Here is a 975175-nt window from a genome sequence, read left to right as displayed (position 1 = left end):
GGAACTGCGGAGATTTGTTTGTTATCTCCACATTCCAGAGGTTGCAGAAATGGAGGCGGAAGAAGGACACTGTACATGCTATGAAAGGAAATAGAAAGAGGTCAGGGGTATGAAAGAATTGTCACTAACCTATGTGATCTTTGGATTTTGATGCAGACTGGACTGCAAAAAGGAAAGTTCTATGTTCGCCTTTGATGCTGAGAAGGTGGTGGGGCACAGTATTTTGCATGGCGAAGTATGCAAGATGGAGAATAAAATCAATGAGAAACTGTGTTCTAAATTAATCCACCAGTTTGCGGCTGCTCAGGTGTGGGTGGGTAGAAGGAAAAGGGAGCATAGCAAAGTGGTCCTTGGCCACTCAGATAATCTTTCATGTGTGAATTCAGCCACCACAGACTGAGTCAGTATCAATGAGAGTAAGGGCTCAAAGGGGCAGACAGTTGCACCATATGTGGGTGACTTATACAATAATAATAGATTGGCATCACCAGTCACAAGTATGGCATCAAGTGTACTGTTCAGTATTCTGCACCTGGTTCGATTATAGAGGTCTGTTTATGGGTGACACCTTCGAATTTGCACATTTATCAAAGGCTGACAAAGCTATTACGGGTGCCAAAATGAGATTTCCTCAGGCTAGAGTTGTCAAACATTTTTGTCAAGCGTTTTGGTTTTTTGCTGTGGCCTGTTGTACATATTCCTTTGTAGTCAATGTGCTAAGTATTCATGTCATTAGACTATTCTGTTCAAAGTGTTGATAGGTATTTTACTTCATCCGAATAAAGAATAGCATTTATGGTTATCATATGACTATGTACAACTTCCATCTGTCCATGGGCTGATAGAGATAACAAACCGAGGCAGTGTTATTTCTGGGTTGCCCAATATTCCTAGCAGGTTGGAGACATAGGGGCAGATTTACAAGCCCCAATGCGCCACTTGTTCCTCACTTTTAACATGGGAAAAATTACGCAAAAGTGGTACAAGGGGCTTGTAAATAAGCTCCATAGGGTGTAACATCAGGCACTACTAAACCCAAGCACTGTTACCGAATCTATACCACTGAAGCTGTCCTGTTCCTCTGTACCTGCACACCCTATAAGAAGGGCAATTAGAAAGGTATACACCTGAGACAAGTCTCACCATTCAAAAATCCCTTTTACAATGATCTTCGAGTGACCACAAGAGAGTATTCCGCGGCATAGATTTCTATCTTCAACAAAGAAACTCATTCATATTGTTCTACTTTAGGGTACTCTCAAATGAGTTAGATGCATGGGACCAAATGTGCAACACTGCAACTAAATTAGCATGAAAAGGACCTACTGCACGATCATGCCCTGACATCTTTTTCACGGAAACATCGCTGAAGCAAGCCTCGGCACGGACATCGCCGCCGCCATCCATGCCTTCTACAAAATTGTTAGACAAGACCATCAATATAAGCCAGGAGGAGGAGTTGCCATTATATTCAAGGACACCATCAGTTGCACCACCTCCGCAGACTCTGGGACCAGCTACATGGAGAACCTCAACTTCAAGCAACAAATCACAGCCAGCTTCACCCTATGTGGAGCCCTCATATAGAGACCACCAGGACCCCACAGCAACTTTGTCAGCAACATCATGGACTTTTACACACCCTTCATCATTGACTCCAGCACCTTCATCCTCCTTGGAAACCTGAATTTTCACTTAGAAGAATGCATCAACCCCATCTCGACCGCCCTCCTCGAAAGCCTCATGGAAACTAGGGCACACCCAGTACATCACCAGACCCATGCACCATATAGAACACCTCTCACGCCCAATCTTCTTGGGTCAGCGGTCGAAGTGCATTAAAAAAAAGTATGGGAACTGTGATGTTGTGCACAAATGTGGGTGGGGTGAGTGAACCTGGAGGCGGGGTCAAAGGGGTGGCTAAAAAACTTAATATTGTGTAACTTTTTTCGGTCTTTCAACTTCAGGTAAATACATATTATATAACGCACAGCCTAAATGAAAATTAAAATCACATACACATCAATAGTCTTAAGTTTGTCTACACTACAAGGCTCCATTGGATTGAAAAGGAGTGTATGTGCGGAGAAGGAGAAAAAAGCTTTGGATTGAAATATTGGTGCTAAATGTGCAAGGATTATAGAGACTGAACTAGATGTGCGCTGGTGTCTTGTTATTTTTGAAAATTAAAAGGTAAGTATGTAATCAGTGGGAAATGCACTATTGAACATTATGAAACCTCTATTAGTTAATGCACTGCGTCGGACAGCCACAGAAATGAATACTGGTTGTTGCAGTGGAGAATAGTGACTTGTGTGTTTAGTGCTACAAGGTCCCCAGCCTGTGACAGAAAGTCATTATTTTAAACTTGTATTACACACAGTATAGGATAGGTTGCTACAAAATGCGTAAAAAGATTTAAGATAAAAAAAATTCTTCCAAAATACATAGTATAGCAATATCCAAACTGTACGTAGTGGAATTTTTTTTATAACCGTCTTTTAAAAGCACACACTTGTGCTGGTAGCTCCCTTGCAATACCTCACAAAAAGAATAAATGTGTGTTATCAGGAAGCTTCAAGGGATCCCATCAAACAAAGCAAATATTACCTTCCAAGTACCTTTTACATTTCAGATTAAATAGTTGTGCACATTTACATTTCTTTTGGGGAAGCAGGCACCTTGACAAGAAGGCTTGTTTATCTGGCTATCCCTCCCTTGGTTTCACAGCACAGGAGACTCTCTGCCTGAAACTTCAACTGAAGAATTAACCGTCCCGGGGCGGTTGTCTTTTCACTAAAGCAGGGTAACTGTTTTTCTAAAAGTAAAAAAAGTATGGGCAATTTTTGTGCCCTTCTAATTTTGCCCACTTCGACCACTGTCTTCAGCAACATCACAGTCAACAAATCATCACCTATCACCTGCAGAGACCACATCCTTGTCTGCTTCAACATCACCATCCCGTACCATATAACACCTACCACCTTGGTGCCTAACTGCCATGGCTGGAAGAACATCTCAGACAAGGATTGGGCTCCCTCCCTCTCCCCACACCACCCCAAGCAAACCAGGAACCTCACTGAAGGCATCAAGAATGGCTCGATCACCTCCTGAGCCAATACCCTCGCCCTCCCTCAAGTGTGGTAAACTAGCAAGAGCACGAACATAGGCCAGTGGGTAACTGAAGAACTCAGGATGACGAAACGGAACTGAAAGCATTTGGAACGTAAGTGGAGTCTAAGCCAAGACTTAGCGGACAACTACACCCTTAGACACTACAACCAACAAATCCTGAACACCAAGCGATTAGCCCTCGCAGACTGTATCAACACCGGCATTAACAGCAGCAAAGAAATCTTCTCCATGATCAGCGATTTCACCCCACCCACAGCCACATCACACCCTCTCAAAACCTATGCAATGATCTCTCTGACTTTTTCTGCAACAATATCACATACATCTATGGCAACTTCGAACCTTAACCTGATCCAATCAACCTCACATCAAGTCTCCCAGTCTCCACCGAAGACAGACCTTGACCACGTGGACTGCCATCACCACGAACGTGACCTCTGCAACCATGTAGTCCCTCTACTCTGGGGCCCCTTCATATCCCTGCCCCTCCACGCCTTCAACAAAGGACTCCCCCCCATCAGAGTAAATTGGTCCAAAACGTGATGGTACAGCATGACGAACGCACACAGGAGGGGGAGGATGACGTTGATGAACGGATGGTTGAGCAGGACCTTTTGGGCTTCTCCATGTTCGATTATGATTAAGAGAGCTTGGAGGAGGGTGAATTGAGTGATGAGGATGAGGTACAGATTGTGGAGGCAAGATGGTGGCAACAAGGCTCCTGGTTGGGGGTAACATTAATCAATCTGCCCATAGTATTTTGCAGGATGTATGTTCTAGGCACCCTCAAGGTGCAAGTGGTGGAACCTTGCAGCAGAAAGGCATGGCTAGGTGGCTGTCCCTGGAGTGGGCACCATCTTTTGCGCCAGGTAAGCTAACCCAGGGCGAATTCTGCCAAAATGGTATCTGTGGGAGTAGAGGCGAAGGAGCTTCTGGTGAATGGGGAAGCCCACTTAGGGAAAGGTCTGTATGTGAAAGACAGTGTTGTTGGTAAGGAAGTGCACAGTGCCAGTGCCAGTGCCAAGTGCTATGGTGCTGGGGTACAGGGACAGCAGGCAAGGGGTGCAGGAAGATGCAGGAAAAGGAGAACTGGGTAGGCAACGCACCGGGTGTACACTTAAAGTGTTAGACAAGAGTGCAAGTGCAGGAGGTGAGATGCAGGATGACAAAGTAGACAGGACAGGGAAGATGGATAAACTGGAGAGCAAAGAGTTAAAGATCAAAAACGGACTTGTATGAGGACATCAAAGCATTCAGGAGCTCACCTCATGTTATCTACTAAAGAAAAGATATAGAAGGGGCTACATAGAGAATTAAGATCTAAGGAAGCTTCAAAGGATGAGAAATTTGGGCGGCCCTAGGGTTTACAAAATGGAGGGTCAGCCTGGGGAAGGGAGTCAAGGCAGTCAAAGCCAGCTTACAAAGTGTTATGTTGTTGGGCCCTAGTCACACATACTGAATTATAAGACACAGCAACACAGTAGTTATGTTACTGGTAATTGGCCTAGGGCACCTGCACCCGGCCCCTTTTATTAGCAGGGTCACCTGATTGGTGACACCTGTGATGGGTGGATGTTCAGAGTTGGTAAACTAGAACGCGTCCAGCAGGACACTACCCAAAGCAGTCTTGAACGGCTTGTAATCTCCTGTTCTCATCCCATCCCGTGAACTGAGCCAACCTGCTGAGTCTTGGACGGGCTAATGTGCAAAAATGTCTCCCAGCAGGGACGACTCACTTCGCTGTCAACGCTGGTCCACGTCCAACCTGCAGCAGTTGTGAAGCACTCACTCCCCAGGCAGGACTCCCAGCGTGCTCTGGGTGAATGCGACCTGTGGGTTTAGTTCTTCTTCTACCCTGTTTATTTACGTATGCTATGCTAGAGAGAGAGAGTTGTTAACCTAAAGTGAAGTTGTTAAAATGTGGCCATACCGACTCAGCCTTTCAGCCTTCCTAGGTCTTTTCCGTGAGAGCCACTATATCTGGTAAGAGTAGGATCTGACACTTACAGATATAAAAGGCAGGGAACAGTTACAGCTGTGCTAATGCCTGTAGAAAAGCAAGTTGTTGCGAGTTTCAGTTCTTGCTCCGGAAGAGGGCAAAGAGCGAAGCAAACAGGGCACGGCGCAGGGCAACCACCAGTGCACGGCGCGGGGCAACCAGGGCACGAGGGCACGGCGCGAGTCACCCAGGGGACGAGGGCAAGGAACCAGCGACCCCGCAGGCCACTTTAACAGTTGCGTGCCACGTCAGAGGGGCACTTATGCGCTTGTCAGATGCCGCTGCCAGACGCCTCTAGCAGGAATGCGGGCCATTCATCCCTGCGGTCAGCCAGCTGCCAGGCTCCATCTGATGTCACTTTCATATATGGGCAAGTCAGCATGGCAACCCGTGACGCCCCGGGGCTAAAAAAAGACGCCGCAGGCCCCTCGACCCGGCCTCTGCACAATACCCTCAGCCGAAGGAGCTCAAAGGACACTTGATCGCGCGAGCCCTGGAATTATTTTAAGGAAGCCAACCCGGAACTGGTGAGCCTCACGCATTTTCTGAGGTTCCAGACCCTGGAAACTTCAAGGAGATGAGCACCTCTCTGAATTACAATTCCCTGACCAAAGAGCAGCAAACCATGGATAACTTGGAGAAGCAGCTGATCTGCCCCATCTGCCTGGAGATGTTCAGCAAACCGGTGGTGATCCTCCCGTGCCAGCACAACTTGTGCAGGAAGTGTGCCAGCGACATATTTCAGGTAGGCCCAGTAGACACCAACAATGCCAACACCCTCACCCGCGCGGCTTCTTGACATTATTATGTGTTAAACCGTTTGCTCCCAGTCATGTGTCTCAGTAAGGTGGGCACTCGCTGTTGTGATTTACGCGTGATTTTCAGGCTCGAAATTGATGCAAATCAATCCAGGTTAGGTTATCATAATTGTATATACTAATTGTGTACTAAAACACGTTGGGTAAAAAAACTGTGTGTAAATTATAGCTTATTATTTCCAAAAACACACACCACCAGTTCTTGTGCCTGCAGGGTGCTTTTTAAGACGTTGAGAACAATTTAAAGAGTAAAGTTGTTAACAAGCGTTTTATTGTAAAACAGAAAAAGCATTAGGCATGCAGACCTGTAAAGAGAATTACACAGTAAATCAATCTGCATTCATACAATTTCAGTCTTAGTCTAATAAACATACAACCTCCCCCCCCCACCCCCCGCCCCCCCCCACACACACACTTCTTTTCCTGCCCTAAATCTCTGCCTCTCTCTGGTCCTTCTTTTTTTGAAGTGGAGGATAGTGGAGGCTGTCTGCCCAGTGTAGAGTGGGTTTCTTTTATTTAACTAAATATGCGAATCTTGTCTCCTATAAAATGCTCAGGCGCGATATGTGCATTTCTCTAAATATAATGAATTGATGAATTCACAAAACAGAATTTCATGGGTTACTTTGTTCACTGCATGTTAACGTGACCTTTTTCAGGAATCCTGTTACTATATTCTGTGCTAGTTTGAAGAAACATGCATACATTTGACCCAGATTTATGAAAGTGATGTTTTTCTGCAATTTAATTTATCACGAACTCCACCGAAGGTATTTGAGCGCTTTAGGTGAGCACCAGGTCACTTTCATTGTTGGTAGGCACGGGAGATCGGATTATGTGATTTGCTCAGAATCACAGGATGTTGGGCCGACGCTGTAAGGCCACATCCTCTTCCCTGTCAGAAATATGTCTGCCGGTATTTGGGGATTGGGCCCTACGAATGAGCCACTCACAGAAGATAGTAAAAGCACACTGTTCCAGGGAGAAACACAAAGAAGTAAAATATCCTTCTTCCAGTCATGTTTTATTCCTACGAACCTCTACTTAAAGTAGAAGTAGTGTTTTCAAAATAGAGAACATTGTTCATGTATTTACTGTTTTTTATGGCGATAGTACCCCTATAGGCCAGGGTAAGGGCAGGTACTTCCTAAAATAATTGCCAGCTATGTGGTAGAGGAAGCGAGCTCTACCACTCAAGCCTTGAACAGTCAATGATTTGCCACCAAAACATTTGCCCAATGTATGCGGGCTCTGGTTTGGGTGGCTGACCGCAAGCATCTAGCTGGACATATGGTGACAGTAATTTGGCAACTTAGAACCTGATTTGGAGTTCGGTGGATGAGTTACTCCATTACAAACGTGATCAGTATCCCGTCCACTGTATTGCAAGTGCATTATATCCAATGGCACTAGTAGTATGGCGGACTGAATACAGTGCATAGTGCTAAATGGTGTTGAAAGTGATGAGGGGGCCCCTGATTCTCACATATCTCACAGATATTGATTGACCTTGGCTTGAAGGGGGCTTCCTGAAGGGTTTGGGGACCCCTGAGTGAGGGTGTGGGGAACCCTGTGCGGCAGGGGCTGCAGGGGCTTGTGTTATGCCCCTGACTGGATATCTGTCACGTTTGTGACAGATTAACGAGTCCGCCAAACTCTAAATCAGGCCCTTAGTATGGCGCTCGACTGTGAATGGCCTTGTAAAAGGGGTTTAATGTCTTAATCTAATTCCTTTGTTTAGACGAGGCCAAAACAGCCACAGCAATGTAGGGGTGGAATCATTTGTAGACGTGAGGTCAATGATGTGGCAAGCAACATGATATTCCACTCTTTGCAGTTTGTATATAGACCTGACAGGACGAGTGCCATACGTTGTGCTGCAGCAATCACTGCTGGAAATCACCATGTCAGAGAACCACAGCAAAACAATCATTCGGGGCAGGTGTAGCTTGAACAACATAAGCGGTAAATAAAAATTGTGGCACTACTCGCATGTGGCATCATTGACATGTTAGCATCTGCAACACTTAGGTTGCAGAGATGTTGAGAATATGTTGGTGGTGGAGCCATGAGTTGATGCCAGTCTAATGGGAAATCAGATTTCCAGGTCCAAACAGTAAGATCACAGTCTTATGACTGTTAGGATAGAGACAGTTTGTGGTGCATCCAGGTATGACCACTTTCAAGTGATCCACTAACTTAGGGGTTGATTACGAGTTTAGCAGTGCGGGAGCTGACCGAAACACACCGATGGCCCGCTCGGGCATCGCCAAACCTGTGTGCGTGCCGCCCACCAGATTATGAGTTTCCTCATGGCTGGCGGGCTTTTTTTGGTGGTCCCACGGTTGTGCCTCTGAAAATGGGCACCACAATGGGAACACCAAAAACAGTTGCTGCACGGCAAGCACTGTAAAGTCCATGCCGTGCAGGAAGTAGGTTGCATGCGCACAGGGGGCTCATGTTTTGCCCCCTCTATGCATCTCTATGGGTAATAGAGGGCGCATAGGGCCTTTATTTCAGGACCACCAGCCTTTTCATGGAGTTAAGACGTCCATGACACAGTTGGCAGTCCTAAAACTCATAATAAGCATGCCGGTGCCACAGTGGCACCACCAGCATATTGTTGAGTCCCTGACCGCTTTGCCACGGTCAGAAAATGGCAGTCCCTGGCAGTTGCGATGGTGCAATGGTGGTCCGACCGCCAAAGGTGTAATTGGGAGGTCAGACCATAGGTGCAGCAGTGGTTGGACTGCCACTGCCATGCCTGCAGGTCTGGTGGATCTTGGACTGCCAGACTTGTAAATAGACCCTTAGTGATAATCCCCCAGTTTAATGGAGAGTATGATGGGAATTCGAGTGTCCCTAGCATTCATGCAGCAAGCCATGCTTAGGGCCTTATTATGAGTTTAGCAATCTTCCTGTGGGCTGTCACACCAGCGCCTCGCTCCAAGACTGCAAAACCAATAATGAGATAGCCTGGCAGATTCCAACCGGAATCCAGGTCGCACGGTCCTGGCGTGGCTGGCCCACAGCAGTGCAGTGTTCCGGTCATGTATGAGCCTTAGCACAGCACAGCAATGGGAACACCATTGCACGTTCCTGCAGGGCATGGACTGTTAAGTCTTTGCCCTGCAGGGACTGGAGGTGCATGCATACAGGGGGTCACACCATGTGCCACCCTGCATGCATTCTCTGGCGCAGAGGCAACAAGGGGCCCTGTAGTGTCCCCTTAGTTTCCTCACTACCACACTTTTCATGGTAGTCACACCGCCATGAAAACTGTGGCAGTGAGGAAACTAGCAATATGCTTGCCGGTGCCACAGAGGCACCACCAGCATATTTCCATATTACACTGCTGAAAGACCACCAGGGATGCAGATCCCTGGCGGTAGCAGTGGTTCTGTGGAGGTTCAACTGCCACAGTCAGAAGATGGCGGGTGGACCACCAGTCCGATCGACCGCCGTAATCGTCATAAAGCCCTTAAGCTCTATATGATGTTTGCAAACAGTGCAATGCAATTGTTGAAGAGGGGTGGAGAAAGAGTTGATCTCTCTAGGGTAATAGAGTTGATGTTTTTTACAATGCATTCATCAACCTCAACCTGGCACCATCTCCTCTTACACTTTAATTGTTTGCTTGTTTTTCCCAATGACAGTACTCTGCTGCTGTTTGCCTAGGTTCACACTATTTCAAAACCATAGGTAGACAAACATAAATACATACAATGGACAAGTAGGAGTCAAGCCACACCTGATGAGACCTATTTTTCGAAAAGGCAAATCTATAGGAAGGCTTTTTTTTTTACCAATACTGCAGTTGTGTACAATACAGTTCAGCAGAATGCTGCGCTCAATGCTGCTGAGAAGCCAAGAAGTATCAGAGTGCATGTCTGTCCCTGAGGTGGAAAAATTAGCAGATTTTTTTATGGATGCCTATGATGAAAGGGAAACGTAGGAGTTTGCTCTATCCCAATTTGGCTGAAAATTAGAAATTTACCCCTGAATCATCCTTTAGCGAGGCATGTGAGTTCAGAGAGGCAACTGTAGTTGGCAACTGCATGATTGTCCGCATTATGCTCTTAAGAAGTGAAGGTATCATTCTGAGAATGCTTGAACGGTTGTGTGACCTGTAGAGTCTCAGAGGGACATCATCAAATGCGGTGATAATAGGTTGAGGGCTTTTTGACACAGTTCAATGACCTTCAAGAGAGTTGTATGTGGGTTGTTTTCTTTAGCTATCTCAGCCTCCTTAATGGTTACAACTTCACACATTGTGTTGGTACATGAAATCCTCAGGAGTCCAAGCTGTGGACTATACCTAGATGTCTATGTTGCTTTATAATTGTACCATGCATTCATCAATCTTGTTCTCATGCACCATGTCTCCCTTGTTTACCTGACTATGTCTCCTGGGCTCTAGGGTGTTCTGTCCCACTGAGAGTTGTATGCCAGAGTATTGTACACAGAAATAACATCCGACATGAATATTGTGTCCTAAATGTTGTTTTAAAAAATATTGTACTGTTTGGTGAGGATTTTCTATTATTAACTCCAATGAGGAGAGATTTTTTACAAACAACATTTATGTTAGACAATATCCTGAATTCAGGGCAATACCTCTTCAGCCTTTGTTCTGATCCCAGTTATTACTAATGAGGAATATCACAGGCAGACCGGGATTTGGCTTTAATCAGAAAATGCATATTAGACTGTGAGCTCCATGCAACACTGTGTGATCTGATGAATATTTTTGGTCTTCATGACAAAATAGAATGCAGTAATTCTGCACTAAAGTTCTTTTCATGATTGCCAAAGCCTTGAAGCTGTAATGATGCACACAGGTATTTGAACATGCTCCGTGAATTTCTACCAATGGAGCACCCCTAAACTCTTCCCAAGAATCTGCCTATTCCTTGGATGCCATCTGACAAGGGGTATGTCACAAATAAAATATGCCAACGCTATTGTAGATTCACTCTGTCTATTGATTACCACAGTTTCAGCTTTCTTTCTTTGGCCTACTGTGCCAAAAGTAACAAGTAGGTGGCAGTTTCACTGGAAGAGTGGGTTCTGTCAAAACACATCCGAAGAGATCTCCTATCATTCATTAGATGTCAACGTTATTCCTCAAAATAAGGAGAGGAATAGAAAGCTGTCAAATATAGGGTTCTGTACATGATTCAATGGAGTAAGAATTTTTAGGATGAAAAATTGGATTTGGTCTAAGGATCCGCTCATCATAAAAATAAATTAAAAGGAGCCCTACATAACAACGCTCCCAGCTCTCATTTTCTTTGTGCCAAAGTCACCACCAATAACAAGGTTCTTCTTTGTGAAGAATTCAAAATCAACAGATTCCAGAGTCTTAAATGGATGCTTCTGTAAAGCCTGTAGAATGAAAGCTAAAGCTAATGGAGTGGTAAAAGATTAAACACAGGATGAGCTGAGAAAATTGTTTTAGAAGATAGGCTGTCAAAGCGTTGATATCTTCTAGATTGTCCTGCGGGTACCTTAAGGCTCAAATTGCTGCACACTGTTCCCCAATAGATGGTAATGGAGAGATTTGTTGAAAAATCATCCTATAGAAATTTCTAGATAGATGGAAATCCACACTTTAATGTAGAAATTGAATGTGACATGGACATCACTGAAAGACCCGCCCCCAATGCTGAGTATAGCATTCTAATGAGAGAGGTGTACAAGACGTTTGAACAGTCTCTGATAAGGGGTAAGGGAACCCTGTTTTGCAAACCTTTCATCTCAACCTCTAAATCAACAGAGATAGGTGCTTTAGAGGAGGGTGGAATAAGAGACATAGAGGAGAGGGATCCAGGGAAAATACAGTAACAGAAGAAATCACTAGGGGTTGCAACAGTGAGAACCAAGACCTCAAAGGACAAAAAGGAGCGACCCCAATCGTCTCTTGAATCTCACTCCTGCTCTTTTTCAACAAACTATGACTTCATGGGAATTGAAAGAAGGCATGCAATAGGACATTTTATCACTCAGTTGTCAGAGTACTAATTCCCCATGTACTCTTCACTGGATAGCGAGCGCAAACCCCAAGACTTTGGACATTGGTCTAGAATTAAAAAAAATCCAGAAATGGGGTCCCAAAATCTGGAAATCATAAAGGTCCATAAATAGAGTTCCAAACATCTTGATGCTTATCTCAAAATTGGAAGGGTATGTAAATAAATAGGGGAACAGCATTTACAACGCAACTTTTACAACGCAGTACCTTTACCACGCTACTTTTACAACGCAAGTCGTTACCATGGCTTGCGCTGGGGGGCGCTCTAGGATAGGGAATAGTTCATTTACTATCCAAAACCTTCGCTACTATCCACGGGGACTGGAGTTGGAATAGTAAATTAAACTATTCACTATCCAGCGCCCCCCAACGCAAGTCATTGTAACGACTTGCGTTGTGAAAGTTGCGTAGTAAAGGCATGCGTTGTAAAAGCATGCGTGGTAATGACATACATCCAAATAAATATGTAAGTAAATAATGTGTAAGTTGTCATCAGTGACAATAACCATAGTTAAAGAACTGTTTTCATTTCCTTCCTTGACCATGTACATAACAGATGGTTACCATACTGTCCAGCCTTACTAGGACATGCTTCCTTTGAACTTGAGTATGGAAATAATTTCAGGCACTGTATCAACTCCCTCAATTGGACGAATGGGCTCCTTCTACCACAGACCAATACCACAGCTCCTTTAATGTTCCTCGTCATCTGGGGGAACATACATCTGTTACCTCTACAGTGTTGCCTGGAGAAGAGGAAGAATGAATGAATGAATGAATGAAACAGCATTTATTGAGCGCGTAGCTACCCAAGGGCATCCCAGCGCTATGGCAGTAGCAAAGAGGGACAATGCAGCATATTTATGGAAAGAGCCAGGTCTTCAAAGACTTCCTAAAGGCTGGATGGCTATGTTCCCTTCGTAAGGGGAGAGGGAGGGTGTACTACAGCTAAGCAGCGTTGAAAGCAAAAAGGCGTCCGTCACTTCTGGCTCTCTTAATCCTATGAACAGCGGCAAGATGTAATTCATCCGAGCGCAACCGTCTATTCACCACATAAGGCTGGACCATAACGTGGTTAATTGTGGGACCATTCCCGGTTAGGATTTTGTGGGCAATGCACATGGCCTTGAAGTTCACTCTCTCCTGGACAGGGAGCGAGTGGAGGGACTTCAATGCGGGCTTGCGGATTGCCAGTTCCAAATCCCCACCAGCACCCTTGCTGTGCAGTTTTGCATCATTTGGAGCTTTGTGAAGGTCGAAACCGGAACTCTAAGGTAAAGGGCATTCCCGTAGCACAGGCGGGAAACAATATGTGCCTGTATCATGAGCTTTCTAGCCCCAAAGGGGAAAAGAGGGAGCACTTTACGTAGCATCCTGAGGATGCCACAGCAGAAAGCGGCAACCTTCCGTGCTTGAGCCATTAAACCGAGATCCCTATCCAGCCAAATGTCTAGACTCTTCATCAGGGTATCAGGGACAGGGACGGGGCCCATACAGGCTGGCCAAAGAGTGTTGACATGTTAATTGGATTCAACCTTCTTTGCACAGCTTGTTTCACTTGAGCCCAAACAAACACCAGAGCCCCGAACACTGGAGTGGAGGGTGCCCAATGCATGTGAAGATGCAAAAGTAATGTGCAAAGATGGTGCTGAGCGACCATAAATATGCATTGCACTATAGGTCCCAGCAGTCTTTGGCAAATATGTATCAGTGCATGAAGCATTTTTAAAAGGGATAGAACCAATTGATGAATAGTTAATAATAATAATAATAATAATAATAATAATCCACATTTGTATAGCACACAATCACCCGTTAGGGTCTCTTGGCGCTGGGGGCCATCGGGAAGATTAAGCAAGCTATTGCCCAGAGTCACATGGTGCTGGGCTAACCTGCCGCCGGCGCTGGGGATCGAACCGCTGGGGATCGAACCGTGATCCCCAGATTCCAGCGTCAGTCGCCCTGGCCGCGGCGCCACACCTCTCCCTCCGTAGATGTTTAGGAAGAAACACTATATCCAGATCTGTTCTGAACCTTGTTTGCATGAAGATCAAATCTTGGAATGAAGTTTGAAATTTCTACCAATTAAGAAGGAAACTTAGCTTAAACAGCTCTGAACTGTTTTCAGTTCCCGAAATATCTGAACATTTGAGGGAGCATGAATGAACCATTTGTCTGGGTATGGGTAAAGATGCCAGTCTTGTAGATGAAGAAAGGCAAGCAAGGAAGCCATCATCAATGTGAAGACTTGTGGTGCTGATTTTAGGTAGAAGGTAGTACACAAAACTGAAAATATCAGTTCTGAATGCAAAACCTTAGACACGCCTGAAGTGTCGGAGCATTATAAGTTGAAAATATACCTCCATCAAGTGCACAGTTAGCTTGAAGCTACCTATAGATAGCGGAATGATCTTTTAAAGAACTCAATCTTAAATGAAACTGACTTCACGCAGTGATTCAAAATGTTCCAATCCATCGCCTGCCGAAATTTTCAAAAAGCAAAATGATGGAATAAATTCACATTTCTCTCTTTCTCTAGCATTGGAAACAATACTCTCTTGTTTTGAAGATCTTGGAGAGATAACTACAAATAAGTTCTCTTTTCTAGACATTTCGCGCAAGATGCCGTTCTGATTTCTATTTCTGGATGAAGAGTTGTAAAGTTTATTTAATATCCCTCTGGAATTATTTGAAGTACCCAGCTGTTTGAAATAGATTGTTCCCAAGCTTCCAGCAAGTGGCAGATTTGACCTCTAGCCCGAAAGCTCGGCTTATTCTTAACTTAGTCAGACAAGTGTTTGCTTCCCTATGGAAATTTGCTTCTATTTTTGCTGACTCCAACTGGAGAAACCTTTGCTTGCAGGACTGAGAACATTGTTGTTTTCTTGAAGATGATATTTCTGTTGAAAACTGATGATGTTTGTTGTTGCTGGTGGCTGAAGGAGGAGAAATGTTTATTTTCTTTGAACACACAATGCTTTCTTTCCTCCAACCCCAGACCTCAAGCAGGAACTCTTGTAAAGGCATATGAAGAAATGCTGATTTCTGTAATGCATCTGTACGACAGTCCTTCAACATAAGATTCATACGAGCTGGAGCTACTTCTCCTCTGCCAAGGCTGATGCTCTGACAACACGAAACAAAGCACAATATAGACCCTGTGTCTGTCTTCAGCCTCTCCAGAAGAGCAGAGCATTCCATTCTTTAGCTGCTTCGAAAAGACTCTTGAAATCTGATATTAATGCTTCAGCACTATAGGCCCCTTAGATACAAATCCTAAGAGCCAAATGCGATTCAAAATAAGCTTTCTTCAGTGAAGGGTCTTATCTGTAGAATCCTAAATGATGACCTCATCTTACAGTGAGGATCTCCGCACCAGACTTGCAACGAGAGAGTCAACAACATGACAATCTGGTAATTTTTAATGCATGTTATTTCAGAATCTTGTGTAGAGGGGGCCAACCCAAATCTAGACACTATAAAGTAAATCGCAAATGTACAGGCCCTGGTTGATGGGCTAATCACTTGGAAGAGAAATATAAAATCTGCCTTAAGACCTACCACTCGCTTATTAGAAAGGCGAAGACAGCCTATTTCAAGGAAAGAATCTAAACAGCTGAGAATTCTACCAAAGAGTTATTTAAGGTTTTCAAAGAAATTTCCTCTCTGGCATCTATTGCAGCGCCTATTGCTGGATCTGAGGAATCCTGCAATCGGGTTGCTGAGTACTTTGCGGCGAAGATGGAAAAGATTTATTCCTCCTTCCCTGACTCTGCTCGTGGTAGTAAGAGAGTGGAGGGGGGTAACCTGTGGATGCTCTGACAATACAGTGTCTCCACGAATGTATTGTGCCCCCCCATCCCCGGACACTCTTAAACAGATAGCCACCGGTATAAAATCAGATTCACCAAGGCATCCAACTACCCCTAGGGTGCTTAGAGGGAGCATGGACACACTAGAGCCTTTCATAAGATATCTTATAGAGATGTCTTTTAGCTCAGGAGTGGTACCTAACATAAGGAAGGAGGCAGTGGTGTTCCCTTTACAAAAGAAACCCCATATCAGTGCTGATCAACTTGACAACCTGCGCCCCATCTCCCTGCTCCCTTACTTTGCTAAGGTAGCAGAGAAGATTGTGAATATACAGCTTACAACACATATCTGCAAAAACAACCTTCTCCACTCCTCTCAGTCTGGCTTTCGTGCCCTTCATTCCAAAAAATCGGCTCTGCTGTACTCCTCCGAGGCCATTCGGAAGTATGTGGATGAAGGGCAAACAGCGGCCTTCATTCTTTTAGACCTAAGTGCCGCTTTCAACACTGTTGCTCATCATACCGTGCTGCAGGACTTAGAGAGAGGTGGTGTAACCGGAGGGGCCTTGAAGTGGATGGAGTCTTTTTTATCCAAGCGCAGCTTCCAAGTGATGCAGGGTACTCATTACTCCAGGAACATCAAGTTGACTCAGGAGGTGCCTCCGAGCTCTACCCTGAGCCCGACATTGTTCAATCTTTTATGTCGCCCCCCACCCCTGGCAAAAATCTCGGATACATTTGAGATTAATGCCCCGTCCTATGCTGATGACACCCAGCTGGTTGTCTCTTTGACTCAAGCTCGGGCTGACGCTGCCTCCAACTTCGTGTCCTGCCTTCAAGAACTGGCTGGGTGGATGGTAAACAATTGCCTGAAGTTGAACGGTAGCAAGACCGAGGTGCTGGTGATAGGGAAGGCTCCGTCAGTATGGTCATCGGCATGGTGGCCCTAGACTTTGAGCTCTACCCCCACACCGTATGAACAAGTGAAGAATCGTGGGTTATGGGTGGACAACAAGTTGTCTATTGATTACCATACCAGGCGGGTGGCAGGTGTCTGCTTCGGTATCCTACGAGGTTTATGGAAAACCCTTGACACCCTTCCCATGGCATCTAGGAAGATCATGGTGCATGCTTTGGTGACTTCTCGCCTGGATTACGGCAAGCTCCTGTATTTGGGTGCCACTGCTAAATGCATACGGAGATTGCAGTGTATCCAGAACGCAGCTGCGAGATTGGTTGCTACCAAAGAGAGCCTCAGCCAAAGGAGCGTTGGCCTCCCTGCACTGGCTTCCCATCAGGGAGAGAGTAAAGTTTAAGGCCATGTGTGTGAGTCTTCGGATTTTACAGAAGAAAGGGGCCTTCGTATCTGCATGACCTTCTCACTCCCTATGTACCTACCAGACTGCTAAGATCTAGTAGGAAAGGAAAGGTGCACGTCCCCAAAATCATGAGATCCAGGATGGGTGGCCGCTCTTTTCGGCATCTGGCGGCCCAGATGTGGAATACTCTTCCTCAGAGTCTCCAGCTGGAGTGCTCTGAATCCATCTTTCGGAAAGGTTTGAAGACCTATTTGTTTCCTGTGGTATAATTTGATCTGGTACCAGGCCCCCGTGGATGCTGCTCTCTTTTTAGCTGTTACCTTAGCGCGGGGACACACTGGTTCAGTGTAACCAGGCGCTTTATAAGAGCAAATATTATTATTATTATTATTATTATTAATAATGAATTTGGCGGCAAGGACAATTTCAATATCACCGTCCAATATCCAGTTTAAGATGAGGATACCAACTCTAAGAAGAGTGAGATCCACCGTGGGAGCATCTGAGAAAGACGTCACAATAGTGAAGGAACCTTTCATCACCCTAACACTTGTTCTGCAGTACTCTCTGGGGAAGCCAGGCTCACCCATAATACTAACACTGGAGATGGAAACATCTTTCTACCAACCATTACACTAGCCCCTGTTTTCTACCCCGACCTCGTATCTGAACTGCCAATTTTATCTTGGAATATTACAGGGCAGAGGGGCAAATTGGAAGCTCCAGGGTGGATTGAATATATTAACTGTTTTGATATCATCATCTTGCAGGAGATTAGGTCCTTTTCCCCAGTGGTAATAAATGGGTGCACTAATTATAGTGTCGAAGCAATTCCCTAGAGGGTGGGAAAGAACGAATGGTGGAATTTTAATTTGGGTTCAGGTTGCTCGAAGTCCGTCTGTGAAGCACATTTTCCATATCTATGGACTGTGCTGAGATAATTGGGTTGATTGTTAAGGGTCCTAAAGGTTTCTGTATAAAATTATATAATATTTATACTTGACCGGGAAATTTGCATAATGAATCGCCTACCTAGTCTAAACTAGATTGTATTGTTTATAGTGGTTCCCCCAATGTCTCATTTATCATAGCAGGGGATTTTAGTGTTTCATTTGAACCTACTGCTCATATTGACTACATTAGAGATGTTTAGAGATTAGATGCTGAACCTTTAAAAAAACGGTCAGCTATGGCTTTACAGCTTAGTGTGATGTCACTTAAACACAGCTTTAGGACCTGTAATACCAGATCTAAATCCGATCCTTGTACAGATTTTACTTTTACAAGGGGCAGATCCAAAAGTAGGAGTCGTTATATCTGGAGATCTGGCAATCCTATGTCTGACTTTAGGATGTGTAAGAGGGGCGACACTATCCATTGCATCTGTCTATAAACACAACACTCCCCCATTGTGATAGTAAAACAGACGATCTTTCTAACACTGCATTAATTCTGCCCAATTACAGGATCGCTGTCAGACGGGGGAAAACCCTTAATAATTCTGAGGCTACAACAGCAATTTTATAACTCTGAATATGCAAGCAAGCCAAACTTGCACTTTTAGCAGCATTGAAATTAGGGGATATATCTCTGATTAGAATAAAAAGAGCCACGTTCAAAGCTATTATAGCTAAGTCCTAACAAGAGTGGATAAAAAATAGTTGTGATGATTTGTTTAACACGTCTAGGTCTGTTGACTCTGGGGACCTCATTTATGAGAAATGACGCATAGCTGCGTGAAAGCAGCGATGCGTCACTTCTCAGTGCGCACTCCTTGCGACATACCTGATGCGTTGTATTTAATGTATGACGCGTCATGTCGCAAGGAGTTACAGATACGTCAGTATTTCTGACGTATCTGTAAGCGCAAAAGTGACGCATTGCTGGAGTGTGTCACAAAAGTGACGCAACTCCAGCAATGCTTCCTTTCACATGGGGCAAGCTCCATGTGAAAGGGCTTGCGTCATTCTTACGCCTGCTGTGAGGCAGGTGCAAGATTTTGACGTAACAGTGTCCTAGAAGTGACGCAGTGAAATCTCATAGATTTCACGGCGTCACTTCTACGAAGCTTTTTGTGGGGAAACGCCCCCTCTGCATACATTATACCTGACGCAGGTATAATGTAGCGCAAGGGTTTACAAAGTGAAGCATCTGCTTAGATGCGTCACTTGGTAAATAGAGCGCAACAGGAGGCATGTTTTACGCCGCCAATGCGTCACAAAAAGTGATGCATCGGAAGAGCAAAACTGACGCAAGGCCTCATAAATGGTATAGAGTAGCAAATGGCAACATAAGAGCAAGCAGTCATCTAGAACATCATAAACTCGCCCACAATATGGAAAAACACTTTAGCACCCTGTGTAAGAATGACTCCAAACACACAGATAAATGAGTGTCCAGTGACACCAGGTACTAAGGGGGATAGTAATGATTTACCACTGAGAGTCACCCTAGAAGAGAAAAGAAGGGCTGTAAATCGACTCAAGTTAAAGAAGGCACCAGAGCCTAATAAAATCCCAGGTGACCTTTATATCTCAGAAGAAGAAGTATGGGTCCGACATAAATAAGCTTCCTAATCTTTTTCTGGAAGGTGCAAGTATCTCCGAAACATGGACGGGTGTGGAAGTCATCTCAATATTTAAGAAAGGTGACAGGAATAATCCTGGGAATTATTGTACCATAAGTCTCATTGATAATTTACAAAATACATTTTGTCTCAAGGTTTTAGAAAAGCTTAAGAATTGGATAAATTATGCACAAATCAAATTACCACAGAGGAGATTGGGCCCCAAAGAGGATTTAACCAAGCACATTGCTATCGGCCCCAGAGTCTATCAGGGCTGTGTGTTGACCCGACTCTGTTTTCGCTATGTATTAACAATGTACTCAAGTACCTACTCGATTGCACTCACGCCCCCCCTTCCAGATTATGTGGCAAGCCTATAACAATGCTTTTATTTGCTGATGATACAGTATTGATTTCGCTCACTCCTATGGCTTAAAAAATCTTCTGAATCAATTCACACTTTTCTGTGAAGAGAGGGGTCTTGAGGTTAACACGTCTATAACAAAATATATGTGATTAAACCCCTATAGATCCTAGAGAGGTGGTTTCAATACGGAAGGAATTCCCTTACGGAGTGAGGACAAAATTGATTATTTGGGAATTTCAGTTAACAAAACCAGCTCATCGGTGTTACACATGGGCAAAGCAAGTGCTTCTTTTTTGCACGGAGCACATACTGTTTTGAAAAGATATAAAAGATATGTCTCACCAGCTATTGAAATATATTGCAAAAAGATCCAGAGTGCGGCCCTGTACGGGGCAGAGATCTGGGTACATGTAGGGAAAAAAAGAGGTGACCATCAAGGAAAATTCTTTCCTCAGATCACTGTTTAATTTTCCGCAGAGTGTCCCTATTATTCCCTAGTTTTTTAAACTGGTCTGAAGCAGACCTGTGATATAGCAGATCTTCGACCTCAGCTATTTTGGGTGCGTCTGTGGGGTACCCTGGAGTTGAAACCATACTGTAAAGAACTAATCGAGATCATAAGTATCCCTAATTCCCAATCTGCCAAGTGGTTTTTGCATATAAAAAAATACCTTTTTAGCCATAGGCATGAGCTGACTTTGGACCTCTCCGTCTGTCATTACCACTAATGTGAAATCAGCTCTTAAATCATATGTGATGGAGAAGTACCACTGCAATGGCAACCTGGGTGAGTTGATGCCAGATTTTCTTTAGTTCAAACCCACTCACGCATTTGAATCCTAGCAGGATGTTATATGACCTGATCAAGCAAGGACCCTATTTTTTAAATTTCTATTGGGTATCCTCCAGATTCACCAAAAACTGAAACAATCATCTCGAAGATTGTTCCCTGTGCGGCATGTGTAGAGTACTCCGTGAAGATGTTAAACATCTATTGCTTTTTTGCCCTCAGTATAAAAACCCTTGTAGGAAATGGCATAAGCCCCTTTGTAACAACCTAGGGCTTTGAATATATTGAATAACCTCAAGGATATTAAGACCAAATAAAGATGGGCCTATTTTTTTTGCCTTGTGTAGGTTTCTCCATGTGGTCTGGTCTATAAGAAAACATTTTGGTAGCCCACTCTATTTGTTTATTAATTGGCATTGTCTTGGTAATTTTTTCATCCCAAGGATCTATGAATGCTGGGAGTTGGATACTCATCCATTTGTAATTGCTTTATGATTTTTGAAGATTTTTTAGTCGAGTTTTTCATTGCAAATGTTTTTAATGTCGGATTTTAAGGTAATTGTGACTCCCATGAATAGTCTTCTACAAATGTACTGATGGCACTTTGGCAGCACTATCACTTTATTAAAAAAAATGTTTTATCTGTATGCCTATAATGTTTTATGTATGTTGTTGTTTGTGGATATGCATGTTTTATGGGTTCAGTGAAACCTGAAATATACTATTTTTAATTGAAAATTGAATCAAATCCATGTTTTCCAAGGGATTGAATTTGCTATAAATCTGGGAAGTTTAATTTTATCAGCATCTTTCCATCCTCTTAGAATAATGTCCATAACACAAGGAGAAACTGGACGTCTTTTTTTGTGAATTGCAGACACTGGTGTAAAAAAGTTTCTGTAGAAGGACCAGGAAGTTCTGACACCGGTAACAAGTGTTTTGGTGACTGAGACAACATTCCTGGCAATATATGTATTGCCCTTTCTATTCCTCTTACAGTTCACGCTCTTCATCCGAACAGCGGTGGCCGACACGGATCGGAGGCAGGGGGGGGAGGAGGATAAAAAATAAAAGTAAAAACACTTACCTTATCTCTGTCTCTTGCGTCTCTGCTCCGCCTCACCTCCGCGTCCGAGCAGGACCCAGGAAGCACACCCAGGCTCCCTTGACCAATCACAGCACTGCAATGTGATTGGTCTGAGTGCTGTGGTTCAGCACTCAGACAGGGACTGGCGGCCTGGGCATTTTCTCCAGCCAGGCTGTTTTGCAGCCAAGATGGAAAAACATGGATCGTGTGCTTGACTGTTTTGCCGGCCCCAGAGGGCTGGCCAAAGCATCATGCACACTTCAGTGTACCCACCACTACCCCCTTGCCCTCCTCTGAGAGCACAGCAGCCCCGCCTGCCCACTCGCAAAGCAGCTGGAAAAAAATTTATAATAACATTCAGTTATCATTTTATTTTTCCTTTAGTCACACTGCTTAAAAGCCGTGGGGCGACTCTTCTCCACCTTAGTGAAGGAGCCACCACTGTATCCAAACTAGACCAGTCAGAAAATAGATGCCTGTCAGGTCTCCAGAAAACCTCATACTCCGGCTCTGTTTAATGTTTTTTCTTCAGTGTAGCAATGATCTTGATTACTTTGAAAAAACAGTCACCTCTCACACAACCAAACCAAAATGTCATGTATGCTCATAAACCAAATCTCTATCTGCGCAAGCACAAAAAATGACTGCTACTGCCTACCTTCTTTTATGATGTAGCTTTCCTCTGACCTGCCGTCTACAAAAATACGAACCCTTTGGCTATTGAAAGATCACAGAAGTACTAGAGGTAAAAAAGTTTCACTTGCTCTCACTGAGGTTGATTTGCTCCTCCTACTAGCACCTCGAACACCACAAGCCAGAAGAAGGGGTCCCATATAAATAATACAGGGTCCCACTCCACACACTATGCAAAACAAGAAAATGTAAACTATCCACCCTTATAAAAAAAGATCTGAGGAGAAGCAGTGGTGGAATTATGTGGGAGACTCTAGAATGGTAAATAGAAGCCTCAGCATTCTCCTGGTCTATTTGTCTGAGTAAGGGAGTAAAAAGTACTGTTAAGGTACCCCTGGGGATCAACTAGATTTGCATTAACAGCATTTCCTGGCTGTTTTCCTCTCTTTGGTGGCTATACCACATATATAGTGACTCTGATGACCACAAAGGGTGTAGAGGTAATAAGAGCTTTGAACAGGGAACTGAGAACCAGAAGGAGGAGTTGGTAAATTACAGTATCATAAGTAGCTACACTCCAGGGAATGCACATGTAGGCAGGAGCTGTCGCTCTCTACCCCTGGAGCATGTGCTTGAGGTATGTGAGGGTTCGTGGAAAGTACTGCGGGGTGGTGGTCTGTTTCACCTTAGGTCTTATAGACGAGCAAGGCTACTAAGCCTCTTGGAGTTTAAATGACAAGATCAAGCACTGCGCGAGGTGATAAAGTGGACCAAAAAACGTGATAAACTAAGACAGTTGTCAGTAAATCAATAATGATCAAACTAGAATATTTTTTTAAACAAATGGATGTTTAAATACTGGTCCCCAAAAGACCTAGTAGCAACTGAGACCCGGTAATAGGCGAGGGATCCAATAGGTAAAAAAGAGCACATTGAGCAATAGGGAACAAAGCTATTGATGGGGCCGGATTCCATGTCCTAGATTTACTTAGGAACCCTCGGACGATGGTCTTTAATGCCTACTATAAAAGTGTAGAGGGGAGTAAAGGAGTTACCAATTATACATTTTCCCTTCCCATCTGGCTAAAGGACCACAGGCTCTGGATTCAGGTTTTGTTAATTTATGTAAAAGCCAAAAATAACAGAATATAGACACACCTAAAAATCAGAGTATAAAGATACATGAATACTAATACAGAGCCCAATCTACGAATATAGTTCATCCGGCACAATAGGCACAGAACAATGAATTCCAGGATCAGAACACAACTGAGTATAGACACTGCACCCACATCCCTTTTCATTTGTATTTTCGATAATAAAGACTAATCTGCCCCTACTCTACTTCTAAAGTGACATCCCTCCTAATTTCCTAGAAGAATTTCCCTCAAATCTGTCAGCATGTGTTGACTTCCTAAAAAGTGCACTCATGTTAAATGGGTCAAGTAGTGTGAAGCTACAGAGCCTGTTCTAAGAAGCTCCATTTCCTCAGTCAATAGCAGAAGTCCTACCAAACTGTCCCAGTGCCTAATACAAAAAAACAAAGTTACACCCCTAACAGGTCACATGGTAAGTTGTTCCGTTAACACCTTCCTTGAGTAACTTTCCACAGACTCCAATTAATTTTAAGTCTTCTTCGACAACCTTGGTTCCCAGGTTTCACCAGGCACAGAAGGTGTCCTCCCTTCTGTCTGTTCAAGTTCTTCAAAGACATTCCTTTACTCGCATAAATCTTCTTAAATCCCAAAAAATTAGGTCAAATTGCTACACCTGCAGTAGGGGCAAAAGGAAACTTTCTATACACACATACATTTTAATTAACTCCCATCTTGAGAGCAAACGAGGAGAAACGAAACTTAAGTAAATCTTAAGTTAGGCCTACAAATGGCTAACCTAAAAACGTTATTTAATGTGCACTCGTTACACAAGCCTCTACAGGAATCATTGATAAACAGTGCATACATTTATTTGACCTAATATTCACAATGCACATGCAGGATTACATGATTTCTCAAAATATGTGCGAAATCCTGATCAGTGCTGTAAATAATGTCATAATTTCATTCTACTGATTTTAGTATGAAGAGATAAACCTCATTCTAATAACACGAATTTCAGTCAAACAATAGAATATATGCGAGTGCAGTGTGTACGTGAATATAATGCACCCTTACAAATTTAAGAGCGTTAAGCACTCTATCACTATTCTATGTGGGTATTCTGTATTAGTTATTGTCAGCACCAGAACCTCACATTTTTGTCCATAGTAAGGAAAGAAGGTTTTTGATAAGATTCTTATGGTCAAAGCACATGATAATAAACATTTGTTCCAGTAAAATGGTGTCTGTGCTATTAGGTTAGGTCTATTTTATATAACTTCTGTTCAGTTTATAAAGTGAAGTGGTCACATTAGAGGTATTTTCATGTGTACCAGCGGACACCAAGCTAATTTCAATCTGAATAGCCTGGTCTTGAATAATGGTGATCAGATAGGCTCTGATGTTTTCTGCTTGTTTTGTTCCAAAGAATGCAGGACTGGACAGAGAAAACACAGTTTCCATGCAGCCGCAGTCCATCCAAGTAACAGCTGTGGGGCCGGGTTGGGGGGGGGAGAGGGGATTTTGAGGGACGATGATGAGGGAAAATGAAATAATTAATAAATGTTCCCTCGTTATCGTGTGTCAGAATCCTACCCAACCCGGCCCCACCGCCCCACTGCGGTTACCTGCTCTGACCACAGTTGTTTCCATGTGGATCCTATATTTGGACATTTTGAGCCAGCACCCAAAGAGGAGTGTTAGAGAGCTGCAGCAAAGTGATATTTGAGTTTTTTGCTAAATGAAAGGGTGTTCTAACTGGTGGTAAGATATGTGGGCTCTGCATAAGAAGTTTAGTTGGATGAGTTAGCCAAGTAGGAAGCAGTGCAACATGGTCAAAGTGAAGCCTGATCGGCAGAAACATGACATTCCTGCATGCATGGCTTACAAGGGACGGTGACTTTCAGGCCACATAAGGTAATAGAGGACAGTAGCCTAGGGGAGGTGCATGATTGCAACAGGCTGCAGGTCCAGTAGTTGCTCAGCTAGGAGGTGCTTACCTGCAACCTAACATCCTGGTCAGCACAACATTTAGCTTGGCAAAAGGCAGCATCTCACACACATGTATGCTGACAGCTATCCAGATGTCCTCCAAAGTAAAGGCTTGCAGCTGGCTGGAGTCACCCCACACCTGATCCCTCTTCTGTTTCTCCCTTCAACTCCAGCACCATGATACGGCATAGTCCTTGCTGCTCCGCCCTGGAGCAACATCTATGGCTTCATTCCATGCCGATGTCCACCATGCCTTTATTGATATCACTACTGCCAGAACTCCTTTACTAGAAAGTCAGTGACAGTCTGATGGCAGGAGATCAAACAATCAGTGCCAGGTGGGTGCTAACCTGAAACCCCTGGCATGTCATCCTTCATTCATTCATTCCCCATGTCATTGCCATTTGCTCACTCGCTTGAATTACTTCCAAACAAAACCACTGTGGACCAGGCCACATACTGACGTGAAGGCTGTTTTAGCTGTTGTTCCAGGCCTACATACCTACTTTATCGTAATTAGCTGGTGGACCCATTATGTTGGCATGAAATTCAAATATTACAACATTTCCTCTGATTTACTGCGGCCTTCTTTATCAATAGAAATACTGGTGGTGTCTGTACTGCTGCCCCTTGCAAACTAGTTACCCGTGTCACCTGTACCCCAGCCAGCACTTCATGATGTGATTCTTCCTTTGCCATGACCACAGACGTATGCTGGAATCCAATGCTGGACCTGAACTTTATATCACCATCATCATAAAGCAGCCTGTGTAGTAGCACCTGTAGCGTCACAGTGCAAACAAGGGTTAGTGTCCATGCCTTTTTCACTGCAAACATAATCATGCGCTGTCTGGCCACAATCAATACAGCCTTCAAAACAAAAGTTTATGAAGCATTACACACAGCCGCCACAGCATATTAAGAATAACTAATACCATGCTCCTCAAGGTGCCTCATTTTGGGAAATCTGCCCTGGATTTATTTTTACCTTTTTGCCAAGCCATAGTTTACTGGCTATAGAATTCTGTGCATTTTACCCCTGCTAACTAGTAATAAAGTGCATGTACTCCCTCTTTCAACATGATGAAACTGTTATACACCTGATTGGATTATTAAATTTGCCTATAAATCCCTAGTATATGGTACCAAGTGTACCCATGGCCAGTAAGTGAACTGCAGCACTCCTTGTGCCACCCAATGTAGTGACAATGTAAACATGACTGGAGGCCTGCTACCAGTAGTCGAACTGTGCAAGTTTTGAACTGCAATTTCAACTTGCCAAAATAACCCCTTTTGGCCTAAAACCCTGAGATTATTAAAATAAAAGATATTGTTACCAGACCTAGCTATAATGTCACCTTTACCTTTGTTTTTTTATGTGTATTTCTACAATTGTTTTTTCAACCTAATGTGATATTTTATTACCATACATACCTCTTGCGACCAGGCCCTTGACTAACCACTCGGAAACAGCGAACTCCATGTCTCCAATGGCCAACATGTGCTTGGCCACAGGGCCTGGCCTCCGTCCAACTCCCTACTGGCAGCCATTTTCATTTGTCCATGTGCGATTTGGGATTGGCAGCAGTTTGTGCTAAGCGAGAGGTTAAGCGCAGTGCCTGGCACCCAAACTCCCTCATGCACACATGGCTGAATATAATGGTTGCCATTTTAAGTAAGGAACAGCTACTGACTTTGTCAAAGGCTTAAAACACCGAAATATAAAAATATAAAAAGTAGGCCTATTGCTTTATGAAGGGGTCAGAATACCAACATATATTAAACATGTGCATTGTCTTTGACACAAAATGACCACTAAGAATAATGAAATGTATATTGCCATTAAAAAATATTAAAGCTTTATTAACAAAATAACATACACATATCTTTGAGACTGTCTCATACATTTTTCAAGCTGCAAAATGTAGCTTTGGAACTGACCACAAGGGGGCTCTGCACTCCAGCTGAAGGGCATAGAGCAGCAGATAGGAGTACTTTAAAAATTTGGTAAGTTCTCCTGTGGCCATGGGTTTAATGACCAAGGATGCTTACTTTTTGTTTCTTTAATATTGCTGGGGGGCTGTTGCACTCCCTGCGGCAGGCCCTCAACATTAAAAAAGTGTTTGGTGACACCCCTGCCCCTTCTAGGGACATCACCAAGCTTAAAAAAAACAAAGTCTAAAGAGCCCTTGCAGGGCAATATGGTGTGCTCCTTCAAGAAGCAGTGACTAATAAATGAGCAGGTCTTGCCACTCATTTCCCCTTGCCCCTAATCATTTGGGGTGTTGTGGGAGCCCATAGTGGCCCTCATGGCTGGACGTTATTTGGTGAGCAGTCAGAACTTATTACCGCTGGGTGGAGCCAACAACCAGAGTAAAGTGCTAGACTGCCGAGTCAAAAAGAGCAGGTTCAGGGAATCAACAACCCACTTAAGTAAGGCAAATATAGCAGTTTCAAAGGGAATTATGCCAGGGGAAGCTCTATGGGTGGGCACTCCTAGCCAATATAGTTGCTAGATACTCTGTGAGGATTCCAAGTTGCCACAAGGCAACTTGTTTGTGAAGAATGTAGCTTCTTCTCTACCTAGAGCAGAGCTTTAAGGAGTGTTTGAGACCAGGCAGCCAGTGGCGGGCGGGGGACTTGATTTCCGTTTTATGAAAAGCCATGTATTTTAATAATGCAATAGCAGATACATAAATATATGAAATTAATATTAAAAACATGTGAACATGTGTACTACAATTAATGCCATTTTCATTGCTTGACAATAACAGGCCTCAAATTCGTACCTGCCAACAAGAGGAGGCACCACAGTGGCATCTGGCGGCCGATTCAGGTGTCCCTCCTGCAGACATGAAGTGATTCTGGACAGACATGGAGTGTATGGACTCCAAAGAAATCTTCTGGTGGAAAACATAATTGATATCTACAAGCAAGAATCTACCAGGTACAGACTACTGAAATGTTGATGGTTCATGTGTATACCTGTACCTTGGTGGTCAGTGGTGCCAGTGTCAGATACTAAGGTGTGTCTTTGAAATGTAAACAATGTACTATTTGTACCGCCATCATAGAACAGGGGAAGGGCGGGACACTAGGGGCTGGGCTATGGGCAATACTACTAGGCCATGGTGACTGGCAGCTAATAGGCCATCAGATCTTCACTACATTTCTACTGACAGCAGCACACAGTCTGACAAACCTTTAATTTGGTATTACCTACACTTCAAAAGCAGGCTTAACTACTCTTAATGACACAGCTCTAGCTCCTCTGGCCAGAGCTCGCTGTTCATTTAATTAACTCTACCATCACTTTTTAGCAGTGCTTCTGTACCAATAATGGACAGTATAAATATTTCTCGTTAGAACAGAAATCGATTTATTTGATTGCCATAGCGCTTCCTTGTAGGGCTGCCTGCCTTACCTTTAATGGGACAATAACAGCCCTTCTCCACCAGGCTGGTCTACATTTCATGGAGAGTACATGCATTTCTCAGCATGATCAAGCAAACACAGATAATGCAATTCTTTAAATGCATGTTACAATTCAATGTAGGAGAGGAGAAGAGATACAGCTGGCAGTCCAGGAACCTCGAAGCATGAAGCAGATATTGTATGACTGCGTAACTGGTCCTGTCGCCATTTCCCCCATTTCGACCACTTGCAGTGATCAGGCATGTTCATTTAAAATAAACCTTTAATCATTTACTTGCTAATCACTACTCCACATGTTGAGGAGCTGGCCAACCTATTCCTGGAAAAGGCTGTGTAATTCAATCCCTTCATAACTAAGGACTTATTCCAAGTCACACAGTATTTCCTGCGGCTCTGGCAAACTAAGGCTAAATAAAATCACCATGAACGGGCATGTCTTGGCGACCGTCCATAATTTTCATTACCTGGGACAACATTTTTGTTCCTCAGGGACCTGGAATTCCCTTTGCGCACAGGCCTGTACTAAGTTAAGCAAAACTGTGGGCACAGTAATTAACCTCATCAGACCGTAAATCAGGGTGACATTGTCTCCACTTCTGAAAGTGTTTAGCTCTCAATGTATTAGTGTGGTCACTTATGGAGCTGGAGTTTGGGGTTTTAGTAAGTGCGACTCCATTCAGGCAGAGGAAAACCAATTTCTGTGAAGGATTTTAAGTACACCACCATCCACCCCTACCCTCATTACCCACTTTGAGTTAACCCAGGGTTTTATGGAGGATATGATCCAGATGGCGCCGCTTTTACTATGGGTTAGCATCTGGTCGAACTCAGCTGCCAAGCTCTGTAAGGATATTATATCCACCTGCATGACGCTGGACAAGGCTTCCTCCATACCATGGCTGAGTTATTTACGAGATACTTTTGGCTCCATCGGCATACCTTGGTGGTAGTTTGATCCTAACCGCATCCCCAACAATGCCAAATTGGAGGTAAAAACATTATTTAAAGCCCACCGAGAAAACATTAGGTTGAAATCTGATTTATCAAAACCCTCGGTGATGCAATATTATAGCCTTCTTTACACTGACGATTCTCCTCTGTATCTAGCTTCTGGAGTTGACCAGACGGGAGCGGTACCTACTTTTTCACTTCTGAGCTGGGACAATCTACTGGTCTCTCTTTTTAAAAACATTTTTAGATTCAGAAGGGAACACGGTCTCCTGTTGTCCATGTGATAATTACTCTGCTCAATCATTACTGCATTTTATGTTCTTTTGCAATTTGCACAGTTTAGCACAACAGCACTTTCTGATACCTTTATTAAGGAGGCTAGGCCTTCATCGCTGCTTATCTGCTCTCTTCTATTTACAATCTTTGTGCTCCCCTGAAATTGTCGTTTTTGTCTCTGCCTTCCTGAAGGCAGCATTCAGGGCTAGACGCACTATGTCAGGCTAGTCCCATAGAATATTACGCGCAGCACGGCATAATACACTGAACATGATAGATGCATCAGGTCCATTAGCGGGGGGACAGTAGGAGCGCATGGCGTACCTTATTGGAGGTTTTTGTTCTCGCGCTATCTCCCCTTCCTGCATTTTAATTGTAGCGTTTAACTCCCGTTCGGTAACAGCACACTACAATTTGATCCCATTTTGCATCTTGGGTTCCCCTTTTAATTCCAGGATGTTTTATGTATTTCCTGACATATTTTGCCGAACAGCTATTGTGCTATATTTCTATGAAATCTTATAGTCATGTTGCTCATTTAAGCATGGATATCTGATGTGTTATCTGACATGTTTGTTTCCTACCTCAAAAAGGAATGTCCCCCTTTCTATCACTCACAGTCAGGTAAAACCTAGCAGTGAGGCACAGAAAAAAGCAATTGGCCCCTACACTCAGGGAAAAAAAACTCCCAGGGATTGGGGGCTCATTATTTTTTTGTTTTTCGGACACAACCTTCTGCTGTGGGAGTTTGTGTCTGAAAAACAAAAATGTTTATCAATTTTGTGGACAGCTGACAAAACCGACAGCAGGCATCCATCAAATATTTTGTACCTGGAAATGAACCACTATGAAGACAGTTATTTTCATGGTACAGAGATTACCACTGAGCCGCCTTTCATCTCTAAATGTGTCAGTCTGAGTACCAATAGCATGTCAGATGTTATGACACTACTCCGTACGTCAAATTAAAAATTAAGCCCTTAGGAGTTTTACAAGTCCCGCATTTTTATGCACTGGAAGTGATCATACATGTAGGTATCGCATATCTTTGAGCATTAACTGCCCTCATGTCCAAAATCAAGTTTTTTATGGAATAATGTTTCTGGGTTAATTTCCACTACTATTTACAAGTCTGCTACTTAAATAGCAGGGATTATGCACTATTTGACCGAGTGCTGTGTAAATAGGTAGCACATTTTATTATTGACCGAGCCAACTCCTAAATGATAGAGACCATGTGCTATTTGGCAAGCGGCGTGCAAGCAGTAAAGAAACTTCACTATTTCCCCAGCCCAAGACTAGCTAGCAGAGAGCATGTACTATTTGGCCGGTAGGTGTGTAAACAGCAATGAAGCTTAACTATTTACTCAGCTACCAACTAGATATCAGAGATCATGTACTCTGATATGTGGCTGGCGCCCATGAAAATAGGAAAGAAGCTTCACTATTTAACCTGCCAACTAGATAGCTGATATCATGTACTATTTGGCTGGCAGACGTGCAGAAACCAAAGAAGCTTCACTTTGTACCCAGCCATTGACTAAATAGCAGAGACCATGTACAATTTGGCTGGCAGCAAAGCAAACAGCAAATACTATTCACTATTTACCCAGCTGCCGACTTAAAGGCAGAAATCATGTACTATTTGGCCAGTGGCATGTAAACAGCAAAGAAGCTTGATTATTTACCCAGTCACCGATTAGAAAGCAGAGCTCATGTACTATTTATCCAGTGGGTGTGCAAACAGCTAAGAAGCTTCACTGCTTACCTTGCCACCAACTAGATATCAGAGATCATGTACTGTTTGGCTCGTAGATCCGCAGACAGCAAAGAAGCTTCACTACTTACCCAGATGTGACTAAATAGCAGAGACCATGTACTATTTGGCTGGCAGCCATGCAGACAGCAACGAAGCTTCACTATTTACCCAGCCACCGACTAGAGAGCAAAAATTATGTAATATTTGTCCGTCAGCCATGCAAGTAGCAAATACTATTCATTATTTCCCCGCTGTCAACTAAATGGCAGAGCACAAGCTATTTGGCCGACGGCAATGCAAATAGCAACAAAGCTTCGGTAGCAACTGTTTACGCAGCCATCTGGTAAATGGAGAATTTTCTTCACTATTTACTTGGTTGCTGGCTAAAAAGTAGATATTAGTTAACATTTGGCCGGTGGCCTTGAAAATAGTGCAGAAAGGTTGCTATTTACTGGGCTGCTGCTAAATAGTATAGATTCCGCCCTGGTTGGCCAGCAGCTGTGCAAATAGCAGAATAAACTTTACTGTTTACCTGGTGACTGACTATATAGCAGTAGTCAGAAGTCGAGCAAACAGCAGAAAAAAACTTCCCTCCTTATCTGGCTGCTGGCAAAACTGCAGTCATTATTTACAATTTGGCGAGCGGTTATGCAAATAACACATACATGTGATTATTTTCCTGGCTGATAGTTAAATAGCAGATATTATACACTATTTCACCGGTGGATAGAATTGCAAATAACAGAGGAATGTCACTATTTACCTATCTGCTATCTAAACAGCTTATAGTTTGAATTATTATGCCTTATGCAGATTTGAGCAGATGCTGACCACCAGTTAGAATTACAAACAAGGAGTGGATATAATTGCCACCCATCTCCCTATTAAAGTTAGGATCCTGATGTATTAATACTTAATTTGAAAAACATGGTTGCACATTGCATCACACGTTTTGCAAATAGAATAGTATTTTACAAATCTGTCTATGAACTATTAGGTCGGCTCACAAAATACTTAACCCCAATGGCCTCCAGTACGATCTGCTTAATTAAAATAGTTTTTTGGCAGGTGCCCATTTTTGACACAGTGTAAACACAGGGAGGGTGGCCTGCAAGGGACATCACATCACCATTCCTATGACTGCATTCCAAAATGGAAAACTATTTTTTTCAAAGTACCCTATGTTCCTTAAAAAAACATTGTTGCTTTTTTATTTAATGGCATTTTTTTTGTTTAGAAAACATCTCCCCCTTGAGGCTGCCACCATGATTCCCACATGGAAAAAGATGCTATACGGACCACTTTCCCTTTGTATGTTAGTTATCAACCCAACTCGGGGAAGTTGTTAGCTCATCAGTCGTTTGTGGCCACAATTGCAGTTGTAATCTATCAATAAATTCCTTTCTGAATTGGATAGGGAAACAATCATAAAAGTCCTTTTATGAGTCAAAATATTTTTCCGACTTATAAACTTTTTTTTACATAATGATAAGCACTTTTGTGGTTGTAAACCCTGTGATTTTTCAACATGAGGTTTTAGTGGTAAAACTAATTTAGATGCAAACACTAACTTATAGGTGGGATTGGATGAACTTTTAAGTAAGCCGGAGTAATCGGATAAAAAAGTTCCAAAAATTACACCCACTTGCATAATCTGAGGCAAAAATCCTATTGCAGGACCACAGGAATAACAAATTTAGCAGGCGTGACTGGCTGCTATGGTTCCTGTTCTGTTGCATTTAGTGCTATTTTCTAACTGTAAAATGCATTCTTGGGTCTATTTTGAATAGGAGGGTGCCTTTTGCACTAAGAAAATAGTGCTAAATGCTGGGTTACACTCTTCATGCAATTCTGTAAATAGTTTGGACAATATAAATTCCATCCTCCAATGACCTCTACCCTGTCAGGCTACTAGAAGAAGTATAGACCAAGGGAATATGCAGGTCCTTTTAAGAAGAAAAGGGAAGATTTCTACTCAAGGTCAGACATGTCCTAATTGGTCAGCAGGGAGTGCGACTCCTTAGGAACAATTGCCCTCACACACCTAGGTAGGAGTCGCTTGACTGGAGGAGTCGTTATTGACACCAGAATAGTGTGAGTTAACCCACAATCAACAGAGTGTTTGAAACTCCTGAGCTTTATGTTGTGTGTCTTGCGTGTATTGTGTGGTGTTTTTCTGTTCTGCTTTGTATTAATGGTAGTCACCTCAGATTTGGCATGCTTTGCAGTGCAATGCATGCATTTCATTACAGGTTACATGCATATACAGTTAATATGTGCCTGATTATTTTTAACGTCGATTTCTACACTACTTGTTGTTTTTAAGAACAATTATAGAATTACTAGTATAAAACCCAGAGAGGTAACATGATTGGGAGCTTACGGATAATTTATTTAGCTATACTCAAAACACTGTGTAGATTAGGTTACACAGGTCCTGATGAATAGCTGCCAGATCACTTATATGATTATTTAAGGCTTGAAACATGTTGACCTAGTACCTATCTTAGAAGATTATTTCTAGTAGATAGCGTCACTAATATTTAATATAGGCAGGAAGACTCAGTTATTAAAAAGTCTTTTTGGGGAGTACCTCTTGTCCTATTTTTATATTTGCACTTACACTTATACACTATTCACTCCAATCTACACCAATACCCACACATGCATCTTTACAGATGGCTTAAAAACGATCTCTGGTAAAGTGCCCCTTTGAGGGTGTCCGTTAGACATTGCAGCGCTGGGTCAATGTGGAGCAAAAGGATGATGATGAAGCATAGCACCTACCTAGGTGTGTGAGGGTAATTGTTCCTAAGGAGTTGCGCTCCCTGCTGACCCTTTAGTATATGTCTGACCTTGAGTAGAAATCCTACCTTTTCTTCTTAAAAGGAACTGCATACTCCCTTTGTCAGTACGAATTATTTGGAGCATATATGATGGACCCTAATGCACTCTTAGGCCCCCCTTCTTTTTATGAAATACCAGAGGAAGTACTCTGTCGAGGAACCAAGAGCAAAAGAATGGAACTATAATTCATTGAACTAAATGTAATTGGAATGTGCATGAATATTCACACTACATCAGATTAAGGCATATAGGCATCAAAAACACAGAAGAAAAGAAACTCACAGAGATATTCTGTTTATTGACTTTATTACAAATATCATAAGAAATAAGACACAGAACTGGATCCACAAATAGCTACCGCAGTCATGACGGAGGCTCCTCACTCATGATAGAATCTCTGCACTCATGGAGAAATCTCCGCAATGAGAAGCTGCAGTGTGAAGATTCTACCATGAGTGAGGAGACTCCATCACACCCGTTTTCTGGTGCAAATCAGTGGTTTATTCCTTCATAACGAATAACACCCAGCAAGCCCACATGACGCGTTTCGCCTCTAGCCAGAGGCTTGATCACATGATACGTTGCTCAAAAGTGATGAGGATACTTATGGAGCTCACAGAAAAGGGGGTGGCTCTAAACATCCATGGTCTACCCACGTTAACTCTTTAGTGTTCAAACTTTTCATTTCAAAAAGCGGTGTCTGTTTGTAATAAATAATTGGCACAGTGCCATATTTCCACATGACATGATTATTTTTGACTGTGCAATATAAATGCCGTGCAAATCTGTGCAATCATTAATTAACATTCTATATACATTGTTTTATACCGTATATAAAATACGGGGGAATTAGAGGAAAATGCATATAAAGAAAATATACTCATTTTGTTATAAATTTCATTATATATACATTATTTACAATAAAAGACTTAAAGGTCGATTAGGATGGCGGACGGAAATGGGTACTGTCCGCCATGGTGGGGGAAATTTTACTCCCGGCAGCGCCGCGGAGAAACCGCGGTTGGGATTAGGATATTCATGTCACGAAACTCCGACCGCGGCGGACGGAACACAACCAACACCGTCCGCGGTGGACGGAACACAACCAAGTCCGTCCGCGGCGGACGGAGTCCAATGAACAACCACTGCCGCGGACGGAAATGACCGCGGAAAATAAAACATGTACCGCCATCCCTGAGAATACTCCGTGGCCGCAATTAGGATAAATCCGCCCGTACAACGGAACTCACAGCCATCCACGTCCGCGGCGGAAACAATGCAACGAGAACCACAGCATCAGGGCGGAAGGCCAACACGCACAACATCCCTAGCGCCTAACAAATGTATGAAAGTGCACCGCAAGTCCTAAGCAAACATACGAACATTGACAAGGCCCCCCCCCCCAGCACAAGCCACCATGACACGTCCCAATTATCCAATAATGCACACAAGTCAACACGCCCACCTACCACCTGACTGCCAACAACCATCGAGACACGACTATAAAAAGACACCCCCACACAACCACAATCCCTTGCACCACAGCATTGCTGCCAGCAAGAGGGCCATTCGAGACACTGCTAACTCACATAAAATCACATAGAAGACACCCACCCACCACCCTACCACACAAACACCCACCACACAAATCCTACACATCACACACCACACACCTGCACCTCCCAACTCACTCAACTCACACACTGAGCACCACACACCATGGCACCCAAAAAAAACCCCAAATTCACGGAGACAGAGTTGCGGGTAATGGTAGATGAAATTATCCGTGTGGAGCCCAACATCTTCGGGGCCCAAGTCCAGCAGACGACCGTGGCGCAAAAGAACCACATGTGGGACAGGATCGTCACTCGTGTGAATGCGTCGGGGACTGTGCCGAGGACCAAGCACGACATTCAGAGGCGGTGGCATGACCTTAAGACCAGGGTCAAGGGCATCCGAGCGAAAAACCACGCCAGAGCCAATCTTACTGGCGGTGGCACACCCCCGGAGCCCATACCCTACACCGATTGGGAGGAGAAGGTGCTGGTGATACTACACCCAGAGAGCCTAGACGGCCTTGACGAAGGAGAAGAGACTGGTGAGTACAAACCAAGCACCACGATCAGCACGACATGGTCAGGCTCACACAACTGAGAAGAAACATCCCCCACGCCCCAACCCATGCACGTCGGACACCAACACACTGACATGTCCATGGCTCCCAACAGGCCCCCATGTTCACGGGGAGGGTGGTGGTGGTGGTGGCGGTGGTGGAGGGTGGGGTGTGTGAGAGGCCCAAACTACAACTCCCAACAGGCCCCCATGTGCACGGGGAGGGTGGCGGTGGTGGAGGGTGGGGTGTGTGAGAGGCCCAAACTACAACTCCCAACAGGCCCCCATGTGCACGGGGAGGGTGGCGGTGGTGGAGGGTGGGGTGTGTGAGAGGCCCAAACTACAACTCCCAACAGGCCCCCATGTGCACGGGGAGGGTGGCGGTGGTGGAGGGTGGGGTGTGTGAGAGGCCCAAACTACAACTCCCAACAGGCCCCCATGTGCACGGGGAGGGTGGCGGTGGTGGAGGGTGGGGTGTGTGAGAGGCCCAAACTACAACTCCCAACAGGCCCCCATGTGCACGGGGAGGGTGGCGGTGGTGGTGGAGGGTGGGGTGTGTGAGAGGCCCAAACTACAACTCCCAACAGGCCCCCATGTGCACGGGGAGGGTGGCGGTGGTGGAGGGTGGGGTGTGTGAGAGGCCCAAACTACAACTCCCAACAGGCCCCCATGTGCACGGGGAGGGTGGCGGTGGTGGTGGAGGGTGGGGTGTGTGAGAGGCCCAAACTACAACTCCCAACAGGCCCCCATGTGCACGGGGAGGGTGGCGGTGGTGGAGGGTGGGGTGTGTGAGAGGCCCAAACTACAACTCCCAACAGGCCCCCATGTGCACGGGGAGGGTGGCGGTGGTGGTGGAGGGTGGGGTGTGTGCGACAGGAAACAGAAATGTCTACAAATCAATGTAACCATGTACTGTCCACATTACTGACCTGCTCGATCTTGTCCCTCAGGTGATCGTCAACTGACTGGGGAAAGCAGTACCCGGCCGCCAGCCTCGCCTCCCACACCTACAGGACTCTCTGCCGACGACGACACAGGCAGCTCCGGGGCGGAGGATGGAGCGGGACCAAGCACGCAGCCAGGGCCATCTGGCTCACAGGGACTCCCGGGACCGACCAACGTCGCATGTGTGACTCCCGCGGCACCCGTCTCTGTGATCTGCACAGTCCCCACCACCACCAGTACCACCAGTACCACCAGTACCACCACTACCACCACTACCACGAGCACCACGACTCCTGCCGGTGCCACCCAGCATGACCCAGCGCGCAACGCTGGTCCAACGGCCCCACACACAAGCAGGGTGAGTGGGCCACAAACACAGGCAACGGGACAACTGCCAATCAGGCGACCCACACACCGCCGGTCAGAGGAGGGACAGCTACCCGAGCCAGTGGCACAGTCCCTACAAGCTCTTGCCAGGTGCCAGGCCTCATACGACCGGTCCCAGGCAAACGCTGATCGTGTTCACGAGGACTCAGTGGACAACACCAACAGCCTGCGCGAGATCTCTGGCATCCTTGGCCAGATGTTGGTGATCATGGGCCAGCAGGCAACGATGTGGAGGGAATGGGTTGCCCGGAACAACCCCCCCCCTCCTCCACCATGTGTGTCAGCGCCACCGCCACCGTCACCTCCGCCTCCCCCGTCGCCTCCGCCTCCGCCTCCACCGCCGCCACCACCACCTGAGCCCCTGGCGACGGATGTGGCCCATCACCAACCTGCCCTCCCAGCTGCCTCTGTACCACCTCCGAGACGGAGGGGGCGGCCGAGGCAGGAAGTTGCTGAGAGCAGTGTTGGAGCGCCAGGCACACGCTCCAAGAGGGGACGACCTTGACAATGCCACTGCCTGTGCCAGACATTCACCCTGCAAACCATCCTGTCCCACATAGACAATCATTGCCACTGGTCTGCTGGACTAGCCTGACACCCCCCAATGTGGTGTCAGCACGGACATTTCATCTGCCATTACCTACAACTCCAACTCCCTCCCTCCCACTTACTTGTATATATTCACCAGCACAAAAGCACAACCTGTCAATAAATTGCATTTACTCACACAATGATGTTTTGCCTCCATGTTTATTCACATGATTGCCATCAGATACAGACGTAAACAGGTACAGGGATCATAGTCGCACATGATCATGGCGCTGCGGGAGTGACCTAGAGAAAACCAGAGACAGCAAACACACGTCAGTAAAGAGATTCACACACATCACAACACAATGCACAGCAACATTACACAAACGACAACCATCACACAAGCATGGGATGGGAGCACACACATCATGGACACTCCTATGTCCAAAGACATGAAGACACACATGTGCAACCATCACAAACCACACCCAGCTGAATAACCCCATATCCACACAACACCAGAAAACATACATGAGGCATTGTCAACCGCCACTAGAGGTAGATACTCACATTCAAGGGAAGTAGCGATCAATGAGCTGGCGCCTCTGGTCCACACCTTCCTCCTCACCACTATCCTCATCAGTCGACATGGGTGGGATGGGAGGCCGAGGAACTCCTTCGTCTTCAGGGTCCAACAGCAGTTCAATGTCATTGCGTACTGCCAGGTTGTGGAGCATGCAGCAGGCAATCACGATCTTGCATACTTTTCCTGGTGAGTAAGGCAGTGCCCCTCCGGTCTTATCGAGGCACCGAAACCTAGACTTCAGCAGTCCAAAGGTACGTTCGATGACTCTCCGTGTCCTTCCATGTGCCTCATTGTACCGCATTTCACCCGCCGTCCTCGGATTACGTAGGGGACTGAGGAGCCAGGGCCGGTTTGGGTAAGCCGAGTCGCCTATGTAGGGGGATGACAGAGACAAACATCAGAACAAGATATGGTGGGTACCCCATGCAACACAGAGATCACAAGAGTCCCCACTGCACACTCACCAACAAGCCACGCTTGACCGGGTGGCAGATTTGCCATGAGTCGTGGGACATTGCTGGTTCGCATGATGTGGGCGTCATGTGCGGATCCAGGAAATCTTGCACACACATGGGAGATGATGTTGCTCGCCAGGCACACCACCTGCACGTTCAGCGAATGAAAGTGTTTCCGATTCCTGAACACTTGTTCGCGTGCCCGTGGTGGAATGAGCGCGATGTGCGTGCCATCAATTGAGCCCACAACGTGAGGTATGTGGCCCAGTGCATAGAAACCAGCTTTGACAGCTGGCAACTCTTCCGGACGTGGGAAATGTATGTACTCATCCTTGTACAGCATCATAGCTGTTAACACATCCCGAAGAACCGTGCTGAACATTGCCTGTGACATACCCCCGGCACCTCCAACTGTATACTGAAATGTGCCAGTAGCGAAGAAATGTAGTACCGCCATGACCTTTGCAGTGGGTGTAAACGAGCCAGGATACGTTCTACGTGGCTGCAGATGAGGAGCCAATTGAGCCACAAGCTCCAGCAACCGACGTCGATCCAGCCTGAATTTCCGAATCACCTCCTCGTCTACCATATCCTCCAGCTGAGTGTATGGGCGATGCACATTTGGAGCCCTCCTGTGTGGGAGAGAGATGTAACTTAGGTCAACGTACAAACGACGCATACGTGTACAACTCCATCACATGTGTACCTTACTGACATAACTCCAGTCGTCACCCTAATGTATCGTAGACACATCACAGACACTCATGCAACTGCATGCACACAAACGATAAGTTTACACACGCCATGTCATCAAGCACAAATGCCACCACCAATGATGATGTGCATACGGTAATGACATGCATGGTGACAGAACGTATAAATCACATACACGGAATGCATGTGTACCACCACCACTGTAGTCACCTCGACACAACAATAAACCGACAACAGATGCATGAATTGGCCACACAGCCGTGATGTACTGTGTAGTTGTGAAGATGTAACAACGTCTGTAGGGTCAAACCCGACGTCAACACGTACGAATGCACATCTGTTGGCCATTGTGTGCCGACCGATGTCCATTGTATGGACACACATGCTATATTGTATGACATATGACCTTTCACAATCACGCTCACATCCCTCATGACGCAACTGCACACAACACATCACGGTGCAGCGTCTGACAAGATCACATATTTGGCGCCGCCATGGCGGTGCTCAACTTCCGCTACTTCCCAAAGGCAGAATGCGGCCTGCGTCCCTCTTCCCATTGGCTGCATGTGCAGGGACCGTGACGGGCACACATCGGCAACCGCACGTGCAAGCTTCAGGCACGGATGCTTCAGTTGCAACAATGTACTATCACTGGCGCCTCCATGGCGGGGCACGTACACAGCGGGGGAGGTGCAGGCCTATACACCCTGCAGATGTACTCAATGGACATGCCAGTTCATGACCCCCCTTACAGTCACCTTGCATCATCCACCGTACACCGGCCGGAGCGGCCGGCCCATGAACAACCGCCGTGCACGGCCATGAACACAACCGCCATGGCCGTGCCCGGCCATGAACAACCGCCGTGCCCGGCCATGAACACAACCGCCATGGCCGTGCCCGGCCATGAACAACCGCCGTGCCCGGCCATGAACACAACCGCCATGGCCGTGCCCGGCCATGAACAACCGCCGGTCCCGGCCATGGCGGTTGTGTTCATGGCCGGGCACGGCGGATGTTCATGGGCCGGCCGCTCCGGCCGGTGTACGGTGGATGATGCAAGGTGACTGTAAGGGGGGTCATGAACTGGCATGTCCATTGAGTACATCTGCAGGGTGTATAGGCCTGCACCTCCCCCGCTGTGTACGTGCCCCGCCATGGAGGCGCCAGTGATAGTACATTGTTGCAACTGAAGCATCCGTGCCTGAAGCTTGCACGTGCGGTTGCCGATGTGTGCCCGTCACGGTCCCTGCACATGCAGCCAATGGGAAGAGGGACGCTGGCCGCATACGGCCAATCGCAAGTAGCGGAAGCTGTGCACCGCAACAACAGGGCCAGTCATTGGCCCATTTCACGATCACGCTCCCAGGGCTGACCAATTGCTGGCGACGTATGCCACTGACACGTGCTGAGGGCCCTATATATGTGTCTTGGCCAACATGAAACTTCCTACCCTGGGGACCAGTGCTGCCTGTGACCATCACCTCGACCTGCTGCTGCTGCTGAGCTGACCACCGACTGCTGCCTGTGACCATCACCTCGACCTGCTGCTGCTGCTGAGCTGACCACCGACTGCTGCCTGTGACCATCACCTCGACCTGCTGCTGCTGCTGAGCTGACCACCGACTGCTGCCTGTGACCATCACCTCGACCTGCTGCTGCTGCTGAGCTGACCACCGACTGCTGCCTGTGACCATCACCTCGACCTGCTGCTGCTGCTGAGCTGACCACCGACTGCTGCTCTAGTGCCATACTCCGTGATCTTGCCATGTCGAGAGGCAAAGAGATCCGGTCTCGACCCTTCACCGCCGCGGAGCTTGATGTCCTCGTGGACGGTGTACTCCGCAACTATGGACGCCTCTACGGCGCACCGGGACGGGTGGTAAGTGCAGTGTGGGACATGTTGGTGTGCATGAGGGGGCCAAATGATCAGGCCTATTTATATCTTAGCTGTGTAGTGTGGGCTAGACATATGTTCCTGATTGTGCATGGCTGCTGACAGTAACGTCTTGCCCCTATGTGTGTGACAGGCCACCTGTCCACTGACTTAAACCCTTTTGTCTCCCATCATGGTAGGTCAAGCTGCACCTTCGCAAGGACCTGTGGAGGACCATAGCACGGGAAGTACGGGCATTGGGGGTGTGCAACAGACGACATACACACTGCCACAAACGCTGGGACGACTTTTCCAGGCTGAGCAAGAATGTAGCGGAAGTAACACTGGGCCTGATTCCAAGGACGCCCCGTCTGGCCCGACGCTCCATGACCCCTCTCATGCACCGTATCATTGCAGTGACGCATCCTGAACTGGCCGAACGTCTGAGTGCCGATCAACAGCAAACTAGCGGTGAGCATACTGTCTGTGTAGGAAACTTGTGAGTGCTATGCATGTATTGGTGCACAGACACACCATTGAGTTCCGTGTTGCGTATGTATGCCTGTGATGGCATTTTGGTCCCATTGGGTGGTACTCATTTGACATCCAGGTCCGCCATGTTGACACGCCACTTGCTTAGTAGTTGAGTGTTAAAGCACATCCCCTAGTGGTCCATGTCCCCATGGCAGAAAATGTGAGGATGACTGGTAGGGGTGGGCCATGTGCAGGCTGAGGGCTCATGAACCTTTGTCTGCTATGTGATTTGGCTATCCTGTTCCTTCTGTACGTGAGTGTGCCCATGACTCACACATCTTTTCTGTGCATTTCAGCTTTGACAGAGGACACTCAGCCACAGACGGTGGAGAGTAGCCGAGGAAATGAGTCCGGCTCAGACTTCGCACACACGCAGACTGACACGGAGGAGGCCAGCGCCGGAGAGGGGGACAGGACCGTCCCTGAGGACTCGCATGTGGAGACACCATCGTCCTCCTCGTCGGACACTCTTGGTGAGCCTGCACTGTTGTCACAGACTGGGAGTGGGCACTCATCACCTTCTGTCGGAAGACAGCACACAGGGCCCACACTTCCGCCAACTGCACCATGTATTGTTCGTGGCCGAAGGAGTAGGGGGAGCAGAGTGGCGTTCGGTGCAGGCACCGCTGCCCCTGCCACGGTGAGCCAAAATGCACTGTGTGCTGAGGCTGTTGATCTGCTGCGACAGCTGTGTGTGGGTCAGACCAATATGACAAATGCTTTCCAGGATCATGATAGGAAGTTGGGGCAGGTGGTGGCATTCATGGAAGGGATGCATGGCGATCTTGCAGGTCTACACAGGACAGTGCAGTCATTGGCAAGCAGTGTGTCGTCTGCAATAGTACAGTCGAATGAACAGGGTGCTACTTCTGTTTCCCCATCTACACCGCTGGATGTCTCAGGGGGTAGTGATTATTCAGAGCAGGACTCAAATACAGGTTATTGCACTAGAAGCAGCGTCAGACAGCACGTCAGGGCACGCAGGGCACAGACCCCATCCCCTAGATCAGCTAAATCTGTTCACGTAGACGACGTCAGATGCACTGGAGTACACACACAGGATCCACAAGTGTTGTTGGGGGACATGCCTTCCGGAGCTACACAGGCATTCAACACGAAAGGTACTCCGAAGGCAAGGGATACTCACATGTCCATGGACTGTTCCTTGGACAAGGCCAGTCAGAAGACAAAGGCACCTACTGAGAGCAGGGAGACTCCCAAGAGCAGGCCCACAGCAGAGGTAAGGGACACTCCCAAGGACAGTGAGAAGACTAAGGCACCTACTAAGAGCAGGGAGACTCCCAAGAGCAGGCCCACAGCAGAGGTAAGGGACACTCCCAAGGACAGTGAGAAGACTAAGGCACCTACTAAGAGCAGGGAGACTCCCAAGAGCAGGCCCACATCAGTGGATAGGAACACTCCCAAGGACAGTGAGAAGACTAAGGCACCTACTGAGAGCAGGGAGACCCCCAAGAGCAGGCCCACAGCAGTGGATAGGAACACTCCCAAGGACAGTGAGAAGACTAAGGCACCTACTAAGAGCAGGGAGACTCCCAAGAGCAGGCCCACAGCAGTGGATAGGAACACTCCCAAGGACAGTGAGAAGACTAAGGCACCTACTAAGAGCAGGGAGACTCCCAAGAGCAGGCCCACAGCAGTGGATAGGAACACTCCCAAGGGCAGCGACACACACAGGGAGCAGGTGTCTGCTGGAGGCAGGTGCACCACAGACGACAAGTCTGCTGGCAGGAACAGGGCGGCGAGCAGGGCACAGGCTACATCCAGAGACAACACTCCACCTAAGGATAAGGCACATCCTACGGACAAGGCATCTAGCATGGACAATGGCGCAATCAAGGACAGGCATACTTCACCCCTGGCTGCACTGAGGCTGATGTTTTCTACTAAACGCCAAACTGATGTCTCCGCGGCGGAGTCCCCCCATACCTCCACTCCCATCCAGGCCAGTCAGAAGCAGAGGAGGGTGTCCCCTGTTGTTGCATCCCCCATTACACATCATTCCGAGTCCAGGCGGCAGGCACAGAGCAAACGACAAGCAGGCTCCAGCACGTCCCCCGAAACCAGATCCCCGGCAGCAGTTGCTCCACCTATACTGGGTGGTGATTCTTTGGAGTCCCCACCACTTGGCAGTCCTGTCCTGTCCAGGGTGCACTCACACCTCCCTAAGAAACGCAGACACACACCATTGACACCTGCAAACCCCGATTTGGCTCTAGGTGAGCTATCCCCAGCTCCCAGGCCCACCCTGCCTCCTGGCCCATACAGCCCTGTGGCTCATCATTTCAGTTGTCCCAGTGGCGCCGGTGCAGTTGACTCTCATGTATCAGATGGTGGCACAGTGTCAGTTGTGCCCTCTCCTGTTGCAGGTCCTGGCAGTGTATCTGGGTCTATGGCTCACGTGTCAGTTAGAAGATCTGTGGCTGTGTTGCACACTCCTGTTTCTGGTGCTGGCAGTCTGTCTGGGTCAGTGGCTCACGTGTCAGTGACTACATCTGTGGCTGTGTCTCACACTCCTGTTGCTGGTGCTGCCAGTGTGTCTGGGTCCGTGGCCCATGTGTGTGTCACTCGGGCTGTGGCTGTGTCTCACACTCCTGTTGCTGGTGCTGCCAGTGTGTCTGGGTCCGTGGCCCATGTGTGTGTCACTCGGGCTGTGGCTGTGTCTCACACTCCTGTTGCTGGTGCTGCCAGTGTGTCTGGGTCCGTGGCCCATGTGTGTGTCACTCGGGCTGTGGCTGTGTCTCACACTCCTGTTGCTGGTGCTGCCAGTGTGTCCGAGGCAGGTAGTTCACGCAGTCCCCCCTGATTCTGTGATGTGACGTGCTGTACACTTCACTCAAATGTTAATTCACATGGTGTGTCCATTGAGAACTGCGTGGCACTCTTGTGGTCCCTGTGACGGGTTGGTAGGGACACGTAGTTGTGCTGCCTCTGATGTACCTGCTCTGTAATGCACAATGCCCTGTTGATGCTCTGATACTGCATACTGGCCTCTCGTTACCTGCCTCTGATGTACCTGCTCTGTAATGCACAATGCCCTGTTGATGCTCTGATACTGGCCTCTCGTTACCTGCCTCTGATGTACCTGCTCTGTAATGCACAATGCCCTGTTGATGCTCTGATACTGCATGCTGCCCTCTCGTTACCTGCCTCTGATGTACCTGCTCTGTTGGCCACACTGCCCTGTTGCTGTTCTGATACTGCATTCTGCCCTCTCATGTGCTGCCAGTGATGTGACTGTTCTGTGCAATGGACTGTTGATGCACTTGGCCCCTCTCACGTGCTGCCTCTGATGGAGCTGTTCTGTGCAATGGACTGTTGATGCACTTGGCCCCTCTCACGTGCTGCCTCTGATGGAGCTGTTCTGTGCAATGGACTGTTGATGCACTTGGCCCCTCTCACGTGCTGCCTCTGATGGAGCTGTTCTGTGCAATGGACTGTTGATGCACTTGGCCCCTCTCACGTGCTGCCTCTGATGGAGCTGTTCTGTGCAATGGACTGTTGATGCACTTGGCCCCTCTCACGTGCTGCCTCTGATGGAGCTGTTCTGTGCAATGGACTGTTGATGCACTTAGCCCCTCTCACGTGCTGCCTCTGATGTACCTGCTCTGTTGGCCACACTGCCCTGTTGCTGTTCTGATACTGCATTCTGCCCTCTCATGTGCTGCCAGTGATGTGACTGTTCTGTGCAATGGACTGTTGATGCACTTGGCCCCTCTCACGTGCTGCCTCTGATGGAGCTGTTCTGTGCAATGGACTGTTGATGCACTTAGCCCCTCTCACGTGCTGCCTCTGATGTACCTGCTCTGTACTCTACAATGCCCTGTTGATGCTCTGATACTGCATACTGCCCTCTCGTTACCTGCCTATGATGTACCTGCTCTGTACTCTACAATGCCCTGTTGATGCTCTGATACTGCATACTGCCCTCTCGTTACCTGCCTATGATGTACCTGCTCTGTACTCTACAATGCCCTGTTGATGCTCTGATACTGCATACTGGCCTCTCGTTACCTGCCTATGATGTACCTGCTCTGTAATGCACAATGCCCTGTTGATGCTCTGATACTGCATGCTGCCCTCTCGTTACCTGCCTCTGATGTACCTGCTCTGTAATGCACAATGCCCTGTTGATGCTCTGATACTGCATACTGCCCTCTCGTTACCTGCCTATGATGTACCTGCTCTGTACTCTACAATGCCCTGTTGATGCTCTGATACTGCATACTGGCCTCTCGTTACCTGCCTATGATGTACCTGCTCTGTAATGCACAATGCCCTGTTGATGCTCTGATACTGCATGCTGCCCTCTCGTTACCTGCCTCTGATGTACCTGCTCTGTAATGCACAATGCCCTGTTGATGCTCTGATACTGCATGCTGCCCTCTCGTTACCTGCCTCTGATGTACCTGCTCTGTAATGCACAATGCCCTGTTGATGCTCTGATACTGCATGCTGCCCTCTCGTTACCTGCTATGTTGTACCTGCTCTGGTGCCCACTTTGCCCATGTTCACGCATACACTGTGATTTGACCCCTATTATTTGACAATAAAGGTAGTCTATCAAGTCTCGTGGTCTGTCGTTGTCATTCCTGCTTGCGTCCTGCTAATGTGTATTCGTATATGCTTCTCATCAGTGGTTTCGGTAACATGACACTCCCCCTCCCTACGTCACGTCCCTTGCTGGTATTCCCCTCCAGACAGCCAATGGTTTGTACCTTACCTGCGTCGTCGTCCATAGTAGGCCATGACTAGGACGTGGTGGATCGCGAAGAGCATCGGGAAAGCGTGTAGCGCCGGGTCCATGGTGGTGGTCAGCTTGCGGTGGGTATCTCGGCTGTGTCACCTATGTTCGCTGTGGGGATTCCGCCGTGTTAAGACAGGTTGTTTTTCCGCAGCGGTTTTATGTGTGTTTTCCGCCATCTTGATTTGGGGGACGGTCTTCGACGTCAGTGCGTACGGCGGAGCGTTTGGATGTGTTCCGTCCGCCGCGTGGTCGTGTGTAGTTGGCCGGCGGAGCGTGTTTTTCCGTCGCGGACGGAAATTTGACACGTTTTCCTATCCTGATATGGCGGACGGAGTATCCGCGGCAGGCGGACACGGAAAAGGCTTTTTCCGCCTACTCCAGGGCCGCGGTGGCTCTTCCGTCCGCCATCCTGATCGACCCCAAAGTGTCTATTTTTAGTAAAAAGATTCTTCCTCCAATTTCAAATTGCAACCTAGCAGCAAATGTAATGTGCAAATGTCAGCAATATAAATAAAGTTTCTATCAAAAAACCTCAATACATATTGTGTTTTAAAACCTGTCTTAGAAACATGTAAATGTCCATTTAATAGACACCAATTCTTGTTAAAAGGAAGAAATAAAATATATATGAGAATTCTTATCCCTCATAATTCATCTGGGCTCTAATTGTATACTAAAATTTCTCATTGTGAACCCTAACCATTAGTGCAAAAAAGTGCAATACTTAACATAATGAATCTAGATTTCATTTTATAAAGATCTTTGAAGGGTATGAAAGGAGGTTATTGATCATTTCTGTTTAGTCATCACCCCACCATAAATGTAAAACTTGCTAACATCATGACATTAAACATTATATAAGACGTTGATATAAGGATAATGCTTAAAATAACAGAAGTATATCTGGTATAAAATACACCGTTTAAGAATCATATTGACCAAGAATCCTCAGGTATAATTCATCTATAGAACTAGAGACATGTATATAAGTCTTCACTCGCATTAAGACCTCGTGGGGCCTTACTATCTAGTTCTATTATATATCTTGTTTCTAACAGTCGGAGCTTTTCATCTCTGTCGCCTCCTCTCTTAAGTGGCATTACACAATCAATTGCATAGTATTGTAGAACTGATGGGTCACTTTTGTGAAAACTCTCAAAATGGTGGGCCACCGGGTATGACTGGTCTTTACCCACGATGGCCCTAATGTGCTGCAATACCCGTTTGTGTACCGTCAGACGATTGCTGCCCACATATCGTAATTCACATGGGCACTGCAGCACAAACTGCAAATTCAGTCCTACATGACATGCGTTTTTTTGATTAGTACAGGTTTACTTTTGAATGGCACCGTATATTGGGTTTTGTTACACCCATTTTTACAGGCTTTACAAACAGCACACCTCTTAAAACCACCGCCGAGAGCGCCCCAAGTGTCAGAGATCGGCTTCTCAAGGAAATTACTGACCAATTTGTCAGCCATGGATATGGATTTTCTGAATGTTATATTGGGTTTACTCATAATATGTTCACCAATAACAGGGTCCCCTGTTATTAAATTCCAATTTTTATAGAAAATCCACCGAATTTCCTTGTGCTGTTTACTGTATGTAGTAACAACTCTGGGCTTAATTGTTGTCTCTTTAGTTGAACATACACTGGGTTTATCCTTGACTGCTAGTGCTTCTTCCCTTGTGATAGCTAATGATCTGTTAATTGTCCGCTGGATGGTTTTTGCAGAATAGCCTCGGAACAAAAAACGAACCTTGCTTTCTTCCTGAGCTTTCTGGCAGTCTATGTCTGTACTACTTATCCGCCTAATCCGCAGCATTTCCCCAAAAGGAATGCTGCTAACTAGGTGGTGGGGATGCTGACTGGAAGCATGCAATACGGTGTTCCCGGCCGTGGGTTTTCTATGCATCCTAGTTGCTACTCCAGTGTCTGTTATGTATACTTCCGTGTCAAGAAACACTACTGACCTGGCATCTATATGTGAAGTGAACTGTAGATTTAGGTTGTTTTTATTCAGTTCCTTCACAAAATCATGGGCTTCTGTCAGAGACCCTCGCCATAACATAAACAGATCGTCTATGTACCTTAAATATAGGAGTACATGTTCCTGCATCTCTGCCATTAGGGTGCCACCCAAGACCTGCTCCTCCCAGAGTCCCATGTGAAGACATGCCAGCCTCGGGGAGAAGCAGGCCCCCATAGAGACACCTCTTACCTGCTGGTACATTTGGTTATTGAATAAAAAATAGTTCTGTTCAAGGCAGATTTGGATCATTGATAATAGCATCCTATTGTGTGCAGAAAAATTCATCGGTCTCTTGTTTAAATAGAATTCTACAGCCCGCATTCCGTCAGAGTGTTTGATTGATGTATACAAAGAAGTTACATCAAGTGTTATCAGTAAACAATTTGAGCTCCAGACAACATTGTTCAATTTTCTGATGAAATCAGAGGTGTCTTGTACATATGATTTTAAGCATTTCACCCATTCCTGAAGAAAGAAGTCTATGTAGCGTGATATATTCTCAGTGGAGCTATTTATGGCCTATATAATTGGACGACCAGGTGGTGCTGTTATATCTTTGTGCACCTTCGGTATTAAATAGAAGGTCGGGATTACCGGATGGTCTTTCTTCATAAATTTGTACTCATCATCCGATAACAATTTAGCGCTCCTCCATGCCATTAGTTTTAAGTTTTGTTCTTGCCAAGAGGCTTTTAGAGCTAGCAAATTACTTTTCCTATAACATGAGGTTTCCAATAGTTGACTTTCTGCTTCAGCCACATACATGTCTCTTGGCCAAAGGACTATGTTACCGCCCTTGTCTGCTTGGTGGACAATCACATTTTTGTCTGATTCCAGTTCAGGTTATGGTAGCATTGATTCTTTTAGTTGGCAACATCACTTTTCTTATTAGTGATTATATGCAACTGCTTAAGCTCTTTGATAACTATATATATATATACACCACGAAATGCTCCTACTGGAAGCCGGAGTCCCGTGAGAGGTGACGCGAGGGTCTGCGGTGCTGCTGATAATCCACTCGCACTCTCAAAGACTACCAGAAAGGATTCAGGAAAATACGTTGATTTATTCCATCATAACTCAATCGGGACACGTTTCGCCTTGTGGCTTGATCACACCAAGTGCACGATATGGAAAGCCTCATTAAATGCTTGACAAAGGAAACTGACGACGGACATGAATAAATTACATGCTGCAGTGAGCGCTAACTACCCCTCCTGATACATCCTGTAAGTCCCACAAAGGAGGATTGTTGAGAGGTGGTCGGAGGCCCAGCCCCCTTTCTCCACCACTTTGTAAACGCGACTATTACTTAAAAAACCTCAGACATTCACTGAAAAAAACAGGTTACAGGGACTTTATAGTTAGAAAATAGAATCGAAAAAACTTTGGAAATTCACTGAAAAAAACTAAGGTTACAGGAACGTTATAGTCAGAGTTACATTTCACTCGTGCAAAACCAGATAAATTCTGCAGTTATAGTTAGCCGGGCCAACTATAACTTACATCCCTGCAATGCACTGCTGATGACCTCACATATTAAATCACTCCGGTCAATGACATCACTCATGACATCACTGATGATCACTGATCACATCTCAAATTACATCCCTAATGATATCACTGATGACATCATCCACACACACACACCTACTCACTGATTCATATAGCCACTCACTCATTAACTCACCCAGACAGTCACTAACACAACCACTAACTCACATATACAGCCACTCATGCACCTACTCACTGACTAATACAGTAACTCACACATTCAGTCATACAGATATACTGACACTTACACACCCACTCATACATAGAGCCATTCTCATACTCAGTCACCTATACAAATAATAACATACCTACTCACTCACATATACTGTCACTCACTTACCCATACAGTTAGTCACACATACACTCACTTACTCATAGATATACTAACACATTTACTCACTTATCTATACAGTCACTGAAACAGCTACTTACTTTCCCATACATCCTCTCTCACACTCACTCATTGATACAGCCACTCACACCCATTCACTCACCCATATAACTACTTGCACACCCACTCACTCACTCATATCCCCATTTACACACCCATTCATGCACCCATAAAGTCACTTATGTACTCTGTCACTCACCCATACAGCCATTTATGTACCTGCTCGGTCACCTATTCAGCCACTAATGTACTCTCTCATTCACTGTTTACAGCCATTAGCACACCTGCACCCTCACCCATGCAGCCACTCATTCACCATTACACCCACTTAAACACCAACTCACACACCCATACAGATACTTATACAGCAACACACTTACTCATACACCCACTGACTGACACACCCAGTCTCTCACATACCCACTCACTCTTGTATACACCACTTACGCACCCACTCACTCACCCTTATGGAAACTCCCACAGTCATGTACCTCAGTATATATGTTTAACACTTAAGTAAGTTTAAGAAAACACTCACAATTTCTGGATGATATCATCAGTGATGCCAGTTGATATGTCATCAGTTATATCATCAGTGATACCATTTGAGACGTCATCAGTGAAGTCATGAGGGATGTCACTGATCATGTCATGAGTAATGTAATATGTGAGGTCATAAGCAGTGCATTGTGGGGGCGTAAGTTATAGTTAGCTCAGCTAACTATAACTGCTGAATTTCTCTGGTTTTGTACAAGTGAAATGTCAGTCTAACAATAACATTCCTGTAACCTTTGTTTCTTTTCAGTGAATTTCTAAGGCTTTTTTAATTCTATTTCCTACCTATAAGGTCTCTGTAACATTTGTTGTTTTTCAATGAATATCTATAGATAGATAGAAAGATAGATAGATAGATAGATAGATAGATAGATAGATAGATAGATAGATAGATAGATAGACAGACAGATAGATAGATACTAACTTTGTAAAAATGTGTCATTTTTTTATTTAACAGAGGTGGAGATGTAGTGGCTTGCGAGTTTTATGACAGTACCCTTTTGGCTCCAAACGGACTCTGTAGAGCTGTGACATAGGTGTCAGATTAGAAAGTAATGAAAGTTTGTTTTAGAATGTTGAGCTCACAGTTACACGCACATGAATAAAGACTTGTAATACTAAACTTTGTGTGTGGACAGTAATTGATGGGTACTCAAGATGGGGGTAGACGTCACACATAGTATTCTTCCTGTAATATTTTAACCATCTTTCGCAACATCCACAGAAATCTGGAGTATTCTAAATACTGTACCCATGCAATATTGGGTCCGCAAGAGGCTCGCCAGACTCTTGCAGGAGTGCCAATTTAAAAATAGATCATTCTGATTGGCACAGAGAGCTTTTTTTCCCTTAGGCCAACTCGCCCCCTGTGGGCGTCAACCTCCAGCTAGAACAAGTGCTCAGATTGGCTGCCAGCAACATGAGAAAAATTTTGCTGACAGCCATTACAGGACTCATGGACCTAGTCCCCTGTCGTGAACTTTAAAAACAAAAATAATATAAAGGAGCAGGTTAGGGATACTCTCACCCCATAGGTGTGACCCAGAGGGATTTCCCTGGGTCAAAATCAAATCAACTGTTTTTGCTGCAATCCCACAGAACTCCCACAAGATCGAGGCAAAAACAAAACAAAAAAGGCACCCACCATTTTTTATAAGTATATTGGGAGGAGCATGAGTAGCGCCTCCACACCTTGCCCATTTGGGGACCCGGGGACCCCATCCCTGGGGTTGGTTATGTTGGTTAAAGGCAGGAGGGCCCCATCCCTGAGCCATTTTCGGCCCCAGGGTCCCCACCCCCTGGCTCAAATTATTTAATAAGGAGAGGGGAGCGTTCAAAACCTTCCCCAAGCTGTTTTCTGTCCCCGGGACCCCATCCCACAGGGCACCATATCTTGATTAAGTGGAGGGGGCCGTGAGGCCCACCCTCTGAGCCTTTAATGGCCCTGGGGGCCCCATTCCAAGGGCCAGGCTCCCTTACTGTGTCCCCGGGAGCCTGCCCCGGAACACAGTAGCTTACCTGCCCACTGGAGCATTTTCAAATCTCCCGCCAAACGGGAGCAAACACAATGTGTGCTCCCAACCAGCGGGAGCTTTAAAAATGCTCCTGCCATCTAGTAGCAGACTTGTGTTCTGTTTCCCTGGCCGCACTATTGCATAAATAGCAGCTACCTCCAGACAGGAGCGATGCTGGCTCTTGCACCATGCGAAGAGCCGGCTGGAGCTGTGGGGGCTCAGGGGCTCCCCACGCGCCCGCCATCGTATTTTATGTGGGTGCCCAGAGTGGGCAATGGAGAATCCATCACTTGACCCCCCCTTCTCCTTCAAAATAAATACAACTCTAGGCAATAGGGTCCCCAGGGCCCAATGAGCCTCAGGGAAGGGGGCAAGGCAGCCTGCCCTTCAAAATAAATAGGGCCTTGGGTGATGGGATCACCAAGGCCTAATTAGGGGGCCTATTATGATTGCGGATTTCCCACATCCTCCGGGCCGGCGGAAGCCACCGCCGGCCCGGAGGATGCGGGAAAACCGCCGCGGAGCCTAGAAAGACCCACCGCCAAATTAGGATGGCTGGTGGGTCTTGCATTCAGTCCGCAGCTTTTCCGCCGCGGTCGCCTTCCGACCGCGGCGCAAAAGCTATAACATGGCTGGCGGTGTCTATCAGACACCGCCAGCCATATTATGATGGTGTAAAATGTATGCTTTTCCGCGGCGGCTTTTCCGCCGTGGAAAAGCATACGAACCTTCACTTCGGGGGCCCGTTGCGGGCCCCCTGGGTGAAGGGGGGTGGGGGGTACCTATGGTACCCTCCTGCATTTGCGTGAGCAAAGCAGCAGGCACCGCGCGGGGCCTGCCGCTTTGTGCACGCAAATGCGGTGCATGCATTTTTAACATTGCGGCGGGTGCAGCTTGAAGCTGCACCCGCCGCAATGTTAAAGATAGAGGATGTGACCGCCACCCTGGCGGTCACATCCTAATCTGCAAGGAGGGAACGCCGCAGCCCATGTGGATGTTCCCTCCTACTCTGGGGCCGCGCAGGGACTCAAGTCCGTCCGCGATCCTAATCGACCCCTTAGTTTGGGTAGCAGGGCCACAGAGCCTCCTCCCCTGTTTTATTATATTTGGCCTCAGAGGATAGGGTTCCAGGGGCATAATAAGGTTTGGGGAAGGGGGCTACTTGCCCTCTCCCCCATTTTATTATATTTGGCACCAGAGTATGGGGACCCCCCCAGCCGAAAACGGCTCAGAAAGGTGGGCCGTACACTTCCCTCGCTTTAAATACAATAGGCAAGAGGAGGAGGCACTACTTCCGCCCTACTCCCTATATACTTTATAGAAAAATTAGGCTGTATATCTCTTTCCCTTAATCAAGATATTGGCCCACGGGGAATAGAGTCCCTGGTGCTTAAGAAGGCTCAAGAAGGGGTGTCTGCATGGCCCCCTAGCCTTTTTCTATATTGGATTTGGCCCCAGGGGATGGGGTCCCTGAAGTCTACTAAGGCTCAGTGAGGGGGGCTTCATGCCCCCCTTTCCTGATTAATTGTATTTGGCCCCTGGGGGGTGCCCACCCATGTATTTAAAGACCAAAATGTGAATGATAGAATCCAAGTAAATATGAAGACGACTATTTCAAATCAGGAAAAAACTGGCAATGTTGCCGAATACTTTGGAGATATTAATGTCTTATGAATGTGTGGTCTGTACACCAAGTTCCAACGCTCCTATATTTGAAAAGACAGTGGCCTTTTTTCAATAACCTCTGATTTTGATCAGGATATGAATTACACTCTCAAAGACTTGTTTTTTAATGCTTCATTTGTCTAACTGTATTGAAAAAATTTTATTGCACTGTTTTGATTTTTTTATATTACATTGACACAGCCAGGAATAAAAAACTAGGATCAATTCAACACTGTGCATTAGACAGTCAGGGCCCCATTAGAATGGCGGGCGGATAGCCCCTGCCAGGCCGGTGCCGGGCCGATCCATCCGCCATCCTTGCTGCAAAGACCCCCGCCATATTACCATGGCTGGGGGGTCCGTGGCGGACGGAAAGACCGTCCGCCGCTTTTCCGCCCGGTCGACAAGTCGACCAGGCGGAAAAGGGATCAATATGGTGGCGGTGTCTGTGAGACACCGCCAGCCATATTAAGATGTGGGCAGTAACATGCCTTTCCGTGGCGGCATTGCCGCTATGGAAAAGCATGCAGGATTTCTTGCGGGGGCCCGTTGCGGGCCCCAGGTACCGTGGGGGGCAGTGGGTGCACATGAAGGGTACCTATGGTACCCCCTTCACTTCAATGTACAACGTGGCAGGCACTGCTCTGTGCCTTTCACATTGTGCATTGAAAAGCACAACATGCATTTTTGGCATTGCGGCGGGCGGGGCTATATAATATTGAATTCATTTAATACATAATATAAGTGTTTTGTTTAGTTTCAGTTAATTAGCAACTAAGAAGGCTACCCTCACAAGGTTGATTTATCTCAAGAGAGAATGCTCTTTAGCGTCTGATGCCCGGGTGGGCCACACCACCACTACTATATTTTATTATATCGTTGGTGGCCGAGAGGGCTTTTGGTTTGCTTCCTAGAGTAGTAATTACTCTCCCTAGGGCAGAAAGACTGATTTAAAATTTTTGTTGGGGGGAGCACTTGCCCTTGGCTGGGGGAGCTCACTCCCACTAACAATTTTCTTGGGGCCATATTATCAAGAACGGCACAAACATTATCGCTGCTTTAGTGGCAGGAAACTGCTGCTAAAGCGGCGATAAGAGGCTTGATAATATGCCCTAGAGAATTTCAATAGAAGCCCAGGTTTGAAGTCCTTGACACCTGAACCTGGGCTTATATTGGAATTCTCTAGGGCATATTATCAAGCCCCTTATCGCCGCTTTAGCGGCGGTTTCCTGCCCCTAAAGCGACGATAATGTTTGCACCGTTCTTGATATTATGGCCCCTGGTCTCTAATAGGCGAATCCTAGTCCTACAGCCATTCCCAAGTATGGATCCACTTCGGGCAATGCCTTTTTCCAGGGGCATCTCTCCAATCTTGATTAGCGCTCAGGGGACAAAGTTATATCCAACAAGCATTGATCAAAGTGAAATTGGTTTAACTTTCGTTAGTGTGAAGTCAGCATGCTCTGGGCGATTCTAATGAAACAAACCCTCTGGATGTGAGGCTTTTATCTCCCGCCTTGTCTTTGTTTAAAAAAAATAAAAGACCAAAAGCATTTTCTGCTTTATTGTGGTGGATACAACATTTATTTCCATTTTGCTAGCGAGATAATGTGTGGACAAGAATAATTGATCAACATGCATGAAAGCAGTTAAACACATCAAAAGTAAACTCATACCTCACCTTCCTCTGTTGACTAAATGCACTGTACCTTAGACGAGGCCCAACTGGTCCTAGTGGCTCCTGATCTCACCCATTCTTTGTTTAAGGTCTGATCACCTTGGCTTTACAGAAAATAGTGGCAGCTTGTAAAAATCATTAAAATAAACATTTAATTCTCCAGGTTTCCCTGGTGGATTTTAACAAGTACATTCAGTAACCGGTCAGGCTTCAATATTTCTCCTTGTTTAGATGTTGATCTCAGTTTTGCTCCTGAGCAATACCACATTAGCAAATCCATTGACAATTTTAACCCAATAATTAGTGCAGCTCTGTATCTAGTTCAATTGCTCATTTGGGGTTTTGTTGACCTTGTTATTTTCTGTTGTTTGTTTGTGCCATTTAACCACAAGGATGCTGCAAATATTTCTCTGCTGTGCTGCAGATCCTGCTTTCCCATTGTCCATGACGAGCTCAGCTCGTCATGAGTGTACAAGAGGTGTACTGCATGACGAGCTGAGCTCGTCATGAGCATGGAAGGGGTTAATGTTTGTGGGACGTTTGATAAAAACACTCACCCTAATTGAAGATTTTTAATCAATTATTTAGGGCCTGATTCACAAAGGTAACAAACTTTTGAGTTTTTTTACTCTTTGGAAGAAGTTTACTATATGTAAAACTTACGACAAGAGTGTAAGTTACATATCTTCTATCCCAGAGTAATGCAATTGGCTTATTCTTCTGTGGGTGGGTGACGCCCCTAAACCCTCCCTGACTTCCATAAATCGCTTTTACTCCTCCCTAATCCCATCACCTTTTGTAGTAAGTCTGCCCCTTTTCCCACCCATTCCCTCCAGTCCCACCAACATTTTCTAGTAAAACATATACTTAAGTATGCGGACACTCCGCAGTTGGAATTTTTGTTTTGTTGATATACCCTTTCAGACTTCAATGGGCGTGTGTGCAGACTTCCTACACATTCAACAAGGCTTTTAAAAAATGAGATGGTCTTAAAACTGTCTTTATTTCTGATGTTTCTTTGTGGTTTGATAAAGACCCGATTGTTCAGATTTGCAGACATGTAGTCCTGCAGGTAGCGCTTGGTACTATGAAAATACACAAACACAGTAGATTTTCTGCAGTACAAAGATTTGGAATGTGGACACCAAGGGGAGGGAAGTACACACCAACAAACCTGTAATGTTTTGGATATTCAAAAGCCTTTGTTATAGCTTTTTCCTAGGAAAGAAGATTAAAAAATATCAAAATAAGCTAACAAGCATTTCTGCCACACTAGCTCTTGCAGATTCTTTGCTGTGGGGAGATCTCATAGGAGCAAATGGATAGCAAGAAGTGGTTTCCTGGAAAGTTTAAATGTCAAAATATCGACAGCAATTATACTGTGGTACCAGAATATCTCTGAGAAATATATTGAGAAGGTAAAAACATATAGGTAAGTATAATTACTGTTCCTAACTCCACATCTATGTACATTGAAGATATATATATTGTAGAGTTACATGTATGTGGAGTTAAGAAAGTAAATCTATACTTGCATATATAAACTCACCATCTTGGAATTTTTAACCTCAATATTTGTGACACAATATTCTGGTATCACAATATTGTCAGTCTATATTAAGGTCAAATACCTCCTGGAAATCATTATCTTCATTAGTTTCCATCTATGATTTATCCTAGTCTTTTTTTATGTGTGACTGAAGCATTGTTAAAAAAGTGAACTATGAATACGCACCTATTCCCAGTCGATAAGTGACTTGTAACAGAGATTGCAGGTACCTGCCTACTGGACTTTTAGGAACCCCCTGACGTTAGCCCCCTCCCTTCAACCTCCAAACCATCAGGTATAGCTGCCTAAAGGTTTCTTGCCTCAATAATGGAAATTCAAGAGTAGAAGGAACAATTGAAAAAACCCATTCTGGAGAAGCTCTTATGGCATTCAATAGGGAAAACCAATTGGACCAGGATCAGCGGGGAACAATCAACACCACCTGAGGCCATTCCCTCCTTATCCTCACTAGAAATTATCTAAAAAGGACAAACAAAGTGAAGGCATACAACAGACTCCTTGGCAACTGGCATAAAAGAGTGTATATTGCCCAGGCTTGAGTGTCGCTGTCTGTTGAACAAAACATCTACATCTTGGCATCGGTTGCTGATGCAAACTGATCCAACACCGGGACCCCCTCCCATCGCTGGATCAACAGAGCGAACACTTAAGGGTGAAGAGAAAAATCCAGAGATGACAGAATTCCCATGCTGAGAACAGCTGTTGTCAAATTGGGGGCCTTTTGAATATGAACCGCTGTCACAATTATGAGGAAGTCCTACTCCCAGGATATTGTACCCCTTGCTTGTTTATATATGCTTTGTCCGTGATATTGTGTGTCCAAATCAACACTGCTTTCCTATTTATCAGAGGGTGGAAAAACCAAGGCGCTCAGAACACTGCCTCAAGCTCCTTCCAATTCCATGTTCCCTTGGCCTCTGCTAGAGACAAGTAGAAGTGCACCTGTTGAAGCTCCTACCATGCACCCCGCCCAGACTGGCTGCTATTCATTGTGATTATCATTTGAGCAGGAGGATCTAGAGGAACCCCAATCCCCAGATTGTGTAAATCCATCTACCATGACAGTTCGCCTTCCATTGGTTGAGGCAGGAAAATCAGGAGTGAGAGATCCTAAGAACTTGGATCCCAGTACTCAAGAATCAAAGATGCCAACTTGTGTAAGTGGAACCTTGCCCAGGGAACAGGAAATATTGTTACAGCCAGATCTCCTTGAACTTTCAGCCATACAGACAGTCTTGGCGCCTGCTGATTCCACAAATCCAAAATGTGACTTTGGAGTTTGAGAATCTGACAGGATGGCAACCAAATTCTTCCCTCTCATGTTTGGAAACATGCCCTTATAAAGACCAAATCTTGAGCCGGCTTTAAATTTGACTTTTTTTCAATTTGTGAGAAACACTTGTGTTTGGAGCACTTCAGAACTCTGTTTGCATGTGACATCAAGAGCCCTTCCAGTGGAGCTTTCGCCAACCAGTCATCCTAGTAAGAATGTACAAAAATACAATCTGTTTGAAGGACGGTGGCCAGAGGTGCTAGGACCTTGGTGAGCACCCTTAGCGAGGACTTGAGCCCAACAGGAAGTACTCGGAACAGATTCTGCCTGTTTTCCTCTGTGAACTACGGGTACTTTTGATGTGCCTTTCTGATGAGAATAGGCATCTTCCAAATCTAATGATGACAACCAATCTCCTGTATTTAGCAAATGGATTATAGACTGTAATGTTACCATCCAAAAATAGATGGATTTTATATAGAAATTGACCCCATTTTAATCTAGAACGGGTCTCGGTGCTGCTGATACCATCTGAACCAGAAACAGGATAGACTACTCCCCCCATGCCCCTCTCTGCTTGAGGTACTCTAAAAATTGCTATTTTCCTGAGCAAAGAATCTACACCCTCTAGAACACTTTTGGTACCCACTTAGATGCGTGATCTTTAGTCATGTAGGAGGAGGGCATTGTAGAAATTCTATTGCATACCCCTTATTGACTATGTACAGAACCCAAGTGTCTGATACATCATTTTGACAGTTTATCAAAGCAGTAATGAATCCCTGTACCAACTGGGCTTTGTGTGGTTGAACCTTAATTGTCAGGATCTCTCTTTGGGTTGAGTCTTCTTACCCACATCCTTTTTAGGAGAAAAGGACCTTGGCTGGTATTTCCTTCTATGAAGTGTAGATGACTTATACTCCTTTCAAGTTTCACCTGTCCAAAAACCGTTTAGATTCAAAACTCCCTTTACATAAGACAGCATGCTTGTGGTCCTTTAAAAGCCATTTAAATAATGTAATCCAGCTAATTTCCAAACAGTAGTGTTCGGCTTGGCACCTTTGCCATGATTTCCAATGACTTTTTGCCTTCTGACCTCCTGTTTTGCTGACTTCATTTTTACTGCCTTTAGGATTTTGGGCACTTTACCACTGCTAACCAGTGCTAAAGTGCCTATGCTCTGTACTTTAAACATTGTAACATTGGCTTATCCACAATTGGCATATTCAATTTACTTATAAGTCCCTAGTAAAGTGCACTATATGTGCCAAAGCCCTGTAAATGAAATACTACTATTGGGCCTGCAACACTCCTTGTGCCAATCGCTTCAGTAGCCCTTTAAACATGGCTCAGGGCTGCCACTGCAGAGCCTGTGCAGTTTCAACTGTTATTTCGACTTGGCAAGTTGACCTACTTGCCAGTAACAAACCTTCCCGCTTTATTACATATAAGTCACCCCTAAGATATGCCTTAGGCGGCCCAATGGACAGGGTGCAGTGTATTTTAAAGGTAGGACATGCACTGTTGGTTTTTACATGTCCTGGTACTGAAAAAACGCTAAACTTGTTTTTCACTATTGTAAGGCCTATCTCTCCCATAGAATAACATTGGGATTGTCTTGAAACATTTTTTAAGTGTAATTTCCAATTTGGAAAAGATAGACATTTGGAGTTTGGTGTCTCTGGACTCACAATTTAAAATCACAGCTCATGATGAAGTCGGATTTTAAATTGTAAGTCTGAAAATGCCTTTTTTAGAAAGTTTGCATTTTCTTACTTAACTATTCTGTGCCGCTGCCTGTCTCTGAATACATGTCTGGGTTGGGTGACAGCTGGGGTTTGTGCATTCCCTCTAAACAGTCACACAAAGGGATCTGGGATGTGACATTTGCATCCTGATTGCCCATCACCAGGCTGATGGTTCATCCTGTGGATTGGAAGGGAAGAGCAGAGACTTGCTCCTGAATAGGGCTGTGACTGTCCCCCTCAAAGGGCTTCATACCACCCTGAAGTGAGTCTGGAGCCAGGGCGGGAAAGGCAGGGACCTTGAAAGGCCTCTTTGCAGTCTCACCCCTTCAAAGGCAACTACTGGATTTAGGTACTGGGCCCCTGACACCAACAAATCAGAACTTTGCTGGACCCAAGGACATTCTGCCTAGAAGAAGAGCTGCTAGGCTGTAGGAGGGAATTCCACTATGCTAACTGCATTGCTGTGTTGGCCTGCTGCCTGATGATTGCTGTAAGAGGGACTTCTACTTTGCTGCCTGCTTTACTGTGTTGGTGTGCTGCTTGCTGCTTCTTGCCTGGGAGTGAGGAGGATGTTACTTCCTTGAACCCATGTTTCACCAAGTGCTTGCTGGCTTGCCTCCTGCTCTCTGTAGTCTCTGGGCCATAAAGACTTCTTGTAATTCTACTAGTGCTGCTGGACTCTGCCATCTGTGAGTCCTACCTTTGCCTGAAGTGCCCCCCTCCAGTCCTGGGCCTCAGATGTGGGTTCTGCAGCTGCTTCTGCAAAAATTAATACCTTGTCACCACAGCACCAATAAGAACCGACGCAGTGCCGTCCAACGCAGTGCCGATCCAAGGACATCCCTTGCCCCGGTCGACGATGAAGCATTGACCTGACTGGAAGGTTTGACAATGATGCAGCGCCGATCTGAGGTCCGGACTGAGAGGCTCAACGACGACTCAGCGCCAATCCGAAGACACTGCTGTGAAACCCAACTTCGACGCACCACCCGACTGCGTGAATTGGAACTGACATATCGAGCCTTCGACACCGATGTTTGCCCCATCCAAATATACTTGTTTAGTGGGTCCTGCGTGGGTCCTGTGGCCGGCCTGCCCTTCATCGCGGTTGGCCTAGAACTTTGGATTTACCCAATTCTCAAGTAACCTTTTGCGCTATTGACTTCTAAGCATTGTTTTGGGATTTAATCTTTAAAAATGCATATCTCAAGTTCTTCTTATTGGATTTCTCTCTTTTTTGGTCTTGCTTTACTCAGATAAATATTCTCTAGTTTTCTAAACTAATGTGGAGTCTTTTTGGAGTGTTTTCACTGTATTACTGTAATTCAAGTGTTCCACAAATTCTTTACACATTGCCTCTTAAGTTAGGCCTGACTGCTCTGTGCCAAGTACCACAGGCTAAATTAGGTTGTGTATCTGACTTAACCTGACTGGGATTTTGGTCCCTAGATGGACAGGCGGGCAAACCTCTGCCAACAAGAGTTTTTTTTTTAAGAAAAGACTTTTCACCTGTCTCTGCCTTTCATTCTTTCATCCACAAGCTCCTTTCGGATGCAATCATTGCTCCAGCTGACATCGCTGTCATCTTGACCACATTCAAATAAATGTCAGAGAGCAACTGTGCTTGCTCTTCCATACTAGTTAGCAGCTGCAAACATTCGAGCCCCTTCTGAATGCCTCCCTCCAGCTTGTCAAAGTCCTTAATTAACGACTGGGCAGGGAGGACTGCACATATGCTTGCTTTTAGGGGCAGATATTCTACAGTAAGCACTCTCTTTAAACCTGAATCAACCTTTTTATCAGGGGTCAGAAAGGGAACAGTCAACATGATTCATTGTGCTTCTACCAATCAATCTGGCTTATATGGCATTCATTTTAATATTATGAGGTGAAACATCATCACCCTCCAGCATATATAATTTTTTTGTAGATGATGGGGAATCATCATTTTGTCCAAGTTCTTCCACTCTCTCACGATCATGTCCTTAAATGGGCCCTGCATAGGCATGGCCATAGTGCATGGCTTAACAAATTGTTGAAAGAGGGCATCCCTTCCTTCATCCATTCGAAAGGGAGAGAACCCCAAATTATCACGAACAGGTGACCAGATATCCCACATCTCCTCTCTTCAAAGGTATTTGCCTGATGAGTGTTTATCAATATCAGAATCAGAGGATTCCATGATGTCCTGGAATCCTCCTGGAATTGTCCATGTCCTGGATAATCCTGAAATTGTCCATGTCTCGGATTATCCTGGAATTGTCCATGTCCTGGAATACTCTTGGAATTGTCCATGTCCTGGATTCTCCTGGAAGACCTGGCCCACCGACAGTGCTTAGTTTTGGCTAAGGTTGTTGAGAATGCAGTCTCAATCATGGCTTGCACCCCTGTTTGTGATATGAAGCGGAACACCAGCAGCCAAATCCTCCTTCTTAGCTGCAGACCTACGTGCCGGGACAGGACCCTCCTCATTTGAGAAAGAAGGATAAATGACAGGCTTCCTATTGGCAGCTATCTTACCCAACATCTTCTTGTGTGTTTTGCTGTTCACCCTATGTAAATGTAAATGTAAATGTAAATGTGGGTGTACTTGTAAAGCGCACTGCGACTCCATGGAGTATCCTGGCGCTGAAGACCGCTGGGGAACCCGTCCTGGTTTTCCCTGTGAGATGGTCCCTTTCTGGGTATCTCCAAGGTGAAACCAGGCATCCCCGGCGTCTGTGGGGGGCCGTTGTAGAGATGAGGCAAGCTTAATGCCCAGAGTTGCCGAGTGTGTTCCCTGGTTAGAGTAGGCACCGAGGCGAGAATTATCGAGTCAGTTTTTGACCCTGGTCCACGACCCTGCCGCGTCGGGAATTGAACCCTGGTCCCGGGCCGTTCTCTGCTTACGGGTCTGCCGCCTCTCAGTGAGCCACACCACTACACTATGTGGGAAGGGTATACCCAGACGTGGGTCCCGTGCTCACTACGCCACTGGAGTCAAGCTATCCTGGCTGATGAAGGCTGATAGCCAGAAACCGGTCCTAGGATGCTTGATTCCGGTACAGGGAAGACATGGCTTGGCAGTTCGGTCTGGACTGTTCCCATGAGGCACAGGGTCAAGACTGATTTGCATATGGCCATGTCTGTACTGGGGTGGCTTGGTGAGCAAAATAACGATGGATTAAACCCAGATCTGTGACTGGGGGTGAATGTTTTGCCATTGTGCAACATTCCGTCCATCATCTTGTGTGTTTTGCTGTTCACCCTATGTGGGAAGGGTATGCCCAGACGTGGGTCCCGTGCTTACTATGCCACTGGAGTCAAGCTATACTGGCTGATGAAGGCTGATAGCCAGAAACCGGTCCTAGGATGCTTGATTTCGGTCCAGGGTAGACATGGCTTTGCAGTTCCATCTGGACTGTTCCCATGAGGCAGAGGGTCAAGACTGATTTGCATATGGCCATGTCTGAACTGGGGTGGCTTGGTGAGCAAAATAACAATGGATTAAACCCAGATCTGCGACTGGGGGTGAATGTTTTGCCATTGTGCAACATTCCGTCCATCATCTTGTGTGTTTTGCTGTTTTCCCCAACATCTTGACAGGTATTGGATGGAAAAACTTACTGTGTCTTAAAAATGGCGACATACGCTGAAAAAACTCCGACAGCACGCTAAAATGTCAACGCAGTTCTCTGGTCCAAGCACAAGTTATGTAAAAACACTAGTAGGTTGTCCCAACAGGACCTTGCAATCCTTTTTCTCGTGTGCAAAGGACAGTTCCACTCTCCCACAATGGTTACCAACAAGCGCACACCAATCACAGAGTGCCGAGTCCTCCGACCTGGTAAACACCATCCCAGCCGCAGAGGACCAGTGCAACCCCCTGAGCATCCACCGCCAAGCCGCAGCTTTCAGCCCCGCTGTCAACCTACGGTTCATCGCAGCTCTGTTTCTCCTCAGAAGGCACCGCAAACCAAAGACAACACTCCAATACATTCCGTTAGTCAACGAGGTACTGTCAACGTCTATAGACTGGGTCCAACTGGGAGGTGTGGTGGGAGAGGAACTTTTACTGTGTGATTTTTCTTGGCATTGGTGACTAGGGGCACCGAAAGGCATCATCTGTAACGAATTCAAGAGAGGGAGGGCCAGAAAGGTAATGTCTTCATGGTATTTTTACCAACTGACTACTGACAGTTAATATTTCTGACTAATCTCAGATGCTGGCTCTTGAGTGGGAATGGAAAATCCTTAGATTGAGCATAAACAGGTAAATCGTGCAAATCAAATCCTCAATTAAAAAACAATTGGTTTAACCATCCTTCGAGCACAGAGCACTGCAGTTCTTTTAATTTCTTTTCCTTCAGAATATGGGGCAGCTTTTGTGCGAAACCGCCAGATGCTCCACAAGTCACAATTTCTCTTCCTCTGAAGTGCCAGTTTTTTAAATATTGAGAACCAGGGGGTATATTATCAAGGGGTTTTATCTCCGCTTTTTTGGCTTTAAAAGCCAAGAAAGCGGAGATAAAATTATCTCCCTATTACCAAGCTGTCGCTAACACCAGTTAGTGACAGCTAATAGGAGATAGCGACCATCATGGGCCCCACTTTGCATGTCAGTGATATTTATCACTAATGATATGCAAAGTGGGCGTGCCAAGATGTTAGCGACTGGAAACAGTCGCTAACATCGCTATCTCCTATTACCAACTTTTGGAGATATTTGCGCTAAGGGCGAATATCTCCAAAAGCTAACACCTGCCCTGAGCAGTTCTTAGCCATGTTATCCAATGGGAGGTGGATAACATGGCTAAGAGCATTTGCTCGATAATGCATGAATATCGCTGACTTTTCAGCGATATTCATGCATTGCGGGCGTTTTTTATCGCATTTGCGATAAACCTTGCTAATAGCAAGGTTTATCTGCGATAAAAATCGCCGATGTGCGGCGATAATTTTTGTCTCTAAACAAGTTAGAGACAAAAATTATCGCTAGTTGTTGATAATATACCCCCAGGTTCTGCCTATCACCCCTTGCTAAACCAGGAAAAGCATCCAGCGGCCTCGCGTTAAGTTTTGATCAAAGCATCGCACTTACTTCTGACACGCCTGCAGTCCCATTGGATTTAACACCCTTGATGTGCTGGGTCCCTTGCATACCTGTGATCTAAACAGGACGTCATTTCATCATTTGTCTTTTTTACTATGGCTGGCTTATGCAAGAAAAGTTACATTGTCTATATTATTTGCTCATCGTGTTTCAGCAGTGAAGGGCAGTGCTGCAAACGAATATACATTCAACATTACATAATGGTGGATTACTTTCTGAAGGAAGAGTGTGCTCTGTCATCGGATTTCGGGGCAAGGCGCAGTCATCGCATTCCGCTCCATATCATGTTTGTTTCCCTACTCCTCCTGCATAGTGACCGGTATACACCATGCTCCGCTGTAGCCCATCTCAAAAACTCAAGCCTCCGTGTGAGAATTCTTTGTGCACTGGGTGAGCGCCAAATCTTCACTCGATCACTTGGCCAGCAACAGTGCTGGGTCTACAAAGCTACACTTGGATTTGTCGGATTTGTGATGGGACGTTAGGCCAGCAGGTGTTTCTCAGAGGCATGCAGTCATTTCCTGTCAGTCCAGATAGTTCCTAATAACATTCCCTGCTACAATGTCCTCTTCACTGTGTTCCACTTACAGTCCCAGGTATTTAAAAATCCAAGGATCCTGCTTCTGAGTATTGACAGGTACATTGTGTGTTCCGTGAGTGTTCTCCCAGTGAAGCGGAAAGAGACATGGGGGCATATTTACAAGGAAATGTCGGAGTGCGGAGTTGGGCAAAATTTGGCAGTGCCACGCTCTGACATTTCCAAAACTCAGGGATGCTCGAATTTACAACAATATGGCACCCCCTGTGTTTTCCCTAGCACTGGCGCTACAATTAGCTGCCTAGCGCCAATGCAGGCACCCTTGCGTGGTGCAAGGGTGCCTGCATTGCAGGGAATGATTGTTTATGTGCAGGACAGTGTCCCTTCCTGCACATAAACAATCAATAATGGTGATTTGTTGATTCTTCAGCACATATAGAAGTAGCAAATCATAATTATTTATTGATTGTTCCTTCCTGCACATCATTATTGGTGTTTTGCTCTTTCTATGTGTGCTGCAGAACGTGACACATAGAAAAACCAAAAATGAGGAGAAATGGAAGTATTTCTACTCCTTGCGCCATTACAATGCCTTCTATTGCAAGGCATTAGTTTTTGGGGCTGCTTCAGATTTATACATCATTGTTAATATGGGTCAGCTTCATAATGCAAAGAGTGTTGCAATTGAACACTCACAGCAACACCCATTGCATGCCCCTTTTACGCAAAGTGATGTGTGTCAAGGAGGCGTATTTACAAGGCAGTGTTAAGCCACTCAAAGTGGCTTAGCGCCTCTTTTGAAAATATGGAGAAGGGCATAGTGCCACCAGAACATCGCTAAAAGTGACATTCTTGTGACAATATCCCCTTGTAAATATTACTTATGATTTACTCTTTTTGACCTTGAGACCTGATATCTCTGAAGAAAGCCAGAGTAGGTCAATCATAGGTAGTAGCAATTGCCTCACAAATCATGCACCCAAAAAGGCGTGTGAGAAGAGGCATCAGTTTTTTGCTCCTACAGAGTCACACAGAGAGTTCCAAGTGTGAACACTAAACACAGTGGAGGCCATATTTCCCTTTAGTGTTCTGTTTGATCGTGAGAACTGTTGGATGTTTTTGGGACTGTAAACAGTGGTAGAATAGCCATTTCAGAGAGCTGTTTACAGGCTTTAGCGGAAAAGATGTGTTGAGTCTACAGACCAGTGATACCCAAAGTACGACCTGGGGCCGCATGCGGCCCACCTGACCTTCACATGTGGCCCCATTCTGAACAACCACACTGGGCTGCATTTTACTTGAGAGAGAACTAACATCAGCAATATTAAATGAACGGGAAATCGTTTATTTTCAAGCTAACCGAAGTAAAAGAAAAGAAGCAAATAAGTATGCTGCAACACATAACTTTAGAAACATCTTGCAACAAACGTTTAAAAAATGATAAATTCTCTGCAAAATGCCAAAAAGTGTATTTCGTTAAAATGCAGACGTGTTTTACCTTAGTACATCAGATTATATCAGTGCATTGAAAGTTATTTTTTTTAAAGTGATAGTTTTTAAAAATGACCAAAGAAACATTCATGCCTACAACAATGACAGTATTGAACTTCAAGTCAAGGCAGTTGTCATGTTGAATCCTCTGGGTGTGGCCTGGGTTATTATTATACGTGACCACCATAATAGTTTCTTAAATCAAATACAAGAGAGGTTTTTGTACAGTGCATATCATGAATGAATGTGTTTTGAGGTACTCTTACATGTGATAACGAGGAAAAAGGAGGCAACGCAAAATAAAACAATTGCCAAGGATCACACAATTTGGGCAGGTGGGGAAGCCAGGATTGACTCAAGGTTCTCTTGTTTCACATTGTGCAATTCTATTTCATTAAAATCAATAATGTAGCTACTTCTTTTTTACATTTGACTCTCTCATGGTAGTGCTAGGAAGTAGATAAGACCTACCCTAAGGTGCCTTAGATGGATAGCAATTCAAATATAGCATAACACAGTACTGTCAAATCTATGACTCTTCTAGAGACTAGGGGCTTAATTTAGAGGGCAGAATGGATTGAAATACTCAAAATAGCTCCATGACTCACTGACTACACCATGTACATTCTTCGGTTCCCTAATGCCAACCTTGCGTCTCCCCCTGACACCACCTCCAGGAAAGCCCCACTCCCACCCTGCTGGCATCAATGCTGCTTTCGGGCACACCAGAGACCATGCTTTGTGGCCCCTGGGAACATGTTTGAGAGTACTTATGCTATAGATAATCGTTAGCCTTGCTGTGTCCATGGGACGGTAGAGGCCGATTCCTCCCATTGAACAGCTGACTGACTGTTGCATACCCACCTTTTTGTATGGATTGAGGAACAGAACACATTTTGCTGCAAAGAGGCCTCCATCAAAGGTGAACCTCACATCTGAGCCCTTAAATATGTTACTGTGTGAGTTCTTGCTAGCCCTTTGTGGTGCCCGTCTGCTACGCTTGTGCGCTCCCTTCAACTCGCATTCCAAGATAACTATGCATGTCTGCTCTGTAATTAACTTCCCTCTGTCTTCCTGCCAGACATCTCCTCACATACCAACTTCCTTTGATATTCACTGAGAGGTATTTTACATCTAATCAGCAGAGTTGACGGAGTTAATTCCTGTCGCTCTGAAAAGTGGAGCCTAATATAACTGGTATTATTTTATCACTCTCCAGTCTTCCTCCAGGCCCAGGATTTATAAATAGTATCTGTGGACCATGCTTAATCAAAACCCTGAAGTCATCGATTAATTAGACTTTACAACTGTACATGGAACACTTTCCTACGCCTTCCCTGGGCCAACATATGTAATGTGTCTTTTATTTCTAAGTAGGTTCTTAGAGTAGGGAAAGCTCCTGTAGCCTATGCAGTTCATTGGAGATTTTGTATCCTGGCATTGCAGAGGAATTCTAATTCCACATTTAGCATGCCCCCTTGTCACATAGTGTGTACACACAACTTGTAGGCTCCATGGCCTATGGGTGACTTATTAATTCATGTGAAATGTAGGCATTTTTCCACAAGAATAGCTTACTTTGACATGAGCTGGCTGTAGCTTTGCATATAGCTGTTCATGCCTGCAATGGCAGTCCAGGAACGCCACTTTTAAAGTCACACGTGTGGGTAATATAAAGGTGCACTCGGCCTAATGTGACATCTGACTTTTACTTCACTGGTGAAGTTTCTGTCATATTACGGTGGTATTCCTAAGGAGACAGACATGACAGTTACAATTAGCCACTTTTACCAGTGTGCAGAGTCAAATGTGCCTGTATATCCACTCAGAAAAAAACGGATGCCTGCACAAAAGTGTGCACTGTCCTGTGTCTTCCATGGCAGGGATTCCTGCATATGTAGGTGAAAATACACAAATCTGCAATTTTGTGCGTTCTCACAAACCTTTGGCAACTAGATTTGCCACTATAAATACGGTAAACAACTGTACTCCTTTAAAGGGCACTACTAACAAGTTACTATCTAAGTTAGGGATGACAAGCAAAGACCCATAATCTTGATGTGGATGTAGAGGAAGAAATTTGTCAATGGAGTAATCTTTTACCATGAAGAAAAAAAGGAGATTTTTTAATTGAAAATTAATGTTTTCATTACATTTAGAGATGCGTAAATGCACAGCTATTATATTTTCGTAAGTGTATCTACCCACCATGTGAAAAGCTGCAATAGTCACCGATTTCCAGGAAAACTCTTAGAATGCTCAGTGTATTTAAAACAATTCTGATGTTTACTCCACACATAGCCATAGGCTTATGATAGTACATTTCCAATCTTTTTTCTTAATTAACCATTAGCCAGGGTCCCCAGTAGGACATGATATTTTCTTTCAATTATTGTGGAGAGTGTTACATATTCTGAGCAAACTAACAATATTGTAGTGGGGATGAAGTCTCTTTTCCCGAAGTCTCTAGAAAATGTTGAGAAATACTGATATTCAGAACTGGTATTCCGTTTGTCCAAATAAGAGTATGATACCAAAATATTGTTGCCTGATTATTGTCCAACATAAATATTGCGTCCTAAATATTGTCTAGAAAAGTATTATCCCACTGGAGTGAAAAGAAAGTCTACACTCAATTTGGTGATATTTTTGTGAATGACATTTAGCACCCAATATCTATCTGAGACAATGTATTTTGTTACCATATTCTGTCATACAACCTCAAATAAATGCACGGCATGGAAAACATTTCAAATTGTAGGAAAGGCGAGTATTGAAGGAAAAGTCCAAAAGCTTGGTTCTCTATTGCTTTTTTAAATTCCTTTCATAAATCAGCCATGGCAATGAAATAAAAATTATATGCCAAAACAATACCATTTATTTGGGGCATGGAATGAATATCACCCAAGATATTTGAAAAAAAGCATAGTTACTTTTTGTTTTCTCGCATTAACGTATTTACCTTTATATATATTGGAATTAATCCTAGTTTTCCTTTGCAAAAACACTTCCTGGGAATCCTACACCTATACTTGAAGACCACTGACCTACCCTCTTTACAAAGCCTTCTTCTCTCTTCAATTTATCTTTTATTTCAGTTGTATTTCTTTTCATCAATTTGGAATGCATCTTAAGATTTTTTTCTGTTGGAGAAAAAGCTTGATAAGTAAATAAAAAAGTGACCATTATCTAAAGATACAAACCCAGATTTTGTTTGTGAACTGGCAAGCCTTGCAGGTGGGTGTCACTAGCATGGGAATTATATTTAACTCAAAAGTCTAATATGAAAGTGAAAAGCAAGCACATATCAGAGAAGAGGGGAATGTCCAGACACAAGTGGAGTTTTGAGGTAAAGGCAGGGGGTTTCCTCAAATCAAATGTCATATCTTAAACTCATTTAAACTTTTATTGTACAACCAGAATACTCCATCATTGAATCTGTGTGTTTCTTTTGGATACTGGACATGTGTAAAGTTGGCCAACCCCGTGTTTCATTACTTTTTGTGACATTGTTCTCATGTACAGAAGGATGCTTACAAATGGTAAATGCCAAAACATGGCAATAATGTGAATAACTCATGCAGCTTAAGCAAATCATGCAACAATTATATTCATGAAAACATTTTGAGGAGAAGAAACTAAAACAAAATCTGAAGAATGAAAAGACCCAAACAAGAGAACAAGAGAAAAAGATAAGAAAATAATTTTGAAAAAAAACTGTAGAACAAAATAAAGAAAATGAGATGAATAAATAAAAAAGGAAAAATGGTAAAAGAAAAAAATACAATATGTAGGAAAGAAAGGCTGTGTAATCAATAATTGATCACCACACAAATATCTCGTTAGAATTCCAGGGGATGAGTTTTTATAATTTGCATATTGAAGAAAGCATAAGATTGAATTAAAATGTTTGGAGGCACGGTATTCAGACAATTTCAACATATTGTGAGACAAGCAATAACTATAAAAATGAAAATCATTAATTGCTTTTCTTAGAAAAAACTGTTATTGAGTTTGTTTACTTCTTAAAACATTACTATGATTTTAAGAGAAATGCCTTCTTAAAATTTTTTAGAGATTTGATGAAAAAATTGCAAAGATAAAATTATTAAAGTGCTTGACATGTGGCCACGAGCCAATGCTTGATATTTGATGAAAATGTGTTAAGGTGTTTTATAATAAAGTATCCGTGTAAAACAAGAATCGCATTTTTGCTTATTCAGATTGGTGGTGTGAAAGTGCCCATTTCAAAGTAATCTCTTTTAAAGTATAATTTTCTTTTACACATGATTTAACAGGAAGGAATTGCACAGCCAGTTGTTTAGAGGTAGGACGTTTATAAATGTCAGATCTGCCTATGATCCAGCGCAAACCCAATAAAATTGATCAGGGATAAATATTAAAGAATCACATACTTAGGCCCATACTCATTCACCCAAATCCCTGATGCGCTGGGGTCAAGTTTGTTAACTTTGCCTCAATTTTACTTTTGCTATTTAGGTTGAAATTTTAAACATTCTGTATATTTGCATTTTATGAACAAATAATCATTGACTCTTCATCTACTTGATTGATGGATTAATTAGTTGAAGAGTTGATGGCAATGTTAATTCTAAAGAAAAACATCTAATCAATAAAGCTGACTAAAATACCCACAGACTCTCGGTGGGATTTAATAATTTTATCTAGTAATAATAAATCCTCATATTGATTATTTCATAAATTCAAATACTGGAAACCTCATGAGAGAGAGCAACATCTAATCATAACAATAACAGAACTATCATTTCAAATATACGTTGCAAAGAGTGGACAGATGGAGACACATCCGATGCAAGTAAAATATATAGATTTAAACTTTCGAACCGGAGGGATAGATGAAGAGACAGAAGGTACCGAGGCAAGAAATTTGACTGCAAAAATAACTTCTGCAATGCTAAATTAGATCAAATGCAAACCCAAAAGATCTGTAAGGGGAATACTACAACCAAGGCTTGGGGAGCAGTGGAGGACCCCTGGACCAAGAGTCAGGCATCAAAGACTCAGGAATCAAGACAGGGACAGGACAGGAACTGCCAGGCCTCTCTGCAACCCGACGATAAGCGGCGCACCTCTCACTCAGAAACCGTCAGCCTATGCAACCTGCAGCATCTCTAACCACACCCCTAGAGCACCTATTCTTATACCCTAAAATTACATGGCCATCCCACAGCAGTTGCTAAATTCATATTTTCTAGCTGAGGAATTGGTTGTGTTCCAGGGGTGGAATGTCACCCCACCATGAGATCATTTACTTTTGCCTACCTCAAATAATTTTTTATACAGTCATCAATACAGCTTCTCTCTCACGGGTACATATGTAACAATTTATTGTACATTTAATAAATTCAACAACTTTGGGTTACGTTCCCATGAAAACACTGGCGTTGGCCGCTTGTCAAATGTTGTGTCCTTCACCAGGGCACACTTTCTCACCCTTGCACAGTAGTTCAGTCATGTGGTCACATGGTTCCCTCGCGCTCCCAGCCTCACCCGCCCATTAGGAGGACAGCTTAACAAAATGGAGGATTCGTCCATTACTAAAAGAACGGAAAACAAACATTTATTAATTATGTGATAGAGTATTTTCACTGTTTACCACCCACCTTAACTCTCCTTCATGTTACTGGTTATCCTAGCATAACATAAGCAAGAAAGCGGCATTATTTTATCAATCAATCAATCAAGCATAGCAGTTGTAAAGCGCACTACATACCCGTGAGGGTCTCAAGGTGCTGGGGGGGGGAGCGCTGCTACTGATCGAAGAGCCAGGTCTTGAGGAGTCTCCTGAAGGTTAGGAGTTCTTCGGTCTGCCGTAGGTGGAAGGGGAGGGTGTTCCACGTCTTGGCGGCGAGGTGGGAGACTGATCTGCCACCGGCGGTCACTCTTCAGATGCGGGGGATGGTGGCGAGGGCGTGGTCTGCGGAGCGGAGCTGGCGGGTGGGGGTGTAGAGGCTGAGTCAGCTGTTGAGGTATGCTGATCCAGTGTCGTGGAGTGCCTTGTGTGAGTGGGTGAGGAGCTTGAAGGTTATCCTCTTGCTGATGGGGAGCCAGTGCAGGTTTCTTAGGTGGAGTGTATGTGGCTGCGGCTAGGGATGTCAAGGATCAGGCATGCGGAGGCGTTCTGGATGCGTTGGAGCCGTTTTAGGAGCTTGGCCGGGGCTCCTGCTTAGAGTGCGCTGCCGTAGTCCAGTCTACTGCTGACGGAGGCCTGGGTGACCGTCCTTCCAGTTTCCGTGGGGATCCACTTGAAGATCCTGCGAAGCATGCAGAGGGTGTTGAAGCAGGAGGAGGAGACGGCATTGACCTGCTTCGTCATGGAGAGGGTGGAGTCGAGGTTGACCCCTAGGCTGCGTGCATGGTTGGTGGGTGTAGGGATTGCTCCTAGTGCAGTCGGCCACCAGGAGCCATCCCAGGCTGAGGGGGTGGATCCGAGGATGAGGACCTCCGTCTTGTCCGAGTTCAGCTTCAGTCGGCTGTTTCTCATCCAGTCGGCGACGGCCTTCATTCCTTCGTGGAGGCAGGTTTTGGCGGTGTGGGGGTCATTGGTGAGGGAGAGGATCAGCTGGGTGTCGTCAGCGTAGGAGATGATGTTAAGGTCATACCGTTGGGCAACGTGGGCGAGCGGTGCCATGTAGACGTTGAACAACGTTGGGCTGAGGGATGAGCCCTGGGGTACGCCACAGATGATCTCAGTGGCTTTGGAGCGGAAGGGGAGGATGCGGACGCTCTGAGTTCGGCCAGAGAGGAAGGAGGTGGTCTAGTCCAGGGCTTTCTCTTGGATTCCGGCATTGTGGAGGTGTGTTCTTAGTGTGAGGTGGCATACCGTGTCGAGGGCGGCTGACAGGTCCAGAAGGATGAGGGCTGCGGTTTCTCCGTAGTCGAGCAGGGTCCTGATGTCGTCGGTGGCAGCGATACAGGCATTTTCGGTGCAGTGGTTGCTGCGGAACCCCGACTGGGATGTTGTTCTCTTCGAGGAAGCTGGTCAGTTGTTTGTTGATGGCTTTTTCGATGACCTTTGCCGGGAACGGGAGCAGGGAGATGGGTTGGAAGTTCTTGAGGTCCTTGGGGTCCGCCTTGGGTTTCTTGAGTAAGGAGTTGATCTCCGCGTGCTTCCAGCTCTCATGGAAGGTTGCTGTCTTAAAGGAGATGGTTTTCCGGAGGTGAGGTGCGATGGTGCTGCTGGCTTTGTTGAAGATGTGGTGTGGGTAGGGGTCTTCCAGGGAACCAGAGTGGGCAGTGTTCATGATCTTGATGGTGTCGTCGTCGTTGATGTTTGTCCAGGCGAGCAGGCGGTTGGTGCGGGTGGTGGACGGGGGGGCGGGGGTATCGGCAGTTGTTGGGGTGGTGATGGCATTGAAGCTGTCGTGGATGTCTGCAATCTTGCGATGGAAGACGTGGCCAATGAGTCGCAAAAGTCTTGTGACGGTGGGATGTCGTTGGTGTTGGAAAGTTTCTTCACGATGCTGAAGAGCTCTTTGCTGTTGTGTGTGTTGTTGTCTAGGCGGTCTTTGAAGGAGGTCCTTTTGGCGTATCTGATGAGGTGGTGGTGTCGGCAGGTGGCGTTCCGGTGGGCTGTGTAGCTTTCCGGTGTTCGTTCGCGGATCCAGTTTTTTTCTAGTTTTCGGCAGGTTCGCTTGGAGGCTTGGAGGTCTTCGGTGAACCAGCTGGCTCTCTTGCTGGTGTGCGTGTTGGGGGGCTTCTTCAGCGGGGAGAGGGTGTTGGCGCAGTCGTTGATCCATTGTCTGAGGCTGCGTGCTGCAGCATCGGGGTCAGTCGGGTCTACGGGTGTGTTCTGGGCGAGGGTGGTGGTTAGCTGGTCCTCGGTGACCTTGCTCCAGCTGCAGCGAGGCATCTGCTGGGTGCGGTGGTGTGTGGGGGGTTTCCGGAAGGTGAAGTGGATGCAGCGGTGGTCGGTCCAGTGGAGTTCGGTGGTGCGGTTGAAGAAGACGTGGTTGCTTGCTGTGAAGATGGGGTCAAGCGTGTGGCCGGCAGAGTGGGTGGGAATTGTGACGAGTTTTCTGAGTCCGAGGTTGGTGAGGTTGTCGATCAGGGTGGACGAGTTGGATTCGTTGTTCTCGAGGTGGAAGTTCAGGTCCCCGAGGACGATGTAGTCCGTGGAGGCGAGGGCTTGTGTGCTGATGAAGTCGGCGATGGAGTCGCTGAACTGCGGTCGGGGTTCAGGGAGTTTGTAGATGAGGGTGCCTCTGAGAGTGGTGTTGGGGTCGGTATGGATCTTTAAGTGCAGGTGTTCGGCATTGCTGAGGGTGTCGTTGGCGTTTGTCGAGATTTTGAGAGTGTTTCTGTGGACGAAGGCAATTCCTCCTCCTACTCCATTGGTGCGGTACTTGAGGGTGATCTTGTAGCCTATCGGGATGGCTATGGAAATGTGGGGTGCCGAGGAGGGGGGTCAGCTAGGTCTCTTTCAGGAAGGTGACGTCTGGGGCATTGGTGCTGAGGAGGTCCCAGAGTTCGACGGCGTGCTTGCGGGAGGAGTGGGTGTTGAGCAGGGGTCATCTGAGGGAGTTTGGTTTTTCGGTGGGTGGGTTGGCTGGTCAGATGATGATGAAGCTGCATACCCGGCAGGAGAAGGGTCCTTGGGTGCGCTTCGGGGCGGCCAGGTAGCAGGTGCGTGATCGTCCGCCGTTGAGTGCGTGGAGGGTGCTGGAGTTGTAGCGGAGATGGGTGTCGTGTGGTGAGTGCAGGGGCTAGGGGTCCTGGCGCTGGGCGCACTCCAGGTGCAGCCGGGGTCAGGGTGGCTTGCCTTAGGCACGCCTTCGCGTGCCAGTGGCACGGCTGCTGCGCGGCCTCCATATGAGGGGATGTGGGAGGGAGGAGCAGCTGGGAGGCAGGAGTGGGGTGGCTAATGGGAATGCAGAGGGGCGTGGACGCAGGGGACGCAGCGGCGGGAACACGGAGAGGAGAGAGGGCAGGGGTCACAAAAGGCAAAAGGCGGCAGCAACAGCGGGCTGAGGTCACACAGGGGGACTGCGTGGCGGTGAGGGGAGCGACCTGCCTGGTGACAGTGTCTAGGGTCGCTCTCTCTACCGCTGTGCGGCCTCCATATGAGGGGATATGGGAGGGAGGAGCATCTGGGAGGCGGGAGCGGGGCGGCAAATGGGAATGCAGGGAGGCAGGGTTGCAGGGGACGCAGCCGCGGGAACACGGAGGGGGGAGCGGGCAGGGGTCACAAAAGGCAAAAGGGGGCATAAGAAAAATGGGGGCACAAGAGAAAATGGGGGCACAAGGGTGTAAACAGAGAAAACAGAAGGGGCACAGTAAATACAATAGAGCAAAATGCAGGCAGTAGTAGCAGGACACAGACCAGTCACGAGCGGCAGCAACAGCGGGCTGAGGTCACACAAGGGGGCTGCATGGCGGTGAGGGGAGCGACCTGCCTGGAGAACGTTTCTCCCCACATGTGTTTCCTTTCATTTTATTAGGATAAAGCAATACACAATATGCTTTTTACTACATATATATGCAGCCTTGCCATGCAAACCTTCTAAATTCATTCTATACACAAGATTATTACATTTACGGTTATTTACGCATTAATTTTTGGTTAGTTCATGCATTTTGCAAAGCAAGCTTCCCACATGTAGTGTATTTGTGTGTATTAGTCTTCCTACCACTACTGACTGTTAGTACATGTGATAGCGGCATTCAATTGAAAAGGTTTCTTTTGCAAAATCCTACTCCATCACCTACAAAGCTTAAAAACCTTGAAACAATAGCGGAGGCAGTCAGAACATTCTATGCCACCCTGTTCAGCGCGGACTCTGTCTCGTCGATCGGGGTTAGGGAATATCTCGAGACCGCGAACATTACGGAACTGTCGCAAACCAATGCAGACTCTTTGGATGCCCCCATCTGCCTAGATGAAGTTCTAGCCTCTATCTCTCGCCTCCGTCTTCTTAAATCCCCGGGACCGGATGGGTTCTCTTCCGGGTTTTACAAAACGTTCAGTCAATTGCTGGCCCCAATTCTCACCCGACTCTTCAATTCTTTCGAAGGACCGAGCTCTATTCCCCCAGACATGCTAGCGGCCGAAATCGTGGTGTTGCCCAAGCCAGGCAAAAAGCCTACGAGCTGCTCAGCGTTTCGGCCCATATCTCTACTTAACCTAGACCTGAAGATTTTTACAGGGATCCTAGCCGCGCACCTAGGCCCGTGCCTGCCGGGCATTCTGGAGCCAGACCAGTCAGGCTTTGTCCCCAATCGCCAATGCAGCGATAACACTAAACGCATTCTACACTTAATAGATAAAGCCCACTATCAGCAATCGGACTCTTTGTTACTGGCTATCGACGCGGAGAAAGCGTTTGATCGCGTAGACTGGTCCTACCTACAACAAGTCTTACGTCGCTATCGGATGTGGGACCGCTTTCAGGCATGGATCGCGAGTTGTTATCACCACCCGCAGGCCCATGTCTGCATTGGTGGCCTACGATCTGACCCCTTTGAAATTCAACGGGGCACGAGGCAGGGGTCCCCCCTTTCACCTCTCTTATTTGCCATTTACGTAGAACCCCTGGCGCAAAAAGTCCGTAATAACCCCGACATACTCGGAATGACCTTCAGGTGGGAACCCCACTCTATAGGGTTATACGCAGATGACATCATCGCAGCCCTGGACAACCTGGCCCGCTCCGTCCCGGCCTTCTTGGGCGAACTGGAGACCTTCGGAGCCATCTCTTGCTTCAAAATCAATAGAGGGAAATCCCTTATCTTGCCTCTCGGCGGGAACGCTCGGGGGCATGATACCCCGCCCACATACAGTGGCGGACTTTAATCAACGGCACAGCTTCCATACCTAGGCATCACCCTTACTGCTTCCACAGCCTCAATGCTGACCCTCAATTACACGACTTTGTCCTCCCGGATTCGCTCCGAACTCGCACGTTGGACTAAACAACCCCTTTCCTTATTGGGCCGCGTTGCGGCTATTAAGATGACGACCCTACCTAAAATCCTATACCTTTTTCAGACACTCCCGGTATCCCCCCCGGCAGGCACCATTCAGACTCTACAATCTGATATCCAACATTTCATATGGGGCGGCAAACGAGCGCGTATACACAAACAACTAGCATATAGGAACCCAGACGAGGGAGGACTGAGCATCCCCAATCTTATGCAATATTTCCAGGCAGCGCAACTCCGCTATCTGGTGGAGTGGTTCAGGCCAGAATCTGAAAAAATGCTGGCTATTCCAAGACAGAGCCATGGCGGGTACCCCCTTTGGAAAATCCCGTTCCTCCTTCGACAACACCGGCCACGTTATCTCTTGAGGTCTCCCATTACCCGTACTGTCCTGCAGGTTTGGAACAAGGTAGCGACCGAGAGAGGACTCACCACCTTCCCATCCCCTCTGACACCCGTTCTGGACAACCCGGAATTCCCGTCGGGTAATGCTCCCGGGGCCTTCCCGCAGTGGCGCACCATCAGTAACTTTTCAGCGGGTCACCTCTTCGACCTAAAAGGCTTCCTCACCCTTGCAGACATTACCCAGGGCTATGATGTCGTCTCCCCGCACCTATTTCAATACTTCCAGCTTCGACACTGGCTCACCCACACAGACATCGTGTCTCTGGTTGGCAGACCCATGACTGCCTTTGAGAAATGGCTGGTGACGAAAGACTCTGACAAACACCTCATCACTGACCTCTACAAAATGCTCACTCCACTTTCTCCCCAGGGTAAATCAGCGGGCCAAAGGAGATGGGAGGCAGAACTGGGGAGGGCCTTCTCGCCACAGGAATGGAAATCAATATACTATAGGGCGGCCCATACCACACGCAACACGGCCTCTAGAGAAGCAGCAACAAAAATTGCTATATATTGGCATCTCCCACCAGTCCGGCTCCACAGGGGTAATCCCGCGCGAAGCGCGCTGTGCTGGAGAGGGTGTGGAGAACAGGGTACCTGACACACCTCCTCTGGGAGTGCCGCGAGGTCCAGGACTACTGGCAGTCCGTTTTGGACGAGATCGACTCCACATTCGATACAGAAATCCCCAGGTTCCCTGCATACGCACTTTTAGGCTTACCCAACGCACTCACCTTTCCCCTAAAATCCCAGAGAGGTCGCCAGATGGGGATCGCCATGCAAGCCGCTACACAACACATCCTGTCCCTGTGGGGCTCCACCACCAAACCCTCACACACAGGTTGGCTACACAAAATCTGGTTTGTCCTCGGCATGGAGGGCATCCATGCCACGCTCACAGACTCCACTGCTGCTTTTCTGAAACTGTGGCTTCCATTGCTCTCCCTTCTTTCCAAAGAATTTAATGAGATCACGTGCCCCAAATACCTACGCATTCTCCGCCTCACTGAGCCCGCGAAGGATCCTGCAACTTCACCTGGCTAACGATACCGACCAACGCAAACCTATGACTATATATGTCCCTTTTGTTCGGCACACTGGGTGGGGTGGGGGCGGGAACGGGAGTTGGGGGGTGGGATCGGGGCTAACATTGGGAGTTTTTCTAACAATGATTTCCTCCTTACGCCTTTTGGAGTGCTTCAACTCCCTGCTCTGCACTATGAACTCATTATCTGCGGACACTCGTGCACGACATAACTGTACATCGCAGAACTTCTCGCCAGATGGATGTTTTTTCCTGACATGTACTCCATGCAATGTTGTATATCTTACTGCTATTGAAATCAATAAAACAAATTTTAAATTAAAAACCTTGAAACACTGACTCTAGTGCCCCTATTATAGCCACAATCTAAACTTAGACACCAGCGTAACTGGAAAAAATATATGTACAGAGTTAAAAGTTTCTCACTTATGAAAAAGATGTTCTAGGGAATTGAGCTTGATATTTTCAACTCTGAGATATTCATAAAAAAAACCTCCAGGTACATTTGGGTATTCCATATTGGAGGCTGGTGGGCAATTATTGTTGTTTTATGAGCATTTCGTATTTCTTGACATGTTTTAACTAACTGTACAAATGTTTTGTAAGAAAAGTCTGTGTGTTTTTTCTTGTGAAGGTGGCATAAGAAAAGGCAGTTCACCTCATTCTCTTAGAGGTGTTCCTTGCTCTATCTCAATCAACCAATCAGTGTATTCTGCAGCATGATATGTGCAAAAAGTCTATAGCCCACCTTCTTTGGTTTAATGTGCCCTACCATTTCAGATGGAAAAACAACAGTTGATGGACAGAATGCAGAACAGTGTCATACATTCACCCCAGTACAGAGATCTGGGCCTAAATCCATCGTTTTTTGCTCACCATGCCATTCCAGTTTGAACCCACCCATATGCAAATCAGTCTTGACCCTGTGCCTCATGGGAACAGTCCAGCCCGAACTGCCAGGCCAGGTTCTCCCTGGACTTGAAACAAGCATCCTAGGACCAGTTTCAGGGTTTCACCCCTCCTCAGCCAGAATAGCTTGACCTTGACCCCGATGTACTCTTCCTTACGGACACCTGGCTTACTCCCAGTTCAGAGCCAGATATCGCGCAAGCGCTCCCCGAGTCGAAGCCACGATACGGGATTAACCCTGGACCGCGCCCTGTTGACTTTATGAAATAAATAAACATCTGTGCAAGAAATGCTGAAAGCTGATGTGATACGCCTCGCTTGAGACTATATATTTTCTTATGTTGCACAACTACACTACAATAGAAGCCTTGAAAAAGCCCTAATCGACTTGACCCAACGGGCGAAACACGTGTCGGTTGACATCCTTTGTCCAATAGGAGTCTGAACTAATTGGATTTTTTTTCAAGAAGATTTATTGAAAATAAACACATTAAGCTGTTTCTAAAAATGAGGACTTGAACTCTTTCTTTTTGCTTACTTTTCTCAAATACAATGGAGGAGTACCAACTCAAAAAACAGCTTGCAAGCTCCCTCACGGTTTTGTGTTACAAAGAAGTGACCGACTTACGGGCAGAGGGGGTGGGATTGCCATTGTTTATAAGGAACAGCTCACCTGCCGCCTCCTGGGCAACCCTCTCGAAGACTGCAAGAATGTCCATTTATTCATCGAATTCTCCCCACTTCCCGCATTTACAGGCATCCTGGTCTATCGTCCCCCGTGGTCAATAGGGGCGCCTAATAAATCACTACTGAAGGCTACAATAAACCTGGCCAATGGGGCAAGTAACTTCATGATTCTTTGAGACTTCAATCTCCATTTTGAGGTTCCACAAGTTTTTAATGCTTGAGAGCTGCCCAGAGATCTCTTCTCTCTTTAACTTTCCCTAAGCATTTGCCAAACTACACACACCAAAGGTCACCTCCTTGACCAGGTATTCTCCAGTCTAGTTGACCTTAAGGGAATTGACCCAACTCCACTACCGTGGACGGATCATTTCCTTATAAACCTTCTTTGGTCGCCTCAGACTACTAGACCCTGGACGCAATCCTCCTGGGTCTTCAGTCATCCATGGAACAAGCTCCCCCCTAGCCAAATGGTCCCAGGAGCTGGAAAGGACTAAACCCAGCTCAAATCCATTCCTGGTCAAAGCTAATGAGGATTTTCTTGATCGGATAGAGGAGTTACTCAATGCTGTCCTCCACAAAATTAAGACAAACAAAACTACGGGGATTGATAATGCCCAATGGTTTTCCCCGGAACTGCTCATCTTAAAGCAGCAATGTAAAGTGAAGGAAAGACATTGGAGGAAAGATTTTCTTCCTTCAAAAAAATAGGACTATAGGCTAGCCATTCTTGCATACAAAGTTAAATTAAGAAAAGCCCAAGCCTCTTACTATGAGAATAGAATGTTAGCAGTGTCCAACTCACCCAAAGAAACTTTTAACATCATTAAAAAACTACTCAAAGCGTCCTCCCCTAGAACTGCCTCCAACACCTCGGATGAACGGTGCAACAAATTGGCCGAGTTTTTTAACACCAAAGTTCAACGTATTCTGGAATGCCTCTCATCCAAGGGGGAAGAGGACAAATTCCGACACCCTCGGATGGATTCCCATTCAGACCCCCCCGAATATATCCTTGAGGCCTTCCCTCCCGTGTCCCAGGAAAGTTTCATCTCCCTGCTGGCTACGGTAAAGAGTGGCTCTCCCACTGACCCAGCGCCACTAAACATTCTGAAACAGGATACCCCAAATAATAGCCCCCAACTTGATAAACCTGATCATTGCCTCGCTGTCCTCTGGAATAGTTCCCACCAAATGGAAAGGCGCGAGAGTTAAAGCTTTACTTATAAGCCCAATCTAGCTCCACTAGAATTGGGCAACGTTCGCCCAATATCCCTTCTACCTGCCATAAGCAAGGTACCAGAGGAACATGTCAACCTAACTCTCTCTGGGTTTTTTGAAAGCCACAGCCTGCTCCACTCCTCCCAAACTGGCTTCCGCCCGCGCCAAAGTACCGAAACTGCTCTACTGGCAGTAGTAGAGGAGAGTAGGAAAATCCTGGACTAAGGAGGTTCAGCGGCCATTCTACTCCTGGACCTGAGCGCCGCATTTGATACGGTGAATCACACGATTCTGATTCGGTGACTCAGGAGTATAGGAGTGGACAGAATGACGCTTCTTTGGCTTTCCTCCTTTCTGGAGGGGAGAACCTTTCAGGTCTTTGAAAAAAACATTGTATCCAAATCCACCCTTCTGTCGAGTGGTGTGCCACAGGGCTCTTCACTCAGCCCGACTCATTTAATGTTTATATGTCCCCTCTAGCAGCCATAGTTGCCCCCCATGGAATCCGGATGTTTAACTACGCCGATGACACATAATTGGTGGTCTGGCTTAACCAAGCAGATCTAAAAACCCATGCCCTCTACTCCTGCCTAAATGACACCTCAAGCTGGATGGGCGCCTTCCAGCTTAAGTTCAATGGAGAAAAAACTGAGATTATGATTTTGGGCAATACTCTCAGTTTTAATCCCAGCTTGATGTGGCCCCCCCAGCATGGGCCCAGCCCCAGTACTGAAAGCAGAAATTAAGAGCCTTGGTGTATGGCTGGACCAGGACCTGACCCGTAGGACCCAGGCCAGGAAAACTTCAGCCCTCTGCTATGGTTTACTTAAAATGCCCGATAGGTCTTGCCCCTCCTTCCTTTTGAGGCCAGAAAGTACTGGTCCAATCTCTAATACTCTTGAGATTGGACTATGGAAATGCTCTGTATCTGGGCACTCCCATCTCCGCAGTCACAAGACTCCAATCAGTACAAAACAGTGCCGTGAGACTCCTGATGGGAACCACCAATAGACACTCAGCAAAACCGGTCCTCCGTTCACTTCATTGGCTCCCGGTTCAGGAACAGGTCAGGTTCAAGGCCCTGTGCTAGTACATAAGTCAATGCAGGGACTTGGTCCACCTATTATGTCCACCATGATTCGTCCATATAAAGCCAACCGGAATCTTCGATCAGATGACCTGTACCTGGCAGAGATCCATAGGATCAAGAGGTCTAGGAGTGGCGGTAGGCTTTTTTCCTATAATGCCTCCAAACTCTGGAACTCCTTGCCTCTCCACCTTTGCACAATCCCTAACCATCTGGCTGGAAGCAATTAAAGACCATGCTCTTCCTTAGCCCTGTGTCTCCCCTGTGTCAGTTACTAGCGCTGGAATGCTTCCGGGTAGCCATGCGCTCTACAAATGTCTTTCCATTCCATTAGAGTTAGTTGCATCTATTACCTTCATATTTCCTTCAGTTTATCTGCATTAGCAAAATTAATTGGGCCATGGTTGCAGGGATGGGGTGGAGGGGTGTGGGGGGTTGAAGAGCCCCACTCAGGCAACAACCACAATCCTTGTCAGGGTAAAGCACAGAAGTTATTAAATTTACCAGTGCTTAACCATCTTGTAGTTTGTGACAAAAGCAGTCAAGCTTAACATGGAGGTAGCTTGTAAAGTATTTATACAGAACACAAACAGTAATATAGTGAAACCACAACACAGGAAAAATCCCAAACCAATTTAGAAAAATAGAATACATTTTAGAGAATAAAAGGATACCAAAATGATGAAAATATAATCAGTAGAACCAGAGATATGCAATTTAAACATTTTTTGGGGGTAAAAATAGAGCCTAAAAGAAAAAGCACCACTGGCGGCCATCTGGTTGCACTAAACCAGGGAAAAGTAACAAGTTCAGGCCGACTGTCATGGAGCAGGGATTGTATACAGAGACCAAGAGAATCCCGTTGAAGGGTTACCTTCTATCTCTGGTGCGAAGAGTTCCATTCATGAGGGAGAAGGCCGCATGGAGGTACAGCATCACAGATGGTTGTCTCTGTTGGGCAAAGAGCAAGCTGGGTGTCACAGGCTGTTGTCACTGTAATGCAAAGAGCCAGTTGGGCATCATGGATGGTCATTGCTGTAGGTTCGCACTGGCGGTCACCATGGGCTGTTGTTATTGTAGTGCAAAGTACAGCTCTCACACTGCCAGTCTTCCTTGGAGGGTGCCGTAGCACGAGCAGCAGGTCTCACCAGAGCTCACGGTCATCATGGGCAGCACAGTCTTGGCATAAACAGGCCCATTAGCAGTCGCAAAGAGCTCACACTTCATGATTTTTCCCTTTTCTTGGGAAGGAGTACAATCTGATGCCGGCCAAGGGTCCAGGATCCGGCGAGTGACCTCTTGGGAATTAGGGGCTCACTCCAGCGGCGGCAAGCAGGGCTCATGCAGTTCCAGTTGCAGGTCCAGGAAGGTTCAGTTGCAGCAGGTCAGCTGTGCAGTTTCAGGGAGCTTGTTCTGTCCATGTTGCTCAAACAGGAGTTCAGCCAACTGACCCAGACAACAAGGAGATCCTCATCAGCTGGGCAGTCCTTCTACTGTAACTTCAACAGGTCCAGGAGGGTTCTTATGAGTGGCTCCGGAGGTCCAATATTTATACCTGGTGTCAGTCTTTGTGTGGGAGGATTTGCTTTCAACCCCAATATCTGGTTTTGGAAAGTTATTTCCCTGTCAAGTCTCCAAACTCTTTGTGGTGACAGAAGACAGGGCAGGCCTGGTGTCAGATTATTTTGTGTGTGTATAAGGCAAAACTGTTTGCCATGTAAGTGTGGCTGGCTGCAGCCCCACCACAGTCATGCTGACAGATAGCCCATCCTATCCATACCTAAGCCCCATTTGTGTTACTGTCTGCAAGCAATACACAAACTTCAACAGCAGAGCCATTCACAGCCATGCGACCCAGGACACTGACAAAAGGCACAAATGGTTGATATAACAAAATGCCAACTTTCTAAGTGGCATTTTCAGAATTGTGGTGTAAAATATAACTTTACCATTAAAGAGGATTTTAAATGACGATTCTTTGAAGTTCAAACAACATATCTATCAGCTCCCAATGCAATGTTATCAACTATCACATGTTATCAGGTAACCCAGTGTTACTCAATGAGAGAGAGAAGCCTTAAAACAGTGAAAAACAATGTTACGTTTTTTCACTATCAGGACCTGAAAAACTGAAATACACACGTCCTATGCTTAACATACAATGCACCCTGCCCTATGAAACTTTAGGGCATACCTTAGGGGCGACTTACAAGTATTAAAAACGGGAGGTTTAGCCCTGGCAAAAGGTTTATTTTGGCAGGTGGAAAAGTCAGTTTAAAACTGCACGACAGGCTGTAGTGGCATCCCTGAGACATGTTTTAAAAGGTTACTCTAGTGGGTGGCACAATGACTGCTGCAGGCTCACTGGTAGCATTTAATTTACAGGCCCTGGGTACAAGTAGTACATTTTACTGGGGACTTGAGAGTAAATTAAATGTGACAATTAGGTGTAAGCCAATTTTACCATGTTTGGAGGAGAAAGCACAAGCACTTAAACACTCGGTAGCAGTGGTAAAGTGCAATGGGTCCTAAAGCCAACTAAATAGACTAGTGTTTGTGGGCCTATGTTTCTCCCTTTTTTTGTTCAGCGGAACGTTTTAATTATATTTTGTGCCGTATTTTAATGTGTCACTACACGATGATGTTAATGTAGTCTTCTTCAATTATATCCAATTTGTGTGAAATTGAAGATGTAATCTATGCATGGTGTTTATGAAATATTTCATTAAAGTTTAAGGTTATCGTACGTTTGTGGTACTAGTTTGACTATTGGATTGTGCTCCTGCCTTAGGTGTGTAAAGTTAGTGGGTTGTGTGCATAGACTGAGTGGTATGATGACAATAATATCATTTTCCGAAGGGGAAATTCGCTTTTACTGGCCCTTGTACTGCAGCACAGACATGTATGTGCTCTAAGGTGAGAGTTGTGAACAATATCAAATGTGTGCCTGCCATCTTTCATTTAACTTATATGTCACTTCAACTCCAACGTCAACTTTTCCTATTCATTATCCACCCTGGCATAAGACGCAGCAATCAATTCATCAAAAATTGATGACACTGATCCCCTTCTTCCAATTACAAAAAATAAATGCAGCCCAGCAATTGCTCTCACAAAACATGTTAAGGGTTCAAATATCATCAGCTTATGCGGTTAACGGAATAATGAACTGTTATGAGAAATTCTTAATTGTGAACTGAGATAATTCCTGTTCATTGTTGGCCTTTATTAATATTTCAGTGCCTTTTTGTGCATACACATATTCCGACTTCACCCTATATCTGTATGTATATCTGTGTGATTACAGGCGTACTAGGCATCCTGGCTACATTTAAGCATTATTTTGAGGTGCTTTAGAAGGTTTTTTGTAAGATATTTTGGTGAAGATTTTGCTTGTTACTTTCTATTGTTATTGATACAATTTGGCAATAGCTTTTTGAATCTAAAAAATGAATCCACTTTGGGCCTAAGCCCTCTGGTTAGCTTCTGTCTGGTTTAACAGACATCTCCTTATTATGGCACATCACAGACAGGTAGGGGGAAGTTGAAGTTTGAAAACCCACAGGCCAGACCTCACTCCTGAGGAGGGCCTTGAGCAATTAATACATCACCAAATCTACACCAGACCATGGCACAGCATCAAACCTGAGCTCGTCACAAACTATAGCAAGTTTATATCATGGGAATCATGTAAAATATTGGATGCCCTGAAAATATTCTCACGGTAGGAAATAAAATGGGTTGCTGCTTTACCACACATTGACATGACAACCATGTTCAGCATACTAAAAATGCTCATGACAAGTTTGAGGTGGTGACAAATGTTTCTGTTCTTTAGCATTTAGTTCTGATACCCCTAAACATTTGGCGGTATCATAACTGTAGCAAATCTGTCTTTTCTGCATGGTCACCAAATATTTTCATCATTTCCTGTACTCTGTTTTTCCTGGCTTTAGACTCTTTGCACTACACCACTGCTAAACAGCAGTAAAGTGCCTGTGCTTCTCCTCTAAGAATGTACTATACAATTGAACTCTCTCCTAGCCCTACTAAACTTGCCTTTAAATCCATTGTAAATAGTACCTAAAATGCATCTATGCCATAGAAAGTTAAATGGAATATATTTTGTCTGCAGTGTATATGTATACTGCCCACAAATGTGACCAAAATATATTTCTTCTAAAAGCACTGCTGTCTTATGGCTAGGTTACCGTTTAAATGCACTGCAGTAACATATGCCATGGCAAACATTTTTTTACAAAGAAAAACCAAAGGAAATGATGGACGGAGCGTTGACAATAAAAGCACTCACCCCCAGTCAACTGATCTGGGTTTAATCCATCACCATTCTTTAGCCCACTCTGCCACCCCAGTTCAGACATGGCCATATGCAAATCAGTCTGACCCTGTGCCTCATGGGAACAGTCCAGCCCGAACTGCCATGCCATGCCTTTCCTGGACCGGAAACAAGCTACCGAGGACCGGTTTCTGGCATTTCAGCCTTCTTCAGCCCGGCTTTTTTCTTTGTTCGCCATAAGTTGGCAGGGTATGCTCAGACGTGAGTCCCTTGCTCACTTTGCCACTGGATTCAAGCAAGCCGGGCTGAAGAAGGCTGAAATGCCAGAAACCGGTCCTTGGTAGCTTGTTTCCAGTCCAGGGAAGGCATGGCTTGGCAGTTCGGGCTGGATTGTTCCCATGAGGCACAGGGTCAGACTGATTTGCATATGGCCATGTCTGAAATGGGGTGGCAGAGTGGGCTAAAGAACGGTGATGGATTCAACCCAGATCAGTTGACTGGGGGTGAGTGCTTGTATTGTCAACGCTCCGTCCATCATTTCCTTTGGTTAAACATTTTTTTACATGCAGGAAATGCCTGATTGAATATATTCCCAGGTCATGCATAAAGTGTCCCTTATTAACCAACTACATATTTGGATTAGATTGTCCTCACACTGAAATAAAAGCAAAAGCTATTTCACAAAGTAGGCCTAGCTAGTTGTTCCCCTAATAGACCTGAGTGGGAATAAAATCTTTATTTCCACCTCTGTTTGAAAAAAGGCTATAAAAATGTATCAAAGTTATTTTCAGAAGGGTTTTTAAAACCTGCGTAGGTAGTGAAATAATATTTGTAATAATGTAAGCAGAAAAGTCACTTTATAAAACTTTACTGTATGCTGCCTGAGCCAGGACTGGATTAAAACATGTTCAGCTACTCATCACACCTACAGAGCTGAAATATAATCCTTGGCTGGGAGAGTTAATGACTCTGGCTTGGAGAACAGTGGCTTTCCTGTGAGTCACAGGAAAGGGCCATGGATAGTAACTAACCACTTAATAGGAATTAACTGTCCGGGAGAGGACAGGCACAGTTGACAGGACAAAGGGCAGCTTTAGAGCTACCTCTTTAAACTTGGAGATGCAAGGGAGGGTCTCCCTATGTTCATTCCCAGGACCATCCTAAATAGCCACTGTCCGGTTACTGTAGGGGATGAGAACCAGTTAAGCTATCCATTGCACATCCAGAGGTGGAATCCACTTCCCTTCTTGATGGTTATCAACTCTGTCTCAGATGATAATAACCTGCCTCTTGATCCAGGAAAGTCCAAAGGCTGTTACCCCCTGACCACCTAGCAGAGATTATCTATCTAGGAATGGACAGGAACAGCAGACAGAACAAAGAGCAGCTTCAGCACTTCTTCCTTTGACTTGGAGATGTCAGTGTGGGATTCTCCTATACATCTAGAGGAACCTCTTACATAGTCAGGCTCCAGTCACAGTAGAAGAAAAAACCCGGTTTTGACCCTGTCATGGAGGGTAGTGGCTCAAAGCTGAATATAGGCCTTTCTGATGACACCTAGGTTCTGATTTGTTGAAAAAGGAGTTGCTATGTAACTTTACAATAAGGCAGAGAGTAAGGCAAAAAGGAAGTGCCACCAAAGACGGTGGGGGGCTATGGCAAAATAATTAGGGTTAGGTTTTTTTCTGGACACTGGCTAGTGCAAATGAACATTCCTTGAATAGCAACAGTTCATTCGAAGAAGAAGGCCCAATAGAGGAAGAATCCTTACTCCTGACTCCCACTGGAAGTGGTTGGCCTACTGCTTACTTGCTTCAGGATCACAAAAAGAAGAAGGATTCTTGACTTCAAGAGGGCCTAGCTGGTGAAAGAGGATAGATTGGGCCGCGAATCTAGCTGAAGAGAGGTGTGGTGCTTAGAAGCCTGCCCTAAGAAGTAATGGGGACTGACCACAAGAGGCCTAACCAACAGTTAAATAATATGTCTGAGGATAAAACCTTGGACCAGGGCAGACTCCTTTGTGTATCGACCTTCCCTCCATTACAGTCAGCCTGAAATTGCACCAAGGTCCCAGTCTACTATGAACAGATGCTTTTCTATTTATTTTGGTTATCTTGGTATCTTAGCATGCACTTCTCTGAGGACTGCCTTCTCCTTGTGCCATAGTTTCCAGGGGTTCAGAAGAAATTCTGTCAGAGCTGTGTTTTGACCTAACTAGAATGGGTTTATTTTGTTGTTAAGGATGCCCCCTTCCAAATGAATACCCATATTTCTGGCATTAATACTTTCTTTATGTTTCAATCCACTATACTAAGATTAATATAAATGGCTCAATGTACAAAGTGCTTTTCAAACTCAAAACCTGTAATTTATACCATCACAGGCCTTTTGGTCACAAATACACAAGTCACACTGTGCTAACCCCTGTCACCGAAAGGCAAAACTGACACCCTTAACACACTCATAGACAAAACCTATGAAGATGATATCCTACACTAATACTTCATTAAAGCCCTCTCTGGAGAAGCTCTGTTACTCAAGGCTTCTATTCTTGGGCTCTCAAGACAGGCCAGATTCTCACACTCATGAAGAAACCCACATTGGACGCAGATGAACTTGCAAACTACAGACCGATCACTCATTTACCCTTCTTTTGATAGATCATTAAAAAAACAGTTTGTGCACATCTTCAAGATCACATCAATTCCAATCATGCATTACTATCAATCTGGCTTCAGGTCACGCTGCATCATGGATGCCTATCTTATAAACAGTATATGATGACCACCTCCGCTTCATATTACTTGACCACTTAGCTACCTTCAAAACCATCACAACCCACATTGAAGTATTTAATTAGATTCACTGAAATATCCTTCACTGGTACTCCTCCTTCCTTGATAACCATCAACAGTTCATCTGCATGGGATCCTCCCAATCCCAGAAGATTCCAATCACCTGTGTATTTCCCTAGGGTTCCATCTAATCCCATGTCCCCTGCCAGGTCAACTCTACATGGAACCCCTTGAGACTTTCACTAGCACATGGATGGCACACAAGTATATTTTTAAGCTTTCTTTGCTCCAAATATCCAATGCCACATACACTGCTTACATCTCATGCATAGCTGGATGTCTACCACATACTTGAACCTTTACACCACCAAATGGAATGAATTTCTGCTATTTGTCAAGAACTACAAGCAACAACTAGCCCAAATCTATTTCTACAGCATTAACCTGGGCAGCGTCAAACCCCCACGTAACACCCTATGCAGTTTTACTTGTATTCACCCTGGACGGCGATCTCACCCTCCAGGAACACATTGCTAAGAAAGCCAAGATAGCCTGGTACCAGCTCCTAATGCTGAAGTAAGTACAAGTATTTCTCCTAGAAAGGTACCTAGGACAACTTTTCAAGCTATCGTACACTCACATTTAGATAATAGCAATACCCTCATCTAAAGCATCCTGGACTCCAAACTGGACCTCTGATTAGCATCCTACATGGTACAGCATGCTTCATCATAGGCCTGATGAATGTCTTTAGCTCCCCTTGCTGGCCCACACATCTTAAAAACCAGCTGCTTCTTCCACAAAGCCATCACAACCAGCACCCATGCCTTTCTGTCTGATGAGCTCACTATTACTGATGGCTCTGGCACACCAGCAGCCAGGACACCATGAGGACAAAAATGAAGAAGTGCAAAAGAGGAACAATAAGGGAACATGCCTTCCCCATATACTCACCCGGTGACTGGAACGAGATCCCCGTATCTAAAACAACTACTCAGTCCTGCTCCGATTTAGGAAAGAATTGAAGGCACATCTCTTCATGTAAAACTACATCATGGTGCAGTAACTGTCCACTTTTGCCCTTAGACACCACCTATCCCACCAATCACACACTGACTTTGTCTTTGCTTTTAACCTGGCAGAGTACACCAAATCTTTTGGCTAGGTTTGTGCTATATAAATACTACATGAGCACTTACATAATAAACATACTCTGCAGCTCGCAAAGTGTCCTTTGTAACTTATTTTTATTCACAAATCAATATTGCTGTGACATGTATCAAGGATGTACTAATGCAATTGGGTTCTAAAACCATTAACATGTTACTAACAACTGAAATGGGGCCCGATGCAAAATACTGGTCACAAGTTGCACTCATTATTTTTGCTACCGGTGTGGAATTTTTTTAACCTACCTTTGCACTAATAGGCCAGTTCACAGTTTTCGAACATTTATGAAGTAAGTCCAAAATTGTGTCTCACTTCAAATGTCTGCATTTACAGGGATGGTGGCCTTCTGAGGTCAGTAGACCAACCACCATGTCTGAGATCGCATTTTAATTAAATAAACATTTGTAGCCAATCTCTTTTAAAGGACATGGGGCTGTATAAAAGATCAAGGTTGTATTCTGCACACTCCTAAGCCAACCTTTTTTTTATTCACAGATGGAAAAGGTTCCCACGGGGACACATTACCCTTTTCAAATGGGTTACAACCTCCTTTGAACAGTCGGTAACATATCAATGATTTGCGACCTCAATTGAGGTGTCAAACCATTGATACAAAGCATTATAAATTGGAATTTGGAGGGAAAGCCATAGTCATGCCCCATGATGCAGGAGATTTTAAAACCTCTTGTAAATCTGGCTTTTTCAGTGCAATGCAAACAATTAATACACCAGTCACATGACCAAAGAGATGCCAGGATGTAAACCAATTGGTGCGCAAAAAACACCCACTACTTTGTGACCGCCATTTGTAAATGGGCTGTTCAGTTCCTGTATGGCTGTATGCAATATTTATTTCCTTATTAAACCAATTAAAATTACTTTTCATGGTTGAAAATTATTCCATCTTTTACTGAAATGTTTTGAAAAATAAAATCTTAAAAACTTTTAATTTAGATTTTTGTCATTCTTAGATGACTGTGACTAGGTAAAACATAAGCAGAGGGAGGTTAGGGTGTAAATGCAATCTTTGCTGCTACGACCAAAATGTTTTGGCTTGATCAAGAAAGAACACATATGTAAAGTTTTATTGAATCAGGCTCCAGATATGTTTACAATTAATGGTTAGCCCAACTGCAGCTTGATCCAGGCTTTCATGCATACACAGTGAGTGCACCTGTGTGTTACATAATGCTGTGTTAGAAGCATTTGCAAAGCTCATATTTTGCCATTGGTATCAGTGGCTGCTCCTCTGCTCAGGAGCATCACCCCACTGCTTAAAAGGAAAAATAAAATAATAAAGTATCATTATCATCATTTTATTTTTTTGTTATTGGAGTCAGTGGTGAGGCCGCGCTGGCAAGAGCAGGCGAAGAAGTAGTTTTCACTCCCTAAGTGCACATTGGCTGGCCAAATAGTCCTGTACACGTTGCATCTTCCCCACCAGGCTGCATTACACAGCCTGATGAGGAACATGCAAAGCATCACAGTCCCTGACTGAGTGCCGAACCACAGACCTCAGACCAATCACAGCACTTCATTGCAGCGTTGTGATCTGCTCAGGGAATCCTAGGAGCCTGGGTGCTTCCTGCTAGCAGCCGGGACTGGAGACCGGAAGAAGTAAAAGGACAGAGGAGAGGCAGCGGCCAGCCGGCTGCACAGGTCAGTCTTTTTTTTCTTTTTTTCCTTCTCGACCTCCCGTCGTCCACCCTCCCACTCCCGACCGCTAGCAGCCGCCACTGATTGGTATATTTTGATGTCGCCTGCGTTTCCCTTAAACCGCTTAAAGAAGGCTAGACTACCTGAAAAAGCGCCATATGAAAAAGCTGGCTCTTTCAATACCCACAAAGGTAGACTTATAATTTGAGCTGTTATCAAAATTTGTCGTCAGCACAAGAAAATTAAATATAGACGAAAGTACATGTCATTGAAGATGTGTGAGCCATTTAGCTGCCAGCTGGGCAATGGTGAATTATTATTTATAATTCTGCATTAATCACAGGACCAGTACTTTGCATGATTACGAGAGCGCTGGCGTTTTTAAATATACTTTGAAGAGCAAAAAAGAGTCTATGACAGAGACCAATCAGGTTATCATCGTACTTAAATAATATCATTTAAAGACAGAAATTTCTAAAATCGTCAAGACGACCTCTTACAAATATGAGAAACAGCTTCCATGTGAAGAGTATACGTGTTGGATTGGCCTACTGGTCCCTGTTTCACGTCTTTTCAGCACCAATCAACACAATTTACAATATGACTGATTGCAAAAATTGTTAGAAGCAGAGACATAATGATGTTACAAGTGCATGGCAGGTGCAATGTTCATACACCAGTAGTAGGCTTGGTTAGTTGGGAAAGAACTCAATCTGTTGCTGGATGTTTGGAAGAACGCAAATTGGATGGTAGACAGACTTGGAGACAGTATTAGGGGTGTTAGGGAGGTTATTGTAGAAGCATGTTCAGTCAGAAGCTTCTGCGGAGTCTTGGGCAAAATATACTGCAGGCCTGGGCCCATGTTGTTCTTTGCCACTACCTTAAACACTTAGGAGCAGGAGTGGGACTCCTGGACCCAGAAGGGTAAAGAGGTCTGTTCGTATATGAAAGGTAAGGGGGATGCATACTCGCTATTAAATATGCAATGACCTTTGTGGTGTCCTCCTCTAAGGTGTCAGTGTCATGAGGAGATTACGCTACACCTGACTCCACAGGACTCAGTTGTGGAAAAACAGAAAAACTTTTTTATACATCCCTCACCCACTCTAGTACTGGCATGCTTCATCATCGGGTTCACCCTGACTTCTAAAGATCAGGGTGGGTTCGACCGTATTCCGTGGAGCTCTGAAGAACTTTTTGCTTTTTAGGGGGTTATATGCTAATTCCTCATCTAAGCCAAAGTTATTCCTTTATCGTGGGGGGGTGGGAAGATTAAAACTGTAAATACAGGTGGCAAGCAAAATGTTGTAGTCCTATGACCCTAGCGTTTAAAACGCCGACACATTTCTGCCCTACACTATTGGCCTAACTTAGGGCCTGGGCATTCGACAGGGTGAAGAAAGTGAAACTAGTTCCCCATTGGCTTACCTCCTTAACGATTTTACAGGAAATGCGTGCCATGCCAAGGTAAGCTTATGCATGCAGGTAAAAAGTCATGTACTTGCCATATTTTGGAAGTAGCTGTGGACATTATCTGAATAACTGTGTAGACGTTATCTGCATAACTGTATTGACTCCGTAGGTTTGTTTTTACCTCCTTATATCTGACCGTTAATGTAGAATACCAACATAAACATATTATGCGATCCTAAATTCCAGGTGCCGCTAACAGCATTAACATGGTTTTTACTGTGTGGGCATTAATCATATGTATATAGTAATACCATAGTTTGGTGTTTCTAAAAGTGTGCCAAAATTTCAAATTAATCTCTATTTCCGGTACATCTAGTGCACCGTGAAAGCATTGAGACCCACAATCATTCCTATGTTATAAAACCTAACATGTTGAGTAAGGCAAGATGCCCATGTGGAAGGGCGAGATTTTGATCGATACCTTATCACTATTGATCTAAACCCCGATCTGGTCGACTGAACCTTTGTTGCCTGTCATTGAAGGAAGAAAGTGCCTCCTCTACCAAGTTAGTACACCCAATAAAGGACCCCGCTCCAAAAGATCACAAACAACTTCTAGCTTTCAAAAGTTTATTGTAAGGATAGGATAAGCTGCAAATACAGACATCTCAGAATGAGATTCACGAGATACACAGGTCCAACTACATACATGTGCTCTCTGAAAGCCCTCAGACGAGCAACGGAAATTACCAGCACAAGTTCTAAGAATAATAAAGCTATCAGCATTGACGCATATTGAGATCTCTCCTTCATTTAAGTTGGAGGAAAACACACAGGTTAGGCTGTCCCTACCCTGCTCTAGATGGTATCCCTACTTAACCAAGTCTCAACCTAACAAAGGTGTCAGCAGTGAATGACCCCCAAGGGAAGTCACTCACTCTTAGTCTCTTGGTGAAAACCTATAGTTCTCCAGTCATGACCCCTCTCTGCCTACCCATCCGCTCTCTAAAGGGTCCTCAGGCATCTGCTCTAACTCCACCCAGGGGTGCTGTCCCTAATACAAAACAGTCAACAACATTTGAGACGCCCCTCGTGAGACGCCCCTCACGTGGTGTAGCTTCTGGCTTTTTCCATGCTGCTTTGTATTGGGCCTCATACGTTGGAGTTGACCTTGCTTCTCAGACTCTTCTTCGGCCCGCTGATACCCCTTAAACATTCCAGAACCCTCCTCCATGTCTGGGCCGTCTACTGAACAGACCTCTATTCATATTATTTATAATCAGATCCTCCCTTCTCTCTTGCAGACAGACATCTGCAGCCAAGAACCCAACTCTCATAGACTTCCAAAAAGGTTCGCAACATTTCTCGGCCCAGACATGTACGTGTAAATCAATGTTAAAACATTTCAGGCCTACAGCATTTCTCATAATAATTATAGCATTCAACTTCTTCATTAATTAAAGCATGTTAATACTCTTATTCTATTATTCAGTAAACACATCTATAAATCATGGCCCATTAATGCAATGACCAAAACATTAGTTCAATCTATGTCGTGAAAAAGAAACACCTTCTAGCTCTGGCCCTGAGGCCTACCACATTCTGCGTTTAACCACATGCCATCTTACATTTTAACAGCTACACGACATGGATTCAGGAATAATCACATCTAATAACATCATATAGTGTCACACATTTCTGTATTAGTTCCACTTCTACTTAAATCTCTACATTAGCTATACATTCAGAATATAATTGCAGATACTACTAGCACTCATGGCATTTCTCCTCATGATTTGTGCTTACTACAGGTAAGTGTGATGCACTCATACATTTAGGTCAGTTTGCGCTCTCTCAGTTCCCCCCTTTGATGACCTCTCGGGGTCATCACTAACATTTAAACTGCAGTTATTGCTAGCATAACTTGTCTCTGCGCTTCCAGAGCCCTCAGACTCCTGTACTGATTATCTTGTATGGCAGCCAATCTCTGCAGCTGCTCTCTTTGGGCCCTTTCTGACCTTTTTGCTCTGTACCATTTGAATACCCTTACCAATCCCCACAATATGATCCCACAGATCAATATTATGATGATAGGTTTTAGTATATACCACACAAAGCTTTTGCCTAAGGTGGAGATCCACCCTCCAACTTCACTCATTCCGTGGCCCACCTTTTCCCAGACATTTTCTCTACTCAAGTCTTCGATCTCCTTGTGAATATCAGTTATGTTCCTAATAACTTTCTCAAGGGGCTTCGAATTGTCTGGAATGTAAGTACAACATTCCTGGACCTTCAAAGCCTTACAGACTCCGCCCTCTTTTGCTAGTAGGACGTCTAACGCAAGACGGTTCTGAAGAACCATAGCCCTTATCGATTGCATCTCTCCCTCTACCAGCATTAAGGACTGAGCAGTGCTGGCAGACAACCTGTCGACGACTGTTGCCAGTCGTCTAATTTTAACATCATTAAGGATTAGTCCCAAAAGAGGGAACATAGCTCCAAAGACATCTCCAACCATTTCTGCATCTCCTATATCTCTCCTTCCCCTCGATGATGTCTTGCCCTCGATGATCTCTAAGTCTTGTGCATGATATATTTTGGGGAAGACAATTGCTAGGTAACATGATCCATACCAGTTGTCAGGTAGTCTCACGTAGGCATTTCTTCCACATACAAAATACACATTTGGAATCACTTGCATTCCCTTCAGGAAATCCTTAGTATAGTACTCTATATTGAAAGCATGTTCACAGCTGACTTCTCCCACGTATACATTTTCATAATACGTTTTGGCTCGGTGAAGACATAGCTTTCCTCTCTGCGTCTTATCTAAAGCTATTGGACCACTACTACCCTTTCTCTTGTGTGCCTTCTCTTCCTCGGTCCAATCTGTTTTCCATTGTCCTGATTTTTTCAAAATCTTTTGTCTCCTGTAACGATCATCCACCTGCCCTATGAACTTCTTCTCGACTTCTGACACTTTGCATGTCAGGTTATTTCTACGGGCATGTGAAGTATCTAAGGTAATCCAAGGAATGAAGAACTTAGCCAGTCTGTCTTCACTCTTCCAGTAGTCCCATTTGTTCATCTGCTTATAATTTGGGACTTCTGGCAACACTGAATCATAATTGGAGAAATAGTATTCAAAACTATCTCTCTCATAAAATATACTAAGCAATAAGCTACATGTAATGCCATATGTCAGCGGGAGGTGATGATATCTAATGCCTTCATCTACAGACGCCGGCAACTGCATGCAGACGTAACAGTCCTTAACCTCCATGGCATCCACGTATTCATATAAAAGTTTAGCATAAGCATTTGACCTAAAGTCTCCTTGGGACTCATCTACGTGTAACCTGCGGGCTTCTGCAGCTAATAACGCTTTCTCTTGAGTGTTTTCCCTTTTCTCACCAGTAACAGTGGGTGTAAGCGTTTCTACAGATTTCACATCAGTTACCTTCGCCTCTTCCTCATGTCCCTTTACATAAGAAATTGTTACCACTAAAGCTATTAATATTATCACTCCTACTATTAGTGTACCTATTATACATTTAGCTCTGCGGTTCTGGGTGCCGGCTTCCATTTCGTCAGACAATATAGCTCTCTCTTATTTTGGCACAAAGTTCCTTTCTTCACGTTCCTTTACAGTCTCTTTTTACTCCTTTTGTCTTTAGAATCCACACAACTGGAAGCTGACAACCTTCTTCGCAAAAGTCCTTTAACAGTTCAATAAAGACAACCCTAGCCCTTCTCCATCAACTCAAGGGAAGTTCCCTGATATTCTCTGCTTCCTGGGCGCTAGGTAATCTTCTTTTTTCTGCTCGCTTTATTTACAAAGTCCATTAAGCATCTACTATCAAGTTTGTGCCTGCAGCTTCGATAGCAAAGTTCAATATTTCCAAACGAAGATTGTGCTCTTCATGGGCTGTTATCGTTGTACCAAAGTCGGGGAATTGCAATTCTGAAAGAAACATGTGTTTTAACTTGCTGAGGCGGGGAGGTCTGGGAAGCATGAATGTTAGTGACCCTTCTTGTTCGACTCCGGGTACCAACAGTCGTATTTCCACGGTGACGATGGGCTCAGAACTGGACACCACCACCGCTCGAATCCTCCCTGTCTCCTGTTTCAAAGACATTTGTCGCCAGATATGTCCACTCAGGTGTGGAGTATCTTCTGCTAGGCACACGCACTCTTCTTGACCTTCTTCGGTCCGGTGCTTCAGCGCCCTGAGCACCTTCTTCCGGGTCTGAGTCTTCTGATATCGGAGGAAGGGTTATCTCTGGAGTTGACCTCAGGCTAGAGCTCCTTCTTTGCGGCCAATTAGCTTCTCCACGTGCCCTTCTACTCCGTCTCCTTCTTGTCTGTTCTCGCTCTCTGTCAGACCTGTCAGTGTCTGACTCGTACTCCCAGCTACTTTCTCCTTCTGTAGCGTCGTCTGTTTCGCTGTTGTACTGACCGTCCTCAGCTTGGTCAGACTCGTTCCCTGCTTCCGCTGGCACCTCTACAGCTTGGCTAGCCCCCTCTATGGCTTCTCGGTCCTCTGCTGGACGTCTATCCGAGAGAGGAGCTGTTTCTTCCCGAGGTGCTGGAACCCTTCGCGTATGTGACGCGTGGATCCAATTGGGCAGGCCTCCCACCTTCACAGCCGTATTCGCGATCAGGATGATCTGGAAAGGCCCACGCCAACGAACATCCAAGCAGCTTCTTCTCACATGTTTTTTCACCAGGACCCAGTCCCCAGGATACAGGTCATGGCACGGGCCCTGGCACGATGGAACCTCGGCAGCCTGCACCTGAAGGGACACAGAATGAATGGCGTCAGACAGCCCCTTACAATAGTCCAGGATCATATCATCTGTGATATTTAACAGTGCAGTAGTTGGGACAGATGGCAGCCTCATTGCTCTCCCCATTAACACCTCATGTGGTGACAACCCAGTTCTTCTGTCTGGGGTACTACGAAGGCTCATGAGGACCAATGGCAGGGCGTCAGGCCAACTCAGGGTCGTTGAGGAACACACTTTTGCAATTCTGGCTTTGATCGTGCCATTGATCTGCTCCACAATTCCTGAGGCTTCTGGTCGGTAACTGCAATGCAATTTCTGATCTATGTTCAGAGCCGCACAAATCATCTTCACAAGCTCGCTGTTGAAATGCGTTCCCCTATCTGATTCCAAAGAGGCCGGCACCCCGAAGCGCGGAATGAGTTCCCTAAGCAGTAACTTGGCCACTGTGAGGGTGTCGCACCTACGTGTAGGGTATGCCTCAACCCATCTGGAGAATACACAAACAACCACCAGGACATAGCGGAGGCGGTTGCACCTCGGCATTTCAATGAAATCTATCTGCATTCGATTGAATGGACCTCCAGACCTTCCTATGTGACTCAGTGCAACTGGTGTTCTTTTCCCTACGTTCAGCTGCTGACAGGTCACACAACGCTGGCACACTGCTTCTGCTGCTATTCTAAACTTAGGATTGTACCAAGTCTGTCTAAACACTCTCAGCATAGCGTCTCTCCCTAGGTGTACGGGACCATGTATGTGTCTGGCCATTGGGCTCACCATCTCATTGGGCAACACTGCTCTGCCATCTGCTGAGACCCAAAAATGGGACTCACCCACTACACATCCTGCCTTTTCCCATGTTTCTTTTTCAAAATCAGGAGCATTTTCTTGCATGTTTGCCAGTTCGTCCCAAGTATCAACAGTTTCCAATATCATGGCTAATTCGGTCCTTACATTTATTCCACCCACTTCCACCTCTGTGAAAGAGTACCCTTGTTCCGCGCAATACCGCGCGACTTCGTCGGCATATCTATTGCCTTTCGAGACGAAGTCCTCATTTCTGGTATGTGCGGTGCACTTTACAACTGCGATACCTGCTGGACATTGCAACGCCTCTAACAACAGGCGCACAAACTCTCCATTGCGAATGGGAGAGCCTGAAGAGGTCATGAACCCTCTTTGAGACCATAACTGCCCGTAATCATGAACCACCCCATAACCATATTGGCTGTCGGTGTATATGGTGACTCGAATTTGATTGCTTGCCAAGCAAGCACGTGTCAAGGCAATAATCTCGGCTACCTGAGCGGAGTGTACTCCTTCCAGGCACCCAGCTTCTACAACTCCAGTGATTGTACAAACAGCGTAAGCTGCTCTCAACTGCCCAACTTCGTCTCTTACACATGAGCCATCGACAAAGAAAATTTCATCTGGGTCGGTCAGTGGCTCATCTACGATGTCGGGTCTGGGTTTGGTGCATAGTTCAGTCACATCGAGGCAGTCATGGTCTGTACATTCATCATCATCCTCGATATCATTTGGGAGTGGCATCAAGGTGGCAGGGTTCAAAACAGAGCATCTCCTGAGGGTCACATTCTCTGCAGCAAGAATAACTTGCTCATAGCGCGTGAGCCTGCTGTTGGTCAGATGCTGTGTTTTGGTCCTGGTCATCAACAGTTCAACAGAATGGGGCACGCACACCTCTAACGGGTGCCCCATGACGATATTTTCACATCTCTCAATGCTGACACCCGTTGCAGCAACGGATTTGAGACATCCGGGCAACGCTGCGGCTACTGGGTCTAAAGTAGCCGAGAAATAAGCAACTGGTCTACGGGCATTCCCATGGATTTGGACTAACACAGACAACGCGCAACCTTCTCTCTCACAACAGTAAAGCAAAAATGGTTTATTGTAATCAGGCATTCCCAATGCCGGAGCACGACACAGGTCCTCTCGCAGCTGTAGGAATGCCATCAAACAGTCTTTGTCCCATGGTACCGGATCGCTCACCTCCTTATACGTCAGTTTTTGCAAGGGCTTTGCTTTCAGTGAAAAGTTCGCGATCCACTGTCGGCAATAACCCACCATCCCTAAGAACATCCTGACCTCTCTCTGTGTCTTAGGCGCATTCATTTTCATGATCGCCTCTATCCTGTCTGGTGACACCTTTCGTTTGCCTTTCTCTATTCTGTGTCCCAAGTACTGCACTTCTGTCAGGCAGTACTGCAACTTTCCCGGGGACACCTTGTGCCCATTGGCAGCTAGGTGGTTTAACAAAGCAATGGAGTCCTCCCTGCAAGCTTCTTCTGTTTCTGACGCCACGAGGAGGTCGTCTATGTACTGGACCAGAACTGACTTCTGGGGCAGCACTAGACTTTCAAGATTTTTCTTCAAAAGCTGGTTAAAGATCGATGGGCTCTCTGTATACCCCTGAGGAATACGACACCATGTTAGGACGCGACCTTCCAGCTTAAATGCGAAAAGAAAATGGCTTTCTTCGTCCAGAGGGATCGAAAAGAAAGCCTGACAAAGATCAATCACAGTGAACCACTCAGCTTGGAATGGAATCTGAAACAGTATCACTGATGGATTCGGTACCACTGGACAACACGAAACGACTATGTTATTAATCTTTCGAAGGTCCTGTACTATCCGGAATTTCCCATTTGGTTTCTGCAGACCCATAATCGGGGAGTTGCATGGACTACCCACGATTTCTTTCAGTATTCCCTGTTTAATCATGGACTCGATCACGGGCTTTATGCCTGCAATCGTTTCTGGAGTCAATTTATATTGGGGTGTTCTTGGGAACTCAGCATGCGGTTTCACTACAATTTTCACTGGGTCCACCCCTTTGACCAATCCAATCTCTTCCCCAGTGAAGTCCCATACTTCTGGTGCTACTGTCTCTCTCAAGTCCCAGGGGAGCTCATCTACTGTCAAAGTAGGGTACAGCTCCACGCATATTCTTGAGTTTGCAACTTTGAAGTCTGCGTCATCATCATTGGTCAATACCTCCACTCCCTGAGGTGTACAGTATATTGTACAATTCAATTTACACAGCAGGTCTCTGCCTAGCAGACACACAGGACTTGAATCGCAAACCACAAACTGGTGCTCATCGCTGTACTTCCCTATTTTCACCTGTACCGGTTCTGTCAATTGGCTGGTTATTCTCCTGTTTGCGACCCCCACCACTTGTATGGTCTCTCCAGACATGGGCAGGTCTGGAACTGCAGCTGATCTGATCGTGGATCTAGTGGCTCCTGTGTCCACCAGAAATGTCGTGGGGCACCCTGCTACTTCTGCTTCGACATAGGGTCCCCTCTGGTCCACCTCCAAGGCTGCCCCGAGGGTGCAGTCTTCTCTTTCCACTCTCTGTCCGGTTAATGGGTCCACATAATAGCACTCTTCTCCTTCTACAAACAGGGGCATCTGTCTATAGGTCTTACCCATATTCCCTACTCGGGGAGGTTGCGGGAACTGGGCTCGGGGAGGAGCCCCCCCCCCTTTGAGCACCTTTCCCTGGTATGGCGTCACCCCTCTCGTAGGCGCTCTCTGGACCTCTTCCTCCTCTTCCTCTTGTTCTCCTATCTCTACATTGTAGGGACACTCGCGTTTCCAATGCCCCACCTCGTTACACTGGTGGCACCTAGTCGTTTTCTTCAGGGCAGCTATGTCTATTCTGGGTCTAAAGGTGGAACTCTCCTCATTGCCCTTGTTCTGACTGTACTGCTTCTTTCCTCCTGTACCTGTTCCTTGCTGCTGTTGCTGCTGTCCCCCCTTCCCTGCTGCCTGCATCTGTACCACCATCAATTTTTCTTTTAGTTTCTTAGCCTTGGAGTCTATCTCATCACAGCAGTACCTAGCATATCTCAGTATTTCGTCTAGGGGTCTATTTTGCCAACAAATCAAGTGTTGCTGAATCATTAAACTAATATCCGGTCTCAGTCCCAGGACGAACTTGGACACAAATTGCCCTATGTCTTTTGGATCCATTACATCCAAGCCGCTATACTGTTTAAACGCCTTCAGCAATCTCTCATAATATTCGTGGACTGTCTCTTTGGGTTCCTGTCTGGTTCGGTCTATTTTGACCCAATCTATGTCTTGCTTTGGCACTTTCTCTTTCAGCCAAGTCATCACTCTCTCGAATTTTGCCATCACAATCTCGGACGGCCCATTAGTCTTAGCATCTCTCTCCGGCTCCGTTGTGGGCCACTCAGCGCTAACCTTGCATGCTGTCCACAGATCTCCTGGTACTACAATGTCAAACAGCGTGTTCAAATCTATCCATAGGACCTTTGAGATTTTTACAAATCTCTCAACTTGCTTGTACCACTCCACTGGGCTTTCCCGCAATTTGGGGAAGGAGGTGGTAAAAGCAGCTAAATCTCCCCTACTCCAAGGGACATGTACATAATTCCCATTTGCGACTTCACGCAAAGGGTATGCTTCTATTCCCTGCAGCCCTCCTGGTGTCGTACCAAGCGTGCTTCTCCTGACGGTCCCTTTCTTGGACCACCTCTCTTCCCACTTATCTAGTGCCCTCCATGTCCTTATTCCAGTGATCAGTTCCCTTATGTGCGTTTTCAGCCCGATCGTTCTCCTCTCATCTAGGTCTCGATCTGTATAATGTAGCCTGTGGTTACCCTGTAATGCTTTGGTTCTTGACAGGTCCACCATATATTTGCCTGCTAGTTCGACTAACTTCTCATGGATTGCTCTCGCTTTTCGAGTGATGTCCTTTGCCATATACAGTATTTCATCCTGCTCATACATTTCCATTCTTTCTAAAGGCAGGGTACCATCTATCATGTCATCCAGGTCTGACCTTAAGCTGGCGACATCGAGTCTCTTAGCTTTTATCTCAGCTCGCAATACGTCTTTCGAAGGGGGCTCACTGGTCTCCCTACCATCCCAACTCCGAGCTCTACGTTTGGGCTCGGGAGAGTTAATGAGTGCTCTTCCTTGCTCCCATCTCTCCAGGTCCCATGCTCGGCCATCCGATCTTGGAAGGTGATGGAACACGGGCCTGTTACCCCCACTCTCTCCTGCTTCTCTCCTTTCACCGTACGCCTCTCTGTTAGTTTCCCTCTGGTCGCTACTCTCCCTTTGCCTGGTATCGCTCAGTATCCGATACGATCCTTCCTGGTTCCCCATATTCCCTGGGCTGCGCTCGTTTCCGTCATCACAGGGACTATGGTGCGACCTCTCACAACTCCCATTCAGTTCTCTGGTGCCGGGCACACAGTGGGTACACTTAAAGCTGTTTCTGTACTCTTGCGTTCTCCTCTCCCCTTCACTGAGTATTGGGCGCGCCACCCCTCCACTCCCGGGGCCCCCGTTTTCCAGGTCCGTTCTATCTCCACTCCGGGCCCAATGGGTGACTCCCCTACTATCTCTCTCTCTCCAGTCCCACTCCGGGCTGCTCTCCCCAGCCCCGCAGTGAGTCCGAGCTCTGCTGTCCTGACTTTCCCTTTCAGCTTCTGCAGCTATGATGCTCTTGTGAGCCTCCACTGCCTCATCCCACTTCTTCATGTACTCATTTAGCTCTTGAAAGGATTTTCGTCCAGATCCCCTCAGATCCACTGGCCATCTAGGGCCCCCGGGGTCCCCTCCTGGATCCCCTGCTGTGTGCATCGGGGTGCTCCACTCTCTGGGTATCGGCATCTGACTTGGGGAATTGATCGTATCGTTCCTCCTTGCCGTCTCTGCTCTTTCTCCGTCCTTCCGTACCCGTTCTTCCCCTCTTGCTCTCTCTGGGTCATATATCGATACTATAGGACCTATGGTAACAGGTACCTGTAGTGCAGCTGGTAATCCGTAGGATGTGGCACACTCCGTTTCCGGCGCTCTTTGTACCACAAACCTCCCGACTACCTGTTGCACCTGACTAGGCTGGGACAGCTCTTTCTTTGCCTCAGGATCCCACTCTGAACTGGGAAGCGGTCCATGCTCTCCTGCATTGCCCCCCTTTTCTCTTTCACTATGCTCGACCTCTCCCCCTGCTCTATTATACGGGGGTGGCCTGTCTGTCAATAATCTGTTTATCAGGCTGTCCTCTGTTTCGCTCTCATCATCCTCTTCTAGGGGGCTTTTATTTCCGGGCACCTCTAACACCGGGTACAGTTTATTTACTTCCATGTTATGCACTCTCCATCTTTTAGCATCCGCATCCCACCTGGCATCCTGCACTGCCCTTACCGATCGTTTCACCCTTTCTTGTCGTCTGTTCATATTTTTTTCATGCGCTGCCCTAATCCATGCATCAAGGGCTTCAAACTGGGTCGGTCTAGGCAAGGGTCTCATTGAGGTCATGACTGATTTTAATCGATGTAACACCTCTAATCTGAACGTCCCGTACTTCGGGAACGTCAGTTCCTCATTTCCTTCTGTAATCTTACTCCACTCTGATATCCAAAGGATCGTATGCAGCCCAACATTCACTGCCATGTAACGAGCCGGCGTACCCTCCGGCGGGGCTTCTTCCCCTTCATCCGATCCCCGCTTCTCTTTTTTAAACGCCGCTCTCAACCATTTAAAACACTTCATAATTATGCGCACAATATCCAGCCTCGCTACTCTGTTTACTTCCTGATGACAATCCACCAATCCTGTCGCGGCTTTGCTAACTTGGCCTATCGCAGCGCGGTCTTTCTCCGGTCGGCCAATCCCAGCTCGCCACTTTCTGACGTCTTTGCTAGCTGGCCTATCACAGCGCGGTCTTTCTCCGGTCAGCCTATCACTGCGCGACACTTCCTGACGTCACTTTTCTCCGCTTCGCAGCAGCACCCCTCCTTTCTCAACTCGTCTCCCGGTCATGCATGCGTCCCATTCATACACCGAAAAATGACTACTTCCGACCAAGCGGTCACTTCCCTCGACTGTACGTCCACAGTCTATATGTAATTGTCAACACAACTGACGAAATGTCTATCGTCTCTCTGATAGGTTGCTTACACACACAGTAACCTCCGACCAGCGTCCGTTACTCACGCACTCACTCTTACGTTCCCCCTATCTCGGTCTTTCGGGTGATCAATGGTACCTCATGACCCCCTTCACACTATTTGACAATTACTCTGGGTGTCCGATACACCCGAACCACTTAAGCTCTCACTTAAGATTTCCACCGGTTGCGCGCGCTCACAACCTGTTCCACAGTCACTCTACAGACATTCAACTCCGCCAGACATTACAACATAGATACAATACAAAAACACCGCAATCTAACACGCATGACCCTTTATACTCACTCTCGACCGATACTGCTGCTTTTTCTGTCTCACGTCATCCGGATCTTCTTCGGCGGGCGGTTCTTCCGATCATCGATCTCTAGGGGCCTTGGGGTAAGCTAACCTGGCCTAGGTCACCGTCCTCAAGAAGGCAACCATCCTCTATAGCTACCAACTGGAAGGGCGAGATTTTGATCGATACCTTATCACTATTGATCTAAACCCCGATCTGGTCGACTGAACCTTTGTTGCCTGTCATTGAAGGAAGAAAGTGCCTCCTCTACCAAGTTAGTACACCCAATAAAGGACCCCGCTCCAAAAGATCACAAACAACTTCTAGCTTTCAAAAGTTTATTGTAAGGATAGGATAAGCTGCAAATACAGACATCTCAGAATGAGATTCACGAGATACACAGGTCCAACTACATACATGTGCTCTCTGAAAGCCCTCAGACGAGCAACGGAAATTACCAGCACAAGTTCTAAGAATAATAAAGCTATCAGCATTGACGCATATTGAGATCTCTCCTTCATTTAAGTTGGAGGAAAACACACAGGTTAGGCTGTCCCTACCCTGCTCTAGATGGTATCCCTACTTAACCAAGTCTCAACCTAACAAAGGTGTCAGCAGTGAATGACCCCCAAGGGAAGTCACTCACTCTTAGTCTCTTGGTGAAAACCTATAGTTCTCCAGTCATGACCCCTCTCTGCCTACCCATCCGCTCTCTAAAGGGTCCTCAGGCATCTGCTCTAACTCCACCCAGGGGTGCTGTCCCTAATACAAAACAGTCAACAACATTTGAGACGCCCCTCGTGAGACGCCCCTCACGTGGTGTAGCTTCTGGCTTTTTCCATGCTGCTTTGTATTGGGCCTCATACGTTGGAGTTGACCTTGCTTCTCAGACTCTTCTCCGGCCCGCTGATACCCCTTAAACATTCCAGAACCCTCCTCCATGTCTGGGCCGTCTACTGAACAGACCTCTATTCATATTATTTATAATCAGATCCTCCCTTCTCTCTTGCAGACAGACATCTGCAGCCAAGAACCCAACTCTCATAGACTTCCAAAAAGGTTCGCAACATTTCTCGGCCCAGACATGTACGTGTAAATCAATGTTAAAACATTTCAGGCCTACAGCATTTCTCATAATAATTATAGCATTCAACTTCTTCATTAATTAAAGCATGTTAATACTCTTATTCTATTATTCAGTAAACACATCTATAAATCATGGCCCATTAATGCAATGACCAAAACATTAGTTCAATCTATGTCGTGAAAAAGAAACACCTTCTAGCTCTGGCCCTGAGGCCTACCACATTCTGCGTTTAACCACATGCCATCTTACATTTTAACAGCTACACGACATGGATTCAGGAATAATCACATCTAATAACATCATATAGTGTCACACATTTCTGTATTAGTTCCACTTCTACTTAAATCTCTACATTAGCTATACATTCAGAATATAATTGCAGATACTACTAGCACTCATGGCATTTCTCCTCATGATTTGTGCTTACTACAGGTAAGTGTGATGCACTCATACATTTAGGTCAGTTTGCGCTCTCTCACATGACATTCAAAATATTTCGACATCGAAGTACTGAGTGCGTGTTATATTATCAAAAAGGTATCAGCAACTTACCACAGACTTAGTGTGTTTGAAATGGGTCTCGCATAATGGGGCGGTCGGGGTGAAGAGACGCCCGTAAGCCAATTGCTCACAACATCAGGGGTCCCTCCATTCAGCGAACCTGTTCTGCACACCGCCCTCCCTGACTGGTGAGTTGTGACTGGTCTGAGAGCCTGTTATATCCCTAGGGCTGGGCCAGGTAAGATGATTATAACTTACTTGAGTCTGTGGTAAGGTGCTGATACTCTTTTGATAATATAACATGCACTCAATACTGTGCCACTGACATCTCTGCAAAATCATTTATCCGACGTGGAGCCCTATAATAATTACACTACAGAATTAAGCAGGCCAGTGTTGTGCTGCAATCAACTTGCTGTTTTTTAATGGTTACCTCTAGCTGCCCTTGTCTGTAAAATAATTTCAGACCCTTGGGTGGGCCAGAATGGGAACCCGAAGCCGCCAGGTAATTTTGTTAGAACAGCTCCCGAGGAAGGAAGGGGGGGCGGTGCAAGTGTGAAGCACCTCTGCTTTTGTTACTGGGGGCCGATATTGAAGCACGTCTGCACAATAGGCCCCTAGTAACAAAACTGACCCTCATCATTGCGACTCTGGCCCCCACCCTTCCAGTCTCATGGGGATACACCCGATGCCTGCTTCGGCCAGTCCGACCCGGGGAACATCGTTTACAACAAAACGTTTACCATGCACTACCATTACAACGCAGGAATTACAACGAAAGTTGTTACAACGACTTTCGCTGGAGGGCGCTGTTGGATAGGTAATAGTTTCATTTTCTATCTAACACCTTCCCTACTATCCACGGGGACTGGAGTTGAAATAGAAAATTAAACTATTCCACTATCCAGCGCCCCCCAAAGCAAGTCGTTGTAACAACTTGCGTTGTAATAGCTGCATTGTAAAGGCATGCGTGGTAAAAGCATGCGTTGAAACGTCATACATCCGTCCAACCCTGCCTGTGGGGCCCTTACAAGCAGCAAGGGTCATAGGGAAAATGCCACAGATGCCACTCCCTTAACAAAGTGCTGCATAAAAGCTCTTGATTGAGGGTGGACCACCTCCATATGTGTTTTTGTCGGCCAAAGAGTGTTCTCACCTTTCGTTTTTCCCAGGTATGAAGCTGCTCCATAAGTGGGTGAATGGGACCAGTTTTGCATGAAGAGGGGCTCTAATTCATACAGCCATTTGGTTATCTGAACCTGCTCTTTAAGCATGCCTGCTGGAGGTGACCCTGGCCCACTTTGTAAATCCTTTATTTATCCTAGGTGTGTAATTATGGAAGATTTACTGATGCCTAAAGTGCCACTTGGGAGGCCAGAGAGTGGATCATGAGTGCATTAACAGCTTGAGGTCTGTGCTACGGTCTGGAAATTAGAGACCGATAGTCAGTGGCAGATTCACATTGGGGCTTTTAGCAGGATACCAACTGCAAGTGATCTGGTTGCCTGTGGCAGCCAAATGAAACATATAATTTTACTGAGCCATTTGTGTGGTGATTGTCACCTCCAAAATAAAAAGATAATTAGAGAAGATTGTTTGTTTTTTATGAGATACAACAATTCCCTTGTTTTTTCAGTGTTTCGTTTGAAGCAGAACCTAGCAATCGACTTTTTAACCAAGGAAATTCATATCATCAGGCACATTGTCTGTTTGGTAAAGTGTTGAAGGCAGATTTTGGAATCACCATCATATCATTGTAGTTAGAATCCAATCCAACCACACAAAATAGGTATATCCAATGGCGACTATTGCAAAGATGTTTACATGAACAAATGTACAACAGAAACGGTGGCAATGCAAAACCCTTGGAGAGACCATTTTCTGATGGGGGTCCTCTATGCACGTGTGTTGCTGTAGTGAATGCTCATGTCATTAACGGTTATTTGTACTTTAAGACTTGCAACTGCTTGGAAACACTCAGACACAATTATCTACACTAATTTTTGCTTACTGGTTCAAATGAATTAAAGTTTACAAAAATAAGGATGCTGTTTTACATTTCATTAAAAATTGACAGAAAATGATATCAATAAATCTGGGGATTGCAAATATAAATGATTCACAGGGTGATATTAAGTTGGTGTCCTGTTTCATGTGCCGGTCCGTTGAACGTTGCTATCAATATTGGGGCAGGATTCCACAACTTACTTTAAAGTAAGCATCCATGAAGACTTCTTGTTAGATTCTCCAATTAGGAGAAACGACAGGCAGGGGTGTAACACAAGCCCCTGCAGCCCCTGGGGTGGGGTAGGGGAGCCTTCAGTGGTTCCCTAAATCCGACAAGGTTGCTCCATTCTGGCTCAAAGCCAATGAATATCTATCAGATATGGGAGACTCAAGTGCCCCTCTTCCCATTCTGCAGTGGCGGCTCCTCCCCACTTGCAGCCTGCTTTTACAATAAAACTATGCCCAAATCCGACTAGAAAATTAAAAGTACTTCCAAAGTCCAAAACTATATTTTTTGACTTATAGGTCATCCCTAAGGTCTGCACTAGATGCCCCAAGGGTTTTGTAGATGCCTGGTGGGTTTGTCGGCTACATGCTCAGGGCAGAGGTCGGAGCGAGGGTGGAAATTGGGTGGAAATTGTTGGCGTCTCCCAGAGGAGGGGAGTAGGGGTGGAGGACTCACCCCCTCACGGGCACAGTGGACTTAGGGAGAGCTTGATCCCTCTCAGCCATGCTATCCCTCTGAGGACCTTCGTCAACCCCAGCTACTGCAGTCGTTGTTGAGACAGGACCCAGATTGCAAGGCTCTGCTGCAATTCCCAGTCCTGTGGTGGGCTCACTTTGGAAACACCCTCCATCCGATACCTTCACTCCCAAGCTTCTGCAAACTTGGGCAGAGGCATGGCAGCAGGGAATCCCAAGGACCCCCGCCAGAAGCGATCCCCTGCCCTGGGAACGTCCCTTGCCACGGGAGCGCCCCTTGCACCGGGAGATACCAGAGGCTGGTTCTTTTCCGTTGGCTATCGCAATGTTACACCAAGTCACATTCATTTTTTGTAGGCATGAGAGGATTACTTAGTTATCTGTGGAACCTGAGGACTCATCATCAAGTGAAATCTCCAAGAAAAAAAAGTCCTAAGGTAAATGTTTGGCCAGGACTTAGCCCTGAGCCTATTCAATCCAGCTTTTCACCTTGTCGTTGTCCAGCATGGCCAGGTAGCAGCGAGTGGCGCTTTATGCTTTTTGGCGCTAGAACGCACATTTTTTTTATCTTTAAAAAAACATATCTCCTGTTCCCTACATTTTGTTTTTTGTTTTGGTGGCATTTTAAAGATAAAAAATTCTTTATTTTTATAAACTGGTGTTGAATTTCTATTGTGTTCTGTGTTTTACATATTTACTGTTTTGGTGGTATTACATGCTTTACACTTGCCTGTCTCCTAAGTTAAGCCTGAGTGCTCGTGTGCTAGGCTACCAAGACTTGAGCAATGATTAATTTACTGGGACCTGAATGGACCTATTGGTGACTGTGGTAGTAGTACTAGCTGAGGGTAAATACCCCCAGCTACTAATAACCAACGTTCCTACATTTCTTTTCTAACTCTATAATATAAACCTGCAGAGCTGGCCTCCATAAAGTCATTTTACCTTTAACTCTATCTGTATACAGCCCTCAGGGACAGATAATGGTGAAGCTTGAAGCCACAAATCCCTTTTCAAAATCCATCGCCCCTGAGCAATGAAAAAAAAACCTTGCCATGTTAGCTTTGCTCAACCGCCCCTTACTTCACGCACGTTAGTTCACAAAGCCCTACAGAAAATATGATTTTTCACTTTGAGCTTTCGTTGTCGTTCTTTTGCTGTATGAGTACAAGGGCTTCGCACAGGGCTATGGAGAGGCAGAATGAGAGAGATCAGCTTGTGACGTGTTCCGATAGAGTCTGCGTCATCTTCAGTGCGCATTAACCTCGGCAACAATCTCATAAATACAGTTTATATAATGAAATTGAGAGGCTGACTGTAAGAGAATTCCACTTGGTTTACTGGGTTTAAAGGTGAGATATTTGCACGCAGAGAGCGCCTTTATGCCATTACCATATAGATGTCATTATAAACAATGCACTGCGGCATCAGTCATGCTCTGTCATCTCTAACCTTCCCCGTTAACAACCCCCTCCCAAAGCTCTCAGGTTTTCAGCAGTTAATTCGTCGCTGTCAATATTGAGGCTGGGTTTTTATCTGTAGGGTATTGATTATTTGTGCCCTGGTTAAGTCAATCTGATGTACCCCATCCTCAACATCAAAAAATGATAAGTTACTGTTAGATTTCATGCTCAAAATCACGTATTTTTCCATTTATGTCGGAAACAGCTTTTCACGGGACAGTTCTAAAAATGTAAGCTTTTCTTTAGAGTAATGTAATATTCATATTCTCCCTCAAAAATGTGATCCATGACAGTACTTCATGAGGGTTATATGTCAGATTATCACCCGACATAAATTTCCTGTCCCAAATATCGGTTCCAAACATATTATTTCACTGGCTGTATATTTTCTTTTGTTAATGGCAATGGGAAATATTTAGGACACAATCCTCTGACTAGAACATTCTGGTGCCTCTCTTTTTGCAAGCATATTGTGTCTACTTCGACTGTCAGTTGATTTGCAACACTCTGCATGGATGAACCAGATCAACAGTATGATAACTGAAAGGAAGGCAGTAGTCTCAGGAGAAAGTTATATTTAATACAAGGACACACATATGTGATTTATACACTGATCGGGGAATTACACTATGCCAGTTACTCTCTCGTTATACTAGAACTGCCTTTAATTTTAAACTTGAGTACATCACTGCTAATAGCGAAACCTTCTTTGAAAATGTGAATTGAGTCATTTATGGGACTACTGGATTTGTTAAATAGGCCCTGTTGAAGCGATGTTTTACTGGGAAACACATGTTGGCCGATTTGTTCTTGGACAATACATTTATTAAGAATACATTTTTCTTTTTGCCCCTTGCAATTCTTTCCGTGCCTGAATTTTTTATTTTTGATAACATATTTTTATTAAATTTTTATACATGAACATCTTGGCGGTTCTGTTACAGGGTTAGCATAGTTGTTTCAAGTACAGCTTATACTTCGATATGTTGGGACGTTTATGTTCCGTATGTTTAACTGACCCCATCTTACGGTAGTTAGAGAAGGAGAAGAGAAAGAGACAGGAAAAGAAAGGGGGTAGAAACAAGGGTGGAAGAGGAGACCGGAGACAGGCACGGAGAGATACATTACTTAACAATTACATATGGCATTCTATTACATTTGACATTGACATTTTTATCCTGTGTTATTGCGGCAACATTCAGCCACATCCTGAGGGAGCATTTGCTGCCGGTCTACATGAATCTATCCCAGTTGTGAACATATTTTAAAATCACTTGTGTGTCATCGGCAGTCAATAGTAGAATTTACAATTGTTCCTGCCCAAGGAGGTTGCTTCAAACGAACCTTCATCAGAATGAAGATATATAATTTTTAAGCTTATGTGGTTGTCAAAGAAGACATCAATGGAAATGTGAATTACTCTCACCCTAATTGGCTTCAAAGAAAGAACTCAGTGTCCTAAATTGAAACAAAAATAGAGTAATACTGTTACATCTGTATAAAGAATGCAACAGTATTAAGTGTTTCTCAGAGGTTAAATGACTGCAGTCTATGCACTGGCATTTCCACACTTGCGTTCTCTGGGAGAGGTATTCCTTGAATTGTATGGATCGCTGGGATGCGGAGTACCACACAGAACAAAAGAGGCCAAGCTTGGGCTTCTTCTATGTGTGCCTAACCTACACCATAAGTTTCTGTATTGAGACATGGGCAAGCCATAGAATGTACCCTTTGCACGGTGGTGGTGTAGGCAGGGAAACCTATCAGAGACACTTGATCCAGTATGGAATAAATGATTTTCCGGTGATGTCAGTACTTGTTGAAATCATATGTAAGGACGTATCTAAAAGTGATGGATGCAGCACAACGCATTCCTTCACCTATTTTTTGCTTGTGTTCGTCACTATTTGTACTATTTTTTATCACTGATTTTTGATCCTTTAAAGATGGAGATTTTGGTGAATCTCTTTGGGATTCTTCTTGCTTGACCCTTCATCCTTCCTGCTGTCAGTGGGGTCTTGGTGTCTTGCTATTCATCGCTACATTATTCTTCACCTATATTCAAGAGCTACAAGTTTACCAAAGAGATTTTTTTACTGTGTGTTTTTTTCCTCTAATTTGGGACTCTCAGAAGTATACACTTGACACCTTTGACGTGCACAGTTAAGCGCAGGGTGCCACTGTGGCTCGTAGGAGGATTCACCCTTTCCTCGGGTAATCAAGAAGGCGATTCATTAGAACTTCTCAGCATTCAGTCCTTGACAAATATAATGAAAGACAAATATTAATTCATTTTAGGTTTCATTCTTTCCCAAAAGGAGATGCAGAAACTTTATGACAGCTTCTGTCCGTCTTGGCGTTTTGAAACCTCACAATTTCACTTAAAGGATGATGAATGAGATTGATAAATACCTGGTTCCAGATGCAGTCTATAGCACTACATATACTTCTATGAAATATTGTCTGAAGATTTTCCTGATAAACAATTAATTCTGCAAAAGGGTTTGAATTGTAATTTTTACCTTATTTTCACAATTAAATGCATGATCCTTAAATGAGAATGTTAGCAATTTTCGGTGAATGTAAACATTGTCAACTAATTATGGACTAAAGGGTAAAGCCAACCATATAAATTGTGGCGTTTATTTATGTTGGTACTATTGTTTTTTTACAGACCTGAAAGGAAATCATCGGAACAGCCTATGTGTGAAGAGCATGAGGATGAAAAAATCAATATTTATTGTTTAAACTGTGAAGTGCCAACGTGTTCCATGTGCAAAGTATTTGGTGTGCACAAGGATTGTCAGGTTGCACCACTTTCACAAGTTTTCCAAGGACAAAAGGTGAGCATTATTGGCTTTGCTTGTGGTTTTCCTGTAGGAGTTAAGTAGTTCAATAACATTTACCCCGTTTCCAGGTAAAGGCTAGTGAACAGCCAAGGGTTAGAGGCCATTAAGATCAGGGCTAGAGAGCGTAAGCAGAGGGTGTTGTAGTGGGAGTCCAATGCACTTACAAACATAACCTTAACACTCCTACTGGGCCCATACAGGTAGGATTTCTACTCAGATTCAATACTTCACCTCGGTTCTGGTCCTCTGAAGAACCGTTCTCTGTCGTATGGACGAGTGAGTAAACAGTTTGTCCAACTGTCAGCTACTCAATGAGGACCATTATAAAGTTCATATTTGTTATTATGACATTGATTATCAATCCTCAATGGTCTAATGGTCATCCTTCCATCTTTCCAGGTACAAATTGTTACTCTAGCATATTTTCTCACAAATATCATGAGAAACTAATGTCTTCCATCCTCACAGGTTAGTTGACATAGAGCTTGTTCATCTTGCTACTTTCAATGAATATAGGGGAAAAGTCACTTTCCCACCATTCACACACAAAGGGTAAAAAAACAGTCTTTGTTGTCTAAAATGAATGTTGCATGAACAAAGAACAAATAAAGCAACATTTGAGAAATGCGCCAAAGTCCATTGCACAAGGCTCATGAAATAATGCAGTTTGAGTAGAAAAAGACATCTCAGTGTTTTTAAATTCAACATTTCAAACTGTAGTCTAATAAACTAATTACGTTTAAGCATGACATAATACACACATATCATATATAAGCATTTTGTAATGTCAGTAATGATTACATGGAAATGTTCAACTTCAAGTCTGGCCAACTCCCACTATTTCAAAAAGTAGCAACATGTACATTAATTCTAAAAGTCATGATAATAAAATTGTTCTTGAACACAAACGTTCTTTGTCATATTAAACATTTATCCTGAAAATTTCAAACATATAATACATTAAGTTTAAGAATTGCACCATAGTTGAGTTTATTAGGACACTCTGCAATGAAGTCAATAGCAATGCTAAGTTATCACCACATTTTATGACATCTCTGTTAACCACTACAGCGCTAGCGGGTTTTCCCGCTGTGCGCTGGATGTTCATAAATCACACTTTACATGACATAGCCAGCTCGTCATGCGCGCAGCGCAGGTAACGCCCATGACGAGCTGGCTTTGTCATTTGTCATGGTGACTTAAACGTTTAAAATGCACTAGCTGATTAATCCTACTGTTTCTAGCTAGTCAAGGACGCTTTTACAGTGCTGGTTTATCAACTTTTTTCAGTTTCTGTGTCATTTTTATGGACTTGTGCAAAGTGCACATTTATGCTTCTTTGTCGAGGTAGGTTTTAAGTGTCATGTAAGGCAAGATCAGCTTTTATGCTGCATCAAGGGTAAGAGAGTATTCAGTACAGGGTCTGAGAGCAGATGTCAAAGGTTTGGCAGACTTGGCCAGGCAGCTAAAGTGCATAAGGGGAAGGGCAGTGAGAACTGGATACGGTTTTAGCGAACATTGAATTAAGGCTTCGAGGTCACTGGAGAAGGTACAGCATACATTGGGCAAGCTTAAAGTAATTCATTCAGTCTTCTGCTAGCCAGTCAATTAGATATTGTTGATGGTGCTGGGGTTATGGCAACTTTAACTGCAGTGAAAAGAATAGAGCGAAGCCACCCTTCCAAACTCCACATGCTGTCTTCCAAGATATTACCTTAATGCTTCAAAAATATATATTTAAAAATGTATTTAATCTTTCCAGTTTCCATCAATCCTTCAGTTATAAATAATTACTTGAAAGTCCACAGTTTCTGTACTTCTATGGTGTTAAGTGTTAGATTCAAACTGGACAAGAGACTATCTATTTTTTGTCTTATGTTTTGCAGCATTTGACTGTATTCGCCCCTTCAGCGGTGTTTCACACCATTTCCCCAGTCTGCATGTTTCAGTGACTGCAGGATGTTGGTGTCACTGGGAAGACCTTACAGCTTCTCCACTCTTTCATGCACGACACAACCAATGTCGTCAATTACGGCGGGTTCAAAGCCAAGTCCTTCAGTCTTCCTTGTGGGGTCCCCCAGGGTTCCTCACTTAGCCACACTCTTTTCAATCTTTATGTGACCCCCTTGGCTTCATTGGTGAGATCTTAGGGTCTCCTCAGGACCAAGGGATATGGGGACATCTGATGGGGGTTGCGCAGCCAAGTGAAACAGTGAGATATGTGCGACACCGGTAAAGTGAGAGAAAGGAGAAGGAATACTCACACGGGGACCCAATCGGGTGCCCCGTATGAGAGACGGACAGATAGGCTGACAACTTGTATGTTCATATGTTGCTCAATCGCGGTGTTTGCATCGGTCGAAGGCAGATGCGCAGGACAACCACAGTATGTAATTTTGGTGGAACAGATGCTTCAACTTAGTCGGGACAAGCCGAGGGACCAATCCTTCCACGGTAAATGTATTACTCTTTCGAATGAAACACTGTTTCACGTGGCTGCTCAACCTGTAGTGTAGTTCCTATTATCCCAATAGGCTCTGCGCATTGGAATAATACCTTCAATAGTATAGGCCTAGACCAGACGTTAACTAGGTCTACTACTGTCGATATTAGACTTAAAGTTTTGGGTTTTGCCAGCTAGCTCAGAGTTCACTAGAAACTTTCTCGAATAGGCAAGGAGGAGTTGAACCTCCCTGGATAGACAAGAAGGGATTTAGTTTCTGACAACCATAGAACATGACAACTTTGCTCTCCCCTAATCAAGAGTGTATCTCTAGAGTCGTGTGAAAACAAAAGACGACTTATTTTACTCAGTCAGTACGTGCATTCTTAGTCTCACCAGATTGTAGAGAAAAGGAAGAGACGGGCGTGTTCAATAAAAGATGTTATTTATTGATCAGTCTCTTTTCTCATACAAGAGAAATGGATCGATATTATTGCAATACTTATGGTTAAGTAAAGTGCATACAATAAAAGCAGAAGTATAAAATAATACTGTAAAAACATTGATATGGTTTCTAAGCCATATGAAGGTTTAAAATGAATAAAATGAATACATACACATTTACATTTGACTAATCGTACTCAACTGGTGTTTCTAACTACGCCTACCCCGTGTACCTGACCTAAGCCTAATACGTGGGCGGGAATCGAAAGTAGCAGTTTAAGTTAAGTTTGTTTTGCCAAGTGACTGACTAAAGAATTCTCTGCAAGGGGTTATTCAGTTCTGTACCTGGAATCTAGGATGAATGAGGGATGGTATCTCTCGTCTCTGGTCTCGATATTCCAGGCTGCCTGCGAGGGCTACCCGGAAGCGCCGGAGCTGGATTTCTGGGCAGGAGAAAGCAGCGTCTCGTTCTCAGCGCGTCAGGAAGGCGGGGCTGCGCCAGCGGGGTCTGCTCTGCTCTGGGCTTCGGCAAGTCTGGCTGCTCCGATCTCGTCACCACCGCGTGTGTTTGCATAGGGCAATATCGGTAATATTTATACCTTTAAGGTGCCGAGATTGACGTAAGGATGGACATAGATACGTCAATAAGGATGTCATACGACCTGGTCGTTAGCACATTCTTTTGCTGAAGTTCTCGGTGAAATCAAAACAATGGCCGCAGGGTTTTTCCCAGGTCTGTCATAGGTTTGATTTGTTTTGAGAACTCCGTATGCCTTATCAGGGGCTGGAGGAATATCGCTTGTCTAATTAGATGGCAAGCGTTATGACTTAATCAGATAACACGTTCCTGTGCCGTAGTGTGGCTTTATCAGATAACGGTTCCTGCGTCATGGGGGTTTTCTGCCTCATGGGATGGCTGCTAGTTAACTTGTTAACCAGAATAGGGTCAGGAATAGGGGGATCGATACAGAACCTATAGGAATACATCACAGCCACTCCACGCTAACTATGGACATATTTACGAATCTATGCATAGTAAAACATACTGTAGAGTATTGTGTATACCTTACCACCCCAAAATACATAAATGCATTTTGAAATTATCAAATATACGGAAAAAACAGTCACATGTACTATATGCACTCAAGCTGTACAATAATGCTAAAGTAATCACGCATATCTATACATTATCACTAATTTGTATATGAGAATTTACACATGAAATGGCTCTTAATACAGAAAAAAGTTTCGAGACCATTCCATCACAGAATAAAATAATTATGAACATACCAGCGGGCAGCTAATGTCTATAAACTATCTAAAATTAGAAGTTTTAGTTCTCTAAGAATAGTTCTTACTTTAAGCAGAAGATAAGTGTCCCGAAAAATATGTAAAAATATTTTGGGGCTGCTGAAAAAATCGCTGTCCGTGAACTGGAAGGAAAATTGTTCATGGTATTTTGCTATTCTAGTTGAAGGCCAAATTCAGGGAACGCCGTGTGCGAGCTTGCTCAAAAGTCTCTATTTCTGCTCTGGTGAGAACATCATATCATTTAGACTGTCGAAAAAGCTGTCAACAGCTTCCTGGGAGAGTTCCACTAACTCGGAAAAAGGTGTAACCATGCATTCGTGCGCATGATTGTCTCCATTGACGTTTTGATTAGTATTGCTGACAGAAGGTCGTACCTGATCAATGCTGCTTTCATCATGAACTTCACTACCCCTTAATCGTAGTGGTGAAGTTTCCACGAATGCCGTCATCAGGATTGGTAGCCGTTGAGGGCAGCACAAAGCATGAGCCTTTATTGGACTCAACAATGTTTCTGCATCCATTGGCGCATCTGATTGTAGAGTCAGACAGGTGTCTAACACGCATTCTTCTCCGCATAGCAAGCACCTTAATACAGGTAAAACACATCGATGCCACATTGGTCGAAATGAAAGAAACCAAGTCATGTTCAGGTCTCTAAGCCGGGATAGTCCCAGGATTTTTGATATCCGGTCCCGGTATCCAATGGCTAGGATTGTTTCTTTCCTTGTCGCAGGTGTTTTGTCTGTGACATGGTTTGCCATAACGAAATATAAGGACTAAGAATAGGATTCCTGCAATTAGTCCCAAAATGAGGGGAAGTCCGCCAAAAATCGAATGGACGAAATCTGGAAAAATACCCAGTATGGCTTTGAATGGTGTTAATGCCATCGAAAATACTGTCTTAAATACTTTTGAGACTCCACTGGTATCAGAAATATTTAAGATTTCATTCAGGATTTCTGCGAAATGTATGGGGGAATTAGTTGATAATAAGGAGTGAATCTCTGCAGTCGTCCTTGCGACTAGGAGATCATACGTTTCTTTTGATGACGTGAGTCTGGTCGGCGTCTGAAGAAGCACTGTTTTCATTCTGCTTAAAGTATCTATTCGAATAGAAGTAATTTTCAAGTTGGGCCATGCCCTTGCCTCCCTGTCTGGAAGGGAGCTGGGGAACAATAAGCGTCCACAGCACTTGACCTTCGCAGTCGTAGTTACGAGATAAGGAGTCCCGGGCATAAGACTACAGCATCTGCGATCTACAATTAGAATGTAACTCCCATTATAGAGTCTTTGAAAGAATGGTTCTATCTCTGTTGCAGGTGCGCCTAGCTGGTGACATGAAAGGTTATTTGAGTTCCCTTCACAGGCTCCATGCAAACTAATTCCATTACACAGAAGTGTACCGCTCAGTGACATTGCACAATTATTGCCACTAAGAAACACTTTCTGTCCTTTATTACTGACACATGCATGTGAATAGGGCAAGTTCCATGTTGTTTTAATGTACCCCTTTCCCAATTTTTCGTACATGCCAGCCTGTATATATTTTTGGCAGTATTGAAACCTGAAGGTTGATATTGGAATATTAATTATCCCATGTATTATCCATTCACTGACAGGTCGTTCTGACATTGTCACTGGTAATCTCTCGAGTTTCTCAATGCTCAGGATTGTATAATCAGCACCCTTCTGGGCCATACTGATTTGTTTATCAGTAAGGTTAAAGATATTGAATAGTGACGTTGTGTTGATTAAACGCCAAGGCACATAGCCTGAACGCAGATTTTGTAACGTCCAGCCAAGCTGTACAATAGAACGCAATTGAGACTGACCGTGTTGTAACAACAGTAAGTCTTGCGATATTATGTCGATTGCTGAAGACACAATGCTGTCCAGAGAAAAAATTCTGGAGGACAGAGTCATTAACCCATTGTCCACTACAGAGAGTGATTTTTCCAAATTAATACGGTCAATTTCCCGTATTCTTTCTGCTGTCTCAATTTGAGTCACCTTCCAGGCCTCGTTGTATGCTGCATATACAGAGGCTGCTATGAAACGTTTCTGACGCTGTTTGCGCGGTCCCATAATGAAATCACGCAAGTCAGCACCATCAGTAAGTAAAGTTAGGTGTTGCTTAATTTCTGCCAGTGTGGAAGTCTGTAGCCATTGAAGGCATAATTTGCCCACACTGTAGGTGGTTATTATTCCTGGGTGTTGTCTTTGGGAATATCTAGGGTCTGGCCTGGTCATTTTGAACCCCTGTGTTTTGTTCAGGAATCTGTCTTGACAGTTATTAGTATCTGTGGGCCAGATCAACCACTGTTTCCAATCAGGATGTGTTCTGTTTTGGTTTAATACATAATTTACGTCTATCTCTTTATCTGTGGAGCTATTGCTGTTCATTGTTGGTTTTGGAATAGACGGTTTATTTAAGTCTTTGATTTTGGCTAAGCCAAGACAGGTAGTTTGTTGAACAGTGTCATTCAAAAATATAATTTGTTCTGGGATCATGCAGGCTCTAAACAAAGATTCTATACCCTGTACTTGCCATTCTTTTGTACCCCAAACACTTTTTACTTCAACATTTTTGTCCCAATAATCAAAACCAAAAGTATTCATTTGTTCAAAGAATGAGTCTGAATATATCAATTTTGTGTTTGTTATCATGGTCTTTGTCCCTGTCTTATTTGACAATTTGAAATAAAATGTTTCAGCATTACTTGTGTTAAAACCTGAAAAGTATGAATATTTGTCATAAACGGTTCTTGAGCTTCCTTTTGGAGGGGTTGCACAATGTTCCCATTGATTATAATTTAAAACATTTCTAGGTTGTGCAGATCTATGTAGAAAATGGTTACCATAGTGGTTATAACAGTACATGCTATCATAATTTGTCGAACCCTGCAAATAATCATGTTTGGTAAATTTAGCAGACATCACTAAGTCAGACATCATATTATTTATACTTTCAAAGTCCCAATCATCAGCAAATGAGCTTGGTTTTACAAAGTCACTCAATGAGATCTTAATTTGGTGTGGATATTTCAGGATTTCAACCGGACCATAAATTTCGTAGTCAGTTTTGTCCCATGCTACCCCACCCGGTATAGGATTGGCTGTGAAGTTGACTGAAGAAAGTTCTCTTTTCTCGACGTGTGAAGATGTGTGTGGTTTGAGGATCAAGTTGATTTTCTGACTTGCTGTGTCCATTTTAGCATATTTTCCCTCAATGAAGCGTCCCAAAGTTAGTACCATGATGAGCCAAAGTATGAGGATAAATGCACCAAAACCCACCCAAAATTCAATCCATGGAGAAATCAGATATGTTTCTTTCAGTTGTTTCAAAAGTACTTTAACTTTATCTTTAAAGGTTTTTGTTGATGGCTGTGTTTTTGATTCAGTGAAGCCTTCAGAGGAATCATCGAAGTTTATGAAGTAGCCGGATGCAGTTCTGTCAATTGTTCCAATTGCTTCAGGATTACTGTTTCTTGCATAGTCGTTTGTTACTTCATTATAGATTGGTGTGTCTCTGCTAAATGTTTTTATTTGGGTTTTCAGAGGTCTAAGTTCCATTGCATTGTTGCATAGTCCTTGTTGTAGTTCTGTAGGCGTTTCGAATGTGATTAGCCTCTTAGATTGAACCTCTGTGTTAGTAGCAAATCTTGGTGTTCTACTACTTCTCGGGAGTCCACTTGGCCTACTATTTGTTATCGGCCACATGTTGTGGTTTTACCAGGTCGATGGATACAACTCGGTTCTCCTTTTTACCAGCAAGCGGCGGTAGTACAACTGATCTTGTCCCGTTGACAGACAAGACAGGAACTGCTTTCCTGTAAGAAGGCCCAAATTCCTTCTTTACCGCGATCTTTTCTCTGACTAGATCCCCGACTTTTGGAATCCAGACAGGTCTTGCTGGGACAGGTGGTGGTTCTTCAGTGGTTGTTGGCTGCTGTTTCAACTTTATGTTGCTCAGGTCTTTTCTTGTTTCGTTTAAGTCCTGCAAAATAGCCAAACGATCTTTGATATCAAAGCATTTTTCCTTCACCACTGAAGTCTGACTGTCGAGATCTAAGACTAACATCCTAGTTCCAAATAATAATTCGTACGGACTGAATCCCTTCAGAGAATTTCTTGGCAAGTTATTTAGACTACGTTGGACACTTATTAGATGTTTGACCCATCCAGCTCCCGAACCTAATATCCTTTCTGTTATAGATAGCTTTATGCCTTGGTTTTTTCTTTACACCATCCTGTATCCCTCAGGAAGGAAGTGAGAAGAGTCCCGCTGTGCTATGCTCACTTGGCCATGTTTCCCCTCAGGCTGGAGGGCCAGATTGAAAACAATGGTCAAACGTAGCATGCTTCTAGCGTATATGCCATTTAGACTCGCAAATCTTTGTATAACAGTCCAGACGTCAGCCGAGTGCTGATGATCTACATTATAAGTGGAAACTAGCCTGTATATGTTAATCGGACGCTTTGCTTTTTACTGTTGTTTTTTTCTGCAGTGAAACGACACAGTATTACACCGTTTCTCTCACCACTGCGATTTCTGTTACAGTTTGGGTAGTTCTTTACAAAAATGGTATGATGCAGGCTCATGCCTGGCCACCAGTACCTTGATTGTAATTCTTCCAGAGAATCTTTTAGTTTGAGGTGTCTGAGACCCTCGCCCATATGTGCGTCTGCTATTAACAAGTCTCTCCTGTCCGTGTTTGGAATCACTCTATCCCCCACTCCAGGGATTCGAGCAAAAGGGACGGAGTTTGCATCGATTATGTATGTATAATTGAGTGGATAGTTGATCGGTAGCGCTGAGCAGTCGCCTTTTGATGACGTTTTCACCGCCAGCACTGTTTCACCGTCAATATACTTCACTGTACGCTTTTTTCGAGCTACGGAAGCCGATTTAGTTGCTACCGCTGTGGCTGTCTCAGCCAATGAATTCCCTGCAACGTGAACGCCATCACGCTGATGACTCAGTGAGTGTGTCACGTGAGTCTTTGGTAGTTCTTTTTGTAAAAGAGCTATTTGTTCCCAAAGCAGTTTTTGCTTTATTGTTGCACCTGTGTCATCTTTGTAACCGTTTTGAATCCATGTCTGCAAATCGTTGTTATATGATTTGACGCAGTAATATGAATCGGACACTATAAGTGTCGGGAATTCGCGATCCGCATTATCTAGCGCCATTTTCAATGCTATTATTTCAGTCTGTTGTTCTGAATTAGTTTCTACTGAGTGTGTTTTTGTTAATAGAGGTCTTAGTTTACCTCCGCGCCACACTTCTTTTGTAATCTCACATGTGGGGTTGTATGCTTGTTCTCCCCAAACGGAGGGTTGAGCATGTCCGTCTGTATAGATTACACAAGCGTATTGTCGTAAGGGCAGAATGTCGATAGGCAGAGGGAATGTTCTTTCATATTCTAGATTTTTCAATTCCTTTAGTTCTGGATCAAAGTAGTAGTATACTTTGTCCGTTGTAATTGAATTCACCCATTGTATCCATTCCGGATTCAATGTTGTTGTTGGTAAATTACAAGGTGTTGTTAATGCCTCAAAGGCTGATTCTGCTGTTCTGACTGTGATACGTCTACCGTCCGCTTGATCTTTTTCTCTAGCTATTGCGGTTTGAACTGCATGAACAATGTTTTCTTTAATGCTGAATTTCTTTTCAGCTTCTGTGTACAAGTGTGATTTGAATGCAATTGGTACCTTTTCTCCCTCATTAGAGGTCAGGTATGTGAATCCGCATCATCCTGGGATGACTCGAATCACAAGATTGCGTGTGTTATCACGTGTTTCTAATTTTGTTTTAATTAACATGTCTATTTGTAAGGATCTCAAAATTTCTGTGTGTATTTGAGTCCAATTGGTTCTTTTAAAATCTGGTTTTATTAGATCATAAAGGGGTTTGACCCTTTCTGCGTAATTTGCGATGTATGTTCTTCCGAAATTTAGGAAGCCTAGAATTGACTGTAGGTTTTTTAGTGTTCTAGGTGCTTGGAGTACGGCACATTTCTCTAGGAAATTGTCAGCCAGGCTTTTGCCTTCACTTGATAATTCGTATCCTAAGAACAGGACTGTTAGATGGGCAATTCTGGATTTTTTAAAGTTGAATTTGTAACCCTCTGCTGCGAACCCAAGTATTATGGTGTTCACTCTCTTCAAGTGAGTATCCAAGTCATCATCTGTTAAGTATATGTCGTCGACATAAGATAATGCTTCGTCATCATATGTTTGTAGTAATTCTGTTACTCTCGCTGAGAATACCCCTGGGCTATTCTTGTACCCCTGGGCTAACCGACAGAATTGTTTTTGAGTGCCATTTATTGAGAATGCAGACAAATATCTGCTCTATGGTGCTATGTTTTGACAAAAGAATCCATTAGAGATGTCTAATGTTGTTTTGTATTTTTTGCGCACTATGTTATTCATTAGTGCAGTACTATGCGAGTTTTGCACTGCAAAAGTTTTGCAACATGAGTTAAGGTGTCGGTAATCCAAAACTAGACGATATGAATTGTCTGGTTTGGAGACCGGAAACAAAGGGTTGTTCATTTGTGAGGTGCAAGTTTCAATCACCCCCTGGTATTCTAATTGATCTAGGATTTCTTTTACCTGTTTTTTAGCTTCTTGCTTAATTGGGTACTGTCTTTGTGCAGTAGGTTGTGATTTTAACTGGATTTTGTGAGGAGGAGAGTCCTCATCCCATCCTACATGATTTTTATATAAAGCAGGAGCTTGAGCTACTGCCCACTTTCTGGCAAGTGTGTATTTTTTATGAATTGGGATATGATTTGAGAAGGCAGGCATAATTATTTCTTCGCCATGAGGGCACTCCCTGACAAACTCTGGTGGCCAGTCTTTTTCAGCTAGAAGGATGTCATAGCCCTTGGAGAGATTATCCCAAAATAGTCCCCTTATTTTTCTAGTCTTATCCCCTTCTATACGTAAAGTTATTTCATATATTTTGTGAGGTTTGCTAACTCTGGTGTCTGCAGTTTCCACTTGAAGATATTCATTCGTGTCCACTGTCTCCAGATGATTCATAAGGACTTTGCGAGCTATGCTCACTTCTGCTGCGCTGTCTAGCATTGTCTGAGCCCATTCTCCGTTTTTCAGTTGTGTCCTCAGTATTCTCGGCATTGTTAACTACCTTGATACTGGCTACCTTCTTTTTTGGAAATTGTAATTTCTTTTTTAGATGAGCAGGTTCCTTGTCTTTGGACTTGGCGTGCTCTTCTCTTTGTTCTGATCGTCCTCTTCTTTCCGATTTCTGCGAGGAAGTCTGAAAAGATTGAGAGGGACGTGTATCAATGTCTTGATATCTATCAGGCTTCTTTATATTATCCCTATTTCTAAGGTTATATCTTTTCCCAGAGGGGTCACTTTGGGGTGACCTGTGTCTCTGGTTCGGAGATTTTTCTCTCCGCCGAGGAGACCTTCCTCTGGACTGGAATTTCTTTTCTTTAGGATTGGATTGTTTGTTTCCATCCCAGCTCTTTTTTTGTGATGTTGAATTATTATTAAAAAATATTTTTTCAGGACTTTCAATCAGTTGTGGTTTTACTGGTATTCCACCTAAACTATCTCTACCTAGTTCCTCATAGGATTTTTCTATAATTCTGGCAATTTCAGCTGGTTGGTCTGCTATATCTGTCTCCTTTAACCTCTGGCGGATCGCCACGTTTGCTGCTTCTCCCTTTATGTTGGCTAATAATATAGCCGAGACCTGCTTGAAGTCTTTTAGTAATTTCATACCAAGAGTTAAAGGGGGTTCTGGACCGTATTCGTCTTGAATTTGTTTTAGCACATCTGGTATTACCGAAATGGATGGAACACCGTGCGTTTTTGTGTAGATGGAAGCAAAGACTGTACCCCAAGTGTCACAGTCCTCCACGTGTGGTGCGATTCCCATTGGAAGACAGATAGTCAGAATCCTGTGTTTTTCTAACGGGGTGGTGTCTGGAAACACCGCCTCTATTTGGGTGATTTTTTGTGCTAACCAGAATGGTATTTGTTCCCGTTTAGCTGGTACTTTACCTAGGCAGGATTGTATGTTCTGTGGTGTAATTTTATTTGTGTTCCCCTGGTGAGGGGTCAGCTGTGGAATTTTAATTGCTGGTTGAATTGTTGAAGTCCGCATCACATATTGGACTAATTGTCTATGTAATTTTATTAATTGTTTTAGCTGTGTTAAAAGCTCTGCTTGAGACATCCCATTGATGTCTGGATGTGGTGTGTATCCGGCTAGGACCGGCCACGTTGCTCCTGGTCTACCTAATGGACCGAGCCTGGTGATGTGATTATTATGTTTTAGGGCGCCATTAAATAAGAGCAGATGCTCTTGAAATTTAAGTGGTACTTCCACCTCCTCGAAAGGAGTGTACTCATTAGGAGGGTCCTCTGTTTTGTAATAGTGGAAGTACTTTGTTACAGCATTTGCTGCTGGAAAATGTATCCATGAATAATATACCTCTGTCTGCCGATATTCGTGTGCCTCAATTACGAATATGACTGTGCCACCTCTAGGTGTCAGTCCATTTTCTATAAGTTTTAAAGTTATAGATTTCCTCTTGATGACCGGGATGAGTATTATATCCGGGTCTGTGTCTAGCAGTGCATTATCAGCTGCTGCGAGTTCAGTTGCTATCCTAACTGTCTCTCTTTCTTCATCACTGTCTACCATTTTACCGACAGGAAGGTTATTTAGTTTGTTTGCAGATCAGGTTTCTTATGGAAACAGAGATTAGATGCACAATATTTTGGAACAGTGTATCCTTCAACGTTGACTAAACCAAGGACCATACATAGGAGTTTCCTCCTGCGAGGTCTGGCGGATATTACCTTTTACCCACTCCAGACGTCTTTGGCGTATTATGGGAAAAGGGGTCTGAGTGAAAAAGCACGACTGAGTTACTCTAAATGTCTTACGTTAGTTTTATCGCCCTTCCAAACGCGTTGGGCGCCATGTAGTGTAGTTCCTATTATCCCAATAGGCTCTGCGCATTGGAATAATACCTTCAATAGTATAGGCCTAGACCAGACGTTAACTAGGTCTACTACTGTCGATATTAGACTTAAAGTTTTGGGTTTTGCCAGCTAGCTCAGAGTTCACTAGAAACTTTCTCGAATAGGCAAGGAGGAGTTGAACCTCCCTGGATAGACAAGAAGGGATTTAGTTTCTGACAACCATAGAACATGACAACTTTGCTCTCCCCTAATCAAGAGTGTATCTCTAGAGTCGTGTGAAAACAAAAGACGACTTATTTTACTCAGTCAGTACGTGCATTCTTAGTCTCACCAGATTGTAGAGAAAAGGAAGAGACGGGCGTGTTCAATAAAAGATGTTATTTATTGATCAGTCTCTTTTCTCATACAAGAGAAATGGATCGATATTATTGCAATACTTATGGTTAAGTAAAGTGCATACAATAAAAGCAGAAGTATAAAATAATACTGTAAAAACATTGATATGGTTTCTAAGCCATATGAAGGTTTAAAATGAATAAAATGAATACATACACATTTACATTTGACTAATCGTACTCAACTGGTGTTTCTAACTACGCCTACCCCGTGTACCTGACCTAAGCCTAATACGTGGGCGGGAATAGAAAGTAGCAGTTTAAGTTAAGTTTGTTTTGCCAAGTGACTGACTAAAGAATTCTCTGCAAGGGGTTATTCAGTTCTGTACCTGGAATCTAGGATGAATGAGGGATGGTATCTCTCGTCTCTGGTCTCGATATTCCAGGCTGCCTGCGAGGGCTACCCGGAAGCGCCGGAGCTGGATTTCTCGGCAGGAGAAAGCAGCGTCTCGTTCTCAGCGCGTCAGGAAGGCGGGGCTGCGACAGCGGGGTCTGCTCTGCTCTGGGCTTTGGCAAGTCTGGCTGCTCCGATCTCGTCACCACCGCGTGTGTTTGCATAGGGCAATATCGGTAATATTTATACCTTTAAGGTGCCGAGATTGACATAAGGATGGACATAGATACGTCAATAAGGATGTCATACGACCTGGTCGTTAGCACATTCTTTTGCTGAAGTTCTCGGTGAAATCAAAACAATGGCCGCAGGGTTTTTCCCAGGTCTGTCATAGGTTTGATTTGTTTTGAGAACTCCGTATGCCTTATCAGGGGCTGGAGGAATATCGCTTGTCTAATTAGATGGCAAGCGTTATGACTTAATCAGATAACACGTTCCTGTGCCGTAGTGTGGCTTTATCAGATAACGGTTCCAGCATCATGGGGGTTTTCTGCCTCATGGGATGGTTGCTAGTTAACTTGTTAACCAGAATAGGGTCAGGAATAGGGGGATCGATACAGAACCTATAGGAATACATCACAAACCCCCATCAGATGTCCCCCTATTCCTTGGTCCTGAGGAGACCTATAACGCAAAAAGGGTCGAAACGTTGTCAACTGTAATTTAAAGCGAACCATTTCAACAGCTCTGATTATTGTATGCAGCAGCTGGAATTATTACTAAGTCACTTTTGATAGTCTTTGAAAATTGTGGAAACCAAGTAGTACACATCATATTTTTTTCACTTTCTGTTTTATGGTTCCATATCACCTGGGGACACAAAAGCACCATAGTTTTCAGGTTTAGGTATATATCAATCTGAACTTTTCAATTTTTATAAAAATAATTATTGTTAGTACAAGCAAAAGTCTGCGAGGTCCTCTTTCTTTCTGATATCACCATAACCGATCTTGTGATTGTGCATACTATTATCATTATAGATTAGCTTAACTTTTCGCTGGAACCGTTGTTTCTGTTACATATGAATTACCCTGGTTCTTAGTGAGTAGGTTCCCCCTTGTCCTTGACAAAATGGTTGTGTAGCTAACAGTTCTCAAACCGTATTTAATTGTGACATTTTCAGGCAGCCACTGAAATAACATTGATGTTACGGATTATCAAAATACTATCCAAAGTATATAAACTGACTAAAAATCGAACATTAAAAAAATTCTTGCTTAACCATCCTATGTCACTGCCTATCCATAGAATACATGTCTGGGTTGGTTGACAGTTGGGCTTTGTGAATTCCATCTAGATAATCCCACATAAATGGAGCTGAGGTGTGCATAGCATCTCCTGATGGCCCATCACCAGGCTGATGGGTCTTCCTGTGCTAGAGTGGTGGGAGGAGTTGGCACTTGCACTTGAATATGACTGTGCCTGTCTCTGTTTCTCCAAGGGCTTGAGTTGAGCTTACCTCCTTTTGTAAGTCTCAAGGTCATCAAATACTTCATCTGCCAGCACCTGAGAGCCCTACTTTGCCAAGCTTTGCCATGTGGTGCCATTCCAGTTCTGGGCCCATGGAAGTGAGTTCTGGTGCTGAGGGAAGAAAACCACGTATTGACTTAAAGTATCACTTTGGAATCCGCACACCTGCAAGAATTGTATTTATTTTATTTTATTTAATGCGATCTTATATAGCGCGAATTTTACCCTAAGGTGTCAGAGCGCTTTACATAACAACCAGTTGCAAAACATAAGGACTAAAGATTAGTCCTTACGCCGCTACCTGCACCGAAGCTGTGGCCCCCACTCTACGAGTGCACAATGTACTGACCACTGCTTACAACACAAACTCTGACTTTGCTACAGAGCCCCGAAGAATCACCACTGAGCGAGTCTCGAGCACCTCATCACCGAAGTCTGTATAGTACGTTTGTCACCATTTCCCTAGTCTGCATGTTTCAGTGACTGCAGGATGTTGGTGTCACTGGGAAGGCCATACAGCTTCTAAACTCTTTCATGCATGGTAGAACCAATGTCGTCAGTTAAGGCGGTTTCAAAGCCAAGTCCTTCAGTCTTTCTTGTGGGGTCCCCCAGGGCTCCTCATTTAGCCCCACTCTTTTCAATCTTTATGTGACCCTTTTGGCTTCATTGGTGAGATCTTAGGGTCTCCTCAGGATCAAGGGATATGAGGAGATCTGATAGGGGTTGCGCCTGTCTCTGTTTCTCCAAGGGCTTGAGTTGAGCTTGCCTCATGTTGGAAGTCTCAGGATCATCAAAGACTTTATCTGCCAGCACCTGAGAGCCCTACTTTGCCAAGCTTTGCCAAGTGGTTCCCATTCCAGTTCTGGGCCCCTGGAAGTGAGTTCTGGTGCTGAGGGAAGAAAACCACGTACTGACTCCAAGTGTCACTTTGGAATCTGCGCACCCCTGCAAGAATCGCTGCATCGCCGCTGCCTGCACCGAAGCTGTGGCCCCAACTCGACGAGTGCACAATGTACTGACCACTGTTTACAACACAAACTCTGACTTTGTCGCAGGGCCCCGAAGAATCACCACTGAGCGAGTCTCGAGCACCTCATCACCGAAGTCGGTAAAGTCCCATTTCGACTCCAATGCAGCGCCTGTGTTATGACATCGACCTCACAGAATCGACTCCTCGTGCTGTGACATCGACGCACCATTGACACTGAGTGGCCTCCAGAAACTGAGGTATCACACTCGCAATCAACACATCACCTCCCCTGCCCCTCACATCGTCACCAGACATTAGCGGCTCAACGACCTTGCACTGCCCCCAGAAACCGACACATCCCTTACTACAAGCTATGCAGCACCTCCTTTGAGCAACACACCGTCACCAAGCGCCATTGTGCCAACGACCTGCATAGCAGTAAGTAACTGACGCATCACCTGCTTTAAAGATGCCTCACCTTCCCTGCACCATGCATCACCTTTGATTTTTGACCCATAAAAGGTACTTTGTCCTGGTCAAGCGCAACCATTGATTTCTAAGAACTATAACTTTATTTAACCTTGACATTTTGTATCTTTACTTGTATATGTTGGCTTTTTTTTATTTTGGTCTTGTTGTGGAGTGCCTTTGCAGTGTTTTCACTGTGTTACTTTGTGTGTGTACAAATACTTTACACATTTCCTTTGAGGATAAGCCTGACTACTCTGCCCAAGCTACTAAGTGTGTGAGCACGAGTTATTCTGAGGGTGTAACTTTCTTACCCTGACTAGAGTGAAGGTCACTATTTGGACAGGGTACAAACCACTGCCAACCAGAGACCTCATTTGTAACAATGGCAGGGAAATCTCTGGTTAGAGGGCTAGAGGACATTTGACACGGGATTACAGAGCATCGGATACCGAATTGAAGATCATTCATTCGATAGCTTAGGTAACATGGCTAGAGAGAATTGGGTGTAAGTACAAAATTTGTGTTGGTAAGCAATATCAGAAATAATTGGGACAAAAGCCGGAGACAATTGGCCCCAAGTTAGAGTGCATTGATGACAGGGGTAGAGAGCATGATCACATATTCTAAGAACATTGACAGAGAGTTAGAAGACTAGCACTGGATTAGAGAGCATGGAGCACACATTTAGAGAGCATTGACAGAGTTAGAAGACTAGCACTAGATTAGAGAGTATGGAGCATATATTTAGAGAGCATTGACAGAGTTAGAGTACTAGCACTGGATTAGAGAGCATGGAGCACATATTTAGAGAGCATTGACAGAGATGGAGTACTAGCACTGGATTAGAGCGCATGGAGCACACATTTAGAGAGCATTGACAGAGTTAGAAGACTAGCACTGGATTAGAGAGCATGGAGCACATATTTAGAGAGAATTGACAGAGATGGAGTACTAGCATTGGATTAGAGAGCATGGAGCACATATGTAGAGAGCATTGACAGAGATGGAGTACTAGCACTGGATCAGAAAGCATGGATCACATATTATGGGAACATTGGCACATAGTTAGTGAACTATCACTGGATTAGAGAGCATGGAGCACAGGCTATGGTTGAAACACAGGAGCATCTGGACAAAGGCTGGGAGGATTCAGCTAAATATCATTAGACAAAGAGTAACTGAGTTCCTTTTCTCTCTTTGCTGAAAGAGAGGCTGTGGCTCCCAAAATACCATGGCTCACAAATGGATGAGAGCCTTATCTGCGGAGTGTAAAAGAGAGACCAGACTTTATAGAGCACCAAGACTCAGCGATCATCCAAAATGAATGCGAATCTATGGCTCAGAGAGGATGTAGAACCTTGTCCTGGTGGTCCAAAGAGTGTGTAGGGATCAAGGGATACTGCGGCTGAAAGAGTGCTAACAGTGTGACTAGCATTCCTATCACCCCGTTGTTGAAAGCATTGTCAGGGTGACTAAGATCCCATGGCTGAAACAAATGTGTTAGTTCCTTAGTCTACTTGGCTTTGAGAGTGCTGCATTTTGTAAGATTCCCTGGCTCAACCAGTGACTGGGTTTCTTAAGATCCTACAGATGAAAAGTGAATATTCACGTCCTTACCTCCAAGGAACCAAGATGTGTTGGGCTACATGAAGGTTGTGACTCCAAAAGCCCTCTAGTCAGGGAGGCCCTGGGGCCCCTAGAGTGCCATTGCTCAAGGAGCAGTAGGGGGTCCTATGATGCTGTGACCCAGAGAAGGCTGGGGTACTGACGATATCATGGCTCAAAGTAGGCTACGGTTCAAGGTATTGTGACTCAAACAGTGAGTTTGCATTTGTGTCTTATGTACAAACAGACAAGAATGGCCTCCTAAATCTTCAAACGCTCCCTAATTTCATCAATTTTTTTTTTAAATAAGTCTGTTTGCATGTGTTTGAAATATACCTAGAAACAAGTATTCATTAACCAAAATTAGATAGAGAAATAATGGAGCATCGCCCACAGTTCATTTATTTTCAAAGTGTACAGCATCAGAAGTAGATTATCGCGTTTTCCCTGCTGCTGAAAAATACAGCATTTTGCTGCCGAGGTACTTGAAGGTCAACAGGGACCAGTAGACTTTCTGACGCTGTTCACCGGGTGGAAGGGGGGGGGCATCTCTGGGGTGATGTCTTTCTTGGTTCTGAGCCCTCTCCTGTTGTTTTTCAGTCTGAGCTCACGGAGGGCATTGCCGTGTTAGTGGGAAGCAACGACAGAATCCAAGCCATCATCAGCCAGTTGGAGGAAACCTGCAAGTCTGTAGAGGTGAGTGGAGCCATCTGTGTTAACCTTGAAAAGTGAAAGTGATACAGCTTCCTGACGAAATGAAACATGCACACGTTCGATTCAACTCGTTTCTCCCATTATAATCACTAACATGTTGTACTAGCATATTGAGTGCACTGTTTGCTGCTATGGCTTGAGGGGTAGATATTTTTGTGAAATGCGAAATGCATGTTTTGAGTTCAGTGGCTGAGGCATCGTTCTGTGAGCAAGTGAAACAATTTTGAACGTCCTTTTCGCTGATACAAGCCCGACATACACTCTGCTCCCCACATTGTCTTAAGTACCAAAAAAAGCAACAGCAAAGCAAATGGGTCTGCCTTGCAATCGGAGTTGTACTAAATTATATTTAAAAAAAGCCCTCCACACGAAAAATGTATTTACACAATGCATCTGTTAGATAAATAAATTAATGCGTAGTGATTCCATTTACTTTTATAAAGTAAAATAGTCGGTAATGCCGTACAATGATGCCCTAGAAGGTGTAATGATACACCGAACAGCCAATAGTATGAGGTGAGAAACCAGCACTTCCACAGGCAGAGTCACAGCACACCCAACCCACACTAAGCTCGTTCTGTCCTTTACTGCAGCAACATCAGGTGTATTTGTAAAATGCACGTTCACCCAGCAGGGCATCTTGGTGCTGAATAACCGATGTTTATTGTTACCCAACTAAATGGTAGTCATTTTATCGACCTCAGAAGGATTAAAGGCTGAGCGGACCAACTGGGATTTGCAACTGTGACCATGAGGTCAAACACAGGTCCCTTTAGTGGACGCATTAGTCCACTAACAGGTAGATTCATCAAAGACCCGTTTTGCGAGTCTTTAATAGCGATTCATAAGGAATCGCTATTAAGGACTTGCAAAACGGGATTCATGTAGGAATCGCTAAATAAATTACGATTCCTACACATTCCTTATTTGCGATTAGCAAATTGCTAATCGCAAATAAGGAATAACTTCCCATTCATTCCTATGGGCCTACAGGCCCATAGGAATGAATAGGGAGTTATTCCTTATTTGCGATTAGCAATTTGCTAATCGCAAATAAGGATGCCATTTCAAGGGTGCCAGGGGTGTCCAAAGGACACCCTGTAGCACCCCTGAAATGCAAATTTACACAGGTGTTGCGCACACACATGTCCAAAGGACATGTGTGTGTGTAACATGCAACTGAGAAAAATGCACTAAAGTGCTTTTTTCTTTTTTTTCGCTATTTACCACGAAGTCAGATAGCGACCAAATATTACGAATTCGCAATTTAAAATTGGTTAATGAATTGCATTTAAGGAATCTCAAATAGAGATTCCTTAAATGCAATTCCTCGCTAAAATGCGAATTCTGTAATAGCGAATTTTGCATTTGGGATGATGAATCCCAAATGCAAAAATTGCGCTCGCAAAGGGCCAGATTCTGAGAATCTGGCCCTTTGCGAGCCGATTTTTGTTTCATGAATCTAGCTGCAGGTATCCAGACTCGGCTTACTGTGGTAAAACACATCTAAAATCATGTATTATGGGAAGCCACTATCTTTCAAAAGATGGTTGCCAACTGTTTAGAACTTTGTCTTGTGTCTGTTCTCTATCTTCAATAATGATCATACACTATTTATCTGCATCACTCATCGAATATTCAATCCTCTTGTAGCCCTCTGTTATTGCTTCAGTGTGTTAGCTTTAATTATTTCACAGTCTGTCCTTGCCATACTATCTATGTTGTTCTCTTCTTCATATTCCTCCTAATACATGTCTATTACTCGTTCAGCTTCCTGCTTTGTATTGTACTCATAGTGGCAACGCCTCATATAGGCTGAGAATGAGTTCCTTTTACAAGAAGGCCCTGTGGCTTTGCTAAACAGCATCTGAAGACCTCCCCACTTACAGTGGACTTTCTGACTGATTTATGTGACTGTGAGCAGGAAAAAGGCTAACGTATCCCCAATATACAGCAAATAAACTCCACAATGTCATGAACACTGCTTTTGTTTCTCAGCAACAAACTATTGTTTTGATGGTTTGTGCATGTTATGTTATGTTATGTTATGTTATAGGTTTTTATTATGCGCACAGCTACTCCAGCTAAGGAGCGTCCTGGCGCATTGACAAGAGAGTGCCTAAAAAACATAACACAACTCTAGGTGCATAGCACAGACTAAGGAAAAGACTAAAACAAGAATGTTTTCAAGGCTTTCCTAAAAGCCATGAGATCCTCTAACAGGCGCAATTCCACCGGGAGGGAGTTCCAAGCTGATGCCGCCTTTACACCAAAGGAACGGCCGCCCATGCGGCAGAGCCTGTATCTGGGAACTACGACCAGGGCCTGGCCCTAGGAGCGGAGAGTGCGGGTAGGAACATAAAAGGAAAGCGAACCAGACAAAATTTCAGGGCCCATGCCTCTCAGGATCTTAAAAGCGAGGCAGAGTACCTTAAAAAGAATACGCTTCCTTATTGGGAGCCAGTGAAGGGAGCGGAGGACATTCGCGACCGAACAGAATTTAGGGAGGCCGACAATCGCCCTGGCTGCGGCATTTTGTACCCGTTGTAGTCGAGTAAGCTCGGCCTGATTGGCCCCTGCGAGAAGAGAACTCGCGTAGTCCAGGCGAGAGGTGACAGTGGCCTGGATTACAAGCTGTCTGGTGGGGGCATCAAAGTACTTAAGAACAGGTCTTAAGCCTTTCAACCTTTCATGTAATACGAAAATAGTGCTGAGTAGTCTGTCATGATATGGCGGCTCATCCAGTACCATGTGTTTTTGCCAAGAGTGCCCATGTCAAGTAAGTGGGAGCAATTGTTTCAAAAAACATCTCTCCCTCAATGGCTTAAATTTCTCAGTGTGGCATCTGGCTCACAGCCCGGCTGCTGTCACATTAGTGATTTGGTGGACTGTCTGCCATGTATGTCTTGAGGCTCTGAGAGTCCGATAGTTGGGCAGGGGCAGACTAGCATAGAGGGCGATTTGGCAGTGCTAGAAAGACTGCTCTGACAGGTCAGTGTGTGGGCCATTGCTTTGGTTGTGGCCCTGCTTTATGGTCTGGTGGGCCAGATTTTACAGTTGATTTGAATTATAATATCACACTGCCTGCAGCAAGTACAAATGTATCCAGTCTCCTATACCTTTACAAACACCTATACAGCATGTCTTTACAAGCGCAAAACTGCTCTAATTTGTAAAAGCTGGCAATATTTTAGCTATCTAATTCACTAACGGGGGCCACTTTTATTTAGGTGCCTAGGTTTATTTTTTGTCCCAGTCCAACTGGCAATATTTTAGCTATCTAATTCACTAACGGGGGCCACTTTTATTTAGGTGCCTAGGTTTATTTTTTGTCCCAGTCCAACCCTGGAGCTGGATGCAAGATTACCATATAAGTAGCAAATGATGCCTAAATTGTCAAAGGCAAGAGAAGTATTTGTTACCTTGGCTAGAGTAGCGAAGGTCCTTGCATTAATCTTAAATGCCGCAAAAGAACTGGCGAAACAGAAGGGGATGATGGACGGAGCGTTTGAACAAATCAAACACTCACCCCCAGTCAACTGATCTGGGTTTAATCCATCACCATTCTTTAGTTCACTCAGCCACCCCAGTTCAGACATGGCTATATGCAAATCTGTCTGACCCTGTGCCTTATGGGAACAGTCCAGCCCGAACTGCCAAGCCATGTCTTCCCTGGACCGGAAACACGCATCCTGGGACCGGTTTCGGATTCATAATCCTCATCAGCCAGGCTATCTTGAATTCAGTGGCCAAGTGAACAAGGGACTCACGTCTGAGTATACCCTGCCACACTTAGGGCGAACAAAGCGATACAAAAGGGGATGATGGACGGAGCGTTTGAACAAATCAAACACTCACCCCCAGTCAACTGATCTGGGTTTAATCCATCACCATTCTTTAGTTCACTCAGCCACCCCAGTTCAGACATGGCTATATGCAAATCAGTCTGACCCTGTGCCATATGGGAACAGTCCAGCCCGAACTGCCAAGCCATGTCTTCCCTGGACCGGAAACAAGCATCCTGGGACCGGTTTCGGATTCATAATCCTCATCAGCCAGGCTATCTTGAATTCAGTGGCCAAGTGAACAAGGGACTCACGTCTGAGTATACCCTGCCACACTTAGGGCGAACAAAGCGATACAAAAGGGGATGATGGACGGAGCGTTTGAACAAATCAAACACTCACCCCCAGTCAACTGATCTGGGTTTAATCCATCACCATTCTTTAGTTCACTCAGCCACCCCAGTTCAGGCATGGCTATATGCAAATCAGTCTGACCCTGTGCCTTATGGGAACAGTCCAGCCCGAACTGCCAAGCCATGTCTTCCCTGGACCGGAAACAAGCATCCTGGGACCGGTTTCGGATTCATAATCCTCATCAGCCAGGCTATCTTGAATTCAGTGGCCAAGTGAACAAGGGACTCACGTCTGAGTATACCCTGCCACACTTAGGGCGAACAAAGCGATACAAAAGGGGATGATGGACGGAGCGTTTGAACAAATCAAACACTCACCCCCAGTCAACTGATCTGGGTTTAATCCATCACCATTCTTTAGTTCACTCAGCCACCCCAGTTCAGACATGGCTATATGCAAATCAGTCTGACCCTGTGCCTTATGGGAACAGTCCAGCCCGAACTGCCAAGCCATGTCTTCCCTGGACCGGAAACAAGCATCCTGGGACCGGTTTCGGATTCATAATCCTCATCAGCCAGGCTATCTTGAATTCAGTGGCCAAGTGAACAAGGGACTCACGTCTGAGTATACCCTGCCACACTTAGGGCGAACAAAGCGATACAAAAGGGGATGATGGACGGAGCGTTTGAACAAATCAAACACTCACCCCCAGTCAACTGATCTGGGTTTAATCCATCACCATTCTTTAGTTCACTCAGCCACCCCAGTTCAGACATGGCTATATGCAAATCAGTCTGACCCTGTGCCTTATGGGAACAGTCCAGCCCGAACTGCCAAGCCATGTCTTCCCTGGACCGGAAACAAGCATCCTGGGACCGGTTTCGGATTCATAATCCTCATCAGCCAGGCTATCTTGAATTCAGTGGCCAAGTGAACAAGGGACTCACGTCTGAGTATACCCTGCCACACTTAGGGCGAACAAAGCGATACAAAAGGGGATGATGGACGGAGCGTTTGAACAAATCAAACACTCACCCCCAGTCAACTGATCTGGGTTTAATCCATCACCATTCTTTAGTTCACTCAGCCACCCCAGTTCAGACATGGCTATATGCAAATCAGTCTGACCCTGTGCCTTATGGGAACAGTCCAGCCCGAACTGCCAAGCCATGTCTTCCCTGGACCGGAAACAAGCATCCTGGGACCGGTTTCGGATTCATAATCCTCATCAGCCAGGCTATCTTGAATTCAGTGGCCAAGTGAACAAGGGACTCACGTCTGAGTATACCCTGCCACACTTAGGGCGAACAAAGCGATACAAAAGGGGATGATGGACGGAGCGTTTAAACAAATCAAACACTCACCCCCAGTCAACTGATCTGGGTTTAATCCATCACCATTCTTTAGTTCACTCAGCCACCCCAGTTCAGACATGGCTATATGCAAATCAGTCTGACCCTGTGCCTTATGGGAACAGTCCAGCCCGAACTGCCAAGCCATGTCTTCCCTGGACCGGAAACAAGCATCCTGGGACCGGTTTCGGATTCATAATCCTCATCAGCCAGGCTATCTTGAATTCAGTGGCCAAGTGAACAAGGGACTCACGTCTGAGTATACCCTGCCACACTTAGGGCGAACAAAGCGATACAAAAGGGGATGATGGACGGAGCGTTTGAACAAATCAAACACTCACCCCCAGTCAACTGATCTGGGTTTAATCCATCACCATTCTTTAGTTCACTCAGCCACCCCAGTTCAGGCATGGCTATATGCAAATCAGTCTGACCCTGTGCCTTATGGGAACAGTCCAGCCCGAACTGCCAAGCCATGTCTTCCCTGGACCGGAAACAAGCATCCTGGGACCGGTTTCGGATTCATAATCCTCATCAGCCAGGCTATCTTGAATTCAGTGGCCAAGTGAACAAGGGACTCACGTCTGAGTATACCCTGCCACACTTAGGGCGAACAAAGCGATACAAAAGGGGATGATGGACGGAGCGTTTGAACAAATCAAACACTCACCCCCAGTCAACTGATCTGGGTTTAATCCATCACCATTCTTTAGTTCACTCAGCCACCCCAGTTCAGACATGGCTATATGCAAATCAGTCTGACCCTGTGCCTTATGGGAACAGTCCAGCCCGAACTGCCAAGCCATGTCTTCCCTGGACCGGAAACAAGCATCCTGGGACCGGTTTCGGATTCATAATCCTCATCAGCCAGGCTATCTTGAATTCAGTGGCCAAGTGAACAAGGGACTCACGTCTGAGTATACCCTGCCACACTTAGGGCGAACAAAGCGATACAAAAGGGGATGATGGACGGAGCGTTTGAACAAATCAAACACTCACCCCCAGTCAACTGATCTGGGTTTAATCCATCACCATTCTTTAGTTCACTCAGCCACCCCAGTTCAGACATGGCTATATGCAAATCAGTCTGACCCTGTGCCTTATGGGAACAGTCCAGCCCGAACTGCCAAGCCTGGACCGGAAACAAGCATCCTGGGACCGGTTTCGGATTCATAATCCTCATCAGCCAGGCTATCTTGAATTCAGTGGCCAAGTGAACAAGGGACTCACGTCTGAGTATACCCTGCCACACTTAGGGCGAACAAAGCGATACAAAAGGGGATGATGGACGGAGCGTTTGAACAAATCAAACACTCACCCCCAGTCAACTGATCTGGGTTTAATCCATCACCATTCTTTAGTTCACTCAGCCACCCCAGTTCAGACATGGCTATATGCAAATCAGTCTGACCCTGTGCCTTATGGGAACAGTCCAGCCCGAACTGCCAAGCCATGTCTTCCCTGGACCGGAAACAAGCATCCTGGGACCGGTTTCGGATTCATAATCCTCATCAGACAGGCTATCTTGAATTCAGTGGCCAAGTGAACAAGGGACTCACGTCTGAGTATACCCTGCCACACTTAGGGCGAACAAAGCGATACAAAAGGGGATGATGGACGGAGCGTTTGAACAAATCAAACACTCACCCCCAGTCAACTGATCTGGGTTTAATCCATCACCATTCTTTAGTTCACTCAGCCACCCCAGTTCAGACATGGCTATATGCAAATCAGTCTGACCCTGTGCCTTATGGGAACAGTCCGGCCCGAACTGCCAAGCCATGTCTTCCCTGGACCGGAAACAAGCATCCTGGGACCGGTTTCGGATTCATAATCCTCATCAGCCAGGCTATCTTGAATTCAGTGGCCAAGTGAACAAGGGACTCACGTCTGAGTATACCCTGCCACACTTAGGGCGAACAAAGCGATACAAAAGGGGATGATGGACGGAGCGTTTGAACAAATCAAACACTCACCCCCAGTCAACTGATCTGGGTTTAATCCATCACCATTCTTTAGTTCACTCAGCCACCCCAGTTCAGACATGGCTATATGCAAATCAGTCGGACCCTGTGCCTTATGGGAACAGTCCAGCCCGAACTGCCAAGCCATGTCTTCCCTGGACCGGAAACAAGCATCCTGGGACCGGTTTCGGATTCATAATCCTCATCAGCCAGGCTATCTTGAATTCAGTGGCCAAGTGAACAAGGGACTCACGTCTGAGTATACCCTGCCACACTTAGGGCGAACAAAGCGATACAAAAGGGGATGATGGACGGAGCGTTTGAACAAATCAAACACTCACCCCCAGTCAACTGATCTGGGTTTAATCCATCACCATTCTTTAGTTCACTCAGCCACCCCAGTTCAGACATGGCTATATGCAAATCAGTCTGACCCTGTGCCTTATGGGAACAGTCCAGCCCGAACTGCCAAGCCATGTCTTCCCTGGACCGGAAACAAGCATCCTGGGACCGGTTTCGGATTCATAATCCTCATCAGCCAGGCTATCTTGAATTCAGTGGCCAAGTGAACAAGGGACTCACGTCTGAGTATACCCTGCCACACTTAGGGCGAACAAAGCGATACAAAAGGGGATGATGGACGGAGCGTTTGAACAAATCAAACACTCACCCCCAGTCAACTGATCTGGGTTTAATCCATCACCATTCTTTAGTTCACTCAGCCACCCCAGTTCAGACATGGCTATATGCAAATCAGTCTGACCCTGTGCCTTATGGGAACAGTCCAGCCCGAACTGCCAAGCCATGTCTTCCCTGGACCGGAAACAAGCATCCTGGGACCGGTTTCGGATTCATAATCCTCATCAGCCAGGCTATCTTGAATTCAGTGGCCAAGTGAACAAGGGACTCACGTCTGAGTATACCCTGCCACACTTAGGGCGAACAAAGCGATACAAAAGGGGATGACGGACGGAGCGTTTGAACAAATCAAACACTCACCCCCAGTCAACTGATCTGGGTTTAATCCATCACCATTCTTTAGTTCACTCAGCCACCCCAGTTCAGACATGGCTATATGCAAATCAGTCTGACCCTGTGCCTTATGGGAACAGTCCAGCCCGAACTGCCAAGCCATGTCTTCCCTGGACCGGAAACAAGCATCCTGGGACCGGTTTCGGATTCATAATCCTCATCAGCCAGGCTATCTTGAATTCAGTGGCCAAGTGAACAAGGGACTCACGTCTGAGTATACCCTGCCACACTTAGGGCGAACAAAGCGATACAAAAGGGGATGATGGACGGAGCGTTTGAACAAATCAAACACTCACCCCCAGTCAACTGATCTGGGTTTAATCCATCACCATTCTTTAGTTCACTCAGCCACCCCAGTTCAGACATGGCTATATGCAAATCAGTCTGACCCTGTGCCTTATGGGAACAGTCCAGCCCGAACTGCCAAGCCATGTCTTCCCTGGACCGGAAACAAGCATCCTGGGACCGGTTTCGGATTCATAATCCTCATCAGCCAGGCTATCTTGAATTCAGTGGCCAAGTGAACAAGGGACTCACGTCTGAGTATACCCTGCCACACTTAGGGCGAACAAAGCGATACAAAAGGGGATGATGGACGGAGCGTTTGAACAAATCAAACACTCACCCCCAGTCAACTGATCTGGGTTTAATCCATCACCATTCTTTAGTTCACTCAGCCACCCCAGTTCAGACATGGCTATATGCAAATCAGTCTGACCCTGTGCCTTATGGGAACAGTCCAGCCCGAACTGCCAAGCCATGTCTTCCCTGGACCGGAAACAAGCATCCTGGGACCGGTTTCGGATTCATAATCCTCATCAGCCAGGCTATCTTGAATTCAGTGGCCAAGTGAACAAGGGACTCACGTCTGAGTATACCCTGCCACACTTAGGGCGAACAAAGCGATACAAAAGGGGATGATGGACGGAGCGTTTGAACAAATCAAACACTCACCCCCAGTCAACTGATCTGGGTTTAATCCATCACCATTCTTTAGTTCACTCAGCCACCCCAGTTCAGACATGGCTATATGCAAATCAGTCTGACCCTGTGCCTTATGGGAACAGTCCAGCCCGAACTGCCAAGCCATGTCTTCCCTGGACCGGAAACAAGCATCCTGGGACCGGTTTCGGATTCATAATCCTCATCAGCCAGGCTATCTTGAATTCAGTGGCCAAGTGAACAAGGGACTCACGTCTGAGTATACCCTGCCACACTTAGGGCGAACAAAGCGATACAAAAGGGGATGATGGACGGAGCGTTTGAACAAATCAAACACTCACCCCCAGTCAACTGATCTGGGTTTAATCCATCACCATTCTTTAGTTCACTCAGCCACCCCAGTTCAGACATGGCTATATGCAAATCAGTCTGACCCTGTGCCTTATGGGAACAGTCCAGCCCGAACTGCCAAGCCATGTCTTCCCTGGACCGGAAACAAGCATCCTGGGACCGGTTTCGGATTCATAATCCTCATCAGCCAGGCTATCTTGAATTCAGTGGCCAAGTGAACAAGGGACTCACGTCTGAGTATACCCTGCCACACTTAGGGCGAACAAAGCGATAAAAAAGGGGATGATGGACGGAGCGTTTGAACAAATCAAACACTCACCCCCAGTCAACTGATCTGGGTTTAATCCATCACCATTCTTTAGTTCACTCAGCCACCCCAGTTCAGACATGGCTATATGCAAATCAGTCTGACCCTGTGCCTTATGGGAACAGTCCAGCCCGAACTGCCAAGCCATGTCTTCCCTGGACCGGAAACAAGCATCCTGGGACCGGTTTCGGATTCATAATCCTCATCAGCCAGGCTATCTTGAATTCAGTGGCCAAGTGAACAAGGGACTCACGTCTGAGTATACCCTGCCACACTTAGGGCGAACAAAGCGATACAAAAGGGGATGATGGACGGAGCGTTTGAACAAATCAAACACTCACCCCCAGTCAACTGATCTGGGTTTAATCCATCACCATTCTTTAGTTCACTCAGCCACCCCAGTTCAGACATGGCTATATGCAAATCAGTCTGACCCTGTGCCTTATGGGAACAGTCCAGCCCGAACTGCCAAGCCATGTCTTCCCTGGACCGGAAACAAGCATCCTGGGACCGGTTTCGGATTCATAATCCTCATCAGACAGGCTATCTTGAATTCAGTGGCCAAGTGAACAAGGGACTCACGTCTGAGTATACCCTGCCACACTTAGGGCGAACAAAGCGATACAAAAGGGGATGACGGACGGAGCGTTTGAACAAATCAAACACTCACCCCCAGTCAACTGATCTGGGTTTAATCCATCACCATTCTTTAGTTCACTCAGCCACCCCAGTTCAGACATGGCTATATGCAAATCAGTCTGACCCTGTGCCTTATGGGAACAGTCCAGCCCGAACTGCCAAGCCATGTCTTCCCTGGACCGGAAACAAGCATCCTGGGACCGGTTTCGGATTCATAATCCTCATCAGCCAGGCTATCTTGAATTCAGTGGCCAAGTGAACAAGGGACTCACGTCTGAGTATACCCTGCCACACTTAGGGCGAACAAAGCGATACAAAAGGGGATGATGGACGGAGCGTTTGAACAAATCAAACACTCACCCCCAGTCAACTGATCTGGGTTTAATCCATCACCATTCTTTAGTTCACTCAGCCACCCCAGTTCAGACATGGCTATATGCAAATCAGTCTGACCCTGTGCCTTATGGGAACAGTCCAGCCCGAACTGCCAAGCCATGTCTTCCCTGGACCGGAAACAAGCATCCTGGGACCGGTTTCGGATTCATAATCCTCATCAGCCAGGCTATCTTGAATTCAGTGGCCAAGTGAACAAGGGACTCACGTCTGAGTATACCCTGCCACACTTAGGGCGAACAAAGCGATACAAAAGGGGATGATGGACGGAGCGTTTGAACAAATCAAACACTCACCCCCAGTCAACTGATCTGGGTTTAATCCATCACCATTCTTTAGTTCACTCAGCCACCCCAGTTCAGACATGGCTATATGCAAATCAGTCTGACCCTGTGCCTTATGGGAACAGTCCAGCCCGAACTGCCAAGCCATGTCTTCCCTGGACCGGAAACAAGCATCCTGGGACCGGTTTCGGATTCATAATCCTCATCAGCCAGGCTATCTTGAATTCAGTGGCCAAGTGAACAAGGGACTCACGTCTGAGTATACCCTGCCACACTTAGGGCGAACAAAGCGATACAAAAGGGGATGATGGACGGAGCGTTTGAACAAATCAAACACTCACCCCCAGTCAACTGATCTGGGTTTAATCCATCACCATTCTTTAGTTCACTCAGCCACCCCAGTTCAGACATGGTTATATGCAAATCAGTCTGACCCTGTGCCTTATGGGAACAGTCCAGCCCGAACTGCCAAGCCATGTCTTCCCTGGACCGGAAACAAGCATCCTGGGACCGGTTTCGGATTCATAATCCTCATCAGTCAGGCTATCTTGAATTCAGTGGCCAAGTGAACAAGAGACTCACGTCTGAGTATACCCTGCCACACTTAGGGCGAACAAAGCGATACAAAAGGGGATGATGGACGGAGCGTTTGAACAAATCAAACACTCACCCCCAGTCAACTGATTTGGGTTTAATCCATCACCATTCTTTAGTTCACTCAGCCACCCCAGTTCAGACATGGCTATATGCAAATCAGTCTGACCCTGTGCCTTATGGGGCCAGTCCAGCCCGAACTGCCAAGCCATGTCTTCCCTGGACCGGAAACAAGCATCCTGGGACCGGTTTCGGATTCATAATCCTCATCAGCCAGGCTATCTTGAATTCAGTGGCCAAGTGAACAAGGGACTCACGTCTGAGTATACCCTGCCACACTTAGGGCGAACAAAGCGATACAAAAGGGGATGATGGACGGAGCGTTTGAACAAATCAAACACTCACCCCCAGTCAACTGATCTGGGTTTAATCCATCACCATTCTTTAGTTCACTCAGCCACCCCAGTTCAGACATGGCTATATGCAAATCAGTCTGACCCTGTGCCTTATGGGAACAGTCCAGCCCGAACTGCCAAGCCATGTCTTCCCTGGACCGGAAACAAGCATCCTGGGACCGGTTTCGGATTCATAATCCTCATCAGCCAGGCTATCTTGAATTCAGTGGCCAAGTGAACAAGGGACTCACGTCTGAGTATACCCTGCCACACTTAGGGCGAACAAAGCGATACAAAAGGGGATGATGGACGGAGCGTTTGAACAAATCAAACACTCACCCCCAGTCAACTGATCTGGGTTTAATCCATCACCATTCTTTAGTTCACTCAGCCACCCCAGTTCAGACATGGCTATATGCAAATCAGTCTGACCCTGTGCCTTATGGGAACAGTCCAGCCCGAACTGCCAAGCCATGTCTTCCCTGGACCGGAAACAAGCATCCTGGGACCGGTTTCGGATTCATAATCCTCATCAGCCAGGCTATCTTGAATTCAGTGGCCAAGTGAACAAGGGACTCACGTCTAAGTATACCCTGCCACACTTAGGGCGAACAAAGCGATACAAAAGGGGATGATGGACGGAGCGTTTGAACAAATCAAACACTCACCCCCAGTCAACTGATCTGGGTTTAATCCATCACCATTCTTTAGTTCACTCAGCCACCCCAGTTCAGACATGGCTATATGCAAATCAGTCTGACCCTGTGCCTTATGGGAACAGTCCAGCCCGAACTGCCAAGCCATGTCTTCCCTGGACCGGAAACAAGCATCCTGGGACCGGTTTTGGATTCATAATCCTCATCAGCCAGGCTATCTTGAATTCAGTGGCCAAGTGAACAAGGGACTCACGTCTGAGTATACCCTGCCACACTTAGGGCGAACAAAGCGATACAAAAGGGGATGATGGACGGAGCGTTTGAACAAATCAAACACTCACCCCCAGTCAACTGATCTGGGTTTAATCCATCACCATTCTTTAGTTCACTCAGCCACCCCAGTTCAGACATGGCTATATGCAAATCAGTCTGACCCTGTGCCTTATGGGAACAGTCCAGCCCGAACTGCCAGGCCATGTCTTCCCTGGACCGGAAACAAGCATCCTGGGACCGGTTTCGGATTCATAATCCTCATCAGCCAGGCTATCTTGAATTCAGTGGCCAAGTGAACAAGGGACTCACGTCTGAGTATACCCTGCCACACTTAGGGCGAACAACGCGATACAAAAGGGGATGATGGACGGAGCGTTTGAACAAATCAAACACTCACCCCCAGTCAACTGATCTGGGTTTAATCCATCACCATTCTTTAGTTCACTCAGCCACCCCAGTTCAGACATGGCTATATGCAAATCAGTCTGACCCTGTGCCTTATGGGAACAGTCCAGCCCGAACTGCCAAGCCATGTCTTCCCTGGACCGGAAACAAGCATCCTGGGACCGGTTTCGGATTCATAATCCTCATCAGCCAGGCTATCTTGAATTCAGTGGCCAAGTGAACAAGGGACTCACGTCTGAGTATACCCTGCCACACTTAGGGCGAACAAAGCGATACAAAAGGGGATGATGGACGGAGCGTTTGAACAAATCAAACACTCACCCCCAGTCAACTGATCTGGGTTTAATCCATCACCATTCTTTAGTTCACTCAGCCACCCCAGTTCAGACATGGCTATATGCAAATCAGTCTGACCCTGTGCCTTATGGGAACAGTCCAGCCCGAACTGCCAAGCCATGTCTTCCCTGGACCGGAAACAAGCATCCTGGGACCGGTTTCGGATTCATAATCCTCATCAGCCAGGCTATCTTGAATTCAGTGGCCAAGTGAACAAGGGACTCACGTCTGAGTATACCCTGTCACACTTAGGGCGAACAAAGCGATACAAAAGGGGATGATGGACGGAGCGTTTGAACAAATCAAACACTCACCCCCAGTCAACTGATCTGGGTTTAATCCATCACCATTCTTTAGTTCACTCAGCCACCCCAGTTCAGACATGGCTATATGCAAATCAGTCTGACCCTGTGCCTTATGGGAACAGTCCAGCCCGAACTGCCAAGCCATGTCTTCCCTGGACCGGAAACAAGCATCCTGGGACCGGTTTCGGATTCATAATCCTCATCAGCCAGGCTATCTTGAATTCAGTGGCCAAGTGAACAAGGGACTCACGTCTGAGTATACCCTGCCACACTTAGGGCGAACAAAGCGATACAAAAGGGGATGATGGACGGAGCGTTTGAACAAATCAAACACTCACCCCCAGTCAACTGATCTGGGTTTAATCCATCACCATTCTTTAGTTCACTCAGCCACCCCAGTTCAGACATGGCTATATGCAAATCAGTCTGACCCTGTGCCTTATGGGAACAGTCCAGCCCGAACTGCCAAGCCATGTCTTCCCTGGACCGGAAACAAGCATCCTGGGACCGGTTTCGGATTCATAATCCTCATCAGCCAGGCTATCTTGAATTCAGTGGCCAAGTGAACAAGGGACTCACGTCTGAGTATACCCTGCCACACTTAGGGCGAACAAAGCGATACAAAAGGGGATGATGGACGGAGCGTTTGAACAAATCAAACACTCACCCCCAGTCAACTGATCTGGGTTTAATCCATCACCATTCTTTAGTTCACTCAGCCACCCCAGTTCAGACATGGCTATATGCAAATCAGTCTGACCCTGTGCCTTATGGGAACAGTCCAGCCCGAACTGCCAAGCCATGTCTTCCCTGGACCGGAAACAAGCATCCTGGGACCGGTTTCGGATTCATAATCCTCATCAGCCAGGCTATCTTGAATTCAGTGGCCAAGTGAACAAGGGACTCACGTCTGAGTATACCCTGCCACACTTAGGGCGAACAAAGCGATACAAAAGGGGATGATGGACGGAGCGTTTGAACAAATCAAACACTCACCCCCAGTCAACTGATCTGGGTTTAATCCATCACCATTCTTTAGTTCACTCAGCCACCCCAGTTCAGACATGGCTATATGCAAATCAGTCTGACCCTGTGCCTTATGGGAACAGTCCAGCCCGAACTGCCAAGCCATGTCTTCCCTGGACCGGAAACAAGCATCCTGGGACCGGTTTCGGATTCATAATCCTCATCAGCCAGGCTATCTTGAATTCAGTGGCCAAGTGAACAAGGGACTCACGTCTGAGTATACCCTGCCACACTTAGGGCGAACAAAGCGATACAAAAGGGGATGATGGACGGAGCGTTTGAACAAATCAAACACTCACTCCCAGTCAACTGATCTGGGTTTAATCCATCACCATTCTTTAGTTCACTCAGCCACCCCAGTTCAGACATGGTTATATGCAAATCAGTCTGACCCTGTGCCTTATGGGAACAGTCCAGCCCGAACTGCCAAGCCATGTCTTCCCTGGACCGGAAACAAGCATCCTGGGACCGGTTTCGGATTCATAATCCTCATCAGTCAGGCTATCTTGAATTCAGTGGCCAAGTGAACAAGAGACTCACGTCTGAGTATACCCTGCCACACTTAGGGCGAACAAAGCGATACAAAAGGGGATGATGGACGGAACGTTTGAACAAATCAAACACTCACCCCCAGTCAACTGATCTGGGTTTAATCCATCACCATTCTTTAGTTCACTCAGCCACCCCAGTTCAGACATGGCTATATGCAAATCAGTCTGACCCTGTGCCTTATGGGAACAGTCCAGCCCGAACTGCCAAGCCATGTCTTCCCTGGACCGGAAACAAGCATCCTGGGACCGGTTTCGGATTCATAATCCTCATCAGCCAGGCTATCTTGAATTCAGTGGCCAAGTGAACAAGGGACTCACGTCTGAGTATACCCTGCCACACTTAGGGCGAACAAAGCGATACAAAAGGGGATGATGGACGGAGCGTTTGAACAAATCAAACACTCACCCCCAGTCAACTGATCTGGGTTTAATCCATCACCATTCTTTAGTTCACTCAGCCACCCCAGTTCAGACATGGCTATATGCAAATCAGTCTGACCCTGTGCCTTATGGGAACAGTCCAGCCCGAACTGCCAAGCCATGTCTTCCCTGGACCGGAAACAAGCATCCTGGGACCGGTTTCGGATTCATAATCCTCATCAGCCAGGCTATCTTGAATTCAGTGGCCAAGTGAACAAGGGACTCACGTCTGAGTATACCCTGCCACACTTAGGGCTAACAAAGCGATACAAAAGGGGATGATGGACGGAGCGTTTGAACAAATCAAACACTCACCCCCAGTCAACTGATCTGGGTTTAATCCATCACCATTCTTTAGTTCACTCAGCCACCCCAGTTCAGACATGGCTATATGCAAATCAGTCTGACCCTGTGCCTTATGGGAACAGTCCAGCCCGAACTGCCAAGCCATGTCTTCCCTGGACCGGAAACAAGCATCCTGGGACCGGTTTCGGATTCATAATCCTCATCAGCCAGGCTATCTTGAATTCAGTGGCCAAGTGAACAAGGGACTCACGTCTGAGTATACCCTGCCACACTTAGGGCGAACAAAGCGATACAAAAGGGGATGATGGACGGAGCGTTTGAACAAATCAAACACTCACCCCCAGTCAACTGATCTGGGTTTAATCCATCACCATTCTTTAGTTCACTCAGCCACCCCAGTTCAGACATGGCTATATGCAAATCAGTCTGACCCTGTGCCTTATGGGAACAGTCCAGCCCGAACTGCCAAGCCATGTCTTCCCTGGACCGGAAACAAGCATCCTGGGACCGGTTTCGGATTCATAATCCTCATCAGCCAGGCTATCTTGAATTCAGTGGCCAAGTGAACAAGGGACTCACGTCTGAGTATACCCTGCCACACTTAGGGCGAACAAAGCGATACAAAAGGGGATGATGGACGGAGCGTTTGAACAAATCAAACACTCACCCCCAGTCAACTGATCTGGGTTTAATCCATCACCATTCTTTAGTTCACTCAGCCACCCCAGTTCAGACATGGCTATATGCAAATCAGTCTGACCCTGTGCCTTATGGGAACAGTCCAGCCCGAACTGCCAAGCCATGTCTTCCCTGGACCGGAAACAAGCATCCTGGGACCGGTTTCGGATTCATAATCCTCATCAGCCAGGCTATCTTGAATTCAGTGGCCAAGTGAACAAGGGACTCACGTCTGAGTATACCCTGCCACACTTAGGGCGAACAAAGCGATACAAAAGGGGATGATGGACGGAGCGTTTGAACAAATCAAACACTCACCCCCAGTCAACTGATCTGGGTTTAATCCATCACCATTCTTTAGTTCACTCAGCCACCCCAGTTCAGACATGGCTATATGCAAATCAGTCTGACCCTGTGCCTTATGGGAACAGTCCAGCCCGAACTGCCAAGCCATGTCGTCCCTGGACCGGAAACAAGCATCCTGGGACCGGTTTCGGATTCATAATCCTCATCAGCCAGGCTATCTTGAATTCAGTGGCCAAGTGAACAAGGGACTCACGTCTGAGTATACCCTGCCACACTTAGGGCGAACAAAGCGATACAAAAGGGGATGATGGACGGAGCGTTTGAACAAATCAAACACTCACCCCCAGTCAACTGATCTGGGTTTAATCCATCACCATTCTTTAGTTCACTCAGCCACCCCAGTTCAGACATGGCTATATGCAAATCAGTCTGACCCTGTGCCTTATGGGAACAGTCCAGCCCGAACTGCCAAGCCATGTCTTCCCTGGACCGGAAACAAGCATCCTGGGACCGGTTTCGGATTCATAATCCTCATCAGCCAGGCTATCTTGAATTCAGTGGCCAAGTGAACAAGGGACTCACGTCTGAGTATACCCTGCCACACTTAGGGCGAACAAAGCGATACAAAAGGGGATGATGGACGGAGCGTTTGAACAAATCAAACACTCACCCCCAGTCAACTGATCTGGGTTTAATCCATCACCATTCTTTAGTTCACTCAGCCACCCCAGTTCAGACATGGCTATATGCAAATCAGTCTGACCCTGTGCCTTATGGGAACAGTCCAGCCCGAACTGCCAAGCCATGTCTTCCCTGGACCGGAAACAAGCATCCTGGGACCGGTTTCGGATTCATAATCCTCATCAGCCAGGCTATCTTGAATTCAGTGGCCAAGTGAACAAGGGACTCACGTCTGAGTATACCCTGCCACACTTAGGGCGAACAAAGCGATACAAAAGGGGATGATGGACGGAGCGTTTGAACAAATCAAACACTCACCCCCAGTCAACTGATCTGGGTTTAATCCATCACCATTCTTTAGTTCACTCAGCCACCCCAGTTCAGACATGGCTATATGCAAATCAGTCTGACCCTGTGCCTTATGGGAACAGTCCAGCCCGAACTGCCAGGCCATGTCTTCCCTGGACCGGAAACAAGCATCCTGGGACCGGTTTCGGATTCATAATCCTCATCAGCCAGGCTATCTTGAATTCAGTGGCCAAGTGAACAAGGGACTCACGTCTGAGTATACCCTGCCACACTTAGGGCGAACAAAGCGATACAAAAGGGGATGATGGACGGAGCGTTTGAACAAATCAAACACTCACCCCCAGTCAACTGATCTGGGTTTAATCCATCACCATTCTTTAGTTCACTCAGCCACCCCAGTTCAGACATGGCTATATGCAAATCAGTCTGACCCTGTGCCTTATGGGAACAGTCCAGCCCGAACTGCCAAGCCATGTCTTCCCTGGACCGGAAACAAGCATCCTGGGACCGGTTTCGGATTCATAATCCTCATCAGCCAGGCTATCTTAAATTCAGTGGCCAAGTGAACAAGGGACTCACGTCTGAGTATACCCTGCCACACTTAGGGCGAACAAAGCGATACAAAAGGGGATGATGGACGGAGCGTTTGAACAAATCAAACACTCACCCCCAGTCAACTGATCTGGGTTTAATCCATCACCATTCTTTAGTTCACTCAGCCACCCCAGTTCAGACATGGCTATATGCAAATCAGTCTGACCCTGTGCCTTATGGGAACAGTCCAGCCCGAACTGCCAAGCCATGTCTTCCCTGGACCGGAAACAAGCATCCTGGGACCGGTTTCGGATTCATAATCCTCATCAGCCAGGCTATCTTGAATTCAGTGGCCAAGTGAACAAGGGACTCACGTCTGAGTATACCCTGCCACACTTAGGGCGAACAAAGCGATACAAAAGGGGATGATGGACGGAGCGTTTGAACAAATCAAACACTCACCCCCAGTCAACTGATCTGGGTTTAATCCATCACCATTCTTTAGTTCACTCAGCCACCCCAGTTCAGACATGGCTATATGCAAATCAGTCTGACCCTGTGCCTTATGGGAACAGTCCAGCCCGAACTGCCAAGCCATGTCTTCCCTGGACCGGAAACAAGCATCCTGGGACTGGTTTCGGATTCATAATCCTCATCAGCCAGGCTATCTTGAATTCAGTGGCCAAGTGAACAAGGGACTCACGTCTGAGTATACCCTGCCACACTTAGGGCGAACAAAGCGATATAAAAGGGGATGATGGACGGAGCGTTTGAACAAATCAAACACTCGCCCCCAGTCAACTGATCTGGGTTTAATCCATCACCATTCTTTAGTTCACTCAGCCACCCCAGTTCAGACATGGCTATATGCAAATCAGTCTGACCCTGTGCCTTATGGGAACAGTCCAGCCCGAACTGCCAAGCCATGTCTTCCCTGGACTGGAAACAAGCATCCTGGGACCGGTTTCGGATTCATAATCCTCATCAGCCAGGCTATCTTGAATTCAGTGGCCAAGTGAACAAGGGACTCACGTCTGAGTATACCCTGCCACACTTAGGGCGAACAAAGCGATACAAAAGGGGATGATGGACGGAGCGTTTGAACAAATCAAACACTCACCCCCAGTCAACTGATCTGGGTTTAATCCATCACCATTCTTTAGTTCACTCAGCCACCCCAGTTCAGACATGGCTATATGCAAATCAGTCTGACCCTGTGCCTTATGGGAACAGTCCAGCCCGAACTGCCAAGCCATGTCTTCCCTGGACCGGAAACAAGCATCCTGGGACCGGTTTCGGATTCATAATCCTCATCAGCCAGGCTATCTTGAATTCAGTGGCCAAGTGAACAAGGGACTCACGTCTGAGTATACCCTGCCACACTTAGGGCGAACAAAGCGATACAAAAGGGGATGATGGACGGAGCGTTTGAACAAATCAAACACTCACCCCCAGTCAACTGATCTGGGTTTAATCCATCACCATTCTTTAGTTCACTCAGCCACCCCAGTTCAGACATGGCTATATGCAAATCAGTCTGACCCTGTGCCTTATGGGAACAGTCCAGCCCGAACTGCCAAGCCATGTCTTCCCTGGACCGGAAACAAGCATCCTGGGACCGGTTTCGGATTCATAATCCTCATCAGCCAGGCTATCTTGAATTCAGTGGCCAAGTGAACAAGGGACTCACGTCTGAGTATACCCTGCCACACTTAGGGCGAACAAAGCGATACAAAAGGGGATGATGGGCGGAGCGTTTGAACAAATCAAACACTCACCCCCAGTCAACTGATCTGGGTTTAATCCATCACCATTCTTTAGTTCACTCAGCCACCCCAGTTCAGACATGGCTATATGCAAATCAGTCTGACCCTGTGCCTTATGGGAACAGTCCAGCCCGAACTGCCAAGCCATGTCTTCCCTGGACCGGAAACAAGCATCCTGGGACCGGTTTCGGATTCATAATCCTCATCAGCCAGGCTATCTTGAATTCAGTGGCCAAGTGAACAAGGGACTCACGTCTGAGTATACCCTGCCACACTTAGGGCGAACAAAGCGATACAAAAGGGGATGATGGACGGAGCGTTTGAACAAATCAAACACTCACCCCCAGTCAACTGATCTGGGTTTAATCCATCACCATTCTTTAGTTCACTCAGCCACCCCAGTTCAGACATGGCTATATGCAAATCAGTCTGACCCTGTGCCTTATGGGAACAGTCCAGCCCGAACTGCCAAGCCATGTCTTCCCTGGACCGGAAACAAGCATCCTGGGACCGGTTTCGGATTCATAATCCTCATCAGCCAGGCTATCTTGAATTCAGTGGCCAAGTGAACAAGGGACTCACGTCTGAGTATACCCTGCCACACTTAGGGCGAACAAAGCGATACAAAAGGGGATGATGGACGGAGCGTTTGAACAAATCAAACACTCACCCCCAGTCAACTGATCTGGGTTTAATCCATCACCATTCTTTAGTTCACTCAGCCACCCCAGTTCAGACATGGCTATATGCAAATCAGTCTGACCCTGTGCCTTATGGGAACAGTCCAGCCCGAACTGCCAAGCCATGTCTTCCCTGGACCGGAAACAAGCATCCTGGGACCGGTTTCGGATTCATAATCCTCATCAGCCAGGCTATCTTGAATACAGGGGCCAAGTGAACAAGGGACTCACGTCTGAGTATACCCTGCCACACTTAGGGCGAACAAAGCGATACAAAAGGGGATGATGGACGGAGCGTTTGAACAAATCAAACACTCACCCTCAGTCAACTGATCTGGGTTTAATCCATCACCATTCTTTAGTTCACTCAGCCACCCCAGTTCAGACATGGCTATATGCAAATCAGTCTGACCCTGTGCCTTATGGGAACAGTCCAGCCCGAACTGCCAAGCCATGTCTTCCCTGGACCGGAAACACTCATCCTGGGACCGGTTTCGGATTCATAATCCTCATCAGCCAGGCTATCTTGAATTCAGTGGCCAAGTGAACAAGGGACTCACGTCTGAGTATACCCTGCCACACTTAGGGCGAACAAAGCGATACAAAAGGGGATGATGGACGGAGCGTTTGAACAAATCAAACACTCACCCCCAGTCAACTGATCTGGGTTTAATCCATCACCATTCTTTAGTTCACTCAGCCACCCCAGTACAGACATGGCTATATGCAAATCAGTCTGACCCTGTGCCTTATGGGAACAGTCCAGCCCGAACTGCCAAGCCATGTCTTCCCTGGACCGGAAACAAGCATCCTGGGACCGGTTTCGGATTCATAATCCTCATCAGCCAGGCTATCTTGAATTCAGTGGCCAAGTGAACAAGGGACTCACGTCTGAGTATACCCTGCCACACTTAGGGCGAACAAAGCGATACAAAAGGGGATGATGGACGGAGCGTTTGAACAAATCAAACACTCACCCCCAGTCAACTGATCTGGGTTTAATCCATCACCATTCTTTAGTTCACTCAGCCACCCCAGTTCAGACATGGCTATATGCAAATCAGTCTGACCCTGTGCCTTATGGGAACAGTCCAGCCCGAACTGCCAAGCCATGTCTTCCCTGGACCGGAAACAAGCATCCTGGGACCGGTTTCGGATTCATAATCCTCATCAGCCAGGCTATCTTGAATTCAGTGGCCAAGTGAACAAGGGACTCACGTCTGAGTATACCCTGCCACACTTAGGGCGAACAAAGCGATACAAAAGGGGATGATGGACGGAGCGTTTGAACAAATCAAACACTCACCCCCAGTCAACTGATCTGGGTTTAATCCATCACCATTCTTTAGTTCACTCAGCCACCCCAGTTCAGACATGGCTATATGCAAATCAGTCTGACCCTGTGCCTTATGGGAACAGTCCAGCCCGAACTGCCAAGCCATGTCTTCCCTGGACCGGAAACAAGCATCCTGGGACCGGTTTCGGATTCATAATCCTCATCAGCCAGGCTATCTTGAATTCAGTGGCCAAGTGAACAAGGGACTCACGTCTGAGTATACCCTGCCACACTTAGGGCGAACAAAGCGATACAAAAGGGGATGATGGGCGGAGCGTTTGAACAAATCAAACACTCACCCCCAGTCAACTGATCTGGGTTTAATCCATCACCATTCTTTAGTTCACTCAGCCACCCCAGTTCAGACATGGCTATATGCAAATCAGTCTGACCCTGTGCCTTATGGGAACAGTCCAGCCCGAACTGCCAAGCCATGTCTTCCCTGGACCGGAAACAAGCATCCTGGGACCGGTTTCGGATTCATAATCCTCATCAGCCAGGCTATCTTGAATTCAGTGGCCAAGTGAACAAGGGACTCACGTCTGAGTATACCCTGCCACACTTAGGGCGAACAAAGCGATACAAAAGGGGATGATGGACGGAGCGTTTGAACAAATCAAACACTCACCCCCAGTCAACTGATCTGGGTTTAATCCATCACCATTCTTTAGTTCACTCAGCCACCCCAGTTCAGACATGGCTATATGCAAATCAGTCTGACCCTGTGCCTTATGGGAACAGTCCAGCCCGAACTGCCAAGCCATGTCTTCCCTGGACCGGAAACAAGCATCCTGGGACCGGTTTCGGATTCATAATCCTCATCAGCCAGGCTATCTTGAATTCAGTGGCCAAGTGAACAAGGGACTCACGTCTGAGTATACCCTGCCACACTTAGGGCGAACAAAGCGATACAAAAGGGGATGATGGACGGAGCGTTTGAACAAATCAAACACTCACCCCCAGTCAACTGATCTGGGTTTAATCCATCACCATTCTTTAGTTCACTCAGCCACCCCAGTTCAGACATGGCTATATGCAAATCAGTCTGACCCTGTGCCTTATGGGAACAGTCCAGCCCGAACTGCCAAGCCATGTCTTCCCTGGACCGGAAACAAGCATCCTGGGACCGGTTTCGGATTCATAATCCTCATCAGCCAGGCTATCTTGAATACAGGGGCCAAGTGAACAAGGGACTCACGTCTGAGTATACCCTGCCACACTTAGGGCGAACAAAGCGATACAAAAGGGGATGATGGACGGAGCGTTTGAACAAATCAAACACTCACCCTCAGTCAACTGATCTGGGTTTAATCCATCACCATTCTTTAGTTCACTCAGCCACCCCAGTTCAGACATGGCTATATGCAAATCAGTCTGACCCTGTGCCTTATGGGAACAGTCCAGCCCGAACTGCCAAGCCATGTCTTCCCTGGACCGGAAACACTCATCCTGGGACCGGTTTCGGATTCATAATCCTCATCAGCCAGGCTATCTTGAATTCAGTGGCCAAGTGAACAAGGGACTCACGTCTGAGTATACCCTGCCACACTTAGGGCGAACAAAGCGATACAAAAGGGGATGATGGACGGAGCGTTTGAACAAATCAAACACTCACCCCCAGTCAACTGATCTGGGTTTAATCCATCACCATTCTTTAGTTCACTCAGCCACCCCAGTTCAGACATGGCTATATGCAAATCAGTCTGACCCTGTGCCTTATGGGAACAGTCCAGCCCGAACTGCCAAGCCATGTCTTCCCTGGACCGGAAACACGCATCCTGGGACCGGTTTCGGATTCATAATCCTCATCAGCCAGGCTATCTTGAATTCAGTGGCCAAGTGAACAAGGGACTCACGTCTGAGTATACCCTGCCACACTTAGGGCGAACAAAGCGATACAAAAGGGGATGATGGACGGAGCGTTTGAACAAATCAAACACTCACCCCCAGTCAACTGATCTGGGTTTAATCCATCACCATTCTTTAGTTCACTCAGCCACCCCAGTTCAGACATGGCTATATGCAAATCAGTCTGACCCTGTGCCTTATGGGAACAGTCCAGCCCGAACTGCCAAGTCATGTCTTCCCTGGACCGGAAACAAGCATCCTGGGACTGGTTTCGGATTCATAATCCTCATCAGCCAGGCTATCTTGAATTCAGTGGCCAAGTGAACAAGGGACTCACGTCTGAGTATACCCTGCCACACTTAGGGCGAACAAAGCGATATAAAAGGGGATGATGGACGGAGCGTTTGAACAAATCAAACACTCGCCCCCAGTCAACTGATCTGGGTTTAATCCATCACCATTCTTTAGTTCACTCAGCCACCCCAGTTCAGACATGGCTATATGCAAATCAGTCTGACCCTGTGCCTTATGGGAACAGTCCAGCCCGAACTGCCAAGCCATGTCTTCCCTGGACCGGAAACAAGCATCCTGGGACCGGTTTCGGATTCATAATCCTCATCAGCCAGGCTATCTTGAATTCAGTGGCCAAGTGAACAAGGGACTCACGTCTGAGTATACCCTGCCACACTTAGGGCGAACAAAGCGATACAAAAGGGGATGATGGACGGAGCGTTTGAACAAATCAAACACTCACCCCCAGTCAACTGATCTGGGTTTAATCCATCACCATTCTTTAGTTCACTCAGCCACCCCAGTTCAGACATGGCTATATGCAAATCAGTCTGACCCTGTGCCTTATGGGAACAGTCCAGCCCGAACTGCCAAGCCATGTCTTCCCTGGACCGGAAACAAGCATCCTGGGACCGGTTTCGGATTCATAATCCTCATCAGCCAGGCTATCTTGAATTCAGTGGCCAAGTGAACAAGGGACTCACGTCTGAGTATACCCTGCCACACTTAGGGCGAACAAAGCGATACAAAAGGGGATGATGGACGGAGCGTTTGAACAAATCAAACACTCACCCCCAGTCAACTGATCTGGGTTTAATCCATCACCATTCTTTAGTTCACTCAGCCACCCCAGTTCAGACATGGCTATATGCAAATCAGTCTGACCCTGTGCCTTATGGGAACAGTCCAGCCCGAACTGCCAAGCCATGTCTTCCCTGGACCGGAAACAAGCATCCTGGGACCGGTTTCGGATTCATAATCCTCATCAGCCAGGCTATCTTGAATTCAGTGGCCAAGTGAACAAGGGACTCACGTCTGAGTATACCCTGCCACACTTAGGGCGAACAAAGCGATACAAAAGGGGATGATGGACGGAGCGTTTGAACAAATCAAACACTCACCCCCAGTCAACTGATCTGGGTTTAATCCATCACCATTCTTTAGTTCACTCAGCCACCCCAGTTCAGACATGGCTATATGCAAATCAGTCTGACCCTGTGCCTTATGGGAACAGTCCAGCCCGAACTGCCAAGCCATGTCTTCCCTGGACCGGAAACAAGCATCCTGGGACCGGTTTCGGATTCATAATCCTCATCAGCCAGGCTATCTTGAATTCAGTGGCCAAGTGAACAAGGGACTCACGTCTGAGTATACCCTGCCACACTTAGGGCGAACAAAGCGATACAAAAGGGGATGATGGACGGAGCGTTTGAACAAATCAAACACTCACCCCCAGTCAACTGATCTGGGTTTAATCCATCACCATTCTTTAGTTCACTCAGCCACCCCAGTTCAGACATGGCTATATGCAAATCAGTCTGACCCTGTGCCTTATGGGAACAGTCCAGCCCGAACTGCCAAGCCATGTCTTCCCTGGACCGGAAACAAGCATCCTGGGACCGGTTTCGGATTCATAATCCTCATCAGCCAGGCTATCTTGAATTCAGTGGCCAAGTGAACAAGGGACTCACGTCTGAGTATACCCTGCCACACTTAGGGCGAACAAAGCGATACAAAAGGGGATGATGGACGGAGCGTTTGAACAAATCAAACACTCACCCCCAGTCAACTGATCTGGGTTTAATCCATCACCATTCTTTAGTTCACTCAGCCACCCCAGTTCAGACATGGCTATATGCAAATCAGTCTGACCCTGTGCCTTATGGGAACAGTCCAGCCCGAACTGCCAAGCCATGTCTTCCCTGGACCGGAAACAAGCATCCTGGGACCGGTTTCGGATTCATAATCCTCATCAGCCAGGCTATCTTGAATTCAGGGGCCAAGTGAACAAGGGACTCACGTCTGAGTATACCCTGCCACACTTAGGGCGAACAAAGCGATACAAAAGGGGATGATGGACGGAGCGTTTGAACAAATCAAACACTCACCCCCAGTCAACTGATCTGGGTTTAATCCATCACCATTCTTTAGTTCACTCAGCCACCCCAGTTCAGACATGGCTATATGCAAATCAGTCTGACCCTGTGCCTTATGGGAACAGTCCAGCCCGAACTGCCAAGCCATGTCTTCCCTGGACCGGAAACACGCATCCTGGGACCGGTTTCGGATTCATAATCCTCATCAGCCAGGCTATCTTGAATTCAGTGGCCAAGTGAACAAGGGACTCACGTCTGAGTATACCCTGCCACACTTAGGGCGAACAAAGCGATACAAAAGGGGATGATGGACGGAGCGTTTGAACAAATCAAACACTCACCCCCAGTCAACTGATCTGGGTTTAATCCATCACCATTCTTTAGTTCACTCAGCCACCCCAGTTCAGACATGGCTATATGCAAATCAGTCTGACCCTGTGCCTTATGGGAACAGTCCAGCCCGAACTGCCAAGCCATGTCTTCCCTGGACCGGAAACACGCATCCTAGGACCGGTTTCGGATTCATAATCCTCATCAGCCAGGCTATCTTGAATTCAGTGGCCAAGTGAACAAGGGACTCACGTCTGAGTATACCCTGCCACACTTAGGGCGAACAAAGCGATACAAAAGGGGATGATGGACGGAGCGTTTGAACAAATCAAACACTCACCCCCAGTCAACTGATCTGGGTTTAATCCATCACCATTCTTTAGTTCACTCAGCCACCCCAGTTCAGACATGGCTATATGCAAATCAGTCTGACCCTGTGCCTTATGGGAACAGTCCAGCCCGAACTGCCAAGCCATGTCTTCCCTGGACCGGAAACAAGCATCCTGGGACCGGTTTCGGATTCATAATCCTCATCAGCCAGGCTATCTTGAATTCAGTGGCCAAGTGAACAAGGGACTCACGTCTGAGTATACCCTGCCACACTTAGGGCGAACAAAGCGATACAAAAGGGGATGATGGACGGAGCGTTTGAACAAATCAAACACTCACCCCCAGTCAACTGATCTGGGTTTAATCCATCACCATTCTTTAGTTCACTCAGCCACCCCAGTTCAGACATGGCTATATGCAAATCAGTCTGACCCTGTGCCTTATGGGAACAGTCCAGCCCGAACTGCCAAGCCATGTCTTCCCTGGACCGGAAACAAGCATCCTGGGACCGGTTTCGGATTCATAATCCTCATCAGCCAGGCTATCTTGAATTCAGTGGCCAAGTGAACAAGGGACTCACGTCTGAGTATACCCTGCCACACTTAGGGCGAACAAAGCGATACAAAAGGGGATGATGGACGGAGCGTTTGAACAAATCAAACACTCACCCCCAGTCAACTGATCTGGGTTTAATCCATCACCATTCTTTAGTTCACTCAGCCACCCCAGTTCAGACATGGCTATATGCAAATCAGTCTGACCCTGTGCCTTATGGGAACAGTCCAGCCCGAACTGCCAAGCCATGTCTTCCCTGGACCGGAAACAAGCATCCTGGGACCGGTTTCGGATTCATAATCCTCATCAGCCAGGCTATCTTGAATTCAGTGGCCAAGTGAACAAGGGACTCACGTCTGAGTATACCCTGCCACACTTAGGGCGAACAAAGCGATACAAAAGGGGATGATGGACGGAGCGTTTGAACAAATCAAACACTCACCCCCAGTCAACTGATCTGGGTTTAATCCATCACCATTCTTTAGTTCACTCAGCCACCCCAGTTCAGACATGGCTATATGCAAATCAGTCTGACCCTGTGCCTTATGGGAACAGTCCAGCCCGAACTGCCAAGCCATGTCTTCCCTGGACCGGAAACAAGCATCCTGGGACCGGTTTCGGATTCATAATCCTCATCAGCCAGGCTATCTTGAATTCAGTGGCCAAGTGAACAAGGGACTCACGTCTGAGTATACCCTGCCACACTTAGGGCGAACAAAGCGATACAAAAGGGGATGATGGACGGAGCGTTTGAACAAATCAAACACTCACCCCCAGTCAACTGATCTGGGTTTACTCCATCACCATTCTTTAGTTCACTCAGCCACCCCAGTTCAGACATGGCTATATGCAAATCAGTCTGACCCTGTGCCTTATGGGAACAGTCCAGCCCGAACTGCCAAGCCATGTCTTCCCTGGACCGGAAACAAGCATCCTGGGACCGGTTTCGGATTCATAATCCTCATCAGCCAGGCTATCTTGAATTCAGTGGCCAAGTGAACAAGGGACTCATGTCTGAGTATACCCTGCCACACTTAGGGCGAACAAAGCGATACAAAAGGGGATGATGGACGGAGCGTTTGAACAAATCAAACACTCACCCCCAGTCAACTGATCTGGGTTTAATCCATCACCATTCTTTAGTTCACTCAGCCACCCCAGTTCAGACATGGCTATATGCAAATCAGTCTGACCCTGTGCCTTATGGGAACAGTCCAGCCCGAACTGCCAAGCCATGTCTTCCCTGGACCGGAAACAAGCATCCTGGGACCGGTTTCGGATTCATAATCCTCATCAGCCAGGCTATCTTGAATTCAGTGGCCAAGTGAACAAGGGACTCACGTCTGAGTATACCCTGTCACACTTAGGGCGAACAAAGCGATACAAAAGGGGATGATGGACGGAGCGTTTGAACAAATCAAACACTCACCCCCAGTCAACTGATCTGGGTTTAATCCATCACCATTCTTTAGTTCACTCAGCCACCCCAGTTCAGACATGGCTATATGCAAATCAGTCTGACCCTGTGCCTTATGGGAACAGTCCAGCCCGAACTGCCAAGCCATGTCTTCCCTGGACCGGAAACAAGCATCCTGGGACCGGTTTCGGATTCATAATCCTCATCAGCCAGGCTATCTTGAATTCAGTGGCCAAGTGAACAAGGGACTCACGTCTGAGTATATCCTGCCACACTTAGGGCGAACAAAGCGATACAAAAGGGGATGATGGACGGAGCGTTTGAACAAATCAAACACTCACCCCCAGTCAACTGATCTGGGTTTAATCCATCACCATTCTTTAGTTCACTCAGCCACCCCAGTTCAGACATGGCTATATGCAAATCAGTCTGACCCTGTGCCTTATGGGAACAGTCCAGCCCGAACTGCCAAGCCATGTCTTCCCTGGACCGGAAACAAGCATCCTGGGACCGGTTTCGGATTCATAATCCTCATCAGCCAGGCTATCTTGAATTCAGTGGCCAAGTGAACAAGGGACTCACGTCTGAGTATACCCTGCCACACTTAGGGCGAACAAAGCGATACAAAAGGGGATGATGGACGGAGCGTTTGAACAAATCAAACACTCACCCCCAGTCAACTGATCTGGGTTTAATCCATCACCATTCTTTAGTTCACTCAGCCACCCCAGTTCAGACATGGCTATATGCAAATCAGTCTGACCCTGTGCCTTATGGGAACAGTCCAGCCCGAACTGCCAAGCCATGTCTTCCCTGGACCGGAAACAAGCATCCTGGGACCGGTTTCGGATTCATAATCCTCATCAGCCAGGCTATCTTGAATTCAGTGGCCAAGTGAACAAGGGACTCACGTCTGAGTATACCCTGCCACACTTAGGGCGAACAAAGCGATACAAAAGGGGATGATGGACGAAGCGTTTGAACAAATCAAACACTCACCCCCAGTCAACTGATCTGGGTTTAATCCATCACCATTCTTTAGTTCACTCAGCCACCCCAGTTCAGACATGGCTATATGCAAATCAGTCTGACCCTGTGCCTTATGGGAACAGTCCAGCCCGAACTGCCAAGCCATGTCTTCCCTGGACCGGAAACAAGCATCCTGGGACCGGTTTCGGATTCATAATCCTCATCAGCCAGGCTATCTTGAATTCAGTGGCCAAGTGAACAAGGGACTCACGTCTGAGTATACCCTGCCACACTTAGGGCGAACAAAGCGATACAAAAGGGGATGATGGACGGAGCGTTTGAACAAATCAAACACTCACCCCCAGTCAACTGATCTGGGTTTAATCCATCACCATTCTTTAGTTCACTCAGCCACCCCAGTTCAGACATGGTTATATGCAAATCAGTCTGACCCTGTGCCTTATGGGAACAGTCCAGCCCGAACTGCCAAGCCATGTCTTCCCTGGACCGGAAACAAGCATCCTGGGACCGGTTTCGGATTCATAATCCTCATCAGCCAGGCTATCTTGAATTCAGTGGCCAAGTGAACAAGGGACTCACGTCTGAGTATACCCTGCCACACTTAGGGCGAACAAAGCGATACAAAAGGGGATGATGGACGGAGCGTTTGAACAAATCAAACACTCACCCCCAGTCAACTGATCTGGGTTTAATCCATCACCATTCTTTAGTTCACTCAGCCACCCCAGTTCAGACATGGCTATATGCAAATCAGTCTGACCCTGTGCCTTATGGGAACAGTCCAGCCCGAACTGCCAAGCCATGTCTTCCCTGGACCGGAAACAAGCATCCTGGGACCGGTTTCGGATTCATAATCCTCATCAGCCAGGCTATCTTGAATTCAGTGGCCAAGTGAACAAGGGACTCACGTCTGAGTATACCCTGCCACACTTAGGGCGAACAAAGCGATACAAAAGGGGATGATGGACGGAGCGTTTGAACAAATCAAACACTCACCCCCAGTCAACTGATCTGGGTTTAATCCATCACCATTCTTTAGTTCACTCAGCCACCCCAGTTCAGACATGGCTATATGCAAATCAGTCTGACCCTGTGCCTTATGGGAACAGTCCAGCCCGAACTGCCAAGCCATGTCTTCCCTGGACCGGAAACAAGCATCCTGGGACCGGTTTCGGATTCATAATCCTCATCAGCCAGGCTATCTTGAATTCAGTGGCCAAGTGAACAAGGGACTCACGTCTGAGTATACCCTGCCACACTTAGGGAGAACAAAGCGATACAAAAGGGGATGATGGACGGAGCGTTTGAACAAATCAAACACTCACCCCCAGTCAACTGATCTGGGTTTAATCCATCACCATTCTTTAGTTCACTCAGCCACCCCAGTTCAGACATGGCTATATGCAAATCAGTCTGACCCTGTGCCTTATGGGAACAGTCCAGCCCGAACTGCCAAGCCATGTCTTCCCTGGACCGGAAACAAGCATCCTGGGACCGGTTTCGGATTCATAATCCTCATCAGCCAGGCTATCTTGAATTCAGTGGCCAAGTGAACAAGGGACTCACGTCTGAGTATACCCTGCCACACTTAGGGCGAACAAAGCGATACAAAAGGGGATGATGGACGGAGCGTTTGAACAAATCAAACACTCACCCCCAGTCAACTGATCTGGGTTTAATCCATCACCATTCTTTAGTTCACTCAGCCACCCCAGTTCAGACATGGCTATATGCAAATCAGTCTGACCCTGTGCCTTATGGGAACAGTCCAGCCCGAACTGCCAAGCCATGTCTTCCCTGGACCGGAAACAAGCATCCTGGGACCGGTTTCGGATTCATAATCCTCATCAGCCAGGCTATCTTGAATTCACTGGCCAAGTGAACAAGGGACTCATGTCTGAGTATACCCTGCCACACTTAGGGCGAACAAAGCGATACAAAAGGGGATGATGGACGGAGCGTTTGAACAAATCAAACACTCACCCCCAGTCAACTGATCTGGGTTTAATCCATCACCATTCTTTAGTTCACTCAGCCACCCCAGTTCAGACATGGCTATATGCAAATCAGTCTGACCCTGTGCCTTATGGGAACAGTCCAGCCCGAACTGCCAAGCCATGTCTTCCCTGGACCGGAAACAAGCATCCTGGGACCGGTTTCGGATTCATAATCCTCATCAGCCAGGCTATCTTGAATTCAGTGGCCAAGTGAACAAGGGACTCACGTCTGAGTATACCCTGCCACACTTAGGGCGAACAAAGCGATACAAAAGGGGATGATGGACGGAGCGTTTGAACAAATCAAACACTCACCCCCAGTCAACTGATCTGGGTTTAATCCATCACCATTCTTTAGTTCACTCAGCCACCCCAGTTCAGACATGGCTATATGCAAATCAGTCTGACCCTGTGCCTTATGGGAACAGTCCAGCCCGAACTGCCAAGCCATGTCTTCCCTGGACCGGAAACAAGCATCCTGGGACCGGTTTCGGATTCATAATCCTCATCAGCCAGGCTATCTTGAATTCAGTGGCCAAGTGAACAAGGGACTCACGTCTGAGTATACCCTGCCACACTTAGGGCGAACAAAGCGATACAAAAGGGGATGATGGACGGAGCGTTTGAACAAATCAAACACTCACCCCCAGTCAACTGATCTGGGTTTAATCCATCACCATTCTTTAGTTCACTCAGCCACCCCAGTACAGACATGGCTATATGCAAATCAGTCTGACCCTGTGCCTTATGGGAACAGTCCAGCCCGAACTGCCAAGCCATGTCTTCCCTGGACCGGAAACAAGCATCCTGGGACCGGTTTCGGATTCATAATCCTCATCCGCCAGGCTATCTTGAATTCAGTGGCCAAGTGAACAAGGGACTCACGTCTGAGTATACCCTGCCACACTTAGGGCGAACAAAGCGATACAAAAGGGGATGATGGACGGAGCGTTTGAACAAATCAAACACTCACCCCCAGTCAACTGATCTGGGTTTAATCCATCACCATTCTTTAGTTCACTCAGCCACCCCAGTTCAGACATGGCTATATGCAAATCAGTCTGACCCTGTGCCTTATGGGAACAGTCCAGCCCGAACTGCCAAGCCATGTCTTCCCTGGACCGGAAACAAGCATCCTGGGACCGGTTTCGGATTCATAATCCTCATCAGCCAGGCTATCTTGAATTCAGTGGCCAAGTGAACAAGGGACTCACGTCTGAGTATACCCTGCCACACTTAGGGCGAACAAAGCGATACAAAAGGGGATGATGGACGGAGCGTTTGAACAAATCAAACACTCACCCCCAGTCAACTGATCTGGGTTTAATCCATCACCATTCTTTAGTTCACTCAGCCACCCCAGTTCAGACATGGCTATATGCAAATCAGTCTGACCCTGTGCCTTATGGGAACAGTCCAGCCCGAACTGCCAAGCCATGTCGTCCCTGGACCGGAAACAAGCATCCTGGGACCGGTTTCGGATTCATAATCCTCATCAGCCAGGCTATCTTGAATTCAGTGGCCAAGTGAACAAGGGACTCACGTCTGAGTATACCCTGCCACACTTAGGGCGAACAAAGCGATACAAAAGGGGATGATGGACGGAGCGTTTGAACAAATCAAACACTCACCCCCAGTCAACTGATCTGGGTTTAATCCATCACCATTCTTTGGTTCACTCAGCCACCCCAGTTCAGACATGGCTATATGCAAATCAGTCTGACCCTGTGCCTTATGGGAACAGTCCAGCCCGAACTGCCAAGCCATGTCTTCCCTGGACCGGAAACAAGCATCCTGGGACCGGTTTCGGATTCATAATCCTCATCAGCCAGGCTATCTTGAATTCAGTGGCCAAGTGAACAAGGGACTCACGTCTGAGTATACCCTGCCACACTTAGGGCGAACAAAGCGATACAAAAGGGGATGATGGACGGAGCGTTTGAACAAATCAAACACTCACCCCCAGTCAACTGATCTGGGTTTAATCCATCACCATTCTTTAGTTCACTCAGCCACCCCAGTTCAGACATGGCTATATGCAAATCAGTCTGACCCTGTGCCTTATGGGAACAGTCCAGCCCGAACTGCCAAGCCATGTCTTCCCTGGACCGGAAACAAGCATCCTGGGACCGGTTTCGGATTCATAATCCTCATCAGCCAGGCTATCTTGAATTCAGTGGCCAAGTGAACAAGGGACTCACGTCTGAGTATACCCTGCCACACTTAGGGCGAACAAAGCGATACAAAAGGGGATGATGGACGGAGCGTTTGAACAAATCAAACACTCACCCCCAGTCAACTGATCTGGGTTTAATCCATCACCATTCTTTAGTTCACTCAGCCACCCCAGTTCAGACATGGCTATATGCAAATCAGTCTGACCCTGTGCCTTATGGGAACAGTCCAGCCCGAACTGCCAAGCCATGTCTTCCCTGGACCGGAAACAAGCATCCTGGGACCGGTTTCGGATTCATAATCCTCATCAGCCAGGCTATCTTGAATTCAGTGGCCAAGTGAACAAGGGACTCACGTCTGAGTATACCCTGCCACACTTAGGGCGAACAAAGCGATACAAAAGGGGATGATGGACGGAGCGTTTGAACAAATCAAACACTCACCCCCAGTCAACTGATCTGGGTTTAATCCATCACCATTCTTTAGTTCACTCAGCCACCCCAGTTCAGACATGGCTATATGCAAATCAGTCTGACCCTGTGCCTTATGGGAACAGTCCAGCCCGAACTGCCAAGCCATGTCTTCCCTGGACCGGAAACAAGCATCCTGGGACCGGTTTCGGATTCATAATCCTCATCAGCCAGGCTATCTTGAATTCAGTGGCCAAGTGAACAAGGGACTCACGTCTGAGTATACCCTGCCACACTTAGGGCGAACAAAGCGATACAAAAGGGGATGATGGACGGAGCGTTTGAACAAATCAAACACTCACCCCCAGTCAACTGATCTGGGTTTACTCCATCACCATTCTTTAGTTCACTCAGCCACCCCAGTTCAGACATGGCTATATGCAAATCAGTCTGACCCTGTGCCTTATGGGAACAGTCCAGCCCGAACTGCCAAGCCATGTCTTCCCTGGACCGGAAACAAGCATCCTGGGACCGGTTTCGGATTCATAATCCTCATCAGCCAGGCTATCTTGAATTCAGTGGCCAAGTGAACAAGGGACTCATGTCTGAGTATACCCTGCCACACTTAGGGCGAACAAAGCGATACAAAAGGGGATGATGGACGGAGCGTTTGAACAAATCAAACACTCACCCCCAGTCAACTGATCTGGGTTTAATCCATCACCATTCTTTAGTTCACTCAGCCACCCCAGTTCAGACATGGCTATATGCAAATCAGTCTGACCCTGTGCCTTATGGGAACAGTCCAGCCCGAACTGCCAAGCCATGTCTTCCCTGGACCGGAAACAAGCATCCTGGGACCGGTTTCGGATTCATAATCCTCATCAGCCAGGCTATCTTGAATTCAGTGGCCAAGTGAACAAGGGACTCACGTCTGAGTATACCCTGTCACACTTAGGGCGAACAAAGCGATACAAAAGGGGATGATGGACGGAGCGTTTGAACAAATCAAACACTCACCCCCAGTCAACTGATCTGGGTTTAATCCATCACCATTCTTTAGTTCACTCAGCCACCCCAGTTCAGACATGGCTATATGCAAATCAGTCTGACCCTGTGCCTTATGGGAACAGTCCAGCCCGAACTGCCAAGCCATGTCTTCCCTGGACCGGAAACAAGCATCCTGGGACCGGTTTCGGATTCATAATCCTCATCAGCCAGGCTATCTTGAATTCAGTGGCCAAGTGAACAAGGGACTCACGTCTGAGTATACCCTGCCACACTTAGGGCGAACAAAGCGATACAAAAGGGGATGATGGACGGAGCGTTTGAACAAATCAAACACTCACCCCCAGTCAACTGATCTGGGTTTAATCCATCACCATTCTTTAGTTCACTCAGCCACCCCAGTTCAGACATGGCTATATGCAAATCAGTCTGACCCTGTGCCTTATGGGAACAGTCCAGCCCGAACTGCCAAGCCATGTCTTCCCTGGACCGGAAACAAGCATCCTGGGACCGGTTTCGGATTCATAATCCTCATCAGCCAGGCTATCTTGAATTCAGTGGCCAAGTGAACAAGGGACTCACGTCTGAGTATACCCTGCCACACTTAGGGCGAACAAAGCGATACAAAAGGGGATGATGGACGGAGCGTTTGAACAAATCAAACACTCACCCCCAGTCAACTGATCTGGGTTTAATCCATCACCATTCTTTAGTTCACTCAGCCACCCCAGTTCAGACATGGCTATATGCAAATCAGTCTGACCCTGTGCCTTATGGGAACAGTCCAGCCCGAACTGCCAAGCCATGTCTTCCCTGGACCGGAAACAAGCATCCTGGGACCGGTTTCGGATTCATAATCCTCATCAGCCAGGCTATCTTGAATTCAGTGGCCAAGTGAACAAGGGACTCACGTCTGAGTATACCCTGCCACACTTAGGGCGAACAAAGCGATACAAAAGGGGATGATGGACGAAGCGTTTGAACAAATCAAACACTCACCCCCAGTCAACTGATCTGGGTTTAATCCATCACCATTCTTTAGTTCACTCAGCCACCCCAGTTCAGACATGGCTATATGCAAATCAGTCTGACCCTGTGCCTTATGGGAACAGTCCAGCCCGAACTGCCAAGCCATGTCTTCCCTGGACCGGAAACAAGCATCCTGGGACCGGTTTCGGATTCATAATCCTCATCAGCCAGGCTATCTTGAATTCAGTGGCCAAGTGAACAAGGGACTCACGTCTGAGTATACCCTGCCACACTTAGGGCGAACAAAGCGATACAAAAGGGGATGATGGACGGAGCGTTTGAACAAATCAAACACTCACCCCCAGTCAACTGATCTGGGTTTAATCCATCACCATTCTTTAGTTCACTCAGCCACCCCAGTTCAGACATGGTTATATGCAAATCAGTCTGACCCTGTGCCTTATGGGAACAGTCCAGCCCGAACTGCCAAGCCATGTCTTCCCTGGACCGGAAACAAGCATCCTGGGACCGGTTTCGGATTCATAATCCTCATCAGCCAGGCTATCTTGAATTCAGTGGCCAAGTGAACAAGGGACTCACGTCTGAGTATACCCTGCCACACTTAGGGCGAACAAAGCGATACAAAAGGGGATGATGGACGGAGCGTTTGAACAAATCAAACACTCACCCCCAGTCAACTGATCTGGGTTTAATCCATCACCATTCTTTAGTTCACTCAGCCACCCCAGTTCAGACATGGCTATATGCAAATCAGTCTGACCCTGTGCCTTATGGGAACAGTCCAGCCCGAACTGCCAAGCCATGTCTTCCCTGGACCGGAAACAAGCATCCTGGGACCGGTTTCGGATTCATAATCCTCATCAGCCAGGCTATCTTGAATTCAGTGGCCAAGTGAACAAGGGACTCACGTCTGAGTATACCCTGCCACACTTAGGGCGAACAAAGCGATACAAAAGGGGATGATGGACGGAGCGTTTGAACAAATCAAACACTCACCCCCAGTCAACTGATCTGGGTTTAATCCATCACCATTCTTTAGTTCACTCAGCCACCCCAGTTCAGACATGGCTATATGCAAATCAGTCTGACCCTGTGCCTTATGGGAACAGTCCAGCCCGAACTGCCAAGCCATGTCTTCCCTGGACCGGAAACAAGCATCCTGGGACCGGTTTCGGATTCATAATCCTCATCAGCCAGGCTATCTTGAATTCAGTGGCCAAGTGAACAAGGGACTCACGTCTGAGTATACCCTGCCACACTTAGGGAGAACAAAGCGATACAAAAGGGGATGATGGACGGAGCGTTTGAACAAATCAAACACTCACCCCCAGTCAACTGATCTGGGTTTAATCCATCACCATTCTTTAGTTCACTCAGCCACCCCAGTTCAGACATGGCTATATGCAAATCAGTCTGACCCTGTGCCTTATGGGAACAGTCCAGCCCGAACTGCCAAGCCATGTCTTCCCTGGACCGGAAACAAGCATCCTGGGACCGGTTTCGGATTCATAATCCTCATCAGCCAGGCTATCTTGAATTCAGTGGCCAAGTGAACAAGGGACTCACGTCTGAGTATACCCTGCCACACTTAGGGCGAACAAAGCGATACAAAAGGGGATGATGGACGGAGCGTTTGAACAAATCAAACACTCACCCCCAGTCAACTGATCTGGGTTTAATCCATCACCATTCTTTAGTTCACTCAGCCACCCCAGTTCAGACATGGCTATATGCAAATCAGTCTGACCCTGTGCCTTATGGGAACAGTCCAGCCCGAACTGCCAAGCCATGTCTTCCCTGGACCAGAAACAAGCATCCTGGGACCGGTTTCGGATTCATAATCCTCATCAGCCAGGCTATCTTGAATTCAGTGGCCAAGTGAACAAGGGACTCATGTCTGAGTATACCCTGCCACACTTAGGGCGAACAAAGCGATACAAAAGGGGATGATGGACGGAGCGTTTGAACAAATCAAACACTCACCCCCAGTCAACTGATCTGGGTTTAATCCATCACCATTCTTTAGTTCACTCAGCCACCCCAGTTCAGACATGGCTATATGCAAATCAGTCTGACCCTGTGCCTTATGGGAACAGTCCAGCCCGAACTGCCAAGCCATGTCTTCCCTGGACCGGAAACAAGCATCCTGGGACCGGTTTCGGATTCATAATCCTCATCAGCCAGGCTATCTTGAATTCAGTGGCCAAGTGAACAAGGGACTCACGTCTGAGTATACCCTGCCACACTTAGGGCGAACAAAGCGATACAAAAGGGGATGATGGACGGAGCGTTTGAACAAATCAAACACTCACCCCCAGTCAACTGATCTGGGTTTAATCCATCACCATTCTTTAGTTCACTCAGCCACCCCAGTTCAGACATGGCTATATGCAAATCAGTCTGACCCTGTGCCTTATGGGAACAGTCCAGCCCGAACTGCCAATCCATGTCTTCCCTGGACCGGAAACAAGCATCCTGGGACCGGTTTCGGATTCATAATCCTCATCAGCCAGGCTATCTTGAATTCAGTGGCCAAGTGAACAAGGGACTCACGTCTGAGTATACCCTGCCACACTTAGGGCGAACAAAGCGATACAAAAGGGGATGATGGACGGAGCGTTTGAACAAATCAAACACTCACCCCCAGTCAACTGATCTGGGTTTAATCCATCACCATTCTTTAGTTCACTCAGCCACCCCAGTACAGACATGGCTATATGCAAATCAGTCTGACCCTGTGCCTTATGGGAACAGTCCAGCCCGAACTGCCAAGCCATGTCTTCCCTGGACCGGAAACAAGCATCCTGGGACCGGTTTCGGATTCATAATCCTCATCAGCCAGGCTATCTTGAATTCAGTGGCCAAGTGAACAAGGGACTCACGTCTGAGTATACCCTGCCACACTTAGGGCGAACAAAGCGATACAAAAGGGGATGATGGACGGAGCGTTTGAACAAATCAAACACTCACCCCCAGTCAACTGATCTGGGTTTAATCCATCACCATTCTTTAGTTCACTCAGCCACCCCAGTTCAGACATGGCTATATGCAAATCAGTCTGACCCTGTGCCTTATGGGAACAGTCCAGCCCGAACTGCCAAGCCATGTCTTCCCTGGACCGGAAACAAGCATCCTGGGACCGGTTTCGGATTCATAATCCTCATCAGCCAGGCTATCTTGAATTCAGTGGCCAAGTGAACAAGGGACTCACGTCTGAGTATACCCTGCCACACTTAGGGCGAACAAAGCGATACAAAAGGGGATGATGGACGGAGCGTTTGAACAAATCAAACACTCACCCCCAGTCAACTGATCTGGGTTTAATCCATCACCATTCTTTAGTTCACTCAGCCACCCCAGTTCAGACATGGCTATATGCAAATCAGTCTGACCCTGTGCCTTATGGGAACAGTCCAGCCCGAACTGCCAAGCCATGTCGTCCCTGGACCGGAAACAAGCATCCTGGGACCGGTTTCGGATTCATAATCCTCATCAGCCAGGCTATCTTGAATTCAGTGGCCAAGTGAACAAGGGACTCACGTCTGAGTATACCCTGCCACACTTAGGGCGAACAAAGCGATACAAAAGGGGATGATGGACGGAGCGTTTGAACAAATCAAACACTCACCCCCAGTCAACTGATCTGGGTTTAATCCATCACCATTCTTTGGTTCACTCAGCCACCCCAGTTCAGACATGGCTATATGCAAATCAGTCTGACCCTGTGCCTTATGGGAACAGTCCAGCCCGAACTGCCAAGCCATGTCTTCCCTGGACCGGAAACAAGCATCCTGGGACCGGTTTCGGATTCATAATCCTCATCAGCCAGGCTATCTTGAATTCAGTGGCCAAGTGAACAAGGGACTCACGTCTGAGTATACCCTGCCACACTTAGGGCGAACAAAGCGATACAAAAGGGGATGATGGACGGAGCGTTTGAACAAATCAAACACTCACCCCCAGTCAACTGATCTGGGTTTAATCCATCACCATTCTTTAGTTCACTCAGCCACCCCAGTTCAGACATGGCTATATGCAAATCAGTCTGACCCTGTGCCTTATGGGAACAGTCCAGCCCGAACTGCCAAGCCATGTCTTCCCTGGACCGGAAACAAGCATCCTGGGACCGGTTTCGGATTCATAATCCTCATCAGCCAGGCTATCTTGAATTCAGTGGCCAAGTGAACAAGGGACTCACGTCTGAGTATACCCTGCCACACTTAGGGCGAACAAAGCGATACAAAAGGGGATGATGGACGGAGCGTTTGAACAAATCAAACACTCACCCCCAGTCAACTGATCTGGGTTTAATCCATCACCATTCTTTAGTTCACTCAGCCACCCCAGTTCAGACATGGCTATATGCAAATCAGTCTGACCCTGTGCCTTATGGGAACAGTCCAGCCCGAACTGCCAGGCCATGTCTTCCCTGGACCGGAAACAAGCATCCTGGGACCGGTTTCGGATTCATAATCCTCATCAGCCAGGCTATCTTGAATTCAGTGGCCAAGTGAACAAGGGACTCACGTCTGAGTATACCCTGCCACACTTAGGGCGAACAAAGCGATACAAAAGGGGATGATGGACGGAGCGTTTGAACAAATCAAACACTCACCCCCAGTCAACTGATCTGGGTTTAATCCATCACCATTCTTTAGTTCACTCAGCCACCCCAGTTCAGACATGGCTATATGCAAATCAGTCTGACCCTGTGCCTTATGGGAACAGTCCAGCCCGAACTGCCAAGCCATGTCTTCCCTGGACCGGAAACAAGCATCCTGGGACCGGTTTCGGATTCATAATCCTCATCAGCCAGGCTATCTTGAATTCAGTGGCCAAGTGAACAAGGGACTCACGTCTGAGTATACCCTGCCACACTTAGGGCGAACAAAGCGATACAAAAGGGGATGATGGACGGAGCGTTTGAACAAATCAAACACTCACCCCCAGTCAACTGATCTGGGTTTAATCCATCACCATTCTTTAGTTCACTCAGCCACCCCAGTTCAGACATGGCTATATGTAAATCAGTCTGACCCTGTGCCTTATGGGAACAGTCCAGCCCGAACTGCCAAGCCATGTCTTCCCTGGACCGGAAACAAGCATCCTGGGACCGGTTTCGGATTAATAATCCTCATCAGCCAGGCTATCTTGAATTCAGTGGCCAAGTGAACAAGGGACTCACGTCTGAGTATACCCTGCCACACTTAGGGCGAACAAAGCGATACAAAAGGGGATGATGGACGGAGCGTTTGAACAAATCAAACACTCACCCCCAGTCAACTGATCTGGGTTTAATCCATCACCATTCTTTAGTTCACTCAGCCACCCCAGTTCAGACATGGCTATATGCAAATCAGTCTGACCCTGTGCCTTATGGGAACAGTCCAGCCCGAACTGCCAAGCCATGTCTTCCCTGGACCGGAAACAAGCATCCTGGGACTGGTTTCGGATTCATAATCCTCATCAGCCAGGCTATCTTGAATTCAGTGGCCAAGTGAACAAGGGACTCACGTCTGAGTATACCCTGCCACACTTAGGGCGAACAAAGCGATATAAAAGGGGATGATGGACGGAGCGTTTGAACAAATCAAACACTCACCCCCAGTCAACTGATCTGGGTTTAATCCATCACCATTCTTTAGTTCACTCAGCCACCCCAGTTCAGACATGGCTATATGCAAATCAGTCTGACCCTGTGCCTTATGGGAACAGTCCAGCCCGAACTGCCAAGCCATGTCTTCCCTGGACTGGAAACAAGCATCCTGGGACCGGTTTCGGATTCATAATCCTCATCAGCCAGGCTATCTTGAATTCAGTGGCCAAGTGAACAAGGGACTCACGTCTGAGTATACCCTGCCACACTTAGGGCGAACAAAGCGATACAAAAGGGGATGATGGACGGAGCGTTTGAACAAATCAAACACTCACCCCCAGTCAACTGATCTGGGTTTAATCCATCACCATTCTTTAGTTCACTCAGCCACCCCAGTTCAGACATGGCTATATGCAAATCAGTCTGACCCTGTGCCTTATGGGAACAGTCCAGCCCGAACTGCCAAGCCATGTCTTCCCTGGACCGGAAACAAGCATCCTGGGACCGGTTTCGGATTCATAATCCTCATCAGCCAGGCTATCTTGAATTCAGTGGCCAAGTGAACAAGGGACTCACGTCTGAGTATACCCTGCCACACTTAGGGTGAACAAAGCGATACAAAAGGGGATGATGGACGGAGCGTTTGAACAAATCAAACACTCACCCCCAGTCAACTGATCTGGGTTTAATCCATCACCATTCTTTAGTTCACTCAGCCACCCCAGTTCAGACATGGCTATATGCAAATCAGTCTGACCCTGTGCCTTATGGGAACAGTCCAGCCCGAACTGCCAAGCCATGTCTTCCCTGGACCGGAAACAAGCATCCTGGGACCGGTTTCGGATTCATAATCCTCATCAGCCAGGCTATCTTGAATTCAGTGGCCAAGTGAACAAGGGACTCACGTCTGAGTATACCCTGCAAAAGAACTGGAGCATGTTATGTTGGTATTCAAACTATGAGAAGTGTTGGGGTGGAAAAGTCCTCTGCATGGTAATGGACGTGCACCCCTGCCTCAGTGCCCCAAATACACTGATGTCTCAATCCCTAATGCGGATTTTTGTTGTCACAGGCAAACATGGATCATGCGTATGTGCCATGACATGTCCCTGTCTCACTGATCATATCTCTGTTGGACTGGGTGGCACCCAAGTGCAACCCTCATAGTAGTGAAAAGGATAGTGCCTTTATCAGGAGTTAAGCAGCATGATCACAGTGGTGGCAGCCAACATACCGTGTAGTGAACAGTAGCAGTGCACAGGTCCTTTTTAACTTTTTTCACTGGAATTAAGCCTACACGCCCACTCATTCATGGGCCCTCTGCTGCGTGCTTAACTCACCCCTTGGACTAAATGAATTTGGCATGGAGTGCTGTGCAGCGCATGAATGGTGTACCTGAGCTGGGTGTATGTGTTCCTATGAGTGATACAGTGCATGAAGAACATTGTGCTGTGCAGTGTGTGCATGCTAAATGTATGTGCAGGGTGTATGTGTGCCTGTGAGTGGTATAGTTGTTAAGGATACAGTGCTGTGCAGTGTGTGTATGTTAAATGCATGTGCTGGGTGTATGTTTGCCTGTGAATGATACAATACATGGCTGACTGTGGGTTCCATTCTGTGTGACCCATGGCTGCATGATGAAACTTGAGCAAAGGAGGTAGAGAAGTCTCCCTTAGACAGACTTGAGTATTGCTACATTCTTGTAAGCTGGGTGGGACATATTGGAAAATGTAGCCAGGATTCACCAGCACACTTCAAAGGGTGCTGTCTGATTCAGAGGTCACAAGAAGGGGGCTTGGGCACATCCCAGGAGGATGATGGGTCTGATAGAAGAAAGGGCAGAGGAGTGGACATTTGAAAAGGAAGTAGACATCCAACATAAACTTCAAAGACTCTGACTCTAAATCACATTTGGTGTCTGGAAATGGACTATAAGAAGGGGAGCTTAAGACCCCAAAAATGGTCAAGTTTCAAGCAACTGGTTAGGCCGTGTGAGGAAGTGAATCTCTACAAGCCTTCTGCCTGTGACCAGGCCAAGGCCTGTCAGACAACCTTTTTAGGGAGCAGACATCATCCATGGAAAATACCAGAGCATCTTCCTTGCAAATTGGAGCATTAGTGCCTGCTGGCTTGCCAAGACCAGTGTGCCCTTTTGGGAACAGGAGAGTGTTGGAGGCAGGGCCGAACTGGGAACTGAAACAGGCCCTGGCACATTGCTTTGCCACCCCCTCCCCAGGGAAGAGGGGGTGGGGCCGAGCTGTTTGCTAGGGCGTGTTTCAGCTGATTTTGTTACAGTGGGCCGATCATGCCGGCACTGATTAGGTCAATGTCTGTGAACAAGAAAATAGTGCCATCCCCATTATGCATTAGGAGGGCTGCTGTGAAGTGAGGTACGGATATCACTGTGCAAACACGCTAAGGCCCATGAGAAGTGAGGAATTGGTGACCCCCTATGCCAGGAGTGGCCGACAAAGATGGATTGGCATGCAGGTGGGCCTTCCGCGATGAAGAGTTGGCAATCCCATATGCCAGAAGGGGCCGCTGTGAATGCATCTGCTGTGCCAATTGCGTCAAAGCTTGTGTGCAGTAGAACTACAGTTACCCAATAAGCCAGAAGGGGGCCACTGGGACTAGCAAAAAGTGTGACCTAACCAGGATCCTCATCCGAGGAGTAGGGCCACCATTGAATCCCCTACTCACCTACACCTTAATGAGGGATCAGCATCAGGACCTTTGTACTACTTCTCCCTATGTGGAACAGACCAAAGACTTACCCTGTCACAATGAGCTACGAGGAACCTCCGGTCACTTTGGTTGTCTGACAGTGTGTGAGGAACTGGGGTTGTTGAGTGCAGGTCATCTGAGCTGCGTGCAGTGAAGTCACCTGAACCTACTACGGCAGCTCCCAAACCCACAGATGGGGTGTGCTCAAGTACTCCAGATGCTCCGACCTGGCAGGTGCAGAGAAGACTGATTTTTGGCATGTCCGCCTGGGGGAACTTGATTGCTAGATAGTGCTTCAGCGCTGGAACACTTTTGACTTAAATGCAGAGTCAGGGTGGAATCTTGATTCTTGGACTACTTGTAGCACAGACCCTGGATTTTGCCTATAGTGAATGGGGAATACCCGCTATCGCTAGAGCGGAGAGGAAGTGGGACTCAGGGAACTGCCTATGAAACACTAGAGAACAACGCTCAAAGGGGACTGACTGATTTGTTGTTTTTGAATGTTGTATTTCCCTTTGAGTTCATAGCGGAAAAATAAAATGCTTCTCTTTTTTTCATAAACGATAGTATTTGTCTGGACAATGTTTTATTGCTTCTGCTGCATGCATTTTGAGCCTATGCTCATTCCCCTGTATCCATCTCTGCCCTGAGGGAGCCTTGGACTGCTCAAACTACGCTGTTCCTGAGAGTTAGTTGCTGAAGGCGTACTTGACCCAGTTTCTCAGTATCCATTGCAGGCCAGGCCTTGGGACATCAGGAGTAAAAGTCCACAACCATGGTTCAGCCTAGTAGCTGCTGCTAGCCTTGTGGCCCTCTAAGTAGGGTTCTGCCAAGGAGAAACTAGGAGAATAGCAAGCATCAATGGAGTCATGTGTCCCCTCAGTTGTGCTGTGCTATTTCATGACTATGCAGGGCTGACATTTAGTTCCTTCCAAGCATAATTTCTCTTCTGCATTCTTTCATGACCTGACTATTCAACAACAAGTATGACCTAGAAATATTATGTTAACACTAATAATTATAACTATTATTATCATTATTATAAGAATTAATATTCTTATTCTTATTGTTGTTCTTATTTATGCTGTGGAAGTGTTGCAGAAGCCAGGAACATCACCTTTGCGAAAGAGGACCAGTGACGGTGGTCAGTCACCAAGAGATGAGACTCCTAAAGGGTTTATGACATACTATAAAAATGTATCCTGTCTCCTCTCCGATTTCCGTTTACGCTCTTTCCATCCTTGCCTCTCCATTGCTTTCACTGTGGTGTGGAGGGGTGGCCTCCTTCACTACTGGCTGCTTGCAGCCACATTCCAGGATTCTGGAGTGCGTCCATGGCATAACAGACCCACTGGAATGAAGCTGCACTTCCTCCCATACGCTATGTTGTAAGCACACTGTATTTATTTATGTAACACACAAACAGTTAGCACTCCAGCTCACACTCGCATGCATGCTTCAAGCAAGCACTTGACTCCCGGGCTTTTCCAATGCATGAGTGGAATTCTCAAACTGCGTGTCCCAGTGTCTGATGTTTCATGGCACAGCATGCCAAGTGTCTCCTCTTCAAATTCAAACCCTGCTGTGAACTCACAGCTGTATCTGCTCTCCAACACCACACAAGCCCATCCAGGGTGGGGAGCACAGGACTGGACATTTTTTGTCTCTCATTAAATGTACTGAGAAAGGATCAAAGTCAGAATAGGGCTGTGTGATGCACATTTATAAACACACATGTTATTCTGTGAATGAAAATTCATTGATCTACATATCTTAAAGGAGGAGCGCCTGGCCAAGCGGTTGGAGAGCTGGAGTTGTGTGGTGGCCTACATGTGGGTGCAATAGTTGTCTTTCAGCTACTTTTTTTGTTGACTTCAGAGTAGGTAGTCTGATGAATTCAGATAAAATCTGTTTGCATTTTCAAATTGCTATCAAACTAGGTAGAAGGTGGCCCTTATACGGGAAACCTAAATGTGGGGAAATGCTGGGAGGCTTGGCATGTTTAGGGAAGATGATTCTGATAATATTTTTCACTTCAAGGATGACTGATATATACAATTCCAGGATTACTCTAAAATGTATTTTTTTTTAACCGCATCAACGCGGTGCAGATTTCCGCGGTGCGCTGAAGTTTTCAAAAACCCGCGGTTCATGACGAGCTCAGCTCGTCATGAGCGTATGAGAGGTGTACCTCATGACGAGCTGAGCTCGTCATGAGCGTCGAAGGGGATAAATATCTTTATTTGTCATTTTCTACATAACACAAACAGCCAAAGAAAACATTACATTTCAACACACTCAGTTCACTTGCTCCCTCTTGAAAGGAAGGTTTATTAACAATGTTGGTATTGTTTACCTTGCCTGTTACAAATGGATCTGTTCCCTTGCTACACAATCTTTATTTGGTGGTGTTAGAAATGGGATTTCTAGTTGGTTAGGGCTTGCCCCTAAGCCAGGCAGAAACCACCACTCTACTCAGGGCACAGGAGTTACACGCTGAAGATAACCCCAGCTCATCCCCTTGGTAGCTTGGCACGAGCAGTCAGGCTTATCCCAGAGGCAATGTGTAAAGCGTTTGCGCAACACACACACACAACAGCAACCCACTAGGCACACCACGAAAGGAACTCCACTCAAGATTATTTTAAAAATAGCCTTTGTATTACCATAAACACATTAGAAACATAATCATACATTTCCACTGTACCAACTGGCATTAGGCAATATTCAGAGGGGATTATATACAAGACAGGGCCAATCGGGCAACTGTCAGAACCATCACAATGCACGTAGTAAATATAAAACACAACCAGTAACTACTGGTACCATAATCAATCAATCAATCACTACATTCTTAAAGCGCGCTACCTACCCGTTAGGGTCTCAAGGCGTTGGGGGGAGTTAGGGGGTGCTGCTACTGATCGAAAAGCCAGGTCTTGAGAAGTCTTCTGAAGACCAGCAGTTCCTGGGTCTGTCGTACGCTGGTGGGGAGAGTGTTCCAGGTCTTGGCGGCAAGGTGGGAGAAGGATCTGCCGCCGGTGGTGGTTTTCCAGATGCGTGGAACTGTGAAGAGGGCGAAGTTGGCAGAGCGGAGGCTGCGGGTGGGGGTGTAGAAGCTGAGTCGGTTGTTGAGGTATGCTGATCCGGCGTTGTGTAGGGCTTTGTGTGCGTGGATGAGAAGTTTGAAGGTGATCCTGTTGTTCACAGGGAGCCAGTGCAGGCCTCTCAGGTGGGGTGTGATGTGGCTGCGTCAGGGGACGTCGAGGATCAGTTGTGCCGAGGCGTTCTGGATGCGTTGCAACCGTCTCAGGAGCTTGGTTGTTGTTCCTGCATAGAGGGCATTCCCGTAGTCCAGTCTGTTGGTGACGAGGGCCTGGGTGACGGTCTTCCTCGTGTCGGAGGGGATCTATTTGAAGATCCTATGGAGCATTCGGAGGGTGTTGAAACAGGAAGTGGAGACGGCGTTGACCTGCTTGGTCATGGAGAGGGCGGAGTCGAGGATGATCCCTAGTTTGCGTGCGTGGTCGGTAGGTTCTGGGGCTGATCCCAGTGATGTTGGCCACTAGGAGTCGTCCCAGGCTGAGGAGGTGGGGCAGAGGATGAGGACCTCCGTCTTGTCTGAATTCAGCTTCAGTCTGCTGTCTTTCATCCATTCGGCGACGGCCTTCATTCGTCTGTGGAGGTTGGCTTTGGCGGTGTGGGGGTCTTCGGTGAGGGATATGATCAGCTGGGTGTCGTCGGCGTAGAAGATGATGTTGAGGCTGTGTTGTCGTGCGACGTGGGCGAGTGGTGACATGTAGATATTGAACAGTGTTGGGCTGAGGGATGATCTCTGTGGTTTTGGAGCAGAAGGGTGGGAGGCGGATGCTCTGGGTTCTGCCGGAGAGGAAGGATGCGGTCCAGGCCAGGGCCTTCTCTTGGATTCCGGCGTCGTTGAGGCGTGCTGTTAGGGTGCGGTGTCGAAGGCTGCTGATAGGTCCTGAAGTATGAGGACGGCTGTTTCTCCTTTGTTCATAAGGATCCTGATGTCGTCGGTGGCGGCGATGAGTGCGGTCTCGGTGCTGTAGTTGCTGCGGAGGCCGGACCGGGATGGGTCCAGGATGTTGTTGTCTTCGAGGTAGCGGGTTAGCTGTCTGTTGACGATCTTCTCCGTGACTTTCGCCGGGAAAGGGAGCAGGGAGATGGGCTGGAAGTTCTTGAGGTCGTTGGGGTCCGCCTTGGGTTTCTTCAGTAGGGCATTGATCTCGGCGTGCTTCCAGCTTTCTGGGAAGGTTGCTGTCTCGAAGGAGATGTTGATTGTTTTCCGGAGATGGGGTGCAATGGTTGTGCTGGCTTTGTTGAAAACGTGGCGAGGGCATGGGTCAGATGGGGAACTGGAGTGGATGGAGTTCATGGTCTTGATGGTGTCTTCGTTGCTGACGTTGGAACAGGCGGTCAGGCGGTTGGTGCGGGCGGTGGTTGCAGGGGTGGTGGTCTCGGCGGTGGGTGTGGCGGTGTTAAAGCTGTTGTGGATGTCGTGATCTTGCAGTGAAAGAAGGTGGCCAGTAAGTTGCACAAGTCTTGTGATGGTGGAATGTCGTTGACGTTGGAGCTGGGGTTGGAGAGTTCTTTCACAATGTTGAAGAGCTCTTTGCTGTTGTGTGCGTTGCTGTCTAGGCGGTCCTTGAAGGCGGTCCTCTTGGCGGTCCTGATGAGTTGGTGGTGTCTGTGGGTGGCGTTCTTGTGGGCTCTGTAGCTGTCTGGTGATCGGTCGTGGGAGCCAGTTCTTCTCCAGCTTCCGACCTAAGCATTATCATATTAGCATTAGATTCCATCCTAAAATATCATAACATGACACTAGGCATAAACACATTAGGCCCACACCTCATTAGCATAAATACATTACTCATTAGGCCTCACCAGCATAAACACATTAAGCAATAACCTCATAAGCATAAACACATTATGCACTAGGTATTACCAACATAAACACATTATGCTTAAATCACTGTGCATAATATTAAACATCAACACGGTGCATAAAGAATCAGCATAGACCCATTGCGAAAGGGGCATCACATTAGGGCCTTGCGCCCCGTTTACCATCACCTATCTGACCCCAGGCCAACTGGCCATACACTGGGGCTCAAAGGCCCTTTTTCCAGACTTCGGAACGTTTTAAGTCTTTATCTAAATTATTTGCATGTGAACCACTTCAAAGTACAGCACATTCACCAATACTCATAGGAGAGAAGATTCAATTAATCATATCATCAGCACATACTTCATACTTGCAATGACTTATTCTCAGAAAGGAGAGGACAGAGAGAAAAGAGCACCTGCACATTCACAAAATGTATATTTACCTAGGATGGTGTGAAGATCAACCCCCTGGCCAAAGGGCTGGTAGTGGTCCCCCGGGATAGATCAGGAGACAAAGACTTCAATTATACCTTTTTGTTCCTCATGTACCACCCATTAATGTTTCAACATTGTAGAAATACTAACTGATTGGTCAGAGAAGGGAGGGAAGATCATCATACCATGCTTACATATCATTCTTTTTAGTTAGCCCCTTAATTTTTATTCATGTTTTATTTTCCCACCCGCATTCACATTACATCTGATACAAATGTTTAACTTTAATATGTGGTCTTATTCATTCGGGTCTTGTATTGCCAGTTCTCAGGCTTCAGGCAGGTTGTGGCCTTGCACTCTTCTTGAACCACACGTCATTTTTACAGGCTGACTTCCACTTGCCATGCTCAAGACTCATGTGATACGGCTCACTCCAGACATAGCCAAAAGGCCCAAATGCGCACTAGTGATAAAGTCAGAAAGACAGATGTTACTTTCAAGAATAAATGGTTTCACTGTATACCACCCATCTCTACTCTAATTCCCTTTACTCATTAATACTTTCCCTGCATTAGCAAATTCCCTCCATTTAGTTTCAAGCAAGCAGATGCAAAGCATGTTAATCTTCAAGACTCCATATTAGTATCTACTGCCCATGTGCAAGAATTTCCCTCCAAGCGACAGCTCGTCATACTGCGTAGATGCAATTGACGCATGCGCAATAAAGATTTCACGTTTGCAGTCATTTTAGAAAGTCACTTGAGTTATTCATGTTAGCAAACACATATGCAAGCTTCTCTAACCCTCGTTTTTTATATGGTGCGTATTAGTTTTACACAATACATAATAACATGTTAGGGAGTTAAATGAGAGGATTGCTTCCGAGCAAGTCTCTTTTCTACGAGTCCTTGCTCCATCAGACTCATACAGAGTTTGGAGGTAGTGTGATCTTGATAGTGGTGTAGCCCATGATGTGAACTTCTAAGTTGAGCCTGCAAAGTTACTTCTAGTGGAATTCTGCTTTGGAGTTCCAATGGGTGTCATGGTCTTTCTGTCGTTTTTATTGGCTAATTATACATCCTTGTGTGATGCTGGAAGGGAATCTGATCAGTGCAGTCATTTCACGCTCTTCAATTGAAATCCCAAGGTTCTGTTTTCTGTCTTCAACATCTTTACTCTTGTGTTGAGCCATAGTTTTTTGGTCCCTATTTCTGGTAAAGGAGGTCTTGAGTAATATAAATCTATTGGAGTTTCTGAAACACCTTTTCTTCTTTTATACATATGGACGAAATAACAAGGTTGTGTTGGGGTGAGAGTTGAGTAAGATGGAGGTGAGCTTATTTTACTGTGTGTAGAAGATATACTGTTATGTCAAAATACTGTGGAGGGCTTTAGGAAAAAGGCAAAGAAGAACTCAAGACAGAGGTAATGACCCAAAGACATTATTATATCATTGACAGGGCACCTCTGCTTTGCATACTTCTGCTTATACACAACAAGCCACAAGGAAATGAGCAAAGGAAAATTAAAAAACAATGAAGGTAGGAAAAATCAAGAGGTTAAATGGTAGAGCTTAAGGATAATGGCATGAACAGATGCCAAAAATTTAATAATAGTGAGAGTCCCTAGGAGGCAGGGACTGCCAGCCCACTTTGTAGTATCTGAAGACAGACATACCTGTTATGAGCCTCCTTGTAATAGTTACATTCAGCTGAAAAGGGGGCAGGAAGGTAAGTAGGAGGGAGAGACAGGCTTCTTTGAGTACCAAGGCCATCAGGGTTTGAGATGTCTTGTCTTTAGTAATCGTTTAAGGGAGTGGGAGTGAGAAGGCAAGGATAGCAGGTGGGGTAGTGCTTAATAGTGATGAGGTTTAGGTAGTTTCTATCTTGGCTTAATCATTGCTTTCTGCTCAGATGAAACAGTACTCTGTCTCTGAAACGTAAATGAGGTTAAGATTTGGTTTGCAGGACATGTTGAGCATAACTAATTTCATGGCTACCACAATAAATTAGATACTAGTTTATCTACATTCCAGTCTTTTTCCCACACTCTGATTATTTCTTTTTGTGTAAAATCTTTAATTATTTTGATTTAGCCCAATCACTCCTGTTAGAAGCCACTCCCATGCATTCACTGTTATTTCTGAAAGTACTTTGTCATGCAGCTACTGAGCATTCCCACTGAAGAACTCTTATTTCATGCTGCCTTTCCTTCTCGAAAGAATTCAACAGACCATGCTATCTGTAAATACATTCCATCATTTCTTCATCCACTGTCGGCAACTATTTTCATGAAGCATTGTAATGTATATAGTGTATGAACTATTCTGCTTCTATTATTGTTAATGAGTATGTAGCAAGTATGGGTATCAGTATTGTGCTACAACAAGCGTTCATTCACTAAAATGCTAAAAGTAGTCGAAATGACAGCAAATGCCTTAAACCACCAGTAGCATCATATAGCCAACTCTTGATCCATGTGTAGCCCTTCAAAAGCTATGTAATGTCTGTCAAATGGCTATATGAAGGGAAAGGACTGTAAACTAAAACAAAAACAAAAGAACCCAGAAATTTTACAGCATGGTTTCCTTGCTGTTCCTGCCACTGTTGTCATGACACGTGAGGCAAGGGGTGACAAGGAAATTGCCATGAATATGAAGAGACAAGCCAAGGTCAGCAACTGCTGCCACTCCTAGCACCCAATTTATGTCCATGTGTAATGCAGGCATTTTCACACCCTTGACAGCGTTTAAAGGCCTACCACCCAGGGCTTCACTCACCAGCATGGCCCAAGCTTAAGGCAGCCAATCAAGGACATCACCTAATTGAACCTGTTTAGACCTGAACGATCTATGACCAGAGTGCCTTCTGCCAAGGTAAAACACCCACCATCATGTGTCTCCCAAACAACACTACAAATTATTCCCACTCTCACGCTGCAAACGTATCACCATACCTGCACAATTATATCCAACAACCCCACCACATACCACAGAAACCTGGTTTGCAACCTCCATCACACACATGCGTGAACCTTCATCCGCTCTGGGTATAGCATCCAACAAAGAGACCTCACATGCAAAACCAGAGTGGGATTCTCAGTCATACTCAAGTCAGTGTGACCCTTCACCATAGTCAAATGATCACACCTAAGTCTTTTAAGCTCCTCTCCCAACACTTTGCTCTTTTTGCCTGCAAACAGCCTACTTTCATTTCATCCGCAAACCACCCGAAACCCACACCACCATATTCAAATTATTACACCAAAGTCTTTTAAGCTCCTCTCTCAACACTTTGCTCTTTTTGCCCGCAAACAGCCTACTTTCATTTCATCCGCAAACCACCCAAAACCCACAAGGACTTCATAGAAGAAATTTCAGACCTCGTACTCTCTGTGTCCCCAACATCCACTGCCAGGACCCAATACTTAACTGGACTGATCATTTTGCTGGTCCCTTCATCTTCACACATGCAGCTCCCCCATATGAAGCTCGGTAGTAAAAAGTTACCTTCTTTTCTTTCAAGGACACCCATGTAGAAGAGCTCCACGAAAAACTAATCAACCTATCCCAGACGCTTCCAGCTCTTAACAGATGTAAAAATCTACTAGACCACTTTGAAGAATCATGTAAGATGCTATACTCCTCTGAAAACCTGTTCCCCTAAGCCACCAGCCCTCTGTTAAACCCCAAGAACCTATGGAAAACAAGAATGCCCTCCAAAGACAGGAGAAGAAATGGAGATCGAAATGCCAGGAGGACCTTATCCTTCTGAAATAATTCTGCTCCAGCCAGCATAACCACTGCTAAAGCCACTGACGACAGACCGCCATCACTGGTGCAATTAGCAGATGCAAAGCCATATTTAAGGCAGTCAATCAGTGTGGCATCATAGAACCAACTATCACACCATCATCCAAAAGATGCACTGTTATCAACCCCTTCTTCAATAAGAAAATCAGAAAAATCACATAAAACTTCACAAGTTCCCCATCATCATTAATGCTACCACCTATACCCAGTTGTCACACCACTAACAGACCGAACACTATATCCCACACAAACATCTCTAACAATCTGAACATACTCAAACCACCTCTTAAAAAATAATGTGCTCCACTCCTCCATCATTAGGTCTCTGCAAGTAAAAGCTTTCACACACCTTCTCCACATGGTCAATGCCTAGCTCACCTAGGGCATCTTCCCAAAAGCCTCAAGACTGCTCATACCCTTCTGTTGCTAAAAAAGTCCAGACTAGATCAATTGACCTTGGCAGCTTCTGTTCTATAACCTAGCTCCCATTTGTTGGAAAAATTGAGAAGGCCGTTGCCATCCAGCAGCAGGGGCACATCAGCAAGAATAATATATTTCAAGACTATCAACTGGGGTTCAGATCATGCTGCAGTATTGACACAGACATGCTCCAGCTGGTTAAAAACGCCCTCTTCCTTAATGACAATAATTTTATTACAATGCATCTTTCCAAACATGGGCTGTGTTTCAGGCTTCATGAATACCCAATCATTTCAATACCAAGAATATTTAATGAAAGTTGCATCATGAAATACCAAGAAATTCATATTCAGCATTCTGTGTGTTGTAGACCTGATACATGAGTGAGCAATCTTCACGAAGATCAATAGGGCTGTGAACTAAACTAACACCCTATTCTGCAAATAATAAACAAAGTAATATGTGCAGGTATATCCATTATTAAAGTACAATGTTAAAAGAAATGAGCTTAAACTTTCCTGCACACTACCAATTTCCCCAAACTTCTTTTGGGGGAATAATGCTCAAATATCTTGTTAAAGTAGCTGTTTCTGTCCTTTTAAGTTGCTGCAACTGACCTGGTGTTTTTGGAATTTGTTGCTTGTCATAGACTGTTCCAACAAGTAGAATCTGATATTTCACATCATACTAGGTTGATTGGCCCAATTAAAGATTAAACAAATGTGTTATTCATTCTCTTAAAATTTTTTAAGCGAGATCCCCCAAATCCCTGAAAATTATAAGAAATACTTACATGGTGAATAATATTGCTGACATAGTTTACTTTCAAATGCACCTATTCACCACATGCAGTTCAGAAGAACTAATATGCATTGCACCTGAACAACAAACGCAGACACTCCCATAAGTAATTGTAAAATGTCTGCAATGATCTCTGTCCACTTATTTGACTTGTTAGCCACCCCCACCCCCAAATCCCCCAACATTGCGTCTAGTTGTTCCCTTATTATAGGCAGGGTAGCCAAGCTCTTCAATGAGGCGACTCTTGCAAAAGCCTTACAATAGTGGGATGGGGCACGAGCAGCTGCAACGACAACCAAGGCCACTGTTTATCTATTTATGGACTTGGCTGCGCGTCTTGCTCCTAGCACAGTTCTGTTTTCTGACTGAAAGCAGTGGCATAATGCAAAATGATGGCGGGCTTTTCTTGAACGGCATAGACCAGTAACTAAGGAGCGGTGCAGTAGGCGCCACCACTCTCCACACAGGTCACTCAGGTGCATGGGCGTCCGCAGTGGAGGGCAAGGGGGTGCGCTTGCCCCCCCTGGATCGCCAGTCCCATTCCTTTTGGTCCGTAATGTTCAAGATTACATCAGGCTGTTCCCCTGCGAGAAGCCCCAGGAGTTTAAATGTTCTCTCACTTGGGGCCTCTCGCACTTCTCTTTGAACTCTGGAGGCTGCAGCAGCCCCTCCCCGACCTCGAGCAGACTGTGGACAGGCCCATTGTCATGCTCTCTGCTGCTAATCATCACATAAAGAATGACAATGGGCCATCTGCATTAAACGTGCCTTGAAGGTGAGTGAGGAAGTTAAAAGGTTGCCCCCCCCTGGAAGGCGAGTGATGAAGTTAACATTTTGCCCCCCCCCGGAAACATTTCTGCGGACGCCCATGCTCAGGTGGCCTCAGCTATGAGCGGCACCACCATGGAGAGACCATGGCCCTTTCTAGAGGCTCAGCCTGCTAGTGCACTCTCCCCTCCTCCCACATGCAGCACAATAGTAACACAGTGGGACGAGGCCACAGCTGTCTCCCGGACAACTACACAATTGACAACGTCGAAGCGGCTTCCCATGGCTGCTCTTTGCACTGGTACACACGGTCCTTCTATTCAAAAGCCTCCTGTCCATCATCTCTCCGCTTCCCTTTTCTCCTCTGCTCAGGTGCTTAGGCCTAAATTGCCTTCAGAACTCTAATTAAGGCGCTGTCTACAGATTGGACAACAGGTTATCTTACTGACGGAAAGCAATTCCGAACACAACTGTTCCCCCAGCAGCATCAATATCCCTCCATCTCTATACTGCTTCATCCGTAAACTTTAAAAAAAAACAGTGATTTTGTTTTCTGATCTAGTTTCTCAATTTGTTGATCAAATGGAAGGTACAAATTTGGGTGTTGCCATTCACTTCTTCTGTACTTTTCTAAGGAATTATTTTCCTAATATGAATATTCCAACTAACATCGATTTTAATGTAACTATATTTCAGTTCGCGTCTTTTTGATCCGTTATTGTTTCATTATTTTTTACTGCTGCTGGCGGCCGTATTTTAACTAAAAGCTTTAGAGACACTTTAGGAATTTCCAATATTTTTTCTTTAGCGAATGCACCTTTTTAGTATATCTGATTTTTGTTTTGGCGCCAAATCACATACACTGCGTTGCTACAAAAATGTTGTAGATTCGCTTGTGTTGTTTGCCTGTTGTGGATACTATAAATGTAGCAAGTTATTTTCGTTCCTGTCATTAATAAATAGATGTGTGCACAAGCTCAAGAACAGAGCAAACTGACTTTGCTCTGTTTTCATTGTTAGCATAATTAGTACTTGAGCAAATATACTTGGCTCGTTAATAAAATGTGTAAGATAAAGCTACGTTTGGTCTTTCTGGCTTATAACAAAAATAACATGTATAGTGCAAAATCAATTTATGTTCTTTTTGGAACAACATTTTTTTGATTGACTTTTAGTTGAGCAAGACTGCATCAAAAAGTATAAAATGATGAATAAGCAGTAGATGCACTGAGAGACGTAATTAATGCATATGTAGCCGCATGGTGTCTTTAATTGTGTTGCCTGTTCCACGATTTTACTATGGATGAAACAGTAATCCCCAATATGTATTTATTTTAGATTGTTGTAAAGCCCTGCATGGAACTGACAGCTGCCTCAAAGCTTTCTGGGATGAGGGTGTCGCAGGGGAAGACCGGAGCCTCCAGGACAGTGTAGGGGTGTTATTCTAGCTGAGATTTTTTTCTGAGGAGCAGGTTGTCACTCCAGGTCAGACCAGGATAGCATCAAGCATCATGTCGAGTCCTTTCTGAGTCTTCCAGGAGACACTAATGATAAATCTGGAAGGTCCATTAATACCTTGTAGTGCAGGTCAACTGGTTATCAGACTTCAGGATCTGATCAGTCGGCTCTGATGACGTGCTAGGAGCTTGAGGGAGCCAATCAGAACATAATGGAGTGGGGGTTTCTCCATATCTTGTGGGGGTTGCTTTCCATTATTATCAAGCCTCTCTCTGTTACATTGTTCCTCTATTTGTTCCGTAGCTTGTCCCAAGACTCCTAGACAGGGGCGACTCAGGAGCGTAACACAGGCCCCCGCTGCCCCTGCGGTGCGGGGGGGCCTCAAGCTCCAGGGGGCCCCATCAGCACAGCACTCTGGCTGCAGGGCTCCTGATTGAGCCCGAAGGGGGGCCCCCGAGCTGCCTTGCAGGGAGGCCCCCTCAAGGTTCGTTAAGCCAGTGGAGCGACTTCTCTGTAATGGTGGAAGAGCGCTGCCCTCCCCTGCTAAAAGATATAAAATGATAATAAAGGCATTTTATTATCATTTTATTTTTGCCTCGCGTTGTGAGCTGTCAGCGCAGGTCTTCAGTAGGGCAGGGTCAGGCAATCCTCTTGTGACAGGCATGGCAAGAGGATGAGTGGTGGGCACTTTTAAGAGCGCATGTCAGTTTGGCCATATACACTTAGGTTTCTTGAACAGGTGGGTTGGAGAAATGCCACAGGTTCCCAGGCACTGTCTGAAAAGTAAACAAGGCTGCTCAGACCCATCCCCAATGCTTCTCTCATTCTGGGAATAGTATTCCCAGCATGAGACAAGCGCCTGGATTGGCTTCTGGGAGCCTGCGCATTGTGCAGCCAAAGTCGAGGATCGGGAGAGAGGAGCAAGGAGGCAGCTGTCGGAGCTGCCAGTAAGTGCAACTTTGATGATTTTCTTTGTATTCCGTTTTTATTGTGTTCCCTCAATCCCTGCCCCCACACCAAGCAATGCGAGCAGTCGACACTGCTCCTAGAACACATGCACTTACGTTATACACATGCTACCATATTAATGTGTAACCATACATCTGTCTCTGAATTAATCAGTTACTACAGAAAAGACAAAAAATAATACATTGTTCTATAAAAATAAATATTTTTCAAACCTTAAATCCTCTCAACCGTAGGTGTTTAAATATAAATGCCCACAACATCTCAGTATCACAAACAATATTAATCGTTCCAGTTATACAACTAACCCGATACTAGATACCAATGTTTCAACGATTTACATATAAATATCAATAACAAACATCATAAGCATGCTATTTGAAATGACAAAAATCGTATATGAAAAATTATTATCACACACTATTCTACTTCTAAAGTCAACCTGTTTCAAGCATGTATCGTTGATTTGAGACCTTTCCATCAGTACAGTACATCATTTGTTTTTCATGCAGATGGCGAGAGTATAAAGGGACATTTCAAATCCTTAAATGGGAACACCCTATCATAGGCAAAGTCAAAAAGTCTGGCATGCATTTTGATTTAGAATTACAATATTTTTGAAAGGCCTGTTGAACTGAAAAAAGCAAACCAAAAATGATTACTTTCTGTGTACAATGCAACTGTAAGATAAGTAGTATAATGTGTTTTAATCCCTTCTACTTTTGAGATGTGAAATAGTTCTGCAAGCATCGCAGTGCGAGAGGTGAGTGAGTAATATTCCTTTGGGTGGAAAGCTCACTCTGAGTATATTTGAATGAATTGCTAACACTAGGTCACACAGACAGCTGTGCTGTCAAGTTAGCTCTTCAAACTGAGAGCAGAGTCATTAGCCAAATTCCGATACCTATGTATTGATTCAGACATCTCCTCAAAGTGCATCAGTTTAATAGTGATCAATATTCTTAAGGGACACAATTTTGAATCAATGGCAATATCTGTGCCTTTCAGTTGCAATCCAGCATGCTGTCATTTAATTTTTTTTTACAGCCAAACATTTCATGCACTCAAAGAAAACTTGCAACCTCTGGGTTCTGAGAGACATCATAGCCAACTTGAACTGCACTCTCTTTGTCTAGTTAATGTCCTTCATAACCCCTTGGTGGAAAACATCCTCATAATTTAATGTTACAAATCTATAATTGTACATGTTAATTTATGAACCATGGTGTAGGAATGTGTGTTATTAGTAGGTGGGGTATTCACCCTCAGCTAGTAATAATACCACAATCCCTAATAGCTCCAGTCAAGTCTCAGTAAATGAATCCTTGCAGAACCCTTGTTAGCTTGGCAAACGAGTGGTCAGGCTTAATTTAGAAGATTGTATGTGTAAAGCATTTAATAACCATTAGAACAGTAAATAAGTAAGCAACAACACAAAAAGAATTCAACACCAATTTATAAAAATAGAACATATTTTTAAAATGACACCAAAATGACAAAACTCCAATGTAGGCAATCTAAGATATGAATTGTTAAAGATGAAATCCAAAATAGTACTTTATAGCTCCAAAAAGCCTAAAGTGTCACTCTTTACCACTAGGGAAAGCGCTACCGGGACAAAGTCAAAGTTTTAGCCTGACTATGATGAGCGCGGCCGGCTAAATTGCGGGCTAGGTCCTGGTCAAAGTTTTACCTTCTGATTTGGTCTTTTTCTTGGTTCATTTATCGCGTCGAAGGGCTCGTCGTAGGGTCCTCGGGCTTGCTGGATCCGGAGATCTAGTCGATGACAGTGGCCTGCTGCAGCTCGGTGACTCAGTGAAAAGACGAGCATCGAATCCTCTGCATTGACGGCAAGAAGGGTCTCAAAGTGGTAGTCGACAACTTCTCTCTCGACGTCAAGTTGAGCTTTGTCTGGAGCTTTTCAGGAGGACAAACCAGCAAGGTCAGGTCTGACTGGCAAATCAATGTTGAAGGCTTGACTCTCAACGTTGAGCCGATCTCCTCCTGGAGCTTTTCTGAAAAACTTTGCAGAAAGTTGACAAACTTTGAAATCTTGTAGTGTCTAGTTCCTTTGGGGGAAATGCAAGGGTCCTGTAGCATCAGGCAATGGTTCAGAGACTTTGGATTGACTCTTGGGATCTAGGACGCAATTTCCCACAATGCACCTGCGCAGTCCAGGAAACATCCAGTTACAACTGGTCAACTATGGTGATCTTTTCTTTGACTTGACAGTTGACTTTTTCCGGCTCTGTTGAACCTGTTGCTGATCAGGGAGTCCACCACTTTTCCTTTGAATCAGGCAAATTCCTTACTTGGTAGAGACTTATGAGTGTAGCAGGCACAGTCTTTCTGAGTGCAAGCCTTCTGTTTTGCAGTCAAAGGGTCCAGCAGAGCCATCCTTCTTCTTCTTTTGTTGCAGGCAGTGTTTTAGTGAGCAGTGACAACTGGCATGGATCGGGGTGGCGGGCGCTCGGGAGGAAAAAAATACACTTATCTTTTCACCACATCCCTTCCGTCGTCGCTCTCCATCTGTTCCGCCCGGAACGGAAGGAGGAAGCACACAAGCTCCCCATAGCCAATCCCAACACTGCTGGCAGCAGCATCGTGATTGGTTTGAGCGCAGTGGTTCAGCGCTCAGACAGGCAGTGTGGGAGCCTGTGCATGTTCTCCACCTAGATTGTGCATTACGGCCGGTGGAGAACATGCAAAGTGCGCATGACTGTATGGCCAGTACAAGTCGGCCCGCTAAACGATCATGGCCACTGCAGTGTGCACTCTTCATTCCTCTCCGTGCTCTGTGAGCAGAGCAGCCTAGCACCGCCCCGCCAAACTGCTTCACCAGGAAAAAATTAAATGATATCATCGTGTTATTATCATTTTATTTTATGTTTTTTACACTGCTGAAAAGCAGTGGGGTAAAAATCTTCTTCCTTAGCAGAGGAGCCACCACTGCTGGTGAGCTCCTCAGCTGACTTATTTATTCCTCTTTTCCAGGCTTGAGGGAGGAGGGCACCCTAGCCCATAGGGAATAAGCTAACTTCCTACAGTATAACCACTTCCTGTGAAGTGTTTGAAACTTATAGCCCAGAATGCACAATTCTCCAAAAAACCAAGATGAAGGAAATCTCTCCTTGGTGTGTGTGTCTTTGTAACCCAACCCACAGGTGTAGCTAACTACTGAATACACTCGACTTCCAGGCCCTCGCCCAATCTAATTTGGGAGGCTTCCATCTGACTGGGGATCAAGGAAGTGGGGGCTGGCCTGGGTCCTATGACATTTCTTCTCCTGCCTTTGAAGTTCACCTTATCTCCTCAGACCCCTTTCTTTCTCTGGCTTCTCCAGGAAGCAAATCTCCTCCCACCAATGGTTGTATTTTTACAGCCTCGGGCCTCTTCACATCTACTGAGGGAGCAGCTTGGCTCAAACTGTCATTGTTATTGTTATTGTTAATATAATTTTATATCGCGCCTAATCACCTGCAGGTCTCTAAGCGCTAGGAAAGATGGCAACAGACAATAACATGACAAGGTGAAAGCAGAGACCGAAGCTGGATTATACTATGCTCAAACTTCTGCTAAACAGTAGCGTTTTTAAGCTCTTTCTGAATCGTAACAGATTTCCTTCCCCACGTAGCATCCCAGGCAGGCTGTTCCATAGCTGGGAAACTAACACTGAAAAGGCTCTCCCTCCCTTCGTCGCTAGCCTGTAGCGAGGACAGGTCAATAGCTGGGAGTCTGAGGACCGGAGTGTTCTCATAGGACAATACAGCTGCAGGCGATCTTTAATGTAGGCTGGGGCCTTGCCATAAATTGCCTTATGGGCTGTACACAAGCTCTTGAATTCCACTCTTTCTTTAATTGGAAGCCAGTGCAGGCTTTGTAATAGGGGGGTAGCTTTAGACCTCCTCGGGAGTCTAAAGATCAACCGGGCAGCGTCATTCATTAAGACCTGAAGCCTACTGGTAAGAGTTTTGGGTAAGCCGAGGTAAAGGGCATTACCATAATCAATTCTGGAGATGATAGTGGCAGCCACTATTGATCGCATCATAGGCTGTGAGAGGATAGGAGATAACTTCCGCAGTTGCCGAATGATGTTTGTACAACTGCCCACAACCGACGAGATCTGAGGGGCCATCGACAGATCACCATCCAGCTTGATCCCCAGGCTTTTTACAGACGGGCTTGGTTTTGGAGCAGGGCCTAACTCCATGGGCCAGTAGAGGTCACACCAAGGTGAAGTAGTGGATGGGATAACTAAGACCTCAGTCTTGTCTGGGTTAACTTTTAACAGGTTATCCGTCATCCATTGCACTGTGAACCTCAAGATGTTCTGGGCTTGGAGTTGTGCGGCCGTAGTGTCGTTGACACTTAACAGCAATTGCGTGTCGTCCGCATAGTTAAAGATTTTACAGCCCATAGTGGCCAACGAAGCGATCAGCGGTTGCAGATAGAGGTTGAATAGAAGCGGGGACAGGGCAGACCCCTGCGGTACCCCACACTCTAAAATCCCCGTCTCAGATGTTTCATCCCCCAGTTGTATCTTTTGGGTCCTTCCTGTAAGGAAGGATTGCAACCATTGAAAGGCCAATCCCTTAATCCCAAAGTCCTTTAGTCTTTCCAAGAGCAAGGCATGGCTGACAGTATCGAACGCCGCTGATAGGTCTAACAAAATCAGGGCGCTCGGTTTCTTACAGTCAGCCATGCCTCTTAATTCGTCCAGCACCGAGAGCATCACCAGCTCGGTGCTGTGATGCGCTCGGAAACCTGCCTGTCGATCATGGACTAGATGGTAGGATTCCAGATAGAGGGACAGGGATTTTAAGACATGCTGCTCAAGGATTTTTGAGAGAAAGGGCAGCTGGGAAATAGGTCTGTAATTCTTTAACACCGCAGGATCCGACCCCGGTTTTTTCAATAAGGGTCTTACCCGCGCCTCCTTAAGTTCAACCGGTAGATATCCCGTATCTAGCGATCTATTGAGGAGAGAGATGATACATTCCTCTAATAGAGGGCGCGCAACACGGAAGATCTCAGGTGGGCATGGATCAGCTGGGGAGCCAGATTTGATTTTACCCATCAGTTGTTCCAAAATCAGTGCATCCATCTCCGGAAACACTTCAAGGGAGCAGTCAATTACGTTTTTAGATGCTGAAGCAGTAGAAGTCCCCATTACCACCCCGTTCTCTATCTCCTGGATAATGATCTTCACCTTCTCCAGGAAATAGGCCTGAAAGGTGTTGCAGTCAAATGGAGCCTTGGAGTTATCAGGTTTTTTACTCAACTCAGCCAGTATTTTAAAGGTCTCTTTCTGAATATTCGCTGCCTTGCTTAGGCGGGACTCAAGATATTCCGCTTTAGCTTGAGTCATAAGATTTTTATATTGGTGAAGGGAGGCCTTATAGGTTTTCCTGTCCGTGTCCTGCTTGGTTTTCCTCCACAATCTTTCTAACTTTCTAAGCTTTGTTTTAGTTTCCCTTAAAAGTGGCGTAAACCAGGGAGCCCCTTTCCCAGAGCCCTTTATTCGCTGTATTCTCACCGGCGCTATTTGGTCGATAGCCCGAATCATACTCCTCATTAAATCAGAGTATTCACGGTCCAGGCTGCGGTCCAGCTCTATGACCTGGAGTGTTACCGGAAGCGCCTTGGTCAAAGACACTAAATCGACTTCAGCCCATTTCCGGGTTTTTCTGAAGCCAAGCGAGTTACGAACAGCACCGCTTTTAAGGGGGGCCTCACAGGAAACCAAATGGTGATCAGACCAATTGCAAGGCACTACCTCTTTAAGGGTTAAACTGGCATCTGTGGTCCACACGAGATCAAGAGTGTGGCCTTTTTCGTGTGTTGGGACATCCACAATCTGTTTAAAACCCAGCGCAGACATTAAGGTGTCTAGCTGGCGCATGGGTAAGTCCCAATTGGGCATATCCCAGTGTAAGTTAAAATCACCTGTTACCAGGATTTTCGTATATCTGGAGCTTAGGTCAGATATAATAGGACAAAATAAATCATGGAAGAGTGGAGTTGACTTAGGCGGGCGGTAGACTGACAAAATCACCCAACACACATTGTGTACGGTGACCTTTACCCCAAGCAAATCAGTCAGGTCAATTGTCTCTGATAGTACCTTTTCAACTATCATAGTCTTCCTATAGAAGATAGCTACCCACCCCCCGTGTGCCCCCTGGGTGGTTGTGCCACATTACATCATATCCGCTTGGAAGGGCGGCAATGATATCAGGCGTCGAATTCTCACCCGTCCAGGTCTCCGAAAGAGTCAGGACATCAATATCGCTGTCCTGAAGCATACTATATACCTCCAAATGGTGGCAGTGGAGCGAACGAGTATTAAGGCTAGCTATTTTTAATACCGGGTGTTTACCCGGGGGGGATATAACCTTATCGGGGTGCAATATGCCGTAGTTTTTAAGCATCAATGAGACCGCCTGATCGACCATAGGCTCACCTCTATTCAGGGATTTTAACTCCTCCGTGGAGTACATGCGCTGCTGACCAGTAGTCCCAGCCCCTGCGCCCGTTGGTGCGCGGACGGGCGCAGATGGGCTGGACTCTGGCGTGACTCCGGCGCTGCTCCGGCGAGCCTGCAGCGCGTGTCCGCTGCGCGTCAGCATGGCCAGTTCAAATAGATACCGGTCTAGCGTCCTTATGACAACTAGACCGTGCAAGCTACTCGGCGCTTCACCCCCAACCCAAGATGTCCGCCGTAATGCTGCCTAGAGGGAAAGGGACCCGCGCTAACACGGTGAAATAACTATTTTTGTGCAGGTGAGTGGGCGTTTTAAAAACAAGGTAGAATAAGCAAATAATTTCTAACAGAAATGCCAAAAACGGGAATCTTTAAAATCGCGTGTAAATTTCTCCTGTGAGCGCAGTACGCTCTGCCTTACTCCTTGTAGTGTTAGGTTTCCATAGACGGACCCATCAGAAGAGGCTGCTATGGGGCTTCTTTAGGTAACTTCAAGATAGTAAGTTCTAAAACGACGTTCCTGTAATAGTTATATTAAATTCAACTTTGGTAAATTGTTGGATTTAATGTGACCATTAATTTGTTACTTTGAATGGTATTGCTAGCTACCTCCAATGCAAAGATAGACTTTATTAAATTTAGTAAAGCCTTCCCTATTTTGACATATGGAGTTGGCAGCACTACATAGGGAAGAACGACTTTGGCTGTTTTTCCTTACCAGCGCATATAAAAACATATTTTATATTGTCCCTGCCTTTTATAACTATGCAGAATACTATTGGGGCACCTCGGCCAGACCTTATGGGTGACCTATAAGTAATAAAGAGGTAGTTTTGGACTTTGGAATTTGAACTTAGTTTTATTTTAAAACCAGCCTGCAAGGCAGGACTGGCTATAAAATGACTCCAAACACTACAGCAATGCACACTTGAGTACATTAAGTCCACTGGGGCTCTAAACCTACATGCACTACCGTATACTAGGCACCTACAGGTAGGTGGTCTTTGCCAATCAGAAGTGCACCAATTACCATATACCTTTAGAGGGCAGAGCACTAGCCCTGGACCTAGTTAGCAGAGCCCAGTGCAATTTCATAGTCCGTAACGACAAGCATCAGTCAAAAAATGGGAGTGATTGAAGCAAAAAGGATGACTTTCCTACACATAGCATTGGAAAGTTTAACTTTATCTAGGCACTCTTGCCTTCAGAATGTCAACTCACAGTGTGTATATGCCGCTAATGGACGAAGTAGTTTTAAAGTGTTTACAAAACCTGTGGCAAGCCATTTATTCTGACAGATAACTAAGGAGGCAGTGAACAAGGCAGGGCTCTGTAAAGGGTAACAGTGTGTTGCTCAGTAACACAACACCTCATCCGAGAGTGGGACTTTGCAATATGACCATCTAGTTGTTTCAAAACACTGCTTGGATTTGTAAGCAAACCCATGATGCTGTCTCTTTCCTCTATTTCTTTGAGACTTTCTCCATGATTGCACTATGTTTGTTAATAAAATCACATTTAAAAAAAAATGTGCATACTGCTGAGAAATACTAATCTCCTGGGTGATAAAATGTGAAATTATTAGAATCCAAAATTCATCTACAGGGTGACTGCCTTGTTTCTGTTTGTTCTCTCTTAGCGTCAGGGCCTCTGTCAGTGGAAAGAATGTCCGCGAGCTGCTCTGTGCTAAATCCCAATGCTGGCACTGTCGGGCTCATCTTTCAGTACACCACATGTGCCTCAGCATGTGGGAAAACAAAAGCAAGAGCAGTGCTTTTCGGCCTTGTTTTGTGTGTTCAAGCGGTGGCTTGACGCACTGAATGTACCTATTGAATGGTAGACGTGTTCTCATTCTGTATAATTTTTCCAATCCCAGGTCTACTTTCTTTCCCTTCAATTTCACGTTCTGAATACCAAGCTGTGACTGTTTTATGAACTGCACACTGAAAAAGATGAAATTCAGCAACACAATTAACTTAAAGTGTGATGTTGGTGCTTTTTGGTGACACTAGTTGTATCATCTTGTTCCTATGGCACCTAGCACCATGATTTTTACCATTTCCGGGCACTGCAAAATATGAAGTATTACCTTTACATTGTATAATTGCCTCTCAGTTTATCAACCTCTGAAATGTTAAAGTCTGGGTTGGCCTTGATGGGCTTCAAAGCACACCAGATGTCTGCAGCAAGGAATGCTGCAGGAAGCCTACAAGCAGATGTCTGGGTCTAAACTTGGGTAGCATAGTGAACAAAAGAATGATTGATTTAACCCAGATCTCTTGACTGGGGGGGGGGGGGGATTTTATGATTTATTTAGCATTCCGTCCATCATTTGCTTGCATAGCAGGAAACCTGCAAGCAGATGTCTGCAGCAAGGAAGCCTGAAGCAACAAAGCAAGCAGATGTCTGCAGCAAGGAAGGCTGCAGCAAGCCCGCAAGCAGATGTCTGCGGCAAGAAAGCCTCCAGCAAGCCCGCAAGCAGTTGTATGCAGAAAGGAAGCTTGCAAGCAGATGTCTGCAGCAAGGAAGTCTGCAGTAAGCCTGCAAGCAGATGTCTGCAGCAAGAAAGTCCACAGAAACCCTGCAAGCAGATGTCGGCAGCAAGTAAGCTGGCAGAAAGATGTCTGCTGAAAGGTAGTCTGTAGCAAGTCTGCAACTAGATGTCTGCAGCAAGGAAGCCTGCAGCAAGTCTGCACGTAGATGTCTGCTGAAAGGTAGTCTGCAGCAAGCCCACAAGCAGATGTCTGCAGTAAAGAAACCTGCAGCAAGCCTGCAGATAGATGCCTGCAGCAAGCCAGACTGCAGCAAGCCTGCAACCAGATGTCTGCAACAAGGAAGTCTGCAGTAAGCCTGCAAGCAGATGTCTGCAGCAAGGAAGTCCACAGAAACCCTGCAAGCAGATGTCGGCAACAAGTAAGCTGGCAGAAAGATGTCTGCTGAAAGGTAGTCTGCAGCAAGCCTGCAACTAGATATCTGCAGCAAGGAAGCCTGCAGCAAGTCTGCACTTAGGTGTCTGCTGAAAGGTAGTCTGCAGCAAGCCCACAAGCAGATGTCTGCAGTAAAGAAGCCTGCAGCAAGCCTGCAGATAGATGCCTGCAGCAAGCCAGTCTGCAGCAAGCCTGCAACCAGATATCTGCAACAAGGAAGTCTGCAGCAACCCTGCAAGCAGATGTCGGCAGCAAGGAAGCCTACAGATAGATGTCAACTGAAAGGTAGTCTGCAGCAAGCCTTCAACCAGATGTCTGCAGCAAGGAAGACTGCAGCAAGCATGTACATAGATGTCTGCTGAAAGGTAGGCTGCAGCAAGTCTACAACAGATGTCTGCAGCAAAGAAGCTTGCAGCAAGTCTGGAAGCAGATGTCTGCAACATGAGTGGGCCTCCTTGCCAGCAGCAATGGTCCACTCAGTATCATTCTTTTCATGTCTGAAGTATTTAAATGTTTGTTTGGTGCCTATTCACAAATAGCAGATACCTTTCCCTGAGCAGGGTATCAATCGCAGTATTTATTGCATGAAATAGGATACTCTAAACCAGTCATCTCGTTTGATCAATTTCCAACCAAAGAAAAACACCCCAAGTTTAAGTGATCTAATAATACACCACAATCATGTGTCTCGAAAGAGCTCACATAAACTAAGCGGATTGGTTTATATTTTCTTTCCATTACCCGATTGTCCTGAAACACGGGGGAGAATAATTTGTTAATATAATCTGCATGCTTGTTGTGTTTGTGGCTGCAAGAAGTAAAATACAAAAGTTTTTGTACTGCCTACCCTTGTTAATCTAGAAAATACAGTCGAGGGCATGCACCTTGGCTGCGTTTCACGTAAAATGTGTTTTGTAGATATAAATCTTTGAACGAAATTACCACGAACGCTTCTAAGCATCCATGTGGGCGGTAATGCTTAGTAAAACGGGTGCTCTGGGTGAAACGCCAAACCACCAGCAACCAAGAAAAGCTGTTGGACTCCAATCACTTCTAAATGAAAGTGTCCTAACTGAGTGAAAGCATCAGCAGGTATAACAAGCAGGACGGATCATAGCTATCTGTTGTTTATGATATTGCACTAATTGAATACTCTTTTCACGAACTGTACAACCCATAATGCCCTGCCTCCTATTTATACAGTGTAATTATCAGCCACAATGTATGAAGTTGTACCTCCTTATTGTACATACAGGTGCTCGACCACCATAGGATACCTGAATGCAGTGTGCACAGCTCATGATACCATTGAGTTGCGTCTCTCAGAAGCTGTCGCCTTCTGTATGATCTTGTGGTCAGAGCTCCCCAACCTGTGGTCCACATGGGCACCTATAATCAGGCAGCCAATGACTACAGGCATCCGTGGTCAATGGCATTGCCAGTGGCTACTGACCCACAGCACACCCTTGTCAGCACATGTGTAAGTGACATAGGCTGGCCATGGCTTGGCCTCGGGGTGGCATCTCACGATGCCATCTGCTGGTCTCTGTCTCTGCAGAGATGGCCGTACTCAGCCATGTAACCATTCTAATAGTTTAAAATGTGTTAACAATATGTGATCTTTGAAACCTCCAGATTCTCCTACTCTTTCTGCTCTTGTGGGGTACCCCAAGGTTCAATCCTATCTCCAATGCTCTTTAGCATTCACATGGGGCACGCAGGGTTCCGCCAACCATTGTTATTCATCACCTTCATTTGTGGATGTCACCCAGCTGTACCCGAAGGACTCGTCTTGTGAATGCATTTTTTCAATGATATCATTCCTAAACATCCTGAAATAAAGCCCTCTAAAGACCGAATTTCTCTTCTTGCATTCCGGCTCATGAGGCCTCTTGGCATCACTCCCAACTGTGCCCCTGTTGACAGTGTTTCGAAACAACTAGGTGGTCAGATTGCAAAGAACCACTCACGGATGAGGTGTTGTGTTACTGAGCAACACACTGCTACCCTTTACAGAGCCCTGCCTTGTTCACTGCCTCCTTAGTTATCTGTCAGAATAAATGGCTTCCCACATGTTTTGTAAACACTTTAAAACGACTTCGTCCATTGGCAGCATACACACTGTGAGTTGACATTCTGAAGGCAAGAGTGCCTAAATAAGGTTCAGTTTTCCAATGCTATGTGTAGGGATTCTTTCTGCACTGATGGGGAAGGCAGTGAAGAGGAGGCTAGGAACATAGTGGAGGAAGGGGTAGGTCCTGGACTCCTCAGCAACTGCTGAGTCGACGCTAATAAATACAGCATGTTTCCTCCACCAATGATTTGAAGGAGCCAAGCATTCGCCCTAATTGGGTTGGTCTACATAAACAAGGTACCTCATTGTTAGGTTTTAGTTTTTGGGTTCGCAATACAACACTATAAGTGAACTAACCATTGTGTAGATAGTTTATAGAGATTGGCCCTGAAGAATTGCCACGTGATCGGATTGACGCACCAGGCAAGAAATATGTCGACCTCAAATTTATAGCCACTATTGGACATTACTCCTTAAATGGCCTGCACTATCTGTTTTTTACTGGGACCAGCCTGATTAAATTTTGGAGCATCATTGGAATCCACTTTTTAATACTCTCCCCCACACCTCCACTGTACATCTGCTCACACACATCTACACCTAAAGGCCCTCTATCTGCACCCCACCTAATGGCTTGGGATACAAAGATATCAGAAAAAGAGCCCCTCATAGTGAGGCTATCAGGCATTGGAGCATGCCCTATGATAAAGCATGATTCCCAGCTGGGTGTGTGCGGGCCCTACTTCCCAAATTGTGAAACACCCTGTCTCCACCTTAGGGCCAGGGAACATACCTTCCTAGCCTCCTCTTTGCTGCCTTCCCCATCCGGAACTCCATAATCTGTTAAATTCACTTGTCTTGTCGGGGGCACATATGCTGGACCTTAACCCCTTGGGTGCTCATGACGAGCTGAGCTCGTCATTGCACACAGAACTTGTGTGCTCATGATGAGCCCAGCTCGTCATGACACCCAGCACCGGAAATCCCTCTGGTGCGGGCACCAGAGGGATTCCCTTTTCTCCCCAAAGCCTCGGAAGCTGGGAAAGAGCTTCCCCAGCTCCCGAGGCCCCCCTCCCTGGTTTCCCTGAAATGACGATCAGCGGGCACGTCACGCTGACGTCATTTCAGTGAAAACGAAACTGGAATGAGCCAAAAAGCTCATTTCAGTTTCAGTTTCTAGGTGTTCAGGGGGCTATCTCAGCCCCCTGAGCACGTAGAAACTCAGGAGAGGTATCGTTGGAAAGGAATATATGACGTTTTTCTGCATACAAATACCCCGCATACCATCACTCCGCAAAAAAGATCCCGCAAATACTAACACTCCGCAAATTAACACAACGCAAACTTTTACAACGAAAATGCCTTTACCACGCATGCCTTTACAACGCAAAGGCATGCATGTTAAAGGTATACTCATTGTAAACGTTTAAAAGGTAAGTAAGAGTACCCTGCAAAAAACACTAACCTACACTACACCTACACTACCCTAGACTACACAAACACGACCCTAAAACCTAAAACACTACCCTACACTACACATACACTACCCGACACTACACAAACACGACCCTAACCCCTAAAACACTAACCTACACTACACATACACTACCCTACACTACACAAACACGACCCTAACCCCTAAAACACTGCCCTACACCACACATACACTACCCTACACTACACAAACACGACCCTAAAACCTAAAACACTACCCTACACTACACATACACTACCCTACACTACACCCACACCACAACACTACCCTAACCCCTAAAACACTACCCTACACTACACATACACTACCCTACACTACACAAACACGACCCTAAAACCTAAAACACTAACCTACACTACACATACACTAACCTACACTACACAAACACTACCCTACACTACACCCACACCTCAACACTACCCTAACCCCTAAAACACTAGCCTACACTACACATACACTACACTACTAAAACACTAATAAAACCCTAACCCCTAAAACACTACCCTACACTACACAAACACTACCCTAATCCCTTAAAAATTAACGCCCACCCCAGGCCCATTCCCCCTTACCTCTCTCTCCTCGGGGTTTCTCTCTTTTTCTTCTCGTATTTTCTCTCTGCTTCTGCTTCCTAAATCACGTCCTCTCTCTGTCAGGGGTGGTGCACCTCAATGTGAGGAAACGAAAAAGCCTGAATCCTCACAACGACGTGGATCACCCAAATTCATTTTTTTACATCGTATGTGCATTTACCATACATACCTTTACAACGATTTTCGTTGTAAAGGCATGCATGCTAAATGCACATGCGATGTAAAAAAAATGTGGAGTAATGGTATCCGGGGTAGGGGACAATACGGAGAAAAGGTATGCGGAGTCAAAGTCCGCGTGAGAAAAAAATTGTTATAAAGGATATTTACCGTTGGAAAGGGGAGAATCTCCCCTTTCCAATGGTACCCCTCCCTAGGAGGGCGATCCCAAGCAGGGATCCACCCACTAGGCACCAGGGAGGGGGGAGCGGCCCCTTGGGCAAGGGCATTTGCTCCCCCCATTAAAAATATTGGCATCATTAGTCTTTCTGCCCCCCCCGGGGGGTAGATGGGGGCAGTAGCTCCCAATCTGCCCCCGGGGAGGTAAAAAGCCCACTGGACACCAGGGATTTTGTATGGGATATTTATTAGGTGAGGGGGCTGCCCAAAACAGGCATGCGAATCCCCCACCAGGCCACAATAATTACAGTCTTTCTGCTCCCCTGAGGCAGTAGCCGCCAATCTACCCCCGGGGCAGAAAGCCCACTAAATGCCAGGGATATTGTTTTTGCACCATTTTTTTTAGGGTGGGGGCTGCCCGAAAGAGGAACGCCAATGCCCCCACCCCCGCCACTATGACAGCCTTTTTGCCACCCCTGGGGGGCAGATGGGGCAGTAGCTCCCAATCTGCCCCCTTGGGGGGTAGAAAGCCCACTAGACACCAGGGATTTTTAATGGGATATCTATTAGGGGTGGGAGCTGCCCAAAACGGGCATGCCGATGCACCCACTCCCCGGCCACAAAATTACAGTCTTTCCGCCCCTCCCCCCCGCGGGCAGATGGGGCAGTAGCCCCCAATGTGCCCCAGGGGACAGAAAGCCCATTAAACGCCAGGGATTTTGTTTTTGCACCATCTTTTTTTAGAGTGGGGGCTGCCCAAATGGGCACATCAATGCCCCCACCCCGCCACCATAACAGCCTTTCTGCCCCCCCAGGGGGCAGATGGGGCAGTAGCCCCAAATCTTCCCCCGGGGGGATAAAACGCCCACTAGACACTCCAGGGTTATTTTGGGGCAAATCTGAATTAGGGTGGGGGCTGCCCAAAATGGGCATGACCATGCCCCACCCCCTCCCCCACAAAAATTACAGCCTTCCTGCCCCCCCTGGGGGCAGATGGGGCAGAAGCCCCCAATCTGACCCCCAAGGGGCAAAAAAGCCCTCTAGACGGCAAGGATTTTTTTTGGGCACATTTTTATTAGAGTGGGGGCATTGGCATGCTTGTTTTTGGCAACCCCCACCCTAATTAGAATTAGCTCAAAAAAATCCATGGCATCTAGTAGGCTTTCTGTTCCCCCTGGTGGGCAGATGGGGGCATTAGCCCCCAATCTGCACCCCGGGGGCGCGGGGGCAAAAAGCCCACTAGACGCCAGGGATTTTTTTTAGGCAAAATTAAATAAGGGTGGGGGCTGCCCAAAACAGACATGCCCATGCCCCCACCCCCTCCCCCGCAAAAATTACAGCCTTTTTGCCCCCTAATAAATATCCCATACAAAATCCCTAGTGTCCAGTGAGCATTTTACACCCCCGGGGGGGGCATATTGAGGGCATTAGCCCCCAATATGCCATCAGGGGGGTGGGGGGCAAAAAGCACAGTAGACGCCAGGGATTTTTTGGGCAAATTTTATTTAGAGGGTGAGGGCATTGAAATGCCCGTTTTGGGCAGCCCCACCCTTATTAAAATTTGCCCAAAAAACTGCCAGGTCTCTAGTGGACTTTCAGACCCCCTGTTGGGCAGATGGGGGCATTAGCCCCCAATCTGCCCCGCCGGGGGCAAACAACCCTCTAGATCCCAGGTTTTTTGGGGGGGCACATTTGAACTAGAGTGGGGCAGCCCAAAACGGGCATGCCCCCATCCCCTCCTCCGCAAAAATTACACCCTTCCTGCCCCCCCGGGAGGCATATGGATCAGTAGCCCCCAATCTGCCCCCCGGGGTACAAAAAGCCCACTAGATGCCAGGGATTTTTTTGGGGCAAATTTTTATTAGGGTGGGGGCACTGGCATGCCCGTTTTTGGCAACCCCACCCTAAGTAAAATTGCTCCAAAAAAACCTTGGTGTCTAGTAGGTTTTCTGCCCCCCCCTGGGGGTCAGAGGGGGGCATAAGCCCCAATCTGCACCCCTGGGGGGGGGGGCAAAAATCCCACTAGTCACCAGGGATTTTTTTGGGTAAAATTTGAATTAGGGTGGGGGCTGCCCAAAACAGGCATGTCCATGCCCCCACCCCAATAAAAATTTGCCCCCAAAAAATCCCTGGCATCTAGTGGGCTTTTTGTACCCCGGGGGGGGCAGATTGGGGGCTACTGATCCATATGCCTCCCGGGGGGGCAGGAGGGGTGTAATTTTTGCGGAGGAGGGCATGGGGGCATGCCCGTTTTGGGCTGCCCCACTCTAGTTCAAATGTGCCCCCCCAAGAAACCTGGGATCTAGAGGGCTGTTTGCCCCCGGCGGGGCAGATTGGGGGCTAATGCCCCCATCTGGAGCCGATGGGGCAGTAGCCCCCAATTTGCCCCCCCCCGAGGCAAAAAAAACACTACACCCCAGGAATTGTTTGGGGAATTTTTTTATTAGGGTGGGGGTATTGGCATGCATGATTTGGGCAGCCCCCACCCTAATTAAAATTTGCCCAAAAAACTCCCTGGTGTCTAGTGGACTTTCAGCCCCCCGGAGGGCAGATTGGGGGCATTAACCCCCAATCTTCCCCACCGGGGGACAAAAAGCCCTGTAGATGCCACATTTTTTGGGGGGGCAAATTTGAATTAGAGTGGGGCAGCCCAAAACGGGCATGCCCATGCCTCATCCCCTGCAAAAATACAGTCTTCCTGCCCCCCCAGGGGGCAGATGGGGCAGTATCCCCCAAACTACCCCCCCAGGAGGGGGCAAAAAGCCCACTAGACAGCAGGGATTTTTTTGGGCAAATTATTAGGGTGGGGCATTATCATGCCTGTTATTGACAATTAAACTTTGCTCAAATAAATCCCTGAAGTCTAGTAGGCTTTCTGCCCCCCCTGGAGGGCAGAGGGGGGAATTAGCCCCAATCTGCACCCCTGGCGGGCAAAAAGCCCACTAGTCACCAGGGATTTTTTGGGGCAAATTTGAATTAGGGTGGGGGCTGCCCAAAATAGGAATGCCCATGCCCCCACCACCTCCCCCGCAAAAAATTGCAGCCTTCCTATCCCCCATGGGGAGCAGATGGGGCAGTAGACCCCAATCTGCCCCCAAGGGGGGGGGGGGCAACAAGCCCACTAGACGCCAGGGTTTTTTTGGGGAACATTTTTATTAGGGTGGGGGCATTGGCATACCCGTTTTTAGCAACCCCCACCCTAATTAAAATTTGCCCCAAAAACTCCCTGACGTCTAGTGGACTTTCAGCCCCCCTAGGGCGCTGATGGGGGAATTAGCCCCCAATGTGCCCCGCCGGGTTGGCAAAAAGCCCACTAGACGCCAGGGTTTTTTTGGTGGCAAATTTGAATTAGAGTGTGGCTGCCCAAAACGTGCATGCCCATGCCCCCAACCCCTCTCCCCAAAAATTACAGCCTTCCTACCCCTCCTGGGGGGCAGATGGGGCAGTAGCCCCCAATCTGCCCCCCAAGGAGGCTAAAGGCCCAATAGACGCCAGGGATTTTTTGGGGAACATTTTAATTAGGGTGGGGGCTGCCCAAAACGAGCATGCCAATGCCCCCACCACCAGCTGCAACAATTACAGCCTTTATGCCCCCCTGGGGGAAGATGGGAGCAGTTGCTCCCAATCTGCCCCCCAGGGGGGCAAATAGCCCACTAGACGCCAATGATTACGCTGTCTTTTTTATGTGTGGGGGCTGCCCAGAATGGACATACCAATGCCCCCACTGCCCAAACAAATAGCCACAGTGTTTATGACCCCCTTGGGGGCATATTAGGGCAACCCCATCCCCCAATATCCACCCCAGGGCGGCAGAAAGCTGACTAGGCACTGATTTGTTTTTAGCAATATGCCTACCTGTCAATTTTGGGCTCTAGCGCAGCTGGCACATAGGGAACCCTAGCAAACCTGTACATTTTTACAATTGAGACCCCCAGGGGAATCCAGCATGGGGTAACCTGACTGTCTCTCACCAGGTTCTGTTACCCAGAATCCCTTGCAAACCAAAAAATATATTTTAAAAAACACATTTTCCTCACATTTCTGTGGTGAAAAGTTCTGGAATCTCCGTGGATCCACAAAATTCCACCCACTCCGCGTTCTCCAAAGTCTTCCAAGAAAAATGATACATCACTTGCATGGGTAGGCCTAGTGCCCGCGACAGGAAATGGCCCAAAACGCAATGCGGACACACCACATTTTAACAGTGAAAACTGACCCTTTTTTTGCAAAGTACCTAGCTGTAGATTTTGAATCCTAGCTCTGCCGGCACCTAGGGAAACCTTGCAAACCTATACTTTTTTAAAAACTAGATACAGGGAAATCCAGGATGGGGTGACTTGACTGGCTCTCATCAGGTTCTGTTACCCAGAATCCCTTGCAAACCTAAAGATTTGTAAAAAAAAAAAAAACATTTTCCTCACATTTCTGTAGTGGAAAGTTCTAGAATCTGTGAGGATCCACAAAATTCTACCAACCCCACATTCCCTAAAGCCTTCTGATAAAAACTGTGCCTCATTCATGTGGGAGGCCCAAGTACCCGCCACAGGCAGGGGCCCAAAAAGTATTGAGCAAGGGACTCACGTCTGAGCATACCCTGCCACACTTATGGCGGCCAAAAGCGGTACAAAAGGGGGTGGTAATGGACGGAGCATCTGAACCAATCAAACACTCACACCCAGTCAAAAGATCTGGGTTTAATCCATCACCGTTCTTTAGCCCACTCTGCCACCCCAGTTCAGACATGGCTATATGCAAATCAGTCTGACCCTGTGCCTCATGGGAACAGTCCAGCCCGAACTGCCAAGCCATGCCTTCCCTGGACCGGAAACAAGCTTCCGAGGACTTGGAATAGCAGCTTGCCCTTAGGGCAAACAATGCACAGGAGCAAGTTTGGTGTTTTGGTACCTCTACACAACACATTTTTTTAATTTTTCCACAAATAACATATTTTCCATGGGGAGAAACCCCTGACCTTACAGCCCCCATTAAATATATATATGTCCTTTTTAGGTTTCACCTGCACATCGCTTGTGCTGTGCTTGTGAAATCTATTGTATGTAATATAAACCTTAAAAGGAGCTTAATTCTCACCCTTGCTTTTCATTGGTTTGTGTGCTTGCCACTTACTGTTCCTCAATTTCTATTGGCTGTAGAATACTATTTCCTTTTGATCCAAGTGTGTTTCTCCTATCAGTATCCCATGGCTCAAGTACTGTTTTCATCCCCTTTGAAGGAACTTCTTTTAAGCACCTCTGCATGCTTCGTGGGGAGCCAAAAGGTCAGATTGCAACGTGCACCCACCAACCTACCCAGGGGTAAAGCAGGGATCCACTCTTGTGCTCCTTTTTGAGCAGCACACTCACCAGTATCTCTGGGGCTGTAGCAGGGACCAACTCTAGTGCCCCCTGTGAGCAGCACATTCATCAGTAGCCCCAGGCCCGAAGTAGCGACCCACTCTAATTAACTTGTGCTTTGTGATTGGGTTGACATTTCAGAGTGTAGTTCATGTGAAGCTGCCCTAAAGCTGATTGGCTTGTCTCACTTCCTGTCAGTATGTATTAATAACAGCTTGATGTTTTGTTGCATGTTTGATTTGTTCTTTAGCACTCCCTGAGCTCGGGATAGCCAAGCAAGATTCGCAAACATTACACCAACATCCTGATTGCGCCCACTGCCAGCTGGAAAACTTGTGGTTGACATTGTGGGAACCTACTCCTGAGAGTGACCTAATTCATGTTTATCTGTGTGACCATCCTTTCCAAAGGCCACCAGTCGGGCCCTTAATCCTTTCCTTGGCACCACTCCCATCAGCTGCTTCCGGTCCCTGCCCAAGGCCCCAAGGTTCTGTTAGGAGCAATATTTGTTTGTAGCTGCTCTTTTTGGTGAGTGCAGCAATTCAAGAAGAATCTAATGGATAAATTGAGGTACGGTCATGGTCAGCGCAGACCTCCGGCACATGTTGACTGCCATTCATGAGTGCTAGAACAGCAATCATAGATCTCGTGCCATTTTGAATCGGTAAGGTAGCTCCGTGGACAGAGTGTCTACTGCAGAGATTATGTAGCAGGATTTCCTAAATTATGAAACATGAAAAGAAAAATATTGTAGCACATTATGTGGTTGTAATTGCTATTTTCAAATTTTATAACACTAAAATACAGTTTTGGCAAAATGGTCACCTCTTTAGTACCAGCTTAATATCTGAAGGCAGCATTTTTAACGCAACCAGTTAGCTCTCAATAAAGGCCTGCTATGGCATGGAGTTATGTAACGCTCTTTTAGGTAACTTTTGATCCATTTGTACACAAAATATTTTTGTTAAAATCTGAAAGTTATGCAGCAGTTGATGGACTACATGGCAGCTGCCATAAATCCGAAATTATGCAGAGAAGGCAGCGGTTACAGAATGGCAGAGTTCCAGTAGCCTGGTCTAAAGGTCATAGGTTGGCTCCAGAGTTCATGTTGGTAAAGCAGAGATTTATGTCTAAACTTCTGCCCACAATTGGGAAACCCAATGAGATCACTTAAGCAGTCTGCTAGATGAGGGTTGTTACAGCCAAATGGGCTCAATGCCAATAGCCGAGATCTACAATTAACTTCCTGGTGACAGGTTTCAGTCCTTGGAAGATAGTTCAGGTAGTCGGTAAATCTGTGGCTTCCCTGCAGGTTCCAATCACTGGTGACTTGAGTGCCCATAGCGAAGACCTGTTTATGATCTACAGGGTCCTGTTTCCAATTTTTGGAAGACCTTCTGTGGGTTAAAACAACTGCTGCATAGATCTGTGTGGTACTTGCAGGTCAAAAGTTCCTGTCTTAGAAAAATATCTCAGTTGGTAAGCATCTGAACGCGACTGTAAGCGGAAGACAGTTCAATAAAATTCAGATAAGTTTAATCGCTGTAACTTTCTGTGATTTTTATCCATCCTTTAAAGAAAGGAGTTGACTGGATTGAAACTGAGTTAGGGAATTCATATCTGCACAAAATGACATAATTGTTCACATATCTAACCCATTTCCTAACTACCAATCAGTGCAAGTATGCCTGATTGTTAATCCTTTCCTTTAACTCTGCAGTATATCAAGTAGTTTTATTTTGAGCTACTTGCTGCTTTTTTAAATTTTTATTTATTAGATGAGCACCTTTCCACTCTTCATCTCCAGGTCAAAGCTGGCTGGTGGTTTAATGACTGCGTACTGGTCGTCATGACTTCTGTTTGGTGATACTCTTTAGGTTTCAAATACACAGTGATTGCAAAACCTCTTGTAACAGGAAAGAAAATCTTAAAAGGGGCTTAGAGCCCGCCCATTACTTACCTTTGGTTGGCTCCAACATCACTCTCATTCCGTTTCTTTCTGTTGGTCAGCGCCTCCTCCTGCCTCCTACTCGGCTTCACATCTTTGCCCTTACTGTGGAGCATGGACCAAGTACTGCTTCCGGTGGCCAGTGTCCTTCCACTTAAAGTGCACTTGTAACATACTTTTTCACTTTCCAGCATCCACATTCTGCTCATTGCTTGCCCGTCTCTACCACCACCTCACTTACGTCACTGCATGCCCCTTTACCATTCATTGTTCACCTGTTCCTCCCTCCCTCCCACCACCTCCCTCCCGTCACTAGCTGCCTCCCTCCATCATAGCTTGTTTTATGTAGCATGAAGTTCACTTAAATGACCTAGAGCGCTTTACATGAGCTCCAGATTTATATTACACAAGAATGCATTTATTTTTCCAGGCACATGGAAATTAAGTGATTTGCCCAGAATCAAAGGATGTTCAGATGGCACCTGTTAGAAATGGTGGTCTCTAGTTGGAATTGGTTTGCACCTTTGTCCATGTAGGGACCCTGTTTCCTAGTCAGGGTAATGGGGATACACTTCTAAAATAACCCCTGCTCACCCACTTGGTAGCTTGGCATGAGCAGACAGGCTTATCTCAGAGGCAGTGTATAAAGCATTTGTGTACACATACAGTAATACAGTTAAAACACTACAATGGACACCATACCAGTTCAGAAAAATACATAATCTTTATCTAAACCAAACAGGACAAAAACCACAGAAATCCACACTACAGTAATCAATTTATGACTTTTAAAAAGGTAGAAACAGTTCTGTCCATAGCAAATTATAGTTGCAAAACTTTCAACACAAAGTACCTTGGATGTGTCATAATGACAAAGAAAAACAGCCACAGGTAAGTTGATGCGTTGGTTCCTTACTCCCAGTGAAGGGGATGCATCTGTTCCTTACTTCAGGGTAGGTGATGCGTCTGCTCCTTACTGCCACGCAGGGGAGGTGATGCGTTAGTTCCTTACTGAAAGGAAGGTGATGTTTCGGTTTCTTACTGTGCCAGGAGGTGATGCATGGGTTTCTTACTGCGACCCCAGCATTCTTGTAGACTTTTAGCCCCGGTGCGATGCGCGAGGATCGGGAGTGCCTCGGTTCTCAATGGGGCTACGGCAACTGCGCTGCTTTGGTTTCTCCTGCGGTGGTCCCACGATGCATTGGTTTTTGCAGCCGCACAGCATTTTTTTCCAGCTCCCAACAGCAGGAACAGTATCCAGAGAATCAATGCATTCCGAGGCATCTCTTGGCAGGTCAGGACTCCCAACAAGGACGGTCAGGGGAGCTTGTGGTGAAGTATTTGTATGCCGAAGACTTCAAAACAGGAGGCAAGCTCTACTTCAAGCCCTTGGAGATCTTCCTCAAGCAGGAGACAAAGCACACAGCAAAGTCTTTATCCTCTCCTTTGCAGAAACATCCACTGCAGGCCAACCCCAGACAGCACAGCAAAGGGGCAGTACTTGTCCTTCAGTTTTCCAAAATCTTCTCCGTGGCAGAGGTTCCTCGTGAATTCCAGAAGTAATCTAAACATCTGGGGTCTGGGCCCCAGTTTTTATAGCACACATTCCTTTGTTCTCTGATGGCAAAGAAGCTCTTTGCCCAGCCAAAACCAATTCTGTCCTTTCTGGTGCAGCTTCCCGGGAGGAGGTGGAGACAGCAATTTCCAAGGCAGACCAGGCCCATTCAGGTGTGAATTAAATCTCCTCCCCTACTCTGAATGCAGCCCAGGTCTATTCAGCCCTGCCCTGACTCACCCTGGAAAGGCAGGATGCACTTCACCCCCCCAAGTCACTCCAAAGCTAGACAGTCAATACACAAACCTAGAAGAGGCACACTGGATGACTAAGCACAAAAATATCCACTTTCTGAAAGTGGTATTGTCAAACCCAGCATATAAAAACCATACTTACTAAAAGATGCATCTTTATATTTTGAGACCAGGCATACCAAAATCCACTTTCCCATTGTGGTCCCAAAAGCAGTAATACTTATAAGATGTTATAAGTAAACTCCCCATTCTATCCTATGGGACAGATGGCCTTTCAGTAGTGAAAAACGAAATTGGCAGTATTTCACTATAAGGACATGCCACACACATCAGGGCATGTCATAGCTTTCACATACACTGCACCCTGCCCACAGGGGCATCATGGGTCTACGTTAGAGTTGACTCATATGTAAGAAAAGGGAAGGTTAGGGCCTGACAATTGGGTGCACTTGCCAGGTCGACATAGTAGTAGTAGACTGCACACAGACACTGCAATGGCAGGACTGAGACCCTTTTGCAAGGCTGCTTGTGCGGGTGGCACAACCAGTGCTGCAAGCCCACTAGCAGCATTTGGTTTACAGGCACGGACACACACAGTGCACTTTACTAGGGACATAACAGTAAACTAAAAAAGCCAATTATGGAAACACCATCCATGACAACAATTTACAAAGGGAGCACTTGCACTTTGCACTGAACAGCAGTAGCAAAGAGCTGAAAGCATCTAGGCCTGCACAAATGAAGTCCAGCACACAGTAAAAACACAGGAGGCAAAGGCAAAAATACAGGGGAAACCCACGCCAAGTCTGCCAGGTCTAACACTTGTCCCCTCCAACTGAAAGGTAGAGAGAACTACCTACCCTCTTGGGAGTTCTTGTCACTAAGGCGTAAAAACCTGAACAGACCATCAGCATATACGTGTTCTGTACCAGGGCGGTGTTCCACCGTAAAGTCCAACCCCTGTAGGGAAACGGACCACCTCAACAACTTTGGGTTCTCACCCCTCATCTGCATCAGCCATTTGAGGGCCCTGTGGTCGTTCTGAACCCATAAGTGAGTCCCAAACAAGTAGGGCCTCAGCTTCTTCAGTGCCTAGACCACAGCAAAACCCTCAGGCTCAATTGCACTTCACCTCTGTTCCTGTGTAAGTAACCTCCTACTAAGAAAGGCTACAGGTTTGTCTAGGCCCTCCTCATTTAGTTCAACCGTGGGCAATGAACTCCGCTCACCTAGCGGAGGTTGAGGAGATTTGTTAACTACGAATTACATTAAAAACATGGTATTCATGCAAAAACTCCACCGCGTAGTGGAATAAGCTACTGCAACCACAACCATTAGATAAAACAACTTTACCGTTACATACTAAAAAGCATATAACCAATTCACAAAAATGAGCTTTGAAAACTATCACCTAATGAGAGAGGTGATGATTTTGGGGTCCCCCCTAACCTAGGGGGAGGACCAAGCAGATGCCTTGAACACAAAGAACATATCATGCTGGACGATTCGGTGGTGGTCCCATCCTCCTAGGACCAACCCATGCAAAGTTATGGGCAAAAATGCAATGCCAACCAAAGGCCCAGCAAAGCATTATGGGGCAAGATTCTAGAGTACAGTGAATATTGTAGTATTAGCTCTCAGCTTAGCTGGGAGAGCCCTGCCACTTGAGGAATGTTTTGATATTGGATACTATAATATTCACTGCACTCTAGAATCTCGTCCCATAATGCTTTGCAGAGCCTTTGGCTGGGATTCAACTTTTGCTCATAACTGTGCTTGGGGTTGTCCTAGGAGGATGGGACCCCCACCGAATCATTCAGCATGATGAGTTCTTTGTGTTCAAGGCATCTGCTTGGTTCTCTCCCTAGGTTAGGGAGGACCCCAAATCATCACCTCTCTCACTGCTTGCTATATTTTCATGTTCCCTTTTGTGAGATGACTATATGCATTTTAGCATGTAAAGATAGAGTTACTTGTTGTTTTACCAAAGGTATGTGAGGTTTATGTTTTATTAATTGGGATGAGAGGAAAGTCGGAGTGGAGTTTCATGGACATTTTGTTCAATTCCGCAGAATTCCATGTAGTGGTACTCCGCCAACTTCGCCCACCCATAATTTAATTGTGAGAGCACCGATTTCACACCATGCTCTGAAGCATCTGTCTGCACCCCAAATTCCTGTTAGAAGATGGGTGCCTTGAGCACGGGCGCCATGCATATAGCAGATTTCAGGGCATCAAAATCTTTCTGACAGGCATCAGTCCATTTCACCTTCCTGGGCTGCTTCCTGAAAGTTAGCTCAGACAAGGGGGAAAAAATGGTGCCATAACCCTTTACAAACCTTTGGTAATACCCGGTGAGGCCTAAGAAGGCTCTCACCTCTGTTTGGGTCTTTGGGGGTTCATAAGCCAGAATGGTAATAATATTTGGCTGTAGGAGTGCCCCCTGGCAGCTCCCTACCTGGTGTCCCAAGTACACCACTGATCCCTGCCCAAACTGGCATTTGCTGGTCTTGATCATGAGCCCTGCCCTCTGCAGAGCCTTCAACATTTCCCAGAGGTGATGTAGATGTTCCCCCAAGTGGCACTGAACACTGCGATGTTATCCAGGTAGGCGGCACTGAAATCCTCCAGTCCGGGCAACAACTGATTTGCCAATCTCTGCAAGGTGGCAGGGGCATTCTTCAACCCAAAGGGCATCACCAGGACCTAGTAGTGCCCCACTGGTGTTGAAAATGCAGACTTCTCCTGTGCCCCATCTTTTAAGGCATTCTGCCAGCACCCAGATGTTAAGTCAAACGTACTGAGGTACTCGGCAGCTCCCAACCGATCTATGAGTTCATCAGCTCTCGAGATGGGGTGCGCGTCAGTCCTCATGACTGAATTGAGCCCTCGGTAGTCCACATAGAGCCAGAGTTCTGACATAGCATCGGGTGTGGCAACCTAAGGTATCAAGACCACTGGGCTGGACCAAGGGCTGATGGAGGGCTCTATCACCCCTAGAGCCAAAATCTTGGAGACTTCTTCCTCGATGCTTGCGTTGACCCTGTTGGTCAATCTGTAAATGTTGTGTTTTACAGGAGGACTTTCCCCAGTGTCAACATCATGGACACACCACTGAGTGACATCAGGGGTCAGGGAGAACAGAGCAGCAAACTGTGCCAACAGTTAGTGGCAGTCACTCTGCTGGTCAAGAGTCAGGGTGGGGGAAAGGTGCATACTGTCCACTGACCCATCGGGCTCCTTGGCAGACAGGAGGTCAGGGAGAGGCCTAGTCTCCTCTTCCATTCCATCATCTGTCACTAGGAGCATGCCCACTTCGTACCTCTCCAAGGGGGGTTTAAAGCGGTTCACATGTAGGACCCGCAAAAGGTTCCTGGGAGACTGCAAGTACACCATATAGGTGACTTTACTCTTGCGCTCCACCACCTCAAATGGCCTGGCCCACTTGTCCTGGAGCACACAATTCTCCACTGGGACCATGACCCACACTTTCTGGCCAGTTGAAACTCGATCGGAGTGGCATTCTGATCATGCCACAGCTTCATCTCTTCCTGGCTGGCTTCCAAATTCACCTGAGTGAGATGTCTGAAGCGCTTAGTCTGGTTCCTGAAGGCCAGCATGTAGCTATATACATCCTGGGGAGGTTTAGTAGGATCTTTCTCACAGCCTTCTTTGACCAGACTCAGGGTCTTCTTACAGGATGCCCATACTGGAGCTCAAAGAGACTGAACCCTCAGGACTTCTGTGGTACCTCACTGTAAGCAAACAACAGGCATGGTAACTGGATGTCCCACTTATGCCTCATGGGTTCTCTAAGACCCATAATCATGCCCTTAAGGGTCTGGTTGAATCTCTCAACCAGCCCATTTCATTAGTGGTGGTAAGGAGTGGTGAACTTATAGGTAACACAGCAATCCTTCCACAGGAATTTCATATACCTAGATATGAAATTGGTCACCGGGTCAGACACCACCTCTCTGGGGATCCCCACACGGAAGCTCGACTTACCGTGAGGGTCGTCACAGTCCGGAGAGGGATGGCTTCGGGATACTGGGTGGCATGGTCCACCAAGGGCAGGATGAACCTGTTGCCCCTGGCTGTCTTAGGGCCCAGAGCCCCCACAATGTGAATGCCCACCCTCTCAAAGGAGGTGCTGATGACAGGGAGGAGCCTTGCACTTCCTCCCACTCTTACCACTTGCCAGCCTGGAAAGTCTGGCAAGTCCTACAGAGGTTGTCAGAGTCTATGCGCCTCCGGGCCCAGTAAAAGTGAGTGACAAGCCTTTCAAAGGTCTTGTCTTGCCCCAGATACCCTGCTAAAGGCACATCATGTGCCTTATCCAGTAGAAAGGCTCTGAAGTGCTGGGGTACCACCAGCACATGGGCTGACACAGGATCAGCAATCTTAGGCTCACTATACAGAAGACCATTCTCCCAGTAAATCCATTGTGATCAAGACTGATCACCTGCTGCCTGGTTTGCACCTGCTGCTGCAAACTATCAAGAGAAGGGCATTCCTGCTGATCCTTGCAAAATTCCTCCCTGGAGGGGCCCCTTTCCTGCTGCCAATGGGTAATCTCAGGCAGGTACCCTAGTTCGGCCACTTGCTTCCCGTAAGCTCCAGGGCATCCCCTTCAAGGTTTGCCTCCTCCTGAACTGTGGGAACTTCAGGGGCCAGTTTCCCGGGCACCCTGCCTCTTCCCTTTTTGGCAGGCACCGGGGCATTCTTCCAGGCTCCAGGTCCTTGATTGCCCTTTCTGGCTACCATAGACCGAGTGGTCACACACGCCCACTCAGGCAGACCCAACATTTCCAAATGAGATCTACGTTCCACCTTCTCTTAGGGGGGAACTCTCCAGATCGTTAACTAGCAGACAGTTAAACAGGCATGGCTGGCCTTACAACTACTTTCAAGGTACCTGAGACAACCCCCACTCAAAGGGAACCTGTGCCACTTTGCAGAGACACTCTGAGAGGTCAGCTGCAGCTACTGGTAAGAGTACTTTGGGGACCACCTGCTCTTCAGACACCAGCTGACAACTCTCAGCTGTCACACAGGCTCCAGTGTCTCTTAGAGCCTGCACCCTATGACCATTTATGGTCACCCACTGCCCGTTTTTATAGCTAGCGGGCAGGTGGGTCCTTGGGACCATCTCACTGTCTCCTATTGAGACCGGGGTTAACTTTGATTGCTCCCACCCCTCCTGGGAACCCCATTCCCTCGCCCCCCCAAGGCCACACTAGTCAACCCGCTGGGCTGTGCACCTGTGGTTGCAGTGGTGGTATTTTTGGGACACTTAGGATCCCCTAAGAAGTGACCCACCTGATGAAAATCATAACACTTGCGGGAACCCTTCTCTGCAGGCTTACCTCAAGAGACCCATGGCTTTTTACCACCGGGGGGCTGGGAACCTTTCCCTTGGGAATTACATTGGGGCTATTTTTGGAACGCCTTTGTTTACCCTTGTCCCCCCCCCGCTCTTCTGCTGGGGACCCTGCCCACCCTTGGTGGAGTCTATCACACAACCTGTGTTCACTCTGGTTCTCACCCAGCGGTCCGCCTCCACAGCAAGCTTCCTGGCGTCAGTCAGCCTACTGTCAATCAAATGCTGTCGTAGCTCTGGAAAACAGCTACCACACAAGTGCTCCCATGCCATCAAATCATAGAGCCCCTGAAAATCATTTATCTGGCTACCCTTCACCCAACCATCCAGTGCCCTGCAAAAATGGGAAACATACTCCAAGTGATTGACTCGAATGTCTTACATGTCATAAATCTCTGCCTGTACAGTTCTGGTGTTAAGCCATATCTCCTTACTAAAGCTTCCTTCATAGTAGCATAACACATTAGCTCCTCGCTAGGTAAGGCCAGCAAGGTATCCCTCCCTTTTGTGACAAAGCGGCTACACAACCCCACTCCCCATTCCCTCTCAGGGATTCTATGGGACCTCATTGCTACCTGATACCTCCTGAACTACTGACCAATGTCCTCGCTCTTCACATTATCTTTGATGACTTTCTTGAGGATGTATACTTTTCCTTCTCCAGGCACTGATGACAAGCTACCACCATTGGAACTGGTCTCCACACCTTTTACTGTTATGGCCAGCTTCTTCAAACCTGTCTCATGCTCTAAAAGCATCTTCTTTTCTTCAGGACCAATGTCTGCCTATGTAACTCCAATTACTTATCCTCCTTCCCCAGCCTGAGCTTTGTAAGCTCCAACTCATGCACACTGCTTCTCTCTCTGTTCTCCAGCCCCTTTAAAGGCAAACTGCTGCCCTCTCTGGAAGGTACTCGCCCCACTGGCAGACCCCACAGCCCATCCTGCTGCCCTTCCAAATTCTCTCTATCCACTATAGGATCCTTATCATGTCCACTGGAATTTCTCGATTTCAACCAGGCCCTCAGTGCCTTCTGGTATTCCTCTTTTCTGGTGAGGCCTCTCACAGAGATCTTACATTTCTTGCAGATGACTTTTAGTTGAGGTACAGTGTAGGTTTCTACCCTATCTTCTTCAAACTCAATATCAACAGATGCAATTGATGCTGGCTTGGTCATGGTGAAAACTGCCAGTTCTCAAGTTGCAGAAAAATCCCAAAAGAAAAGGTTCCACCAATTGTTTGTGGTTGTTTGATGGTCTGCACTGTACTAATAGTGTACACCAATCACTATATGTAGGGCACAAATGCATGTCCAGATCCCACCACTGCCACCAATGTTAGAAATGTGGGTCTCTAGTTGCCATTTGTTTGCACCTTTGTCCAAGTAGGGACCCTTCTTCCTAGTCAGGGTAAGGGGTACACACTTCTAAATTAAACCCTACTCACCTCCTTGGTAGCTTGGCATGAACAGACAGGCTTATCTCAAAGGCAGTGTGTAAAGCATTTGTGTACACATACAGTAATACAGTGAAAACACTACAAATGGACACCATAACAGTTTAGAAAAAAACGTAATCTTTATCTAAACCAAAGAAGACTAAAGAGACAAAAATCAACAATACAGTAATCAAAATATGAATTTTAAAAGGTACAAACAGTTTTTTCCATAGCAAACTATAGTTGCAACACTTTCAACACAAAATACCTTGGATGCATCACGATCACAAACAAAAAAAGCAGCAGGGAATGTATTCCCTTGGTTCCTTACGTCCAGGGAAGGTGATGCGTCGATTCCTTACTTCAGGGGAGGTTATGCGTCAGTTCCTTACTGCCAATCAGAGGAGATGATGCATCAATTCCTTACTGAAGGGGAGGGATACTACCATTTCTTACTGTGCGGGGAGGTGATGCGTCGGTTTCTTACTGTGGCCCAGTCATTCTTGTAGACTTGCCAGCCCGGTGCAATGCCTGAGGATCGGGGATGCAGCATTTCTCAGTGGGGCGGCGGCAATGACGCTGCATTGGCTTCTCCAGCTGCAGTTCCACAATGCATTGTTTCTTGCAGCCGATGAGCAGGGCCTGTGTTGGAATTGGTGTGGTGACTACAGACTTCAGAGATCGGAGCACAGGATTTGGCGTGCTGCAATTTATTGAGCCATGGGCAGGTGCTCTTTATTGGGCTGAAACTCTTGGTTCCCCAGCTCCAAAGTCAGCATATATGGCTATAACACCACAGCCTCTCCATGCTCATTGTTCCAGCAAGCTACAGTTTGACATGCTGGTAACTGCAAGGTATTTAGACAAAATATTTAGTTAGAAATGTCGACTTACACAAATATCGAGTTGCAAATATCTTGACACAGAAATATCGACAGACACACAATTGATGGATGGAATGCAGAACAAATCAAATAATTCACTCCCAGTCAAGAGATCTGGGTTAAATGATTTCCATCATTCTTTTGCTCACCATGCCACCCCAGTTTAGACCTGGCCATATGCAAGACAGTCTTGACCCTGTGCCTCATGGGAACAGTCCAGCCCAAACTGCCAAGCCAGGTTCTCCCTGGACCGGAAACAAGCATCCTATGATCGGTTTCGGGGTTTCACCCCTCTTCAGCCAAGACAGCTTGATTCCATTGGCACAGCGAGCCCAGGACCCACGTCTGGGCACACCTGGTGCACTTAGGGTGAGAAAGCAAAAGACACACAATTGATGGATGGGAGCAGGGTCAAGACTGATTTGCATATAGCTGGGTCCAAACTGGAATGGCATGGTGAGCAAAAAAACAATGGATTTAGGCCCAGTTCTCTGTACTGGTGTGAATTTATGACATTGTTCTGCATTCTGTCCATCAATTGTTCTTTATACAGAAATATCGACAGCTAGAATATTGTGGTCAATAATAACAATTTTAAAGTGAGAAATATTATTTCTAAAAATATAGGCGTCAATAATATAGTTGTTTAAAATATCGATTTTTAAATTAGTGTTACGTATTTTAGTATATATTTAAATGCATGTGATGTATTTTTTTCTATAAGTATTGTTTATGTGTTGTAATATATGTGTTACATTTTTAGTAGTTATCAATTTTATTTCAATACAATTTGGCGTTTTTAAGTTCTGTAGCAGGTTGTTGCTTTGTAGGGGAATAGGATGGAAAGTAATTTAATTATAATAAATATATGAATATTTTTTTTTATTAATATTTATCTAAATGAGATTTTATAGTGTTAATTCTGGAAAGTAATTTATTTTTAATTTATTATTAATTGGTTGATAATTAAAAAGAATTGGTTAATTATGGTGATTGCGTAACCTTTTTTAGGTGCGGGTTGTGGGGTTTATAGGGGTAAAGGGTGGGAAGTATTTTTTTTATTATTTAATAATGAGTTCTTGATTAATATTAATTATTTATTTGAAAATTAAATATTGAAATTGTGTAATTAATTTTAGGTGCAGGTTGTGGGTTTATAGAGGGTAAAGGATGGGAAGTAATTTATTTTTATTTTAATCAAGATTTAGTTGCTAATTAATATTAATTAATTAATTGAAAATGAAATATGGAAACTGTGTAATTAATTTTATGTGCGGCTGTGGGGTTAAGAGGGGTAAAGGGTTGGAAGGTTTTGGTTTTATAGGGTGGGGAGTAAATTAATTTGACTTACTTTATAATTAGTTGTTAAACACTATTAACTTTTAATTGACAATACATTTTAATAGTGTAATACATTTTTTACAGTTTAATTGTAGTTGTGTGTTGTCGGGATTACAGGGGTAAAGGGTGGGAAGGTAATTCATTTTTATGTGCTAAATTTGATTTTTAATATTTCTTTACTTGATAATTAATTATGTTTATTATGGAAGTACATTTTTTGTAAATTTAGATGTGGGTTGTGATTTGTGTGGTGTTATAGGGTAGAAAGTAAATTAACTAAAAGTAATAACATTTATGTTTCTGAATAATTTCTAACTAAAAATATGTATTTGTTTGAAAAATATTTTTTATTTATTTAATGTAATATTTGTAGGAATGTGTGATATGTATTTAACATTATACTATGTTTTAATTTTTTTTAATGTTTATTATTAAATATAGTGGTACTTTTATTTTTTAACATATTTATATGTTTTATTCATTTAGTTTTTTAAATATTTTGTTGTTGATATTTTGTGTGTATTTGTTATATGTGTTAAAATATATATTAAATCTAATTTTTTTATTAATTTTATTATTTAATGTTTATTATTTGATTCTGTATAAATATAAAAATTAATATTTTGTCCAGCTTTTTTTATATCAATATTTTGTTTTCGATATTTTTGTACTTACCATTATAAATATAGAATGTCAATATTTTGACATCGATTTTTAAAACTTGATATTGTGCTATGTGAATATATTAGGTATCTATATTTTGCCAGTGAACCTAACTTCAATGGGCATTTGTTCCCCAATATAAACTGCATATTAAGTATAGGTAAATTAACAATTTTTTATGTGTTTGTACGTGCAAAGCTTCAAGTTAAAAAAGTGCTATGATGTAGTCTGGCCACGTCATATTGCTTTGTGTTTTTTTACTTTAGGCTATGCAGCACAGGAGCTCGCATTGCTGTGGAAGATTTTAAAAAATAACACATCGACAAAGCCAATGGATCTTGCATGGGCGACACCAATTGGCTTTGCCAATTCTTGTTGACCTTGGAAAACTTCTTACTCCTGTCTTTTGCTATGGTAGTTTTACTTGCAATTAGAGGGTGAGAAAAGACATGGAAATTGTTTGTGGGCCCTCACTAATCTCCCAACCTACAACTTTGTCACTGTTTGATACATTTGTGTATGGTGGCTTCTTTCATACCCTCTTTTCTGCTCATAACCCTAACTACAGTTACTGAAGTTAATTATATACATTGACTGATCAACCTTAAACTAAATGCAATCTGCAGGCAGAAATGTCTGACATCCAACTTTTTTGCTCATCTAAACTTCATAGAGCACCAAAATGTGTGTAGGAGTCTTTATGACTCTTCCAGGCGAATGCTTAAAGCTACCAAAACAAAACTTAATTTTAGAGCAATGTGTATACAGAAATGCGAACAAACGTCAACCTACAAAAGTACCCTAAAATCGTATATAATTTTGGCCTTGACTAGCTTTTGGTAGGTAGAGAATAACATATTATACTCGAACTCCGAAAAACGTACTTTTCGGATGAGAAGGGCGTTGCTTCAACCAGCCTGAGTGCAACTTGCTGTTACACAGGGTCCCTTTTGTGGAACATCGTCAATTTCCATTATCAGTGCCTGTAATGGAAATATAAAGGTGCAGGTGCTCTCGACCCCAAAGCAAGTATTTGCTACTGAGAAGCCCTTGGACTATCCCCTTAAAATGATGTATCACCGCTGAGAAGTGAAGGCCCTCTCCCTTGCACATCAAAGAAGTGAAGGTCACACAATGATCCAAATCTTTAGAGGGATGACACTATTTATTTGAATCTTTCATCTTAAGGATTGGTTAAAATTGTTTGCCTCTCAGGAATAAACCGTGCGAGGTCGAAGAAAATGCTCCCACCATTACCTATAATGTCCTGCAAATGAGGCTCCTTTCTTTTCACACAGCTGCAGCAGCAGCCTCTGCCTCCTTTCATGCTAAGAGATTGCTGGAAGATCGAATTGTCAGAAGAAGGTAGACGAGAGAATAAGATGCTCTGATTCCTCGGTACCTCTTCTGCAGAGATTGGAAAGGTAAAGCTTGCAGCAGCTGTGGCTTGCACAGCTGACCTTAACACATGGGGAACCAGGTTCTAATCTTTTCCTCGGCTCAGCATCCTGTGATCTTACCTAACTTCCTTGTGTCAAAATGGTAACATGAAAGGAATCACACACGAGAAGATGTCATTTTAGAATGAGATCTGAGGCGGCCCAACCGCTCCTAGACATGCTCACACATGACTCTTCAAACAGATTTCCCCTTTCTCTTGTATTCAAAAGAAAGCTGTCTCTACCCTCTCCTAGCCACCCTTTTTCGTTTCACTGACTCCAGAAGGCCTAGAGCTGTAATGCAAATGTGCAGGCAGCCCCCCCCCCACCACTGCCCGCTGGACATTTTAGTTCACTGAAGGAGTGTTTTGCTCCCAAGCATTAATTTCTGCTTTTTCACTTGCCTCAACTCCTGGTGCCTGAATTGTGTTGCTTGGAAAATAGGAATTTGGTTGACTTTGAATTTGGTTGATTGTGACAAGGTGCTGTTGCAGGTGACAGCATGAATCACCAGTTTCATCTGTTGCAGATTCCTATAGAAGGCAAGGGGAGGGGGCAGTATTACCCTAATATATCTGATGGATGAAGGCATTGAAAGTTCATCTTTCATGTCTTGCCCTTCCAAGAGAGATGCAATCACAATAACCTGCTTTCAGATGCTTGCGACATGGTCTGCAGGTGCTTAAGCTTTGTTTCAACCTGCAGCATTGAAGAAACAACGGAAGCATTACACTATTAGGACATGATAATGGAGCCGGGCACTGGTGCTTGTCTAGCCCTCTGCGTCACGCTATGAATGTTCTATCCCAGCTTGCATTAATCCTGTGGCAAACGCATTTCTCAGTAGTAACCTAGCAATCCATATTCTGGTTGTTGTTCTCGAATATATGATTATACCACCCTTTCAATTATCACGCATGGCTTTACCATGCGAATTTTACATCGCAAGTGGCTTTACCACGCTGGAATTTACAACGAAGGATTATACCACGCAAAGAAACGTCTTACCTGACAACTGCACGTCTTTCACCAGCAGCCCATACTTCCATCCACCATGGAAACAAGCGTCAAAACACGTCTACCAAAATTAAAAAAGGACTGCTATTTTTACGTACACGGCATGTCTTTGGGGGAGGCTCTTTCCTTTTACTTCAAAAATTATAAAGAGCTTTTTTTTTTTATTTAAGGAACCCGCTCCATATTTTTTGTTATTTTTTGGGGGGGAGACCCCCCCAGCCCCCCCAAGCCCACGCAGAACGACTGGAAGGAATACCACATCTCCCCCCCAACCCACGCAGAACTTACTTGCGTGGTAAAAACGGTCGTGGAAGGCACCCGCGTTGAAAAAACGTTTGCGTGGTAAGTGTACCGTGGTAAACGTTATGCGTGGTGATGCCTTCGTAGTAAATTATGTTTCCCGTTTTTCTGTAGATCTCATTAAATCTCCAATAGTGCTCAGTCGCCTCTATTAACAAGTGGGATTGCGCAGATTATCCATTTTTGCCTCTGTTCTTTGATCCCCTGCGGGAACGGAATCAGAGGCAAAATAATTTTTTTCTTAACCTAGGATCTTGTTTCTACTATTCTGTTGAAATATCTGTTGGTGTCTTGTATCTCAACCATAGGTCTATGTGTGTAGCTCATTAAAAACTACTCGTAGATAAACTCCAAGCACCCACTTTAGTTCAAGAGTGGCTGAGACCCACATACTCCATGCACCTCAAGGTCCAAACTCATTCCTGTCTTGATGGAGTGGTGAACCGATCTAGATTCAATCAGTGACAGCATGAGGTCGTGGTAGGAATCTCTGTACTTAATCATCAACTGTTACTCGCATTCTACCCTGATCGGTGCACTCACCAGCCAAAGCTTTGGACAAAGTCTCACTTCGCCAGTGCTGTGTTTTATTTTAATGAAATTGTGGATGCACACTTTCTGTAGAACGATGAGAGGGGGAGGTGAACAAGCACTGACAATGCTTCACATTCTTGTTTCCTCTAAATACTACCTTTGCTAATTATTTTCCTCCCAAACAATACTGTATACTGTATGGTATGTTAAATAGTTAGCAAAAAGTCTACCAACCGACAGATAAAGGTGTCTGCAGGCTCGACCTGTAAAACCTTAAAGCATGCATGTGTTCAATTTTTTTGTGCCTGTTGGCCTAATTTGTAATTTGAACTTGTAGGCAGGTGGCAAGTAATGCATATTTTTTTCTGAACCACCATTTTTCTTAAAGAATAGTGACCCACTCTTAGAACAGATCAAATAGTAGAAGGACATTTCATTGAACCGCGTGGGGTGTTTTCAAAGCTCTGTGGTTGCCTGAATCTCTGACCACTTTCAAAAGTCACAGGCAGCTTACAGTTGATCCTAATTCTCATTACAGGTGCTGACTCCAGGTCAACTCAATTTCCCTCTCTGATTATAAGGGTATTTTTCTTCTCAGGTTTTCTGTCACATGTGCTGGAATTGAACTAAACTACGCTTGGTGATCCTAAAGTATATACCTTTTGAACAGAGGCCGACTTATGACTTTTTGGCTGAATTATATTTTTGTTACACTAAGCTGGTGATGTTTGTCAATTCATCAAGCACTTGTTTCCACTCATGAATTCTGAATGAGTCTCCCCCTTTCCCCCTGATGATTCAATCTGTGTAGCATTTTTGTTTGTTTGATTTTACTTTCGGCCATGCTGCATAGCAGCCGTGCTGCTGTACAACATGGCTAATAAACGATTGACTAAGCCAATAGCTCTCATTTAGGTGAGTGTTATGACTGTTCCAGTGCTATCTTCTTGTTGCAGAGGGATCTCATACATTTTTGGTGTTGGACCTGACATCCTTGGTGTGGTTTTCACCCAACCTTTTGCCTTCTAGCCTCCCTCCTGTTTTGGTGACTTTATTTTTGCTGGGTTTAGGACTCTACACACTTCACCACTACTAAATAGTGTTAAATTTCATGTGGTCTGTCTGTTTAAACTTGGAAACATTGGCTTATACCTGATTGGCACATTTAATTTACGTGTAACTACCTAGTATAGTGATACTACATGTACTCAGGACCTGTAAGTTAAATGATAGTGGCGGGCCTGCAGCACTCATTGTGCCACCTTCTTAAGTAGCTGTTTAAACATGGCTCAGACCTGCCACTGCAGTCTGTGTGTGCAGTTTAAAACTGTCATTTCTTCCTGGCAAAATAAACATTTTGCCAGGTTTAAACCTTCCTTTTTATTACATGTAAGTTACCCATAATGTAGGTCCTACACAGCCCAGAGGGCAGGGTGCAGTGAATTTAAATGTTGGACATGTACTTTTGAGTTTTACATGTCCGAGTAGCTGCAAGGCCTACCTCTCGCCTAGGATAACTTTGGGTTTCCTTAGTACATTTAATAGATGATAACTTTCAATTGGGAGCAGGTAGACAGTTCAAGTTTGGTGTCTACAGAATTGTATTTAAAAGCTGTATTTAATGCTAAATTCGTATTTGTAGTCACAATTCTGAAAATGCAACTTTTAGAAAGTTGGCATTTTCTTTTCCTAATAATTTGGTGCCTTCTGCCTGTTCCTGTGCCAAATTACTAGGTGTAGCTGGCAGTTGACCTTTGTGTAAGACTCCTAAACTGTGGGACAAAGGGAAGCTAGGTTTTGACAAGATGGGCCACTCTGACTCTACGAGGGTGAGTAGCTGTCACCTTCCACACTTGCACATCACAAAGGCTCTGTCTGAGCACTCTCACAAAGGGTTTATCTAGACCTGGGCAGAACTCGCAGAGTTCTGCTATGCAGAATTCCATGGAGTGCCCCAAAAACGTTGCAAGACTGCACAGACTTCCAGGAGCATGCAGGGCTGCTCAACACGCCCAGTTTTCCTATGTTTATGACAGTCGGCAACATAACACGTGTTCTCGCATTTTAAATTGCACGTGAATGGCACTGCACAGTTTGCATGGGTGTGGCAATTTTGTTTTCTGATATTTTGAGCTTCTTGATAAGAAAATCTGCTTGAGGAAGCAGCCGCAGTTAGGTGGCACTCTCTCACACTCGCCGTTTGCTGCCGGTGCATCCTAAAGCTGAGCTAGCGGAGGGCAAGTCTCGTGAGCGCTCACGGGCAGTCTGCAACTCTCGCTGGCATTCGCTGGTGGCTGGTAATCTCACCTGTGCGCGCGAGTACTTGGCAAGACTCATCACACTCACCAGTGCACGCTGAAGCCTGGCTTGAGCGCACCAACAAAAAATGTATTCCACTATGAGGTGGTATGTGGAATTTATTGTGAACTCTGCGTTCCCTGCGGAGTTCCTGAATTCGGCAAGTAGAGTGGAATTTTACACTCAGGCCTAGCTTTGTCACTAGTCTTTTGTGTCCTCAGACAAGCTAGGTCCAGAGAAAGGGAGGAAGGGACTGACTGACACCTCGAGGGGGGGTAGGTGGAAGCTTTAAGAACTTTCTCCTACTTCAAACTGGGCACCAGATGTAAAAATTGGACTTTAGCCCCCAACTCTTCAATACACATCTGGACCTATGGAACACTCCAAAGGACTGCTGTACTGCTTTGCTGCAAGAAGGACTGCCACTCTGCATCCCTGCTGTGATGCCATGCTGCCTTCCTGCCTGGTTGAGAAGGATTGGACCTGCATCTTGAACCCAGGACCACCAGAGTGACTCCAAGGTCTAGTTCGCTGGCCTCCTGATCAGAAGTCTCAGGGACAGAACAGGCCTCTCCATCTTCTGGACTCTGCCAGCTGTGGGTCATGCCCTTCCAAGTGGTGCTACTGCAATCCTGGACCTTTCGAAGTGGGCCTGAAAGTGGTCTGCCAGCCCAAATGTGATCCCAGGAACTCCACAATTGGAGCCACTGCATGATGCATTTCCTCACCAAACTCTGCAATGGGATTGCAGCGTGAGTCATCCTGGGTGCAGGACTTCGCATCACCTCCTGTAGCTCTCAGGAACCGCCACTTCGCAAAGCATCCTCGATGCAGGCCTTCACATTGCCAGCTCTCAACGATGTAATGATGCAGGCACACACTAATGATGACTCTGGAGCCAGGCTATGTTGGTTACTTATTTATTATTATCTCTCCCAAAGAGCGCCGAGCCTCTGCCCCTGCGCCGGCTCACTCTCTCCTCTTTCGCGCCCTTCGTGCTCCTCGCACGCCTCCTGCGCGCGCAGCCAATCCTGGCCACCCACACGTCACGTCCGCCGACGTGCCGTGCATAAACTAGACCGTCTCTACATATCTCCCTTTTTTCCACACAAACATTTACAACTTACAGTCCGTCGCTCAAATCATAGTCTCTGAACCTCGTGGGCCTCACCACCGCTCTGCCACTCCGTGTCTGTCTTACCGGGGTGGTGTTGTTCTCTTCCTCGCCGTGTCTGTTCCTGTCATCACCATTCTCATCAGCTCTTAGTTCCTGCTCGATGTTCCTTGCTTCTCCTTGTCGTTGCTCTCCTTCTCTCAGTGCGATTTCGTTCTCCTGATGTTCCTGTCTTTCATTCTCACTCTCTTCTGCTTCTCCGCCTGCTCTTCCGTAGTCCCAAGCGAGGATCTTATTGCATCTGGCCATGCGGTCTTGTGACCATATATTACCGTCACTCAGTCTGGCCGCTCTGCCCTTAATTTCCTTCACCTGCATGGGCTTGCTGTATTTGCTCTCTCCTTTCCTTTGTAGAGTGGGTAACTTTACTCTCACCCATTCTCTTTCCTTAAGTTCTGTGTCTCGCACGTTCCTCCGTGCATCGTAATGTCTTGTGTATACTGCCTTAGCTTTCTCTATGTTGGCACGCACCACTGCAGGGGACCATTCACTTACTATAGTCTTCTCCTTCCATACCCGGTTGTCCTGGGTGAAAGGTTCCCGGCCACGCAACAGCTGGAAGGGGCTATATCCCATGCTTGTGGGAGTGATCCTGTATGCCCATAACATGTGCCATATGTCCTTCTCCCAGTCTTTGTTGTCCGAGATGGCTGCTTGGATCGACCCCATCACCACCCTGTTGAAGCGTTCTACTTGGCCGTTTCCTGCTGGGTGGTAAATGGATGTGTGCTTCGCCAGGATGCCGTTTCTTTTCATGAAGTTGTCCCACTTTTCCGATCGGAACTGGGGCCCATTATCACTGAGGATGGACTTGGGTATGCCCTCCCTCACAAAAGTGTCTGCCAGAAACTTCACTATTGTTTCCGTGTCCATGGCTTCCTTTATCTTAACTTCTGGCCATTTCGAGAATTTGTCGACGAGGACACACACGTACTTCTGGACCCCTTGGGTGTCTAGGATAGGGCCTAAGATGTCAACTGACAGCTCTTCCCATGGGTTCCTTGGTGTTTCGAATGTACCCAATGCTGGGCGCAGGGGTTTGAGTGTCTTGTCTGCGCCTTGGCACCTCACACATTCCCTTACGTGCCGTTCTGCTCTTATGTCCATCCCTGGCCACCAATAGTCTTGCTTGGACAGCAGTTTAAGCTTTCCAATGCCCAAGTGCCCTTCATGTAGCATGTCCAGCAGTCTGGGTATGATGCTCGTTGGAGGGATGACTTTCTCACCTCTATATACAAATGTTCCTTGATTGTCCAGGGAGAGTTCCTCCCTCACTTCAAAGTATGGATTAAGTTCTCTCCGGACATGTCTCTTTTCCGGCCACCCTTGGGTAATGTATATTTTCACCTCTTCCAACGTCTGGTCCTCCTCATACGCCTGTGTCCATTCTTGAAGGCTGATGACCTTTTCATGGTCCTCCATTAGTGCCACCCATTCCTCTGTGCCGGTCTTGTCTTCCTCACCGGGTTCCATGGCTGCCGCTCGGCTCAGGTAGTCTGCGACCTTGTTTTTGCTGCCTGGTATGTGTTCCACGTCATACCTAAATTCTAAAAGCTTTAGCGACATTTTTGATATCCGGGGCGTTGCGTCTGCATGGCCACTCGATGTCAGCACTCTCAGTAGCGGTTTGTGGTCGGTTCGCAATTGAAATCTGGTGCCCCACAGGAATTGTCGGAAGCGCGTGGTGGCACACACCACCGCCAGCATCTCCTTCTCTATCACACTGTATTTCTTTTCTGTTTCACTTAGTGTTTCCAGCTGTCCTTGCCCTCGGTCTTGCATGAGGACAGCACCCAATCCTTTGTCGCTGGCGTCGGTGGTTAGGACAGTTTTGCATTGAGGGTCGAAACCTTGTAGTGGTATAGCCCCAGCCACTTCCTTCTTGATGATCTCAAATTCCCTCTGTGTGTCCTCTGACCACTTGAATTCCGTGTTTTCTTTTGTGAGCTGCCTCATGTGATGGGTCTTTGAGGCGAAGTGCTGCACGAATTTTCCGTAATACTCTGCCATTCCCAGGAATGACCTGACCTCTTCCTTGGTGGCGGGGGACGGTGCTTCACAGATCGCCCTGACATTTTCTGCTTTAGGAGTTACACCTTGCACTCCTATCTCGTGCCCCAGGTAGGTTACCGAGTTCATCCCTATTCGGCATTTGGACCATTCAGCCGTGAGCCCTTTGTCTTCTAGGATCTTCAACACTTTTCCCAACTTCATATCGTGGTCTGGGATGTCTCTTCCCATCACCAAGATGTCATCCTGGAAGTATTGTACGTCAGTGAGGTCTTTGAATAGCTGGTGCATCATCTTCTGGAACACCGCCGCTGCTGAAGCTAAGCGGAATGGCATCCGGCGGAACTGATAGCACCCAAATGGGGTGATAAAGGATGTTAGTCTGCGGCTGTCTGGGTGGAGAGCAATTTGGTGGTACGCGGAGGTCAAGTCTATGGTTGAGTACCACTTAATCCCCCCTGATGCTGGCCAGCATCTCCTCTATTCTGGGCAAGGGGAACCTTTCCACCACAATGTTTTTATTCAACTCTCTCAGGTCGACGCACAACCGGACCTTTCCATTGGGCTTCTTAACCACTACCAAGGGCGCCAGCCACTCTGCGCACGTGATGGGTTCTATAATCCCCTTCTTTTCCAAGTCTTGGAGTTCTTCCCTTACAGCTTCTCTCACCGCCAACGGGATATTCCTTGCTTTGTGGGCCACAGGGACGGCGTCCTCCTTAAGAATGATTTTGTGGGCGAATTTCTCCAGCTTCCCTACAGAGCCTCCAAACACTTTGGGGTATTCGCTCCTCCATTTGTCCAGACTTGGCTCTGTTTCCTGGTCCGTCAGGAGTATTTGCTCCTTGCCTCCTGGATCTAGCTTGATGCCCAGGTCGCCTTGATCTAGCCATCCTAGGACCGACGGGCCCCTCTCCGACACATAAAGCTTGCATCGTGCCAACCGGCCTCGAAATTCGAAGGTCAGGGGTCTGAACCCCGCCATAGGAATACGGTCTCCGTTGTACGTGACTGGGCGGATGTCCAGTCTCTCCAACTCCGGGCCGAGGCGTGGTGCAAATTTCTCCTCCCACACTGCTCTCTGGATGATGGTGAAGGGTGATCCTGTGTCTGCCACCACGTTGATCTTGACACCACCTATAGCCATTTCCAAGACTGGTTTCATTGTGCGTTTTCCTTCTCTGTCCAGGACTTTACCCTCTGTACTCAGAACCTGGTCCTCAATGTAGATCACTGTGACTTCTTCTGCTTCATTATCGTCGTCCGGATCGTCATTGCTTTGATCTACACACCTCACCATGCTCTTGGAGGCCTTCTTCCTGCAGACCTTCTCGTAGTGGCCAATTATTCCGCAGTACGCACATTTGGCGCGGAAAGCGGGGAACTTCCGATCATGTGCTTCGTGCGACCAGTTCCCGCACCTGTAGCATGGCTTTCTGTTGCTCCCTGCTTGTTTCCCTGACGTGCTTGCATTGCTTTGCCACTTGTTGGGCCCTCTTTCCGTTGGTTTCCTGTTCTGATACTCTCTGCGAGGCCCTTCATTATCCACCTTGTTCACCATGGTGCTGGACGCCATGTCTTTCTTCGTCACTTCTGCACACCGACGAGCTAGCTCCGCTCTTTTCACGATTACTAACACTCCTTTCAGCGTGGTGTCTCCACTCGCCCATAGCTTGTCCTGCACCGTCGTGCACGTGGTGTGCATCACCACCTGGTCCTTGATGAACTCATCTTCCCAGTTGGCGTATTTGCACGTGGCTGCCAGTCGTTTCAGTGCTGCCACGTACTCCTCCACTGTTTCTCCTTGCTTCTGCTTCCTCTGTTGGAAATTAAACCTGTCCACCGACACGCACACTGCTGGTCTGAAATGTTCATTGAGGTCATCGAGCACCTGCGCATACACATCATCGTCTGTGGTTGTTCTCTGTTTCGGAACTAAGCTCTTGTATATCCGGAGTCCTTCCGGGCCTAGGTTCAGGAGCAAGATTCGCTTCTTCCTCTGGGGTTTGAACTCTTCTTCGTTCTCATCTTCCAGGACACCTATGAAATTATCTATGTACTCTCTCCAGTCCTCCCATTTCATGAGGGGTTCCCCTGGCCGGGGTAAGAACTGTACCGGCGCCGTCGCGTAACCTGCTTGCGCGCTCATCTTTTCTCTCTTTATGGCGGTTAGTGTTCCTCCTCGGCTACGGGGACTCCCTGGTGTGTCGTCTTGTTCTTCTTCACTTGCTGGGGCTCGGGGACTATCCGTGTCGGCCCCCTCAGATCCCTGTGAGTTCTCCAGCGCGCGTTCCCGGGGTCTGCTGTTCGCTGCGTGGGTCGGTGCCCTTTATCCTGCCTTATTTCTTGGTTCCTGGGGTCTGTCCCCCCTTTTTTCGTTCCTTTGCGCCACACCCTCCGGTGTGCCGGGCTCTGCCACGCTCTTTGGGGTACCTGTTATCCTGCACCAAGGTGATCCTGCTCGTCTGTCCCTTGTGTGGTGGTCCTGGAGCCTCTGGTGCTTTACTTGTCGCCTTGGGGTCGGGTCAGTGGTCCTGCCTTGCTGGGGGGTCTTCATCCCACCCTCGTTGCCATTGTAATGATGCAGGCACACACTAATGATGACTCTGGAGCCAGGCTATGTTGATTACTTATTTATTATCTCTCCCAAAGAGCGCCAAGCCTCTGCCCCTGCGCCGGCTCACTCTCTCCTCTTTCGCCCCCTTCGCGCTCCTCGCACGCCTCCTGCGCGCGCAGCCAATCCTGGCGACCCACACGTCACGTCCGCCGACGTGCCGTGCATAAACTAGACCGTCTCTACAAACGATGGCGCAGGACTCTTCAGCGCAACCCCCACAGCTCCTTTTGAAACCCCGCTGCCTAACACATCCTCAACACAAACTGAACAAAAGTACTATAAATCCTAGTTGCAGCATCTGCAACTAGGATCTAAAGTACTTTTGTTCAGCTGGCCTAACTGTGTCCCTGTAGCCGGCCCACACTCCATCGCAGTCTGCCTGAACTTGTGACTTTATCTCGTTCTGGGGCGAACAAATAACAAATAACCACAGTTAGCACGTTATGCCTTTTGGCGCTATTTTCACTTACATTTTTAACATTATACATCTCCGGTTCTACTGATCGGGTTTTTGTTGTTTTGGTATCAAATAATTTATGACATTTTACTTGTGTTGTGTTTTGACTTTATTACTATTTGAAGTGCTGCATAAAGACTTTACACATTGACTCTAAGGTAAACATGATATGCTTTTATGCCAGGATACCAGAGGGTTAAGCACAAGTTAATTTGGGGTTTGCTTGTGTTTTATTGTGGTTGCTACTTGAGTAGGGTTTCAACCTCCTCAACCAGTAACCTAATTTCCAATAGTTGGCTGAACTGCATTCACCTCTAGATAATTTGAAACATTTATGGTTGCTTTGACAGGAAATATGACCTCCCTCAAATCACCCAAGTCACAACTTAGCAATTAATAGTGTATTCACTTTACAAAGCACTTGTTGGTATTTTTTCAAAAAAAGGTTTAAACAGTTAGCTAATAAATCAAACGTGCAATATTTGATTTTGCACTTTTTTTCTCCTAAAAATACATTGCACCCCCTGCAGCCAAGGGCTTAAAGTAAGCAGCATTCCGCTGCTCCCCTATGTTTGTTGTACCCAAACCCTTGTACTTGCACCCTTAGAAAATGCGAACAGCTACATTGAATGTAATGCTTGACTCCCCATAGCGCCCTTTTGAAACGCCGGGAAGGCGTCCAGAAAATGAAGCCCAGTGTTGTCCAAACATCGGCGGGATCAGTGCTTTAAATGGGAAATTAAAAATGCCGGTACTCACTAATTAGACTGGGTAGACCATAAATAAGCTTCAATGGACATTTCCTGATTGTCACGTAAAGAGCGTAAACAATGGGCCAAATACGCAATATCAAACTGCTTTCTTACATAGGAGACATGGCAAGCATCAACTTCTATGTCATACGTGCAGGGTCATTTTTTTGCAGTTTGATATTGCGCGAATTTGGCCAATGGGCATTTAAGTGCTTTACATGATAATCAGAACATTTGCATTAAATATTACTTTTTTAAAGCACCATTAGTTAAATGAGGCGCCCAGAATCACAGGATAATGAGCCGACGTTGGGATTCGAACCTGGTTCTCCAGGTCCCCTGTCGACAGCTCTGGTCACATTCTCATTCTAGTTGTGAAGACCAATTAGAACCTAACACTGCAGGAGCAACCCAGCACAGGAATATACTTGCTGTTGCCTGCCAGAGCGACACACAAAAATGCTCCATCGGAAAGGGTAATTTTCATTAGTTTTTGCATTGCATGTACCGTACTTCAGGGCCTGAGCGCTGCTGCTTCTGGGAGCACTCTGGCGGTACTCTTCTTGCCCGAAAAAAAGTTCTGGTACTCATGGAAGAAAACTGAGAAGTGCCGTTACTCAGTACGTACCCATTTAAAGTACGTAAGGAACTTTCAAATTTCCCAAATTCTGCAATTGTCAAAGCAAAGAAGAGTTGAGCACCAGTAAATGAAAATAGAAACGAGGTTTACATTTTAATTATGTTAGGATTTTAAAGTATACCTAGGCAGCAGAGCAGCAGTAAAGCAAAGAGTCTGTAGTGCGACGGGCCTTTGGCAGCCCTTCTGGCCATCTCCTCTTCAAGCCACACACTCAGCTGGCTGTGTGGAGAGACTCCTGAGGAGACCACGCCGCTAATGCTGGCATTCTCCTTGCAGAGCAGATGTTTCCTCACACCACCTTGTGATGCTTTCGCTGTACCCACTCCCAGAGTTCAGAATTATGACCAATGCATGTGATCATTGATGTTACTTGCACAGTTAATACCTACATATGTGTGCATACCTACATAATGCTGATATAGGCACCCCTCCCCACGCATGATGAACATCACATGCACTGCAATAAATGATCACACAGAACCAGTTTTGTTGGAAAACAGCTTGCTGAAGGTTTCTTGCTGAAGGTTTATTGCATACAAGAAGTATGCCAATGTGTTGGGTTAACTTACGGGTGATCCAAGGGCAGGTAGTGGTGAACGGCCCACCTGATGAGCCAAACTGCACCTTGGCCAGTCCAATAGGTGCTACCATCTGCCTGGGGGATTTAACCCTTTTAATTACCATGGACCCCCAGTCCATGACTTTACGCCTTTCTAGGGGTGGAGTGTTACAAGGCAAGCCCCGGCTACTCAGGCTAACAACGGCCCAAAGGACTAGCGAGGCGCCGACGTTTTCATCCAGGGTCCTGCCATAAAGACTCCTGGGGTTTAGCATGGGGCACCCCTGTTGTGCTCCTGAAGAGGGGACCATCATGTACCAATCAGCCTCCGGATTGCCTTGTAACTCTGCCAACTCCCTGGATGTGGCCACTGTCATATTCGGGGTCCCCCACCATGCAGGCACCATAACCTTTTGCAACCTGCAGTTACCAGTCCTTCTGACCGGACCAATTCCCTAGCTACCTCTGGCAGATGTGCCCAGTCCCTATCAGGGTACCATATTGTGTTTGAACTAATGAGGCCACACCTAAATTACCAAGCTATTTTAATTTTATTGATTTAGAATTTGAGTTGAACCAAGGCCACCTGCCTGGTGGGCTTGTACTTGGCTTTATTTACTTTTCTGTAGGAAAGTTCAATGGCCTCCCCTGAAATTGGGAACTACTGCTCTCCTCTTAAACTACAGTACCATGATATGTCCCTCAGGTGCCCACTGTGCTAATTTGGGCCTTCTCATTAGGGGTTGGCTGGGCCATGTCTTTAACCCTCACTGCCCAGGCCCCGAATTCAGGATTCACTGGTAAGCACAGAGGTGTCCGCCTTCAAGGCCACGAGTATATTTGTTTAAATAAGTTATTGTTGGTGGCCAACAGAATACCCTTATATTTATCCTCTGACCTCCATGTATGGAAGTACAGCACAGGCAAGAAATTGGACCCCTTGAGGATTTAAAACAACAGTTCTCTTCATAACCAGAGTTCTGTGGGATACAATTGCCCACTGTGTGCAAATTTGTGCATTTTCATTTGGGGGCTGACGAAGCCCTTGTTTACCCCCTTACTTGGAGATTCCCAAATATGAGGGTTCAGACTGATGACCATGTCCCGCACCAGCAAGTGAAAATGTAGACATGTATCGAATTTAAACCATGTCATGTCCTTTCGAGGATGATTGGTGATATTCTCCCACCTAAAACAAGACAAAAGTGGATCTAAAAATATGGAGTGAGGCCTGAGGTCCCCCAAATGTACTCAAAATATTCTGCTACACATCATAGCCTTATTACTTGCATAACTTATCAGCCTGACAGCGATCTGCAGATGCTGCATCACCATGCTGGTGTCACCACCCTAGCGAATGTAGCCTATAGCCAGACTTTTGCTATAGGTATACCAGTGTACAGAAAATATGCCAATGCTTTTGGATAGTGAGAACCAGGAGTAAAACATCTGAACAAATTTACCTGCACCTTCTTAACTAAGAATGCAAGATTTGGTGTGGGATAGTCAGCATATCTGCTCCAAACCCAATTTCTCAACACACAGCAACCAGGAAAGATAAAGAGGGAGGCCTTCTGGGCAGGTATAAATACCTTGCCCCAACCCTCTGCGTGCCTGAAGTGATGCAGCCTCAGTGCCAGATTTAGGGGAACTCCCGGGATCCTAACAACTAGTGCTTGGTGATGATGGCCGCTCTTTTAGGTGCGCACACTGCGTGCGCTGCGGGCAGCCTCATTTCAGGGACAGCCCATCCAGCCAATGCCTAATAGGAGCTTGACCAAACAAGCCAATGGCTGATAAGGGCTGAACCGAAGCCCCTTTCTATAGTTGTTTGTTTTATGCTGCAGTGCTTGAGTGTTGTGTGGTGTGGGTGTTGCGTTTACCGTGAGTGGTGACAATAGGTCTTAACAGGCAGCTAAAGCTGTCTTTAGTAAAACCTAACAATAATCTTTTTCCAGGTCTAGTTCCTGCTTGTTACCCTCTAAAGTGGAATATGTTTTTCGGAAGCAGAAGTTGAACACTGAAGCTTCTGAAATGCGGATCCAGTTTTCAACTGTTGTTTTGGGTAAACCGTGAGGGAAAGGAGCGATTCAACAGCTGACACTAAGGATTGGCTCCTCGCAGCCCGCATTCCTGTCACAAACTTCCAAATATTTCCTCTCTGTCAAACCACAGTAAAAAGTCTGGGTCCCAGCAATGTTCTTAAACAGTAATCAAAGTGACAGTCAGGGCAGTGCGACTGGTACGGCTGCGGTAGGCGCTGCCCTGGGGAGGGGGTCACTGACATGAGGTGGAGCGCTGTGTTTAACAATAGCGTAGGATTTAAAAACAACTGCAGCTGAGTTCCTTGTGCATCCAGTTTTCAGGCAGCATTAAAAATGTCAAAATTACTCGTGATCAATGTCCCTGCTAGAGAGAGAGATTAGAGTTTTGTCTAGTGGCACTTTTGACTCGCCATAAAGTAGTGCAGAGGGTTAATATGCCTGCTGCAAAGAACCCATACTGTACAGATCACAGATCTGTATTTTTTGTGGATAGCTGAGTGGATTACTGCTTTTGTCACAGAGATCCTTTTGTTACTGCAGTTCATAAGATACAACCCTAATATAGAACAGTGCCAGTTACAAACTGTCATCAAAGAGCTGCATGTAAACTGCATCAAATAGGTTAGGAGGTTATGTTTTTTCGCCCACTTCTTTATTATCTATTCCTAATGTTGCAGAAACGGGTTTATTTGGGTCGATATACATTCTTATTAGTAAAGCCAGCCTTTACCAGTGCTTTAAAACAAATTAAATGTATGTGAGAGAGGTTTTCTAGTGTCAGAGGGTCCAAGTGGACCTTCCATAATGTCTAGTGTATCGACTATAGAGACTCTATTGTGACACATGGAATTGATTGTTGAAACCGGGACCTGAATCATGAACATAGTTGGTGGAGTCTAGTTTGCTGCTTACCTGGAGAAAAGTCCCATTTTGATACTGTTTGCCTGATCAAGCCGAGGATCAGTAGAGGTATGTGTAAATCTTGGTAGCTGAAGATAAGTGACATTTGTATGAGGCTCAGAGAGATGCACCTGTTCGTGAAGGAAATTCATTGCTTGCCTGTGCACAAGCCATGTGCTTGCTGTCCAACAGGTAATCAGTGATGTCTATTCAGACAGACTGTCGTATCTGCTGTTCCTTTGTGCTTGTCATTTTGAAGATCTTGTGCACATTGGTGCCCCCCACAGCGCCTTGAGACCCTAACAGGTGAGTAGTCGCGCTTTACAAGAAACCTAATTGGTTAGTGGGTATTTTAGTTAGCCAACGGTGTTTTATGCTCTTGAGTTGCTTTTGTGGACATGTGATCAGTACCACAATAGCACTGATACTGCTGTATCCCTAGGAGACCCCCTAGAGTACAGGGTTCTGTTGAAACAAAACACAGCACGTCGGGAGGCCTATAAGTCTAACATGCATCTATTGCAAAATAGCAGCCCAGCAAATGAAAAGGCGACAATTGTCATTTCAACCCACCTGAGAGTTTGCTCAAGATGCCAGTAGGAGCATCTAATGCTAAAATGTAGGCGAGTTTGAATGGATCTTATGCATTTTTATCCTAATACCAGTCTATGCTGAATAAACGAGTGACAGAAACTGTTACTTCAACAAAACTATCTAATGAGCAGGAGGTAGGATCTTCTCATGGAGACAATGAGAAACTTCACTGAAATGAAGATAAAGCTACGTAAACATGCTGCTGAATTCACTACATTCCTAGAATCACACTTCTGTTTGCTAACATTGAAAGTGAGGATTAAGGGCCCGATGTAGGTAAATGGCATTTACCGATTCGTAAATACCGAATTTTACCGATTGGTATTTACAAATCGGTAAATGCAATGTAGGTATATTTACCAAATATTTTACCGAATCTGTAGCATTCGGTAATTACCGAATCGGTATTTACCGATTCGGTAATTGCCATTGATTCCTATGGGCCATGAGGCCCATAGGAACCAATGTCAATTACCGAATCGGTAAATACCGATTCGGTAAAATTACCGAATTTACAAGGGGGACAGGGTGTCACTTTGACACCCTGTTGCACCCCTGATTCAGGCTTGTGTGCCATGTGACACACATACATGCCCTCAGGGCATGTATGTGTGCCACATGGCACGGGTGTACATGCACAGATGTGCATGTACACAGAAATTCGTTATTTACCATGCAATAGTATTACATGGTAATTAACAAATTCTTAGAGGCCTGTGGCACTGTTTCCAGTGCCACCTACATATAGATTGCCCCATTCAGTAAATATACTGAATCAGTATTTTACAGAATCGGTAAATTTACCGAATCGGTAAATTTACAGATTCTGTAAAATATAGGCCCCCTACATCTCAATCACCAAATGCCGGTCGGTACCGACCGGTATTTGGTGACCTACATCTGGCCCATAGTTTACTACGAGGAGCAGGAAATGTGCAACTGTACTACCTCAAGTAAAATGTATTTTCGGTCGTTGGAAATCAACTTAGCATGCATGATCAGGCTGACAAACACTTTAAGTGAGTATAAAAAGGATATCCAAATTCCATTCTGTAATACATCAGTGTGGGTTGTGATATACATGTGCAAGGAAGCTGGAATGTTTAAGGCAGCAGGAATACATTGTTAAGTATACTCAGCCCTCCTTTTTTGCGGAGTGGAAAAACACTTTACAATAATTCCGCCTCAGATAGCTTGAACACCTCTGCATTTGTATCTTGGTTATCACTGTTCTCCTCATCTTTAAAGGTAGCCAGCAGAAATGTGTTGGCAGTGTCTATTTGCACAAGTACTTTGTGATATACATGTGCACGAAAGCATTAATTGTTAAGGCATTAGGAAAACATGGTTATGTTTTCTCACTTACTTTGCCTTCCTGCATTGTTAGATTTTGCACTGGTCCCAGCTAGTGGTGATGTGTTGTTTACTAACCTCTATGTCATATGACAAAGTTGCACAACACTTTCGTAATGCACATTTGTTTAAATATGTCCCACTTGGTCACATTGCTTGACCTTTTCTGCCTCTTGCTGTTGATGTGTTTGCATTTCATAGGCGGGCTTGTTGTGCAACAGGTGGTCAGTGGCGTAACCTGTATGTCAGAGGCCCTAATGCAAACAAACACTCAAAATAATATCTTAATACAATGTCCAGTTACCCAGAAATTAGAATAATAAGGTGGAAAGAGCACTCACAATCCCAAATCTAGTTAGGATTTAGAGTAAAACTTCGGTCTTGTGAGCGAGCACTCTACTTAAGATGCTAAAATTCATTCAGCTACCACAAACCTGAAAGCATAAAGGCTATGCAGATTAAAGCATACAGTTGATTAATTTAAGGTCCAAAACATATTTAGAGCTGGCTATAGAGATAACAGTGTCTGCGATATGTAGAGCTAAGAAAGGGTACTCCCAAATTTAATTTTAGGTCTAGAGGAGGGAGAAACAAATAAGAAAAAAACATAACCGCATCGCCGCTAGCGGTTTTCCCGCTGTGCGCGGTAATTTTCAAATTACCGCGTTACATGACGAGCTGAGCTCGTCATCAGCATGGAAGCGGTTAAAGGACCTCTGAACTGACCCATACTGTTTTTTGGATGAATAAATCTATAATATATAGTGGATGCTGCACATATACAGAATTTTAAACAATCATATTATTTCTCATTGTGTTTATTTTTCTTTTTTCAACATATATATTTTCATTTCAAGATTATTTTCCAAAAGGAGAATGAAATTACATGACATACAAAATTGCATAGATTACATAGATAAACAGACTTTGAGCTGTTTGTTTGAACTTTTGTACAAAATAAGTCTGTTTATCTATGTAATTTTGTATGTCATGTAATTTCATTCTCCTTTTGGAAAATAATCTTGAAATGAAAATATATATGTTGAAAAAAGAAAAATAAACACAATGAGAAATAATATGATTGTTTGAAATTCTGTATATGTGCAGCATCCACTATATATTATAGATTTATTCATCCAAAAAACAGCATAGGTCAGTTCAGAGGTCCTTTATGGGTTTTTTCTTAAGTGTCTGCGATATGTTACAGTTCTTGCCAATTCCTTAGCAGTGAGAGAGCACAAGTTTGAAAAAATGTATAAGTACGCCATATTTACAAGCACGTAGTTAGTTTAAACATGTTTTGCACACGAGTGTTTTATATCCAGGAGTGAAATATACAGAGTGGTTTATAATCAGTAGTGAAATGTATAGAATGTTAAGTAGAGTAACTATAATTATAACGGTGTGAGATTAATGTAGAAATGTTGGAATATATGTGAAAACCTCATGTTCTCATGTTAAAAGAATCATGTCCGAATTAAATGTAACTTTGAAAATCCAGTATTATGTGTAGGCCTTAGGGCAATTCACAGCAAACCTGAACGTGCTGCTAAATTAATGTGAGATAAGGTTGACATGGTTCTTCCAAATGTACTATTGAACTTAGGGTTAAAAGTATATGCTTTATAGATGTGTTATTTTAGAAACGTATGCTAGTTAAGAATGTTTGCTGTTTAAATCAAGTTAACGTTTTAAGAGTGCAGGGACCTGCTGCATGTAAATCAAGTAGGCCAGAGGAGATAATGTCATGTCGTGTAAATCGTCATGTGCTCGTTAGAGAAGAGGTCGCGAGGTGTCCAGCACCGAGCTTTGAGAGTGTTTTATGACTAAAGATATGGTGGAGTCTGGAATTTGAGGCCCACTGCAGGACGAGCTGTATGCAGGTGCGAGGGTCCTAATCAGCTCGAATGAAAGGGACTTTGTTCAGTGGCGCCTTGCGCAGGCCTGTAGGAGTTTCCAGGAATTTCAGGGGGTATCAGCGCACTGAAGAAGAAGCCTGGGAACCAAGGTCAACTATAACGAGGGTCTTCAAGAGTACCATCATGGAGTTTGCCGCGCAAAGATGTACCACGTGAGGGGCGTCCCAAGGGGCGTTTCTATTGAAAATGTGATTTGGTATTAGGGAAAGAGACCCGGGAGGAGAGCAGAGCAGATGATTTTGGGAGCCTAAGGAAGCGGATGGGTAGGCAGATAGGCTGATCAGGAGAGACCCATTATTAGAGAAGAGACAAAGAGAAGTGCGTGATCTTCTTAGGAAGTCACCACGGCTGACACCTAGAGGGTTAAGATCTTGCTAAGTAGGGATGTCATTTAAAATAGTGTAGGGACAGACTAACCTTAATTTTCTTTTCTGTAATGACTTTGAGATTGCAACTTGTATCCATTTTGGCAACCCTGATGGTTTTCGAGCTTGTACTTATTATTCTGTTTTTCAGACTCAGACTATTCAAAAAGTTCATGTTCATAGTGATACCGATTTATCTTCTTAATCTCATTTTGAGAAGTTTGTATCTTCAGTTATCTTTGACTTTATATTAAATCTTTAAAACTTAAATTTGGTCAGTGGTCATTTAGAGTGGTGTAAGTTCTTAAATTGATTGACTTATTGCGAGATTACCTTTTACTCCAAGACAGGTACCAACGATTCAGTCGACATAGTTTGGGATTTGGTAAGATAATTAGTAACCAGTAATCCCGCGTTAGCAGTTGGTAGCAGAGTGAGGATGGTTATCTTCTTGAGGAAGGTAATCTAGAGAGGTTAGTTTACCCCAAGGCCCGAGACGCCGAGAGACGAGCAGCGGAAGAATCGTGTGCCGAAAGGTGCAGACGGTGCGAGAAAAGCAGCAGTATCGGAGAGTGAGTATAAAAAGGGTCATGCGTGAACAGATTGCGGTGTTTTGTGTTGTATTTGTATTGTAATGTCTTGCGGAGTTGAATGCCTGTAGTGTGAATGAGAGAAGGTTGTGAGCGCGCGCAACCTGGTAAGCTGGTAACCTGGTAAACGGGTGAACTGGTGAAATCTTAAGTTCAGGCCAGAGCTTAAGTGGTTTTGGGTGTATCGAACATCCAGGGTAGTTGTCGACCATAGTACGGAGGTCACGAGGTACCATTGACCGCCGTGGATCCAAGATAGGGGGAGTGTAAGAGTGAGTGTATGAGTAACGGACGCTGGTCGAAAGTTACTGCGTGTGAGTAACCTATCGGAGAAGGCGATTGTCTGGAAGTAAACGGAAAGACATCTTGCCAAGTTAAGGTGACAACTACAGAAAGACTGTGGGCGTACAGTCAAGAAAGGTGATCGCTTGGACGGAAGTAATCATTTTTCAGAGTATGAATGGGATGCGTGCATGACCGAAGAGACGAGCTGAGGAAGGAGGGGAACTGCTGCGAAGGGGGACGGGTGACGTCGGCTGGAGCCGCGCTCTGATTGAGCGGTTGGTGTGACGTTAGCTAGAGCCGCGCTCTGGTTGGGTGGCTAGAGTGACGTCGGAGGAAAGTCGCGTACGGATAGGCCAGTTAGTGAGAACGGGGCTGAGATTGGTGGAATATCATCAGGAAGTAAACAAACGCGGAGAAAAGAGAAATCATGAAGTGTTTTAAGTGTTTGAAAGGGATTTTTAAACGTAAACGAAGTGAACATTATTACGGGGAAGAGGCTCCCCCAGAGGGTACACCAGCTCATTATATGGCAACGAATGTGGGGCTGCATACGATATTGTGGATTGGGGCTTGGAATAAGCTTACGGAAGGGAATGAGGAAATGCAGTTCCCGAGGTACGGGACGTTTAAATTAGAGGTGTTACATCGGCTAAAAGCAACCATGTCCTCATTGAAACCCTCGCCCAGACCAACACAGTTTGAGGCTCTTAATGCATGGATTAAGGCTGCACACGACCGAAATTTGAACAGGCGTCAACAAAGGCTGACGCGATCGGTAAGGGCAGTGCGAGATTCCAAATGGGATGAGGAGGAAAAGCGTTGGAGGGTACAGACTATTGAGGTGGAGAAAATGTATCCGATGAGGGAGGTGTCAGGAGGAGGAAACCTCATGGAAGAAGACGAGGAAAGCGAGTCGGAGGACAATCTGATAAACAGATTGTTAATGGATAGACCACCTCCGAGAGTGGAGTTGATAGAAGATAGAGGGCTCGCAAGGGAGGATGGGAATGACATAGAGGGATATACACCACTCCCTACATCGGAATGGACACCTATCAAAGGCGGAGAAACACCTCCAAACAACACTGTACAGAGTGTAGTGGGAAGGTTTGTGGTGCAGAAAACGCCAACCACAGAAAGGGTTGAGTCTGTGGGATTGCCAGACGCTCTTCAAGTGCCTGTTACCATAGGACCCATAGTTTCGATCTATAATTCTGAGAGAGATAGAGGGGAACAACAAAGGCAATTGGATAGGGAAAGGATTGAGATGGAAAGGAGGAATAATGTGACAAATGCATGGAAACAATTGCCAGGTTCGGTAACATGGAACACCCCATTAGACACAACTGTCGGTCCCAATTCAGAACAGGGAGGTCCGAGAGGACCAATGGATCTAAGGGGACCACGGCCAAGATCTTTTTCAGAGTTAAGAGCTGATTTGAGGGAATGGGACGGGTCCATAGTATCTCCAAGTAACAGGACAAGAACAGAACCAGAGTGGGAAAGCAGGGGTAACGGGACTGTATCTCATTGTGGGGCCAGCGAAAGCAGTCAGGGCCGGGAAGGCCAAAGTCAAGAGAATAGAGGGGATGCATGTCCTACAAATCAGAGAGAACAGCCGGAACAAAATACTAGGATTGTAGAATGTGAGGAAATGTCCCGTCTCTGGGGGAAAGGAGGAGATGAGGCGGTACGGGCTTTTCAGAATAGGTTTAGGTGCCTTCATCATACACTTGGGGAAGACGTTCAACATTGGAGAAAGGAGAACAGCGATAGGTCCCGCCACGCCTCGAATAATCAGGAATCACAGGGAAGTAGGGAGGAAAGAGGGAGTAATGGAACATCTTACCCTGCATCCCGTGAAACTAGCCAGGATGGGGAGAGAGAGGCTAGGAGGCATGAAGGAGTGTTTCACCACCCACCCCGAGAAGATGGAAAGGCATGGGACTTAGAGAGATGGGAACAGGGGAGGACTCCCTATAATTCACCAATACCTAAACGTAGATCTCGGAGCTGGGATGGGAGAGATGCGGATGGAGGAGCTAAATTGAGTGTCTTGAAAGCTGAAATTAAGGCAAAAAGGCTTGATGTTACCAGTTTAAAATCAGATGTTGATGAGATAATAGATGGAACATTGCCTTTGGAAAGGATAGAATTGTATGAACAGGATGAGTTATTGTTCATGGCAAAGGATATTACTAGGAAAGCTAGAGCGTTTCATGAGAAATTGACTGATTTGGCAGACAGGTATGCCGTGGATTTGTCTAGGACAAGGGCATTGCAGAGTAACCACAGATTACAGTACGCAGACCAAGATCTAGATGAGAAGAGAACTACTGGATTAAAAACACACATAAGAGAGCTGGTAACAGGGATAAGAGTGTGGAGGGAACTGGATAAATGGGAAGAAAGGTGGTCGAAAAAGGGCACAGTTAGGCGAAGTACAAATGTGATGACCCCTGAGGGAAGGGTAATGCAGATGGAGGCATTCCCTTTGCGAGAAATATCAAACGGAAATTATGTACATGTGCCCTGGAGTAGAGGAGATTTAGCTGCATTTACCAACTCATTTCCGAAGTTGCGGGACAATCCAGTAGAGTGGTATAAACAGGTAGAGAGGTTTGTCAAAATCTCGAAAGTACTGTGGATAGATTTGAACACGTTGTTTGACATCGTGGTCCCATCTGATTTGTGGACCCCGTGCAAGACTAGTGTTGAATGGCCAAATACTGAACCAGTGAGGGATGCTCGGACTAATGGACCGTCCGAGATTGTCATGCAAAAGTACGAAAGGGTAATAGCATGGCTGAAAGATAAGGTACCACCACAGGACATAGATTGGGTAAAGATAGATCGAACGAGGCAAGAACCGAAGGAGACCGTGCATGAGTTTTATGAGAGGTTGCTGAAAACATTCAAGCAATACAGTGGACTAGATGTAATGGATCCCAAAGATATAGGGCAGTTTGTGTCAAAGTTTGTCTTGGGGTTGAGACCTGATATTTGTTTGATGATACAGCAACATTTAATCTGTTGGCAGAACAAACCACTAGATGAGATTTTACGTTATGCGAGGTACTGCAGTGACGAGATAGATTCTAAAGCCAAGAATCTAAAGGAGAAATTGATGGTGGTGCAAATGCAGTCCGCTGGGAAGGGTGGCCAGCAGAAGCAGGGGATGGGACGAAAACCAAATGGTCAGAGCAAAGATAATGAAGAAGGGCAGAGACCTAGGATAGACTTTGCCACTTTAAAGAAAACGACAAAGTGTCATCAGTGTCACCAGGTGGGGCATTGGCGACGCGAGTGTCCCTTTAACCCTGAAAATGGAGAGCTAGAAGTAGAAGAACAGGTCCAAGAAGATCCAGTGCAAAAGGTGACAGTTCCGAGCAGTAGGGTGGCCAAAGGGGGGACTTCGGCTCCACGGGCCCAATTCCCACAGCCACCGAAGATAGCAGCTGGGGGAAAGGTCTTTAAACAAATGCCTCTGTTTATCGAGGAAGAAAAGTGTTATTACATTGACCCATTGACAGGACAACGGGTGAGCAGTGAAGAGGATTGTACCCTCGGGGCAGTCCTAGAAGTGGATCAAAGAGGGCCATTTGTTGAGGCAGAAGTGGCAGGGTGTCCCACTACGTTCTTAGTGGATACTGGGGCTACTCGTTCGACTCTGAGATCAGCGGTGGTTCCAGACTTGCCAATGTCAGGGGAAACAATTCAGGTGGTAGGAGTCGCAAATAAAAGAATGACTAGTCCGTTGACAGAACCAGTATCTGTGAAAATAGGAAATCATATGAACGAACATCAGTTTGTGGTTTGTGACTCGAGTCCGGTATGTCTGTTAGGAAGGGATTTGTTGTGCAAATTGAATTGCACCATATACTGCACCCCACAAGGAGTGGAGGTACAGACTACCGACGATGATGCTACCTTTAAGGTGGCCAATTCAAAATTCTGTGTAGAACTATATCCTACTCTGACTGTAGAAGATCTTCCCCAAGATTTAAGAGATGCAGTGGCGTCAGAGGTATGGGATTTCACAGGAGAAGAAATAGGATTGATTAAGGGGGTAGAGCCGGTAAAAATATTGGTAAAACCAAATGTTGAGTTTCCGAGAACGCCTCAGTACAAATTGTCCCAGGAAACGATTGCGGGAATAAAACCTGTGATCGAGTCAATGATACAGCAGGGAATACTGAAAGAAATCGTGGGTAGTCCTTGTAACTCCCCGATTATGGGTTTGCAGAAACCTAGCGGGAAGTTTAGGATAGTTCAGGATTTACGAAAAATTAACAACATAGTCGTTTCATGTTGTCCCGTGGTACCGAATCCATCAGTGATATTGTTTCAAATACCATGTCAAGCAGAATGGTTCACAGTGATAGATCTTTGTCAGGCTTTCTTTTCAATCCCATTGGATGAAGAGAGCAGGTATCTTTTTGCTTTTAAAATGGAAGATCGCGTTTTAACATGGTGTCGAATCCCACAAGGATTCACAGACAGCCCATCCATCTTTAATCAGTTGTTGAAGAAGAATCTTGAGAATCTAGTACTGCCACAGAACTCGGTTCTGGTACAGTACATAGATGACCTACTTGTTGCGTCAGAGACAGAGGAAGCTTGTAAAGCAGATTCAATTGCCTTATTGAATCATTTAGCTGAAAATGGACATAAGGTATCTCCGAGCAAGTTGCAGTATTGTCTGACAGAAGTACAGTATCTAGGGCACAGGTTAGAAAAAGGGAAACGTAAGGTGTCCCCAGAGAGGATTGAGGCGATAATGAAAATGAATGCGCCTACAACTCAGAGAGAGGTTAGAATGTTCTTAGGAAAGGTGGGTTACTGCCGACAGTGGATAGTTAACTTTTCACTGAAAGCAAAGCCCTTACAGAAACTGACGCACAAGGAGGTGAGTGATCCGGTACCATGGGATGAAGAATGTCTGGTGGCGTTTTTACAGCTGAGAGACGATTTATGTCGTGCTCCGGCTCTGGGAATGCCAGATTACGAAAAGTCATTTTCACTCTATTGCTGTGAGAGAGAGGGATGTGCTTTGTCAGTCTTGGCACAGACCCACGGAAATGCCCGTAGACCAGTTGCATATTTTTCGGCTACATTAGATCCAGTAGCCGCAGCGTTGCCCGGATGTCTCAAATCCGTTGCTGCAACGGGTGTCAGCATTGAAAGGAGCGAGAGTATTGTGATGGGACATCCAGTAGTGGTATATGTACCACATTCAGTTGAATTGCTAATGACCAGGACGAAGACGCAGCATCTGACCAATAGTAGGCTCACGCGCTACGAGCAAGTTATACTTGCCGCAGAGAACGTGACTCTCAGGAGATGCTCTGTCTTGAATCCTGCTACTTTGATGCCATTACCTACTGTAATAGAAGGCGAAGGATGTGAAGACCACGATTGCCTTGATGTGACTGAACTATGCACGAAACCCAGACCAGATATTGTGGATGAGCCATTGTCAGACCCCGATGAAATTTACTTTGTTGATGGCTCATGTTTAAGAGACGATACTGGTCGGTTGAGAGCAGCTTATGCTGTTTGTACCATTACTGGAGTGGTGGAAGCCGCTTGCCTGGAAGGAGTACATTCCGCACAGGTAGCAGAAATTATTGCCCTAACTCGTGCCTGCATAGCAGGAAATGGAAAGAGAGTCACCATCTACACGGACAGCCAATATGGTTTCGGTGTGGTTCATGATTTCGGGCAGTTGTGGTCTCAGAGGGGTTACATGACCTCCTCTGGTTCGCCCATTCGAAATGGAGAATTTGTGCGATTGCTGATAGAAGCATTACAAGGTCCTGTTGACATCGCAGTAGTGAAGTGTGTAGCTCATACTAAGAATACAGATTTTGTGTCACAAGGTAATAGATATGCTGATGAAGTCGCACGCTATTGTGCGGAACAAAGTTATTCTTTCTCAAAGGTGGAAATAGAAGGTGCAGAAGAAAAGACTGAATTAAGTATGATGTTAGAAACTGTAGACACTTGGGAGGATTTAAGAATAATGCAGGAGAACGCACCTGAAACAGAGAAAAAGGCATGGGAAATAGCAGGTTGTGTGCGAAGTGAAATGGATTTTTGGGTTTCAGCAGATGGGAGAGCTGTGTTACCTGAAGAATTAGCTAATCCCATGGCGAGAGAAATACATGGTCCAGTACATCTAGGAAGGGATGCTATGATGAGAGTTTTTAGGCAGACTTGGTATTGCCCGAAATTCAGAATAGCAGCAGAATCAGTATGTAAGCGATGTGTTACTTGCCAACAGCTGAACGTAGGCAAACGAACACCAGTCACACTGAGTCACATTGGGAGGTCGGGGGGGCCTTTCAATAGAATGCAACTAGATTTCATCGAAATGCCAAGAGTCAATCGCCTTCGGTATGTGTTGGTGATTGTATGCGTATTTTCCAGATGGGTTGAAGCGTACCCTACACGTAGGTGCGATACACTCACAGTGGCTAAATTGTTGCTCAGGGAGTTGATACCGCGCTTCGGGGTGCCTGCCTCTTTGGAATCTGACAGAGGAAAACATTTTAACAGCGAAATAGTGAAGATGTTGTGCTCCACACTGAATATCGATCAAAAGCTGCATTGTAGTTATCGACCAGAAGCTTCAGGAATTGTGGAACAAGTGAACGGCACGTTGAAGAATAGATTGGCTAAAGTAGTGGCATCCACATCTTTGAGTTGGCCAGATGCTCTTCCTCTAGTGCTCATGAGCATGCGCAGCACACCTGATAGGAGGACAGGTCTTTCTCCCCACGAGATCCTGATGGGGAGGGCCATGAGACTTCCTACAGTTCCAACTACTGCTCTATTGAATATTACAGATGATCTGATCTTGGATTATTGTAAAGGACTGTCTGACGCCATCCATTCTGTGTCCCTTCAGGTGCATGCAGTTGAAGTTCCAGCAGCGAGGAACCTGTGTCATGACCTGAACCCAGGGGACTGGGTCTTAGTTAAAAAACACGTCCGGAAGAACTGCCTAGATGTTCGCTGGCGTGGGCCCTTTCAGGTAATCCTGATAACGAACACCGCGGTGAAGTGCGGGGGGCTGCCAAATTGGATCCATGCATCCCATACTCGAAGAGTTCCAGCACCTCTAGAAGGAACAGCTCCCATCCCAGACGAAAGCCCGGAAGTGGAAGAAGAGTCGCAAGAAGGGATTGAGGCAGCTGAGGAGGTGTCGGAAGAAGTTGGGAACGCATCGGATTCAGAAGAAGAGCGAAGGCAGGACGGCAGTGAGACAGAAGACGCAACTGAAGGAGAGAGCAGAAGTGAATACGACTCAGACTCAGATCCGTATCGGAGCGACCAAGAACCAAGTGGGAGGACAAGGAATAGGAGAATAAGGCTTGGAGCTGCCACTTGGCCAACTAGGAGAAGAAGGCTAAGTTTGAGGTCGGCCCAGGAAGAAACGCTTACTCCTATATCCGAAGACTCAGATCCAGAAGAAGATATCCAGGATCAAGCCGAGGAGGGTCTTAGAAGATCAAGGAGAGTGCGAGTGCCTAGTAGAAGATACTCTACTCCCGACTGGACCTACCTCGTTGCAGATGTCTGGGAGACACAGAACAGGGAGGATCAGGGAAGTGGAACTGATCAGAACTGACCCGATCATCACAGTGCAAATAAGGTTTCTACTGCCAGGAGCGGAGACCGAAAGGTTGCTGACACTCAACATCGTTCATCCTGCTCTCCTGAGTGGAATAAGAAAATTGATTTTAGAGACAGTTGAGTTTCCAGTTTGCTGTTCACGATATCCAATATTGGAGGGAACTCTTCTTCGTTTGGAAATGCTTGAGCGAATAGTAGAAATGCTAGGAGCGCTTATTGTTGTGGATTAATACCATATTGTGAATGTCTTCAAAGGGGCGCAGAACTGGAAAGGTGAAGAAAGTGATCTTGATTAGAACGGACCCCTTTGTAATTGTGGATGTAGAACTGATAGTACCAGGAGTGGAAATTGAAAAAACGCTAACTCTCAATTTTGTCCGTCCACTTGTCTTGAGCGAAATAAGGAGAATAATCCTAGAAAAAGTTGACTTTCCATGTTGTGGGACGAACTGCCCAGAACCTGAGGGAATGATACTTCGGATGGACATTTATGAAGACGTAGTGTCACTCCTTGAGTCATACATAACTTCAGACGAAAATAAGACTGTTGAAAAGAAATTGTAAAAACTTGTTGCAAGATAACCTAGCGCCGAGTGGAAGAAGAAAAGTGATAGGGGTTTCATTTTAGTGGATGGAGAAGGGCTAGGGTTGTCTATTTTCTACTGGACTTTGAACTGTTTTGCGGAAACAAATTGTCAAGCTTCCAAGTGTTCAAAAGAGAGACATTGCAAGAGAGAAAGACTTTGTTTGAAAATGGGGAAGAAGTGAATGCTAGAAGAAAGTAAAAAAAAAACTACACTGTTTGAGAACATGGAGGCTGGCAACCCGAACCGCAGGGCAAAATGTATAGCTGTTACACTTTTAGGAGTAGTGGTTTCTCTTATAATTTTAGTGGTAACTGTTTCATTCCTAGCGGGACACGAGGGGGATGAAACCGCAGTTAAGGAGGATAAGAGAGTATCAACACCGAAAACTACCATTATTAAAGAGAAGGGAAACATCAATGAGGAAGACAAAGCATTGTTAGATGCAGAAATAAAAAGGCTTCACACCGACGAGTCACAGGGAAATTACAAGTCAAATGCTTATGCTAAATTGCTTTATGAATATGTTGATGCCATGGAAGTAAAGGATTGTTACGTTTGTATGCAATTACCAGCTTCAGTGGAGGAGGGTATCAGATACCATCATCTTCCGTTGACATATGGAATAACGTGCAGTTTATTGTTGAGCATGTTTTATGGACGAGAAGGATTCGAGTATTATTTCTCGAATTTCGACTCGACATTGCCAGAGGTTCCGAATTTCAAGCATTTGAACAAATGGGACTACTACAAAAGCGAAGACAGATTACACAAATGGTTTATTCCATGGAAAACGTTAGATACTTCACATGCTCGAAGGAACAATCTGACTTGTCAAATATCAGAAGTTGAGAAAAAGTTTATAGCACAGGTAGATACTAGATACAGGAGGCAGAAGATTTTGAAAGCATCAGGACAATGGGAAACAGATTGGACCAAGGAGGAAAGGGCACACCAAAGGAAGGGTAGTATTGGTCCAATTGCTTTGGATAAGGATAAACGGGGAAAACTGTGCATTCACAGGAGTTACTCATATTATGAAAACTTTTATGTAGGTCAAGTCCATTGTGAACATGCCTTTCAATTGGAGTATTACTCTAAGAACTTTATGAAAGGGATGCAAGCAATACCAAATGTATATTTTGTATGTGGAAGATATGCCTATGTGAAGTTACCAGATAATTGGTACGGATCATGCTATCTGGCTGTTGTCTTCCCTAAAATATATCATGTTGAGAATTTAGACACGCCTAAGAAAGAAATATCAACTAGATGGAAACGAGGGCTGGGTGCAGCAGAAGTAGTTGGAGATGTACTCGGTGCTGCATTCCCTTTCTTAGGATTGATAATGAATGACATCAAAATTAGGAGGTTAGCTACAGTCGTAGATAGGCTATCTGCTAGTACTGCAAGATCATTGATGCTGATAGAAGGTGAGATGCAATCGATTAGGGCAATGGTTCTTCAGAACCGACTTGCTTTAGATGTTCTGTTAGCAAAAGAGGGAGGAGTCTGTAAGGCCTTGAAGGTCCAGGAATGCTGTACTTACATTCCAGACAATTCAAAGCCTCTAGAGAAGTATATACAAAACATCACTGCCATACACTACGAAATTGAGGACCTGGCAAAGGTAAATGTGTGGGAAAAAGTAGGCCATGGAATGGGTAAAGTTGGAAGTTGGTTTGCCAACTTAGGAAAGGGTATCGTTTGGTACATATTGAAACCCATCATCATAATTGTGATTTGTGTAATCACGTTGTGGGGATTGGTGCGTTTGTATCAATGTTATAGAGCAAATAGGTTACAGAGAGCTATGAAGAAACAGGAAGAAGAGTTGACAGCGATGCAGGACACTCAATATAAGAGTCTGAAAGCATTAGAGAGTATGAAAAGAGGTGGAACTGCCCTGTCTTCACTTTAAAAGGTTCTACATTTTTAGTGTCATGGTGATGATGACCCCTGAAGGTCATCAAAGGGGGGACTGAGAGAGCACAAGTTTGAAAAAATGTATAAGTACGCCATATTTACAAGCACGTAGTTAGTTTAAACATGTTTTGCACACGAGTGTTTTATATCCAGGAGTGAAATATACAGAGTGGTTTATAATCAGTAGTGAAATGTATAGAATGTTAAGTAGAGTAACTATAATTATAACGGTGTGAGATTAATGTAGAAATGTTGGAATATATGTGAAAACCTCATGTTCTCATGTTAAAAGAATCATGTCCGAATTAAATGTAACTTTGAAAATCCAGTATTATGTGTAGGCCTTAGGGCAATTCACAGCAAACCTGAACGTGCTGCTAAATTAATGTGAGATAAGGTTGACATGGTTCTTCCAAATGTACTATTGAACTTAGGGTTAAAAGTATATGCTTTATAGATGTGTTATTTTAGAAACGTATGCTAGTTAAGAATGTTTGCTGTTTAAATCAAGTTAACGTTTTAAGAGTGCAGGGACCTGCTGCATGTAAATCAAGTAGGCCAGAGGAGATAATGTCATGTCGTGTAAATCGTCATGTGCTCTTTAGAGAAGAGGTCGCGAGGTGTCCAGCACCGAGCTTTGAGAGTGTTTTATGACTAAAGATATGGTGGAGTCTGGAATTTGAGGCCCACTGCAGGACGAGCTGTATGCAGGTGCGAGGGTCCTAATCAGCTCGAATGAAAGGGACTTTGTTCAGTGGCGCCTTGCGCAGGCCTGTAGGAGTTTCCAGGAATTTCAGGGGGTATCAGCGCACTGAAGAAGAAGCCTGGGAACCAAGGTCAACTATAACGAGGGTCTTCAAGAGTACCATCATGGAGTTTGCCGCGCAAAGATGTACCACGTGAGGGGCGTCCCAAGGGGCGTTTCTATTGAAAATGTGATTTGGTATTAGGGAAAGAGACCCGGGAGGAGAGCAGAGCAGATGATTTTGGGAGCCTAAGGAAGCGGATGGGTAGGCAGATAGGCTGATCAGGAGAGACCCATTATTAGAGAAGAGACAAAGAGAAGTGCGTGATCTTCTTAGGAAGTCACCACGGCTGACACCTAGAGGGTTAAGATCTTGCTAAGTAGGGATGTCATTTAAAATAGTGTAGGGATAGACTAACCTTAATTTTCTTTTCTGTAATGACTTTAAGATTGCAACTTGTATCCATTTTGGCAACCCTGATGGTTTTCGAGCTTGTACTTATTATTCTGTTTTTCAGACTCAGACTATTCAAAAAGTTCATGTTCATAGTGATACCGATTTATCTTCTTAATCTCATTTTGAGAAGTTTGTATCTTCAGTTATCTTTGACTTTATATTAAATCTTTAAAACTTAAATTTGGTCAGTGGTCATTTAGAGTGGTGTAAGTTCTTAAATTGATTGACTTATTGCGAGATTACCTTTTACTCCAAGACAGGTACCAACGATTCAGTCGACATAGTTTGGGATTTGGTAAGATAATTAGTAACCAGTAATCCCGCGTTAGCAGTAGCATAGCAAGCAAATTGGGGCTGAATCAAAAAAGGTAATTTCAGTCGAGTTCCAAAACAAATTCTTGGCAGGTGTGAACGAATTGACGAGGACAGATTTATTCCCAGTGAGTACAGAGAAATCCTAACTCGTGAATCCCACTCAAAGGGTGGAAAATGGTCATTCCAAGGCATCGTTTGCCTTGGAAGTCTTGGAATGCCTACAAAAGTATATGTTTCTACACATTCCCAAACTCCTTTGTGACCTCTTTCCATCCTTGAGATGGTTGGAGATTTAGTCCATCCAAGGGCCGGCATAGGAGTGGGAATGGTTCATCCCTAATTTGGTATAGGTTACGGGAAAGGGCTCTCTCCAGGGAAGGTTGCCACATCTAATTCATAGAAGTACACCTAGAAACCTGTGCTTGACACTGTTTTCCAGACATACTACTTGGAACGCTTATGATTCCCAAAATGTAGTAACTCTGCACCTGCATGTAGAAATGAATCTTCGGTTGGAAATGTACTATTTTTTGGGAAAGTGAGCCCTTATTTTTGGGGATAAGCTACTGACAACTGCCTGCCTAACATAATATTATTAAGAAAGATATTCTGACACGCAGCCAGCCATTATTCCATTCTGACTTATCCTTCGTCTTCTAATTTCTTTTGAGCAGCTGTCACGTAGGATTAATACCTCAAATGCCACCCAGCCCTCTGTCATAAAGTGCTCGCTCGCAGTCTGCCAAGGCTAAGAGCCCATCCAACGTTTATGAAACCATCATTCAGGCCCTGATAAGCAAGAGTGCAATTGAGGGTTCAGGGTTGCAGGCGGCAGCGTCCTATGTCATCAGGAGAGGTAGCAGAGGCCAACCTTGATGTTTATTGTTATTTCCTTTATTTGTGATGTCAGCAGTGGAGAAATTCCCAAATTGTGGATCTTTGTTTCCAGGCTTCTCTAAGAACGTACTTTGAATGCTACTGGGCATTTATGGAAGGCAGAATGGTTCCAGTGGAATGCATTTGAGTTGGTAAGGGTTGGCTCCCTGAAGGGACTTGTCTTCAGATTTATTTTAAATTATAATGGATCTGCTTGGCTTCGGCATCCTTAGGTCTGGGACTGAAGAGTTCCAGAGCTGCACTTACATAGGACGGAACATCTACCTTTGTGGACCTTGTTGTTCGATCTCAAGTTTCTGTTTAGGTAGTGAATATGTGCGACCCTCTCATATTAAATGCAACCTACTATAGTCACAGAAAGTTGTTATTCATTTGTAAAACGTACAAGTTCCTGGAAATTCCTTATGAACCGCGGGATTTCAAGCAGAAGTTGTTACCAGTGCAGAGACATAAACATCTTTTCAGCTACAAGTATAAGAGCCTTCCCAAGCTTCAGAATGTTAATTTATGCAAATCATTTGAAAGCTTCAGAATGTTAACTTATGCAAATAATAGATGCGTTATTATTCCATCTTATTAATGTTGCGCATACCGACGATTGACTCCTCGTGTACGGTGACGCCATCGAATAGGTTCTAAATATGTACGTCTTGATTGATGGCACCAACAGTAAAGGTTGGTGAATTGGAAAATTGCAACCTCAATTAAAATGAAGCATCGTAATAAGCAGCCCAGACATGGCAGGCCACTAATGACACATCGCATGCATAGGTGTATTGATTTCTCTTGAAATGGCCTTTAAAAAGAGCATTGTTCTTCTGTTTATGGCTGACATTGCCACTTAAGATGCTAGGAATGTGAGGTGGCGGTGTTCCAGACCCACACTTCAGCAACTTATTAATGCTCTGCTTGCCTTTTCTCACAAGCACCAGCCTCAACCACACCAACAAAATGCAGGCTTGGAATCTACTCTGGTGCCTGACTTTCGGGGCCGTGCAGAATAGTATTGTTCAGGACCAGAGTACAATAACGTAACCAAAAGCATTAGTGGTAGTTCCAGTGCTTAATTTGTAACATATGGAGGATTGGTGTGGCTCACTGGTTAGAGGCGGCAGACCCGTAAGCAGAGAACGGCCCGGGACCAGGGTTCAATTCCCGACGCGGCAGGGTCGTGGACCAGGGTCAAAACGGACTCGATAATTCTCACCTCGGTGCCTACTCTAACCAGGGATCACACTCGGCAACTCTGGGCATTAAGCTTGCCTCATCTCTACAACGGCCCCCCACAGACGCCGGGGATGCCTGGTTTCACCTTGGAGATACCCAGAAAGTCACCATCTCACAGGGAAAACCAGGACCGGTTCACCAGCGGTCTTCAGCGCCAGGATACTCCATGGAGTCGCAGTGCGCTTTACAAGTACACCCACATTTACATTTACATTTACATATGAAGTGCAGGTGCTCACAAGGCAACACCCACTTCCCTGGCTTCGCCCACTTCCTCCATTTTCAAGCAGAGATTGGGAGTGCAAGATTGGAGTTTAACATGATTGGAATGAAAAGTGGAAATGGGAGAAAGGCAAGGGAAGAAGAGCGGACAGTGTGGAGCGTGTGAAAGTAGAAGGGAAAGGTGGAAAGGTGAACAATGAAAAGCATTTAATGAGGGGAGGCGGCGGTTTAGAGGAAACGTGGACGTAGGGCTGAAAGTTAAAGAAGAATGGAGAGAAGGGAAGGAGTGAGGTGTGAAAGGGAGGACGAAAAGCAGCTACTGAGGGGCAGCAAGAAAATAATACATCTCTGCTTTATTACATATACTGCTAATAATTATGTAAAGTTGAGGAGTGACAGGGCAGTATCATTCATGGCATGTCTCACCAATGCTTTAGCTGTGCTGTCCAAGACACAGAATAGGGATTCTTTAACTGTGTTAAGGTTTTATGCCATCAAACGATGTTTTGTGGCATCACAATAAGTATTCCTAATAAAAGATAATAAAGTGTCAGTTATACCTTTGGGATTAAGCTTTGATGGAGAATCAGGCTCTCATGCTTCAAACAAATAGTTCTATTACATGATCATGCTGTAAGTCATGAAATCCCACATCCACCTATTTTAAATGAAGTCAAACATTCAACTCCATTCAGTGAGGATTCCACAAGCACTTTTGAACTAATTCAACTGAGTCTGTGCTATATTAGATTTGTACTTTATGAAGAGCGAGTAGCAAAAGGATCTCTATGACAAAAACAGAAACCCACTGAGCTATCCACATAAATACAGTTCTGTCATCTGCATGGTACATGTTCTTTGCAGAAGGCACATTAACTCTCTGTGCTACAGTCAAAACTACTACTAGACAAAACACTGATATCTCTCCAGCAGGGACATAACATGTGATCACCAGCATGCAGCTTTATCTTCACATTTTTATTATAGCCTGAATCTTGCTGGAACACACAAGGAACTCTGTGGCAGGCGCATTCAATCCAAGTTATTTCCTAACACAGTGCACATCAACTCCGCGGCCCCAAACTCAATACCAGCTGCTGGTCACCCAAAACAACATGATCAAGTTTTAGAATCCAAATCCACATTTCCAGAATCATGTAAGAATTACCTTTTTATTGTCTGACTTTCTTACACTGCTGCTGATAAGCACAGGACAACACATACATACATTAAACTTGTACATCAGAGTTTCCAAAAAAGTTGAGTACATAAACTTGGCAGGTGCACATGGGGCCTGTGGTAGACAAAAATTTAAAAAATGCAGGCATGAAGAGCGTTAGGCTCCCCCATCTACCAAGCCCCCATGCCTTCTCACCAGCAAGCACAGCACTCAGTGGTGTAAAAAAAACTTGAGGGGGCCCCCTGCAAAGTACATGGAGGCGCCCCATTTGCCCTTGGGCTCGGTCAGGAGATCTCAGGCCAGAGGCCTACCGCACAGTGCTGGGCAGTGGGCGGTGTGTGATTGTGTGCGCTGAGGGGCCCCCTGGAGCTTTCTCATATACAGTCATTTTAGCATCATCTTCTCTGATGAAGTGAAGTTTAGATGAATTCTGCACAGAGGCAGCCATACCGCCATACAATTTAGCCCAGTCTCTAATTACCAATCCATATTGAAATGGAACCTCAACCCAGGGATCTCAACCCAGGGATTTAAAGTGTGACTTTGACTTAAAGTCCTTCTCGGGATGTGACGCATGTTTATTCATTTTTTTTTCTTCAGAAATGAAAATCCACATAGTTTTAATTTTCTGGTTGCTTTAAATTGAATTCTAATCAGGCCTTGCAGAACACAGAGGATTCTGACGGATGCAAAGAAATTTAAATGCCTTTCACAAAGATGCAGAATGTCCTAACCAAGCATATAATGGTGCAAAAGACGGGATCCACACACCCTTCCCTCAACTAAGATCAGAAGCATGGATTATCCCCAGTGGGGTAGCAGGGTCCGCTGTGATATTCAAAATAAAAGAGCCGGTCGGACACAGAAATTGGGGCCAAGACTCCCACTGACAAATCGGATAGTTTTATAAGTGGCTCACATTTGGAAGTTGGGGCTGTTTGAATTTGTATAGACACTGTATATATGTTCTGGGGGACTGCATGCACTTATGTTTGCTCCAGTCACTCTATGTTGTGATATCAGGTAAATTAACAGTGAAAACTGGCTCACCACACCATAAAACAGGGCCACAAACAGCCAAAAATTACCTCACAACCTAACCTATCATTCCAGCTTTTCTGGCAACTGTGAAGTTGCCCTATAGGCCAGACTGACCTTGCGCACAATTAGACACTCACTGCTGACTTTTATGCACTGCACCTCTCAGAATTGAAAGAGGTAGGCAGGAAGTCGAACAATGCACATGAAAACAAACTGCACTGTTCTAAAACATACGCATTGGTGAGGGGAAAGCCCTCTGGTTCGAGTGGTTAAGATTGAGAAGGCCTTCGTCTCAAGTTCGATTTCTTAATGTATCGGTACTAAGGACCCAGTGCAGGCTTCAATACCAAGCTATGGTCGGGAGGGGTGCTGTGAGAGAGCAGGGATCCCAGGGGCACTGTAACAATAATGGGTGAGTGCTGTGTCAGGGAGGGAGGGGCATTATGATATGGAGGGGAAGGGGACTGTGGACAGAGGGGCACTGAGATACAGGTGAGAAAGGCTCTGTGCAGAGAGGGGCACTGTCGGAGGTAGCGATGGGGCACAGTCACAGTGGCAGGGATGGGAGGTGTTCTTTAAGATGCTTGTGGCTGCAACGGTGGCCATTGCGGAAAGGAAAGGACGGATGTGATAGGGACGAGAGAGTACTGGGACAAGTACAAGTGAGGTACTAATACGCTGAATGGCAGGAGTAAATTATTTCTCTTTCGGTTTCGGACCACCCTAAGCTGCTTCCCGTCTTTTGCTATAATTCTGCAAGGCCTTGCCTGGGCTCCTGAGGCGTGCAGTTATTGGGCAGTTCCCTTCGGGAGCCGCCGCACCGGAATTTATCTACCGTGTCTCACAGCAAAGGACTATTTTTTCACTCTGTTGCCTGTCGCCACATAAATTAAGTTCCCAGTTCATCGTACGTGCAGTTTAAACTGCGCATTACAACACATCTGCCCTTCCCCACCCTGAAGACCACGCATCAGCGATCGCCAAAGCAAGCACACTAGTATGCACAAAATATGAACATTCATCCGCACAAGCCTCGCTCAGAGAGGCGTATTAATGGCCCGTGCACAGTGCAGGCCAGTGCACCAAATATGTGCATGAGAGAAAAATTCAGTAGACCCGGCCCTGAGAAAGAAGTGCTGGTGCTTAGCACCTGAAAGCACCTGCAAAAATTAAGCACTGATTCTTAGATACGACATTCTACCCGATGTCTAACAGACGTCTGCTTGCTTGTCTTCACAAACACGCTTGCTTGTTGCTTACACGAATTGTTTGTTGTTGCCACTCTCATGGGACCGGGTTTGTTGACTGTACTGACCTCGCAATTGTTCAATGAAAACTGCAAATAAATTAGATAAATCAAACTGTGTCTGGGGCGAATTATATTTTAAAGGGATATTATGAAATACATATTTCCTGTCTTTTACAAAAATATCGATGCTTTTGAAGCTGTCGACCTGTGTTTTGACAACTGACTCAATTGACTTGCAGGAAAGCTGCCGGAAACAGAAAGAGAACCTGTGTGAGAAGTTTGATTTCTTGTACGCAGTGCTCGAAGAGAGAAGAAGCGAGATGACGCAGATGATTACGAGAGAGCAGGAGCAGAAGCTGGAGCACGTCCGCTCCCTCATCAAGAAGCACGGCGACCATTTGGAGACCGTGTCCAAACTGGTAGAGTCAGGCATCCAGTTCATGGAGGAGCCAGAAATGGCGCTCTTCTTACAGGTACCATTTGACAAGATAAGGTGACGTATGGGAGATAAAGCAATGGGTGACAGTTGTCCATATTATGTAGTAATGCACCAGTGGAACTCCAGACATGAGCAAAGTTTGGCTGAAGCTGGAGCAATGCCCGCTTTCCATTGTATTATGTATGCTTTGCCGAGGATGGAAGCACAGACTGACAGTGTTCACTTGTGCTCCCATGTGTGCACTAGAGATTCTTTGAGGTCTGCCTGAGAGATTAGTGTAGAGCCTTATCATGCCTTCCCTCAGGTTCTCACAGAAAAGGGGAGTGAAAGGTTTCCCTGAACACAGTTTTTTTGCCTGCAGGAGGTGAGTAAAAGGGGGCAGTCCGAAGAATAGCTTTCTTCACCGCCTTTTGGAACTCTTACTTCTTGGTGATGCCTTTCACAGGGATTTTAAAGCACTGTACTAGGGGCTGACAAGTAAATCAAATAAGCCAATCATGGAGTCACTAATCCATTACAACAATGTACAAAAGGGAGCACTTGCACTTTGGCACTGAATAGGAGTGGCAAATTGCCCAAAGCATCTAGACCAGCAAAACATACCAAAACACTGGAGGTAACAGCAAAAAAAGGAAGAGAGACCCCCGCCAATGGTGCCAGGTCTAACAACAGTTTTATCGCCTGCAGGTGGTGAGTAAAAGGGGGCAGTCCAAAGAACCATCATAGCATCCTTCAAAAGCCCGCTAAACATGACTTCTAACAAAAGGAAAAAATCCTTCTGGATGACATGAATTGGACTTATCACCAGACAGGGGTGTTGGCTGGGTCATGTTCTATAATGGGAGAGTATACCCATTATTTGTCTTTTGAACACCTCTATGCAAATGATTGAAGCCCCATGTTTGACTGCAATAATGGAAAAAAATCATTTAAATACTTAGATATTACAGAAGGGGCACGAAAACCCCAATAAATACCTAACTACATGGACCACATAGAAAGAGTTGGGATTATCATGCCTTTGTCTCACCACTTGCATGGCCCGACCAGATTCTCTGATATATAATATGGGCCCATTGGTGACACCATAACTCGAGCTCAGCGCTCATAGTTCTGCTAGATCCAGCCATTAGACCGCGTCTCAGTCCTGTAGTGGGACACCTGACCTTGCAGAACATGCATGTTGCTGGATTTGTTTGTATGCTGATGATCTTTGTCTGTGTTAAGGAATCACATACAACAAAGGACTAAGGGTTGCAATGAACCCAGCAATTATTCCACGTCTCAGGCCTGTAGTGGTACGTCTGACCTTGTTTGGATTTGTTTTTATCCTGGCGAGCTATGCCTGTGCTGAGGATTCACATACAACAAACACTGAGTACTGTTTCAGGCACAGGTCAAGGCATTTCACTGTTTCCAATTATTTTCTATGTTATCCAACAGTCTCTAAATTATTGGTCATGTGCCTCTCTGTACACCAGACAGGTGGGGGAAGAGTAAAAAATAATGTGTGTGTGAATTCAAATGTTTCACCTTTTTTTGAGTTGACTTCTAACAATTTTTCCTTTCTCATTTTTGCAGAATGCAAAAGCTTTATTGCAAAAGTAAGTATTGTTGCATTTCTATAGTGATTGATGACCCTGACAAAGGGCATTGAGAGTTGGTTGCAAATACCATATGGGAGTGCAACGGCTTGAAGAGTGTATTTATCATGCATCCTATAAGTATAATACTGTGGTGTTGTGCGTGGGGACCAGAGATATGTCCCTTCTGTGTTTTGTTACTACAACTATGAGTGTCATGGAAGCGAGGGAGTGAAAGATGGCTGACGTAAGCAGAATATGCTAGTGTATGGCTGCAGAGAAAGTATGTGAGTGCGCAGGTAGTGTTTTGTATCATGTGCGGCAGCAACTACTCAAACTCTGTTGTGCATGTATGTGCACCTACTAGGTGAATGAGCCTGCCCTTGGGGAGTACCGTCTGGCATATTGTATATTAAATTATCTGTAGTATGCACAGAAGCACTAGTGAAGCCCACCCAAATGCATAAGGGATCAACCCTTAGGATTAGGCATTATACAAACAGTCCGAGTGCATGCTCCAACGGGTCTTCTGGGAAGCGATAAAAATGAGGAACCAAGGCTTATGACTGAGGAGGCAACCCAATTGTGGCAGAGAGAAACCCTCTGAATGGGGATTATAAGGCCAACCATAAATTATCCTCTGAGGGTTATATTCAGGAGCAATAAGGAATAGCTATTATGCAACTTCACATAGTAAATATCTGAGGCCTCCCTTCTGGAGTGGCTTAGCAGCAACACAGCGGATTATGCATTAAAGGACCGGCCATAGTATATTCTCTGACAGGTCCCTGTGGACCAAGTGAGGATTGACCATCATTGGAACAATCGTAGTTCATTAGCAGCGGGATCCACTCAAGTTTGGCAAGGAGACACCCATATAAAATGGCATTATTCAGCTAGGCAGAGTATTCACTCCAATGGATCACCGTGGAATTACAAACCATTATGAGATCAAGCGGAGTACATGACTAAAAAAAACGGACCCAGGAGGAGCAACCACTGTAATTGGCAAGATGAAACCACCCATGGTACTTGCTCTGAAGGTTCATCCATAAGTAACAAGGAGCACCCCCTAGTAATGGACAGAGTAGAACCAGTCACATTAGGTGTTCTGAGAGATCTTTACAGGAGTGGAAGAGGAAAACCCCACGAGAATAGGCATAATACAGTTTACAACAGCATATGCTCTAATGGATACTGTGGAGTGGTGGAGGAGCAACAATTTTACGAGCAGCCATAGTATATGTTCTGAGGAGGCCAATCAGGTATGTAATGGGGCAACCTATAGGAATAGATATTGCAAAACCAGCTATCATCTACATTCTGTTGAAGGGCAAAAAGGAGTGATTTAATCCAAATTAAAAAAAATCTGTGGGAGAACTGAAAATAGGTAGGGCATCAGATGTTCTTTGGTGATACAGTTTAGTGGGCTAATATATTTATTGAGGAGCCATTACGCACCCAGCAATCATCCAAGTAGCCATTGTACAACCAGCTACAATAACTGCCCTTTGAAGTCCACAGAGGTGCAACAGCATTATGCAGCAGGCTTTGCTATATGGGCTGTGAAGCCTCCAAATGAAGTAGTTGCGGAGCAACCCAAAGAATTAAGTGACATGATCCATGCATGTGTTTCAGGGGGCTACTCGAGAGAAGTGTTAGGACACTATGGCCTTGATTCCAAGATCCATTGTACAGGGGTAATATTAAAATTGCATGCGGTAATTTCACAGCAGTACCATACAGTTACAAATAAAGTTGAGGCAGGTGGTTTTGGGATAGTATGGGAGGAAAGGGGAAATGTGTGCCCTCTGTCCAAAAAAATGGACATGGCCATTATAAGCCGAAACTGGGAAGATGCCATAGGAAGACACCCTTAACCTCTTTGCCCTTTACCTGAGAGTTTGAGCTGAATACCCGACAAAGGAAGTTTACGTATGAGGCGGGGCAAGCATGAAGGGGTCGATGGCAAGGGTTTGTGTCAAGCAACTAGGGTACAATGTGGTCACTGCCCTCACTGTGATGCAAGAGTGTAAGGGTGGAAGATTTAGTTGTCTAAGCTAGGAGGCTGATAGACATATAAACATCTTTTTTTACCCTAAACTGCATTATTTTTATGTATTTCAACTTAATCAGCTCTATCTCTTTACAGGATCACAGAAGCCACCAAAGTATTACAGTTGGAAAAAATTGAGCCTGGGTATGATAACATGAACAATTTTATAGTCAACCTCAGTAGAGAGGAACGGATAATCCGAGAAATTGACTTTTACAGAGGTATGTTTGCCTCCTTATCTGAAAAAGTTTTCAAAACTACAGTTGTGCACAATTTTGATGTTGATATGATGTGAGAGAATGCACAAATAAATCCACAGTGCTGATTTAGTAACAGTAGTCATCCGACGTTAACATCCATTGCAAATTTAAATTTAAGTTCATATTTTCTGTTTCTGTTAACCATGATTTTTATATACTAAAAGTGCTTAGGCAAACCTACCTGTTTTTTATTTGGTGATACCCAGGTACAAGCAGTTAGAATGCATTGGTGCTGAATTTCCATCTTTACCGCCATTTACTGATTATTAATACATTAATACATTGTTTTAAACCATTTTCCTTAGTTTTCAAGGAACACCTAGTAAATATATACAGAAGTATCAGTACTTTCATTCTGATTATGTGGGTCTGGCATCCTTATCACTTAAGTTTTAAGATTGATGGAGTGTGATATCACTCAACCTTGCGTGAAGACATACTTCTATTGGATGTAGAAGCGGCAGAGTTCTAAGATCCAACATAAACACACTAGGATTGATTTGCAATTAACAAATTCAAGAACAGTGGGATCACCTGTAGAAATTATTTAAAAGCAATGCCGGGCATGGTGGTCTGTTGACCCCAGCAGGCCATCAACCCTGTGATTTTAGCGGTTCCTAGAGGGTATCAAATTGCGACCTACCTCATTACCATTCATGAGGTAGGTCATTTGCCAACACCCAGGAATCGCAGAAAGTGTTCGACACACTTTCATAAATGTCATTGTTTGATTTCCTATTTGTGAATCGCAAGGATTTATATATATATGTATATTCACTGAAAAAACCATAGGTTTTACACCAGTTATAGTTAGCTGGAAATTTTACTTGCATAAAACCATTGAAATTCCCACGTTATAGTTAGTTGGACTCACTATAACTTGCGCGTGCAATGCACTGCTGATGACGTCACATATTACATCACTCATGACATGGTCAGTGACATCACTCATGACATCACTGATGACACCATCCAGTGAATGTGTGTCTTTCTGAAAAATAAATATGTGTTATATATGTATATGTAAAAGTTGATGGAAGAATACATGTTTAAATAAGTGTTTATATGGATGTTTTTTTTTAATTGATTGGTTAACTGGTTTATTAAGTGTATCTTAGTGAATACATATATTAGGGAGTAATGTTTAAATATTTAAATATATGTATTAGTGTTTCACTTTGTGTATAAGTGGCTGCATGGGTTGGTGAGTAGGTACATGTGTATGTATATAGGTTATTAGATGTTTTTCTTAGTATCAGTATGAGTGTTTGTATGGTTTGGTGGAGGTATTACTTAGCACATAGATGCATGAATGACTGACTCTCTCTTTGTATGTGTTTTGAAGACAGCATATGTGCAGGACTGAATGGGTGGATGACTGTGTATATGTGTGTGTTACTGATTGAATGAGTGTCTCTAGTTTCTTTATCAGTAACTACATATGTTTTAATCTAGTGTATGTGAATATTGATGTATATAAGTGAGTATATCTGAGAGTAAGAGATTGTAAGAGTTCCTATTTAAATTAGTATGTGTTTCTATAAGTGATTGTTTAAGAGAGTAAGTATGTGTAAGTTTCCTTAGAAGTAAAGTGGTAGTGTGTGTATAGCTGTATATGCAAATAAATGGATGTTGAATAGTTAATTTGCATGTGTGAGTATGTGTGTGAGTAACTTTTGGATGACTGTCGGTGTGTAACAGGATGTATAGGTGTATCACTACATATGATGAGTCAGTATATGTATGAGTGACTATATTGAACTGTTGGTGAATGAGTGCATGTGTATATAGATGGTGGAATTATTGAATTGGTTGTTGTAAGTGGTATGGCTATCTCCATTTTTTTGTAAATTTTAGTTTCTATTTTTGAATATTTGTTTCAAGGGTTACATTTCAAGGGTTACATTACAGTTCTCAATAAATGTGGCTTCCCTGTGGAACTCATTGCCCTTACATCTGCGCTCGGAGGCTAGTCTTCTTCGCTTCCGTAAGCTTTTAAAAACCTTTCTGTTTTCCGTTTAATCTTTGCATCTTTTTAGTAGTGTTATGTTCTGGTAAGCGCTGGGATGCCTATTGGTAACCAGGCGCTATACAAAACTCAGAATAATAATAATAAAGGAGGTCTGTCACTCTGTCACAAGGATGGTGTCATCAGTGATGTCATGAGTGATGTCACTGACCATGTTATGAGTGATGTAATATGTGACGTCATCAGCAGTGCATTGCACGCACAAGTTATAGTGAGTCCAACTAACTATAACGTGGGAATTTCAATGGTTTTATGCGAGTAAAATTTCCAGCTAACTATAACTGGTGTAAAACCTATGTTTTTTTCAGTGAATTTTATAGGTTTTTTAAATGCTAATTCCTAACTGTAACTGGTGTGAAACCTATGGGTTTTTCAGTGAATTTCAATGGTTTTTTAATAGCAAATCTTTATAGGTATAGAAAGTGAAACATTTTAAAACAAATTTTATACTGTATAAATATGTAATTTTTTTTATTTTTAACCCGGGGGCGCGTACCGGTGAACGCACGGGTAAGCGCAATATTACAGCGCGTCCCTGGGCGCGGACTGGGGAGCGTCCCGGGAGCGCTATTGCCGCGAACAAAAACAACATCGTGACGTATCGCGTACACGCGTGATGCGTCATATGACGCCCAGCGTAATCGCAACCGAAAGCACGCGATCGCATACGATCGTGAAACGTCCTGACGTGCTTACGCTACGCACCCGCGGGCGCGCCCCAGAGCGCGACTACGGGCGCGGCCGGGGGCGCGTAGCGTAAGCGCGTTGGGTCATGTGACTTGAAAATAACACTTTCTATTGGTGCAGAACAGTTTTGGTTTCTAAATGAGTAATGCCTGGGTCTTGTGACCAGCCTGGGTCTTGTGACCTGAAAATAACACTTTCTATTGGTGCAGAACAGTTTTGGTTTCCAAATGAGTAAAGCCTTGGTCTTGTGACCTGAAAATAACACTTCTGATTGGTTCAGCTCAGTTTTTTTTTCCAAATGATAAAAAAACCCACCTTTCCTCCTTACTCTGACTTTGTCCTTTGACTGAGGAAGACCTGTTTCATCTACAGAGACAATTCTTTTGTACTTTGAAATGGCTACTGTAGCAGCAACAGCTGGAGCATCTGCACCACCACCACCACCACAACCAACAAGAGGACCACCACAACAATACATTGGTGGTGAAGAAGAGGAGGAGGAGGAAGAGGAAGAGGAGGAGGGGAGCAGATGGCTGCCTGAACAAAATACCCCATACAAGCCAAAAGAACACATTGTATGGGAGTTTTTTCCCCTTCCAGAGGGCACGAAAAAAGTTAATGCGGCCAAGGTAACATGTCGAATCTGTGGTGCAGAACTCTCTAGGGGCAATCCAGATAAAAAATATTCATTTGGTAATAATACCATGATTCGGCATATGACCTGGAAGCATCCTGCTAACTATTCTCGTGCAGAGATCAGGGAACTGGCCAGTCACCTCCCCCAGTGTTCAAGGACCAGCTCCAAAAGAAAGCAACCCACTCAATCGGGACCAGAAACATCAGAGGTGATGCCTTGTATCCAGGAACGATTTGGTGATTTTAGAATCACCTGTATTGCATGTGGCAAGCTCATCGCCTATGGTGAAAAGAGCATGAAGCTCGTCGTTCTTGCTGGTGACAATCACAAATGCCCCAAAAAACAGTAATGTTTTCCGTTTTTTGTTTTTTGCTCCTGTTGAGCCATTTACAATTCCCTGTTTTTTGTTTCGCCCCATAAAAAATACAAAAAAAATATAAAACTGTTTTGAAAAGCCAAAAAAAGTACAAAATGTTCAAAAAAACATTAACAAAAATATAAAACAACAAAAAGAAGAAAAAAAACAGTTCTTTTTAGAACTACCTTTCATTTATAAAAATAAACCTATATTTTTAATGAATCTCTGTCAAAAAAAAATTCTAAGGGTACGCGTACCGGGACGCGCCCCCCAAAAAAAAAGAAAAACATTTTTAATGATGGAGTTAGCATGAGGGAAGAACACAAAGAGAGTAATGTTAAGAGAAAGAGAGCTACAGGATGAACACAGAGGGATTGTTTATTACATAGTAAAAAACAGAGAAGGTGTAATAGGGTGAAAGTGAGAAAAGTAAAATGACTAAAGGAGCGAAAGAAGGGAAGAGAGAGGAAGAAGACTAAAGTAGAGATAATGGGAGAATGTGAGTGGGTGTTGAAAGAAAAAGAAAGGACAGTAAAAAATTGAGAATGAAGGGTAGTGGCGGAACCGGGATAAATGAAGAACGATAAGGGAAAGTGAGAAAAGACCAGGTAGTATAGGTAAAGAGGGGTGAAAGAGGGGGAAAAATTGAATTAGGATAAGACATGGGGAGTGAGAAAGAGAAAGGACAAAGAGAGTAAAGGGAACAGTACCTGAATGGGCTTGAGTGAAACAGCAAAGAAAGATAAGTAATACAGTGTGTGTGACTTATAGGGAGTCAGTGGGTGTAGGTCGGGGTGTGGGTGTGTAAGGTGTGTCTGTGGGTGTGGCTCTGTGGGGTGTTTTGGTGTGGGTGGAGTTGAGGATCTGTGAAGTATGTGTGAGGACTGTATGGGTGTGGGGTGTATATGTGTGCGATGTATGTGTGTGTATGGAATGTGTGTGTGTATGTGAAGAGTGTGTGTGGGGGGATTTTTTGTGTGTATGAGGTGTGTGCATGGTGTGTGTGGGGGGTGTATGTTAGAGGTGTGTGTATGTGTTGAGAGGGGGATGAGGTGTGTGTGTAGGAGTAAGATAAATAAAGTTATGTTAAATTTGGAAAAAGAATCTGAAAAATAAATGTATATTTAATAATTCTAAACTTGTTTCAGACATTATTCATTTTTATATGTAATTCATAAACTAGTACCAAATTGATTATAATGTAAAGTCAGATTTATGGCATATTGTGCAACTTTTTTATGTTACATAGTAATTTTGCTCATAGTTACTTCCTTTCTCCCACTATATTATCTCCAATGTGTATTTGACATCTCTTTTTCATCTCCTGCCTCCATGTTCTTTCTGCTTTCCTGATAGACTATGATATGGATTCCATATACCACAATAACTTCTTTAACAACATGCAAGATATCTACAGAGGAAATGGTGTACATTAAATTTAAGACTCAGCATTGGTACCTACATGTTGGTACTTAAAACACCCAAACAACACAACAACTCTATTCAGAGCTACCCTACCTCTAAGCACTTTAAATTATTATTTTAGTGTTTCACTGAGTTTTCCCCATGTGTGGGGTGGGGAGGTGTGTGTGGGGGATGTGTGGGGTGTGTCTGTGAGGTGTGTGTGAGTGTGTGTGTCTGAGGGGGGATGAGGTGTATAGGTGTGTGTAGGTGTGTGGGGTATGTGGGTGTGGGTGGGGATGTGGGTGTGTAAGGTGTGTGTGTGGGTGTGGGTGTGTGGGGTGTTTGGGTGTAGGTGGGGGTGTGGGGTGTGAGGTGTGTGTGGGGTGTGTGTGGGTGTGGGGGGTATGTGTGTAGGATGTGTGTGTATGTGTGGGATGTGTGGGTGTGTCTGTGAGGTATGCGCGTGTGTGTGTGTGTGTGATGTGTGAGGTGTGTCTGTGAGGTATCTTTGTGTGCGTGTGTGTGTGTTGGGGGGTGAGGTGTGTGTGTGAGTGTGTGTGTGTGTGGGATGTGTGGGTGTGGGTGTGGATGTGTAAGGTGTCAGTGTAGGGGTGTGGGGTGTTTAGGTGTGGGTGGAGGTGTGCGTGTGTGAGGTGTGTGGGGAGTGTGTGGGTGTGGGGGGGTGGGGTTGTGTGCGTGTGGGTGTGTGTGGGACATACTTGTAGGTACCTAAAACAGCCACAGAACCAAAAGCTCTTTTCAGAGCTACCCTACCTGTAATCACTCAAAATGATTATTATACACTATTATTTTCACTATTTTTAACCAAAGTACGCTCCCTGGTACGCTCCCCGGTGCGCGTACCGGGCGATCCCCCGCAAAAATCGAAAAAAAATTACAACATTTTTTTGTCCCGCGGGACCCTTTTATGGCCCCCACATCAAACCTAGGGGGTCAGGGGGGTGTACCCTGCCCCCTTTTGGTCATTTCCCCCTTTGTTTTTTGCCACCTCTTGTGTCTCGATCCTACCGAGACACAAGATGGCGGCCGCTGCGGACTGTTTCGAATGTTTACAGACACCCGAGAGCCAATCAGCTTTCCGTGCGCAAGTCAAGTGGCGCGCCCGGAGCGCTCCCCGGTGCGCGTACCGGGGCGCTGCCATAGATATATAAATTTTTTTGAACCTAAATTACTCAAAATCCTCTGGAGCACATATCTTGAGACATAGCAAAGGCACATCGGGCTACTAGTCCCTACAATTTTGCCAAGTTTGGTGAAAATCCATTCAGCTGTTCGAGCTAAAAGTGCGACCGACCGCCCTATGGAAATTAACATGGGGAAAACACGTTTTGGGACCCCCCTTTTATCTTGGCCCCCACTTGACGAATCCCCCCCAAACTTTCAGAGAAGGAGCGGAGCGCCGCGAAACAAAGTTGCTGAAAAATTCAGGCAGATTCCTCAACCGGCGCCAACGTTATTCCCAATAGAATGTTGCGATTTCCCTATGGAAATCAATCCTAACTATAACTACCTACTGGCGACCGCCAGTAGGTAAAATATATTTATATATATATATATATATATATATATATATATATATATATATATATATATATATATATATATATATATATATTATGACTTCAGGTCATCCAGAGAAAGCCCGGGAAATAAGAGAGTCAGACCAAGCACATTTTATTAGGGAAAGAAGACCAATAGCTCCAAACTAAACTAGCCCTGGGCTTCCTCCCCTCTTTCCCTTTCATATGTTTATTTATCCTCCTAACCTTCTCTGAATAGACCAAGCAAGATGGCAAGAATGCCTCAAACAGATAGTGGACCAAAGGCAGTGAAAATGGGCAGTCAAGACACTTAAAATTAAGGAATTATTGGCTCATAGGAAGCAGACACTAGTGGAAACAAAGTAATCTTCTCTCTCCCTTTAAACTCATCTCCATAATCTAACCCCTAACCAACTACCTATTAGAAGAAATTTGCCACACAGCCACAAGCATTAAAAATGACTTTCAGCAGCCACATCATACGTCAGGGACAGTAGAGCACTTTGAAGTCTCAAGAGTCCAGTTTGATAAAGAAAGCCAGGTCACATATTTAGCACCAATTACATAGCTTAAATTACATTTTATATTTGGTACTTAAATGGAGACGGTTGGAATTCAACATATAAATCATATGAAGTAAATCACCGTTTATCTCTACCTATTGTTGTAAAGCTAGCTTTATAGATGAAAAAAGAGACAGTAGAAAATTTACATAATTTCTAAAAGGCTTGAAAACTGTCTTCTATTCAATAGTGCTTTTAATTAAGAACTATGATGTGGCTTCTTAAATGTTAAAATTATTTGAATGTAATGCTCCAAGATATAAAGACGAATCATTTATTATTTCATAATTATTTAAACTTAATTAAAAAAGTGTAGGAAAACATAAAAAGACAGGGTTTTTTATATTCCCCGATTAGTGGGATAATGTGGCGGAGGTGAAGAACTCAGGGCCTGATTACAACTTTGACAGTCTTGGGACCGCCGCTGTGGCGGCATAGGCTTCATCACTCAGCACCAAAATTAGGATTTTGGCGGTGCCACAGATGAAAGACTGCGCCTCCGACAGGATTTCTCTTTCTGCCTTGATGGCGGTCCCAGTCGACAGCGGCTAATGGAATGAGTCCAGCCCCTGCTCCCACCATTGAGATTACAATGCACCTTACTACCAAGCCGACTGAGGTTGGGAAGACCTCCACACTCGACCTGGCGGAAACGCAAGATTTAAGGTAAAAAAGTACCTTGTCTCTTGTTTCCACTCTTCTTTCCGTCATGAGCCTCTCGTCCAGGTCCCCCATTTCCTGCAGACACTTGTCCATGGGGGAAATCCGCCAAGTGTGGTTGGACTTGATTCCCTGTCCCGCAAAGAAAAAATTGAACAGAAAGTTTTTTCTCCTAGACCTGGTGATGGCAAAGTGGTGCATAGCAATTATGCGGCTTAGCCCAATGCTGCCCACATATGCAGCATGGTTGAGGGATGTATCCAAATGGGCAGGTGCGGAAGAGGTGCAAATGAGGCATGTTCGTCTAGATGATAAACTGGAAGACGACTTGCGAGCTTGGTCGGCCATATCATCGCCAGAATCACAGGTAAGTTCCTTGTCCATTTGTTGACTGTTGCAATGGCTGATGGCTTAGTTTTCCATAGGTGTAATACATATGTGTATATTTACAGACTTGTTTCATGAAAATACACACATATGTATTTGCACTGCGGCAAAAAACTTAAAATTAAGTGAGATTCCTAGCATGAAAGCCCCCTCAGTCGGAAGACTGCCGCAGCGCGACCGCCAGCAGAACAGTAACATCATAATACAGCAGGCGGAAGACTGCTGGCTCAGCGTACCACTTGGGACCGCCGCAGTGATGGTCTGGCAGTAAGACTTCCAAAGTCGGAATCAGTCATTCTGTTTGGCGTTCATCTACTAGGAAAAAAAACAGGAAAGGTTGTCTAATGCATTTATCTCCCCATGGTTGATGAACACGAGTGCAGTAATGGCAACACCTACTATCATGACGGTAGTTGAGCCTGTTGTGTTAGTTGACATTATACCGGAATTATGCATCCTAACACTAATGGAGCAACGTGTCCTCCGATGCCGTGGGAAGTGTCTAGACATACACTGACAGCTAAATGTACCGTGTGCTTGTGTGTTAAAAGCCTAGATCTGCTCTCACATACTTTCACAACTGCCAACATAGAAAAAGCTCCTTGTTGCACGTGATCTAAAAAAGTAGAAGTACAAGATTTCAAACACATTTATTTAGCCATTCGTAAATAGAATTCTGTTATTTAAACACTACGCGAAATACTTGTCATTAATTAAATGCCAGTGACAAGTGTTTGAAGCAAAGCACAACACAACAACAACAATAAGTTAACACCCCGTCTTCTTTTCTTGTTGAAGAGCTGACTTTTCTGCAGACAATGCCACGCCCATGTATGTACAGAATTTGCTGCTGGTTTCTATGCCTCTTATTCTCCATTGGTTGTGGCAGAATTCACACTCATGCTTCAGTTCTTATCTATTAATCTGACAGTTACCTTTTTTCAACAGCATACTCGAGCCTTAATTTTGTGAGGGATTGCAATTACAAGCTGTGCCATGTTTAATGCACCTGCTAAATAGGGAGCAGGCCACTCCTGCTGAAATTTAATGAGAGGAAAGGGCTATTAAAGGCCGGAACATTTGGAATTTGGCCCGAAAAGCACCAAAATCCACGTTATGCCCCTTTTGAGGGTTCAGCCTGTAATCTGTGCTATTTTTCACACTCTTTCAATTTTGATCGCGCTGGTACTATGTTTGATCAATTGAATATTGAACTTTTGGATTTCGAGGGAGAACTAATTATTTTGGGGGATTTTAAGTGCATTAAGAACTAACAACTGGATACTACTAGACATGGTGCTTTCCAACGTATGCGCAGGTCTCGTGCTGCCATACTAGAATTGGGACGTATTCATAATATTAAAGATGTTTGGCGTGGCATCCGTCTTAATATTACTCCGCCCCTCATAAACTCTGTTCCCGCATTGACATGGTCTGGGCATCTGATAATGTATTGAATACTAGCTCTATTACGCTATGTCCCCGAGTCACCTCAGACCATAACCCTATTTTGTTTTTGTTTAATATTACACAAATTCATACATGCCCCAGGATCTTTTCTTTTCCCAGACCCATATTACAGATTTTATCCAAAATAATCTCATTCCACTTCCTGTATTATTGTGTGGGATGCCTGTAAAGCCAGTATTCGGGGGTTCACCCAACAATTTCTCTTTAGACAAAATTCTGAGCACCGTAAAACCAATACAACTCTAACTAATAATATCCTTTCAGCTGAACTTTTATTGGCCGACACTCTATGCACAGGTTCTCCTAACGTGCTGGAACTTGGACTTAAATTATGACATTTAAAGGCGGCTCTAAAATCAATACTTTGGGAAAAAAGTAGTATAAAATTACATAAATCCCGTATTGCTCAATACGAAAGCGGAGACAAAGTAGTAAAACTTCTAGCTTAGCTTATAAAGCAGCCGATGAGAGAGCTAACACTCTGATCAAAAGTTTAAAAGGCCCCAATAATGTTAAACTTGATCAACCCTCACAGATATTAGAACAATTTGTGGAATTTTATAAGAAATTATATACGCCAGAAAACTTCCCTACACTGGCTAGTATTCAGGCCTACCTGGATCGCCATATTTCAGGTAAATTTGATCATCTAGGGCTTGCTCAACTATCCGAACACGTTAGCCTATTAGAGATACGGCAAGCTATTCTGTCTCTACCATCCGGAAAAGCTGCTGGGGAAGATACTTTACCCTTAGAGGTATATAAGATCTGTATTGATGAGCTAACACCTCTCTTCCATCAAGTTATTAGCTATATCGGTGAGAATGGGAAAGCCCCGAATTCTTGGAACACTGCCAAATTGATTTTCTTTTTGAGAAAGGATAAACCGGCTAATGAATGTGGTTCATATCGCCCCATTTCGCTTATAAATACAGATGCTAAGGTATTTGCAAAAGTGCTGGCCATGTGGCTGGCTCCACTGATACCTAAAATAGTTAATCCTCAACAACACGGGTTTGTAATAGGTAGAGATACTACAGCTCATATTAACATGGCCATTACTGCCTTCGATAGAGCATGGACGTACCCCTCCCCACTCGGTATGATCCTTCTGGACGCGGAGAAGTCCTTCAATGGAGTGGGGTGGGATTATCTCTGGTCAGTAATAACAACTATGGGCTTTAGCGGTCACTTCGTAACATGGATTCAATCCCTTTATGACAACCCTACCGCGAGAATCAGCTACGCAGGTTTGACTTCAGCCACCTTTTCCATATCTAGGAGCACCCGTCCCATGTCGCCTCTACTATTCGCTCTTTCTATGGAGCCATTTCTCCATGCTCTACAATTACAATCTTGTATAATACCTTTTAGCTCTGGCCCTCATTTACTGGAAATCACGGCGTACGCCGATGATATTGCTGTTTACTCCACTGATATCGCAAAGGCTCTACATGGAATAACTTTGGAGGCCAGCAGATTCGGCGATGTCTCGGGTTACAAATTAAACCTAAATATAACCCAGGTCATTGCTAACTACAAACCAACAACTATAGTACCTGGTCTATGTCATACGGCCACTTACTTAGGTGTTAAATTATCAGCCAAAATTACCGAAATAGTTACTATCAATTACGATACTTTAGTTAAATCTACTATCGTACAATTAAAAAAATTGCATAAACTTCCCTTAAATATTATTGGTCGGATTAATTTAATTAGAATGAAAATACTCCCCAAATTTCTTTATCTATTTCGGTTGATCCCTCTTTCTCTTAGTAACCTTTTTTTTTTTTTAAACTTGACGGAACATTTAGTAGTTTTATGTGGGGATATCACAAAGCCCGTCCATCCATGTCACTACTTAAATGCTCTCTAGACAACTGGGGACTTTATTTCCCAGATTTTAAGTTATATTTTTGGTCAACGTTCATTGGTCGCCTACGATGCTTACTTAACGCTGATAATCAATTCTATTTTCACATTTTTATGTTAAATTCAGACTCTAATATGTTTTTATTAAGAGTCAACGACCCCAACTATTTCAAAAGAGTTACATTTAAGACCGCTAGGGATACGGTCAAGATATGGTTCAATATATTGGCCTTCTGTAAAAACTATTTTTTTCATCCCAGATTGGTACTGTGGGGCAACTCCGGACTTCCCGGGATATTTAGTGATAATATGACGAATATCTGGCGTGCCCATGGCATACACACAGTTGGGGACCTATATGACAGTCATGGTTTTCTGAGCTATGAGACACTCCAATTTTTATATAAAATTACAGAAACAATGTAATTTAAATATATGCAAATTTATGATTTTATTTGCTGTAAAATGAGATTACGGGAAATATTTGACGACAACATTTGGGATTGCTTTTATTCATTAAAGAATGAATCCCTAATCAGTAGAGATTATAGATGTCTCATTACTCATAGAGCCAATGATTGCCTCAAACTAGCAGAAAAATGGAGTGCTAAGTTAGGGCTTAACATCACCCCCACCATGATTACCTCATCTTTCCATAATATTAATCATTTAGTTCAGTCATCAAGTTTAAGGCTACAGCAATTTAAAACCCCCTGTATGTTTTATCACACACCTGATAGGATAGCCAAATGGGGTAACAACACCCTGTTTACTGACCAAACTAAATGCCCGAAATTTGGCCTTGTTGCCGCGGATTTGGAACATATGCTGCTCTCCTGTCCTGTTTTATTCAAGTTTTGGTCTGCTTTGGACAAGATTCTGAAACTAAAATTGAGCTGCTCTCCCTCTCTTACAGCATCCTCTGTATTACTTGATATCCACATAATATCTACCTCGCAGCAAACTATTGTCACTATTGCATTATCATGTGCCAAATTAGTGGTTGCACGCGCTTGGATCTCTCCTAAACCCCCACATATTATGGAATGGTGGACATTGATCAATGATATTTACTCCATGGAATTGGCCTTGGCTAAACTAAGAGGCACTCGCTCTTTATTGAAATGCGATAAAATTTGGGGCACATTTATCATTTGAAAGGTTTTGGCATTTATCTTGATGAACGTACCTGCAACGCTATTTGTTTTTTCTTTTTTTTTAGTATTGCCTTGTTTTGAAGTTGTTCTTACTGTTTCATTCTGCTATGTTGTTATTTTTTTCCCTGTTTGCTATATACTATGTATCATTTAATCTGTATTTTATCTTTATTTTTTCTACGTACCGAGTTGTGAATAAAATATTTTAAAATGAAAAATTTGAGAAGGATAAAAAGAATTTTGCCTTGGACACTGTTTAGCCTTATTTGCAGGTAGACTTTTACACAAGAGTGGAATCACGTAGATATCTACCGGAATTTCAGACACTTCATCATTGTCGGGGGTTGAAACAGACAGCAGTGAAGGACGTCCTAATACAAATAGAAGATGGAATGCCCAACAACAACCGGGACCGTCTTTTTGAGGGAGAGGCCAGCAAAAACCAAGAGGACGGACCAGATTCAACAAGCAGCCCTGGGAAATGACCACCAGGAGACAGCATTACAAACATTGATTCCATCACCAATTTATAATTTATCTGGATGTGTGCTCACCAATGCAGAAGAAAGCATTCTTAAGATGGGCCTCACGTTTGTCCCTACAAAAAAACACCGACTTTATAAAAATGAAAACTGAAACAATTGAATTTTGTCGGAAGATCCGTCTTAAAATGTTCTTCACTTGTGATAAGGTGGCCATCCCGGATGAAGTCACAGGGCTTTGTAAAAAATCTATTTTTTGCCCACCCGCAAACAAGATTCCGAAGGAAATCATCACTTTTAAATAAATCAACCTCTCTGTGATTTCGAATATAGAGAAAAAGACCAAATACGTCAAACATAACATCACAAAGGCACAGCGAGACGCCATAGTCTCACTTAAAAATGATTCTTCAGTTACCATCAAACAGGCGGACAAAGGGGGCTCAATTGAGGTGTGGGGCACCCAAGAATAAACATTGGAAGCGCTCAAACAACTAAACGATCCAGTCTGCTATAAGCGATTTTCAAAAGATCGCACAATCGAACTCCAAGGTTATCTGTTTTCCATTTGAAAAACTGGCTTTGAGCGAGGGTTTCTAGGTCCAAATGAATACAACTTTTTGCAAAACAAACATCCCAGAATTGCAGTTTTTTATGTTTTGCCTAAAGTTCACAAGAATGAGACTTGTCCCCCGGGAAGACCAATCGTGTCTGGGTGTGATTCCTTGATCAAACCGATCTCAAAATATGTTGACCATTTTCTGAAACTGTTCATGGCTGAAGTCCGATCATACCTTCAAGACACCACCGACTTTATCAATAAACTGGACAACGTGTCCTTTCAAGTCAACAGGGATATAATGGTGACACTCAATGTCACTTCATTATATACTCAGATCCCACAAGATGAAGGACTGGCTGTTTTTTCATATTTTTGGGAAAAAAGGATAAAACCTTTAAGGGTTCCTACAGAATTCATTCTTGAACTGGCTGCCTTTGCACTAACAAAAACTATTTTGTCTTTGGAAATGAGTTCTATTATCAGACAAAAGGAGTAGCGATGGGATGTCCCTTCGCTCCAGAATTAGCTGTACTGTTCATGTCAATGTACGAAGATAAGTTGATGTACAATAACAATCCTTTCAGTCAGTTTTTAACATCTTGGATGAGTTTTATTGACGACATCTTTCTGATGTGGTCCGGAAGTACTGAACAATTACAACAGTTCTATGATTGGCTCAATCAAAGGTCACCTGACATTAAGTTCAGTATACACCAGTCATCTCACAGAATGCCTTTTCTGGATGTTGAAGTATACCCATCAGAAGGTGGATTAGTTACAACATTATATAAAAAGTCTACAGATAGGAATAGAGCTTTACTGTTTTTCAGCAATCATCTGAGAAGTCTGAAAGAGAACTTACCGTATGGACAGTTTCTTAAGATCCGTCGTAACTTTTTTATAAAGATGAATACATTCTGCATGCCAACAGCCTTGTTGAAAGATTACTTGACCGGGGATACCCAAAAAAACTGGTAAAATCTGCTATGAAGAGAGCATGGTGGACTCCCAGGGAAACACTGCTAAGGAAAAAAGAAAAATCGCCCTTGCAAAGACAAGTGTTTGTCGCTACCTTTTGTCCGAACTCAAATCTTCTGAAAAAAGCCATCAATCAGAACTGGCATTTGATCCAGAATCTTGACTCATCTTTTGCAAATGCACCATTATTTGCATTGAAAAAAGAAAAATGTTTATACAATCACATTGTCAGGGCAGCCTTAAAAAGATCTCCAAAACCAACAATAAGAGAACTAATGGGTCTAAAACCTGTGACAGGACATCAAAAGTGGAGCACATGTATGTGCTGCGAACAAACCATTGAAGGATCACTATTTACCCATAAAGGAATTCATTGGTAGCATGACACTTTTACGAATTGTAAGACCAAATATGTAATTTAGGGGGTTTTATGTCCATGTTCTATGTTATACATAGGAAAAACCAACCAAAAGGTTCGGCAACGAATTACACAACACAAATCCCGGATCAGAAAAAATGTCGAGACTGCCCCATTGGTCAACCATTGGAACAGAAAAACTACATTCAGAAAGAGATTTACGTTGGTCGATCATTTCAAAAGTTGAAAGAGACCCCAGAGGAGGTAATCTAGACCTAAAATTATCGCAACGTGAAGCATTGCTCATTGTAAAATTTGACACTGCTTGTTCAGGTTTGAATTAATTCTCTGAAATTTTCAAATTGTTGCGAGTTTTTTCAGGTCTGATAGTTTCAACAAAAGCCTTCCAGATTTTCAACATTGCTCAACTGTTGAATAGCACAGAGGAGCAAGTTTTGTACTTGAACTCCCAGAATCCCTAGCGGGGAACTCCCAGTTGCCGGTGTGCTCACCACGGTTGTTTAAGGTAATGGCCGCAAGACGAATGAACTTGCAACCGGCATTCATGGCGCGCGTTCAAGAGCACAATTAATAGCGAAGAGACAGTGACATCGGAGCAGATAGGCATCATTTAGCGAGATCTGTATTTGCAGTGTGCCCCCAAAAAGCCAAATACTTATTAGACGTATTTGTCTCTTTCAGAAATAGTTTTCAGTACAAGACAAAAAACACGCCGAGCGGGCGTTGTTTAAAACGCATCATACAAATGATGCAATTTGAAGGTTTTTCGACAACCAGTTCCTTTCACCATCCGTGTTATCTGGATTTATTGTACAATATATTAATTTGTGCTTTGTTTCAGTCCCGGACTCTCCCTGTCATATGAGCTCGAAGTAAATAAAAAGTTTAACTAATTATAAAACCACAAAACTTGATGACCTCTATCTAGTAAGTGCTGCTGCAAAATGTCGCAATTAAATCAGAACGGCCTCTATAAACTTTTCTTATGACAGATCTCTGTCTTTGATTTCTTTCACTGTAGAGTCTTCGTTCTTGTGAAAATTCAAACGCCATCCAGTGGTCACGTTTTGAATTGGTAAGAGTCCTTGGACTGAGCCACATGGTAGGAGCGCTCATGAGTTAGGCTCTCATGTTTTTAAACAAGAATTTTTCTTTTTTTCACAGTTGCTTTGGTCCTGAAGAGAACCCCAGAGAGAAGTGGGTTCGAAACGCGTACACCTTCTGTTGTGTACCAAACAATTGTACTTCTAAACAATGCTAGTCGAGTTGTGCATTTCTAAATAGCATTTGACTGAATAAACATATTGTGAATTTTTGGTATGCACAACCAAGTTGGATTTAAAGCTTCTCTTTGTTTGGTTTCGGTCCTTGATTCATCAATTTGAAGAATAGATATTTATTGACAAACAACCAAGGAGGTGGAATGTGATGGTGTGTATGATGAAAGTTGCTGGTGAATGGGGAATGTTGCATGAATTATTAGGTATGAATGTGAGTGGTTAGACATGCCAAATTGTGGGCTGGTCATTGTGTGATTTGTTTATTATTCTATTCTAAATTATTTTTTTCTGTAAAGATTTTTGTGGTGTTTTATACAAAAAGAATTGTATTGTAAAAAGAAAAATGTTAACTAAAATGTGGTTCTAAGAACAAATACTATTTAATAGTGATGGTGTACATCGACTTGTAGCATTTGCGCCATTTTGAATTCTATTAGGAATTGACCATCAGTATTGGCATCTGTTGTTCTTTCCACTTTTGGAAAGTGGACATTTCTCTACACTTACTACTCTTTATGCCTGACAGTCTCTCTCCAATACATGTCTGGGCTGGGTGGCAGCTACACTTTGTGCATTCCCTCTAGACAGCCACAAACACAGGAAGGGATGAGTGTGACAGTACTCATCTGCATTCATCTGTATTCTGATAGCGTTCCTGGGCAGCAAGGGGGAGAGGTGGCTCATACTGAATATGGTGTCCTGCTTTCACACAAATCAGTGATTTGCCCCCCCCCCAGGGTTTGCCTGGCAGACAGGACTGGGTTGAAAGGGTTGAAAGGAATCCTTTTGCACTTCTGAGAATTCCTTTTAAGTCATCCCCTATATAAAAAGCACATTGGAGTAAAGCTACTGGGTCTCTGACCCCCTAAAAAGAGGGCTGGACTCTGCCTTCCCTCCAAGTGATCTCCAAGGGCTTGTTGGCTTGTTCTCTGTTTTCTCAAGTCTCAGGGACACAAAACACTACCAATAATTTTTCTGGTTCTGATGGACTCTGCCTTCTGTGAGTCCTACCCTTACCTGATATTCCCCCTCCATGCTCAGTGCCTCAGAAGTTGGTTCTGAAGCTGCTTTCATCACATACAGCTTCGGGACCCCTGAAATCAAGCGTTTGGGCTCTTCGCAATCTCGAACTGGCCTGTTTGCAATGGAACTGTGCCACACGCTCGAAGGATCAGCGCGAACAGAAGCAGCATCATGTTCTCACAAAGCAAGCATCTCCGCCCACGACTGCGAGATCTTGTCTGCTGTCTGCAAAGCCCACTGACTCTCTGCGCCCACAGGATCTCTGCCCTAATTGCTACCTGTGACCATCTCCCCCACAAACAAGGCACTTAGCTCATATTCAGAAGGTAAAACTTCAGCGGGACCTGTTTGCAACTGTATCTTACCAGCACTCCATCGCGGTCGGCCCTGAACTTTGGATTTACCCTGGTCTAGCGAGGCCTAAAGTACATTTGTAGTGCTATTGACTTCTAATCACTGTTTTTGGTTATTCTTAAATCCATAACTCCGGTTCTACGTATTGTATTTTTGTCATTTTGGTCTTGTTTTATTCAGAAAAATTAAATCTATATTGGGAACCCTGTGTGAAGTCTTTTTGTGGTGTATTCATTGTGTTATTGTGTGTTTGTGTGTGTGTGTGTGTGTTGCACAATTACTTTACACATTGCCTTTGTAGATAAGCCTGATTGCTCTGTGCCAAGTTACCAGAAGGTGAGCACAGGTTATCTTATTGTGTATCTAGCTTACCCTGACTGGAGTGGTGGTTCCTGCCTCCCCTGGGTGCATACCTCAGTCAACCAGGAATCCTATTTCTAAGAGGAGAAGAACTGCTTCATGCTCATTACCAAATTGTTAGTCTCTGCCCTTGTCCTAAATGATAGGTTGGCTCAGACAGGGATTGTTCCTAAGAGATTTGGGATTGAAGATGGGTCAAATACATGGATCAAATAGATTAGAAGCCACAGAGTACGTCCCACCAGGACCTATGATGCTTCTTGGAACACAACCATAAAAGATATGACCAGCTCACACAGATATAACAGGATAGATATGGTCTACAATGATACAACAGTCACAGAGAAGGAAACAGACAAGCCCCATACTCTGTATATATAGTAAACATGGGACATTATAAGATATAACAAGTCCAGTGTTATGTCATTTCCAACATGTGACAGAAATTAAAGTCCTTTGAAAGTTGTGCAGCGGACGGGCGCAGCGGGCGCGCCGATGGCGCGCCAAAGGCGCGCCTAAGGCAAGCCCGTCTGCGCCCGTCCGCGCCTGGCCCGTGCCTAGTGCCGGTCCCCCTGCCCGTCGTGTAGGGGCTTCTAACATTATTTGGTCCAAAACAGCATTATTACAACTGCGCCCGAGGGTGTGTTCTCTGACTCCCTTATGCTGCCCTAGCCAACTAGAGGATTCCTCGTTTAACTGCCCGCTTTGTGCATTTAGACTGCTACCAGCTAGAAAACGTGTTTCTCAACATGGTAATATAAGTAAGCGGCATACTCATGCGCCAACGCTTAAAATTGCGTTGCTTAACTGTCGCTCCCTGCCACGCCATGCTGGTGAGATCTGGTCATCCCTTACTGCGGACGCTTGGGATGTACTGTTTCTCACTGAGACGTGGCTGAAGGATTCCTCGAACCCTGATATTCTTTTGGCCACGCCTCCTGACTACCTTTTTAAAGGTTGTCATCGTGAAGGTGGCCAAATGGGTGGGGGTATTGCTATTATAGCCAAGGCCCATCTCAAATTGACGACTACTAAACTCGGAAATATTGGAAAAATTGAAGCCATGCACTTTACTTTGGCAGATTCCGCGGCCGTCATTCTAACCGGGATTCTGGTATATAATCCACCTACTGCCTCGTCTGGTTCTCTTATGTCGCTTGTACATCTGATTGCTGATCAGTCTCTTAAACACTCGAACTTTATTGTGCTTGGTGATTTTAATTTACACGTGGATGATCCATTATGTTCGCCGGCCACCCAGTTTTTGGATACCTTGAAGGGTCTAAATCTATCTCAACTAGTACAGGGCCCAACGCATAAAGCAGGCCATACCTTGGATTTAATCTTCTCAAGACACCTGGACATCATGCTTCACCCACCTCTCCCGCTTACCTGGTCGGATCACTATCTTGTGCCTTTTGATCTCACCCTTACCTTGGCGCCCTTACCTATCGCACTCAATAAGGAGTACGGGAGAAAATGGCACAAAGTTACCTGCGCCACTCTGAGTCCTCTTTTGCTCTATGGCAATGAACCCTCGTCCTGTAAAACTGTTGATGAAAGGGTGTCCGAGTTTAACGCAACCTTGCTGAGCGCCATTGATGCTATCGCGCCCCTCCAATCTATCACGTCTGCTAGATCTCGCCCTTCATCACCCTGGTTCTCATCGACGCTTAGGGAGGAGAAGAGCCGCTGTAAAAAACTTGAACGTCTATGGCGAAAAAACTACGATCCAGAGGCCAAAGCTATTTATAAAACCGCTTTGAGAAAATTTCTTTCCTTAAAACGGTCGACAATGAGAGACTTCTTCTCTCTCCAAATTGAGAAATCTAGGAATTCCTCCAAATCCCTGTTTAAAATCGTAAAGGATTTTTCGCATCCTGCTGCCTTATCTTCCCGGATCCCGGCTAGCCAGGTACGATGTAATGGTCTCTCTGAATACTTTCAGGAGAAGATCGTGACTATCAGGTCTTCCTTCCCCGCAGAGGGAATTTCATCAGCCCCTAGTGGGATAGACGGGGACATTCCTCTCCTCGAATCTTTCAAGGAGATGACTATTGAGTCTTCCCAGAGACTAATTACCCAATGCAAATCGGGTTCCCCTCTTGACCTGATTCCGGCTACAATGATGGGTATTCTAGCCCCTATATTGATTGAGCCCCTCCTTGATATCTGGAATTGCTCTCTAGGTTCAGGCCAGTTCCCCTCTATTTGGAAGGAGGCCATGCTGGTCCCGATTCTTAAAAAGGCGAATTCAGATCCTGGCCTTTTTTCTAACTACCGGCCCATTTCCCTCCTTCCTCAGTCAGCTAAGATCTTGGAGAAAGCAGTCCAACTGCAATTGGCTGAATTTCTGGAGACTAATATGCTCCTCCACGATTCTCAGTCAGGATTCAGAGCAGGCTTCAGTACGGAGACGGCTCTCCTTGAAGTCTCCGAAACGGTCAGAGAGTGTGTGGATAGGGGCGAGGGGGCCATGTTGGTCCTCCTCGACCTATCCGCCGCCTTTGATACGGTTTCCCATACAATCTTACTGGATCGCCTGAGCCAGGTGGGCATAGGAGGTACTGTGTTGACCTGGATCAGCTCCTTCTTGAAGGATCGTTCTCAGAGGGTCTTTTTGAGGCCTTTTACTTCGGCTGAGAAACCCCTTCTTTGTGGTGTCCCCCAGGGCTCGGCCTTGAGCCCTTTATTATTTAATGTGTATCTTGCCCCTCTGGCCAAGGTGGTAGAATCTTGGGGAGTCAGAGTGATCTCCTATGCTGATGATACCCAGCTGGTGTTTTCTTTTAGGGATCACTCTGACACCTCTTTTGCCAACTTTCGTCAGTGTCTAAATAACATCTGCAATTGGATGACCACCAACCATCTCAGGCTCAATACTGATAAAACGGAGGTAATGTTTTTTAATCAGAAAACAACTATTCCCTCTAGCCTGTGGTGGCCAATGGTCCTTGATCCCCCTCCGATACCAGCTATCACAGTTCGCAATCTGGGCTTCCAGTTTGATAATACCCTCTCCTGTGCTCCTCACATTAACAAAACTACATCTGCCTGTTTTGCGAAATTGGGTATGATTAAAAAGATTTTGCCTTACCTCCCATTGAATGCTCGTAGAACTGTGGTTTAGTCATTAATTACGTCTCACTTAGACTATGCCAACAGTCTCTACGCAGGTGCCCCTTTGTACCAGATTGAACGTCTACAAATCGTGCAGAATGCCGCTGCTAGATTGATTGGCAATATTCCTTATCGACAATCCGTAGCATCCTATCGTAAACAACTGCATTGGCTCCCTATCACAAAACGTATCCACTTTAAGATACTGATACTTGCTTTTCGAGCGTTGAACAACCTTGGCCCAGGCTATCTGAAAAAACGTCTTGTTCTTTCACATTCTGTGAGATCCTTACGTTCTAATAGTCTACGTCTCCTGGTTGTCCCACGCTTCCGCCTTTCTAGAGTGGGCGGTAGAGCTTTTGGAGTAGCAGCAGCCAGACTGTGGAACAATCTCCCCTTGGAGCTAAGATTTGTCTCCACCGAATCCATCTTTCGCCGCAAACTAAAGACTTGGTTGTTCTCCTCTTGATTCTTTTCTTTTTCTCTGGGCTCATTAGTTGTTTAGCGCCGGGACACCCCCTCGGGGGTAGCCGTGCGCTCTATAAAATTCAAAAATAAATAATAAATAAATAAAGGTGTACTGTAAGTCCACTTTCTCAGTCAAGGCAGGAGACCATTTTGTGTATGTTTTAAAGATGCAGATATGGTTACAATGTGATCTGAATTGCAGGTAACTTGATTCGAAATTTGATAGTTTGATTACTCCTAGTTGGACAGTAGGAAAGTTCTGGGTGTGAGTGTTTGATTGGTTCTGATGCTCCGTCCATCACCACCCCCTTCTGTACCGCTTTGGCCGCCATAAGTGTGGCAGGGTATGCTCAGACGTGAGTCCCTTGCTCACTTTGCCACTGGATTCAAGCAAGCCGGGCTGAAGACGGCTGGAATGCCAGAAACCGGTCCTCGGAAGCTTGTTTCCGGTCCAAGGAAGACATGGCTTGGCAGTTCGGGCTGGGCTGTTCCCATGAGGCACAGGGTCAGACTGATTTGCATATTGCCATATCTGAACTGGGGTGGCAGAGTGGCTAAAGAACGGTGATGGATCAAACCCAGATCTTTTGACTGGGTGTGAGTGTTTGATTGGTTCTGATGCTCCGTCCATCACCACCCCCTTTTGTAACACCACCCCCTTTTGTACCGTGTTGAGATACAGGCATCATTTTGCTGTATTTGCACATTTCAGAAAATGTGTTATTTTAAAAAAAATCACGAGCTTGCAAAAATTCTCAGATTTTATTTAAAAACAAGTATAAAACCCCCAGGGCAGGCTCTGGTAGGATGCGAAAGTGGCTGGCTGAAGGGCCTGGCCACCACACTCATGTATAGCATGGGATGGTTACATCACAGCTGAATTAAATGTATCATAAAACCTCCCATAAATTCCTAAATAGCATAGTTAAAGGTTAGTTGTGCTTTAGTAAACAGAAATCCTAAAATCCATTGATAATCGTCAGTTATGGTTTGCAATACACAATACACATCATAATTCATACCCTCGCCTTGCTCAATACATCCCTTTGCCAAAGCCATGTGAATACACAGGCTGTCTACTGAGAGCAAAACATGTCATGTATGCATACCAGGGCTGGGCTTGCTATCATAACTTTCTAAAGTCATTGGTATTTCGATTTGCTGTTCATGTAACTGTTATTTCAGGTTTTCAGTCATTTTAAATAATCATATATAGCGTCAGCCACCCTAAAATCAAATGGTTGTCCCACACTAAGAGCTATCACAGTTAGCTATCACGGGGGCCGCGGAACAACCAAGTCTGCAACATTTGAGATAAATAATGTCTTGCCATAGATGGATGGGTAGTGAATTTAATTAATTAAGGACCAAAAAAGAGACAGCCCTGCTTCCCAAATGAGACTGTAAAATACGGGGGAACTGCTGCTAAAGAGGACTCCGTAGAGCAGTTCTTACGCCGGAAAGAATAGTGAGTAATTCTACAACCGTTGAAGACTGCGATCTTGCAGGACAAAGGCTCTTTTACCTTAAAAATTGGGCAGTGTTCTAAGGCTGCCAGCGCCGGGCTCTGAAATGATTGGAGCGATTGCAACGAGGACGGAGACTCTGGCTGCAAACTTGTGTGTAAGCTGTACGTCTATATGAGCCCCCCCGTATCATGTTGCTTTGCTTTGTTAGTGTATTCTGTTTTGCATTCTTGAGATGTGCTGAGTTGTTTGTGTTGTTCTCTTGTTCTGTTTTTTGTTGTGTGGTGTCGTGCTGTTTTTGTAGTGTTATGATGATGTGCTGTACCCTGCTGCTGTGGTGATTTTATTTTGTGGTGTTGTGGTGTTGACTGTGATACGTTGTGGCGTGTTATTTAATGTTGTTGTATAATGCTCTGTTGTGTTTTGTGTGGTGCTACGCAGGCATGTTATGTGAAGTGTGTATTATTCATGCGTTATTGTGGTATACTGCTGTCTTGTCGTCTTTGTATTTATAGTGTTGTCACCTGGGTCGCATCCCTAACCTATGCAGCTGTAATCTATTATCCCAGGTAAATATTTAATCAAAGAGTGAAAGAATCTGTCCGTCCATTATTATGGGATGGGGTCTGCTGGCTCATGAGCTGCACAAAAACAATATAGTGTTTTTATTTCTGCGCAATTCATGAAAAGGGTTTCTATTTATATTTACAGTGCATGGGGAACAATATATTAATCACGCTTGGCTGACAGTGTTGAGAGAGAGAGAGAAACTTTGTTTATTTAGACCACAGCCTTTTAAACAATACAAAACAGAATCAAGATCATACAGTGTAAACAATCTAATTTCTATTACATAATAAATATTTAAAATACAATGCATGTTAAAAGAAGGTAGCACCCTCAGGACCTAAGATTCATTAAACACAATTTACAGAGCACTCTAAGTTTCAAAAGAAGGTGAATTCGCATTTTATAGTTGATCTATAAATAATTAAAAACATTGCCTCCTCTGTAGTTTTTCCCCGTACAAATTCTTTTATAGCCTTTTGGAATTTTCCCAATCCTATTGCAATTTCCAGCGAGGACATATCTGTAAGTAGGCAGGCCGCTTGGGCACGTGAATGTATCTTATGCGATAAAAATATTGGACGTAAAAACTGTTTCCGTATGGCAAGGACAAATGTGCAATTGAGCAATATGTGCAACATATCATTTTTAAAACCTAGCCCAAAACAATCCAAAAACTGGTTTCCTTTAGCCTCCATTCCTAATGATTTTGGCCCCCTTTGTGGCTGTTGTATATTAGCCCCAACCTCTGATATGTTGCCCAAATGATGCCGCTCTTTAAAGGCAACAGTTGTAGCAGGTTTCCTGATTATGTTGCCAGGGGCATATTTTGTGCATGTAGTCAATTTCTCCTTATAATTTTGTTCATCGCCACAGATACCTTTTTTAACTTGGCTCTTTGTTAGTTTCTCTGTGTTTCCTATGTTTATTCTACTCACATTCTTTCTCATAACTTTTGGGGTCATTAATTTCGGCGCTTGTTCCACTGGCAATTCTTCCATCTCTTTTCCTTTGCCAACCACTCTACTTATTCCCTTTCTTTGTACTCCTTTTCTAACATATCTAGTATAGCCACCCCTTCTTTTAACCAGCATTGGCCATTTTGAGATGTATCAAAGTTTATTATTATGTTTTTGGCTCTCAAAAGAGGGCCACATATATCAATCACAAAACTGTACACCAAAATATACAATAAAATTCTACAATAATACACAAAAAGGAGAACCAATTGAGGGATCACAACATGAACACTGACAGAAGAATCAACAAATAACATCTACAGGATTCATTAATAAATGTTTAAAAAACTCTTAAAAAAATTAAAAATTTTGAAGCAAAACATTTCATTGGGTGGACAATAAAGGGCATAAAGAAAAGAATTTGCATTTAAAATTCCCAACTGAAGACAAATAGATCTCAACCATTTAGAACGTAATGGACGTAATGTAGGACAAGTAAACAGAACATGATTTCGGTCTTGCACTGCCTTATTACAAAAATTACATATGGGAGACGTTCCATACCACTTTGCTAAAAGAGAATTTAAAGGAAGCAGATCGTGTCGTAAAAGGTACCATAGCCTTCGCACTCGATGAGGAATATTCCATGAGACATACTGCTGGGCCTGCTTTATGGAATACGAGCTTAGGAGTAACTCACCACCCTTCTTTTCATGTAAAACAATCATATCCAATTTAAAGCAGAGTTCCCAAGATGCATGTTTCAGCTGAGACTTTAGTTGAGAGGGAGAAAGTAAGAACAAAGTATTTTCATCCAGCTCTAACAATGCTACAGCTTTTCTAATTTTTTTTACTATTAATGAGAACTCATTTAGATTGCCTAGCAGTTCCTTTTTAATGTATGCCCGTAAGGAACCCAATTCACCTCTAGCCAAACATGCCACCCATCTTACCAGGGCAATCAACCCCTGTACCCAGCAGCTCCGAAGGCCAAATTCCAGCCTGCATGCGGACACTGAGCAAGCTGTATTAAAGGAGGAAATTCTTCTTAGAACCTTTCCCTCCATTAACTACAAAAAACCCCAATGTCTTAACTCCACCAGTTCTATTCCATAAAGCAGAGTTGCAGGGATTTTTGCTCTATACACTTCCAAAAATCGGGCAAAGTGTCTTTTCCCTGTTGCAGAATACAGCGAACATAACCCCATACCATGAGCCAATGCCTTACGCGAATTGTGTTCAATATGGGGTTTTTCGCTTAGGTTTGCCGAGATTATTTTACCTAAAAAGGTGTAAGTTTTAACTACCTCTAATCTCTGGCCTCCTATAGCCCATCCGAAGTTTACAGATCTACATTTTTTTCTTCCAGTGATGCACATAGTTTTGCTTTTAGAGATATTAATCTTCATAAAATGTGCTTCTGCAAATAAATGTAAAGCTTGCAGGCGATTAGACAGGCCCTTAGGAGTTAAGTCTAAAATGAGGATATCATCCGCATACGTTAAAACAGAGATGGATGAACCTCCAACTACCGGAGCTAAACCACCGTCTGCAGCAATAAAAGTAGGTAGGTCCGCAGTATTTAAAGAAAACAACATGGGGGCCAATAAACACCCCTGTTTTAACCCATTTAAGGATGGGATGCTCTGAGAGAGGCCCCTTTCACCGCCTTGCAACACCTTGCACCAGGTATTCGAGTGAAGAGATCTTACAAGTTCCAGTAGAAGGGGCGGCATACCCATTTTAGCAAGCTTTCTCCACAGCGTTGGACGATCCACCTTGTCAAACGCTGTGGAGAAATCTATGAATGCTGCGTATACTCCACCTCCCCGGACTCGTACATATTTGTCCGTAATCACTTGAAGAGCAGTCAAGTTATCAAGTGTACCATGCTTTTTACGGAACCCAGTCTGTTCCAAAGGTAAGATATTATTTGCGTCCACCCAATCCGAGATTAATATTAAAAGACATTTAGCAAACACTTTTCCGACAGCATCCAGTAGAGCTATCAAACGATAGTTCATGGGTTTGTCCCGCTCTCCCTTCTTGAATAAGGGTATTAATATACTTCCCTTCCAGGATGTAGGAACTGATCTAAGTAAAAAACATGCTTTAAACAAAGGGAAAAGAATCCTGCTCCAAGTAGAAACATCCTGCTTCAGTACTGAAATGGGCAACTCATCTGGTCCCATTGCTCCGGAAGAGCGCATACTCTTAATCGCCGAAGCAATGGATTTCTCAGAAGGAGGATTCATAGCAAACCTACAGTCCCATACGGAATCCCTATCCTCACCCTCTACGCCATTTGATGCATACAGATTCGATATAAATGAGCACCAAACATCTTCAGGAATAGAAATGGGAATAGGTGAGGTTCTTGTACCACATCCCTTGCCAATTATGGACTAGAATTCTCTAGATTTACCATAAACAGAAGCCTCCCTTAAGCTAATCCAGAGAGAGTCTTCTTTTTCTTTTTTTAATTTTGCTCTCACTCTGGTCCTCCTTCTCTTTAGTAAGGATAACTTATTAGAATTTTCAGTGGATCTAAACAGAAATTGTTGCCTCACTAATTTATTTATTTCTTTATTTAGTGGTACTAATAAACTAGGAACAAAAGTCACTTTCCCGGAATGTCTAGGCTTCTTTGCAGTCGCAATAAGCTTTTTCTTAAGGTTTTCAAAGTGGAAAAATTCCATACCCTGCCATTCTTGTAATTCAAGTAAGGTTTGAGCAAGAATAGTTTGCAAACCCTTCATAATCGTCAGATTCCAAAAACATCTACCGGACTTACAAAGAAAAGAAACTCCTCCAGTGCTTAAAGACCAGGAATTCGTGACTTGGGGTTGTAATAAAAGAGTTATACTGGTCACATTATGATCGCTGATAGGAGTTTGAGAGACCATTATATCCTGAATAAGGGAAAAAGAGTCATAGTCCGTAATTACATAGTCCAGGATGGATTCACCCTTAGGGGACTTATGAGTAAATTTAGCAGGGGTATCAGATGGCATCCTACCATTTACAATTAACCCCTCTAGATAACTAAGTTCTTGTAACATTATCTTTCCTCTTTTGCTAGTTTTTAATTTAATTGGAAAGATAGATTGGGGTATATTAAATGCCTCTTCTTTAAACTTATTTCTAAACAAATCTATACTTGAGTTAGACACTTTGCTATTCAGATCGCCCACAAGTAAAATGTAAGGAGGCTGGTCAAGTTCTAATAGATGCTTAACATACGAAAACATTTGCTTCAATACAGTATTAAAACCATCTTCAGGCGGAATGTATGCATTAATGATTACTAGAGAATGCTGGCTGCCTAGACTGGATAGATTATTAATAGTTATAGCTTGAAAAAGGTTACTTGTGTCAACATAATGGGAATATTGCCATTGGAATGCATTAGACAGGAGGCAGGCGATTCCCCCCTTTGCGTGACCTTTTTTAGCTGGCGCAGCCGCTGCCTCAAGCACAAAGTAATTTTTTCCACCATACAAAATATTTTTACACCAGGATTCTTGAATGCATATCACATCCGCATGTAAAGAAAATAAAAAATCAAGTTTCTCCGGTCTATTATACAACCCTGCTGCATTCCAGGATATAACTTTTAATTGGCTGCTAAAGATGTTGAAACAGTCTTGGATTATCCGAAATATTATTAGACAAGACTCCTGGAAGCCAGTTCCACTGATGATTATCCTCCGTTATAGAAGCAATCATGTTCAAGGGGGTAGGTAAAATCTGGGAAACCATACGTTTACCTCTTGAGACCCTGATTTGTAAATCTTTATTGGATTTGGACATATTCTCCTGCCTAATACCCAACTTTGTGGCCCCTTCTCTCAGGGGAATATCCTTTCCCGTATACGAAAATGGTAACACATCAATCCCTCTACATTGAAACGATTCTGCCTGTTGTAATACCAGATTAGCTATTATTTTAGAGTAGAATTTCGCCCGTATGCGTAGCCCATTTTCATCCCTTACTAAAGAAACCAAGTCAATGTCATTCGACTGAATAAGTTTTAAGCTTTCTATATCCTTAAAACAATTAAGCAACCATGACCTGTTTAGGTATAAATCAGAGTCAAATAAGGGCAAAAAGTCCAAAGTCAGGGTATCCACATAAGAATTAGAAACTTTAAACTCTAAAAAAGAAGGATTTGTAGCAACGTCAACCGGCAAATGAAAGATAGGCGCTGAGGGGTTAAGGACCCCTGGCACTGAGGGGTTAAGGACCCCTGGTACAATAGGCATAATTCTTGTCATTTCTTCAATTGGAATACTGGGCAATACTGGATAGTCCTCTTGATGAGGGACTTCCCCAGCATTAGCACAGATATTAGGTGAACACTTGGCTACAGAACCATTAGTACAATCAACCGCCTTATTAGAAAAAATGTCCAATAAAGATTTATCTTCAATATCTGCAACATCAAGGTCTTCATTGTTTGTATGTTTTCGAAAAATTATTTGCCTCTGTTTTTTCTTCTTGTACTTACGAACAGGTTTCCTATTTTTCCCTTTCTTCTTTCTACTTTTATTATCCTTTCCATTTACATCAGAATTCACTTCAGTCTCCTTTTTTACGAGGGTGAAAATTGGGAATAACTCATTTCCCGCATTTAGGTCCACATCCAACAAACTTTCTTCCTGTAAGGTAGGGACTGATACCTTCGACTACTGGCATACCTGCAGGAGCATTTTTTCCCAATAAGTTATTACTATCCAAAGTATTCTGTAAGACAATCTCCGGAGCAGGCATAGAACCATTTTCTGTACTTTTTGCCAGTAATACTTTCAATATCTGTGTAACTGAGTCCAAGGTGCAGTCTGAATTCCCAACAAATTTGCTCAGTAAAGACAATATGGAAGCCAATAAATGTTCTAATACTATCAAACAGTCAGAAATAGGTCTATCATCCTTCGGCATCTCAGAAGCAGCAATAGGGCAGATACCGGATAGATTAAGTAGAGAATTCCTAGAGTCATTCTGCAGTGAAGGAATGTCATTAGATGTTATAGAGGGAGTACTACTATATAGCAATAATCCTGACGGCGTAGCTCCCATTGTCGTCTTACTGGGATTCAAATGAATCAGATTTCCATCCTCCATATAGCGCCCACATAATTCAAGGTCGATACTGGACAAGAACGACTCTCCTTTTATAGCCACATCGGGACATTCTGCACCAGTAGGAATGTTAAATATAGGAGCATTCATATCATTTGTCTTATTATCCGACTGCTCTCCCCCTGAAGTGCATACTGGAAGGTTAGCCACAATAGATTTTGGCTGGGGGAACAAAAGATGCATAGAGGCTGACTCAGAGATGGAAACTTTTTCCACAACAGGCGGTGCACCCACCAAAGGCACCATCTCAGAACCAGCGATTTCCGGGATTGCCAAAGACTTATCAACGGGTTTTTCCCATAATTTCAATATCTGCATCTGTCCTTTCATTAGTACACCATTGTCATATTTATTCCTGAGGGGGTTAGATCTAGTTTTTATACATGACCTCCCCCCTAAAACTCTTCCGGAGCGTAATTTCTTTGCAGTCATCATGAACGGAGAAGTAACCAGGCAACAAAATATAGTTCAGATGATATATATATTACAATAACTTTTTATTATGACGAATCCTTAGTGATGCAAATGATGATTGTTCGTCAGTATTCAAAGATATCTCCTTTAGAGCATCATATGTTGGCACTCCCAATTAGCTAACGTAAAATGTAAAATGACGGGGCCCAGCCCAGCCTACCTCAGCCACTGAGGGCCATAGAGGGCCCGCTCTTTGTCCGCTCTTCGTTCGCGCTTCTGTCCGCGCGCGTCCTGCGTTCGCGTCAGATGATGAAACTAAGTAGGAGGAGGAGGGGGCGGGAAGAGGCACTAGGTGCGCGCGATGATCAAGCACTAGCACCTCTGGGCCTCGCAGTCCCGCTCCCGCTGGAGTAGTTCAACACCTCTCTCCCTCAGCAACCACGGAGATTCACAAATAGAGCACACGGGCTCGGGAATCCACACAAGCGCCTAGAGGCAGCAGTCCTCGCCGTCTCCACGAATAGCACAATTCCTCGGCGCAGATTCACTCAAGGGAAGTCAAGCACTGCGAGCGGCTCCCGCGAAGCGGGGGCCGCGAGGAGTAATGAAGCTTTCAGGGAGGAGGGGGCGGGAAGAGGCACCAGGTGCGCGCGATGATCAAGCGCTAGCACCTCTGGGCCTCGCAGTCCCGCTCCCGCTGGAGTAGTTCAACACCTCTCTCCCTCAGCAACCACGGAGATTCACAAATAGAGCACACGGGCTCGGGAATCCACACAAGCGCCTAGAGGCAGCAGTCCTCGCCGTCTCCACGAATAGCACAATTCCTCGGCGCAGATTCACTCAAGGGAAGGCAAGCACTGCGATGAGATGTATACATTATGGTTAGTCGATGGGGGTTCTATGGTCCCAGTCCCCTCCCCCCCCCGCTGCTGGGGTTATATGTTCGGGGTCTGGAACTGGTCTTAACATTAAAGGCATTTGGCCCCTTATTCCTTGTAATTCCCCCTGGATTTTAGAAAGGTACAAATTCTGTGTTTTTAAGATATCATGATTTAACATTGTAACTTCCAGAATCCCCTGGAGTCCTTTTTGCAGCAATGACATTAATTCCAACATCGAAGAGGCCGGAATTACGGAGGATTCTAAGTCGTTTATACCATTGGACCCTGTACTATGTTCCTCATGTACTTCGTGTCCCTTCAGACTTCCATCCAAGGCAGAACCATCTTCCTCCTGTTGCCCTAGGTCTTTGCTGTTTATTTCCACTGGGTCGTAAATTAAGGACAACCTTGGTGACGAGGATAATCGAGGTGTCATTGCAGGGCCATTAGAGGCAATTAAAGACTGTATTCTTTGGTTAATTAAGTTTGCAGAATCCATCATATGTTCATCAAAGATAAGGGAGGAACCTTCCTTCCATAGATCTTCCCCGGCTATCTCAAGGTCAGGTGCTGGGGGCTTGACTGGTGAAAAGACCCTTTTGAAGTGCTTTCCCGCAAAGTTTTTCAGGGCGTTTGATGCTAAGACCCCCTTTTCACCCACTTGCAGTGGCTCCTTTGATATTTTCTCTTTTTTCTTCTGTATGCGTTTAGATTTTGTTGTTGTCCCTGGGCACACAGGGCTTCCTCCCGATGTATTTTGGTCCATTGGGGGGTCTTTTAGTGCCTTTGTCTGTCCTAGTGTACTTTTATTCTTCCTTGGAGCCATCAATTATGCTCTTAATGCTTAAGATTTCACAGCCTCTCTATTCCCCAGCTCAACCAACCCCTTATTTCCAAACACAGTCCTCAGGACAGGAGTGGCCAGTTAGGGTATTTCAGATAAAAACAAAGGAGATAAAAGAAAAAGGGAACAAATGGGATAGCCTCCCTTACTCCCACTTACCTCTGTTGTGCTTTATGCGTGCGAGTGTATGTATCTGCGCCGTGATCTTCATTAGTTTATACCTTGAGGAACCTTCTGGAGGACAGAATTCATCTTTGCGGCACAATTTGGGGTTCTGCACCTTTTGTCAACAGTGCTACAGTCTCCTGCATGCCCTTCAACCTTTGGGCGTCTCTCCACTAGTTGCTGGTGCAATGAGTCACAGACCCGGGGGGGAGGCGGGGGTTCACGGTGCTGGGTGACGGGCCAATTCATCCGTCTTTCTCCAGTTTGCAAAGTTCTGCTCCCGGGTGCCAGCTGTCACGGCCAGGGGGGCCGGAGGTCGCAACAGGATGGCAGATCTTTTTCCTTTTAATTCCCGAGTTCTTTTGTTTTCTCAGGCAGCCAGGTTTCGTGGGGTTAATGAGCCAGCAGCTGAGGCTTTAAGTGGGTCTCGGGACTCGCGTTTCGCGTTACGCGTCTCTCTCGTCTCTGAGCTGCTCCTTCGATCACAAGGGGTCACGGGAGCACGCAGTAGCACGCAACACGCTCATGAAGTACACACAACAGTGTTGTATAGCTCCTATATATCCTTATATCGTGTTAAGTTAGCATAGGTACATTTGAGATTTAAACGCCATTTTTCCTTTCTTGCAACTTCTGCACACGACCCTTAATTGTTGACTTAGCTTTCAACCTAGTGGTTTGCCGTGGTGTATGTGAGAATAATATGTTATTGCTCTGATATCAGTTTTGTTTAATAAACCATGTCTGCACGGAGAGTGCTGAAGTTTCAGGAGCAACACGATATGGTATTGTTATGAGGTCTGATCTCCACGCCTTCATAGTCATAACACAAGTGCAGCCTTTGCCAACTTGGGCTTGAGGCGGGATTGATATTGCTTTGCACGAGAATTGTTAACACACTTGATGCGGTGCACATGCAGAGAGAGCTGGTGTATGCTGATGTGATTCCTTCATGCTAGGACACTAAGGTATGGGCCCGCCCTAAAACAACCCAAAGAGACCTTCTTAGCTAATAATATAATATATGTGTTAGGGAGGGTGAGATATAAGTGTTGTTAACTCTTATTCATTACAGCATGTTAACATGCTGTCACCATTCGCTTTTTATGTCTTAGTAACTATGCTGATAATTTTGATACTGATAATAAGTATACTTGTATTATCTAAGATACTGCGCCTGAGAAGACAGCATTAGTAAATAAACATTTCAAATGCACATGTGTCTTCTTTACTCCATGTTCTGGTTTGTAATGATAATATAACGAAAGAGTGTTCATGAGTCCCACGTACCCTGAGGTACTGTAAGTTCATGTTCTGGTTTGTCTAAACATTGGGAGTTTGATATGTCCAATGAGACACTGTAGCTAGCTCGGTAAGGGGTGAGTTGGTTGCTAAGGTAAGTTTTGGGACACCCTAATTTGCCGAGGTTCCACTCCTCTGTGCACAGTTCTGTGTGAGTACAGAAACCCTGCGACATGGCGCCCAACGGTTTCGGTGGTCTTATATCATGACACTCGAGTAGTTTATCGTTCATGCCTTAACCCCTTCACATCCGTTTCCGGAAAACGGGGTGTCGGTGAAACCTACCTATTTTTTGAAATAGGTCTTTATTCAAGCTTGATTCTTTCTCAAACGGTTTCTTTGAATTACTACCCAGTTGTGCTACAAAGTATTCTTTGTGTGTTCTTGTTTCCAGTGTTGACATGGCGGCGGTGGCTATTGCGCAGCATAGTCGCGTAGCGGTACGCAATCATCTTCAGACGTACCAAGTCCCAGTAGATGGGATGGCTGTGATTTTCGTGGTATGTGCAGATCCGGCGTTTCCTTACGAGTTGTTTTACTCTTGGGTTACGTTTCCGGCTGTGGACGCTAATTCTGGTTTGTTCCACTCCTACACCGCCTCGGATGTCCCGGCTGAATATACGCCGTACAGGGCATTGGAAATACCTATTGATCATTGGCAGCATCGAGTTTGGTTTGATGGCGCCCTCCCCCACTCTTTGTCCGCTGCGAGGTTAGGTCCACTCTCAATTCCAGGTACAAATTGGCCTGCGTTGGGTGGCTTTACCCCGCACCCGAATCACGGGGCTTGTACCCTGGCAGAAATTCGCAGGCTACATGTTGTTTCCATTTCCGTGATTCGTGCTTTAGTGCAATACATCGGTCGACATCTTCCTGGTGGTCCCCAGGGGGGTGCGGCCGCTCCCATGGAATGAGGCGGAATGCGTCTCAATCCAGTGATGGTTAATTCGGTTTTTGGTGCGCGTCCTGTTGACAACGATGACTTCCCATTCTGGCTAGCAGAGAAGTTTGATCAACTGGAGGCGGTTTTTCCGAATTCTACTCCTGCTGATAAACATAGAATGTTAACGATTACTCTACCGAAGGATATAACTCCTGAACTTGCTGACTGTGAAAGCTGGGGAAAAACGTTTGCGGCAGTTTATACGAGGTGCTTCGGCACCCCGTCTATGAATGCTCTGCCTGAAATCATTAGACGTGTTCAGAATGATCACGGTCCAGAGGCAGCGGTTGAATTGGGTATGCGCCTGTGTGGTTCTTTTGAGATTGTAAGTGATCTCATTCTCTCCAATGTTAAAGGAGATGCAGTTAACTTTCAGGTGTCGAATGCTTTGGCTGCTCTGCCCGATGCCGACAAACCCCGCCAGTTAGCAAAGATTGTGGTGGCCGCTTATAAGACAATTGGCCGCACAAGTAGAGGTCTGAAATATTTTCCAGTGAAGGATAAAAAACAACCTCAGGGACAATCTGCAGTGACAGATGTCCAGCCCAAGTCCAAAAAACAGAATTGGCCTAAAAAACAGACACAGGGGAAGCAGACTAGGCAAACTCAGGATTCTGTTCCTGCAATACAAGCTCCTGCGCCGGCAGACAGAGTTTATGATTTGCGCGATCGCGCGATGATTAAATCACCTGATCGTTTTCAGGGTTCTGATCAACGCTCTCCTCGTTCCTTTCAGGAAACATCGGCCCAGAAGACCGGTGGTGGAGGAGGGGGTGGACGTGGACGTGGTGGCCAGCAAGGACGTGGTCAGTCCCGCCAGACAGACGGCGCAGTGAAGCTGGAGGATTCTACGCCTAAGCGTCCGCAGTTTGCGAAGAAGAAAGTCGCAGCCTTAACAGCGCATAGATATGCCACAGATAGTGAGAACGCGGCTTCGGAATCTGACGTGGGCTCTGACCTTGCTGGACAGCGCGGCGGAGATTACCATAGTCAGAGAGGCGCTCCGTCCACTACTGAGGGTGACAGCGACTGAAGTGTTTGTTGTAATAGAAACAGCTGATACGAGATTAGCTCCCCCTGAAAGACTTTTTGAAATTGTCCTGTTAATTGAAGGTAACATACAGCGTACTGTCAGAGGGGTATTTTGGGAGAACCTTTCGTCTACGTACGACATTTTGCTTTCCGAGGCTGACTGGCCCCCACCTTTTGTGCTCGCAGCGCCGCGAGGGGAGGAGGTAATCCTTCCCAGTTTCGCGCACACTGTCTCGACTGAGCATGCGCAGCATTTTGCAGAAGAGTGGGCTCGGGCTCTTGCACCGGCTCTCTACCGCAACCAATGTGGTTGGGACAAATTGTCCCCATGCCACGAAATTCCTTTGCGGTCTGAGCCGCAGCCTCAGCCTCAATATCCCATACGGCGTGAAGCTAAAGCGGCCGTCGCAGAAATCCTTGAACAATTGGAATATCAGGGAGTTATTGAAACGTGTGTGTCACCAATGAATAATCCCCTTTTTACTGTGACCAAACCTGACGGATCATATCGTTTGGTATTGGATTACCGGCATTTGAACTCGCATTGCCGTAACTGTGCAGTACAGAATACTCACGGCTCTGCCCTAGTGGATAGTCTATTGCGTAAGCGTTTCAAGACAACGCTTGACATTTCCAATGGTTTTTATGCCCACAGACTGGATGGCTTTAGCTCCCAATGGACAAGTTTTACGTCCGCTGGTGTGCAAAAATGCTTCCGGCGACTCCCAATGGGCTACAAAAATAGTCCTGGGGTCTTCACCTCCAGAATAGTCACACTATTGGAGGGAATCGATCCGGATGCATGTTCTTATGTGGATGATATTTATCTCACAGACGACGAAATTTGGATGCATCTGTGTCGAGTGAATTCCATAATTTGTACCTTTGCAGACATGGGTTACAAATTTAATTTTGCAAAATCGCACATTGCAGAACACACAGTGTTGTTTTTGGGCTATGAGCTCAACAATGAAGGTAGAGGTTTGGCTCCTCACTTCTTAGAGAAGTGCGCACAATTGCGCGCTCCAACAACACTGAAAAAATTACAATCTTTACTGGGCTTTTTGAATTTCGGCAGAACTTACATTCCGGATTATGCCCAGCGTATCAAGCCTTTGTATGCTTTGATACAACCAACTTTCTCAAAATCATGCTGGCTGCCTGAGCATTCAGCCATTTTGCAATCCTTGCAGGCTGATCTGCTCGCTTCTAAATATTTACTGACTCGTGATAACCACACCAACCTGGTAATAAGAATAATTCCTGGGACGGTGGGTTTCACATACCTCACTTTTAATGAAGGTGACACAGTACCTATTGCTTACAAGTCACACTTGTACACTTCGGCTGAGATGCGGTTTCCCACAGTGGAAAAGGTTTTAACTGCTGTACAGATGGCAATTCTAAAAGAACGAGCACTGTCTCAGGGGAAACGCATGCTAGTGGTAACACCCTGTCCTCACTTGGAGGCGGTCACGAAAGCCAGTGTACCAAATTCGAAGGCTTTGCACCCTCGGTGGATTCAGTGGGCTGCGTCATTGTCATCCACGGATGTCATGTTTATTTTTGACGCTTCCTTACGGTCGCAGGAGTACTTGCAGTATGAATTCGTTCATCCTGCTCCTCTGGCTATGCGACCTTTGGAGGACTTCCATTGCATCATTTACACTGATGGGTCGGCGCAGGCTGCGCATGGCTCTAAACATGCCTACGTTTCCGCATGCGCCATTGTGGTCGGTGCTATGTTGAATGATGAGTTCGTTTCCAGGGAAGTGCACACGTTGCCACTGGGCGATTGCACCGCACAATTGGCAGAGCTTCGTGCTCTCTTACTAGCTTTGGAGTACGCAGATCCAAGTGTTACTACTCTAATTGTAAGTGATTCTTACTACTGTGTCCAATCTTACAATGAAAACTTGTTCTTTTGGATTCAAAATGATTTTCATGATTCCAAGGGTAGCACAATAAAACATAAAATGATCTGGGTTCGAGTGGCAGAGCTTAAGGCTATGTTGCCACTCGTTTATGTGATTCATACTCTCGGTCATCAGCGTGTAGGAGTTCACGCTGTTGGCAACTCGCTTGCTGATGAAGCGGCGAAATCTGCAGTATCTACATACTTAGTTGCAGCAGTTACTAGGTCTAAAACCAAGATTGATAGCGACATCTTGGCAGCGATTGCTGCCTCTGAGAAGGGAAGTAAACATCCTGCGGGATTCCCTTCGAAGTATAAATACCACTTAAGTCCCGAAAAGGTTCCTTTTGTGACAATTCCTGAGGTTGGGGAACGGCTGATTCCCAACTCGGATCGCAGAGCAGACTTGATTACAGCGGCTCATGAAGGTGTGGCGTCTGCGCATGCGGGCGTCTCGGCCACTGTAACTCAATTACAACTACGTTTCTGGTGGCGGGGACTGTACAAACAGACGCGTGATTATGTCCTTCTTTGTGACATATGCCAGCAGATTAAACCTTCAACTGCTACGCGTCCGCCACAGACTCAGTTGTACATATCTAATAAACCACTAGGCTGTGTTTATTTAGATCACTGCGGTCCTTTTTCATCTGATACTGCGTATAAGTACATCTTAGTAGCAGTTGACTCATGCACACGCTTTGTGTGGGTATGGCCACATCGCAGCGCTGATTCACGGACTGTCATTAGAGATTTGCGTATCTTTATAGGGATTTTTGCCTGTGGTACCTTCCATTCGGATCAGGGTCCGGCTTTCGCCTCTAAGGCGTATAAGGATGCCATGACTTCGATGGGGGTCCAAGTCAAGTTTTCGTCACCCTACAGACCTGAGGGTAATAGTGTAGTTGAACGAATGAACCGTGATTTAAAGCAATCTTTGACAGCCCGAGTTATAGGCACTGGCAGAAACTGGCTGGCTCACCTCTATGGCGTGCAGCGTGCTCTTAATAATCTCCCTAGAAGGTCTCTGGGTGGGCGGACCCCATACGAAATGCTCTTTGGCATCAAGATGTACGTCCCTGACCTTGACGGTCTAGACTCTGTGGTTCGCGCCACTTCCTTTGACGCAGATGAACATTGCAATGTTTTACAGAATCTACAAAAGACCAGAGACAGTCTTGCAAAGGAACATTTGCCCTCCACATCGGATGATGCGTTGCAGATCCCGGTAGTTGGCTGGCTACCCCAAGTTGGAGAACTGGTTCGAGAGAAGATCGACAACAAGAAAGAGTTTGGTCCCTCCTATCGAGCTCCGGTCCCAGTGCTTGGAGTGAAGGGCACGAGAACAGTCATTTTACCACCACTTCCAGGTCGTAAGGAAAACAGGTTTATTTCTATTGACAATGTCAAGATACACAGAGTGGCCGATTCTTCTTAGCATGACACCAGCTGTTTCCTGTCCTTCCATTGTGAGAAATTCAATTATGCCCACTGCTTCTAATAATGAACCTGAGGTGGCCATCGAATTACCTGCTGTTTCCAGTCCATTATTAAATAATTTACCCGGAACTAACATTGATGAGACAGACTATACATACCCCACTGATTTGTCCATGCCTGACCTGCAAGCTCGTTTAGCCACGGAATCCAGATTTTCATTTGACTCTGCTTCCCTTGCCTCGAAAAAACCCTCTCAAATTGCGGTATATGCTAGCCTGTTTAAAAAACATTTTTTGATTCCTCCTTGGATATACATTTGGCTGGTCCTTTTTTCGGTTTACCTTTTTATGTCAATTGGTTTTGTGTTTTATTTTTTTCGGATTATGAATGGACACTATGTCGAGGAGAGAACTTGCATTACTCATTTAAATGGAACATTGGCCCCACTTTCCTCTTCACATTCTACACACAGATTAAAAAGAGACTTGACTTTGGTTAACATCACAGCATGGCCTGTTCTGGATGGAATCGCGTGGGATGCAGTTCGTTTTCAGATTCATGGCCCAACGGAAGTCGTTAATGTTCCTAATGTACTAAGAGTTAATATGGGGGATGTGGTGAAACAAAACATTCGTTCTGATGATTGGGATGTTAATGCTGTGGAAAGTTTGTTTTCTGATTTGAAATACTATGCTGCTTTTGATGCTGAGGATTTATATTTAGAATCTGCTAATTATGGTGAATTGTTCTGTTACCAACATTATGGCAATCACTTCTTACACAAAACATCTTCCCGAAGGGATGCTGTTAATTTTACTCAGTGGGAACATTGCCCAGCTCCTACACAAGGGAGTTCAGAAACGTTTCTTAAAAAGTATACTTATTTCACTGACTTTAACCAGTCCAATCCCGAGTCCTTTTATTTTAAATTTCACAAACAGCCACTGTCCAAGGTTAGACTTACCGATACAAAATTGTTGTATTCGAAGGCCTTCCTAGATCAATTAGTTACTGGGGGCTATGAGTTATGGAAGGAAACAATAGACCTTAAATCGGTTTGGGGTTCAAGGGCCTGGCAGGTACGAGGCACTGAGGCTTTGCACCGTGCATGTCTCATCCCGAATCATATGTTGTTTTTAAATGAAACCATTTCCCAGACCACATGCTTTGGATTGGCTACATCTAAAAGGTTAAACACCCCGTCTTTCCCGGAGTTGGAGGAATATGAGGATTGGAGTAATTTTACTCGATTGTCCATTAAAGATATACAGGCTCTGCTTCTTAATTCCTCCTTTAACATTTCCAGTATGAATCCCAAGGGTTGGCTGCTTTGGCACCGTAGTGCTGATTCTTGCCAAAAAAGATTTTTAAATATAACTGACGGTTTTAAGACTGTTAGATCTGATCCCCGGTTTGATTTGAGTCATACTGTCACCTCTTACTCTGTGGGCAAGTTGTGTCAAGCTTGGCTGAAACATTCAACTTTACCTGCGGTTAAGTATCACCTTTCCAAACTGAATGCAGACGTGGATTTGAATGATTTCATTAAGGGCCCAGCTAGTGGCAGGTCGAAACGGTGGTTATATGGGGTTTACAATGAAATTTGGAAACTCTCACAGATTGAGGCTGCTTCACGCCTTAGGGCTATTGATCAGGCGAATCTTGAGAAAGTGCTTGCAGTTGTTGACAATAGCATTAACGTGCTTTCCTCTAGAATTTACACATTAGATAATATTGTGTCGTCTGTTGTTGATATTGTGCATGATGAAGTGTCAGTATTATACCATGGTCAAAATCAATTACGGTCAATCATGCAGTTTGCATGGACACTTCAGACTCTGAAAATGGGTAAAGTTCCCTGGGGATACATGAACGTTTCCTCTTTATTTTCACCGTTTAATTTGACAGATAAACAACGCTTGCTTTCAATGCGTGATGCTTCCTTTTCTATGCTCCATATTGAAAGGTTGGAATCTTTACCTTTTTCTGTGGCAGAAGCCACTACTGCTACGTGGCTTATCCACGGTTTAATAACACTGCCTTTTGCTTTATATAAGTTTTCAAATTGTATGAAATATGTGCCAATAGGTCGTTTTGAACCCTTAGGTAGCGGTTTTCTTCATGAGGTCTGGTCACTCCCATACACATACAGATGTTTCAAGGATGAACAAGAAGTTTATCTAACGGGGGATGAGTGTACTGAGACGCCAGATCATTCTTTAATGTGCAGACACATACAGTTACACGGTTCATGTAACAAGGACCGACCGAATATGGCTTGCGTTTTACAGGGCACGCCAGTTCCTGCTATCATCCCCACGTTTAAATTGTTAGAGAATGGTAGTTATTTAATGCTCAATAATGAAAACTGTTGTGGTTTAATTAAAGGTATAGCTTTCATAGTAACAGTTAGTGAGCGAGTTATTTGCTGCAGAAATGTTCTTTATCCTCCCACACGTGAACATAGGGAGTCTTCCATTTGGCCACAGATACCGACCTTGGGAGCAGAATTCAGCGGCATGGCTAGAATAAGAGCTCTATTGTCCCAGAAAGAGGTGGCCTTGAGCTCGGCCCGTGAAACTTTCGTGCTTCACATTGCTAACACCCGTACGGAGGTTCAGGCTCTTTTAAACACTGATTTGCCTTTGCATTTCGGAGCCATGGTCCGTTCTATCTTTAACGCATCCTCCACAACGGGCCTAGCGCATTTTTTTAAAGTTGTTAGCGGTGGTCTCGTGACTTCCTTTGAGAAGATTTTTGGAGTCATCCCTGCCTTCTTCCATTCTATTTTTTCATCCTTATTTGGAGGGTTCCCGTTTTTACTTGCATTAGCGGCTGGCGCATTGGTGGTTTTCTGCCTTTTTAAATATGGATGCCCTTCCTGTGCAAGACCACGCTCAGCTGCTACTGACGCGGTTTCGCAACCGCATGCTTGATTATTATGGCACACTGCCGTTGGCGACTCTAAGCACGGCGTTTGGATTATCTTTTCGGTTCTCCTATTTCACCTGTGTCCAGCCTGTATTTCGCTGCCTGACCTGTGATTTCCTTTGGGCCATTGATTTGTGTCTCTGCGGACCAATATCTTCTGACGTCGATTTTGATCAACTGATGAGTCCTATCATTGCTCACGAGTTGGTTTGTTCTGACGAAAGGATTATGGCCTTGGCGGTGGCACATGGACTAATGGGTCCCTGGGATGTGTTGTCGGCAGCGCAAAATTTCTTGGAACAAAGTTTTCTTGAAAACCCACCGAGCTGTCCTCTGATGGTTATAGAGGATCCGGTGCTGGAAGATCACGTATGTTCCTTTCATCTTTTAAATTGGATGGCTGAACTGTTTTCGGATGAGGACAGTGACTTCCTCCTGGAGGCTGTTGCAGCTTACTTTTCATATACAGTCTTATCATAGACACTGCCTCAAATGGACATGCTGATTGATAGCATTTTCTTGATTTTATTGACTTTTGGTCAAGAAATTTTATTTTTGCTTGCCTATTGGCTTGAGCCACATTATACTTGTGGGCTATTTTTTAGCATTAATTTTTTTAATTGAATTTTTATTCATGCTCGTTTATTGTTGGGTTCTGCTCTCATGTGATGGCACTTCTGTTATCTTATTTAGTCCGTTCTCGGATCATGGGGGGTGTTGTATAGCTCCTATATATCCTTATATCGTGTTAAGTTAGCATAGGTACATTTGAGATTTAAACGCCATTTTTCCTTTCTTGCAACTTCTGCACACGACCCTTAATTGTTGACTTAGCTTTCAACCTAGTGGTTTGCCGTGGTGTATGTGAGAATAATATGTTATTGCTCTGATATCAGTTTTGTTTAATAAACCATGTCTGCACGGAGAGTGCTGAAGTTTCAGGAGCAACACGATATGGTATTGTTATGAGGTCTGATCTCCACGCCTTCATAGTCATAACACAAGTGCAGCCTTTGCCAACTTGGGCTTGAGGCGGGATTGATATTGCTTTGCACGAGAATTGTTAACACACTTGATGCGGTGCACATGCAGAGAGAGCTGGTGTATGCTGATGTGATTCCTTCATGCTAGGACACTAAGGTATGGGCCCGCCCTAAAACAACCCAAAGAGACCTTCTTAGCTAATAATATAATATATGTGTTAGGGAGGGTGAGATATAAGTGTTGTTAACTCTTATTCATTACAGCATGTTAACATGCTGTCACCATTCGCTTTTTATGTCTTAGTAACTATGCTGATAATTTTGATACTGATAATAAGTATACTTGTATTATCTAAGATACTGCGCCTGAGAAGACGGCATTAGTAAATAAACATTTCAAATGCACATGTGTCTTCTTTACTCCATGTTCTGGTTTGTAATGATAATATAACGAAAGAGTGTTCATGAGTCCCACGTACCCTGAGGTACTGTAAGTTCATGTTCTGGTTTGTCTAAACATTGGGAGTTTGATATGTCCAATGAGACACTGTAGCTAGCTCGGTAAGGGGTGAGTTGGTTGCTAAGGTAAGTTTTGGGACACCCTAATTTGCCGAGGTTCCACTCCTCTGTGCACAGTTCTGTGTGAGTACAGAAACCCTGCGACAACAGAAGCTGACTGTGTTGGATTTCCAAGTAAACATTAAAAGCATGTGGTATACATCAAGGTAGTGCACAATTGCTGTCTACTATATAAAATAAAATTTCAAGTCACTTTCCTAAAGGATTTAGGGGCAGATTTACAAGCCCCTTGCGCCACTTTTGCATCACTTTTGCATCACTTTTAACATGGGAAAAGTGATGCTAAAGTGGCGCAAGGGGCTTGTAAAGCTGTCCCTTAGTGTGTACCATACTTCCTGCGCCACGCCACAACTGCTCACCTAAAACAGATTGATTATTTCAGAATTTTACAAAGTCTCATTTATGGCGCAGTGTGTGCACCACACCATGCCCCAACCCCAGTCAAAAACACACATGGTAATAAGTATATGCTCGCTTTGTAGTTGACTTAACAAGTGTGTAAGAAATGGAGTTGCTGGTTGAGGGGGTAAACTCCTACTCAAGCAGGTGCTACAATCCGTGCAAGGGTGAAGCCACATTCAAACCCTAAATTAACCTGTCCTCAACCCTCGCTTAGGAATAACTCAGAGGCAATGTGTGTAGCAGTGCAAACAGTAACACAGTGAAAACACACCACAAAAGGATCCTCCCCAAGTTTAGATAAACAGAGTAATTTTAAATCAATAAAAAAACACAAAGTGCTAACTGTAAAAATGTGGATGCACTGAGCCGAGACAAAGTCACAAGTTAAGTCTGACCATGATGGAGCAGAGGCTGGCTACAAGGACACAGTTTGGCCTGTTGAACAAAGCACCTTAAATCCTGGTTTGCAAAGCATTGCAAGGGTCTGCGTCAAAGATGTGTCACACAGCCAAAGCAGTGCATTTGTTCCAAGATGCGGCGAGGCTGAGGTGAGGGATCCTGTAATGCTGTCAAGGATCCAGTTGATGAGAGCTCACAATGCAAAGTCTGTTGTTACGCAGTCTGTGCAATGTGTTGGTTCTAAGGAGCTGTGAGGCAGCCGTCAACTAGGGCTGCAAGGCCTATATTGAGGATGCAGTTGCAGTGGCCTGTACTGAGGATGAAGTAGCGGGTTCAGATGAAGTGATAGGCCGTGACGTGATGTGGGTCTTTGCAATAGAACCGATTCACCCAAGCAGCGCCGATTTATCAGTTCTGCTTGGGGTTGCGCGACGCAGCAGAGAGGATTCTTCAGCTCTGCTAGATTCACAGAGGCTGCCAGAGCACCTTAGGCCCACTTCTAAGGGCCCGTGGACTGGGGTTGTACCACTTGGCAGAGCAGACTCACAGATGACAGAGTCCAAGTGTTGGGTTCAAGGTTGTTGGAGCCTTTTGTCCCTGAGGCTCTCGTCTGGAAGCCAGTCAACTACCCTTGGAATCAATTTGGGGTCCTGAGTTTAACAGATGCATGCCCAACCATCTCACCCAGGCTTTGAAAAGGTTTCTCTTACTTTTTCTAATTGCAACATTTGCAGTTTTGCTACATGTGCTCCATGGTAAATATGTCAATGCAAAATTTCTGTGATGCCCCCTTTCCCTTGACCCTACACACATGCTTATTTTGCTTAACGGTTAATCCAGCCCTGCTCAGCCACAATCATGGGATGTGGAAATGAGTGGTGCCAAGATATGCTGGCATGCAGAGGACAAACGTACTTGGCACACCTTAAAGCTACCATAGTTTCAGTGAATTAAAAATAAACAATTAAGTGAATGAAGATGGTCATAGGATATGCTACTTACTATCCTCTGCCACTCAATTTACTAATTTAATTACATTTTTGTTTTACCCGGAAAAAAACGTTTTTCTTCGAAAGTTTATTTCTGTCATCGATGATGTAATTGGTGATGCTGTCCAGGATGTTAAGTTAAGCCACTACCAATATTGATGTGACTGTAGGCATAGACTGTGCTGCTATGTCAGAGAGTGATTGCTGAATTGGGAGTTTTATTTCAATGTTAATTTTAAGCTTTTCCAATTTTTGTAACTTTTGTGCGGGAGAGCAAAATTTCCAAGACTATAAATACATAGCTAATAAATATGTGTGTATCTTTGTATATATATATTGAGAAAGTCCAAATGGCCGAAACACGTTTGTTGTTTCCTTTGTGTTTGCAAGATTAGTAAATTTATTTTGATGCAGCTTTTGGAATGTGCAGCAAGTTTGTGAATTGAATTGTTCGGAAACTACACCACCCTCGGCAGCCGCTGCACCCATTATGCAAGAGTGGGGGCTTAGGCGGAAAAGTGATATATATATATTCAAATTTTTTCTCACAACTCCTCACAACTAGGAATAATCGAGGATATTAACCTCATGCAAATTGTTCTCACAGATCAGGAAAAGAGAACTTTACAATTGGGATTATCATTTTGCGCAGATGTAGATTTGGATAATGTCCAAACGAGAACAGATTTTTTAAAGTTTATACAGATGCTAATATTGAAGAAAGATTTCCTCCTGAATCCATCCCCAAGGCAAAAAGAGATGCCAAACATGCTGACAGTACATCAGGGGGAATTAATGGTTGATGACATGAATTTAGTGTTGAAATTAAGAGAACTTGAAACTGAGAATACTGCAGATGGGACTACTGGAGATGCTATGGAAATGGCACAAGAACAAGGTATCAACATAAGGTAAGAAGCACCAAGAAGTTTTAGACCTAACTCGAGGTTCATTCCGGTTACAGCAAGAGATGTAACTGATGTCTACAATGATCTAGTGACCAATGAACTGAAAAATCTATGCACTCACATCAATAAGAATAAGAATAAAAACAAAAGATGTATCATGCTTTGATTAAAAAATTTAATTACAATGATGATTGAATAGTGGGTAATGCTGATAAAGGGGGCAATATTGTCCTTTACGACAAACAAAGGTATTTGGTAGAGGCATATAAACAATTGAACAACAAATCATGCTATGTTAAGATCGAAGAGAAGGAAATGGTATTGAGCCATGATGAATATTTCTTTTTGAAAATCGAGAAACCTGTTATACCTGTGTTTTATTTAATCCCCAAAATCCACAAGGATTCTGTCAACCCACCAGGGCGCCCAATCATTTCATCTATAGCGAGCTATCTAGAACATACGTCAAAATATGTAGATTCCTTCCTGAGATAACTTAGTCAAGACAATTCCCTCTTATATTCAAGATACAGGAGATTTTCTCAGAAGGATTTATGATCTCCCCTGGGAGGATGATTACTTGTTGGTGACCATCGATGTGTCCACATTATACACCAGCATTAGGCATACTGATGGTCTAAGAGCTATAAAATATTTCATAGGAGCGAGACCAATACAATTGTGGGCACACACTGAGATGATTTTGAGGATGGTTGAAACATTTTTTAAAAAGCAATTTCTTTCTTTTTACTGGAGATTTCCACCGCCAAGTGTGCGGTACTGCTATGGGCACCTGCTTCGCCCCCTGCTATGTGAATCTGCATATGGGCTGAATGGTGGAGCAGGTGATCTGGAAGCAGTAGCAGAGAGAATGGGAAGACCACATCATGCACTGGATTTGATTTATCAATGATTTATTCTTGGTATGGAAGGATACTGAGGAACAAGTGAAGAATTTTTTCAGTTGGATCCAAAAGAATGATCTAAATTTAAGTTTCATGAGTGATGTCAGCACATTCAGTGTACATTTTCTTGCCCTTAGAGTGTACATCAACAAAGACAAGATAGAGACAAAGTTATACAGGAAGCCATTTTCAGGAAACAAGCTGCTTCATGCACCTAGCTTTCATCCAACCAACTTTAAAAGGAGTATACCATTTGGTGAATGGTTGAGAACCAGACGGAACTGTAGTGAGAAGGCAGAAACAAGGGTAGATTGTAATCATCTGAAGAAAAGGTTTATAAACCGGGGATATCCTGATGAATGGATCAATGCTGTAGTCTGTAGGGCATCTAAAAGGAAGAGAGAGGAAATTTTATTAGACAAGGAGACGGAACAACTAAAGACACAAAAAATCAGTGTAGGTTAGTAACAACATTTAATATACAACAAAACAAGCTTAAAAACATTCTAAATCAACACTGGCATGTGATCAGGAATGATCCTGTTTTGGAAAAAGTGATGCCATGCAGACAACATGTAACCTTTAGACGGGCTAGATCTTTTAAGCAGGCATAAGTAAGGAACACTTTGAGGAAATCTCAACCAAAAACAACTTGGCTAAGCAGAAGACAGTGATTCCTCAAGTGTTCTAAATGCAAGGCATGCCTACACGGAATCAATACTGATCAATATAGACCAGGACTTTCCAATTTGATAATGAAAATAAAGGGCAAATTTAGCTACACAACAGAGTTTGCTGTGTACGTGCTGCAGTGCCCTTGTGGCCTGCGGTATGTGGGCAGCACAATTCTGGAAGTCCATAAAAGAATCTTCCAGCACCTGAGGGCCATCAAAAATGGCAATCGAACTTACCCGGTCGCTCACCATTTTGAGAGGTTCCATGAAAAAGATGTCAAAGGTCACACATATTTTGTGATTGATGCGGTGGCACCAGATGTACTGGGAGGTAATAGAGAAAAGAAACTTAGAAAACTTGAATCTCGGTATATCATTGAATTGAATTCCAAATAGCCAGAAGGTCTTAATGTAGAGGAAGATTTATTCACGCACCTGTAAGAGGAGGAAGCAAAGTAGAATTGTGTGGCTGTAAGATTGCGAATAGAGGGAACAATGATTTTAATTGTAATATAATGTGATTTTAAGAAATGTTTTTTCACGATTATGGACTGATGAATAAGTAGCATGTAAACCCTGAATTACATTTTGTGACAGTGTAAGAGGCCCACTTGGGCAGTAATTGGTCAAATCATGGACTACAAAAGATTACATAGTATATTCAATAATGATGTGTGCCCACTTGGGCTTGATTTAATGCTTAAAAAGTTTTTTAATTAACTTTGATAAAAAAATCATTATACGAAAGCTCACATGGGCTTAATTTAGTAAAATGAATGTACCATGTTTTATGATTTATGTAGGAATAACGGTGTATAGAACAGAAAGTCATTTTAAGATGGGTATTCAAAATGCCACGTTATGAGTCGAAAATGTTGCTAGAACTACAAGTCTGTTTTCACTATCTATGGTGGTAGTTTTGCATGTGACACAGAACGAACATGAATCAAACTTTAAAAAATGGTTGTTCTCACTACATCGGTATCGGTGAGCAAGGCAGCTGCGCTGCTGAACCGCGTTCAATGAAGGCAGAAAAAAATGTATATTCAACTGCACAAAGCTTCGTCATCCTCGATTATTCCTGGTCGTGAGAAGTTGTGAGGAAAATTGTGAAATTGTACGGACCCGCTCTTGTGTGGTCCTGTAAGGTGACGTGACTATCAGTTTGGTTGCAGCGGTGTAAGTGCAAGATAGAGTGTGAAGGATATATGTATCTATATATTATATATATATATATATATATGTATATATATATATATATATATAGTTATATTTATCAATCAAACACCTTGGTTGCGCAGAAAGCTGAGCCAGTTGCAATGGCGGGCCGTTGCAGGGTCGCAAAATCTTAATATTCCAAAAAACGCATCGTCCCAAAGATTCCAAAAGGACAACACACCTTGGCAACAAAGTTTTTTCTGCGTGATTTAATTTAGCAAAGTCACCCTACACGTTTCGGAGGGTCCGCTCCTTGCTCACGAGTAATGTGCATGCAAATCAATAAAGTATTTAAATAAATCATGCGACATTCATCGTCATAAAAAAGTGAAAACAAACTTCTCAGAATTTTTCAACAGTGATTGTGGAAATAATACAATATATTACACTCTGCACAATTTTTCAAAGAAACAAAGCAATTATCAGCATCAACATACATTGCTTCATTGTATTCGGTTCATTTGATTATTTGATTTTACAAACGAGATCTTGCAAGTGTGATAACGGTGCTGGGGAAACCCTACCTCTCATTCGACTTACTGCGCCCCGTGTGGACCTCATTTTCTTTGTTTCTCGGGATTAATGTGTCAGAAATAATAACTTTATTCAGAGTCCCAAAAATAAATACTTGGTTCCTCCTGCCACCAGAGGCCATGTTTTATGATGCGTCTATGGCAAACATTCAATCTATGCATCATCCCAGTGGATAACAGAGATAAAAATAACCACTGCTGCCACCGGTATATTCTAAATGTAGTATTGTGCCAGACTGCATTAATAATGAAGATTTATCATAGTACTGCCCCAGTGGGCTAATTAATTCACGACTATGCGGCAGTGAACTACCCCAAATGGGTAAACGTATGACTCCCCATACCATAGTTCTTAGTCCATACTGACTATTACTCAAGTATAGAGCAGTCGACACTATGACCTTCATTTCTTACCCCTGTGAGTTACAATAAGCAACTCAATCACACAAATGTATTGTCCAAGTGGATATACAAACTTCCATTTTCCTTTAATAGATGGTACACCAACTGTAAAATCTTAGCTTACTGATGGAAAATAACTCTAACTAAATTCCGGCAGATACAACGCTCAAATTAGCCTTCCACTTGCTTTGAGACATATCCAAGATCTGAAAAATAAAATAAAATTAACAAAAAGGTGATTACCATACACAACATATCATCATAGATTTACATTAACAGATCCATTCCAATAGACAAGAGAAAGTGAGAATAAAAACATATGTAAAAATAAAACCAAATGTTTAAAAAAACCTTTGATTATTTACTGTTTGACATTAAAAAAACTCCTATTGGACAGTGAACGTCTCATCCTAAATGTAAGGATAATGCCTCATCACTGTTGTGCCCTGTTGGCTGCATTGTGTGATATTTACTGATCATACTAGACTCAAGGTGTCTCAATTCTTTTATCCTATCACCTCCTCTCTCCCTTCTAGGAATACTGTCTAGCACAATGAATGATAACAAATTGTTGTTCGGATTGTGGTGGGTGAAAAAATGTCTCTCTGTTGGGTATTGTTTGTCATTGTGTGTTATTGCCCTCAGATGCTCCAAAACATGCTTTTTGGCTTTGTGTATAGTACGTCCGATATAATATTTGTTACAGGGACATCTGAGGGCATATACCACGTATTCGGTATTGCATGACACATGTTTTTGTATTTTAAACAGTTTACATTCAGAGGAAAGCTTGACCTCCTAGCAGTTTGTACTGTATTTACAGGCCTTGCATATGCCACATACATATAACCCTTTTACAGTACTCTGTTGTTTGTCAGTGGGGAGCAGAGCTGGACACATCCTGTCCTTAAATGATTTAGCCTTTCTATAAGTTATCTGTGGATAATCTTCCAAATGTTTATTAAGGTCTAAATCAGTTTTGAGGATACTCCGGAACTTCCCAAGTGATTTTTGCACTTCCCTTGACTTATTGTTGTAGGTCGTAATACACCTAATGCTAGTAGTGCCACTTGACTCATTGTTATCAGTTGTTTTTAACAGTTCTTGTCTATCCCTTTTATCAACGTCACTACAGGCAAGGAAACGGTCAATCATTTTCTCTGCATTAAATCCTTCCATAGTACTACAATTCCTTTTGGCTCTGAGCAATTCACCAAGAGGGATACTCTTGATAAGATTTACTGGGTGGCAACCCTGGGCATGTAATAGACTGTTACCTGCCATCTTCTTTCTATACAGGAAGGTGTCAAGTTTATCATTGATCACCAGTATTTTTACATCTAGAAATGTGATTGTTTCTTCACCCAACTGACTGGTGAATGAAAGATTAAATGCATTGTCATTTAACATGTCTACAAACTTGTATGCTTCATCTTTACTGCCCTCCCAGACACAGAAAATGTTGTCTATATATTGAGCCCAGACTCTTACATGTTCTTTAAATTGGTCATGAATGTTGACCACCTGCTCCTCCCACCAGCCTAGGTTAAGACACGCAAAGCTGGGGCGAAGCAGGTGCCCATCGCAGTTCCAAGGGTCTGATGGTAAATTTGACTATCAAAAATGAAAAAATTCTTCATCAGACAGGTATACATATATGTATATATTTGGTTTGCTGGTAACATTGATGCCATTTGCTGAATTTTGCCAAAAATAAAGTCTCATTCATCTCAGCTTCTTCCCCAAAAGTTTCAGAGTGATCCATCAAGCAGTAGCCATGAAAAAGGGTGGTTTCAGCACTCCAACCATGAAGTTTTCCATGGGAACATTGAACAGCAATACCACAAAAACAGCTAAACAGAATTACACAAAATTTAACAGAAAGCTGTATTTTGAGAAACAGAAAGCTTGCTTTTAGTGATTTTGTGTAAGTCCATGCAGTAGTTATTGAGAAATTAAGTTTCAAAATGTATGTATATTTCATGTCTTGGAGGATCCATGGAGCCTTCACATCAAACAATAAGATCGATTAGGCTGCCACAACATCAACAATGATGGTGAGACTGCCGTTTTAGGATTTGGGGCCTCAGTCCCATGGCCTGAAAGAAAGAGAAGGAAAACATATATGGGGCAGGGTAGGGATCCCGACCCATTTGGCCTGGTGAGGTTGGTGTCTGAGATGATTTCTCTTTCATGGCCACAGAAGCATTTTCCAACTGCATCTCTACACTCCCAGTCACCACGGCCAACAAGTTATGCAGTCTTTTTGTGGCCACGGACACGTTCCCACAGACCATGTGAGACAGGCAGCCAGAAGTCGGGAAAAGTCCACCATCTTCCCAGCTTCTGCAGCCTCCAAACCACTTTAGTTTGCCTTCCTGCCATCATGCACATCCAATGGGGGGAAGGATACACCATCACCTTCACCACTGGAGGTCAATTACATCTGTTTTCAGATTGTACAAACTGGACTACTCCCTCCCCTTTGTGAATACCCCTCCTCCTATGCCACCCATTTACAACAGGCTAGCGGGAGACACCTCTCCTTGCTCTGTCAGAAAGTGTTAGCTCTCTAGAAAAGGGAGATATTGAGAGGTTCCCCACATCAGAAGTAGGTCATGGTTGCTATTCACATTGCTTTCTTGTACCCAAGATGGACAGAGGCCTTCATCTTATCTTAGACCTGCGCCTTCTCAGCCTCCTTCCGAAAAAAGAAGAAATTTAAGATGCTCATGCTCACACAAGCCTTGTCTGTCCTAGACCCAGGAGGCTGGATGATAGTTTTGGACTTGCAGGACAACTCGTTTCACATCCCAATTCTGCCTGCCCACAGACGTAATCTGTTGTACATTGGGAGTAAAGAGACTTTTCCGGTTACCATGCTCCCCTTTGGCCTTACCAGTGCCCCTCGGGTGTTCATGAGAGTGATGGCAGTGGTTGCATATCATCTGCAGAGGTTAGAGGTTGCAGTCTTTCCTTACCTCGACGATTGTCTGGTGAAGGCAGGCTCGCCCCAGCCAGTCATTCCCACATTCAGACCAAGGCAATTCTTCTGCATTTCCTGGGTTTCACTATCAACATGCCAAAGTCACACCTGACTCCCTCTCAGACGCAGCCTTTCAGCAGAGCTGTTCTGGACACAGTGCAGTTTCAGGCTTATATCCCTGAGTGGCGAGTCCAGGATATTCAGGCTATGATACTGATGTTTCAGCCTCTATCCTATATTTCGATGAGAATGACCCTGAGGTAGTTGGGCTTCATGGCCTCCTGCATCCTTCTTGCAACACATGCCCGCTTGCATATACAGGCTCTGCAGGTGGACCTGAAGTTCCAGTGGGCGCAACATCATGGGAATCTCTATGATATTGTCCAGATCTTGGAGGGAACTGCAAAAGAGCTACAGTGGTAGCTAACCAACTGGTGGGCTATCCAAACACCAGAACAGATTAACTCAGCCAATGGTGCCTGGATGTGAGGCAAGGTCTCTTTCAAGAGTGGGGATACCCTTGGTTAGATCTGTTTGCCTCTTCTGAGAACACGCAATGTCTGCAGTTTTGCAAACTGGAGTTTCCAATGCTGCTCTCGCTCTGAGATGCTTTTCGTCTCAAGTAGAGCTCCTGCCTCCTGCATGCCTTTTAGCCAATACCACTCCTGAGTTCTCAAGGAGATCAGGAACGACTAGACCCTAGTCATTCTTGTGGCTTCAAATTTGCCTTGCCGGGAGAATCTTCTGTCAAAGCAACTGTGCAGGGTCTTGCACCCGTACCTGAAAACACTTCGCCTTCATGTGTGGAGATTGAGTGGCAGCTATTATCCTGGCAGGCAGGCATCCCTTTACCAAGACAGTATATGCCTGTCATTAAAGTATGTTCATGACACGGTGTGCAGATAAGCATGTTAACCTTCCATCCACACCCCTTTCTCAATTTCTCAAAGATACATTTCGGCAAATTGTGCATTGCTGCAGTTGCCAGATCAGCCGTCCCTTTTCAAATCCCCCATTGTACATAGGATCCTAAAAGGTCTCCAAAACATGTTCCCACCAATGCCTTTTATTATGCCCCAATGGGACCTAAATTTGGTTCTTACTTTTTTGATGAACGCTCCCTTTGAGCCACTCCACAAAGGCCCACTCAGACTTCTCACCATGGAAACAGCCTTCCTAGTGGGGATAACATCTGACCAGAGGGTCAGTTAGCTAGAGGCGCTCTCTGCACATCCTCAATACCTCACTTTCTTTCCTGACAAACTGGTTCTTTGGACTAGGGTATCTTTCTTACCAAAAGTGATTACCGCTTTCCTTGTAGGCCAATCCATCCCTCTGCCTACAGTTTGCACTTTGCCTCACAATTTTAAAGAAGAGGAGAGATTCCACCAACTGGACCCAAAAAGAGCATTTTCATTCTGCCTTGATTGCATTCATGAGTTCCGGGTGGATGATCAACTCTTCATTGGATATGTCGAAGCTAAGAAAAGGAAGGTAGTGCAGAAGCAGACCATCTCTCAATGGATATTTCTCTGCATCAAAATCTGCTACACACTCACCAAAAAGCAGCTCCAAGAGGGTTTGTGTGCTCATTCTGCCAGAGGCAGAGCTCTGACTGATGAATTAACTCACAGAGTTTCTATCCTGGATATCTGACTAGCAGCAGTGTGGGCTTCTTTGCACATGTTTAATCCATATTGCAGCCAAGCCTCCGGGGAGGTATTTCTTGGGTATTTTCTCTAAGGTAAGTAATTTGAGACTAGAAGTCTCTATCATATGAACAAGTTACTTGCCTTCAGGAATGACTTATCTGATAGAAACTCTATCTAGCTGCAGATTCCTTACCTTGTAGATATATTCCCCAAGTTATCACTGTTTATGTTGACCTAGAGGAGACTGCACTATATATAGTGGAACAAAATGGCGCCTCATCACTGTGAACAAGGCTATGTATTAGCTGAAGCACATCAGCTTAGCACAAATGTGAGCATTGTATAGAATAAATGCTAAGTGGCTTCTCGAAGAAGCGTAATGTCCTTGTGTATACAAGACGAGGAGTACGGAAACAAGAAGTATGCAGTGACGCTGAATCTGTGTGTATGACGTGCCCTTCGATCGATCAGGAGCATGACAGCGGCCAGCGCAATAAAGATGTATGTATATATATATATCTGTATATATCAACCAACAAAAGTGCCTGCTGAGGATGAGGCCCGCAACAGGCGAGTTATATCCAAAAGATTCTTCATTGGAGGCAGCACTGTACGCAACAGCAGTTATGCCCTCAAAATGCACAAGTCCAACCCAACGTGTTTCGTGTTAGCCACTTCATCAGGGGTACTGGGCTTCAAAGTAAAAGACCTGGTGATTTTTAGAGGCAACTTAAGTATCAAACTCCCTGTCGAAGTGGGCGTGGCCACAACGGGGCCCTCTGGTAGTATATATATATATTTCCTACTGGTGGTCGCCTTGGGAAAGGGACGTGCATGCCCGCCATGATTGCCTCAGGGGAACCTGTTCCCCAGAGCTCAATTGCAGTGTCCTGGGTACCCCATCCACCAGGACACCGCGGTTCCCTGCTGGGGGAGTACCGGCAGGGAATAGTAATCTATCATCTGCCCACACTCTTCGGGACATGGACCACAACTTTGCTCCTGCCTGCAGGGCACTGAAACATGGCCGGTGCAGAGTATGGTGCTGGCCAGGCTCCTTTGGGCTCCCCTAATGGCCTTCAGTGATGGGCTGATGTGGGGACCCCAGGTGAGCACCCATCAATTAATTAAGTTGCCGGCTCCTCCACTATCCCCAGCATTAAGACATTGTGGGTGTCCTGGGTGGTCCTCGAGTCACCCACCAATAATTGAAGTTGTCCTCTCCCACCAGGGGAGCTGGCTGAGATCATGTGGGCCCTGGAACTCCCGCAGCACTCTCATGAAAAAGATAGAGTTTTATGGACACTGAGGGGGCCACTGATCAAAAAATTGCCGGCTCCCACTGGCACTGGGATGGTTCCTGAAGGAGAGCTGGCAGGGGAAGTGGCGGCCTTGTGTCTCCCCCTCTAGCCCCCAGCATTTGCAGATAGGGGATTGAACTCTCAAAGCTCCAGACATTGAAATATCCATATTTTTTCCTACTGCAGGCCCCAGCCAAACAAGCACAAGCATACTGAGGGGCACAATAGGGAGCAACCGCGGTTTGGCTTTGGTAGTAGACAAGAAAGTAATCCCCTTAATAATATCATGCTCACACAACCAGAGGAAGGTGATAGGCGACATAACATTTAGTGGCAGCCACGAGTGGGGGTGACTAGTATAAACCTTGGACGACAGATCTGATTGGTATTCTTAGCACTGCAACAGTTTACCAACAGAAATGCTTGAAGACAAACTCCATTCACCCATACCTTACTATAACATCATGGAGGGTGGCCAGCCTCAAAAGCATTTAGGCAAGCAAGCAATAGCCTACCTGGAGAAGAGCAAAATGTTGTATCTCCAAGAGACCTGTGCTCTTTCGTTATCAACGTTGCATGGATACTATGAAATCTTTAAATCGGCTTCATGACTTAACCTCTTTGGCCACCCATTAGGAGGCCTACCTATTTTCATCAAACATACATGTAAGTTAGAGGCCAACTGAACTAACCTTAGCTCCAAGCAGCCTCCATTGGAGGTATAAAATTCAATAACAGATCGATAGCTCTGCTGCACCTAAAATGCTACCTTAGTGCACTAAAAACTCTAAGGTGACCATTGTCAAAGATCTATGCGACAGCCTTTAAGGTCTCTTTATCGACTTTCCAAGCCATGAAATCTTGCTAGTGGGAGACTTCAATGTTCGTGGTGTGGGGAACTCAAGTGAAACTCTTGCCCGATACAAAGAGGGTGAAAGCTGCAAGATTTTCTGACCACTTACAAACTGACTTTGGCACGGGCAAAACAGCTTGAGGCACAAGGAATTTACCAATAATTCCCCACCACCTTCTGTCACGTGGAGGTATTAGGCCTGGTTAAAAAACACCATCTTTACATGCTTAAGTTCTTAAGTTGCCTTATCTCCCCTTAAACACAATTACATTTGACACACATTCAGTTGCTTGCACACACAGGATAACATTCTTCGAATTCATTTTGCTTACACTACCACTTCATAGACACTCTTCAGGACACTTTGAACACTCAAGGTGTTCTGATAGAGTGCCTATGAAGGACTAAATTAAGCATGCAAGATGTTGTTGTTTGTTTTTAGCCACTCTGCAACAAAGCTATCACAATAGAATAACCAATAACGGCCTTACTGGGGCTTTGGCATCGTAACATGGATGCTCTCATATATATGTCATCAAAGATTTGTTTATTCAGAGGAGCATTTTGCTAGCACTGGGAGGTGGGTCCATGCCGGTATTCCAGCTCAGCTGATTCCTGTCACCTCATGCAAGGGATGCTGTCTAACTGTACACCAAGACGGGCTGCTTGCTGATACTTATCTACAGGTAAAGGAGAGTTAGACCACCCGGATAGAGATTTGGCAGATCCATTCACCTTAAACGTGATAGGGTACAATGTACAAGGTAGCAGTATACTTTTTGACAGTACTTGTATGCAAACATATAGTCTTCTGTAATCTACAACATGGTAGAATTGTTTCTCTTCATCACCATCCTCATAATGTTAATCACATTATTTTTTTTGCTTCTATTAATCATTTTAGCACATGTATTTTACTCAAGAATCACAATGCTTCAATAAGTATTGAAACTGCATGTTGTGTATTTCTTGTGTATCTCTTTGGGTATGCATAAGTAACTCAGCAAAAGGGTTCTAGATCTGTTACCACAATTTCCTTAGGGTGTCAGGGTTGTCATGCTCTGAGGTTGCACATCCATTTGTTAACCTGTAAGGTTAGGGTGCAGATGGTGCACTGTGAACTAGCAGGACTACAGGCCAACATATCTTGAGGGGTGCTCAGAATAAGTTTTGCACTGGTCCAACATTTTAGTTGTCCAACAAATTCACAGTTTTACTTGGGAAATTATAAGCCATAGAACACTTCAAAGGTATCTCAACATCTTTATGACAGGGCTCTTAGCTGGACAACTTGTAAATTTCGAGATCACAAAGAGGCTATAACCCACTGATGTCTATCTTGTAATTAAAATCATAGACAGTGGAAAGAATCAGTAATATGGTCTGTTTAACCAAGGCTGAATCAGTGAACCTCATGTGGAGAAGAAAGTGGAGACCGTATCACAACTAAACGGCCACTAACTGGTTAGGAAGGCAAGACATAGAGGACATTTATAAACACTCACTGTCTGTGCAACAGGCATAAGCTGGTCTCATAGAAGATCTAAGACCCTACTTGCTGGGCCACAACATCCTGGCTCCTTACCCAAGTATTGGCAAGCAAAGGAGGACGCAAATACATCATAACAAAACCATTGTTTCCACCAAAATATCTTTACATAAGGCTCAGTGAGCACACAAACAAAACCCCACAGCAAGGTGCACTGAGGCGTTTAAGCATATAAGAATACTGCACAAAAAACCAGTATGGGAGCAAAAGAATGCTATGGATCAAAAGGAATGGTCTAACACCTGCATAATACTTAAGGGAAAAAACAGGCCTGTTTTTGGTAGCATATTAACAAACTAAAAAAAACAGAAAAATCACTGGGGAATACGGAGTCTTGGAGGGGGCCTGAGTAAGGCACCTGAAGGAGCTATATACATACCAGACCCTCACACCCTACCATACTATATTGTCAGCAGCAGCAGATCGAAATCAGGCTTCAATCCCAGAACTAAAAACTGCTGACATTGTCATTAAAATGACCACACATATGAAAAAAGATGAAGCGCCTGGCCCAAATGGCCTTCCAGCTGGTATATTTGAATGCGCCCAGGACGCGTGGTCTAGTTTGTTAACCCCTCTCTTTAATCACTCCTTTGTAACATCAATGGTACTGGATACATGGAGAGGGTGTTTCCTGTGCCCTATATACAAGAAAAGCAACCAGTCCAAAGCTTCAAACTGCTGCCTAATTGCGCTTTTGGATCTGGAGCATAAAGCCTATGCTCGCACCTTACTTCAACATCTGGAGGCATGGGTCTTAGAGCATGAAATCCTGCCTTTTCCCATTCAGGCTTCTGGGTGGCTGCATCTACAGCAGGTAACATTACAGTACTATCTTTTTGAGACACCGAGTGATAAAAAGAAATCAGCTTCACATTTTAGCTGTTTTATTGACTGTAGTGGAGCCCTCAACAGGTTCAGCCGAGTTACCTTATAGAGGAAACTCAAAGCTTGGGGTGCCCCTTTAATCTGTTAAAGGCTATAATGTCATTGCATAGGGGAACATGGGGTCACGTGAAAACGGGAGCCATCACCATCACACCCAAAATAAACACCACCTGCGGCTTAAAGCAGGAGTGCGTTCTCGCACCTCTCCTTCTCAATCTATATACTTCAGATTTGGGGAAGTGTATGGAGGTCAGTTGCTTAGTAGCCCTCAAGCTCAGGACTACTAATCTCCACATCATCCAATTTGAAGATGACATTGTGATAATGGACCACATCAGGGCAGGAGTCCAGCGAGCATTCAATGCCCTAAACACTTATAATGGGAAAAATCAGCTCAAGGCAAACCAAGACATGACAAATGTCATAATTTTCTGAAGATACCAAAATAAAAAGCATGGTACCTGCCACTTGGATAGTATGTCTATTAATATAATTATCTGGGAGTTTAGTTTGCTGAAAACACTAAATCCACCACACGTGAAAATTTTGAAAAAGAAAGGAGAAGCAATCACTTATGTGATCATCCAACTCAATTCAATCCTTAGTAGTCTGTCAGCTGCTCTTATACTCAGGGTAACCAATTCAACACTCCTCCCAGCCCTGCCGTAGGGGCACCAAGATTACCCAGGAGCCTTTGCCCAGGTTTTGGAACAAATTCATTGCATTGCCCACAGGAAAATATTTCAGTTGCCACGCTATATTTGACAGTCAAGATTAAGACTGGCATATGGGTTGGATAATCAGTCTCTACACCGTAAAGCTTCTGTATTAAAAAAATATATATCAGGAATACCCCAGCCAACTCACTAAAGGCATATTTGATTGTCATCTTTGAGGCCCGGGTTAACCCATGACACCATTATCTGCAGGGTGCCATTGTGTCTCTCCAAACAAAGGAAATGGCTCTAAGGAAAGTGGACTACCCTACACAGCCTGGAAAGGAGTAATACACAGACAACTGAGGGAAATCTCAATGGGCTAGGATTTGAGTCTGTTAAATAACTTGCCATCTGTACATCCTTTCAATAGCTTTTATTTGATGTGGAAGCCGCAACCATACCTTCTGGAAGCTGTAAACGGGCAGGCCCATAGAAAGATCATGCACATGCGTCTTCTAGGATTACCAGTGAAAGACGTTAACCCCACCTGGGCCGGCCAAGGAGGGCCCGGGGAATGTAAGTTGTTACAGGCACGATTTGTGGTTGCACCTACTGTGCTGCTGCCCCAAACTAGATACACCTAGGATGCTATTGTTTAAGCTGATCTTTCTTGACCATAGAAAACGCCTGTGTCAGGAAGCCTCCACGATATTCTTTACAGAATCTGCTCCATCAGTCCTGTTGAGTTATGGGAAATTTGTAGAGGAGTTCAGGGCCAAACTTCGCCAGCAAACAGATGGCCCACTTAGTCAAAAGAAAGCCCAAAAGTTGATTACTCATTATTTCACCTAAATAAGACTGCTCAGGCACAGGTCCCGATATAAGCAAGCACAGGTGCGGCTGCTAGCGGCAAAGCAAATAGTGGTTATAGCACCAGCGCTATCCCACCGAGCTTAAGGCCTGAGGCTGATTGGAAGTCATTTTAGCATGGTAAAACATTAAGTTTTAGATAAGTTTACTGAATTATGTCTCATGGCTTCTATAAGGGCATAATTCTTATTCATATCTCAATACTTTAGGTATGGCTTTTATTGATGCACCGTATTTTCATAATGCGTTTTGTTAATATATTTTATTAGTACGTTTTAGAGGTAACTTAAATTTTGCTCTGAGTAAGGTTTTCTATCACCACCATTGCACTTTATTATTGAGAAATCTATTTGTGTTATATGTTACAAAGTTATGTTATTTTCTATTTGAATATTAGGGAAATGGAGGCCCAGCATTGCAATGCATTTATCAATATACCCTAAAAACATATTCTATTAATGCTCTTTAAATGTATAAAGTTGTTTGTGGTTGACATTGTGCAATTTTTGGTGCTATTTGTAGCTAAAACTTGAAAATTCATATATCCTAGTCCCTGTATTGAACTTTTGTCATTGAGGGGTCATTTTTTTCATTAAAATATTCTATATTTTTCTAAATTAGAGTGAAAGATTTATTGTATGGTGTTTTTGTCTTTTAGTCTGCTTTGGTACTTCTTTTTCTTACACAGTTTAGCCTGTCTACTGTGTGCCATAGCTATCAGGAGTTGTGGTCAGGTTTCAATTACTGTCGCCTTTACTAGACCTTACAGGAATGGTGACATTATTACTAATGTGGATTTTTATTTGGGGAGGATAGTAGCCCACCACAAGTAATAATGTCACTATTCCTGTGAGGTCTAGTAGGCGACAGAAATTGAATCCTGAGCTCAACCCCTGGTAGTAATGGCAAACATGTAGACAGGCTAAACAGTGTACGAATATATAGATATTTATACTAGCACCAATTATGGGAAAGGCATTTTTTATTTAATTACTCTGGTGCCATTTGACAAATCTACAGAAAACATTCCAAAGAAAATTTCTCTCACTTTGCCTCCTTCATGGAAAGTTTCACACCGATCCATCAAGCTGGGGCCAAGAAAAGGGAAGCACCACAACATCTATTTTCTATTTTAATTCCCCTAGAAAAATGTGTTCTTTTATCAGAATAAATGGCTGAACAGAATTACACCAACACTGATAGAAGGTTAGAACTTAACTCAAAGTGTGTTTTTCGTTATTTGGTGTAAATCTGTCCATATAAGTATATTTTTATGCCATGCCAGTGAAAAAATGTGGCACAAAACTATGTTATTTGGAGCAAATGTAGTAAGTCTATGACAAACATCTTGTGCTATGTGATAATTAGCACACAACAAATAAATATAATTTTGACTTAATATGTAAACGTTTATTATGATAATACACTGTCCCAACTAGTATAAGAACAATTAATAAGCCAGTGTACTGTTCTTAAATAGTGTTGGTTTAGAGAATTGTCTTAAAAGGGAGCATAGGGACATTTTTAGATGATTCGGTGTAATGGATTTATGGTCTCTATCTTTAGGGCCACCCTTTCAGCATTAGTTAGCAATAACAAGGCGATTCTAATTTTGCACACATTTTGGTTTGTAGTAAGATTCTCCTTTGTGGTTACTATTCTATCCTATTTTCTCGACTGTTGATGTGTGTTAGATGATGATGACTATGAGGAAGGAGCAGAAGGTGAAGAGTTTGAAGATGTCCATACGGAATCTTCGGGAGAAGAGGAAGAGGGTGCAGAGAGGGTATCACAGGAACAACCTCTGACCAGTGCAACACTCAACACAGTGTCCGCTTCACCTCTAGTTGAGGAGGCAACATCACCATCCCCTGTAGTTGCTGCTGCTCAGGTAAGGTGACCAAGTAATTTTTCTTCCAATAAAATCTGTAAAACTCTGCTTAATACCGTCTTTGTGCAATTTGTGAGCTGCACATTAAACAAATATAATCCAGTCTTGTGTGAATAAGCATAATCTTTGGGCAGCATTCTGCATTTGAGCAAATAATGCTTTTGAGCTTAACTGATGCAGCATAGGGCACATAAAATAAACATTTTCAGTCACACATCGATCCCCCTCACTTGGAGTGATCTCATTTAGAACAGACACGGCTCATGATGTGCTAGTGCTTCAAACAGGCTCATAATGAGATAGTGGCTTTATCCAGGGGTGTAGTTCCCACTGGTGCCGTAGCACTGGGGCCGGAGCTCTGATGGCCCCATTGAACCCTGTTAATTGCTGTATTTGACTACTCCAACAGCAGTCAATGAGATATTTTGCTTGCCTGCACCAGCACCCGCAACATCCTTGCTATGCTGCTGACTTTAGCTGATCAGCATAGATGAGCCCACATGAAGCAGAGGACAAGGAAATATTTACCTGCAGAGTTACCATCACATTAATGCTTCCGGACCTAAGGGCTCAATGTATCTTTTCAGACTGACCTAGAAGGGGCAGGAGCAAATGGCCCCAGGGCCTTTAAGAAGATGTGGGGCTCGGATTCAGACTGGGCACGTAGCATAAGTATATAGCTAAGGAACCTTTACAATTGGTTTGTGGATTGAATACCCAATTATACATTAGTACCTGATAAGTAGATGGTATACTGATCAGCTTGTAATAGGATATTTTGATTTTTAACAGACTTGGGACAGATGTACTATAACTAGTCACAAACACTGGTTGCTATTTGCAACCAGTGTTGTTGTGACAAGTGCTGAATTTTGCAAACTGATGCATGTACCAATAGGTCTGTTCTCAAAATTCAAACCTGAAGTGGGCCACAATCTGACTTATCTAATTTCTATTCAGGAGGCAGGTCATAAATTACGACTCACTCTAAAGTGAAACAATCATAGGGAAGGTAGCCTGAAAGGCGTGCAGACCACCATTGTGTTTAAATAAAGAAACCGTTTTTTATGCAGCCTAGTTTCCTTACAGGAGAAAGAACTGCCTTTAAAAGAAAAAAGTGTTCTTTTTTTAAAGTTTCACTGGGAGTTGGCACACTGCAGTACACCAATTTCAAATAGTAAGTCAGTATCCAGTCATAATCCCATTTTAGAGGTGGGTAAAACTTTACACACTCCTAAAATGGGATTCATACATTGCAATATACATTTTTGCTGTCACTGATTTGGAGTATTTGCAGCCTAAAAAAATGCTTGTATATCTGGTCCTTAATACCCTATCCAGAAGTGAAGAGAGGAGCTCACTTTGGTCTTGAAGCAAGCACAACAGTGAGAAAAGGTGTGGCATTGCAAGAGTGTGATATCCAATTGTTTTTATTTAAATAATAGGTGCATTTGTAGAGTGTAAGTTCCCCCTTGGAGATATTTTGGCTGTATTTTACTGAGACTTCTGATTATGGTTACCTGTCTCAGTGGTACTCATTCTTTAAACCCGCAATACAGAAAGACTAACTGGATCCACCAGAATTCGAACTTCTGGCCATCAACTGAGAAAATCGCCACTCTCTCTAGAGAAATAATGGACCTTGAAAACAGAAACTGGAGAGGCAACCTGAGAATATTTGGCTTTCCAGAACAATCAGAGAAAAACTTGGAATCTCATGTTTCTCTTCTTGTACAGTGGATACCACAAGCTTTGGGAATTACCTTTAACCGACCTCATGAAATAAAATGACACATAGGATTCCTTCAAGGACCATCTCAACATCTAGATCACTGAGACCAATGATATTCTGCCCAGTGAAATACCAACACTCAGAAAAAATTCTTGGTTGTGTGAAGAAAGTCAAATCTATTTTCTGGGTTTTTGCAAAATAGGAATTTTTCAAGACTATGCAAAAGAGATGGTCTCTAGAAAAAGGGATTCCTTGCCCTCAGGAATGATCGCTAAGCCCTGAATATTTTATTCTCATTTGCTGGTCCAGAAAAAACTGAAGCTTCTTCATTTCCCAAAAACAATAAATGAACAAGTCAACTTGAGCCTAGCACAGAATTCTCATCAACAACATTTGTCTTACGTAAAGATGGTAAAGGGTGCGGAGTTTGCTGAAGGACAAACCCAGGGCCACTGGAATTATGCAGCAGGAGAGGGCCAATATATGCGACAGGGTTAACTGATTTATAATCATGCTGCATATTTTCTGATATTATTACTTTGTTATTTTGTCATTTGTACACTGGATAACACTGCTTGGGCATAGGTTGGTTGCACCTCATTAATACCAGTTTAACATCAAAACATAGCAATAAGCAACAAAATGTTGATCAGTCAACCTTTGCAAAGGGCCTTTCACTCTGTGGCAATTTCATGTCTTTGCTTTTTTAATAACTTTTGAACCTTTTGAGGTAGAAACAATTTTTTAAAAATGAAATCTGCAGTTTACGCAGCTGATGATGGATTATATAACTATGCGAAAAATGCTGTGTTGTCACAATCAAATAATTTCCGTGGCCCTGGCCATACCTTTTGCGTTGATTACCTTCATCATTGTTCACCACATATGTCACTTTATGCTCAGTGGTGATACCCATTAGTCATGTTTATATGTTGTTAACAGGATGATTTATATTTCAGCTGGTATGCTTACCTAATCCAAGCTATACTAAGTACAACATATCTTTACCAATCACTAAGTTCTACAAACATTGGCAGACATTTTTATCTACACTTCTTTTAGCTTTTGCATGTCCATCTATGGTCTCTTTCAGCCTCCAGCATGCATAGTATCATTCTTTCAAAGTGATATATATACTTTATGACTAACTCTTTAGCCAGTTTGCTTGTTGGCAGTCACAGAACACAGAGCTGATCACTCTAATACCTACCCACTTCTCACGACTTTATTGCTGGCTAGGTGCACTACACATACACTGGAAATACACCATTATATAGTGCTCCCCTATTATATGTTTAAATTGCTCTTTGAATAATAAATCTAACAAAATCTTTCTGCTGAATACTTAAGGATTAAATCATCCTGTTAAAAGAAGTAAAATTTTTAATTATTGTCATAAAAAGCATGGAGATATAACACTACTATAAGAAACAAAATTGGACGACACTATTGCACGGAATATGCTAGGTCATTGGTATTCTAATCTCGCATGTTTGCCAGACTTAAAAAAAAAAGAAGAAGAATGGTGTCCTCATCCTCTTTTCAAAACAGGTGGGTTTCAAAATAATTAGCAAAACACATGATAGAGAAGGTAGATGGTTGATTACCATGACAATTGAGGATGGTATGTGGTGAATGTATACACCCCTACTGTGGATTGCCGACTATTCTGGCTAGAGCTTAAAAAATGAATTAGTGAGATCCCACCAAATTTCAAGAGCATATTAGGAGGTGATTCCTCGATAGAATGTCCACTTGCAAATGTAGACCAGGCGAGGCTCATACACAACTAAAAAGCTTATGTCCACTCTATAAACTTTAAGACTGTTGGAGATTACATAATCCCGCTGAAAGTGTATTTACTTTTTACACCCATCCACATAATTCACATTCAAGAATAGACTATATCCTAACTAACAACTTTTGGACTTCACGGTGCTCTAACCATAAAATAGAATGAATATTGATTTCAGACCATTTCCCTCAATATAACTCATACAAACTCAACTTAAAAAGAGAGCATGTGTAGAATGGAAGAGGAAATAATGAATGACCCTGATTCCAAAGACAAGCCCACACATTCTTCCTCTCTCCTTTCCCTGGAAACAATATGGGAAGCTATGAAAGCTAGTAGTGTAGTTAGTGCACACCCTATTCATACAATGTAAGCCACGAAAGTATATCAAAGTTAAACCAAAAGTCGCGTGCTGCCTGGTGGGTGGGCGGCCAGCCCGAAAAAGTGAGCAACAGCTAGTGGAAATCCACTGGTATACCAAATGCACAGCTGTGATTAAAGTATAATACTTTAGTGCAAAGTAATTATAGAATTTGTAATATGATTAAAACAACCAATTTGTCAGAGAAATCAAATCACTAGATGAATCAATTTGTAATCATTTCATTATTGAAAAACATCATGAATGTTGCATAAAGGTAATTATACAAAGAAACCATATAAACATTATGCAATTTACACTTTAATAAGTCAAGTAAAAACAAAAAGATTTTTTTTTGTATTGTATACTTCATAAACAATGATATTAAATCTTCTTGGTTAAGCCCAATGCATTTCGGGATTATATCCCTTCTTCAGGGGCACTGGTAATGAAAAGAAAGACATACTATAAGAACAACATTACTATGAGATAATCATGATAATATGGACAAAGTATTGCACATGTACAATGACCAAGGATTAGCGATGTACAGAGCATCCTAATGTACCTACTGGTGGTCAAAATCAAGTGGTGTTCAAAGAAATATATTCACCGTGTATCTCCTTAATAAAGTTAATAAGGATTGCCAACATTTTCTGGTGTTGTTAGTAGGAAACGTAAAAAACGAAAACATGTTACAAATGGTGAACAAAAATAATACAGAGACCTCTAAGATGTGTAGCAAGTTAAACACAAATTACCTAAAGTACACTTACTGAAATTCCAATGATGGAAACACAACCTGCTGATAAAAGCTCAACAGTTGTCGATACCAAATCTGCATAAATAAAACACAAGCCAAGCGTCATTATCCATGACGATAACCCAATATCTAACCCGAATATATATGAGAATAGTGTACTCACTTTTTCAACTATATCGATGCTGCCACAAATTAAAAGGGAAGTGAAGAGAATCTGTAATGTCAAAAGAATGCCTAGTGACTCACATGTACATTATGTGTAAAATGTATCAAAACATCTTAGACAAAAGCTGCTAAGTACCTCAAGGACGGCGGTCCTGAGGGTTCAATCTGAAAAGATGTGCAATGATGCCAAAAGCAGGGAACCCTTCGCGATAAATGGCAGAAAAGATCTGAAAAACATAAAGACATGCGTATTCCCATAAGAAATGAATGAACTGTTCTAAATGTAACCAAGCCACCTAACGCCGGACCATACCGGCGTCTCTCTACACAACACTTACCGAGTTACTGAGCTTTCTCCTGGCGTTCTCACATAGAGGAAAGATCAATGGTGTTGTGAAAAATACTGCGGCGTGTGAAAGTTGATAAAGCGTGCATTACGCCGTAATGAAAATAAAAATGGGACTAACTGCGGCAGACATCTTAAAGTGGTGTGAACCCCAGAGGGCGCTATTAATATTGCACCATGATGAACAACAACTCGCGTGAAACGTGATGTTAGAAATAAAGTAACTGAACACTCTCAGTCTATATTTGCTAACATGAACCCACAAATACTGGGTAACAAAGCACGCTGGGTGACTGTTGCAGTAAGCAAAGTTAGATGCCTTGCGCTAAATACAAATCAATCAATTAGGTTAGGAAAAAAAGTACCAAACAAAACCAAGTATGAGAACGAAGAGACCAAGATAGTGAAAAACCGTATTTAAATTGTGAACCTATGTAATGCTTGTGTAAATCGCTGGAATGAAAACTAGAGGAGCTGATGTAAATACTATATAATAGGTGACATGTCCACTGACATACTCGGTAGTGTGAAAAAAGGGTGACAAGTGTAGTATAAAAACATCGAAGTTGAGTGTGACCGAGAATTAAGTGATGAAGACAACCACCATAAAAAATAGATAAAGTGTGAATAATAGATGCTTAGACGGGAAGAAACAAATTTGTTATGCATAGGAAGGAAAAGACAACCAGACAAATGAGTGTTAATAAGAAAATAAAATAAAAACCAAACGTAAAAGTAAAATCCATTACCAAAAGGGCACAAAACTATACTGCAAAGTTTGACCTAAAAGAAGGCACATGTACAAAACTGCAGAGAACTGCCTCAGGCACACCAGACAATAAATGTGATGTTTTGCACTATAGAAAACATTGTAATTCAATTCTGTCCTTAAGACCCCCTGGAACAAGGGTCTGAAGATACTTTATCCACCATGCTTACCTTTGAGCTAATAGTGTGTTCGGATTCTGACCTACTGTGAATGACAAAGATTCTAGAATCGTGAACTGCAATTGCGCATTTGGGTGCCGATGTTCTAACCAATGGGAAGCAAAATACGACTTGATGGACTTAATGCGGATGGTGCTTTTGTGCTCTGTTATTCTAACTTTTAATTTGCGTGATGTTTTGCCCACATATGAAAGTCCACACGGACATTTGATCGTATAAATGACATTAGATGAGTTACAATCCCCAAATATGTTTTAAAGAAATGGATTTGCCTGAATGTGGATGATGGATAATATTGCCAGTCATGACATTGTGGCAATGGACACAGTTATAGCATTTGCGCATTCCATGAAAAAACAGTTCTTCTGTCATCTTTGTTGAAAGAATTTCTTTAATATTTTTGCTCCGAGGGTAGGCTAAAAGAGGTTCTTCATCAAATAGTCCATTGAAATCAGGTTCCTGTTTTAGGAGATCCCACCTAGATTTGATAATTTTCTTGATAGAATGGGATCGTGTTGAGAACTTAGACACAAATACTAAACGACTGGATTCACTCTTAGCCTCCGGAATAAGCAGACTGTCTCGGTCTTTGAGAGATGTTTTATTAACAGCTTCAGTCAGAATAGAATTAGGGTAGCCACGGTCAAGAAATTTGTCTTGTTGTCTTTGAAGAGTATCCTGTAATATGTTAACGTCAGAAGTTATGTGGATGTGCTCATCAAGAAACAAAATGATGCTTTTGAAACATCAGTTTTTATAAAAAACAACTGATAGGAACAACTTATTGTTATATTCCAGCTTTCATCCACCATCGCTAATTAAGAATCTTCCATTCTCACAAATGTTGAGAGTGAAACGTACAACTTCTGACGATAACATATTACAGGAACCTGATTTCAATGGACTATTTGATGAAGAACCTCTTTTTGCCTACACTCGGAGCAAAAATATTAAAGAAATTCTTTCAACAAAGATGACAGAAGAACAGGTTTTTCGTGGAATGCGCAAATGCTACAAATGTGTCCATTGCAACAATGTCATGACTGGCAATATTATCCATCATCCACATTCAGGCAAATCCATTTCTTTTAAAACATTATGGGGATTGTAACCCATCTAATGTCATTTATACGATCAAATGTCCGTGTGGACTTTTATATGTGGGCAAAACATCACGCAAATTAATAGTTAGAATACCAGAGCACAAAAGCACCATCGGCACTAAGTCCATCAAGTCGTATTTTGCCTCCCATTGGTTAGAACATCGGCACACAAATGCGCAATTGCAGTTCACGATAAACATAATGTCAAATAAACATAAAACGAATAACAAAAGACTAAACGATTGAGAAAGGGAAATAAAAAAACATGAACACTGATTAATTAGAGGCTCCTCATCCGAAATGCTAAATACTCTAAAAACTTTTAAATATTAATACAATAAACTGATCAGTAGCGGAGCCCATCGATGTGTGGGCAAACTAAAGGCTAAACACACACTGTGAATGCAATAAGGCAGAGAAAGCACTTGCCAAATACCTTAAACATAGAAATACAATCTCTTCTATTAGGGCTATAAAATCTGAACAGGGGGAAACTACAACAGATATCAATCAAGTTACGCAAATTCTCCATAATCCAGATTGTGAGTCATTTGGAAATACTATTAACACACTATGCGCCTACTGGTTCGACGAGTACTAATTTCTCGGAAACCACAATAGTAGTGATCTATAAAGACAATAAGGATCCACTAGACACTAGAAACTATAGACTTAATGTCCTTATTGAACTGAGGTTGTAAAACATTCACTAAAATCTTAGCATTCAGACAAAAGGAACATCTTAAATAGCTATTTCACCCTTCACAGACAGGTTTCCTTTAAGGAAGAATGGTCAGGGATAATATTCGACTATTCTCACATGTAATTGAAAAGTCAAAGCTATTGCCTTCACCTTCGTGCGATGGAAGCTGAACGGGGGCTCAAGAGCGGTGTTGGTGCTGCTTGATCTTTCGGCAGCATTCGACACCGTCTCTCACCCCGTCCTGCTTGATCGCCTTCTGTCTAAAGGCATTCAAGGTAAGGCCTTGGACTGGTTGTCCTCTTTTTTTATCCAACCGAACACAGGCGGTGTTCACCCCACCTTACACCTCTGAGAGCTGTCCGTTAAAGTGGGGTGTCCCTCAGGGCTCCTCACTAAGCCCCCTGTTGTTTAATGTTTATTTTTCCCCCCTGGCCGAGCTCATTGCTCAGTCAGGAATTAAGGCCACCTCATATGCTGATGACATTCAGCTTTTGTTTTCTTATGACACTCCCACTCAGACCACCTTTGATCCATTGAAACTCTGTCTTCGTAACATCGCCCGTTGGATGGACAATAATTTTCTTTGGCTGAATGCAGGAAAAACCGAGGTTCTCTTTTTCCATCAACCCTCTCCTTTGGACTCGAACCTCTGGTGGCCACTTGATTTGAGTGTAGCCCCCTCCCCCAAGGAATCAGTAAAAAACCTGGGGGTAAGATGGGATTCCAACCTATCCTTCCATAACCAAGTCCAAAGAGTGTCTGCTGCCTGTTTTTCAAAAATTAGGATGATCAGAAAATTCATCAATTTTCTTCCCAGCAGCACCAGGAAAATCATTGTCCAGGCACTGATAACATCCCATTTAGACTATGCCAACGGTCTGTATCTTGGACTGACTTCTGGCCTCTGTCATCGGTTACAGACAGTCCAGAATGCAGCTATTCGGCTGGTCAGTGGCATTTCCCTACATGAGCATATCTCGCCACATCGACGCAGGTTACATTGGTTACCTGTTAGTAAAAGAGCGGAATTTAAAGCCCTCACCTTAGCCCATCGCGCTATCAAAGGAAAAGGCTCTGCCTATCTCTCCTCCTGTCTTCGCCCTTATAGCAATGAGAGACACCTTTGTTCCAACTCAAAAAGTCTGTTGTTTTCCCCCAGATTCAAAAAAGCACACTCTGGGGGAAAAACCTTCCAGGTATGCGCCTCCTCTTTATGGAATAAACTCCCCATCTCCATTCGGATGATACAGGAGGAGCTGCCTTTTCGCAAAGCAGTGAAAACCTTCCTTTTCTGCTAAACTCACTCGTGTAAGACTCAGCAAATGTGCAGAAGCGCCGGGACACCCCGTTGGGGTAGCTGCACGCTATATAAAACACACTAAATAAAATAAATAAATAAATTCAATGGCTATGGCCTGCAAAGTGGAGTAAGCCTTTGATAACATCTCTTGGATGTTTCTCAGATCCGTGATTAGAAAATTCAATCTTGGCCCAGTGTTCAAAACGATGGTATTTGCCTTATATTCTAACCTGACGGCACAAATTATAATCAATGGCTCCCTATCTGAAAAATTCAAATTGACACAAAGTACCCGACAAGGATGCCTTCTTTCACCACTACTATATATTATTGACAAACAAACCCTTACTTATAAACGCATGTAAAAATACAAAAGTTAAGGGCATCCAATTTGACTCCTATATCCATAAGTTTGCAGTCTATGCGGATGACGACCTGATATTTTTGAGTCAAGCTCAAAATGCGATTCAGAAGATCCTAGAAATAATTGCAGAGTACGCGAAGGTTTCCGGCTATACATTAAACGTGGGCAAAACAAAGGTTTTTCTTTTACATACACACTGCAGATCAGACGTCACTCCACATACTAATCTGAAATTGCAACCTACCAAACTGCATTATCTATGGCTATAGTTTCACAAAACTCTTCAAGCTACCCACAAAAATATTGAATAAGATACCTTAAATAAATTCCTAGCTGTAACTGAAACCTGTTCCCCTAAATACATTACCTGGTGGGGTAGATTAGAATGCGCAAAGATGATGATTGCCCCTCAAATTAATGTTGTCACAAGTATGTTAATATTTTATCATACTATTAACTAGACAAAAGTATCTCAAGTCCATGATATCCCATCTCCCTGCCCAACCAACACCACTCCATTCCATTACCTGATATTATCAGATCTAGAAGCTACTTCCAATCATTCAAGCAGTTGCCAGGCTCTATATGTATCTCTTTACTTCTCTGTTTCTCCCTCCGTTTCTTTACTTATGTCACTTCTATTCTTCTTGCGAACAAAGGGTGTATACAACCACCGGGCACTGGGTACATGAGAAGCATGTGCATGATATGCCCATCAGTACTGGGTATGTGTTGCCCAGTATGAGGTGCGGTACACCTTACTGGCCCCTGAGAATCTTCCTTTAAATCAAAATTGCAATTTCTTGCACGGGATAAATGGTAATACCTGGGCATATGCCAAGTACTGGGCAAGCCCGCTGTTTCGCAACACACCCGCCTGTTGTGAGCTGTCCATCATCCTTGCCACCTGCTGCTAGAGAGGCCTAATATTTCATACCGGCACTCAGATAGGGTGTGCCACCGTGGCAGAGTTCCCATGTTACGTCTATATTAATGTCCTTATAAATAGCTTTGCTGTGTAACGTACATCACAAAAATGGGTGGCCTGCAAAATGGTTCACAAACTTTCATGAAAAGCAGTACAAAGTTGATGTATGAACTCCAAAACTGATTTTCTTTCGGTGTTCCACGACCCTTTGGTTCACTGGCTTCATTGCCTCCTCGATGTGATGGTCAGAGGAGGAATGGGCCTCAAATAATCATTATAGCGAAGGTGCCTACAAACTAACTGGCAGATGCATCAACGTAGCCTTTTGCTATTCCTAAATAGCGATTTTTAAGGAATCGCTATTTAGGAATAGCAAAAGCCTATGCATGTAGGAATCGCTATTAAAATAGCGATTCCTAAACATTCATTAATTGCTACTCGCAAATTGCTAGTCGCAATTAAGGAATGCTGTACCATTCATTCCTATGGGCCTAGAGGTTCATAGGAATGAATTGGAGATTGCATGAGCAATTTTCGAGTACCAGTAGGTACTCGCAAATTGCTCATGCAATTTCAAGGGTGTCAAAATGACACCCTGCTGCACCCCTGAAATTGATCTCTGCACATATGTTGCACACACACATGCCCTAATGTGTGTGCGCAACATGAAACTTTGAAAAATGCACAAAAGTGCTTTTTTCAAAGTTTTAGCAAATTACCATGAAGTTCAACTTCATGGTAATTTGCTACTCCTATTAGCGAATTCGCTATTGTTTTGACTTTCATGCATTGCATTTAAGGAATCTCAATTTGGGATTCTTTAAATGCGATTTTTGCATTTGGGATGATGCATCCCAAATGCAAAAATACCGGTCGCAAAGGGGCAGATTGTGAGAATCTGCCCATTTGCGACCAGTATTTACTTTGATGCATATGCCTGTAAGGCTTTTAATATAAAACTGAGTCACAATCCAAGTTAATTTTTAATTGCGTTTTGAGCATATGCCATAGCTATAGATATCGCCAATAATAGCACAACCTAGCATTTGCGGTGTGTACTCTATTCGCACGTATTACCATTAATGAGCATTAATGCGCTCTCTTTCAGGGTGTCAGACTGACATATAATCACCAAATTGACGAAGTTTCTTTCACATGCATGGTTAGTGCGAGCGTGCTGTGGCTGACAGAGCAAAGGCTGTCTGGCTAGCTTCAATCAGAAAGGAGGCCATTGTCAGGTGACGTGATGACGGACACATATCCCTACAACAGTTGGAATTTCAGGGATTCTTGGTAAACAAAGGGCTACCACATCACAAATGTCTTCAGAATATTGTGCCAGTCGTAATTTGAATGGCACAATGAAACTGGTAAATTTACCTAAATTTAAAGGACATTTGCAGTTAAAGAAATATTAGGTATATAGCCTGAACCACAAACTCCCCGCCTCTTGTATCATAGGTGCCATTAATACATTTAGTGATGCTCAGGGAGAGAAATACATGGATTCTGAGCAGAATACCTCGTGAAATGGAGACGAGTCCCCCTTTCTTTAACAAGACGCCCTTGTAGAGAGGGTGCCACCCCTTCTGGAAATGTCTTCCAAGCCCCAACACGCAGTGCACACGTGGAAGTCAAATGTCTCTATAGACTTCCAGGGCGCCAGCCTCCTAGCAGACCTGCATCCCTATGCCAGCAGTAGTTCAACTTTGCTGATGGTGCTTCTAACACCTCCCCATCTACGCCTCACCTTGACTGACATCCCAATAAGCTTTCGCTTCCATTGACTTCAGGGGCAGAGCACCCAATTGTTCAGCATGGTCTTCATAGCAATGGGTCACCACCAGAAGCATAAAGAGATAAACCCTATGCATCACACTTCTAAAAACACATGCTTGCCTCTGCTGCCTTCAGTAGCGCCATCTTCCACACTCCTACATTACACCCCCAGAAAGGGTTCGCCCACTCCCTGGAGGCATCTCCCAACGATAATTCACCACCATTGACGTTAATGGTATCAAAGTGCAGCATATCACTCTACCAACAATCCTTTACCTCAATTGACGTAATTGCATTAAACTACACTGTTATCCCAGCACCGGGTACACTTCCATTGACTTCAAGAGCGTCATCTTCTCACAAAACCTTCATTAATGCTTGTTACTGAGTGGGCCCATTAAAGCTTGCAAATGAGTGGGGGGCATTAATGATAGTTTTTAAACTCAATTTTGTTGGCATTTTACAGATGTTACACTTTCACACAGCATGTCCTGGAGCAATTTTACATCACTCTTAATCAGATTATGGGATTCAGCTTAGCTCCTTGCATTCCCCTTTTGGAGAATCATGTTGACTGTTGTTGCCTTTCCAAGTTTACTGTGCTTCACATTTATCTGTCGGTCCCATTATGCTTTAGCTCTTTTGTACGTTATTTTAGGATCGATAGTGATACAAATGTAGTCAGCGCTTTAAACTAAAAAAGGTATCTAATTTATTATAGGACCTAGAACTGTTTGATCTCTTACTCAGATGGTTGCATGTATGATCTGGCAGGTGTGTCAGAAGAATCTCGTTTCTATACTTTTTGGTGGTGTTTGTGTTTTGAGAGGGAAGATCATCTCTGGAAGGAGGGAAGTTATCCAAGAGATGTTAATTCCTGTCATTAGTTTCAAGGAGCACTATTTCCATTGTCATGGGGAAGAAGCCCAGATTCCGCTTATGTTCTTGTCTCATGCCCATTAATTTGTATGTCAGGGTGCTGATAGCTAGTAGGTTCATTTTTATGTTTATTTCTAATAGTCTAGGTCTTCTTCCCTGTTTGACTTATTCTGTGTCAGGTTGCACAGTCGGGATACTTAGTTCTGCTTGAGAGCTCAAAAGTATTTCTTACCATTGTTGCGCCATGGGTTTTTTCGAGAAGAAGCCGACGAGTAAACGTTGGCTTCTTCTTGATGCAATGTTGTGAGCTCACCGTGTGCCATGGGTTTTTTCTTTAACACTTGGGCTTCTCAATGCAATGTTGTGCGCTCACGGTCTGCCCATTTTTGTTTCCCACATCTCCTTTATGTCAGAGAAGGGTCAGAGGAGGACAGTGAGGACATGGCCAGAGATATTTTGGCCTATATAAGAGCCAGATCTGTGAATCTTGGTCTGTCTTTCTGGCTGTTTGCGTATGAAGTAGCCCAATAAGCATCCGTCAAGGGTTCCCAAGTTATCCCTTTAGGCTTTGGCTTCTAGATGCCTTGCTACACGCTCACAGTAGTTGTAGGGCAGCTCCATACCATATGATACGTCCCAGAATCGTCATGTAATCATCCTAGGGGGATCACTGGCAGAATATCAGAAACAAAAATATCATGTGGCTAGAATATGAGTCAAAAAGATTGAGGACCAAAATATCAAGAAGGTAAGTGCAAATAGGTAAGTATAGATTTACTATTCTTAAATCCACATCTACGTATTATGAAGATATATATATCGTCAAGGTACATATATGTCGAGATATATATAGTAAAACTTTGCTTGTCTATAGAAAGTTACCTCCACAATATTTTTTCCTCGATATTCTTGGCATGATATTTTATCCACACAATATTTTTTCTCTGATATTTTGTCTAAACAACTCCTAGGGGCAACTCCCCACCATATGATAAAGCCCAAAACGATCTTGTAAGCATCTTTGGCATGTTGAGTAATTGTCAAATAAATGTGATGTAGACAGTTAAGTTGCGCATTCTTGAGCCAGGCATTCCTCGATACTTTGCGTGCTTATTACAATATGTGTACCCTTTTTGCGTCTTCTATGTTTTTATAAAGGTCAGTTTTCCATTTTGTTTTAAGGTCTTCTAAGTTACTTTTATCCACATTTATGATGCTCTGTAGAACCGGATCACATCTTTTTCTGTGTGTCATTGTGTATATAGTTTGGAGGGCCTAATGTGTTTCAGGTTCACTCTCTGCTACATTCTGTCCCATTTGAAATGCATCTCACAATAACTCATATGGGAGAAATCGTCTGCCCGTAAGCCTTCATTCTGTGTGAAGTCTTGTAGGGTTTTGAATGAATGAATGAATGAATACGCATTTATATAGCGCATGGCTACCCAAGGGCATCCCAGCGCATTGGTGACACCTAATCATTATTCACTGATCACGAAAAAAGAAAGGTCTTCAACAGTTTCCTGAAACTGAGATAATTAGGTTCAAGACGAATAGAGTCTGGGAGTTGGTTCCAAAATTTTGCGGCATGAAAAGAAAAACGTCGGCCACCCATCCGAGCCCGTTTAATCCTAGGGACTGTCAGAAGCTATTTATGGTTATATCTGAGAGTCCGGGAGACCTGATATAGTTGCAGCATAGGCTGAATCAAAGCGGGTCCATTGTCAGTGATGGACTTATGAACAGTGCACATGGCCTTAAACCAGATCCTTTGCTGCACTGGCAGCCAGTGTAACTGACAAAGTGCTGACTTAGCAGAATTCCGCTTTGGTACGTTCATTAGAAATCGGTTCTGAACAATCTGCAGAGTTTTAATGGTTCCATGAGGTGCGCCCAGGTAGACCGCATTAGCATAATCTAGCCTCGATAAAATAAGGGCTTGAACCAACAGACTTCTAGCTTCAAAAGGAAGGAGAGGAAGAATCTTCCTTGTTGATCTAATCAAACCGTAACAGGTGGCAGCAACTTTACGTGATTGTACTGAGAAACTAAGATTAGGGTCCATCCATACGCCTAGAATCTTAATTTGTTTCTTAGGTGCAGGGGGAGGGCCAAGGCAGCTAGGCCACCAGGGATCTAGATTCATGGGGGCCATGTGTCCAAGCATCATCATTTCCGTCTTAGAGCCATTACATTTAAGGAAAGAGGAATTCATCCACTCGGATACTTTGCTCAGACAGGATGTAAGATTCTTGTCGCAGTTAACATGTCGGCTAAGGGACACCACCAGCTGAGTGTCATCAGCGTAGGTGACCAACTGGACCCCCCCAGTGAAGCACCACGTCTGCCAGGGGCCTCATATAGATGTTAAACATGGTCGGACTTAATGAGGATCCCTGGGGTACACCATACATCAGAGGAATTTGTTTCGAAAGAACATCCTCTTCAAACACCGCGAAAGATCTGTCAGAGAGAAAGGACTGCAACCACTTAAGGGCAGTCCCTGCTACACCCATCTCCCTCAGTCTTTGAATCATGATAGAATGGTTTACCGTGCCGAAGGCTGCGCTGAGATCTAATAAAATAATAGCAGCAAAGCCTCTGGTATCCACAATTTTTCTGGCTTCTTCAGCTACGGCAAGAAGGGCGGTCTTCGTGCCCTGCTTGCTTCTGAAGCCCGTCTGGGTGGGGTGCAGGCCTTTGTTACTCTCCACAAACGTAACTAGTATGGAGTTAACTTAATTTTCAGCAAGTTTGCTAATACCAGGCAGTAAAGAGATGGGATGATAATTCGCCCAATCCTCAGGGTCTAAATTGTTTTTTTTAGCAAAGTTTTAACTCTTGCTTGTTTCCATAGAGGCAGGACCAGTCCGGTTACAAGGGAGGAATTAATTACATCTTGAATAACTGGGGAGACAGTCTCCGAGACCAACTTAAGAATGGGAGGGGGCGCGACATCAGCCAGGGATCCTGACTTGAGATTCCCCAGGAGTCGCTGCAGATTGGATAGGGCAAGCGGACCAAATTCCTCCAGCCTAACTTGTTGAACAGGTGGAGAGAGTCTTACTTCAGGCTCAGTTTGCTGAAACAGCGAGTAAATGTTGGAAACCTTAGTAGCGAAAAAATTTGCTAATTCATCACAGCGTTTTTGAGCATTCACCAGTTCAGTCAGAGGAGCAGGAGGAGTGATCAGGGATTAAAAAACTTTAAAAATTTCCCTGGTAGAATTTGAGGCAGAGACAATCTTTTCCTGATAGTAGCTGGCTTATGCAGCTTTTATTTTACTTTTATAGAGCCTAAGTGCAGTTCTATAGTTGCACTTACTGGCCTCCGAAAAATCCTTCCTCCATTTCCGTTCGGACTGCTTATATGATTGTTTAAGCAGTCTGAGTTCAAAGGAGTACCACGCGTTTTTATTAACGCCAACTCGATTTCAGAATTCTTTCTTAGGGAGGGTAAGGTCCAAAGAAGACTCCAGCCAGCTATTAAAATACTCATTCGCCCTAATAGGATAAGTGCAGAATGCAGGGGTAGCATTGTTAAGGTTAGTAGCCCATTTTTCTGCTGAAAGTTTAGACCATGTGCGACCCAATTTTTTAGTCCTTATAAAAAGTTGTGACCGATCTACGGGGGTCCAAGCAAAAGATAACAAAAAATGGTCCGACCAAGGTACAATAATGGTCTCAGCCAAAATAATGTTATCCAGATTAGTGAAAAAATGGTCGAGCAAATGGCCTAATTTATGGGTAGGGCCAGTAACAATTTGTTTCAACTGAAAAGCTTCAAGGCCTGCCAATGGATCGAGCGAAGGGGAGGTGTCAGGTTCGTCGAGGTGAATATTAAAATCACCCAGAACAGAGAAATTGGAGGTGAGACTGGCACAGTTTATAGCAATGTCTGGCAGATCGTTGCAGAAATCGGCGTGTGCTCCTGGAGGGCGATAAAGCAGAATTCCTGAGAAAGTACAAGTAGGAGAGAAGCCAATAGCAAAGGAGACACTCTCACAGTCCGATAAAAGACACCTACTTGATCTACAACTATAAGTATTTTTGTATATAATGGCAATCCCCCCATCCCGTCCACTGTCTTGATCCTGTCTAATGATAGCATAGTTGGGTGCGAGGGCCCGGACCACATCGGCATCCGAGGCCGTATTTGTCCATGTTTCAGTATGAAAGAGAGCTTCAGGACTCCTTTCTTCTAAAAGCAGGAATATTTCACTCGCGTGCTTGGGAAGGGAACGACAATTAAGAAGTAACAAAGAAAATAGTTATGTTCCTTCTCAAAAGACAAAATATGTGTACACATATTCGTCCTCTCACCTCTAATCCTCAAAGCTGCTCCCTGTTATAGCAGGAATTACCGGGGGAGATTGAGCAGGGGTACCGTCCTGGCAGGGACGGGAGCAGACGGGCTTGCCTTTGGCGTGCCTTCGGCGCGCGGCGGCGCACCGGCTGCTCGGGGGACAGGGCATACTGTTTAAATAGGCTGGGGTGACCTGAGCGCTAACCTCCCTGTCCCCGCCCTCACTAGCCATCAGAGGAGCAATGGAGCTGCCTGGACCCTCAACACAATCGGTACAAACCGCGGTGGAACGGGGTGCGCGGTGGAACAGGAGAAGATTAGGCAGGTAAAAGAAAGTGCAAATAGCGATAATAAAAGCACAACAATAAAAGTATTTTTTAAATGAGCACCAACCAAGCTAATTCCGAGCCCAAGAAGCCTGCGTGTAGTGTGTCAATAACGTTGTGACTGAGAGACTGCCTTAAATAAGTTAGGCTCACTAGAGCGCTAACCTCCCTGTCCCCGCCCCTCACCAGCCGTCATAGGAGCAATGGAGCCGTCTGGACCCTCCACACAATCGGTACAAACCGCGGTGGAACGGGGTGCGCTGCGGAACAGGAGAAGATTAGGCCGGTAAGAGAAATTGCAAATAGTGATAATAAAAGCACAACAATAAAAGTATTTTTTAAAATGAGCCCCAACCAAGCTGATTCCGAGCCAAAGAAGCCTGCGTGTAGTGTGTCAATAACGCGGCGACTCAGCGACTGCCTTAAATAAGTTAGGCTCACTAGAGCGCTAACCTCCCTATCCCTGCCCCTCACCAGCCGTCAGAGGAGCAATGGAGCCGCCTGCACCCTCCACACAATCGGTACAAACCGTGGTGGAACGGGGTGCGCGGCGGAACAGGAGAAGATTAGGCAGGAAAGAGAAAGTGCAAATAGTGATAATAAAAGCACAACAATAAAAGTATTTTTTAAAATGAACCCCAACCAAGCTGATTCCGAGTCCGTGTCCCTGCTTCATGGAAGTCTCCTCTTACAGTCAAACCTGATTTTGACATGTGTTCAATTGCATGAACGTGAAGGAGCCTCTTCCGCCGGTAGGACAATGGAGCATGCAAATTAAGTGCTTGGGCCATTAATGCTAGTTACTGTGAGGAGGCCACGTAATGCACATGTACCGACTGGGGCCATTAATGCATATACTGCTGTAGGTCACTGAGCTATATCTTTGAAATAAATTATGAATATACTGCATAGGACACGAATGTGTAACGTGAGTTCAAGACCCATGCCAGATTTCCAGGATTTGCACGAGACAGATTTGCATGGAATGAAACTCAACAGTGTCAATTGTCAGAGGCCATCTTGAGAATATGGTTGAATCTGGCCCTCCTGGACCTATGTTGGACATGCCTGGCCAAGGGCCATTGATGCGTGTAATAGCCTTGCCTATTGATAATAATAATAATAATAATAATAATCCACATTTGTAAAGCGCACAATCACCCGTAAGGGTCTCTAGGCGCTGGGGGCCGTCGGGAAGATTAAGCAAGCTATTGCCCAGAGTCACATGGTGCTGGGCTAACCTGCCGCCGGAGCCGGGGATCGAACCCTGATCCCCAGATTCCAGCGTCAGTCGCCCTGTTGATGCATGCTGCTATCAGGTGGCACTGACACATTACTGTCTGGGAAAATCGGTGCTGCTTATTGAGGAGGCGTAGGACATTGTTGATGGTGTCCTGTTGAGTCTGTACCTCTGTGAGCATTTCCAGTGGGTGTACACACGTCAAGTTGTCTTTTCCTGAATCTCATTTTCGTATGGAAGCCAGCCTCCCCTGTACTTCTTTGAGGTTGAGGCTTTGACAGAGTCCCTCTGCATTGCAATAGACCAAGGCCTACAGCTTTGCTTATGCTTTGAGTGTATTTGGGGCTGATGGTAAGAGCTGAGCGTTTTTAGAATCTTCCCAGGTGCTTATTATTCTGTGGACTGTTGTGCACAGTTTTTGATGTGTTTTTCGGGCCTGTAATTGAGGTCTTGTTTTTCCTTTAATGTGTGTTCTGCTTTTGTACTGACATTATGTACCTTGTTGTAGCATTATTTGTTATCTTTTCTCGCTCAGAATCAAATAAACCTGTTATAACGTTCGTTTGTGTGTTCTGAATGTCCCATTAAAAATTGCGTTCTGATTGTTTGTTTTTGCAGGGGTGGATGCGTAAAAGTAGTTTTTTGTGTATTTTAGATTTTGCAGCTATTTATATATGTGTGTGTTTCAGTTATTCTGGTGTGAGCGTATAGAGTACTTTTATTTGGATTGCTCAACGCGCAGTTCTCCTTTCTGCGGGGGTATGATTATGGAAATGGGCTGGTAAACATGGCATTATTTGGCAGCATCTAAAGGAGGAGGGGAGATCGCAAGCGTGGCAGGATGTGGTATCTGGATACCCCGTTACTACCAGTTTCAAAATTACCCCCTCGTCCGCAGCTACTTTAAAGTAAGATGTTGCAATCCCCGGCTCTGGCTGTCTGTCTGATGACACACTTTTAACTTTCCTCTGGTGAAAGAAGAGAACTTTATTTTTATGACTCAAATAATGGTCTAAACCTGCCATTTTTCTGTGCTCTGCTCATTACTTCATAAAAAATCAATAAACCGGGGATGTGCCAGTATAAGGAGTTTGCCTTCGACTGTGTGAAGTTGTTCTAGAGTTACTTGGTTGGAACCAGTGCAATATTGCAACGAACCCTTTTGCATGAAAACCATTTTCTAATTAGTACGCCATTTTATGTATTTTGTGCATTGCCTGGTGGGAAGTCCTGTTGCTCAGCTATGAATGGTTTGCACTGGATCCATTACTGGAGCAGGTAAAAGCCATTTGTAACTTTTCAATTGAAATGACACCAGAGTTTGTAGCGATGTAACTCAGACTCAAATCATTTGAAGGTACAGTCATGTTTTGAAGAAATAAAGACGGTATGTGCAAAATGTATGTACACTAATTTGGGAAGAAAGCTTAAATCGTTGCTCTACCTGCACATTTTTAATTGTGTAAGCAAATACGGAACCTGGTTCTTGGTTGCATGTACGATATGGAGGCCCAATTTTTGGTTGCAGGTTGGATGGTAATTGTAATTGTAAATATATTTATATAGTACCCCTTACGAGGTGTCAAAGTGTTTTTCGTCGAGTAGAACGCTACTCTGGAACCCACAAAGGATTAGTGGTAGATCAGTGTAGGGAAATATGCGTTAATTTGAGCGGTGGACATACAAGCCTGTTAGTTGGATTGAAAAGGATAATGGAGGGATGGAAGAAGGAAGGGTCTAGAAAGTGTTATTTGGGTGATCAGAGTAGTAAGATGAGGCTTGGGATGAGTAAAAGGAGAGATTTTTGGAGGGAAGAGTTTCTAGAAAGGAATTAGGGAAATCATAGTAGAAAAATTACGTTTGGGTTCAAAGGTGGAATACATGAGGGAAGAATTTAGAAAGGGTTGCTTGGGTGTTAGAGTAGGGTGTAGATGAATCACAAGCTCCGTTTGTAGGCAAGATGTTTAGAAAAACATATTTTGATCCCATTGTTCCAAGCCCTCCAGAGCAGGCCTTTAATGACCATGGAGGCTAATAAAATGGTGCATTGGGGTGTGTCAGAGAGTCAGCTGCAAGATGGCCGCCCTTTAAGGAGTTCCCGCTGCCTGGGACGAAGATCCACTCATAATTCTACTGCAGGGCCTGAGAGCGGTGGCCCTGAGGGGGTCAAAGAGGCTGCAGATTGAGCGAGGGACTGGCCCGTTGCTTGATTATGGCTTCCGAGGGGAGCAGAACTTCCCTGAGTTCGGCCGAGCGCCATCAGTGCAGTGAGGGAGGAGGTGGGCATCGTTGACCATATGAGCAGAAGGACATGGATCCACCACAAATCCTACTGTGGAGCCCGGGATCTGTGGGCCCGGAGAGTCACAAAGACTGCTGAGGAAGTGGGAGACCAGCCTGCTGTCTGAATGTTGCTGCCAGGGGAGGCTGGCCGTCCTGCTCGGTTGTGGCCATTGGACTCGGCCATTCACTGCCATTACAGTGAGGAGCTGAGCTCCCCGCATTGAGAGAGGAGAAGGGAATGCTAATCAAATGAGCTGCGGCCATGTAAAGCACCCCGTTCGGTGTGCTGTAGGCTTGTTGTCGGCCTGGGGGCTGTGCTCATGAGGTATTGTGGCCTCTGAAGACTGAGAAGCTGTGGGGGATGGCGGTCCTGGATGGACAGCTGAGTGGGGTCATGGTGCAGGGCGGCTCCCTTCCAGGCCTCGTGGCCTTCATCCCTGACTGGGGGAGTATTGAACACTGCAGGGCCCGCTTGCTGGCATTGGAGCAGCTCTCCGCTTGCCTGGCCTAAGCCTATGGTTGGCGCCACAGGGGTTGGCATGGGAGAATTCGGGCTGGGGGTACCCCAATGCACACATAAAAAGCGGAGACCACAAGCAGTATTGGGACAGTGTAGCTTCTGAGTTATGGCAGTGTTGCTAGAAATAATACCCTGATTCTGCACATACTTTGCACCCTCGTTGAACTGCAACAGCCCTGCAACTATCGGATCCGGGACGACAATGACACTGCTATTCCAGGCCTACAATGGACACTGGTCTGCTCATGGCCCCCGGTCAGCCGGGGTGAGTTGAGACCGACTGGAGCTGCTGTTGGCCACCCTCCCCACTATGTTATAGCTTGCTGGGACTGTGTTTTGTCTGGCGGTGGAGACTGGCGCACTGGACTGGCTTGGCCATAGGTCAGGACCCTGCTCGTGGACATGAGACAGGGTGTACACACCATCTACTCTAAAACTGGCACACTCACTGGCAGGTTGGATCAAATGAGGAAAAAGCAGGACAATGATGAGACGCACCTGAACCACCTTGAGTAGAGGGAGCAGTGCTATACAGAAAGTACTGGATGTTTTCAAGGTCAAAAAATGAGGACTTGGAGGCTCACTCCAGGAGAAATTACATCAGGGTCCTGGGCCTACTGGAGTCCACCAACATGAGAAAAACCGGACAGTTCATGGAGCACCTACTTCACTCCCTTTTTGGTGATCTCCTTTCTACCTTGTTTTCGGTTAAGCGAGCCCACTGCTTGCTGGGCCTGTGGCCGCCTCCTGGGACCTACCCGTGACCCATCATAGTGAGCTCCTGCATTACAGGGACTGGGATTCTATTTTACATGTCTCCAGGGAGGAGCCTAACATTCAGCATCAGGGAAACAAGCGCTTGTTCTACCCTGGAGGTCCAGAGCGCCTACTGCAGCTTTCTCCCTGCCAAGTGATTGCTTCTCAAGGCGGGGCTACCTCACGCCCTTTTAGAACTGGTGAAATTGAGAGTCCACAGCCAAGGAAAGATTCACTTCTTCACAGCTCCTACATTAGCACTCAAATTTAGGTGCAAGTGTCTCCAAAAATCTACACCTGAAAACGACTTGAAAAACGAGACCCTGGAAAACCAGTTTGAAGACAATGATTAAGGCTGGAGCGGGGCGCCTTGACTGAATCTCATTGACTGATGAGACTGTACCCCCGCTGCATAGTTGAGATGCGGGCAGCTGATTGTTGCTTGGATGGGGACGCATCACTTGCGTGAGCACCTATTTCACTGATATTTGCTCCACTAGAACAGAGATATGGCTTTATCTGCTTTCTCCCATTGGGCCTGGGCCTCAGTGGATGTGGCTGGCCCTCCTGGACTTCTGTCTTGGTCCAGCTGACCCCACTTGACACACTGCCCTGGATGTCACCACACATCAAGACTGTTCTATACTGTCCCATTGGCCCTTAGCTACGGGAGTACCTCCTGGTTCCATGAACACCCCATGCCTGGTTCTCATATGGGGCCCAATGCTTTGCTTGCGTACCTGATTGAATGTTCCTAGGTAGACACAGCTGACTTTCCCTCAAGAGATGGCCTGGCTTCCTGCACTGGACGTCCTACTGACCGTAAACTCCACAAAGGAACTCTTCACTAGGCTCTACACTACAATGCAGGTGATGCTTCCTATCACCATGCCTAAGGCACCAGCGGAATGCAGCGGGATGTGGGGACATACGTTTTGGACTGACAGTGTCACTAATGCTGCTCCCAAATAGGTGCATTATATCTGAACTATAGGTTACACCTTATTCATGTTAAATACGCGCACAGGCTATATTGTGTGCCCCTCCAGCTTCTTAGAGACATAAAATGCATGAGGTGTGGCAAGGCTGATACCGGTTTCCTCTGCCTGTCATGGTAATTTTCCCATACAGAAACCATTTGAAAAATGTCTGTCAGATAATTGAATTCTATTCGATTGTAGTATACCCTCCACCCTTCTTTAGTATGGACACATGTGCAGCTGCTGCCTATATGCGTATAGCATGACAGTCCCATACTTGAAGTCTTGTTATCCTTTGTGTGCTGCATTTTAGCAACAAATTAATGTGCAATCACTAATTTAGAGCTGGACTGTGACCAGAGCTTTAAGTGAGATTGTTGGACCTGACATCCATGACATGGTATCCCAAAAATGTTTTGCCTTCCCTCCTCCTGTTTTGCTGAATTTGTTTCTGTTGGCTTTTAGGACTCTGTACACTTTACCAATGCTAACCAGTGCTAAACTGCATGTGCGCCTTCCTTCAAATATGGTAAAATTGGACTACACCTAAATGGCACCTTAAATTTATATTTGAGTTCCTATCAAATGGTACTGCCTGTACCCAGGACCTATAATGTAAATGCTACTAGTGGGCAGTAGCACTCACTGTGCTACACACTAAAGTTGCCTTTTTAAACGTGGCTCAGGCCAGCCACTGCAGCCTGTAGTATAGTTTTATATTCCAATTTCATCCTTGCAAAATTAAACGTTTGCCAAGCCTAAACCTTCCATTTTAGGACATATTGGTCACTCATAAGCTAGGCCCTAAAGGCTCATAAGCCATTGCACTGTTTTTAAACGGTACTAGATCTGTGTTTACATTTTACAAGTCACTTTTCAAGGATGCAAGGCATATCTCTCCCATTGACTAACACTGGGTAACATTATTACATTTAATAAGTGCTGCTAACTTTAAATTGGGCAGCAAAACACACAAGATGATGGACGGAATGTTGCACAATGGCAAAACATTCACCCCAGTCACAGATCTGGGTATAATCCATCGTTATTTTGCTCACCAAGCCACCCCAGTTCAGACATGGCCATATGCAAATCAGTCTTGACCCTGTGCCTCATGGGAACAGTCCAGCCCGAACTTTAAGGGAGCAGATAGAGATATACTGTTTACACTCACACACATTTTAATTTAACGTTCTCTTTAATGGTATCCGGATTTTAAGTTAGAATTCTGAAAATTCCACTTTTAGAAAGTTTAACAACAAGGGGTGGTGATGGACAGAGTTTCTGAATTAAGCAGAATACTCTCACCCAGTCAAGAGATCAGGGCTAGATCCAACACCGTTTTTTAGCTCACTGCACCATCCCAGTTCAGAACCTGGCTATATGCAAATTAGTCTGTTCCTGTCCCAGTGCATGATGGGAACAGGGCAAACCAAACTACCAAGCCAATTCTTACACTGGGAAGGAAACAAGCTTCCGGGGACCGGTTTCTGGCATTTTCATTCAGTCTCGCTCTGCACTCAAATAACTTTCACCGCACTATTTTATCACTCATCTTCTGTTGTAGAAATAGGGGCTATTCGCAAATGGGAAATCGGCCTGTTTGCGACCGCCAAAAAAGGGTCCTGGCATGTAAAAACCCTATTTTGCGAGTTGGTGAATCGCAAAATAGCATTTGCGACTCTTGCTATTTGGAAGGGGCATCCCTTCCTGATAGCGAGTCACAATAGAATGTACCATTGTTTTGCGACTACATTAGTGGCTGAAAATCACTCGCAGTTTACCCCCTACTTCAAGTAGGTGGTAAGCCACTTGCAAATGGGAAGGGTTCCCCTTCCCCTTTGTGAATGGATGCGACCAATGCCTGCCCTTAAAAAATGAAACAGAAACGTTTACTTTTTCTTTTTTGAATGCATCCTGTTTTCCTGTAAGGAAAACGGTCTGCATTTGAAAAAAAAACTGCTCTATTTAAAAAACAGTCACAGACATGGTGGCCTGCTGACCCCAGCAGGCCACCATCCCTGGGAGTCCTAGCAATTCCTAATCGGGTCGCAAATTGCACCTGCCTGTTGAATATTAATGAGGCATGCAATTTGCGACCCCAATAGGAATCACAAACAGTGTCTGAGACACTGTTGTACATTCCAATTTGGGAGTCGCAAATAGCGAGTGGCAAAACAAGGCAATTTGTGGCTCGCAAATTGGTAGGGTCATACATCTGGCCCATAGCTGTATGATATATCAATCAATCAATCAATCATACCATTTGTATAGCGCACTACTCACCCGGGAGGGTCTCAAGGCGCTTGGGGGAGGGGGTATGCTACTGCTCGAACAGCCAGGTCTTGAGTTGTTTCCTGAAGGCGAGATGGTCCTGGGTCAGCCGCAGGTGGATGGGGAGGGAGTTCCACGTCTTGGCAGCCAGGTAAGAGAAGGATCTTCCTCCGGCGGTTGCTCTTCGGATGCGTGGAACGGCTGCGAGGGCGAGGCTGGTGGACCGTAGCTGGCGGGTGGGCGTGTAGAAGGTCAGGCGGTCGTTGAGGTACTTGGGGCCCAGGTCGTGGAGAGACTTGTGTGCATGGGTGAGGAGCCGGAACGTGATCCTCTTGTCGACGGGGAGCCAGTGCAGGTTCCTCAGGTGGCTGGAGATGTGGCTGCGTCGGGGGACATCCAGGATGAGTCGGGCGGAGGCGTTCTGGATGCGCTGGAGTCTTTTCTGTAGCTTGGCTGTGGTTCCGGCGTAGAGGGCGTTTCCGTAGTCCAGTCGGCTGGTGACGAGTGCCTGGGTGACAGTCTTCCTGGTCTCGGTCGGGATCCAGCGGAAGATCTTGCGAAGCATACGCAGGGTGTTGAAGCACGATGAGGAGACGGCGTTGGCTTGTCTGGTCATCGAGAGCGAGGAGTCCAGGATGAAGCCCAGGTTGCGTGCGTGGTCGGTTGGCTTGGGTGCGGTGCCCAGGGCTGGGGGCCACCAGGAGTAGTCCCAGGCGGAGGGCGAAGATCCCAGGATGAGGACTTCCATCTTGTCCGAGTTCAGTTTCAGGCAGCTGTCCTTCATCCACTCGGCGACGTCTTTAATCCCTTCGTGTAGGCAGGTTCTGGCGGTGTCGGGGTCTCTGGTGAGGGAGAGGATCAGCTGAGTGTCGTCGGCGTAAGAGATGACGTTGAGGTTGTGCTAGCGTGCGATGGCTGCAAGCGGTCTCATGTAGACGTTGAAGAGAGTGGGGCTGAGTGAAGATCCTTGCGGGACATCCTTCAGACTTTTTTACCATATTTTGCAATTTTTTAGAGTTAGTCAGGACCTATTTTTAGGCCAATTTTACCTTCATGTTCCTTCACAAATATTCATTTGGTTAAAAATTGGTGCCTTCAATTTACCCTGAAGGGCCACTGCTCTTTATCGATAGGTGAAATTTGGGCTCACTGCTGTCACTTCCAGACTGTGGATTCGGGCTGCACGAGGGCAGGGTCAGCCTATCGAATTCGGAGATTGATGGATTGCGAAACCTTCCATTGAAAAGCTGTTTATTGGCAGTTTAAAAATGAGCAAGTTCGTTTTATCTGAACCCTCAGATATACTGAGATGGGGTTTCTGTTGTTTACATCTCAGTGACAATATTCTGTTGTAATGTATGTTGCACAATGCAGACATTTCATTGCAGACCCAATGGCCTGGAACTTTTGTATCAGATTGCTTGTAAGTTTGCTGGTGCTCCTCGTGCCATATTCAAGCTACATTGAATTTTAGGATGCCCGCATCCTCTTCTCATTTTCATGCCAGTTCGAGCCCTTATGTCTTTGCGGGACATCCATTTTTTATAAGTCTCCTCAAGAATAGCGTTCTATTTGTGGTCCCCTCATTACCACATTTGTTCTACTGCTGCAAGTCCAGCTTTCTGGAAACAGGAGTGTTTATGGGTAAGGATCACATGCTCCCATATAGCTGGGGTACAAGTCTCTGTTGTGGGATCGTCAGCAGATATACTCTTCATACCTTGGACAGATGGTCTCCTTAATGACCCTTCTCAGGCCTACTGCGCTGTTATTTCTTTTGTCAGATCCAAGAATAGAGGGATTCATGAAGGTCTTCTGTCATTTCTCCATCTTGAGAGCTGTCAATCACAATTTAGACCTGGAGATAATATTTGTTGAGTGTTCTATTCGCAACTCAACTGGACTGCCTTATCGTTTTCAGGTCTTTAATTTGGGCAACAACACTTTAAGATTCTCTGTAAGAGATAGCACTGTTTGGTGATATATATGGCTTTGGTAGTGTGTGGCTTATCTCTTTTTCCTGAGGCATGATTCAATTCCTTCAGGGATCTGCCTCTGGGTATATGCAATCAGCAAGGATATGCTAGGAGCAGTTCATCTGTAAAAGTTGTGGCTCTGTCTTTTGTGAACTTTGCTTGAGATTTTCTCCAGTAATACTCCTTCTTCAGTGGCTGAACAAGTTAATGTGTGTCTCTGTCCATGAATGTAGTGGCTGTTCTTTGCATCAGCCCTATAGTTCTTATTTTCTTGAGCCTGGCAAGTGTCAAGCAGATCAGTCAAATGTATGTATATTGTGCCCTTTTCACTCTGCATGCGCTAATTGCTGTTCTCCTGTAGCTGGTGAACAATCTTCTGTGTGTCTATTGATTGTCTCCATTGCTTGCATCTGTGTCCTGCTAATGCAAGTTTCACTTAGCTGAATGTTTGTATAATCTCGGCCTGGTTGGGAGCTCGGAGGGTGTGTCAGTCTCTGATTTTCTGGTGGTGCATTCTTGTTGTCTCCTCTGGGCTCTTTTTTGCTTCATCAGAGAGACTTTGGTTTAGACATTATTGGTCAAATAATCAGCAGGGTCTTTCTCATATTCTTTTCTTTTTGACCAGTTTAGGGACTTCTACCTGGGCTCCTGTCTATGTTTTTCCTGTCTTTCATGGAGATCAGAGTATTAATTCACTTAGTATTCTCCAAGCCCTGTTACTTTTTTGGTATCTATGCAGTTTTTCGGTGTGTCTCCCTCTTCCTTCTTACCTGTTGAAGTTTCATGTATGGGCACTGTTTATAGTTGTGGGTCTCTCCTAATTTCTTTTTTCACATGATTGACTTTTCCTTGAGGAATACTTCTGCTGCTTCACCACTGTTATCCAATATATTCTTGTCTGCCTTACAGATCAATATTGAAGCACTGACAAGTATGTTAGAGACTGGGGTCCATGTAAAATTAGTGTCGAGGAAGATGGAAAAAGTGGTAATTCATGTCATATTTCTAATCTTTATTACATTTGCTCCAAATCTTCTCATCATAGTTGTAGAGCTGCCTCTGCAATGGGCACTAGGTGGAGTCATCTTTGGAGTTTTTAGTGAAACAGAGTAGTGTGAGAGAGCAGCTTTGATAGGTCAAAAGGGTGAAATTCAAAAGCATAGTAAGGACCGCAACATGGAAAATTAGGATTAAGTATTGTTGGTCTTGGCCCTTTTTGCAGGGTCATCCCTAAACATTTTGTCTTTCTCCTAGCGTTTTCTCTGACATGATTTGGTGGTTTTAGGCCTCTGGGCACTTCAGCACTGCTATCCAGTGTAAAGTGCTTGTGCTCTCTGTGTTACATATGGTAAGATTAGTCTACACCTGTTTGGCCTATTTAATTTACCTGTCAGTACCTTGTAAAGTGGTATCTCATATACCAAGGGCTAGTAGAACAAATGCTACTGGTGAGCTTGCAGTACTGATTGCGCCACCCACCAAAGTAGCCTTGCAAACCTATCTCAGGCCTCTGCCATTGTAGGGCCTGTGCATGCAGTGTTACTGCCGCTGTGATGTGGCACCTTACGTGTGTGCTATGTCTGTGAACCCCCCTTTTACTACATGTCAGTAACCTCTAAGGTAGTCACTAGCTAGCCCTATGGGCAGGATGTATTTTAGGTAAAATATAGGACATGTACCTTAAGTGTGTGACATGACCTGGTAGTGACAAACAGTTATTTTGGTTTCTCACTACTGTGGGTCTGCCCATAGAAATGCATTGGGGATTCAAGTTTAGCATATTTGGAATGGTAATGAATGAATGAATGAATATGGCTTGTCTATAGCGTATGGCTACCAAAAGGCCTCGCAGCGCTGGAGGAAGAAAACATCATCGTGCTACAGTCCGAAATCATGGAAATAAAAGAGTTTTCAACCGTTTACGAAAGAAAGACCAAATCGTTTTTTCCAGGCAGATATGGGTAGGAAGTTGGTTCCAGCACTTTGCTGCGGCGTAAGCAAACATACGTCGGCCACTCCGCGCTCTATGGATTCTGGGAACCACTGCTAATTATTTCTTTCCAAAGCAAAGAGATCTATTGGGGTGATAGGGGGATATAATAGAATGAAGGATCAGAGGACCCTTGGCTGAAAGAGTTTTATGGACAGTGCTTTGAATTTAATTATTTCCGCCACTGGCAGCCAGTGCAGAGAGGCAATGTGTGGTTTTGCAGATACCCTACTTGGGACCTGCATAAGAAGACGTGGTGCGCAGTTTTGTACAGTTGGAAGGATTTTAATGTTTGAACAAGGAGAACCCAGATAAAGCACATTAGCATAATCCAGTATAGAGAGGATTATGGCTTGTATCAACAGTCTCCTTGCCATAAAAAGCAGTAAAGGAAGAATTTTCCTGATCATCTTCAGGATCCCGTAACAAGTACCTGCCACTCTGCAGGCCTGTTCCTTAAAGATTAAATTATAGTCCAGCCATACCCCAAGGCTTTTAATCTGATCCTTGGAGGGGAGGCATTGGGCCTAGGCAGCTTGGCCAAAATAAGTTGCCATCTTTGGGGAGATGTTACCCAAAAACATGCACTCCGATTTTTCCCATTAAGTTTTAAAAATGAGCCATTCATCCAAGCAGACACCTTATCCAGACAGTTGGCCATGTTAATCCCTACGTTGCCTGATTTATTCAGCGATACAATCAACTGTGTATCGTCTGCGTAGGTAATGATCTGGAGTCTAAATGGTTCCACAATCTTAGCGAGGGGGCTCATATAAATATTAAAAAGCGCAGGGCTCAAAAAAGAGCACTGCGGCACTCCACATCGCAGTGGCATATTTTTGGAAACAGAATCATCTTCAAAAACTTGAAATGATTTATTATCCAGAAAGGACTCAATCCATATAAATGAGGATCCAGTAACTCCAACCTCTCTTAGTCTTGCCAACAATAGATGGTGATTCATCGTGTCGAAAGCTGTACTGAGGTTGAGCAAAATAATTGCCACGGCACACCAACATCCCAAAATTTTCTGGTTTCTTCAACAATGGCCAAAAGGGCAGTTTCCATGCCTTGTAGGGGTCTGAAGCCTGTTTCTGAGGTATGAAAGCGTTCAATCTTCTCCAAAAACATGGAGAGGACACAGTTAACATATTTTTACTTATTTTTGAGATCCCTGGCAAAAGTGAGATCGGCCGATAATTTGCAAAATTATCTGGGTCCATGTTGTTTTTTTTAACAGGGCTTTGACCATGGCCCGTTTCCAGGAATGAGGGAAGCAGCCAGAGAAAAAGGAAGTGTTGATGAGATCCAATATGGTTGTGGCAACCGTATCGATGACCAACTTTAAGGTGGTGAGCGTGACCACATCACTAGGAGAACTGGATTTCAATTGAGTAAAATAGTCTTTAAAAGATTTTAAATCCAAGGGGGGATAGTTTCCAGGCAGGGCAAGGGCAACATTTGTAATTGATCCTCTAAAATAGAGGAATTTGAAGCTAAAATGGGGGGAAAGTGGAATAAACGTCTGCAATTTTGGGGGATAAATACTTTGCCAAACTGTTACACCGACCTGGGATATCATCAGAGGGCAAAGCGGGCACGGGGTTTTCTGGAGAGACTTCACAATCTGAAAGATTTCACGGGGAGAGTTAGATGACCAGTGATCTTATTTTCGTAGTACAGTGATTGGGTATTTTTAATTTCTAATTTGTATGCTTTAGTAGCCTCCCTATATTTGATGTTCTTGGCTTGCGAGAAATCCTTCCTCCAGCTTCATTTCAATTGTTTGCATTTTTGTTTCAATTCTCTGAGCTAAGGGGAGTACCATGCGATACTCTTTGGACCCTTTTTTAAGGTAGTCCACTTTTTGGGAATCAGCCGGTCTAAAGAGGAATCCAGCCAGTGAATAAGCCTGTAATTGGCGGTTTCTGGATCGCACTCCAACATGCGTCTGGTAATATCCAGAATAGATTCCCATGAAGCAGACGAAAGTCTAGACCAATCCTGACTCCATTTTTTTAAGATTTCGGAGGCTGACTGCAGACTGGAGGGATCCATGCAAAGGGAATTAAATAGTGATCTGACCATGGTAAAGGACAGGTTTTTCCAAGCACGAGGTTATCAATATTTGAGAAAAACGGGTCGAGGAGATGCCCTTTCTGGTGGGTGGGGCCGGTCGCTTTCAATCTAAGTGATAGCGCACCTAGGCTATCAATTACTTCTTCTGTGACGGGTGCAAGTAATTCATCAAAATGAATGTTAAAATCCCCTAGTACAGAAAAGTTGGGGAGGGAGCTCACTGACTTGGCAATAACTTCTGATCAGTTACCGCTAAATTGGCCAACAGTAAGAATAAGTGCTGCACAAAGGTGTGTGCAGATTTATTATTACTATTTTAGAAATTATACTTTTAGAAATTGGAATTTTCGTGTGCTATGTGTCTGCCTGCCTGATGTGAATTGCATGTCTGGCTTTTGAGTGACAGAGGCTGGTGAGGTGTGTGTGGCTCCAGGAGGGGCAGGGTGAGTCGGCACTAGGCTGAATGGGACATCTACATTTGGAGCAGTGGGAGGAGTAGTCCCCTGTCCCTGAATAGGATTGTGCCTGCCCTGTACAATGCTGACTCCAACCCCTGTGATGTGTCTGATCGCCCATCTGACAAAGGGGGAGTGAAGCCTGGTAAACAGAGTACTCCAATTAGCCCCTGAAACAGTTTTTGCTGGTTCCCCCAAGCCCTGTGCAAGGGCAGACAAAGGAATGTGCAATATAAATATAGGGCTGTGACCCCATGAGTGTTGTGCTGTTCCTGGACTTGCTGGGGGCTTGCTGCTGCTGGGGGCCCAGGAGGAACTGCCAGGAGGGCTTGCCTTCCTGCTGGAGGTCTCTGTGTGCTGGCCTCCCTGGGCCCAGCTATGCCCCATGGACCCTGAAGGACTTTTGCTTCTAGCGCCTCGTGAGCGCTATATTTTAATTTGACCAAAAGAGGAGCATGGGCTTCCTCAGCGCGGAACTGCATCCCTTTTAGAGGGAATCTCGACGTGGGTATACCCCCGCATTTGCTACATTTGAATTTATTGCCGCCGAACTGGAGCCTACCCCATTTTATGAATATTTAAGATGCCCGTGCCCAGCCCGCATTGTGGTGCGTTTGGAGCAGGTGCCCTGCTTTTTTGCTTTTGTTTTAAGGCAGGTGCTCGCCCTGCAATTGCAGTCTTCAAGGCGGGTGCCCACCACCGCAATTGCTGTGTTCTACATGGGTGCCCACCCCGCACTTAACTTGAGGAAGACGGCGCCACACCAGGAACGCGACCCGGAAGTCAGGCAAAGGTTGCCTGGTCCGGGGCAGAGCTTGTCCCATAAAGAGGGCGGGAACCTACCCCGCCTCCGACAAACTGTTGCAGTGCCCCAGGAGACCCGTCTGGAGCCTTGCAGGCTCCACATTGAAGTCCCGCTCCCAGCAAGGGGGACTGGGCGAAGTGAAGAGACTACCCGAGTGTGGGACACGCCAGGAGATGAGACGGAGCCTCCAAGCCTGTCCCTTTGAGTGGGGTTGGCTGGGGAGCGAGACCGAGGCACCAAGCCAGTGCCTGTTTTCCCGAGCGGACCCGCAGGAGAGTGGGCCGCTCCAACGTTGGTGGTCAATTGTTGTTAGGAGCTCCGGAGTGCGCAGGTGCTAGCGCCTACAAGTGATTTTCTCAGTTGCTCTGCCGTAGCGGGTGTTGGACCTGGCCCTTTTTGGCAGGTTCACCCCGAAACTTTTTGCTTTTTCCTAGCCTGTTTCTGTGATCTGGTGTTGGTGATTTTAGGCCTTTGCGCACTTTTTCACAGTGGTACAGTGTAAAGTGCGTGAGCTCTCTGTGTATGTGTGGTGAGTGACCTGCCTCCCATAGGAATGCATGGGGAATATGTGTGACCATGGTAGTTCCTGATGTGTGGGGAGTGCAGGGTCGAGTTTGGTATGTGTGAACTCGTGAGATTAAATGCTGCGTAATGATGTATGCTGCATGAATGTGTCTAGTGTGGAAGTGCCACTTCTAGACATGGGTGTGCGTGTGTAGTGAGTCTGCTGGCACGTGATTGGCTGGAGCATGGCTCCAGGAGTGTGCCTGGGCCTGCTTGTGGATTGACTGTCTGGTTTGAGGGTGACAGGGGCTGGGGAGCCCCCAGGAGGTTGTCTGAGTCAACCCTTGGTTGAATGACTACATCTGCAACTAGAGTGGTGGGCGGAGATAGCACTTGGGAGTGAATAGGGCTGGGTTTTCCCCACACAATGCTGGCTCCGCCCCATGTGGTGCGTCTGATGTCCCTAGCCTGGCCAGTGAAAGGAGTTCCCCATAACCAGTTGTAGCTGGTTCTCACACTGCCTGCACCCTTTAGACAAAGGATTTTGGGTATAAAAAGGGTGCTGTGACACTCTGAAAATGTTCTTGTTTCTGACTTGAATCCTGCCAGGGGTGTGCTGCTGCTTGGGCCCAGGGGAAGGCTTGCCTCCCTGGCCCCTGCCCAGCCCCTGGATACCTGCTGGACTGCATGACTGGGAGTCCTCCCTTGGGGGCTTGATGGACTCTGCCCCCCTAGCACCTGGGAGGCGCTTTATTTTGGAATTGCCTTGTTGCTGGGGCCGTGATTGCTTGTGGGGCCATTCCTGAGGGGCCTGGCGCTGCCTGTGCCCCAGCGCCTTGAGGGCACTTTGTTTTTGATTGCTGGGCAGAGCGCTGTCGTTTCTCCCCTTAGGGAAGCGCTCCTGCCCTCTGTGTGCCCCTAGTGCCGGTGCCCACCCGGCGTCTTTATTTGCACTTTTTTTATGTAGTTTTACGGGTGTCACCCCGTTTTTAATTACCAGGGTGCCTACCCCTCTATACCCCTGAAAGAAATCACCGCCGCGGCCCGACCCGTTTTTATTAATGGCCGCCACCGCGGCCCACCTGGTTGTGGGCGGGGCCAAAGACAGAAGAGGAAGCTGTGTGAGGAGGAGGACGGGAGCCCACCCCGCCTCCTCACGTGCCGGGTAGCGAGTCCCAGGAGCCCCGTGGTGTCCAGAGGCCTGGGGGAAGCCTTTGCCGTCGTTGCCGGTCTCCCGGAAGAAGAGGGAGACCGGATATAAGCCCCGCGAGAGAGGAAGCCGGCAGGAGGAGAAGTGCGGCAGAATTGGCGCGGGGCTCCCGTGACGATGGGAGAGCCCCGCACCGAAGGAAGAAGCCGTCCTGTGCGGGCCGCACCTGGCTGGTCTCCCGTGAGGAGAGAGAGACCAGCGCCAATCCCCGCAACCCCGACTGGAGTCAGCCTCCAACGGCGGAGGCGTCACAGAGAAGAGGAGCCCCACCGAAGGTCAGCCCGGTGAGTAGGAAGGGCTGGGGGGGCTCCGTGACGCTGCTGTTGGTGCCAGTTTGAGGCACTGAGTCAGGGCGGCCCCGGATGGCAGTGGGCGGCCCCACCATGTTTACAGAGCCCGAGAGGCTTCCGGGGTCCAGTATTGTTAGAGGGGGGCGTCGGGGCACATTGCCGGTGCCCGCCCCCTCCTGCTAAGTAGTGCTCCTGATTTGGGGCCATTGTCCTGAGTCCCCCGAGCGGGACTCCACCGTTATTAAGGGCATTTGTTCTTCATAGCCCCGAGAGGCTCAAGGACGCATTTCAGTTTATTTAGAGCCCAAGAGGCTCAGGGCACCAGTTGTTGAGGAGCCCACGAGGGGCTCTTGAGTGCCCACATTGTTGTCTATGAGCCCAGTGAGGCTCCAAGGGGCCAGTCATTTGTTTAGAGCCACGAGGCTCTTGGGGGACACGAGTGCTTTGGCCAGAGCCTGCGAGGCTCCAGCGTTGGCCCACCAGTGTTGCTACAGCTGCCCAGCACTTAGTGGGCAGCTGCTCCATTTAGGCCCTGACATTTGGGACAGTGCTGGTGTTGTGCCTATGTGCACCTTGCGCAACTGTGATTTACTTGCCAATGTGATTTTGCGCTATTGAGTTGTGTCCTGGCACCTCTGAATGTTTTTATGCATCATGTGTCTTCCTTGTTCTTACACCTCTGAATGTGAATGTTTTAGGCATCATGTGTTTTCCTTCCCTGCACCTCTGAATGTGTTTTTGATGCATCATGTGCCTTGTTCTTACACCGCTGAATGTATGTTTATGCATCATGTGTTTTCCTTCCCTACAACTCAGAATGTTGTGATGCATCATGAGTAATGTGTTTTTGCTTATGCCCCTAATTGTATTGTGATACTTAGGTGGTTGTTCTTTCCAGTACAGGTGGTCCTAGTGAGGTCCTGGTGCCCTGCGGGACATTCTCCTAAGGTGGTTAGGGTTGGGTAGGTGGTACTTACCTGTTACCAGTAGTTACTGGTGGTGTGCTATACTTGCTAATTTGTGCTACAGTGATTTTATATCCTATATTCTATGATCTACAAAGTGCTATTTCTAACAGTATTCTAAGTTCTAGAAGTGCTATTTCTGCTAAGTGCTGATTCCTGACAGTGGTCTAGGTGGCCCTGTCTTGTAAATAATCCCTTGTGAATATTGCCCGTGCCAGTTGGCACAATGTACATGTGTGATTTCTATCTAATGTGTTTTGACAATACAGAAGTTATTTTTATATAACCTTGTGTGGAGTTCTTTTTGTGGTGTACCTAGGATGTTGTTGCTGTTGTGTGCGTGCGCAAATGCTTTACACATTGCCTCCGGGATAAGCCTGTCTGCTCGTGCCAAGCTATCAAGGGGGTGAGCAGGGGTTATATTGGCGTGTGACTCCCTTGCCCTGACTAGAATGGTGGTTTCTGCCTGGCTTTGGCGTCAGCCTTAGCCTTCCAGAAATCCCAGTTCTAACAGTGGGCAACTGCAACGTCTTGTGCAAGTTGTATTTGTGTTCCAGAAGAACGGCTCAGGTGGCACAGTGGTGCCAGTTCTGGTTTATTTACCTCAGTTGTGCCGCCAAAGCGGGCAACTGCAATTGTGGGCATGTTTGTTGAGAGAGCCCGAGTGGGGGTCCAGAGGGCGCAGTGAGTGCCAGTGCCTACATTTTTCTTCACAGCTGCACCGCAATTAGCGGCAGCTGCAACGTTTAGGCCAGAGCATCTTGAGAGTCCCAGTGGGGATATAGGAGGTACTTTGGTGCCAGCGCAATTGTGCACTTTGGATTCTGCTGCAGTGGCAGCCAGCCCTGACATGTGGGACATAGGGCATTTGAGCCCCAGTGTATGGCCAGGGGGTCAGTTGAGTCGGTAGGGCGCCAGGCTTTAATGTGATTTATGTGGTGCCTAGGATAAATGTGATTTATGCTCCATGATTTATGCCTCTGATGTATATGTTTAGGAGGTTATTCCCTAATCTGAGGTTTATGCTTATGAGGCTATTGCCCAATGTGATTTCTGATTATGAGGTTATTGCATAATGTATTTATACTTGTGAGGTTACTGCATAATGTGTTTATGCTTATGAGGTTGACGCATAATGTGTTTTATGCCTGATGTGATGCTGATTGCATAATATGATTTATGTTGCAAGATATAATGCTGAGTACAGTGTTTTGCCAGTAGTTATATTTGTGCTTAATGATGGTTCTGACAGTGGCCCAATTGGCCCTGTCATGTGTATATAAACCCCTGTAAATATTGCCTAGTGCCAGTTGGCATAGTGTATATTGTGTGATTGCTATTCGAATGTGTTTTGGATAATACAAAGGCTATTGTTATATATAACCTTGTGTGGAGTTCCTTTTGTGGTGTGCCTAGTGTGTTGCTGCTGTGTGTGTGTTGGCCACACGCTTTACACATTGCCTCTGGAAGAAGCCTGATGACTGCTCATGAACAAGCTACCAAGGTAATGAGCAGGGGTTATCTTCAGCGTGTAACTCCCTTGCCCTGACTAGGTTGGTGGTTTCTGCCTGGCTTTGGCGCAAGCCTTCGCCAACCAGAAATCCCATTTCTAACAAGTATAAAGAAGAATATTATAATAATCTAAAAATTGTGTACGTTGCCATTGGCATACACCCTATCAATAGTGGATGGCCAGTGAAGAGGGAACTATTGATCATGAAAAGTTTGTGATGATGCAATAGTTTGAAAAGTGAAAGCCTGAGTGGGCCTAGCCATCTACTGTGATTATATGTTTAAAATGCTTTGTATTGGACTATGTAGATAAACTTTTTTTTAATTTTGGTGAGTCCATTTCCTTCCTTGTTCTCTGCTAAGAGCATGTTGCCTTAACCTCATTTGAGAATAGGATCAGAGTTCTGCTTTCTTACGCTGGTCACATGACAGTTTTTGCCATGACATCTTTTGCCTCTCAAGCCTGTGCATGGCTTGAGTCATTTTGTCAAACTAACCTCATTTTTACAGAAAGTCATTCAATATAGCAATTTTTCAAAGTATGTATCATTCAATTCGATCAAACTACTATGAATGAAAATTGTTATTCTCAGAGACTCTGATGGTCAGCATAACATTTGTCAGTCTTATTTTTTTTTCAAATTTGTTATCTTGCTATCACAAGTTAATGAATCTGTGCTCTCTGCATTCCCTTTGGTATTTCGTATTGATATCGATTATATCCAGTTCCAGGCATTTATAAATATAATATTATGCTTTAACATGCATAGAGTAAAATAACTTCTGTGTTTCACAGCCCATTCCCATCAAATATCCGAGTTCTACGAATCAGCTGGGAGCCTTCAATAAATGGGATTTTTAACGTTAGGACTGTGATGTAGAAAGTGATGGAAATGAGACACGGGGATTGAAAATGTCGCTTCATCATGTTGTACAGTTAACTCAGTACTCCGCTGCAATTAATAAGTAACAGTAATTAGCAGAAACGTTCAGTCATGCCACTGCCTATTACTTCTTCCTGAAAAGTGTTAGTAAAAGATATGTAAATTACTGTCAATATCCTCGATAGCTCAGCTTTTGTCCAAATTCTTTAACTAAAACAATGTTGTTATTTGCCCATATGAGCAATACTGGCTGCTGTATTTAGGGGCTATAAAAAAACTATTTTGTATTGAATATTTTCTATTGAATACCAGCTATAACAACTGTCTGTGATATTATATAGCGCTTAATACCCCTGACAAGCATTGAAGTGATATGCGGCAAGTAGCCCACTACTCCGGGGCTAAAGATAAGAGGTTAATGGTTAGCAGGTTAGTACATATTTTGTTTGTTTAATAGTTGTGTCAAGTTTGTGTTCTTGATTTTCTTGTGTGTTTAGTAGAGTTTAGAGTAGGGATAGAAGGATGGGAATGGATTTGAAAGGGAAAGTGGTAGTTTTTGTTTGTAAGTAGAGGTGGTGTGTGCCTGTTAGTTGGGTGACATGGATAAAAAAACTGTTGGGAGAGTTTGGGAAGGATGTTTAGGGGTTCCTAGAAGGGTGAAAGGCTTGGGTGAATCGGTGTGAGGAGGGATGGGACAAAGATTGAATGGAAGAAACATTTTTTTAATCAAAAGCTGAAATTAACTTAAAGACATACATGTATACACATGACATTTGGCTGTAGAAAATAAAATATCCATCTCAGCGCCAAGAAACCGCATGGTGAACGTTGCGCTATATAAATATTTTAAATTCAAATTCAAATTCAATTCAAATTCAATTCAATTCAAATTCAATTCAAATTCAATTCAATTCATAGTGCCCAAAAATAAGTTATATTTAATATGGTCTGATGTGCACAGTTATCTAGGTGATATGTATGCAAATTATTGACTATTATGACTTATCTTACAGTTTTAATAGCAGGCATAAACTTCTCTGAACATGTACCTAAGTACATAGAAGCAGCAATTATGACATTGTCTGATATGCACATCTCTCTTGTGGTGTAATATACCTGTTTTCTCCTTAAATTAATGAATCTGCTTATAACAGAAAACATAGTTCAATATGCAATGACACATGTATCACAACAACTTCATCTCTGTACCACGATAAGCATGGTTATCTATACTATAGTAGTACACTGTTGTGTTGTGAGCATAGTTCTCATGTGGGGAAGAGTCAGCTCTTGAATAACCTTCTGAAGCTAAGATAGTTGTCAGCGGGTCATATGTGTGTGAGTAGTGAATTCCATAGTTTGGCTGCTTGTACAGAGAAAGATGGTCCATCCATGTTTATTTTCTTGTGTGTTAGTATGATGATGTGGGGTGCCATTCTCGAGCATAGGTTCCTTTGTTGTACATATCCTTTGATTTACTTACTGATGAAGAATGGTTCTTTGCCATGTATTGCTTAGTGTGTGATATAAAGCAGCTTGAAGGTGGATCTTCTGGCAACTGGTAGAAAGTGTATGGCCCTCAAGACAGAGGAGTTATGTTCTTGTGATTTTAAATGTAGGAGTAGTCTAGCTGTATCATTCTGAATTCTCTGTGATCTTCTTGTAGTTGACACAGATGATTTGTGATACAGCCCATTAGCATAATCCACTTTAGATAGGACAAGCAAGATGGTAAACTTGAACTGGGGAACATCCTTTACAACGCAACTTTTACAACGCACTACCATTGCGACGCAACTTTTACATATCAAGTTATTACAATGCATTGCGCTGGGGGGCGCTCTAGGATAGGGAATAGTTTAATTACTATCCAACACCTTCCCTACTATCCACGGGGACTGGAGTTGGAATAGTAAATTAAACTATTCACTATCCAGTGCCCCCCAACGCAAGTCGTTGTAACGACTTGCGTTGTAAAACCTGCGTCGTAATGGCATGCGTTGTAAAAGCATGCGTTGAAACGTCATACATCCCTTGAACTTTGTGACAGAATCCAAGGTGCGGGAAGATGCGTTGCAGTGTTTTTAAAGTGAAAAAGCTTGATTTGGCTATCTTGTTCACTTGTGCATTGATTGACAGCTTGGCATCCATGGTAATTCTGAGGTTTCCTATGTCCTTGGATATTTTTGTTGAGAGAACCATAGTTTTTCCATTCACCACAAGTAAGTATTTCGGTTTTGGAGACATTCAATTTGAGATGGCTTCATGCCATCCATTGGCCAATGGCCTATAGGCAATTTGAGATTTTTGACGGTCCAAGGTCCTTTGGGTTTTTCAATTTCGGATGTATCTGGTTAGTTATAGTAGTTGAAGTCAAAGTCATTGATCTAATCTGGTAATGATTTTATATAGATGTTTAAAAGCATGGGTGAGATGATTAAGCCTCGAGGGACTCCTACTTTAATGCTGTATGGTTTAGAAGAGAAAGGAGAAGAATGTATTATGTTTGTCCTATTTTGTTGGTAAGATGTGTTCCAAGCGAGAGCTGTGCCCTCTATTCTGACTACCTCAAGTCTGTGAATTAGAGTGTCATGATCCACTGTATCAAAGGCTGCAAAAAAGATCCAAGAGAAGAAGGGCAGTAACTCCGTTCTGGTCTACTGTGTTTTGAAGGTCATCCCAGATAGAGATAAGGGCCAATTTAGTGCCTTTTCCTGTATCAAATCCAGTTTGGAAGTCAGAAATTATGGATTTCTCTTCAATAAAGTATGACATCTGGGCAAAAACTGCTCTTTCTATACGTTTTTCCAGGCATGGTCTGTTTGTGTTGGGTCTGAAGCTGTTGGGGTCTTGATTGTCTAGGGTAGTATATATTTTTTTAATAAAGAGCGTATGTATGCTTTTAAAAATGGTTTATTTAAGGGTATATACACCTATATTTACAATAAGGTTCCGTTTACAACTTGACCTGAGCTGTATCCACAGGGGGATATCAGGGCAACTACAAGAATATCTGTGTCTATTGCCAAGAATTATTGGGGTCTCTAACTCCAGACCTGATAATTCCAGACATGAAGACTGTAACCCAGAGATTTGTGAGAAGCTGCACAGGATGCAGGGGGCTGCTTTTCTGGCACCTAACCATCCTCATAATTCAGCATGAGGAGACCGAAAAGGCTACCCCCAGCTGAAGTAAAAGAAGCACTGCCCTCCTGCCATCCCGCCTCCCCTCTTCCATCCCCAGGCAAAGATTCTCCGCAACATTTGCCACCTACTGCAACCAGGTGGTAAATGTGACCGAATGTGGTCTTCTTGTCACCCAAAGGAGGAAAACTTGTGGAATTGGATTAGTTGAGCTTGGTCTGTGTCTTATTCCCCATTCTTATGAGGAATAATGTGTAATCTTTTTAATTCATGGGGATCTACCAGCTGAAATCATTGATTCCAGCTCCAGTTGCTTGCTACCAAGTTAGTGGGGAACTCATAAGAATAGCTTTATTGGTCCTTCAGTAAAGAAGGCTGTGTATGCCAGTTGCTCTAAAAAAAAGGAAAGTTGCAATCAAATAATAAAATAATGGATGTTATATTATTGATGACAAATATGTGAATGTTTTTTTATTGAATGATCTGCTGAAATGTCATATCTCTACTAACATTGTTAATGGTGGCAATATGGTTCTGCAGACTTGAAAGGGGTAACATCTTTTGATTGGGCCACTCAGACCACAGGGAAAGGGGACTGCTGCAGGGTGGATTGCAAAAATGTGCCTTTTTTAAACTAAATTGCAGTGCAGTTTGTTAAACCCACTTTTCTCACATGATTGCCCACACTCTGCGACTATGTCAATCTTATAATAATGGTTGTGTCCAAGCCTTCAAGAACTGTAGGACCTGCTTGACTCAACGAAGTTACAAGAGTCATTTTGCTGCTCTTGGTCTGTCTCAACTGAAGTTGTCTACAAGGGGATCTCTCAAAAACTCACAATTTGATACAATCCAACATTCTTGAGAAACCTTTAAGAGGAGAGCATGGCATTCACATCTCTGGTGAGGCTCAATGATGTTTAAGACAAGCATATTATTCCAAGCACTGAGAAGTTAGAGAATCTAGTGTCTGCTTGTTGCAATATTAGGCTTTCTTCCTTGTATCACAAAGTTGCTAAAAGTCATTTTGACCTACCTAATTAACACAGAATGAAACAGTATCTCTGCTAATTCATATACCTGAAGAGCCCTTTGTCGCAGGTTTACTAGGCAGCAGATTGTCCTGATATTGTAGAGGCTACCAGTACCAATACAGTTATCTTTGATGTTATTTATACCACTCTATGCTCAATTGTTGCTTGCCCTGTTTCCGTATCGCTTCACTGATACTTGTCCAATATATACCCTTCCTTCTTCCTCTCTGAAACCTAAATGCAATTCCTCTATGACCCATCACATTTACTCCTCTTCTTGATTTCACTTGTCTGTTGTTAACATACTATCAAATAATCACGTGCCTCTTTGTGTCATAACACAACCCTTATTCTATTAATCTTCCATATTACAGATCTAATATTTTGTCCAGCCCTCAATTTTTCCCTGTAGTTTTGTTACTTTGTCTTTTTCTTTTTTTACTCTTTTTACTTTTGGGTGATTGATTGCTTTGATGTTATAACAAGGATTTAGGAAAATGGGCTTTAAACAAATAAATCCATGTGTGAAATTCACATTAGCTAAAACACCAAAGCTTTAAAATGTTCCACTCCTCAAAAATGTAATAGAACTATACAGGTTTAAGAGGAACATTGCTACGTGACCTCAATGAATAAACATGCAAATAAAATAGCTAAGCATAAGGTTTAAAACATAGATATATCATTTCTTTTCATTTCAAAATTGGAGAATTTAATGCATTTTCCTATGTATACTTTCAGCACTTTCCATTCTGTCAGACCTCAACCACCTTTATGCTCGAATTCTAAAATTAACCTGAGTTTCAAAGAATCCCAGCTCGGATCCAGGAGGTAACAGAGTCTGCTCTGCTTTCTCTCCAACTTATCTTTCCTGATAAAGGGTGAAGCCGCAGCTAGTGGTGTTCAGCTAAGTGCAAAGTCTGACGTGCCAGAACTGTCAACAGCAGAAGCTGCCACCAATCCCCTGGTTCTCTCTAGTTCGCTTAAAACCCAAACAAGGCAAACAAGCAGCCCTACCCCAGCCCAACCGACTGACCGTCCAGCAGAGGGAGGACCTCCTGTCGCCACGAAGGTGAAGGTGGAGGTCGAGAAGTCAGATGTCACAGAAGCGACAAAGCAACCTTCTCCAGCAACAGGAAACAGCATGAACACCAACACAGCACCAGCCAACAATCAGGTCAGTTCTCATGATACTTCAAAGATGCGTTTAAAGGCAATTCATCTCCAACTGAGATAAAAACTAACACGTTAAACCAAGAACCTTTTTTGTTTCAAGTTATTCACAATCGCACATTCTGCTTCACAAGCCCCGCTAGTGTGTTCGCCATAATATATTGGTCAAGCCTACATTATGGTTACAGGTGGAGTGCATATAACCTGTGGGAAGCCTGTTTGAAGTCAAACCAGGTCATACCTGTGACAACCCCTAAAATGTCAACAGTTATGCCATGCCCTATGGAAAAAGACAGTGATCAGAATATTCAGATCTGGTCCCAGCTAAACGTCCACATAACTCTAGTGCCTTCATCCAACTAGTTTAGGAGTCTAGGGTGCATATTTAATAGCCCCATTGGCCACTGAAGCGTCACTTTTTTTTTAACTCTCAGGAGGTGTAGCTCCATTTTCCATATTTACAAGGTGGCTCTAAGCCACTAAACGTGGCTTAGAGCCACCTTCTAAATATGCCCCTTTCCAACACAGTCTTCTGTGACCAAAAGGTGTGCAGTGGGTGTTGCTGTGGGCGTTCCAACGCAACACCCACTGCTTTTTGATGCTGCCCCAGATTTACAAGGCTGGGGCAGCGCCAAAAACAGCACCATTCTAGCACCATGGATTACCAGGCATTAGAATGGTGATATGAGGAGAAATTATTTTCTCCTCGTTTTTTCTCTACCCCTGTGTGCTGCATTCTGTACCACACAAGGAAAGAGCAAATCGCTGTGAATGATTGTCTATGTGCAGGAAAGTGCCCCTTCCTACACATAAACATTCGCTCCTGCAGCGCAGGCACCCTTGCAACATGGTAGCAGGGGGTCTGCGCTGGCGCTAGGCAGCTTTTTTTGCAACAGCAGAAACAAAGGGGTGTGCCGTATTCTTGTGAATATGGTGCCTCCCTGTGTTTGAAAGAAGTCAGTGTGGTGCTGCTGAATGGCGCAGCTCCGTGCTCCGACATTTTTTTGTAAATATGCCCCTCAGTGTCTGAGGGATTTAAGGAACTTTATCTTTCCCCACAAATGTAGAAATCATTCCCACAAAAGCTGCATTACAATTATTGTTAATTGTTGCACCTGATAAAACCAGACACTGAGATGTTCGAAATTTATCAGCTCTAATGTTTATTACCTATTTGAATTTTGCCCTCAAAATTAATCATATCGTGCATATTTTGGCATCTATAGTATCCACATTTGCAGCTCCCGATATCTATCACCTGTTAAATTCCACAAGGTTGACTTGCCGAAAGTTAGCAGGGAGGGCACTACTTACTCTCTGTTATAAACGTCGCTCCATTGCAATCCATTAGCAAACAGACATTTTTGAAGGTACATCTGCAATTTACCGGCCACTCGTAATCGGCTCCTATGTGGAAAAGTAGTAAGGTACAATATTAAAAGTGAAATTGTGAAGCTAATTCTTTATTGTATGCGGTTAATGAAATCATCAGAAACACGTAAAAAAAATAACATGTAAGACTAAACATAAAAAATACTCCACCACAATAAAAAAAAATAATACTTTCCTATCTGGACTAAAATGGAATGGTTGTTGGCCACGGTTGTACTCTCCAATTGAAATTTGCAATATACCGTATACATTCCATTTATTCAGTATATTGTATTGTTTTTCCACTGCTTTTTCCACATATTTGATTAGAAGGCCTTCGAAGCAGAGGTGCTAATACCTTCCATAAGAAATATTGAACTAAATAACACACTAAGTTCATGGGTTAGGCCTGGACAAGTACACGAAAAGCCTGCCATATTTAGAGCCACAAATCTGACAGCATGTATTGGTAGAATTCCAGGTGTATGATTGTATATTCGCTCGCAGTTCATATAATAGCGAAAGTAAAAAGCACAGGTTAAGTGTTACCGACAGTGACGTGATTAAACAGCTCTGAGGGACAAACCTCTCCTGGTATACTTAATGAGTGCTGAAGGTTCATGGGAGCCATGCTGCATCTCTAGACTCTGCTCTGTGAAAATCGTTTTGATATTGCACTGTCAATAAGGGGAAACGGCCTTTACAACGAAGCCGTTTCCCCGAAATCTATAACCACGCATGCAGTACAACGCATGCGTGGTTACCACTAATGCCTTTACCACACATACCTTTACTACGATGTTTGTAGTAAAGGCATATGTGGTAAAGGTAAAAAGAAAAAAAGGGGGGCTTGGGGGGGTCTCCCCCCCAAATAAAACAACTCACCATAAGTCACGTCGGCGTCAGCGTCGTTTAAGAGAAATCGGAAAAAAATACCGTTTTCTCTTAACGACGTATGACGTCACCACGCAATTATTCGAGGAAAAGTTTATCCGTGGTAAACGAATTCCGTTGTAACGCATGCGTGGTAAAGGCATGCGTTGCAACGGAATTCGTTGTATCATCATATATTCGCTTATGCCCATGTAGGGTGCATACCAGACAATCCGTTAACGATACACACTACCATAATTGATAGAACGTCTTTTTATGCCAGTAAAATTACTTAATTTCATTTATGGCCATCTAGCAATGTAAGATGGTTGAGGACAGAGAGAAAGTGGCTAATAAGAAGCACAGAGATCTGTCGGATTTACAATGTTCTTTCACTTCATAACACCTCTCTACACACACACACACACTCAACAATTCACAGCATTCTTTGGAAAGATAGAATTCTAGATGGGTGACACTTAATAACTGGGATGTTTTGCATCACGTGGTTCTGAGCGACATCAAATAGGCAATGAGAGTGAAACCCGTGTTGTTTATGATGTCACTCAGAACCCTGAGGCAAAATACATCCCCATTATTCACCTTTTACCCTTCTATAATTTTATGTTATGTATGGCCTCTAAAATCATCTTTCCCTGCTTTCAACTGCTGCCCAGTGACATAGGAGTAATGTATTAGCCTTACAGAACATGGCATCTCCTACCGGTCTAAATTTGTAAAAAAAAAAAGAAAAAAAAAGAAATAGCTGACTACCTGCAAGCCACCCCCATCACCACTGTTCGCTACCCTTCCCGCAAGCAGTGGTCTCTGTTCTCCGTTGGAATAGAGAGCCAGCACTTCACTGATAAGCTCTCAAAGAGCCCTGTCACAGCACCCTGGAATTTGTTTATCACGTAGCAACATTGGGAAGCAACTTTTGTTTTCTAGTGTTTCTGTGTGACAGCACTGAATATCCCGTTTTAGAATCTGCTGTTCATGCGAGGGTCACTCAGTGAGAGCCATACATAACAAATGTCATAATATACCCCACACCATAACATATATGTTGCATGCCATGTAGACCAACAACTTAGCTTAAAGCTTGATAAACACCAAACCAAAACAGGGCCGTCTTAACAGCATTATAGGCCCTCGGGCAGGGCAGAGCACTGGGCCCTGCCTACACAACCACTCACTGGAATAAAAATGTTTAACAGGAAATTAGTGTCAAATTCCGGTCTGCCTGGGGCCCCTATGCACCTGGGGCCCCCAGCCAACTGCCTAGCATGCCCATGCGTTAAGACAGCATTGAGCCAAAACTCACCCTAAAAGTTTGCACAATGAGGCTTGTGGAGTGGACTTGATCATATGAACGCACCCATTTCCTATCTCACTCCTGTAGGTGAGGCCCTCACAATTTTAAGACTTTGGTGATTTCTTATATTTCCCTCAATATATTTTATTTAGGAGCTAAAACATATTTGTGTTTCAGGGTCCAAGTGTTCGGCATTTAAAAGTTCTAATGTTGGGATACAAGCAACTTTTTATAGATGGAAGTCGTAGAGGAAACAACTTCATATTGCATACTTTGAATATGAAACATGCAGGTCATACCTCTGTTGTTATTTGAAGATAACCATCCGTGTAGCTGGCTTCCTGTCATGATGCTTGCTTAACATCTGAATCCACCTGAAAGGAACAAATTATCAAATTACACAATTTACTCACTGAAGATTTTAATGGCTGCAGTCAGGTGGAGGGCTCAGTCATTTCAACAAAATGAAGGAAAATGGTGCAAAGAAAAGATAATTCTTGATGAGCCTTCTGCCCCCTCAACCTGCAGCATCAGTGGGGTGTTATCTTCAACTGTAGCTTTATAACCCGTCATAACAAGCTATGCCAGAAATTAAAGGCATGCTCCCGCTTTTGGCTCAGGCCTTTAACAAGGGAGTGGGAGTTTAATGCTGATATAGCTCAGCTATGGAGAGCTATAAGGCTAAGAACATTCCCCCACTAGTGGGCAGAATGTTCTAACAAAAAAGACAAAGGCCTCACGGAGCCCCAGGGGGCTGAAATCCCCTCTGGCTCCATGAGGCCTTTGTTCACAGCGACAGCTATAAACGCCAGCACTGGAATGTTGGAGCTCCAGGCTTCTACATGCCATTAGAATCCTGGAGCAGTCCATTGCTTTAAATGGACCTCCCAACATTCCATTGTTCTAATGTGTGTTCACTGATTCACAGATATGCTCCAAGCAAATGCATGGATGTATACTACATCTTTACATCTACTTTCCCTGCATTAAAAATAGCATAACATTCCACAAACAAGTGAATAACAAACTAAGTTGACGATCTATTAAAACAATAGTAAACACAAAATGGAGGACAGAGGCTGGAAATCTGGTGATCAGGGAGTGTGGTAGTCACACTTGATATTTATCATCCCACGCACAAAGACCCCTCTATAGGCACTGCAGGTAAAACCTGGAATCGTATGGAAGGGAGATTAATTGACCTTGGTGTCCATGGTAGGAAAGTATTTCTGAAAGATGAGTGACAGAACAGATTGACACCAATGGATTGCAATAATTAGGAATGACACCCATGAGAGCATGTAAATAAAATACTAAAACAAGTTGAGTCTCTAGTATACAATATTTTTTCTGGATTTCCGAAACCCACTGCTCTAGGCACCTGTTTAGTGCATACACACAGCAAATAACACTGAGCTCTGAAAGTGACTTAAGAAAGACCTCACCCTTGCTCTAATGAGAACATGGAATACCAAATATATGGCCTGCTAGTTCATATATTGTGTATTACATAAAGGTCATTTAGAATAGTGTCCGAGATCTACATTTTCATTAATCCTTTTTTCTTTAATGTTGACCAGATTACAGGATTGTGAAACCTTTTGAGTTTTGTCTTCCTTTAAGCATCATTTTCCTCAATTGTCTTGGGAAAGATAAGTTACAGAGTGCTTCTTTGGTTTTAAAAATGCTACCATCACATCAGCTGTTATGGTGAAATTAGAGCCCCTCATCCTAAATTCAAAACACTGTTCTGTCACTGGGTGAGACTGTGCAAGCATGACAGATGCTCCTGTAGCATTTAATAGACTGTTCTAATGACAACAGTTAGTAAAGTCTAACTATACCTGCAATATTGCCTTACATATAACAAAACCCCACCTAACTAATACAATCACCATCTCTAAATCCCCCCACCCTTAAACTGCTCTTTACCCAGGATCATGATCCCATCAGAACATGTAACTGTTCCCTTCATCTCTGCTTGTCTTTACTTTTCACAGCCTCACGACTCACAGGAGATTCCCTCCACCTCTCTATCATAACTGGCCCATCGGTCCAGGAACCTAGCCATACCCGCTAATCACTAATCTATCTACCCCTAAAAGCACCACTCTGGATCACTCGAACAGAGGTGTTTATAACTCCAGAACCTAGACCCTACCGCCCCCAAGCACTGCCTCTATACCTGGAATTTTTCACGCAACAACTGCTCCATCCTATATCCTATAACTTGCCTGTTTCCATATAAAACGTGGGGGGGGGGGCTGTATTCCGCGGCTGCCCCCCTGTTCTCAACTCAATGAGGGCAGACTACCAACATGGCATCACCCTATCCACCCTTAGTTTCACTGACTGCTGATTGTTCCTCAAAGGTCTCCTACCCTCCTACATCACCACCAGTTGCCTCATTCCTGATTCCGTCTATTCCCTCAGCTTCACCTAATGCCCTAAAACCTCATGACCTCTTATACCCTCATGTACCTGCCGGTCAAAGTTGCCTTCTTCCACTCTGCATCCACTACTACTCCCACTTCACTATCACCCACTAAGCCTTTCCTTTTAACAAAATATCGCCACCTACCTGCCGTTAACTGTCTGCCTACCTACACTGCTCCAAGGCCTCCCTACAAGAGGCACAAGGGCATGATACATTTGGGTGCATCGGGGAAAGCAAGAACGATTAGGCAGTCCCCTGCGCATCCACTCAAAAGACCCCAAACACCACAGTTTTCCACCCACCCAACCAATCAACTATATCTCTCCCATGCACCACCCACCCAAGAAGCTCACACGGAGAAAGGCAAGCCCATCAACCAGCTCCTGCCCTCTATTCTGAATGGTAGGATGACTCCCGCAAACATTCCAAAGAAAAAAATGACATTTATATTTATAATAGAAATGTAGCTTATGAGCATACCTTCCTTTAGTAGATGTAAAAATCGATGCCTGGTGCCCGGCTGTGATCCTCTGTCATTGCACTGTTGAGCATAACATGGTCTACTGGAATTTACAGCCATTCTTTTTCTTTTACAAGAAATATTGGCTTCAGTATTAGAATTGATGCTTCTTCTGATAGGGGAATACTTGTATTGCTTTAAACTGTATACTATTGGTCAATGTCCATGTGACTATCATCTTGCATAGGACATTCTTATTTGTTATAATGCAGAATCCACATTTTAAAGGGCCGTTAAAGTGTTCATGGTCTCAAAAATATAGAGCATAGGTCTTATGTTTTTATCTTTACATGCAAAATGGTGATTGGGCCAGTATCAGGCCCTTTCAAATATTGGCTATTCTGTCAGTAGGGAAAGAGCACAGGCACATTTGAAGGCATAGCTGCAGAACTCACAATAAAAAAAGATACACATGGTCTGTAGGTATAATAGCCAATCTTGCCAAATGGTTCATCGATCTCTCTTTCTCTGTTCCTATTGCTATTCCTCTGTTCATGCACCCTTAGGTGACATACTTCATCATAGGGTCCCTCCTAACACCACTCGCAAAAGCATGTGATGTAGGCAACAACCGCCCTGTTGAGGTCCCTCTGTGAGCTTGAGATGTGGGCGAGTGGTATGGAGTACGTATATGTAAGAGCTAAAAGTAAAACTACCCCTTGGTGGACAATAGATCAACTTTATTCTTTGTCCCCAAGGGATAGGATTAAAACTATGAGGGTATGGAGACCTTCAACTGAATCGTTGCACAGGGGTCCACATGTTTCTGCATAATTGTAACCCTTTAAAGAAGGCGTAAGGCATTACTTAGTACCATACATTGGAACTGACAGTATTTGAGAAAAAGTTGTCTAATGCAAAAGCATTAGATAAAACAAGTACAGCCAATGTTGTTTTGCAAGTGGTGTGAAGAGGAATACAATGATGAAGCATGCGTCCTAAGGGTTGGTGAAGGTTTCTGTTAAATCTGAAATTCTTGGTGTGGTATTCCTACAAACATTTTGCCTTCTCCCCTCCTGATTTAAGCAGGATTAATTTTTGTTGGCATTTGGACTCTGCACTTTACCACTGCTAACCTGTGCTAAAGTGATTGTGCTCTATCTTTCAAAAATTGTTAAATTGGCTTCCACCTAATTGGCCCAATTCATTTACTTTTAACTCCCTAGTATATGGTACTACATGTACTCTAGATCTGTAAATTGCTACTAGTGGGCTTGCGGCTCTCATTGTGCCACTCACTTGAGTAGTCTTTTAAGTGGTCTCTCAAGCCTGCCACGGCAGCTTGTAATGCAGTTTTTAAACTGTTATTTCAAAGAGGCAAAATAAACCTTTTGCGAGACCTAAACTTTCTTTTTATTACTAATAGGTCACCCCTAGGGTAGGCCCTGACCACTGAGAGGGCAGGGTGCATTGTATTTAAAATGTAGGACAAATGTAATAAGTTTTACATGTCCTGCAGTGAAAAACTCCTAATGTCGTTTTTCACTGTTGTAAGTCTATCACTTCCATTGACTAACACAGGTTGCCTTATTACAATTAATAGGTGATAACTTTGGATTGGTAGCAGGTAGAAATATACTGTTTACACTTAAATGAATTGTAATTTATATTTGTCTTTAATGGTCAAGTTGGAGTTTCAGTCACAAGCGAGGGCAGTTCTTAATAGACTATTGATCTGGGTAGACTAGAACTATATCTTCTGAGACCTGCAGTATGGTTTTATGTCAGGTCTGAGCACAATTGATCAATGCTTGAACTTGCAACTCCAAACACAACAATGATGGACAGAATGTGGATCAATGTCACACATTCACCCCAGTCCAAAGATCTGGGCCCAAATTCATCGTTTTTCCACTCCACACCACCCTGGGTTAGACAATGGCGATATGCAAATCAGCGCTGACCCTGTGCCCCATGGGAACAGTCCAGTCCGAACTACAAAAGCCATGTCCTTCCCAGAACGGAAACAAGCATCCGAGGACCGGCCCGGTTTCGAGGTAACACCTCTCTTCAGCCCGGCTAGCTTGATTCCAGTGGTGTGGAGTGCCTGGGACTCACGTCTGAGCATCCCCAGTACACTTAGAGCGGTAACTGCAAACACAACAATGATGGACAGAATGTGGATCAATGTCATACATTCACCCCAGTCCAAAGATCTGGGCCCAAATCCATCGTTTTTCCACTCCACACCACCCTGGGTGGTCAGACGTGAGTCCCAGGCACTCCACACCACTGGAAGCAAGCTAGCCGGGCTGATGAGAGGTGTTACCTCGAAACCGGGCCGGTCCTCGGATGCTTGTTTCCGTTCTGGGAAGGACATGGCTTTTGTAGTTCGGACTGGACTGTTCCCATGGGGCACAGGGTCAGCGCTGATTTGCATATCGCCATTGTCTAACCCAGGGTGGTGTGGTGTGGAGTGGAAAAACGATAGATTTGGGCCCAGATCTTTTGACTGGGGTGAATGTGTGACATTGATCCACATTCTGTCCATCATTGTTGTGTTTGCAGTAACTGAACTTGCAACTCAGCATTTCTAAATACACAATTGCTAAACAAGGCACCGTTTATATGCCCTTTATAGACTAAACACAAGCCTTTGAGAGAGTTAATGTGATAAACTATGGGCCATGCTTTTAACTATGGGGGTCGACCCTAACATTGTTATCTTTCTCAGAGACTTGCACAAAATTATGTCAGCAGCAGTTAGATGTAATACTGGCGGATCCTGCACTGACCCCTGTAAGGGGTACTATGGGGTAAAGCTGGGGTGTATTCAGTCACCTTTCCTTTTTACATTAAATGTCAATGACTTAGAGAGCCAGTTATTAAAAGATGGTCAGGATCTTCCGCTAGTGGGTGCACAACCTCATCCAGCTCTACTGTACGTAGATGACGCCGTCATGTTAGCCAGAACAGGTGTGGGCCTTCTAAAGTTAACTGCCTTTTTTGTCTTTTTTATGAGTTCTTTGGATTTATCGACAAATTTTTGAAAGTCCTTTGTGATGGTTACTGGAGTTGGGAAATCAAGAGTCAAAACCTTTTACACCCAGGGCTGTTTGTTGACTGAGGTTTATTCTTTCCTTTATCTAGGGGTCCGGGTTGATGAGCCACATTCTTGACTTCCTCTAGTCGCTTCCAAGGGAAACTCTTTGACAAGAACTATTATAGCCTATGTCTAATTTTGTCACTAGACTGGGGAAGAAACCAACACAGTCCCTTCTCAAGATATATCAGGCTAAATGTGCTTCTGCAGTGGTATACGGTAGCGACATATGGGACTACTTTGATGTTTCGGTGCTTCAGACAGCCGAAAACAAATATTAGAGGAGGCTTCTGGGTGTATCTCAAAACAGATCACATTTGTTGTTCACCAAGAGTTAGATGCCCAGTACTTAGCGGACACACTAGCCTTCTGTCCCTTAATGAGATGCATTGCAGATTGGTTGCGCCCGGAGACCAATCTAAACCAGGACATCATAAGGAACTGTTTATCCCTAGATTATGCCTTGAAAATTCCCTAGTTTAAGTATGTTAAATTCTCTTTTATGTCCCTGGGTGGCTGAGAATTGTTTGAAAACCCATAGATGATAGTGAAGGAGGACCATACCTGGGTATGGGAAACATTTGCTTTCAGTGCAGCATCAAAACGGAGAGGCAGTGGAACTTTTGAAACCGTTGGTTCGAGTTTAATATATATTAAAAACCGTCCGCAGATGGAACCCTATCTTGCTTGGGTCATTAGAACAAACCACTACTTCTTGCTGTCAAGTTTTAGGTTGAACCAATTACATCGGCTGTTAGCCTCCCCAAGGTGTTTGCAATCTGGATTGCACTTTAGTCCCTGTGGTTGCAATTAAGCATGGGTGGATTTTGCGGATCCACGATTCACGAATTTGCGAATTCACGGATCGTGGATCCGCAAAATCCGCGGATTTTGCGGATCGGCGGATTTGGGGGTGGGGCTTCCTCGAGTGTGTGGGCGGGGACAAACGGACGGGGCTTCCATGCGAGCGCACATGCCTCTTGTGTGTATAAAAGGTCAGAGACCGATCAGAGCGGCAGATTAAGAGACAGAAGCTCCTGGTCACAGGAACAGCACGGGGATTGCGCTCGTGAAAGTCAAAGATGCAAATGCCTCTGGCCTGCATCACAGCGGATTTTCGATGGTATATTTGGGAAGAAGGCACACCTGCCCAGCCTCCACAACGCTCACGATTGATTTTGGGCTGATGAATGAGTCACTAAATTTAAGCTTCAACTAGGGCACATGCTTTATTGATATCTGCAAGTGTTTCCTGTTGAGGTTTATTTTTTGTGCCAGGACCGTCGTGCCAGAATGAACCCTGCCCTTCATATTTATTCAAGAAGACACCATCGTAAATAATTTACGATGGCGCCGGCAAGCTGCCAGCGCCATCCTGAAAAAGTTACTTAATTAGCTTCAACAGGAAGCTCCAACTGATAAAATAAAGCAGGCGCTCGAGCCCCTGCTGTATCTTATCTATTAGAGCTTCCTGTTGAAGCTAATTAAGTAACTATTTGAGGATGGCGCTGGCAGCTTGCCGGCGCCATCGTAAATTAGGCTTTGAACTTTTGACCGCGGAATCCGCCGCTCGCGGATTGCGGATTTTCGGTAAATTCGCGAGAGTTCGCGGACCGCGAATTTACCGAAAATCCGCAAAATCCGCGATCGGAGCGGATTTTGCGCTCATGCTTAGTTGCAATTTAATGTCTGGCCAAGACACATGACACTGTGTTAAGATGAATTCTATGTGCTCTCACATAGAGCTTTTATTCTAGCACTATCTAAAATATATGGTTCTTTTAATCAAGTTCGCCTAACCCTAATGTTTTTACAGTTAATGCAAGACAATTTTATATGATTATCCATCTCAAGTTTTTTTGCAGAGGTAGTCAAAAACAATGACGGTCAAAATAAAATGTTTGCTCCGTGATTTGATTGCTTATTACGCAGGAGGCTTCGACCTTTCTATTTTTTTACTTTGTGGAAAGAAACTCTAATACAGGCAAGGAGCTTTGTATTTCTCTGTGAGTCCTTCTATTTATGGGTGACTTGCATTAATCCAATAATTGCTTTTATTGTGAATTTTTAATGTAAATCTGATATTTTTTATCCTCTATTTAACTGTATTGTGTTACTGACATATGACATTTTATGGAGTTTGATAAATTCTGAAATAAAGAATTTATAAAGAATAAAGAAGAGTCACAAATATGAAATTACCACTTTTAGAAAGTTTGCATTTTATTGTCCCGACCATTTCTCCCTTCTGCCAGTAACCTGGGTCGCATAACCGTGAATGGCTCTGCTGTTGGGATTTTTATATTGCTTCCAGACAGCAACATAAAGGGAACTTATGTGTGGATGGGACATCTTAGCAAGATGACTGGGGAGGGGTTGTACCCTGCTACATTTCATGGGGCTTTGCCTCCTGCACTCACAAAGGAACCTGACACCAGGCCCACACTGCCCTTTGTCATCCCCAGATAGTTTGGAGCCTTGACAGGGGAAGGGATACACTTTCCAGGTGGGGGGGGGGGGGTTAGGATAGGGACTACCCCCACACAAAGGCTGGTACCAAGAATACATATTGGACCTCTAAGGCCACACATCAGAATACTCTGGACCTGTGGAAGATACAGAACAATGATTGCCTTCCTGCTTGAGGGACTGCCTTACGGTCTAGGATGAAAGACACCCTGGTTGCAGTCATCCCAGGCTAACCAGAGTGACTCCAAGGTTTAGTTGGCTGACCTGTGTGGGGTACATGGACACAACTAGATTCACAGGCCTTCCTGCAACTGCCCAGCTGGCCTGCTGTAACTGGACCTGCCCTAGACCTGCAACTGGACCTGCCTTAGCCCTGCTAGCCTCTGCTAGAGTAAGTCCCTGGTACCCATTGGGTGCCTCCTCAGTTCATGAACCCTTTGCTGGTATCAGAGTGTACTGCTCCTAAAGAAAAGGTGAAAATCTCGAAGATTGAGCTCCTCACTGCCACAAACAAGCCCGCTCACTCCACGGCCCTGCCACTCGCAACAACACGCAAGCAAGTGACCACCAGCAACACGAGATCTGCACTTTGTTCTACAGCAACAATAGTCTGCAAATGCCACCAACGTGACTCTACAGCAACAACTGTCCATTAACTCCGGCCGGCTCTTCTCTCTACAGTGATTGTAGCATCCTCCCCAGCCTAGTTACCCGCCAATTACTATGCCACACATGGAGCTTAGTATTGCACGTCTTTATTCTTCTGCGTGTAACTGAGTCCTCAACATTCTAAACCAGACTTCATTGCATTCCGCTCTAACACTTACGTCACAACTCTACGAAGTCCATCAGGAGCCAAAAAGGATCGGTCATTGCTAACTCGCATGACACTACGGCCCAGATTCTCATTAGTTTAGCATCGGGATAGCATTACTTTTTTAATGCAAACCTGATGATAAACCTATTTTGGGATTAACAAACCAAAGCAAATTGCCATTTGCATTGGTTTGTGTGGAAAAGAAACCCAAAGCAGTGCAAAATGCTGCTTTACATTACTTTGCATAATAGGGGCCTTAGATGGGTGGTACGTGGGCATTTCCAAGCAACAACCCACGCTTTTTAATGCTAAACCCTATCAATTAACATTGGCAGACAGGGTTCAGCGCCAAAAATTAACGTCGCTGTAAAGCAGTAGTTAAAAGGAGTATTTTGTTCATTTCTCCTTGCTTTTCCGACTTTCAATACGTACTGCAGTGTACAGCACATATACAAAGTAGGAAAAGCTTTGAAGTGTGTCTACACATAGTATTTTGTACCGGAACATTTCCCTTCCAGTACAAAACCTAAGGTAGACCCAGTCATGCACCCTAGCACATAGGTGTGTGCCTGGTGCACAGCAGCTGAAATAAACGCCGGCGCTAGGGAGAGGGGAGGAGAGTGCCACATGTATGTGAGAACAGGGTTCTCCTGCTCTCTCCTTGTCATGTAGTGCAGCACAGCATCTTTGAGTGCTGTGTTGCATTGCCTGACAGCTACCAGAATCTGGGCCTACATCTCCCCCTCTGTAAAATGAAAAATTACAATCTTCAAATAATCTTTTGGCACTTTGATTGCTCGAACTGATCTTATGATTGGAAACTGGGAACTGTCACCATCAATTTCAAGGATCTGCATTAGGGTTGACGGTGGAGAGGCAATAGTAGTCACTGGTGCATCAGAACTAGTCTCTCCTTTAACAGGTAGATCTGTTGAACAAGGAATTAAACGCTGGTAGTGAAAAATGTTCTGGTAATAGACTTCCCAAGGCACTGGGCAATCACCATGTGTTCCTTGGTAGACACCACAAGAAAAGATTCTGCATCAAATGGAGCATCAGATTTTCTTTTTCGCATCTAGCGTATGTTTTCATCTTTTGGTTATGATGTTATGTTATGTTAATTATTTTATTAAGCGCGTCTGTTACCCTTGGGTGTCCTGGCGCTAACTGCTTTCCTGAAGACACCATCAAAATCATGAACACCATCCACCATCCACTCCGGCTCAATTCAAGTTTCGTTCTCGTCTTTCTCTCTGTGATTGGTCCACTGAGGGATCGTGGTTGTCACTGCTCTGCCAAACATCAATGTCACCTGTGGTCGAGTGAGGTGTTGAACGATAAGCTCTTAATGTAGATTTAACAAAGTTTTTAAATCAAGCTTTTCAAGAGAAGCATGCTGCACTGCTTTCTTTAGCATACTCACTAAAAGTGCTCAACAAGTCACTTGGCCTGTGGCCACAGAGGTGTGACCTTCTGATTTTTTGTATTCAGATGCTCTAAGAAATCTTTGAACTCATGACTGTTAAATGGCGGGCAATTGTCAGATTTCAATATGGCTGGAACACCCCATGTCACAAAGTTGCCATCTAGTCTCTCAATAACTCAGTTGTGAGTCGAAGATAAGAAATCCTCAATGAATGGAAATCGTGAGTATTAGTCCACAATCATCATAAGGTGATGTCTATTGTCAAGTGGACTGAAAAAGTCAATGGCTAATCTCCCCCTGGCATTCCTATGGAGTATTGAAATGTTGAAGGTGTAGTGAGTAACTAGTAGAAAGGCAGTTGCACAGATGTCAGGCTTCTATTCCTTTTCAACCCACTCATCGCGAAATGGAAACCAGCCTTGGTCTCGGAAAGCTCGTTGTGTGGCAACAATTCCACAATGACCTTCGTGGGCCACTTCAATCACTCTCCAGAATCAAGATTCTCGACCCTTACAATATAGCTCCTTCATGAGTTATGGACAGTTCATCTATGAAATTTTTGTATTTTTTGATATTCACCCTCACTGGTGAGAGGTCGAGATTGTTGGTTCCATGACTAATGTGTTATTATATCTTTTAACTTTAGCATGTCACCATCATGGCTCATGGCAGTGATAACTATAACAAATTAGCAGCTGATGTGTTTGATGGAGTATCTGTACCTTGTTCAGGCACTCTGGAAAAGTAGTCAGCAGGGTTTTGTGCTTCCCTGGACGATGCACAATGTTATAATTGTACTCCTGTATTCGTCGCCCCATCGTTCAATGCCAGGAGGCATCTTGGCCTTTGGATTGCCAAATATAGTTTGGAAAGCTTGATGATCAATTACCAGTGTAAAATGCTTTCTGTATAAGAATACATGGAAATATCCACAAGCCCAAACCACGGCTAAACTTTTTTTAGGTTGTGAATAAGCACTTTTTGTTTGAGACAAACTCCTACTTGCATATGGCACATTATGCCTTCCGGTCCAGGGAAAACATTATTTGGCAGTTCAGGCTGGACTTTTCCCATGAGGCACTGGGTCAGACCGATTTGCATATGGCCATGTCTGAACTGGAGTGGCGGAGTGAGTTGACTGGAGGTGAGTGCTTGCTCAACACTCTGTCCATCATTCCCTTTGGTTTTGCTTTGTTCGCCCTAAGTTGGCAGGGTATGCCCAGACGTGGGTCCCTTGCCCACTGGATTCAAGCTAGCCTGGCTGATGACGGCTGATTAGTCAGAAACCGGTCCCAGGATGCCTTTTTCTGGTCCAGACATGGCTTGGCAGGTCGGGCTGGACTGTTCCCATGAGGCACAGGGTCAGACTGATTTGCATATGGCCATGTCTGAACTGGGTGGCGAAGTGAGCTAAAGAATGATGATGGATTAAACCCAGATCAGTTGACTGGGGGTGAGTTCTTGCAATGTTCAACCCTCCATCCATCATCCCCTTTAGTTTTACAATATGCCTTCGAGCATTCAGGTGTCCGCTGTGCTGTGGGGCACTCTTTAATGTTGTTCTAGTTAAGCTCAATAGTGGCACATCTGTTTGCAGAACTGCAATGTTATGGTATTAGAACTGCGTGTATTCTGTTGTAATAAGTGTAGCACCTGTCTGGTCTGCCATAACAGTGGCAAATGGCCTTTTCTTTGTAGTGGACTGATCTTGCAGTTCAGATTAAATGTGTTGTCTTTTTGTTTTTATGCCTCTCTCTGCGTTTTAGTAGTGTAATAGAGTTGATGGAGATCTGTATCTCCAAGTGGTTTTGCAGGGCCGTTTTATCTAGCAGGTTCCATAATTGGAAAAGTGGCTGCAGATATTGGAACTGCCACGCTGTTATTTGGCCCTGTTGGAAGTCTCTAAAGGAAACTACAAGAACCTCTTCTTTGCTTTGCTTTGGGCATTCTCAGCAACTCTATAACATTGCTTGAAAAAATATATTGGTATGATGTCACGGTTTTCTTTCAGTAGTTTAGAGAACTTTAAGTGGTACTTGTCCTGTTAAAGATTCTATGTCCTTCAACCAAATTTCTGAGGCTGGTATGGGTAATTTAGTTAGTACACTGGTCAGCACATGATGGCTGCATCTCAGCCTAACAGTTGGTCTACATGTGTTCCTGTGTGGTAACTTGGTCTTAATCCTCTCTTCTCAGGTTCCCTCCCAATTTCATTGTTATTGGAAATCTTTTCATTTGATTATTCTCATAAGGTCCATCTATTTTCCCAAGAGGCAAAGCGAGGAGGGCCTGGCCATTGCTTCATTCCATATATTTTCAAGTTTTATTTCTTTGTATACAATATATTTGCTAGGTCTGGCGGGTCAAGATTCCATTTAAATTGACATATATTTGATTTTATGTCATTATTTTTGGTGGATTTTATGGTTGGTGGCCCCAGGTGGACATCTTTCTCATTCTGAGTACTAGACGTGTTTCATGTTTTTAAAAAAACTGTTTTATTTGTTCCCCTTCTTTATTCACGGAGCCTGGCTTTTATGGTATAAGAACTGTGGATGCAAATTTCTCCACAAGTAGTGGAAGATTAAAGAGCCTCTGTTTTCTGGGGTCAGTGGTATTTCTCTTTTGGAAATGGAAGGTTTTTATCAGAACGCCATTGTCTTTTCAGGTCCAGGATGCAACAGTTTGGTTTATCATCTTCCATGTCACAGGATACTTTTTTTTTTAAATTAATCTTCAGTCTAGAAGAGTTTATTTCATTTACCCTTCACCTTTGTATTCTCTCTCTTCCAACTGAGACATTACCTCTTCTTGTGAGAGGAGGTATTATAACTGGCATTCATGGCCTGACTTCTTTCCAAGCAGCACTGCCCAGATCTTATGATGTTGGATATGGTGACTTTTCAGGTAGGGGTGTGATCTCTTCCTATGTTGGATCTGTTGGATTATTCATGGAGAACTACTGTGTATCAGTAGGATCATCTTGTTTGGGGCTTCGTTGATAAAAAAAAAAAGAAATTACATTTTATTTTGCAAATATCATAGTCAGCTGAGAAAGTATAGGATTTATAGAGACTGAATCTAGCTACGAAGTAACACAGTGCTGTTGAAAATAGGAGGTAAAACAAAATGGGTGGCCATAACATGTGAGAGGTAAGAGCATTCTGTGATTGAAAGTGAAAAGTGGTGGTCGGGGGAAATGGTATGGGGCACAAAGATGCTCGTGAAGGGAAGTATCTTCATCTGCTGCCAGAAGAAGAGAAGGAATCCTGCTTGCCTGTGATCTTGCTTCAGATTTTTGGACAGAGCCGAAAGAAAGCTTCCATCTCTTGGTTATCAGTCTTACAGCGTTAGCACTCCAGGAGCTGTGGGTGTCTCTTGGAGATCCTGATCTTGGAGGCCTGAAAAAGATAGAACTTTGTATGTATTTGTATATGGGTTATACTGATTATGGCATATTCACAAACTGCATTTTGTAGTACATTAGGTTACAATACAATAGAACTACTAACACACTATAAAATGATAGTCACAAATCCACATGGAGAGGTTCCACCTTCACATCTTCTGTGTTCTTCTGTGCAGAGATCTCTGCCCCTTTTGCAGAGTCTCCGCACATGTAAGTATTTTTTTGTAGTAAAAGGAATGCTTATGAATAAAGGGGAGTGGGTAAGAGAGGAGCAAAGCTGGAGTTTAGGGAGAGTTAAGGAGGCCACTTTCCCACCCACAAATGAATCAGCCCATTGCTATTCACAAACTGCAAACCTAAAGTTAACATAGCCAAAAGGACTAAAAACATCAGTAAATGTATTCCAGCTCACTACCAAATTTACATTATTTTGAGATTTTCAACATTCAATTAAGTTTAAATATATTTTTTTAAAGTCAAAATAAACTAATTTATTTTAATATTATATCCTATGTGGTTCTAGTTAAAGCCTCTACCTCTATTTTATCCTCCATTTTATCCTGTGTGAGGGTATTGAAACATTAGTGGTTGATCATTTGTGGTGCTGGACTTACTATGGCTCGTTTTTGGATGTAGTAACTTAGGTTTCACCCTGGTTGTAGGAGGTGGAAATGTGTAAGTCTACACTTTTGAGTAAGTTTACACTCTTAAATGGTGATTAGCTAAAAGTAATGAAGTCACTCAAAAGTATAAGAGTGAACTTACACATGAAAATTACTCACAAGTGTATGTTAACTTTGTGAATATTTGCGTATGTCTTGAAGGTAAGGCAGGCTGACTGATGGAGTCAATGAAGCTCTCTCTGAGTTGGTGTGATGGTGCAATCTCTTCCAGTGGTACACGGTGCAATGCTGTGTGTATTTTGTGAGCAGTCTGGTTCTTGAAGCTGAGGGATGAGTCAATGGGGAAACCAAGTTGCTTGGCAATGTTGATCAGTAGTATTATGAAGACCTGTTTATTTAGTGATATGCCAATTTTAAGTTTGCTGTTGATTAGTTTTAGGTAGGAGGAGGAAACATTTTGTTTTCACTGGGTTCAGTGTGAGGTAAGTGAGGTACACATTGAATGTCCGAGCTTAGATGAAGACAAGGCAGTTATTTAGACAGGATAGCCATCATAAAAAAGAATATACATTTTAGGTAGTGTGTGTCATGACTTTTTGAGAGGGTTGTGTAAAGTTTTGACTTTTCATATTTTTTTACAACTTCAACAAGTTTAAAAAAATGCAAAGCTCAGGAAGGTAAAACTAAGGGTGCATAATTTTCATGCTGTGAAGGGCATTGGATGAACAGGCACCACAGGACAGATGACCATCATAAGGACCCCCATCACATCTTTCCTTCCAAATTTAGCATCTCTTCACATTACTCCTGAAAAGTCCCTGTGAAAGAGCCATTCTTTTGCACTGTCCCCAAAGCTTTAGCCCCAGGCAAATCTGTTGCCCGATATGTTATCCCATCCTCCGCCAAGTCTCTATTCTACTTTCAAATCATAACATATTAAGACCATCACAGACAGAACATAATGCATCTGGAGAACAACTTAATGGTGCAGGCTGCCGGTCAGGGATCTCTACAAGCCAAAAAACACTACCTGGTTCAAACTCCCCTGACTTTGTGGGTGAAGGCTTTTTCTTTGCCTAATCCTAATATTAATCTATGATGGTATCCTTGCTGTACAGAAAAGCTCTGCCTGGCTCTCTCTATGGTGCATTGTGGACTCCTTTCAAATTGGTAGTCTTGTAGATTTTCATATGTAGCTGTATGGTGACTGTTATTGAAATGGTTTCCCAAAAATTGGAAGGTGACAGATTAGGCAGCACTTAGCTAAGTCATCTGGGTCCAATTGAGTTTCTTCTTTGGAGCATGGTTTTTGCAGTCTTGTGACAGTCAGAAGAGACTCCTTAGGTGAGAGAGACAATGATGATTTTGAAAAGAAAGGTCTGAGCATTTCCACTGATCTCTTTATTATGGAACATAGCTTAACGTTGTCTCTATAGGAAATAGCTTTCAGGGAACAGAGGAGGGTGGCTAGGCCGTCAGAGAAGATGACCGTGAGGATACCCAATTCAGGTGTGCAGTGAGGTTAGAATCTGGTGATGTATATGCGTCTGTCATAGTTGATTATCGTCTAAATATATCCCTTTTAGCTCTACTGCATGTTCATTTACTTCCTGACATAGTCCTTGAGATCCTTCCTTTTTACCTCTCTTCTGAAACTGACCTCAACCACTGGCACAAAGTCTGCTTTGGTAGAGATCCCAGGAGGCCTGAGTTGAATGAGGGTTCTATGTTAACATATGTGAGTGAGGTTGGACAGAGAATCAGTGTTTTTGTATCCTCGAAGCAGTTACAACTCATTGAGTAAAAACGTGATTAAGAAGAGTAGGAATTGGAGCAATATAGGTTACCACACTGTGTTAATTTATTCACAGATACACTGCTACACCAAAGTGACCAAGCAAACTCTAAAGTGAAGGACCATGTTTTCAGTAATATAACAGGAAATAAATAAATGTGAAACCCATCAATAAAATGTGTTTTTGTGTCCAATCTTCAGTGTGAGCTCTCGTTTCATGAACCTGAATCAATGTACTGTCTCTAGCCTGGATAACGTCAGTGAAGCCTTTTTTTCTTCCCTCACAGGAGTTAGCCCTCTGCTTATCACTTTTGGCTTTTCTTATCATACTTCACCACCTGTGGCGCCAGATTCAATACATGATTTTTACTTTACTGGGTAGGCACTATTTACTTTTTACCCATCCACTAACCGCGTTTGTAGTTTCTCCTCGTCCTTCTGGGTCCCTGGAAAGCGCCCACACTCCTTTACTGGAGGTTGAGCTAATGTATTAGATCCAGTGCATGTGTGTCTAGTAACAACAGCCCCCTAAAGCTACTCCCCTTGCCTCTCTCCTGGCTGTCACACATACTACTTGTACCTTTATTCAAGTTAATACCTCCTAAAATCCATCTTCATTAAATGTTTACACAGTTTCAGCAAATGATTAGATACTACTGTATGAAATCAGAGGCCACATTTATAATCGCTTTTAACAAAATTCATAATTTGATTAAGTAGATTACATGGCATATTGTAAAACAGCACAACCTTAAGTACATGAGTGGGATTTCCTACTTCGTTAATGTATTGTGTTACTTCTTTCTTTTTCCAAGTTTATAATCAACCTGTCTCAAAATAATAAAAGAGCAAAACGGGAAAATGCAAAATACAAAAAAATAAACATAAATCTTATAACTATTTCTTTCTAATAAAATGCAGCAGCGGTTGGCCATGGCGTACCTATGGTACACATGCAAAGTTTCGGTTGTGGGTCATGTCAGATTCCTAAAATTGTCACTCTCTTCATATTGCTATTTTACAGGGGCAGTTTACTCCACAGTGAACTGCAGAAGGCAAACACTGGGTGACAAGGTGGGAACCGCAGTCAGAACCTGGGCTTTTAAGAGCAAGAATAGAGGGTATAGTGATGCGGATGGCGTGCTGGGTTTCACTTTCCCTGCTCACCTTAGGGATAAAGCCTTCTACTCGCCCTAGTGCAAAGCAATAGGGAATAGGTTGGGCGCTGCTTGCGTAAAGGTGGTTGTTGCAGTGTCGCGAGCAGAGGTGAAACAAAGGGTCTGAGGAAGTAGGGAAAGAAAGAGGGAGCAAGGAATCAATGAAGTTGGTGTAGTCCAGGGTCAGGAAGGCCAGTCAATCAAGAAACAGTAATGGGAATGGTAGGATAATAAAGTTGTAAGGCTGGGGTTATGTTGATGTTCAAAAGGAAAGAGGGTGGGGAATCTTGCAGTGGGATGTGTTTAGGGATGGCGGGAAGGTTTTTGGAATTAAATGTTAATTAATATATAGGGCTTATTTGCTTGTGCGACTCAGTTGAAGAAGGGGCAATTGTTGCCCAACTTGCTCCCCAATATAGTGCCCTTTTTCACATCCAAAGAATGGTGTGGTTTAGTGATTTCCATCCCAACAGACCCACACGCAGTCACTCTCTTCCCCTCACACCCACTGACTCCCCCCCAGGCGGGTCCAAGATGAACCCTGTAAACTGTGCTCTATAGTGTGATAAAACCAACAGCTGGGAAAGGTGTGACTCGATTATAGGAGGGGAAAGAAACCTCCACGGTCATATGGACATATTATGCTATTATTTTTGAATGCTCAATTTCTCCACAATTATTCACCCTATGATGTTGGTTATGGCATGGAGCTGTGCAAAAATATATCTGTCCCCTGTTTGTCTGTCTATCCAGTAGCCTGCTAGTGTGTGAATTTGTTCTAAATTTCAAAGTGTGTGTTACATATATTTAGCGCATTTGTTGCCCAACAAGCATTGCGAGTTTCACTTGAGTAATGTTAAATATAATCAAAAACATTACAGTAAAAGAAATTACCAAAGACTATAACTCGCAATTAAAAATATTAAATGGCTTGATTCAAAAGAAATGTCTTTAGAAATGCAAATTATGATAAATCTCATTTGTATGGAAGATTTCTGTTGGGTATTAAGAGTAAAAGTTTCAGAGAACAAAACAAGTTCCATAAGCTTTACTGGAATGACAATCCAAACACTGGAATTGGAGGCTAGGTCACCTGGGTGGAAAATGCTCTGGACCCGATTCACAAAGGTAAAGTGAGACGAAAGTCTAACTTTATGACATACGGTATTCACAAAGAGCATTTACTACTCATAAATGCCCTTTGTGAGTACCAAAAGTCAGAGGGCCCTATTCACAAAGTTAAAATGAGATGAAAGTCTATCTTTACGATTTTCGGTATTCACAAAGGGCATTTACTACTCATGAATGCCCTTTGTGAATAACGAAAGTCATAAAGTTCAACATTTGATATTCACAAAGGGCATTTATGAGTAGTAAATGTGAGTACCAAAAGTTGTAAAGTTAGACTTTCATCTCAGTTTACCTTTGTGAATCGGGCCCGTAAAGTTAAACTTTTGTTATTCATAAAGGGCATTTACGAGTAGTAAATACCCTTTGTGAATACCAAAAGTCGTAAAGTTAGACTTTCATCTCACTTTACCTTTGTGAATCAAGCCCAATGTGTTTCAAGTGTGTCTTCTTTGAAAAAGTGTTGGCAAGACAATCTGATATCAGCAACAACATGGCAACAGGATTCTGCAGTTTCTACACCTACGTTAGTATGCCTTTGGCAATCATCTCCTCAAAAACATGCATGGGGCATGATATACAAAGGCCTTCACACACTTAAGTTGGTCTTAGATGCAGAAATGGTGAGTATTATGAGTGTAAATCCACGTTTCATGCTTACAAAGCAAGATTTTTTTAACATTTGCATCAGCACACCATGCTACATCATAATTAAGGCTCCCAGATTTCCGTTTTTACTGATTTTTACAGATAAATACAGACAAAAAACAATGTCTTTCCTCTCTGTATTTACTTTTAAAAGTGAAAATATACAGAAAATGTAGCTTTTGTGAAGGACTCAACATGCTGTCTTTCATTTATTCAAAGTCAACAGCTAGGTAGATAGACAGCATCGAGAGTTAAAAATGAGATAAGATTTCCTTAAATACAGGCATATGTTAACATATATTTGTAGTGTAATGCTAATATTTACCTGTAGAGGTAGGGTTTTGTTATATTTGGCTTCTTAATTTGCTAAAACATGACAGGCATTAAAATATAAGTGCATGTTTATTAGTTACATAAATGTGGATATATGCCATTTTACGCATTCATTTCTTCTCAAAATACAAAATAAATATGGACAAATACCAATAGGATGGGCAAATATTAAATATGGATAAATACAGACAGAAATGTAAAAATAAAAATACCAGGAGCCCTAATCATAATGGTGTATTGTATGAGCAACATGTACAGTGGCAGGGAGTTGACATTCAACCACTGGGGATGCCTTGGAATGTTAGTGAAGACCTGCAATCTTGTGAGTTTGTGGGTATTCATGACAGCTTGATAGCCACATTCCCACTTGCCTTCTGGTGAGATGTTCACATCTGTAAAGGGTAGGGGTAAATTTGTATTGAGGATGGTAATGGGGAGGGAACACTCCCAACACTGTAGAATTGTAGGAGGAGTTTATCCATAAGGAAAAAATGTTTCCCCATAAATGAAAAAAAATCCATTTGCACTTCTTGAGAATTACGCAAGTGTAAATTTACTCCATATTCGTTCACAAATGTGTAAGTAAGTTCTCATGAAGTGTTCATGGAATCCTTCGTAAATTCACGGGTAGTCAGAGAGAAAATTTACTTAAATTGTATGGCTGTTTTACAGTAGATTGATCACTCACTAGATGTAACACATCCAGTCTGTTTTGTTTTTCCAGTTAGTACAGCAGTATGTCCAGCTGCTGGTTATCATGTGTAGGATGTATTTGTTTAAATTTGCATAAAATGAGCAGAACAACTCATTGGAAATACATTAGTTCTATTTCCTGAGTATATAGTTTAGTTTCAACAGTTTAAAATTGGGCTGGATAACATTTATTATATATGTCTAAGTGCTAGTTAGTGTGTTGTCTTTCTCGTATATATTTATAATTATATCGTTTGTTAGTTAACATAATATAAACTATTACATTGATAAATTAACAGATGATTATGTTATGGTGGGGTATTTATCCCCACTGCCTTAACTCCAAACTTTAGTGTAAACAAGAAAGGCTTGAGTCCTGTACTTCCCAGACTGGAACACCCAAATATTGACAACAAACCCATTGGTTTGTTGTATATATATTTGTCTCAAATAACGTTTGGTAATATGTATGTGTTGTATAAATTGTCTCACAAAAGAAATAGTTTTAAATCACGCATACAAATGTGTTGCAATTGTGTGATTCACTAATGTAGTGTTTCCTTTTACAAGACATATCCAATTGATTTATGCATGTCTTTTTGATTTATCAAAACTAAGCAGAATGAATGCCAAAAAAAAATCGGAATTAGTGGTCTCAGGTTTATCGCAAATATTTGACAAAAACCTCCCTTGACACCGTTCTGTGATTTCAATTAACTCCAAACTTTAGCAGCATTCATTGTCAGACTAATACCACACTTTCACGTATTCTATGTCTGGTGATCTCAAGGGGATGTGCCCTCATTTGCTTGGGTACCGTGGCCCCAGCACATGATAGAGCACCTTTTTGTTTTGTCCTTGCCACTTTTCTGATGCAGATACCAGAGCAAAGAGGCTATTTGAAAATATGTAAACTGTGCACCACACCGGAAGTGGTACATTATTATTGAACAAATGGAATCCACTGGTGGGTGTGGGTGGTCCCTACAATGGTGGGGAGCACGTAGTGTTCTTTAAATACCCTCACACACCAAAAGGACCCTTGGTGTCATGCTTCATCATTGGGGTCTTCGCACCCCCCTACGGGATGCGGCGTGCTGCTACCTACGTCTACGTGGGAGCACTTTTTACACAGACTATGTGAGGTGTGTGTGAGGTTGTTTGTGATAGTAAGTGAGTGGTGGGGTTTGAAGTGTTTTTTAGTGATGGTTAAAAAGTACCTGGCTCGTGGGGTGTACTAAAAAAATGTAATTGGCCCCCGGGCTGGCACTGTTAAAATCGTGTGTTTAGAGGTTCCTATGTAATACAATGTACATCACCTCATGTGTGCGTCAACATGTTTCGGAGTGGAACTCCTTCAGGACGGGGTGCACAAATCCCCACCTTACTCACGTTTTCTTACACAAAATCTGTATTCTACAGAAGGGTGAAAAATATAAATAAAGGCTAATTTGTACCTAAATCAATTATCAAGGAGGTATCTGCAATTAGCGAACCTAGGAAAAAGGAAAATCATGGAAAGAAACAATATATTCCATTCACATTGCCAATAGTTGATTTGTATTGCTCCAGGTTCAGTGACCTAAGAAAAAGTGTGTGGGCAGCAGCTACTAGAAAAATATTGTCATCCTAATAGTGAAGGCGCGCCCTGTAAAAAATGGGGGACAAGGACATGACATACATAACACAAAACATAAATCACATGCTCTATTTGCTTTAACCAATGTGGTTCAGGTGATCAGGTAATATAAGGAGGGTAATGAAGTTGCCTTGAAGTTGTTGTTAAATGCATACTTATTGTCATAGTACGATGTGCCTCATGAGCCTCTTAACGTTTATGTTTTGTGTTATGCATTTAAAGAACACTACGTGCTCCCCACCATTGTAGGGACCACCCACACCCACCAGTGGATTCCATTTGTTTATAAAATTCTGGCTAGGGAGAATGAATCCAAACCTTTTCTCTCTCTCCCTTTTTGTTATTTTCAACATTATTATTGAAACCACCCAAGGACCTCTTGGGAGACACCGTAGGGTCCCAGGGATCCAACCAGACATTTCTCTGCATGCGGGTACAGTCACTCACTGCAGTTACACATTGGTGTAACAGCAACTTTTACATAAAATGTGTTGCTCAATTTTCTCTGATCTTTTGTGAATTTACCTGTTTGCATTTTATAAAGTACAAAATGTTAATGTTCGGAAACTAGGGTGTGATAAAGCCAAATAAGGGGCCAAACTTAGAGTTTGATGCAGTGATAGTAAGTTAAATGTATCTGTGACTCCAGTTTTATGTGTCAGCAGTTTTTATTTACAGTGCAGAGGAGTGAGATAAGGCGTTGTCTTTAAAGCTCCTCATTCCTGGTAATGAAAGACAGCTGACAGTCGTATTTATAGCGTCTGAACTTTCATGACCGCTGAGGCTAAACTATTTATTTATGTTGTACAGGATTAAAAAAAATCTTGGTCAGTCAGTTAATTTCGTATGAAATGTCGGTTACAATATTTTTAATAGTCCTCTACTATTTAAATTTGTTAATATGTGTGCCCTCGTTTATGTTTTTGGAGCACGAAAAAGAGCTGCACTTTTTGGATTGCCGTAAAAAAATAGTATCAAAAGGTTGAGGTTAAAATAAGTGAAAAGAACCAGCAGAAAGCTGAAAAAGTATGGAACAAAAAGTATATAAAAAGTATTAAAGAATTATGATATCATTAAAGAAAATGAAATTAATTACTTTATAAGACGGCTGCCTTGATAGAGAAGGGAATGAGGGGCACTAATGTAGAGGGTGCTTTAGTCCAAAAGTGGAAGTCAGCGGCAGACAACACACAGCCATCAGAAGTGGTAGGAAGAACTGCTTGGGGGAAAGGAGTGAATGAGAAGGGTACACAATTTGATGAAGCTACACTTTATGGAAGAGAAAGGAGAGAATGGAAAATACACTGACAATAAATAAAAGAGCAACAACAAGCAATGGCAAAGCCAATAGTTCTAGTTTTGCCAGCCAGCTTACTGGCAATTCAATCTTTAAAAAAAAACAAAAAACATTTGCTACAGGCAAAAATGTTTTGTGCTCTATAAAACACACATTGCCTGGCACTACAGGGAACTACTTAAAAAGTCAATCAGTCTGGCATTGGCTGCAAGCCTCTTGCCTTTGAGAAAGAAAGGAAGAAAAAAGAAAGAAAGAAGGTAGGCAAGAATGAAGGCAAGAAAGAAAGAAGGATAGAAAAAAAGAACAAAAGCAAGTTAAAGAAAGATACAAGGCGGTAAAGAGAGATAGAAGGAGAAACAAAGTAAGGAGGAAAGAAAGAAGAAAAGAGAAAAGAAAGTGAGAAGCAAAGAGAAGTAAAGGAAAGGGAAAGGGAAGAAAAGAGAAGGAAAGAACAAGAACAAAAAGGAAAGAAAGAGAGATGGAATGAAGGAAAGAAACAGAAGGAAAGAGTAAAGGAAAGAAGAAAGAGAAGGAAAGAAGGAATGAAAAAAGGCAAAAGAAAGAAAGAAATAGAATGAGAGATAGTGGGAAAGAAAGAGAGAAGAAAATAGAGATTGAAAAGTAGAAAGGAAAAACTGTAAAAGACAGCACAATTGAAAGGATTGAATAAAAGAAGGATAGTGAAAGGAAGTAAAAGGAAAAAAACAAGCAAAGAAAGAAATAAGGAAAGAAAGAAGAAATGAAAGATGGGGAGATAGAAAAAAAGTAAAAAGAGGATAACGTAATAACGAACACTTTCAAATGGACAGAATCTGGTATGCTGTGAAATAGCAGCAGTCAGAAAAACACAGCACTCAAAAGCGAGTTTACAACCGTATTGGCAGGAAATTAGATCTGATAAAGATGGAAAGGGCATCAGAAGTCCTGCTATCACATCAGGTTGTAAATACAAAGGCAACACTAAAGTAATTATAAAGTTAAAACAAAAACACTGGAACTGAAGGGAACTAGCTTGATTGCACATATGCTCCTTGTTTGAGAGCAAAATTCATCCACTCAAAGAGAAGTTAAACAGTGGCTTAAGTAAGCTGACCCACTGTCCCATGCTATATGCTGCAGTTGGTGGAAGAAAAATGTGAATGCACAATAAAAGAACCATTGATAAAGAGAGATGGCTGAAAGCCTGTATATGTAAGTATATTATTGATAGTTTAGTCAAATCAAAAAGTCTTGGCTGACCTGAAAAAGAAAGAAAGAAATTATGGCTTATGAGAAAAAGGGATAGCTATAAGAAGAGATTGTATGGCAGAATAACGCATGCTAAAACAACTCATGCTTTTTTGACGCTGTCATTACAACACATGCATCTTTTGTATGCATGCCTTTACTAAGCCAACTTTTACCATGCATGCTTTTAGAACAAAAGTTTTGTAGTAAAGGTATTACATAAGGTGCCCCGGGGGCGCAACATGCGTTTGCGCCCGCTTTACGCACCCCCAGGTCACTTTTGTATTATAGAAGGGGGCGCAGACTCTTGTGCGTCCCCTTCTATTATACCGATCGCGCTGGTGCACTTAAAGCGCCAGCACTATCAACAGAAGGTGTTCCCTCAAATTCATAGGGGCTTGCCCTATGCAAATGAGGGAATTCCTTTGACTCTGCCCCCGCGTCATATTACAGACACAGGCGCAGAGTCAAAGAAGCTCTTAGGAGGCGCACTGACAGTGTGTCATTTAAAAGGTGGCACACTGTCAGTGCGCCTCCTGGCAGCAGCCCTATGACTGCACCCGCCTGCAAGGGGATCTCTAAACCCCTGTGAAAGTGCAGGCGGGTGCCGCCTGTACTGTGAAAACAATGATTGGCTGTTCCGTGTTTTTACATGAATGCACTGCCCCCAGGGCTGTGCGAGCTTGTGGCTGCCCTGAGGGCAGCGCATTCACCATAATGGGGCGCATTGGCATTGTTTGAAAAGGTGCGCCGAGCTCAAACAATGCCAATACGTAATATGGCCCATGGTTTGTGAACATTTAATGGTAAGAGCAATTACAGTGACTGCACTCATGGTCTGTTCAGTGACTGCATGCATGGTTCTGCCCAGAGACTGTGCACTTGGTAAAGTGAAGAAATACGTTCAGAGATGACATCGATAGCAGGATCACCATCTCAGTAATATTGAGCCTTTGACCCATCCAACGTCAACAATCAGGTATACACTTTCTCTAATGCTTACAACTGACCAGTGTAGTCTGACAGCAGGGTAGCTCAGTTTATTTACATCACACTCTTGTCATTTTTTGTTTCTAGTTTTCATGATCCAGTCCCAGTCCTGAGGAGAACGCCCTAGCCACCTGGGTTTCGAAACGCGTTGGCTCTAGAGTATGGGTGAAACAACACAGGGCGTGCCTCGAGGAAATTAGTTTGAATTGTTTTTTCCCCCTTCAGACAACACCCAAAGTTATTGTGTACCCCCATTACTCATGTCACACGCAGGACAGTAGGTGTATACCTGAGTACCACACTTAGGGCTAGATGTAGGTAATCTGATTTTACCGATTCTTAAATACCGAATTTTACCGATTCGGTATTCACAAATCGGAAAACGAGATGTAGGGGAAAAATCGGTATTTTTTACCGAATCGGTAAAATTCGGTATCAGAAAATCGGAAATTACCGAATCGGTATTTACCGAATCGGTATTCCCAATGCATTCCTATGGGCCAAAAGGCCCATAGGAATGCATTGGGAATACCGAACCGAATCGGTAAATACCGATTTGGTAAATACCGATTCGGTAAATACCGAATCGGACTGCAAGCAAAAGTGAAACTCAACACAACAGCCAATCAGGTGCAACCACCCTCCCCCTTCCTAGCAGGAAGTGGCTACACAGGCAGCTGCAAGCAATTAGAAGGTTCTGGAGAGGCAGTTGGAGCAGAGAGACTGGGAGCAGCAGCAGACAGAGTTTGTGCACTTTCAAATTAAAACATGGCACGCAGCAAGGACACAGAGCAGGCTGAAAGGAAAAGAAAGCTCAAATTCAGCAGCATGGAACTACAGGTCCTTGTTGAGGAGGTGGTTAAGGTTCACCACAGACTTTTTGGGAAGCAGTCCTTACCAGTTCCAGAATCAGCAAAAGGGAAGATTTGGCTGGAAATCCTGGAGAAAGTTAATGCAGTGGGAGTGACCACCAGAGTCACTGAAGATTTAAAAAAGCAGTTATATGACCTAAGGAGCCTCACAAAAAAGAAATTGGCTGACTACCACAAACAGGCCTCCCAAACAGGTGGTGGAAAGAACACTGCACCCCCCTCACCGACCTGGAGGAGATGGTAGCCACAACCCTGGAGCATGAAAGTGTCCATGGACTAGGAGAAGTGGACAGTTCGGCGAAAGCTGCATCAAAAAAAGGTAAGATGCATGCACAGCAATCCCCCCTCACACCCTCATCCATCCCTCACCCCTTGCAGCTAAGTTACCCCAGTCCCAGGGTGTCTGTGCAAAACTATAGCAATGCATCATGGTACACGTAGTCAGTTAATGAAAGAGCATGTCACACAGCAGTGTAACCACCAAGGTATTCAACAGAATGCATACATAATGAAGGGCAGGCAGCATGTACTAAGTGCAATTACATATGTTTAATTGTAGTGGCAGTGAGACATTTGCACCCAGCTGATAAGTGCTCATATGTCCACAGGTCACACATCCAGAAGGCAGTCTGAGGAGGCAGAAGGCACGGCACCCGAGAGGGATGACAGTCGTGAGCCAGGTCCCAGTGCTTCACAGGACACAGGTGTTCCGAGTGGGCAGGCACCTTCCCAAGAACCTGACGTCAGTGAGGAAATGCCGGCCTCCCCAATACCAACACAGTCCCCACTATTGCTATCATCACCTGAAATGCCAGCATCCCTGGAGGTAGAAACACCTGCTGCACACACTAGCAGGAGGCATGTTGTTTCCCCACTGCTGGAAATGGAGACAGCTGCTGGTGAAATGGTGGGTGAAGACTCACACAACTTGGCTGGAGCTGCCATCTCTGTCACACTGCAGCCTAGCACAGAGCCTGTACCAGGTACCACTAGAAGGCGCACAGTACAAGGAAGGAGTGTAGGTGCACGTGGGGAGGGGTCCAGTGTCTTCCAAGGCCTGGAGGGATCCATGGTCAGGATTCAGAGGATGCAGGGCAAGGGCATCATGGCCTGTCAAAGACAAATGAGAAACCTCAACATCAACATGCAGGAAATTGGCAAGGGCATAAAAGAGCTGGTGGAAGTGAACAGGAGCATGGCAACAGGCATATAGCAACTGTGCACAAAACTGGACTCTGAAATTACTTCCAGGCGCAGGGACAAGCAGCGTGCAGAGAGAACTGAGAAATCCTTACACCGCCTGGCAACAGCCACATCCCTGCTATGCAGACGTAGCATGAATAGTCAGGAAGTCCTGACTAATAACAGCAATCAGCTCACTAGGGGCATAGCCGGAATGACCGGTGCGCTGGAGGCACTACTCAATGCCCAGAGTGCACAAACTGCTGCCATTGATGTGCTGGACACTGAAGGTAGCACCAGTAGGAGCAGCACGCCAAGCGCCCATGTCGTAGAGACAAGGAGGAGCAGCAGGCGACAGGGAGAGGCTACAGGCCAAACGCCCAGTGAACATGTTGAGCCACAAACACCTGCTAGTGCAAAGCGTGGCCGTAAATGAACAGTTGATAATATGGCCTACTGCCATTGGACATTATAATCATGGTTCAAAAAGTTTAAGTTGCACATTTGTGCCATTTCAACCTGCCTAGTGACAATATACAACTATGGTGGGTGGATTGAACACCTGTGTGTGTGTGTTTGCTCACTGTGAGCATTGCTGTGTAATGCTTACTGTTGCACTTTTGTTCTTTGACATACCTGGAAATATACAAAATTAAACAACAGCTTGTGCTTTCAATATAGGTTTCAGTGTCATCACTCACTCAGAAATAGTTGCGTGTTATTTCTTCACGTCTGTATCTGCCATCACTTGGTGTTGACACTCCAGCAGGTTGTGTTTCAGGCACAGCACTGTCGTCGTCATGATCCTCATAGTCTGACAACTCCACCTCAGTACCCCTCTTTACAGCGAGATTGTGCAACATAGCACAGGCAGCTATGATCTTACAGCAGGTGATGGGGGTATACTGCCTTGCACCTCCACTCTTGTGCAAGCATCTGAACCTGCTTTTCAAGATGCCAAATGTTCTCTCAGCAACATTGCGTGTGCTCTTGTGTGCCCCGTTATATCTCCTTTGGCTGGGTGTTGAGGGGTTGAGGTAGGGGGTGAGTATGAAGGAGCGGAGGGCATATGCACTGTCTCCTAAAAGAAAATGTGTATGAATTATTCACATGCATACTTGTACTGCTTACTGCAATAGGTCTTATAGGGGTCGCACAACTGTGTCTTACCTAGGAGGTATCCTTCACCAAATTCCCCTGCAGTCAGCCGTGCATAGATGCCACTGTTCTGAAATATATAGGAGTCATGGGTACTCCCAGGGAATTTTGCCACAAGGTCAGTAATGGCGAACTTTGCATTGCAGATCACCTGCACATTGATGGTGTGGGTGGACTTCCTATTCCTGTAGATGTATTCTGTGGCAGCTGGGGGACAAAGAGGAATGTGCGTGCCATCAATGCAGCCAATGATATTGGGGAAACGTGCCATCTGGTAGAAGTCCGATTTTGTTTGGACCAGTTCAGCATGGGTTGCAGGAAATGATAGGTAATGCTCCATCCTCTGTAACATTGCGTCAAGGAATTTGTGGAAAAACCTTGACAGGCTGCTCTGGGTCACCCCACCTACCGCAGCAACCACACTCTGATAGCTCCCAGAGGCAAGCAGGTGTAGGCTGCACAACACCTGCACATGGGGAGGAATAGCGTGTGCCCTTGGGGTAGTGTGATCCAACAGTGGGTGGAGGTCCCTGATGAGGTCAGTGATGGTGTCTGGGGCCAACCTGTACCTCTGGAGTATCTCTGCCTCTGTGAGCATGAGCAGGGTTATCCTCTGTCTGCAGACCTGCTCCTCTCTCTGCCATTCCCTCTCATCTTCCTCCTGTAGCCTTAGCCGTCTTGCAATCACATAAAATGCCGCCATTGTGCAAGAAGAATTGCATTTTGTGTCCATTTTTATAGGTTGCACCTGTTTACCACCTGATTCCAATCCATGGTAAATACCGACTCTTAAATACCGAATTTCAAGCAAATTCGGTATTTCAGAGCTTCCCTACATCTCAATATCCATTTTTACCACTTCTTATTTACCGATTCGGTAACTTTACCGATTCAGTAAATATTACCGAATCGGTAAATATACCGATTCGCAAACCTTTGCGATTCGGTAAATTTACCGATTCTGTAATATTTCCGATTCGGTATTTTACTGATTCGGTAACTTTACCGATTCGGTAAATTTACCGATTCGGATGATTTTCGATCCCCTACATGCCGAAAGCTAAATACCGGTCGGTAACGGCCGAAAATACCGATTTTCGGCCGTTACCGACCGGTAAAGGCCTTCCTACATCTGGCCCTTGGTGTTGTCTGCCTAGTGCTAGTGTGCAAATAAGGACTGGCTATTTGTACTGTTCATGAATGTCTCTTTTGTTTATTTTTGGTTTTGACTTGTTTACACAGTGTCTAATTACAAATGTGGTGTTTTGATGTGTTCATGTTTGATGTACATTTTTTTTTTATAATGTGTATCCAAATGATGTGTTGCCCATCTCATTACATTTAATGACTGGGCTAATTTTGCTAAAAAAAAGTCTCAAGCTAAAGTGAAATAAAGCACATAGACTTTAGAACTGATAGTCTAAGGTTCTATTCAATTTAATAGAAACAACCTACCTGGTCACCGTGTTTGTTTGATGATATTGTAGTGGTCCAGGCCAGGTAGGGACAGGACCAGAGCCTTGCGTGTTTATACAGATCATATACATTGCAGCATCTTCTTAGGCTGTAGACAATAAAGGAGCATCCCTAACATTAACGCTTCGCTTGCTCACAGTTGTCCTCGCTTAAAAATAAGAAGTTCAAATGAAAGAGGAAACCAGGAACTATGTTGCCTCCCTATGGGCGTGAACACCCTGGGGAATCTTGACTGGAATATTGGAGAAGAAGCGATTGGAAAGGAAGGCCACACCCCTAGAACGGATGAATGCTTTGAGACTCCGCACTGGAAAACAAGACAGCGACCGGAGCTCGAGGGAAAGGCTGCCTGAACTTGGGAGCAATAAATAAAAATGCTCGCAGATGGGTACAAATCGTAATAGAGCACATCAGCTCCTGAGAGGCAGCAACGCAACAGGAAACATAAATGAGGCATAGTTAGTCCGCACTACACACAGTACATGAGGGATTCAACAGTAACAATACAGCGAGCGTGAAGGAAACAGTGACCAAAGTAATCAATAATAACTTTTTTTTAGTTTTAAAAAGTACGTTTATTTAAAACATAATGAGGCATAGAGGTAAGAGACAATACATTACAATAAAATATCCATAAATTATACAGTACCAAATAATACAATCATCTTATAATGAAACGCAAGAATAAAGTCAAATAAGAAGCAAAGGAGTTTGGTAATACAAGTATGTAAAGGGAAACATTGCATGTATAAGTAATATACAAAATGGATCATCAATCATTAAAATTAGTTATGCTAAGTAAGACTTTGAGGGAAAAATCAGGGGGGGTTAAGAACTTCCTGTTGGGCAGGTGTGCATGCCAGGGAGCTATGTGCACTGTTATCTAAAAAAATGAGTAATGGGGGTCCAAACGATCTGATGTTTCATAGCTAGAGATATAGGAGAGACATAGTTAGTGTCCAGCCTGTGAATATAGCAAGCTGCATTCCACCAGGCTTGAAATGACAATTTAGTGAAGTACTTCCAATTTTTTATGATTTGTTGTAAAGCTGCTGCTAACAATAAGTCCAGAATATGAATTTCAGAAGATAATGGAGTCCAAGCTTCAGATATACTACCCAAAAAGAGATTGAGAATAGATAGATTTAATTAATTTGAGCCCATATTTGCAACCAAAAAAGCGTCACAAGAGGGCATGTAAAGAGTAACCTATAGATTCATCAAGCATCCATTTTGCGATTCCTTATTGGAAAAAAATAAGGATTCGCTAATAAGGAATAGCAAAAGGCTATGCATGAAGAACTTGCTAAAAAAATAGCGATTTCTTAAAATTCCTTAATTGCGAGTCGCAATTAAAGAATACCTCCCCATTCATTCATATGGGCCTAGAGGCCCATAGGATGAATGGGAAGACTTTCTCAATTTGCGATTCTCAATTAGAGAATTGCAAATTGAGATTGCAATTTCAAGGGTGCCAGGGTGTCAAAAGGACACCCTGTTGCACCCCTGAAATCTGCATATGGGTACATCTTGCACACACACATGCCCTAAGGGCATGTTTGTGTGTAAAATGGAACTTTTTCAAAGTTTTTGCAAATTACCATGAAGTTCAACTTCATGGTAACTTGCTCCCCCTATTAGCGAAATCACGAATATTTTTACTTTAATGAATTGCATTTAAGGAATCTCAATTTGAGATTCCTTAAATGCAATCGCAATTTAAGTAATCGCAATTTTGCGATTTCTTAAATTGCGATTTTTGCATTTGAGATGATACATCCCTAATGCAAAAATACCGGTCGCAAAGGGGCAGATTCTGAGAATCTGCCCGTTTGCGACCGGTTTTTAGCTTGATGCATCTATGCCTAAATGCTTTAAACCAGCTTGTGGTAAAGAACAAGTCCAACAAGTGTCTGGTGTTTCTGGACGTATTGCATGCAGAAGAGTAGGATTCAAAAATAGTCTGTTATATATGAAAAAAAGAGATTGCGTGGTATTAGCTACCCTAGAAGAGTTTCTGATTTTAGTCAAGATTTTAGCCCAGAGATTAATTGGCCACTCAACCTCAAAGTCAGATTCCAAGGCCTGCTTGTTGTTAACAAGTGTAAATATGTTGTGCCAAATGGCAGGATTAAGAAGTGTACCAATATCTGAAGGATTGATATATAAAGTAGAACCCAACAATCTACATGAGTGCTTAAGAATGGGGTAGAAAGAGATTGTGGCTTGCGAGTAAAGGATGGATATTCCTTGAAACAGAAGTGAAAGAGACAGGATTTCTCCACATTCATCCATAATGGACCATGTAGTAAGGGACCAAAGAGTCATCTGCATGACTAACGTAAAAGAAATGCTTTATGGTAATTAGGAAAATCCAGGAATTTAACACCACCCTCTGATTTTGGTCGAGTTAATTTGAGTAAGGACATACGCGCTTTTTTCTGATTCCAAAGGAATGAGATGAGAATAGAATTAATCTTCTTGAAATATTTAAGAGGTATGGATACCGAAAGATTAGATATAAAGAACAATATAATGGGACTTAACATCATTTTTATGGTGTCCAAGCGGCCCTACCAAGAAAGAAGAAGAGGGTGCCATCTAGTAGTGGTTAACTTGTGTATCCATTTCTCTAGATTTAGCTTAACTAAAGAGGAAATCAAAGGAGTAAACCACAAACCAAGATATGTAATGTGTCGAGGGCTCCACTTGAAATTAGACGTGGAGAACTCTTCTTTAAAGGTAAACTTAGTCAAGGGCAATATTTTTCATTTTTCATTATTCAACCTATAACCTGAGACCTTGCTATAAGAAGTAACCTTCTGCAAAAATGAGGGGAGAGACGAGGCAGGTTTGGAGAGGAACAAAAGGACATCCTCCGCAAATGCAGCAAATTTAATCTGTAGACCATTAAAGGGAAAACCCTTAATATCTTGGTTCTGACGCATACGGGAAAGAAAAGGTTCTAGTGCCAAGTTAAAAAGAAACTGTGAAAGCGGACAGCCTTGGCGTACTCCCCTCGCCAAAGGAAAATAGGAGGAAATAAGACCATTAGAACAAAAAGCAGCTTTTGGGGCAGAATAAAGAAGAGAAATAAGGGAAATACTTTTTGGACCAAAGCTGAACCATCGAAGGGTATGAAAGAGAAACGGGCAATAAAAGCGGTCAAATGCTTTCTCAGCATCTAGGACAATTGTTGTGACTGACTTTTTAAAGAGGGGATTTGGAGAGTATTTCAATGAAAACACGTGTGTTGTCTGAGAGATATCTACCTTTGACAAAACCAGACTGCTCCTTGCCAATTAAATCAGGGAGTTAGGAATGAAGTCTTAGGGCTACAGCCATAGAGAAAATTTTATAATCAACATTGACCAATGATATTGGCCTATAATTTTTGCAGAAATGAGGGTCTCTTCTTTCCTTGGTAATAAGACAGATTAAGGTATCTACAAAGGAACCAGAAGAAGAACCAGAGGAAAAAAAAGAGTGAACAATTTGGGAAGAAGCAGTTTAGCAAAGTGTAAGTAAAATTCAATGGTGAAGCCATCAGGACCTGGGACCTTATCCTTTTTTAATGTATTTAGTACAGTGTGTAATTCTGACTGCGAATTATCATTATCCAATAATGAGAGGTCGATACATTTATCAGCAGGTCTATGAATAGAGAAGACAAATCGAGAAATATTCACATCGGTGGCCTCATTTTCAGGTGTATACAAGGACTTATAATATAAAGAAAATTCATTCAGAATTTCAGAGTCTAAATATTTCGGTACTTGGTCTAAATCAATAATGGAGTCGATATTAAATTTCTTAATTTTAACTTTAAGGTAATTCGCCAATAACTTACCCATCTTTTTTTCACCACCATAAAACTTTGCATTGGATTTTAACAGGAATAGTGAAGCATTTTCTGTGGACACGCAATTAAACGGTAATTTAGCACAAATACGTTCAGATAACAGTCTTTTGAGTTGGAGGTATAAAAGGAGTGTTCCAGCCTCTTTATCTGGGTTAAAAGATCGGATGTATGAGCGTGCAAAACTCTTAGTTTCTTAGCAACATATGAAATGATAAAGTCACGTGCTGTTGTTTTAAAAGCATCCCGAATAACATAGGAAGGCATGCCCTCTGTTTGGTAAAGATGGAAATAATCTTGAAAAAATACTTCAAATGAGGAAGTAAAATTAGGGTCCAGGAGGAGTGAGTTATTAAAGCACCATCTACCAGGAGTGCATGAATGCAGAGAAAGATCCAATTGAACGGAAACAGGAGGATGATCAAAAGTTAAAATTGACTCAATGTCTGCAGATCGAAGCGATTGTGAAATATTATGGGAAAGAAACAAATTATCAATACGGGATTGGGTTTGATGAACAGGGGAAAAATAAGAATATTCTCTTAAAGTAGGGTTGCAAAGACGCCACATGTCTATAAGCTTCCATTGTTTAATAGTTTGGACGAAGAGCTTATGGGCACTATTTGGTATAGAGATTACTTTGGAGATACTGTCAACAAACTGATCAAACACCTGATTGCGGTCACCAGCTAGGATAACATTTTCATCAGAATGATTAGCAAACGTCTGATTCAGGTCAGGCCAAAAATGGGAATCGCTAATTGCGTACATTTAACAAAGAGACTGGAATTTCTCAGATCGACAATTTAGTATACAATCATCTTCCCACCTCATCAGAAACTTGAGAAATCAACTTAGCACACAACCATTTATGACACAGCTTGACAACCCCATTTCTTTTACCATCCCCAGGGGAAAAGAAGACATCACCTACACACCCTCTTTTAAGTCTTAAGGCTTCATGTTCTGTAAGGTGAGATTCCTGAATCAGAGCAATGTTAGCACCAAGGTGTGTCAAATGGGATAAAACACGCTGCCTTTTAATAGGAGAGTTTAAACTCCTGACGTTCCATGAAACGATTTTCAAAGACATGGATAACTATCAAAAAATAAAAATAAAAATACAACAATTCATACCAAACAAGATAGAAAAGTATTATATACCTTATCATGAAATATGTGTACCAAAAAACAATGAAAGAAAAAACAGCAAGAATTAGATATGAGAGAAGAAGAGAAAGAAGAAAGAAAAAACAAAAGGTCAAAAGATGAAAGTAACAAGAAAAAGAGAAAGATCCATAAAGTAGAAAACAGTACAATAATGACAAAAGGGAAAACAAATAGAACATACCTATGAGAAGTAGTATCCAAGGGAAGATTGGAGGGGAATGAGACGACATGGAAGGGATGGTGCGTCGGGGATCAACGGGAAGAGCACGAAAGGAGCACAAAACAACTACTACAGAATATGGGGAAGACCACAACACGAATGATGAATCTGCAAGGAAGCAAAAGAGGATTAATAAACAGCATTAAGCTACGATGATAACAATGAAAAGCGATGGAGATAAAGTCCTTATATGGAGGTAACAAAAAGTTTGAACATATTATCTTCAACAATTAAGTAACACTCAACTTTTTAAAGTTAGAGATTAATGACAGTGAAAAGATAACATAAAAAGAATTCCACTCAAGGAGCAGAAGAATGTCCTGAAGTGTCCATGTTTTCAATTTTGCAGGCATTAATAAAGCTCTTCAGTTTAATCAGATCCTCATATGTAGTAGTTTTATTCTTATAGGTGACCTTAAATAGGCACAGATGTAGCAAGCCGCAATGAGCACCAAGTAGACAAAGTTCAGGCCTTAGGTTGAGGAATTCTTTGTGCCTGTCAGAAGTAGATTTAGCATAGTCCTGGGAGAAAAAAAGAGGATAGCCTGACCAAGAAATACGCTTCAGAGATTTAACAGCTGCTAGAACTTCGAGCAGGTCAGTGTATTCGAGAAAATACATATTAACTCCTCGTGGCTCGCCTGCATGCTAAACATATGCTGGCTGATGTCCCAGTCTGTGAGCCCTTTGAATGTTAAGATGGATGTCCTCAGACAGATGTAAAAGCTTGGGAAGAAAGGACTTAAAAAGGATACAGGATCCAAGCCTTCTGACCCCTCGGGCAAACCATAAAGGCTCAAATTGTTCCTTCTGCTTCTATTTTCCAATTTTTAAACTTGTTGGTGGAGGGAGGAGACCTAGGTTTGTAGAGATTGAATCTTGCCAACAGCTAAGCCAAGAGATGTAATGCTCTGTTGTGCTGTATTCAGCCACTCCTCCATTTGAGACCACTTATCAGTAACAACTCGTAGTTTAGAATTGGTTTCTTCCATAAAAGACCTTAACGCTCATATTTCCTCCAGCAAAAGCTCCATTGAGACAGGCGAAGCAGATTTTGTCGGAGAAGGACAGCCTTTTATAAGCGTTTAATGGTAGCTTTTCCAGCAATAGATAAGGCAGGAGCCCTTTTAGACCCAGAGGAGTGGCTACCCTTATGCAGAGCGACCAAAGAGTCCTCCATATTAGATAACTTTGAGAACAGAGTACAATTCTTGACAAACATATGAGTAAGTGTTGACTATGGGTTATTTGCCCTTCTTAGACGTCTCATAAATATACAGAGACAGAAATATAGGGTAAATAACTTGTAAAGCCAAAATGTCAACAGAAAACAGCACTCCAGCACCAGAAGGATAAACCACACTTCAAAAGTATAATAAAGACGAGTCATAAAGAGGGGGAAAAAATCACCTCTGCAGCAAAAAAGTGAGGAAAATCTAATATTTAGCAAGCAAACAGCAGTATAAAATAGAAAATAGCCCATACAACAAAAAACTCACGCATGAAAACTGTTATAGGCAAGGGCACTGAAGAAAAAATTATAAAAGGGCTGCTGCTGATGAAAAGAATCATGCCGTCATGACAGGTACCGTTGGTTGCACATGACCACTAAATATGCAAATGGCAGACAGCTCTCTGAGGGGAACGGAGCCGCCAGCTAAAGAAGAGCTCTGCTTGTGAAGAGAAGGTCGACGATCATCCAGTTTCTTTGTCAGGACTTCACCGCAACATTAGTTGTAAAGTCATGCGTGGTAAAGGCATATTTGTTTAAAAATCCTGCATGATAAAGGCTTGCATCGTAAAGACTCATTCGTGGTTAACCCTTCGTTGTACAGGCATACATGAGTCAGCCATTGTTCTAAAGGCTGCTTCTCATAGGAAGAATATGACTAGAGGCAAGGCATACTGAAAAAAAATTGTGACTAGAGGGTGGTGGTGTATATCTCCCCTGCCTGTATTGGGCAATTGTAATGTCAAAAAGGACCCCTACCAATTTCAGACTACAATAATAATCATTGCATTTTACCTCTTCATGTTTTTAATTTTTAAAATTACATGTAATTTGTGATTTTTTTTTAGGCTGTTGTAATTTACTTCTTTGCATGGGTTATTTTTATGTATGCTCAAAGTAATAGTGAAAGAGCTTGGGCGATGATTCAGGATCAATTGCAGAAAGGGATAGGAGTTTTCTTTTGCTGTTAGTGTTACAGTCGCAGAGCAGTAGTAGTTCATTATTAAAGACGAGGCCTGGACAGGCCTGTTATTCCACCAGACATTTCCTCTGTGGGCTGGAGCTCTTGGAGGCCGGTATTGAAAACCCCAAAAATGCATCTCTGTCACTTTCCCGAGCTCCCTAAAGGCAGGTTGAAGCTTCAAAAGAGAGAGAAAGGAAGAGGGGAGGGAGAAGGTAGAGAGAAAGCCATCAAAGAGGGAGGAGACAGAAAGTAGAGAAATAGAGGGAAAGAATGGATGGATGGAATTTGATAAACATTTTAATCATTTTATATGTTTTTATTGTTATTTATTTAAATATTTGTTTTTTAACTGGGCATTAACTTTTATTTTGGATTTGTTGGGTGTATTGAAGGACTGAATGATATAGATATATATTGATTAATAATTATGCACATTTTTACATGAAAATGCATTAATTGTATGTTTCAGTTTATTATTTATTCATATATTTTCAAAAATATATTTTAGTCATTTTTAATGGGTCGTGGGGTATATTGAGAGCATCGCAGGTACTTTATTTAAACAATATATATTATTATTAGTAATAATTTTTTGTGTTTGTGTGTTTTGTGTTTAAGGGGTCTTTTATATTTTAATAATGTTTAGTTGTGGTACTTTATTAAACAAGTCTATTCATTGTTAACATTGATTAAAAATATTTAAGTTTTTCCAATTTTAACATATTGTAATAATTGCTAGATTTTTCAATTTTTTTTGTTTATATCTTGAATCATTTTATTGGATACCTATATTAAGTGAAACTGACCCCCTGAATATATGTACTTGCTGAAATATTTGTTACATAGGAGTTAGAATAGTAAATTGACCACCCCCCAGTGAATGTACTTACAACTTTTACTATTCTTTTGATATATAGTCCATTCAACCACTAGCCTCACAGTCTTTGAGCTTGGCAAATTTTTTTAGGCTGGAGTGCAAATAGTAAATGTGATTCCCTAATGAATGCCTTTTCCCCATCATTTGTTAGATTGGAAGTAGCATAGTGTTGGAAACTGCAGTGTCTGATTACACTCGCTGTATACTCCATGCTCATCCTTGGGTAGGTTGGCTCTTAGTAGTCAGGCCCACTACAAAGGCAATGTGTAAATCAAAGGCACAGCAGCCACTTGTGATAAATACACTGAGCTTCACAAATGAGACTTCCCACAGGTTGTATTTAAAAACATTTATATTTAGCGCATAAATTCAATCATTATAACATGACCATCATATACTTTTGGGCATAAAACACATTCAGAAATGTCACTATTAGTACCAGCCCCTCTAGTATTGTTATGGTATCGCTATTATGCACACTGTAAACAATTCCTAATCTACCCCCCCCCAATTGAGAGAGAGTACCCACACAATCACTCCCACTCACCCACACTCACTCCGCACAACCACGTGGTGCAACAGGTATCAGTCAGTCTGAATGGCATCCTCTTACACACACATACGTACTCAGCACACTAATGCGGTGTCACTTGCTACCCAAAAGGTCAATGGTTCATCCTCTGCAGACTCCATGGCTCAAGCCTCCCCCAATCCCTAGTTCACACCAATTGTCCAATACTGCCAGTTGAAAGATCACCAATCCCACCTCTCGGACACTGGGTCACACGTGGCCGAAGACACGCTGTCTTGGTTCTCGGGAAGCAGGTGGGAATATGGAACAGTTTTAATTAGGAGGTAGATGTAAACTAGGGAGAAGTTAGCAGTCACTCAGGAAGTTATCCCCCAGGTCACAAAACACAAAGGAGTCATTCAGTCTCTTTGTACACTTCTGAACTGTCTCAAAAGTGTTTCTTCAATCCAGCCAATTTCTCACTACTACCTGGCACCAAGACGTTTTTGGGAGGGTCCAGGTGTGGAGAGAGCAGTTGGTCAGCAGTGATGAGGGTCTGCAAAGGAAAAACTGATGAATGGGGAGTAACACAGGGGAGCCTTCCAATAGTAGGATGCGCCCCGGTTGGTACACAATGATCCAGGTCATGCCCAGGCAATCCGGGCATAGCACTTGGTGCGTGATGTGTGAGTTGCACCAAGCAATTCGTATTTCAAACACAGTGATTTCCAAATTCCAAACCTCTTGGAAAAGAGGCACAATGACTGGTGCACGTTGAGATGGATTACAACAGGCAATTCCTGCCAGACGCAGCAAAGAGATGCGATTCTGCACCTCCATGAAAAAGAGGCACCACGTCAAGTTAAAATAATACATCTGCACCAGAGAAGTCCGGTCACACACACAGGTGCAAAGTCAGCAGAGCTGCATGAGTTAGAATGAGGCTCTATTCCAGGTATAACCCCATCTAGAAGGGTCACACCCCATGAACCAGACACTGCATGCATTGAACATGCAGTCAGTGTGTTGCACGAAAGAGAAGCAGCACAATTGACGAACTGGGCCAAACAGGGCCCCACAACAGGTGAATCCGCTCACCACCTACTAGACACTTATGAGTATTGGGGGGCCCGCAGTACAAGAATGACCTGTCTTAGATGTGGGCATGATTTCTGGAACTTCGCACCAGGCAATCTGGTCTCCAGACACAAGTCTTAGTTCCACGCAAGCCCCACGCTACCAGTTGAGATTCAGCAGCCGAGGTAGGCACTTGAGAGGGCACCGCTCTCTAGGTGTCACAGGTAGATTGTGTAGGTCCCTCACAGAAGATCTTGTATGTCCGTGAGATCTCTGAAAGAACAGGAGGCCTGCGGTTGGGCCCTTGAGGAGCACACTTAAGGGCGGCACACTTTAAGAGGTCCTCAGCCCAGGCCAGCCTCTATTTAGACAGTTATCCTCCATGTGCACAACAGAGTCCTCTAACAATATGGACCGAGAATTCTGGGTTATCTGTCCAACATCCCCACAAGCGTATCTCTCCCTTTTCTGAATGAAGGCACCCGAAGTCATACTATTGTGTGTCTTTGAAGTTCGGTGTGGTTTAGGGGAATTTCCATTTGTACCACAGATGTCTCCCCTAAATTGTAGTCCTGTCTGCCATGGGTCCTTGGAATACAGATCTTAATCTTTAGTGAGACCATGATCCGACCCTTAGAGGCAGAGTGTCACAACCTCTATGTTCAATGTATCCCATTCGGCCCTCAAACGACAGAGGTCTGCCATTCCCAGGGGATGCCCATCGTTTATGCCTGTCGAATGCACAGATGTGCTCCCTCTTACCCCTGGTGTCAACTGGGGCCAGACATCAGGGTCCCCAAGACTCTTGGAGCATAGGAATGTCCATATTCTATATGTGGCATTTCTAAGCAAGTCATGCCAAAGCCTCCTTTATCAATGGAAACGGTTTGGCACTACAAGTCTTTTGATATGAAACATCATGAGTCTGCTCCACTGCAATCCACTTTTGCAGTCCGAAGTAATGTCAACCACTTCTACAGGCTAACCTATGGGAAAATCAGGCCTCATAGGTAGTGAAAACATGCATAGGTTATCCTCACTACCTTGGCACATGTGCGCTATTGCACACACCGACCTGCGATGGCAGGAGGGACACATAGTTCCCGGCACCAGTGGTGCAAGTGCGCCCGCCAGAGTCTGCACAGCAGACTGGTCACATGTTTAACTAATATATGTGTCTGTGTGCACGCACAAGCCTCCGTGGGCAGGAAGCACACCCAATCACAGGCACCTTAGGTGGGGGTGCATACTCACAGCAGCCTCCATTGGAATGCGGCCCATGAGTTTACTCGCCATAGATACCGGTGAGCACCAACCGGACTGCAATGACAAATCAGTCCGTGTTTCAGAACATGGAATCATCGCCACGTCCCAACAAGGATAGAAAGGGTGCGTGTGCTTGCACATGGCAAGAACACAGTGACACATGGCTTACCAAGGCCCTGCACCTTTGGTGCAAGTGCGCACACTCCACCCTGCTTGGACGAGTCGGACATGGGTGGATCCCCTTACAGGTGCGATTGCACACATCCAGCCAGCAACAGTGGGCCTGGCACATTGCCACCAGCACCATGGATGCAAGCGCACAGACCTGCACCAGCAGGCCCTGGAGGTTAGAACACCTGGGATACAGGTATATGCTCATAAGTCCACGATGGCAGGCCGGGCACCTATCCAAAATGCCATAGGTGCCATGGCACATTGTTCAGCCTGCCACTGCAGGTGGAATATTTACCCGAAACAGCATCAGGGCCGGTGCGCACACCCTCGTCTGTGTTGGCAGACCAGCCCATGTTCTGAAACAACGCATCAGTGCCTCTTCCTATTCTGTGTAGGAAGGTGCATGCACTTTTTTACAAGGCCTTAACAGTGGGGACGTGCGCAGGGCCCGGAGACCACTCCAGAGAATCGGCAACACCCCAGGAGTATCCCTCGTTAGACCTGTACTCAAAGGGAGGGCAAGCCCCATTTGGGGATTTCCTCACTAACTGGGCAAGGCACATCCATATATGTCTGCCTGGCCTTCAGCCTACCACACCCCAGGACTTCCATAGGGGGGTTTCCTCATGGTATCGGATGACCCACTCAGAGTTGGCTGTGGCGCAGGCAATGCCAACCTAGACAGGGCTGTAATGTCACCCCACAGACATGGCAGACCCGATATAGGGGCCGATTAGGATGGCGGTTTTTCCGCATCCTCCGGGCCGGCGGAAGTGTCCGCCGGCCTGGAGGATGCGGAAAAACCACGGCGGAGACTCCAAAGACCCACCGCCAAATCAGGATGGCTGGTGGGTCTGGAATTCCGTCCGCCGCTTTTCCGCCGCGGTCGGCTTCCGACCGCGGCGGAAAAGCTATAACATGGCAGGCGGTGTCTATGAGACACCGTCCGCCATATTATGATGTTGGTGTAAATATGCTTTTCCACGGCGGCTTTTCCGCCATGGAAAAGCATACGGACATTCAATTTGGGGGCCCGTTGCGGGCCCCCTGGGTGAATGGGGGGTGGGGGGTGCACATGGGGGGTACCTATGGTACCCCCCTGCATTTGCGTACACAAAGCAGCAGGCACCGTGCGGTGCCTGCCGCTTTGTGCATGTAAATGCAACACATGCATTTTTAACATTGCGGCGGGTGCAGCTTGAAGCTGCACCCGCCGCAATGTTAAAAATAGAGGATGTGACCGCCACCCTGGCGGTCACATCCTAATTGCCATGGAGGGACCGCCGCTGCCCATGCGGACGGTCCCTCCTACTCAGGGGTGGCGGACGGACGCAAGTCCGTCCGCCATCCTAATCGGCCCCATAGTGTTGAGTTCTATCCAGTGGGTAGCACACTCAGTGTTACGTCCCACTCCTAGCCAGTGCTGTACCCGCCCCAGGTATGTTGCGTACCTGTTTAAAGGGCATATGGAGGTACATCACCTAAACTTCATCATACACGCACCCCAGCCCAATGCAAGCAAGGTGGGCACAAGCACCTTCCCTCTGCCGTACAGGGGGTAGGTGTACAGTTTACGTAGGTTATGATGAGAGAGTCAGCAAAGATTATGAGAAAAAAGGGAAATGTTTCGGGGGAATTTTTACTAGGGAGGCTATGACCAACAAATAGCGAATCTGATCTACCCCTCCTCCCCACAATGTATGTATTTTCCTTAATATTTGAAGCTTTAGTAGGCATACTGTATTTAAATAGAACTTCTGATGGCAGTGTCTGCAGGTCAGTGGTTAATGATTTTTCCAATCTTTCGTACTTGGTCCACAATCCATATGGTGATAAACCTAATAGGCTCTTAAAGACCCAAAATCTTATCCTTCATATTGATTTAGTGACAGGTAAAATTTCACAGGAAGTAACATTTACAGGGAGAGGTTGTGGTTCTACAATTGATGTTGTTGCACTGTCCAAGACTTGGGCCAGGAAGGTCTTACATTTCCAGATTCTGAATTGCGTAATTAGTGACTACAATCCGCTGGTCCTTAGTTTAAGTGTAGGGTTACTCTTTACACATGTGGATAGGATGGACTGCCTGATCAAATACACCAGGAACAGGGGATACAATGAAGCTGGAGGGATGTTGACCTAAAGGATTTTCTTGCTTGGGTTGAGACTAATCACAGGGCCTAGTTTGAGCTTTGCCTTAGTGACAAACCTGACCCGGGGCTAGTCCTGGGTGCATTTTCTGAAATCTGCCTTAAGGTTAGGGAGCAACTAATGGCACACAAGTGTTGCTGCTCCTCGGGACCTAATAAGTGGTTTGACAAAACCTGCTCGCGAGCTCACACTAACTTTCTACATGCCCTCAAAAATATCCACAAGGGTTCCATCAGACATAAGGCAATGCAGGACGCTCTACAAAGAAGCCATTAGGTGAAGAAAATAGGAATTCAGAGGAAGACTTGGGAGCAGTTGGTTAGCCCTTCTGCCAGGAATGATGGGACACAAGTTTGGAAGATAGTCAACACACACTTCTTTTCCAACAACCCTTGCACTGGTATAGAGGTAACTATCCCTGAGCATGATTGGGTCAACTACTTCACCTTGGCCTCAATGAGCAAGCAGGCATTGAACATAACACTGTGCTAAATCTATCTGGTCCAGCTTGTACAGAGGTGCACATAATCACACTCAAGGATGTCACCTCTGCAGTGAACAAATGCCCAATTCATAAAGCTCCAGGACCAAATGGGGTCTGTGTTGATCTTTCTAAAGACAATCTGACTTTTTGAGCCCCAATCTTGGTGAATGTACTAAGGAGCACAATTAATGCAGCCCCATCTATTTCCTGGTCATAAGCAATGATTGTGCCAATCTTTAAAAAGGGAGATAGAAGAGACCCGCATTCTTATCAGCCAATATCTCTCATTAATGCCTTTTGTACCACAGCTAAGATACTCGGCAGTTCTGTTAGACCAACTAGAATCCTGGGCTAATGGAAAGGGCATTTTAACACTGACTCAGTATGGGTTTCGGAGGGAATAGGGATGGCAGATAGATGCTTGAATTGACACCTAATAACGAGCAAGTATGTGGTTGCCGAAGAGGGCTGATTATATTTTTTTATTTTGAAGGTTTTATTTAGCGCGAACAAGACCCTTGCGGGTATCAGAGTGCTTTATAGGGCAAGTAAAAGTGGCAGAAATACACATAAAAATAGTGTAGGATAGACTAATACAAAAGTAGTAGCTATTACAGAATGGCAAATATATACACAGTTGTGTAAATAGTTCAAGTGAATTTGGCGAGGAGCATTGATTTCACTTCTTTTTTAGAAAATGCCGTGGACAGGTTCTGTCCCGTTTCTAAGGGCAAGGCATTCCAAATCCTGGGAGCCATTCCTGAGAAGGTCCGGTTGTATGTTTTTTCTTGGTAAATTATGGTTTCAGCAGGAGAGTATAGGAGCTCCTGGTGGTTCTGTTAACACCTGATTGTACCAATTTCTCAGCTAGGTATCTCGGGGTTTTGTGATGTAATGCCTTGTGCGTCATACAGGCTATTTTCAAATGAATTCTGGCCTCAAAAGGTAGCCAGTTGAGGGCACGAAGGTCAGGGGAGATGTGACTGTTTCTTTTGGAGCCTGTAATGAGTCTAGCAGCTGCGTTGATTGAGGCTCTTAGAGGGCCCGTCGTCGATCTGGGAAGTCCACTCCCATACTCCACTCTGGGGATTACTAGAGCTTGAACCGCCTGTTTGAAGTCATTTGTGGGCAGGAAGAGTTTCAATCTCCTCAGGGTGTTCATTTGAAAAGTTGCTCCTTTGGTCGCAGTGCTGATGTGTGTCTTCATATTTAGCTTATTGTCAAAAGTTATTTCCAGCGATTTTAGCAGAGATGATGATGAGAGGTTGACCGTTGAGTGCTGTTAGGTCTTGCATACACTCGAGGATGTTTGTTGATTGATTGGAGGGAGCGATAAGAGAAATTCAGTTTTTAGGGTGTTTAGTTTTAAGTGGTTATTGGCCTACAAGGTCTGCGTTTCTTGGAGAGTTGAGTTGAGAGATTTGATGTCCTCAAGTGAGTAGATCTTTATGTAAAGTTGCGTGTTGTCTGCGTACATGGGATAGTGGACATTCAAGGAGCTCAGAAGATTGGTGAGTGGTTCCATAAACAGGTTAAAAAGTGTAGGGGCGAGAGATGATCCCTGTGGTACTCCAAAAGTGACTGGGGTGGGCTTGGATAAGGATTGGTTGACCTTGAAGCTTTGAGTTCTATTTTGAAGGAAGGAGGTGAACCAGTTTATGACCGAACCGGATAGTCCCATTCTGTGTTTCAAGAAGTCTAGTAAGTTGTCATGTTTGATGGGTCAAAGGCCGATGAAAGGTCAAGGAGGATTTGTAAACAGGCTTTGCTTTGGTCCAGGATTTTTAATGCGTCATCTATTATGTGGGTAGTTATTCAGGTCTGATGGGTCCGTCGATGCCTTCTTTAAGATGGGGGATACCTGACCTGCTTTAAGGATGTCTGGGATGGTTCCTTGCAGGAATCCTTCTCCATAGAAACACAAGCATTGAGATGAAGTCTTTTAGGTGGTTTGCTGGGAGAGGGTCTGAGTAGTGATGGGAGGGATTCAGGGCCGTGAGTATTTTTAGGATAGTTTCTTCGCTGTAGGTGTTGAAGGAGGCCCATGATGCATTGTTTTTTAGGTCAAACTTTGCAGAACTACTATGAGGGCTCATGAATCTAGTGCGGCATTCGGTAACGTAATAAGGGGGTAGCTATGGTCTAAGCTGCTAAACAAGAGTACAAATCTCAAAATTATTCACCTACTTACCCAGTTACATACTGACGTAGAAGGTAGGAATAGGTTTGGACCAAACAGGGAAGAAACTTTTTTCATTAAGATTAGGAAGGGTTCATAACGCTGCTGCTGCCGGACACAGGCCATCTCTTCACTTCACGGAGGATTACTCAAGTATTGATACAGATTACCCTGGAGGCTTACCAATTGCCCCATACTACGTATCTCTTCGCCACCCCAGTCAACGTATGCCTTTATCTGGACTTAGGACTTGATGGCACTGGCCCTAGACCATAGGAACTCCTTGTGACTTTATTCATTGCTGGTACCCACATACAGATACGTGAATGTGGCTACCATATATTGCCCTGAAAAAGCCCTTGTGAAGGGTGAAATGTGTTGGCTGTTCTCCACAAGTACAAAAGGACTTTTGAAAAATAAAAGACTTGCAATCAACATATGAAGACTATACTTTGTGTTGATTTTGTGTGTTGCCTCTCATCACCTTTTTCTACTTATGTACACGGATGACTATGTCCTTATGGCTCAGGCAGGAAGGGGTCTCCAGAAACTTTAAAAAAGCTCAGTGACCTTTATGTCAGATCTAGGTCTTTCTTAGAATAATACGAAAGAATACACAATGGTTTGTGGGCAACCTTGAAGACGATTAACCCCTTTTCACATCAGTGGAACAAGCCTGAAATGTGTTCCTACATTTTCTTACGTGGGGGTACCATTGGATAGCAGAAACAGCTGGAGGTACCTCAAGAAAGTAAGGACTAGGCAATTTGAATAAACAATAGCATCCCTAGGTAAATGTGCTTCCAAGTTGGTGTCTATGCCCCTAGATACAGCAATTACTATGTATGAAGCCATCCCACATCAATCGCTACCTTTGGGGTTGGGGTATGGGGGCATACTGAACCTTCACCCCTGCAGTGTAGGAAAAACACATTTTTGCGCAGACTTATATCTCTGCCTTATAGTATACCTGCCGTTATAGTCCATGAGGAGTTAGGACTACCCCATCTGGGAGATACTGTAAGGATGGCACCTATTCTATTGTGGCTGTCAATCTGGTCCAGACCCAAAGCAGTTTAGACACAAATGGTGATTACTTACTGTGTAAATTTAGCAAGGGCCAATAAGAGAAAGTGGCTTACATTTGTAAAGAACAGACTCCATGCCATCAATAGATCTTACCTGTTTCTTAAACCGATGTCTATAGACACTCAGATCAGACCTTTGGTGAGAAGAGAATTGCTAAATCGGCTAGAGGAAATGAAGTGGGAGGGCAATTTAAAGGAGGTGATGGTGGCGGCTTACCTTCCACTATGTGTAACACCCCCACAATCAGCCATATCTGCTAAAGGTCCCACACCCTCTGAGGTATATTCTATTAAGATTTAGATTGAGCCTTGCTTACTTTTGGAGCTTTACCCCTTTAATGTGTTTGCTGCTGAAGACTTGGTTTCCTGTCCATGTAATTCAATTATGTCCCAAATGCAACTACATCTGCTTTTTTTTACGGAAGCTCCACAGAGAACAGAGAACTCAGATACTATTACCTCTTCTGAAAATCATATAAATTTGGAAGGATTGTTTTTAACCATCTTATCTATGTAATAAGACATTTTATACCCGGTTGCTTGTTAAATCCTTTGCACAATTTCCTCAACTGCATGTTCTGTATATTGACAATGCATTTTATGATTTTTTTGTATATTTATGTACACTTCATGGTTTTCTTATAAGCTTAATAAAGTCTTTGAACTGAAATAGAACCAATATGTACTTGCTTTTAGTTCTGTCTACTGTGTGTCAGGGGTTGGGTATTTATGCACATGTGGTAATGAATAATGATCACATGTGCTGGATTACTAATATCTTAAACAAATTGACATTCTAGAAGTTTTTCTGGATGACTGTGTGGCAGTGATATGGCCATGTGTGTATTTCTCCTAGGTGTGAATATGAGACACAACTGATAAAATGTTTGAGTTGTTTTTAGTACGCCATATGACCATGTAGGAATATGACTTGAGTGTAGGGAAATAGTGAATGACCTATAAATAGGAACCTTCATCCTGATAAATGCCTTGGATCTGTAGAGGCTTTAAAAGTAGGGGCAGAAACATGTAGATAATTTCCTTCTAATAGGAATGTTATTGCACTACACATGACCCTTGCATATTTTCTCCTGGTTTTATTGATGTGACTGGGAAACACAAATACAATTCTAGCTTGCCTAGATGCATTTTTAAATCTCCTTTTTTAAGGGTCCCAGTGCTTTTAACAACTAAAGAGCAACAAATCAAAAACAAATAAACAACCCTACCACAGTGGTGTAGCTGGGAGGGACGAGGTTGGGAGGACTGGGTGGCATGAGTATTGGGTGCAGCAGCCATCTCGGGGCTGCAACAGCCCCCCTGCTCCTCAATGAGGTTGCCGCGAGGGGGTGGCAAATGGACTAAATTCTCACCAGCACCCACCCACGCTCTTCACTGCGGCCGTCACAGGGTGGAAAACGCAGAGACCGACACTGCCCTACCAAAATCACCAGGTGTTGCCTTTTGGTGAGGAGAGAGCCTATGATGAAGAATGCCACTTTGGTGATCTTTTCGGAGAAGCCCCACAAAAATAATTTAACAGTAGTTATAAAGGCTTGTGGTGAATGAAAGGAGTTCAAAGCGTATTTTATACCCTAATGAGGCACAATTTTAGATGCAATTTATGTACTGGGCAATGGGAAAAGGGATAGTTTGATATGTTTTTGGCAGTGTTATGTCGTATAGATTTTATATGCAATCTTGGGACATATGTGGAAAATAGAACATTAGTTGAGGAGTGTATGTACCCACCTCAATTAATAATAACAACCCCTGTTAGGGTGAATCACTTAAGTCACTAAATTAGCCTGAGCTTGCACCCCTGCTAGCTATGGCTTGATGTCATCAGATATCCTCTAGACAAGCTCTTGGTGAAGCCGTTGACTTTGGCGGGAAAGCTCAGTGTGGGAGAAATTTGACTTTTGCACCCAAGGAAAGTTCCTCCCTGGCCGGATACTTTTAACACCTTCAGCTTTTGAATATATCTACCTTTGGACCTAGTCACTTTTTAGAAGCACAGCGTCTTCCAGTGGAACTAGGCTTAGGCAAAGAGGGCTCCACAAGGCCAGACCCTTTCTCCGTGAGGTCCCACTGAATCTGATTTGCTGCTGCAGAAATGCTCTGAGAGGGAGCAACCTGATTTTTTAGCCCAGCAGCAGTGCACCATCATTGGACTGGCTTGGCAGTTTGGTCCCAGTTTTTCAGAGTTCTTTGGTTTAAGAAAAAGTTAGAAGGGGTATAGTTTGACACAAACCAAGGGTCCAGAACCTTTGTGACAACACTTAGGTGTCAGGACTCACTCCAGAAGAGGCCGACAAGAAAGTGTAGGATAGGTCAAGTAGGAACTAGTCAGCTGGAAAGTAGCAGGAAAGGTCTTGTGTAGCTTGTTGTATTCCTGTAACTTGGACAGAAGGTGAGCCTTATGACTCTTGGAGTCCATGTGTTTGTCCTGGGCACAAGAGGGAGAGCAGGCCCAGTCTTCTAGGCTCTTCTTAGGACACAGACAGCTGTTCAGCCCTCTTCTGTTCTTCCAAAGTTCCGGGTCATGCTCTGAGGAAGGTACTGTGGATGTCACATTTATGCCTTGTACCAGACTGTGGGTGTGGGAAACTCCTGGTCACTCCCTAGCCAATAGGGTAAATGTGTCCAGGGGCAACCCTACCCACTTTTGCCGCAACTGTGTGCCCTACTGCAAACAATTCCACAGTGCCCCTCTCTGCCTAATTCCAAGATGGTGAAACCCTGCTCCGCATGTGCAGAGCCAGTGTGGCCACTCCAGAGCTGTAGCCAGCAACATGAGCAACCTCTCCTCTGTTTTCACTCTAAACCAGTTCTGGGGGCAGCTCCTCTCCCACTGTGATTGGTGTCTACCTGACTGGGGGAACAAAGACAAACCCTGCCCAGCTGTCAGCTAACATTTGCGTGTGACAGGTTAGGCGTTTATCAAATTAATAAAGTTCCTGGGCGCGACCACTCGCAATGAGAAACCTGACCTCCCCGCATTGAGAATCTCACTGGGAGGTTTATTTTCCACGCTCGCAATCTGCAACTTGATGTTGCTGATCGGGAACGAGGAAAAAGTCTCACCGGGATGTCATTTTGCTCGCTCGCGGTCGCCAACTTGGCGTTGAGGACCGCGAGGAAAAAAAAAATTACCGATACGCGTGTTTGCACTGTGCTACGTGCATTTTGCGTAGTGTGAAGTAGCGCAAACTTCGCAAACTACGCGAGAGTACGTAGTACTTCGCCCAGGGTTACTTTTAAATACCACACATCCTGCCTTATGGGCAGTAAGGCCTACTTATGGGGTGACATCAACAAATGAAATGAAGCCTTAGGCCTGTTAAAATGGGCTATTTATACAGGCCAAATTTGCAGTTTTACAACTGCACATCCAGACCACAATGGTAGGCCTGCAGTATTGATTGCACTGTCCCTGCAGTGAATGGCACAAGGGGTTCTGCAGCCCACTAGTGACATTTAACTCACAGACCCTGTGCACCCTTTTACCATATACTAGGGGCTTATGGTTATGTTAACTATACCAATCAGGAGTATGCCAATTTCACCATGTTGTAAGGGAGAACACAGGCACTTTACCATGAATTAGCAGGGGTAGAGTGTACAGAGTTCTACAGCCAGCAAAATTAGGGTTCATCAAAAAGACAGAAATCCAGGGTGACCCTGCAGAAAGGGCAGTATTTCTACATGGATGACAGCATCAAAGACCAGTTCATGGTATATATTAATGGATGAAGAAACTACTCTGTAGCTTATGGAAGATTCTTCATTAAATGATATGAGTTCCACGTTAAACCAAAGGTGCCCAGACGTGGGTCCCTTGCTCACTTTGCCACTGGACTCAAGCTAGCCTGGCTGATGATGGCTTATTAGCCAGAAACCAGTCCCAGGATGCTTGTTTCTGGTCCAGGGAAGACATGGCTTGGAAGTTCGGGAAGGACTGTTCCCATGGGGCACAGGGTCAGACTGATTTGCATATGCCATGTCTGAACTGGGGCGGCGGAGTGAGCTAAAGAATTATGATGGATTAAACCCAGATCAGTTGACTGGGGGTGAGTGCTTGCAATGTTCAACACTCCGTCCATCATCCCCTTTGGTTTTGCTTTGTTCGCCCTAAGTTGGCAGGGTATGCCCAGACGTGGGTCCCTTGCTCACTTTGCCACTGGATTCAAGCTAGCCTGGCTGATGACGGCTGATTAGCCAGAAACCAGTCCCAGGATGCTTGTTTCCGGTCCAGGGAAGACATGCCTTGGCAGTTCGGGCTGGACTGTTCCCATGAGACACAGGGTCAGTCTGATTTGCATATGCATGTCTGAACTGGGGTGGCGGAGTGAGCTAAAGAATGATGATGGATTAAACCCAGATCAGTTGACTGGGGGTGAGTGCTGGCAATGTTCAACACTCCGTCCATCACCCCTTTGGTTTTGATGAGTTCCACGTTGACAGCTGGATGGCATTCCATATGCTGGGTCAAAATTGTTAATGAGCAGAAATAGAATAAAATGGGTCTAATGTATGTAGCAATATTAGTAAATATCAGTAAGGAGGACAAGCAGGAATCAGTGAAACAATAGCAAAACTTTGGCATTAAGAAATGTTATTGGTATGGAAGTATATTCTATATTTCATCTTTTAAGCCGTACTCTGATGGGCAGTAATCATAAGGAGGATATTTCCAGAGTTCATTGTTATGGCAAGAAGGGAAACATGAGAAATGTTGTTCATACAAAGAAATGCCGTGTCCAGGAAAAGCAATAAATGACTGTAACCTGATGTTGGTGGTGAAGGGGTCACTTTACAGGTGACTTGATTGATTATGTTCTACCTGTAATTGCACCTCCAGAGTACATCATAAAAAGTATGCTTTTGATATAACTTTCAAGCATGGAGTTGGTCAATTGGATCTGCTTGATATGTCCTCTAAAGTATTTGTTCTGCATTCTGTCCAGCAATTGTTCTTCTTGCATTTTTCACCCCGAGTGGGACGGGTATGCCCAGACATGGGTCCTGTGCTCTCCACGCCACTGGATTTTAAGCTATCCTGACTGATATGGGGTGAAACCCCGAAACTGGTCCTAGGATACTTGTTTCCAGTCCAGGGAGGACCTGACCTGGCAGTTTGGGCTTGACTGTTCCCATTTGGCACAGGGTCAAGACTGATTTGGTTATGGCTAGGTTCGAACTGGAATGGCATGTGGAGCAAAAACAAAACGATGGAATTAGGCCCAGATCTCTGTACTGGGGTGAATGTATGACATTGTTCTGCATTCTGTCCATCAACTGTTTTTTTGCTAAAGCTTTTAAGGGCAGAAATTAAATGTGTGTAGATTCTTCCAGCCCAAATAACAATTTAGGGTTGGATAAGCACTTAGAGCACTTAGAGATGTGCATGGAGATTGCAAGTGAGTAGGTGTGCTGGGACACGGGGATCAAAGATAGCTTAAAAAAAATTAAATCCATGTGCTAAATTTAATCTTTTAGTGGATTATAGAGAACTGAGGCAGCGCATAATTTCCCATCTATGTTTGATGATGCTTTAAGTAAATTAAAAGTCACCAGGTCCCCTAAATAGCAATATAGGATGCTATTCCACAGGGTAACCATTATGTATTTTTAATTTACATATTTCTTTTAGGGTAGTTAGCTTGAAAAAGCTTTTTCTTCAAAGTGCAGCTAATAATTGGCACTGATTGTTGTTAGAATGCTATGGTTTTGTTTAACTTTCTTGAATAAATTGCTAATAAAATAATGGTTAAAAAAGAGGGACAGTGGATTCAGGCAATTCTTTGGACGCTGCAGTTACTGCTTAATTAAAGATTTAACAGTGACCACAATATTTGTCAGGTAATCTGCAAAAATTGCAGATTTCGCCAATTATGATGGTTCTAGCTCAAATGGATACCAAAGAATACTGCCAGATAATGTGCTGGTTAAGTTGTATTTTTTGCTGCATAATTTAGATAAACATGCTGATCTGGTAACTTCATTCTGACCCACATCCCTCACTCCCCTCCAAATCTTTCATACACCGTTTCACATCATATTGCACATTGCTATCACCTTGAACTTTGCTAGCATTAGCTTTATGAAACTAGAAAACATATATGGCAAGCATGATTGTTGATGCCCACTCGCGTCAATTCAGTCACAAAATCTGCCCAGCACCTATGACCTCTCAAAGGTGTAGCATGGATGGTGGAATGTGGAGTTTGGTGATTTGTCATCATCATTTCTCTTTGGTACTCTTTTACATTCAGTATGTTGCTTAGAGATAACCTTATGCAACCGCCTATCAATCCATTGGCTTCCCCAGCCAAAGTATTACCATATGGATGGTTCAAGCCACATCTATAATGCACAATTCCATACTTGCTAAGAAATTGCAACATACCACCTTAAATGAACAGCACCCCATTGTCTGAGACTAAGACTTTCGGCAGCCCCTTTTTGACCACCACTTTCTCCAAAAACATGACCACACTCTCCGTGGAGGATTCCGCAGTCAACTCCACTTCAGCCCATCCAGAAAAATATTCAATAACAACTATTACAAAATGTAGGTCTATCCAATCCAACAAATGCTTCTAAGAAATCTATTCCTAACATTTCCATCAAGTGTCTCCACAGACACCCTGGGTTGATTCCTACAAGCAACACCTTTATTATGTCGGACACATCTTCACTTCCACTTCTCATACCTCGCCATCAAAATGATTCTCTTTGCTTACAACAAGTCTCCTCTTCCCAGGCCATCCTGAGACTTTGAAATGCCTGACTTTACTCAGTATACTGCTGCATTCTAATTCCTTGACCCATTCTTCCTTCTTAATTCTGCCCTTGTAGCAATAGCCATTTGTGGCTACAAAACACTTCAAATCATTCTCTACTTCTAAGACTCAAACCTTCAAAATATACAATTGTGGTTAATTATATGTCCTCAAAGAAAAACGTAGCCCAAACGTAGGCCCAGATTTACTATGATTTTGTGTTGGGCTGCATCAGTTGTATGATGCAGCCCAACACATGGATTCCCATGCATCCCCCCATGTATTTTGACAAAGACCAAAATGATGGGCTTACCCAACGGAGTTGTAACGAGGAGAAATATCTTTATTTCTTCCAGTTAATGTCCTATTTCCATGGAATATGCCTCTAAGGATTATTTTTGTGCTGAAGGAGTTCTTTCCTGCACAAAAACGATTTTGCGAGTAACACAGGCACCCTACACTATGGTGCAAGGGTGCCTGTGTTGACATGTGTGAAAAAAGTAAATCTGGCAATAGTTTTTAAATCTCTTGATCACCCACACATATGCCAGCAAATCATTTTAACTCACTGAATATAACTTCTCTACTTCTTTCAGGACCCTAGGCACAAAAGCTATATTAGCCGACCCACCATCATCCTTCTGTGTCAATACAACTCCTAATTCTTCCTGGAGTATTTCCACTGTACTGCAGTTCTTTTTGTTTGGATTACACCTTCAAAGAACTGGTGCTTTAGACAATGCACTTTTAAGATTTTCAAAAGTGTACACTTGATAAATTCCCTATTTCAAAGAAACATTCTTCTTGAACAATTTAGTCAAAAGCTCTTCATAGTCGCAAAAATCCTGATGCATTTTGCACGGAGTTCACATAAGCCTACAGAATACATCAATTCCTCTTTATTTACAGGTGTATAAGCTATCTCCACTGCCTTTATGGGACTTACTTTTGGTTTGACTTCCTCTGAAGTCAATAGGCCCCAAACGTATTCTAAGATGTGTAGTTCCACCTAACGTATTCTAAACTGTGTAGTTCCAAACATACTCCTGCCATTCCTTAGTTAAATTCCATTGTCCATTAGTGTATTCCACCCATGTTTTATTATACTGTCATGTTCCTGTTATGCTTGTTCATAAATTAGAATATTGTTCTAAAAAATCCCCCAAACTTAATTTCTTATAAACAAGTTTGCCATTATCCTTTAACAAAGTGCTGCAGAGGAAGATAATCCACATGAAAGCCTCCAAACTTGATGCCAACTGGTGAAGTAAACCCTGTTAGGCTAGCAGAATTTAGTGGTACATCAACCTTTGCTACAGTTCGGAAAATTGATTTGCCCCCTCTGTTGATACTGACAAATCGTCTGTTCTGGGTAAAAGGTTCCCAACTACCCACAGTTCTCTGTTCAAGCTTCTAGGGTTCGACATACATTATAAGTTCATTCAGACCGCTTTTTTGATGACCACAAGAAATCTAAAGAGGGGATTCAGTTAGCTCAATAACATTTTGTCACACATTTTCTACAAATACTAAAACAACTCTTACCTTATTCCTAGTGAACCTCTCATCATTTTGTGCCTAACTGGTAAAATATCTTCTTTCACCTTTACCTGATCAAACCCTTTCAATTCACCGCATTGCTCTTCAAATACCCTTTTAGATTCTGATCATTTATCATCTAGTTTGACCATGGGTTCGTCTAGTAAATCCACAACATTAGTTCTATTAGTTCAATAGAGCAATTAGGCAAATTGAAAGTCTTGGTTCCCTTCATTTTCCTTCACCAACAATAACCTTGTCAATCAATATCTCTACTGAAACGTGCGTTTCTTTGCCCGCTCTCAGCACCATATCCAACAACCCTTGATGCAATAAGCCTTAAATATCCCCTTCTTTGCTACAGACATACACTTTGTCCCAGTTGCGCTTCCCCTTCATACTCAATACTATACCAAAAGTATCCATCTAAATACATTTTTTATTCCATGTAAGCAGCTGGCATAACATTAGGTGGCTCTAGTTTATGTTTTTCCCATACTCTGTCAAAGGTATATCTGGAAAGAATTAACATTTTCTCCCGAGAATCCACTAAAAACCTTATGGCATGACGGTTATTCTAATGTGAGCAGTGATATCTTTTACATGCTCATGTCCTTGCAAATTCCACACGCATGTACAGACAGCACTATAATATTCACTCTTTTCATCATATCACTCTCATCACACTCAACACTAAACACAACTGGTTTCTTCACAGCATTTTTGCGTACCCTAACAAAATGGCCTATAAGCCCGCATATATTACACGTTTATACACTGTTAGACACAATTCAGAGTTGTGTAAATGTCTCAAATAACCAAATCTGTAACCTGCATACCATCCAGGTATTTTGTTGTATAAGGTGTGTGCATTAAACGCTCTGGGAAGATAAAACAGCTCTCACCCACAGTTTGTGACATGATTCATCATCGGACCTAGCTTCATCCCGAGACTCATCATGTTGGGATGGCCTCAACCAAGACAATAATGGCACTCTTGACATTATATGTGGGGGTCACAGTTATATGTATGAAAATATATAAAATTGTCTTGGTTTAAACATAAATCATTTATTTTCAAATGAAAAACTGATGGTCAAGTGCCAGTCACTGAAACTTTATGGATGACAGGACAATAATTATTTGAAAGCTGGTTGGAGTCAGAACCTGTGGCATGAGCTCTGCTGGGATAATGTGACAGTTCCAAGAGAGTGGAAATGGGCTCCCTCAGTAATAGCCCATACGGTTTCTAAGAAAAGACTACACTTTCCAATTAGTCAAGGGGGAAGTTCCCACCTTTCTGCCTGTCCCTACTGCTGCTGAGCAAGCAAGGCCGCACCCCATAAGTTCCTTCTACCTCCTGCCTCACTAGAATTAGGGTACCAGTAAGTTTGTGGAGTTTTGCCCATTCTGCTTGTAATGTGGAGTTCCAACAAAACTCTACCAACTTCGACATGGTGGCTCATGGTGGCTCACACAGGCACGAATTTGCTTCTCCCAGCATGATTTTCAGGTGCTAGTATGGCACCAGGCAAGATTTTCTCAAAAGCGGGTGGGCGCAACTATTCGCAGTGAGAAAGATGCAACTCGACTACACAATCTATTCGAGCGGCAGCACAGAGGCAGCGCCCTCTGGTGTTCCTCATGGTGCCATTCACGCTGATTTTGCAGCACAGAACAAACTCCCATCGCTAAAAATCAACATGACATGCCGATTCTGCCTACTCAGAGAGCTCTGTGGAATCTCACAGAGTTTTTATGTAACTTAGCGGAATTCCACAGAGTGAAACTCTGTCTATTACTCCCCTCCACCCTCTCAGAATATGATCCGGCCTGTATCTCCTGGTCTAGAGGCCGACGCTATGGGTTTCAACACCACTGGCAGTCAAGTCCGGACTGGGAACCAGAACTGGCCCTGTAAAGAGCTTGGCCGGCCGCACAGGGAGTGGCCGAGCAGTTTGCCAGGGCCGATTGTAGTAGCTTGACGACACCGATTTTGGTCAATTTTGTTACAGGGGCTGATTTTACGGCTATGCTGCAAAACCTGCCCTGTAACAAAAACGGCCTCCAGGGACCCAAAATCGGCCCCCACCCAAGCGGCCCACCGGGGAAACGCCTGGTGCCCGCTACGGTCAGTCCGGCCTTGCTGGCAGTAGCAACATTTCTCAACACCTTAACACAGAGTTTACCAGCACCTCTGGCAGTGTCTTACAGCTGTCTGATGCATGGTTCTGGCAAGTGAAGAACACTTTACCCCAATAATAGAGATAGCAAAACAAAAGCGGGAGTAACCATCTTTATTTCAGACTTGTGCTGCATCTCTTGTCCATGTTTCCACCATTGCTCCACCTTTTCAAACCTACACCACATTCCACACGTGTCCCCACCCCAATGCGACATCTATTTGAGATTCTCACTCCATCATGAGACACACATGCACTACAAGGGATAACACAGATCTTCGAGTGAATACTCAGTGAAGATATAATTTTAGAATCTCCTGTGTATCCGTTAACAAAATGCAGACGGTAACTCCTCCTCTGTCTGAAAGAGACGCAATGTTTATGTCAATCAGGTGTGGCTTAAGGCGGCAGCTCCTACCCCTGCCTTGCATTCAGATACCCCTGGCACTACCCTTGCCACCCCTGGCCCACGGGGCGATGAAGGCAACTGCAGGGACAGAAAGTATATACGGCTCTTTCACCCGGGACCTTGTCTGAGCCCCAGAGCAGCAAATAGGAGTCTGCTGATGGGCTAAGGCTGGGACAACGAGTTAACTCAGTGATGTCATCGGGGGTCAAAGGATGTGCACTGCCACCTGTGGCACGCCTGGCATTTTGGTGAATCGACGTCAATGCATGACGTTTTCAATAATACACAGATGAAGCCCAGATCATTGCTAGTGCAGGGTATAAATTGATTTCTCAAATAGCCTGTTTGTTCGTGTGGCTGGTTTTAATTTCCTCCCTCCTAGAATGCTTCATTAGCAATTTGTCCACACAGCACCTGCCCAGATTGCTTGTGGCATATGATCTAAAATAGCCGGAATGAGATCAGCCACACGGGAAACACAGACTTGATTGGTAAATACAGACTCCACGATAGGTAGATGAAAAAATCATCTTTATGCAAATGGCCTTTGGGACTAATGTGTGCTCTCCCTTCCCCAGCACCTATTTCAAGATCAAACATATTATCCGAGGGTCAAAGCAGTGCACAAGGCTCGAGGCATCAACTGCAGGACTGACGAGAGAGCGCATTATTCCAAATCATTTTTAAAAGCAGCGAAGCAAAGGATTACTCTTTACGTCATGACACATTTTCTGCTTTTCCTGATGTACTATATACTAAATCGTATATATATATATATTTTTAAAAGGGATGATCGAAAATACAATTACCGTGCTTTAAAGAACCCCTGCTGTCGTCTAAGAGAAGCTATTGGAACATATAATCGTATATGCTGTTATCCCTACAAGTCCTAAGCCTATTCTTTGCTGATAGTTCAATGCAGAGCACAAAGTAAGTGCTTACACCACTTCCACTGTAGGAACGTCTCCCGGGTGCCGCTGATCGGGTAAATACTTCTGTGGTTAGTGTGTCATAAACAGCTATCTTCCGCGCGTTCTGGCCCACTAAAGCACCGAGGAACTGAGAAATGTCACTGAGTAGACACAAAATGACAGAAACCCTAAAATGCTTCTAGGAAACGTGTTCTGTGTTAATCTTGCAGGTCTCCATGTAAGCACTGTGCTCAGCTTGCAGTCTGTAGCTTAAAAGATTTAAATGTATTTTCCGTAAGCATCTGCCTTCAATTTCTGTTGATGTTATGGTAGCCAATCTAGGAAGCAGGCAAGTTATTTGAGCATACCTCGTTGGAAGGGGTTTAGAGCATGTAAACAGCCACTTTCATCAGCTGGCTATTTCCAACGTGAACCCTTTTGAGGCATGCGATTCAGATGCGACACTTTGAATAGCACATTGTTGTGTTCAAATAAAAATAGGTGTACTCGTTTTGAAAAATATCTTATTTTATTAGCATCTGATTGAATCTGTTTCCAGTGGCATGCATTATGACACAAAGTTGATTCCTTGGTTACATTTAAATACAATTTTGAGAAGGCACACTACAAAAGCTGTTGAGGCCAATATCAAGCAGGGTTACTAACATCACAATTGTGTCATAAACTGCAGCGCCACTCTTTGCTTTAAGTGCCCTGTTTTTTGGCCCCCATACGCACCCTGGAGCCTCGAACGGGATTCACCAGAAATGACCTTCACTCTTCAATCTCTTCCTACCATTCTAACTGAACACCAGCTCATTCATATGGGCACCTCCAGGTCCCAAAAGATCCATTATACCTATGGAGTACCCCAAGGATCCTTACTTTCTCCTGTCATGTTCAGCCTCATCCTGCAGCTGCTCGGAGCTCTTCTCATAGATACCAGCATCAAGATTCACCAATATGCCAACGATGCACATCTTCACTTCTCTCGTCTGCTTCAGAATTCCAAAGCATCAAAAACTGCCTACACATAATCAAGACCTGGATGTCCAGCACCTACCTGAAGCTCAACCTAACCAAGATAGAATTCCTGTTACTTGCCAACAACAGCAAATAAACAGTACAAGCCCAGGTCAAAGACATGAACCTTGACAACTAACCCCAACTTTCACTGATTATCACATCACTTGGATTCACCCTCAACACCAACCTCTCTCTCATCGAACACATTACTAAAAAAATATAGACAACCTGGTACTAGCTTGCTCTTATAAAGAAAGTGAATCTGTTTCTTACAGAAAACCAACTTCAGAACTGCTGTTCAAGCTCTAGTACTCTCACATCTGGATGTTGGTAATGTCCTGATTTATCGTCTCCCTCTTTCCACACTGTCCCCTTTAGGTACAATCCTAAATGATGGAGTATATCTCATCCAGGACCTGAAGAAATATGATCACAACACCCTGATGGAGCTCCATATGCTTCACTTGTTGGTGCACACCATCTTCAAAACCAGCTGCATAATTTACAAAGCCAGCGACCCTACTTATGTTGCAGACAAGATCACCATCTTTTGTGGTTCTTGGCACACCTGCAGACAGGACACCTCAGACTGCAGCCCGAGAAATGTACAAAAATGGAAAAAGCAAAGCAGCAGTCCTTATCCATCTATGCACACAGGATCTGGAATACCATCTTGTATCCCTCAGGACTGCCCCTGATGGATATGGGACAGTATCCATCCGCTCCAAAGGAAATTGGAGCGGATGCTCCAATGTAGGAAAGAGTTGCAGACACACCTCTTTAAAGATAGCTACATCGCAATGCATTAACAGCCAACAAACCAGCTATGTCTCCTATCAATTGCTGACATTATACTGCACTTTGACCCTGTGAAGTTATCATTTGCCTTTTGGATAGGTTTGTACTATGGAAATACCAGATACATACATATATTTCAGCAATTTGCAGTCCGTTGTGTAAAACTAGTGTTTCCTGATGTAAGTCATGCGTAGAGACTTGTGCTTGGGCATATTGATTTTACATAAACTTGCAAGTTTAATGTTATTACTGGTATAAGGCTTCACAGTCTTTGACATTTTTGTACTACTTATAAAAGTACATGAATGAACAATGCTTTTCCTACCTCGTGTGCTGCCCTTTCCTACACAAGTGAAACTTGCTGCCTACATTCCTGGTGTCAGGTGGCCTGTGATATTTTTTTAACTACTCCCACCATAACGTTTTATGCCTGCATAGGTGTCAGACAACACATGCTATTGCTGTTTGAGTGTCAGTTTTCCTGTTGTACCTTTCTTTTATCAATTTCTTATTTCTTCTTTTCCATAGAGTGAAGATTCCTATGTAGCCGTATTAAGTCCAGAACACTTTTGTTTTGGTGTCTTTTATTTATTCATTCAGCATGAGACTCCACAAATACCATCTTTGCAGACGATTGTTTCTGATGATACTTAGAAGTTATCTTCTTTTGTTAGCCAACACGTGCTTCAACCCATGTGTTGCCTGTAAGGCTGAGACTTTTTCAAGGCTAAAAAGATCAACATATACATGTGTCAGCTGGAGGGTCGGCTTCCTTCGGCACTTGCTGCTACAGGGCGTCGGGCAAGTAGTTAGTCGATCTGCTCCAAACCACCGTGTGTCTGCTTGGACAAATCTAGGCATATTTATACTATGAAGGTGCCTAGTTTGACAATTGATTGGACTTAATAACATCATAGAAGACTCAGTTCTTTGAAAACTCCATGATTTTCTAGATAAATTAGTATTCAGGCAAAGGGATGTCCCTAGCTGCTGAAGGCGGGTTTTTCTAAGAAATCGTTGCTGATTCTTGGAACATAGTGGAAGTAGTCATGCCGTATTTGGGCTGCATAGGCTCAGTCTAAATATGGTAATGATTTCTATGCCTATATAAGGATAGCATAATTCGTACCTATATAAGGGTATGAATCGGTAAAATTTACACTAGGGTCCTAGATTCATTTACAACAACGCCACTAGTCAAGGTCTGGACTGTTCCCATGAGGCACAGGGTCAGACTGATTTGCATATAGCCATGTCTGAACTGGGGTGGCAGAGTGGGCTAAAGAACGGTGATGGATTAAACCCAGATCTTTTGACTGGGTGTGAGTGTCTGATTGGTGCAGATGCTCCGTCCATCACCACCCCCTTTTGTACCGCTTTGTTCGCCATAAGTTGGCAGGGTATGCTCAGACGTGAGTCCCTTGCTCACTTTGCCACTGGATTCAAGCAAGCCTGGCTGAAGACGGCTGAAATGCCAGAAACCGGTCCTCGGAAGCTTGTTTCCGGTCCAGGGAAGGCATGGCTTGGCAGTTGGGGCTGGACTGTTCCCATGAGGCACAGGGTCAGACTGATTTGCATATGGCCATGTCTGAACTGGGGTGGCAGAGTGGGCTAAAGAACGGTGATGGATTAAACCCAGCTCTGTTGACTGGGTGCGAGCGTTTGATTGGTTCAGATGCTCTGTCCATCACCACCCCCTTTTGTACCGGTTTGTGCGCCATAAGTTGGCAAGGTATGCTCAGACGTGAGTCCCTTGCTCACTTTGCCACTGGATTCATGCAAGTCTGGCTGAAGACGGCTGAAATGCCAGAAACCGGTCCTAGGAAGCTTGTTTCTGGTCCAGGGAAGGCATGGCTTGGCAGTTCGGGCTGGACTGTTCCCATGAGGCACGGGGTCAGACTCATTTGCATGTCTGAACTGGGGTGGCAGAGTGGGCTAAAGAACGTGATGGGTTAAACCCAGATCTGTTGACTGGGTGTGAGTGTTTGATTGGTTCAGATGCTCCGTCCATCACCACCCCCTTTTGTACCGCTTTGTTCGCCATAAGTTGGCAGGGTATGCTCAGACGTGAGTCCCTTGCTTAATTTGCCACTGGATTCAAGCAAGCCTGGCTGAAGACGGCTGAAATGCCAGAAACCGGTCCTAGGAAGCTTGTTTCCAGTCCAGGGAAGGCATGGCTTGACAGTTCGGGCTGGACTGTTCCCATGAGGCACAGGGTCAGACTGATTTGCATATGGCCATGTCTGAACTGAGGTGGCAGAGTGGGCTAAAGAACGGTTATGGATTAAACCCAGATCTGTTGACTGTGTGTGAGTGTTTGATTGGTTCAGATGCTCCGTCCATCACCCCCCCTTTTGTACCGCTTTGTTCGCCATAAGTTGGCAGGGTATGCTCAGACGTGAGTCCCTTGCTCACTTTGCCACTGGATTCAAGCAAGCCTGGCTGAAGATGGCTGAAATGCCAGAAACCGGTCCTAGGAAGCTTGTTTCCGGTCCAGGGAAGGCATGGCTTGGCAGTTCGGGCTGGACTGTTCCCATGAGGCACAGGGTCAGACTGATTTGCATATGGCAATGTCTGAACTGGGGTGGCAGAGTGGGCTAAAGAACGGTGATGGGTTAAACCCAGATCTGTTGATTGAGTGTGAGTGTTTGATTGGTTCAGATGCTCAGTCCATCACCACCCTCTTTTGTACCGAATGGTCAAATGAGCATTGAAGTAGCATGTTAAAAGTACTTATTCCGTTCTAGGGAGGGGGCTGTAGAATTTGTGAGCCCATGCAGGTAACCAGGCAACCCTATATGTTTTAATTTCTTAGGCCCCCTATTAAAGAAACTCATAAATACCTATATGTGCAGAAACTAGAATCGGGGTTACAAGTTGTGCGGGGAAGCCACATTTGTGAACTCTTTCCATTTCACAGTTTTCAGCAGGAAAAATGTGGCAAAAGATTTACAGAGAAAAGAGCTCAGAATGAGGGAACACGTGAAATTTGATGCACAAATACTGATTTCCGAAGAAATTTCACTTTTTGGGTACTAAATCTAGAAAATACAGCAGGAATTTTGTCCTGGGTAAATAGTGTATTCTGCACATCAAACTCCTGTTTTGACCCAAAACAGGATCAACGTGGGTGCAGAATTTATGGGTGTTCACTCCATCAATTTGCTGATGGTGAAACCTTATGTATATAGAGCCCATGCTCTGTTTGTGCACGTTTTTAAGGGGGAATAATATGTGCTATTAGTATCTACTCATGTCTGGGGGGCAAGCTGGGCTCTGTGTAGCCAGGGTAAAATAATGAATGCATGACAGAGATAGTTTGACAATAATACAGCTGGTTTTGAAGATGGTGCGGGCTGGCAGGGAATGTACCCTCCTTCACCTTCACCCATTTATTCATTCAATTAATGAACCCGCACCCATTCATTCACCCACCCATATTTATATGTTCACCAAGCCATCCAGCCACATCAATTTATTCACCATTCCATCTAGCCACTTCCATTCTTTCTTTCATCGATACTATACCACACCTAGGCACTGTTTTTCCCTCAAGATATTCACTCACTCTCAGCTGACAAACCATCCATGCCTCTCTCTGTGGGAAACGGCCACTACAACGCGGCCGTTTCCACGCTTAACTTAACAATGCATGCATTACAACGCATGCATGGTTACAACGACAGCCTTTACCACGCAAACCTTTAATACAAAATACGTAATAAAGGCAGGTGTGGTAAAGGCTATAAATAAAAAAGGAGGGTTGGGGGGTCCTCCCCAAAAAACGTGAAAAAACAGGGCGCTTGGGGGGTTCCCCCCAAAAAATACGCACCTGTTGCAGTCTCTATGTGGCGGCAGTCCATGTCGCTAGAGGGAACGGAAAGATACTTCCGTTTCCTCTTAACGACGTGCGACGTAAAGAGAAGAAGAGTGAGAAGAGCCAAAAACGAGAGGTAAGGGGAATATGAGATTAAAGAAAGATAAAAAAAAGAGGGTCCGAATTAAGGGCTAAGGTCAGGGGAGGGGTATTTGTAAGAAATGTTTAGGGGTGGGGGCATAACATTTTCCAAGAATATGCCCTTACCATGCATGAATTTACAACGAAAATCGTTGTAAAAGTATGCGTGGTAAAGGAATATTCGTGGTAAAGGTTATGCGTGGGAAAGGCATTCCGTAGTAATCGATGCGTGGAAAAGGCATACGTTACAACGGTATGCGTTGTAACATCATACAACCTCTCTCTGTCTGCCCATACTCTCCCGCTGTCTATCCATTGACCTGTCCACCCACACACCCTCCACTGATCTACTCCTCTGCATGTATGCATCCATTCATCTAAACACCCACACTCTCGTACATCCATATTTGTGTGCTCGTGAGCCTGGGTATGTTGTCCTTGACGGAAAGTGTGGCCTAGTGTGTGCTTTCTGTGTGTTTTTATGCCTCTGTAGGTTGTCTGTATGAACACACTTTCTCAAATGTATGCCGCATGATTTCATCTATGTACGCTTCGGTTGCTGCATGTGTTTGGGTAGTTGTCTGTGTGCATGAGTTGATCTGTGTGCATGGGTATGTGTAAGTGTGTTGGTCTATTGGCATTTGCGCATTAATGTGTCTTTATATTTGCTTTGTCTATGCTATCTTAATGTCCATTGTTTCTACCTGAACCATGTATATTACAGCAAATGCGCATAATGATTATTTTGTAGTCGTAGCATACAATCTGAAGCATCTTTCTAAGAGTTGCACAGGCTGGACAGCTGTGGAGGTAGTATTACACACACATTCGCCGACATGACATCGAGGCCTGGGTGAAATATAGTATTACTCTGGACAAATCGAAGTAATCAGAGCGATCTTGTGTTACTCTTTTTATGTGAAATTACTGAAAATGTACGATTATGCCCGTTCACATAGTTATGAGTAATTTGGAACAAAAATACTGCTGCAGGAGCACAGAAACAACAAACTTAGGTAAGCGCAGACGGCTGCTGGATTCTGCTGTTCATGATCTGTTGCATATAGCTCTATTTTCTTAACTCACTATTTTCTTAGCGCACAATGCATCCTCGGGTCCATTTTTGGACATGAGGGTGCATTTTTGCGCTAATAGCACTAAATGCTGAGTTTCGCTCCTTGAGTAATTCTGAATAATCACACATATTTTTGCTGTATTTTTGTGCAAATATGCCAGAGCAAGTTACGCAAGTTACGCCAAACCCTATTTTTCACTGCTTATTCAGTAAAATAGGAGTTTCATATATTTAGCAATTCTCTATTTTCTCCGTGTGGCAAAATCGGTTTGCTACATTCTCTTTTAGGAAACAAGCAGAAATGGTACTAAGGCGTATGGGCTTCCTTGTTGCACCAGTCAAAAGTTTCTGTAAGTTGGTTTTAAAAGTGAGGACAATATGACCTTGGAAGCACAACAAGGGAGTACAGGGCATGTATTAGGTTGTAGGGGAACCACTGGGAGTCGAAAGAAACTAGAATATTTTGTTGAGGCATCTCTGGGAGTTTAACCCATCAACCACCACAGTAACAGAGAGAGATACTAAGCATTGCTTTCCTGTTAGAGCTTCAGCGGCTCAATTATCAATGAAAGATGCTTGCAAAAAGCCAAATCAATTCACACTCCTTTGTAGGGATATCAGCTCCCATGTGGTAAGGAAAGGAAGCGTGCGGGCACGGGTGTTGAAGCCATCAAAGGGCTTCTGGACCCCAGAGACCTTTCGCATAAATTCCGAGCTCTTTACTACAAAGGATGCGTATGAAGAGCTTCTAGCAGTGATGAAGACCCAGCTGACCCAACTGTGGGTGAAGAATAGATCCGCTATCTTTAGGGATTGGGCTTGTGGGGTCTTGGAAACTGTAGAAATAAACTAAAACACCACAGGGAATTAAACATTTTCAGGCTTTCACAACAACAAGCTCAAAATAATTGGGGGTAATTGGGATCTCCCAGTCGTCACTCCTTTGACCCATGAGGACTTTGAGGATCAATGAAAGAGAGCATAGGATGTGTTTATACAACAAAACCTATTTTAATACTTTTTATTTCATTTTTTCCACACACAGAATCCTTGTGAGATGTCGCCTTAATCCTCTCGTCATAGACAGCGCCTTAAGATCATCAGGGGTTGACCTACAATGCGTCTTTGAAGGTTTAAGTGACAAGGCAACCAACAGAACAGTAAAATGTGCCACCTTTTCACCCGAGAATCAACACATGCAAGTCAATGGCATTGCAATACCGAATTAACATTCAGAATTACCAGGAAGGAAACAACCATCCACATGACCACATTATTAAACTCTAGTTCCATCCCACCAAGTGCCGACGCCATATCCCTTCTTAAGTGTTTATTGCAGAATCAAAACCAACCTGTACTTTATAAATTGTTGAAGGAGACATTCTCCTCATCAGACCACTCCACTCTATTGTTTTATACTGATCTTTCCTCTAATGAACTTCCATTCATGCTCCATTGTGTCTGACTGTCTGGACATGCCCCTTTGACCTTCAGCGTTTGGCCAAATCTATCTCTAGGCCACGTAGATTGAAGTAATATTAACACATATAAAAACAATATTGTAATTTTGTCCTAAAATTGGTCTAGCTTATTTTATTGCATTTTCTATATACCCAGCCGCGGTCCGTGCATGTAACACCGGTGCGGCTACGTGGAGGGTGGGGGGGGGGAATTCAAGGGACGATGCAGAGGGAAAATTAAATAAATATTTAATTTACACTCTTCATCGTCCCTCTAAATCCCCCCACCCACACGCCACCGCCGCCCCACCGCTGTTACCTGCATGGACCGCGGCTGTATATACCTAAGAAAAGCATCAGGTGTGAACAATTTCCAACTTTAATTTAAACAAGAGAACTTGGCTGTAAGACAATTTGTCATGCGAAAGATAAGACCAATAATACATTTCATTGACAGAATACAAAACGGATGACATATGTTATATCTTATACAGTTTGAAAATATATTTCACAACATCATACATCATTGACTAATGATGGCAAGGGCACACCCCTTGCCTGATTTAACTTTAGTCTCATAACTTCGGTGCACACCATTTTTCAAAGGAGAAGTTATATAAAAGGCTTCATAGACAGCAAGAAAATGCTAACATCTCTCCACTTTGATCACACTTGGGCCATCAGGGAACTGGGGACCCTGATATGGGCGAGAGACACCCATGATTAAGCCTAATAACAGTCCTGCCCAGAATAAAGACACCACAAAGTGACCACGTCTAGGGTAGATCATGAAGATAAAGGCCACCATCAGGTCAACCACCACCTCAAGACAGCCAGAAGTCCACATCAGGGCCATGTTGGATCAATTTTTACTGGACATTAGGTGCCCAAATCTTGTCTATCATCTTTGTTTTGTTGCATTTTTTCCACAGTGTGTATAGGTAACTGACAGGAATGTACTCTGCTGTGCAGGCAAGCTAAGGGTGGCAGGAGGCAAAGGAGTTTGACTCAGGGTTTGCCAGGAGTTCATAAGCTGTCCTGCATGCCCTGCCTCATTCCTTCCCCTGGGTGTGCCCCAAACCGGACTCCATCTCGTTCCCTCCCCAGACCAAACATGCTCACCCATCGGTGTTGAATATTGCCTGCCTCTCCTTAGTAAGAGTTGCAGGCTCCATTCTGTCCTCCATTTACCCTCTTTCTCTCTCTTATTTTACTTGTCTCGTTTCATCTAACATTCTATCTCTTGCTCTCTCTCTCTTTCCTTTATGTATCTCCTCACCTTGTAGTTTATCTATTTTCCTCTTACTCTAACATGCTTTCTTTGTATCTATTTCTGTTTGGCTCTTTCTGCATCTGATTATCTTGCTCTCTTTCTCCCTCTCTTCTTCTATTCTCCTTTCATTCATTTCCTTTCTCTCCCACATGCACAAACCTGTGCCCTCTCTCTGTTTCTCCAACTCATTCATTTGCTTTCCATTCTCTCTTACTCTCTTTGTCATGTAGGTTTGTCTCTCACTCTCTCTTTCTCTGACTCTCTATTTCTCTTTTACTTTATCTCTATGGCCTGTTATGTATTCCTCATTTCCCCTTTCTCTTGCTGTCTTTATCATGTATCCTCTATTGCTCTTCTTACTCTTTTTCATGTTGCCTCTATTTCTCTTGCTTGCTATCTCTCTCAAGCTCTCACGCACTTTGATTTCTCTCACAAACATACACTATTTGTCACCCTTTCCCTGTCGCTCACCTTCTCTCTTCTATTTTCCTCTCTCTTACTTGCTTCCCAAATCACTTGCATGCTCCTTTCCTATTTCTTTCACTTAGACTATAACACCACTTTCTCTTACCCGCTCTCACACACTTTTTCTCACACACACTTCGTTCTGTCTTTTCACTTGCTATTTGCCCCTCTTTTGCCCTTTCCCTCATCTTATTTCTCTCACTCCTCTCCCTTTCTCTCTGTCCCACTTGGTTTCTCTGTTTATCTCTCGAGCTTGCTATTCATCCATCTTTAACCCTCTTTTTCTAGTCTCACTTTCTCAGTCTCTCTCTTGTCCTCCGTCTCTCTCTCTCTCTCTCTCTCTTTCTCTGTCTCTATGACCCCTTCTCTCCCTAGCTTTCGTACACACTTTCACTCCCTCTGTAACTCATGGGTACTCACTAAAGTTTTCCTGGGGGCCAAAAGGTGTGGTCTGTGATGTGACCAAGGGCCTCCGCGATGCCAGTGGGTGCGGTCAGGCCGGGTGGTGTGGAGAGCAACGGCAGTAAGGTGGGTGTAGGGGAAGCAAAGCATATACATCTAGTTCCTGAATTGCACAATGTGAAACCATAAAAGGTGGGATTAATCATGACTTCTCCACTTTACCAAACTGTGTGACCTTAGGCAATAGATTTAGTTCACTTTCCCATCTTTTTCTTCATTATCACATATATGAGGACCTCAAAATACATAACTTCAGGATGCATGCTGTACAAAACCTTCTCCTGTGTTTGATTTAATAAACAATAAGGTTTTCCCTGTAAAATAGGAACCCAGGTCACCTAAAGAGTGCACATAACAACTAACTTGCCTCTTTAGTTCACTATTGGCATTGTTGTCAGGTCGGGGGAGGGGGGGGGAGAATTAATGTTTCTAAATTCATGTTTAAAAATGTTCACTTTATAATAATACTTCTCAATACCCTGATTGTATCTGCTGTATTGAAGTGAAAAGGTCATGCATGTTAATTAAATACACTTTTGAATCTGGAATAGACGTTATCATATTTTTATACTTCTGCTGCAAGATGGTTTTAAAAATGAAGGTGCTCCTAAAGTTAAGTGGTGCAGGGCTCAATAGTTACTTTCTTTAACACCCATTAACTTTTAAATAAATGCTTGCCTGTTTATTTAACATCATTCTTATTGTTAGCATATTTCTAGTAACCAGCAGCCGAGTGATGCTGTACACCAGGGGGCCGCATGTAAAGGTCAGGGGGGCCGCATGCGGCCCCCGGGCCATACTTTGAGTATCGGTGCTGTAACTGTTTCCTTCTTAATTTTCCATATCCCTCTGGCCTGCTATCTTGCTGTCTTGTAGGCATAAGTAAGTTCTAGATGTTGGCCAGCTCTGGATATCACCCTAATTCAACCAAAGAGAAAAGAAGCCGCAGCTTAATGCCTTCTCGCTACATTTCCTAGCTGCTCGTCTTTAAACTTTCGAGTATGGAGGAACTGTGCCTGGAGTAAGACACAGTAGAACATCCAGGTCCATCAGAACAATACCAGACATCAGCCACTTAGGCAACTAGTCAATTACTCAACTCCAGTCTCTCCTGCTCCCTCACCCACACAGACAGATGCACACTTATGCACACACATATATAAGACAGCTCTTCACAGAATGCAGTTTTTAGCCCTGCCAAGGGTATACTCCATAAGTAAGTACATCAATAAATATAAATTTCTAGTTCCTCATACAATACATTACCACTTTCCCCTCTCCACATCATAACTAGAATTTGTAGATCCATTACCAAAGTCCACACCATATGCAAGATCTTAACCAAAGCAGTGTTTCCCAACTTTACAAACTTCCTCATCAACTTCAGCTTGGCCATCACCCTGGGCACTAAATCAGTGATGGCAATATTCTTGAAGGGGTGGATGAGAGAGACCAGTGGGTCCAGATTGCAGCATTGATTTTGAGTGTACACTATAAGATTCTGCTTGCCTGTCTAGCAACTAACATGACCGCATCTTCCTCTGCCAACTAATTAATAACAGGTAATAATTTACTACATTTAGTTCCCTCTCCTTGTGCCTCCCATTACATCTTGTATAGATCTTCATGAGCTTCCCTATCCGTGGTAGTCTTCAATATCTATCTGCACCTTCTCCTGCAGCCCACCAGGACACCATGACCTGTTTGTCACCCATGAAATGGTGACTCACAAATCTACCTGCAAATCACCCAGAGGTTCAACCAACAGCGGGCCCTAGGAACCCTACAGCCTGGCATGCAACCATGATAGATTTGAGAGCCCTGGGACCGAAGGATTCCACATGAGAACTTCTTTCAATACTTATGCACTACCAATATCCCAGCTACCAAGCACCTTCAGGCATCTTACGTTATTGAAATACTCCCAGCACCAAGAACAAAATCATGAGCGGCCTTTAATTAGTAAACGGCATTAAACACCCTGATCATATAAACAGTACATCCCAAAACTGTCTTGTTTTACTCTAAAATATTCATCTTTTCATAGACTCAAAAGAAATTTTAGACGACCATACCAATTTTACTATAAATAGCTAATGATCCAGTATCAAGTAACCTGAAATCTTGTAGCCAGACTGAACGCTTGGGACTCCATCTGTCTAACACAGAAGTCACTTCATTAGCTGGGTAAATGCTGATAAACATCTGAACAACCAATGAAACCACTCCTTCTCCTTATTTAAGAAAACCCTGGTCATATCCTCTGAGCAGGAGTTCAGCTTTAAAAGATGTTGAAAGACTTGGCTAAACTCACAATTCCCCTGTGCCTGCTTCTTTAAGTGAACTCATGCACTGAAGTGATTTGGTTTTGGGAGCCACTTTATCAAAGCCAATTTGGTCTTTTACTATTGGGTGGTTTACACAAGCAGGGAGATGAAGGAGACAAGAATTGGTAGGCGAAGAGCAAGAAAACAAGTGGGGTGAGAATGGAGAGGAAACAGGTGACTGGTGGACTGATGATCAGTCACTGAGAGAAGAGCTGGAGATAAGATGAGAGGACCACTTGGAAGGGGACAGATCAGGAGATATTACCACTGATGAAGAGCAAAGCAAGAGAGAGAGAGAGAGAGAGGAATGGAGTGGAGTGGAGACCAAGGACAGAATAGAGTTGGAGAGATGTGAAGAAACAGACAAAAATTGGGAAGGAAATGGGGACGGTAAATATATGTGAGCAAGCATCAGAGGAAGAACAATATTAGAAAATGTTAGAGTCATCTCAATAACACATCACTGGAAATAACTGAACTAAATGAAAAGACATATAAAACGTCAGTGAGAAGACAGTCCGAGAGAGCTGAAAGTCATGGGACAGAGTCAAAGAGAAAGAGTGGAGAATATTGGTGGAATATGATCATCTCACAGGATCTGCAAAAACACACCTAAATTAAATCAGGGCCATTATCTAGCACCTCACTTAAAAGTTAAAGTAGGTACATCTAAGTGCTGATCAAGCTAGCAAAATATATGCAGCCTGACCATCTTTTTGACAAACCATGTTAGGAATGTATCCATCTGTTAAAGCACTAATTGTTTCCCATTTAGAATAGGTAGTGGTAGTAAGAAGGCATCCTGAAGACTGCATTTTTAATGAGTGTGCAAAGACAGCTGACTTCATTCTGTGTGATATAATGAAATGTGGGATTTTTGTAGAGACATTAATGACCAGAAGGCCTGTATTTTTATTTCACAACTTCTGTACTTTTTAAACGCTGTTTGTTTGGAAGCAAAGGCTATTTGCTGGTAAAAAATAAAATCAATATTTCTGTGGTCTGGTTGATTGATAAAATACGCATCGAAAATTAAATCAAATGTGATATGAAGACTGTTCGCCCATTTTTCATGGGTTTCAGATGTAGTGGGCTTTTGGAATATGCTGCTAATGCAGAGTGGGAAAAGAGTTCAGTAATCTGATTACATGAAATGCCTCCTCTTCAAATCTACACAAACATTTTTGGACATTACTGGATGTGTGACTGTAATACCGCATGCTGCCTGGTAATGTTTGTAAATGACTCCGGTTGCCTTTAGCTGCCGGAAGGTAAATGCAGAAATGATATGTGGTAAAAATGTTACCACTGGTCATGCCCCAATGTTCCCGGCATCACTCTACATACACCAGAAATGCATGTCGGGAATGGTGTCTCCAGAATAGTCATTTCTACTCTATGAAGGACTTATTCTAAATCGAGGCTTAGGGCCACATGCATCATTGTAAATTGTGGTCGCAAAGGGGCAGATTCGCAGAATTTGTCCCTTTGAGACCACTGTTTTTGCATTTGGGATGCATCATCCCAAATGCAAAAATCACTATTTAATTAATCACTAAAATTGTGATCACTTAAATTGCGATTGCATTTAGGGAAACGCAAATTGGGATTCCCTAAATCCAATGCAACAACCAAAAAGAATTGCGATTTCGCAATTAAGAAACGCAAATTACCATAAATTCAAAGTTGATGTTAATTTGTGAGAACTTTGAAAAATGCACAACAGTGCATCTTTCCAAGTTCTATGTTGCACACATACATGTCCTTGCGCCATGTGTGTGCAACAAGTGTTGAAGTTGCAATTTCAGGGGTGCATCAGGGTGTCCTTTTGGCACCCTTGAAATTGCATGTGCAATTTGCGAGTAGCTATTTAGTACTAGCCAATTGCGCGTGCAATTCCAATTGATTCCTTATTTGTGAATCGCAATTTGCGAGTCGCAAATAAGGAATGTTTAGTCATTTTAATTTTTTTTGCCATTCCTACAAGCATAAGCATTTGAGATTCCTACATTGCGATTTCTTTAAAATCGCAGTTTAGGAATCGCAAATGCACAGTTTGATGCATGTGGCGCTTAGACTCTTACAAATTCTGCATAATTTACTAGCCCTATTTGTTGTTGTTGTCAAGTATTAGTGCTCATTCGGTTCTGTTTTAACAAAGGCAAAACAGAGCTGGAAGCCTCGTCACTCATAGTATTGAAGATGCTGCTTCCTGTCGGTTCTGGTAAAGTCTTCTAGGCAGGTTACAAAGTTTTCCATTCTTCCCGCTCTCAGCGCGGATATTTTTGGCAGTTCCTCAGTTGGGACCTACTTCTAGGCAACTGCACAGTAGCGTCTGAGTTCTGTGGCTGGCACAAGCATTAGCAGACACCCCTGGGTTTACACAGACACCAGAAGCAGTCTTTCCATATCTTTTTAAATAGGGAACGAGCCAGGGCCGGACTGGGAACGAAAACCGGCCCTGGCAAAGTGCTCGGCAGCGCCCCTTTGGGGGAGATGCGTTGGGGGTGCAACCGAGCTCTTTGCCGAGCCGGTTTTCGGCCGATTTTGTTACAGGGCCAATGCTGCAAAAACGATCCTGTAACAAAAACGGTCCCCAGGGGCCCAAAACTGGCCCCCATCCTTGCGGCGCACCGGGGGATTGCCCGGTGTACGCAACGGCCAGTCCGGCCCTGGAACGAGCATGAGCCATAACAAGGCAGCAATCTGCAAATGTGTTTGTTTATGTAGAGACCTCACATAGCTAAACACACCTTAGATATAATACAACGCAGAATAAACACACCTTAAATATAATACAATTCAGAATATGTGCCTACTAATGTCTACACAGCCACGTCTGCATGGAGAGAGGAGAGGCAAGGCTACAACTTTAGCGCTCTCATCCAACGCTGGCCCTGGGGTTGCCTGAGGTGGTGGCAACAGTAATTAAAGTATCCTCTGGTTAGGGGATAACCCTCTAGGCACAGCTCTCAATACGCTATGTAAGGTTCGAATCTTAAGAAAAATAATCCAATAGGAATCTTGTGTTAGATTACTTATTTGTATTTAATTAGAAGAAACGTGTATTCATTGACTTCTTCTTATTTCCATTTGTTGTATGGTGAGTTAAACTTTACATTTTTCAACTTTCATTTTCAAAAAGGCATTCCCAATGCATTTTGTGCACAAAGTGCACTTCATCAGGGGAAATCTAAACAAAAGAATAAATGAACTCATTTTGAGGATACCATCCTACTAACATGTAGGTATACAATGTTAAAGCATAACTATATCATATGACTATCGAATATATCGGTAAAAAGAGGTGAGATTAGTTCGCTGCTGTATTCAATGATGGTGAGAAGGACTTAATAATGATGAGTGGCAGGATGTTAAAAAATTGTGAATAATTACTCTGGGTAGTTAGTGAATAATCCGAGGTGTGTCTATAAGTTAAACGTGGTTGTTAATGTTGAAAAAGTGAACCGAACATTGTTAACAAATATACGTGTTGTTAAAAAATGTGCAAAAAAGGTTCGAAGTAAACTTCTTCTAACGCGATAGGTTCGAAGTTTTATCCGAACGTGAGAGCTAAATGCCTCTTACCTGCCGTCCAACAGTGCCAACCTTCTTTAAAACAAGCATCAACATTCAAAACCAATAATGTTCCTCATCTCGGGATAGTCCATTGTAAATGCTGCAACTCCCCTGACAGGAGTCAGAGATTAAAACATAGAGACATAAAAGCCATAAAGCCATTTATGTTTTCTAGTATTTTATTGGGTGTTTATAAAGCAGCAACCAGGTCACAGGTGGTAACCGAGGACAGTACAAAGTATCAAAATACATGGGCAACACATGAGAATAAAGAGAAATGAAGGTGCACTTACATTGAGACCCCAGAACAATAAATGTGACTAAATATACAATAAATCAGAAAACAAATATAACAGTTTAGGAAGATAGTAGAGTAAAATGGTATGAAGATGAATAGGTAGGTGGTGAGAGCTTTTCTCAATTGCACCAAACGATGGTGCAAGTTTGAGGTATAAAGTGAGTTTCTTTGGCAGAGATTTAGTCCATTGTGCAGAGAAAGACAGTTGGCCTTTGCTTTCTTGTGTGTTTTATAGATTTTCGGCCTAGCCAGGAGTGTGTTTCGAATAATGCATGTACCACCAATCACTTCGAAGTTAGAGGCAAAGTTGTCATGTTTTCTCAAGTGAAGGGCAGATTACACAAAAGACTTTGATGTAGATTCTAGCAGAGAGATGGATCCAATCCATATTTTCAGGGTCTGGCAGAAAAGTTATTGCTAATTTTCTTCATATCTGCAACATTTATACATTTTTCATTATAAGAATTTTTAAAAATGTGGGAAATTTCATGTTTGTGAAAATTCACACAAATGTTTGTCCATTTGAGACTGGTTTGAGCAGAAAATGGTTTGTTACACATTTTCTCCTCTAACTAGTCTCCAGATTGTCTTTCTGGTGACTTTTGAAAGCGCGATATACCCATGTGTTTAATTTTCAGTGAGATACTGGCAAGTGGATGCCATTACATTTTGTGTATGTTTTGTGAAATTTTTAGAGAAAGAAATTCAGGGACTGTGCACACCTGTCGGTGAAATTCTCAAATTTTGTATGTGTTTTTATTGGTGATTTGTCTTTTCATAGCATGAAGAACAGGTGTAATCTGTATGAAAAGGTTATAGCAAGGAAAGGCTTTGTTTTGTGCGGTAATGTAAGATGGAATCATGTTTGAGTTTTTTCTAGAGATGGTCATTGTAGGACTGAAAGGTATCAAAGAGAAATGTGGGGATTTAGCAGAGGATGAAAGATGCAGGAAGAAATCATCTAAATTCATATTGCTGGGCCTCTTCCATGTATAAGGGGCTTTATGACTCATCTGATTATGAGGATACACTGGGTCTATGTTGAGTTAAGTTTAAGATACATCTAAGTATGTATGACAATTAGTCAGGTTTGAAGTTTAAGGATGTTTTAATCAACATTATTTTAAGGTATAGTTGTATGCCATCAGCTTATTGGATGAATAGTAATATATTTTTCACTGATTATAAGTACCATTGGGTCCATGTACAAGTTAAACATCACCAGAGTGAGAATAAATCGCAGAGGAATTGGTGGAAATAGGGGCAATACCATGTACGCAAATGAATTTTTGCCAAGACGGGTATGAGACAAACCAATTCAGGGCAGTGTTGGTGGTGCCCACGCATGAATGGTGACTTGGCGGTCAACAATACCAAAAGATGCTGACAGGTCCACAGGCACCAAGAGGTGTGGTTCATTCAACGTCATCAGTAATTGATAGAATGTAACATACAATCTGGATGGTGGGAATCTCTGCACTGCAGCCGGGATGAACCACAGATTAGCAGGGTTAGACGAAGTTGTAAAGAACAATGACTATTAGCTACACTCCTTTTGGGCATTTTCCAGTGAGTGCAAAGAGAGGCACGTGATGGGTTGACAATTGCTGAGTTCATCTTGATTGATGTTCAGTTTTTGAGGAAGGGGTGAATTTGACCAGTTGTTACAGAACAGAAACGTTAAATGTATCTGTGAGAAGAGAGGTATCAATAATGCTCAAAGTGGATAACAATGTGTACTGTGTACTAAAGTTGTGCATTACATATTGGAAAAGCAGAAATCTCTAATGTCCTGCAGCCTTTAAAGCAGAGCATTATATTGGCTCGTCTTGGCTAAAGAATCTCTTTTTTTCTATAGTTGTATGTATACTAAAGTGAAATCCAACTCAGAAACACAAATAACCAAGCCAGGAGGAGAATGGAAGCATGTGCCAGGACACTCTAGAGTATTAGAGCGTGATACAAATCTTTTTAAAACATAACATAACATAACATGTTACCCTAAAAGATAGACAGCCTGCATAACTACAACTACATGATGGGGTTGTCAGAGGTTCGGGATGCACGTTCCTCTTGGTTCTTGGTTCGTCAGGAAAAAACAGATAGTTCTTCCTATCAAATGATTTTTAATATGTGAGGTGGTGTCCCCAAGCATAGTTTGTGATATTGAGCCTGTCTCATTTAATGAGAAGTTAGCCCTGCCACTCAAAGCACTCCCTCCCACGTGGCTACTCACATACACAGAACTGGGCAGCGTTTTGGTTATCCATACAGAAAAAGAAGGAAGCAAAATTTTCACCAACCTTACAACACCAAAGCAACTTAATTGCCATGAAGGTAGACCTTCAGTGATTCTAAATAGATCGGTCAATCTGGTGATATCATGTCATTGACATGCTTTGAACTATCAAGGTGCCTCTTGATTGATGTTTTGATGTTTCGTCATCTATCTGGTACTAAAATAGAAAGTGAACTCCAGGGATGCTGAATAATGAAGAACTTAATCAGGATAGTTAGAGATGATCAAGTAGAGAGGCATTGTTGGATCATCTGATTATTCCATGGGAGTGCCTGAAACTCAACTCAGAAAACACAGAAGTCCTCATCCTTAGTACCACTCCCTCCGCATGGAACGACTCATGCTGGCCCTCCACCCTCGGATATCCCCCAACCCAATGAACTACGCACAAACCCTTGGCATCATACTAGACTCATCACTCACAAGGAGCTGCCAGATCAATGCCGTCTCCTCGACCTACTTCGAAAGACTTTCAGATGGATCCCAACTGAAACCAGAAAAACTGTCATGCACGCACTCATTAGCAGTAGACTGGACTACGGCCATGTTCTCTACACCGGAATCAATAAGAAACTCCTTCGCAAACTCCAGACTGTCCAGAACGCCGCAGCCAGACTGATCCTCAACATCCCCCATCACAGCCACATCACCCAACACCTCCTCGATCTCTACTGGCTTCCAGTCGAAAGAAGAATTACCTTCAAACTCCTCACCCATGCATACAAGACCCTTCACAACACCAGTCATGCATACCTGAACAGCCGTCTCTCCTTCCGCGCACCAAAAAAGCACCTCCGATCAGCCCAGATGACGCTGGCCAACATTCCACGTATCAGCAAAATTAGAAAAGGAGGAAAGTCCTTCTCATACCTCACAGCCAAAGCCTGGAACACCCTCCTGCTCCACATCCAGCAATCTTCCACTCCGTCCCAGTTCAAGAAGGATCTCAAGACCTAGCATTTCGGATGACCCCAGCACTCAACTGAGCCACCCTCCTTCCCTCCCAGTGCCGTGAGAGCCTCATGGGTGAGTAGCTGCACTTTATCAACCCTGATTGATTGGAGTAGCAGAACTCTACAACTGAACTTCGAATCAAAGAGATTCTACAGGGGGAGAAAAGGAGCAAACTCAAGAGTAGACAAAGGATGTTTATTGGCAACCATAATTTGATATTCCTTTATTCCATGATGGATTCATTCAATTCCTTATTTAATCAGAAGAACTAAATGGATTTCCATTAGCTTGTTGATAGTACTCGGGTTGAGAGATAGGATTTGCGTATTGGGAAAAAGGAAGCAAAGGAAAGATGCCAAAATCCACTAAAGACTTACATTCATTAGGGTTGGCTTTTTTTAAACTAGAATCCAGGGCTACCAAACTTTCACTTGTTCTGTACTGTAAAGTGCCCGTTTTAACCAGGTGATGCACATATGTGCAAAACTTATTGCTATTTCTTTGTTTTGTTCAATTGTGATAAGTGATGTAGACCATTTATTGAATTTGTTTTCTAATACACTCATGAGAAAGCAACTGCACTTATTTTTTTCATTCCTGTGTTGTAGAGTCATGTGTATACTGATTGGAGTAGGTCTAGCAAAGCACTGCAGTCACAGCCACCTGCCAAAGAAAACCTGGAATCTGATATGAATTCTGTTTTTGTATGCTCACCAAGATACTGCACATAGTTGTGAGGTCTCTGATTACCGTTTTCAGGACAGTGGTGTAGACTTTAACTGCACTTAAAACCTGGACTATTTGAACATAGATCACCCCTGATTCTTCAAAATTGTTGCCACATGTGTTGTGATGGTCTCTGGGGGATTATGGTGTTAATGTTTGCCATGGACTAATCTGACAAACATGGTTAATGTTTAATTTATTCAAGCCGTGACCAGATCTGAAAATGGCATAATGTTGTAAAGAGGTCACCAGAAGCTCTCTTGTAGAGGAGCCAGAGTTTATTAGAACATCCAACTCTCAAAAGTGGTGCTGCGTCCACCAGTCAGAGATCAACTGCCAGTGTATGGAACATCAACATATGTCACAATAACCACAGAATGTCAACACAAATGACATTCCATTCTTAATGTTACATCCAAGAGATCACAACCTATTCCCCTCCCTTATCAATACAAGCTAGAAATAATAACAAGACATCATGATTACTCATTGCAGAAGACCATTCCAAGTCACTAAGTGCTCCATCACTCCATTGAACAACATCCCCCACACTTGCAACTTCTCCTTCCTTTTCACTCAGAATCACACCTTCCTCAGCCATGCTCTTCCAATCCAATGGCATACAAGACAAGCAATCCACTTGGACATTTCTCCACCTGGGTATATAGTCAGAAGGGAAGTTTTGTTTCTGATAGTGCTAGACGAATCTGGCAAGCCTTGCTGAACCTTTTTCAGCTCCACCTGGAGATAAGATTGACACCAGAGGCTTTTGATCGGTGCAGAGAACAATTTCACATCCCTACACATACGTCATAAAATACCCCACCCCCCACAGGCTGCAGCCAGTGCCTCCCTATCAATTACAGAGTAATTATGCTTAGTCACAGTTAGAGAGCATGAGGCAAAAGCAAAAGGTGTGTCCGAGGAGCAGTAAATTGGTGATAGCACTGCCCCATTGTCAGTTACACTCACATCCCTGGTAACAATCGGTTTCCTTTTCATGTCATATGGAATCATGACCCCAGCATTACAGACCTCTTCTTTAATATTTTCAACATTTACCCCCATTCTCATAAGCACTTTCAAGCATTCAGTTTTGCTTATTCAATCAGCCCAATAAAATATTGCAGTTGATCTTCATCTTCTGGGGTATGTGCCAACTTTATTGATGCAAGCAAATCCTTCTTTGGTTTGGCCCCCTCAGCGACAGTGTGTCCCAAATACTCAACCTCGTTTACCAAAAATAGACACTTCTCTTTCTGAAGTGTCAAACCAGAGTCAGATAGTCTATCCAATTTCTGTATCAACACAATCTTGTGACTTCCGACACTCTCACCAAACACCAGTATATAATCTTGGAAAAATATGACATTGTTCAAACCCTTGAACACCTAACTCATCATTCTCTGGAAGACACTGGCCATGGATGAAAAATAAATTGGTATCCTGGTAAATGCCTTCCATAGGTATGAATGCTATCAAGAACTTGGAACAATTGTGAAGACAAATTTGGTGATAGACATGCCTGATATCTAATTTTGAAAAGAACTTTCCTCCTTTAAGCAACAATATGAGCTATTTTATGTTTGTCAGAGGAAAATCGTCAGTAAAAATGTTCGAATTAAGACTACTCAAGTCCACACAGAACTTCAATTTCCCATCAGCTTTCTCTGTTATGATTAATGGAGAAACCCAAGCCGATGTTTCAGTGGGATCAATCACCCCATTCTTCAACCTATTGTTTAACATTTTTTTTTACTTTTTCTCTCACCAAAGTTGGCACCCTTCTAAACTTATGCTGTACAGGTGTGCCTCCCTGTTTCAACTTTATCTCATGTACTTACACTTTCAACTCCCTCCAGAATGTCATCGAGTGTTGTGTCCTCACACCATCACCTGAGTGGGGCTGCACGGATTCATGATAGTATGCAGATCATACTAATGAAACCAACCTAAGAAACGTGGTCCTGACTCAGATATACACACCTTACCTTTTGTGTGTCTGTCTTTAACAATGATATCTGTGTACATGCACTTTATGATATCTATTTGTTCTACTTGATACCCGCCTGGACTGAGGTCCGGTAGTAATCATACTTATGGCCATTCAGACAAAAACATACTCTTCGGTAAAATGGTATTGAATGAGTCAGAGTCTACCATTACTTCCACCTTCTTGTTCCTGATGGTAAGCTCCAGTTTTGGTCTGTTAATTCTTCCCATGCTACCATCAGCTCCCTCTTCTGCACAAAAAACTCTATGAACTTGCACTGAGGTTCTGTGATTCTCGAACCGGACTCCATTTTGTTTGAGTTGTTCGTGACGCCATTTTGTGTTGCCCTCACGTAGGCCGTGGAGGTGACCGAACGAACAAAGTTGCATGGGCTTCGTTGTTCATGTATGCATTAACTAGGCTTTTTCTGACTTGTGAGTGAACTGCGAAGACGCTGACCCCGTCACCTGAAACTGACCCTTTTGCGAGGCCAATTTCTCTAGCTGATCGTTGTCTGAAATTGCCAATCAATGTTCAGGAGATCGTTAACTTTACTTTCCTTGCACATATCTTATCCTATTCAGCATCTGAACTGTTCCTTTTCTTACGACTTTTCATTTCATGGGTAGTGCTTTCAATTATGGGTTTGTCCGGCTTGTGGAAATCGAATTTGGGACATACCTAATAATTAACTTGTGGGTTGGTACAATGTAAATTGAGCTTTTTGGAATGTGATAATGTGTGGGAAAATTTATTTCATTCGTCAGTATTTGTCGCAGTGGGTGTGCATTTGTAATGAGTAAAATATGGATAAAAGGTGATGTCTTGCTCTACGAAAATTGAGCAGTTTCCTGAGTTGTACTCCGTGTTGTATGGCTGGGATTACTGTTACTAGCTGCAGCTAATAAATTTGATCTCTGACGCCACCCAGAAGTATTCCGTGTCTCTGTATACCAAGACAGGTGAATCCGAAGACTTTGGGTGTGCCCCTGACACCGCTGGGTTCTGAAAACCCAGTTCTTCAGTTGGCCCCCAACGTGGGGCAACTTCAGCGGTACTGGTCCAAGCCCGAGGATCGTGAGGAGCCACGTGAGGAAATTCTGGAGGAAGGCCGCCACTTCATCGACCCCTGTATGTCAACGTGGACCGAAGGTTTTTTCTGCAAGGCTTTCCGCTTTCCGACGGCTACGAAGGAATGCTGCCCTGACTGTCGCCCTGTCTTGGACCCTTGATTGATGCTTTGTAGAGCGAGATGATAGATGGTCTTCTAGTGGCGTGACAGATATTTTTGGCGTGACACGACTTTGTTTTGTTTCTTGGTTTTGATTCGGTTGTTGCAATAATCAAAGCCGAGGGGCTCGTATATTTACGAGTGTATCGATAGTTGATAACCCCTTGAAGTTTGAAGCTAGATTAGTGAGCTATAAGATGCCTGTTCTTAGCAAAATTAGGAAATGGTTTAGTTGTGGTTGCAACAGGGATTCCCGATTGGAGGATTCGTGTCCGATACCTCCGGTTGGAACTCCGACTTATGAGCTCCATTCAAAACACGGAGTGGGTCCTATTACTTTTAACGAAGTGTGGGTCCGCTATACAAAGAAAGATGGTGTTTTACGATGGCCCCAACATGGTAATTTCCATATAAATATTTTAGATAATCTGGGAGTTACGCTATTTAGGAAGAAAGGCCGGCCGGCAATGTTTGACTCTTTCCGCCTTTGACGTAAGGACGCCAAACAGCGAGAAATTAAGCAAGCAAAAAGAGATAGGAAAGATAAGAATATGTCAGTACTACAAGCTGCTAGGCAGTTTAAGGAAGATGGAGAAGAGCGTGCGAGTGAAGTCTAAGATAGACAACGTTGCATGGCCATCGATAAATGTTATCCGGCCTTGCCGCCTTCTCCTCCAAAAGTGATTGAAGATCCTGAAAAAGGTCCTTTGATGTCTCATTTACTGACCTTGCCACCCCCTTATGTGCAGGGTGCTACTGCACCTCCATTACCCCCGGTTGTTGCACCCTTTGTTGTTCAGCCCCCTGCTGTTGTTCAGCAACCCGTTGCTTCACAGATGGTTCTCCCTCCTACGGTGCAGCCCCCGCTAGGGCCGCCAGCTTTGCTATCAGCTTTGCCTCAAACTCCTTTGCCTTCCATTCCTGTATCTCCGACTCCTGCTACTTTTGTCCCTACACCTCCTTTGCCTCCAAATATTTATTCTACTGTCTTTATGTCCACTTCTTCTCCTTCTGCTCGAAAACGAATGACTGAGACTGTTGCTAATCTTTTGTCTCCACTCTTTGGGTCACTGAATGTGACCCCTGTTTCGGAATGAAAGCGGAGTCGTAGTCAGCTTCCTAGTCCCGAGGAGCGGACAGTGTTGGATCTATTGGCTCGTAGATGGGTTTTAAATGCTTCTAGGTATGATTTGCAAGCGGTTATGGATGTTTTCTTTCAGTGGGATCCGCCTAAACAAAGGTATGTTTTCGACGTAATGTGTACTTTTCTTCGTCATGAATGGGAAGATAATGAGTTGGGTCTGATTCCACAGGAAGTGCTTGATATCCAGTCAGAGTTCGCTAAAGGGATGATAGTGGAGTCTGATGTTGCAGACGCCGTGAGACGATACTTGTTTTTAGGTCTAGGCTTCCGCCTCAGACATTGCACGAACCTGATTCCTATGTTAGGAGGAAAGTGAAGCAGTATCCTATGAGAGAGGTTTCCTCTGTATGGAGAGAGGCAGTTGCTGCTAATGTTAATAAGGGTATTCAGGCCGAACCGGCTCATTTTCAGCGAGTATGGGTACATGTTCCTTGGAAGAGAGCAGAGGTCTTGGCTCTTAAGCAGACCTTACCTGACCCCCGTAAAAATCCTGCTGGTTATTACAAGGAGTTGTCTCAGACAGTTGATGGGTGTATTATGAATTTAACTGACATAGATATGTTGATGGGTGATGGGTGATGTAGTTCCTCAACCTTTGTGGGCGAAGATCCGTCATGAGGATCATGCGCCAGAGTTAGGAGATACGTGGGTTCATATTGCTGCTGCAGATGGTCGGCAAGTAGGAGGTGCCAAACCTGAACCCTTAGTTGCAGAATTACCTGGTAGGATTATTAATTTAATGAAAACTATGATGCCTTCTTTACGAGTGAATTGGGATAAGTTAGCAGCATGTAAACAAAAGAAAGACGAGAGTGTGTCTGATTTCTTTACTAGGTTTGAGGAGATGTTTATTGATCATAGTGGTCAGGGCATGAGCACTGAAGGTGGTCAAAGGTTGTTCGTGGACAAATTTGTCTTTAATTTGCTTCCCGAACTTTCTAATAAGTTAAAGTACTCTGAGAGTTCATGGGCTGTTTCTTCGTCGGCCCAGATATTGGCTACTGGCCAATATTATGAGAATAGGGATAAAGATGAGAAGGATAAAGTAAAGAAGAAAACTAGAGACTTGAAGACGAAAGGTCTTTTACAGCAAGCTTATCCGCCTCGTCCGAATCAGCCTCAATTTCAGCAACCGCCACAGTTTCAGAGATTGTTACAGAAACCCGAGTTTTTAGTTCCGTGATTTCTACCAGGACCTAATCAGTGTGCTTATTGCAGAGAGGAAAGTCATTTCAAGAATAGTTGTCCGATTTTGCTACAGCGTGCGAATGGTGTATCTGGTCAAAGAGGTCGTGGTGGTTTCCAACAAGCTCCTATGGGTAGGGGTCGTGGTGTGTTTCCCCTGAATGAGCGTTCTTTTCCCCCTCAGAATTCTACGAATTATTTTGACAGACAGAATGTTCCGACTGTTCAGTCTGCCCAGTACTACACTGATGATTATTGTGTCGAGAGTGAGAGTGCTGGTTATAATGACAGTTAGGACAGCCATGGGCAAAGTAAGGGAGTAGTGTCAGTTCCAGTAGACCAGAGTGGACCTTATGTTCAAGTGATTACATCAGGTGTGGTAGAACCTTTTCTTTTGGATACTGGTGCGACGAAGAGTTCTATCATGCACTCTAAACTTCCTGGTGCACCTTTGTCTGGCTTGACCAATGTTTCAGTAGGATTTTCTGGCGCCCCAGTTCGTAATCCGGTTTCTAGTCCTTTGCCCCTTTCTATTGGTCCTTGTGTATTGGAAGCTCCCCTTATTCCAACGACTGGTTGTGGTGAGAATCTGTTGGGTTTGGACTTGCTGAAAAGATTGTATGCGACATTACATTGTTCTCCTTCGGGAGTACATCTTATAGTGGGTAAGAAAGTGATTTCCCCGATGTATTTGTCTAAAGATTGTCTTCCACTGGAATTACGATCGCTTCCTGATATGCTTTGGGCTACAGGTCCCAATGATGTTGGTCTTTTGCAGATTCCACCCTATGTTGTTACCCTCAAGTCGAATGCTAGGCTACCTCGTATTCCGCAATATAAAATATCTAGTGATAGCGAGAGAGCTCTTTTGGCGATTATTTATGATTTGGTTGAGAAGGGTGTAATTTAAGAAACGAGAGGTAATGTGTGTAACAGTCCTGTTCTGCCTATCCTTAAGCGTACTGATGCTTCTCAGCCGCCTGTGTATCGGTTTGTGATCGACCTTCGAGAGGTCAATAAAATTGTCGTGCCACAGTTTCCTGCTGTCCCGGACATCATTGCTTTGTTGACTTTAATCCCTGCTTCAGCTGCTTGGTTTTCAGTTATCGACTTGAAGAATGCTTTCTTTAGTATTCCAATTGCTGAGGAAAGTAGAGATATGTTTGGCTTCTCTTTAGGAGGTCGAAGCTTCCGGTTTAACCCCTTCCATGCTCATGACGGAACGGTTCCGTCATGAGCGTCGGTTGGCCTGTGCTCATGATGGAACCGTTCCGTCATGAGCCCGTTGGCTCATTAGAACGCTCAGCACAGCGCGAAAATTCACGCCGCGCTGAAGCGGTTAAACGTGCACCCCAAGGTTATTGTGAAAGTCCCTCCATCTATAGTCAGGCGTTGAAAACTCAGCTTGATGATTTTGTAATGCCTTCTGGTGCTACTCTTATTCAGTATATTGATGATCTGCTGGTTGCTGCTGATGATGAAGAAATTTGTAAAGAGGCTACTCTTTCTTTGTTACGACATTTGTCTGACCTTCATCATAAAGTGTCACCTTCAAAGTTACAGTTTTGTCGCCAAGCAGTAACCTACTTAGGTCATCTCTTGTCGAAGGAGGGAAGTAGGTTGACCCCAGAACGAATTTAAGCGATTGCCCAAATGACTGTGCCATCCACACAGAGAGAAGTGCGTGCCTTTTTAGGTATTACTTCGTATTGTAGACAGTGGATTCCAAACTTTTCCCTATTAGCGAAACCTCTGTTGGCACTGACTCTTAAAGATACTCCGTATCCTCTCCCTTTGTCTGATGAATGTCAGAAAGGTTTTTCTAAATTACGTGATGCATTGTGTTCTGCTCCGGTGTTGGGTACCCCGGACTACAGTAAACCTTTTACACTGTATGTACATGAAAGAGAAGGTTGTGCATTCAGTGTTGACGCAACAATTTGGAGACAAGCAGCATCCACGGGCGTATTTTTCAGCTACGTTAGATCCGGTAGCTAGGGCGTTGCCGAGTTGTTTGAGAGCTACAGCGGCAGCGGCTGTTTCCATCCGACAGTCTACTGGTTTGGTATTGGATAATACGTAGATTGTGATGGTCCCACATGCAGTGGATACTTTATTGAATAGGACAAAGACACAGCACCTTACTAGTGCGCATTTGTCAGGTTATGAGTTGACGCTTTTGGCTAGCCATGTACACATCAAAAGGTGCAATGTGTTGAATCCAGCTACGTTGTTGCCGATTTCTGTAGAGTCAGATGTTCAGGAACAGCATGATTGTTTTCTTTGGACAGAGGAGGAAACAAAGGCTAGAGTTGATTTAAAAGTTACTCCTCTTACGAATGCTGATGGTACCCCTATGGGTAGATGGTTCGTGTTTTAAGCTTCCTAATGGAGAGTCGACTGCAGCATATGCTGTCACAACTTTACATACAGTTGTTGAAACAGCACGTATAGCACAGAATTCAGCGCAAGCAGCAGAGTTAATAGCATTGACTAGAGCGTGTGGGTTGTCAGAAGGAAAGCGAGTGAATGTTTATACTGATAGCCAGTATGCGTTTGGTGTTGCCCATAGTTTTGGCCGTTTGTGGCGAGAAAGAGGATTTCTTACTACTCATGGTACGAAAATTCAGCATGGGCAATTAGTGAATGAACTTCTTGAATCACTTACTTTGCCAAAGCAGATTGCAATTGTGAAGTGTAGTGCGCATAAGAAGGTTGTGGATGACGTGGGCTGAGGAAATGCGTTTGCGGATGAAGTTGCGAAAGAAACGGCAAAAGATATGATGAGTCGAATGTATGTTGCGGGCCCTGCTAATTGGGTTATGGCTGGTGGAATGTGTGAAGACACAATAGAAAGTGTGAAGTTGATTCAGGCTGAAGCTACGGAAAAAGAAGTGAGTGTGTGGAGAGAAACTACGGGTATGTTGGATTCGACAGGTTGTTGGGTTGAGTTGTCGGAGCAACAGCGATGGTTGTTGCCTGATGCGTATGTGCTCCCAGTGGTTACTATGGCTCATGGAATGGCTCACATTAGTTCGAAAGGAATATGTAAGTTGTTGGCTCCAGTATGGCAGAATGCTGGAATTCCTAAATGTGCTGAGAATGTGGTGAAGCATTGTGTGATTTGTCTGATGTATAACCCTGGAAAGGGAACTCCAACTCCAGCTGGTCATTTTGCTCCTCCAACGTATCCGTTTGAAGTGATACAGCTAGATTACATTCACATGGAGAGATGCAATAACTTAAAGTATGTCCTTGTAGTTGTCTGTGCCTTTTCCAGATGGATAGAGGCCTACCCCCTAAAGGGTAATACTGCCTTGTCTACAGCCAAGGTTTTGCTCAAAGAGTACTTCCCTAGGTATGGTTTGCCGAGAATTGTATGGAGTGACAATGGAAGTGAATTTGTGGGTCAGATCATAAAGAAAGTGTGTGCGGGTTTGGGTATTAATCAGAAATTCCATGCTGCGAATCACCCCCAGTCCGCTGGACTTGTCGATTGCTATAATGGCACTCTGAAATTAAAGTTGGCTAAAATACAAGCGAGCTCTGGTCTTACATGGCCAGATGCCTTGCCATTGGCTCTTTTGTCAACAAGAATGACAGTACATTCTCGTGTGGGACTTAGCCCATATGAAATAGTTTTTGGTCGTCCGGCCAATGTTTGGGGTTTCCCAAGGCCTAAAAAGTACAGTGATATTGAGTACCCTATGTTGGTGGATTTCTTACATGACTTGACTGCTAAATTACGTGTTCTCCACCAACAGGTCTATGACAGTTTGCCGACAGCGACTGCGGATCCAGGCCACACGATTCAACCTGGTGATTATATCCTCCCCAGAAACTTTCAACGAACTAAGAACTTGGAGCCGAGGTGGACTGGACCGCATTTAGTGTTGTTGTCAACTCGAACTGCAGTTAGAGTAGCTGGTAAAAAGAATTGGGTACATGGTACCCATTGTAAGAAGATTCAGTTGCCCTTACCGTATGACAAGTGGGTGAGGGAAGGTATAGCTGATTTTGAATGTGAGAGAATTCCTAGATTTGTACCTTTTAGTGACGCACATTTAGTATGGACTCAGTCAGAACGTGCGGACGATGAAATTCTGCAAGCTGCTGTGCCGCCGCATCTAAGACTTGATACAACGAATCCGGAAACACTTTTTCAAGAGCAAACTGTGCCCGGCAAAGAGCGTTACAACCTGAGACCGAGAAAGGACAAATAAATGGACAAATAAAACTTGAATTTTTTTGTTGTGAGTTACACCTTTTTCAGACAAGAGACTATTTTTCTTTTTCTTTTTCGAGTCACCATCCGGACTCCGCTGCAGGGTCGCGGCCTTAAGGGGTGAGCCGCGAATTGACAACAGGTCTGTGGTTCCTGGTCGTTAGTACGATCTTGACGCACACTTAAGTGAAGAAGGTAATAGCCGTGAGCAGCACGTTAGAGGATGGAGTCTTTTGAATCTGATAAGGGTGTTGAGAGAACTGATTTTAAAATGAAAATGTGTACATTGGTCCGTAGAAAATGTTTTTTGATATTGTGTTTTTTAATGCTTTTGAATATTATATTGGCTTGTGTGGGTTGGATTGTCTATATTACACAACAGACGCTTGCATCTACGCCCCAACCTACTCTTTCTTCTTCTACTGTTTCTCCGCATGAATTTCACACGTTGCCTGAACATGAGCAGACACGAAGATCAGAATTTGTTAACAATTAGTTTATACAAATGTTGCATCAGCATCAGCTAGTAGTAAATACCACGAATTGCTGGGTATGTGGTCTTATGCCGCATACGACAGATAAGGGAATGCCATATTTGGTTTTGCCTTTTTCGCCTAATGGGTCAGTGTGGGCACTCCAAGCAATGTTTATTTATGCGAATGAAGCATCTCCTGTACGTTCCGTCAAAGATAATGCGAGTAATAATGCCTTGATACAGGGAATTGTAGATATGATCAGAGATATTGATGCGTATAATGCTATCCCTAAGGATGAGGAACGAGCATATATTGGTTGGAACAAAACTGGATATAGCATTAGCCTGACAGAGAAGGAGAGATGGAAAAGGTCTCCCCCTATTTGAATTGTACCCCACCGAGGTCATTTTTGTCTGCAAGGTAATGGTCAGAATCCGAGAGCTCAGCTTGGTAAGAGTGCGTGTGTTCACACCTATGTTTATACATCCCAGAAATCTCCACCGTTCGTGCCAGCCAAAGGCACGTATTTTGTTTGTCACGACAGAGCATATACCTGGTTGCCTCCTGATTTCTCAGGTACATGTTATGTGGCATTTTTGCTTCCCCCTACACACACTGCTGCTTTCAATTACCATCAGACAAGATATGGTAGAGGTGTTATCGATGCGAAAGATACTGTCTCACAAGAAGCTGGAGACTTCTTTAAGGGTTTCGTGCCCTTTTTGGGGTCCTATGGCCAATAGTAGGAATATTCGTCAGCTTACGAGAGTGGTTGAGGCCACTATAAATGAAACTGCTGGTGCCCTTAGCAACATTACGGCTGAGCTTCAAGCGGATCGTCTTATGACGTTACAAAACCGTATCGTTTTAGATATTATACTTGCAGATAGAGGTGGAGTATGTAAATTGATTGGGTCTAGTTGCTGTGTTTTCATACCAGATAACGCCCCGACAGTGACCCAAGCCATCATGAAGTTACATAAGTCCGCTGAGTCTATACATGTAGACGAAGGGAACTGGTCATTGATAGGATGGTTTTGGGGACTGTTGTCCAGATGGGGATGGAAGATTCTGATGTTCCTTGGTATACCTTTAGCTATCCTTTTCTCGTGTTGTCTGTGCATCCAGTGTGGTCCCGCCATTTGTAGTCTTTGTGCTACGATGTGTGTGAGAAGACCCGTCCCGAGAGAAGTGAAGGATAATAAGATGATGCTACAGCAACACCTTGATGACCTGATGAGAATAGACATAGACCTGGATTCAGATTGACATGAGTTTAGGTTATTGCCTACGTAATGGCAAAAGGAGGGACTGAGGTTCTGTGATTCTCGAACCTGACTACATTTTGTTTGAGTTGTTCGTGACACCATTTTGTGTTGCCCTCACGTAGGCCGTGGAGGTGACCGAACGAACAAAGTTGCATGGGCTTCGTTGTTCATGTATGCATTAACTAGGCTTTTTCTGACTTGTGAGTGAACTGCGAAGACGCTGACCCCGTCACCTGAAACTGACCCTTTTGCGAGGCCAATTTCTCTAGCTGATCGTTGTCTGAAATTGCCAATCAATGTTCAGGAGATCGTTAACTTTAGTTTCCTTGCACATATCTTATCCTATTCAGCATCTGAACTGTTCCTTTTCTTACGACTTTTCATTACATGGGTAGTGCTTTCAATTATGGGTTTGTCCGGCTTGTGGAAATCGAATATGAGACATTCCTAATAATTAACTTGTGGGTTGGTACAATGTAAATTGAGCTTTTTGGAATGTGATAATGTGTTTGAAAATGTATTTCATTTGTCAGTATTTGTCGCAGTGGGTGGGTGTGCATTTGTAATGAGTAAAATATGGATAAAAGGTGATGTCTTGCTCTACGAAAATTGAGCAGTTTCCTGAGTTGTACACCGTGTTGTATGGCTGGGATTACTGTTACTAGCTGCAGCTAATAATTTGATCTCTGGCGCCACCCAGAAGTATTCCGTGTCTCTGTATACCAAGACAGGTGAATCCGAAAACTTTGGGCGTGCCCCTGGCGCCGCTGGGTTCTGAAAACCCGGTTCTTCAGCACCTTCAACAAAAAAGGGTATTTCTGCATTGCAGTCCTTTCTGTTGGCAAAGCGGTTCATTGCATCTGATGCATAATAAGTGTTGTCACATCTGTTGCATACCTTGCTCTAGGATTTATTGTTATAAACTTCCTTCCCTACTTTCGCACCCCATCTAGAGGTTGTTGCCACCACTTCTTGCACTCCATCTATAGCTATCACCTAATTTCCACCTTTAGCATCCCTTCGTTCCATCTCTTACATGCAATACTCCGATTCCCCTGCTACTTTGGCTATTTCAAATGCCTCTTTTAGAAATGGATCCTTGGCAGCCCATAATTTCTCCTGCATCTTTCTGCTCCTGCATTGCACAATGAGTAGATATCTTATCATTTCATCTGTCATTGTACCAAATTTACATTTGACTGACAATTCCCACATCGTAGTTGCAAATTCATCCACTAATTCATCAGTTCTCTGTGGCTGTGTGTACATCTTGTATTTCCTCATAACTGCATTAGCACCTTATTCAAATCTCAACTCTAGTCTCTATCTCTCTTCACAGTACACACTTCTATTGGTTATCCTCATGGTTCACAGTTGGAGGTAAATATTTCGAAACATTCTGCCCTTCCTTCCCCAAGTGCTCAAGAGAATATTTTTGCTACTGACTGGACAAAAAAATCCTGCCCAACAAGTGCCTCCATTTAATTATCAAACATGTCCACCAACTCCTCCCTCTCTGTGGGTGGCACTCCTGGTTGTGCCAAAAAGAGTGATGGGGGTATTATAGAATAGACGTCCATTATTTGATATTTAGAGTTTATAGAAGAGCAGCTTTCCAACACTCAATAGCTTGATGATATTTAGACGAGGGCTCTTCCTGTAATCCTCATGAAGAGATGTGTCCATAAGCTTGCAATTGGACAACACAAGGGACTTTACTCTCAACCTTGGGAAGAGGCGTATCTAATTGGACCAGCAAATCCCTTGATTTCTCCTGGGGTTGCATGTCGTGCATGGGGGCTATGAGGAGTCAGCAATCTTCCGTTGCGGAGCCACTATCGACTATAAAATAGTATGACTCACTGTAAATAAATGCGATAGTTTCTCGCAGATAATGCACAGAGCCTGGATTCAATCGAAGAGACCCACGGCCTGATCGCAGTGGAGCACGTACGAGTTAAGATTCCACAACAGGCCTTATTTAATGTGACTGTTCAAGATGCTGGTGAGTAGGGCAGTAACATACACATGGTGAAATTAATTAAAATGAGGGTGTATACATATATACATATAAAAAAAATTACTTACAGCACCCCCGATATTAGTCAAGGAATGTCCCTTCACCTAACTGGTATTCAAGACTCGCAGGATAAACAGATTCATAGCATCCACTTGTTGAAAATGAAGCCAGCAGTTCTCCTCAGTGACCTGGCAGCTCCTCATCACAAATATGTTAGAAAGAGGTAATCAGAAGCTCTCTTGTAGAAAAGACAGAGCTTATTTGAACATCCATCTCTCAAACGTGGTGCTCTCTGCAGCAGTCAGCGATCAATTGCCGGTGTTTGTAACATCCAGGTGCAACACTATAACCACAGAATGTCAACACTAATGAAATTCCGATCTTAAAGTTACTTTCAAGAGGAGATCACAAGACATAACATACTCACTGTGTTTAGAGAGAACACTAAAGTCCCTGAGTGCACATGGCACAACAACCACATAAGAGCACTGTGAATAGACGGATGCTAGATGGCGGACCATCTGTGTTTTCTATAATGACCACCCCCTTCTGATCACACTCAGGTCTCTCTGCAAGAGAGACATAGGCACACACTCACACACTGTCAACTGCACTGTAAATATTCATGATGTGTAATGGGCTTGATTTTCCTGTTGAATGTGTTTAATCTGTTGTAGAAATGAACTGTCCAAGTCCTAGTAAAATGCAGTGAGTGCCAATTATGTAGCCCAAGTGGGTAGCAATTGCCCCAGGAGCAGGACTTACACATTCCCAAAATAGCTGATAGGACTGTTTTAGCTCTGGAACCTTTCAAGTTACAGAGGACCCTGAAACTTGGTGTTAGACCTGTCTGCCTTTGGGTAGTCCCTCCTATTTATTAATTATTTTTGTCCCCTTTTTGCCCCTCATCCTTTGTTTTTTTAACTTTTTGTGTCCACTGGATTCATTTTACGGTGTTGTCCTAGGGGTTAGGTGTTCTTGCCCTCATGGTCCTTTTTCTTGAGGCCTAGGTGTCTTTCCTGACTAGAAAGTATGGGACTCACAAAATGGTCGCCTCTAACTGCCATAACGGTCACCTCTAGACAGGACCCATAGACTAGAATAGGGGCCTTCCAGAACCTTCTGGTCCCTTCTGGACCTTCTGAGGCCAACCTATAAAAGGTCAGCTGCAGTGCAGCCATTTTGTCTTACCAGAGAGAGTCAGCTGGAGTACAGGCTGTAGTATAAGGTGGGGGTAGGATATCCAGAGGGTTGCTCTCCCAGTGCAGGGACGCCTCCTTACTGCTTCACCACCCCTCTCCCCTTGTAGTTACTGACTTGACCCTGCCTCGAGGTATTCCTGGAGACCCTGGGCGCCTGACAGATCCATAGCCTAGAAGAAAGGGTTAGGAATGGTCAAGGGTGACTGAATTACTGAGGAGCTCAGTCCATTGCCCAGTAGGAAAGCCCTCAGAAAGACTCTGGTAGCGTATTACCAAGAAGAAGGAAGGGTTAAATCTGGGAAATCGATTCTTGTGACCTCCTCGTTCAACTCCCTAAGTGAACTGAGGATCTATTTGCCTTCCCCCCCCTAGACATTCCAACCGGAATCCCTCCTCGTACCTGTGGTGTCAGGCTGCTGGATTGTGAATAGCGGCTCGCCAGGAGGAGAAGACAGGGACCGTGTGTTCGGGGCAGTGACCGCAGGTAGTGTGGTCGAGGGGAGGAAGCAACCTCATTCTTTCCTGGGCCGGCAAAGGGTGAACGGAGGCTTTACTTAGTGAAAGAATTTCCCTGATCGGCGCGAACGTGAAAGAGCGGACGCCGGACCTGGAGTGGGGCGGAGCGATGGATGAAGAACCGTCGGAGCTGAGCGGGCTCAGTTGTAGAGCCACTGATCTCCCGCGCAGGCCTAGTTGGGCCGCTTGTCCGTGAGAGAGGCGGAGTCGGCTCAGGAAGAGGAAACGGGCAGGAGGCACGCATCGGCTCTCCTCAGCTTGCGAAGTCTCTTCACCTGACGCCAGCCCTGAGAGCGAGTGGCTGGTCTGGCGGGTGAGGCTAAGAGGCAGTCAGCTACCTGCAGAGCCCTCTGTCGATGTCCTCCCTTCTCCCGGTGATTCTAAACTGTGGCCACTGAGGGGCCTTCATTGAAAGTAAGGAGTGTGTGTTGGGGGAAGCTAGAGAACGGGGAACTCCCGACCAGGGGTCCTGAGGAGTGATCCCTCCCTACTGCTCGAATCAAGACGTGGGTAATTGACTCAAGAAGCCTTTAAGACTTCCACTAGAGGCTCCTACATCATTTATGCTGAGAAGGTTTCCTGAGGGTGTACTGGGATAGAAATTTTTTGTTATAGGAGTGGTGAAGGGAATCCCTTGTAAGAATCAAACGGGGGGTTAATAGCCATTGTTCCTTGGTACAATAGGAGGACTTGACAGTAGTCTCCACTCGTGGGAACCAAAGGTTACCTGATTTCACATAGTGAATAGCTGGTACTCACTAAGAGTCCTTGTATTGAACTTTTTTGCTTGTAAATCGAGTAGTGATGATTTCTCTTCTGTAAACACTGTTTAGTGCTGATTTCTTTGATGCAGAGTTACATTTATGTACTGTGACTAAAGAGAGCTAAGTATCTACTGAGATTTAAAGAAAACTTTTATAAAACAGCTCATATTTTTCTAACAATGGTGTAGTGTCCTTATTTTTGAGTGGTTGGATGTTTAGTTACTGATGGGTGTGACGCAAACTTAGCACATGTTCCTTGGAATTAGGCCTTCTCACTTAGTGCCAAGCTACCTTATGTGACTTGGGGTTCCCTAGGTCCAACATAATTGGTGTCCAGCGGTGGGATACGAACTGTGTTTGCGTCTACTCTGAAGTAACAAAGCATACCCTCCCAGGCCTACACCTGGAGTTTTCTCCTGGCGGACTTCCCAATTACTACTTTTGTTTTTTCTAAATTCATTCCTGGTGGTGGGTGGAGGTAGCTTCAAATTGCCCCTTGTGAATCTATTCTTTTTGTGTGATTGTCCCTACATTGCTCTTCAGCAAAATGGAATTTGCTCTGGAAGAACTGGAAACTTATTCTGTAGCCCAGCTTAGGGTCTTTTGTCAAAAGATGGGAGTGTTCTTTAAGCGTGGTGCTAAGAAGGGGGAACTCCAGACCAGTTTGAGGGCTTGGGTGGCAGCACATGGAGAAGGGAAGGAGGAGGAAGAGGGGACGGACCGGGACACAGTCATAGGGGTAGAGGGATTGTTCCATCCTGAGATGGGAAACCTACTTCCAGGACCAATAACCTACTCAAGGAGGGGCAGTAGTGTCTCCGGAGGAAGCTTGACCGAAGCTGAACTAACAGACAGGAGGGAAAAAAGGAAGCTGAAGTGGGAGTTAGCCAGGTTAGAACAGGAGAGGGAGGAACAGAGGATGGCTCATGAGCTTAGACTAAGAGAGCTAGAACTCAAGGCCCTACAGTTAGGTCCCTCCAACTCTCCAAATGGTGGCAGCGAAATAAGAGAACCAACCAGGGAGTCCAGACCCTATCTACCTAAAGACATAGTTGTCAGCTATAGCCAAGGGGATGACATTGCCAAGTGGCTGGCTGCCTATGAGGTCTCCCTAAGAGCCCATGGGATCCAGGAGAAACACTGGGGGGTGGATTATATAAGTATATGCCTCCCACTGGTCGGGACACATTATTGGCCCTAGAACAAGAGGAGCAGACCCACTACCTCACCATGAAGATAGCGTTAATCAAAAAGTTTGGGCTAACCCCGGAGAAGTATCGCCAAAAGTTCAGGGGGAGTCACAAGTTAAGCACCCAGAACTGGGTGGATTTCCTGGACTATCGCGAGGAAGGCATTGGAGGGCTGGGTACAGGGCAGCGAGGTGAAGGACTATGAGGGGTTATATGACCTTTTTCTTAAAGAGCATCTACTCGAGAAATGTTTTCCCGAGCTGCGCCAACACCTGGTGGATAGCAAGCTGACCAACCCCCGGAAGCTTGCAGCGGAGGCAGACATCTGGGCAAGTACCCGGGTGTCCTCAAAGGGGACTGGAGGGGATTCCCAAAGGGCCAGACAGGGCGCCCCTCAGAAGAAAGAGGGGGGAGATAAAAAGCGGGAGCTCTCCAAAGGCCCCCAAACCAGTTTCCAGGGAAAGGGAACAGGATTCACCCCTGAGGCTAACCCACCCAGAAACCCTCATCCTGGCCAAAGCCAGCAGCCAAGGATTGTCCACTGCTTTGAGTGTGGTGGTGTTGGACATTATAAGGGAGATGTCTAATGACCAAAGAGACCACCCCCTCCCACCGGAGGAAAAACCCCGGGAGTAGCTAGTGTAGCGCTCGGGGAGGAGTTGCCCTTAGATAAGGGGGGTGAGTGGGCGGGTGTCACCTTAGTGTCCCTGGGAGATCGGGAGATGGTTCCTAAGATCCAGGTGCCCCCAAATACTACCAAGTATGGGCAATGGATCACCATCAATGGCCAGAGAGGGGAGGCTCTGAAAGATACAGGAGCCAGTATGACTATGGTAAGGAGTCAACTGGTGTCTCCAGAGCAGGTGATTCCCAATGTACTCCACCCTGCCGCGATGGCTGACGGCAGAATGGGCCACTACCCGGTGGCCGAGGTTCCCTTTGAGTGGGAAGGGGTTGCAGGTTCACTTCGAGTTGCCGTAAGCCCTGCCGTGCCAGTCGATTGCTTGCTGGGGAATGACATGGAGCACAATGCTTGGAGAGAGGTGGAATACCGGACTCATTCAGAGATGCTGGGTACACCTGACTGGGCCTGTGTAAGCACAATGTCTGCGACTGCCCGGAGAGGGAGTTTGCCCGGGTTGGAGCCTGGAACAATGGCCCAGCCCGCTGCCAAAAAGGGACTGACCCGAAGACAGGAGAAGCCTGCGTCGGCTTCCACCCCCCATGTGACAGATCGGCCACCTGCGGTGGTGAGCCAGGAGTCCGTGGAGGGGGAAGTAGTCTCCCTGGAGGACCTACCCATCCCGGCTGAGTGGCATGTGGAGGGAGGGCCTGCCAGGGAGGAGTTCTGTAAGGGCCAGAAGGAGTGCCCTACCCTTGAGGGATTGAGGCGACAGGCTGAAGCCCAGGCAGCAGGGAACGTTGCAGGACACTACCATATTTACTGGGAGGATGGACTCCTCTACAGTGAACCCAAAGTACCTTTATCCGGTTCATCCCGGGCCTTGGTAGTCCCTCAACGATACCGAGCCTTTCTTCTAGAATTGGCTCATGAAATACCCTTGGCAGGACACTTAGGTCAGGACAAGACCTTTGCTCGGCTTGTCCCCCACTTTTACTGGCCTCAGATGAAAGTGGCATCTGACACCTACTGTCGGACATGTGTATCCTGTCAAGCCAGTGGGAAGACAGGGGTGAAACTGAAAGCTCCCCTAGAACCACTTCCTGTCATTAGCACCCCCTTTGAAAGGGTGGGCATCGACATTGTGGGGCCATTGGATCCACCAACTACAGCTGGTCACAGGTTTATCCTGGTTCTGGTGGATCACGCCACGCGGTACCCAGAGGCCATTCCTCTGAGGACTGTCACTGCACCTGTTGTGGCTAGGGCCCTGATGGGGATCTTTCATATATGCGGGCAATGTGGAAGGAGTGTGGAGTGACCTACCGGTTCACCACTCCATACCACCCCCAGTCCAATGGACTGGTAGAGAGGTTCAACAAGACCTTGAAAGGCATGATAAGAAGTCTGCCTGAGAGCCTACGGAGGAAATGGGATGTCCTCCTGCCCTGTTTGCTATTTTCCCACAGAGAAGTGCCGCAGAAGGGAGTGGGATTCAGCTCCTTTGAGCGGTTGTACGGGCACCCTGTACGTGGACCTCCCAGCCTGGTGAAGGATGGATGGGAAAAGTCTCCCAGAAAGCCTCCTTAGGATGTGGTGAGCTACATGCTGGCCTTCCGGAGCCAAATGGCAAAGTTGTGGAAGCAAGCTTCTGACAACTTGGAAGCCAGTCAGGCAGTAATGAAAGAATGGTACGACCACAACGCTCACCCGGTGGAGTTGGAGCCTGGACAGAAAGTGTGGGTGATGGAACCTGGAGAGCTAAGTGCCCTTCAGGATCGCTGGACAGGCCCCTTTGAGGTGTTGGAAAAGAAGGGTAAGGCCACCTACCTGGTGGATCTTAAGACCCCACGACAGCCCCTACGGGTGCTGCATTCCAATTGCCTCAAACCCCACCATGAGAGGCCCGAGGTCATCTTGATGATGGTGACTGATGGTGCCGAAGAAGCAGAAAGCGAGCCTCTCCCTGATCTCTTCTCGTCTCAAGAAAAGGATGGGTTGGTGGAGGGAGTGATTCTCTCCCCATCCCTAACTCCTGAGCAGCGAGAGGACTGCTGCCAGGTATTGGAGCAGTACTCCTCGTTGTTCTCCCTTGTCCTGGGAAGAACCCACCTGTGTACCCATGATGTGGATACAGGAGACAGCCCACCAGTGAAGTCAAAGACCTACCGGCTGTCAGACAAGGTGAAGGCCAGCATCCATGGTGAGGTTACCAAGATGCTGGAGCTAGGAGTTATTGAACCTTCCAGTAGCCCCTGGTCCAGTCCGGTGGTTCTAGTGCCAAAAGCAGCTCCACCAGGCACCACTCCAGAACTGAGGTTCTGTGTGGATTACCGGGGACTGAACTCAGTAACCAAGACTGATGCTCATCCGATCCCTAGGGCGGATGAATTGATTGACCGGCTGGGAGCTGCCCAATACTTGAGTACCTTTGACCTCACTTCAGGGTACTGGCAGATCTCCCTTACAGATGGAGCAAAAGAAAGGTCAGCTTTCTCCACGCCTGAGGGACACTACCAGTTCTGTGTGATGCCCTTTGGGCTCAAGAACGCCCCTGCTACTTTTCAGCGGCTGGTGAACCAGGTCCTCTCCGGAATGGAGGGTTTCTCCGCTGCTTACCTGGATGACATTGCCGTCTTCAGCAGCAGTTGGGAGGACCATTTGCAACATTTGCAAGCAGTTCTCCAGGCCCTGAAACAGGCTGGCTTGACAATCAAGGCCAGCAAATGTCAGATTGGGCAGTGGTCGGTTGTGTACCTAGGCCACTTGGTGGGTAGGGGAACAGTGCAGCCCCTCCAGGCAAAGATTGAGGCAATCATGGCCTGGGAACCCCCCAAGACCCAGACTGAGGTCCGAGCTTTCCTGGGCCTCACAGGTTACTACCGTCGCTTTGTGAAGGGGTATGGCACTATTGTAGCGCCCCTCACAGAGCTCACATCCAAGAAACAACCTCGACGGGTAATCTGGACAGAGGCTTGTCAGCAAGCCTTTGAGAAATTGAAGCAGGCAATGTGTGCAGCACTGGTCCTGAGGGCCCCAGACTTCTCCAAGGAGTTCGTTGTCCAGACAGACGCATCAGAACATGGCATTGGGGCAGTGTTATCGCAACTCAATGAAGAGGGTCTGGATCAGCCTGTAGTCTTCCTATCCAGGAGACTGCTTCCCCGGGAACAGAAGTGGAGTGCAATTGAGAGGGAAGCTTTTGCGGTGGTGTGGGCTCTGAAGAAGTTGCGGCCATACCTGTTTGGCTCGCACTTCCTGGTTCAGACTGACCACCGACCCCTTCGTTGGCTGATGCAAATGAAGGGGGAAAATCCCAAGTTGTTGAGATGGTCCATCTCCCTACAGGGAATGGACTTCCGGGTGGAACATCGGCCTGGAGTGGACCACGCCAATGCAGACGGTCTCTCTAGGTATTTCCGCCTTAGTGATGAGGACTCCCAAGGGGTTGGGTAGCTCTTCCCACTTTCAGCTGGGGGGGACGCGTGTTAGACCTGTCTGCCTTTGGGTAGTCCCTCCTATTTATTAATTATTTTTGTCCCCTTTTTGCCCCTCTTCCTTTTTTTTAAACTTTTTGTGTCCACTGGATTATTTTTACGGTGTTGTCCTAGGGGTTAGGTGTTCTTGCCCTCATGGTCCTTTTTCTTGAGGCCTAGGTGTCTTTCCTGACTAGAAAGTATGGGACTCACAAAATGGTCCCCTCTAACTGCCATAACGGTCACCTCTAGACAGGACCCATAGACTAGAATAGGGGCCTTCCAGAACCTTCTGGTCCCTTCTGGACCTTCTGAGGCCAACCTATAAAAGGTCAGCTGCAGTGCAGCCATTTTGTCTTACCAGAGAGAGTCAGCTGGAGTACAGGCTGTAGTATAAGGTGGGGGTAGGATATCCAGAGGGTTGCTCTCCCAGTGCAGGGACGCCTCCTTACTGCTTCACCACCCCTCTCCCCTTGTAGTTACTGACTTGACCCTGCCTCGAGGTATTCCTGGAGACCCTGTGCGCCTGACAGATCCATAGCCTAGAAGAAAGGGTTAGGAATGGTCAAGGGTGACTGAATTACTGAGGAGGTCAGTACATTGCCCAGTAGGAAAGCCCTCAGTAAGACTCTGGTAGCTTATTACCAAGAAGAAGGAAGGGTTAAATCTGGGAAATCGATTCTTGTGACCTCCTCGTTCAACTCCCTAAGTGAACTGAGGATCTATTTGCCTTCCCCCCCAAGACATTCCAACCGGAATCCCTCCTCGTACCTGTGGTGTCAGGCTGCTGGATTGTGAATAGCGGCTCGCCAGGAGGAGAAGACAGGGACCGTGTGTTCGGGTCAGTGACCGCAGGTAGTGTGGTCGAGGGGAGGAAGCAACCTCATTCTTTCCTGGGCAGGCGAAGGGTGAACGGAGGCTTTACTTAGTGAAAGCATTTCCCTGATCGGCGCGAACATGACAGAGCGGATGCCGGACCTGGAGTGGGGCGGAGCGAAGGAAGAAGAACCGTCGGAGCTGAGCGGGCTCAGTTGTAGAGCCACTGATCTCCCGCGCAGGCCTAGTCGGGCCGCTTTTCCGTGAGAGAGGCGGAGTCGGCTCAGGAAGAGGAAAGGGGTGGGAGGCACGCATCGGCTCTCCTCAGCTTGCGAAGTCTCTTCACCTGATGCCAGCCCTGAGAGCGAGTGGCTGGTCTGGCGGGTGAGGCTAAGAGGCAGTCAGCTTCCTGCAGAGCCCTCTGTCGATGTCCTCCCTTCTCCCGGCGATTCGAGACTGTGGCCACTGAGGGGCCTTCATTGAAAGTAAGGAGTGTGTGTTGGGGGAAGCTAGAGAACGGGGAACTCCCGACCAGGGGTCCTGAGGAGTGATCCCTCCCTACTGCTCGAATCAAGACGTGGGTAATTGACTCAAGAAGCCTTTAAGACTTCCACCAGAGGCTCCTACATCATTTATGCTGAAGAAGGTTTCCTGAGGGTGTACTGGGATAGAAATGTTTTGTTATAGGAGTGGTGAAGGGAATCCCTTGTAAGAATCAAACGGGGGGTTAATAGCCATTGTTCCTTGGTACAATAGGAGGACTTGACAGTAGTCTCCACTCGTGGGAACCAAAGGTTACCTGATTTCACATAGTGAATAGCTGGTACTCACTAAGAGTCCTTGTATTGAACTCTTTTGCTTGTAAATCGAGTAGTGATGATTTCTCTTCTGTAAACACTGTTTAGTGCTGATTTCTTTGATGCAGAGTTAAATTTATGTACTGTGACTAAAGAGAGCTAAGTATCTACGGAGATTTAAAGAAAACTTTTATAAAACAGCTCATATTTTTTTAACAATGGTGTAGTGTCCTTATTTTTGAGTGGTTGGATGTTTAGTTACTGATGATGGGTGTGACGCAAACTTAGCACATGTTCCTTGGAATTAGGCCTTCTCACTTACTGCCAAGCTACCTTATGTGACTTGGGGTTCCCTAGGTCCAACACTTGGGCATCTGTAAAACAGCTGACTCATGTTCGTAGGCATCTGAGTTACTCCCATCCTCAATCTCATGCCAATATGTGCCCTAGTGTCCAGGGCCACACCTTTTGCTGAATGTCTGGCAATTAAAGGAGGTAGCATCCCTGCACAACACCAGTGTGTTCAGTAAACTTCTCCAAGGTAGAAAACCAGAAAATACACAGAAATTATGTACATGAGCACATATGTAGTGATCTGCAGTCTTTTTGACTAGGTTTGCGCTATACAAATACAACATACATACCTACTTACATATAGGAGCAGTGAAAGAAGTCATGGGATATCCTAGTCAACTCATACCACCTCACAGATTGTGTAGCTGGACTGTTTTGTTACTCCCCCCATTTTTTGAGGGGGATATGAAAAGATGGCCTAAACATAACATAACTCATGGAGATCCTGCTTAGAATCAATACAGGAGAGGTCCTCAGTGTTATGGTGCCAGTCAATTTCTGAATGCACTTGATCTTTTCTTAGCATGCAGAGCTAGAGTCCCTAGCCAACACCTTAGTCTTGAACAGTCCCATCCAACTCCACCACCTCAGTGGTAGGCCTGGGCGGCAAACCTTTTTGCACTTTGGGCTCCGTGGAACACACAGAGTTCTGAAAAACTCCGCTCTGCAGAGCTGATGTTTTTCCTCGCTCGCCAACAGTAAGTTGACGAGCACGAGCAAGGAAAATCTAAAGCTAGATCACTTCTCATCGGGATTTCTCATTGTGGGCAGTCGCGAAAGGTCACTAACGCTCGTGTTAGAAGCCTTCCGTTCACGTTGAGGAAGCTGCTCCTCGAATAGAACTTCTACTCGAGTGGCAGAAAGAAGCAGCACCCTCTTGCGCTGAGGTTGATGCTGTTCGATCTGATTTTACAGCCCGCGACAAATACCCAGTACTAAAAACCAGTGCGAATGGCACGAGGTAACGCACTCTGCCGCCAGTGGAACTCCACGCAGCTTGGTGGAGCATTTTTGTCACTTTGCGGAGTTCCGCATAGCGGTACTCCGAAAGCTCCACCCAGGCCTACTCAGTAGCTTGGTTCCAGAATGTGAAAAGCATATTCTTTACAATCGAGACAAGTGGTATCAAAGTTTTTTTTTTCTACTGGTCATCAACTAGATGGCAGAAGGACACTCAGGCCCAGATTCACTGTCCGTCAAGCAAGGGAGTGTTGAGTGACAAGTTGCAGCGTTGCTTTAAGTGAACAGCAGAAAATAGCAGCCAATCATCAACATCATGTGCAGTGGTTGTGCTAATTCTAGCTGTTCTGCATGATACTAAGCAACATGTTGTTGTGCAAGGGCGAGTCAACAGTGTCTATTTTAGGATTTGTACTGTAGGAGCATCTTCCAGTAAAAATTCCTAGATTTAAACAATCGCAAAGGATTCTGACATATAAAATGTGTGCTTTAGGGTAAAGCACACATGTATCATGTAGGTACATCAGGTGATATACCATTTGATCTGTTTGCGCCTGCAGATTTTGGGCAAACCAGGTCATGCTAATTTAGTATAATCCTTGGGATCCTCTGATTCTCCCTATAAAACAAAGCCTCCCATTTCCTTATTACAGGTAACTTGTGCCACATCTAGTTATGTATGATAAAGAAATGACGTAGCAACTCAGCTGTAATAACGAATCACAGTTGAGTGCTGAATTTCACAGTGCCTACAGCCAGAGCCAACTGTTAGTGTGAAACTCAGGTCTCAGATCTTATTGTAGACACAAGTTAAACTAGGAAAATGGGAATTGGCTTTTCTTTTGTCTGCGTTCAGCAGAAAGGATATATTTATGGCCCAATGTGTGTGTTTTTCCATGCTACTGGTCATTAGAGAAAAGGCAAGTGTCAATGCAGAATTTTTCATATGACTTCCATGAAACTGGTCCTAATAGTTTTTGCCAAAATCACTAAATGCTTTTTTGGTGTGTTAAACTTCACAGTGGAGGTTCTGCTTATATTCTTCTTGTCTGCAATGTACATGAAAGAGCACAACATGAACGATGTAAGCAAATTGTGGGAAAGGTGATGTTGTGACCATGTATTATAAGGAATAAAATAACCTCAGCTGTACATTAGAAGAATAGTGCATTTCACCTCAGAGTTCTATGACTTTATAAAGGGACTCAGCTCTTGGCTTTGTTCCTCTATATGGTCATGGAACTCCTCTCTGACTTGCAGTATCCTCATAATGTATCAAGGGGTACTTTGTTCCATATATATTTGTCTTTCTGCCAAAACCCAATTTTTGCGTTGGCCCTTTCATACATTAACAGGGGGTGGAATTAAAGGGGTTTTAGCACAGCACAATGGTCAATTTTAAGTGTAAAAGAGCTTTGCACATGATAGTTGATCTGATGCTGCTGCTTGTGACACTTGTTGTCATGCCAACCCAAACCTTTGCTAAATTTAAGCCCACAGGTCATGGCTGAACTGTAAAAGAGAGGTGGACAGTGGCCTTTTTGTTTGTTTAAGACTGTCTTCTCATCTATACAAGTTTGTGCTATGGACTGACCACATCTAAAATGCTACCTCCTGGGTCTGAGGAATGCATTATGGCCACTCAATTTAGACTCCAGCCTAAATTCCATTGGCTGAGGCTAGACTGATTAGGAAAGAAAGCTCTATGCCGACCTATTTAATTTAACAAACGACCACAAAGGTTCTATGCTGCCACGCCACCCTCAATATATGTCAGCTATCTGTACAAACTGGCATTTCAGGTTTGTTTATGTGCAGGAAAGGACACCTTCCAGTACATAAACAAACCTCCCTGCTTGCAGACACCCTTGCACTCTAGTGCAAGGGTGCCTGTGTTGGCGCTAAGTTGTGAAACTTAGTGCCATCACAGGGGAAAAGCAAGGCTGCACCTTGTCCTTGTAATATGGTGCAGGCTGGCTTTTCCGAAGTGGCGGAGAGAGGCATTAAGCCAAGAAGGCTAACACCTCTCTCCAGCACTTCCTTGTGAATATCCCCCTCAGAGTCTTAAGGCCAATAAAGGAATTCAGCAAAATTAGAGGCAAGCAGGTAAAGTTTGGGGGAAGACCACCCTAAAGCTGATAGGTCTAACAAAATCAGTGACAGACATTGTAGTTTTCTTATCCTTGCAAACAAACATACCTGTGAGTCGTTATTTGCAACCTAGCTCATGAATATTAATGAGGTTGGGCGGATTGTGATCCACTCCTATTCAGAATTTTGGGGACTGACTGGATATATCGAACCCTTCATAAAATTCCATAATGGTCCCAAAAATATTGGTCATAAATGTCAACCAGTTTTTGTGATCTGCGTATTAGTAAACCTAGCCCAATATTCCTATTAGTATTCAATCTTGTATCAGTTACCGAAAAAAAATCACAATTATATTTTTGTCAATTCTTTGCAAATTTTTCTGCTGCAGTTCTTTGATTTTACTTGGATACATGGATAGACTCATTTTCTAACACACGGACAAAACCAAAAAGTAATTTTTATAGCCAACACCTGAAAGTGTGTAACGTTATTAATTTTAGATTTTAGCTTGCCAGTTTTGTTGCTATAACTGTGCTAAAGTTTGAATTAAAAAACCTAGCACTTTCCCTGACAATGTGGCTTCTGTTATGGAATGAGTCAAACATGTTTATCCACGCAAAATTGCTCATACATAATCAAATTTAGATTCTGTGAAGAGATCAGTGATGTTTTCATTTCAAAAACTTAGAAAATTGCTCATTTGCTGCACTGCAAAGCTGCTGAAGTTTTTTGCCAACTTTTTCTTTTTGTATTGGGGTTATCCAGATTTCTTTTAGTAGAATACTAGTACATCGAGTTGTTGAAATCCTGAATTAATCTAATTTCACAACAGATTTGTTAATTTTTACATGAATAATTCAGTGTTTCGCTTGGTTCAAATTACTTTTCCTCATTGATCACTGTATTTGTTTAATTATTTTTTTTTAGCAAAACTGTTTTGATATATGAGATCTGATAATTGATGAGGTGTGGAAAAAAAATAACCAAAATTTGCCTCCTTTCTTCTGAGTAAATAACGGTGCCCATCCATAACCCCTTACAGTTACACATGCAGCGATGTATTTGTGCACGGGAGCTGCCAATTCTGAAAGAGAATCTTGAATTGTCATTCTTTATTAATGTTTAGACACCGTCTTTAAAACATACAGTCTGAAAAATCAATAACATATTTTATATAATTTGAATTAAGCAATGTATGCACATGTGAAGAGAGTTTTAACTGGAGATGCAGCTATAGCAAAGGGTTACCATACCTACTTGCTGAAGTCCTGCACTCAACCCAACACCTCTGCATCCACTTTATGTTCCTTTAGTAATGTGTGTCATTCTCTTGCAGACTGGATCTGAGGCTATCTCCCCAGCAGGGACCGCTCAGGCTGCGGCAAGCAGTGAAGAGGCGAGCGGAGAGCAGGGGCGTCACCTTTTCTCCTTCTCCTGGCTGAACTCCTTGACCGATTGATTGATCTCATGGTTGACCAGCTCTCAAAAACATTCTATTCAGAGAAGTGACTGAGTGGAGCAGAAAAGATCAGAAACAGCCTTAACTAAAGACACCTCACTGTACTGTATGTTCCTTTATGGGTTAGGAATTATATGTAGAGACACCTGAAAAGAGCTTCAAGTATAGGATCATTGGAGCTCAATATACCATTATCTGAGTATGAAATGAAGTAGGACTTGTATTGGCACATGAACACATCCAACCAGATGCTTAAGTATGCATGCGCACTATTCTTTGAGTATAGGTTGCCTGTACACACATACATTGGAGGACCCATTTGTCAAGCAAGCAAACAGACGTCCACTTCCTATAGATTTAGTAAGCAATGACAAGCATAACCAGTCGAAATCAGATTCTTCATCTTCAGGGTCTCCAGATTCAGAATGTGTACTCTGAGCATTTTCTCCTCCGGGTAGTCTTCCATCAAGTTCAATGCATTTTCTGTGACTTGCTGCTCAGTTCACTCTGACCATCAGGAACTCTTCCAGCAGAAGAGATTCCCCTTCCTCCAAAACACGTTACACAATGGAATTTTGGATCACCTTGAGCATGGCCATAGTTTTGCACAGAGATCAGACTAATAGAATACACTAGTACCCCTTATACTTTTTTCAAAGTAAGAATACCACCGTTAAGTTCTCATTATAAATTGGGTTGGGTTTTTAAAAAAAACTAATTTTATCTGCGATTCACAGGCCCAAATCACAGTGCAAATCCATAATGTTCGCTATATCCCATCCACCTACAAAGGGTAAAAAGAAGATTATTTGTAGGCAGTACTTAACTGTTGGTGGTGGTTCACAGAGGTCCGCAGTGGTTCAGGTGATTTGGTAGTTACGGTCACAAAAGATGTGTGTAGTATTGCACCTGAGAACTATATGGGATCATAGAACATAAAGAAATCTACCGTGGCTGAAAAACTCCCATCAGACCACCAATGTGGCGGAATATCATCACATGGGATACGTATGATGAATCCAAAGCTTGTCCATCCTTTCACGTGATGGTACAAAGATGGACTGTCATGATGAATATCTAGCCACAGTATATTTCAAAGATAAGTACTGATGGAGTGCAGTGCTCTGTGAAAAGATGTGAATGGTAAAGAAAAATGTTAAAATTGACTACCAGAAGAGAAAATATGTTTATTGTGTACTCTTCCAGTGTCAAAATTAAAATTCCGCCCAATAGTAAGACATTATAACTATATGGGGGCGTAGTGCAGAGTGGTCGACATGTTTCGGCTATGTGGATAAAACTTATCCAGCTTTCTTCAGGACCGTGATTATATAGCAACTGCTACGCCTACTCGGACGACGGCGTGGGGTACCGACGGACAGAGCGGGGCCCCACTTTTTCCCGAGCTGGTGCCGGGTGAGGTGTGGCGACTTCCCACATGATGCTGGGAGGGGACAAATAATTTCATTTTCCACCTGTTTACATTGGGGACCCAAGTTGCTGGTAGGAATATTCTGATTTGATATCGTCTTTTCTTATATAAAAGAAACTTTGCTTGCAGTTGCTATATAATCACGGTCCTGAAGAAAGCTGGATAAGTTTTATCCACATAGCCGAAACATGTCGACCACTCTGCACTACGCCCCCATATAGTTATAATGTCTTACTATTGGGCGGAATTTTAATTTTGACACTGGAAGAGTACACAATAAACATATTTTCTGTTCTGGTAGTCAATTTTAACATTTTTCTTTACCATTCACATCTTTTCACAGAGCACTGCACTCCATCAGTACTTATCTTTGAAATATACTGTGGCTAGATATTCATCATGACAGTCCATCTTTGTACCATCACGTGAAAGGATGGACAAGCTTTGGATTCATCATACGTATCCCATGTGATGATATTCCGCCACATTGGTGGTCTGATGGGAGTTTTTCAGCCACGGTAGATTTCTCTATGTTCTATGATCCCATATAGTTCTCAGGTGCAATACTACACACATCTTTTGTGACCGTATATCTCTTGTTTATTGTTTAACGTATATTGGGTTTGAGATTACAGGGTCATTAAATTAACCCATCTAGACCTCCCCACCTTCCCCTTTTTTTCTAGATTTGGTAGTTACGACAGGTCGCATTTGGGAATTTCAGGCTATATAAATCTGTTTTTTTTCTCTAGTTCTCATGTTTAGCAGAATAGGGTAGCTTTTTTGCCTTAAACTGGTTTCCCCAAACTTTCACCCAGCTCAAGTTACATAAATACTAGAATATATTTTTCGTCTGATGTCTGACTTTGATGCAGAAAATTGTTTTGAAAATGGTGATGATGGTACTAGAACACTCACACTACTAATCCATGGCAAATACCGAAAGTCAGGAGGACATGTTTGCTTTTCCCCACCCAGAAAGATCCTAACATTGGACAACAAGGGAAGGAGCCATGTCAGATTTACAGTCAAAGCAGCATACAGTTAATCTAAATGGGGAGTCGTTTACAAAGTCAGTGGCTGCCCTGAAATGATTCTGACCCCCAAAGATTCATGTTGGACGTTTCAGTTCCAATCATACTCTTCCATCCTAGCGCTGGTTACACTCTCTTGAGATGTGTACCAGCCACTGCTTTAATTTCACACTTTGAAATATGGTTTTAAAGGTTCATCCCATGAGTGATGTCACAATAGATCTCAAAACCCAAGTAAAACATCATCAAACAAAAGGATCATTTGGGACGCTGGTTGCTGGTGATTGTCAGTGAATCAGGACCCAGTTGAGAATTGTTGTTTTATACTGAATGTCCCATTTAAAAAGTGATTACCCAGAACCAGTTAGACCCACCGCCCACCATCTCACTTCTTTTCCCTCCTCCCCCAGCCCACTGCCCTTTCCCTTTACACACAGCCACACACACACACATACATTTGCAAATGTGATTTCGTTCATGTAGGGGACTGATTTACACATTCATTTTCCATTATGTTTCATGTAGTAGGGTGCAGTGTTTTTAAGGACCCACGTGTATCATGCGTGTTAATGTTTTTCTGTGAACAAGAACTCAGGAACGTTTTTTTCCTCTTTTCATATCTTTTTGATAACGAGTTTTTTTAGGACATCAACATTTAGCTCAAGAAATGTTAAAAAAAATGATGCACCATAACTTAGCAGTTTTTATTTAAAAATATAGATTGTTAGACATTCTCTTACACAGCAAAATTGACCGAGCGCTGAAAGTATATATTTTATTATGGAAATGTGCACAAGGAAAAAAAGTCGCTTAGTAATCATTTACAATGTGTTCTTTTTTCCCTCCACCCACGTAGGCGAAGAGCGTTTGCTCTGGAAGTTGGTATAGTAACATTAATCCAATAACCACTGGTCCATCGACACATTTCTAAAAGATGCTAGAACATTTCAGTTCGAAACTATACAAAATAACTTTGAAATGGAAATAAATGAAATTTGCTAATCACGTTGGTAATTTCATTTTTTTTTGTTTTTGTTTTTAATGCACTCAAATACACTGTGTTCATGCTTATAAATGTGCAACCTCTATGTCTGAAGCTATATAAAAATAAAGAAATGATATCAGAGCAGCACTATGATACATAATACTGTGAGTGTTGTGCTAATTACAGGGGCCAGAGCTCTCAGTTTGCCCCATGTCAGCTGTGAGGAAGTCTATGGCACCAACAAATAGAGTTATACATTAGCGACCTGCACACACATCAACTCCACAATAACCACTTGCACTACATATTAAAGGTGGCAAGTGAATATAAAGCGTTTACCTTGAAGATATAGTGATTTTCGGTATTTGGTAGTCTATTTGTGCAGGTCGATATTTCTCTAGTCGATATGGACATAAAGGTGTGAGGAACTGTTATGGTCTTTGCTCTCTGGTATTTGTGTTGCACCCTGCTGGCTCAATGCTTTGATAGTAACCTTTACCCAGTCCTGTATTTTTAGCCACTCACTTTGCATGCTTACGGGTAAATGCATGTATTTATCAATTCCGTTTAATATAAATATCACGCAAAATCACCAGAGCACCTTACATAAAAAAACATCTTTTTTTTAAAGTGATACACTGTATCCTAACAGACATTTCACGCTGAAACTAAACCCTGCATTCACCTCCCAAATGTTGTTAAAAATTAAAACAGTTAATTTAAGTGAAAATGAGATTAGAACAGCACAATTTCATGTCAAGTGAAATTTGTGAACAAAGACCTTTCATGCTTAGAGTTTCTGAGATTTTTAACACTGGCGTTTCCCGATGGAATAAATTGGATAACTCTCAAGGAAAAAACTTGTAAAAATCATGAAAATCTGATATGTTGTTTAACAATTCAGTTAAAAGGAGTTTTGTAGTCTGTGAAACAACAAACTCCCAATGTTTAACTTTCCAGCAGGTAGTCTGGGGGCCCAAAATGTACCATCATTATAGACAAGGCCAGCATGCGCTCACTGGACCTCGAGACAGCAGTCATCTTGTCCACGCTACTATGTCAGTTCTTAGTCTAGCTGCAGAATGGAAAATAGCTTTTAAGGGCTCAAGGATGGTCTTCAGTAGGCCAGTTGCGTAGCATATCATGAGTCCACCCTTGACAAAAGACAATCCGAGGTGAATGAGGTAAAGTCAGTGTATCCCCAGACATTACGATATTGACATGCTCAACCATGGATAGGCTGAAGTCAAGAATGAACACAAGAGATTTTACCAACAAAGATAAATTGGTTAGAGCCCATTCAAAATGATCTCTTGGTGGAAATGCAGAATGGTAAGAACACATGGAGCCTTCCTCATAAAGTTTAATTTGTGGTAAACTTAAGTTTACAACCAACCTTATGTATTTTGAGCCCTAGTAGGGAGTGAATATCTCTGCTATGAATGCTAAGATCCCCAGAGCCGTACATTTCACTCAAGGGGTGAAAATAGGGTGTTTTAATGTATGTCTTAACTTTGGAACTCCCAAAAACATGGAATTTTGTTCAAATTCCCAAACTACATCCCAACCCCTTTCCACACTGGAAATAGTCAGATATTTACCGCAGTACTGGGCTAGCATAACTCCTCTTCCAAGGTGGGACAGCAAATGGATCAGACCCAAATGTGGTGAGGATGTAGGGGAAAGGATGTCTCCAAGGTGGGGGGTAAGGAGAAAAAATAGCATTTGGCCAGGGAAATGCACTCCCTTCATATTGAGTTCCTTGCCATGGAGAACTCTGTACAGAGGAAATAGATCACCAAATTGATAATCATGTGAATTCCCAAGGAATCTGATTGGAAACCTGAGCCAAGCACAGTTTTCCATGAAGATTCTTTCAGGATGAGATGAATGCCAAAACGTAGCAAATCTGTGGTTGCATATTTACCACTTTCTTCACGGATAGAGCCTGTGGTGTCCCTCCAAGTTTCACAAACTCACCCTTGGTAGTTGACTTTTAACAACTACTGAGCTGTTTTTGAATCATTCCATGTCTAGGACTGATTTACTGGCGAGATATGATCCACTGTGGTAACTTTCAGCTTGATCTAAATGTAAGAGCGTGTTGGTGTATAGAGAGGGCCAGCAGAACCTGCAAAATGAATACTGTGGGTGCTGAAATAAACCACTGTGCGAATTCCTAATTCCTCAATGCTCACTTGATTGTCCAAAAAGAGGTACTTGGCCACCAAAACCCATCCATTCTCTTAAAGTGGTAATCAGCACTCATGCTTCACTGTATCAATTGCTATACTAGTACATACATTTTTTAAAGCAAAACTACTAGTACTAACATTCTAGCATACAAAGAAATGTTTCTTAAAGGGTCGGAACTGGATGATGGTGACTCTCATAATTTGATGCCAGTGTGCAGCAATATACCTGCAGTCAGGCATTTGCCATTGGAAAAGCAAACCTACAAGACCACAGTGCATCACAGGATATTTGCAGGAGTAACCTGCTCAGAACTGACATGGGGCAACTTCAGATCTCTAAGGACCATTTCTCCAGCAGGAAAGGACTTGCTATTTGCCTGCAGTGTCCATGAGTTTTCTGTTGCTGTGGGCTTGGTGAGCTATCTGCTCTGCCCTGGCCATCTCCAAGACTTCTCGCAGGAGGTGAAAAGTCAGGTCCAAGGAGATAGGTGGATCCTCAGATCGCTTGCCCTTCTCTGTAGGTTCCTCCCGCGTACTATAGGAGCCTTGCTCCCCACCAAGAGGGCTAGCCCTGAGCTCCCCCGTCTCTGAGCCCTGCTGCAAGAGCTGCATTTCTTGGAAGGCCTCAGGCAGGCGGTTTCCTGAAAGCGAGGCTGGCAGCCGCTTGTCGAGGTTCCCCAGGCGGATGAAGTACTCCTCACCCATGCGTAGCAGGAACGGCTGGAACTGGAGGTGAGTTGAAGGTGGGGAGGACAATCCCAAGACTGCAGCAAGGGGTCTGCCAAGGGATCGGCTTTCATTGCTGGGAAGCTGAGCGACCAGAAGAACCACAGTGGAAAAGAGCATCTGTACCTTCATGGTGGGAGACACAGAATCTGCAGGAGAGGGAGAAGAGAAAGAGAAAGCCAGTTGAGAACAAAAACAATGTTGTACCTTGTTCTCATCCAATATCTAAAATTGAAAAACTAAATTATTCCGGGTACTCACAAATGCGATAAGAGTTTTAAAGAAGACAGAGTTGGGAAGGTTAGAGTCAGGAAGAGCAGTGTCAAAGACAGTCAGATTATGGGGTTCCAGAGAAATAGCCAACGATATTCTGAAATGCAAACTAATATGTCACATGCTTGTTCTCTGTTTCGGGTAGTTCAATATGTTAAGGCATTTGAGGAAGAGATCCATGTGTAACATGCAGCCTACAAGCTCCAGTCCTGGAGAACAAATCATGGGACTCTCTCTAGAGCCAGCCTTATGTGACCAGCAAGTCATGAGTTTGAATCCTAGTAGAATTTCACTTAATAAAGTGGGTGTCCCTGTAGATACTAATTTGCTCAAATTAAGTTCCAAAACTGTTCTCTGTATTCACTTATATGTAAGCAGTGACTAATGGCGTAATTACAAAAGTCCATACCTCGCATTCATCCAGAGCACACAAATGCCTACATTATAAAAATATAGACCGTGAGAAACTTTTTTCTCAGTTTATGTCTTTGACCAACATGCAGAATGCTGTTTTCCTATCCTTGATAGACTGCCAAGTCTGTTAGCCACTAAGGGCCATTTTCAGATGGGCTCCCTTTGACATCTGACACCTTTTTTAAGGTCAGGACAAAACTTGGACACCAGAGACATTTGTAGTTTGGTGTTGGCAGTGAAGGAGTCACCAATCTCCCTCTTTGGTTGCAGGGACCATTTGCCGGTTGAGGCTCCATGATTGCAGGCACACAGTCCTCCTAATGCGGGAGGAGGCCGGAATCCGGTTCCATCATAAGAATAGTTGCACAGCTAGGATCTAATCTGATTTCTACTCTGTGCCGGCGCTCTGTTCATCTCTATGTGCAGCAGTTTGCCTCATCTCCAACCGAAGCCTGTTTCAGCACCACGGAAAGCACGCATGACAACTGAGTACAACCCTGAAAAATCAAGCACTTCTTCAGAAACCTCTGAGTTGCACCGGCATACTTTATACTGCTACCAGCACCACAGAGCAAAACCTGCATCTCTTACACTGCTGTTAGCACCTCATATACCTGCATCTCTTACACTGCTGTTAGCACCTCATATACCTGCATCTCTTACACTGCTGGCATGAGTTATATCACTGCATCTCTTACACTGCTGTCAGCACCTCATATACCTGCCACTCTTAAACTGCTGGCATGACTTATACAACTGTATCTCTTACAATGCTGTCAGCACCTCATATACCTGCATCTCTTACACTGCTGACATGACTTATATCACTGCATCTCTTACACTGCTGTCAGCACATCATAAACCTGCATCTCTTACATTGCTGTCAGCACCTCATGCACATGCAGTAGCGGTCGGCAGTAGGTGTTTCTGTAGGGCGGTGACGTGGGCAGGGGGAGGGGCAGGGTGGGGGTAGTAATGTATGGATTATGGAGTTTTACAGGTAAGTAAACATTTAAATAAATAAAACGAATTTCGTTGTGCGCACTGCATCACCAAATGTGAAGCAGTGCGCGCAACGAAATTCGTTTTATTTATTTAAATGTTTACTTACCTGTAAAACTCCATAATCCATACATTACTACCCCCCACCCTGCCCCTCCCCCTGCCCACGTCACCGCCCTACAGAAACACCTACTGCCAACCGCAACTGTGTACATGCATCTCTTACACTGCTGTCAGCACCTCATATACCTGCATCTCTTGCACTGCTGTCATGACGTATATACATGCATCTCTTGCACTGCTGTCATGACTTATTTCACTGCATCTCTTACACTGCTGTCATGACTTATATCACTGCTTCTCTTACACTGCTGTCATGACTTATATACCTGCTTCTCTTATACTGCTGTCATGACTTATATACCTGCATCTCTTGCACTGCTTTTAGCACTTCAGAGATATAGATGCATCTCTTACACTGCTGTCAGCACCTTGTATACCTGCATCTCTTATACTGCTGTCAGTACCTCGTACGCCTGCATCTCTTACACTGTCATGACATGCATCTGCATCTCTTGCACTGCTTTTAGCACCTCAGAGACATAGCTGCCGCAGTGCTACACTTGCATGCCCTGCACTGCTGTCAGCATTGCAGAGCTACACATACAGCTCTAACACTACTGTCAGCACCACAGCTGCACATGCATGTCTTGCACTGTTTTCAGCACAGTAGAGATCACCTGCATCTCTTACACTGCTGCCAGCACCTCATATACCTGCATCTCTTCCACTGCTGTCAGCACCTTGTATACCTGCATCTCTTATACTGCTGTCAGCACCTCGTACTCCTGCATCTCTTACACTGCTGTCAGCACCTTGTATACCTGCATCTCTTATACTGCTGTTTTAGCACCTTATATACCTGCATCCTTTGCACTGCTTTTACCACCTCAGAGATATACCTGCATCTCCTACACTGCTGTCAGCACCTCATATATCTGCATCTCTTACACTGCTGTCAGCACCTCATATACCTACCTCTCTTTCACTGCTGTCAGCACCTCATATACCTGCATCTCTTGTACTACTGTCAGCGCCTCGTATACCTGCAGCTCTTACACTGCTGTCATGACATGTATCTGCATCTCTTGCACTGCTTTTAGCACCTCAGAGATATAGCTGCCACAGTGCTACACCTGCATGCCCTGCACTACTGTCAGCGTTGCAGAGCTACACATGCAGCTCTTACACTGGTGTCAGCACCACAGCTGCACATGCATGTCTTGCACTGTTTTCAGCACTGTAGAGATCACCTGCATCTCTTACACTGCTGCCAGCACCTCATACACCTGCATCTCTTACAATGCTGTCAGCACCTCAGAGGTATACCTTCAACTCTTGCACTGCTTTCAGCACCACATGGCTACCCCTGCTTCCACTGCACTGCTGTCAGCACTGCAGAGCTACACATGCATCTCTTACACTGCTGTCTGCACCTCAGAGATATACCTTCATCTCCTACACTGATGTCAGCACCTCAGAGATATACCTGCATCTCTTGTACTGCTTTCAGTACCACAGAGCTACGCCTGCTGCCACTGCACTGCTGTCAGCACTGCAGAGCAACACATGTATCTCTTATACTGCTGTCAACACCTCGGAGATATACCTGCATCTCTCGCACTGCTTTCGGCACCTCAGATATTTAACTTTCTCATTTATGCCACCTTCAGTACCGGCTCAGAGTCCTACCTGCGTCTCTACCATTTATTGCTGCACCTCATGAGATGCAGCCTCATTATCCCGCTGATTTGTAAGCACCTCAAAATTATGACTCTATCTCGTGCACTGCTTTTTTCACCTCAGAACTGCTTCCCAAACCAATTTAGAAGAATTTCCCAACATTTTAGTAAATACAATGACACCAAAATGAAAGAAATCCAATAAAGAGAAACATAGATATGAATTTTTTTAATTTGAACTAGAAATATCACCAAAAAGTACAAAGAGCCAACCATCGTTATCTGGTCACACTAGACCGGGTCAAAGTAAAAAACTTAAGGCTGAACACAACTGAGTGCGGGTCGGATGCAGAGACCTGGTTCATCCCCATGGAAGCTTCATTTTCTGAATCTTCTGACTAAGAAACATTCATGGAGAAAAAGTAGTCACCGATGAGTCAGCAGCAGAATAAGCTGCAAGCTGGATCTGAAGTGGGGCTTGACAGTGGGTTGCTGAAGAGTGAATCCCGTGTGGTTGTTGATGAAGGCTAGAAAGCTCTGAGGGGGAAAAGTCCAAAATCCGTGCCTGGGGAGGCCTCAACGATGAACAGAAGTTGCTCGGAGTTGGTCCTGATAAAGCCCTCTATGTTTGGGCTTTGAAACGTCTCTCAATGTAAGATCTTCAGTGGTGCAAACCATCAAGCTAGGGCTGACAGGTGATTCAACAGCTGTAGCTTTAACAGCAATCCTGATCTCCATCGGTTCTCCAGGCAGAAAGTTGGAAAAAAGTTTCTATTCCCCAGCTCTTGATGTTTGGGGTGAGGATCTGGCCTAAAGGTTAGGGTGGTTGATCTTTAATCTGGGGAACTAGGTTTGAGTCTCGGTAATGACGCTCAACATCCTGTGATTCTGGGCAAATCACTTGCCGCGGTATGTATGAAGCAAAAAATCAGTCGCAAACGCTGCGAATCGCTATAAATAGCGTTAGCGACTAAAAAATCGCTAATCGCTATGTATGAAGCAAAATAGGCTTGCCAAATAAGGATTCGGTACATAGCGAATCCCAAACGTTGCGAAAGTGCTAAATAGCGAATACAAAAGCGATTTCGAAAATAGCGAGGAAATCCGTTAGCGAGATTCGCTAAAGCGGAAATCGCTATTCCGAAATCGCAATGGAATGTATCAACCATTTGCAAATAGCGATTCAAGCAAATTCGCTAATTAAGGAATCGCAATTACCATCAAGTGGGAGCAGGTGGTAACCAGGTGCAAAGTATAAATTGAAACCCAGAATGCAACACACTCCCTACCACAATGTCCGGGTTGTACATGATAGTGAGGAGGCGAAGAATGAGAGCTCTGGCGCAGGGGAGGAGACGGCAGGAGAGGAAATTCCGGTTGCGCACCACCATCTCCCAACGCACTGATGAGGATATCCACACCCATTACAGACTGGAGGAAGAGAGCATACGTGAATTGATTGAGGAACTCAGGCCCTACCTAGAACACCCCACCCGCAGGACCCAAGCCATACCCACACACATCCAGGTCCTGTGTTCTCTACACCTGCTGTCCTCAGGTAGTTTCCAGGGGGTCATAGCCAGTGCAGGAGGGGTGTCACAAAGTGCCCTGTCGCGCTTTTTCCATGCCTTCCTCGACGCCATGACACATAGAATGCACCATCACATTCACTTCCCCAGCACCCCACAGGAACTAGCACAGACCAAGCATGAATTTTATAACATAGCCCAATTCCCGCACGTCATAGGATGTATAGACGGAGCCCATATTGCCATTTCACCCCCCTCAAACATAGAGTATGTATTCCGCAACAGGAAATGCTACCATTCCCTGAACATACAGATGGTGTGTGATGCCAAAAACATAATCACCGATATAGTGGCAAAGTACCCAGGAAGCACACATGACGCATTCATATTCCGTCACAGTGTCCTATACCGCAGACTCTCAAGAGGGGAATTTGGAGAGGGATACCTACTAGGTAACAGCACACATTGTCATCCCATATTACTCATGACCTGCATGTGCATCACATTGACTGACCTGTAAACTTTTCCACCCACAGGGGACAGTGCCTACGCAGTCAGGGACTTCATCCTGACACCCTACTTGAATCTTGCCACTGCTGGGGAGCGCCGCTTCAACCGGGCACACATTTCCACAAGAAACACCATCGAGCGAACATTCGGTATTTTGAAGAGTAGATTTAGATGCATCCACAAAAGTGGAGGTGCCCTTCAATACAGCCCGGAGACGTGCTGCAAAATTGTTGTAGCTTGTGCCATGCTCCACAACATAGCAACCAGGAAAGGGACACCTATGGATTTGAGTGACTCAGATGCCTCTGACGTGGAGGGACCCGGACCCATACACATGGAAGCAGGCGTAGCTGCTGCAGCAGCTGGGCGACAGAGGCGTGATGAGATCATGCGGAACTACTTCTAGGTGAGTAGAAATTATACAATGACAACTTCTTGCTCTGCAAACGTGTTTAATTTCCAATACCAACAATGTGATATCAACAAAAAGCAGGATGAACTCTCCTAAACCAAAGCACATGTTTAAATCACAGTGCAACTAAATCAGTCATTGGTACAGCAAGTGCTACCCTGTTGCTGGCCCCATTTACCCCCTGTGTGGAATAGTCATTTTGCTGCAGTCCCTATTGTAGTGTGGCAGGCCTGCTGCTCCGGCCACTACGGCGCCTCTCAACAGTGGGTGGTGGTGTATTTGAGCTGCGCACCGACTGTGAGTCCTCCTCACTGGGGGTAAGCACCCCGGGTCCAGCAGTACGCAGCGCACGCAGCTCATCCAGGGTGGCAGTTGACTGCACTACCACAGTGGCTATGTCCTGGATACCATGCGAGAACTCTCGCTGGGTCTCTATGGCACGCCTTGCCAGCATATTGGTGGAGGAGGCGAGGCGATTAATAGCACGCGTGTAGTGGTCCATGCGGGCCATTTCTTTGCGCCTGGCTGCGCGTTCAGCTCTCAACTCTGCAGTCAGCTCCTGCACAGCCCCCCTGATTTCCTCGCGTAGTCCTCTGTTCCCTGCCCTGATCTCTCTCTGAATGGCCTTCATGTGTTTCGCTTGCAGGCGGTGAACCTGAAGCATGTGCATTTCGAGGCCGGCAAACACTGATTCATCTTGTTGCACATTGGTGCTGATGGCCGTGCGGGGTCTACGCCTGCCTCTGGACTCTGTTCTGGACTCCTGCTGCTGGGGTACTGGTGCATCAGACTGGACATTTACATTTTCCTCTTCCTCATCATCCATAATTCTGAATGGCCTCACGTTCCTCCTACTGTGTCCCTGTGGTTGGATGAAAGGACTGTCCTCCCCATCTGGATCATGGCCATGGCTGCCTTCTCCTGAGGCTCGGGGTCCTGTCTCAGTTGCACTGGCTGTAGCCTTCCCACTTGCAGGTGCTGTTGATAGAACAGCACACATTACTTTTTTTATCATCACATGTGATGTACTAATAAATTTTTTCACAGTGTTCCCTGACTTTACTTGTGTCATTCACCTCTCCTGACCTGCACATGTGTACAAAGTGAAAATCTGATGCTACTTTCTACATTACTGACTGTTGTGACTACATCTCCCATAATGCATTGCTGTGCCTGCCTGTGTACTTGGTCTAGCCTGACATGTGGTTGCCCTAATCCCTAGGTCGCGTCAGGGGGTTCTGGGGGTGGTTTAGGGTGGGGAGGCATGCTTCTTACCTGGTCTTGCTGCTGGTTGTGCTGAGCTGTCGAGCACGGACACGCCCGCAACACTCTGATGAGGCAGTGTGCCCTCTACCAGCTCCTCCAGTGGTGTAGAGTCAGGGACGTTGGAGGTTCCCCCACCGGTGAGCTGGGACTGCTCCAGCCTGGCAGCCAACCTCTCCTTGGAGCGCTGGCGCAGGTCGTACCAGCGCTTGCGCAAAACATCAACTGTCCTGTGTGTCACTCCTAGGGCATTCACTTTGGCTTGGATGCCCTCCCAAATCCTTCTCTTGCTGGCTTCTGGCACCTTGTGGGAAGTGGTCCCAAATAATGACTCATGGTGTGGCACCATTTCGGTGATTAGGGTCTCTAGTTCAGCCTCTGAGAACTTGAGCTTCCTCTTCCTGGCTGCTTCCCCTGCTTGCTGCTCCTGCTGGCTTGCTGGGACATCCTGGTTTCCACCTTCTGCCATGGCTCCTGAGTTCCAAACAACACTCTCACACTCTCTGTCTCAATCCAGATGCCCCATGGGAAATCACTCTCTTCCTGGTTGGTGATGTCATCATAAAGCATCAGGATAGCGATTGGATGTTTCCAGAAATTCGCAAAATTGCGATTTTTCCCGTGGGAACGTCGCAATTTAGCGCTGTAATGGGTGCGGTTGCGCAATTTAGCGCAATTTAGCGCATTTAGGGGCGCGGTCGCGCAATATAGCGATTTCCGGCGTGCGAACTCGCTATTTAGCGAGTTTTGCCGTTTAAGGAATCGCTGATTCACATCGTGCAAATATTTAGCGATTTTGGCCGAATCGCTATATATTTGCGAATGCGTTGTTACATCCCGATTTGCGATTCCGATTTAGCGATTCGGTAATAATCGCTATTTCTGAATCGCTAAACGGAATGTTGATACATATGGCCCTTAATCTCTCCATGCCTAACAAAAATGAATATGTCCTTGTGTAACGCAACTGATGCTCATGTAATACGCTCTGATTCCTGATACCTTCAGGTCAAGTACGTGCTATATAAAACTCAGAAGAAAAAAAAGAGGAGTTCGCTCTAACACCAGCCAATGGTCCCAGACCTGGAGGGTACCACTTCGGGATTGGGATTCACTCCAACAGAGACCAGCAGGAGGATCCAGGGGCAGGTTCCAGGTGCAACTGGTCAGCTAGGCAGTTGCAGGTAGAGAGGCCTCGGGAAGCTTGTTGTGTCCCTGAGCTTAAACGGGAGGCCAGCCAACTGATCCTTGGAGTCACTTCTTGGCTCCTGGGTTCAAGGCAAGCAGGTCCAGTCTTCCTTCATATTTCAGACAGCAGGACAGTTATTCATCTGGTCTTCAGAGGGCCCAGACTGTTCTGAGGAGAGGTCTGTGGGTTCCAATTTTCCCCCACTGCATGCCACTGTCTGGGACTGATGCACATCACACCACTGGGAGGAGCCCTCAGGGGTCAGGTGACTGCAGGGCACGTTCAGGAAAGCCTCTTGGTTTTAGGCAAAAAAATTACAACTGTCTAAAAGTGTCATTTCCAAATTAGTATTATTAAATGGGACTTGGCCATTAAGTTGGATTCATATTAAATTACTATTAAAATAAGTCCTTGAACCATTTTTTCTAGCGACCTCCAAACTGAATTTAGCACTTATTAAAAGTAATAGTGAATGAATGAATGACTTTATTGATTCATTTTGTATAAGTCATTACAAGAATTGCATACAACAGACAAAAGTAAGACTATTTATCAATATTAAAAAAATAAAAACAACAAAGTATTTTAAAAGATAAAATGTTATTATCAACAGCACACAAATACCAGACATTAACAGGAAGATCTTTAAAAAAAGGAGCATAATAAATATCTCAACGTGGTGCCTAATACTCACAATGAAAGTTATCTGAGTTGTGGTAATTATTAGCTTTCTGATGCAGCTTTAACTCTTCAAGGCCTTCATTTTGCTACTTATTATGTTTATACATTTTCCAAACCGAGCGATTTCCATTGTGTATTAGGTAGTGAAACAAATGCTAGTGCATAATAGAATTTGTGTAAACATTGGTCTAAGTAAAGTGCAATGTGCAGTTAAGAATTCAGGGCAGCAGCGAAATAAATGGACAGTCGATTCTCTTCCATACTTAGAAAACCTACATCCCTTATTGCACATTGATTTGTTTTCTCCAGGTTGCTAATGGGCAGGACCATGAACCTTGCACACAGGACATGATTTCTTGCCAGATCTGCCCAATGCCTTTTTTAAAATAAGGCTGCATTGAATTATTTTCATATGATTTTCACAATGATTCAAAGCGTGCCATTGTTTGTACTTTGGTCAGGTATGCTTCCCTGGATGCAAGTTGTACTTGTTTTTTTTTTTAGTATATCTTTCAGAGCAAAGTATGAATTTGTGCAAAAATGATAATCCGAGAGGAGATGTAGATCTTTAATGGCAAAGGTCAGGCAATTCATCCATGGATTACCCTTGTGATTGAATATTACTTGGATTTCCCACTTAAGTGTGTCTGGTTTTGCAGTCAGGTAATAATGTAAACCAGTGTTAGTCTAAGGGAGAACCACAGTAAAAAACAACTTTAGAGGTTTTTCACTCTCAGAACATGTAAAACATTAAATATGCATGTCCTACTTTTTAAATACCATGCACCCTGTCTGGTGGGGGTTTCAGATTTTACCCTAGGGGTATCTTATAAGTATCTAAAAGTAAGGTTTAGCACTGGCAAAAGGTTTGCTTTGCCAGCTCCGAATGGCAGATTAAAACTGCACACTTAGGTACCGTGCTGATTTAGTGCATGGCACGACGAGTGCAGCAGCCCACTAGTAGCATTTAATATACATGCCCTGGACACATGTTTACCATACACTATGGATTTACAAGTACATTTTAAAATGTGATAATTAGGGATATGTCAATTCTAACATTTAGAGAGATGATCACAAGCACTTTACCACTGGTTGGCAGCCACGGCCGGTGGTAGGTGTAACTACAGGGCGATGACGTAGGGAGGGGTAGGGGCAGGGTGGGGGGTTGTAATGTATGGATTATGGACTTTAACAGGTAAGTAAACATATTAATAAATGAAACGAATTTCGTTGTGTGCACTGCATCACCAAATGCGATGCAGTGCGCGCCACGAAATTCGTTTTATTTATTAATATGTTTACTTACCTGTTAAAGTCCGTAATCCATACATTACAACCCCCCACCTCCCCCTCCCTATGTCATCGCCCTGCAGTTACACCTACCACCGGCCGTGGCTGGCACTTGAACCTCTTGCACCGCTTCCCGCGCCTCAAAACTAGGACTAACTTCACCACTCATGTTACTACCTCTGGAATGGATAAATTTCGATTCCCCCTACTGCTTCCTGCACATTAATGCCTTCTCTTTTGCTGCTCTCAGGTCTATGCCTGCGCCTCTGTCGATGCTGCTTCAGTACGTCAGAAACGCCTCCGTCTTCACACTCTTTCCAGAACCTCACAACTCCAAATGTGTCTCTTCCCTTGCTCTCTGCGCCGCACATCTTTTCCTGCATCATCTCTTGCTTGTCTTTGGCGCCTCGCAGCTAAACCTCTGTCTTCCCACTGCTTTCAGCTTCACCCCATTGCTGCCACTCTTATAAGCAGCTCACGGCTACAAGTGCATCGCTTTAGCTGCTTTTCACAGCTATTGCACCCCTACCACTGCGTTCAGCAGTTCATGGGTGCACCTGCATCCCTTCCTCTGCTTTCAGCGGTTCAGTGGTAGACCTGCATCCCTACCACTGCTTTTAGCGGCTGAGAGGCACCCCTGCACCCATTCCACTGCGTTCGGCAGCTCAGAGGTACTCCTGTACACGTTCTACTGTTTTCAGCAGCTCAGTGGTGCAAGTGCATCTTTTCCACTGCTTTCAGCAGCTCGGAGCCACGCCTGTTTCCCTTGCCCCACTTTCAGCAGATCATGGTACACCTGGATCCCTTACAGCAACTCAAGGCTACACATGCACGATTACCCCTACTTTCAGAAATTTAGTTGTACTACATTTCTTCCACTGATTTTACACCTGCAACCCTTTCTCTGTTTTCAGCAGCTCAGTGGAACATTTGCATCGCCATCACTTCCACTGCTTTTAGCTGTTCATGGGTACACATTCATCCGTTCCTCTGTTTTCAGCAGCTCAGTGGAACATCTGCATCACTTCCACTACTTTTAGCAGTTCATGGGTACACATGCATCCCTTCCTCTGTTGTCAGCAGCTCAGTTGAACATCTGCATCACTTCCACTGCTTTTAGCAGTTCATGGGTACACATGCATCCCTTCCTCTGTTTTCAGCAGCTCAGTTGAACATCTGCATCACTTCCACTGCTTTTAACAGTTCATGGGTACACATTCATCCATTCATATGTTTTCATTTGCTCAGTGGAACATCTGTATCACGTCCACTGCTTTTAGCAGTTCATGGGTACACATTCATCCCTTCTTTTTTCAGTAGCTCAGTGGAACATCTGCATCACTTCCACTGCTTTTAGCAGTTCATGGGTGCACGTTCATCTCTTCCTATGTTTTCAGCAGCTCAGTGGAACATCTGTATCACTTCCACTGCTTTTAGCAGTTCAAGGGTACACATGCATCCCTTCCTCTGTTTTCAGCAGCTCAGTTGAACATCTGCATGGCCATCACTTCCACTGCTTTTAGCAGTTCATGGGTACACATTCATCCCTTCCTCTGTTTTCAGCAGCTCAGTGGAACATCTGCATGGCCATCACTTGCCCTGCTATTAGCAGTTCACGGGTACACATTCATCCCTTCCTCTGTTTTCAGCAGCTCAGTGGAACATCTGCATTGCCATCACTTCCACTGCTTTTAGCAGTTCATGGGTACACATGCATCCCTTCATATGTTTTCATTTGCTCAGAGGAACATCTGCATCACTTTCACTGCTTTTAGCTGTTCATGGGTACACATGCATCCCTTCCTCTGTTTTCAGTAGCTCAGTGGAACATCTGCATCACTTCCACTGCTTTTAGCAGCTCATGGGTACACATTCATCCCTTCCTCTGTTTTCAGCAGCTCAGTGGAACATCTGCATCGCTATCACTTCCACTGCTTTTAGCAGTTCATGGGTACACATGCATCCCTTCATATGTTTTCATTTGCTCAGAGGAACATCTGCATCACTTCCACTGCTTTTGGCTGTTCATGGGTACACATGCATCCCTTCCTCTGTTTTCAGTAGCTCAGTGGAACATCTGCATCACTTCCACTGCTTTTAGCAGTTCATGGGTACACATTCATCCCTTCTGTTTTTAGCAGCTCGGTGGATCATCTGCATCACTTCCATTGTTTTTAGCAGTTCATGGGTACACATTCATCCCTTCCTCTGTTTTCAGTAGCTCAGTGGAACATCTGCATCACTTCCACTGCTTTTAGCAGTTCATGGGTACACATTCATCCCTTCCTCTGTTTTCATTTGCTCAGAGGAACATCTGCATCACTTTCACTGCTTTTAGAGGTTCATGGGTACACATTCATCCCTTCCTCTGTTTTCAGCAGCTCGGTGGAACATCTGCATCACTTCCACTGCTTTTAACAGTTCATGGGTACACATTCATCCATTCATATGTTTTCAGCAGCTCGGGGGAACATCTGCATCACTTCCACTGTTTTTAGCAGTTCATGGGTACACATTCATCCCTTCCTCTGTTTTCAGCAGCTCAGTGGAACATCTGTATCACTTCCACTGCTTTAGCGGTTCATGGGTACACATTCATCCCTTCCTCTGTTTTCAGCAGCTCGGTGGAACATCTGCATCACTTCCACTGTTTTTAGCGGTTCGTGGGTACACATTCATCCCTTCCTCTCAGCAGCTCAGTGGAACATCTGCATCACTTCCACTGTTTTTAGAAGTTCATGGGTACACATGCATCCCTTCCTATGTTTTCAGCAGCTCAGTTGAACATCTGCATCACTTCCACTGTTTTTAGCGGTTCGTGGGTACACATTCATCCCTTCCTCTCAGCAGCTCAGTGGAACATCTGCATCACTTCCACTGTTTTTAGAAGTTCATGGGTACACATGCATCCCTTCCTATGTTTTCAGCAGCTAGTGGTACAAGTGTATCGCTTTCACTGCTTACAGCAGCTCAGGGATACACCTGTTTCCCTTCCACAGATTTCAGCAGCTCAGGGATACACCTAAACGTTTTCCGCTGCTTAAAGTAGCTCAGAAATACAAGTGCATCCCTTCCTCTACTCTCAGCAGCTCCGGGGGTACCCCAGCTTTTCTTCCTCTGCTTTAAGCAGCTCGGTTGTACACTGGCATCCCTTTCTCTGCTTTCAGTAGCTCAGTAGTACACCTTCATCGCTTCCAGGGCTTTCAGCAGCTCAGGGATGCAACAGCATCCCTTCCTCTGCTCTCAGCAGCTCATTTTTACACCTCCACAAGTTCCTCTGCCTTCAGCAACTTAGTAGTTCGCCTGGATCCTTTCTGCTTCGTTCAGGACCCCTGTAGTACATCTGCAATTCCTCCACTGCTTTCAACAGCTCAGAAAAACAGGTGCACCACTCCTACTGCTTTCAGCAGCAATGGGGTACACCTGTATAGCTTTCACTGCTTTCAGCAGCTCACGGGTACACATACATCCCTTCTTCTGCTTTCTGCTGCTCAGTAGTATACCTCTGTCACTTTCAGTGTGCTGAGCTGATCAGTAGTACACCACTATCTCTTTCTCTTCTTTCAACAGCTCCGACATACCCGTACATCCCTTTCACTTGATTAAGCTGCTCGAACGTACTTTTCCTCCCCTTCCAGATCCTTCAGCAACTCACTAGTACACCTGCATGCCTTCAACTGCTTTGAGCAGCTCAGACGTACATCTAACATTACTTCCACTGCTTTCAACAGCTCAGCCGCACAACTGCATCCCTTCCACTGCATTCGGCAGTGCAGGAGATACAGCAGCATCCCTTATACTGCTTTGAGCACCTTTGAGGTACACCGGCATCTCTTCCACTGCCTTGAACAGCTCTCAAATGGATCTGTTACTTCCTCATGGGAAGAACCCAAAGGGTCGGGCTGCCACCCTGCACGTCAGATACCAATAAACCGATATGCGATGTCCCACGGAGATCGCCCCTCAAGCCTATTCTTTTCAACATATACATGACACCGCTCGTCAACATCAACCAATCACAAGACATCACCATCATCTCCTACTCTGATGACACCCAACTCATCCTCTCCCTGACAGACAAGACAAACACCACCAGAACCAACATCACCAACTGCATGACCATGTTAGCAGACTGGATGCAAATCAACTGCCTGAAGCTCTCAACTCTAACAAGACAGGAGTGCTGGTCTTGGGTAACAAGACCTCCCCATGGGATTCCATCTGATGGCCTTCGGAGCTAGAACCAACACCCACATCCACAGACCATGCAAGAAATCTAGGGATCATCCGAGATGACAAGCTCAACATGACGGCTTAAGTCAATACAGTGTGCACCTCCTGCTTCCACATCCTACGCATGCTGTGATCTTCAAATGGCTACCTCAGAACACCAGACGGACCATCACACAAGGACTCATCACCAGCAGGATGGCAACTCTCTTATGCTGGAATCTACAAACAACTCCCACACAGACTATTTAGAATGCAATGCAGCCACAAGAGTCGTACTCAACCTACCACACTGCACCCACATCACACCGGACCTCAGGAATCTTCAGTGGCTCACCATTCATAGGCATACCCAATTCAAACTTCTCAGAGATCAAAGCCCTACATTACAAAGGACAAGAATACCTGAACAACCACACATACTTTCACCAACACACCTGCCTGACTCTCACTCACATCTCACATTCGCAAAAGCAAAACTAGAGGTCGCTAATTCTCCTACATGGCACTCAAGAAATGGATTTACCTCCGTCAACACATCAGAGCCTCTTCCACACCTACCGAGTTCAGCAAGAAACTGAAGACCTGGCTTTCCGTATAAGCACCCTGGAGACCACACATCTACGCGCCTTGCCCATGTGCCTGGATACCCTCTTGAGTGATTAGTGCACTATACAAACCAACATAGCATAACATAACATGGGTACACCTGCATCCCTTCCATTGATTTATACAGCTCAGAGGTACACCAGCATCCCTGCCACTGTTTTGAACAGCTCATGGATACATCTGCTCTTCCACTGCTCGTGACATCTCAGAGGCACAACTGCATCCCTTCTACTGCTGTGACCAGCTCAGAGGTGCACCTGCATCCCTCCCATTCCCTTGCACAGCTCAGAGGTACAACTGCATCCTCCCATTCCCTTGTACAGCTCAGAGGTGCACCTGCATCTATCTCTCCCACTCGTTTGCACTGCTCTGAGGTGCACCTGTATCTATCTCTCCTATTCCTTTGAACAGCTCAGAGTTACACCTGCATCCCTCCCGTTCCCTTGTACAGCTCAGAGGTACACCTGCATCCCTCCCGTTCCCCTGCACAGCTCAGAGGTGCACCTGCATCCCGACCATTTCTTTGCACAGCTCAGAGATGCACCTTCATCTATCTCCCCCATTCCTTTACACAGCTCAGAGGTACACCTACATCTCTCCCATTCCTTTGCACAGCTCAGATGTACATCTGCATCCCTCCCGTTCCCTTGTACAGCTCAGAGGTGCACCTGCATCTACATCTCCCACTCCTTTGCACAGCTCAGAGGTGCACCTCCCTCTATCTCCCCCATTCCTTTACACAGCTCAGAGGTACAGCTGCATCCTCCCATTCCCTTTTACAGCTCAGAGGTGCACCTGCATCTATCTCTCCCATTTGTTTGCACAGCTCAGAGGTGCACCTGCATCTATCTCTCCCACTCGTTTGCACAGCTCAGAGGTGCACCTGCATCTATCTCTCTCGCTCCTTTGCACAGCTCAGAGGTACATCTACATCCCTCCCATTCCCTTGTACAGCTCAGAGGTACACCTACATCTCTCCCATTCCCTTGCACAGCTCAGAGTTACACCTGCATCCCTCCCGTTCCCTTGCACAGCTCAGAGGTGCACCTGCATCCCGATCATTTCTTTGCACAGCTCAGAGGTACACGAGCAGCCCTTTCAGAGCTACCTAGACTTTGGTGATAGCTCGTTATGTCGCTGTTTTCTACGCCTCATAAAGACCCGTTCTCTTTTCCGCTGCTAGTTGTCCCCCCTCCAAAGTATCGCGCCTCAGTACTTGTATGAAACGGCAACAACAGACCCTGAGCCCCCTCCTACTACCCGCCCTCCCTCCAGGACCACTACTCGCCCAGCGCCCCCGACCGCACCCCTCCAGCCCCGAGACTGGCAGAATTCCGTTGGGTGCAGATGGTTGAGCAACCCACGTGAAATGAACCCGGATACTTCAGGCACGTCACTGGTCCGCTCCACTGTGCAGCAGTGACGGCCACAGTGCCGCGCAAAGACACACATTCAGTCCTAACTATTAGACCCTGCCAAGTATTGCTTGAAGTCGCGTCTTGCCCGCATCAAAACTAGGGAGCTTACACCCTGGGGTCCTGGGCTGCACCGCACACTCAGGGAGTTAGACACAGAGTTGAAACTGCAGGGGGCAAAGGGCGGATACACTTCGGATGGGTGACCTGTTGCTGGAGGGAAATGTCTACAGTTTGAAGATAATATGCGTCAGGGTAGCACATAACCTGTGGGCCGACGGTACAAGGACACGACAGATTAAACATATTTGGAGGCATGGGAACCCCGAACGGATGACCCACGAGGCGCCCGGAAAGCAATGCCAGTGCATTGCCGAGGCACTACTGACCCGACAAAGGCAGACCTGGTGACATTTCGGAATGTGTGAGGGGGGTCCGAAGAGGTGGCTGACAGATGCCGAACGGGTCCCAATAATGGCAAAAGTCTCAAAGTAATGCACGATTTAAACTACTTCCACTCAGCCTACAGCACATGGCTTATCTACCTACACAAAATAAACGTTCCTGCAGTGGACACCTGGCCAAGGTGTGCAGCTAGCGATGTGAACCTCAGGCACCTGGGTCTCCAGGCGTTGTCTGAATGCCAGAAAACACTTACGACTCAGTTCGCCGGTAAAACGTGGAAGCTCGTCCAAAAACAAAACTAGGGGACAAAGTTATCGATTTGCTGCTAATTATTGCCAATCTATGGCGCGAAATGAGAGACAATCCTGAACTTAAACTATCTGCATAGAAAAGACAGAAGACAGGTTGCAGGAGCTAGACTCATCCGAAGGAATTTGGGAACCTCGGGAAGCAATGTTTATGGACCGCGTTCGGAATTAGCCATTTCCAAACAGTATTGAATTCTAGGTTAAAGTGTGGGATCGAAAACTAGACAAGTGAGATAGAGAGAAGGGTCTCTTTCCCAGAGCCCCTTCGAAGGTGGGGGGACAATATGCTTTTACGTGTTACTGTATTAACAATCTTAAATGGGGAAATGTATGAATGTACAATATGTTTACATGGAAAATCAGTCAACAGGAAAAAAAGAAAAGATCGAGGACAGGAAGTGACATGCTTTTTGATACATGCCGAACATATCGATAGACTGACTGAAAGTCGGAAAAATGGAAAAGCTAGGTGGGAGGAAGGTCATTAACATCCAAAGGTTCCCATTTCTACAATAAAGAGTCCCTCTGTCATTGCTGCACCCAACCACGACCAAACCAGCTTCTCCAATGATAAGGTGAGCTAAGAAAGTCGAGGCGCAGTACTTGGGCGAGAGCCGATAGGAAAGGCGCAAGAAGCGCGCACCGGGTGGTTTTAAAAGTGTCCTCTGAGGAACTATTTGCTGTCACAAAGTGTTTTCTGCGCCGCGAGCATAGTCAGCTTTACTCACCTTGGTTCCTCTGCGAGAGCGGGGACTTCGCGGAGCCCCGGAGGCGCTGCACGGGGCAGGTGTGCCAGGTGCCAGGTGCGCTGCTCCGGTACCAGGGCGCTGTCGCGGTGGCAGGGCTGCTGCTGCGCTGCACGGGGGACGCCGCTGCGATGCTGAGGTGCCGCGCCTTCCTCGCTTCTCCGCTTGCCTCTCCCTCCCTCCTCACACCTCTTGTGGGAGTAAAGTCTTCACTAGAAGGAGCACCGGAGTTGGATTTTTATAGTTTGTCCCCTCTGGTGGCATCACGCAGCGCTCGCCTAATAATCTGACGATATCTTGACACCTCATGCGCACCGGCTGCTTGTGAATAAGTAATGCCCAGGCCCCCTCCCCCACCCTGCTCCGCCATAGCCCCCTGTCACCATTCACCGTGCCCCCACTTATGCACGCACACTGCAAGCGCCCGCCTGTGACGCAGGAGGCCCCCAAGCAGCAGGCTCGGCACCAGCCGCTCATTGATAAAAATACCTGAATGAGGTGCCCCAGGGGCACCAGGCAGCATCACATGGCCTCTCATTCGCAGCCCCAAGAACAGAGGGACACTGGCACTTGCCCCGGATCAGGAATGGGGCCACAGTGGGCCGTGCAGCCCCCTGGGGTCGGGTCATGATGGGGCAGCAGCCTCTAGTCTAGCCCTAACCATAGAGTCTCCGTGGGACATGTTGCTTCCTGGTGAGCCAGGGAAGGGGGTCATAGTGGGTCATGGTGTCTCTAGCCCCAGAGATGGAGTCACAATGTGGCGTGATACCCCTGGGTCTGGTGAAGGGGACACAGTGAGGCATACTGCCTCTAGCCCCAGTGGGGGGATCACAGTGATTGAATTCTGCTTCCAAGCTACCCATGGGGCACAGTGTGGCATGATGCCTCTGGCCCCAGGGATTGAGGTCAAGCGGGGCATGATACGACCAGCTGCGGAGATTGAATTTTGCCTCTTAGCCTCAGTGGCAAGGTCACAGCGAGGGATGGTGTGTCCAGGCCAGGGATGGGGTCACAGTGGGACATGATGCCTCACACTGCAGAGATAAGGTCACCTGGGTGGGGTTACAGTGGGACATATTGCTTCCAAGCCAGGAATGGGGTCATGGTGGGGCTCACTGTCTCTAGTCCTAAGGATGAGTTTTAGTGGCTGGTGCTGCTTTCCGCCCTATGATCGGGGTCACAGTGGGGTAGGCTGTTTCCGTCCAGGGATGGAGCCATGGTGAGACATGCAATCTCTGGATCAGGGGTGGAGTTAATTTGATGTATGAAGCTTTTAACCCCAGTTATGAGGCCACTGTATTGGTAGGTTCCCTCGAGAACCCAATACACCGCACCAGGAGCAAGATGCCGAAAGAAACACAGAGTTTATTCCTTAATGCCTTAACTGCTGAGACTTTCTCACTTCAGTGCTGGGCCCTTTTTTGATATTTGGGTTATTTCACGCTTACAAATTCATAACTTTTTTTTCCAATAAGGTATCCTTGCCAACTTTGTTTCCTTTTTTCCAACATCCAGGAGATTCCAAAGGTGCTCAGGGTGTTGTAGATTCTAGAGGGAACTGAGAAAAAGCTAGCAAAAATATAGGTGGAAAAAATGGGAAAAGGTGCTGTGCAAGAAAGTGGCTGTTTTTTCTAAAATGGCACAGATGAACGGATTGTTGTGCTAAGAACACCATCTTCCCAGTGTACAATCAATCAATCAATCAATCATTTGTAAAATACACTACATACCCATGAGGATCTCAAGGCGCTGGGGGATGGATGGGGGGGGGAGGGGGTGCTACTGATCGAACAGCCAGGTCTTGAGTATCCTCCTGAGGGTCAGCAGGTCTTGGGTCTGCCGTAGGCTCAGTGGGAGGGTGTTCCATGTCTTGGTGGCGAGGTGGGAGAAGGATCTCCCGCCAATGTTTTTTTTTTGGATGCGCGGGATGGTGGCGGGTGAGAGGTCGGCGGACTTGCTTGGTCATTGAGAGCGTTGAGTCGAGGATGATTCCCAGGTTGCGTGCGTGGTCGGTGGGTGTTGGGGCTGCCCCCAGTGCCGTCGGCCACCAGGAGTCGTCCCAGGCTGAAGGGTTGGAGCCGACGATGAGGACCTCCGTCTTGTCTGAGTTCAGCTTCAGACAGCTGATCTTCATCCATTCGGCGATGGCCTTCATTCCTTCGTGGAGGTTGGCTTTAGCCGTGATGGGGTCCTTGGTGAGGGAGAGGATCAGTTGAGTGTCGTAGGAGATTATGTTGAGGTCGTGCTGTCGGGCGACGTGTGCGAGCGGGCCATGTAAATGTTGAACAGTGTCGGCCTGAGAGAGGATCCCTGGGGTACGCCGCATATGATCTGGAAGGCTTTGGAACAGAATGGGGGAGGCGGACACTTTGGGTTCTGCCGGAGAGGACGGAGGTGGTCCATTCAAGAGCCTTGTCTCGGATCCCTGCGGTGTGGAAGCGTGCACGTAGAGTGCAGTGGCAGACGGTGTTGAAGGCGGCAGAGAGGTCTAGGCAGATGAGTGCTGCAGTCTCACCGTTGTCCAGCAGGGTCCTGATGTTGTCGGTGGCGGCGATGAGGGCAGTCTCAGTGCTGAGGTTGCTGCGGAACCCTGCCTGGGAAGGGTCCAGAATTCTGTTTTCTTTGAGGTATCGGGTTAGCTGTCTGTTGATGATTTTCTTGATGACCTTGGCCGGGAAGGGGAGCAGAGAGTTGGGTCGGAAGTTCTTGAGGTCTATTGGGTCTGCCTTAGGTTTTTTGAGTAGGGTGTTGATCTCGGCGTGTTTCCAGCTCTGTGGGAAGGTCGCGGTCTCAAGGGAGAGATTGATGACGTTGTGCAGGTGGAGTGCGATGGAGCTGCTTGCTTTGTTGAAGACGTGGTCCGGGAATGGGTCTGACGGAGAGCCGGAGTGGATTGTGCTCATGGTCTTGATGGTGTCATCGACGCTCATGCTGACCCAGGCTAACAGGGGATCGTGGTCAATGGTGTGTGGAGGGTCTGTTGTGTTGCTGTCTGCTGGGGCTGTCTGGGTGTAGAGGCTGTCATGAATGTCTGCTATCTTGGGTGGAAAAAGGTGGCAAGGGGGGTCTTCTGTGCTGGAGCCACGCATACCGTGAGGGCAACGGTCTCTGCTCCTTCCAACAGCGCCGTGAGGGAAACGGCAGGACCTGGCAGCTACCGCCATGACACGCCGTAGTTCAGGCGAACTACATTTCCCAGAAGCCCCGGGGGCCGCGCACTACTGTGACACCCCCACCGCGCCTGGAGGCGCTTAAGAGCTCGGAGCGCCGAGCACTCCTGGGGGTCTTCTGTGCTGGAGCCACGCATACCGTGAGGGCAACGATCTCTGCTCCTTCCAACAGCGCCGTGAGGGAAACGGCAGGACCTGGCAGCTACCGCCACGACACGCCGTAGTTCAGGCGAACTACATTTCCCAGAATCCCCGGGGGCCGCGCACTACTGTGACACCACCATCGCGCCTGGAGGCGCTTAAGAGCTCGGAACGCATCCCGTGTCGTGGGACGCGTGCGGGCGACGCCGGGAGAAGCCCAGGACAAGGGCGGGACAGTCTGTGACAGTTCGGAACAGGACGAGGCTGGGCTGGACCAAGGACCCTGGAATGTTGCCTTAAGAACTTTGAGGATTCGTTGAATGGTGAATTGGATCCGTTAATTGTGATCAGATCCCCAAATTTGTACTATATGTATTATTTTGGGGTTTTAGAGTAATTTTCCCCTTTTCAATTATTGTATGGGAATTTTTAGGTTTGCTTCTATTATCCTTATGTGCCAGGGTAATTATCATCTCATAAATTGTGCTTTTCGGAATTTTACATTTTTAATTTAGGTAAACTCATTTTTATTTGGGAAGGGCCATCCATCCATATTTAAAATGTCTATAACTAATGGAGGGAACATTCGCCCCGTTGTAGCCACTCTTGACAGTTACCTTGTCAAAGTGGTAGATAAGATTAACAAGGAACGCCGACAATCTTTAGGACGAGGGAGTTCTTCAGACCCCGTACCTATTCCTACTCAGGCTTCTTTCCCTCTGCCTACCCCTTCTGTGGATATTAGCTGTGTTATAAGTTCCCCCGACCCTCTTATCACGCTGGCATCCTTTGATCTAGAGCCCACACTGGCGGTGAATGAGACTCTTAACGATTCTATGGTATCTTGTTCACCGGCCCCAAAAGTCCAGAGGGTGCTAAGGTCGGGAAGAAATGCAAGTAGGCCGGCTTTGTCTAAACGGGGGGGTAATCGTAAAAGTAAAAAAAACATCGAACCAATTCCTAAAGGGACCACCAATGACTCTGAAGCCGTCTCAAACAATACCCACCTGAAATTAGCACCTGGGCAGTTAGAGTTGCTGATTGATATCATCGATGCCAAGTTCGTTAAAATTATACAACCCCTACTTGACAAACTTGATATTGTTTCCGGGGAAATGAAATGGCTAGGAGGCTTAGTGCAAACCCAACCTGGCCCTAATAATTGTGTGGTATCTGCCAATATGGTTCCGGGCAGCACCAGTGAGCCATTGAAGTCGCTTAATGGGGGTCTAAGCACTGACACGGTAGTGGTTTCCAACTCTGTGTCCCCAACTACACCCACTACTTTGACTAAAGGGAATAAACCCAGAACTAATGCTGTGAAGACTAAGCGTTATGGCTATTCATGGCCTGATTTACCACCTGACTGCGCACCATATGTGGCAGTCCTGACTAACGTTCCACCAGTAAGGAAGGAGGGACCTGACGGCATCCATGAAACACACAAATCTTTAAAGAACAAAACTGTGGCCTGGCTTAACAGAGAATGTGGTTTTCCAGTTGCTTTGGCAGACCAGATTTTGGCAACCACCAGAACCAACTGGATAGGTACTTCACATAAGAACATCTTGGGTGATTGTGTTATTGTTAATTTTAAGAGTCCCCATCTTGCTACCACCTCCTTGATTAGAGCCACCTCTCGCCCACCGAACGACCAGAATATCTCACTCCGTCCCCTGGCTTATTTTTATAGACATCACACTGGCCAGCCTAATAATGATCATGGGTGGGGCAGAGCGAAGGGTCCCAGTATGTTTAGTATGTCGAGTGGGTTCCAGGTGGTTACCTCCAATCGTTTTCAATGTTTAAGTGGATTAGACTCTAACGATTGACTGGATTTTGGTCTGGCCCCTTGCTTATACCGGGATGTATTTCCAGGAGCAGGACCCGTTGCAACAACTTCAGGGCCTGTAGTTACAGAAACTCGGCCCCATGCAGATTGTACGATAGCCAGTATAGAGGGTGAAGTAGGGGGTTGTAACGAGGATTTGCCGGAAGATGATAGTCAAAGTATCACCCACCCGTCCATAACCAATTCTCGAGGTAATCATTGTATCAATATAGCAACTAGATTATCTAGTTGCCATGTTGCTAGCTGGAATAAGGCGGGTTTAATGTCCAAATCTGACTGTCTGGTATGGTCAGAATTTATGGCTCTTTTTGATATCATCTGTTTCCAGGAAACGTGGTGCAAAGATTTCAAATGTTATAATGGATTTGTTTCATATCAATTACCTGCTACAGTATCTACCTCCGGAAGAGCCAAAGGTGGGCTCTTGGTTTTAATTCCTGTTAATTCCCCCTTTATTGTTAAAAAACATGTATTGGTTGGGGCACACTCCCAGATCTTATGGCTCTCCCAGAAGGAGGGAAGAAACATTCTTTTAATTAATTTTTACAATAACATTTTTGACAGCACCAGGGTCCTTGTGGTCAATGCATTAGCAAGCGCCCTGGATGTTCTAACAACAGCAGCTGGTTTAGTGAGCATAAAAATGTGAGGGCCAAGATGGCGAAGAGTGCTCACGGAGTGTTTACATTAGCCACGAAACTAGGGGATAGGCGGATTAAAGACATGCTTAAAATATTTCAGTCTAGATGTCTCTCTACCGCTTTGTATGGCGCCGGGGTTTGGGGCTTTGCCCCGGCCGGGAGCTTACAAGTAGAGGAGAACTTCTTTTTAAAAAGACTTTTGTGTCTACCTAAATCTGCCTCTAATGAACTAATACACAGAGAACTCGGTATTCAACATCTTACCGACCTGATTCTCCTTAGACCCCTTATATTATGGCGATCGATCTGGATGAAAGATGAAAGATCTCTATGTAGAGCCATCATTAATGACTGCCTCTCTATGGATAACTATCTTAAGATCCCATGGATCAAATACAATATAGATAGCTTCCAAGAAATTTATGGCCTCGATGTCAAATTAGACAATCATGGGGCCTCTGATTTATCTAAATTTGAAATGAAGAAGTCCTTTCTGAACCTTCTTTCTGAGAGGCGGCTTAGTAACAGTGGCAATCTATCTACCTGTGTGTCCTATAATGGTTTAAATGAATTTGTGGGTTATCATCCATATTTGACCCAATTGACTAGCGCATCACACCGGTTTGTTTTAACTAGATTAAGGATTGGGATTGCCCACAATTTGGTGGCTTTCCCTTCCCAGAACAAGCATCCGGTTGGTCCATGTCCATGTGACAATATTTCAGCACAAAGCACTATGCACTTTCTTCTGTTGTGTCAAATGTATAGGTACTTACGAATTGTTTATTTAAAACCTATCTTTGTGAAGTGTGGAGTAAGGACTGTAAACGACTCCATGAAATTGCTCTTTAACTTGCATCATCCCGATGTTTGCTTTTTCACGGCTACCTTCCCTCTTAAAGCAATTAATGCAAGGAAAAGTATGAGTTTTTAAATTATTTATTAACCCCATGCCTGTATATCTTGTTTTTAACATTGGATATTGTCTAAAATGTTTCTTTTTTAATCTTCATGTGCTTTTATGGACATTGTTCTTTGTTCCGAATAAAGCTTTATGAAATGAAATGAGGTGGCAAGGGAGTCACACAGGGCTTGCGATGGCGGGATGTCATTGGTGTTGGAGCTGGGGTTGGAGAGTTCTTTCACAAACTTTAAGTTTCAAAAATACAAATTTGTTTACCAGAGTGTTGGCATTTTTCTGAGAGGCAGTCCATTTTCCCTAATTTTTGTGGTTTCAATCTACTTAAAGTTTGTGGTGGAAATAGGTGTGAAATCCATAGGTTATCCCCAAAGCTATTCACTCATGAAAATTAGATACAATTGCAAATTCATCAAGGGGTCATTTGCCTAGCTTGCTCAAGGTTTTCCTAAAGAAATTAGCCTTGACATAACAAATAAATAAAGAAAAAGTGTATGAAAAAACAGCCATATGTGACAATATTTCCACCTGTAACTTCTTGTCGCAACGGCCAAATTACAAAAGCAATATACCTTTACATCCCATAGACCCTTCTTGCTATGGGGATATATAGGTTGTGTTAGTTCTTTAAGAAAATGAGATACCCAGAGTCAACAACTGAGCTGCACTGTAAAATTAGTTTTCATTGTGTACCAAGTATTTAGCAATTCATAAGGTAAAATATAAAGAATGAAACATTGATATGCAGGAAACCTATGTATTTCAGAAATATATGCAAGACACTGAGTTTAAGAGCACTGGTTATTTGTACACTTCTGAATTTGTGGGTACACATATAATGATGTGATTCAGAGGACGTTTTGCAAAATGTCTTCTCTCATGTACAGTGGCTCACATTTGGATGACAAAAATGCAGATAAGTCCACTTGGTAATACCAAATGTTCTTCCATTCTGTGTTCTCACATGTCTCCTGATAATAACGGCACCTCGCTTGTGTGGGTAGGCCTAGCATCTGCAACACACAATGGCCCAACAATTTGACCTGGAAACATCACTTTTTACCCAGTAAAATAAACATGTTTTAGTTTTACAATGTGGGTAGCTTTGGATTTTAGGCCCTGGCTCAACTGTCACCCAGGAAAACCTAGAACACCCAGACATTTCTGAAAACTAGAAACCCCGGGGGAGTACAGAGTGTAGTGATTTGTGTGGAGTTCATGAGGTTTGCTTACCCAGAAGTCCTTGCAATCTCCAAACATTGGTTAAAAGCACACCTTTTCCTCATGCATGTGAGGGGAAGTTCCAGAATCTGTAGGGATCCACACATTTTTTACTGACCAGTGTGCCCATACATCTGTTGATAAAAATCCTATCCCACTTGTATGGGTGGGCATAGCACCTGCAACAGGAAAGGGCCCAAAGCACAACATGGATAGAGCCTTTATTTATGTTTTGAGAAGCCGTGAACATTGGGCCCTAGCTCAGTTAGGACCCAAGGAAACCTCTCAAACCCACTCATTTCTAAAAAGTAGATACACAGGGGACTTCAAGGTGTTGTGACTTGTGTGGATCTCATGAGGTTTCCTTACCCACAAGCCCTTGTAAACCTCAAACTTTGGCTAAACCATTAATTTTCCATATATTTCCGAGAGTGCAAGTTCCGAATCTCAGGGATACACAAATTTCACTCAGCGTTCCCACACATTTCCCAATAACATTTTTACCCCACTTGTGTGGTGGGCCCAGGGTCTGTGACAGTAAATGGCCTAAAACACAACATGGACACATCACATGTTTCCACTCAAAACCAAAAATATTTTGTAATTTGAGTATTTATGGATTTTAGACCATAGTTCAGCCGAAACCCAACGAATCCTACCAACCTGCACATTTCGGAAAACTAGACAACTGTGGAGGTCCACGGTGATGTGGCTTGCATTGATTTTATGAGGTTTTCTTATCCAAAAGCCCTCGCAAATGTCAAACATTAGCTAAAAACAAAAATGTTCCTCACATTTCTGAGGGCAAACGTTCCAGAATATGTGGGAATTCACAATGTTCATACAACCCACCATTCTCACACATCTCCCCATAAAAATGGCACCTGATTTGTGTTGGGGGGTCAAGCACCCACATCAGTAAAGGGCCCAAAACACAATATTGACACTTCAAATATTTCCACTTGAAAACAAACCTTTTTTTGGGAGGGGGATTTGGGTAGCTGTGGCTGGTGGGCAGTAGCTCAGCTGGCAATCAGGGAAACCTACCAAACCTATGCATTTCTGAAAACTGGACAACCGGTAGAGTCCAGTATCTGACTGGGACAGAAAATTGGCACAGGCACTAAAATAAAAGTGGCCCCTCTTAGTGAATTAGAAAGCTAAAAATGTGGCACATGTTTGCAAATTGGGCAGTTTCGAACTTGAAAATACATGCTTTCTAATTGTTTTGCAATAAATAGAAGACTACATGGATTTGAGATACTTGCAGGCAATTTTTCTTTTAATTTCAAGGAAATCAACAGTAAAAACCGGACCAACAGACCATATAACAGGCCCACAAACAGGCCTGTCAGACCAGCCCATTGGCACTGCCTGATTGTCCTATAGGCCAGTCCAACCCTTGCAGAGTCCAGGGTGGTGTGATTTGACACGCCAGATACAGGAGCACTCCGAAACAGAATCACACACCACAGGGTACTCTCCCGGTGCATTTTGATCTAATCAAATTATGTGAAATCTACTTTTCCTCTCTCTGATCAAATATAAGAGACTTACTGAGGTACCTTTGATGATTATTTCACATGATGAGGGGCCTTCGTCCTATTGGCATAACAACAGTGAAAATACACAGGGATCACAATCTGAGTATTTCCTATGATGAGCTACCTTTCTTCTCTTTGATCAAATGTAAGAGACTTACTGATGTATCAGGATTGATTATATCACCTGATGAGGTACAATCACCCTTTAGGCACAGAAATAGACCCAAATGACAAAAATCCAATGTAGGGAACCGGAGATATGAATTTTCAAAGATTTAGCAATTTCTAGCCCATAGAAACCTATAGTGCCTTATCGGGACATCTGGTGGCCATAGACTGCCACAAAGTCAAAGTTTCAGGCTGACAGTGATCCAGCGGCCTATAGAAAATATATCATAAACAACGCTACCTAACTTCATAACCTATAAACAAAATTCTACACTAACTTATGGACCCATTTATAAACATGACATATTTTGGGCCTACTGAATCAGGTGGTCAGATTAAATCTATATACACATTATTTACAAACTATATACAAATTTATACATCTGCGGAAGGAATATTGTCATTAGAATAAATCCTAACCATTTAAACGACCACCATTGGCGATGGGATCTAGCTAATAGTAACCTGCACTTCTGAATAACCAAGACCAGCTTGTTTGTCAAAAGTAAGATTTTATTTACTAAATTATGGTATTTCAAATGTAATTTTATTATTGTAATTTTATTAACATTAAAGTAAGCATGTTTGAAAAGCTTCATAAGAAAAATAAATTTTAGTAAGAAATTCAAAGTTTAAGTAAGAATTTAGCAGTTTAGCATTTCTAAAGCCTAAGTCCCTAGCTAAGCTAAATAAATGGAAAATAAAGTAAAGTTCTTTGAGGATTCTTACGTGCTCCACGCAAAGTCCAACAGCACTTCACCCTCATCGGAAAGTCAGAAAGCAGCAGCCAGCCCATCCCTAAGGGCATTATTTTTTTTACCTTTCTATGCTAGCTAAACTAAGCGAAGGAAAGTTTTCAAAAATCCTCGAAGTCCCATTGGGTGAGAGTGACAAGTGACATGTCACCCACATTTCAAAAGTTCCATTATGTCACGTTTCTTAAAGACCATTGTTTTTTCCGAATGCAACCAGGAGCTTCCTTGGTTTGCAACAATTGTAAATTAATGTTCTCACAGTGTTCATTTCATTTCCGCGGTTGCCAAGTTAGAGCTGACAAAATTGTCCTTTATCACTTGCTTCCGACCTTGGCCACGTCCGACAAAATGGTGACAGCATGTCAGATTTGCTTAGTGAATGCAGCTTTGACGAACTTTTTTCAGGATGGGCTTCTCGTGACTTGTGCAGAAGTAAAATTCAGCTTTAGCAAACTCGAGCAAACTAGGCCCAAAAGTAGGCAACTTATGCTTTCTAGTAATAAACAAAAACAAGAAAAGTATTAATTAAAGAAATAATGTTGATTCTGTATCCACCCTAGGTTTACTAATTAATTAACCCTCCCGATTAGTCTAATGTTACCTAGCAAATGCAAACAAATAAAGCAGCGTTTATATCTACCAGTCTTCATTAATCCATAAAACTTATTTGCACCTAGAATAGTAGAAATGACATCACATAGACAAGGAAAAGCAAAATAAGCACATGCTCCTTTTAAGTTTGCTGCAGCTAGTAATGACAAAAACGAAAACAACAAATTATTTTTATTATTTTGCACGAACAAAAAGATGCAACATTTATGCACGTTTATGAGCACACATGTTAGTCCCCCCATGTGTAAAGTTTAATCTAGGTTGTATTAACACGATACATCACAATGTATTAATTTTATTATTCATGTTATGGAAATGTGACTTTGCGAGTTTAAACAAAATTTTGTTTTCTATCTCGCTCCATCAACTCCCTCATCTGGTGATTAACAAATCACCACACCAACACCCAAAATTTTGGTAATTTAAATTTCCGAGAAATTGATTCAAATTCATTTGTATCAGTAATCCTAAAAATCTGTTTCTGCATAATCTTTGGAATTAGCATAACGCTCTCTATGTAACTCCTGTAATTCAATCTCCCTTTCTTCTTCTTTTCTAAGTTTATAGATTATTTTCTTTTCTTTCAACTGCTTCTTTCTCTTATGCAACAAACAACCTATTTTTGTCAAAATAAAAATGAATACTATTATAATCAAAGGTGCCAAAATCTTACCAAGAATTGAACTACCAATATCATGAAACCAATTTTTAATTGCTTGGAACCTTTTTGAAAGTTTCCCTGTAAAATCATCTTCTTCTAAAGGAATTATCTCTGAATGCATTTGTGTAATGTTTTTAATGTACATCTCAATATTCTTACTTTCATCAGGTATATATGTGCAACAATGTTGTACATGTAAAATGCCACAGACTCCTCCCTCTTTTGCTAGGAGTATGTCTAAAGCAAGTCGATCTTGAATTACCATAGATCTGATTGCAACTACTTCAACATTCACTAATTGGAATCCATCAGCTGTATCTGTTGACAATCTGTCAACAATTGTGGACAATTTTCTAATTCTCCCTGCATTTAGGGTTATACCAACAAAAGGTATTACTGCTTGAAAAATATCTCCCAGAACTTCTGTAAAAGTTTCTCTTTTGACTCTATTTACATAATTATGAATTTTGAACAATCCTTCTGAATCTCTATCAACATGAAACACTTTAGGAAAAACAATTCCCACATAACAAGTTCCATACCAATGGTCTGGAAGGTTGTAGTAGGCTTTGTCACCACAAACAAAATAAATCCCAGGGAAGATTGGATCTTTTCCACCTTTGAATCCCCAACCTCCCAAAATCTGATAAGTATCTTCACAGTTACTTGCACCTACAAAATAATTATCAAAAAGTGTATTATCTCTTCTAATGCAAAGCTTTCCACTAATTGGTTTGTCTATGTGAATTGCAACATTTTCAAGCATTTTGCCATTTAATTTCTCATCCTCTTTTTGCCAGAATTTTGACTTAGTCTGCTTGACTAATTCATTTCTTTTGTAAATTGCTCTTCTCTCTTCAACCATATTCAAAAATTTCTTTCCCTCAGCACTCAATTTGCATGTTAGATTATTCTTGTAAGCATACTCATAAGTGAGTTCATTAGTAACAAGGAAAAATTCTCTCATTTGTTTGGCTTTCTTGTGCTTATTTAAAGCACCATCAATCTTTATATTCGCAAAAATCTCGTCAAAATCTGAATAGTAATATTCTAAGCGTCCAGTTTGATAAAATAAGCTAGTTAACACACTACATGTTACACCATATGTGAGAGGAAGCATATTGTATGTCACTCCCTCAGAAACAGAAGCAGGTAACTTGACGCAGACATAGCAGTCTTTTGCATCCATTACCTTGACATATTCACTCAAAAGCTTTGTGAATGTATTACTTGAAAAATCACTAATAGATTTATCTTGATGAAAGTTAGGTTGATGATCAATAACTTTAGCAGATGCACTATGTTTAGTTTGACTAACCAAAGCTTTGCTTGTCATGTTAACTTTGTGTAATTCTCTATTCATCTCTAATGGGATGATCACAGCTAAAACTAACCAGAGCAGAATTAAAATGAGCAGACACACCAGAGTCATCTTACAGCATCTCTTAAAAACAGAACACTTTGAAGTGCTCTCCTTAACGTAAGGCATTTTGGTTAGTTTTGCCACAAAATTTAAAAACAAAATTAATTTTAAAATTTCTAAGACTTAAACTATTTATACCCCCCTTTTAAAATAATTTTATTTTTAAAACCCTAAACAAGTTTTCTTCGACCTTATGTCATACATAAGATTTCTTCAACTAAACAGTTTTTCTTCGACCTTATGTCAGCTAACAAAATTTCTTCAGCCTTTTGCCGAATTAAAATTTTTGTACTTCAATCATTGTCACTAATTTCTTCTATTTCGTTTTCTTCTTCACTACTACCATAAATGTCAATAACGGGTGGAATCACTAAATAAGTCCACTCAGGAGACTTGTATTTCTGGTTTGGTCTCACTATTCTTTTTCCTTTTCTCGACACCACTTCAATTTTCCTTCCAACTCCCACTTCTTTTCCAGGACTCTTTTCACTACTGATTTCTTCAACTTGCTCTTTAGGTTTCTTGATCAACCTGACTCTCAATCTTCCACCAGGCCAGTAGTCTGCTTTTCTCACGTATTTTTTCTTTGGTTCAGAAGCATTTGATTCTGACTTCCAAGCCCTTTTCTTTCTGTTTTCACTTGCACCATCCACGTCACTTTCTTCAGTTGCGTAGTCTGAAATTTCAATTGACTCAGGAACTTCTCTATTCGGCAGTTTTACTCCTTCAGGAACACTTCTCTGATTTCCAATACTGGTACTTGGTAATTCGTCTTCTTCTTCTTCTTCAATTACCTCCAACTTCCCAGATTTTGGATTTCTGTTCCTTACTTCAGAGCTTGTTTTCTGCTTTTCGATACTCTCCTGGTCTGAAACTTCTTTTTGTTTCGCTTCTCTGTCTTTAATAGAAACAACTGAATCCTCAGTTATCTTTCCTTTTAACAGATTCTCTTCACCTTCAGAATCAATTTCAATAATTTCCAAGTCTTTTCTTGTTGAATTTTCATTCACAGATACAGGTTCCAGATGTCGACCTTCTTGTCGATCTTCAGGATCTGGATTCATTTCACCTTCTGCTTCAGAATCAGAATCATCTGTAGTATCACTTTCAACATCAGAACTCTCAGGAGTTGGTACTGGAATAGTATGACTAGGATGAATCCAACGTTTCAATCCTTTCCATTTTACAGCATTAGTAGTGATCAAAATTATTTGCCTAGGCTTCTGCCATCTAGGAGCCAGACAATTTCTTCTCCGATGTACTTTCGTTCTGACCCAGTCACCAGGTCTCAGGTCATGTGTCAAAACTTTCTCATTTGATTGTGCTTCAGTTCCCACCTGATTAGACACAGAAGTCACTATATCAGATAACCTTTTACAGTAATCCAAAATAGCACTGTCATTTATTCTCAACAGTTTACCTACAGGTACAAAAGCTTGCCTCATAACTCTTCCCATTAAAATTTCATGAGGACTCAAACCTGTCTTTTTATCTGGTGTACTTCTTAATGACATCAAAACAAGTGGAAGAGCATCTGTCCACTTTACACCTGTTTCAAGACACATTTTTCCAATTCTGTTTTTAATCGTTCCATGAATCTGTTCAACTACCCCAGATGCCTCTGGTCTGTATGCACAGTGTATCTTCTGCTCAATGCTCAAAGCTTCACAAATTAACTTCATCAGTTTGTTATCGAAATGGCTTCCTCCATCACTCTCAATAGTGACTGGAAAACCGTACCTTGGGATAATTTCTCTGAGCAGTAGTTTTGCTACTGTAATTGAATCACAATGTCTTGTAGGAAATGCTTCTACCCATCTTGAAAATAAACAAACGATTACAAGAACATATTTTAAGCAATTGTGTAAGGGCATTTCAATGAAATCCATCTGTAACCTGGTAAAAGGACCACCCTCTCGACCAATTATTCCTGTCCCCACCAATGATTTTCTGTTTGGATTCATTTGTTGGCAAGACAAACACCTTTGACAAAAAGATTCTGCAATTGTTCTGAATTTAGTATTGAACCAAGTTTCTCTGAAAAGTCTAATCATAGAATCTCTTCCAAGATGTGCTGGACCATGATATAATCTGGCCATATCTGCAATCAAACAATTTGGTAAGACTATTCTGCCATCTTTGTAAACCCACACTCCATCTTCTTCACGTGGTCTACAATCTGATCTTAACCACAGGTCTTTTTCCTCATCATCTGCTTCATTTTGTAAGTCTCTAATCTCATTCCATGTTTCTACAACTGTTGTTAGCATTAATGAATTTGAATCAGTTTCTTTACTCCTTTCCCGATTGTATGAATAACCTTTTCTTGCGCAGTATTTTGCCGTTTCATCTGCAAATGCATTGCCTTTTGAAATATAATCAATTCCTTTAGTGTGCGCTGCACACTTGACAATTGCGATTTCTTTCGGCAATTGTATTGCTTCAATTAATCTTCTAATGAAAATTGCATTTTTAATTGGAGATCCTGCTGATGTCATATAGCCTCTCTGAGACCAGAGTTGTCCATAATCATGTACAACTCCATACCCATACTGACTATCAGTAATGATGGTAACTCTTATATCCTTTGATACTTCACAAGCACGAATTAAAGCAATCAATTCAGCCACTTGTGCTGATCGAACTCCTTCAAGACATGATGCTTCTTCAACATCTGCAACTGTACAGACTGAATATGAGGCTTTCAAGACACCTCCTTCTGATCTCAAACAAGAGCCATCTACAAAGTAGACAAAATCTGATTCAGATAAAGGTCTATCTTTGATATCATGTCTTGGTTTCGTGCAGAATTCCATAACATCTAAACATTCATGTTCTGTTTCGATGTTATCAATGATCTCAGAATCAGGCAGTAATGTAGAAGGATTCAGATTCAAACATCTTGAAATTGAAACATTATCTGCTCCTAGTATGATTTTCTCATACTTTGTCAATCTGCTGCTTGTCAGATGCTGAGTTTTACCTCTTGTCAGCAATATTTCAACTGAATGAGGCACAAAAACTTTTACAGGAAATCCCATAATGATTCCTTCACTTTGTTCAAGACTAACACTTGTAGCTGCAACTGCTTTCAAGCAACCTGGTAATGCTTTTGCAATGGGATCAAGAACTGCAGAGAAGTATGCAATAGGTTTCTTTAAATTCCCATGTCTCTGAATCAATACAGACAATGCACATCCTTCTCTCTCGCTGCAATACAGTTCAAAATCTCTCTCATAATTCGGCATACCTAAAGCAGGAGCTTGGCATAAGCTCTTTTTCAAATTCTCAAAAGATTCCATCTCAATTTCATTGAGAATAATTGGATCTTTTACATCAGACTTTGTCAGTCTCTGTAGTGGTTTTGCAATTACTGAAAATCCACTTATCCATTGTCGACAGTAACCAACCATTCCTAAGAACATTCTGACCTGTCTTTGTGTCCTTGGAGGTTGCATTGCTTGAATCATTTTAATTCTCTCAACTGTTACTTGCCTTTTCCCCTTTGCAATTCTGTGACCAAGGTATTTTACTTCTTGTTTGCAAAATTGTAATTTTGCTGGAGACACTTTATGTCCCTCTTCTGCAAGGCGATTTAACAGTATTATTGTGTCTGTCACACAATTTTCTCTTGTCTTTGCAGCTATCAACAAATCGTCAATATACTGCACTAACGTAGACCTACCTGGTAAATCCAAGTTTTCCAAAGATCTTTTTAACAACTCATTAAAGATTGAAGGACTTTCTGTATAGCCCTGTGGGATTCTTGACCATCCGAGGGTCTTACCTTGGAATCTGAAAGCAAAGATTTCATAACTGTCTGGATGTAAGGGAACAGTAAAGAATGCATTGCAAAGATCAATGACAGTGTACCATTCAGCATCATGTGGAATCTGGTACAGAATTACTGCTGGATTTGGAACCACAGGACAACATGGAACAACTATTTGATTAACCTTTCTCAAATCTTGTACGATTCTAAATGCTCCATTTGACTTTTTAACTCCCATAATTGGTGAATTACAAGGACTACTCTCCATTTCTTTTAATACACCTTGTTTGATTAATTTTTCAATTATAGGCGTAATGCCTTCAATTGTTTCTGCTTTCATTTTATATTGTGGAATGTTAGGAAATTCTATTCCCTGTTTCAATGTAATTTTTACTGGATCTACGTTTTTCATCAGACCCATCTCGTTCCCAGTAAAATCCCATATATCAGATTTCACTGTTTCCTTGAGCTCTTCAGGCAAATCTTTCTCTTCAAATGCAGGAAACAATTTTGTTTCTTCTGCTTCCATCATCATCATTGTCATTCTGTATAAACCATCTTCCTCCATTGTTTGTAACTCAACTCCATCAGGAGAACAATATATTCTGCAATTCATTTTACACAGAATATCTCTGCCTAGTAAATTTACTGGACTACTATTACAAACCACAAATCTGTGTTTGTCTCTATAATTTCCAATTTCAACTGGAACTGGATCAGTTAAATCAGTTTTAATTTGTTGATTGCTTACTCCAACAACTTGGATGGTATCCCCAGAGAGAGGTAGGTTTTCAATTTCCACTGATCTAACAGTAGAACGGGTAGCACCAGTGTCCACTAGAAAAGTGATGTCTACATCGTTAACTTTCCCGTTTACAAATGGACCGGACTGGTCAACCTCAAGAGTGGTTCCAACAACACACTCTTCCTCCTCTCTCGGGCACCGTCAGCAATAATCATCAGAATCACTGTCTTGGCTTTCTGTTAACAAAAATTGTTGTGAAGCATTTTGCATTTGCACCCTTTGTTGCCTTTGCTGTTTTTGCGGTCTTATTACCTGTTCATTTCCCTGAAATCCCACATTTGGATTATATTTTTGAACTCCCCCACAATTCGGAAATGGTGGTTGTGGCAATTGATCCTGACAGTTATTCACCTGTTGCTGTTGCTGTCGCTGAATGTTTAACTCGTTTAACCCCTGTTGCATCTGTAGCTGTTGCTGCAGCTCAACACCATTCTGCATCTGTGGATTTAATAAGGGATTCTTTAAGTTTCTAGGAGGTTTAGGACACTCGTCTCTCCAATGTCCAATTTCGCCACAATTAAAACAAGGTAATCTTTGTTTCAACTCCTCAATCTTTGGGCTAAATTTTCTTGGAAAAATATTACCTTTAAGCTTTCCTTGTATCTGGTTCGTATTTCCAGTTTGAACAAAATTTGTGTTCTTATTACCCATGCTGGCAATTTGTTGCTCAGCTACCTTTACCTGAGCCCACATGGCTTTCTCCTTGAGCTTCTTTTGTCTCACCTCTAATTCATCACTGCAATACTTAGCTTTTCTCAGAATATCGTCTACAGAAAGTGATTGCCATCCTACAATGCTATTCCTGATCATGTCTGCAATTTCAGGTTTTAGTCCATAAACGAATCTATAGATAAAATGACTCATGTCCTTTTCATCTAATTTTTCATAGCCACTGTATTGTTTAAAAATTAACAGTAACCTCTCATAAAAGGAATGAACTGATTCTTTTGTTTCCTGATTTGTCCTTTCTATTTTAACCCAATCAACTGCTTTGGGTGGAATTTTGTTTTTCATCCAAACGATCACTTTTTCGTAAAAATCCATTACAAGAGGATTTGGGGCACCTGTTTCTTTGATTCGTTCAGGTTCTGTTTTTGGCCAACTTATTGATATTTTACATTCTGTCCAAAGATCTGATGGTACGACAATGTCGAAAAATCCATCTAAATCAATCCACAGAACTTTTGACACTTTGATAAATCTATCCACTTGTCTATACCACTCTACCGGTTTCTCCCTCAATTTTGGAAAATCATTTGTGAATAGCAGTATGTCCTGTCTTGACCAAGGGACATGAACATATCCTCCACCTGCAATCTCTCTCATTGGAAATTGTTTTGACAATTTTTCCAATCTTTCATCTTCCTTCTTTTTCGTCCATTTTACTCTCCATTTATTGAGTTCTCCCAGCTTTTTGATGTAAACAATCAAATCCTTTATATGCACTATTCTTCCCATTGAGTTCAAACTCTCAATGTCACTTTCTGAAAAGTCTAGTCTGTAATGTTTTGCAAAATTCTTTTGTTTACTCACATCGATTTCAAGTTCGGCTGCTAGATCTTCTAATTGATCATATTTATTTTTAGTTTTCCACTGTATACTTTTACAAATGAACAGTAGTTCATCATCTCGATAATAATTTAAACTATCTGGACCAATTGTTCCAATTATTACTTCTTCGATATTTGCTTTTAATTTAGCCACATCAAGTTTTGGAGTAGTTACCCTAACTTCAGGACTTCCTACATCTGAAATAGCACCCATTGGTGTTTTTGGAGATAAATCCTCATTAAAGGTTAAATCTGGCATTCTCGATCTCGAAGAGTTTATTTCGGATATGTCTGAGTAAAATTTTTCAGCAGCTTTTTGAATTTCTGCATTTAAAGGAATAGTTAACCCTGTTTTGTTTGATTCTCTTTGGTCAAATACAGGCTGAACAGGACCAATCGTTACTGGAACTGTCACAGCTTCCATGCTTTTTGTCATTCGTTTAATTAATTCTTCTTTAGATTTAAAATATTCAGCAGAATCAGCTGTTTCAATATTTATTGTTTCCCTTGCATAGTCTTTTGGAGCTTCTCTTGCTCTTGGAGTCATTGCAAAATGTCTACCTTCATTTCGAACATTATCAAATTCTGGTCTTCTTGGAGTTTCAATAATTTCACAATTATTTGGATAAAGTTTTGGAGTTTCATTAATTGGAGGTGCACTCGGTGAAGTTTCAGTAGAAACCACCGGAGTAGACCATGATCTAGGAGGTCTCAAAGGTTGATTCTTTCTAGCTGTAGTGTATATTTCTTCCATAACTGCATCTTCAGATTCGCTTTCTATAGATTTCCCAGCAGGAGTACCCATGACCATTTCCTGAATTAAATACAATCCTTCACTCATGTTTCCCTGCCTCCACATTCGCAATCTGTCTTCATGAGTTTCTCTTCTCCAAGGTGGAGTTTTAGTAGGTCTTTTAATTCCACTAGCTTCTCTTTGTAATTGATACATCTCATCTTCCCACTCAACTAAAGCTTCAAATTGAGTTGGTCTCGGTTTTGGAGTAAGAGCATTCATTTTCTCTCGTAAATTTCTCAAAACCTTTACATTAAATGAACCATCATCAGGCCAAGTTAAAACACCGTCGTTCTTAGTATAGCGTTTCCAGCTATCGAACCATAAAACAGTATGATATCCATATTCACCTTCCATGTACGCTGCAGGTGTTTTATACTTATGAAGTAATTTACCACCTCGCGTTTCGATTTTCTTGTCGGGTGAAAATAAATTTTTAAGTTTCTGAAATAATGTTGTCTTTTTCTCAACATGTTTAAAATGATAACTCATTTTTAAAAGTTAAATTTAATTCGTAAAAATCGTTCGTAAAATATTTCCGGGATGTTCCGCAAAGCAACCAATCCGTGCGCGAAACACACCAACAAGCCAATGACAGTTGAGCTACGTCAGTTTCCTGCTCAACGAATAAAAATGGAGTTTTTCTGAAGGACCAATCCGCTTACAGGTTGTCAGAGACTCAAGAGCCAATCTGAGTATAGCTTGTGACGTAGGTCACCCAATCCTAGCGCGGCTCTGTGACGTACACAGCAGCTGCGGTTTCTTGCTTCTCACTCCTAGCGCTTACCCCTCCTTCACAAAATCTTTTCACAGCGCCATTTTAAGGGCACTTTTCAGTGTAAATTAATTCTTAAACAATGACAATAGGGACTCATCTGTTTGTTTCACTATTTAGGATAGTTTACATACATTCAAGTATCCACACTTCGGAATAGTCGGCGCTATTCACACTAAGGATAATTTTCAATCGTCGGTAGAGTAACTCTTACCCCACCCTTCTAACACGTAAAATTATGAACTCGTTTTCCTCTGAACGCACCGCGAAGTGACAGTTCTAAGAGTTCCACTTGAACATAAATTACAAATCAAATTCGCACTTTCACACGGAAAATTCCCTAATTTCAAACACACATGAAATCCGTACAGGACTCTCACCTGTTTATAGAAATCATGCACCGTTAGCAAAATAACGACGTTATCCGTACAGGACTCTAACCTGTTTATAGATATAAAACATGTACCCCTACAGGACTCTAACCTGTTTATAGATAATCATGCACCGACGCTACTCTGCCCTTCATTCAAGCTCGGATATAACTAATACTTTTATCACAGTGAGTTTTATGGAAGGCGCTTTGTCCCTACTCTCATGCTGCTCTAATTTCTTAGAAAACCCTCACTTTACAAGATTCACACCTAGCCCTAACACTGTGCTGCACGGCGACAACACTATGGTACACGGCGATACCTCTTGTGATACTCGGCGATATCACTGCAAACAGAACAGATGACTTGCGTGACTAATTTCTCGCCACACAATCTATACCGGTATAGCTTACAGATAGCACGAAAAACAAACTCAACATGTGTTAAAACATCGATCCTATTTCCATACCATAACACTTTAGTAACCCTTAGCAACCAACATATTACCTTGGTTACCCTTAGCAACCATCAATTTCTGCTACCAGAGAATTGATCCAGCGGCCTATAGAAAATATATCATAAACAACGCTACCTAACTTCATAACCTATAAACAAAATTCTACACTAACTTATGGACCCATTTATAAACATGACATATTTTGGGCCTACTGAATCAGGTGGTCAGATTAAATCTATATACACATTATTTACAAACTATATACAAATGTATACATCTGCGGAAGGAATATTGTCATTAGAATAAATCCTAACCATTTAAACGACCACCATTGGCGATGGGATCTAGCTAATAGTAACCTGCACTTCTGAATAACCAAGACCAGCTTGTTTGTCAAAAGTAAGATTTTATTTACTAAATTATGGTATTTCAAATGTAATTTTATTATTGTAATTTTATTAACATTAAAGTAAGCATGTTTGAAAAGCTTCATAAGAAAAATACATTTTAGTAAGAAATTCAAAGTTTAAGTAAGAATTTAGCAGTTTAGCATTTCTAAAGCCTAAGTCCCTAGCTAAGCTAAATAAATGGAAAATAAAGTAAAGTTCTTTGAGGATTCTTACGTGCTCCACGCAAAGTCCAACAGCACTTCACCCTCATCGGAAAGTCAGAAAGCAGCAGCCAGCCCATCCCTAAGGGCATGACTTTTTATACCTTTCTATGCTAGCTAAACTAAGCGAAGGAAAGTTTTCAAAAATCCTCGAAGTCCCATTGGTTGAGAGTGACAAGTGACATGTCACCCACATTTCAAAAGTTCCATTATGTCACGTTTCTTAAAGACCATAGTCTTTTCCGAATGCAACCAGGAGCTTCCTTGGTTTGCAACAATTGTAAATTAATGTTCTCACAGTGTTCATTTCATTTCCGCGGGTGCCAAGTTAGAGCTGACAAAATTGTCCTTTATCACTTGCTTCCGACCTTGGCCACGTCCGACAAAATGGTGACAGCATGTCAGATTTGCTTAGTGAATGCAGCTTTGACGAACACTTTTTTCAGGATGGGCTTCTCGTGACTTGTGCAGAAGTAAAATTCAGCTTTAGCAAACTCGAGCAAACTAGGCCCAAAAGTAGGCAACTTATGCTTTCTAGTAATAAACAAAAACAAGAAAAGTATTAATTAAAGAAATAATGTTGATTCTGTATCCACCCTAGGTTTACTAATTAATTAACCCTCCCGATTAGTCTAATGTTACCTAGCAAATGCAAACAAATAAAGCAGCGTTTATATCTACCAGTCTTCATTAATCCATAAAACTTATTTGCACCTAGAATAGTAGAAATGACATCACATAGACAAGGAAAAGCAAAATAAGCACATGCTCCTTTTAAGTTTGCTGCAGCTAGTAATGACAAAAACGAAAACAACAAATTATTTTTATTATTTTGCACGAACAAAAAGATGCAACATTTATGCACGTTTATGAGCACACATGTTAGTCCCCCCATGTGTAAAGTTTAATCTAGGTTGTATTAACACGATACATCACAATTTATTAATTTTATTATTCATGTTATGGAAATGTGACTTTGCGAGTTTAAACAAAATTTTGTTTTCTATCTCGCTCCATCAACAGCAATGGAGCCCTGCTTGGCTATCACTCGCGTTAGGTCTCAGTCACAGTTTTTACCTTTGGACTTTGAAACTTTTCTGTAGCTTTTCTTCGCGGGCTCCCTCCATGGTCTTCACCAGGCTGGATTTGTTGAGGGTTCGACGGCCTCGGATTTCGCCTACTCATGGTCAAACTCTGGAAGTAGGACCTACAGAGCTTTTCAGTGGGACAAACCTGGACGGCAGGCCGGCTCGCAGTTGAAGGCAGGCGGCTTGGCTGGCCAGGTTGAGTCTGTCCCCTTATGTTGCCTTTTTCCAAAGTTGCTCCAAAGTTCTCCAAACTCCTGGAACTCCTTCCAGAAGTTCCCCAAAGGGTCTCAAAGTGTCTCAAACTCACTCCAAGGGTCTGGAATCTCCAAGATGGTCCTTGAAAGTTGAGGACTTCAGTTCCCACAATCCACTTGGATAAAACCCTTACAAATCCACTGGTAGTTCTCCAGGTTGAGGATCCTTGGTGGTGATGTTCCAGGTGAGCTCTGTTAACCTGTAGCTTGCAGGTTGTCCACCATTTAGTCCTTTTACAGCAAGGTAATCCAAAGGCTGTAGTTTCAAATGGTGCAGAAGGTGCAATCTTCAGTGGTCAGGCCTTAGGAAATGCACATCAAACTTTTCAGCATGGCCCGTCTTCCTTTCTTAGGTTTCAAGCAGCAGCTCTGAGAGGCTCTACCCCTCTCAGATACTTATTCTAAGTTCTCTGGGTCAAGCAGGAGGTCACTTCTGTCCAATGGGGTGTTGGGTACCACCTCAAGGTCTGACAACTTCCTGCAGAGTGTGGCACTAGAGTGCACCAATTCTTCCAAATTCATAATGGCTGATTTTCTAGCAGGGAGAGAAACGCTGGCTTAACATACCCCTCGGATGGCTAATCTCCATAGTCTCTCCCCCTTGCATCAGCTCATTCCTTCCTTAATCCTAGCATCTGGCTAGGTTCAAAAGAGTAGAGTTGTGGGGTCATCTTCACTTCCTTTGAAGTGCATTGTTTACGATTCCTCCCCCTGCTTTGGCATTCCTGTGTAACAGAACACTGCCCTCCCAGCAGAGCTGGTCAATCCCGGGAGCTCTTTTTCACCTCTTCAAAGAAGCCTGGCCAATCCACTTAACTCTGACCAATCTGGACAGGCCACTGGAACGTTGAATCTGTACTTACAAACAAGAATGTCTTATAACGTCTTGTATGTGCATTTTAGGAGAAATTTAACAATATCATATTGTTGAGTTTATTAATACCATTATGGGAAGTCTTTGAATGGCACTGTTAGCCTTCTCCTATCAAAGAGTTATTAGTTAATAACGTCTTTCCATGCTAACCTATGTGGCAGGGGATTTGCAATGGGAAAAATGACTTTGCCCATTTTTCCAGCACCAGGGCTTATAAAAACATATAAGTACTCTGCCTATATCTACAGGACCCCCACCCCTGGTATCCCTAGGGTAGACTTTAGGGATTCTGAATATGCAGAAATATTGCGGATCCTCCCTCCACAGTGCTCCTAGCATCACAGTCGAATTTGTGCAGCACTTTATCACAATGTGGAGAGTGAAATCTGCAATTTCACTTAACCCAGGGCATATACAACTAATTTTATAAGGGTCCTCCTTATAGAAACCTGACCCCCATACCGCAGGACACCTAGGGGAGACCCTGGGGGTACCTAATATGCCCAAAGATTGTAGGTTATCCATTTAGAAGTGCCCCAAACACCAAAGTCGAGTTTAGGCACAATTTACTTTTTAAAAGCAGTCCTGCAACACAGGGCTACTTTTAAACTGACCTTAGGCTCAGAAGTGCACACATGCAAGTGCAGAAAAGGCTGCTGGCTTATAAACTGCCATGCCCTATTATATACTGGGGACTGAGAGGTACTTTCCATCCCCCTGCTCTATTATGTACTAGGGCCTTATCGGGTAGGTCATGCCAATCATAGGTGTACCCCAACCTATAGTGTACCTTAGAGTATGTAGGTGTTTTCATCATATTCTAAGAGTTTTTCAGCATAGCACTGGCCCTGGGCCTGGTTAGGCGGAACCCAGGGTCTTTCAGGGTCAGTTACCACCAGTACCGTTCAGCAAAAAGTTTGGTGGTGCCCTGGGCACAGGATGACTTTGCAACAGAGGCATAATCCTCTTTCTACGAGTGCATGGAAAGAGAAAATAACAAAGAGAAATAAAGATATTTCAAATGTTTACGCCTCTCTGGGTTACTGCCCCATTTTGGTACAAACCCAGGTTTGCTACCTTTAATAAATCGGGTATTGCGTCAACATACATGGCTGATGCATTGGCAATGTCTACCAGATGCAGTGTAATGCAACCAGGTTCAAGGCGCTGCACTACTTTTTTTTTATATCCATTAAGCTGATGCAAAGCAGCCTGGGCTTCGCCATGCAAATTTCAACGAATATTTTACGCATAACTGCACCAAAAAAATGGCGCGACCACGCAGCAAAAAGTTAATACATCTGGGCCCCAATTTTAACTATTAATTTAGAATAAACGGTGAAATAAGACACAAAATCCTCATACAGATGTTTAACCGGGGTGTGTGAAACATGCATAATTTTTGCTGCAGTGTAATTAGGCGAAAGTACCAAAAAATTATCTAAAATTACGAATAATTCCACGAAATGCATCTTGTACTCAAAAATGACTTGAATGGTTTATTTGGGTGAATATGTAAGTTCAAAATGATTTCTACTCGCTCACATTCAAAATACTTCTGCTTGAGTCCATATTTGTAGTATTGTGCTAAACAATTACCTGAATGGTCAGCTTGGGATAAAAATCGACCTGAAATGTTTGTGGAACTCCTATTTTAAATGTATTTCTGTTCATGTTCAAAACACTAAATCTCAAGTTCAAATTTGTAGTTTTTTGCTCAAAAATTACACAAAGAGTCTGCTTGAGTAAAAAAATCTACTGGAAATGCTGCTTGAATTACGTTAAAAAGTCTTCCCTAAAAGACGCAACGTGGCGTAATGGCATTACCTCTGTAATTACACTTAAGTTATGCAAAATTACCAAAACTATGCTAATAATGACAGCGTAATTAAAATTTCACATAGGTCAAATGTTTAACTGTGGGCAATTCACATTGCACAACCTGCACTGCTTTATTTATAACTTCCATTTTAACTTCCTTTTCACATGCTTCAGGCCAGCACTCTTCTTTAATAGTACCCTGACATTGTTTAATCACATCTGCCAAAGCAACTACATACTAAATTTCTAAAGGACACTTATCCTCAAATTATATTCCAGTCTGCAGTCTGGACAAACAATCAGAGTGTACATTTGCACCACCTATGTACCTTACTTCCCAACTGTATTCCTGAAATTTGGAAAGAATGAAAATTAACCTTGATGACAGTAAACCAGTTCTACTTTCACCTAGGAGATATGGTAAATGTTTGTGATTTGTGCACAGAATAAAGTGTGTTGCCCACACATAAGTTTAACACTTTTCTGTTCTCAATGCATAGTCTAAAGCCTTGGATTCAATTGTGCTATATCTCTGTGTTCTAAGTCTTTAACCCCTTCACTGCGGCGGCTATTCCGCCGCAGTGCTAAGGGGGCGGGGCGGCCGCGCGGCGGCCGCATGCTGGTGACAGAACCGTTCCGTCACCAGCCGCGGTTGAGCTGTGCTCATGACGGAGCGGTTCCGTCATGGCCCCGCCCGCTCAATGGAACGCTCAGCGAAGGAGCGGAATCCGCGCCGCGCAGGCGCTCCGAGCGGGCCATGTCGGAACCGCTCCGTCATCAGCACAGCGCCATCAGCAGGGGAGGGGTTAATAACCCCGGATGCAAATGCGATTCCATGATCAGAATTTCAAACCTCTTGACATAAAATTCCATGAATTCCTACTGTATTTCCATGCACTGTTAGAGTACATACATAAGCATACATATATGCTTTCAAACCAGGAACATTAGAAAGTAGAGACTTGATCTTATTAAATACTAGTTCTTTTTCTGTCCAAACACATTTTTCCTTTCCTTCTTTCTTAACATGTTTATAAAGGTTCCATGAGAGTGATGTAACCTTCAACAGAACTGGAGTATTAACCACTAACACCTATAAATGAATTCAATTGGTGTTTGTGCAGTGCTTAATTTGTAAAATAAGGAGTACCAGAGCCCAAAACACTGCTCAGAAGCCTACGGCCTCTTTAATCAGACACTTCCTGCCCTTCTATCTCCCTCATGCAGGCTCTTGCTTTCCTCTCTGGTGACAGTTTATCTGTCTTTCTCTTCCTCCTTCTTTCTCGTGTGTGTTTTTCCCTATTTTGATCGCGGTCAGTGCCTGATAAGGAAAAATTTAAGTATCCGTCCTCAAAGTAAGCACTGTCAGAAAGATTAGGTAATTCCTTCAGTTTTTAATAAGATCTTTCATTGGTTTCATGCCTTCGACTTTGGTCCAGTGACCCAGATAATCGACTGTCACTTGACACAGTCATCCCCCATTCCTATACCTTTTCCAAACACAGTTGTGATCACTAACACTTTTTGCACAGCTCAATATGTTGTTCTGAAAGGCTTTAACCCCAGAAACATCCTGAGCCATCGGAATAAACTAGCCGCTAACATAAAAAACGAAATGTAAACCAAAATACTGATAGGTTCCAAAAAAAGGATAATTAAGGTTGTAAGTATCTGCATTTGTTTTTTCCAAACATACTTGTTGATAAGCAGTATTTAAATCAATTGTACTAAAATACCTGGCTTCATCAATCAACGTCAATAATTGTCACATTTTTGGCAGGGGATAATAATCTAGTAAAATGTTTTTATATGACGTTCACTGGCTCAATTATCTTATCACAGACTAATTCATCCCAAAGCTTCTTTAAATCATTATTCACACGGCACACCACACACTTTGTGAGACATAGTAACAGCATTTATTAGAATTATTTATTGTGCTAAACCCTTTTACCATCCCAATCGTGTTGCTAAACATCTCCAGGTATTCCTCCAATAAATCCTTCAGTTCATCTCACTTGTGCCGAAGAAGGATCACTGGCATATCCGCGCTGACTCTGAGGAAAATCTAAAATTTCCCTTGTTCAATCCAAACCATGATGTCTCTGCCATTGACTGCTACATAGTTTTAAGTAAAATAGATCTCCCAGAAAATTCTAAAATGCCCTTGAAAAAGCCCATAGTTTCAATACAATTCTTTCTATAGGCAACATTTTTTAATGTCTGGATTGTTAAGCATTTTATTAATCCAAAATCTTTTGAAGTTGTATTTGGATAACCTGGTTACAGGTGATCCAGAAACCCCTATGAAAGGATCCTTATCCCAGTATCACCAATATGAACTTTTCAAAATTGACCTTCTTCTTGCAATAATAGATTTGGAATTTTCTACTTCTGCTGTCAAGACTACTTAAGAAAAACTCTCAACTAAGCCCTTTTCTTCACTGTAATTGCTGCTGACCTTTACAGGAGTACTCGAACTCTTACAGACCAGCATAAATGACTTATTTTTTACATCCATTGCATTTCTTTTCTTTGATGGGCAACTCACAGTACTACCAATGTGTGTATTTGAACTACATATTTAATAATGTGTGATGTGTGTGAACATCTTACTATTCCTCACTACCATGTCACGTTTTATTATAGACACACTCACATGATCAGGATTAGTACATTCTCCCGAATCACTCCTATGGGCTCCGCAGAACGTTCAATTTCTTTGATATCTTGATTTTCTCCGCACGTGTTGGATTTGTGAAACATAAAAGATGTTCTTGAAAGAGCAATCTAGAACATTCTGGTCTCTTCTATATTGGTCCATCCTGTTTTAAAATCGATATATATTTTGCTAAAATTCCTAAAGGGGCTATGCATTGATCAATGCTCTCAGTAATAGACTGCTTGCAAGAATAAACATTGAATCTCTTCACCATGACACTTAGCACCTATGAGAAAGGATTTGAGAGCCTGTTTTTCTGCCCCAAAAGTAAGCAGAACATGCATTTCACTTTTATTTATAACACCAACTTCAATTAATAAAACCATATATTCTTTTTCCACAGATTAGTGTGGGTTTTCCATTTTATTCTCTGAAACCATATTTATACTTCATCGAGAACTACATACCATGGAGAAATGTCCAGTTTTCTCACATTTAAAGCAATCTTTGGCTAAGGCTGGACATGATGTTTTGTTGGTATGTACATTAGATCCACATCTAGAGCATTTGGATCTACTGGAGAATATGTTTGTGTTACCATTGTATAATTAGCTTTTGTTGAAATTACGTACAAGCGCAATCTCCAAATGGTTATCCTCATTGAGCGCTTTACGTGATCTAGTGGACCTTTCTATACCCTTGGCAATCTCTACTACTTCAGCAAGCTTGGGAATTTTATGCCGTAAAAATTGTTCCTGGAACTTCTTATTGGCACAATGCATAATATCTGATCTCTGATATATTGATCAGCCGGGGTACAAAAATCATACGTCGATGCTAGAATGCTTAAGGTAACCCCGTAACTTTCAATAATTTAAGTGGTTAATTGATGCCAAGAATGAAAATTTAACCTCTGCATAACAATATTAGGTTCAACACAAAAAAGTAATTTAAGCCTGTCAATTGCCTCACAAAACTCATCATAATCTTCGGCACCAGCAAGGGTTTTGATAAATGGTAAGTGCAAAAAGATTTCCTGTGCTTCAGCACCTATAGCATTGAATAATAGACTTTTTATCCTGGCTGCAGAAAATGTGTTAGCATTAATGGCAATCATGAAATTGTTAAACAAACCCAACCATTTTCTCCACTTCATGTGTTGATCTCCCAGACCTTGAAGTAAGGTAGGTGGAGGATTACAGTACTGGTGCATGTTTCCAAATAGAGGACTAGTGAGTAAACTCGGAAACAGTCACTTGGCAGAAGCAACAGTCGAATCTGAACAAAAACTGTTTAAAAACCTATTTTTTAAATAAAATTACAAACCACAATAAAAGTTCATGTCCAAGAATGTCTTTTTTAAAGACAAAATTATTACCAGCTTGCCTTTCACCTTTAAAATCTTTAAATAAATAGACACACAGCTAAAGAATACAGAGCGATCACCTTAGCCTGTGTCAATTACAAGATCTGACACAATTGGCATAGCGGGATTGACAAAACACACAGGTAATGACCTCACAAAATGGCAAATGCAAAAAGAACAATTGATGGACAGAATGCAGAACAATGTCATACTGTCACCCCAGTACAGATATCTGGGCCTAAATCCATCGTTTTTTTGATCCCCATGTCATTCCAATTTGATCCCAGCCATACGTAAATCAGTCTTGACCCTGCACCAATGGGAACAGTTCAGCTCGAACTGGCAGAACAGGTCCTTCCTGGACAGGAAACAAGCATCCTAGGACAGGTTTCTGGGTTTTACCCCTCATCAGCCAGGATAGCTTGACTCCAGTGGCATGGAGAGCACAGGACCCACATCTGGCATACCCGTCCCATCCGTGGTGACAAATGCAAAAAAGTTTGGGCTGGACTGTTCCCATTGGAGTAGGGTCAAGACTGATTTGCATATGGCTGGGTTCAAACTGGGGTGGCGTGGTGAGCAAAAGAACGATGGATTAAACCCAGATCTTTGTGACTGGCGGTGAATGTTTGAATTATGCAGCATTCCATCCATCATTTGTTTCTTTTCCTTTTCACACAAAATGGCGGCATGCTAAACTCATAAGCACTAGGTGGTTGGAGGCATCTCCATGTACCAAAACAATACAAAAGGCAAGAGAAGAGTACAGGGTGTGTTTCAGTGACATAAACAGACACATATCAATAACAAACAGCCTACCAAAAGTGGGCTTTCTGCAAAAAATTCTAAATCACTGGACAGTGGTCTGGAGAGCTACTTGAAAGCGACACAAGGTCCTCAAAATGCCTGATCCGGTTTGAAACGCAGCGAGGGTAAAAATTGAGTGCTGGTGAAAATACACTCTGCAGTGTAAATCTGTCCTGGCTGAGGACACAAATCATCACCAAAATGTGGTAATGATGAACTGGGCTGGTTTCCCAGTAAGAAGAGTTTATTCTATATAAGAGTCCCCACTAGCAGAGCAGTGAACACACAAGTGGACAACCAGTGACCAACTGCCTAAGGTAAGTACAAACCTCAACAATTCCAAATTGTATCATAGAGACAAAACAATTGGCACAAGACACAGCTCATGCCATAATGTACTACTAACGTGCTGAACCCATTACTTAGGGTCTGATTACAAGTTTGGCGGTCCAACTGCCCGAGAACCGTGCCCCCGCCAGTAGCCCACAGCGCTGGCGGCCCAAAGGCCTCTGTACTCCCAGTTGACAACGGTGCCAGCGGTGTGGATGCGGAGATCGAGCAGCAGTAATGCAATGTAAATGTTCAGTTTCCTGCTAAACTATTGGATGCATTTCCATTCGATATTTTGAGATCTTATGAGATTTTCACCACGGGCAAAGTTTATGCGTTTGTCTTCATAGTAGCATTGTCTCTGACAACGGTAAACAATTTGTTTCACAGAGATTTCAAAGTTTTCTAAAGAGTATGGGTATTACACATTTGAAAATGTTCTTGTATTCTCTAAATATGAACGACCTTATGGAAAGATTCAATTGGGTAGTGGCAGAGACTGTGCAAGCAGCTTTGGCTAACAGCATTGATGTTAAGGAGTTAGGGAAAGATGTGGGCTTACCATTCATCACCCAGTCTAACCACTGGATTTTCCCCATTTTCCATGCTTACAGGCTATGCACCAAGAACTGCACTTTTTCCTGTCTAGATAAAAAAGGGATTACCTATTTTGAATCTCAATCAAATGTATGAGTCTTCCAGGAATCATTTTTATGCCAAAGAAAGAATGATTCAGCAAATGGAGATAACAAAACTAAACCTAAAAAGTGCGTTGATAAACAAATGGGAGATTGTGTCAAAATTAAGCTTCAATTTCATGTTAAGGAGGGGAGTTCAAAATGTTAAAACTTTTCAAAGTGGTTAGTGTTGGCAAATCATCTGCAAAACTCAATAATGGTTCATGGTGGTGTTTGAACAGATTGGCTAAAGACTATGATAAGCTGTGGGTTGGTGAGAAAACAAATGTTGAATGAGAATGAGGTGGTGAATGATTCAGTTGTTATAGATTTAGGTTCCCACAGTTCCTTGTGAAAACGTTTCCGCAAGTTACCTCTTTTGTCTTATGGTCAAGAAAGGGTGGAGGGAGAGGATTCTATTTCTACACCTCCCGATAATAGTAACTTTGAGATTGGATCCACACCTTCAGAAAGTGAGGATTTTTGTCCAACGGTGGGAGAGATGACTGATTCTAAATCTCTATGTCAACATAATGTTGAGAAGGTCTCCTAAACTACAGAAAAATATATTTTTGATCCAATGGTGGAAGAAGTAATTGAAGTGGTCTGTAGACCCATGAGTGAAATAATTCCACCTAAGACATTTAAGGATTTTGTTTTAGATTTACCTTATTCTTGTCAAGTATACCAGTTATGTGACTGATTATTTTTCCATTGTAATTTGTTGTTGTCTAACATAGTTATTCTTTTCCCTGTATTAAGGATATGCTGTATTTTTACCTGTTGCACTTGCCACAAGGTTACTTAAATATGTCACCACTTTGGTGCTCAAGCTTGTTTATCTTTCTTGTTTTATTTATTTTGTTGTATTCTGTTTTTGTTTCTTTGTGTTTCTCCTTTGTAAGGAGGGAGATGTGTAGTAGTTTATTAATAAGTAATGTGTTTGGCATGTTAGTAGAATGTCAGGGCAGGAGCTGCTTTTTGTGCCACGTTTTATGTCTCTATGACGTATTAAGGAATTGTGAGATCTGTACTTACCTCAGGCAGTTCGTTACCGGTCGTCCACTTGTGCGATCACTGCTCTGCTGCAGATGACACTTATAATGAATAAACTCTTCTTACTAGGAAACAGGCCCATCTTTCATTACTACAAATTTGTTGGACAGAATGTTGTAAAAAGAAGGGTGGTTGTTGTATATGGCTTCCACTGGCCTTTATGTTATCACTCAAATTTGTTTTCCTATTACAATGCTCCAGAATGATAATTTGTTGTTCACGCGATAAACACTCACTAGAGTTGACCAAAGAATTATGAACTATGTTGTGGCTCAAGTATAATATTCAATGTGAGTCAAGTTCATAATCTTCCTTGAAGGAAGAATAAGACGACCATACATTACTATTTGGCAAGTAATAAGATTAGGTAAATAGGTAGTTTGTTTTAACATACTTTCTGGTCACCCTAAAAAAACAAAAAAAATTCAAATTATTTTTTCAGAAACCAATCGGAGTTTCATGTTTTTTTAAAAGATTGTGAATATATATGCACTTGAGAGACTCCTAACAAGAATAAATAGTCTTACTGCTCTACACAACGAAAGTAAAAATCCACAGTGGCAATGTCACATAATGTGGAATTAGCTTATGTTTTACTATTGTACATTAGAAATAAGGATATATAGACTCAATACTAAATTTACTTGCAGAATCACCATGTGGCAAAAAGACTCTAAGATGGTGGAAGGTGATACATATAGGAGAAAGGAATAACATGGAATAAGGTAAATTACCTCATAGTTGTAGCGCCTTTATAAATGCAGTAATACAATGCATTAGATAAGGGCATCCAGCGAAGGGCAGGCATTTTCCCCCTGTTTAATTCATCCTTGAATTCTGTGTATATACAATTGTGAGGGGTTACTGCACACATAAGGTGTAGCCCATTTGTTAGAATACTATGAACAACAGTATTGTGGGGTCTCAAAATGTAGAAGAACAACTGAATATATGAGTGTTATAATTTTGTAGTAGTACCCTTTAATATGAGAGTGTAGCAATAATTCGAGTTTGCAGGAAGAATTGCTAAGTTTGGACTTTCTCTGCAATTGAGAAAAAAGTATATTGTAAATTGCTATGCACGGGACAGCTCTTTAATGCCCTATTGTAAATCAATTATTCAATTGTATTTGCCTACAGGAACAACGTACAGTGCTAACCAATCAGTGCCTTGTAATTGAAAGAGACAAATGCGAATGTCTTGAAAAAGAAGGACTATTTTTTCTAAAACCATCAAAACGCGTCAACGCTTCATTACACAATCATGGGGAATTAGCTCATCCTTTAGAATTTGCAAATTAAGCATATCAAGGATTAGCCAGAATAGGGTGTCAACCCTGATGTGTGACCTTATGACAAACTTTAGTGTCTGTTTTATGTCTCTCTGTTTTCCTTTGTTGGTGTACAGGGATTTAGTCCAATTGAAGTATAGAATTACTGTTTTTTTTTTTAAATGATTGGTTCGCTTTTCATGAGACCTTGTTGTATGTAATGAATGTATAGGTTTATAGCAATTAAATTAATTTTAAGAATTAATTGTTGTTTGTTTATTAGTAGGAGGCTATGTATTCTCTTTTTTAATAAAATATCAGTTTATATATAAATTGTTTTGGAATAAATGTTTTTTAATTATTATTCAGTAGAGTTCTAATACATGGGCTATCTGTGTGAGGGCGCATTGATTGATTTCCAATAATTTTTCTGTCCGCCAAGGGATCCTTCTATTTTACTACACAGTGCTTCAAGGCCAAGAATAGCATCATATTGGAGCATGCTGTCTCTGAATCATGAAAATACCCTACCTCTACCAGCCTTAGCTGTAGAGGTAGGGTCACATTGGGATATCCTGCCTCCAGGCCAGGGGTGGGTAGCAGGGGGGAATGCAATCTCTAGCCTCGGAGATGGGGTCATGGTGGATTTTGCTGCCTCCAGGCCAGACAAGGGGTTGCAGTGGAATATGCTCACTTCATTCTCAGTGATAGAACTTTAGTGGTGTTGTGGTATATAAATAAATAATACCGGATCTAGGTTTTACTGGACATAGCAATAACAGATAGCTCAATAAATAAGAGTCAAGATTCGAGGTAGTAGGAGTTTGCAGGTTTAATACAGCATAAAGGACAGGAACAGGACAACCTGCACGGGAACAGGATGGCAGCGCTGCCGGGGGCAGGATCAGAATCGGCGTAACATTTAATAACAGTGCACAAATATATATACTAAAACAGTTACATTACAATGAATTACAGTAGGCGGAGCAGTGGGTGTGGTCAATAGCAGTCGCGAAAGATAAGGGTGAAAATGGGTGTAACAGGGGCGTATACATAGACATGTGATGCAAACGTAACAGAATATGTCATAAATGGGGCGGAAACATGGAGGGGGCTACCTAAGGAGCCGGGACCTCTAACCTAATGGTGCGCGCAAACTGACAATGACGTGTTACTAGGAGAAGCTGGGGGCTATGAACTCTGTGCTAGGAGCAGAGACTGAAGTCTGGAGAGTCAGGGCGACATGTACCTAAACAGTATCTAGTATCTAATGTTTAGAGAACATGTTGATAGAATCCAAAAGTTATCGGGGTAAAGGCTAACAGACTCTAAGACTGGAGCATGCATTATTCTACATGTAGTGCGTGATGAAGAATATTAAATGACCATTAAATGCAGTATTTCTCTTACATGGAGACGTAAAGGCTAGACAATGACGGAAACTATTGATGCGATTCAGTAGCTTAGGAATGCAGAGAAGGAGGGCTGGACTGATAACTAGAATCATAACATACTCTTGGCAGACTCAGAGGCAGAGCCAGGCTGAGCCGGGCACTGTGAGGCAGGAAGTAAGTGAAGGGTCAGGGATACAGGTGGGGGCTGTATCGCTCCTCAGCGAGGACTCAGAAGACAGGAGCTGAATCTGGTGTCCGGGCCCTTTTGAGGCCTAGAAACGGGGACTTTTCAATGAAATAACGTGCACACTGAGAAACGTGGCAACGGAACTTTACATAGGCCTGATATTCGTAGCTTTCACGAGAACTGGAAACTGGCATACTAGTGATGGACACAACTGTAATTGCGTCTTTAATCAAACATGGGGGATACATATGCATATTTAATCATGCACACATAACATAAGATGGAGGACACGTAGGGACACAGAACATGGCAAAATTTACTTTTCCACATTCCCTCCTTGTCACTACGTTTCCATCAGGAAACATCAATATTCATGATACCATCTATCATTTCATACAGTATCATTTGCTCGTCTTGAATTTTCTTGGAACGGGATTTAGGACGGGACTTGGGACTAGGAATACAAGATGTAGCACAAATGCTGCAAATCGCAGGGCCACATTGTAAACAGAGGCAGCAACTGAATATGATTGCTACTGCAATACCCAGAAATGACAATACTTTCCATCCCCAGGCGGAAATTATATTCCAGAACCAACCGGACCATGTCCAGGTGCCTGGATCTTGGTGTAACATATGGGCAATTTTATGGAGTCTGGTAATAGCTGAATAAACAGACGGTGCGTTATTAGGAATGAAAATGCAGCAACTAGATCCGATGACTCTACATGCCCCGCCCCTATCGGCCAGTATGACGTCAAGGACGAGACGATTCTGGAGCACGACAATTCTCATAAAGGATTGTTCTTCGGTTAAGTTACCTAGAGCAGAAGTAGTCTCAATCACTACTGCTTCAAGTGTTCTGGTTAATCTACGTATCAGTTTACTATTTACAACAGTACCTAAGTAGGGGAAGACACCTTTATTGATGTCTATGTATTGTTCTAGAGCAGTTTCAGTATAATCGACAATCGGGAAATTTCTCTTGTGTCTAGTATGTACTAGGTGGGAATTCCTATGATAGTCAGGTGGGGCTAGGAAAACTGGTGGCAGTAGGAAGGCAATGTAACATGTACCATCCCAATCAAGGGGCAGACGAACATATGCGGTCTGACCACAAACAAAATAAGAATGACGTGAAGCTTTGAAAATAGATTTCCCACTGTCACTATACTTGACAATAGTAGTACAATCACTATGGCCTACATGTACGGAACCATTATTTCGGACACATAATTCACCTTTGACTGGTAGTACTGACATGGCAGGTAAGTCTGGAGTAGAATCAGACTGAACATTCAGGACCATAAAATTCGAAGAATAATTACCCAAATTATAAACTTCATTTTCTAGATCTAACCCTGTTCTGTGGGGAAGACCTTGCTTGTCTGGGAAACATGTACTGTTCAGAAAAGACATATCTGTTGAGGATGACGTTAACGTGGACCATGCTCCACACGAACCGTTATGTGAAAATGGATAAGGAAAGAGTGGCAGAACTCCCTTCGGTGTCTGGAAAGGGGGGAGTCGACCACACACCCAACAATTTGTGGCATTGCTGGTCTGGTGTGAATAATGTAACATGCGGATAAAGGAGTTATTACGCATAGCAAGACGATATGAGAGTTCATGAGGAGGCAGATCACTAAACGTGTGCTCTACTGTAACATTAGCAGACTTATTTACATGAGAAACTGGAAAATACAAATAAAATGCATAACTGGTGCAGGAAATCATAATGCTGAAATATAGCAGAAAACATAAAATAATAGTGCAACTTCTAGAGTTCTCACTAACTCTCTCTCTGTGGGGGTCTATTATATACATGTCAGAAACCGGTCTAACCGTTTCACCTAGGGGAGGACTTAGACAATCAAACTGGCTGACTTATTTTACTAGACCTTAGTTTAAGCTTATACTCCTGTTGCGGAGTTTTCTCTAACAGGGAAGGGTTCGTAGCAATGTCTTTTTCGGGACAGTCCTTAAGAATAGTACTTTGGCAGTCTTTAAGATCCTCGGAAATGTTCTTTGAAACAGGCTTTAGTCCAAAAAATCTTTTCACATGTGACAGGTGGACCCAGCCCTTCCTGCCTTCCAGCTTGACGGCAGTACGGGTGGCCAGGAGGACCTGTCGGGGTTCCTTCCAGCGAGGCTCCAGCGGACTTGAACGATCAAAATTCCGGACAAGAACCATGGATCCGGGAACGATTTCATGCGGTGCCACCTCGGTATTGTCTGGAAATGCGGCAGCAACCTGTGAACGACAAGAGTTGAGGGCAGACATCAAGGAAGCTAGGTAATCTGTCAGCATATTACTTGAAACATCGGTAATACTTCGAGGTCTAGGTGTACCCCACATGTTAGGGGGGCGGCCGAATACGACCTCATAAGGGGACAGACCTGATCTGGAATGTGCGACCATGCGCATATAAAATAGGGCAACTGGCAGAGCTACTAGCCAGTCCACACCTTTCTCTTTACATACTTTTGCAATTCGGATTTTCAGGGTCTGATTATGTCTCTCTACGAGACCGGCTGCTTCTGGATGGCGTACACAATGGAACTTCCACTGGTACCCTAACAACAGGGAAATATGTTTCATAAGCTCGGATGAGAATGGTTGGCCGTTGTCTGAATACATGACCCTAGGGAGTCCATAACGGGGGAAGAATTCACGAACCAACTGCTTGGCAGTGGTCGCGGCTGTGTAATCTGGGACTGGATATGCTTCTGTCCACCTGGACAAAGCGCATACAACTACGAGGACATACTTGAAACCTCGACATCGCTCCATCTGAATATAATCCATCTAGAGGACTTCAAAAGGGTGGTCAGGGGGCTGGAATCCACCTTGTTCCACCGGAACACTTTTACCTGGATTAAACTGACAACATATCATACAGGTACGGACTTTCTGCTTGGCTGCAGCTCGTAAATGCTTGTTGAACCAAATGTTCTGGATACTATCTAACATAGCTTTTTCTCCTAAATGTGCTGGACTATGTGCGGTATTGATAATGACTTGAACCATAGAGTCGGGGAGAAACCATGTGGCTTTACCCTTCGTCACCCATCCCTGATCTGTCTGGACCCCTCCTTGTTCGGACCATTTCTTGATTTCATCGGGAGTAGCATGTAACTGGATATCTATGACATCTTGAGTAGGGTCCTTAACTGTCATACATGTAGTCTGTTCTAGAGTGGATGTCGGTGTCTTATTTACTGGAACGTCTGGTGTCTGTGCTGTAAGCTTGGCTGTGCGATCTGCTAGATCATTACCTTGGGAAATAGTGTCAGTAACTTTCGTATGTGCTTTGCATTTCATGATAGCAATGGATGTCGGTAAGTGTATGGCATCTAACAGAGCTTGAATAAGGAGACCATGCTGAATCTTGGTTCCATGAGAAGTCATGAAACCTCTCTCCTGCCAGAGCACTCCGAAGTCGTGTACGACTCCAAATGCGTAACGTGAATCTGTGTAAACATTAACTTTCAGGTTCTTGGCGTGTGTGCAGGCTTGAGTCAGAGCAACTAGCTCTGCTGCTTGAGCAGACAGGGTGTCAATACGGTGTGTTTCAATAACTTCAGTGTCAGTAGTTACTGCATACGCGGCTACTAGTTCTCCTGTACTTGTTCTCATACATGAACCATCCACATAAAGTGTCAGGTCGGGATCTGGTAATGGAATATCTGTCAAGTCTTGTCTTGGCTTAGTCATAATGTTAACTACTTCCACACAGTCGTGTGTGGCAGGATTTGAATTAACTGACGGTAACAGTGTTGCAGGATTTAGAACGTTGCAGCGTCTGATTTCTATGTGTGGCTGGAACAGTGTCAGTTCATAACCTGTTAAACGTGCAATTGTCAAGTGCTGAGTCTGTGTTCGGTTTAAAAGAACTTCCACGGAGTGTGGGACTTGTACTGTCAAGGAATGTCCTAATACTATGGAATCACTTTGTCTGATAGCTAGTGCTGTGGCTGCAACTGACTTGAGGCACGCAGGCAGAGCCTGGGCTACAGGATCTAATGTGCTCGAAAAATAAGCACAGGGCTTGTATTGACCTGCTTGATCTTGTGTGAGAACAGATAATGCTGTACCTTCGCGTTCAGTGACAAAAAGTGTAAAAGGCTTACTGTAGTTCGGTGTTGCTAGAACTGGAGCTTGGCATAGGGCTTTCTTTAATTCATTGAAACTAAGTGTATGTTCAGATGTCCAAGGGAGGACAGTCGATACGGCTGCCTCCTGTGTCGTTAACTGTATCAGTGGCTTAGCTAGAAATGCATACTGAGGAATCCATTGTCTGCAGTAAGAAGTGAGGCCGATAAAAGCACGTACCTCCTTCTGTGTCTTGGGCTGAGGAAGACTCGCTATTAACTGGATACGGTCGGGTGTCAACTGCCTACCCCTCTTGGACAGTAAGTGGCCTAAGTAGATCACTTGCTGGACACAGAATTGAAGCTTAGAAGGGGACACCTTGTGCCCCATCTCGGCAAGGAAATACAAGACTGTAAGGGATGCTCGCTCGCAAGCACGTTCAGAACGGGCTGTGATCAGTAGATCATCGACATACTGGAGCAGGGCAGTGTCAGTTGGCATGTGAATATTGTCTAGTTGTCTCTTAAGTGCTTGACTGTAAATACTAGGACTTTCTGTGAAACCTTGAGGAGCTCGTGTGAACATATAGCTCCTTCCATTTAAACAAAATCCGAAAAGGAACTGGCTGTCTGGATGAATGGGGACACTAAAAAATGCGTTCTTGAGGTCTATGACTGAAAAAAATGAGGCTTCAGAATCAATGGCTGTCAATAGGGAAGAGATATCTGGGACAACTGGGTACTGGGGAATAATACATTTGTTAAGTTCCCGGAGGTCAATCACTAATCGATATACAGGGGGTGCATTTGGATCAGTACGTTTCATGACTGGAATGATCGGAGAATTACATACATTGGAGTCAGTTTCTACAACTACTCCTTGAGCCATGAGCTCGTCAATAATTTTGGATAAGGCTGCTACAGCCTCAGGTGGCAGTCTGTACTGTCTGATTCGTGGTAACACTACACCTGGTTTGAGAGTCACACGATGGGGTGTGATTTGCATATAACCAACATCAGTTGGACCTTGCGCCCATAGATGCTGCGGAACATTAGACAATCTCGGATCAAAATCTCGTAATACATAGTGACCCTTGAAGTCACGTAGAAACAGTCGTATTCCCTCGGGGGAACAGCAAATAACTGCACCTAATTCTTTCAGTGTTTTAATACCTAACAGATTTTCTGGACATGACTTTGTAAGTAACAGATCAGTAGTGCGGGACAATGGACCTACTTCTAGAGTGACTGGCTTAGATATCTCGTTTACAATAGGCTTTCCTGAAAATCCAAGGGAAACATTTCTTGAGCCTGAGAGCGGAGCCCCTGGAACTTCGGCGTGACTGATGGTGGTCCTACTTGCCCCTGTATCAATCAAAAACTTTCTGTCTTTCCCTAATACTTGACCATGAACATAGGGACCCTCTTGATCTACAGGTATCTCGATGAGAGGCAAGCCTACCTCCCTCTCTAGGCTGTTTCATGAGTACGGCTGATACTCTGGATACTCGGACTGCGCATACTGGTACATCTGCTGTGTAACATGCTGTGTTGCAGCAATAGGCTGCGGTACTGGAACTGTCTGTTGTGCATTCTGTGGCTGAGAAGTCTGTGAAACTTGTTCTTGTCTAGGCGGACGTGGTCTTTCTTTAGTCTTACCGGTAGCTATATTATGTTTCAGAACTGCACACTCGTTTATATAATGACCTGGCTGTTTACAATAATTGCATGTCCCTTTAACGGGAGCTGCAGGATGACTGGCATGATTCGTACCCCTCTTCTGACTGTCTTGAGGAACAGATTGTGCAACTAGTACTTTCATTTTCGTGTCTTTCATACGTTTCCTTTCGTGATCTTGTTCTTCTCTGATTCTATTCTGGTGGTATTGAAGCATCTGTAACATCTGGGACGGGGTATTAGCTTGCCAGGTACTTTCGACTTTCAAAACTCGATTCTTAACTTGTGGACTTGAATTCTCGACTAATTTAGTAACAAAAAGATGAGGGTATGACTCGCTACTTGTCTTGAGGCCACTGTTGATACTAAAGCATTTCTCGAATCTAGAATAAAAATCACTAGTGTCTTCGTCTTGTTTCTGTTTACAGGCTGAGATTGCATCCCAGTCTTCCTTTTTAGTGGCTAATAATCTTGGCAAAACTTGTATTAACAATTCTGGTAATTCTTTACATTTTTCTCCTAGACCGGTACCTGGTACTCGTATCTTATCTTCAGCTTCTAGAACTGCCCAATCGATCTTTTTCTCTCCCACCTCCCAATCTTTTTCCTTGAGTTTTTCGTATACCCCTGCGGGCAACAGGACCTTTAGCATTTTAATGATATCTGGATACGTGTATTCTCCCATACGGAGCATGTCTTTTAATTCTCGGTGGAACCCTGCTGGATCTTTGTCATGACAGGGAATTAATTTCTTCATCTCTAAGAGTTCCATCTTTGTAATCGGAGTGTAAACAAACACTCGTTGCATTTCACCATCTGTTGTCCTAACTGGGTGTACTTCTCGTAACGGATTCTGTCTGTCTATGTAAAACGGTTTACTTTCTGGAGGTGAGACATGAACAAAATGCGGGTTCAAAAACGTTCTATATTTGTGGCGCTGTTCTAGAATGACACTAATTAAATCGGTACCTAAACCTTTCCATCTATACTGGAGTAACTCGTTCAGGACATCGTGTAACGGACCTGGATCAGAATGTTGACCCTCATACAGAGTAATGAGGTGCTGGATCATATACATACCCACCAGTCGTTGCTCGGCTGGGGGCAATTTCAGAAACATTTGTGCCACTATTTCGTCTGGAAAAGTGGTAGAATCAGGAATCCATCGGACTGCTGATCGGGCTAGTTCTTGTTCATGCATAGTACTTAACTCACTATAACCGATTCGTGATTTCAGAATGTGATCGGTAGCTTGAAATACTTGTTCCAGAGAACCTTGTTCTGGTGCCGGATGAGGAACAGTTTTCTTGTAGTCTAGACGTGAATGTCGGTCTGGAAATCTAGATTTTCCTACATACGCTATTCTGGCGGGATTCTCGTCCTCTACCTCTTCAGTAGAAGAGTCATTTTCTTTCTCGTTTACTTGTGCTGCTTTACGTTGTTCGTGTAACTTTATTATTTCTTTACGGATTTTCTTGTACATACTCTCTATACTACTGATAGTTCTGTGTTTACCCTCGGCTATATTATCACTCCACCTTGTCAGGATTTTCATTTCGGCCGGATCTTTAGTCGGGGAATCTTGTTCTCTTATTAGACAATTAATCAGAAACTTTAATATCATGAGCTGGATCTCAGCTTTCCTTTGGGACATGGCTTCACCAATACTTTCTGGATCATCCCCTGTACGGATGAAACGATATATTCGGTCTAGATCTCCTTTCATATCTGGTAGGGTGTCTAAATACCCGGTCACCCGTCTTACACGGATGGAATATATTACTGTACTATCATCACCTGCAACTGGATCATAGCGGCATTCAGTGAGAGCTCGTCGGATGTCTGCAACGGACTTATATTTGGGCGTACGCTGTAACGCACATTCATGTAACTCGGCCAACGTTCTACGTTGGTGTGGTGGCGGGGTACCAGGAGGACCTCCTCCTTCGGCCCCTAAACTGGAATCGTCGACTGATACTCTTCGTACTAGCACGGCGGGAAATTGTAATGTAGGCTGGACCGGGGGTACCGTAGCAGGTACTGCAAGAGGTGCCCCGGTGTCTGGAGGAGCTAGATTTACATTATTTACAGGGACTGGCGGAACAGGATTCGCATATTCTGGGACTGTGTCGTCCAAATAGGACGAGAGGAAAATATCAGCTGCGGTCGGTTTGTGACGTAGCTTAGTCGGAACTAGTGGTGGCGGAAAATTACTGGATGCCTCCGGGGTCGCTTTTGGCAAGCCCTCGGCAAGAAGAGGATACATACCCTTGATGAGGGCATTCCTCTGTCTGTCTGACTGTTCTGTTTTAACTCGTTCACCTATCTCGATTAGTTCCCTTTCTTGGGCTCGTTCTAAGGATTCCCTACTTAATTCTGACCTTCTGATTTCTTTTTCGGTTCTTTTATGAGATTCTTTGCGCCATAACTCGATGGCATCCTTCTGTGACTGTCTGGCTTTCTTCTTCCATAATGCTTCTTCTACTCTCATGATGCACTCGGCATCCCACGTACCTGATACGGGCCATCTATACTTTTCCTCTAACTCTTTGGTATACTCTACCCATAAATCTAAATATAATATGGCACTTATGCCATGCTTTTGATACATAAAATGACCTGGACTGTCCCTAGGCGGGACAGGAACTGCTGCTTCTAGCAGACCTTTTCTGGTTTTTAACTGACGTAATTTCGAGAATAAAGGCATGACTGAACTGTAATCTATTGGAAGTTAAGGAGATAGGTCCCGGGACGTGGGGTAGGCTGGACCGTGTATAATTTTTGAAAAACAAGTGCCACCCCCACCAATTTTCAGTGCTCTTTACTGCGAGCAAACAAATCAAGAAATGAATCACCGATCTGTTTGGTATATTTATTTTTACCTGTTGTTTAATAAGTTCAACGTATAAGCTTCAACGAGTTGTCCGAGGAAGACACTCAACATATAATCAATACTAGACAAAAAAAGAATATATATAACAAAATTCACGAAAACAATTTCGAACAAGGGAGAACACACAATTAGTGTAATACATATTTCATAATGAATGGTCATTTAGCAACATTCATTTCATAGTGAATGGTCATTTAACATTCATTAGATTGATCGGAACATTTGCTCATCCAAAAACAATATGTACTCAATGAAGGAGACACGTTCTAGGAAAACAATGGGAGAATGCAGACGAATTAATCAAATAGCCAGTGGAACCAAGAAAACAATTATGTATTCTCTGTGCATTCCTCCAATGATGCCTCATTGGAGGAATGCACAGAGAATACATAATTGTTTTCTTGGTTCCACTGGCTATTTGATTAATTCGTCTGCATTCTCCCATTGTTTGAAATATGTATTGCTAAAACAGTACGAAACTTACCGGTCTCATAAAGAGACACGTCAGGACCCGCATCCACCGAAGTGGACACTTCGTTTTGGGTCTGTGTACCACCAACCCACGGACCAGAGTCAATTAGATTGACCCTGTCTAGATACTACCCCAGCAATGGTACTCACCGGGCAGCAAGAACGGAAGGCCTCGGACTGGACTGGACTGCTTCGACGCCGGACGGACGAACTTCGGACTTCTGTTACGGGTGGGCCTCCGGATACCTCGGACCTTGGACTCTCGGCTTGGGCTCTGGTCGGGACTCGCCGCGTTCCTCCACCGCCTCGTCTGGATGCTGGACCGCCACCTCCGTCTCCTCCGTGGGCCTGAGGGATACTTGAAGCAGAAATATCTGCACGTGCACGGTATGGTTCCGTCACGGCTGCAGAGGGTCAGGGGGCCGGCGTGGCTTCACCGGCGCGTGGGGAAAGGGCAAGTCCCTGTTCGGGCGCCATTATGTGGTATATAAATAAATAATACCGGATCTAGGTTTTACTGGACATAGCAATAACAGATAGCTCAATAAATAAGAGTCAAGATTCGAGGTAGTAGGAGTTTGCAGGTTTAATACAGCATAAAGGACAGGAACAGGACAACCTGCACGGGAACAGGATGGCAGCGCTGCCGGGGGCAGGATCAGAATCGGCGTAACATTTAATAACAGTGCACAAATATATATACTAAAACAGTTACATTACAATGAATTACAGTAGGCGGAGCAGTGGGTGTGGTCAATAGCAGTCGCGAAAGATAAGGGTGAAAATGGGTGTAACAGGGGCGTATACATAGACATGTGATGCAAACGTAACAGAATATGTCATAAATGGGGCGGAAACATGGAGGGGGCTACCTAAGGAGCCGGGACCTCTAACCTAATGGTGCGCGCAAACTGACAATGACGTGTTACTAGGAGAAGCTGGGGGCTATGAACTCTGTGCTAGGAGCAGAGACTGAAGTCTGGAGAGTCAGGGCGACATGTACCTAAACAGTATCTAGTATCTAATGTTTAGAGAACATGTTGATAGAATCCAAAAGTTATCGGGGTAAAGGCTAACAGACTCTAAGACTGGAGCATGCATTATTCTACATGTAGTGCGTGATGAAGAATATTAAATGACCATTAAATGCAGTATTTCTCTTACATGGAGACGTAAAGGCTAGACAATGACGGAAACTATTGATGCGATTCAGTAGCTTAGGAATGCAGAGAAGGAGGGCTGGACTGATAACTAGAATCATAACATACTCTTGGCAGACTCAGAGGCAGAGCCAGGCTGAGCCGGGCACTGTGAGGCAGGAAGTAAGTGGAGGGTCAGGGATACAGGTGGGGGCTGTATCGCTCCTCAGCGAGGACTCAGAAGACAGGAGCTGAATCTGGTGTCCGGGCCCTTTTGAGGCCTAGAAACGGGGACTTTTCAATGAAATAACGTGCACACTGAGAAACGTGGCAACGGAACTTTACATAGGCCTGATATTCGTAGCTTTCACGAGAACTGGAAACTGGCATACTAGTGATGGACACAACTGTAATTGCGTCTTTAATCAAACATGGGGGATACATATGCATATTTAATCATGCACACATAACATAAGATGGAGGACACGTAGGGACACAGAACATGGCAAAATTTACTTTTCCACATTGTATGCTGCCTTGAGGCCAGCGGTATTGTCCCAGTGGGGCATGTTGCCTCCAGCCCAAGGATGGGGTCACAGTGGTGCATGCTGCTTTCACGCCAGATATGGGGGACACAGTTCGGCATGCTGGATCCTGCTCCATAGATGGGGTCTCAGTGGGGCATGCTACCTTTAGCCCAGGGACAGGGTATTACTGAGGCATTCCGCCTTCAGCCCAAAGGATAGAGTGATAGTGGTGCATGCTGCCTCAAAGCTAGAGATGGGATCACAGTGAGGTATGCTGACTTTAATCCCAGGGCAGGGGCTATAGTGTTGGTTGGAGTCACAAAGCGGTCTGCTTCCTGCAGCCCAGGGATGAGATCTCATTGAGCAAAGGTGCTTAAGCCCTTGCAACGGGTTCACAGTAGGTAGAGCATGTTGCCTATAGCCTAGAGACAGTGATTCTGATGGAGAGACAGTACCAAGAACATTGCAATCCTTAAAGCCCACCTATCCACTGTGAAATGAAGATACATTTTTGTGAAATTGGTTTTGCTCTTCTCAAAATGAGCTGCATCCTCCACATCAATTAAAATAGCTTTCAAGGGAATGCGAACCACAGAACCACATTTACTTTCAATTGGTGGTTGGGGGGGGTTGTAAATATAGACAGTTGCGCAGGTCTTACTATTGATGAAGCCACTTTCATAATCCCAGAGTACAGCTGATGAGGTTTAACACATCGTTTCAGTATGACAAAGTTACAACTCTATCCCCGCTTAACACTGACTACCGGTCTTAAAAGACCCTGCACCTGCAATAGCTTTTCATTGTAGTAAAGGAGCAGGCAATTCTCACCTGACTGTGCAGAATAGACAATGATGCGTAAGTGAATCACACAACACAAGTGCCTAAATAAACCAGCCAGCTGCTAACAGTGCTGGCCACCACTAAACACTTGGGGCCATATTTATCAAAGGTTGCATCTCTTTTGCAGCACATTGAGTGATGCAAAAGCAATCGGCACATGAAAAGTGATTCATCAAGCTGTGGTAAATATTTTAGTAATTTACCTTGATCGGAATTTCTACAATATCAATAAGGTCAAGCATGAAGGGCAGAGTCCGTGGTGGCTAGAATTCAGGGTCTTTATTCAGTAACTCGAGTTAAGGGGGAGCTCCGTCACCTAAGGAGGCTCGAGAATGGTCTCTACTTTAATCAATGAAAACATAGTATTTATACATTTCTGGACACAGAAAAGCGGAAGGAGCTTCCCTTGAGCAAATTTCAGTTACTTGTGTTGTAATCATACATAAGTCATGACAGAAGCGACGTAACTGTGTCATAATCGTGAGGAAGTCACGGCAGAGGCAGAGTGTTGAGAAATAACCCTAGGCTGGTTCCTTAGATAAGAGAGAGAAATGGTCGTGACAGGATGTCTGGTGTCATGTCTTAGTAAACAGGAGCTGGTTTCTCGGAATTGGTTGTCGTGTCTTGACAAACAGGGGCGTATTTCTCGGAATCGGCCTGACCATAAGAGTGTGTGGTTACAACAGGGGCTCGTTTCTCGGCATCGGCTTGACCATAAGAATGTGTGGTTGCAGTTTGAGGAAGAAATGTGTTGTGTGCAACCTTACGTTTATGTGCCCGGGTTCTCTAGTTACCATCATGATGAACTCGGGACGTGAAAGAGAGGGTGTATAATGGGACATAAATAACGAAAAATATCAATTTTCCACATTCCCTCCTTGTCCCATAATATACCCTTTTAAAATTGTTTTCCTTAATCTACCTCTATGTTCATTAGGTTGTCCACTTGTTCCTGTAACATGATCCTTTCCTTCTCTTTCTTTCTAGTTTGGGGTCTGGGAATGCAGGTAGTGATACAGAAACTACAGAGTGCTGGGCCACACTGAATACAGAGGCAACAGGTGAAGAGAATGGCTAGAACAGACCTATAATTGCAAGTGCCTTCCATCCCCATGAGGACAGGAGTCCCCAGAGCCATCTTGTCAGGGACCAGGCATCAGTGTCTGTATCTAGTTTTCTGGAAAGTACATGAAGGCGGGAAATAGCGGAATACACCAAGGGTCATTATCTGGAATATATATACAACAGATGGACCCGATCAATTCACATACGCCACCACGGTCGGCCAATATATTATCTAGAACCATGCGGTTCTGCAACGTCAGGAGTCTGTCGGCAGCCATCTCAGCGGTGATGTTGCTTAATGCACCAGCTGTTTCGTTTATGGCTGCCTGGACTACACGAGTCAGTTGTCTTATGTAGCGGCTGTTGATCATGGGCCCCCAGAAAGGGATGATTCCTTTAAAGAAATCGCCAGCCTCTTGGTCCGCAGTATCTTCAGCCTCTATGGCCCCCCTTCGCCGTCTATTAATTACGGTCGGAGGGTCACTTAGATGGTAATCTGCTGGGGCGGTGTAGGTAGTGGGGAGGAGAAATGCAAAGTAGCACTTCCCGGACCAGCCTTGGGGTAGCCAAGTACGTGTGTGAGGTCCACAGATAAAATAGGTATTGGGGGCAGTGGCCATCGTTGGGAAATTTAGGTCAAGTAGGGTGTATGTCTTATTACACTCACTGTCTCCCATTTTCTGACCCTTGCCCTTTCCTCACACACAGAATAGGCCCTTATGGGGCACGGCCCATCCTCCCTGTTCTGTCTGTCTCTTCTGGACTGAAAATGTTTCCCTAAAGGAGGTAGTGTCGTTAAAAAGGGAATAGCTGGTATTTTCATTATTATCTGCTCATCCCCATGTCGCGGTGAAATTTACCATCTTTTCAACAACTTGTACTGTCTTTGTTTTTATCTCGTTTCAGGTACTAGTGTTTTTGGCCTTGATCTCAGGAATGTTTCTAACAGAAGCGGAGAATATCATAGAAAGTGCATAGGTAGATCCAGCATAGCCAAAAGGGAGAGGGATAAAAGGCATTCCTCCGTGAACGGAATGTGGCATTAAACCACAGACCCAACAGTTGGTTTTGTTAATAACCATTTGGTGTTGGAGAAGTGTGGAGATGAATGTGTTATTGAAAAATTCTTTTCTTCTATTTTCGAGATGTGGGGGAGATCTACATGTGAATGCATAGCTGTGCTGTTCAGAAGTGTGGGGGAAGAAGGTGGGAAAGCTAGATGAAGGAACCAACCTAGGCAAGCCGTGATACAAAAAATAAAAATTATTAGGGATAGAAAGATCGAAACTCTGGTATGCAATAATTTTACGCATTTAAACATATTTTCCATGTTTGGCTGCTAGTCTGAGTCAATTATGCATACGTGACCGGGCTCTTCCCAGCAACCACTTCACCAAAACTACGTCTTGGACTTAATTAGCCACCGGTAGGTCGAGGTCAGATGCAATGTCTCTAGCTTGTTTCTGATGGGATCGCAGCCGCGATCTGTACTCTTCTTGAGGGGAAAGTTCAGGAAGGGGTGAAATAAAGTCTGTCGTTTCAGAGTCTATATTCCCGGGGTCAGCAACAATGTCAGTAGGAGTTGGTCCGAAGAATTTCTTACAATGGCTTGCATGGAGCCACCCTTTTCTTCCTTCCACCTTGACTGCAGTTCTCGTCGTGAGTAGCACCAGCTTGGGAGACGTCCACCTTCTTTCCAGGAACTGGCGCGATCAAAATTTCGTACCAGGATCCAATCCCCAGGCTGGATGGCGTGTTCCGCGGGTGTTGTTTTGTCTGGAAAGGCTGCAGCCACCTGTGAACGACAAGAACGTAGTGCAGACATCAAGGAAGCTAGGTAATCTGTCAGAACATTAGAATCAATGTCAGTTAACCTTTTAGGGGATGGGACACCCCAGATATTCGGAGGTCTCTCATATGTGGACCTCATAAGGTGACAGACCCGTCCGGGAATGTGCCACCATTCGCATGTAGAAGAGAGCAACCGGAAGGGCTGTAACCCAGTCTATTTGCTTGTCAGCACATATTTTAGCTAGTTTGGTCTTTAGAGTCTGATTATGTCGTTCGACTAGGCCTGCCGCTTGGGGGTGTTGAACACAGTGTAATTTCCAGGTGTATCCTAACAGTAAGGAAACAGCCTCCATTAGTTTGGAGGAGAATGGTTGTCCGTTGTCAGAGTATATGACTCTTGGCAACCCATATCGAGGGAAAAATTCCCTCACCAATTGTTTAGCTGTCATCTGGGCACCGTAGTCTGGGACGGGGTATGCTTCAGTTCATCGGGTTAAGGTACAGACTCCTACGAGGACATACTTATGTCCCCGACATCTTTCCATTTGTATGTAGTCCATTTGGAGGACTTCAAAGGGGTAATTTGGAGGGTGGAACCCTCCTTGTTCAACCGAGACACTTTTCCCTGGATTGAACTGACAGCAAATCATACAGGTCCGTACTTTATGTTTGGCCGCTGAGCGCAGATGTTTGTTATGCCATACCAAATTTAGACTGTCCAACATCCCTTTTTCTCCAAGATGTGCGGGACTGTGGGCAGTTTCTATGATTACAGGAACCATTATGTCAGGGAGAAACCATTTGGATCTATCTTTCGTTACCCAGCCCTGATCTGTGTGGGAACCCCCTTCTTCTTCCCATTTTCTTTTTCCGGTCTCTGTAGCTTGGTTTTGGGTGTCTATTTCATCATTGGTAGGATCGATAACTTGATAAACAGTCTTAATGGTAGTTTCAGTATACAGTGTTCCGGTCTGAGCAGCGTGTTTAGCTGTGGCGTCCGCCAGAGCATTACCTCCGGTGACAGAGTCCATGACTTTTGTGTGTGCTTTGCATTTTAGTATAGCTACTTCTGTGGGCCTGTGTATTGATTCTAGTAGCTGAAGAATAAGATCCCCATGTTGTATCTTAGTTCCATGAGAGGTCAGAAAACCTCTCTCCTTCCACAAAATTCCAAAGTTGTGGACTACCCCGAACGCATATTGCGCATCGGTGTAGATGTTAACCCGTTTCCCTTTTGACCACTCGCATGCTTGTGTGAGAGCTATGAGTTCTGCTGCTTGGGCTGAATGTACGGATATTCTGGCTGCCAGGAGGACTGTATTTTCTGTAGTGACAGCATAAGCTGCTGAAAGTTCGCCTGTTTGGAGGCGCATACAGGAACCATCTACGAACAGTGTGTGTTCTGGTGCACTTAAAGGTACATCTACAAGATCAGACCGGGGCTTTGTGACTAGTTCGACTATCTCTAAGCAGTCGTGGGTTTGGTTGTCTACTGGAACAGTGGGCAGCAGCGTAGCTGGGTTGAGGATATTGCATCGTTTGATGATAATGTGGGGTTGGAATAATGTAACTTCATAACCTGCATTGGCTTCCGATCCATAAAAGAATCTTTTTTAAAATTCTATTGACCACCTTTAGATCCCTAAATAACATCGGTCCTAAGTATTTAGCAAATAGACTCACCCGCTATAATCCCAGCAGAGTCCTAAGGTCAGCAGGGCATAACCTTGCGAACACACCAAAATTTCTCCGGAAAAGGAAAGGCGGGAAAACATTTACTGTTTTGGCCTCCAAAGCATGGAACGCCATGCCCAAAGGTCTGAGAATGCTGCCCACAGAGTCCATGTTTGGTAAGAGACTTAAAACTTGGATCTTTAACTTAGCAGACTCATACGTGCTGAATGCAATCTAGCGCTCTCGCACTACATTCACCCTATTTCTTATAGCGCCAGGATGCTCCTTTCGGAGCGACAGTTCGCGCTTTATAAGTATAAAGTAACATAACATAACAACATAACCTGTGAGACGAGCTATGGTCAAGTGTTGTGTCTGTGTCCTATTCAAAAGTAATTCTACTGCATGTGGGACTTGCACTTCAAGAGGATGTCCTAGCACAGGGGTACTCATAGTACGGCCCACGGGCCGCTGGCGGCCCGCGGACCTTGCAGGCAACGTACCTGAGTTTTATTATTATTTAGTTTTTTAAGAGTGTCTGCAACCAGAGCGCGACTCAGACTCTGCTGCTCTGTGGGGACCGGGCGATTCGCACCATAGCCAGAGAGGGGCTGCAGGGGTGCTGAGAGCTGAACAAAGCCTCATTAACATGCCAATGGTCTTTTAAAGAGCTGTGAAGTGCTTGGGTATGGCTGTGTGTGTGCCTGGAAGCTGTCACAGCCCCGGCACACACAGGCAGGGTGAGGAGGGCGAGCGAGGGAGGGAGGGAGATCAAGCAAGGGAGCGAGGGAGGGTGAGCAAGAGAGCGAGCGAGGGAGAGCGAGGGAGGGAGAGGGAGGGAGGGAGAGCAGGCGAGGAAGCGAGGGAGAGCGAGGGAGGGAGAGCAAGCGAGCGAGGGAGGGAGGAAGAGAAAGTGAGGGAGCGAGTGAGGGAGAGCAAGCAAGGGAGAGCGAGGGAGGGAGAGTAAGGGAGGGAGAGTGAGGGAGAGCGAGGGACGGAGAGCAAGCGAGGGAGGAAAGGAGAGCGAGGGAGAGCAAGCGAGGGAGTGAGGGAGGAAGGGAGAGCAAGCGAGGGAGAGCAATGTGAGGGAGAGCGAGGGGGGAGGGAGAGCAAGCAAGGGAGAGCGAGGGAGGGAGAACGAGGGAGGGAGAGCGAGGGAGGGAGAGTGAGGGAGAGCGAGGGAGTGAGGGAGAGTGAGGGAGGGAGAGTGAGGGAGGGAGGGAGGGAGAGCCAGGGAGGGAAAGCGAGGGAGGGAGGGAGAGGGAGCAAGAGGGAGGGAGAGCAAGCCAAGGAGCGAGGGAGTGCGAGGGAGGGAGAGCAAGGGAGAGAGAGAGAGCAAGTGAATGAGCGAGGGAGAGCGAGGGAGGGAGAGCAAGTGAGGGAGCAAGGGAGAGCGAGGGAGGGAGAGCGAGGGAGGGAGGGAGAGTGAGGGAGGGAGAGCAAGTGAAAGAGCAAGAGAGGGAGGAAGAGGGAGGGAGGGAGAGCAAGTGAGTGAGCGAGGGAGTGCGAGGGAGGGAGAGCAAGGGAGGGAGAGAGAGCAAGTGACTGAGCGAGGGAGAGCGAGGGAGGGAGAGCAAGTGAGGGAGCGAGGGAGAGCGAGGGAGGGAGAGCGAGGGAGGGAGGGAGAGCAAGTGAAAGAGCAAGAGAGGGAGGGAGAGGGAGGGAGGGAGAGCAAGCGAGGGACGGAGAGCAAGCGAGGGAGCGATGGAGCGAGGGAGAGCAAGCAAGGAGGGGGAGCAAGCGAGGGAGCGAGGGAAAGCGAGGGAGGGAGAGCAAGGGAGGGAGAGCGAGGGAGGGAGAGCGAGGGAGGGAGAGCGAGGGAGGGAGAGCGAGGGAGGGAGAGCAAGCGAGGGAGAGCGAGGGAGAGCAAGGGAGCAAGGGAGAGCGAGGGAGGGAGAGCGAGAGAGGGAGAGCAAGGGAGGGAGAGGGAGTGAGGGAGGGAGAGCAAGCGAGGGAAAGTGAGGGCGAGTGAGGGAGGGAGAGGGAGGGAGAGGGAGCGTGAGGGAAAGCGAGGGAGGTAGGGAGAGCGAGGGAAGGAGAGCGAGGGAGGGAGAGCAAGGGAGGGAGGGAGAGCGAGAGAGCGAGGGAGGGAGGGAGAGCGTGGGAGAGCGAGGGAGGGAGAGCGAGGGAGGGAGGAAGAGCAAGCAAGGGAGCGAGGGAGAGCTAGAGAGAGGGAGCAAGGGAGAGCGAGGGCGAGAGGGAGAGCAAGGGAGGGAGAGTGAGGGAGGGAGGGAACGTGAGGGAGGGAGAGTGAGCGAGGGAGAGTGAGGAAGGGAGGCAGAGCAAGTGAGGGAGAGCGAGAGAGAGGGAGAGCGAGAGAGAGGGAGAGAAGGAGAGGGAGGGAGAGTGAGGGAGGGAGAGCGAGGGAGGGAGGGTGAGGAAGGGAGGGAGGGAGAGCGAGGGAGGGAGAGCGAGGGAGCGAGGGAGCGAGGGAGAGCGAGTGAGGGAGACGAAGGGAGGGAGGGATGGAGGGAGTGCAAGCAAGGGAGAGCGAGGGAGAGCAAGTGAGGGAGACAGAGCGAGGGAGAGCAAGCGAGGGAGACAGAGCGAGGGAGACAGAGTGAGGGAGAGCAAGCGAGGGAGACAGAGCGAGGGAGACAGGGCGAGGGAGATAGAGCGAGGGAGAGCAAGGGACGGAGAGCGAGGGAGAGAGGGAGAGCAAGGGAGAGCAAGCGAGGGAGAGTGAGGGAGACCAAGGGAGAGCAAGTGAGGGAGAGCAAGCAAGGGAGAGCAAGCAAGGGAGAGCGAGCGAGGGAGAGCAAGCGAGGGAGAGCGAGCGAGGGAGAAAGAGCGAGGGAGAAAGAGTGAGGGAGAGCAAGCGAGGGAGAGCAAGCGAGGGAGACAGAGGGAGGGAGACAAAGGGAGGGAGTGGGAGACCTCAGAGAGAGGGAGACCTCAGAGTGAGGGGGAGGGAAGGAGAGAGGGGAGACCTCAGAGTGAGGGAGACAGAGGGAAGGAGAGAGAGGGAGACCTCAGAGTGAGGGAGACAGAGGGAGGGAGACAGAAGGAGCGAGACAGAGGTAGGGAGACCTCAGAGTGAGGGAAGGAGGGAGAGGGAGACCTCAGAGAGAGGGAGACCTCAGCGTGAGGGGGAGGGAAGGAGAGAGAGGGAGAACTCAGAGTGAGGGAGAGGGAAGGAGAGAGAGGGAGACCTCAGAGAGAGGGAGACCTCAGAGTGAGTGAGACCTCAGAGTGAGGGACACCTCAGAGTGAGGGAGACCTCAAAGTGAGGGAGAGGGAAGGAGAGAGAGGGAGACAGAGGAAATGAGGGAGAGGTGAGGAGAGCGAGGGAGACAGAGGGAAGGAGGGAGAGGGAAGGAGATAGAGGGAAATAGAGTGAGGGAGAGGGAAATAGAGTGAGGGAGAGGGACATAGAGTGAGGGAGAAGGAAACAGAGAGAGGGTGGGACAGAGGGAATGAGGGATAGGGAAGGAGAGAGAGGGAGACAAAGGGAAGGAGGAAGAGGGCATGAGAAAGAGGGAAATAGAGTGAGGGAGAGGGAAATAGAGTGAGGGAGCGGGAAATTGAGTGAGGGAGAGGGAAATAGAATGAGGGAGAAGGAAACAGAGAGAGAGGGAGACAGAGAGAGAGAGTGAGACAGTCAGAGTGAGTGAGACAGAGGAAGAGGGGGAGTGAGACAGTCAGAGTGAATGAGACAGAGGGAGAGATGGAGAGAGAGGGAGGGAGAGAGAGGGAGGAAGAGGGAGAAAGAGAGGGAGGGGGAGAGAGAGAGAGAGAGGGAGAGAGAGGGAGGGAGAGAGAGGGAGGAAGAGGGAGAAAGAGAGGGAGGGGGAGAGAGAGAGAGAGAGAGAGAGAGAAAGAGAGAGAGGGATAGAGAGAGAGAGAGAGAGAGAGAGAGAGAGAGAGAGAGAGAGAGAGAGAGAGAGAGAGAGAGAGAGAGAGAGAGAGAGTAGAGATGTGTGTATGCCGGGTCTGGTGGCTCAGTGGACGAAGGCGTCCGCTGCAGGGATCTGTGATCAACCTCATGGTCACAGGATTTTTTTGCTCTAGCCCCGCCCCCTTCCCCACTGACCCCGCTCCCACCGGTGCGGCCCTCCGACACAAACCACACTGTAAATTTGGCCCCCGAGAGAAAGTTAATGAGCCCCCTTGTCCTAGCACAATGGAGTCACTTTGTCGAATTGCCAGAGCCGTAGCTGCAACAAATTTTAAACAGGCAGGCAAGCCTTGTGCAACAGGGTCGAGAGTACTGGAGAAATAAGCACAGGGACGGTGTTTATCGGCCTGTGTTTGTGTGAGCACTGATAGGGCTGTACCTTCCCGTTCCGTGACGAAGAGGACAAAAGGTTTGGCATAATCTTTTGTAGCTAGGACAGGTGCAGAGCATAATGCTTGTTTAAGGGTGTCAAAAGCAAAGGTATGATCAGGTGTCCATGGCAATGGAGAAGAGGTGGCAAAATTGGAGGTCGTTAATTGTATCAGGGGTTTGGCCAAATAGGCAAACTGGGGAATCCACTGCCTACAATAGGAAGTGAGGCCAATAAAGGCACGGACTTCTTTCTGTGTCTTAGGGACAGGAATGTTAAAAATGAGTTGGATTCATTCAGGTGTGAGTGCCCTACCCTCATTTGACAGCAGGTGTCCTAAGTATGCCACCTGCTGTAAACACAATTGCAATTTAGAGGGTGATACTTTGTGGCCATGTTGTGCAAGGAACATTAGGACAATTCGTGAGGCTTGTTCGCATTCTGGTTCTGAACGTGCGGTGATCAGTAAGTCGTCAACATATTGTAACAATGTCGTATTGGAGGGCAGAACAAGGTCGTCCAACTGTCTTTTAAGTGCCTGACTGTAGATGCTGGGACTTTCTGTATACCCTTGAGGAGCTCTTGTGAAACAGAAACTAGGACCTTGTAGTGAGAATCCGAATAGGTACTGACTGTCTGGATGAATGGGTATACTGAAGAAAGCATTTTTAAGGTCAATAATGGTAAAATGTGTGGCATCAGGATCTATAGCTGTTAGCAGAGTACTGATGTCTGAGACCACAGGGTATTGTGGTACCACACATTTATTGAGCTCACGTAAGTCAACCACAAGTCTGTAAACTGGTGATGCACCGACATCTGTTTTCTTTCGCACTGGCAAAACTGGTGAATTACATATGTTGGAAGGTACCTCTCTGACTACTTCTTTTTGTATCAAGTCATCGATAATCTGAATAAGGGCTTGTTCTGCATCTGGAGGTAACTTGTATTGGCGGACACAAGGTATGACAACACCTTCCTTTAACGTGACTATGTGTGGTGTAATATCCATGAATCCTACGTCAGTTGGATCAGTAGCCCCTAATGTAGCAGGAATGTTCCTTAATCTGACATCTAACTCTCGTGTGGTGAAATGACCTTTTAAATCTCGGAGGAATAGCCGGATCCCTTCCGGGAAACAGCATATCACAGCACCCAGTCCCTTTAATGTCTGGATGCCAAGTAGATTATCGGGACATGATTTAGTAAGTACCAAATCGGTGGAAGTTGTAAGAGGGCCAACTTAAAGTGACACTGGTTCAGAAACTTTGTTGATGACTGGTGTACCCGAAAAACCCAAGGAAATACTATTTGAGCCAGAGAGGGGTACCTTGGGAACTTTGTTGTGTTGTACTGTCGTCCTACTGGCCCCGGTGTCAATCAGAAATTTTGTTTCTTTACCTAGGAGCTTAGCATGTACATAGCGACCCTTTTGGTCGACCGAACCCGGGATCAGTGGACGACTATCATGTTCCTCCAGCTGTCTCATGAGATCGTGGGGAATTCAGGATAGGAATTTTCGTCCTACAGCGCCAAGACGCCTCGGCATAAGAGCGCTCAAAAAATAGTTCAGTCAGTCAGTCAGTCATAGGATGACACTGGATACTGATAGAGTTGTGTGGCTCATTTGGTATCAGCTGGGGAAGTTGATGTTGGAGCAGAGGGACGAGTGGTATAGGTGCGAGGTTGTGTCTTTCCAGTAGCAATATTGTGTTGTAAGACTGGACAGTCGCGTACAAAGTGGCCAGGTTTTTTGCAATAATTACAGGTAACCCTTTCTTGTGGTACTGGAGGTTGATGCTTATGGGTCTGAGGAATTGTATTGGTCTGTGCTACCAATACCTTCATTTTAGTATCTTTTGTCCTTCTTTTCTCCTGTTCCTGTTCGTCCCTAATTCTGTTTTGATGGTACTGGAGCATCTGAAGTGCTTGTGAAGGGGAACTTGCGTGCCAAGTGCTTTCAACTTTTAATACTCTATTTTTGATCATAGGTAAGGCATTTTCTACAAATTTTGAGACAAACAATCGACTATAGGCGTCTCCACCTGAGGAGAGACTGCTATTGATAAGAAAACATTTCTCTAATCTTGTATAATAGTCCCCTATGTCCTCATCTGGTTTTTGTTTGCATGCAGAGATAGCATCCCAATCTTCCTTTTTAGTGGTCAACAACTGGGAGAGTATTATTGGGAGAAGGCGAGGGAGTTCCAGAACCAGAGGTCCCAGGCCTTGTCCAGGATCACGAATAGTTTCTTCTGTCTCCAAAGCTGCCCATGCTACCTTTTTCCGTTCAACTTCCCAATCCTTTCCCTTTAGTTTGTCGTATGTTCCTTGAGGCAGCAGGACTTTTAGGAGAATATGGAGATCCTTATAAGTAAAGGAGCCTATTTGAAGAATATCCTTGAGTTCCCTATGGAATCCCGTAGGATCTTTTTCATGAGAAGGGACCATTTTCTTCATTTCTAATATCTCTAGTTTTGTCAAGGGAGTATAGACAAATGTTTGTTGTAGCTTTCCTGCAGAATCTACAACGGGGTGTACTTCTCGGAGGGGAAATTGACCTTGGCCGTACTGAGGGGGATTTGCGTCATAAACGTCAGAAAGGTATTGGACATAGCGTTGTCGTTGATCTAGGAAAATGTTGAGGAATTCTTGTCCCCTTGCCACCCACCTCCCTTCTAGACAATCTCGTAAGAGAGGATGTAACATTTTGGGCGGGTAGCCAGTATCTTCATACAAAGTAATGAGGTGTTGAACCATATATATGCTGGCTAGTCTTTGAGATGTCATAGGGAGCGATAAAAACATTTGAGCGACTATGTCAGGGCCGTATATAGAGTATTGGGACACCCAATGGGTGCTTGATCGAGCGAGTTCTTTTTCTTGTGTGGTGAGTAGAGGTTCGTCGTCCATCCAATCATCCAGGGCTTCATGTGTTTGCTGAAACGATCTAACTGAAGAAGCTGACAATTTTTTAGTCTTATTCCTGAGTTGTCCGCTACCTAGGGAACGAGGGATACGGGAACGTAATGCTCCTTGAAAAGCAGTTCCTTCTTCCCTGTCTTCGTCTGTACCCTCATTCTCGGTCTCCTGGGTAGGGGCATTTTTCTGGTGTGAGTCGGAAACCTTACTGGTAAAGAGAGGGATGAAGAGATCTATCTCTTTTATTTTATTATAATTTCCCGCTACCACTGCTTGATCTAGCTGAAGTAGGTCGTCGGGAACCTTTTTCCCAGTACTTGAGATCATACGGATGAAACAGGTAATCATAAATCGTGAGAGGCATTTTCTATGAGCGATAGGTCTATTTTTAATAGCCTTTTGTAGGACTTCTAAATTTTATCCTGTTCGGAGAGCCTCGTAAATTTTATTCAGACAACTTATGATATTTGGTACCTCCTGTATGCTTTCTAGAGCTTCCCGTAAGCGATAGGAGACATCTGCTTGTGGGCCATCCCCTGGAGTCGGGTCATACCCACATTCTAACATAGGTAGAACACCACCCGAAGTGTCAGGGATGGGTTCCGTCTGGGTAACTACTCGTCTGGCCACTATTTGATTAGTATAAGCAGGAGGTGGTTCCATTAAATAGGTAGTAATGAAGTCTTCGGGCACGGAAGGAACCTTAGGACGTGGAGGTGCTGTGGGGATGTTAGGGTCTGAACTACCATCGGACCCTGTCTTTTGTGAGAGGACGGGATATATACCTGTCACGGAGGCCTAGACCTCCCTTTTCTTTTGTTCAAAATTAATATCATCATTCTGATCCTGTAACTTTCTCATCTTACTTTCTTCTGACATTCTCTTTGCTTTCTCCACTTTCCCTTGCTCTTTCTGTTCCCTTCGATGTGCTTCCTTTCGCCATATTTCGACACACTCTAACATTGAGGGTCTTGCTTTCTTTTCCCAACATTTCTTTTCAACTGCCATGATTCAATTTAAATCCCATGTGCCACTCTTTGGCCATCTGATCGCAATTTCTAAATATTTAGTGTAACCTTCCCAAAGATCCAAATACAAGATGGCACCAATTCCATATTTCGTATACATGAAGTAACCAGGAGTATCCTTCAGGGGGACTGGTACAGGTTGTTCCAGTAGCCCCTTCCGGGTACCCAGTTTACACAATTTAGAAAACAAAGGCATTGCGTCAATAAATAAAAATTTACACTTGATAACTTGATACCCTGAGTATCAGAGTACAAACATACAGTTTTCTAGAAACCTAGAACCCGCCTTGACCGTGTTCTGAAAATCAGAACCCGTCTTGATACACCCCCAGCAGTACTCACCGAGGTGCAGAAAACTTGAGGTCCTTGAAGATCTGGTCACTGGACTAGTTGCGCTGCGCTCTTGATCAGGGACTTGTCGGGGTTCTGAAGACCTCGAACTCGGCAACTTCACAAGGTTCGGGCTCTGGGTCGAGACTTCCGCTGTCGTCCTCACCGCCTCGTGTGGATGGTCAGGCCGCGGCACGGTCCCTCTTCGACACGAAGGAGTTCATGCAGGAACACCCTGCAGTGTGCACTTTGAAGTCCGTCGGTGTCTGGAGAGACAGGTTCGGGTCCGCATCACCGGCGCGTGGGGAGAAAGGGAAGTTCCTGTTCGGGCGCCAATTTACTGTGGTAAATATTTTAGTAATTTACCTTGATCGGAATTTCTATAATATCAATAAGGTCAAGCATGAAGAGCAGAGTCCGTGGTGGTTAGAATTCAGGGTCTTTATTCAGTAACTCAAGTTAAGGTAGAGCTCCGTCACCTAAGGAGGCTCGGGAATGATCTCTACTTTAATCAATGAAAACATAGTATTTATACATTTCTGGACACAGAAAAGAGGAAGGAGCTTCCCTTGGGCAAATTTCAGTTACTTGTGTTGTAATCATACAGAAGTCATGACAGAAGCGACGTAACTGTGTCATAATCGTGAGGAAGTCACGGCAGAGGCAGAGTGTTGAGAAATAACCCTAGGCTGGTTCCTTAGATAAGAGAGAGAAATGGTTGTGACAGGATGTCTGGTGTCATGTCTTAGTAAACAGGAGCTGGTTTCTCGGAATTGGTTGTCGTGTCTTGGCAAACAGGGGCGTATTTCTCGGAATCGGCCTGAACATAAGAGTGTGTGGTTACAACAGGGGCTCGTTTCTCGGCATCGGCTTGACCATAAGAATGTGTGGTTGCAGTTTGAGGAAGAAATGTGTTGTGTGCAACCTTACGTTTATGTGCCCGGGTTCTCTAGTTACCATCATGATGAGTTCGGGATGTGAAAGAGAGGGTGTATAATGGGACACAAATTACGAAAAATATCCATTTTCCACAAAGCCACACAATGCCCCCTTGTGTGGCCCTGAGTGGCTTTGTAAATCTGGAGTAACACAGCGCAGTGCAAATCGGTGTGTTGTGTTACTCTTCCCCAGGGAGGCATTCCATGGGCTCTGTGTGAGTGTTCCCATGCAAAGTCCATAGATTCTTACCCATTCCCAAATTTACTATTACTGGTAGACCTAGCAATGTGCCAAAATGCTACGCCTTCTCAAGGGAGGAGAAATATCTTCATTTCTATTTGTTACTTTCTCTTTCTATGTGTGCTGCAAATGGTGCTGTGTTCTCTAGCATATATAGGAAGAGGAAAATACCTCAGAAGATTGTTTTTGTGCAGGACGGTGGCTCTTAATGCACAAAACAATCCTCCTTACAATGCAGGCACCCTTGCCCCATGGTGCAAGAGGGCCTGCATTGGCGCTAGGCAGCACATTGTGCGTCAGTGCTGGGAAAAGGAAGGAATGTGCCATAAAGTGATGAAAATAGCACATTCCTGCCCTTCCCCTGTACCACAGCGCAGCAAGGTGACTTGCTGCACTTCGTTACTATTTGATAAATATGGCCCATGACGAGTTGAGAGGTTAAATTACGGCGATGGGTGCTTGCCTGGGTTCCAGGCTCACTCAGAAGACAATGGCCCTCCCATGACTACACAGATCCACAAACGCCAGGTGTGCACACATCTCCAACATGTCAAATTCAGCATGCACACCTTTTATAATCCCTTTGGGGGCATTCTCAGGAAAAAGAACCTACAGTTTTGCAAGAACCAAGTCATGTGTGGAGGTTCTCGAGGGTGTACAACAACTCAGCATGTTCTAGAGCTGCTGAAAGTTGTAGTGAGTTTTTTGTGTGTAACTTTTGATAAATTCAATTGAAAACGATGCCACATTATGTAAGTTGCAAAAATTGTCTCCTTGCTCCCTACGGGTGAAAATTGTGACGTGGGAATATTCATGTCGCGTTTATGCACATGCATATTTACACTAGCAAAATGGTTCTGCATAAGATATACATCACCAAAAAACATTAGTGCTATGAATCCGTCAAACTTTGCAGGAGAGGCCAAAGCACTTCACACCTCTCTCTATGCAATGCCCTTTTCCCGTGTTGTTTGCAGCTGTCTTTATACTCTTAAGAGTACACGCTTGGGAGACAGACAAATGTCGTTTCATTTTGTGATAATTTGGAACAAACACACTGTTTTCGAAAGAGTTAAAGCCCCTCCCCCGTCCTGGGAATAAGCTTCTGCATGTCTGTTTCACAGTAGAGATCGGTCTTTTATTTCCTGTTCTAAGACAGGTTGTAATTTTAATATTGTAAACTTGTTCTCTCTTTCAGAAAGTGGTCTTCCTCGTGGGTTTCCTGGACCAGCCTGGTCTCGGTCTCTCTAGCTTCCTAGAGGGCTGTAGGTCGCACTTATGAAGCAGACACCAATGGTGACCCCGTGGAAGTGCACAATCCTGCACCCCTTGGAAGTGCCCAATCCAGCATGCCATCCCCAGTTCATAGCTCCTTCCTTTATGCCCTCTCATCCCTTCTCTCCAGGAATGGCACTTGTGATCCCACTCAGCATGTGAGTGTTAGGATGCTAGATGGTGCAATAGAGGAGAGAAGCATCATTGTTACTGTTCAATGCATGGGAAAGCGCGGGTCCACAGAGCGGAGCACAGTGAGGCAACTGTGACAGCCCTATGGGGGAAGGGAGTCAGAGTTTTAATGCCCACAGCGGTACCTATCCTTGTAGAGGCAGTTTGAAGAGCTGCTTGGCTTCCAACATTATTGACTGACTCGACTCAAGAGCTTCTTCTGTTCCCTAGAAACACCAGAAGTAGAGCATTTGGTGTTTGGTGACGTGGGATTTAAAGGCCATGTTAAACTCCTTTCAGTTGTTGTAACTGGGTTGTACCACTCATGATGGACGGAGGGTTCATGCTCATTCTGTCGTGACCTCAGGCTCTGAAGAGATAGCTAATCGGTTACAATATGGATAGCATGATCCCATTGTTTCCATTTCTCAGCCAGTCTTACTGCCTGAGCTTTAAATTCTGATTTTCGTTGACCCACATTCTGGTCCAGTGGGACAGCTCACCCACACTGGGGCAGAGGCGGGCGGCGGGGGCTAGAGTAGGGAGAGATGATTACCATTCATCATCACCAAAGTAAGAATCAGACCACATGCAGGAGAAAAGATATGTTCAAGGTATACACAATTTCTGTAACTCTTCACTCACATTCAAGAACACCTGGGGTTGATCATCTGCGGATATTAAGACAGATGCCCTGTTTCACTAACATCAACCCCCGGATTCTGACGTGTTGTCACTCCATTAGGTAATCATGCCCAGAAAGTGAAAAGAAGTAGACAAACCAATTGTGCCACACCTGATGAAAGAACAGTATTCACTAAGGTGTTCCAGTCGTCTCTTGCTCCATGCGGTCAAGGTGAGCTTGCTACTGACATACTTGTCAGCCAGGAGTTCTTGCACTCTAATGACCCCTGAACACGTAGAAAGGGAGGTTGAGATAGCTTTTAAAAGGACTCCTGCTTATATTCATTGGTCCAGCTATGAATCCTACATTGAGAAAGGCAAAATTCACAAAATAAAAATGCATATGAAAATATCCGTAGTTGCTAACATAGCAGGCCTTTAAAATATGCACAACAAATATATGTGCACATTTCTTTCTCTGTTAGATAGAGAAATATTGTGAATTTATTTCAAACTGCTTAGATTTTTGGTCTATCATATCTTTCCATGGCTAACAGATAAAAAAATGCAACGACAAAGCATGCAGCGTATTTTCGAAGACGTGAAAATGTTCTCGAATTGTCATATTTATGCGATGATTCTTTCTAGCATGCAAATGCATGCAGGAGAATATTATACAAAGACATTAATGAATGAATTCTACTTCAAAGTTGTTATTTCACTTCTGTTGGAAAGGTAACGTGAATGTAATGAATACTGTCACAGAAAATTATAATATAATCATATTTTAAATATGCATTTCCGATCGGAAAGTAAGACAAAATGTTTTAATTTTCATGGAACATCTCGGTTCCTGTTCCTGTGCTGAAAGAATAATATGTATTAAAGTGTTTCACAATTAATTTTAGCTTGTACATGAATTGTTCGTAGTGTTAAAAAATCTTTAAGAAAAAATCAGGAGGCCCCCTGAATTGGCTATGTTGGGACCAGGGGAAAGATACTCAAAAAGATCTATAATGTCCCTAGAGCATGTATCTAATGGATACTACGTTGGTCCAAAAGATACTATGCATCCACCATAGGACTTGCCTGTTTTTTGGGTCAACCTCACAACCACAAAAGTATGAACTTACTCATATCAAAAGGGACTAACAATAAGGTATTTAAATCAATGGTATTAGCAATTTGTAAACACAATACCTAAACACAATTCTAACAAAACAGTTACTACCATTTGTGTACAGTGCCAGGACAACCGGCTGCCACATTGATTATCATACATATTTGGATTAATTGTAATGCATATAGTTTGGTGATTTTTCGTTCCTTTTATACTATCAGCAAGTTTATTTTATCGGGTATAGCAAGTTGCATCCTGTCTATGTGTAGGCATCTCTTATGCATTTAAAATTAAATATGACAATATGGTAATAAAATTGCCATTTATGTGCATTGTCAGGACAACCGGCCGTCACACACACTATTACGAATATCTGGACAAATTGCAATGCTTTAAGTATTGCGATTGTTCGTTTCAAACGTGCTCATCAGCGTGTGTGAGGTAAAGTTTATTGAAGATCAGAACTTGCTTAACAACTTAAAAAAAAAAAAAAAACTGCAGCATCAAGGTTTGCCGTGTGACCGATATTAACCAATTAAATGAGGGTTAAGGAGTGACCAATCCCGTGCGTCCTACTATTTAAATAGAGAATGGAGTGAACACTCTCTTTTACTGAAACAGAAACCCAGGAACACTCTCTTTTACTGACCAGAAACCCAGAGACGCTGCCCTGTGAGGAGCAGGGAGACCGACAACATATTAATTGGTAAGAGGGACTCTAATGTTGTTTTGTTAGGTTATGGGACATGCCGTGAAATTAGAATAGGATTGCAACGCATTAACAATGCTGACTGTTGCTGGTCAATACGAAGCCAGTGCGATAGGCAATGGATACAAAGTAAATAATTAAAGCCCTGGGAATGGTTGTTTTAAATAATTGTTCTCGCAATCCATAAACAAATAGTGACGGCGTCTGTGGAAAATGCTTAACGTAGCACTATAGAGCAGGCAGGAACACGTTTATTTTGGCAGGCAAATGGTGACTAATGTTTAGGCACAACTTCGCGCTACTCTAACGGGTGCGGTTGCAGTCACTGAGCACAATGAATGGGTGTGTTCACTACAGGAATGATTATCTTCGATTGATATGACACTACACTGAGCTTTATGGCAATGTGTAGGACGAATAATGGGAGCTACTTTAAGCTCTATCAATACTTATTAGGGAAATGCTATCTAAATTTATACATTAATAAGTAGGCTATAAATATGAGAATGAAGCCTATGTGCACTTTATACAATGATAACGCAAAATATAACAATACCTTTAAAATACATTTCTCACACTACAGATCGCGTTTTAAATCCTGAGAACAACCCTTGATTTTAAGAACGCCGTGGTAAATAGCATTTCGAGCACGGCTACAGCGATTTTTCGAAGTGACAGGAAATAGGTGGTGAGTGTATACCAGCTCTTGCGCAAACAATAAAGACAGAATACAGTATTACAGAATATTGAGTTATTTTTACATCATGTCTTTCATAGATATATAGCACCAGAACCTGATCGGTGGCTCCTCCATGGCGGTGTACTTTTTAAATTGATAAATATACAGGTACTGTTGTTATTTGTTCTTTTATATTAGAGAGTACCTAGAATCAAGATGTAAGGTCACCCATAGTGTTAATAATTTCTTTCTTGATTATCTTATTTAGAAATTGAACTCACTATACCACGTAGACGTATCGGTCCGGGTATACTCTCAACTGAGCATATTCAGACGAAGACGCGATATTGCAAAGTGTCTCCTAATAAACCCAGAAAATTGAAAATTAAGGTAAGAGACGTAGCAACTTTATGTTACTGTGTCTCTCCAAGTAACAGAATATAGGATTCTGTGAATAGGTGACAGAGGAGGGGACCACATACAACCACACTATGAACTGAAAATATAGGGGCGAAAAGTGTAAAGGTCTAAATGTGTTATGTAAACTAGCTAAATGGTTTTTGATATAACAATGAACATATAGAAATGAATGGAACCATAGATGTTTTTAGATAGACAGAACATGTTAAGTTTAGGTACTTGTAGAAAACTTGAAATTGTAATGTTGTCTGATTGGTAATTGTGTGTCTCTTTATAGAGAAACAGTCCTGAAGAAGGCGCCTATTATCAACACCGAAACGCTGCATCGACATTTGTTCTCTTGAACAATTTTAACATATGGATGTGTAATCTTTGTTTTTAACAAATCTGTTTTTATATGTATTGATTTTTTTTAAATGTCTATATGTAATTGTTATTGCACAATAATTTAATTGTATGAAACAGAATAAACATATATGTTTTAATTTTGTAACCACACTCTTGCCACAGACATTTTTTATTCGTACACTTACTGTTTTGTTAGAATTGTGTTTAGGTATTGTGTTTACAAATTGCTAATACCATTGATTTAAATACCTTATTGTTAGTCCCTTTTGATATGAGTAAGTTCATACTTTTGTGATTGTGAGGTTGACCCAAAAAACAGGCAAGTCCTATGGTGGATGCATAGTATCTTTTGGACCAACGTAGTAATCCATTAGATACATGCTCTAGGGACATCATAGATCTTTTTGAGCAAAAAACTTTAAGAACACTCAAATCTATTGGCAAGTAGCAAATTTGGTCTAATTTTAGAGAAGCACAGTTTAAGGGCACTGAGCACAATTTGGTCTTGTCGTGCAGGCGTAGGCTCTTTAAGTTTGGCTTGCATATTGTTTATTTATGCAATTTATGTGCCTTGAGCATACTATTTTACTAATCATTGGTACTATCTTTGCTAGTCTCAATGCTACTGTAATGGTAATTGTAGTTATTGACTACATCTAACATTCTGAAAATATCAAGTGAGTGCCTTTGATGAAAGTTCTTGAGCGTTTGCATCTTAATCCACTTTGATTTCCACTGCTCCTAGGGATCAAACTTCTTGGTAGAACAGAAGCATCAACAACATGACTTACTGATGGATTCTTTAGCACTTAATGGGGTTTACCATCAGGGATCAGAAAACATGGACTGGAGGTTACCTATGGAACAACAGGTGTTGGATGTCTCTGAGGGTTTGTTAAATGACTGTGCTATTATAGAAGGTTTGAGGGGAATCAGCAGTAGATACCTATGCTCATCTAAGGTGGACACTGTCTTGGGTGCCAAATTGTTTGGAACAGAGCTTTACAATCTGCTTGGTGTGACCGCATGAGAGCTGAAGATGATTGTGCCTTTTCATGGTTGCCCAGCCAGAAGTTTGTATTTGTCTTCATGGAGGCCATCATTCGACCCTTCAGTTTTCCAAAACTTTCAGATGGACGAATAAGGGAAGGCTCATGGGCGGGTCAACATCTGAACTTTAAAAAAGATTTATAAGCATGATTGTTCTTTGACAGTAAAGTTTTATTCAGCAGGATGACATGGCGTAGCTGCCAATTTTCCCAGGTTCATGCTTGATTTGATACTCCAGGTTTTTTCTTGGAATTCTGGGGCCTGTATCTTGACTTTTATTGATGGAATAAACAAGACTACATGTCCCAGAATTCCAAGAAAACCTGAATTGGAGCCGCACATCACACTTGAACCTGGAAAAGTTGGCAGGGTTGAAAATAGAGCTCCTGGACATCCAAAGAATGTCTGACTAAAAACTCTAAACACAGGTAGTTATACCCTCACCCACCAATCGAAATTTACAGTTAAGCTCCCAAGCAGGATAACAATTATGCATTTAATATATGTGTAACTACTCCTTCCTGGTCTATTGATAACGTTTGAAACAAGAACGAGAACATCATATCTCACTTCCAGCGTTCCCATGCCATCTGCAGATGAGCTCTTAGAAATACCATACATATGAGTAACTGGAATCTCAAAGATGTACTAGTGCTGTAGCGATGCGTTAATGTGACACAACCAAGATGGGGTTGGTTTAATTTTTGTATTTGCGGTACAATCACTGACAGGTGGGGGTCCTTTTTCAATAAAATATATGAACTCCAGATTTATCCTTCAACTCTGCCAAAACATGATTATACCTCTCCTGGCAACTTTGAACCTACCATGGGGACTTACTGTGGGGTATAGGTTTGATGTTTTAGGGAATTCAGGGAAGCAAAACTTTATTTAATTATGATGAGGGAATTATTTTCCAAAATGACTTGTCTAGAAAGCAAGGCCCTAACTATAGAAAATGCAGTGAACTGGAAGCCTTTGTCACTTTTCTCATTTTGAGCATAGCATTGTCAAATATCTACAACTGCCAACAGGTTGATTGACTTGCTGTGTATGGCCATTCACAAATTTGATTTGTGATTCACACAGGTAAGAAGACTGGAAAAGGGAAGGTTGGAGTAAATGATAGAAGGAAGGAAAGAAGAAGGAAAACAAATGAAAGAGTATTGGGAAGGAGGAAAGAAGAGTGATAGGGACATTAGAATGGAAATAAGGCATTAAGAACTGAACAATGGAAAAGGATGGAACTGTTTGGATAGAAATGGTCCCCGGCTTGACTCTGGAGAATGGGTGGCTCTGCCATGCATTGCCCAGAGTAAGTTCTGAAGACTTTGGACTAGGTGGACTTCGTGCTGAGGGCTTCCATGTGACAAGCAAAGCAACCCAGAGCAGGCCTTAAATGGCTGAAGGGAACACCAAGTGCACTCTTCTTTACTGGGCAGGACTGCAGTCAGCTCATCAGGCTGATGAGGACTGATATAAGTAACAGCAACAGATTATAGTGGCATGGCAGGTCTTTTTAATTCTTTCACCTGTCAAGAAGAGTCACACTGGCCTCTCTTGTGTACTCAAATTGCTCTGCCTGTCTCCTGCAACTGCATATTTTGCTCCATCTAGGGGGACATGGATCCATGTCTGTATATTTAACTTCTGTCACTGCAAAAGGCTGTGACAGAGAGTTTTTTGAAGCCTAGGGAAATAACCTTGTGTTTTCCTGTTCCATTGCTCTCTAGACAAGACAGGTAGCAACTAATTCAATATGGCAGCCTCTCCCTCCTTTGCGCCCTTTGTTTGAGCTTTACCAGGCATGATACCTGAAGACAAAGATCATAGCTAGATCGGTCTGGGAGGAATAAGCAAAAGGAAAAAGCGGCCTGCACCCGGGATCACAGCTTGTCCCTTGAAATGCCAATATTCTGTCTGCAATCTTAGTAAAAGATGGGATAGAAACTACCAACCATTGTGATAAGAGACATCTATCAGAATCCCGGGATCCAACACCAGTGGAGATTGAGAAACTCTTGTGTGGGCCTGGGATGGGGTCGCTGGCTGCCAAATCCCCCTCGCCAGGTTGAGAACAGGACCTGGACATTTTTCAAATCTGCCAGGAGGAGCAGTCAGAGGCCTGCCTTTACTAAAAGAACAGATGAAATGCTGGGGAGTGATTCAGGAGGAACCCTTGCACAAGGAAGATGATGCCCTGAAAAAAGAGAACTGCTATGAGTTGAGGAAAGAGGAGCTACACTACACATAGTCTGCTGCAAACCAGGGAAAGGTTTGCACTGTCAGGCCTTGTGCTGGGCATTGTGACCATGTGCCTCCTGCAGCATGCCATAAGGTAAAGTGCCTCTGACAACAGGGGTGCCTGAAGAATCGAAATTGCATGCCAGGGTTATCTGAACCGAAACCTTGTGCCCCAAGAGAGTGGAGGCTATGGTAAGATCATGTAATGCTATTTGTGGCTTTCCCTGACTTGCACTGGGCCATTATTGCAAGTAGGGTGGCTGCTTTATGCTCTTTGGGTGGGGGCTTAAGTTTTGGACTGAGGAAGAGTCACCAGCATGGACCCACCTGGACATGGGAAACTCCAGTAAAGCATGACCATCATCTTGTCTGAACGTGTGCCGCTCTGCCTTCTTCACCAGATGCGCTATCCTTTGATGCAAGGACAGAGTTCTCACCATTGGCTGGGCTGGGACTGGTCCAGCATACCATAAGACTGCACACCACCAGGTGCCATGAAGCCCCACCGGCATCCAGTCATAGTAGACTAAGCTGCTCAGAACAGACGGAGGCTAAAATACAGTCCAGGGGACAGTCCAGGGGAAAGGCCACAAAGGAAATGTTACATTTTTTTCAGGATTGATAGACATCACAAATTCCTGTGGGAGGGGTAGACTGGGAGAGGGAAACCCACGAAGGGAAGCAAGAAGTTCCTGTATAGGTTTGAACGTAATTTGGAAAGATTTCAGACTTCTTTAACAAAGGGTATGGCAATTGTTAGCAATAACTAGCCCTCTACAGTGCATACCACAGTGATTACTGTGTACCACATTGTTCTTGCTCTCTACAATTGTATATCTGGTATTATGTTGTGTGACTAACAGAAAGAGAGGAAGGAAGGAAGGAAGAACGGAGGAAAGAAAGAAAGTAAGAAAGAAAGAAAGAAAGAAAGAAAGAAAGAAGGAACCAATAACATCATAAGAGGAAAGTGGAAAAAAGAAAGAGAAAGGCAAATATAACTAAAGGAAACAAACACACACAATCAAAGTGAGAAAGACGTAAGAGAAGATGTTAGAAAAAGGAAACACAAATAAAATGGAGCACATAAGAAGCTGGTGAAATAGGTGGAGATAGAGATATAAATAAGAGGATGGAAAGAAAAATGGAAAATGAAGAAACAAAGACCAGAAGGTGAAATGAAGAATGACAATGCAAAGGAGAGAAAGAGAGAAAGAATATAAGAAGGAAAGTAAAAACAAATTATAATAGCAAACAAAAGAAAGTAAGGAAACAATGCAAAGGAATAGTAGGAGAGTGAAATCAAAAGAAAGTAGACACAAAGACAGACAAACAAGTGTTAGAATAAAAGAGGTAGGAGACAGGCGAGAAAGAAAAAAAATAGAAAGGGTCAAAGATCGATACAGGAAAGCAATACCAAAAATAAAAAGAAGGAGAAATGTGGAAGAAACAATATTTGCAATTAAAGGCAAACAGAGAGATAGGTAGAGATTCAGGTAAGAGAGATGCTTCAAGAATAAGCTACGGAAATCAAAGTAGGATTACAGAAATAAAAAATAGAAGTGATCGAAAGAAAGAAAGAGGAAACTTGGAGGTTGAGGTGACAGTGGTGGAGATTAGGGCGAGCATTCCAGAATGTATACTGGCCTTGCACAGGGTGACACAGGCAGCATATTACAGTCATTCTTGGCAGCATTATGCCAATGTTTGTCATACTCTGGGCACACGCTACATTTTCTGTGGCCTCTCCTTACCATATTGTGGCCATTCTAAGCATTATGGCAATCCTTGGCATATTTTGGGGGTTATAGGCACTTAATAGTAACCATTCTTGGCACACTCTGGGAATTCTGAGTATTATGTCAGCCTTGGCTTTGGGGGCATGTAAATATGTATGTAAGTCTGTATATATCTTTGTATGGTTGTACGTATGTGATGATATTTGTAGAGCACAAACCTATCTTGGCAATGGAACGCTGAACAGGAGGCATGGTTCTCTGGAAGATACAAGTTTTGAAGGAAGGTCATAGGCGGACTGTCTGCTCAAAGTAGTTCTGGCCAGACATACAACTTACAAAATATGTCATCATGAGGTCTTTCTCCAGGGAATCCTCCTAAACATTGGTGAGACTCAAATATTTCATTTTAATCATGCTGCCATCGCTTTGCAGCTCCCGCTTTATTTACTTAGTTTTACTTGGGCAAACAGTCTGGCCCCCACAATAAAGGGAAGAACTGTGCCGAAGCCTCCCCAGACGTGCTGCTATGTTTCTGGGAAGCCCACTAGTCTTTAGACACAGGCAGGCTTGCCTAGAATGAATACCCTGTTCTTCTTGGGCACCCCCGTTCTCCTTCCTGAGATAGCCTTATGGTGAGATTGGGGAGGGGGAGCCTGAGCCTCCTGTGGCACCCTTTGCACTGACCCACTTTGCGGCCAGGGCGTTCACCTGAGGTGGGTGGTTGATTTAAAACAAAGGGGCATGAAGATATGCAGCAGTGACCGAGGAGGGCTGTATTGAAAATTGGCCAAGTGTAACAACTGCAAAATTGCGCTGAAGATGTTTTATATCAGCAGGTTATACCCACGTGAAGTATTCTAATGTGTTACATCGTAGTTCCTGCTATACCATTTTATGCAGTGTTAATGGAATTTTGCTCTAGAAAACAATGCCGTCCTCAAGGGGCCTCCTGGCACTGATATTTTGGAGAATAATTCCTTCAGCATGTTCGCAGCTTCTGGCAGTACTGCATCTTCCTCTTTATGGCATTAGGTTAGCTACATGGACACTGGGCCAGCCCTCCTGCACAATCCTGGTTATCCCCTTCTATATTGTGGTATGCTTTATTAGTTGAAGAGCCAGGCCTCAGCTTTTTGTGGAAGTTGAGTAGTGAAGAAGAGGTCCTGATGTGTTAAAGGAGGTTGTTCCAGGTCTTGATGGAGATGTAGGGAAAAGCGGGACCTGCTTCTGTGCATGCGTGGGATATGTGGGAGAGAGAGAGACAGAGAGACGAAGATCGCAGCTCTCTGATCGGTTGGTATACGTGTTGGCAGTGGTTGAGCTAGGCAAGTCCAATTTATTGGAGGGCCTTGCATGAATAGGTGAGCAGAGTGAATTGGCAGCATTTCTGGATGGGGATCCAGTGGAGATCTCTGAGGTGAGCCGAGGTGTGGGTGCAGAGAGGCAGGACGAGGATCAGTCTGGCGGCAGCATTCTATATGGTGGGATGGGATTTCGGCGTAGAGTGTGTTGACATAGTTTAGCCATGCTGTGGTGGGGAGCACACCGTGTTGTTTAAATACCCCTCACACACCAACAGGCCCCTTGGTGTCATGCTTCATCATTGGGGTCTTCGCACCCCTCTACGGGATGCGGCGTGCTGCGACCTACGGCTACGTGGGAGCACTTCCTGTGAACTATGTGTTAAAGTGTGTGGGGTTTTATATGTGAGTGGTGGAGTGGTGTTGGTGATAGTTAAAAAATACCTGGCTCGTGGGGAGAAAAAAACTTTTAATTAGGCCCCAGGTGGTATTGTTGAAAGGGGTGCAGTGTGAGGTTAATGTTGTAGTATTATGTACAATAACCTCTAAAGTGCGTCGACATGAGTCATGTTTCGGAGTACAGAACTCCTTCTTCAGGACGGGATTCGCACAAGTTTATCCCACCTTACTCACATGAACATTTTTTTTATATTAAAGTGTATTACACAAAAATTAGTGAACTATAAGTGTGTATGTTCCTAATTAGTAATTCGAACACGTAGTCTTATCGCCCCATTGGCGTTTTAGTGAAGACCTGGAGGGAGAAAAATACATAATCATAATCTTTCTCGATATGCATTTATATCTGTCTAGTGGGTTTCAGTGACCTTAAGGACAAAGAAATATGAATAAATATGTAAATTAAGGGTTGTAGATTGCCTCCTAGATCATACACCCTGTGGAAAAAAGTGAAAAAGGACATAGACACACATAAACACAAAGATTTCACACATATGTTTGGATGGATGTTGTTTACGAAAGATTCCTTTTCTATGAGGAGGTAAACAGATATAACAATTGTATTACTTTCTGTGTTAGGTGACATTGCCTCATGAGCTTTTGCGCTTTGTTGGGGGTTTCATCATGCTGAGTTCAGCAATCTGTTGGCATGAGGAAACCTTCTTTTAGGATCTACTACTTACAATTTGTAGGAAAAAACCTAGTTTTCAGCGTTGTCTGGCCAAAACTCACGATTTTACAGGAGACGATCTGCCCTCTTCCCCTCAGCGCTGCTCCGGTGGTTATGCCGCTGTGCTGAGGGCCAGATCTATTTATATCCCGTTCTCGCTGAGAAAATAGGTTAATTGACTGCCAATTACCGGCGGAAGTATGCCCGTGTATGGGCTGGTTACTTAAATTGTTTTGTAGCTTCCCTGTTCGTGTGCGGAGGTGCGGTGTCCCGTTGACCGCACATGCGCATTCATGATGTAATCTAATGCGCATGTGCCGGAGGAAAGGCGGGTCATCTTTGCACATGCGCAGTTCGATTCTCAGCTTGTTGTTAGTTCGCTATGGTAACGGAGGTCCCAGAGCTCAGTGTATTGGAAAAGACGGCTGGGATGGACTCTGTTTTTATCGTTTCTCAACTCAGAAAATGTACTCCTAATAAATTGATAATCAGGAGTGTAAGGGCTGATCAGGGCCACCCGAATGTTAAGTATACACGGCAAGGGTGGCATTTGGCTGTGTATTACATGATTCAGTTGCAGACAAGGTAATTTTCAGAGAAAAAGCCAAAAGAGCGTGTAAAGCAAAAATAGGGCAAAAATGCTTGGCATAACTCGAATAGTACATAGAGAGTTCATTGTAATTGCCCCCAAGGTATGGCATCATTGAGGCCTGTCGTGCTGGTCCCCAGACGGAACACCCACCTCTGTTCTTTCTCAAAAAGGCCAGTGTCTGTGGGTAGCTGTTCTATCACAGTCCAGATGAGTTCATTGACACAATGCTGCCTCTCCAAATAATGCGCAGCCATCTTCGTGGTGGCTTTTTTGCATCTAACGTTGCTTTTCTGTTAATTTATCCTGATCTTTACGGGTCTAGTGGTCATGCCCACATATTCCAATCCGCAGGGGCAAGTGATAAGGTACACCACATTCTTGCTATTGCAATTTGTAAATTTGCGTTGATCCCATTTGCTCCCATTACTGAAGGTGAGGGACAGACTTTTCTTTGTCAAGTGGCAGCTGTTACAGTTGCCACAGGGATGGTGTCCCTGTAATCCTTGGAGCCTGGTTTGTTGCTCGGGTGGTTTGGGTGGTCTCGTGTGTACCAGGATGTCCTTTCGATTTTTACCTCTCCTGTGGGCAAATAAAGGCTTTTCTAGTTGTAACGTTCCACCGGTCAATATCCTCCAGTGTTTGTTGACCATTTTTGACACTTGGTTCGAATGCGTGCTGTATGTGGTGACACATACTGCTCTGGATTGTGAGTTGTCTTTGGGAACTTTATCTTCCAACAGGGCCTCCCGGTTGTTGTTTCGGCCCTCCTAATAGCTGAGTCTATGACTTTGTCGGGGTAACATCTGTCTTGTAGTTTCTTTTTGAGGTCTTGGGCCTGTACCTTGTACTTGCTTATGTCACTGCAGTTACGGCGCAGGCGGAGGAACTGCCCATAGGGCAGGTTCTCTCTCAGGTGGCACGGATGGAAGCTGTCAAAGCGTAGTAAGCAGTTCCTTGCGCTGGGTTTGAAATGGGTTTCTGTTTTCAGACACCCTGAGTAGTGATAAATGTTAAGGTCTAGGAAGACCATAGACTTGTTGGACTTGGAGTGGGTGAATTTTAAAAAGGCATTTTGATTGTCAGCTATGAAGAGGGCCCGAAACAACATCCGGGAGGCCCTGTTGGAAGATAAAGTTCCCAAAGACAACTCACAATCCAGAGCAGTATGTGTCACCACATACAGCACGCATTCGAACCAAGTGTCAAAAATGGTCAACAAACACTGGAGGATATTGACCAGGTAGGTAGGTCGCAGCACGCCACATCCCGTAGAGGGGTGCGAAGACCCCAATGATGAAGCATGACACCAAGGGGCCTGTTGGTGTGTGAGGGGTATTTAAACAACACGGTGTGCTCCCCACCACAGTAGGGACCACCACTAACCCCCAAGTGGATTCCAATTTGTTTATTTGTAAACGCCCAGGGAGACTGAATCCACTGGTTCTCTCCCTCCCTCCTTTGTTATATAGTTGACATAGTTTAGCCCCCTCATGAAGAGGGCTTGAGTGACAGTGCATCTGATGGTTTGAGCTAGCCACTTGAAGATCTTACATAGCATTCATAGTATGAAGATGCAAGAGGTGGTGACAGTGCTTACCTGAGGAGCCATGGTGAGTGTTAGACCTGGCATTTCTTGGCGTGATTACCCCAGACTTTTTTGCCTCTACCTCCTCTATTTTTGACTGACTTAGATGCTTTGTGTACTTTGCCACTGCTGATCAGTGTCAAAGTGCAAGTGCTCCCTGTATAAAATATAAAATAATTGGTTGTCCATGATTGGTATGTTTGCCTTACTAGTAAAGTCCCTAGTAAAGTTTGCTTTGTGTGCCAAGGCTGGTAATGCAAATGCTACTAGTGGGCTGTCAGCACTACTTGTGCCACCCACACCAGTAGCCTTAAAGAGGGAACTCAGACCTCCATTGCAGTGCCTGCGCGCAGTTTGTTAAACTGCCATGTTGGTCTGACAAGTGCACCCACTTGCCAGACCTTACCCTTCCCTTTCTTTGAACATCAGACACCCCTATGGTAGGTCCAGGGTACCCCTGGGCAAGGTGCAGTGCATGTGAAAGGTAGGACATGTACTAAGGTGTGTACCATGCCCTGACAGTGAAATAATCTCCATTTAGTTTTCCTGCCTATCTTCCCAAAGGCTTAAGATGGAGAGGTGAAGTTTAGTATGCTTGAACTCACCATGTAATAACACATCTTTTTATGAAGGTGGTTTTTGCGTTGTGTGTTTATAAGCCACTCTTTTAGAAGTGGCTGGGTTTTTGTGCTCTAACATTTCTGTGTGTCTCTGACTGGTTGTGGATTGACTGTCTAGATTTGAAAGTGATAGGATCTGGGGAATGTCCTGACCCAGTGGAGGAGGTGAGACAGCAACAGGCTGACCTGCATTTGGAGTGTAGGGGGAGGAGTAGCCCTTAGAGGTAAAGAGGCCTGGGTTGGTGTTGTAAACCAATGGTACAATTTCCTGCTGAGTGATGAGAATCCAGACCTCCTCTAATCAAAGAAAGAAGGTGTCACTGGCAGGGAGGCACCCATAACTGGTTTTAACAGGGGTCAGTGCCCCCCTGAGCACAAAGACTTCAAAGCCATTGAGGGGTATAACTATGGGAGCTGAAGCCCCTGAACTTTGGAGAATGGCTTGATCAAGATTGAACAAGACTGGAGCTACTTCATGGTCAAGAGGAACCTTTGCCAAGGAAGAAACAACTGAAGAGACTGAAGGAAAGGACTGACCCTTGCTGTGTGTTCTGGTGCTGGCCTGCAGTTTGCTGTTTTAACCAAGGAAAGGCTAAAGGGACTGCTCCCCTGCTTGAAAGGACGTTGCTGTGCTGTGTCATGAAGTAACTTATCCCCAAAGGCCCGAGGTGAGCTGGCTCCCTGTTGCGGAAACACAGGAACACAAGAGTTTCCAGGAGAGTCTCAGCGACACTGTGTGCGTGTGCTTTTTGCAGCATGAGACCCTCATAAGGTATCGTGCAGGCTGAGACCTTTATGAGGAGTGCCTGGTGATCGAGCACCCGAAGCTCAAGTGAGTCTCAGCGACCAGCCGCGGCCGGTAGTGGGAGTACCGGCCGGGCGGTGACGTGGGGAGGGGGAGGGCAGGGTGGGGGGTAGTAATGTATGGATGTCGGACTTTAAAAGGTAAGTAAACATAAAAATAAATAAAACGAATGTCGTTGCGCGCACTGCATCGCATTTTGTGATGCAGTGCAAGCAACAAAATTCGTTGTACTTATTTTTATGTTTACTTACCGTTTAAAGTCTGAAATCCATACAATACTACCCCCCACCCTGCCCCTCCCCCTCTCCACGTCACCGCCCGGCCAGTACTCCCACTACCGGCCGCGGCTGTCAGCGACGCTGTGTGAGTGTGCCCTGTGGCAGCCTGAGATCTTCGTTGCAGTAGTGGCCCAGACCAGCAACCCCGAAGGAGCTGAGCCGCCGAGCTGAGCCCGCTGTTGCCACTTCACAAAGATTGCATCGGAGGCCCAAGTTTCTGGAAGAGGAGAGGAGAGTGAGGCCCCACCCCCCAGGTAACGTGTGTCTACGCCTGCGGCAGGTTGCGGGCTGGAGGGAGATGCTCTCGGCCTCTCTCTCATTCCGGCAGCGCGACAGAGGCTAACTGCGAGTCAGCACGAGTGGCAGAGAGACCGCCTAAGGCGCCGTAATCCATGCTATAGTGTTTTACGCATTACTTTATGTCCGCATAACGGACTACCTGATTAGCATATTACGCATTGCATTATTCCTGCATAATGAAGTACCTGGTTATTGCGTTACGCATTGCATTATTTCTACATTGCAAAGTGCCTGATTGTTGAGTTACGCATTGCATTATTTTTACATTGCACAGTGCTTGATTGCTGCTTTACACATTGCATTACTTTTCCATAGCAAAGTGCCTGATTCTAGCATTACGAACTGCAAAACATGGTATTAGGACTACAGTGGAATGTTTAGAAGTGCTCATTTATATCACTAGAAATTACAAGGGCTGGCTGGCCTAACACCCAGCCAGGAGGAATATTACACATACACATATGTTGGATTTATATTGTGTGGTCTTATCGTATATCATTTTATATAAAATGTATACTTGTTTTTATAAAACTCATGTGGAGTCCATTTGTGGTGTCCTCATTGGGTTGCTGTGAGCGTGGTTGCAAATACTTTACACATTTGCCTTGAAGATAAGCCTGGCTGCTCGTGCTAAGCTACCAAGATGATGAGCGGGGGCTATCTCAGAAGGTGTCCTTCCTTTCCCAGACGTGGAAACAAGGGTCCCTATTTGGCCTAAGGTACCTACCTCAGCCAACCAGGGATCCCAGGTCTAACAGTCAGTATATAGTCCAGGATAAGTCATAGGTTTCTGGCTTTTTCCGATGGGTTTTAGCGTGGATCATACTTCCGCTGGCCACCAGGAGGAGCCCCAGAGTGAGCTCTTGTTTCAGAAGATTAGTACTTAACGTTATGTCTGTGTTGAGCTTCGGGCGGTTCTGTTTCATCCAGTCAGCCCCACTGGTCATGAAGTTTCCGATGTTCTATCTTGTGTTGGCATTGTCTGTCACTGAAAGGATGAACTGCGTGTCATCAGCGTAGGATCTGTTGTCAAATTCATTGGCTCTGATGATGACTGCGAGGGGTGCCATTTAGATGTTCAAGAATTTTGGGCTGAGAGATGATTCTAGTGGGACTACGCAGATGAGTTTCTTAGGTTCTGAGGTGTATGGTGGGAGCCTGGCTCTCTGGGTTCTGCCGGTGAGGAAGGAGGCTATCCGCTTTGGAGCTGATCCTTGTGTTCCAGTGATGTGTAGCTTTCAGACAAGAGTGTAGTAAGAGACAGGATCAAAAGCTGTGGAGAGATCGAGCAGAAGGAGAGCTGCGGTATCTCTGTGGTCGAGGATGGACCGGAAGTCATCGGTGGCTGCAATGAGGGCAGTTTCTGTGCTGTGGTTGCATTTGAAACCTGATTGCATGATGCCCAGTAGTTGATGATGTTTTAGGTGTCAGGATAGTAGTTTGTTGATCGCCTTCTTCATGGCCTTGGTGGAGAAAGCATGTAGTGACATGGGTCGATAGTTGCTGATTTCACTTCGGTCAGACTATTCCTTCAGGAGGGCGTTGACTTCTGTGTCCTTCCAGCTGACTGAGAAGGTTGCACATTTGATGGATGTTTTGATGATGGATGGGAGCGCAGAGCTGATCATGGATCCTCCTAAGCTGTAGATGTTGTGTGAACATGGGTCTGTGGGGGCTCCTGAGCAGATAAATTTCATGATTGTGGCAGTGCTCTTGCTAGTGAGTGGTTTCTAGTCAGTTAGGTGATAGCTATCCCTTGTGCTCGTGGGTAATTGGTTAATGATGTCTTCAGGGTTAGGCTGGAGATTGAAGTTGCTGTAGATCTTTGTCGTTTTGTTGTGGAAGAAGTTGAAGAGGTTGCTGCAGAGTTCTTGTGAAGATGTGATTGTGTTGGTTGCGGCTGACGGGTTGGAGAATACTTTTATGATGGTGAAAAGATCTTTGCAGTTGTTGGAGCCAGGGCATTTTATCTTGTTTCCCTGATTTGGTGGTGGTAGCATTTGAGCGTGGCCTTGTATATGTTTCTGGAGGTGGTGACCTGGCTAGTTCTCCATTACCATTCCAGTTGTTTGCAGTAGCCTTTGGAATCTCTGAGGTCATCGGTTGTCTAGCTGGCTTGCTTATTGGTTATCCTCTGTTTGGCAGGCTTGAGGGGTGCTTGGGCATAGGCATAGATGCAGCCTGATATCCATTCGTTTAAAATTGTTATGTTTTTTAGATCGTCTGTGGGGGTTGGTTTATTAATCCCGAGAATGTTGGTTCAGTCTGCTTCAGTTATTTTATTCCAGCTTTGCCTGGTGGTGCTGGGTATAGTCAGAGTGGTGGCTGGTGGTTTGTTGATGAAGGAGTGAATGATGGAGTAGTTAAACAAGGTGAGTGGGCTGAATTTGATCTTGTCATTGGAGGTGATTGCGGAATCCAGGGAGTGTCCTTCATTGTAACTTGGGCCTTTGATGGGCTGGGTGAGTCCAATGTTGTTGAGACTTTCGAGCAAGGCTGCAGAGTTGGGGTTTGTGGGATCGTCAAGTTGAGGTCACCCAGGAGAATGAAGTCATTTGAGCTGATGGTGAGGGAAGCCACAAAGACTATGATGAGGTCACAGAAAGTGGTGCACGGTCCGTGGGTCTGTATCTGAGGGTTCCTCTACTGGTATTTTTTCAGTGCATTTAAAGTTTGAAGCGCATGTACTCCATGAACGGTGTACTCTTGTCTGCAGATGAAGTGCAGTGAATGGTGTCCTTGTGGATGATGGCGAGGCCTCCTCCTGGTTTGTGGGTCTGTCTTGATGCACTATTTTGTAGCCCGTTGGGATGGCTGTGGGGATGGCTGGTGATGATGCTAGGTTAAGCCTGAACTGCAGTCTTCCTCAGCAGATCCCCAGAGTCCTCAAAGCAGACTACTCTACTTGCTTGCATTCCATAGCCCTATTCCACTTACAGAGAATCTGTGCTCAGCAGCTTGAGTTCACAGTGAAAATGTGTCAGGCACTAAAGCAGAAACAGTCCAACAGAAGTCTCTAGTCCTCCTTTAGGGTCTCCAGGAAGGCCATTCTCCACTGGTCCTGACAGAAAGTCAGGAAGTTGGTGTAGTAAGCCCTGGAGATAGTCCATAAAATACAGTGTACAGATCAGGTTGAGATTCGCCAACAAACTTCTGACATGTTCATTAGCTGTGGCAGTCCTTTCATGGACTCTTCCAGACTCCTTCTCAGGTTTATTATTTATTTTTAAAAGTGCATTTCAAAAGCGCAAGTACAGATGCAAAGGATCATAAAGGTTGCAGCCCTCCTTATGTTAAGCGTAGGGATAGTTCAAATTTATTGTAGGGATTTAGAATCTAACATATAGTCATTGTTTTATGTCTTAGTTGAGCCTAATCATCTCACTTGTAAAGGAAGACACATCGCAGAAGCAACTTTAGGTCATACTGATAGGTATACTCCTATGAGTGGTAGCAAGCCGGGGATACTCAGGCAGTCTGCCAACTTGTGGGCTATTATATTTATCTTTAAGTATGTTATGAGAAAAACTGCAGTATACCGTCCTCTATAATTCTCAGCTTTCTGTGCCTCTACAGGAACCTAAGAATGGAGGTGGTGTTTCCCGTGATTACTTTGGCACTGATTCAACCTAGGGCTACTGATCATCCATCCATGCTTTAGTGTCACCAAAGAAGACAGCACTGCACCTACCGCACTTTGCCGGTGAAATTGTGTTTACACAGGCATAATTGCACCTAACCGTCGGTATTTAGTGTTAAGGGTGTGGCGCTAATGCCCAACATTACCCTGTTACGCCACATTGGGTAAATGAGATTTGATTCAGGTAAATATCCTATTGCGATTATTGTTTCTGTATAAGTTGAGTTTTTACACAAGCGGACCATTCAGGTAATTTTTTTTTACCATGAAATGAATACTTTTAAATTGTTTTGTTTACAGGGGAAATGTCATAGAGAGTAAGGCTATTTTAAATACGCTGTCAATTTCCTCTTCCTGTCCCAAAGACTCCTCCCTGTTTTTTGTTCAGCCATTGATCATATTGGATTTGGATACTGGAAGGAAGGAATTACTTATCCTCTGTCTCCGCTTTCTTATGCATCATCCACCTATGGAATATTTATGTTTTTTTGAGGGAAGGGAGTCAAGTTCGTTCAGTTTAGTATTTTTCAAATAGTTGATTTTTTCATTTTGTTTGAGGTTGGACTATGGGAGCAGGCAGGCCCATGTAGTTTAAGCAATAAGCATGTAAGGACAATGGAAATGTTTCAGGGTGGTGGAGATCTGAGTGTATATATATATCCTCCTTTTCCTTGTATTTTTGTGAATTTTGTCCAATTGTTTCATTATGCTGTGGTATTTTACTCTTTGGGGCCTGGTCATCTGTACACAATGCTGCGGATATTTCTTATTATTTAAGTGGCCTGTGGGTGGCCTTGAATTCATGACAAATGTGGGTTGTTGTTTGGGCATTAATGTTTAATGTGTTATATGTTAGATTCCACATTGCTGTGTTGTTATTATATTGATTGATTTGTCTACATTCTTTTTGCTGCTTACTGGTGCTATACATGGCCAATTATAAGGCTATGTCCATATTGGGTATATGCATGTGTACATTCCTTTTATCTGCAATGGTGCAAGTATTTCTTGGTGTAGCGGGAGGAAGGAGCTCCAGCCAAGGTAGTCAGCCCAGTTCTCTTTGTCTTTCATGCTTTCTGCCTTTCCGGGTCATGTGTAAGCAAGTAAATACTTAATCTGTAGTAAATTAATATAATTCCAAATAAAACAAATAACAAATGCACAGTTTACCATTATGTAGTTCTGCTCAAAGACAATCCACTTTCATCATTAGTTAAACATATCAACCACATGTGCCTCTATCCTCTAAAAGCAAATAACATAACCTTTAAAAAACAACTTGTTGGGATTGCCCCCGGTGGCCCAGTATTGGGCCAAGGTTATGAGGACTATGTCACAGGTGGTAAAGGTATCGGTGACTCCGGATCCTAGGTGCTGTTTATTGAACATCTGGGAACCGATTGATTTAACACACTCCACACAGGATTGGATGACACTGGGCATAATGTATGCTAAAAGGAACCTTGCCAAACTCTGGGGATCCCCAACGGTGCCTGCGATCAAAGATTGGTGCAGCGATTAGACTTTGCAATGATGGTGGAGAGAGTTGTGTACCTGAATCGGAAGTGTCCGCGGAAGTGGGTCCGAATATGGGGCGCATGGAACGAATACAGGGGCAATTTGTGCGAACCACCGGTGCTGGACAGTGAGGATGATTCAGAGTGAGGGTGGCAGGAACAGATGGAGCCATGACATTGTTTTGGGTGTTTTCGCTATCATGGTTGTATGTATACCTATCAGCTACATTCTCAATTTACATGTCTCTAAAGCTGATCACTGCCTATAAATTGTAAGATCACTATATGCCCTATGGTTTTGTTGATAAAATAATAAAAATGGTTTAAAAAAAACAACTTGTGAATTGAGTGTCAAATCCCAGTAGATATACGATAATCACCGTTAGTCATTTTCATTATTTAAAACGTAAAATCATTGGTCTTAAAAGTTAATTTCACTACATACACATTTTTGTTGTTGTTGCAGTTTTAGATAGTGGAAACTAGACCCGAAGGTATTGGAGCGCTTTACATGATCACCAGTTACATTACACTAGGACACATTCAGTTTTGGAGACAAAAGGCCTGATTTACATATTGGGGGATGGGTTACTCCGTCACAAAGGTGATGAATATGTCATGCGCCAAAATATAAATCCTATTATATCCTATGGAATTTATATTTTGGCGGACGGGATATCTGTCACCGTTGAGACGGAGTAACCCATCCACCAGAATTACAGCATGTTGAGCTGACACAAACTCGTACATGGTTCCCCAGCTCCAACATATGCAGCTCCGACCGTTATGCCACATTGTGTATGAACTAAAAACCGGAGAACATAAAAGACAATTAGTGTATATCTCACCATTTAAATTGCCATATCACTATCCTCTATTTGGATCAGACAGAATCTTAGTCTAATTAATGATCTCTTTAGTTTAAAAGCGAGTAGTAGATCTGAATATTTTTGCTTTAGATCAAAGTTGCATGCTCTGCAAACCACCCATGTGTGTTTCTCTACCCCTACATCAGCCATGTCATTATAAAAACATTTCAGTTTTGCTTGCTTCTGGGGTAATCTCCTTGTTTGAGAGCTTGGTAGGGCTTTATTCCAAGTATCTTTGAATTGCACGTTTTTTAAGCCTGACGAGGGATATTCACTCCAAGGAATCCCAGCAATCATGGCGTTATGCCACATTGCGTGTTTCAGAGTCTAATCTACTTTTTGCACAATAAACCACAATTTATGGCTTGTAATATGTAAGATGGTTGAAACAATGAAATTCCAAGCAAGCATGCGATTATAAATAAAAAAAAGAAATTCCACATTTGTAAAGCACAAACTTATCACCCCTAAGGGTATCCAGGAGTTCGGTCCCCTGGGAAGATTAAGGGTCGGATGTAGGTAAATTCAATTTAGCGTGTCCTTAATAGCGATTTTTACCGAATCGCTATAAGGACTCGCTAAATTGAATGTAGGTAGGAATCGCTAAAATATTAGGGATTCCTTAATATTCCTTAATAACGAATCGCTAAATGAGATTCGTTAATAAAGAATACCGAGCCATTCATTCCTATGGGCTAGGAGGCCCTTAGGAATGAAAGGGAAGATATTCACTATTTGCGATTCAGTATTAAAAAATCGCAAAAAGCTGGAGCTATTTCAAGGGAGCCAGGGAGTCCAAAGGACACCCTGTTGCACTCCTGAAATGTGCATGTGTGCACATGTGGCACGCATGCATGCCCTAAGGGCATTAATGTGTGCTCACATGGCACTTTTAAAAAAGCAAAAAAGTACTTTTTTGAAGGAAATCGATAATTACCCCCAACTTGAAGTTGGAGGTAATTAGCGATTCCTTAAGGCTGAAGTGCCCTTTTTCCGGTGCTAATTACATTGCATTTAAGGAATAGCAATTTCCGATTGCTTAAATGCAAGAGCAAAATAAGGAATTGCAATTTTGCGGTTCCTTATTTTGAAAGTAGGTTTAAACTCACCTACATTGCTCTCAGCCAAATACTGGTCGGTAAGGCAGAAATTCTGAGAATTGCTGCAGTACCGCTCGGTATTTGGCCACCTACATCTGGCCCTAAGTGAGCTATTGCCCAGAGGCACATGTTGCTGAGCTGCCACCAGCACCACAGATCAAACCGTGAGCCCTGCACTCCGGAGTCAGACGCTCTGTCTGCTGCACTACAGGAGTACGATCAATGAAACAGAAGTCTGCTTGTTCGACATTGTGCTAAGACCATCTATCCAGCAAATTTTGTGTGGAAAATTATTGATCCATAAGTGAGCTTTCTAACAACTACACGCAACAAATGTGATAGAAAGGGACCTGCCAGCTTATTGCATAAACATGAAAAAAAGAAATAATGTGCAGTGAGCCTTAGTGTTGCAAGATGCCTTGTTGAACTTTCTCATTCTTCAAGTCATGTCCCAGGATATTTGTAATTCTTTGTATGATTGAGATTCATACCTTTCAGCTGTCAATTGCCCTTCTAGGTTGAGCCTAGTCTTCGAGAAATGCTGTATCTCCTCTTTGGGCTTCAAGATAGCCCATCGATTTCCATTTGTTCTTTTATGTGCCATACAGAAATGATGGCTTTTTATTGATGCATTGGTTGTATTTGCCTCTCCTTTGGGTACTTGGTTCCCTTTCGTGCCAATTGGCCCTATTACATGCAGGCGTTGAAGTCTGTCCTTTTCTGTTACTTTAGGCGCACTTTCTTTTAAAAATCCAAGTCGAGCCAGGTATGAAAACAAAGATTTTGAAATGTTATGCTTTTGAAGCTCACACCGCTTTTTTTGGGATCAGCACGACGTCACCTACACGTGCGCCAAGCTTCATGTTTCATGTTTCATTTTTTTTTCGAGGTGGTACAGTACTGTCTGTGCTTTTGGAGTCAGCGCTAATTTTAATGGATGACAGCACAAGCATTTTTTAAATGCCCTTTCAAAAAAGTGTTGGCCTGGGTTGCCGCTAACAGAAACTGCTCACCACCTCCATGCCCCCATTTCGGACCCGCTTTTACTGCCACCAGTTTAATGTTTTGTGAACGCTTTTGTTTTTAACTCAGGGTTCCTCCTGGTCATCCCTCCATTACTTCCAATATCTCTGTACTCCGAGCCGCCCTCTCTGAGGCTGGAGCGCAGTGCGAGGATAGAGGCGCCGAAGCACCTGCACAATCTTTCCATAGCTACCTCAGCATTAAGTGTGTGGTGCTTTATGCTCACGGCAATATATGTCAAGGCACAAAGAACACTTTTCTTGCAAATTCCTTGGCTTGCCTATTACCAGCTCACCTACTCAGTGGTCGGCGAATGTTTAAAAGGCTGTACGCTTTGTTCATAATGGAAAATAGGGACAGCATCCAGATTGCTGGATTAGGATACGAACCAAATGTATTTTTTATAAATGTGTTTTTACCTGTGGAGCTCTTGTGGTAGTGGCTTGTTTTTATTTGGTTTCTCAAAACAGCTATTATCTAAGGAAAGTGATTTCTGATTCCAGGGTACAACTACCATGAAGAATATGATGTTATTGCTGCAAAGAAAGACTGCTCGTCACCGCTATGACCCCTCCTCTGACCCACTTTTACTACCGCCAGTTAAGTGTTTTGTGTAAACATTTGCTTTTCACTCAGTGTTACTCCTTGTCATCCCTCCATCACTTCCAAATAGCTGGTGTGCTGCCTTTACCAGCATGCCTCACGCACCCCCTCCCTCGGTAGCTAATGGCATTCTGCTAGTCACAGACGACGCCCCATCTCCTCCCAGTGGTATAGTTGGCCTGACATTGCACTCGTACAAAACCAGAGAAATTCAGCAGTTATAGGTACCTGTGTTAACTATAACTTGCGCCCCCACAATGCATTGCTTACGACCTCACATATTACATTACTCATGACATGGTCAGTGATACCACTGATGACATCAGTGATGACATCATTCAGTGACTGTTTTTAAAAGGTTTATGAGTGTTAAATATATATACCTAGGTGTATTGGTGAATCAGTGAGTGTATGAGTAACAGTATAAGTGAGTGATTAGGTGTCGCACTGAATGTATGGATGAGTGACTGGTTATGTGAATTTGTCTGTCTGTCGGTTGATGTCTAAGTGGGTGTAAGAGTGTGTTAGTGAGTACATGAATGGCTATATGGGTAATTAATTGGTTGACTATCTCTATGATGGTCTGTGTGACTGTGTGTGTGGCTGAAGAGGTGTGTGCCTGCCTGTATGGATGTCTGTAAGGCTGTGTCGGTGATTGCGTGCGTGTGTCAGTAACTGTGTATGTGAAAGGCAGAATAGGCGAGTGACTGAGTATATGAGTGACTGTATGGGTGAGTGAGTGAATGTGAGAGTGGCTATAAGGATGAGTACATGCTTCTGTCAGTGACTCTATAGGGGAATGAGTATGTGTTACTATTTGTATGAGCAAGTCAGTGTATGTGTATGTAACTGTTAGGGTTAGTACATACCTGTATGATTGACTATATGGGGTAGTCTGTAGGTGTGTTAGTAGTTCTATGGGGGATTCACTCAGTGTGTGAGTACCTGTATGGGTATATGAGTGGATATGTCAATGGCTGTATTGGTGACTGAGCAGGTGTATGAGTTGCAGTATGGATAAGCAAGTGGCTGTGTGTGTAGATCTATTAATTAGTGAGTGACTGTGTAAGTACTGGTATGGTTCTGTCAATGGGTATGTGAATCATTGTTTGGAAGTGGCAGTGGCAGTGGCAGTGGGTGTTTAAATGATTCATTCTATAGGGGTGTGGGTGGGTGCATCAGAGATGATGTGGATGATGTTGTGGCCTCTGAAGACCTCTTAGCAATCCCACATAACAGGTGGGGTATTTAGCCCCCAAGGACATCCCTAGGGGCCAACTACTCCACCTAGTATCTCCAGTATGTCCCACACAGCAGGACTACTGAGTTTTGATAGCAGACCATGCCCCCTTTGGCCACCACTCAGCAAACAGGCCTCCTGGTGCACTCTTGGTTAGGGGAGGAAGACCCCTTCACTGCTGAGGGTCCTTAGGGGCCAACTAGCCCACCTGTTACCTCCAGTAAGCCCCACACAGTAGGATTGCTGAGAGGTGGTTGCAGACGACGCCCCTTTCTACACTTTTTAGATTCCCGGATCCACCATGAAACTCAGTTCACAAGATGGCTGCCAACACTCCCTGGTTTGAAGTGTTGGCAGCCAATCAGATCTCAGGCCAGAGATCAGGAGGGCTTGCAGATCCACTGCGGCCACAGTTGTATATCTGAGAAATCTTTACATTTCACAGGAACTGCTGAACGGATTTACACCATTTAACAAAAAGAATGCTGTCTGGACCAATAGCTACCTTCTTGCCAAATTTGGTGTAATTCCGTTCAGCAGTTCAAGCTGTAGCCGTGTCTAAAGTTTCCTATGGAAATTAACATGAAGTTTCCTATGGAAATTAACATGCAGAAAAGGGGTTTTGGGACCCCCACTTTTTCTCAGCCCTGCTTGATGAATCACCACAAAACTTTCAGCACAGCAGCTGAAGTGAGTGGTGTACTAGTTTTAAAAAATTTGCGAAGATTGGCAAATGAAAAAACACTTCCTATCGATACTAGATCCCAACTATAACTACCTACTGGCGATCTTATATATATATATATATATATATATATATATATATATCCAACAAAAAGTTTTAGCATTAAGCTGTAGTGGCCTCTATCAGCGGCGGGCCATGGACGGGATCGCCACTCCCTACATACCAGACACACACGTTCACGGTTCCCAAGAACGGAGTCCAGGCCAGCATTAGTTTTCAAAACCGGATTTATTCCAAAGCTTTCACTCGACGCGTTTCGGGAATAGCCTTCCCTTTATCACGAGTACACGAGTTTGTTTGCATCCGTTTTTTAAATAAATCACGTGACTGTGTTGCAACAAAATTATAATAAACATAGTTAACAGACTACCAGAGCATCTTATGTCTGGAGCTACGTTGTACATTCATCTTCGCAGAATGTTCGGCAATACTGTAGTATCAGCTCAAATTTATATTTCACACATTTACTTTTGTTTCATGTAAATTACGCATCATAGCAGTCCATTTAACACCTCATCCGAGGTATTTGCTATTTTTCATACTAAATGCTACGTGTGCAAGCCCCGTTCTCTGCCTACGGCACCCTGGTCAGAAATCCTCATTGTGGACTCGTGGCTTCTCATATTTACATTATTTGTCACGTGCGGAAGGCAATAAAGTTTTAAATGATGATGCCAAAATAAAATAAAACATGCAAAATCGAGGCATCGTACACAATGGCTTCTCATATTTACATTGTTTGTCACATGCGGAAGGCAATAAAGTTTTAAATGATGATATCAAAATAAAACATAAAAAACCAAGACATCGTGCCAGATAATTTAACAACCTGACACGGGGCTCGAACTCACGACCTTCTGGTTCGCGCCTTAGATCATCAATCTGTTAGATCCATCCCGCAGCGTGAACTTTAGCCGCTTATTTTCTGTTTAGTGGCCTCCCCGCCCTGTGCTTGATCACTGTTAAGTTTCACGGACCAAATGCATACATTCTTTTGGCGCAGCCACTTTAAATGGATAATGCCCCAGTGGGCAATTTTAAATATATTTGCCAGTTCCCCGCACTGTTAGAAATGTCACTTTTTACATGAGAAGTCAATCGGTCCAATTGGATATTGCCATTTCAGTAAATACCGCCCCAGTGGGCTATGTGTATCATGTCCGCTCATTGACCATGCCACACCATTCAAGTTATACTAGAGAACACAGTCTCATGTGCCAATTCTCTCGTGTTTGACTGCAAGTTGCTACATACTGCCATACATGTTCTGATTGTGCTGTACTGTCATACTCTCCCACATTCAATGGTACCTGTGATAAATGATAAAACAAAAGTGATTTAGTGACCTTAAATTTTGTGCCTACATTTCATTCATTCACTATTAAAAACAAGGTTGAAGGACAGCCAAACAGATAAAATATACATCTTTGCACACAAAACATATTTATCCGAGGTGCACACCTAGGGCTTCATCACAGTTGTGCCCTTGAGGCTGAAGAGTATGGTATTTGATTATAAATCTTGACTCCAGTCTTCTAAGCTCCTGAAGTCTATTCCCGCCTCTTTCTCTTATGGGCACTTGATCAAGTACCACAAAAGAGAGGAGACTGTTGTTACTTTTATGGTGAGACGCAAAGTGTCTTGCCATCGGGTACTGTTTATCCTGATTTTTTATGGCTCTAAGGTGTTGAAGAATTCTTTCTTTTGCCGGTTTGATCGTACTGCCCACATAGAATTTGTCGCATGGACATTTAAGGGCATATACCACAAACTCTGTGTGGCAGTTCAGATGTTTGGTAATTCTGAACGGGGGACATAATTGTCATAGTTTCACCTCTTTAGTATTGTAACTAAATTTGCATGCCTTGCACCTGCCACAGACGTAAAATCCATGGATTGGATTTACTCTCTTTTTGTTGGCTATCAGGGTTTGGCACACTTTGTCTTTCAGGCATGGGGGTTTTCTGTAGGTGATTTGGGGGTGGTCTCTGAGGCTTGGTAGGATATCTTTGTCAGTTTTGAGGGCATTCCAATATTTGTTGATTGCCTCTCTTACCTCTTTAGTTTGGCAGTGATAATCGGTGATGAATCTCACTCCTTCCTTTTCACTCTCTGTTTCACTCGCTGTGGATTGGTTTTTGTCTTTATCCGCTACTTTCCTTATCGCCTCCGCGATACATTTTTTGCTGTATCCCCTTACTTTAAACCTGTCACACATGATGTCCCTCTCTTTCTCATAATCTTTTTGTTTGGTACAGTTCCTTCTGGCTCTTAATAATTCCCCATAAGGGATTGAATTAATCAGATTACGGGGGTGACAGCTTCGTGCATGGAGGAGACTATTTCCAGCAGTCTCCTTCCTGTACAGAACTGTCACTAAACTTGAATCTTCAATGGTGATTTTCAGGTCTAGGAAATCCACCGATTTTGTGTCAATATGACTCGTGAATGATAGATTAAAATCATTGACGTTCAAGATGGCCACAAACTCTTCAGCCTCCTCCTTAGTGCCTTCCCAGATTATAAAAATGTCGTCTATGTACCGGAGCCAGGTACGGACTCCGGTACGGTATTGGTGTAACTTCCTGACAATGAGTTCCTCCCACCATCCTAGGTAAATCCCAGCAAAGCTTGGAGCAAAGCAAGTGCCCATCGATGTGCCAAGCAATTGGTGGTAGATGGCACCATTGAACAGGAAGTAATTCTGGGTAAGGCACGTGAGGATCATGTCTAGCAACATTTCAGTGTGCAGCGTATATGAGATTGATCTTGTTCTCAAAAAGTATTTACAGGCTTTGACTCCCATCTCGTGGGGGATATTGGTGTACAGACTGTTGACATCCATTGTCATGAGGAGACAGCCTGGGCCAATCATGGTATTAGATATCTTTTCCAAGAAATCTCCTGAGTCTCTCAGATATGATGGGAGACCTTGTACGATTGGCTGTAGAAAATGGTCTACATATCTTGATGTGTTTTCAAGATTACTGTTTCTGGAAGGGTTGATAGGGTCTTTGTGCAGCTTTGATGTCATTTGAGATGTCATCAGTGATGTCACTGACCATGTCATGAATGATCTAATATGTGACATCATCAGCAGTGGATTGCGGGTGCGCGAAATATAGTTAGCACAACTAACTATATAGGAGCAATTTCATTGGTTTTGTATGAGTAAAATGTCCAGCTAACTATAACACCACTAAAACTTATAGTTTTTTGAGTGAATTTCAAAGGTTTTTTAAAAACTAATTCCTAACTATATAACTCCTGAAACCTATGGTTTTTTCAGTGAATATATATATATATATATATATATATATATATATATATATATATATATATATATATATATATATATATATATATATATATATATTACCTACTGGCGGTCGCCAGTAGGTATATATAGTTAGGATTTTTTCTCTATGGGTTTTTTGAAAATTCTATGTCTAATAACTTTGGCGTTTGTGGACGGAATTGGCTGAAATTTTCAGGAAAATGGCACATTTTGTTTCTGAGCAGCCCTTGAAAATTTGGGGGGGGTTCGTCCAGTGGGGGCCGAGAAAAAAGGGGGGTCCCAAAACGTGTTTTTAACATTGAGTTTTCCATAGGGCGGTTGGCCTCACTTTTAGCCCGAACGGCTGAATGGATTTGCACGAAACTTGGCAAAATTGTAGGGACTGGTAGCCCGATGTGCCTTTTGTAGGTCTCAATATATGTGCTCCAGTGGATTTTGAGAAATTAACGTTTAAAAAAAGATATATATCTGTAACAGCGGACCGGGCAGCGCTCTGGTTCGCGGACTTTTCGCGCAACGGAGCTTTGTGAAGCGAAGCTGATTGGTTCTCCGGCGTCTGTCAACATTCCAAACAGTCCGTAGCGGCCGCCATCTTGTCTCTCGGTAGGATCGAGAGACAAGAGGAGGCCGAAGCGAAGGGGCAAATGACCATAAGGGGGCATAGTACATTGTCGCTCACCCCCTAGGTTTGATGTGGAGGTTTTAAAAGGGCCCCGCGGGGCAAAAAAAAATAAAAATAATAATAATCGAACAGCTGAATGGATTTGCACGAAACTTGGCAAAATTGTAGGGACTGGTAGCCCGATGTGCCTTTGCTAGATCTCAATATATGTGCTCCAGTGGATTTTGAGAAATTAACGTTCAAAAAAAGGTATATATCTGTAACAGCGCACCGCTTCGCGTACTTTTCGCGTTACGGAGCTTTGCGAAGCGAAGCTGATTGGCTCTCCGGTGTCTGTAAACATTCCAAACAGTCCGTAGCGGCCGCCATCTTGTCTCTCGGTAGGATCGAACAGCTGAATGGATTTGCACGAAACTTGGCAAAATTGTAGGGACTGGTAGCCCGATGTGCCTTTGCTAGGTCTCAATATATGTGCTTCAGTGCATTTTGAGAAATTAACGTTCAGAAACAAGATATATATCTGTAACAGCGCTCCGCTTCGCGGAGATAAAATTATATGTGTATTACCTAGCTGTTGCTAACACCAGTTAGCGACGGCTAGTAGAAGATAGCGACCATCTTGGGCCCCACTTTGCATGTGAGTGATATTTATCACTAATGACATGCAAAGTGGGCATGCCAAGATGTTAGCGACTGGAAACAGTCGCTAACATCGCTATCTCCTATTATCAACTTTTGGAAATATTCGAGATAAGGGCGAATATCTCTAAAAGCTACCACCTGCCCTGAGCAGTTCTTAGCCATGTTATCCAATGGGAGGTGGATAACATGGCTAAGAGCATTAGCTCGGTAATGCATGAATATCGCTGAGTTTTCAGCGATATTAATGCATTGCGGTCGTTTTTTATCGTATTTCCGATAAACCTTGATAATAGCAAGGTTTATCTGCGATAATTTCTGACGGTAAAAAAATCGTTGCTAAGCATCGTTAGGGATAAATATCGCTTAACTTTGGTAATATGCCCCAACGTCTGTTAACGTTCGATTCGAAGGAAATCAGGAAGTGTTGAAAAACATTGTCTGCGCCATCTTGTCTTTTTTCAAATGCCACACTTTTGTCGTGCACGGCAGCCATTTTAGATGCCTTGACCAGACCCACTCTGTGCACGCTGTCGATCCTTAGCATGGCTCCCCACCCTCGCAAGCATCTCCCCCAGGCAGTGGTCACCCCCGCTCTCTGTCTTATGCATGGGTAATAAACCTCCCCCATCTGCGCTGCTGTTCCCTGAGAATCACACCCTGTGCCCGCCCGACACCTCCCTTTCGCCCTATTCACTACCGCACCCTCTGACACTCCTTTTCCTCTGTGTCCGATTGTCCAGGCTGGTCCTAGGGTATCAGCTAGCCCTGCAGATGTAGTTTATGGCCACAGCTGTAAAGAATCACCCCTCTTCAAAGGAGTTATAGTAGATCAAGGCCCACACTCGATGAGATTCGTCACAGCAGAAGCGTTGCTATTATCTGAAAACCATCCTGTATTGTGATTGGGGAGGGGACCGAGCCTGAAGCGGAAGATTCCAGGGATGACTCTTTGTACATCAAAGTTTTTACAATTATGTGTCACATTAAAAATATATAGCACTCCGACAAAGTAGTAAGATTATAAAACTTTAATAATTTATAAATATATACAAGAAAACAAAAATAGTAATAACATATAAACATTTTTAGGGAAAAACAACGAAGTAGCGGTCGGCTGTGCGAATAGTCCCAACGCAGCACAACGTCCAGATTTCCGGCGTGGGGCGTCGCGGGGGGTGGGTCATCAGTAGCAAACTGTTGTGAGAATAGTTCCAAGGCAGCAGAACGCGTTGAAATCTAGATGACACGAAAGTGATGTCTAGTAAGTTGCCACCCAGCAAATAACGGCATGGGGCGTCGCGGGGGGTGGGTCATCAGTAGCAAACTGTTGCGCGAATAGTTCCAAGGCAGCAGAACGATGGCACCAAGGTGATGTCCAGTAAGTTGCCGCACTGGTTTTGGTATCCTACAATGCTGCTCCGAATAACGGCGTGGAGCGCCCCGGGGGAGGCGGCGTGAACGGGCCTCTCCAGGTGGAGTGTCATCTGTTGTAGTGGGGCGCCCCTTTACCGTTTCAGTTGCCATTCCGTCCGTTTTTGGTCCACTGTGTCAAAAGCCGCAATTCAGCTGAGTTGCGCCCACTCTTGCGGTGCAGCGATAGGCGGCTGTCACAGGACTCTCAAAATGGCGTCAGGCTGTTTCCTTTTTGGGCCTGGTCCACTGAAATGGCCCTGGGACACCTTGGAAATCGGACGCTTGTCTGCTAGGTCTTGGACCTCATTCTCGAAAGCGTCCCCTCCGCCTTGAGAATTCATCAAAAGTTTTGGGGGCTCCGACTCCTGCAGGCTTCTGGTGGGGAGCGGCTGCCATGATTGCTCGCGGAATGACCACGACGGAGCTACGAGATGGTGGTGCTTTCATGCTGACGCCAGCTTCAGTCTGAAACATCCAGAAACAAGGTGGGGCTTTCATCGTTTGGGAAAAAAAAAGTTTTCATCCTATGAAAAGTGTTGTTTTTAGGTCACATGATCAAGCCTTCCATCATTAGGAAACCAAAAGTAAAATGAACCAATGAAAAGTTTTATAAACAAGTCACATGACCTGTTATGCGGCATAGGGTGTAAAATTAGGAGAAAATACGTTGGCACGTGAGGCGGCGTCAGTAGCGGACCGATGTGCGAATAGGCCGAAGGCAACACAACGCGCCAAGATCTGCATGGCACCGAGGTGGTGTCCAGCAAGTTGCAGCACTGGTGTGGCCATCCTACAATGCTGAAAGTCGGCGTGGGGCGCCCCGTTGGCCTGTGAGTTTGCGTCAGTAGCAGACCGATGTGCGAATAGGCCGAAGGCAGCACAACGCGCCAAGATCCGGATGGCACCGAGGTGGTGTCTAGTAAGTTGTCGCACTGGTGTGGCCATCCAACAATGCTGAAAGTCGGCGTGGGGCGCCCCGTTGGCCTGTGAGTTTGCGTCAGTAGCGGACCGATGTGCGAATAGGCCGAAGGCAGCACAACGCGCCAAGATCCGGATGGCACCGAGGTGGTGTCTAGTAAGTTGCCGCACTGGTGTGGCCATCCTACAATGCTGAAAGTCGGCGTGGGGCGCCCCGTTGGCCTGTGAGTTTGCGTCAGTAGCGGACCGATGTGCGAATAGGTCGAAGGCAGCACAACGCGCCAAGATCCGGATGGCACCGAGGTGGTGTCTAGTAAGTTGTCGCACTTCTGTGGCCATCCTACAATGTTGAAAGTCGGCGTGGGGCGCCCCGTTGGCCTGTGAGATGGCGTCAGTAGCGGACCGATGTGCGAATGGGGCCAAAGGCAGCGCAACAATATTTTCTGATTTGAAGACACCACAAGGCGCTGAGATGCCAAGATCCGGATGGCACCGAGGTGGTGTCTAGCAAGTTGTGGCACTGGTGTGGCCATTGTACAATGGTAAAAGTCGGCGTGGGGCGCCCTGTTGGCCTGTGAGATGGTGTCAGTAGCGGACTGATGTGTGAATGGGGCCAAAGGCAGCGCAACAATATTTTCTACTATATTTTCGGAGTAGAAGACACCACAAGGCGCTGAGATGCCAAGATCCGGATGGCACCGAGGTGATGTGTAAGTTGCGGACGGATGTGCGAATGGGGCCAAAGGTAGCTCAACAATATTTTCTGAAGAGAATACACCACAAGGCGCTGAGATGCCAAGATCCGGATGGCACCGAGGTGATGTCTAAGTTGCGGACCGATGTGCGAATGGGGCCAAAGGTAGCGTAACAAGATTTTCTGTATGGAAGATACCACTAGGCGTTGAGATGCCAAGATTCAGATGGCACCGAGGTGATGTCTAGGAAGTTGTGCCACTGGTGTGGCCATCGTACAATGGTAAAAGTCGGCGTGGGGCGCCCTATTGGCCTGTGAGATGGTGTCAGTAGCGGACTGATGTGCGAATGGGGCCAAAGGCAGCGCAACAATATTTTCTGACTGACACCACAAGGCGCTGAGATGCCAAGATCCGGATGGCATCGAGGTGATGTCTAAGTTGCGGACTGATGTGCGAATGGGGCCAAAGGCAGCGTAACAATATTTTCTGTATGGAAGATACCACTAGGCGTTGAGATGCCAAGATTCGGATGGCACCGAGGTGATGTCTAGCAAGTTGGTGTGGTCATCCTACAATGCTGAAACTCGGCGTGGGTCACCCCATTAGCCTGTGAGATGGCGTCAGTAGCGGACCGATGTGCGAATAGGCCGAAGGCAGCACAACGCGCCAAGATCCGGATGTCACCGTGGTGGTTTCATAGTTGAGAGGCACTTCATCTGCAGTGGGGCGCCGAGATCCGGATGGCACCGAGGTGATGTCTAGCAAGTTGCTGTACTTGTGTGGTCATCCTACAATGCTGAAACTCGGCGTGGGTCGCCCCATTAGCCTGTGAGATAGCTGTTCTTTGGATTTGGGCCTGGTCCACTAAAATGGCCCTGGGACACCTAAGAACTCGAACGCTCGATTTTTTTTTCCTTTCCTGTACATGCAAAAAAAGGTAAATGCCCGGTATGTTACACGCTTCATCTGCCACGATGAACTCTCCAGAGGAACCGAAAAAATATATAGTTGTGGTAACTATACCATGCATCGTCATATGGAGAGGTGGCACCAATTAATTATAGTGCTGCATAAAAGTGAGATTTGGAGGAGAACCCCTGACCTGCTAGTACATTCATCAAAGAAGTGGCACTGAGAGCTTCAGAGGCAAGGGAAACGGTCCCAAATATTTAGAAGAACTTTTGAAAGATTAAAATGACATGTTTAGATTGTGGTAAATTAATTTCATGTGGGCAGATGAGTGTTACTCTAATAAATACAGCATATGAACATCATCATAGTCGATGGTTGGTAGAGACATTTTGACTATATCCTGGACCTGCCCGTCCTCGCCCAAATTGGCGCCGGAATAAATGGGACTCGTAACTCCTTGTTGTGTACTGGTTGCAGAACCTTGAAATCACGAGATACGTATGCAGTTTTGAAGCACATGGCGGGCGGGGACGAGAATTGATTGAATATTTCGACATCCCTATTGATATTAAGTTCTGATGTGTTATTGATTACTGTACTGTTGAAAATTCGAATTAACGTCACCCATGGTACTTGCCCGCAAATGTATATCTAGATAATTTTATTGTAACTGGCCCTGTCGTATTTTAATTATAAAATGTACGTCCACCGATTCCGTAACTGTTAGACACCTTAGTTTTTGCAACCTAATGGCCCGCCCGTTACGTTCCTCTACAGTGTAAATGTCTATTCATCATATACGATTACAGTTTGCTCCGTGGCAGGCCCACGTGGTTATAGGCTCGTATTTGTATAATGAAATTTTCACAATAAAGGTTTTTAAAAGAAAACATGGTAGTAGTGTATACATTGGTAAAGTTTTTAATAATAGTCACTGTTTTAGAATCATTAAAAGGCAAGTGAAATAAAGCAGACCAATTACATGAAGGGTAAAAGGTACAATACGAAGGAACGCAGTAAAGATAAATGGTCAAGGGCTGTTGTGTTTTCTATTCCTGCAACATAAAGTGATCGATAAGAATCTCATATTCAGGCGTATCGGCGACTAAGACAGCAGGTCGACCCTCTTTTGCTCAACGGCTCCGTCATGGGACGAAGAAACGCTCTTTTTCTCGAAAAAAGAATATATTTTACTTGCAGGACAGTTGTAAAATTTCCGGGAAAGTACATTAGCCTGGAACATTATAACATATATTTAAGAGAAAATAATGTTCGGAAGTAATTAAAAGCGTAATTTTTAGGTGATATGACCAAGGCTTTCATCATTAGAATAAGAAAAGTAAAATGAACCAATGAAAAGTTTTATTAACAAGTCACATGACTTGTTATGCTTACGTTACGCGCTGCGCGCCCCGGATGACTTCCGGATGCGCTAACGTGGCGCGTCATATGACGCATTACGCGACAACGCAGGTCCAGAATATAGTCAAAATGTCTCCACCAACCAGCGGTCGAAACACAACCCCTTTCAGCAGGCTAAATAGTTCTGTTAAATGACAACAGAAAGGACAGGCAACAAGAACCATCAGTCAAAGAGGGGAGGGCTAGTTCTTCTCTACCGGGTTACATTGGGGCGCTACCGGAACTGATCGAATTGGTAGTCTACAGTGTTTCTGGATGTTTCAGACCGAAGCTGGGGTTAGCATGAGAGCAGCACCATTTCGTAGCTCCGTTGTGGCCATTCCGCAACCAATCATGGCAGCCGCTCTTTATCGTTATTTTGGGCGGGGTGGGTGGCGGAGCCGAGCTGTTTTGCAGCCATCATTGTGTGGAGTTCAGTTCATCTCACTAGTTTTGTATTTGTCATGAGGGGTTGTTCCTAATGTTTCTATTTTAGCGAGGTCAAAAAGAGATCCCATTAGTGGCCTACTGATTTTGCTCGATTCCTTTTCTTTTTTTTTTACACGATTTTTCGTTATCTGCAAAGACTAAACAGAGTATTGCGACTCTGTGTTTGTTTGTAAATAGAGAATGAACCAAAGAGAACTAATTCTAAAACAGTAAATACTTGGATAACAATCAATCAAATGGAGAGAGAAGCAGGCACGACGGATTACAACGGGGGCAAAGGCCTGCGTTAACTACCTTTCACTATCTGCAAAGAGAGAGGACTCCTAATAGAAATGAGGGGGGGGCACCATTCAAAGCAGATCAGTGTGCATAAACACGAAAATGTTTTCACTTACCACGTACTTGACATTCGACAGCTTATGATATTTGCTATTAAAAAACCATTGAAATTCACTGAAAAAACCATAGGTTATAGACCATATATAGTTAGGAATTAGCATTTACAAAACCTTGAAAATTCACTGAAAAAACCATAGGTTATACACCATATATAGTTAGGAATTAGCATTTAAAAAACCTTATTTTACTCACACAAAACCATTGAAATTCCATATATAGTTAGTTGCACTAACTATATATCGCGCACCCGCAATCCACTGCTGATCATGTCACATATTACATCATTCATGACATGGTCAGTGACATCACTGATGACATCACTGATGACATCTCAAATGACATCACTGATGAGATCACTGATGACATCTCATTTGACATCAATGACCACATCACTGATGATATCATTCATGTGACAATACAATGCATCTCCTCACGTTTTAATATAACCTCTGTTTCACCCAGTGTTAAATACAGAGTATAATTTTTGAAACCATTGACACACCAATACTAGTTACTACATACGTACTCACTGATTCCTACGTCTACACACACATTCACTCATTCACCCATACAATCATTCATACATACAATCACTCATCTTTACAACACTATCATATGCACTCATACACCTATACAGACACTTACACTCTGCCACTCATCCATGGAGTTACTCACACACCTAGTCAGTCCTGTAAAGAATCAATCACACTTCCATTTTCTTGTCTATACAGTTAAACATAGAGCACCTTACATTTTCAAACATATACTAACACATACTTACTTTCTTATACAATCATTGATACAAGTACACATTGATCTGCACAGAGTCACACACCTCCCAGCCAGCCACACACACACTCAGTCTCCTATACAAATACTTGGACAATCAATCAATAACCCATATAGTTAATCATATAGCTACTGATCAACACATGCAGCAGTTTACAGAACAACAGACATAATGATGCACAAATTAAGACAGTTTACTCACTAACCCATGCACTCAGTGAGACACATTTAATCACTCACTCATACATTCAGTCATGCACCTACTAAATCCTTCGTCCAGACACGTATACATCTACTCATTCTTCAATATGTAAAACATATTTAAACTTTACAGAAACACACAGTCACTGGATGATGTCATCAGTGATCTCATCAGTGATGTCATTTGAGATGTCATCAGTGATGTCATCAGTGATGTCATTTGAGATGTCATCAGTGATGTCATTTGAGATGTCATCAGTGATGTCATCAGTGATGTCACTGACCATGTCATGAATGATGTAATATGTGACATGATCAGCAGTGGATTGCGGGTGCGCGATATATAGTTAGTGCAACTAACTATATATGGAATTTCAATGGTTTTGTGTGAGTAAAATAAGGTTTTTTAAATGCTAATTCCTAACTATATATGGTGTATAACCTATGGTTTTTTCAGTGAATATATATATATATATATATATATATATATATATATATATATATATATATATTTATATTTATATTTATATTTATATTTATATATATATATTTATTATCTACTGGTGGTCGCCTGTAGATGGTTATAGTTAGGAACTATTTTCCATAGGAAATCCTCAACATTCTATTTGAAATAACTTTGGCGCCGGTTGACGAATCTTTGCGAAAGTTTCCCAACTTATGGTCAGCTCTGGTCCGCTCCTATCCTGAAAGTTTCATGATGATTCATTAAGCGGGGGCCGAGAAAAAATGGGGGTCCCAAAACGTGTTTTCCCCATGCAATTTCCCATAGGACCGTTAGCCACAGCTAAAGCCCAATGTACACCAAATTTGGCAAAGAGGTAGTCCTCAATTCAGACTTGTGCCTTTTGCTTAAATGGTGTCAATCTGTTCAGTAGTTCCAGAGAAAATGACAGTTAAAAGCATTTATATATCTATGGGCGCGGGGGATCCGCAGACTGAGCGCACCGTAAGAGTATCATAAGCGCACCCTTCCGATCATCCGCTGAATGCTAATTGGCTGTCAAGTGGTTGTCAACATTCGAAACCAGGAACTGTTGGCAACCATTTTGTGCTTGGGTAGAAGCGAGGCTAAAGAAGTCAGTGGAACAAGTGTGTAAAATGCAGAAAGGGGGAAGGGTAGAAATACTTTGACCCTCTAGACCTGCTTAGGGGGTCTTAGAAGGACCCCCAGGGCCCACTAAAAAATTAAAAACATATTTTTTGAAAAGACCCGGCAGGGTGCATCTATAGGGTAAGTGCAGGTTAGTGTAGGGGTAACAATTACTATTCTAACTCCATGGGGGTGCATCTGTAGGCTAAGTGCAGGTTAGTGTAGGGGTAAAAATTACTATTCTAACTCCAGGGGGGTGCATCTGTATGGTATGTGCTGGATAGTGTATCAGTAAAAAAAAATATTCCAACCCCAAGGTGGTGCATCTGTAGGGTATGTGCTGGATAGTGTATGAGTAACAATTACTATTGCAAATCCAGGGGGTTGAATCTGTGGGGTATTTGCTGGATAGTGTATGAGTAACAATTACTATGAAAAAGAAAGGAGTTAAAGGAGAAGGAGACATGCACTTTTACGGTCAACCTGGACGAACAGACAGTGACGAGAGATGATTTCCGACATGTTCAGCCTTTAAAGCCTGGACAATCATTAAATGGGGTCTGGCAGATAAGTGCGCACTTATTCTGCAAGAAGCTTTTTGGAGTCTTGCAAAAGCAAGTCATCCTCAATAATTCGCATCGCACTACACTTGTTATGCAAATGTAGCACATGTTCTCTTTAACTTTGCAAGTGAAGTAAGGAGCGGCAGACAGTGGTGAAACATAAGTCATGTGATTGATCGCTAACGCAGCGATAATGTTAACGCCGTGACTGATAATTTTCCCATTAAGTTTTTAAAGATTATTGATTATACTTCACCTCGTTGTTGTAATTAACTTGTATTCATGACACGCGCTTCTGCCAGCGCATGACTGCAACTGCCTTCACTCTGCTCCGCGAGAGCATCCTTTGTGGATCCCCTCCTCGGCCTCCTCTCCTCTGCCCCTGTTCCCAACTGTCCTCATTTTCTCCTGAGCCTAACTGAAGTGTACCTCCTGTGGGGCTGTATTAAATAAATCTTGGAACCTGATCACCGCGTACCTTTATTACCATACTCGTAAACTTTATTTAATCGAATATGTGTGTGTTTTATTCCAAAGCGTTCTTTTAAACTACCCTTTTTTTATTATTATTATTTATTGTAAGCAACAATTGCCTCCCCCTGCGTATACTTGCAAGGTCATCTGATTTGCTCGTAAGTTAAAAACAGAAACTTTCTACACCTCTTTTTAATTGGTTGTAAAGCATTGTAAGAAGAGGTATTACCGACCAATCCCTTTCCTTACGCAGATTTTAAAAAACATTTGATTGGCTGTTGTGTGGTTAACCCTACCTTCCTGATCCTAATGTTGATTGGTTGTTTTTTCTATGTGACATTCCCTCTATACACTTTATTTTACAATGCGTTTCAAAAACTAGTTGTGGTAGGGTGTTTTTAACTTAAACTGTGTACTCTGCTTACGAGTTTGTTGACTGTAAAGGTATTTAAAAATATTATTCTATTTTCTATTCTATCATAATTGTGCTGACTTTTCTCCTTTAGCGTGGAGTACTTTGTCCTTTCATTAAATGTATATTTCTTCAAACCATCCTTAAAAGAAACATGCACAAGTTTTCTAAATATTTTTATTGAGTCTTTTATATTCATCACATGGGTGAAATGCTAAATCTTTTTTTAATTCATTGGTATCACGCAATGGACAACATTTTTTTATTTTATCATAAGCACTCATTCCTTATGTTTACATTATATAACTGTTGCCCCATAATCTTATTTATTTATTTTAAAAAAAAATTATTAAGGTATTTTTTCCCCCTTTTTCTTTTTGTACAGGGCACAGCAAAATATACATGAAATTCGACAAATAAAATTACATAAATATAAGAAAAAAAAACGGGGAAAAAAACTGAGGCACATTGTAGAATAGAAAAAACAGAAACAATTATTCTAGAGCATATCCACACATATTCATTCCATATTATTTTCTGATAATAAATAATACATAATAAATACAGTTAATTAGGATCACTTTCATTCCATCTTGCTATGGGTTCCCATACTTGTAATCCTATTTTCCTTCCCTTCTTTCCCCTCCTTGCATAGATTGCTTTCTCTAGATTATAGGCCGATGGAAGTTTAGCAAGCCATTGATGGTAAAATGGTGGTAATCTATCTAGCCATGCTGATGCTATGCATAACCGAAGGATTGCCATAGCCACAAATATAAAGTATCCAGATTGTGCCTGTCTATCATCATCATTTACCCCACGCAAAATTATCAGTGGTGTTAATGTGATTTCCATTCTCAATGATCTATTAAAGAATGTTTCTATAGCATCCAATGTTGGCTATAAGTGTGGACATGTAGCATAAATATGTACTATATCGGCCTCAAGGCTATCACAATGAGGGCAATTAATTCCGTTTGTCCCGCCCCATTGCGCAATTCTTGCGGGCGTGTAATATAGTGAATAAAGCATTTTATAATGCTGTGCCTGTAAAGCCGCTGCACATAAAATCTTCTGCCCCAATCCTAATGACACCTGGAAGCATTCCTGCCCAATACCTAACTTATGTGCCCATTTATCTTCATACTTCTCCAGGTCATCTTGCTTATGTTGAATCAATTCGGCATAGAATATTTTTATTGTAGATTCTGCTCCACCCTGAATAATTTCCAAAATTGAATTCTTTCTAAACCCCGCCGAGCCTCCTTTTTTCGCCAAGATGAAACTTCTAATTTGCAGAAATCTAAAACAATTACTAGCTTCTAAGCCAAATGCTGTCTGGATATCAGAGAATTGCATCATTCCCTGTACCCCCATCATATCTCCCATCTTGGTTATTCCCTTCCTCCCCATTCTAAAAATACCAAATCTGAAAATATCTCCCTAGGAAGCGTAGAGTTGCCAAGTAGCCTAGTATATGCATTGTACCTCCCTAAACCAAACTTTTTCATAAAAGCTTTCCAAATATTGTGTGCCGCAATCACTGTTTTAAACTTAGTCCTTTTGAAATAACTAGGGTCAGTATATTGCAGGAACCCATTCTCTGCCTCTGCACCCAAAGCCAGAGCATTTATAGCTATAGTTCCTAGCGCATCCTGTCCTTCCACCTCCGCTCCCCCTATTAAACCCTCCATGTATTGTAGGGCTGCAGCCCAATAATACAGCTTTAAATTGGGTAAAGCCCACCCTCCTCTCTCCCGAGGAAGTGACATGACCTTAATGCTCTTCTAGTCTTGCCATGCGCCCAGACAAATCTATTTATCATATGTTCTATGATATTAAACCGCTTTGCTTCAAACATAAGCAGGATTGCCCTAAATAAATAAAGGAACTTCAGGAGGATACTCATCTTGATAATATTGGTGCACCCTACTATGGAAAGATGAAGATTGTGCAGTCTGTCCAGATCTTTCTTAACTTTGGAGATTATTGGTGTTATATTTGCTTCCACCAAAGTATCCAGCTCCGAGGTAATGATTACCCCTAGATAGACCCCTGTTTGGGCTACACGAGGATCAGAGCAGTCTATAGTTCGATTCTTGATGATTTGCGTCTTAGAGGTATTCAAGGCGTATCCTACAACCTGGCCAAATTGCAAGGCTTCTACTTCCACCTGTCTAATAGCTTCTGTGGGATCTGGGGTGATGACAGCCACATCATCAGCGTATGCCAGGATTTTGCAGTGGCCCCTATGGGTGTATAGTGAGGGAATGTTATCATTGAACTCCATTCTGCGGATTAGTGGATCCATATACATGGCGAACAGAAGTGGAGAGCACGGGCAGCCCTGCCTTGTGCCTCGTTTAATATGGAATGGCAATGTGTATCCTGCATTTACCCGTATTCGTGCTGTAGGGGTTGCATACATAGCTTATACTGCTTTGACAAAACCCTCCCCAAAACCTGCTCTTTTTAAAATAAACCACAGGAAGTTCCAGGAGACCCGATCAAAGGCATTCTCAGCATCTAATAGCATCACTGCCATCGGATCTCCTGAAACTTCCAAGGCATCAAATAGGGTGATAACTTTACGAGTATGATGCGTGGTACCTCTCCCTGGGATACAGCCATGTTGGTCTATGCTCACCAGTGTACCTATTATCTTTGCAAACCTAAGTGCCAATGCTTTAGAAAAAATCTTCGTGTCCGTATTCATGAGCGGAATTGGTCTATATGATCCCGGCTCTGTAGGTGGCTTTCCTTTTTTCAATATAATCACTATATCCGCACCTGCCCAGGTGCCTGGTACCGATGCCCCTAACTGTGCCTGCTGGATTGTGGTAATTAGATCTTGACTGATTGTATCCCAGAAAATTTAAAAAAAATCTATTGGAATCTGGTCTGGACCTGCAGCCTTACCAGAGAGGAGACTGAAAAGTGCAGCCAAAATCACTTCAGACTCCAGGAGTGTGTCCAGTTTTCCACCATCGTCCTCAGAGAGAACAGCTACCGGAATGCCCTGCAAATATGCCTGTATTTCCGAGGGATTTTTGTCTGTGCTTCATCATATAAGATGGTGTAGAACTGTCTAAAAACTTCCCTTATCCCTTCAGGATCTCTGTGGAGTTGCCCAGCGATATCCCTGATCTCCTTCCCTTCACCTGTAGCTGCTTTCTGTCTAGCCCGGACCGCTAATGTACGACCCACAGATTCGCTAAACTCATAGCATTGCTCTTTATTCGCTAGATATGTTTTAGTCGCTTTAGCGGGTATATTTTCATCTACCTCCGCTTTTGCCTTAGCTACCTTAACAAGTACCTGATCTAACGGTAGCCCTGTTATGACAAAATTAATCAGCTCCTCTTCGGCACTTACTAATGCCCTATTCAGCTCTGTCATTTTTAACCGCTCTTGTTTTTGTTTAAAGGTACTAAAGCTTAGTGTCTCCCACCGGACCCCCGCCTTAAAGGCATCCCAAACAATTCCTGGCGCAGTGCTACCCCTATTGACCTCAAAAAAGCTCTTAATCCATTGTGTCATATGCTGGATATAGTTATCATCTTTCATCAGCTCCCTCTCAAAAGTCCACACCCTCTCCGGCCTACATCTTGTTGCCACACCTAGAGTTAAGATCAAAGGATTATGGTCAGAGATGACCCGAGGAAGCCTTTCAATTTTAGCATTAGATAAAAGAGAGTTAAATATAAAAAAAATAGTATAGCCTGACACAGACTTTATGTGGGGCCGAGTAGTAAGTGAACCCTTGATCCCTAGGTTTTAATTTTCCCCATACATCTGTCAATGCGTTATTCCTTGCAAGATTGCGGATTGCTTGGCAAACTCTCTTTTTACGGTCCTGATATTTCCAACTAGAACCCAATCCCCCAGCCCCATTAATATTAAAATCCCCAGGCAGGATAATGCATGGAGACCATGTAGCAAGTTCCAGATCCAGAAAACCAAAAATCTCTGGATCATCTTCCGTTGATCCGTAAATCGACCCCTGGGTAACCCAGTCACCAATAATTAAACATTCTACTAATACCCACCTCCCCCACTGATCTTCAAGTTTCTTCCTAATTATAATGTCCTTACGTTTGGATAGAATAGTCACTCCCCTATTTCTTGCCCCCTGTTTAGAGTAAGCGAGCAAGTGAAATCCTAACTGTTCCAGCAGGTACCCTTTTGCACCCTCGATATGCGTTTCCTGGAGACACACAAAGTCTACCCCCATAGTTCTCAATAAAGTAGCCACCCGTTGTCTTTTAAGGCGGTCATTCAAACCTCAAACATGCAATGTAATTATTCGTATATCCATTTAAAAAACATCCGGTGATTGCCTTAGCCAGTTATCGAGACAATATCTATTGAATCTTTGTTCCATCTTAGATACTTCAAACAAATGTGATTCCGCATTATATGTGCTCTCGGTGCTCCAATTTCTGCCTCTTCCTTGTATAAAAAAATTGCTCAGTTGTGCCGTGCCTTGCACCCATCTCCTCCCCTAACTCCCCAAAGCAACCCTCCCTCAGGACCCACCCCTCTTTACAGGCAAACAGGTCAATCCTGACCTATATGTGACAGCTAGAGCCCCAGGAAGTCCTAACCCCCCCTCCCAAGTATACCCTACTATAAAAGTGCTATACTGCTGCAAGTGACTGTGCCTATTTTAGTACAAATACCAACTTAGAATCCTAATTCTTCATTTTTAATGTATATATCCTTACTATTACTAGCGATCCTTATGAAATGTCTGCCTTAAAGCAACCGCCATATTATTTTCACTTTTTTTCTTTCAGTTCAACTAGGTATGCCTGTGCCTTAACTTCCAAAAAGAACACCCTAGCTTGCCCGTTTACCACCACTTTGAGCCGACATGGGAACATTAGAAAGGCCTCAACCCCTAAGTTCTGAAAAGGGTATATTAATTGTCTCATTCGCCACCTCCTCTCGACTGTCGCGTGACAGAAATCGGGGCGGGCAAAGAATGTTGTACCGTCATACGAGCGCCTGGCCTCAGGTTTGGCTTAATCCATAATCTCTTGTCTCAATAGATAGTTCCCCAGATAGATCAGAATAGCCCTGGGCTTGTCCGTTGCATATCCTTTCTTCTGAACAAGGGGGAATCGGTGGGCCCGCTGTACTTCACTCTGCCAATTCCATACTGTTATCTCAGGGAAGGCCCCCTTAAGCAAGGTGATAACATATGCCCGCACATCCTGCCCTTCCTTCCCCTGTGCAACGCCAAGTAATCTAATGTTGTTCCGTCTTTGGTGGTTCTCGAAGTCCTCGAGCTTCCACTGGACGTCAGCCTGCTCCTGCCTGAATTCCTGCCACTTTGAAACTTCACCTTCCAGCTTCCCTGTCCTTTCTTCCACCTCCGTGACCCTGCCAGCCATATCTTCATACTGTTTATTCACCTTTCTCAGTGATCCCTGTATTTTCTTGTTCGCCTGCTTGGCCCTTCGGCTTTCAGCTCTAGCCTCCCCTTGCATCTGCTTCAAGGTAGTATATAGTAAATCCATAGTATTATTCTGGGATGGGCTAGCGGAGTGAGGGTGGTGTACATTATTTCCTCCCCTCTCTTGATATAGCTGGGAGGTGGCAGAGTAGTCCCAGTCCAGTTTTTTTGCGACCTCTGGTTGCAGCGGGCTTCCTGACACTTTTGACTTATGGCGAGATCTGCTTTTAGTGTTCTTAGATTTCCGTTGAGCACAGGCCCTGTGGACTGTAGTCCCCTCTACCTGCAATGTATCAGGCTCTAGCTCGGAATTTCCAGTGTCGCTCTCTTCTGCTGTTGATATCGAGCCTGATTCATCTTCATCCTTGCCGTCATCATCGTTTACTGAGAAGAAGCATTCATCACTAGGGGACCCCGGTATTGAAGTGACAGGGTTGATATCTGCATCTATGTAATTAATAGGTGCCCCCCTAGTTTTGCCTGAGACCTCATTTTCCTTTGGTTGCGTTATTTGCTGCACTGGAGGGTTCTCCATAGCCTTAGCGCCACCATTATTAGCCGTCCCCACAATCTGCACAGCCTGCATTTGTAGCCCTATGCCAATAACCTCAGAGAAATCGGCAAGATTATTAAAATTGTTCAAATTGTCACTATTTATACAATGATCCTGAGCTATGAGCCCCCCGCTACGATCACCAGTAGCTTTATTTCCGCTCGTACCAATATCAGCGGGGAGGGGCATTTGGAGGACTGAGCCCGAGTTATCTTTCCCCCATACCTGTACATTGTGCAGAACCTGCGTGTGTGAATTCAGTGGGAGCTGCTGATTACGCTGATGTTTCAATAGTTTTGCAGCTCCATCCGTAGAGAAGTCCGCCGTCTCCATAGCTGCCATCCGTACATCGGTTTCCACAACAAGAGTCTCTCGCTGCTCATCCACGCGGTAGTCACTCACCTCCTCTTGCCTGTGTGCAGCGCAGGGTTTCCCAGCGAGGGACGCTTCTGAATTCAATGAAGGTGTAGCGACTCGAACAGGTAGGCTGCCGCAAGTTGCTTTCTTTTGGTACTTCCTCCCCGTTCTGGCGTGCTTTAGCACCTTTTCGTCCGATGGGCCCCTTGTCTTTTTTTTCCTTAAGTTTCTCGCCGACAATGCTTTCACAGGCGTCACCGAGGTCCTTCCCAATGTGCCTCCGGGACTGACCGCTGATCTTAAATTCGATGTCGGCATTCCGGGGTCACTAAGGATCGTTTTATCCTTATCCTTGTCCGTGTCCTTCTCTTTCTGGTCTCTCTGCGCCTTCGGACCTCTCGGCCCCATTGTTTGCATCCGCTTACCCCAACCAGGATGGCAGTAGTGTTCTTTAAATCTTTTGAACAAAATAGCAAGTCGTAGATATGGTAGCCTAGTTTCACTCGGGGCTAGCCAGATAAAAAGTAGTTGAGCCAGGTCAGTTATAGGCAGCATACTACAGCATAATCGAAGCCATGCAGCAGTCGTACACCGCAGCACTCACAAAAAACCCTGGGAGAGGGAGAAGGAGCGACTATCCCCTACGGCCTGAAAGAGGCCATCTTGCCCACTACCCCATCATCTTTATTTAAATGTTTGGGCTTTTTTTTTACTTTCAGATAAAGTAGAATAGAAGTGCTACGACAAACACTCCCTCACTACTTCATCTTTCTTTTTTTATGTACATTTCATTTCATTATTACATTTAACAATCATTTTTAAAAATTGTAAGCATTATTAATTAACAGTTGAAGCCACAATTATATTATTTTTTTCCAAAAAAAAGCTTGCGAAGATAATCCTCCTGTTCTTCACGAGTGAAAATTGGTAAAAGCACTACTCCGTATAAATACTTTTAGCCCATTTTCACTCAAGAAGATAAAGAGTATTCTCCTGTATTCCAAAGTGTTTGCTTTTTTGGCGATAGTTTATTTATACTACATTTTTCAATTTTTAAGAAATACTTGCATACTAAAAAAAATATTATTTATTATTCTTTCAAATTCTCTGTTCAAAGTCATTCAACTCCACTTGAAGGATCATAAAAATAAATGTAAATTAAAATATACATTAACAATATGATCCCTCTGTGGAAATGAAAGATGATACCATCGTTCCTAATCATTACCTTGCACGTAATAATTCCTTAATTAACCTATATTTCTTGTAATGGTTCTTTCGTCAACTCGTTATTATATTCCATTTAAACTTAAACATACTACATTTTATAATCTTTTAAATATTTTTGCTTTCTTTTTAAAAAATTTCAAACATATACCCATTCATATAATTTACGGCTCTTCGATATTCTTTCCTTCCTCCGTCGAAATTCATCCAACTCCTCTGGAGGGGACATAATTTTTTATGTATTTTTAAATATACATTAACAATATGTTCCCTCTGAGGAAATGAAAGATATGCTCAAGATTTTTCTGCAGCCCTGAATCATTACCTTGCTCATAGTTTCTTCACCCGTATTGATTCTCTGAAACTAAACTAATCATCCCACGGGTGTGGTTTATATACTTTTCGGTTACTTAACACTCTATGGGATCAATTTATTGCTCCCCCTACTTTTAACTCACGTTTTTCAGTTGACAGGTGTTCTCATTTCCACTGTTTTAGTAGGTCACATGTTTATGTAAACGTGCCTCTTTCCATACTTTTTAACTTTAGTATAATTTCTAAAATGCTTTATTTAAACTCGTTTTTCTTAATAAAGCATTTCTATAGGTTACTTTTTTTTAATACGAGTATTAACATTCATTCCCTTTTTTTCCGACTTATTATTCTAGTAACTTCCCTTTTTTTAAAAACATTTTTTATTATTCTTCATTACCCTAAACCCCTATTTTCCCTGCATCCCGTGCCAGAGATACTCTCTATTAAACTTCGAGTATTCTAATTTTTTTAGAGTATTAATTTATTTAATTCCATTACTCCAAGTTTTAATACATTTATTTATCTAATATTTTTAATCCTTCTTTATTCACTGCAATGGATACCGTCATTTGTCTAGAATCGCAGTGAGTTAGGCTTTAGGGCATGTAGTGCTTGAAACTCCTATGCACTATGCATGTAGTAGTCTAACGACCTTCACACTTGTGTTTCAGCCTACAATTCCCCAGTTAGTATCCTTACACTCCAGCAAACACTCTCTGACTGCTCTTACAATCCCATAGTGACTCTTTCAGTAGCATGTAGTAATCCTTTCAGTGAAGTCCAAGAGATAGTGTGATTTGTCTAGAATCACACTGAGTCAGTGTTCATTTGGGAAGATTGAGAGAGAATGATTTGGTTGGTTGATGTGTTTGCAGTTACATAAGTACATGTACTCTTGCAGTAAGCCAGGTTTTAGGGCATGCAGTGCTTCAAACTCCTATGCATTATGGATGTAGTGGTGTAACCACATTCACACTTCAGGCCTACAATTCCCCAGTCACTATCCATATAGTCCAGCAAACACAGTGGGACTGCTGTTGCAATCCCATAGTGACTCTTTCAGTACCATGTAGTAATTCATTCACTAAAGTAAAAGTCAACCAATTCAGAATTCACCCAGTGTCTTTCCTTGTATTACTGTAATCATTCAGTCAGTAAGCATGTACTCATGCAATGAACAAGGCTTTAGGGAATGGAGTGCTTCAAAGTGCTGTGCATTATGCATGTAGTGGTGTAATGACCTTCACATTTGTGCTTAAGGACCACAATACCCCACCCACTATCCATACCAGGGGTCTCCAACTAGTAGCTCGGGAGCTACTGGTAGCTCACCAGCACCCTGAAAGTAGCTCTAAGAGGTGAAGCCAAACCAAGCCAATCTCAGAGATTCTCTGTATATTAAAGAAGGCAGCACTGCCTATTTCACTACCCTTAAGAGTTACAGACAGCCAAACCAATGGCAGGGCCTGTTGATAACACACAAACACACACTGTGGTGGCGTATTAATCAATCAATCAGGGATGTATAGAGCACACTACTCACCTGTGAGGCTCTCCAGGTGCTGGGGGAGTGTGTGGGGGGGATTTGTGCAGCTTTGGTCATTCAAAAAGCCAGGTCTTATGGCTCTTCCTGAATGCTTTCAGTGTGGGTCTTCATCTGATGCTGAGAGGGAGTTCATTTCAGGTCTTGGCCATGATGTAGGAGAAGGGTGTGCCTCCTGTCTGGTTCTGTGGATGCAGAGGATTTCGGCCAAGGCCTCGTCAGGGCAGTGGAGGTTTCTTTTGGGGGTGTAGAAGGAGATTGAGGTATTGGAGTCCGGTGTTGTGGAGGGCTTTATAGGTGTGTGTGAGCAGCTTGAAAGTCACTCTTTTTTTTTGACGGGGAGCAAGTTGAGTGCTCGGTTATGCTGGGTAATGTGGTCTTGTCGTGGGATGCTGAGGATGAGTCTGGCTGCGGCGTTCTGGACAGTCTGAAGTTTGTGGAGTAGAGATTTGTTAATTCCGGCATAGAGAGCGTTCCCGTAGTCCAACCTGCCGGTGATGAGTACATGGGTGCTGGTGTTCCTTGATTCGGGGGTAGGCCCATTTGAAGGTCTTGCTGAGTATGTGGAGGGTGTTGAAGCATGTGGAAGCTGCAGCGTTGGCCTATGGGTCCGTCAAGTGAAACATGTTTATCCACTTTAAATCTGAGGTGGGGAGACTTACTGCTGTGGTAATACCGTTTGTGACACACTGCATGTGATGATTTGAACTTCACTTGATTACAAGCATTTAATATTGATAAACATTTTCCTAGCATTCTGCTGATAATTTCACCTGGAATTTGTTGGTGGTTACTACTGATAATTGTGCTTAGGGTGGTCATAGTGTAATGTTAATACATACCCCCATCACTACCCCTACACTTCACAAACACTACTACACTACCCTACACCCTAAAACACTACCCCCAGCACGACCTCTACACTACACAAACTCCACTACACTACCCTAAACCCTAAAACACTACCCCCAGCACGACCCCTACACTACACAAACTCCACTACACTACCCTAAACCATAAAACACTACCCCCAGCATGACCCCCTACACTACCCAAACACCACTGCACTACCTTAAACGCTAAAACACTACCCCAGCATGATCCCCCTACATTACATAAACACCACTGCACTACCCTAAACCCTAAACACTACCCCCTACACTAGACGAACACAACTGCACTACCCTAAACCCTAAAACACTACCCCAGCACAACCCCCTACACTACATATACACCACTGCACTACCCTAAACCCTATATTTACCTCCAACACAATGCCTACACTACCCAAACACTACTGCACTACCCTAAACCCTAGAACACTATCCCCTACACTAGATGAACACCACTGCACTACCCTAAACCCTAAAACACTACCCCCAGCACAACCCCCTACACTACACAAACACCACTGCACTACCCTAAACCCAATATTTACCTCCAGCACAACGCCTACACTACCCAAACACCAATGCACTACCCTAAACCCTAAAACACTACTCCAGCATGACCCCCTACACTACACAAACACCACTGCACTACCCAAACCCTAAATCTACCACCAACACAACTCCCTACTCTAGACAGACACCACTGCACTACCTTACACCCTGAATCTACCCCAGCACAACCCCTACACTACCCTAAACCCTATAACACTACCCCAGCATGACCCCTACACTACACAAGCACCACTACACTACCCTAAACCCTAAAACGCTACCCCAGCATGACCCCCTACACTACATAAACACCACTGCACTTCCCTGAACCCTAAAACACTACCCCTACACTACACAAACACCACTGCACTCCCCTAAACCCTAAAACTCTACCCCTAGCACGACCCTAGGATTTGAAAAACCTTTGAAATTCAATGAAATAAACATAGGTTTGAGGCTTGTTATAGTTAGGGATTATCTTTCCAAAAACCATATAAATTCACTGAAAAAAACCATAGGTTTCAGGGGTGTTATAGTTATCTGTACATTTCAGTCACACAAAACCATTGAAATTCCTTTGTTATAGTTGGTTGTACTAACTGTAACTCTTGCGCCCGCAATCCACTGGTGATGATGTCACATATTACATCATTCATGACATGGTCAGTGACATCACTGATGACATCTCAAATGACATCACTGATGACATCACTAATGACATCATCCACGTGACAATCTGATACACCTCATCATACACTAGTATAACCTGTCAACACTAATTATAAATTATGGAACACCATATTTCAAACCATTGACACACCAATACAAGTCTTTAAAAACGTACTCAGTGATTCCTACATTGACACACCCATCTAAACACTGATGAGGGGAGAACGGAAGCCCTCTAGGGTGTGGTCACGAGTCAAAAACCACCCTGCTGTGGTCATGAGCCGTGGTCACAGGTCATTGACGCAACACTTCACTGAGGAACAAGGAACAATGATATGAGATAACAAAGATCATATTTGAAGTGGCATTTTATTCGTTAATTCTTAAGTACATCAGAAAATGCACTTATTACCCATGCAAGTTTAACATTCCAAAGAGGTCCAAGGTGCACAAGGACTGGGATCTTTTAAAAAGGCACAATTGAAATTAGTTAGGGAAAGCAGAACACTCTATAAAGTCTAGTGCTTAGAAGCACCTCAGCTATGGAGACTATCCCAGCAGGGCCTAATAGCTTAAGGGAACCTAAGAATGCAAGGATTTGGGTGTGAATGGAAAATACAGAGCATGGGCAGACATTTAAAAAGACAAAAGTATTATCTGGCCTAGGGAGCCCACCACCTGAGAGAGAGGAATTGACACCCTAAGTCAGACAAGTCGGAGACCTTGCATGCAAAAGTCGCATTAGCAGAACTCTGGCTTCAGATTTGATGGGCTGAATCTAATATACCTGAAAATGCGGAACCAGGTTCTATGGTGACACACTGGCCTACGCCCATTCAGTGCAGGCGGTCTAACCACATGTGTTCTAGGACACCGGAAGGACATCTTTAAAGAACATTTTGTACATCTCTGACAAAAGAACATTTTGTTACGTACATTTTAAAAGAGAACATTTTGTACATTTCTGACAAAAGAACATTTTGTTACGAACATTTCTAAGAACATCTGCACGTGCGAAACTTATGATAGATGCTGATTATTGCAAGAGGTTGCTGCTTTTACTTTGTGCAAGCTATCTTTCAGAACAATATTCTTGCAAGATTCCAAGATGTGCCAACTTGTAATGGCTGAGTCTGTGTACGTGTGTGTGTGTGGTGTCTTGCAATGGGGCTTGTGAAAGGCTACTGTACTTTTCAGGTTTGCTCAATTGCCTCGCTGTGTTCAGCACATCAGAAATGCACGTTTAAAACTATTTAGGCCCAGTGGATTTTGTTAACATAAGGCGGTGGCCTTTGGCCTTTGGCTTGGGCCTACAAACCCGGGATTCAGGGGATCCGTGGGATTTCATTTGCTGATTTTATATGGTGAAAATTGGTCATTTTAGCATATTTGCAGATTTTGTCAAGTAGGGCTCATATCAGACCTTCATCCTACCAAGGTCGATAAAAAGGCCCCTCTATCAACACCTACCTGTAGATTCACTCATACATGCTAACAAAGATCAATATAAAACTATTAAATATACTTATACACCTACATCGACATTACACACCAGCACACATCCTATTCTCTTATGCAGTCATCCTACTCACTTATGCAAACAATTGATCATACTTACATTTACTCAGCTACACACTTATACAAACACCACTTTATTTATTGACATAAATAGTAACTCATACTTTGGGGTCCATTAGGATGACGGGCGGAATTTGCCCGCCCGTCATCCTATCGTAAATCGGGACCGCCCACCATAAGGGCGGGGGTCCCGGGGGTGCCATTAGGATGTGCCCGCCACAGTGTCATTTGCAAATCGGCAGGCACCGCGCGGTGCCTGCCGCTTTGCAAATGACAATGAAGGAGGGTACCACAGGTACCCCCCATGTGCACCCCCCACCTGTACTTCACTCTGGGGGCCCAGAGGGGGCCCCTAGAGTGAAGACCGCATGCCTTTCCGTGGCGGCAGCGCCGCCGCGGAAAGGCATCTAACAATGCCCATTGTAATATGGCTGGCGGTGTCTAATAGACACCGCCACCATATTAAACACAAAAGTGGCAGGCGGTGTTTTGGTCCACTGCGGTCCCCCCCGCCATTGTAATATGGCGGGGGGGAATTCAGTTAAGGATGTCGGGTGGATTGCCCCCGCCAGGCAGGCGGGGGCAATCTGCCCGACATCCTAATGGACCGCTTAGTGTGTTATAAAATCACTATTACAAGTATACAGTTTTCAATACAGTCACTAATACAATCACTGAATCTTATGTATACTTATTTATAAACAACAACTGTCACATACAGTACCTTTTTTATATTTCTACTTTGTTGGATATTTATCGTTGATAAATATATCTACTCATCACCACACCCATAAAGAGATTCAGGCACCCAAACAAGTGTTTCCACGTGCAGTCTTAACCTCATATACCTACTAAATCAACTATTTACACATCTTTGGACATTCACACATCTCCCACTCAACCACACGCACACATTCACTATCCCATACAAATATTCACTTAACTAATTAATACTAATATAAACTTTCACACACCTAGTAATCAACTTATGTAGTAGTTTACACAACAACAGATAAAGTGAAACAGAGATCCACACAATTGAATCACTATCCCATATATTTAGTGAGACACTTTAAATTAGTCACTTAGACAGTCAATCACAGTGCTACTAAATCCTCCATCGAGCCACTTATACATCTACTCATTCTTCAATGCAGATTGTTATATATATATTACCTATTTAAATATCGAACCAAACAACATTCACTGGAAGATGTCATCAGTGATGTCACTGACCATGTCATGAATGATGTAATATGTGTCATCATCACCAGTGGATTGCGGGCGTGAGAGTTACAGTTAGTACAACTAACTATAACAAAGGAATTTCAATGGTTTTGTATGAGTGAAATGTCCAGTTAACTTTAACACCCCTGAAACCTATGGTTTTTTCAGAGTTAGGAACTAGTTTCCGTAGGAAATCCGCAACATTCTATTTGGAATAACTTTGGCGCTGGTTGACGAATCTTCACGAAATTCTCCAAGAAGATGGGGCGCTCCGCTCTGCTCCTATCCTAAAAGTTTTTGGGTGATTCGTCAAGCGAGGGCCGAGAAAAAAGGGGGGTCCTAAAATGTGTTTTCCCCATGCAATTTTCTATTAGGGCCCTTTAGACACGTCTACAGCCCGAACTGCTGAACGGAATTACAACAAATTTGGCAAAAAGGTAGAGTTTGGTTCACAGATCATGCTTTTTGTTAAATTGTGTAAATCCGTGCAGTAGTTTCTGAGAAAATCATAGATATATCTGTGGGTGGAGTAGGGTAAGCGTATCCACCGAGGATCATGCCCGTACCCTTACGAGCACGAGCTGCATGCTAATTGGCTGTCAACTGTCTGTCAACACTCCAAACCAGGAAGTTATGACAGCCATCTTGTGTCTCGGTAGAACCGAGGAACAAGAAAACTGAAAAACAAGTGTGCAAAAGACGCAAAGGGGCAGGGTAGAAGCACCCTGTCCCCCTAGGCCTGCTCAGGGGTCCCTCAAGGACCCCAAGGCCAAAAAAAAAATATATTTTTTTTAAATCGTGGGATGCGCGTAGGATACGCGTATCCCGTGGAAAAAAAAAGAAGCCTGCTTTATTTGTAATTAGCGGGGGCCAAATCCCAGGGGCACTGTAGTTAATTATAATGGGGGGCCCAGAGGGGCCCCCCAGCCCCGGGGAACGCCACCCCCAGGACTTTAACATTGTGTAAGCGGGGGGGCTCACGGCCCCCTGCAGCCCTGGGAACCGCCACCCCGTGGGGCTTCTTTTTTTATAATAATGGGGGCCCAGAGCGGCCTCCCAGCCCTGGGGACTGGCCCCCAGGGCTTTAACATTATGGGCAGTGAGCCCCCCCCACAGCCCCGGGGACCGCCACACCCGGGGCTTCTTTTTAAAAAATAAAATTTTAAAAACCTGTGTCGGGGGCTCAAGCCCCCACACATGCCCCAGGGACAGCCACCTCCCTGGGGCACTACATTTTTAAATTGGGGGTCTGTGACGGACCCCCCAGCCCCAGGGACCAACACCCCTAGGGCTTTTTAAATGTTGGAGCCTTGTGGTGGCCCTAGGGACCACCACTCCCCAGGGCCGGCTCCTGCAGCGTCCCGGGGTGCCCACCACCAGGACACTGTAGTTTGCTATGGTAGGACGGGAGCCTCGCGCCTCCCGCCCTAGCAGAGCAAACTGCTCTGGTTTTTGGAAGAGAGAGCAGGAAATCTGCTCTCTCTTCCAAAAACCAACGACTATTGCTTTTCTACATGGGGAGCAGCATATTAGCTGCTCCCCGTGTAGAAAAGCAATGTCGGCTCTCGCAGGACGCGGGGAGCCGGCAAGGACCGTGGGGGGAATGGGGACCCCCACACGGTCCCCAACGAGAGGCCAGGCCCGGGGGATGGGGTCCTCAACAAATGTTTATAAAAAAATGAGGCAGAGCCACAGGGGATGGGTTCCCTGGGGCTAAAAGAAGCCTCAGGAGGGGGGCCACGCAGCCCCCTCCCCATTTTTTTTATAAAATAAAAATTAGGGGGCAAGCCATGGGGGATGGGGTCCCCAGGGCAAAAAAAATAGAAAAAGAAGGGGGGCTACACAGCCCCCTTCTTAAAAAAAAAAACACCGGCATCACGCCGGAGGCCATGCCCCCTTCATGCAGCACTCTGCAAACGCGCCCCCTGGCGTGTTTGTGGAGGGGGAAGGAATTCCCCTTGAATACTGAGGGTCCCTGGGGGCCAACTAGCCCAGCAGGAACCTCCAGTATGTGCCAGGGGGCTGCGTTGCAGAGTGGTGGTCTGAGGCCACGCCCCTTTTTACACAGCTCTGTGGCGCTTACTAGAGGTAGCTGGTGGGCTAGTTGCGCCCCATGCACTCTCAGGATTTAAGGGGAGTTAATCCCCCAACTTAAAACACGCCACGGATTATTATAATTATTTAAAGTTTCTGCTGCTTCCCGTATAACTCAGTCTTTGTATTTTATTTATCAAAGAGCTGTTATTACTCCTGTCACTATTTGTAAATTTTCACCTTCCTCATCTCCTTTATGTTGGTCCTGTACCTCTGAAAACGGGCACATTAACACACCTTCTTTATGAATGTTCTAATGTTCTCTCTTTTTGGAATTCTATTTGGAATATTTGCATGTTAGTATTTAATTTTAATGCTACTTTAACATTACAAAATATTTTTCTTGGATCCTTATCGCCTAATGTTGATGTTGCAACTTCCTCTTCTAGATTATTTGATCTTTTTATTGCGTTAGCTTTTAAAGTTATTTTATCCTCCTGGAAAGACAATTCAAATATTTCATTTTTAACTTGGTGGAATTTTATCTGTGATGAACATAGAATTGCCTCTGTTTCCTCTTCCTCTCTTTCTCAAAAATTCAAATCAGATCTTCTTTGGCTTCCTTTCACCACTTATCTTTCTACACGCTCTCCTATGCATTAATCCTTTATCCTTTCCTCCCTTTCTTATTGCCCAACATGATGATTTTCTCTCTCTTTCTTCTTTCTTCTGTCTCGCTTTCCCTCTTCCTTTCTTCTTTTCTCCCCTACTTTTCTTTCCTTTCTCCTTTTCTTCAACTCTCATAATCATATTTGATCAACTGCTATTTGCCTGATTTGTATACATTATTTATGTTATGCATGATTTATAATGGCTTTTTTCCTTGTACTTCTTTGTTGTTTCTCTTTTATTTGAAAATTTAATAAAAATGTAAGCGCCACGGAGCTGCATTGCAGAGTGTTGTAAAAAGGGGCGTGACCTCTGAACACCTCTCTGCAATGCAGTCCCCTGGCGCATACTGGAGGTACCTGGTGGAGGAAGAATTAATTCCCCAACTTAAAACGCGTCAGAGGGCGTGTTTGCAGACATGTCACTTCAGGCCATGCCCATTTCTTTCACCACTGTGCAAACGCGCCCCGTGGCGTGTTTTAAGTAGGGGAATTACATTTCTTTCAATACTGATGGTCCCTGAGGGCCAAATAGCCCAGTACTGATCCTGAAAAGTAATTTTAACCGTACTTACAAAACCTTTGAAATTCACTGAAAAACCCATAGGTTTCACACATGTTATAGTTAAGAATTAGCATTTAAAAAACCTTAGAAATTCACTGGAAAAACCATAGGTTAGCTGGACATTTCACTCATATAAAACCATTGAAATTCCCTGGTTATAGTTAGTTCAGCTAACTATAACTCGCGTGCCCGCAATCCACTGCTAATGACGTCACATATTACATCACTCATGACATGGTCAGTGACATCACTCATGACATCACTCATGACATCTCAAATGACATCACTGATGACATCATCCTTGTGAAAGAGTGGCAGACCTCCTCTCACCCTAATAAAACCTTTGATACACACATTGAAAAATAGAAACTCAATTTTTCAAAACAATGGAGATACCAATACCAGTTAGAATAACCTATTCAGTAATTCCAAATTCTACATACACATCGACTCATTCACCAACAGTTCTATATAGTCACTCATACATGTACTCACTCATCATATGTAACCATACACCTATACATCCTGTTACACACCTACACTCATACATAGAGTTACTCACACACTTTCTCACACATGCAAATAAACTATCAAACATCCATTTACTTGCATATGCAGCTATATACACACACCACTACACTTACTTCTACAGAAACGTACACATACTTAGTCTCTTAAACAATCACTTATAGAAACACATACTTATTTATACAGGAACTCTTCCAATCTCTCACTCTCTTATATACGCACTTATATACATTAATACTCACATATACTAGTTTAAAACATATGTACTTACTCATAAAGACACTTTTGAGACAGTCATTCATTCACTAACACACCCATACACACACTCATCCACCCATACAGTCCTGCACACATGCTGTGTTCAAAACACATACAGACACTCGGTCACTCATTCATGCATCTCTGTGCTAGGTAATATCTCCCACCGAACCATACAGACACTCATACTGATACTCAGAAAACCAACTAATAACCCATATACACACTCATGTAGCTACTCACCAACCCATGCAGCCACTTATAAACAAAGTGAAACACTGATACAGATATTAAAATATTTAAACATTACTCACTAATACATGTATTCACTAAGATACACTTAATAAGTCAGTTATACAATCAATTTTACAAAAAAAATCCATTTAGACACGTATTTACCCATTTATTTTTCCATCGACCTTTAGATATACATATATAAAAAATATGTATTTTTCAGAAATACACACATTCACTGGATGATGTCATCAGTGATGTAATTTGAGATGTCATCACTGATGTTCTGAGCGCTGTCATGAGTGAAATGATGAGTGATGTCACTGACCATGTCATGAGTGATATAATATGTGACGTCATCAGCAGTGGATTCGGGATAACAAGGGAATTTCAATGGTTTTGTATGAGTGAAATGTCCAGCTAACTATTACATGTGTGAAACCTATGGTTTTTTCAGTGAATTTCTAAGGTTTTTTAAATGCTAATTCCTAGCTATAACGTATGTGAAACCTATGGTTCTTTCAGTGAATATATATATATATATATTAGGAGCTCTGTGTTTATGTGGTCAGTAACACTGACGAAGGCTAACGCCGAAACGCGTCTTGTTTATCAGTAATTAAAACGCTTTCATTGCTACCTCCGGAGTGCTGTGTTCCTTTTCGACGGAGAGGATTTTGAGCGTCTCATATATATATATCGGACGATTCTGTGACCCACCATTGAAACCTACAAAGCACCGAAGCTGCTGTGAAAACGGCGGGTCAAGACGGCTTGACGAGACGCCGTCACTGGATTTGCGCCTCCAACTTGGTGCCTGTTTGTGTTTTGATGGTAGAGAGAAGGGGACACACGGCGAGTGAATTATTTCATCACGTTTCTCCGCAAGCACTGGACACTCTAACGCTGCATTATGGGACTGGTAGTCCCTGAGATTTGCGCAGCGTGATGACGACCCAGCGCAGGTGAGCCTCTTTCCACTGAGAAGGCGGGGCTATACCGCATAAAGACTTTGTTGAGAAACGCTTCCTAAGACTGCTTGCACTGAAGAAAGCTAATTGCTGAAACCGGTCTGCCTAGAATCACCAATAAAGCAGCCTTTCAACCCCAGTGATACCCCTGCTGTGTCCTTTGTACTTCTACCGCTGGTGAGAAGTGTTTGAGTGGATATTGGCGCGCTGCCCGTAGTGCGCACAGAGGACCCTCTCAGATAAGCAGGTCACAGAAAAATATGGGAACATTTTGATGGTAACCGAGGTATCGGACGATTCTGTGACCCACCATTGAAACCTACAAAGCACCGAAGCTGCTGTGAAAACGGCGGGTCAAGACGGCTTGACGAGACGCCGTCACTGGATTTGCGCCTCCAACTTGGTGCCTGTTTGTGTTTTGATGGTAGAGAGAAGGGGACACACGGCGAGTGAATTATTTCATCACGTTTCTCCGCAAGCACTGGACACTCTAACGCTGCATTATGGGACTGGTAGTCCCTGAGATTTGCGCAGCGTGATGACGACCCAGCGCAGGTGAGCCTCTTTCCACTGAGAAGGCGGGGCTATACCGCATAAAGACTTTGTTGAGAAACGCTTCCTAAGACTGCTTGCACTGAAGAAAGCTAATTGCTGAAACCGGTCTGCCTAGAATCACCAATAAAGCAGCCTTTCAACCCCAGTGATACCCCTGCTGTGTCCTTTGTACTTCTACCGCTGGTGAGAAGTGTTTGAGTGGATATTGGCGCGCTGCCCGTAGTGCGCACAGAGGACCCTCTCAGATAAGCAGGTCACAGAAAAATATGGGAACATTTTGATGGTAACCGAGGTATCGGACGATTCTGTGACCCACCATTGAAACCTACAAAGCACCGAAGCTGCTGTGAAAACGGCGGGTCAAGACGGCTTGACGAGACGCCGTCACTGGATTTGCGCCTCCAACTTGGTGCCTGTTTGTGTTTTGATGGTAGAGAGAAGGGGACACACGGCGAGTGAATTATTTCATCATGTTTCTCCGCAAGCACTGGACACTCTAACGCTGCATTATGGGACTGGTAGTCCCTGAGATTTGCGCAGCGTGATGACGACCCAGCGCAGGTGAGCCTCTTTCCACTGAGAAGGCGGGGCTATACCGCATAAAGACTTTGTTGAGAAACGCTTCCTAAGACTGCTGGCACTGAAGAAAGCTAATTGCTGAAACCGGTCTGCCTAGAATCACCAATAAAGCAGCCTTTCAACCCCAGTGATACCCCTGCTGTGTCCTTTGTACTTCTACCGCTGGTGAGAAGTGTTTGAGTGGATATTGGCGCGCTGCCCGTAGTGCGCACAGAGGACCCTCTCAGATAAGCAGGTCACAGAAAAATATGGGAACATTTTGATGGTAACCGAGGTATCGGACGATTCTGTGACCCACCATTGAAACCTACAAAGCACCGAAGCTGCTGTGAAAACGGCGGGTCAAGACGGCTTGACGAGACGCCGTCACTGGATTTGCGCCTCCAACTTGGTGCCTGTTTGTGTTTTGATGGTAGAGAGAAGGGGACACACGGCGAGTGAATTATTTCATCACGTTTCTCCGCAAGCACTGGACACTCTAACGCTGCATTATGGGACTGGTAGTCCCTGAGATTTGCGCAGCGTGATGACGACCCAGCGCAGGTGAGCCTCTTTCCACTGAGAAGGCGGGGCTATACCGCATAAAGACTTTGTTGAGAAACGCTTCCTAAGACTGCTGGCACTGAAGAAAGCTAATTGCTGAAACCGGTCTGCCTAGAATCACCAATAAAGCAGCCTTTCAACCCCAGTGATACCCCTGCTGTGTCCTTTGTACTTCTACCGCTGGTGAGAAGTGTTTGAGTGGATATTGGCGCGCTGCCCGTAGTGCGCACAGAGGACCCTCTCAGATAAGCAGGTCACAGAAAAATATGGGAACTTTTTGATGGTAACCGAGGTATCGGACGATTCTGTGACCCACCATTGAAACCTACAAAGCACCGAAGCTGCTGTGAAAACGGCGGGTCAAGACGGCTTGACGAGACGCCGTCACTGGATTTGCGCCTCCAACTTGGTGCCTGTTTGTGTTTTGATGGTAGAGAGAAGGGGACACACGGCGAGTGAATTATTTCATCACGTTTCTCCGCAAGCACTGGACACTCTAACGCTGCATTATGGGACTGGTAGTCCCTGAGATTTGCGCAGCGTGATGACGACCCAGCGCAGGTGAGCCTCTTTCCACTGAGAAGGCGGGGCTATACCGCATAAAGACTTTGTTGAGAAACGCTTCCTAAGACTGCTGGCACTGAAGAAAGCTAATTGCTGAAACCGGTCTGCCTAGAATCACCAATAAAGCAGCCTTTCAACCCCAGTGATACCCCTGCTGTGTCCTTTGTACTTCTACCGCTGGTGAGAAGTGTTTGAGTGGATATTGGCGCGCTGCCCGTAGTGCGCACAGAGGACCCTCTCAGATAAGCAGGTCACAGAAAAATATGGGAACATTTTGATGCTAACCGAGGTATCGGACGATTCTGTGACCCACCATTGAAACCTACAAAGCACCGAAGCTGCTGTGAAAACGGCGGGTCAAGACGGCTTGACGAGACGCCGTCACTGGATTTGCGCCTCCAACTTGGTGCCTGTTTGTGTTTTGATGGTAGAGAGAAGGGGACACACGGCGAGTGAATTATTTCATCACGTTTCTCCGCAAGCACTGGACACTCTAACGCTGCATTATGGGACTGGTAGTCCCTGAGATTTGCGCAGCGTGATGACGACCCAGCGCAGGTGAGCCTCTTTCCACTGAGAAGGCGGGGCTATACCGCATAAAGACTTTGTTGAGAAACGCTTCCTAAGACTGCTGGCACTGAAGAAAGCTAATTGCTGAAACCGGTCTGCCTAGAATCACCAATAAAGCAGCCTTTCAACCCCAGTGATACCCCTGCTGTGTCCTTTGTACTTCTACCGCTGGTGAGAAGTGTTTGAGTGGATATTGGCGCGCTGCCCGTAGTGCGCACAGAGGACCCTCTCAGATAAGCAGGTCACAGAAAAATATGGGAACATTTTGATGCTAACCGAGGTATCGGACGATTCTGTGACCCACCATTGAAACCTACAAAGCACCGAAGCTGCTGTGAAAACGGCGGGTCAAGACGGCTTGACGAGACGCCGTCACTGGATTTGCGCCTCCAACTTGGTGCCTGTTTGTGTTTTGATGGTAGAGAGAAGGGGACACACGGCGAGTGAATTATTTCATCACGTTTCTCCGCAAGCACTGGACACTCTAACGCTGCATTATGGGACTGGTAGTCCCTGAGATTTGCGCAGCGTGATGACGACCCAGCGCAGGTGAGCCTCTTTCCACTGAGAAGGCGGGGCTATACCGCATAAAGACTTTGTTGAGAAACACTTCCTAAGACTGCTGGCACTGAAGAAAGCTAATTGCTGAAACCGGTCTGCCTAGAATCACCAATAAAGAAGCCTTTCAACCCCAGTGATACCCCTGCTGTGTCCTTTGTACTTCTACCGCTGGTGAGAAGTGTTTGAGTGGATATTGGCGCACTGCCCGTAGTGCGCACAGAGGACCCTCTCAGATAAGCAGGTCACAGAAAAATATGGGAACATTTTGATGGTAACCGAGGTATCGGACGATTCTGTGACCCACCATTGAAACCTACAAAGCACCGAAGCTGCTGTGAAAACGGCGGGTCAAGACGGCTTGACGAGACGCCGTCACTGGATTTGCGCCTCCAACTTGGTGCTTGTTTGTGTTTTGATGGTAGAGAGAAGGGGACACACGGCGAGTGAATTATTTCATCACATTTCTCCGCAAGCACTGGACACTCTAACGCTGCATTATGGGACTGGTAGTCCCTGAGATTTGCGCAGCGTGATGACGACCCAGCGCAGGTGAGCCTCTTTCCACTGAGAAGGCGGGGCTATACCGCATAAAGACTTTGTTGAGAAACGCTTCCTAAGACTGCTGGCACTGAAGAAAGCTAATTGCTGAAACCGGTCTGCCTAGAATCACCAATAAAGCAGCCTTTCAACCCCAGTGATACCCCTGCTGTGTCCTTTGTACTTCTACCGCTGGTGAGAAGTGTTTGAGTGGATATTGGCGCGCTGCCCGTAGTGCGCACAGAGGACCCTCTCAGATAAGCAGGTCACAGAAAAATATGGGAACATTTTGATGGTAACCGAGGTATCGGACGATTCTGTGACCCACCATTGAAACCTACAAAGCACCGAAGCTGCTGTGAAAACGGCGGGTCAAGACGGCTTGACGAGACGCCGTCACTGGATTTGCACCTCCAACTTGGTGCCTGTTTGTGTTTTGATGGTGGAGAGAAGGGGACACACGGCGAGTGAATTATTTCATCACGTTTCTCCGCAAGCACTGGACACTCTAACGCTGCATTATGGGACTGGTAGTCCCTGAGATTTGCGCAGCATGATGAAGACCCAGCGCAGGTGAGCCTCTTTCCACTGAGAAGGCGGGGCTATACCGCATAAAGACTTTGTTGAGAAACGCTTCCTAAGACTGCTGGCACTGAAGAAAGCTAATTGCTGAAACCGGTCTGCCCAGAATCACCAATAAAGCAGCCTTTCAACCCCAGTGATACCCCTGCTGTGTCCTTTGTACTTCTACCGCTGGTGAGAAGTGTTTGAGTGGATATTGGCGCGCTGCCCGTAGTGCGCACAGAGGACCCTCTCAGATAAGCAGGTCACAGAAAAATATGGGAACATTTTGATGGTAACCGAGGTATCGGACGATTCTGTGACCCACCATTGAAACCTACAAAGCACCGAAGCTGCTGTGAAAACGGCGGGTCAAGACGGCTTGACGAGACGCCGTCACTGGATTTGCGCCTCCAACTTGGTGCCTGTTTGTGTTTTGATGGTAGAGAGAAGGGGACACACGGCGAGTGAATTATTTCATCACGTTTCTCCGCAAGCACTGGACACTCTAACGCTGCATTATGGGACTGGTAGTCCCTGAGATTTGCGCAGCGTGATGACGACCCAGCGCAGGTGAGCCTCTTTCCACTGAGAAGGCGGGGCTATACCGCATAAAGACTTTGTTGAGAAACGCTTCCTAAGACTGCTGGCACTGAAGAAAGCTAATTGCTGAAACCGGTCTGCCTAGAATCACCAATAAAGCAGCCTTTCAACCCCAGTGATACCCCTGCTGTGTCCTTTGTACTTCTACCGCTGGTGAGAAGTGTTTGAGTGGATATTGGCGCGCTGCCCGTAGTGCGCACAGAGGACCCTCTCAGATAAGCAGGTCACAGAAAAATATGGGAACATTTTGATGGTAACCGAGGTATCGGACGATTCTGTGACCCACCATTGAAACCTACAAAGCACCGAAGCTGCTGTGAAAATGGCGGGTCAAGACGGCTTGACGAGACGCCGTCACTGGATTTGCGCCTCCAACTTGGTGCCTGTTTGTGTTTTGATGGTAGAGAGAAGGGGACACACGGTGAGTGAATTATTTCATCACGTTTCTCCGCAAGCACTGGACACTCTAATGCTGCATTATGGGACTGGTAGTCCCTGAGATTTGCGCAGCGTGATGACGACCCAGCGCAGGTGAGCCTCTTTCCACTGAGAAGGCGGGGCTATACCGCATAAAGACTTTGTTGAGAAACGCTTCCTAAGACTGCTGGCACTGAAGAAAGCTAATTGCTGAAACCGGTCTGCCTAGAATCACCAATAAAGCAGCCTTTCAACCCCAGTGATACCCCTGCTGTGTCCTTTGTACTTCTACCGCTGGTGAGAAGTGTTTGAGTGGATATTGGCGCGCTGCCCGTAGTGCGCACAGAGGACCCTCTCAGATAAGCAGGTCACAGAAAAATATGGGAACATTTTGATGGTAACCGAGGTATCGGACGATTCTGTGACCCACCATTGAAACCTACAAAGCACCGAAGCTGCTGTGAAAACGGCGGGTCAAGACGGCTTGACGAGACGCCGTCACTGGATTTGCGCCTCCAACTTGGTGCCTGTTTGTGTTTTGATGGTAGAGAGAAGGGGACACACGGCGAGTGAATTATTTCATCACGTTTCTCCGCAAGCACTGGACACTCTAACGCTGCATTATGGGACTGGTAGTCCCTGAGATTTGCGCAGCGTGATGACGACCCAGCGCAGGTGAGCCTCTTTCCACTGAGAAGGCGGGGCTATACCGCATAAAGACTTTGTTGAGAAACGCTTCCTAAGACTGCTGGCACTGAAGAAAGCTAATTGCTGAAACCGGTCTGCCTAGAATCACCAATAAAGCAGCCTTTCAACCCCAGTGATACCCCTGCTGTGTCCTTTGTACTTCTACCGCTGGTGAGAAGTGTTTGAGTGGATATATATATATATATATATATATATATATATATATATATATATATATATATATATATATATATATATATATATATAGTGATTAAACTTCCATCGACTGTTCCTTGGACACGTTGTGTCGTTTGTTCTGAGAGCGTGCTGGATACTGTGCAAAGTTTGGAACATTTGACTGCCGGTAATCTCCTCCGGCGTGCGCGCCACTCTTCTTGGGTCCCAAGAGGTCCAGTAGGAGAAACTTTGTGTGTGGATATATATATATAGATATATATATTCTTTTTGTATTCGCCAATCTCCCAGCCTCTTCAATGGTGGCGGGCTCGAGCGGGGAAGCGACCCCCAATATTCCATACACCAGCCTTGTTTATTTTAAAAGAAAGCCAACTCAAGCCCGAATCCTTAAGCGTGTAGTTTATTTAAACACCAGGGCAAACATACACCCGACTCGTTTCAGTGCTATCGCACCTTAGTCATGGGTATTTTTTGTTCGTGCAAAATCAAACTTTAAAGTGAACATGACAATAAAGGTAGGACTGCCTGTCCCAAAAACAAGAGATTTGTTTACACATGGTAGCCATCTTTGACTGTCTTTCTGTTCTTTGAAATAAATGGTATTCAAGTATTATTGCGTTTGAAAACATGGTTTCTAACCAGTTTGGCGACATTCTATTTTTTCATTAAAACTTATTACTCAATTTAGCCCCAGTGGGCAAATTAATATTTACAATCAAGCCCCAGTGGGCAAAGTATAACCAAAACTGTGCGAAACAAGATTTCAAGTGATTCAGTACAATCCATATTCCATTTTTCTGACATTAATCTATACAGTCTACTTTGCATGTCCATTAGGCTTTCCTGATGTATTTTCTTAATCTTGTCTAGCTGACAGTACGCCTCCTACAAAATATATGAAACAAGTGTGACCACCGTTAATTTAAAAGCTTCTGTAATGACACATTGCAAATATATGTACACATGTATATACACATTCAGACAACCGATTTCCAGCACTCATATCCTTGATTTCTTATATGTTCAGCCCAAATGGACTGACATCTCCTCATCTTTATTCAATCCTAATGGTTGTACTGTATCATACTTGATAATCATTTTTTACTCTAATTGACGCAATTCTTTTATACGATCACCACCTCTCTCTGATTTCTGGATCCTGTCAAGTGCACAGAACTGCAATAAATTGACATTTTTCTGATGAAATTCTTTAAAATGTCTCGCAATGGGATATTGTTTATCCTCATTAACGATAGCTCTGGTATGTTCTAGAATTCTTTTTTTATTTTGATGAATAGTGCTGCCAATATAAACAAGAGAGCAGGGACAACATAATGCATAAACGCAAAAATCAGATTTGCATGTTAAATGCTTTTTGATTACAAATGGTTTTTGGTTTGTAGATAAGGAAAGTTCCTTTCTATTTACACTGTTTTTACATGCCTTGCATGAGTTACATGTGAAAAAACCTTTAATTCCTTTAGTATTGGCAGTTTCCTTTATAGTACTGCTGCATAAAATGTCTTTTAATGCAGGACATTTCCTGAAAGTAATATTAGGTTGATTCCCCACTGCTTCCTTTAAAATGGGATCAAGTCCCAGAACATGCCAGTATTTTTTCAAACTTTTTCTCACTTGCCAGGATTGGTCTGAGTAGGCTGTGATAAATCTGATACTCTCATCTTCCTTCCCACTGGTGGGCTTCGGAATAAGGAGATCTTCTCTGCAAACAAATTTAACTTTAGCACAAGCTTTGTCAATGATTATGCCCGAGTAGCCTCTCTCACGAAACTTTTCACTCATATTGATCATTTCTTTTTCAAATTCTGAATCTGAGCCACAATTTCTTTTTGCCCGTAATAGCTCCCCATACGGGATGCTACAGATCAGATTTTTGGGGTGACAACTGGAAGCATGTAGTAAACTGTTCCCAGCAGTTGGTTTACGAAACAGTTTACTTATAAGTTTATTATGTTCTACCTGATCTACCACATCTAAAAATTCGATAGTTTTCTTATCTATGGTACTCGTAAAACTCAAATTGCATTCATTTGTATTCAGTTCTTCAACAAATAGCATAGCTTCATCTTTACCACCCTTCCAGATACAAAAGACGTCATCTATATATCGGGCCCAGAGGACCACGTTCTGGGTGAAGGCCAAGATGTTACTGGCCACCTGCTCCTCCCACCAGCCCAGGAACAGTCCCGCGTAACTGGGGGCGAAGCAGGTTCCCATCGCGGTCCCCCGGGCCTGACAATAGACGACGTGATCAAATACAAAGTAATTATTTGAAAGGCAAGTTTGCATCATAGTCAAAAGCATTTCAGTATGTAAGAAATATTTCACATCCTGCTGTTTCAAAAAGTGTCGATTGGCCTCTACTCCTAAATTGTGCGGTATGGTAACCATGTTTTCAAATGCCATAATACTTGAATACCATTTATTTCAATGAACAGAAAGACAGTCAAAGATGGCTACCATGTGTAAACAAATCTCTTGTTTTTGGGACAGGCAGTCCTACCCTTATTGTCATGTTCACTTTAAAGTTTGATTTTGCACGAACAAAAAATACCCATGACTAAGATGCGATAGCACTGAAACGCGCCGGGTGTATGTTTGCCCTGGTGTTTAAATAAACTACACGCTTAAGGTTCGGGCTCGAGTTGGCTTTCTTTTGAAATAAACAAGGCTGGTGTATATATATATATATATATATATATATATATATATATATATATATATATATATATATATATATATATATATATATATATATATATATATATATATATATATATATATATATATATATATCAGTCACAAAGGTTACCCCCAACTGGAAGACCCACAGCAGGTAGTTGTTAATCCATTTATTTCAATCAATCAATCAATCATAACATTTGTATAGCGCGCTACTCACCCGGAAGGGTCTCAAGGCGCTTGGGGGAGGGGTCCGCTACTGCTCGAATAGCCAGGTTTTGAGTTGTCTCCTGAAGGCGAGATGGTCCTGTGACAGCCGGAGGTGGATGGGGAGGGAGTTCCATGTCTTGGCTGCCAGGTAGGAGAAGGATCTTCCACCGGTGGTGGCTCTTCGGATGCGTGGTATGGCGGCGAGGGCGAGGCATGTGGAACGTAGCTGGCGGGTGGGCGTGTAGAAGGTCAGGCGGTCGTTGAGGTACTTGGGGCCCAGGTCGTGGAGAGACTTGTGTGTGTGGGTAAGGAGCCTGAACGTGATCCTCTTGCTGACAGGTAGCCAGTGCAGGTCCCTCAGGTGGCTGGAGATGTGGCTGCGTCGAGGGATGTCCAGGATGTGTCGGGCGGAGGCGTTCTGGATGCGTTGGAGTCTTTTCTGTAGCTTGGCAGTGGTTCCGGCATAGAGGGTGTTTCCGTAGTCCAGTCGGCTGGTGACGAGTGCCTGGGTGACCGTCTTCCTGGTTTGGGTCGGGATCCATCGGAAGATCTTGCGGAGCATGCGTAGGGTGTTGAAGCACGATGAGGAGACGGCGTTGACTTGTCTGGTCATCGAGAGGGAAGAGTCCAGGATGAAGCCCAGGTTGCGTGCATGGTCTGTTGGCTTGGGAGCGGTGCCCAGGGCGGGAGGCCACAGGAGTCGTCCCAGGCGGAGGGCGAGGGTCCCAGGATGAGGACTTCCGTCTTGTCTGAGTTCAGTTTAAGGCGGCTGTTCTTCATCCACTCGGCGATGTCTTTCATTCATTCGTGTAGGCTGGTTCTGGTGGTGGCGGGGTCTCTGGTGAGGGAGAGGATCAGTTGGGTGTCGTTGGCGTAGGAGATGATGTTGAGGTTGTGTTGGCGTGCGATGGCTGCGAGTGGTCTTATGTAGACGTTGAAGAGGGTGGGGCTGAGTGAAGATCCCTGTGGAACGCCGCAGATGACTTTGGTGGCATCGGATCGAAACGGGGGGAGGGGGACTCTCTGGGTTCTTCCGGCGAGGAACGAGATGATCCACTCCAGTGCCTTCTCTTGGATACCGATGTTGCCGAGGCACTGCACTAGGGTGCGGTGGCAGACAGTGTCGAACGCTGCGGAGAGGTCCAGGAGGATGAGGGCCGCTGTATCCCCGTTGTCGAGCAGGGTTCTGATGTCGTCGGTGGCCGCGATGAGGGCGGTGTCGGTGCTGTGGTTGGCTCGGAAACCGGACTGCGATGGGTCGAGGGATCCGTTTGTTTCGAGGAAGGCGGCAAGCTGACTGTTGACGGTCTTCTCGATGACTTTGGCAGGAAAAGGGAGGAGCGAGATGGGGCGGAAGTTCTTGAGGCCGGTGGAGTCCGCCGTTGGTTTCTTCAGTAGGGCGCTGAGCTCGGCATGCTTCCAGCTCTCCGGGAAGGTGGCGGTGTTGAAGGAGGTGTTGATGATGTCCCGGAGTTGGGGTGCGATGGTGGAGTCGGCCTTGTTGAAGACGTGGTGGGAGCAGGGGTCGGTTGGAGATCCGGAGTGGATGGTGTTCATCGTGCGGGCTGTGTCTTCGGTGGGTACCGTGGTCCAGGTGCAGAGGGTGGCAGTGGGGGGCGTTGGTTCGACGGTTGGGTGCGTGGATGGTGCGCCGAAGCTGTTGTGGATGTCGGCGATCTTGCGGTGGAAGAACGAGGCGAGAGAGTCGCAGAGATCTTTTGAGGGAGTGATGTCGTTGTTGCCGGTGCTGGGGTTGGAGAACTCCTTGACGATGCTGAAGAGTTCCTTGCTGTCGTGGGTGTTGTTGTCCAGTCGTTCCTTCAGTGCTGTCTTCTTGGTGGTGCGGATAAGCTGGTGGTGTTTGCGGGTGGCGTGTTTGAGGGCGGTCATGTTGTCTGTGGTCTGGTCGAGGAGCCAGGCTTTCTCGAGGGTGCGGCATTGCACGAAGGCTGCAAACAGGTAATGGAAAACGGCATGTTAATCATGCTGCCAGACGCGTTTCAAGTCTTGTAGACCCTTAATCATTGGCACATGTACGACAAGACCGGCAGTGTGCAACTCAATTTAAAGTCTTTGAATCCGCCCCAGTGGGCGTGGCCACTCCCCTGGCCTTCTGGTATTTGTAGTTGCACTCGTTTATCCAAGTGAGTCCGTCTGTTTGCAGCCTTCGTGCAATAAATAAATGGATTAACAACTACCTGCTGTGGCTCTTCCATTTGGGGGTAACCTTTGTGACTGATATATATATATATATATATATATATATATATATATATATATATGCAGCAGAACCCCTCCTATTCAGAGAGCAGAGGCCACAACAGGGGAAACTTTTGGAAGCAGCATTTATTCACTTGGAATGGCGAATGCATTTCGGCTGCTCATACAGCCTTCCTCAGCGCCCAAGGAGGTTCTATGCAAGTTGTTGGTAAGTCCTGCCTCCTTTTTGTTAGTCCAAGGTCTGCTCCGCCCCTCGAGTGTCCGCCCACCTGATGCTGGTCGCTGGACTTTGGGGCTGAGGTGGTCAAAGGGGACCGGAGGAGGCGCATTTTAAATTCACAAGCAGGACATTGGTTCTAATGTGCACGTATTTAGACCTTGCACCTCCGCGCAATCACAAGATTTCATTACCAATACCCCCCGTATCACCCACCTGGTAACATGAGGATGGATTCTGGGTAATGCAGTTCACAAGGACATCGCGACCAGCATCAGGTGGGCGGACACTCGAGGGGCCGAGCGGACCTTGGACTAACAAAAAGGAGGCAGGACTTACCAACAACTTGCATAGAACCTCCTGACACTTGGGCGCTGAGGAAGGCTGTATGAGCAGCCGAAATGCATTCGCCATTCCAAGTGAATAAATGCTGCTTCCAAAAGTTTCCCCTGTTGTGGCCTCTGCTCTCTGAATAGGAGGGGTTCTGCTGCATATATATATATATATATATATATATATACATATTCATCAAATCAAGTTTCCCACTTGTCACAAGTCACAAGAAAACAGTAATACAAATTTGAAAAATAAGGAAAGGGGGCAGTGTAGAAACATCCTGACCTTCTAGGCCTGCTCAGGGGGTCCTACATGGATCTTTAGGCCCCAAATTCTTTTTTTTTTTAAGAAATAAAAAATCGCGGAGTACGCCCATAGTACTCGTACGTGGTGAAAAAGGAAAAAAAAACTAGAAGTCCGTTTTATTCTTAATAAGGGGGTGGGGGGAAATCCCGGGGGCAATTTTTTTCCATAATGGGTGTTTGTAAGTCTCCCGAGTCCCAGGGAACACCACTTCCCGGGTTTTTTTTTGAAGTATGCGGGGGGGCTTACGGCTCCCTTCCCCGCAGCCCCGGGGACTGCTACCCCCTCTGGGCTTTTTTAATTTTTTTTTTTTTTAAGTATGTTTTCAGCCCCCCCTATGCGTACAATAAGTGTACCGAAAACCGTACAATTACAAGCACGAGCTGCATGTTGATTGGATGTCAGCTGTTTGTCAACACTTCAAACCAGGAAGTGTTGGCAGCCATCTTGTGCCTCGGTAGAACCTAGTCACAAGAAAACAGTAAAACAAAGTTGAAAAATAAGGAAAGGGGCAGGGTAGAAACATCCTGACCCTCTAGGCCTGCTCAGGGGGTCCCACATGGATCTTTTAGGCACAATTTCTTTTTTTAAAATAACAAATTGCGAGGTACGCGTATGGTACGCGCACGAGATGGAAAAACTAGAAGTCCGTTTTATTCTTAATTAGCCCCCGGGGGTTCAAATCCCGGGGGCAATTTTTTCCATAATGGGGGGCTTGTAAGGCCCTCCGAGACTCGGGGAAAGCCATCTCCTGGTGTTTTATTTTGAAGTATGCAGGGGGGGTCACTGCTCTCCTCCCCCCGCAGTCCCGGGGTCCACCACACCCTCAGGGCTTTTTTTAAATATATTTTTTTAAAGTATGTTTTCAGCTCCCCCTCCCTCTCCCCCCATTCACGTCCTGGGGACCGCCACCTTCCTGGGGCAGTAATATGTAAAATGACCTTCCAGCCCCGGGGACCTGCACTCCCCGGGGCTTTTTAATGTTGGGAGGGGGTCGCGCGGACCCCCTCCTGGAACCCATGATGGCCCTGGGGACCACCACCTCCCAGGGCCATCTCTTGCAGTGTCTTGGGGTACCTACCCCCGGGACACGGCTGTTGGCTATCGTAGGGCGGGACCGTCGCGGCTCCCACTTTACCACAGAAAACCGCTTTCCTATTTGAAAGAGAGAGCAAGTTAATCTGCTCTCTCTTTCAAGTAGGAAAGCAGATTGTTTTTAATCAGAGAGAGCAGCATGTAAGCTGCTCTCTCTGACAAAGCAATGCGAGCTCGCGAAGGACGCGAGGAGCCGTCTAGGATCGGGGGGGCATTGGGGCTAAAAAAACCTGTTCTTTTTGAGAACTAACTTTACTGGTCAAAAAAAGAGCTATATTTCAATGATAGTATGTAAAACTTTCTGTTTTTTTTGTGTGCACCTATTTCTTTCTTTTTCTTCGTGTTCACCAAGCAAAGCTGTCCTCATTTCAGGTATTAAATGTGCCGCTTTCTTTTCCCGGGCCGTGTGTGTCATCCGCTGTTATACTTTTGTAATATATTAATAATCATATTCTATTTATATTTATTTGAAACTTACTGCCGAGGCGCCAAATGTTGATTACATACTCCGTCCACCGCCATTTTAGTAGTTTTCCTCCGTTATTTTTGTTATACCTGTTACTTTCATTTTACCCTCCGCCTATCTTCTCTGTGATCGATGAGATTTCCTGGCACAGACAACACGGTGTTTGTCCTTGGCCTCTAATGTTATCAGACTTGGTCACACGCATACCTAAAAACTAATTTGAAGCACGTAAGCCACAGCCATTACAACGCGTGTCCGTCACCATAAAGCCATTATCATGCTTATGCCTTTATCATGCGTGGTAAATGTATACTAGTTGTAAAAGCATCCTTTGTAAAGGCATGCGTGGTAAAGCCATATGCGTGCTAATGAATTCGTGGTGACGATCACGCGTGGTTATGACCGCGTTGTAATGGCTGTTTTCCCCCAGGACACTGCAGGAACCGGGTCTGGGTGTGGCGGACTCCAGGGCATCAGGCGGTGGGCCGCGCAGCCAACCTCACACTATATATAAATCTCTGGAAGGTGATCGTTTTCGTGGTTTGAGGGGTGTTATTGAGGCCCACACAGTTAATTTTGTAGGGAGGTAGGTTTGCACGCGAAAATGTCGCAAGAGGTTTGTAAATGTCGTACACATTGTTTTACTTTGATTTCCTTTCTATGTCGTAGTCCATCCAAAGAAAATATAACTTATTGCACAGCCAGTACTTTTCAACCCTACTGTCAAACATCTTACGATAGTATTTCAAATTATAAATATTATTTTTGTTGTGGACCGTCCCCCCCCAAAAAAAACAAGTATATTGTTTTTTTATTAACTTTTATTAAAACAACAATAACTGTAAACGTAACTTAAAGATAATGTAATAAACAACTAGAAAAATAACTTTAATAAAACAGTATTATAAACAAATTGTGATGTGGACTCCAAAAGACGTTGGGTAGGTAATCTGCAAAAGAAAAAAGAAAAAAAGAGTTTAAAGTTATGTAGATGTGACTAAATAAGGTGAAGCATTACAAGTGAAGGTACCACTACGATTTTACGCGTGCAGTGTGCCTCATACGTTTCACTACTGTTATAGTCCCGCGTTCAAGTGGTGTCTATATGGAAGTGCCTACTGCGTTACTGACACAAAAGTGGCACAACGGGATTGTAAATACGCCGACTTATTTCTAATGCATTGCAATGGAGGCATTGTATATCTAGGCCGCTGTGCTTACCTCGTATAAACACTGCAACCAAACACTGTGGCCACCGGAGTTCACAACTTCAATTCAACTCTGCTTCTACACGTCAAAGTAGACAGCAGTGTCTATAACTTTAAAAGAGAAAGAGAAATGATGTCACTGAGAGTGAGAGAGAGAAAGAGAGAGAAAACAACATTAAAACTGCCTCGCAGAGTCTGGAGTTGAGATTTTTTCTTGAAAAGTCAGACGCAGATTTACAAGCTCCTTGTGCCACTTTTCCCATGTTAAAAGTGACACAAAAGTGGAGCAATAAGCTTGTAGATCTGTTTCTCAGACTGTTGTAACCTATCTGTTGTCATTGCTCTGAGGTATTTATACATTTCTACACAGTGAAGCTGCTGCACACTACCCACTCTCTCCTTTCACAAATAATTTGTTGTTGTTTAGGAAACAAAATTATTTGCTCACCTGGTACCATTGGCGTGATTGAAAGAGGGTGCTCTATGTGTTGAAGAAGCCTTCACAGTAATCAATAGAGTTCACCACTTCAACTCTGATAAGGTTTTATATAGCAGACTGGAGATAGCAGCGTCCAAAACTTTAAAAAAGAAAGAGAAACGATGTGAGAGAGTAAGAAAGAGAGAAAAAAGGACATTAAAACGTGGGAGAGACACACACGACAGAGGGGGGTGCATGAAGCCAGAGGCGCAACCACAGTCAAAAAAATCGGGGGGGGGGGCTAGAACATTTTTGGGGGGGGCTTAACTTCAAGGAAAAAGAAGAGTGGAGCTGTAGGGGCTGTGTAAGCGGGGGGACATCAAAGCCTCATTAACAGGCAAAATGTCTTTAAAAATGTGTGAAGTACTTTGTGAAGTACTCGGGTACGACTGTGTGTGGGCCCAGGAAGCTATCTGATCCTAGCTGAAGCCCCGTTAGCCCAATGTGTGTTTTGCGCGCCTGCTGCATACTACACATTCTCTCGTTTCACAGATAACTTGTCGTTCCTTCAGAAACAAGCTTCTTTGCTCACCTTGTGCCATTGCCGTCGTCCTTGTTACATAATGCATCGTGAAGCTCTACATCTAAAAGATATTAAAAGAAAGATGTTATGATTGGTATTTGTTACTATATTAATTTGGAGTTAGATAACATCGCACTTTTATGCACGTTCCTTCTCACATTTCTACAAACTGTTTGTATTGGTAATATTCCGGACATTTCAGCGATTATAAAAACGTTACTGCTATTGGGAAAAAAATGTATACATGTAAATTAATACACTATATAGGAGTGCGTTCGTCTAAATCGCTAAGTCGCGTTTTTGTGTCTAGTCTTCTACAACCCTTTGCCTCCCTCCGATGCGTACCTAAGTCTCACTGCTCACCATTTCGTGGAAAAGACACCTTCTGCATGATGTAGTCCCGATCTCCAACAAAGAAGTCTTATATATGGTGCTGAGTCTTGATATCTCTATGGCTAACGACATACTCCTGCTCCCATCATCATCATCGCAGGATCTTCACCCGCTCAGTGCTTCGGGCACCACTATCTCAGTGACCAAAGAGGCCACGCATGTAGTAGTGGGCCCCTTGTTCGGTACATTGGGAAGAACTCCAAAATGGCGTACAACACGTGTGTTCTGTCCTTTTTATACATAGGGTCACATGTGTAGTGACAAATGTGCTGGATGGGTGTGGTGTGGGTGTAAACCAGCCATGAGGGAGTGTGTGTGTCGATCTGACAACTGGACCTGCAACTAAGAAATCACTACAATGCAAATCTGGGCCTTGTACTGTTGTTGTTTTTTCCTGGTAGCGTAAGCACAGTAGGGTGTACTAACGTATTCAGTCTCGATTAATTTACCACCTCCCCCAGGGGCTTTTAAATGTTGGTAGAGGGGTTAAAAATTGTGCTGACTTTTCTCCTTTAGCGTGCAGTACTATATTGTTTTATAAAATGTATAACTCTTCAAACCATCTTTGCTCTTATGACGTACGGCCGCTATTTTCGTAATTGCTTTTAAAAGTAACATACGCTTATTTAAAGTTTTTAGAAACTATTTTCATGATTATCCCAGATAATGTCTTGCCTTAATATGTACATTAAATACATAAATATATGTTTTTGAACAATTAGAATCTTTCGCGGCGTACGGGGCGCCGTACATGATGGCCCCGGGGCCTCTTTTTATAAAAAAAAACTGTGCAAGGGGGAAGTAAATGTGGTATTTTGCTTTCCTTTCTGTCTTGTAGAGGATCCAGTGTAAATATAACGTTTTTTTGTACAGCCAGTACCTTTCTGCCTGTTACCATAGTAACAGTTCATCGATCACTTGCGTGAGTACAGAGGTTAGCAGTTCACCACAATATGTTGCTAATTGAAGTAGTTACTGTGCTGGAGATTTATATTTATTTTTTTCATAGGAACTGTTAGTCGTAGAAAAAGTCAGTGGAAAAGTTTTGTAAGCGATTCCTTCCTGTTCGGGGAGTATTAGGGTAACGTGCTACAAGCGGGACTTTACGAAGCTTAATGTTCATTGGCCGTGAAGTATTAAAAGTATACGTTTTGGCAGTCATTTCTTCCTCCTGTGCGGAGCAACATGGACATTTTATTGGCTAAAGTGTTCCGAGCACAAGTTTGCTCTTTATTCGGTGGGAACGGTTCACTGTTGTCAGTGATATTGTGATGCATGTTCCAAAGGAGTATGGGGAAAGAAAGTAGTAGAGGGCAGGTTAGGAACACTATTAACTCTGTACAGTGCCCATAAGGTGGTGGAGAGTAATTATGAGGGAAACTATTTTTTTTATATGTCTGTTTTATATAATTGCCGTGTGGTGTATAAATCATGGCGGAAAAATGATAGTGTCTTGCGCTGTTTCTTATTATCAAGTTTGTAGGTGACATACTTCTTAGGAGTACTATTTACTTATAATGTGGTGTTTACTTTCCTGATGGAGAGGTGTGGTTGTGCAGCAAAAAAATCAGTCTAGGTTTGAAACAGTTTTTATTAAGCAAATACAAATAAACTTTCTTCAGAAACTGTCGCTGTATACATGAAAGGGGTGACAATTAAAAATGGAATTTCATAAAATATCAGTTAAGCGTGGCTATATACTTCTTTTTTGTGCTACAGTTTGTAAAAGTGTTGCCCCACATTCTTGATGATGCAAGAGGGGATCCGTTACTTTTAGATAAAGTAGAATAGAAGTGCTACAACAAACACTCCCGCACTACATTATCTCAGATCAAGAGAACAAGTAAAAACACTTAAATACAAATGATTTCATATTACATAGAAATGCATGCATTATTATTTTTCAAATTTTTATTCTGTACAATTCAGGAACGTGCTGTCATAGTGCTTAGAGGTTGCAGACTGTTCCGCTAATAAATCACATACTCACTAAAGAATATATAGGATGGTACTCTTATAATATAAAGTACAGGTCCTATATATTCTTTAGAGAGAAGGTGAATAGGAACCGCAAATAAAAATAGAAATTAGAAAATAACATTCAGAAATGTTGGGTTCAATAAATATTTAAAGTAACAAAGTATGCATGATAGCTATATTTTTTTGTTCTCCTATTTTGTAAAATATGGTTCTTGAAAAAAATATCTGATCAAGTACTTTTTAATATTTTAAAGTTATATTACAGATGGCGCTGAAAAATCTCCCATTCCTCTTCTGTAGCAATAGGACAATCTATTATAATATAACGATTGATACCATTGTTACAGTAAGAAGAAAATGAAAATAAAGTTATGTATTTAACAGAACATTCATGATGAAATTCTTTTGAGAGGTAATTATTACTGAACTTCTTTTGTCCGGGAGGTGAAAAAGTTTGATCTTCGTGGTGGCGGGTCATAAACTCCTCTGAGATCATGACGGTGAGAATAATAATATGTATATATTCTCACAGCACATGATCACAAGTGGAAAATAGACTGAAAACCGCAAGCCGGTATCGTTGCTCACTTATTGTTGTCAGGAATGGTTTAGGCACTAACATAAACTCGCTTACAAACCCTCATCAACTGATTCCTACAGACACAATGCTACATGGTCACACTGCCAGCTGGACACAACTGATGGCCAAATTCAGACACAAGATGGATGCAGTCAATTCCAATGCCACTGACTGCTTAGTTGGGCAGCGCTCTAGTCTTGCGCTCTGACGTGTGAGGGCAGGAAATCTGATGCGCGAGCAACTTTGCCGCTGCGCACTTCAACGGTAATTCTCTGAGAGACGGTAGCTTTTCCGTGCTCTCTTAATTCTGTCAAACCGCTTCTCGCGGTAAATAACAGTTCTTAATTTTGGAAGACATTTGAGTCCCTGTTACCCCGTTCCAGTATAAGTCTTGTGACAGCGCTTTCATTCCCCAGTGACTCTTTTGAACTTCGTCAGCTGAATAGCTGTCACGAAATTATTTCCCAGCATATGCGTTCCTGTGAAGTCTGCGCTTTCATTTCTTTGTGACCTCTTGAACTTCAACAGCTGAGCAGCGGTCACAAAGCATTTTCCCAGTGAAAGCTTCCCTGTGAAGACAGCGCGTTTCCTGTCAAGTCGTTTCTGGGTTTCAGCGCTATTCCTGTCAAGCCGTGTCAGAGACCAGCAGTTATCTCCCGGTAAGAATGTTCCATTTAGTACCGGTTTAACCTTCGCTAGTGTCAACTCTGGAGAACTCTTGCTGCTTTTGACTAGCGATACATTATCCACTCAGAGAGAAGTTCCTGACTAATTGGTCTCAGGTTAAGACTGTGTGAAATTCCTGAGTCCATGTTTCCTTGAAGACTTATGTACAACGCTGTAATTTTGCATGATAGTGCAACCTTCTGAGTTAAGCTTCAGTTATGTTCAATCATCCCAAGACTCAGTGAATTTGGCATTACTTTGAATATTCAACATCCAGGTTCCTGATTGTAGATAAAAATATATATATTTTTACTTACCAACTCTACTCTTCAGCTACTGAGTTTCTTTCACTGGAAAACACAAATCCTCCCAGGAACCATTTTAATCAAATCAGCTCCAGATCATCAAACCTAATTTCAGACTTACTCCAGTCCTATAGACTCATTGCCTATCGCAAGAAAACCATCTAAGGTCATACCAGCTTTAGAGTCTTTTAGAGAGAGGCTTAGTTACACACTCAGTCAGGTAACACAAAAGGTCGTAGTAAAGTAAATTATAGTTAAATTCAGATGTTATGAGAATGTAGTAATGGTTTGTTAACTCTTACAGGTGAACAACCATATTCTGAAGAAGAAGGAAGTCACCAGTGTGTCTGTCTCTCTGTTTGTCATCCACTTCCCCTTTCCCCCTCGCCTCTGGGTTCAGAGAAATCTGGTTCAGTGGTGAAAGGGAGTTGGGAAATTAGCATCACATCTTCGGCCAGGCGTTCCTATGGAAATCTGGAATTCCAGGTACTTGCCCCTTGACAGATTGAAGTGCCCGCAGTTGCCTTCCGTCTGGGCGTCATGGCTGAAGGTTTAGATTTGAAGGCCCTGGGCTCTATTTTGGAGGGATTACAAAAACAGTTGAGTGAGACTAGGGAGGAGGTTAAAAAATCTAATCAGGAGACTAGTTATCTTCGTCAGCGGCTTAATGAGCTTACTATTATCCCCAGTCCAAATTTTGGTGGTCAGAGGTCTCAAACATTCAGTCCTTCCCCTTCGTCCTCAGAACTTACAACTCAGGTCGTGCATGCTATGTCCCCTACAATTCCTTTAGCCCCGCCTGAAAGATTTCTGGGAGATCCAAACAAGGCTCAGGTATTTGTTACTCAATGCTCTTTGCATTATTTGTGCAAACCTATAATTTTTAAAGAAGATCAATCAAAAGTGGCTTTCATGCTGTCTTACCTGAGTGGCGATGCTGCGGCGTGGTCAATGCCTTTGGTATCTACCAATGATCCAGTGTTATATAATTTTGAAAATTTCAAAACAGAATTTTTGCGCATTTTTGATCGAAGATCAATTTCCCAGTCAACAGACAATGAGCTTTTAGATTTGAAACAAGGAAACAGAGAGTTGGTGGCATACCTTGCTCAGTATAATAAGCTAATTGTGGAAACGAAATGGCCAGAGGCCAAAAGAGCAGCCATATTCTATCGAGGCCTGAGGGACGAATTAAAGGATGGGTTGGCTCAGATTCCTAAAAGACCTACTGATGTTTCGGAATTGATAGATTTGGTTCTTCAAATTGATCAGAGGCAATCAGAAAGACGTTCAGAACGAAGAAAGGATATCCGACCGATTCCTCCTAGGTTTGATCGAATGCGTGCAGAAGTTGGAAAGACTAAAGATGAGGTAACTCCAGAAGAACCGATGCAAATTGGTACCGTTCGAGGACCGTTGAGTAAAGAGGAAAGAGAGAAGAGGCGAGTAGGGAAGCTGTGTATGTATTGCGGTGGTTCAGGTCATTTTTTAAGGGAATGCCCTAGACGACCTAAGACTGCGTCATGGGTAAAAGACAAGCTCCACCAGTAGAAGGAGTTGCTCTGGTGGAAGCAGATTCTAAGACAACTCCCAACCTGCAAAGTTTGGCGAATACCTTGCAATTTTCTGCTCCTCATCTTATTCTCTCATGTCAAATCTCTTTTGGCAAATCCGGTTTGGCCACTGTGGCGATTATGATTGACTCAGGAGCCACTGGAAATTTTTGCAATCTAGTTTTTGCCAAGAGTTTGGGTATCCAGTTTGTGAAAAAAGCTAAACCTGAACCAGTACGCGCAGTTGATGGAACTCCTCTATCCTCAGGTCCCATATCCTTTGATACGGAAGTGATCACGATTTTAGGGCCAGGAGAACACTGTAGCTACATCAGTTTCAATCTCATAGATGCCCCACAATTTCAGTTGATTTTGGGGTTACCTTGGCTGACAGAACACAATCCCAAAATTGACTGGGCTAAGCGAACTGTTGAACTAAGTTCTGACTACTGTCTACAGCATTGTTTTCATCCAGTTTCCAAGGAGAGTGAGCCCCATCACACGATTGCTAAGGAAGAATGAAAAGTTTGAGTGGAGTTCCGCAACTGAAGAAGCCTTCCAGTTCTTAAAAAGATCTTTTATCTCAGCACCTATCCTGCAGCATCCAGACTCATCAGAACCATTTTTTGTCGAAGCAGATGCCTCAAATTGGGCCATTGGAGGAGTCTTATCACAACGACACCGGAAGACTGGGCAGCTTCATCCAGTAGCTTACCATTCTCGAAAGTTATCCCCAGCGGAAGTTAATTATTCCATTGCGGATAGAGAATTATTGGCTGTGAAGGAAGCGTTTCAAGAATGGCGTCATTATTTATTGGGCGCGAGACATGTGGTCACAGTATTTACTGATCATCGAAATTTGCAGTTCCTGAAATCTGCGCGAACCTTGACCCCCCGACAACTCAGGTGGTCTCTTTTCTTCGCAGATTTTGATTTTGTTCTAACTTATAAACCTGGGACTGAAAATGGAAAGGCAGATGCCCTTTCTCGATTGAATCCAGAAAATGATCCAGATGATAAGCCAGAGACTAAGTCGGAAGAATTTATCATTCCTCAAGAAAGAATTGTGGCAGTTTCGGTAGTGCATGACCTGGAGGAACAGATCAAAGAAGAATTTTTGAAAGATGAATATAAGAATTGGGCATCTGAGGGTCCAAATCGGTCAGTCATGGATGGAAAACCAGTTGTGCAAGAAAAACCATTCGTTCCAGGAGCTGAGTTACAAGAAAAGGCAATTAGTTTGTTTCATGATCAGCAATTGGCTGGACACAAGGGAGTAACTAAGACTTTGGAGCTTTTGAAGCGGAATTTCTATTGGCCGGGCATGGAAGCTCAGGTGAGACAGTATGTTGCCACTTGTGAACAATGTTTAAAGGGGAAAAATCTTAGACAGTCTCCACAAGGTCTTCTCCTGCCTTTGCCTATTCCTCCTCATCCTTGGCACACTGTGTCGATGGACTTCATTGTCGAGTTGCCATCTAGCCAGGGTAATTCAGTCATTTGGGTAGTGGTTGACCAATTTACCAAGATGAGTCATTTTGTCCCTCTGAAAGGTCTTCCAAATGCCACTCAATTAGCTACCCTGTTTGTTCAACACGTGGTAAAACTGCATGGAATTCCCCGGGTGGTCATTTCAGATCGAGGTCCTCAGTTCGTGTCTCGGTTCTGGAGATCCTTTCTAAAAGGGTTAGGAATAGACTCTCGTTTGTCCTCCAGTTATCACCCAGAAACAGATGGACAGACTGAGAGGGTTAATCAAGATCTTGAACAATACCTCCGAATTTATTTGATGGAACAAGCTGGGGAGTGGCCGTCTTTACTTGATACAGCAGAGTTTGCATACAATAACTCAGTACACTCAGCTACCGGTTTTTCCCCATTCTTCTTAAACTATGGCAGACATCCCAACATGTTGGTAGGTCAAGTAGAGGTTGAGGTTCCGGCAGCTGGTGATTTAGTTCTGAAATTGCAACAGGCCTATCAGTTAGCCTCAGCGAATTTGATTAAGTCAAAAGCTGATTATAAGAAGCAGGCAGATAAGAGTTGTAAAGAAGGACCAGTCTTCGCACCTGGGGATCAAGTTTGGGTCTCTACTCGCCATATGCGTTTGAGAGGTAATCGAAAATTTCAGCCAAAATTTGTAGGCCCTTACCCAGTGGTACAGATGATAAATCCAGTGAGTGTCAGGGTTGGCTTGCCTAAAACCTTTAAAATTCATCCGACCTTTCATGTGTCATTAATTCGCAGACATCCACCTAATTTGTGCAAGGTCCTTCCTCCAGCTCCAATCCAAGTTCAATCAGCTGAGGAATTTGAAGTAAAAAGGATTCTTGACTCCAAGATTAAAAGAGGTCAGGTCTTTTATTTGGTAGATTGGAAAGGCTATGGTCCAGAGGAAAGGTCCTGGGAACCCAGCTCAAACATTCATGCCCCCAGATTGGTGAGAGAGTTCCATAAGGTTTACCCACAGAAGCCTAGAGAAGGGGTTTTGGTGGGGGGTACTGTCAGGAATGGTTTAGGCACTAACATAAACTCGCTTACAAACCCTCATCAACTGATTCCTACAGACACAATGCTACATGGTCACACTGCCAGCTGGACACAACTGATGGCCAAATTCAGACACAAGATGGATGCAGTCAATTCCAATGCCACTGACTGCTTAGTTGGGCAGCGCTCTAGTCTTGCGCTCTGACGTGTGAGGGCAGGAAATCTGATGCGCGAGCAACTTTGCCGCTGTGCACTTCAACGGTAATTCTCTGAGAGACGGTAGCTTTTCCGTGCTCTCTTAATTCTGTCAAACCGCTTCTCGCGGTAAATAACAGTTCTTAATTTTGGAAGACATTTGAGTCCCTGTTACCCCGTTCCAGTATAAGTCTTGTGACAGCGCTTTCATTCCCCAGTGACTCTTTTGAACTTCGTCAGCTGAATAGCTGTCACGAAATTATTTCCCAGCATATGCGTTCCTGTGAAGTCTGCGCTTTCATTTCTTTGTGACCTCTTGAACTTCAACAGCTGAGCAGCGGTCACAAAGCATTTTCCCAGTGAAAGCTTCCCTGTGAAGACAGCGCGTTTCCTGTCAAGTCGTTTCTGGGTTTCAGCGCTATTCCTGTCAAGCCGTGTCAGAGACCAGCAGTTATCTCCCGGTAAGAATGTTCCATTTAGTACCGGTTTAACCTTCGCTAGTGTCAACTCTGGAGAACTCTTGCTGCTTTTGACTAGCGATACATTATCCACTCAGAGAGAAGTTCCTGACTAATTGGTCTCAGGTTAAGACTGTGTGAAATTCCTGAGTCCATGTTTCCTTGAAGACTTATGTACAACGCTGTAATTTTGCATGATAGTGCAACCTTCTGAGTTAAGCTTCAGTTATGTTCAATCATCCCAAGACTCAGTGAATTTGGCATTACTTTGAATATTCAACATCCAGGTTCCTGATTGTAGATAAAAATATATATATTTTTACTTACCAACTCTACTCTTCAGCTACTGAGTTTCTTTCACTGGAAAACACAAATCCTCCCAGGAACCATTTTAATCAAATCAGCTCCAGATCATCAAACCTAATTTCAGACTTACTCCAGTCCTATAGACTCATTGCCTATCGCAAGAAAACCATCTAAGGTCATACCAGCTTTAGAGTCTTTTAGAGAGAGGCTTAGTTACACACTCAGTCAGGTAACACAAAAGGTCGTAGTAAAGTAAATTATAGTTAAATTCAGATGTTATGAGAATGTAGTAATGGTTTGTTAACTCTTACAGGTGAACAACCATATTCTGAAGAAGAAGGAAGTCACCAGTGTGTCTGTCTCTCTGTTTGTCATCCACTTCCCCTTTCCCCCTCGCCTCTGGGTTCAGAGAAATCTGGTTCAGTGGTGAAAGGGAGTTGGGAAATTAGCATCACATCTTCGGCCAGGCGTTCCTATGGAAATCTGGAATTCCAGGTACTTGCCCCTTGACAGATTGAAGTGCCCGCAGTTGCCTTCCGTCTGGGCGTCATGGCTGAAGGTTTAGATTTGAAGGCCCTGGGCTCTATTTTGGAGGGATTACAAAAACAGTTGAGTGAGACTAGGGAGGAGGTTAAAAAATCTAATCAGGAGACTAGTTATCTTCGTCAGCGGCTTAATGAGCTTACTATTATCCCCAGTCCAAATTTTGGTGGTCAGAGGTCTCAAACATTCAGTCCTTCCCCTTCGTCCTCAGAACTTACAACTCAGGTCGTGCATGCTATGTCCCCTACAATTCCTTTAGCCCCGCCTGAAAGATTTCTGGGAGATCCAAACAAGGCTCAGGTATTTGTTACTCAATGCTCTTTGCATTATTTGTGCAAACCTATAATTTTTAAAGAAGATCAATCAAAAGTGGCTTTCATGCTGTCTTACCTGAGTGGCGATGCTGCGGCGTGGTCAATGCCTTTGGTATCTACCAATGATCCAGTGTTATATAATTTTGAAAATTTCAAAACAGAATTTTTGCGCATTTTTGATCGAAGATCAATTTCCCAGTCAACAGACAATGAGCTTTTAGATTTGAAACAAGGAAACAGAGAGTTGGTGGCATACCTTGCTCAGTATAATAAGCTAATTGTGGAAACGAAATGGCCAGAGGCCAAAAGAGCAGCCATATTCTATCGAGGCCTGAGGGACGAATTAAAGGATGGGTTGGCTCAGATTCCTAAAAGACCTACTGATGTTTCGGAATTGATAGATTTGGTTCTTCAAATTGATCAGAGGCAATCAGAAAGACGTTCAGAACGAAGAAAGGATATCCGACCGATTCCTCCTAGGTTTGATCGAATGCGTGCAGAAGTTGGAAAGACTAAAGATGAGGTAACTCCAGAAGAACCGATGCAAATTGGTACCGTTCGAGGACCGTTGAGTAAAGAGGAAAGAGAGAAGAGGCGAGTAGGGAAGCTGTGTATGTATTGCGGTGGTTCAGGTCATTTTTTAAGGGAATGCCCTAGACGACCTAAGACTGCGTCATGGGTAAAAGACAAGCTCCACCAGTAGAAGGAGTTGCTCTGGTGGAAGCAGATTCTAAGACAACTCCCAACCTGCAAAGTTTGGCGAATACCTTGCAATTTTCTGCTCCTCATCTTATTCTCTCATGTCAAATCTCTTTTGGCAAATCCGGTTTGGCCACTGTGGCGATTATGATTGACTCAGGAGCCACTGGAAATTTTTGCAATCTAGTTTTTGCCAAGAGTTTGGGTATCCAGTTTGTGAAAAAAGCTAAACCTGAACCAGTACGCGCAGTTGATGGAACTCCTCTATCCTCAGGTCCCATATCCTTTGATACGGAAGTGATCACGATTTTAGGGCCAGGAGAACACTGTAGCTACATCAGTTTCAATCTCATAGATGCCCCACAATTTCAGTTGATTTTGGGGTTACCTTGGCTGACAGAACACAATCCCAAAATTGACTGGGCTAAGCGAACTGTTGAACTAAGTTCTGACTACTGTCTACAGCATTGTTTTCATCCAGTTTCCAAGGAGAGTGAGCCCCATCACACGATTGCTAAGGAAGAATGAAAAGTTTGAGTGGAGTTCCGCAACTGAAGAAGCCTTCCAGTTCTTAAAAAGATCTTTTATCTCAGCACCTATCCTGCAGCATCCAGACTCATCAGAACCATTTTTTGTCGAAGCAGATGCCTCAAATTGGGCCATTGGAGGAGTCTTATCACAACGACACCGGAAGACTGGGCAGCTTCATCCAGTAGCTTACCATTCTTGAAAGTTATCCCCAGCGGAAGTTAATTATTCCATTGCGGATAGAGAATTATTGGCTGTGAAGGAAGCGTTTCAAGAATGGCGTCATTATTTATTGGGCGCGAGACATGTGGTCACAGTATTTACTGATCATCGAAATTTGCAGTTCCTGAAATCTGCGCGAACCTTGACCCCCCGACAACTCAGGTGGTCTCTTTTCTTCGCAGATTTTGATTTTGTTCTAACTTATAAACCTGGGACTGAAAATGGAAAGGCAGATGCCCTTTCTCGATTGAATCCAGAAAATGATCCAGATGATAAGCCAGAGACTAAGTCGGAAGAATTTATCATTCCTCAAGAAAGAATTGTGGCAGTTTCGGTAGTGCATGACCTGGAGGAACAGATCAAAGAAGAATTTTTGAAAGATGAATATAAGAATTGGGCATCTGAGGGTCCAAATCGGTCAGTCATGGATGGAAAACCAGTTGTGCAAGAAAAACCATTCGTTCCAGGAGCTGAGTTACAAGAAAAGGCAATTAGTTTGTTTCATGATCAGCAATTGGCTGGACACAAGGGAGTAACTAAGACTTTGGAGCTTTTGAAGCGGAATTTCTATTGGCCGGGCATGGAAGCTCAGGTGAGACAGTATGTTGCCACTTGTGAACAATGTTTAAAGGGGAAAAATCTTAGACAGTCTCCACAAGGTCTTCTCCTGCCTTTGCCTATTCCTCCTCATCCTTGGCACACTGTGTCGATGGACTTCATTGTCGAGTTGCCATCTAGCCAGGGTAATTCAGTCATTTGGGTAGTGGTTGACCAATTTACCAAGATGAGTCATTTTGTCCCTCTGAAAGGTCTTCCAAATGCCACTCAATTAGCTACCCTGTTTGTTCAACACGTGGTAAAACTGCATGGAATTCCCCGGGTGGTCATTTCAGATCGAGGTCCTCAGTTCGTGTCTCGGTTCTGGAGATCCTTTCTAAAAGGGTTAGGAATAGACTCTCGTTTGTCCTCCAGTTATCACCCAGAAACAGATGGACAGACTGAGAGGGTTAATCAAGATCTTGAACAATACCTCCGAATTTATTTGATGGAACAAGCTGGGGAGTGGCCGTCTTTACTTGATACAGCAGAGTTTGCATACAATAACTCAGTACACTCAGCTACCGGTTTTTCCCCATTCTTCTTAAACTATGGCAGACATCCCAACATGTTGGTAGGTCAAGTAGAGGTTGAGGTTCCGGCAGCTGGTGATTTAGTTCTGAAATTGCAACAGGCCTATCAGTTAGCCTCAGCGAATTTGATTAAGTCAAAAGCTGATTATAAGAAGCAGGCAGATAAGAGTCGTAAAGAAGGACCAGTCTTTGCACCTGGGGATCAAGTTTGGGTCTCTACTCGCCATATGCGTTTGAGAGGTAATCGAAAATTTCAGCCAAAATTTGTAGGCCCTTACCCAGTGGTACAGATGATAAATCCAGTGAGTGTCAGGGTTGGCTTGCCTAAAACCTTTAAAATTCATCCGACCTTTCATGTGTCATTAATTCGCAGACATCCACCTAATTTGTGCAAGGTCCTTCCTCCAGCTCCAATCCAAGTTCAATCAGCTGAGGAATTTGAAGTAAAAAGGATTCTTGACTCCAAGATTAAAAGAGGTCAGGTCTTTTATTTGGTAGATTGGAAAGGCTATGGTCCAGAGGAAAGGTCCTGGGAACCCAGCTCAAACATTCATGCCCCCAGATTGGTGAGAGAGTTCCATAAGGTTTACCCACAGAAGCCTAGAGAAGGGGTTTTGGTGGGGGGTACTGTCAGGAATGGTTTAGGCACTAACATAAACTCGCTTACAAACCCTCATCAACTGATTCCTACAGACACAATGCTACATGGTCACACTGCCAGCTGGACACAACTGATGGCCAAATTCAGACACAAGATGGATGCAGTCAATTCCAATGCCACTGACTGCTTAGTTGGGCAGCGCTCTAGTTTTGCGCTCTGACGTGTGAGGGCAGGAAATCTGATGCGCGAGCAACTTTGCCGCTGCGCACTTCAACGGTAATTCTCTGAGAGACGGTAGCTTTTCCGTGCTCTCTTAATTCTGTCAAACCGCTTCTCGCGGTAAATAACAGTTCTTAATTTCGGAAGACATTTGAGTCCCTGTTACCCCGTTCCAGTATAAGTCTTGTGACAGCGCTTTCATTCCCCAGTGACTCTTTTGAACTTCGTCAGCTGAATAGCTGTCACGAAATTATTTCCCAGCATATGCGTTCCTGTGAAGTCTGCGCTTTCATTTCTTTGTGACCTCTTGAACTTCAACAGCTGAGCAGCGGTCACAAAGCATTTTCCCAGTGAAAGCTTCCCTGTGAAGACAGCGCGTTTCCTGTCAAGTCGTTTCTGGGTTTCAGCGCTATTCCTGTCAAGCCGTGTCAGAGACCAGCAGTTATCTCCCGGTAAGAATGTTCCATTTAGTACCGGTTTAACCTTCGCTAGTGTCAACTCTGGAGAACTCTTGCTGCTTTTGACTAGCGATACATTATCCACTCAGAGAGAAGTTCCTGACTAATTGGTCTCAGGTTAAGACTGTGTGAAATTCCTGAGTCCATGTTTCCTTGAAGACTTATGTACAACGCTGTAATTTTGCATGATAGTGCAACCTTCTGAGTTAAGCTTCAGTTATGTTCAATCATCCCAAGACTCAGTGAATTTGGCATTACTTTGAATATTCAACATCCAGGTTCCTGATTGTAGATAAAAATATATATTTTTTTACTTACCAACTCTACTCTTCAGCTACTGAGTTTCTTTCACTGGAAAACACAAATCCTCCCAGGAACCATTTTAATCAAATCAGCTCCAGATCATCAAACCTAATTTCAGACTTACTCCAGTCCTATAGACTCATTGCCTATCGCAAGAAAACCATCTAAGGTCATACCAGCTTTAGAGTCTTTTAGAGAGAGGCTTAGTTACACACTCAGTCAGGTAACACAAAAGGTCGTAGTAAAGTAAATTATAGTTAAATTCAGATGTTATGAGAATGTAGTAATGGTTTGTTAACTCTTACAGGTGAACAACCATATTCTGAAGAAGAAGGAAGTCACCAGTGTGTCTGTCTCTCTGTTTGTCATCCACTTCCCCTTTCCCCCTTGCCTCTGGGTTCAGAGAAATCTGGTTCAGTGGTGAAAGGGAGTTGGGAAATTAGCATCACATCTTCGGCCAGGCGTTCCTACGGAAATCTGGAATTCCAGGTACTTGCCCCTTGACAATTGTTACTCTTTGTGACGACGGATCTTGAAGTCCACTAAGATCACCAAGACTGTTAATGTTATAATATACATATGTGATCTCTAGGGGAAACACAATAATAAGTGGAAGATGGTGATGTTGATTGTAAATGTTTAGGATTTGCGTTGTTGGGTCACCAACACCTCTCAAGCTAAGTACAGCATCAATATTATAATATAAAAACTCACTATATATAAGGTGAAAGGAGCCAGAAAAGGAGCAATGTTTGTTATAATCTATCTGTTTCTAAAAACAAGCTGCTGACGTTACAGAGAAAAAGCGAAAAACATGCAATAACATTTTTTTCTACATATAAATGTTTAAATATTGATAAATAGCCACAGAGTATAACTAAGTACTATGCCTATGCCATATTGAAACAATTTACAACTCCGGAATATGTTTTTTGACGGAAAAAGAGAATCCAATGTTGGAAAACGGAACCTGCAACATAGATTGGGGACTCAGAAATAACTTGCAAAAACGAAACTAATTGCACAGTAGGTGTGGTTTATATAGTTTTTGGTTGTTTAGTAGTCTGTGGAAGGAAACTGTGGGTCCGCCTATGTAGATGGCATGTTTTGCAGTTTACACGTGCTCACGTTTTAACTGTTTTTGTTCTGCACGTGTTCGGAAAAGTTACAAACTGTGAAGCTGCAAAGGTTTCGATCTCGATCGTAACACGTGTAAGGTATTATTATCTACTTACGTTGGAGAGTTTAAAAAGTGTTACTCGGTAAAATGTGTTCTTTGCATTTTCATGATTAAAACATGTAAATAGAAGATATATAAAAAAATATTGTTATCATTAGAAAAAAAAGGATTAATATTTGTTATTATTATGCTTTTTAATTTTAAAAATGTTAGCATTTGTAAATCGTAAACCTACCCTTGGAAATGTGTGCTGGCGCTTTGGGCGATGGGAAGAATAATAAATAATAAATTACTTTTTGTATGCACCTGCAAACTTGGCTTTTAAACTTTCAATTGCCCATTCTGTATCTTTACACTTCCTCCAAACATTCTGCTACTGCTATTTTAGTATTGTAGAGAGCCATACAGCAGTATGTGTTTATCTATACACTGTTTTAAAAGTGAAGCAGTTATACATTCAGCTCGACACTCTCCTTGGACAACTGTAATCATCCAGTCAGTATCTAAGTAGTCATGAAGCAAAGTAGGCCTTAGGCCATTGACTGTTTTATACTCTAATAGATTTTGGTTGCAGTCTTCTATGCACCTGCAAACTTGCCTTTTATATGTTCAATTCCCCAATCTCTTACTTACACTTCCAACAAACACTCTGTCACTCCTGTTATAGTTTTGTAGTGACTCATTGATCAGTGTGTACTAATCCATTCACTATATTAAAACACTAATGGGTAGATGTGCAATAACTGCCATAACCCCAGGGATATGCCAGTTATTGTGCACTGTGACATTATCACTATGGATGTGCCGTATTTAGAATGTGGTGCACTATGGGGCAAAAACGGTACAGATATGTGATGTATCTGTGCCATGAAGGCGGGGCATTGCTTAAGTTGCAAAAGTGCAACGCAATTCTAGGAATCGGGGGCTCTATGCTCACAATGCTGAGTCAATCCTTTCACCTGGTTCGAGCGGGTGCAGGGTTTTGACGCAGCATGAGTTCAAAAGTGACAAAGTGAAATCTTGTATATTTCACTCAGCCACTTTTAGGAGGTGTTCCTGCGCCGGAACGCCCCCCCCATACCTCTGCTTCATATCATTATAGACTATGCATTCACTGTTGTATACAGTAGAAAACTTGCCTTTTATATCTTCAATTACCTAGTGTGTATCGTTACACTTTCACCAAACACTCTCACACTACTGTTTCAGTATTTTAGTGAATCATACAGCAGTATATGCTTATCTATACACTGTTGTAAAAGTAAAGCTGCTATACATTCAGCCACACACTCTCCTTGCAGAATTGTAATCATTCAGCCAGTACCCAAGTACTCATGGTGGAAAGTGTGCCTTAGGGCATGGACTGCGTCAAACACCTATAGACTATGTTTATTCAGCACGCAGCAAGATCACTTTGGCGTTATTACAGCCCCCAGCATCAGTCACCTAAAAGCCTACAGCATTCTGGGACCAGTAGTTCACTTCCAATTTGAAAACTCGGAGTAGTGAACAGACACACTTGGTGGGGGCGGAGCTGCCGCTGTCCTATTACAATGCAGTAGGACTTTTAAATGACTGTGACTGTGTAAACCTCCTGAAACATTGCATGGCACTGAGGAACCCACTAAAAAATGAAACATTCACTGTAAATAATTGGACACCTGAAAAGAGAAAAAAATGATCTATTTTCATGTGATGAGAACCTAAACTATCAATGCAATGCATCATGGGACTTGTATTGTTTATGTCTGTCACGTGACTTTTGAAGTTTAAAAAGCGCGCAAACAGCTCTATGCAAATGACTCTCTCCCCCTGTGACCAAGGCTGATGCCGAAACGCGTAAGGGAAAAGGAGATATCTCGCGTTGCTGAGCCTGTCAATAAATGCTTTTTATCCGGTATTGGGCCTCATGTGGTGCTTTGACAGATGGAAAATGGTCGGGCTGCTCCGTGCCCGTTCCAAGGACGCAGTATCTGCACCCTATTGACAAACAGAAGGAGGATCAGACTGAGAATTTAGATTTATCACCACTTTCTCGAATCAAGCCTTTAACATCAGGAGGATTTCTAACCAACACTGGCACATATTCAACATAGATGAAATATCAGATAAATATGTGCATACCACTCGTCAGCTCACGTTTAGGAAGTAAGTAAAATGTATTTGCACAATTAATTAAAACATTGCAATATACACACTCATAATTGACCATTAAAAAAAAAAACAATTTTCATATCTGTTAAAAGGTCAGTGAATTTATGGGATGAAAAAGAAAAAGAGAAATGGCGCTTAGGGGGGCAGAAGCTCAGTCTTAGTCAGATGGTAAGATCAAGGAGTTAATTTCTGTGAGAAACTTTACAAACCGCGTCGCCATTTGAGGTGAGTCGCCCCTCATGCATACATCGAGTGCTTCTTGGCATGTCCTGAGGAAGAGTCAATCTGTGAGCGACAGTCTCAGTCACAATCAAGTCACACAACACACCCAAGCAGTTACAAACAACAGAAAGGTGGGTTCTTCTGCTGCACGAAATGTAAAGCCTGCAGTAGCAGTTCTACTTGCTCATAACTCTTGATCTTGAACACCTCCAGAGAATATAATATTAGAAAAGTTCTACCATGTAAAACAAATATTGTGTATACTGCTTATTGTGTCCTTATGATAAAATGTATATTGGGAGCACTATACACAAGACCAAAAACCAAGTCCTGGAGCATATGCAGGTGATATGCCACAATGACTAGCAATACCCGTAGGTGAGACATTTTGGTGAAACACATTTACAGAATGACAAATTCCTGAGGTTTCTGGTGGTTGATGCCATCGAACCCAACATTAGGGGTGGCAATAGGGATAGAAAGTTGTGAATTCCTGAATCAAATTTATCTTCAATTTGAACACTCCAACACCTATTGGCCTCAATTCAAGTGAGAAAATGTCGGTACTCCTGCGCTAAAGGTTATTAAATACCTTTTTCTTCCTTCTGACTTTTTGCATGTAGTATCAATTTTAACCTGGTTTTCATTAAGTGTTTTGCTTCTTTTCACTCAGGAAACCGCACTGGTCAGAATTGATAGTAGTCAGCAGTGGACGTGTTTCTTCGCTTTTGCAAAGAAGTAATCTATCAAGAATTGCTTCATGCAAACTGTAGGACAATTGGCCACTTGGACATAATTGATGTTTTCTGTTGACTATGGTCTTTGACAAATGGGCTTACCATTTTTGAAGAGCTGTAACTGGGTTGCTTTACAGGGAACATGTTAATTTGATGGCAATTCGTATTTTCCTCTCACACATATTTTATGTGGAGTACCAATCTCCCCCAGGTTTTGATTACCTTTTATAAAGACTTCCAATGGCTATGTCAATTACGCGGTGTATCCCTTCCCATTCAACACAGTGGGGCAGGGCCCTATGTATAGTCTGATGCCGTACCTGCATTAGCAGCTCCACATCAAACAGGCACATTTATTTGTAAATATAATCGTGCGCTGTGGCCAAGTGCACATTGATCTGCTGTGCCTGTATATTAACTGTACACGCCAACTTGTGAATTTCATTTATTTGACATTGAAAGGTGCCTGCCGACATGTTGCACAGCTGCCTCAATGTACCATTGTTGCACATTCACCCCCAGCATATAGAATCACTCTAGCATGTTCTTTATCCATATTATTGTGCTGAATGATTAATAACCTTTCTGATAAGATAATTCATATACAGATGTATTACACTTATTAAAATGTATGTCATACTATGACTCAGGTACCTGTTGGAAATGTTATGGATGAATGTATTCAGTATGTATGAAATTATCACTCATGATCAACGGTGTTGAAAAGTGGAGCGTGCTGCTCTATTAAACTACAACAAAGTGTCTTGATCACTCATGATCAAGACACGTTGGTGTTGAAATGCGTAGAGCGTGATGCGTGATGCTCTATTAAACTGCTTCTGCAACTACCTGTTGGGAGTGTGTAAGATTTTGTTTAGAATCCTTTGGACAAGTATTCCTTTGCATTTTACCACCGGTCCACACCCAGACACACACTGCTCCTAGGGGCCGAGAGTACTTGCGGAGCCATTTGTTGAAATATATATATGTATATGTATAAAAATATATTTTTATATATATATATATATATATATATATATATATATATATATATATATATATATATATATATATATATATATATATATATATATATATATATATATATATATATCAATGCTCCAAGGTGTCCACCTCTTTGAGTAGCACACAAACAGCATCTTGGTTTATGTATAGGTGAGGACGGGGATCCACTCGTAGACGCCGCTCCGTACGGGATCTGCCCGACGCGTTTCGAAGCTCCATATGCTTCTCTTCAGGGGCTTTAACGGAAGCGGTGTGCGCAACCGCCGACCCACTTCCCCATTTTATATATAACACATCCACCGATGGGAGGCTCAAATGAGACTGTGCATTCTGGGAAGTGTGGTCCGGGAAGCACACAATTAAGTCCTGTATGGACTCCACAAGTGGGCCCGTCCTCGAATCTAAGTACGACTGCTGCTTCACTTTAGTGACCCCCAGGGTACCGGGGCAGTGCATACTCCGCGGCTGGACGGCCACATATAAATCAATGCTCCAAGGTGTCCACCTTTTTGAGTAGCACACGAACAGCAGCTTGGTTTATGTATAGGTGAGGACGGGGATCCACTCGTAGACGCCGCTCCATACGGGATCTGCCCGATGCGTTTCGAAGCTCCATATGCTTCTCTTCAGGGGCTTTAACGGAAGCGGTGTGCGCAACCGCTAACCCACTTCCCCATTTTATATATAACACACCCACCGATGGGAGGCTCAAATGAGACTGTGCATTCTGGGAAGTGTGGTCCGGGAAGCACACAATTAAGTCCTGTATGGACTCCACAAGTGGGCCCGTCCTCGATTCCAAGTACGACTGCTGCTTCACTTTAGTGACCCCCAGGGTACCGGGGTGGTGCATACTCCGCGGCTGGACGGCCGCGTATAAATCAATGCTCCAAGGTGTCCACCTTTTTGAGTAGCACACGAACAGCAGCTTGGTTTATGTATAGGTGAGGACGGGGATCCACTCGTAGATGCCGCTCCGTAGGGACCTGCCCGACGCGTTTCGAAGCTCCATATGCTTCTCTTCAGGGGCTTTAACGGAAGTGGTGTGCGCAACGGCCGACCCACTTCCCCATTTTATATATAACACACCCACCGATGGGAGGCTCAAATGAGACTGTGCATTCTGGGAAGTGTGGTCCGGGAAGCACACAATTAAGTCCTGTATGGACTCCACAAGTGGGCACGTCCTCGATTCCAAGTACGACTGCTGCTTCACTTTAGTGACCCCCAGGGTACCGGGGTGGTGCATACTCCGCGGCTGGATGGCCGCGTATAAATCAATGCTCCAAGGTGTCCACCTTTTTGAGTAGCACACGAACAGCAGCTTGGTTTATGTATAGGTGAGGGCGGGGATCCACTCGTAGACGCCGCTCCGTACGGGATCTGCCCGACGCGTTTCGAAGCTCCATATGCTTCTCTTCAGGGGCTTTAACGGAAGCGGTGTGCGCAACCGCCGACGCACTTCCCCATTTTATATATAACACACCCACCGATGGGAGGCTCAAATGAGACTGTGCATTCCGGGAAGTGTGGTCCGGGAAGCACACAATTAAGTCCTGTATGGACTCCACAAGTGGGCCCGTCCTCGATTCCAAGTACGACTGCTGCTTCACTTTAGTGACCCCCAGGGTACCGGGGTGGTGCATACTCCGTGGCTGGACGGCCGCGTATAAATCAATGCTCCAAGGTGTCCACCTTTTTGAGTAGCACACGAACAGCAGCTTGGTTTATGTATAGGTGAGGACGGGGATCCACTCGTAGACGCCGCTCCGTACGGAATGTGCCCGACGCGTTTCGAAGCTCCATATGGTTCTCTTCAGGGGCTTTAACGGAAGCGGTGTGCGCAACCGCCGACCCACTTCCCCATTTTATATATAACACACCCACCGATGGAAGGCTCAAATGAGACTGTGCATTCTGGGAAGTGTGGTCCGGGAAGCACACAATTAAGTCCTGCATGGACTCCACAAGTGGGCCCGTCCTCGATTCCAAGTACGACTGCTGCTTCACTTTAGTGACCCCCAGGGTACCGGGGTGGTGCATACTCCGCGGCTGGACGGCCGCATATAAATCAATGCTCCAAGGTGTCCACCTTTTTGAGTAGCACACGAAAAGCAGCTTGGTTTATGTATAGGTGAGGACGGGGATCCACTCGTAAACGCCGCTCCGTACGGGATCTGCCCGACGCGCTTCGAAGCGCCATATGCTTCTCTTCAGGGGCTTTAACGGAACGTATATATATATATATATATATATATATATATATATATATATATATATATATATATATATATATATATATATATATATATATTACCCTAGGTAGTTATAGTTAGGATAACATTTCCATAGGAAAAGCATTTTTTCATGTGCTTATAACTTTGACTCATCCATACAGCCACTTTCACAATCACTCAATCTCACATATAGTTATTTATATACACTATCACTCACATATACTGCCTTTTACATATTAGTTACTCACATGTTCCACTGAGACATCCATTCACTCACCAACACACTCATACACATATTCATCCACTCACAGAGCTGTTTCCACATGCACTCTTGAACCCATACATCCAGTGAATCAACTACTCACACATCTATGCACAGAGTCACACACCTCCATCCCACCCACACACACACTCAGGCACCCATATAAATACTCAGGCAAACAATAACCCATATAGACACTCATGTAGCTACTGACCAACCCATGTACCAGCTTACACAACAACTGACAGACTGATAGAGGCATTCACACAGTTTAGTAACTAACCCATTCATTCGGTAAGACACGTTTAATCAGTCACTTATACAATCAGTCACACACGTCTTAAATCCTCCATCCAGACACTTATACACCCACTCATTCTTCAATACATCTTGGCATATATATAAAACATACTTAAACTTTACAGAAACACACAGTCACTGGATGATGTCATCAGTAATGTCACTGACCACGCCATGAATGATCTAATGTGTGACGTCATAAGCAGTACATTGCGGTGGCGTGAGTTATAGTTAGCTGAACTAACTATAACGGTGGAATTTCTATGGTTTTGTATGAGTGAAATGTCCAGCTAACTATAACATCCCTGAAACCTATGTTTTTTTCAGTGAATTTCCAAGGTTTTTTAAATGCTAATTTCTAACTATAACATCTGTGAAACCTGTAGTTTTTTAGGTGAATCAATCTATCTATCTATCTATCTATCTATCTATCTATCTATCTATCTATCTATCTATCTATCTATCTATCTATCTATCTATCTATCTATCTATCTATCTATCTATCTATCTATATTTTTTCTCAGAAACCTATTAAAGTGCAATTAGTGTTATTAATTTATTAATTAAAACTGAGAACCACAGACATTTTCAAGATATGGTCAGAAGCACAAACCATAACTCCCTCAACATCCATGCAAATCATAACTCCTGCACCAAATGCAATGTTATTACCATATGTTGAAGTGGTATTACAAAAGCTAACTATACCTTCACTTTAACCTTTGGTGTTCCATTTAATTGTTGTGATTTTTTGATTATATACCACATGCAATAGCTCTGTGTGCTCAATCCTCCATGGGCAGCCAACCCCAGCTGCACTCAGAATTCAGCTGGGCACCCCCAAGGGTTGGCTGCATGGCCTTGCCTTTTGTCAAATCTGTATCCAAACCTCTTTAGGCTGCAAAATTGGCTGCATGACCCACTGTCTGACCAGGCCCAGTGCCCAACTAACCGCAGGTGACCAACACCTACAGCACAGGCCATTTGATTGTGCATTGAAGTGTTTGGCTCTACCCACCACTGGTGGCCAACCCTAGATGCACAAAGCCTTCAGCTATGAGTTGGGTTGGATGCACGATCTGGCCTATGCCCAGACCCGGTGAGCAATCCTCCACAGGCGGCCAGCCCCAGCTGTGCACAGCTGAAGGGGAGATGGCCACAGAACATGACCATAGCCAGGCCTTACTCTGACCCTGTTGCATTTAATCAAGCCACCCCACCCCGTTTCACCATTGACCAAACTTAGTTGTAGTTCTCTGAATGTTTTTTCCCATTTTGTTTACAGGGTTTTAGAATTCAGACACCTGGGAGGGTCCCAGATTCATGAATCCTATTGAATTATTAAATCCCATGATAGAAATATAACCTATACATTCACAGATCAGAACACTTTTAAATGCTAATTTCTCAAAAACTACTGAACAGTTACACCACACTATGTAAAGGCACTTCCTTGAGTAAAGTTCTGTTTACATGGCAAATTTGGTGTACTTCCATTCAGCAGTTTTTTCTGTATTGAGAAAGCTACAGACGTTGATATGGGAAATGCCACTTTTAGGACTCTCCATCAGATTTGTTGAACTGCACCAAAGTTATTTAGAAAACAAAAAGGTTGATTTAACTATAACTACAGAGATTGCTTCCTCTATAATGTATATATGTATATAAATAACACCATCTTCAATGTAATGCCTCCTACAAGGTGATAAGAATATCATTTAAAATATTATATATCACCTTTGTTAAAAATATCTCTATTATTTTTCACTCATACACCTCTACTAGTAGCAGGCCGGCAAGGCCTCCTGCCTGCCTGCTGTGCGTAACCTAACACGGGTTGTGGTTGATGCCAAGGCGGCCAACTATGCTGCACTGCACTTGCCCCCCAGCAAATTATGTGTTCTTCTAAGGTGTGCCCCTTGCCGGGCCTTCTGCCTGCCACCATCATAGGGGAAGGAGATTGAACACATAAAATATGAGTACCACCACTTTCTCCTATAAAACATTTCGTGAGGGTTCAAGACCCCGTTGGGGTGGGAGTTCCGTGACACTCCACCTACCTCTGCAATGACTTCGGGCCATTGGCAGGAACAAACTCCCCCCAAAAAAGCACACAGGCAGGGAAAAAAATGAAAATTAAAAGCACAGGGGCAGGAAAACAAAATAGAAAGTTTAGAAAAAGTGGAAAGTAGAAGAAAACGGATAAAAAGGTGTACTGGGATGGGCAGAGAAACATACAGGTAGGCAGGAGCATGTCACAGTGAAAATGTACACTCTCAAAATGGACACTCACATCCGTCACAGCACAAAGGTCTTCAGGTTATCATTAGTGAAAAGTGACATCTATTTTGAGCGTGACGTGCTGAATACAGCGTTTCAGATATATTGCTTTATTTCAAAAGTTTCAGGATACTTTGCATAATTTCTGGCAAGTAGTTATGCAAGTTTTACATGGGGTTGTCCTCCAATGTTGCCATCAATAACATTCATCGACAATCCCATACTGGATGGGGTCTCATTGTTACTGCTGGGCAACCAAGCAGTTACCTATTTATTTATTTATTTATTTTCTTATATAGCGCAGGAATCGACCCCCGAAGGGGTATCTCTGCGCTTATAGGGAATACAGAGATCCCATCATTCAGTGCCTGACTTTATGCAGATAATATGTTGGAATATAGCACGCTTAAGTAAGAAAGTGAAAGACAATGATTGGATTGCGTACTTGAAGCTGCAGGATATATGTTGTGTGCAAGAAACATGGGCTGTGGAAACTATCGATCTAGAGGGGTTTATGTCCTTCAATACACCTGCAATAATACAGCCTAGAGGAAGAGCAAAGGGTGGTTTACATACCTTGGTCAAGGCATCTTGAACACTTAATACTAAATTATCATTTGACCCCATAGGTAAAAACATCCAACACCGGAGGATTGAAAGAGGTAAGGGAATGATAGATCTTATTAATATCTACTTTCCACCTTGTGGGCAGACTGAAACCTCAACACTCCTAGAAGCACTGGAGTCACTACTTCTTTCTATAAGGCACGAAAGCTCAGTTAGTCATAATCCTCCCAACAAGCAGGAAAGAATAATGATCTTATGTGGGGCTTAAATACCAGACTCCACACAGCACTGCAGGATCAAGAGGTAATGATCAAGGATGATGCCTGGGGGCTCCCCCCATATACTTTAAGCAAAGAACCCGTCATCAAAAAAGGCAGAGCAAGTAACCATGATTATCCTAAATGTTGGCCTAAGACCATTGAATGGCACTATCACTGATTTCCCCCCAAGACCAACTTTCAGGATTGGGAAAAGTGCTAGCGTAATTGATTACTTCATGATTAATATAAAGGCATGGTACTGGGTATTTGACATTAGGGTCTAAGAAAGAATAGAGAGTGACCATGATCCTCTCCTCCTTGTGCTTGATATTGCACTTTGAGAAATGGCACTAGGTAGGTCATGCATATCAGTGCAAGCTGGCTCTGAATGGGATGCACTAGATTGTTCAACCAATTTGCAATGGAGTGCACTCTTTACCACACTGAGTATGGAGGACAAGGACGGTGGTCTTGTGACGATTGAATCTTTTTATTCCCTCCTCACAATTATTAAGCAATTTCTATTTGAGCAGAAAGTCAGCAGGGGCCGGATAGTGCAAGATGCTTACTATGATTGGTATGATAACAAATGTGCTGAAAAAATAAAAGCGCTCACCTTTGCTCTAAGAAGTAGAAGGAAAATACCCAGGAGTGAGGCAAAACTAATGGAGCCTGTAGATCTTATAAACATCTCATCTGCTACAAAAAGAAGACCCAGAGTATCAAAGATTGGATAAGCCTGCATCATGCAATTGACAGAAAAGACGTCAATTCACGATGGGTGGAGCATTTCTTCTCAGTATCTCATGTGCCTATGGAGGATGATCTGGGAAGAGAAAAAAATGAATCTACAGGTCCTTGCACCGAAGCGAACTAAAAGCGCGGTCCACCAGGGAAATTACTTCTCCAGCAATGTTGTATTCAGCAAACTGCTAATAGCCCGGGCTATGCATCACCAAAAGCTGTGAAAGGCTCGAGGCCCTGATCACGTCCCCATAGATGTGTTTTAAAGCAACCTTGATGTGTGGCTACCCGATGACAGATACCTTTAATGACGTTTTACTGGAAGGTGAGGTTCCTGAATGATGGAAAACATCTATAATAGTCCCTATTCATAAAAAGGGCTCAGGTGACCCCTCCAATTACCACCCAATGTCATTATTTGGCAGTGTAGGTAAGATCTTTGGTAAGCTGCTGTTAACTTGCCAGGAGACGTGGATCGGGACTAATGGCATTTTGTCTCGGTTGCAAGCTGGTTTCCGAAGGGCCCAGAGTACAATTAATCGAATATTGCGCCTGCATATGATCTGTTTAAAGTAATGTCATTTTCAGAAAACACCATGTTTTCTGGTTTTTATTGATTTAAAGATTGCTTTTGATAGCATGGACAAGGCTACACTTTGGTTGATTCTGACAGACCATGCTGTCCCCAAGTACTTACTGAATTTGTTAATTATTCTTTATACTGAAAACACAGCAGCCATAAAATATGGCCCCAAAGGTGAGTGCACAAATGCATTTGGAGTGAACTTAGGGGTCAGACAGGAGTGTGTGCTGGCCTCATTCTAATGAATCATCTACATCAATGATATAGGGAAGAAGCTTATCAATATTGCACAGGATGTACCCAAGTTGGGGAATGATCAAATTCCGATCCTCATGTTCGTGGATGATGCAGTTACTTTAGCATGCACCAACTGTCCATGCACCGCCTACTAGAAGATTTTGAATGTTTTTGCCCATCCAGAAAATTAGAAATAAATGCCCAGGAAACCAAGTTCATTATAATAAGATCAAAGGCCAAAATAAACTAAAAATCAACCTTTAGGATATATGGCAACCATGTAGAACAGGTGGAAACCTTTGATTATCTGGGCATACGGATTGATGACAAGTTACTCTGTGGCAGCCAAGTAACCAAGTCTAAACAATCTGGGGCAGTACAGAGATTTGCAAGCAAGTGCAATATTCATCTGATAAGACCAGCCCTGTTAGTACATAAGACAACAGCAATAGCCGCAAGCACTTACAGGGGTGAAATTTGGGGACATACTAATGCATAGGCCATACAAATAGTTGAAAATTCCCTTTTGAGTTGTGTCTTACACCTAGGCCCAGGGACTTCATGGTAGCACTCAGAGCTGAACTGGGAACAATGTCTGCAACAGATTACATTGCTTTTCACCCTGTAAGCTACCGGACCCACCTTTCGTCAATACCGGATCTTGTAGAGTATCAAAAGGCCCTGGAGGCACATTTTGAGTTTGATGAACTGTAACAAACCGTTGTGGTTCAGACATATAGAACCCATATTAAAGGCAATTGGCTGTTCAGTTCTGTTGTTTGAACCCAGAAAATATAACCAAATACACACGACCATTGTGAAAAGGAAATACTGGGATTTTATGAGGCAAAAATCTGCAGACACAAGCAGTGCTTTGTTAACCAAATATCTACTCATAAAGGTCGAATCCGGAAAGGAACCTTACATTGACTCGATTTTTCCACCTGAAAAAGGGCTCTTTTTCTCAGCTTCAGGGTAGGTACATTGCAGGTCCACTCATATACTGAACCCTTGTCTAAGGGCCGTGGGAGAAGAGATGGAATGTGTGATTGCTTCCTTGGTAGCCAAGAAACTTTGATGCACTTTTTGTTACTCTTCAAGAACTCTCTAGCCCTTGGTAGAACTAACCGTCATCCCTTGTTCATCAAATATAATATGCGGAGCTGTAAAGATTCTCTCCAACTGTGCTACAGAACTGACCACTGAGAGATCCACCTGGCCATAGCCTGAAATATATACATTGTTTGGAAAAGAAAGCAACCAGTTATAACACAGGCAAAGGAACGTGCATTTCTTAAAATAGTGATCATGGGGGCCTCATTTAGAAGGCCGTGCGTCACTTTTACGCCGCCGGTGCGTCACTTTTTGTGACGCACAAGCATCGTAAAAAAATTGCCTTGTTGCACCATATTTACAAAGAGACGCATCTAGGTAGATGCGTCACTTTGTAAACCCCTGCGCTACATTATACCTGTGCCAGGTATAATGTATGCAGGGGGCGTTCTGACGCAAGAAAAGGTCATAGAAGTGACGCAGTGAAATCTATAAGATTTCACTGCGCCACTTCTAGGACGCAAATGCGTCAATTTCTTACACCTGACGCAGGCCCTTTCACATGGGGCTTGCCCCATGTGAAAGGACACATTGCTGGAGTTGCGTCACTTTTGTGACACACTCCATCAATGCGTCACTTTTGCACCATACAGATACGTCAGAAATACTGAAGTATCTGTAACTCCTTGCGCAATGATGAGTCATACTGTAAATATGATGCATCATTGGTGTCACAAGGAGGGCGCAATGAAAAGTGATGCATCGCTGTTTTCACGCAGCGATGCGTCACTTTTCATAAATGAGGCCCCCGGAGCCCTAATATATATTTTTTACTATCTTTGACAGCCTTATGTCATTTATGCTTGGAGCACGAGTTGGACGTTGGGATACATTATTATGAACTGCTGCTATTGACTTAAACTGCAATTGTATATTGCTGGATGGGAATGTCTCTTGGCATTTGTATGTACTATTTTATTTCATTTGTTGCACAGACATGTAAGACCTACTAATTATTTTCGTTTTTTTTGCACAGGTGCATTTTTAAGTACAACCAATAGTAATTTTCGGTTGGCTCCTTATGCCGGAAACCGAATTTTGCACTCTATCTTACAAGCTGCACAAAAATAAATGATCTTATCCCATTTTAATCTGGTTGCTCTCTACGGCTAATACCCTCCTAAATTCTCTTATGAGAATCCAAAGAATCTTCCTGTTTACTAATTGTTTTAGTAGCTTGTAATGTAGTCCCCATATGTATTCATCTCATTTTCAGGAAGTACTAGTTAATAGTAACAAACTACCCACATAGTGTTGGCAGATGTACGCAGCACTTTATTTCGTCTGTTATATGGACCAGTTGTGGTTTCTGTGCGAGGGCTTAGCGGCTACACCCCCCTTTACTTTCACAGTAAATAATGAAAGAAAAGTGCAATGCTAAATCTGCATTTAAAAAACAATAAAACCTTGTGTTTTCACCTACAAACCCGAAACTTGAATGGGGCGGGAGGGGGTTCTGTATATAACACTGTCTGCCAGGGTGCCACTCACTGTTATGTTATGACCCTGATGGATCATGCGCGCCGCTTTTCTTAAACCTGCAAGTTGCTCCCCTGGTGGGCGGGCCCAAAGTCTACAGAGTATTTGCCGGGCTGGCAACCTCTCAGCCCTGAGGTCAGTGATGTCATCAGCTCAGCAAATACCTACCATCTAGGCACAGTCTCCACCCCCTAATGGCGTGGAGGTAAAGTTCGCCCCGGGCCGTTTCAGATACAAGCCTGTTAAAATCTAGATTGTGGCATAAACATTATCGGCGCCATCTTGTCCTCTTCAGATCTATATGTGCGCGTAAGCAGCAGCCGTTTTGATTGCCATGGCCTCTCTGCCCACTGCTGATAGCCAGCGCGTCTCTCCCCCTCCCTCTCCGGCCTCGCAAGCATCCCCCGTGCTCTGATAGCCCCCGATCTCTCCTGCCTGGGCCATAAACGCACCTCCAGCGCGACCCTGCCTCAGAGCCACATCCCGTGCGGAACCCTCACACTCCTTTCATCTCTCTCACGCGAGCGGGCCTTTTGATAAACTCTCCCTCCTCGTCCATTATCTGAACCGTTCCCAGGCCACCACCTAGCCTTGCAGCTGCAGTTTATTGCCCCTACAGTAGGAACTCACCCCATATCAAAGGAGCGGGGGTTAATCAATACCCTCACACCTCCAGATCCGACCGATCGCCCACTTTCCCGTTCCCAGCGGAATGTCCAGCTGCGCGATAACCACCACATGCTGGGATCGGGGTGGGAACTCTACTGTAGATGTGTGTGGGAACGGGCCTGGACCGGGGATTCCGAGGATGTCTTTTCTGGCCTTCAAAGAAACATTACAGATGCAATGTATGTAATGAAGCCATAAACCTGTGTATAAGAGGCCAGGCCTCAGAGATGCGGTTAGAGCACCTCGAGAAGATACCCTGTTGTCTGATTTGACGTGTTCTGCTCCGTCGGAATAAACTCCTGTTTCCTGCCTTCCTGTCTCCAGCGCCTGCCTCTTTGTTTGATAATCTTGAGTAGAGTTAGAGGCCGCTACGCCGGGCAATCTTGAAAGAAAAGGGCTATCGATCACGTCTGCCTCTCTTTCTACAATTGGCGTCCCAAACGTGGGGCCCATCAGTGACACGTGGATCCAGTGGGAGAGGTCCCAACGACAGAGTGAACGACTGCAACGATCGGGAAGAGCTCCTGCCCGATAGACCCTCGTCTGGCAGCCGATCATCCGAACTTCACCGGTTCCGAGCAGACCTCTCTCGAGTGATCTACGGTCCTGACTGGGAACCATCAGGAGTGCCACAGCAATTACGGAGAATAGAGGACGATCGGGCGCTGGAAGCGGAAGACGAGAAAACGCCCATGCGGTCCGGGTAAGGTCGTGTAACACGACGAATTGCGAAATTGATTGTTTGATTGTTTGAAAATACTAGTATTACTCATTTGATTGTTTCTGAGAGATTCTCTATTTGCAAACAAGCACAGAGTCGCAATACTCTGTTTAGTCTTTGCAGATAGTGAAGGGTAGGTAACGCAGGCTTTTGCCCCCGTTGTAATCCGTCGTGCCTGCTTCCCTCTCCATTTGATTGATTGTTATCCAAGCATTTACTGTTTTGGAATTGGTTCTCTTTGGATCATTCTCTATTTGCAAACAAGCACAGAGTCGCAATACTCTGTTTAGTCTTTGCAGATAGTGAAGGATAGGTAACGCAGGCTTTTGCCCCCGTTGTAATCCGTCGTGCCTATTTTTATCCCTAATTTGATTGATTGTTTATCCGAACATTGATCATTCGGAATTGGTTCTCTTTGGGTTATTCTCTATTCACAAACAAGCACAGAGTCGCAATACTCTGTTTAGTCTTTGCGGATAGTGAAGGATAGGTAGTGCAGACTTTTGTCCCCTTTGTAACCCGTCATGCCTATCTTCGCCCCGTTTGTTGGTAGTTGGTTCAGCCCGGACCGCTTTTTAGAGGTGAACCATCCGGCTCCACTGGAGGGCACCCCTAATAAGGACATGTTTACTAAATATGGACTAGTCACCATGGCTTATAGTAAGCTATGGCATAAATACACGAGAAAGGATCGGGAAAGTCAGTGGCCACTGATAGGATCCTTTGATAACGATAAAATAAACGCGCTGGAAACAGCCCTTTATAACAATAAGACAACACCCACTATGCTCGATAGCTTCGGCATGTGGCGCAAAGAAACAGAACAGCGGAAAAAGAGAAATGAGGTCAGGTTAGAAAAGGAATTACGCAAAGCAGCTCACCTAGCTGCTAACAAATTGAAGGAAGAAATAAAAGAAAGAGAGGAAAGCAAGCTAAAACAAGATTCCGAATCATCAGGCCAGTGTCCCGTCAGGACACCCTCTACACTTTACCCCGAGCTACCTTTGAAACAGCGAACGAACGATGATTTACTACTAGGTCCCCCGATCATCTACATGCCCCCTCCATACGCCCCTTCCCAACCCTTAGCGCAGCACCCGCAACCCCCAATGACAGGCGAGAGTAGTGCCGGAGCCTCGGTCCTCATGGCCTCTGCGCCGACCAAACCCCTCGTACTCAGCGCAGCACGAGCAGCGACTTCAGATGATCCCGAAGCTGGGAGGAAAGACCCTGCTAGATCGAATAGATTAAGTAAGGATGAACGAGCTGGGGTCGATAAGATTGTAAAGACAATGGTGGTGCGAAGGGAAAGTGAGGATTATGTAACGGATATGTACAATACATATGCCAATAGCCACAGACCACACTTTGTCGTACGCCTTTGTTACCATACCCTTAATGCCTATGAAGACCGATACCAAGGAAAAGGCCCTGAAAACCTAACGACTCTGTATAGGAAAGTTGATGTCGGAGATGGAGGCGAGTGTGATGTGACGAACCTCTTCACACGTACGCTTGAAGTTTTCCGCCACCTCACGGAACAGAAACCAGAGACTAACACCACGACTCCTGCAGCGACTGAAGCCAGAGTAGACAAAATTGACACGATGATGCCCATAAAGGAGGCCGCTCCCTATTGGGTTCCCCCACGAGGACAGGGAACACACGACGATATTAACCACCAAGATGCGAGAGGGAGGGTAGTTTACAACTGGGTTTACCAACCATGGGATCGGCAAGACATCCTGACTTTCCGAAAGTCCTTGCCTGATCTGCGAAAGAACCCCACAGCCTTCTATACAGAATTAGCCACCGCATTGGGTTCAACGATTATGACCCTAGCGGATATCGATTTGTTTTTCGGGCTATGTCTGCCAGCTGATGTGTGGAAGCAAATCCGGAAAGTCGACCACCTTGAGCTGTTCGGACGTACCTGGATACAACTCGGTGATGTAGACAAACAGCGAGAGCCGGGACAGAAACCTTTAAAAGCCATTCTAGACCTACCAGATAAGATCGTGCAGAAATTAAAAACCCTAGTCCCAGAAAGGAAGGTGGACTGGTCGATAGTAACGGCCTGTCGCCAGAAACCGCAGGAAGACGTATCAGAATACTTCTCCCGGTTTGAAACGGTGTTCTCCGATTACAGCGGCCAGGACATGACCACTGCAACCGGACATCACTTGTTTGTCCACAACTATGTGAAAGGCCTGACACCAGAAGTCTCGCAGAAACTACAGACTAGCGAGAGTAGTTGGGCGGCCTCCAAGCCCGCAGCTATCCTTCAGATGGCTCAATACTATGAGCGACAAAAGAACGAGAACGATCAAGCGACTGAGAAAAAGAAAAAGGACTTGAAAAAGAGGGTGATGATTGCTCAGTTGCAAGGGGTGACTATAGGAAGGGAACAGTATAGAGGAAACTACCAGTCGAATGCTCCTAGAAATCCACCCCTAGAGACCGCACACCCGCACCCGGCGCTCCACGAACAGACCTCGATGAGGACCAGTGTGCGTTTTGCAAAGGATTTGGCCACTGGAAGTCTCAATGTCCAGTTCTGCAAGAAGCACTCAGAAATAAAGACACGAGAGACGTAGCGGGCGGGCCGAGAAATAGAGGACAGGGACGAGGGCACACAAACGACGCCAACAATGACAGACCTGGCAGACCGAACACGTTTGACCGTCCCCGACAGAATCAGTGCCAACAGTCTGACTGCGACAATGCCCACGACTTTGCATAGGACTGCCAAGGGCAAGGAAGGGATCCAGTCGAGCTCTATGTTGACCAGCAAGGTCCTTATGTCACTGCTAAGGTCCTAGGTACGAAGTCTCCATTTCTGGTAGATACTGGTGCAACACGTAGTGCGTTGTCTAAACGATTGATTCCCAGGGCACCCTTGTCTGGCTCACATGTGACATCAATAGGTTTTGATGGAACGCCCTCCACTAATCCCTTGTCCACACCGATCTCTTTTAACTTGGACAATAACACCACTGACACAACGTTTTTGCCCTCCTCCAACACCCCCGACGCCATTATGGGACTTGACTTGTTGAAACATTTTTGAGCCACTATTAGGTGTTCACAAGACGGAGTTCGAGTCATTCTGTACGACAACCCAACACTGCTCAGATCCTGTCGCACACAACGCATGTTTTCCATCACTGACGCAAACTTGTCCTTACTCGACACCCTACCTCTGTACCTATGGGCAAAGACTGACTCGGACATAGGACGCATGATGATAGACCCTGTACACATAACTGTTCGACAGGACGCAGTGCTCCCAAAACTCCCACAGTATCGGATATCGCCCGAAGGCGAGAAGGCATTGGTAGAAATCATCCAGTCCCTGGTAGACGCAGGAGTGGTAGAAGTAGTTAGCAATGTGTGCAACAGCCCTATCCTACCCATTGTGAAGAAGCAGGGTGAGGGAGATGAAAAAGCGTACCGCTTCATCATCGACCTACGAGAAGTCAACAAAGTAGTTGTACCCCAGTACCCTGTAGTCTCAGACATCACCACCATTCTGACCCTGATTCCTTCCACTGCCACCACCTTCACGGTAATCGATCTCAAGAACGCATTCTTCTCCATCCCCATTCACTCAGACAGCCGCTACCTTTTCGGCTTCACTTTAAAATCCCGCTCGTATAGATTTTGCAGAGCACCCCAGGGCTACACTGAAAGGCCAAGCATCTACAGCCAGGCCCTCAAGAGACAACTGGATGCAGTCCAGTTACCGGATGGAGTGGTGTTGATACAGTACGTCGATGATATCCTTTTGGTGGCCGACACCACTCCACTTGCAGTCACAGCCACCATCCAACTCCTGCACTTCCTCGCGGAAAATGGCCACAAGGTATCCAAGAAGAAGTTGCAATTCTGCCAACTTCAAGTCACTTACCTAGGCCACCTCTCGTCCAAAGATGGGAGAAAACTCACACCCGACCGAATTCAGGCTATTCTAGAGACCCCTATCCCTAAAACCCCGAAGCAAGTCCGCTCTTTGGTAGGCCTCACCTCCTTCTGTCGACAATGGTTGCCAAATTTCAGCCTCATTGTGAAACCACTACTTTCCCTACTGGCTAAGGATGTCCCCTTCCCGCTCCCTTGGACCCCTGAATGTCAATCCTCCTTCAAGGAACTACGAGACGCCCTTTGTTCAGCACCAGTCCTAGGAACCCCTGATTATACAAAACCCTTCTCTCTCTACACTCACGAAAGGGAGGGATGCGCTTTGTCTGACCTGACTCAAACCATCGGCCCCAAACAACGACCATGTGCCTATTTCTCTGCCACTCTTGACCCCGTAGCAAGAGCTTTGCCTGCCTGCCTTCGAGCAGTAGCTGCTGCTGCTGTCTCTATCCGACAAAGTGAGGGGATCGTACTCTCGAATTCCCTCACGGTACTAGTGCCTCATGCTGTTGACACCCTCCTAAACCAGACCAAGACACAACACCTGACCAGCGCACGACTGACTGGGTACGAACTGACACTGCTCGCACCTCACATCACGTTGAAACGATGCACCACACTGAACCCAGCCACCTTGTTGCCTCTGCCTGAGAATGATCCCGATGTGCCCCCTATACATGACTGTGTGACCCTCACGAACGAACAGACTAGGAGTAGAGTGGACCTTCGAGACACAGCTTTCCCAGATCCTGACGGAGAGCTATGGGTGGATGGCTCTTGCATCAAACTCACCGATGGCACCACCTCAGCTGCGTATGCAGTTACCACAACCCGAACCGTAGTTGAGACCGCCCGCATCACACAGAAATCTGCACAGGCAGCAGAACTGATTGCCCTCACACGAGCGTGTATCCTAGCAGCAGGGACGACAGCAAACATTTACACAGACAGCCAGTATGCCTTCGGGGTGGTTCATCATTTTAGGCTCCTGTGGAAGGAAAGGGGATTCCTGACCTCACACGGCACCCCCATCCTACATGGAGATCTAGTCTCCGCTCTGACTGAAGCAGTTCTCCTTCCCAAACGACTTGCTGTGATCAAATGTCAGGCACACAAAAGGGTGACAGATATCGTTGGACAGGGGAATGCACTGGCTGACATCACCGCCCGGACGACAGCAGAGAATAGGACGACGACACGCATATACGTGACCAGGTCACAAACAGAGAAATGGAAGGACGCTAGGGAGACCATTAGGGACATCCAGGTAGCCAGTGCACCACACGAATTGACTGAATGGGCACGGGTTTGGCATAACGATAGAATTGCAGACTCAGCCAAACGATTAGTCCGGCAATGTCTAGTCTGCCTGCAACACAACCCTGGGAAAGGAACTGTCGTACCCCGGGGAGGGTTTGGGGTCCCCAACCATCCATTTGAAGTCCTACAGATGGACTATATTCAGTTAGAGAGATGTCAAGGACTGAAGTATGTACTTGTTGTTGTATGCGCTTTTAGCAAATGGGTGGAAGCCTACCCGACGCGTGACAACACTGCCATTGCCACTGCAAAAGTACTACTGAAAGAGTTCTTCCCTCGCTACGGCCTTTGCCGTATTTTATGGAGTGACAATGGCCCCCATTTTGTAGCCGAGGTTATCCAGCTTATCCTGAAAGGACTGGGGGTACGACAGAAATTCCACGCAGTTTTTCACCCCCAATCTGCTGGACTGGTCGAGCGGCACAATGCCACATTGAAACTAAAACTGGCGAAAATAGTGGCTACCACAGGACTAAAATGGCCAGACGCTCTTCCCCTGGCATTGCTGTCAATGCATTCCACCCCCACCAAACACCACTTAACCCCTTACCAAGGCCGTTTTCGGCCGGCCCATGAGTATCTGGTCCGCACCGCACCCAAACCGACATCTATACACGACGTCCCGGACGTCCTAATGTCTGACTATCTGCATAACCTAACTAAAACACTGTCTGTTATTCATCATCAGGTGCTGCAGGCCATCCCCGATGCTTCCAGGGGCCCCGGACATACCATCCAACCTGGAGATTTTGTCCTAATTCGGAACTTCCAGCGGGAGAAGAGTCTGGAACCCCGCTGGACCGGCCCCTGGCAAGTCTTGATCACCACCTGAACAGCTCTTCGAGTGGAGGGGAAGCAAAATTGGCTGCATGCACATCATTGCAAGAAAATCTCTCCGACCCTGACGTCGACCGAAGACGTGACCACCCAAGAAGAGCTCCTGCACAAAGACCGACCATCCCTGAGCTGCTACCCTGAAACAGAGACACTCGAATTGGCGAAATTCCCTGATCCCACTGTGCCATCCAGAGAAGGGTATAACCTGTGACGAAAGGAGGGAGCTTCGGCTAAGTAGACCACTGACTAAGTTACCATTCTCAGAGCGGCGGCCTAACACTACAAAGGCTGCCAGGAGAGAACCCAAACGAAGTCTGTGGTTCTGCCCACTACCGAGCACCTTGAAGATGATGGAAGCGCCCGATACGAAGATGATGGAAGCAACCGGACATCCGAAGACCCACTACAGAAACCCGAAAACTGACAGGTTGCACAGCTCAAAGACTATTGCTCTTCTTATCGCTCTTCTCTTTTGCCTCCTCCTCATGACTACCTTCTGGATCGTGGAAGAGAACGCACCGGCTCACAAGACATTTCTGACAACTGCACGGCCTACCACCATGAAAGAACATTACCTGGTCTCTCTTTCACCTCAAATCCAAGAAAGGCGTAAGGAGTTCTGGAACAACTCCTTCGTACAGTTGCTGCACCAACACAACCTTGCTGCCAATGCCACGAATTGCTGGATCTGTGGGTTGATACCACATGCCACCGGACATTCCATCCCCTTCATCCCTTCACCTTTCTCTGTTCATGGATCCTGCCTTGCTTGGCTGATCCTCTTGCAAGAGAGCTACAGAGACAATGCCACTTCCAGCGAAACTATGTCACACTTTTATCATGAAGTCTGGCTGAACAAAACCGGAAGAACTGCTGCTCCCTTTTGCCCTCTATCCTCCAATGCCTCTGTTCACATGGACATCCCCGCCAAAGAAATGGTAGAGATGCAAATATTCAACAATCCAGCCAGACCCACCTTCTCCTACCTCCGGAAACGAACAGCTGCCACCCTGACTGTGGCCCTATCTGTTGTCAATGTCTCGGGCCTTGTATGCATCACAGGCCATGGGACACAAATGGTGGGCCACAGCACTTGCCGCATCACCAGAACTTTGGACTCAACCGACCCACCCTCTTTTGTCACCTCTCCAAACATGTACTTCGTCTGTGGTACAAAAGCTTACACCTGGCTCCCAAAGGGCTGGGGAGGTACCTGCTACATTGCCTTCATCCTTCCTCCAACCTATGTGGCTCCGGCAAACCATCACCGACAGAGACGAGCAAAGGACATTGAGCAGGCCGACTCCACTGGAGCACAATTCTTGGATGCAATGAAAGGACTTGTTCCACTTTGGGGTCCGATGGCGAACAGTCGTGCCATTCGACATTTATCCCAGGCAGTCGAGACAACGATGAACATTACAGCTGGTATCCTCACAAACAATACAGCCGAGCTTCAGGCGGTCCGTCTGGTGGCTCTTCAAAACCGCCTTGTTCTAGATGTGGTTCTGGCGGACCGTGGAGGAGCATGTCGTATCATCGGGTCCAGCTGTTGTACCTACATACCAGACAATTCACCCTCAGTCTACAAGGCCATTGAACACCTCCACAGACTCTCCTCAGAAGTTCATCAGGAACAAGAAGGATGGTCGCTTGGGAGTTGGTTCTGGAGTGCTGTAAAGGACTGGGGATGGAGGTTGTTCATGATCGTACTGATACCAATCGTCGTAATATGTGGACTCTGCCTGGGTATTCAATGCTTGCCACCTCTGTGTTCACTATTTGCTAACTGTATTTGCCCTAAGACTCCGAACTTCGAAGCTGAACGCATGAAAGCTTTGTATGATATCGAAATACGTAATATAATGGGGATAGACATAAATTGACAAGCTGGCTAGATATGTTGAAAAGGGAGGACTGTTAAAATCTAGATTGTGGCATAAACATTATCGGCGCCATCTTGTCCTCTTCAGATCTATATGTGCGCGTAAGCAGCAGCCGTTTTGATTGCCATGGCCTCTCTACCCACTGCTGATAGCCAGCGCGTCTCTCCCCCTCCCTCTCCGGCCTCGCAAGCATCCCCCGCGCTCTGATAGCCCCCGATCTCTCCTGCCTGGGCCATAAACGCACCTCCAGCGTGACCCTGCCTCAGAGCCACATCCCGTGCGGAACCCTCACACTCCTTTCATCTCTCTCACGCGAGCGGGCCTTTTGATAAACTCTCCCTCCTCGTCCATTATCTGAACCGTTCCCAGGCCACCACCTAGCCTTGCAGCTGCAGTTTATTGCCCCTACAGTAGGAACTCACCCCATATCAAAGGAGCGGGGGTTAATCAATACCCTCACACCTCCAGATCCGACCGATCGCCCACTTTCCCGTTCCCAGCGGAATGTCCAGCTGCGCGATAACCACCACATGCTGGGATCGGGGTGGGAACTCTACTGTAGATGTGTGTGGGAACGGGCCTGGACCGGGGATTCCGAGGATGTCTTTTCTGGCCTTCAAAGAAACATTACGGATGCAATGTATGTAATAAAGCCATAAACCTGCGTATAAGAGGCCAGGCCTCAGAGATGCGGTTAGAGCACCTCGAGAAGATACCCTGTTGCCTGATTTGACGTATTCTGCTCCGTCGGAATAAACTCCTGTTTCCTGCCTTCCTGTCTCCAGCGCCTGCCTCTTTGTTTGATAATCTTGAGTCGAGTTAGAGGCGGCTACGCCGGGCAATCTTGAAAGAAAAGGGCTATCGATCACGTCTGCCTCTCTTTCTACAAGCCCTGTAGAGCTAAGCCTCCACGTCAATCAGGGAGTGGAGAATATTGTCACCCCACCCTTTCCCATCTCGTTACAGGGTGGAGCTCACCCTGTGACAAGGTGGGAAATGGTGGGGTAAGACACACTGCGCAGGCTCGACTGTGACTGCTACCCGCCTGTATAATCCTGGAATCCGTTGTAGCACCCGCATGCGTGTGTCCATTCAGACAGTTGATTTATTTACTGCTAGATAAGGTGGCGACAGTGCCAGTGGGAGAACAAGGTCAGTGAGACCGAGATGACTGGGATGCTCCAGAAGCATAATAATTTATTATATTCAAGGCGAGGAGTTAAAATGGGTGGCCAGGAACAGGGATGGATAGCGTATATACACAGTCAAGGTGAGCTTAAAAATTACCAGATGGTCCTGGCCATCTGTCTCTTTGAATGAAGTGGTGGGAATATGTTAATGGGTAGTGGGCGAGTCTGAACCAGCCAGCTGATATTAAATACCAAGAAGGGGTTTTGCCTGTTTGTCGAGAAACAAACCAGCCTGCTTGTAATCCATTCCTTGTAACCTTGTAGTCAAAAAGAATACACGCAATCCAATAACAGAAGGTAGCCGGGGTGCAGTGGCGACTGGTGACACTTGAAAGTGGTAGGGCATACATTTTTTGCCATACTGCACTGTGGCGATCGAGTATAGCGAGCAAGCTCGAACACATTTTATTTAAAAAAGAGTGGATAAATGGTGAATTTTTGAGCAAATTTGAGGAAGCAGGAAGGTTAATGAAGCAATACGATTAAATTATTTATAATTTAAGAAATTTCCCATTTTTATGCCCTATAAAGGACAATATTTGCGTCTGCTGATGTTATTATTGACGTACAATAACGGTCACTGCAATTCTACCTGACGCCAACCAGAAATTAAGCACATCCAGGAAACCCAGTTTTTTCCCAGTTGCTTTCTGATCAGGGAACTCTACGCAGTCCCTGGACAGATCAGACCCTGCGCCATCATGTCCTGCATCACAAGTTATTTTCCCCACCTTGCCAGCGCAGGTGACGTGATGTTCGAGATTTAACTGTCCAAAACACCCTTTTTTCCTTTCATTTTTCAAATAACTGTTATTAAATATGCTTTAATATAAAATAATAAAAATGAACATCATATTTGCAAAAGTCCTACAAACTACATCAAAAAGGTGAACAAGGAGTGTGTTTTGCTGTTCGCCTTATGTGGGAAGGGTATGCCCAAACGTGGGTCCCGTGCTCACTACGCCACTGGAGTCAAGCTATCCTGGCTGATGAGGGCTGATAGCCAGAAACCGGTCCTAGGATGCTTGATTCAGGGAAGACATGGCTTGGCAGTTCGGGCTGGACTGTTCCCATGAGGCACAGGGACAAGACTGATTTTCATATGGCCAAGTCTGAACTGGGGTGGCGTGGTGAGCAAAATACCGATGAATTAAACCCAGATCTTTGACTGGGGGTGAATGTTGTGCCAATGTGCAACATTCCGTCCATCACCTTGTGTGTTGAACTAAGGAGACATGCCTGCAGCGCAACCAAAGCAACTTAAGAAAACACAGGAAACACTTGCAGAATTCACAAGCAAACAGAACCACTGAAAACAGGTACCACAGTTTATATTTTGAAACTGGAACACATGCTGCTCGGTGGATTTAGTGCTCACGCATTTTCCATTATTACATCACATTAAACTGTTTATCTAATCAGATAGCTAAACATGCAGTACTGACACCCCACCTTGTGTTTCTTAATCAGGACAACTAAATTAAACATTCAATATAAAAATGCATAATTAGTAACTGGTGTTTTATATTCTGAAAATACCCTCTCGAGGTGTTGGCAACAATTACAAATGATCAAGTCATCAGCCTCCCTCAACCACATCCTAAGAGACTAAAACACATTTATCCTTTTATAGCATTATATTTCTCTAGTTCGAAGTAGCGAGTTGTATCAACACGCAATTTGTTTGCCTCTTGTTCTGTTCTTCTCTTCCTCTTACTGGCAGAAGGTAAGGTACTTCCAAATTGTCTCACTCAGCCATGACTGAATGTTCTTGACGCTTGCCTAGCTAGCCACTGTCATCACTCAGACACTCCCAAATGAGAAACCTAAAATGTATTTTAGTAAAGAGACTTAATTAAGGAATGCGGCGACTTCCTGTTAATGATAACAATTAACAGGTGTTATGTGAGTGTTTGTGCCGTTGTTTCTTTCTTGGACTGGGCTTCTAATGAATGATTACTTGCTCCAGTCAGCCGTTACACCAAAGTTGGTATATGGTAAAAATAAATCAATGTTCTTAATACTTGTTCACAATGCCGGAGTGGCGAACCTTTCACCCCGGAAGTGGCGGTTTCTGTGTGAGGGCATAGGGCCCCCTTACTTTCACAGTAAAAAAAGAAAGAAAAGTACAATGCTAAATCTGCATTTAAAAAATAGTGTAATGTGATGTAATGATGCAAAGTGAGTGAGCACTAAATCCACAGAGCAGCATGTGTTCCAGTTTTAAAATATAAATTGTGGTTCCTGTTTTCAGTGGTTCTGTTTGCTTGTGAATTCTGCAAGTGTTTCCTGTGTTTTCTTAAGTTGCTTTGATTGCGCTCCAGGCATGTCTCCTTCACCTTTCCGATGTAGTTTGTAGGACATTTGCAAATAGGATATTCATTTTTATTATTTTAGATTAAAGCATATTTAATAATAGTAATTTTAAACATGAAAGAAAAGTGGGTGTTTAGACAGTTAAATCTCGGACATCACATCACCTGCGCGGGCAAGGTGGGGAAAATAAATTGTGATGCAGGACTTGATGGCGCGGAGTCTGATCTGTCCAGGGACTGCTTAGAGTCCACTGATCAGAAAGTAACTGGGAAAAAACTGGGTTTCCTGGATGTGCTTAATTTCTGGTCGGCGTCAGGTAGAATTACAGTGACCGTTACCATACGTCCAGCAGTTTATTTTAATATGGGCAAATGATAACATCAGCATACGTAAAGATTGTCCTTTATAGGTCATAAAAATTGGCAATTTCTTAAATTATAAATAATTCAATCGTATTACTTTATTAACCTTCCTGCTTCCTCAAATTTGCACCATTTATCCACTCTTTTTTTCAAAATTTATTGGGGGGGAACCCCCAAACCCCCCCTAGGTTGTTCAAGCTCGCTTGCTACACTCGCTCGCCACAGTGCAGTATGGGAACATGTTATGCCCTACCACTTTGAAATGTCACCAGCCGTCACTGATATGGACTCATAAGAAGCTTTTGCTTAGTTGACCTTAGCGGGAGCTGCATTTTCAAGCTTATGAGTTGAATAGCGTTTAGTTGAACTTTGGCACTTGCATCCTGCACTTCACTTCACAAATTGTATGATCTTGTGCACCTTCCCTAACTGTTTTCTATGTATGGTTGTTTTTTATTGGTTTCTGAGCTCTTAGTTTTCTAAGACCGCCCTTTTGTTTCTTAAACCGGACTTGATGTGGTTATAATTGACTTTCAATTAATTTGTATTAGCTTGTTATTTAGACTTTATACCACTTGTTAAGCCTATGAAAGCACAAAATAGTATTGATTGCCCAGTTCCATAAGATTTTTTTATGCTCATACAGCCTTGTGTGAGATCCGAATCCCTGTTTTACCATATCTATGTTCTGTGCCCAGGAGTGTTCTTTTACTTACAGCTTCTTGTATTATCTGGGAAATGAACCATAGCGATTCCATAAATTGGGGCTTTTATCTGCATCCTGTATCGTATATTTTATTATTATTTGCATTTTGTAAAGCTGAACCAATAAACTTGATTTGATTTGACATGGGGTTGGTCTTATTTTGGATACATTTTAAGATGGCAGCTCTATCCAAAATCAGGAAACATCTCCCTCAGAGGTAATGTCCACCCACCCTGGCCTGCCTCTACTCTCAAAAACTCCCTAAAGTGGCTCACTACTTTGAATCAGGATTCTAGGCCTTTCTTTTGCCATAGTAATAAACTATTCTTTTGTACCCTTGAACTTGATTTATTTGATTAAAAATGTCTACAGAGAAATAATACACCCTTTTACCAGGTTTGATTTATGGATTTCTGATTACACAAATTGATTTATAAAAATCATATGTTTGAGGCCACTATTTTGGGCACTCATAAGTGATATTATAATATAATGTTTCTATATATAAAAATAGAATCCCTTGTAGGCACTTTTACAAAGTTGGCGTTTTTGATAATCTAGTCATTTGGTGCTTGTTGCCTGTCTCTGATCACGTCTGGGGTGGGTGACAGTTGGGCTTTTTGTATTCCCCCTAAACAGCCACACACAAGGAAAGCTTAGGTGTGATTTGATGGGACATCCTGGAAGGATGTGAGGGAAGAGCTGGACCCAGCCTCACTTACACCTGAAAGCTGGGTCCTGTCCCCACACAAAGGGCTGCATACCCCCCTGTAGTGAGTCTGGAGCCAGGGCAAGAAGGGAGGACCTCTGTGCACTTCAAAGGCCTGTCTTTGATGTCTCCTCATTTCAAAGGCACAATAGGTTATAAGTACTGGACCTCAGACACCACTACTTCAGTATACTTCTGGACCTGTGAAGACTCTGGCAGGAAGAAAACCAGCGGTGCTGCTGAAGGACTGTAACTCTGCTGGACTACTGCTTTGTTGGACTCCTGTCTTGCTGTGCTGCCCATTGCAGGCATTACCCCTTCCTCGGTGAGAAGAACTGGATCTACATCTCTTGAACCAAGAGTGACTCCAAGTGCTAGCTGGCTGGCCTCCTGATCTGAAGTCTCAGTGATATAAAATATTTCCAACCACACTGCTTCTGCACCTGGGCTCTGCCATCTTTGATTCCGGTCTGCCAAGTGGTGCCACCCCAGCACTGGGCCCTCGGAAGTGGGCTTAAGTTGTTTGCTTCAGCCTGTCAGAAGTCTCCAGAACCTTCCAGGAGCAGTATGGATGCTGGTCCCAAATGCCCACCTCCCAGTGCCTCCGCTTAGAAGCAGATGCACTAGCAAGGGGGAAAAGGGGAAGTGGACAGAGAAGAGAAAACCTTGACAATCGCTGGTATCCTCTGGGTCGTCACAGGAAAGTGTAAGTTCTCTGCAACACGCTATGGATACCTAATGCACAGAACAAGGGAACATAAGAACACTATCTTCTCTACAACTGGATTCTCTATTAAGCAACTGAAGCTGATCCTACCAGAAATTCTCAAAGGCAATTCCTCTCTTCTATTGATAGTACTTGCTACAGGGAGCGTGGAGCTGGAACAGAAAAGGAATAGGGTAAGACTTTATCTACTATACATTATTGTACCCTATCTCTGGTATATTCTAATTCTTACTCTCTCTATACCTGAATGCTCTCCTGTAGATGCTTTAACTCGGGGGTTCTTGTATTTCAGTAGTTCAGGCTACCGTATCTGGTCCAAATTCCAGGAATTCGTTAGCAGCGCGCAAAAAGGGTCAAGGAAGGGTAAAGGGGAAGGAAAAGCCAGGGTAAGCGCATTAAGGAGTCAACAAGGGGATATTGTACATCTCTTAGCGCTGGGGCGTATATCTTACTGTCTCTGTTGTAGTTCGGGGTTTCACTCACGGAATCCAACGACGAAGATTTCCAGTTATTCGATGGAGCTCGTGAGCTTGGATGGCGAACACAATGTTCGATTGAAGTCTTTGGACGAAGCTGCTAGTACTCTGAAGAGAAGGCGTTCACTGAGACTCCTCAGCCCTCTTTTCAGGATAGCGAATTTCACTCCGTCTAGCCAAAAACCACGGACTCTGAATACTCTGAATGTACTTGCTAATTCTTAACTCTCAGTTATCTCACCACAGAAAGTTTACTCGGAGATACGGGAAACTATGACTGACTCGAACAGGAACGTTGTTGAAGTGCGCAGTTTACAACGCGCGAACGTTCCAAGTACTCTAGACTGCGCTAATTCTGCTGCATTGCCTCTGCTGTATGGATCAAGTCGCTGTGCGATGCTCTGCTGGTGCAAGGTCCTTACCGCCCTGTCGACGACCGCCTCAATGACTACGCCTAACCTCCTCATCACAGCTCACTACTCATCAGAGCCGACGCATCACCGCTGCTGCGCGGATCATGACCGGTGCATTGCTGCCACTGCAAGGATCGACACCAACGCATAGTCTCGGCTGCAACCGGCGTCCTCGACATCAACATAACCAGGATTAAGGTACTATTGCTCAGTAGGCCTCACAGGGTCTCTGTATCTGGCTTGCGCTCCCACGTAGTTGACCTGAACTTTTGACTGTATCCTGGTCCTGCACGACCAGATATCCCAAATAAGTGCCAATTGCTTCTAAGTGCTATGTTACAGTTTATTCTTTAAAAATGAATCCCTCAATTTCTACTTATTGGACTTTTGTCATTTAGGTCACTGTTTACTGTTTGCAGGGATTTTTTTTGCAAGATGTTTTTAACCAGCACCACTAAAACAAAATCATAATGCGTTTTGACCTACATCAGCCTTGGTCACATATATTTATATATTTAACGTAAGCGGAATGCTGCTAAATTGTACCAACATTGAATTTGATTAAACTTCATGAACTGTAGTGTCAACACAACTCGTATTATAAATAAATCCACTGTGGTCGACCATAAACATCTTATGATTTAGCATCCTTGATTCACACTAATACTAAACTATATATATTATCTACTGGCGGTCGCCAGTAGGTAGTGATAGTTAGGACCTATTATCCATAGGAAAACCGCAACATTCTATTGCCAATAACTTTGGCGTCGATTGATGAATCTTCTTGAAATTTTCCAAACTTTGGCCAACTCATTTCCGCTCCTTTCCTGAAAGATTGGGGGTGATTGCTGAAGCAAGGGCCGAGAAAAAAGGGGGTCCCAAAACGTGTTTTCCCCATGCAATTTCCCTTTGACCTTTAGCCACGGCTACAGCTCGAACGGCTGAACGGAATTACACCAAATTTGGCAGAGAGGTAGTCCTCAGTTCCGACTTGTGCCTTTGGCATATCTGGTGTCAATCTGTTCAGTAGTTTCTTTGAAAATTACGATTAAAGTCATTTATATATCTATGGGCTCGGAGGATCCGCGGATTGTGCGAGGATTGGCCTCGTAGGATAAGTGCACCGTCCCAATCACACGCTCAATCCTAATTGGCAGTCAAGCGGTTGTAAACATTCCAAATCAGGAACTGTTGGCAGCTATTTTGTGCCTCGGTAGAAGCGAGGCTGAGGAAGTCATTCAAATATGTGGGGAACGTGTGAAAAGGGGGCAGGGTAGACACACCCTGACCCCCTAGGCCTGCTCAGGGGGTCACATAAGGACCCGTAGGGCCCAAAAAGTAAGATAGTATTTTTCTTTTTTTTTAAAGTCGCAGGATGCGGGTAGGATCCGCGCATTTCGCCACTGAAAAAAAAGAAGCATGTATTTTTGAGACATACATCCAGCTTATGTGTATAGATGTTGGCTGGCTTTAAAAAGAGACCTTGTGTTTATTGAGAGATTTTAGTACTTACAAGTAAGTACCGATGCAGAGTCTAAAATTAATGAGAAAGACTCTGTACCCTTCATCTGTAAAATGTACAGCATCTCTCGTATAGATGCCATGCATATTGAAATGCAGATTTTTGTGGTATATGGACATCATTCTATAGTCCCAGAGAAAAGTAGAAACACATTTATTCACATTTTTTCCTAGCTTTTTCAATCTGTGGACAAAATAGATTGGAGTAGTTTGATTTCTGCCATTGGCATATGTTAGAATAGACAAAGGGAGTTTGCGGGAAAAGTGAAATTAAAACAGAAAAGAAATGATTGGTTGTTTGACAAAATTTTACACCGAAAACTAGGGTGCATGTTTTTGATTTTTAAAAGCATGATTCTTATTGGTTATCAGAACATGATTGAAAATAACATTACGTAGGATAAGGTAGTATATTGAGAAATCGAGTACACTTGCTGTTTTTTTTAGCAACATTGTGTGATGAACCTTTGCATTCTTCGGGAGCCAGTATTGCTTTTTTGCATGGGTAGATGCTAATTTGTATATGGAAATGCAGTCTGCTTTGGATTTTGAAAGTGAGAATAGATTTCATTGCTCAGTCTTTCAAAATGCAAACTATGTTTGCTATGGGAGGGCGGGAGTCGTGAGAGTCCCGCTCTGTCAAAACAAACAGCAGTATAGTGGGGGTAGGCACCCCGGGACATTGCAGGAGCCGGTCGTAGTAGTTTCCAGAGCCCTCGAGGGCACCAGGCGGAGGTCTGCCTCCCGTAATACACAATTTCCCAGGGGTGGTGATTTCCGGAGCTTGAGGGGGGTTGTTGAGGTTCACAGACTTGTGATTTTGTAGGGGGGGGTTGGATGCGAAAGTGGTGCAAGGGGGTTGTAAATCTGGTACCCAGTGTTATGTTTTACTTTGCTTTCCTTTCTGTCATGTAGATGATCCAGGGTAAATATAACGGTTTCTGTACAGCCAGTAACTTTTAACCCTACCCCACACGGCTTTATGCCTGTTAGTATAGTAACAGTTCATGGAACACTTACGTGAGCACAGAGGTTAGAAGTTCACCACACTATGTTGCTAATGGCGTTGTACTTTTTATTCTTTTGAATTGGAACCGTATGTTCTAGCTATACACTCTGGTAAAGATCTGGTGAAGAACTAGCCTCAGAATTATACTTCAAATTATAAATATCATTTCTACTGTGGACTGCAACCCCCACACAAAAAAAGACGTATGTACTTTTTTAACTAACTTTTATTAAAACAAAAAATAACTGTAAGTATAACTAAATGATAACAATACAATAAATAACTATAACTATAACTTTAACAAAACAATATGACAAACAACATATAATATGGACTCCAATAGAAGTAGTGTAGTTATTCTGCAAAACAAAAAAGAAAATTAATGTTTAAAATTAGATCGATGTGACTAAATGAGGTCACACATTACAAGTCAGAGTAACACTTGACAATATTTTCAATTTTTTTAATGTGTGCAGTGTACCTGATAGATTTCACTTATGTTATAGGCTTGCATTCAAACGGTGTTTGTACAAAAGTGCCTAGTGCGTCATATTTATATTACAGATGAACAGGTCTTTTAAATGATTCACAGATGAGATAGAATTAGGTGAGAGATGAAGTCATTATGCAGGACAATATTTTTTAGGGCTTATTTGCAAAACTCTTGGGCCACTTTTGTGTTACTTTTCTCATGTTGAAAGTTACGCAAAAGTGGCGCAAGGAGTTTGTAAATAAGCTCTTTTATTTGTAATGCATTTAATTGGGAGTATTGAATATCTAGGCCGCTCTGCTTCCCTTGTGTAAACACTGTGGCTAACAGAGTTCACAACTTAGAACTCTGCTTTGGTTTGTTACTTGCCGGATATGCAAGACTGATTTCAAGAGGAGACCCCAATAAAGAGTACTGGTGTGGAACTGCAAGTATGCGGAAAGACTTGCAGACTAAGAATCCGGTGAACTTTGGAAGGGAAGAGTTAAGGGCATTGAGCGAGGCTCCTTCTGGTTCATGTGAAGGCCCAAGTACCAGTAGAGCAACACCGTCAACCTCTACTGCACAGCCTAATATTCGTCCCCAATTTGGAACCCTTTAAGAGAAAAAGTAAGAAGGTTGGGAGCTCTGTATGCCATCCTAATACCTAATCATCCATTAGTTATACAGAGATTCACCCTCTATCAGGCTCATCCATACAACTGTGAATTGGAGATTATTTGATACCAAAAACCCCTCAAGTACTTATATCTGTTACTTTTTAACTTCGTCGACTACTCATATTGAGAGTATTTACCTTAACGTTATCCGTTAAAAATTTGTGAATCCCCATGGTTCAGACAACTAGTAAATGCCATATTAGAGACATCGGTGTAATCGGCTGGAAGAGGATATACTTACTTTCAACCTTGGCAATTTGCTGATGATTTATGTTACATTCTGCAAACTGAAAAAAGAGATAAAAATGTATATGTTGTACATATGTCCAAGATTAATTTTAATGTACATAAAAACATTTGTTCTCAATAGGATTGGGTTGAAAAGCAATCATCAGAGGTTATATTTGGCACGCAAAATAGGAAATAGTATTGCATTATACAAATGTTAGGCCAAGATTGGTCACTCACTTCATTTACAAACTCCTGGCCTTGATCTGATAGCATATGCAGAGCAGTCAGTGGATCTGGTATGTCAGTGATGTCATCAGTGATGTAATTTGAGATGTCATCAGTGATGTCATCAGTGATGTCACTGACCATGCCATGAATGATGTAATATGTGACATCATCAGCAGTGGATTGCGTGCGCTTGAGTTAAAGTTAGTACAACTAACTATAACGGGGGAATTTCAATGGTTTTGTAAGAGTGTAATGTCCAACTAACTATAACACCCCTGAACGTGTGTTTTTTTCAGTGAATATATGTATATATATATATATATATATATATATATATATATATATATATATATATATACTCACTGAAAAAACAAAGGTTACAGGGGTTTTATAATTAGGCTCAGATGACAAATCAAATGACATCACTGATGACATCAACCACAGAATACTCACACACCCATTCACACCCCATACAACCTCCAGTATGCCTACTCACACACCCACTCAACCACACACCTACTCACAAACCCATTCACAAACTCATTCCAGTACTCACACACCCACTCACTCCTCCACTGAGCCACTCCCTCACCTACTTAGTGTGGATGGCACTGTGCCAATCCTATGTTTTAATACTTTGCTGTCAAAATAGCAAAAACAAAATTGTCCCTTTCTAGCTTTGTGTGGTTGGCACTGAGCTAATCCTATGCTTAAAACTTTGCTAGACGAACAGACATTTCAGGTGGGCAAATTAAGAGTGTTGTTGGTGTTGTATGGTGCTCTATACAGCAGCTGCACTCCACCTAACCTCAGGAACTACCCAGAGATTTCTGCTTCTTTTTTGCCTAATTTGTGCATTACTCTATCTGTGAAAGGGTGTTGTTTTGAGAGTGTAAAGATAAAGATACCAGTAAGGGTTTTGCTTTTGATAAATAATTGCAGCGACTAAGGTCTATATTACTGAGACACTTAAACTGAGAACATCAGCTGCTGAACTTGTTTAATCTCACCTACTTATTAGGGAAAGAACCAAAAGAGCTACCACACTAGCTCTAGAGAAGCAACAATGGAAAATGAGAAGCAACACAAGAAGTTATATTTCAAAAAAGACTTATTATTTGTTTTCTTGAATAAAATTGTATGGGTTCAAAATCAACTGAATTGATACCATATCTCAAGTACAAGGAAAAAGACATTCATTCCATTAATACAAAAGATAAAAGTCCAGTCTGTATGATTAATAACAATGACTTCTCGTTTGAATAAACAGTAGATCAGAAGCAATGAATGTCAATTAATGCAGACATAGACTGGTGTGTCGGCGTTTCCGTCTTAACGGTGTTATCCCAAGACCATCATCTGGACGAAAGTTTGTAAGGTATAGTTGACCCTTGTAGAAATGGTTAATAGTGTGACCCAGTCTATGGGACAGATCAATTGTAGATGGTTGTATCACACTGTGGAGTCGCAAATATCTCTCACTTATGGCGTTGTGTCAAGAGTACACAGGCCGAAGTTTCATTTCTCAAAACGATGTCGGAAATCAATTCTGAATCTTAGTTGAGTCACCGAATGAAAAGGAGTAAGCTGCCACCGTAGTCTCTGGGCAAAGGTTAACAATGAGTTTTGAGAGTGTGGCACCCCTCCCCGGATTCTCTGAGGCCCCGGGGACCCCATCCCTCTGGCTGAGGTGAAATAAAGGGGAGTGGGATTTGCGTACCCTTCCCTCTGTTATAGAATCAGCCAATGGACTCCATCCCCCCGGGCTGATTCTATAGTAAAGGGAAGGGGGGCGCAAAGCTCCCGTCCCTGATCCTCTAAAAGTCCCAGGGACCCCCATCCCTCCGGTATGACATTAATTCTTAATTCGGTGTTGCCTTGCTTCCAATGTATATTTTACTCCCAGACATGTTCTAGTGGTTAAAACCAAGGTAGCTGGTGGCCTATCCTGTTTCAGGTTGGCAGAGCTTAGAGACCTGCTACCAGAGGTGGGTTAGGACATGATCCCATTCCCCAAAGGCTTGTAGAAGCTTAGTGTCCCTTTGTCCCAGATCTGATCTCAGCAGCACTGGTCCCTAGAACCAACTGCGCATATGGAACAGCATGGCGGGTGTAGGACACGTTTTTTGATCCGTTTAGATCAGCATGAGTTCTGAGGTTACTGGCAGCACAGAGACATTCCATTAAGTCAGTGGCTCTAGTCAGCAAACAACTGCGAGCAAGAGTGCAAGAATGATCCCAAAAAGATTTCCTGGCCAGGAAGGCAAGATTTCCTGGCCAGGAAGGCAAGATTTCCTGGTCAGGATGGCCATTAAAGAATGGAAGCACCTTGCCGTGAGTGTTTCGGATATCTAATGATATGGATAGGCTCAGTGAGATGATGGGACTTTTGACAACTATTTGTTTCTTGCCATATGGGACCTTGTATTTTTGGTTCACTTATCCTCTTGCATTCCTCAGGGATTTTAAGCTTTCTGAGTTTGTTACTGTTTTCCTGTCTGATCAGTCTGATGTTGTCTTAGTCAATGTGATTCTGATAGAAGACACCTGAAACTGAGAGTCAGGAGATCCAAAATTGATTGGCAGGTTAGGCTATGTGGGTAACTACAGCATCGGAGTCACCTTTCTGTCCTGTGTCCCTTGTTAGGGAAAACATTCTGCACTGGGATGGGGTCCTATGACAAACTTAAAGCTCACTTGAGTGTGTATGTGAGCACTCCTAGTGATAGATACGGGGCATTACACATGCCATTCATTTAGAATAGGAGGGGGGGCCATGGTGACCACAATATAAAAGCCTGTGGATGCAATAAAGGAAGTAAGAAGATGGAAGTCTAGTTACTTTGAGTGCTAATTACACTCCTACACCAGATCCCACCCACAGTCTTTAGATCCTATTGGTGCCAGAGTGAGAACTGGTTTTTGGTATTAACTTTGGTATTGATTTTATTGGAAAAGTCCTCTACAATTCTACCATAGGTTGGTGTATGTCTACTGGTGTGGTCATTAATTTGTGGGCAGTACAGATGTGAAGTTCCATGGATCCATACTGAAAACATACCATTTAACCACACTAGTCAAGCACCACTGGCTGGGTGTTGGAGAACCAAACTTAAACACTTGTTTGATGTCTTCAGCATCCCTTGGATGCAAGGGCAAATCCACTCCCTGATATTGTAATTGTTTATGCATGGGGTGATGACATGTCCTTCACTTACATGCACTTTGTCAAAAGAGAGACTCAGAAGTGGCAATGTTTGATCTGAGATCATACCCAGGTCAATATGGTCAATGATTCCTGCCACAAAGCGCTGAATGAACTAGTAAAAAACCTAAAGCAATAGATACATCTAATGTAGCATCAGGCATGGTTTATTCTAGCACAGGAATGACGAGCAGTTCAACAGCAACAGGGTGATTCTATCTGACAAGGACCACAAGTTGTTTGTTCAAATGACCATGGGGCTCTTGCTGGAAGAGTCTTGGTAAAGTTAGAGGGGGCTGAGTTCCCTAGTGACCTTTTTGCTCTATGGTAGTATTTTTCTGAAAAGATAATGCAGTCCTCGCCCCTTAATATACCTCTGTAAAAATAAATAGCTGCCCAGAGATTTTCATTTTTGGTTTGTGTTTTTGTATCATTAAAGAAGTAATTTAGCTTGGGTAGACATTGCTAATCTGGGCCAAATTTTTCTGTCCAACATTTTTTATAATGGCGGATGTGTTGCAGTGATGATGTAATTTTTCAGGAACCATGAGACCTATATACTTCATTTTGGTATCAAAACATAAGTTTTAAGGGTCAAGTACTCTTATAGACACAGAAAATAACTCCTTAGAGCCACCCTTCCGCCATTTTACAAAATGGCAGCTCTATTATGATGGGTTTTAGCTATCATATTGGTAATTTATTTTAACATTGTTTTTGTTTCAGGCTTTCCATTGACTCAAATTCATAAAATTGAGTAAAGCAGGTGGTAGCAGAGGATTTTTACCTCCTGACTGACTATTGCTAAAAATCTGAGGACTCTTTCAAAAAGAAAAATGAGTCATATGTCAAACTAACATCAACTGCGGCTGGACATAAGAGAGCTCGATATGCTGTAGAAATGTGGCAAGACGAAGTTCAGAAAAGATTGAAACTGGTAGGTGAGGAGGATCAAATATTTTATTAATGTAACAACAAGTTGTATAAAATGGAAAAAAATTGTTACAAAATAGCAGAAACCTGTGAATCACAACAAGAATCTGAGTCTTCTGAGAAAGCAATGACAATCAAACCCAATGCCCATCCACTTATAAGATTGATGGCTACCCCAGTCCACCTCCAACAACTGATCAGAAAGCAGAGGATCTTCAATGTGTTATATGTGGTGTAGCCAGAATAAAGGCCAATGGGATTGACAAAAGAACAAAATATGTGAGTCTCAAAGGCAAGCATGTTTTTATCTGCAGCTAGTGTCTTACTAGATGATGTTTTCTGCTGAGTAGCTAAGCTAAACAACGAGGTGAATGTATGCAGCGGATTTGTATGCCCATCCAAACTGCATGCTTGCTTGCATTAAAAAATATGAATGTACAATGAGCTCCCAGCAGCAACATAACCACCAACTTCCAGTTAAGTTTGCACTCCTTGAAAAAACAATTGAAGTTTTAAAGCCACTCTTGATTCACACTCAGTGAGATCAGAGAAATAATGGTCACAATTGATGAAACTAATGAAATTAAGATTCTTCTGGTGAGAATGTACAATGACAGAATTCGTTTTTGTCAGTCTAACAAAAAAAATGATTCACTTATGGTGTTCTCAGCAGATTTGACTCCTGAAGTTCTTGCTGCCAAAATAAGATCACAGGATGCAGTAAAATCAACAGGAACCGTATTAATAAACATACGGAAAGATTTTAATTTTGGACGTCATGACAAATTTTGTTATGCATCAGAGCTCTGCAAATCATGGGAATCAACAAGAATGCCTGGTGTGGTCTTAAAGTTTTTTTACATCATTGTTTAACATCAACAAAGCAAAACTGTAACAAACTAAAGTTCTTGAGTTAAGAACAGAAGTTGACATCATTTGTGATGGATTTGAAGATATAAGCGAAGAAGTGGAAGACAATCTCATGAACCAACAGACTTATGCTGTGCAAATGTACTGTCTTTTCCAAATCATGTTTTATGAAATACATCACGGCAGAAAGAGAACTCCGCTACACACGATGACTGCCCATGCAATTTATGACAAGTGCAAAAGTAGAGACCTAATCACTTTTATGAATAGGATTGGTGTAACAACAAGTTAAAATGACATAGTACGGAGCAGAAACTTGTTAGCAGCTCATGCTGTAAAATCTTGTTAATCCGACAACACACCACTTTCAAGTCACTTTACCAGGAAAGGATTTACAATTGCTGTTCTTGATAATTTTGATTTTTGAAGACAGCTCTTCTTTCTCTGGAACATCCAGCACACATGATACTGCCATGGTGCTTTTTCGAGACTATATCAATGAAGTAGCTGCTGGAAAACAAGCTGTGACAGGTGTAAGCATAAACCAACAAAGCTGGAAACTTATAACCCAAATGCCTTGCCAATGTGTACAAAATCACTACAAGCCATCAACACGTCCCAGTCTACCAGAAAGTTTCAAAGAGCTGAGGACATGGATCTACTTCTACCTAAACCTGCGGTCCGCAAAGCTGAATTTATCATATTGCTTATTCGGTGCGGACTGAAGGATGAAGAAAAGCCAGTTTCTCTGTGGGCTGGAATTCATGCTTTGATCTCCCAGAATACCACCCCACTGAGGAAGGGTGGGATATTACCAGTAATACCATCTCCACTCACAAACTACGCAACAGTACACGCAGCTCTAAACATTTTCCAAACTGTCTGTGCTCAGGTTGAGGACCAGCCTATCCTGCCATATTTCTGTGATGAAAGTGTTTTCCTTATTGTAGCTGGCATTTTTATGAGCAATCCAGTAGAATTTGATGATCTTTATCTAATTATGGGCATTTTCCACATGACAAAATTTGCTTTGTGGTGTGCAGGAAGTTATCTCAGTGGATGTGGCATAGATGATACACTTATTGAGGCTGAAATCTTTGGAAGCAAAACGGTCCAGTCAGTATTGAGCGGAGCTTATTATGTTTGTTCATTACAAGGTATGCTCATCATATCTGAGGCTATAGAAGCATTGCGTTGGAATGCTTTCTGGAACAAGAATGACAAATGAGGTTTTGCATATCTTATCTCAGAAGTGAACAAGGAGAAAAAATGGGGCATTTCCTTCAAAAGACATAATGCAAAGCCAGGCAAATTCAGAAAACCCAATAACCATGTTCGTAAAGTTTATCAAAGAATATGAAGAAAAATATGAACTTTGCAAGTACTGGGGAAATGGTTTGCACATGATAGCTCTAGTAAAAAACTTGGTAACTGCTGATCAGGAAGTTAATTGCTAGCTGCACATGAAGACTGTGGAGTCACTGATTACTGTGTTTCGCGAATTTGATTGCATAAACTACCTGAGATATGGGTCCAGGTATATGAAAAGAGTGAAGAAGCTCGAGATGGAACAACTATACCTCTACAGAAAATTCATCCAAAGATATTTTGTGGTGATAGACAGAGAGGAAAGGTTCAAGGCTGTGGCTCCAGATATGAAACTGGAAGAGACAATCCAGAGATCACAGAAAAGCGCCATGGGATTTGTGGGCAGACTTGGAAAAGTGAATATGTTGCTCAATGACAGTTAGTTTACCTTAAAGTCCTTTCTATTTGTCGTGTTTTCAGAGAAATGACAAATTCAAAATGACGTGGCCATCGTGAAACTGTTCCTCACCACAAACTTGTGTGAGAGAGAGGGGAACATTTTAATAAACAAGTTGACAGTCTTCTTTCTTTCATGCAGCAGCAAGAAATCCCCTTTGAAATGATTGAGCCTGTGCGACTACACCACTTTGTGACCAAACAATATGTGGATATTGATATAAAGACACGTCTACTAGATGTCCTGGAACATGGATCAAAACTATACGCAGCACTGAAGCAGGAGAGATTTGTATTGAAAGAGAAAAAGTTGTTTGACATGATCGCTAAACTTCCACTTATAAACTAGTTGCAATAGTAAGAGTTTGGTCCAAATAGCCACTACAAACCAGATTACAAAAAAAACAACTTTTGCAAGTACATAGAGAGATGGATGTAGCAAAAGAAAGAGGTGAATTTATCAAGGACATTTTGTCACATGATCGTCTTCCAGCAAACACATTATTTGAGGGAGATTCAGAAACCACACCAGGGAAGCACAAACTCATACAAGAGTTCGTAAAAAACCTTCCACCTGAAGAATTTGTAATTGAAAAGGTATCCTCATTGAAAACTGCTGCTGTTGTGCACTATATGTCACAATTGTGAATGGTAAAGATTTCATCCATGCAAAACTTCGGAGAGGTCGTTCAGACTGCTTTGCAGATTTCAATGTCAGTGTGCACTTTGCAAGAACTGAACATTGTCTTTGACATTTATCTTGAACTATCTGTCAAAGAATAGGAGAGAATCAGACGAATGTCTACAAGTGGAACAATTGACCTTGCTTGCATCAAAAATTCGTGCCCATACCTGTGTAACATGATAAATTCTGGTTGTCAACATCAAGCAAAATAAACCTGGAGATGTTAACTCTCCAAAACATTGCTGATGCTTCAGTGAACACTGAATTTCAAATTATTGCAAGTGGAATGATTGTCAGTGAGGAGTTGGTGCCTGCAGAGATATATTTAACAGGTACTGGCCAATTTGTTCAAGAACCTAACCGCAAAATTGAGGAAGCTGACCTTCTTATTGTATCACATATTGAGTGGGCTGTTCAAAATGGTTCCAGCCGAGTCATTGGACTGCCAAATGACAAAGGTGCTATTATTATGCTACTTAGAATTGTTGCAATATTCATACGTCAAAGATTGTCAGAGTTGTGGATATGGAATAGGCGAGAAAAGACTCTTAACCCTGATTATTATTCTGTTCAAGAAACTTGACCCAGAGATATCCAATGTTCTTATCAAAGCACATATATTTATGGGTGATGACAAATTGAAACAAAGCTTAGAGCTTTTACTGCTGAACCTGTGAAGCTTCTAAAAGGATTTGATGAGATAGAAGAGGAATGTGACTTTAAAGAAGTAGAACAATTCCTTGTGCGTGTGTGGAAAACGAGTCCTTACTGTCACACATTTGACGATCTTTGGTACAGTGAGTACAAGAGATCAGTCCTGCTAAGTGACCTAACACTGGCATCATAAGCTGTGCATGGACACATTAAAAGAGCGTTCAACTTGATCAAAAGATGTGTAAATGTTTTGGATGATGCAAATGTAGAGAAAGAGCTGTGTGAATTTGATTTTGAAGTTATTTATGGGGTGCTAAATCCTACAATATTTTTAAAGCCTCTACCCACAGAACTTAAACGTACAAGTACTTGCAAAACTTGTGCTACAAAAATGTTTTTCCTGTCGATATGCTCTTCTCAAATGTTCAACATTCTGTAAATGTACCACGAGCAATTGCTGAAACAAATAAATATAGTGAACTATAAAAATGTGTCTAAAACAGGAGTGGTAAACATTATTCTTTTCATATTCAGATCATACACATTGTTTGGTGATACGTAAAAGGATTAAAAACCATTATTTGTCTCATTTCTATATATGGCTCTTCTTTCTCTATTATAACCACAATTTTGGAAAATGGCAGAAGGGTTGCTCTGAGGAGTTATTTTCTGTCTCTATACACTACTTGACCCCAAAAACCTATGTTTTGACACTCAAATTAAGTATATAGGTCTCATGGTTCCTGAAATATTACATCATCACTGCAAAACATCTGCCATTTTAAAAAAAGTCATCCGGATAAATTCTGCCTGGATCAACAATGTCTACTCAAGCTAAATTAAAAATCTAATGATCCAAAAACACAAATCAAAAATCAAAATTACTAGTCACCAATTTTTTTTACAGAGATTTATCGAGGGCCAGTATTAATGAGTCTTGCTTAGTCATCTTCATATTTTGGTTGTTTCCCCTACATGGGCAGACAATTTATCAGGGACAGAGCTGGCTGAAGAAGGATTGATCTGCTGTTGGTCCTGGACCTTCGAGCTCCAACACTGTGTTGTCAGTATATAGATATTGGTGAGGTGTTACTGGCTAACTAGTTTGGTCGCAAATGCCATGGCAGGGAAGGTGCTGATGCAGTTCCATGGTAATTGTGCCCTACTCTGCTACTTGTATGTTCATTGCATGCCGGTTTCGCTGTGGAGACTAGAAATGTAGATAGTGTTATGTTCCTCTCCCTGTTGTGGGTAGGGAGTGAGGCTGTTTTCTGTGGACAAAATGTGACAGCTCCTGTGGGTGAAATAAATAGGAATCTGCGTATCGGCAGTGTTAAAAATGTACCAATGCATGCAACAATGTTTTAAACTCATTACTTTTGAGATTATTGTATTCTACAAGAAGGACTTCATAGTCTTGAGCTGTTTCAGCAACTGTATGAATCTTTAATTGCAACAGTTTTGATTTGATGTTCTAGTATACCTTTAGGTCTACTATTTCTGATTAAACTAAGCTATGGGGCTGATGAGTATACTTATTATCAACATAATATTCTGCCTGCCCAACTTAAATCCGTACCGACCTTTGGTGTAACCATGGTGGACACTGCCTATGGAGTAGCGTCATCAAAGGTTGACCTCTTTGTCCTCCCACCTAATTTGATGGGCCGGCAGACAGGTCACATTTCACTAGTGGTAACTGCCAGTAAAAACTGTCTAATGCCACCCTGGCAATGGGAAATAACTATAAAGAAAAAAGCTATGCTGTTCCGATGGGATGAGAGTCAGACAAGGGAATCTAAGCCAACCCGACCAGAGTGGTTCAAAGTTGGGAATTCATTTATTGGATTATAATGTCCTCACACACCCAGTAGGGTGTCATGCTTCATCAGACAGCATGCTACTTGCACAAACGTGAGTACCTGCATTACGACCCATGCTAAACAATTCCCTGCGCTTTAGATAATTGCACCCACGCCCGTGTAACTTTGATCTTCTACCATTACGAGTGGGGAACTTCAATTTGACCAAATATTGAACCTGAGCAGCGCCCCCCCCTCCCGACCACCGCACAACTGGAAAGGGTTGTATGTTATTGGAAGTGTCGATGTGCCCCGCACAGTACCTATTTGGTACCTTTACCGCATATTTTTTCGAGAGATTAAAACACCTATTGAATCATAGCGGCAAACATCCCACACGCCCCCACCACACGTTCAACACACACAAGGAGTTGGTTGTTTCCATGATGTTGAAAGTGACGAGACGTGGTGTTGTATGGGACGGAAACATGTTCCCACACACATATGAGAAGCGGGAGCATGTCCCAAGCAAATCTAACTTGCTCCCACACTACGATAAGTTTATCTTGTCTTTGATCATTTTGAGAGGAGCGGTATTAATCGCAGCTAACTTACTGAACTTTTACACAGCTCCAGAATATGGATGTATGATGATGAGTATGCCGGTTATACTAAGAAGAATGGTCATTACTGCACAGTACCTGCATGACACGTGTTACTAATGTGAATATTTGTTCATTTTTCCCTACTCACTCACTCCAGTGCATGAGGAACTCCTCGTGTACGACCTACCGGGTACTGTTGAAACCTGATTAGTCCTAATTATTGGATGAGTCCCCATAGTTTCTCTTCCACTTTGTTTTGTGCCACAAGGGCTGACGTTCACGCCAGTTCACCTTGTGTACTCACCATGTGGCACAATTTTTTTTAATTGTTTTTAATTGATTTTAATTCATGTTCACCACTGAATTTTGAGAGTCAGTTTCACAAGGGAAACGAGAAAATACACACATTTGAAATTGTATTGATTTAACCAGTGTCACATTTTCTCCCTTAACAGGTAGCTCCAGTACTACCAGGTACTCAACTAGTTAGTTGTATGGTTGATGTGAGTATGCGGCCACGTCACCATGTTAGTTTTTTGAGTTGTAGATAGATTTCTTTTCTGGTCCTGACAAATCGCCCATAGACTATTCACTTGGTGAGAAACATGTTGACCTGTCACCAATAGGAACGGTTAACCTAAGACATAAGCTTAGCCTACTAGCACCTTCTTGATTGCTTTTACTTAGGGTAGGAGACCCATTGATTAAAGTTGTTGTCGCTGGTACACCCAACCTTATTTTACATTCACTCAAAACATTCATCTACACACACTTGACCCTTCACCCCCACTTCACCTTACGGCTGTTGGAAAAAGATCTCGGCTAAAGGGCCCCTACTGTAGGGAGCATGCAAATAACATATGGTATCCCAACTGGTATAACTTGGAAGCAATTAGTTAAGATATGCATAAAACATTATCAGAAGGAGATAAGGAGCCTCTTTTGGTGTTTCACTTATGTGCGCGTGGCATCATATTTATTGTAGGAGTAAAGGGAAAGAAACACAAATCAAAAGAAATGATTTTGCAGTTGTATCAGCACTGCAAAGGGCAAAGTAACACACTTGTGGATAACCCAAATTGTACTTGGTGCTCAGTGCGAGTGAGTGAGCGGCACGGTAGCAACACAAGTGACGATAATCAGCGACTGCGGCGCAGGTGACTGGTGATTAAGCGGCGAGGTCTCTGCGTGGAAATGAATCCGAGCTTGCGTTGCCTGAACGCAAGCTCGGATTCATTTCCAAGCAGAGACCTCGCCGCTCGGAGATTCACTCCCCTGACCGCCGATCACCTCCTGGATCGGCTGTATAGTTGCTCCCTCGGATTATTTGACCGGTGGCCTCCCCGGCCGACTGGACATCCCACCAGCTCTTGCTCCATTTCATCGGATTCTTATGAACCTATGGACCGGGTTCTAGACTCACACCGCCAATGCACCACACCTTACCCAAGTCCTGATGATGATCCCGATTTGAAAAGGATCGAAACGCCGTCGACCGTCCATTGCGAACAGAGGTGCTCCAGACCAAATGGTTCCTAAAACAATACCTGCATTATCATATCGAAGTTAATTTCAAACAAATGTGCAACCATTCTGTTTGTCTTTTATTCACTGTATATATTAATCACCAGTCACCTGCGCCGCCGTCGCTGTAAGTCAGTCAAATACTTTATTTCGATAATTCAATATCATAAAAAGATGGTGAAGCATACTATACATTCAAATACACATTAAAAACAATTTCAATTCATATATTTACAAAAAATTATCCCAACAGGATTCATAAAATTGTTAAGAAAAACATTTTACATAAATATAACTACCATTATTTACATGTTATAATAAAAGACCAATATATACAGTACAAAAAGGTTCAATCACTTACAATTTATCAGTCTCGTGTTCCTAACCCTAACAGCACCCACCAAATAGCTAGCGACATGAAAAATAATCGCAGTCGCTGATTATTGTCACTTGTGTTGCTACTGTGTCGCTCACTCACTCGCACTGAGCACCAAGTACAATTTGGGTTATCCACAAGTGTGTTACTTTGCCCTTTGCAGTGCTGATACAACTGCAAAATCATTTCTTTTGATTTGTGTTTCTTTCCCTTTACTCCTACAATAAATATGATGCCACGCGCACATAAGTGAAACACCAAAAGAGGCTGCTTATCTCCTTCTGATAATGTTTTATGCATATCTTAACTAATTGCCTCCAAGTTATACCAGTTGGGATACCATTTGTTATTTGCATACTCTATACCCCAATCCCAACGTGGTTGAAGGATTTACTCCTGTTGTTTTTCACAAAACCTACTGTAGGGAGAGCGTCAGTTATTGCACCACCAACCTGACGAGGAGCAGCCCAAGGATGAAGTATGACACCCTACTGGGTGTGTGAGGGCATTATAATCCAATAAATGGATTCCCAACTTTGAACCACTCTGGTTGGGTTGGCTTAGATTCCCTTGTCTGACTCTCATCCCATAGGAACAGCATAACCTTTTTCTTTATACTTGCTCTGGGGCATTTATGCTGGACCTTCTCAAAAGTCCCCGTGTCCCTTCTTTGTGTAATGGGAAATAACTCCCATGGCGAGGGGGGGCATTGTTTTTTTTTCTCCAAAAATAAAATCCCTTTTTGGTATTTTGTTATTGAAGATAAAAACATGTTATCTTAGCTGTATGGCTGAAAGGATGGTATCTGGACACAAAGAGTATATTCTTAAAGTGTAGTTTATTGAAGGAAGTGAGAGCCGTCCCAGCAATGGCTCCATCAAGTTTGATGGAGCTGTACAGCAAAGCTACAATGTATTGATAGGCACCTCCTTTTTGGGGGGGAGGGGGGAGTTTTACACTGAACAAACTCGACCTGAAGGTATCAGAGCGCTTTCCATGCGCACCAGGTGCGCTACAGGCGGACAAATTCAATTGTTGGTGTTTTTCAGGGGGAGATTCAGTGATTTGCCCAGAATCACAAGATGTGAAGCGTCCCTGCCGAGTCTCGAACCGGTTCCCCAGCATCGAGCTCTAGCCCTCGACGGCAATTCCTGTCAATATTTATGAAATGCCTACCGACTCGACGGACATATTAAAATGTGGTCGTCTGGACCTCCGACAGGGCGATGGAGTGAGTCATTTACTCCATCATCCCGGTGAAGGGCGGCCTCACCTCCAAAAACATAAATCGGGCCCTATGTCTTGCTGACCACACTTCGTGGGTCCGCCTCTCTGTCATGGCGGCTTAACCTTTGCGAAGGGGGGTGGCCATGGCCATAGTGAGCGCACTAGGTAATTCTAATGGGAAATGTATATCTGCTTAACAGAACCGTTGGAATCAAAAGGCCAACTCATAAAGTGTGATATACATTGCTGAAAAGAAAAGCGTTATTATTATTTACTATCATTAGTAGTAGTATTATTATAATTAGAATGTTCTGTATTGTTGATAATTTGTACATAGAAAACTGACGAATGTTTATTTAGTGTCGTTTTATGCAAGGTTTACTACTATCGTTCTTTAAATAGATTATAATGCGTTGCGCTGTACATTCGTTGTGAACATTATTTCTCTCCAGCAGTTGATGATGAGTTATACAAATTCGCAACAGGAAAATTATTATGCTGAAGTACAAGAACCTTCAGTAGCTAACAAATAGTTTCACCAATTCTAGATAGAAGGTCAAGGTTTGAACATAGAAACCTCTACTGTGACCGTTATTTCAAAAGCAGTTGGCCACAGAACAAACCCTGTGGGACGCTCGTGGCGAAAAGGAAAGCACGCCAACTACTGTCTTCTCTCCAACATCTTATAAGTGGCCAACACAGGGTGAAAATCAGAAAAAGGATACCTACTCGTTCTTTAAAAGCCTTTTGTGTTCGTGTGAAATCCATTTTCAAAAGCCGAGGGCCCGCAGTGCTGTGGGCGGCATCCCGCGAGTTTCACCTCAATTAGTCGTGTGAGGTGCGCTTGAAGACTCTAATTTGCTACGCGGGTAGCGACCCCTACCGATTCAGGATTTATCTGCACAGTTCTTAGAACTGCTGGGACATCAGCGCCTTACTGCTTTCTTGAACTGTCCACAATAACGTTAATCCATATATTGGAAGTTTCTGCTGCATTAGTTATTATATAATCTGCAGTGTAGGTGTGTACCTAATATGTATGATCTGAAAACACATTCCTTAATTGAAATACTGTGAGTGTTGATTAAGAGAACAATGGCAGTGGAGTTTTGTACCCATTCATGTGGCTTGCTATCCCCATGTTCTATTCCCTGTTGTATATACACACTGCTATATGAGCTCACCATTGCAGGTCATTCTATTTATTTAGTACAGAAGAACCCTGTAGTTGCAATAAAAAGCTTATGCACAGCGACCACGGACACTGATAGATACATGTGTTGACCTGTTGCAGCAAGTGGCGGAAATCCATTGCTTCTTAACTTTCTAAGCAGCTGGTCGTGAAGAAAAAAAAGGAATACATTATAAATACAATGGGACATTATAAACTATTTGACGTGCATTGAAGGACTCAAGAGAATCACCTGGAAACTGAGTTGAGGTGGTGTGCTGCCATAATCAAAACAAGCATTGGCAAAGCCAATAGGTCTGGTGTTAGCCGACAGACGTTTGGTAATCCTTGTTTTGTTTTCACATGGTTTGTACATTTTACGAAACCAAACTGTTCAGGAAGCTGCTTGGGCTACGTCAAATAAAAAACGAAAGTAATTGCTTAAAAGCAAAGAAGTTTTTGGTATCTCAAAAAGCAGACATTATCGTGGTATTTCCTGGTACGGAAGGGACCTACTTTTTGTGCAGATGTGCTCCTTTTAAAATGGAACATGCCATAACTCAAAGTGGAATCAGTCAATGGCTAAAATTGGCCGACACATTGCCCTATGATGCTTGCTGGAGTACAATCACAGACTAATGGATGAATCCTGCCTGAAAACCCCTGGAAATAACTATGTTATACACATGGTCAGCAACTGGCTACCGCCCCCTCCCCCAACTGACCACACCAACCCCCGGACACAAGGACATGAAACATGGTTATCTTTGGAAGGCGGGAGGTCGCAAGACCCCCCGGCCGTATTTATTAAGATCTAAAAATAATAAAATTTTAATTGCATGGTAACAATTTATACAAAAATCAGCAGGACATTAGATACAAGATTGTCAACAAGTTTGAGAGACTAACCTTAACAAAAACTCTAATACAGATTGTTTCCTAACCGAATCTAACATCCTCATCTAGATTTTTGTATACTACATTTCTGGCCATATGGCAAGGTCGCTAACCGGTGTCAGGTCCTACTAGCTGCGCCTTACCTAGAGATGTGCGCATGCGCAGCCGAGCCCGGTAATTACCCGGTCCACGCCGTGAACTCCATTTAGCCACTAAAGGAGGGCCCTTACTCTGCGCCATCCGGTGACGTCATAAGTATACGCGCACGGTGTGGCTACCAGCCAAAGGAAAGCGTGACTACTCCAACCCGCGCCCCTTTTAAGCACCAGTTACCTTGCCCCTGAAGTTCTAGGAGGGGCCAATGGCCCCTCCCCCTGAGCGGGAACCTCCATAGGATGATGCCCGCCCCCTCAGACCTTAAAATAGCTGCTCACCGGTCATGACCTTACCACATGCCCCATACCTAATAAATACGACGACCTATGGGAAAAAACACTAAAGGACAACTACACTGGCTAAATTACAACACGCATCCACATATAGCTACAAAGGGAAAAAAGGCCTAAACAGCTGGAATATTAAAACATATTTCGACACAGTTCACTAAAAAGGGGAAAAAATTCCTAAAGAAAACATCGTCAGCAAAATATACAAACCAGACAAAGTTCACTTATGCATGGAAAATTGGAAACAATATCCTAGCAAATTACGCCTAAACGAGACTAGACAGCATTAACCATTTAGTTCCAGGGATGGTGGGTGGGAAATTAAGAAGCCCCGAGCGCGGGGCACGACACGCTGTGGGGGAGCGTCCAGGGAACAAGAGGGTCTCCTGGGCGCTCCCCGCTTCTTTATCCCCAAACGGGCCATGTGGGGGGGGCTACGCCCCCCACCCAGCCCCCCCTGCGGCCCGCCTCCCCGACCCGGAAGCCCTAGATGACATCCGGGTCAGGGAGGGCGTCAACCAATCGGTGGCGGGGCGCGCCCGGGAGGGCACGCCCCACCACCGAGAGGCCGGGGAGGAGGCGGCCGCCGCGCCGCCATGCGGGCGGGGGGCCCAAGAGCCCCCCCTTTTCACATGGTCAGCGACTGGCTACCGCCCCCTCCCCCAACTGACCACACCAACCCCCGGACACAAGGACATGAAACATGGTTATCTTTGGAAGGCGGGAGGTCGCAAGACCCCCCGGCCGTATTTATTAAGATCTAAAAATAATAAATTTTTAATTGCATGGTAACAATTTATACAAAAATCAGCAGGACATTAGATACAAGATTGTCAACAAGTTTGAGAGACTAACCTTAACAAAAACTCTAATTCAGATTGTTTCCTAACCGAATCTAACATCCTCATCTAGATTTTTGTATACTACATTTCTGGCCATATGGCAAGGTCGCTAACCAGTGTCAGGTCCTACTAGCTGCGCCTTACCTAGAGATTGAGCCCGGTAATTACCCGGTCCACGCCGTGAACTCCATTTAGCCACTAAAGGAGGGCCCTTACTCTGCGCCATCCGGTGACGTCATAAGTATGCGCGCGCGGTGTGGCTACCAGCCAAAGGAAAGCGTGACTACTCCAACCCGCGCCCCTTTTAAGCACCAGTTACCTTGCCCCTGAAGTTCTAGGAGGGGCCAATGGCCCCTCCCCCTGAGCGGGAACCTCCATAGGATGATGCCCGCCCCCTCAGACCTTAAAATAGCTGCTCACCGGTCATGACCTTACCGCCACAGGCCAGCATTGTTAACCGACGATCTGGCCTCTCCTATTCTAGGCCTAAACTGAGAGCGTGTTCACTTAGCAAATCCCTCCAACCAGGCCCAGAGATTATCAGACCACAGGACGTTCCCTGCCTCCGTCAAATGCACCCCATCCCTCAGGTAGAACTGCTCGCCCCAGATACACCCATGTGGAATAGTCTGCAACCGGGGGGCCCGAAATAGTTTCTCCAACTGTGTATTGATCCTCTTTACCGAGTGATTCAATGCCCTGACCGAGTCCCCCCCTCGCCACTGCCACCGAGGGATAAGTTGCGACCATACTACCGTGCAGCCCGGGCAAGTCCTGGCCACCCACCCCGCAGTGGAGATGATCTCCTCAACAAGGATGCACCTCCCCAGTTGGCCAGGTCATTCTCCCCTAGGTGAAGTATCACCACTGACGGGGAGGCGGGCTGCTGAGCTAAGAGTCCCTGAAAGAAGCTCCTAAACTGGCTGAGGCACAGACCCCCTCTCCCAAAGAATTAGATATCAAACCCCTTGCGCCCGGCCTTTCTCTTACGGTCTCCTGAAAGAAAAACATGTTCAGCACGCCTCACATAAGAGTGGCCCACAATCCAAATAACCTTTGTCTTGCGTTCTTCCTGTTGCTTGTGTTGCGATGGTGCAGATCGTTGACGCCCGGCGTCGAGTTCCTCCCCCGCGTCACAGGTTTGAGAAACTGCAAGAACCAGAAACATAGCAAACGTGAGCACCATCTTATCACAACATGTCAATTCGCACATATCGTTTATAACAACCCGATGTCCATCTCCCAATTCTCTTCACATTCTCTGCTGAGAGACCCCTCAACCCTGCTTCGGTTGCAGCACCTATCCTAAACGAGTGAGTGCCAAATTCTTTGGGATCCAAACCTGCCTGTCTGACTGTCAGCTCCAGGACTCGCCTAAACTGGTACCTAGTCAGTGGTGTCCCATCGGCGTGACACAACAGTGCACCCCCCGCCGTGCCCTCCCGCTGCCTGTGGAAAACCTCCACGTGGGACACAGGGGAGCAAGGGTTGACTCGGGCCCGATGGAGCACTATGGTGTGACCCCGAGCTTCCTGGTCAGTTTTCGATCTCTGAATTGTCACCCACATAGTATCCTCTCTGATCTTAACACTAGCCCACTGTAGGCCGCCCAACTTATCCTCTTTTGATCCTGCCACCAACTCACCAATTCTCAGGGCCCCATTGAAAGCCAAGGAAAATGCAGCTTTGAACAGAAGTAACTCCCACTCTGAGCTACAGACCTCGTGCAATGCCCCCAGTAATGCCGCCAGCCGCGCCAATCCTATGGGCCTTCTCGCATCCACAGAGTGACCCTGTAACCGGCGCCATCCCCTCAGAGCCTTGCGCACCATAAAAGTATTAGTGGGGTGTCGCATACCCTTAGCCTGCGCAAACAAGGAGACCGCCGCCCTATGTCTGCTTGCTGCTGCCACTGTGCGCCCTTCCCTGTGCATCCATTCCAAATAGGCCGCGAAGCTGTCCTCCTGTGCCCACCTAACCTCCCATTCCTGTCCCAAGAAAGTGCGGTAAGACAAAAACGCCCCTTCGTAAGCAGTCTTGGTCCTGGGGGCTAAGCTAGCAACCACGAGGTCCTGTAATCTGGGGCACCAATCTGCCAAAGAATTGCCGGGAAGTGTGCTGGCGAGGGGTCTTCTGCAGGAAGATGTTCCCTGAAGACCTGCATTTTAAAGCGAGAAAGGGAGTCAGCTGCATTGTTGAGGATGCCTGGGACATGCTTGGCTCTGAAAATTACATTCCATTTTAAGCACTGCAGCACAATTTCTTTTATCAGGCGCAATATAAACGGACAGAGTGCCCCCTGTTGGTTTATACATTCCACCACTGTCATGTTATCTGACCAGAACACCACTGATTGGTTACATAGGTGTTCTGGCCAGACCTTCAATGCCACCCACACTGGGAAGAGTTCCAGGAAACCAATGTTGGTGGTCAAACCCCTCGATCTCCGTTCCTCCGGCCACCGCTGGGCGACCCACTTGGTCCCTAGGATGGCACCAAAGCCCACACTATCAGCAGCGTCTGTCCACAGACCCAACTCTGCTGATGTAGCGGGAGGACCTGACCACACTACCCTGCCATTAAAGTCCTCCAGAAATGCCATCCATATATGCATATCCTGGCGAACCTCAGATGACAGCCTAGTGCGGTGATGCTTCTCCCGCAGTCCTTTCATAGCCTGGGCAATAGAGCGTGAGAATGGGCGCGCCATTGGGATGACCCGCAGTGCAACTTTCAATTGCCCCACCACTTCCTGCAGCTGCTGCAAGGAAACCTTGCTTTTACTTAGGCATTGACGCAGAGCTGCCCTAAACCTAGACACTTTGTCTTTGGGCAACCTGAAGCATCCCTCTACCGAGTCAATTTCAATACCAAGGAATTCCAGGCAAGTGGCTGGGCCAACCGTCTTCCCTGGTGCCAGCGGGACCCCAAAAGCCCGCATGAGCACGCAAAATTCCTGCAATGCCCAAGCGCACTCCAGAGAGTTCGCCGCACCTAAGAAAAGGAAATCATCCAAGTAATGCATAACCTGCTGGTGGCCTGTCGCCTGTCTCATGGCCCATTCTAAAAATGAGCTAAATGTCTCAAAGTATGCACATGATATGGAACAGCCCATGGGCATGCATTTGTCCATGTAAAACTTGCCTTCGAACGTGAAACCTAAGAGATGGTGATCCACCGGATGTACTGGGAGGAGACGGAAAGCAGATTCAATGTCAGATTTTGCCATCAATGCTCCAGTTCCCAGGGCACGCAATAGTTCCACCGCCTGGTCAAACGAGGCATACTTCACACTACAAATCCCTTCATCAATCGCATCATTCAAGGATGCCCCTCTCGGCGCCGATAAGTTGTGGATCAGTCTAAATTCGCCTTTCTCTTTTTTGGGTACTACCCCGAGCGGTGAACACACAAAATTGGGGACAGGCACCTCCTGAAAGGGGCCAGCTATCCTACCTAGAGACAATTCCTTGGAAATCTTAGCGGCCACTACCTCTGGGTTCTGTTTTACTGACAGTTGGTTCCTGCAGTGTGGGCTACCTGTGTAACCCATGGCCGGGATCCTAAAACCTTGTGAAAAACCTTCCTGAAGTAGAGTGGCCGCTGTGTGATCAGGATATCTATTCAACCATGGGATCATTGCTAACACGTCTATTGGTGTGGGGGGACCCGGCTTGTCTGAACTACTCTGGCTTCCCCCTTCCCCTGTGACCGTGGTTGCCCTGTTTGTTCCTGCACGTTGTCTCGGGGTGGGATGGGTGACCACAGATTGCACACGCATGTCTAAATCTACAGGTGCCCTGGGCCCTCGTGCAGGAGCGCTTATTAAAGTCCCAGCATACCCCTTTCCTCTCTGATCCCCCCCTATTCTTACCCGGGACCTTACTCCCCTGGTTTGACCGAAAGGGCTGCTGGGGTCTGGCAGAGAACACCCTGACTGCACTGGTAGCTTGGGTAGGGACTGTGTCCCCTGAGAACTGCTTGTGCCAGGACATAGAATCCACCTTGTCCCACGCCAGTGATGCATCAAATTCTTTTGCCTTTCTGAAATTAACATCATACTCCTTCCACGCATCCCCAGTGTATTGGTCGCTCCACCCCACAATCCTGCTCTGGTAGCAAGCCATTGCTGCCTGGACATTTGGGGGCCGTTCGGCCGTGATAGCTGAAAGAACGGAAAAGGCCCTGATCCAGTTCTTCAAAGTCTCCTCTACCCTGAACTTGGAGCACTGTGCCCTCCATTCGCTTGGATGCATCCATTCCTTCAGTAACTTAGCCTGCTCCATTTCCCTATTGTCTAGCAACAATGAAAAAATGTATACATACTTTCCCGCCCAAATCAACTCTTTTACTGCCTGGGACACATGCTGCCCCAAGTTTTCACTCCTGGATGGCACTAAGCCGTCTCCCAAGAGAGGCAGCGCCACCTCCTTACCATTTACGGGCACCTGGGCCGGTAGAACACTATCACCATTCGGCTGGGGGGGACTGGAACCTGTAAGTGAAGAAGATACGGGCACCGCAGTACTGTCAGCCGCCGTTGCAGCCTTAATCTTCTCTACCAATTTGATGGCTTCCGCCGCATGATCAGATGAGGCCAGACACACACCCCCCTTCTGCAGCCAAGGCAATAAGGCCACTATCTGAGATACCAACTCAACCGGGACTGGGTCGGGATTACCAGCTGGCACATCTGGGACCCCAGGGGGACTATCCGATGGCACTGGCATAGTAGGCAAGGGGGCAGGTGTCGGTGGCCCACTCGGGACAGGTATCGGCCCCACGGGCGCGGGGGGGGCAGGCGCTGCAGGAGGGAGGGCCGGTGGCATGGCTGGAACCGGGGCCACGGGCGCCGGACTTATCGGTGAAGGCGCAAGAGGAACCGGTATCGCAGGTGCGGGCATATCAGGGACCGGGACTAGGGGTACGGGGGCTGGGCCACTGTACCTCGGCTTCTTGGCCTTGGATTTCTTAGGTGGGGTAACGAAATCCCCCCTCTGCAAGGGTGCTGTTCTCTCTCGCACTGGCCTGCCTGATGGGCCCGGGGGATCAGGAAACCTCTCATTTATGCGAGCCTCTAAATAATCAACCTTCCCCAACTTCTTGTTAATTTGAGCCATTTCACGCATCATGGCCTGCATCATCGCCTCCATGCTAGACCCTCTTTTACCACCCCTTGTCCCCGGCATGGTTAGCATGCCACTGCCCTACACTCTTAGTGTTATGACTCAGCTGACCGTGCGCTTTGTACCTTCACCAGCTGGAGGATGTACAGGGGGCTGTAAGCACCATGCAACGGCAACCGCAACGCCCCGGCTTATCCGGTTTGTCAGGGGTGAGTAAACTCTAACGTAGACCCACCCGGCGGCTACCCGAAGCAATGAAATGCAAGCCCCCCGCTCTCCTCTTACCGATCCAATCCTGCGTACTCCCAGCCGGTATCAGAGCTGCAACCACGTCTTACGTCCACCTCCTTGAGCTCACCACGTGAAGTGCACCAATATTGTCTTAAAGTGCCTGAAATAGAAAATGTATCAATACCTGGGAGTATGAGGCAGGAGCAGTTGATGAAACCAAATTGTAAAAGGGCTTGAACTTACTGGAAGCTTGAGACCCCCAGTTAATCACCCCCAAAGCTGCCTTTGGCTTTTTAAACTAAACACATTTGAAGCTTCAATCAATTAAGAAAATCAAAATTGCACACTATCCTCTAAGGGTCTCCCATCCAGGTCCTGCCCTGGTCGACCCTGCTTCGCTTCCCTTCCCACCCTGTGCAATGCTGAACTAAAATTCAGCCCGATTGCCTCTGCAGGCTGTGGCGCTGGACGCGCACGAACAAGGAGTTAATTATCTGATGCAAAAACTCGCCGAGCAAGGAACCACAATGTGAGGCACTCCTAACACACACGATGAAACAACCCCCCCGCGCTAACCCTGGGTGGCGGGAAATGCTTTTTGTGCACTCATAAGAGACTGTTATCGTGTCTCTATAGATCGGTCTCCTTTTAAAAAACCGGTCGGCTGACACAAAGACACTCGCTGTGGAGCCCGCCTCCGAGAAATACCTCAATCTCCGCACACCGCCTCGAGTGACCTGTGACCAGCTCCCCCGCCGCTCCGTACTCCGACACCGGTGACCTGGGCTCCAGCACGGGACTCCTGTCGCGATGCCACAAAAAACTCCGACAATAGCCCGGCAGCACTGGAACCAGCTCCCGCGGTTTCGAACCCTGAAAGAAAAAGGAATAAAATTAAGAAGCCCCGAGCGCGGGGCACGACACGCTGTGGGGGAGCGTCCAGGGAACAAGAGGGTCTCCTGGGCGCTCCCGCTTCTTTATCCCCAAAGCGGCCATGTGGGGGGGGGGCTATGCCCCCCACCCAGCCCCTCCTGCGGCCTGCCTCCCCGACCCGGAAGCCCTAGATGACATCCGGGTCAGGGAGGGCGTCAACCAATCGGTGGCGGGGCGCGCCCGGGAGGGCACGCCCCACCACTGAGAGGCCAGGGAAGGAGGCGGCCGCCGCGCCGCCATGCGGGCGGGGGGCCCAAGAGCCCCCCCTTTTCATACTTTTAGTAAAATCAAAAGGTGTTGGATAAAAAAAAATTGGTCTGGTAGCCTCTTGCTTTTGAGAAAAAAAGGCAAGAAAGAAAGTGGCAAGACACAAGGGAAGTAAGAAAAGAAGGAATAAAGGCAAAAAAGGAAGAAAGGTAGACAAAAAAAGGAAGGAAGGAAGGCACTAAAGGAAGGCAGAGGTACCACCCCTTTAAAAGGAACAGAGGGAAACCTGGGATCAATTGTGCAACAAATGCACAGATTGGTTGTCCAAGAACAAGAGGTTCAGCGTGTCAAACATGCAAGAGATCATCATGGTACAAAGAGTGGGCTGGTTGGGCAACATATCCAAGAATATTGAGGGGGACAGAATTGTTCTTAACTTCTGTAGACCATCCATAGTAAAGTCACTGCTGAGCTGCCAGGCGATCACAACTAGCAATTCGCCAATAATCTGGTCCTTGCCACTGGGTTATTTTTAAAAACCAACCCCCAGAAGCCTTTTAAATGAGCCCGTTCTCCCAGCTGCCCAAAATACATTTTTGGACTTGTCCGATATGGACTCCCAGGATTGACTACTACCATCCCCAGAAGTTGATTGGGCTTATCATGCACTCACACTTGCTTCAAATATATCTGAAGCAAAACCAAAGGGGATGATGGATGGAGTGTTGAACATTGCAAGCACTAACCCCCAGTCAACTGATCTGGGTTTAATCCATCATCATTCTATAGCTCACTCCACCACCCCAGTTCAGACATGGCCATATGCAAATCAGTCTGACCCTGTGCCTCATGGGAACAGTACAGCCCGAACTGCCAAACCATGTCTTCCCTGGACCGGAAGCAAGCTTCTTGGAACCAGTTTCAGGTTCATAACCCTCATCAGTCAGGCTATCTTGAATCCAGCTGCAAAGTGAACAAGAGACCCACGTCTGGGCATACCCTGCCAACTTAGGGCGAACAAAGCAAAACTAAAGGGGATGATGGACGGAGTATTGCAATGTTCAACACTCTGGCTGATTAGCCAGAAACCGGTCCCGGGATGCTTGTTTCCGGTCCAGGGAAGACATGGCTTGGCAGTTCGGGCTGGACTGTTGCCATGAGGCACAGGGTCAGACTGATTTGCATATGGCCATGTCTGAACTGGGATGGCGGAGTGAGCTAAAGAATGATGATGGATTAAACCCAGATCAGTTGACTGGGGGTGAGTGCTTGCAATGTTCAACACTCCTTCAATCATCCCCTTTGGTTTTGCTCTGTTCGCCCTAATTTGGCAGGGTTAGCCCAGACATGGGTTGCTTGCTCACTTTGCCACTGGATTCAAGCTAGCCTGGCTGATGATGGCTGATTAGCCAGAAACCGGTCCCAGGATGCTTGTTTCGGGTCCAGGGAAGACATGGCTTGGCAGTTCGGGCTGGTCTGTTCCCATGAAGCACAGGGTCAGACTGATTTGCATATGGCCATGTCTGAACTGGGGTGGCGGAGTGAGCTAAAGAATTATAATGGATTAAACCCACATCAGTTGACTGTTGGTGAGTGCTTGCAAAACACTCCGTCCATCATCCCCTTTGGTTTCGTCAAATATATCTGAGTCACACGATCATGTCGCCATATTTATCCCTACGGTTTGCGTCAACCCAGACCTAAACATACTCAGCTGGAATGTCGCCGGCCTACAATCAAAAATAGACCTAGCAGATTGGTTGGTATTGGTTAGACAGCAGGACATTTTGATGTTCGAAGAAACCTGGGCTACCAAAGATATATACCTCGAAGGGTTTGAATGCTTTAACGTCTTGGCCACAATTCCTATTTCCGGCCGACCATCTGGTGGTCTCTGTGCCTGGGTGACTATTGCCTTTGAGGGCAGCATTAAGGTCCTACACACTCATATCGACAAATTCCAAGTTTTGCTATATAAAAAGGGGGTATCCATTTATTTACTTAATTTTTATAATAATGACTTCCACAATTCCCCTACCATACATTTTTCTAATTTATTTGACTTTGTTACCATTTTAGAGAATAGTAATGGTCTTGATACAAAAGCCGGTATTTGCCTGCGTGGAGATTTTAATGCCAATGCCAGTGAAGATACCTTAGCCCCAAGGCCAAGGAGTAGAGGGCAAACCTGTCATAGGGCATGGAGCTAAAGGAACACTTGCAGAACCATGCTTTGAGTAATGTCATGGACATTGCTGCCAGATCCCTGGCACCACATTCTATTTTGTGCATCGGCCTCGGGGACAGTTTAAACACTGTTTGAATCGGGTTGTGGTTGTGTGGGGAAAATCCCTGCTTTCACTAAGAAGTCTTCAATGGCAGGAACGGTAAAGATATGATCAATTGTGCTTGTGCTACCCCTGCGTTCGGGTGGGTTGCTGTCATTAGTTGCGGCGGCGATTGGGGGTGCACTCATGTATGGAGTAGTCTCTTTGATACTTCGAAAACATTTTGAAGGGTAGGATAATGGGATATCAGGAAGAACTGGATTGAATATGAATTGTTTTAAAGTATATTTGATTGAACTACTTTCTGGTCAAAATTGCAGATAGACACTCATTATAAATGTTAACTAATGTGTTTTGTGAATGAAATTACTTTGACAGAATGTATGCAGGCAGGGGGTCTTGTGGAGGGACATCAGGAGTTTTTCGGATTTAAAATATTTATAAATGCTATAGTAGAATGGTTGTTGTTCTATTATAGGGTATCAATTATATATATTTGAGTACATTTGCAGCCCTGATGATGTCCTTTTGGACGAAACACATTAGCTGGGCTGAGTTGACTACTAGTGATGAAAATAAATAAATATACATCAAGATTGATACCAAACACAAGACTGCCAGTGATTTTTTGGATGAGAAAATCATGAAATAACACAAACTAATCAGAGTCTATAAAATATAAGAACTACTTAATGACAGATTTGGGCACACTCCTTTCCAAAAAGACTGGGCATTTTGGGCTGGCAATGTCTATGTCAATGGATCTTTGGGGAACATTTTACAGATTAAAATAATAATGTGGAACAGGCGTGGTCTCAACTCCCCTAATAAACACCTAAACAAACAAGCCTATATCAAGAGGAGGGTAGTCCATTACGCATTTTTGCAAGAGACGCACCTTACACATGCTGACAGACTGGCTTTCAAAAGAAGTGGCAGGCTCAATTATTTTTTACAATGTATGCAGCATTTGCTCATGGAGCCCTCCTTAAGGGTTGGCTCGGGGTCCATTGCAGCTGCTACACAAGTTATTGACCCAAGGGGGAGACATGTGGTAGCGATGGGCAGGTTGAAGAGGAAGGATATTGCCCTGACTAATGTCTATGCCCCGAATGTTGACCAACTGTGCTTTTTAGAAGGATTATCCTTTCAAATATCATCCAATCTAAATATACCCTGTATAATTGGAGGTGATTTTAACTGCATAGCTGATCCAATGCTGGATAGATCACAACCCCTTGCCCTACGTTGGGGACATATACAGTTGCAAAGGCCTTCACTAATTGGATGATGTACTGGGACATGTTAGACAGCTGGGCAGCACACCACACTGGGGGAAGAGTATATTCTTTTCTCTCAAATCCATATGATTTACATGTCAGATTGGATGAATTCCTCTGTTGCCCCTAAATCGAAATCAAAGCCATGCACAGTATATATTTAAATGTTCATGCATGTGACATTATCACAAATGATTAGTATTTTCCAAATGTTTCCTCTAGGGACAATGTGCTTTTGTTATTGAATATACCCAGTCCTAAGGGGATTATTGGGTGGCTCTTTTGATATCTATCACCATATATTTAGCCAAGATCTACCCAGATCATGATCTGCTGCTCACCGGTGTGCAATGGTACATTCGAAGATCGTCAGTTTCATTGTGGACCCTTAACCAAAACATTTTGGAAGGCACTGCATATAGGGTCTCCTTGGGGGAGGATATTGTTTAATATTTAGAGGAAAATGCTGTTACCGCGTCATCTGTCATGGTAGAATGTGAGGCATTTAAGGCAGCAATAAGGGGCTGTTGCATTGGTAATAGGGTGGGGTAGAGTGCACAACTGAATCCAGACTTACTGACACAAGAACAGGTGCTGAACCCTCTGAAAGAGAACTAGGAAGCGGAACTTCTCACTCTGTGCAGCTGCGGAAAGTAAAGGGGAAACTGATTTCTTTGGTGAATAGGCTTAGAGGTTACACACATAGGGGCATATGTACAGGTAAATGGCACAGCATGGTGCTGCTGCAAATATTGCAGTGCCATACTGTGCATCCCTACATTTAAAAAATGTAGGGATGCACAGTATTTACAAGAATAGGGTATGCCCCTGTGTTTTCCCTTGTGCTTGCGCTAAACATAGCTGTCTAGCTACAACACAGACACTCTTGTGCCATAGTGCAAGAATGCTTGCGTTGCAGGGTTGATTGTTTATGTGATGGAAGGTTTCCCTTTCTGCACATAAACAATCAACAATCACGCATAAATAGAAGTAGCAAATTGCCAGCATTTATTGATTGTTTTTGTACAGGAAGGGACACCTTCCTGCACAAAATGAATCAATAGTTATTAATCAATACAAAAGGCAAAAGCGAGGGTAAATAAAAGTATTTCTCCTCGTTGCATCATTCTAATGCCTGCTATTGCATGGTGTACGTTTTTGCACTACCTAAGATTGACACATCCTTGTAAATCTGGTGTTGCGGTGGAATGCTCACAGCAACACCCATTGCATGCTCCTTTCACACAGATACCTGTGTGAAAGGGTACCATATTGCCAAAGTGGCGTTAAGCCACGCAAATTTGCTTAATTCTGCTTTGCAAATGTGGTGCAGGGCATTGTGCCACTGGAACATCGAAAAAAATGACATTCCAGTGGCACAAACCCCTTGTATATATGCCCCTCAGGGTGTACATTAAAAGGGTGCACATTAAAAGAGATAAAGAAAGGGTAATGATTGGCCTGGCTAGCTAATGGAGACACAAGGCATGCCCAGTACTCCACATTCTCACACCAAATGGTCAGGGAGTATATGTACAAAGAGTAATGAATGGTCCGTTTTAGAATTTAATACAACCAACTTTTTTTGCCAGAGCCGCCACTAGTGATCATGATGATGCTGGATATGTGCCTCACTACCCAGGCTCAACCCTAAAAACGCAGTTACATTAGGATCCAACATAACAGTGCCTGAAGTGAAAAGGGTGGTTAAGGAGATGGCCAGGGGAAGGTGATGGGTTAGAGTTCTATTCTGCTTATATAGAGGTACTTGACCCTAAAATAGTGGAAGATCTTAATGCATCCAGGGATGGAGGAGCCTTGTCCTGATCACCGAGAGAAGGTTTTTTTGTTGCTTCCCATGAGGGGCAAAGATTTTTTTTTGTATTACTCTTTATTAGCATTTTTGCAATAAATATAACAATAGATGCATATTGTAATAACACATCAAATATGAAGGGCAAAGATGCCAAAAAATTTCCTTCATTCCACCCCTGATCAATGCTCAAAGGTGATTACAAAATTCTGAGCAAGATGTTTGTGAATAGACTACTACTCAGGGTAACCACTTTGATTTATCTGGATCAAAGAGAATTTATAACCAAACGCAGTACCATGCTTAACAATAGGCACCTGTTACAGGTACTGGAGAGCACCCTGACTACAAGTCCTGATGCCCTGTTACTATCTTTTAATATTGAAAAAGCATTTGACTCTCGACAGTGCCATTTGCTATATGTTGTGCTGTTGTATGCAGATGACATGCTGCTGTAACATCATGGGGAGGAGATGGATGTGGAGGGGAGGATTAGGTGCTTGCGAATTCGACAGGCTTTGGCGATTAATGGTAAATTGGGATAAGTCATGCTGCTATGTAGTCAAAAGTCATGGTGACATGAACAGGCTGAGAGGTCTGGATCTGAAATAACCTGGGAGCGAACCATAATAAACAACCTAGGGGTTCACATTTATAGATTGGAAGATATGATTTTAGGGGGACTATATTAGTTGCATTGGGCAGGCTATTTGGTTCTGGAACAAGCTCTCTATATCTGACATGAGCAGGGTTGCATTGTCAAAAATGATCATGCTCTCAAGACTATTGTATTATTATTCTGCCTTGACTCTTCCAATACCTAGTGCAGTTCACTGCAAGCTCGACCACATGCTAGTGGACATTTTGTGGGGCTTGAACAAGAGTAGGGTGGCCGTCAAAGTTGAGACTCCCGATGGACAAGCGGGCTCACTTCTCCTGACTTCAAGCTTTATTATATGGTCTGTGTCCTGCTAGGAGGGGCCGACACCCATGGTACACCACCCTGAGCATTACTTGTGCAGACTCCATTTAAAACCTTCAGGAAAACCCTTCCCAAAGATGAAGCATACTTGTCAGAGCTTCCTGCTTTGGTTGGGATTAATGCTTTACAGCGAAACACATACAAACTTGTGATACACTAAGGACTTTTCTTAGATATTGCTGACAAATTGAATGAAGCTGGGGTGGACTGCAGGCATGGGCCAGGAAAGGCCTCACAATACTGGGTAACCTATATGCTGGGTGGAGAGTCCTTGGATTCCCTGAGCTTTGCGAGGAATATGACATGCCACAGGTATTAGTGCCTGCTTCATGGGGCCACTATTAGATCAGTTCATAAGTGACGGAAGATGGGTGTGGAGGAACCCCCTGAACACGAGTGCCCTCTGATATACTTTTTGGATAAAGAGCGAAACAAGAGTGGTTACACTTTCCTGTCATGCCCTTCTTTTTTTAGTTCAAGTTTATTGAAACCAAGTACCAAGAGAAGTACAACAGGAGAGCATAATATAAGAAAATGTAAACATAAATATACATATTAAAGATGCATGAATAAAAGGAATCAATAAACAATAATGTCTGAGCAAAGAAAAGGGGAAGAAGGTGAAGGGAAAGGGAAATGACAAATTGTGGAGATGCAGAAAATAAAGTAATAATTTTTCGAAAAATATACATTGTATGCGAATACATAACAATAAAGATGAAAGTATAAGTAACTATGAAAATAGAGGAACCAATAATAGTGTAAATAATCTAAAGAAAAAAACAACAAGGGAATGATCATGGCGGTTTACGAACCTCATCAGGTTTATTAGCCTGGGTATTAGTGGAGGGACATGAGGTAGAGAGAGTGGACAGATATGAAGTAAGGGGGATCCATAGCAAATCTCTCTTAATTGCCAGGGAAATAGGGGTAACATAGGGGTAACATAGTTTGTATCTGGTCTGTGATGAAAGCATATGGCATTCCACCAGGCTGAATAAGTAACTTTTGACGAATCTTTCCAGTTGGAGGTTATCAAGTGTAATGCTGTATTTTTGATGTCATGCTGTTCTTCGTTTCTGCTGGTTTATGTACTCTATGCACTTTACGACTGCTGATCAGTGCTAAAGTGCAAGTGCTCCCTGTGTAAATTGTGATTCTGATTGGCTATCCATGATTGGCATATTTGATTTTCTGGTAAATCCCTAGTAGTGTGACCTATGTGTGCCCAGGGCCTGTACATCAAATGCTACCAGTGCCACCCACATGAGTAGTCCTATGTAAACATGTCTCAGGTCTGACATTACAGTGTCTGTGAGTGCAGTTTTATGCTGCCAATGATGGCTTGGCAAGTGCACCTTCTTGCCAGGCCCTAACCTTTGCTTTTACTACATGTAAGTCATCCCTGAGGTAGGCCCAAGGTACCCCCATGGGCAGGGTGCAGTGTATGTGAAAGGTAGGACATGCACTAGTGTGTTTTACATGTCATGATAGTGAAATGCTATCAGTTTAGTTTTTCAGTATTCCAAGTACTAGCTCTCCCATAGGCTATCATTGTAGCTGCCTTGTAACGTGTTACAAGTGTAACTTTCAATTGGGAACAGCTAGAGATATGGAGTTTGGTCTTTCTGAGCTTGGAATTAAAAAAAAACTCTTTTATTGAAGGTGTTTTTTGAATTGTGTGTTTGAAAATGTCACTTTAAGAAAGTGGAAAACTCGGGCACCACCTGGCGCACCTCCTGTTGCACTGCTGTATGGGAAACTTCCCTCATGTTAAACATTTACTATTCACTTATTCATTTTCACAATTTTTTAAACGTATTCGGACCCAAAATGTGCAGTTCCTTGTTACATCACTCTGCTGAGCTCCATAAATCACTGCAGAGACAGCAAAGTTCCATCCTGTTTCTTTATTTAATATTTTCATATGTTCACTGAGTGCTCAAAAGGCTTTTCACAGTAACACGTTAAAATAAAGGTCAAGATAAAAACTTGCAACAAAAAATGACTCATTACTTATGCCCAATGCACTTCGAGCCTGATCGGCTCTTCATCAGGGGTCTCTAACTAAATAAGACGAAAACCAAACAAATCCTTAGCACTCCCACGCCTCAAACCCCTTTACCCTCTCTTGATTACCAGACTCACTGCTAAAAAGAAAAATGTGACCAACAAATTGTGCAACCCTCAACTAATCACATTGCTCAGTCTCTCAATGTTAACTCATGTTACTCCCTTGCTTAAACCAACTCCCCCGTTTCCCTTTAATTTGAAACTTATCAAAAATACCTAGTGTGAGGCTGGGTTCGAGGGGATTCACACATGATTCGTTACAGGTGGGGGAGGTTTCTGCTCTATAAGTAATGGCTGACCACAAACGAGAATCGATAACGCTACCAGAAAAGAGAGAGAAGCATGAAGAGGTCAGGCGGCAGGCAGCGACTCGCACTAGGTATTTTTGATAAGTTTCAAATTAAAGGGAAACGGGGGAGTTGATACCTGATGGTTGTCACAGCAGTACCGTTGTTATTATGTACAAATGAGCAGATGAGTTCATAGAACAACTAGGGCAGCTGACGTGTTTCATCCTATCAAACTTAATCAAAGTTGATAATTAAATGGACTAAAGGCCAAGCATTTTCACGTCCAAATAATAATTAATTGTTTATATAGTTCAGTCTGTATTCAGAAACCTCATAGTTATGGTCTGTATTTGTAAAACTAATAAAGAAGCACTGAATAGTTCCAATGTAAAATCTATTTTTTTAACTGACATTAATTTAACATGAATTTCAAGGGTTTTTCTCTTTCCATTTCTCATTTCTCTTTAACATAAACTAATGTCTTATTACCCTATCTAACTATAACGCACTTAGACCTTTGTTGTTTTTAAATTAGTTTCTTGGGGTTTTTAACGCAAAGTATAATCTTACTATCAAATATAACTATAATGTCACTGGCCTGTGGCGGACAGGCCAAGCACCAAACTCCACCTGGGGGGACGACAATTTCCCCCCTGCATGGCCAGCCAATGATAGCACTCATCACAATGTAAAAAGGTGTCTTTTTAAATAAATCTAATCTACTGACTTTGTCAAGGGCTCACTACATCAATATGCATAGCAACCCTATTGGCTTTGTCAAGGGGTCACCACATCAATATAGGAAGGCAAGCCAAGTAGCTTTCTTAAGAAGTCACCATTTAAAAAAAAACCAATAATGTTATGATTAAACATTAAGACCAATAGAAGCGAATACCAGATTCAAAAGCATTTATTATTAATAACAAGCATTGCAATGTTTATCAATAAACCTTTAAATAAAACATATATTCTAAAAAAATTAAATATTGCCATAGTCTTTCTTTTACTTCTCAGACTGAATCATGCAGCAATAAGAGAAACTACAGGACGACCCTGCAATCAAACAGTCTAGCTCTAGAAACATTTGAAAACATCATACACTTTTCCTGGGGTCATGTTGTATACACCTGAAGAAACATTAGGTTTCTTTAAAAAAATGATTTCTGGTGAGATGCTGTAATTTCTGTGGCCTGGCAACATTTGTGTATCATGCTGGTGGTGGCCCTGTCCAGGTTGGGGCACTATAAAGCTGTAAAACACATGCAAAGTAGCTGCCAAGGGGCATTTTGGGGCCCTCATTGCTGGGAGCAGTGAATAATAAATTAACAGCTCTGGATGCTCATTTATTATTCATTTTAGGATTTTTTGTGTGAATGCCTGGGTCCAAAATTGAATGGCATGGTGAGCAAAAAATGATGGATTTAGGCCCAGATCTCTGTACTGAGGTGAATGTATGATATGGTTCTGCATTCTGTCCATCAATTGTTCTTTTTGCATTTGTCACCCCTAGTGGGACGGGTATGCCCAGACCTGAGTCCCGTGCTCTCCATGCCACTGGAGTCACGCTATCCTGGCTTATGAGGGCTGAAAGCCCAAAACCGGTCCTAGGATGCTTGTTTCCAGTCCAGGGAAGACCTGGCCTAGCAGTTTGGACTGGACTGTTTCCATTGGGCGCAGGGTGAAGACTGATTTGCAGATGGCTGGGTCCAAACTGGAATGGCATGGTGAGCAAAAAAACTATGGATTTAGGCCCAGATCTCTGTACTGGGGTGAATGTATGACATTGTTCTGCATTCTGTCCATCAATTGTCCTTTTTGCATTGCTCCCTTCTGGGGCACCAATATTTATCATATTTAAGGGGTCTGCAGGGGAATCCCACAGTTCCCTGCAGCTCTGTCGTCTCCCCAGCCAGCACCCATTCTGGGCACCAGCGTGGGAGCCAGCCACAGGGTTTTTTGTGTTCCCTGGTCCCAGCCACTGCTCCCACAACTCACTAGCCCACAGAGGACCACAGCGCACCAGCCACCCACCACCCATCATCAGGTGCTGGCTGGAGCAGGCCACAGGTCAGTGTGCTCTCGCCCGGCAGGAGGTGGGAGCAATCCACTATTATCTGACTGCATTCTAATGGGCAGGGAAGTAAATCTACCAGTTGTCTTGGAGGACAGGGTCCACAGGACTTATTACCTGCTTCACGCCCTAGGGGGTGCAGTATCAGGCCCCTTAAATATCTCTGGGAGGTGGGACAATATGCACACCTCACCCCACTTTAAAATTATAAAACAAAATCAAAATGTGCCGAACCCCAGGCCCTAACCCACTGTGGGAGGATTTTAATGAAAAAGGGAGGAACTGCGACACGAAATAAAAAAAACCAATGCATTTATTTTGGCATGGGGGGATTCCTGTGGGACTCCCCAGCAAAAGTATAGGGGCTTGGGGTATTCCTACCCTGACCCCTTATAACTTTTTTTAAAAAGCATTTGCCGAACAGGGGTTGGCCACTGCAATATTTCTAGTCATGTTGTGGCCTGCCAATCAGAGCGCTCACTACTAAAAAGGCCCCCCAGACGATCAGAAGACTTGAATTTCAGCCAAACTGTCAATATGGCTATGAATCTTGAACCTTAATTTCTCCAAAACTACTGAAAAGATTTTCAACAAATCACAAAAAGGGCGCTTTCTGAGTAAAGATCTACCCCTCTGCTAAATGTGGTGTAATTCAGTTCAGAAGTTTTTACTGCTGTCTTTTCTAAACTTCCCTATGGAAATTGCATGGGGAAAAAGTGTTTGGAATCCCCTCTTTTTCCCAGCCCCGCTTGACAGATCACCCCTAAAATTTCAAGGAAGGAGCAGAGGCTGATGAACTTTGTTTGGAAAGGTTTGTGAAGATTTTTCAAATGGCTCCAGTTATTAGTGAAAGAAAAAGCGATCTTTCTATGGAAGCTCTGATCTAACTATGACTACACTGTGGCAACTGTACATATACCTTACTAAGGCACCAATCTCCTATCTGTCACAATGGTTTGGCCTAACTTTGGATTGAAAAGACGTTTTCTGTGAAGCTAATAACTTTGGCATCATATGAAGAATCAACCACCCAAAAGGTGATGTGAAGAATGCTTGCAAATAGTCTAACCACTGGCAATCTCTGAGGGTGGCATTCCAAACCATCATTCTTTTACCCAATATGCCACCTCAGATTAGACTCAACTATATGCGAATCAGCCTTGGTCCTACTGCAAAAGAAACAGCCTGTCCTGAACTGCCAAGCTAGTCCCTCTCTAAACCAGAAGACAAGCAACCTAAGACCAGGTTCGGCCCAGTTGGGCCTCTTATGTTGGATCCAGCTTGGTTCCAGTGGCACAGTAAGCAGGGCTACCGAGGTCTGGGCGTATTCCCTGGCTACTACAAGTGTTGCATCAAACACACAAAAGGGATGGAAGGAATGCTTGAAAATAGTCAAACCGCTTGCAATCGCTCGGGGTGGCCTTCCAGTCCATTGTTTTTTTTCCTCTATGCTACTTCAGATTCTACCTAGCCATATGCAATTCATCCCTGATACTGCTCCAATAGAAACAGTCAAACCTAAGCTGCCAAGTCATGTCTTTTCTGATCAGGAACACAAGCAACAAGCAACCTGACCTTGGGTTGCTTGTGTTCCACAGACATAATTGTATGGACCCAAATAAAAAAAAAATTAACTAATCCAATTAGATGAGGGATCTTTTTCTCCTCTCATTAATTTCAGATCCATGAAACCAAAACAGGTATGTGGACCCAAAGCTCTCTGATTGGCTGGCTTTACGTGAACGAAAATGACAGAATTTGTGATCTCACTCTTGAGTCCTGAAAAAAAAGAAGGATGCGTTAAGGGGAAGAAGTAGTTTGATTTGAACCCTAGGATCAGATGGGTGGAGGCAGAGTGACCCCATGTTTTTAATTGTATAAGACAAATACTGGGCTAGGTTCACAATAGTTCTAAATAACAAAACCAAGAAGCACAGCAGAAAGAAATACCAGCACACACTCAAAGAAATAAATAACACTGCATTCATAATTATCTCTTTCATAGTGTTAGATGTAATATGATATGTAATCTTATGTTTAAGATTAATTTCTACTTTTGAAATTGCATTTGTTAAATTAAAGGTGAGATCGTGAACATTGCATTTTGTGAACAAATTATGGTTTTCATGTGTTTTGTGCCAGTTTGGGTTGGTGGTCTTAACCATAAATTGCAAATTTCAGTTGTTTTTTGGTTTTAGTTCACAATTGTCCTTCAACTGTGGTTTTTAAGTGAATTACAAATGATATGTTAAAATGTCATGAAATAAGGCTAAAAATATCTTCACTTTAGCTTTTCTTTTTTGAGTGAATAAAGCAGATTAGTAGATACATGTAATGCAAGATCACCTGGATTCTTAGGTGTAGTCTTTGCTCGCAGTTGTTGTATGCCGATCGGCTTGGAAGGTGGCGACGAGGTACCGACGGAGAGAGCGGTGCCTCCCTCGAGTCCTGAGCCGTTGCCAGGTGAGGTGGAGCCCATTACTTCGACTACGAGGTGACATACAACTGCGAGCAAAGACTACACCTAAGAATCCAGGTGATCTTGTTTCATGTTGCAGACTGTTCTGTGTATAGTCACTTTTTAGATACACTTCACATATATTTTCGCAGTAGCATCACTTAATATCCAGGTCCTGATGAAAGCAACGGACTCCTCAGTCCACAGTTTTGCTGAAACATGTTGACCATTATATCTAGGTAAATATTTGTTTAATTTACCCCTGCTGCTTTTTAACATTGGTGGAGCGAGTATAAAACCGAATAAATATTTTTCTTACTCCCTCACCCAATTTTATCCTCACTGAGCTCCTTCCCTTTCACTTGCACTGCGATTCTGTCACTCCCATTTTCCCATTAAGGAGTGACCTGTGACACTCCAAACCATACTGGTCACGACTAGGTTTTCAAGAGGTGATTACATCTGACCCTCCATCTAAAACCAGTGGTGTGCCTTTTATATGGTTAACAGGAATCCCAAATAATGAAGGGCGGTTCCGAGTGGTGACTGATGGGTATCCTGTTAGGGACCACAGGGTACTTTTCCAAGCTTTGTTCTTCTTTGTATATGGGTTGACACTGTCTTATTTAGTTTAATGTACCACATATAGACTTTTTGGTCCAGACCCTTTGACACTTTTGTATTTCATATGTTATTTAGGGAATGTGTCTTAGCCCGGTCTTTAAACTCCCTTAGGCCCTCCCTCACCCTGTGTTTTTTCAAACTTAAGAACAACACTGTTCGTTTTACACATTTTACTGTGTGACAATATAATCAATACACAACAATTCAAATGATCTCGTTCATATTTACTCAATGAACTTCAAAAGTTATTTTATATGTAAAACTCTAATCAAAAAAGATTCAAAACATTATTGTATTCAATCACAATAAATCTGGTGCATTTTTAACATAATCAAATTCAAAACATCATCCTAGACGACTCTTCTTTGTGCCCAATGCATTTCAAGCTCAACGAGCTCCTCATCAGGGGCCTGTGGACTAAATATAATATTCAATTACTTGACTTTTTAATGTGCTGGACATCAGAGATTCACAAGGTACAGGGCATCAAAAATGTAAAGAAAAAGAGGGTGTAACGAGTTTTTTAAGAAAGAACCCTGTTCCCCACCACTGTGTGCTAAAGGTCAAAAAAGAGACTGAACTCACTGATCTCATGTTCGTGAACTTTCAACAGTCCTAAATCATAAAAACGAGCATTAAAAGTTGTCAAGGAGTAACACCACCTTCACCACCTTTCAAAAAGACCAAGCCAGGGCGGCCGTCTTACCTTGCAAAAAACATTCTTTAGAGGAAACCTTCTCTCGAGTGTCACCCAACTATCAACACCACTGACTGATCCGTTACCTGAAAACATATGGGAACAACAATCTCACTCGAATCTCTCACTGGTTCGTTCCACCATTGTTTAACGCTTGGTAGCAAAACGGTTCACTAAGATCTTACCTCTGTGTTAAACAGCCTCTGTGTAACAACTCTCCCTCGCGTTTCAAAAGCTCCACTGTTCGGCAACCTGCCTCATTCAATGACCGTCCGTGACTACGCTCATTACAAACAATATTCCAAAACTAAAAAAAGGACTACTCAAGACTGCAGAGTGATCGCGAGCGCCATCTTGGAATGGGGTTCGGTATCTACTAACTGGACTTAACTGATGAAGTGCTCATGAAAATAATAATGCTAATTGATAACGGGAAAGTGTGAAAGAAAGGAAAATGAAAGAGAAAAGAGAAGCTTCTAATATAAACAGCTGGAACAATATTTACAGCATACGAACAATTGAAATACAGGTTACAAAATAAAGGCATCAACCTTTTGCAGTTTCAGAGTGAAATTTCATAAAAAACACATCAAATCTATTTTTTCATTGAGTCCCCTCGGCTCTTGTGTTTCAAGAATTCTAATCCAATATATTTCTCTCTGGAGGAGGGATCTGGTTAGATCAACCCCCTCGTATGTTTTCACTATCTCCAGTATGGAAAACCTGATCTGGGATATGTTGTGGTTGTTATCATTCCTTTTTTTTATTTATTTTTATTTTATTGAGATGTTTCGGGGGGTGTTGAGGTAAAAATCATTACATATATCAATTCATTACACAATCAGAATAAATACAATAAATACAACAACAACAGTAAATAGTAAATACAAAAGGTTAGAGAAACAGGGTTACAAAGAAGACACTGAGGTAGGCATGGATAGGCATAAGAACAGTCCAATCTCATAAACGATTCAGATTATATTTTCATTGTCTAGATTCCCTCCATTTCCTGACTGGGGCCCATATGTTTCTACCCAGTTCTCGTGTTTTCTTACCCTTAAAATCATACAGACACTCCTCAATATTATGCATTCCTAAAAGCCTAGTTAACCACTGCTGAATTGTGGGTGCTGTAGAATCTTTCCATCCGGCGGAAATTAATAGACGCAATATAGCCACTGATATAAAAACTAGTGCTTCGACCCCACCCTCTGCCTTCAGTTTGCCGTCCGTACCTATTAAAACCACGGTAGGGGATAGAACGATGTTTTGTTCTAGCAGCCCCTCCAAAAATAGCTGTATCTCCCTAATAATCGGTGTTAAATTCGGGCATTTATAAAACATATGGAGCAAATCTGCAGGACCCTTATTACACCTGGGGCACCTGTCATTATCTCTAACCCCCCAAGTGAACAGTTTTGATGGGGTAAAATACAAGTTAAAAAGAGTCTTGTAATGCTGGGCCCTCAAATTTGAGGACCTAAAAATCTTCTTGTTCAAAACTAGGGCTAAATCTAGATCCACATCTGGGTCACCAATTTTCTGAGCTAGGGTAGTTTCTGTTTTTTCCATATCATCCTCCAGCTCTTGTAGAAGATTATTATACCCTATTCCAATTTTACTACCTCCCTTTTTCAAGTATTCTACTATTGGGTTGCTCAACAAAAGGGATAACCTAGGCCTAAATGAGCGAAGTGTTTGAGCGATCTGCCCATATAGGAGCCACTGGTTGGCTGGGAGCCCAAATTTTTGCTGGAGTACATTAAAACCTAGAATCTCATTGCCTAACATAACATCCCCTAGACACCTAACTCCCAACTCCCTCCACAGAAGGCTGTTTCCATTTTGACCTAGGTGGGCAAAGGTACTCGATTTCCAGAGATCGATATGACATGAATTTTTGGGATATTCAATACTTTTCTTACTGATTTCGATGATCCCCATGCCCGCATTAGAATCTTATATTTGGCTCTCTTGTAGTACTTCCGGTCCACTTCACGCATCAGTAACCCTACTGCCTTCCTACCCACTAAGAGCTCGAAGATGGAGGGAAGCACTTGAATATCTGGCGGGGATTCTAATGTTCCCAGATCATATTGAAACAATACATTTATTTGAACCAAAAGACATGTCCAATGATACAACCTGATATTAGGCATCGCCAGACCACCCCTCTCAAATGGTAGAGACATATGAGCGATCGATCTCCTAACTTTCCCATACTGCCAGATAAAACGGATAAACATTGCTTCAATTTTCCTAATCATCCACTCTTCAAGTAACAATGGAATGGCCCGAAATAGGTAGAGGAGTTTAGGGAACATAGTCATTTTCAATACATTTACCCTACCAATCAGTGATAAATGCAATATATCTATCCTCCTAAGCTCCTTTTCAATTGAATCTATCAATGGCATGTAGTTATCTGCAATAATCTTATTTACATTGGCATTCACCCTTACCCCCAAATACACAGCTGATTCCACATATCTTTGATCCAGCTTGGTGATGTTACTTGTGCATATGATCTGTGTTTTTTCCTCGTTCAGACGATTCCCTGACCGTATACCAAAGTCCTTAGCCAACTGACATATCTCGGCCATAGCTTGTTGGGGAGCCGTTGTTATAATTGCCAGGTCGTCAGCGTATGCCAGAAGTTTAGTAGTATGGCCATTGAGTGTCACTGGAGTGATCTGTTCAGACACCAGAATTTTTTGAATAAGGGGATCAATATACAGCGAGAATAGAATCGGGGAGCAGGGGCATCCTTGACGCGCCCCTCTTCTAATTATTATTTCTTCCGAGCTTTGGCCCATAACCATTACCCTAGCAACCGGATCACTATACATCGCCTTAATTGCCCTCATGCTCTTATTCCCAAAACCTCTTCAGGCCAAGATTCCCCACAAACAATCCCAGATCACACAGTCAAACGCTTTCTCCGCATCGAGGAGGATCATGGCCATGGCCTCAGTCCCTCTGGGCCGGTCACACCACCACGCACCGCGCACACTCCCCGTGGGTGTGCCCAGGCTGCCCCGTTCCCGCCGCTGCCCGCAGCTGTGCCCCTGACCTCAAGGCGTGGTCTCAGCCTCTGTAGCGCAGCGCCGCTTCCTGCTGCCTGCTCGACTTTCTCCCCTGTTGCACGTTGTTTCCTGCCTCTGTTATTTCGTTTTGTTTCCTCTGTGTTGGTGCTGTTTTCCCTGCTGCCCTTCTGTGCCCGATGATTCAGAAAAGGGGGTGGTGATGAACAGAGTGCCTGAATTAAGCAGACCACTCTTACCCAGTCCAAAGATCAGGGCTTGATCCATCACCGTTTTTTAGCTCACTGCACCATCCCAGCTCAGAACTTGGCTATATGCAAATTAGTCTGTTCCTGTCCCAGTGCATGATGGGAACAGGGCAAACCAAACTACCAAGCCAATTCTTGTACTGGGAAGGAAACAAGCTTCCGGGGACCGGTTTCTGCCATTTCAGGCGTCGTCGGCCCGGCTTGCTTGAATCCTGATGGTGCAATGAGCAAGGGACTCACATCTGAGTATACCCTTCCACGCTTATGGTGGACAAAATGATTCAGACAAGGGGGTGGTGATGAACAGAGTGCCTGAATTAAGCAGACCACTCTTACCCAGTCCAAAGATCAGGGCTTGATCCATCACCGTTTTTTAGCTCACTGCACCATCCCAGCTCAGAACTTGGCTATATGCAAATTAGTCTGTTCCTGTCCCAGTGCATGATGGGAACAGGGCAAACCAAACTACCAAGCCAATTCTTGTACTGGGAAGGAAACAAGCTTCCGGGGACCAGTTTCTGCCATTTCAGGCGTCGTCGGCCCGGCTTGCTTGAATCCTGATGGTGCAATGAGCAAGGGACTCACATCTGAGTATACCCTTCCACGCTTATGGTGGACAAAATGATTCAGAAAAGGTTTTTTTTCTGAATCGCCCTTCTGTGCCCAGCCTTTTTCTCTTTATTTGTTTGTTTCTTTGTTCAGTCCGCCGTTTTTTCCCGCTGTGCCCCCGCCGCGTTTCCCGCCACCTCCCCGCTCCCCGCCGCTGATCCCCTGCGGCCCCGCCCCTTTCCACCTGGACCCTTCCCACTCGCCGCCCCGCTCCCGCCTCCCAGCTGCCCCTCCCTCGCTCCACCCCCCCACTCTCCTCATATGGCAGAGTGGCAAACGCGCAGCGTTGACGCGCAGCAGGTGTGCCAATTGTGCGCCGAAGGCGCGCCAAAGGTAAGCCCGTCTGCGCCCGTCCGCGCCTGGACCGCGCCCAGTGCCAGGACCCCTGGCCCCCACCGACGGAAGCTGACCCGACGGACCTACGACTCCACCGAACTCAACGCACTCAACACCGGCCGTACCCCGGGCTGCTACCGATCCACGCCGAGACGCACCCACGGACCCTTCAGCTGCCACTCCTGCAAGTTCACCTGCAACTGGACCCACGCCACACCTGCACCCACCAAGCCGAACTCCAGCAGCGCCCACCTGAAGTGCATCCTGCTCAACACCCGCTCCGTCCACAAACACACCATCGAGCTCTGGAACCTGCTCGACACCACAGCCCCAGACGTCGCCTTCCTCACAGAAACCTGGATGAACGACTCCTCAGCGCCCGACATCGCCATCGCCATCCCGGACGGCTACAAGATCATCCGGAGGGACCGCGTCAACCAGACCGGAGGAGGCATCGCCATCATCCACAGGGACACCATCCGCATCACGACCAACACCGTCGATACCCTCGCACCCGCCGAACACCTGCACTTCCAGATCCACGTCAACCCCAAGACCACCCTCAGAGGCACCCTTATCTACAGACCCCCGGGACCACGCACACAATTCAGCGAAGACATCGCCGACTTCATCAGCCCACACGCCCTCCCCTCCGCCGACTACATCCTCCTCGGGGACCTCAACTTCCACCTGGAGAACAACAACGACCGCAACACCACCACCCTGCTGGACAACCTCGCCAACCTCGGACTCAAGCAACTGGTGACCACCCCCACCCACTGCGCCGGACACACACTCGACCTGGTCTTCTCTTCCAGCAAGGACATCGCCTTCAGCCACGCCACGGGACTCCACTGGACGGACCACAGCTGCGTCCACTTCAGCTACAGAAAGAACACGATCCACCACCACCAGCAACAGGTTCCCCGAAGAAGCTGGAACAAGATCACTGCAGACCAGCTCGCTACTTCCCTGAGCCAGCACCCTCCCACCTGCTCAGCGAACCCTAGCGAGGCCGCCAACAACCTCACGAAATGGATCAGCGACCGCGCAGACAACCTCGCCCCTCTGAAGACCCCGCCGAGCAGACCCGGCAGCAAGAAAGCCCCATGGTTTAACGACGAACTCAAGAGCTCCAAGAAGAACTGCAGAGCACTCGAGAAAACCTGGCGCAGAGACCCAACACCGGACAACATGACTGCCCTCAAGCTTGCCACCCGAAAACACCACCAACTGATCCACACCACCAAGAAAACCGCATTCAAGGAACGACTGGACAACAACGCACACAACAGCAAGGAACTCTTCAACATCGTGAAAGAGCTCTCCAACCCCAACGCCGGAAACAACGACATCACCCCTTCGCAAGATCTCTGCAACTCCCTCGCCTCCTACTTCCACAACAAGATCGCGGACATACACAACAGCTTCAGCACTCAACCGACGCACGACAGGACCGAACCTCCGCCCCCCACATCCACCCTCCGCGCCTGGACCCCGATCAGCACCGAAGACACCGTCCGCACGATGAACTCCATCCACTCCGGATCGCCGACAGACCCCTGCCCTCACCACGTCTTCAACAAGGCCGACGCTGTCATCGCACCCCACCTGCGGGACATCATCAACACCTCCTTCGACACCGCCACCTTCCTGGAGAGCTGGAAGCACGCCGAGCTCAGCGCTCTACTTAAGAAACCATCAGCCGACCCCACCGACCTCAAGAACTACCGCCCCATCTCGCTGCTCCCGTTTCCGGCAAAAGTCATCGAGAAGACCGTCAACAAGCAACTGGCCGCCTTCCTCGAGACGAACGGCTCCCTCGACCTCTCGCAGTCTGGCTTCCGGGCCAACCACAGCACCGAGACGGCCCTGATCGCAGCCACCGATGACATCCGAGCCCTGCTCGACAACGGAGAAACAGCGGCCCTCATCCTCCTGGACCTCTCCGCGGCCTTCGACACTGTCTGCCACCGCACCCTAGTACAGCGCCTGAGCAACGTCGGAATCTGGGAGAAGGCACTGGAGTGGATCATCTCCTTCCTCGCCGGAAGAACACAGAGAGTCCGCCTCCCCCCGTTCAGATCGGAGGCCACCGAAGTCATCTGCGGCGTTCCTCAGGGCTCCTCGCTCAGCCCAACACTCTTCAACGTCTACATGAGCCCCTTCGCAGCCATCGCACGCCAGCACAACCTCAACATCATCTCCTATGCCGACGACACCCAGCTGATCCTCTCCCTCACCAACGACCCCGCCACCGCCTGAGCCAACCTGCACGAAGGGATGACAGACGTAGCCAAGTGGATGACGAACAGCCACCTGACACTGAACTCGGACAAGACGGAAGTCCTCATCCTGGGATCATCACCCTCTGCCTGGGACAACTCCTGGTGGCCCCCCGCCCTGGGCAGCGCACCCAAACCCACAGACCATGCACGCAACCTGGGCTTCATCCTGGACTCCTCCCTCTCCATGACCAGACAAGTCAACGCCGTCTCCTCATCATGCTTCAACATCCTGCGCATGCTACGTAAGATCTTCCGTTGGATCCCCACCGAGACCAGGAAGACGGTCACCCAGGCCCTCGTCACCAGCCGTCTGGACTACGGCAACTCCCTCTTTACGCCGGAACCACCGCCAAACTCCAGAAAAGACTCCAGCGGATCCAGAACACCTCAGCATGACTCATCCTGGACATCCCCCGCCGCAGCCACATCTCCGGACACCTGAGAGACCTGCACTGGCTCCCGGTCAACAAGAGAATCACCTTCCGGCTCCTCACCCACGCACACAAAGCCCTACACAACCAAGGCCCAGGATACCTCAACAGCCGCCTCAACTTCTACGCTCCCAAACGCCAGCTTCGGTCGACCAGCCACGCCCTCGCCGCCGTCCCCCGCATCCGAAGAGCCACCACAGGAGGAAGGTCCTTCTCCTACCTGGCAGCCAAGACTTGGAACTCCCTTCCGACCCACCTCCGCCTGACCCAAGACCACCTCGCCTTCAGGAAGCAGCTCAAGACCTGGCTGTTCGAGCAGTAGCGGACCCCCTCCCCCCAGCGCCTTGAGACCTTCCGGGTGAGTAGTGCGCTATATAAATGCTTGATTGATTGATGTCTCCACCCGCGACAGCATGGGCATCAAACAATGCTATAGCACGCCTTATATGATCCGTAGTGCTTCGGCCTGGCACAAACCCATGCTGCCACGGGGAGACTAATCGACCAATGATCCCCCCCAGTCTTTTCGCCCAAACCTTGGAATATAATTTTGTGTCCGCGTTAATAAGAGAGATCGGGCGGTACGAGCCTGGATTATTTTTGGGTTTGCCTTTCTTATGGAATATGACAATATTTGTCTCTTTCCAGGAGTCAGGAATAGAGCCCGAACACACTATGCCGGTAAATAGATCCAGCAAGATTGGGGCAATTTCCTCCTCTAAGCATTTATATACTTCAAGGGGGATCCCATCAGGTCCCGCCGCTTTGCCAGCTGCTAGTTCCTGAAGCGCCATCTTCCTCCTTCCTCAGTCTGGCTGAGCAGCTTATTGTCTCGCCCCTCAGAGAAGCCTTGAAAGTTTCCCAAACTACATTACGGGGAGCACTATACCGATTAATCTCATAGAATTCCCTGGTCCATTTTCTTATATGACTCACACATCTATCATCCGCAAGGAGCTTTCTCTCGAATGACCACCTTGTTTGTCTCCTTTCGATATTATGTACATCAAATATTAGAATCAAGGGGTTATGGTCGGGCAACTTTTTGATCTTGACTTTACCAAGTTTCTCTGAGGTTAGCAGAAAATAATCCAGCTTGGAGTATTTTTGATGTGGGAAAGAGTAATATGTAAAACCTGGATTGATAGGTTCTTTTGCGCTCCAGACATCTTTCAGACCATGTGATCTCATTAAAGAGGACAAGGCACGAAACACTTTTGGTTTGCCCCCTGAATAACTGCCAGGTCTATTCCAATCCACCGAAATATTGAGATCCCCACAGATTATAATAGGGGTTGGCCAGTCTGCAAGTTCCCCCTCTAGTGTGTCAAATACTTCCGGATCGTCCTGATTCGACCCGTATACCGTACATATCGTATATCCGAGAGTCAATTCCACTATTACCCATCTCCCTGAGCTATCTACCTTAGACCTCTTAACCCCAGCTAGAATTGGTTTGGCAAGGATAGCCACCCCCTGATCATCGAAGTCTGTGAGGAGCAAGCTAATAGCTCATAACCCCTTATATTTAATAAATTTCTCCTAGCCCAAGGAAGGTGGGTCTCCTGCACACACAGAACATCCAAATTGTTAAATGTAACAAAATGACATAATCTTTGGCGTTTTCTCCAATCATTTAAACCACCAACATTGACGGAACAAATTTTAATGTGCGACATCTTTTTGAGATAATCTTTCCTGATAGGAGAAATCCGATATCCATAATTTGGCCATTGTTATCGATGTAATCCTCTGATTGCTTACAGAAACCTCTTTACTCCAAAACATCTCATTTTTTACATTTCCCCCCCCTTCCCACCCCTCCCCCTTCCCTCCATCCACCCCCCCTACCTCCCTTTCTTGTCCTCCCCCCGCCTCCCCACCCAAACACCCACTCAAGTGAGGCGCTCAGACTTGGTCTGTGCACGCAATGGTAAGAGCGTCTGAAGCAGTGGAAATGGAGCTAAAACAGAAACCGTACATAAGATACATACCCTGCAAATCGAAAAACCAAAAATTGAAATCCCTAAATGCCACAAAACACGCCACACCACCCAACTGCAGCCTTAAATGATAAATTAAAGTGAATTAAATTTGATCCACAAGTAAGCTTATCAAGCTAGCCAATATTCCATTTAAACAACTCTATAAGAAACAACAAAAGTAGATTAGTCACCAGAATCAAACCCCCTGAGAATCTAAATATTCCTTGGCCTTGATTTCCGAGGCGAAGTACAGGGTTCTACCAGCATTAATTATTTTAAGTTGTGCAGGATTAATCAGGTACGCCTGCATCTTTTTTTCTTGGAAGGGTTTTATCAATTGTCTCAACCTCCATCGTCGCTCAACTGTTTTGTGACAGAAATCGGGTCTGACAAAAAACGAGATTCCTTCTACTACCTTCCGTGCATCAGGTCTTGCTTTTTCTGATATCGCCTGTCTTAACACAAAATTGCCTAGAAATATCAGAATGGCTCGCGGCTTATCCCCTTCCTTTGAATTCCTACCTAGCTTAAACGGAGTGCGGTGAGCCTGCTGAATTTCATCAGCCCAGTTCCACCCTGGCAAATCTACAAATGCTTGCTTAAAGAGTTTGATAACAAAAGCCCTCACATCTGTCCCTTCGACCCCCTCCTGTACCCCCAAAATTCGAAGATTATTCCGTCTCTGTTGGTTTTCCAAATCCTCCAACTTCCATTGGATGTCCGTTATTTGGGCACTTTGGGCATCTACTTTATTTGAAGCGGCTACTGACTCCGCCTCTGTTGAAACAACCCTTTCCTCTAGGTTAGAAACTCTATCGCCCAAGTTAGTGCAGACTTTAGACATTTTCCTTATGGCTCCTTGCATCTTTCTGACAGCGGCCTGTGCCTTGCGGCTGTCTTGTCGCGTTTCTTCCCTATGAGCTAGGATCTCCTTGTGAATCACCTCGAGGAGAGACATCTGTGCTGCTTCCCCATACGGACTTCCAACTAGCGGGGTGGCTGACGAATGGTCCCAGCTGAGGTCCTGTACTTTAACTCCAACAGGCGGTTTAGCAGAAGATATATGTGACCCGTTATCGTGCTCCGGTTCACTATCTGTGTCTAAATTGCTCCCTCCCTGTTCAGAGCTGTCTCCATCCTCCGACCACTCGCCTCCTTCTGAGACGGAGAAAAAACATTCGCTGGGAGGTTTCTCCTTATCATTTGATTTTTCAGCTGCTAGACTTATCGTACTGTCCGCCACTAGATCCCCTTGTGGTATTGATGGCTCTGTCACAATCTTGGTCTGTTCTTCAGAGCTCGGATTTATGGTCACTATCCCTTCTCCAACTCCCCCTGACATCGCTGGGGGATCTTTCAACAGAGACACAGGCACAGTGTTTTGTTGTTCCTCATTATTCGCATCTGTTTTTAATGAACTCGAGGAGGGGTCAGCCTTATGTTCTGGTGGGGGGGATAGCGCATCTACCCCATCCCCTTCCACATCTATAGCCACTGGAACCTCCTCAACACCCACCTCCAGCTCCTGCTCTTTTTTTCCCAACAGAGCATCAGCTTTCAAGCCCTTTTCCTTGCCTATTTTAGCAAAGATATCCGAAATAGGAGACCCAGTCTGTTTAGTTTTCAACGCAAGCTGATTTTTCCTTACCGGTGTCTGCCTCCTCTGCCGGCTGTCTTCCTCCTCAGCTTCAGCAGCCGCTTCAGCAGCAGCTTTCCTTTTTAAGGCAGCTTTGGAGCTTGCGAGCACCTTTGGTGCCATAGCTCCACTTTGACCTTTTTGTCGTTTTCCTTTACTGCTCCATGTAGTCCGGGTGCCTTGACTTGCTAACTGCTCCAACGCCGTCGCTGTCTCAGCCGCTGCAACCCGCTCTCTACTCAGCGAGCTCCGCGGAGTCTGCGGAGGTTCTCGGCTCCTCCCCTTCACTTTCGCCTGCGCCTGAGCCCTGCCTCCGGCTGCCAGCACTCGCACGGCCAGCGTCAGCTCCCGCAGCAGCCTCCCGATGGTTCCACGGCAGGTATGAGCCAGCAGCATGTGTATCCCGACGCTTTTTTTCCCCGTTAACAAACTTCAACAAGCTGCCATAGACTGCTCACTTCTTCCTGCAGTATACTCCCACTGCAGTTACATGGCGTCGTGTGCTCCGAATTCAGGGCACCGCACCCATCTCCGCTGCTTCACGCTCCCGGCCGTTCTACACGGCCGCCATCTTTGCCCCCTGTGGTTGTTATCATTCCAATGTTTTGCCAAATTACTTTTTAAGTTTTTGTTCCTTATAGTGCTTTTATGTTCCGATATTCTGGTTTTCAACTTCCTTTCTGTTTTCCCTGCGTACATTTTCCCACAAGGACACTTTATGTAATAGATTACGTTTTTTGAATTACAATCACCATCATAGTGTAAAGTCATTTCTTTTCCTGTTCGGGGATGATGCAACATTTTGCCTTCTATTACATTGGAACAATGCACGCAGTTGTGACATTTCTTCATTCCTTTATGACTCACTTCTGCTTGTCCTATGGGTGTCATCAGTAACTCTTTCAAATTTTTCGATCTCGTACAGGCATAGATAGGCTTACTGGTGAAAATACCATTGAAATCCGTTTTATTTTGCAATAGTTCCCAATGTCTATTGATAATGTTCTTCAATTTTTGTGATGAGGTAGAGAATTTTGAGACAAAAACGTGTCTTTAAGTCAATTTCCTGTGTTTCTGCTTCAAAAAATTTTCTCTGCTATATGTCTGAATCCTATTCCTAGCTTTCTCCAGGACTTCATCTGGATATCCTCTTTCCTTGTATCTTTGATGTTGTAATGTCAAGTTATTCTCTAAATCCTCTTCTTTTGAACAAATTCTCTTTATTCTCATGTACTGTGACAAAGGTAAGTTGTTTTTTAAATTTTGAGGATGAAAGCTCTGGAATAATAAGGAATTATTCACATCTGTCTCTTTTCTGAATACTGTCGTTTTCATTTTCAAATCTTGAATATTAATCATAACATCCAAAAATGATAATTCTTTCTCACTAATGGTGTGAGTAAATTCGATGTGCTCTATACATTGATTCAGTCTTCCAATCTCTGTCTCCAGACTTTCCCTTGGTCCGGACCACAATACAAAAATATCATCTATGAACCTTTGATATATGACCGCTTGTTCTTTCCAAGAGCTGTTACTGTAAACAAAATCTGCCTCAAACTTCGCCATGAAGGTATTTGCGTAGGCAGGTGCCCCGGCAAATCCCATGGACGTTCCATTTTGTTGAAGAAAGAACTTGGTCGACCACTGAAAGTAACTATGGTATAAGCAAAAGTGTAATAGTTCCAGAAGGAAAACTTTATCTGCCTTTACTGATGGTTGTTGCAACAAAGCCCATTCCACGGCTTCCAGACCGGATTGATGGGGGATGGATGTATACAACGACTTCACGTCGATTGTACACAAAAGCATCTGATTGGTAATCTTGATTTCCTTCAGTTTCATAAGAAAATCATTAGTGTCTTTTATATATGAGGGCCATTGTTGAACGAATGGCTGGAGAAATTTGTCAATATATTGACCGAGTGGTTCAAAAATGGTACCACACCTGGTCACAAAGGGACGCATAGGTGGATCTCGGAGGTTCTTATGCACCTTGGGGAGCATATAGAGACGCGGTCTCCAGGGCTACTGAACGGTTAGGAATTGTTTCGTGGTTGTTGAAATGTAACCTAATTCATGCGCCTGGGTCAAAATGCCTTGGAGAACAATTTTTAAATCTTCAGTGGGGTCTTTGTCTAATTCAAAGTACGTAGATATATCTGCCACATGTTCATCCACTTTTTGATTGTACATGGCCCTATCCATAACAATAATGGCTCCTCCTTTATCTGCCTTTTGAATCAGTATGTTTGTGTTTTCTTGAAGTCCTTTCAATATACTTCTATCATAGGTTCTTCCTTTTGGATTTACTCATGTTTAAACGATCCAAATCGTTTATAACGGCATTTTCGAAAGCATCAAGAATTTTGTGTGCCACTGATGCCTGAAATTTTGATTTAGGTCTAAATTCCAAAAATTCTGGTTCTTCTTTATCAGTTTGAGGAGGTACTACATTCGTGAAAAAGTGTTTCAGTTTTAGCACTCGCATGAATCTGAAAAAAGCAATTTCACTCTCCAATTTGTTTGTGTCGTATGTGGGAACAAACCCCAGGCCTTTGTTCAACACTCTCAATTAATCTTCGGTCAGTTGTGTTTTAGAAATGTTCAAAACTAGGTTTGTCTCTTGCTTCTTGTGCGAGCTCCTTCTGTTTCCTCTCCTTGTTTTTGTCCAGGTTTTTGTTTCCTTGGAGGTTGACTTGAATCCCCTCCCTGGGATAAAAAAGACTGGCTGGTTCCTGCAGTTTTTGAGGCATCCATTGATGTTAAGTCTGTTGATGATTGATCATCCGCAATTTGAGTTTGAGCTGATGGCCTGTTGGCATTCAAGTCACTATCGGATACCAAACTCTCCTCTGATGTTGTAGGTGCTTTCTTCTTAGGGTATGTTCTTCTTTGGGCCTAAACCTCAGCCCACGTATAAACTTCATTTAGTTTATAATCCAACGTGTCACGTTTGAACTTACGTAGTTTGCCTTCCTGTAACTCTTTAGAATATTTATCAAGTTTTGCGTTAATGTCATTAAGGGATTTTTCCCAATCATCTTTCTCCATCCGTGTTCCAAATTGTGTTTTATCTCCTCTATTTCATTGGATAATTCATGAATTACCTTGGCCAGTTCCTCAATCAGTAAAAGAATCAAATCCAGGGAGCATTTATTGAGGATGGAGTACCACCTCTCCATGAACTCCTTGTTAAGATGGAATCTGTAGAGCATTGGTTTTATTGACATTCTCAAACCTCGTGGAGTCCTTTTCACTCTGTGATACTGCACCAGGGTTGACGCGTGCAGTTTTTGATTTACTTCCCGTTTTGCCAGGTACTCCAATTGTTTTAGTTGTTGAATAATTGTGTTGCCTTGTACATTGGAAGATTTGACATCCTGAATTAATGAATAAATATCAGCGGCTTGTTCATTTGTGTAAGCTAGGATGTTAGCTCTGTTTTCTGTGATGCTTGAAATTTGTTCAAATGACATGATTGGGTGCTATAACTCCGTGTAGACAATATCTCAAAATGCGTTCTGGATAAGAGAAGCACTCCCTTTTTTTTGTTTTTGCAACTATGTAAAATGACATTTTCCACTATAATTTTCTTTTTAAACATTTTAAACCAAGCGTGCTACGGAGGTGGCACGTTTGTCCTCACCGTGCCTGTACATTAGATACCTATCTTAAGTGAAAGACACACTTAACCTCTATGCACTGTTGCTAATGTGGTTCAAACTTAAGAACAACACTGTTCGTTTTACAAATTTTACTGTGTGACAATATAATCAATACACAACAAGTCAAATGATCTCGTTCATATTTACTCAATGAACTTCAAAAGTTATTTTATATGTAAAACTCTAATCAAAAAAGATTCAAAACATTATTGTAAACATTATTGTATTTAATCACAATAAATCTGGTGCATTTTTAACATAATCAAATTCAAAACATCATCCTAGACGACTCTTCTTTGTGCCCAATGCCTTTCAAGCTCAACGAGCTCTTCATCAGGGGCCTGTGGACTAAATATGATATTCAATTACTCGACTTTTTAATGTGCCTGACATCAGAGATTCACAAGGTACAGGGCATCACAAATGTAAAGAAAAAGAGGGTGTAACGAGTTTTTTAAGAAAGAACCCTGTTCCCCACCACTGTGTGCTAAAGGTCAAAAAAGAGACTGAACTCACTGATCTCATGTTCGTGAACTTTCAACAGTCCTAAATCATAAAAACGAGCATTAAATGTTGTCAAGGAGTAACACCACCTTCACCACCTTTCAAAAAGACCAAGCCAGGGCGGCCGTCTTACCTTGCAAAAAACATTCTTTAGAGGAAACCTTCTCTCGAGTGTCACCCAACTATCAACACCACTGACTGTTCAGTTACCTGAAAACATATGGGAACAACAATCTCACTCGAATCTCTCGCTGGTTCGTTCCACCATTGTTTAACGCTTGGTAGCAAAACGGTTCACTAAGATCTTACCTCTGTATTAAACAGCCTCTGTGTAACAACTCGCCCTCGCGTTTCAAAAGCTCCACTGTTCGGCAACCTGCCTCATTCAATGACCGTCCGTGACTACGCTCATTACAAACAATATTCCAAAACTAAAAAAAGGACTACTCAAGACTGAAGAGTGATCGCGAGCGCCATCTTGGAATGGGGTTCGGTATCTACTAACTGGACTTAACTGATGAAGTGCTCATGAAAATAATAATGCTAATTGATAACGGGAAAGTGTGAAAGAAAGGAAAATGAAAGAGAAAAGAGAAGCTTCTAATATAAACAGCTGGAACAATATTTAAGGCATACGAACAATTGTAATACAGATTACAAAATACAGGCATCAACCTTTTGCAGTTTCAGAGTGAAATTTCATAAAAAACACATCAAATCTATTTTTTCATTGAGTCCCCTCGGCTCTTGTGTTTCAAGAATTCGAATCCAATATATTTCTCTGAGGAGGAGGGATCTGGTTAGATCAACCCCCTCGTTTGTTTTCACTATCTCCAGTATGGAAAACCTGATCTGGGATATGTTGTGGTTGTTATCATTCCAATGTTTTGCCAAATTACTTTTTAAGTTTTTGTTCCATATAGTGCTTTTATGTTCCGATATTCTGGTTTTCAACTTCCTTTCTGTTTTCCCTGTGTAATTTTTCCCACAGGGACACTTTATGTAATAGATTAAGTTTTTGGAATTACAATCATCATCATAGTGTAAAGTCATTTCTTTTCCTGTTCGGGGATGATGCTCGGTCAATATATTGACAAATTTCTCCAGCCATTCGTTCAACAATGGCCCTCATATATAAAAGACACTAATGATTTTCTTATGAAACTGAAGGAAATCAAGATTACCAATCAGATGCTTTTGTGTACAATCGACGTGAAGTCGTTGTGTACATCCATCCCCCATCAATCCGGTCTGGAAGCCGTGGAATGGGCTTTGTTGCAACAACCATCAGTAAAGGCAGATAAAGTTTTCATTCTGGAACTACTACACTTTTGCTTATACCATAGTTACTTTCAGTGGTCGACCAAGTTCTTTGTTCAACAAAATGGAACGTCCATGGGATTTGCCGGGGCACCTGCCTACGCAAATACCTTCATGGCGAAGTTTGAGGCAGATTTTGTTTACAGTAACAGCTCTTGGAAAGAACAAGCGGTCATATACCGCAGGTTCATAGATGATATTTTTGTATTGTGGTCCGGACCAAGGGAAAGTCGGGAGACAGAGATTGGAAGACTGAATCAATGTATAGAGCACATGGAATTTACTCACACCATTAGTGAGAAAGAATTATCATTTTTGGATGTTATGATTAATATTCAAGATTTGAAAATGAAAACGACAGTATTCAGAAAAGAGACAGATGTGAATAATTCCTTATTATTCCAGAGCTTTCATCCTCAAAATTTAAAGAACAACTTACCTGTGTCACAGTACATGAGAATAAAGAGAATTTGTTCAAAAGAAGAGGATTTAGAGAATAACTTGACATTACAACATTAAAGATACAAGGAAAGAGGATATCTAGATGAAGTCCTGGAGAAAGCTAGGAATAGGATTCAGACATATAGCAGAGAAAATCTTTTGAAGCAGAAACCGAGGAAATTGACTTAAAGACACGTTTTTGTCTCAAAATTCTCTACCTCATCACAAAAATTGAAGAACATTATCAATAGACATTGGGAACTATTGCAAAATAAAACGGATTTCAATGGTATTTTCACCAGTAAGCCTATCTATGCCTATACGAGATCGAAAAATTTGAAAGAGTTACTGATGACACCCATAGGACAAGCAGAAGTGAGTCATAAAGGAATGAGGAAATGTCACAACTGCGTGCATTGTTCCAATGTAATAGAAGGCAAAATGTTGCATCACCCCGAACAGGAAAAGAAATGACTTTACACTATGATGGTGATTGTAATTCAAAAAACTTAATCTATTACATAAAGTGTCCCTGTGGGAAAATGTACGCAGGGAAAACAGAAAGGAAGTTGAAAACCAGAATATCGGAACATAAAAGCACTATAAGGAACAAAAACTTAAAAAGTAATTTGGCAAAACATTGGAATGATAACAACCACAACATATCCCAGATCAGGTTTTCCATACTGGAGATAGTGAAAGCATACGAGGGGGTTGATCTAACCAGATCCCTCCTCCAGAGAGAAATATATTGGATTAGAATTCTTGAAACACAAGAGCCGAGGGGACTCAATGAAAAAATAGATTTGATGTGTTTTTTATGAAATTTCACTCTCAAACTGCAAAAGGTTGATGCCTGTATTTTGTAACCTGTATTACAATTGTTCGTATGCTGTAAATATTGTTCCAGCTGTTTATATTAGAAGCTCCTCTTTTCTCTTTCATTTTCCTTTCTTTCACACTTTCCGGTTATCAATTAGCATTATTATTTTCATGAGCACTTCATCAGTTAAGTCCAGTTAGTAGATACCGAACCCCATTCCAAGATGGCGCTCGCGATCACTCTGCAGTCTTGAGTAGTCCTTTTTTTAGTTTTGGAATATTGTTTGTAATGAGCGTAGTCACGGACGGTCATTGAATGAGGCAGGGTGCCGAACAGTGGAGCTTTTGAAACGCGAGGGCGAGTTGTTACACAGAGGCTGTTTAATACAGAGGTAAGATCTTAGTGAACCGTTTTGCTACCAAGCGTTAAACAATGGTGGAACGAACCAGCGAGAGATTCGAGTGAGATTGTTGTTCCCATATGTTTTCAGGTAACGGAACAGTCAGTGGTGTTGATAGTTGGGTGACACTCGAGAGAAGGTTTTCCTCTAAAGAATGTTTTTTGCAAGGTAAGACGGCCGCCCTGGCTTGGTCTTTTTTGAAAGGTGGTGAAGGTGGTGTTACTCCTTGACAACATTTAATGCTCATTTTTATGATTTAGGACTGTTGAAAGTTCACGAACATGAGATCAGTGAGTTCAGTCTCTTTTCTGACCTTTAGCACACAGTGGTGGGGAACAGGGTTCTTTCTTAAAAAACTCGTTACACCCTCTTTTTCTTTACATTTTTGATGCCCTATATCTTGTGAATCTCTGATGTCCAGCACATTAAAAAGTCGAGTAATTGAATATCATATTTAGTCCACAGGCCCCTGATGAAGAGCTCGTTGAGCTTGAAATGCATTGGGCACAAAGAAGAGTCGTCTAGGATGATGTTTTGAATTTGATTATGTTAAAAATGCACCAGATTTATTGTGAGTGAATACAATAATGTTTACAATAATGTTTTGAATCTTTTTTGATTAGAGTTTTACATATAAAATAACTTTTGAAGTTCATTGCGTAAATATGAACGAGATCATTTGAATTGGTGTGTATTGATTATATTGTCACACAGTAAAATTTGTAAAACGAACAGTGTTGTTCTTAAGTTTGAACCACATTAGCAACAGTGCATAGAGGTTAAGTGTGTCTTTCACTTAAGATAGGTATCTAATGTACAGGCATGGTGAGGACAAATGTGCCACCTCCGTAGCACGCTTGGTTTAAAAAGTTTAAAAAGAAAATTATAGTGGAAAAATTTCATTTTACATAGTTGCAAAAACAAAAAAAAAGGGAGTGCTTCTCTTATCCAGAACGCAGCAGCACACCAATGACACATACATACACTTGCACACAATGCATGGACAAACACAACAGTGATTATGACTTTTATTATGATGAGTCCCTCTCTAGCTCTGCCTCCCCCGTCTCACCTCAATCACTCTCTCAGGGTGCACGTTTCAGACCCTTAGTGTGACAGAATAAAAATACAGTGGAGCATCTACTAGTCAGTTTTCAAACATAGATGCATCTCCATAGATTTTGCGCAAGTTAATCTCATTCATTTGGAGCGTGCAGGTGTACACATCTAAACCAAATTCCAGAAATTCTGGATAATCACCCCATTTACTTTTCTATACACAATAATGTATCCGTAAAAATGTGTGAATACAAATAATGTGTACATTTTGTCAAAAACCTGCCTGTGAAGAACTAAATATGAAGTACACCACCATATGTCTGTGTATGAGTCTTAGTGAATCCTACACATACATACAAAAACACAATGAATTAATATTACAAATTTGCATATCACTTTTCTGCAGCAACACTGAAACACTTTCCATCTTATAGACACAAATGCTGGGTGAGGCCCCTAATTAGGGGCAAAGGCCAGGAACTTGGTGTTTTGTTCCATTTTTTAACATAACAGAAGGCATGTGCCTCAACTGCAAAAAACATTAAGAATTGGGCCTTATTACGAGTTTGACGGGCCATGAACAGCCGTACCCGTGATCGCGGTCTGACCACCGTGTGCTCGGCGGTCCGATCGCCGTATTACGAGATGAGCGGATTGCTATTGCAAAGACTGTGTCTGGACTGCTGACACCACCAGTACACCGCAGACTGCCGGGGACGCGGTTGGGGAAAAGCATTTGCCATAGGGCGTGATAGAGTAGTTTCACCACCATCCTCATTACAATTGGCTTTCCGACAAGCTGACCACGGTGGTGAGACTACTGGCTTCCAGTCCACGAAAACAAGGGATATGGGGTGCATACTCACCCCTCGACTGTGATGGGCAAACATTTTGAAACAATGTGGAGGATTCTCAAAGTTAAAATGTACCATTAGTTTAGAAAAAACCCCATACTATCTTTCAGTCAATCATTCAGTTCCTGGTGGAAACTAGAATTGCCTCAAAAGAACCTATGATGGCAAAAGAAAACCTTGGACTTCACATCATAGGGATAACTGATCTGCCCAAATAGCCAATCATCTCTGGTGGACAGTGTGCCCTTATTTCAGCACTAGAATGTCAGCTGTGCATAACAAATACATAAATAAAGCACAGTTTATTCAATGACAAACAGCTTTGTTCTGTGACAACTTAGGGCCTCATTACGATGTCTATAGGAAAGCATTTCGACCGACACCTTTTCGGAATCGTTCCTGACCGACTAGTCTTTGGGGAGTCCGGCCGACCGATTACAATGTTTCCGAACACCGTTTGGTCGGACTCCCACTGACTTCAATGGAAGCCTGTGTTCTGACAGGCTCCTGTTGAAAAATAGGGTGGTTGCGGAAAACCTTGCACCCAGTTGTAGGCACCCGATGGTGCCTGCCACACTGTGCATGGTTGGAATGTGGGGAACCATAGGGACCCCCACAGGCCCCAATCGTAGGCCTCAGGGTGAAGGGGGTGCCTGCTACAGGCCCCCAAAGTTGGCTTCCAACAGCTGATCCATGTCAGTCAAACCGAGTCGGAAAGGATCTAGTCAGCCTCACTCAGCCCACAGCTGCACCTCACACTCCAGGTGAGACAACACCACAGCCAATTGTTGCCTCCACATCCTGTGCCCCAAGCATCACACAGCCTTTATGTGCCCGCAGACCTGACTTGTGTCTAGCAACCACCAGCCACCATCCAGCCAGGATCCAGTGGGAGAGGGCACACAGGATCAAGGACACAGAGTAGGGGGTAGTATACATTGGAGGAAACCTATGGGCCAGGACATTGTGGCCACTGAGATCACTTTCACCCAGGCCACATCTTGGGAGCCAGCCAACAGTTTCAAGACATAATGGACTAGCTCATCACCAAGCTCTGGGAGATAAAGCAGCTGGAAAGGGAGCACAATCTCCAGATGGAGAAACTCAACTCCAATTTGGTCTTCCTGACTGGGAGCTGAAGGAAAGCCTCACCAATGTGTGCACAGCTTTTCCTACAGCATTTACCCTTTCCTGCGGCCCAGCACCAACTTCCCCCAGCACAAGTACATCTGCGGCAGCCACAGTAGGAACTACCTGCAACCATCCCAGTTGCAGCATCTGTGGATCCCAACTAGAGGGAGACAAGACCTCCACCACCAGTAAAAAACACCACACCTAATTTCCTCCAGTGTGTGCCTAATATTCACTCTGTAGACTTTGTTCTGGACACATTTACCTTCTCTGATTTCCGGACATTGGACTTCAAACAAGTCTGGCACCACAATGATAGTTTCATCTACCATGACTGACAATTCCATCTGTTGTTTGGTTATCTCTTTTTGCCCTCTTTCATTTGTTTGGTTTTGGTCAAGAAAGCCCCAAAATACCAGTATCAAAGACTGCTATTGTGCTTATTTTTTCAATTTGTTGTCAGTTTACCAACAATCATACATTTTGTAATGTCAACCAATGCAATGTTTGTCGATTCAACATGTTTTCCTTGTAGGTAATTTGCCATGCATATGTCAGAAATGACATAAACAAACCACAAATCAACCATTAGTGATTGAGTGAACTGTAACAAAGATTTAGTTGTCATTGTGTTCCAAAAACATTACAACACATGCATAACCCAAATACCCAGTGCCATTGGCACATCAACAGTTCCATACCTTGGCACCATTGAAGAAAGGGATAGATACTAAAACAGACAGATTCAGTGGGCAAACTATCATTGATTGATATCAACAGCTGGAGCCAGATTTAATGTCTTACAATATGAATGACTCATCTAATACACCAATAAACAAAACATAGCAATAGTTCATTTTGAGGCCACAGAATGATTCACACACACTCCAGTATCGGGTGGAATGTCACAACCAAGTTGCAGTGGTGTGCCACAAGAAAAATGTCCTACATTGATGAGACACATGAACAGCTACATACACTTTTCATACAATAAGAATGTATCTCATGTGAAGGGAGAATAGCAGGATTTGCCTTCAACATCACATGTGGGCTGAGCTAATAATGGCACACATCTTTCCTTAGTGCAAACAAATGACAGAGAACAAGTCCTATGGAGTCCTCAAATCTTCGATTCATTCAAAGTGCAAGTTGTCTTGGTACACGATTTGTACACCCAAAGTCTGTGCCTGTCTGTCCCAGAATCAGCCCATGTTCCCTTTGAACTTCAAAACAGTACAATTTACAAACAAACGTCACAACTCTGAAATGTCCAAATGAAGATGACAATGGTGACGAAACCTAAAACATATAAAACAAACCATTGCCGTTGAAACCTTACAGAATAGACTCATTACCACATCAACTTTTGGAGGACACAGTTTCATAAAACATTCAGAGATAAGCAATGAAACTGTACACCATAATCAATGTTAAAAACTTTGGTTCTCCTGAGCTTGCTCTTCCTAACAAATTAACACCACATACTTCCCTCGTCATCACATCAATAGTTGGTGTAAATGTGAAAGTGAGTAAATGTACAGATGTACTTAGTCATGAGAAGAAGTTGTCAATGACATATTGACGTAAGTCAGCTCCTTCCTTATCACCACTATCATCCTCATTTGGCATTTCAGGATCCTCAGCCGGTGGCTCTTCATGGCCCAAATCCTCTGGGTTGTAAGGGATGTTCTGTTGCAGGGTGATGTTGTGAAGCATGCGGCAGACCACGGTGATTTGGCACACCTTAGCCAGTGAGTAGAGGAGGGCTCCACCAGTTTTCTCCGGACAACAAAATCTGGCCTTCAGTTGCCCAAAAGCCTGCTTCACTGGCCTCCTTGGTCTTCCATGGGCCTCATTAAAGCAGACTTTTCCTGGTGTTCTTGGATTCCTCCGCAGTGCTAGCCAACAACAATGGTTGGATGGGATAGGCTGAGTCTCCTAGATGAAAGACAAAAACAAGAGGCAAAACATGTAACACATGTTTTAGATCATACAACATAACATTTCCCAAACAATATTAAGACAGATTGTACTTACCAAAAAGTCAGGTCCTCTCAAATCCAAGTTCTGTCATTTGCAGGAGTACTGTGCTGTTCCGTAGTACAAAGCAATCATGTGCTGAACCTGGGAACCGGGCACAGGCACTTGAGATGTATACATCAGGTAAGCAGACAATTTACATGTTGACTGAATGGAAGTGCTTCAGATTCCAGTAGACTAGCTCCCTGTCATGCAGTGGCACTAAGGCAATATGGCTGCCATAAATTGCCCCAAACACATGTGGTAGGTGTGCAAAAGAGTAAAAAGCACCCTTCAAATTGGCTAAATTCTGATGTTGTGGGGATCAGCTGTAGCTGTTGATGTGTAGCGAAGGAATATGTGGCCACAACATGGAGAACTGCCATGAGTTTGACAATTGATGTGATAGATGTGGAATTCCTGATATGAGGCCGAATATCAGACTACAGCTTATTACATAAATCCAGTATAGTTTGCCTATTCAGCCTAAACTTCTTGATAATATCCCTTTCTTCCATGGTGGCATGGTCTGGAAAAGGCCCTTACACCGGAGTCTGTCATCTTCTCTCCCTCCCGGGGTTCAAATTTCTGCATTGGGGAACATTTTGAACCTATTAAATATTGTCAACATTATATCATATGATAAAGAACACATATGTCTTGTTGTTCTAAAATAATATATGGCTTGAGAACACATTTTAGAGGCCCCTTTGATTTTGCTTTTCATTATTCACAAATGAAAAATAGTTACCTTCAATTCTTATAATAGGACAAATTATGTAAATAATACATTAAACATGTATTATTTAACCTATTTTTTTTAATTATCCACCCAAAATACCGTCAACGGAGGTCTGGGCAACACCGCACAACTCTCTCCTTTATCCACAGTAATGCACCACAAATCTGGGCCATGTTATGATGTCGGTCAGAAAGCATTCTGACCGACTCCTTGTCGGAATAATTTCCAACCAACTCAGGTTCAGGGAGTCCGACCGACCGATTACAACATTTCCGAACACCATTTGGTCGGACTCCGTTTGACTTCAATAGGAACCTGTATTCCGGCTGATCAACAAGGCTCCTACTGAAGAAAGGGGTGGTTACGGAAAACCCTGCACCCTGTGGCGGGCACCCCCCCGGTGCCTGGCACACTGTGCATGGTTGTGAAGAGGGGACCCATGGATACCCCCACCCCCCCGGGCTCCAACTGGAGGTCTACGGTGAAGGGGGCCTGCAACAGGCCCCCAAAGTCAATTTCTGACAGCCGTTCCATGTCAGATAAACCGAGTTGGAAAATCTGCCCAAATACGACAGCAGAATCGCTCGGTTGGAAACGCCGTCGGTCTGTAGAGCTGTAAAATTTGGCTCCGACTGACTCGGACTCTCCGAATGCCAGTCGTAACCAAGTCAGAAAGACCGAACGGCTACCTTCCATCATAATTGGGCAGTTGAAAATGTTTCGAAGATGGTCGGAAACATGGGTTCCGACACGGTTTAGGAAAAAACTAATGCCGTTTGGAGTCTTTTCAACCGACATCGTAATTATCCCCTTAATGTTTACTTTTAAATGAATGATTGTCCCTAGTAGTTAGAACAGCTAACCAAACTAGCCACTATTTTGATTGGTGGTTATGCTCTTAACAGTCACAAACACAACGATTGCACCTCTGGAAATGGTGGGAGCCTGACCTCGCTAACAGGACATTTGGAATCAAACGGCCGTCACGGAAGTTGAGCACCTATTGGGCGGTGAACTCGATTATGGACACAGCCATAGGCTAGCATTGGTGAAAGCAATTCACGAAGGCAAATGGTTGTGTCCCTCTCAGCTGATGAGTGCGTTCATAGCGTACATGTTTTCGGCGATTTGAAAAAAACTCACTTGTCTCCTGACACTGCTGCCATCAAGACCTCCTCCACTTTATATGCTGCTGCTGACCACTGGGACCAAGGCTGCCTTGGAAGACAGGTGACGGGGCCCATGCCTTCTCACCAGAGGGGCTGGATATGCTGGCTGAGGAGGTCCTGGTCTGTATAGACAGCTCCATGACTCCCACGAGGAGCAGACACATCTGGAATACATATGTGGATCTGTCTAACTGCCTATTTTCCTTTTACACAGGCTACAATGTTCGTTTGCATTCCAGAGTGAAATGTAGTGATTTCTGTTAAGTGTCGCATATTGTGGTCCTGACATAAGACAATGATGTTAGTGAGTAGTTAGCACTCTGAAATGTTGAATAAACAACGTCATTATTATGTGTAGTGTTTAATAAGCCCTAGATGCCATTTTGTGTGCATGTAGAGATCTATGCATTTATAAGATAAGAACGGACTGCTGGCCACCCCCAGCCCACCAGCGCCTTGAGACCCTCACGGGTGAATAGTGCGCTTATAATTCCCCTGATTGATTGATTTAAGATTGATATATGTGTGTGAGAAGTTGTAAAATACCATCTAGGTCAATGTGAAACACATTTTGTACTCCTTACAACTGAAGAATGTATGTGCTCTGTAAAGTAGCTAATATAAATGATGTTCGCTATGTATATAGTTTCACACACTGCTCAGTCTGGTTCAGGCCTCCTCATGTTAAAATTTGAGAGCTACCAGTGGCTCCCAGACCCCGTCAGAGGACCACACTGCCTTGAGGTGACTTATTCAGACCCCACAGGATATCGCGATTTCATGATTTGCTAAATACATCACAAAATCGGCACTTTTGTAAAAAACCCTCGATTTTTAAAAAGTGGCAGCAAAATTTGTGCTAAAAAAAATAAATAACATTGGGTTGACTCACTCTTCTGTACTGGCTCTGCATTGTGCCAGTAAAGGGAAGGTGAATAACAGGCTATCAGGCAGCAGAGGTGTTAACATTCTCTGTTGCCTGCCTTTCAAATGCACAAAGCTCCCCCTGCTGTGAAAATTGGCTGCAGTCTACCTCACACATTTGTGTGCCCCCTGCAGACTCTGCAGGCCATTGAAAGGTTCTCCTTCCCCCCACCCTACACTGCACTCCTCTCCCTCAGCCCACACCTTTAAATAGTGTACAACTGGAACCTGATCCAAGCTGACTATTTGCACGCAGCCTCGGATGCATTTAATATTCCCCTCACCGTTGCTATTCCCCTCCCAACAGCCCCTGCTGCCCTGCACATGGAAAGGATCACAGGTTGACGGATGATAGAAAGAGCAGTTTTCACATTGTAACCTGCTCTCTTTGGCATAGGACATCCTCCAGCTCGAGACACTGTGCTTCTGGATACTCTGTGAGGTTACAGATAGTGGCACAGCACAACCTCCAGCAGTCACAGTAGAGGCCTTACAGTATTTTTGTGGCAAGCACATTTTTTGGCCACTGCAAAAATAATGCACATTTTGAGTTTTTTTGCCAAAAATGTTGTAGCCACAAATTAAGCCAACCAAAGCCACATAATCTTGTGGGGGGGCTGCTTATTAGATTGCTACAGGGTAACCCTTTGAATATAAGAGTAGATGCAAGATAGTGTTCTTCTGACATCATGATCATCAGGATGCAGATAGCAAGGCCTGACAATGAGCAGTGCTCAGTCAGCATAATGACCCAGGCTGGGGCTGAGTCACTGGGTCATATCACTGAAGCACTGAGGTACAGCTGTCCACAACATACATTCATTGTAGTTAAAATTGTGAGGTGTGCTTGAAATAGGGCCCTGAATGCGTTTGAGTGTACAACAGTTCAAAGGGAGAGTTAACTGACTTGTTGAGTAAACACTTTCTCATTAGACTCACATGTCAACGACTTTTGTGTCAACACTTCAGGGCCCTTATCCACAGTGGCCACTATTCACTGTGACATGATTATGAATGGTTAGCTTTCAGTAGTTATCAATCTTTAGCATTGAGCAGAAGTAGGTCTCATCACAGATTATGTAGCGGTCCGTGGGTGGGTTAGATGATGTAACCAGCCAGGATTGGTATGTTTAGACCATGACATGGGACGAGGATGGGCAACAGGTCAAGACAAAAGTGGTTATGAGGATATTGGTTTAGGCCAGCATTTGACAATACACATGCTATATGCTGCCTCATGAGTTATGGTACTGATATCTTTAGGAAATGTAAGTGACAGCAATACAAACAACCACATTTCAAATGTGTTTTCTTTTCTATTTTTGAATCCATCAACACCCATCAGAAGTGCCATTGCCAGGAATGTGCAGACCCGGGGTGGTCTATAAGTAGTGTAGCGTTCATTGAACCAAAAGGTGGGAGGACCTCAGATCCTGGACCCAGATACCAGATGCCTGGCTAGTGAAGTGCTCCCGACGTGTGCGGGTTGCACGCAGCACCATGAACCCCCTTATGGCCTGCATCCTTGCCATGGACTATCTGGAGCTTGATGGACAGTTGAGGGCCCAACAGCAGCAACAAAGGGTAAGTTCTGTTCATTGTTTCACATGTTATGTGACCCATTTTTCTTACAGCCAGGGTTTCCTCATCCACATTGAGAATGCCCCATGTCCAATGCATAAGGAGAGTTCTTGAAGGTGTAAGTTGTGTACAAGGTGTATGATGATGTGCTTTGTCTATTGTTTTTGGGCAGGATCCCAAATGATTCCTGTCTACAACCAATGGGCTGTTCTGAGCCTGCCTCAGCTCCGCATATACCTCATGTTGTTTGATGTCATGGGGGATAGTTGTACCAAATAGTCTTCATTTTGTCAGGTGTGATAGCACTTCAATCAGGTGAACCGTAACTCAAGGCAAACTCATGACTCATTAGGTAACTGTTGACCTGCATCAAGGTGTAATTTGTTTCCAATTCAGATATGATATATGAGTGTTTGAGGTAAGTATTACACAGTGAATGCTATACGTTAATAAGTGAAATGATGTTCATGAACATTTAGAACCACAGTGCAAGCCACCATATGTAGTGGAACCATTTCACTTAGACACCACAAACATCTATTAGCTATAGGCATTAAGGAGTTAATAGTGATAATGTATTTTGCTCTGTACTGAAGTCTATTGGAAAGGTTCTGGAGGTGTGTAAGTGAATTTGCTGTATGAGTCATTTGTCAGTCCTCCCAATCTGTGTTTCTTACTGTCTTCAACATCCTAGGTATGCATATGGTGTGTAATACATTGCAAAGGTACTTTAGTACTGATTTAATCATCAAATGTGACTGCAGGCTTATACTGTAGTGTTTTATGGAGTATGTATTCTGCATTATCAAATGCACATAGAAAGATAAAGTGCTTTCAGTTTATGTAACTATTGGTACAGCATTGCTGCCTTTGTTAACTCACATTGATTCATATTTCATGTTTGGAAAATGTACAGTATGCAGACTTTAAAGCCTTGCAGTGACACTGTACTAAGGTATTCTTTGTAAGTATACTTTTTGATGACATCAGTTCACTATACTGAACTACAAAGGTCAAAGTATTGAAGGAAGAACACTGTTCTGGGAGATACATATTGATGGGACAGAGACAAGTTCATACATAAGTTAGGAACTATCTGGGGTTGTGACAGCACTGTGACCAAATGTTTTCAGAATATTTTGCATACATTCATGGCCTCATGCTAATGGTGAATCCAGAATTGGGAGCCTTGAAGCATTTGAAATCGGTAAACATTGGAATTGTTTTGTACTTATAGGTCAGGATCCGATGTATTTACAGAGATTACAGTATCAACCTATTTATATGTCATTTCAGCATCATCCAGGGCAAGTGAAGGAGAAAGGGCTAACCATGGCAGGGAAGCAGCTGGCCCTAGAGGATCTAGTCCTCACACCGCAGAGACCGAGGGAGCCAGTGGCCCAGAGGGCAAAGGAGTGATATGGAGGACGCAAGTTCCACACCGTCATCATCTGACACCTTCTCTAGTGGATGCTCCCTAGTGGTGGTGGACCCAACAAGGACTCTGACAACATCATCCTTGTCCACCACCCTCAGTACTATCTCCACCCTCCCTGTTGCTCCCCACCCAGTTGGCCTGGCCCACAACCCTAAAAGGGGTTCTATCTCCATCTGCAACAGGTGGTGGTCTACCTGGAAGGCATTCACAGTGCAATGTCTGGCCTACAGAGGTTTTTTCAGGCTCTGTCCTCTTCCCTCACCGTAGCCTCCCATCCACCCAAACCTTAAGTCCATCACCCCCCTCTTTCTCATCCCATTTCTCTATTCCAAACCTGGGCCAAACATACGCAAACATTTCCATGAACCCACTCATACAGACACTAGCCCATCCCACTCCCAGAAACACAAACCCTCAAGAGACACATGAGCATCTTCAAATATACTGACACAGACACCACCACACCCACAGTCACCAACACAACAACCAGCACATCCACAGAATCCATCACACCCATATTCACCATCCCATACACCTTCACATCCACAGATGACACCAACACCACCACACCCACAGTCACTACAACAAAAACCAGAGACACACCCAATCGTACACACAACTGATACCTAGGACACAAGACACAGTGACATTTGCCAGACATACACCAGAACCACAGGCAACAGCACCATCAACAGACACATAAACGTCACACACACCAGTCCCTCTACCTCCCAAACCCCACTCCTTCCCATACAGCCTCCCAAGTCACCCATTGAGGATCCCTATTTCACCCTTGCCATAACCCCTCCCATAACTAATACCACCCCGAAAAACAGCAATCTACCCCTCCCACACCCAAACCCACCCATTCAGCATCACAATTCACCCCTGAAAAAGACACAGCCATCCCTTACACTTCCAAGGACCACACTCCCAAACGCAAATCCGCCCATTCCACTTCCACAACCCCTCTCCTAAACACAAATCTGCCCCTTTCACCTCCAAGACCCCCCTCCCAAATCCAAGGACACCCCTCCCAAATACATGTCCATCCCTCCAAGTCACTCCCATGTAGGTTCTGTGAGGGGCCTACACTCCCCAGTGGATGCCCCTTTCTGACGAGCTTCATCTTGGCAGTGATATATAAGGCAAACTTTGTGGCAAAGAACAAAAGTGAACAGGACTTTACATGCAGCATTTTGGACTGCCATGTGACATAATTTATTTGAGAGAGTTATCTCATTTGTTGTAATACATTTATGGTTTAGATTTCAACAAGTTAGTCCTGCCATTCCTTTCCCTTGCAATCAATTGTTTGATTCCTAGCAATGGTAGAGACTGACATGTATAGTAAATATATGTCTTTTACATCTTGTCAGATAATTCCGCCTACATTTTCTGATGTCTACTTTCTTAAGTGCATCCACTGGCTGCCATGGTAAGTGATGGTCATGTGCATTTAGGTGCAAGCATTCATCATAGTAATGGTCACATGCACCAACAAATAGATGTTTCAACTTGATGTTATGATATTTTCATTCAGAAGTGTTTGCTTCCCATTGATTGATTATATTGTGCACATATGCATTGCCTATGTGGACTAATGTGAAACATTTAATTGAATGCAATACAGGACTTGCACTAGACAAGGACAAATGTTGAGGTGATATATCTGTAGAATGGTTAAGATTTCGGGATGGCATTGATTTTCCTGGGACTTGTTGAGGAAAGGCTTCCACCTTGTCTAGTGTAATTTTTACTTGTAGCTACATTGCACTGATCACAATGATGTGTTTACCATTTTAGTTTAATGTGACATTTTATGTAACTTCTGTGAACACACCTATGTAGTGGCTTTTATCTTCATGATTTGATGTTTTAGCAAGTGCCCATTTTTTATAAGGGACTTGTCCAAAACTCAAACATACATTGTAGTCATACAGGTGTGCTACCTTACATGTCGCAAACATCAAAATTACTGACATTGGCACAGCAAAGTGGTATGTTATGGCTTGTGCGTGTAATTGAAAAAAAATCACAAAATCTATGCGAGTATGACCAGCTAAGTCAGACGGTAACAGGCAATGGAGGTGTTTTCCCTCTGTTGCGGCAATGATGGTGTTGATTTCGTTCACATTGAAGAAGTATCGGCATGACTTGTAGGATGAGGTCCATGGTGGTACAGGAAGTGTAAAAGTGAATGAAGGTGAGTTTCAGTTCTATATGCATGGTTGTTTGCCAGCATATCATAAACCATAACCTAAAATAGCCAGTTAGAAAAGCAGATTGAGGCTGACCACGGTTAAGCACCTCAGTTCCTAAGTAAATAAATGAATTCATTGTCTGTGCAACCACTTCCGGAGTTCACCGCACTTCCACTCCACTAGAAACCAGATAAGTAAGCTCATAAAGAGACGGAAGGTGCACCAGATTGAAGTCAATGAGCTTCCAATGTATTCCAAAGTGTATCCTTTATTGTAGTTTCAGTTTAAAAGGGGACATCAGCCAACGCATTTCGTTCCGAATGTAACTTCGTCAGGGCTCAAGTTTCTTGAACTTGGTTCAATTAGTTTGTATTCCACAGCCAACAGATTCCAAAATGTTAGTCCAAGTAGGTGGAATCCTGGGTTTGCAATTCACAAATAAATTTCAGAGTCCCACAGTCTTTCAAAACAGATACAAATAGTCCAAAGAAGGTAGACCCAGGTCTTCCATATCCACAGGGAGGCTAAGTAACAAACACTGGTAACTCTGAATATTACAAGGTCCAAGGGCAAAGGTAGCGGCGAGCAATCCTGGTCAATGTCGACGCTCTCTTAGTAGGAGTCCCTCATCCGGACTTTCAAACCATCAGACGGTATTGGAATTGTGGTTGAAAATGCCTGAGAAGGAGGGCAAACAGGAAAGGTCTGATCCAGGCTCTGTAAGAATTTTTGCGTTGTCTTTGAGTGTCCATTAGATATCTCCGTGGTCACTACCACATTACTTAGCCCGCCTCCATTCAAAAGGAATAGGGAAGAGCAATTGGCCCCCATCCATTGAAAAAGGATAAGATAGCCAACTCCAGGGAATGTTAAAGGTCAATAACAAAAATTGTTGCAAACAGAGAAAAATAATACATGGGATGTTGTCTCGTCAGAATGGCTAACACTGAAGTCTAGATTAAAAGATCATTGTTCCAAAAGGTTTAATAAGCTGGAGGAATTGCTTAAATACTTTTGTACAGCAGTTCTGGGAAAATTAAAAGAAATGGATGGAAAATTAAAACTAGTCTCAAATTTACCTATACCTGACCATATCTTTTGATATTTAAATAAAACTATTGCTGATTCGGCGATGTGGTGAGTTGAAGGTAAGTGGTTTTATAAATTTTTTATTTAATTTTACTGAGCCTATCATCTGTCAACTTCCTTCCCACAGCCTCACCGCTCTTACCTGTGCCGGCCGCCACTGGATGAAGTACTGTTTGATCAGGGAACTGCCCTACTTTTTAGCCAATCTATCAATGTTAATGATGTTGTAGATACAATCAGGAGGAATCCCCCTGGGAAAGCTCCAGTCCCAGACATAGTCCCTATGGATTTATTTAACTATAACCTAACTCTCTGGGCCAAACGCAATAAGAGCTGCTATAGTTGGGTCTATAGTACTTTCTTGGAAAGAGGCTATCACAAAAAGGGGATAGAAATCATCCAGGTTGCTATCAGCTAATATCTTTACTAGTCTCTGAATTGGAGGCTTGGGCAGAGGAGAATAAGGTATTTCCTGATGTGCTATTTTGTTTCTGCCCAAGTTTAGACTTTAAGTACAGTTAAGCAGTGCCTCAACCTCCTCCTCATAATAGGGAAGTATGTCAAGGCCAGGCGATGGGACATTCATATGGCATTTATGGACCTCTCTTCTGCATTCAAAACAGCCTTTGTTTTTCTCATCCTAAAGGCTCACCCTGCTGATACAAAGCTCTTCTGCCTTGCCTTAGTGTTTGCCCAGAGCTCTCTCACATACCGAGAGTTTAGCATACAATGGGGATGGAAAGGTAGTTCACATAAGAATCACTGTTTATGTTTATTTACAGGTCTCCCTCCCAGCTGTTCCTTCCCCAACACCCTTTCCCTCGGCTGGACGCTCCAATACTTTATGTCATTACTGTACACAGACTTGATGGTGCCTGGAGGTAGACATCTGAAAATCAACATACAAGACCTGAGGAACATCAAGATCCTTTTGTGATAAGGTGCTTGCGCTATGGTACCACAGTGAGGATGAATTTTGATCTGGGGTGAAGTACACCCCTCCAATAAATGTGGTGTGGAACAGGGGTGTATTCTGGGTCATTGCTGTTTTTATTATATATTAATAAGTTGCAGGAAAGGATTTACCTAAGATGAAGAATTGTCCCATGCCGATCTTGTGGACAATGCTGACCCATCACGAGAACAGTAACTCCTTCATTTATTGTTATCATTTATGGAATATTTGGACTTAAAAGTAAATTTGCCAAAATCTTTTGTTATGACATGTGGTCCTCGCATCACAAAGTCCAAATCTTATAATTCAGGGGGCACTATGAAGGATAAGATAATGTCCTTTAATTATGTGGGTATTCTTTTTAATTAAGCGTTAAAATGAGAGCCTCTTTTAAATCACAGCAGTTATCAAGAAACCGTAAAAAAAAAGTGTTTAAAAAAGAAACGCTCCTGAAACCCCCCAAAAAGGGAATCAAAATTAGAAATATCGCTTTATTATAAACCAAAAGTGATATCCTTAAGTTAAAAAAGGTAACTTACCTTAACTTCCAACGAACAGCAGAGCCCAGAAAATAGACAAAAAATGACACAAATAGACTACAAAATAGAAGGTACCAATAAACAAAATTGTTGCTAAATGAAACTGAAAAAAAGACTATCGTCCCATTGAAATGAAAGGAAAATTATTTATAATTGTTAATAAAATGCATTTAAAAATGTAAAAAATATTAAACATGTAAACCATGCCAAAATTTATTGTATGAAAATGTTATAAAAATTGTGAAGTATAAATTATATAATAGTATAAAATATATACAATTATTTATGATACACTGAAAAAACAAGTAAAAATGATGTTGAAAATATGTATGCAAAAGAATTTAGGAAATGTTAACAAAAATGCTAAACAATGGCGAAAAAGTGGAAAATGTACATCATACAATGCTCTTTAATTATGTATTACATTTTGTATATAATAATAATAAAATAATAAAATAGTTTTTTTCCTGTATATACAAGTTTATTTTTTTATTGAATTGGTATGCTTGAAAATGTAAGAATATACATTAAATGAACTTTAAAAACATAAATAAATTTAGAAAAATCTGTTACATGTCTTCAGTCTACAAAAATACAACCAACTATGTTTTTATTATATTTCCAAACACTATCAATACTAATTAAATAACATAACTTATTTTGACAACATACACATACAATTAAAACAAACAGAATTCACACTAATGGCCTGATTACACATTTGGCGATTTAACTGTCAGTCCTTAGCGGCGGTGGTCCCAAGGACAACGCCGAGCCGGCAGTATCCCGCCTACTGTGCTTAGATGCTCCTGATGTGCTGGCAGTGCAACAGCGGTGGACACCCAATGAAGGGAGACCATTGCGTGCAGTAGCCCATAGTTTTCCCCACAATGTTAATGCATATGTATGTATTTTATTGTGCATAGATAGAAAATAAACACATATTAATTGGACAGTGCTTGTGTGAGCAATGTCCAGCAGCACAGGTATGGGGCCATTGGAAGAGTGCAGGAATTAACAAGTTTCATACCTGTGCCTATGACGACAGAGGTGTGGATTTCCCGCTTGGACAATTGTCAGTTGGAAAGGGGGGACCTGGATGTTGGGCTCCATGATGGGAAGAGGAGTGGAAATGGAACATAAGGTGAGTTTTAGCACTATTTCTTGAGTTCCCGCTGGGTTGAGTTTGGAGGTCTTCTCGCCACAATCGGCTTGCCAGTAAGGCGAAACCTAATCTGCACGGTGGTTATGGTGTTTGGACTTCTACCATCAGCCGCTGCAGTTTTTTACTCAGTCACAGCATGGTGAGAAATCGCAACTGCAACGGCAATACCGAGACCATCATGTCATAATCAGGCCCTAAATGTATAAAATGTATACAATTAAATAGTTGCACTGCAACATAAACAATTTTTAAGAAAGTTTGGACACTAAACGGATGACACTTCCCACTCCCACTCCAATCTAAACCAATTTGGCGAAATTGCTGGACACTAGCGGGGCACCATTTACTATTCCCACTCTAATTTTAATCAATTTGGGGATGGTCTTGGACACTAAAGAGGTGAAATGTACTATCCCCAGCCCAATTAAAACCAATTTGTGCAATGTGTTGGACACTAAAGGGATTACATTGGCGTTAACAACTCCAATCTAAATCAATATGAGGAAGGTTTGGACACTAAATAGTTGACATTTAATATTCCCACTCCAATATATACCAATTTGGGAAGGTGTTGCAACTAAAAGTGTGACAATTTCTATTCCCAATCCAAGTAAATTATCTTGAAGAAATTGTTGGAAACTAAAGGGGTGATATTTGCACTTTGCACTACAATCTAAAAGATTTTATGCAAGGCGCTACACACTAAAATTTAAATGTTCACAATTAATGCTAAATACTTACACATAATTCTATACAATAAAATTAAATACAAACATCCTAACGCAAAATGCAGACCTTTATTTTCATCATTAAACATTTACATATAATAGATTATTCTTAACACTATTAATAATTACTTTATTAAAAAAAATATTTACCACAATTCCCAATTTTTTAACAAAACAAAATTCATGCTTTAAAATTGACAGTCAAAAAAATTCCCAACTTTTTAATTTTGAAAAATATATTTTCAACAACAGAACGCATTCAAATATTAAATATATTAAAACAACTGATTATTGAAACATTGTCAACAAATTCCCATAAATAAACCAATAAAATATATACACTACAACATATAAATTCATACATCATAATCATATTCACATTTTCCTATCATAATTAAGCCACATTTCAACATTTTTTAAATTAATATAAATACAGAATAGACTGTACCCCAAACAGTTTTTAACTTTACATTATAAAGTTCAAAATATAAACATTTTAACATTTCGTAAATTTTTATAGAAAGCTTAAATTAAAAATTGTATAACATATTTTATGTATTTCACATTATGAAATTCATTTTGATATATTTTTATTTTTTATAACTGTTATCATTTTATTATTTCTTTTAAAATGTATAATTAAATAACATTTCTCAGTTTAATGTAATTATTATATATTTTACATTTTATTATAAACTATTATTTATTAAAATTATTAATGTACCAAAACAAATTAAAACATGCTTCTATACTAATTTGCATAACAATGATGAACATAAGATTTAAATTATATTTTCCACTTTTTAATCTCCTCATCCTTATCCCCTAAACCCCAATATCCCACTGCTGAAGAAAATAAATCCATTATTTTAGACATAAAAACAACTATGCTAATCTCAAAATGTAATAATTAATAAATAATCTTCCTAAAACACAAATACAAATGATCAAACTCATATCAAACACACTGCAATACATTATATACAAATTAATGTACAAATGATATTACATACAGCAATATTGTATAATTCAATATTTTTACAATGATATTAAAGATACTTAAAACAATATTCTTACCTTAGAGCAAGATTTTATAATTCAATATTTTTACAATGATATTAAAGATACTAAAAACAATATTCTTACCTATGATACTCATGTTGATGATATTTTTGGCATCATACTTTTTTTGTATCACTATATTTTTAGCTGATATTTTGACCAAACACCTGTTTTAATTACACATCAAATCTGAAACATCATTACAAACTATTGAGCTGGAATCATGGACCTCGGATGACATACCGAACAACTAGTAGCTGATTCATTCTCACCCCACCACCACCAAGCATAAACTTTCTCATCATCAGAACCCTGATCCTGGTCAAACACTCCAGTGCACTAAGATAACCATCTGAAATGCCTGATTTTTGCCATCACTTAATCTGGCACCATTGGGGATCAACTCAACCACCTTAAGAAAGTGGGAAAACTTGCTACCCCTTTCCATGTCCGGTTACCTTTCTTTACCCTTACCCATTGACCTACTGATATACATACATCCTTGGTTCCTTATCTCCTGTCATAGTAATAATTTCCTTTATTCTGTGCTTTCTTAATATTTGTCCAAATAACCTCACGTAAACAAGCGCTCTGTCTTTCAAGAGTCATCCAGGCCAAATTGTCTTTGATAAATGTTTCTCTTCCACCTAAGGTCCATAGATGACCATCATGGTTGGCCGGTACAATCTTTTCTTTCATGGCTACAGGGTGTACAATGCACCAGTCTCCCAAAAGTAAGCCTTCTTCACCATCAATTCACTTCTAAGTTTCCACAAGGTTTTTGACATTCTCAACAACATTTCTTTTCTCAGGCCATCCCTTTTTCCAAACGTTCGTCACCAGCACACGGGTTCCCTCATTTACAAACCCCTGCATTCATTTGTCTCTAGAAAGACCCTCATGTCAAACCAAATCCTCTCTAGCCACAGCACAATTGTCCTACTCATTTTGTAAACATTTTTTCAGAGGTAAGTGGCCTTAGTTCGAAAAGTGGCCACTGTTTTTTTTACCAGTAACATATTTCAATCTGTAATTGTGATCAAACAGCCAGAAAGTTTTTGTGGTGAGTCTGGAAAACGCTTTAAAAAGTCCACTGTTGGTCAGGCTCTTGGTGAGAGGCTTGTGGCCTGTACATAAAATAAATCCAGCACCCCAAACATACTCTCTAAATTAGTCAATATCCCACACACATGCTTGCATTTCCCACCTGATGACAAAGTAATGTTCCTCTATAGGTGATATGGAGGGGGAAGCAAAGGTCCACAGTGATGTCCATGCTGTCAGGTTCCACTTGAGATAATACCACCCCTAGATCTTTACCATCTGGCATGATTTGTAATCATGCTTCTGGCGCTAGTTTCAAAGCTGTTCAGTTGGGTTGCTTTGCCAACCTCACCATTGATAGATATGAAATATTCCTGTTGATTCGCCTTACACTAAAACTTGAGTTGGACCTTGAACAGTTGTCTCAGCGCATACATTTTCTGAGTAAAATCCTGCATAACGTTGGATTAAAATTCGGCAAGAAGGGACCTCATATTATCTAGATAAGATGCAGATATCATGGCAAACTTGCATTTTTTTCAACCCTGCAATCACCTCTTTCTCCTCAAGGGCTTTTGACACATTACACAGTTCATCATGTTCTACTCAATCTTTCTCATGAAAAAAATGAAGTTTTTCAGCACCTTTTCAGTTTGGTCACAACCAAGACATAAGTTATTGAAATACTACGGCTGCAGGCCTTAATCCGACCTGCATCCAGCTGCATTCTTAACAACTAAATGGGCTAATAAAGGCAGAGAAAATTCTACTTTGATAATTTAAAGTTAGTTGACGGTACACTGAAGCTAAGGGCCAATGAACGCCGCACTGCCAGAACACCTCCAGTATTATAACTGTGGTGGTCGGACCGCCACTAGACCGACAACACCGCCGGGATAAAGGATCCTGCTGGGCCGGTGGTCTTTCCTCTGGAAAAATATGCTGGTGGTGCTGCACCTGGCACTGCCCAGCATATTTTGAGTTGGCACACCCCCACCGTTTTCATGGCAGTGCAACCACCAAGAAAAAGGTGGCGTTGAGGCAACAAAGGGGACCCTAACAGGGTCCCCTGCTGCTAAAGGGACCGGGGTGCAATCGGGGGAGTACATGTTGTGCCCTTTAGTATTTATGCACCTCAGTTGCTGCACGATACAGCATGCATCACATGGTGCATGCCACACCATGCAGAAACTTGCAGACAGTGCTGTCACTGCGGCGGTCTGCATGTAAGCCTCACCAATGAGCCTTACAGACCGCTGCCGTTGTAGCATTGCCTTGCCACAGCCCGCCACGGATTACAATTGTAATGCAGCAGGTGGTGTGTTATGTTATGTTATGTCTGCCTCCACTTATAACGCGCACGGCTACTCGGAAGTGTCCCGGCGCAAAAGCGAAATGGTAGAGAAGGGAAGGAAATAACCAAACATAAGATTACTTAAATAGCAAGGTTTTTACCTGTTTTTTGAATACCCTAAGGCTCTCAATGTTTCGTAATTCCAGAGGCAAGGCATTCCAAGCCATTGCCGCTTTAACAGAAAATGAACTGCCACCTAGCCTGGTCTGGCGGAACCTGGGAACAACAGCAAGGCACTGTCCTGTAGAATGAAGATAGCGCGACGGCTCATAAAACAAAAAACATCTCCTAAGACGGCACGGTTTTTGCGGTGTTCCCGTGGGGTGCTGTCATGGCAGCTCGCGGGAGGACCAGCAAAGTCAAAATAAGGCCCTAAATCAATTCAGCAAAACTACTTCACCCCTCAGTCATGGCCAGAGGCTCACCGATTCTAGGCAACAGAAACATATTCAACAAGATATTCCTGTTTATGTCCCTCAAGTAAATGCACAATCTAAGGTTCTAGATGGCCCCTCTGGCCATGACCACAGGGGCCAGCTTCTCAGCGGACACATTGGCCTGTAGTATTCCCAACCTTTATATCTTCTCTGTGTCTCCCTTAACTTCATTTCTGAAACCCAATGAAATGTTCAGAAACTTGTGCCTGACAGCAGTATCACCCATTTTAAGTATGACCTTGTGGGTGAAACCCCTTGTTTTTCACACCACCTGTAAACTAAACTAAGGGAAATTCTAGCTATGCTTAAGCTACAAAAATATGTATTCCTGGACTTGATACCCACATCTAAAACACTCCATCTCACACTCATTACACAACCTGCTTCATTCATACCCCCACTTTCTGAAAAGTTGTCTTTAGCAAGGCCCGGTATCTACTTCATACTAGAATCAGAACACTTTGTTCTGCACACCCTTGCAAAATGACCCATGATTGCACAATGAGAACACATTTGTTTGAGGTGTGACATTGTTTTTCAGGAGTGCCATGATCCTTGCTGCACAGTTATAACTGATAGCAAACATTTCCCTAGGAGGGTCAACTTTAGTCTTGGAGCGTGAATAGTCTTTGGCCTAGCTCCAGTTGATCGCTTGAAAAATATGGCATCCTGGTACATATTACATTGTAAACAAGAGGAACTATTTACAAACTGCATTTTGTAGTACATATACTATTACCATATTAGTACTGCGCATGTACTAAAAAATGCTATTCACTGACCTATGTGCAGAGGCCTCCGCCCCACCTCTCCTATTTTTTAATTTTCTGTGCAGAGATCTCCACCACCTACCTTTTAGAAGCAAAATTGGGAAGGACAGAGGGGCGTGGCTGGAAAATGGGGAATACCTACAATTTAATGTGAGGGTTTTTGGGTGGAGTAAGGAGGAGTTAAGGAGAGCTATGGAATGAAGGGCCACAAGAGTTAGGCCATTCCTATTCACAAACTACACTTCTAAAGTTACTGCAACCAAAAAGAACCCAAACAGTAGTAAATGTACTCCAGCTCAGACCACGAGTAAGTCCAGCCCAACACACTGGCAGCCCCTGATACCGCAACTTCAAATAACAGCTCATAGGAAATAATATTAAATTAAATTATAAAAAATATTTATAAATGTACTTAAATGTTAAAATCATTATATATAAGTAAAAAGAGTTATCATTTTATCCTAAGATAATTTAATAACATGTTTAATGTAAAAATGTGAATATTGTTTTAAAAAAATAATATCATTAATTTAAATGTGTTCAATACATAACATTTAATAATCGTTAATAGACAATACATAAATGTAAACACTTTTTAGGCAACTGTTCTTAAAAATAGATCTTTAAAAAATAATGTTATTCATTTTTATTAAAATGTATTGAATATTTGATAACCATTAGATTATTAGTACTGTGGCACTTTTTTTTCTACATTGAAAATAAATATATTACATTAATTTAAATTAATACTTAACATAAAAATATTTTAGCATGTCTTTTGAGTTTAATAAACTTTTTTCTTTTCACTATACTCTAACATTGTGCAGATGTCCGCATATGTGTGAAAGGTTACTAGTACTAACTTTACACTTGTAAATAAGGCTCCTCCTCCGAATTCAGGCGGTGATGATATATTTCACTTGTAAATAGTGAACAGCCAAAAGTAGTACATTTACTACAACGTGTTAGAGTAAATTGATACATGTTGATTTACTTTTGTATATATTTATCTTCATGAATATGGCACATAGTCTTTACCAGTATTTTTTGGGATTGTCAGAGAAAATCATCATAGCCTAAGAAATACTTCTATAGAGAGAGTAATAGTAGAGAGGATGAACCAAAAAAAAATGTCACATTGCCTATTATGCTTCAATGGAGCTATCTCTCACCTTGCAAAGGTCATCTTCTCTTAATATGATTGGCTGAATTTTGACAGATTTTAGGTTAAAATGCAAGGTAAATATTATTGACAGTTTTATTTACCACTTTCAAAAGTTTATATGATTGTGTACTCCCACATTGTTGCCCTCGAACAGCGGTACACAACCAAGATGGCTGCCACATTCAAGGTCACGTACTATGACCCATGTCTTGACACATAGGTCCCAACTCACAAAAGTAATATGAGACAAAATTCTAACTTTACGACGTTCGGTATTCACAAAGGGCAATTAGGAGTAGTGCAGTTAGGATTTTGTCTCAGTTAAACTTAACTGTTTGTCTTAAGTTAAACTTAAGACCAAAATTTAAGTTTAACTGAGACAAAATCCTAACTTTACGACTTTCGGTATTCACAAACGGCATTTAGGAGTACTAAAGTTAGGTTTTTGTCTCAGTTGAACTGAAATCTTGGTCTTAACTTTAACTTAAGTAAAACTTAGGTTTAACTGAGACAAAATCCTAACTTTACTACTCTTAAATGCCCATTGTGAATACTAAAAGTCGTAAAGTTAGGATTTTGACTCAGTTAAACTTAAGTTTTTGTCTTAAGTTTAACTTAAGACCAAAACTTAAGTTTACCTGTGAATACCGAAAGTCGTAAAGTTAGGATTTTGTCTCAGATTACTTTTGTGAATCTAGCACATAGCTCTTGGTGATAATAGAGCAGTTGTTGGAACAGTGAAGCACCTTAAGAGCATGGTGTCCCTGGCCAGTATGGCTTGAGGGTATGGTTATAGTATGCCAACATAAAGGGAAACGACCTTTACCACTACTCTTTAACAACGAGGGGACTGAACCATGATCCCTCAACCACTACTGCATTTACAACTACCTAGTCTAAACAACGACCTGTCTAAACAACGACCTGCATGAAGAGATTAGTTATTTCTTTTGTTATAGTAAGTTAAATTAGTTTGATTTGTTTTTTTCATAGAGTGTAACATTGTGTAAAAATATATAACAGTTTTACATTTTCTACGTTTATTTTTGCATATTGTCTAATTAATGTATGTTGTTTAAATTTACCTTCTGGGACCAGTAGATGGCACTCTTGGATTGTTCATGACATATATAGTGGCAAGTGTATCACAAGTATGAGTTTTTAGGTGGCAGGGCATTTTTAGGGTTATTGTGTGTGTGGGTTTTTGGGTGGCAAGGGTATGTTTTACATTTTGAGTGGGAATGGGTTTTTGGGTGGCACGGGTAATTTTAGGGTGGGTATTGGTTTTTGGGTGGCAAGTGTATTTTTAGGGTTAAGGGTGGGTATGGGTTTTTAGGTGGAAAGGGTAATTTGAGTGTTTATGCTAGGTATGGTTTTTGGGTGGCAAGGATAATTTTAGGATTTCGGGTGGGTGTGGGTTTTTGGGATTGCAAGGGTATTTTTAGGGTGGGTATGGGTTTTGGGGTGGAAAGGGAATTTTTAGGGTTTAGGGAGGGTGTGGGTGTTTGGGTGGCAAGGGTAATTTTAGGGTTTTGGATGGGTATGGGTGTTTGGGTGGCAACAGTAATTTTACGGTGGGTATGGGTTTTTGGGCGGCAAATGTATTTTTAGGGTTAAAGGTGGACATGGGTTTTTGGGTGGCAAGGGTAATTTTAGGGTGGATGTAGGTTTTTTGGTGGCAAGGGTAAGTTTAGGGTAGGTGTTGATATTTGGGATTGCAAAGGTATTTACAGGGTTTAGGATGGGTGTGGGATTTTGGGTGGAAAGGGAATTTTTAGGGTATAGGGTGGGTATAGTTTTTTGGGTGGAAAGGGAATTTTTAAGGTATGGGGTGGGTGTAGGATTTTGGGTGGAAAGGAAATTTATAACATTAACAGTGAGTATAGGGGTGTGTGTATGTATATATACATACATACATATATATGTGTGTGTGTGTGTATGTATAGTGTTAATACTGATCAATATTACATTTACAACGCATATCTCTTTAGCATGCATGCCTTTACCACGAAAAGTAAGATGTTTACAGGAACATACAAAGCCATCACACATACACACTATATATACATATACATACATACACAAACATACATATGGGTTTATTCTTACCCGGAAAATAGATACATTAATGGGGTAAAGGCAATCCTGGTAAAGGCGTAGTAGTTGTAAAAATTAGTAGTTGTTCAAACTTTAGTGGTTTAGACTGTGTAGTGGTTGAGGAGTCGTTGTTTAGACTGTAGTTGTTTATGTGGTAGTTGTTCCATCATACAACCCTTTCCAGCTCACTATGATGAGATTTATAATTGTGGTACCCCTTCTTTGAGCAGGTGGATAACACAAAAAACTTAGAGGCCTAATCACAAACTACGTTTTTGAGTACATTCAGTACTACAAAATGCTATTCACATACCTGCAAGGGTAAATCTCCACCTCCTCAGCTCCGTAAATGTGGGAGGGACCATGGGAGTGGCTAGAAAAAGGGATGTATTTCTTACTAAATGAGTGAGGTTTGGGAATGATAAAAGAGTTGTTTAGGGAGAGGTAGAGATGGGTTCAGCAAGAGACATGCATGCACAGACAAAAGAGTAAGGGCCTTATTATGAGTCGGGCAGTCCATGGACCACCAGACTCACAGGGGTGCAGCGGTGGAGGTCCAGCCACCACCGCACTAATGGTCCCACCGACGTATTATAAGCTAGACGGCTTCACTACCTTTGACCGCCACAATTGACAGGGAACCGATTTTCCTGGTGGTGGTCCAGCAGTCAGGGGCTCAGAGTATGCTTGGGGTGCTGCTGCAGCACTGCCCTGCATATTTTGAGTTTCCAATTCACCAGCCATATGGCCCCCCCTTGCCCCATGAAGGTAGGTACATAAAGGGGGCACATATTGTGCCCTCTTGTGCACCCCCCCCAGTTCCAGCACAGCATGGAGTTTACAGTCCATGCTGGAACATGATGTGGCAGCCCCATGTCGGGACAGTAAAGTCTCATTGAGCCTTTTTACTTCATCGCTGCAGGAATTCCACACTGCCCTCCCACCAGACAATATATATATATTTCTTTTGAGTTTCCAAAACCTTTAGTATCTTTATACACAGTATTACAATGTAATGGAAAGATAAATCAAATTTTCAGCATCATTATCATTGATATATGCAGTACAGTATTACATGTGTTTACGCATTTGATCTAAAGTCGTTCTCAAACCATACATTACATCAGATAGTTCAGTTTTAAAATAACAACAGTGTAAACATAACTGTCCAGTCTCCGGCAATGTTGTTAAAATATGCAGACAGTAGCACAACAATATTGGGCGTCAAATGGAAAACCACTTCAGTTCCATCAAAATGCGAGCATTGCAAACCCAGTTCAGATATCACATTACCCCCCTCTTCTCCCGCAAGCTTATGAGGACTAAAAGTATATCATCTCCAGCTACTTGTCAACGGACCTCAATTTCACTCCTGTATTTGAACATGCTTCTTAGGGAGGTCTGGGAGCAGATTCCCGCCTCGGGTACCTTATCCTCCCCCACACGTGTTGCCTCTTGTGCAAGCGGATAGGCGGTTAGTGGGCTCCAAATATCCTTTGGGCGCGATGTAATAGGCAACAAGTCTGCGTATCAATGCATGTGGCCTTGCCATGTGGACATAGTTTGAATCCAATCCTTAAATTTAGGAGCACGGCCTCTCCCCCATCTACAAGCCACCTGACGTTTGGCTATCAATAACCCTATTGCTAGGAACCTCTTGTGCACTGTTTGTATATCTTGGATCAGTCCCGGGAGGGCCGCAAGAGTACAAGGATCTATCTGAATGCTTAAAATGGCTGATAACCCCTGAAACGTTTAGACCCAGTAGGTTATCACCTGGGGGCAGTCCCATGCTAGAAGGAGGAACCCCGCGCCCGTTTGTCCACAACGTGTACATGCATCACTATCACGAAGGCGGAATCTATAGAGTCTGGTTGGGGTGTAAAAAATTTTAATGTATGAGGCGTAGCCTGTTGTTACCAGTGACTGCTTCCATCTGCGCAATACTGAGATCACACTGGTCGTCGGTCAGAGTAACATTCAAGTCACTGTTCCACTTCCTGCCTAGCTCGCGTTCGTCCAGAAAACGGTGAAGCACTTGTGTATTGATAAAGGAGAGATGTAACATGCTTAGGGCTTTCTGTCTGCAGTAGTGGGGCTAGGGTATCTGGCTCATTCAGGAAGTCAGGAGCGGCGGCCTTAACGCTCTGTTGAAGGTGTGTGTACATGAATGTGTCCATCGTCGTTGGGTCCTTGGCTTCAAAGAATTGTTCATTAGTACGGAAATTCCTTCCCACATAGTGATCCCCCCAAGTGCCATATTTAAGTTTTTCCAGCAGCTTACGGCAGACCCCCTCATAAGTGACTTGCAGCAGCGGATTGCGAAGTAGGGGCATCCTGGGGGAGTATAACTTGGGCATCTCTAGCCTATGTGCTGCCATGCCAGTATAGTGCAATCAACGGTGGATGGGTCTCTCATGCGCTTTTTACCTGCCGTAAATAGATAGCACGCCGTGGGCGTAGGGGCCATATATCCATCTTCCACCACCAAGTGTTGCATAAACGTTGGCGGGTGAAAACAATACGTAGCGAAATGTGCCTGTGCACAGTAGTAGTATAGCTCAAAATTGGGGACGTCATACCCTCTTTGATGGTATGGCAAAGTCAGGGTGGCTAGGTTCAACCTCGCTTGTTTCCCACCCCCATACAAGTCTTGAAAGTTGTGAGCTTAGGGTTTGAAAAAAAAATGCTCCAGGGTGATAAGGTATATTTATGAAGAGATACAATAGTTTGGGTAAAATGACCATTTTAATTAAAGAGATCCTCCCTGCCATAGACAGTGGGAGGTGCACCAATTTCGCAATAGTGCCCGTGAGTTTGTCAATGACTGTGCCATAATTTAATCGCATAAGCGCATCCCGGTCCCTAGAGATCCGTATTCCCAGGTATTTTACCTCGTCTGTTTCCTAAACCAGGAGATAATCTAGCTGGTGCGGGGGGGTATTATCGGTGAGATGGAAAATTGCAGATTTAGACCAGTTAATTTGTACCCCGGAATTGGCTACAAATGTAGTTATCTCCCGAAGTATAGGACTTAAATTTTCTTGGGGTTTGTGTATGTACAGCGTCATATCGTCTGCGTATAGGGAGATGAGGAGTTGCCTAGACGGGTAGATTAGCGCTCTATGGTTATGATGTTGCCGTAGCTTGGCAATTTAGGGTTCAATGGCCAGGGCAAATAGCATAGGAGACAGGGGGCGGCCCTGCCGCGTGCCCTTGGATACAGGGAAATAGGAGGATTTGGTACCGTTCAGGAGAACTGTTGCTACAGAGTGCGTGTACAATAAATGTATCCACAGAAGGAAGGCAGTAGGCATCCCCATGTGTCTCAGGGTGCCCAGCAGGTAATGCCATTCTAGGGATTCAAATGCTTTTGTAGCGTCTAGGAATACAGCTACCGCCGAGCATTTCGGATCAATGTCTTGTAGGACTGCGGCCAGAGTCCGGATATTATGGGACATGGCTCTGTTGGGAATAAAACCAGCCTGGTCAGGCAGTGCTAGGCGCTGCATCAATAAGTTAAGCCGAGTTGCTAGGACCTTAAATAGTATCTTAGTGTCGCAGTTTAAAAGGGCGAGCGGTCGATATGAATCGCAGCAATGTGAGGGTTTCCCTGGTTTAAGTATGGATGTTATCATTGCCTCTCGCATCGTCATAGGCAGACTGCCCTCCTCAAGTGCTGTGTAGTATACCTCTTTCAGTATTGGGGCCAATATAGAGACGTATGTTTTATAGAATTCAATTGGTATACCGTCCAACCCTGGGGCCCAACCAGACTTCATTTGCATGATTGCTTCCGTTATTTCATCAAGTTCCAGATCCAGACTGAGAAATTTCCATTGGGTGTCTCCCAACCAGGCCAGAGCAGTATCTTTAAAATAATTAGGTAGGTCAAGAGGGGTGTCTCTTTGGGTGGAATACAGGGCGCTGTAGTAGTCCCTGAATGTACACAATTGGTCAGGGAGATTCCTATGGACTTTGCCATGCGTATCCTGTAATTCCAGCACATAATTGGAAAACTTGGGTGGCTTAACCGCTACAGCCAGGGCTTTCCCTGGGCGATCAGCCTCACCATAGACTCTCGCAACATGGTGTTTCCCCCTAAACTTACATTCTCTCGGCCAGCTCCTCATAGTTAGTGAGTTTTCTGCGTATAATTGCTCTAATTGCATTCTTGTCGCGATCTAAACTCAGCTCACTTTCCAGTTGTTTGAGTTTTTTCTCCAGCGCGGATAAGTCAGTGCGCAGTGACTTAAGTTTGTCCCGAGCCTTAGAAATACACCAGCCCCGAACCGTGACTTCAAATGCCTCCCAAACAGTTGTAATACTGGGGACAGAGTCTAGGTTGCGGTCAAAAAATTCCTGGATATCTTGCTCCATCTCATTGCGGAATGCAGTGTCCTGAAGGTGTAGCGGGTTGAGACGCCAGCTGATATATGGGGAGAGAGTGAGGGGGCATGCAGATCAGCGACTACTGGGGAGTGATCAGTGTTGGTACGAGCCAAATGAGTTATGCACCTCAGCCAGTGTGCCATACCATTGGATATGAAGAGATAGTCTAATCTGGCCCAAGTTGAGTGGCGTGCCCTCCCGCTGCGCAGGGTGCATATGCCTCCAAGAGTTAAGTAAATAGTTCTCATCAACAATGTCACGCAGCGTTCTCTGGGTGGTCGTGTAGTGTACTGCAGAGTCACGTGATCTATCCATACGGGGACACAGTGCAGTATTAAAATCTTCCCCCCAAACAATGTAGGTGGAACCTATCTCTTGAATTCTGCTCCACAAATGAAGTAGTGCCTGTGTGTTGTCAGTATTGGGTCCGTAATAATTAGCAAAGGTGACATCATGAGTGTGAAACCTGCCTCATAGCAGGCAGAATCTGCCTTCCACATTGGCTTCCAACCCACTGGGAACAAAAGCAACACCTCTCTTAACCAGTAAGGCCACCCCTCGGGAATATGTAGAGTAAGATGCAAAACTGCAGTACGAGGCCCATCTCAAGGCAAACTGGAGGTGCAGCGCTAGGGCTTAAGTATGTTTCCTGCAACATAGCTACCGAAATGTGATGCCTATCCAGGTAACCCAATATATGTCACTTTTTCCTAGGATTGTTTAACCCGCATATATTCCACGATGCTACAATGATGTTGTTTATGCTTCGTGCGCTATCTACCATTGTACTTTGTATGGTATATTGTATAATCCCTGAAGGTGACATCTCCAGCGGACTGAACAATTCGCAATCTGACCAAAAACAAATACCCTACCCCCTCCAACACCAGCTCCCCCAACTTGCTGGGTACAGCTTCCCACCCCATCCAAACCCACAATATTTTAGGGCCCTCAACGGTCCACATAAACATAACTCCTGGGGGTATGTCCTCTCGGGAATGAACTAGGGACCCACGACCTGCCCACTTCCCTCCTTACTGTCACCCACCTACTACTGCACTCGGAGGCGAGCAGCTGCAGCGGGACGGAGGCAAGCTGCCAAGCCATACACCACATTAAATTGAAAGAAATTGACAATACATCACCAACGTAGTATACATCTGCTGCGACTGCAAATTTTCTTCTAGCATCTTGCACCGTTTGTGTAAAATCTGGAAAGAAGGATAATGTTGTGTTCTCATATTGCACTTGCCTTTTCTCTCAGGCTAGGCGCTACACTGCATCTCTGTCGCGGTAGTTTACAAATCGGGATGCTCCCGGGGGCGGGCAGCCAGCAAGAGGCCTATGGGCTCTCACAACCGTGAGATGTGCCAAAAAGGCATCTCTGCCAAAGAGCTCAAAAATCAGCTTATCAATAAAATCCTCCATGCGCCCCATGTTTGTGGATTCTGCCAGGCCTAGAATTTGGATGTTGTTCCTTTGGGAACATGCCTCCGAATCCTCATTTTTATCGGCAATTACTTTCAATAATTTTTCCATCTGTGACATTTGGCTTTTGCCTGCCGTGGCGCCATCTTCCAAGTCTGACACCCTAGTCTCCACCTCCTTAAGGCGCTGTTCAAGCTGTCCCAACTTGGCAACCACGGAGTCCATCCTGGTTATCTTTGTGTCTATTTTGGCGTCAATTGAAGTAAGGCTCCGTTGCATACCAAGCAGGATCGCCTTCCAGTCCTCCTCAGGTGGGTCCGGGACATCAGCATTGTCATGGTCCTCGGAGCGTGACTTAGGTGGCTTGCGCGCTTCAAACAGGATTTTGGTCTGCTTGGCATCGGTGCATCCCATGATGCCAGCCGCTTATCAGGTTAGCGAGGGGGAGCGCACTGTCCAGCGGTGACCACAGTTCTAAGCAAAGTGTTGGAAAGGCGAGGTCTCCGAGTATAGGGGGATGCAAGGCAGTTCACAGCTACTAGGGGGGCGAGTGCGCCAACAGTCACCTCTCAATCCACAGCAACACAGCAGGGAGCCACGCGAATGTGCGTATTTACGGATTCGCAATCCGCAGAATCCGCGAACTCTCGCGAATTTGCGGATTTTTTTTTGTGTTCGCAAGGGTTTCTGCCAGTTTGCGAGTTTTGTGTACCAGTTCGCAATTGCGAACTTACTTGTCGGCTCGCAACGTTTGCGAAGTTACCCTAGCGGTCGTACATGGGCGCGGCCATCTTGTTTGTGTGACGTAATTCCGTTTCCGGGCGCTATGTGTAATCTCGCAAAGTGTGCGGCTCGCTAGTACATGTTCGCGTGTGATCGCGAGGAAAATCTCGCGCGAACTTACCCACGCGGTCGTGAACGGGCGCGGCCATCTTGTTTCTCATTCATTGCTATGGTTCTGGGCATGCTTTCTGTATCCTCTCTGAATCTCTGCCATCCTTTGGTTGTTTGAAGTTTTTTTTAATCTATTTTACTTATTATCTATCCCTCTATTTTTCTAGCTCTATATTTTTGTGTTTTCTGCTACTTTTTGTTAATTTTAAACTACTTTTTAAACTCTTTTCTTTTCTTCTTCCCTATTCTATTTCTTCTTTATTATTTAGCTTCCTTTCTGCCCAGACCATGGCAAAGGGAGCCGGGACGCATCCTGAGAAGGGGAAGGGTCCTGCACCCCGTGCCCGGCTCCCGTGCGGGCGTTTGAGGGGGGAGAATGTCCAAGCCCGGGAGATCTTCAGCACGGAGGAGGTGGGCGCCCTAGTTTATTATGTTCAGCGCCGCCTCCCCAGGACCATCATGGCAGGCGGCAAGATCGCTAGCAGGTACGGGATCCGGGAGCGCCGGAAGCGGTGGGAGAAGGTGTGCCGGGCCATGTACCAACAATCTCGGGTCCGGCGCACCTACAACCAAGTCACCCACCGTTGGACGGATATCCTGGACCGGGAACGCGATCTGCTGGACCTGCTCGGCCTTGAGATCCCCGGGCTTGGTGAGTAGTAGTAGCTATTTCTTTACTACTCTGTTTTGTCCTGCTCTGTGTGTTATTATCTTGTAAATTTTTGTTTTTTACCAAGAGCAATAATGCTGCTGATTACATTGTAGGTAAATTATATTTCAAAATCTTCTGTGCATTTCAGGTGCTCTGCTCTCCTTCTCAGTAGCGTTGCTACTATGCTTATTTGTTTTCGATTTTGTGTTCATTTCATTGGCCTGTGAAATTATGCATGAGTGTAGTTTAAAGAACTGCGTAATGCTAGACACTAAGGGTCAGATTTTTAAATACCGGCGCATCCCTGCAAATTAGCAGGGATGCGCCAGTAATTGTGCGTCACGCCACCACCACCCATGGTATTTACAATGCGGCGCACCATGTGCCCAAAATGTCACCGAAGCGTTACGCTTCTGTGCTGTAAAGGCGGCGCATTGCTGGGGTTGCATCGCAACGATGGTGCAGCTCCAGCAATGCTCTGGGCTGCCCTATCTCTCCAATGCTGCATCAAGCTGTACGTCTGCTTCAAGCAGGCGCAGGGTTTGAGTCACGCATCATTGTCCTCAAAGTGACCGATAAAAATCTTGTAGATGTCCCTCAGGCACTTTTAGGATGCGTTCCTGCGCAGGAACGCCCTCCCTTACGCCGGAACGTCCCCTGATGGCGCAGGGCTTTACAACGTGATGCATCTCCCATATGCGTCACGTTGTTAATATACGCCGCACCATGGCTCCTCTTTTGTTCTGCCGCTGCGTCACAAAAGTCACGCAACAATGGAGCAAAAGAGCCGCAAGGGGCTTCTAAATCAGCCCCTACAGACTCAAGTCCAGTCCTTCCTTTGTACACATGGCGATAAGAAGAAATAGTGGTGGTGGATTGATAGTTTGAGTATTTTAATGACTGGTTAACTTTTTAGTGTTGTCGCTGATCTGCAATCACGATGGACTTTGTCTGTCACTTTGCGTGCTGCGGACTGCTGCCTGCCAGTCCTAGGCGAACCTTTTTAGTAGTTTGTTTAGTGAGTTACATAGGAACTTTCCAAGTCGACGGTCCGCAAATCAAGCAATACTAATAACGTAGTAGACCACATGAGATCGGTCAATATATCCCGTGGAATAGTTGTGTATTTGCTATTTCGCCAAAATATTTTGTTATTGTTCTTTTGAAATGTTTGATTTGGTTGACAAATATCATCCATGTTTTCTGGTCTTTCTTTCTTTCATGTTGTACATCAGCTCCCCCCAGGGGCAAGAGGACAGAAGAGGAGGCTGCTGCTGAACAGGATAGGTCAGGCGAGGGCTCCTTTGCTGGCCCCGGTAAGTTTTAATTTTAATATAGAGTACCTATTTTTTCCTAGCGTTCCTCATTCGATTTTTTCTAAATCGTCTTTGATCTTCTTGTAGACTGTATCTAAATTCTTATCCTGCCTCTACTATGACTCCCTGTGGGATTACTAGATTATTCTTATTAGTCTGTCTGTGTAGCTAACTAAGATTGCACATTTGGCAATTCCATTGGACTCCCATTCTAGTCAGCAATAGCTCTATGCACTGAGCCTTCCCTGGAAAAAGGGACATTTTTACTTTAGATTAGACAGTCACAAATTATTACATTGTTTTCTGTTTTTTTCACATTTCTGTATTCCTAGACCAAATATTATATAGTAGTGAGTGGTGTATTCTAACATTCTTAAATGTACTTTGTAGGTGGAACATCTGGTGGCAGGGCCAGCGCGGAGGTGGTGGTGCTGGATGAGGAGAACACTTCTGGGGAGGAGGCGGTACAAGTGCCGGACGACACCAATGTGCCTGTGAGGGTTAACACGGTGGTGGCGGGCAGAGGTAAGCTATATATTCCTTACTTATTGAGATTGAAGACTGCAGAGTGTGCTTTCTGCACGGGTGTATTATAAATCAACCAGGTAGTAGCCTCCTCTAAATGTACTTCGGCTTAGCTGTGAAGTTTTTGGCGAGAAGAATCCCAATCAGATCTGAGATGAACTTGATGGATGGGATGAACGAAAAGCGAAAGAAGGGTGTAAGTAAGTGTGGAAGGACGAGAAATTTAATGATGACTGGCAAAGAAGAATGATATGTGTTTGCTTGGTCCCCGAGGTGGCTGGGAAGGAAAGAAAATGGTATGGTGCATGGCTGGGTGAATGATGAAGCAAGGATGGGTGGAAGGAGAACAGCCTGGGTGGGTGAAACAGAAACTGTATGTGTGCATATACTTTGAATGGATGGATGCCTGGATCATGGTACTATCTGACTCTTAGATAGCATATGTGTATCTAGAGAGAGTAGACGGTCACTGGATGAACTAAGTGTTACTTTGAAGAGCATGTAACACCGCACCGGCACGTCCGTTCCAGTGTAGGAAAGGCAAGGAAAAGAAGTTGTCATTTTGTCCAAATACTACCATGAATAGTAGCAGTAGTTTGTATTGCAACTGCAAGCACAGCATATATCCGGTTATTACGGTGGACACTCCCTACCTCTCTTAATAAGTTTAGTTTAGTAGTAGTACGTCATTCATGTGTGGGTGTATCACTGTTCACTCAATAAAAAGCAAAGCACCTAAAGTCAGCCCATATGTAATCAAATACATCCCATGTGAAGTGATAGATAATCAGATTATTTAGCTTCTTCATTTTCCTTTTCTAGTACTCATTTGCACTGTAGGGTGAAAGTTAAATTAATTAAGCAGTAGCCCTTTTAACAGAGTATTCTCAGTGCCACCCGTAATAGAAAAGTAAGAGCTTCACCACCTGCATGTACTGGACCGGTACAGTAACGCAAGTCTGTCTCACTCCTCATGGTGTGCATCTGTTTTTCTCGGGTGCAAGTTGACTGCGCTGGCATTATGCCGGCTTGCAGAAGATAACGTACCAATTTTCCTAAACAAGAGAGAAGAAGAAGAATAAGACTGGTGTACTATCATAGTCGACTGTAATGGAAGTCCATAGTGCTCGTAGAATTTGTTCCTTAAACTCCAACTAATGTTAGAGCAAGGATGAAGAAGTGGGAGGTTAGATAGATACTGGCCTCAATAGTTATGTACTGTGCTTTCATGTTGCTAGTTGTACTGTGACACAACTTTCTGCTGAATCATTTTGTGTTAATCTTAAAGAGCATTGGTTACAGACTATGTCTTTCTTTCTTCATATAGTTGCTCCTTCCAAATCAACAAAACCAACAAGGAAGGAGCAAGGAGGAGGACACGCAGTCTACTGGTACATCCACTGGGACAGCTGCATCCTCCTCCGTGCCCCCACGGGCTGCCTGCCAGCGCAGTGCTCCAGCGGTACAGAGCCGGGCTACCAAAGCCAACCGCCACCGCCGAGCAGCAAACACAGCAGCTGCCCCCCCACAGGTGTTGCAAGGCACGCCAGCGCCGCTTATGCCTCAGAGTGTCCTACCTGGAGCAGGAGGTCTTAACCTATAAGAACTTGGTGGAGGGCCTCCGCTCCGACCATGCCACCCTCCGCAAGGAGTATGATGCCCTGGCCGCTAAAGTGAACAGCATCCTGCCGTAGTGTCCCTTGCCCCTTTTTTAGAGACTTTTGGGGGGTGGGAATTGGGAGTAGGGTTGTTTTTGGGACTTTTGAAGGACAGTCGTTGGGGTTAGGGAGGGTCTTGCGGGAGATTATTTTGTTAGGGCTACACAAATATACTTTTTGAAACTTTATCTGAGCATACCTGTTTTTTACTGCTTTTGAGTCTGGTGGGTGGGGGTTTAACAGTAAGTTTGTTTTCCTGAAACTTAAGTCTGTGTCATTTTCTTCCTTTAGGTGTAAATGGCTAAATGTTTTCAACACTAAGTGCCTCTCACAGAGTAAGTGATCCCCCCTTTCCCACCATGGATTTTCTTCAAATCACTTGCAACCAAAATTACACATTCCCACGAGTGCTCTAAGACCCCAGAACCCAGTTGCAAAAATCTAGAACACCCCGAAACACATGCAATCCTGCTGCTAGGGCTAACCCTAACAAACCCTAAGTTACAAAAAGTGCCAAAAACTTTTCCCTCATGGATTTGGTCCAAAACAGTTTTATCCGGTATTAGAGCTTCCCAGCAATGGCCCCAGAGCCGTCAACCCAGGCGAAAACAAGTAGAAGACACCCAAACAGCCAAAAAGCAAAAGTAAAAAAATGTGGACTTTGTCACTTTTCTGAAAATTTCCAAAATCACTCAGTGCGCGCTCTGCAGCTAGGCCCTAACTCCCCTCTGCCTCCATGGATTTCCTTCAAACCTCTTGCTATCAAAACTATCCATACCCAGCAGTGCTCCCAGACCCCGAAACCCACCCACAAACACCAGGAAGCCCCCCAAACAGGCCCCCGAAAACGCTACATTGAGCGAAATGTCAGAAAATGCAAAAACTTTTCCCTCATGGATGTTGTCCAAACCAGTTTTATCCAGTATTAGAGCTTCCCAGCAATGGCCCCAGAGCCGTCAACCCAGGCGAAAACAAGTAGAAGACCCCCAAACAGCCAAAAAGCAAAAGTAAAAAAATGTGGACTTTGTCACTTTTCTGAAAATTTCCAAAATCACTCAGTGCGCGCTCTGCAGCTAGGCCCTAACTCCCCTCTGCCTCCATGGATTTCCTTCAAACCTCTTGCTATCAAAACTATCCATACCCAGCAGTGCTCCCAGACCCCGAAACCCACCCCCAAACACCAGGAAGCCCCCCAAACAGGCCCCCGAAAACTATACATTGAGCGAAATGTCAGAAAATGCAAAAACCTTTCCCTCATGGATGTTGTCCAAACCAGTTTTATCCGGTATTAGAGCTTCCCAGCAATGGCCCCAGAGCCGTCAACCCAGGCGAAAACAAGTAGAAGACCCCCAAACGGCCAAAAAGCAAAAGTAAAAAAATGTGGACTTAGTCACTTTTCTGAAAATTTCCAAAATCACTCAGTGCGCGCTCTGCAGCTAGGCCCTAACTCCCCTCTGCCTCCATGGATTTCCTTCAAACCTCTTGCTATCAAAACTATCCATACCCAGCAGTGCTCCCAGACCCCGAAACCCACCCACAAACACCAGGAAGTCCCCCAAACAGGCCCCCTAAAATGCTACATTGAGCGAAATGTCAGAAAATGCAAAAACTTTTCCCTCATGGATGTTGTCCAAACCAGTTTTATCCGGTATTAGAGCTTCCCAGCAATGGCCCCAGAGCCGTCAACCCAGGCGAAAACAAGTAGAAGACCCCCAAAAAGCCAAAAAGCAAAAGTAAAAAAATGTGGACTTTGTCACTTTTCTGAAAATTTCCAAAATCACTCAGTGCGCGCTCTGCAGCTAGGCCCTAACTCCCCTCTGCCTCCATGGATTTCCTTCAAACCTCTTGCTATCAAAATATCCATACCCAGCAGTGCTCCCAGACCCCGAAACCCACCCACAAACACCAGGAAGCCCCCAAAACAGGCCCCCGAAAACACTACATTGAGCGAAATGTCAGAAAATTTAAAAACTTTTCCCTCATGGATTTGGTCCAAACCAGTTTTATCCGGTATTAGAGCTTCCCAGCAATGGCCCCAGAGCCGTCAACCCAGGCGAAAACAAGTAGAAGACCCCCAAACAGCCAAAAAGCAAAAGTACAGGTTATTAAAGTTTTAATTATATTAACTGTGCAAAACAAAGAAAGACAGAAACACAGGAATAAAAGTGAATAAGTACGAAAAAGAACATTTTTGATTCATTGGCTCATTTTCAGGGCTCGGTGTCAGGGAAGGAGAGTTCGTCCTCATACTCTGCGAATTCAGGCAGGAGTAGGTCAGTGTCACCTAACACAGAAGAAATTCCCTCATCTAAGTTGCTGTCCTCCTCGTCTTCTTCCGTCGTGCAATCTGGTACTTTGTAATCTGGTGGTATGAGGTGCTCATTCATCTTGATCATTGTTAACCTCTCCACATTTTTAGGCAAGAGGCGGGTCCGTTTGCAAGTTACAATGCCACCAGCAGCACTGAAAACACGTTCAGAAGACACGCTTGCAAGTGGGCAATACAAGTAATGTATAGCCAGGTTGGTGATCTCTGGCCACAATTCTTTTTTCCCATGCCAATACGCCAATGGGTCAGCATTAACATAGACCTCTGTTGAGTCATTCAGATAGTCCTGCACCATCGACTCAAGGTTTTCCACGGTTCCTCCACTTTGCTTACTTTTTGCTCGGACCTTTTGAGAACCAAACCCAAGCTAAGCTAGCCAATCCTCTTCACTATCATCACCCGATATTTCTGTTGTGTCTGGTGCAGATGATCCGGTTGCCGGTGTCTTTAACGGCTGAGAGGTCACTTCTGCCACAGCCACAGGTGCAGAAGTGGAGTCTTTTGACTGGGGATGGCCTGCTGATGCTGATGTACTGCCTTTTCCTTCAATTTGCTGCCGTTCTCTTTCAAACCGAGTGGCTGACACAGCTAGCCAATGTTTGTACTTTGTAACATCTTCATCACCAAAAGGAAATAATGCACTGCCTGCCAGCGCCTTTTTGTAGCGTGGATGCAGAATAGTAGCAAAAATGTAATGCTGTTCTGAGTGGATCTTTTGAAGACGTTCATCGCCAAGTAGGCGCTCTAATAATTTCTCCGCCAAAACAAAAGCTTCTTGCTTTTCTTCATCTTTTTGAAACTTAGAAGACACCGCCTTCAGTTTGTGCTCCAGCATGCGCAACAATGGGATAGCTTTTCCCAAATTACAGTCCTCCCTGCTGACTGCACGCGTGAAGACCTCAAAAGGACGAAGCATGTCTGTCAGGCTTTTAACTAGCTCCCATTCCGCCGCATGTAACCTCAGGTCCTTCACAGCTGTACCCAGTGTTAAGAAATACTGATCGAGTACCGTAAACTGCTCATACAGACGCTCAAGCATGTAGAAGGTTGAGTTCCAACGTGTTGGCACCTCCTGGATGAGTGCTTTCACTGGCATTCGACGTTCATGTAGCAGGCGCCTCAGATGCTTCCGGGCCTTAAAAGAATGGCTGAAATGGTTGCACATTTTTCGGCAGGTGACCACTAATTCGCATGCTGGACTGTCTTTATCCAAGAATTTTTTAACAACCAGGTGTATACAGTGCGCCAAACACGGCACTCTTAAATAGTGACCCAGATCCATGGCCTTAACTACATTGGCGCCATTATCTGTGGAAACATAACCAATCTCGCGTTTTTTTGGGGACAGCCAGTGAAAGACCTTTGTGTTAAACTCATTCAAAATGTTTTGTGCTGTATGACGTTTCTCCAAGCCAAACATGGCTAGTGTTGCATGTTTCCGAGCAGCTTTAAAAACTTGGTCCAGGTCAACACCTGCGTTTAGCTTTGCTTTAACCCCTGAAAAAGAGACCCAGTGTGCAGTGATGCACATGTAATCAGTGCCTGTGCCACTGGTCCACATGTCTGTTGTCAGATGTATAGTGTGAACAGCACTCTTCTGCAAAGCTGCCCCAATCACCTCCAGCACATCTTCATGTAGTGCTGGAACCGCAACTCGGGCAAAATAGAACCGGCTAGGAACCTTCCATTTAGGGTAGAGCGCTGCCACTAATTCTAGAAAACCAACCTCTTCTACAAAAGAAAAAGGGAGAAGATCCAGCGCTAGCATTTTAGCCAGCTTAGTGTTATACAGACGCGCCGTTGGGTGGTTGCGTTCATATGGCGCGTCTGAAAACAACATGGTTTTAATGTTGCCCTGGACCATTTTACGGGATGATGATGATGATTTCTTCGACCCAGTTACGCTCGCTGATGAACTTTTTTGCATTGGTGTCTCACTCTCTCCCACACTCTTAGTGTGGCTCACAGGGGGTGTGCTGACAGGGGTACTGGGTGTAAGTGAAGTGTGTGACGCTTCTTCCTCCTCGTCATCATCAGATGGAACATCAACGTTTCTCGACTTGCAATTCGGGCTTCCTTGATCTCCTTTAGGTGCGCAAACCATTAGACAGTGTGCTGTCTCTCAAGATGACCTCTCTGGCCTCCAGTCCCATAGTTGGTACCAAGCTTACCACGACTAACTGCAAGCTTACAAATGCTACAAATGGCTCGGTTTTCCTTTATTTGGCAAATACTAAAGAAGTCCCAAACTGCGGACTTGAAATGTCTGGGGGGGCCGGAGGAGGCGATACTGGTGGTGGTCATGCTGCTAATGCCAGATGAAGTGGAGGATGCGTATTGCTGAACTTTAATACGTTGTGCACTTTGCCCACCACTAATTGAGGTCGAGTTGGATGGAGGTCCCTTCTGGCGAGGAAGAAATATGGAAGCGGTAGGTGGTGGTGTACTAGTTAACTTCAATGATTGTGGTGTTCCCATTGCCTCCTCGTCGACTTCATCATCACGCTCAGCAGCTTGTCGGGCTAGGGTCAAAATGTCTGTTTGCTGCATGCCCGCTGGGGCTTCAGTGACGTTAGTGATGACTGCGTCGTCGTCGTGAGAGTCTTCAGCAGCAGGAGTATACGCCACTTCTTGTTGAGCGTCATCACACTCCATAACTATGAGAGTTTCGACGACCTTCCTTTTACGCTTAGCTACCTTTGTCGGATCATGGTGTGCCTCAGCCTCACTCTCAGACGGCAGTGGTGCTGGTTCCCAAGTAAGATCCATATCATCAGAAGGAGGTGGGCTTGAAGAAGATGTAGACACCACCACCCTTGATCTTTTCCTTGCTCAGGATGTGGAAGACAATGAATGATCATCAGGAGGAGTGGCTTCCTCGAATGATACCTCGGCTTGATTGTAGATTTCCAGATGTGCCCCTACTTCTGGAGGAACAACTATTGTGGGCACTTGTTGTGCCCCTCCATGCACCTCTGCTTGCTCCTCTCCTTGCGCCGCCTCTCCTTCCACATGTACTTGGGCTTGTACTTGCACATGTGGTTGTTGTTGCGGCTGTGGTTGTTCAACACTCGTCAGATGAGTTACAACAACCTGTGTTGATTGAGGGACATTGCTGCTACTTTCTTGCGATGAGCCAACATCACTGGTCGATGGTGATTGAACAAGTAGACTGGCTGCCTCTGCAGCACTCAAGGGCTTGGACTTAAGTTGGCGTGGGGGTGGTGGCACTGAGCCCAATGGAGCGGGGGTGCTGCTCCCAGCTTGGTCCCCAGCAGATCCCGCTGCTGCTGCAGGCGTACTTCTTTTTTTAATCCCAAAAAATGTGGCGGGCGGCACACCAGTCTGCTTGGTAACTTGCTTCTTCTGCTCCTTTCTGGCATCTTTCTTGCTAGAGGAGCTACGGGGAACTTTTTTGGAGGCCATCTTCTTCAGATGTCACTCAGAACAGCAGGCCGCAGTTGCACAAGTTGCAGAGTTGTCTGTGGCCACACGTGATGTTGTGCTGCACACACCGCAGCAGGACTTCTTCCTGGCACTGGTGGTTCTCTTGTGTACCTAAAAGCAATGGAAGACAGAGGAACATCAGTTATACACCCCAAAAAGTCGAAAAAACACACAAAAATCAACACAATCCCAGGCCATCCATGCCCTCAATGATGTTTAAATTCAAGAAGACACCCCACAGAAAGACTAGGCCCATGCACCACTCACTACCCCTGGGCATAATGGATGAAAGCTATGCAAAATGGGTGCGCCCCAAGCACATGTTGCCTGTACCAGCACTCAAGATGGCCACCACCACCCACATGGCCAGTCCACATCAACAGTACACCTAAAAAAAAAAACGAAAAACACACAAAAATCACCACAATCCAATGCCATCCAGGATGTTTACATTAAAGAGACCCCACAGGCAGACTCAGTCCATGCACCACTCACTACCCCTGGGCAAAAGGCCACAACAGCAGCCCCAAAAAAATCGACAAAAAACACAAAATTCAGCACAATCCCAGCCCATCCATGGCCTCAATGATGTTTAAATTCAACAAAACAGTTGTATCATGCACCCATAACTAAACCTGGTCCTACTGGATACTGTGGCTACCCACAATATATTTTATTTAATGTTCTGAAAAAGTTCCAAAATTGTAGTTGCAGCAACTGTAATGCCCCAAACAAACTTACTTGTGAAAGTTGATTTCTAATCCAAAAGTGATCCAAAGAAAGTCAAAAAGGCCTCAAATCCAAATATCCAGCAGCATCCACAAAGAGTAATCCTTCCAGGTCAATGTCCAAATGAAAGTGACCAGCACATGAAGAAAGCACTGGGAGGAGCCTGCTGGACAGGAACAGGAAGTTGGAGACTGTGGGGCACTTCCTTCCTCCCCCCCCCCCCCAAATGGACTCCTTGCTAAAAAAAGTGCAGGCAAATGTCAACCTGAGGAGTGATTCTGATCAAAATTATCATTTTCTGAAGGTTTATGCTGTTTGCTGGTGGATTTCTTGTGCAGAATTGCAAAATCGGTATTTCGCGAGTGCGAGATTGTTGCTGCCCGCCGCACCTACGTGTTCGCAATTGCGAACTCTCGCGATGCGTGCTGTGCAAGGTGGCAAGGCGCGATGACGTAATCGCGGTCGACAAACTCCCGCGGGATCCCGCAGCAAGATCCAAAATGGCGCAGCACTCGCAAAATATCGAGAAAAACAACTCTGCAAACGCTGAATGACGGTAAGTGAACGCCGCTCGCCGCAAAATTGTATCACCAAGAAAAAAAAATCCGCTGCGTGCGAATTTACGGATTTTCGGCAAATTCGCTAGAGTTCGCGGATTGCGAATTTGCCGAAAATCCGCAAATTCCGCGAGCGGAACGGATTTTACGCCCATGCTTAGTCCATCGTTGTCGGGTCCTTGGCTTCAAAGAATTGTTCATTAGTACGGAAATGCCTTCCCACATAGAGATCCCCCCAAGTGCCATATTTAAGTTTTTCCAGCAGCTTACGGCAGACCCCCTCATAAGTGACTTGCAGCAGCGGATTGCGAAGTAGGGGCATCCTGGGGGAGTATAACATGGGCATCTCTAGCCTATGTGCTGCCATGCCAGTATAGTGCAATCAACGGTGGATGGGTCTCTCATGCGCTTTTTAACTGCCGTAAATAGATAGCACGCCGTGGGCGTAGGGGCCATATATCCATCTTCCACCACCAAGTGTGGCATAAACGTTGGCGGGTGAAAACAATACGTAGCGAAATGTGCCTGTGCACAGTAGTAGTATAGCTCAAAATTGGGGACGTCATACCCTCTTTGATGGTATGGCAAAGTCAGGGTGGCTAGGTTCAACCTCGCTTGTTTCCCACCCCCATACAAGTCTTGAAAGTTGTGAGCTTAGGGTTTGAAAAAAAAATGCTCCAGGGTGATAAGGTATATTTATGAAGAGATACAATAGTTTGGGTAAAATGACCATTTTAATTAAAGAGATCCTCCCTGCCATAGACAGTGGGAGGTGCACCAATTTCGCAATAGTGCCCGTGAGTTTGTCAATGACTGTGCCATAATTTAATCGCATAAGCGCATCCCGGTCCCTAGAGATCCGTATTTCCAGGTATTTTACCTCGTCTGTTTCCTAAACCAGGAGATAATCTAGCTGGTGCGGGGGGGTATTATCGGTGAGATGGAAAATTGCAGATTTAGACCAGTTAATTTGTACCCCAAAATTGGCTACAAATGTAGTTATCTCCCGAAGTATAGGACTTAAATTTTCTTGGGGTTTGTGTATGTACAGCGTCATATCGTCTGCGTATAGGGAGATGAGGAGTTGCCTAGACGGGTAGATTAGCGCTCTATGGTTATGATGTTGCCGTAGCTTGGCAACTTAGGGTTCAATGGCCAGGGCAAATAGCATAGGAGACAGGGGGCGGCCCTGCCGCGTGCCCTTGGATACAGGGACATAGGAGGATTTGGTACCGTTCAGGAGAACTGTTGCTACAGAGTGCGTGTACAATAAATGTATCCACAGAAGGAAGGCAGTAGGCATCCCCATGTGTCTCAGGGTGCCCAGCAGGTAATGCCATTCTAGGGATTCAAATGCTTTTGTAGCGTCTAGGAATACAGCTACCGCCGAGCATTTCGGATCAATGTCTTGTAGGACTGCGGCCAGAGTCCGGATATTATGGGACATGGCTCTGTTGGGAATAAAACCAGCCTGGTCAGGCAGTGCTAGGCGCTGCATCAATAAGTTAAGCCGAGTTGCTAGGACCTTAAATAGTATCTTAGTGTCGCAGTTTAAAAGGGCGAGCGGTCGATATGAATCGCAGCAATGTGAGGGTTTCCCTGGTTTAAGTATGGATGTTATCATTGCCTCTCGCATCGTCATAGGCAGACTGCCCTCCTCAAGTGCTGTGTAGTATACCTCTTTCAGTATGTTTTATAGAATTCAATTGGTATACCGTCCAACCCTGGGGCCCAACCAGACTTCATTTGCATGATTGCTTCCGTTATTTCATCAAGTTCCAGATCCAGACTGAGAAATTTCCGTTGGGTGTCTCCCAACCAGGCCAGAGCAGTATCTTTGAAATAATTAGGTAGGTCAAGAGGGGAGTCTCTTTGGGTGGAATACAGGGCGCTGTAGTAGTCCCTGAATGTACACAATTGGTCAGGGATATTGCTATGGACTTTGCCATGCGTATCCTGTAATTCCAGCACATAATTGGAAAACTTGGGTGGCTTAACCGCTACAGCCAGGGCTTTCGCTGGGCGATCAGCCTCACCATAGACTCTCGCAACATGGTGTTTCCCTCTAAACTTACATTCTCTCTCGGCCAGCTCCTCATAGTTAGTGAGTTTTCTGCGTATAATTGCTCTAATTGCATTCTTGTCGCGATCTAAACTCAGCTCACTTTCCAGTTGTTTGAGTTTTTTCTCCAGCGCGGATAAGTCAGTGCGCAGTGACTTAAGTTTGTCTCGAGCCTTAGAAATACACCAGCCCCGAACCGTGACTTCAAATGCCTCCCAAACAGTTGTAATACTGGGGACAGAGTCTAGGTTGCGGTCAAAAAATTCCTGGATATCTTGCTCCATCTCATTGCGGAATGCAGTGTCCTGAAGGTGTAGCGGGTTGAGACACCAGCTGTCATATGGGGAGAGAGTGAGGGGCGTGCAGATCAGCGACTACTGGGGAGTGATCAGAGTGGGTACCAGCCAAATGAGTTACGCACCTCAGCCAGTGTGCCATACCATTGGATATGAAGAGATAGTCTAATCTGGCCCAAGTTGAGTGGCGTGCCCTCCCGCTGCGCAGGGTGCATATGCCTCCAAGAGTTAAGTAAATAGTTCTCATCAACAATGTCACGCAGCGTTCTCTGGGTGGTCGTGTAGTGTACTGGAGAGTCACGTGATCTATCCATACGGGGACACAGTGCAGTATTAAAATCTTCCCCCCAAACAATGTAGGTGGAACCTATCTCTTGAATTCTGCTCCACAAATGAAGTAGTGCCTGTGTGTTGTCAGTATTGGGTCCGTAATAATTAGCAAAGGTGACATCATGAGTGTGAAACCTGCCTCATAGCAGGCAGAATCTGCCTTCCACATTGGCTTCCAACCCACTGGGAACAAAAGCAACACCTCTCTTAACCAGTAAGGCCACCCCTCGGGAATATGTAGAGTAAGATGCAAAACTGCAGTACGAGGGCCATCTCAAGGCAAACTGGAGGTGCAGCGCTAGGGCTTAAGTATGTTTCCTGTAACATAGCTACCGAAATGTGATGCCTATCCAGGTAACCCAATATCTGTCACTTTTTCCTAGGATTGTTTAACCCACATATATTCCTCGATGCTACAATGATGTTGTTTATGCTTCGTGCGCTATCAACCATTGTACTTTGTATGGTATATTGTATAATCCGTGAAGGTGACATCTCCAGCGGACTGAACAATTCGCAATCTGACCAAAAGCAAATACCCTACCCCCTCCCACACCAGCTCCCCCAACTTACTGGGTACAGCTTCCCACCCCATCCAAACCCACAATATTTTAGGGCCCTCAACGGTCCACATTAACATAACTCCTGGGGGTATGTCCTCTCGGGAATGAACTAGGGACCCACGACCTGCCCACTTCCATCCTTACTGTCACCCACCTACTACTGCGCCCGGAGGCAAGCAGCTGCAGCGGGACGGAGGCAAGCTGCCAAGCCATACACCACATTAAATTGAAAGAAATTGACAATGCATCACCAACGTAGTATACATCTGCTGCGACTGCAAATTTTCTTCTAGCATCTTGCACCGTTTGTGTAAAATCTGGGAAGAAGGATAATGTTGTGTTCTCATATTGCACTTGCCTTTTCTCTCGGGCTAGGCGCTACACTGCATCTGTGTCGCGGTAGTTTAAAAATCGGGATGCTCCCGGGGGCGGGCAGCCAGCAAGAGGCCTATGGGCTCTCGCAACCGTGAGATGTGCCAAAAAGGCATCTCTGCCAAAGAGCTCAAAAATCAGCTTATCAATAAAATCCTCCATGCGCCCCTTGTTTGTGGATTCCGCCAGGCCTAGAATTTGAACGTTGTTCCTTTGGGAACGTGCCTCCAAATCCTCATTTTTATCGGCAATTACTTTCAATAATTTTTCCATCTGTGACATTTGGCTTTTGCCTGCCGTGGCGCCATCGTCCAAGTCTGACACCCTAGTCTCCACCTCCTTAAGGCGCTGTTCAAGCTGTCCCAACTTGGCAACCACAGAGTCCATCCTGGTTATCTTTGTGTCTATTTTGGCGTCAATTGAAGTAAGGCTCCGTTGCATACCAAGCAGGATCGCCTTCCAGTCCTCCTCAGGTGGGTCCGGGGCATCAGAATCGTCATGGTCCTCGGAGCGTGACTTAGGTGGCTTGCGCGCTTCAAACGGGATTTTGGTCTGCTTGGCATCGGTGCATCCCATGATGCCAGCCACTTATCAGGTTAGCGAGGGGGAGCGCACTGTCCAGCGGTGACCACAGTTCTAAGCAAAGTGTTGGGAAGGCGAGGTCTCCGAGAATAGGGGGATGCAAGGCAGTTCACAGCTACTAGGGGGGCGAGTGCGCCAACAGTCACCTCTCAATCCACAGCAACACAGCAGGGAGCCACGTGGTAGTTAGTAGTGCACAGGCGGGGCCCACTCCTATCACATTCCACCACTGTGGACCGTACGGGGTCGTGAGCATGGGCCCACCATAGAATTCCGGTTCCAAGACTGTAGGTGTTTCTAGGTAGTAGACCAGAATGTGGCTCCGTGCCTCCCGCCTGCATGGTATTTCACCCAAGTGGCGCAAGATGGTCGTCTCCGAACGGGCACAAGCAGCTCTTGAAGGCCACAAGGCCAGTAGCAAGCAATGTGTCCACTAGTGGGCCGGGGGCAGAAGGGTCATCCCTTGCCATGCAGGGGTATCTTCCAGTGGTGTTGCGTGCAGCCGCAGGTGTTTCCAGCACCTACACCCCAGGCAATATCCGAACTTGCCCCCAGGCCCTAGGAAATTGCGGTGACTGTTCACAATCGGTGACTGTTCACAATGACTGTTTCAATCGTGGGATGTCCCCCGCGGAGGAAGGAGCTGGACCCCGTCTAAGACCGGGGGGGATCACAACATGCTGTTCCAGCGCTTCCGCCAAGCGCCACCTGTCACCACACTGCCGCGCCGGTCCAGTAATGGTGGGCAGCAGAGTCCTCCCGCCCTGCGATATCTCCGCCACAGCAATCCAGCGGGGCCAAGGATCGGCACGCCACGCACGGGTGCACTCACCCCAGGAGCTCCGACCCCTCCAGGGGTTGCTGGTTCGTACCGCACCTCCACAGCGCTCAGATGCCGCGACTGCTCCTCAAGAGCAACCACTCGTTCTTCCGGCCCAGAGGCCTGCCCAGCCTCGGACTTTCCTGCCCCCTCGCAGCCACCACTTAGCTCCAGAGGTAACGGGACACGCGGTCCCACTATCTTTCGCTCGTTTCACCGGCACAGCACACCCAGCAAGCGGCACAATGCGTGTATCGTCGGAATCAGCAGGGCTTCCTGTATCACGTGGCAGAGCAGAAAATCTTCATTGGTGATGTAGGATGGGCATGATGAGTGTTTTTTGGTTTGGCAGGGCTAGAGCCTCACAGGCGTGCGGCCATATTGGTCGTGTGCCACCTAGCGCCCCCACCAGACAATATTTTGTATCATAATCTGACGGGCAGTGAATTGCCCTGCTTCTTCACCACCAAACTTGTAATGAGGCCCTAAGCCCATTGCTAGTCACAAACTGCACTTCTAAAGATACTACATCCAAAAAGAGACTCGCAATAGTAGTATATTACTGCAACTCAGAGCTGGAGTGTGAACTTTGTACTATTTCTTTTTTGCAGTGGTAACTTACACTTGTAAATTTGCCTCCACTTCCTTTTTCAGGGTTGGAGACATGTAAGTCTACACTTTTGAGTAACTTTACACTCAGATTTTGTGAATTGACAAAAGTAGTGAAGTTACCTTTGTGAATGCTCCCTGAATCTGTTGAATCTTGAAACTGCTGAATATGGGCTTTACATCTCAGGGTCACCATGCAACCTTGTCATGGTGTGGACCAATAGATGAAACTAAGACGCTGTTGGTGATATGTTCAGGTTTATTAAGAGCAAACCTCTAATGTAGCTGCCACCTCCTCATCCATCATGCGATTGTCCCAAGTTGAATACAAACAATTCCATGAAAGAATAGGGCTTAACAGCAACCTTCTATTTTTCATAACAAAGACATAGCTCAGGATGCAAAGACAAACTTGAAGAAGCATACACAGCACATTCTAGGCCATTAGTTACAGAGAATGCAGAAAATAAGAGAATACATTAAACTGGGTAGTGCTTCAATACCCAAACTTACACCTAACTTATGTCTATACGATATCTTGTTTAATTATGTCCACCTCTTGACTTTCTCTTTCCCTTTTAAATGCTTTCCTACAATGCCTCTCAAAGACAACATACAGTCAAAGATAACTGTCAGACTCACAGTTCCATTATGGAGATGTTTGGACTTTAATATTGCTCTATGTATTCCACCGTGTACTCTAAGGATGCTAAAAAGTCACCCCAGAGAATCACAGGGGGAATGAGGCATTTTGAAAAACACACATCCCTGTGTAGGCTTCTTTCTTGAACCTGGTATGGATTGGTCTCATGTGTTCGAGTCCTCAAAAGAGTAAACAAACAACATTGTAAAATAGTTTCCTGAATTGAACTATCTAAAATACTTTGTATGATATAATTTTTAAATTTGAGTGTATGTATATGTGATTTCAAATTGTATGCCTCCAACATATATTAGGAAATATTTCAAAGTTTTCTGAGAGAAAATATATCAAAGAAGTCCATGTATTTTGCTTCTTGAGATAACAATTAATGGACTCTATTGTCCAATTTTCTATACAGTTCCACTTTCTGGTACTATTCTTCAATCGATTTCACAAATATTGCATGACTCTAAAATGTAGATATCCAGCTGACATTTTTTTCATGATATAATCACTTCTTCACGCTGTCAATCAACATCAAAGATAAAAATATTGACAACCAAATCTATTGTAAAAATCACAATCAATTATTTAATTTACATACATTTTTATTCCCAACATATCAATTACCATTAATGTCAACATTACACAATAATGTATGTTTCCTACTGGCTTCTCATACCTACAAGAGAAAAGAATTATTTGAAATTAATAGTTATTCAGATTTTTTTCACTTTCACCTGTTCATTCTATTATAATTATTTTAGCATACAAGTTCCTTAAATTTCACAAAATCACACAATATTGTTAAACCCCATTGTTTTACAAATTAAAAAACTCCATGATGGCATTTCAAGTACAATTTATAATGATACTCATTATAAGTGAGGACCATGAATAGTTCCAATCTAATATTCAAATTGTTAAAACCTCATAATTCTGTTCCTAGTTTAAACTTACTATCTACACCTCTAACGAATACTGAATCATATAATTTAAGAAATCTTTTCAATATGTTGATTAGATATTAATGTGATATATTTTGAGGTGTTCCTCATTTTATATTACAAAGTGTTTGATAAGCATAATGTAAAACAAAGTAAATTGTGTGTCAGAATCTTATAATGTGTTATTCATTTCATTTGTCACTATGCTTATCCTCACATGACTGCCAGTACTCCCAATCCATATTTTAATGGACTTCTCCTAGATCATAATTAATTTACACCCATTTCAAAGATATAACAGCAAACACAAAGGCGGGCATGCACATAGACCAATATGCAGTATATATAATACCATCCAGGCAGACAGACCAACAGATGCTGGCATTACTTCACAAAATGTGAAAGCTCAGGAAATAATTCCTGACTACCTTTTGTACCACATCGTACAGGAATATTAATAATATTACAAAAAACACCTCACCCACCAAATTATGGCATTCTTTATCGTCAGTGTTTTCTCTCATCTTGGTAGGACAATGCCACTCAAGTGGGCTCCACCTTGTCGGGGAGCTCATACATATTCAATTTTCTGGACTATTCGGGGGATCCAGTCTAATGTAAAAAAGGGTTATGGGTATATCCTAAATATTTTTGTTTTATGGAAACCCATACCATGATTAAAAACCTATGACACTAATGCCCAATCGGAATCTAATGGCCCTGGCATCATTATTATACCAAAATGTTTCGGCTGAGCTTAAAATGCCTGATCTGTCACTTGGCCTTGTTCAGGGCACCTAGACCTCTCTGCCAACCTTTATCTATTTCTCATACCAGTGAAATTTCGCAAAACCTGTAGGATACTAAAAAGATGGGAGGTACTCTTTGTTTTATAAATGTATCACCTTGTATGAGCATAATCAATACACTCAAGAAGCCCTGAGGTGAAGACAGCTCACACATTCATTCCATGTTCATAGCAAAGTATGCACTAACTGTGTAAGTATAGGTGAGAGCCCACTCCCTAACAATAATTCACTGCACACCACGAGGGCCACTCACTACTCCTCTATTCAGCAGCATGGTAACCTTGTATGCCGCTGTGATATATGGCTTCTTATATGTGTGGGTTTCAATCTAACTAACCTAAGTTAGGTTACTGAGTGGGCCTCATTGGCTCAGCGGCAGTAAACGCTCCCCTGTAGTCACACCCTTGAGAGTTATAGAAACTATTGTCATTTTTAATATATATATATGCAACCTTCCCTGGTCTTTGTTACCAGGTGGTCGTTATTGTTTCTCACTTGAAAATATCCAACTTATCATGTATCCCTAGTCTGCTCCTTAGTGAGGAGAATCCTCCTAAAATAAATTTAATTGATCTTACATGCTATTGGGTTTTGTTCAGGGAGATAACTAATCCCAAGTTCTGGGACAAGTTGCTGGACAGTCTAACAACACGCAGCTTCTACTGTCTACTGCCACTTTCTTTTATCGACCGTTGTTTTTCTCCTGATGGTGAAAAACAAAGTATATTCCCTTTGGGCCAAACCAAACAAAACTCCTCTTAGAGCACATAAGCCCAGAAGTACACAACATCATTGTGGGTACGAAAAAGGTGTTTAGTTATCTAGTTACACACAACTCCAAGGGTACAGCATCAACTTCATTGCTCGCCTCAGCCATGTTGGATGTGTGCTGAGTTGACTAGCTGTGTTCTTCCCTGTGTCTCCTTCCCGGTTGCCGTTGCTTTGTGTTATGTCACGTGACTGAGTCACGCTATATGACAGGATCACAGGAAGTGTTGTCCTGTTGACAGATGAAAAGTATAGTGCTCTTATGAAGGCGATGTTGCTCTTGCTGTTTGCTGATGTCTTTCCCAATTTTTCAGCGCCACTAAAAAATGAGTGCATAGTTTGAATGTAGCAGGGATTCTAATTCTATATATCTTTTTATATCTGTGTACATACCCACGTTTACTTTGCTGGTATCGTTGGCTGTGCATCATGTCTCGTGACAAAGGCACACTGTATAGCAAGATCACAGGAAGTGTAGTACTCTGGACCAAATGAAAATGTAGTTCTATTATGTAGATGCATTTTTGGCTCCACTTAAAAATGAAGTTTAAATAAAGCATAACAGTAATTATTATCCTACAATCCCTCGAGGGTCCATATCTAAAAAGTGTCAGACGATAATGGATTTACATGTTTACAGTGATTCGTATAACTCCTGCATATTGCATAATCAGATGATGTTGGTGGATCATGGGAATCGTTGTTTATTAGTGTCATGTTAAAGCTAAGGCTGCCTCCCTTAAGATCACATGAAATCAAGCTACTCCCAAATGTGGTGTTATTTTTTAAATACTCCCCTTCACTACAGGGGTTAACAGATCCATGCACAAATGCCTACAGTGTTATGAATATGTGCCTGTTTGGCCATATCATGTGTGATTTTATAGCGCCTGTTCTCCACCAACAGAGCACTGCCAAAGTTGCACACGGACCAACCGATTATTACGAGTTGAAAAAATTACAGCACGGCATGGACTGTGACGTTCATGCCGTGCTGAAACTTTGGGGGAATACAGACAGAGGGGCACTTGTTGGATTGGCATGGGGGCCCTGTAGGGCTCCCTTTGTTCCTGCACCACCAGCCTTTATACATGACTGACGCAGTCCCGCTGAGCTAATTACGACTTCCTGCACTGCCAGCCTTTTCACCTGGCTGGCAGTGCAGGAACTCGTAATTAGCTCAGCGGGAATGCGTCAGTCCCGCTGAGTATATCACATTGTGACACAGCGCCACCTGGTGCAGCCAGTGGTTCTCTGCCGCTATGACTACATTTAGGGCCTGATTAGGATGTCGGACGGACCTGAGTCCATCCGACGTTCTGGAAGTGGGACCGACCGACCTCCTGTTGGTGGTCCCAAACCAGAAATTGGATGCGACCGAAAACTGTTGAGTCACAATCCTATTCTTTACGATGGGAGCATGCATTTCGAACGGAATGCATGCTCTCATTGTACAGAACAGAAATGCAGTTCATCGCTGCGCCCCGTGGCAGGCACCTCAAGGTCCCTGTCATGGGGTGCAGAGATCAACAGGGGGGCACTAGGTGACCATCCGGAGGCCTTGCACCCATGGGAGCCCTGCTTGAGGCCCCCAAGGTCGACTTCCGACAGCCTTTCTGTGTCAGAAAGGCTGGCACAAAAAGACTGTCGGAATCCAACATCATACCCTCGGGCGAAAATAGCCGCCCTTGGGACTACTGAAAGCATTCCGAGCCCATCGGAAGCCAGTCATAATGTGTGGGTGCATTCCTTTCCGACCGACTCTATCCTAATGTGTCAGTCGGAAAGGAATCCGCCCGCCTGATTAGGATGCAGTCGGAACGGCTCTGACCGATGGTCGAAGCCATTTCCTCCATGCATCCTAATCGGGCCCTTATTTGCAATGTGATGGATGGACCACCACCATTGTGATTGTGGCAGTCGTATGACTGCTGCACTCATAATCAAGCCCTAAATTCTATTTGGTACTAAGATCTAAAAAATGTCATAGATGCTGGGTGCAGTTGTTGCTCTCAATGAAAAGTGGTTATTATGCTTGCTGATGGACAGACACTGAAGCATACAGGCAAAGTGACACATAAGCTTCCATGTGCACTGATCAACACTCATTTCTTCTTGTGCTTCAGAAAGACCGACCATCACCATGTGCTCATCTACTAATGGATATAAAGGATGTTCACATTGAGGGAGGTCTTGAAGGTCATCCTGTCTGCGATGTCCTTGCTTGTGTGCAATCTTCTTTCAATTAGCTCGCATTGGTGTTTTGCTGTTCTCAGTTCCTTGGTGTACCATCTTGAATGGTTGGTGGATCTCCTGTGTCTGCTGGTCTTGATGAGAGCGATGATGTCTTGCAGTTGGTGATTCAGGAGTTGAAGTTTTTGACAGCTTGGTTCAGGTTTGATGCAATGTTAGAGCATGATGTGTTGAGGACGATGGTCCATAGGCTCTCTGATACTTTGCTCTCCAAGTGTGGTGGGGGGCACTGGGTTGCCTGCGATGGAGGTGTGGGGGACAAAAATGTTGAAGTGTACGATGGAGTGGTAAGTTCAGGGGAGTTCGGTGACGTGGCTGTACTTGACCCTGTTGCTGGAGGTGAATCTTGGGGCCAGCGGGTGTCCTGCATTGTGGGTGGGGTCGGTGACGAGTTGGGTGAGTGCTATATTATTCATGCTGTTGAGTAGGCTGACGGTGTTGGTATTGCTGAGGTCATTGAGGTGTAAATTCAGATCTCCGAGGAAGATGTAGTCTTTGGAGTCAATGGCGAGAGGGACGATGAAGGTGAGAAGGACAGTGCAGAAGCTAGGGGGCCATCCAAGTGGTCTGTAACCGGGGGTGCCTCTGATGGTTGTTTTTCCATCTTTTTGGAGTTTGAAGTGTTCCATATTTTGCATGGTGTCTTCTGTCTCAGTGGTCCAGTGGATTTTTTTGTTTGTATGATGGCGCTTCCACCTCTGGGTTTGTTGGTGCGGTTTCAGTGTGTGATCGTTGTGTCCGTCGGGTGTTGTTGTGGTGATGTCATAAGAAGACACAGGTGTGAGCCAGGTCTCGATGAGGAAGACTATGTCAGGGTGAGGGTGGTGTTGAAGTCTCAGGTATTGGTGGTGTGTTTGCAAAGTAAGCGTGTGTTGAGGAGGAAGTAGGCAAGTTGTTGTGAAGTAGGTGCGTTGTGTTGGTTGGATCGGATGGTGGTGGATGGCTTGTTGATGGGAGATCTGATTGATGTAGGAGAAGGAGCAGTGGATGCAGGAGAAAGGTCCTACCATAGCTTGTGGGGATGTGTGGCAGCAGCGGTTGTCGGGTGTGTACATATTCCTGGGCTCAGAGTTCAGCAGTGGTGTAGCTGCAAGGTATAGGAGAACCAAGGTTCCTGCCACAGGGCGCTGTCCAGGTGTGGACGGGCAGAGAGAAGTTTGCCTTTAGCACGCCATTGGTGCACCAGTGGCACGCATGTGCTGCGGCCTCCATTAGGGAGATCCAGGGAGAGGAAGGCGTGCTGGGTGGTAAAGAAAGGATTCAGAAAAGGGGGTGGTGATGAACAGAGTGTCTGAATTAAGCAGACCACTCTTACCCAGTCCAAAGATCAGGGCTTGATCCATCACCGTTATTTAGCTCACTGCCCCATCCCAGCTCAGAACCTGGCTATATGCAAATTAGTCTGTCCCTGGCCCAGTGCATCATGGGAACAGGGCAGACCAAACTACCAAGCCAATTCTTCACCAGAAAGGAGACAAGCTACCGGGGACCGGTTTCTGGCATTTCAGCCTCGTCGGCCCGGCTTGCTTGAATCCTGATGGAGCAGTGAGCAAGGGACTCATGTCTGAGTATACCCTGCCACACCTATAGTGGCCAAAAACGATTCAGAAAAGGGGGTGGTGATGAACAGAGTGTCTGAATTAAGCAGACCACTCTTACCCAGTCCAAAGATCAGGGCTTGATCCATCACCGTTATTTAGCTCACTGCCCCATCCCAGCTCAGAACCTAAAGAAAGGCGGTAAAGAAAGGCACTGGCGATAGGGGAGAAACTAACAACAGCAAACTGAGCAGGAAAAAAAGGAAGGAACAAAATAAGCGGGAGAAAAACGATGGAAAAATGAAGGCACAGGCAGGCAAAAAAGGGAAAGGCACAGAAGGGAAAGTCAAGAAGAAGGAAAAACAGGGCACTAGGAGGGCAAGAATCTGGCTATTCGGGGGCCAACAGCGAGAGTTGTGCCTGAGACCTGCTAAATGGGGGTTGTACTGCGGCCTCGAATAAGAAGGTCTTTGGCGGAGGGAGGGGTGCTGGGTGGTTGTGGGCAGGGCTGGCAGAAGGGGGGAAATGGGTGAAGTCAAAACAAGCAAGAGAAAAAGGAGGGAACAAAACAAGCGTGTGAAAATGGAGGGAACAAATGAGGCACAGGCAGGCACAAAAGGGAAAGGAACAAAGGCAAAGAAAAAAGGCACAAAAAGCAAAGACCAAAAGAAGGAAAACAGGCACAAGGAGGACAAGAATTCAGCTGTTCAGGGGCAATTAGCGAGAGTGAGAGTTGGGCCTGGGACCTGCTAAATGCAGTCACGCTGCGGCTCTCTTTATTTCTCCCACTATCTCATCTATATACTGGCCCACTTCTACCTCTCTTCACCTTTATGTCTAACTCACCTTTAGACTCTCTGTGCCACCAATTGATGTACTCCACTCCTAGGCCTTTCTAAGTATCTTTTTTCTTCCTCAAGCTCTTTCTCTTGCTCTATCTCACTCTAAAACCATACTTATCACTCAGTGGCATAACTACACTTGAGGGGGCCCAACCTGCAAAGTTCACAGAGGGTGCCCCCCCTCACTCCTTACCCAATCTGGAGGTTTCAGACCAGGGGCCCCACTACCAATGCACAGTGTCAGAGGGCCCTCCCGGAGCGTGGGCCCCCCAGGCCCGCGGGTGCTATTGTTATGCCACTGTTATCACTTTACCTCTCTCTCTACCTACCACTTCCTCTTTCTACCTCTATGTACCTGTCTGACTTCCTCATCTTTCTCTGTTTACCTCACATCCCACCTACTTCTCTAACACATCTTTCTTCTATCTCCCTTCTCCCTCTTCTGTGTTGTGTTGCGTGGGTTAGGTATGGAGCTACCCCTCTGGTCCCTGACAGACTCCGTAGAATAGTTACGTAAGTGATTGGATATGGTTAAGAAAATTCATGACGTAGTACGGGCAGTTAATGGCTACACTGAAGAATAAAGACGTGTAATACCGAGCTCCGTTTGTGGCGTGATCATTTACATGCACCCAGGCTGGGGATGACGCAACCGACTGCTCCTCTCTTGCTGCCTCTTGTGTCTCCTGCCCCCTCCTCATTCTCTTACTCATGACAGGCGGAGGTCACTGTGTATCTTGAAAAGTAAGACAGAGAAGGAGGACAGATTGGACAAGGCACAGAAGAGATTTAACGAGAACATTATCACACTTGACCAAATGGAATGGGGAAAATCCTCAGAGCAGTGCTCCAATAACAATCTGTTGCCCAGAATGCCCCGTGCGAAGGGTTATTTAATGGTAGCTATGATAATCTAGAACGTAGGCCCTAAAATATGGATTGACCAAGTCCCATAAAAAGTCCTTTAGATGGCACTGGTTTCTTGTTTTCACCAGGAGGGAGTTCTCTATATGTTATGTGTTTTTTTATGTCGGAATCTTGCACTTCTGTGCTTGATATGTTTAGTGTCAGAGGTAATGCTTACTGCTGCTCCCCATACTGTATCTGCACTTGATGTGTTAGATTGTTCATTATTCAAAAGTCATAAGTATTAGCTTTGTTAACAACCGTTTGAGTTATATCTTTTATCCTCAGCCGTTAGTGCTTTGGCTAAATGTTATTTGGTTCTCCACCTGTTTACAGTTTAAATGCCTCCCTGTTTCAACGGTTTACATTTGCTCGTGAAGCAGATGGTCCCATAGAGCCCTACTTCTCCTTTCAACCAATACCTGTTTGTGTATTCAGCTCTGATGGATTATGAAACCTGCAGTGCTCTGCTGACCTCCCAAAGGGATAAAGTGCCTTCGACTGGCTGCAAACGTCTCGTTAGAGGCACTTCATTAGCAATTACGTCACCGGAAACGTAGCCCTGCTCACAAAAAAGCAGTATTCTTTCAAGCCGCGCATTTCTCCCGATTAACTTTCCAATTTGTTTCAGAATCTAAATCAGTTCTTTAAGGAATGCAAATGCTACTTTTCCCTCCAGTCCATAAAACGGCCGCTGGGAAATGAGGATGCATAATTCTTTCCTGTCTGTGCATGCGTGGTAATAATAATCAAACTCGCAATATATTTTGAAGCATTTTCCAAATTAATAGCCAATTGTCACGGAATGCCTTTATTTCGAATGCATAATTTCTCAAGAATATTTGCCAATACACTTGTGGTGGTGAACGTGTCATAGGTGGCATGCAGTTCGCTGCCTAAATGAAAGTATGAGCGCTATCATGTTGTTCAGGGGCGTTTAGATAAATTGACCCTCAATTTAGAGTCAGTCTGGGCTGTGTTAATCTATTCTGCAAAATATACATTCATTCATTCAATTAAAATGGCTGGGGGGTGGCAGAAAAAGTGCTTCTCTTAGAGCTTCAACCATCATTGAGCAAAGCACCGCCTGCCCGGATTGTTACCACAGAGGCATCTTGGGAGCCGTATTGTAAAATATTTTATAGCACCACAAGAATCCCATATAAGGCAACACGGGCGGTATATTTTATTTCCTCGGCAGCAAAAACGTTACAGGATCTTCAGTACAGAGCAAGAAGTTAGAATTTGGTGGGGCATATTCTCAAGAACGTGTGATAACCATCGCAAAAGTAACTTAACGCAACATTCAACATTGCAGTCTATCGCGGGAAAATTATGCCGTGTTAGCTAAGTATTCACAACACGGCGGTACCATGCGATAGTCCCCAGAGAACGCATCAAATGACCACGTTAAAATCAACGCGACGCAGCAAAAATGCGAAACACGAATGCAAAAAACTTGCGATGAGGTCAATCGCGAAACCAAAAGCATCGAAAACCAGCGGCAGGCATAAAATCCCACACGTCTGGCGGGAAAATGCACTATAAAAGCAACAAAAGCAACACACCCAAAACAATTCAAAGTGCGTAGCAACATGGATGCACCCTGACTGAGTGCAAAGGCCAACGCAAACCCCACAAGCCCCACAGACCACCAGCAAGGAACAACGGGGTCGGGGAAGGCCAAGGAGAAGAGGGTGAGGAAGACGGGGTGCAGTCCGCAGGAAAACACGATCAGCGTAACAGAGGTGACTGAACACTACCATGAACTGACACACAATTAGACTACCCTGAATGCAGTTGGAGTGTTGAGGAGGCCAATGGAGGAGGCCAAGAGGCACTGGCATGATGTGAAAATCTAAACTAGGCACAAAGCTGCTGCCAACAGGAAGGCATCAACAGCGACAGGAGGTGGGAGTCTTGCGCCACAGGAGGAGCTGGTGGAAACGGAGGCCACAGACCTCAGTGTGGAGACGGTGCAAGGAGTCAGGAGTCCGGACACAGCTCGGGAGTACCTGACACAACATCAACAGGGTGAGTAGTGACCAGGGACTGGGGGGATGTCGGGAGATGGGCACAATGGCACACATGCACAATGATGTGTAACACACTGCACACGCACAATGACCGCTGGATCATGTCCCTGATCCTCGTGGCACACTGCAGCACACACAAATAGCAAGAACAGCACATCCACATTGACGACGATGTGGTACAATGTGCAACCCTGACACTGCAGAACAGAGGACACAACTGGGTCCGCTCATGCGCAAAAACAGGCAAATTACATCTAACATAGCAGGAAACTGTGAGAAGGGAATGTACGTGTACAACCACACATCCGTCATTGTAGCCCAAATATCCACTGTCCACAATCAAAATCCAGCACCTCCTAAACAGTCACAATGTACATTGCCATACAGTCTGCATGTAAACAAGGACAATGCACCAAAATACATGTCAACACAATGTCAACATGCTTCTCCCTTTCACATTCCAGAGAGACAAACAACACCTCCAGCAGAGCCGACGACACAACTCATCAGTGATGCCGGAGCGGACCAACACACCTTCGACACTGATGCCCCACAACAGCTCATGGACATCCCAGGCAACCTACCACCAGGGCAGGCAAGCTACAAAGAGGAGAAGCCAGCCCCTGCACAGACCACACAGCAGGAAGCACCCACAAGCACGGCTGGCTCACATTACTTCATCGAGCCACACATGCCATTCCAATGCCAGGTGTCAGAATGCCAAAAGGAGGTGGCTGAACAGGTGCGGGTGGGGTCTGAACCCATAGAAGATGAACTAGATCACATAAGTGGGTGTCTAAAACTATTCAGGGATCATCTACACCCCACAAAGGAGACCCACACTGCCACAGAGACATATGCAGATGCACATTTTCAGTACAGAACCACGGCCAGAGGCACACAATTATAAGTCACACACCCACGTTGGCTCTGTGTACGATGGCCCAGTCCACTCCTCTTACGTATTTAGTGGGTGACGACAAAGCTACATGTCCAAGCCCTAACCCGCTGGCTGCGGTGACATGTCTGCATTCGCTGTACACAGCACAATGTAATGTCTTAGGGCCCAGGGCCCTCATGCATACAACATGACCACAGGGACACATGCAAATAGTGTGTGGAACTGGCTACGGGCACGTACGCCTGGCCCCTTTGTTGGCAGGGCCACATGTACAGTAACACCTGTGCTGGATGTGTGTGGGGTGAATGTAAGCCATCCCGCACGGAGTGGTTGGTGCTGGCAACATCTTGAACAGTGAACACCATTAAAATGGAAACTGAATACACCAGCATAACAGAGTTAACTGCTGAGCAACATGGACAGAGCCGGAGCAAGTACAGATGTCACCCAACATGCAAACAAAAGTGTCCGTGAGTTCCAGCGCACTGAGGTCAGGGCACTAGAGCTGAATGCACTCATGTGAAGAAAATGTCTTGTATTGTGTCTCTTCAGGATATTCCTGGTGCAGATGCAGTGGGGTGTGTTGCACCTGCATCACCTTCTTCATCAACATCTCAGGTCTCCCACACTGCCTGAGATGACATTGCTGCACAACCTCTCCACAGCACAAAACTCAATCAGTAACGGTCTATGGGTTGCCGTGCACTGAGTCAGTGGCACCTGGAGTGCTGAGCAGGGTATCAGGCAGATGATAGCATCCACGACTGGTGCGAGCAACTCTGTTAGTCTGCCAGCACCACTATTTCGACTCTGGCAGATGGCAGTTGGAGGTGGTTCTGCCGATGGTGGCATGTGCCTCCTGCGGTGATGCGACGTCCGGGCCGTTCAGAACTCGATTGGATGTGTGAGCCCTGGTGGACCGCAGTTGAGGCCAGAGGCAGCGGACAGCGCAGAGCCACAGCCGTATGGCATTGATGATCCCAAGGCCATCGTCTCAGAAGCCATCCAATATTTTATCAGACAGGGCATCTGACTTGAGCTGCAGAGAGTTAGTGGCCCCGGATGCTCAGCGGCTGGTACAGGCACACCGTCACTGGACGGTGTCTTGCGGTACACTGAGGTAGGGCCACGCAGACTGAGTGTGTTGTCGACGATGTCCAAGGGGACTGTGGCGGAGGGTCACAGGGGACAGTAGAAGGTGTCATCCAGGGCATGATGTAGATGGCAGTAGCCGTCCGGAAGCAGGAAATGTAGGAGTGGAATGTTACAACCTCGTTTCCACCACCAATTTGTTATCAGCTACATGAGGATGAAAACTACCCCCTAGTCCATAGACTCAGACACCACCAAAGTTCGACCAGAGAGTGTCCATGAATGTTGTTGAACAGACTTAGTGGCACTGAGGCTGAGAGGGGATGCAGTCTATGATGATGCCGGTACAATGGTATGAACTCCGCCATTGCTAAATCAAGACTCTGTGACCTACAGGACCGCAGTGTAGGGCCGAGGCAGTGGTCAGCAGTGGCCCGCAGCCACGTGTCATTGGCTCGCGATGCACAGAGTTAGTGACACCAGGGCAGTTGTCGGTAGTGTTCGATCAACTTCGTAACGATGATCCTTTTTTCCTCCCGACTGCAACATGTCATCTTCTTACACCTCTCCTTGCGTGCAATGATATGTACTCTGCCTTTGAAAAATCGATGCTCAGTTCCAATTATGTGACCTACTTGAGCGCAGCGTAGGCCGAGGGCAGTAGTCCGCGTGGGCCCACAGACCAGTGTGGTTGTGATGCTATGCACAGACTTGGTGTCACCACATCAAAGGGAGTATAGTGACATAAACTCAGCCATAATTAATGTTCTCTGACATGGTGTAATCAAGACTCAGTTCCAAATGTGTGACCTACTTGTCCGCTGTGTCTGCCGGTAGGGTACATCAACGAGAAAGGAGTACTGCGGGCCTGTGTTGCGAAGGCCGTGATGGTCTGAGGAGGCTGCCAAGGTCGCGGGCCTCGGGCTTGGAGATTGCACCGGCACGTGGTGGGCCCTCTTCAACACACGTTGGTGTCGGCAGGTGGGCATTGAGGCCTGGGTGCGCAGGGGTGGGCAAGACTGGTTCGGGGACCAGTGGCTCGGGGTGCAGCAGGCGCACAGAGACTCTGGCAACTCCGCTATTGGCGACGGAGTAAGCCTCATGGTGGGGTGAGAGGCGCTGTCCTGGCAGAGACGTTGGGCATTCGGGAAGAGGACCATGCCCAGAGTTACGTGCCTTTTATTCACATCCCTATGCTGGCCTGACGTACGCCGGGCCAGCCCACTCCGCTCACGTTTATAGGGGGGGGGGACATAACAAGCATCATTTCCACAATCTTCCCCACTGGCTGGGGTACCATGGTTGCGTCCACTGTCCACTACACTCCAAACACCAGCGGTGTGTGTTGACATGGATATGTGTGTGGTCTGCATACTGCAGTCTGTCCAGCACATCCACGCCACACTTGGCATTGTGCACATTCTCATTCAACGGTCACTTGCCTCCTTCGCACATGCCTGCTCCCTACCTCATCCCACATTCTGCTATTGTGTGGCTGAGGTGCCATGCCATTGATGGCTTATGTGCATGGCTGGCCCAGATTCCCACAGTAAGTTGTGCTGTCGTGTCTCCTGGGTGTGCATGTTGTTTAGCATGTTGTATGTGAGCTTGTGACGTGTGCATTGCCAGTGTTGTGGTTTGCATGATTGTGGAGTTGATGTGTGTGGTGTGTTAATTTGTTATTTGCCAACGAGCAGTGCATTTCCGTGGGTGCCATCCTGGTAGTGCTGGTTGATGATGGACTGTCGGAAGATGTAGGGATCATGCACACTGCCTGGGTGGTTGGCGACGACATTGGTGGAGATTCCTCGGTGGTCCGATATTGCCTGAACATTGGTGGAAAACGTGCTGTTTCTGTTGCAGTAATTGTGTGCTGTGTTGCCAGGGTGCACAAGTAGGACATGTGTGCAGTCAATTGCCCCCTGACAGGTCCGGGAAGCCGCTGTGGCGTAGATGCCTTGCTTGGTCTCTGGCTGTCTCTGCGCAGTGTGGAAGAAGCATAGATAGTGGGGTACCAAGCTGATGGTGCCATCCATGACCTTTGTGATGGACTTGGATTGAGCTCACTGTGTGACTCCTCCGACTCAGGCGGTTGTTGGTTGGGGGTAACAGAGGCCAACACGTGCAGCACGGCCAGCAGCTTTGTCTGAGGTGGGATGTTGGTTGTCCGCTGTGTTGGTACCGTCAGCCTGTGGGCAATGGTGGTCAGGATGCGGAGGATGTTTGTCCCTTTGAGTCTGTTGTGGGCAATGACATTCTCTGGTGTTGGGTCTGTGAGGTTGGTGCATTTTCTGAGGGTCGCTGTCTTTGTCTGTGCTGCCTCAGTGTTGGTCCGGGGGGTGCCCCTGGGGGTGGTAGTGGTGGGTGTTGTGGCCCTGTTGGGTCTCCTAGCTGCATGGTCAGCGGCTCCATGGTATCTGTTGCCCTTCAGGTGTGGCTCTGGGCTGGGCTCCCTTTTGTGGTGCAGGCTGCCACCCGACTTTACACCAGGTCAGAGCTAACGCACCTTATTGCTTGTTTTGTGATCTTATCGCTGATCTGGTTGGCCGTTGAGAATGTTGCGGAGTGGTGTTGTTGTTGCTTTTGGCACGGGGACACCTACTCTTCATCTCATTAGCGATAGTTGCGGGGGTCATCTGTGGTGATGTTTTTTGCGGCTGCTATTGCAGCTATACTGGTGATATGGGCTGTTAACACCAGCTTGTGAATGGGGCGATACATTTATCGCCACTTTGGCTGCGATAAAGTGCCGTTAACTCGGCGATATGTCCTTGAGAATATGCCCAGGAGTATTTTGTCAGCAGAAAATGGAAGCATTTGATACATTGCCCTGTTTATTTGATGCTCCTTTGTAGCATAAACACCAAAAATGACACCTTTATAGAATTGTAATCTCCCAGCAGTCTACACAAAATCTTGGTGTTCACAGGCAACAGATTCGTTGGCAGCGACATTGTCATATCATAAGAAGATGTCTACAGGTAGCACTCTGGATGCGTTGAATGTTTATTTTTTTGTAAATCTTTTTTATTGGCATTTAGAGAATGATCGAGATTGCACTCAACACAGTTACACATCCATAGCAAGAGCATCTTGTATTCACCAGTTTCTTTTTACATTACATTATATACGCATCTCTGGGACAGAACATATATTGCTATCACAATCTTTTTTTCAGGACTATTTATCTCCAGAGTGACCATCCCCTCTGGTGTCAATGCGATGAAAAGATAGTTTCTCACTATGGCAATATACTTGATAGGGAGTGATCAGGCCTTCTATCAACACTGTTCATCTTGGATGTGTAGATATTCAAGAAGCATAAGTCTGCTATAGAAATCAATTGTTTAATAATTACAGCTATTCTCCTCTTAGCCAAGAGGAAGGCAAGATCCATTAATCTAAGCCCCAGTCTTTTGGATTTGGTTTCGGAAATAGGCCTATGTGGCAAACCTCTGAGGAGCACTTCCGATTCTGAGACAAAATCCAGTTAATCGTATCCACAATCTTGGGCCAATAATCTTTAAGTCCAGGACAGGCCCAAACCATGTGGTCAAAATCAGCATCCCTTTGTGAACATCACGCACAGGCCTGGTCTTTACTCCCATATACCACGTTCAGGCGGTGTGGGGTAAGATAGGTTCTATGTAGCATATTGAATTGCATCAGCTTAAAAGCTGAATTCCTGGACACCTTTTTTGGGCCACCAAGAACCCTTTTCCACTCCCCCTCGGTGAGCTGCCTGTTCAAGGTACCCTACCATCTCTCTTGCAGGCAAGGTAATGGTTGATCCATTATTTCCATTATTGCTAGATAGAGCCATTTCACCAGGTGTCCCATCAAGCTCAGTGTCACCATTGCCTGAAGAGTCGCATGGGTGACTGGTTCTTTCACATCTGGCCCCCATAGTTCTACGAGTGCCCCTGTATCTTGTGGTAGTTCAGAAACAGCCTCGGTGGCAACTTGTGGTATTCCAGAAATTCATCTAACCGGGGTAATTCCCCATCACGGTAACAGTCTCCAACAGTCTGTATTCCCGCATCTTCCCAGCCCTGCAGCTGCTGAAGGGGAAACCCATTCCTACCCGTGAGAACCCTGCAAGGGAGCTACCAGATGCGTTGAATGTTTAAAAGAAATTTCTTCAAGAGGTACAGGGAGATGCCATCATTCCAACTTAGACACACACACACAAATGTATTCACCGCAGTTGCTAAGTGGAAAACAGGAAAGATGAAACCTGATTTAGCCAAAGGCTGCACAATAGTACAAACAAGAGTTGTTCACTGCACTGATCCGGATCCACTGCAGCAAGCAAGAGTCAATTAGCATCCACTGGGAAATAGGAGAACAAGCTCCCAACCCATCAACAACCAATCAGAACCACTGGGACAAGAGTGCACACAAACTACATTAGAACCTAGCTTTTGGATTAAGGACCCTTTATCAGGATGTACACTAAGAGAAGAACAACTGTTTAAATACTAAAAACCACAAGCTGTACAGATTACTGTGATTTAGAGTGGCATTGCAACAATAACTCTTCTGGCTGTAGAGGAAAAAGTGCTTCAGGGCATGGAATACCCAGTCGAGTGAAGGCATCTTCCCATTTTATGGGGAAGGTAATGTATTACCCCCAGGTCCCTCCTGTCCTCACCCCATTCATGACTAATTGAGATATATCTATTTTACAGACAGAAAAAACAAAAGGAATACTGAAACCCATAGCCACACCTTCCCACAGGAATTACTTAAGGCGTAGTTACCTAGTATTCCTTCTGTTTATTTTTCTGTCTGCCGACAGAATGGGCCGAGGAATACGAGGGCTACTCCTGTGGGGCCAAGCCACTCACTGGGGATTTATTAATTGAACACTGGCAAGATCACAAGCCCGCTCACTCGAGCATCATTTTTTGCAACTACAGATCCCAGGATGCAATGAAAGCAGTCACGCCCACCTGGGATCGTCACATAAAGTGGAGGCAATGGATTTGATTTGATTTGATTTTGGATTTGTAGAGCGCGTAGCTACCCAAGGGCGACCCAGCACTATAGTATCAGCATGAAGTGCTCCTGTGGGGGAATTATTGGGGGAAGAGCCAGGTCTTCAATAGCCTGCAGCATGGCAGCAGGTTGGTTTCCTTACGGATGCTGAGGGGAAGGCTATTCCAGAGCTTTGGGGCGTTGTATGCGAAGCGGCGCCCACCCGTGCGCGCTCTTCTTATTCTGGGGATGCTGGCAAGTAAAAGGGAGTCTGACCTAAGCTGTCTAGTGGATTTATGGGGTTTGATGAGTGGTTTTAGTATGGGAGGGCCTTTACCCTGTAGGATTTTGTGAGAGATGCACAGGGTTTTAAAGGCGATGCGCTCCTGGATGGGGAGCCAGTGAAGAGCTTTGAGGGAGGGTTTAGCCGAGTATCTGGGTTTCGTCCCCGTGAGGAGTCTAGCTGCGGCATTCTGAGCGTGCTGAAGTTTTTTGATGACAGCTACTGGGGCGCCCAGGTACAGGGTGTTTCCGTAATCCAATCTAGAGATAATAAGGCCCTGGATAAGAATTTTCCCAGACTGGGGGAGGATAAGAGGGAGGATCTTCCGGGCAGTTCGCATGAGCCATGTGCCGGCTGTCTTTCTCGCTTGGGCTCTGAAGCTGAGATCCTGGTCGAGCCAGAAGACTAAGCTCTTGATTTCACTTTTTGTGTAGGGGGGGAGCCCATGCTGGGTGGCCAAGCAAGGGACTTGGGGAGTTTGTGCGGGTCGCCTAGGGGCACAATCTCCAATTTCTCGCCGTTGAGTTTTAGTCGGGAGTCGCCCATCCATTTAGATATGCTCTGCAGGCAGGAGACCAGATTCTCCATGGACTAGTCGGACTGATTGATGGAGATGACTAGTTGGGTGTCGTCGGCGTACATGACCACCTTTATGCCGAATGGTGAGGCTATGTCGTCTAAGGGGGCCATGTAAACGTTAAAAAGTGTGGGGCTCAGGGACGATCCCTGGGGAACCCCACATTGAAGGGGAAGGGCTTTGGAATGACCGTGACTATCGGCCACTTGGAAGGTCCTATGCTCTAAAAAGATTTTAACCAGGCCAGGGCGGTCCCAGTGATTCCAGTTTTGTGGAGACGGTGGAGGAGGATGGTATGGTCCACCGTGTCGAAGGCGGCGCTCAGGTCCAGGAGGATCACTGCCACTGATCCCCCTGCGTCCAAGATGGATCTAGTCTCCTCTGTCACGTCCAGGAGGGCGGTGATAGTCCCCTGTCCTGGTCTGAACCCTGTCTGGGAGTGGCGAAGGAGGTTGTGGGTCTCTATAAAGGTGGATAGCTGTTCATTCACAATTTTTTCTGCCACTTTGCTAATACCTGGAAGGGGGGAGATAGGTCTAAAGTTGGAGGGATCCGTGGGGTCTAGGTGGGGTTTCTTGAGGAGTGCACGTACTATCGCACTTTTCCAGTTGGCGGGAACTATCCCTCGGGAGAGGGAGGCATTTATCAGCCTGGTTAGGAGGGGGGATATTGTAGGAGTGACTAATTACAGTTTGCTCATGGGCGCTGGATCGGCCAGGGACCCGCTCTTCACTTGATTGAGGGTGGCCACCAACATCTCAATGGAAATGGGGGGAAGGCATCCAGGAAGGGGGCGTCTTGTTCGATGGGCCAGGCTGGTCGGTCTGTCTCGGGGTGGAGCTGGGGGAAGGTCTTTAGGATTTTGAGAATTTTAGAGGAAAAAAAACTTGGCAAGTTGTGTGCATCTAGCGCCGGTAGGGTCAGCGACAGGCTGAGGTTCGGGGACTTTCATAAGTGATCGTACTATACGGTAGGTCTCCTTGGAAGAGTTGGCTGCAGCTAGAATTTTTCCTTCAAAATAGGCAGCTTGCGTATCTTTTATAAGGATTTTATACTGTTTCATGGATGATTTATAAGTTTCTTTGCTGTTTGATGCCCAGTCCTTCCTCCAGAGACGCTCTAGTTTTTTGCATTTTTTCCGCAGTTCGCGCAATTCAGGAGTAAACCAAGGTGACTTGAATGATCCTCTCTTACTGGGGAGGTGTTTATAGGGGAGGACCGAGTCTAGGGATGTTTCTATCCAGGTTCGAATTTGTGTGTCTGCTAGCGAGGGGTCCGGATCCAAGGTGGGAGTGGAGGCTGTCAGCTGGCTGGTCCATGCATCTGTGTCTAGTTTGTGCCACGGGCGGGAAGGTGCCTGGGGTGGAGGGCTGTGAGTGGGTTCGGTGGTGATCGGGTGATTAAGAAGGATCAGGTGGTGATCTGTCCAGGGGATGGGGAGGGGTATTGATGTGGTGAGTTCCGGGATATTAGAAAAGATAGGGTCCAAGAGATGGCCCTTGATATGAGTGGGGTGGAGATTTTTCAAGGAGAGGCTGAGTGCGGCTAGATCTTCTTTGAGGTCTACAGCTATTTTGTTCCCTGGCTCGTCAAAGTGGATATTAAGATCTCCTAACACTGTGAAGTTGGAAGAGAGACAGGCTAGAGAGGTAGCTGTATCCACCAGTGAATTAGGGAACTGTCCAAGTGGGCCCGGGGGTCGATAGACCAACAGTCCCGACAGAGTTTTCTCCGGGGAAAGGTGTATGGAGAAGTAGATGTTTTCACAGTCGAGGATTGGGCTGTCCTTGAACTGGCAGGAGAGGTGGGCTTTGGTGATAATTGCTATGCCACCTCCTGGCCCTAGCGGTCTGTCTAGGTGTTTGATTAGGTAACCAAGGGGTAAAGCGTGGACTATGTCTGGGTCTGAGGCTGAATTGATCCAGGTTTCCGTGAGGAACAGCACTTCGATATTATTGTCCAGTATGAGAAGGTTGATCTCGGTACTGTGTTTGAGGAGGGATCTGCAGTTGAGCAGGGCCATTTTGATTGTGCTAGTTTTGGGGGGGAGTGAGGGGTGAGTCTGTATGAGCAATGGTTGCATTTATTTTGACGCTCCTCGGGTGAAATTGTATGGAGGCAGAGGTCAGGGGTACTAATCCTGAGTTGCCGAAGTGTGCCTGCAGAGTAACTGAAGGGTGTCGAGCTGGAGGGTGCAGGGGGATTGGGCCCATGGCCCGTCCTGGCACGGACGGGCGCACCGGGCTTACCTTTGGCGCGCCTTCGGCGCGCTGACGGCGCGCCCGCAGCGCGTATCCGCTGCGCGTCCGGCCGAGGCACATTCTTTTAAAGGGGGAGGGGTGGCGTGGCCTCAGGGCAGTGGGCGTGGCCTGGCTTCCCGGGTAATGGCGGCAAATTTGTTCTCTGACCCCCCGCAGCGTTTAAATCGGCTGCGCGGGGAGAACTGAGCAAGTTTAAGGAGGGGGAGTGCCCAGGGGAAAGTGCAACACACAGGTAAAAACAATCAATTCGATTTTAATTTTTGTTAAAAAACGAGCGTTCCTCCCGGCTTCCGCCTCAGGAGATAGATTTCAAGCTAATGCGGGCTTTTTTTTCCAGCGCAGCTTAAGTAGCAGTAAAAGGGGGCGTGGCCTCAGAGCAGTGGGCGTGGCCTGGCTTCCCGGGTAATGGCGGCAAATTTGTTCTCCGACCCGCCGCAGCGTTTAGATCGGCTGCGCGGGGAGAACTGAGCAAGTTTAAGGAGGGGGAGTGCCCAGGGGAAAGTGCAACACACAGGTTAAAACAATCAATTCGATTTTAATTTTTGTTAAAAAACGAGCGTTCCTCCCGGCTTCCGCCTCAGGAGATAGATTTCAAGCTAATGGAGGCTCGTGATTCATGCAACAGAAGCCTTTGAGAAAGTGCAATGCCACAAAACGCGTCAGGCTGAAAGACTGTGCTGTGGAAAGTCAGGCTTCCTCTGCTGCAACCTTCATTAAAATTGCGAAGCTATACCAACCTGCCTGTGGTCTCTTTCGTAGGGGCAACCCTTATTTTTGCATTTGAAACGGCTGGCCCAGCCGTGCGAGAGACCCGCCGTGTGGTACGGAACCGAGCGCCGCCAGCTGGCGTGTGCTGCCTGGGACAGGTGCGTGCATGATGGAGGTGACAAGGTGCAACATGAGGATAGAACTGAGCCAAGCCACCCACTGGGGATTTATTAATTGAACACTGGCAAGATCACAAGCCTGCTCACTCGAGCATAATTTTTTGCAACTACAGATCCCAGGATGCAATGAAAGCAGTCACGCCCACCTGGGATCGTCACATAAAGTGGAGGCAATGGAGGCTCGTGATTCATGCAACAGAAGCCTTTGAGAAAGTGCAATGCCACGAAACGCGTCCGGCTGAAAGACTGTGCTGTGGAAAGTCAGACTTCCTCTGCTACAACCTTCATTAAAATTGCGAAGCTATACCAACCTGTCTGTGGTCTCTTTCGTAGGGGCAACCCTTATTTTTGGATTTGAAACGGCTGGCCCAGCCGTGCGAGAGACCCGCCGCATCACGACCAACACCGACGACACCCTCGCACCCGCCGAGCACCTGCACTTCCAGATCCACATCAACCCCAAGACCACCCTCAGAGGCACCCTCATCTACAGACCCCCGGGACCACGCACACAATTCAGCGAGGACATCACCGACGTCGTCAGCCCGCACGCCCTCCTCTCCGCTGACTACATCCTCCTCGGGGACCTCAACTTCCACCTGGAGAACAACAACGACCGCAACACCACCACCCTGCTGGACAACCTCGCCAACCCCGGACTCAAGCAACTGGTGACCACCCCCACCCACTACGCCGGACACACACTCGACCCCGTCTTCTCCTCCAGCAAGGACATTGCCTTCAGCCACGCCACCGGACTCCACTGGACGGACCACAGCTGCGTCCACTTCAGCTTCAAAAGGACCACGATCCACCACCAACAGCAAAAGGTTGCACGCAGAAGCTGGAACAAGATCACAGCCGACCAGCTCGCAACTTCCCTGAGCATGAACCCACCCACCAGCGCAACGAACCCCAGCCAAGCGGCCACCAACCTCACGAAGTGGATCAGCGACTGCGCAGACGACCTCGCCCCTCTGAGGACCCCGCCTAGCAGCCCCGGCAGCAAGAAAGCCCCATGGTTCACCGACGAACTCAAGAACTCGAAGAAGAACTGCAGAGCCCTTGAGAAAGCCTGGCGCAGAGACCCAACACCGGACAACATGACTGCCCTCAAGCTCGCCACCCGAAAACACCACCAACTGATCCACACCACCAAGAAAACTGCATTCAAGGAACGACTGGACAACAACGCACACAACAGCAAGGAACTCTTCAACGTCGTGAAAGAGCTCTCCAACCCCAACGCCGGAAACAACGACATCACCCCTTCGCAAGACCTCTGCAACTCCCTCGCCTCCTACTTCCACAACAAGATCGCGGACATACACAACAGCTTCAGCACTCAACCGACGCACGCCACGACCGAACCACCGCCCCCCACCACCACCCTCCGCGCCTGGACCCCAATCAGCACCGAAGACACCGTCCGCACGATGAACTCTATCCACTCCGGATCTCCGACCGACCCCTGCCCTCACCACGTCTTCAACAAGGCCGACGCTGTCATCGCACCCCACCTGGGGGACATCATCAACACCTCCTTTAACACCGCCACCTTCCCGGAGAACTGGAAGCATGCCGAACTCAGCGCCCTACTAAAGAAGCCATCAGCCGACCCCTCCGACCTCAAGAACTACCGACCCATCTCGCTGCTCCCGTTCCCCGCTAAAGTCATCGAGAAGACCGTCAACAAGCAGCTGGCCGCCTTCCTCAAGACGAACGGATCCCTCGACCTCTCGCAGTCTGGCTTCCGGGCCAACCACAGCACCGAGACCGCCCTGATCGCAGCCACCGATGACATCCGAGCTCTGCTCGACAACGGAGAAACAGCGGCCCTCATCCTCCTAGACCTCTCCGGGGCCTTCGACACTGTCTGCCACCGTACCCTAGTACAGCGCCTCAGCAACGTCGGAATCCAGGAGAAGGCACTGGAGTGGACCATCTCCTTCCTCTCCGGAAGGACACAGAGAGTCCGCCTCCCCCCGTTCAGATCAGAAGCCACCGAAGTCATCTGCGGCGTCCCTCAAGGCTCCTCGCTCAGCCCAACCCTCTTCAACGTCTACATGAGTCCCCTCGCAGCCATCGCACGCCAGCACAACCTCAACATCATCTCCTACGCCGACAACACCCAGCTGATCCTCTCCCTCACCAACGACCCCGCCACCGCCAGAGCCAACCTACACGAAGGGATGAAAGAGGTAGCCGAATGGATGAAGAACAGCCGCCTGAAACTGAACTCGGACAAGACGGAAGTCCTCATCCTGGGTTCCTCACCCTCCGCCTGGGACGACTCCTGGTGGCCCCCCGCCCTTGGCAGCGCACCCAAACCAACAGACCACGCACGCAACCTGGGCTTCATCCTGGACTCCTCCCTCTCCATGACCAGACAAGTCAACGCCGTCTCCTCGTCGTGCTTCAACATCCTACGCATGCTACGCAAGATCTTCCGGTGGATCCCCACCGAGACCAGGAAGACGGTCACCCAGGCCCTCGTCACCAGCCGACTGGACTACGGCAGCTCCCTCTACGCCGGAACCACGCCAAACTCCAGAAGAGACTCCAGCGGATCCAGAACGCCTCAGCAAGACTCATCCTGGACATCCCCCGTCGCAGCCACATCTCCGGACACCTGAGAGACCTGCACTGGCTCCCGGTCAACAAGAGAATCACCTTCCGTCTCCTCACCCACGCACACAAAGCCCTGCACAACCAAGGCCCAGGATACCTCAACAGTCGCCTCAATTTCTACGCTCCCAAACGCCAGCTTCGATCGACCGGCCACGCCCTCGCCGCCGTCCCCCGCATCCGAAGAGCCACCACAGGGGGAAGGTCCTTCTCCTACCTCGCCGCCAAGACCTGGAACTCCCTCCCGACCCACCTCCGCCTGACCCAGGACCACCTCGCCTTCAGGAAGCAGCTCAAGACCTGGCTGTTCGAGCAGTAGCGGACCCCCCCTCCCCAAGCGCCTTGAGACCCTCCGGGTGAGTAGCGCGCTATACAAATGCTTTGATTGATTGATTGATTGATTGGTACGGAACCGAGCGCCGCCAGCTGGCGTGCGCTGCATGGGACAGGTGCGTGCATGATGGAGGTGACAAGGTGCAACATGAGGATAGAACAGAGCCAAGCCACCCACTGGGGATTTATTAATTGAACACTGTCAAGATCACAAGCCCGCTTACTCGAGCATCATTTTTTGCAACTACAGATCCCAGGATGCAATGAAAGCAGTCACGACCACCTGGGATCGTCACATAAAGTGGAGGCAATGGAGGCTCGTGATTCATGCAACAGAAGCCTTTGAGAAAGTGCAATGCCACGAAACGCGTCAGGCTGAAAGACTGTGCTGTGGAAAGTCAGGCTTCCTCTGCTGCAACCTTCATTAAAATTGCGAAGCTATACCAACCTGTCTGTGGTCTCTTTCGAAGGGGCAACCCTTATTTTTGGATTTGAAACAGCTGGCCCAGCCGTGCGAGAGACCCGCCGTGTGGTACGGAACCGAGCGCCGCCAGCTGGCGTGCGCTGCCTGGGACAGGTGCGTGCATGATGGAGGTGACAAGGTGCAACATGAGGATAGAACTGAGCCAAGCCACCCACTGGGGATTTATTAATTGAACACTGGCAAGATCACAAGCCCGCTCACTCGAGCATCATTTTTTGCAACTACAGATCCCAGGATGCAATGAAAGCAGTCACGCCCACCTGGGATCGTCACATAAAGTGGAGGCAATGGAGGCTCGTGATTCATGCAACAAGCCTTTGAGAAAGTGCAATGCCACGAAACGCGTCAGGCTGAAAGACTGTGCTGTGGAAAGTCAGGCTTCCTCTGCTGCAACCTTCATTAAAATTGCGAAGCTATACCAACCTGTCTGTGGTCTCTTTCGTAGGGGCAACCCTTATTTTTGGATATATATATATATATATATATCCTGTACACCGTTTGTCTCCAAACTCGCGCGTTCGTGCAACACAGCAAGCAGACTCCGGACACGGACCTCGAGGTGTATAAAAAGGTTTTATTTAGCAGAAAGAGTCACCGAATATATATATATATATTCACTGAAAAAACCATAGGTTATAGACCATATATAGTTAGGAATTAGCATTTACAAAACCTTGAAAAATCACTGAATTACATACAGTCACTGGATGTTGTCATCAGTGATGTCATCAGTGATGTCATTTGAGATGTCATCAGTGATGTCATCAGTGATGTCACTGACCATGTCATGAATGATGTAATATGTGACATGATCAGCAGTGGATTGCGGGTGCGCGATATATAGTTAGTGCAACTAACTATATATGGAATTTCAATGGTTTTGTGTGAGTAAAATAAGGTTTTTTAAATGCTAATTCCTAACTATATATGGTCTATAACCTATGGTTTTTTCAGTGAATTTTCAAGGTTTTGTAAATGCTAATTCCTAACTATATATGGTCTATAACCTATGGTTTTTTCAGTGAATTTCAATGGTTTTTTAATAGCAAATATCATAAACTGTCGAATGTCAAGTACGTGGTAAGTAAAAACATTTTCGTGTTTATGCACACTGATCTGCTTTGAATGCTGCTCCCCACCCCTCATTTCTATTAGGAGTACTCTCTCTTTGCAGATAGTGAAGGGTAGTTAACGCAGGCCTTTGCCCCCGTTGTAATCCGTCGTGCCTGCTTCTCTCTCCATTTGATTGATTGTTCTCTTTGGTTCATTCTCTATTTACAAACAAGCACAGAGTCGCAATACTCTGTTTAGTCTTTGCAGATAGCGAAAAATCGTGTAAAAAAACAAAAGGAATCGAGCAAAATCAGTAGGCCACTAATGGGATCTCTTTTTGACCTCGCTAAAATAGAAACATTAGGAACAACCTGTTGAAAATAGCAATGTGTATGTACATAAACGGCGTTCATTTGTGTTCACAGTACCCCTTGTTGATTGTTTGAATCGAGCATTGAATTGTTCGAAGTTGGTTCTCTTAAGGATCTTCTCTGCCTGCAAACGAGGAAGAATAGGAATATTCTCTCTCCCTTTGCAGATAGTGAAGGGTAGGTAACGCAAGCCTTTAACACGTCGTACCTATTTCATTCCTCATTGATTGATTGATTGTCCGAACATTGACTGTTTGGGAATTAGTTCTTTTTGGAGGTATTCCCGGTTTGCAAATAAACGTAGGAAAATCTTTGCAAGTAGTGAAAGGGTACGTAATGCGGACCTTTCTCCCCCGTTGTAATCTGTCATGCCTATCTACTCCCCACTGATTGATGCACCTGTTTCACCCGGACCATTTACTAGAGATAAGTCATCTGGCCCGACCAGAGAGCACCCCTAGTGAAAAGGACATATGCAATAATAACGAAGTGATCACTGTATCCTGTTAACAGAAACTTTAGCATGAAACAACCTGGAAAGAAAAGAATAGGAAAACGAAAATCAGTAGGCCACTGATGAACATGAACTTTTATTAAACAACGCACAAAGAAACGATAACATAACGTAATGATAAAACCTATTAATTTCCTAGAAACAAGAAAACGTTAAAATATGCCAGTGGTGAGAGACCAGAAAAACAGTAAGAGAAACCAAATCACCCCTCGCTGTCCCACCGCCTGCCACGCCAAAAAAATCGATAGACTAGGGAAAATGCAAGTCAGTAGAACATCCGCCCCCACTCTGGAAACTTCCAAGGTGGGGCAGGGTTGCGGCTACGCCCAGCCGGGAGCAGCCCATATAAGGCGGGTCCTGCTGCCACGCCTCGGCCAGGAGATCCTAACGTAGGGTGTAGCCGGAGGAGAGGCCGAGGCCAGCGGGACCCGGCCAGGGGATTGCCTTTACAACGCTGAACAGTTGCAGGGGGGGGGAATGTCTCCTCGACCCTCCCCTCTCTCTCCCAGTCCGGCCGCGGTGGCCCTTGAGAGTTGCAGGTAGTCCCGCCACATGCTCTTCCGGTCCGGCCACCAACGGTCGGGGGGCCGAGGCCGACGGGATCCGGCTGCAGCCGATAAACCAAGAAACCCGTTCATGGGGCCAGAGCCAGGGGCGTCCGGCCGACATCTACCGGAAGCCCGGCCCGAAGACGGACGGGACACTTCTTCTTTCTTGAATAATGGCTGCGACAACACTGGGGGGGGATGTCTTGCACATGCCTCCGACCCCCCCCCCCCCCCCCTCGTCCTCATCGCCTGGTCCGGCCATAACAAATCTCAAGCGAGACGCCGTGGGGTGCACTGGGAGGGAGAGACGGTGCGAACAGGCCTCTCCCGCCTCCCCAGGTGGAGGCTTCCCAGCTGCACCCTCAGCGCTCCAGGCGCCCGGAAAAGGGTTCTTCCACTGTGGCCATGCTGCAACGTCTCGCCCGGCAGGGTGGAGCCCGTCCGCTCATTTGACCCCGCGATCGCCAGTAGCTACCGAACTCTCAAAATGGCGGTCGACCTGGCAAGAGCGGGCCCAGCATAAAGAAATGGCCCGGTCACTGGTTGACTCCACCACCGTAGTCCTCCACGACCTTGAAGATTCTAGAGGAGCCGCGGGAGTCTCCGACCCCCGATGGGGAATGACTGCCATGATCGCCCGTGGAGTGACGAAACTGTATCCGCGGGACGTCGGCGCTCCCATGCTGGCGCCAGCCTCACTTTGAATTACTAGAATCCTGCAGACCTCAGTTCCGGTGAAAGCACAGTGTGACCCGGTAGGAAAAATTGTTGCACCCCCTCCCCTTTTTGACTGATAGTTCAAACCACCGATCCTTTCCTTTGCCCTTTTAACGGAACTTTGGACTGCCTCCCCCTCTTTTACATTTTCTAGAGAAAACAAAACCTTAACCACTACATTAGCATAGCAGTTGACACCAGAACTGTTTTCAAATTGAAAACCAACAACATCTTCAACAGAATCCTTTTTGTTTCTGCTGTGACCCTGCTACAGCACAGGCATTGTCCCCAGCAGTAATTCTGCAATGCCGGTAAGAATAGCTGTGGTGCCTACTGGACTCACTCACCCCCGCGGCGCCCCACGCCGTTATTTGCTGGGCGGCAACTTACTAGACATCACTTTCGTGCCATCTAGATTTCAGCGCGTTCTGCTGCCTTGGAACTATTCGCACAACAGACTGCTACTGACGACCCACCCCCAGGCAACATCTTCTGAATTTTCATAATTTGAAAGAACTAGTAACATGTCCTCATCAGGAATTCAAAAGAAATTGCCACGGTCTCTTCGTTGTTTAAATGTTTTTACTGTTTTTGTTTTGTTGTATATATTTATATGTTATTAAAGTTTTATATTCCTACTACTTTGTTGGAGTGCTATATATTTTTAATGTGACACATAATTGTAAAAACTTTGATGTACAAAGAGTCATTCCTGGAATCTTCCGCTTCAGGCTCGGTCCCCTCCCCAATCACAATACAGGATGGTTTTCAGATAGTAGGAACACGTGTGGTGTGACGGATCTCATCGGGTGTGGGCCTTGATCTACTATAACTCCTTTGAAGAGGGGTGATTCTTTACAGCTGGGGCCATAAACTACATCTGCAGGGCTAGGTGATAGCCTGGACAATCGGACACAGAGGAAGAGGAGTGTCAGAGGGTGCGGTAGTGAATAGGGCGAAAGGGAGGTGTCGGGCGGGCACAGAGTGTGATTTTCAGGGAAGAGCAGCGCAGATGGGGGGAGGTTTATTGCCGATGCATAAGACAGAGAGCGGGGGTGACCAGTGCCTGGGGAAGATGCTTGCGAGGGTGGGGAGCCATGCTACGAATCGACAGCGTGCAGAGAGTGGGTCTGGTCAAGGCATCTAAAATGGCTGCCGTGCACGACAAAAGTGTGGCATTTCAAAAAAGGCAAGATGGCGCAGACAATGTTTTTCAACACTTCCTCATTTCCTTCGAATCGAATGTTAACAGACGTTGGTGCATATTACCAAAGTTAAGCGATATTTATCGCTAACGATGCTTACCAACGAATTTTTTACCGCTAAGCATCGTCAGAAATTATCGAAGATAAACCTTGCTATTATCAAGGTTTATCGCAAATGCGATAATAAACGGCCGCAATGCATGAATATCGCTAAAAAGTCAGCGATATTCATGCATTACCGAGCTAATGCTCTTAGCCATGTTATCCACCTCCCATTGGATAACATGGCTAAGAACTGCTCAGGGCAGGTGTTACTTTTTGGAGATATTCGCGCTTAGCGCGAATATCTCCAAAAGTTGGTAATAGGAGATAGATATCTTGCATGTTGTAATGCAAATTATTGTGGTATATGGAACTCATACCATAATCTCTCAGGAAAGCAGAAACTGATCCTTTTGGGACCGCCTAAAAAGGCCTAGGGGGTGAGGGGTACTCTACTTTGCCCCCTTTTCACGTTCCGAACTATTTTATTTTACTCTCTTCTGTAATTACACAAAATAGCAGCGATAAGATGCATCGGAGACACACAGTGAGAGAAAGGAGGCCAGAGATGAAGAAGAGATGTCAAATACACATTGGAGATAATATAGTGGCAGAAGGGAAGTAAATATGAGTAAACTTACCATATAACATAAAAATGTTGCACTCTATACTATAAGTCTCATTTTATACTACAAATACTTCGCTACAACCTCATAAATTAAAAATAAAAATGAATAATGTCTCAAACAATTTTTGATTTCTAAATATAAATTTATTCTTCAGAATTTTCTAAATTTGAAAGAACTAGTAACATGTCCTCATCAGCAATTTCCTCATGAAAAGTCTGCAATGATGATTCTTGTAACTCTATGGTCTCCAAACATTCGATAAATTCGCCATCAACAGATTGATCAAAAAAATCATTCAAGTCATCTCCTCCCTGTGACAATATTTCATTATTGGTGCTGTCAATTTCAATCAATGTAGTGGAATCATTCAAGTCATCTCCTCGTGACAATATTTCATTATTGGTGCTCTCAATTTCAATCAATGTAGTGGAATCATTCAAGTCATCTCCTCCTTGTGACAATATTTCATTATTGGTGCTGTCAATTTCAATCAATGTAGTGGAATCATTCAAGTCATCTCCTCGTGACAATATTTCATTATTGGTGCTCTCAATTTCAATCAATGTAGTGGAATCATTCAAGTCATCTCCTTGTGACAATATTTCACTATTGGTGCTGTCCATTTCAATCAATCTAATGGAATCATACAAGTCATCTCCTCCTTGTGACAATATTTCATTATTGGTGCTCTCAATTTCAATCAATGTAGTGGACAATTCAAAAGAAATTGCCACGGTCTCTTCATTGTGAGCCATTTTATTTTGAAATTGCTTGCTGTAAATTGCAGAAAAAAATAATCACTTTCATTTATCGTTTTTAGTAATACATAATATAAAACTAACTTTATCAAGTATTTAGTATAACAGAAGGACTGCAAATAAATAACAGAAAACATTTTTCAAATTATCTTCAAGTGTACAACATAGTTCCCCTTACAAAGAAATTGCCACGGTCTCTTCATTGTGAGCCATTTATTTTGAAATTGCTTGCTGTAAATTGCAGAAAAAAATAATCACTTTCATTTATCGTTTTTAGTAATACATAATATAAAACTAACTTTATCAAGTATTTAGTATAACAGAAGGACTGCAAATAAATAACAGAAAACATTTTTCAAATTATCTTCAAGTGTACAACATAGTTTCCCTTACAAATTAACAACTCACCTTTTTAAAAGTAGGAAAAGTGTTAGTACTGTGTAAATCAAACACCAGAAATTCACCACCAACAATTCCTCACAAATGTACCTCAGACAGTAGTATCACAAAATGGCTGTGGTTTCCTCTCATTTGACATATATACATAACCAATTAACTTTCATCACACACAAATACAAAACCAAAGTAACATTTTAATTGGTTCTAAATTTCAACACTTTCAAATGTGTTTTGCCCATGCAATTTTCCATAGGACATTTACATACGTCTACAGCCTGAATGGCTGAACGGAATTACACCAAACTTAGCAAAATGGTACATCAAACCTAAGAGGTCAGGAAGGATCTACTATGCCCCCTTATGGTCATTTCCCCCTTCGCTTTGGCCTCCTCTTGTCTCTCAATCCTACCGAGAGACAAGATGGCGGCCGCTACGGACTGTTTGGAATGTTGACAGACGCCGGAGAACCAATCAGCTTCGCAAAGCTCCGTAACGCGAAAAGTACGCGAAGCGGAGCGCTGTTACAGATATATATCTTTTTTTGAACGTTAATTTCTCAAAATCCACTGGAGCACATATATTGAGACCTAGCAAAGGCACATCGGGCTATCAGTCCCTAATATTTTGCCAAGTTTCGTGCAAATCCATTCAGCCGTTCGATTATTATTATTATTTTTTTTTTTTGCCCCGCGGGCCCTTTTAAAACCTCCACATCAAACCTAGGGGGTCAGCGAGGATCTACTATGCCCCCTTATGTTCATTTGCCCCTTCGCTTTGGCCTCCTCTTGTCTCTCGATCCTACCGAGAGACAAGATGGCGGCCGCTACGGACTGTTTGGAATGTTTACAGACGCCGGAGAACCAATCAGCTTCGCTTCACAAAGCTCCGTTGCGCAAAAGTCCGCGAACCGGAGCGCTGCCCGGTCCGCTGTTACAGATATATATCTTTTTTTGAATGTTAATTTCTCAAAATCCACTGAAGCACATATATTGAGACCTACAAAAGGCACATCGGGCTACCAGTCCCTACAATTTTGCCAAGTTTCGTGCAAATCCATTCAGCCGTTCGGGTAAAAGTGAGGCCAACCGCCCTATGGAAAACTCAATGTTAAAAACACGTTTTGGGACCCCCCTTTTTTCTCGGCCCCCCCTTGACGAACCCCCCCCCCAAATTTTCAGGGGCTGCTCAGAAACAAAATGTTCCATTTTCCTGAAAATTTCAGCCAATTCCGTCCACAAACGCCAAAGTTATTAGACATAGAATTTTCAAAAATCCCATAGAGAAAAAATCCTAACTATATATACCTACTGGCGACCGCCAGTAGGTAATATATATATATATATATATATATATATAAATATATATATATATATATATATATATATATATATATATATATATATATATATATATATATATATATATATATATATATAAATATATATATATCCAACGTAGAACTCCTGCCACTTCCAACCCTCGGCGGCGAAGAAGGAGACTCAGACCCCACAGCTCTTCAGGCAAGGTAATTTATTTTTTTATTATTTTACTACAACCCACAAACTACACGTTTCGGGCTACCAAAGCCCTTGACCACATACGGCTTGGTACTGCCCCATTACTAATATATGTGCCAATCATGTGTTAGGTGAACACCCACTTTTACTTGTTCCGGTCACATGACCATAATCATGAACAACAGACTTCTTTCCTAGTTAAACCACAGGTGTCTTACCCGGAACACATACATGTAATGCTGATTTAAAGTCTTCAAATCAGTAAATTTTGAATAAATATTCACTGATCGAAAATATTAAATGTATAAATACATAAATACTCTTTCTTTCTCAACCGGATTAATCCATGAAGAATAAAATGTGTTTTTCCATTCTTACTTTTGTCAAAGTGCATATTTGTAAACAACAAATATCTCTCTGGATAAATCCAGGACATGATTCCAGAATAAAGTGCATAAGTGAATACAATACTTTAAAGTGCAATTTTTTCTCAAATGTGCAATATGATGCTTAATTGTGCAAAACCAGCAAATATAAATATAATGCGCAGTACTATTTACAAAAAGACCAATATTAGTATATTTCCATACCAAAACATGTATTAATATTGTCAATAGTAAAATTCCATCCGGAGAAGATACTATTAAAATTTATATTAAATAAATAATTGCTTGCTAAAAACCTCATTATACGCAAAAAACGGTCTTAAAAAGTTAAAAAGGGAATTTCATATAGTGTTTTGTATATAATAGTAGCAGCAAATACTTTTCAACAATAGTCCATTTTGCTTACAGAGCTAAATATCCTACAAAAACACAGTTTATAAAAAAATATACATATCTTCTGTGTTATTTAAACCCTGTGGTTGTCTCTAATTGTCTTAATTGTCGCTCCCTATTACCACCTCTTTTGGATTTCAGTATAGCACTGATCACGTAATAGGTTAGACAGTTGATATCATTGTCATGACACCTTTTAAAATGTCGTGCCACAGGGTAAGCTGGATCACTATGAAGGATGGCTCTAATATGCTGTAATATTCTGACGTGCACCTGCAGCTTCGCACTACCAATGTAGTTAAGGCCACAGGTGCACGTCAGAACATGTACAGCATACTCTGTTTTACAGTTATAGCTACCCTTGATGGAAACTGGAGAAGCATAAAAAGGAGTACAATAACTTGTTTCATTGCAGCCAAACTTGCAAGCTCTGCATGATGTACACCTTCTAAGCCCTCTAGTAGGTTGTAACCATGTTGCTATCTTTCGTGTTTCAGGGGAGTTTTTGTCGAGATCTATACCCATAGATCTCGCTTTTCTAAACGTGATGGTCAGTGTCAGAGCCAACTGATTACGGAAAATACTGTCAGTTAACACTATTGGCCAATGTTTCTGGATAATGGCTCTGATTTTCTTCTCTTGCCTACAAAAAGTAATGATTAATCTCGGGGCATCGCTGTTGATAGCTACAGTGAAAGAAGCGGGGACTGTTTCGATGTTTTCATTGTGGAAGAGGGTGTGTCTAGGATGTTTACTTGCTTTCTCAACAGCCTATACAATGATTTTGTCGCTATAGCCTCGTGCTGCTAGCCTTCCCCGCATCTCATCTTGGCACCTTACAAAATCTTCCTCATTGCTGCAGATACGTTTTAGTCTTAGGATTTCTCCATATGGTATGCTCGCTATTAAATGTCTGGGATGGGAACTTTTGGCATGCAACGTGATATTACCAGACATAGGCTTTCCATAAAGAGTGCTTTCGAGCTTACCATTTTTGACATGAAGCCTCACGTCAAGAAATTCAATTTGTGTTTTGTGGATATGGGAGGTAAAAGGCAGATTCATAGAATTATTGTTGATGTCAGCTAAGAATTCCTCAGCCTCAGTTACATTACCTCACCATAACATAAACACATCATCAATGTTTCTGAAATACACGGCAACGTGTTTTGTAAAAGGTACTAAGTGCCTACACTTGAGGACCTGTTCCTCCCACCAGCCAACATGCAAGCATGCATAACTGGGGGAGAAACTGGCCCCCATAGCTCCTCCCCTTTGCTGTTTGAAGATCTCATTATTGAAGAGAAAAAAGTTATTGTTGAGACACTATTTAATGAGTTCAACAATAACTTTATTATGTTCATAATATTCACTTGATCGGTTTTCGGCCGATGTTGTTACAGGGCCGAAAACGGCCCTGTCACAAAAATGGCCCCCTGGGGCCCAAAAACCGGCCCCCACCCTTGCGGCGCACCGGGGCATTGCCCGGTGCCTGCAACGGCCAGTCCGGCCCTGCCTATTACAAAGACCATCCAGCACTCCGAGGGGTAATAATCACTCAGATTTATTTTTCCTCGAATTACAACATCTACGCATTTCGGTGGCTTGCTGCCACCTTGTTCACGATGTAAAAGCGCCATTTTTTTCTCCATTAAAATGCTCATAACAAACATCGACATCAATGAAGGACAACAGTTTGTTCACAGGGAAGGAAATTATTACTACGTCACTACGGACGCCATCTTAGAACTTGTCAGGCTACCAGTGATATATAGTAATCTGCCTCTTTCCAGTTCTACATTTCACATCAAAGCCGATTTAAGTAATTTACATGATTATTTCATTTTGTTCATGAATTATATCACATATACGCTCAATATGGATATTTTATAAATCTTGATAGCAGCAAAATTAATTACTTGCATTCCATTACAAAATACCATATGTATCTCGTATTGCTTTTAAACATGCCAAGTGGCAGTTATTACTCTTTCCGCTCGGTGACAATATTCTTCACAATTCTCGATTTTTTAAAGTGCTAGTGCTTCATTTAGACATTCACATTATACAAAATATATACATGTGTCAAAAAGACACAACATGCGTATGCTCTTATCCATATAGTTCTCTCTTAGTAAAAATGCTAGTGCTTAAGTGTACCGGTTACAATTTACTCACAATTGGTACCCGTATACCTTTCTACAGTACTAGACCATCATAAAGTGCAAGTGCCTTCTGTATATTACTTATATATAAAACCACAATAAATATCTTCATTTACCTCACAACTTATAAAATTATATCCTTTACCTAAAAAGTATTACCTTTCCATACTTTCTTCCTCACTTTTCACAGATAGTTACTGAAAGAGTTTTCCACCACCTCAACCTCCTATAAAAGTACTATGTGTACAAAATTTCTTGTTTTTTCTTTTTTCCTTTTTGAATCATATCTAGTTTAATTCCCTATTTCCTTCATTTTAGTTTAAAAGATTTTTTTAAATTTCAACATAAAGATTTAGAAATAAATGGTACTTGAGTGTGCTTGCTCCTTCTTAATTTCATTATTACTGTTTATTATTTCTCATCCTAAATTCATGCTAGACAACTGTACAGGTTCTCATCTATATTTAACCCATTGAGTTCCATGCTGTCACACCCCAGTATAAAATACGTTTCAAGTCTACGGAGTTCCTTCTCCCTATTTCCCCCTCTTTTCTTTCTGGGTACTTCAGCTAGGCACCTATACTGTAAGCCTACTGGATCACTTTGGTGATGAATTTGGAAATGCCTAGATATAGGGTAGGACTTATCCAGATTTACAATCGCCCTCCGATGTTGCAGTATTCTTTTGAATAAAGGTACCGTTGTACTCCTAATATAAATCTTTTTACAGGGGCATTGCAACATCTAGACCATAAAACTCGATCTACAATTTAAAAAGCCCTTAATCGGAATAGTTTTATATATATATATATATTCACTGAAAAAACCATAGGTTTCACACCAGTTATAGTTAGGAATTAGCATTAAAAAAACCTATTAAATTCACTGAAAAAACCATAGGTTTCACACCAGTTATAGTTAGCTGAAAGTTTTACTCGCATAAAACCATTGAAATTCCCACGTTATAGTTAGTTGGACTCACTATAACTTGCGCGTGCAATGCACAGCTGATGACGTCACATATTACATCACTCATGACATGGTCAGTGACATCACTCATGACATCACTGATGAGACCATCCAGTGAATGTGTATTTAAAAAAAAAATATATTTGTTATATATGTATATGTAAAAGTTGCAGGAAGAATAACTGTTTAAATAAGAGTTTACATTGATGTTTTTTTTTTATTGATTGTTTAACTGGCTTATTAAGTGTATCTTAGTGAATACATCTATTAACAAGTAATGTTTAAATATTCAAATATATGTATTAGTGTTTCACTTTGTGTATAAGTGGCTGCATGGGTTGGTGATTAGCTACATGTGTGTGTATATGGGTTATTGGATGTTTGTTTTAATATCATTATGAGTGTCTATATGGTTTGGTGGGGGTATTACTTAGCACATAGATGCATGAGTGACTGACTCTATGCTTGTATGTGTTTTGAAGACACCATATGTGCAGGACTGTATGGGTGGATGACTGTGTATATGTGTGTGTTACTGAGTGAATGAGTGTCTCACTAGTTTCCTTATCAGTAACTACATACGTTTAAATCTAGCATATGTGAATATTGTTGTATATAAGTGAGTATATGTGAGAGTGAGATATTGTAAGAGTTCCTATTTAAATTAGTATGTGTTCTATAAGTGATTGTTTAAGAGAGTAAGTATGTGTAAGTTTCCTTAGAAGTAAAGTGGTAGTGTGTGTATACCTGTATATGCAAATAAATGGATGTTCAATAGTTTATTTGCATGTGTGAGTATGTGTGTGAGTAACTTTTGGATGACTGTCGGTGTGTAACAGGATGTATAGGTGTATCACTACATATGATGAGTGAGTATATGTAGGAGTGACTATATAGAACTGTTGGTGAATTAGTGCATGTGTATATAGATGGTGGAATTATTGAATTGGTTGTTGTAAGTGGTATGGGTATCTCCATTTTTTTCAATATTTTAGTTTCTATTTTTGAATATTTGTTTCAAGGGTTACATTACAGTGAAAGGAGCTCTGTCACTCTGTCACAAGGATGGTGTCATCAGTGATGTCATGAGTGATGTCACTGACCATGTCATGAGTGATGTAATATGTGACGTCATCAGCAGTGCATTGCACGCGCAAGTTATAGTGAGTCCAACTAACTATAACGTGGGAATTTCAATGGTTTTATGCGAGTAAAACTTTCAGCTAACTATAACTGGTGTGAAACCTATGGTTTTTTCAGTGAATTTAATAGGTTTTTTTAATGCTAATTCCTAACTATAACTTGTGTGAAACCTATGATTTTTTCAGTGAATTTCAATGGTTTTTTTAATAGCAAATCTTTATAGGTATAAAAAGTGAAAAAATGTAAAGCGAATTTTATATTGTATAAATATGTTAATTTTTTTTTTTTTTTTTTTTTCACCCCGGGGCGCGTACCGGTGAACGCACGGGTAAGCGCAATGTTACGGCATGCCACGGGGCGCGTACCGGTGAGCGTCCCGACAGCGCTATTGCCGCGAACGAAAACAACATTGTGACGTATCGCGTAGCCGCCACGCCTTGCGTCATAAGACACGTATCGCGTAGCCGCGAGATGCGTCTTATGACGCACCGCGTAAGCGCAAACGATCGCGCAACGTAAGCGCCCCGGGACGCTCCCCAGCGTAGCGTAAGCGCGTCAAGCCATGTGACTTTAAAATAACACTTTTCATTGGTTCAGAACTTTTTTTTTTCAAAATTTTGAGAAACCCACCCATTTCTCTCACTATTGCTTTGTACTTGGAGAGAGCAAGAGCTGTTCTGTGTATTGTCTTCTTTTCCTATTTTCCTGATCTACAGCAATGGCTGCAAGGGAGTCATCCAGCAGTGATTCAGACGATTTTTTGCATGAGGACCCTCCTCACCAGAAAAAAAAGAACCACTTCATCTGGAAATTTTATGACATCCCTGAAGGACAAAAAAAAGTTAATGCTGCAAAAGTAACCTGCAAAATATGTGGCAGTATTTTATCGAGAGGCAATCCTCTAAAAAAATATAGCTTTGAAATGCCAATTTAATTAGGCATGTCAAGAGAAGACACCCAAACAACTTTGCCAGGGAGAGTGTCAGGGAGCTGGCACGGAATTTACCAACAGATGGCGGCAGCACCTCCACTGGTGGAGCAACACCTTCGGGACCACCACGTGGAAGAATGGTCCCTAACATACAGCCGGTGTTTGCAGGCATTACATTTCTGTGCGTGGAGTGTGGAGAACTGCTCTGTTATGGGGAGCAGAGCGTTGAACTCATTGCTATAAAGAGACAGGAACACTGCTGCCCTCCCCGTCCCTAAATTTTCACATTTTTTTGCTCATGTTGAGCAGTTTTGGAATCCCTGTTTTTGTTTTTCCCCTGAAAAAAATCCAAAAAAATAGAAAATCGTTTTAAAAAGTATAAAAAAATATAAAACAACAAAAACAAAAAAAAAGTTCTTTTCAGAACTACCTCCAATTTATACAAAAATTCTATTTTTAAAAAAAAAAGGTCTGTCATTCTTTTATCTCCATGGTACGCTCCCCGGTACGCGTACCCGGCGCTCCCCCCCCTCGAAAATCTAAAAAATAATTATTATTTTTTTGTCCTACGGGACCCTTTTATGGCCCCCACATCAAACCTAGGGGGTCAGGGGGGGTGTACCCTGCTCCCTTTTGCTCATTTCCCCCTTTGATTTTTGCCACCTCTTGTGTCTCAATCCTACCGAGACACAAGATGGCGGCTGCTGCGGACTGTTTCAAATGTTTACAGACACCCGAGAACCAATCAGCTTGCCGTGCGCAAGTCGCGTGGCGTGCCCGGAGCGCTCCCCGGTACGCGTACCGGGGCGCGGCTCTAGATATATACATTTTCTTGAACCTAAATTACTCAAAATCCTCTGGAGCACATATCTTGAGACATAGCAAAGGCACATCGGGCTACCAGTCCCTACAATTTTGCCAAGTTTGGTGAAAATCCATTCAGCCGTTCGAGCTAAAAGTGCGACAGACCGCCCTATGGAAATTAACATGGGGAAAACACGTTTTGGGACCCCCCTTTTATGTCGGCCCCCGCTTGACGAATCCCCCCCAAACTTTCAGGGAAGGAGCGGAGCGCCGCGAGGCAAAGTTGCTGAAACATTCAGGCTGATTGCTCAACCGGCGCCAGAGTTATTCCAAATAGAATGTTGCGATTTCCCTATGGAAATCAATCCTAACTATAACTACCTACTATATATATATATATATATATATATATGCAAGATTCTGTTTCGAAAGTGGTTGTGGGCGGCTGCCTCTTCCGGGGAGGGGTCTGTTTCGGCGGGATCAACCGTCTCCCGCAATCCAACATAGGCAATTGGTTCCACTCCTTTTCGCTGCCTTGCCGGTGTATGCAAGAAGAAACAGATTACGGACACCAAGAAATGCGTGGAATGCCAGGTCTTTTATTAATCCAACAGCTTAATATGACGCATTTCAGTTAACAACGTTACCTTGCTCACATACGGAAACGCAGTCCGCTTGATGTTTTTATGCCGACAGTGCTCGTGAAAAGTGCTTTCTCTATGGTCATCCCTTGTCACGTGATGTAGAGTAATCAATACATTATTATTGTTATTTATTAACATTGTTAATATGGCCATAGTAGGATCTCTTGCCTTTTTGCACAAACAAATATTAACTAAAAGATTATGATGCAACTATATTTATGGTTTTAAGGGCGAATTAATTGATGTTAACATATACTATGTCATGTCTTAATCTTATAGATATATGTTTTTACATTTCATTTATATTTAATATCTAGAAGTACTGTATTTCCATTTGATAGTTATTAGATATATTTATGTCAACCAATAGTAATTTATTCTGCATTTAAGCAGCCACAAGAATCATGTTTATTAACTGTACCAGTGAGCGCCATGTACCTACGATATATTGCAGGGCACGCACAAACAAACAAACTCCAATGTGAAACAAAGATAATGCAAGGTTGCTCTGTTTTTAGTTTGTCTTCCATGTCTACTCTACATCACGTGACAAGGGATGACCATAGAGAAAGCACTTTTCACGAGCACTGTAGGCATAAAAATATCAAGCGGACTGCGTTTCCGTATGTGAGCAAGGTTACGTTGTTAACCGAAACGTCATATTAAGCTGTTGGATTAATAAAAGACCTGGCATTCCAAGCATTTCTTGGTGTCCGTAATCTGTTTCGTCTCGCATACACCGGCAAGGCAGCAAAACGGAGTGGGACCAATTGTACATATATATATATATATATATATATATATATATATATATATATATATATATATATATTCACTGAAAAAACCATAGGTTATAGACCATATATAGTTAGGAATTAGCATTTAAAAAACCTTTTTTTACTCACACAAAACCATTGAAATTCCATATATAGTTAGTAGTACTAACTATATATCGCGCACCCGCAATCCACTGCTGATCATGTCACATATTACATCATTCATGACATGGTCAGTGACATCACTGATGACATCACTGATGACATCTCAAATGACATCACTGATGACATCACTGATGACATCTCAAATGACATCACTGATGACAACATCCAGTGACTGTGTATTTCTGTAAAGTTAAAATATGTCTTACATATTGAACAATGAGTGAATGTAGAAGTGTCTGGATGAAGGATTTAGTAGGTGCATGACTGACTGTATGAGTGAGTGGTTAAATGTGTCTCACTGAGTGCATGGGTTAGTGACTGAACTGTCTTAATTTGTGCATCATTCTGTTTGTTGTTCTGTAAACTGCTGCATGTGTTGATCAGTAGCTATATGAGTAAGTATATGGGTTAGTGATTGGTTGCTCAAGTATTTGTATGGGAGACTGAGTGTGAGTGTGGCTGGCTGGGAGATGTGTGACTCTGTGCATAGATGTGTGAGCAGTTGATTCACTAGATGTATGGGTTCAAAAGTGCATGTGGAAACAGCTGTATGCGTGGTTGACTGTGTGCATGAGTGCATTGGTGAGTGAATGGATATCTCAGTGCTACATGTCAAAGTAAGTACATATGTAAAACACAGTACATGTGAGAGTTGGCATATATAAATAACTGTGCATAAGAGCCAGTGAATGTGTGAGTGGCTGTATGGATGATTGTGAACTTGTATCAGGGATTGTAAAAGAGAGTAAATATGTGTTAGTATATGTTTGAATAAATAAGGTGTGTATAACTGTATAGTTGAGGAAATGGAGGTGTGATTGATTCTTTGCAAGACTGACTAGGTGTGTGAGTAACTCCATGGATGAGTGACAGTCTGTGAGTGTCTGTATACACTGAGTGTATCTAAGGTTATATTAGAGTCTGAAGAGGTTCATCGTATCATCACATAAATGATATCATCAGTGATGTGATCAGTAATGTCAAATGAGATGTCATCAGTGATGTCACCAGTGATGTCATTTGAGATGTCATCAGTGATGTCATCAGTGATGTCATTTGAGATGTCATCAGTGATGTCATCAGTGATGTCACTGACCATGTCATGAATGATGTAATATGTGACATGATCAGCAGTGGATTGCGGGTGCGCGATATATAGTTAGTACTACTAACTATATATGGAATTTCAATGGTTTTGTGTGAGTAAAAAAAGGTTTTTTAAATGCTAATTCCTAACTATATATGGTCTATAACCTATGGTTTTTTCAGTGAATTTTCAAGGTTTTGTAAATGCTAATTCCTAACTATATATGGTCTATAACCTATGGTTTTTTCAGTGAATTTCAATGGTTTTTTAATAGCAAATATCATAAGCTGTCGAATGTCAAGTACGTGGTAAGAAAAAACATTTTCGTGTTTATGCACACTGATCTGCTTTGAATGCTGCCCCCCCCCCTCATTTCTATTAGGAGTACTCTCTCTTTGCAGATAGTGAAGGGTAGTTAACGCAGGCCTTTGCCCCCGTTGTAATCCATCGTGCCTGCTTCTCTCTCCATTTGATTGATTGTTATCCAAGCATTTACTGTTTTAGAATTGGTTCTCTTTGGTTCATTCTCTATTTACAAACAAGCACAGAGTCGCAATACTCTGTTTAGTCTTTGCAGATAGCGAAAAATCGTGTAAAAAAACAAAAGGAATCGAGCAAAATCAGTGGGCCACTAATGGGATCTCTTTTTGACCTCGCTAAAATAGAAACATTAGGAACAACCCCTCATGAGAAATACGAAACTAGTGAGATGAACTGAACTCCACACCATGATGGCTGCAAGACAGCTCGGCTCCGCCACCCACCCCGCCCAAAATAACTATAAACTCTATGCAAATATTACAAATATATACAACACACCAGCAAAGTAACAGGGTAAAACATTTTTATTAAATAACTATTTACATAACTATTTTATACTTTTTGTTGCCCGATCCGGCTAGCTCAATCGATCGAGCATGAAACTCATGCACTCTGATAGTTCAAAGTTTTGAGGAGTGCTTGTTACACTGTCTGAAACTTATTTGCACCTCAGCTGCATAGCGAGTGAAAAACCAAGGGGCGCCCCACTGCAGCCGAGGAACCTCCATCTTGGGGGCGACGCACAGCATCACATTGCTTTCCAATGCAGTCAGATCCTCAAACAGCCCCCACTGACCACGTTAGAAAGGCACATCGTGACGCGTCGCATAATCACAACGTATCACGTTACTGCGTAATGCGCCTTATGACACCCTTCGTTAGCGCACCCGGAAGCGCTCTGGAACGCGAACCAAGGCGCAAAACGCAGAGCCCCGGAAACGATCCGAGGCGCGGAGCGCGTAACGTAAGCATAACAGGTCATGTGACTAGTTCATAAAACTTTTCATTGGTTCATTTTACTTTTAGTTTCCTAATGATGGAACGTTTGATCATATGACGTGAAATAATCACTTTTCATTGGTTTACAACATTTTTATTTCCCAAATGATGAAAGTCCCACTTTTTTTCTTCACTCCGACTTTCATTTTTATGAGAGAAAGACCTGTTTTTGCGTGCTTACTCATGGCATCTGTAGTAGCTGCAGCTGGTGGCTCCCCACCACGTCCACCACCACCAAAGAAGAGAGGTCCAACTGGCCAGGTCATCTTCCAACAAGAGGAGGAAGAAGAGGAAGACGAGCAACAGGAGCAAGGGACAAGGGGTTTTTTGAAAGAAATGCCAAGGACGTCCCATGTTAAAGTCAATTTTATTTGGCAATTTTTTTCTTTGCCTCCACATAAAAAGAAAGTAAATGCCAGATACGTTACCTGCCTGATCTGCCACGAACAACTCTCCAGAGGGACCGAAAAAAAATATAGTTTTGGTAATTATACCATGCATCGACACATGGAGAGGTGGCACCCGCTTAATTATAGTGCTGCACAAATGAGAGATTTGGTGGACAACCCCCGACCTGCCAGTACATCCACCAATGAAGTGGCACTGACAGCATCAGAGGCAAGGGAAACGGTTCCAAATATTCAGAAGAACTTTGGAAAGTTTAAAATGACATGTTTAGATTGTGGCAAATTAATTTCATGTGGACAGATGAGTATTACTCTAATAAATACAGCATATGAACATCATCAATGTTCAAAACGTCCCCGAAACTAAATTTTCTTTTTTTTGGTTGCTCCTGTTGAGCCCTTTGTACTGAATCATTTTTGTTTCCCCCCCCCCTCCAAAAAAACAAAAAAAAATATAAAACAACAAAAAATAAAAAATAAAGTTCTTTTCAGAACTACCTTCCCTTTATGAAAAATTGCTAGCATGTTTAGCACTCTGGCAACCACTATTTCTTTTGGTTTGCTTCCCCGTTCGCTCCCCGGTACGCGAACCGGGAGCGAACCAAAAGTTAAAAAAAAAAAAAAAAAAGAAGAGTAAGTATAAGGGAAGTAAACAGAGAGTAATGTTAAAAGAAAGACAGCTATAGGGAGTAAACCAGAGATACTGTTTAATAGATTTATTTACCGAAGAAAAGATGGAAGAGGGTATAATTGTGAAAAACAAAATAGATAAGGAAGTGAAACAAAAAAAAGAGAGTAGAAGAATAACAAAGAAGAGTTTCTTAGAGAATATGAGTGAATGTTCAAAATAAGATTAAAACATGTGGAATAACAGAGAGAAAAAACAGAAAGCAGAAAAGAAGAAGTAACAGAAAAAGAATAATTGAAACAGCAAAGAAATGTAATTAACATAGGACCATATTATCAACATAGGCAATAAAAGTTTTGCAGTTTTTTCAGCAGAAATGTGTCGCTAAAGCCGCTTTTGCGGCAGAAAACTGCCGCTAAAACCACTTTTGCAGCAGTTTTCTGCCGATAAAAACAGCAATAATTTTATTGGCTGTGTTCATAATATGCCCCTTAGTGTGCTTCAACTACACAGAAAAAGCATAATGAACAAGTAATGAAAGAGTGATCAGTCAAAGACACTAAGAGTAATAGAGAGGGAGTGAGTGAACAAGAGTGAGGAACTATGAGAAGAGAGGGACTGAGAAAAGGAGTGGAAGGAGTAGAGTAAGTAGGTAATAGAGAAAGGAATGAGGGAAGTAGCAAAGGAAGGAAACTGAGGGTTAAAGAAATGAAGCTGTGGAACTAATAGTAGGTGAATGTGATAGAAATTTAACGAAAAGAGTACAAAACATTTACCTTATAATTGTCGTTAAGTTAGTCACTTGTTATTTTTATACTTTCAATCTGTGAAAGAGAGAACAAACATTTGAAAAATATTAAAACATGTTTTTAAAAATTAGAAAAGACAAGGGAAAAGATTGAAGGACAAACAGGTTTTCAACAACTTTGACACTTACAGAAGCCTCTGCTTCTCCATGCCTCTACACAGTCCTAAAAATATACATTTTAAACTAACAGTATCTTGATGCAGATGAAGTGAGGCCTATCTGCAACATGGTGCATCTTTTGCATCACTGCTGCATCGGTTTCATGTGGCACGGGTTTTTAACAGCATGACACATCTGCTTAGATGCATCAAGTTGTAAATATGTCGCCACATAGCAAATCTTTTGCACCGCCGCTGCGTCACAAAAGTGACGCACAGCAGCGCAAAAGAGGCACACACCTATCATAAATCTGTCCCTAACATTTTAAATGATTAATTCAGGATGACAATAAGGTCTGGCCTCTCCAGAGGTTTGTTTAAGGTGAGGCCTACTCAGGGTTGCAGATCAAATTTACGCTTGTTGAAGAATACAAAGGAGATAATACATGTGCAGGCCTACCAACGAAGTGAGTCATGTCCACTGCACTCTTGAACAAATGTCAGACCTCCTCTGTCTCCAGGAACAGGCCTAAACCTCATCTACACAATGTGATGTGTAATGTTAGGAAACACAGGTAATGTAATTGAAAAACGTGCAATTTTTTTTGCTCATTCCACAATCACATCACCTGTGTTTCCTTTGCTTAGGTATCTCATTGTGGAAATGTAGTCTATCATATGAAAGACTACGTAGAATGTGAGTACTGTATGCAACAACTTTGACACTTACAGAAGCCTCACCTTCTCCATGCCTCCTACACAGTTCTACATGTACATCATAAATACAAACAGTACAGAATTAATTATACATGTTAAATGGTTTATTTTTGCTGTTCTCAGAATGTATCAAATTTCACTAAAAACAGTGACTTGAAGGTATTCATCATATAACAGCGGGGAAAAAAAACACAATCAAAATGATTGTGTTTAAAAAACCCATACAACATAACAAATCAGAATTCAGAACTCCTTAAAGTTAACTTACTTTCCATGACGTCGAAGGATGTCCTATGAACAGCTTACACTCTGTTGTGCTGTTATTACTTTCAGCCCGCCACTTTCTGAAAGAAAACCTCCATCGTTTTGAAAAATATGTTACATACAATAAATGTTTTTTTGCTCTCTACCACACGTTTCCACAAGGCCAAATCGTGTAACAGCCATTTATAACTCTTGGATTTCTTGTAAGCCAATCCCGTCATTTGGCATTTCCGCAACTTTCAGAATTAAAATGTTGAAGATCATTTTCACAATCCTGGACTAGTAATATCTTCCCCTTCTTCCTCACTCATGTTCTACATTTCCTATGTCACTGATACTGCTTACTATGAAGCAGACTTACACTACCTCTATGACTACTACAATTATTTAATTCTCTACATCACTTTTAATCACAAAGCAATATAAAACAGTAGACTGCATTGCAGACTTACATTCCCTCTACTCCATGTTTTGATTGGCTGCTTCAATTAGCTTATAAAAAGAATCAGTTTTTCTGAACTCATTCAAAGTGCAGTTATTTTTGCATGACGGCAACTGTTATGGTAAGAAGTTATGTCTCTATACTACACTTATCCTCAAGGCCAAATCGTGTAGGAGCCATTAGAACTTCTTGAAATTCCTCAGAGCACATCCCGAGATTCTTTCCCTAAAATTTTGGTTTTAAAAACACCAGGTAACAGTTTTTAAGGTCATACGGCAATTTTTTTTTGAAAATTATAACAGAATCATTGCAGATTGACCAGCCATTTCTAGACTTTAAATAAGCTGTGTAATGTCCTGATGCTATTGAAAGACCGTCATGATATATAATTGCTGCAGTTACAAAAGTCCTTCCTGATATTGACAACTGTGAAGCCACAAAATTTTTAATTAAAGTTGTCAATTTTGTTCCATCAGGCCTACATCGTTGGAACATTAAAATGACATACTGGCCATATGTTCGTATAAATAATGTGGACATCATTTCAGATTTACATTGGCTACACTCCATGTTGTGATCAGCTGCTTTTACTAGCTTATTAAAAGAGACTGATTTACTGTCTGGCAAAGTTAAATATATAAATCTTTCTGAGTCTACACTAGTAGTACTTGATACCCTACAGTTCTCGCAGTCATGCTGCCATTGATAAGAAAGCCCAAACAGGTGATCTACATCTACACCTTCAGCATGCAATACATCAAGCATATACATTAAAAACTCCTGACAATCTTGCTGAATATTTTGAGAGAATTGTGTTTGGCCTGAACATCTGTCTAACAGATTTCGAATTTCAGACACACTTTCTATTTTTGTTCTATCAGTGCTACATTTCTCTAAGACAGAATTTAACAAACTGCAAAATCTTTGATCAGAATTGACCACAATCTCTTCTTTTACATTTTCTAGAGAAAACAAAACATTAACCACTACATTAGCATAGCAGTTGACACCAGAACTGTTTTCAAATTGAAAACCAACAACATCTTCAACAGAATCCTTTTTGTTTCTGCTTATAATTTCAGGTTCATCGACTTTTCGTCTTTTTGCTACAACCTCCCCAGTATTGGTCACATTTCTTCGTTTCCGGCCTACCACACGTTTCTCAAACAAAGGATATTGAGGCAAATGTGGCGCATACTCTCTTCTTAACCTATTGTATTCCTTAACACAATCTAGATCCGCACAAATGTTTGTGACATCACACTCAATCAAGTACAATCCTGATAAAGTTCTAACTCGTGACAATGCCACATATGCCATACCCTCCTTGAACACAGAACTGCCAATATTCACCAATGCACTGTCTACACTTAAACCTTGCGATTTATGGATTGTCACCGCATATGCCAAGCAAACAGGAAACTGCTTACGGCGAACATATAAGTCTTTTACAAGCAAAAATCTAGCAGAACAACGACCAATTAGCTGTACTTCCTATATGCCATCAAATTTAATTTTTTAAAATTCAATTCCATCTCTATTTCTGTATTTTACAAAATCAACAACATTACCCATTGATCCATTTACCAGACCTCTTTCAACATGTAAATTCCTTCTTAAAATTATACGGCAGTTCAAGCACACATTCAGAGTCTTTTCAAAACCTCCAGTTTTAGATATACTCTTCTCTAATGAATCCAATTTTGTTTTCAGATTCTCAGACAAAATAATTGTTGATCCCATATGCTCTACTCTGTCAATAGCTTCCAGTTTCACAATCTCTTGCTTTTCTAAATGCAACATTTTGTTGTTGAATTTGGCACATTCTGCAAGAGTTGGCATCAAACATATTCCAGATTTCTTCTCAGTAATTTTCTGAAAAATATTCTCAGCCACAACATCTTGTTCTGGATATAAATTTGACAGTAATCGTGCATGTAAAGCTTCTTTCCCATGCTCGGTCACTTTTCCAATTCTAACATCTTGTAGAATAGTCTTGTAAACTTCATCCTTCGCCTGACGCATATTTTCATGCAGTTCAGCATAATTGAAGTTTAACCATATATTGACGTTGCCAATGCTCCCTAGGCACTTCCTGGTATCTTCATGCGTGAGCATTTTGAACACAGGTTGCCCTTTCACTGGTGTCAGCTGCAGAAGATCTCCGAAAACAATGATGTGTTTGCCACCAAATAACACATCATACTCTGTTTTGAGAACTTCTTGCATTCTCAAATGCACAAAGGCAAGCATGACATTGGAAACCATGCTTACTTCGTCAATTATAAGAAGTTTCATTTTCCTCAAGATTCTTGAAACTTCACAACAAGCATCTCCAGATAGCTTGTGATATTGTAATGTGTTGTCATGCTCCACTGGCAGCATCAGTAAACGATGTAAAGTAATCCCTTTAATGTTATGTGCTGCCAGTCCAGTTGGAGCGGTGACAACACAAGACAGCGATGACTCAGCCCTTTCCTGCAAATAACATGAAATTGCTTTAATGAGGAAACTTTTTTCAGTTCCCGCTTCTCCACTCACGTACAGTCGGACAGGCTTCAACGACGTACATGAGCACTCTTTCTTCTCATGACTTAATCCATGATCAATTTGCATGGTAACTTCGTCATATATTTTCCTCTGCTCAACGTTGAGTTGTCTTTCCAACTCTTCTAAGTTAACTGCATCCTCCTGAGGATGTGCCATAGCTCTTTCCACTTCATTCATAGCAGTGGCAGCTTCATTTTCGATAACAGGTCCTCCTAGTGGATCCTGACTCAATGAAGCAGAACTCTGACTGTCCTGAGAACTGTCTCTGGCAATCTCGGCTGCAATCGTTGCTTCCTGCTCGATTTCCGCATTCAACATTTCTACATATTTGGGAAAAGCAGGACATTCTATGGTCTCCTTGGCGGCATTGAAAGAGTCTTCGTAACAGAGGAAATCTCCAAGCAGTTCCTCTTCTGCACGCCAAGGCTTGAAAAGTTGCAAAAGTGCTAAATAGAAAAACTCCTTTTTTTCAGGAGATTCGCCACTCAATTTTCGATGGTTTACCAAGTGGCATTTTCTTTGCTTGACCAGACATCCCTCACTTCCTATTACAGCATACACTCCTTTCTCAGTATCTTCTTTGATGTTCCTCTTGAATATGTAATTTTGCAGAACCTCATACAGACAAACAATCTCGAGGTGACTGCTTCGATTTGGATAATATGTATCCAACATGTTGGTCTTCAAAATGTCGGTACTGTTTGGCTCCTTTTCCGCCAAATACTCAATTTCCCGCACAGGTTTCAGAACTCGATTACGCGTTGCAGCAAGACCAAGACTCGCCCAAACGATACTCCTGGATTTGGCATAGAGACTTGCTGAAGACAACCGGTCAGAACATTCGTAAGCTCCGATTTCTCGATGCGACAACATCTTCAGACTGAAACTGTACAACTTCTTACTGAGGCTCTTTTCATGGGAAATGTCCTCCCACATATCCTTCAATTCTGTCTTCTCTTTTTTGGTGATGTAAGATGTCACATACCGAGCCACAGCCATACAGTTATCAGCCACAAACTGTATATCCATGTTAGCATTCCACATGGACAAAATCACCGGGTTGTAGTCGTTGATGTACTTGGACTCTTCGTTCCTCTTCAAATTGTATGTCTTTTTAGGTGATTTCTTCATCACATTATGTCGCAGCGAAGACATCAAACTGTTTACTCTTCCTTTAGAAATCACCGGTCGTGGAAAGCCGAAACGACATTTGGTGTAGAACTTGTCCTTGTTTCGGAATTTACGACGACAGTACTTTCCACATCGATGGCTTTGGAAACGTAGAACTTTTTCTCTTAGGCTTTTCTTCTCCTTTGCGTTTGGAACAGCACACGTAGAATACTGTTGTATGAAACTCATCACTGAGTCTTCTGGATCTGTTCCAAATTTAGGTGCATCCTTGATCCACAGCAGCATATGTATATGAGGAGCACCTCTTGCTTGGTACTCCTTTCTCCAGAAGAAATCCAACACCTCTCCAAGAGGTGGATTCTTCTTATTCATGATGAAAGACATCATAGCTTCAAATCTATGATTGAAGTACCTGCATACATTGACTGGATCCAAAGAGCACAGTTCTCCGGGTGTCTTGAATTCGATGTTTTCGATGTTTCCATTTGCCTCTCGTAGAAATTCAAGTAAGTCTTCCCAGCCATACTCGGCACAGCTCAGAGTGAGGAACCATGTGGGAGTTCCTAAGTTCCTCAGCATACATTTTAAATCACCATGACGACGGTACCAGTACTCATTAGTACCACGCTGACACGCCATGAGATTAATCAGATGACAATCTAAAATACTGTCTTGGACATTGACTTTATCCATAAAGTCACTTGCTGAGATGTTTTGCATGTGTTTACCACTTTTCAAGATGTGGTTCACTGCATATGACAGTCCAGACAGATCGCTTTCAAACAGGAGATGAAACAAATAGGGAATACATTGTCGAAACCTAGCATCTCCTGCATACAATCGCAAAGTCCGGTATTCAGAAGCAGGAATTTGATGAGGTCGCTCATCATATCTTCCTCCCTGACCTGTTGGAAAAAGCTGTGGGAAACACCGAGCTTCCAAACTTTCCTCCCAAACACTAATGGGACTCCCTTTGGCTTGTTTCATTTGAAACAACTCAATAGCATTTCCCATGACTTCCTTGGAATGCAAAGGATGAACACTATAATGTTCATATATTTCTTCACTAGTAGAGGGTTCTACTTTCTCAATTTGACCAGCACACAAATCGCTATCCTCTTCCTCACTTACTTCCTCTTCTGCAACATATACATTCTTATAGTATTTATTATTTTTTTTCAAATACAATGTTGCCTTTTTGACTTTCCTAACATCCACTAAATCTTGCCATATTTTCTTATTCTTTGTCGGAACCCTATTAACTAAGATAACCAGAGGTTCCTCTTCCACTTTTTCTACTCCAATTGTGTTAATGTTTTTCTTCAAATCTAGAGGCAAATAAACAACTCTTCCCTTTAATCCTCTCTATAAATCTGATGGAGGCAATTTCCCTGTCTTTGGCTCCATTCTTACAATAGCCTGAAAGGGTTGGATACTTTGAATTAAAATAGATTCATAAGTATTTAAATCCTTCAATTCAGAAGGAATCTCAACCAATTCCAGATTATTATGAACTGCACTAGCAGGCATCTGGTTTTGATTTAATTTGTTACAACAATAAGTACACACACGTTGATCCAATCCCAAATCAAAACAATTTTCAACCATCAAGTATGTTGTGAAATCCTTCCATTCACTATTATTTTCCCTTTCACTTTTTGCATATAAATCCACTAACTTAGTCTGATTCTTATAATAAGTGCGTCGACAACACACACAAGTGAAATTAGGCCTCTCACTTGATTTCACCTGAAACGTGGCAATTTCCCTCTGGAAATTATCTGTACTGGAAACCTGTACACTATCTTCCACATTACCCTCTTCTTCTTGGTCAATTTCAACATTCTCCTCTTTACTTCCAAAGTAACAAAACTCAATTTCTTCACATATATTCTTCACATCTATTTCAGAACCATGCAAAAGAGCAGCGCATAATTGTTTAAGCATAATTGCTGGACTCTTAGCATAATACAACATTCTAACTAATTTCCTCACTTTATTATGATGCACTGCTAGCATCCTGAAATGATGAAAAACACTCTGGCATACTCTCCTGGAAAGACAAGCCAGTGAATGACCATGCAAACCTGTCACTTCTCTCACTCTGCAAGGATCTAATTCTTGCAACAACTTCATTTTCTGCTTCAAACTTTTCTTATTAAATGACCGTACAAAATCACAAAACAAATTGATGGAATCCTGTCGCACACTGCAAATACTACTACACTTCCAGGTGTACACAGGACCCTTAGGACGTCTTCCTAAAACCTCATTACCTAACACCTCTTCAGTCTCTGTTGTCACAAGTTTTTCTTTTTCAACTGGACAACCATCTTTCACTTCATAAGCTCGACCACTGGTGTCAACTGCATGCACCAAATCATTATCCTGGAAATAACTCTCCTCATTAAAAAATGCCTCACAGCTTGAACTATGCATCCATTCTCCAGAAAAAACTTCACAAAAATTACTACGATTAACTATTCTCTTCCATCTACTATTTCTTTTGAAATCATAAATTGCCTTGTTTAGCTTCCTAATTCTATTGATTATCAAAATAAATAACTTACGTTTAATTTCAAATGCCTGATCAATAACTTTCTCAACTATTTTTTTTCTCTTATAAAAAACACTTTCTGTTGACCTTTCTTAATATTTTTTAAAAAATTGGCAATTATTCTGTTGCGGAACATTCGTTTACGAATGTCCCTAAACTGTTGTTTCCTTCTACTATCATGCACAGAGTTATCTCTTGCTCTAGCAGTAACATTTTTCATTGGCCTTTCCTTTCCGTTTAAATTGCTTCTCTTTTTCTGGACTGAAACATTCTCTGTAGTAATATTTTTTTTACTACAGATATTTCTTATGGATGTTTTTGTACTCTTACCCGGTGCTTTCTTGGTGACTTGACAAATCTTTTTGTTAGAGGACTGCTGCTTTTTTTCATTGACCTGCTGTCTTTGACGTTTTGCAGCCTTTCTCAGTTTTTCTTTGGTTGGCATGCTGAAATCTTGAAATGATCTGCAGTTGAATCTGTGGTAAAATATAATAAAAAATGTTATTAACCACTATTACCAAACAGTAAATCAATAACAGTCATCAAAAACTTAACACACTACTTGACATTTTTACATAGAAGATTTTTTAGTGCTTGGCAAATTTAGAATACAGAAATAGCAGAAAAGAAATGGAATTTATATTCATTTTACCTGTGCTGTTTTATATGTGAATCTGATCTAATTTTATGAGCATATTTTAATATTTTATTGAAGACACTACACATAACCTGTTTTTGAAGGTGTCTTTATTTTTAAATGAAACGGTTTACATTTTTATTTTTCATTTATTATAAATTTTTAAAATAAATGTTTATAGTTCCATAGGCTCAAGCACGTCAGCTTCCCATCCTATGTCATACAATTCTGACAAATCTGCATCCTCATCACGTTCTTCTTCATCCTCAGGATTTAAATCATCCAAGGGATCAACATCCACTGATGTTTCAATTACGAGTTCAATGATGAGGTCGAAATCAACTGATTGCTGATTGTCGCTCATGTTGATGTTGTCTTTATCTTTAAAGAAAGATAACAACAATGAGATGTTGCAGAGTAAGAGACAAATCTCAGAGATTATAATAGTAAAATTGTTTAACAAGAGTAACATTTTGCAGCTATTATTTAGCCATGTCCAGCGATGCTGAGGAGGTGAAGCCTATGTCCAATTTTTCAGTGAACAGGATTCATCTCTTCTTAACCTTGGATAAGCCTCACCGACTCTGTGTCCCCTGCACATTCTTAAATGTAAAGGGGCAGATTTATGTTAACTGGCACATCCCCAGGGATGCACCAGTTAACGTGCACCACTGCTCTGCCACCCATGCTGTGCCGCATTTACAATCAGATAGGACAAAGCTGCGTCAAAACCCTGCGCCTGCTTGAAGCAGGCATAGGTCTTGACGCAGCCTTGTGGAGATGGGGCACCCCTAAGCCTTGCTGGAGCTGCATCGCACTTGCGATACAACTCCAGCAATGCGCCACCTTTACAGCACAGATGCGTCACGCATCTGTGCCGTTTTTGCCCCATGGTGCGCCGCATTGTAAATGCAGCACACCATGGGTGGCGGAACAGCGGCGCAGGATGACTGGCACATCCCTGGTGATGCGCCAGTCATCATAAATCTATCCCTAAGCTTCTTATCTTGTTGGAGATGAACCGCCATATGTATCATCAAACTATTTTGTATTTCCTAAATAGCGAATTTTAAGGAATCGCTATTTAGGAAATGCAAAACGGTATGTATGTACAAAATCGGTATTAAATAGCGATTCTTTACCATTCCTAATTTGCGATGAGCAAATTGCTAATTGCAAATTACCCATTCATTTCCATGGGCCAGGAGGCCCATAGGAATGAAGGTGCAATTTGCGATTAGCAATTAGCTAATGGCAAATTAGGAATTTTTCCAAGGGTGCAGGGGTGTCTCAAGAACACCCTGCTGCACCCCTGAAAAAGAAATTTGGGGGCATATGGCGCACATACATGCCCTAAGGGCATGTATGGGCGTCATATGGCACCTTTTGTTTTTTGGAAAAAAAGCTTTTTGAAAAGAATTCGCAAAGTACCACCAACAAGAAATTGGTGGTAATTTGCAAATCCTTAATGGCATTTTTTGCATATTTTTTGTTTGATGCATTTAAGGAATCGCAAAATTTGCAAATCCTTAAGTGCAATCGCAAAATAAAGAATAGCAAATTTTGCTATTCCTTATTTTGCATCAAACTTGTTTGATACATACCATTTGTCTAATTAGCATTTGCAAAGGCCGAAATTTGCAGAATTTCAACCTTTGCGAATGCTAATTAGCTTGATACATATGGCCCCAAGTGAGGCCTGTCTTGCAACATGGTGCATCTTTTGCATCACTGCTGCATCGGTTTCATGTGGCACGTTTTTTTTACAGCATGACACATCTGCCTAAATGCATCAATTTGTAATTTTGTCGCCACATAGCAAATCTTTTGCACCGCCACTGCGTCACAAAAGTGACGCACAGTGGCGCAAAAGAGGCATACACCTATCATAAATCTGTCCCTAGCATTTTAAATGTGGAGCACCATTGAGTGAAAACAGCACAGATGCGTCACGCATCTGTGCCACAAAAGCAGCACATTGCAGGAATCACGTCGTAAGCGCAACATGTCTACTGCAATGCACAGAAGCAAGCCACACATTGCATGGTGCATCACTCCTTATACCTGTTTCAAACAGGCGTAATGATTTGATTCAGCAATGCTATAAAGCTGAGTCAGTGATATCTTCTAAATTTCACTGTGTTAGTTTTACAGGGCTTTCTTGCAAATTAATGCATACCTTGCAACAAAACACCTATATGAAAACTGACGCAGGTTTCATGTGGCACAGGACTTTGCAGCATGACACATCTGCCTAGATGCATCAATTTTTAAATATGTCGCCACATAGCAAATCTTTTGCACCGCCGCTGCGTCACAAAAGTGACGCACAGCGGCACAAAAGAGGCACACGGCTATCATAAATCTGTCCCTAACATGTTAAATGATTCATTCAGGATGACGATAAGGTGTGGCCTATCCAGAGGTTTGTTTAAGGTGAGGCCTACTCAGGGTTGCAGATTAAATGGAGATGGGGCACCCCTAAGCCTTGCTGGAGCTGCATGGCACTTGCGATGCAGCTCCAGCAATGCGCCACCTTTACGGCACAGATGCGTCACGCATCTGTGCTGTTTTTACCCCATGGTGCGCCGCATTGTAAATGCAGCGCACCATGGGTGGCAGAACAGCGGCGCAGGATGACTGGCACATCCCTGGGGATGCACCAGTCATCATAAATCTATCCCTAAGCTTCTTATCTTGTTGGAGATGAAGTGAGGCCTGTCTAGCAACATGGTCCATCTTTTGTATCACTGCTGCATCGGTTTCATGTGGCACGGTTTTTTTACAGCATGACACATCTGCCTAGATGCATCAATTTGTAATTTTGTCGCCACATAGCAAATCTTTTGCACCGCCACTGCGTCACAAAAGTGACGCACAGTGGCGCAAAAGAGGCATACACCTATCATAAATCTGTCCCTAGCATTTTAAATGATTAATTCAGGATGACGATAAGGTGTGGCCTATCCAGAGGTTTGTTTAAGGTGAGGCCTACCTACATTCATGGGGAAATGAATTAAAATGTCCTTAAGACACATGAAAGCGTTTTTTTAAAGCCTTTGCAGCATTTTTGGGTCACTTTTAACATGGCTATGTAACTGAAACAATCAAAACCTAAATTTGCCAAGCACAGGTGGGAGCATATTTACAAGGAATTTGCACCACGGGGAAAGGTCTTACATTAAAATGGAAAAACAACATCAGAGACACTCAAATGCCTTATAAAGAAGCATACACCATTATGTCCTAGTCATAAATGTTAAAAGCATTCCTTTTCCTCAAAAACGATTTTCAAGTCTTAATTTGAAAACACTGCACATGGGGAAATGACTTAAAATGTCCTTAAGACACATGAAAGCGTTTTTTGATTGCCTTTGCAGCATTTTTAGGTCACTTTTAACATGGCTATGTAACTCAAACTATCAAAATGTAAATTTGCCAAGCACAGGTGGGAGCATATTTACAAGGAATTTGCACCACAGGGAAAGGTCTTACATTAAAATGGGAAAAATAACATCAGAGACACTCCAATGCCTTATATAGAAGCAGACACCATTATGTCCTTCTCATAAATGTTAAAAGCATTCCTTTACCTCAAAAACGATTTTCAAATCATAATTTGAAAACACTGCACATGGGGAAATGACTTAAAATGTCCTTAAGACACATGAAAGCGTTTTTTGATTGCCTTTGCAGCATTTATGGGTCACTTTTAACATGGCTATGCAACTCAAACTATCAAAATCTAAATTTGCCAAGCACAGGTGGGAGCATATTTACAAGCAATTTGCACCACGGGGAAAGGTCTTACATTAAAATGGGAAAAATAACATCAGAGACACTCCAATGCCTTATAAAGAAGCAGACACCATTATGTCCTTCTCATAAATGTTAAAAGCATTCCTTTTCCTCAAAAACGATTTTCAAGTCATAATTTGAAAACACTGCACAGCTCCTATGCACAAAAACACCCTGTCAGTACTAATACTTCACATTTTCTCCAATTACAATTTCTCAAAGAAACAAAATCTATTTGTAAAACACTTGAGGCAAAGCAACATTTAAAAAACACAACTTTCTTCATAATTTTCTCCTTAAAGCACACTATTCTCTATCTAAATTAAATAAATCTTTTCTCACCTTAGCAAATACTTTATGAGTTTCAAAACAGTCTCAGAAACACACCACTTTGTCTTTAGCAGAGCAAAAGGTATGCACTCCAGAGTCTGCAGCTATCAAAAGCACAGAAATGCTGTGATTCTTCACACATATCTCTCATGTCACCCAATCAAAACTCTTCCCTCACTTTTTTCAAATCAAAACCCTTCCCCCCTCTGCCCTCTCTGCCTTTTTTGCATAGCAACCACCTCTTGGAAGACCTCTGGTGTTTGCAAGTTCACACAACAATGTTTCAATTGAACTCTGAACTCTCAGTGCACCTGCATATCCAGTGCAATCTTTCATTTAATGATTTTTTCTTGACCACTCAAAATACATCTTTCAAAGAACTCATCCATGCACCCTAACTTTCTGTTTTCAGCAATCAAAATCCACCAATCACTGTTACTGCTTCATTAACACAGAAACTCCACAGTTTTTTTCATTTTAAACTCTTATTTTTTCAACTGCCATTTCATTGCCACACTTCATCTGACTGCAGTAGAACCTTCTCTCACCATGTTTTCTGTCTGGATTGTTGGACATAGTTACATCTACTGGGCTCAAAGGTATGCTTATAACAGAAATTTACCTAACCTCAATTTACAAGATGTGGAAATTAAGTGGTTTGGCCACAGAGGATTAAAATGTCACCAATTGATACCATTGGTGAAAACCTTTATGCATTTGCCAAAACCTGACCTGTTCATTGTGCACTGTGGAGGTAATGACTTGAGCACTTTGACTGGGGTAGGTCTGGAAATGCTTTTAAAGGACACCTTTGAGCAATTAATGGCACTTTTTCCTCAGACTGCCTTGGTATATTCAAATATATGCCAAAGACAGAAATGGAGGTGGTCGAACCAATTTTGTCCACAAATTGAGAAGTCGAGGAAGCATGTAAACAAATCTGTTTCAGCTTACATGAGAGACCATGGAATGGGCTCCATGTACAACAATAACTTGCGTTACTACATGCAAGATATCTACAGAGGAGATGGAGTTCACTTCTCAGATGAGGGCAACAGAATTTTCATTCTGAATTTAAGACTGTGCATTGGTACCTACTTATAAGTACCTAAATGTACCATAAACCCAAAAGCTCTTCTCAGAGCTACCCTACATCTGATCACTCACAATTATTATTTTACTCTAACTTTTTTCACTAATTTTCATCAAAGTACGCTCCCCGGGACGCTACCCGGTACGCGAACCGGAAGCTAACCTCGCGAAATGTTTTAAAATTTATTTATTTTTCGCACATATAAGCCTCCTCAGCCACCCTCAGAAAACCTAGGGGGTCAAGATAAGTCTACCGTGCCCCCTTCTACCCATTCTGAACATTATTTGCCCTCCTGGAGACACTTTCACCAAATATAGATTAGCTCATACTACATACCAATCCCTATCATTTTCACAAATTTGATTGAAATTCCATTTAGACATTTAGCCTGCAGACCTCTCTAAATACCCTGAGGTAAATTACTTCACAAAACACATCTGAAGTGTTGGAATTGACAACCGATTAAAAGGTTACTTTCATTTTCTACTTTTTTTACCTGACATTTGATGGGTTAATGTATCTGAATATATATAAAGGAAGAGAGAGAAACACAGCCATTTTGACTACTACTTCCTGAACTACATTGCAAGATCATTTTCACTCACAACTTAAACTTGTTTTTAGAAGGTAAGATATTATTTTATAAATTTGAAAACATTTTCAGATAGTTATATACTATCCCTCTGTAAGAGTTAGACATTGAGAAATGCTTCTTTATTATAATTATGGATTGATTTAGGTTTCTGTGGTATAATTATGAATTTACTTAGGCTTTTTCACAAGCACTTTTTAATAGTCCTACTTCACGCCAGAAAAAAGTACCCGTCTGAACTTAAACCCAACAGTGCCCTATCTCTACTGATATATTTATTTTTTATGCAAATTACAGCAAGAAAATGGAAGGAGAACAGAACGTTTCCTTTGAAATTGTCCTAGACATGAACAATGAGGAAATCATTGATCCCATTGACTTAGAATTCATGGATGAATCACGAGACCATGAACTTCTACAATGTGTAGAATCTGTGGATCATTTACTTCATTATGATGACGGTCAAATGTGGGAAGTTATGTTCACTCAACAAGAGGACATATCGGACAGTCAAATGTTAGACGTTCTATTAAATTTTGAAAAACAATCCGAAAAATTTAATTATATGTAATATTAAAAAATTGTTTGAGTCTTTAATCATTTTTATATGTAATTCATAAACTAGTGAAATGTTAGAAATGTTATTAAATTTTGAAACACAATCACAATAATAAATAATTGCTTAAAAAATAAAAAAATTAAAAAATAATCAACAAAACCACCAATCAATTAACATACAGTATTTGAAAAGTCTATCATTCTTTTTTCCTTATAGTACGCTCCCCAGAACGCTTCCCGGTTCGCGAACCGGGCGCTCCCCACGCAAAAAAACAAAATTTTTTTTTTTTTTGCCCTGCGGGGCCCTTTTAAAACCTCCACATCAAACCTAGGGGGTCAGGGAGGATCTACTATGCCCCCTTATGGTCATTTGCCCCTTCACTTTGGCCTCCTCTTGTCTCTCGATCCTACCGAGAGACAAGATGGCGGCCGCTACGGACTGTTTGGAATGTTTACAGACGCCGGAGAACCAATCAGCTTCGCTTCACAAAGCTCCGTAACGCGAAAAGTACGCGAAGCGGAGCGCTGCCCGGAGCGCTGTTACAGATATATATCTTTTTTTGAACGTTAATTTCTCAAAATCCCCTGGAGCACATATATTGAGACCTAGCAAAGGCACATCGGGCTACCAGTCCCTACAATTTTGCCAAGTTTCGTGCAAATCCATTCAGCCGTTCGGGCTAAAAGTGAGGCCAACCGCCCTATGGAAATTAACATTGGAAAAACGCGTTTTGGGACCCCCCTTTTTTCTCGGCCCCCCCTTGACGAACCCCCCCCAAATTTTCAGGGGCTGCTCAGAAACAAAATGTGCCATTTTTCTGACAATTTCAGCCAATTCCGTCCACAAACGCCAAAGTTATTAGACATAGAATTTTCAAAAATCCCATAGAGAAAAAATCCTAACTATATATACCTACTGGCGACCGCCAGTAGGTAATATATATATATATATATATATATATATATATATATATATATATATATATATATATATATATATATATATATATATATATCACATCAGCTTCTTTTCTCACGATTTCCGCAGATAAAGACACGGCACAGCAGCAGTTTCTCTTTCACGATTTTTTAATTACACACCATGTGCAATGAAAAGTGCATCAGATGGACGGTCTACGCGTTTCGGCTTCCTGCCTTCAACTGGACCATATATATATATATATATATTTTTTTTTTCTCACCAAGAAATTAAACTTGCACTCATCCAGGATATGGTTTCAGCAGGTTTTCAAGTGCCATTACAGCACACAGCAGAGTGCTGTGTGCTGTAATGAAATTGAATAATTAAAACCTGCTGAAACCATATCCTGGATGAGTGAGAGTCTAATTTCTTGGTGAGAAATCAATAATCAGGGGAAGCCCGTCCCTGCAACTCGCACCAGCTGTGGGAAGCGCGCCTTCTGTAACGGGAGTGCCTTGGTGATCAAAATATATATATATTCACTGAAAAAACCATAGGTTATAGACCATATATAGTTAGGAATTAGCATTTAAAAAACCTTATTTTACTCACACAAAACCATTGAAATTCCATATATAGTTAGTTGCACTAACTATATATCGCGCACCCGCAATCCACTGCTGATGATGTCACATATTACATCATTCATGACATGGTCAGTGACATCACTGATGACATCACTGATGACATCTCAAATGACATCACTGATGACATCATCCAGTGACTGTGTGTTTCTGTAAAGTTTAAATATGTTTTACATATTGAAGAATGAGTAGATGTATAACTGCCTGGACGAAGGATTTAGTAGGTGCATGACTGAATGTATGAGTGAGTGATTAAATGTGTCTCACTGAGTGCATGGGTTAGTGACTAAACTGTCTTAATTTGTGCATCATTATGTCTGTTGTTCTGTAAACTGCTGCATGTGTTGATCAGTAGCTATATGATTAACTATATGGGTTATTGATTGATTGTCCAAGTATTTGTATGGGAGACTGAGTGTGTGTGTGGCTGGCTGGGAGGTGTGTGACTCTGTGCAGATCAATGTGTACTTGTATCAATGATTGTATAAGAAAGTAAGTATGTGTTAGTATATGTTTGAAAATGTAAGGTGCTCTATGTTTAACTGTATAGACAAGAAAATGGAAGTGTGATTGATTCTTTACAGGACTGACTAGGTGTGTGAGTAACTCCATAGATGAGTGGCAGAGTGTGAGTGTCTGTATAGGTGTATGAGTGCATATGATAGTGTTGTAAAGATGAGTGATTGTATGTATGAATGATTGTATGGGTGAATGAGTGAATGTGTGTGTAGACGTAGGAATCAGTGAGTACGTATGTAGTAACTAGTATTGGTGTGTCAATGGTTTCAAAAATTATACTCTGTATTTAACACTGGGTGAAACAGAGGTTATATTAAAATGTGAGGAGATGCATTGTATTGTCACATGAATGATATCATCAGTGATGTGGTCATTGATGTCAAATGAGATGTCATCAGTGATGTCATCAGTGATGTCATTTGAGATGTCATCAGTGATGTCATCAGTGATGTCACTGACCATGTCATGAATGATGTAATATGTGACATCATCAGCAGTGGATTGCGGGTGCGCGATATATAGTTAGTGCAACTAACTATATATGGAATTTCAATGGTTTTGTGTGAGTAAAATAGGGTTTTTTAAATGCTAATTCCTAACTATATATGGTCTATAACCTATGGTTTTTTCAGTGAATTTTCAAGGTTTTGTAAATGCTAATTCCTAACTATATATGGTCTATAACCTATGGTTTTTTCAGTGAATTTCAATGGTTTTTTAATAGCAAATATCATAAGCTGTCGAATGTCAAGTACGTGGTAAGTGAAAACATTTTCGTGTTTATGCACACTGATCTGCTTTGAATGGTGCCCCCCCCTCATTTCTATTAGGAGTACTCTCTCTTTGCACATAGTGAAGGGTAGTTAACGCAGGCCTTTGCCCCCGTTGTAATACGTCGTGCCTGCTTCTCTCTCCATTTGATTGATTGTTATCCAAGTATTTACTGTTTTAGAATTGGTTCTCTTTGGTTCATTCTCTATTTACAAACAAACACAGAGTCGCAATACTCTGTTTAGTCTTTGCAGATAACGAAAAATCGTGTAAAAAAAAAAAGAAAAGGAATCGAGCAAAATCAGTAGGCCACTAATGGGATCTCTTTTTGACCTCGCTAAAATAGAAACATTAGGAACAACCCCTCATGACAAATACAAAACTAGTGAAATGAACTGAACTCCACACAATGATGGCTGCAAAACAGCTCGGCTCCGCCACCCACCCCGCCCAAAATAACGATAAAGAGCGGCTGCCATGATTGGTTGCGGAATGGCCACGACAGAGCTACGAAATGGTGCTGCTCTCATGCTAACCCCAGCTTCAGTCTGAAACATCCAGAAACACTGTAGACTACCAATTCGATCAGTTCCGGTAGCGCCCCAATGTAACCCGGTAGAGAAGAACTAGCCCTCCCCTCTTTGACTAATGGTTCTTGTTGCCTGTCCCTTCTGTTGTCATTTAACAGAACTATTTAGCCTGCTGAAAGGGGTTGTGTTCCGACCGCTGGTTGGTGGAGACATTTTGACTATATTCTGGACCTGCGTTGTCGCGTAATGCGTCATATGACGCGCCGCGTTAGCGCATCCGGAAGTCATCCGGGGCGCGACGCGCAGCGCGTAACGTAAGCATAACAGGTCATGTGACTTGTTAATAAAACTTTTCATTGGTTCATTTTACTTTTCTTATTCTAATGATGAAAGGCTTGGTCATATGACCTAACAATTACGCTTTTTATTACTTCCGAACATTATTTTTTCTTAAATATATGTTATAATGTTCCAGGCTAATGTACTTTCCCGGAAAATTTACAACTGTCCTGCAAGTAAAATATATTCTTTTTTCGAGAGAAAGAGCGTTTCTTCGTCCCATGACGGAGCCGTTGAGCAAAAGAGGGTCGACCTGCTGTCTTAGTCGCCGATACGCCTGAATATGAGATTCTTATCGATCCCTTTATGTTGCAGGAATAGAAAACACAACAGCCCTTGACCATTTATCTTTACTGCGTTCCTTCGTATTATACCTTTTACCCTTCATGTAATTGGTCTGCTTTATTTCACTTGCCTTTTAAAGATTCTAAAACAGTGACTATTATTAAAAACTTTACCAATGTATATACTACTACCATGTTTTCTTTTAAAAACCTTTATTGTGAAAATTTCATTATACAAATACGGGCCTATAACCACGTGGGCCGGCCACGGAGCAAACTGTAATCGTATATGATGAGTAGACATTTACACTGTAGAGGAACGTAACGGGCGGGCCATTAGGTTGCAAGAACTAAGGTGTCTAACAGTTACGGAATCGGTGGACGTACATTTTATAATTAAAATACGACAGGGCCAGTTACAATAAAATTATCTAGATATACATTTGCGGGCAAGTACCATGGGTGACGTTAATTCGAACTTTCAATAGTACAGTAATCAATAACACATCAGAACTTAATATCAATAGGGATGTCGAAATATTCAATCAGTTCTCGTCCCCGCCCGCCATGTGCTTCAAAACTGCATACGTATCTCGTGATTTCAAGGTTCTGCAACCAGTACAAAACAAGGAGTTACGAGTCCCATTTATTCCGGCGCCATTTTGGGCGAGGACGGGCAGGTCCAGGATATAGTCAAAATGTCTCTACCAACCATCGACTATGATGATGTTCATATGCTGTATTTATTAGAGTAACACTCATCTGTCCACATGAAATGAATTTGCCACAATCTAAACATGTCATTTTAATCTTTCCAAAGTTCTTCTAAATATTTGGGACCGTTTCCCTTGCCTCTGATGCTGTCAGTGCCACTTCTTTGATGAATGTACTAGCAGGTCAGGGGTTCTCCTCCAAATCTCTCTTTTATGCAGCACTATAATTAATTGGTGCCACCTCTCCATATGACGATGCATGGTATAGTTACCATAACTATATTTTTTTTCGGTTCCTCTGGAGAGTTCATCGTGGCAGATGAAGCGTGTAACGTACCGGGCATTTACCTTTTTTTGCATGTACAGGAAAGGAAAAAGAAAATCGAGCGTCCGAGTTCTAAGGTGTCCCAGGGCCATTTTAGTGGACCAGGCCCAAATCCAAAGAACAGGCCGCCATTTTGAGAGTCCTGTTGCAGCCGCCTGTCGCTGTAGCATCAAGAGCAGCCGAAACTCAGCTGAATGGCAACTGAAACGGTAAAGGGGCGCCCCACTACAGCAGACGAGCCTCCACCTAGGAAGGCCCATTCACGCCGCCTCCCCCCCCCCTTCGGGCACCCCACGCCGTTATTCGGAGCAGTATTGTAGGATGGCCACACCAGTGCGGCAACTTGCTAGACATCACCTCGGTGGTAACTGAATCTCAGCGCCTTGTGGTGTCTCCTCTTCAGAAAATATTCTTTCGCTACCTTTGCCCCATTCACACATCGGTCCGCTACTGACGCCATCTCACAGGCTAATGGGGCGCCCCACGCCGAGTTTCAGCATTGTAGGATGACCACACCAGTACAGCAACTTGCTAGACATCACCTCGGTGCCATCCGGATCTCGGCGCCCCACTGCAGATGAAGTGCCTCTCAACTATGAAACCACCACGGTGACATCCGGATCTTGGCGCCTTGTGCTGGTTCCGGCCTATTCACACATCGATCCGCTACTGACGCCATCTCACAGGCTAATGGGGCGCCCCACGCCGAGTTTCAGCATTGTAGGATGACCACACCAGTACAGCAACTTGCTAGACATCACCTCGGTGCCATCCGGATCTTGGCATCTCAACGCCTAGTGGTATCTTCCATACAGAAAATATTGTTGCGCTGCCTTTGGCCCCATTCGCACATCGGTCCGCAACTGACACCATCTCACAGGCCAACAGGGCGCCCCACGCCGACTTTTACCATTGTAGGATGGCCACACCAGTACAGCAACTTGCTAGACATCACCTCGTTGCCATCCGGATCTTGGCATCTCAGCGCCTTGTGGTGTCAGTCAGAAACTATTGTTGCGCTGCCTTTGGCCCCATTCGCACATCGGTCCGCTACTGACGCCATCTCACATGCCAACGGGGCGCCCCACGCCGACTTTCAACATTGTAGGATGGCCACACCAGTACAGCAACTTGCTAGACACCACCTCGGTGCCATCCGGATCTTGGCATCTCAGCGCCTTGTGGTGTCAGTCAGAAACTATTGTTGCGCTGCCTTTGGCCCCATTCGCACATCGGTCCGCTACTGACGCCATCTCACAGGCCAACAGGGCGCCCCACGCCGACTTTCAACATTGTAGGATGGCCACACCAGTGCGGCAACTTACTAGACACCACCTCGGTGCCATCCGGATCTTGGCGCGTTGTGCTGCCTTCGGCCTATTCGCACATCGGTCCGCTACTGACGCAAACTCACAGGCCAACGGGGCGCCCCACGCCGACTTTCAGCATTGTAAGATGGCCACACCAGTGCTGCAACTTGCTGGACACCACCTCGGTGCCATCCGGATCTTGGCGCGTTGTGTTGCCTTCGGCCTATTCGCACATCGGTCCGCTACTGACGCCGCCTCACGTGCCAATGTATTTTCTCCGCATTTTATACCCTATGCCGCATAACAGGTCATGTGACTTGTTTATAAAACTTTTCATTGGTTCATTTTACTTTTGGTTTCCTAATGATGGAAGGCTTGATCATATGACCTAAAAACAACACTTTTCATTGGATGAAAACTTTTTTTTTTTCCCAAACGATGAAAGCCCCACCTTGTTTCTGGATGTTTCAGACTGAAGCTGGCGTCAGCATGAGAGCACCACCATCTCGTAGCTCCGTCGTGGTCATTCCGCGAGCAATCATGGCAGCCGCTCCCCACCAGAAGCCTACAGGAGTCGGGGGCCCCCAAAACTTTTGATGAATCCTCAAGGCGGAGGGGACGCTTTCGAGAATGGGGTCCAAGACCTAGCAGACTAGCGTCCGATTTCCAAGGTGTCCCAGGGCCATTTCAGTGGACCAGGCCCAAAAAGGAAACAGCCTGCCGCCATTTTGAGAGTCCTGTGACAGCCGCCTATCGCTGCACCGCAAGAGTGGGCGCAGCCGCCTATCGCTGCACCGCAAGAGTGGGCGCAACTCAGCTGAATTGCGGCTTTTGACACAGTGGACCAAAAGCGGACGGAATGGCAACTGAAACGGTAAAGGGGCGCCCCACTACAACAGATGAGACTCCACCTCGAGAGGCCCGTTCACGCCGCCTCCCCCGGGGCGCCCCACGCCGTTATTCGGAGCTGCATTGTAGGATACCAAAACCAGTGCGGCAACTTACTGGACATCACCTTGGTGCCATCGTTCTGCTGCCTTGGAACTATTCGCACAACAGTTTGCTACTGATGACCCACCCCCCGCGACGCCCCACGCCAGAAATCTGGACGTTGTGCTGCATTGGGACTATTCGCACAGCCGACCACTACTTCGTTGTTTTTCCCTAAAAAAATTTATATGTTATTACTGTTTTTGTTTTCTTGTATATATTTATAAGTTATTAAAGTTTTATAATCTTACTACTTTGTTGGAGTGCTATATATTTTTAATGTGACACATAATTGTAAAAACTTTGATGTACAAAGAGTCATCCCTGGAATCTTCCGCTTCAGGCTCGGTCCCCTCCCCAATCACAATACAGGATGGTTTTCAGATAATAGGAACGCGTCTGCTGTGACGGATCTCATCGAGTGTGGGCCTTGATCTACTATAACTCCTTTGAAGAGGGGTGATTCTTTACAGCTGGGGCCATAAACTACATCTGCAGGGCTAGCTGATACCCTAGGACCGGCCTGGACAATCGGACACAGAGGAAAAGGAGTGTCAGAGGGTGCGGTAGTGAATAGGGCGAAAGGGAGGTGTCGGGCGGGCACAGGGTGTGATTCTCAGGGAAGAGCAGCGCAGATGGGGGGTGGTTTATTACCCATGCATAAGACAGAGAGCGGGGGTGACCACTGCCTGGGGGAGATGCTTGCGAGGGTGGGGAGCCATGCTAAGGATCGACAGCGTGCACAGAGTGGGTCTGGTCAAGGCATCTAAAATGACTGCCGTGCACGACAAAAGTGTGGCATTTGAAAAAAGGCAAGATGGCGCAGACAATGTTTTTCAACACTTCCTGATTTCCTTCGAATCGAACGTTAACAGACGTTGGGGCATATTACCAAAGTTAAGCGATATTTATCCCTAACGATGCTTAGCAACGATTTTTTTACCGCTAAGCATCGTCAGAAATTATCGCAGATAAACCTTGCTATTATCAAGGTTTATCGCAAATACGATAAAAAACGACCGCAATGCATTAATATCGCTGAAAACTCAGCGATATTCATGCATTACCGAGCTAATGCTCTTAGCCATGTTATCCACCTCCCATTGGATGACATGGCTAAGAACTGCTCAGGGCAGGTGCTAGCTTTTGGAGATATTCGCGCTTATCGCGAATATTTCCAAAAGTTGATAATAGGAGATAGCGATGTTAGCGACTGTTTCCAGTCGCTAACATCTTGGCATCCCCACTTTGCATGTCATTAGTGATAAATATCACTCACATGCAAAGTGGGGCCCAAGATGGTCGCTATCTCCTACTAGCCGTCGCTAACTGGTGTTAGCAACAGCTAGGTAATACAGATATAATTTTATCTCCGCGAAGCGGAGCGCTGTTACAGATATATATCTTGTTTTTGAACGTTAATTTCTCAAAATCCACTGAAGCACATATATTGAGACCTAGCAAAGGCACATCGGGCTACCAGTCCCTAATATTTTACCAAGTTTCGTGCAAATCCATTCAGCCGTTCGATTATTATTATTATTATTTTTTTTTGCCCCGCGGGGCCCTTTTAAAACCTCCACATCAAACCTAGGGGGTCAGCGAGGATCTACTATGCCCCCTTATGGTCATTTGCCCCTTCGCTTTGGCCTCCTCTTGTCTCTCGATCCTACCGAGAGACAAGATGGCGGCCGCTACGGACTGTTTGGAATGTTCACAGACGCCGGAGAACCAATCAGCTTCGCTTCACAAAGCTCCGTACCGCGAAAAGTCCGCGAACCGGAGCGCTGCCCGGTCCGCTGTTACAGATATATATCTTTTTTTGAACGTTAATTTCTCAAAATCCACTGAAGCACATATATTGAGACCTAGCAAAGGCACATCGGGCTACCAGTCCCTACAATTTTGCCAAGTTTCGTGCAAATCCATTCAGCCGTTCGGGCTAAAAGTGAGGCCAACCGCCCTACGGAAAACTCAATGTTAAAAACACGTTTTGGGACCCCCCTTTTTTCTCTGCCCCCCCTTGACGAACCCCCCCCCAAATTTTCAAGGGCTGCTCAGAAACAAAATGTGCCATTTTCCTGAAAATTTCAGCCAATTCCGTCCACAAACGCCAAAGTTATTAGACATAGAATTTTCAAAAATCCCATAGAGAAAAAATCCTAACTATATATACCTACTGGCGACCGCCAGTAGGTAATATATATATAGGAAATATGCTAAATAGCAAAAATGGAATGCGTGTGGAAGGGATTCTAGCAGGATGATTCCTGCGATGATCGTGCTGCAGGAAATGATGTCTGCTGGTCGCACGCAGAAGGGAAACACTGCGGCATAACACCTGACCACTTTGACTGTATTTTACCACTTGAACATCAGTGCAGGTAACAAGTAACAATGCACAACATGGCATGAATATAAGGACTTCTAATAATAATAACAACTAATGAATAACACTGCACTATGGGAGTTGATGTTTCTAAAAGAGAAGTCACGTGATTAAAATGTTTTTTAAAAGCACACCCAATCGCTCATCGGTGTCTTCTTCCCCCTGTGAGCAAGGCATTCCGCCGAAACGTTAGGGAAAGGGAAGCAGACGCTGCCGGACCGTGTGCCACCCTGAACTGCAGTATTGGACCTCAAAATGTGTGTTTTGCATGGCAAGTGCTTTGTGGGCTGCTCGTGCCCATTTCATTGAGGCCGCCCTGAGGAGTCCTGGGCTCCAGAAACGAGAGACTTTGTTTGTTATATATATTATATATATATATATATATATATATATATATATATATATATAGATTGCCACAATCCTGAAAATGCCCGGAAATCCCAACAATCAGGTACGGACCACAGCCTATCTTTAGAAGTGCGGTTTTTATTGCTTCATTTTTAGCATTCTCATTGTCCAGCAAGTGCCCAGCATGACGCATTTCGACAGTGAAACACTGTCTTGCTCACATGACGCGCCAAGGGCCAATCAGCAAAAAATAGTGTCATGCATTAAAAAAAACTGGTGTCCATTGCCCGCCTTTTTTCAGATTCATGGAAATAGAAAACATAATATATCCTTCCAATGCATACATTGTACATTATTGAAATCAACATATGATCTGGCAGTACAATACAATAAAAAATAAAAATTATGAATCTCATGTGAGTTGTAAAGTGCAAGCTCCTAAAAAAATTAAACAAATGAGTCCACTCTTGATCTGTCACCAGTTATTTAAAAAAAACTCATACCTGTAGACATTCTTAGTGGTAAAACCATGAGATGCTCTTCTACTCAAATTCTATCTACCTGTTCACATAAAGTGCTTGGGCAAATAGTATGATTAATTTCATCAAAATGCTGTGCAAATTGGCAGCATAACCATTAATCCTCAGTGTATCAGCATTAATCATCCATATTCAGCAAGTGCTAAACCTATGACATTACTCTTCCTATCGTATATATCTTCCATAACTTTAACCTCTTAGATGCAGAGACCTTTACTTTATAATCATTATATTTATCGCTATTACCATAAAAACCCTAGGCTTCAGCCGCATAAAAGACTGGTAAAACCACAGGTTAAAACCCGGTCACACAGATAAAAACCCATTAGTAAAACCGCGTCCCCATATAGGCTAAAAACGTGGCTAAAATATGGTGCAATAAAAATAATGTACAACAGGCTTAACAAACACCAGACAAAACCCCGGAACATACATACAGTGTAATTCATAAATAATGATGTAATTCTTCTCCAGTATTAAGACCATTTTGGCATTTTAGTATCGAGTGTAACTATATAATGAGACTCAAGCTGCCTGAGTTGTTTCTCCATGTTGCCACCCCTCAGTGACTTGGGCACTGTATCAATCACATAGTACTGTAGTTCTTTTAAATCATTATTGTGTACATGTTTAACGTGCCTAGCCAAAGGGTAACTAGGGTCTGAGTTTACAATAGCCCTCAAATGTTGTAATATGCGGTTAAATGCTTGCAGTTTTGTGCTACCTACGTATCTTAGCTTACAAGAACATTCTAATACGTAGACTGCATATTCGGTGCGGCATGTAAGTAACTTTGTAATTTTTATGGGTTCAGGGTCAAACGCAGTTGTTATGCTATTGGTGTTTTTCCCAAATTTACATGCTCTGCATGTGCTGCATTTCAAAAAACCTACTCTATTTGAGAGCCAATTCGATGTGCTCGAACCCTCAGGACTAGTTTTCACTAGTGCATCCCTCATGGAGGGAGCACGTCTGAAAGTGATCATAGGATATTCTGGTACCAATCGTGACATAGTCAAATCGGTTTTAACAATAGGCCAGTTTCTGTATATGATCTTTCTTAGTTATTTTTCTTGTTTGCTATATGATGGAAAGAGCCTCACCATATTTTCTTGTTTAGATTGATTTTTGTGGGTCATACTGGAAACGTCTGTATTGATGGTGCTAGCTATTCCTCTTTCCTCATTTGTGTTGTTTGCTTTAGAAATGGCCTTTTTTAAATCCTTCTCATTGTAACTGCGGTCTGTGAATCTCTGAAATGCCTCATTTTGACACATTTTGAGATCCTCTTCAGTGTTGCAAATTCACCTTATTCTTAAAAACTCCCCATAGGGGATGCTTTTAATTAAGTGATTCGGGTGGGAACTACTGGCATGTAGCACTGCATTTTGTAGTTTGAAAATTAATCACTAGCTCACCTAATTTTATCTGTTGCTCTAATTGATAGTATTATTTTCACTCAATTTAATCCTACTCTAGCGTGCTATTGGGTGTCATAGGGCTGCCTGTCCATAGGTTTTCTCAATCTCCGACTAGAAGGTGCGAGACGTGCTGTCCCGACCTGACCCAACGGACAGCGAAATTAAATTTACACTGTCCTTTCACAGTTAAACATTGAATCCCTGAATAAACATTAGATTCATCGTCCTTTTGTCATTAGATACTTGTATTTCAAAAGTTTTCAATTGATAATCATGCAGAGATTTTTCAAACAAATATACAAATGAATACTCTATCTACATCATACAATCATTTCTTCATAACATAACACATCAAGCTTTGCTCGTCATTAACATCGTGCAAAATTGCTGCTCATTGGTGAAAATCCATCGAAGAATACGATGGTTGCCGACTGGCCGATGCATTTCGGGACATAAGGTCCCTTTCTCAGGGGCCACTGTAAATAAAAAAACATTCATAGAACCATATGTTAATGTTAATGTCATTGCCATTTATAGAGCGCACTGTTACCAAATGGGTGTCCTGGCGCTTATCAATGCGATTGCTTAATTACATATTGATATCATATGAAGTAAACATAGCCATAAACTGTTGAATCTCATGGAAATTTCAGCTATATAGTAGGAATGATCGGCATGCATTCATTCACTCATTCAGAACCATCAAGGTGCATAAAGTACAACATAAGGTGAACTAGTTTGTGACAAAGAAAGAGTGAAAAATGAATAGTCTAATACACTAAGGCCGATAACGAGTGCTTCTAGTGCTTGTGAGTCAAACAAACCGAAAGAGTAAATACATGAAATGACGTGCCTGACCTGTTTAGAGCTGTCTGTGATACAAAGACATAAAAGAAGTATATTACTCAGATGGCTAACCTGTGTCGAAAAAACAACAGGGAAGAATTGCGCTATGCTGAGCATAAAGCTGCAAAGTTCTACAAAATATATGGGAAAAAAGCATGTCTCAGAGTTATTGACCTAAATACCGGCTGGAAAAATCTAGAAATACACCCCAAACAAAGTGAGACAATACCTGAAAGAACCTTCCTTAACACCGTTGTCGAAGCCTGCAACAGAAAAAGGGCTCCGTTACACCTAAACCATGTGTAATGAGAACCATTGATGAAGACCGGTAGCGCTACGGCACTGTACCCGACAAAAATGCTCGACCAAAATACTGGCTCACCTTAACGCCAAAAGTTGCCATCAATCTTATTCCCTGATGTGTTGTCAGGACCCTAGAACCACAAGTGTCTATGGTTCAGCATCAAGAGTACTCTCGCCAGGCATTTAAGTTGGTTGGGGGTTCTTGGTCAGAAAGAGTTTGTCAATGGAACACTAAGATGGCCGCCGTAGGGAGATCGGGGTCAGCGGTCTAGTGTGCCGGTCCCCAGGTGCGGCTGAGTCTTGATGAGGCGCGCTCGAGAAAGAATCTGCGCACTTCACCGAGATTCAAATCACGGAAGGTCCGTTTCGGAGAGTCGGAATATTGGAAGTACCAAATCTTGTTGCGCTGGTTTAATAACTGTAAGTCAAGTGTTACGGGGCTTAGTTAAGTCCATAGTGAGCCCGTAATTCCCCGTTCCTAGTAAAACTTGTGCGCATTTGAGGTAGGAGTACGACGAAGCAGAGAAAGACACAGCTACTGACAGGAAGAGACGCCGTCTTCCGAGCGCCTCATTTCTCCCCTGTCAACTTGAAAACCGGTCCAGAGAGCGGCGAAGCGGTTGACGAGTAGCTACAAGAGAAAACGACATAGAGCTAAGTGACACAGAGCCAATCCAGTCGATTGAATTTAGAGCAATAAGATATTCCGTTGTAATACTTACCGTTGTGATAAATGAGAAGTAGCCTTTCCAGATACGAACTAGAGTTATTCATCTGTGAAGTAATCTGTGAAGAAACGAACAGAGACAACAGGAGAGTAAATTAAAAGGCAATTAAACTACAAGAAAGAAATTAAAGCAATCCAACTGATAAGGAATCATAAAAGACTTAACGCCAACACAGAGTAGCCAATTAGTAAGTAGAAGCATTTAGAATAAACAATATTAGCAATCCCCCTTAAAAAGAAACCACTTAAGGAATAACCTTGTATCATTAATCCATAGGGTTGTTGGCAGTAGAACAGACAAGAGACAGGAAGAATTAAGGCAACAGGAGTGCAAGGCCAAGTGAGTAAAAATAGAATAGAGTTACTAAAAGAGAGAAAGAATTTAGGAACTAATATAAAATAATCTTGTAATTGCAGGTACACATTAGAAATAACTCAATCTCATACAGCGCCTAAAACTCTTGAAAAAGATAGAAGAGAACACAAGACTCTTGGAAGCTTATGGTAGGTTAGAGAGTGGGTGAGAGTTTAAAGATAGAGTAGAGTAGAGGGTCCTAGGTGTGTCTAATAAAATCTTTTCCCCTTTTAGGTATCCTAAAATCGTCAGAGGTCTGCGGGTCAGATAGACGGAGGAAACCAGCCAAGAAAGTCTCTTCTTGTTGTTTGTATTTTATCCAATTTCCCCCTTCCCCCTCAGGTAACAATCTAGAGACTCGTTGTAATCGAGCTCTGGTTTGATGCCCGGTTGGATTTGGGAATAAGCATCTCTGTTCCCGTGCAGCTACAGTTGGAGTTTTCTCGAAGCCTGACATGTGTTCAAACGCGTGAAAGTAGCTGAATGGAACAAACCTCTTCAATTGACTCTTAGGCGGTTCAAGAGTGGCGATTTCATGACTCGCCTTAAACGTAGGACTAACCAAACGCCAATCGAACAACAACACTGACAACATGGGGGCCATATTGAAAGATGAAAAGTGTGATAGACATACAAAAAGTGAAACGGAGACCCAGAAACAAAGAGCTCTCAAAGAGAGGAGTTGTGCTGAATAAAAAATAATAACAGTGAAAGAATGACTAAAACGCTCGTTCTTACATACCCTATCAGTGTATTCACAATGTTTAGTGAAATAAATTCATTAGTGACTGAAAGACATCATTAATGCATACTCAACTGTACAATACAACTAATCCGAGTTAGACTGATGTTATGTCTAAACGCTTCTAAGTAGTGCCGGTGTATTTAAATGCGTGTGCTTACTAATATGAACGAGGCTGATTCTTTACAGGAAACAACTAAGGTCAATTTTATCGTTTAACCCTAAAGGTTCCATCGTTTCAAATTTCTTAATTTGTAGCACTTCTCGTTGTAACAAATGCTGGCTGGCATTCTTCCCCTCTACATTCATTATTTTTTCAATTACCATGAATCGGATTTGGGCGAGGTTATGTTGATGTTTCAGCCAATGGACAACAAGATTTGAATTTGTGTTTTTGTTACGAATCATACTCTTATGTTCTCCTATCCTGATTTTTATTTTTCTCTCCGTTTTTCCTATGTAAAGGAGTCCGCACAGGCATTTAACAACTGCGTTTGACCGTGAACACATAAAAATTACAAAGTTACTTACATGTCGCACCGAATATGCAGTCTACCTATTAGAATGTTCTTGTAAGTTAAGATATGTAGGTAGCACAAAACTGCAAGCATTTAACCGCATATTACAACATTTGAGGGCTATTATAAACTCAGACCCTAGTTACCCTGTGGCTAGCACTTTAAACATGTACACAATAATGATTTAAAGGAACTACAGTACTATGTGATTGATACAGTGCCCAAGTCATTGAGGGGTGGCAACAGGGAAAACAAACTCAGGCAGCTTGAGTCTCCTTAAATAGTTACACTCGATACTAAAATGCCAAATGGTCTTAATACTGGAGTCAGGTCGTGACAACACGTCTCGCACCTTCTATTCTGAGATTGAGAAAACCTAGGGACAGGCAGCCCTATGACACCCAATAGCACACTAGAGTAGGAATAAATTGAGCGAAAATAATACTGTCAATTGGTTCAACAGATAAAATTAGGTGTGCTAGTGATTAATTTTAAAACTACAAATTACGTTTAACTGCCCCACTTTTCATCAGCACCCACCAACCCTTAACATGGCATAATTTGAAAGCATCGCGAGTACTACAGAAAACCGCGCAGAAACAAAGGCATACACAGATGAACAAGCCACGAGATGTACGCTCTCATTAAAGCCACTAAAACTTTTGAATCTCACCAAGGTTCTACAATTCAACAATTAAAGCATTTGGAATTCATAATGCGTCGTGGGCTCAATCAGAGACTCCATGCAACAACGCTCATTCAATATCATAAGCACCAACGGATCCCCAGAGGTTTAAGGCTGGCAATAAAACCTCTTCTTTTTCGTTTACAGTGCAACAAGCAATTCATGGACAAATGGCATGCTGTACTCAACAAATGTTCCGTTGATCTAATTCTTTTAATTATCGAAGAACTAACAAAATCAATCAAGGAACTAGAGGAAGACATTTTTAACACCCAAAGAGATTTATCGGCACAAATGGACAATGATGAAAGGAGGAAATATTTGGACGAAATTAACACCAAACTTGAAAGTTACGGAAATGATCTACAAGATCGGAAATTAAGAAAATTCAAGAGGGATACTATAGATTATTGTCTGAACGAAGTATACACATGGGCTGAAATGTATGCTCAACGTCGTCCTTCGAAGAAACAATACACTTCATCAGAAGAAAGTGTGGTATCTGACCAAGAACTAGCGACAACCAGACCACCGCTACAAATAGAAGACACTGGAGTACCATTAACCCGCAGACAGGAGAAAAGCGACACCCCCAAACAACGATCTACAACAGACACAGAATCTTTTTTATCGAAGGGACAAACACCAGCACAACCACCAGATCAAACGGCTCAAAAAACCAGTGGAAATGCACAAAAACAAGGCGAGGACAAACCTTAAGAAAAGGAAAAGGGAAAACCAAACCTGAGGAGTCAAAGAACATAGTGATTAATATTTCTTCAATAGAATTGTCCAACAAGCAAATGAATGTTTTGAACAAAGGCACATCCTTTGTAAACACTTACAACACCAATCTACCGGAAACCGAAATAAAGTTTTTTAAGTTTTTGAAAACATTATTCCAGAACAGAATCCCACAGAAGCAAAAGAATACATTGAATTTAAACCTAAAAGTACATTCACGACACCCACTTCTCACAAGATCATTGTTGACCTTTTTGAAAGCCTAGTCCTGCAAGTCCTTCAAACGCTGAATTTTCAAACATCAAGAAGATCAAACATCACGAAAGAAGAGAGAAAAACACTTCAGAAGTTATCCAACACACAAGAATTAATGTTTCAACGTGCTGATAAGGGCGGGGGCCCTCATCATTATGGATACCTCATATTATCACTGAAAAGTGGCAGAACATCTTGCCGATGAATCGACCTATTTGAAACTGGATTCAGATCCAACTCAAGAAATTGCTAAAACACTGGAATCAATATTAGAACATGCTCAAACCATGGATTGGATTTCAGAAAAAACAAAACAATATCTGACTTACAACAACCCAAAACGGCCCTGGTTATACATGTTACCCAAAATTCACAAGAATCCAACAGACCCTCCGTTCAGACCCATCGTGTCTGGAGTAGGGTCAATCTTTGAAACAATAGGCAAATACATTGACCGGTTTTTACAAAAATTCGTCACAACATGGAAGACCAACATCAAAGACACCACCGATTTTTAAAATAATTTAAACAATTTGAACACAACAGAGAGCCACCAGTGGATTTTATGCACCATTGACGTTACGTCCCTCTATACCTCCATCCCTCTTAAAGAAGGGATGGAGGCAATTGAATGGGCTCTGCTACAAATGGACCAGATTGGAGCCAATAAAGTTTTCCTACGATAACTTCTGGTGTTTTGTCTTCAGCATAGTTATTTTCATTTTGAAGAAGATTTTTATTTACAAATAAGTGGTACAAGTATGGGATTTGGAGGAGCCTCAACATACGCAAACATTTTTATGGCAGCTTTCGAAGAGCAACACATCTTGAGCACCCAAGAATGGAGCCAAGAATTGGTAAAGTACCGCCGTTTTATTGGTGGGTGCTGGTGAAAAGTGGGGCAGTTAAAAGTAATTTGTAGTTTGAAAATTAATCACTAGCACACCTAATTTTATCTGTTGAACTAATTGATAGTATTATTTTCGCTCAATTTAATCCTACTCTAGCGTGCTATTGGGTGTCATGGGGCTGCCTGTCCCTAGGTTTTCTCAATCTCAGAATAGAAGGTGCGAGACGTGCTGTGACGACCTGACTCCAGTATTAAGACCATTTGGCATTTTAGTATTGAGTGTAACTATATAATGAGACTCAAGCTGCCTGAGTTTTTTTTACCCTGTTGCCACCCCTCAGTGACTTGGGCACTGTATCAATCACATAGTTCTGTAGTTCTTTTAAATCATTATTGTGTACATGTTTAAAGTGCCTAGCCACAGGGTAACTAGGGTCTGAGTTTACAATAGCCCTCAAATGTTGTAATATGCGGTTAAATGCTTGCATTTTGTGCTGCCTATGTATCTTAAATTACAAGAACATTCTAATACGTAGACTGCATATTCGGTGCGACATGTAAGTAACTTTGTAATTTTTATGAGTTCAGGGCCAAACGCAGTTGTTATGCTATTGGTGTTTTTCCCAAATTGACATGCTCTGCATGAGCTGCATTTAAAAAAACCTACTCTATTTGAGAGCCAATTTGATCTGCTCGAAACCTCAGGACTAGTTTTCACTAGTTCATCCCCCATGGAAGGAGCACGTCTGAAAGTGATCATAGGATATTCTGGTAACAATCGTGACATAGTCAAATCGGTTTTTACAATAGGCCAGTTTCTGTATATGATCTTTCTTAGTTGTTTTTCTTGTTTACTATATGATGTTACGAGCCTCACCATATTTTCTTGTTTAGATTGATTTTTGTGGGTCATACTGGAAATGTCTGTATTGATGGTGCTAGCTATTCCTCTTTCCTCATTTATGTTGTTTGCTTTAGAAATGGCCTTTTTTAAATCCTTCTCATTGTAACCGCGGTCCCTGAATCTCTAAAATGTCTCATTTTGGCACATTTTGAGATCATCTTCAGTGTTGCAAATTCACCTTATTCTTAAAAACTCCCCATAGGGGATGCTTTTAAGTAAGTGATTCGGGTGGGAACTACTGGCATGTAGCACTGCATTGCCTGCAGTGCTTCTACTGTGTAGTTTAGTATGGATAGTATTCTCATGAATGTAAACCTCAACATCAAGGAATTGTATCTTTTCCACACTTGCCTCCGCTGTAAATCTTAGATTTAACTCATTCTTGTTAATCTCACTAACAAAATCACATACAGATTCAATAGATCCCTCCCATATGACACACACATTGTCGATAAAACGCCACCACTGCCTGACATGTCCAGCAAACAGCTTACCGTGGGTGGTTCTGAGGACGCGCTCCTCCCACCAGCCAACATGGAGACATGCATAGCCGGGTGAAAAGCACGCCCCCATCGCCACTCCACGTAGCTGCTGGTGCACTTCTTTATTAAAAATAAAGTAGTTATTGTTCAGGCATAAGCTGATCATACTTAAGAGCATATTGTTCTGCTGGTAGTATTTGCAATCACGTTTGGATAAAAAATGCTTAGTCCCTGCTATACCATCAGTGTGTAGTATACTAGTATAGAGTGAACTTATGTCCATGACCAATAAGACATATTCTTGTTTCCACACTATTTTCTGTATTTTGGATAGGAAATTTCCAGCGTCTCTTATGAATGATGGTAATGTTTCTACATACTCATGGAGGAAGTAGTCGACGTATTTGGACATAGGTTCCAATAATCCTTGTTGTGCCGATATTATGGGCCTTCCCGGTACTGGAGTTATGTTCTTGTGCACCTTAGGAATAAAATACAAAACTGGTGTAGTAAGTTAGTCATTTTTTAAAATCCAAATTTATTTTTGCTGAGGAGACCCATTCTTTTCCATTGGGAGAGTTCTTTAAAAACGGATTCCTTAATGCACTTGAGATCACTGAATGCAGGTTTTCTATAGCATTCAGGATCTCCTAGATGTTTTTCCGCTTCCTGCATGTATATATTGCGAGGCCACAGTACTATATTTCCCCTTTATCATATTTGTTAATGTTGATGCTGTCATTCTTTTGTAGTTTCCGCATTGGTTTAGAGTATTGTCTTTCTGTGTGCCTACGTTGTTTTTCTTTTTGAAATACAGATCTATTTAGTTGTTCTAAATCTTCCACAACTCTATCACTAAATACGTCAATATCATCCTTTGGCATCATAGGCATGAAGATTGATGCCGGTCGAAAGGGGGTTTGATCATTATAATTGTACTGCATACCTAGATCAGACAAATCATGTTGAGTGGATTCTGTGGTGTGTGTATATATATATATATATATATATATATATATATATATATATATCCACAAACACCCTCTCCTGAGAAGAGAGTAATTAATCTCGCACTCGCTGGATTAAACTTTGTCCACAAATCTTCTTTATTTCTTGTTACATCAGAAATAAGGCAAACTCCCAGGTCATAACCAAAGAAACCGACACGTTTCGTTATCACCTGATAACTTGGTCACGGTTGTGAGTTGTCAATTCAAATTCAACCATTAAAAACACTACACATTACATCATGTGATTTGTGATGTCATATAGACCAAAGAATTGTGGTACTTGTAGTTTGCAGTATTTACAATTATTTACAATGTCTTTATGTTGGTGTGCACAAAGCAAAATTAGTTATTTTTACTGTCATTGTTTGTTTCATAGCGACCCGTATGTGATTATATTACGAGTTCTCATGACTATTGCCTCATAAAATTAGTCAGATTTGGTATAAATAGGTGATTCAAGAAAACTCTGAAATTCCGAGGTAAAGACCTTTACCTAAACGTCATATTGGATCCAATAATACAGAAGCTTTCACGTGTCTCAGCTGGTATAGCGGGGACAACGCGAAAGCAAGTCAGACTCGCTGTCCATTAGGTCATTTAATAGTCCTCTACGCGAATATGAGATTAATCGAAATTCATGGGTAATCCTATTTTATCCTTTCATGATATTTAGGATTATCGATTTTGTGAGTTGTAGCCCTCTAGTGGGCTTAGTAGATATTCCAGTCTATTTGGGGTTTTGTGTATAATTAGTGGATCCCCAAGGTGAATATCATTGATTGAAGCTATTTATATGTGGATATTAAGTCCGGCGTCTACATTATAATATTGCCCTCTAATGGGCCAGGAGACATGTATGAAGCATAAATAGTTTAGTTCAGTTTCCTATGTTTTTCCATAGAAATATCTGCACACCCAAAATAGACATCACATTTTACAAAATTCAAATTTTTTCGCAATGAATAAAATCGTCATAATACAAAAATAAGCAGGATATTTCAAAACAGTAAAGAACACAAAAGGAAAATTGTTCCTCAGAGGTGGACATAGAGTTCCTCACTCTGATTCAGACCCCACGGAGTAAGAGTTCAGAAATTCAAAATCTGTCGTGATTCTCTCTGTCTCAATATTCTTTCACGATCTCCACCCATCTCAACGCAGCATTGTGGTGCTTACAGGAGGCAGCTGGTGGGCTAGTTGCACCCCAGGGACCCTCAGTATATTTTTGTTTGCTGTCCATTGAGCTGCACAAATCGACTCCGACCAATTCAGAGTTTCCTAATGCCGGTTGGAACTGTCTGAATGACCGAATGGTTACCTTTCCATCATAATAGGTCGGAAATGTTTCTGACTGTGTCAGAAACAGTGCTTAATTTGTGCTGGTGCTTTCCGGTACTTAGCACCAGCACTTATTTCTCAGGGCCGGGTCTTTGTCTCTGGGACACTGGTTGTGATTGCCAATCCTCATTGGCCGCCGTGTTACACGATTTAATGGTCCATTTTCTGTTTCTCACTGCCTCAGAAGCGGAAGTCGAGTTAACTTGCAGTTGTAGCGAGGGGTGAAGAGAGGTTTTGCTGCTCGGACACAGCTTGTTCGGGCCAAGCTTACTAGAGAAGGAGAGAAGAAACCATTGCTTTGCCTCTGTTTCATTGGTATGTTTTGAATGGTGGGAGAGGGGGAAGAGGCACAAACTGATTGAGGTAGGTGTGATTTTTGCCGCCTCCTCCTGCTGTGAGTTCTCTGCAAACTGCGAGATTTGTTTCGATGGTGCAATCTGCCACTCTGTTATGTGACACTTAAATGTAGTGCACCATTAGTGAATGTAGTAAATTCTTACAAGCAACAAGGTGTAATGTTCTCATTACCAGGTGTCATATGGCTACAGAGCAAACCTTGGGGTTTTAATGTCTCCCACTTACTAGTGTTAATACATATATAATTTGGTAAGCATTAAACCCTCCTGCATTGTTTTACATTTATGAATGAATACATTCTTTCATTTTGTTTTGTGTAGCTTCCATCCTAGGCACTTTGAAGGTAATGAGGTAACCTGGGAAATTTTACCTTCAATTGTCTTACCCCATCTCGCCCTAGCGAAGGGTTGGAATGGAGACCTGGGTCCTGATATGGGCAGGCCATTAGCATGGCGAGCTAGGCCCAAGCCGCCGATCTTAAAACAATTTAAAGTCCGCAAATAACAACATCCCTCTTAATTCCAATGATTCAAATTAAGCTGCTTTAAATTTTTTAACTTGCCACTGGTGCCGTTTTATACCCTATTAAACCCTCTCCCATTTCACTCTTACCCTCTGCTGCTTCGCACCAGCACTGATCAGGTTCTAATCCTGTTGCATTCACAACACTATCTATAATTATAAGCAAATCACTTTATTTTCCACGATTGCCATGCTACTCCCATTACAGCCTGATTCCTTTCCTACAGGTTCTACTGCCCTACATACATTTCTATTTATACTGATGTATTTCAGGAATCTTTTAAAAACTAAAGTCTTCATGATTGCCTTTATCAGAATTCAATATGGTACTGGGGTGAAAACTGATCAATTTCAGACATGTTACGCACAAATATGTCTGGACTCTAACTCCCTGCCTCACCTTCACTCCCATGTCAAGCACTTTCAAGTAACAAAAATGAGACGTATTGTACATTATAAAGCTTCTTAATATCCAACTAAATACATATTAATGGGGTTTATGGGCACACATTTATGATATATGAGTGCTTCATCACTCATTATTATTCACAAACTACAGTGGAGGCAGGCCAAGCTTGAACTGTAAGGATTTTTTAGTTGCAACTGGGTTATACCTTGCGTTTCAGAAGCTAAAACTACAATAGGTGTTCTCTGTACAGCGTTTCACTGCTCTTTGAAAGTCAGTTTCGTTTAGTATCAAGCAAAACAAAATAAGCACTAACTTATTCAAGCAAGTTATTGGAGAAACATATAAATAAAACACTGGTTGACTTTTTGGAGAATAACAACTTACTTGACCCCTCCCAAACTGAGTTCCGTCCAAAACATGGTACTGAGACTGCCCTTCTTGCAGTAACGGAAGAAGCTAGACGTATTTTAGATCAGGGAGGCACTGCAGCAATTATTCTTCTAGACCTAAGTGCCGCATTCGACACGGTAAACCATGAGATTCTGCTACACCGACTTACCACTCTAGGTGTTACAGAAAAGGCCATCACTTGGTTCTGGTCTTTTTTGACAGAACGCACCTTCCGGGTCTTCGAAGCTGACTTTGTCTCACCCAGTTTGCCGCTCTGTTGTGGCGTCCCTCAGGGCTCCTCCCTGAGCCCAACATTATTTAATGTATATATGAGCCCCCCAGCTGAGATCGTTCGTCCGTTCTGCATCAATCTCATCATCACTTATGCCGACGACACACAGCTGGTGGTGGCTCTGAGTCAGTCGAACGCCCCTGCATCCACTCTGAGCGATTGTCTCGTGGAAGTGGCTAACTGGATGACTCGCTCCTGTCTTAAACTAAACGGAGGAAAAACAGAGCTGATGCTCTTGGGTCACGCCTCTTCTGTTAATGCTAAATTACTGTGGCCCCCCTCTCTTGGTCCTCCCCCTCCCCCAAAAAGCACAATAAAAAGTCTAGGTATCTGGTTGGACAGCTCACTTAATTTCTACCAAAAGGCGGTGGTGTTATCCGCCTCCTGCTACGGTCTCCTCAGACTGCTACGTAAAATCATTCCTCTACTCCCCTTCCAGGCAAGACAGATTATGGTACAGGGCTTCATCCTGTCCCACTTGGATTATGGGAATGCTCTGTATCTGGGGGCTCCCCAAGCCATTATTCAAAGGCTGCAGATTATTCAAAACTGTGCCGCCCGAACTTTGCTTCAAATTCCTCTCCGGCTTTCATCTAGTCCAGGCCTGAGGGAACTGCACTGGCTCCCAGTCAAGGAGCGAATCCAATTCAAGGCCCTATGTATCGCTCACAGGGTCTTCTGGAAAACTGTCCCGGCCATCTATCACTCCCTGATATCTCCTTACCAGCCACCCAGACAGCTTCGATCAGCCACAGCCCACTTAGCCCTCGTTCCTAAAGCTCTAAGATCTTGAAGTGGCGGCCGCTCCCTCTCCTTCAACGTGGCCAAGCTTTGGAATTCCCTCCCCTTCCCTCTGCGGGCAGAACCCAACCTCCTCACTTTCCGCAAACATTTAAAAACCTTTCTCTTTAACTAAATTCTCTGCTTCCAACACCTTCTGTTCTTGCTTGTGTCCACAGCGCTAGGACGCCTCAGGGTAGCTACCGCGCTCTACAAAAACAAATTTCATTTCATTTCACTAACAAGACCAATACGTTGGACTTTTGAATAGTGTAAGCACAAATGCATGCAAACACACAATATTGATGGGCATATTAACAGAAATCACATGTTCAAGCAGACAGAACAATGTCTCTACAGATATTCATGCATATACAACCAACCCAAAAAAAAGGTACACTTTCAGTCCAGCCTGCAATTGGTGCCCCCATGACTGGCAGCAGAATTCCTCTGAAGTGCAGTACTGAGCAGGGTATGACAGGAAGGTGCTTATATGAAGAGCCAGGTCTTCCGTTTCTTGCGGAACTCGAGAAGTGAGGAGCTTGCTGTAATGTGTTGAGGCTTGTGGAGCCTATAAAGAAAGTGGGATGGAGTCAGAGGATGAAGTGGGCAGAGCCTGGGAGTGGATGTGGCCTTGTACAAAAAATGTGAGCACCTGCACTTCATATTTTACAAATTAGGCACTGGTCGGAAACATAGGTTCCGACACATTTTAGGGAAATCCGAATGCCGTTTGGAGCCTTTCCCACCGACATCGTAATCAGGCCCTATTTTGTAACCATCTTAAGCACGGCCCCATCAAACCTGAACAGAAAGTATTATACTGGCTTCCTGTCAATGCCCGGATCAGTATTTTAGTTTTGTGCACAATCCTTAAAGTATACTGGGACAAAGGCTCCAAATACCTGCAGAAAATGACACTTCGCTATGCCCTACTATAGTCATTTTTGGCACTATCCAGCCTTCAAATATTGCACCGATTATTCTGTTCGACACACAGACGAGGATCACTGGGCGCTGGAATGCTCTCAGTCTGAATTTTATATCAACCCCAAAACAAGATGTATTTCAGGAAACGTTTAAAAACTAAAGTCTTCATGATTGCCTTTATCAGAATTCAATATAGTACTGGGGTGAAAACTGATCAATTTCAGACATGCTACCCACAAATCTGTCTGGACTCTAACTCCCTGCCTCACCTTCACTCCTATGTCAAGCACTTTCAAGTAACAAACATGATACATATTGTACATTATAAAGCTTCTTAATCTCCAAATAAATACATCACTCATTATTATTCACAAACTACAGTGGAGGCAGGCCAAGCTTGAACTCTAAGGATTTATTAGTTGCAACTGGGTTTATAGTTATGCCTCAGTAATGACCATATATTTGGAACGTATCAGGCTGCATTTTTGCAAAGGAGATACTGGTGATTTATTAACTAATTCAGTGAGTTACCATACCTCCAATCCTGCTTACCAGGTAGCATTCACAGTACAGTGATGGTTGCTGACGTGGGGTGAAAGTACCTGATAACATCCTGCAGTGATCTTTACACTAATATTTCCACAGAAACTGTATAAAAAGATCCCTTCATCCAGTCACTGGGAGGACCCCTAGCTGGCACGAGGAAGAAAGGAAAGCAAAGTGAGGGAATGGCTGCATCTGAGAGGCTGGAAGGTGTTGAATGCATGAGGAATAAAACTGGTTTAGACCATCTGTCAGCTTCTTGACAGAAAGAAGGTGATAGAACAATGTTGGACACACAGGAAGATAACATCTCTGCAGCCTAATTGTGCACCTGTCATGTCTCTCTATTTGAATATTGCTGCCTTTTCAAACATATCAACCTTTCAAGCGTCATGAACTTCATAAACTTCAATGGGTTCTCACACTGTGGAGTCACTCTCCTAAAATGGTCACCGCCATTAAAATGAGTGGAAACCTCTCCTGTTTGGAGAGTTACTTGATAAATCAGTAAGTGAACAACTGTCTGTTCATCGATCACTTACTTTGGAACTGCAAAAAGAAACCCCAGCCGTTACTAGAACTATGATCGAATTGTTTCGGATACTTCTTTGATTTCAATACCTTTCTCATGATTGACTAGAAAAGACTGACTGGTGCATTTTCCTTTCGGTTTTCCTGTTGACGTAGTTCACAGTCACTCCTCTCCTCCCCTGCCAATGTCTGTTAATACCTGATTTAGAGATGGACCTTGCACTACTTCCTGTGTGGGCTTTACAAACTATATACGGCCCATCATTGCTGAAAAGCCAGGATCCAAGCACCCCTGTATCATAGTTCCAATATCGGCAACCCCCCTCCCCCAGTAAATAGTCATGCTATGCAAAATAATACAGTCCACACAGTTTTTGTTGGGAAAAGTTTGCTGCAGGTTTATTACATACAAGGAGTATGCCAACTTGGTGGGTTAACTTACGGGTGATCCAAGGGCAGGCAGCGGTGACTCACCTAAGCTGCCCTGCACACCTGATGAGCCAACTGCACAATGGGCAATCCAATCGGTGCTACCATTTTGCGGGGGTTATACCCTTTACATATCATGGACCACCAGTCCATACCTTTTACTCACGCCTTTTTAGGGGCGAAGCGTAACCAGGCAAGCCCTTGGTTGCTCAAGATTACAACCATCTGAGGGACTAGCGGGCGCTGTTGTTCTCAACCAGGGTCCTGCCATAAAGATTCCTGGGATTTTGGCATAATGCACCCTTATTGTGCTCCTGAAAGGGTACCCCTCATACCAAACAGCCTCAGGATTGCCCTGTAGGTCCGCCACAGCACTGGATGTGGCTGCCATCATATCCAGGGCCCCCACCCCATAGGGCAGGAGACGGTCTGGATCCAAAGGGGAGGACTCCCAGAGGAGGGGAGTCTCAGAGCAAGGCATGGGGAGGTGCCTGAAGTGGCACTAAGGGGGCCGCTCTCTTAAGGGGCCCACTGCGTGCGCTGCGGGCAGCCTCATTTCCAGTTGAGAACAGGCATAAGTGACCACTCTGATAGTAACACTGCCCCCCAGACTGAAAGCCGCACAAGGGAGTCTGAGAATGGCGTGCTCTATGGGTGGGGGTGGCATCTGCTACACCCGGCAGTGCACGGTCGCGAGGTGTGTGCAGGCAAGTTCAGGTGGAGGGGCTGCAAGTGGACAAATAGAAAGATGAGACTGAAGCTAGCACTCTGTACAGCATGGGTCACTGAGGGGGAGTGCGGGGGCTATTTAAAGATGTGTTTACCTGGCTGAAAAGACTCTCGGAAAGTGATGAGCAAGACAGAGGTCACCTTACAGTTAGGTCAATCAATCAATCACGAGAGTGTATAGCACGGCTACTCACCTGTGAGGGTCTCAAGGGGCTGAGGGGGCTGAGAGAGGATGCTGCTGATCCATCTGGGAGTGGGTGTTCAGTCGAAGAGCCAGGTCTTGAGGTCCTTCCTGGATTCGATTAGCAATGGGGATTGCCTGAGCTGGAGGGGCAGGGTGTTCCAGGTCTTGGCAGCGAGATAGGTGCCCAAATATATCACAGAGCTTCCAGGTCGTTTGTATTGCTTCATTGCAGAAAACAGTAATTGCAGTGTTTACTTCGGAGTGTGCTGCAGTAGATACTCCTTGAACATGTAAGCAGGATAGAGTCCTTCTGCATACAATCTTATGTTAGATTCTTCCTGCACTAACGACTGGGGAATGTCCCATTTACAAAAGGTTTGACTCTGTGACTTTTCTCTTTTTGTTTGCAATGTTGGACGCTCGGGTTCAACCATTATTGCTAATCCACTCGTTTGGCTTCCTATAATGAGTGTGTACACTAATGAAATCAAATAAACGTACCTTTTTTTTTTCTTAATGCGTACATTAATTTGCCTCACACTTGAATGCATGACTGAATCACGAGTTGCTGTCAACACTTGTTACGCTTTTTTGCTGTGTGTGCTGCGGTCCCGATTCCAAGCAAGGCACTTCTTAAAAATGAAAATAATAAGTAATTTGTGCTTAAATCTATCATCTCTTCCTCGCAGGACAGCATCACACTTGCACATGTAAGTGTATGTTTTAAATGGTGGTGAGTCATGTGAACTGTGGGCGCCATCCCATGCTTGGCGCGTTTTTGTGTTCGTGGCAATTCCCGCCTCACCCATGACTCACAGGACCTCAGGGGACCGCTGAATGAAATTGACGATTGCTGGTAATTCAAAGGGAAGCTACAGAAAGCATGACACTCACCTTTAGAAATTCACCTTTTAGCTACAAATCTTGTGGCTTCTCCATGCTGAGGTGTGTCGCACATCTGCTAGCGTGCTCCTTACCTCCTCGCCAGTGTGGCATTAACAACAATCTGACTCCGGAGAAGGCCAAGTAAAGGTAAGAGGTCAGGTTTATTAATATGTACGTCATCTATCAACGGCTCGGAAGCAACTGTTAGAGAACTCCCAATCACAACATTCAATGCCGCACATTCCACAACTAACGTTCCATAGTAAAATTTACACGAGGAAGACATCTCACATCTCATATCTGAACATAACCCTGGCACGTTCGAGTTACTGTAGTATCTTAAGTGCTCCTGGGGCTATCTTCCTTGATCCCTTCATTACTTCTGCCTCCTCTGTGCTTTTCATGAGATAAGATTACATACCTGTTGAAGGGCCTTCAAACGAATGGCTCTGCTTTAAAAGCAACGTGGCCATGCCATGGGTGAAAATATGTCGCTATCTCAGTTTATTAAACACACATGGTATTCTGGGGCATATTATCAAGGAACGGTGTTAAAATTATCGCCGCTTTAGCGGCAGGAAACTGCCGCATAATGGGCTTGATTATATGCCCTTGAGAATTCCAATAGAAGCCCATGTTCTGGTGTTAACATGGGCTTCTATTGGAATTCTCTACGGCATATTATCAAGCTCATTATCGCTGTTTTAGAGGCAGTTTCCTGCCGCTAAAGCGGCGATAATTTTAACGCCGTTCCTTGATATTATGCCCCTTTGTTCAACCTGCAGCAGAATAGCGGTGAAAGGTTCGAACTGCAGCTCTATTACCAGACGGATAACATGCATTATAAAGATCGTCACTGAACTGTGCACAGCTTTGCAGGGCTACTGTGCGGTCACTGTTGTGTCAGGATGTACTACCTTACTAGTCCCGGCATATCAGATGTCCGCTGTTAGCGGTAGCACATCATTAATTAGGCCTGCTGACATAACTTGAAATAAACACGCACACACGCGTTAGATGGTTGATGCGTGCTGGAGTAGCTAGGGAATAATCTCCTGCCTCGCAGGCACAGCTACTTATTTTGCCCCGCCCACCAAGCGTAGGTTAAACCATAAACCATGCACAATGCTGGGGTGGTGGGCCTATTGCGCACCCACGGCAATTACAGAATAATGCGCTCAAATCCGCACAACTCGCATTGAGTGATGTAACATTCCTCCCCAAAACAAACAAAGAAACATTTTGAAAAACTTTGCTCTTCAACAGTGTCACAGTAATCACACCAGCCACAGGCGCCCAGCCACCAACCTGCATCTCGTACCACAGTCCATGTAGGTAATTTTCTAGTAATGGTAGTCTCGCAGTCAGCTGGACGGCTCCAGATTTCCTTCCTGGTTGTTGTTGCAGTTCTCACCAGGGTTCACTGGCACCACTGAAGGGCCGTGGTTCACCCCCTGGCTTTGTGGAGTGATGTCCAGATTCTCAGATGTCTCGGTTTCAACTTCCCCTTCCGACCATTACTCCCGGTCTCGCCCATGGCTGCCTCCGTCAGGGTTGTTTCGGGGGGAGCCGAGACAGGGATGGAACTTTTTGAAAGCTGACAAATTCCTTGTGACAAGTTCTAGGCCCTTCTTTGCTGTAACCTGGTAATGCACCAGGCATCTCTTTCAAAAGGTAACCTTGTACTTACTCCCAGGATGTCTGTCTTAGACCAAGACCAGGTCTCTTATTTTAAGAAGTGACCTATGCGCTCGCCGTTGCCGGCTGACTTGATCGTTCAACCGCTTCCTCCTGCTGTCCACAGCATGTTCGTCGACATTCTCCGGAGCCTATTGTGGGTGATGCGGAATGGAGTCACTTACCACTCTTCCCATGGATAAATGGCAAGGGGTACAGCCAGTGGTGGCATGGGGAGTTTGTTGGTAATCACTGAGAAAAGAGTATATGGACTGTTCTAGAGAATTACCATTGGCCACAGATATTCTTAGGACTTTGTTGAGAGTTCTCATAAAGCATTCAGCTTCTCCATTCACTTTTGGCCATTTTGACGTGATCTTCTTGTGAACAATCCCTAGAGATGCTAGATATGATGCGAACTCTTGTCCCTGGAAGGGAGGAGCCTTGTCCGTCTTTAGCCCCTTGATGAGTCCATGGGTAGCCATCACTTGTTCCAGCGTGGGTATTACTTCCCCAGCACTTAGGGAAGACAGCACTTCTACCTCGGGCATTTGGAATAGTCATCTATCACCACCAAAGATTGTCTTCCATCTGAGAGACTACCAAAATCCATGCTGGTGCTTGTCCATGGTCAGTCAGGCCGCCATTCTGTCACTATCGGTGCAGGATGATTCAGTTCCCCTGTGGCCTGACACCTGGGACATGATCTTACTGCCTCCTCTAGCTTCTCGTCCATGATGCCCGGCATGGGCCAATCAGATCGCTCAGTACACAGGGATGTTGGAATGACTAACGATGGACTTTGAGTAGGCATCCATTGGGATCGGCGCTCATTTCTTGTCTCACTTGATATAAACTCTCCATCACCTGCCGGGCTTCAGGAGTGAGAATCACCCCTTGGCTTTTGAGGAGCTGCCACTGGTTAGTCTTCACTGCCTCAAGTGTTTTCTGAAGGCATTCATCTTGGCTGGTTGCTTGGCATAACTCCCCCAGAGATATGGGTAGCGGGCGGGATCTGTCCGCCAAGTACCTGATATATTCCTCTGTCTCCTCCGCTCGGGGATGACAGGACAGGTAGTCTGCCGGATTACTTGTTCTGGGATGGTACTCCATTTTGCAGTTCTACTCCTGCAACTGAAGCATTCATTTTTCGATGTGTGGAGGAGGTTTTGAGGCCGTTCCAGTAAACAGCGGAATTAGGGGCTTGTGATCAATGGTGACAAGGAGTGGCTTCCCATAGACATACAAATGGAAGTGGCGGCACCCCCAATGCACTGCAATCACTTCTTTCTCTATTTGGGAAAACCTTTGTTTCGTGGCAGTCAATGACCTACTTGCAAATGGCACCGGAGCCCATTCATCTTCATCGCAGGGTCTTTGTCATAGGACGGCTCCTAGTCCCTTTGGGCCTGCATCCACAGCAACTTGAGTATGCTGCTGCGGATCAAAATATCTCATTGTGGTGGAGCTGGAGAGTGCGTCTTTAGTGGCCTGGAACACAGGATCCTGCTCAGGGCCCCACAAACAGGGATTTGCTGCTTTGGGAAGTTCTCTCAAAGGTGTTGTGAGCGAGGAAAGATCTTTGATAAATCTACCGCAGTAGTTGACCATCCCCAAGAAGCTGCGCATTTCCGTCACTTTGGTGGGAGCTGGGGCTTCTTTAATGTCTCCCACTTTCTCAGGGTCAGGAATTACTCCTTCTGCCGAAAAGATGTACCCAAAGAACTTTAATTTCTGAAGGAGGAATTCACATTTGTCCCTGTGCAATGTGAGCCCAGAGTCTTGTATCCTTTGGAGGACTTGTCTCAGCCGTGTATTGTGCTCAGGTATCGACTTTGTGTGGACTAGAATATCGTCACTGACATTCATTACCCCTGGGAGGTCAGCGAGAAGTTCCTTGATGGTGTTCTGGAACACCTCCGCTGCGCTGGATATTCCAAAACTCAGCCTCTGATATCGTCGTAATCCGATATGTGTGGAAAATGTTGTGATGTATCTGGACGGTTCGTCTAAGACCAGCTGATGGTATATCGCCCAAAGATCAAATTTTGAGAACCATCTGGTCCAACTTAACTCCCCTATCAGGTCGTCAATGGTCGGAGTTAAGTGTTGTTCCCTTTTTATCTCTGCTTTGGGAAGTCGCATATCCGCACAGATTCGTACTTCCCCCGGCTGCTTTGGCTTTCTCGCAACCACAATGGGTGATACCCACAGAGTCTGACCTTTCACTTTCTCGATAATTCCCGCCTCTTCCAACTTGTTCAGTTCTCTTTCTACCAGCGGTCTCTGATATAAAGCGACTCGCCTGTGTTAAAGAGCTACTGGTTGTACAGAGTTATGGATGTGTAGATGCATTTGCTCTTCTCGCAGGCATCCGATGCCAGTGAACACTTTCGGGAACTCCTCCAGTATTTGACTTATTCCTTCTCGATGGTTCCCAAAAGCGAAAGTGACTATGCCCAGGGCTTCTGCCAACTTGCATCCGGGCAGCATCCCATGCCCTTCCTCCATCACGTACACCAGGGCTTCCACCTCCTGCTGATCATAGGCAACAGTGGTCTTGAATTTGTCTCTGATAGATAAGGGCTTGGTCTGCCTATATGCAAAGACTTTTATTTTTGCTGGGACCAGTGGTGGAGGGGATACCATCTTCTTATCATCTTATCATCGTCCATATCACTACCTTGTTCCTGAGCCTCCGGGAACAAGTTAACATTGAACCTCATGACCCGTCCTTTGCTGGATCTACACATTTTCATGAAGTGGTTTATTTTCCCTCATGTAGTGCACTTCTTTCCCCATGCTGGGTACTCCAATGATCTATCGGAGGTTCCCCCACAATAACCACATGTTCATGTCCTTCAGCTCCTGGCCCGACTTGATGGCGCCATGGCCTGTGAGGTAACTACATTGACAGGCTCAGTATTGATTGGGTTTTGAAGAGTGGCCCAATATGTGCTGCTCTTGCTTTTGGAAGTTCCTTCTTCCTTCCCAGGGTAAGTATATCTGCCAACGACTTCCCCGGTTCCTCTTGAATTTGCACCCTTAGCTTTGCCAAGGCTCATTCTTGAATAATCGGGCCACTAATCTCCTCCGTCTCATCTTGAAAACCACAGGTGTTTGCTAACTTTCTTAGGTGTGCATGGAACACATCCAGGGACTCGTCGGGCTGCTGTCTTGCTTGCCTCAATACAAATCGTTTGTCATCTTGATTTGCCGATGGCTCGTAGTGAGCAGTTAGCCCCACAAACAGTGTGAGGTGAGTCTTTGGTGCTCCCTACACCACCGTCTTCGATATCTTGTAGACATCTCTGCGTATCTGATGCAGTATCATTTATGCTTTTGCGCATTGGCCATCATTGTGGCCTCAAAGAAGAGGAGAACTTGCTCCACCCACTCCTTCCACCTCGGGGCTTGAGCAGGCTGGGCCCCTTCTACCACAAATGGCTCTATTGCAGGAATGTGGGCCATGGTATTTGCGCCACTGTCTCCTTCCCTCTAACCTGGGTCAGGTGATGGGGCAGTGTAGCAATAATGCGGGCATGTGCAAAATGTGTCTTGAGAAGTGTTCTGCCAATGATGCCAAGGGTTTGTGCCACTTACAGCAGTCTGTGCTCCATATATGTTGTCATGTTCTGCCGAGCAGGAACATCTTGTGCCACGCCAACCACCTGCCACCACGTGTAGGATTGACAATTGTGTCTGGTAGGTATGCGCGCAGCTCCGTCTCGCCACTCGCAATCGTTGTGCCAGCCGTGGTGTTCATTTTCTCTCAGGTGATCCAGAGGTGTGGCTGTGTTGCAGCACCAGCACCTCTCACTTTAGAAGGCGTGTGTGGCGACCGCGATATGCCACGTGGGCCTGGCCACCCTCGCAGCCAATGCTGTGTCGGGAAGTACTACCTCACTAGTCCCGACATATCAGATATTCGCTGTAAGCAGTAGTTCATTAATTAGGCTCAGCTGGCATAACTTGAAATAAACACGCACACACGCGTTAGGTGGTTGGTGCGTGCTCGCGTAGCCGGGGAATAATGTCCCGCCTCGCGGGCACAGCTATTTCTTTTGTCCCACTCACAGAGCATAGGCTAAACCATAACCCATTGCACGACGCCTGGGTGGGCCTATTGCACACCCCCGGCAATTATAGAACAATGAGCTTAACTCTGCACATACCACACAACATCAGGGAGTACCAGCCCCCCCTTTATCAGTCTTCTTTTCAGTTTTTTCCAAGAGATCCGGGCGTTCTTATTTACCCATATAAAACTTCCTATCTTCCGCTGTATCTTCCTCAAGATTTTGTCATGGAATGTTAAGGGTATTATGTTGAATAGATAGGTTAGTTTAGGCAAGATGACCATTTTACCAGGTTAACGCGGCCATATATTTTTAACGGGAGGTTTTGCAATCTCGAAAATAGATGATCAATATCTTTAGCCACCTTTTTCAGATTTACTTTCACTATGTTGTTCAGGTCAGATGTAATTAATATACCTAAATACCTAAACTGGCTGGTTGTTGCTCTCTCCCACTGGTCTACTCCCCAGCACATTATTTCTGTTTTCGTGTAGTTAATTAAATAACCGGAGTATCGACCATATTCTGCCATGATCTCCTCGGCTCTGGGAAGACCTCTGCTGGATTACTAGTATAAAGCAATAGGTCGTCTGCATATAAAGCCAGCTGACAACAATAGTCCTTTATTCTGAAAGGTGTAATTTGATCATCTAGCCTCAATGCTTGTGCCAGAGGCTCGATATAGAGATCGAACAAAAGGGGCGAGATGGGACACCATTGCCTTGTGCCTCTACTGATATTAAAGCGTGGTGACAGAGAACCATTCAATAAAATCGCCGCCGAGGCACCCTCATAGCATCCTCTTATAGTTTGAATAAAGGTTTCTCCAAACCCCATAATGGTAAGAACATCCCATAAAAACCCCGAATTGACACAGTCGAAAGCCTTCGCCGCGTCATAAGCTGCCACCGCTAAAGGCTCCGACCGTGCCACGGCAAGATCAATATTACCGATCAGCTGTGAGGTTAATTCATGGATATATCTCCCTGGGATGAAACCCTTCTGGTCCGGGTTAATCAGGAGCGGGACCAGCTTGGCCAATGTCCCCGCCAAAACACTAGTAAAGATCTTCTAATCTGCGTTCAGCAGGGAGATTGGTCTATAAGAGTCTGCCCTAAGGGGGTCCTTCCCCGGTTTTAAGATTAACACAATGGTGGATTCTTTCCAAGACGGCGGAATTCTACCTTGAGGGCTATATATATAATTAAATAGCTCACAGAGTTTTGGTACCAGAAGATCCTGGAGCGTTTTGTAAACTTCGCCAGGAAGAGCATCATGCACTGCTGCTTCATTATTTTTGATTTTTTTTATATATAGTTTTATTTCTTATTCTGTGAAGCGGCTATTAAGCATATTATGGCCATCCTCTGCTAGGCCTGGAAGGGCCTTACTTTCCAAACACCATAAGGTCGTAATAGAATCTGGAGAGGCCTCTTCTTGATATAATTCCGAAAAGAGGGGACATTTTTTTTCTCCATATCTTCCTGAAGGTAGGATATAGTTCCCTGGCCATCAATTATTAACCTGTTAACGTTGTTCCTAACCCGGTCTGCTCTTATCTTTCCTGCCAATACTGCACCGGCCTTCTCACCAAACTCGTAATTTTCCATTGAATATGCAGCACACTGAGCCTTAACTTTTTGGTCTTATAAACCTCGGTATTCTAGGCGTAGACATTCTATTTCGGCCAGGACCTGTGCCAAGACATCCTCTTGTGCATCTAGTCTCCGAGCTTCCAAAAATGAAATTTTCTCTTTTATTATCCTAAATTTAGCTGTCTCTTTTTTGTTACTAAGGCTGGTTAGGTTAAGAAACTGACCTCGAATATGAGCCTTATTGGTGTCCCAAACAAATTCAAGCGGGGCAGAACCTATATTATCCAAAAAATAGTTAGTGGAAGAAACTCCGACCGCTGTAACAATGGCTTGATCATTCAGAGCTGCTCTTTTTAGAGTCCATCTACAACCTGTTGAAATCCTAGCCCTTCCCATATTAATTGAGAAGGAAATAGGGGCATGATCAGACAGAATACTGGGTAGAATTTTAATGTCTAGCAAGGCCTCTAAACATACTCTGTCTGTCAAGATATAATCCAGTCTTGATGCATGCCCATGTTTTTTACTGAAATATGTAAAGCCTGACGCCGAGCCTTTCTTGGCTCTCCAGGTATCAATTAAGCCAAGTTCGTGTATCATATTCGTCATGGCAAGGCGAGATCTCGGGGTGGTAACCGCCCGATGGTAGTTAGAACGGTCTTGCAGTGGATCAAGAAGTATATGAAAATCACCCCCGATGATCGTCGGGGAGCGCACTTCTGCCAGATTGAACTGTACCTTCTGCAAGCAAGCTGGGTCGTCTATATTTGGCCCATAATAAGAGACAACAGTCATGGCGTTTCCTCTGAAGTCGACTAACGCTTGAACCCATCTTCCTGCCTGGTCTGATGCAGATGATCTTATAGAGCCTCCAAAATCAGCCTTAATTAAAATTGCTACACCCTTATTTACTGTCGACTGCTCAGAACAACGGAAGGCTCCAATCCATTTGAGTCTCCCAAAGACCTCTTTGCTCTCGCAAGAGCTCAAGTGAGTTTCCTGAAGTAGGAGTATTTTCGCCGTAGATTGCTCCAGATACTTTAAAATCATCCTGCGTCTCCTTATACAACGAAGGCCATTAACATTCCAGGATATAAAATCCGTACTATTGTAAGTCATAAGGAAGTCTGCATCTCCTCCCTCCTGCCTTAATGGCGATATAGGCCTCTACACAATGTTGTTTAATTAGGGATCTATGTGGGTGTCTATAAGATGAGGACATATTTTTTTTTTCCTTCCACTGCTTTCAATCAGGTAACTACTTTTTTCTTTTAGCATTCCATGGGTGTGCATGTGTTTTTGTGTCTCTCAAATCCCACCACTTGATCTCCATGTTACTCTCTCCCTCCCCATAAAGATGCAAGAAAGTAAACTTTTTTGGAGATCCTGAATGCTGCAAATTTGCCTCCATGCTACTCCTTTCTTTTTCACGCATTTTTGCACATACTTTCTACTTTTCCCAAATTGGCGTCAGCCATCGTAGGCAATAAATTAAAAAAATCAAAATGGCTGATGCATCATGACATATGTATGCATAGACTATCGTAGTGTCATGAGGCATACATGAGCATTCCTGGTGACACGTACATGCCTAGGCATTGTCATTGTTTTGCAAAGCCAATAGGCCTGTGTGTGCGAGTTTGTGTACATCCTATATATATATATATATATATATATATATATATATATATATATATATTGTCCAGATGCAGAGAAAAGATCCTCATTGAATGGTTCCCGTGTCAGGTGGCGCATAATCCGGCAGGATCCATTGTGCCGGTTCGTAATGTAAACAGACCAGATTCCTAACAAAAGGATTTGATGCGCACTCAGATAGAGGGTAAAACTCGCCAAAGTTTTATTATTCAGAAGTCGCTACGCGTTTCGAGACCCACCGGTCTCTTGATCACACGATGATTGCTTTGTCTCCCAAACCGTGCATACATAAAGTTTCAAAGTGACTGCGTGAGTAAACACAAAGAAAAGACAATCATAACCACATGCTGTAAGCTTGTGAACATGGCGGCCATTTTGTAGTGGAGTATATAATGTATACTTCTCTAGTCATAGTGACTGGTACATACATAGAAAACAAAGACTGACATGCCTGAACTTAAAAAACGACCAGTGTCTGTATTGCATGCATACTGGCCCAGCCTTATAGATGCTGCTAAATAACATTAAACATTTAAATAACTCAAGTATGTGGGTAGTACCATCTGTATGGCAAAGAAACGGGTGCAGGAACATTTGCGTGCGACCACTAATATTGATAAGAACTATCCCATTGCACGCCATTTCCAGACACATCATCAGTCTAACAATGCTTTATTGAAATACTTTGCTCTGGAACAAGTACACACAAATGGTAGAGGGGGCAATCGTCTCATGGCTTTGCGGAAAAGAGAATCAAGCTGGATAATGCAGCTCGAGACGAGGTATCCCGGGGGACATAACCTTGATGAGGAGCTAGCATCACATTTATACGATACTTGATGAATTGCTAGTCCATGTTGTGAAAAAGTAAATAAGTCTGTTTTACAAGAAATTTGATGATTTAAGATGTACATATGTTTTAACAGCATTTTAATTATTTCCTTTCATTCTGTTTAAATTTCAGGAGGAAAAGGAAGGGGCCTTTTCACAACTCACTTTTGATAAAGATGCACGGCCTCCTACCCTTTTTCTTCACATGACTAAACCTGCTGTAAGGTACAGGAAGGACATGTAGTTAAGGGATGAATTCTGTTTCAATTTTTCAATAATTCTCTGGCCTTATGACACAGTAATGTCTATTGGAGAGAATTTATTTCACAATTTTGGTACAAATCACTAAAATCATCACATAATATGCACTAAGGTAAATTTATTGGGTGTATATCTATTCTGGATATGAAATTTAGAAAAGACATTGGATACCACTGACCGATATATATAGCAGTGTACAAACTAGCGGCATTATAATTTGTTACATATGTCCCAAAGGCACTAGTCCGAATATAGACAGTACTTTTTCTGTTCATGGGAGATGCAATTGATTTTGAATTTAATTTGACAACTGTATTAGGGGCACTAGTCCGAATACAAAACATGGTTTCGTTCACCTTTCTCCAAATGTGAAAGAGAGACAAAGCACTCATGACTGAGCTTTTCATAGTGCCATTGGTTGCGCAAATGATGGATCTAAAATGAACCACATTGTTTAATAATGGTAGTCTGCTGCACAGAATAATCAGAAAAAAATTATGTTATTTAAATGTTTAATGTTATTTAGCAGCATCTATAAGGCTGGGCCAGTATGCATGCAATACAGACACTGGTCGTTTTTTAAGTTCAGGCATGTCAGTCTTTGTTTTCTATGTATGTACCAGTCACTATGACTAGAGAAGTATACATTATATACTCCACTACAAAATGGCCGCCATGTTCACAAGCTTACAGCATGTGGTTATGATTGTCTTTTCTTTGTGTTTACTCACGCAGTCACTTTGAAACTTTATGTATGCACGGTTTGGGAGACAAAGCAATCATCGTGTGATCAAGAGACCGGTGGGTCTCGAAACGCGTAGCGACTTCTGAATAATAAAACTTTGGCGAGTTTTACCCTCTATCTGAGTGCGCATCAATTCCTTTTGTTAGGAATCTGGTCTGTTTATATATATATATATATAAAACAAAGGTGAAAGCTTAGTTATAGTTAGGAAAACTTGTTTTCCCTATACAAACCAAGTCTAAACTACACAAACTTTAAAAATGCTAAAGTTATAGTTATAACTTTTATGTACAATTTATCCATCACCTTCAAATTATTAAAAGTAGTGGACCTCGTTACAATCTCTTTTCAGCTCGCTAATCAGACAACACTAACTATAACTCGCCACTCAACCATGCACTGTGTTGGGAGAAATAATATAACTTTAGAAGTTATAAGTGTTTTTATGAAAGTTATGATTTCACTTGCTATAAGCGAAGTATGCAAAGGTATAAACAGCACATGGAAAAGGCATGAGTCATAGTTAATGTAATGTGGTGAGTGAGGTAACAAGACTGAGTTCCAAGGTGCGCAGCTTATAGTTTTTTGAAGGTGGTGCGTAAATTATAAATTGAAGTTATAACTTGACAATCTTTAATGTATGTGTATTTTAATTTTGGGTTTGTATAGAAAGCATACAAAATACATTTGTAACTATACATTATCCTTAACCTTTGTTTTATTCACTGTATGATAATGTTTTTTTAATTTTTCAAATGTGTTTGAAATCGCAGGGTATAGTGTCATTGATTGGAGTGTTGTAAAAGTGGAGTGTAGTACAGTACAGTGAAGGAGAGTGTTGTGGATTCTAGTGTCATTGTATGGAGTATAGTTGTGCGAAATAGAGTGGAGCTCAGTAGAGTGGAGCGACATAGCATATAGTGGAGTAAAGTGTGATACAGTGGAGTGGCATGGTGTGTGTACCATGGAGTGGAGTATCGTAGAGCAGAGCGGCGTGTTGTACAGAGTAGTGGCTTGTCGAACAGTCGAGTGAGTGTTGTACATTGGAGTGTCGACTGGAGTGTCATGAAATGGAGTGTGGTGGAGTGGAGTGCCATCGAGTGGCGCATATAGTGTATCAGAGTGTTTTAGAGTGTACTGCCATAGAGAGGAATTCAGTGAAGTAGGGTGTTGTATAGTTCAGTGTTGTCGAGTGTGGTGTCATGCAGTAGAGTGGCAGAGCGTCTCGTACAGTGTAGTGTTGTACAGTGAAGTATCATTATTTGTGAGAACACAGTGCATCATAGAGTGGCAAGTTATAGTTAGTGCTGCCCGGTTTCCGAGCTGAAAAGAGTTTGTAAAGGGGCCCCATACGTATAATAATTTGAAGGTCATGGATGAACTGTAAATAAAAATTATAACTATAATTTTAGAATTTTAAAATTTGTGTAGTTTAAACTTGGTTTGTATAGGGAAAATGCATTTTCCTAACTATAACTAAGCTTTAACCTTTGTTTTTTTCATTGAATTTCAATGTTTTTTTAATTTATTTGAAATAAAAATGTGTTTTAAATTGTAAAGCCCTATGTCCTAAGTGGAGAGTTGTTATGTGGAGTGTAGCACACTACAGTGGAGGAGAGTGTTGTAAAGTTGGAGTACTGTAGATTGGGATCAAGTGTAGTAGAGTAGAGTGTAGTAGCATATCGTACAGTGTAGTAAGGTCTTATTTAGTGTAATGGCATGGTGTCTCATATAGTGGAGTAAAGTATCATAAATATGAGCAGCAAGTTATACAGTAAATGGCCTGTCGAACAGTAGAGTAGGTTGTCGTAGACTTTCATAGAGTGAAGTAGTGTGTTTTAGAGTGGAGTAGGATGAAGTATAATGTCATAGAGTGGAGTATCATAAAGTGGAGTGTCAGAGAGTACAGTGGAAGAGAGTGTCGTAGAGTGGAGTGCCATCTCATAGAGGGGAGTGGGGTATTGTGGAGATATGTTGAGTGGCATACAGTGGCGTAGGGAGGATAGGCATAGAGAGGAGAAGACTGTCATAGAGTGGCATAGAGTGTAGAACAGTGTTGTAAAGTGGACTTGCATACAGTGGATTAGAGGGTCGAACAGTGGAGCTGCACAGAGCATAGTAAAATGATGTAGAGCGGGATAACGTGTAGTAGAGTCGAGTATAGTAGAGTGAAGTACACTGGAGTGGGGTAGTGTAGAGTGGAGTAAAGTGTTATTGAATGATGTTGTGTGTCATAGGCTATAGTGACGTGGAGTGCAGTAGAGTGGAGAGGCATAGCATACTGTTGAGTAAAGTGTCACATATGGAAGTACCTTATTGTACAGTAGAGTGTAGTGGGGTGTTGTGCAGTATTGCAAAGTGATGTACACTACCGTAGAGTAAAGTGACATACAGTGTAGTTTATTTTTGTAGCGCTGAGTGTTGTACAGTACAGTACAGTGATGTAGAGTGCGGTACAGTGGATTGGAATATAGAGTTATAGAATATAATGGTACTGAATGGTGTAGAGTGGAGTGGCGTGCAATGGAGTAGTTGAGTAGAGTGGAGTACAATGTCAGATGAGAGTGAAGTAAAGTAGGGTGCAACGGCATACTAAGAATTTGCCTAAAGTGGCGTATCGTGGATTAGAGTCGAGTAGAGAGGATTAGAGTGGCATTCAGTATAGTACAATGTTGTACAGTGGAGTGAAGGGGTATAAACTGGAATAATGTATCGGAGAGTGACATACAGTGTAGTAGAGTGTTGCAGAGTGGCGTTGCATAGTGTACAGTAGTGTGTGAAACAGTGGAGCTGCATAGAGGGGATTGTTGTATAGTAGCGTAGAGTGAGATAAAGTCTCATACAGTGGAGTAGAGTAGAGTGGAGTGGTGTAAAGTAGTGTGGAGTAAAGTACAATAGAATGTATCGGTGTGTCATAGGGTGGCATGCAGTAGAATGTACTGGTGTAGCGCAGGTAGTAAACTGTTATAAATTGGAGTGGGGTCTCGTACAGTAGAGTGGAGTGCTGTGTGGTATAGAAAAGTGTTGCATAGTGGGATAGAGTGCTGTACATTGGAGTATGCAGACATAGAGTGGAGTACATAGTTGGACAGTGAAGTGTACAGGTATAGAGTAGGGTAGAATGTCATAGAGTGCCATGAAGTGTGGATGACTGTTATAGAGTGGAGGAGAGTGTCATACCATGGAGCGGCATAGAGTGGAGTGACATACACTGTAGTGACACAGAGTGTATTATGGCAAAGTATAGGAGCATACAGTGGAATAGCATACAGTGGAATACTGTACAATGGAGTGTAGAAGAGTGGAGTGGCATAGAGTGGAGTAGGGTATTGTGGGTTAGCATAGAGGGTGGCACATTTTGAAGTGGCTTAGAGTCAAGGAAACTGTTGTAAATTGTAGTGCCGTTTCATATAGAAAGTGGAGTGCTGTGTTGAACAGTGTTGGAATTTGTCATAAAGTCATAAAGTGGCGTAGAGTGTTGTACAATAGAGCGTATGGGCATATAGTTGAGTTAAAATTTGGTCAGTGGAGTGTATGGGGATAGAGAGGGGTAGAGTCTAGTAGAGTGGCAGAGAATGTAGTAGGGAGTTGTAGAGTGGAGTTATTTAGAGTGGATGAGAGTACACTTGAGCAGCGTAAACTGGAGTGTCGTACAGTGGAGTGGCATTGAGTGTCATAGCATATAGTGTAGTAGCATGCAGTGGAGTGGCATGAAGTGTAATATCGTATAGTGAAGTAGCATACAGTGCAGTGGTGTACACTGGAATGGAGTAGAGTAGCATACAGTGGAGTGATCCAGAGTGGAGTGGTGTCCTATAGAATAGCATAGAATGGAGAGGGGTAGAGTGGAGTAGCAAAGAGTAGAGTAGCATACAGTGGAATAGCGTAGAGTGAAGTAGCATACAGTGGAATGGCGAAGAGTCGATTAGCATATACTGGAGTAGTGTATAGCAGTGTGGCATACAGTGGAGTGGCGTACACTGAAGAGGCGCAGATTGGAGTTGCATACAGAGGAATAGCGTAGAGTGGACTGATGTAGAGTGGAATTGTGTACAGTATAGTAGCATAGAGTGGAGTTGCTTAGAGCGGAGTATTGTATAGTGGAGTTGTGTAGAGAGTAACAGTGTATAGTGGAGTAGCGTAGAGTGGAGTTGCGTATAATGGAGTGTTATAGACTGGACTGCCATACAATAGTGTGGGGTAGAGTGTAATAGCATACAGTAGAACAGCATACATTGGAGTGGGGTTCAATCGAATAGCGTAGAATGAAACGGCATAGACTTGAGTGGCCTAGAGTGAAGTAGAGTACAGTGTAATGGCACACAGTGGAAAAGCATATAGTGGAGTGGCGTATCGCAGAATGGCATACAGAAGTGGCATACGCTGGAAAGGCATAGAGTGGAGTTGCATACAGTTTAATAGCATAGAGTGGAGTGTCATAGAGCGGGGTGTGTGCAGTGGCATAGAATGTAATAGTGTATAGTGGAGTAGCGTACAGTGGAGGGCGTATAATGGAGTGGTGTAGACTGGAGTGACATACAGTTGAGTGTGGTAGAGTGTAATAACATACAGTGGAATGACATTGTCACGGGGTTGAGGTGGACATGAGGGAAGAGGTACCATACGCCCGACGCCTGTGGTGAATGAAGTCCTATTCCTTCCTGCAGAGACTTTGACTGTCTTTAAATCTGTGGACCACGGAGAAGGCGGTCCACAAACACTTGTGAAGTGTGGATCTGCCTGTGATGTGGGTGAATAGGGCTTGTCGATCTTGAAGATACCGGAAATATTCAGTATCTGCCAGGCGGTATTGCTGTTGGAGGGAGGCAAAGGGAAGGATAGTGTCCTTACCCCAGATGTCTTTGATCCATGAGAGTCCAATAAGTCCCCATTTATCAAAGCCCTTGGATTGCTACAGGCCCCCTAGCCTCTCAGAGTTCTACAATGGAGTTGCCAGGGTAAGTCTGCGATCCCATCCCAGGTGTTTTCTTAGCAACATGCCAAATATGGACCGAATGTGCTGTAGGTCCTGTGGGAGGATACCTGCGGGGCTTGGCATAGAGCGCTCTGTTGTAGTCACCCCCAGGGAGCAGCCATTTATCCCGGGGTCATCGGGTAGACCATAGATCCCGGGGTTGATAGCTGTCAAATGAGATGCCCAATAGTATTTTTTAACATCTGGGAGGCTGATGCCCCCATCATACCAGTTAAGGGTCAAATTATGTAGGGCTATGCGGGGTGTACCATCCGTTAAGAGATCTCTTTGAAGATTCTCCATTTCTTTGAAGTAGGAAGGGGGAACTGGGTCCATTGAGTTTTGGAGGGCGTGTAGGAAGCGGGGCAGGGCCATCATTTTAAAGAGGACCGCTTTACCTAACAATGAAAAGGGTAGGGACTTCCAGCGTTTGACGTCACTTTTAAGCCTCTGAATAGGCAGCCCCAGGTTGCGGGAAAAGCGGAGCTCCTCATTTAGCGTGATTAAAATGCCAAGATAGCGAAAGCCGTCTGAGGCTATCTGGATCGGGCAGCCCGTTGGGAGGCTAGGTGGTGCTTCCTGTAGGAAATACACCATGGATTTCGTCCAGTTTATGGTGAATCCAGAGTATATCCCATTCACCGCAAGAAGGTCAAGGAGGCCGATCAAGGAGGCTCTTGGGGAGGTCAGGTATAACAGAATATCGTCTGCATATAGCGATATCTTGTCTTCATAACCCGGTGACCACCGCATCCCGCAAATCACTTGATCTCTAACGATCAATGCCGCCAGGGGCTCCAAGGCTAACGCAAAGAGGAGCGGAGACAAAGGGCAACCCTGGCGCGTGCCACGGCTCAGTTGAAAAGTTGGTGACTTACGGTCATTCACAACGACCTGGGCCATGGGACTAGAGTACAATAGACGGACCCAGCTCTTAAAGCTGGGCCCAAACCCCAGTTTGTCTAAGACAGCAGAGAGGTAGGGCCACTCGACCATATCAAATGCCCTTGTGGCATTTAGGGATACCAGCATGGTGGGTTTTAGGACAATTGGAACCCTGCCCAGAACACCGTGCATGGAGCGCAAATTGAGAGCGGTATTTCGGTGTGGCATGAAACCTGACTGGTCAGGGTGTACTAATGTGTCAATCACTTTAATCAAGCATGTAGCTAATAATTTAGCTAGAATCTTAGGTTCTGCATTCAGCAGTGATATGGGTCTATAGGACGCACAGTTGGTTTTGGATTTACCCTCCTTGTGAATGACGGCAATATTTGCAACTCGTTGGTCAAAGGGAAGCATCCCCTTGTCTTTGCTCTCTAAGAACATTGAACGGAGATACTGGGCTATCCTATCTGGTTTCAATTTGTAGTGGAATGCCATTGGGGCCTGATGCCTTTCCCAAATTCACCCCCATATTACCTGTGCCACCTCATCATCTGGGATAACTGACTCGAGTTATTAATTATTTTCATCTGAGAGGACGGGGAGCCTGATATCTCTAATCAATTCACTATTGTCTTCGCCTGTGTAGTTGCCAGTCGTGCAGTATACTGTTTGATAATAATCTGCAAATTGGTTAGCTATTTTCTGCAGGTCGTTAATGGGGACTGCGTCTTTGCCTTGTAGCTCGGGCACCAGCTGGGCCGCCCACTCCCTCCTATCCAACCATACAATCAACTTCCCCGCCTTATCTCCATGTTCATAGAATCTGCTCTGCATATCTTTGCCCTGCGCCCTAGCTCTATCCTCAGCTATGCTTTTGAACTCGTCGTGTTTCAGATTAAGAAGATGTATTTTTTCAGGGATCATGGCCTGTGCTAATTCTTACTCCACTCTCATTACTTCTTCTTCTGCTCGCACCAACTCTGTCTGCTTGTTCTCCTTCTTTCCCGCTATCAGAGATAGGGTTTCCCCACAAATAACTGTTTTGGAAGCTTCCCATATTGTCTGTGCTGAGTCAACCGTTCCCTCATTGTCTTGGAAATAGCTGTCTGTGGCTTGAGCTATTTCTTCTGGGTTTCTGGGTCTCGCAGGTACCATGAATTAATGGGGGCTATCTTCTCAGTGCCTATTTGACCCAGGGCTATCTGCATCCAGACCAGGAAGTGGTCTGAGATACCTCTGCCCAGGTGACGAAACACCCGGATATTAAACGTCTTTGCCGCCGGAACTAAGATATAGTCAATACGTGAAAGGCTATGATGGGCTTCCGACAAGAACGTGTATTGAGTCCCTTCGGGGTTGCGGGTCCTCCATCCATCTACCAGTCCCATGGACACAATCAAGTCCGATAGCCACTTCTGTGAGGGTCTGAGTTCCCGTGGTGGATGACGGTCATGCTTTCTAGACAGTACTGCGTTGAAGTCTACTCCTATCACAAGGAGGCCTACAGGGAGTGACAAGAGGATGTTACCCAGGTCCTTGAATGTGTCACCTTGAAGGCCGGGGGGGAAATATACTGAAACAAATGTGGCCGTCCTGCCCTGCCACATAACCGAGACCCCGATATACCTACCCCGAGCGTCAGACCATTTGGTTTGTATTGTGAAAGGGAGCGAGTGTTTGGTTAATATGCCCACCCTCGTGACCCGTAGTGAAGCCGGCATGTGCCACCAATCTATATACTCCCTTGTTCAGAGCCTGACATGTGTTTCCAATAAGGTGTGTTTCCCGTAGGAGGATATCTGGGGTCTGTCAACTGAAGTATTGTTTGAACATACCACGTTTAATCTTGTCACCCAGGCCGTTTACATTCCAACTGAGGACTCTAACCCCTATATCCTCTTGTGTACCCATCTATTGTGATACATTGAAGCCGCTCCTGCTCGGTGGTCGATTTTTGTGGTGTCGAAAAAGCAAACTGTACACACAATTCAAACTTTGAAAACATAAGCTTCCCTTCCCAAGTTCCCCCATGCTGCATCTCATACTCAGAATTGTCGATTGGACAGAGCTTGCAAAGGAATTGTTGTGATCGAACAGCAAAAACATCCCCTCCTGACCGCCCCCATCCTGCTCCCTTGCACTCTGGGCTTCAAATTGCCCATAACTAAACTTGCAGAGTGCCTGTCGCCCCACTAACGTGACTAAAAGTAGAACATTTGGGTACATGATGCCCCCCTCCCATCCCCTCTCCACAAAAGTACCAACACTCAATAATCTACACCTAACTCAACAATATACCCAATAGTATACATTGAGAAGGGTCCAGCTTGATGAATGTCTCTAATAGGTGAACCCAACCTTTAGGTCAACCGTCCATTCTGACCGGTTTGACTCAAAGTACAAAATAGGCGCACTCCCCAACCCCCAGCACTATCCCCTCCATCAACTTTAACACATTGCCCTTCAGAATCTCTGTCAGCGATTCTCCAGACACTCCGCCGCCGACTCCGGACGTTCTAAGAACCAGGCTCTACCGACCACCCCCATTCCGAGTCTAGCGAGGAAGAGCATGGCGTATTTGAAGCCTTTGTCCCTCAGCGCTTTTTTACTTCCGAAGAACAAACGTCTCTGTTTCTGTACTATCTGTGTGAAGTCCGGGAAGAACAATATTTCAGCATTCTCCTACCACAAGGGCGGGCCTGTTCTAGCGTGCTGGAGAATAACAGCGCGGTTGCAGAAGTTGAGGACTCTAGCCAGGATCGGACGAGGGGGGACCCTGGGCCTCGGTCAACCTCCAGGGACCGTATGTGCGCGCTCGATGACGAAGAATTTCCCCAACCCCTTGGGTTGCAGATGTTTGAGGATACGATCCTCCGCAAAGAAATAGGTTGCCTGCCCCTCAGATTATTCCGGGACTCCCAGAATTCGGACGTTGTTGCGGCGCAGGCACCCTTCATGATCGTCCATCTTGAATTCAGTGAATTTCTGAAATGTTTGCAAGTCCTTGACTTCCAGTTGCAATTCGGAGGTGTCTTCCACTAGGCTTGCGGTGGTTAATTCCATTTGTTTCACGCGCTCACTATTCTTATTGATGTCCGCCCAGAGCAGGTTTACCTCTACGGTGATGGCATCCATCGTGTCTTCTAGGGAGGTCTTTATACCTGCAATCGCTTCACCCAGCTGGTTCTTACCGTCAAGGAGAATGGAGACAAAATAGCAGCTGAATTCCAGCAGGGCATGCTGGCCATCAGCAATTGGATGTCAGTAAACTGCCTCAAATTAAACTCCAATAAAACTGAGGTCATGACCTTCGGCAAGCTTACTCCTACTTGGTCCGATGCATGGTGGCCCACGAAACTAGGCCCTCCCCCTCTTCCATCTACCAAGGTTAAAAACCTAGGAATACTCCTAGACAGTAAACTCACTTTTTCATCCCATGTTAATTCCACTGTTTCTTCATCATTTTTTAAACTGAAAGCTATAAAAAAGATTCTCCCATTCCTCCCTCCCAACTCCGGCAAAACACTGGTCACGTCATTTGTCATGTCCTCAGTGGACTATTGTAACGGACTTTTGGTTAATGACCAAAACAAGGTCATCAAAAGGCTCCAGTCTATACAAAACGCCGCGGCCAGACTACTTTCGAACACCCCTAAATTCAAACCTATTGCTGACACCATAAAAAAATACCATTGGCTCACAGTCAAAAATAGGATAAAGTTTAAGGCGCTTTGTATCGCCTACAAAGCCTCGCACAAACAAGGCCCACGTTTTCTCATCGACCATTTCACTTTTCATGTCCCTTACCGATCACTCCGGTCAATGAACAATCTCACCATGACAGTTCCACGTACTAGAACGGTGGCATGGGGTGATCGTAGTTTCGATGTTTCAACGGCAAAACTCTGGAACTCTCTTGATCCAGATGTTAGGTCCGCTCCCACTCTGACCGTTTTCAGAAAAAAAATAAAAACATGGCTTTTCAACCAGTAATCCATTTCTTTTCCTCATTCTGCCTTCATCCACAGCGCCGAGACGCCCTTGGGCAATTGTTCGCGCTCAACAAATCGCATAAATAAATAAATAAATAATAGTACGTCCTTGAGCGTTGGCTCCGACGCAGCTTCTCCCTATGTTGCACCTCCCTTGCCCCCTGGGGATGAGTCAGGCAGTGACGCCTTGGGTAGGGCGTATCTGTCCAGTCGACTCTGCGGCACAGGCTTAGATCCCCGTGACATCAACATTGTGCATACAGCTCTGTTCCAGATAGGATGACTGTGCTGTATCACTTTTCTGGGCAAGCGGCCCCACCTTCACCACCTTTGACTCTTCTTACTACTTCCTTTTTAAAAAAAATATATTTATTGAACAGCATCACATATTCACAGTCAAAAATACTATAACATTATCATCCATATAAGCAGCTTAAAATATGTACAAAACAGAAAATAAATACAAGTTCCAAAGACGGGAAAGTAAAGTACTAAGAGCTTAGGGGAATCGACTAAGGCATATAATACTGCTTAAACATAATAGTTTTACCTGCTTATTTTGCTAAATTAAATATATTTAATACTAAACAATATAACTTATAATCAAACGATTTGATCCTTAACCCCGTGTATCCATCTCTCAACTGGTTCCCAAATTTTCTGACCCCGCATTCGAGATCGTATTCCTTTAGATGAATAAATTGCTGTTTCGTGATTGTATATGGCCAAAAACCTTGCCAACCACAGCTGGAAGGTTGGGGAATCTGCATCCTTCCAGCTAGCTGCTAACAGGATCTTATATACCGTTACCCCAATGCACAAACATGATTCCTGGGTTTTATTCAATCCAAGTGAATTATCATAGCCCAGCATGTATAGTATAGCTGACACCGGGAGCTGATGTCCAAATAATTCTTCCCAGAATTTATTCAAATCATTTTTAAGTGGGGTTAACATCCGACATCCATAAAACATATGAATTAAATCCGCAGGGCCCTGTGCGCATCTTGGACAGAGATCATCCGTTCTTTTCCCCCATTTAAATAATTTTGCTGGGGTAAAATATAAATTAAAGATCGTTTTATATGACTGAGCTTTTAAATTTGAAGACATAATTATCTTAGATAACAATAACAAACTATAATCAATATCTACATTTGGATCATTAAGCCTAGTAGCCCATGATGTTTCAGTATGTTCTATATCATCGTTTATTTTTTCTAGAAGTAAATCATATATTTTCCCTATTTTTACGTTTTTAATTGTCAGAATATCTAGAATAGGAATTGTTTCCTGTGAAATCTCAGGGATTTTAGCATTTATGATCGCTTTAATTTGATGAAATTTAAATTGGTGGCTGTTGGGAATATTATATCTTTTCTGTAGGTAAGAGAATTGAAGGTCTACAATATTTCCGCCTAGAGCGAAAACCGTTCTTATACCTGCTTTATTCCATTTTTTGGCCATATCATCATTTACTAGTCGGGGAAGAAGAAAGGAGTCCCAAAGTGGAATATATTTATTATGTTTCGGGATTGATAGAAATTTCGATATTTTTAACCAAACTTTCCTAGAGCTAGTAATTATTTTAAATTTAATTTTTTTTAAATAACTTGGTTCTATCTGGTTTAATAAAAGACCTTGGTGTTTGTTCCCTAATAGCAATTCATATATGGAGGGTATTACTGGTGGTATTATACTAGACTCGGTCGCTTTTGTATAGAGCATAGGAGCCATTTGTTGTAGGAAAACCGCCCAGTGATATAGTAAAATATTAGGAAGGGCTAAACCACCTCTATGCTGGGGTAATGATAGATATTTAATAGACCTCCTAATTTTCCCGTATTGCCACATAAAAGATGAAATTAGTGAGTCTATGGCTTTGAGTGTGCTATCCTCTACTATTAGTGGTATTGCACGAAACAAATATAAAAGTTTAGGAAAAATATTCATTTTTACAAAATTACTCCTGCCAATAATTGATAAACGTAAACTGTCAACTCTTTTAAGATCTTTTTCTAACGTTTTAATTAGCAGATCAAAATTCAGGTTATTAATCCTTTCAACTTTTGATGTTAGACATATTCCTAAATATGTAGCACTTTCTACTCTCCTAGAGTCATTGTAGTTTGTATTTTCAGTACAAATAATAATTGTTTTGGCTTTATTAAGTGAATAACCTGAAAATGAACCGAATTGTTGAGTTATTGTTTCAATTTGTTGAATTGCCTCCGCGGGATCAGGTGTTACAATTGCCACATCATCGGCATAGGCTAGAACTTTTGTGTCAAAGTTACCTATAGAGATAGGTTTAATAACTGTATTATGAAGTAGATTCCTGATTAAAGGGTCAATGTATAGAGCGAAAAGAAGCGGTGAACAGGGACAACCCTGTCTTGTCCCCCTAGACACCTTTATTACCTTTGATTCCTTTCCCATAATCTGAAGTCTTGCTCTGGGTTGGCAGTACATAGCTTGAACAGATCTGATAAAGTTAACTCCAAGATTCTTTAAGCGTAAAATAGTCCACAAAAACTCCCATGATACCCGATCAAAAGCCTTTTCGGCATCGAGGAGGATCATTGACATCTGGCCCCCCTCTGCAGACACGTAATCAAATAGTGCAATGGCCCTACGGATGTGATCAATCGTACCCTTGCCAGGAATGAAGCCGTGTTGCCAGTGGGAGACCAGATGTTCAATCACCCCCCCGAGACGGTTAGCCAGAATTTTAGCATAAAGTTTGGAGTCTGAGTTGATCAAAGAGATAGGTCGGTACGAAGATGGATTCTCTGCAGGTTTATTTTTTTGTGAAAAATTATTATGTCTGTCTCTTTCCAAGAGTCTGGAGTTGTACCCGTTGTTTGTATGCCTGTAAAAAGATCTAATAAGAAAGGCAGTATAATTGGACCTAAGATCTTATATAATTCCAAAGGAATTTTATCGGGGCCAGCTGCCTTTCCAGAAGCAAGACCTGCCAGTGCTAGTTGTAGCTCAGTAATAGTAATTTGGTTCTCAAGGTCATGGTTAGATAGATTGTCAAGAATATTTATTGAATCTGTGTCACCAATAAATTGATTTACTGCATTAATTGTTTCGAGTCCAAATTGTGGGTTATCCTCAGAGTATAAATCTTGATAATACTGCCGGAACCCTTCTATTATTTCATGAGGATCAGTATATTGGGTATTATTTATATTTATACAAGGTATCGCGTTGTAAGAGGCCTTCTGGTGAGTACGGAGTGCCAATTGTTTACCCACTCTCTCCCCGTTTTCATATAGATTGTTTCGATGTGTTTGGAATGTCTCAGCAGAGCGCTTAGTTAGCCAGTTATTCATTTCAGTTTTAAGAATAATTATCCGGTGCAGGATATGTTTTCCATCTACACCTTGAGATATTGTTATAACATGCTCTTCTACAGCTTGAATTAAATCACGGGTTAACTGTAAGTTTTTAGCTTCTCGCACTTTCTTAATACGAGAAACGTAACTTATAGTTTCACCTCTCAGCGCTGCCTTAAAACAATCCCATACAACTAATCTAGAAGCGCTATACTGATTCATGTCGAAAAAATCTCCTACCCATTTTTTAATAAAGCTTATATATTCTAAATTCACCAAGAGTTTCCTATCAAAAGTCCATTTAGTAGCTGGTCTAACAAAATTGGATATATCTAGTGTTAGAACTAATGGGTTGTGATCTGACAGGATCTTTGGGAGTTTTTTAATCTCGGCTTTATTTGTGAGATCCCGTGCTACTAAAAAATAATCTAATCTCACATATTTATTATGTGGATATGAGAAATATGTGTAGCCAGGATCGTTTTTTTTCTTTAAGTCCCATATATCCGTCAGATCATGACTCTGTATCAGCTGATTAATGGCTCTATATACCTTAGGTTTTCGACCAACGTAGGTATTTTGCCTAAAGCTTTGGCAGCCTGGCCCTAATGAAATATTCAGATCGCCACATACTATAAGTGTTCTAGGCCAAGATGCAAGCTCTATCTCTAATTTTTCGATAGTTTCTGGTTCATCATAATTCGAGCCATAGACTGAACAAACAGTTATACCAGAAGATAGTGTTGCTATAACCCATCTTCCTTGAGAATCTCCTAACTTCCGTGTGGGTTCGCCTAAGTGTATTTTGGTAATAATCGCAACACCACGGGTATTGGATGTTTGAGATGTACAAACACATAAGTTGTAGCTAAACTGCTTTAAGTAATCTCTTTTATCCCAAGGAAGATGAGTTTCTTGTAGACAAATTATGTCAAAAGAGCCTTGCCTAATAATCTCGCTCAAGCGAATCCGCTTAGTTTTATCATTTAGCCCAGCAACATTCCATGAGCATATTGTTAGCTTCCCCATTACAGTTTTAAAAGATATTCTATACAATCCTCTAGCATTTTAAGTAGTTTTTTTAAACTGATCTGAGTATAGCTTTCTGTTAAGTTCCATAAATTTAGAAATATCCTTACTGCTAACTTAAAACATATACCTGTGAATTTAATAGTGATGCTGACATTTTTTTTATTTTTCCTTCCACCCCCTTTCCTCAAACCCACCCCTCCATCCCTCCCCCCTCTGCCCTTCCCACCCAAGTGGGACAACAGACTCTGTGAGAGTCCGTAGTGATGAGCATGCAGCGTGGGACTCAGGCTCCTTTATCATATAATAATAATTCAGATAAATGCCGAGTTGCATATTTATATTAAAAAAAAACAAAAAACCCTTCGCTAACTAAGCCACCCTTCTATATTCCATTTAGAACATCAATGTCCCTTTTATAATCCACCACCCAATCAGTGTTCAATATTCTGCATGCATCCACCATACCCCGACAGTTTTTAGGCAATAAATCTGTCAGGTATTTGCTTATTTTGCCTACGGCCTAAATGAATAGCATTAGTTTAATTAAATCCTGAAAGTTCTCTATTGCTAACGCTTAGGTGAAATTTCTTCCAGAAATTCTTTGGCTTTTGTTTCCGAGGTAAAAAACTTAGATTGTCCTTCCCAAATCACCTTTAATCAAGCAGGATTGTTGAGGTACGCTTGGGCTTTTACATCCTGAAATGGCTTGATAAGTTGACAAAGCCTCCAGCGTCTTTCCACTGTAGTGTGGCAAAAATCTGGGCGGACAAAATAAGACACCTCATTCCTGGTTCTTTTAGACTCGGGTCGGGCCTTCTCAAACACTGATTGGCGTAGCAAAAAGTTTCCAAAGTAAACCAAAATAGCTCGAGGGTACCCCCCTGGTTTCTGTGGCTGTTTCATCGTAAGAGGTACCCGATGGGCTCTCTGGATCTCTGCTGCCCAGTTCCAGCCAGTTAGTTCGGGTAGAGTGTCACGCAAAAGATCAATGACAAACAGTCGGGCGTCCCCCCCTTCCTCCCCTTCCGGAACCCCTAAGACTCGTAGATTATTCCTTCGCTGGCGGTTTTCAAATTCTTCCAGCTTCCATTTAATATCCGTTAGTTGTTCTTCATGGGAATCTGCTGGGTAGTTAATTCTGTTTCATTAGTCATAATTCAGCACTCCGCTTCTGTGAGCCTATCCCCAAAAGAGTTACAAGTTTTGGCCAGTTTACGCACTACCCCCTGCATTTTACGCATTGCAGCTTGGTTTTTACGTGCATCCTGTCGTGCCTCTTCTCGATGTGTAGAGATTGCCTGTAATATAGTGCCTACTGCTGAAGTTGATGATATATGCGAATTATCATTCGAGAGAGTCTCAAGCGGAGTATTAAGTGGATTAATTGAATGATCCCATATTAAATCTTTCGAGCCCTGTCTTTTGGCTCTTTTTTTTAGAACAGTCTTAACTCTGGAATTTGGGGCATCTGACAGCTCGCTGGGACTTTCATCAGTAGTAGCGGAGATATCATCTTCGTCATCCGACCACTCGCCCTTTTCGGAAAATGAAAAAAAATCACTTGGATCTTTTTCTGCCTCAAGATCCAGTATATTTGTCAAGCCTTCCTCCACCATTAAACCTGTGGTTTGAGGCTCTCTGCATGTTGCCTCCGGTTCTTGCACCAAGTCCCCAGAAAAGCTCAAGCTCTCAGTAGGGCAGGCTGTGATAGTTATTGTATTCTCAGCAGTCGGCACATCTAAACCAGTATTAGTGTCTTGATTTTCTGCTGTCATGTTTATTTTGCAGTTAATTTTAAACATTTCCATAATATTATCTGCTCTCACCTCCGGGGCCGTCAATGAATTACCCTCGGCAACAGCTTCCTCTCGATACTGCCCTGGTGTGCCTGCATCATGTTCCACGACGAGAGCAGTTTCTTTCTGTGCTCCCACCGCTGCCGGCGCTTGCTCACGCTGCCGCTGATCCCCTGGAGCTTTCCCATGCTGTGTGGTGACCGCGGGTGCTAGCTCACTCTGCTGGCGATGCCACGGAACAGGAACTGGTTTCCCTGCTTCTCGAAATAGATCCGCTACAGTAGGGCCGATGACACGGGAGACAGCGCCCTTTCTCTTCAGGCTTGAAGAATCTGGTAGGGGAGCTTTCGTAGACCCTGAGCCAGTACCCGGAATATCTTCATGTTTGGCCAATTTCGCCGCTCTGGCTTTGGCGGCCGCCGACACCGGGATGGGAGTAACCACCGGTTTCGTTATGGTTTTTGGAGCCGCCGCCGTTTTAGGAGCCATGTCCGGGTCTCTCAGACTACAGCTACTGCCAGGTTTGCTGGGTTTATCGGGATCGCGTGTCCTGTGCAGGTGAGTGCTCGAGTCCGTTTTTCCACCTTGAGCCTCTTTGATATGCACTGGGTCTGGTGAGGGGTAGGCTCTGCTCATTAGAGCCCGAAGTACCGTCAATCCGATATAGGTGCTGATGGAATATATATGCTGGTGCATTTTTCAACACTCTGTTTGTATCGTAAATATTCCAAACCCCATAATAGATGTAGAATCTGGTACTTCCTGGTATTCTGGTGTTTATCTGGGTATTCTGGTGTTTATCTGACGAAAGGGGGATCAGCTAGCTTTGTTTTCTCGGCGTTCTATTTTCCCATTTTAGGAGCCTTAGTCTGTGCTGCACTGCGGTCTAGAGCACGACCACCATCTTGCCTCTCATCTTACTACTTCCACGGGATAGAGTCCCAGGGTCTGCGAACGGGCAGCTGGCCCCCCACAACATCTAGCCACAACACACAGTGTCTGTTTACGTCCAGCCAATATTACTCACTTTGTGGTCCAGGGGTGTATGTCGGGTGGGGGCAAAAGCGAGCCACCACACGGTGGAACAACTAAGTCTCCCAGGTATCAAGGAGCCATCGCCAGGACCCCCAGGGGAAAGGAAAGAACCCAAAAGGCCCAACGCTGTGCCAGCATTAGATGTAGGAGGACCATTGACCACCTGTGCGCTCACTTCCAGAATTTGTAGCGCTGTTCACCTTGAAGACTGCGCGGAGCGGGCGCCGGCAACAACAGTGTTCACAGCTCGTGTGGTGCTCCATCAGTATGCATGCACAGCAAGCATCAGAGGTGTCTCAACACCCCCAAGATGGTGGATCTATGCTTCTCCCCCAGGCAGCCCCAAGTCAATGCACTGGCAGCAGGTTGGGTCCAATATGGGGCTTGGAAATCTTGGCCCCTCTGATGTCTGTGGGCGACGCAAGAGTTCTGCACCCCTGCTCCTCTGGTCTGACAAGGACGTCTGATCTAGGTTGACCCCAGGATCAGTGCTCCGGTATGCCGTCTCTCAGGTCCCAGGAGCCGCCGCCGCAGCTCCAGGAACACTTCATGGTGGGCCCCAGTTAGGATCGGGCCTCGGCCGCTGCAGTGTCAAACACGATGGGGCCCTCCGGTGTTGCATCTAGGCTGCCCAGGGTCAGCCGCCGGCTGTCTCTGCGAGCAAGGCTCCGGCGCCCACTCCGTCACCAGGCTCCGGGGGTTCCTGGCCACCCCTGGATTCCCAGCCGATGCTGCACGTTATTCCCTGCATGGACCCCTTCAGAGTCTCTCCGGTTCTGGAGTACGGCCGTTAGGTCTGTTTAAGTGGTGTCTGCATGCCGGTCCGTCACCACTCGAGGTCCCGGTTTGCACACCGTGACCAGGCCTCACTGCGACATCGGCCCGCACTCAGCCCCTGATCACTGCACAACGTCCGACGGGTTAGGATGGTAGCCCGGCACCTTCCCCTCAAGTAATCGTGCAATCGAGTTCCGGATAAATGGGTCGGATAGTCGGGGGATGAGAGGGATCAGCGGAGCTCTGCTCAGCTACGGCCATCACGCTTCGCCACACCCCCTTGAGTTACTTATTAATAAAACATATAGGCAAGCTTTGCCTTTTTAATAAATGTTGTGTAATGCATATTATTTCAACAATACAGGTTTCGTGCGGGGTTAGAGGTTACATGAGAAGATTGCTTTCAAGCAAGTTCCTTTTTCACGAGTCCTTGCTCCATCAATCCCCTCTCTGATGGCATTTTAAAGCCATCACAATTTACCTGTCCTTCATCAGATGCCAACTTTAGCATTTTTCACTTTCTTTAACTTTTCTGTTCTTGTTCTCATCTTTGTTCTTTAATCCTTTCATTTGCTCATCTAACTTGTCTTTTATTTCTTCCAAAAGAATCTCGTCATAATTTCTTTTGTTTCCTTTTCCATTTATCTCATACCTTCTTCTACTCAGTTTATTAGTACAACACTTACACCATATTACTATTGATAACACTATTATTGCTATACCTACTATAGGAAAACCACTTGTCCTAGGAAACTTTTCCCTATTTTTGAAAAACAATTCCCTACTGAAGTAATACTTTTTGTTAGTCTTTCCCATATATTATCAACTAACTTCCAGTGGTTTCAATTCTTCTTGCATTTTGGTAATATTCTTCATATATCCTTTAATTTCTGTGCTTTTGTCTGGTATATGTGTGCAACAATGTTCTGCCTTCAGCATTTTACAGACTCCGCCCTCTTTAGCTAATAGTATATCAAGCGCAAGTCAATTTTGCAAAACCATAGACCTAATTGCAACCATTTCTGTATTAATCATCAAGAAGCCTCCAGCTGTATCAGTCGAAAGACGATCAACTACTGTTGACTGGTATATGTGTGCAACAATGTTCTGCCTTCAGCATTTTACAGACTCCGCCCTCTTTAGCTAATAGTATATCAAGCGCAAGTCGATTTTGCAAAACCATAGACCTAATTGCAACCATTTCTGTATTAATCATCAAGAAGCCTCCAGCTGTATCAGTCGAAAGACGATCAACTACTGTTGACAATTGACAGATTCTATGTGAATTTAGTACGACTCCCACTGAAGGTACCAATGACTATGTCACCTATTATTTCTGAAAAACTAGCTCTCTTTCTATGTGTTAGTTCATTAGTAATTTAATTGTTTCCAGTGATTCTTTAGATATGGTATATTTTTGTAAAATCTATTCCGAAATAGCAACTCCCATACCACCTGGCAGGCAGCTTATAATAATAAGCTTTATTCCCGCACATGTAGTAAACTCCAGGAAATACTGGATCAGTTCCCCCTTTTAGTCCCCAACCTCCCAAAATTAGGAAGCTATTTTCACATTCACTGGAACCAATAAATGTGTTATTAAAATTTGTCTTTAATCTATGCAGACATATTTTCCCTGTCTTTACAAAATCTAAGGCCATCGCAACATGTTCTTTGCCAGCTGTATAAATTCCTTCTTTCTCTGCCCATGATGGAATATGATGTTTCTGTTCAAGCTTTTCTTTGGAAATCTTGCCTCCGTTCCTCAACTAAATTCAAAAATACTTTCTCTTCTTCACGTAATGAACATGTTAGATTGTCTTTATGTGCTTTTTCTATTTCTAATTATTTCATTGTTAGGAAAAATTCACCCATAAACTGTGATTCATATTCTTTCGAATCGGAATTTCTGTAAACACTACATCTATATTAGAATAAAAATATTGTAATTTCCATGTTCTATAAAAATAAACTTGACAGTGCACTACAAGAAATACCATATGTTGAGGGTAAATGGTGATACTTCACTCCCTCAGCTACTGAAGTAGGCAATTTCATACAAACATAACAATCACTAATCTCCATAGTGTCTACATATTGAAATAATAACTTTGTGAATACGAGAGGTATCGTTATCAGTTACTGTGTGATGTAAATCTATCTCATCAGATGCTTCTTATTCTACTCTATATCCTTTCATGTTAGCTGTCTGTTTATTACTGTTAGTGTCATTCTTTTTATCTGTTATCATAAGATAAGGAACAGCTATTGTTAAAAATTGCCAAACTAGTATCACTAATAACAAACTACATATACAAACCCTACAACATCTTTTTATACAATTTCGTTTTGGTCTTTCTGTAACTGTGGTCTTATACATTCTTTCTTTTAATTTGGAATCAGAATCTTTTGAGTACTTCAAGGAGGCCTTACTTCTCCTTCATCAATCTGTTCTACGTTTACTTCTTCATCAGATTCTTCATTAATATCTAGATTTACAAACTCTTCAAGGATCACATAGGTCCATTCAGGTCCTTTGAATTTATTGTTTAATACCTTCAATTTTGTACTTCTATGGATGTTTTTAGTAATTGCCTGTTGAGCCTGAGTTTGACTTGTAACTTCATTTAATTATTCTGGATCTTCATTTATTGTTTGTGAACGATATTTTAACCTTCTTACCCCACCTGGCCAATTGTCACCTTTTCTGACTCTTTTAACTTGTACTGCACTTTCACCTTCTTGGTCTCTTTCAAGAGCACTTTTGTTTTCATTATGTTGTGGCACAACTTGATTTTCTTTGTCTTCTGAGTTCCTCTCTACCTTTCCTTGTTCAGGACTTGTCTGTGTGGCTTTTTCTGCCTAAACTCCTTCTTCTGTTTCTACCTGTTCCTGTTCCTGTTTGGGTACTCTGTCGGATAGCTTTTTTCCTTCTTCTTCCCGAACTTGTTCTTCTTTTCTTAAATGGTCCTGTTGAGGTCTTACTACAATTTTGTCTTCTGTGCCTGAACGTGTTCTTCTATACCTATCTGTTCCTGCTCAGGTCTTTCAATTGATCTGTTTGCTCGAGTATGTTCTCCTGTCCCTTTCTGGTCCTGCTCAGAATCTCCAGTTTCTTTGTTCAGTTCTTCCTGAGCATGTTCTTCTATGCCTGTCTGATCCTCACTATTCTCCTGTTTCAATAATCTTGTTCTACTCCGTGTTTTGATGAAGACCTTAGGTATGTCAACGATTGGTATCCAGTCCTCCTGACTTGTGCTCGGTTGTTCGTTATCAAACTCTCTACAGTCCCTTGCTCCAGGATCTTTGACTGTACAACCTTCAGTAACTTCAACTGTTTGTGTCAGTTGTGGTCTTTAAAACACACAAGATGATGGACGGAATGTTGCACGACAGCAAAACATTCACCCCCAGTCACAGATCTGGGTTAAATCCATCGTTATTTTGGTCACCAAGCCACCCAAGTTCAGACATGGCCATATGCAAATCAGTCTTGACCCTGTGCCTCATGGGAACAGTCCAGCCCGAACTGCCAAGCCATGTCTTCCCTGGACCGGAATCAAGCATCCTAGGACCGGTTTCTGGCTATCAGCTGTCTTCAGCCAGGATAGCTTGACTTCAGTGGCTTAGTGAGGACGGGACCCACATCTGGGCATACCCTTCTCACATAGGGTGAACAGCACATAGGATGAATGTTTTACCATTGTGCAACATTCCGTCCTGGTATAAATGCCTGTCTCATTGCTCTTCCCATGATAACCTCATGGGGACTCAGTCCTGTGTTCCTGTCATTAATACTTCTGAGTCCTATCAGAACAAGAGGCATCTGGCCAACTCATTCATGTGGATGCACACACCTTTTCCAATCTTGACTTTATTGTGCCATTTAATTGTTCTACCACTTCAGAAGCCTCTGGGGGATATGCACAGTGCAGTTTCTGTTTGATATTGAATGTTTCACAGATTGTTTGAATTGTCTCATTGTTAAAGTGAATTCCTCTATATAATTCCAAGTTACTGGAAAACCAAATCTTGGAATGAGTTCCCTCAACAATAATATGGCAACAGTGATACTGTCATGTCTTTTTGTGTGGTATGCTTCCACCCATTGTGAAAACAAACAATCACATAGACGTACCTCAATCTCTTGCATTGTGGTAATGCTATGAAGTCTAGCTGTAGCCTCACAAATGGTCCTTCTGCTTTCCCAGTTCTTCCCCAACTGACCACTGTCTTTCTTCCTGGATTTATTTGCTGACAAATTAAACATCTCTGGAAAAGACTGTCTGTGACTGCCCTAAATCTTGGATTGTACCAATCCTGTCTGAATTGTCGTATCATAGTATCCCCACCTATATGTGTGTCTCCATGGTACATTCTTGCCATTTGTGAGAGCAAACAATCTGGCATAGTTGGTCTACCATTGTGGTACACCCACACACCATCTGCTTCCCTTAGATCACAACCCTGCTTTAGCCAATTTTCCTTTTCGCTTTCTTCCACCTCCTCCTGCAACTGTCTCACCTCTTCCCATGTCTCAAAAACATGAAAATGACATAAGTTGGCAGCTGATTCAATTTTTTTCCATTTTTCTGTTTATTGAAATTTTATTCTAAGCACAATACTGAGCAACTTGGTCAGCGTAACGGTTACCAGCTGTCACTTCGTCATTTCCTGACTGGTGAGCGGTACACTTGACCACTGCTATTTCTTTTGGCAATTGTATTGCTTCCAATAGTTCCTTCACAAATTTTCAGTTTCTGATAGGGGATCCTGAAGAAGTCATATATCCCCTTTGTGACCACAATTGGCCAAAATGATGCACAACCCCGTAATCATATTGGCTATCAGTAAATATGGTTGTTCTCCAATTTTTCCCAATTTTGCATGCTTTAATTAAAGCTATCAATTTGGCTACTTGTGCAGATTTTACTCCAGGTAAACAGGAAGCTTCAACAACCCCAGTCAATTTGCATACAATATAGACTGCACTCAGTACGCCTTCCTCAAATCTTAAACAAGAGCCATCAACGAATCACTCATGTTCTGGCTCTTTCAGTGGTTCTTCTTGTATGTCAGGACGTGGTTTGGTGCACATCTCGGTAACATCTAAACAGTCATGTTCTGCCTCATCTTTCACTTCTTCACATTGGGGGTCTGGTAATTGTGTAGCTGGATTCACCATAGTACACCTGATTACAGTCACATTTTCTGCTCCCAAAATTGTTCTTTCGTACTTAGTCATCCGACTAGGGGTAAGATGTTGAGTTCGATTTCTTGTCAATAGGATCGCGACTGAATGTGGAACATATACCTTCACTGGATGTCCCATCACAATTGACTCACTTTGTTCTATGCTCATAAAAGTAGCAGCAACTGCTTTGAAGCAAGCCAGGTAATGCTGAAGCCACAGGATCCAAAGTAGCTGAAGAATAGGCTACTGGACGTTGGCTCAATCCATGTCTCTGGGTTAAGACTGAGAGTGCACAACCTTCTCTCTCACAACAGAACAGTGAAAACTCTTTTGTATAATCAGGCATTCCTAGGGCTAGGGCCTCACATAAACAGCTTAGTAATTTCACTAACGCTTCTACACCTACTTCATCATCTCAAACTACTGGATCTTTTGCTCTTTTTCGTGTCATCAGGAATAAAGGCTTCACCAGTAAGGAGAATCCAAAAATCCACTGTCTGCAGTATCCCACAACTCCAAGAAACATTATGATTTCTTCCTGTGTTTGGGGCAAATGCATTTGTCTCATTATTCTGATTCTTTCTGTGGTCACTTTCCTCACTCCTCTTTCTATTTGGTGTCCCAAATATTTCACCCCTGTTTTGCAAAATTGTGATTTTTCTGGAGATACTTTGTGTCCACCGTCAGCCAAATGCTTTAATAGTGCAAATGAATCAGTGACACAATCATCTCTGCACTTTCATGCCACAAACAGCTCATCAATATATTAAACTAAGACTGATTTTTGGGGCATAACTAACTTTTCTAGACACTTTTTCAAACTCTGATAAAAAAAATAGATGGACTCTCCTTATACCCTTGAGGAAATCGATTCCATGCCAAAATACGATCCTCAAATTTCACAGAAAAAAGGTACTGGCTGTCAGGGTGTAAAGGAATTGAGAAAAAGGCTTGACACAAATCAATTACAGTAAACCATCCAGCATTCCAGGGTATCTGATACAAATTTACTGCTGATTTGGAACCATCAGACAACATGGTACTACAATTTTATTGATTTTCCTTAAATCTTGCACTATCCTGTACTTACTGCTAGGCTTTTTGAGACCAAATATAGGTGAATTACAAGGACTGCTCATTATTTCCTTTAGAATGGCTTGTTTAATCATTCAATCAATTTCAGAAGCTACTCCTGCTTTAACTTCTGGATTCATTTTGTGTTGTCGGTGTTCGGATAAACTGCACCTTTTTTCATAGTCACTTTTACTGGGTCTACATTTGCCATTAGTCCTATTTATTTTTCAGTAATATCCCATACTTCTGGATTTACAGTCATTTTTAGCTCTTCTGGTAAGTCATTCTCTGTCATTAATGAATACATTTCGTCTATTTCAGTACCTTATTTGGCTAACATAATTTTATAAACCATATCTTCGTCAGGGGTTTGGAAAGCAAAACCATCCGGTGTGCAAAAAATTGTGCAGTTCATTTTACACAGAAGGTTTCTGCCTAATAAATTCACTGGACTTGAATTACATAAGACAAATGTATGCATATCCTTAAACGTTACGATTTGTACTTTCATAGGCTTTGTAATTGGGGTTCTGATCAGCTGGTTGGTAACTCCAACCACTTGGATTGAATCTCCCGAGAAGGGTAGGTTTGGGATGTCTGCTTTTCTCACAGTAGAATGGGTACCACCAGTATCCAATAGAAAAGTGTTGTCATTACCTTCCACTTTCCCATCAACGAATGGACCTGATTGATCTACCGGTAAGGATTCTCCAAGTACGCATTCCTCCTCCTCCCCCCTCAAGTTCAAGTTCAAGTTCAAAATTTGTATAGCGCACTACTCACCCAGAGGGTCTCAAGGCGCTTTAAGGAGGGTGGGGTATTTTACTTATCGAATATCCATGTTTTTAGTTGCTTTCTGAAGGAGAGGTGGTTCTGTGTAAGGCGGAGGTGGGTGGGGAGAGAATTCCAGGTTTTGGCCGCTAAGTAGGAGAAGGATCTTCCCCCCATGGTGGATCTATGGATGCACGGAATTGCGGCGAGGGCTTGATTGGACGATCGTAGTTGGCGGGTGGGGGTATAAAAGGACAGGCGTGTGTTGAGGCATTCGGGTCCTAGGTCGTAGAGGGCTTTGTGTGCGTGGGTGAGGAGTCGGAAAGTTATCCTCTTGTTGACGGGGAGCCAGTGGAGGTCTTTCAGGTGACCGGAAATGTGATCTTGGCGGGGGATGTCAAGGATGAGTCTGGCTGATGCGTTTTGCATGCGTTGGAGTTTTTCTGTAGTTTGGTTGTGATTCCGGCGTAGAGGGTGTTTCCCTAATCCAGTCGGCTTGTGACCAGTGTGTGGGTGAACGTTTTTCTTGTTTCGGTGGGGATCCAACTGAATATTTTTTTGAGCATGTGTAGGATGTTGAAGCATGATGATGAGACGGCGTTGACTTGTCTGGTTATCGAGAGGGAGGAGTCCAAGATGAAGCCCAGGTTACGTGCATGGTCCGTTGGTATGGGTGCTGCTCCCAGGGCCGGTGGCCACCATGAGTCGTCCCAAGCAGAGGGGGATGAGCCTAAGATGAGGACTTCCGTTTTGTCCGAGTTCAGTTTTAAACGGCTGTTCTTCATCCACTCGGCTACATCTTTTATTCCTTTGTGTAAGTTGGTTTTGGCGGTGTTTGGATCTTTGGTGAGGGAGAGGATCAGCTGGGTGTCGTCTGCGTAGGAGATGATGTTGAGGTTGTGTTGGCGCGTGATGGAAGCGAGGGGACTCATGTATACGTTAAAGAGGGTGGGACTGAGTGAAGATCCTTGTGGTACGCCGCATATGACTTCAGTGGCCTCCGATCTGAAAGGGGGGAGGCGGACTCTCTGGGTTCTTCCGGCAAGGAACGAGATGATCAAGTCCAATGCTTTTCCTTGTATTCCGACGTTGCTGAGGCGTTGTATGAGGGTGCTATGACAGACTGTGTCGAAGGCTGCGGAGAGGTCAAGTAGGATGAGGGCAACTGTTTCTCCGTTGTCCAGTAGTGTTCGAATTTCGTCTGTTGCTGCGATGAGGGCGGTTTCGGTGCTGTGTTTGGCTCGGAAGCCGGACTGTGAGGGGTCGAGAGATTTGTTGGATTCAAGGAAGGCGGCGAGCTGACTGTTGACGGCTTTCTCAATAACTTTGGCAGGGAATGGGAGGAGCGAGATGGGGCGGTAGTTCTTAAGTTCAGTGGGGTCTGCTGTGGGTTTCTTCAGAAGGGCGCTGAGTTCTGCATGTTTCCAGCTTTCCGGGAAGGTAGCGGAGTTGAGGGAGCAGTTGATGACGTCTCGGAGATGGGGTGTGATGATGGAGTCTGCTTTGTTGAAAATGTGGTGGGGACATGGGTCGGTTGGCGATCCTGAGTGGATGGAGTTCATCAGGCGGATGGGGTCTTCAGTGGTGATTGAGTTCCAGGCGCAAAGGTTGTTAGAGGAGGGTTTTGGTTCGGAGGCGGGTGGGGTGGACTGGTCTCCGGACTGGTTTTCAAAGCTGTTATGTATGTCGGCGATTTTGTTGTGGAAGAAAGAGGCTAGGGAGTCGCAGAGGTCTTGGGAGGGAGTGATGTCGTTGGTGCCGGCGGTGGGGTTGGTAAATTCTTTGACAATGTTGAATAGTTCCTTGCTGTTGTGGGCGTTGTTGTCAAGTCGATCCTTGAATGCTGATTTCTTGGTGGATCGGATCAGTTGGTGGTGTGTGCGGATGGCGTTCTTGAAGGTGGTCAGGTTGTCAGTGGTTGGGTTTTTTCTCCAGGCTTTCTCGAGGGTGCAACATAGCTTCTTGGATTTCTTAAGGTCATCGTTGAACCAGGAGGCTTTTTTGCTACCATGCTTGATATGATGTTTTTTCAAGGGTGCTAGTTCGTCGGCGCTGAGGATGATCCATTGTGTGAGGTTGGTGGCTGCTTGGTTTGGGTCCGATGATTTGGCAGGAGGGTTTTGGTGAAGCGAAGTGAAGAGCTGGTCGGTGGTAGTTTTGTTCCAGTTTCTTCGGGGGATTGGTTGTGGGAGGTTGTGGGTCGTGGTCTTTTTGTAGTTGAAGTGAACGCAGCTGTGGTCCGTCCAGTGGAGAGCTGTGGTGTGGTTGAAGGAGATGTGCTTGCTGGATGTGAAGATTGGGTCGAGCGTGTGTCCGGCATAGTGGGTGGGGGTATCAACAAGTTGTTTGAGTCCGAGGTTAGCCAGGTTGTCCAGAAGGGGGGTGGTGTTGCTGTCGTTTTTCTTTTCCAGGTGGAAGTTGAGGTCTCCTAGTAGAATGTAGTCCTCGGAGGGGAGGGCGTCTGGACTGATGAAGTCAGTGATGTCTTCGCTGAATTGTGTGCAGGGTCCTGGTGGTCTGTAGATGAGGGTGCCTCTGAGTGTGGTATTGGGGTCGGTGTGGATCTGGAAGTGAAGGTGTTTGGCGGCTGTGAGGTTATCGTCTGAATTGGTCGTGATGCGGATGGAGTTCTTATGGACGATGGCGATGCCTCCTCCTGTTTGGATGGTGCGGTCCTTTCGGATGATCTTGTATCCGTCCGGGATGGCTATGGCGATGTCGGGAGCTGATGAGGCGTTCATCCAGGTTTCTAAAAGGAAGGCGACGTCCGGCGATGTGGTGTCGAGTAGGTTCCAAAGTTCAATGGCGTGTCTGTGGACCGAGCGGGTGTTGAGTAGGATGCACTTCAGGTGGTTCGTGTCGGAGCTCTGTTTGGAGTCTGTGGAGTTGGTGTGGGTCCTGATGCAGTCGAACTTGCAGGAGTGGCAGGTGAAGGGTCCATGGGTGTGCCCTGGGGCGGCTTGGTAGCAGTCTTGGGGACGGCCGGGGTTGAGTGCTGAGAGGGTGGCGGCGTCGTACGTTATGCGGGCGGAGTGGGTTTTACGGGGACCAGGGGGTCTGGCACTGGGCGCGGTCCTGGCGCGGACGGGCGTAGACGGGCTTACCTTTGGCGCGCCTTTGGCGCGCATGGGGCGCGTCCGCTGCGCGTGAATGCTGCGCGCTAAAGCATCTGTCATAAGTGGATAGTGGAGGGGGGTGAGGCGAGGGAGGAGCAGCTGGGAGGCGGGAGCGGGGTGGAGAGCCGGGCTGGGAGGCACAACAACAAACAACAAAATGGCAGCAAGCCAAGAGCCAAGCAGGACGAGATTGGGGCACAAGTATGATAATGGCAATGAAATGGTCAGTGGCACCGGCACAATTAGGCACAAATAGGTGAGCAGGCAAAGGCAGCAATGCACAACAGTGAATTAATTAATGCGCAGTCTAACAGTATAGCGCTACGATAAAATCGATTCAGGAATCAGGCACAAGTTATTACAGGAGCAATGCGAGCAATGCGATATTGATTTAAGGGCAAAGAGCTGTCTTGCACGATAGCGCTACGATACCAGATACTGGGCTGGGAGCAGCGTGGGGAGCGACCGCTTCTTAGCAGCTCAGGACGGTCAGACACCGTCATTGCATTAAAATATTCTACTCATTTTTATTCTGCAAAAAATATTGTAAAACCACAGAATTTTTTTTACCGCTTCCTGGAAATCCGGCATCCGCACTGCACTGTGCCTGATTCACAAAATTTGGCATTGGGGCAGGTGGCAACTGATACTTCTTATTAACTACCGGCTGCAGTTGATTCACAAACCCCTCATTCTGCATCTGTGGATTCAAGTTTCGATTTGGGCCATTATTATTCTGAATATTTTTATACTCGTTTTTCCAATGTCCAAGCTTTCTGCATCTATGACAAGGAAACCTTTTCTTTGCATCCTTTCTGCTCATTCATCCCTTTTGTTTACCACTACTTGCCACATTATCACTCTGACTCTGCTCTTTTGTCTGTCCATCAGTTTGACCATCTAATTTTATTCCCTGTTGTTCTGCCAACTTCACTTGTGCCCACATCATCTTTTCCTTTAATTTCTTATGCCTATCCTCAATATTGTCTCCTCAATATTTAGCATACTTTAATATCTCATCTATGGTCTTTTTGAATAAGCTCAGGTTTTAATTCAGTAACAAATCGATACACAAAGTGTCCCATATCCTTATCTCCAATGCTTTCAAATCCACCATACTGCTTGAATACCTGCAATAACCTTTCATAATAGGCATGAACAGATTCCTTTATCTCTTGGGTAGTTCGATCTATTTTTACCCAATCTGTTTCTTTTGGAGGTATCTTCCTTTTCAAAAACGTAATTACTTGGTGATATTCCTTCATCACGTCATCTGAGGGTGCTCCTATTTTTTAATCTCTCGGATATCCTTCACTAGGCCAATCTACTGTGATTTTGCATTCTGTCTATAAGTCCGCGGGCACCACTATATAAAACAGACCACCTACATTTTTCAATAAAACCTTCAAAACTTTCACAAATGTTTTAACTTTTCTATACCATTCAACTGCCTTCTCTCTTAATTTTGAGAATTCGTTTGTAAAAGACAAAATATCCTGTCGACTCTATGGACCATGCACATATCCACCACCAGGTACCTCCCTCATGGGATACAATCTTTCTACTTTTCCTGTTTCTTTCATCAAAAAGACATTAGACACTTCCTTAGCCTGTGCTTCTTCCTTTTTCCTTTGCCACCTCACTCTCCATTTATCAAGGTCTCCCCATTTCTGCAAGATACACAACAACTCTTTCACTTGTAATTTTCTCCCAGACACATTCATATTTTCCAGATCCTTGTCAGTAAAATCCACCCGGTAAGACTTCTGTAATAACTTTGATCTCCCTATGTCTATTCCCATCTCAGAAGATAGTCCTGTCAATTTCTCATGAAACAATCTCGCATTTCTGGTTATACTCCTGCATTCAAACAACAATTCTTCTTCATCATAGGTGTTCAATCTATCTATTCCCAGATTTCCGGGAATCAAATCCTCCAATTCAATTTTCAATTTGTAAATATCGAATATTTTAGGAGGTGAAATCTGTTTTTCAATCCCTTGTGCCCATCTCTCTAAATCTTCTGGTGCTACTGATGTGGCACTCTGGGCCCCCGAGGATGTTACTGTCCTTCCTTCCTTTGAACTGCTAGGTATAACGCTCTTGGGGTTTCCACTCACATTGTCTCTTATCATAGATCCATTAATGAAATTACTGAATCACACTCACTGGCTTGGTCATCAGTTATTATGATTTCTTTTCTGGAATTATTTAAAGGCATTACTGTAGCTGGCGATTTTGGACAATTAACTTTATCTCCATATAAAGAAACAACAGGACCTATAGTTACAGGTATTGTCAATGCTTCAGGATTTACATTTAGTTGGGTTATTTTCTGAATTAATTATTTTCTATTTTTATTCAAGTCTTCTTTTTCTTTATCATAAAGTACTCTATTAACTATTTGCTCACGTATAACCTGTGGAATCAATGGTGGTCCTAATATTGGAGCACTTGGGATAACTTTACTTGGCCTTTCTTGATACTGTGTTTTTTTTTTCAAAATGTCCTCTAATAACTCATCTTCAGATTCACCATATCCTGTCGTATTCAAATGTTTTCAATTTTCTTTACACTTACTCCCTGTTTGTTCATCAGTCATTAATACGGGATACAATCCTTCTGATACCATTGCTCTTCTCCACTGTTTCATCGTTCTTCACACATCCCATTCATACCTCTGGTATAAAATCCCGAAAATGTTCCTCTTCGACCCTTTTCTTTCTCAAATGACTCAGTCTCCCATTCTTCTAATGCCTCATACTGGGTTAATCTAGGTCTTGGTTCTAATTCATACATCTGCGGGCTCAAATTCTATAAAATTATTCCATTAAAGGTACCATGCTCTGGAAAAGCTAGAACACCATTATCTTTTGTGTATTCCATCCAATTCTCCATCCATACACATGTATGATAACCTCTCTCAATCATCATAAATGAAGCAGGTGTTTTAGGTGGCGGAATAGGAATTCCCTCTCTAGTCAAAATGGGTTTAACTTTCTTGAAGAGATTTTTAATTTTCTTTATAAATGACACTTTTCTCCTTTCTCCATGCACTTTAGATACTCGATGAATAAAACAATAATCAGAAAAACCTTGAATTTTCCTGTCAAGGCGTCTCACACCAAAAGACAAATGAGAATCGAGCATACAACTTTTCACTAGCTAATCCAAATGTAGTTCTTATTCAGGCTTCCAATCATGCTTCAGGTCACACTGGTAATCTGACCAATGCTAGCGCGGTCTTTCGAATGAGGTCAGTTCTGATCTTTACTACTGACCCCTCCTTTACAATCTGCGTTTGTCACACACCCCTTTGATGTAACGAAGTCAGGAGACACCTGGGTTTAGTTGACTTTTATTCAATCTTCAGCTGAACACCCAAGCAGAGACACGGATACTGTCCCAGTCAGATCTCTCAATAACTGTCGCTTGTGGAACGTTCATGAGCCAGCTAGTCCCATAGAACACCAGGGATCTAGAACTCTAAATAGACACTTAACAAAGCAGAGGCAAATACAACTGAGAATACTACATAGGTTTTCCTTTTAGAAAGAAAAAGAACAAAACTGAAGGAAAAAGACAAGAAGGAAAAGAGAATAAAGAAGAGAAGGGGACAAGCTGTACGAAAAAAAGAAAGAAAGAAAAATTAGGGAGAAGGGAAAAGGCTGTAGGAAAAACATAAAACTCTAAATCAACATTAGACTCTATATCTATAAGGAATTTGTTTTACACGTGAACTACGCCTTAGGACCATTTGTCCCGTACAATCTTCACTACCATCACCTACTAAGCTGTTGGATGAGTTATCAGACAAAGAACTTTTCACTAAGCGATTCTTATTCCACCAATGACCATTAATGAGTTTTACAGCGTTTCCTCTAACCTCAGAACTGAATTTAGAAAGACCTTTTTTAACATGAAAAGGTTTCTTGATAGAAACAAAATCTCCAGGACGCATATCAACAACTTTAACATTTTTGCTTTTGTCAAAATATGTTTTTTGTTTTCTCTGCACAGATTCTACTTGAGATCTAACATCTTCATCATTCCACTGTTTCCCTTTTATCCATTTACTCATCCACCCAGGACAAGACAGAGTGGAAGCTCTTCGGCCACGCAACAATTCAAAAGGTGAAACACCCGTAGTAGAATGGGGTGTAGTCTGATAGAACCAAAGCATGCTCCTAACAGAACTGCTAACTACACATTTATTCTTGAGAGCCCATTGAATACATTCCCCCAAGACCCTGTTCATCCGCTCAACAAGACCATTTGTTTGCGGATGATACAAAGAACTTCTCAAATGTTTAATACTGCATTTATTCAAATAATCCTCAAGCTCAGTGGAAACAAATTGTGTCCCATTGTCCGTGACCAAAAACTCAGGGAACCCTTCCTTTAAAAACACATCACACAGGAAATCAACCACTGTTTTTGAACTAACCTCTCTTACAAATTTTATTTCTGGCCATTTAGAATAATAATCCATAAGGACCAGGGCAAATCTAGAGGAAGAATCAAGCGCATAAAAGGGCCCAACAATGTCCAAACCTATCTTAACCCAAGGAGCAGAAGGCAATTCGATGGGTGACAAAGGTGAAGTACGCACCTTGACAATTTTATCACAATTTGAGCAAATAACACAATTCTTAACGAAATCATCAATCTCTTTGTCCATATTAGGCCACCAAAATGTGAGGCGCACCCTTTTTTTTGTTAAAGTGGCACCTAAATGTCCTTCATGTGCACATTTTACTAACCTTTCTCTTAACGCAAGTGGAGGGACCAACTTATCACTTCTTAACACCAACCCACTCTCAATCGTAAGCTCCTCCGCCACCTGTAGAAAAGTCTTAAATTCAAAGGTAAGATTTCTTTCCTTAGGCCAACCATTCTTGATAAAAAGAAATAACTTTCTGCAAGGACGCATCGACAAGTAAAGCTTGCTGCCACTCATTTTCAGAGACAGCACACAACTGGGGAAGATCTACGGCGGCTACAAGATATTCATCCTTATCTTCTTCATCCATATCAGTACACTTATCAATCACGTCCGAAGAACGAGAAAGAAAGTCAGCACACCCATTTTTGCTGCCTGGAATGTATTCAGCAACAAAATCAAATTGAAGCAACTTGGAAGATAATCGTGCAATTCTGGGCGTAAACCCCCTCACATTCTTCCCACTAAGGATAAATACCAACGGCTTGTGATCAGTTTTAAGACAAAATTTCCTTCCCCAAAGAAAATTCCTAAATTTCATTATAGCCCACCAGCAAGCCAACAATTCCTTTTCGATGACTGAATATTTCATCTCAGTAGATGACAACACTCTTGACGCAAATCCTATAGTGTTTAACTGTCCATCATTATTTTGGGAGAGAACAGCTCCCAACCCAACATTACTTGCGTCTACTGTAAGGGTGCACATTAGTGAAGGATCAAAATGTTTTAAAACAGAAGGAGAACTAAGTTGCAGTTTCACCCACTCAAAGACGTCTTGACACTCCTTGTTCCATTCAAATGCAATACCTCTCATCAACATTCGTGTTAGTTGTCTGAGTCTGGTTGCAAAGTCTTGTATAAACCTCGAGTAGAATTCACATAATCCTAAAAATGATTTCAAACTACTCTTATCTGAAGGAGCTTTAGCTTTGACAATAGATTCTACCAAACTTATTTTAGGAAGAATCCCTTTTTGGTTGACTAAGTGACCTAAATAGTCAACTTCATTTGTTGCAAATACACACTTATCTCTGCGCAACACAACCCCCATGTTTTGGAACCTGGATAGGACTTCTTTAAGAATTGTATCATGAGAGCTTCTGTCAGGGGCATGTATAAGTACATCGTCTTGAAAAATAGACAGACCATCGATGCCCTTCAACATGTTCGTCATCACTCGTTGGAAAACGGATGCCGCAGATGCGAGCCCAAACGGCATACGCACATACTGGAAGGTGCCGAAAGGAGACACAAAAGCAGTGAGAGGTCTGGATTCAGGTGTTAACTCGATTTGGTGATATGCAGATGCCAAATCTAATTTAGAAAAAACTTTAGCATCTTTCAAACTAGACAACAACTCATTTATGTTGGGTAAGGAAAATGAATCGACCCATATCTCTTTATTGAGACAACGAAGGTCCACACAGACCCTAAGCTCACCGTTTTGTTTTCTAGCAACAACCAAAGGAGACAACCACAAGGACGACTCCACTGGTTCAATGATACCCTTATCACGCAACATTTCCAGTTATTTTTCTAGATCTTGTCTAATACTAAAATGAACATTTCTGAGTTTGTGCTTTACTGGACAGGCATCTTGCTTTAAAATGATTTTATGTTGGAAGTCATTTATTCTTCCCAACTCCCCTGAGAACACATGTGGGTAATCATTGATTAAGTTTTCTAATTCAGGACTGTCTCTTACTGCAACTACCTGGTTTTTTGTCCCCGGTCTGAATACCATTCCAACAATCCTTGATGAAACCAGCCTAAGATGTTCAACCCTTTATGTGCCACATAAATCTTCCCAAATATTTTCCTACCCATAAACTCCAAAATATCTTCTATGTAACCAGAAAGACTTATTTTATGTCCCTCATATGAAACTGGTTTACAATCTGGGGGAAGGAGGACCCTGTTAGGCCATGTGGCATGATAGAGATCAAGAGTGATCATGGTAATACGTGCACCAGAATCCACCAAGAGATTAAGTACACAATCACCAACTTGTATATTGACATAAGGATCAACGCACAAGTCTGGATCACCCGTGATAACACCATCATCTTTGACAACTACAACCATATTGCTCAGATCTTTAGTCACAAATTCCCCCTCACCCCGCAGTGTATCCTCATTAACCACACATTGTACAGGCGTAGATTTTTGGATCAATTTGTTTTTGTTTGTTTGACATACCTTGGCAAAATGCCCTATCTTGTTACAGTTTTTGCATGTTACAATTTTGCAGGACATTTCCCATTTGGACCATGTGGTTTGTAACCACATCTAAAACAAATATTCGTTCTTGAGAAAAATGAGATCTGTTTGTCATATGACTGTTGACTCTCAGGTGCTCTGTTGTGTGTACCTCTAGTTTCTTTTACTTTAACTGCCATAATCGCCTCATTTTTCTTTTCTTCCAATTCTTTTACAGAGATCTGTGATGTTTCAATACTTTTTGCTACCCTAATCGTTTCCTCTAGAGTAGGGTTGCCCAACGTCAATAGTTTTTGTTTAATAGATTTATCCATACATTTAGCAATGAATTGGTCTCGGACAAGCTGGTCCGCAAAATTTTCACATTGACAGTCTGAAGCAAGACTCCTCAAAGCCGTTATAAAATTGTCAAGTAATGGGCTGGATGACATGTCTCATTCGGCCTTTTGTGATGTTGTTTACATCATCGGCTTCCTGCTCCTACGTCAAGCCGGCGCTGCAATGCCTGACGGGTAACAACACGTGTTACTCTTTTACGGAGATCTTTTGTTCCTTGCCGTGATTTGCTAGTGTGTGAGCTAAGGGGTATGGTTTATACAACCTGGTGGGTCTATGACTAGAGCAAGCTAAAAGTACTGCATCACCGTCAGACCATTGTAGAACCCTATGTCAGTCTACGCGGCTTGTTCCTGTGGGGCCTGCGCTAGAGATAACTACCTTAGCGATGAGAGGCCAGCGCCATTCAGAACCTACCCCCACACACTCAGGCGTGTCGTTGCACACGGAACAGCCGGCGTTCATAGACCCACCAGGTTGTATAAACCATACCCCTTAGCTCACCTCTGGGCACCCAATGAGTTTATGATCACTTTCTGGTCCTGAAGAATTGCCTTTAGGGCATGAAACATGTTGACCATGTCTGAGGGTTGAAATGAGGCCATACTAATGGTATTTTTGGTCCTCAATACCCCTCATTGCACTTTTTAATAAAGTGGCTAGCCACACGAATAAAGGTTACTTTGTGGACTACCCAACTTTTTTTAAACTCACATTTCGCTCACTACCTCACTTTTTCTAGGTCCCTCACACACTAGCAAATCACGGCAAGGAACAAAAGATCTCCGTAAAAGAGTAACACGTGTTGTTACCCGTCAGGCATTGCAGCGCCGGCTTGACGTAGGAGCAGGAAGCCGATGATGTAAACAACATCACAAAAGGCTGAATGAGACATGTCATCCAGCCCATTAGTTGTGTGAGGCTTCTTAGTTCCGACAAGGAACTTGCTGACTTCCCAAACCCCTTTTGCTTTCACTAATTATTTCGTGAGAGAGACTATATTACAGGCTTATACCTAGGGGAACTTTGTACAACCTTTTTGCTACATGTTCTTTGGACGGGTACACTGGACCCCTCTAAACATTGTCCCTTTTTGTCCCCCTCTTTGTTCATATATGTTATAAAATTGTCCACATCTTCTCCAGTGTTCTGTGTGCGAAGAAAAAACTTATGTCGAAGCACCACAAGACTAGGCTGAACATCAAATCTTGTTTGAAGTTTTTTTTCCGTCTCCTGATATTCATCAAGTACCTCACCTTCAGTAAGCACAGGATCTGGAAGGTGTTTAAATATCTCTCTTCCCTCAAACCCTAGTGAATGTAGTAAAATGTACTTTTTCCGTTCAGCACGAAATCTCATTGCACCAATTGCACCAATGTAGGTTTCAAAACCATCAAACCACTTCCGCCACTTTATTGGTGGGTCTCCTGGCGTTTCCAAAAATGGTGCAGGAGGTGAAACTGCTTGCATTGCCATATCGCAATTTACTTAAAACAAAATATGTTTTTTTTGGGTTTTTTTAAAAGAGGAAAATTGAAACAAAAAAAAATAAATAAAGAGAGAAAAGATTTAAAAAATAAAACACAATCATAAAGTGAACATATTACATATACCATCCATTGCAATAGCAGGAGAAGAAAAAAAAATATTCCAGAGAGTGCCCACTAGGTGGCAGTGTTTCCTTACTCTTAGCAAGCTGAAAAATGACAAATAGAAAAAATAAGTGGTGATGAAGTACTGGGAAATGTTGTAAATAGATGTCTCTTTATGACACTACACTTTAATTGTTCTTTTCATGTAGAGAAAAGTATGTAGGACGACTACAATGCCTTCATGACGTTACAATGCGCTCCTTAACGTTCTCTTCGTGAAGAAGGAACCCTTTATGACGTATCTTTATCTTTCCCTTTGTGCGTTTCAAAGGTGGAACGCAGACGTGCTTAGCTACATAAACGTAGGCGTGCTGAAGAAAAACGTCACACGCACGCTTTTCATGTTTTTTTTCAGTTGCTGGAACGCATTTCTTTGATATGCGTTCCAGCGCCGATGACTGGATGCACCGATGATTGTGCAGAAATATTACCCCGTGCTCCGCTCACAACTCGTGAAAAATTAAAGGTAAATAATCTCAATCCCCAAAAGCTTGCACAGCTTAGCGCTAGTGTGGAAGAGTCTGTTCTTCTTCTACAAGCGCTGCGATTTTTACGATGAACAGCCCATGTCAATTTCGTGTTGATATGTCCGTTCACGGCTTTGCTGAAACAACTTGAAAAAGCCGATTTCCATACACCAAGCTGCTTGATCTCAAAGCTGATGGACGAGTGTAGATTTGTACATTGCCGAATTCCTTAAAATAATTTTGTGGGTTGTTCAGCATCGTCGCCAAAAAGATGATGTAACGAAGTCAGGAGACAGCTGGGTTTAGTTGACTTTTATTCAATCTTCAGCTGAACACCCAAGCAGAGACACGGATACTGTCCCAGTCAGATCTCTCAATAACTGTCGCTGTGGAACGTTCATGAGCCAGCTAGTCCCATAGAACACCAGGGATCTAGAACTCTAAATAGACACTTAACAAAGCAGAGGCAAATACAACTGAGAATACTACACCCTTGTTTCCACTAATCCCAGCGTGGCTCACTGTGACCTCAGTGCAACTCCGGCAACTGGCCCTCCCTTTACAAGGTTATATGTAAACCTCTTTTCTTTCAAAATAAATCCATTAACAACTACATATAAACATTTGCTACTCTGTCTGTACCACTAAATCAAAGGATAGTTTACTTCTTTTCACTGCAAGTAAAACCTTCCACTCACTCTTCTTTGAGTTAGACCTTCCGTTTACTTTTCATACCCTACGAGTAAACCCTTCCATTTACCCTTCAATCAAGCTCAGAAGAACCTGCTACTCCTTCAGTGTTACCCTTACTAGGTGATATAACACAAACGTTTCACTAGTGAACTCTATCAATCACCCTCAATTTCACACAAAATAGTCCCTAATTTAACACTGCCAGCCCTACCTAGCTTCTCAGTATTATTCCAACAGACGAGTAACCTCACTGCAGTGTGGTTTCATTCTCCACCCGCTATTCATATTTTCCCCGGGAAATTCTGGACAACATAAAACAAAATGTAACACAAACAGATAATCAATAATTAATACTTATCATCAAACTAGTAAATAATAACGATAGGTCTGCTACCAGAAAACTGATCCAGCGGGTTACCAGCAACAGGTAATCTAACACCACATACACACCTGGGCCCATAAATTCAATTACAACACACTGGTAAAAATCGCTGGGGTCATGGTTGTAATTCTCTAGATTAGTTATCTCTAGTTCTTAACTAATCTTTCACTGATCAAAAAGTTCTTCCCTCTGGTCAATGATCCATTAGTTGAACTAGTTGATGGTGAAATGAAATAAGATTTTAATATACTTACACATTGGAAATTATCACAGAGTCGGGATGCCAGTGCCTCATCTGAGGGCACAACCTGTGATAGCGCAGGTTAACCCTTTCTATGCTGATGACGGAACCGCTCCGTCATCAGCTGCGGTGGCGCTGTGCTGATGACGGAGCGGTTCCGTCATGGCCCGGCCGCCGCGCCTGCGTGGCGCGGATTCCAAGCCTGCGCTGGGCGTTCTATTGAGCAGGCGTGGCCATGACGGAACCGCTCCGTCATCAGCACAGCGCAACCGCGGCTGGTGACAGAGTAGTTCCGTCACCAGCATGCGGCCGACGCACGGCCCTGCCGCCCCCTTAGCTCTGCGGCGGAATAGCCGCCGCAGCGATGCGATTAAATTAATCCTCAATAAACAGAATCCTGTTCAAGTCACCAGGTTCGCAGGGCTGCTGAGGAAATCTGAAGAATAGCGATTGAAAACAACTCACGCTTGGCACACAGTGACTCATTCTGGTGCATATCAACATCCATAGAACATCAAGATAACCTCACTTAACTGCACTTGAATGTACTGCATCATTTCATATTCTTCAGCATGATTGAATGTGCCCGGGCTGATTTGAATCGGTCTCCGCAGCAGGCACATTAACCCACAGTACTATACCATGAGATCCAAAAGGGGGGTTGCAGGGAGAAATGAATCAAAACAAACTGCTGCAGCTCCTTGTGGGTCACCGCAATGCAGGCTGACGGCTGATACACTCTCTGCTGCAGCTGCAGCAAAGTGCTCCAGAGCACGACTGCCGTACCCGCTCCCGTGCACTGCCCCCGCCCCTCCCGCCCTCCCACATCTCAAGTAAAATAGATCAATGTCTAAATTGTTTCTGATACTTCTCATCAGCTTGGTTTATGTATTACCTGCTGATACAGGACTCGCCTTGTTTATGCCCCCCGGGCCCTCCCTCGCCGATGCAGTCCACTGCGCTCCCATGTCCAGCTCACAAGCAACGCCTCAAATCACTAAAATGGCCTCCTCTGTTTCTTATTATTTGTCACCGCTTTCTCATTTTTGCATTTATTATGTCTGTATGGAAAGCTAACATAACAGTGGGGGTAATGCGTTTGCTGCAGAGAAGAACTGTGCGCAACCTGTGGGATGTGGGTGCAAGCGCCAAAAGGGCCAACCCAGGATTTCATTTGCCTGAGGTCGATAAAATGAAACCTAACGAGAGACCCATTTTCGAAGCATATTGCGCCGTAACTCAGTGCTCTGCTCTGATAACATGAGGAGAATCGGTAAGCAAAATGAAAAAAGGCAAATGCATATTTTAGTTTTTTTAAAGTGGACGTGGAACTTGGAAAGGGAAGGAGAGAACGGAAGGACAGGGGGTGGGGGGCAAGGTTGCATTTCTTCAATTTAGTTTTCTGAAACATAAAACACTGTACCATACCGTTATACCAGAAAGGACCTGCCCGCTCACACCCAGGCTCCTTTCTCCTGTGTCACTTCATAACTTTACCACATAAATTAGAATGCATGACAACAATAAAGCAAAATTATGTGGGAGCTTTTTTTCTTCTGAGTTACTGATCCGACTGGGATCGGTAAGAAAAAAGAAAACAGGCAAAATCGCAGTTTTTGTTTTTAAAAGTAAACGTGGAACTTGGGAAGGGAAATATTGAACGGTCGGAAAGGGTGGGCAAGGTTCCATTTCTTTAATTTAATCAGCCAAAACAGAACCCACTGTACTGTAATACTGACTATGACATCATTGCATCCGGCAGCGCAATACTGGTTAGTCAATGCATCTAGATCTAGTCAATGCACCAATCTACAAACAAACACAGAGTACAGCGGGTTGAGTCGGCTCCACACTGCATGCCCATCAGCTGGCGGGACTCTGAGAAAGCGGCTGCCCAGAAGAGGAGAGGGAAGCAACACATACAAAGTCAGCAGAGTACAGCACGGCGCGCCACGCAGCTGCCCGGGAATGGAGCGGAGACAAGCCAGAACCTATAGAAATGAGTAGTAGCACTCAATAACATAAGCACGTCCCGTGATCACTGCTACCCTGCAGATTAAAATAAAAACGCAAAATAAAAACGGGTTCTTCCACGCGTGTTTTGTGACGGGTGGTGGCAGAAAGTAACAAAAAGTAGTTTCTAAATAAAAAGATAACAGCCCACCAGCGGAACAAAACTGTAGTTGGTCAGTGCTGCTTCCTGCAAAAACGGAAGTGAGGTATCGGACCAACAGCTAATCAATGAGCGAGATAAGAGGAGCAATGCCACATTTAACCAATGGCAAGTGACAAAACAAATACAAATGCAATGGGTGGAGTTTCACCACTAATACTTATTACTTAATGCCTAGGGGGGCAGCATGCGCTGTCTTTGCAAGACCTAAAAAAGCACATAAGCGCATACACAAATATATTTATATTTACCTAGAATGGTGCGAAAACCAACTCCCAGGCCTAGGAATTGGTAAGGGTCCCCCAGGAAGTTCTAGCTAACAAAGACTTCAGGACATGAATTAAGACAGGAATCAGGACAGGACAGGCAACCTCTCTTTCACCGACGCTTGCGTAGCACCCCTCTCTGACACTTCTTCCGCGATCTTCTTCTAAATTAATTTGCTTAAGATAATTGGTTCAGCAATTTGATTCTTCTTCAAACATCACTTGTCACTCCAACAGCATCCCGGTCTCAATGCTTCAGAATTTCCGTCTCCAGACTCACTAACTAACTAATGCTACCTCAATTATACCTTTCTGTATGCTGGTACCACCCATTAATGTTTCAAACTTATGAAAATACTAACTCTGATTGGACAGGCAAGGGAAGGTGATCATCACACCATGCTGACTTATTACTCATTTCAGTTAGCCCTTTGTTAATAAACCCATCCCCTTAATTCTTTATTCAAACTTTATTTCCCACCCGCATTCACAATGTAATTGTCACAAATTATAAAAAAGTCTGCAGGTTCCCATCCATTTCAGTGGACTGTCGTTCCGGTTCTCAGGAGAGTATCTATCAGCAACCTTGGACGATGTTCAAGTTGACATTGCGTCTTCCAGCTTGGTTGCACTACGCATGTGCGGTAGAATGAGAGGGTATAGACTGTGGCTTATGATTCTAGGCCCATAATAAGCACTATCGAAAGAGTCAAAAAGACAAATGTTAAAATCAAAAATAAATGGTTTCACTGTATACCACCTATCTCTACTTTACTCCCATTTACTTATTATTACTCTTCCCGCATTAGCATTAGTAAAATAGCTGGGTTTCATTTTTAAGCAAGCAGGTGGCAAGCATGTGAGTTTCAAGCGGCCATTTTGTTAGCTACTGCGCAAGTGCAGAAAATTCCCTCCAAACAAAAGATATGTCATACTACGTAGATGCAGTAGACAGTAAAGATTTTTGGTTAGTGGCCATTTATAATGAATGTTGTGTAATGCATGTTATTCAACAATACAGGTTTAGTACGGGGTTAGAGGTTACATGAGAAGATTGATTTTCAGCAGGTCTCTTTTTCACGAGTCCTTGCTCCATCACTGATACCCTACACTACTACCTGTTACCGACTCCCCAAAGGTCACCTGTGGTTTTCTTTTCTTCTTCTGAGGGGCATAATCTCTACCGGTGAACTGAGTGGAACCCCGACCTGGGAGAAAAAGAAGAGGCTTCAACCCAAGACCCAAAAATCCAGGAAGGAAAGGACCCAGTGATGTAAGAAAGACTTGTTTAGTCCTCACTAATAAAAGGGGCTCTCAAATAGAGTAAATGAATTGTTGTCTCCTTCTGGGGTTTTACCCCCCTCCTACATCCTGCTGACAGACGTATATTGGAGTGGGGTCCAATCGAATTGCGTAGAATGAGTGCCATACACTTGAGTGTGCTAGAGCGGAGTAGTGTACACTCTAGTGGCACACAGTGGAATAGTATATAGGGGAGTGGAGTAGACTAGAATGGCATACAATGGAATTGAGGAGAGTGGAGTGGCATACAGTGGAATGACGTATTGTGGAATAGCGTACAGGGGAGTGGCATCCAGTGGAGTGGTGTACAGTGGAGTGACATAGACTGTAGTGGTGTAGGTTGTATGACGATCCATCGGCCGCAACGTCCTCGCGGGCGTTCGCATCGCAGCCAATACATCGTAAATTCAATTACACCGGCCATTTTTGCATCGCACGTCGTTGCGACGCAAATGCAGCCACAGCCTAGGATCGCGTGTCACATCGGCGACATTACATCGCGCGACATGACAACGTGATGTTTCACACAGCCAATGGGTTGGTGGGGGGCTGGGGGTTATATATTGTGTATATTGTGTTGAGTTATCATTTTGTGATGTTTCATGAAAGAAATACCAAATATGGATGAATGCAGTTTCATTTGAAAAATGAGTCTTATCCTCGCTCTTACTTTGATACTGGTCATCTGTGCATCAGTTACTCCTCGAATAACCTGTGACACGACCCATGCAGACTGACACAAACTGTCTGAATCGGAAAGACGTGTCAGTACTTAGCTTCTTCATGTTTGACGTGTGGTGAAAGCGGACGACTGACTGAAAAGGAAGGGAAACACCCGGAGCTTTAAAGCCCCGTGCCCAGAGACAGATGGAGATCACAGTTAGGAGTTCAGCACACTGCTGTTTTCCACCGTTTCACTCCAAGAAGCAACTTCACTCCATTGCCTCTTTGTCAGTCCTTTGTTTACTAATTGAAAAGTGAGTGCCATATGCGTGTGTTCTCGCAAACACCACAGCTCTAGGTGCCTGTTTTTGGAATATCTCGAATATCGAAACGAGAATGCGATTGTTCAACATACGTCCAGTAGGTTCGATTCATACAAGATTTTCTAGACAACTACTGACTGGTGTACAGCCTTTATCCCATGGTCTTTACTCCACAGGACTTTATGACACATGCATTTATCACGCAGGTTAGTACCATGCAGGCAGTTGGTACGTCACCATGCGGTACTTCACGAAGCATGTTTTTAATGGCATAATTATTATGCCTCTTACAAAAAATAGGGATTTAAGAGTTCTGGCAGGGATAAGGTTTGTAGGGGCTTTAAAGGGTTTTATGGTTTATGGGTGGGTAAGGGTACTGGGTAGTAAGTGTTTTAAAAGACATTTTTAGGATGTAGGATGATTAAGGGTAAAGGGGTACAAGGTTTTTACCGTTCAGGGATGGGTAGGGGTATGGGGTAGAAAGGGTTTTTTGGGGGTGAGGGATAGGTAAAGGTACAGGGTAGTAATAGGTTTTTAGGAATCAAGACTGGGAAAGGGTAGAAGTACTAACTGTTTTAAGATTTTTTTTAAGGTTAAAAGGTGGGTAAACATAAGGGATAGTAAGGAGTACCCAGTGCTTAATTTGTAAATTAATAAGTGCCAGGGCCCTGACCAGAAGGCCACTGCAGCTTGCACCATTTATAGCTGCCAAAACAATTACTAACCATCTCTCTTGCCTACACGTGTGACAGTTCAGATTATTCCAGGGCCCCAAAGATAAAGGAATAGCTGGGGAGGCAAGTATTAGTATTTTTGTATGTATATTGTATTCATAAACATCAATTGTTCTGCTCATCTCCAAATCAGATTAGTAGTGGCAGACTGTCATAAGTGTGGCGTTAACAGGTAAGTACAGGTGCCAGCACCAGAAACCACTGGCTCAAATTAAGCACTGGGAGTACCAGAGTGTTGGAAAGAGAAAATATATAAATTTGTATACATATTTAAATATATATATATATATATAGGCGTTAGACTAACGCATTTCAGTGTGGTGCTCCACATCACCGCACTGAAATGCATTGTCAAGCATACATGCATATGGCAGCTGCCATTGTGAAGCCAGTGGATGGAACTAGAATGTGTGGCATTCAGCAGCACACGCCTGTGCTTGCAGCGTGGTGTGCTGTCCCTGCAGTCTTGGGGCACTGCTGGCAGGCTATCAGTGCTACAATGTATCAGCAGGTCTGATTCCACCCATCCTTCATGCACGCATCCATCCACCCATAAACCCATCCATCCACCCATCCCCCAGCACCCACCCATCCATCCATTCAACCACCATTGTCCATCCATGCAGTATGCCATACATCCACCCATCCTCCAGCACCCGCCCATCCATCCATTCACCCACGATTATCTATCCATTCATCCATCCTTCATGCACGCATCCATCCACCCATAAACCCACCCATCCACCCACCTCCTAGTAACCACCCATCCATACATTAAACCCACCCATCCACCCACCCCCTAGCAACCACCCATCCATACATTCATCCACCATCACCCATCCATTCAGCAACATCCACCATCACCCATCCCCCAGCACCCACCCATCCATCCATTCATCCCCCATTGTCCATCCATGCAGTATGCCATCCATCCACCCATCCCCCAGTCATGTTTCTAAACATTTGCGCCCATAATTTCACCCCATATTAATGTGCCTCATTTCCGCCCATCCATCCATTCACCCACCATTATCTATCCATTCATCCATCCTCATCACCCATCCATTCACCAACATCCGCATTAGTACAAATGTCATGTAAACATTCCCACAAACATTTCCACATTTGTCATGTTTTTAAACATTTGACATTTCCACATTTGTCATGTTTCTAAACATTTGCGCCCATAATTTCAGCCCATATTAATGTGCCTCATTTTCCACATTTGTCATGTTTTTAAACATTTGCCATTTCCACAATTGTCATGTTTATAAGCATTTGCGCCCATATTAATGTGCCTCATTTAGTAAACTTCTTTTGAAACATTCCCACATTTGTAAAAAGACGAACATCGCATGCGTTGTAGTTGCATGCGATGTTAATGACATCGCGCCGTTGTTGCATGCGATGTCAACGACGATGCGATGTCAAAATCGCGGTGCGATAGCACCGCGATGTTTTGACACCGATGCTGTGGGTGCTTCCCAGTGGTGTATAGTGGCATTGCATACAGTGTAATAGCGAAGAGTGGAGTGACATAGAGTGGAGTCTTGTACAGAGGGGAGGTGTAGACTGGAATGGCATAGAGTGAAATAGGATATAGTAGAGTGGCATCAGAGGTGTAGCATGTGTATAGATGTGTGTGAAATGTTGTTGCAATGCAGATTATAGTGTGCAGAGTAGCACAAAACAGAAAATTGGGCTGCCTTTAATTTCTCCAGATTTACCAATTAACACAGGGCTACGCATGGTGACCTTACGTTCCTTTGTAAATCTGACCTAAGTATTGCATTGTCCATGCAACACCATGGTTGATGGAAGGGTACCACAGTGCAATAATAAAGCGAGGCCTTAATTATATTCTGGGCCATGGTATACCCTGATAACTTTGCAGTATACCGTGGTACATGGTGATGAGAAGCCAGTATATAATTGAGTAATGGCTGATTTTATAGAATCAAAAGGCAGCCATATTGTTTTTACTAAAGTTTGAATGTGTAAAGTATTATGGCCTTAGATATAGATAAGTAGTTGATCCCTACCTAATACCACTTCATTAAAGGGGTGATAGGTAGGGCAATTTATTTATATAATTGTATATATATTTTTAAATAAGTTCCATCCATGTACACAAAAGCTTTTGTGAAATTCTGCAAAAGTAATGTGGTGACAGATATCCTAAGGTAAAAAAATACTTACCCTACCTAGCTACAGTATACAAAAAGCAATGGCAATCAGCTTTAATGAGATTTATTTCCTTTCATCTACTGTATTTGTTTATCTGTTTACATAATCATGTGACCATAAATGTGTCTTTTAGTTGTTATGTAGTAATTCTGAAACTGTACATAAGCAGCCTAGTTTATTTTTGGGCTTCCTTTTAGTAGGATTGTGATACATAGGAAGCCCAAAGTGAATGAAAGCCAATCTTGTTGTTATAAAAATTAAGATTTTTTTTTCCTAATGGACAATCATCATGTTCTCCATTAAGTAGTTTGTCAAGCTCACTGCAAGGTCATTTTTCCATTTTGGTGCACAGGAGTACATAAGGAAGATGGTTCTCGTTTGACTTGTTGGGCACAGTTTTTTTTTGTGAACCACAGCGATGCAAACAACATGTATGTAGTTTAATGTGTGTTATATTTAGTATGTATTTGTTTATAAGTTCCATTAGCATGTAACCATAAAGGGGTCTTTCAGTTGTTCATGTAGTAAATCTTGAACTTCACATATGCAGTCTAGTTTATGTTTTAGGCTTCCTTGCAACTTTTTGTAGTATTGTACTTAAAGATATTACTAAGGGCGCGATTAAGATTTCGGATGGACCTGAGTCAGTCCGACATTTTTTGGAAACTGGAACCGAACAACATCCTGTCGTCAGTCCCAACCCAGCAATTAGGATGCGGCCGAACACTGTTCGATCGCATTCCTATTCTTTACAATGGGAGCATGCATTCCGGCCGGAATGCATGCTCTCATTGTAAAGAGCTGAGGTGCAGTTCATCCCTGCACCCTGTGGCAGGCACCACAATGTACCTGCCACAGGGTGCAGGGATCAACAGGCCGCCACAGGAGGCCTTGCACCCCTGGAGCACCCGCTGGCGGCCCCCAGAGTCAGATTCCCACAGCCTTTCTTTGTCGGAAAGGCCGGCACAGAAAGCCTGTTGGAATCTGCCACTGTAATCCCTCGGGCGGAAAAAGCGGTCCGAGGCATTACTGGAGGCTTTCTGAATGGCAGATGAACTATCCAAGCCTGTCGGAGGCCATTTGGAAATCTGGTTTGGATTACTTTCCAACTAACCTCATGAAAATGGGTCTGTTGGAAAGGAATAGAACATCCGATTGCTATGCCGTAGGAACGTCTCTGACCGGAGTCGGAGTCGGAGCCATTTACTACAGCATCGTAATTGGGCCCTAAGTTTAAAAACCTTATAACTTAAAAAATACTTAACTGTATTTACCTGCACTACTCCCCCAGAATCATCTGCACCCCCTAATGTGTAATACTGCCAAATTTCATAAAAATCAAGCTGACACGAAATACAAAAGTCTATGGAAAATGCATTGGATTTCAATCCATTTTAGGACCCTCCTTTTATCTTTGCACACCCTTGACCAAACACCATGAAACTTTCATTCCTACCTATAGCTACAAAGTGGCTAAGACACTCTTTAATATATACAGATGGAATGGATGGACGGAATGCTAAACAGTCTCGAACATTCACTCCAGTCCAGTTCGGGGCTAAATCCATCGTTTTTTTGCTCGCCATACCACGCAAATCAATCTTGACCCTGCTCCTCACAGGAACAGTCCAACCCGAATTGCCAGGCTAGGTCATCCCTGGACCGGAAAACAAGCATCCTGGGACTGGTGTCGGGGAATCATCCCTCATCGGCGAAGTTAGCTTGACTCAAGTGGTGTAGCGAGCACAGGACCCACTTCTGGATTTATCCTTGAAACCCAGGGTGAAAATTGCAAAACAAAGATCCTTGATTGACTCTCTTCGGCTTGTGCAATGATGCAGTTGACATTTCAAATTCTAAGGTCTCATCACATTACTGACTCTGTTTCTATTACTTTCGAAACCTATAATTGATTATCGACTTGCTTTTCTGTTGAGTCCAACTTTACCTGAAAAACTATTAATGTGAGCCTTATTATATAAATTGAATTGCTCCATGTACTGTACACAGGGGGGCACATATCTCAACATACTCAAAGTTAATGAGCATTCAGGCTCTGACTCACAAAGGTAAACCTACACTTTTGTGTAAGTTTACAACTGTTTGCTATTCACAAAGGAATTTTACTGGTAGTACCTTTACAACTGTGGCGTTTTCACACATAAAAAGATAGAACTGTCCTATCTTTTTATGTGCGGAGACTCTGCAGTTGTAAAGGTACTACTAGTAAAGACTTTTGTGAATAGCAAACAATTGTAAGCTTACACAAAAGTTTAAGTTTACCTTTGTGAATCAGGCCCTAAGTATTTGCAGTTTTATGTTAATCAGTGGGGTGGGATAATAAGCAAAAAATGTGTACTGCAAAAATGTCTGACAAATTGCTTAGAGTGTCTTCTACTTCATAGTCTGGTCATGCAAATTATGTGGATTGTGTGATTTTCACCATCTAGTTAGGATCAAGGTAATCCCATAAAGAAATCGCCTCACATTCCAAAGTATGTTGTATATCTGGAAGCCAAGCTGTATTACAACGTCATTGCAGCATTACCTAAACAGGAAGTTGTAGTACCTGTGCCTATGCAATATCTCTATTCCCTTTGTTAAAAATGGTGGGTCAGAAAGATGGTTATAATTGTGTGAAGGACTAGAGGGCAGTGAACAATCTCATAATAGCTATCTTTCCTGTGGTTGACAATTCTGCTACCGCCCTATTAAGTATGTCTGTCTCTGCAGATTGGTGTACAGTGTTCGGATTCTTACCTTCATTCCTATTCATCAAGAAAGTAAATTCCTTTGTGTTCAAATTTGGCAGAGGCCAGCAAACTCAGCGGAGATTCCCAAAAGTTATCTTCTATTGTTTCCAAAGCCCATAAGAAAGATTGTAATGCCCTTCTCTTTCCAGAAGGGTCTACCCTTGTTCAAGATTTTGATGATTTGTTCCTCCCTTCTGTCTCTTAGGACCAATGGAAAAAAGGTTGACTTCATTGATTGTCTCACTGAATCAGCTAAGAAAGGTGTAAGGCTATGTATGAAAAATGACAATTTTATCTCCTCTGTGTCCAATGTCTGGGTCACAAAATGTCTGGCGGGGAGCGTAATCTGTCTGTAGACCAGCTCAAACCCATCTGTAAGTAGCAGTGTGCTGTTATAGTCTCTCAGGTAAGCACCTTGTTGAGAATGGTCATATACTGTAGACAATGAGTTTTGTGATTTGCGACTCTGACTAAGCCCTCTCCGGATTATGTTAGTAAAGATATCCAGGAACCCTTTCAATGGACAAAGCATAAAGAGCGGGCCTTTGTGCAGGCGGAGCAAGCATTAGCCCCTGCCTCTGCCCTAGAACTGTCAGATTACTCTAAATCTTTCTTTCTGTTTGGTCATGAATTAAATGGTTGAGCCTTGAGAGTGATGGTTCACTATTTACTATTATAGTTCCAGCCCTGATCCTGTGACTTTCCACTGTGCTTTCAGCTTGTGGCTGAGGCTGCCTATCTCATAGAAGCAACTGGAAACATTGTTTCAGGTTCTACTCTCTGGCTGTTGTGGGTCTCCATTCTGGGGCCACTTTATTGCTCACTAGAAAAAAGAACATCCATCCATTGCATGGTTGGCAGGACATGAAATATTGTTACTCTGTGCCTCTCACGTTACATTAATCCATTGCCCAGTACTCAACCGATCTTCTTTGACAGTTCATTGAACAGGAAGGATAGCCCTACAAATGCTCGTTTGTCACAGAACATTTGACCAAACTCTGAATTGGTTTGCCTGATGCCCCAAACGAAAATGTGAACTTATTCCTCTCTGATGGATCATGTCTTGTTGAAAATCGTGTTGCTGGATATGCTCTATGTACCTTGTATGAGGTGCTAGAAAGCCAACAATTTCCCCAAGTCAGTTTTGCCAAAGTATTTTAACCTGTGGCACTTACATGTGCATGTATTGTGGCTTCACACAAAGTATTTACTGTATTTACTGCTTCAAATTATGCCTTTGGGATGGATCATGATGTGGTGCTGCTCTAGATGCAAGGGTGGTTTCCTATGTCTGCTGAAACACCCATAAATAATGGATCCTTCATTAGGAAGTTGTTACGAATGTTCATGTTGCTTCATAAAATTGCGAATGTCCTCTTACAAGTTCTCTCAAAATTTAGGGGCATATTTGCAACAGGAAGCGATAATCATCGCTGACCTTGCATACCTCGGTATTGTCTATCGCTGGAATATTTCGCCATGCTAGCGTTGTATTAACAACGTTTAGCGTCATGCCGATGAATATTCCAGCGATAGCACCCTTTTCTCTGGAACATCGCTGTTTTATTCAGCGATGTTCCATGTAAAACGGCAATATGCTTGATAATACGACTCTGTGGTCGTATTACATGAATTCACCTCCAATGTTAAGTATGCCTTAGTCAGGAATTTAACGGACGTTAAATTCCTGCGTTAAGGCATACTTAGCGCGATTAAAATAATCGCTTCCCCGTGTTGTAAATATCGCGAAGCTGCCTTCGCGATATTTACCCATGTTGTTTCCACAGACACACCTACTTTGCATCTCATTAGCGATGCGAAGTTAGGCATGCTGGAAACGGGAGCAACATCAACAAAAGACGTGATAGCGTGTCTTTGCTGATAAGGCGATAAAATTATCGCCGCTTTTCGGCCGAAAACGGCTGCTAAAGTGGTGATACTTTTATATCACCACCTTACTAATATGCCCCTAAGTGTCCTGAGTTAATGCATTTTCTGATGAAACCAATAAGAGCTGCCTTGTCTTGAAGTCCTGAGACTGCTGTGCACATTGACCGAACTGATGCATTTACTGTGCTTATTCTCAAAGACTTGTCTTTGATACAGGAGTGGGCATCTGAGGATGAAAAGCTCTCAAGGACCAAACAGAACTGTAAAAGAGCCCTGATGGAGTGTGGTTGAATTGGTACCCCTGGCCACGTCAGAGAGGATGGTGTGACCCACATCACAGGAACTCTTTGGTTTGTGCCCTTATTTCCCTTGGTTGTCCAATGGGTTTGCTATTCTGGATTGAGGCACACCGAGTTCATATGCCATTGCCTTTATGGTGACTAAGAATTTACTTAGAGCCTTCATACCTAGATTTGGGGTCTCTCTGGCTGTGTAGTGATAGGGGATATCAATAAGGGGTCTATTTACTAAGATTTAACAACGTGGCTGCGTCACAAAAGTGATGCAAAATGACGCTAAGTCCTTTTTCACATATTTACTTTCCAGCGTAAAACGTGTTTTATGCTAAAAAATAAATTGAAAGTAACACAAAGCAGCGCTGCTTTGCATTACTTGGTGCCAAGGGGGCATACCATGGGTGGTCCTTGGGCGTTCCCATACAACCACCCAAAGTTTCTGACGTTTAGTTCTATTTATGTAAAGAAGAAGGATTTGGCGTGAGAAAATAGCACCCATTTCAAATAGGCACTACGAAGAAGAAATGCATTCATTTCTCCTTTCTTTTCAGAGTATGGTTTTTTGTACTGGAATAGTTACCTTCGAGTACAAAAACTATGTGAGACTCATAGAGACAACCTTGCACTATGGTGCAAAAGTGTGCAATTTCTGTCAATATGGCACTCTCCTGCTCTCTCCTTCTCACGCAGCGCAGTGCTACATATGCAGCTGCTGCAATGTGCTCTGTGAGAATCTTTTAAATCTTCCCCTAAGTCTCTTCTGTAGTTCAAAAATTATGTAAGGGATTAAAGACTAAGCAGAATGTTCACTGTGCTTATCACCCTAAATCTTCAGGCAAAGTGGAGCAGTACAACAGCACTCTCACAAACACACTGGCCAAGATCTCACTTTTTGTGACCTGAAGCACTGTCTTCAATCCAAGCCATAACTTCTAGTTAAGCCCTATGAGTTAACTATAGGTCGGCCCACTCATTTCCTTTGAACCCCCTGTATCCACAGCTGTCCTAGAATTCACTTTGAATGATGATTCAGTCCCACAATATTGCAGACAACTAATTTGCTCTCTTCTGTCTCTGCAGGTTTCATTCTCAGGTCTGTGCTGCCCTGCCACTGTCCAACTGAACCCCGTCACGACCTCCAGCCTGGGAAGTAGATCCATATCCAAGTTCACCATTGAAAGTCTTCCTCGTAGTCCCGATGGAAGGGTCCCTACGAGGTCCTGCCTACCCTGAACACTTCAGTGAAGTGCTGAGGAGTTCCTGTCAGGATTCATTGTACCCACTGCAAGCAAATGATTGATCCTCCAGATTCTGGCCCCTCTGAACTTGTGCTTCCTGCTGCAGCCCACGCTCTACTGTGGGGCCTGCACTGCTGAACTTGCACACATCAAAGTAGCAGAGAGTGGCTCCAGCTCCCTTTTCACACAACCTCTGACCTCTCAGAATGCTGGCCCTTCTTCTCACCATTACCAGCTGTGTCTGAGGTAGTTGAAAGACCTCCCATTAATGGATCCGACAGGGATCTAGCCAGCTATATTTGCCGCAGGCTTTACTGTTTGACCTACAGTGTGGTACTTCGTTGAGATAGATGGTGGTGGACGCCTCAAAGTAAATTGCAGCCTTCCTTTTGTCCACCCAAGAAACAGCCATTCAGTGTACAGCAACAATAATTACTTTCACCTTCTATAAAGGTATCAACAAGACCTCACTCTTTCTACCTGCTGGAGTTCTACCCATTTGCCCACCACTGCCTGAAGGGCTGTGCCCAAGATCCCAGTCCCCTTTGATGAGGAAGCAACTTGCCTTGATTTGCTTCTTCATGGGCTCTTTCCTTAATGACTGTGATGACTCTCTTGTTTCACTGCCTCTGGATAATTGCTGGTTTCCATTTTGCCAATAAGAGCATTCTGCATGCTGCCTCCAACATGTCAACATAGCTCACAAGCTTGCAAGTCTCGAAATGGAAGCATCTTTGTGGGACAGAGCAAATGTGACATCATCCTCCTTGCTACACTTGATTCTGAGCGAGACTTTACATTCTGGTTGTCCCAGAAGACCTGTGCTACAGTAGACATCCCAATGAACAATATGGAGCTACCTATATTGGTGGAAACAAAGTGTATGCCTAGTTTTCCAGAGACTGGTCAGAAATGTGTTACCCTGCCTATATTGTCTCTACCACGTGTCTCTCACCTCTGACAAACTTCTGCATTGAAAATACTTGCCCAAGCCATCTCAAAGACTGCCCACTTCTTTCCCTTCCTGTTTCCCAGGCCTGCACTGACAATGTAGGAAGGGGGAGTCTCTGGTTGGCGCAGTGCAACACTGGCGACAAGCAGGGCCTCTCTCTTCCTCGTCAGGGCTGAGGGTTACCTTCAAGACAACCTCTGCTTACCCTCTAGGTAGTGTGGCTTAAGCAGTCTTAGGCTAATCTCTGGGGCAGGTAGGGTTAAACATTTGCAATATTACACCATCACAACCAACCCACCACACAATGACACCAAACTGTATTTGGGAAAATATATCTCTTTATATAAATCTCAAGCAGGCTTGTAAATACAGTCTTGGTTACTTTTTAAAAGCAGGTTCCAGTTACTCTTTTATCAATGTCACAGTTCTCTCTCAGCAATAAGCAATCTTTTGGGCCTTCTGCCCAGGTTCCCGCAAGGTTCAGTGTCTTGTAGCGCCTCAATGCGCGTTCCGCTGTCTCCGCTCGCTTCAGAGAGGAGAACGGGCCCGGCCGGCTAAAGCTCACGCTTCCCGCGTGGGCCTCGCGGACCCGGCACAGTGCGAGCCTCGGTTTCAGGGGCGGCTCACGCTGGGAAGCAGGTAGCGCGGTGCGAGCTCAGGACGTAGGACGCTCGCACCGCAAGGACAAAGAACACAGTACCTTGGTTTTCTTGTAGGTCTTGGAGCGGACGGCTGTCCGTGGATCTGTCCCACGTCGCGTTGTCTTCCTGGAGGGTGCGGCGGCCTGCGAGTCTCAGCGCAGGTCACAGGGCACCCGGGCTGACGGTGCAGATGCGGGGCAGGATTCTCCGGAGTCCGGTTCACTCGCACTGAAGGGGGAAGCTGCAGGCAGGCGGGGCTGAGGGGGGTGCACTCCACGGAGCGCGGGGCACGATTCAGGCACGGCTCAGCAGCGAGTCACTTCCAGCTGCGGGGACCAGGGGGTCTCAGCGCCCAAGTCACGAGGGGCACAATCTTGGCAGTGCCGGTCTTTGCGGAGCAGCCTGTACCTCGGGGGTCACACAGGCGGCGATGCTTGGACCGGGCAGGTCCTCCCTTTCCGTTGCAAGGGCGGCTCAGCGCGGACAGTCACGGCGCTCGAACCAGCGCGGGGCTGATCCTTACTTTGCGGCTGGCACACGAACAGGCCACAGTCACGGTGGTCGGGGAAGGAGCACAGCTGCACAAATTGTCAGAGAGCGGGGCGGCAGGCACAGCGCTCTCAACTCTCCTTTCCTTGGCGCTGTAGAGACGCACAGCACACGCCAGCAGCAGCTTTTCTTCAGAGGGGTAGCGCCCACTGTTCCTGGGGCGCTGGTCAGGGGGCAAGTTCACAGGCAAGCCCTTGGAGATCTTTCAGCAGAGTTTGGCACAAAGTTCAAATAAGCAAAAGTCTTTGGTAGTCTTTTCTTTCCTCTCCTTTGGCAGCAAGGCACCAGACACAGGCCAGAGACAGCACTCCTCCTTGTCCTTCCAGGTCCTTCTCTTCGGGCAGAGTTTCTTCTGTAGCACAAACAGGATCTAGTTTACAAGGAGCAGGGCTCCTACTTTTATACCCAGTTTCTTTTGTTCTAGCAAGCCAGGGGGGCCTCTGCATAACTGCTCCAGTCTCTGAGTACTTGTTGTGGGTACTTGTGACTTCTGCATTCAGTGTGAGGGCAGGCACATCAGCCGCTCCCCAGGGGGGCGGAGCCGGCATTGAGAGGGCAGGAGTGGCCTGAGCACTTTGTTTACAAGCTTCGGTCCTTCCTGGGCCAGGTGCAGGCTGAGTCATCAGTCGCTCCCCAGGAGGGCGGAGCCAGCATTGTGGTGGCAGGGGCACAGCCTGATGCATCATTCAGGGGAAACTCCCACCACCCATTAAGGGGTCCTCCTGCTAATCACTACCTGTCAACTCCCAGCCCTGTCACTCACACACACCAGACAGTCAGATCCACATCCAAGCAGAGGCGGGCTGAAATGGTTAGGCAAGCAAATGCTAACTTTCTAAAAGTAGCATTTGCAAACCCAGGATATTAAAATAAACTTTACTAAAAGAAGTATTCTATTATTCTGAGTTCAGGCATACTAAACATTAATTTCTACCATGTTCCCTGAGCCTGCTGGGATTATAGAGTGTAATAATTCCAGCAGCCCAACTGGCCTAGAAGGGAACAGGTAGCCTTACAATAGTGAAAAACGAATTTGGCAGTAATTCACTATTAGAACATGCCACACACATCAGGGCATGTTCTACCTTACACTACAATGCACCCTGCCCTCAGGCCTACTATAGGGGTGACTAATATGAAGTTAAGGGAAGGTTCAGGGGCTGGCAAGTGTGTGCACTTGCCCAGCCAGGGTGACAGTACCAGACTGCACGCAGGTTCTGCAATGGCAGACCCTAGACACATTTTAAGGCTGCCTCTGTGGGTGGCGCAACCAGCGCTGCAGGCCCACTAGCAGTGTTGGCATTCACAAGCCCTGGCACTCCTGGTGCACTTTACTAGGGACTAACAGTAAATCCAATGAACCAATCATGGACATCAATCATATGTACACTTTACAGTAGGGAGCACTTGCACTGCGGCACGGGTTGGCCGTGGCGCAGTGCCCTGAGTAGCAGACACCATCAAAACATTGGAGGCACAACAGCAAAAAGTGGGAGGGAAACTCACGCCAAGGTGCCAGGTCTAACACGTGTCCCCTCCAGCTGAAATGTGGGGAGAACTACCCTTCCCCAGGGAGGTCCTCATCACTAAGGCGGAAGAATCTGGACAGACCATCAGCGTTGGCGTGATCTGTGCCAGGGCGGTGTTCCACCGTGAAGTCCATACCCTGTAGGGAGATGGACCACCTCAACAGTTTTGGGTTTTCACCCCTCATTTGCATCAACCATCTGAGGGGCCTGTGGTCCGTCTGAACCCGGAAGTGAGACCCAAACAAGTAGGGTCTTAGCTTCTTCAGCGCCCAGACCACAGCAAATGCTTCTCGCTCTATTGCACTCCACCTACTTTCCCGTGGAAGTAACCTCCTACTGATGAAGGCTACGGGTTGGTCCCAGCCCTCCTCAGTCATCTGTGAGAGAACAGCCCCTACAGCATGCTCTGAAGCGTCTGTTTGCACTATGAATTCCTTGGAGAAATCAGGAGCCAGGAGCACGGGCGCCGTGCACATGGCAGTCTTCAGGGTGTCAAAAGCCTTCTGACAGGTGTCAGTCCAAATCACATTCCTGGGCTGCTTCTTAGAAGTCAGTTCTGTCAAGGGGGTCACAATAGTGCCATAGCCCTTGACAAACCTCCTGTAATACCCAGTGAGCCCCAGGAAGGCTCTCACTGCAGTCTGGGTCTTGGGGGGTTCCCAAGCCAGGATGGTCTCAATTTTGGGTTGCAAGGGTGCCACCTTGCCACTCCCCACTTGGTGTCCCAAGTACACCACTGAACCCTGCCCAATCTGGCACTTGCTTGCCTTGATTGTGAGGCCTGCCTTGCGCAGCGCCATCAACACTTCCCAGAGGTGCCGCAGGTGTTCTGGCCAGGTGCCACTGAACACTGCGATGTCATCCAGGTAGGCGGCACTGAACTCATCCAGCCCGACCAACACCTGGTTGACCAACCTCTGAAAGGTGGCAGGGGCATTCTTCATCCCAAATGGCATAACCCGGAACTGGAAATGCCCATCTGGTGTGGAGAATGCTGACCTCTCCTTTGCCCCATCGGTCAAGGCGATCTGCCAGTACCCAGACGTTAAATCAAACGTGCTGAGGAACCGGGCAGCCCCTAGCCGATCAATGAGCTCATCAGCTCTGGGGATAGGGTGCGCGTCAGTCTTGGTGACTGAATTGAGTCCTCTGTAGTCCACACAGAACCGGAGTTCAGGTGTGGCTCCCGGCGCAGCAGCCTTTGGGACCAAGACCACGGGGCTGGACCAAGGACTGCTGGAAGACTCAACCACCCTAAGAGCAAGCATCTTGGAGACCTCCTCCTTGATGCAGGCCCGGACCCTGTCAGTTACCCTGTAAGCCTTATGCTTCACAGGTAAGCTGTCTCCTGTGTCCACATCATGGACGCACCAATCTGTGACACTAGGAACCAGGGAGAACAGGTCTGGAAACTGCCCCAGCAACTGGCGGCAGTCTTCCTGTTGCTCAGGGGTCAGGGTGGGTGAGAGGTTAACTCCATCCACTGACCCATCTTTCTCACAGGCCACTAAGAGGTCAGGAAGAGGCTCAGACTCCTCTTCCATTCCATCATCAGTGGCCAACAGCATGCCCACTTCGGACCTTTTCAAGTGGGGCTTGAGGCGGTTGACATGTAAGACCCTTAAAGGATTCCTGGGCGTCTTCATGTCCACCAAGTATGTCACTGAGCTCTTGCGCTCCACAACCTCAAATGGGCCTGTCCACTTATCCTGAAGTGCACAGGGTTCCACTGGGGCCAAGACATACACCTCCTGTCCAGGCTGAAGCTCTACCAGAGTGGCATTCTGGTCGTACCACCGCTTCATCTCCTCCTGGCTTGCTTCCAGATTTGCCTCAGCAAGTTGTCTGAAGCGCCTGGTTTGGTTTCTGAAGGCCAGCATGTAGCTATATACATTCTGGGGAGGTTTCCTGGGAGATTGCTCCCAGCCTTCCTTTACCAAACTCAGTGGTCCTCTCACGGGGTGACCATACAGCAGCTCAAAGGGGCTGAACCCTAGAGACTTCTGTGGCACCTCGCGGTATGCAAAGAGCAGGCATGGTAAGAGGACGTCCCACTTACGCCTCATTGGACCTTCCAGGCCCATGATCATGCCCTTCAGGGTTCGGTTGAATCTTTCAACCAACCCATTTCCTTGTGGATGGTAAGGTGTGGTGAACTTGTAGGTTACACCACACTCTTGCCAAAGGGACTTCATATACTTGGATATAAAGTTGGTCCCCCTGTCGCTCACCACCTCTAGAGGGAACCCCACTCTGGAGAAAATTCCCATTAGTGCACGCCCCACCACGGGGGCCGTCACTGTCCTCAGAGGGATGGCTTCAGGGTACCGGGTGGCATGATCCACCAAGACCAGGATGAACCTGTTGCCCATGGCTGTCTTGGGGTCCAGAGGCCCAACAATATCAATACCCACTCGTTGGAATGGCGTACTGACCACAGGGAAGGGTTGGAGGGGAGCCTTGTTCTTCCCTCCGCTCTTCCCACTTGCCTGGCAAGTTGGACAGGTCCTACAATGAGCATCTGAGCTCTTGTGCATTTGGGGCCAGTAGAAGTGGGTGACAAGCCTGTCATAGGTCTTGTCCATCCCCAAATGTCCTGCTAAAGGCACATCATGAGCCAGTCCCAGTAGGAAGGCTCTGAACTTCTGGGGTACCACCAGCACACGGGCTGACCCAGGTTCAGCAGCCTTAGGCTCTGAGTACAGGAGGTCATTCTCCCAGTACACATAATGTGTTTTGGCCTGAACACCATTGGCCTGGTCTGCAGCCTGCTGCCGCATACCCACGAGAGAAGGGCATTCTTTCTGCTCCCTGCAGAATTCCTCCCTGGAGGGGCCTCCTTCTTGCTGCCAATGGGTCAGCTCAGGCAGGTCCCCCAGTTCGGCAATCTGTTCCCCAGTAGGCTCCAGGGCATCCCCCTCAAGGTCTGCTTCCTCCTGGACCGTGGGAACTTCAGGGGCCGGTTTCCCGCGCGCCCTGCGCCTTCTCCCTAAGGCCGGTTCCTGGGCCTCTCCGTCAGGCCCCAGGACCTCTTGATCACCCCTACTGGCTGCCATTGACCGGGTGGTCACGCACGCCCAGTCAGGTAGACCCACCATCTTCAGGTGAGTCGTTTTCTCCACCTTTTCCCAAGGGGAGTCCTCCAAGTCATTCCCTAGCAAACAGTCAACAGGCATGGCTTTCCTCACACAGACCTGTAGAGTACCAGAGACCCCCCCCCACTCGAAGGGAACTTGAGCCATCGGACACTGACTCTCTGAATTGTCAGCGTTGACAACCCTACAGTAGGCATGGGGTACAACCTGCTCCTGAGACACCAGGTGATGCCTCACTGCAGTCACACTGGCTCCTGTGTCTCTAAGAGCCTCAGCTTTCTTACCATTGATGGTAACCACCTGCCCATATTTTTTAGTGTTAGAGGGCAGGTAGCTTGTAGGGACCATCTCACTGTCTCCTAGTGAGACTAGGGTCATCTGAACAGGATCTCCACCCCCCGGGACCATCACTTCTTCTCCTAAGTGAACACTGGTCACTTGTCGGGGCGGAGCACCAGTGGGTGCTGGTTTTCCAAACAGGCGACACTTGGGGTCACTGGCTATGTGCCCCGGGTCACCACATTTGTAACAATTGAAGGGCCCCTTTGGAACAGGTCGACCTGTCGGGGCCCCATTCTGCTTAGGGGGTGGGGGAGGCTGAGAACCTTTCTGCTGGTCCCCTTGGGGATTACTTTGGGGGCCTTTTTGGAACCCTTTCTGTTTTCCCTTGTCCCCCCCACTCTTCTGCTGGGGACCCTGCCCACCCTTGGCGGAGTCTCCCACTGGACCCTTGTGGACCCTGGTGCTGAGCCAGCGGTCCGCCTCCTCAGCAAGTTTCCTCGGGTTGGACAACTTGCTATCAATCAGGTGCTGGCGTAACTCAGGAAAACATTGATCAGACAAGTGCTCCCATGCAATTAAATCAAAGAGACCTTGAAAATCATTCACTTTGTTACCCTTCACCCAACCATCCAGTGCTCTGCAAAAAAAAGTCACAAACTCCACATACGTATTCCCAGGCCGCTTATTACACCCCCTAAACTTCTGCCTATACATTTCAGGGGTAAGCCCATACCTGGTCATTAAAGCTTCTTTCATATGGGGATAGGATCTCTGGTCTTCAGTGGGCAAATCTAGCAGGGTGTCCCTTCCTTCGCTAAGGAACCTTCCCCATAACCCCGCTCCCCAATCCTTCTCAGGGACCCGGTGGGAAAGCATGGCTACCTCATATGCCCTAAACCACTGTCCTATGTCATCCCCCTTAAAGAACTCTTTAACTACATCTTTGGGGATGTGCACTCTTGACTCTACCTGCACCGGCGTTGTGCTGCCACCAGAGGGAGGATGATCCAAGGCTTTCTCTTTTAGACTCATCTCCCTCATTTTCATATCATACTCAAACTGGAGTTTTCTTTCTTCTAGAGCCATTTTTTTGCTTTCAAGCTCCATTTGGCCCTTCAAATTCAATTCTGCCATCTTGATCTCATGATCCCTGGTTGCCTGTCTGTCTGCCAGCTCCCCTGGCGACAGGCCTCTGCCAAAGCTAAGAACGCTGTCTGGTTTTTCCAGACCCACAGGATCCACAGGTGCATTCTGATCCTCAGGTGCCTTCCTAGATTCAATCCAGGCCCTCATGGCCTTGTAGAACTCAGGTTTGTTTCTGCATCCTGCGTGTGGAACCTTGAGTTTCCTGCAAAAATAACTCAACTGCTTCTTTGTGTAGTCATCCAGCTTTGATGCATCCCATTCTAGCCCCTGCGCACTAGAGGCTATGGACTCTCCTCCATCAATGCTGTTTGTGCCAGGCATGTTTGCAACACTAGGGATCTTCTTCTTTAGCAAAATTAAAAAATCAACAAGTCTGTGGCTAAGTTACTGGACTGTAATCACTATGCAATGGTCAGTAGCTAAGGTAAAACACTGCAAATGTAAATTCGCGAATCCTCACCGCTGCGTCCAATGTAGGAAGGGGGAGTCTCTGGTTGGCGCAGTGCAACACTGGCGACAAGCAGGGCCTCTCTCTTCCTCGTCAGGGCTGAGGGTTACCTTCAAGACAACCTCTGCTTACCCTCTAGGTAGTGTGGCTTAAGCAGTCTTAGGCTAATCTCTGGGGCAGGTAGGGTTAAACATTTGCAATATTACACCATCACAACCAACCCACCACACAATGACACCAAACTGTATTTGGGAAAATATATCTCTTTATATAAATCTCAAGCAGGCTTGTAAATACAGTCTTGGTTACTTTTTAAAAGCAGGTTCCAGTTACTCTTTTATCAATGTCACAGTTCTCTCTCAGCAATAAGCAATCTTTTGGGCCTTCTGCCCAGGTTCCCGCAAGGTTCAGTGTCTTGTAGCGCCTCAATGCGCGTTCCGCTGTCTCCGCTCGCTTCAGAGAGGAGAACGGGCCCGGCCGGCTAAAGCTCACGCTTCCCGCGTGGGCCTCGCGGACCCGGCACAGTGCGAGCCTCGGTTTCAGGGGCGGCTCACGCTGGGAAGCAGGTAGCGCGGTGCGAGCTCAGGACGTAGGACGCTCGCACCGCAAGGACAAAGAACACAGTACCTTGGTTTTCTTGTAGGTCTTGGAGCGGACGGCTGTCCGTGGATCTGTCCCACGTCGCGTTGTCTTCCTGGAGGGTGCGGCGGCCTGCGAGTCTCAGCGCAGGTCACAGGGCACCCGGGCTGACGGTGCAGATGCGGGGCAGGATTCTCCGGAGTCCGGTTCACTCGCACTGAAGGGGGAAGCTGCAGGCAGGCGGGGCTGAGGGGGGTGCACTCCACGGAGCGCGGGGCACGATTCAGGCACGGCTCAGCAGCGAGTCACTTCCAGCTGCGGGGACCAGGGGGTCTCAGCGCCCAAGTCACGAGGGGCACAATCTTGGCAGTGCCGGTCTTTGCGGAGCAGCCTGTACCTCGGGGGTCACACAGGCGGCGATGCTTGGACCGGGCAGGTCCTCCCTTTCCGTTGCAAGGGCGGCTCAGCGCGGACAGTCACGGCGCTCGAACCAGCGCGGGGCTGATCCTTACTTTGCGGCTGGCACACGAACAGGCCACAGTCACGGTGGTCGGGGAAGGAGCACAGCTGCACAAATTGTCAGAGAGCGGGGCGGCAGGCACAGCGCTCTCAACTCTCCTTTCCTTGGCGCTGTAGAGACGCACAGCACACGCCAGCAGCAGCTTTTCTTCAGAGGGGTAGCGCCCACTGTTCCTGGGGCGCTGGTCAGGGGGCAAGTTCACAGGCAAGCCCTTGGAGATCTTTCAGCAGAGTTTGGCACAAAGTTCAAATAAGCAAAAGTCTTTGGTAGTCTTTTCTTTCCTCTCCTTTGGCAGCAAGGCACCAGACACAGGCCAGAGACAGCACTCCTCCTTGTCCTTCCAGGTCCTTCTCTTCGGGCAGAGTTTCTTCTGTAGCACAAACAGGATCTAGTTTACAAGGAGCAGGGCTCCTACTTTTATACCCAGTTTCTTTTGTTCTAGCAAGCCAGGGGGGCCTCTGCATAACTGCTCCAGTCTCTGAGTACTTGTTGTGGGTACTTGTGACTTCTGCATTCAGTGTGAGGGCAGGCACATCAGCCGCTCCCCAGGGGGGCGGAGCCGGCATTGAGAGGGCAGGAGTGGCCTGAGCACTTTGTTTACAAGCTTCGGTCCTTCCTGGGCCAGGTGCAGGCTGAGTCATCAGTCGCTCCCCAGGAGGGCGGAGCCAGCATTGTGGTGGCAGGGGCACAGCCTGATGCATCATTCAGGGGAAACTCCCACCACCCATTAAGGGGTCCTCCTGCTAATCACTACCTGTCAACTCCCAGCCCTGTCACTCACACACACCAGACAGTCAGATCCACATCCAAGCAGAGGCGGGCTGAAATGGTTAGGCAAGCAAATGCTAACTTTCTAAAAGTAGCATTTGCAAACCCAGGATATTAAAATAAACTTTACTAAAAGAAGTATTCTATTATTCTGAGTTCAGGCATACTAAACATTAATTTCTACCATGTTCCCTGAGCCTGCTGGGATTATAGAGTGTAATAATTCCAGCAGCCCAACTGGCCTAGAAGGGAACAGGTAGCCTTACAATAGTGAAAAACGAATTTGGCAGTAATTCACTATTAGAACATGCCACACACATCAGGGCATGTTCTACCTTACACTACAATGCACCCTGCCCTCAGGCCTACTATAGGGGTGACTAATATGAAGTTAAGGGAAGGTTCAGGGGCTGGCAAGTGTGTGCACTTGCCCAGCCAGGGTGACAGTACCAGACTGCACGCAGGTTCTGCAATGGCAGACCCTAGACACATTTTAAGGCTGCCTCTGTGGGTGGCGCAACCAGCGCTGCAGGCCCACTAGCAGTGTTGGCATTCACAAGCCCTGGCACTCCTGGTGCACTTTACTAGGGACTAACAGTAAATCCAATGAACCAATCATGGACATCAATCATATGTACACTTTACAGTAGGGAGCACTTGCACTGCGGCACGGGTTGGCCGTGGCGCAGTGCCCTGAGTAGCAGACACCATCAAAACATTGGAGGCACAACAGCAAAAAGTGGGAGGGAAACTCACGCCAAGGTGCCAGGTCTAACAGACAATCTATGGATTTCAAACAGCCACTAAGATCTTGTATTCAGTGGTGAACGCTTCTGCTTTCAGAATCTCAAAACGCCATCCTATTGCAGAACAGAATGGCTCTGGAATGTTTTCTGGCTGGCAAGGAAGGGGTGTGCGCTTTTTTGGAAGCTCCTTCACGCCCAACACTTCCCATAGAGCCCATGACCAAATATATCACATTAGAAGGAGCGTCCAAGGAACGCACAATATGTACGATGGGTTTAATTCGGATGGAAATATTGTGTGGTCTTGGCTGAAAAGAATTGTTGGAGGGTAGGGAATTAACATTCTAGAAACAAAGTTGGATGGTTTTTATGTACATACTCATACGTGTTTGTATTTGCGCTTTTCATTAGCTCATCACTAATAAAGAATCTGCCCTTTCTTTCCCACCAACAATTCCTGAAGACAATTGCAGCTCCAATCGGAACCTTTGAGATGAAACTGATTGATAAAGTGAGTAGAATAATAGCCACAGGTGTATTGTACAAATTGCACAATATCATTGCAAAAGGGTGGTATTGAGGAATTGCCTTCAAAGCTGCTTTGTATTATGTAATAGCTGATGACACATTAATTAATTTACCATCATTTTGCTTTTCCCAGTTCGTCCATTTTATACACTAATTGCTCTTGTGACGTATTCAGCTTTATTTTTGTTTTTGGCACGGTTAAGTGAGGATTCATAAATAACTATCTCAGACTCTGGTAACTTACATTTGTGTTTCTTTTTCAAGGTCCGTTTTCATTCTCCCTGGCGAAATCTGTGCACCTGCTAATTTTATGTTCGGGTTCTGTCACATGTACACTCATTTGAAGCGGGAAACGGCCACTACAACGCGGCCGTTTCCACGAGTAGCCATAACCACGCATGCAGTACAACGCATGCGTGGTTACACGAAAAGCCTTTAGCGCGCATGCCTTTACTACGAGATACGTAGTAAAGGCATGTGTGCAAAAGGTAACAAAGAAAAGAGGGGGGGCTTGGTGGTCTCCCCCCACCACAAAAAAACAACGTGGGTTTAATAAAGGGGGGTGGGGGGGGGGGGGGGGCTCCCCCCCAAAAAAAAGAAACTCACCTGATTCAGAGAGATGAAAAAAATGAAGAGTAGAAATGTGGAGGCAATCGGCGTCGTTAGAGGAAACGGAAAGACATTTCCGTTTCCTCTAAATGACGTGAAACGTCACCGCGGCAGGGATTGGAAAGAAGAGGACGAGGAGAGGTAAGGAGGAATGAGGGGGTGGTTTCACAGGGGAAAAATATAAGGGATAATTTACAGTGATAGGAGATATCCTTTAACATAAAAATGCTAATAACATGCATAGTTTCACAACGAAAAACGTTTTAAAACGTGCGTGTTAAAGGCATTTTCGTGGTAAAGGAGATGCGTGGGAAAGGAATTCCGTTGTAACGCATGCGTGGTAAAGGCATGCGTTGCAACGGAATTCGTTGTAACATCATACAACCATTTGAAGCAATATGTGAACACCACCGATAAAAGTTATTCAAACTGGGAAGGTTAGGAGTAGAGCATAATAAATACAGCACACCTTAACATAACACAATGTAGAAAGGTAAGACACAACATAACTCAGGCTGACCTAACACAGCACAGCATAGCATGGCACAACATAACACACTCAAATATAACTCAGCATACTACATGAAGGCAAGGTAAGGCAAAACACACCTTAAAATTACACAGCATAGCACAGCATGGCACAACCTACTTAACATAATGTAGAACTGCACAATATACCATAGCATAATACAGTGTAGCACTGCACACCATAACACATCACAACAAGCTATACCATAGCAAAGTAGAGCATGACATATAAACACCATAACATAACAGGGTGGTGGCAGCTCTCTGTTTTGTTTGTTGGGTTAGCACAGACTGCGAGGGGATCCTCCTCTGGACGCTACCGGCCACTGTGAAACGCTGACAGCATTTGATTTAAAAAAAATGTATTTGTCACTTATGCAATTGAATCAATAATTGTATTTTTAAATAATCCACTCGCTTAACTTACTTTGTGTGCATTACTCCCACCCTTTGCCCCGGTCCATCGCGGCTCTGTGCCGTTTGCGTGGAGGGCAGGGTCAGCTCCATTGCGCCTCAGCGCTGGCTCTCCAATTACAAGGGAGCTAGTGTCTTAGCTGGGGGCGGGGTTCTGGATTTAAGGCGAAGCATCAGCGAGCCACTCGACTAAACGAGCAGGGTGGTGGCAGCTCTCTGTTTTGTTTGTTGGGTTAGCACAGACTGCGAGGGGATCCTCCTCTGGACGCTACCGGCCACTGTGAAACGCTGACAGCATTTGATTTAAAAAAAATGTATTTGTCACTTATGCAATTGAATCAATAATTGTATTTTTAAATAATCCACTCGCTTAACTTACTTTGTGTGCATTACTCCCACCCTTGGCCCCGGTCCATCGCAGCTCTGTGCCGTTTGCGTGGAGGGCAGGGTCAGCTCCATTGCGCCTCAGCGCTGGCTCTCCAATTACAAGGGAGCTAGTGTCTTAGCTGGGGGCGGGGTTCTGGATTTAAGATGGCCACCCGGAAGCGCAGCGGTAGAGCGCAGCGGGAGCGCCGTCTCCGCGCCGAAGCCGCGCCAAAGGGGTGCCAGTCTGCGCCAGTCCGCGCCGGGTTCGTGCCGCGTGCCGCCTCCTCTGCCCACCACTCACCCCAACAACCCTCTAAGGCAACTACCTATCCCAGGTCACAACTCCTAAGTATAGGCAACAGATTACCGGACAAGAAATGCTCCCATTTTG

At 44.2% G+C, this 975175-nt stretch overlaps 2 protein-coding genes and 1 long non-coding RNA gene across 7 annotated transcripts; 1 reads left to right on the top strand and 2 right to left on the bottom strand.

The window, feature by feature from the left end:
• The first annotated feature begins 5563 nt into the window (after window positions 1-5563).
• On the top strand, window positions 5564-490812 carry TRIM55 (tripartite motif containing 55). 5 transcript variants are annotated; one of them, XM_078687227.1, is made up of 11 exons: window positions 5564-5879; window positions 28424-28596; window positions 117059-117227; window positions 136310-136405; window positions 268004-268237; window positions 269785-269807; window positions 271939-272063; window positions 334344-334540; window positions 378119-378415; window positions 398797-398887; window positions 489760-490812. In XM_078687227.1, the coding sequence occupies exons 1-11, from the start codon at window positions 5712-5714 to the stop codon at window positions 489768-489770; spliced, it is 1584 nt and encodes a 527-aa protein (XP_078543353.1). In that variant the 5' UTR covers window positions 5564-5711; the 3' UTR covers window positions 489771-490812. The 5 variants fall into 5 exon arrangements, with proteins under 5 accessions (XP_078543353.1, XP_078543352.1, XP_078543351.1 ...); XM_078687226.1 differs by lacking the exon at window positions 489760-490812 and adding an exon at window positions 449293-449902; XM_078687225.1 differs by lacking the exon at window positions 398797-398887.
• A 5085-nt stretch (window positions 490813-495897) lies between these two features.
• On the bottom strand, window positions 495898-496386 carry CRH (corticotropin releasing hormone). The gene has a single exon (XM_078685633.1). The coding sequence runs from the start codon at window positions 496384-496386 to the stop codon at window positions 495898-495900; it is 489 nt and encodes a 162-aa protein (XP_078541759.1).
• Window positions 496387-702346: 205960 nt separating this feature from the next.
• Window positions 702347-718183, bottom strand: LOC144827247 (uncharacterized). Its single transcript, XR_013610099.1, has 3 exons — window positions 718084-718183; window positions 703492-703537; window positions 702347-702460 (listed from the first exon to the last, which is right to left on the bottom strand). It is a non-coding gene; the product is annotated as an uncharacterized LOC144827247 (long non-coding RNA).
• Between the last annotated feature and the right edge of the window lie 256992 nt (window positions 718184-975175).

This window comes from Lissotriton helveticus, chromosome 4_1, assembly GCF_964261635.1.
Source record: "Lissotriton helveticus chromosome 4_1, aLisHel1.1, whole genome shotgun sequence".
NCBI lineage: Eukaryota > Metazoa > Chordata > Amphibia > Caudata > Salamandridae > Lissotriton > Lissotriton helveticus.
The sequence above is the reverse complement of the archived record's forward strand: the minus strand, read 5'-3'. Positions and strand labels throughout refer to the sequence as shown.

Excerpts from the sequence above, each read along its gene's own strand:
- TRIM55 (XM_078687225.1), top strand. The coding sequence starts at position 5,712 with ATGAGCACCTCTCTGAATTACAATTCCCTGACCAAAGAGCAGCAAACC. Across the intron at positions 5,880-28,423 it reads GTGCCAGCGACATATTTCAG|GCCTCAAATTCGTACCTGCC; the intron begins GTAGGCCCAGTA and ends TGACAATAACAG. Across the intron at positions 268,238-269,784 it reads AAATGGCGCTCTTCTTACAG|AATGCAAAAGCTTTATTGCA; the intron begins GTACCATTTGAC and ends TCATTTTTGCAG.
- CRH (XM_078685633.1), bottom strand. The coding sequence starts at position 496,386 with ATGAAGGTACAGATGCTCTTTTCCACTGTGGTTCTTCTGGTCGCTCAG.